Source organism: Spermophilus citellus (genome assembly GCF_964194105.1).
Source record: "Spermophilus citellus genome assembly, chromosome: 13".
NCBI lineage: Eukaryota > Metazoa > Chordata > Mammalia > Rodentia > Sciuridae > Spermophilus > Spermophilus citellus.
In genome coordinates, this window is record NC_138193.1 from 54,621,241 (window position 1) to 55,774,673 (window position 1,153,433).

The following is a 1,153,433-nucleotide window of genomic DNA, read 5'->3' on the forward strand; positions in this document are numbered from 1 at the left end:
GCAGGAGGAAGATTTGGGATTGGCCGGGAGGCGCAGAGCGGGCATTTCGTTTAGACCGGGGGGCGTAGCGCTCACCCTGAGCGAGGCGGGGTGGCGCCGGGTGCCCCCGGCCAGGGCGGGGCCAGCGCGGGAGCCCCGCCCACCTCTGCAGAGGCCACGAGCCCCGCCCCGGGCCCGCGTCGCCCCGCCCCCTCCTGCTTCTGGCAGGTCTGCGGCGGCCAGGGAGCGAGCCGCGCCCCCGCAGCACTGCCGCACCGCCACGCGGGTCGCGGCCGCGGGCCGCGGGCCACGGGGCGGGGCCGGGGGCGGGGCGCTGACGTCGCAGCGCGGCCGGCGGCTGGGGAGGCGGGGAGGCGGGGAGGCGGCGGCCGGTCGGCCCAGCCCAGCCCGCAGCTGCGGCGGTCCGGTGTGAGGGCGGCGGCGAGCGGGCTCCTGACCGCCCTCTGCCGCTGTCAAGTTTGTCACTTGGTCCCCGCGTCTGCGCCGGGTTCGGCCAGCCTTCCCCCGCCGCCGCTTCCCCCGCCATGGCCCTGGTGCGGGACGCCGAGCCGGTGGTGGGGCCCTCCCGCTGGCTGCCCACGCACGTCCAGGTGACGGTGCTGCGGGCCCGCGGGCTGCGTGGCAAGAGCTCCGCCGGCAGCACCAGCGACGCGTACACGGTGATTCAGGTGGGCCGCGAGAAGTACAGCACGTCGGTGGTGGAGAAGACGCAGGGCTGCCCGGAATGGCGCGAGGAGTGCTCCTTCGAGCTGCCGCCCGGCGCCCTGGACGGCCTGCTCAGGGCGCAGGAGGCCGACGCGGGCCCGTCGCCCTGGGTCACGGGCTCAGCCGCCGCCTGCGAGCTGGTGCTCACCACCATGCATCGCTCGCTCATCGGCGTCGACAAATTTCTGGGCCAGGCCACGGTGGCGCTGGACGAAGTCTTTGGTGCAGGCCGCGCCCCACACACGCAGTGAGTGGGGGGCGCAGAAACGGTTGAAGGCCTCACCGGGTGGGGCTGGTGGGAGATCAGGACCCCGAATCTCAGCGGAGCAGTGAGCCCCTTGCCTCGCGCTCAAAGGTGTAAACCGACAGATAAGTTGGTTTTTCGCATTTTGGAGTCCTCTCCCGGTTTCTCAAACAGACGCTGGTGGGCTCTGGGAGTCCAGGGAAGTTTGAGTGGTGGCCAAGCACTAGCAGTAGATTGTCAAGGAAAGTTAGGAGTGGAATCCTGAGGCTTTGGGCTGGGAAATCAAAAAGGGAAGTCTTAAGGCCTCGGGGCCTGTCTCCCTTTCCATGGAGAGGAAGGAAACTGCAGTCACTGCTCTGCCCTGTGGGGGAAGGAACGTGAGAGGCGTCCCACCTGAACCTCAGATTGCTCAGGACATCTGCTTTTTGCCCTCCACTGTCTAGTGTCTTTTGCAGTCCCAGTGTCCAGGGTCCCTGGCCTGAGGACTCAAGGAGCCCTTAAGAAAGGAAATACTTAGGTCAGCTTTCAAGTGGCCTGCCTGCTGCCCTGCCCAGGTGGAGTCAGTGGTGGTTAGTGCACAGCAGGAGCTCTCTCCCAGGCGCTTAGCTTGAGAAGGGCCAGTGGGTTTTTTAATAATTTATTTTGACAGCATTTAGCCTCCCCTGTGTTAAGATCAAGGCTTCAGTCTTGTAGCTTCATTTCCTGTTTTGGGCTTGGGCAGGATCTGGAAGCCAGTCCTCAGGGCAGACCACCTGCTGTGGATCACTGAGTGGTTAACTTGTCTGTGACCTGGGAGGGGAGGAGAAGAGGATGGGAACTGGGGTGTGTCCTAGGTGGGGACTAGCGGTCTCCAAAGTTTTGCCCAGGGGAAAGGCTCCCACTTAGTAAACCTAGGAAGGGCTGCCAGAGGAGAGGAATGAGCCTCCAGCTTGGTGCAGAACCAGATGAAAGCAGAATTTGAGTAGAAAAGGGTCTGACCTTGAACATTTTTCAAAATGTGGCTAGAGAAGGGCCTTCCTGGCTGGCTGCAGCCTGGTGTGGGAAGTGGGTTAGCATGGGGCAGGTTCCAGGCAAGCCTGTGACCTGACTCCATCTCCCCCTGCTCTGGCCTTCTCCCCTCCTTTCCTATGACTTGTTGTTCAGTTGCTTGGTGTGGGATCATGTGGTATAGCTTGGCCCTTGTTTTGTTTTTTTCCTCCCTCTTTCTGTGCTCTCCTTCTTTCCTGGCTCAGGGAACCCAAAGGGGTGGGTGTGGGGTGAAATGCTCTCTCCTGGATTTCTTACCGCTTTCTTTTTCAGAAGAGGTATCTGTCTCCAGTGTACCTCTTCCCCCTCCCACTACTGAGCTACTCTGACCAGGCTGGTGGATGACTTATCTGCTGTGTGTTGGGGGTTGGGGGGAGGGGAGCAGACCAATTAAAAAAAAAAGACAGGGAGGAGCATCTTTGATCCCCCCCCCCCAGTTCCTGCCCTTGCTTTACTCTTTTTTTTTTTTTTAATTTAGAGAGAGAGAGAGAGAGAGAGAGAGAGAGAGAGAGAGAGAATTTTTTAATATTTATTTTTTAGTTATCGGCGGGCACAACATCTTTGTTCCTATGTGGTGCTCAGAATCCTGGGCCGTACGCATGCCAGGCGAGCGCGCTACCGCTTGAGCCACATCCCCAGCCCAGCCCTTGCTTTACTCTTAACCTCTGGATCTTAGCTGAGCCGGCCCAGCCTGCAGGTCCAGGTGGGCCTGTTTTCAGCCAAGAACAGAGCTGGGAGAATTTGACTTACCACCCCTTGATCTGAACAAGAGCCTTAATTTACTTTATAGAAGTCGTCTTTTCCACCAGATCATTCCACACCTACCTGGCTGTCCTTCCTCTGATGCATTGACCTGGGCTATTTATAGAGCTTGGAGTTGGCAGGAGTGGGACAGGATACTTAGGGTGGGCAAAGGAAAACTCCATGAAATTGGCCTCTAGCTTACTGCACCCAACTTCATGCCCATTGACCCAGGGTGAAGGCTGCCACCCCTACTCAGTCCCCACCTCTGGCTCTAATGGCCACTCCTAGAGGCATATCTTGACCCTGGTATGGGATGCTAAGACAGTGAGTCTGCACATTGCCTAGTAGGAAGAGGGCTAGGTGGAGACCAGGGTGTACCTTCCTCAGCTTTGCATAATGGTGGAAAAGAACATCCACATGTAGCTGTGATGTTCTCAGGGAGGTCCTATGTCACTGACAGTCTAGGGAAGGGCAGGCTCTTGGTTAAGAGGAGATGGCTGTGTAGTTGTACCAAACAGATCCCAGTGTCAAGCCTGTCACCTTGTGGCAAGTTAAGTAAACTCCTGGTGCCTCAGTTTTCTCATCTGTGAAATGGGGATGATTGACTCCTTCTGAGGGCTGTGTGAGGAGCGAAATGAAAATGCAAGCAAAGCTTTTAGTGCAGTCCTTGGGCGTGCTAGGGAGGTCAGTGGACACTAGTAATCATGGAGGGAAGTTTTGTTAACTGTGTCCAGTAGTACTAGTCTGGAAGACCTTCCCTACTCTGGAAGAACTTGTCGTATGGGGAAGATAATCAAGACCTTAGAGTCTGGAAAAGCTTCAGGACCACTGTTGTGGGTGACAGGAATATGAGTTTCTTTTTTTTTTTTTCTTTTCTTTTTTTTTTTTTTTTTAAGAGAGAGTGAGGGGGGGGGAGAGAGAGAGAGAGAGAGAGAGAGAGAGAGAGAGAGAGAGAATTTTTAATATATTTTTTAGTTCTCGGCGGACACAACATCTTTGTTGGTATGTGGTGCTGAGGATCGAACCCGGGCCGCACACATGCCAGGCGAGCGCGCTACCGCTTGAGCCACTTCCCCAGCCCAGGAATATGAGTTTCTAATGGAATGTCCTGACTCTGTGGCCTTCTGCCATGAGAACTAGGGCTGGGCATGTGGTCCTAAGCCAGGCTCAGATTAGCCTGTGTCTCTGCAGCCCTCCCTCATGACCTTGTCTGGAGCTGCCCCTGCCCTGGGTGGAAGGCAGGACAGCACAGTGCTGAGAGACCTGGAGACAGGGTTTTATTCCCAGTTCTGTGACTAGTGGACAGGTTTCTTGATCTGTTTCCTCATTTCTTAAAAGATCACAATAATCATCAGTTATAGATTGAATAAGATACCACCTCTGAAAACCTCAGTATGGTTCCTGACACATAGAAGCTTTCAAATTGTTGGTGTTGGTTTGCTCTGGAGCACTGGTTCTAGGTGCCCCCCAGTAACCCCTGAAAGTTCTTTGTCAATGGGACACTCTTTGAGGTGAGGGTTTTCACTAGATTTTTTTTTCCAAATAATTGAACAGGAAGTTCTCAAAATAAAACTTAACGTGGTATACAAGGATACTTAATTAGAACATCTTCTCCTCTACAGAACTGTGTGTGGACCATCATGGTTCTGCTGGGTGTGACAATCCCAAGAGATGCTTCTCTGCTTGCGGGTGGGTTAGGAAGACCTGCTCTTGACCCTCTGGGAGCCTTGGTTTATGTGTATTTGGCAGGGAAAGGGCAGGTGCTCTCAGGAAATCTGTTCCACAATAGTGAACCTATACTCCCAAAGATACTGGACCTGATCAGCTTCCCCCTGACCCAAATGTGGAGTAAAATGGTCCCAGCCATTAGACCTAGAGTCTGGAGGCCTATTGGGTCAATAATTATGGACTGGTCCCTTGGAAAAGCCAAAGCTATGGGTTTGATTTGGTTCGGTATTAGTTGTCTTTTTTCATCACAAAGACCAAAAATCTGTGTGGCTATCCAGGTTGCTAATTGTGATGTGGCCCCTGGAAAGCTCTGTCAACCTTTTGCCCAGACAGTGCCATTGGGGATTTTTGGGGGCGAGGGAAAGCTCAGGGGTCATGGTGATCTGAGACCTCTTTGAAAAGGCTGGTTTTGAGAACCCTGGGAAGCACCTGAGGGGAAATGCAGTTCATTGGCCCAAGGGTGGGAGTTGTTTGAAGGCTTCTTCCTTTCCCTTGGGCTTTCTTTCCCGATGGGCTGCGTGTAACTGTAGTGAGCAGATGATGCCTGACCTGCAGCCTTCCCTCCACTGTTTTCCAGGTGTGAGTCTGTTGTTCAGGAAGCAGCTGAGGCCACTCAGGTCCCTGGCTTTGGCTCTTGGTCCAACCCCAGGCCTGGAATCCAGGCCGTGGGGCTTCTAGGGAAGGGTGTGGCTGCACTGTAGCCAGTCATTAGGACGCACAGGCATCTCTCTTGTTGTGGGCCACTTTTATTTGGGGTTGCTTGAGCAGCAGCTTCTGGGAGTGGGGAGGGGTAGGAAGTGTGACTCTTCTGTTGGTCTGGGCAGCTCCTTCTTGCTGGCACAGCAGCTTCCGCTTCTCTCTGCATCTGCCCTTGGCCCTGAGCCCTGGGTGGGAACTGGGAGGCTACCAGGGGCCTGTGGTCAGCCTCATCTCTGCCCTGCTCCCCTGTCCCTATAGACAGCTGGGGAGGAGGCACCATTCTAGGCAACCTTGAGAGCTGTCCTCTTTTTTTTTTTTTTTTTGGTGGCAGCTGCCTGTCCCTCTTGTTATTGTTGCCACCCTGATGTGTGACGCTCTTCTGCTCTTTTCATTGCTAAACTGCTGGTCCCCACTCCTTTTTATTGTTTATTTTGGTACTGGGGGGTTGAACTTGGGGGTACTTGATCACTGAGCCACATCCGCAGCCCTATTTTTTTGTAATTTATTTAGAGACAGGATATCACTGAGTTGCTTAGCACCTCATTTTTGCTGAGGCTAGCTTTGATCTTGTGATCCTCCTGTCTCAGCCTCCTGAGCTGCTGGGATTACAGGCATGTGCCACTGTGCCTGGTAAACTAATTTTTACTTTGAGGCAGGGTCTCGCTGAGTTGTGTAGCACCTTGATAAGTTGCTGAGGCTGGCTTTGAACTTGTGATCCTCCTGCCTCAGCCTCTTGGGCTGCTGGGATGACAGGCGTGCACCACCACACCCAGCTCTGTGTGGATGCTGTTAAACCCAGCAGCCTGCAGAGCTGTAGGATTTGGGGTGAAGAAGAGATGGCTTTTGGGCCTTGTGTTCATTCCAAAGTTCCTGTGGATAAGCTGGTGGGGTTTTGCTGAGATAGGGATACTGCTGCTGGGAAAGGGGAGGGGACCTTGGGGCTCTCTGCAGACTTGGCAGAGCAGAGGCGTTTCCAGAGGCATTTCTGGGGAGGGGTTCCAGAGGAGAGGAGGCCATGGACATCCCTCTAAATTTTTGGGAAGTGTCATATCCAATAACAGTATTTTGGGATGAAAGTACATCTCTGGAGATGTTCAGAGTAGACAGGTCGCTGGGGTAGGCTGTGGTCCAGGAAGGCCTCCTGAGAAGAGGACTGCACTAAAGGTCTATTGGGTGGCCATTGGAGAATCCATCTGTCATCCCAGCCTTTTGAATCCCCACACTTGGAGCATCATGCACTCTTGTATGGGTGGTTTATTATTGTTACCCTGTTGGTCTTGTGAATCATCATGAACCTCTTTCTAGGTGTTGGCCTTATCCTAACGACTTGATTTCTATTAACTCACCTCAAGTCCTTGAGGTGTAAGTACTGTCACTATGCTTAATAACCAAGGAAACATTGGCATAGAGAGGTCAAGTGACTTTTCTAAAGGCACACAGCACATGGCAGAGTTGGGATGTGCACCCAGGCAGTCTGGCCTCAGAGTCTATGCTCCTGACCATGACATGTGCTGCTCATTGTCTTCCACTGTCTCTCTCATGATTCCACTCTTCACAGGGCCAGGTGTTCATCAGCTGCCCTGCTGAGGCCTCTCTCCCTCCCTGATATATGTCTGGAGTTAAGCTTTTGGGCTTCATAAGTGAGACCTATTTCTTCCTGGTGAGCTCTGGGTTTATTGGAACAAGCATGTTTGGTATGTCCCTCTCGCCTGGTCATATCTGTTCCAGAGGATGGGGGTGTTGCCTGCCATGAGATGTCTCTGAGGGGTGGGGTGAAGCCTTGGAAGCTGTGCCTCACCCTGGGTGCTCCCCATTCCAGGGCTTGGGGCATCAGCACATAGAAGACTTCCTGACCTTTCCCAGGGTGTCACGTGCTTGCTTTACCTGACTGAACACTCCTGGCCCTTTGGCCCCTCCTCCTATAGTGATGTAGTCATTTCCCATATATTTTTCTTTTGGTTCAACATCTAAAAAGCCATTACTGGGCAACTGCTATAACCACGGTGCCTAGACCAATGCTGGGAGGAAGCAGGGAAAGAAAATGGGTAGCCCTTCCCCTAGAAATACAAAAATGTGTTTGGAGCAACCCTCATGTGGAGGATAATGAGCCCACAGAGAAGCATTTAAAAAATCTGAGAGAATAATATGGTTGAGATAAGGGGGAGCTCATCAGGGTTGGAGGGATCTGCGTGGGTTTTGGGGGGGGAGGCTGGGTCTTGAATGGCAGGTGTGGCCTGACTGGGGGGCTTGGTATGTTGGAGGCAGGGAAACTGCCCCTCTAAAAGGAGAGGTGGCGTGGTGGGACCGGCCCAGGAGAGGTGGCAAGTGGGGAGCCAAGTTTAGTTTTCTTTGTGCTTCTCTCAAGCAAAAATAGCCTTTCTTTACTTTTTATTTTTGAGTAGTTCACCTGGTTCAAAATCCTAAAGGTACAGAAGGGAACACCTTGCCCCCATCTTGAGTTACCTAGTTCCTCTTTTCAGAAGCAGCCAACACTGCCAACACTCCAGAATCCAACATTATTTTATGCATATATAAACAGATGCATTGTGTGTTTTCCTCTCCCCCTCCCTCTTTGTATGTCCAAGTGCAACATTCCCAGCACACAGTTATGTGCTATAATTGGCCACTTTCCCACACAGGGATATTTATTGTTCATTTCTACCTGGGATCTGAACTGAGACCCAGAGGAGGGGACAGCCATCACTATGTTCTGTCTTTCCTGACCCAGGGTTGCTGTTTAAGGTGACTATGAGGTTAGGAGCCACAGGGGGACAGGTGGGGGGGATGCGTTATGTAGAATTCTTCCTTCTTCCCCAAGCTTCTGAAGATCCCCTGGAAGAGGGCATCTTGTTGCTTCTTTTCTTCCTCGTGGACAGGGTCATTGCTGTTTGGCTTTGGCAACCTGGCTCCTGGAGGGCTGATGACAGCCTGTAAAAGGCCTGGGATAGACAATAAACCCAAATCTTTATGTGTGGCTTGGCCTACTTTTCAGACTGCTTTCCCAGCATCACCTCATTTTGTTCTTCCCTAAGGGCAGCAGGCAGAGTGACCCCCATTTTCCTGGGCATGGGAGTCTGGGGTCTCAGGAGATAGAATGACCTGTCCAAGGTTACAGGACTTGTTTGATTAGTAGCTGGATTCCAGCCTGTGCCTTTCCCCTGGGTTGTACTGTTGGCCTTACATACTTTCTGTTGCTGTCTGGTGGTTAGACTTGCCTCCTGGCATTTTTATAGCTTTTTCTCATGTGGGTGAGCATGAGGCCTCTGGCCCCTTCTGAGGCAAGCTGACAGTGACAGACCTTTGGAGCCTCCAGCAGGAGGGTGAGGATTAGAGGAAATGTTTATGCTTAGGAGGGAGGGAGGCTGGACCTGGCTGGGGCCTGAGGTGGGGGGATGAGGCAGGGCTACCCAATGAATGATGGTATGGGCTCCCTCTGAGGGTTGTCGGTGCCAGGCTTGGTGTGGTGCCAGAAGAGGTGATAAGATCATCTTTGGGCTCGATAAGAGGCATATCCTGTCCTGCGATTACGTCTGGCTTGCAGTTTTACTCTAGATAGCAAGTTGGAGTGGGTTAGGTTGTGGGTGTTGGGAGACACGGTTTGGCCTGAGGCCCCCACACCTCCTGTCTGCTGGAGTGTGAGACAGACTGCTTGGGTGGGGATTTGGAGAGGAGAGAAGGCATGGGAATGGAGGGGACTCTGGATAAAGGAATTTCTATTTGTCTCTCTAAACTCTGAATATATCACAGTTCTAGTTGGCACTTCTCGCTGTCTATGTTATCACTCCCATTTTGCGGAGGTGAAACGGCTTGTTTAAAGCCACTTAATGAATGCCAAGACTAGAACCAGGCCTCCTATTTTCCAGTCCACTGGGGTTTTCCCACAATGCCCTTGAAATAATTTTTTTTCATTTTATTTCTGAGACAGAAGCCAAGTCCTGCCAGTTACGGTGTTAAGAGGTTCCCCAGCCCCTTCTTTCTTCTCATTGAGACAGGCCTAGATGCATTGCCCAGACTGGCCTCAAACATCTATGCTCAAGCCATCCTCTGCCTCAGCCTCTCAAGTATATGGGACTCTGGACATACACTGTCACTCTTGGCTAGAAGATGTTCTATATCTTGGGCCTTGTCCTGAGTTGTGAGACATAAAAGGTAAATATTGGTCTCTGGTTTCAGTAGCAGTGAGTCCCCGGTGGAGTGGCTCTGCCACAGGCAGCTGTAGGGACACCAAAGAGAGGCATCCAAGGGGGGCCTTCTGACCCTCCTGATATCCCTGTTGCCCCTGACCTAGATCAGGATTTTTTTTTTTTTAATTTATAGACCGTTAGCTGCTGTTGCCTTTTTAAAACCAGAGTGCCCATTTATTAATTTATGATCAGAAATTGCTGCTGTGACATAAGGGAGTTACTCTGGTCATTCTGGCTAGCATCTTCCTCGGTTGTACCAGCTCCACCCTGGCCTCCCGGCCTCACCTTGCTGCCTTGCCCTTTCCCTGCTGATCCTCACTTTTCCTACAGCATGGTGTCCTTCAGCTCCCGTCCTTGTGCTGTACCTTGTAGCACTCTTCAGGTTCCAGAGTAAAGTCACAGTGTGATATTGGAGACTAACTTCCATCTGCCCCAAAGCACCTTTCTGCCCACATTTGCACATCCAGTCCTGCCATCTGCATGTTCTGTGCCTCTCACCTGGAATGCCTCCCTGACTCCTCCTTGCTTCTTCCCTACCTGCTGTTCAAGGACCCCTGTAAATGGCATGTCCTATATACCCCCTTCCAAGATCACCCTGCCACTCCCTTTTAACCTTCTGTGAACTGTGGGGTTGACCACTCTGTTTCTTTTTCGTGTAACTGTCTTATTTCCTCACAAGATGTAAATGTCCCAAGGACACTGTGTTTTTGTTCCTGGAAAATCCTTGGGGAATGTGGGAATGGAGGACTGGGTGAGGCCTCCTTTGGTTGGATGGAACTTCACTGGCAGATTCCGTGTGCCCCTAGGAGGGATGGGTGCTGGTGGTGTTGGTGTCAGGCTGGGCTGTCAGGCTCTCATGGGCCTGGCCTGTGCTGGGCAGTGGGCAGTTGGGGCTGCGAAGCTCATAGGGGAGCCTAAGGCTTGGGAGTGAGGAGCAGGATCAGGAGTGGGGTACAGGATGTAGCACAAGGAGGAAAGGCCTGCAGCCTGGCCCAAGGCTAATCCCCAGCTTCACAGAGGTCCTTGCAAGCCCACCATTGTTCCTTAGTGGGACCAAGAAGAGAGTATGCTCTCCAGCTGTCTCCATGATTCAGGCACTTTGTTAAAAAAAAAACATAACCATAATGTCATCATCACACAAAACCAGCAGTTCCTTAATAATCATCTAATATCCAGTCCACTTTCAAATTCCCTCAGTATCAAAAATCTCTCTTCATGGATGGTTTGTTGAGTCAGGTTCCAAATAGGTCCTTGGGTTGTATGTCTCCTCAGCATATGTCTCCCCACCATTCCAGCTCCTGTTTCTTTGTTTCACAGCATTGGCTGGCATGGGTACTGGGCCTTTGTCCTTGAGAATGTCACACCTTAATTTTCTGTTTTGTGAACTCTAGATCTCCCAGCACGAGTCCTTCTCAGGTGGGCTGTGACTGCATCACTGACAAGGAGCCCAGAGCAAGCCCTGGATCTTGGCTGTTGGCCCAGTCCAGCCAGTTGCGAAGGTTCCCCAGAAACCTCCCCCTGTGGTTCTCGTGTCACTGGTGATGGCTGCCTGATCTCCAGTTCTGGTTCTCAGTGGGAGGAGCCCCCTGTAAGGAAGGACTCCGCTTGGCTCCCTAATGTCCCTGCTGTAGGAGTGGCAGGCTGGCACAGCTCAGCACCAGCAGGAATGGGATTCTTGGCTGTTGATTCTCATTTTAGGGATGACTTTCAAATTAAAATCCATCCTGCCTCACGATACTGTCTTGGCACCAGTCATTGAAGGCTGCAGGCCTTTTGAAGACGTAATCTCATCTACATGACATTGCTTGAAACGGCTGACTGCTGGCCAGGAGTGGCATCTGGGGCAGGCCACGTACAGGCAGATGTCTTGGTATGTTGCCCAACATCTGCATTTTGAGGCACGGACCTTCTTGCTCTGGAACTCTGCAATCTCCTATTTATGTCAACTCTAGGGAGGGAAGTTGGAGAGTGGGGCTTGGAAAGAACTGTCAGTGTTTTCCTTCTTCGCATAGCACCTGACTTCCCTTGATGAAGATTCTCATGGCAGCACAAGGGTAGCCCGATTGTGGGCATCTTGGCTTCCTTTGCCTCTGGGTGAGGTTTGACTCCTCCATCTGTCAGCTTTGCAGACCCTTGTCCCCTGTGTGGAGGTGGGTGTTATTTTAGTTAAGGTCTGTCTTTGAAGAGGAAGGAGCAGTGAGCAGCCATGAGAAGCTGCAGACCTGATGTGTGTGGCCTCAGCCTCAGCAGGTGAAGCTTAGATGAAGCCAACCCCCAGGAATTTGGAGTTTGTGGGTTGAGGGTGAGATCAAAACAAGCTCCTGCTCCCCATCTGGCAAGTGCCCTGCTGATTTGTTTCTCCAGAGTCATCTCTTTTGGCATGAGGCTCTTTGAGGGTTAGCCTCAGCACCGTGCGGCTTGCTGCTCACGAGGTCCTACGTGCCCTTGGGTAGGAAATGGAAGCAGCACCTGGCCTCTGCTTTGAGCCCTCAGCCTGGGTGCCTGACCTAACCTGTGCTGAGCTGGCCCCCTCCCCACTTGAGAGTGGGCCTTCTCAAATGTCTGTGCTGTGGTCCCCTTTAGCATCTGTTGAAGTCCACAGGCCTCTCCCTAGAATAAGGTCTCTAAATAGAATTACAAAGTACACCAAAGATATTGAAGTAAATTTATCAATATGTTAAGACATTTGCTAGAAAAATGTACTTTATTACTGTTTTAAATAATGTGATCTAGTTGTGGTCTAATAACTTTACAGTTCAAAGTAGCGAATACAAATACTTTGTGACATCTGCAATAGTTGTAATTCCATATGAAAATGGAATGTCTGGGTGACAAGCTTGTAGGTACTGCTACTATACTGTTACTGTTGCAGAAACTTACTGTCAATAGGCAAGTTAAATTTCAGTTAGAGATTAGGGGAAGTAAAGATGTAACTTTATTCCTAATACACATCCCTACCCTAGAGAAATGAGATGACTTTGGATTCTTTGTTGAGCAGAGATGCTGGGGTTCTGGGTGTGGGGCTGTGTATGTGCTGTACTTGAAGAGGGAGGCAGTGATGAAGGCCCAGGACTCTGGAGCCAAGGAGCCTTCTTTCAAGTCCTGGCTGTCCTGCTTCCTGAACAGCACGTGACTTACCTTTGTGAACTTCTCTGCACCTCAGTGTCCACATTTGCCAAACATGATAGCTGACACTTCTGTGCTGGCCCTGAGAGCTCCACCCATAATCCTGTGAATATTCGGAGTGGTCCTGGGAGAAGGGACGTCTCTTACCCCTGCTTTATAAATAGGTGAGGAACCCAAGACTTAGAGAGGTCAGTTAGCCTGCCCACCGAGCTCATGGTGAGTGACGGGCTAGGGCTGAAGCCCAGGCAGCCTGGCTCCCCAGTGCATGTTTCTGGCCACTCTTAGATCTTGCCTCTCATCCTGACCTCTGAAGGTTGTTCATGGAATTAACTAGGATGTGAATTGTAATTTAGTGTGCCAAGGGTTTCGTATGGTATGTAGCTCACAAGTGCTGAGTGAGTGGCTGTAGTTGGTAATTGTGATCAGACCAGTGGCCTTTCAAGGCCATGTGGTGGGTTGGTGTGTGATCAGTACCCAGGCCTCCTCCACCCCCATGGCTGAGCACTTCCCAGGTCTGTTAATGAGATCTTAGCTTGGAGATGGGGGCTGAGGAGGAGTCTCACAGTTAGAGAAGGGCCTGTTTTGAAACTCTCCACCCTCCTTAAGCCTGATATCCGTGGCTTCTTCCCTCTGGAGGCTTCTGTCTAGGGGGACAGTGGACAAGGGAGGGCCCTATGCTCTGTGGGAGGTCTTGCTCTCATGGATGAGACCCTGGGTGTGTCATGAAAGGAACAGTTAGAGAGCACTTGGGAACAGGTACAAACATGTTCCTGTAAGTCCTTAATTTGTTGGTTTATTGAACAAATATTTGAGTGTCCCCTGTTAAGTGTTAGACATGCAAAGTTAAGCAGAAGAAATCTCCTGCCTATGGAGCAGGAGAGGTCAGGTGTGTGCACGGTCCTCATTTTGCTGTGGGGAGTGCGTCCATGGGTGCTCACATGGGGTCAGGGTGAGGTAAGTACAATGAAGAAATAAAATAAGGTGGAAGTGTGGTTGTAGCTGGGCTACTCAGGGAAGGCTGAGGAGGTGTGACTGAAGGGAGACCTGCTGGGAGGGGGTGAGCAACTGCAGGGTCTGGGCCTGTATTTCAGACAGAAGAAACAACACATGCAGAGGCTTTAAGATGGGACACGCTTCGTGGGCTCAGGGACTCCAGGAGAGGGCTGCTATGGCCTGAGTGGAATGAGAAATGCAGAGAGTCATGAGTTGAGACCTAAAAAGTGCTGAGGGGTGCAGTGTGAGGTGGTCTGATTGCCGTCTTTTCTGAGTGGACGCTTGGGCAGCAGGGTGGTGGGTAGGCAGGGAGTTAGAATGCTAGGAGGGTGTTGGTGGGGTGGGCTGCAGGGAGACAGTGCAGAGAGCGGTTGAATTCTGGAGATGATTTTCAGGTACAGCTAACAGTTTTTGTTTTTGCAGTACTGGGGATTGACTTTGGGGTGCTTTACTACTGAGCTATACCCCAGCCCTTTGTATATATGTGTATTTTTTTTTACAATAAATCTCTTTCCTTTTTTAGAATATTTTTTGTAGTTGTTGATAGACCTTTATTTTATTTATTCATATGTGATGCTGGGAATCAAACCCAGTGCCTCACACATGCCAGGCAAGTGCAATACCGCTGCACCACAGTCCCAGTCCCCCAGCCCTTTATATTTTATCCTGGGATAGCGGTTGCTAAATTGCTGAGGCTGAACTTGAACTTGTGATCCTCCTGCTTCTGCCTTCCCAGTAACTGGGATTACAGGCTTGTGCCACTTGCACCCAACCAGTTCAAAGTTTTGATTTGGGTGTGAGGGGGAAACAAAAAGAAACAAAGCTGGTTCCTTGGTTTGGGGTCTGAAATAAGTGGTGGGTGAGGGCTTAGAAAGAGGCACTGTTATTTGGGTCTGAATATTGGACTAAGAAGTGGGGGTGCATCAGGTGTGTTCAGATCAGTAGCTGCAGTGCCTCATAGCCCCCTCCCTGCTCTCTGACAGGATTCACCTGGCACTTGCATGGGTGTTTTTGGCAGCTGCAAGGTTGGCTCTCCTTGGGTGTTAGGCTTCCCTAATTATGTCATGTGACATCTGTTAGTCCAGCTGTGTTTCCTGAGAAATGGGTGGGGAACTGGGTATGAGGCCTGGGAACCCTATGGACAGGAATAAATAGCTAGGGCTATAATCTTGGTAACAGTTGAGCATCGTTGCTACCTTCCCACTCTCAATCCCGTTTTTGTCCCGCTTGTGGGGTATGTTGGGGGGAGTCTCAGGGCTGAGTCCCAAGTCCACCCCTGGGCCTGTTGAACTTTGACAGGCAGACAGCTTGGGCGAGGAGTTTAAATTGAGGAGGAGGCCCTTTAAGGGCTTTCCTTTCACATTCCTAGGAATTTTGGGGCAGATTGGCCTGCTCTTGACAAAGTTTTGAGGGGTTGGGGTTAGGACAAACTTGGATCATGCCAACTTTTTGAAGTGGAGGGTCTGGCCTTCACACCCATCCTGGTGCCTTCTCTGGGGTCTTGATGAATATCCAGGCCCTTTCCAGCCTCTGGGTCTCATGGCCCTCAGAGGCAGGGGTACTTATGTTCACCTTTCTGAGTGATGCTACATCTTAAAAGGACATGGACATGGAATCGGGCATCTTCCATGTCCAAATTCTGACTTACTAGCTGTGTTAGCGTTTTTTTTTGCTATGACCAAAATATCTGACAACAACAACTTAGAGGAGGGAAAGTTTATTTATTTTGACTCACAGTTTTAGATGTCCCAGTCCATTGCTCTGGGCCCAAGGTGAGGAGGAACACCATGGTCAAAGGGTACAGTGGAGTAAAGCTTCTCAACTCATGGAATCAGGGAGGCAAAAGGAGCCTCTTCCCATTGACTCACATCCCCCAGCCATACCCCACCTGTTATTACCCAGTCAGTCCATTCAAACTAGGATGATCTGATTAGGTTACAGTTTTCATAATCTGATCACTCCACCTCTGAATATTCCTGCATCAACACAGGAGCTTTTAGGGGAAGCCTCATATCCAAACCATAATTTTGGCTATTTGACCCTGGGCAAGTTAAAACCTCCTCACAGTTTAGTTTCTTCATCTACAAAATGGGTATAGTGGATCCCATACCCTGCAGGTATCCTGGACTGTGGGTAGTAAGAGAGGTACAGAGCTGGGTGCATAGTGATCATCCAGTCGGATTAGCTCTGGTTATTTTCTAGCCTCATTATGTGCATCCCTCCACTTGGTGTGATCCATAGGAAGCAGCAGTGTGGGCATTCCTGGGAGCTGGGCAGAAATGGAGCCTCTCAGGCCCCATCAAGGGCATCAGAGCCTGCATTTTCATAAGACCCATTGGTTCTTTTGCAGATTGAGAAGTGTTGATGCATCTCTCCTGAAGAGCAGCATCTGCAACATTTTCAGGTGCAAGGAATTTTCTCTTACTCTCCCTTGCCTCTTGATGCCCATCATGTCTTGGCTACAGAGCCACAAGGGACAAGACTCAGCTAATCCTCATCTTTATCAAAATGCTGTGCACTGAGCAGCTGCTGCCTGGGTCTTGGAGAGTCAGGTGTCCCAGATGGGGTGAGAGTTGGGGTGGGTGCATGTGGGTGGAGCGGTTTGGTTCCTGCAGTGAAGGATGTGCAGGTTGGTGATTGCGTGTTGTAAGGACTGGGAACCTGGGCTTTGAGAACCCAGTAGATGTGAGGGGAATTTTACTAGGGCAGAATCACTGTCCTTTCCCATGACTTGGTGAGATTGTCATTTCAGAAGTGGTTTTGTGGAAATGAGGCCTACTTCCTCATAGCACTCTTAATTTACACAGTGCTTAATTATGCCTGACCCTCCCCGTGTCTTTCACTGGCAGATTGCTTCCTCCTGGGGAGAGATGAGTGTTTTTAGGTTCAGTTCTCTCAGAAGCAGCATATTCTAGGGACTTGGGAAGGCAAGCCTTAGATGGGCACAAAGTGACACTGGTTTTTCCTGGGTTCCACCAGATGTCCTTGAGGATAAAGCCAGGTGGAGGGAATGTTGATCTCTGACCTGTGAAATGATGTAGAGCAGATAGGGGCCATCCCACTGTGGTTCCCACATGTCATTGAGGAGCCCCTTGCTCTAAAAAAATGTAGATTTCCAGACTGGACCTTATTATTCAGTAAGTCTTGGCGTGTATGCATGCATCTGATACGTGGCAGGTTGGGGGTCTCTGAAGACAAGGGCTCTGTCCTGTGAGCCACCATCTTCTAGTAGTTGTATATTTGGGTCTTGGTCAAATCCTGATTGATTTTTGGCTGGGTCTCAGCCCTGGATGGGAGAAAGGGATCAGGCCTCAGCTTGGAATTTGTGGTTCCCAGGGCTGTGATGGCCCAGCCAGGCAAGGTGGGGAAGGCTCTGGTGAGTGGGCATGGGGGAGGAACAGAAATGGCAAAATCAGCAAAGAAACCAGGAGGCTGTTTCTTGTCCCATAGGACCATCTCCCCTGTTGCCAGCCCTGGGGGACAAGGGTGGTGTTTGTTAAAGGAACTGGCAAATTGTCTTGAAGGCCAGGCACAGTGCTCAGGGTTAGGAATCAAGAACCAGAGTCCTGGAAGGCTGTTGAGAGAAGACAGAACTGACTGGGAAGTATTGGCAGCTGGAAGCCAGCTTCTGAGAGAGCAGTGAGGAGTGAATTGCTGAGGGGGCCTAAGAGCTCATGGGTTCTGCCTTGCTTTTTCCCCTTACTTTGGAGCTGTGCCCCAGGGGGGATACTCAGTGGCTGTCCACAGGGACCACAGTTCAGCTGAGGAGAAACACCCCAGGAGCCTGGGAATGGGATGGTCATGGAGCAGAGTACTGCCCAATTTGATTGAAGGGTGAATTGGGTTCAGAGTGTCTGGCCTGGTCAGAAAGTGGAGGGATTAGATCAGGACAGCGGGGTCGCAGCTAAGAGCTTCCCAGAGGATGAGAACTTGATGGCACAGGACCTGTTGTCACATTCCCTGCAGAAGCCTCAGGGATAAACTGTTAGGAGCCTGGAGCTCATTTGCTCTTGGGTCCGCTGGGGGTGGGACATTGAAAGGATAGTCTCCAGCTGGCCCATCCTCCTCTCCAATGTTTATAGCTCCCTAGCCTCCAGGGGACTGGGTGCTACTGTGCCTGGCAGGGTGGAGGGAATGCTGATCTCTGACCTGTGAAATGATGTAGAGCAGATAGGGGCCATCCCACTGTGGTTCCCCGTGTCATTGAGGAGCCCCTTGCTCTAAAAAATATAGATTTCCAGACCGGATCTTATAGTTCAGTAAGTCTTGGCGTGCGTGCGTGCGTCTGATACATGGCAGGTTGGGGGTCTCTGAAAACAAGGGCTCTGTCCTGTGAGCCACCATCTTCTAGTAGTTGCATATTGGGGGAGGTTGGGAGGTTGGGAGGCTTTCTGGTCCACAAAGAAGGAAGCAGGAGCTTTGGTCGTGGTGGGTGGTGGGCCTCATCCTGAGGAGGTCACACTTCTGCTCTGGCCAAGTCCTCTGGGAGCCTGAGGTGCCTGGCAGGGTTCCTTTCAGTCCCACTTGGACTGGTGGGCAGAGGGAAGGTTGGGAGGCAGAGAGGTAGAGACATCCTCACTCTGTTCTGAGGAGAACCTTTTCGCCTTCCTGACCTCCCTAAATAGCAGGTCAGAGAAAAAGCCGAATTCCTAGGGAAATTCTAAGAGAAGGTGAAGTGACCACACAGGGTAGGGCGGAGGATCCTTGGGGAGAGGCCTGAGCCTCACCCTGGGCTGATGATCCCCCTGCCTTCACCTGGGTGAGGGAGAGCAGAGTGGCCTGTCCTGTGGCCCATAGTAGGTGTTCCTTATAAAAATTTTGAACAGGACAGAAATAGCCAATGTAGGAAGTGATAGTTCCCTGCAGCCTCACACCTGGGAGGTAACCACTGTTCTGGCTGTGTGGAATGTGACCAGCTGGGGCTGAGTGCCCTGACCTTCATGCCCCAGCAGAGGATATCTGTTACTGATTCCAGGCACTCAGGGGGCCTTGGCTAAATTGGGACTGGAATCCATAAACTCCTTTTGCCTCACTTCCCAGTGTCTTCCTGGGCTAAATGCCCATTCCACAGCTGGGGAAAGTGACTGGAATGTGGTCTTTAAAGATTTAAGGGTCTGGCCAAGGGCAGGCATTGGGTTGAGAGGGCAGGAGGAGGCAGAGGCAGCTAGGAGGTCTTTCCCCTAAACTTGCCCCAGACATCCTCACACGCTGTCTTTCAGTTCAGCTCTCTTGGCGTGCACTCCTGCCCCTGCGTATCTGGACTCCCAAGAGGCACATGCTCTTTGAGCATGGAGCTCTACCTTTCCTGCTGCACCACTGTTTTCTGGCCTGGCTTGGCCTTCCCAGAAGCTGGGAAGGAAAACCAGCAGCCCATACTCACTCTGTGCAGGCCATCAAGTGTGTCCCAAGGAGGGGACAGAGAGTAGCTCAAGATGAGCACCTGAAGGTTCAGTCACAATAACTCTTCGTAAGGGAGGCAGTTTGGAAGTGCTCTTGGGACAGCCTAAAAAAAAGTGTTAAACAACAACAAAGAAATTGCCAGCACTACCAAGTCTGTGCCATGACTTAATTCTGGATATTTGGATGTGTAGGGATTTTTCATACAAAGGACTCTGCTCTCAACCCCCTATGTCCTGCAGAAGCCCAGGGAGCTGAGGACTGTACAGTAGGTGGATCCCAAAGAGGAATGGCTACCATACTGCTACTGAGGAGTGTGTGTGCATCAAGGGACTTCGAGCCCTTTGATGATCAAACTGACCACAGTTGCTAGACCTTATTTTGCCTACATGCTTGATGGGCTGGGTCTAGAACTCTAGGTAGGTGGAAAGCTTTCTGTCGGGCACTTGGAGGTGTACTTCATACAGAGCCCAGTGTGGCTGGCAAGGACTGGACACTTTTCATTCCTGGCACATGATCCTATTTCCCCTCAGTGGAGGCCTTTAGGATTTCCTTTTCATGCCTGGTGTTCAGAAATCTCACAGTGAAAGCTGAGCACACCAGTGCACGCTTACAATTCTAGCTATTTGGGAGGCTGAGGCAGGAGGATTTCAAGTTTGAGCTCAGCCTGGGCACATAGTGAGGCCTTATCAAAAAGAAAGGAAAGGGAAAAGGGATCTCAGTGACATTGAGGGCATGGGTCTATTTTATTCATTGTGCTGCATACTTGGGGAGCATTTGTACCGGCACTGATATTCATGTTCAGGAAAACTTTCTTGTATTATTTCTTTGTTTTTTTTTTTTTTTTAAGAGAGAGAGAGAGAGAGAGAGAGAGAGAGAGAGAATTTTTTAATATTTTATTTTTTAGTTCTCGGCGGACACAACATCTTTGTTGGTATGTGGTGCTGAGGATCAAACCCGGGCCGCACGCATGCCAGGCGAGCGCGCTACCACTTGAGCCACATCCCCAGCCCTTGTATTCTTTCTTTCACAGTTTATTTTTACTTTCTGTTCTTCTTTAAATTGATTAGAGTTTTTTTTTTAAAGAGAGAGAGAGAATTTTAATATTTATTTTTTTTAGTTTTTGGCGGACACAACATCTTTGTATGTGGTGCTGAGGATCGAACCCGGGCCACATGCATGCCAGGCGAGTGCGCCACCGCTTTAGCCACATCCTCAGCCCGATTAGAAATTCTTTTTTAATATAGAACAGTTTTAGGTTTACCAAAAAAATGAGTAGAAAGTATGTAAGTCCCATACACCCCTACAGCCCCCATTATTTCCTTCCCATCTACCCCAAGAGTCTCCAATTATTTCCTGTCTTATTAATGTCTTACCATAGTGTAGCAGGTTTGCTACGAATGATGGGCCAATATCAGGACATTGTTATTACCTAGAGTCTACAGTTTACTTCAGGGTTCACTCTTCATGTAGTGTACAGTCTGTGGGGTCTGACAAATGTAAAATGACATGTGTTCATTAGTGTCGTTCAGGATTGATCCACTGCCCTAAAAATAAAAAGCCCCAGTGCTCTCTCTTCATCCCTTCCTCCTTTCCTCTAAATTGCTGGTAAACACCGATCTTTTTATTATTTCTGTAGTTTTGCCTTTCCAGAATGTCGTAGTGGAATCATATAAGTATGTAGACTTTTCAAACTGGCTTCTTTTACTTACACATTTAAAATTCTTCCATAAAACAAAAACAAACAAACAAACAAACAAAAAACCCCCCCAATAAATAAATAATCTTTCCATGTTTTTTCATGGCTCAACAGCTCATTCCTTTTTATCATTGCATAATATTCCATTGTCTGGATGTACCAGTTTGTTTATCTATTCACCTACTGAAGGGCATCTTGGCAATTTTCATGTTTTGGCAGTTTTATAACTAGAGGTGCCATAAACATTTGTGAGCAGGTCTTTCTGTGGGCATAGGTTTTCACCTTGGTAGGGTAAATACCAAGGAATGCAATTACTCCTTGTATGGCAAGAGTATGTTTAGCTTTCTAAGAAGCTCCCAACCCACACTCAGCCCCTTCTACAGTAGGGTAGACTCCCCTCACTCTGCACCAAGGTCATATGTGTTGGGGTCTCCCTTTTTGTCTCCCTGAGAAGTGGAAAGTAGAAAGAACATGGGCTTGCCTGGGATGAAAACCTGACTTGGAGTCTCCCCTCTCCCGTCTGCTTCCTACTTTACTGCAGTATCACTCTCCTGAGCTGTAGACCGGGGTGGTGTCCGCTCCCCAGGAGCTGCTCATGAGGTGTGAATGGGAGTGAGGTATGACATCCATGTGGCTTGGCAAGTGAGTGTTCCATTGCTTCAGGCCTCTTGCTGTTCTTTCTGCCCCTCCATCTCTCAGAGGTGTTCCTGGCAGGACTTGGGGTGAGTCAGTGTGTGGGTGAGGGGTGTGTGTGCACTGGCATTCCTGTGTTCCTGGCCCTGGGCCTCTTGAGTGAGCTGTTCTTTTCTGAAAGCTAAGAGTAGTTCTTTGGCTGGGACTAGCCAGAGGAGATGATGTGAACCAGAGGAAGTGTGGGCCTGGATAAATGGCAGTCCCTCCCAGATCCAGCCTCACCTCTCTGGGCCTCAGAGTTTCAGAGGGGCATGGGACAGCATGGGTCTCTGAGCAGAGGGGAAGGTGCTGGCGGGAGGGGCATGGCATGGCAACCAGTGCCCTGCTTGAGTGCACCCAAGGACCTTCCCCCACTCAGGATGTGGTTCTCTTCACATGGGAAATGTTTGGGAGTTTTTAAGCTGTGTGGCTTGGCAGCCTGGGCTGGCATGTCAGAGCAGGAGTCTGTGGGGAGGCCCTGTGAGGTGCCTGGCACTGGGGGGAGCCAGGTGCATTGAGCCTGTGACCAAAGCTCTGCCCACTCCCCCATTCTCATAGATGGTATAAGCTGCATTCCAAGACGGGCAAGAAGGAGAAGGAACGCGGAGAGATCCAAGTCACCATCCAGTTCACTCGCAACAATTTGAGCGCCAGCATGTTTGACCTGTCCATGAAGGACAAGCCACGGTCCCCCTTCAGCAAGCTCAAGGACAAGATGAAGGGCAAGAAGAAGTTTGATCTGGAATCTTCCTCTGCCATCCTCCCAAGTAGTGCCCTTGAGGATCCAGAGCTGGGCAGCCTGGGCAAGATGGGCAAAGCTAAAGGCTTTTTCCTCCGAAACAAGCTGCGCAAGTCATCCCTGACCCAGTCCAATACCTCGCTGGGCTCAGACAGCACCTTGTCCTCGGCCAGTGGGAGCCTGGCCTACCAGGGCCCTGGTGCCGAGCTTCTCACCCGCTCTCCCAGCCGCAGCAGCTGGCTGTCCACTGAGGGTGAGGGAGCTGGGGCCACATGCCCTGGGGAAGGGACGGGGAGGGCAGGCTCTCCTCCTGGTAAGGAAGACCTGGGGCTGGGAAATGGGGCTCCCTTGCCTGTGCTAACTACAGTTATGTCTCCTTTTCAGGTAGGGATTCCACACAGTCTCCCAAGCTGCTCTCTCACAAGAGGACCTACAGCGATGAGGCTAGCCAGATGCGTGTGGCTCCTCCCCGGGCCCTTCTCGACCTCCAGGGCCACCTTGATGCTGCCTCCCGCTCTTCCCTCTGTGTCAATGGGAGCCACATCTACAACGAGGAGCCCCAGGCCCCCTTGCGGCACCGCAGTTCCATCTCAGGCCCATTCCCACCCTCCAGCTCCCTGCCTGGTGTCTCTTCCCGGCCCTCTGAGGAGGTGCCTCGGTCCTCAGAGGACTCCTGGGGCAGAGGCAGCCGTGGCACCAGCAGCTCGGAGGTGGTGCCTGGACAAGAGGACTTGGGCACTCAAGCCAAAGTATTGGCCACTGGGGCTAGCCATTCTGGAGACGTAGAAGGGGTCCGGCATCCAGAAGGAAAGCCGGTCCAGGTTGCCACACCGATGGTGGCCTCCTCTGAGGCTGTGGTAGAGAAGGAGGGAGCTCGAAAGGAAGAGCGGAAGCCCCGGATGGGCCTCTTCCACCACCACCAGGGGCTGAGTCGGAGCGAGCTGGGACGCCGCAGCTCTGTGGGGGAAAAGGGAGGTCCTGCCCTGGGGGCCTCCCCCCACCACTCATCCAGTGGGGAGGAAAAGACCAAGAGTAGCTGGTTTGGCCTGAGAGAAGCCAAGGAACCAACCCATAAACCCAGGTATGTCCTTAGCAAGACTAGCTTTGCTCCTTGGGGAGGATGCTGAGGTGTTTGCTGCCTGGGACGGGGGGCAGGACCAGGGAGCAAACGTGACCCTCGGGCAGGCTGCTGGCTTCGCATGGTTAAGTGGGGTATCCTGTTTCCTTAAGCTAAGGCTCGTTCTGTGCACGTGGACACAGGTAAGTTGCAAGATCACAGTGTCCTGAGGGTCCTGTCAGTGGAGGTTGTCCTTTGTCCCTGCTGCCTGAGTTAGCATGCCCAGTTCCTGAGGGAGGGACAGATAGGAGAAAATCAAGAAGGGGTTATCTTTAATAGATTCTTGGCTTCCTTACCTCTCCACCTCTTGCCCGTTAATCTCAAGGTGAGAAAGCCTTAGCAAGTAGTGAGGTGGGAACAGGGGACACCTCACCTTTGCTGAAGCTAGATGACTTCACTTCAGCTGCCCTGCTGGCTCTGGGACCTCTTCCTGCTAAGGAATAGGGGTCAAACAATTGTTGCTTTTCCTTCTCCTTACTCCCAGTTGTTTCCTAGCCTGGCAAGAGGCCATGGTAGCTTCCCTGAAATATATAGTCCCCTAGCCCCCGCCTCCTGGGCTCAGGCCCTTTCTAGTGTCTGGTGGTCTTGAAGTATAGCACTGTCGGAAGTGCTGATCACAGTTACTGTCTTTTGAATGTGACAAGTTCCACAGCTTGGCCCCAGGCAGAACCCTGACCTCTACCCTGGCCCCTTTGTGGCCCCCTTGCCTTGAGCCAGGGGAGGCTGCTGCATTGTCTGGCAGGTCCAGGGAGGAGCTTCAGATGTAGGTCACAGAAGCCTGTGTTCCCCTTCCCAAGGGCCTGGACCTGCCTGGATGGCAGCATAAGTAGCAGCCCTAGCCAGTGTGGCATTCCAGTTGTTTCAGTCCCTCAGCAAGCCTGCCCTCCCCACTGGGAAGACTGGGCCAGTGGTGAAGGGTCAAGAGATAGAGGAGAGGGAGGACCCTGCACCTGTTCTTCAGCAGAGGGGAGAGGAATCCTATAGTCTTGCTTTTTCTCTTTCCTTTGGAAATTGAGTCTGCTGAGAGGAGGAGGGGGTGAGGTACAGGGCCTTCCTGGGTTGAGGCCAGGCCAGATGGTGGTCCTCTTTAGAGGTTCATATGCAAGGGGTGTTGGGGCTGGATTAGTCTCAGGGTGATGCTGCTCTTTGCCTCCCCTGCTTAGTACAGCTGGTTCTGTACCTTCTTCCCAGCCCCTACCCACCAATGCCTAGGAGACTGCTGGCCATCTGTAGCCTAGGGGACGCTTGGGAAGAATTGGGTGGGTCTTTGCCAGGTTGCCAGACTGAACCTGGTGGTCCTATAACAACCAGAGGTACTGGAGGTGGTGGGCAGGGCATTTGCTGGGAGGAGCTGGGGGCATGGGGCAGAAGGGCACAAACTTTAGGATCAGTGCTATTGTCTGTAGGGGATCTGGATCTTTTTCAGGGTACGTTGGATATTCTGTGAGTATCTCTGTGAGATTGTTTGTAGGTGAGAACTCAAGCTTTGGGCTCAGACTCTTGCAGACTGACTGTGAATGATATTGGGCGGTTGTTATCTTCTGGGCTCCCTCCAGTCTCCATTTTCCTTTTGTGTCCCCATGTCTTTTAATGGCCTTTCAGAGTCTGGAGAATTTGGGTCGCTAATGGATGTAAGGAAGCTGAGGTTCTGCTCACAGTTGAATCATGAGCCTTGTTCCCACTAGGCTGAAGGGTTCCCAGGGATCCCTGTCTTCCCTGGATCATTAGCAGGTAGCAGCTACAGGGTAGGCCCTGGTGGTACATCCAGGTAGGGTGGGAGGAACTATTCTGGTTAAATGCCTGGCCTGGAGCAGCACCCTGCCTCATATGCCTTACAGGGAAGGGAAACCTGGCCTGTAAGAAATGATTTTTGTCTCTGACTTGGAATGGTTGCTTAGGGCTTCTGAGGAGACAGTGAGAGGTGGGACAGCTCACAGCAGCCACAGGCTGTAGGCTAGACCCAGAACTGTAGTAGCTGAATGCAGCTGCAGGATCTCCAGCTGGGACATGAGGAGCCTGTCTGTAGGCCTAGGGTTTGGGGTGCTTCTGCCCTTGGGGCTATTGTAGATTTCTGGGTGTTCCTCTCTAGCAAGGGCAATGGCGCCCTCTAGTGCTTCCATGTGGCATCAGTGCCCTATGGAGCAGCCTGAAGCTGAATGTCCGCTTGCAGTGTTGTTGCCAAACACAGGTTGGTAGAGGAGGAATGGAGGCCGGAGGAGCAGAGAAGGTCCTTCTGACGTGACCCTAGTCTGCTGGTCTGGGGCTGTTACTCTGGGCCCCTGTTTGTGTGGAGGAGGGTCAGTGAGAGGTAGTTGAGACCGACTCCCATCTGGGTCGTAGGATTTATCAGTGTTCTCTGACCCTGCTGTAAGTCATTTGTGCTGAGCAATTTAGTGTGTGCTTGAGGGCAGGCAGCAGCCACTCATGTTAACCTGTCAGTGCCAGAGTAGATTGTTTTTCTGCCTGTTCCTTGTTTTCCTCATCTGCCCCCCACCCCCAGTCAGGCTAACCCTAGAACTTTGAGCACTGGAAGGAATCAAATGCAAATACACCCCCCACCCCCCGGAAAAAAAGTGGGGACATAAGTTTGGTACAACAGAAGGGCAGTTGAGTCATTACAGTGGCCTTTGGCATCTCTGCCTTTCCTCAGCCCCTCCCCAGATATGGGGGACAGCAGGTCCCTGTGGGCCTGGGATGTGCTATGATAGCTGGAGGGGCACGATATTTCTGGCTGTGTCCTGGGTGGTGTAAATGAAAACTGTGATATGTGCCCAGTTACTTAAGAGTTGGTCAGGCCTTCTGTCCAGTTTGTGTCTGGTTTCCTGGCATAGTTATTATATTGAAAGTATTTTCATTTGGAAGAAATGATGGAGTCTTCCTAGTTATAACTTGCAAGGGTCCTATCACCTTATTGTGACAGATGATGGGAGAATGTGTGCCTAGCTTTCTGGTAAGGTTTCCTGGACACTGGGGCACATCTCAGGAGGACGCCAGGAGGCTATGCCTGAGGAGGGATGGCGGAAGTGCACACTGGCTGCGGCTGGGTGTGCCTTGAAGGCTGGCTTTGGCCCCTGTGGGACTGCTTGGTGGAAGGCCTATGCAGATCCATTTTTGCCGTTTTGGGAATAATGCATGGGACAAGGACACAGAACTCATCTCAGCCTAAGGAAGAGTGGCTACTAGTGAAAGCTGCCCCCTAGCTACAGAGGTGGTGGGAGGTTTGGTGTTTAAGTCAGTGGCAGGTCACGAGGGTGGGGGTTCAGTGGTAGAATGCTTGCCGCCTAAAGTTCTGGGTTCTAGCCCCAGTACTGCAAAATAAATAAATAAATAAAAGGCCTTCTATTTACCTAAGTGAATAGGTGATTTACATTAAGTCGCAGGTTCCAGCCTATCATCCCAAGTTCCTGTGTGTCCTAACATTTTATCCCCCAGATTAAAGGGGCAGAGTTATTTGGTCTTCTGATTTCTCGCCCCAACATTTGGCTCTAAATGAGAAGATAAGTCAGTATAATTTTGTCCCCACTGTTTAGGGGTGGCCAGTACAGTGGGTTCCAGGACTTAGAAAAATTTTCTCTGGTCTCAGACCCCAGCCTACAGAGTTGGACCACACAAGGGAATGTGCTTCTGACCTGTGCCAGGAGTACTGGCAGGGAGAGGATGTTTTGAAGTGAGATCCTTCAGAACGTGCCCTTGGTGTTGATAGGGAGAGGACAGATGAAGGGGAGAGTGTTCTGGAGATCAGGATGTACAGAATGCTCTCAAGCACCCCTGCTCTGGGAAGCCTGCTGTGCCTGGCGCCTTGTACCCAGAGCCCCGTTCTCTGGGGAGAGCCCTTAGTGGATTCCATACCAACGAGTTCATGTTCGTCTCTGGAGAGCCATGGTGGGGAGGGAGGCTGCTGAACCTGGCTTGGCCTCCCTGTGCTCCTCCTCTTGCAGTGGTGACTGCCACCAGGCTCCTGTGAAACTTCCTGGGTGAGTGGGGGGCCAGGCTGAGGCTGCAGGGTTAATGAGGCCCTCATTCCCAGGTCACTCTGGCCACTCATCACAAAGGGAACTGGGAGAGAGGTGGCCCAGACCTGGCTGTGACCCACCCTCCCTACTCCTGTCTCTGGGATCCACCTTTGCCTCTGGTTGAACTGAACTCCTTCCCATTGCCTGCCTGATTCTGTGTGCAGGCCTGCCTTGTCTGGACCCTGGCAAGCTCCAGACAGCTCAGCCTCTTTCCACTGATGCCCTGTTCCCCCAGCCTACATTTCTTATGGACCATCTGGTGAGGCCTGGCTTCTGCCGCCTCAGGGCTTACCACCCACATTTCTTGTAGAAGAAACTGAATGGAGAAGATGGGTGTGGAGTTTTCCCTCTGATGTTTCCACCTAGGCAGGCAGAGGTCTAGGAGTGGGCCTTGGGAGCTTGGAGAGGGGGCCAGATGCCAGCCACGAGGAGTGAGACTGCTAGAGCAGTGGTGAGGCCACCAGGTGTAGGTCTGACTGTGGGCTTAGCTGTAACTCCTGTTAGACTCCAGGAAACCCTAGTGTTTGGTCTGCTTTCCTCCTACAGTTTTTATGGCCTCCAGTCTGTGTCTTGGGGCAGCAAAAACTCTAAGTCTAGAGTATGCCCAGGCATCTCTGGAATGGGCTTTGTTCATAGGTATGGCTGAAGTGCTGGAAGGCCCTGTGGTGGTCTCCAGTGTTTGGGGGGACTATAGGTTCACTATTAAGGAATGGGTTTCCTGAGAGGACCTACCCTGTCCCTGCTTTGTCATGCCCCTGCCCTCAGGGTGGCCAGAGATTTTTGTGGGGACCCTGGAGATTTATACAGAGTTGCTGTGGCCATTACTTCCCCATTCTTTATCTCCCAGGGCTGATCCACAAGGGAGGTGAGGTGAGGGGGCACCATGGGCAGGCGCTAGGCTGTGTGGATACCCAACAGGAGGTGTCCTCGGCAGGAGCCTGTCTTCCCTGGTGGATTAGGTTGCCCCTCAAAAAAATGAGATGGGCCTTCCTCTTTGATGATCACCTTGTCATGCTGGATGACAGTCCATCCTTACCTGCTTCTTCAGGGAATCAATGCAGCCCAGTCTGTTTCAGGAACCCAAATTCTAGGAGTCCTGCTTGGTTCTCTTAGTGCTGGTCCTGTCCAGCCAAATACCCAGGCCTGGCCTTATTCTGTTCTCTCTCCCCTTCAAGCTGGATAGTGTCTTTGCTCTCAGTCCTAAAAGAGATGCCAGGTACTTTCAGATGTTTTTGGAGTATAAATTTGACAAAGAGTTAAGTGTAAATTTGATCAAGACTCTTTAGCATGGGACAGAGGAGGGAACACTTGGTTTAGGTTTGGATCCTGCTGTAAGATGGGGGCCAGTATGAGGATTAAGTTAGTTGTGCCCAGCACCCTTCTCCTTGGGTGGTGCCTAATAAAGTCATATGTTGGACTTCTTTCTGGCCCCTGGCCCAAGTAGTGCCGTGGCACCTGGTCTTGAAGGCAGGGGTGGGGGCATGGTACTCGGCAGGGCCTTTTCCAGTCTCCGCATTAACCAGGAGGCTCATGGTTTTGTCTCCCTCCACAGCCTGGACGTGTCTCCTCAGGTAGAACCTGACCCAGCTGCTCCTCACCACTTCCCCTGCTCCCCCTGGGCTCCGGCCCCCCCCACTCCTGCTCCCACCGCTGCTCCCATGCTAAGCACTAACCTTTTTGCAGCCGCCTCCCCTGCTGCTGCCACCGCCACCATCACCCCCGAAGCCACCCCATCTGGATTCTTGGGTGTCACCAACCCGTTCCTCACCTCCTTGCAGAGCAACCCCTTCTTCGAGGAGCTCATAGCCGACATAGCACTAAACTCTCCTTCACCTGCTCCCTCTCTCCCCAGTGCCTCGAGGGCCAGCCCCGCCCCCCTGGCCTCCCTTGGGAAAGCCCTGCCTGAGTGGGACGACACCTTCAACATCTTTGCTGCTGGCAGGCTGCATCCGGAGGCCAGGAGCGAGATCCTGGCCCCTGAAGGAGTGGGGCTGGAGGCGGCTGGGCTGCAGGCCCCAGGCCCCAAGGCCTTGACAGTGAAGGCAGCTGAGCCCCAGGGAGACCCTGGGGGAGGAAGAGGTGGGAGCAGCATATGGCTGGAGCCTGGGGCTCCTCTGGACTCTGAACTGGACCAGCAGAACACAAGTGCATCTGACCCAGGGCCCCTTGGGTCAGCTGGGCCTGGCCTGCCCTCTGCATCAGCCCAGCCGCAACTGAGAGCCTCGACCTCAGCACCAGACAGGGAGCCGCCGGACCCAGAAGTGGGAGCTGGACAGAGTCCAGCAGACAGTGGGACATCTCTTTTCAGCTCTCCAGAAGTGATCAGTGTGTGGGAGAGGCTACCAGGTTCAGATGACACTCCTGAGGGCCAGGATGAGGAGGCCCCCAGAGGTGAAAATCAGCTTTTCCATGAGCTCAATACAGATGATTCCTGGCCTTGGGATGTGGTCACCATTTCTCCTGCAACTGAGATGGCCTCAACTGTCCTGCAAGGAGAGTCTGATGTGCTCTCTCCTCCCCGGGTGCAAGCAGAGTCACCAGAAACTGTGATCCTCAAAGGAAGCAAGGGGCCTCTCCCCCTGGAGCTGGAGCCAGAGGAGCCAGAGCCGGAGCCAGAGCCTAAACCCCAGCAGGAGCAGGAGGAGGGGCTGAGGCCCAGCACACCACCTCCCAAACCACCCCGCCTCTTCACACCCTCAAATTCTCAAGTGGAGGAGGAGGAGGAGGAGGAGGAGGAGGAGGAACAAGAGAAGGCTGCAGGGGGATTGAGTAGCTGGGGGGCAGGGGCAGGAGGAGAAAACTCTACCCCAGATGCACTCACTGTTGGTCCATTGGAGACCAAGGGGGAGGGCAGGAAGCCTGACTCAGAGGAGTCTGACAGCCGGTCTTCTGGGACCCTGCTAGGTGAGCCAAGTCTGGAGGAGCTAGTAGAGGATCCCAGCCCCTCTAGGTCTGGGGCCTGCCCGTCTGTGCCCATCAGGTGCCCTGAGGGTCATGTCCCCATACCCTGTAATTCATTAAGCTTGGCACTGCCCAGTCAGCAGATTGCAGGGACTCTAGACAGGGGAGAAGGCTCTGAGGCCCAGAGTCTAGGGCCAGTCGGAGAGAGGCTTGGGCCTTTGTCAGTCACCCCCCAGCAGGCTGATCTGTGGGCCTCAGAGGATGCCTTGAGACCCTTCTTGTCTCAGGAGAGCCGAGATCCCCCTAGCCTCCCATCTACATCCCCACCAGGGTCCAGGGAATCTTCTATCCACTCTGGTCCGGAAGAGCTGCCCACGCCCCCAGAACCTGCCTTTCCTCCGCCCCCTCTCCCGCCCTGGGCCAGTCACCGCCATGTGGGTCCAGGCCTTCTGTGCTCTCCCTTGCCTGGAGCCTGGCCCCTGACCTCTACCTCCCCACCCCCCGGGGAGCCAGCCTCACTCCCCCGCCCCTTTGAGCCCTCCCTCCCTGGAGGCTCCCCTGCCCCTGAAGGGGAAGACCACGCTGCAGCCACCCCAGCCTCCCCGCTTGTGCTTCTGCCCTTGGAGACACGACCAGCTGAGGAGCTACAGCCCCGTGCCAGGTGAGCATCCATCCACCTCCCATCAGGAGGAATGGGAATGGGGCCCAGTATAGCAGTGGGTGAGGTGTTCACATCCCAGCCTCCTCCTTGCTCTACCCCAGGCAGGATGGTGGAGGCTGTGAAGTCTTGAGCTTTCTCTGGTACCAGCCCTGAAGCTGCCTCCATCATGGGGCCTTGGACAATCAGGGTGGCCCCATAAGCCGGGAGTTTGGGGGACAGCACTGACAAGGAGGAGGGAGTAGGGAACAAAGTTGGGGAGAGCAGTATGTGCTCGCAGGAGGGGGGTGAGAGCCTTGCATGCAAGGCAGGGGGACTGCGGATAGGAGTGGAGCTTGCTAAACATGGAGGTCCACCCAGTTCTTCTGACAGGCGGTGGGGGAGCAGGCTGGCAGTGAAGCTGCGGACTGTTTTATGTCCAGGTGAGGTGAGGACTTGGGTCAGAGAACCAGAGGAGGGTCAAAGGTCAGAGAGGAAGTGGGAGAAACCCTCAGAGGAGAGAGAGGAAAGCTAAAATGCTTCTCACATGTGGCAAAAGAAGGCTTTCTGCCTCTGCAGCACATTAGCCACTTGTCTGTCTTTGGTTTCCTGCCTTTCAGAGGCACCAGCCTCTAGGGTCAGTAGGACTGCTGAATGGACCAAGGAGGCCTGTGTGATTCTGGTCACTGGGCCTTGGTTTTGGGGTTGCAGTATAGGGTGTCGGGGGCACAGGTCTAGAGGCTCAGGATTGGGATATGGTAAGTGTGGCTCAGCTGGCTGCAGAGTCCAGGGGACCAGGAGCATTCTAAGAAGGGGTGAGCAGAGGGGCTGCTGCTCCTGATGAGCACGTGGGCCCTGGGGTACGGTCAGGCCTTCATCCCTCATTAGCTCACACGTTAGTCACTTGAGTTCCCTGAGCATCTGCTCTATGTCAGACCCAAGGAATTCCCAGTCCAGTGGGGAAGACAGGTCCCAGAAAGAAAGGCCTTGGGGGCAACTGCTGGCACTGAGAAGTGGGTGGGAGGGAGTCTGGATGCCCCATCTTTCTCCTCCAGCTGTGGGTAGTGCTGTGCCACCTGTGATAGGGGGAGCAGGTGAGGGATCTGGTGGTTGCAGCTTCTTCGCTTCCTGATCACAGCATTGTCAGCTGGTCCCCAGCCTCCAGCACGACCTTTAATTACACATGCCACTTTTTGAAAGTTTTGTCTTTTCAGAGTTGGCTTCATGTCTGTGCTTTGCATGGTGAAGCAGAGCTAACCCCATTTCTCAGATAAGAGCTGCAGGGACCAAGGTCCTTCAGATGTGGGGCAGTTGGACTGGAGCCCAGGCTTCCTGCTGCCAACTTACTTAGAGTGTTTTTTGCTGTACTGGTCATCCATTCCTGCACCACCATAGATGGCCCCCTTAGAAGTGTTGTTGTACCCATTTCTAGTGTGGATTCCTAAGTGGCAGTTAAGCGCCTGGTTTTTTCCCTACTCTGTCCTGCTGCTGGGCACATGGCCACTCTTCCAATACTGTGTGACTGAATCTGCAGCACTACCCCAAGTAACAGAACTGCTTCTCTGGGTCTTTGGGCCACTTTGCTTCCAACTTCTGAATGGCCTAAAGCCTCTGTAGAGGGAGCATAAATTTGTAAGAGGTCCCCCAAGGATAGGTTGGCTGATTTGAGAGCCTGATGCTTATAGCTTATATAAGTGTTATAAGTGCAGGGGAGCCCAGAAGAGGCTCATCTTAGCCTGAGGGAATCAGAAAGCCTTCTTGGAGGAGGTGGCTTTGCACTGCTTTGAAACAGGAGTAGGAATAGGCCAGTGGGAGGAAATGGCAATACTTCAGATACAGGACTAGCTTTTATGAGGTCCTTAACAGATAGCATTCTTTCTCTTTCTTGCTGGGGAATGGTGGGCCACGAGGAAAGGGCAGGCCCCAGATTTTGTTAGATTGTGTTCTCACTTTGATGGAAGCCATTGAAGGGTGGAAAGGTGAAATCATTATCCTGCAGCAGAGTGGGAGGTGGTTGGAAGTAGGCAAGATTTGCTTGGCAGAGCTGTTAGCTGTGGCTGGAGGAAATGTGTAGCTAGCCCTGGCTTGAAGAGAAGATGGCTTGAGAGAAGGTAGGAAGGTGGCAGGGCTTGATTGATGAAGGCTGAGGCTGAAGAGGACAAGTCAGAAGGACACCCGGGTTTTTGACTGGGCCCTGGGAGGCTCTCTGCTGGGGGAGCTCAGAGGAAAAGGCAGGTGGGAGGAGAGCATGTGGCACCAGAGGTGGATCATGAGGGAATGATTGAGCCAGCCTGCAACTGTTTGCACTGGTCTAGAGCCTGAAAGTGAGGTCTGGGCTGGAGCTGGAGACTTGGGTGGGAGGCTGGGTCAGGGGGAACATGAAGGGGAGAGACACCAGGGGCAGACCAGCAGTTGAGCCTGAGATAAGGCCCTCAGGTGGAGGTATTGGGGCAAGAGGAGGGAGAGCAGCCTAAAGGAAGGAGTAGTACAGGTGTGGATTGGACTCCAGAGAGGCAAGGAGGGGAGATGCCAGGCCCACTGCCACAGCAGGTTCTCCTGTGCTGGGCTGAGGTCCTGTTCTCATGGGTTGAGGAGTCAACAAAAGGTAAGAAATTAGATACACAGTGTGGCATCCATGCTCTGGAGCGGTTTGGGTTTGAGGAAAGTGGTGATGACTGAGGGTGAGCGAGCAAGTACAGGTTGAGGGGACTCATAACCCTGACTGGGTGCACAAGTGATTATGGCAAAGCCAAGAACTTCAGGTCTTTCCTGGTTTTAGCTCTGAAATCTCATGTTCTGGGAATCCCCACAGTCCTGGGGAAGCTGGGAAGGTTGGCTACCTCCCTAGAGAAAGTATAGAAGAGGAGGAAGAGAAAATGGCTGGAGGCTGGTGTCCCTGGCAAATTCCCAGTACAATGCAGAAATTTGTAGAGTGGCCTCTGCCAAAGAACCAGGTGATTAGGTCAAAGGGGGAATGAAATGTGGAGAGGGCATGTGGTGGGACGCAGATTGAGGCATGCAGGGTGCTGCTGCCCAAGAGACCTCAGCTGTACAGCAGACTTGGGGCTCTACAGAGAAGGTGGCCCCACCTTCCCAGTGCCACCCTTCTCCCCTCATAACCCATCTTCTGTCTTTGCAGTCCCCATCCTGTGAAGCCCCTCAGTGCTGTCCCTGCAGAGGGCATTTCTGATAGGAAGCAGTCCCGCTCCAGTCTGAGCACAGCTCTGAGCAGTGGGCTGGAGAAGCTCAAAACAGTCACATCTGGTGGTATTCAGCCTGTGGCTCCGGCACCCCAGCTTGGCCAGATGGTGGACACCAAGAGATTGAAGGTGAGACCCAGGGTGCCAGGGGCAATCTGACAGAACATGGTGCTGTGGAGGGGCCTGTAGCATTGGGAGGGTGGAAGAGTGAGCAGGCCAGGTCCCCAGGCCACAGTCCTGAAGTTGGTTAGCCCGTCCCTGGCATCTGAAACAGTTAGCTCTGGGGCCTGTGATGGGGTACTGGGGTGTAGGTGGGCAGTAGGCCAGGGGCTGCTCTGCTCATTCTCATTCCATCTGGCTTCAGGACTCTGCTGTGCTGGATCAGTCGGCCAAGTACTACCATCTGACCCACGACGAACTCATTGGCCTGCTCCTGCAGCGGGAGCGGGAGCTGAGCCAGCGGGATGAGCATGTGCAGGAGCTGGAGAGCTACATCGACCGGCTGCTGGTGCGGATCATGGAGACTTCACCCACACTGCTGCAGATCCCCCCTGAGCCCCCCAAGTAGCCTCCCTTGTCCCCATCCCTAGAGGGTTGGTGAGGACCTGCTACCCAGACAGGGGCTGTGACCACCTGCCCGCCCACCCTCCCTCCTGCTGAGCACATTCTCATCTGGGACGGGGTGCAGTCTGTCTTCCTGGCCACTCCATGCTCCCTCTCCCTCCTGCCTCTACTGGGGCTGCTGGAAGTGAGCCCTTGGACTCCCGTTAGAGCCTCAGGTTCCTTTACTACCATGCGTCTCTGGGAGCACTCAGTCTTTCCCACCTGCCTGTTTTCATAACCCTTAGCTTTGGGGGCTCCAAGAAATTGGAATAGGGAAATTAGCCCCCAAGATGGAACAGGGAGAGCTGCAGTTTGATGTGGTATCTGGGACCAGACTGCTGTAGCACAGACTTTATTATCCTCCAAGGATGTCAGCCATTCCTTCCCATGGCCAATCCCTCATCTTCTTCATTTCCTAGTATTGCTGGGACTGGGACAGGACCAATTTGCCTGTTTGTAGGTTGTAGGCAGCCAGTGTGCCTATTCTTCTGCCCCGTGCCCATCCCGAGAGCGGGGAGCCCATGTGGCCTGGTCTGTTCTGCTGCGTCCTGAGTCTGTTTCTGTTTGGAGCTGCTTGTATCAGGGGTGCAGTATAGATGGAGGTGGTGCCGTGTGCTCTCCAGGCTGCTCCCTGCCCTTCTCTGGACCTTTCCACTGAGTGTCATGGGTGACTGTGGAGGTAGGGTTGGGTCAGGGGAGAGCTCCTTGATTTTCAGGTTCTCACTCACCTCTGATGTGTGGACCTGTCCAGGTCTGAGCTTTGGGCTGCTTTTGTTTTAGGGATGAAGCCTCCATATCTGTTCTTATTGTCTGTCCAGATGCCAAAACTCTGTGCTGCTGCAGGGTTTGAAATTTTGGAAACAAATTAAAACGTGCCTTTTGCGTGTGGGGTCAAGAGCCTCTGGATGTAGACCTTTCCTTCCTGGTGGCCTCCCCCTCCTGTTGAGCACTTGGGGGTGGCTCTGGGAAGGGGAAGAGGGGATGGAGGTAGCCTTGCTCTGTGCTCTTCCCTTCCCAGAGTTAATCTCAGCTAAGAGCCAGGCCAAGTGCTGCTGCCTCCTCAGCCTTCCTGCCATCTTGCCCATTTCCCTCCTAGGCAGATCCTAGGATAAAAACTTCTGATGGGAGCAGGCTGAGGCTGCTCTGCTCACTCTCATTCTGTCAGGCCTCAACCAAGCAGCAGTTGGCTGCTCTGGAAGTGGGAGGGCACACTATGCCTTAGGAGACTCCTGTACATAGAGAAAAAAGCCTTTGTTGCCCTCCCACCTATCCACTAAGCTTCTGTCCTGGCCTGTCCCTTCATCCCCCGGCACCTTGCCTGGCTTGGCTGCAGTACACTTTGAAATGAAGTATCTGCCCTTTGGCTCAGCCTCTGGTTTGCTTATGGAAAGCGTAGTAGGCTATCCCCATGACATCTGCTGGGACCCTTTGGTGGCTTGGGCATCCTTCATTAGCAAAGGGTGGGAGGTGAGAAGATGCCAAAGGAGGGTACTTTTGGCCCATTGAAGAGGCAAGAGCCCTCCTGGGGCTCCCTTCTTCATGAGAGCCTGTGGGCTCACTCAGAAGGCCTCATAGGAGATGGGCTCTGTGGGTGATGTCAGTCTTCTGCCAGGATGCACAGGAGCCCCATACATGGGGGAAAGCCCCTGCAGAGTTGACATCTTTAATGTCCGCTCAGCATAGCTGAGAAAAGTATCCATAGGTGTCCAGATTTTCAGTTATGTTTTTTGGAGTGATTGGGGGTGGAGGTGTCTCTTGAGTAAGGAGATCACTCCCCTACTAGGTATTCCTCTGGGCTCTAGGTGATCCCAGCTTCAGTCCTGATCTTTCACCATCCTTGATGTTGGGCCTCTCATGTGCTCAGGGCAGGGGTGTCTTTAGAAGAAGGTTTGAATTGAAACCCAGGATTCTTGTTTGATGTTTCTGTTCTGGCCACAAGATGGAGAAGAGCTGCCGTGGGGTGGTCAGGAAGCAGGTACCATTCTGCTTAGCTGTTTGTCTTACTAGTTGTAACTCCTCTGTTTATAAAGAGCTTGTTCTTCATGTTTCAAGCACTTTATGAAGAATAAAATTTCACATACTGCAGGTGGTCTGTCTTGTTCCTGTTTTGGAATGAGTGTGTGAAGGAGGCTGCCTGTGGAAGAAGGCAGCCTTGAATTGAAGTGGGTGGGGTTCACCGATGATATCACAGGGCAGCAGTACAGTGTTGCCCAATGGCTGGGACTCAATCTTTCACCAACTCACAAGATCTCTATTAATCAGACATCTATTATGGCCATGTTTATTGATACAGTGAGGAAATACAGATGGCAAGACTTGAATTCTGTTCTCAAGCTACTTTGTCAAGTCTAGTAGGGGGAGATAAATTACAAATCCAAAACACAATTGTTCCTTATAGTTAGCTAGATTCTCTTTTCAGCTAAAGGAAAATTCTGTTTCTTATTGCTCATCCATTAGTGCTACAACCTTCAGAAAGGTATGGGCGGACATGAGCCAACCCTGCACTTTACCCTGAGACCAAGAAGACCCAAAGTGAGGTTTCCCAGAGTCAAGTCCAATATAATTTCACTGTCTTCGGTGAAACAGACAGCCCCTTATACCCCCAGTCTGGTTCATTGACCAGATTCAACTAGGAGTCTTAAGCTGCTCTATGTAGAAGTGTTTACTATCCTTGCTAGGGTTGCTCCTTATCTAAAGTCCTTGGAGCTGGTACTTAACCCTATTTTCAGCAGGCTCCCCCCACCTCCCTCCCACACCCCGACAGTTCTCTTCCTCCCAGGAAGTAAGGCCCAGGAGGGATCTTCCTTGGTTGGTCAAAGAAGGTGGAGGGCATGAAGGACTGGGCGGCAAAAGCCCAGCTTACTCTAGGAACGGAGTGTTAGTATGCCTGGAGAGCACAGGGTGGGAGGTAGGGTGGTGATACAAGAAACTGTAGGAAAATTCAGCATTGCAAGTCCTTGCAGAAAGCCCTCCCAGTTAACCCCCACTTCACCTGGAGTCCTTGACCATCTGGTCCCAGGTCAGACCCATTGGTGGAGGGCCCTTGTTCTGGGCTGCCGCTTCAGGCGCGATGTCTGTGACATCAACCCAAACTTCTGTGGGCAGGTTAGTAGCGAGGGGCCGCCCGGTGTTCCCCTACCGGAACCTCAGGGCCATGCTTACATACCTTTCCGGTACTACCGACGCCTGCAACACCGAGACGGAGGCTGCGTGTATGCAACTCTCCGCAGTCTGAGGTTGTCAAGATTCTAAGAAGAGAAAAACTACACTTCCCACAACCCCTTGCGCGCCCTGCTTGCTGCGGTTGCTCGTGGCCAATTGGGAGAGGCAGCTGTGGCGGGGGCCGAGGAGGGACATTTTAAAAGGGCCGGGGATTGCGGGCGTCAGTGGCCATGGCGGATACAGCGACTACAGCATCAGCGGCGGCAGCTAGTGCCGCTAATGCTTCGACCGATGCACCGCCTTTCCAACTGGGTAAACCCCGCTTCCAGCAGGTGAGGACCGGAGCTGTGATCTGCATGTCGGCGGGTGGCATAGGAAGGGCTGGCAAACTCCCCTCCAAAGTCCCCTTTAGCCCAAGGGTCTCCGACCCGCGGCCACCGGAGCCTGCAGTTAGTGCCGCGGGGACCTCGGCCACAACCACCCTTTTCCCATTGGTCAATGGGCCGGGCGAGGACTCCCAGTTTGACTTCCTATTGGCGGTTGTTTCTGTCACTTCTCTCCTGCCCGCGCCCTCCAGTCCTTCTCGCCCGAGGCGCTCTTTGATTGGCTACTGACGACCGAGGCCCGGACTCCCGGGTCCGGTCTGCTTTTGCAGGGTCGCTCCAGCTTGTGCAGCCGCCCACTCCCGGTGCAAAGTTCGGGCCCGGCCCTGGGTGAGAAGTTGGCGTGGCCAGGATGCCTTCTAACTTTTCCCCCGACTAGGACTGACTTTCCTTCCGAGCTGCAGGCTGAGCCTCCGTGCAGCTCCCGCACCTCGCGATCATACTTCCATTCCTCTACCCGCAAGTGGGGTCCGCGCTGCACCGCAGGGTGGGACCACGTGCCGAGTTCTGCGGCTCCCCGGCCTCTCCCATTCCCCAGCCGGGAATTCCCTGACGCAGCGAGTCGGCTGGCCGGTGCCCCGCAGAGATGGAGCTGGGACAAACCTGGAGAGCCAGGGGTGCGGAGGAAACGCTGTGTCATCCCCTGGGGCCGCAGTCCCTAGGAGGGTGCGTGGATCCGGGAACCAGCCCCAGCCTTTCCCTCGCTGAGTCCTCCGGTACCCCGGCCCAGGCACCACGGGGCGTTTGGCTCTGTCCAGATCCACTCGGACTCTTCTGGGCACGATGATTGTGTTTCTTTTCTTTCTGGACCCCCGCCTGGGCGCCGCTACCTTAGTACTCGGGTACCGAGACAGGGATGGAACCTGCAGTCCCGACGTGTTGGCTGGGCCCGGGAGACCGGAGCCTAGGAGGGGCAATTCCCACTCCGCAGACCCCGGGGCCCTGCTGTCTCAGCGCGGAAGAAGCGCACTTTATTAGGAAAAGAGCGAAGAGACTCAGTTAAAGCGAACCGGGGATTGCGATGGGTGGGGTGGGTGGCAGAGGAGCCAGAAAGAACTTTGCAGGAAGAAAGGCTATGGTACAAAGGTCGGTGCAGTGGCTTGCTTGCTTTTCTTTCTTTCTTTCTTTTTTTTGGCTGCAGTTGTGGGAGGGAGACTGGATCCAGCCTTGAGGTTTGATGATAATTAAGGAACTGCTCTCCTTATCCCTTTGAAAAAAATGTCCCCGGGGTTTTTAAATGGGACTAGATTGTTTTTTAAAAATAGATCATCTCAGCATGTAGGTATCTGAGAAGATACTGTCATCTTTCTGCTAGTGTAAGATGCCACCTATGGCGAAACTGGGGGTGGGGTTCTCCTGCCTCACCTGGGGTGACCCTTCATTCCTTTCTACATCTCCCATTCTGCTCATCCTTCAGTCAAGCTTAGGCCAATCTCAGGCTGTGGTGTCTTTACCTCCTGGTCTGATAAAATCAGGTAGCTGATTCCTTCCTGGAAGCCTCTTTGGCCACCCACAAAGACTTTTCCACCACCACAACCTTTCCCTGAAGTCTTTTCTGTTGTTCTCTACACCGAGGTTATTTGGTCTCAAACCTCATGTAGGTCTTTTGAGAAAACATTACCCTTCGGTGCTATGTAGGTAGTTAGGCTTTTAATTAGGTGTTGAGTAAAAACTTCTCCCCTTGCCTCCCCTTGTTCCTGTTATCTGTGTGTGGCCCTTGGAATATCCAGTCACCCAATAGATATTTATGGGGTACCTCTTAGTGGCTTAATGACTAGGCCCTTTGCTGTGGAGCCATAGATGCACGTTGGAGGCTATTTGGTTCCTACTGCTGTTGCTGGTCCCTCTTTTGGGCAGTAAAGTGTGTGTTGCATTTGCTCTTGAAGCTGTCCAACATAGTGGCCTGCATAAAGAACAGTGCCTGAGCACATGTGATTCATCCATGTTAAGGATCTTCTCTTTCCTCCAAACCTGCTCCTCCCACACTCTTCCCTGGCTCTCTGCAAGCAGCTCAGCTTGCCACCCAAATGCTAGTCGTAAACCTGGGATTTGCCTGTGTACTTCCCTTCCTCTCACTCTATAAGTAAGATGAGAGGCCATGATCTCACCTCTGCAACAACTTTCAAATTTGCTCATCTCCATGGCTACACTCCAAAACCAGCCCCCCTCATCTATTTCCTGGACCACTGTGGAAGCCTTCAGACAGGTTTCTCTGCTTCCACTCTGGCCCTCTTCCCATCCCTCTCTCTTCTGTATGGCAGAGTCCCAGCAATGCAGGTCTGATCAAATGATATCCCCTCCCCCACACATGTACATTTAAACACCCGGAAGTGGCTTCCCTTGCTCCTAAGATAAAGACCTCATCTCTGAAGGGGCCCAAAGTTCTGCACAGTCTGTCTATCCCTGTTGTCTTCTTTCTTGAGTCCTCCCACCTACCCACCTTTGTAACAACTTTCCCACTACACTGACTGCTTTTTAGCCTTTAAATCTATTATGACCTTTCTACTTCCCCCTCTCCAGGCCATCTGCTGGAATATCACCTCCCCACATCCCCACATCTCACACCACTCCTCATTCTTAATGAATTAGTGAAGCATCACTTCCTTGGGGGAAGCCTCCAAGATGAGTTGACTGTGCCTTGCTACTGCAAAGCAACTATCTAGTGGATACGTTGACTTGGGGATGACTAGTTCATTACTATCTGTCTCCTCTTTTGACGTTAGATTCCATGGAATCAGGGACTGTGTCTGCCTTGACTCCCTATTGACTCAGCTATGTCTGGCACTTCAAAGATGCTCAATAAAGACTTGTGAATAAATGAAGTGCCGCAAATACTTGAGTGGGTTTTGTGGATCTGAATTTGACATACTAGGTTGTGTCTGGAGCAGTGGTCATTGTCCCTTAGGAATCTTGTTAAATTGCAACCAAATGGGAGAATGTTTGGTAGTTCAGACACCCCAGAGTTGGTGGTCTCTAAGGGGGTGAATCTAGACAAAATTGTCTGCCTTGGGTATCCTGGGTTCATGAGCTCCTTTAGGGTCTCCTTTAGGGTCTAGTCATCTTTATCTGTGTTCTGCCCTCAATATTTAGCATACAGTTGGTGTCCAATGTATACTCCTATTGCCTTGTGCTATTCTGACAGAAGCCTGCTTTGAGTAGCTCATAATCTAGCGTCCATTTCCAGAGCCAATGCTGGGAACACCAGTCTGTTCTTCAGCTAGTCTCACTACTTTCTGTAGAAATTGGAACCAAAGTATTGCTTTCTGGAGTCACCTCAGAACCTCTCTTCTCCCCCCCCCCCATCCCCCCAAGAGTCTCCTTGTGCTGGAGTGCAGGGGGGGAAGAACACCATGCAGGATCAGGGGGTGGAAAAAGGGTGACAAATGGACTTTGGAATGTGGCTGTTTTTCTCTCCATAAGATGGTGATAGTTAAGATTGTATGCATGTTGAGTTATGAAATTTACACAACCCCGTGGGGTAGGTACAATGATCTCCAGTTTACAGGCAGGAAACTTGTAACATACAAACAGATTAGATAACCTTATAGGCAGACTGCCTCCAGAGTTCATATTTGTTTATTGCCAACTCTTTTATTCTGGAGGTTTTCAAATGTACAAAACTGGAGAGACAGTCATTGAACCTCTACTCAGCTTCAACAATTACCCATTTTTTCCCTTCCTTCCTTCCTTCCTTCCTTCCTTCCTTCCTTCCTTCCTTCCTTCCTTCCTTCCTTCCTTCCTTCCTTTCTTTCTTTCTTTCTTTCTTTCTTTCTTTCTTCTTTCGTGCTAGGAATTGAATCTAGGCCTTATGTTTTCCAGGCAAGCACTCTACCACTGAACCATGTCCCCAGCCCCATAATTACCAATTTAAGGCCTGCTTTGTTTCATCTATACACCCTACTCCCAGCCACTAAATTATTTTGAAGCAAATCCTAAACATCATGGCATTTCATTGGCCTACTAGTGGATACCTCTAAAACTAAGGACTCTTGGCTTGTGTTCATTCATTCATTTATCATACTAGTGATTGAACCCTGTGTACTCTACCACTGAGCCATATCCCCAGGCTTTTTAATCTTTTATTTTGAGACAGGGCCTTGCTAAGTTGCCAAGGCTGACCTTGAACTTGGGACCTTCCTGTTTCAGCCTCCAGAGTAGCTGGGATTACAATCATGTACCGCAAGTGTTCTACCACTGAGCCACAACCCCAGCTCTCCTAGCTACTTTTGATTAATTAATTAAATACAATTAATTTTAATTTTGGATAATTTTAGATTTATAGAAGTTAGAAAGATGTACCTCACATTACCATGGTACATTTATCAAAACTAAAAAGCCAACATTGATATATTACTATTAACTACACTCCAGATTGAATTGGATTTCACTATGTTTTTACATCAATGTCCCTTTTCTGTTCTAGGAGCCCATCCAAGATGCTACATTATATTTAGTCATCATGTCTTAGTCTTCTCTGATCTGTAAGTTTCTCAGACTTCCCTTGTTTGGATGACCTTGATGATTTTAGCAAGTGCTGGTAGGATATTTTATAGACTGTCCCTCATTCTGGGCGAAGAATATTGCAGAGATAAAGTGCTCTCTGTATCACATCATATCAGAGGGCTTCTCAATTAGTTTTAATATAACCATAATACCCTTCACATACCTGAGATAATTAAATCTTAGTGACTTCACATTTCTTTAATTGTCACCAAATGTGTGTGTGTGTGTGTGTGTGTGTGTGTGTGTGTGTTTTGGTACCAGTGATTGAACCCAGGGATGCTTAACCACTGAGCCACATCCCTAGCCTTTTTTTAATATTTTATTTAGAGACAGGGTCTTGCTGAGTTGCTGAAGGCCTTGCAAAATTGCTGAGGCTGGCCTTTGAATTTGCAATCCTTCCTGAGCTGCTGGGATTACAGGTGTGCACCACCACGCCCGCCCGGCCCTTTTTTTTTTTTTTTTTTTTTTTTTAATTATTGTTGTTTGAATGAGACTTCTCTCAACCCTACACATTACATTTGGTCCATGTTTATTTTGTCTCTTGATATTCATTTCTCTCTCCCTCTTTATTTTTTGAAGAAACTGGGTTGTTTGTCCTGTAGGATGTCCCTTATTCTGAATATGGTTGATGGCATCTCTTTGGTATTATTTAACATGTTCCTCTGTCCCATTTCTCTTGCCAACTTGAAATCTATGTTTTCTGTTGTTGTTTTTTAATCTGTGTTTTAAAGCACTATCCCATCTGGCCTTGTGGAGGGGAGAAGAGGAAAAGGAAGAGTCAACACCTGGAGCTTCTAAGACCTGCCTTCCTCTCTTTTCTTCTCCTTTGCTGCCCTTTTCCTCCCCTGAACTCAACTCTCCTCTCCTCTCTCTCTCTCTCTCTCTCGCTCTCGCTCTCTCTCGCTCTCTCTCGCTCTCTCTCGCTCTTTTTTTTTTTTTTTTTTTTTGCTTCAGAGGAAGATCTAATCGGGCAGGTGGAGCTGAGGCAGGAACAGGAACAAACATGGATCTCCTCCCATTTGTTTTCAGTCTATCCAGAAATAGTTTTTTTTTTTTTTATTGCTGCCTATTTATTTTTATTTTTTAAGCTTCCTCACTCCTTCAGAGAGCTCACCTCCTGTTAAGATGACCAGGGTGACAGTGAACTGTGTGTGTGCTCGGGTCCAATGTGGACTGTGGCAGATTTCCATAGAGCAGGCGGGTTGCACAGGGCTCACTCTGGTCCCGGGAACTCCTGGGCAGGAAAATGTGCTCGTCACCTGAAATTTGTGTGGGCTGAGCGTCCGGAGGCCAGGAGCAATTTCTTATATATTTTGCCTCATATGAAGTTTTAAAATCACAGTGCCTTTTAGATAGTTATGTTTTTGAATCATTTCCTTCCCGTAGGCTATAGTGGCTTTCTGAGAGCAGTGCTTGGGGTTGGTTTGTGTTGTGGAGCAGCTCACCCTTCCCAGAATCACCTGGGAAGGTTTTTAAACCGCTACTGTAGCCTGGAGCCTGGAGTACTCAAACCAATAGAACCAGAATCCGTGGGTGTCTGGCCTGGCCATGAAGTGCCTGCTGATTCAGACAGGGTACAGCCTGGTTGAAGACACCTGCAGCTCCAGCCTGTCTACCTTGGGCTATAGGTTCAGTGAGTATTTTATTTCTAATCCTAAAGAACAGTCAGTTTGAGGTCTGGGGCTAGGCGTCTGTCAGTTCTTCTTGGGCCTTTGCCCTCAGCCTCCACTCAGAGGTCTGCTGTCCCCAGCTGAGCTGCATCTAGGGAGAGGACAACCTGCTGTTGGAGGTCCAGGGTCCCTGCCAAGAATCAGCAGACTCACCTTCCTTATGAAGGGAAAGAGAAAGGATAGTTTGACTGACTCATTCTCTGGTAAAGAAAAAGGGAAGGAAAAAATGTCCACTGTGTGATTAGATTCAGTTGGGCTGAATTTAAGAGGTGGGGGTGAGTGGGTGCACTATACATTTTAAATTATTGAGAAAATAAAAATGAACTCAAAGAATAGAAACCTTGCCTGCCATTCATGGCAGGGAAGTCATACAGAAGTAGTTTTTGTTTCTGCAAAGAAATAATGTTTCTTAGCTGAGGCTACAAAGTATCAGAAGGACCCCTTTCTTTGAGTAAGCATTCATTGAGAAGTTGAGTTATCTAAAAATCATGGATTGCCAGAGACTTTGCTGTTTTAATCATATCCTTAGGAATGAAGTAACCAGTTCTTGATGGCAGATCTAAGCCACTTTACCTGATAGATAACCCAAAGTGATTAGGTTTAAATGAGTTTCTGGTTTCTGGTCTCAATATTACACACTAGTTTTTCTTTGTCTTTTTTTTGGTGGTACTGGGGATTGAATCCCTGGGTGTTTACCCCTGAGTTATATCCCCAGTGCCCTGGCCCCTTTTTTAAAAAAATTTGAGACAGGGTCTTACTAAGTTGCTGAGACCGGCTTTGAACTTGAGATGCTCTTGCCTTAGCCTCCTGAGTTGCTGGGACTATAGGTGTGTGCTATGGTGACCAGCTCCATACTAATCTTAGCTTTATAGTTTCCATGGAAACAAGGCCCTAAGTCCACTTATCAGTCCAGACCTAGCTTGACCCTTTCCATGCAGCCCCTTGCTTTGCTGGGAGTTAGGAGCAGTCGAAGGACTACTTTATTTCAATTTCCCTCCACCTTTTATCCATAACATTGGACATCAACTCAATCTTTTCCTTTGGTGATACATCTGTCATAACCGTGCTATGCAGCCTTCCTTGTTGCAGTAATTCAGTAGGCCTGACTTTGTTAAGGCTGGTCCCTGGGGGTTTTAGGCTGGCTCATCACATCATCCGTGACTCCTGGTTCTTCCCTGTTCTTCCACACTCAGCAAGCCTCGCTGTACCCCAAGGCTCAGCACAGTGTGGATCACAGTAGGTCTTCAGAAGCTAGTTGAACGGGGAATGGGTGAAGAGACTCTAGGCATCTGCAGTTTCTGATCGCAGCCTTCATGCCCTCATGCTGTCCTGTATAACCTCTGTTAGGTTAACCAGCCACCTCCCAGTCTCAGTTCCTCTGGGTGCCTCCTTCACCCTCTCTAGGAAGAAACCTATGTGTCCCCAGTGCACTGTGTGATGCCTCATTTGAGCGCTGATCACAGTGTTTTGTAGTTATTTGTTTACTTATTTGTGTTTGACTTCCTTGATGGTTCCGAGTTCCTGGAGAGCTTGTTCATGGTGATGCTCCTGGAGCCTGGCTCAGTAGGAGTTTGCAGATGTCTGTGAAGCAAAAATGCTTTATCTGAGCTTTTCCCTCAGTGACTGAAGTAGAAAGTGGCAAAAGAGGGCTGGCAGGACTGGGACAGGATCAAAACCACAGGACAAGTCAGGGGCTGGAAGTGTCTGCTAGAGAGAGCATCTTTTCCAAGTTGCTTTGCTCACATCTATTCCTGCTCATCCTCGTGCCTCTTGGACCACAGACTTCTCAATTGTACCCTCCCTTCAAAGCCCCGCCCTGCCCTGCCTTATCCCCTTCAGGAAGTTTGGAGGCCACTGGATGCTCACCAGCCCACTCATCCGTTCAAGTGTATCTGCACAGCCCTTTCTAAGTATGTGAGGAGACTGGTAGCCAAGGTGGATAAGGGAGGAGCTATCCACATCCTACATCCTTCAGAAGCTCATTGTCGAGTATATTACTTAACATACCAGCTTGTACTTTAATTTACATATATTTTAAAAAACAGAATATATGTCACTCCTAATACTGATTTTTTTCATTTTAAAAGCAATTTAAAAGATATAGAAATAATCACCCATAATCCTATTACCCAGAGGCAATATCTGTTATTATTTTAATGTATTTTCATCTAGCATCTTGAAAAATATGGTCTGTAATTTTTTTCTTTGAAACACCTTCAGTAGTACAGGAAAGGTGTCTTATAACTCTCACCTTACAAGAGTAGGAAAACTTCCCTTTGCCCTTTACCTACCTCCATTAGTTTTTAAAATTTTGTTACATTTCCTCATTGTTTTCTTTGTCTAGGTGATGAAGAAAGTCTAGAAACAGCAAATATACATGATCTCAAGGACATCCGCAGAGTGTAAAAAACAAAATAATAGCCAGTATGGTGGAGCATGCCTGTAATCCCAGCAACTCAGGAGGCTGAGGCAGGAGGATCATGAGTTCTAAGCCAGCCTCAGCAACTTAGTGAGTGATACCCTAAGCAACTTAGTGAGACTCTGTTTCAAAATAAAAGTAAAAGGCTGGGATGTGGCTCGGTGGTTAAGTGCCCCTGGGTTCAATGTCTGGTACCAAAAAATAAAAAATAAAATAAATAAATAAATAAATAAATAATTAAAGAAATTAAATAAAAAATAAATAAATAACAGTACTTACATTTTTAGGTTATATGACCACCTTTGTATTTATACATGTTCTTTTTCCTCAGCTACTTGAAAGTGGATTACATCCATTCATCCCATAATTCTTTAGTGGATGTCTCCTAAGAATAGAGACATTCTCCACATAACCACAGTGCAGTTATTACGTCTAGGAAATTTAACATGGATACAATACTTTTTATTAATCTATGATCCATATTCCAACTTTTTCACTTGTGTCAATAATACTCTGGAAAACATTCTTGCATCAAATCCAGGATCCAATCCCATCACACAATGTACTTCACCATCTCTTTAGTGACCTTTAACGGTGGGTCAGTTTTTCAGTCTTTGTCTTTATGACATTGACGTATTTGATGAATGAGGCCAGTGATTTTGTGAAATGTTCCATAATCTGGGGATTTCTGAGGTTCCCCATGATGAGATTCAGTCCCTCCAGAATGCCACATTGGTGACGCAGTTCACTTCTCACGTCTCCAGGCACAAAATATCCATCTGCCCCTCAGTGGTCCTTTTAACGTGTCCCTGTCACTTTGGTGGAGGTGGCACTTCGTTACTTTCTAGCACAACCAGTTTCATCTTATACCATCCCTGCCCTGCCCTGGAACCACCCACTTCCCTAGGGAACCTTGGTTCCTTTCACCAGGGTCTAGATGTCATTTGGTAGTTTTGCTCTTTATTTAATATCCATCTGTTTCTACCTCCTGGCTAGTTAAGTTGGAATCCCACTGCTTATACATTTTATAAAATCATAAGCACTTTTCCATGTCATAACTATGGTCTGAAAGCATGATTTTAAATGTCTGCATAATATTCAATCATATAAATGAATGTCACTCAGCCATTACCTTGGTGATGATTAATGTAGGTAGCCTTGGCATGTACCTCTGAACATATCTCTGAACATTCTGATTGTTTCCTTAGACTGAGTTTTTGGAGATAGAATTTTTCCAGGACAATTGTAGGAGCATTATGTACGTATGCTTTAAGTGGGGAATGGTTTGGGCCATTTGAGCTATAGAAGAGGCTAGAAAAGTGATTGTTGTAGCCAGGAATGCTGCTGAGGCTTGTTCTGATCTGTGTTCTGTACCTGGAGGTGGGTGGCAATAGGGGGTAGAGAGGCTGCTCTGTGTAGGGGGTGCCAGGATGAGCAGAGGGATGGGTCTGATTTATGCAGGAACTTTGATGACCCAGGGCCTATTGCAGGTCTTTATTGGGAAGGGAAAGGAAAGAAGCTGACTGCAGGGGCTGCTGTCCTTGTAAGCAAGGGCAGGGAAGTGGGAGCTCCTGTTTTCTTCACTATGTAGAGCATAGTGCTTAGAGAGCTGTGGGGCTCTAGGGAGGGATTTGGGGCAGAGCCCAGAATGTAGTGAGGCATGAACCCCCAGTGTTTGCAGCTTTCCCCTTCATCTCTGAGCTTGGCACCCTCTTTTTATTCCTCTTGAATTTGGCTTAGCCCAGCTGGCTTTGTCCCCAGGTCGAAGGCCCAGCAGCAGTGTTGCTTGGTTTCCTTTCATTGGGCTTGAATGCCGGTGGCCTGCTTAGCACAAAGCCTTCCTTTTCTAGGGCCCCTGCTCCGGGGCAGGGTTGGAGAAGCTGGTCCCTTGGCCTGCACCTCACAGCAGTTCCAGGACTCTGGTTGAAGCAGGGCCCGTGGGCCATGGGTGCAGTGCTGTCAAGTGCAGAGCCAGACCTTAGAGAGGAGCCCTATCAGGGGTGGGCAGGGTCTTCATGCTCCCTAGAGTTCCTAAGCAAGGCAGGGGGCCTGGGGAGATGGCTCCCAGTGATGCTTGGAAGCTTTTGAAGGGGTCAGGTTAGATCTCGGGACAATGGGAGAGAGGGAGAAAAATGGGAGGCATCTGGAAAAGAAGTTGGGACAGTCACCAAGTATCGGAATGGTCTTTCTGAGTCCACTTTAGGAAGCCCTCAACTCTGGGAAAGCTGCTTTCAGGTCCCTGAGCAATGAGGCCTCATGGGCATTCATCATCCCCACGGGGAGTCCTGAGGACTGGGGGGCCCAATCATAAGGGCAAGCTGCAGGGGTGTTCCCAATGTCTTCAGGGTGTGTACAGCCGCTGACCGCCTCTCCTTTTCCACCCTGCTGCAGACATCCTTCTATGGCCGCTTCAGGCACTTCTTGGATATCATCGACCCTCGCACACTCTTTGTCACTGAGGTAAGTCAGGGCTGTCACTCTCAACAGAAGCCCCTTGGCTTCTGTACCTTGTCACTGCAGACTGTGTGGGCCATCTAAAGGGCCACGGAGGGTGGGATGAAGGAGTGAGGAGTTGGGGGTGGGTAGGAAACAAGAGGAAGGTAACGGATTGTCTGTCTGCCTACCTACCTAGAGTTCATTGACTGCTATATACTGTTTCACATTATTTCATTTGAATCTCACAACAGCCCTTCAAGATAAATGCAGTGTTGTTGTTGTTATTATTATTTGAAAACTTAATGAAATTATTACCAAACTTATTACCTAAATTATATGCTTGTTATAAAAGTTCAAATAGGGCTGGGACTGTAGCTCAGTGGTAAAGCTCTTGCCTAGCATGTGTGAGGCCTTGGTTTGATCTCCAGATCCCAGATTGGGAAAGTTTAAACAGCAGAAATGTGTTTAAGTAGAACAGAAAAGGATCCTTTAATCACCCTCCCTGCCCAGTTTTCTCCTCTCCTACAAATTAATGGCTTTTAAGGTCAGGTTTATTAAGACATAATTTATACCTTTTTTAGGTGTATAGTGCTATGGGTTTAGGCAAATGTATAAGTCATGTATGCATCACTGAAATCAAGATATAAAACATTTCTATCACCCTAACATGTTCTCTCACTTCTTTATAATCAATTCCCCTGACCCCAGCCCCTGGCCACCACCCATCTATTTTCTGTTTCTATAATTTTGCTGTTTCCAGAATATCATCTAAATGGAATCCTGCAGCATGCAGCCTTCTTCCCTTGACCAAAATGCTTGTGAGATGCATCTGTGTTATTGCATGTATCAGTAGTTCATCTATTCTTATTGCTGTGTTGTGTTCCATTGAAAGAATGTTCCAGAATTTGTTTATCCATTCACTTGTTGAGGAATACCTGGGCTTTTTCCAGCTTGGGACTATTATGAATAAAACTGCAATGAACATTTTTTTTGTGTGGATGTATGTTTTAATTTCTCTGAGTAAATAACTAGGAATGAGATTGCTGGCTCATGGTAAGTAGGGTAAATATATATTTAACTTTATCAGAAATTGCCAAACTGCTGTTTAGAGTGCTGCACATTTTACATTCCCATCAGCAATGTGTGAGAGTTCCAGTTGCTCCACTTCTTCACCAACACTTGCTATTGTCAACTTTTAAAATACATTTATATATTTGGTCTCTAAAGGCTTCTCATGTGTATTTACGTATATGTGTGCAGGAATGCATATGCCTGTGAAATAGTAATACTTATTAGATACCGTGAGCAAAGCAATTTGTAAGCATTTTTAAAAATTGACACGTAGCTGGGTGCAGTGGTGCATCCTTGTAATCCCAGCGGCTTGGGAGGCTGAGGCAGGAGGATCACAAGTTCAAAGCCAGCCTCAGCAATTTAGGGAGGCCCTAAGCAACTCAGCAAGAACCTGTCTCTCAATAATATACCAATAAATAAAATAAAAGGGCTGGGGATGTGGCTCAGTGGTTAAGTATCCCTGGTACAAAAAAAAAATTGACACATAACCCAGTATTGCAGAACATCAGGAAATAAAGATAAAATTTGAAACCTAGTAGAGAAAATTGAAATAAAAATAAATTGACACATAAAGTTACACATATTTAAGAGGTGCCATGTGATGTTTTGATACATGTATACATTGTGTACTGTTTAAATCAAAGTAAGCATCTGTCCCCTTAAACATTTATCATTCCTTTGTGGTGAATTTAAAGCATTTTCATGTATTAGCTCATGGGATTAACTCACAGCCACTCTTAACAGAGGAGATGATTATACATTCCATTTCACAGAAGAAGAAACAGTAGAAGTTAAGTCTCATGCACATGGTGCTGGCCAGTGGTGGAGCCAGGGTCTGGACCCAGGTGTTTGTCTATAGACACTTAACTGTCAGCCAGTTCACATTCCTATTCAGGGAACTTGAGTTGAGGAAACTCCTCAGAGATTTCTTAGGCAGCAGAAGGCCTGAGCGCCATCCCTAGCCTTGGAGGCAGCTTCCTCCTGGACAGCACTTCACTGCACTTCTCTGTCATGAGCAATGCCTTTCCTCCGCCCTGGAGTTGACAGGCTCTGGGAGCGAACAGTCATGGTGGGAGGAAACACGAGGCTTGCTGGACACCTGGGCCTGAACCATCCCAGTGTGTACAGGTAGCAGCCCAGTAATGTGGAATGTGGGGATTACCCTGCTATGAATTTCCTACTGCATCTCTGCAAGAACTAATAAGGGCCCAGTTATTTTCCTGGCTGGCCTTATTGGCCTTCTTGGGCTACCGTATCTTAGGAGCAAATGTGCTGAACTTTTAGGCTCTGTGTGGATTCTTCTAAATAGGAATCAGTGCAATTACATAAAAATTTTTACCAAACTAGAGAGAATACTTACCTAGCCTAGGTAATATCATACAAGATAATTTCAGAACCATGCAAAACGAGGTACAATTGCAGTTCTGAAATCCCAATGCAAGTGCTATCTGCTTGGGAGAGGAGGTAGCAGAACCAGAGCTTAACTCAAAAGATGGAGATGTTCATGGTGGACTTTGAGGCTCACTGAGAAATGGCAGAAGGGGATGTGGGAGACAGGAAGGTGTGTTAGCTTTCCATCACTGTGATGGAATTCCTGAGAAAGGCAACTTAGAAGGAGGAAAGGTTTATTTTGACTATGGTCTCCATCCATGGTCATTTGGCCCTGCTGCCTTTTGGCCTGTGGTGAGACAGAACATCATGGAAGGGAAAGCTGCTCACTTTGTAGTATCTGGGAAGAGGGGGGGGGAGGGAGGGAGAGATGGAGGGGGGCAGGGGGGAAGGGAGGAGGGCTGGTCCCAGTTTCTCCAAGGGCACACTCCCATGACCTAATTTTCTTCTATTAGTTCCACCTCCTAAGGTTCCACCACCTCCTGGGTGGGGACATGCAACACTTCAGCCTTTCAGGCTCATTCTAGATCCAAGCTATAGCAGGAGATATTTCAATGGGCCTCAGATTACCAAGAGCAGACGGGGGGGTTGGGGATGAGGTGAGCTACAGGATGGCATGCCACCTGGGCCAGGGAGCTCAACGCCCTCCCTTTTCCCAGTCCACCATCCTCCCATTCTCAATACCATTTTATTTTACACTTCTCTTCCTTGATCCATTTCTCTTTTCTTTACCTCTTGTATTTTGAAAGACCTCAATATTCTTCCACATCACTAAACCAAATTTGGTCTGTTTCTCCTATCAATCAATTTAAAAAAAATGCTTTTAAAAAAACTATTGAAGTGTCAAAGAAACTTAAATGTTTACTTATTAGAAAATAACCGAAGCAGCTGGACGCAGTGGTGCACACCTATAATCCTAGCAGCTTGGGTGACTGAGGCAGGAGGATTGTAAATTCAAAACCAGCCTCAGCAACTTAGTGAGGCCCTAAGGAACTTAGTGAGGCTCTGTCTCAAAATAAAAAAGGGCTTGGGATGTGGCTCAGTGGTTAAGCACCCCTAGGTTCAAACCCTGGTATCAAAACAAAAACAAGGCAAACCAAGGCAGCAGAAGATTTAAAGTATGTTTAAAATTTCACATGTTCCGTCCCCTCATTGAGATCTAATAGGTTTCCCAGAAAGATCTGCACCTCCCTTCACTACTGTACCTGAGTTGTATATTATTTCCAGGAGTACCTGTTCACCTTTTGGAGAATTTCTGCTCCCAGAAGATATTCTAGGCCCTAAAATCTCTGGAAGGACCAGATGCAGTGGCACACACTTATAATCCAGCAACATGGAGACTGAGGCAGGAGAATTGCAGGTTCAAGGCCAGCCTCAGCAATTTAGCAAGGCATGTCCCAAAATAAAAATTGAAATGGGCTGGGGATGTAGCTCAGTGATAAAGTGCCCCTGGGTTTAGTCCCTAGTACCAAACAACAAACAACAACTCTTAACTCTGGAAGGGCCCTGAATGGGGTCTCCAGGCTGACAATTTGGTAAGTGCCCCTCATTCTCACTGGCTCAAGCACAAGCAGGGTGTTTGGCAAGGCCATCTCTATTGCCAAAAGGAGAAACTAGAAGTAGCAAGAGGAGCCTCTGAGCTGAGCCTGCCCTCCTTCAGGGCTGGTTCCTTCCACACTGCTGCTCAGTCCACAGATTAGGTCTACAGAACACTGCTTCTGTCCCAGGGCCTGTGGCTGGTGTCCTGGAAGGAAATATGGGGCAGTGGCTGCCCAATTGGAGGCAATCTGGATGGCCCATTGGCAGGGTGCAAGGATACGAGGAGGTGGCTTTGGAAACTGGAGCTTCCCAGAGTGGAAAGATCCTGGGCAGCATGAGCCATCTGTGACCCGGTTCTGAGGGGCATATGCTGAGTCAATGGAGAGACTCATCTTGAGAGAGTTTTGCAGCTGTTCGTTTGCAATTTATAACTGACCAAGCTTTAAAAAGATTCCAACCCTTGTATGTGTAATGAGGCGGAGGAAATTTTATTCACCAAAATGTCTCTTAGGAAGAAGGCTGTCTTTGTTCTAAGAATGCCTTAAACAAAGGCTTCAGAGGAGGAGGAGGTTGCTGTGTTTGACAGGGAAAGAATTGCACTTTTTGATCCTAAAAGGAGAAGGGAAAGAGAAGGAAGAGGAGGAGAAAAACAGTGGAAAGAAGAGTAAGAAGCCCCAGGGTGAGCTGAAAACCAGCACAAGAAATGCCATAGCAGAGATTGTCTGGGCTCTTTTGTATTGTACTGTGTTTATAAAAGTTGTTGTGGACTTGCACTGTTGCCCCCCTTCACCATCATCCCTGAGAAGTTATCCACAAAGTCTGCTTAGTCCATGAAATCTCTGCAAGAGGAGATGACTTAGGGTATCTTGGAAGGCCGTGAACCTCCTGTAGTGTGCTTAGTGCCTTGCTTTTGCTGAGGCTGGTTTTGAACTTGCAGTTCTCCTGCCTCAGCCTCCTGAGCCACTGGGATTATAGGCATGTGCCATTGCGCCAGACCTGAGTTAATCTTTTTTTTTTTTTTTTTTTTAGATGTTGGTGGACCTTTATTCATTTATTTATATGTGGTTCTGAGAATTGAACCCAGTGCCTCACACATGCTAGGCAAGTGCTCTACCACTGAGCCACAGCTCCAGCCCCACTGAGTTACTCTTAATTCTGGACAGAAGATGGAAGGCATTTGCTCTTTTGAATTTAATAATTACTTAAGGGTTGACAGATTATCATTCGGAAGGGCATAGAAAACTAACTGAAATAATATTAATAACACCAACTCAATTCTAATATTGGTGTAGTAATCTGAAACTATTTTGAATGCATTGTTGGATAGAATAAATAAGTAACTATACTGATATTGGAACCAGGATTTTCACTGTGGGAATCAGGAGGTAGTATATGGAGTAGGAGAAAAGAAAAGGAATTGGTGTGCTTTTGTGTTGGAATTAGAGGTGTCAATGTGAACGCATGATTTGCACAAAACACACATTTACATTATATTTCCTAATTTCCTGGTTCTGTTCATTGAAAGGGCCTAGAAATAATGACACTCCAGTTACAATGAACACACCTGGCACTCAGATGTTGGTTTCTAAACACCATTACCCACAAAAAGGAACCAGGGCTCCTTGGAGAGATGGTGAAATCAGGTCGGAGGCAGAGAGGATTGCTGTGGAAAGTAAGGAAATGCTGAAAGACACAGACATAGCAATTGCCTTGAAAGAAAACCCACTGGCCATTTTTGGGATAATTGGAGCATTGAAAAGAACAGCAATAGATTTTAACACACTGAATAAAAAAATAATCTGGGAGTCTGTAGTCATACTAAAACTGTGGTAAGGGGAATGAATCTCTTTGCAGAAGAATATCAGCTAATAACTGTTGAAGGAAATAACCTTGTGTAACTTTCATTGACGTAATCATTCCTGTGAGGAGCGTTATTGGATGCTACTTCTGTAGAGTAGAAACAGAATATTTATTTTGAGAAACAGAATATTTATTTTCTCTCAAAGTATCACTGGCAGATTACTTACTTTTTTTTTTAAAGAGAGAATGAGAGAGGAGAGAGAGAGAGAGAGAGAGAGAGAGAGAGAGAGAGAGAATTTTTAATATTTATTTTTCAGTTCTCGGCGGACACAACATCTTTGTTGGTATGTGGTGCTGAGGATCGAACCCGGGCCGCACTTATGCCAGGCAAGCGCGCTACCGCTTGAGCCACATCCCCAGCCCCAGATTACTTACTTAACAATAACAAAGGGGAAGAGAGAGGTACTTTTTTTAAAAAAACATTTATTTTTTAGTTGTAGTTGGACACAATATCTTTATTTTATTTTTATGTGGTGCTGAGGATCGAACCCAGGGCCTTGCATGTGCTAAGTGATGCTCTACCGCTGAGCCACAACCCCAGCCGAGTGATAGCTTTATGAAGGGCTTGGGGGATATGCTTTAACCAAATTAGCTTCACCAACTGTGAAAAAACGTTATATTATATGCCTTCTGATGTGGTAAGAGTCAGGTGGTAATCACTAAATACCGACGAATAAAGAGAAAAATAAAAATTGCTCGTAATCCCACTTGCTAGAATTAATTAATAAATAATTAATTTTGCAGTACTGGGGATTGAACTACTGCTGAGTTCTACTGCTGAGCTGCATCCTAAGCCCTTTTTATTTCATTTTGAGACAGGGTCTTGCTAATTTGCAGAAGCTGTTCTTGAACTTGCCATCCTCCTGCCTCAGGCTTCCAAGTAGTTGGGATTATAAGCACATACCATCTTGCCTGGTTTGCTAGAAATAATTGGCATTAACATTTTGGAGTGTGTATATGTACAAACTTGGGATGTTTTATACAATATGTATATCTATATCTATATCTGTATGTCTATATATATATATATAGGGAGAGAGACAGAAAATCATATGTGACATGTATGTATACATGATGCATCCTTTTTTCCATGAAGCATATATCATGAACCTTTTTTCTTGTTATTAAATGTTGTTTTAAAATGTAATAACTGCATTATAATTCATTATATGGTTATTCTAGAATTTATTTAACAATTTTCTCTATTGTTGATCATTTAAGTGGTTTCAAGTCTTTTGCCATTACAAATAGCATTGCAGCAAATATCTTTGTACATAAATTTTACTGCATTTCTCTTTATTTTCTTTGGATAAACTCCTAGAAGTGGAATTTCTGGATGAAAGACTTTAAAGTTTTTGAGATATATATATATATATATATATATATATATATATATATATATATATATATAATATACATATATATACATATCCATATATACATGTCTCCACAAATTGCCCTGCAAATTTTACCAACCTATACCAAGATTTCCTCAGTTTATACTCCCAATTGCTATGAGTTCGTATTCTTATATACGTCAAGTTTTTGTCTGTCTGCATACATTTTTGGCCTATTTATTACATCCAGCATATACTTTGTACTTGTTTTTTTCCTTTCATTCATTTCCAAGTCTTTTACATAATTTTTAAAGATCCCATTTTATAGTATAAATAACCATCTCCTGTTAGACTTCTAGTTCTAACAGATATGTTATCTTTTGCTTTTCTGCAAAAAAAAAAAAAAAAAAAAAACGGTGTTGGGCATATCACTTCATTTCTGCTAACTTAATTAATTTATTTTTTTTAGAATAAATTCCCAAGGGCAGGATAAGCAAACTGGAGACCATGGTTGTTTTTAAAGTTCTTGGGCCAGCTGGTTAGGTTTATGTCCTAAAGTAATGCACCACCTGTCATGCTACCAGAACTGTATCCGTTTACCTCAATAGTCCCCCTGAGGTGACTGGAGGCCCCTGTCCTGGGGCCTATCCATGGCAGCAGTCAAGGACACATCCCATTAAAGACAGGTTTAACTCAGGGGTTCTGGAACTGCTAGGAGGGAGTAAGAGTGGCATAAGATGGCCAGTGAAAGACAAGAGAAGGGCTTGGGACTTTGCCTGAATGTGACCATTAACTTTGGCCCCCAAGTTCTACCACTTGAAAGTCGTGATATTATGGTTAATCTGTGAAAAAATGCATGTCCCTAGCCCAGGTGGTGGTGCGTGCCTGTAATCCCAGCCATTCAGAAGGCTGAGGCAGGAGGATCACAGGTTTAAGACCAGCCTCAGCAACTTTGTGAGGCCCTAAGCTACTTAGTGAGACTCTCAAAATTAAAAATAAAAAGAGCTTGGGATGGAACTCACTGGCAGAGCATCCCTGGGTTCAATCCCCAGGATGAAAGAAAGAAAGAGAGAGAGGGAGGGAGAGAGGGAGAGAGAGGGAGGGAGACAGACAGAGAAAGCAAGCAAACAATCATGACCCTGTTTCCAGTAGATCCAAGATGCGCCCTGTGAGAGCAACCAGTTACTGAATGGTCAGGACATGGATTGACACAACCTCTGAGCCCCCTGCCATCTTATGCATCCAGCTGCTCATCCATTCTCCCCCATCCCAGCCCTCTTTCCTTCTTTTTTTTAAGTTGCCTTATCTTTAGGGGTGCCAACCTCGTCTCTTGCCTGAAATGCCCTTGTTCCCAATATACGCACTTCCTCTAAACATTGAAGATTAATTCCTCTCCATTTTTTTTTTTTCTGTATCAGGTTGGGTATGGCTTTGAATGAGAATAATATTGCTCTTCCTTTTCTTACCTGGGTGGCCTGCCCAGGTAGCCATCAGCTTTGTGGAAGTTCCAGACACTGCCATGGTTTCTTTTAGAGTACAGTTGCTATATCAGCTTTCTTGCTGATATCTCATGGAAATGGCTCAGAACTGGGGTGGAGGGTTCTCGAGATTTGTAGGTGCCACCCACCACCCTGGGAACTTGGGTAAGAAAATATCCTTCTTGGTTACAGTTTTCTAAGAATGGGGATGGCCAAGATGGTTCTATGATATATACGTGCCGAGGAATAGCCTCACCCACGTCTTGAGTGAGCAGGGCACGGTGACAGATCCCAGCATCACCATTGAAGGGTTTCTTTTGGCTGCCCTGGAACCTGAAATCCAAATCCTGACCCTGCTGCTCCCTTATCTCCCAGCAGCTGCAGTCCTTCATTCTGTCAAAATCCCACGATGCATGGCCTTGTGTTGGTGATGGGTGGGGACAGGGTTCAGTCCTGTGACACTGCAGATTCTTAAAACTAGCTCCTGCACTTTGCCATATCTGACAGATAAGATGGGCACACGACTGGCAAGTGGTCAGGAACCTCAGAGAGGGGCAGACCCAATCCTCTCTATTTGAGAAGGGGAGGGAACATTTCTGGAAGATTCCCAGAGAAAATAGTACCAAGCCTTGCAGGATAGATGGGGCTGTGATAGGCTGTTAGGGAGGGAAGGACTTCTGTTGAAGGGAACAGTATGGGACTTTCCAGAGGAAGGAACACACAAGTGCCACCCACAGGGTCAGTGAAGCCCTTCCAAGGGTCAGAACGTGGTGATGAAATATTCCTGGGTGCTACTCACCTCTATTCCACCTGCTGTCACTACCATCTTGTATTAGATGAGTTAAATAATATTATAATTAAATATTTAGATTTAATTATAGATATTTAAGGCTGTCTGGGGTCAGGAGTATAGAGACCTCAATATAAATAATTAAATATTTAGATCATTTTGACATTCAGGGCTTATATTGAGGTCTCTATACTCCTGTCCCCAGCTATTCAGGGTTGACTCTCCACCTGCATTTAATTTGGGGGCTGGGCTGTGGTGCTCGGGAAAGATCAGTTTTGCTTCTGATGACTCTTTCCCTAACTGTCCTTTGTCCTTTCCTTCCTGGGTCCCTCCATCCCCATTACCCTGACCTCCAAACCTGTCCCTTTGCTTCTTCCCCTTTCCCCTTGGGGTCTTGGAGGAGGCCCAGAAGAGCTGGGGTTCTCCTTTGTTTAAAGTCTCTGCTGCGGGAGCAGGCACATGCATTTGCGGAGAACTTTCTGGAGACATTGCCCCTGTAAATAAAAGGAGAGGCTCCCGTGGCAGGCCTTCCGGTAGGCTGGTGGTGGAGAAGAGCTGGGGAGGCAGCAGTGCAGGCTGTTCTACCCCAGGCCCAGGGCTCCGCACAGGCACAGCCTTGTCTCTGGGCCAAGCAGGAACCCTCACAGCTTTTGCATTCAGGGGCTGCTAGCCTGTTTGTTCCTGGTTGAAAAGACTTCCTGCAAAGCTTACCCTGCCCCAAACTCCTGCCCAGCTTTCCCCTTCCTCAGGTTCCCTGGGCCCTTGTGTCAAGTCTCACAATACAGCAGCATGGGAGGAGGGTGTAAAGCCGGGAGACCTTCCTCAGAGCCCCCAAGTCTCTGTGAACTTAGCCACCAGAACAGGAAGTCTCAGGGACCTCTCTAGACAGGTGGCTTGGGGCCTTGCCCATCCCACAGGGCCTCTCAGTCTTAACAGAAGTGTCAGGTCAGGACCAGCCTAGGGCACCCAGGGGGCAGAAAAGCCTGTTCCAGCTTCCTGCCGTCCTGGACCCTCAGACTTGTCTTCAGGAACTTTGGATTCAGTTCTCCCTCACCCACATCGTTTGCCAAAACCAGGACTTATTGGAACTTATTCTTTTGGCAGGAGGGCTCCCTTTGATGACCGTGTCAAATGAGATGGAATCTGGCCAGGTTGTTATAGGAACTCAGGAGAATCCCTAGAGTGGGAGAAATAATGAGAACACGGGGCCATTCACCACTCAGCGTTGGAAAGTAGAGCATGTATTGTCTAGGCCCACGGAGGCCGAGGGAAGAAACAGGCTTGGCCCGGGCAGCCTGCCCCATCTCTCAGAGGCTTTGGGGGCATTGGTGGTGGGGGAGGGTGGGCAGAGCAAGGATCTGGCTAAACTCTGGGTTTAAATGCTAAATCACCCACCTACTATTTGTGTGACCTTAAGCAAGTTAAAACAATCAGCACCATCCAAATTTGTTGAAAAACAAAACGTATTGACTCTAGAGAGAAAATCAACTCCACCTTTGCAGAGTTATCACAGAGGTATGTGAAAAGATGATTTAAACTGAGTTTTTGTGCTTTCCTATTTTTCCCCCCCTGGTATTTCTTTAAGCAGCATGAATTGCTTATGTAATTGGGGAAAAGAAAACAAAAACAAAACAAATGAATAGCTGGAAATGAATAGTTTGGAAATGAATAGTTTCCAGGAAATGGCTCTTTGAAGTCTGGTAGACATCTATACATTTAAAAGGAAATGAACAGTACTTTCCAGCCTTAGGCCATTCCAAGTAAGAAAAGCTTTCCTGATTCTGCTGTGGTCCAGACCTGAATTGGATCAGTGCTGGCTGCAGGTCCTGCACACACAGACCTGATGGCCCAGGGGGCCTGGCTGGTTTGTTCTGGTTTGGAAGTAATTCCTGCTGCTGTGGCAGAGCCAGTGGCTATTCAGCATCCACCTCCTGCCAGCAGCCAACTCAGCAGCCCTGTCTGCCTCCTGGATGCCCCCCCCCCCCAGCACTGCTTCCTTGTTTAGACCAAGGGATCATATTGAGGTCTCTATACTCCTGTCCCCAGACAGCCTTTTTCCACAGGCCAGAGGTAACAAGGTAACTTCAGTGAGTTTTTCCCCTCACTCTGGCCCTTCTACTGTCTGAATTTCCTTATCAGATCCTTGACATAAATTACCTTCTATCATTATTGTCTGTTTATTGTTAATTTTTTGAGGTATGCCATATATACTTCAAAATGCACAACTCCTAAGTTTATGTCTTAATGAATTTTTACATCTGTTTATACCCATCTGACCAACATGCAGATCAAGACATTGAATATTTTTATTACCCCAGAGTATTTTTTTGTGTGTGTGTTTCTTAGTCCTTTTCCCCCTCCAAGTGTAATACTGTAATGACCTCTACCACCCTAAGTTGTTTGGCATTTTTTTTTCTTTTTTGGAACTGGGGGTCAAACCCAGGGCTTTGCGAATGCAAGGCAGATGCTTTGCCATTGAACTACATCCCAGCCCTGTTTGGCATATTTTTGATTTGGGTATCTTCTTTTGTTGTTTATCATTGAATACATCAACCTTCCATTGCCATGTAACATATCACCCTGAAATTTAGTAGCTCAAAACAATCATCAGTTACTTTGCTCATAGAACTTTAATTTGGGAAGGACTTAGAGGGGATGATTTATCTTTGTTCCCATAAAATTGGCTAGGGTGGCCCTCAGCAGGGAGGAACTGGAAGATCCATTTCAAGATGGCTCACTTGCATGGTGGGTAAGTAGGTGTGGCTGTCAGCAGGTGGCTCAGTGGAGCTGTGCACCAAGGTTTAGTTCCTATGCACAAGGATGTTTACTAAGCTGCTTGGGCTTCCTTACAGCATGGCGAGTGGGTTTCAAAAGAGTGACCCTCTTGAGAACAAGGTGGAAGTGTGGGCTGGTGTGATCTAGCTGCAGATACTGCATGATCTTACTGCTCCATTCTGTACTTGTTGAGGCAATCACAAATCTGGCCTCCCAGAATCAAGGAAGGGGTCATTGTTGACCTTTGGAGGGGAATATGGGAAGGTTCTAGAAGATTATGGGAGGTGGGGATATTGAAAATATATTGGAAGATATATTCTGCCACATTATGTCTGTAAGATTTGCCTACATTGTGACATGTATTTTTAATTTTACTTTTTCAAATGCTGTATAATATTTCATTGCATGCATATATTATGATTTACTTATTCATTCTCCTGTTAGTTATTTGCATCCTATGTGAATAGTACTTCAATGAACATTCTTATACCTGTCTTGGTGGACAAAGGCTACCTTCTATCATTATTGCTGCCTCTTTTAGTTTTTTTTTTCTTTTAATTTTTTTTTAGTTGTCAATGGACCTTTATTTTATTTATATGTGGTGCTAAGAATCGAACCCAGTGCCTCACACATGCTATGCAAGTGCCCTGCCACTGAGCTACAACCAGCCCCTCTTTTAGCTTTTAAGATTTAAAAAAATCATACCATTACCATCCAGCCCTCTTTTGTGTGTGTGTGTGTGTGTGTGTGCGCATGTATGAGTGTGCACCACGGCTGAGGATGGAACCCAGGGCTTCGCACATGCTAGGCAAGTGCTCTACCACTGAGCTGCACCCCCAACCCTTTATTTACTTTCTTTTGGGACAGAATCGTGCTGAATTGTTCAGGCTGGCCATCCTCCTGCTTCAACTCCCAAGTAGCTGAATTGACATGTGTGCTCCAGTGTGGCTTTGTTTTTTCCCTCCCTTTGTTATTGTCGCCATATGTACTCTAGTAGATAATCTCTGCCAGTGTTTTTAAAATGTTGAAAGGAGATCATAAAAGCATTATATAAATATATCCTTCCTATAAATCAGAAGGTCAGAGTTCTTTCTGATACCCCTTTGCCAAGTCTGAGCTTTTCCCTCCTACCCTCAGGTAACACCTGTTTTTGCTGGGTCTCCTCCTAGCTCTTTTGATGCATTCACACACACACAACACACACACACACACACACACACACACACACACTATTCTCATAGAAAAAATGTGGTTTTGTACGTGTATTTTGTTTGTTTGGTACAACAAACAGCAACGTACTATTTGGCAATTTGCTTTCTCACTCAAAGCATTTTGGAGATGTGGCCATGGAATCACATGTACCTCTATTTCACTTTTGTTTTTTTCCTTTTTTTTTTTTTTTGCAGTACTGGGGATCTAACCGAGAGCCTTGCGTGTACTAGACAAGTGCTCTACCACTCTACATCCCCAGCCCTCTACTTCACTTCTGTTTTTTTTTTTTTTTTTTTTTTTTTTTTAACACACTGGGTCACATCCCCAGACCTTTATTGTATTTAATTTAGAGACAGGATCTTGCTGAGTTTCTCAGGGCCTTGCTAAGTTGCTGAGGCCTGCTTTGAATTCGTGCCTCAGTCTCCAGAGCCACTGGGATTACAGGTGTGCGCCATGGCTCCCATCTTCCAATTCACTTCTTAAATTGCCTAATAATGATCCATAGTATTATTATTATTTTTTTAAATTGTAGATGGATATAACATCTTTGTTTAATTAGTTAATTTATTTTTATGTGGTGCTGAGGATTGAACCCGGTGCCTCCCACGTGCTAGGCAGGTGTTCTACCACTGAGCCCCAGCCCCAGCCCCATAGTATTATTATAAGACTGCTGCCCAGCTATTTCTCTATGGAAGGACATTTGGTGCTATTCTTCCTATTGCTTTTTGTGTGTTCCATGAGCTGAGGGCTGAGCTCTCTTACCCTGTAAACATTGTCACTTTGATTGATACTGATGTGGTCCTATTTGACGATGGTTGTTAGGAACTTTGGCTCTGTGGCTTCACGATGCCTCTTCTCTCCTCTGCAGAGACGTCTCAGAGAAGCTGTGCAGCTACTGGAGGACTACAAGCATGGGACCCTGCGGCCAGGGGTCACCAATGAACAGGTAACTCCTTTGGAGATGGGCAAAGGCAGGTGGGGAGGGGAAGGAAGACAAATTTAATGATTAGAATCTGATGGGTAAAGTGTCAAAGTTTTTCTTTCCATTCATAAGTTTTATTTCATAAACTTAAAAAAATTAATTTTGTATTTTCAAAATAATATGTGGGCATAATTAGAAAAGTCTAATAGTACTCGGAACAGTTGTAAGAAAAAACATTCCTGTTCCCCCAAAGCAACTACCTTTAGCTGTTTCTCACAGACAAATCTGTATTTCAGACTAATATGGCCATCTATGCTGCCGTTTCCCAATTGATTCTTTTGCATTCTCTATTATGGTAGTTGAAGATTCCATTTTCTTATTATTCACCCAATAAATACACTCTTCCTCCCCTACCTCCTGCTCCAAATAGTTACCATGGTTTGAGGGTCTATAGTTATTCAGTATTCATGTTACAATAATTATATAAATAAGCTGGGTGCAGTGGCACACGCCTGTAATCCCAGTGGCTTAGGAGGCCGAGGCAGGAGGACCGTGAGTTCAAAGCCAGCGTCAGCAAAAGCCAGGTACTAAGCAATTCAGTGAGACTCTGTCTCTAAATAAAATACAAAATAGGGCTGGGGATGTGGCTCAGTGGTTAAGTGCCCCTGAGTTCAATCCCTAGTACTCAAAGATAGATAGATACATAGATACATAGATAGATACATAAACATATATATATATATATATATATATATATATATATATATATATATATATATATACATAAACATATATATATATATATATATGATATTTCCTGCATAGTCATGTTGGTTATATCATGATTAGGTTTCTTTTTCAAAGTTTTGCTTTATCTGGAGTTAATAGCTGCCTGATTTTTCAGGTTTCCTTTGGGTTATTTCTCTGATCACACCCTCTAGCAGCCTTTCAGTGTTTTTAGTGTTCCCTTTCAATTGGAAGACTCTTGTCTTTCCGTTCTCTCTTTTTTCTTCTGAAATGTTGCTTTCTGGATCCGCCTCCCACCAGCACCAGGTCTTCTTTATTCAGTGGAACACCTTTTTCAGTAGCTTCTGGGGAAAAAAGAAATGGTAAATGGGAAGAACATTCTGGTTTCTTTTGTGTCTGAAAAATTATAATTCTGTATTCAGCCTTAATTGACAATTTGGCGGAGGAGAAAATTCTGGGTTGACAGTCATTTTCCTTCAGACTTTTGAAGACCAGTGCTCTATTTTCTTCTGACTTCCAATATAATTATTGAGAAATCGGATGCCATCTCATTCCTGATTCCTTGCAGGTGGCCCGTTTTCATTCTTTGGAAATGTGTATTGGCCTTCTCTTTATCTGTTAAATATATTTCTGAAATTCCTCAGTGCCGTCTCTGTGAACATGAATTAATTTGGGTTCTTGTTGACCCCTTTCAATCTGAAGATTCTTGTCTTTCCATTATGGCAAAGAATCGTGCAGTTTCTTTGATAATTTTTTCTCCTTCTAGAACTCCTTTTTGTCAAATATTGGATGTCTCAGGCTGACACTCAGCTTTTCTTACCCCTTTTCTATTTGATCCCATCACTCCAGGCCAGCTATGGGGCCGGGGTCAGGGGATAGAACAAGGCAGAGACTGGATGAGGTAGGTTCTTGCCCCATGGACCCCCCAGAGGCAGGTGAAGACACCACACTGTGGGAAAGCAATGGAAACAGTTTAGACTGGAGTGTTTGGTGAGGAGGGGCCCAGGGTAGGAGCCGTCCAGGGTGGAGAGAGCCCGCCCTGCACAGGAAGCCAATGAGGAATGTGCGGGACAGCAGTGCAGCTGGGGAGGGAGGACAGGCGCACGGTGGATGCGGCACCTTGGCCAGATGCCCTTGTCAGGGCCCTGGGGAGTGCTGCGACACACAGGACCCATCCTCAGGAGTCTGCACTGTGTGCTGAGTCATGGGCAGCCATGGGCAGGGACGGTGGGCTGCGGTCTTACTCCTGAGCAGCAGAACTTCTTTCTGGCCATGGACACTGGACCCCCTGGATGGCCTGACGTGATAGCACACCCTGCTCTGGCCTGAAGTTGTCCTCTGACCCGTGAATGTTTTCTCCCGATCCTGTGTCTGCTCTGGCTCTAGCTCCCCTCTGCCCGTGCTTGCTGAAGCTGGCCTCTTGGGACATCTTTCAGCTCCTGGAGTTTGGGGAATGAGGCCACATTTTCTCTCTTCACTCCCTTCAGTAGCCTAAAGCTGTCTGTACTGTTTCCTGGGCCTTCTTTGTCTTCTGTCCTGAAAGCTCCCATGTGCCTCTAGGGAACTGGAGGGAGTCTGGGGGGCCTCTTGGCAATAGCTGAGCCTCCCAATTCTGGCTTGAGGTGGCCATGCCTGCAGGGGCCATCGAATGACCAGGTAGCACAGTTCTTAGGTGTGAGCCCCCTGGAAGCAGATCCTCCCTCTCCCCCCAGCCCCCGTCCTCAGGGCTACCCAGAGTTCATGGCATTGGGCTCTGCATGGGTCTCTTGGTGCCTTCTTGGGCCACAGTCAAAAAGCAACACCCCCTCTGACCTCACAAACACAGGAAGAGAAGGGTCAGTGGTATCGAGTCAACTCCAGGCTTGAGGAAGCCTCAGTGATCTGGAATTAAGGACACACCAACTCCTGGCCCAGGCTGGCCCTGCTCAAGGGTCATATCTATGCTATTTGAAGAGACCCAGGGCAGCTCTTGGTCTCAGTGGACAGCGACCTCGTCTGCACCTGCTCTTGCCTGCCCCATTGCACTCTTGCAGGTGGGTGTGTCGGAATCCTGAAACTGTGTCCCAATGCCTGCAGGCCTGTCCCAATGTCATGGGCAATACTGGGTAACTTGTGTGCACTCTTTTCTACCGGTTTGCCATCTGAGCTGCCCTCCAGGTATGGCACCTCACCAGTGGGTATTGTGAAAGTGTGCCGAGAGTCTGTCCACTCCTGATGGCCTTGCTTTTGGTTTTCTGTTCACGAGGGGCTGATATCTCCTTCAGAGAATGTTACCATGTTGAGTGGTTGCGACACAAATAGATAATAAATCTCAAGGATAAAGGAAAGTTAGAGGCCAGATTGCAAAAATCTTTGAAAACCAGGAAGAGATGCTGGATGTGGGGCCAGAAGAAGCCACTGCAAGCTCTGGAGCCAGGGAGTGGCATGGCAGTGGTACTGCCAGCCTGGTGGTGGTGTACCAGGAAGGAAGCGCTGCTGCAGAAACCAGGCTGGAAGCTACTAGAGTAACCCAAGTGCCGAGCGCAGATCTCCAGCAGCCACTGTAGGCTCCTGAGTGGGGACTCCACCATCATTCCACATTCCCCAGAGGTGAGGGACCGGGCCACCCTTTATTGAGTGCCTACTCTATACCCAGCATAGCACACAGGCAGCTCAGAGCCCACAGGCAGCATGGATTTATGTCTGCAGGCTGCCAAGGAGAAAGGGCAGCTGGGATGTAAGAGATCCTGCGAGCCTTCTCCTCTCGGAGAGAAAATGGGGTCAGCTGTGTTTGGATTCTGCTGAAAATAGCAGAGTAAATGCCAGAGGCTTAACAGCACTTGTACCCCAAATCTGTGCGTGTCTGCAGGTTTGCCGGAGCTGGCTGGCTAGTCTTACCTGGACTCCCAACCCCAGGTTCTGGGACTCCTGGGCAGCACCCTGCTGCTCTTGGCCAGCACTGGCTTGACAAGTGTCATTAGCACAGTGATCCCTATTAGCCGAGGCTTGTGCAGGCTGGGCCAGGTACTGTACCAGGTGATATGGTCACACCTCTGGGGCTAGGTAACTACAGTGGCTTCCTAGATGTTCTTCCCATTTTACCTGGGTCCCTCCATCCATTCCCATGACAGCATCAGCACAGTAGCAGGCAGAGTGACCTGCGAAACATACAACTGGGTCCTCTGCTCCCGGCTTCTCAGACTTGGCTCCATTGGCATTTAGAACTGCATGGTTTTTGTTTTGTTTTGTTTTTTTGTTGTTACTGGGGACTGAACCCAGGGCACTTAACCACTGAGCCATATCCGAAGCCCCCTTTTTAAAAAAATATTTTATTTAGAGACAGGATCTCGCTGAGTTGCTTGGGGTCTTACTAAGTTGCTGAGGCTGGCTTTGAACTCACAATCCTCGTGCTTCAGCCTCCTGAGGATCACAGGTGTGCATCACAGCATGCGGCCCCGCATAGTTCGTAGCTCTTGGTTGTGCGTCCTGTACACCCAAGTATGTTCACCTGCATCTCTGGCTTCTTCCTACTAGATGCCAATAGCTCCCTCTCCCCAGGCATGACAACCAGGAAGTGTCGCTAGGCACTGCCAGATGTCCCCTGAGGAAAAGCACCTCTAAGTGAGAACCACTGCTCTGTTAAGAAAAGTAGCATTCCCCTCTTCCACTCAGAGTAAAAGCCATCGTTCTGAACACGGCCTGAAAAGTCCTCATTCCTTTCTGACATTGTCCCCGCCCTGTTCTTCCCTTATTCAGTCCACTCTGGTCACACTGGTTCCCTGCTGCCCCTCAAACACTCCTAGCAGGCCTATTTCTGCCTCAGGGTCTTTGCGCTGCCCTTTCTGCCTGCAGAGCCCATTCCCTCCCTTGAGAATTTCCTCCAGTGTCACCTCTGAGACCCACCCTGACCCCCCACTGCTGTAACCTCTGTCCGCATCACTGCCACATATTCCCAGTCCCCTTACCTGTTCCACTTTCCCTTGTTCCCTAAAGCACCAATCATTCTAACATAGCAGAAAATTTATTTTTTATTATTTTTATTGCTTATCCTCTGTCCCCCTTAGCTGGCAAGCTCCACAAAAGCCAGAGCTCTTTGTCTGATTTCCCCCCCTTCCTCTGATATATGCTTAGCATGGACAGCAGCGCTCAGCACCTAGTAGATGCTCAATAAATATTTGTTCACTGAGTAAATCAATTATTAATCCTGACAATAACCTGGTTCATCCCCAGGGTCTGTCCTCTCCATAAAGAGAAGCTATGTGGATAAGAAGTAGATGCTATGCTACAGAATCAAGAAGAGGGCCTCTTTTCTTTTATGTGCCCCTAGGGGTAAGGGTTAGGGATGTCTCTCAGTGGTAGAGTGTTTGCCTAGCATGCACGAGGCCCTTGGGGTTCAATTCCCAGAACTGCAAAACTAAAAAAAAAAAAAAAAAAAAGAGAGAGAGAGAATTGGTGGGAGGTTATTGCACCCCTCCACAGACTCGTATAGGTACATATTACCTGGGAGTTACCATGGCAACAGAATTAATGGTGAAGTATAATGCAATTGGCCCAACTGATAAATTGGGAAGTTTCTTTTTTGTTTGTTTGATGGAGGCATCCTTTGCCTTACAGAAGGATCCCCTTCAGGCTCTGTTTAATTACCTTCTGGAGGTTGTTTTAAATAGGCTCTGTCTATGCTGCCTTAGGAGGTTTGGAGAAGCAGCTTGGAAGGAGGCAGAGGGGAAGCTGAGCGAGCCAGACTGGGGGTGGGGCCTGGGCAGTTGCTCTCCCCTGGGTGCTGGGGGACGTCCTGCTCTCCTAGAAGCATGTGGCGACCCAACCCTGACCCTCCCTTGGTCTCCATACTGACACTCAGGGTCAGAGGGCAGCTCCGAGGAGACACTGGCCACTTCTAAAATCAGCAAACCTTTCCACCATTCTACACTCTTTCCCCACACTGCCCCCTCTCCTCCTTCTCCAAGTTGAAAACATCCAAGTCCAAAGTCTCTTATCCACACCCGTTTGTCCCTGGAGCCAGTCAGAGATCAGGGCTGCACATTTTTATGTTCAGTCGGAGGCGTAGAGGGAGCTGGGCTCTGGACTGAGCCAAAATGAGATCAGGTCACAAGTAGGGATTATAATTTGAAGTGGAGATGGTTCAGCGGGCTTCCGGAAGACACTGGGGCCCCTTGGCTAGATTCTCTGTGTAGATGGCCCATCCACCGTGTCTCAGTGGGCCTCGCTTGCAGTGCTTAACATCCCAGAATAATCCTCTGCTGTACCCTGTTGGCAGGATCAGCCCAAGAAACTTCAAATTTGCAACCAAGTCTTGGCTTCCATGGCCACTTCTGCTTCTAGCATTTAACTCATGGGTCCAGCAGGTCACAGGGAGAAGCGCAGAGCTAAGAGGTCAGACCGGGATCCTTCACCTGGCCTCCCCAGAAACTGGACCTGGCTTAGCGGACTGTTGGGCAGGAAGAACCCTGGAGAGACTTGTTCCTCCTTCTGCCCCTTCTCCTGCGTGATTAATTTTTAATCAGGTCTGTCGTGTGATGTGAACCACATAGGAAGACCAGGCCAGGTAGTGACTGAGCCAGGGCCAATGTCCGTGATCCTGGCTGTCCTCACTGCAGCATGGAGAGGGGATAAACCCAGGTAAGATCAGGTCACGACTAGGAATTTTCATTAAAAATGGAGATGTTCCTCCCACTCAAGCTCTCCTGAGGCTCAAGGTCAAGCCACAAGACCTGAAAAACCATCTTCACTTCCATCCCTTCCTCTCCATCATGGGGAGAGTAGTTTCATCTAACCCCAAGGAGATGGATCACATTGGAGTTATCCAGTCACTGCAATAAAAACATCCCCAAACGCCCCAGCTCAAATAAGACAAGGCCATTTCCTCCTGGGTAACAGGCCAGTGGTTCTGCTCCACAGGGGCATTCAGGGCTTGTATCATGCTTCCCTACCATCTCCTTGGGCTGAGCTGAGCTGCAGCCACATCTTAGCTCTTCACAGGAGGGGACAGAAAGCATGGGTGGGGGAGGCACTGACCTGAAAACACACCTCACTTTCCCACCAGTGCCACTGAGGACTCAGACACATGGACAAACCTAACTGCAAAGAAAACTGGGAAATGCAGGGTAGCATATCAGCCACCTGCCGGCCAATTTTCTGTAACTATCGAATAGGAGGACAGAGATTTAACTGGACACTTAGTGGTCTATGCCATAGGCATCCATAAAGGGCTGTATATTGTGTATACTATTTCCATTTTTCTAGTGGATTTATTTATATTTTCCTGTGCTGGGGATAGAACCCAGGGCCTCACGCATGCTAGGCAAGCACTTTACCATTAGCTACATCCCCAGCCCTTACCTTTAATTTTTCCTTTTTAACAGAGTAGGTAATTTATGAATAAGATACAGAATTCTAGAGGTATAAAAAGATCAGAGAATGAAGAAAGAAGTCTCCCCTCTCTCCCACAATTACCCACTTCCTCTCCCTAGAGTAGCCATCAGTCTCTTCTATATCATGCCAGAAACATCTGCATAAATTTGGTCTTTTTTTTTTCAAACACTGATATAATAATGAGAACGCCAGTGAAATTCACTAGAGCATGGTTCATAATAACTGTGACAAAAGGTATGACAGTCACCCCCCAAACCCAGATATTGTATGATTCTGCTCATGTGAGTTGTCTATTGTAGTCAAATTCATAGGGACAGAAAATAGAACCGTGGCTGCCAGGAGCTGGGAGAGGGGGATGGGGAGGTGTGTTAGGGGGTAGAGTTCCAGCTGGGGAAATGGAAGGTTCTGGAGATGGATATGTGAGTGTTTGCACAACCGGATGGATGTGGTTAAGGTGGTAAATTTTGTGTGTATTTTATCACAATTAAAAAAAAAAAAAAGATGGGAAGTTGCCTAAAAGTCCACCAGTAGGGGGCAGTTTATTTTTATTTTTATTAAAAAAAAAATTTTTTTTTTTCAATGCTCGAAATCAAACCCAGGGCCTCATGCATGCTAGGAAAGTGCTCTGCCACTGAGCTCCGTCCCCAGTTCAGGACAGTTTATAATATCCTCAAAGTTTCCACTAAGAAGAATACATCTCTCTGTGCACTGATATGAAAAGAGGCCAAATATATGAGGGCAGGACAACGTGTACAGTGTTTAGAGACAAGCCCATGTGGTATTTAAGAGTGGGGCCTTGGAGGGGATAGGGAAATAGCTCAGTGGTGTAGTGCTTGCCCCAGCAAGTAGGAGGCCCTAGGTTTAGTCCCAACACAAAAAAAGAAAAAAAGAGAGTGGGGACTTGGAGCTAAGTTCAAATACCTGCACTGCTGTGGGACTTTGAGCAAGTCATTTAACCTCTCTGTTCTTCAGTTCTGTAAAGTGAGAGTTAACAGGAGTTGCAGCCTCCTAGGGAAAATGCTTGGCAAAACAGAAGAGCGTGTATTCCTGAGGAAGCTTTGCCGCTGTCTTCATCTGTGGCACTGGCCTATCTGCTGGCTGGCTGGGTGGTGTCATTATGGACTGCAGAATGTGTCTACGGGCTCTGGCCTCCTCGGGACCCTCCTGCTGCTACTCTTACCACACTCCTGCCTGTGCCGCTGAGCCCACTTCTGCCTGATGCCCTGTCGCTGCCCCGTGGGCAGAGGTGGAAGAGACAGTCCTAGAATCCAAGGGATGCAGATGGCTTATAAGCGTGGTGCTGTTTTGCTGGGTGCTGGTGGGAGGGGCTGAGTGTGCTGGTGGGAGGGGCTGAGTGTGCTGGTGGGAGGGGCTGAGTGTGCTGGTGGGAGGGGCTGAGTGTGCTGGTGGGAGGCGTCTGCCTCCGGCTGCACCGAGGGGTCTGGGACCCTAGGACAGTGCCAGCCATTCCCTCCTCTTAGGCTTCCAGCAGTCACCCTAGCCAAGCTCAGACATTGGCCTGCTCCAGATGGGGGGGGGTAAGGGGGAACCCAGCATATAGTCCAGGAGACCTGGGGCCCCGTCTCCATACTGCCACCAGGCCCCTGGGACCCTGGCTGAGCCACGTGGTCTCTGAGTTGAGCTACCCTGTCCGGGAAGAACCTCCCCACCTCGAAGGCACACGGAGTGAATAAAACAATGAAGATGCAGTTGCTTTGCGAGATGATTAAATCCTTTAAAAACTGCTCATTTTAATTGCTTCCCCTCTCTCTATTTTAGGCAACCATACTGAGCACGTTCTATGAGTCAAATATTTTATATATGCATATCTCATTTAACCCTCTGTGTTAGTCACGTTAAGCCAAGTGCTATAACGAGCAAGCCCCAGATTTCAGGGACTTACCGCTGTAAGGTCCATTTCTCAATCCTGTCTGAATCCAGTGCACTGCATGGACCTGGCACATGCTATTGGCCAGGGACCAGGTTCTTTTCACTTCATGACTTTACCATCTTCTAGGGCTCCCTTGTCCTCCACTCGATCCTTCTTGGGAGGCTTTGGGGACAAGCAAAGGGATTATCATTTCTACTATCAGTGCACCAGCCAGTGCCCAGTCCCAGGAGCCCACCTGCCTTTTGTGGGAGGCTGGCTTCCCAAGCAGCTGTGCACCCCTACGGAAAAGCAAACTGTGGGGCTGCGGAGCACCGTCTGTCTCTCCTACCCTCCAACAACCCATTTAACTGATGGGGAAACTGAGGCACAGAGACAAAATAGCTTTCTACACATCCAGTAGGTGGCCGAGCCGAGGTTTGTCCCCCATCCCTCTTCATTGCACACAGCTCCTTTTCCAGGTCTGACTCTTTGGAGGTTCTCTGCAGTGCTCCTCAAGTTTCCTGAGTCCCTATGTTGTCTCATGTCCTCAGAGCTCATCTTCTATGCATGCATGTGCAGACTCTTAGCAGGGACCTTCTTCATTTAGGTCCTCCAAATATCGATTGATTTATAGGCAGAGACAACTATAAAGTTTTGGGGGGCTCAATGCAAAATGAAAATTCAAGATCCTTCTTCAAAAGGCAGAAAAAAGCTTTCCCCTCTTTTCTGTGGGGTCTCCCTTGCCCTCCCCTCTCTCTCTCTCCCTCTCCCGCTCCTCACTTTCTCCTCTCCAGCCTTTTAACAGGGTGCTTTTTTTGTGGGGAGGGGGCAGTACCGGGGATTGAACTCAGGGGCGCTCGGCCACTGAGCCACATTCCCAGCCCTATTTTGGATTTTATTTAGAGACCTGGTCTCACTGAGTTGCTTAGCACCTTGTTGTTGCAGAGGCTGGTTTTGAACTTGCCATCCTCCTGCCTCAGCCTCTTGAGCCGTTGGGATTACAGGCATGAGCCACTGTGCCTGGCTTAACACTTTTTTTTTTAGTTGTAGATGGACAAATACATTTATTTTGTTTATTTTTATGTGGTGCTGAGGATCAAACCCAGGGCCTCCCATGTGCTAGGCAAGCGCTCTACCGCTGAGCCACAACCTCAGCCCCAGAGTGTTTTTTATTTGCTATTTAATGTCACACTTCCTTGACCACAGGGACACCTGTGGGGCAAGCACAGATACTTGTAGGCACCCAGAACCCTGCTCCATGTCTCAGCATTGGGGACCACTGGTTCTACCCCATCCTCCCTGCACCAAGCCCTCTGCCAGGAATGGCGGGTGTCGGTGGTCACTATGTGGGTGCCCAGAGGAGAGTGGCCAGTGGGATGGCAGGACAGGAGTGCACTGAGGCTGCAGGCCCCTGGCACATCCCCACTGTTCACCAGCCTTTGACACAAATTCAAAGATAAAGATATTGAGAAAGTCAAGACAGAAATCACAGGGCCCTAGATCCCCAGAATGGGGCCTCCTTCCCACTACTGCACCGGGGCAGAGCCTGTGGTCCTCTTTGTGGTCTTCTATTTCCAAGAGAAGGGGTCTCCACCCTCCTGTCTGCTGCATTCTGGGTGTGGACATGGGAAGGCTCCTGGAGGCCCATGTATAGTCCTCAGATCTTGGACTTGTCCCCCTCTGCCTGTGACCCCCACATCTGGGCTGCTCGGATTCCACTTCTCTGAAGCTAGGGCTTTGGGCCCCCTGCTCTCTGGCCCCGCCCCATGCATCTTCTTGCTTGGAACGTCTCCCAGGTTCACGGGCAGAGCCCACTGACCTCCCATTGAGCTTATCTGTGGGTGCAGGTACGTGGGGCACACTGCTACCCCCCACAGCTCTGCTCTCCATCCCTCATCAGCTTGAGTCCTAGATATACTTCTATTTTAGAGGATGATATTCCTTCACCAAACACTTATTGAGTACCTACTATATGCCAGGCACTCTGGGAGATGGTGCCTGGAGATGGTACTGAAAGGCAAATTCCTGCCTCCCTGGAGGCTGGACAGTGAATCCAGAGGTGAGAAATGGAAGATTATGATCAGATGGAGGTGGAGGTGTCAGGAGTTGTACCACCCTGGGTGGCACCTGGGACAGAGCCTGGACTTGGAGCACCTTCTGAGCAGAGGGGACAGGACCAGCCTCTCGTCCCTAATGTTCCCACCTCCCTTTGTGCTTGCAGGGATTCTGCAGTTGGTTTTTCTCTCTGCAGCCTCCTCTGTCTCCCCATTATTATTTTTAAAAGATCTACTGCTTCTAATCTGCCTGGTCTGGAATAGCAGACAATCAAGTATGTTTGAAATGTATCTAAAATAAGCCTTAATTAGGCTGGGATTTAAGTTTTGAGGGACTCAGCCGTGAATAAAAAGCATCAACTTTAATGTATCAATTTTAAAACTCCTATTTTTACTCCCCAGAGCCGCTTAACTTCTAGTTTATATTTCAATGACCATTATTACCATATAGATAAAGCATAAAAACTATTCTACTTTATTGATATATTCTTTTTGTTTTTTGGTACTAATGATGGAACCCAGGGGTGCTTAACCAGGAGCCACATCCCAGCCCTTTTTACTTTTTATTTTGAGACAGAGTCTTGCTAAGTTGCTTAGGGCCTCACTAAGTTGCTGAGGCTGGCCTTAAACTTGTGATCCTCCTGCCTCAGCCTCCTGTTTTGCTGGAATTACAGGTGTGCACCATCACACCTGGCTACAACTAGTCTACCTTAAAAACTTTAAATATCAGCTGTGGGCAGGCTTTTCTTTCTAGCCCCCAAGCCCTTCTTCCTCCATTTAACATGCACTGGCCTTTGTTTTGCCCACAATATCAATTTTTATTCATCCTGTTTGTTTGATTTTGGGGCGAGGTGTACCAGGGATTGAGCTACACTCCCAGCCCTATTTTGTATTTTATTTAGAGACAGGGTCTCACTGAGTTGCTTACTGCCTCACTTTTGCTGAGGCTGGCTTTGAATTAGCAATCCTCCTGCCTCAGCCTCCAGAGCAACTGGGATTATAGGTATGCGCTACTGTTTTTTTTTTTTTAAAGATGATTTTATCACATTTTAGCATCTCTAAAATGGAATTGGGGGGTCTGGACACCAGGTCAATTTTCTTTCTTCTGTAGCTCATGATAGTGCGTCTTAGAATCAATGATGTCCAGAGTCAATGAAAGGCAGTATTTATATCATTTGAAGGGATTGACAAATTGTTCTTTTTCTCTGACCACCCCAGCCTGGCTGTGCTAGAAAGAAACAGCTCATCCCTCATTTGAAGTTACCCTTTTCTTCTCACAACCTTCTTGTAATGACAACAGGAATAAATAATATTAACCACAGTGAGCAGCTGTGAACACGTACTGTGGGCTGATGCTGCTCCAAGCACTGTTTAGATACCTCTTCAACAGTCCTGTGTCAGAAGCCAGCTCTTATCCTCGTGTCACAGATGAGGAAACTGAGGTTCAGGGTTGGCCATGACAGAACCAGGGCTCCAGGCAGCCTATCTCTGCAAAAAGCCGGGCTGCACTGTAGCTCGTGACTCTGGGAAACAGTGGAAGTGTATCCATTGAGATCGGGGACCTTAGTGAGCACACCTTAACATCAACTAGGGAGCTTCCCTAGTTGGACTAAACCCTTGGACTGAACAATCTAACCAACTGTATGTAAACCCTAGCTGTGCCCTTGAGGTCCTTTGTCTTATCACACCCTCCAGGTGTCAGCTCTCGGGTGAAAAGACATCATGAGACTCTGATGCTTTTGGAGTATAATTCCTTGATTAGAAAATAAGGCTTTGAGACCTTAAACTTTTAATCCTGCCCCCCCATGCTGGGGGGAAACCCAGAGCCTCACGCTTGCTAGACAAGCACTCTGCCACTGAGTTACATCCACAGTCCCTCCCCGACATTTTTTTTAATTTCGAATGTCTTTTATTTTTAAGACTTTTTATTGGTGCATTATAATTATACATAATAGGGGGATTCATTATGCCACATCCAAACATGCATATAACATAATTTGATCAATCTCATTCCCCAGTATTTTTTCTTTCCCTCTTTTCCTCTCCCTGATCTACTTACTTTACCAATCTCCCTTCTATTATTTTAATTAGCACATTATAATTATATATATATAGTCAGGGTTCATTGTGGTATATTCATATTCGGACATAGCATGATTTGGCGGATTTGTTCCTTCTCTAGCCCTTTTTATTCTATTGTGAGACAGAGCCTCACGAAGTTGCCCCGGCGGACCTCAAACGTGCAATCCTCCTGCCTCAGTCTTCCAAGCTGCTGGGATTACAGGTACGCACCACACACCGGTCTTGGGTTGCCTCTAATGTGTGTTTTCTTCCTTTTTCAGCTCTGGAGTGCACAGAAAATCAAGCAGGTAATCTAATTTTGGATTCTTTTTTTGTCTCCCGTGTTTTCTTGGATCCTGCCGCCCTGTCCCCGGGTTCTAGCAGAAACCCCTCCCTGCCATGGCTACTGCACGCCCACCTTCTCCCCTCCCAGCCTCGCCCCTCCTGTTTGCCACCTCACCCCTTCCTTCCAACCCAGCACCCGGGGGCCTGAGCTTCTCAGCCTGGGGCTCAGGCCAGGGTGGCCTTTCCCTGGGTGCTGTGAGTGCCAGGAAGGACCGGGCTCCATCCACAGATCCTGAGTATGTGCCCATGAGTAGACACCGTCCTGGACTCCACGGGCTTTAAGTCTTCCCCACACTCAGCTTTAAGGACTGGTCAGGAGGAGGGTGCTGTCGGGGCCCACTCTTTGGTTTTCTCTTGTCCTGAATGGTGGAAAGGACCAACTAGCCAGAGGCAGTATGTAGCCACTGGCATCTGTGTCTCTGAGGGAAGCTGTCCTTCCCCCTCCTTCTCCTAACACCTCTGCTTGCCCCTTCCTCCTTCCCTCTCTCCCTCCCCTCCCCGACTGCCACCCTGTGCTCTATTCCCGGCTCTTGCCAGGCTATTCTGCACCCGGACACCAATGAGAAGATCTTCATGCCTTTTAGAATGTCAGGTAAGCTCCCAGGACCCTCTGGCTCGGCCCAGCCTGAGCTGTGGTCACAGCTGACTATATAGCCATAGCTCCAAGACGGTCCAGATATACCTGCCTGAGGAGGGGATGGAGCCCGTCACACACCTGGTCGCACTTGCACCTATGGGTCCATCTTGGCTCAACTGTATGAGAACCTGGCCAGGCTCAGGATCCCCCACGGCACCCGCCTGCCTTTTCCATTGAGTGGCTGGGCTGGAGCTGCAGCCCCCATGGGTGCCCCCACTCAACCCTCACTGGGGGCCGCCTGTTATGGGCAAGCCCTGGCTTCTCCTGCCTCTGCCTGGGCCCAGGCACCATCCTGTTTTTCCTTCCAAGTCCTGCTCCCTGCTGCCCCCTCTGGGCAGCCATCTGCAAATTAGCTCCTGTTCTCTGATCCTGTGAGTAATGGATGCCCTCTTATTTGCACTACTGTGCCCATGGAGAAGGCTGGACTCCTGTTCAGTGGAGACGAGTGGGCAGAGGGGGAGACAAGATCTTGGCCTCCAGGTTGTCCCCACCCAATGGTCACTGAAGGACAGCTCTGTATGTTTGTGTCAGAGGCTTAGACAGCACTTGCCCTACACAGACTAGGGCTGGCATGGTTGTCCTTTCCATGGTTCTGAGAGGTTCCCAGCCTTGCTCAGCATCATACTACAGAGGGTGACACTCATACTGGGGTATGGACACCTCCTTGCCCTTTCTCAGTACAATGAGTGTAGCCACCCTGAGCCATAAGGGTGACTACTGGCTGCTGCCTTTGGGGGACCTCATGTGGCTGGAGAAAAAGGCTACAGTTGGATGAATCATTTAGGGTTCCCATCCCCAAAGAGCCTGACCTCATGGAGGCGAGAGACTAAGCAGCCAGTGAACAGATTCCATTGTGCAAACTGGGGCCATTAGTTTCCAGGGGCCCCTGGTTCTGCCCTGAAGAACTCTAAGGCAGCAAAGGCTCTAAGCACCTTGGAGCTGTGGCTGTAAGTGGCCCCAGTCCCCACACTGGGCCTGGCAGGCTATCATCCCGAGCCTGGCTTCTCCTGTAATTCTGGACCTTCTTGAGTCATATACTCCTCGGAGGCCCTGACCAAACAGGACTCTCCCCAGAGGGATGCAGGAAGGAGGAGGATGATGCTGCACATGCAGTTACCTGCACTTGGGATGCAAATGCTGGCTGCACGTGCAACTCAGAGAGTATGTGCCACACGTCAGAGGGCACGAGGCTGCCCGTTGACATCAATGGGGCCATAAGCAGTGAGAAGACTCCGTCCAGGGCATGGCCGAGTTCACTCCAGCTCTCCATTGCTCTGCATGGGCGTGCAACTAGGGCACTAGAGATTTAAGCAGCTCTGGCAAAGAGAGGTGCATATTTCAGGTGGGTAGGAAATTCTATTTCCAGAAACAGTCATGATTGTCAGAGAAGGAAAAAACAAGACAAGCCCAGGGAAGAAGGAAAGCATTCTGGGGTCCTTGGAAGGTGGCCAGGCTTGCATAGTGAGTGCGGACAGGGGTCCTTGTGCCTCCTGGAGGAAATCATGGGACACCCCCACCTCTGTGGTGGTCCGAGGCTGGGGTAACCCTGCCTGCAAAAATAGGCTTCTGGGCTTGGGAGGGGTTGTGAGACCTGCCTGACTATAGAGGAACTGAGGGAAGGAGGCGGGACACGTTGGCCACGGGGAGGGCTGCACTAGAGAGCGTCCGGGGGCTAGAGGTGCCTCCTGCCTAACTGCCCTGAGCCCCTTGGCTAGCACCATTGCCAACACATAGCCTGGAGGTCCTGGGCATCTGGGTTGAGATGGTGGATTATAAGACCTGACGCTTCTCTTCCCCACTCACAGGTTACATTCCTTTTGGGACGCCAATTGTAAGTGCTATTTTCAAAAGATTTTTTTAATGAAATTTTGAATGTATAGCTTTACATCATAGTTTGTGAATATTTGACTGAGTTACTGATTTAGCATAAATTCTTGGAGGGAAATCCTCAGAGAAAATGGTACGGATTTCTCTTTTCTCTCTTGCTGTGCATCCCATGTCAAGCTTGTTTTTGATAAAAGGTGCTCTGACTTCCACCCAGCATGACAGGAACGGGCCTTCCCCCCGCATGTTTTTCACCTCCTGAACTATCCGGGAAAGTAGGGAAGTTTTCCAAAAAGACTTGGGAAGGAGGTGTACAAAGGTGCCTTCTGCAAGCAAAAGTTTAAAATTAATTCCGAAAGGGTTTTCCATCTTCTTTTTGTTCAGTTTTGGAATCGGGGTTAGAGCTGGTTCATTATTTTCTTTCCTGTGTTAAGTATTCCACATTATGAATATGGATAAACCTCAAAGACAGTTGAATGAAAAAATAGTAGCAGAGTAGTAATGCTCCCTGATGTCATTTAGATCATGCTTAAAAATAAGCAAAGCAATATCATATATAGCTTATGGGTGTATTTTCTGTGTATCTGTAAAAGCATGCATGGGAACAATTAGCAGATTTGAGGTTCGGTTCACCTTGGTGAGAGAGAAGACAATGGAATCCAGCAGAAAAAAGGGGGTGTTTCATTTGTCTTTGTGCTTTGTCTCTTAGAAAAGAAAAAATTTTCATAAAAATTTGACAAATGATAAGACTTGACAGCACAAGGATGCTCATTATATTATCCTCTAGACTTTTCTGTATGCTTGAAATATTTCATTTCATATATGTCTATCTATATATCTATCTATCTATATTTATGTCTATATATTTTGGTACCAGTGGTTGAACCTAGGGGTGCTTAACCACTGAGCCATATCCCCAGCCCTATTTACTTTGAAACAGGGTCTCCCTGAGTTCCTTAGGACCTTGCTAAGTTGCTGAGGCTGATTTTGAACTTGCCATCCTCCTGCCTCACTGAGGATTACAGGTGCACACCACCACCACCCAGCTCATACATATATATTTTTAATCGAAAAAAAAATTGATGTCTGTTTTCATCAGATTACATTTTTAATTAAAAAATTTTAGAATATATATTTAGGAAGTGCAATGTGATAATTTGAAATAGGTATATAGCCTATAATGATTAAATCAAGGTGACTGGCATTTCCTTCTCCTTAAACAGTGATCATTTCTTTGTGTTAGGAATCTTCCAACTCCTCTCTTCTGGTTCTTTATAAAATAAATGATGAAATGCTATGGGCTATAGTCTCCCTATTGTGCTGTAGAACACTAGAACTTATTTCTCCTATCTAACTTTATGCATATGTCGTTAATTTTATATGTAAATATGTCAACAGAAGTTATTTTTCAAATATCTATCCTTATGTAGTTTTTCTGAAACTATTACATTTTTCTGAAATATTCTGAGAAAGGATTGTAAAGTTCCCACTGTGTATGTGTGTGCGTGTATTTCTTTTTTTTTTTTTTTGCATTTCTTGCAGTTGTTATATGTATTTTTTAGTGCAGTGGTGCTTGGTGTATTCATGGTGCAGTGGTGCTTGGTTGTATTTTCTTTATATTCTTTTGTCTGTCACACATATGTGAAATAGTTCTATTTTATTGAATATTCTTGCCTTGAATTCTGTTTTATCTCACTAATATTTCTATTGCTATTTTGTTTAGTCTATTTGTCTTGTACATCATTGCCCGTACCTTTATGTCAGAGTCATTTACTTTGTGCCGTTTTGCATTATAGGTTTGTTTTATTTGAAATCTAGCCAAATTTTGCTTTATTTTATTTTATTATTTTTTTTAATTTTATGGCATACGGGGGACTGAACCCAGAGATACTCTGCCACTGAGCCACATCCACAGCCTTTTTAACTTTATTTTGAGACAGGGTCTCACTAAGTTGCTTTGGACCTTGTGAAGTTGCTGAGGCTAGTTTTGAACTTGGGATCCTCCTGCCTCAGTCTCCTGAGTCGCTAGGATTGTAGGCATGTGCCACATCCTGTGAAGTTTACTTTTTTTTTTTTAACCCAATTTAAGAAACATTATCTTCAGTTTTAGTCATATGGGGAACCCATTCATGTTTATTCTGCCACTGGTTATTGTGACCATATATCCTAGTCATCAATTTTTTTTTTTGCTGGTTTGTTCATTAAAATTAGTTATTATTTCCATTTCTATTTTGATTTGTACTAGAGTGATAGTTTTTATTGTTCCTTTAAGTTTCTTAAGTAGCTTGGAAGAGGAACATCCTAATTTTTCCTAGTCATCATTCATCTGTATTATTTTATAGTTCAGAGAGATTGTATTATATTTATATGTGTGTGGGGGTATGTGTGTGTGTATCAAGAATCAAATAATGAATGTGATTTCCCAACACTACCTATATAGCAAGAGACTTTTACATATAATTTTACTCTAGTTTTTAACTTACCGTTTCCCTTCTAGGCACCCTCCAAATTTTTGGAAATAATCTGGAATTTCATTTTATGAAGTCCTTATTAACAGCTGTGTTAAATGTCACATTATTTAAGCTTTGTGTGTTTTGTGTTTGGCTAGAAGCTTCTTTGACTAACATTCAAAGTAAGTGGACAATCCAGCCTTTGCGTTCTTATGAACTTGGAAATGTCGTTTTCCCCCCTTTCATGCATGAACAATAGTTGGCCTTAATCTCTTTTCCTCTATAAGTGAACTACCCCTCCTCTTTCCCCTGGAATCGTTTGATTATTTTTTTTCTTATCTTTGGAGTTCAGAAATAACTCTGGGATTTAAAAAATCTTCTCTGTATATTTTATAAAATTATACAGGTAATACATGAATATGTTCTTTGGGATTCAAAAATACCACCAAGAATTTTTTTTTTTATAAAGAATATTTTAAAAGTTGTACAAGTGGTGTATGAATGTCGTCTTAGCTCAGAATTCAAACAACACAGATGTGTCTCAACCCCAAATCTGTGGCTGGAAGTGACCTCTGATAGGAGTTTGGTGTGAACTTTCAGGCTTTTTTCTAGGCATATGTGTGCTTATAAGCCAACATATATACATATATATATATATATATATACACATACATATATGTAATTTTTTTTTAGTAGCTGCCTTAAAAAAAATGGGGCTCAGGGTGTAGCTCAGTGATAGAGCTCACAATTATCATGGTAAGAACCTAGACCCTAGGTTCTATCTCCAGCAATAAAATAAAATGTTTTTTTTAAATTTTGTTTTGCAGTTTTGTTTAACTAAAAAAAAAAAACCTAATGTATTCACCTGCAATTACCTTGCAATTACCTTACTAAGCAGTTACATATAAATAGGCTCCATTCATTTGTTTCTTCTGTTCAGTAGGATTCTATTTCCTAGTTTTAAGGTGTTTCTCATTATTTGCCATTAAAAACACTGATGTTGTGGCAAATCTTCCTACAGCTCTTTTCTCACAAGAATAAGGATTTCTCCAAAGCACATTCCAGAAAGTGAATTTGCTGCCTTAAAGACCATGCACATTTATAGTTTTAATGGATAGTACTGAATTTCCCTTCAAAGAAGAGATAGTTCCCCACATCTCTGTTACATTCCTATTCATTTTTTTTTTTAATTTGCCAGGTGGCTTTTCATTATGGTTTTAATTTTTATTTCCCTGAACACCAAAAAGATTGTGCTTTTTTTTTTTCATTTACTATTAGCCACTTCTTCTGTGAATTGCCTGTTCATACCCTTTCCATTCTTCCATGGGCTATACTTTTCTAATTTATTTGTAGTAGATCTTTTTCTATTTTGGATATTAATCCTTTGAATTATGTAAATTGCAAATCTCTTCTCCAGCTGCTTTTCTTTTCTCCCTGGTGTCTTTGTTATAGAAAAGTTTGAAATGTCAGTGTTTTTAAAATATCATGGTCTTCCCTTTGATTAATTTTGAGTTTATCCCCCTCATCTCCATCCTTTTGTTAAGATAACTAGATTTGTGGCTGGGGCTGTAGCTCAGTGACAGAGCACCTGTCTAGCGTGTGTAAGGCACTGGGTTCAATCCTCAGCACCACCTAAAAATAAACAAATAAAATAAAGGCATTCTGTCCATCTACAATTTAAAAAATAATAATAATAAAAAAAAACTGGATCCGTGCCAGTTGTGTTTGGGAATCAGCTCTTGGACCTCTTTATCAATTTTTCTATTTTATTTTCTAATTTATTCATATTTGCTTTTGTTTTATGTCTCTTTGTCTGTTGTTGGTTTTCTTAACTTTGGAATGCTTAGTTACTTATTCTCATTTTTTCCTTCTAATGAAAGTGTTTAGCATTATGAATTTGCCTCTGTCTATATCTACTACTTGGCTTTATCTAATAGGTGTTCATATATATGGTGATGATCCTGTGTTGTTATTTTCTAAGCAAGTTGAAATTATGATTTTGAGTCAATTAATCAAAAGAATACATTTTTAAATTCTGATTGGTGGGTTTCAAAAAAAATCTATTCTTTGGGGCTAGAATTGTAGCTCAGCGGTAGAGCGCTCGCCTATCGCCGGCAGGACCCGGATTCGATCCTCAGCACCACATAAAAATAAAGGCATTGTGTTGTGTCCATCTACACCTAAAAAAAATAAATTAAAAAAATCTATTCTTTTAAGTAATTTTATGGCTTATCTTACTTTCAGAGAGTGTGACCTCCATAATTCTGCCATTTGGGGTTTATTGTGGTTTTCTCTGTAGCAGGTGATTATATTAATTAAAAGTAGGATCATCTTCATATAACAGAAAATCCAAAGTAATAGTATTAGTTTAAGTAGTTTATTTCTCTCTCATGTCTAAGAACTTTAAAGGTAGGTAGAACCCCATGATATCATCATGAATGCAGTCTTCCATGTTTCTGCATCACCCATTTTCAACTCAGGCTTCTATTGTTAAAAGTCATCTTGCAGACCAATATAGCTGCTGGAGTTCCAGCTGCAAGATTCACATTGCACGGAGGATAAGGAAGAGAAGTAAAAGGATGTATCTCCTTACTGAGTTAGTTCTCTTTAAGGAATCTTCTTGGAAGTCCCACACAACAGTTCTGCTTATACTTCATGTGAGATTTAGCTGGTATATAGTTGACCCCCCAAATTTATATTTTATTAGTAAGAAAGAAGGAAATAATGGTTCATAGGTAGGCAAAAAGAGACTGCCATAATAATCCTTATAAATACTCCATCCACATTTAAAAACAAAAGATGTATCATTTGGCCCAATCACTTCTTTGCCCAACCAAAGACCTGGGTGTTTGAAAGGACAAAGGTGAATATGATCTCATTTTCCCTCAGAGGCCGAGTGGACTCTTGGTCAATGGCTGCCATCAACCGGGATGAGCCCGCCACACCCAGAGATGCAGCTCTGTCTTTTCCCAAGGCATCGCTGAGGTTTCCCCCTTCCTCTCCCACTCCCTCCTTAGCCTGCGCATCACTGCGGCCCCTGGCAGCCCTGCCAGCCCCGGGAGCCTCGGTGCTGATCCACTGCGATGCCACTCGGGATTGTGTGCTGCGCCCGTCCTGGGAGGACCAACCCTCTGAACAGAGGTGCCCCGTACCAGGACAGTGCTGACCCCCGAAATCCCATGGGGTCTTCTGATTGAGGCAGAGTAGGTCACTGGACCTGGAGTGGCTCCCCGCAGGCCCCTGGCAGCTAGAACCCCAACCCCGAGCTCAGCTACCCGCTTCCCGGCCCCAAGGAGCCACCTAATGGGATTCAGGACAGCGGACCAGAGGCAGGCCCCGCGTGGCCTCAGCCTGTCGCCTTACATCGTGGCACTTGGACTTGCATAAGCAACACGAGGACCCACTGTGCCACTCCTAATCCTGCCCTCTGCCACTCCACCGGAGGCCTGGCACCACCCGTCTCCTCAGCCCCTCTAAGGCCCTGCTGTCCCCTGACAGCGCGAACCCCGCGGCAAAGCCTCGTCGGAAGGGCAGCGAAAGTTCCAGTCCACACCTTCGGGAAGCCCCTGGTCGGAGAGAGTGGGTAAGAAACACACGCATGCAGAAGCCACTGAAAATGCTCACCAAAATAGAATCGGCGGTGCCAGCAAACGTGCTAGGAACCGGGCCCCGGAGTGAGGAAGGGAAGGGGTGAGCGCGCCTGGCAGGTTTCTCCACCGAGAAGCTTCTGGAAGCCACAGCCAAGCCGCCTTCTGCCCGGGCCAACATCCGGGGCTTGACCCCCGTCGCTGCTCCCCGTTGCCTGAGAGCAACCCCCGCCCCCACCAGAGCGCGGGAGAAATGAGCTGGTTTCCTCCCAGGGGCTGCTGCCAGTTTAGTCAGCAGATTTCACAGATCCACTGGCACCGTGTAGTGTCTTATTTTAAGCTTAACATTTAAAGATGGGAACTTTTCCCCCCTTTGGTGTGTGGCAGAAGATCCCAATTTATACATAAGCTCGGCAGCTAAGCCCGTGCACCCAGGCTGACCCGAGGCCCCTGTGGTCTAGGGCACCCCTTTGGGGGGATCCTCCCAGAAGAGACCCCATCAACGTGGCGGCTTCTTTGTAACCGGTGTCTCTGTTCCTGGGATGGCACCAAGAGGTGCGCTGCACTGTTCTTTCCATGCACGTGGGACTGGGGAGGGCAAGGCCACCTTGGCCCAGGGGTTCAGCCCTTGTCCTGCCTTCATCCTGTCCCCAGCTGCTGCCTGTGCTCTGCACCCTTGGCCACCGTGGTGCCTCAGATACCAAGGGCCTGAGGCTCTTCCACGGAGCATCTGTGCCTCCCTCCCCAACTGTGTCTTCCCCATCACATCTGGAACTCTCAAAAGACTCAGATCCAGCCCAGAAGCTGAGAAGGGTGGACCAAGAGCACCTCATCAGGGAGTCTGGTGGCCTTGGGAGAAATCCAAATGAGATTCTGTCCTTCCTGGGATATTAAGAGCTTACACTCTGTGCTCTGAGTCCCTTCCCTGTGACACTACAGATGATCCTGTGAACACAGGAACCCTCAGTGTCCGAAGGTGTCGCTGGGTGTCCTTACATGTTCAGGAGGTGGGGGCAAGTTGGGGTGGGCCATCAAGGACTCACTTTATGTGAGGACGTGGCCACATCCCAGAGCCATTCTGACATTTCCCAATCCTTCTCATTCCAGATTGCTATTTCACACATTCTAACCACAATCCCAGTTTCCTCCCTGTTTGCCCTCAGCATGACCGAACATCAGCCATTTTGTCCTAGTTCATACCACGCAAGAGTCGTTGGTCCAGTTAAGCTAGAATTGACCAGTCAGGGATAGACACTCATCTGACAAATGACACTCATCTGACAGATGATCAGAAGCTGATATGTCTTTCACTATCTGGCCTCCTTTAAATAGCCAAACCCCGAACGCATGGGGCATTACTTTTCAGATCATTAGCCATATAAATCAGAAGATGGAGACAAAGCAGAAGGAAAAAAATAAAAAAGAACCTGGCAATTTGTTGGGTACCAGGTCTCGTGGCCCACACATCAGAGAGGAACGTTGGGGAATTGAGTGAGGTGGGAGAAGGGGGGCCATGTCAAAGCACTGTTCCTCTAGCAGTGTGAACTTCAGGTCTGTGGTGTCAATGTCCTGTGGTCACACCCCTCTGAAGCTCTTGAGGAAGACAGAAAAGGACTGAGGCGTACTCAGGGAGCCTGTGAGGGGATCTCACCTCATCTTGGGTGGGTGGGTGAGTTCCTGGATGGATTAGCCAAATGGGGATTGGTGGAGGGGAGAGGGCCGGTTATTACTGCCATTTTCACGGTGAGCAAGATCGTTCTGTCCCTGCAGTCTTCCCCTGGCGTGAGTTTTACCACCCAATTGTTTTCACGCACACCCTGTTTCCTCTCCAGATTTCCCACACTTTAAAAAATCTTTTTATCACTTGAGTCAGTTTTGTAGGGGGGGTGGCCAAAGGGGTGAATGGCTGCTCGATTCTCTCTGAGGCCAGCTGTCTTGGTGCACAGAGTGCTGACCAGTGGCCTTGCTGCTCCTCTCCTTGTCTTTAGCTGCTCATGTCCCACTCCTGACCAAACAGATGGCCGCTCTCCCAGACTGAGGCCTCATCTGTCTGCTGTGGTTCAGACGCTCTGAAGGAGGAGACCTGCAAGGAAGTTGTGGTTTTCTTGTGGGTCCCTTTCTACATGGGACCATTAGTCCCCTTCCTTACTTTGTCCTGAGACTAGGGTCTAGCACACGCTGGCCCAGGACAGCCCCAGAGGTGAGCTGACAGCCCCTGGTGGGTGGGGTGATAAGCAAGGACACTTAGGAACCAACAGCACTGGTGAGACAATTCAAGGTATATTCATCATGGTACAAAATTTGGGACCATGGACAGCAGATTCACTCTGTATGCGGTACCCCTCTGGGTACCCCTCTGTCAGCAGTTGCTGCCGTGGCACCGTGTAACAAGCACCCAAGCACTGCAGGAATGTCTGTAAGCATTACAGGGGACCTGCAGTTGGCCAGGGTCAGCCGGCTCTGTCCCGTGGGCGGCTTTGTCCCATGGGTCAGCTGGAATCAGCAGACCTGGCTAGCCTCTTCTCTGTCTGCCCTAGCCTCCCCGGACCAGAAGACCAGCCAGGGACATCTCCTAGTGCAGTGTTGGGTGCACAGGAGGACATCAGAACTGGCACACTGCACCTTCCTCCCACCTCCCCCTGGCCAAGCAGGTCAGATGGCCAAGCAGAGCCACCAGCGTGGAATACAGTCCTCCCGCTAGGATGCTGTGGTGAGGGCTAAGATGCAGGGAGTGGGGAGGGATCAGCACCAACTTCATTAAACCACCTCCCCAAAAGCAAATGGAGTTAGTGTTCTCCCACCCTGGAGTGTGGGTCCTGTCCTGGGCCATGTGCTTTGGGGGACATCATCCCTGATTGTACCTTGAGGAGCTCCCTATCCTTTGAGGGCTTAGGCTAGTGTTCAAAGGTGATGTTCAACTGTGTAATGCAAGTTGTGGGATTCAGAGAAAGAAGAGACCATCAGAAGCTGGGAAAAAACTAGAGGCGGGAGGGGAATGACACTAATAGCTGGCCTGCAGGAGCAGGAGCTGTGCACCAGACCCCGAGCCACATTCATCCCATGCTGTCCTTCCTCTCCTGACCACCCAGAGAGGTGCCAGGGGGGCCCCACATTTAACATATGAAGAAACAGAGGCACAAAAAGAGCTCAAGTCACCTGCATGTGGTCAGTATTAGCATTAGCATCAGATGATCAGAAGCTGAATGTTAACTACTAGGGTCCTCAGCTGTGGATGCACCCGAGGGGAAGGGGACAGCAAGAATACAGACAGATGTGCAGAGAAGACAGCCACCAGGGGACTGGAACGGCAGAGGGGACTCCAGCCATGGTATGAACTATAAATGGGAGCAAAGATAGGATGTGCGATTTGGCCAAGGTCCTGCAGCAAGATAGGGTGGAGGCTGGGTAGCAATCCTAGCTGCTGGCTCCTGTTTCGCTCTCCTTCCACTTTCCTTGGTACGGGCGCATTCTGGGCTCTCTCCACCGTCTGCGCGGCCACGCCTGCAGCGTTTCCCTCTTGAAAGAGGTGCGATCCACTGGCATTGGAGCCGGGTGGACTGGCTCCCTCTCTCTATCCATCTCTTTCTTCCTTTCCCCTGCCATGTTCTGGAAAGGGCAGCGGGAGGGAATGTGGGCAGGTTGCACCAGAGATATACATCTGAGAGCTGAAGGGAACATTTATTTTTAATGTAGACTTAAAAAGAAAAAAGGAAGTTATAAAATATCTGCTCTTGCTCCTGGGATTGTGCAGATGGTGCTGCGTTTTGCCTAATAGGGAATGGAGCTGGCGTTGAACGCTGCTGGGTCCCCCCCCCCCCCCCCCCCCCGGCTGTAAGGACCCGGAGGGCAGGAACCCTGCTCCCCTGCCTTGGCCTCAAATGGCTCCCAGGGTCCATTTGGCCAACATGGTTTGGTGTTCTTTGCCTTATCTTCTCCAGCTGCCTCCTGCTGTACCCTCCTTCTCAGACCAGTCTCTGGGCTGTCCCTGCTCCTGTCTGTCTGTCTGTCTGTCTGTCTCTCTCTCTCTCTCTCTCTCTCTCTCACACACACACACACACACACACACATTCACACACACACCCATTCACTCATACCGCATCTCAGTTCTACCTCTTCCTTGATCACATAGCCAGGACACACTGACCCAAACTCCTGTGTGGGCATTAGCTTTGTGCACACCCCACATACTTCCAACCATGCTGCCATTTTCCTGCCTAGATGCTACAAAGGCCATTCTTGTACACTGCCATGTTTGGTCCCTGTGTTGTCCCTGTGTTTGTGGTGATCAGGGACCCTCTATTTCTCTGCTCCAGCTTTCCCCACTGGGAGCAGCCTGGAACGTGACACAGAGACAGTTCTTTGTAGCTGGGCTGGAGAGGTGACTGAATCCCTTCTCCCTTTGTACTCTGGGGGATAAGCTGGAGAAGGAGCACCCTAAAACTAGAGAGTCATGGTGGCCAAACCACAGTTCCAGAGATCCGACTCTTTCTCTGGTTTGCTGTAAAGACTTGGGCAGATCACTGAATTTCTCCAAGCCTCAGTTTTCCCATTTGCAAAATATGGGAGATAATCTATTTGGGTTGCTCCCCAGAGTTACTATGAGGATTATGGTAAGTGGCATCCAGGGAAATGCTCGACAAAAATTAATCCATCTCTAAGACAGCATGAGGAGATTTAACAGAGCTGCCAGCAAGGCCACCACGCCCTGTTAGGACAGGAGTGGGGGCTGTTCAACAAGGTAGAATGCTCATTTGTCAACGTGTGTGTGTGTGTGTGTGTGTGTGTGTGTGTCTGCCTGCCTGTGTGTTATATAGCCTATGTACTAATTTAGTTTGGGGCTCTGAGTTGTTCTGGACAAGACTTTCTATCACTTTTAAATATGCATGCCATGTGATTAAACAAGATGAAAAAGATACAAGGAAAGTTAGGGAGGGGAAGATAAGAGGAAACCAGGGATGACCTCTGGGCTCAGAACTTGCAGCGTGAGTTTACCCTTGGCAGATGTGGTCACAGAGACCCTCCCTCAAATTCTTGACCATCAGTAAAAAGAAAGATGCAGTAAAATGGCCAAGGTCAGCAAGACGCATGCAAACCAGTTGCTCAGAAGTATAATTTCTGACTCTTAAGAACAGAACTTCTCTCAGGGTAATTCATAAAGGGGTCCTTGTGACGTAACTAGGGGTGTTCGGGATCATTGTTGGGTAAGTGCAGTGTGTTCCATGAGGCTGAATCTTATGACGTTCCCCGTGGCCTCAGCACAGGTCCGGGGTGCAGTGAGGAACCCCAGGGGAGAAGGGCATGTCGTCCATAACACATCATGTTGTATAGACCACAGATCGAAGGGGAATAAATAATAAGCTGCACTCTAAATGGTGGGCAGTGTGAATTTCCCCAGGCTTTTGGAGGCAGTTAGATGTACGTGTGTGCATCTATATGCACACTCGTCTCCACCCTGCCAGGCTCTGTTCCCTCTCTGTGTTCTGGTTCTGGCTTCCTACTGAGACCTGGCCAGGAGGAGGCCTGGGTCCCTTGGGAGACTCCTCAGCCTACAGGATCCCATCCCAAACACTAGGGCTATCTCTGTTGACATCATACCTACCACTTGGAACATGAGGGTAGAATTTTAAATGGAGGTAGACCCTTTATCCTGCACTTTATAGGTAGAAACTCAAACCCCAAAGGGAACTGTCATCTGTCCTCTATTAGAGACCACAGGGATGGACCTGAGCCTGGAACTTAAGGTCCCCTGATTTTCAATCCAGGTTCCTAAGTTGCCTCTGAAATGAAGATTCAAATACAGGTCTTATTCTGGGAGAAAAATCTCATAACTCCTCATTGGAGCTATGTAATGGCTTTACATTATATAATTTTATTCAAACTGATATGGGCCAATAAATATAAATGTGTGTGTGTTCGCTGTTTTGAAACATTTTAATGTTTAAAACATGATTTACTAATGCTGCTGAGGATGTCTAGAATTTGATTTACTGCATAGTATTGAATGTTTATACTTGTTCCTTACAGAAATTCTTGCCAAAGAGCCATTTTATCTACAGGAATAATAAATAAGTCAATATGTGGATGGTTGTGCATATTTCTCCCATATGCAGCAATACTTGGTAAATGTTATTTTGCACACAAACACTCAAAAGGTAATATTGAGGATTACATGTGGATCCTGAAGTCCAAGGCATGGCCAATGTCAAATCAGACAGTTAATCTTGACATAAATCAAAAGAAGCAGCCAGTGAGTCTAGGTCTGAGCTGCTATTTGGGCTTGGGTATAATGGATCCACACCTATGTAAACCTGGTAAACATGCTTAGCCTTGTGTATGTGTTATTCATTCATTCATTCCATCATTCATTCACTCAACAACCATTTGCTAGATATCTAAGAGTCAGTAGGTTAAACATAGTATAAGTTTTTGGTTCATGGAGATTCAGAGACAAAAAATAAATTTCCTTCAAATTCCACTTATAAGCCCAGTGTGACACATGTCTGTAACTCCAGTGACTTGGGAGGCTGAGGGAGGGAGATTGCAAGTTGGGCAATTTAGCAAGATCCTATCTCAAAAAAAATTTTTTTTTTTTTTTAAGAAAAGGCTGGGGGGGCTGGGGATGTGGCTCAAGCGGTAGCGCGCTCGCCTGGCATGCGTGCGGCCCGGGTTCGATCCTCAGCACCACATACCAACAAAGATGTTGTATCCGCCAAGAACTAAAAAATAAATATTTAAAAAAAAATTCTCTCTCTCTCTCTCTCTCTCCTCTCTCACTCTCTCTTAAAAAAAAAAAAGAAAAGAAAAGGCTGGGGATGTAGCTCACTGGTAAAACATCTGTGAGTTCAATCCCAAATAACCCCCCCAAAAAAAATTCTATTTATAAATCACTTGAGGCTTTTGAAATGATTCTTATTTAATCATCACAAAAATTTTATGGGTGATTAGGGCATGAAGGAGTTCAGTTTACCTGAGTGTCTGTGAATATGTTCCTTTTGTTTGCTTGTTTTTATTGGCCTCCATCCCTTCATTAATAATGCACCTCCATTGTTAAAAAGAACACAAAGCTGAACACTGTGGTGGTGGTGCACATTTGTAATCTCAGCCACTTGGGAGGCTGAAGCAGGAGAATCGCAAGTTCAAGGCCAGCCTCAGCAACTTAGCGAGAGCCTGTCTCAAAATAAAAGATAAAAAAGGACTGTTCATATAACTGAATGGTAAAGCATTCCTGGGTTCAATCCCCAATACTGCAAAATTTTTTTAAAGAAATTAATAAAGTAATAAAAGGGCTGGGCGGGGGTAGCTCAGTGGTGGAACCTTTGTCTAGCATGTGCAAAGCCCTGGATTCAATCCCAGTACTAATAAATAAGTAAATTAATTAAGTAGCCTGTAACCAGACTTCTAGAGAAACCCACAATTAATGGTTATGCTGTGCTATAATTTTTTCATGCTTGGGGATATTTGTGTGTATGTGTTTATAACTGAGAAGGTTTTCTTTACATAAATTGGATTATGCTATAACATAATTCTGCTACTTGATTTTTTTTATCTTTTACCATCCCTCTGTGGGCATTTGTTTATATGAACACATCAAACCACATCAGTTTGTACAGGTGTAGCTCACTCTTGTTTGTGGCTGTGTAGTTCTTTTCTTTCTTCTTCTTTTTTTTTTTTTTTTTTTTTTTTGTGTGTGTGTGTATGTGCATGTGTCATACTGAGGGTTGAGCCCAGGGGTGCTCTACAGATGAGCTGCATCACCAGTCTTTTTTGGGGGGGACTGAACTCAGAGACAGTTGACCCCTGAGCCACATCCCCAGCCCTATTTTATATTTTATTTAGAGACAGGGTCTCACTGAGTTGCTTAGCACCTTGCTTTTGTGAGGCTGGCTTTGAACTCATGATCCTCCTGCCTCAACCTCCTGATCTGCTGGGATTACAGGCATGCACCACCATGCCCGGCTCACCAGCCCTTTTTATTTTTTATTTTGAGACAGTCTCACGAAGTCGCCTTGGCTGGCTTTGAACTTGCAATCCTGCTACCTCAGCCTCCCAAGTGGCCGGGATTACAGGCATGAGCCCCTGCCCTTGGCTGTATAGTTTTTTTGGTTTTTTTTGCAAAAGGTGTGAGGGGTTTCTTTTGCCTTCTTCAGCCTTTCCTCTCTCTTCCTCACAGGTGGTGGGTCTTCTCTTACCCAACCAAACACTGGCATCCACTGTCTTCTGGCAGGTAAGAGGCTCTGCAAACAGCACGCTCCTGAAGGAAGAGCTCAGACAAGCACTGGTCAGGAATTCCCTTCTCTAGACTCTCCTATTCTAAGCCCCTGGGGTAGAGTCAGCCAATCCCACTCCCCCAGCCCAGAAACCACTGGAGGAAAACCTGAGACTTTGGCCCAGCTGAGCAGGCCCCCCTGTCAGGAGTCAGCAGGACTCTAACCATTATGTGTCACTCTAGCCTTTGAACAGAGGTGAAGAGGGGGCTGGGGGCCTGTACTTGGACCACAATGGTTTGTGGGTGGCTACTCCTTGGCTGCTCATCCCATGGTCAGTGATCTGAGGCCTACAGCCTCATTTTGACATCCATCTCCCCCAGATCTGTAGGGCAAGGTTGCGCCACCCTGAGGAGGTGAAGTGCATGGCAGAGCCTGGTCTCTGCCCTTGGAGACAGTGTGTTGCAGTTCCTGGAAAACAGCTGAGGATGTCTGTGTGTGTGTCTGGGCAGGGGAAAACCTTCCCAGGAAGGAAAAGCTGTCTGACTCCTGAGAGGAAATGTCAGAGAATCTTCCCTGAAAAAGACTGCTGGGGACCTCTGACCTGGGTGCTGGAGCCGGTACAGAGCACTGGGCTAGGAGATTTTTGAAAGGTGTAAACTGTCAATTATTCCACCTTCTGTCTAGCAAATATTATAATAAGGATAATATGGCAAAGGCAGTGGGGCCCTTTGGGGGAGTGAATGCCAGAATTTTAGGAGAGGGGACAGTCTCTATACTGGGGTGGACAAGATCGCATCCTGATTTTCCAGAAATGGAGGGGTTTTCTGAGACCCAGGACTTTGATACTAGAACCAGTACAGCTCCAGGCAGACCAGGACAATGTGTTATACTAACCAGGGGGACTGAGGGAAATACCTGTGAGCCAGAGACAGCGTCTTGTGTCTTTCTGGGGAGGTGTGGCCTCCAGAGGCCCAGGCCTGGCTTCCAGGAAGATGACAGTGCCTTTCCTGACTTCTTTCCCTGTTGCCTTTCAGTGGCTGAACCAGAGCCACAACGCCTGTGTCAACTATGCAAACCGCAATGCTACCAAGGTGAGTCACTGCCCTCAGCTCAGTGGTGGGTTCAGCTGGGGTGACCCAATGGTCCTCCCTTCAGTGTCACATGCTGCCATCATTGGTATAAAGCATTGCCTTCCTGGAGGCACCCTGTTTAAGCTGCCAGCTCTGCAAGCAGGGGTGGTGCACTCAGACCTTGCTTACACAGGGCCCGTGGAGTCTCCAGGCAGGACCTGGGGGGGGGGACTGTGCATGAAGGAAGGTGGCCTGTGAAAGGGGAGTAGGATGTGGAACGAGCAAGGAATGGATTATTTCTTCCTTTTTAAAATTTTTTATTGATACATCATGATTATACATAATAGTGGGATCCATTGTGACATATTTGCATACGCACATAACATGATTTGATCAATTTCATTCCTTTATGCAAGGGATCAATTCTGCTGGCTTCAGAATTCCTCTTGTGCATCTCTCTCTCTCTTTTAAAAATATTTTTAGTTGTAGACGGACACAATACTTTATTTATTTATGTGTGGTGCTGGGGCTCGAACCCAATGCCTCACCCGTGTGAGGCAAGCGCTCTACCGCTGAGCCCCAGCCCCAGCCCACGCTCTTGCACATCTCTTGCTCAGATACTGGATCCTGATTGGCATCAGCCCCTTGGGGACCAAATTCCCCTATGGCTTCCTTCAAGCTTCCCTGGAAATTGCCTCAGTGACCCTGGTCCCCAGACTGTTGGCCACAAAAAATCAAGGGACTGCTCTTGAGGGTGGGGGTTTAAGAACACTGGTACCTTCTCTCCAAAGTCCCCTGCACTCCTTCAACAAGCCTATGTGGAGGCCCAATCACCCTCCTAGTGTCCCAGAGGGCTGCTGAGTCCTGCTTTCCTGGCAAGGCCACCACCCTTCTGTCAATTCACCATTTCAATCCAAAGGCAAAGGGAGGAGAGGAAGAATCTAGGTCCTTGGTGGGCGGGGGGAGCACTGTCAGTTTGGATAGGGGAGGGTCTTGGCATTTTTTAACCTTGGAGAAGAGTTGGGTACAGGAGTTAGGAGTTGTCCTGGGCAGTAGGAACCTGGCGGGGGGGGGGGGGTCCTGAGACTCAGGAAGCTACCTCCCACATATCTAAACCTCAAATCCAGTCTCTTACAGGCTTCACCATGCACGTTGCCCTTTGGATAGCTTCTGTTTGCCTTAAACCAAGCATCTTCCACAACAGCAATTGTAGAGCAGGACATGACCCAGCCCCTAGCTTTTTCTTAATTTTCTATGTTGGAACTTGGGCTCTGTTTTTTTTTTTTTTTTTGGTACCGGGTATTGAACTCAGGGGCACTCAACCACTGAGCCATATCCCCAGCCCTATTTTGTATTTTATTTAGAGACAGGGTCTCACTGAGTTGCTTAGTGCCTCCCTCGCCTTTGCTGAGTCTGGCTTTGAACTCGTGATCCTTCTGCCTCAGCCTCCCAAGATGCTGGGATTACAGGCATGTGCCACTTCATCTAGCTGGGCTCTGTTTTTTAATGGATGTATTGGGAACTGTCCTGTGTGAACATGAAGTCCAGTTTCTCCCTGGTGAGCCGGCTAGACTACAGTGGATGGCCGTGGATGATGGACAGTGCTCTAGGCATCCCTCTTGACACTTAGCTTTCCTCACCTGGAGACTGTTCACCCCACCATAAATGACTCGTTTTGGCCCTTGCTGTCCTGCACCTCTAGCCAGCAATGTCTGCCTGGAATCTTTGTAGAAGAAGGCAGGAGTGAAACAGGCCTTTCAGCGCCTTCCTGGATATTGCTTCCTTGTATTCCAACATTTGGAGCCAAGTTGAGAGAGTCCAGGGTCCCTGTGCCTTCCCCTGGGGGACCTCTTCTTCCTTGCCAGACCTTCCAGGCTGGTGGACTGGCTTGCTTCTTGCTGGCTGGGGCTGTTGGCAAGGGTGGAACATGGAGCTTTGGACATACAGTGGGCTTGCAATTCTACCTTTGTCTTCCAGCCCTCACCGGCATCCAAGTTCATCCAGGGCTACCTGGGAGCTGTCATCAGCGCTGTCTCCATTGCTGTGAGTAATGCCCTGCCCCCGCCCTTTAGTTCTGCTGCTTCCTTGAGTGGGTGGACCTTGTCTGAGGGCCAGGGTAGGCCAGGATGTGGGGTCAGGGTCTGGGAGGGGAGCAGTGAGGGAGGCTCTCTAGGCAGAGAAGTGTCCCATAGTGAGAGTGTACATGCTAGTGCTCCATGGTTTGGAGAGGAGAGGGGAGGGGAGGGGAGAAGCAGGAAGGGGAAGGGAGGGGAGGGGAGGGGAGGGGGATCACATGGATGGTGAGGGCAGGACATCTATCCTTAGAGGAGCCCATTCCACACTCTTCCTGGAGCAGCTGGTCTTCACACTGCCTATGCAAGATTGGCCCATCAGCCAGCTCCTCTCTGCTCTTTACTTGAGCTCCTGGGGTACTGTCATTCCCTCTCTGTTGCCTTGGTTGTGAGGTCACATGTCTAGCTTCTCCTGAAGGCCTCAAGACAATGGCATTAGGCTTACTTTGAAATTTTTTTTTTGGGGGGGGGATTGAACTCAGGGCACTCAGCCACTGAGCCACATCCCCATCCCTATTTTGTATTTTATTTAGAGACAGGGTCTCACTGAGTTGCTTAGTGCCTCACTTTTGCTGAGGCTGGCTTTGAACTTGGGATCCTCCTGCCTCAGCCTCCCGAGCCACTGGGATTACAGACATGTGCCTCCTCGCCCGGCCTCACTTTGAATCTTCACAGGATTTTAAGAATAGAGCAGCTACTTATTATGAAGTTTGTAGATTTGTGTCAATGGATGATGGGTCCCTGTTCCTGGAGGAGGACAGAGGGGGAGGCAACACGGCAAGGGGCCTGGACCAAGCCAGAGTGGAGGTTCAGGACCTTAGACAGGGCTCCCAGGACCTTGTCCACCCTTGTCCCACCCTTGACACCACCCCTGTGACACTATCTGGTACTCTCTTAATTCCTTTGGGGTGGCCTCCTATAGCTAACTCCAGAGGGTAAAGTGTCCCTTCACAACTTTGTCATTACTTTCATTTCATAATAAATACATGTAACTGGAAAGAAAAAAAATAATTAGAAAATGCTAATAAAGGCAAATCCACATATAATGGAAGAATTCAAATACAATAATTTTTCAGTAAAACCTCCCTTTCCTTATCTTCCCTGGATCCTTAAATAAACATCATCCGTGTTCACGACTCTGGAATGACCCTTTGTATCCGACACCATACTTTCACTGTTCTTCTGAAGTAGAGATCTGGGGCTGTCCTGAAATGGCCTCATTTGTTTTACTCCCACGTAAACCAACTCATCTCCAAATGGCTGTTAAGTGGGGCATCCCATCTCATGCCCAGGATCTCTCTCCTTCCCTAAGTCTTTATGTCTTACTGCCAGTGAGAAGCCACATGTTGCCCAACATATTTAGATGGCTCTCCAGGAGAAGGCCAACGCTTGCCGGTGGACCTGCCACCTGGCATGGGACTTCATCTAGGCGTCAGAGTGGAGGTTCTTGATTCTGGGGCTTGCTGGGCTGAGGCCAGGGGCTGTCCCAAGGTAGGGAAAGGCCTCGTTCTTCCCTTTGTCACTTCTTGGCTCCTTAGGGTGAAAGGAGCTGATGGCCTGCCTAGCTTAACACTTGAAAACCCCCTTCTCTTCTAGGAGATGTACAGGTGGGGGGCAAGGAGGAGGTCTCTCAGGGAAGGACATTGAGTTGCCCTGAGGGGAAGGGCTTGAGCCTTGGGGATCATTGTCCTGGTGGGACTTCCTCCCCCTGCAGGCCTGGAGCTCAGAAATAGGAATTCACCTTCTTCTGGGAGCTCTGGACCCTCTGTGTCCCTAATTCCCATTGTCCCACCGAAGGACCACCAGTCATTCCAACCCACCCACTTCCCAGGACCAAACCTAGCCCAGATTGGTGGATGTTTTAAAGACTGGGCCCAGCAGAGGTACCCTGAAACTGGGGACTCACCTGGTGGGGTATGAGGGCCTCACACTGCTCTGGGGGACACCCCTCCCTCTTCTTCTCTGCCTAGCCCTAGAGCCCCCTGGAGAAGGCTTCCCTGTCCAACCTGAACCACCGTCCCCCCAGCCCAGCTCCTAGAAACTTCTCCTTCTCACACTCTCAATTACGCCCCAGGTCCCTGTCCTCTCATTGTTCCACAGCCTGAGTCTTGTCCCCCAGCAGGATTACAAGTTAACCAGGGACAGGCATGGTGTCTCCAACCCCCCAAGGGGAGCAGAGAGCCCTGCTCCATAAATACCTATTAATTAGGCCTCTGATTGATTGCTGGCCTCGGGAGGTCCCTGTCCTCTCCCATCCGCGAGCTTTGGCGGTGGTGGCGACGTCCCTCCGCCTGATGTCTTCACACAGTGAGGGGCTAACTTCGGCAGATGGAGCCGAGTTTCTGACTTGGAAAATCTGCAGCCTGCTTGCTTTTCTTTTGTGTGTGTAAATCACAAAACCTCCCAAGAAAGAAGCTTTATTTTATTTTCCTTTCCCTTGTTCTCTGGAACCCCAGGCCCCACGGCCTCATTAACTGATCTCTGCTTCAATTAGTGACAAATCCCCTCCCAGGGTGAGCCTGTTAGGGGGAGATGACCTGCAAACAAGTGTCACGGCCCCAGTGGTTGGCCCCACTCTGGCATTAATTAAAACGAGTCCCCACATGCAGGCGCCTGGATGGGGGCTGACAGGCTGAGAGCAGGTCCCAGGGACGAAGGTGAGCTGAGGTGGAGGCCAGCCTCCTCTATAGACCCTCACCCATTCTCAGAAGAACCCCTCGGCTTGGCCAGCAATCCCCCTTGAATCAGGGATCCCCAGTTTTCATGCCCCCCAAATGAAGTCTCATGCTGGTTCCAGGACCACCAGGGTTAGGAGCCTGCAGTGAACCTCCTAAATAGATTTGGCAGTGTCTGGCTTCTTGCTTGAGAATAAAAAAGAAATTCCGTCTTAAGTTATTTTTGAAATCTAACAGTTTGCCGTCTTTTAACAAAGGAAGCCTCTCAGTCCTCATTGTGTTTTCATTGGGAGTTTGTGCGGAATGATTATGGGGTGGCCCTTGCTGTCCTCAAAGGCGAGAGAGGAGGTGGGACCCACTCACTGACTCCCTTCAAGGGCCTATTCTGTGCTGGAAATAGTACAGAGACTGGGCTGCAGCTGGGGCCTTCAGGATCAAGAGGGGACACTTGAGCGCACCTGACATAGTCAGAATCATGGTGAAGCTGGCCTCTGGGATGCAAGGGGACCAGGGAGGGGCGCCTAATTCAGTCATGGTGCTCACTCAGGATAGACTGAGAAAGCCAGGGGAAGGCAGGGCTGGGTGTCGCAGAGAGAGGGCAGAGCACACGCAGAAGCAGGCAGGAGAAGGAACACTATCCAAAAACAAGTGGCTGCCACGTTCAGAGCCATGTGAGAAGGTGTGGGGTGGTGAGCCATGGCGGGGGCCAGGGCCAGAAGTGCTATGAGTGCCTGGCTCAGGAAGTAGGAGGACCACACCGGGAATCCTGGCCTGGGCTCAGGGGCCTGGGCTCAGGGACCTGGGCATTGCAGGGACTCAGGCAGAAATAGGCTGGAGAAGTCATGAGGAGTTGGCAAGGCCCAGCCCACAGACCACTCATGGACACAGGGTCCTGGGGGAGGGTGGACGTGAAACAGGGGAGGAAGGCTCAGGGCTGAGGTCCCTCATGACTGGTCAGGGGCTTATCAGTAGAGCCAGATGATGAGAGATGCTTCCTGGTCACTCCTTGAAACCTTGTCTTTCCCTGCTAAAGAATTGCTAACCTCCATACCTGAAGGCTCTGGGCTCTGGGGTGTCCTTTCCGCATAGGACATGGAGGCTATTTCCCTGAATTACCAGACACTGGAGTATAGGGAAGGAGGGGCCTTGGGATCCCCATGAACCCTGATACCTCCCAGTTGCTTACTGGCAACTCCAGGTCCCCTTGATGGTCATGATCCTAATACTGGCTAATGATCATAATAATAGTCACAATAGCTGACACTTAGGAGTGCTAACCCTGTGCCAGGCACTGTATCATTGTTCATCCCCACTGTACAGATGAGGAAACGGAGGCACAGGGTGATATCAGCAGCAGAGCCTACCCTGGCTTCCCCACACACTCTTCTGATGACACAGAGACCTCTTTTTCTTCCTGCCATTGCTATGACATGAGAAGGTGAGAAAAGCCAAGCAGTGTTTCAGCTTCCAGATTGGAGGAACTATAACCAGGCTCTGGGTAGCAGGTACCTCCTCAGGTACCCCTGGGAGCAGTGGGTACTGGAGGAAATTTTTTGAGAGACTCTTTGTGTCTTCTGCCCATCTTCATACTTGATTCCTGGATTTTCTGTCCAAAGTTGATTCAGCTGCATGTGTTTGCTCTTAGTCTGGAACATTCCCTGCCTTTCTACAATACAGGATCTGGCTGATTCTGTAGTAGAAGGTGAGTCCAGACCCTTCTCTCCTTCTTGGGGTCTGAGGGAGGTGGGAGGGCTACACCTGTGCATCCTAGACCAGGTTATCATCTTGCTTCTTCTGTTATGAGCAGCTTCTTGGTTGAGGGACTATTGCATGGACCCTGTAGCAGAATCTGAAGTGTTCTGGAAGCCTGCAGATGGTGATGCTGGCAGTGGCAAGTCAGACATGAAAAGCAGCCCTGCATCTATTCTGGGGAGGACATGTTGCTGTCCCCTCCTACATGAAAGGGTCTGATGTAATTGGTTTCTCCCTAGGTGGCACACTGGTCCCTGTGGACAGTTCAGTGCTCAGGGTTGGCCATTATTGCTAGCAAACAAGCCACTCAGCCACAGATGCACTTACTGGCACTTTAACCTGTGCAGAACTCTGTCCCAGCCTCCTCGGTCACTTTGTACTTGAGTCCACTGCTGAGCCACAAGCTAGTTGGGGTTGGAGGACAATTGACCTCCATGGAAGGTCATTGGTCCACTTGAGTTTATTCTACAAAGCATGCCCTCTGGTGGCATTTTTTGGTACTTCAGTGGTTGCTTGCAGGGCCCCAACCCTTGCCCTGCAGGACCCACATGAATCCACCACCATTAGGATCTATTATTACCCACCACCCAAGGGTGGGCCTAAATTCTGACCTTATCCCGTCCTTCCTTCCAGGCATGCCTTCCCCTCCAGTGTTCTTCAGGGCCTCTTGGCAGAATTGATAGAGTCACAGAGCCAGCTGCAGGCTCCTCCAAGTGCCCTGAGACAACCTGGCATTCCATGCCTCTGAACCTCTACAGAGTCCCCCTCTTTTCCTGCCAAGCTGCTCCCTACTCACCCTTCAGGACTCAATCAGGCTTCCCTTTTCTCTGAAGCCTTTGTGGTCCAGCCTCTCTGGTCCCCTCTTCCTGTCAGGGTGGGTGAGATGACATTCTGGAGTGGGCTTGTAGACTCAGTGTGCCGGGGCTGGGATCAAGCAGTGCTCAGAGTTTGCCAAGAGGGACAGCAGTGGCTCCCAAGACAAGTCTCTTTTATCGATTTTTCCCCCTCTGCCTCAGAAATCATTCACTTCATTTGTTCTAGAAGCATTTAGTAAGCCCCTACTCATATCACCATGCACTGGGAGTTTAGTGAGGAACAGGAGAGACACAGCCCTGTGGCCTGGTACCTAGGTTCTGTTGGGAGAGATGGAACTTTAAAGAGTCCACAGGAAAAATTAATTCTGTGCTCTTCCATTTTAAAAATCAGACACATGTATTATTTTGATTCAGAAAATTTTAAGGTGTACAAATAGGTTCTTAGGGCTTGTGATAGGTACAAGGAAGAAAAAGGTTTCGGGATCTTTGCGAAACTATCAAGGACACCTTGAGCCAAGGGGAGGCCAGATATTTAGGCTGAAAGTGAGGAGGCACAGAGGGACAGTGGTCAGGGTGGAGGTTGGCTCATGGGAGGAGCAGGGAGATGGCCAGGTGGCTGGAGGCCTTTAAGCAAGGCCATGTCCACTTTCAGAAGACCACCCTGGATGCTGTGGAGAGCCAAAGAGAGGGACAGCAGAGGAAGTGGGGAGCCTGGTAGGGAGGTAGGGACAGGTGACAAGTGCTAAGTGGGAAAAGAAAGAAAGAAGTGCATTCAGGATATTTAGGTGACAGCACAGGTGGCTCCTAACAGTGAGCTAGTTGTGGACCTCGAGAGGCTCCTGTCCAGAAAGACCCTGAGGCTTCTGGCAGAGGAGCCGAGCTGGTCATGGGCCAGGAAGACAGGGTATGGGTGAGGCAGAGCTATATACCCTCCACCTGGGGACATGAAGATGGAATGCTGAGGCCCATGGGGACAGGCATCCCTCATCCTGTGCCCATGTGGGCTGGGAAGGAGAATGCAGCCTGGTGGGACGGGGATGCAGGCATGGCCCAGCCCCACCCAGGGTGTCCTCACCAGCCTGGCAGAAATGAGGCTCCTTTTGGCCTAGAAAGATGTCAGTATTGAGGGATACAGCCACCAGGCACATAGCTCATGACACTAAAGGCTGTATATCAAGGGGTCCCACCCCACCGGTGGCTCTTGGTGCCCTTTTCCCATCTCCTGGGAATCTGCTCTTGCTATGCAAATGGCTGGTCTTAGGTGGTTCACAAACATCATCAAAGCATAAACATCAAAGCATCTCTCCTTGGGAAGGACAATTGGAAAGCAAATAGCTCAGGATTAAGAGTGAAGCTTTAGAACTAGCAGGCCCCCACGTGGACAGGCGAGACTTAGAAGGCATGTGTATGTGTCTGAGAGCAGGCCAGCACACGAAAGCCCAAGGCAGGGGCTGGGGACGAGCGCAGTGGGGAAGAGGAGACCTGGGCATGTGCATAGCTGGGAGTTCTGTAGGACTTAGTGGGATTACCCTGCCCACCCACCAGTGAAGGGCCAGGGACAGGGAGGGTGTAAATACAGAGGTGGCGAGTGGCTAAATGTACCCTCATTCCTCCTCTGGCCCCAAGTCCAGGCCTTCCTGCTCCAGCACCTCGGACAGCAACAGCCTGGGCAGGAACCCAGGGTGGGCTGCAAATCAGGGGGCTGGGAGCCCGTCTGTTCTGGTTCTTCAGGGCCCTTTGGCCTGGAACATTTGGTGGAGCCCATTAAAATTAAAAAGCCAAGTGGCTGGGGGCTCAGAATGCCAGCTCGGTTTCCCTGGCATGGTGGGTCCTGTTTAAGGGAACCAGCTGGCATGAATGGCACACAACTCATCACGAACAGCAGCTAGCGATCAGAAAAATCAGAGCTAATAATCAGGTTCGGGAAAGATAATGAGATATGGAACAATCACTGCTGAGGGTCCCCCAGGGTCTGTTTTAACAGCCTCCAAATAAGCTACAAAATAGAAATTAACCAAACAGGGGCTCCATTTGGGCAGAGGGGAAAACAAACAAGGTACAGATTTGCACAAGAATTCCTCATGGAGCCTAGGACCCGTGGGGCATTAGCAATGGCCTGAGGGAGGAAGGAACCTTCTCTAGCCACTCTCTCCAGGCTTTGATGGTCAGGCCAATGCAGTTGACAAGAAGCCAGAGAAGAGGGAAGACCAGCTTCTGACAGCTCAGGGGAGGGAAGGCCCAAAGACACCTGGAACCTGGGCTTGTGGGAGAAATGGGCTAGGTCACCTTTTCTGACTGCAGCAGTTCCAGCCAGTGGGAAGAACAACCAGCCAGAGAGGGGACAGCTTCAGGGCACCCCAGAAAAGGCAGAGTGTTTGCCATAAGTACTGACCTCTCTTCCTCCTTGCCCTCCTGCTATATTCCAGCCCTGCCCAGCCCAGTGGGGAAGGGTCTGGAAAATTCCAAGACTCCTTGCTCACTTCCAAATGGCTCCTGCTCCCTGTCTCTTACACTTCCTTATCTCTCCAAGTGAATGTGCTGGGCTTTGGACCCAGGCCTTCTGACTCCTAGCTGCGGAAGCAGGGGTATTGGAAATGATCTAGATCCCAGTCCCAAGCTGGCCTTGGTCAGGGGTCTCTTGCTATACAAACAGCCAGTTTTAAATGGCATGGGACATCATAGCTTCACTCCTGGAGAACAATTGAAAAGTAAATAGCATAGCAGATAAGAGCAAAGCTTTGCAACTAGACCCTGGGTGGCCCATCCTAGTTTCACCAGTCTCATCATAGCTGTCTGTCCTTGGCAAAATTACTTAACCTTTTGGACCCTGCCTCTTATCTGTGAAAAGGGGCAATGCGGCCTCTCCAAAAGCCTGTCGTGGGGCTTTCCTTAAGATACTATGTGCTGAGTATGAGTAGCTCATGGGCTGTCACCAAGTCACCTTTCTCCTCCATCTCCTCCTCATCACTAATGCCTGTTTGGGTCCTCTGGTTCCTCCATGTTTTTCCTATCTGCACTTTTTTTGTAGGGTAGAGAGGCTATTTGGGGGAGACCTGAACTTGGTGAGGCCATGTGTGGTGGGGCAGCAGGGCCAGGGTGGGCTGGCAGTGCTCCAGCCTGGTCCTGCTGTGTCTAAGCACAAGCCTAGGACCTATGGGGCATTAGCAATGGCCTGATGGAGGAAGAAACCTTCTCTAGCCACGTCTATCCTGGAACATTCGGTGGAGCCCATTAAAATTAAAAAGGTAACCCTCTCAGCCTTACCTCAAGCCAGCAGGGAGGACAAGGAGCATGAGACAGGATAGCCCAGGCTGGGTGAGCTAGGTGCACTTTGGCTCCACAGGGCCCTAGGCTGCCCAGGGCTTGGCAGACTGGCATTCCCAGGCCAGGTGGTGCCTGCCCCACTGTGCCCTGACTTCTGCAGGCACTGGTGGCCCTGAGGATTTCCCAAGGCTCTGCATCTTCCGCAGCCACCCAAAATGCTAAAGCCAGAGCCATACTTGAGGGTGCAGAGTGCCCTGCTGAGCCACTTGCAGATCTGAGAGCAAGATGGGCTGGCTCTGGCCTCCATGTGGGGGAGCAGAGGCCTCCACACACTGTCTTCTGGTCTGGCCACATGCCTCACATCTTTTCTCACTCCGTGCCTATGCTTTTCCCCTCCAGAAAGTTCTGCTCTGCCAACTTCTCCCCACCTTCCTCTCCAAGAAGCCCCTCTCAACCTTTTCTGTGCTCTCCCTGATCTCCCTCCATTTGCCCTGTTGGTTCATGTGCTTATTCCTTAATCATCAGCTTACTGAACATGAACTGGGAGCCACCAGTTACAACCCTAAACCCTGTGCACACAAAGAGGGAAAAGGTGTGGTTTCTAGGCTAGGGAATCAGGCTAGGGAATCAGACCCAGGAGAGGTGGACATTCCCAAGGAGGGAGGTACTGGTGATGTGGGCAGGGAGACTTGGGCTGCCTGGGAGAGGTGATATCATTATTATACAGCTGCATTTATTTTATTTTTTTTTTTTTAAAGAGAGTGAGAGAGGAGAGAGAGGAGAGAGAGAATTTTTAATATTTATTTTTTAGTTCTTGGCGGACACAACATCTTTTGTTGGTATGTGGTGCTGAGGATCGAACCCTGGCCGCACGCATGCGAGGCGATCGCGCTACCGCTTGAGCCACATCCCCAGCCCACAGCTGCATTTATTAAGGCATCTCATGTACCAAGTTCATGCTTGATACTTTATGCCCTTATAACAGCCCTGGGATGTTGTATAAATTTCTATTCCTTTTAACCACAAGGAAATTGAGGCAGAGAAAGTTTAACTTATCTTCCTAAAGTTCTACTGCTGCACCGTCTCACACAGGTCAACGGAGAGCTGCTCTTCCTCCAATTCCGCCCTTTCTTCCCATAAGCCATTGCAACTTTTTCTGTTTTTTGTTTTTTATCCTTTCCAAGGTGGGCCTTAATGTCCTGGTTCAGAAAGCCAACAAGTTCACTCCAGCCACCCGCCTTCTTGTGCAGAGATTTGTGCCATTCCCTGCTGTAGGTAAGAGCTGCATAGCACACGGACTGGGAGTGCTGCCCCTGGGTGGGTGGGACCACGGGGCCTACAGCCCTTCCACACACCTCCTGATGCCTGCAGGGGTTCTGCTGGGGGAACTGGAGCGAAATGTGTGCAAATAGAAAAAAGGATGACAGGGCTTCCCTCACCAGCTCCATGCTGAGATTCTACAAATCGCAGAGGAATTCTTTTCTTTCTTTCTTTTTTTTTTTTTTTAGAGAGAGAGAATTTTTTAATATTTTTTTTTAATTTTTTTAATATTTATTTTTTAGTTTTTTGGCGGACACAACATCCTTGTTGGTATGTGGTGCTGAGGATCGAACCCAGGCCGCACGCACGCCAGGCGAACGCGCTACCGCTTGAGCCACATCCCCAACCCGAATTTTTTAATATTTATTTTTTAGTTTCCGGTGGACACAACATCTTTATTTTATTTTTATGTGGTGCTGAGGATCGAACCCAGCGCCCCGCGCATGCCAGGCAAGCACGCTACTGCTTGAGCCACATCCCCAGCCCTTTCTTTTTTCTTTTGCAGTAGTAGGAATTGAACCCAGGGCCTCAGGCATGCTAGGCAAGCACTTGACCACTGAGCTACAACCCAGCACTCTTTTGTTTTATTTGAGGTCTGGGGGTATAGCTCTGTGGTAGATTGCTTGCCTAGTATGCACAAGGCCCTGGGGTCAATCCCCAGTACAATAATAATAATAATAAAATTTTTCAATAGTTTTTTTTCTTTCTTAGCATATATTTTTCAATTGAAGAAATATATTAAATAATAATAATGATAACAGTTTGAGAGGGTCTTGCTGAGCTGCTGAGGCTGGCCTTGAACTTGAGATCCTGCTGTCTTGTCTCCCCAGTAACCAGGATTACAGATGTGTACCGCTACATCAGTAAGCATGGATCTTATGGGAATTCTTAACATGGGGTCCCCAGGCCCCCAATGCTCAGTAGACATGATACAGTGGATCCTGTGAACTTGTAAAATACTTACCCTGACCGCTAACTGAAATGTAGCATTTTCTTCCATCATGAATGCACCCAGCAAACCACAGTAAGGAGCAGGACCAGTGGCTTTGTCACCAGTGGAAATCACAGATACTTGTGTGACACAGTTGTCACTTGGAGACCTTAAAACATTGTTCATGCACAACAGTAATTCAAAATATTCGTATTTAATATATCCACTACTAGATCTTATTTTTTAATTCATTAGTCAAAGAACATGTCTAGTACTATTTAAAATTTTTTAATAACTTGTTTTAATATAATCCCTTTGTAATCCTTTGAATTTTGTTTTATGCATTCAGAAACAGTTGTCTTCTTCTTTCTCTTCCCCCTCTCCTCCTTCTCTTCCTCCCTCTCCTTTTCCACCTTTTACTTTTGGGGGGTACTGGGGGTTGAACTCAGGGGTGCTTTAGCATTGAGCTACATTCCAGCCCCACTTTTTATTTTTATTTTGAGACAGGGTCTTCCTATTTGGCTCAGGCTGGCCTTGAACTTGTGATCTTCCTGCTTGGCCTCTTGAGTTGTTGGAGGCCAAGCAGGCATGTGCCACCATACCAGGCAGGAAAAATGACCCTGAGAGGGGTGTGTAGGCCTAATGTTACTGTCAGAAAGGTTCCTGGCACAAAAGAAGGTTGAAAGCTTCTGCCAAACCCAGGAAATGCCACAAATTCTGACCTGGCTCTTAGGAAACCTGAACTTTATTTGGGGAAAGAATACCTCTTTAGGTCTGACTTTGTTACGTCCCCCAAAGTGGAGCATTTTTCAAAGTGAAATAAACATCTAGAGCAGGACAAAAGCAGGGCATGACTAGTTGTCAAAGGAGACATTTAAGCAAGTGCCCAAACACTACCAGAGTCCCCCTCCCTGCATCTGGTGCCCAAGGACAAATGTGGCACATGGCCTGAGGTCCCATGACCTTCCTGGTACTGAGGTTTGGTCTGAAGAGCCCAAGCTTGTGGCCTTGACCCTGATCTTCACCTGAGGGGTCTGCTTCCCCTTCTGTTTACCCACTCCTACAGCCCAGAGCTCTGGGAGAAGCAAATGAGGCCACAGACCAGATTTCATTGATAGTAAAGTGTTTGGGGGCACCTATGAAGCCCCCGTGAGAAGGTGGGAGATTGTTCCTGGGCAGCCCCACCTCCTCCATGGCCCAGAGGCTAATGAACTCCCAGAACCACCCGGCTGAGCCTCTGCAGACGCAGATAATTGCTATGGCAACTCCACACTTTTAATGAACTCTCAGCTATTTCTGTCATGGGCCATTAATGGAATACCTCTTTAGGTCTGACTTTGTTACTGGACCTAATTGAATAAACGTGGCTGCCCAACTGGTGCTTGTGGCCATTGGGGTTGAAGGATCAGAAGCAGCCTGAGAACCAGCAGCTCCCAGCTGCCCTGGACTGGATCGAAGACTCCACACAGATGTAATCTGTCCTTGAGCCAAGCTTCAGATAACTTTGCCAGGGGCCCTTTCCAGACCTCTCTGCCACCATCTTGCTGGGTAACCTTGAGATGGTTTTGACCTCTCTGGGACTCCTTAAAGAGGAGAGGCCCTTCTTTCAGTCTGAGCCTCTGGCTGCAGTCTGATTCCCCTCCCAGCTTCTCATGGGGAAGGAGTCTTCGGCTCCCTCACACAAATCCAGCCATGGTTAGGGTCTTGAGATCCCCCAAGCTCCTAGGCAGTTGCACAAGTCATCTGCAGCATGGCTTGCAACCTTGCTAGTCCTAGCTTGCCAGGAGAAGCAGGCCCTTCTGCAGCCCAGGCCCATCTGCAAACAGGCACTGGTCAACTCCCCCGGTCAGGGCTGATACCATGCTATGGGAAATGCAATGGAGTGCTGCACCCTCACCCACCAAGGGCTGAAAACCCCCCTGGTCCTCTTAATCCAACATCCAGTCTCTGCACCTGGCCTTCTCCACCTTTCCCTGGGTGCCCCTGCCCAGAACAAAGCATCTCTGAGCCACACTGCAGGCCAGTAGGGCTTGATTGGCTCTACTTTCTAAGACAAGTGAGGCTGGATCAGGCTGAACCACAGGAAGGCTGCTTACAAGCTTGCTCAGGATGTGCTTCACCTTGTAAAGTGTCCTTTGGGCCCTTTGGGCCACTGGCACCATAGAGGACCACACTCAATGAGCTGTGGGTGCACATTGGAAGTTGGGAGAGGTGAGTGGAAGTGATCAAATGAAGCCCTGTGTTGGGGGGGGGTGTGCTTGCGTGTGTAGGGTAATGGGGGGTCCTGAAGAGCTGTGTGCCCAAGTTCAGAAGCCGCACCCCACTCCCACTCTCCTAGGCAGGCTGGGAACAAGGAGGCTCCCAGGAATCAATTGCTTCTTCCCCCTGCTCTGTCCTGCTCCTCCAGGCTCCTCCCCAGCCGGAAGCCTGGGAGGTGAGGGGAGATATCTTTTCTCTGCTCCATGATGTTGAGAGAGGCCTGAGACACCTGGGCACAGGATACCTGGTCCCTGCACCTGATTCCATTGCTCCCCATCCTTCCTCTTACCCACGGAGTCCCTTGCCACTGGGATCTCCTCGACGGTCACCAGAAGCCTCCTCTGGGTTTGCAGAGCCCAACACTCCCAGGAACTGCACACCTCTCCTCACCTCTCCAGCAGTGTTCTTCATTTTGTTCTGGGAGGACCTTAAAGCCATCCTCATTTTATAGAAGCATAAGTAAATTCAGACTCACTGAAAGTTATATTCTAAGTTGACCAAAGCCCAGGCCTACCCAGGGCTACTTCAAGCCCGTGTAGATAACCCTGTGCCTCTGAAATGGAGAAACAGGGACGTGTCCAGAAGTGGCCAGGGCTACTCAGTGTCCTGCCGGGAGCATTCCACCTCCAGGTCGCCCAATTTTTCAACTGGGGCTGTGTGTGCCTGTGCATGTGTGTTCGCCCACGTGTGGCTGATGCACGTGTCCGTGCTAACTATGTGGGAAGCCTGGGATGCTCGCTGCAGCCACCTCTCTCCCTCAAGGTGGTTTCAGAGCCACGCTGTGGCCCTGGTCTAGAACGGCAGTCATGTGGGAAATCTTGGTTTCTATTTATACATGGAGATGTTAGGAAAGACGGTGAGCCCAGGAGCATGTGTGTTGGCATCGAAATCGATTGGGGACTGGTAATTAATTTGTTTAGACCTTAATTAATTCTCCAGTTCTTTCTTATTTGTGGACTGTCACGCTTAATTGTGTTCAGGAGCTTGGGCTGGGAGCAGGCCCTCTATTAATTGACGTGTGGTTGCTGTGAGGTGGAGTTAATGGTTTGGGAAGCCGGGCAAACAGTGTAATTAAAGGTCGACAGAGGAGACCTCAGAAAAATACACCCCCAGGCCCAGGAGCAGGCTCCATTCTAGGGGAGGCAGGCCCCACAAAAGCAGCCTTTCGGTGAGGACTTGGGGAGGGATAGTAGGGAGGTGTTCCTAGCAGGAGGGAGGGCCCTGTGCAGATCCCATGAGAGGGTCAGTGGCCAGAGGAATAGACACGCTTGTCAGGAATGGGCAGAGCCGGTTTTATAGAGTGGGAGACCCCAGGGGTCACCTTGGGGAGCACATCTCTAAAGCTCACACCTCAGGCTCTGTGGATGTGGATATAGGCAGGAAGTCCTGAAGGTCACCCCAGGCTGCCTACCTGTGTCACATGGAGAAGGGGACACCAGTAAATGCCATGGGCTAATGAAGACCCCATCTGGACCGTGGACTCCCATTGCAGGAGGCCTGAGCCTCAGCATCAACCTGCTGATCCCCGTCTATAGAATAACCTTCCCATAGGAACCCATGAGAAATGACCTCTTCTGACGTCATCGCCATATTTTGTTAAATGTCAAACATATTTCATTGCCATGAAAAAATATCTCTGCTCCTCAGTGAGCAGGGAGACGCTCAGGGCGTCTGGGAGTCTGGGAGATCTGTTTGTTCACACCAGGGCACAGGACACCGGGTCCCTGTCCTGTGCCTGCTCCCTGCCCCCTTTGGCCCCCAGGCCACCCAGGTCTTTATGTCCTTGATTTCCCCTGCTCCACTGCCCCTCCCTGTGCTCAGGCCACCTGCTGGTCTCCTCCAGGAGGTGGCTGCGCAGTGCTTCCTGAGCCCCCGGTCCAGCCAGGTCAAAGCACAGCTCCCAGCCTGCAGCTCCACTGTCCCTTGGACCCTGTGAGTGGGAGACAGCAGGAGGCACCCCTGGAAGATGTGTCTTAAATGCTGTGACATGTGCGCCCTTCATTGAGGTCAGTGGTGCTTCCTATGGCATCTCTGGCCCTCGAGGCTCCTCTGGAAGCCACAGTCCCTTCTCTGACCTGCTCTGCTCTTGCCCTTGCCTGCTCCCCAGCAGCTGTGGCAACTCTTGTGACCCTCCCCTCCTGCCTCTTGTGGCCCCAGTCCTTTGCCCCTGACCCTGCTGGCCTAGAAGCCCACTCTTCACCGCTCCTCAGCACTAGCCTTGGCTGCCAGGTATCTGTGATTTGGCTCAGACACCACCTCCTCCAGGAAGCCCTCCCTGGTAGTTTCATTTGGGGTTAGGCTGCCTCCATCTCTCCAGGACTGCCTCTCACATGTCCAAGTTCGCCTCTCTCATCAGGCTGGGTCAAGGACGGGATCTCATGGATCACCACCCCCCCCAGGCCCCTTGGAACCCAGCACATAGTCAGTGCTCGATGCAGGTTTATTCAATGATCAAACAAGTGCTTTACCACAAAAGGATTGAGATTGGGCACACGCAGTGGAACTTCACCCTGACGACACTGGTAACTAGACTCTGTATCTCCCTGGATACTTATTCTGGATTTTCTTTTTCATTTTTTAAAATTGTTTTTGAGTATTCTGGTTGTGTGTGTGTGTGTGTGTGTTGTGCGTGCGCGTGTGAGTTTGCACCTTCACCTACTACATTCACTCTTTCAGTCAAGCAGGACTAGAGAGAATGATCAGTGAACTCAAGATTTAACAGTTCACCCAGTGTGTATCTGACCTTTCTGGACCATGCTTGCCCCATCCATGATATGGAGCTACTAGCTAGGTGTGGTGGCACATGCCTGTAATCCCACCAACTCAGGAGGCTGAGGCAGGAGGATCACAAGTTCAAGGCCAGCTTCAGCAAGTTAAAGCATGGGCCCTAAGCGAAACCCTGTTTCAAAATAAAAAGTAAAAAGGGCTAGAGAGCTCAGGGGTAAAGGGCCCCTGGGTTCAATCCCCAGTACCAAAAAAAAAAAAGGGGGGTGTGGGAGGATACTAGTATCTCTAAGCAAAGTTTTCATGGGAGTTAAACATATCCATCTCCCAGCATATCATGAGCACCCAATAACTGTTAGTCCTCCTCCAGCTCCGTTCCCCTTCCCCTGTCCCAACCAGCATGGCAAGTTCACAGAGAGGACACATACCTGCCATAGGGGAACTTGTTTAGGAGCGGGGGTTGTCAAAATCTTGAAATGCTGCAAAAAGCAAATGTTCCAGTGATAAATACTATGAAGTTTCATAGAGGATAAAACCTGTTAGATATTATTTCTTTTCTTTTTTTGGGGGGGGGGTGTTGGTGGGTGCCAGGGATTGAATTCAGGGGCACTTAACCACTGAGCCACATCCCCAGCCCTATTTTGTACTTTATTTAGAGATAGGGTCTCACTGAGTTGCTTAGCACCTTGCTAAATTGCTGAGGCTGGCTTTGAACTTGCAAACCTCCTGCCTCAGCCTCGGGACCCTCTGGAATTGCACATGTGTGCCGCCGTGCCTGGCTTATTAGATATTACTTCTAAATCAGCTTCCAATGCTTCCTAGATTTTTGGAACCTAACATGAACTAAAGCATTTAGGTTAGATTATTTTTGAGACAGAGAAAGATCCTTAGACATCAAAGGGATGTGCGGACATGGTGACGTGGCTGTTGAGGAGCCACCGAAGGGTGCTCTTGTCGGAGCTTCCTGGAAGGAGGGTGGGCTGGGCTGGGCTGGCTGCCGTAACAGGGGACAGTCTCACAACCATCGGGGGCCCCAGTGTGTATCAGCCCCCAAGAGGACATTAGCAGGGGGTCCCAATCAGCCACAAGGAAGTCTTTAGTGGTGTGGCCTGGGGCGCTGTCTTCAGTGCTGTCCCTATCCATCATGTTGTGACTGTCTTGGACAGGGGAGGCTTGTGGCTCACATTCAGGGACAGGGACCCCCAGCCTGGCAGGGCTGTGAATTCATGAGTGAGAGTACATATCTAGAAAGGTCTGTAGAAGGAGGCTGATGGGCTTTCACAGGTTTGGCATGAGGTATGCCGTTCAAAACAGTGTAGCTGCACAAATGTTAGGGTACCAACACCCGACTTGGCTGAAGGATTTAAGATGAAGAGTTGGGGCCCCCGGGAGTTTCATGGACTGTATGCTCACAATGCATTCCTTCTGGCTCTGGTGAGGCTCACTCAGATTTCAGCTACATTACCAAAGATAAAATGTGCAGAACCAGGCTGGGTACCATGGCACATGCCTGTAATCCCAGTGACTCTGGAGGCTGAGTCAGGAGGATGGATAACTTAGGGAGACCCTGTCTCCAAATCAAAAAATAAAAAGCGTTGGGGATGTAGCTCAGTGGTAGAGCCCACTCACCTCCACAACCCTCTGGTTCAATTCCCAGTATTGGGGGCGGGGAGAATGTCCAGAAAGGAGGAGTCTGTATCCAAGTATCTCTGACAAGTAGGAGCCTAGCAAGAGAGACAGAACCTTCTGAAAATGTGATAGTCTGTTATTGGAATGAGCTCTCTGACCCCTGGGATTTAGGGAAATATCTGATTAGCAGACTGGCTCAAAAAAAAAAAAAAATGTGAGGGGTATTCACATGTGGCCAAATCACCAGTTTCTGGGCAGCTTGCCTAGAACCTGGCATATAGTAGGTGGTCAATAAATATTTATAGAACAAATAGCCTTCCAATTCAGAGATTTTGTAATTCCTAAAATCCAGAAGGCAGAGAAACCCAGAGGCAGAGAAGATGAAGCAGCACAAGACCAGGGGAAGGGTGGTGATTATAGTTGGGAGCAGGAGACTGCCAGGAAAGGGTGGGGCATGTTGGGGCCTGGAGTACAGGTTTAGGGTTTGAGCTTTATCTTATGGCTAAAGGGAACCATTGCACAGTCTCAAAGGAGGGAGCAGCTGTGACAAGAAGGAGCTTTTCAGGAGATGAATGTGCTAGCAGGATCTTACATTAAGAGATTCCAAACTTCAGAATCAGCCTACTCCTAGATTTGCAGGCTGATTTTTCAGTCCAGAAATTCCCAGTCCTGAGTTGGTGACACTTCAATATGGGTTGTGAAACTCTCCCCAGATTCTCAAGATATTTAAAAGAAAATCTGTGCCATTTAGCACTGCCGCTCAGATGGAGTAACGGAATATTGTGAAATGAAGCAAATATTAGGGTATACACCTTCATTGGGTAATCATCACTCCTTTAAATCGGAGGGGTGTATCTTGCTGTGATTTGCATGAGTGTGTGTGTGTGCATGTGTGTGTAGGTGGTGATGTGTGTACATGTGCACTTGTAAATGCATAGGTCATCTCTGGAGGACAGGAGAACCTGGAGAAGGGGTGAAGCTAAGAATCAGGGTTGGGAAAGACTTACAGCTAATATTCACACTTTTACACAATTCAAATTGTTTACTATGTGCACGGGCTACCTGCAAAATAGAGGGAGGGAGGGAGGCAGGAAAAGAGGGAGGAAGGGAAGAGAAAGAGAAGGGGAAGGGAAGGGAGCCCAGCATTGCCAGACCATCCTTCCAGATGAGGAAGTGGAATCTGCTAGAAGTCAGTTTGGACCTCAAAATGGGAACTCAAGAATTCTGGGTACTACTGTGGTACTTTGCTTAATACAAATGGCTCTGTTTTTTTTTTCTGATAATATTATTTTTTTGTCTAAAGTTAAACAGTCATCCAGAATGAGTTTAATGTATCTCCCTCCAAATTCAAGTAAACATCTCAAAGTGTATAAATCAATGCTTATTTATTATATCTACAAAAATACAAATGAACATAAATGGGATCAAATATGTACACAGTAAACTGCTTTATGCTCTCACAATAAATTTTGGACGTCTTTCCATGGAAGTCTTAAAATTCCAATTTATCCTTTTTAAACACAGAGGTAGTTCTTTCCATGGCAATTTTTGAAAATTATAAAATATTTCAAATACAAGAAAAAATGAGGAAATAGAAAAAAATGATAAATTTGCTCAAAACACTCTGTACTCTCTGCCTTCTTGATTTGGGTCTCTTCTCTCCAAGGATGGCCATTGGCCTACAGCCTGTGTATCCTTCCCATTTAGGTTTTTATTTTATATTTTGGGGGTACCAGGGATTGAACTCAGGGGTACTCAACCACTGAGCCACATCCCCAGCCCTATTTTGTATTTTATCTAGAGACAGGATCTCACTGAGTTGCTTAGCACCTCACTTTTGCTGAAACTGGCTTTGAACTCCTCCTGCCTCAGCCTCCCGAGCTGCTGGGATTACACGTGTGTGCCACTGTGCCCGGCTAGGTTTTATGTGTCTCAAACCATCAACGGTATTTTGTTGTTGTTTGTTTTGTTTTTGTTTTCAGTGCTGGGGATGGAACCCAGGGCCTCAACGCCTGCTAGGCAAGCACTCTGCCACTGAGCTGCATCCCTAGTTCTTTTTATGTTTGTATTCTGAAACAAGGTCTCACTAAAATGCCCAAACTGGCCTTGAACTCAATAATAGTAATCTCAGCTTCCCAAATAACTGAGATTACAGGAGTATGCCACCACACCTGGCTTGTTTATATATTTTTAAACATTTATATTCACTATATGATACTGTATATGTCCTTTTGAAACTTGCTTTCCATTGTGGTTTTGAGACTTATCCATGTTAACATGTATGTGTCCATTTCTGCTGCTACAAGCGTTCTCCTGTTCTACAGGACTATCCATAGTTGATGCATCAGGATGTTTAGGTTGTTTCATTTGTTACACACAGTCCTGCTCAAACAACCTTGTACATGTGTCCATGTGCATGTGAGTGGTTTTTTCCTGGATAGGGATTATCAAACCTTCATCTGTATCATGTCCACCTAGGAGGCTTAAGAAAAGAAAGAAACCCATCTGGGCCAGAGATCATGTGACCAGTGTTGTGAATCCAGGGTTATGCACCTAGAAGTGGAATGAGCGTTGGAGGGTGTGTCCTTTAATTTTACTAGAGATTGCCAAATGGGCACACTGGCTTTTACTGAACCTGCAGGATATGATCTTGTGTTTCTTATGTCCTCTTCAACATTTGATATTATCAATCTTTTAAATTTTTTGTCTATCTGAAAGGGTTTGTTTTGTTGTCTTTTTATTGTATTTTATTTTATTTTTGCAACACTGGGAATTGAATCCAGGGGTGCTCCACCTCTGAGCTACATTCTCCAGCCCACTTTACTTTTTATTTTGAAACAGGATCTCACTAAAGACCCATACTGGCCTTTAACTTTTGATCTCCTGCCTCAGCCTCCTGAGTTGCTGGGATTATAGGCATGCATCACCATGCCTGGCTTATTTCTCAATTTAATTTGTGTTTTTCCAATTCCCAGTATGGTTTGAATCTTTTCTTAACTTTATTGGGCATTTGGGTTTCCAAAAAGAAGAAAGCAAGAAAGAGATCTCTATTTCATATCAGATTCAAAAATGAATTCCAGATAAAGACCTAAATGTGAAAAGTAGAATTTTTAAATTTTTTGAAGAAAATATGGATGAACATCTGAGTAGAATTTATTTATTTATTTCTCTCTCTCTCTCTCTCTTTTTTTTTTCTTGTGGTACCAGGAATTAAACCCAGGGGTACTTAACCACCAAGCCACGTTCTTACCTGTTTTTGTTTTGTTTTATTTGAGACAGGGTTTCGATCAGTTGCTCAGGGTCTCACTAAATTACTGAGTCTGGTTTTGAACTTGTGATCCTCGTGTCTCAGCCACCCAAGTCTCTGGGATTACAGGCATGTGCCACTGTGCCCAGCTCTAGAATTTCTTAATAACACAAAAAGCATATAGAAAGAAAAGAATTATTTATTTCACTACTTATTAAACTACATGACAGAAGACACTATCAAAGAAGTGGCAAGTGTGGTTCACACCTGTAATCCCAGCGACTAGGGAAGCTGAGACAGGAGGATTACAATTTCTAGGCCAGCCTTGGAAATGTACAAGACCCTATCTCAAAAATAAAACAAAAAGGATTAGGGATGCACCTCAGTGGTAGAAGGAACTTGAGTTTTATCCCCAGAATGGGAAACAACAATAAAATTCACAAAAACAAAGTGGGAAAAACAAACCATAGGCCACGAATAGCTATTTATAAACTATTTAACCAAGGAGGATCAATCTCTGAAACATAAAGAACTCTTGAAAATTTGCTTTTTCTTAGATTAATTATCAGTCTTTGGCTATTGGTCAGATTGAGTTATGGCTATTGGTTTTTTGTACTCATATTTATATGTAGTTTACTGTGGTTTTTGATCACTGCACCTTTTTCTTAATTTTCTAAAGTTCTTTCTTTATCGTGTTGATGTTTTTGGCTGAAGCGAGCCAAAACCCTCCACTCTAACTAGCTTAAGTAACAAAGGAATTTATTACTTTACAAAGGGTAACTCTTAGGGGAGGCACCCAGGCTGCCCCCATCTTTCTTCTGGCTCGGCTCCGTCAGTGCTCATGGGCTTCTTCTTCCAGTTAGCTCCTCTCCTAGACCTAAGAAGGCAGCAGCAATTCCAAGCATCACCTGGAGACCCAGCAGTCAGAGGACTTGACACCCTGTCTGCTGGCTACCCCTTCTCAGATGGGAGGAGACTATTCCCAGTCCTAGGACGTGCTTCTCATTGGCTGGGTTTTGGTCACGTGACCCTTCCTGGCCAATCACCCACAAGGGGAGGAGTATTCCTATTTGGACTAATCTTTTGGAGGTAGAATAGCTGCTGGGTGTCAATCATGTCTTAAATTTAGTGGCCCTTTGTTTATCAAGTAAAATAAATATAAGTATCAATGTATATTTCCCCAGTTTCCTTATACTATGGGTTAAAAATAGATCTCGTCTGCCATATTTCTAGGATGGCTTTCGAGGGTAATTATTACATTCCATTGTTAAAAAAATCAAATAATATAGAAACATTTAGTGTAAAAAGTGAAATCTCTCAATAACCCCCGAGTCTCAAATTGAGAGCCTTTTCCAAGGGCAGCAGCCTGGGGTGGCTGTGAGCCTTCCAAAACGTTACCTGTGGATTTGTGCACACATAGATGTGTCTATAGCAATTACAGGGTTTTTACATACAGTAAATCATCATGCACACACACTCAGTTAGCTTTTTTTCACATAACAATTTGTTTTGGAGAACTTCCCATGTGAGTTCCCTAATGGTGGACATTTAGGTTGTTTCTAATTATTTGCTCTTACAAACAGTGCTATAATTAACATCCTTGTAAATGTCTCTTTGTGCATATGGGCAAGCATTTCTTTAGGGTAGCTATCTATGGTTTGGCAATTTCTACTGCCTTTAATTGCATTGCCTGGTATCTGGCAGACGATCTTCTGCATGTACAATAACTTTTCATGTCCTTGCACCATTATAGTGTAAGTTTTAAAAAGATGTTTTAGGCAACAATTAGGAATCTAAGTTTAAGTTCAAATTCTGTATGGATTGCTGTGGTCGGCTGAGGTGACACTTGAATGAAGAGATTCCTCTACAAGTAGCTAAGTCCTTACAGGTACAGGCAATGGTTTGGGGTAGCAGGTAAGATCCCCCCCACCGATGCCCCAACATTGACAGTAAGGCACATCATGATTTTTAAAACATTAAAATATGGGGAAATGCATCTTAGAATTGAGTTATGATATCTCATTTTTTCTCAAATCAGTAGAGCACTGCTCCACCTGTGTTTGAATGATCCCCCCACTCCCGTGAGTGGATACTGCTGCCCTCCTACCAATCTGTTTGCAACACAGGTGTATGTGTTGAGGGACCGGTTCATGGCATTTACCTATATGTTGTCTATTCTAAGCTGGTGGGGGGCAAGCTCCCCAGTAGCCTTCTTTCTGAGAACTTTTGCTCATGTTTGTCTACTGCTCCTCCCTTTCCCCCATGCTGTCCCTGTTACACTGGGTGCTTCATTAGCTGTTCACAATCTGCATGATTTTGCATCGAAATGGGTTGGATGTGAGAACATCTGCAGCAGTTGAGAGCATATTTTGCTCAGGACTTGACACTGAGCTTGCTATCAGCATGAAGCAATCTCTCTCTGTGTGTGTATATGTCTCTCTCTCTCTCTCTCTCTCTCTCTCTGTATCTCTCCCTCTCTTGTTCCATGACATCTCCTAGCATTGCTGCTCCAACATCAGTTACGCCTGAGTCTTGAATGGTGTCAATCTGAGTTGAAAATGTGCCAGTCTTCTTAACATTATCACTAACAGACTGCTTAATTAACCTGCTGATACTGTCAATAGTACATCTTGCTGGTATGTCAGAAAGGAGACCCATGGATGCGCTCTCTCTCTCTCTCTCTCTCTCTCTCTCTCTCTCACACACACACACACACACACACACACACACACACACACCTCTTGCTTGGGCTCTGAATGCCTCTGTCTAGAAGCTGGACTTCCTAGGAGTAGACTAAGAGGGACCTGGGAAGATTTCAAAGGAAGGGGTACAACAGAATTAAAAGTTCTCGATTAAATCATGGAAATGAAATCACTAACAGGTCACGGTCTCATTGCTCAAAGGCAGGGGTAACTAGTAGCCTGTATGTATACAAGCTACTAGTTGGACCACCTGTGTACACAGTCAACAGAGAGATGATGGACGTACACCCTCCACACAGTCAGTAGCTCATAGGCAGTTGTTCCCAGAAGGGGCCTGAGAGCTTCCCCCATTTTGTGCATTAGAGTTTTCTTTTTTTTTCCAATCCAGCTTAGATGAGGCTGGTGGGCATTGTTAGTCCCCAATAGTGTCCTTAAAGTGGATGTCTGTGGGGAAGGAAGGAGGCTCGGTTCCTTCAGTGATGCTTCTTTTGTCTCACGTGGATTTTAATTTGAACCTAAGTCCTACTCTGCCCTGTGAGCCCTACACTCCATTCTTGGGAATTTCAGAGAGAGTCAGTGAGATGCCACAGTGAGCCTGGAACTGATCCACCACCACCCCAAGTCTATACTCCTTCTTTGCTTTGTCTCCCCTAGACATAAACTCACAAAATGGGGACTAGAGACATTTCACCTGTCCCTGGCTTCCTTGACCGGCATGGGTGCAGGTGCAGAGGCTGGCATTTCGTGTGAACATAACCTGTGCCCAGGGATCCCTATATGTTGCCTCTCCTTTTATACTCAGGGAGGCCCACTGGGGGAAGTGGGGGCAGCTGCTCAAGTTTTCACAGAGCTGGCCACCCTGACCTTAAGGAGATACATGTTCCCTGGATCATGGTCCTGTAACTTTGCCTTTCCTGGAACGTTGTGGGTGCAGTGGCATTGGTGATGGAGGGCATTCTCCAAGGGCAGGGATTGATGCCTTTCAGGGCAGAAAACCCCACTCTCCCTTCCACTGGTTTTTCTTGGCTCTCCTGGGAACTGAGGGCCTGGCAGCCCCAGGGGCCTGGGAATGCAGAACATTCATACTGCCACTAGAGGGCGTCCTACTAACACAGAGGCCCAATGCCAGCTTCCCTATGCCACCCTGGGGGTACCTTTCTGAGCCCTGAGCCCTGGGTGTCCTGGGCCTGCAGGAGCTCACTTCTGGAGATAAGCAGAGAGAGCCAAATTGAAGCCCAAGCCCAGAAAGCCCCCAACCCAAGCTCCCAACCCCTCCTCCAGGTCCTTTCCTGCCGCCCCAAATCTCCTTTACCTCCAATTCACCTTCCTAATTCCGTCTCTGGCTGTGGTTAAGACAAAGATTTTTGCATGTCAACATGACTTGGGGCTGGGTAATCCTTTGTCGTATGAGGGTGTCCTGTGCATTGCAGGGGTGTAGCAGTATCCCTGATCTCAACCCACTAGATGCCAGCAGCAGCCCCACCCCCAGCCCCACCCCCAACTCCAGATTAGGAGATAATAAAAAGCATCTCCAGATGTGGCCAAATGTCTCCTAAAATCACCCCTGGTTGAGAGCCAAAATGGGTGAGCATGTCTGCTGTGGGGACAGGAGGGGCCCAAGGCCTGAGTCCCAGCCTTAGGGGGTCTGCCCATGTTAGCATTGCCGAGTGTCGTGTGGCAACAGTAGAGATGCTCAAAGATGGCATATGTGCTCTAAATACATTGTACTGCTGAATTTGCTCTCCTGCTTTTCCTCCCCGAAGACTGCAGAGCCTCTCGGTCTTCGCCTCAGTTTCTTCCACCTCCCTACTTGATTGAAACAGGGGACTGAGGCTCAGAGACCCCAGGGTCTCAAGTCACCCACCCCTCATCTGCAGAGCTCTGTTTCCCAGCTGTGAGCACCCTGGACCTCGGGGCCCCCCAACTGTTGGCTCAGGCCCCAGGAGCATCTGTGGGCTCCCTCCCACTCTGCCAGCTCACTGGGCCCCGCTGCTCTCCAGCTCCCCAAACCCGGGTGCCCCCCCACTGGAGTGGGGGGAGCAGCAGGTGCGGATGCTAATCAGCGTTCACAGCCCAGAACTGCAGTCGCTCCCAGGCTCACACACTCCCCAAAATTAAACACTCATTATACAAAATTAATTGACATTAATTAGCAAAAATTAAAACTTTAAACACAGCAAGGCGCTTTGGGGGGAGGAGTGAAGCAGGCGGGCTCTGCATTTGTCACCCCCCACTTCCCACCCGCCCACCACCCTCAAGTCTCCCCATTTCCATCCTGAAGCAGGGCTGTATCTACACCCCACTATGATGAGTCCAGGCCTGGCCTTGTGCATCCCAGTGAAAGGGAGCAGGAAAAGGCACCCTGCTCTAGGCACCAGCTGATGTGGGGCCCACAGACGCCATATCTAGTGCTTAACTTAGGAGCCAGGAAGCTCCCCTCAGCGAAGGTCTCCAAATCTCAGCTGAGACAGGGAAGGGCATGGCTGAACAAAGGAATTCAAACATTGGAAGAACTGTGCTGCCTAGTCCCCTGGGTACCCAAAGGTTGAGGCCTTGTAGTCTTTCTGCTCTGTTCCACTTTGCTGTGTGACCTCATATAAGTAACCTCCCCTGCCCCCAGCCTCAGTTTTCCATCCATATGATGAGGAGGTGGTGCTGGGTGAGCATTGAGGTTCCTGCCGACTTTGGCACCTACTGTCAGGGATGCAAATCTCTCTGGGAATTTGATTCACTCTGAGGCACAAGGGACTGAATGTGGGGACTGATATTTTGAATGGATGGGGTAGCCCATGGGGCAGTATTCATGATGGTGGAACATCAGACTCCAGGGAGATGTGTCTGGAGGCCAGAGAGCCCTTGCAGATTGGAGTTCACTGCACCTGCCTATGGGGACTGGCCCAGAGGACAGGAAAACAGCATTGTCCCTAAGTCCTGAACGGTTTCCCCCCAACATCCATTATTTTCCATCTTTGCTCACCAGGTTCCCAAGGGTCCCCAAATCCCACACCAGGCTGATAGGCAAAGGGACAATAGAACCTGGCCTGCCCTGACCTTCTCAGCCTTAGCACTCGTTCAGGACCCTGTGGCTGGGGTGTGGAGGCCTGACAGGAAGGAGGGGGTGGTACCCGCAGGTGCAGTGCCATATCCCCTGCACCCCTCTCTCTCCAGCCAGTGCCAACATCTGCAACGTGGTCCTGATGCGGTACGGGGAGCTGGAGGAAGGCATCGATGTCCTGGACGCCGACGGCAACCTCGTGGGCTCCTCTAAGATCGCAGCCAGACACGTGGGTGGCCTGGGAGCACAAGGGACCCTGGAGGGGGGGTTGGTTTTGCCCTCTTAATGTCTCCTCCCCGCCCACTCCCACCTCCCATCTGTCCCCCTGGACACGCCTTTGCTTCTCTCCAACCTCTCCTCCCATCGCCACTGTGAAAAGTCCCCACTTCTTGTCCCAGTCCCTCAGGACCCAGCTCCTCAGATGAGGTGTTAATTGATGAGGGCAGAGGAGACACCCCAGAGCTTTCTCACGGTCCCCAGAACCCAGGGCCCTGCTGCCTGGGCCTTCACTCTCTTTTGGGTACAAACAGGAAGCAGGAGGAGAGTGGCACTTCTGCAGCACACTTCTGGGACCCCAAACCATGAGCTCTGGGATTCCAGGCTTGCAGAGGCCTCTGGTGTGGTTTGGAGAAGAATGGTTTGTGACAAGACCGTCCCCTCACCTGGGTTTCACTAGCCCCGCCCACTCCAGAGCTGTGATTGAAGAAACAGCACCCTCCGCCATGTGCATATTCTGTGCATTCCCCACCTTGGCCTTCCTCCTAATGGTGGTCTGCTCGTCCTGCTGCCCTGGGCTCTGGCCTCAGTGCTGGGGATGTGCAGTGGTCAGCCATGAGGTAGCTGAGCCTTCACCTGCTCCTGCCACTGTTCCTCTGTAGCTCCCACGTGGGACCCAAGTCTTACCTCTGCTCCTGAAGCTTTCTCCAGAAGCCTTTCATCTGGGGAGAGCCCTCTCTCGGTCCTCATCCTCTCCCGAGTGGCCACCAGGAAGTCAGTGCCCATCTGGGGGTAGGGAGAGGCTCAGATGGGGTGCCACGCCAACAGTGCGTCCTCTGCCTGTTGCCCTGCCCTCTGTCCTTCTAACACCTTGTTCAGGAGCATCCTCTCGCTGGCCTTCCTGATCATGAAGAGCACAAGTTCTTAGGAGAAGCGTTTAGCCCTGAGCCTATCTGGGAGGGGATTTAGCCTCAGTTTCCTACCTGACCCCAGCTCCTACCCCTACTCTATTCTTTCCCCCAGCCGCTGTGAGGGGGGCAACTGTGATACCCCCTCATGGGCCCACAAGCAAGGAAACCCCTGCTCTTCTGCAGCCCTGGGCTTTCTACAGACTGACCTGGTCCATTCCTTGCTCCAGGAATCTGTGGACTATGAGCCCTTCCTGGAAACTCCTCTCAGGATGGGAGTCCCTGGGGTTAAAGAGACTTCCACAATGGCCATCCAAACACAGAACTGACACTGAGCTTAGCCCCAGTCTGTGGCCTCACAGGAATGCTAAAATCAAAGCCCAGGGCAGATCCCCAATGGAGACCCTGCAGGCACTCCACAGAAGCATGTACCCTTACAAAACTGACCTCTTGTGTCTAAGAAAGACTGAACCAGCAAAGCCTGGTGGTGCATGCCTATAATTCCAGCGACTCCAGAGGCTGAGGTGGGAGGATTACAAGTTTGAGGCCAGCCTCAGCAAATTAGTGAGACTCTCAGCAACTTAAAAACACCCTGTCTCAAAAGAAAAAATAAAAATAGCTGGAGGTGTAGCAAGAGTGGTAAAACACCTGGGTTCAATCCCCAGTACCAAAAAAAGAAAGACAAATTCACCCAGAGCCAGGAGACACACAAGATGTTCTGCATCTTTGTCTTTAAGAGATATCAAATATTAAATTTAAAAAAAAAAGTAAACCCAGAATCTCTGTCCTCCCTCAGCCATGGCTCAGCATGCCCCTTCCTGCTCCTGCTTTGCAAGCATCTCGGGTCCTCCATATACTGCTCTTGGGCCACTGCACATCCTGGGTTGAGGAGGCTGTCCCCTCACATCCAAGGCACCTCCCTGAGCACCAGTCCCTTCCTGGGGCTGCTTCTGTCACTGCCCCGCCCCCACATATGGTAGGTGACGGGAATCTGCTCTTTCCAAATGTGCATGGTGAAAAGCCAGAGGTGGCTTTTTCTGCTGTCTGGAGTACAGCTTTGTGAACGATTCCATGAATAATTCCGCGCTGCCAGATGTGCTTAGCAGCAGCACACACACCTAGGGCTCAGGATGGGGTCTGTTGCCAGGTGGCTGTCCCCCACCCCAGATGCCCTTCTCACCCCAGCCTATCTTACCCTCAGGCCCTGCTTGAGACGGCGCTGACACGAGTGGTCCTGCCCATGCCCATCCTGGTGCTGCCCCCGATCGTCATGTCCATGCTGGAGAAGTGAGTTGGGCAGCCAGGACTGGGGGGCCTCTGGGGAGAGGGGAAGGGGAGGGTCCAGGGCAAGGGACAAGGGAGCCACTGGCAGCCTGCCCAGTTTGTTCCAGGGGCGAAAAAGGTCCTGCTCTATTTTCAGACACTCCCGGGCAGTGCTGCTGGAATCCCGGGAGAATTCGTGGACTTGTCTTCTGCAGGCCTCATGCTAGGGGCTGCGAGACACTGCCTACGGACAAGGCTGGCCTGCCCTGACCAGCCGGCGGTTCAGGGGTGGGGGCAGAAGTCTGTGTGCATGATTGTGAGTGTGCGCGTGTGCAGGCACACAGGGCTTTCTGAGGGAAGAGTGCGAGGCTATTGTGAAGGCAGTCTGAGGATTCAGGTAGGAAGACTAGATCTGGGGCCAGTGCCAGCCTTTGCAAACACCTGCCCTGAGGCAAGCCTTGGTTTCTCCACTGGAGAAAACACAAGTAATAATAACCTCCCCGCCCCCCCCCCCAGGGATGTTCTAAGGACATATTTGTCTTGACTGTCAAGAAATAAGGGAACATCAAATACCAATAACAGTGATTCTGTTAATGAATGAGTGTGAAGCTGAATCACAGAGACTGATTGAAATCCTGCTGCAGAGGCTGAGCAGAGGGGGCAGGAGGAACAGCCTACCTACTAAGGCCCGGGCAGGCCTGAGGTTAGGGGAGGCTCTTGCCTGCAGAATGGCAAGGGTGAGGGGCTCTAGGTGGAGGGAAGCTACAGGGGCAGAGCCCTGTGAGGTAACTAGGTAACCTTGTGAGGTAACCAGGAGGAGATGACAACTCCCTCCCTACTGGGGGCACTGACTTGGGGTCCCCTAAGGCAGTGATGGAGAATGGGGCAGTGTAGGATACGGAGAGGATACAGGGCACTCCACGTGGGGTTCTGGGACAAAGGCTTCTTCCCAGATTTGGGACCTTCTTATTCTTACAATACTAATGATAATAACAACTAGCAGTTATTATTATTATTACTGTTATTGTTGTTGTTTTTGTGGTGCTGGGAATCAAATTCAGAGCCTCATGTGTGCTAGGCAAGTGTTCTACCCCTGACCTCCACCCCCAGCCCACATCAGCTAGAATTATTAAGCACTTACTACATCCTAGCCCTCTCTCAGTGGGCTTTCAAGAGGCCCCCCTGATCACCCCATTAAGAAATCAGCCTCTATCACTCCCTTTGCCCTCTTAAAGCCTTCCCTATCTTCATTGCAGTTATCAATGTCTGAGATTATCTAGTTGTTTATTATCTTTCTGCTCCACTAGAATGTGGTCTCCTTGAAGGCGAGTAAACCCCCTTGCTTACTGCCCTGCATTTGATCTAACACAGTTCCCAGCACAAAGTTGATGTTCAGGAAGAGTTTGTTGAATGAGTGAGTGAATAAATGCTCTCATTGACACCTCCTAACAGGACAATGAGGTATTATGATGTTCCCATTTTACAGATTTTAAAAGGAAGGCAAAGAAAGTCATGTGGTTTGCTTCCCTTTGCATACTAGGGAAAGGCAGGGCTAGGACAGGAGTATGGTTGTAGATCCTGGGCCATTCCTACCACGCTAGCTGCCTCTTTGGTGTTCAGGTCACACCACATTATCAGAGTCTCCTGCCCTGCATGGAGATGGGGAAGGAACAGATTTGGGACCTGGCTTGGATGCCTGTATTGTTACAAGGGAGATGTGCAAGACCCACACAGGTCAACAGCAGATGAGACTGAGCCAAGGTGACCTTGAGAGGAGGGGGCACTGTGGGTCCATTAGCAAGGTGGGCTAGTCTCCAAGGAGGGCTGCACCTGAGCCTGAGAGAGCAGGATAGGGAGGGCTGAGCAGGATGGTGGGCTGTTGTGCAGACACTGAGGAGTCCGGCCTTGCTGAAACAAAGTGCAATCACTGGGGCCCTGGGTGCCCAGCTGAGGACATGATCTCTCTCTGGCTCTAGAAGAGAGCAGAGCCTCTGGGAATATCTGAACAAGGGCATATTGAGTGTTGGGATCAAGAAAATGGCAGCCAGAGCTGGGTGTGATGGCACAGTCCTGTATCCCAGTGGCTCCAGGTTGAGGCAGGAGGATCGCAAGTTCAAAGCCAGCCTCAGCAACTTAGTGAGGCCCTAAGCAAATCAGTGAGACCCTGTCTCTAAGTAAAATATTTAAAAAGGGCTGGGGATGTGGCTCAATGGTAAAGTGCCCCCGGGTTCAATCTCTAGTACAAAAAAAAAAAAAAAGCAAGCAACAAAAATAAACAGGAAAACAATCTTTTTTGTGTCCCTGGCTCTATCATAAACTGAAGTTGTCTCCAAATACCATTGATTGCAAATACACACAGAGACAGGGGCAAATGAGGTTGGTAGGCTATCTGTCTAGGAGGCCTCTGAATCCTGAGCCTTGGAACTCTGAGGCGGTTTCACCTGGCGCTGGTTGCCGATCGCTCGCACCATCTGGTGAGACAGAACACTTGCTGGACAAGTTAAGCAAAGAAGCTTCGTTAGTCACAGATAGGCTTCAAAGGACAATGGAAACTTAGGGAAAGCTGGTCCCCCAAGGCTCAGGGAGGATGGAGTCACATCTGCTTGTGGCTCATGTCACAGCCCAGGGGATGGCTGGGCTAAAATGACAGGGTGTTCTGTGGTAGGCAGAACAAGCACTGGAGCCCAGGCTATAGCCCTTCCTATCTCAGGATGTTGCCTTTCCAGCACATTCTACAGGTATCCTGAGGACCAAAGCAGAGGAGAGAGAAAGCTGATTTGGCCAAAGCCATGGGGTGGGGTGGGGGGCCTCTCCTTTGGCAGGAATTTTTGGGAAGGAAACATGGTCTGTGATGCCTTCCCAGTTTGTATCTGTGTTGAGTTTGCAGAAAGTGGTTAGTGTTCCATGGGTTTGGGAACCTAAATTTGGTTTTGGGAGTCACAGGAGGTGGCATGGAGATTATTCTAGTTCTGGACCTCTCCAGCCTGGGATCTGCCTAGTGTCTGGGATGCCACATGGTCTGATTAAATTCAGGGTCCAAAGAAGCCTACCTGGCAGTGAGAGGTTAGCTGTTGGGTGCTTCTGGAAGATTTGTCAGGGGTTGGTCCTTCCCTGGAGCTCCTGGGAGAATCTCTAGAGAGAAGAGAGTCCAGCCCAAGTTGCCCCAGTAAAATCAAGAAGAATAAGGCCCAGTGGGTGCCCTCAAAAATTTACTGATCTCACACCTACTGCAGGTCTTCATGGCAGGAGCAGCAGGGCGATGTAGCAGGGTGAGCTGAGACTTCCATTAGGAAAATGAAATCTAGGCCCCTCCTGCTCCACCACTTTCTGCCATTTCGATGTGGTCACAGAGCTTCCCTGGACCTCAGTTTCCCAGCTGGAAAATGAGGACACTACCCCTTCAGCCCTTTGCTCTTTGGGACTTTGCATTTTGCACCATCTGACGCTTTTTGGCTCTTTGCAGGGTGGGTGGGGCCCTGCCATGCACCCCATAGTCTTTAGGTGCAGGGGACTGGTTCAGGGCCTCTACTGAGGAGGCTGCTGGGAGGGGCAGCCCCCACCCTCAGGGAGCCCCGCTTGGGTGAGGGAGTCCGGACAGCCAGAGAAAAAAAAGACAAAAGAACACTTACAAAGCAGCCTACTTGCAAATTAATGGAGCGCAAACTAAAACTGCGCTCCAAGTGCTGAAGGAATGCACAGCAATGGGGGAGACCAGCTGTTGTGTGGCAGCCGGGACTGGGACCCGACTTGCCTCTGGCCTCACTTTATCCTCTGTAGCAGGAGCACTCAGAGCCAAGGAGCCTGGGCTTCTTGCTAGGGTAAGAGAGAGAGGTGGGAACTCTGCAAGCTCCGCTGTACTTGACTCTTGAGATGAAAAGGAAAAGTCTCAAGTCAGAGGCAGAGGAGCCTCCACTCCTGGCCCAGAGGCTGCTCTCGAGGGGGTGCAGGCAGGAAGGCAAGCAAGCGTCCTCCCCTGCAGCCTTCACCAACCAGAGCTGGGATGAGCCCCCCAGATGGAATCCCCCCATCTCAGAGGCAGGCTCCTGTGCTGATCAGGAGAAGCAGAGCAGGGCTCACTTCTCCCAGACCCTGGAATGCACCTGAAAAATACACCAGGCTGGGTCTAAGCTGGGTGGGGGGTGCCCAGGCCACACCCACAGTGGGTCCCTGAGTCCGCTCCCCCATCTTCCTTCATCCCTGGGATCCGGGTCTTTCCTTTCTCCAGGCATTCGCACATCTCTCCATCTGCATATTTTAACTCCCCCAGCTGCCTTTCCAATCCCTCCCTGCCATTTCCCTCTCCTCCCCTCCCCCGCCCTGCTGTGTTCACTCTGCCTGCTCTGGGCTGGGACTTCTCAGGCTTGGGTTTGGCTGTATCCTTGGGCTTGCCTCCTTCCTGCATTGAGATAACAGGCCTGGGGCTTCCCAGACTCCCTGCCCAGAAAGACTTAGGCCAGCTGCCCCATGAGAGAGGAGCCCAGCTCACAGCCTACCTGGAAGGAAATCTATGTAGTGTTGTTCCCACCACCTCCCTCAGGAAGTCCCATGGACTGAGCTGTGACCTGCCCCTTCACCTATCAGGGAGGCAGCCACACTCTCCATGCCCTCAGTGAACCTCAGGCCGGTGCCTACAGAAAATTCATACCCTCCCATCCCACCACCTGAGCATGAGGCAGTCCCACTGTCCACATCCTATGTGCTAGTTTGGACAGCAAGGCCTGCGGCCCACCTCATGTTCTACTCCAGAAGTTGATCTGAGCTGGAAGTCACCTAAGGCTGGTGTCAGCCTTGCTGCAGCCCCTCCTCGCTCCTGAGAAGCCAGGGGTCTTTGGGCCAATTACCGGGAAGGTGTGGACTTCACACGACACGAGGGAGAGAAGGGGTGCTAGCCACCCAGGGGTCTGAACTTGACCCAGGCACCTTAGTTCTGCTTCTCTTGGTCCTGTGGAAATCTCCCTCTCCATAGTTCAATTTAGGCTTAACTTGAAGCTGAAGATCTTAGGGTCTGGGCAGGTGCAGAAGGCTGGAGGATCAGGATCTCACCTCCTTCCCACACATAACATGGGCAATATCTACAGCAATAATGACTCTTACTGAGGGCCAGGCTGGGCTGATCCTTTTACTTACATAGAATTGATAAATAACTGAATCTTTATTAATACCTAAGCAGAAATACCTGGGGCAGGGTTTCTCAGAAGTGTGTTCTGGGGATCCTCTATTTTAGATTCATGTGGGGTTGTTTAAAATGCAAACTGTCAGGTCTAATACCAACTGAATAAGGACCTCATGGGATTAAGGAACTCTTGGAAGTTTGCTTTTTTAAACAGCTGACCAGAATATTCCAATGCACAGTCAAGTTTGAGAATTGCTGCTCCCAATTTTGTTCAGGGCCAGGTGCCCTTGGAATTCTTGTCCTAGAAGGTGAAGGTCATACAAGATTTTCCAGCCCCCTACACTGGGTCTCTGCCCCAGAGGGTCTATGGTAGTCAGCTTTCCATTACTGTAACAAATACCTGTAATAATCAATTCATAAAAGAAAAGGGTTTACTTTGGCTCATGGTTTTAGAGGTTTCAGTCCATGATTGGTGGACCCTTTTGCTCTGGGCCTGTGAGGACACAGCATGTCATGGCAAAAGTACGTGGCAGAGCAAACCCACTCCCGTGTGGCCAGGAATTGAAAAAGAGAAAGAGGGGGCTGGGGATGTGGCTCAAGCGGTAGCGCGCTCGCCTGGCATGCATGCGGCCCGGGTTCGATCCTCAGCACCACATACCAACAAAGATGTTGTGTCCGCCGAAAACTAAAATAAATATTAAAAAAAAATTTAAAAAAAGAAAAAGAGAAAGAGGAAGGGGTTAGGCTCCCCTTGTCCCTTTTGAAGTCACCACCCAATGGCTGGAAGACTTCCCACTAGGCCCAAGTCTTAAAGTTCCTCTACCTCCCTATAGTTCCAAGCTGGAGACTAAGCCTTAACACATGAGCCATTAGGGGAACTTAAGACCCAAACTTTAGCAGAGGCCTCTCACCTAACCAAGGCCGGAGCCAGGTGTGCTCCAATGGGGGCGGGGCAAAGCCGCCCTTCACACCAGGAGCTGGCCATGTGGAGGGCCACGCAACTATAGCTACGGAGGTCAGATATAGTGCCCACCTAACATCCTCTGGCTAATAGTCCACTCTGCTGGCACCCCCGGGGCCTCCCCAAGTGAAGTGTATTAGTCCCCTCTGAAGGGGGAAAGCTCTGACGAACTTGGGAAGGAACTTGCCAACTGTCATGGCCCCCACTCTGCCTGGGGAGCCCATTCTGTCCTGGAACTGCAGTACCCCAGGCCTTGGAGGGGTCTTTTCTTGCCCATCTCCTGCCCAGAAATCCCACCTCCAAAGTCTGCCATAGGGAGCTGGTGCCAGTCGTGATAAGCTGGGGATGAAATTGGCAAAGGGTCCTGAAGGTGGGAGCCAGGAGCAGCCCAGGGTGACAGCACTTGCCGGGGTCAGGAGTGCAGGAAGCAGCCCTGTGGTCTCATACAGAGGTGGCCTTGGATTTGGGCAAGTCCCTGCCCTTCTGTGGATCGAGGTGATGAGGTGGTCCCCGAGATGGCTTCCGCTCAGTAGAGCGGGACCTCCCCTTCCAGGCTGCATGTGTATGTGTGCCCATGCGTGCAGATGCTCTAGCTTCTCCCCTGGATGCCACCTACTCTGGTTTGTTTATTACTTAAGCCTCTGAGGGCCATTTTCCACTCCTGCCAGTCTCCCCAGGGGCAGGGGGCCAACAGTCTTCTCTATTATCTCCCCCACATGTGACCTTCTTGGCACAGGACTGGCCACATGGTGGGTGGTCGCCCCACAAATGCTTGTTATTGTTTGAGTAGTCAGGGTTTAATCAGAATGTCCTTCAGGCCTGGCCTGTGGGAAGGATAGAGTGACAATAGAAGAGGGTCCCAAAGACAGAATTTTGTTCCATCTATTTAGTTAGAAGCTGATATAGAACCAGGCTGCCCTGTCCCTGAGGAAGAGTGGTGGCTAGTGGCCAGCCCACCCTGTCTTTGGGCCTCATGGGGCTCCTCCTTCCCTCTCCCCCACAGGACGGCTCTCCTGCAGGCGCGCCCCCGGCTGCTTCTACCTGTGCAAAGCCTCGTGTGCCTGGCAGCCTTCGGGCTGGCCCTGCCACTGGCCATCAGCCTCTTCCCACAGATGTCAGAGGTCAGTGGGGGCCTCCAGGGTGGGGCAGGGAGGGGCGCAGTTGGGTATTTACTAACAAATATTATCCCATGCTGATACCCTAGCACTGTGCAAGGGACTATGGTTAGAAGGGCAAATGGCCCAGGCTCTGGCCCACTGGAGTTGAAGGTCAAGCAGTCAACACAATGATGTTCAAGTTCAAGGGAGGTTAGGATGGGAGAAATCTGGCTGAATGTAGGAGGAGACAGCAGACCCCACGGAGTCTGGAGGGAAGTAGCATTTCCCTGGGATCTGGAGGCTGGGCTAGATCTGGCCAGGTGAGAAGTGGGTGGGTGGACACATGGCCTGGGATCAGCCAATGTGAAGATTCTAAGTTGAGGCAGCACATGGGGACTGTTCAAGATGGGATCAAAGAGCTGATCAAGCGCTCTTTAAGAACTGACCACAGTCTGCAGCATGAGCAGAGCGTGGAGCCAGCTGAGGGAGCCCAGGTAAGCAGCCTGGGGCCAGGTGGTGCTGGGAGCTTGGAAGCCAAAGCAGAGAAGCCAATGTCATCCTGAGGGCTAGCCTTAAAGCAGGACCACAGACTCCTGATTTTGAAGGGTCCCCATGCCTGTGTCATGAGTCTGGGTTGGAGCTCTGGAGAAGGAACTATCAGGAGGCTGTGGCGGGCATCCAGTGAGATGATGGCAGCTTGGACCAGGCTTTTGGCAGGGGGCATCAAGAGGAGTGGGGCCTTTGAGAGAGAGCTGGGTGGCTGCTTCATCAGGACTTCATGAAGAACTGCATGTGGTGGGAAGGAAAGGGATCCAGCAGGATGTGTGCCCGGCTTTCTAGTTGTTTCAAAAGCAGAAGGCAGATAGGTGTAGGTGCTACATGAAGAGGGGCAGGCTGGAAGGAGGACATTGAATTGAGTTGGATGACCTCTGGGTGTGAGGAGCCTGTGGAACATGCAAATGGAGGTTCCCTGTGGAAAGTGGTTCTGGAATCAAGGAGAAAGGCCTGGGCAGCAGGGAGAGAAGTAGAGACCACTGGGATAAAACCAGTACTGGGAAGGGCAGAGCCAGCCACATGGGATCCGGAGTAGGTGAGCAGTCCCAGCTCCATGGGGTTCAGAGTGTCCGTTGTCCTTTAGGCAATGGAGACAAACCCTGTCCCCAAGGAATGGAGCACAGGTGACCTACCTATGGCACCAAGGCCATCATCAGAGGTGAGGCTTGGCACCAGGGAAAAAGAGAAACAGGCACACCACTGTGACAGATGCAGGATCTTTAGTGCTTTTAGTTATTACTTTTCCCTTTTTATGAAGGGAAGGACTGGGGCTGGGTAAATGCAGAACAGAAGCACCCAGAAGGAAGCTGAGGACATGGAAAGGAGGAGGATGGGGAGCAAGGCCCATAAAAAGGGGGGAGGGGACCCGAGCAGAGACAAGGGGCCGATCTTGGCAGAGGGAGAGCGCCCTGCCCACGTTCGCATGTGAGAGAGGAGTCAGGGGCAGATGCATTTGGGAGGGAAGATGGGTGGGAAGCCAGGCAGGAGGAGCAAGCCCAATGGGGCCCAGTGAACCTGGTGTTTGGAGTAACGAGCCATGAGAAGCGGGGACTGTGGCTGGAGTTTGTGATTTCAGGGTTGACCCTCCTTTGCAGAGGGCCCCAAGAAGGGTGGTGGGAGGGGTAAGGGTTCCCAGAGGGAATTTGGAGAAGGTGACAGTAAGAGACAGGAAGGTGAGGACTGGAGATCTAGGGCCTTAAAGTAGTAGGTAGAGACCCAGCTTCTTGGTCCCCAAGGGTGAGAGCTGGAGTCACTGCCCCCACCCCAGCCCCAGAGTCTGGGGAGGATACTATGGCAAGGATGGGGCTCTTGTTTTATAGGACCCACCAAGGACACACCAGGTGGGATCCTGGTGTGTGAAATGAGCCCCCAGTTCATTTGTTGTGGGGACAGGGACACTCTTCCCACCTGCAGGAAAGCTCCAATGGAGTTGAGAACACCAGGTTGCCTAGAAGTCTAAGGACAGAAGGGGGGTACTTTGCAGTGGTCCCTGACATCCATGTCTTGGAGGGTCTGAGCCCAGGCTGTCTAAAGTCTCTGCACATCTCTGTAGCAGCCTGAACCTGAGATTCTAGGCAAGGGCCGAGTCCCCCGTGTGCCTCTAGCACCACTGTGCCCTGAGCATCAGGGGCTCTGGAAGCTCTGCATGGAGAGGGTCCAAGACAGGAAAACTCTTGGCACCAGATCAGAGACCATCCCAGCTATATGGATTTCAAGGTCACCCCATTTACCACTGGGAAATGGAGGCCCAGAGCAGCCACAGGGGAAGCCCAAGGTCAGAGGAAACCCTGAAGGTCCACACTTCTGGTGCAGAGAGATGGTCCAAGGTCAGTTGCTCTGGCCTCACAGAGGCTCCAGGCAAAGCCTGGGCTCCACTGTCCCCCAGTGCCTGCTCAAATAAGTACAGAAGTCAGTTCTTCTGTGTGTCTAACCAAAGTCCTCTTTTGGCAACCCAAGCCTCTGTGTCTAGATTGGGAAAAAATATCATCACCGTGTAATAGGTCTCTGTCCCCTGGGGAGGGAGGGATGCAAGCTGTCCTGGGCATCATGGGGTGTTCTGAAGCCTTTCTGTGACCTATCTATGGCACCAAGGCCATCAGCCAAAGGCTGAGAGGACCTCATTCCCCCAGCCATCCTCCCAATTAATTCTAACGAGGTGCTTCTTCTACCGTGCAGGGATCATGTCTCATGTCCCAGAAGCCAGTGGGATTTGCCATAATAAGTCTGAACTTGCTTGGGCTGACCCAACTTTGCCAAAGCCACCAAGGCTGTCAACAGAAGTAATCACTGAAACACTAATTAATTAATTAGGGGACTTGGAAATCGAGTTTAGGAACTGGTTCCTAGGATGGCTGACCTGCGGTGATTGGTGTGGTTTCCAACTCATCAGCCCCAGAGGTTGAGGAAAGAACTTCAATCCCTGCTACAATTCCTGGGAGAGAGTTTTGTCTGCTCTTTTTTGAATTAATATTTTTGCCTATTAAAATAGCACTGAGGGTCAAATTGCAAATAGTAATGATAGCTACTTTTACCAAACAGCTACTAAAGCAGGCAAAATGCTGGAAACTCCGTGCCTTGTTGTATAAACTCCTCCTAATGCTCTTCAAGTTCAAAGTATTATTGATTATCAAGGGATGTTGCCCAGACAGATAGATGTGTGCATCTATAGCTCTAGGGAGAGGTTTGGCTGGAGATATGAAACCTTCTCTACCAGGGGGAAATCAAAGCCTGGGGGAAGGTGAGGTCACTGTGAGAGGAAGAAATGCCATCGAGAAAGGGAAGGAGCAGCAAGAGGCGGGGAGAGAGCCCAGGTGGAGTAGATTCACGCAAGTTGAGTACATGGAAGGCGGGGGCTCTGTGCAGAGTGAGCTCTGACCAAGGGGCCTGGAAGGAGCAGAGGAGACTTAGCCATTGTGTGATGTAGATAGACACTGCAGTCAGGAGGCAAAATGGTAGTCGGTTTTCTCTCTTTGTTCAGAAAAATGAGCTCAGGGATGGGCAACTCTGGGAGATGAGCACTGGGTGTTCTGTGAGATGGAGGTTGGGAGCTGGTGAGAGAGCAGCAGTGGTGAGGGAATGTCCATAACCCAAAGAGGGAAGGTGTGGCCTCCAAGGGGTCCCTGGGTTCAGTGAGTAGAGGGGCCTGGTTGGTCGTGGTGGCAATTCTACAAGGCAGGCTCCTATATTCCTTGTTTGCAAATGAGAAAACTGAGGCACATTAAGGTTAAGGACTTTGCCCGAGGTGCACTTTGGTAATGACGGAGCTGTCTTTGTACCCAGGGCAGGATTCCATAACCTTCCTCAGCCTGCCCATACCCCATCATAAAAAGAGGAGGCCAAGTCTTATCATAAAGTGGGGGCCATGTGTGTGCCCCAGACTACTCACCTCTAATTTATCAGCAAGAATATTCCAGTGTCTTCCCCTAGGCCTCCTAGACTTTGTGGGGGAAAGTGGTATCCATGTTCACAGGAACCTTCTAGAGTGTGCATCTTTGTTTTCTGACCCAGAGCTGACAAAGGGGTGGGAAGGGTGGGGAAATCTAGAGGAGGGACAGGTGGGACCAGAGACCCCCTTAGAACTTGAGTGTGAGAGCTGGAGGATGGGATCTGGCCTCCCTGCTGGTCTGTGGTCCTATTGTCCATGCAGGGAGCATGGATTCTGCCTTGATGAGACCTGTGACCTGGAGGGTGAGGCCACACAGTGGTACATTGCCAAGAATCGCTTGGCCAGGCTATTTCCAGGCACAAGCAAGCCTATCAGCACCCCAAACCCATGCTCTATCCCATAGAGCCCCATACGGCCTGGGTTGCTTTGACCCCCCATACGCCCTGGGTTGCTTTCCCTTTCTGTAACTGGGATGGTCACATAATGGTTCCTAGTCTTAGGGAGCCTCCATTCTGGGGGTGGAACCCAAAATACAGTAAGTCACAAATGTCAACAGGAAGTGGAGCTATGATAAAAAGAAGGCAGAAGACTGCGCTAGGGTATGTGGGTAATAGGGGCCTCCTGTGTCCAGTGGGGCCTGATTTACGTGGCCTTGTTGGCCCTGCCCTCTCTGGAGATTGCGACTTTTGAGTTCCAGGCAAACACGGTCACCTCCATCCTGCCTCCCCACCCCACTTACACTGATGCCTCGGTTCCCTGGAGGGAGATTTCCAGGGTCAGTCTCTGGGCCCATAGGCTTGGCTGCCATAGGAGGCCGGACCGGCTGATGGTAAATGTCCCTCCAACCCTGACAGGCGGTGTTCCCTACCTGGGAGCGCGTCCAATCCCCCTTAATGAACCTCATGTCTCCTGAGAGAGAGAAGCAGCACCTTGGCCAAGGCCCCCTCGCCTGTCCCTGCCTGTTTCTGCCTCTATCTTTCTTTGTGCCTCTTTCTCCCTTCCCTGATTCCTCTTGGGCTCTCCTCCCACCCCAGTCCCCTCTCTTTCCCTCACGGCTCCTCTGGGAGCTCTGGGGCTGGGGGACGGGGCTGCACATACAAGCCGGAGCCATTGTTCCACAATCTGTTTTTGTCTTCATCTTGTTGGCAGGCGGCAGGAGAGGAGCGAAAGGTTAATGAGGCACTGTGAACGGGCGGCGGCGGGCGGGCGAGCCAGCGTGGTGACAGGGAACTAATTAGGAGCAGTTTAACAGGAGGAAAAAGTGAAATCTCCTCTTCACCAACTGTCAATAATTAGCTGATTTGGTGAGGTTGAAATGTGTCCACAGAAGAAGTGGGGCCTGTCTGGGGATGAGTGAGGCGTGGGGAGTGGGGGGCAGTCAGGGGCCTGTCCCTGTCCCTAGGTGGTATTGGGGCAGGGGCTGACCTGTGTCCCCCAGGTCTGCCCTCTGCCCCGCTGGCTGGCCTCTGTCAGCCTCCACCTTCTAAATGGCCTGAGTCTTAACCTCAGAGACCTCCGTCCCCCCAGCTGTAAGATGAGGTGTTAGAACTAAGTTTCTTCCTGGCTTTATCCCATAGGATTCTGGAAGTGAAAACACAAGACAGGGCTCCCTTACTAGAATCAGGAGAGCAGTGGTAGTTATGTGACCTGAAGTTCAGTGCTGAGCCCTGCAACATGGGTGTATCCTCTGAGCCATCCTCTAAAGCCAGGTCTGGCTTCCTGAACTGTGCCAAGATGTGAATGGGCAGGGGCCTTAGGCCTGCTTGGGATATGCCCCGTGGTCCCCTGGGTCCTCGCTCTACTGCTGTCCTTCCAGCCACTGCAGGGGCCAGTCTGAGGCTGCTTGTTACAGGAGCCTGGAGGGGACAAGGAGTCAGGTTCACCAGCCAGGAGGATTGTTTCCTGTTTGGCCTGTTTGCACTGTTCCTGTCAGTTGGCTTGTCTTTTGTCAGCTCCTGGCCTTTGACCTTCCCTGACACCTCAGCAGAGGACACCCCTGCCCCCTGCTCTTGCAGCTTCTGCTGAACACCTTGGCTGGGAGAAGACATAAGAGCCCCCCAGGGCTTCCTGCTCTGAGCCTCCCATGTCAGCCCTACCAACCCCCAGGCCCCCTCCCTCTCAATTGAACCCCTCCTCCCTCAGCTCCAGAGAGTCCCCGGACTAGAAGGCATGCTGTGAAGCTCTCTCTATGTCCACAGCACCTTTCACAAGCCATGTCTCACCCTTACAGGTTTGTGCATCAAGAAACAGAGGTAGCTGAGTGTGATGGTGCACGCCTGTAATCCCAGCAGCTTGGGAGAGAGGCAGGAAGATTATGAGTTCAAAGCCAGCCTCAGCAACTTAGTGAGGCCCTAAGCAACCCCAAGAAACTCTGACTCTAAATAAATATAAAAAAATAAAATCACTGGAGATGTGGCTCAGTAGTTAAGCACCCCTGAGTTCAATACCTGCACCAAAAAACAAACAAGCAAACAAAAAACAGGGAGAGAGAGAGAGAGAGAGAGAGAGAGAGAGGTACATCCTCCCTGCATAGGGAAAGAATGTGGGTTCCTCCAGGGGTCCCAGAACCCCCACTCTCTCTCCACTCCCTCACTGGTCCTGAGGAAAAGGGTGGTTTGGGGGCTGGGGTTGTGCCTAAGTGGTAGAGCGCTCACCTAGTACGTGTGAGGCACTGGGTTCAATCCTAGGCACCACATTCAAATAAAATGGAGGTATTGTGTCCACCTACAACTAACTAACTAAATATTTTTTTAAAAAGAAAGAAAATGGTGGTTTTGATGAAATAGCTTGGCCAGGCAGCTGTGACCCACCAGAAGTCAGTCCCTGGCCCCCAGCTTATTCTGAGAAAGCATTTGATCTCCTCATCGAGAATGGGGAAGAGTTGAGAACCGGCTTAGGTACCTGTTCAGACTGTTCTAGAAATAGCCCTCCTCAAGGACGTCATCCCTAATGTGCCCCACCAAGATCTGTCCCACCTCACACGTGCAGATTCTGGTCCCATCTCCTGCCTGGGGACAACAGCCCCCTTTCCCTCCCTGGCAGCTAGCGTGTCCCTAAAACTCAGAACTGGTGCTCTTGATCAACATGGCTTGTCCGGGTTCACCTTGACTTTGTTGGTTCCTCTTCTCTGGCTCTTCTGGGGCTGATACAAGGCAAGAGACGATGTTCAGGGACCATCGTGTCCCTCCAGAGTCCACAGCACTTTCACTGTCCCCAGAGCAGGGGCCTCCTCCCCTCCAGTCTCCAATCCATCTCCTGCTTTGCTTGGAGATGTTTGTTTGGGGTTTTTCTCATTTACTGGTTTAATCAGGTCCCTACTGAACTCCGAAGCAAGCTATTTTTGCCGTCAGAAATCTGCCGCCTCCCTGCGCCCGCTGCTTTCTTGGAGTTTGCCCACAGGACCCCCCAGGAGGGACGAATGGGGATGGCAAAGCCGCTTGGAGCCCAGGAACGCCAACGCCACCTGTCATGTTGCCTGTTCCCCGCACCCCCATCCTAAACCCCCGCGTGCACACAGGCGCACACGCATGAACGTGCACACACTCTCAAAGACAGGCCTCAGCAAGGCCACCTTTCAACCCAGATCTCCTTCCCAGGACCTTCTAGAACACCTCACTGAATTTAGAACAGACAAGAGGCTTGGTTGTGCGAAGCTTCCACTGAGATTAACAGCAATGATGTGTGCCCAGGGTCTCGAGCATGCCTGGCCCGCAGCAAAAGCTCAGGCCTGTGAGTGGGGTGAGCAGAACATGGGGGGCAGGGCAGGGCCTGGGCGCTGGGATGCCTGCAGATCCTGCCTTCCTTACATAGCATCACATGGGCTTTCTAAGCCTCCAGTAGGCTCCCATCTATTTCTAGATATCATTGTCTTCCTAGCTCCAGGAGGTCGAAAGTTTTCCCACTGCTTGTGTGGGGAAACTGAGGCCTCCAGATTGAGAAGATGGAGGACAGAGAAGGACTGTGAGATTGGTCCACCAGAGGGCACCCAGGAACAGTGCAAAGCTCCAAAACGGAGAGGGGGCTTTGACCATTTTCTGGGCCTACAAAGCACAGGGGAGATGGAAAGGTTTGAGATGGGCCCCCCGCATTCACACTTTGGTTCAGTTTGATTCATTTCTTATGGAGGATCGAACTGTGTGTACCAGGTGCAGCTGCCTTGAATGGTGCAAGATGGAGCGAGATGGGGGTGGCTGTATTCACACCAGGTCTTCGACAGGGATGAAGACCAGAACAAGTGCCAGGGGCACCAGAGGTGGAAGCAATGGATTTGGTCTGACAAAACCAGGGGAGGCTTCCAGGAGGAAGTAGTCTTAGAAGAATTGGATACAGCTTGGACTCAGGTCTCAAATATACAGGAAATGGAAAATAGCTAGTGGATGAGGAACCTGGAGAAAGACCCAGAAGGCCTAAGTGTCCAGCCAAGGAGTGTGACCTTCACTGAGAAGACAGTGAGAGCCCAGAACCAGTACCAAAGACCTGACCCCAGGGTCCAGGAATCCAAGTTCAGGCCTTACTCTTACCTGGCCCTAGCTTAACACCCCACCTTCTAGCTGCCCCCAAAAGGATAGGACTTGCGTGTGTGTGTAGGGCCTGAGAGGCCTGCCAGCCCCGGTGAGAAAGGGTGGACGTAGCTGCCTACTGGGTCAGGGGTTCCAAGCCTTGCACAGGCCTCAGGCACCCACGGGCAGCCATATGCCCACCTGGGCTTTGGGACCCGTGTCCATATTGCCACCACCTGCAGACCTTAGAGGCTCAGACCTCGGGCCAAGCTCAGGAAGTGGCTTTGAGCTATGTCACAAGGTCAGGCTGAATGCCCCACCCCCTGGCCCTTAGTCTTTGAAAGGGACGCAGAGGAGCCAGCACAAGAAAGGCCAGGAGGAGCCAGTGCTTTGTAGTAGGTAAAAGCCCCCGAGAATGGGGCACAGGCTGGGGGATCCAGTTTCCTGTTTATGTCTCCACACCTCAGCTCCAGGTTCAAATATGTAAACTATCCACTGGCCCTGGCTGCAGGTGTGTGCGCTCCCATGGAAGGCAGAGGTGGCCCCAGATGCATTCCTCACTCTGGCCCCCCACCCACAATGAGCCTGGAGACAGAGAGAAATAGCTCAAGGTTAACCCTTCCCAGGCCACAGAGCTGCTCCAGGGGCTCTGGAGCCAGCCAGGCCTCGGGGTGCTCAGGGGAGGCTCTAGAGATATTGGACATGGTGCTTCCCACCTGGGGCTATCTCCTGGGAGGGGCAGGAGAGTCTGAGCTGGGCTGCAGGATGGAGTTAGTGCTCGGATACAGGCAGGTGGGGAGGGTGTACCCCACGAGGCTGTGTGGGAGTCAAAGTTCAGGCTCAGCATGAGTCAGGCAGGACTAGCAGGTGACACTGCTTGTTTCATAGTGGGCCGGGCACGTTCCAAGCATCCCCAGTTCTGGGGCTACAGGAACCATCAGCCAGTGCTGACTGGGAACTTCAGCTTTCTCCGTGGTCCCTGCGACCCTCAACCCAGGTGTCCTGCCCTCCAGCCGCCACCTGGCTCTCAGGTGCCTGGGAAAGGTACCCGCCGAGTCCCAGCTGCACCAGGGGCTATAGTCCCTTCTCCCTGTACCTGCTGCTTGCTTGGCCTCCTTTCTCATCATCACCTTCTCCCCAGAGAAGGCCCCTACCTTCTCAGCTCAACACAGGGGTCTATTCTGGCTACATCCATTCCTCTCACTGAGCCTTGGCATGTCCCTCCACAACCCCACCCGTGAGCCACCTTGGCCACAACCCTGTTACTCTGCACATATAGCTGACTTTTGCTTCTTCCCCCTCAGCCTTCCCAGCAGCCTGGTCCCCTAGAGAACACCTATCCTTGGTTCCTGCCTCCAGGCCTGGAGCTGGCCAGAGCAACAAGAGGCAGCCACAGCCCCTGAACCACACTACAACCGCCTGTCCAAAGGCCACTCCCAGGCAGGCCCCTGATGTCATTCCCTTGGAGAAGACTGGACCCCCACATACCCTGAGAGCGTACTTCCTAGGGGGCACTTGATTATTGGTAAGAGGGGAAGAAATGGCAGATCTGCTCAAGTGGCCAGCACACAGGGCTCTACCCCGCCTTCTCCCAGTGAGCCCAGTGCTGAGGACCCCAGGATCTCAATACCCATGGGACCTGAAGATGGCATCCTATGGCCTCCCACTCAGCCATGGCCAGAGAGCTAGAGGGGGCCTGGCCAATGTGAGATGCAAGTGAGGCTGTTCCCAGGGTTTGCACTGAGTGGGGGCCTGGGGAGTCTGGACCTAGGAGGTCACCGTCACCCAGTTGCCAAGATCAAGGCCTCTTGGCCCTCCTGGGACCACTTTCAAAAACTGCCTAGTGTCCATTGCTGCTCCATGTCTGGGCACCCTCTGTCACTGCTTCCGCTCCTCAGGCTGGTCCCCCGAGGCCGCCATCACGGGCTTGTTCCCTTCACCCGCCCCTCAAATGTGCCTGTTCCCCAGGCCCTGGCACCCGCCCCTCCATCTGCTCTCCTGGGCAAGCTTCTCCACTCTGGAGGCTCTGGCTGTGCTCACACATCCGGGCTCTCTCTCCTGCCCATCGCCCCAGAACCCTGGACCCATCTGCCCCCCAGGCCTCTCCACTTGGGGAGCTCACAGGCACCCCCAACTCAGCATGGGCTACCCTGAGCACACCTCCCCCTCCCAGCCCCACCCCCTCCCATAGTCCCTGCCTCTGAGAATGGCATCGCCAGCCACCCCAGCTCCTGAGCTAGAATTAGGAGTCATCCAACGCACAGTCATCCTCAACACCTCCCTCTCACCCCCACATGGAATTGGTCATCAACTCCTATGGATTTCATCTCCAGAAAGGATCCTCGGCACACCCTCCTGCCTGCCCCCACTGGCAGCATCATAAGGCAGGACCTAGCACCTCTCTGATTCTGACAGCTGCTCCCTGGGAGGCTTCCCTGCCCCCTCTAGTCCATCCTCCACACCACCACCACCACCACCACCACCACCACAGAGACCTTTCTAAAATAGGCAAGGTTATGGCCCACCCCTGCTCCAAATCCTCCCATGGCTCCCTATTGCTCTCAGATAAAAAGTTGGCACCTTCATGTAGCATAAAGGATTCTGCTTGTCCTCACCCCACCTCCATTGCCTGCTACATTTCCACCACATCTGACAGTGCTCCCCTGCCCTTGCGGCCCATGTTGGCTAGCTAATGCTTCTCCCTTCACCCAACAGGCTTTGCCTAGCCTCTCTGATCACCAAAACCCTCTATTCGCTTCCTTCCTCGTTCCTTCATCAGTTGTAACCCCCAGCCCCTCCCCAGTTTCCATGGCACTTTGCTTGTGTCTCTGGAATCCATCTGCGTTCACTGTCTGACTCCTCCCCTAGACTTTGAGCTTCTCAAGGACACAGGCTGATTTTGTCCTTCTCCGTGTGCCCAGCCTGGGGCTGGGGAGTCAGTGGCCATCGACATCTGCTGAATTGAGAGCAGACTGAGTTGGAATGAGAGGAAAGCCTAGCTTGACAACTCTGTCCCCAAGCCCCTGCTCCTGGGCTCCTCAGTCACCTCCCCCAGGAGACTTCCCACTGCCTGCGTCTCCCCTCTCCCCCGTGCATCCCTCCTACCTGCTGCCCTCAGCTCCGAGGGGGCCCAGGGGAGCCTGGGGTGCTGGGAGGAGGAGGCCTCGGTCTCCCTGGGTCTGCGGGCTCCAGGGAGTGAGCACGGTGGGCCGTGGCCCTGGGCCGTGGTCCTCCACCGCGGTGAGCAGCCTCTCTGATTTTAATGCGGGCCTCAGTGCTTCAGTGAAAGCCGGCATGGGAAGTTGCTAATAATGGCACTAAAATAAAATATGCTACATCTGTTATGGGTAGCAGAACAAAATTAGCTGCTCACACCTCTGACATCCAAGATGTCTTAACTTAAAATACTCCTTGGCTTACTTTACATCATTTACTGATTATATTTAAAAGAAATACAATTTTGCAATTACTGTTCTTTCCAGTGTGATATCTATGCATCATTTTCCTTTTATGTTTATATATTTCTCCTTCATTAGTGCAGTCTGAAGGGTGATTAGGATTCTTCAAACATTTTACAGAGGTTAAACGTTGATTAAGATTTAATTATTACTGTAAATAGCTTGGAATGACATATGGTGCAAAAGCCTGACATATGTGCATTTGAATAAATGAAGTGCTATTTCCCAGGATGCCTCAGTAGCTGTTTAACAGCTTTCCCGAAGGGTTATGTTACACCTCATGGTAAGATTGCTGGGATGTTATATTTTGTTGGTTTTTGCAGCTGAAAGCTAAGAACAGTTTTCCAGTTTTTTAAAAACATTGAATATTTTAAATACCTAAATTGTTTTGCACAAATTTTTGCTAATTTGTCTAACTAGGTTAAACATTTTCAAAAGCATTTAGATTTTTAAGCGTGGGCGCTGTGCATTGTGTCAGTGGCAGCATGGGGACCAGGGGAGCTGGTGGGGTGGAGGGGACTTGGGGTGGAGGGGACTTGGGGCCTGGCAGGGGTGGGGAAGGAGAAGGTGGTTTGAGGAGAGGGGTGGGGGCCAGGGTTGGTCTTGAGCCTACTCTTGTCTGTTTGGTCATCTCAAGGAGCCAGAGCCTGAGTGTTGGTGTATCAAGACTAGAGGAGAAGGGTCCTCTGTCTCCAGGAACCCCGCCCCGCCCACCAGCTCCAGTCCTTACCAGACTCCCTCTCCTCTGGACCCTGACCTACACAGCCTGGGTTGGTCTGAGTCTTTGAAGGCCAAGCTACTCTGCACCACCTTCTGCCTCTCTCCCAGGGTTGCTATGTCTTGACATACATTAGATGCCTAGGTCAAGTTCAACTGAGCTAAGTCGCAAACCTGACGCCCCTGTGATCTTTCCCAGGGTAGATGTCAGGCTGGGGCCTCCCCACTGAGGGGACACCTTCCTCCCTGACCCGCCCCAGGCAGGAGGCTCCAGTATCTCCACTGGATCAAGAACCTAGAGCTGAAAAACAGATGCTATAGTGTTCTGCAGGGGCACCCCATCCTCCCAGGTCCTGTTCCACCCTTTTATTCAACACTTAGGGGCACTAGCACTGTACTAGGCCTTCAGGTGACCTGTATATCCGTCCCCTGCCTCAGGAAGCTTGTGACCTGATGTGAAGGGGTGGGGGATGAGGAAACAGTCCCCAGACAACGTGATGTCACTTGGATATAAGAAGTGTGTGGGGCTGGGGTGCTGGTTGAGCTGAGCCACCAAAATTGACTGAAGAGAAATGGAGTGGGGGGCGGGAGGGGAGGCAGGAGGGCAGCTGTGGCAAAGATGGGGTACAGAGGGGTATGGAATAGCACAGTGTGTCCACAGAACTCAATAAGTACACGTGTCCTGTGTCTCTAGTTCAAGGGGAAGGGTGTCCAGGGGTAGGGCAGGGGCTGGGTGGTGTAGGAGTCAGGATTTGATCCACAGAAGGAAATGGGAGTCACTGAGTCGTCTCATAGTAAGGAGAGGCACTAACAGATCGGAGCTGTAGAAGGTGGTCCCTGGCTGTGGTGGGGGGTGGACTGAAGTGGACAAGACCTCTGGGGAAGGGAAGGAAAGAGAAGGCTTGGGCCCCCAAGGTCTTTGTCCAGACTACCATTAGGTGGTGGTGCCATTATCAGAGATGGTGAGCTGGGTGGGGCCAGGGAGATGGTGGATTCCGTTCCATTTTATGTATTTATTGGCCTTGGGGATTGAACTCAGGAGTGCTTAGCCACTGAGCCACATCCCCAGCCCTTTTGTATTCTTTATTTTGAAACAGCATTCACTGAGTTGCCTAGGGCCTTCCTATATTGCTGAGGCTGGCTTTGAACTTGCGGATCCTCCTGCCTCCGTCTCCCGGGTCTCTAGGATTACTGGCATGCGCCATCACACCTGGCCTCAGTTCCATTTTAAATGGGTTGAGTTCATGTGCCTTTGAGATGTCTATAGAAAGTTCTATCAGTCAAGCAGGCAGCTGTGGGCCTGATGCTTGGGGTAGAACCTTGGGTAGAGACACCTCAGATGTGGGAGTCACCCAGGGCGTCTAGTCGCACTGAGACCCAAAGACCCTAAGAAGCATCCAGTGGATGTTGTGCAGTGAGGGCTGAAAGTGACCGTGGAGAGGAAGATTTTTGTGGAGGGTGGTGAACAGAAGCCAGATTTACTGTAGGTTGAAAAGTCAGTGGGCGGTGAGGAGGTGGATACCACTGGTTTAGGCAATTCTTCAAGCAAATGTGGTTGCCGGGGAAGGGAGCCAAGGTAGTAGTGGAGCCTGCCTCGGTTGAAGGAGAGCTTTCCTCAGATGGAAGGTTCTTGTCCTGTGTGGAGGTGCTAATAGGCAGTCAAGGTGGGAAAGAGGGAGGGCACTGGGACCAGCTGCCTCAGGGGCTGGAGGGAGGTGGTGCCAGGTGGGCTCTGACTTCTGAGGGCCAGGATGGCTGCCGTGAGGCACAGGAGGGCAGGTGGGAGCCAGGGTGGACACCAGGAAGCCATGGGTTTGACAGTGGGGAACTGAGTGGTTCCCTTCTGATGCCTTTGATCTTTCCCCTGCAGTTAGAGGTCTCCTGAGCTCAGGAGTGGGGATCTGAGGATGGGATGGCTGAGGAAATCAGAGAAGGGTTAAGGTGGCCTCTGTGGGAGAGGGAGGTGACCAGGCAGGAGCAGGGTTGGGGGTGCTATTGCCAGCTGCTGTGATGGCCCAGCCAAAGTCAGGGACGGTGAGCTTTGAGTGGTTCCATTAGGTGGTCAGGTCCAAGTGTGGAGATGGTGGACACATGGTCGGGCACCTCCACCAGTCAGGGCTGCAAGGTGCTTGGTCTGGGGAGTAGCTAAAATGATGTTTCCTGATGTCCAGGTTGAAGGGAAGGATGTGAAGAGTGGGAGGTGGGGAGTCTGGGGCCGGCGGCCTCTGCTGTCTAAAAGCATAAAGGAGCAGAAGGGGTGGGATACCGCCAGGGTAGGGGACCATGGAGCTGAGAGGGCAGGGTTTGGGTTTGAGGAGTCTGGGTGGAGCAGCCCTGGGTGACCAGGTTGAAGGAGAGCTTTCCTCTGAGAACAGTTCTCTGCAGTGTGAGGGACAAAGGCCTTGGAGATGAAGGAGACCCAGAGCTCAGAGACCAGGGGCGGGATGTTTTGCCACGTGGACATATAATGAGAATGAAGAGGCAGACCTGAGCTGGAAGGAATATGTGAGCCCCAAGGTAGCAAGACCATGGAGAAGGAAGGACAACAGGCAGGACACATGGACCCGGAGGTGGAGGGCGCAGAAGGGCAAAACTTTGGGCACCACCAAAACTGTGGTCTTAACTGCTACTCCAGCCTCCTCTTTCCCAGTCTCTCCATTCATCTTTCTGTTCTCTTTCTCTCCTCAGATTGAAACCTCCCAGTTAGAGCCTGAGATCGCCCGGGCTACAAGCAGCCGCACGGTGGTGTATAACAAGGGGCTGTGAGCGGTGGCCGGCTGGCCTGGGGACAGAGCTTTGTCCAGGCCAGGGAATTTGGGGGCAGGGAAGAAGTCTGGTGGGCTGCACCTGCAGGTGGACCCCACAGTCCTGGGCCACCTAGGGGAGCACTCAACCCACTGTGGTAGGGAGACTAATCCATTCACATTTTAACTTAGGGGAGAGGAATTCTGACACATTTCCTATACAGAAGAATCAAGTGCATTTCTGGGCCTTATGTGGGGTTGTGGAAACTCCACTCAGCACAATTATGTATGAAACTGGAAAACTGCAGAGTGCCCATGGGGTAGAATTAGGATCCTTTTATACATTGGTTTCTTTTTTCTTTTTCTTTTCTTTTTTTTTTTTTAATCAGAATTAAGTCTGAGCCTTGGTTGCAGGTGACCAGAAGTGGCAAGTGGACAAATGATGGGCGCCTAGGAACCGGGTTGGTTTGGTAGTTGGGCTGGTAGATTTAGGATATCAGAGTGGCCAGGCCAGATGACTCCTCAGGCTGGAGAGGGGGAAGAAGGGGAGCTGGTTTGTACCCCACAGGATAGGAACTAGCCATGTTGAAGGTCCTCAGGAATTGGACCCAGGGAGTCATGGAGCACTGGAGATTCTTTGGGCAGCAGGTTCTGAAAGTGGCCAGCTTTTTTTCGTGTTCTAGCTGCAGAACCAATCCCTCTGCCAAAAAGCCAGTGATGGTGGGGCTAGGGTCCCCCCTCATGGAGCTCTCACTGATTCCAGTCCCCCGAGGGGACCCCAGCTCCAGGCAGAAAGCCCCAGGAAGGAATGATGCTTCCAGTGCAGGAACCACACAGAAGGGTCCCCTCTCAGGCACATGCTGGAGGCTGGACACTGGGGCTGAGGATGGGCTGGAGCTGGTCCAGCTGCTGTCCCGGGAATCTCCAGCCATTGACGCTGCCTGTCACATTCCACCACTTCCTGAGTAGGAGGGTCTCGTGCCTGAGAGTGCCAAGGCCAGATCCCTGGGAGCCATCTAAGAGACAGCATCAACCCAGGAATGGTGGGCCCCAGCTCTGGCACCAATGGTGACTCTGGGCAATTCACTCCCTTCCCTTGGCCCCTCCTCCTTGTCCAGAAGCAGAAGACTGGACCAAGGGGTGCCCTTCACTCTTCCAGCTTGTCTTTTCCTGTCCTGCTCAGGTGATGGTCATCCTGGGCACATGCATAGTATGGACACTGGACTGGGAAGGGGGGAGGCCCCTTGGAATGGCCTCAGAAATTGGATTTTGCCTTTCTGTGTGTGATCCCACATCTTGGAAGCACTTGACCTTTGCCAAAAACTTGGCAGTTCTGGAGGAGGAGAGAGTATGGATGGTTGGGTCTGTGTGGGGGGCCACACTTGCATGCCACCCCTCAGCTCTGCAGCCTGAGGCTCCCCTCTCCTTCTCCTCTGCAGGCCAAGGACAAGGAGAGAGTTCTACAGAGGGAAGCAGGACCTGGGTGGGGGCTAAGCAAGGTGACTCCTTGTCTGAAAGGCCCAAAGGAAGGGGAAACACTAATTTCGATGTGCCCCCCACCTGACCCCCTCAAGGATGGAAGCTGCCAATGTGCAGCCTTTGGGCCTCCCTCCCCTGGTGACTCCACCTTGGGAAGGATCTGGGCTGGAGCCTCTGCAAGACAGCAAGAGTGTGGCCGCAGATGGCCTCTCAGCAACTTAGGGCAGGTGTCTGATGAAGGGGGTCTCCCATGGGCATTGACAGCATGTTCCCACCCAGAAGCCATGGTGCCTTTGCCCCCCAGCCAGCCAGCCCCTGGTGACCAGCAGCTGGCTCTGCAGGATGTTGTCCTGAGCGCCCACCACTCTCCTGAGGAGCATCCCACCCCCCTGCTCTTCAGGAAAGGGGGAAGACATGGGCAAGCAGGGAGGACAAAACAGCATGGGGGGGCATGGCTGAGGATGGGCTGGAGGGGGAAATATTTTTGATCCAATCCTGTCATAATGTGAGCATGTCAATGACTGCTGCACTGTGCTGGCTTCTAGGCATGGATGGGGCGGGGCGTGTTTGAGTCCTCTTTTGAAGAGCTCACTGCAAGCTCAGCCTTCCCCCAATTTTCATAGGGTCTCGTTCTCATGCACTTTATCTTGGGACCAAAACTGCCTCCCAAGCCATATTCCCTCTAGAGGCCAGAGATGAAGCCTTTCCAGTTCCCCTGTGCTGGTGGCCCCTGCCCAGCCTCACCCTGCCCTGGTCCTGTGGCCTCAGCCTCTCATAACTTACAGGCCTTTTATCTGGATGATTTGCATCAAGCTCTCAAATGCAATTTCACATGAGCTAAGGGGGATGTTCCCATAGGGGTGCAGTGATAAAGGATCCTCACAGCTCACGGTGATGGGGACAGAAGGACAGTGGGCCATGCTGCTAAGCCCTAGTCTGGCTTCAAAAAAAAAAAAAAAAAACAACCCTCCATAGAGGGAAACTTTCTGCTAATTCCCATACCCAACTCTGATGAGGCCGGAGGAGAGAGGTCTGGGTAGGGCAGGTTGGTTTGGGTAAACTTGGCCCAGCTTTGCTGGAATACAGGGCACATCTGCAGCTCTGGTGTCCTTTCCCAAACCCCTCTGATCACTTCAAACATTCCCTCAGGCTTGGGGATGCCCTTCTCCCATTTCTGGAAAGCAATCTGAGAGTGCAGGAGGCAAAAGCCCAAGATGTCAAGATGGCTGCCAAGTAAAGATGGCCACCAGACCCCTATTCATTTCCCAATCCTGTTCTGAGTCTCTGGCCTGGGAGAAGGGTGAGGGTCATGAGAAGAAGAGCCAGTGGAAGATCTAAGGTGGTCTTCCAGCTTTGGGTGGGCATACGTGAGGCCCCAACCCACGTGCCTCAGCACACCCAGGGGACTTTGTCTTTTTAACCTTCTCAGAAATTTTCTCAATCTGTGTGATTTATGAAATACTAATGAACTGTGGGCAATAAACGATGGGTTTAAAGCATCGGAGTGTGGTTTTGTGAATTCTGTTGGGAGGGGTGGGAGCACGGAAACACAGCGGGAAAGGGTGAAGGAAGGGCTGCTGGAGGATTGTGTGGGAAGGTGTAGACCCAGGGTCCAAAGAAGGCCCAGAGAGAAGGGACGGGAAAGGACAAAGGCCAAGTGAGGAAGGAAAATGGGAAAGGGGGGTGGGTTAAACTGCAGAAAGACCCCCTTTGCAGAGCAGCTATCGAGTGCCCACGAAGGGCTGCACCCAAGGAACTTGAGTACCTTAGGAATTCCAGTAGATTCTGTGCTCCAAGAGGCTGGTGGAGGAAGCTGAGGGGACCACAGAGAGTCTGCCCACAGGGAGGAGGAAGGTCTGAGCTGAGTGGAGAGATGCAGATGTCTGCCACCTACATGATACCAGCCCTAGGAAATCTACCCTTCATAATAACTTCCAAGATCCCTTGCGGCCAGGACTCGGCCTCCTAATAGCCTCGGCTCCTCTTCCAAGCAGCCCTCAGAGGTCCCCCGTAAAGGAAGCCTGGCCTGGGACTCCAAGAGTCTTCCAGTCCTGCAGAGAGAAGCTGATGAAGGGTGGGGAGCAGGTAGGGGAGAAAAACCATCATGGTTGGGGTCAGACAGACCCTGGTTCAGCCCCAGTGTGGCCCAGCATGACTGTGACTTCTAGCCAGTGACTTCCTTATTCACCCATTCATTCGGAAAGATGTGGATTGGGCAACTTTTCTGTGCGGGCATTTCTGTAACTGAGTCTTATCTACCAAATGCCAAGAACAGGGCCCTTGCTAGCCTGCTGGAAGGTTGGAGAGTCAGATGAAGAATGGACGCGAGTGTGTAGGCATGTGGGTGGATGGGTGGAGGTGTTGCCTCCCCTCCTAGGTGCTAGGCCTCCCTAGGAGAGAGGGAGAGGGGAAGGGGGTAGGGTTGTTCTCAAAGTGATACCTAAAGGTCAGGGGGCTTCTGGTCTCTGGGGAATTTCTTTGCTAAGAGCCCCACAGGCCACAGTTCCCATCCGGGCCGGAGGAAATCCTTGACTCTCAGGACAGACACAAATCCCTCCTGGGAGCTGTTTGTTGTTTTAAGCTGGTTTAGGGGCTCAGCTCCTGCCCAGCCGGAGATCATTAACACTCCAGGAATGTGGTCTCCTCTGCCCTCCATCCCGCCCTCCTCCCACTCAGGCAAAGGCTTCAAGGAGATTCAGAATACTGTGGTTAGAGCTGTGGTGAGTGACCCTTTCCTGAGGCCCTGGAGACCTGGCCTCATTTTCAGAATGGAGGCTCCATCAGTCCCTTAGAGCTGCTGCTGCTCCTGCCATCTCACTCATCCCCAGCCACTGGTTAGCCCCTCAAACAAGTGACTCAGTCATTCCCCCACATGCCCACCTTTTCCAACAGTACTGTCCCTTGGGGCAATGGCAAACAGTGTTCCTTCATCACCTGCCTCCTTTCTGACATGGACATCTCCTCAGTTTGAGCAAGAACCTGGGGCCCCATTGCAGTCCCCTAGGCCTAGAAGGGGTAGGAAGACAGAGGAGAACCAAAAAAGAACAGAAGGGACAGAAAATGGACAGATAGGCACAAGATCCCTTCCTTCCTTGGAGACCCCATACAAATCCAGTAAGGAAGTGGGGAGGTGGGGACCGCCATCAGTCCCAGGCCACCTGATGTTGGCTTTCCTTCTCTTCAAATGCAAGCAAGCATGGCAGAGAGAGGGGGCAGCTGCTTCAGACAGCTGGAGGCCTTCATTAGGGAGAGGCTTCATCGGACCAGAGCTTGGAGGAGAGAATGGATACAAAGGAGGCTGCTGGGGAGACCAGGCAGGGGCCACTGTGGTGGGGCCATTGTGGTAGTCACCATGGGGAAGGCGGGGACCTGGGCCAGCATGGGGAGGATGGGGCTGGAGAGAAGCAAAGAGGTTCTACTGATGACCAGGTGCCTGCTGGTAGCTGAGGAAGAGGGGTGCCATATCCCCAAGCTTAAACAGAGAAGGAAGAAGGGATCCCAGGGAGGGTAGAGCGCTCTCCTTTACAAGTTCATAGGGGTTCCTGTGAGATAATCAAGTGGGGACATCAGGAGACAGGAAGGGACTGGGGATATAGACTTGCATGGTATTCATTTCTAGAAAGCACAGGGAGTGGGGATGGCATGTGGGTAAGAAAAGACCTGGGGGCTGGGATTGTGGCTCAGTGGTAGAGCGCTCGCCCAGCACGGGCGGGACCCAGGTTTGATCCTCAGCACCACATAAAAATAAAGGTATTGTGTTGTGTCCATCTACACCTAAAAAAAAAGACATGGGATGGTGTCCTACAGAACCTGACTCTGAGGCCTAGGCAGAGCTGAACTGTGTCCTCCCAAAAGTCACATGCTGAAGTTCCAACCCCCAGGACCTCAGAATGTGACTATATGGAGGTGAGTTCTTAAAGAGGTAATTAAGTGACCAGTAGAGTAGAGGAAGGGTACCGAGGGTGGAGAAAGGGATTGAGAAAAGGATACTGGGGATTGAAATTGATCAAATTATATTGCTATGTTTTGTCCATGCATGAATATGTCATAACATGTCCCACTCTTATGTATAATTATAATGCACCAATAAAAAATTAAAAAGATGTAATAATAAAATGAGGTCCCAAGGGCCGACCCTAATCCAATATGGCTGATGTTGCTATCAGAGATCAGGACACAGACCTAGGCTAAGTGAAGGAGGCGTGTCAACGTGCAGGCGGCTGTCCACAAGCCCAGGAGAGAGGCCCCAGAAGAAACCTGCCCTGCGACACCTTCATCTCTGAAGTCTACCCTCCAGATCTGAGACAATAAAGTTTGGTTGTCTCAGGCGCCCAGTCTGTGGTGCTTTGTGGTGGCAGCTCTAGTACATCAAAAGCAAGAGGTAAGAGGAAGACCAGGAGAGTGTGGTGTCTTCAAGGGACAAGACATGACAGTGCTACCCAGGAGAGTTGTCCATGTATGTAGCTGGCGCTGAGAGTCCAAAGAACATGAAGACCAAGGTGGGTCCCTCGAGAAGCCTGGAGAGAACGATCCCCGTGGAGTGCTGAGAAGTCAGGAGGCCCCCTGCTGCAGAGATCATTCTTGAAAGAAATGTGGTTGTGAGTTGGGCAGGAAAACATGGCTATGGCTATGGCATGGGTTAAGGCTTTCGAAGGAAGACTCTTGGACATGAGTCAGAAGAGACTGTGAAGGCAGTAAAGAGGAAGAGCAGGACAAGCCCACCAGGAAGGCAGGTAGGATCTGGGGTCCTAATGTGCCAGGAGAGAAAAGTCATTGGTAGTGACGGGATGCAGGTAGGGACGATGATGCGATATGTGTATGGTGGGAGTTGAGGGTGAGGCCCCTCGAGGTCCACCTGCAACCTTCCCCTGCTCAGGCCTGGGAGGTGAACTCAGTGGGGGGTGGGCTTATCTGGACTGGCTGTGTAGCTTTCACCCCCGGGAGCCACCAGAGGGAAATTAGAAGATTGGAGGGGTGAGTTGGGGATCTATCCCAGAGACGGCTTCTCTCTACTGTAGGTCACATCTTCTGTCTGGGGCCTTCTCCAGCCGAGCTGTCCTCTCCAGGTTCTGGCCACTGCTTCCACCTCTTTAGGCCTAAGGGCTATACAGGATCCCCACTGTTTCCTGTCTCAGAGTAATGCAACATCCCTTGTAGACGTCCCTAATTTGTTAATTGTTCCTGTATTAAGCTCTCCCCAATTGCCCTGTACAAAGGCAAACTCTGACTGTCGTGGAGGCGTTCCCTCTAGCCTCTTCAATCTGAAGACGGAAGTAAGGTTCTCTGCTGAGAGTAAGAGGGAAGGGAGGTCTGAGAGAAGGGCGACAGTTGAGACCTCCCCTGTGGAGAGTGGGGGTGGCCCTATCAACAGGAGTGAGGCCTCAGCTGAGACTGGGACCCCCGGAGGCTGCAGTCAGGTGCAAAGGTGAACAGAAACAGGTCCAGGCAGGCTTTTGATTCTGCTAAGCAGGTACAGCCAAGGAAGAGTGGGACAAGAGCCTGTCAGAGAGAGAAAAGGGGGAGCCATGGCCAGGAGGTCCTGCAGGTCCTGCACTGCTGAAGAGGAGAGCCGGTGACTAGCGGTGGGACAGGAAAGGATGTCTGAATGTGGGATTTGAGAGAAGGCCCAGTCCCGGCTCTCCCAAGCCCTGAGAGTGAGCAGTGATGAGGGGAGGAGGGACGGAGAGGCTGGGGTGCAGGGAGGGTCGTCTTTCATCCCCAAGTCCTGGAGGGGAGCAGGAAGAGCATAAGCTGCTAGCCACAGTCTTGGACGCATGAGGGGGTGTGACCAGGACACGAAGCCACACACTGCACATGTGCGCAACACACACACATGCACAGGCGCACGCCCACACACACCCACACAGTCACACACTCGCGCACGCCCACAGCCCTCCCAGACACTCCAAACACCCTCACATGCACTCACCCTCACACGAACCCCAGACAGCAGATGGGGCGCTCGGGTAATTGGTTAAACCTGTTCCGATGTCTGGCTCCGCCTTGGCAGCGCCGTCTGACAGGAAAGCTGGCTGGGCCTGCACCGCTCAGCCTGCTGGCCTCCCTGCCCCTCCCCCTGCGAGGCTGCCCTGCAGCAGGGGTCCAGGAGAGGCCCGTGGGGCTCCCTCCTGAACAGAGATGGCGAGGGCTGCTGGATGCCCTGTGGGAAGCAATCACAGCACCTGTGAGAAGAAAGTGGCCGCAAGCATGTGGAGATGCTAAGAGCATGCGCCTTGCTACCCTGGAGGCCATGGGGACCCAACCCAGAAAGTTCTGAGAACAAGAGAATGTGTGCGGATGGTTCCTTGAAGGCGAGGCCTGTGGACTCCACCACAGAGTTAAGGACAATTCCCTGTGCTTCAGCCTCGTGCAACTCAGAGCTATCACAGGTGCTCACCGCGGTCAGCGGTCATTCTGCAGGGCCACACAGGGGTCCGGTCCAGCCCAGCCCAGCTGAGGGGAAAAGGCCAACCAGGCTCACTCAGGGAAGGCTTGTCCCAGCAGCTCCCAAAGGCTGAGGAAGCCAGCAGGCCAGTGTCCTCGGGCCTCACCCTCTGCAGGGCCTGCTCTTCAGGTGGGAGGGGCCCTCAGGGGAGAGAAGGGAGCAGCAGTCCTTGTCTTCTCCCCTTCTCGGCTGCATCTGCGTCTCTTCGAGAGAGACTTTGGTTTGTTCCCTGGAGAGGGCCCAAAAACTCCCAAATTAGCAAACCTGGCAAAGCCCGCAGCTCAGAAAATAGTTCATCCTGATTCCATGTTTTTCAGGCTCACAGAAGCCTTTATTAATGAAGTCACAACACCAATATTTACCGTCTGCGGGAGAGGCACAACATGGGGGATGGTGGGACTGCAGCGGGGACTCCCCAACCCGCCCCGCAGGCCTGGCTAGGAAGATTGGCAGGTTTCCTGGGTTCTTTCCAGCCCCTTATCTGCTTGACAGGGGGTGCTCTGCTGTAATCTTCCTGGACCCCTCCTCCCAACAAGTGAGACAGGATCTCGAGAGAACCACTCATCCATTCCTGTGCCCCTCACTGGGACCAAAAGGATGCTTCTAGCCCTCACTCCACCTGGGCATGCATGCCCCGTCCCCCGCCATGCCTACCTGCCCGTTGGTGAGAGAGCCACTGTGTGGTTTAACCTGGATTTTCCAGATGTGGAGGATGCCTTCCTGGCTGATGGAGGAGGTGGCAGAGGCACAGGGATGGGACGAAGCCCTTTGGTTTCTAGCACTGACTGGATACAAGTGAGGGGGGCAAAGAGGGGAAAGGGATGCACCAGGGCCCAGCAGGACCTGGGTCTGTGCTCTCCGCAGAAGGACCTTGAGTACTTGGATCTCTGCACACGGCCCAGGTAACAAGACTGGGCATTTGACATCTTCCCAGTGAGTTCAACACTGACTAAGCACCCACAGGATGCTCACCAAGAGCATAAGTAAAGGCACAGCACAGTGGAAAGCCACGGCTCACTCAGGGGCAGGCACAGGTGGAACCAAAGCAGAGGACACCAGGAGAAAGAAGGAGAAGCCAAGGGTGGGAAGGGAGCCGGGACAGAATTAAGAGGAGACACCATCCTGTTTGGGCAGGAGGAAGAGGATCCTGGCTGTAGTGTGGAAGGCCTCCTTCGAAGTGAACTTCGTCCTTGACATTCACAGAAGCCACAGGATTGTCCACACACTCCCCACAAAAGAGCAGGGTGGGGCCTCACCAGTGGGAGAGATGGCTGAGGACCCCTGCACTGAGGAGATACGGCTAGGAAGTCAGTGTGGACGCAACCGTGGAGGGGCTGGGGAGAACAGGTGGGGTCGTGAGTCCATCTGTGAACATGCTGGGTCTGTGGGGCTCAGGGGCCTGGGTGCAGCAGGCGGGCCCACAGGGAGCCCGCCAAAGAGAAGTACTGGAAGTGGGTGTGAACCCCTGCACAGAGGGTGGGATGAGGAGGCAGGAGGAACAAAGACGGACCTCGGGTGGACTGAAACCATGAGGCCTGGGTGAAACTGGGGAGAACTCAGAGATACCAGATGCGGCATCAGAGAGACCAGAATGAAGGCAGAGGGGTGAAGGAGTCAACCAGGGCACGGCCAGCAGATCTGGAACAGGTGAACTCAGACGGGAGCAGGTGAATTTGGCCACAAAGGAGTGACCAGTGGCTGTGGTTGGCAACTGTCCTTTACATCAGTAGAGAGCTGGTGCAGAGGCCAAGGAACAGAGGGCTGGGGACACATGGGGGAATGAAATGGGGACAGATCTAGGTATTAGGAGGGGAAGATTGTTAGGAACACAGTTTTCTTTTTCCAGGATGAAGGAAATTTTAATGTACAACAAGTAGAAAGGACAAATGGACAAACTGAAAGACAGGTGGATGAAAGAGCTCAGCAAGACCTGTCTTGTGTGTTTGGGGCTGGGGAAGGCCCTGAGCCCTGGGCACTGGTGAGGGCTCAGCCTTGAGCTCTGCCTCTGAAGCCATAACCTGCCCAGGGGTTCTTTAAGACACAGGAGCATCCGTATGGGGCCAGGACTGAGGGCTGGGTCAGCACTGTGTGACTCCTTCCCTCTCGTTTCTCCTCAACTAGAGAAGTCACCAGCATCTCTAACTATGGGAAACCTCTCTCCTTCCCCATGGAGCTACCTGGGCCTGATTCCCACACTTCAGTGAGTTTGGAAAAACCTAAACCTAGCTTCCCTCAAAACACAAGGTAGCCCTGCCCTATGTCTGCACTCAGTTGCTCCTGCTGTGGAGCCCAGGTTAAGAGTCCAGGGTCAACCATTTCCAAAGGATAGCACTGAATGGACTGCCCTTTCCCCCTCCAATCACTTGCTGCAGGCTCCCAGGCCCTGGGCTGACTCGCCCTGCCAGCCCCCACTGATCCCCAGAGTTGAAACCACCACCCCAGGCTCTCGGGTTGGAGCTGGATGCCTGTGTCATTAGAGAGAGACTTTTTTATTATTCCCATAGGGAAGGGAGACACAAGGGGATCACTAAGAACTATAGCAGGTGCCTGGAAAATAAATTAAAACAGAAATACATCAAAACAAAAAGGAGATAAGAGAAATGGAGAGCGGCTGGGGCTGCGGTGACAGGCGGCCCACCAGGCAGGCAGGCTCTCCCAGGAGAAGGCTGAGCAGTCCCAGGCTTCAGCCAGCCCATTTCTTGTCCCTCTGTCTGTGATGGCCCCAGACTCCAAGCCTTGTGGGGCCGTGACTCGAGGCCTCCCTGCAGCCTGGCCAGGGAGTGGCCAGAGTCCAGCTTGGGCCCCCCAGGGGCCTGGCCAGCAGCAAGCAGCACTCTGCCCTCATGGGTTCGTAGGTGCTCCCTTAGTCATTAGAGGTGACATCGATGTCCTCCCCGTTGGCCTGCTTCGTGGCAATGCGCCACCGGTTGATGTGGTGGGAACCCTTCTTCTTCTGCTCGGACTCAGGCCCTTCCTCCTCCAGCTTCTGTCGTTTGTATTTTGTCCTCCGGTTCTGGAACCACACCTTCACCTGGGCCAGGAGGGAGAGGCACAGATGAGAACACCCAGCAGCCCCAGAGCAGCCAGGGCCGGAGTGCTCACGTGAGCTGGGAGGCAGCTGGAGAAACGTAGGGTCAGGGCTCACAGACCAGGGTCCTCTCCTTGGGCCAGCTGTCACCTGATGGGTCTGGAGAACTGCTCTTCCAGGGCAAGTGAGATGGGGCCGGAAGAGGACTCTGGGCTAGTGAGGGGGACATATTCTGGTCCCTCTCACAGGCAAGGGATGGGGTGTGGAGCCACTGAGCATCCTGGTCCCTGCAACCACAGCAGAGGCAAAGCCCTGCAGCAGACCTGGCACAACCGACTTCGAGAGAAGAGAGAAGGATCGCTGTTTCCTGGGGTGGAGTGAACAGTAAACGTGAGAATAGGTAACCAGTCACTGAGTCACCATGTGGGTCCCAGCGGGTTCAAGCTGACTCCCTCCCTTGGCTGGCCCTGAGCTCTCCACTGCACAAAGAGGCTTCCCAACCTAGAGATGGTGTCCACACCAAGAGCAGGGCACGGGATGGCCGGGCCACTCCTAGGGTCACGGAGCTACCCCTAGAGGCTCTACCCCACCTCCTGTTCATCTCCTTTATCAGGGGACCCTTGATTGCAGCCACTGGTGGAATTGCCACCCTCCACCCACATACACATTAGAAGTGGATCTGGGCAGGCTGGAGCTAGGCAGTGGGGAGCCCTGGCCTCTCAGTGCCAGGCCCTTGGGGTAGTCTGAAATCTACCACTGAGCCCTTGTCCTCCTTAGACAGACAAGGGTGGGAGGAGGCATGTGTGAGGCCCCACATCAGGGCAACGCTCTGCCCTTCAGGGTCAGCTCTGGACCTTCCACTCCCACAGCACAGGCCCTGTCCTGCTGTGGGAACAGGTAGCACCAGAAACAGGAGAAATCCTGGGGACCATAGTAGACTCCTATTTGAACACAGAGAGCTCCCCACTGCATCAGGCAGTGAGAACCCCGACAAGAGGAGAGACAGGGCTCAAACCAAAGCTGGACAATGATCTCCCTTGCAGAGGGGCAGGCAAGTCGCGCTTCCAAACCACCCAGGAACCCTTCCTGGTTTTATCCTAGCTCTAATCGCCCTCGTCCTCCTCCCTCAGTGTTTACTCAGGGTCCAGGATGCAGCCCTTCACATCCTCCCATATGCAACCCGAGAGGTGGTACCTGGGAGCATCCTGGCCTGTGCACTGTAGAGAAAGCCTCTGTCCACCAACTCCACCTGACTGTGAGCTTCTTTCTTTGGCCCTGCAGAGCTGGGCCAAACCGGAACCCTCCTCCTAGTTGGTAGGAGGAGCCTGGGTACCTACCTTGGCTAAGCCCCTTTCTCTCTCTGGGCTTAAGTCCCTTGTCCACAGGAAGAATGTTTTTTGGAACCAATGCAACTCCAGGGCACCTCCTGGACTCTTGAGCCCAGGACCCAGAGGTCCCTGGGGGAGGGGATGCAGAGAGGGCAGGCTCGCAAGGCATGGAGCGTTTCCTGGAAATGTCAGCACATCTAAAAGCAAGTTGGACCAGGCACAATGGTGTGTGCCTGTAATCCCAGCAACTTGGGAGGCTGGGGCAGGAGGATAGCAAGTTTGAGGCATGCCTCAGCAATTTAGCAAGACGCTGTCTCATAATAAAAAATAAAAAGGTCTGGGGATGTAGCTCAGTGGTGAAGCACCCCTGGGTTCAAGCCCCAGTGCCCCCCAAAAATAAATCAATAAAAGCACCTGGTGCTGGCAACTGCAGCTGTGCAGGTGGCATGGGTAAGTCATGTGCATGGAGTGGCAGTGAGCACCTCAGTTTAGACAGCAGCAGTGACTGCTGAGGGGAGCATCCTGAGGATGGTTTCATGCCCAGGACATGCCACCCTCACACACCCTCCCCAGACGCTCCTCTCTGTCCCCTTCATGGAGCTCCCTGCTACAGGGTCCACCACACGACCTCCTCTTTCCAGGTTCCCCTGGACCCTCTGCCCTGCCCCCTTGGTCTTAGAGCATGAGGGTGGAGGTGGGGCAACTGGTGCCCAGTCACTGTCCCGGAAGACGGGGTGCATAGCTGCAATGGATGGAGCAAGGGTGAGGGGCTTCTTCCTCCATTTCCAGGGCAGGTTCAAATCAGTGGCCTGCACGCTTCACTTCAGGTAGACATGAGGATGGCAGATGCTCTGGACACAGGGTTTCTGGATTCCATGCCCACCTATCCTTGGGCACAGGGCCACCCAAGCCCTGGTCGGTTCTCAGCACAACCATTTGGCAGCCAGCCCAGTCCCTGCCCTCCACCCCAGAGCTTGCTGTGACTGTGCCAGCCAGTGGGTGGGTGAGCTCACCCTGCCTCCTGTGTGTGACTCAGGGCTGGATGCAAGGCTGGGGTGTCATTTCTGAGAAGCCCAAGTGGGCTAGCCGAGGGTGATTACCAGGTGATGGTGGACAACACCAGAGACAGAGGCCCCTTCTGCACCTTTCTCCCCACACACTCCTAAATCTCCTTCTAGAAAGGAGTCTGACCATCACCCTGACCTCCAGTGGCTTAGACTCGGCCATGCTACCTTTCCAGCAACCCTGGCCAAAGAGGGATGTGCTGATGGTAGCACTAACTACAGGCACAGGAGGACATGTTTTCAGGCCAGGGGCTGCGTCCTGGCACACCAAGTGGAGGTGTTTTTTCTCCATGAAAATCCTGGGGTCAAGGAGGCAGGTCTTGAGAAACAAGGACACAGCCCTCTCCCTAAGCAGCCCAGCTATGTTCCAGAGAACAGCCTTGGACTGAGTGTCCAGATGCTGTTTACAAAGACTGTAATAACAGGGGGACGCTGATGACTTCATAATGCTAGTGACAAAGCCAGGATGCACAGCACTGGCACAGTGTGGTCACAACCATGGAAAACAAAATCTACACATGGGGAGAAAGACTAGAAGGGAATGTACCCGAACCATGGCTGACTCTTCTCACTTCCTTTTACTTCTGAATTTTCTAGAATGCATTACTGATGTAACAATAATTATTTTTTACTTGGAGGGAAAGAAAAAAAGAAGGGAATGGGCACTGAGTACAATAGGAGATGAGAGTGTACTTCACACTCTTCCTAATCCAACCAGGTGAATCTGAGGACACCTCTAGAGGACAGAGGACCTAGAAGGAAAGCAGGTCACATGGTATGGCTATCAGCTTCATGGCAGCAGGCCCTAGGAGGCTGCACCTATTTTGCACGTGCCTTCCCACCCCAACACCAACACATTCGTTCTCTTAGCTCCAAAGACAGTCAGAACGATTGCTGGGTGTGATGGCGCACACCTGTAATCCCAGTGGCTGAGGCAGGAGGATGGCGAGTTCAAAGTCAGCCTTAGCAACTTAGCAAGGCCCTGTCTCAAAATGAAAATACAAAAAGAGGCCGGGGATGTGGCTCAGCGATTGAGCATCCCTGGGTTCAATCCCTTGAACTGAGGGAAAAATAAAGAATGACGATTCTCTTGCTCAGTGTGATGTTTCTGGGTTGGGGGGGGGGCGGGGTCTGTGGTCTCCCAAATCTCTCCCTTCATCGAGTGGCTCTCTGTTTCTTAGTGAAGCCAGATCCTTCTAAGACTTTCCACTTTTGCCCAAGTTACCAGACCTGGCATACTCTCACTTGACCTTCAGGATGCTACTCAGATGGTCCTACACAGGACCTGCTCCCTCTTGGTGCTTTTCCACTATCTCAGTAACAGAGACCTCCAGCTGCCTGCTCCTCTACTCATTCACATCTCCATCTTCTCACCAGTCTATGGGAATCTGGAGAACCAAGCAGTCTATTAGCTGGCCCCACCCAAAGACCTGTTCCATGTGTGGCTGTCCAGCTGGACTGAGGTGAGGTGCCACCTCATCCAGGGCTCCAGGCAAGAGGTTCCAGGGCCATACCTGGAAAATAGAACATCAATAGAAAAAAGATTCAAGTCTAATCAGAAAAGGCGTTTGGGAAGTGCTGCGTGCTGGAGAGATGGGATCCCCATTGGTTTAGGTTCATGGGTACTTTAATAAGAGGTTTGGTTCCTAATTTTCCATATGGAAAACTGGACTTACTGCTTCCAGGGGGGAGTTGGGGGGAGGGAGACCCATTTTTTTTTTTCAGAGGGACAAGGCTCAGGCCTGAGTCAGACAGGATCAAGGAGCTGAAATTCCTGTGGATAAATGAACATATCAGTTCAATAGGGGACTGTCCATGTATGCATTAGAAATGAAGCATGTGTACTAATACATGAAAGATTAGACAAATGAACAGAAAACAAGCAAATTATAGCTCCAGCCAATGTTTCAGAGCTTCATTTTGCATAATGTCCTGTTTTGAACGAGGGAGGTCTAGACCCCTCCTTTTCCTCTGCTCCCCCAACCTTATCCTGTGGCGAATACCAAGGTCTGTGGTACCAGGTCCCCGCCTACTTTCAGGGGAATACCTGTCCTTTCAAGGAGTTCAAATATCCTAATCAAGATCTTGTAATTCTGACATAGGAAGTTCCTCCTTATGTTCTCCTGTTGTCTCTTCTGCTTTAATTTAAGCATGTCTTCTTATTCTGTCACTCTCAGACACACAGAAAGTCCTCAGAATAGATAGCAGCTTAAAACCATCAATCAAGTCACCCCTCAGCCTGCTCTTCTCTCTGCCGTGTCTCGGTGGGATCCACTTCCTCTCATTTGATCATATCAGTGTTTCCTCTCCTAGAGTCAAGCCAATGCCATGTGAAGCTCAATCCCCACCCCAGACACCTCAGGTCACCTCCAACTCCCCACCAACCTCAGCCCTAACTCCTCCTAAGCTTTCTTGTCTCCTCCTCTCAGCCTACCCTCGACCCTCACCCCCACTCTCTTAGATAGACATTGCAAAATTCACCTGCTTCCATGTCTCCTGTCCCAGCTCCTCACCGAATCACACCAATCTCCCTTCCCCCATCTCACCCCACCACCCAGGGGATCAGAGATGCAAAGATTCTTGGAGAAGAGCCAAGGCTTAGAGAAGGGATGCGTCATCCCAGAACCCAGAGGGCGAGCAACAAAGGTCTCTTGACTTTTCCTAAAATTCACGTCACTTGGGTGTCTCCCCTCATCCATCCTCCAAAAGGCAGAGCATGCCAGAGCAGAAAGAGACCCCCAGAGCCACCTTGCCATGTCTGTAGGGAAAGAACCATCTCTAGAGTCAGGGATAGATGACCACGTACTCCTGCCCCCCAAGATCTCTCTCCTTGCTCTCTGGCTCCAAGATGACATCTGGACCTGACAGCTCCTTCTCCTTCTTAATCTGCCCACCTAAGCCCCCTTCCCCATCCTTCCCTCCAACATAGAATCCTATGCCTCTCTCCAGGCCTTCCAGATTGGAGGTTCCCTGGGAGCCTTCTGCCCATTCAGGTCTTTCTTGATCACCCTCTCAGCCCGCAGCTGTGGCCTCAAAGGGACTTCAGTCACTCATCCTGTGCACATCCTGTAAGTGTCCACACTTTCCATTTAGCCTCCACCACTAAATGAGGACTCTCTAAAACCAAGATCACATTTCTGCACCCTTCTCCCTCACAGCTCAGCTAAAGGCAAAGTCAGACAAGGTCAAGAGACACCTACTTATCTGTCAGAGCAGAAGGAGCAGCAGCAACCTGCTCATTCATTTCCCCTAAAATTAATGTACCCCGCAAAACACACACACACACACACACACACACATACGAGCACATACACAGCAGCATGCAAGCAGCATGATATCATGTGACTGCCTACTGGCATGTGATGAGTACCTATACCACCTGACCTTTGGGCGTCGATCACATTGTGGGCACACATCTGTTACTCATATATACCACACACACTTATCACACTCAGGCTCTGATGTGACACAGGCCTGAGCCTGCCCAACCAGCCACTGGGACTGAAGCTTAGATGCGTGCCTTCCTGGACACGCTCCAGCCCTGCACCATAGCAGTAAGGAGCAGCTAATTACAGACAGAAGGGAGAACTGGCTCTTGCCCAGGGCCCTTTCTTCTACCTCTTGGGTTGACCCAGTGACCATCCCAGCACAAATCCCCCACCTCTGACTAAAGGGTGTGCCTACACCAACAAAATAGCACAGACTGCTCACCTCTTGGTTCCTCATGCTAAAGTTCTGTGAGTGCAAAGCTCCACACACACCGAACTGTTTAACCTTCCCAAAAGTTTTATCCATGAACTGGTGTTTGCATCATCTAAATCAAAAATCATCTATAAAAATGCAAGGGAGAGATAGGAGAGGGACAGGGAGGGAGCTGTGACAGCAGACAGCAAGGGGAATAACTAAGAAAGTTAATGTTCATATCTGTGTGGAATGAAAAAAAAATCTTTAAAACTTCCCATTCATTTAATGCATGTTTACTGAGCAGCTACTTCATGCAGGGCACTAAACTGGGCTCCCCTGAGAAATAAGACAGGATTGGCTTCTACTTCCCACAGCTGAGATGCCCAGGTCTATTGTTAATCAAAATCATCCAGAGAGCTGCTTAATTTTTTCCCCCAATTCTGGACTTCTTTAGAGACTATGCTGGGGGAGGCCCAGGAGTATGTATTTTAAGATTTCCCAGAGAGATGGATAAAACATTTACAGATTGATATTTGCACATGAGAGATAATTAAACAAGTAATAACAACAAGATTTGATACATATAAGGATATACTGTGGTCTCTGAGAACAAGGAGGAGGGATTATACAGAAACACAGAGAAGTAGAATATAGATAATCCTCAGAAACTCCAGGCTGGAGAGAACCCTGGAATTCATTTTATTCCATCTCACAGATATAGGAGCTGAGGGCCAAAGAGAAGACAAAGCCAGAGTCAACGAGATGACAGAGAGCCATTAGCAGACATCTGAATATACCCGAAGTTGCTAATAGCTCTGTAGAGGTGAAGTTTGAGATGGATGGTGGACACACAGAAAATATAACAAACTAGATGATAAAGAGATAACTAAGGATCTGGTAAATAGCAGTTATTGTTAGGAAGAAGAACATGTAATTAATAGAAAACAGGAAATATAAATTAACCAATTTGGCAGGGGGTTTAATGAAAGCAGACAAGTCTAGATGGCTGGATATAAAACAGCTATCTAGGAGGGACAAACTAGAGAATTGTGAGTAACAGTTGTAGATATGGACAGAGATGCACAGAACAGAGCTGATGCTTGACAAATAGCTGATGGCTGAAAAGGATAGGTAAGCCTGTAGGGTACACACAGAGAGGTGGACAGACAATTATACAGCTTAGGTCCAAGTGATGAGTTAGGAGACAACAGAAAGACAACTCTGATGTTAGAGACTGGATGTGGCAGGAGAACACTGGCCTAGAAGACACCTAGGTTTGCATCTTATGTCACTAACTTGACACATTCCTTTAAATGAAGAAAAGAAAAGGGATTGGGAATAGGAATTAATATTATCTGAGTTCACATTAGGCATATTCAATCATTGAACAATCTATTTTCTGGGCGAAGAAACAAGAACTCAGAGAGATTGAGTAATTTGTCTAGGGTCACACAGTTAATACGGAGGTGGGTATTTGAAATTGCACCTGCCTGACTGTAGGGCTCTGCACAGTCCATCTCTCTATCTCAGGATCCTCACCTAGAAAGATAGGCAAACACAATGAGATTCCTCAGGCTCAGACCTCCCATAATTCTATCACATGCAAAAAACAGCTCATTTACAGAGGGAATATGATTAGTCATGAGTTCTTATCATTAATGAAACGGTAACTATTTCACTATTATATCTGGTTTGTTCTAAATGTTTGAAATATCTCATACTTAAAGTAAAAGAAACAATCAGTCCGTTTACTAACTGGCATTGTTGGGAACAAATATTGACAGGCTGCTAGATTCCATTTGAAAGAAAGTTAATTAAAAATGCTCTCACTGAGCTAAAAAAATTGAAAGTTTAAAAACAATGACATTATTTCAACAAGTGCTAATCTGTGGGTGGTGGGATTATAAACTGTTTTGTTTTCTTACATGTCTGCAATTAAAATGCAATAAATATTACTTTTTAAATGAAGTTAATTAAAAACACCATTCTTAAGTTGACACCTTGTTTTAAACAATAATTTTAAAACATTGTTTGCCAGGAGAGAAAAGAGGTGTTATTTTATCAACTTATTATTTTCTTTAAAACATTTTAAAAATTCACTTTGTTGCTTCCAAAGCTTTTTTTCCTACAGTTAGAACAGACACTTCAGCTCTACCAAGTCTGAATAGGAATGGGTCCTGCCATGGAGCCGAGAGGATGAATTAGTGGGGCATCAGACAGGGCTGCAATGGATGCCCAAATAGGAGAACCAGAGGGTCAGGTCAGCAACAGAAAGCTGAGGGTGCAGTTAGGGTTTCTGGCTCCCCCTCTAGACCCCCTTCCTAACCCATCTGCTAATGGGAGACCCCAAAACCAAGGTGGGGCTTCTCCCTGTCCTGAGCTAGGGATGGGAGGTGTGGGAGAGGGAAGTGGGGAGGAAAGGGTGGCAGAAGGTGAAATGCCAGTTTGCTGAGAGTTGCTGGGCAGTGGGAGCCCACCTCTCATCCACAAATCTCAGAGATGGCAGAGACTGAAAGCGTTTCCAGGCACCAAAATCTGCCTCCAGGGCAGCAGCTGGGCAGAAGAAGGTAGGCCCTGGGTGGACAGGAGTTTCCATGGTGCTTCCAGGTAGTATTGGTGGCAAAGTACCTACAATGAACCCAAATCAGCTTTCCTGTAACTCCCAACTACTTCTTTAATTTTGTTTCTTAAATTAATTATCCATTGCAAAAAAAAAAATACTTCATGGTAATTGTAACATCACCCAGTTCAAAGCCCTCTGACCCCACTGGAGTTTATTTCCTTCTGCATTTGACAGCACTCGCTGTGGCAACAGCTCCTGTGTACCCAGTCCACTCTCCCACCCTCCTTAGCCTCTTGGAGGTTCTGCATACACCCATTACTGTTCCCTGAGCCCCAGCTGTCAGCCTGCGTGGGGATCGATGCCACTCTTGGACCTCAAGCAGGAGCTGGTGGCTTCCTAGCTCAATCCCTCTGCTTCTGACGCTGGTAGCCTGAGGACACCTGGATTCCACCCCCCCCCGCCCCCGCTCCACACACGCTGGTGGGCGGCCGAAGCCTCGCCAGGTTTGCTCAGGAACGACAGACAGCTCAGTCGTTGGGAAAGCCAGGTCATCCCGCAGAACTGTGAGCATCCCGCGGAACTGTGAGCGCCCCGCAGCAGCGGCGGGAGAGTGGCTGCAACAATCCCAGGGCTGAGACTGCTCGGCTCGCTCGGGTAGACTAGGTGCTGCCCGCGCGCGCGGCCGCTCCCGAGGCTGTGTGTTGCCTTGGGCTAACCTGGGCCCTCCAGAGGGGCATTAGGAGCCTACTCGCAAACACGGTTTGTGTCTACTCTGCCTCCTACTGGGTCGTTGTGCTAGACAAAAGTCCTGCGGTCTCAGCAGGATAAGCACAGCCGGAGAGAAAGGGCTCTAAGGACGGGCTTTGCCGGAGCACCGCGGGGGTGGCTTTTGGAACCCGGGGGCAGAGAACTCCGGGCCGGGCTGGGGCGGAGGCTCGCGGCCGCTGCTGCCCCGCCCGCCCCACCTCCCCGGGCTCCCGGGCGCCGCGCTGGACGCAGGGCAGGCTGCGGCCGTGGGGGTGATTATTACCTGCGTCTCGGAGAGGCTGAGGCTGCCGGCCAGCTGCTTCCGCTCGGCGCCCACCACGTAGTGGTTCTTCTCGAAGGCGCGCTCCAGCCGCAGCAGCTGCGAGGGCGAGAAGGCCGTGCGGATCCGCTTGGGCTTGCGCGCGAAGGGGCCGTGCAGAAGCAGCCCATCCTGGGGCACGTCGCTCGCTGTGGCCCCGGCAGCCGACGGCAGGTACAGACAGAGAGAAGGGGCGCCGTAAGCTGCAGCCCGGCCGCCAGGCCGCCCGGGGGAGCGGGCCACGCTCGGCCTCCAGCCCCTCTCCCGAGCGTCCTTGAGCGCTCCGCTCAGTCTCCAATCCTTGATACCCCCATCCACTTCTCCCCTTTCCCTTTTGCTATTTGACTCCACCCCGCTTCCCAACACCTCCCCACACTTGGAGAGTTACCCTGCCAGGGATGCGCGCAATCCCAGCCCAGTGGATCACTCTTTGGGGCCCAGAGTCCACGCCAGGCCTGATGAGGCGCCGACCCGCCCAAATCCACACTTCGTGGAGCAGCCGAAGAGGCCAAGAGATGGCAAAAGTCCTTTGGCCCTCCTTTTCCCTTTCACAACCTTGCTACCTCTCCCCCCACCCCCTCACCCCTCACCCCACCCGCTCACCCCAGTGATTTGCTTTTAAGTAACTGCTCGTGAAGCACCTCCCTCCCAAAAGACCGAGAGTACCGAAGGTGATAAGGGGAACAGTCAGGCTGTAGGCCAGCCCACCCCAAACTAGAAAGTACCCAAGGACTTTCCTCTCACACTTGCTTCAACTAATCTGGCAGCTACATGCTCAGGCTACTATCCTGTTGGAAACTCCTGCCGAAAGGATAGGAGCAGGCTCTATCTTGGAAAAGGTAAAAATAGCCAGAGGCTAGGTCATCCTGCGGGAAGCACCTGGCGATCTAAATTGAAGTTGGGCTCCTTCTTCCCCCTCCCCACCTCTCTCTCCACAAACCTTAGACTGTCTGGAGGCCCAACCTCAAGGATTAAACCTTGTCCTCACAAGAGACTCTAATTATTCCCTAGTGGGAAAAGGCACTGCTTCATCCCTAAATAGTCCTATGCTCAAGAAACATGTAAATAAATATCCGGATGTCATCTAATATAGATATAGATATATTGGTTTCTGCATAGGCATGGGTAAAAATATATGCTCCAGCTTTCCTAGTACCCCCCCTAATTTATTGAATAGGATTTTTGAGTATGACTGTCCCTTGGCAGATGCTGGACCAAGTTCCTACACTCAGGGGGACTGGATGAGGCTAGGGCAGTGATCAGAAAGTACAAAAGCCAAAAGAGGCTTCCACTCATAGACCCAGTCTTCAGTGGACCAACCCCTCACACAATCTCCAGTCTTAGTTGCACATTGTTACAGCCTGGAAACAAGCTTTGAAAACATCACCCATGGAGTCTCACACAGTGGTATATAACAGTCTCCCTGACCCACCAACACAGAGCCCTAAACGGAATGTTTTGACACAGTTTGCTGTTGAGAGTGACTGATCCAATTAATTTCTTCAGAGATGGTTACCAGTTTGACTCAATTTGACCAGCAGTTTTGCTCTTAAGACAATTATCTGGACAATTCAGTTGAGCTCTCCCATCTTGGGAAGCATCTATGTATGTGAAGTACAGGCACATCATAAAGATGCTATTGCTAAAACTCTCCAGGTAAATGTTTGGTCCCTCTGCTGGTGGAATCTGCCTGACCTTACTTTCTCCAAGTCCTTGGACTTGGAAACATACGAAGGCCAATTTTATGACTGGGGTTTTCTGTGGAACAGGATTGCCTATGATTGAGCCTATGGCCTGGGGAGAGTCAAAATCACTAACCTCCAGTCATCTTATCCATTCAAGTGACTGGATCTGTGATTTTAAAAAAGAGGGAGATGGAGGAGGGGCACTGGTCCCCAGAGCCGTTCAAGGTGGGGTCAGTTCCAGGGCCATTAGTCCTGACTAAAGGAAGATTTAAATCGAGGAGGTGGAGGGACAGATGGTCAGGGGAGGATGTCTTCCAGAGAGAGGTAAAAGGAGAAAAAATGAGGAGTCTGCTCCAGGGGGAATAAGGAAGATTAACGTGTCTGGTGTGGGGGGGGGGACCAAAGTGATACACTTAGGGAAAGGTGGGGGAGGTGAGTGGGATGCTTCTTGGTGATGTTAAAATGAATTGCTTCAAAAACCAACATTGTTCTGAGTCCAGGTGAAGTCTTGGCACTGATTTCCTCTGGACAAATGAACTTGAGAGGGAAAGAAAAAGCCCAATTCATCCCAGCATTCAAAGGGTTTGGTTTCAGCTGCCGCTGGCCTACACTGGTCAGGAGTGGGGTTATAGCAAGGAAAGGCCCTGGATGTGTGGGTGAGTGGATGCAGAGGTGTGCAGGAAAGTATGGGGCTGAGAAAGCAAATTGCACTCTGCCATAGTCCCTGTACTTTAATGGCTGTTTTATGATTTGGGGGAGTGTATTAGTCACCTGTGTAGTGGAGTTGAGTGCTGTCTTTATAATCCAGACTGGAGGATGGCAGCCAAAATCTCTGCCCTTCTGACATACATAACTCCTTTGCCTCCAGTCTTGTTAGTTTCAGGGAAAGCTAAGTTGTGTGGGGTCTATCTCGCTGAAAGAATGGCCCCAGTTCATTGTAATGTCCTCTTGTGGTAGGCAGTATGTGTCCTAGTCTATGTCCACATAAGGACAGGTGTCCTTCTAACCCAACATGAAGAAGCAGGATTCTGGAAAATTATACAAAATGCTGATAAACAATGACAGGTTATTAGATTCCAAAAGAAGCAGGGCTTCTTCCACTAAGAAGGAAGGATGTTTAGTACAAAACTAACATCCCAAGACACTGATCAATTGTTTCTGTAAGGATAAGGGTGCCTTAGGTGACTACTGGACCTGGACCCCTCTCACTCTGACCTGTAGGGAATGGTCCATCCCTTCCTACCACCTCCAATCATCCCTTACTCTTCATTTTCTCTTGACTGGGCCACAAGGGCAAAACAAGTTTGGGGCTGTGGTGCTGCCAGTTTGCACACAGTAATTCCAGGCTGAGAAAAGGCTGTAGTTTCCAATTAAGAAAGGTGAAAGGGAAACGGACTGCTACAGCCTTCCTGGAGTTTGAAACTGAACATCCCCCACCTCTACGGTTTTCCTGTAGCCTTTCTCTGCGGGCCTCTTCAAGGCTATGGCTGGGAGCTAGCAGTAAGAGACTCCCAGGAATGAGGCAGCCGGAAGCGAGAGCTATGGATCCGAAGAGCCCTGGGCTCGAGCTGCAATCCTTACTAACTAGAGAGACCGCGGCCGGCCAGGGACTCCCGGCCGGATTACCGGGCGGAGGGGCCTGGGGCTAGGACTGGGAAAGAAGGCCAGGCGGCGGAGATAACCTCAATTCTCCTTCTCTGGCTGGAACAAAGGCGCCCTTTGAAACATGGGCCCGTTACCATCGCTGGACTAGGAGGGCTGGGTCTCACCCACAGCTCCCTCCCAGCGCCGCTCCCCTGCCCGGACGGAAAGTTCTTGATCTCGGGGAAATAGCGCCGAAATGCAGCCAATCTCTCTCTACGCGGATTCCTCTCATCGGACCTCGCGAGCGGCCCAGGCTTTGGGGTCCAGATCATTCCATGCTCCTTTTTTTTAATCTTCCACAGCCTAGCTTAGTGGAGAAGTCCCTTCCTCATGCGCCGGACCGCGCTGCCTGAGAGCGCAGAGCGCAGAGCAGAGCGCAGACATGTTTCCTTTTCGTTCGTGTAGGGTTTCGTTTTTTTGCATTAAAACGGGGCTGAAATGAGCAACGCGGAGACCCGGTTCTCTAGAAAACGCGGCGCCGGAGGCCCGGGGACGGCTCGGCTCCCAGCCCCTAGGCCCGGCCGGACTGGAGGGCGCTCCGCCGCCCGGACGCACTTCGATCTGCCGCAGAGACGATGGGCCCAAAGCCACGGTCTCTCAGGATTTGAAAAGTCCTTCAGTGCCCACCGGATTTTTGGATTAGAAAATGCGACCGCTTGACTCCATCTCCGCGTCCAGACGCGATTCTTGAGTGAAAAATCCAACCGTTTCTGCAACTTGACAACGTATCCGCTGGGACTGATGGTTCGGGGAGCCGCAGCAATTTCCGAGAGAGGATTTTGCAGAGAATTTATCCGGCCTCGACTGGCTAGGAATGCCCAGAGTAGGAACCTTATCTCTTGCAAGGCGCACCCAACCCTTGGTGCCCCAGGTCCTCGAGGGCGAGGCCAGAGGTGCAAAAGGTGTTACCTAGCGCGTGGGACTCAGGATCCGAAGCGGAGGGAGCCTCTCGGATGGCCATCAAGCCGAGCCGCTGCACAGGTCTGGGGACCTGTCACCTGGTTCTTCTCTGAGCTCCTGACCCTCACCAGTTCCCTACCCGCCGGCTGCGGGCTCACAATTTGCCGAGGCTCAAACTCCGCCAGTGGGTGCAAGGTTTTGAAACCCAGGCTGAGTGTACCCGGGGTAGTTTGCTGAATTTGAATATAACCTCATTTTATCAGTAAGCATTGGTTTTAAGTAACAGGAACTCTTGCTAAAGCGGCTAACATGTAGGCTTTTTTTTTCTTTTATCCCCCCAGATCTGGATTGGGGCAAATCTTTGAAATCCTCAGAAAAGACAAGTCTGCCCACAAAAATTCTTATCAAGTAATTACATTCTCTGAATCTACCGTGTGAGCATCTGTTGGTCAGGTGGAACTAAGAAAACTGACAAATTGGTTCCAGGAAAGCAGCTTTCCCTGAAACAGTCAAGCAACTATAGCCAGAGCTTCAAGAGATAATTTTCTTTTATTATTTAAGTAATTGTACCAGACATCTAATTTCCTGTCGTACACCCAGCTTCCCTGCAGATTAGCTCCAGGAGCTGAAGCTCCAGCCTTGCCCTTTCCGTTGTTGTACTAAAATCCGAATTACCTAACTCCCACTGATAGATGGAACCTCCCAACGCTGGAGTCCCCTTTACACTAACAAAATAAAAGTGAGAACTAAAGCAATTACTTTGCAAATGAAGGCCACTCTTAGAAGGAAGGAAGGAAGGGGGGAAAAACCCAAATTCCAACAAATTCAAGGAAGAAAACGAAGTCCAACAAATGCAACTCATTTTTAAGGTGAAAGTCAGATAATTGAAGAGAGTGAGGGTGTGAGTGCACGCGTGTGTAAGGCCTGTGGGGGATCTTAATTAGCAAACCGATTGCTTGGTGCAGACAAGGGGGATAGGACTTGCTACGACCTTAAAAGCCCTCCACCCCCTACCCGCTGCTCTGGAGGACTGTAGTCAGTCCCCCTGCAGCCGGGTAGATTCCCTCAGGCAGCCCCCGGTAAAAGAAGCCTGTTCGCTTACTGCAAACCTTCCTCACCCTGGGTCCCAGAAGCACGTGTGACTTGGAAAAGTCGGGCTAAGGTTAGCTGAGAAACATGCCAAGACGGTGGCGCACTCCAAACTGAGCATTAACTCTGAGGTTTTCCCTGCCCGCTGCCCTGCTTCGTACTGAGCCAGGACAAACTGGTGGACTTTTCCCTGTTTGGATGCGCCCGCGAGGGTGGATCTGTGGGAGTTGGTGGTGAATGTGAGACCGAAGAATCTTCCGGGCTCAAGCCAGGGCGAGGGAAGGCAGCAGTCCCTGCGCTTTCTGGGCTGGGACTAGCTCAGTGGGGAGAAAATGGGCTGGCCGAGGGAAGGCCAGAGGAGACTCCAAGGATGCGCCTGTGCTTGGCGTCCGGACCAGCCTCATTCCTGGGAAAGCCTGGAAGTTCCAACCTAACTCACCGAGAGACCAACACGACAGAGCGCAGCTGGATCTGGCGAGGCTTTCCCTGGCTTGGAATAGACCTTCGCGGACCCACAATCTTCTCGGTAACAACTTCAGAACGGCCCCCTCTCGCCCCCGAGCCTCCCTCGCGTCCTCGCGGCACTGACACCGGCCAGCCCTTTCCGCAGGCACAGCATGGGCACTCACCCTGGAAGCGGTGGCCGAAGAAGCGGTTCCGCAGGACCCAGGGGTAGAAGTGGAGAGGGTCCCGGTGCTGGGCGCCGAAGAAGGAGTGCGGGGGCTGCAACGGGGAGGCGCCCAGCTGGTGCGCTGGGTGCACGGTCAGCGCGGGGTGGTTCATGGCCTCGGGAAACACGAGCTCCGGCCCTCCGTAGAGCGAGCGACCGGCGCCCGCGGCGGCTGCGGCGGGGAAGCCGCTCACGAAGGCCGCCTCGGCCGCGCTGGGGTGAGGGTAGTTGAGCGCTGTGGGCCGGAGTGGTTCCTCTGAAGCGGCCGTCGCCAGGGGATGGGAGCCCGCGCCCCCGCCTCCAGTGCCCCCGCCGGTGCCACCGTCCTTGGCCACCAAGGATTCTATGGTAAAACCCCGCTTAGCCGCGGGCTGGAACATGGTCGCGGCCGCGGGAGCCGTGAGAGGCAGCGGGGCTCTGGGGAGCGCTCCGTGTCCTGGCGCTGCCGCCTTGCGGGGTGTGCACCCAGCCAGGTACATGCACATACACCCGCACCCCTCACCTCCCCCGCCCGCCTGCCTGGGCTCGGCCTCCGCCGGCGAGCCAGGAGCGGAGCGGCGAGGGGTGTGCGAGCGAGCTAGCACCGAGTCTGGCCACCGCGCACAGCCTGGAGCTTCGGCCCCTCCGGCCAAGAGGGCAGTTTCTGGCTCAGGCACTGGCGCTAACGCGGTCTGCGTGCGCCACTGTGAGCTGCCTCTACGACCGGAGGCTTGTGCCCGGCTCCCTCCCTTCCAAGTCACGCCAGGACCGACCCCCGCCCGCGATCCTCCCAGCACTGCCCCGTCAGGCCTCGGCAGCCGCGCTGCTAGGCGAGAGTTAGCGGGCACCTGCCCGGCGCTCGCCCATTGGCCGCCGCTCACCTGCCCCAAGGTGGGGGGCGGGGCGGGGCGGGGCGAGGGACGGCGGGTGGAGATGGAGCTCGCAGTTGGAAGCAAAAGCCGGACTGGAAAATGTGCGGGACCATCTAGCCTCCCCCTCTCCGCCCCACCACAGGCTTTTCCCTGCGACTCCTTCCTTTAGCTGAGTCTGGTGGCCTCCGAGCAGTCTCAACCCACGGTGGGGTCAGAGAAGATGTCGGAAGAAAACTGGGACTTGTGAAACCCTTATCTCTAGTGTGAAACTCAGTTGAACCCTCTTCCATTCATCCTGGGATGTCATTTCAGTTCTTAGAGAACTTGATCTGGATTTGAGCATAGGGTGGGTGTTTGGGATCCAACAAATACGCCCCCCTCCCCGAGAATAAGTTCCCCGCTCCCCTGACCTGAGGGACCTTCCCGCTCACCCACCATCCATCTCTTGAAAGCTTTCTGAAGCTGTGGCCTTGTTTCTGAGGTTTTGCGTTTCCTGGATGTCTTGGGGGACAGCTCCGGAATGGGGACGCTCATTCTTTTCACAAGGAACCAGGCAGAAGCGGAGCAGGAACAAGTCGCGGGGTCCATCACCACACAGCTCTCAAGCAACAGTTCGCGATGCTCCGGAAAACAGTTCGTTTACCCAGTCACCTTATGGTGTCTGGCTCAGACCGGGACAGTGGGCCTCAGCGCAGGGAGATCTGCTTTCCTTGCCTTCTCTGGTGGTGGGCTCAAGTCCGTCTGGGGTCTCAGGGACGTTGTACCTTAAATTGGAGCTGCTGGAGCAGCTCGACCTGATCCCCAAGAGGACATGCCAGCGGTACTAGGAAGCCAGCGTTCTCGGCCTCCCGGACCTTCCTTCACCTTACACCTGTGACCATAGAGCAGTGATGAGTCTTGCTTGGGCCTATTTCCATTTCATGCTGTAATCTGCCGGGGATGAGAGAGCGATTGGCAATGAAAACCCTTACTCCGCAAACTTTTCCACCAGGGCATTCCAGGTCGCAAGAAAACACCTTGTGGAGGCCTAGAAAGGCTCATAGGGAGGCTGCCACCCGCACCTTGCCAGCCCATTGGGAGGAAGGGATCCAAGCGAGTTCCGCTTTCTCATTGCTGCCGGGGTCAATCCGAGTGGCTAGAGGGGCGCACGAGCGCGCAGATCCGGGCCGGGTCCCCTGGAGCCTGGAGGCCAGGGGGTCTGCGCGTCGCACAACTATGCGGGGACTCCAGGCCAGGTCTTGGCAGTGGCCTGTCTGAGAGCCAGGAGCCTTGGTCCGGGAGGGCGCTCCGGGCGCCCCTGCAGCCACAAAGCGGGTTAAAGTCTATTTTCCACTCGACTGCTCCGAAAAGCTCCTGCGCGCCGACGCCGTTCCGGCCCACTTGGGCGAGATGGAGAGGGGGTGGCTATAGGAAGAGGAGGCCAGAGGACCGCACCCTGCAGTCTTTCACGTCCTGGGCAACCCAGGGTCAGGCACCGCGGCGACGCCCCGGAAACGCCCTGGGAAGGAATTGTTACTGAACCTGCGGCGAGCGGGTTTTAGTGGCCTCTTTGGATCTTTCTGGCTCTCGGTGATGGTCGCTCCTTCTCTCCGGTTTCTGTCTGGGGCTATCCCCCGCCTCCGTTTCCGTTTCCCTGCCCCCACTACCACCTTTTTTTCTTTTCCTCCTTCTTTGCCTCACCCTCAGTCTTGGAAAAGGACGAGCGCCGTCGGGAAAAGGACCCGACCAAGCCAAATCACTAAGGGCGCGAGGATGTGCGGATAAGGAGAGGAACAGAACAGGAGATTTTCGTTTTCTATGTTAGGAGATGACAGGGAATTTTGCCGGAGCAAGGTCCCCTAGGGAAGTGGATTCAGTTGGATACACATTCCCTAGGCCTGTACCCTGCGGCTGTAGACCAAGGGTTGGGGTGTGCAGCAGAGAAGACTGGAGCCATTGGGACTGGTTGAACCCGCTCCCAGGGCCTTGATTCTCTAGCCCAGGGATGAATCTAATCTTACCGGTCCATTTCTCGCCTCCCACTCAAGCTGCTGAGCTCTGCTAGAGACTGGAGCCTGATCATACACACTGGAGTACCTATGTCCTACACATCTGCAGGTTGCTTATTTTTAATTTCGGATCTATCCAAACCCACCCCCAGCTTCCTGGATTTCCCGTCTCCCCACAACCCAGTGCCTCACTTTCTGCAGAGGAGCCTGATGCCAACCAGGCTGACACAACCTGAGCCACCTGTCTTGGTTCTGGCCCCACATCAACATTTTTCCTTCCTCCTCCCATCTCTGGAATAACCGGGTCAAATCCTGGCTCTTCCATTTTCTAGTGATGAAACCTGAAGCCAATTATCTTGCTTCAGCTTGTACATCTATAAAATGGCAAATATTATATGGGCTCTGTGATTATTAAATGAGATAGCATGTAGTGCACAGGGCCAATGACTGACTCCAAAGAAACACCAGGTGAAAGTTATTGACACTGCCTTTGCCCATGTGGGAAACTAGAAAATGATCCTCATGTCCTCCTCCCAGCTGGAATGCTGCGGTATACATCATGGCTCCCAGCACAGCCTGGCGATTTCTCCAATAGAGCCTTCACTCTTGCAGAGGGCTTGATCTGTCAATATCCTTAGCCATATCCCTTTTAGCTTCCAATTCCCTCTTTCCTCTTCAGCCTACTTTTATCTTAATGTTTCTTCACATACAAAAATTTTCTATCCTCATGTTTCCCTTAGTCTGTTGTCTTTTTTTTTCACCACCATACTTTCTGTATACATTTTAGACTTTCTTCAGTGCTCTCAACTTCTCTTTCACTCACGCCTTTGCAACCAGACTTCTGCCCCCATCACATTAGAAAAATGGGTTGCAAAGTTTCCAAACTTACATGATGTTATTATTGCAAGAGCCACATGTACTTGTGGAGATGATGATAAGCACAACAAAGTTGTTGCTGATTTTGAGATTAGATTAGTTATAATCCTGGCCTGAAGGACTTCCAGCAGTCCCTAACACATAGGAATTGATATATGTTAGCTGCTATTATCTTAATAGAGCTCTGCTCTTCAGGAGACACATTTGTTTATAAGGCATACAAAATATGGATGGCCCAAATTGAGATGTTCTATAAATGTAAATATACACCACATTTGAACACACAAGTTTACTTTTTTTAAGACACACCATAATTGGCACCGGACAGGCTTAATGTTTAAAATATGTAAAATATCTTTTTAATATTTTCTATATTGATTATATGTTGTAATGAATATATCAAGTTAAAATATATTAAAAATTTCTGGTTTCTTTTTAAGTTTTTTAATGTATTACTCCAACATTTACAATTACATATGTGTCTAGTGTCGTATTTATTTTTTAAAATATTTTTGTGGTTGTAGATGGACACAATACCTTTATTTTATTTATTTATTTTTATGTGGTGCTGAGGATCGAACCCAGGGCTTCACACATGCTAGGGAAGCACTCTACCTCTGAGCCACAACCCCAGCCCTCATGTCATATTTCTACTGGACAGAGTTGTTATAGAAAATAAAGATAATGCAAAAGGGGGATAGATAAAGGGGAATGAGAGAATGGAAAGCTTCTTATTTTCAAATGCAAGTCTTTTTTTAGTCATTATTGTCCTTAGTGTCTTCAGCATTGAGTACCTTTAACTCCCTTTTCTTTTGGAAACTCTCTTCCTTTTATTTTCCTTTCCTTTGCTGCCTGTAGGAGTTGCTCCTTCAAGGACACCATTTGTTCTTCTAAGTGGGTGTCCACCAAGGTATCCTTGTCCTTAGTCCTTCCTCATTCCGTTTATTCTATCTTTATATCCATCTATCTACCCATCATATACTCCTATAGCTTCCACCAATATTTGATGCAAATTCCTTATTAGTTTATATATTCCCCCAGACCAAGTCATTAAATTTTAGATGCTTGTGAGATGTCTTCTTGGGGATCCCACAGACCCCCAAGACATTCACCATCCTCCAAAACTGAGCTCAACATCTTCCCTACCAACTCTGTGCCTCTCCCTGGCTTCTCTCTTTTGATAAGGAGCATGCCTTTCTGCAGGACCTAGGCTCAGCAGCTAAGAGGCATCTGCGATGTCCCCTTCTCAGTCATGCCCTTTCTTTCTATTTTACCTGCCACTGGCCTAATTTGGGCTCTCCATGATACATTTAAAATAAGCATTTGTGATTTCTCCTCTCTACAATTCATTTTATACATAACCACCGGAGTTCTGTAATATACCTCTATACTCTTTTTTAAAATAGTTGGAATTATCACTATAATAATAGAACAGTCAGATAATAGAGGACTTGAGAAACACTATAAAATTAACATAATGCACACACATATTCAGAGCGCTCCACCCAAGAACAGCAGAGTAATATCTTCTCCTGTTCTTTAACAAACATTTTAATTTTCCTGCAGAAAACGATAATTCAAATTATATTAGATATGAAGTTCCCCCAATTTTCTCCCCAATCTCCCATCACTATTTTATAAATTTTAGCTGCAGATGGACACAATATCTTTATTTATCCATTTAATTTTTAATGTAGGTTCCAACCCAGTGCCTCACAAGTGTGAGGCAAGTGCTCTACCACTTAGCCACAGCTAGTGTCACTGATTTGTAAGACAGATTCCACCCTTAGGAAAGACACTTATTAGGAAAAATGCACTTCTGATTATTCTGCATCTCTATACTCTTAACATTTGTTTTCACACAACAGTGGGACCCAGGTCAGTTTCATAAATAAACCATTACTCAGTTTTTCAGCATCAATATGGAGATAATAATAACACCTACTCTGGAGAGGTGTCAAGAGAATTAGAATCAGATATACCTCTTGGCATATAATAAATTCTAAATAAGCATGGACTGGGAATGCCACTATTTCTGATAAGTTCAAATAGCTTAGTTTAGCATGTGAAGCCATCCATGGGCAAGCCTCCATCCTCTGCTCCTCTGTGGGCAAAATGCCCTGAACAATACTACCACCAGCAAAGACATTCATCCAAGGACTTCTTGTTCTTTGTGCCTCTCTGTGTATGTCCAATACATTTCCCCTTTAAGCCTTGTTCAAAATACTACACTGAAGTATGTATCAGTCCAACTCCGGAGAAGACAAAAATTGTCCAAAGTGCATGCAGTCAAATATTTAGAATGTCAACTTCATGACGACCATCTATGTAGTTCACTGTTGTGTTTCCAACATTCAGCACAGTGGCCTAGCATATAATAGATGCTCACTAAGGATTCATTGATTGACTATATAAATTTGAGAAACATACTTCCGGGCTATGAATGTTCTGAGACAGTATAAAAATGTGTTTTCATTATAATGGGACATAAAGAAGAGATAACTATATTCTGTAAGTTTTCCACGAAAGGAGAGCTGGAATTCTTGCTTGGTCTTTAGTGTGGGCTTCCCCAGGTCTCATTCTGAAAGAAGACTGCTCATGGAGAGCCTTTGACTGCTGGGGAAAAAAAACTCAGACATTTTGAACTTGGAGTCTGCCAATAATAAGCTAACTCTTGGGTAGAAAAGACTATAAATTCAAAGTTTCCAGTGTATCTCTATATTATATGATGTGTGAACTTGGAGCAAATATCCCATTCTTCTGAAAAGACCTTTTCAATAGATGCTTTGTAAATGCAGGGATAAACCAAACACTTAATTCTTAAATGGAGATTAAAGATCTCAGGGTTCTGCATAACATAAATGTTTTCTCTCTAACAGTCTATCTTTGCAGATTCATTTAATTTAGGGAAATGTTTCTTTTCTACATGTGTGTCGAGCCTGTTCTGTCTTCCCAAATTAGGGCTCCTTCTTTGGAGTGTATTTATGTATCAGAGCTTTAGTCTAGAAGAAATTCCCAGATTTGGTGAAATGTTGGATGATTATGTAGTAGTTGGCCCAGGAGGCATCCAGGATATATCCAGGCCAGCCAATAGGATATTCTGGAATGGACATCCCATGAGGAGCAAAAGAGGCTAGACGGGGGTGGGGGGATTTAGAGTGGACGATACTTGGGCAGGAGCTGGGAGGCAATCTCTCTTACTTAAAACTAGACAGACAGGACCTAAGAAAGGGGAGGATAAAATCTTGCCATTACATAGATGTCCTGATCAACTAGCAGACACCGGATGACCCTAGGAAGAACGGAGCCCTTTGGCAGAGATCAATGTCAAGGCACCTCCATAGGCCTATCCTGACCTGGCTAGGTGTTCTGCTAACCTGCTCACCTGCTTTCTTCCCCACTGCCCACTCATACAAATTTGTTTGTTGATGTCTGGATCTGAATAGCTTTGCCTTGCTTAGTACAAACATTTCTGACTCGAATTCAGTTGTTGAATGATTTGGCTTGTTGGCGGATGCTTTCTTTTGTAGGCACACTCAGCTGAATGTGATGTCAATTTTGTTTCTTATAATATGGTAGACTACATGTCCAGATGACCTTCCCAGGACAGAAGGTCTAATTCCATTCTATTTTATTTTGACCTTTTATTATAAACATTTCCAAACACAAAATAAGTAGAAAAATCCTACATTTAACACTTTAATACACTGTCAGATTGAATTGTTGTCAACAATTTTCTACTTTGCTTCATCCCTTTTTCTCTGATGTTTATAGTTTTTAGTTTTTTGGGGGATTGATCTCAGGGGCACTCGACCACTGAGCCACATCCCCAGCCTTATTTTGTATTTTATTTAGAGATAAGGTCTCATTGAGTTGCTTACTGCCTCGCTTTTGTTGAGGCTGGCTTTGAACTCAGGATCCTCCTGCCTCAGCCTCCTGAGCTGCTGGGATTACAGGTGTGAGCAAGCTGGCTTTCTGGTGTATTTTAAAGTAAATTATATCCATTGTGAGGTTTCACTCCTAAATATCTCACTATGAAAAAACTTTTTTAACAAAAATTTTCAGGTTTTTTTTTTTTTATTTCCCCATACTTGGAATTGAACCCAAAATGCTTTTGCAACTGAATTACATACCCAGTCCTTTTCATTTTTTTATTTTGAGACAGGAATTTACTAAATTATTAAGGGTCTCGCTAAATGACTGAGGCTGGCCTTGAACTTGTGAACCTCCTGTCTCAGCCTCTGGAATTTCTGGGATTACAGGTGTGCACCACCATGCCCAGTCGAACTTTTTCTTATGTTGAAATTTAAGCATTCTTTGTAGAGAGGATGACATAATGAATCCCCACATATTTTATTACTTAACTTTAACTATTAACCTTCTGCCAGTCTTTAAAACCTGCTCCTCCCCAAACCCCCAAACAAACAAAATAGCAATTTTAGGGGGCTGGGAATGTTGCTCAGTGGTAGAGCACTTGCCTACCATGTATGAAGTCCTGGGTGCATCATCAGCACTGCAAGTAAACAAACAAAAAGTCCTATCTTCAAATGATGACAGAAATGGCACAAAAACAAGAAAGAAAAAAATCTTTAGTTTTCCAGAAATTACACTTGGCTTGAATTGAGACAGGGAAGTAAATTCTAAAGCTAGAGTTTGTGTTGAGACAAATCTCAATTCCCAGGTAGCCAAAAGCTTTGCCTTTAAAGGGCCACAAGAAAAAGGAACAAAGGACAAAATTTGGGACTAATCCAAAGGAAGTCAGACCAGAGACCCCCTAAATGTTACATCTTTACTAAGTGAACAAAATATTCCACCCCCACAAAGGGAGATGATGGGCATATATGCCTTCCTTATCTTTAACTAGAAAGGAAAAAAATGAGAAACTGTTTTCCTAAGAGTTCCTAACCACAGTCTCACTCTCACTTGGATTTGGGACCAAAAATCTTAGAATACTCTAGAAGACTCCAAGCTAAAAATATAGGATCCCCCAGGATAACAATGTAGAGTAACACATTTAAAAGTCAAACTTCATATAATTCCCATGGATGAAGTTCTAAGAAAGATAAACTCACAATAAAAAATTACAAAGCACCCCAAAAAACAAAGCAGAAACTGCAAGTTACAGAATCAGACTTGAGAAAAGACCACATATAATAGAGAATTAGTAGGGCAGGGTAGAATTAGTAGTTCAATGTAGTAGCTCAGTGGTGGAAATGCTTGCCCAGCAAGTGAGAGGCCCTTGGTTGGATCCCCAGCACCAAGAGAGAGAAAGTAAAGAGAGAGAAAGAAGAATTGTCAGATATGTAATATAAAATAATTAAAAATAATATAAAGTAATTTCCATTCAAAAATTTAAAGGGTATTTATTAGAAGAAAATAAAAAAATATCTAAAATAGGAGTATGCAGTGGTCCAACTCAGGAAAACTATTTATCAATTTTAAATAAAAGTAAACATATACCCATTCAGCCATCCTACTTCCATGCATCCATCCAAAAGAAAAGAATGCATATAGCCACAGAAAAATTTACTCATAATTTCTAATAACTTTAAGTAATCTTCATTCCCATAAACAGTAGAATAAATTGTTAAGTTCATACAATGGAATTTAGCAAGAGAGAGAGAGTGGGGAGAGAGAGAAGAGAGAGGAGAGAGAGAGAGAGAGAGAGAGAGAGAGAGAGAGAGAGAGAGAGAGGAGGAGAGAGAGAGAGAGAGAGAATGAATTATTTCTAAATGCAGCAACATGGATGATCAGAAGCATTATTGCCCAGACAGAAGCTGGGCACAGTGGTGCACACCTGTAATCTCAGTGGCTCAGGAGGCTGAGGCAGAAGGATTGCAAGTTCAAAGCCAGCCTCAGCAACTTAGCAAGACCCTGTCTCTAAATAAAATGAAAAGGGCTGAGGATGTGGCTCAGTGGTTGAGTGCTCCTGGGTTTAATCCCTGGCACGAAACAAACAAACAAACAAACAAACAAGCAAAAAAGAGACATAAAAAAAGTACATGCTGCAAAATTTCCATTCATATGGTACTGTAGAACAGGCAAAATTAATCTGTGTGATATAAGTCAGAAGAATAGTTATTTCTGAGGGATTACTGATTTATTGACTGGAAAGTGACACAGTGACACTTTTTAAACTTCTGGAAATGTTCTATATTTTAATCTAGGTGCTGTTCACATGCATGTTACACATAAGTGAAAATTCACCAGGAAATACACTTAAGATATGTACATTTTATCCAGATGTGATGATGTGCACCTGTAATCTCATCTACTCGGGAAGATGAGATAGGAGAGCCAGAAGATTAAGGCTATCCTGAACTTAGCAAGACCCTATCTCAAAAAATAAAATAAAATAAAAGACTGGGATGTAGCTCAGTTATAGAGCACTTGCCCAGAATGTGCTGTGTATAAATTATGCCTCAGTGTGAACAAAAAGGGCCCTGTTGATTTGGAAAAGTACCAATGAGGAATAAAAATTATAGCCATTGAAATTAGAAGTTCAATTTATAAGAAATTAACAGATTAGACATAACAGAAGAGAGAGTTTATTAACTAGAAATCAAAAGAGCTTATATATATATATGGCACCAAGAGGATCAAACTGTAAAATATATTGAGAGGTTAAGAGATATGAAGGGCTGTGCCTGAGGATGATCATTTATCTAGTCTGGGTTCTAGAAGTAGAGAACCCTAGAGAAGTTTTTATTTGAAGAGTTTATGGCTAAGAAACTTTTGAAGTTGAGGGATAATATCAATCGTTGGAATAGGAAACCCCACTGGATCCCCACAAGATAAATAAATTTACACATAAACAATACAATTGCAGAATACATAATGAAAAAGGATCTTAAAAGTAGCAGAGAGCCAGGTGCAGTGGCGCATGCTTGTAATCCCAGTGGCTTGGGAGGCTGAGGCAGGAGGATTGAGAGTTCAAAACAAGCCTCAGCAAAAATGGTGATGCTAAGCAACACAGTGAGACCCTGTTTCTAAATAAAATACAAAACAGGGCTGGGGATATAGCTCAGTGGTCTAGTGACCTTGAGTTCAATCCCTGGTTAACTGCCACCCCCACCCTACCCCGCAAAAAAAAAGTAGCAGAGAGAAAAGACAAATTATTAGAAAGCGACGACATTTGACTGAGGACTGACTCTCGACTGTGGGTGCCAGTAAGGAGTGGGATATATCTTCAAAGCACTGAGAAAAAATAATTCACAAGTTAAAATTGTATTTTTAGCAAAAACTGTCTTTCAAGAATAAGAGTGAAATAAAGACATTCTCAGACAAATCAAAATGAACATTTCTACCAACCAAACCTCACTAAAGAAATTTCAGGCAGAAGGAAAACTGTTGCAGAAGAGAAGTCTGAGATGGAAGGATGAATGGGGATTGAATTAATCTAAATCAATATCAATTGCACAAATCCATAACATTCTTGTATAATATATGAGACTCAAACCACAAAGAACTAAATATGGAATAACAATAGTACATAAGTTGGGGCAGAGTGGGAGGGTTGAAGATAAAGCCCATTGGTATCAAATATTTTTTCTGAAAGATATTTTTTTCTGCAAATATAGTGATTAATTTTAGAGTTTGGAAAGTGAAATATGATTGATAAAATGCCTAGGACAACCATCAAAGGATTAACAAAAGAAAAAGAATTAAGAAGATCAGGATGAAAGAGAGTTAAATAACAATAAAGCAAATTCCTCTTAAAAACTCTAGCCAGTGGGAAAACATGAAATCCATTGTTTCTAGGCCATTAGCAGGAGTGTGTCATGAGGCTGAAAGAGCCCTGCTTTGGGACATTAATCTGGTTAGAAAATAACTGAGAAAACATGGAAGGCATCTTAACAGGAAGTGTTAGAGAATCTGTCATTGGCATTCTCTTCTTGTAAATGGAACACAATCACTGAGCAATTCTAAATAAATGCTTAAGTCACAGGAATCAAAAAACTGATGTCAAAACAAAAGTTTGGGTTTCTATTTTTCACAAAGATTTCCAAGAGTTTATCATCAAATAATGATGCCAGGAGTAGTAGTGAGGAGTAATCAAGTAATTCATCGTGAAGAATAAATCAGGGTCAGTATGAGGGTAGGGGCACGGTGGCCCACGCCTGTTATCCCAGCAGCTGGGGAGGCTGAGGCAAGAGGATGAGGATCACGAGTTCAAAGCCAGCCTCAGTAACTTAGCAAGGCCCTAAACAACTCAGTGAGACCCTGTCTCTTAATAAAATATTTTTAAAAAGGGGGGGCTAGGGATGTGGCTCAGTGGTAAAGTGCTCTTGGGTTCAATCCCTGGTCCAAAAAAAAAAAAAAAGGTCACATGTTTCAAAACAAGATTCTGCACATGAATTTTGAAAGGAAGCAATGGCCCTTATCACCCTCAAGCTACTTTTAAAGTACAAAGGGTCCGGGGCTAATAGAAATACAATTTTTAAATCTTAGTAATTGGATTTTTCATTATAAAGGATATACAATTCTGTCAGCCACACTAGTTGTTCTGTTAGAACAATTTAGGAAAGAAAGAGCAATCATAACTTGGAAAAATTCCTGGAAATGTTCAGAATACAAAAAAATATGTATATGTATTTAATGTATTTATAATTGGTGTAGTTTTGTAATCATACACTTTCTGGTGACATTCTTTTTAAGCTATTATCTGATGAATTAAGACTAATGAGAAAAGTAGGATGTATTTGCAGTTGAAAAGATTTTAATTCTGGGAACACTGTCTATCATGGGCATTGGGACTCTAATTTGTGAACAAAAGCTAGTATTCTAGTAGGAAGTCAAAGAGGAACAAAGAAAATTTACAACTCATTTAAGTTGGTTTCTACACATTGTGCAGACTTGCTGTGAATCTTGGGCAAGTGACTCAACCTATCATTGCTAGTTTCCTTATCTGAAAAATGGGGATAAATCAGGGATTCTGCCTTACAGTTGGTTGAGAGGATTCAATGAGTATGTAAGTTAAAGCACTTAGTGTAACACCTGCATATAGCAAGCATTTAGAATTATTAATGGCGTGATAAAGATGGGCATTGTTTCCACAGATTACTCATGAGATACAATGAGACAACTGCTGGTGTAATGATGCCTAGCTCTCAACCTAGGCAAGGTCCCCGCAGAAAATATCTGAGGCCGTCTTAATTAAGCCGGCATTCATGGGTGCCACGGTATGGATAAGATCATTGGGAGGCTGTTACATCCAATTATTATGGAAGCCGATTTTAATAAAATGCATGGCTCTGTCTACACTGGAGCTGCTTACACAAGTGGAAGATTTAATAGTGTTGCTACAACGTTTACGGAGGATGAGCCAAGAGCTTTGTACACACATTGTCATGCACATCTTGGGGATTTAATGGTGTTGAGGTTTGTCGGGATATGAAAGAACTCCAAAGTGATCTCAGTACTGTCAATTCTTTGTAAGACACTATTCATGCATCTCTGAAAAGCTGGCAAATTTTCAAAACATTTGTAAGGGAGGGAAGGCATAACATACAGGAAGCTCTGGGGTTGTTGAAAACATGTTGGATTATTGGTTGTGATTGAGGGGCTTCTGCAGATTATTCAAACCTGGGAAGTTGTATGGAGCTATTCTTGAAAAGCACAGGTGGCTGGTAGCAGGGAGGGCTTGGCTGACTTTGGTTTCCAAATTTGAATTCACCTTTTGTTTACAAATGTTAACAAATTTTAAACAATGGGCTAATCACTGCAAGCATTGTTTTTTTTTTCCTAAAGAGCTTCTGATCAAAACTACAGACATTTTTTTTTTCTCTTTGCCATCAGATTGAAGCAATACTTCATGGTTTGTCCTCTGAGAAGCAATAAATATTTCCAAACCATTTGGGACAGAACAGAGAAATTATGCCGGTAAGTAATCCCCAAAGATTTTCAAAGTGGGAAAAAAATTTAAAAGAAGAAAATGTTCATGATAATGCAGGTAGTACATTTTCTTCTGCTATATCAGAACAACAATTTAGAATAAATGTTTATTTCCAATAGACAGTGGTTATAATTACAAAGCTTGTGTCTTTCAAAAACCAGAAACAGCAAAATAAAATAAATTAAAGGGACACTGAAACAGTACATTAAATTAAAAAAAAATCTAGACATATGTAAAAATGTTCAGCATCCCTGCCTGCTAGACTCCCACCTCCTACTGGGCCCTGGGTAAACCCCACGGCCTTCCTTCTGGTCATCGCCAATTGCATCAGGGGTGGTCCCTGTGGGCGCGCTTGATTTGGGGTCTGACTTAAACAATGAGTTTCTTTCTCAGGCATTTGAAGTTAAGTGACCCAGAGGGAAGTGACATTTGGTAACAGACAGAGGGTCACAGAATGAGTATGGCAAACCAGAGAGGTCGGGCAGTGCCTGGAGCCTCAGTGTCAGCCCAACAAAGGCCGAGGCCATCCTGGTTTCAATCTAAAGTCCTGTTGGACTCAAGGTCAGGTGCAGGCCTTTTCTTGTGGACCCGCTGCCTCGTGCATATCTCCCCTGAGCTGCCATGAAGGCTGAGCACAGCTCTTGTGTTTTGTTGTCAGGTCCCCCATAGTAGATGGCATCTACAGGAAAGAGGACATTGCGTGAAGGGTGTGATGAGAGTGGAAGACGCAAGAGAGGCTCTTGACTCAGTTACATCCCTAGATGGCGGCCACCAGTGGCGGGGAGAAGCCAGAAGGAAGAGCATGGGAAGCATGGAGGACAGGAGAGTGGCTCCGTGCCAACCCGGTTCCACAGCCCTGGGGCTTCAAAGACAGCTGCCATCCAGCCTCTTCTCTAACAGACCCTAGGCCACCCAGCTAGCTGTGTCCCTGTCCCCATGCCATACCTGTTCCCTGATCAGTGTTTTTGCTTATGGGGTTTCTGCCAGAGAATGTCCCCCCACCCCCCACCAAGTGCCAACCATGCTCAACCTCCAGGCCTGTTCATGTCACTTCTTCCAGGTGGCCCTCCTCACCCTTCTTGTCCTAAGTGGTGCCCTTCAGAGTTCTCAGACCTCTGCTTACACTTGTGTTTGTGTAACTCTGGAAAGGCATGTGTCAGGGACCTAGGACTCCCTGGGGCCGTGGAATGAAAAGAACAAGGCAGCCACTGCCCTTGGTTCCATTTAGGTTCTCCTTACCCTCTTTTTTTTTTTTTTTTCCTGGTACCAGGGATTTAACCCCATAATGCTTTACTACTGAGCCACATCCCAACCCTTGATATTTTTTTAAATTTCTTTTTGAGACCAGGTCTTGCTAAATTGCTTCAGGCCTCACTAGGTTGTTGAGGCTGGCCTCAAACTTGGGATTCTCCTGCCTCAGTCTCCCGAGTTGCTGGGATTACAGGCATGCACCACCACACCTGGCCTCTGTACCCTCTTTTGCTTCATGGCCCTCCTCAGAAAAGAAGGGGAGTCAGAAAAGGCCTCTTTCTCCTAGATCCATGTCTGATTTCCAGGGCCTCTTTCTTTTTCGATGCCCAGTGAGCCTCTGGTTTCAGCCATTCATGCTCCTTCTGCCTCCACAGAGGCACAAGGCTGCTCTTCCCAGCTGCAACCTACTCACTCACCCCTACACAAGCCCAGGGGCACCCCTGTCAGCTTCATTTACTTCTCCTTCAGGAAGCCCTCCCTGGCTGCTCTAATTCACCTGGATCATCAGCTCTAACCAGGGAAATCTGAAGCTAACAGATGACTCCCACAGGGGTTCATCTTTTGCATCTCTATGTGACCTTTATAAACACATAGGGTGGGCCATTCATGACCTGATGCACTTTCTCAGCATTCAACAGATACATTCTAAGTGCCTAAGTGCCAAGCATTTTGCTTAGTGGAGGAGAGCCATGGGCAAGACAGAACTGGTTGCCCCTCTTACGGAGCTTAGCATGTGGTGTGATGGCTGGAATAGAACAAGCCACTAGACATTGGCGATACAGTGTGAATTGTGTCCATGTGGGGTGTTCTAGGGGCACATGGTAGGAGCACAATACCAAAGATGCCAACCATTTCTTGTCCTACCCAGACCCCAATTTGAAAAACTGGCCCAAACAGTTACATGCTGCACCATGTGAACAGGCCTCCCACCACCCCACCTCTCCACAGTTCATCAGACTAATTCACCTGGACCAATCCACAGACCCATAAAGGAGCTCTAAAAGAGACCCTGGTCCAATATCATTCTCACTCTCAGAAATGAGAACTAAGCTGGGCATGGTAGCACGTGCCTGTTATCCCAGCAGCTCAGGAGGCCGAAGCAGGAGGATCTCAAGTTCAAAGCCAGCCTCAGCAATTCAGTGAAACCCTGTCTCTAAATAAAACACATATAAGAAAGAGCTGCAGATATGGCTCAGTAGTTGAGCACCCCTGGGTTTAATCCTTGGTACCTCCCCCCAAAAGAAATGAGAACTAAGAGTCACACAAGGAATTGCAGTTAAGTGTGGGCCTCGGCCTCATGGACAGTGTTACATGTACCCGAAATCTCAGGGAACAGAAATGAAGTGTGAGCAGAGGAAGTGTTCTGGGAGGGAGAGGGAGAAGAGAGCTGCTCAGAGACCTCACAGTGAGCCTCTGGAGGCAAGGAATTGGGCTCCAGCTCCTGCTCACCAGTAAACAACATGGCCCCAGAAGAAAAGAGACTCACAAGAACAGACCCATAGAAGGCTGGGCGTGAGTGGCCAGTGGGAGACAGGTCAACGAACAGGCTGAGGATATGAAGGATGAGGAAGCGCTAACCAGTAGGAATGGAGATGTAGAGTTTCCTGGAGTCTTGGAGGGGAGAGTGTTATAGTAAGAGTAAGATCTACAGGGAGCATGGGCCATACAACTGTCATACCAAGTCTATCACCACTGTGGGTAGAAAATGGTAGAAATTTAGAACAGTAGAACTATATTTGCTTAGAACATCTGTCTACTCACCCACCCTTCCTTCCTTCCCTCCCTCCCTCCCTTCCCTCCCTCCCTCCCTCCCTCCCTCCCTCCCTTCCTTCCTTCCTTCCTTCCTTCCTTCCTTCCTTCCTTCCTTCCTTCCTTCCTTCCTCCTTTTCCATCACCCTCCCCGCTCCTCTTCAAAATTACTCTGTCTTGAGGCTGGGGGTGTAGCTCAGTGGTAGAGCACATGCCTAAGAGGCTCTGGATTCAATGCTCAGCACTGAAAAAAAAATCACAAAATTACTTTATCTTATCACCAAGGTAATGTATGTTTGCTATGGAAAATTTTCAAGATAAAGAAAAGCAAAAAGAGCTAAGTAAAAATTCCTCAAAAATCCCACCCCCCAGATAGCTTTACTTAAAAATCTTACTGTTACTAAAACTACTAGTAGCTAACATTTATCAAGCTCTTTCTAGATATAAGACACTGTTCTAAGAGCTTCTATGCATTATTTTATTGAATCCTTATGAACCTATGAGTTGGGTACTCTTTTTTAAAATTCAACTTAACTAATGATAGTTTTTAAGTAGGTGGCAAAACTGTGACAGAAGTTCTGACTCAAGTTAATATTTTTATGTACATATTTGTGGTCTTTTAATGGAGATCATAAATTAACATGGACTCCTTTTCCTTTTTACAAAATATATTTTAAAAAATGTTCAAGTAATATGTAGACATACTTTATGTTATTCAAACAATATATTTGTGCTAGAGAAAGAAAAAAAGAATAAAACCAGATGATTTTAGAAAAGAAAACAAGAACCATTTGTAACCCCACCATCCAAAAGACCAGTGCTTATTTACATTTAGCCATAGCTTCCCCATTGCTGGAGTGAATATGAGATTCAGAACAGAGATGTGGTTCCTGATCTGGGCAATATCACCTAGGGAGGCTTTCAATGAGCTGGAAAAATCACACGAGCATCTAACAGTTAGGTGTACACCAAAGGATGTGAATTGCATTTGAAACCAGATTGTTAGTGAGGAATGTCCCACAGTGTTTATAAACTACCCTGGCTGCAATGAAAGAGCTGGGCCCAGAGGTCAGTAGAGCCAGACTGTCCCTGAGAATCAGGGAGAAGTCACTTCCTGTCTGGGCCTCAGTTTCCTCATCTGTACAGTGAGCCACTACAATTTAGGAATGAATGAATGACCGCTAGCCGAGTTTCCTTGTTGGCATTTTGGATGATGCCTGACAGTTCCCACCCAGCTCTGGCACAAGAAACAAGAGGCCGGTAATATGAAAGGGCTGGGGTCAGGGAACACCAAAGGCTTAAGGACCCCCAAACGAGGGTGTGAGCTCTATTTTTCTGGAGGGCTGGGCCAGCCAAGCCGATTAGGGGCCCCAGAGCAGCTGTGGGCCGAGGGAGGCCGCTGGGGGTGAGGGGATTCAAACAGCTCTTTCCCACCCTCTCCCCCACCAGCCTGCTCTGTGTAAAAATTCCAAACTCCCAATCAAACCCCCTTCTCTTTTCTCCTTTCATTCACCTGCCCATCTTCCTCTCCTCTTCTCTCCTTTTCTATCCAAACTCATAATTAATCGCTCAAGGCAAAAGTAATGAATGTTAATTGGCCATCTGTAGGAAGACTAATTAAAATCTACCACGCTGGGGTTTCAAACATACCTATAGCAACGGAGTGAATCGGGAATGAGGCGAGGAGGGACTGAGGTAACAGCTGAAAGACTGCAAAACACCATTGGGCTTAGGTGTGAGGAACGACGCCAGAGAGGGGCCGAGATGCTGGAGAGAGGGAGAGATGGAGACAGAGGAAAAAAAAAAAAACATCCTCAACTTGCGGCTGCCATGGCAGGGCCTGGCATTTTGTCCCTGTTCTGTTTTGAGTTTCACAAACACATTTACACATTTCCTTCTTGCTGGACGTGGCTTAAGGGGTGGCTGGAGTTTGTCAACACACAATTGTTGTCCCCAGTTGTGGGCCTAAACACACACATTTCTGCAGCAACACCTGCCCCATGTCAAAAATCACCCACATGCGTGCACACACACACACACACACACACACTGGTTAATGCACACAAGCTGGTTAAATCTCATGCACACCTTTGCATGGATTCCTGCTTGTATGCAGTTATGAACCCAAAGCAACCCAGGGGCATAAGGTATGATTTAGACACAATTATTTGTATGTCTACTGGTGCGCGTGTGTGTGGTTTAAACACGCATCCACAGTTACCAAGAACAAATGCTGATGTGTGCTCCTAGCAGTTTTCAAAGTTACAATCACATTCATACAATAGGCTCGTAAGTATGTGCACAGTTACACACCCAACCCAAGCCCACATCAACACACTTGCTCTCTGGCAAATTTCACATCAGCACTGTTATACACAGGAACACACGCTATGGCACCCCTCCACGCAAAAGTAAGGCTAAATGTTCAAGCCAACATATGACTATTAAGGTGGCAAAAGGGACACACACACACACACACACACACACACACACGGAGCTGGGGTTTTGATTAGGCCCACATGGGGTTCATAGGCAACTATAAGAGTTTGGGTCTGGAACAAACAAACCCAGGTGGTGGCCTCTGGTTTCCTTGAAAGGACTGGGCTTCAGCCAAGATCCAAGGTCTTTGGCTTCATCTCCTTTCTTAGAACCCTGCTCTGGGCACCATGAGTTTCCAAAGACTGCTTTAATGTCCTGACCTTTGGACATTAAAAAGGGATGGTAGAAGAGTGGACCAGAGATGCCCTGGGGTTAAGATGGGTGCTAAGGCCAGGTAGGGTAGAAGGTGCCAGCCACAGGGATGGGTGGCAGCTTTTGTGCTCTTGCCTTGAAGGGTCAGTTCTATGGGTCAGGGGAGGCTTAAACTGGGTGGGAATGGCCTTGTGGGAAGACAGCAACATGGGAACTGTGACTTTTTGACCAGGGCTCCTCTTTGTCCTCACTTAGGGAAAAGGCTGCCTTCCTTATTGGATGGGTTTTGGAGCCTCCTCTGCATTACCATCAAGTCCCTCTGTGATAAACTTGGATTAAAGCAGAAAAAAAGGGCAAATACAAGAATGAACGTTCTACCACCTGGGGGTTCTGGAAAGGTGGGTATGAGAACATGGAAAGGACCATCAGACAGGTGGGAACAGGGTTCTACCCAGGGATTCTCACAAGAGAGAGCTAAGCACTCTTGTCTTCCAGGTTTGGTGCCAACTCTCTGTTCCTGGAGATTCTTATAGCTTTTGCAACCCACAGTCAGTTCCCAAGTCCCATCATCATGTCAAGCAAGGAAAGTAGCTGGGGGAAGGACAGGCCAGAGGAGGGCAAGGTGCTCAGTGCCCCAGAGGGACCTGGATGCTGGGTGCATCTCCAGAAACCAGAGTCAGACACAGGAAGGACCTCTCAGCCATAATAAGAATGAAAGGAATCCCTAACATCCCAGGAGTGACCAGTACCCATCAGGCTAGATGCTCATCTCCACCCTTCTGGGGTCCATGGAGCCCTGCTACCTGATGTCCCCTTCAGACAAGTGAGGAGATTTCAGTTGCTTCTAGGAGAATTGACTGCCCAGGCCCACCAGGCTGAAAGCGGCCAAGGCAGGCTGCAGAAGTCAAGCCCAGTGGGCTAGCTCTTAACCCTGGGCAGCCCCAGGCTGGATCTGCACAGGAAGGGAAGGAGCAAAACTGCTTCCCAAGGCATGGGCTTCCTGGAGAGCCTTCAGGGTCTTCGGGGATCTCCTTCTGCCGACTAAGGCCTCAGAATTCTTGGGGAGGAACAGGCCCACATGCACACACACACACACACACACTCACTCTCTCACACTCACACACACAACCCTATGACAGCTTCTACATTTGGAGCTGACAGATGTGCAAGGTAACAGCTCCGCATCGCCTGTGCAGCTGAGGCCCCGGCGTCGCGAACGGGATTATTTCCAGCAAGGCTCAGGGCGGCTGCGTGAGTGTGTGTGTGTGTGTGTGTGTGTGTGTGTGTGTGTGAGAGAGAGAGAGAGAGAGAGAGAGAGAGAGAGAGAGAATGAGTGTGTGTGGCTTCTCCTATCATCGCTCTATTGCTCTCCCTCCATCTAAATCTGTCTGTTATATCTTTGAATCTTCCTGCTTTCCTCCCTGGGGCTCCTATTTCTGGCCCCTGTCTCCATCTTCCTCTTGTGGTCCTCTCAGCCTGTCCCAGTCTTTGCCTTTGGCTGTGTCTGTTTCTGTTCTCTGCCTGGATATTCCAGAGAGCGAACTTGCCTCCTTTCAACTCCCCCACTTTGCCCCTTGTTCCTTGCTTTCTCACTCAGGCAAGTCACAGGATGGACTATTCATGAAGCTCCACTTTGTTCCAGAAAATAATGCAGCTGTCCCTGCCCTTTGCACCAGGGCTCCTGCCCAGAGTGTGTTCGGATGTGTGGGGATCTGGGCCTTTTCCAGAGCCAGGAAAGCAGCTCCCAGTCTTCATCACTGTCCTTCAGGCCTGGCCTTCTCTCCATGGGCCCACTGGTCCTGACACTCATCATTTATGGGCAAATTAGCATCTTAAAAAGCAGACCTCTTCTGCCTCCCAGTTTTCTCTTGCAATTTCCATATTCCCAACTTTTACTACAGATTGAGCCCAGGGTTGACCCCAGGTCTGGCCTCCCTGTAACTCTGACCCTGGCCATAACTGATCCTCAATTCTGGCCATAGACTGACCCCCATTTCCTAACCCTGACTCTGTCCCCATGAACTTCCCCTTCTCTCCAGGGCTGCCTTCTCCGGTTTCTGCCAATACTCAGGTGGGTACTCAAGGCTCATACTCACTTTTAATACTCTGGTACCAGGGAGGATACACCTCATTGCACTGAATAAGAACCTGGGGTCAAGCAGAGGCAATGGGAGACTGAGAACTTTCTACTCCCCAGGCGATTCTGCTACATCCTAGCTCCACCCACTTCCACAATAAGCATTTGTGGACTTCTTTTCAGGATTTCAAGGGAGACGGGCAGACTTTTTCCCCAGGATGCCTGGGTTGGGTGAGGCCCATTCAGTGGGGTCTTGCCTGCCAATGTAGTGCCCTTTCAATGTGTCTATACACCTGGCCGTAGCCACTGCTGCATTCACTAGAGCTCACTCACTCTCACATTCATTCATTCACTTAGCAAACACCATTGCCCAGATGTGTGAGTCTGGTTAAAGGATGTGGAATACACACAGCCTCTTGAGAAGGAGGCCTTGTTCCCTGTTTTACATCTGGGGCCAGGTCGGAGAAGGAGAGGCCTTAGCAACAGCCAAAGAGAGAACTGAACCAGAGTGTGGGCCAGACAGAGTCCTGCAGCTCCAAGCAGACACCCCAGGTCTGGAAGGGCGGGTGGGTGGGGCCCTCTCCTCCCTGGCCTGGGGTTGGGGAGGCAGGCCTGTGAACCAAGTGGCCACTAGACAGCTTCAGTTTCTTAGGTGAGGCCCCAACTGAGACCAAAAGGTGGGTCCCCCAAAAGAAGAAAGAAAATTCCTTCTCCTTCCCCTCTCCCCTTCCCCCAACTCCTCACTAAAAACAGAAGTCCCAGGCTCTCCAGCTCACATTCAAGACAATTCACTCCCTCCTCGGCACTCCTGTCATTTAACCCCCCACCCCAGCTGACCCCAGAAGCTCTGAGTGACTACTCAGCTACATGGCTTCTAGATGATGTTCCTCAGCCGCTGCACCCCAGGTCACTAAGAGGTAAGACTGAAGGGGGCAGTGGTAGAGAGATGTCACCCTAGGGGTCTCCACTTGGGTAACCGAAAGTGCTCTTTGTCTACCTCCCAGTCACCATGTGGGATCCCAGGGGTGAGGGAGCGCAGCTGGGCTTTCCTGGTGGGTTCACACGGGGTTGCACACTTTAGCTCTGTGAATCAGAATGACCACAGCCACAGGCAGTTCGTGCATAGACAAGAGTCATGCTCTATGGGGAAGGGTGTGAATGAGGAGAAGGTTGCTTCCTAGTGCCCAGCTCCCTGGAGTGAGATATTAGGATGGAGCTTGTCTTGGAGGAATGGTGACAAGAGTGGGGTAGGAGCAGCTGGCCCCTCCAGGCTTGGTTTACCATGAACTCGGTTCCAGCCTAGGTGTGGGGCATACATATCTATTCATGGGACAGGGATTGGGAGTGGGAGGGCACCCTTGACCAGCCTCATCCCAGCTGGTCATGCTCATAGCAGAGATGCTAGAGTTCCCTAGGGTGGGCTTGGAATATTCCTCTCCCACCTCTGCCTCTCATAGGCCAGCTGCTTGCCCCAAACACAAAACACAAAACCCCAAAAGATTTATCCAGTTCTTTCACACCAAAGACAAAGAGAAACATTTGTTTGTCTTTTGGCCAATCTGTGGTCCTGCTCACCCCAGCAGCTGAGCTCTGGGCATGTGTAGGCATGTATTTATGTGTCTTCTTGCATGTGCTCATGTCTGTGGTAGTTGAGGCTGGACCATGAACTCCAGGAACACACACAGTAGGCCCTGGAGGCTGGCACAAAAGTCTCCCTGCCTCAGTGGTGGGGGTTTTGGGATCAAGATCTGGGAAATCCCTTTCTGATCTTCCCAGTTCCAAAGGCACCTGAGAGTCCAGAATCCTGGATTGCACGGGGAGATAGGCCTAGTAAGCACTTAGAAGGCTCTGAAACCTGTGTTCTATGCTCAGAGAAGGCAAAGGCCAGGCATGAGAGGGCCTCGCCACCTCGTGGGGACATAAGGTACTCCTAAGGCCCTGGTCAGCCAGGCTGGAGGGTGGAAGAGGGTGAGTCAACCCTGCTGGACCTCCCACAGGGGGCTGGGTTGGTACTGTTTACCCTCATTGCCATGGGAGCGAGAGGCTAAGGGAGGAAATGCACCCACCACTCACCAGGGCAGCAGAGGCAGCCCAGGCTTCTGCAGGTTCCAACTGCAGAGACTGAACCAGATGCCACATGATGCAGCCTGACCACACTTGTCACACCTTAGAGGAAGGTTTACTGAAAGGAACTTTGGAGTTTATTTGCCCTAAGGAAATTGAAGTCCAGGGAGGGAGCAAGGCCTGGCTCAAGCCCTACATGAAGGTTCTGGAGCCTAAAGTTCATGCATTCTCCTGCGAATTCATGATGGGTTATCCACATGGAACCCCAGTTCCCGGCCCACCCCAGGAGGCCTGCAATAGGGGCAGAGCAGTAGGAGTTTTTGCCACAGGTCAGAAAGGGAAGGGTGTCTGGGCCACTTAGAGAGGAGGCTGCCAGTGTGGCTCCAGGACCATCTGGATCCCGATGCTGAAAGGTAATAATGTGGCCAGGCACAGGGAATACCCACCTGCAATCCCAGCAGCTTGGGAGACTGAAGCAGGAGGATTGTGAGTTCAAAGCCTCAGCAAAACCGAGGCACTAAGCAACTCAGAACTTGTCTCTAAATAAGATACAAAATAGGGCTGGGGACGTGGCTCAGTGATCAAGAGTTCAATCCCTGGTACCCCCCACCCCCCGCCAAAAAAAAAAAAGGCAGTAATGTTTTATCATCCATGGTGTAATGCCAGCACTGTGCTTAACACTTAAGAACATTAGGTCACTTAATATTCATATAGGCCCTTTGAGATAGTGTATTATAATCCACATTTATCAGAGAAGGAAACTAAAGCAGAGAATTGCCCTGGGTTACCACCTGGTAAGCACCAGAGCAGGGATAAGCCCAGTGATTTTGACCTCAGTGAGGTCTGGGGCTCTGCTGGGCAAGGCAAGAGCACAAGTCACTTGCTCACGCCTTAGGGTCTCTGAAGGATGCTTCCAGTTCCTGCCCTCCAACAGGAGCAGCTGCTGCTTCTCCAGGAGGCACAGCCTCAGAGTGCCCTCTGCTGGGCATGAGGGGGATCAAAGAAGAGTTCCCTTCTACACAGCCACAGGACTGAGTCCAGGCATTGGCTGGCAAGAACTGTGCTCTCTCCTCTCAAACATGGGCTGGGGGGGTTGCTATAGAGCACCACTGTGGAGCCCTAAGCCTTCCCCAGTCTTCTGAGCAGTAAAGGTTTGAATTTCTCAGGCTTCTCTCGGAATTTTGCCCATCTTCCTGGAAGGAACGCCTGTCCTAAGCCCACTCCACTGAGGACCAGGGCCATGGGCCACATAGGTGATGCCAAGGGGGCTCACAAAGCAGCTGGATGTCACTCAGAGCCCTGACATATGGGCAAGGGGTAGAAATGGAAATCCAAAGCAGCACCAAGCAGAGAACCCCTCCATCCCTGAGGGCTACCGGGAGAGCAGGCAGTGTGTTGGGTCCTGAATGATGTATACTCTGAGTATCTTCAGGACAAGAAAAAGGTAGTAAAGACTTGGGTCATTGTGAGCAAAAGAGTGAAGAAACAGGCGTCTCAGCATCCATCTGGGACCATTGGCTACTTGGGTTTGTCACTGAGTGAGCCTCGGTGATATGAGGCAGACAGCTTCATGACAACTCCCCAGGAAAAAGAGCAACACACCCCAAGTTTGGGTTAATAGGCATTGGACCACCCTGGGGCCTAGGAAACCAGCTATGAGCCCTCTAGGAGAGGAGGAGGGAGGCATTAGTGAAGACTGAGCCTCATTTTATTTGTGTTTGCCTTCTCTGTGTACATAAACTCCCAGCCTATTGGGAGGTGGGTTCTAAAGCAAGAAGGCATCAGGATAAGCACAGGAAATTTGACAGAAAGTGTTTGTTATCCAAAGCAAGGAGGATCTGTGTGGGTTGGAACCTGCTCTGTCCTCTTTCCCTCCAGGCCACCTGTGAGTCTACATGGGCTACCCTTCACATCACATCACTCCCTCCTTTCCCACGGACCAGCCAGGGGCAAGAGATCCAAACTTTTCTCTTCAGTGTTTCAGCTGCATTTCCTGCTCTCCCATCCTGGGGATAGAGAACTACAATACCCATAACCTCTTTCCAAGCCAGGCTGCATGACACAGATCTGACAACTGGTGACACCTGCCACTCCCACTGGCTGCCTTTGTGGGCAGGGCAGTAGGCATGAATGGTTGTCTGCGTTGGGCAGGGTTGGCAGGGGGCTTTATGAAAGGGTGTGGGAAGCCCCAGGGCTCCTGGGCTGTACCCCAAAGTGGAAGCCAAAAGACCCAAGAAGCCAAGAACATAAGCTATTTATTAGAAGGACACATGGGCTCCGGACTCAAACTTGTCTGTTTGCAGCAAGTTCAGCAGCTTTTGGGCTGACACCCCACAATCCACCAGTTCCCCCTTTGTCTTCAGATCCTGTAGCCTTTTTCGTAAGTCTGGATCCACTGAGGTCTCCCGGGCCAACTTCTGCATGTCTGTGTCCATGATACCTAGAGGACAAAAAGCAGAAGACAGGACCAGAAGGTCATGGGTCCCTGCTATGTATTTAGGTTATGGAGCTGAATCAGGTCTGGTCAGAGGCAATACCTACCTCATCTTTGCTCAAATGCATGGTCAGAGTGGCCGAAGTCCCCTCTTTGTCACTACTGAGTTCCAGACTCAAATTCCAAAGCCCACACAAAACACGGTCCCCTTCATGAGGTCCTACTTTCTCATGAAGTAGTACCTTCTCCTCTGACTTTGTTTTCAATGTGGTGCTGGGGATGAAGTTCAGGGCTTTATACGTGCTAAGCACATACTAACTCCAGTCCCGCAGCACCTTCTCTTGATTTTCCCACTTCTACATATAAAGTATTTAAAACCCCGTGCCCTCCTCCTACCACACCCTCTGCCCACAGTCAGCCAGGCCCCAGGCAGGATCCTCCTGCACCTACATACCCTGAAAACCAAGCTCTTCCTTTTCACAAAGCCCTGGTTCTCTCTCTCCCTGTTTCAACCCACCCTTCTGCTAAACTCATTTTCTAAAATACCATACCCATTCCTCTGCTGAAAACCCCTCAGGGGCTTCCCAATAGCCTGGCCCAGTACTCAAGGTGCCCTTACTCACTTCCCTCTGTCCTCAATCAGCTTCCAGACAAACTGCAAGGCCTGTCACTCCCTAACATGTTTTCCCTCCTTTACCTGCACTGCTAGGACATGTCTACCACCTGCCAACATCCACACAGCCCTCATGAGTCAATACAGAGTTCATCTACCTCCAGTAAAATCATTCCTAGTCTCCCATCTGTAAGGAGTTGTTCCCTTTTGAACTCTTGTAAGCACTTGTTATTCTTCATATAGAAATCAAAACATCCCAGAATCTGGAGTTAATGATCATGAAGGACAGAAAATCACAAGAATCTCAAGGCTGGAAAGAATATCATCTTCTAACATTCAAACACCTTCCAATCACTTCTCATCCTGATGACAAGAGATGTGCTACCTTTCCAAACAGCCCACTCTATCTTTGGACACCTGTTAGAATATTCTTTTTTTTTTTAGTATTTATTTTTTAGGTATAGATGGACACAACACAATGCCTTTATTTTTATGTGGTGCTGAGGATCAAATCCGGGTCCCGCCCATGCTAGGTGAGCGCTCTATTGCTGAGCCACAATCCCAGCCCTAGAACATTCTTCCAGAGACTGAAATGAAAACCAGACTGGTCTCTGCCTTTTTCAGGCCCTGGGGAGCTCCTAAAAATCTCAGCTCTCTTAGAATGCTCAGACTCCTGACATCAAACCTAGCCATGTGGCCATCTGCCATCTCCACGCCTAGCTTAACTGACATTTGGTCACTGTGGTCTGACTGAGCTCTAGGCTGAGCTCAGAGCCTGTGATGAGCTGGGATGTTGGCTCCAGAATAACTGCATGTGTTTGCTGGGGTGGGAGCAATGGAGAACATGAGACGCAGACATGGTACTGATCACAATCTTAGAAGCAAGGTAGAATCCTGGTATTGTCACATATGGGCTTTGGGCAGGCCACTCTATATCTCTGTCCCCAGGACACAAAGCTGGATCTCCACCTGGCTGCTCAGACATTCAACCATCGCCCTGTCACTCCCCTTCTAACTGCAGGAACTGCAAGTCTAGAATAAAGGCCCTGGCACTGTGGTATTTGGGTGGAGAGGTCAGAAACCAGACCAGGTTTCCCAAGACCCCATACCTTTCAACTTCCACAAGGACAAGGAATGATCTTATTCATCCCAGCATCGCCCACTACAAGGGTTCCAGCCCAGTTTAGCCTAGGTTGTCACCACTCAACAATGTCTGTCTGCATGTCACTCAGCTAACATTCTCTGCAGAATACCCAATACTGTCCCACGATGGGACAATCCTAGAAGACCACCAGGAGGTTGATGGTCAGGCAGAGCATGAAGTCAAGTTCATAGCCCAGTAGCTTTGCTAGCTTGCTGCTGGGCACACACAGATGAACCGGTTTTCCCATCAAGTACACCTATGAAGGTCATGCAATGTGACAAATCCTATGGAACAACTAGAAGTTCTACCAATTAGAGAGTACTCCACTGAAGAGGATCATTTTCACATGCAATATCTCCTTTAGCTCCCCTACTTCCCTGTTAAGACAGGTAGCATCTTTCCCATTTCACATAAGATGGTTTGGGCTCAAAATTCAAACCCTTCATCTAATATTCTAATAGTCTAATATCTCAGACTTCCCTGTTCAACCCTCTAGTGGAGGCAAGTCCCCACTCCCTCCTTCCAGCTCTTAACTTCCCTGGAATCTATCTTTCACCTGAGGTGTGAGATCATGATTCAGAAACAACATACCTTGTGGATCCTTCCTCCAAGGAGACAGACTAGGCCCTCTGTCCAGCCCTCAGAGGGGGACCAGCCAATTCTGGGAGACAGTGATGGCAGTACCTTCCACCTACCTGGGTCATAGCTCAGCACCCTCACACTTGGTTCCTCTGCAGCCAGGACCTGGAACAACATGGCACGGGCAGCCTTCCCTGCACAGTACAATGCCCAACCCTTAAAGGGCTGCAGGGCACTGATGGATGAGATGTTAACCACAGTCCTGATCAAGCCAGGACAGTCCTGGAAGGCCCTCAGGAGTCCGGTGGTCAGGCAGAGCATGGAAGTCAAGTTCATAGCCCAGTAGCTGTTTGCTTCAGCTGGGTCACTCAGGCTCAGGAAGCCTTTGGAAACATCCCCAAGAGTGGCTGAAAAAACAGAGGTGGAAATAACTCAGTGAAGCACCAGGGATGTGGTTCTATGGTAGAGCACTTGCCTAGCGTGTGGAAGACTGTGGGTTCAATCCCCAGCACCAGGAGTGTGGGAAGCAAAAGAAATAACCCAGCACAGGAGGGGCTTTCTTCTCCCAGGGTCCTCCAGACACCTTTCCCATCCAGACCAAGAGCAAGCATCCGCCTTGCACTTCCCAAGGCGTTTCCTGCTTCTCAAGCTCTGAAGAAAGACTAATGTGTGGAGAGAAGACCAACCACTGGAGCTGCCCACTGAGAATGCACTTGTCTTGCTCTGGGACTGGGGAGCAGGGGTCTAGCGGGGAAGCTCTAGGGGTAGTTGAAGTGTATTGACTCAGGCCCTCGCTAGAGGGCGCTGCGCAAAATGTTCTGCAAAGTTCAATAACACTTTAGAAAACTTGACTGTCCGGATAAGGACCAGGTCGAGAACCAGGTCGGTATCAGAGCACCCGGCCTTCCTCCTGAACATTTTGCTTCCATGTGCCATCGAGGCTGTGTAACAGTGGTCCACTTTATGCTTTGAATATGACCCTTGCTGCTCTGCCACTGCAACTGATTTTTTTAAAATGGACATGGTTCTTTCTCTCCCTGTTCCTCCATAACCGCCCCCCCCCACTCCCTAATCTCAGGGGAAACAGGATTACCTTTCTTCCCTACTTTAGGCAGATTTATCTGTCCTTGACTACACACCCACCATAGAAACAAAGTAATTCAGAGTTTGGGGATGGTACCAGAAGATCTCAGAAATGACTATCCCCCAAGTTAACAAGTAAATTACAATTCCAACAGAGACCAGGTGGACTGTAGCCTTTGAATCACCTCTTTAAAAGACCCCTACTCCTACTGATGGTCAGAATCACAGTCTTTGGGACAGAGTCCCTGTTTCTCTTTTACTAGCAAAGCCATAAACCTCTTTTTCCTTTTTTCTCAAAACCATGTCCTCCTTATCAGATTGGCATGGGGACAAGGACGGAGCTTTCAGCAACAGATGAAACAACTAGTCCTTTGGACTCAGCCGCCTAGTCTGCCCGCCTAGGAATCGCCCAGCGATGTGGGAAGTGAACGCTTAAATGGAGAATCCGCCCGAGCCCCCGCGTCTCACCCGCGTTGTTTATGAGCAGCAGTCGCTGAAGCCCTTCGGGTCTGGGGAGGTCACGCAGGGCTCCAAGCAGCTGCTGAAGGCCGGCATCCGAGCCCAGGTCGGCGGGCACCCACACCACGCGCAGGCCTGGATGCTCAGCGACCAGCTCTGCCTCCAGCTGCTTCAGCGCCTCCTCGTTGCGGGCGGTTAGGAGCAACACCGAGCCGGGGGACAGCAGCCCAGCCAGGAGCTGAGCCAGCGTGCGGCCAAAGCCGCGGGAGGCCCCGGTGAGCACGCACACCGTGCGGCCGAAGCCGCCTTCCCTGTGGCTCCCAGGCTCCATGCCACGGATCTCAGGTGCTCGAGAGGGGATCCGAGACCCTTAAAACCTGGGGCGGGGCGGGGCGGTGGGAGGAGCTGTCCAGCGGGGCGGGGGCGAAACCTAAGGTTTCAGGCGCCCGGTGATGGAACAGTTTCCCTAGGTCGCTGGTACCAGAAATGAAGTGGGAGTGCAGGTTTGACCGGAGTCTGCGCGATTAGGTAAATAGGAAGGGCAAGGAAGTGGCCCCCAACTATTGGCGGTGTTCCCAGCTCGCCAAACCGCTAAACCACCTGCTAGCACAGGGCTGTGGGATTGCCTTCCAGCTCAGACCCAGCTTCCTTACACTCCTGACCTCCAGTGAAGGTTGCCTTGCTCCTTGCCCCCTAGTGACCAGCCCTGAAGGAAGCCCATGCCTTGTAGGGCCGAGGTACCTGCTGGGCTTAGAGAATTACCCACCCTGTCTGTAGAGAGCAGGCAGTGCCCAGCTCTGAGTTACTCCCTGATGCATAAAACAGAAGTTTTCAGGCGCTGCCTAAACTTGAGTTACTCCGTTTTGTATAGTAGTAGTCAGCAATGAGCTCCCCTTTTTAAGTTCAAGCGCCAAGGTAGAATGGCTCTAGACCTTGTTTGTACAAGTATACAACCACCATCTGCCCAGCACAACCTTCAGGTACAAGTTGGTAAATAACTTATATGTGCAAACTAAATCAAGGAGTAGCTGGATACATGGACATCCCAAATCATATGAGGAACATCAGACACAGGAGAGAATCAACCTCATCCGGTGCAAACCCCTCACCTATAAAAGATCAGTAAAAGGAGGAATGCTCTGAGACTGGACACAGCAGTACCCTGACCCTGTCAGCCTTGCCCAGGAAAATCAGCATAGCAATGAACCTCTCTGCTCAGATTTCAGCAGAGCATGTTTTCTCCTGCTCATGATGACGATGCAAATCTCACTTCCCAAATCCTGAAACTAAAACTACTGTCCTTCATTCTTTGGAACCCTCTGCTTTGACAACTCTGCAGCACTGGTTCATTAAAATCCTTCTCTGATATTGGCCTCATAGAATGAGTTTGGAAGTGTTCCCTCTTTTTCTATTTCATGAAATAATTTGAGGAGTGTTGGTATTAGTTCTTCTTTAAAGGTCTTGTAGAGTGTTGGGGATGTGGCTCAAGCGGTAGCGCGCTCGCCCGGCATGCGTGCGGCCCGGGTTCGATCCTCAGCACCACATGCAAACAAAGATGTTGTGTCCGCTGAGAACTAAAAAATAAATATTAAAAATTCTCTCTCTCTCTTTCTTTCTCTCCCTCTCTCTTTAAAAAAAAAAAAAAAAAAAAAAGGTCTTGTAGAACTCAGCTGTGTATCCATCCGGTCCTTTCTTGATTGGTAATCTTCTGATGGCTTCTTCTATTTCCTTGCTTGAAATTGTTCTGTTTACATCATGTATATCATCCTGGTTCAGTTTGGGCAAAACATGTGACTCTTGAAATTTGTTGATGCCTTTGTTTTTTTTCTATTTTATTGGAGCATAAATTTTCAAAATAATTTCTAATTATCTTCTATATTTCTGTGGTGTCTGTTGTGATTATTTCCTTTTTCATCACAGATGTTAGTAATTTGAGTTTTCTCTCTCCTTCTCTTTGTTAACATGGCTAAAGGTTTATCAGTTTTATTTATTTATTTATTTATTGCAGGTAAATGGATGGAGTTGGAGACTATAATGCTAAGTGAAGTAAGCCAATCCCCAAAATGCAAATGTCAAATGTCTTCTCTGATCTAAGGATGCTTATTCATAATGGGGATGGGGCAGGGAGCAGGGGAGGAATAGATGAACTTTAGATAGAGCAAAGGGGGGAGAGGGGGTTGTGGCTTAGCAGTAGAGCGCTTGACTAGCACATGCGAGGCTCTGGGTTGATCCTCAGCATCACATAAAAATAAATAAATAAAATAAAAGTATTTTTTTTTTAAAGATAGGGCAAAAGGAAGGGAGGGGAAGGCGGGGATGGGGGTAGGAAAGACGGTGGAATGAGATGAACATCATTACCCTAAGTACGTATATGAAAGCACGAGTGGTGTGATTGTACTTTGTGTTCAACCAGAGACATGAAAAGCTTTGCTCTATTTGTGTAATATGAATTTAATTGCATTCTGCTGTCATATGTAACTAATAAGAACAAATAAAATAATTTTTAAAAACCCTTCTCTGACCACCTACAGTGACTCTTTGACTCTGGGTTCATCTCTTGTGCTCTTGGCTCAGCATCCTGTAACCCTGTGGCCTTCTCAACACTTTCTGTCACCTATGTGTACATCATCGTATGAAGTATGACATTAGAAATCATGATTTTGATACCGGTGATGAAAATTCATCAGGGCCAAGTTCCATTCCCCTAGATGTGAAGATTCAATACTGAAGAATTGCTGAGGCAAGCATAGAAAGCAGGTTTTATTTAAAGGATAGAACAGAGATAGACTTCTCCCAGGAGAAGGGGTCCCAGAGCTGGGTGTGTAAGGAAATGGTGGGGGGACATCCTGCCCCTTTTGTACATTTTAGATTTCCTTTGTTCTCATGACCTCTTCTCCCATCCTACCTACATGGCTAAAAGGTGGGCCAAAGGTATAATGATTCAGGCAGAAAGGGAATGGCGTAGGAGACATTATTTCATTTGTTATTTCACAAATCCTAGTAGGGAGGAACAATTCCCAGGAGGCAGATATTCCTGGCAACAGGTAGAGGAGGGGGATGTGTCCTGAAAGTATTAACATTTTATTTCCTGCTGAATCAGCCCCCATTTCCTGGATGGGACCCAATTATGTATTACTTACACTGTCTTTTTGTCCCCCATCCTCAATTGGATTAAAAGAATTTATGTTTTCCCAGCTGATGACTACTAGGTGACACACAGTATTCAGAGAACTGCCATAGATGAAAATGGTGTATCCTTTGAATTTATTGTTATTCAACAAATTGTGACAATGTGGAAAGACACAAATGTGTTTGTTTCAATGTTAATGAAGTAGCTCTTTCAGGATAGCTCTTTCAGGATAGAGCTGCCACAGGGCTCCTCCAAATTGTGTGTGTGTGTGTGTATTTGGTTTTTTTTTTTTTGCACTGGGTTCTTCTTATTTTTTTATTTTAAGACAGGGTCTCACTAAATTGCTGAGGGCATTGCTAAGCTGCAATTTGTTGCTTTGTTAGCAAAGGAGAAATGCAAGGGATTTCTGTCCCAAAGGCTGTGGATTCTGCCCATCAGCAGGTACAAGGGGCTTTTAAAGAGGTGATTCAAAGGCTACGTTCCAAGTGTTCTCTGTTGGAGTTGTAGTTCACTTGTTAATTTGGGGGATAGTCATTTCTGAGATCTTCTGGTACCATCCCCAAAGTCTGGATTACTTCATTCCTATGGTAGGTGTGTAGTCAAAGACAGATAAATCTGCCTAAGATGAAGAAGAAGGTAATCCTGTTTCTCCTGAGATTAAGAAGTAGGGTAGGGCTGGGGTTGTGGCTCAGCGGTAGAGCGCTCGCCTCGCACGTGTGAGACCCTGGGTTTGATCCTCAGCACCATATAAAAACTAAAAAAAATAAAGATATTGTGTCCATGTATAACTAAAAAAATATTTAAAAAAGAAGCAGGGTAGATTATAGAGGAATAGGGAGAGAGGGAGAGAAATAAACATGTCCCCATTAAAAAAAAAATCAATTGCAGTGGCAGAGCAGCAAGGGTCATATTCAAAGCATAAATTAGGCCACTGTTGCATTTACCCACTCTCAATTTCTACATTTCATTTCTATGGAAATTGGGTGAGGACATCTCCAAACTACTTCCTGCTGAAAGCAGGTGAAGTTGGGGGAAGTAACCCTAAGTTCTTTTTCTCAATCAAGTGATGTGTGGACAATGAAGGGCATTCAGCATCAGAGCAGACCAGAGGTCCACAGTGGTAGATGGCAGGTGATTGGACAAGGCATACATAGGGCAGGGATCATACTAAGCCAATAATTAACAAGAAGCAAAGCATTACTCTTTTTAAAAAATAAACAATTGGCACAAAAGCAATTGGTATTTCAGCCAGTTTCTGAAACCATGAGAACAGTAACTCATAATCTTATCAGTGGAAAACAAATCAAGTTTATAAATGTAGAAGATGAGAAAGATTAGTAAGTCTATTAGATCAAACTCAAAGTAACTCAGGACAAACTGGCAACTCTGGAATAATTTGGGATCATTATTATTAGGCACTCTCATACAAGAACCCTTTCTTTACAGCCTCCAGCTTTACTTACTTTTTGTAGGGCTGACATAGATGTACATCTTAAGTTACATTTAAAAAATTGTTTTTCCTTTTAAATGTCCACGTAGGACTATGCTGAGGCTATGCTCTCCTGCCAGGTCTTTAAGACCAAGTTGGTCAACACTGACCTTGTGGGCTGGATCCCACCTTGTGGACATCTGGATATAGCTCAGTTGGTAGAGTGCTTGCCTCACATGCACAAGGCCCTGGGTTTGATCCCCAGCACCCGCCCTACCCCACTCCCGCCAAAAAGACTGACCTTGTTCCTATCTGCTCTTAAAAATCAGCTGAGATTCCTCAGAGATCACTCTTGGGGACATATGTGAAGCCTCTTGGCTCCTTCAGCTTTTCTTCTACCAGTGGTGCCATCTCCCAGGATGGGTCAGGGTCCTGCTGACCATATGTAGCTTCTCTTGAAAGCATCAGGGAAATTTCCATCTCCAATAACCCTCCTCTTTGCAGAATGTGTACTGGTTGGCTTCCTGTTCTCTAGTGTCTTCTTAATCTCCCTGATCAGCAGATTGGGTGACTCACCAGAGTTGCAGGGTCCAGAGAGGGGTTCCTGTCATTCTCTGGGTCCTGGCTGACCTTAGAACACAAGGGCCAAAATATTGGCTGTTTTTTCCCTTGGCCCTTTTACTTTCTTGACTTTGGTCTCCAAGTTTTTGATTTTGAACACCCAACAAGCCAGCTTCACCAGTCTTTAAGAGAGAGCAACAGGTTATAACTTCAATATCTATAATTTTACAGATATCCATTTCATTTAATTGGGGTCAGCATTAGTATTGATAGTCAGAATTATATACTATCTGTCCTGTATATGATGGCTTATTATCTCAAATTAACCCAGGTTTTTTTTTTTGTTTGTTTGTTTTTAGAAGCAGTATCTCTGCAAAACACTAACAGGCAACAGTTACAAGGAAAATACAAGATGAAATTAACAGCAAAAACACATTCAGTTTGTGTAATAGCTATGAACCTAGAAAAATGAACTTCATACTCTTGAACCTTTACTTAGTTATACATTATATCCACAGTTTGAGATCACAGTAATCTTTACAACAAAATCAATCTTTTGAACATAAATTTAAATGAGCTGAAGTGTAGCCTATTTTGGAGCCATTCTAACATGGAGTTAGGTGGAAGGCAGGGCCTAATCTCAGGTAATTCAGGGCTCTTCATAATTAAGACAATGCAACATTACATCTGAAACATGAATTAAAGAAAGGCTAAGAGAGCTTTTAACTTTGTTTTTTGTGGAAAAAGTGGCACAATGCTTCCATGTTTTATAATGTCACCTTTAAACAGATCAGGATTTCCTTATTGTCTTTCAAAAATTCACTTAAATTCCAATTTCAGTGTGAGAAGTAACACAATATTGTATATATAATTTATTGACAACAGGTTACTTTATCCAGCTATAAAACATCAAGTGACATGAATAAATACCAACAAAATTTGTTATTAGTATTATACTTTATGATTTTAAGTTGTCTAGATGGACACAATATCTTTATTTTATTTATTTATTTTTATGTGGTGCCAGGGATTGATCCCAGTGCCTCACCCATGCTAGGCAAGTTCTCTACCACTGAGCTACAACCCCATACCCCCAAATTTGTTATTTTTATATAAATTTGAGAATTTGGAATTCTCCAAACATAATTTTAGTTTGGAGAACACCACCTTGGCAAAATGTTCTCCTAAGCTTTACATTTAACTAAGTTTACCTTTGAAAGTACAATTTAGAATCTAGAATGTACGATAACAATAATCACAGGCCTACATGGGTTAACAAAAATCAAAGGATAGCCTTAAATCTGTTATACCTGTAGAGAACAGTGTTAATGATCATAAATTGACTTGGTCAAAGCAAACAAATATGACAGATCTTCAAATGATAATGTGGCCCTTCTATGTCAGATACAATGTATAAAGAGAGCACTTCTTGATTATCTTGCCAGGAAACTACATAAAATTTCATTTTATAAACTTTTACATAACACTTAAACAAGTCTTACACAGATTTAGTTCTCAGATGCATATATATACCTAGTCACATATATTTACGGTGTCAACTCTATTGTTATAACCTAAATAACAGTTGTGTGACCCGTAAAAAGTAATCTTTAACACTTTAAAACAGGTACAAACCCTAATTCATTTAAGACTTAGTTTTCCCAAGTAATAAAACCTAACAAATACAAGAAAATTATCTTGATAGAAAAGAGCAGATTAACGTTTCAGACTTTGCTTCATATCAGTACATTAAAGTTCAGATAATTTTGACTGTGCTAATTATAGCCAACTGAATCACAAAAACAAACTTTGAGATTTGTCTTCCACAAACATTGGGCAACTTACTTAAACATTCACAACTTTTTTATGTTCTTAGTTTTATCTTCTTTCATCTTAGACTTTAGCCCAAGAGTATTATTACTTTACCAGACAAAATACTTTCTTATCCAGAAATAATTCTTTTACTTCTAATTTTCTCTACTATATTATATTTCCATACCTGTAACTTTCTTTTATCTTTTCTAGTTTTGGACCCTTTCTTAAATTCATAGTCTGAAACAGTCCTTATGAATGTTATCTCTGCATTTAATTTACACAAGAAATTTCATCCAGGGCGAGGTTTGGACAATTCAGCATATGAAAACCTGTGCCTTAATCTTTTTTCTTCCAGGCTGCATTCAAAGGGTTGGAGCACAAGGCACTTTTGAGCCTCACCTGTCTCCATTACCATCATCACAATGCCATCAACCCTAAGCGAGTTTGCCATTTTCAACTGCACCCAGACTCTCCTTCTGGGCCTTTTTCTTATACGAGGCATATTGATATGCAATGGAGGTGGCTGTTTCCATCCTTTTATTTAGGCTTCCTTGAAGACCCCTTTGCAGAAGCTGCTTACAAAACTGGAGTTGGCCTTAGTTTCTGTCGTTTTCTTTTCTGGGTGTAGTTATCGATTCTGTCAGTCTCCCAGGTATTTAGTTTGATGGGATACTGTTATAGCAAAAATTGCTTTGCCTCAGTGACGGATATCTCGCGGCCAAATGGGGTGTACTGTCAGATCTTAAAAGGGGAGACTATTCCTGTCCCTAGGTCATAAACTAACAGTGCTGAAAACTACTGCCACATCCTTTGTGGCCAGAATCCTCCACCTTCCATGGGCAAAAGGGGCTGGAAGGCAGGGGCTGAGGCCAGGGTCCCTTTTGCTATTTTTCTACAGCCCAGGCAACTTTTCTGGGATTTTTTTCTAATTTAGGGCCAGTGTCCTTGACCACAATGAGATGACCTGCAGCTGCTTGGGACAAGGCTGAGAAACAGTGCTGGGAGTGCCGGTGCTGGGTTTAAAAGATCTAAATCTTTTTAACACTTTCATCTGGTGTCCTGCTATCCTTGCACAGAAGCAGTGTCTTTTGGCACCTTCAAATTAGTTCCTGATGGCTCAGACCCCTTATTAGGTAACGGCATAAATGCATGTACGTACAGAATCTCTTACATATACTTTGCCTCTGACAGACTAAATTGAACTTCAGAATTGTATAATAATACAGCAAAGACATTCAAAGTCCAGACTGTGCTACAGTAAATTCTCTTTCTCTTAGACAGGGTCATCCCTATCATGGCCCATGTAAAGAGCCAGTTACACATACAAAAGAATAGATGAGAGAGGATCACCAAAACCAGGGCTAAAAGTCAGAAACCTTTATAACACAGAGACCTGCACATACAAATTTCTTCCACTTATTTTAGTTTTAACAGAACAACTCCAACTGCAAGATTGTACAATAATCCAGAAAGCTATCTAAAAGCCAGATCATTGCAGAAAAACATTATCTTAGACTTATACCTATAGGTGGCCCTTTCTTCAACTTACTTTACCTGTAACAGACCAACTCCAATTGCAAGATTGTACAAACATGATACAACACAGAGAGACCAAACCATGGTCGATAGATGGGAACCTTTAAATTGAGCAGCCAAGATCTTTCCCAAGACACTACCTAGAGGATCAATGCAGTATTGGCCATGTCTTAAAAGGGGAAGTAACAGATACAAACAAAACAAAAACACAGACAACCAGAGGGAATTCCCAAACCCAAGTCAACAAACAGATGGGAACCTAGAACAGATCAAAAAGCAGTAAACATCCCTAGGTTCCTGAGTTATCCTTAACCGTGACTCCTTCATCAGAGGCACTGCAGATGTCCCCAGAAAGAAGACCAGATGTTCCCAGAAAGAGGGACCAGATGTTCCCACAAAGAGGAACCAGATGAGTGGAATCAAGGGTCTTGGTGTGCACACCGGGGGATTTACCAGATGGCCGAAGTTGTCTCCAATTTCCTCAGTTAAATTTCCTTTTTCTCAAAGTGGACCATGATGGACCCATGACGAGCAAACTGTGGAATGTTCAGAAAGGGAAGGCAGAAAAAGGAGCAAAAGGAGCTTCAGTAGCTGCTGGGATGGTCCCCTACCTGCTCCTTATACTCACAGGAACAGCTCCTCTGGTTCAAGCAGTGGCAAACTCACCAGCAGTTGCAGCAAGTTCGCCAGCAACCTTTATCCTTACCATGGAAGTGGGGTTCCTTGGAGATGTAGGCCTACCAAGAAAGCTGGAGTGGGGACTGCTCTAGGGTCCCATCTAGGGTGCCAAATTTGTTGCTGAAAGTTCAGTCCTTGTCCTCGATGCCAATCCAATAACAAGGACACAGTTTTGAGAAAAAGGAAAAAGATTTATTGCTTTGCTAGCAAAGGAGAAACAGTGGACTCCTGTCCCAAAGGCTGTGAATTCTGCCCATCAGCAGGAGCACGGGCTTTTAAGAGATGATTCAAAGGCTACATTCCACATGTCCTCTAATAGAGTTGGAGTTCACTTGTTCATTTGGGGGATAGTCATTTCTGAGATCTTCTGATGCCACCCCAATGGATTACTTCACCCCAATGGTGGGTATCTGCTCAAGGACAGATAAATCTACCTAAGATAGGGAAGAAAGGTACTCTTGTTTCCCCTGAGATTATGGAGTGGTGGGAGAAGGGAAGAGTAAGAAACATGTCCATTTTAAAAATCAGTTGCAGTGGCAGAGTAGCAAGGGCCATATTCAAAGCACAAAGTGGACCACTGTTACATATTTGGCTTTAGCCAGGAATAATTTATAGAAAATTTCAGCTAATTAATGTAGAAGAAATGACAGAGGAAAAAATATTACTATTTTATAACTGGTAGTAAAATAATTGATTCAGGCAAATATTATCAATGGGTGAAACAATTAGATGAAAAGTTCATGGGGAAATTTATAACAGAGGGACAGGATTGTCCCTATCTGAACCTGTTGGGTAATTCGGAGATTTCAAAGAGTTAAGAGGTCGCTCTTATCTAAAGTTCAGGTTCTGTATTATGTACCTTTTGATGTGATGAAATGTAAACTCCACAGCAACCCTTTAGAGTATTTGAGAGATGGGAAGTGAAAAATGAATTAAGAAAGCAGAAAAAAATCCAGAACATGAGTCTTTATGATAAGTTTCTTTGAGTCAATGGCAAACAAAGAAAGAAGGGAGGGATTACTTTATATTAGGGACATTACAACTAAATTCAAAATACAGATTTTATGCCTGGTGAGGTAGCCCATATCTAAATCCCAGCAACTAGGGAGGCTGAGGCAGGAATTATTTTTGGTATCTTCAGTTTTAACAGCAACTTGGCAAGGCCCTGTCTCAAAACCTAAAAGGGAGCTGGGGATATGGCTTAGTGGTTAAGAGAACCTGGGTTCAATCTCTGGTACCCCCCCCCAATATATATATATATATATGTGTGTGTGTGTGTGTGTGTGTGTGTGTGTGTGTGTGTGTATTTACACATATACACATATGGATTCTGATTCAACCAAATCAATGTAAAAACACAGTTATAATATAGTTGGGTAAATTTTAATATGGACTGGTTATTAATGATATCAATGATTTATTTTTTAATCTTTTAAGGTCTGATAATGGCATATAATTATGTAAGAAAATGATCAGAGTTTTTAGATATAAAGTGACACAAAATCTGAGATTTTCTTAAGATATTCCAGTAACACACACAGAGAGAAGGAGAAAATAGATAAAGCAAAGGGAGGCAAAACCTTGACATTAATTTTAGTATCGAATCTGGCTTATGGACACAATGAGGCCCATTATATTACTGTCTCTCTTTTTGGTATGTTTGATACAGAAATGGAAACAGTCCCATTGCCAGTCTGAGTATAAAGATACATGAGCCCCATGTTTGAACAACTTTTATAAAAGAAAATAATTTATAAAATCCTGGGAAACTGATAAAAGGACTTGAATATTCTTCACTCGAATAGATGTTGTCAAAATGAGCTTTAAAATGATTAAAACAAGTTTGTACTCCAACCTAGATAAGCATGTCCATTTCACTATGTTTCTTTCTTCTTTCTGCCCCACCGCCCTTCCTGGTGGTGCAGGGATTAAACGGGGTCTTATACGTCCTAGGCAGACATTCTACCCCTGAGCTACACACCGGCCTTCCTTTATTTCTTTGGATTTTAGGAAGGTTGTTCTTCAGTTGCAGAGCTGGGGATGGAAACCAGGACCTCAGGCGTGCCAGGCAGAAGCTCTACCCCTGAGCTATTCCTCAGCCCCGGGTTGTACATTTTTTTTCTTACCCTTTAAGCTGTTTGTTATGCTCTTTGCCCATTTTTCTATTAGGCTTCCTATTTCTTGGCTTCGTTGAGCTTTCTATTTATTCACTTTTTCTTTACTCATTTCTTTTGTTATAATTACTTTACCTCCTATTGATTTGGAAGTTGCAATCCTACTTTAATTATACTAATGGTTGCTTTTGAAATAAAATTATAAATGCATGCACTTGTGTTTTTCCACCAACATTAAAATCAAAACCTTGGGCTAGGGATGTGGCTTAATGGTAGCAGGCTTTCCTAGGATGTGTGAGGCTGCAGGTTAGGTTCCTAGGACCATGCACACACCAAAGTCATCAAAACATTATGTGTTAGGACAACAATGACTTTGCACTTTGGAGGCTTGTTTATAATCCTTGCCTTTATTTGTACTGTCTCGGGCAGGTCATATAATACCTTCAAACCTTGTTTACTTTATTAAATGTTTTAAACATTGCACTAATACTTGTTGAAAGACTACTATGAAATAGAAAACGGGCTAGCTCTGGAGTTGTAATGGTGAGCCATTCAAACAATACACACACACACACACACACACACACACACACACACAGAGATTGAACCCAGGGGCATTAACCACTGAGCCACATTCCCAGCCCCTTTTAAAATTTTTATTTTGAGGCAGGTAACACTACGTTGCTTAGGGGCTTGCTTAGTTGCTGAGGCTGGCTTTGAACTTTCAATCCTCCTGCCTTAGCCTCCTGAGCCACTAGGATTAAAGGTGTGTGCCATCATGCCCAGCAAACAATTCTTATATTAATAGAGGGTGGGACAAAGCCACTAGACATAAAGCACTTAATACATTTTTCATGATTCAACAAGTAGTAGAAATTATTATTGCTATTAATATCCCTCCATATTACGAGAGATCTAGCACATTTAATCCCTTCCTCAATACCTTCTCAGGTACTATTTTTTTTTATGTAGGTGCTGTATACAGTGGACACACCTGAAATTCCAGTAACTCAGGACGTTCAGGATTACCAGTTTGAGGCCAGTCTGCACATCTTGGTGAGACTTTGTCTCAAAAATTAAAAAGGGTGGAAATATAGCTCAGTGGTAATGTCTCTGGGTTCAATCCCAGAACTGAAAAAAACTTCATGTATCTTATGTTAGTTTTCCACCACTGTGACAAAATACTGAGAAATGCACTTAAAGTGAGGAAAGATTTTGTCTCATGGTTTCTTGGCCCTGTTACCTCTAGGTCTTTGATGAGGCAGAATATCCTGGCAGGAGCATCTGGTGGAGGAAACCTACATACCTCATGGTGGATGGAACGAAATGAGAGGAGCCTGGGACCCAATATCCCCACTCAAGGGCATGCCCCCACCCCAATGACCTAGCTTCCTTTCATTAGGCTCCAACCATTAGTTTTTAACCATCTTCCAACAGCACCACACTCTGGCCATCAGGCCTATTTACCATGAGCCTCTGGAGGACACTTCATATCCAAACTATAGTACAGCCTTTTTTAAAAAAAAAATATTTACTTTTTAATTGTAGTTGGACACAATACCTTTTATTTGCTTTTATGTGGTGCTGAGGACCGAACACAGGACCTTGCACGTGCTAGGTGAGCATTCTGCTGCTGAGCCACAACCCCAGCCCCTATAGTACAGCCTTTTGACTCAGCTTATCAGTATTTTGTCTTATACATTATGGTCTTCTCCTTTATGAATTATTTTTGGTATCTTCAATTTTAACAGCATGGAAACAAAAAATATATTTAAACACTCTTCTGTTCTCACTGGTTATCTACATTTTTATTATACCACATCTTCTATGTATTCAAGTTCTAACCAGGTGTGGTGGTGCATACCTATAAACCCAGTGACTCAGGAGGCTGAGGTAGGAGGATCACAAGTTCAAGGCAAGCCTTGGCAACTTAACAAGACCCTGTCTCAAAATAAAAATAAAAAGTCCTGGGGATGTAGCTCCATGGTAGGGCACCCTTGGGTTCAATACCCCAAACTAAAAACAACAGATACAACATCAAAATATGTACTCATGTTCTTTATTTTGATTCCTTTCTTGGGCATCTGGAGTAGTTCTTTGGCATTTTTTTACATTTTTTTTTTTTTTGGTGTTCAGAGAAAAAAATAGTTTATTATTGAGACCTTTAAAATATAAACATGTCTTTCTGTTGCCCTCCCTTATGAACAAGACCTTAATAGCACATGGGGCATGAAGGTGCACACCCGTAATCCCAGCTATGAGCTCTCTAGGAGAGCAGGATGCAGGCATTAATGAAGATTGAGCCTCCTTTTACTTATATCTTCCTTCTTCATGTACATAAACACCCAGCCTAGAGGGAAGGTCAGTTCTAAAAGAAGGCATCAGGATAAAGACAGGAAATTCAACAGAAGATCTCGAGATTATCCCGAGCAAAGGGTATCTGTGTGGGCTGGAACCTGCTCTGTCCTCTTTCCCTCCAGGCCACCTGTGAGTCTACATGGGCCACCCTTCACATCACATCACTCCCTCCTTTCCCATGGACCAGCCAGGGGCAAGAGTCCCAAAGTTCTCTCTTCAGTGTTTCAGCGACTTTTCCCATCCCTAAAATTCTGTTCCTGGGGATAGAGAACTACAACACCCATAACCTCTCTCCAAGCCTCCTTATCAGCCAGGCTGCATGACAGAGATCCTGACAACTGGTGATACCAGCCACTCCCATTGGCTGCCTTTGCAGGCAGGGCAGTAGGCATGAGTGGTTATCTGTGTTGGGCAGGGTTGGCAGGGGGCTTTGTGAAAGGGTGTGGGCAGCCATAGGGGCTCCTGAGATGTGCCCAAAAGTAGAGCTCAAAACGCCCAGGAAGCCAAAGACACAGGCTATTCACTATAGAAGTCTATATGGGCTCCGGACTCGAACGTGTCTGTTTGCAGCAAGTTCAGCAGCTTCTGGGCTGACATCCCGCAATCCACCAGTTCCCCCTTTGTCTTCAGATCCTGTAGCCTTTTTCGTAAGTCTGGATCCACTGAGGTCTCCCGGGCCAACTGCTGCATGTCTGTGTCCAGGGGACCTAGAGGATAAAAAGCAGAAGAATGGAGCCGAGTCAGGTCTGGCCAGAGGCAATACTTCATTTGGGCTGAAATGCATGGCCGGAGTTGGCTAAAGATGCTACTTTGTCACTACTGAGTTCCCAACTCAAATTCCAAAGCCCACACAAAACATGGTTCCCTCCAAACTACCCTGTTGTCATCACCCCTCACCACCTGCCCAAACAGAACCTTCTCTCTCTCTTTTCCATTTGTTTTCAATGTGGTGCTGGAGATGAAGCTCAGGGCCTTACACATGCAAAGCACACACTAACTCCAGTCCCTCAGCACCTTCTCTTGACTTTCCCACTTCTACACATGAAGTATTTAAAACCCCTGGTGCCCTCCTCCCACCTTGCCCTCTGCCCACAGCCAGCCAGGTCCCAGGCAGGATCCTCCTGCATCTACATACCCTGACAACCAGGCCCTTCCTTTTCAAGGGTGGGTGCTTCAACCCACCCTTCTGCTAAACTCATTTTTCTAAAATATCATACCCATTTCTCTGCTGCAAACCCCTCAGGACTTCCTATCTGAGAGGTGATATGAATCACAGTCATGGATGTCCAGCGACCAGGGCGCATCTGTGCTGGGAACTCCTTGTGCAAAGGAACTAGTTGAGACTGCCCAGTTGCCATGGTAATGCCCTGTTCTGTGCTTCCCATGACACTATCAGTTTAGACCATTAGTTTAGATACCAGTTGCTGGGGTAAAGAATTATGAGTACAAGCTAATAATTATAATGGGATGACCCAGAAGTTCATCCTTCATCCTGCATGCTTTAAAGAAACTTACATAATAAACGCTCTGAGCTAGCTCTGGGTCATTACATTTCCATCGGGGTATAATGATCCAATTGGTCTCAGCTTTCTCTCTCTCTCTCTTTAATTTCTTAGTTATATGCGCACACAATGTCTTTGATGCCAGGATTGAACCCAGTGCCTCATGTGTGCAAGGCAAGCGCTCTGCCACTGAGCCACAACCCCAGCCCTCTTTCTTGTCTTTTCAAATCCTCCATTACCCCTGACCAGTTTTCTGAATTAACTGCCAAGTAATCAAGGTCCCTTACTCACTTCCTACTGGGCACACCCAGCTTCCAAACTGCAAGGACTGTCACTCTATAACCCACTTTCCCTTCTTTACCTGCACTGCTGGGACATGTCTACCACCTGCCAACATCTAAACAGCCCTCATGGGTCAATAGAGTTCATCTACCTCCAGTAAAATCATTCCTAGTCTCCCCATTTGAAAGGAACTGTTGTTCTCTTTTGAACTCTTGTAAGTACTTGCTATTCTTCATACAGAAATCACAACATCCCAGAATCTAGAGTTAATGATCCCGAGGGACAGAAAATCACAAGAATCTCAGGGCTGGAAAGAATATCATCTTCTAACATTCAAACACCTTCCAATCGCTTCTCATCCTGATGACAGGAGATGTGCTACCTTTCCAAATAGCACACTCTTAACTTTGGACACCTGTTAGAACATTCTTCCAGAGACTGAAATGAAAACCAAACTGGTCTCTGCCTTGTACAAAGGCTCTGGGGAGCTCCTAAAAATCTCAGCTCTCTCAGAACACCCAGACTCCTGACATCAAACCTAGCCATGTGGCCATCTGCGATCTCCACTTCTAGCTTAACTGACATTTAGTCACTGTGTTCTGAATGAGCTCAGAGCAGGTGATTAGCTGGGGTGTTGGCTCCAGAATAAGTGTATGAGTTTACTGGGGTGGGAGCAATGGGAGAACATGAGACGCAGCACAGAAATGATCACAGACTTGGAAGCAAGGTAGGATCCTGATCTTGCCGCATCTGGGCTTTGGGCAGACCACTCAATTATATCTCTGTCCCCAGGACACAAAGCTGGATCTCTACCTGGCTGCTCAGACATTCAACCACAGCCCTGTCACCCCCTTCTAACTGCAGGAACTGCAAGTCTAGAATAAAGGCCCTGGCACTGTGGTATTTGGGTGGAGAGGGCAGAAACCAGATCAGGTGTCCCAAGACCCTATACCTTTCAACTTCCACAAGGACAGGGAATGATCTTATTCATCCCAGCATCACCCACTGCAAGGGTTCCAGCCCAGTTCAGCCTAGGTTGTCACCACTCAACAATGCCTGTCTACATGTCACTCTACTAACACTCCCTGCAAACTGCCCCAGTGGAGCTTTGCTAGCTAGCTGCTGGGCACACACAGATGAACCAGTTTTCCCATCAAGTACACCTACGAAGGTCATGCAGTGTGACAAGTCCTATGGAACAACTAGAAATTCTAGGAGAGTACTTCATTGCTGAGGATCATTTTCACATACACTATCTCCTTCTTCTCCCCAACTACCCTGTGAGACAGGTAGCATCTTTCCCATTTCATATGAGGAGAGGTGGTTGGGGCCCAGAATTCAAATCCTAGTGTTCATCTAACATCTCAGACTTCCCTGTGCCACTCTCTATTCCAGGCCAATCCCTACTCTCTCTGTCTTCATCCACTGCTCCTGCAAGCTCTAACTTCCCTGCTATGTATATGTCACCTTAGCGGGTGAGGATCATGATTCAGGAACAACATACCTTGTGGGTCCTTCCCCAGAGAGACAGGCTAGGCCTTTTATCCAGCCCTCAGGGGGGACCAGCCAGTTCTGGGGGACAGTGATGGCAGTACCTTCTACTTACCTGGGGAATAGCTCAGCACCCTCACACTCGGTTCTTCTGCAGCCAGGACTTGGAACATCATATCGCGGGCAGCCTTCCCTGCACAATACAATGCCCAACCCCTAAAGGGCTGCAGGGCACAAATGGATGAAATGTTAACCACTGTCCTAATCAAGTCAGGACAGTCCTGGAAGGCCTTCAGGATGCTGGAGGTCAGGCAGAGTGTGGAAGTCAAGTTCAGAGCCCAATAGCTGTTTGCTTCAGCTGGGTCACTCAGGTTCAGGAAACCTTTGGAAACATCCCCAAGAGTGGCTGAAAAACCAGAGGTGGAAATAACTCAGTGAAGTACCAGGGATGTAGTTCTATGGTAGAGCACTTGCCTAGCATGTGGGAGACTGTGGGTTCAATCCCCAGCACCAGGAGTGTAGGAAGCAAAAGAAATAACCCAGCATGGGAGGGGCTTTCTCCTCCTAGGGCCCTCCCTCAATTCCTCCAGAAACCCCCTTCCCATCCAGACCGAAAGCAAACATCCACCTGGCACTTCCCAAGGCGTTTCCTGCTTCTGAAGCTCTGCAGAAAGACTAATGTGTGGAGAGGAGACCACCTACCCAAACTGCCCAGTGAGAATGAATTCACCTTGCTTGGACTGGGGAGAGGGTGGGGCGGCGCTCTAGGGACAGTTTAGAGAAGCAAAGCAATTTGGAGACATCATGTTTGGACTTAGGCTCTCGCTAGAGGGCGCTGCGCAAGGAGTTCTGGAAAGTTCTATGGACGCCTTAGAAAACTTGTTTGGGCAAACCTTGTCAGGGTGAGGGCCAGGTCACCTGAGTGCACCCGGGCTTGCTCCTCTACGTTTTGCACCTGGGTGCCACCCAAACTGTAACCACTGGGCGTCTGGGCTCTCAGCCACCTAGTCTGATGGCCTAGGAATCGCCCTTTCTTTTCCCGCGGGTGGGGGTGGGAAGTGAACGCTTAAATGGAGAGTCCGCCCGAGCCCCCGCGTCTCACCCGCGTTGTTTATAAGCAGCAGTCGCTGAAGCCCTTCGGGTCTGGGGAGGTCACGCAGGGCTCCAAGCAGCTGCTGAAGGCCGGCATCCGAGCCCAGGTCGGCGGGCACCCACACCACGCGCAGGCCTGGATGCTCAGCGACCAGCTCTGCCTCCAGCTGCTTCAGCGCCTCCTCGTTGCGGGCGGTTAGGAGCAACACCGAGCCGGGGGACAGCAGCCCAGCCAGGAGCTGAGCCAGCGTGCGGCCAAAGCCGCGGGAGGCCCCGGTGAGCACGCACACCGTGCGGCCGAAGCCGCCTTCCCTGTGGCTCCCAGGCTCCATGTCACGGATCTCAGGTGCTCGAGAGGGGATCCGAGACCCTTAAAACCTGGGGCGGGGCGGGGCGGTGGGAGGAGCTGTCCAACGGGGCGGGGGGCGAAACTTAAGGTTTCAGGCGCCCGGTGCTGGAAATGATTCCCTGGCGGAAGTGGAGAAGTGGGAGTGCAGACTTCCAGAGTCTGCGCGATTAGGTAACTAGGAAGGGCCAGGGGGCGGCCCCAGCCGATGGCCGCGTTCCCAGGGTTCCCTGGTGCTCACCGGTCACTCCAGCTCGCCAAACCGTTAAACCACCTGCTAGCACGGGGCTGTGGGATTGCCTTCCAGCTCAGACCCAGCTTCCTTACACTCCTGACCTCCAGTGAAGGTTGCCTTGCTCCTTGCCTCCTAGTGACCAGCCCTGAAGGAAGCCCATGCCTTGTAGGGCCGGGGTACCTGCTGAGCTTAGAGAATTCTCCACCCTCTCTGTGGAGAGCAGGCAGTGCCCAGCTCTGAGTTACTCCCTGATGTATAAAACAGAAGTTTTCAGGTACTGCCTAAACCCGAGTTTCTCCGTTTTGTATAGCAGTAGTCAGCAATGAGCTCCCCATTTTAAGTTCAAGTGCCAAGGTAGAATGGCTCTAGACCTTGTTTATACAAGTATACAACCACCATCTGCCCAGAACAACCTTCAGGCACAAATTGGTAAACAACTTATATGTGCAAACTAAATCAAGGAGTAGCTGGATACATGGACATCCCAAATCATATGAGGAACACCAGACACAGGAGAGAATCGACATCATCAGGTGCCCACACCACACCTATTAAAAAAAAAAAAACAGTGAAAGAAAAATGCCCTGAGACTGCATGCAGCAGGCACCCTGACCCTGTCACCTGGTCACTCACCAAGAACTTTGCTCAGAAAAATCACCACAGCAATGAACCTCTGTCCTCAGGCTTTAGCAGAGCATGTTTTTTCCTTCCCATGATGACCACGCAAAGCTCACATTGGTCACTCTGAAACTGAAACTACCTACCGCCCGTCATCTTTAGGAACCCTCTGCTTTGACAACTCTGCAGCACTGATTCATTGCAATCCTTCTCTGACCACCTACATTGATAATCTTTAACTCTAGATTCATCTCTCTCTGTGACCTACATGTGTATATCATTGGGTGAAGTATGATATATGAATTGGCTATTACAGATATTAGAAATTATGATTGGAATAAAATGACGTCTATTAGCCTGGCTTAGGGACTACCAGGTGACCCACAAATATTCAGAGAACTGCCACAGATAAAAATTGTAACCTGTTCATTTATTGTTATTCAACAACTTCTGACATTGTGAAAAGACACAAATGTGTTTGCTCGATGTTTATTGCACAGCTCTAGGAGGACTGCAGTGCCACAGTGGCTCCCCAAGAGATATAAACCCCAATCACATACTGGGGATTGAACCCTGAGATTCTACCCCGGAGCTAAAATTATTTTTTATTTAAGAAAGGATCTTTCTAAGTTGCTGAGGGCCTTGCTAAGCTGCTGATGCTTGTTTAGAACTTGTGATTACCTGCCTCAGCCTCTTGAGTCACTGAGATACAGGTATGCACCAAAGCACAGATTTATAAAAAGCTTTCTTCCCTTGTTAGGTAGGTTCTGAGGAACTCATACCTATCCCAACCCCACCACCACTTCTGTTAAGATTTCTTAGACTCCTATGCCTCAGTGTTATTGCTTCACCCCTGAGATTTTGCCTCCAAATAAATTTAATACCTTTCCCCTGCTCTCTGGGCCTTAGAAAATAGGTTGGTGAAAGCACAATCTCATCCATTAATTCATTGGACATTTGTGAAAAGACACTTGTTATGTGCTAGACTCTGAAGAAAAAGAGAGAACAATGAAGAGATGGATGAAAATCAGAAATTGACTCTGGAAATTGTTGCTTCTGTAAGGAGCCATTTAGGAAGAACCCCCAAGGACAGCAGTTTGCTTAGTCTGGCAGAACCTCAAAAGTTCTTCCTCTCCCAGGAAGATGTTTATCTGCCCTAGGTGTCCCCTCACTGCCAGTCTCACAAATAACATCTCAGGGGCAACACAGCCCATAGAATTCCTTTCAAAACAGCACAAAATTTCCTAAATCTGTCTGCACATTGGAGTCACTAGGCATTTCATAACTACTGGGTCTCACTGATATGAACTTAAAAAATTTAAAAGATCTCCAGATGATTCTCATGTACAAGTCTGGGAACCACTGCAATAGCAATTGACAGTATTGTGGGTTTGTTTTTTTTTTCTTGCTGGTGTGTTAGTGTGTGTGTTAATTACAAAGAATTGAACCTAGGGCCTTGTGCACACTAAGTAAGCATTAAACCAACTGAGCTATATCCAGAGCATTGTTTGGGTTTTTTCTTTTTGTTCTTTTTTTGTTTTGTTTTGTTTTGTTTTGGTACTAGTGCTTGAGCCCAGGGCACTTGATCACAGAGCTGCATCCCCAGTCCTTTGTATTTTTTTATTTTGAGACAGGGTCTCACTGTTTTCTGAGGCTTGCCTAGAATTTGTGATCCTTCTACCTCAGCCTTCCAAGTCACTGGGATTACAAGCATACATGGCCAGCCCAGCAGTAGTATGTTTTTAAAGGTACACATGCCCAAAAGGTAAGAAAAATATTAAAATAGTGTTAAAAGCCTAAATCTGATAAAGGTCATTAGTAGAAAAATTGGTGAATTTTGTGTAAGATATGTAGGGTTAATTACTAGCATCGCATCTTTTTCTGCTTTTGACTAGTGAACTATTGTTATATTTTTGGAAATACAGTGAAGTATTTAGAGGTAAAGGGATATCATATCTGAAACACACTCTCAAATGCCTTAGAAAAAAATAGAATGAATCAAGCAAATGTGGTAAAATGTAAATATTTAGGAAATCTGGGTTAAAGCTCTTCAGGAGGCTTCCTACCACTCCCCTCCCCCATACTGGTGATTGAACCCAGGGGTGCTCTACCACTAATCTACATCCCCAGTCCTTTTAATTTTTTTTTTTTTAATTTTGAGACCGGGTCTTGCTAAATTGTCCATGTTGGCTTCAAACTTGTGATCCTCCTGCTTCAGACTCCCAAGTTGTAGCCACCACACCTGGCTTTTCAGGAGTGTTTTATTCTATTTCTCAACTTCTTAAAAAGTATGAAATTAAGGTTGTGAATGTATCTCGGGGTAGAGCACTTACCTAGCATATGTGAGGCACTGGGTTCAATCCCTAGAACTGAAAAAAATAAAAAATAAAAAAAGAAATAAAAGTCTGAAATTATTTCTAAAAGTCACCCATACTTACAAGTCACTAATGAAAGCAACAACTAACCCAAGGAGATTCACTGAGGTGTTCTGAATCTTGTAGTTGTGTAGGGATTTAATCGCCACCACGTTGGGAGCAAAAAGGCAAAGATCAAGACCACCCTCAGCATGCACTATCCAATGTGCTTAGCACGTTTGACCAGACAAGATTTAGGAGTTCCAAGAGGCCTTCAACATGCTTTACCAGAACAGAGATGGTTTCATCGACAAGGAAGATTTGATGATGTATTTGCTTCACTGGGAAAAAAATCCAACTGATGAATATTTGGATGTCATGATGAATGAGTCTCCAGGTCCATCAACTCCACCATGTTCCTCACCATGTTTAGTGAGAAGTTAAATGGCATGGATGCTGACGATGTCATTTTGCTTGCTTTGATAAGGAGATATGGACACCATTTAGCATTACCCGAAAGAGTTGCTCACAACAGTGGACAATCGGTTAAGATGAGGAAGGGGATAAGCTGTACAGAGAAGCCCCTATTGATAAAAAGGAGAATTTCAACCCTCTAATCCCAGCTGCTCGGGAGGCTGAGGCAGGGGGATTACAAGTTCAAAGCCAGTTTCCTCCACATAGCAAGACCTTAGCAACTTAGCGAGACCCTCTCTCAAAATAAAAAATAAAAAGGGCTGGAGAGGTTACTCAGTGGTTAAGCACTCCTGGGTTCAATCCCTGGTACAAAAAAAAAATTACCAAAAGGCCCCCTCCCCCAATAACTGAATTCTACAGAATCAATATATTTTGTTCAGAGAAAGTTATTCACCCAAATTTTTTCAGAACCATAAACTTTATGATAGAAAAGACAATAACCCAATTAAAAAGTGGGCAAAGGATCTGAACAAACATTTCTCCAAAGAAAACATACAAATGATCAATAAGCACATAAAAATATACTTACCATCAACTAGCCATCAGGGAAACACAAAACCAAAATATGATGCCACTTCACGCCCATTAGGATGGTTATAAATAAAAAAGACCATAGTGTGCTACTAAGTATGCAGTACTTATTCATGTTCATATCCAGGTGACATGCAGAAAAATATGTGAATGTGCCTTGTAAACTATTAAGCACATGAGAACTTGCGAGTTTCCGTGTTGATGAATAAATATTCATTACTTATTGTGCATCTTCCACTGTGTTGTGCACTGTAGATACAAAGATTAATAATAGAAGTCAGGAACTGTGCTCACACTTGCAATCCCAGCTCTTCAAGAGGCTGAAGCAGGTGGATAGCAAGTTATAGGTCAGCCTCAGCAATTTAGTGAGATCCTGTCTCAAAATAAAATTAAAAGAAGGGCTGGGGATTAATAAATATGTGCTTCGTCAAAGAACATAACACTATGTAGGCATAGTAAGTATTCATTAAATGAATTATTTGTATATTTGAAAAAAGACATAATAAGTTTTGATAAGGCAGTGGAGAAATTGGAACCCTCATGCAAGAAGATGTTGGCTTTAATTAATGAGGAATGATAGAAAAATTTCAGCAGATACATGTAGAGGAAATGACAGGAAGAAAAAAAATTACTATTTTTTAACCTCTAATAAAACGATTGAGTCAGGCAAAGATTATCAATGGGTCAGACAATTGGATGAAAAGTTTATGGGGAAATTTACAACAGAGGGACAGGATTGTCCCTATCTGAATTGAAAGGTCACTTTTATCTGAAGTTCAGGTTCTGTATTATGTGCCTTTTGATGTGGTGAAATGTAAACACCACAGCAACCCTTTAGAGTATTTGAGAGTTGGGAAGTGAAAAATGAATTAAGAAAGCAGAAAAAAATCCAGAACATGAGTCTTTATGATGAATTTCTTTGAGTCAATAGCAAACAAAAAAAGAAGGGAGGGATTACTTTATATTAGGGACATTACAACTAAATTCAAAATACAGATTTTATGCCTGGTGAGGTAGCCCATACCTGTAATCCCAGCAAGTAGGGATACTGAGGCAGGAGGATTGCTATTTTGAAACCAACCTCAGCAACTTGGCAAGGCCCTGTCTCAAAACCTAAAAGGGAGCTGGGGATATGGCTCAGTGGTTAAGCAACCCTGGGTTCAATCTCCGTCACATGTGTGTGTATATGGTTCCTGATTCAACCAAATCAATGTAAAAACATATCTTTACATACTTGTGTAAATTTCAATATGGGTGTTAATTGATGTGAATGATTTATTTTTAATCTTTTTAAATATTTATTTTTTAGTTGGACACAATACCTTTATTTTTAAAATTTATTTTTATGTGGTGCTGAGGATCAAACTCAGAGCCTCGCATGTGCTGGGTGAGCGCTCTACCGCTGAGCCACAACTCCAGCCCTATTTTTTTCGTCTTTTAAGGCATGATAATGGCATATGATTATTTAAGAAAATTATCAAAGTTTTTAGACATATAGTAACACAAAATCTGGGATTTGCTTTAAGAAATTTCAGTAACACACACACACACAGAAGGAGAAAATAAATAAAGCAAGGGGAGGCCAAACCTTGACATTAATTTTAGTATCGAATCTGGCTTCTGGACACAGTGAGGCCCATTATATTACTGTCTCTCTTTTTGGTATGTTTGATATGGAAATGGAAACAGTCCCATTGCCAGTCTGAGTATAAAGATACATGAGCCCCATGTTTGAACAACTTTTATAAAAGAAAATAATTTATAAAATCCTGGGAAACTGATAAAAGGACTTGAATAATCTTCACTCAAATAGATATTGTCAAAATGAGCTTTAAAATGATTAAAACAAGTTTGTACTCCAACCTAGATAAGCATGTCCATTTCACTATGCTTCTTTCTTCTTTCTGCCCCACCGCCCTTCTTCATGGTGCAGGGATTAAACCTGGGGTCTTATACATGCTGGGCAGACATTCTACTCCTGAGTACACACCGGCCTTCCTTTATTTCTTTGGATTTTAGGAAGGTTGTTCTTCAGTTGCAGAGCTGGGGATGGAAACCAGGGCCTCAGGCATGCCAGGCAGAAGCTCTACCCCTGAGCTATTCCTCAGCCCCGGGTTGTACATTTTTTTTTTCTTACCCTTTAAACTCTTTGCTCTTTGCCCATTTTTCTATTAGGCTTCCTATCTCTAGGCTTCTTTGAGGCTTCTTTTTATTTACTTTTTCTTTATTCAAGTTTCTTTTGTTATACTTGCTTTATCTCTTACTGATTTGGAAGTTACAATCCTACTTTAAGTATACAGATTTTGCTTTTTTTTTTTTTTTTTTTTTTTTTTTTTTTTAGAGAGAGTGAGAGAGAGAGAGAGAGAGAGAGAGAATTTTTTAATCTTTATTTTTTAGTTTTCGGCGGGCACAACATCTTTGTTTGTATGTGGTGCTGAGGATCGAACCCGGGCCGCACGCATGCCAGGCGAGCGCGCTACCACTTGAGCCACATCCCCAGCCCCAGATTTTGCTTTTGAAATAAAATTATAAATGCATACACTTGTGTTTTTCTATCAAGATTAAAATCAAAACATTGGGCTGGGGATGTGGCTCAATGGTGGGTAGTAGGTTTTCCTAGCATGTGTGAAGCTACAGGTTGGGTTCCTAGAACAATGCATATGCCAAAATAATTAAAAAATTCAACATGGTATGTATATATAATGGAATATTATGTATACATAATATTCCATTATTATGGGGAATGGAGGGAAGGTGGGGATAGGAATGGAAAAGATAAAATGAATCAGATATAACTTTCCTATGTTCATATATGAATGCATGATCAGTGAACTCCACATCAGGTACAACCACAAAAATGGAAGTTATACTCCATGTATGTATGATATGTCAAATACATTCTACTGTCATGTGTAACTGAAAAGAACAAATGTAAAACAAAAAAGCAACTTTAAATAAACTGATTTAAAGTAAAAAAAATAAATTATGTGTTGGGGAAAACAGCATGACTATGTACTTTGGGGGTCTGGAGCACAATGGCGCACACCTGAGATTCCAGCAACTCAGGAGGCTGAGGAGTCTCCAAAGGATTGCAAGTTTGAGGCCATTTTGAACATCTTGGAGAGTCTTTGTCTCAAAATAAAAATTACAAAGCATGGAGTTATAGGTCAGTGGTAGAGTGCCCCTGGGTTCAATCCCGGTACTGGAAAAAAAAATTCACATAGCCACTCTACTATCATGATGTTTATCCTCATTCAAGCCCCAAGGAATGGAGTCTGCTGCCTATAGACTGAGACCTCTGAGACTATGAGCCCCCAAATAAACTTTTCCTCTTTTCAATTAGTCAAAGTGGTGAAAAAGCTAAAACAAAAATTGTTACCAGCAGCAGACTCTTTATTGTGACTAACTGGACCATGTGGTTCATAAGTATTTGGATCATTTTTTAATTGGTGGAGAAATTTTTTAGATGTTTAGCAGTGCAAACTGGAAATGCTTTAGATTGTTGTAAGTGGAGCTTAATGGCCAATTCTGGTGGGAGCTCTGAAAACCAGAATGCTAAAAGGATTGTGGACAGTGAAGACAGGGCTCAAGAGGATTTAGAGGAAAAGGTGGACACTATTGGTAACTGGACTGGATGTCATTCATGTTGTGTTCTGGCTGAGAGCTGGTCTGCATTTTGCCCGTGTCCTGAAACTTTCTGTGAAGCTGATTTTAAAATCAATGGACTTCATATTCTAGTAGAAGAAATAAGAAAGACAGCATAGCATTCAGGCAGTGCTGTGGATATTGCTGATAGTGTTTAGCCAAATTTATTGTGATAATCAGGAACAGAAAGCAGAGTGGAAAGATTTGAAAAACTTGGACTTGAAAGGTCGGAGTAAAACTGGGGCTAGGAAGTTGCAGTTGTTAAAGACAGTAAGACCACTAAAAAAAAAAAATGCTAAAATTTTGCCCAGAGACAATAAGAAAGATGGTTTGAGGGCATCTCAGGTGCTGGCAAGACCACACCATCTCAGACTCAAGGAAGTAAGAGTAAAAATTCTCTTGAGAAGATATCAGTGGGGCACCCTTCTTGCACCAGGGGGCCTAGGAGATTTTTTTTCAACGTGCTCAGCCACCCAGGCACTCAGAAGCTGCTGCAGCCAGGGTCCCTGGAGGTTTGGGTACTGCTTGAGATGGCGGCAGACCTTGGTGTCAACCACATGGTGCTGGTTCTGCTGGTATGCAGGATGCTAGAGTTAGGGGGTCATGGAGGCTTCCAGCAAGATTTCAAAGGAAGGTCTGGGAGGCCAGGCAAAGTGCAGCAGGATCAGAGTTCCTGTGCACAACCCCTGAGAGGGCGATGCGTGGAGATGTGAGGAGGAAGCCAGAGATGCAGTGGAGACCCCCGAGATTAAGAAATGCTGATACCATGGAATGCCTGCCAAGGAACACTGCAGGAATCAAGCTGAGACAAGCCAAAAGAAAGGCCACTTGGGCTGCAATAAGGCCACAGGAAGGAGCTACACATCACCATGCCACATGCCCCAGATGCCAGACGTGGAAGTACAGGACTTGTTTTCCCAGGTGGATTTCAGTCTTGCTTTGGTCCCACCCCTTCTTTCTATGCCCCTATTTTTGTGAATGGAAATGTTTATTCTGTCCCTTTATATATTGCAGACTTGTAAATAGCTTTAAATTTTTTACAGGAACTCATGGTGCATATTTGCCCTGAGTCTCAGAAGTGACTTTGGATTTGACATTTGGGGCAATCTTGAAACTGTTGAGACTATGGAGACTCTTGGAAATGGACAAATACATTTTGCATTGTGAGATGGTCAGGAGCTTCTGGGGGCTAGGGGATGTGAGGTGCCTGCAACAGCTCATGTGTGAGACAATGCAAGAAGGTTTAGAGGAGTAACCATTGTGTCGTGATGGCCTTAATCCAATCAGCACATTAGTCCCCTTGATGGGATTAACCAAGTGGTGATGGAGGTGGGTCACTGGGGCTGTGGCTTTGGGGTGTATATTTTGTATCTGGAGACTGGAGTCTCTCCGTCTGCTTTTTGATCTACATGTGAGCTGCTTCCCTCCATCACACTCTTCTGTCATGATGTTCAGCCTCACTTCAAGCCCCGAGAAATGGAGCTGTTTGTCTATGGACTGAGACCTCTGAAGCCATACACCCTAAAATAAACTTTTCCTCCTCTTAAAAAAAAATTCATGTAGCCCGTGTAAGTCAGTTTTCCACCACTGTGACAGAATACTGAGAAATGCATTTAAAGGAGGAAAGATTTGTCTCATGTTTTCTTGGCCCTCTTGCCTCTGGGCCTTTGATGAGGCAGAATATCCTGTCAGGAGTGCCTGGTGTAGGAAACCCGTCCACCTCGTGGTGGGTGGAAAGAAAAGAGAGAGGAAGGGGCCTGGATCCCAGTACCCCTCCACTCCAGGGCGTGACCCCCCCCCCCCCCATGGCCTAAATTCCCTTCATTAGGCTCCATCCATTAGTTTCTAACCATCTCCCAGCAGCACCACCCTCTGGTCACCAAGCCTATGTATCATATGATCCTCTGGAGGACGCTTCATATCCAAATGACAGTACAGCCTTTTGATTCAGCATATTAGTATTTTGTTTTATACATTATGTTTTTTCCTTCATGAATTATTTTTAATATCTTTACTGTTTCGACAGCATGGAAACAAAAAAAAATTAAGCGCTCTGTTTTTCTGTTCTCGCTGGTTATCTACATTTTTATTATATCACATCTTCCATGTACTCAAATTCTAACCAGGTGTGGTGGTGTACACCTTTAATCCCAGTGACTCAAGAGGTGGATGCAGGAGGATCACAAGTTCAAGGCAAGCCTTGGCAACTTAGCAAGACTCTGTCTCAAAATAAAAAATAAAAAGGACTGGGGATGTAGCTCCATGGTAGAGCACCTTTGGATTTAATCCCCAGTACTAAAAACAACAGTTACAACAACAACAAAATATGTACTCAGGTTCTTTATTTTGATTCCTTTCTTGGGCAGCTGGAGTATTTCTTTGGGTTGTTATTTTTTTTTTGGGGGGGTGTTCAGAGAAAAAAAAATGAGTTGTACATTTTTGAGACCTTTAACATATAAAGGTGTCTTTCTGTTGCCCTCTCTTATGAACCAAGACCTTAATAGAAGACCAGGCATGGTGGTGCACACCTGAAATGACTGGGGAGCTGAGGCTCCTGCCTCCTGCTCACATGTTCAAAGCCAGCCTAAGCAATTTAGTGAGATTCTGTCTCTAAATAAAATATAAAAGGGCTGGAGATGTGGCAGTGGTTAAGCATCCCTGGGTTCAATCTCTGGTACCCTGCCCCTCCCCCCAAATTCCTTAATATAACACAGAATTGACTCATAATATTTACTTTGGTACTCTGAAATGATGCTTCATCAACTTGCTAGCATTCAGTGTTAACCTAAAAAGAAGCCTGATGTTCTTTGTTTTTTTGTTTTGTAGGTAACCCATTTGTTCCTGCCTGGGTTCATATAGGATAATTTTTTTTTGTACTGGGGATTGAGCCCAGAGCTATGCCTCCAGCCCTTTTATTTTTTATTTTGACAAAGAGTTTCACTAAATTGTTTAGGACCTAAATTGCTGAGAATGGCCTCAAACTTGAAATCCTCCTGATTCAGTCTCCAGAGTTGCTGGAATTACAGGCATGTACCACCTTGCCTGGTGGAATTTTCTATTTCTACTGGAAACTTTGAAAGTCTACCTGACATGTCTAGGCACAGTGACCTGCAGTTCCAGAGATTACAGAGGATGAGGCAAGAGGGTCACAAATTCAAGGCCACAAATTCATAGCTTAATGAGAAACTGTTTCAAAATTAAAAAACAAGGACTGTGGATGTAGCTTAGTGGTAAAGTGCCCCTGGGTTCAATTCCCATACCACAACACACACACACACACACACACACACACACACACACACACACACAAAAGTCTATCTCATTTGGGCTGGGGATGTGGCTCAAGCGGTAGCGCGCTTGCCTGTCTTGCGTGCGGCCTGGGTTTAATTCTCAGCACCACATACAAAGATGTTGTGTCTGCCAAAAACTAAAAAATAAATATTAAAAAAATTCTCTCTCTCTCTCTCTCTCTCTCTCTCTCTCTCTTAAAAAAAAGTCTATCTCATGTGTCCAGGCATAGTTCTCTTTTCCATTCATTAATTTATTATACATACATTTATTGAGCATCTACCCTGTAACCATGTCCTCTTGGTAGTTTAGTGGGCACTTTTATTATAAAAACTCAAGTCTTTATTACTTAATGGGGATCTTTCTGTAAGTTCTCTCATTATGGTCTCTTCCAGTGGAGTTCCCACAATTAGTTCATGGGTTCTTCTGAATCTAACTCTCATATTTTTCACTTACCATTTTATTAATCTCTTTATCTGTTTCCCATGGATTCTGTAAGCCTCAAGAGAGCCAGTATTTTAAATCAAAGTAGTATCAACTTGTAAGGCATTGCCTCCAGAGGTTTGCTTGTTGAATGTGGGGTTTCAGATAGTTATAAGGTGTAGAGATGGAGCTCTGGGTGGAAGTCAAGTTCAGCACTTTGCAGGAGGGATTTTTTTTCAGCTGCCCCTGAGTACCCCTCTTACATATTGCTGATTAGGGCTTTAAAGATTACAGCCCCATGGAAGGCAATTGGAAATATCATTCTTATTTACAAATGTTTTCACCCTATCACCTGTAATCCCACTTCTGAAATTCTCCCTCAAATATGCATCGCATATATGAAATGACATATTTAAGATTATACATGGCAACATTGCTTATAATGACAAAATTCTGGAAAAGATCCAAATGTTATGGTTACTCCACATAATGGAATAATATGCAGCTGTAAAAATGAATGAAAAATTCTCTGTATAATGACTGAAGAGGCAAAGGAAAGAACAGAATAAAGTACATATTATGCTAACTTTGTGTAAGAAGGGGATATATGTGTGTGTGTATGTATGTATGTGCATATATATACATATGTGTGTGTGTGTGTGTGTGTATATATATATATATATATATATATATATATATATATATATATAGTCTTACCTGGGATTACAGGGATGTGCCACCATGCCTGCATTATATGTGGACTTTCTGACAGTCACATATTAAATACTGGAAAAATACCAAATAAAATACCAAAGCTAACAGGAAGGGGAAGGGAGTATGGGTGAAAGTGAGTATACTCAGAGTCTATCTTTCTGTATTATTCTGAATTTTTAAAACTACATAAATGCATACTATATTAAAAAATAAGTAAATAATAGCTTCTTCAAGGGAAATATAAATGTACCTGAAGAAAAAAGAATAAAGACAGATTATATCAGAATTTTAATTTTTTGTAAATTTGCTTGGCATTTTAGCATTCACATCCTCAAATAAAATTATCCTTAAGTGTTATATTTAATTTTTAGGTATTTATTTGTGTGTTTGGTACTGAGGATGGAACCCAGGGATGCTTAACCACTGAGTTACATCCCAGCCCTTTTTATTTTTTATTTTGAGACAAAGTCTCACTAAGTTGCTTAGGACCTAACTAAGTTGCTGAGATTGGCCTTGAACTTGGGATCCTCTTGCCTCAGCCTCGAGCACCACTAGGATTACAAGCATGAGCTACGGTGCCTGGAATTTTTTAGGTATTTAATTTCATTTAGTATTGAGTCATTCAAGAAAAAGTTCTATTTGGGAATTTTTCACATCTGGAGAAGGTGGCTGTTAGGGTTTGGATGGGAGGTGTCCCCCAAAGGCTCACAAGTGAAACAATGCAAGAAGATTTGGAGGAAAATGATAACCCTAACCTAATCAGATAATTAATCCCTGGTGGGATTAACTGAGTGGTAACTGGAGGCAGGTGGGGTGTGGCTGGAGGAAGAGGTTCATTGGGGGTATATATTTCTATCTGGCCAGTAGAGTCTTTCTCTCCCTGCTTTCTGATCATCATTTGAGCTGCTTCCCTCTGCCACATTCTTCTACCATGATATTCAGCCTCACCTCAAGCCCCGAGGAATGGAGCCGGCCTTCTATGGAAGGAGACTTCTGAAACTGTGAGCCTCCAAATAAACTTTTCCCCCTCTACAGTTGTTCTGTTTGGGTCTTTCCGTCACAGCATCAAATAAGCTGACAAATAAAACAACGGCTTAAAAGGAGAATATCAACTTTGCCGTTCCTGAAGTTTATGAGAAGGGAAACTCTAAAATCCTGGGTACCTCACCTTTGCTGGAACACAAATATAACTGACCCAGAAATAATAATGGAACTGGGGGGCTGGGGCAGTGTCCATGGCAGAGCGTGTGCTTAGCATGTGAGTTCAATTCCAGGGTGGGGTTGGGGTTTGAGGGGGATGGGGTGAATGAATATAAATTATTTTCATAGAAAAATGAGGTGTCCCAAATCAATTCTAGTCTTACTAATCACATTTCAAACCAACTGACCTAAAAAATATGTTTAAAGTCGGGCACTGTGGAGCAGGCCCTTAATCCAGTGGCTCAGGAGGCTGAGGTAGGAGGATCACCACTTCAAAGCCAGCCTCAGTTAAAGCAAGGTGCTAAGCAACTCAGTGAGACCCTGTCTCTAAATAAAATACAAAATAGGGCTGGGGATGTGGCTTAGTGGCCTAGTGTTCCTGAGTTCAATCCCTGGTACCCCCAAAAATGTTTCAATAAAATAGTTCCTCTTACTTTTGAGACTATGCAAAAATTTACCTAAAAAGCTTGACAAAAGTACTGTTCTAAACTGTCAAACACCAGTAATCCCAGCAGCTCGGAGGCTGAGGCAGGAGGATTGCAAGTTCAAAGCCAGCCTCAGCAAATTAGTGAGGCCCTGAGCAACTCAGCAGAGTCTGTCTCTAGTTAAAATATCTAAAAGGGCTGGGAATGTGGTTCACTGGTTAAGGACTCTGGGTTCAATCCCGAGTACCACACACACACAAAGATTAAAATAAAAAGGTAAATGATATTATCAAATGAGCTACTCTTGCACCTCTCCACCAGACATGTGGACATGCAAAAACAACCAGAAGCCTTAAAAAAAAAAAAAGATAGCATCATGGGTTACTGGCAATAAACAGAACGGGAGTTAACCTCTTCCATATTCTTCTTCAGCCAAAGCAAACCAGGATATACAAGACACTTTGGAACCACCTGAATTTAAATCATACTGTTCCATTGGGTCCTCTTACTGGATTCAAGGTTTAAAGACAAGTATTTTCTCAAATGATGTGTGAAGCAGCATGCACATGAAAGATATAAATAAAATTATACATGATGGCAATTATTATTATTATTATATTTGTTACTGGGGATTGAGCCCAGGGGCTCACACATGCAAGGCAAACATTCTACCACTGAGCTACAGCCCTTTTAAAAAGTTCTCTCTTGAGACAGGGTATCCCTAAATTGTTGAGGTTGACTTCAAACTTGCAATCCTCCTGTCTTAGCCTCCAAGTCTTCAGGATTACAGGTGTGTGCCACCACACCCAGCTAGAATAATTATCTTACTATACCTCATTTTGAAAATATTCATAAGGCATTTTCTTTCAGTAGTGTACAAAGTTTTGTAATGGGGCTGGGGTTGTGGCTCAGTGGTAGAATCCTTGCCTAGCATGCATGAGGCACTGGGTTCGATCCGCAGCACCACATAAAAAAATAAATAAATAAAGATATTGTGTCCAAAAACTAAAAAGTAAATATATAAAAAAACTTAGGAATGTAAAATCACTGTAACAAAAATGTACTGTCCCACTCTATAAAATCTTTAATCAAGTAGTTGAGAAGAAAATGTCTTTACCTAGGTCAGGTACTATCAAAGGAAAAGAAAGGTTCAATAACATGAGGGCAACACCACCATCAGCAGGGTCTGAATGGCAGAGCAGCCAGACAGTATTTTGATCTTTTACTGACCTCAGTTGAAAATGAGTATGTGCTCTAAAAAATTAACATCATCTCTTAAAAATATTATCTCTTTAAAAATTCAATATTATCTCTTTCAAAAGATGAGTATGTATTTAGTATCACAAATATTTTGCATGGTGACCACAGGAGCTGACTGACTGATAATTATTTCTGTACTATGTCAAATTGTTAAAATCTGACCATTAACAATAAAAATCAAATAATTTAACATTTTGGAAGAATTTCACTTGATTCCAAGAGTTTATTCTATAACAGTAATATTTGACTTTGGCCTTGGATTTAGTCTAATATTAATCATTAACTATTGATCAGGGCATTTGGTGAAAGGGTATACTTGGTACCCCTCTTCTGAAAATGTCTGATCTCAGGCCAAATTTCACATGGACCCAGAACTCAAAATTACATTTCCCTGGGGTTGGGAAACTCCCAAACTGAAGTAAATTAAAGTGTAATCAGGTTGTTAGTGTCTCTGGTTACTCATAAATGGAGATTTTCCCTGGAAGAAATAGTTTTTAGTCAAGTTTCTCTGAATATAAATGACATGTTTAAGGAAACAAAAAATAAAAAAAATTTATAATTGATATTGGTCTGTAGTTTTCTTGTAGTGTCTTTGGGTAGCTTGAGTATCAGGGTTATGATAAAGGAGATTTGAATAACACAGTTGGAAGTTCAATTTAAGCATATATGTCTTGTATGTCTTATATATGTACACAAATGTGCATGTGTACATTTTGTATTCACGAATTGTATTTGTGCATATATATCCTATTTTCCAGTTATTCAAAGATTATTTATAAAAATCCATCATCTACAGAGAGATCTCTACAAATCTTCCAAATTTTCTTCATTCAATGTTAACAAAATGGAAAAAATCAATAAAATTATTAGCAAAAATATCACTTGGAATTCTAAAACCATCTTTCCAAAAAACTGAAGTCAAAGAAATCAAAGCCCCCATTCAGAAAATAATGACAGTGAGAACATTATTTTGTATACCAACAAAATTGTCCTCAGAGGAAAATTAATATAGGAAATGTTTTTTATTAGAAAGACAAAAAAGATAAAAAACAAATGAATCATGTATACACCTTATAGAAGTTCAGGTTCTTTGTTGGCAAAACCAGAAATCAACTCAGGAAAAATAAAAGTTAACACAAATTTTTGGTTCAGCTCACAGAACCGAAAGAGAAAGCTGAAAAATTAAGCCCCCAAAGGGCAGGAGCCACGATGGCTCTGGGGAACTAGGTAACGGAAGGCAGTGAATTAGCTTTGGGATCGTCAGCTACCAGATGAGTGAGCTACAGCTGTTTTCCGTCTTATCTTTTTGCTTAAGATTCAGTTGCCATGGAGAGAGCATCCAATTAGTCTAGGTCAGGTTTCACATCTTTTTTTTTTTTTTAAATCTACAAATTAATGTTCAATACATCTTAATTGTTGGTCTCTCCAAACATTATCCAACAGGAAAACGTTAGTTCCTTAAGAAAATTGGGATAGTATTATCAGAAGAAGGGGCAATGGATATGGGATACCAAAAACAGCAAATGGGTAAAAGGTAGATTTTTCTAGCATGTTCAGTATATAATTTATTTATAGTTCCAAAATTCATGAATGCTCAATAGTAATTGAATGGTTAAATAAAATATGGCACAATTAAGATAGTCTATAATGTAACCCTTAAACTAATGTTTTGAATTAATATTTAAAGATGGAAAAATCTTATGGAAATATAGGATAAAATCTTTATAGTTTATTAATTAATTTTAGTTTAAAAGTTTTATTTTGATGTATAACCAACACTTGAAAGAAATACACTAAAGTGTGAGTAGTAGAATTGTAACTCATCCCCCCCTCACCTCTCTCGTCTCTATTACTTTCTATATACTACTGTATATTATCATATGTTATATATATTACATATAGAGTACTATTTGTGGGGGTATATATTATGATAAAATAGTATATATGTAATGTAGTATATATAGTATATTATATATAATTACTACATAATATATATTACCATACTATTACCATTATAGTATGGTAATATATATTAATATTATATATCACTGTGTATAATATATTATGATATGTTATATACTATTACTATTATATATGTAATATAATATAGTATATATATCCATAATATATTGCTATATTATATGTATTAATATACAATTACTATGATATATACTATTACTATTATATATGTGATATAGTATATATGATATATTATAGGTAATATATTATTATATTACTAGTATATTATATATTACTACTTATACTATATTAAAATATGTTATATATTATTTCTACCATATATGTACTATATGATATATAATATAATGTATTGCTATTTATGTGTATTACTATACAATTATTATATTATATATTATATATAATTAAGATGCTCTGAACATTAATTTCTAGATTAATAAGTCATCTCATATATACTATATTACACATATAATAGTATATAATGTATAATGTGTTATGATACATATTATAGATTATATATCATATATACTATATTACATATAATAATACCCACACACAAATAGTAATAGGTCTATATCAGTTATACAATAGGTATTTTCACAGACTTTCCATATTTTTAAACAATAAAAATATATAATTTTTTAAGATAAGGTTAGCAAATGTAATACCAGACAAAATTAAATTTGTGCAAAATATTCAAAGGGCCCATTTTCTCATGGACAATTCCTCAAGAGAAAGGCAACCACTGTGACATGGGGACAGCCGTGTCTTCTGTTGACTGCTTTGAGTGACTGGGCTCTTGCTGGGGTCTTTAACCTTCCCACCTGGTCTCCTCTTGCTCCAGCTCCTTCTGGCTTCGCTCAGTGTCCGAGTTGATGGGTGATCTGGCTGGGGGTTCAGTTCTGCTTGGTTGCGGCCTTGCCTGACCCCAGCTCTGGGCATCCTAGCTTCCTGCTTGTGTGGAAAGGGGAGCTCATTTTCTCACAGAGCAACCTGGAAGGATAAGGAGTAAAAGCTGATGGCGACACACAGCACACCAGTGACTTCAACTTCACTGCAGCATAGGGTAGTGACTGTCTTATTATTTCCAAGGGCTGGGGATTACATACAGTGTGTTATGGTTGGATCCTAAACGTCCCTCAAACCCATATGCTAAACGCTTGGTCACTCGCTTGTGGCACTATTGGGAGGTGGTGGAACCTTTAGGAGGTGGAGCTCGGTGCAAGGAAGTTGGGTCCCTGCGAGTGTGCCCTTGAAGGGGATATTGGGACCCTGGTCCCTTCCCCTCTCTACTGCGTGGCTGCCATGGGGTGAACTCCTTTGCTCCACCATGAACTCAGCCATAATGTTCTGCCTCACCACTGGCCCCAAAAGAATAGAGTCAAATAGTCATAGACTGAAACTTCTGAAATTGTAAGCCAAAAATAAACATTTCTTTCTTTTAACTCATTTGTGTTAAATATTTTGTCACAGCTATGAAAAACTGGCTAGCACAAAGTGAATGTTCCCTCTACCCCCCAGCCCCGTACTGGGGATTGAACCCAGGGGCACTTGACCGCTGAACTACATCCCCAGCCCTATTTGCTGAGTTTCCCAGGCTTGCCTGGAACTTGCAATCCTCCTGCCTCAGCCTCCGAGTTGTTGGGGAGCACCACCACCCCGACACAAACTGACTACTTTTTGTCGGTGTGGTAGGTATGTGGGAAAGCCAGGGGGTGAAAACACAGGCCCCTCTACTTTTGGAAACCTGTAAGTGGAAAAAAGACCCTTGTGTCCTCGTATTCTCAACGCCCCAGCTCCCCAGACTCCTCAACAAAGCAGACAGATCCTGCCGCTCTCTTGGGAGTTCCAGCCTGGCAGAGGCTCCTCCCAATGGCACGACCAGCATCTCAAACAGGGTTTACCCCTGAGCCATCCAACTACCACCGGGTGGCGCCAAAGCGTATTCCAGAGCTGGGGACTCCGACGCAGGCTCCTCGGACTGAAGATGCTAAGAGTCCCACAAGCGTCTCTGGGAAGCAGCCCAGCGCTCTGTCCACTCACCCCTTCGCAAAGAGTTGAAATGGCCTTGAAGGGGTAGAAAAGCCACCTAATTAGAAACGTGAGATCCAAAGCGGATATTTTCCAAGAACAGGGAGGCAGCAAGCCTTGCAGATGCCAGCTTTCCAGCACCCTGGCGAATTATTAAGGCTGTCCAAGCACTAGAGGAGCTGGGACTGCCCCGGGTTTCTCCAGAACCCAGAGTTGCTAAAACGATATGTAAACGTTCCCCTTTGACCAAGAGGGGCACAAGGTGGCTGGCAGGATGAAAGTGACCTTGAGATATGGTCCAGAAATGCACGTGTCCCAAACTGGAAAACAAGTCACTAAGCTAATGACTGCTAAGTCTGTGTCAGGTAACAAAGGCCTGGAGAGGACACTGACATACATCTCAAAGGATGCCAAAGAGGACAGGTGATGATCATTCAGAAGATCCTCCCTTCATGTTGCAAAAGTGCCCCTTAGATGCAGCCACCAGAGAGGAGAAAGGATGGGGGGAACTAATTGGGAAAATCCTGTAAAAAAACACAAGTGATCATGCTAAGTGAAATGAGCTAATCCTAAAAAAACAAAGGTCGAATGTTCTGTCTGAGATGCAGATGCTAACACATAATGGGAGAGAGGGGATTCATGGGATTGGATGGGGAGAGTTTGGGGAGGGGAGGGGAGATGAGAATGAGACAGACAATAGAATGAATTGGATATAACTTTCCTGTGTTCCTATATGAATACACGACCAGTGTAACTCCACATGTACAATCACAAAAATGGGAAGTTATACTCCATGCATGTATGATATGTCAAAATACATTCTATTGTCAATTATAATTTAAAAGAACAAGTTAAAACAAAAGAAAGACCAACAAATAGAGGAAAAGGATTGGGAGGGAAGGGATAGTATTTGGGACTAAAATGGAGCAAATTATGTTATATGCATTTATGAATATGCCAAAATGAATCCCACACTTATGTCTAATTATAATTCACTAAATAAAAATTTTAATGCAGGAAAAAATAACATAAGTGATTGAGTTCATCTGGACATGACTAATATTGTGTGTGTGGGTGGTGGTTCCCCCCCCCCCCATTAATGAGCATTTGGAGTGAAGTATACTCAAAATGGATTAAAAGTATATAATAGGGCTGGGATTGTAGCTCACTCATACAGTGCTTGCCTAGCACATGTGAGGCACTGAGTTCAATTCTAAGCACCACATAAAAATAAATAAATAGGGCTGGGCTGGGTGGGGCTCAGAGGTAAAACGCTCACCTAGCATGCATGAGACACTGGGTTTGATCCTCAGCACCACATAAAATAAAAAATAAAATAATAAATAAAGATATGTGTCTACCTATAACTAAAAAATAAATATTAAAAATAAATAAATAAAGGTATTGTGCCCATCTACAACTAAAAAATATATTTTTTTAAAAAAGTATATAATAGAATGTAAAGTTACATTTTTTCTTACCAAACCTGAATCTGTGGCCTTTGAAATGCACATCAGCTACAAACACTCATAAAAATCAACTGCATATAAGAAATCGTAATAAACTCCATTAAGCAGAAATTGTACAGACCAAATTCCCTAGCCATATTGCAACCAGTGAAAATGTCAAAACGAAATAACAAAAAGTCTCAGCCACTTGAACCTATAAAAAGGGAAAATTATCCCATAACACTAGAGTCAAAGAGAAACCAAGACTACCATATCAGACTTTTTAGAAAGAATGAATAAGAAAATATAACACGTAGCTGACCCAGGTATGATGGCACATGCCTGTAAACCCAGCTACTTGGGAGGCTGAGGCAGAAGGTTCCCAAATCTGAGGTCACCCTGGTCAATTTAGAGACTGTTTATGGAAGTAGATGATGATGATGATAATAATAATAATAATAATAATAATTTTTAAAAGAGTGGGGATATAGCTCAATGGTAGAGTGCCCTTGGATTCCATCCCCAGTAAAGCAACAAAAAACAAACAAAATATCTAGCTGGGTGTGGTAGCACACGCCTGTAATCCCAGAGACTGGAGAGGCTGGGGCAGGAGGATTGCAAGTTCCAGGCCAGCCTAGCAAACTTAGTAAGACCCTGTCTCAAAATAAAAACTTTTTAAAAGGCTAGGGAGGTAGCTCACTGGTAGAAGACTCCTGGGTTCAATCTCCAATATCAAAAATAAAAACATGAATCTAAGATGCATAGACCAAGCTGTGGTCAAGACATGAATTTCATAGATTTAAAATTTTTAAATTTGTATTTTTGTTTGCCGAGATTGTAATCCAGATATTTCATTTAGAAATCTATCTTATTTTATTTATTTATTTATTTAGGTACTGGAGCTTGAACTCAAGGGCACTCTGTCACTGAATTCATACCTAGCATTGTTTGTTTCTTTTCTTTTCTTTCTTTCTTTCTTATCCTTCTTCTTCTTCTCCTTCTCCTCCTCCTTCTTCTTCTCCTTCTCCTTCTCCTTCTCCTTCTCCTTCTTCTTCTTCTTCTTCTTCTTTTGAGACAGGGTGTCACTAAATTGTTAAGACTGGAGAATCTTCCTGCGCGAAGCCTCCTGAGTCACTTGAGTTAAAGGTATGCACCACCACACCTGGCTCTTACTTATTTATTTTAATAAAAAGATTTATTTTGGCTCACACTTAGAATTTTAGGGGAAAAAAAGAGCATAAAATTACCAGGTGTGGCAAACATCTATAAACCTAACTACTCTGGAGGCTGAGGCAGGAGGCTTGCAAGTTTGAGGCTAGTGTGGGCAAATTAGTGAGACCTTGTCCCAAAAATAAAATAAAAAGGGCTGGGGGTGAAGCTCAGAAGTAAAGTGCCCCTAGGTTCAATCCCTCATTAAAAAAAAAAAAACAAAAAAAAAAAAACAGGTACTCCAGAAGATTGAGGCAGGAGGCTTGCAAGTTTAAGGCCAGCCTTAGCACATTAGCAAGGCCCCAAGCAACTTAGTGAGACCCTGTTTCAAAATAAAAAATAAAAAGGGCTGGGAATGTAGCTCAGAGTTAAAGCGCCCCTGGGTTCAACCCCTGGTACCCAAACAAAACCTAAACAACAAAAATCAACAAAAAGTGAAGCTATACAGACAGAGATAAGTTGATTAAAAAAGAAAGAAAAAATAAAATTTGCCTGTTTTTTTTTCTTTTTTCTTTTTCAATCTTTTTTTTTTGACAATTCATTCATTTGAATCAAATGGGGTATAATTTCTCGTTTTTATGATTGTACAGGTTGCAGAATCACATCGGTCATACAGTCACCTATATACATATAGCAAAATTTGCCTATGTTTTAAAAACTGAAAAATTTCACTAAGAAATGCAAAACACAGCTGGGTGAAGCAGGTGCACACCTGTAATCTCAGCAACTCAGGAGTCTGGGACAGGAATATCATAACTTTGAGGCCAGCCTCAGCAACTTAGCAAAACCCTGTCTCAGAGTGAAAATAAGGGTGAGAGGTGTATCTTGGTCTTTTCTGGCTCTGGGCCTGACCTGAGCAAGAGCCCCTGCAAAATCAGACCATGGAATGCTACGATGTTCCACAAGGTGGCAGCAGAATCTCAGGCTTTCTCACTGGTATAAATCCAGACTCCTTGCCTCCTTCAATCTGCCCAGGTTAAGAGAGTTCTTGTTTTCAAAATCCTTTGGTCTCTAGTCTGGCGTCTGGAGTCTGTTCCCGTCATTCTGCTCTTGCCTCCAACAAAAGGAGCAACACTGGTTTGCATTAAAACACCACCGTGGCCATACAGGCAAACTTTCTGTACTGGAGCCACTTTCCAGAGATAAATCACACCAGGCAACTATTCTATATACTAGATGCTGTAGGTATTTATTTTGAGTCACAAAGCATTTATTTTGATTTATGAGCAATATAAGCTTTTCCTGAGTTGCCACTCATCACTTACTCAAATGTTGGCATCTAGTCTTAATTAAGCAAAATCCCTGGATACCCTAGAACGAGCTAAATCTGAAGGGTGGGAAACCATCTCAAGAGTGAAAAGACTAGATTCTAAAGCTGCCCTGGTGTTGCTGAGCAGACCTGGCTCTATCTGCCTACATTGATCACCAATTCCTCAGAGATTTGGCATGAGTTTGTTGTGATTTATGCCTTTGTTGTTCTACACTTTCAAGGTGCTTTACAGGGAAGCTCAAAGAGGCTGCATTGAGGATTGCTAGCCAGGACACCCTTTCAAAACATAGCTGGGCTGAGCCAGTGTGCTGACACATGCCTATAATCCCAGCTACCCTGGAGGCTGAGGCAGGAGGATTGCAAGTTTGGGGTCAGCCTCAGCAAATTAGCAAGGCTCTAAGCATCTTAGTGAGACCCTATCTCAAAATAAAAAATAAAAAAGACTGGGCCTGTGGCTCAGTGGTTAAGAATCCCTAGGTTCACTTTCAGGTACATACACACACCAAAAAAAAAAAAAAAAAAAAAAAAGAAAGAAAGAAAGAAAAGAAAGACCACATAGCAGGACTGAACCTTTGACAGTTGGGTGGAACTGCTGCATGTTGAACTTGAAGGTTCCTAGAGCTGAGGGAAAGTCATCCTCCCTTCTCCTTCCCTCCCATCCTCACTAAGAGAGGTCTGGCTGCATGTAAATGTCTCTGGTGCCAGGAAAACTCTCAGGAGGAAAGAAGAAGGGCTATCTAAACTGGCCAAAAGAAAAAATCTCACCCACACACACAATATTAGTCATGTTCAGATGAACTCAATCACTTATGTTATTTTTTCCTGCATCAAAATTTTTATTTAGTGAATTATAATTAGACATAAGTGTGGGATTCATTTTGGCATATTCATAAATGCATATAACATAATTTGCTCCATTTTAGTCCCAAATACTATCCCTTCCCTCCCAATCCTTTTCCTCTATTTGTTGGTCTTTCTATTTTTTTAACTTGTTCTTTTAAATTATAATTGACAATAGAATGTATTTTGACATATCATACATGCATGGAGTATAACTTCCCATTTTTGTGATTGTACATGTGGAGTTGCACTGGTCGTGTATTCATATAGGAACACAGGAAAGTTATGTTATGTTCAGTTACAACTGAGTGTGAGCTCAGGGCTGTCATGATAGTCTTCTTCTTGTGAGTTCTTAGACATCTGGGAACTTCTGCTCTTGGAGTATGACCTGCCTCAGCTCCTGGAAACCCCGCTCTGAAGTCTGGGATCCACTACTGTGGTAGCACCGCCCACCATCATAGTGCTCCCAGAGCCAGTTGTTCTAACCCCTGACAAGCCACCAGGGTCCACCCTTCCCGTGTATTTGGCAGTTTAGGGAAATAACCTGAAAAAGTTACTTTCATTTAACAGCCCAGGGGAGCCCAGTCCATCTCAGATATTGAAGCCCATGCTCAGCGGGCTCCTTTGTCACTATATGGGATCTTGATGAGGGTTTATCTTCATTAATTGTGCTGCGCAATTGATGGGCTCATTTAATCTAGGAACCCGTGTCCTTTAGTTTGCTTAAATTGTTTGGCTTTTTTTTTGGTACTGGGGATTGAACCCAGAGGCTCTTAACCACTGAGCCACAACTCTAGCCATATATCTATATCTATATCTATATTTATTTAGAGATAGGGTCTCCCTGAGTTGCTTAGGGCCTCATTAAGTTGCTGAGGCTGGTGATCCTCCTGCCACAGCCTTCGGAGCCACTGGGATTACAGGCATGTGTCATAGGGCCTGGCTAAGTTTTTTTCTTATTTTTTAAAAAGATTCCCTCCTCTTCATTTTCTCTGTTCTATTTCTGTTACTCTTAGTAGCTGAATATTGGATGAATATTGGATTTTTTTTTTTTTTTGGGTATAGGGATTGAACTCGGGGGTGCTTAACCACTGAGCTAAATCCCCAACCCTTTTTATTTTTTATTTTGAGAAAGGGTCTCACTAAATTGCCCAGGGCCTCGATAAGTTGCTGAGGCTGACCTTGAACTTGCAATCTCCTGCCTCAGCCTCCCAAGTTCCTGGGAAAACAGGTATGTGCCACCACACAGATATTGGATCTTCTGAACTAATAAAATTTTATTTTATTTGTTTTATCTTGTTGTTCTGTTCTCTGGAATATTTCCTCCATTTTAACTTTTAATTCTTCTACAAATTTTCAATTTTATTTTAAACCAGGATCTCTTTTATTAGGCCCAGACCTTTTCATTTAAAAACAAATTCTAGTATAATTGACACAGTGGTCTTAAAGTTCATATAGAAACTCAAGGGACCCAGAGCAGCCAAAACAACCTTGAAAAAGAGAATCAAAGTTAAAATCAAAGTTAGAATCACTTTCCAATTTCAAAACTTATTATAAAGCAACAATAATCAAAACAAGGTGGAACTAGAAGAAGGATAGACATCTAGATGAATGGACTAGAGCTGAGAGTGCAGAAAGACCCAGGAGTATGTGGTCAGTTGATTTTAACAAGGGTGTCAAGACCACGTAGTGGAAGGAAGACTATTCTTTTCAACAAATAGTGCTGGGACAGCTGAATAGCCACATGCAAAACAGAACGAAGTCGGACCCTTACCCCATGCTAAACACACAAAATGAATCAAAGGCCTGCATCATAAATAAAAGAGTCCAAACTATTGAACTCTTCTTGTGCTCTTTTTACACATACATGACAGTAGAGTGCATTTTGACATATCATACACATTTGGAGTATAACTTCCCATTCTTGTGGTTGAATGTGATGTGGAGTTGCACTGGTCGTGTGTTCACATAGGAACACAGGAAAGCTATGTCCAATTCATTCTACTGTCTTTCCTATTCCCATCCCCCCTCCTTCCCTTCATTCCCCTTTGTCTATCCAATGAACTTCTATTTTCTCCTCACCCCCATTGTGTGTTAGCATCCACATATCAGAGAGAACATGGGGCCTGTGGTTTTGGGGGGATTGGCTTGTTTCACTTAGCATGATATTCTCCACTGCCATCCATTTACCATCAAATGCTACAGTTTCATTCTTCTTTATGGCTAAGTAATATTCAATTGTGTATATATAACACATTTTCTGTATCCATTCATCTGTTGAAAGGCACCTAGGTTGGTTCCATAGCTTAGCTATTGTGAATTGAGCTGCTATAAACATTGATGTGGCTGCATCACTGTAGTATTGCTGATTTTAAGTCCTCTGGGTGTATACTAAGGAATGGGATGACTGGGTTAAATGGTGGTTCCATTCCTTGTTTTCTGAGGAATCTCCATACTACTTTCCAGAGTGGTTGCACCAACGTGTGGTCCCACCATCAGTGTATGAGTGTTCTTTTTTCCTCTCATCATTGCCAGCTTTAAAATTATAAAACTTTTAAAGGAAACACAGTAGTAATGTTTGTGACCTCAGATTTGCCAATGATTCTTAGATATGACACCAAAAGCGAAAAAAACAAAACAGATAAATTGGCATTGGCACTTCTTGTGTGTGTGTGTGTGTGTGTGTGTGTGTATGTGTTTGTATACTGGGGATTGAACTCAGGGGCCCTTGACCACTGCGCCACAACCCCAGCCCTATTTTGTATTTTATTTAGAGATGATTTCACTGAGTTGCTAAGTGCCTTGCATTTGCTGAGGCTGGCTTTGAACTCGAAATACTCTTGCCTCAGCCTCCTGAGTCATTGGGATTACAGATGTGTGCCACTGCGCCTGGCTATATTGACACTTCCTTAACATAAAAAAAAAAAAAAAAAATTGTTCTGGGCTTGGACTGTAGCTTAGTGGCAGAGTACTTTCCTAGCATGCATGAAGTACAGGGTTCAATCCTCAGCACCACATAAAAATAAACACAATTAGACTCCCTAGCTACAGTGGTTTTACAAAATCGCAGGGGACTTGACCTCTTAACTGCCGAGAAGGGAGGATTATGTCTTTTTTTACAGGAAGAATGATGCTTTTATGCCAACCGATCGGGAATAGTCCAAGATAAAGTAAAACGGCTATAAGAAGACCTTGAGAAACGGAAAAAAGAATTACAAGCCAACTTCCTCTGGATGGGGCTACGTGGGTGGTTGCCCTACCTCTTACCTTTCCTTGGGCCCATTCTCTTGCTGTTTCTACTTTTTATTTTTATTTTATTTTATTTTATTTTTATTTTTTTTAAAGAGAGAGTGAGAGAGGAGAGAGAGTGAGAGAGAGAGAGAGAGAGAGAGAATTTTTAATATTTATTTTTTAGTTCTCGGCGGACACAACATCTTTGTTTGTATGTGGTGCTGAGGATCGAACCCGGGCCGCACGCATGCCAGGCGAGCGCGCTACCGCTTGAGCCACATCCCCAGCCCTGTTTCTACTTTTTATCATTGGGTCCTGCATTGCTAATAAGGCCATTCAATTTATTCAAAGTAGGATAGAATCAATTCAACTCATGACTGTTCAGGTACAATACCAGAGACTCACACAAACAGAACACCCATAGCCTTCTAGGGGTCCAGCAAGTCCCTCCCCTCAATCATCTCCTGAGGCTAAGGACGGGTGAGGACCATATGCGGTATTGGACAACCTAACAGGCCAAAGGAAAAGTTTTCTAGTTGCCAGGTGAGCTGTAAGGTACTCAGTGACGGGTAAGATCTGATTGCAGTGGCACCAACCTAAGACAGGAGGTTGCCGCCTGAAGGGCAGCTTATCGGATGACGGGTAAGGACCATGTGCAGTATCAGACAACCTAAGACAGGGGCCTTACCCACTGGCACTTTAAAACAAATAAAAAAGGGGGAATTGTTGGGACCTCTGCTGACCATGGAAGTGCAATCCCTGGGGAAAAAGAAATCCCCAGTCTTGTGATTCTGGTTTTGTGATTCTCCATGTACATGACAGTTAGTGCTTGAGAAATGGCTTCCATATATGTGCCTGAACGGCCCCAAGATATGGCTTCCGCAAACACAAAGAATAACTCCCCAGCAACGGGGCACACATACCTAATGGGGTATTGTTTCTGCAACTAGGGTAACGGGGCTCTGTTTCTGCAACTAGGGTAACGGGGATCTGTTTCTGTAACTGGGGTGCCTAGGCTACCCCAATCTGGGGGACTCTCCGATCTCTGATTGGCCCCTGCCTTTGCCCCCACCTCCCTTCTCCTCTCTCTATATAAGTCCTCTCCCTCCACAATAAACTGAGTTGCTGCGCCATCTCGGCTGACTCAACTCCTGACTCGGTGTGATTTTTGCCAGGCAGGGTGGCTGGCCGGGTCGCGACACTCACCCTCTCGCTCAGCCCTGAGACACTCACTAGCTGGTCTAGTGATTCTCCTCAACCTCTGTCGGAGGGCGGTCCGACACAGCCCCTTTAATTCTTGGTTTTGAGGCTGACCAGGTCTTGCTAAGTTGCTGAGGCTGACCTGCAACTTGCTATCCTCCTGCTTCAACACCCAAAGTCTCAAAAATAAAATTAAATAAAAGAACTGGGGAGGTAGCTCAGTAGTAGAGCTCTTGCCTGTGTGAGATGCTGGGTTCAATCTCCAGCACACACAGATACACACACACACACACACACACACACACACACACACACACATGTTCTTCTACACAAAGCCAAAGGTTCAAGTGGACATTTCTCCAAAGAAAATTTGAAAATGGCCAATAGGCACGTGAAAAGATGCTTACTATCATTAGTCATGCAAATGCAAACATAATTAGATGTTTCATCCCAATGGGATAAAATGAATAAAATAAAGGTAATTATAAGTGCAGGTGAAGATGTGGAAAAATTGGAATCCTCATACACAGCTGGTGGGAATGTAAAATGGTGGGCATTGGTTCTTTAGAAAAAAACTGGTAGTTCCTCAGAATGCTAAATGTAGAGTTGCCATTTGATCCAGCAATTCTACTCCTAGGTATATATAGCCAAGAAAAATTAAACATTAGTCGACACAAAAACTTGTACATAAATATTTGTAGCAATATTATTCATTTTAGCCAAAAGATGGAAAAACTCCAAATGCTGACTTAATAAATTGTAGTATCCAAGCAGGGCATGGTGATGCATACCTGTAATCCCAGCAGCTCAGGAGGCTGAGGCAGAAGGATCACAAGTTCAAAGCCAGCCTCAGCAACAATGGGGTGCTAAGCAACACAGTGAGACCCTGTCTCTAAATAAAATACAAAACAGGGCTGGGGATGTGGCTCAGTGGTCGAGGGCCCCTGAGTTCAATCCCCAGTACCCTATAAATAAATAAATAGTGGTGCATCCATACAATGGACTATTATTGTTCATCCTTGAAAATGAATGGATTTCTGATACATTCAATAATGCAGACGTGTCTTGCAAAAGTTTTTAAGTGGTAAAACCAGACACAAAAAGTCACATATTAGGGGCTGGGGTTGTGGCTCAGTGGTACAGTGCTTGCCTCACATGTGTGAAGCATTGGGTTCAATTCTCAGCACCACATATAAATAAATGAATAAAATAAAGGTCAGTCAACACTAAAAAATATTTTTTAAAAAGTCACATATTATATAATCCCATTTATACAAAGTATCCAGAATAGAGAGATTTAAAGAGACAGAAAGTAGGTTGATTAGAGAGGGAATGGGCCAGTGGGGATAGCTGGAGAGGATGGGATTTCCTTCTGAGGTGATGAAAATGTTCTAAAATCAGTTGTACCGGTGGCAGAACAACTTTGTAAATATACAAAAATCCATATGTAAGCATGTATTTATTTATCTATCTATCCATCCATCCATCCACCCATCTATCCATCCATACTGGGACTGAGGCTGGGGCACTCTACTATTAAGCTAGAGGTCCACCCCTTATTTTTTATTTTATTTGAAACAGGATCTCAATAAAATGCCCCGACTGGCCTTAACCTTGTGATTCTCTTGTCTGTGTCTTTATAGTTGCTGGGATGTCAGGCAGGTGTCATCAAACTGCTCATTTGTTTATTTTAAAAGCTTGAATTGTATGAGATGTGAATTTTATCTTCCATAAAGTTGCTATAGAAATAAAGGCAAATCCTCATCCTGTGTCACAGGTAAAATGCTCCTCTTTAGCTATTTCTTAGTATGTTATTATTAGTGGTGTGTCTTTTGTTTTCGTTTTTTGTGCTCTGTATATCTGTTTCCACGAATTTCTTTATTTTCCTGTCTATGTATTTTGGTCTGTCTTTCATGTTGGAAGTTTTCCTCAAATGTCTGGTGAGGCCTGGCTACCCAGATTTAAGACAGGCCATTAGAGAGCTGATTGGAACTTGTGTGTGTGTCATGTGAGTGCAAGTGTGTGTGTGTGTGTGTGTGTGTGTGTGTGTACGTGTGTGTGCAATGGGCACTCCCTGCACCAATGAATGGGCTTCCTGGTCAAGTGAGGAGCAGGAGAGGGTCATCGGGGACCCCAAATGTCAGCACCTGAGTCTTCTTTCCCAGGCTGGTTCTCCTAAGAAGGTTCTCCACTCCAAGGCGGGGTAGGTGGCTTGGTCCAGCACTCCTGAACCCTGCAGAGGATGCCATACAAAGTGCTCGCCCTGAGCCGAGTACCTCAGGCTGGGGACCAAGAGTCCCGGGGCACTCATCCTGCCATGGGCAGAGTAGGATCAGACACTACTTTTGTAATTTGGGATGAAAAAATAACTCTGTTCACTTCAGAGTTATTGAGAGGGTAGAACAAGATGAAGTAAGTGAACATGTTTTGAAAATGGTAAAGCACTATTTGGACACACTACTGAACACTGGGAAAATATCCCAATCGATGAATAATACAGGACTCCTGTTCTCAAGGTTTCAAAACAGAGGAGACAGACGGTGTGGACAGACTATTACACGGAAGTGTGCTTTGCGCTGTGATAAAGGCTGGCTGTGGAGCCCGGATCATAAGCCTGGGTTCTTTGACTCATGAATTTGAAGAATAAAATCCATGGACACAAGATAAGAGCAAAGTAACAGGATTTGTTAGAGTAATAGAAAGCAGAGCTCCCAAAGAGGGAGGGGTTCCAGGAGAGGGAGCCCAAAGAGTGGCTAGTGTCTAGGGGTTTATATAGATCTATAGGTTAAAGGAAGTCAGCCCCTGGTCCAATCCCGAGTGCAGCACTCCATGTCCACAAGGTATTCACGCAGGCTTTAGTCCAATCAGAATATCCCTCAGGCATCTTTCCTTCTTAGGAGAGGCATGGACCCCTATCACCTAGGTCCTGATTTAAAAATAGCCTTATTGGCCAGGTGTAGTGGGGCACTCCCAGCAACTCTGGAGGCTAATGCAGGAGGATCACAAGTTCAAAGCCAGCCTCAGCAACTTAGCATGATTCTGTCTCAGAATAAAAAAATTAAAAGGGCTGAAGATGTGGCTCAGAGGTTAAAACCCTCTGGGTTCAATTCCTGGTACAAAAAAAAAAAAAAAAAGTCTTTTTGTAAGTTTCTTATCAAATATCTGCAGGAGCAGTTTGTGTTCTCCTGCCCAGGAAGTTACCCAGGGCTGTCTCCCTGCCCTCCTAGCCTTATCTCTTCCTCCTGATGTCAGCACTGTCCAGGGAGAACGTGTGAGATGGGATGGTGCTACATGTCACTGGGGGAAGTGCTCAGGGAAGCCTTGCCAGATGTCATCTCCAAGGGTGTGCAGTGGTTAATTAGGTGTGAAAGGCACCGAGCATGGAAGGGATGGTATGGCTTCCTCTGGATGAGCGCAGCCTCTGAGTGGACCCCTGCAAGGCTGGGCATGAGGCCATGTCCACAAGAGACGTAAGCGACTCTATCTGAATGTTACCGTGAGAGCAGGTTTGCAATTTGATCAGGTCCCTATTTCAGATAGCACCTCCTTCTGCAGTCAGTGTGGACACATATGTCTTGGAAGGAATGATGCTAGAAGCAGGCAGGACAGTTGGGGGTAGTTCAAGAAGGCAGAAACTAGGACTATGGCACTGTGAATAGAGGAAGGGTGGACTCCAGAGATACTTAGGTTAAATCCATCGCCCTTGGTGACCACAATGTGGGTAGAGAGGGAGGAAGGAGTCACGGCTGGCTTGTGGCCTGAGCAAAGGACATGGATGGTGGAATCTTTCTCTGATCACAAGAGGATAGAAGTGTGGATTTCATTCCTTCCTTCCGTAAATATTTATTGAGCACATACTACATGCTAGCGGCTCTGCAAAACACTAGACAAGCGCTCGACCCCTGAGCTACACTCTCTGCTTCATTCAAGTGTTCAAAGTAGATTTATGATATAATCTGATTTGTGTTTAAGAAAATATTTGTATTTAAGAAAATAACAGTACAATGATTTGGAGTGGGATAATCTTGTTAGGAGGAGGATGTTTTGGTCCCAGTAAATGATGATGGTGGCGGGAGGGTGGTGGCCAGGGGGCAGGAGAGGAGACCTGTGTGTACTTGGGGGTGAGGGATCAAAGACACGTTCACAGTACGAGGTGCGCGCGCACACCTGCCATACTGTGCCACCTCCATCTCCAAGGCCACCTCTTCCCTGGGCACTGGGTGTTTTGCTATTGTACAAATGCACAGAAGCCGGTGTGCCTCCTGACCTTTGTCAGTGCTTCTCTGTCATCTCAGAGGGAGAATTCCTCCACGGGTGGCTACGGAGGTAAACATGCAACTGACAAGTGGGAAGAGTGCCACCTGATGTGTCTCAGCAAGTCTGTGACTTCAGCTGGCGGGGGGGCCCTCCCCAGGGAGCCCTGGAGGGGAGCCTGCTGGCCACTCCTCTGCAGCCCTAGTTCCCTGTGCTATGGTGACAGTGATCCCGCTCCACACCCTAAGGGCCCAGCGCACCTTAGGTGGAAGGAGGTTTGGGAGCCAGACCCCTGGGCTTTCTGCAGGGCTGCTTCGTTGTCTTGATGACAGAGAACGGAGCAGGGTGCTTTCTGACTTCAGGACCAGCCAGCAGGGAAGGAAGGAGGGTCTGCACTCCAAAGGGAAGGAAGGAGCCAGGCTGAGAGAGAATGTGAGTCTAGGCGTTGGGTTCCAGGCAGCAGAATCAAAAGTAAGGAAGTGTTAAAAAAAAAAAAAATACAGGCCAGGGGCATGTTAAAATCACACAGCAACAATTTGAGCAATAAAATAAATAACATAGCACCAGGTGTGGTATGCCTGCAGGCCTGTAATCCCAGTGACTCAGGAGGCTGAGGCAGGAGGATGGCAAGTTCCAAGCCATCCTCAGCAATTTAGTGAGGTCCTGAGAAACTCAGCAAGATCCTGTCTCAAAATAAGACATACTTTTTTTTTTTTTTTTTTTATGGCTGGGGATGTGGCTCAGTGGTAAAGCGTCTCTGTGTTCAATCCCCAGTACCAAAACCCAACACCAAACCAAACCAAAACAATCCCCCAACAAACAATCCAAACCCCATAGTATGGGATTACTACCCAATATATGAAACAAACATACATGTGTTGACAGTGATAAAAGTACCTGTCTGAGCCAGGTGCAGCGGCCCACGCCTGTAATGCCAGCAGCTCTGGAGGATCACAAGTTCAAGGCCAGCTTCAGCAACTCAGTGAGGCCCTAAGAACTTAGTGAGACCCTGTCTCAAACAAACAAACAAATAGAAAAGGGCAAAGGCTGTGGCCCTGTGGTGAGGCACACCTAGGTTCAATTCCTGGTCCAAAAATATTTAAAAAGGAGTCACTCATACTCAAGTTCTAGATCACTAAACTGACTAAATTGTTATCAGACCTAATAGATTAGGAAAGAGATATATTAGCCCAATTTCTCACATTTCAATAAGCACGATAATGCTTTAACCCTTACCCTCATTCCAAAATAACCGGAATTAACTGCATGTCAATCAGTTATTTCTCTACTGTTCTATTTCCTTGTCTCTGCCTTCCAAGGAAAGTAACTTTGAAATATCCAATAACTTTTTGTTCTTTGTTTTTTGCTTTCTTCAGCCCTTCTCTGTCTGTAGAAGCAATTTACTCTGTTCAGCTCATTGGAATACTTATTCTATTTTATGGAACAAAACGTTGCCTGATTCCAAAATTGCAAATTAAGCCAATTAAGATCTTTAAATTTGTCATAATTTGTCTTTTGACAGTTCCAAAGAACAGAATTTGGAAGGGGAAAATAGTAAAATTATAGCACGGCAACCTGACAAACGCTGCCCTAACCGTGTGATGCTCTCCAGCTCTAATCAAAGCCCCTATGATTTTCTTTCCCAAAATTCATAACCTCAGTCAAGTCATGACAAAAACTTCAAGTAGTGGGGTATGGTGGTGCACACCAGTAATCCCAGAGATTCAGGAGTCTGAGGCAGGAGGTCCTAAGTAATTTAGCAAGATCCTGTCTCAAAATTTAAAAAAATAATAATAAAGAAAGAAAGGGGGGCTGGGGATGTGGCTCAAGCGGTAGCGCGCTCGCCTGGCATGCGTGCGGCCCGGGTTCAATCCTCAGCACCACATACCAACAAAGATGTTGTGTCCGCCGAGAACTAAAATAAATAAATAAATAAATTCTCTCTCTCTCTCTCTCTCTCTCTCTCTCTCTCTCTCTCTCTCTCCCCCTTTCCTATTTAAAAAAAAAAAAAAAAAAAAAAAAAAAAAAAAAAAAGAAAGAAAGGGCTGGGGATGTAGCTTGGTGATAGATCACCCCTAGGTTCAATTCCCAGTGCAGTACAGAGAGAGAGATCAATCAGATAATTGGGTGTGGTGGTGCATGCCTGTAATCCCAATGGCATGTGAGGCTGAGGCAGGAGGATCATATTCGAGGTCAGCCTCAGTAACCTAGTGAGACCCTACCTCAGAATAAATAAGAAAAGAAGCACCGGGATTCAGCTCAATGGTAAAGCAATGTGGGATCCTGGAACAGAGACATTGGTATAAAAACCCAGTGAAATCTGAATGAAACCTGAAGTTTATTAACAGAAATGTCCCAATATTGGTAGTTTTGACAATGAACCTGTTAATGTGAGATAATAATGAGGCAAACTAAAATTGTGTAAGTTGTATTCAGCAACTCTGTACTATTTTCACAATTTTTCTCTAGATGTAAAATTATTCCAAAAATTATTTAAGAGTATGTACCTAGGGGGTTACTGATTCAGTGCACAGGGCTTCCTTACTTGTTTTTACTGCTGCATAGTACTCCACTGTGTGGATTTACTGTAATTTATTTAATCAAATTCTCTCTTGGGGGGCTGGGGCTGTAGCTCAGTGGCAGAGCGCTTGCATAGAGTGTGTGAGGCACTGGATTTGATCCTCAGCACCACATAAAATAAACAAATAAAATAAAGGTATGTTGTCTATCTACAATTATAAAAAAATTTTTAAAAATGCTCTCTTGGTGAGTGTGCAGGTTGTTTCCAACCATTTTATAATACAAACAATGGTATATAAGTGGCATGTCATTCACATGTGTGAGAATATCTGGAGGATAAATCCTGGGAACTGCAATCCTTAAGTTAGAAAACATTGGCACACCTGTACCTTTGGAGGCTGAGGCAGAAGGATCAAAAGTTGAAGGCCAGACTCAGCCATTTATCGTGACCCAAAGTAGCTCAATGGGAGAGCGTTTTCCTAGCACATCCCAGGCCCCAGGTATAATCCCCTGCAATGCAAAGACCAAAAAACAACAAAAACCAACCAAAAACATTGGCACTTGTCATTTTGCTCAATACTGTCAAATTGCCTTCCCTAGATGTTGTACCAATTTATATATTTTTTCCTTTTGTCAAGGAAAAAAAGATGCAGACCTGACTGAGATCTGATTGACAGTGGCCTTTCCAGTTCCACTTTAAGTGCCCCAAACCAATGCTACTCCATTTTGATCTTTTTATCCAGAAGCTGAAATTGCACCAAATCCCTTTCTTAGAAAACAGCTTTACTTTGTGAGCACCAATAATTATTCCCAAGAAGTGATGTAATTTCCAAACCCTTTGAAGTTTAAAGCTATAAATACAATCACCACAGCACATTTTCAAGGCTTTTTGAATCATTTAGAATCTGTTTCTCCAGACTGTAATCTTAATTAGCCCCAAATAAATATGACTCTTTGATTTAAATGAAGTTCTTTTTTTTTTTTTTTTTTTTGGTGCTGGTGATTGAGTGTTCCATCTCTGAGCTAGATCCTGAACCCTTTTTTATTTATTTTATTTTGAGACAGGGTCTTGCTAAATTGCTCAGGCTGGCCTCCCACTTGCAATCTTCTTGCCTCAGCCTCCCCAGTACTGAGATTATAGGCATGTGCTACTGTACCTGGCAAGTTGATTTTATTTTTTGATCAACAATGACCAACAAAATTACGAATTTTGACAACCTAATAAGTAAACAACATTCTTTTGGTATAGTTTTGGTTTTAATTTTTCTTATTAAGAATAATGTAGGGAACAGGTAGAGATGAGCATTAGGAACATGGAAATGAAGGAGTAATTCCTCAGACTGAGCCCACATGCTAGCCCTCAACTCGGTTTTTCTTCTTTTGTTTTTTAGCTTTTATTAGAGTATTAGAGTTATGCATAAGAGCTGTGCTCATTTTTACCGAATCCTACATGAATAGAACTTAATTTACTCCCTTTCAGTCCTGGCGCCCCCTTCCCCTCCCCCTCCCCTCCTTCCTCCCTCTTCACCTTCTTCTACTGATCTACTTTCTTCTTATTTGTTTAGTTATTTATTGTGGTGCTGGGGATTGAACCCAGGGCCTTGTGGATGCAAGGCAAGCACTCTACCAACTGAGCTATAACCGCTTAGTTATTATTTTTAACTGGTGCTTTATAGATATACACGAAGATGGAATATATTCCATGAATATAGCACAATTTTGTCAATTTCATTCCACATTTCCTCCCCTTCTCCATCCCATTCCCCTCCCCCTCAATCTCCTACTCCTACTCATCTGCCCTGTATCTTTATAATATCTGACCCCCCGTTTTCCCTCTTCCTTTGCTCTAGCTTTCCCATATGAGAACATTAGACCCTTGATTTTCTGAGTCTGGCTTATTTCACTTAGCACGATGAACTCCAGTTCTATTCATTTACTGGCAAATGCCATAATTTCATTCTTCTTTATGACTAATACTCCATTGTATGTATACTGCACTTTTAAAATCCATTCATCTATTGGTGGGTACCTGGGCTGGTTCCACATCCTGGCCATTGTGAATTGTGCTATAAACATTGAGTGGCGATCTTACTACAGTATGCAGAGTTTAATTCTTTTGGACAAACACCAAGGAGTGGGATATCTGTGTCATTGGCTGTTCCATTCCTAGTCTTCTGAGGAATCTTCATAGCACTTTCCGTAGTGGTTGTACTAATTTGCAGTCCCACTAACCATTTGTGGGTGTACCTTTTTCCCCACGTCCTCACCAGCACTTATTATTATTTTCATTCTTGATAATGAAAACTATCTGAGTGGAGTGAAGTCATTCTGGCCCTGGTCTGTCTTAAGATAATAGCCCATAACAAACAGCATATTATTCACAGGGCTAAAAACTGTTTTCCTAAGGCTTCTCCTCAAATAAGAAGACTATATATTACCCTGACTGGAGGCTGGAGAGATCAACAGCCTCAAGGTCTACATAAAAAAAATTCTGGATAAAATTGGCTGGTACAGGCCAAAATGACCAAAGCGTATTGTTTAATCTTATTCTAATAATTATAAATTTTCACCCCTGTGGGTTTCACTTAGACACTCATGAGTAAGACACATGCCATAGGGCTTTAGAAATCAGATACAACCCTAATGTTAATTAAGAGCTAGTAGGTGGTGCTCAGGCAAGAGCTTCTGGAAACTGCCCCTTAAGCCCCCTAAAAAAACACAAAAGGGAGTTGTCAATCTCTTCTTTAACTGACCCACTCTCTTCCTTGTGGGTGTCTTTTTCTTGTCAGAAGTGGTGGTGCACATCTTAATCCCAGTGACTGGGGAGGCTGAGGCAGGAGGATCACAAGTTCAAGGCCAGCCTCAACAACTTAGGAAGACCCTGTCTCAAAATCAAAAATAGAGAAGGAAAGAGAAAGTGCTGGGGAGTGACACTGATCAAATTATATTGTTAGGGGCTGGGGTTGTGGCTCAGTGGTAGAGCATTCGCCTAGCACGTTCGGGGCCCTGGGTTGGATCCTCAGCACCACATAAAAATAAATAAACAAAATAAAAGTATGTGTCAACTACAATGAAAAAATATTTTAAAAAGTTATATTGTCATATTGTGTGCATGTATGAATATGTAACAAATCCCATCATTATGTACAACTATCATGCACATATAAAAATGTGGAAAAAAGTTTTAAAAATTAAAAATGAATAAAAAGGTTTGGGGATGTAGCTCAGTGATGGAGTGCCTCTGGGTTCAATCCTCAGTACTTTTTTTTTTTTTTTTAAAGAATGGCTCCCTCACCCCATGTCTTTCTCATCTAATAAATTTGCCATACTTTTACTAAGCCTCAGGTCTTGCTTGACATCTTGGGAAGGCTCAAGAGTCGAAAATATAATGGCAAACACTGGGAACAATTAAGGCTGAGCATCTTCTCCTATGTTTCTGAGGCTCCCCCATCTCCCTTTTTTTCTGATCTGTTTTGGGAGGATATTTGGGTAAAAATTTTTAGATAAATAAGTCCTTTCAAAAGATCTAGACATTAAAAGTCACCAGTACACCAACAAGTTAGAAGGGCGGGTGGAGAGGCCCTCAGCAGCTCCCAGGTTCCAGGCAGCAACTCCCTCCTGCTTGTCTCCCCTCCTTGGGGGGGCCTACCATCATCCTCTGGGCAGAGGTTTTCCCCCAGATTGCCACATGGTGGCCTGTCCCCCGGCACCTGGATCTTAGAGCTGGAACAGGAGGCTGAGTGGGGCCCTTCCTGTGGCCTGGAAACAGCAGCCATGGTCAAAAGCTGAGGACAAAAAGGAAAAAAAAACAAACAAAAATGCGGAGTGTCCATATTCCTAACAGCTGTAGCCAAGAACTTAAATCAAAGCTCTCTCCCAGGGACTATGGAGCTGGCCACCCCACCAGCAACGCAGAACACCCCGTGTGGGAAGGGGAGAGGGAGGAGTGGTCTGTGTCTTTGGAGACCATATTCCTTGTGAGTTCCTGGCTCCTCCTCCTCGGAGCCTAGAAAGGGGGAGACTCCAAGAGAGGATACTTCAGAGGTTGGGGGGAACATGGTGTTCCACTTCCTGATGGATGTCAGCTTAGTGGACTCCCTGACTTTGCCCTTAGCCAAACAGGGAAGAAGAGAAGGCAGTCAGGGGGAGTAGCAGAGCAACTGGGTGGGACCAGGCTGTCTCAGTTTCCTATGGGTTAAGTAAGCCACATGGGGGTCACCTGGCCTCACCTTCCTGGCAGGCAGCACAATCCCCCATAGTCCTGAGAGAAAACGGCTTCTTCCCTGGGTCCTGTGAGTTAGGACCAGATGCTGGTCACCTCCAACCTGTTCCTCCAGAGTCTGAGAACATCCTGGGGCCAAGGGGACTTGACTCCCTGGAACCTGTGCCTCTTTGTCAGGACTCAGGACTCCAGAGTTCCCTGTCCAACTGGCTGTGAGCTCCCTTCTGGCATCTCTGTGGGTCTCTTTCTTCTTATCCTGAGGGCAGACTATGCTGCCAATATAGTCATCTCCAGGCCCAAGGGACAGCCAGGGAGCTGATCTTGCGCTGGTGTGATTTGAACATTCGAGGTGTCCATACCTGTGTGAGTCCTAAAGTCACTATAATCAAATGTTCAGGCTGCCTGCCGCTCCCATTTGAGGCCAGTCTGGGCAATTCAGTGAGACCCTATCTTAAAATAAAATATAATAGGGGCTGGGGCTGGGGCTCAGTGGCACAGTGCTTGCCTGGCGCATGTGAGCCACTGAGTTTGATCCTCAGCACCGCATAAAAATAGATAAAACAAAATAAAGATATTGTGTCCATCTACAACAAAAAAATTTTTAAAAATTATAATAATTTAAAAAGGGCTTGGAGGTGAGCTGAGTGTGGTAGTGCATGCTTGTAATACCAGTGACTTGGGAGCCTGAGGAGGGAGGATTGCAAGTTCGAGGTCAGCCTCAGCAATTTAGCAAGGTCCTCAGCAACTCAGTGAGACCCTGTCTCCAAATAAAATACAAAATAGGGCTGGGGATGTGGCTCAGTGGTTGAGTGCCCCTGAGTTCAATCCCCAGTACCAAAAAAATCCACACACAAAAAAAAAACCACAAAAAAAGTGCCGGGGATGTGGCTCAGTGGTAAAGCGCCACTGGGTTCAATTCCTGGTACCAAAAATAATAATAATAATTCCCCCAAGTCAAAAAAACCTTTTTTTCCAGAACTGGGGATTGAATCCAGGGCCTTTCATATGCTAGCCAATTGTTCTACCACTGAGTTACATCCCCAGCCCTTTTTATTTTATTTTGAAAGTGGATCTTCCTAAGTTGCCCATGCTGGCCTTGAATTTGTGATCCTCTTTTCTCCTGAGTCTCTGGGATTATTGTCATAGGCCACAATGCCTGTATCCCTTTCTTCCTTTTAAAATACAATTTTGAAAGATAGATGTAGGGTTGGAGAAAGACTTTTCAGGATAGGCAGGTGCAATGGGGCACATCTATAATCTCAGTGACTCTGGAGGTTGAGGCAGGAGGATGGCAAATTTGGGGCCAGCCTCAGCAACTTGGCAAGGCCCTAAGCAATTTAGCGATATCCTGTCTCAAAATAGAAAATTAAAAGAGCTAGCATATGAAAGGCCCTGGATTCAATCCCCAGTTCTGAAAAAAAAATTTTTTTTTTACATGTGGGAATTTTTTTTTGGGGGGGGGTACCAGAGATTGAATCCAGTGACGCTTTACCACTGAGCCACATCCCCAGCACAGTAGTACAGCCTGCTCCCCACTTCAATCCCCAGTAGCAAAAAAAAAAAAAGACATTTCAAGATAGAGGAATAGAAGATAGTAGAGCAAAGAGCAAGAGAAGGAATTTGGGTTTGAAAAGCTTCTACAGGGCTGGGGCTGTGGCTGGGGCTCAGTGGTAGAGCGCTCGCCTAGCATGTGTGAGGCCCTGGGTTTGATCCTCAGTACCACATAAAAATAAATAAATAAATAAAGATATTGTGTCCAACTAAAAAATAAATATTAAAAAAAAGCTTCTACTACATTTAAAAAATAGGGCACCCAGGACTTCATCCTTGGATTTGTTATTTACCAGTGCTTACTCCCTCAGGAAGTCCATTGAGTTTTAAGAATGTAATACCACTTACTTTTTTTTTTTTTTTTTTTTGAGGTGCGGGGAATTGAACCCAGCCCTCTCATGCATGCTAGTCAGACAGGCACTCTACCACTGAACTACATCCCCAGTCCATGCCACTTATATTTTTATTACTTCCAAAGTTGCATCTCCAACCCTAATCTCTCAATGATTTTTTTTTTTTTTTTTTTTTGGTACTGGGGATTGAATCCAGGGGTGCTTAGCCACTGAGCCACATCTTCATCCCTTCTTATTTTTTTTTTTTTAATTTTGAGACAGGGTCTTGCTAAGTTGCTTAGGGCCTTGCTACGATGCTGAGGCTGGTCTTGAACTTTCAAATCTCCTGCCTCAGCCTCTCAAGTCACTAGAATTATAGGCATGTGCCTCTATGCCTATCTTTAATCCTACTCTTATGTGAATTCTAGACTCACATGTTAAGTGACTACTTGACATTGCAACTAGAATGTAAAATAGACATGTCAAATTATGGGATCAGGGCAAAGAAGAGGTAACCAATTATCAAAGAAAAGGAAATGGGTACTCCCCCATCACCTGGTTGCCAACAACCTCTGGGGGAGGGGAAGGATCACATTTTCCAACACAAGCAGTCACTCCCTGGATGGCTCTCTTTCTGTCCTTTTTGGTCTTGTAGGCAAGATAAGAGGAGGAAGGGACTCAGCAAGAAAGGAAACCTGAAACCTATTAAGGGCCAAGGCACCCCACTCCCTGGGGTACCAGCTCTGGACCCCCTCCTCTCTGGAGGAGTCTCCCCCGCCCCTTTCTCTCTCTGTTCTATCCTTTAAATAAAACTTTTTTCTCTTGTCTCAGAGTTTCTTGGGTATTTAATCTTCAACACAAGGGGAATGAGGGCCCAATCCTGATTTTCAAGACCAGTTTCAATATAGCACATTCAAAATTAAATTCCCAATTTACCACCTCCCTCCCCACCTTGATCTCTTCTGAATCTTCTGAATGTTAGAAAATAAAAATGCCATTCCTCTAGCTGCTCAGGCCAAAAACCTTACAGTTTTCCTCCATTCCTCTCTCTCATGTCATACATCTAATCCACCAGCAAACAATGCCAGTTCTACTTTCAAAACGCATCCTAAACCCAAACACTTCTCCCCGCCTCTGAGGTGAGACCATTGTTGCAGAGTGAGACCCAGCTGAAGCGACCATGAGGGTCTGAGACCCCCTGTTTTTTGCAATCCCACAGGAAGGATTTTAAATGAGTCACACAGAGTAGCAGGCATGTGTTCATTAGAAGGGAAAGGGAAAAAGAAAAAGGGACATGTTCAAGGGAGAGCGTGGGTTCTCAGGAAGAAGAGAGTGATGGCATGGCCCCGCCCTCTAGTTTTATTGAGGATCCCAGGGAAATTTCTAGAAAGCCCCACTCAGGTCCATCTCTCAACTTTTGACTGACAGCAGGATTGCATCAGACTTCCAAGTCCCCACTGCTCATGGTCTCCCCCACAGGTACACTAGGAAACCCATGGGGGGAAATTTTACTATTATAATGACATGCTAAAGATCCCAAAGCACCTCTGGGTCACCTTGGCCCATGGACTGCTCTTTCAAATTTTATGATCAGTGGGCTTTGTTTCTAACTATCTTGTCTTCCTGAGTTCAGGAATCTTTTGGTCTATATAAAGGTCACCCCTCTTCCTGCAGGGTGGCTTGAGTTCTTTTTACAGGCAGGGAGGAGTCCTTAGGCCCGCATTTCTCCTGCAGGTAACAGGTTGTCTGCTGAGGAATGCAGCATCTCCTGTTATCGCTAGCCAAGGCAGGTCCAGAGTGATCCCGGGTAACTTGCTTCTTCAAAGAAAGCATGTGGGGCTCATCACCCAGTCTACAGAACTGTCCCCTCAACCGGGACAGTTGTCTGCTTCCTATCTCTACTACCATGGTCCAAGCGGTCTCACCTCTTACTTAGACAATCACCACAGCCTCCTTCTCATTCATGTGCCCATTTGATCTTACAGCCTATTCTTTTTTGATTATTAACTATTTTACACTAGAATGCATTTTGACATATAGAACACACATGGAGCACAACTTCTCATTCCTCTGGCTGTACATGGTTCAGTCACTGAGTGGTGTAATCAGACATGTATACAGAGGAATGATGTCTGTCTCTTTCTACCATTACTCTATTCTTTACAGAAAGGTCAAAATGATTTTTATTATGTAAGCAAGATCCTGTCACTCCTTTACTCAAAAGGACCCCAAGTCTCCCCATAGACCCCTTGTTACTTTTCTGTCCTTGGTTCTTACTCTTCTTGTTATCAATTCTTTGTTTTTGTTTTTCTTTCTTTCTTTTTTTAAGAAGATGGACATAATATCTTTAATTAATTAATTAATTTTTATGTGGTGCTGAGGATCGAACCCAGTGCCTCACATGTGGTAGGCAAGCACTCTACCACAGAGCCACAACCCTGCCCTGTTAGCAATTCTTAATCCCCAACTAGGTCCTTTTTCCCCTCCCAGAACTGTGGAGGCAATAACAAGATGAAGCACTGAGTACAAAGAAAGGTTACTCTTGTCTAAGAATAGAAAATAGGAAAAAAAGATCAGTTTCTTGGCTCTTGGAGGGTAGGAGGTTACAGATATAGGATAAAAGAGAGGGAGGGACAGGCTAACAAAGGGGAGGAATAGCTCTGTGTTTCTTGAAAATGGGTGGATGTTTTGCAGGAATTCAGGTGCCACTTCCTTTGGGTCCTTTTATGGCCACTGTCAACTGCCGTGCCGTTGGGCATGCAGGTGGGATTGTAATGAAGTTAGAGGTTGCTTGGCTGGCAATCTGGCAGTCATCTTAGGTCCAACCAGTTTCAGACAGTCCGCCTGAGCAGGGGCTTCTGGCCTGCAGGTATCCTTTCCTCAAGGTAAACAAGATTAGGGTAGAGCAGAAATCCAGCTGGGGGCTGGCCTGGTGGCCCACACCTGTAATCCCAGTGGCTCAGGTGGCTGAGGCAGGAGGATTGCAAGTTCAAAGCCAGTCTCAGCAACTTAGCAAGGCCATCATCAACTTAGTGAAACCCTTTGAAAAATAAAAAGGTCTGAGGATGCAGCTCAGTGGCTAAGCACCCCTGGGTTCAATCCCTAGTACCAAAAAAAAAAAAAAAAGTCTTCTGCAAGCACCTCCAGAAACTGTCCTCACATTTGCTATTGTTCTCCATCCTTCTTACCAGGCTTTATTTTCTTTATAAACTTATCACCACCTGATGTCTTATATAATTACATAATTATGTAATTATTTTTTATTTGCTATATCATCTCCTTCCCCTTCCGCTTACCTAGTAATAAATATAGTCCTTGACACCTAAATAGCATTGCATACATTTTTTTTTTCAGTATTGGTGATTGAACCCAGGGGTATTCTACAACTGAGCTGCATCCCCAGCCCTTTTTATATTTTATTTTGTGACAGGAGCTCACTAAGTTTCTGAGGCTGGCCTAAAACTTGTGATCCTCCTGCCTCAGCCTCCTGAGTTGCTGGGATTACCAGACATGTGCCATCATGCTGGGCTAGGTAAATTTAAGGCAGGTTTTGCAAGTTGGAGAATGTTAGAATTTGACAGCTTTGGATTGGTAGGTACAGTTAGGCAAAGGTCTTGAAGTGAGTCTTAAGGAACAAGTCATTTTAGCTGGTTCTCAGTCTTATCTCTCAGGTGAAGGTATATCTTGGAGCTATCAGTTATTTTTACTTGGTCTCCACGCTTAACACAAGGACAAGAAAGTATGCCTAGCTCCAGTGTTGTTAAACATAGGAACAAGGAAATTTTTAAATATTATTTTTATATGTAGTTGGACACAATGCCTTTATTTTACTTATTTATTTTATGTGGTGCTGAGGATTGAACCCAGGGCCTCACATGTGCTAGGCAAGTGCTCTATTGCTGAGCTACAACCCCAGCCCCTGGAACAAGGAATTTTATTGATATCAGTTCTCACCAAAAATTCCAGTACTGGTCTGTATTTCTTCTCTTCTTTAGTCTAATAACTTTGCCTCTCTCCTATGAATCGTTAATTCTGTCTATTGGATCATTTTCATCTTGGAAAAAAAATAAAATAAAACCCTCCCCCATTGGTCTCTTTCACATATGCTCCATTTGTTTCCCTTCACAAAATAAGCTTTAAAATTTTTTTTTGTGGGGGGGCTACCAGGGATTGAACTCAGGACACTTGGCTACTGAGCCACAACCCCAGCCCTATTTTGTATTTTATTTAGAGACAGGGTCTGACTGAGTTGCTTAGCACCTTGCTTTTGCTGAGGCTGGCTTTGAATTTGTGATCCTCCTTGCCTCGGCCTCCTGAACCACTGGGATTACAGGCATGCACCACTGAGCCTGGCCTTTTTTTTTTTTTTTTTTTTTTTTTTTTGCTTAAACAATTTATTTAGAGCATAATTTTCTACACTTAAATGAAAGAAAAGTAGCCATCCCCTCTGAAAATTTCTACATTCTGCATTTAGCTATAAATGTTTTACACATATTACTAATTTTTTATTATTTATTTATTTTGTACTGGGGATTGAACCCAGGGGCACTTAAACACTGAGTCACATCCCCAGACCTTTTTATTTTTTATTTTGAGACAAGATCTGCCTAAGTTGCTTAGGATCTTGCTAAATTGATGAGGCTGGCCTTCAACTTGTGATTCTCCTGCCTCAGCCTTCTGAGCCACTGGAATTACAGGCATGTGCTGCCATGCAAGCTTATATTTTATTTTGGATTAACTCATATCCATTATCCATATTAGTGGGCCTTGGTGTGATTTTTCCATATGGTCATACAGCTTGCACTGATGAAGTCTAATCCATCCACCCTACCCTCTCGACCTCTATTAATCATTATTCTACATTCCAGTTGACTTTTTCTAGCTCCCACTTATGAGAGAGAACCTGCAGTATTTGAAAGAGCCGTCCATGGTTATCAGTCACCTCTTCACCTTTCATTCTGGCTGGCTGCCGCTCCTTTGCCCTCAACTCTCCCTCCACACTGGCTTTCTTAGGTCCCTAGAACACTCCACATTTCTGCCCAAGGCTTCACCTCTCTGTACCCTTTCCCTCTATTCCCTTCTTCACTATCTTTATAGGGTTAACTGCTTCTTATCATTTCTCAAACACTTCGACCATCAATCTAGAAACTCTGTACAGGGTCTCTAATGTCACTCCATTTGTAATAATATTTATTTTTATTGTTATGCATAATATGTCATTTGCCATTTTAATCATTTTAAGCTGGCATTGAATGCATTCCCGTTGCTGTGTGACCATTACCACCATCTTCCCAAACTGAAACTGTGCCCATCAAACAATAACCCCCATCCCCCTCTCACCTCCAAGCTCTTGTGCCACCCCTTCTACCTTCTGTCTCTATGAATTTCACTATCCTAGGTACTTTATCATAGTAGAATCATTTCATTTGATATGTCAAGTTTCATCCATGTGTGGCATGTGTCAAAATTCCAGGAATGGAATTTTAAGTACAATTTCATCGTATGTCCACATCATGTTTTGTCTGTACATCCTTCTGTCCATGGATATTTGGTTTGTCCACCTCTTGGCTCTTGTCAACAATGCTGCTCTGAACTTTGGAGTGCAAATACCTGTTTCAGTCCTTTGTGTGTAGAATAAGAACTGGAATTTCTGATCTTATGGTAGTTCTGTACTTAAGTTTTTGAGAACTACCATAGTGGTTCCATAGAGGCTGTATCATATTACATTCCTATCAGCAAAACCCAAGAGTTTTAAGTTTTCCATATCTGCATAATTTCATATCTTTTTTGGTTTATGATATCCATGTGTAGGTGGTAAGTCACTCCATTTTAATTTTTTAAATACCTCCTATAATTGAATTTTTACACACACATGCGCTGCTGCCACCTGCCATCCCCCCACCCATTGTATTATAAGGTCCAAAACAACCAGGATCCCCCTGCCCCCTTCTTTTTTCTGGGATTACAGGCATGGTCCACTGCACCTAGCAGTTTGGATTTATGCTAAGTGCAATGGGAGCCATGTAAAGATTCTTTCCCCCACAAGGTACATGGGGGACTGAACCCAGGGTCTCACACATGCTAGGCATCATGTAGGGCTCTTAAGCAGAGTATTATCTAATCTTTGTTTTAAAATGTATTCCATAGTGCCAGGTATTAGGGCGACTGTTTCTTTGGTTATTTAAGGATTATGTATTTGAATTGAATTAAATTAAGGGTTGGTGAATGGAAAAGAGATTCCCTCTATGGAGATGCCTTTCTTACTGCTAATGGATCTGTCAGTTAAAACCCTAAGGCTCAGGGTGGAAGCCTCTGAGTACATAGAGGGAGAAAAAAGAAACTCGTTTTCTCATGTTAAGGCGAGATTGCAATAAATCTTAAAGCAGGAGACGAAACTTTATTCATCAGCTGGCAGTCTGGATCCACCAACTGGCAGGCCAAGGGGTAGACTGCAAGTCTATATCCTTCGACCCTCTTCCAGGGCCTGAGAACACCTTTTATAGTCCAAAAACATATTAAAGCCTAAGTGGCTGTTCTATGATTCAAAACCATCAAGAAACGTCATGAGGTCTAAAATCATAAGCAGAAAAGAGAGTGGGCCAAAACGTTCCTAACTGTGTACAAGTTAAAGAATGGTTACTAACATCTAGACAATCAATCTCTGACAGGATACATAGTCCAAGAACAACGGGAACCAAAGAGAGAACACTTTTACATTGTATAAGAATTGCCAATTTGCCAAACATGCTATGCTAAGCAATTGTTGGTGGGTACAGAGGCGGGGCTTTCCCTGGGAGAAGCATTTCTTACATGATGTGGAGTCTCAAGGCAAAATGGAGTCTGTTTGGTCATTGCCCATATAGCCTGGCCCATAACACTCCCACCAAACCCTCAGGACATACTTGACACCAACTTTTGTCCCAGCCACCAAGTGAGCAGTGCAGCACAGACAGCAGCTGCGTATTCTCTAGTTCCATTTTTTTTTTTTTTGGTACCAGAGATTAAACTGAGCCACATCCCCAGTCTGTTTAATTTTTTTTTTTTTTTTTTATTTCGAGACAGAGTCTCACTAGGTTGTTTAGGGCCTTGCTAAATTGCTAAGGCTAGCTTTGAACTTCTGATCTTCCTGCCTCAGCCTTCCAAGCTGCTGGGATTACAGCCTTGTGCCACCACACCTGGTTCCTGTAATTCAATTTGACTCTGACACTTTCTACCTGGAGATTGCAATTGCATCAGTTCCCCCCCCCCCCCCCCCCCCCGCAGGTCTCAGACCTCAAGACCCCGCCCCGCAGATGCCAATCAAAAGCCCTAGGTTGTTTTACCTGTATCTCTGACAATGGTGTAAACTGGGACTCCTTAACCCCCTTTTCCTCAGATTTGATTAATTCGTTCAAGTGGTTCTCTAAAATCAGGAACACCTCCATCTGTCAGTTTATTAGAGAGGATGCAGCTGAAGAGGTGCATGGGGGAAGGAGCTTCCCCACCCATGAACCCACTCCCTGCCCCAGGAACCTCCATGTGTCCAGCTATCTAGAAACTCTCTGAGCCCTGTGCTTTTGTTTTTGTGTGGAGGTTTCACTACATAAGGATGAGTGACTAAATCATTTGCCCTTGGTCATCAGTCAACCTTTGGGCCCTTTCCTTTCCCCAGGGATTGGGTTGAACATCTCAAACCTCTAACTCTACCTTAGCTTTTATTTTCCTTTTGCTCTTTCTTTCTTTCTTTAATGGTACTGGGGATTGAACCCAGGGGTGCTCTATCACTGAGCGACATCCCCATTTCTTTTTATTTTTTATTTTGAGACAGGAGCTCACTAAGTTTCTGAGCCTGGCCTGGAACTTGTGATCCTCCTACCTCAGCCTCCTGAGTTGTTGGGATTACAGGTGTGCACCACCAAACCAGCCTGCTTTATTTTCCCTAGTGACTAGCTCCCATCCTGAAGCCACAGAGAGGTTGCCATATATCAGTCAACTCATTAGTATACCCAAAGTCACATCAATGACGATTCCAAGGATTTTAGGAGTTGTAAAGAAAATGAGATAAAGACCAAATACATATTTTACAGTTTCACAAAACATTTTCCAACTATTCTAAAGTGGAGCAGTCTTGTGAAAGTCAGGTCCTGGAAAAGTTGACAGGTTGTCCCGATTTCCTTTTGCTCAGCTTTTCCCTGTTACAGTCAGACACACATCATTAGGGAATTTTTTTTTTTTTTTTTGTAATCCCCTGTGCTTCCCAATTTAAATTGGTGTGTCAGAGATTCCAGGCAGTTTAGGAGTCAAACAAAGTACTGCGTGAGGCTTACAGTGTTAGGGTACAGATCCGTTAGGGTGAGAATGAGGGAGGAAGGCCACCTACCTAAGGAAAAAGATCTCTGAGCAAAAGAATAGGGCCCCCCAATCATGATCACAGAGGTTGTCTCCAGCAACAACACATGGACAGGGCTGAATTTCTTACTTAGCCCGTGGAAACACGGGTGACGTCAGTTGACTATGGACTCAGGGGCCTGGCAGAGCAGGAGGCTGACATCACCACCCAGGGGACCCAGTGAGCTCAGACTCTGGGGAAGCTTCTGCACAGCCCCCAATGATGCTGGAGCAGCAAACATGGCTAAGAGGACTCTGAGGGCTGAGCTGCTTTCAAGGCTATTCAATTATTGTTCTTTTCCTTTACTCACTTCCCAGCATAGAGCTCTCCCTTGGTACTTTGGAGAGAGCCAGAAGGAAGGAGTATTGACGCTGGCACTCAGGAAACGGGAGGCTTATTGGGAGACATATTTGTTCCCCTAAGAGAGCCATCTGCTGGGATAGGCCCCTGCCCCCAAGGAGTTCATAGGTGGAGAATGAGACTTACAAACTTATAAAAGCAATAAGAGAAAGTGTATGAGCTTTGAGGTTAGGCCTGGCTGCTAACATCAGTCTGTCATTTAATTATTAGCTATCTGATCTTGGGCAGGTTACATTACCACACTGGAGACAACAATTTTTTTGATCAGTGAAATGGAGACAATTCTTATCTCAAAGCCAGAAGATAAAAGGAGGAAAAAAAATCATATTTTGTTCCTGATACCCAGGAGGTGCTTAACAAACAGTAGCTATTATTATTATCAGGGCTCAAAGTCACACAGTTTGACAGGGATAATGTAAAGTGATCCACTGAGACAAGAAGGGAAGGCTTTTGTTTACAGAGGGAAATCACACAAGCTAGATCTTTTTTCTTTTTCTTTTTTTTGGGGGGGCGCAATAACAGGGATTGAACTCAGGGGTACTCTATTATTGAGCCACATCCCCGGCCCTATTTTGAATGTTATTTAGAGACAGGGTTTCACTGAGTTGCTTAGCACCTTGCTTTTGCTAAGGCTGGCTTTGAACTTTCGATCCTCCTGCCTCAGCCTCCTGAGTCGCTGGGATTACAGGCATGCGCCACTGTTCCAGGCTCTTTTTTCTTTTTTTGGTACTGGTGTTTGAACCCAGGAATGCTTACCACAGAGCTACATCCCTAGCCCTTTTCATTTTTTTATTTTAAGAGAGGGTCTCACTAAGACACGGGAGCTGGTCCTTGAATTTGTGATCCTTCTGCCTCTGCCTCCTGAGTCACTGGGATTACAGGTGTTTGCCACCTGTTAGTGCCTAACTAAAAGACAGTAATGATACTTATTTTAAGTATTTTGTATCTACTGATTCATTTTAACCCTGTGAGGTCAGCACAATTATCATCCTCCTATAATGGGTGAGGAAACTAAGCATAGAGAGATTCATAATTTGTCCAATCACGCAACTAGACACTGGCAGATTAAGGATTTTAAGCTATGTTGACACCTGTGCTCCTAACTCCTGTGCTATTAACTCCCCTTGCTACAAGAGACTGAGCTGCCCTGAGAGGTAAGACGCTGGTAAAATCACATGGTAATTCCCGGGACAGAGGTAGTCACAGGAGGCTGAGAGGCCAGAGGGGAGAATGAGCTCATAAAGGAAGACTCCCCAGAGGAGAGGGTGACTCTGGAGATAAGTCTTAAAGAATGAGTGTGTTGTTCCAGGTGGAATGAACATTAACAAACAATGCCAAGAATAAGTAGAGAGTGGTCAGGGATTGGGGCTCACAGGTAGAGCACTCGCCTAGCACATATGAGGCACTGGGTTTGATCCTCAGCATCACATAAAAATAAAAATAATAAAGGTATGGTGTCCATCTCCAACTAAAACTAAAAATAAAAAAGAAAGAAATATGAATTAAAAAGATGGAATAAAGTGGAGAGATTATAATGTATCTGATGTGAGATGTAAGGAACTGAACTAGGTAGGGCATGGAGAGACGAGATAAAGAAGAGTCAACAAATGAGATAAATCAACAGGACTTGGTTGTCTATTAGGAGGAGAGGAAGGAGGGATCTAGAATAACTCCCATTTCAGATGAGAGCACTGGCGGTCATTAATTAGATGGGTTTGAGAAGCGAGACACCATAAAATCACATCTGAACACATTGAGTTGGAAGCACCTGGGAGCTATTTAAGAGTAGATTTTTGGGGGTTGGGTTGTGGCTCAGCGGTAGAGCACTCAGCTAGCATGTTCGAGGCCCTGGGTTCGACCCTCAGCACCACATAAGAATAAATAAAAAGGTAGATTTTCATTCAAAAAATAGAGACTTCATTACTACACATTTTTTTTTTTTTTTAAGTGGGGGATAGAACTCAGGGGCTGTCTATCACTGAGTTACATCCCCAGTTTTTTTCCACCTTTTTTATTGTGAGACAGGGTCTTGCTAGATTGCCCAGGCTGGTCTTGAACCTGCGATTCTCTTGCCTCAGTCGTCTGAGTTGCTGGGATTACAGGTGTACACCACCAACACCTGGCTCCTATCCCCCTTTTAATAATGATAAAACAAAGAGGAACACGAGACTAGAAGCTCGATCAACAGCAAAATATACATTCTTTTCGAGGGCACTGGGATAGTCTCTGTGGTAGACCACATGAATAAATTTAAAAGAACTGAAATAATGAAAAGTGTGTAGCCGGGCATGGTGGCGCACACCTGTGATCTCCCAGTTCGGAAGACTGAGGCAGCAGGCTCACAACTTCAAAGCCAGCCTCAGCAAAAGCGAGGCACTAAACAACTCAGTGAGAACCTGTCTCTAAATAAAATATAAAATAGGGCTGGGGATGGTGGCTCAGTGGTTAAGTGCCCTGGGTTCAATCCCAGGTACCCCAAAACAAAACAACAACAACAAAAAAACCTAAGTGTGTTTAATTTCTGCATCATAATGAAACTAAATTAGAAATCAAAAACAGAAGGAAAATTGGGAGTTCACAAATATGTGGAAATCAAACAACACATTCTTTTTTTTTTATTTAGTTGTAGATGAACATACAGTATCTTTATTTATTTTTATGTGGAGCTGAGGATCTGAACCCAGTACCTCACACTTTTGAGGCAAACACTTTACCACTGAGCTACAGCCCCAGCCCCAACACATTCTTAATAACCAGTAAGGGAAATGAGAAAATATTTTGAGATAAATAAGAATGAAAACACAACCTATGAAATATAGCTAAAACAGTACTAAAAGGGAAATTTACTGTTATAAATGCCAGTTTTTTAAAAAAAACAAGAGCCAGGCGTAGTAGGGTACTTCTATAATCTGAGAGACTTAGGGGGCTGAGGCAAAATGATTGCTCGAGTTTGAGACCAGCTTCAGTAACTTAGTGAGACCCTGTCTGAAAAGAAAGAAAGAAAGAAAAAAAAAAGACCTGGGGATGTAGCAATGTGGCTTAATAGTAAAGTGTCCTGGGCTTGCTCCCAAGTACCCCTCCCCAAAAAAGAAGAAAGTTCTCAAGTCAATAACCTAAACTTCTATCTTAAGAATCTAGAAAGATAAGAGTAAATTAAGCCTAAAATAAGCATAAAAGAGGAGATAATAAAGATTTGAGAAGACATAAATGTAAACAAAAATAGGAAAACAATAGAGAAAACTGAACCCAGGGGTGCTTTACCAATGAGCCATAACCCTAGCCCTCTTAAAACATTATTTTTTATTTTGAGACAGGGTCTGGCTAAGTTGCTAAAGTCTTGCTATGATGCTGAGGCTGGCCTAGAACTTACGATTCTCCTGCCTCAGCCTCTTGAGCCACTGAGATTCCAGGAATGTGCATGTAAGTGTATTTCTGACATCTGCTTATCATTTAGGTCTATCCCATTGGCCAAAATAAGTCACATGGCTGAGCCCAAACTCAAGAGTCACAGCAAATTCACATGGAAGAGTGATTATCTCAGAATAATAATGCAATGAACTACATATATGTCACCAGCAAGGTTTGCACCCTAATGTTTTTCAAAGACTTTAGTTAAGGTTATGAAAGGAAGCCCATTCTCCTCTACCTGGTTTCATTCAGTACCAGGAATTAACAATCAAATAAAGAGTAGGATGAAGGCTGCAAAAATGCCTTCAGATTTGGCAGTTAAAAAGTTTAGGATCAGGGCTGTGACTGTAGCTCAGTGGCAGAGCGCTTGCCTTGCATGCATGAGGCACTAGGTTCGATCTTCAGCACCACATAAAAACAAACAAATAAGATAAAGGCATGCTGTCTACTAAAAAAAAAAAAAAAAAGAAAGTTTAGGATCACCCTTATAAAGCTATTTCCCTGGAGTAGTTCCAGTTAAGACATAAAGAATCAGGTGGGAGGGCTGGGGTTGTAGCTCAGTGGCAGAGTGCTTTCCTAGCATGGGTGAGACCCTGGGTTCAATTCTCAGCACCACATAAAAATAAATAAAAAATAAAGATTAAATTCTTTAAATAAAACAAACATGTGGGAGACAAAGAGGAGGTATGTAAAATATATTTCCAAGTAATAATTGGAATGGAAAACTGTCATAGCTGATGGAAGCCTGGTAGGAGAACTTTTAGTTAGACTCAGGTATGTATTTATTAGCCAGAGTAAAGCAAAGAGGGGAAGATTGGAGCTATAAGAGGGAAGGAAGGATATGTCATGGAGAGATGGAAAAGCAACTCTTCCCAAAGGTGAGGCTGACTTTGGAGAGTGATTGGAATCCCCATTCCTCTTGACACAGGAGATGAGAAGCAGTTGGACGAAAAGATGGTAGAGAGGGAAGATGAGGATATAATAATAAAAGAAGTGGGAGGCAAAGGTATCTTCTGAGAAGAATAGGTAGCAGAGCTAGGGCCTTAGGTAGAGAAGAAAGGATTATAAATGGATACTGGGGGTCTGGGGATACAGCTTAGTGGTAGAGCACTTGCTTAGCATGCACAAGGCTGCAGGTCCAATCCCTAGATTCAAAAAAAAAAAAAAAAAAAAGGTGCTGTGAGTAGGAATACAAATCAAAGGATGAGTAAGCTTCCCTGGGGGCCCAATGCTATTGAGCAACACAAATGTGTTATGGCGCTGTCATAGCTACAGTCTTCCCCCACTACATTAGGAGGAGCAGAGGTTGGAGATGTGGGTATACTGAAAGATCAAGATGTTAAAGGAAGTTAGAGAATTAGAGAATTAAAGGTTTAGTCACATTGGTGGCTTATGGGAATATATGCAGGTAACAGCTAACATTAATTCTTCTAAATCTTCATATAGCCCTATACTTTCTTTCTTTTTTTTTTTTTTTTTTTTTTTGGTGCTAAGTATTGAACCCAGGACTTTGGCATGCTCAATGTGTGTTCTATCACTGATCTACAACCCCAGCCTATTATTTATATTTATATAAATTTATATTTATATAATTCATTTATATTTATAATTCTTACAATAATTTCTAACCCTAACCCCAACCCTAACCCTAACTCTAACCCTATATAGATTATAAACCCCATTTTAAATACACACAAACTGCAGCTTGAGGAAGCCATGGAACTTACCCAAATTCATCTGCCTGTTAATGGATTAATATTGATAAGTAGAATCAAATTTGGATCTCTGTATTGGAATGTTGGATAGAATAAAATCCAGGATAAACGTGGAAAAATGCTAACAGATTATATAGAAATCAGGGATGAAGATGGGGATTAAGGGGCAGATCCCATAGAAATTAGAGGAAAAGTCATGGAGATACATGCTTGTAGTTCCAGTTACTTGGGAGTCTGAGGCAGGAAGATCACAAGTTTGAGACCAGTCTCAGCAATTTAGTGAGACTCTGTCTCAAAAGAAAAAAAAAAAAAGGAAGACTAGGGGTGTATCTCAGTAGAGAGCATCCCTTGGATTCAATTTCCAATATCTGATGGAAAAAAAGAAATTAGAGGAAGAGGTAGATGGGAAAGAGCAGAGAGAGAAATTTCAGTTTTGTAGTTCTGGAGGTGGAACATTTTTTGGTTTAGAGGTGTTCAGGATTAAACCCAGGACATTCTCTCTGTGAGTGAGATTCCCAAGACTTTTGAGACAGGATCTCATTAATTTGGCCAGGCTGACCATGAACTTGGGGCCCTTCTGCCTGAGCTTCCCAAGCAGGGATTATAGATGTGTCCCACCACACCTGGTTTAGAGCAATGTTTATGGAATATATATACACACACACATACACACATATATTTATCCGCAGTGCTGAGTGTTTATGGAATATTGAGGTAAAATAAAAGGTGGAGCCATGACTACTTTGCTTATGTGGGATGAAGAGCCTGGCTGGGACAGGAGGGATCCCTGAGGTCATCGACAGATGGATTATTCATGTTGTTGCTGATGTACCTCAGGGTGATGGCAGAGAATGAGATGAGGAGAAAAACTGAGCCAAGTGGTAAAACGATTGAGGAATATGGACATTAGTAAATGACCACGTGCACCTGCCCTTCACTTCAAAGGAGAGCCCAGGAATCGGGGTTTTAGACAACAGTCTAGACGTGACAGTGGGGAGCGGTGAGAATGCTGCCTCTGCGAGTCCCCCGGTGTCTGCTGACCCAGGAGAAGCCGTAACCTGTTCATTTAAACCAATAAGTGAAAGGATGTGGTTTTTGTTGTCGTTTGGTTGTTTGTTGGTACTGAGGGTTGAAATCAGGAGTGCTTTACCACTTTTTTATTTTGAGACAGGGCTGGCTAAATTACAGAGGCTAGCCTCCTATTTTCCAGCCTCCTGCCTCAGCTGGAGCTACAGGCATGTGCCCGCACTGGGAAGGATATGGTTTTGTGAAGAAATCACCAAGGTGATTCCGAAGGAGGCTGAGAAGTGATACAATCTGTTACATTAGGGTGGAAACAGATTTGGAGGGGCAGAATAATCTGCAGAAGGAATGGTAAACTCCTGGCAGTGGAGAGTGTGGGTGGGGAAGAACAGGCTACTGGCTAGGAAATGGGTCTTTGAATTAGATGGACCTGGTTTGGAGGTCAGCTTCATTGTTTACTGGTGTGAGATGTGGGGTGCTACTTAACATTTCAGCTTTCTTATCTGTAAGGAAGGACACACATTATCTATTACAAAGGAGTATTGTAAAGATCTAATGTGGTTGGTCTGTGTGAAGTGCTTCCTTTATATGTTTTGCTTGGAAAGGTATGTTGGAGAGAAATTGTGAACAACCTTAAAAACAGAGAAATTCATACTTTATTCTAACAGTCCCTCTGCTCTGATTCAACAACCCATTGCATCAGAAGCTTTCTTTCTTTCATTTTTAAAACAGAGAAACAGAGAAATTCATACTTTATTCTAACAGTCCCTCTGCTCTGATTCAACAACCCATTGCATCAGAAGCTTTCTTTCTTTCATTTTTTTTTTAATTGGTGTTTAAATCGAGGGGCACTTTACCTCTGAGCTACATCCTCAGCCCTTTATATTCTTAATTTAGAGGCAGGTTCTCACAAGTCTAAGTTGCTTAGGGCTTCACTAAATTGCTGAGGCTGGCCCTGAACTTGTGATCCTCCTGCCTCAGCCTCCTGAGCCTCTGGGATTTCAGGCATGCACCCCTGTGGTTGGCTCACCATGCCCTGTTTCCTGTGCCCAGCTCCTTTTTGTTTATTGAGAAGGGTCTTGCTAAGTTGCTGAGGCTGAGCTCAAACTTGTGATTGATTCTCCTGCCTCAATCCCCCAGGTCGCTGGGATTACAGGTGTGGTCCACTGCTCTCTGCTTTTTTATATTTCCAAATGCAGAGGAAATGTCCTACCTCTGGAGATTCTGATACAGGCAGCTGCTAACTACTAATGCTGGAATTGAATTAAAGGGATTCTGACTTTTATTCCAGTATTTTTCTGATCATTCTGTACTTCCCCTACATTCTCTCTATTTGGAGGGCATTAATATTAGGCAGTCCATCTTTACTGACTGGATCTTTCCTATACCAATTCCTCTGGACCCATCTACCCTTGTTGGAAAAATGTTGGGCCTCTGGCTTCTGTGGCAGCTCTAAAACAACCAACCAAACAGAACTGCTGACAGTAGCTGAAGTGAGTTAAACCACTACCATACACATCTGGTCTATATACCGGCTGGCTTTCTGTACAGATGAAAAACTTTTTGTTCAATGAAATGATTTTAAGATGAGGCCCTAAAGGAGCCCTCTGTCTTATATTTCAAGAGATATTTAGAAATATGAAAGGCTTCATATTATTCCTACCCCTCCTACATCTGTGTGAAATTGTTTAAGCATGAGTAATGAACTAAAATGAGGACAGCCAGGGATTACCTAGAAACAGACAGGTTTAACAACTTGCTCTGTTTCTACAAACCAGGACTTGTAACCCATTCTCCTCACTACTGGTTTATTTATTTTTATTTTTTATTTTTGTGGTGCTGGGGATTGAACCCAGGGTCTTGTGCATGTGAGGCAAGCACTCTATCAATTGAGCTATATCCCCAGCCCAACTATTGGTTTGTTTTGAAAATGTATTTTTAGTTAATAGCTACCATTTTAATAAAAAAATACATGTGCAAGGAAATCATTCCAAAAGTGCAAGTGATACATAATTAAGAATTATCTTCCTCCTATTCCAGGCCCTTTCCTTCCAATTCTTCTAGCTGCGACCACTGTTAACAGGTTTTTGGGTATCCTCTCAGAAATATTCTATCCATGTAATATCTTACATATATGTAAGCATATGTGTGAATATTAATTAAAAAACAAATGAGAATTTAGTTTGTATATTATTTGATGCTTTGCTTTTTTCACTCAACATTACAACATGGGAGCAATTTTATATTTGAATATAGAATCTTGTCTTTCTTTTTAATAATTGCATAATAATCCATGGTATGGTTGTAGCACAAATTATTTAGTCTTAACTTCCAGTTTATTTTCCTGATGTACCTTTTTTATTGTTGTTGAAGGCAATACTATTCCCCCAATCATTCTGGCTCTAAACCTTGAAGTAATACCCAACTTCCTCCTTCCTAGTATCCAGTAAATCCTGCCAATTCCTTCTTTACAATGTTTTCTCTAGCCAGGCATGGTGGCACACCCTGTCATCCAGGCAACTTGGGAAGCTGAGGCTGGAGGACTGCAAGTTTGAGGCCAAACTGGGCAATTTTTGAGACATTGTCTGAAAAATAAAACAAAAGGGCTTGGATGTAGAAACAACAACAACAACAACAAAAACAAAACACCCAAACAAACCCCTAAACAACAACAAAAACTCAAAAACCAATGTTTTCCCTATTGCATTCTTTATTCTCTTTGCTAATTCTCTGGATTAGGCTTGAACATTTCTTACAGTGTCTATCTTCAAATTCTCCAGGTGTTTCTGATGCAATTGTTGTGGATCAATGGAACCATTAAAATAAAGTAAAAATCTCTCTGTTCAGTAGTTAAGGCTCTTTACAATTTCAACCTTTCCTGCCTCATTTCTTTTTTCTTTTTTTCTGCAGTACCTGGTATTGAACTCAGGACCTCGAACATACTGCGCAAGTGCTCTATCATTAAGCTACATCTCTAGCCCTATTTCGAGATAGGGTCTCTCTAAGTTGTATAGGCTGGCCTTGAACTTGCAATCCTCCTGTCTCAGCTTCCCAAATTGCTGGGATTGCAACAAGTCACTGTACCTGGGCAACTAATACTTTCTTTTTTTTTTTTTTAAACTTATTTTTTAGTTGTAGTTGGACACGATATCTTTATTTATTTATTTATATGTGGTGCTGAGGATCAAACCCAGGGCCTCGCATGTGGTAGGCAAACACTCTGTCGCTGAGCCACAACCCCAGCCCGGCAACTAATACTTTCTTTTAAAATTCTTTTTAGTTATATATAACATTAGGATACATTTTGACAAAATCACAAAAGCATGAAATATAATTTTCTCTAATTCAGTCCTTAGCATTTCCCCCTTCCCTTTCCTCCCTCTACTCTACTGATCTTATTTATAGCTTTTTTCCTATAACTTGATGTTGAGATTCACGGTGGTCTATTCATGCATGTACATTTGGAAGTTCAATCAGATTCATTCCACTATTCTTCCCTTATCAGGTCCTTCCTTTCTCCTCCTCAAACTCTTGATCTATTCTATTGATCTTTCCTCTATTTTGATAGAGTTTCCTCTCCCTCTTTTCCCCCCTTTCTCTCTCATTTTCTTTCTTCCCCTTTATTTTGGATTAGCTTTCACATTTCTCCTTTGACTTTTGGGAATGGCTTATTTCACTTAGCATGATTGTCTCCAGTTCCATCCATTTACTGGCAAAAGCCATAATTTCATTCTTCTTTAGGCTGAGTAATATTCTAATATGTACATATACCACATTTTCTTTATCCATCTGTTGAAGGACATTTAGGTTGGCTCCATAGCTTGGCTATTGTAACATGTGCTGCTATAAAATTGATGTGGCTGCATTCCTGTAGTATGTTGATTTTAAGTCTTGGATATGTAACAAGGAGTGGAATAGCTGGGTCATATGGTAGGTTTTTTTTTTTTTTTTTTTTTTTTTTTTTTTTTTTTTTTTTTTTTTTAGAGGACTCTACATACTGCTTTCCAGAATGGTTGCACTAATTTGCAGTCCTGCCAACGATATGAGTGTACCTTTCCCCCCACATCTTCACCAACATTTATTATTAATTGTATTGATAATTACCATTCTGACTAGAACAAAATGAAATCTCAATGTAGTTTTGAGTTTCATTTCCCTAATTGCTTGAGAGATTGAACGTTTTTTCACATACTTGTTAGCCATTCATCTTACTTCTTTTGAGAAGTGTCTGTTTAATTCTTTTTTACTTTTTTTTTTTTTTTAAATAGTTCCGGGCAACTACTACTTCTTTACACCTTACTCCGAATTAAATTCCACCTGGTTGGCTGGGTGCTCCTCACACCTTCCAGTCACACCTTTTTAGCCACATAAATCCTGTCTCTATGAAGCCTTCAGGTCAGAAGTGATTGCTGAACTCGATTCTCTGAACCGGCTTTCAGTCACATTCTGCCCAGGATCATAGTTTTGGATTCTCCAGCTCGCCCCACTTCCCCGTTCCCTTCTAAGATCGCTGTCAGCAGACAATTAGTTAGATCTTTCTTCCTACGCGTGCTATCGGACCTTTTGCACTTCGTGGCAAAAGTGTTAAGAATTTCTAGGGTAATGCCATTGCTTGACTTGGTCATCACTGCATACACAGTGTGGCTAATTTTTCCTGGCTTACAGTGGACTTTCCAACACGTATTTGTGGATTCAATGAATAAATGAACAGAACACCCCCCAGCATTGCCCAGAAAACTACAAATCCCGGCGGACACTGCGCGGACGCCGTCGGACGTAATGACGCAAGGGGGCGTGCCGAGCCCGAGGGAGGGGTCGTTCTGTGGGTTGCCGGAGGCTGGGGCAGCTGTGGAGTCTGAGGTGTGAGAGCTGGTGCGAGGAAGCGAAAGGTGACCCGTGCTGAAGGAGGGGACGCACTGCCGGGCGCCCCCAGTCTATGGAGCGGAGTAAGATGGCGGAGGCGGAGAGCCTGGAGACCGCGGCCGAACACGAGCGGATCTTGCGAGAGATCGAGAGCACCGACACGGCCTGCATTGGGCCCACGCTCAGGTACCCCGGGTACCGGGACCGTCGACGGGCGGGCACGGGCAGGACGGGGACAGGGTCCTTTGGATTCGTGTGTGGTTCGGCTGCCGGTAGGGCCGGTGCCAGCCCCTCCCTTTGGAGAGACCCGCTAGCGACCTGCATCCTGCGCCAGGCGGGTCTCCCTGCGCAGCCCCGACGTGGGGTCCCTTCCCGGTCGCCAGCGCCTCTCGACCAGTTACTCTGTGGGCTCTGTGTGCCTCCTTCGGGCGGGGACAGCCTTCGTACTCCCTCAGAGGCTAATCCCAGCGCCCGGGAACAAGAGATCTCCCGACAGATGGTGGCAGGTCGTCTCCCTGGGGACATCATCCTTCTCCCTCAGACTCAAACCCTGTCCAGCCCTAGCCCTAAGTCCTGCTGTTCAGACAAAACAACATTTCACTCCACTCTCTCTTGCTTGAAATTAAACTCTTGCCTCAGAATCACAACTACTTCTCAAAAAATGAGTCACTGAAATTCCTAGGCCCTGGAAGGAAGGAAGGAAGTTTCTTTCAACCCGTGCTCCTCTCCTGAGAGTCAGTGCTCCTTGAACCCTTGTTAGGAGGGTGAGATCTTCCCAAGGTGCAGCCTCATGGTGTTTTTATCGATGAGGAAAATTTATCCGGCTCCCGCACCCAGGTACCATTACTTTGCACGTACACCCCGTTTTTATTTTTATTTTTTGGAGATGTCAAAGCAAACTCAGACCTTCCTCAACTTATTTAAATACACACACGCGCCCGCACACACACCATTTATTTAAACCACAAAAACAATCCTAGTAGGTAGGTGCTATTCTTACTCTCATTTTATAAATAAGACATTGTGCTTAAGTGACTTGGTCAAGGTCACAGAGAAAGTAAAGTGGGTGGGTCTGGAGATTCCTACTCAGTCTGGATCCAGACTCCTTCTCTCTCTCTCTCTCTCTCTCTCTCTCTCTCTCTCTCTCTTTCTTTTGCAGTGCTGGAGATTAAACCCAGTCAGTGCCTTGCAGCGCAGTAGGCGAGTGCTCTACCACTGAGCTGTATCTTTAGCCTACAGACTCTTTGCTGTTGTTCTGCCTCACTTGGGGATTACCATCTACCATACTTCCTGTTGAAAATTACTCACTAAGCCTAATTTTGAACTTTTCCCTTTCCCCTCAGTTTACTGGTGCCGTGGTACTAATTCATCCTGGTATTTTCAGGTGATGCATTTTGATTTCCATGCATCCAGTATGTAGATAGTTAGCTTATCCTCCTTGTCCAGTCTTGAGTCACTGCTCCTCCTGTCAATAAAGAGTTACTACTCTCCACCTGCTTTTTCATGGGGAAAGTTGCTTTTTGAAACAGTGCTTTAAGGAAGATCAGCACAGCTTCCTTCTGTGGGGGTGGGGGCCCCGGGCAAATCTTATCCTAGTTCTCTCAGTGCCATCCCTGGAAATAACCGTCCTTAGTAGTTTGCCTTTGCCCCTTTAAAGCGATTTTGGGGGCCTAATTCTACCATATAATTGTCCATTTTGCATTGCATTATGATCATAACCAAGCTGTCCTCTTATTTCCTCCTCCTCCTCCTCCTCCTCCTTCTCCTTCTTCTTCTTCTTTTTTTTTGATACAGGGGATTGAATCCAGAGGTTCTTAACCTCTGAGCCACATCCCCAGCCCTTTTTATCTTTTGAGACAAGTTCTTGCTAAGTTGCTTAGGGCCTCACTAAGTTGCTGAGGTCGACTTTGAAATTGTGATCCTCCTGTCTCAGCTTCCCTAGCCACTGGATTCCAGGCGTACACCATTGCATTCAGCTCATTTCCCAATTTCCTAAGCTCTTAAGGATCAATGATTCTCTGTTCATAGTCTTTACTTTTCTGAAAATAAGAGGTTATTTACTAATAGTTCTCTAAGTGCATCATTAATGGTTATTATTATTTGGTTTTCATAAAATAAAATATTGCTAGAATTACTGAGGATGCTGTTTCAATGTTCTGTAAAGAAATTTGGTTGCTGAGCTGCAGTTGGCAGCCTGGTACAACTCCCACTGGAGCAGTTGGGATTACCATGTTTTTAGGGAGGATTCCTTATTAGAGCACCATCCGTGTTATCTTGAGTTGTTGCCTGTGGTTTCCAGTTGCTGTTGTTCTTGTTATATGTGATAAAAACTTTGTTATCAGTCTTATTAATTTGTCATGATTTTTATGTTAACCCTCAACCAAATGATAATACATGTTTGTGTCCATTGAAGTTTTGTCTGTGATTTTCTAGCATCACATTGACTTTAAGAATTTATTGAATTATGGTTCAAATTATTGAAATATAATTCAAATGTCATTCATTAGGGAGAATGAATGACATTAGGAAGAATGTCATTCTGTTTACTGTTATCACTGAGTTATTTTTCCACTGTAAATGGGATTTTGTGGAGGTATATGAATGAAGGGATCTTTTGCCTTAAGGAGACACTGGCAAAAACAAAACAAAAACAAACAAACAAACAAACACAAAACTTGAGAGTGTTCCACAGTGTTCAAAAATCATGGCATTATCCTACCAGTTTTAGTTGCTTTTTCCGACACTGTATATCATTATTAGAAGATTTTGATTTATGCTTTCATCTTCCTTGTGAGATATAACCCTAAATCTTACTCTCAATTACTTGAATCCTATAAGTAGTACCCCCTGTCTTTTTAGCTCCTATAAGTAGTACCCACTATCTTTTTAGCTTCTTATCTCTGCCCATATTCACAGAGTATGATCTCACCCCTTTTTTCCCCTTATCTCATTCAGAGGCAGCATCATGCACAGACTTGATATTTTAGATTTATATCCTTCCCCTGCATGCACCTCCATTGTCATTATCTCTCCATCATAATCATCAAGCAGATTTGATTAAGTCAGGCAGTAGACTTTCTTCCTTAATTACACCTCAGCTGTAAATGTCAAACTCCTCTACCTCTCTTCAAAAGTCTTTCTTACTTTTTCTGTCTTAAAGGCAGTATTTTTATTTCATTTTTTTTTGCAGTACTGATGATTGAACACAGCTCTTTTTATTTTACTTTGAAACAGGTTTTGCTTTGTTGCCTAGGCAGGCCTCAAACTTGTAATCTTCCTGCCTCAGCCTCCTGAGTATCTGGAATTATAAGCATGCACCGCTGGGCCCCACTTGAGATAGTATTTTTAAAACACCAGATTTTTAGCTGCTCCTAAGATAGGTTTTTCTAATAGAAGAGGAACTAAAGAACAGAGGATAACAGAAAATTGATAGAAAATTTTATTAGTATATCCATCCCTAAAATTGCAGTTTAACAGTCGAATTGCATTTTAAGATTTGCTTTCCAGCTCTAAAATAAACAGTGAAATACATTGCCATTTAAAAAATAGCTTTGAGATTAAATTCATATATCATCCACCTATCCATTTATCATTATCATTATTATTATTTTTTGGTAGCAGGAATTGAATCCAGGGACACTTAAGCCACACCCCCAGCCCTTTTTATTCTTTTCTTATTTTGAGACAGGGTCTCACTAAATTGCTGAAGCTGGTTTTGAACTTGCCATCTTCCTGCCTCAGTCTCCTTACCTTCTGAGATTATAGGTATGTGCCACCATACCCAGCTGAAGTATCATTTAAAACATGTAGTAAGCTAGGTGCACATCTGGCATCCCAGCTACTATTATAGGCCACTGGGGAGGCTGAAACAGGAGGATCACAAATTTGAGGCCAACCTCATAAAGTTAGAGAGACTCTGTCTTAAAAACAAAAACAAAAACAAAACCCCAAACAAAAACATAATTAAATGACTTTTAGTGTCTTCAGGGAGTTGTGCAACAATTACCACAATTTAATTTTAGAACACTTTCATCATTCCAAAAAGAAATCTACTCCTTTAATAGTTACTCTTCATTTTGTTTCCACTCTCCCTCCCTGTTCTTACTTTCTTTCTCTATGGGTTTGTCTATTGTAGACATCTGGACATTTTGTATTAATGAAATCATATGCTTTTTAAATAATTCATCATGTTTTTAAGGTTCACACATATGGTAGCATGTATCAGTGCTTCATTTCTTTTTATTGCTGAATAATATTCCATTGTGTGGCTATGCATCTGTCATTTTATTTGTCCATCAGTTGGTGGACATTCAGCTTTTTTTCTCTTTTTTTGTATTGGGGATTGAACCCGAAGCATTTTACCACTGAGCCACATTTCCAGCCCTTTTAGTTTTTTATTTTGAAACAGGGTCTCACTAAATTGCTGAGGGCCTCACTAAGTTGCTGAGGCTGGCCTAGAACTTGCTGTCCTCCTGCCTCAGCCTTCAGAGTCACTGGGATTATAGGTGTGCATCACCATGCCTAGCACTTATTTAAAATTTTTTTATATAGTTTTTTGGTTGTAGATGGACAAACACCTTATTTTGTTTATTTACTTTTATGTGGTGCTGAGGATCAAACCCAGTGTGTTACATGTGCTAGGCAAGCGCTCTACTGCTGAGCTACAACCCCAGCCTCGTATTTAACTTTTGATGCACAAGTTTTTAATTATTTTCTTTGGGGGAGGGTACTGGGGTCTGAATCCAGGGACACTTTACTATTGAGTTACATCCTCAGACCTTTACATTTTTTGAGACTGGGTCTTACTGAGTTGCTTAGGGCCTCACCAAATTTCTGAGGTTGTCCTTGAACTTGACGATCCTCCTGCTCAGCCTTCTGAGTCTCTGAAATTATAGGCATGTGTCACTGCTGCGTTATTTTTATTTTATTTACTTTTTGTGTATGCTTTTGGTGTCATATGTAGGAAGTTTTTGCTCAACCAAAGATCATGAAGAGTTTGCTCTTACATCTTATTATTTTTGTCTGTTACATTTAGGTTTGTGATCTATTTCAAGTTTTCATGTATGATGTAAGGAAGGGTTTCTAGTTTAGGTCTTTGACATGGGATGTCCTGTTGTTCCAACATTATTTGCAGAGTTCTATCATATTTTTTTTTCATACTAGGGATTTAACCCAGGGACACTTTATCACTGAGCTACATCCCCAGACCTTTTTATGTTTATTTTGAAACAGGGTCTTGCTAAATTGCTGAGGGTCTACCAAAATTGCTGAGGCTGGTTTTGAACTTGGATCGTCCTGCCTCAGATTCCTGAGTTGCTGGTACTACAGGCATGCCATAACATCCTGTTTTCCTAGTACTGGGAATTGTATCCAGGGCTTGTGCGTGGGGGCACGTGCTGGGCCACTTAGCTACATCTTCATATCTTTAGCCATTTTTATTTTGAAACAGGGTTTCTCTGCATTGCTCAGGCTGGCCTCAAACTTTTTTTTTTTTTTAGTGGCTCTGGACTTGTGATTCTTCTGCCTTTGTTTCCCGAGTAGCTGGGCATGCTCCACCATGCCAGGCTCACAAATCTTTTTTTCACTGTGCAATTTTATGTATTCACTTATATATTTACTTTTAGTTGATACATAGTAACTGTACACATTTATGGGGGACAGTGACATTCAATATATTTACCATGTATTAATTACATTGCTTAATGATCAGATCAGGGAAGTTGGCATATGACAGTTCTTATATTTGTTAATTTGCTTTTAACTTTTTCCATATGCATTTTATTGCATTTCTTAATTTTTTATTGCATGTGTACCTTGCCTTTTCAGTTAATGTGTTATATACAGTTTCATATATTGTTATATATTATATACTTATATCATTTTTTTTGGTGGTACTGATGATTGAACCCAGCTCTTTTTATTTTACTTTATATTTATGTTTATATATTTGTATTTTTATATTTATAATATTGGTACACTATTTTTATTTTTATTATTCATGAACTAATTTATTCTTTGATTTATTCATTTATTGAGCAACATCTGTATGCCAGACACTCTTCCAGGCTCTGGAGTATAGCAGGGAACAAAAATAGACAAGTCCTTGTCTTTCTGGAGTTTACTTTCTACTGGGACACACACAGAATAAACAAATGAATAGATAACTAATATAATGTTTAGTGATTAGTGTTACATAATGACAGGTAAGGTCTAGTTTAGGTCTTTGACATGGAATGTCCTGTTGTTCCAACCTGTTGGTCAAGGTCTGGATAGAGTGAAGTGCAAGCTTTATGACTTCTTGGGGAAGTACCTTCCATACAAAGAGCATAGTAAGTGCCAAGGTCCTCAGAGGAGAATAGTGTTAGGAGGTGATAACTAGAGAGTAGTTAGGTTCAGATCATATGGGCTAAGGAAGAAACTTTGATTTTAATCTGAGTGGTCTGGGAAAGTATGGGAGAGTTTTGAGCAGGAAAGTGACATGCTGTCACTTCAGTTAAACAATGGACATTCTGGCTGCTCTGTGGAGAACCAAGTAAGGGAGGAAGCAGGGTAGCCTGGGTAGAGATATTTACTCTAATAAGAGGTGATGGTTGCAGTATGTAACAAGGCATTAAGGGGAAGGAGATAATGAGAAGTAGCTGAATTTAAAATGTTTTGAAGTACAGTAAAAAATGATAGATTAGACTTGAGGGTTCAAGAAATGTGAGATTCCAGAAAGAATCCAAGGCTCTTGGCCTAAGAAACCAGATGAATGATGGTGCCATTTACTGGGACAGAGGACAAGTGGGCAGGAATTTTTTTTTTTTCTTCATAGCACTTACTACTGGCTGATACACCTAGTTTTTAATATCTTCCCATCTAGACTCTGAATGGGTTTTGTTTCTTTTGTTTGCTGCTATATCCTAGGAACCTTAAGAGTGCCTGGCTTGTAGTTATTGCTCAGTAATATTTGTTAAATGGGATAGAAGAATAAAAATATTGTACCATCAACTATTAATTATATGGGAGATAACATTTGCAGATTAACTTTTCAAAAATATGACCAGCTATGACCAGCTTTTGAGGAAAAAAAAAACTTCTAAAAATTATCCAGGCATGGTGGTGCACATCTGTAGTTTCAGCTACTTGGAGATTGAGGCAGGAGGATCCTGGGTTCAAGGCTAACTTATCAAGACCCTGTCTCAAAATTAAAAAAAAAAAAAACCAACATGGGCGGGAATGTAGCTCAGTGGTAGAGATCTTGCCTAGCACGGCTGGGGTTCATTCCCTAGCAGTGCAAACAAAACAAAACAAATCACTTCTGAAAAATATAAGATAAATATATCAGAAACGTTTATTTTTTGGAATTACATATAATTGTATAGTTCTTCTTTCTCTTTATCAGTCAAAATGTAATATAGCGAAGCCCTAAGCAACTTAGCAAGACTCTGTCTCTAGATAAAAATATAAAAAAGGAATGGGGATGTAGCTCAGTGGTAAAGTGCCCCTGGGTTCAATTCCTGGTATTCCCCCCCCCCCCCCCCCCGCAAAAAAAAAAAAAGTAGGGGAGAGAAAATAATTAGTCCCATTCCTTCTATTTTTTTATTAATTTGTTGTTTATTCTTCCATTGAATTTTTTATGCAAACAGATGCTATATGATCTTAGTTTCTCCTTTTTTGTTTTTTATTTTTATTTGTTACAAAGTAAGTAGTATGCTGCATACAGAGCTCTGCAGTTTAAATCTCAGTATATTTTAGAGATTTGTCCATATTGATATGGAGATTTTCCTTATTTATTTATTATATAGCTACATAGTAATGTGTAAATATACCATGGTTTATTCAATTAGTTCCTTATTTATGGATCCTTGGGTTATTTCATCTTTTACTGGGTGAGATAATGCAGCAATGCCTTGAATATTTATCATTAAATTTATACTGTATCTATAGGTTCCTGAAGTGAAAATCTAGGAATCACTGCTGTGTACAATGATGGAATATGTCTGTAATTTGGTAGATGTTACTTTCTATAGAGGTTGTACCATTTTATCCTTCTTTAGCAGTCTGTGAGATAGCACATCTCTTCATGTTTTTTTTTTTTTTCCAACAAAGTTCTCTCAAAGATTCTTTAGTGATACAAAGATGTTTGGATTTTTGCCTGTATGGTAACAGTATTTTTTTTCCTTTTTTGCACTGGGGATTGAACCCTGGGGTGCTTTACCATCAGCTACATTCCCCCAGCTCTTTTTAATTTTTTATTTTGAGACAGGGTCTCAAGTTGCTGAGGTCCTTGCTAAATTGCTGAGGCTGGCCTCAAATTTACTATCCTTCTGTCTCAGCCTCCCGAGCTGCTGGGATTATAGACATACACCACCATGCCCGGCCTCCAGCCCTTTTTTAATGATTTATTTTGAGACAGGGCCTCTCTAAGTCCTTAGCATCTTGCTAAATTGCTGAGGCTGTCCTTGAAGTTGGAATCCTCTTACTTCAACCTCCCAAGCTGCTGGGATTACAGGCCTGTGCTACCATGCTTAACTCAATGTAGTTTTTAATGTGGACTTTTCTTATTATGTGTGAAGCTGAACATCTCTTCATATGTTTAAGTCCTTTTGTATATCTGTGTGTGTGTATGTGTGTGTACTGTCATTTCATGTTCTTTGCTTATTTTTCTATAAGGTTAGATTTTTTTTTTTCAGCACTCCTAAAGGACCTTTGATGGTTATGCTTTGCCCAAGCGCATTGTTAGTACACAAACTGAAATGAGTTGTGATTGCTAGAAAAAACAAGCCATTGTATTTTAAGGAATGAAAGCTTCAAACCTGTTTCTTTATTATTTTAATCATAAAGGGGCATTCATAAACAGAGGCATTTAGACACAATTAATAAAAATATTATCAGTATTCATGATAATTTGGTATCAGGAGATTTTATTGGTGAATACAGTTATGTCATTAGATAATGTCCTTTTTACACAAAACTCTTAGGCAGTCAGGGGATATCAACATTTGAATAAAGTCTTTAAAATGTTATGGCATGTATCTATATGTTTATATCATTTCTAGAATCAACACAATTAGTATATGACTTACTTATAAAAATTATTGGAAAGGATTATTATTTAAATGGCTTTAGAAGCATTATAGAGTTTTAGATGGCATGTATCATAGAACTTTAGTTTATACGATATGTATGAATATTGATTAGGTCCTTAGGGAAAATAATATTTTGAGTGTTTACATGTGTGCAGTTGCTAGTGATGTAATAATTTATTTACTCATATCAGAATTAAGCTTCTCTATATAAGCAACTTGATGAAATAAAATTAGTGAGTCATTTGTCAGTGAAATCTGTTGGATTTGAGATGCTGAGCAATGATGACATTTGAAGTTTGCTTGAGGGACATAGCAAAAATAATGGGTGGCAGGGGGAGTAGTAGAAACAGTGTTACACACATAGCTGAACTTAAACTTGAGACCCGAGGTAACTAATAAGTTATTTCTTAGAGATGTCTACCATAACTGTTGGAAAGAAGAGTAAAACCATTATGATACAGTAGTATCTGCTAGGGTTGTCAGGAAATAAGAAAGTTAGCTTGCTCAAAGGTAAACCAGTGTTGCAAGGATTTTGTTCCAACATTTAAATTAATTAATTCAGCTAAAAAATAGACAATAATATTGAAGTATTTTAATGTTGTGGCTATTATACACACACACACACACACACACACACACATATATATATAAGTTGTTGATAGACCTTTATTTTATTTATTTATTTGCAGGGCTGAGACCTGAACCCAGTGCCTCACACATGCCAGGCAAGTGCGCTACCGCTGAGCCACAGCCACAGCCCCATGTTTTGGCTATTTTAAAAATGAAATTTTTGATGTTGTATATTATTGACTATGTTTTACATTTCTTGATCTTTGCAGACTGTTGAACATTTTCCTTTAAATTGCATGGAATTTCATGTTTACATTTTATACCACATTTTGGCTACTTTTTTTTGGTTGGGGGATTAATTTTGTTCTAACTTTGCCTTTGAGTTATTCTCAGTCTCTTTTCTCTGGTTAGAAAAATGATGGTTCTTTTTCTTTGTGTCTGTTTTTTTCCCTGCCTTGTTCTAGAAAGTAATTAGGTGGTTTTAAAAAATCTAAATGATTAAAGACATGCACATAATAGATACATTAAAGGTAGTGAGGAAATGGGTCAAAGGGGAAATAAGGATAGGGAGAAAAATATGATGTCCAGTGAGAGCAGTTAGGGTGTTCCTATCTGAGTGTCTGTACAGTTGTCTTGAGGATTTCCAGTAGATAGTGCCAAAAAAGTCATGCTCAGTTATTCTTTGAAATATGGTGTTGTAAAATTAAAAAGTAACTGAGTGTGGTGGCACATGCCTATAATCCCACTGACTTGGGAGGCTAAGAAAGGAGGATTGTAAGTTCAAAGCCAGCTCCATCAGTTTAGTGATGCCCTAAGCAATTTAGCAAGACCCTGTTTCAAAATAAAAAGGGCTGGGGATATGGCTCAGTGGTTAAATGCCCTTGGATTCAATCTCCAGTATTAAAAAAAAATTATTACTAGGAGGAGCACCAGTTATTCTTGGTTTTGAATTTAAGAACAGAAAATTGTTTTTCCCATGTTTCTTGACAAAGGTGACCCTGGTATGTGACTGCATTTCAATATGGTAAATGCAGCAATATGTGATGGGCTGTTTCTTTGCTTTAGTGAAAGCATTAGCATAATCAGTGTACAATTTAATAAAAGCAGTTCTTTGGGGCTGTAGCTGTAGCTCAGTGGTTGAGCGCTTGCCTGGCATGTGTGAGGCACTGGGTTCAATCCTTAGCACCACATTAAAAAGATAAAATAAAGGCATGCTGTCCATCTACAACTAAAAAATAAAATAAAATAAAATTTTGGCAGGAGCCAAAATAAAGTTGTCCAGGAATGCAGTTCTCTGTTGCTTTTGGCGTAATCAAGGTATAGATTTTATACCTACAGTAGAAGTTGAGTATGTATTTTCCCCACACGCTTTTGGGGTCATTGATCACTCTGAGATTTATGTGAAAGCAGTAGATTATTTTCTTGTAAAATGCATATGTGTTCAGAATCCGTGATTTCTAATCTGAGAGAGTGTGTGCAATATATGTATGTGAGTTAATTCTTCATAAGTAGTTAAGATTTTTGCTGAGTATTGAATATTAGTGAATTCAAGGTTATATTTTTTCCTACCTTTTTTTTTCCTGAGTATGTCACTTGCCTATGTTCTTGCTCTGTGTATAGATGATACATGCTTTAAAAGTAAACCAGCTATGGGTAGGATTAATATCTTATGAAAGTTGAAGATCCTGAATAAACTACTTTAGGCCTCAAAGAAGTAGAGTGTGAAATAGCACCAAGGATAGGGCTAAGATCCTTTTCTAGAAATGATTTTGGGTGTATTTTATCTAGCACAGAAATAAAGGCCATAATAATTATGTTTGGAACACTCTTTAATTTGAAGGTAAAGTCAATTCACCTTTACCATTTGGGACATTGCTAACCAATACAGTAATCATAGATGTTCTGCTTTAAGTTGTTTAAATTGGAAAATATGCTGAGTAGAAATGTAAGCCTTATTAAGTTAGTTATTTACCTGGGATTTTGGGAGCCAGATAAATTTTTTTTAAAAATTGAGATATGTTAACTTCCAAGAGCAAAATGATAAAATAAATATAAGCATATATATTTGTATAACTGTAATTTAAAGCTTTAAAATACACATCACCCAGTGAAACATCTAAGCTAGCAAGAACTATCACAGTGCAACCAATCATATTACCTAATGTGATTTGTAATGTCATATATGGAATGGGACTCTCAAAACACCTACCTGCCATTCAGTCTTGGAGATGGTCCCATTAACATGCCTCTTACTCTGTAGTGATTTTATCTTCATTTACTACTGTGGCTTGATAATCAGATTAATCATTAGATAAAAGCAAAAACAAACTTCTTTTAGAACACTGTATCAGAGTATTTAGATGCTTCCAGTGTTTAGAGCTCTATATAATGTTCTATTGTATGTTAGGTAAATAATGAAGGCTAGTTGCCAAAAATGATGATTTGCATTAAAATATTGGCTCTCTTGTTTTACTTATTCTCTGATATCACAGTTGTAGAAGAAGACAGTTTTTTTGTCTTAGCCTTGTATTTCTTGACCTGGAACATGACAAATTCTGACTCAAGCATGGTTTTGGTACTATGATATTGACATCTTATTGCATATCCCAGCCAAGTCTCTTTTTTCCCTTTGTTCTCAATATCTTTATTTTTAAAACTTTCTTCTTCCTCCTCCTCCTCTCTTCCTTCTCCTCCTTCTTCTGGAGTGAACTTAGAAGCATTCTACCTCTGACCTACATTTCCAGTCCTTCATCTCCTCTTCCTCTTTCTCCTCCTTTTCCTCTTTTTTCTTAATTTTTAAAAATTTGACACAGGATATCACGAATGTGCCCAGGCTGGCTTTGAACTTGTGATACTCCTGCCTTAGCCTCCTGAATAGCTGGGACTCCAGATGTGCACCACTGCATCTGGTTTAAAACTTGCTTCTTTATGTTTTTTCTTTTGCAAATTGTGTCTTTGCTTTTCCCCTTTCATTTGTGCTCTCCCTTCTACTTCCTGTAGTTTAAAAACACACATTGTCCAGTGAAACATCTAAATAAGCAAGAATCATCAAAATGCAACCCATTTTCATTTCCTGGGGAAGCTCTGGTGCAATAAACAATACAATTACAAAGGTTACTGATATGAAATGTGATCTTATCAAGCAATATATATGAATAAAAAATAGGTTTGACTGAGTTTATACCATGAATAAATTGATATAGAGTTTGATTTGAGGAAAGATACGTTTATGGAACACATTTTTAAAAAAGGAAAAAATTTGGAATTTTTTTTTCTTCAAAATGAGGTAAAGAAGTTCCTTGACATTTGTAAGAAAGAGCTGTTTAATGAAGATCTTTAGGCATTGGTGTAGCAAAAGAGGAAAGTGACATGAGAAGAGCTCAGGATCATTCTTTTCTTTTTGTTTTTTTGGGTGCTGGGGATTGAACCCAGGGACTTGTGCATGTGAGGCAAGCACTCTACCAACTGAGCTGTATCTCCAGCCTCTAAGAAGAGCTCTTGAAATCCAAAGAAAAATGGGTCATTAAGGGCATTTTGAGCCAGGTGTGGTGGTGCACTCCTGTAACCCCAGAGACTGAGGCAGAAGGATTGTGAGTTCAAAGCTAGCCTCAATAATTTATCAAAGCCTTAAGCAAATTAGTGAGACCGTCTCTAAATAAAATATTAAAAGTGGATATGGCTCAGTGGTTAAGCACCCCTGAGTTCAATCCTGGTACAAAAAAAAAAAAAAAAAAAAAAAAAAAAAAAAAAAAAAACAAGGACAAAAACTTCCAAACCAGAAAGCAACAAACAAAACTTCTAATTTTGAAATTATTATAAATTAACATGCATTTGTAGGAAATAATACAGAAATTCCCTGTATTCTTTACACAGTTTCCCCAGAACTATAGTACAATATCAGGGCCAAGATATTGACATTGTACCTTGGCAGTCAAAATACAGAACGTTTCCATCAGCACAAGGAGCACTTATGATGTTTTGTTAAAGCTCTGGCACCTTCTCTTTTTCTGCCCCCTGCAGGTCCTTGCACTTGCTAGTCAAACACTCCACCACCTAGCTACAACCCCAGCTGGTTTTAGCTACAACTTTGCTAGTTGCCCAGTCTGGCCTCAAACTTCTGATCTTCCTTGCTTTAGCCTCCTGAGTAGCTTGTCCCCTCTTTAAACTCTAACAAATCCTAATCGGTTTCTGTATTTCTATAATTTTTTTCAAGGAAAGTTGCATTTATGGAACCATATACATTATGTAACCTTTTGAGGTTAGGATGTTCCACTCAGCATAATTCTCTGGAGAGTCATCCAGATTCATTTTTATTGCTGAGTAGTTCTCCGTAGTATGGCTATACCACAGCTTGTTTAATCATTTATCCATTGTAGACATCTTGGTTGTTTCCAGTTTTGAGTTATTACAAATAAAGCTTCCATAAACATTTGGGTACAGGACTTTGTGTGAATATTATGAATTTAGTTATTTTTGTATGTTTATATAGGAGTTGAATCCCTGGGTATTTGGTAACTCTGTCTTTTATATTTTGATAAACTGCCAAACTTATTTTTCAAAGTGGATGTACCATTTTATATTTCAGTAAACAATGCATGAGGGTTTAAATTTCTTGACACCCTTGTCAATGTTGTTGTGACTTTTTAAAAGTTTTGTCATTCTAATATAAGTGTAGTAATATGTTATTGTAGTTTTAATTTACATTTCCCTAATTGTTAATAATGTTTAGCATCTTTTCATATGCTATATCTACCTACCTATCTATCTATCTATCTATCTATCTATCTATCTATCTATATTGATGGTGATGGGGATCAAATCTAGGGCCTTGTGCTGGCTAAGCAGGTGTTGTATCATTAGGCTACATCTGTTGTATTTCCTTTTTCCTTTTTGAAGATTTGTCTCTTCCTGTCCTTTTTTTTGATGCAGGGGATTGAACCCAGAGCCTGCTCTGTCATTGAGCTATAACCCCAGCTCTGTTTCTTTATGTCTTTTGTCTGTTTTCTAATTGGGTTTTTAAAAAATTGTTGCATTTTGAGAATTGTCTTGGATATGTTGTTTGTAAGTTTTTTCTTCCACTCTGTAGCTTGTCATCTAATCTTTTTAAGAAGGTGCTTTATAGATCTAAAATCTCCTATGTCTTTTTCTTTAAAAGTTTTATAGTTTTACTAAACTGTAAAGCTGTGATTTTTGTAATATAATATTTATATAAAATGTGAGACTAGGTTGAAGTTTTTTTATTTTGTTTTGTTTCGCCTGTAACTATCTAATTACTCTAGCACTAATCGTTGAAAAGTCTATCTTTCGTCCACTGAATTGCTTTTGCACCTTTGTCAAAAACTATTTGGGCTGGGCATGGAGGCATACACCTATAATCCCAGTGACTCAGGAGGCCGAGGCAGGAGGATCCCAAATTCAAGTCCCTCCTCAGCAACTTAGGGAAACTCTGTCTCAAAATGAGAAACAAAAAGGGCTGGGGAGATAGCTCACTGGTAAAGTGCCCCTGAGTTCAATCCTTGGTACTGCTGCACCCCCCCCCCCCCCAATTGCTTGGGCATATTTGTATATGTTTATTTCTGAATTCACACTTTTCCATTATCTGTATGCCTATCTTTCTGCCAATACCACAATCTTGATTACTGTAGCTATATTTAAGTCTTTTTTTTTAAAAATTTTTTTTCTTTTTTTTTTATTGGTTGTTCACAACATTACAAAGCTCTTGACATATCATATTCCATACATTAGATTGAAGTGGGTCATGAACTCCCATTTTTACCCCAAATACAAATTGCAGAATCACATCGGTTACACATCCACATTTTAAAATAATGCCATATTAGTAACTGTTGTATTCTGCTACCTTTCCTATCCCCTACTATCCCCCTCCCCTTCCCTCCCATCTTCTCTCTCTACCCCATCTACTGTAATTCATTTCTCTCCTTGTTTATTTTCCCATTCCTCTCACAACCTCTTATATGTAATTTTGTATAGCAATGAGGGTCTCCCTTCATTTCCATGCAATTTCCCTTTTCTCTCCCTTTCCCTCCCATCTCATGTCTCTGTTTAATGTTAATCTTTTCTTCCTGCTCTTCCTCCCTGCTCTGTTCATAGTTGCTCTCATTATATCAAAGAAGACATTTGGTATTTGTTTTTTAGGGATTGGCTAGCTTCACTAAGCATAATGTGCTCTAGTGCCATCCATTTCCCTGCAAATTCTATGATTTTGTCATTCTTTATTGCTGTGTAGTACTCCATTGTGTATAGATGCCGCATTTTTTTTATCCATTCATCTATTGAAGGGCATCTGGGTTGGTTCCACAGTCTAGCTATTGTGAATTGTGCTGCTATGAACATCGATGTGGCGGTATCCCTGTATTACGCTCTTTTAAGGTCTTCAGGGAATAGTCCGAGAAGGGCAATAGCTGGGTCAAATGGTGGTTCCATTCCCAGCTTTCCGAGGAATCTCCATACTGCTTTCCAGATTGGCCGCACCAATTTGCAGTCCCACCAGCAATGTACAAGAGTACCCTTTTCTCCAGATCCTCGCCAGCACTTGTTGTTGTTTGACTTCATAGTGGCTGCCAATCTTACTGGAGTGAGATGGTATCTTAGGGTGGTTTTGATTTGCATTTCTCTGACTGCTAGAGATGGTGAGCATTTTTTCATGTACTTGTTGATTGATTGTATATCCTCCTCTGAGAAGTGTCTGTTCAGGTCCTTGGCCCATTTGTTGATTGGGTTATTTGTTATCTTATTGTCTAATTATTTGAGTTCTTTGTATACTCTGGATATTAGGGCTCTATCTGAAGTGTGAGGAGTAAAAATTTGTTCCCATGATGTAGGCTCCCTATTTACCTCTCTTATTGTTTCTCTTGCTGAGAAAAAACTTTTTAGTTTAAGTAAGTCCCATTTGTTGATTCTTGTTATTAACTCTTGTGCTATGGGTGTCCTATTAAGGAATTTGGAGCCCGACCCCACAATATGTAGATCGGAGCCAACTTTTTCTTCTATCAGATGCAGAGTCTCTGATTTGATATCAAGCTCCTTGATCCATCCATTTTGAGTTAACTTTTGTGCATGGCGAGAGAAAGGGATTCAGTTTCATTTTGTTGCATATGGATTTCCAGTTTTCCCAACACCATTTGTTGAAGATGCTATCCTTCCTCCATTGCATGCTTTTAGCCCCTTTATCAAATATAAGATAGTTGTAACTTTGTGGATTAGTCTCTGTGTCCTCTATTCTATACCATTGGTCCACCCGCCTGTTTTGGAACCAGTACCGTGCTGTTTTTGTCACTATTGCTCTGTAATATAGTTTGAAATCTGGTATCGCTATACCGCCTGATTCACACTTCCTGTTTAGAATTGCTTTTGCTATTCTGGGTCTTTTGTTTTTCCATATGAATTTCATGATTGCTTTATCTATTTCTACAAGAAATGCCGTTGGGATTTTGATTGGCATTGCATTAAACCTATAGAGAACTTTTGGTAATATCGCCATTTTGATGATGTTAGTTCTGCCTATCCATGAACAGGGTATATTTTTCCATCTTCTAAGATCTTCTTCTACTTCTCTCTTTAGGGTTCTGTAGTTTTCATTGTATAAGTCTTTCACCTCTTTTGTTAGGTTGATTCCCAAGTATTTTATTTTTTTTGAGGATATTGTGAATGGAGTGTTTTTCCTCATTTCCGTTTCAGAAGTTTTGTCGCTGATATACAGGAATGCCTTTGATTTATGCGTGTTGATTTTATATCCTGCCACTTTGCTGAATTCATTTATTAGTTCTAGTAGTTTCTTTGTAGACTCTTTTGGGTCTTCTAGGTATAGAATCATGTCATCTGCAAATAGTGATAATTTAAGTTCTTCTTTTCCTATTTTTATGCCTTTAATTTCTTTCGTCTGTCTAATTGCTCTGGCCAGTGTTTCGAGAACTATATTGAATAGAAGTGGTGTCTTGTTCCAGATTTTAGAGGGAATGCCTTCAACTTTTCTCCATTCAGAATGATGCTAGCCTGAGGCTTAGCATAGATAGCTTTTACAATGTCAAGGTAAGTTCCTGTTATCCCTAGTTTTTCTAATGTTTTGAACATAAAGGGATGCTGTACTTTGTCGAATGCTTTTTCTGTGTCTATCAAGATGATCATATGGTTCTTATCTTAAAGTCTATTGATGTGGTGAATAACATTTATTGATTTCCGTATATTGAACCATCCTTGCATCCCAGGGATGAATCCTGCTTGATCATGGTGCACAATTTTTTTGATGTGTTTTTGTATTCGATTCGCCAGAATTTTATTGAGGATTTTTGCATCTAGGTTCATTAGAGATATTGGTCTGTAGTTTTCTTTCTTTGAGGTGTCTTTGGTTTCGGAATCAGGGTGATGTTGGCCTCATAGAATGAATTTGGAAGCGCTCCCTCTTTTTCTATTTCCTGAAATAACTTGAAAAATATGGGTATTAATTCTTCTTTAAAGGTTTTGTAAAACTCCGCTGTATACCCATCCGGTCCTGGGCTTTTCTTGGTTGGTAGTCTTTTGATGGCTTCTTCAATTTCATCCATTGATATTGGTCTGTTCCAATTGTGTGTATCCTCCTGACTCAGTCTGGGCAAGTCATATGACTTAAGAAATTTATCGATGTCTTCACTGTCTTCTATTTTATTGCAATATAGGTTTTCAAAATAATTTCTAATTGTCTTCTGTATTTCTGTAGCATCTGTTGTGATATTGCCTTTTTCATCCCGTATGTTAGTAATTTGAGTTCTCTCTCTTCTTCTCTTCGCTAGCATGGCTAAAGGTCTGTCGATCTTTTTTATTTTTTCGAAGAACCAACTTTTAGTTTTGTTAATTTTTTCAATAGTTTCTTTTGTTTCAATTTCATTGATTTCCGCTCTGTTTTTAATTATTTCTTGCCTTCTGCTACATTTGCTGTTGTTTGCTCTTCCTTTTCTAGGGCTTTGAGAAGAAGTGTGAGCTCATTTATTTGTTGGTTTTTTTCTTTTTTTGAGGAATGACCACCAGGCGATGAATTTTCCTCTTAAAACTGCTTTCATTGTGTCCCATAGATTCCGATATGTTGTGTCTGTATTTTCATTTATCTCTAAGAATTTTTTGATTTCCTCCTTTATGTCTTCTGTAACCCATTGATCATTCAGTAACGTATTGTTCATTGTCCATGTGATGTAGGATTTTTCCTTCCTTCTTTTATCATTGATTTCCAGTTTCATTCCATTATGATCTGATAAAGTGCATGGTATTATCTCAACCCCTATGGCATAATATATAATCTATTTTTGAGAAGGGTTGCCCTATGGCATAATATATAATCTATTTTTGAGAAGGGTTGCCCTATGGCATAATATATAATCTATTTTTGAGAAGGTTCCATGTGCTGCTGAGAAAAAAGTATATCCACTTGATGATGGTTGATATATTCTATATATGTCAGTTAAGTCTAGGTTATTGATTGTGATATTGAGTTCTATAGTTTCTTTATTCAACTTTTGTTTGGAGGATCTGTCCAATGGTGAGAGAGGTGTGTTGAAGTCACCCATAATTATTGTGTTGTGGTCTATTTGATTCTTGAACTTGAGGAGAATTTGTTTTATGAATGTCGCAGCACCATTATTTGGTGCATAAATATTGATAATTGTTATGTCTTGTTGGTGAATGGTTCCTTTTAACAGTATATAATGTCCTTCTTTATCCCTTTTGATTAACTTAGTCTTGAAGTCGATTTTATTCGATATGAGGATGGCCACCCCTGCTTGCTTACGAGGACCGTGTGCATGGTATATTTTTTCCCATCCTTTCACCTTCAGCCTGTGTATGTCTTTTCCAATCAGATGTGTCTCCTGGAGGCAGCATATTGTTGGATTTGTTTTTTTAATCCATGATACCAGCCTATGTCGCTTTATTGGAGAGTTTAAGCCATTAACATTCAGAGTTACTATTGATATACGGTTTGTACTTCCAGCCATGTTTGATTATTTATCCTTTTTTTTTTTTTTAAATTTAGTTTGTTTCTCCATGATTATCTTTCCCCCCGCCCTCTGTCTGTACCGAGGCACATCCCACTGATGGTTTTGGTTATTGTTTTTCATTTCTTCCTCGTGTGGTGTTTTGCTCAAGATGCTTTGCAATGCTGGTTTTCTGGCTGCAAATTCTTTTAAGTTTTGTTTATCATGAAAGATTTTTATTTCATTGTCATACCTGAAGCTTAATTTTGCTGGATACAGAATTCTTGGTTGGCATCCATTGTCTTTCCGTGTTTGAAATACATTGTTCCATGACCTTCTTGCTTTCAGCTTCTGTGATGAAAAATCCGTTGTTAACCTTATTGGCTTACCCCTGAATGTAATCTGCCTCCTTTCTCTTGTAGCTTTTAATATTTTCTCTTTGTTCTGTATATTGGATATCTTCATAACAATGTGTCTTGGCGTTGGTCTACTGTGATTTTGTGTGCTCGGTGTCCTGTATGCATCTACAATTTGTATATCTGTTTCCTTTTTTATTTCTGGAAAGTTTTCTGTAATTATTTCATTCAGCAGGTTACTCATTCCCTTGGTTTGAATCTCTGTACCTACTTCTATCCCGATGACTCGTAAGTTTGGTTTTTTTATGTTATCCCATAACTCTTGGATGTTTTTCTCGTGATTTTTTACCAGCCTTTCTGAGTTGGCTAGACTGTTTTCAAGATGATATATTTTGTCTTCATTATCTGACGTTCTGGCTTCTACTTGCTCCATTCTGTTAGTGATACTCTCGATTGAGTTTTTAATTTGGTTTATCGTTTCCTTCATTTCTAGAATTATTGTTTGATTTTTTTAATAATCTCTATCTCCTGATAAAGATGCTTAACTTCTTCTTTTATCTGTTTATGTAATTCGTTTTCAATGTGTTCATTCACTGTTTGAATTTGCTGTCTCATATCCTCTTTAAGGTTCCATTCCATCTGTCTAAGGTGTTCCTTGAGTTCTTTATATGACCATTTTTCTGATGACTCTAGGTCCTCCTGAATATTTAGGCTGTCCTGCATTGTTTGTACTCCTTTTCTTCCTTGCTTTTTCATGCTGCTCATGTTACTTCTTGTTCTGTTTGACTGATGAGTTACTGTTTACTCCTATAAATTTATTTGATGCTGTAGCCGCAGGTTTTAATGAAGTTATCTCCTCCGCCGCAGTCTGGTGACGTCAGTTGTCTGCCATGGTGGTATCTTGCAAATGACGACAGTTCGTTTCCCTTTGCCGGGTGATGAATGCAACGGGTGGGTCCTTAGTGTCTCTCCCAAGCCCCGTTTCAAACCTGTGGCCACTACATATGAAGGCTCGGTTGGCATTTACCTCCGTAGGATCAGAAGGGCTGACCAGTTGTTTCAGCCGGATGGATTTGTGCTTAGTCACACCTGTTTGTCTGCGGGAAGCAGGCGAACGGGAGCTTGAATTCAGCCGATCTGGGCTCAGTGTGTGTTCTGAGAGGCCCAGACTGTTCGCCCCAGATCCACGTCAGCTCAGCATTTCCTAGTGATCCTGAGCAAACAGATTTAGGTTGTTTACGACTCCCTATGCCCGCACAGCTGAAGAGGTCAGAAACTTGATCTCTCCGTGCCTGCCGCCATGTTGGAATTCTGCCTATATTTAAGTCTTGATATTGGGTAGATTTTTAATTAGCTACCTCTAATTCTGTCTTTCTAATTATTTCTTTCTTTTATTGTTGGTTGTTCAAAACATTACATAGTTCTTGACATATCATATTTCACATTTTGATTCAAGTGGGTTATGAACTCCCATTTTTACCCCGTATACAGATTGCAGAATCACATCAGTTACACTTCCATTGATTTACATATTGCCATACTAGTGTCTGTTATATTCTGCTGCCTTTCCTATCCTCTACTATCCTCCCTCCCCTCCCCTCCCCTCCCCTCTTCTCTCTCTACCCGCTCTACTGTAATTCATTTCTCCCCCTTGTATTATTTTTCCCTTTCCCCTCACTTCCACTTGTATGTAATTTTGTATAACCATGAGGGTCTCCTTCCATTTCCATGCAATTTTCCTTCCCTCTCGCTTTCCCTCCCACCTCTTATCCCTGTTTAATGTTAATCTTCTTCTCATGCTCTTCGTCCCTACTCTGTTCTTAGTTACTCTCCTTATATCAAAGAAGACATTTGGCATTTGTTTTTTAGGGATTGGCTGGCTTCACTTAGCATAATCTGCTCTAATGCCATCCATTTCCCTCCAAATTCTATGATTTTGTCATTTTTTAATGCAGAGTAATACTCCATTGTGTATAGATGCCACATTTTTTTTTATCCATTCATCTATTGAAGGGCATCTAGGTTGGTTCCACAGTCTTGCTATTGTGAATTGTGCTGCTATCTAATTATTTCTTATGATCAGTATTAGAATAAGCCATGCCTCAAATTTGCCAGCTCCTTGCATAATGTTAACTGGAGAAGCCCTGGGTTACAATTATTGAGGAATCCAGCATATAGTTGTAATGCATTATTTAATAAAGTGCTGCATTTATTGAAGATAAGGCAAAATGTTGTTCTTTGAGATAATGGCTTAGCTCTACTCTGAAATCAGAAAAGAACAATCTTTTGGAGTAGGTAATTGGCAAAGTGGTTCTTGAATACTTCTGAAGAAAATCTTTCTAAGGGCTTTATTTAGCTGGATTTTTTTTTTATTAGTGATTGAGCCCAGCAGTGCTTTACCACTGAGCTACATCCTCAACCCATTTTGAATATTGTTTTGAGACAGGGTCTTGCTAAGTTGCTTAGGGCCTCCCTAAATTGCTGAGGCTGACCTCCAATATGCGATCTTTTACCTCAGCCTCCTGATTTCCTGGGATTACAGGGAGTGCCACTGTGCTGGGCTCTATTCTTTTTCTTTTTCGCTGTACTGGGGACTGAAAACAGACTTCGCATGTGCTAAGCAAACACTGTACTACTGCATATCAACTTTTTTTGGGTTGGGGGGACTGTGGTAGTGAAGATGGAACCCAGGAGCACTTAACCACTGAGCTACATCCTCAGCCCTTTTTATATTTTATTTTGAGACAGGGTCTCCCTGTGTTGCTTAGCGCCTTGCTAAATTGCTGAGTCTGGCATTGCATTTGAGATCCTCCTTCCTCAGCCTATCTTGAACTTTCAAATTAGTTTGACAGTATTGGCATGTGTGACCAATGTATTTTTTTAGAAGTAGTTGAACACAGTACCTTTATTTTATTTATTTTTATGTGGTGCTGAGGATCGAACCCAGGGCCTCCACATGCTAGGCGAGTGCTCTACCACTGAGCCACAACCCCAGCCCCGTGTGGCCAATATTTAATCATAAAGTGGCCTCTTTTTAACAGACATATGAAAAAAAAATCTCAGCATCACTAATTATTAGAGAAATGCAATTAACTACAATGAGATATCAGTTAAGTGACTATTATCAAAAAGACAAAAGTTGCTGGGTGTGGTGGCATAGGCCTGTAATCCCAGCAACTCCAGAGACTGAGGCTAGAGGATCATAACTTCAAAGGCAGTTTGGGCAATTTAGGGAGACCCTGTCTCAAAATAAAAAATAAGGCGGGCTGGAGACGTAGCTCAGTGGTAAAGCATCCATGGGTTAAAAAAAAAAAAGACAAAAGATAAGCGTAGGCAAGAATATGGAGAAAAGGGAAGCCTTGTACACTGCTGGTGGAAATGTAAATTGACACAGCTATTATAGAAAACAGTATGGAGGTTCCTCAAAATAGTATAAATAGAACTACCTTCTGACCTAGCAATTCCACTTCTGGGTGTGTATCCTTGAGATAATCTGCATGCCCATGTTCATACCCATGTTCAAGGACATGAGATATCTGCATGCCCATGTTCATTGCAGCATTATTCATAATAGCCAAGATATGAAATCAACCTAAGTAACCAGTTAACAGATGAATCTATAAGGAAAAGTACACACATATACATGCATGCATGCACACACATTATGGAATACTAGTCTGACTTAAAAAGAAGAAAATCCTGTCATTTGTGACTACATTAATGAACCTGCGGGACATTATGCTGAGTGAATAAGCCGGGCACAGAAAGACAAATACTACATGATCTAACATGTGTATTCTAAAAAAGTTGAACTCAGTAGGTGTGGTGGCAAACCCCTGTCATCCTAGTGGCTCTGGAGGCTGAGGAAGGAGGATCTCAAATGCAATGCCAGCCTCAGCATTTAGTAAGGCGCTAAGCAACACAGGGAGACCCTGTTTCAAAATAAAATATAAAAAGGGCTGAGGATGTAGCTCAGTGGTTAAGTGCTCCTGGGTTCCATCTTTAGTACCACTGGCGCCCCCCGTCCCCCAAAAAAGATGAACTCACAGAAGCAGAGGGCAGAGTGGTGGTTGCAGAGGCTGAGGGAGAAGGAAATGAAGATGTTGGTCAAAGGGTACAAAGTTCAGTTAGGATAAATATGTGTTAGAGGTCTATTTTACAGCATGACTATAGTTAATGATAATAAAGTATACTTGAAAATTATAAGAGAGTAGATTGTAAATGTTCTCACAAATAAAAAACAATATGTGAGGTAATGGATATGTCACCTTGATTTAATAATTTCATAAGGTTTATATATATATCAAACAAGTGCAGTGTAAATTGGAGCAAATTTTGTCAGTTTTACTTTAATAAAGTGAGGAAAAATTAAAAATTATCACCATCAAAATAAAAAAAAAGAAAGAAAATGGTCTGTTTTAATATAATAAGTTTCTGCCAATTTATACAACTGGGAAGACTTAGTCTCCAGAGGACTATCAGATTTAAACTATCATCACCTTGACTATCAAATTCATTCTTAGGACATCATGACCCAGAATTTGCCCTTGTTTCAGGCTTATTAAAATGTTAGAACTTTACCGCCAGTCACAGTGTCCCACATCTGTAATCCCAGCTACTCATGAGGCTGACTCAGAATGATCCCAAGTTTGAGGCCAGACTGGGCAACTTAGCAAGACTCTATCTCAAAACAAAATTTAAAAAAGGGCTGGGGATGTAGCTCAGTGGTAGAGCACCCTTGGATTCAATCCCCAGTACCTTCCCACTCAAAAAAGGTTAGAACTTTACTATAACTTAATTCTAAAAAAGAAAAAAAAATCCCAGGTGTCATCTTTTCATTATTATTTCGTATGTTACTATATAAACTTGCTCAAGAGTTTTAAGTTTTCCTACCGTCAGTCTTTGACAAATTATGTACTGGGAGGACAACTCATATCTTGTTTAAAATCAGTTTATTTTTTTCTTTCTTAGGCAGGTGCTCTACCTCTGAGCTATATCCCTAGCCCTTTTTAAATTTTATTTACTTTTTGCAGTACTGGGGATTGAACCCATGGTCTTGTGCAGAGTAGGCAGGCACTTTGCCACTGAATTATACCCCCAACTCCCCTTTTTAAAATTTTATTTTGAGACTGGGTCTTGCTAAGTTGCCCAGGCTGCCCTTGAATTTGCCATTTTCCTGCCTCAGCCTCCTGAATAGCTGGTATTTAAAATGAGTTTTTATAGTTTGTTGATAGAAGGATACATGGACAAGATAGCAATTTCTCAAGATAGTTGAGGCAGAGTCCTGGAAGATTTTCATTTTTTTGCAACAATTTACTGGAAAGACTGGAATTGCCTTCATTCTGTCAGTTTTCCTTAGCTGATGGTCGAAGGCCAATCACATATAGATGCCATTGCTATACCTTGTTCCTCCCCAACCTCCCAATCCTGGGAATTGAACATGGTAAGCGCTGAGCTACATCCTCAGGCTCTCCACCCTCCTTTTTAAAAAATTTGAGACAGGGTTTTGCTAAGTTTCCCACTCTGGCCTCAAACTGGAGATCATCCTGGATCAGCCTCACGAGTAGCTGTAGACGTGGGACACTGACCTGACTGGTATAGCACTTAGGAGTGTAAATGAAAGAGAAATGAAAGGGACAAGGGATGCAGTGTCTAGGTTGCTGCATACCTGAGTAGAAATATGAGCATTTTATGTAAATATATTTCTGGTGCTATGATTTTGTACCATTAGGTTTGGTTCATTAAATAAATTCTTAGAGACAATTTTTATTTAAAACAATATATTGTCATTAAAATATTAGTTTACTAATAAGCAGACTACTTATTTACTCATAGCTCTAGGAAGCTTTGTCTAATGTAATATTTCTGTTGTCACAGATATAACATAAAAATGGGCAGCCAGACCTTTTAACTAAACAAGTGGATGAAAATGAAGTTCACTCAGAAACATTTGAAGAGAATGAGTCTGCAGCAAATTCTCCGTCTTGTTTTGCTTTCCTGTATTGTAGAGTCCATAGTTAAAGCCACATCATTCTTTTTGATGAAAAGCCAAGGGTCAGAGGATAGCCTACTGTTCTCAATCAGCTTGAAGCTGAAACCCCAAGAGCTGTATTGCTTTATCACTAGTTACTTGTAAATATTAGGGTATAGGTTATGTACATACCAGAAGGCTGCTGTCCGCCTAACCTCTGTAAACTGTGTAATCAAATCTTAGAGATTTCTAATACAACTGGGCGTGGTGGAGCACGCCTATAATCCCAGCTATTCAAGAGGCTGAGGCAGGAGGATCCCAAGTACAAGGCTAGACTGGGCAACTTGATAATACTCTGTTTCAAAATCAAAAATAAGGAAAACTGGGGATGGAGCTCAGTAATAAAGTGTCCCAGTATTCAGAAAACAAGAAAAGTAAGTACGGAGGTTCAAATGTGGTCAATGTCAGGTTAATTCTTTCTTTCTTTTCTTTTCCTTTTTTTTTTTTTTTTTTTTGTGGTGCTGGGACTGAATACAGGGCCTTGAACCTGCTAAACAAGGGCTCTACAACTGAACTATTACCCTAGCACCAGGTTAATTCCGATTTATTAGTGGTACTGGTGATTGAATCCAGGGTACTCTACCACTCAGCAACATCCCCAGATGTTTTTATTGTTTTATTTTGAGTCAGGATCTTGCTAAGTTGCCCAGGCTGGTCTCGAACTTTTGATCCTCCTGCCTCCCAAGTTGCTGCTTAATTCAATATGGTGGCTGTGTATGATTGTGCAGATTATGTAGTGCATGGCTGCACCATGTCTAAGGTGGTGACATTTGTAGCTTAGACAATGTAGATTTCTATATTCATTAGGAGAGTTGCAAACAGATTGCAGTCAAGCATCTTGAGGTGGGAAATGGTACCAGGGGACAAATAGAAACCCCCATTTAAAAGTACTCATGTTTCTTTTCCTTCTTTTTTTCCTTTGGGGAGGGGGGATTTAACAAGGAGTGTTTAACCACTGAGGTACATCCCCAGCCCTTTTAAAACATTTTTTAAAAAAATTTTGAGACAGGGTCTCAGTAGCTTAGGGCCTCTCTAAATTGCTGAAGCTGGCCTTGAATCTTCTTTTTCTTTAGTTATACATGACAGTAGAATGTATTTTGAAATATCATATATATATGGAATGTAACTTCCCATTTTTGTGGTTGTACTTGATGTAGGGTTACATTGGAAATAAGCATTGAAAATTTATGTCCAATTCATTCTACTGTGTCTTCTATTCCCATCCCTCCTTCCTTCCCCTCACTCCACCATGTCCAATCTGGTGAGTACCGCACTCCCCCCCCCCCATTGTGAGTCAGCATCTGCATTTCAGAGAGAACATTGAACCTTTGGTTTTGGGGGATTGGCTTATTTCACTTAGCATGATAGTTTCCAGTTCCATCCATTTACTGGCAAATGCCTTAATTTCATTCTTCTTTAGGGCTGAGTAATATTCCATTGTGTATATATACCACATTTTCTTTATCCATTCATCTATTGGATATACACCGAGGGGTGGGATAACCGGATCAAATGGTCGTTCCATTCCAGATTTTCTGAGGAATCTCCATACTGCTTTCCAGAGTGGTTGCACCAATTCGCAGTCCTGCCAGCAATGCATGAGTGTACCTTTTTACCCATATTGTCGCAAACATTTATTGTTACTTGTATTCTTGATAATTGCCATTCTGACTGGAGTGAGATGAAATCTCAGTGTAGTTTTAACTTTCATTTCTCCATACTAGTGATTTTAAACATTTTTTCATATATTTGTTTACTGATCATATTTCTTCTGTGAAGTATCTGTTCAGTTCCTTTGCACAGTTATTGATTGGGTTATATGTTTTTTGGTGTCCATTTTTTTTAATATATATTTTTTTAGTTGTAGTTGGACACAATACCTTTATTTATTTATTTTTATGTGGTGCTAAGGATCAAACCCGGGGCCTCACATGTACTAGGGGTGTGCTCTATCGCTTAGCCACAACCAGGTGTTAAGTTTTTTGAGTTTTTCGTTTATCCTCTGGAACATATATGAATGCTCTGTCTGGGGTGCAGGTTGCAAAGATTTTCTCCCATTCTGTATGGCCTTGAATTTTCCATCTTCCTGCCTCTGCTTTCTGAGTTGCTGGTATTATAGGTGTGTGCCATCGTGGCCGGTTTGAATGTTTCTTTAAAAAATGTCAAATGAGAACTCTTCATGTCTAGGTGGTGCATGCCTGTAATTCTATCTACTTGGGAGGCTGAGGCAGGAGCATTGCAAGTTTAAGGCCAGCCTCAACAACTTAGGGAGACCCTAAGGAACTCAGTGAGACCTTGTCTTAAGACAAAAAATAAAAAGAGCTAGGGATATATATTTTTTTTAAAATAGAACTTTATGGTTATATATAGTGCTTGGGTTCATCCTGATATACATGTATAGAAATTGATTTTAATTTGTGATTCCCTCTTTTCCCTCCCACCCTGTACTTGTCTACTAGACTTTCTATTAATTTGTATTTGGGGAATGTAGCTTAGCAGTAAGGTGCTACTGTGTTCAATCCCTAGTCAAGCACCCCTCCCCCTGAAAAAAAAAAGAACTCTGTAAAGTTGAATTTATAGATGTAATAAATTTAAAAACACTACTTATTTACCTTCTTTACCTGTGGGTTAAAAAAAATTTCTTTCATATGTTTTGTAATACTGACAGCATTTTTTTTTCCTTCCCTGGGGAAATAAGGTCTTAAGTGAATTTGCTCTGAGAGTGTTTTGAACTTTTAGTATTTCATGTGTTAAGTTTGTTCACAATTTAGCAATTTGGAAGCCTTAATAAGGATGTTCTTGCCATGTTGAGATGACAATGCTTGAATTCATTTAATAGCTCCATTGTATGTTGAATAAACCTCACATTTTGGCTGGGTTGAGTATTACTCAGAGGCAATTCTGTCATTGTGTGGTCAGCTGGGATTCCAAGTTCATTTGTTATTGCTCAGTGTTTCCAGAAAGTTGCCCTGGGTAGCATTGTAGGCTTTTATTATCATGTATTATCTAGAGAAGTTGTCTTTATAATTAGATTTGGAAATTTTATTTATTATTTTTGCATCAAGTTTTGTCATAGTGCAGGTGGACTATGTTGCTGTTTCATTTCTGATATTTTGAATATGCTTGTGGTGTTTATCTCCCCACATTTATCAGTAAGCAGAAGCCACTGGAGGGTATATTACCTATATTTGTTTAGCTTTTATTTATATGTCAATACCAAGAGGAGTTTAAATTGGCCTTTAGTATTTTTTGATACCAGAGATTGAACCCAGGGGTGCTTAACCAAAAGTCACATTCCTGGCCCTTTTTTATTTTTTATTTTTAGATAGAGTTTCACTAAGTTGCTTAGGGCCTCACTAAATTGCTGAGGCTAGTCTTGAACTTGTGATCCTCTGCCTCAGCCTCCCAAGCTGCTGGGATTACAGGTGTGTGCCATGGTGCCTGGCAACACTTTTTTAAAAGTTTTTTTAAAAATAACTTTTTTTTTTAAAGAGAGAGTGAGAGAGGGAGAGAAAGAGAGAGAGAGAATTTTAATATTTATTTTTTAGTTCTTGGCGGACACAACATCTTTGTCTGTATGTGGTGCTGAGAATCGAACCCGGGCCGCACGCATGCCAGGCGAGCGCGCTACCGCTCGAGCCACATCCCCAGCCCTAAAATAACTTTTTAAAATTTATTTTATTTTTTTAATGTGGTGCTGAGGATCAAACCCAGTGCTTCACACATGCTAGGCAAGCGCTTTACCATTGTGCCACAACCCCAGCCCAGTTACAAGATTTTGAATTTATCTTAAAAATGGTTTTCAAACTTGATTGTCTTTGTGTCATTTCCAATCTGTTCATACAGATTGTTGGGCTCCACCCTTAGATTTCCTTATTTAGTAGGCTTGGGGTGAAGTCACAGAATTTGCATTTCTGTGTAGTTTCAAGTAATACATGTGCTGTTGATTTGGGTACCACACTTTGAGAACTACTGCCCTAGCATGAACTTTTAAATCTTTACTGAGTAGCATCTAGCATGAAAGGGAAGTAGGTTTAGTTCTTTGAAAAAGCTATTAGAGTCTTCCCCACCCCCCAAGATGAAAAGGAATTTTTTTCTTTCTGATTTTGAATATAAGAGTATAATAAAAAATTTAGATCATGTAGAAAAAGGTAAAACTAAAAATCACTTAAAACATTAATATGCAGTAAATTTGGTAAATATGATTCCTCATGTTTTTCTGTGTATTTATACAAATTTATAATCTCATTTGGAATGATTCCATTTATATCTGTTATTTTATAACGTACTTTTAAAATTTAATAATATGCAATAGACATGATATATATCAAATATAGTATTCCACAATTTATTTAACCAGTGATGATGATAAACAGATTGTTTCCAGCTTTTAAATGGTTACCAATTCTTATATCTTTGTGCATATGTTTAATCATCTTAGGAATTTCAAGAAATGGTATTGCTGGGTCAAAGGAGGTACATTTCAAATTTTGATGCATATTGCCAGATTCCCCTCTGGAAAGGTATTATGAATTGATACTTCCATTGAAAGTGTCAAAAGTTTGCCTGTAAAGTGAAATAGTTTTAAAAATAGTAACTCTATTCTTTGTATACAAGAACAGGTTTTCTCTAAGATAGACAATGACTCTTCTTGGAGCAAAAAGAGTTCTGATAGTTCTGGCATGGAGTCTGTAACTCTAATCCTTGAAAATTCTATGCGGTGCTGATAAGAGTATTTACTTTTGGTGAGCCTCACAGGATTGCTCCAGACCTCCCTTTATATTCATGCTACAGAAGGTGCCTTCTCGAATGAAGACTGCATTATTTGTCTTTCTCACATTTTGTTGAAAGTTCCTGAAAAGGGCCTTTATTGTAGAGTAGAGACAGTCAACATAGTGCTTTAGGAATCATCTGGTGACCAATGGTGACCAATGGACCAAAAATATCCTGAAATTTTAGTGTGTAAAGGAAGATCTGTAGGTGCTAGAGAACATGCCAAGAGGCCCTAGATTCAATCCCTAGTGTGTGCTTACATACACAGAAACACACACACACACAAGCATACAAATTGTTACTTATTTCTAAACTTTTTTGCCATGTATTCTTATTGGTAATAGTGCATTCACCTTTTTTAAGTGTGTTATAAAATTGCAAGCAGTTACTAAAATATTTATGTGTGTTATCAAACATACACAGAAAATAGAAATTTAAAAGGATGAGTTTAAGATATAGGTAGAGATGCTAATATTTTGTTTGTTTCTATACTTCAGTGGAAACTGCTGCTGTTCTTTGTAGGGTTTATTTCTTAAGTGCCATTTTTTTTTTTTTTTTTAAACAGAGGACAAAGGAGTTTCCTGATTTGACGCACTTATCTGAATGGAAACTTTTGTGCCTATTATAGCCCCACCAAGCCCAAATATCTGCTTTGATTGTTTCCTCCTGAGCCCTGAAACGTACTTCATGTTTCTCTAGCAACTTCCGAAAAAAATGAAGTTAGTTGTAATCACTACAGTGGAGAATGAGGAGGAAGAGGATATATTACGTGTTGTTCGTCTAGGTAGATGGAGAAATTCTGTTATTTAACATCTTTGATAGTGCTTGCCTAGCATGCATGAGGCCCTGGGTTTGATCCCAAGCACCACAATGAAGCAAAAACAAAAAAAGACATTAAAAAGATCTCGTTTTATCCCTCTTTATTATCTAGATTTTACTGTAATGTAGTAATTAAGAGCGTAGCCAGTAATCTGGAGTTAGATTACTTGGATTCAATTTCTGATTCTGTTGTATATCACTGTGGGATCTTGCCTACATCACTCAACTTTCCTTGCCCCTCCTTTATCTGTAAAATTGGGTTAATAAAAGCATCCATCTACTGTATCAAAGAGCAATGACACCTATCTTGTAGTCAGTGCTTTCTTAAATGTTTGTTATTATTCTTAGTCATTATTATTAAATTAACTTGTAAATAATATAAAAAGAGAAGTTTAAAAATTCACCTCCAAATCTACCACTGCATATTTTGACAACTTTATAACAGGCAGAATAACATAATGTTTTGGAGTCCTCATGCTTGGATATGAACCCTGGCTTTATGACTTAACTAGCTGTGCCACTTTGGTCAAATCAACTTACTTTTGTCTCTGGTTACTCATTTAAATGGGTAATGATAGTGCTTATTTCATATCATTTAAAAAATCAAATGAATTTTACATATGTAGAGTTTAGGAGAATGTGCGGGTAATTAATGATCAATAAAAATGATATAATTTAAGCTGGTTGCACAGTGGTGCACACCTGTGATCCCAGTGACTTGGGAGGTGAAAGCAGGAGGATTGTAAATTTAAAGCCAACCCGAGCAATTTATCAAGACCCTATTTCAAGATAAAGTCAAAAAGGGTTGGGAATGTAGCTTAGTGGTACAGTAGTTGCTTACTTACGCACCAGGTTCTGGGTTCAAGTCCCAGTATCACCCCATTCTTCATAGATACTTGAAAATACATATTTATAAATTTTAATTTTTAAAATAAATTATCAGATTCTTTTTTTGGTTAAATTTGTAATTTTTAATGTCTGTATACTATTTGCTTATTTTAAGATACTTTGAATCCTAAACATTATTGCACCTGTATATTTAGAAATAAGATATTTTGTTTGCCTATTTCTTCTTCTTCCTCTTCTTTTTTTTTTTTTGGTACTAGAGATTGAACCCAGGGGTACTTAACCACTGAGCCACATCCCCAGCTTGTTTTATTTTTATTTTTTGGTATTAGGAATTGAACCCAGGGGCCCTTTTACGATGAGCTACATCCCCAGTGGTATGTGCCTCTATGCCTGGCTTAACTTTAATTTGAAACACATTTCAGACAATATTGAACTTTAGGTCAAATGGACACATACAATAGTACCCAGAAATGAATTCATTATTGTTACTATTTCATATTATTGTCAACTTTTTCATGTTAGTTGAACGTGAACATTGAGCTGTTAGTGAATTTATGTGTATTGTGCACACCATCATGTACATGTTTTCATGAGTAATTCTCATGTTGCTTTGCCTGAGTGCCCTATCATTAGTGCCTCAGTCTTTAAAACTTAAAATATATGATATGTGGTCACATACTCCTGTAATCCCAATGACCCAAGAGGCTGTGTCAGGAGAATCGCCAAATTGAGACTAGCCTCAGTAATTTAGCTAGTCCGTAGCAACTTGGTGAAACCTTAAAAATTCTGAAATCCTCAAAATTAAAATAAAAAGGACTGGGGATGAAGCTCACTGGTACAGCACCCCTGAATTCAGGGAACCCACGGATCTAAACATTTGAAAATGGCAAAGGGAAAAAACATCTAAGCTATGCAAATCACTTTACATATACTATTTTTTTTTCTCTAAGAAAAAAACCTACTTGGTTTCATAAATGTGGCTTTTAGTAGTTTGGCTCTGCAAATGATGCATGTATTTGACTATTGACTATAATATCTAGCGTGTTGCTAACATGTTACAGATCTGGGGTAACTTTTTCTAAATGTATTTAAATTTTACACTCTACTTTTTTACAACTTGAATTTGGATAAAGTATATATTAGTTTGTAATAAACTCAGGCTAAAAATTATAAAAATTAAGAGTTGGGGATGTGGCTTAGTGATAGCATGTTTGCCTAGCATGGAGGAGGCCCTTGGGTTCAGTTTTCACACACACATTGTAAAAATTAAATATAATTCTTTTTCTTTACTTTATAGAGTTACATAAATGAGTTCTCATCTTTTATATTTGTCTTTTCCAATTGGTAAGTGTTAAATGGGTGAATTTATTATCCCTATAGGTGTTCATTTTCATTTACTAGATCAGTTTGTAAACACTTCTTTAAAATCGTCTATGTAAACTACTATTTGTCTCAAAGAATATAAAGACAAAATTAGGAGAGCATGCTTTATCAGGAATATCTTTCTCAATATACTCTAAGTTTTGTCTTTTCTTTCGTTTGGTGCTTGAGATTGAACCCAAGGGCTGTCTTACCACTGAGCTACTTCCTCATCCCTTTCTATTTTACATTTTGAGACAGGGTGTTGAGGTTGGCCTTCAACTTAATGATCCTCCTACCACAGCCTTGAGAGTTGCTGGGATTATAGGTGTGTGTCACCCCATCTGGCAGACTCTAATTCTTAAATTGAAAAGTCATACTTAAGTAAATTTTCTATAATGTCAGATGTTTTTATTTTCAAGGAAAACAATTATTCATAAAATATTAAGAATATAGGAAGTGAAATTAGTCATATCATCCTTTTTTGTGAGTATTTTTTTTGTGTGAGTATTTTTTTCTGAGTATTTCTGAGTCGGCGCAGAAATAAAACAAAATTTTTCATATGCTGATAATATTTTAGCTGGATAATAGGTATGTGAAGGGAGAGTCATTTAATCTAGAATGTGAATTTAATGAAATGTTATTTTGATAAATATTTTGATCCAGTTAATATTTCTAGAAAAATTATAGTTTGTTTTATTTTTGGTACTGGGGTTGAACCCAGAGGTGCTCTACCACTGAGCTACATCCCCATTCTATTTTATTTATTTATTTGGGGGAAGGGTACTGGGGACTTAGCCCAGAGGTACTTTACCACTGAGCCATATGCCCCAACCCTTTTTATTTTATTTTTTTTAAATTTTGAGACAGAGTCTCACAAAATTGCTTAGGGTCTCCCCAAGTTGCTGACACTGGCCTTGAACTTGCAATCCTCCTGCCTCAGCCTCCTGAATTCTGGTGTATGCCATTGTGTCCAGCAAATTTGGCAAATTGTATCTGGAGGTGGTAGCATATGTCTGTAATCCCTGTGATTTAGGAGGCTTAGGCAGGACGATTTTCGAGTTCAAAGCCAGCCTCAGCAACTTGGCAAGGCACTTAGCAACTCAGTGAGACCCTCTCTCTAAATAAAATACAAAAAAGGCCCAGGGATGTGGCTCAGTGGTTAAATGCCCTTGGGTTCAATCCCCTGGTACAAAAAATAAATAAATAAATAAATAAATAAATAAATAAATAAATAAATGTAAATTTTAGATTTAATTTCTGGTAAATTTATTCTTTGATTCAACATTTGAGTTAGCTTGTGATTAAGTAAAATTACTATTTAGTTTGAGATTAACTGAATATTTAGATGGGAAAATTGATTCTTATAAGCTAATGTAGAAGTAACATTATTCAAGCATGTTTTCTTCCTTTTCTTTACATGGGATGTATTAAAATTTATTCCTAGGGGTACTTAACCATTGAGCCACATCCCCAGCCCTTTTTATTTTTGAGACAGGTTCTCAATAAGTTGCTTAGGGCCTTGCTAAGTTGCTGAAGCTGACTTTGAACTTGTGATCCTCTTAGGCTTGTGCCACCATGCCTAGGCATTTTGCAGTTTTCTAGGTAATAAAATTTTCATTATGGGAATTTTCAAATCACTTATCTCCATGTACTGAGTCTGAGTTAATTTTTCTAGATTATAGAAATGTTTTTTCAAATTTGTTTTATTTTTTTTAGATTTTGATGGACCTTTATTTTATTCATTTATTTATATGTGGTGCTGAGGATCTAACCCAGTGCCTCACACGTGTTAGGCAAGTGCTCTACCACTGACCCACAACCCCAGCCTAATTATAGAAATGTTTAGGTAGATGATGGGTGTATCTGCTTGATGGCCTCATTTATAGATAATTAAAGGTTAGGGAATATATATATATTTTTTGTTTATTACTGGGGATTGAACTCAGAGGTACTCTGCCACTAAACTACATCCCCAACCCATTTAATTTATTTTGAGCCTCCTATGTGAGCCACTGTGCCCTGCAAGAGTATAGTTTTAAGAACACCATCTTGAGAGTTGGGGTTAGAGGGGAATATCCTTGAAGCTTTTTTCAAACTGTGCATTTACTTTAAGAGTAAACTTAGGCCCAGAGAGTTGAAGTAAATTACTTAAGATTGCCAAGTTTAGTTAGTTGGGGAGTTTGGATTGAAGCTAGGCTCTGTAACCCAAATCTGGTGCCTTTTCCCCTTAACTTTGGCTGTTTTCAGAGTACATTGTTTTGACTGTGTTGTATGGCTTTGAGTTTGTGATTTTTTTTTTTTAGAATGGTTTTTTTTTTTTTTTTTAAGAGAGAGAGAGAGAATTTCTTTAATGTTTGTTTTTTAGTTTTTGGTGGACACACCATCTTTGTACGTGGTGCTGAGGATTGAACCCGGGCCGCACACATGCCAGGCGAGTGCGCTACTGCTTGAGCCACATCCCCAGCCCCGTGATTGTTTTTTTCTAGTGATGCTATGTTGGTGTGGTTTCTTGAGGAAACCCTTAATGTGTGTCTTTTACTTAGTCTTTTCCCTCTAATCCATTTCTAACTTTGTCATTCCTCTCTTATGAAATATTCAGATTCTAGACCATTTCATCTTTATTCTAGTTTTGCATTCTTCTACTAGAGACCTTTTCTAATCTTTCTGTAATCTCTTTGCTCATATTGAACTTAAAAAATAGTGGGAAATTATTATCTACCTGGATTACTGTCCTTTTCTGAGAGGATCGGAGAAAAAGATACTTAAAAAAAAATGACAAGCAGGCAGAGATATAGTAAGAGACTGAGGGATATGTTGTAAATAGCTCTTTCCTTTCTCTTTGGAAAAGCATCTTTGCTAAGGAAGAGGAATCAGCTAATGCTGCTAGGTTAATATTGGAAAGGATGAACCAAAGGAAATGGTGGGCAATGGTCATTGGTGCCCACTGGCTTCAGCATGATGATCCCAGTATTGGGATTTCCAGGAGAAGCTCTCTTTGATTCCTCTATTCCTTTTATCAAAAGCCCCCTTCCTCACTTATAAGTCCTCTCAGAAGTTTAATTTACTCTGGGCCTTCCCTCCTTTGAAGTACTTTAACCTGAGGTATATGTGGATAGCATTAACTGCCCTTTTGGGAAGTTTACTTTGTAGTAAAATCTTGTTCTTTTTGATAAATTGTCTCCTCCTCTTTCATGGGTGCTGTCCTATGGTCTAAGTGAACTTGTCTGGTTGGAGGTTGATCTAGTAGTTTCCTTTGGCAATGGAGATGAGTGGGGGCATTGGGAGATCTCTTCCTCCAAACCTAGACTACCTGGATGTATGGAATGACAGATAGGTTGTGCCAGGTAGAAGAGAGAGCCTATGTGTGTGATTTTTTGGATAGGAAGATGGTTGTATTTTTGTTTGTTTATTTGTTTGTTTTGATCAGGATGCTTAGCAAGCCCTCAGCACCAAGGGGTGGAAGATAGAATCATGAAAGTAGAGGTGAAGAGAGAGATTTACTTCTTACTTTTTGAAAGAATTATATAGTGCCTGATATATGTTTAGGATATAAAGTTGAATAAGATGAATAAAATATGGTTCATGAAGAGCACATTGTCCAGGGGGGACCAGGGTTATATAAATATCAAATTATGACACATAAGCATGTCCATTTTTAAGGTAGAACAGATAAAATAGCAGTTAATTCTTGTAGAGGTACTTTTTGAGCTTGGCCTGTGATAGTGAAATAAAAAATTATTATTATTTTTGGTACCAGGGATTGAACTCAGGGGCACTTGACCACTGAGCCACATCCCCAGCCCTATTTTGTATTTTATTTAGAGACAGGGTCTCACTGAGTTGCTTAGTGCCTTGCTTTTGCTGAGGCTGGCTTTGAACTCGTGATCCTCCTGCCACAGTCTCTCGGGCCACTGGGGTTATGGGTGTGTGCCACCATGCCCGGCTCAAAATTATTTTTATGTAAGGAAGTACACTAATTGTCTAAGGCTGCCTTAACAAATGACTGCAAATTTATTGCTTTAAAATAGCACACATTTATTGTTTTCTTAGTTCTGTGATTCGGAAGTGTGACAGGTGTCTCAGTGGGCTAAAATTAAGATGTCAGCAGCACTATGCTCCTTTCTGGAGAGTCCAGTAGAGAATCCATTTCCTTGCTTTTTCTAGCTCGGGGTGGGCCATATACATTCCCCAGCTTATGGCCCCCTTCTTCCAAATTCAAAGGTGGCCCACAAGGCTCTCTGTGACCCTACTTCTATCCTCACATCTCTCTTTCTGAGTCTTTTTTTGGTCTTTCCTTTCCACCTTTAAAAGCCTTTGTGATTACATGATATCCCTTGGATAATCCAGGATAATTGCTGTGTCTCACAGCTGATTAGCAACTTTAATTCCATTTGCAGCTTTAATTCCCCTTTGTTATGTAACCTGATATATTCATAGGTTCTGATGATTAAAATGTGAGCTTCTTTGGGGGACCATTATGCTGCCTGCCACAAGGCAGGACAATTTTTATGTCATTCCCTGTTTAAAACTTCATCTTTTCTGGAAAACCAGAATCTGAACGTGATAAAATAGGCAGTTCATTTCACCAAAATAATGTTTTTACAGAAATTTTGTAATAGTTTTGGGATGACCTGTTAGAAGCCCAGCCTGACTTTTGAAGTCTTCTTACAGATATCTGGCTCTCCTTTTCTCCCCAACCCCTTCAGTCCCATCTCCCAACTCCAGTAGTCCAGTGCTCTCAAATCTGGTTGTATTTCAGAAGTACTTCTGAATTTATATAAAATCATGTACTAAAGATCCTTCTCCTTTCTAGTCACTGATGTAGCTGTCCTGGACTAATCATATTCCTGGAATATCATTTGTTTTTGTACTTGCGTGCTTTTGTCTTTACTGTACTCTTGTACTTGCTTTGAATTTCATCTCTCTCCTCCTTTTACCTTTATTGAACAAATTCCTAGCATTGTTCAAGGTCTAGATGAGATGGTGTCTCTTTAATGTTTTGTGGTTACTTCCCATTAGAACTTCCCTGTAAATTTCCTTTTTATTTATATTTCACACTTCTTGTATTTCTGTCCTAGCAATTTTCTCATAATGTGTACTGTTCATATTTGTTTACTGAGCAGCCTATGAATTCCTTGTTTCTAGCACTTACTACATATAGTAAATGAGTCATAGTAGCTGCTTATTATTTGTTTGCTCATTTATTAAATAAATTACTGAATTTTTTCATCTGATTTGGTTAAGCCAAATCTATCAGTACCTTCTCCAAGAAGTTAACAGAGGAAATATGAATTTATAAAGAGGTAGGAACTGATTAAAATGTTCTATTGGTGGATTTTATACTAGTAAAACATTTTTTCTCTTTGATGCTTCACATCTCCCCAAGATACCTGGGTGATATTTACCACACTTTAAGATTACATTTAAGATGTTTGACTTTAAAGTAAGGGTTACAAGACATTTATTTTGTGAGCTCTGGTGAACTGGTCACACGAAGCTAGGCAGTTGTCATTCCAAAGCAGTTGATACTGAGCCAAGATAAGTCATATAAACATGTCACTGCTAGTTTGAGAGTCATGCTATGTACGTTTAAGGTTTCACATATGAGCTTCAAATCAAAACTCAAGTAGTAGACAAGATCCAAAGTATGTTGCATTGTTGCGGTATCACCCATATAGTGATTGGAAAGATACTAAATATTACATAAGAAACAGGATTTCCCAAGAGTTACTATAAACTTGAAGATGTTCTCCACAAAAAGATGCAGATAAAGTCAACACTGAAGGTTGTTTTATACAGGTGATGACTATTATAGAGTCAGAAATTGGAGTTGTTGCAGGAATTTTCTTTGGAGTTGCCTGCTTCTAGCTACTTGGAATCTTTCTAGTCTGCTGCTTCTCTTGTGCCATAACAAATACCAGTATGAGATAGTGTGACCAGAAAAAGCAAGGGCATCTTTCTCTTCCACTTTAAGGATACTTAGGTTTCCCCTGTGAATTATAAAATTACCTGGTTGGAAGACTGACATCACTAATTACCACTAGGCTGACAAACTACACCAGTAGAATGAGAAACTATATCAATAGGCTGAAAAACTATACCAGCGGACTGATTCAATCAATATATTTGTTCAGTATGTTCTAAGTCCATTTTCTGTTGGATGATGTTGCATTCATCTTAGATCATTGAAACTGTGTATCCCTTTGAAATACTGGAAGAGCTAGTAAATTGTAAAATGAAATAGAAAAAAAAAGTCAATTGGTCTGGGATCAGCAAACTTTTCTTTAAAGAGTCAGATAATAAATACTTTGTGCTTCATGTGGCATATGGTCTCTGTCAAAATAATTAGTCATGTAATTATAGGGAGAATTGGACATATGTCATACGTAAGTGTGCTTATGTTCCAAAATTTCAATAAAAGTTTATTTGTAAAAAATGACAATAGGCCAGATTTGGCCTATGAGCTATATAAAAAAAGTCAATTGGCAGATTGTCTGTTTCATCAAAATTGAGCTGCTTCCAATAAGGGCAACCCTATGTAGCCGTGACTGGATTTCTCTGTATGATGTACTGAGTAACATGTCAGTGATCAGCAGGAGAGCAATTAGTTGTTCATAAACGTGTATTTCTCTCTCATCTCCTGGTACCAAGGAACATTGTTTAACCAGAAGACACCTCCCTCTTGGAATGAAATTCAGAATAGCTCCTTCTGGTGTACCATAGCTCCAGAGGAAAGATTGGGGCTGAGTTTTAGTTTTCTCAGGATTCCCTTTTCTTCTATTTTTATTAATATTTCTCTGACTATTATCTACCACTTTTTGCCCATGTCATACTTGTTACTCTGGATACAAATTATTCTGGTATCCTCTTTTCTTGTGTGCTATTCTCTTTCTAGTTCAAGTTTATACCTTCACAGAGGCAAAAGGATCTCTTCTAGTTGATTTGTTCTACCCAGTTACTTCTATCCAGTGACTTCCTCTTACATTTGTCTCATTCACCTTTTTGCCAGAAGTGTGCTTTCTATTGTTTTCAACCTGACTTCCACCTAGTCTTCAAAGGCCACTTCAAATGTAATGTCTTTCCCCCACAATTCTCCAGAAAGTTCAGGAGGTTATTTTCCTTGTTTTAAAAGAACATACCATTTATACTTCTGTTACAGAATTTTTCACATTATTTACAATCCTTCCTTCTCCTTAAAACTGATTTTTTCCCCCAAGCACTGGAATTGAATCCAGGGCCTCATGCATGCTAAGTGAGAAGCCTAATACTCAGCTTCAGCTCCAGCAGTTTTATTTTATTTTGAGATGAGGTTTTACTTTGTTGCCCAGATTGGCCTTGACCTTGTGATCCTGCTATCTCAGCCTCTTGAGTAGCTAGAATTTCTGGCATGTGCCACTGTGCCTGGATGAGACTAAGCATTTCTACCCTTCTGAGAGCTTTTTATTTAGAACTAATGCCAGAAATAGTAAGGTTTAGTTAGGTAAGGAAGGGGTGATACCTTGCTTGATTAATTTAGTCTATTTTGAATGCAGCTTGTTTTTTAGGCATATCAGTTTTAGGAAAGAAAGAATACATATGGAAGATGTGAGTCTGGAATTGAATTCTTGAAAGACTATATATATGGCTCACTTAACGTTTGAAAGTCTTTGTATAGTCTTTATGTACCTTTGTGTAGGTTTGTGTCTATTTGAAGATCACTGTCCTAAAGAAATTCTTGTGCATTTATATAGGTTACTTGTAAAGGAAATGTTCATCAGGCCAATGTGTGATATCCAAAACAATAAGATTGATAAATAAATTGTGTTATGTTTATGAGGTATAATATATACAGCTGAGAGAATGGTTGAATCCACAGATAAGCCACAGAACTGGGATTAAATGCCTAGTTTTTATAGTATTAAAAGAGATGGCCAGGCACTACTAGTGGCACTTGTCTGTAATTCCAGTGACTTGTGAGGCAGAGGCAGGAGGATTGCAAGTTTGAGGCCAGCCCCAGCAATTTAGTGAGACCCTGTCTCAGAATAAAAATTAAAAAGGGCCACAGATGTGGCTCAGTTGTAAAATGCCCAAATGAGAGAACATAGTTCTGCAATTCCCTTTGTATAATACTCAATAAAAGGCAAAACTAACTATATTGTTGATGGATGCTCATTATATGTGTTAAAATATAAAGAAGAACAAGAAAATGATTACTAAAAACTCAGGGTAAGGGTTTCCTGGGAGGGAAGGAATGGGGTCGTGATTGGATACATGGCAGGGCAAATTGTAATATTGATTCTGATCATCAGTGACTTTGGGCAGATTATCCAATCCCCTAGCTTCACTTTCTTTGACAGTTAGTTGGAGCAATACAACCACCTTATGAAAGTCATAAGGACTGTTCAAAATTTTATAAAGCGCTTGACTTAGTGTCTCACTCATAGTAAACATTATGTGTAATATTTTCCTTATTTTGTTGTGTCTCAGTATAACTTGAAACAGATATTTTAGATTTTTGGTAGGCTGGGTAAAATTCAAAAAACAAAAGGGAAGAAGGGGCTGGGGCAGTAGGTCAGTGGGGTGTGTGAGGCACTGGGTTTGATCCTTAGCACTGCATAAAAAAAAAAAAAAACACAAATAAAATAAAGGCATGCTGTCCATCTACAACTACAAAAAAGAGGTGGTGGTGGGGGGAACAAGATTGGAACAAGAAGAAAAACTAGATAAGGACAAGGAAACTACATTTGGAGGCTATTGCCACTTTGTGTCATGTGTTTTATTAGATGGGCATGTTATTTTACTTAATCTTTAAAATAAGTTGAAGACCAGTTCAGTTATAATAGCTAATCTTTATCTTTAGGCTTAGTTGTAACTGTCACTATTTTACATCAGATTGGTTAGGTAACTTTCCCTTTAAGTGGTAGAGCTAGGATTTGGACCAAGATTCTTTTCACTCTGCTGTTATTAATGATTAAATCTGACTTGTAAGATATGTGAAAATGGCTATTAGTCTTTATTCAGTATACATGCAAGTACTCTCAGAAATATTTAACTGAGAGAGTCTCTGAGAAAATTCTTTGGAAGAATAGCAGATAAAATATTTTTAGAGAGGGGCCCTTTCTTCTGTGGTTATGCAACAGAATCTGGTTGAGCAAATCTGGTTTACTCCAGGCCTTTGCGGGTAGTTATAATTTAGCAGTGTCTGTATTGAATTGCTAAAGCTTGGATTATGGGAAGTTATTTGGAATCTCAATTTCAGTGAACTCAAGATTACAGGCAAAAAATTACATTGTGCTGAATTACATCTCATGTTAATTTTTTTTGTATGTTTACTACCTTTGATGTTTTATTGTGGTAAGCCTAGGTTTGAGAATTTGCATTCAGATTTACACTATATCCAAAGAATTAAAAGAATCACATCGTCAGAGGTTGCTTTTCCACCAGATAGTGAAGATATCTATCCTTTGGGAGTTGACTCCATTCCGGCTGTATCATTATCTTGTATCATTATTGTTTGTTAATGACCATTTATGTAGTCCTTGATTTTAAATTTATTTTCAATAGACCTATTCCAGTTCAGAAAGTTTGGTTAATATTATTTTCAGTTTTAGCATAAACATAGTTAAGTGGCTTGTTAAAAACTATCTAGAAAGGTCATAGTGATGGTGTATATTCCTAGTGATTTGATAGTGCTAATAGTAATCCCTACTTTAATTTTTCTAGAGTTTTTATTTTGCTTTCAACTGATAAATTTTAATTTAAAATGGACTATTTTTGTGTTGATTCATTTATACTTAAGAAATAAGATATATTTCATTTATAGTTTGTTTATTATAGTTAACATTCATCTTAGCTTTTGGGGACTGCTTTAGGTTCTGGAAACTAGGGAATTATTGAGCTTTTAAACAAGTCCTTATTTTTATATTACTTTAAGTTTATTTTCTATAAGGAACAGGGTGATTAGGTCCTTCTGCAGTTGAAATATTGCTGTAATATGAAACACAGATTCCTTTTCCATTTTTATTCAGGTGGAAAAAAAATCCTCTCTGCCACTTAGGTATAGAAACTCCCCACTTCCTGCTTTCTGCCTTACTGTTTTATTTTCCTTAGTTTATGTGGTTGCGTTCAGCATTTTCCTTTTTGGATTTAAAAAAATTTAAAAGACCTTTTCAGTGAGGGTTTCTGCTGTTTTCATAAGAGTGGAGGTGCTTTTATGCTGGAAGCTGGGATACCCTCAGCAGAGCTGTCCATTCAAACAGTATTGGAGAGCAGAAGGATTTACAGCTGCCATATGTGAATTCTTTTTCCTAATGGCCCTATATTATCCCTCTGTGTGTGGCAGACATCTAGGTAGATTGGTAGGAGACTTGATAAAGTTTATGAGGAGAGGGAAGAAAATCAGGGGATTTTTGTTTTCATTAACTGGATGGGTAATCAGTAAATTGTTTATTTTTCTCACCTCTGGGAATATTAGTGTATAAATCCGTCAAGTTCTGTTCCTCTATTCTCTGTTGCCCCATTTTGTAAAATTTAAAATTTCTTTTAAAAATTTTTTATTAGCTGTAGATGGACACAATACATTTGTTTATTTATTTTTATGTTGTGCTGAGGATTGAACCCAGGGCCTCACACGTGCTACTTCTCTGAATCTCAGCTTCCTCAGTTATAAAACAGAAAAACTAGTATTTATTATCATGAATTATTATGGTAAATAAATGCTAATGTGCCTCACAAGTGCTCTACCACTGAGCCACAGCCCAGTCCTAAAATTAAAATTTCTAACTCATAGAAAAATGGAAATAAAAAAATGGAAAGATAGCTGCCTAGATTCAGTAATTAATTATTAGCATTTTTGCCATGTTTATTTTAAATATACACATTTCTCCCTCTGTATGTCACGCTTTTTTTTTTGAGAGAGAGAGAGAGAGAGAGAATTTTAATATTTATTTTTTAGTTTTTGGCAGACACAACATCTTTTTTTTCTTTTGTATTTGGTGCTGAGGATCGAACCCAGGCTGCATGCATGCCAGGCGAGCGTGCTACCGCTTGAGCCACATCCCCAGCGCCACGCTTTTTTTTAAACAATTTTTTTTTAGTTGTACCTTTATGTTTTTTATTTTTATGTGGTGCTAAGGATCGAACCCAGTGTAGTAGGTGAGCACTCTACCACTGAGCCACAACCTAGCTGCTATCAAGCTTTTTTTATTTGAGAGAAAATTAGGTTTGGTGTCATCAGGTGTAGTTCTAATTTTCTTTTAACATTCTTACTAAAATATAGAATATTTTGCCTTCTGAGTCAGAAGATGAACTGGTTTTATTTCTGATGTTAACATTGATCATGATACAAACATATTCATGTAATCGCACCCCCTTTTAGAAACTTGGGAAGTACAGCTGAAATCAAGAAGTAGGAAACTACTGGGGCGTGGTTACGCATGCCCATAATCCCAGGGGATTGGGAGGCTGAGGCAGGAGGATCTCAAAACCAGCCTCAGCAACTTAGTGAAGCCCTAAGCAATTCAGGGAGACCCTGTCTCTAAATAAAATACAAAAAAGGGCTGAGGATATGGCTCAGTGGTTAAGTGCCCCTGAGTTCAATCTCCAGTACCAAAAACAAACAAACAATCAAACAACAAAACCAACCCAAAATAAAACAAAAACCACAAAGAAGTAGGAAACTGATATTGTTATGTATTCAACTGAAGAGCTATCAAGAACCCCATTGTCTCTAAGCTATGTGTCAACAAACCAACCTATTCTGTCCTAGTCTCTCTCCTCATCTTTACCAGGTATTCCCTGGGGGTGGAGATGAAGTAGGGAGAGGAAGGGTAGATAGAAAGAAACTAGCATTTATTTCTTGGAGCTAGGTGTGTGTGTGTGTGTGTGTGTGTGTGTGTGTGTGTGTGTATGAGCTAGGTGTATTATATATATATCATATCATATAATACTCTTCTTAATGATTTATCTTTTGATGACGGGGGTAGGGGTAGGAAGGAAGAAGAAAAGGAGAGGAAAACCCTGTAACACTCATTTAATCATAATAATTTCATGATAATAAATACTCGTATTTATTATTTATAACCAAGGAAGCTGAGGTTCAGAGAAATTAAGTAATTTGCCCAAAATCACATATTGGAATAGGAGGTGTGAAGCAGGTGTGAAGTTGAAGATGTGTCAGATATACATATTTGAATTAAAAAATTTATTTCTTATTTTCAGGTCATTGTGAGGACAGTATATTTGAATTAGAAATCTCCAGTGAAAAATAATACTTTTACAATTTTATAGTTGAATAGGTATTCCATGATTAGGGTAGGGCCTATCAATACTGCTTGTTAGAAGAGAGTTGACAAAAGTCTTAGTTCCTATGAGATTTTAGGGGGTTTGGTCATGCTGAGTGCAGAATATGTAGTATGGCTTATGCTTTTGCTCATTCTAATAAAGAAACAGTGGAAAATTACAGGGCAAACAGCCTAAATACAACTGAATACTACCATATCAGCAGTCTCAGAAGAGATAGTGCCAAACATGGCACCACACCCAGAATCAGCCAGGCACAGCCCATGAAAGAACCTATATCAAGAATTCAGTGGGGGAGGTTGTGACTCATTCCAGAATCCTGGAGAAGAAGCTGACATGAGGATCTAAGGAGAAAACAAAAGCAAAGAGGGGATAATAACTTGCCCTGGGTTCTGCCAGTGATAGCACTAGGAATATGGGAGATTCTTGATATTCTTGAAGGACATATGCTATTAAGACTCCCCAGTTCTAGAATGTTGCTAGTTGAAATGTTGATGCTGTGTAGTTTGCTGAACTCATGTACTGGCTAAATGAGTAGGTTTCACATTCAGACTCACACCTATGTTTGCACTAAGGCATTTTTAATAATACTAACAATTAACCTCTATTGAGTACTTACTTTGTGCAAGGCCTTATTGTATGCAGTTTTACTCATTCACTCATTGAATGCAACAACCCTGTGAGGCAGATAAGGGAACAGATCAGAGAGGTTAAATAATATGGAGATCATATGTCAAGAGCTTTGTAATGTTGTGAACAACCAATAAAAAAAATGTAAAAAAAAAAAAAAAAAGAACTCGTTGAAAATCTTTTTTTTTTTTTACAGTGTTTTTTTTTTTTTATTGGTTGTTCATAACATTACAAAGCTCTTGACATATGATATTTCATACATTAGATTGAAGTGGGTTATGAACCCCCAATTTTACCCCAAATGCAGATAGCAGAATCACGTCGGTTACACATCCACAATTTTACATAATGCCCTAATAGTAATTGTTGTATTCTGCTACCTTTCCTATCCCCTACTATCCCCCCTCCCCTCCCCTCCCAACTTCTCTCTCTATCCCATCTACTGTAATTCATTTCTCTCTTTGTTTATTTTCCCATTCCCCTCACAACCTCTTATGTGTAATTTTGTTTAGCAATGAGGGTCTCCCTTCATTTCCATGCAATTTCCCTTTTCTCTCCCTTTCCCTCCCATCTCAAGTCTCTGTTTAATGTTAATTTTTTCTTCCTACTCTTCCTCACTGCTCTGTTCTTAGTTGCTCTCATTATATCAAAGAAGACATTTGGTATTTGTTTTTTAGGGTTTGGCTAGCTTCACTAAGCATAATCTGCTCTAGTACCAACCATTTCCCTGAAAATTCTATGATTTTGTCATTTTTTATTGCTGCATAGTACTCCATTGTGTATAGATGCCACATTTTTTTTATCCATTCATCTATTGAAGGGCATCTGGTTTGGTTCCACAGTCTAGCTATTGTGAATTGTGCTGCTATGAACATTGATGTGGCAGTATCCCTGTAGCATGCTTTTTTGAGGTCTTCAGGGAATAGTCCGAGAAGGGCAATAGCAGGGTCAAATGGTGGTTCCATTCCCAGCTTTCCCAGGAATCTCCAAACTGCTTTCCAAATTGGCCGCACCAATTTGCAGTCCCACCAGCAATGTACAAGTGTACCCTTTTCTCCACATCCTCGCCAGCACTTGTTGTTGTTTGACTTCATAGTGGCTGCCAATCTTACTGGAGTGAGATGGTATCTTAGGGTGGTTTTGATTTGCATTTCTCTGACTGCTAGAGATGGAGAGCATTTTTTCATGTACTTGTTGATTGATTGTATATCCTCCTCTGAGAAGTGTCTGTTCAAGTCCTTGGCCCATTTGTTGATTGGGTTATTTGTTATCTTATTGTCTAATTTTTTGAGTTCTTTGTATACTCTGGATATTAGGGCTCTATCTGAAGTGTGAGGAGTAAAAATTTGTTCCCAGGATGTAGGCTCCCTATTTACCTCTCTTATTGTTTCTTTTGCTGAGAAAAAACTTTTAAGTTTAATTAAGTCCCATTTGTTGATTCTAGTTGTTAACTCTTGTGCTATGGGTGTCCTATTAAGGAATTTGGGGCCCGACCCCACAATCTGTAGATCGGAGCCAACTTTATCTTCTATCAGACGCAGAGTTTCTGATTTGATATCAAGCTCCTTGATCCATTTTGAGTTAACTTTTGTGCATGGCGAGAGAAAGGGATTCAGTTTCATTTTGTTGCATATGGATTTCCAGTTTTCCCAACACCATTTGTTGAAGATGCTATCCTTCCTCCATTGCATGCTTATAGCCCCTTTATCAAATATAAGATAGTTGTAACTTTGTGGATTAGTCTCTGTGTCCTCTATTTTATACCATTGGTCCACCCGCCTGTTTTGGTACCAGTACCATGCTGTTTTTGTCACTATTGCTCTGTAATATAGTTTGAAATCTGGTATCGCTATACCGCCTGATTCACACTTTCTGCTTAGAATTGCTTTTGCTATTCTGGGTCTTTTATTTTTCCATATGAATTTCATGATTGCTTTATCTATTTCTACAAGAAATGCCATTGGTATTTTGATTGGCATTGCATTAAACCTATAGAGAACTTTTGGTAATATTGCCATTTTGATGATGTTAGTTCTGCCTATCCATGAACAAGGTATATTTTTCCATCTTCTAAGATCCTCTTCTATTTCTCTCTTTAGGGTTCTGTAGTTTTCATTGTATAGGTCTTTCACCTCTTTTGTTAGGTTGATTCCCAAGTATTTTATTTTTTTTGCGGATATTGTGAATGGAGTGTTTTTCCTCATTTCCATTTCAGAAGTTTTGTCGCTGATATACAGAAATGCCTTTGATTTATGCGTGTTGATTTTATATCCTGCCACTTTGCTGAATTCATTTATTAGTTCTAGTAGTTTCTTTGTAGACCCTTTTGGGTCTTCTAGGTATAGAAAAAAAAATAATATGGAGATCAAGGTCACATCTAGGCAAAGGAACTAGGATTTGAACCTAGGAGTCTTTGTGCTATATCAAAATCATTATGTTATATTAGATAAGAGCACCATGAATGTTCTTTAATAAATTATTTAATTGAAGTCATGTTTAACTAGTAAAAACGGGAATAGTAGGTATTAAAATTGTTGTTTACTCAGGTCTTTCTTATGTTCTCATAAGAAAGTTCTCAGATGCCTAGATGGGTCTTTCATTTAGTCTGTTGACTGTGTAATGTGCCATGTCTCAGAAATTACACCAGTAAGCTCTTTCTTGTTTTGTATTTTTTTTTCTTTTTGATATTGGAGATTGAATTCAGAGGTGCTTAGCCACTGAGCCACATCCCCAGCTCATTCCATTTTTTATTTTGAGACAGGGTCTCGCTAAGTTGCTTAGGGCTTTGCTAGTTGCTGAGGTTGGTCTTGAACTTGCGACCTTCTTGCCACAGCCTCCTGAGTTGCTGGGATTATAGGTGTGTGCCTCTGTGCGTGGCTCTTTCTGGTCTTAACTAGACCCTTCTTGAAGTATACCCTGTGTATAGAAGTAATTATTGGAGATGTAAAGCAATGAGTGGTAGAGTGCCTGCCTAGCATGCATAAGGGCCTAGGTTTGTCCCCAACACTGCAAAAAATTTTATAATATTCTAAACTCTTCTTAATGATTTATCTTTTGATGGCTGGAGTGGGGGTAGGGATGAAGAGGAAAACCCCAAATATTGAGGTCATTTAAAAAGATTTTCCGACTTCAATTCATAGTCAGTACTAGTTGAGAGCCTCACTTTCTAATAACATGTGATTCATTTTATGTTCTGTGGTTTCGATCTACAGTTCACAGTGAGTTATTTTTTTTTTTTGTGACAAGATTGCTTCCCTAATCTATAGCTGTTTCTCCCAAATTCCGAGTTTATAAGCTAGACAATTTAGCATATAAATAAAAAGACTTATCTCGGTGTTGGTGTCATCTCCAGTTCCCTCTGTCATTGCCCTAATTTTTCACTCTCATTATTTATTAAAGATAGCCTCTATTTTGATGTTTCTGCTTTTTTTAAAAATTTTTTTTTAAGAGGGGGGAGAGAGAGAGAGAGAGAGAGAGAGAGAGAGAGAGAGAGAGAGAGAGAATTTTTAATATTTTATTTTTTAGTTCTCGGCGGACACAACATCTTTGTTGGTATGTGGTGCTGAGGATCGAACCCGGGCCGCACGCATGCCAGGCGAGCGCGCTACCGCTGAGCCACATCTCCAGCCCCGATGTTTCTGCTTTATTATTTTCAATTTTTTTCAACAAGTATATGCTTAGCAAAACTTATTACACGTGAAATGCTCTGTTCAGCACTCCATGTTTTAGCAAACAAGACTGATAATAGAGCCTGCCATATGGCATACACAGTCTACCAGTCAGTTCATTTGCCATACTACAATTATAAAAAATCCATATCAAACCTTTTCTGGTTCTCTTTCCCTACCTTATAGGCTCTTCATAGTCAGGTTGTTTACTGTTTAGATAACTTTTCCAATGAAACCATCCTTGATGTCTTCTTAGAAGCAAAACAATTATTTGTTTTCTTAATCCTAGTTTCCATAGTACTTTATGAAAATCTTTATCATGATTTTAATTGCATTTTATTACAGTTGTTTGCATCAGTTACCTCTGATAGTTTGTGAGTTTCTTGAAAACAGGGATAATGTTTTATAATTTTTTTGTCCTCAGGATAGAACATAGTATCTGGATTTTAAGTGCTTAATAAATGTTTGAATTATGATGTATTTTTAGTACTTGCTCTTGTTTCATGCATATATGTTTTGTTTTTTTAACTATTAGCTCACAAACTGTTGTAAGTGTCTTTGTATTCCTTCTGGCATCCAAGTTGGTGTACAGGAAATGGTATACCTATAAATATTTACTGATTTTTATTATTTTTTTATGTCTTCTGTGTTTGGTTTCATTGTTAATAAAGCATTTCTTGTTTCCTTTTGTATTGTTAAGTGTTTTACTCATTTAAAAAAATCCAACATTCAACTTCAGGGGGCCATATTTAATTTCATGTGTCTCTTATTAGACTGTTTATCTTACTGATTCTGTGATTGATAAGATGAAACCTGCTTTCTTGTTCGGTTTGGCTGTTAAAAATACATAAAACTAAATTGTGGTTCACTTTCAAAAATTATATTTGATTTCTTGATATGCATCATGAAGTTATATCATCTTCAAATTTGACTTGTCTTAGGTTGTATCTATATTGATCTTGAATTTTAAATTTTATTAGTGTTATATTGTGTGTCTTTATAAGCCTCTTCAAACACACACTCTCTCTCTTTCTCCCTCCCCCCCCCCCAGATAAAACAGAGAAACCAGTAATACTTTAATTCATCCAATTGGACACCATCTTAAGTCATAGTACTAAGTCCTATGGAATATGCAAAGATAAATGATACTCTGTCTGACCCAAGTAGGTTGAACTTGTTAATGTAGGAAACATTATATAAGAAAACATGAAATAAGAAAAGTTAGAGCAGGAGGACCAATTCTAGTCTCACAATTAAATAAAAAACTGAAAAATGTTAAAAACAAGTTAGATAAGAGTGCTTTGGGAGCTGATGAGAGGCAGAGACTGTGATATTTGAACTGAGTCTTGAGGGTTGGGCTAGGATTTAGAATTGGAGACAAAGGAGAAATGGGAGGAAATAATATACTTACTTATTATCAAGAAGATATACTTTGTGATGTTAGGGTTATCCACTCAGATTTCTTTCTCCTTCCAGGCACATGTGATAAATGCGTATACTTTCCCCCTGGAAGGCAGATATGGTTATGTGAGACACTTTGGCTAATGATATGTGAGCTGAGTTGACATGTGTTACTTTCAGATAGTGATTATAAGAGTTCATACACTCACTGGACACAGTAGCACATGCCTATAATCCCAGTGCCTTAAGAGGCTGAGGCAGGAGGATTGAACGTTTGAGGCCAGCTTCAGCAATTTAGTGAGACCCTGCCTCAAAATAAAATATAAAGGGTTTGGTATGTAGCTCAGTGGGAAAACATCCCTGAGTTTAATACCCAGTAACACACACACACACACACACACACACACACACACACACACACTTCATTTATGTATTGTCTATGGCTGCTTTTGCATTATAACAACAAAGTTGAATAATTGTGACAGGAAGCATATGTCCCACAAAGCTGAAAATGTTTACCCTGGCTGTTCATAGAAGAAAAATGTGCTGATTGGTTGCTTCTTAAATTGAAGACATTGTAGAGCAAGAATAGAGCCTCCTGACACCCCACAGTGGACTCATATATATTAGTCAGCTTTGCATTTGTATAATGAAATAACTAATGTATAAGAAAGAAAGTTTATTTATTTGGCTCACAGCTCTGGAGGTTCCAGTACAAGATTGAGTGTCCCCTTTCTCTAGGCCTCTGGCAAGGTCAGTGCATCATGGCTGGGATACGTGGTGGAACAAAGTGCTCACCTCATGAGCCAGGAAGCAGAGACACAGGGAGGAGCCAAGGGGTCACAGTTTCCTTCAAGAACATGCTTCCAGTGACCTAAGGACCTACCACTAAGCCCCACATCCTAAAAGTTCATGGAAGCTCTCAATAGCACCATTCTGGGGACTAAGCCTTTTAATACATGGACCTTTGGGGACATTCATCCAACCCATAGCAGACATATGTCATCAGCAAAAAATAAATCTTATTAAGCCATGAAATTTTAAGGATGTTTATTACCAAACTATCTAACTCATCTTCCTAAACCTAAAGGAGAGGAGTGGTATGAAGAAAAGATGGATAGGCTCATTAGGGTAATATTGTGAAAGTACTAGACTGTTTAGCTCAGAAGTTTTAGGTTTTATTTAGAATGTTCAATGTGGATTCAGGACTTGGGTTTCCCACCCCGCCCCATCCCAAGGAACAGAAGAGTATCGTGGTTAGAGCTTTATGATATAAAGTTTTATCCACCCATGGTTATAGAAGGTCTGGAAGTAGTAATTGAGGCAAGAGTTTGATCATCTGAGCAAAACAAAACAAAACTCCTTGAAAACCTATAAATGGAGGTCTTTTTTTTTTTTTACTGTTTTTTTGTTTTAATCTGACAAGTTGGCTTAGTTCTTTGTGCTATTTAATTATTTAATTTAATGCTTATTAACCAATCTCAGATTTTCAGTAATTTGAGCTGTTATACAAGTAAAGAAATGACATTGCAAAGGGTTGTGATAGCTGTAGCTGGGGGCTCTTTCTTTATTTTACTTCTTTTTTCTGTAAAACAAATATGTTATATATTGCCAGCAACTCATTGAAATTTCGTGTCAGGTGACCTAAGGTAGTATTTTAAAGTGAAAAGTAGTCACTTTATAATTAGGTTTTATTCCACTTTCTGTTACTTAATCTGCTGTATATCTGTTGAAGGAAACCTTTGTCAACTTGCCAAATTACATGAATGTACCTGAGACTCTATTTGACAGCTCTTCAAAGTTAAAGTATAATATTTTAGGGGCTGAGTCCTTTAGGTTTCCTAAAGTAGCTTCATCCAATCTATGCTATTCTGAAGATACATAGGAGGAGCAAAATAGAACAAAGAAATGCTGTGAAAAATCCCTGTATAATCAGGTTATTTTGTGAAGTAACAGGAGAATTGTTCTTCTAATTCTGTTTTGTTCTAGTGAAATAAATGATTTATTGGTTTTTATTTTATTTGCATAAGGGCATTAAGGAATTTAGAAAATTCATTATATTGTAAGCATGCTTTTATTGGTTGTTAAATTATTAATATTTTTCTCTTGGAGTATGTATTTTAGTAATATATCACCGCTACATACAGATTATTTTAAAAAGTTATAAATGATAATTCAACTTGAAAATGTATTACTCAAAAAAAATAAATGATAATTCATTTTTTTTGTATTGCTGTTTGAACTCACGGATACTTTAACACAGAGTTACATCCCTAGTCCTTTTTACTTTTTATTTTGAGACAAGATCTTGCTAAGTTGCTGAGGCTGGCCTTGAACTTGTGATCTTCCTGCCTGAGCCTCCTGAGTTGCCGGGATTATAGGTGTACCCAGCTGCCTTTTTTCTGATTATGACAGAACTCAACAAGAACTTAAAAATAAATCTTATTAGCACAGGGTGAAGCTAGTGTTAGTTTAAGACTGCAACGTGGTACTTTCATATTGACCAGAAAGTTTTCTTTCCCAGACTTTTCTCTTTCCTCCTAGTTCTTATTTATCTCTTTTGTCGTTTTCATCCTGTTGTAAATAATAGAACAGCTTCATCTATTCAGCAGGGGACATAGATAACGCTGGATACTTTAGGATTCCATTATAAATACATCTGTGAGACCAGAGAGGAAAAGAGTTCCTTTTTGTTAGCTTTAGTTTTTAAAATCTTGGGGAAAAGATCTGGTTTCCCATTCCTTGGATAATCTAATTCTTATGTCCTTGGGGACATGAGTTGTTATAATTGGCCCCAACTTGGACCCTTGTTTATTTTTGTGGTAGGGTAAAAGTGGTCTTTTGCCAGAAAGAGTTAACATGTCGGGTAGAATCTGACCCAAATTATAATGCTATTGATGAAAATATGGCAATATTTAAGAAAACCTAAAATGGAGCAAAGTTTTATGCATAACTCATTATAGTCACTTATATTTTAGTGTATTTACTTTTTTATTTTTTTCTTCCTCAGGGAAGGGAATTGGATTCAGGGGCACTCTACGACTAGCCCTTTTTAATATTTAGTTTGGACAGGGTCTGCTAAGTTGCTGAGGCTGATCTCAAGCTTGTGATTCTTGTGCTTCAGCTTTCAGAGTAGTTGGGATTATAGGTGCAAACAAGTTTTTTTTCTTTCTTTTTTTGCACCAGGGATGGAACCCAGGGATGCTTAACTACTGAGCCATCCCCACCCACAGAGTGTGGCAGAGGGAAGCAGCTCATATGTTGATCAGAAAGCAGAAAGGTTTGATCCTTTCATATTTTATTTTGAGACAGGGTCTTTCTGTTGCTTAGGGCCTCCCTAAATCACTGAGGCTGCTGTTTGAACTTGAGATCCTTCTGCTTCAGCCTCCTAAGCTGCTGGGATTACAGGGATGTTCCACCGTGCCTGGCCCCATTGGTAATTCTTAAAATATATATTCTTGTTTTGTGTTTTGGTATTTGGGGTTTGAACCCAGGCGTGCTTTACCAATGAGCTCTATTATCTTCCCCTTTATAAAAATTTCCCATGAAATTGCCTAGGGTCTCACTAAATTACTGAGGCTAGCCTTGATCTTGCAATCCTCCTGCTTCAGCTTACTGAGTGACTAGGGTTGCAGTGTGCGTGCAGCCACAGGGCCTGGCTGTTAAAATATTCTACATATGTAAATATACATTGTTTTCTATGTAGTTGACAAACATACACACATGCATATAAATAAAAATTTGTGAGTATATAACATGTATTTATAGTTTTATATATTTTATATAAAGGCAGCAGTTTATGTACATTTATATAATATAGTATATATCAATTTTTTTGTATAGGTAGAGAAATGATTGAGTGTGTTTATATACTAATACCTTAATCATGAATTTATTTATTAGCTTTGTAACTTGGGTTAAAGCATTTATCTTATCTGTGACTCAGTTTCTTTGTATGTAAAATAAAATAAAGATAATACAGTTACCTTATATCATGGGCATGTTTTTTTTTTTTTTTTTTTTTTTGGTACCAGGGATTGAACCCAGGAGTGCTTAATCACTGAGCCACATCCCCAGACCTTTTAATTTTTTTTTTTTATTTTTGGGCATGGTTTTGAGGTTAAATAAGATAAAACAAAAAGATGTTTAAAACCTTCTTTATTTTTTATTATTCCAGGGATTGAATGCAGGGTTGTTAACCACTGATCTACATCTCCAGTCTTTTTTAATATTTTATTTAGAGACAGCATCTCGCTAAGTTGCTTAGGGGGCCTCAATATGTTGCTGAGGCTGGCTTTGAATTTGTAATCCTTCTGCCTCAGCCTCTGAGCTACTGGGATTACAGGCTTGTACCACCATATCTGGCTAAAACAGTTCTTCATAAGTAGTGCACATGGAATAAATATTAGTTAATATTATAATATATACCATGTTTATATACATTTTCTCTGTATTGATTTTATTATTTAGATAGGTAGACACTTGCTTTTGCATCCTGCTTTTTTTTTTTTTTGGCTAATCTGTTTGTTTACTGTATTATGTTTGAGCTTCACCAGTTTTTAGAAAAGTACTAAAACTAAATATCATACATTTTGGAGCTCATTGGTGATCTTAACTTTTCTTGGAAACAGCATTTTGGGAAAAATCTTCCTTTCACCTTTAACCCAAAGATGTGATGTATTGGAATTGGGGCTGTAGCTCAGTGGCAGAGCACTTGCCTAGCATGTGTGAGGCACTGGGTTTGATCCTTAGCACCACATAAAAATAAAGGCATGCTGTCCATATATAACTACCAAAAAAAAAATGTGATGTATTCAGAAGGAATGGGAAATGACTAATAGCAAAATAATCATGATTTACAGTTCTTGGCTGGTGAGATTCATCTTTCCCTTTTCTGAATTGAAAGACTGTCTGGCATAAATGATTAACTAGACCTTCTTGTCAGTATATAAAGTAGTATTTTTTTGGTAACTAGTATAAGGCATTTTAGTTTCTACCAATGATTTGATTCTATTATAGATAGTATATTATTTTAGGAGGAATGGTACATGTACTAGGTTTTGAGGACTAATTTTATGAACTCCAAAACAGAGATGATAAAGATACTCTGTATGCTGTTTGTCTTTCATAATAGTCATCTCTTGATGGATTGCCCATTTTATCATTATATAATGTCCTTTTTCTTTTACAACTGTTTTTGTCTTAAATTTTTTTTATTGATTATTCAAAACATTACAGAGCTCATGATATATCATCTTTCATACATTAGACTCAATTGGGTTTTGAACTCCTATTTTTACCCCAAATACAGATTGCAGAATCACTTCTGTTACATACTCACATTATTGCATAATGGCATATTAGTGACTGTTGTATTCTGCTACCTTTCCTATCCCCTACTATCCCCCCTCCCCTCCCCTCCCCTCCCATCTTCCCTCTCTACCTCCTCTGCTGTTGTTCAATTCTCTCCCCTTTTTCCCCCCTCCCCCTTGCCCCTCATAACCTCTTATAATTTTGTGTATCATTGAAGGTCTCCTACAATTTCCATATGCTTTCCCTTCTCTCTCCCTTTCTCTCCCCCCATTCGTCTTTGTTTACTGTTAGTCTTTTCCTCATGCTCTTCCTTCCTGTTCTGTTCTTAGTTGCTCTCTTTATATCAAAGAAGACATTTGGCATTTGTTTTTTAGGGCTTGGCTAGCTTCACTTAGCATAATCTGCTCTAATGCCATCCATTTCCCTGCAAATTCTATGATTTTGTCATTTCTTAGTGTTGCATAATACTCCGCTGTGTATAGATGCCACATTTTTTTTATCCATTCATCTATTGAAGGGCATCTAGGTTGGTTCCACAGTCTAGCTATTGTGAATTGTGCCGCTATAATCATTGATATGGCCGTATCCCTATAGTGCGCTCTTTTAAGGTCCTCAGGGAATAGTCCGAGAAGGGCGATAGCTGGGTCAAATGGTGGATCCATTCCCAGCTTTCCCAGGAATCTCCATACTGCTTTCCAAATTGGCCTCACCATTTTGCAGTCCCACCAGCAGTGTACAAGTGTACCCTTTTCCCCACATCCCCGCCAACACTTATTGTTGTTTGACTTCATAATGGCTGCCAATCTTACTGGAGTGAGATGGTATCTTAGGGTGGTTTTGATTTGCATTTCTCTGATTGCTAGAGATGGTGAGCATTTTTTCATGTACTTGTTGATTGATTGTATGTCCTCCTCTGAGAAGTGTCTGTTCAGGTCCTTGGCCCATTTGTTGATTGGGTTGTTTGTTATCTTATTGTTTAATTTTTTGAGTTCTTTGTACATTCTGGATATTAGGGCTCTATCTGAGGTGTGAGGGGTAAAAATTTGTTCCCAGGATGTAGGCTCTCTATTTACCTCTTTTATTGTTTCTCTTGCTGAGAAAAAAACTTTTTAGTTTAAGTAAGTCCCATTTGTTTATTCTTGTTATTAACTCTTGGGCTATGGGCGTCCTATTAAGGAATTTGGAGCCCGACCCCACTATATGTAGATCGGAGCCAACTTTTTCTTCTATCAGATGCAACGTCTCTGATTTGATATCTAGCTCCTTGATCCATCCATTTTGAGTTAACTTTTGTGCATGGCGAGAGAAAGGGATCCAATTTCATTTTGTTGCATATGGATTTCCAATTTTCCCAGCACCATTTGTTGAAGATGCTATCCTTCCTCCATTGCATGTTTTTAGCCCCTTTATCAAATATAAGATAGTTGTAACTTTGTGGATTAGACTCTGTGTCCTCTATTCTGTACCATTGGTCCACCTGCCTGTTTTGGTACCAGTACCATGCTGTTTTTGTTACTATTACTTTGTAGTACAGTTTGAACTCTGGTATCGCTATACCTCCAGATTCACACTTCCTGCTTAGAATTGCTTTTGCTATTCTGGGTCTTTTGTTTTTCCATATGAATTTCATGATTGCTTTATCTATTTCAACAAGAAATGCCGTTGGGATTTTGATTGGCATTGCATTAAACCTGTAGAGAACTTTGGGTAATATCGCCATTTTGATGATGTTAGTTCTGCCTATCCATGAACAGGGTACATTTTTCCATCTTCTGAGATCTTCTTCTATCTCTCTCTCTAGGGTTCTGTAGTTTTCATTGTATAGATCTTTCACCTCTTTTGTTAGGTTGATTCCCAAGTATCTTATTTTCTTTGAGGATATTGTGAATGGAATGGTTTTCCTTATTTCCATTTCAGAGGTTTTGTTGCTGATATACAGGAATGTCTTTGATTTATGCGTGTTGATTTTATAACCTGATACTTTGCTGAATTCATTTATTAACTCTAGCAGCTTCTTTGTAGACCCTTTTGGGTCTGTTAAGTATATTATCATGTCATCCGCAAATAGCGATAATTTAATTTCTTCTTTTCCTATTTTTATGCCTTTAATTTCTTTTGTCTGTCTAATTGCTCTGGCTAGTACTTCGAGAACTAAATTGAATGGAAGTGGTGATAGAGGGCATCCCTGTCTTGTTCCAGATTTTAGAGGGAATGCCTTCAGTTTTTCTCTGTTTAGGATGATGCTAGCCTGAGGTTTAGCATATATAGCTTTTACAATGTTGAGGTAAGTTCCTGTTATCCCTAGTTTTTCTAGTGTTTTGAACATAAAGGGATGCTGTACTTTGTCAAATGCTTTTTCTGCATCTATCGAGATGATCATATGGTTCTTGTCTTTAAGTCTGTTGATGTGGTGAATAGCATTTATTGATTTCCGTATATTGCACCAGCCTTGCATCCCAGGGATGAATCCTACTTGATCATGGTGCACAAGTTTTTTGATATGTTTTTGTATTCGATTCGCCAGAATTTTATTGAGAATTTTTGCATCCAAGTTCATTAGAGATATTGGTCTGTAGTTTTCTTTCTTTGAAGTGTCTTTGTCTGGTTTTGGGATCAGAGTGATGTTGGCCTCATAGAATGAATTTGGAAGAGCTCCTTCTTTTTCTATTTCTTGAAATAGCTTGAAAAGTATTGGTATTAATTCTTCTTTGAAGGTTTTGTAGAACTCCGCTGTATACCCATCCGGTCCAGGGCTTTTCTTGGTTGGTAGTCTTTTGATGGCTTCTTCTATTTCTTCCTTTGTTATTGGTCTGTTTAAATTGTGTCTTCCTGTCTCAATCTGGGCAGATCGTTTGTCTTAAATTTATTTTGTCCAATTTTAACTCTGTTTTGCTTTTGTTCAGTTATCATTTGTTACTGTTTGTAAAAAATATCTTTTTCTATCCTTTTACTTTTAATCTACTGGTATATTTGAATTTAAAGTAAGTATTTGCCTTTTGGCACATTGATTATAATGTGCTTTGGTGTGGATATATTTCAGTACATTCTACTTGGAATTTGTTGAATTTCTTGGATGTGTATATTCATGTCTTTCATCAAATTTGGGAAAATTTTGGTCATTATTTCTTCAAATATTGTTTCTGCTTCTTTCTCTCTCCTTTCTTTTTTTCTGGAACTCCTTTATGTGTTTTTGGTGTGCCTTGTTGTTTCATAAGTCTCTTAGGTTCTTTCATTTTTTTTTTTTTTTTTTGCTTCTCAGACTGGATCAACTCAGTTGACCTATTGGCAAGTTACCTGGTTATTTCTTCTAAGTATTTCTGCTGCTGAAACTCTCTAGTGAATTTTTGTTTTAATTATTGTAGCTTTCAATTCTTATAGTTTTCTATTTGGTTCATATATATATATATATATAATTTTTATTTTATTTTTATTTTATTTTTTCAAGAGGAGGAAAAGTTTATTTGAGGGCTCATGGTTTCAGAGGTCTCAAACCATAGACAGCTGGCTCCATTCCTCCAGGCTTGAGGTGAGGCAGGACATTATGGAGGAAGAGTATGGCAGAGGGAAGCAGCTCACATGTTTATCAGGAAGCAGAGAGAGAGGTCTCCACCTGCCAGATACAAATGTATATCCCAAAGCCACACCCCAATTCCCATCTCCTCCAGCCATACCCTACCATTTAAGTTTCCACTCAGTTAATCCCTATTAGGGGATTAATTCACTGATTGGGTTAAGACTCTCAGAACCCAGTCATTTCTCCTCTGAATTTTTTTGCCTTGTCTCACATGTAAGTCTTTGGGGGACACTACATCTAAACCATAACATTCCACCCCTGGCCCCCAAGAGCTCACATTCATCTCACAATGCGAAATATATTTAATCCATTTCTAAGAGTCCCCATGGTCTTAAAACAGTTCTGAGATTGCACAACGTTCAACTCCAAAGACTTCTCTGAGGCTCAAGGCAATCTCGCACTGTGAACTCCTGTAAAATTAATAGTAATTTACAAGTATCCAGTATATAAAGGTACTGAATAAACGTTTCTATTCAGAAAAATAGGGGCACAGAAAGAAGGAATGGGACAAGGCAAGACTGAAATTCAAATCTTGTAGCTTCACATGCAACATCAGGAGTACGTGGCATTGTGATGTTCTCTTCAAAGGGCTGGTGTATCTCTACCCCTGTGGCCTTGTTGGTTGCAGCCCAAGTCCTTTCTGTTGGCTTGTCTCTGCTAGATTCCTGCAGCTTTCCTAGGACGATGTCCAATGTTACTGGCATTTCTTAATCTAGGACGTCTCCACTATAGCTTCAGCTTCCTCCTCACATCTCCATGCTTTGCCCTCTCAGGGAGTGCCTGCAGGGACTCTGACCTTGCTGCACAGCCTGGCTTCCCACGCCTTTAAAAAAAAAAAATCTTAGTGGAAGCCTCCATGACCCCCTAACTCCATCATCCTGCATTCCTGCAGGACCAGCACCAAGTGGTTAATACCAAAGTCTTTTGACATCTAGAGCCAGTCGTAAAGCTTCCAGGGACCCTGGCTGCAGCAGTCTCTGAGTGCCTGGGTAGATGAGCATGTTGAAAAAGCTTCCTAGGCCCCCTTGTGCAAGAAGGATTCCCTACTGGTCCCTTTTTATAATTATTTGGGTCACTTTATCAGTATTCTCTATTTCATGATTTCCTTTAGCTCAAAGGAACTTGTTATTTGTTTAGTCACTGGAGGGGGATGTGAGGAGGTCCTGGAGAGGGGTACCTCAACTCAGGCTGAGTGGGGTTCTTACAAATGTTGCAGCAAAGGATTTAAGGATGTATCACATAGAGGCTTTAGGAAAGCAAGAATTATGCATTTGAGGAAAGTTCAGGCTACCTTAAGAAAGAGAAGTAATACCTTGATCTGGGGTTTTAATATTTATAGAGGAATAGTAGTTAGAGGCTGAATTAGAGATAGAGTCAGGTCAGTATTACACAATTTTGGGCTAGTTTTCCTGTACTTATGCTTTATCCTTGCATCATACAGTTTTCTGTGGGTAAGGATGTGGGTTCCGGGACCTGGGCTAGATTGCTCACAGGTTGCTTGTTTTGCCTTACAGTGTTTCATGTGCACTTATCTTTTGAGATTTGAGTTTTTTTCTTTTATTTCCAAATTCCCATCAATTTTTTAAAATGAATTTGGTTAAGTTAGAATTACTTTATTCTGTGTGGCCACTGAAGTCTCTGTTCTGATAGTTTAGTGGTTAATCAAACAATGATAGTGTTTTTTTTTCCCCCTGATTAATCATTCCCTTGGTCACTGCAAACTTTTGATATAAAAAATTTGGAGAGAGTTGATTCTGACCATTTTTGCCTGTTTATGTTGGTTTTGTGTAGAGGGTGGATTTTTGGAGTTTTCCCATCCTGCCATTTTTGCCCCTGTGGTTTTGAGAAACCATATTCACTCATTGATCCAGTTGATATTTATTGAGTTCTTCCTGTGTTCCAGGCACTGCTGGGGCTTGCACATATGCAGCATTCATGATACTGAGCTTCCCGGCAAAGCCTGAAGGCATGGAGAACAGAAAACTGGCATTCACCGATGGCCATGACCATTCTTTTTTTTTTTTTTTAATTGTAAATGGACACAGTGCTTTTATTTTGTTTATTTTTATGTGATTCTGAGGCTTGAACCCGCACGTGCTAGATGAGGACTCTATCACTGAGCCACAACCCCAGCCCCATTACCATCCTTAAGTAGAATCTGACTTTGTTTTCATTCAGAATTTTCTAATGATCAGAGAAGTTGAGCATCTTTCTCTATTTCTATAGATCAGTTTTATTTTCTCTGACATTAATTGGAAGCTCCTGAACTTTTGTCTTTTGTTTCCTGTTTTTTTTTTTAAATACTACTGATCTATAGGAATTCTTATATGTCATGGGTATTAATCTTATGTTAATTTTCAAAAGCACATTTTCCCATTTATCTTTTTGTTTTTTGACTTATTTCATGTTGCAAGTTCTTATGTTACCAAAAGCTACATCCTTGTCCCTGATGCCAATCCAGCAACCAGGACACAGTTTTGAGAAAGAGGAAAAAGGAGTTTTATTGCTTTGCTAGCAAAGGAGATACTCCTGATCCAGAGGCTGTGATTCTGTCCATCAGGGAAATAGGGAATTTTTAAAGAGGTGATTCAAAGACTATATTCCATATATTCTCTGTCCAGAGGTGTAAATCACTTGTTAATTTGAGAGAGAGTCCTTTCTGAGATCTTCTGGTGTCCTGCGCAAGTCTGTATTACTTTATTCCTGTGGTGGATGTGTGCTCAAGGACAGATAACTCTGCCTAGGATGGGGAAGAAAGGTAATCCTGTTTCCCTTGATATTGGGAGGGGGAGGAAGAGAGGAAGAGAAAGAAACTTGTCCTTTTCAAAACAAATTGCAGTGGCAGAGAAGCAAGGGCTAAATTCAAAGCATAAAGTTTATTGTAATAAAACCGACTAGTCTTTTCTTTTGGAGCATCTGAATTTATGTCTTAATTAAAAAGTTTTTGCTGGGCGAGGTGGACTCAACAAGAGTTCAAAGCCAGTCTTAGAAATTTAGCAAGGTCCTAAGCAACTCAGTGAGACCTTGTCTTTAATAAAATGTAAAAATGGGCTGGGGATGTGGTTCAGTGTTTAAGTGCCCCTGGGTTCAATCCCTGGTAAGTCCTTGCTGGCTCCAGTGGTACATGCCTATGGTCTCAGCGACTCAGGAGGCTGAGGCAGAAGGATCATGAGTTCAAAGCCAGCTCTGCAACTTAGTGAGACAATTTGCAAGTCAGTGAGACCATGCCTCTAAATAAAATATAAAAAAGGTCTGGGGATGTGGCTTAGTGGCTGCGCCCTGGTTTCAATCCCCAGTGCCCCCCCCCACCCCCAAGAAAAGTCCTTCTTTACCTTGAAATTGTAAAAGTATTGTTATGTATTTTTTTAAGCTATATAATGTTTTTTTTTTCTTTTTGCAATCTTGCCAATACTTAACAGACTTTTCTTATCAAGTTTGGGTAATGATATTAACAAATGTGGTGTTCTGATACTCTGCAAGAAAATATGTCAGCATGAGAAAGATCTGTATAACCCACTGAACCAATATTTTTCAAATGATCAGCAACTGATATTACAAAATCACATTAAACGTTCATTTGATGTGCAAAATAGACTAATAGATTTTAATCTAGCAGAGTACAAAAAGTTTACTGATATTGCTTCAGATTCTTCATTGTAACCCCCCTTTAAGAGATACAACTTGTTCCAGATATGAGAACACCTGGAGTTAGTTGGCCCCAGAGTGGATGCTCAGCAAATACCCAGACTGTTCAAGGTGGTAGTGGGAGCAGATGAGCCTGCTCAGCAGGGCCTCGTTAATTCAACAAGCAGTGGAAACCCTCACCTTAAAAATGGCTAGCAAGGATTGTGGCTCAGTGGAGAGCACTTGCCTAGCATGTGTAAGGTACTGGGTTTGATCCTCAGCACCACATTAAAATAAATAAAACAAAGGTAAAAAAAGAAAAATAGCAAGCAAAGAAGAGCTGAACATTTGGAGAGGGAGTATGTTTGTTTTTCAGTGTTTACAGATATTAAGTACTTTTGATATAAATTATACTTTTAAACTTTTAAAAAAAATTTTTGTGTATTTTTATGTGGTGCTGACTGTTAAGCTCAGGGCCTCACTCATGTGAGGCAAGTGCTCTACCACTGAGCTACAAGCCCAGCCCTATACTTTTAAACTTTATAACCTTTTTAGAAAGGTTATTGCAGTAAAAGCTACTCCCTCAGTTCTGTGAATATAAAATTAGCTATAAATAAACAAATATCAATAAGAATGTACAAAAAATTAGAGAAAGGTATATTTGGGGTATAGTTTTAATGCTTGGCCAGTAAACTAGGATAAATCTAAGAGCACATTTTTTTAAAATATCTATTTTTTAGTTGTAGTTGGACACAGTACCTTTATTTCACTTATTATTTTTATGTGGTGCTGAGGATCGAACCCAGTGTCTCGCATGTGCGAGGTGAGCGCTCTACCGCTGAGTCACAACCCCAGCCCCAGAGCACATTTTTTTTTCATTTTTTTAAAGAATTTTTTGTAAGTTTCCCAAATGTATATGTGTTTTGCAGTGGTATGAGAAATGACCTTGGACCACTTTGTAATTGTAGATTCCAAACAATAAAATTGAAGATATGCTGAAACAACAACAACAACAACAACAACAAGAGAAATACACCTTGTTTTGAGATTCTCTCTCTCTCTCTCTCTGTGTGTGTTTATTTGAAAAGTCTTTAAAATACTTTCTACTTTTTAGTGTATGTGTGAAGCTGGGTTTTCTTTGCAACCACACAGTTCCATATGTTAGATACAGAAGCAGTTACAAAATCCAGATGTCTTCTGTTATACCAGTTATTAAAGAGACATACACAAATATAAAACAGATTCTTTTTCTTTTTTTTTTCTTTTGGTTGGGGTATATAGTTAAATTTCTTAAGATATATTCTTTAACTTGTGAGTTTATTATTCATTTCAAATGAAGTACTATTTTTGAATGCCTGATTCAATTTTTTCTAGCTTTATTGAGGTATAACACTGACATTGTATGCATTTAGGGCATATAAACAATTGATTTGGATATACCTGTGATGTTTTGATATAGGCATACACCCTTTAAATGAATTACTCCATTTAAATTAATTGACATATTCATAATCTCACAGTTACCTTTTTTGTGGTAAGAACATTTAAGATATCTCTTAGCAAATTTAAAATATACACTACAGTATATTAGTGTATCCCATATATGTTACAGTGTAGTCACCAGGCTATACATGTTCTTTTGTAGCTCTCTGAGTTTCTTTAGGGTGATTACTTTACATCAGTCAGTTCATAGATCTCTGCTTCTTTAAGTTTGCTTACTGATGATTTTGTTCCTTTAAGGGTGTCATGGTTTTCCAGTTTATAATCTTTGTTGCCTTACTTTGGTGGCTGTACATTTGAAGAAGGAGTCACCTCTTTGAGACTTTATAGGGAGAGTCAGTCAATATTCAGCCCATCAAGCTACCTGAGCAGGTAGCTAGGTGGCTGGTGTGTAGGTGGCTTGCTGCTGGAGTCCTTGGTAGCTTGGCTTCATTTCTTGATCAGTCCTGGGTTCAGGATCAGTCTTGTGCCTGAGTTGCTGGGTGTGGGCCTGGATCCTGGCTTGTGTGGCCAACACCATCCTGTGCTGTTGTCTTTTGGGTTGGGCCCAGAGCTGGGATCTATGCCAGTCAACCAGGTGCTGGGGAGGCATTGTTCCTGTGTGTCGCTGACTGAGACTGGTCGTCTGATACTGCATCTGCTGGAGCTGGAGTCTGTTGGGGCAAGCCTCATGGCTGAGGCCATGTGGGCAGACCTGGTATCAGGTTCTGAGGGGCCCCTCTTGGCAAAAGTCTATTGGGATTAATCTGGAGCCTGGGGTCTTGGGGGATAATATGAAACTGTCCTTTATAACCTCTCAATGTATCCTTTCTTCTTTCTGTGATTCATGTTGGTGCTGTAGCCTCTCACCTGGATTCTTTAGCTCTTGTGACTGTTTTTTTGTGAGTTTTTCAAATTGATGTTTCTGAGAAAGGATGAGTGTCATCTTGCTGATGTCATTCTGTTTTAATTTGTAATACAGTTCATATTATACATATAAACAAAAGTTCTTTAATGTTCTTAGTAATTTTTAACAGTGTGAAGTCATCCGGTGTCAAAAAAGAGAACTGCTAGTTTAGATGAAAGGGTACTGAAGAAATATGGCAATAAAATGTAATATGTGATTCTGGACTGGATCTGCTCCAGGAGGAAATGTCAATGTCCCCAAGAACATTATTGGAGCAATGGACAAAATTGAAAAATGGATTGCAGCCAGGTGCAGTGGCACACACCTGTAATGCCAACTACTTGGGAGGCTGAGGCAGGAGGATTGCAAATTCAGGCCAACCTGAGTAATTTAGCAAGACCCTTAAAATAAAAAAGGACTGAGAATGTATCTCAGTGGTAGAGTACTGGCCTGTCATGTGTGAGGTGCTGCCTAGGATCAGTTCCCAGTTCTTCTGACCCCCCCCCATGAACTGTACATTAGATTATAATCGTATCAAAGTAGATTTGTTGAATGTGGTAACGATATTGTTATTATGTAAGAAAAAGTACATGCTTCTGTTTTAAGGGCACTTAAGGTAAGTGTGAAACCTACTCACGTTAGAAAAATAGACATACATACATTTAGAAGGAGAATAATAAGACAAATATGGCAAAAGTGTCAAATTGAATTCTGTATAAAAATATATATGTGTTTTCTGCACAACGTAAAATTATTTCAAAATAGAATTAAACAAATTATAAAGTAATGTAATGAATATCTTCCATTTTTACAGATTTATTAGTGAATGTTTGTGAATGATTGAAAGTTTTGAGCAATTGAAGATGCCTGAGCTAAGTACCTTGGAGGTTTTACTGCTTTTTGAAGAACACTCTTTGGGCTCTGCTGCCCTCTAGTGACTTTTATGGCTATGCACAGTTCATTCTGCAAGTGCTGTAACTTGGGAGTGTTGTAATCATCATTGTCATCATCATCATATTATTATTAGAGACAAGGTATCACTAAGTTATCTAGGTTGTTCTTGAACTTACAATTCTCCTAAGGCTTCTAAGTATCTGGTATTATAGATGTAATCATTTTAAAATAACAGTATTAAGTAAAATAATTTTTTTCAGTGGTCGTGGTGATAGGGCTACTACCATGCAGCCACATGTTGGGCCTGTTTTTTTCTTTGAGTTTCTCTCCCTCTTTTGTGCTGGGGAATTGAACCTAGGGCCTCATGCATGTTAATCACTTATTCTACCACTGATGAAGCTGTAACCTGTCTCTGTTTTTTTTTTTTTTTTTTTTTTTTTACTAGTACTAGGGATTGAACTCCGGCAGGGCACTCTATTACTGAGCTACATCCTCAGCCTTTTTAATTTTTGAGACATTCTCAGTCATTGCAGAATACTGTCTTCTGTATTCTTACCTTTACATAAGTTGCTCAGGCTGACCTCAGATTTGTGATCTTTTTACCTCAGCCTCCCTAATCACTGGGATTATGGGCATATACCATTGTTCCCAGACATTTCCTTAAAATTTTAAGGACATTTTAAAAATTAATGTTATAATTCTAGGCTAACAGTTTTTTTCAGAACCTTAAAGTATCTTCATTTGTCTTTTGACTTATCTTTGTTAAAAGTAAGCTCTTTGGGCTGGGGATGTGGCTCAAGCGGTAGCGCGCTCGCGGGGTTTGATCCTCAGCACCACATACAAACAAAGATGTTGTGTCTGCCGAGAACTACAAAAAAATAAATATTAAAATTCTCTCTCTCTCTCTCTTTAAAAAAAAAGTAAGCTCTTGATCTTACTGTGGTTCTTTGAAGGTAATGTGATTTTCCTCATGACAGCTTGTAATATTTTTCCTTTATTTTTAGTTTTCAGCAGTTTTATTGTGACATACTTGGGTGTTGTTTTCTTTACATTCCTCCTGCTTATAGTTTGCAAGGCTTGATGTTTTTCATTAGTTTAGGGAAATGCGTGGTTATGGTGTCTTTAAATATTACTTATGTCCCATTCCCCAAAGATGAAACCTTTTCAGAGGAGTTACAAATTCAAAACTATTCCCATAATATAACTAACACGTTATTTGCTCTTTTTATTTGTATTCGTACAAGGTAATATAGTGGAGTTTCCCAGAGGCCATATGACATAAAAAGATACTATCTTAATGGTGAATGTAATTTATGCTTGTGTATTCTTTTTTTTAAATAGAAAAACAAAAGCTGATTTTTATTTTATCATCAACAGCCATTCTTACACATGGACATGCATACGTAATATCCTACACATACATCACAGTTTCTAACATTAGTTAATAAAAGTTAAACAACAACATAATCCTTTAAAAAGTCAAAATGCAAACTTAAAACTTTGAACAAAAGTCTTAACTAATTTAAAAAAGTTTTGTGTTGGATCCCATTTGTTCGACAGTTAATGTTTTCATTTTGTCTGCACATGAAAAAAGCAGCAGTAGAAAATAAAGTCATTGAAGGTTTTAAAATAGGAGAGTAGGATTAGTTTTTTTTTAAAGTTCCACATTTAAAAATATTTAGTTCAAGTCACAGAATTTTTCCCAGTAGAGAACCCAATTCAGTGCATAATTAGCTGCCTTAGATGGCCTGTTTGAAAGGACAATGTCCCTTCAGAGTATAACTTTACTGATATTGGCACAGAAAAGAAGTCTTAAGAAGAAGAACTTGATTGAAAAAGAGGGAAGAGGAACTGGAAAGAAATAAAAGCAAGAATAAATGAGATAGTAATTGCAATCACTAAAAAACTGCATTCTCAGTCATTGCAGAATACTGTCTTCTGTATGCTTATATATTCTTATGTTTACATTTTGTTCAGTTTTAATTTTTTTCTTTCTTTTCATTGATTGATCCAAGGGATACTTAACCACTGAGTGCACTCCAGCCCTTTTTATTTTTTATTGAGACAGGGTCTCACTAAATTGCTTAGGGTCTTGCTAAGTTGCTGGGGTTTGTCTTGAACTTGCGATCTTCTTGCCTCATCCTCCTGAGTTGCTGGTATTATAGGCATGTGCCACTGTACCTGGCTCTTTACTTTTAATTTCTACTACTGCAAATATCAGTAAAGAACAACATATTCAAAAGTTTTGTGGAAACCCAATACTTTTAAGAATATAAAAATATTGTTGGGCTAAAAAGTTTGAGAACTATTGGTTAGGTCTCTTAACTGTGGCCCCAGTGTTTCATGTTTCTTACATTCTTCTGTATTTTACATCCTTTCCCCCTTCCCTTCTGATTTGATATGAATCTTTTGTGCTCATTTATTTTCACTTTTCTTGGTGATAAACTATCAAAAGGAATTCTTAATAATTTTAAAATTTACTAAGCCGTATGTTTCAGTTCTGAATTTTCTTCTCAGTTTTTAATAAATGTAAATTATAAGAGTCTGGTCAATTCTCCATTGTAGAATCAATCTATATTGATCATCATCTCATATTTTTCTTGTCCGATCAATTGTAGCCATTTAAAAATCATTGTGTGATAAGTTCAGTATGTGTGAATCTTGATTTCTTAGTTATGTGATCCTCTCTTGGAATGCCTAGTAATTTTGTACATATTGGATGAAAAAACTGTGGAGGCTCTGCATGATATTTTCTTCCTAAAGAAAAGGCTTACCTTTTTTTTTTTTTTTTGTTAAGGCAGGTGGTATGACAGTGATCTTAATACAGTGAGAAACTGAGCTGGTAAATCTAAGTTTTGGTTTTGGCATGGCTGTGACGGTTTCTGGTTCTTTACTACCTTACAGTGTCATCTTCTAGATATTCCAGAGCCTGGAGTGATGCTTAGGGTCCCTCCCCCAGCTGGATCTTGGATCTATTTTTTGCTTTTTCTTTGACTCAAGACTCCTTAAAACTGTTCTGCTTCTCTGGGCTATTTGCTTATCTTCTTAGTTTGTAGCTTAATGTGAAATCATGAGTGTTTGGTGTTTCCCCCCATTTTTCTTTGGCAGGATTCTAATTTCTCTTTGTTTCTTTCTGCATTGGGGATTCAACCCAGGACCTCAAGCATGGGAAGCAAGTGCTCTCTTACTGAGCTATACCATCCTTCTAATTTCTTAAGTCTCTAATTTGAATTACTTGAATTCCATAAAACTGTCAAAAATTCATTTCTCTGCTTCTTGGTCAGAGCCTTTTGCTTTGTCCCTTTGCTGGGAATTTCAGTCTCTTGTGTGTAGATTTGGCAGATACCTTGGAGGAGAAAAAAAACTAAGGAGTGTTGGCTCCACCCATCCTCATTGTTCCTGCTGTCCCTTGTTTTGTTCCCTTAATTCCTGGGGTCTGAGCAGCTCAGTAAGTCAACTAGGAAAGAACATCACAAGTCGGTCTGCAGAAGGCGTGTGGAGGTATCAGTTTAGATTGGAGCAGGAGAAAAGAGCTTCAAGACACAGGTTTCTAGGAAAGGGAGATTCCAACAAGAAAGGAATAGTAATCTTCATATACAGTCTGGTTTATAAGTGAAGAATATTTATATAAAGTTAGTGCAAATTTTATTTATTGGCTTTCAAAGACAAAGTATGGCCAATCCATGAAAAACAATTATGATTATAGAACAGAATATGTATGCTGTCACCTTGACAATGCAAAATTCATTTCTGCACTTGAGGGAAGCAGAGACAGGAAAAGAGAGAAAGTAAGGGAAGTGCTAATGCCCCATTTTGCATTGTTTTCAGATTTTATTGTTAATGATACAAGTAATAAAAGTATGGATGTATTATTTAAATTATTAAAGAAATATAATTTTTTCTTGTACTGAAGATTTTATCCAGGGGTGGTCTACCTCTGAGTTATGTCCCAAACTCTTTTTTTGTTAGTTTGTTTATTTTTTTGAGACAAGGTCTTGCTAAGTTCTTGAGATTCGCCTTGAACTTGCTATTCTTCTGCCTCAGCCTCCTGAGTCCTTGGGATTGTAGACATGTGCCACAGCACCTGACTGAAGTAATCTTTAGAAGAACTATAAATGGTTTTTTTAAAGAGAGAGAGAGAGAAAGAGAGAGAGAAAGAGAGAGAGAAAGAGAGAGAGAGAATTCCAATATTTATTCTTTAGTTTTTGGCAGACACAACATCTTTGTTTGTATGTGGTGCTGAGGATCAAACCCGGGCCGCACGCATGCCAGGTGAGCACGCTACCGCTTGAGCCACATCCCCAGCTCCTATAAGTGGTTTAAGTATATTGGGAAGAGAGGTAGAAAAACAATATGGTATGATGAGTTATGATGTGGTGAATCTTGACTAATTATAGCAGGAAGTGGACAATATCTAAAATTGATAAAAGGAAAATAGCAATATTATTATATTACTTAAAGACCTGGACTTACCTGTAGAAAATTGAAAATGGAAATATTTTAAAAATTCAAAGATTTTCTCTGGAAAATTAGAATGGGAAACTCAAGATGCTGAGAGACCCTGTAATGGGATAAAGATAAACAACAAAACTACACCAATGTACTATTCAAAACAATGATCAACCTGATATGGTGGCACACACCTGAAATCCTAGCAATTCTGGAGGCTGAGACAGGAGGATTGCCAGTTTGTGGGAAACCTGGACCATTTAGTGAGACTCTGTTTCAAAAATAAAATAAAATAAGTTCTGGGGATGTAGCTCAGAGACAGAATGTTCTGAGGTTCAATCCTAGTACTGAGAGGGAAAAAAGAAAAAGAAAAAATAATAGTGATTACAAATATGGCAAGGAGGAAATGTATGCATACTCAATTAAAAAGAAAGCAAGGAAGAATCAATAGGTGGTATAGCATTAAATTAAAAAGCTTTTGCACCTTGAAGGAAATGATTATGAAGAGGAGAGCCTATTGAATGGGATAAATTCTTTGCCAACTACTCTCTGACAGGGAGTTAATAATCTGAATATAAGGAAATAAAAAACTTCACATCAAAAAATAAACTGATAACCCACTGAATAAATTGGCAAAAGATCTAAAGAGCTGTGTCTTTCAAAAAGAAATACAAATGGTCAACAAATATACGAAAAAATGTTCAACATCCTTAGCAATCAGAGATATGCAAATCAAAACTACACTGAGATTCATCTCATCCCCATTAAAATGGCAATCATCAAGAACACAGGTAACAATAATTGTTAGTGAGGATGTAGGAAAAAAAAGTATACTTATCCATTGTTGGTGGGACTGCAAATTAATATAACCACTCTGGAGAGCAGTATGAAGATTCCCCCAAAACTAGGCAGGCATGGAACCACCATATGATCCAGCTCTCCCAGTTATTGGTATTTAACTAGAAGAGCTAAAATCAGCATACTATAGTGATATATATATATATGCATTCCATAGCAGCACAATTCACATCAGCCAAGTTATGGAACCAGCCTAGGTGCCCATCACTACATGAATGGATAAAGCAAATGTGGTGTATATACACAATGGGGTTCTACTCAGCCATAGAAGAATAGAATTATGTTATTTTCTGGTAAATAGATGGAAGTGGAGAACATCTTGTTAAGTAACATAAGCCAGAATCAAAAAGTCATGGGTCTCTCAAATGTGGGAGCTAGAGAGAAAAAGGGAATTTAAAAAAGGGATCTTGAAAAAATAGAATGGCAATCAGTAGAGTCTAAGTAGGGGATCAAGGGTGATGGACGAGGAGAGGGAAATGGGTAAAACTGGGGAATGAGGTCTAATTATGCTAGGTGAATGTATAACTATACCATAATGCATTCTAATTTTGTGTATAACTATAATAAATCAATTAAAAAAACAAATAGAAGGAAGAAATCTGAGTAAAGGAAGAGATAAGGGGGAGGGAGGTGAGGAGGGAAGGGTTGTACTAGAGTTTGAAATGGAGAAAACTATGTTATATGCATTAATTAATAGGTCAAAATGAACTCCACTTTTATGTATAACTATAATGCACTTAAAATAAAAAAGTAGGAAAAGAGGAAATAATTTACATTAATATAATCCCTACATGAGTAGGTTTAAGATTATATATTTTGTCTTCATTGTCTGAGGTTCTGTCTTCCAAGTGATCTAATCTGTTGGTGATGCTTTCATTTGAACTTTTAATTTGGTTTATTGTTTTTTTCATTTCAAGGATTTCTGTTTTTTTTTCCCTTTAGAACCCTAGTGAAGGAATCCTTTACTTCCTGTATTTGCTTATGTAGCTCTTTATTGAAATGATCTTTTGCTGTCTGTATTTGTTCTCTTATATCCTCCTTTAATTCACAGAACATTTTAATTATGTACATCCTAAACTTCTTCTCTTTCATTTCTTCTGCTGTGCTGGTTGTGGATTCTAATAATCTAGTATCTTGATTTGTTTGGGGCATTTTCTTCCCTTGTCTTTTCATGTTGTTCATGGGTCTTTCCTTCTCGCACTGAAGATCTGAGGCATTACTGTTTTACCCTATAGACTTATAGTGCCCCTGCAGAGTTCTAATACCTCTAATACCTCTCCTTTGAGGTGAAGGTCAATGTTAACAAATCCCAAAACAGACGATATACAACCTTAAACCAAATAGTTGCTATTAAGACGTTTACAGTTTGGTCACAATATACAGAAATGGTGAGTTCAGTTATTATTTAAAATATAAATAGTAGGTTTGCAAAAGGGTCTACAGTTTCTGATGGTAAACAAAGAAATGAGGTGAGGTGTAGGATGAGATGTTGAGGGAGTAGGAGGTGAGGATATAGAGTTAGTATATCTTAGGAAGTGTGAAAGAGGAATGAAGAAGATTAGTAGTAGGAGATGGGAGAGGAAGTAATTTTGGGAAGTTTTTTTTTCTTTAGAACCCTAGTTCTAAGTGGGAAGACAGCAGAGTACATAAAACAAACATGTAAAAATAAGATAAAAAAATAATATACAACACAACTGTAATATACTATTCAGACATCCCAGTACTCAGTATCCTAATTCATGCAAAGTACTTGGTTTCACATATGTTGGGGATGTGAGGGTGGAAGAAAAGAGAGGTAGAAGAAAAGAAAATCTCGAAGGAAGAAACAAGGATTGTTTTGGTTGGAGATCAGTATCTTTCCTGCTTCCCTTTTCATCCAGTAGGTTGGGTTGTCTGTTGTAAGCTGGTGTCTCCACCCTCAGGATGGTGAAGGTTACCAGGGTGGAAGGGTTGGTCTTGGGTGCAGGGCACCTGGAAATGGGGCATGGCACCTCCCAGTTATCAATGGGAGGCTGCACCCCAAGGATCTCCTTTGGGGCCCGCTCATGTGATGTGAGTGCCTGGTCTTATCTCCTTATCTTGCCTGTAGACCTCATAGTTCCCGGTATCTAAATTAGTCTCTAAACTGCATCTCACTCACCCTCTCTCTTTCTACTTCCTAATCGGGGACATTTCTCTCAGGAGGTCTTGTGGGTTGTGCTTTGAGGACTGTGCACCTGTTTTGGAGAGCTGTTTTGTGTTGGGCAGTCACCTGTCTTGGAGAGCTGTTTTGTGTTGGGCAGTCACTGTGATGGATTAGTGGCTGCCAGGGAAAGGAAGTTGGGAACTATGGTACCTGTTCAGCTAGTGTTCCAAACTGGAAGTTGCCCCAACTAAAGATGGTGACAAAGGTTATCTACTTTCCACTACTTGAGTCCCAGGTCACGGAGTGACACAGAATGCTGCCTCCCTCTGGCCCACCATCTATTATTTTCCTTTTTGTTTTGCATTTGTCCTGTGTGTTTTTTTCTTCCTTCCTTTATTTTTTGTTATTTTTCCTTAACTAAATTAGAATAACCAGATATTTTTTTAGAACTCCACTATTGGCTTATTAGGTATACCTTCTTATATGTGGGTATTCCCCATGCATCCTGTGGTTGCTCTAGGTGTTACAGTAGGCACCTTTACTTTATCATGATCTTTCATCAAATGATATCATGCCTCTTCACATATAAGTATCCTTATAATAGTAACTTTAATTTCCCCATTGATATTTTAATTTTTAAATTAATATTAACTTTACCTCTACATGTTATGAATTTTACAATTCATCATTATTTTTAAAAACAGATGTCTCTTAAAGAAATTAAAAAATGAGGGCCGGGATTGTGGCTCAGTGGCAGAATGCTTGCCTTATACATTTGAGGCACCGGATTTGATCCTCAGCACCACATAAAAATAAATAAATAAAATGAAGGTATGGTGTACATCTACAAGTAAAAAAAAAATAAAAAAGAAATTAAAAAATGTTATAAAATGTGTTTACTCATATATTTGCCATTCCATGTACTCATTATTTCTTTGCACAGATTCAAAATTTGAGCAGATTTTATATTCCTTTTGCCTAAAGAACTTCTTTAACATCCTAGAGTGGAGATCTGCTGGCAATAAATACTCGTAATATTTTGTTTTTCTAAAAATATCTTTATTTATTTTTCAGTTTTGAAGCATAGTTTGCTGGATATAGATTTACGTTTTTTCCTTCAGCATTTTAAACTTATCTTTCCATTGTCTTCTTGCTTACATAGTTTGGATGAGAAGTCTGCAGTCATTCTTTGTTTCTTTGTGTTTTATGTGTTCAATCCTCCCTTCTGCTTTTGCTTTTAAGGTTTAGAAATTTTTGTTGTTTATTATTGGTTTCCAGTCACTCTAGCTGTTTCTATTCTGTTTCTCCAGATAATCTATTTTTACATGGAACATTTATTTATTTTTCATTGCTATGCCACCTACGTTTACAGATTTAAACTGTATTAATTTCCATACAGGTTTGTAATTATTTTCAATTGTGTTTTCTTGTGTATATACATATTAATTATAGTGTAATTATAATTATAATTATAGTGTCAGCTTCCTCAAAGGGAAGCATTCTTAACTTTTTCTGTTTAGTAAATACTCAATAAATAATTATTAAAGAAACCCAATGTAGGAAATTATCCAAATCATCTGGTGTAAACAATATTGTTAAATGTCCTGAGAAAACAGTTTCTATTTAATTTGCTGATGCCACTCGTTTTATTTTATTATTTAATAGTCAAATTTTTGCTGTCTTTTGAAAATTCATTTTTCATACTTTATCTATATTGAACATTAAAAATGTTGCCCCTACTTTCCCTCATTAAATAAACAACCAGGTTATTCCAAACATTGGAGAAGTAGAATGTGGAGAAGTAGAATGTGCAGTGAGATAACTTAGGGAAATGGTATTAAATATGACCATTTGAAGGCATAATTTACTGGTAAGCAGTTTTTATCTTCAGTGATAATTTGGACCATGTTAAATCATTTCTTTGTTGAGTTTAGAGTTTATCTGCATAGGGTATAATATTTTCTAACAAAGTTATCTGACCTAGACAAGATTGATAATAGATAAGTAATGAAAATGTACATTACACCAAAGGTAGCTATCCAAGTTTTAATTGTAGATCATTTATTAAAGGAGTACAACTTACTTTCTTTACACTTTCACACTGTAATTTCTTAGTTTCTTTTATTGAAAAGTTTTAGTCAGTTTAGTTACCTGTCTTTAGAGATATCTTAATATATTAAACTGTATCATTAGGTATTTACATTATTGAAGTAGTCTTTCCTCAATCATTATTTTATTGTTTGAGTTTTGTCATTCATTGTGTTAACTTTTTTTGGGGACTTTTCCCCCAAATAAATATATATAGATATTTTCAGGTATTATTATTATTTTCAGTCTTAAACATAATATCAATTTAGTATCATTTGTATAGTTGAATATATGTTTGATTGCTTGATCCAGATAAAAAGTACAATTACTGAACAGCCAATACTACCATGGCTCCATATAGAGACAGTTATTGACAAGAGTGAGGCCTTTAGCTAAGACCATGACCATCACTAAACTGACCCTATCTTGAAATGTAAAGGCCTCTGTAGCCAGGCTCACTGTGATATGCCAGGACAATCTGTTGGGAGCATGACCCAGATTATTGCTCTAGATGCTAGCTAGCATTTGAAAATGATTTCTTGGTGGAACATCTGTGACCTCAGAATCATGAAAATTTCTTTTCAAGGGAAAGAACACATGAGAGGGAGGGTAAACAAAATATTTTGTTTATAATTTGCTGTAAAGATGATTTATTACAGTTTAATATTAAACAGTTCTGTAGGCCTAAAATTTATCTCACTTGGTTTTAACTGGTGTGTTTCTCTCTGACACATGGTGTGAATCAACTGTCCTTCCAACTTGAAAGAGCAGAGTTCGCTGATGCAACTCCTTTGTTCTGTGGAATTGTTTCCATTGTGCCTTCAAAAGGGAGGGACATTAAAAGCTTTGGCTTATGGCTAAGTTTTGCCAAGTTGGACTCAGTTGGGGGGCTGAATATTGGCTTATGGAAGTGAGATTGGTGATTTCTTCTGTTTCCTAGAATTTCTTAAAAGGCTGAATGTTAATTTTTTCAAGTCTCTATTTGACTTTGATTAAACATCCCTCCTTCCCCCTTAAAAATGGAAACCAGAAAATCATAGATTTTATATGTTCATGCTTTCCAGGGTTTTCCTTTCTTAGATCCTAAAGTTGCTTGGATTTCTGCCTTCCCCTATAGTAAATTTTCTTTTGTAAAATAATCTCCCTGTATCTACTTAACAAAAGGAAGCATGGAAATCCAAGTTAAAATCATTGTTCTGCAAAGTCTTAAAAGACTGGGAAAATAAAGTATAATTGTAACAGCTAGTAAATTGTAGACTCAGACTATCAACTGAATATGTATAGCAATATATAAAAACAAAGGAAAAGGTTTTATTTGACTCTAAGCTCAATATGTAGCATGCCATGACTGTCAAAACTGGACAAGCATTATTGTTAGGCTGTTTAAATTAGAAGTCAACTAACAAGATTAAAGGAGATAGGCCTTATATTCCTAGTGTGGCCATGCTTGATTTAAAAATTATTAATATTTATAGCCTGCTGTCTGTGTGCCATACCTGTTGTGAATACTTTATTTATCCCACTTAATTTTCACACAATGACTTCATGAAATGGTTGCTGTTATTATCTGCATTTTGCTACTGTGGAAACTGAAGTATAGAGAGGTATAATAACCGTCCAAGGACACACAACTAATAAGTAGCAGAACCAAGGCTTGAATCTAGGAAGTCTGGACTTGAAGCTTGTGCTCTTGACCACTGTGATATGCTGCCTATTTTATTACAGTTTAAGAAAAATGGTGTCATTCTGGGAGGGGAAGGGGGGATAGGAAGGGCAGCAGAATAAAATAGACATTAGTATTGCTGTATGTATAAATGTGGCTGTATAACCAATGTGATTCTACAATCTGTACACTTGGAAAAATGAGAAATTATACCCCATTTGATTCAAATGTATGATGTGTCAAGATCATTGTATTGTCATGAGCAACTAAAAAAAAAAAAAAATGGTGTCCCAGTGGGACATGTCCAGAGGGTAAAGACTTGAATTGAAAAGTTGATTATATGTGGAATAGTGGGATACTTCGTGATTGTTTAGCCTGGAAAGGAACTGTTGTTTGTGGTCCTTTGATGTTAAAAAATAAGCTAAATGGTGACCATTATAAGAAGGCAAATTTTGATTTTGGATAAGAACTTTGCAATAGTTATTGAAATGGGATTGGGTGCCTTGTGATGATCTTTTTATTAGAGATGTTTCAGTAGAAACTCGACCAGTATTTGATGGAAGAATTTGTCATGTGTGTGAAATTGAACTGGATCATCTCTGAGGTTTCTTTGTTTCTATGTTGCTGAGAGGTCATTAAATGGGGCTAGTCTATACTGTCCTCAAGCAATTGTTTCTGAGAAAATGAGACAATATTGATTTCTAATGGAAACATGGTATCCATGGTATCCATGGTGTGTATTTGTGTGTGTGTGTGTGTGTGTGGGGTCCAGATTTGTTTTTTGTCTACAACATGAAGTTTCTTTGATTGCTGTGGAATTCTTTGCATATCATTTTAATAGAATAGGAAGCAAAAGAAAGTGGTTTGCTTTGCAGTTCACAAATCAAGTTACTTCGAGATGGATTAGAGATTCCATCATAGTAATGGCTGGAACCTCTCCTTTTTTTGTCTCCACTTTGAGGAATAATGAAGGAACATTAACTAATCTATTTTGAGATCACAGTTAATAAAAAGAGGTGGTTAGAATGTGGAGAAGATACTGAATATTTAAAGTGATGACCAGTGGTGATTGCTTCTTTAGTTTATAGGAGATGCATTGTAAGAAGAAATTCTCCAACAGATGAATGGATAATGTGGTGTCTGTACACAATGGAATTTTATTTAGCCATAAAGAAAAGTGAAATTATGTCATTTGCAGGGAAATATGGATAGATCTAGAAAGAATCATGTTTAGTGAAATAAGTCAATCTTAGAAAGGTTAAGGTTTATGTTTTCTCTCATATGCAGAAGCTAACGAGGAAAAAGGAAAACAAACATAGATCACCTAAAACTCAAAGGGAGATTAGTAGAGAAAAGGGACCAAGAGATGAAAGGATGGGATGGAGAAGGGAAATGCTGGGGAGTGATGTTGACCAAATTATATTGTTGTGTGCATGTACATTATATATGTCTGCATGTATTTTCCTAGATATGTAGATTAATAATTTGGATGTTTTTACCTTCATATTGAAATACATAGCATCATTATATGCAATTATAATGTACCAATAAAAAATGAGACAAAAAGAAGAAATTCTTACCCAGTTTTTACATTTGTTTCATTTGGATGCTTATTAAAAATTAAACCTCAAGTTAACCTTGAAGTGTTTGTTTTTAATTTCATTTAACCTTTTATTGAACATCTACTATGAACTGCATTCTGTTCTAGACTCTTTTTTTTTCCAACTAAAGAATATATATTTATTTAAAAACAATTTAAATAACAACATGGATCTAGTTGCACATATAATATAGGTTTGGGGATTATTTCTTTATATATTTACTTTTCTTAGGTAGTGAGCTTGCTGAATCCAGGACCATTTATCCTTCCTTGTGACCTGAGCATGGACACAGTGCCTGTCGTAGAGTAAGACGATGCGTGTCTGTCGATTTGTGTTAATGATATAACCAAAAAATAGCAACTAAATCTATGGACATGTTCGTGAAACTTATAGGAGAATAAGATGCTAGGTCTGTGTGGGGGAATGTGGGGGGTTGAGTGGTGAGCCTCACAGTGGTCTAGCTATACCCCAATTCCTGCAACCTGCAAATATCACCTTCTATGGGAGAAGAATAAGTGTATGCTACCTTCTTTAGAAACAAATAGTGTCTTCGTAGATAGAATTAAGTTAAGGACTTTGTAAGGAGGAGCTTACCTCGGATTATCCAGTGGGGCCTTAAATGTAATCACATGCATTCTGGTTTTTTTTTTGAGGAAGGTGCTGGGATGGAACCCAGGACCTTGCACACAGTAGGCAAGAGTTCTACCCCTGAGTAACCCCTGGCCCCTTCCATGCATTCTTATAAGGTCATGTGCCCATGGAGGAGACAGTCAGAAAGGCAGAGGCAACCTGACCCTGGATCAGAGTGCAGCAGGAGGGCCAGGTGGGAGTTAATCTCCTGTGTCCACTTGGCAAGGCCACAGAGTCCAGGTATCTGTTCAAACCTTTTTCTGTGAGGGTGTTCTCAGAGGAGATTAGCATTTAAACCAGCAGACTTTGACTGAAGTGTGCTCCCTGCAGTGTGGGCGGGCCTCATCTTATTACTTAAATCCCAACTAGCACCCCAGGCTAACCTCTCCAGAGAGGAGGAATGGTGCCCGAATGTGGCCTTCAGACTGTGGCCTTCAGACTGGGCCCCAGCTGCTGGCCTCTCCGTTCAGACTTTGGAATTAGAAGCATCCATAATCAGGAGATCCAATTCCTTAAAATAACTCACTCTCTCTCTCTCTACATATATATATATGATGTGCACGTGTCCCATTTGCTCTGTTTGTCTGGGAAGCCTGACTGATGGAGGCCACGGGAAAGGATGGTTAATGGCCTTGAGAAGCGGCCAAGGCAAGGAAGGGGATCACCCCTAGAGCCCCTGGAGTGGCGGCACCTTGACTGTAGACTTGTGGCCTTCAGAACGAGGAGAAAACACATTTCTAAAGTTTTGTCTCTGATAACTTTCTATGGCAGACACAGGAGACTAATAGAGACTAAGGATGAAGAGGAACCCCATGTGGCACTGGCATCCTGCGTGGATGAGGGAGCTGTGCGTGGGCTTCTGCCTATGGGGTGGGTCAGGCAGTCAGAAGGCAGCAGGCGGGCTGAGCAGACAGCAGGTGCAGAGGACATGCGGGGACGCTGAGTCATCTGGAAGGTCAGAGACAATGAAGACCAGCAAGAGAAGATGAGCGTGGGACAGAAGTTTGGGTAAAATTGTGGTTCGCCAAATATTTACAAATTTTTTATTATCTTTTTTTTTCTTTCTTGGAGACCATGAAAAACTATTGTTAAAGAGATCTGATTAGAATGATTCTTTGTGGAGTTAATTCGGTAGCATAATAGATTGACTTTCCAGGTAGTTCCTGGTTGGAGGAAGGTTAAAGATTTCTTTTTTTTTTTTTGAAACTTGTAATCATTTTAATGAATAATTATGTAGTATCCAAGGTTATTCGTCATCTTGTTTGTAACTCTTTTTTTTTGACACTTTTCTTTTTTTTTTATTAGTTGTTCACAACATTACAAAGCTCTTGACATATCATGCTTCATACATTAGATTGAAGTGGGTTATGAACCCCCAATTTTACCCCAAATGCAGATTGAAGTATCACGTCGGTTACACATCCACAATTTTCCATAATGCCCTATTAGTAATTGTTGTATTCTGCTACCTTTCCTATCCCCTACTATCCCCCCTCCCCGCCCCTCCCATCTTCTCTCTCTACCCCATCTACTGTAATTCATTTCTCTCCTTGTTTATTTTCCCATTCCCCTCACAACCTCTTATATGTAATTTTGTATAGCAATGAGGGTCTCCCTTCATTTCCATGCAATTTCCCTTTTCTCTCTCTTTCCTTCCCATCTCATGTCTCTGTTTAATGTTAATCTTTTCTTCCTGCTCTTCCTCCCTGCTCTGTTCATAGTTGCTCTCATTATATCAAAGAAGACATTTGGTATTTGTTTTTTAGGGATTGGCTAGCTTCACTAAGCATAATCTGCTCTAGTGCCATCCATTTCCCTGCAAATTCTATGATTTTGTCATTTTTTATTGCTGCATATTACTCCATTGTGTATAGATGCCACATTTTTTTTATCCATTCATCTATTGAAGGGCATCTGGGTTGGTTCCACAGTCTAGCTATTGTGAATTGTGCTGCTATGAACATCGATGTGGCAGTATCCCTGTAGCATGCTCTTTTAAGGTCTTCAGGGAATAGTCCGAGAAGGGCAATAGCAGGGTCAAATGGTGGTTCCATTCCCATCTTTCCCAGGAATCTCCAAAGTGCTTTCCAAATTGGCCGCACCAATTTGTAGTCCCACCAGCAATGTACAAGAGTACCCTTTTCTCCAGATCCTCGCCAGCACTTGTTGTTGTTTGACTTCATAGTGGCTGCCAATCTTACTGGAGTGAGATGGTATCTTAGGGTGGTTTTGATTTGCATTTCTCTGACTGCTAGAGATGGTGAGCATTTTTTCATGTACTTGTTGATTGATTGTATATCCTCCTCTGAGAAGTGTCTGTTCAGGTCCTTGGCCCATTTGTTGATTGGGTTATTTGTTATCTTATTGTCTAATTATTTGAGTTCTTTGTATACTCTGGATATTAGGGCTCTATCTGAAGTGTGAGGAGTAAAAATTTGTTCCCATGATGTAGGCTCCCTATTTACCTCTCTTATTGTTTCTCTTGCTGAGAAAAAACTTTTTAGTTTAAGTAAGTCCCATTTGTTGATTCTTGTTATTAACTCTTGTGCTATGGGTGTCCTATTAAGGAATTTGGAGCCCGACCCCACAATATGTAGATCGGAGCCAACTTTTTCTTCTATCAGATGCAGAGTCTCTGATTTGATATCAAGCTCCTTGATCCATCCATTTTGAGTTAACTTTTGTGCATGGCGAGAGAAAGGGATTCAGTTTCATTTTGTTGCATATGGATTTCCAGTTTTCCCAACACCATTTGTTGAAGATGCTATCCTTCCTCCATTGCATGCTTTTAGCCCCTTTATCAAATATAAGATAGTTGTAACTTTGTGGATTAGTCTCTGTGTCCTCTATTCTATACCATTGGTCCACCCGCCTGTTTTGGAACCAGTACCGTGCTGTTTTTGTCACTATTGCTCTGTAATATAGTTTGAAATCTGGTATTGCTATACCGCCTGATTCACACTTCCTGTTTAGAATTGCTTTTGCTATTCTGGGTCTTTTATTTTTCCATATGAATTTCATGATTGCTTTATCTATTTCTACAAGAAATGCCGTTGGGATTTTGATTGGCATTGCATTAAACCTATAGAGAACTTTTGGTAATATCGCCATTTTGATGATGTTAGTTCTGCCTATCCATGAATATTTTTCCATCTTCTAAGATCTTCTTCTACTTCTCTCTTTAGGGTTCTGTAGTTTTCATTGTATAAGTCTTTCACCTCTTTTGTTAGGTTGATTCCCAAGTATTTTATTTTTTTTGAGGATATTGTGAATGGAGTGTTTTTCCTCATTTCCGTTTCAGAAGTTTTGTCGCTGATATACAGGAATGCCTTTGATTTATGCGTGTTGATTTTATATCCTGCCACTTTGCTGAATTCATTTATTAGTTCTAGTAGTTTCTTTGTAGACTCTTTTGGGTCTTCTAGGTATAGAATCATGTCATCTGCAAATAGTGATAATTTAAGTTCTTCTTTTCCTATTTTTATGCCTTTAATTTCTTTCGTCTGTCTAATTGCTCTGGCCAGTGTTTCGAGAACTATATTGAATAGAAGTGGTGTCTTGTTCCAGATTTTAGAGGGAATGCCTTCAACTTTTCTCCATTCAGAATGATGCTAGCCTGAGGCTTAGCATAGATAGCTTTTACAATGTCAAGGTAAGTTCCTGTTATCCCTAGTTTTTCTAATGTTTTGAACATAAAGGGATGCTGTACTTTGTCGAATGCTTTTTCTGTGTCTATCAAGATGATCATATGGTTCTTATCTTAAAGTCTATTGATGTGGTGAATAACATTTATTGATTTCCGTATATTGAACCATCCTTGCATCCCAGGGATGAATCCTGCTTGATCATGGTGCATAATTTTTTTGATGTGTTTTTGTATTCGATTCGCCAGAATTTTATTGAGGATTTTTGCATCTAGGTTCATTAGAGATATTGGTGTGTAGTTTTCTTTCTTTGAGGTGTCTTTGGTTTCGGAATCAGGGTGATGTTGGCCTCATAGAATGAATTTGGAAGAGCTCCTTCTTTTTCTATTTCCTGAAATAACTTGAAAAATATGGGTATTAATTCTTCTTTAAAGGTTTTGTAAAACTCCGCTGTATACCCATCCGGTCCTGGGCTTTTCTTGGTTGGTAGTCTTTTGATGGCTTCTTCAATTTCATCCATTGGTATTGGTCTGTTCCAATTGTGTGTATCCTCCTGACTCAGTCTGGGCAAATCATATGACTTAAGAAATTTATCGATGTCTTCACTGTCTTCTATTTTATTGCAATATAGGTTTTCAAAATAATTTCTAATTGTCTTCTGTATTTCTGTAGCATCTGTTGTGATATTGCCTTTTTCATCCCGTATGTTAGTAATTTGAGTTCTCTCTCTTCTTCTCTTCGTTAGCATGGCTAAAGGTCTGTCGATCTTATTTATTTTTTCGAAGAACCAACTTTTAGTTTTGTTAATTTTTTCAATAGTTTCTTTTGTTTCAATTTCATTGATTTCCGCTCTGATTTTAATTATTTCTTGCCTTCTGCTACATTTGCTGTTGTTTTGCTCTTCCTTTTCTAGGGCTTTGAGAAGAAGTGTGAGCTCCTTTATTTGTTGGTGTTTTCTTTTTTTGAGGAATGACCACCAGGCGATGAATTTTCCTCTTAAAACTGCTTTCATTGTGTCCCATAGATTCCGATATGTTGTGTCTGTATTTTCATTTATCTAATAAATTTTCATTTATTCTAATAAATTTATCTAATAAACTAATAAATGCAGTCTTAGAGTTTGATTAACTTCTCTTCCAGTAGGTGGCGCTGTGCCCACCAGGCCAAGTTTCTCCTGTCAATACGCGGGAACCAATCACTGTGCAGCAGCTCCTCCCAGACTGGGCGAGTCTCCAATCCTGAGTGCCTAGGGTCTCCTCTTGTGTCTAGTCACTTCCCACTTTTCCTCTAGCCAGGCCCCTCTCACAGGTGCCGCTCACCACAATACTGGCTACATGCCAGGTCTGCTGCTCCTGGGAGCCCTGTTTTCATGAACGACTGGGCACACTCTTCCAGTTTGCCATTCCCTCAGACCCTAAGTTTGTAGAGCTTGGGGCTGAGAATCCTCAGCGAATTTTACTTGCCCTCCGGTAGCCACGCCCCGGGTAGCTGGTGCAAGAGACCTCAGCTGTCAGCACTGGTGGGAGCGGTAGTTCCGCGCTGCGGGTTCCGCGCCACCTCTGATTCCCTCGGTCTGGCTATTGTGCTCACGGGAGAGCTGGGAGGGGCCCTTTAGGTTTCCCCGATGTGTGGAGAGGGAAGGCTAGGGAATTACACACCTGTAGCCGCAGGTTTCAATGAAGTTATCTCCTCCGCCGCAGTCTGATGACGTCAGTTCTCTGCCATGGTGGTATCTCTTGCAAATGGCAACAGTTCGTTTCCCTTTGCCGGGCGACCAATGCAACGGGTGGGTCCTTACTGTCTCTCCCAAGCCCTGTTTCAAACCTGTGGCCACTACCTATGAAGGCTCGGTAGGCATTTACCTCCGTAGGATGAGAAGGGCTGACCAGTTGTTTCAGCCGGATGGATTAGTGCTGAATCACAGCTGTTTGTCTGTGGGAAGCAGGCGAACGGGAGCTTGAATTCAGCCGATCCGGGCTCAGTGTGTGTTCTGAGAGGCCCAGACTGTTCACCAAGATCCACGTCAGCTCAGCATTGCCTAGTGATCCTGAGCAAACAGATTTAGGTTGTTTACGACTCCCTATGCCTGCACAGCTGAAGAGGTCAGAGACTTGATCTCTCTGCGCCTGCCGCCATGTTGGAATAATCTGTTCTAGACTCTTTTATTTGCATTTTTGTTTTTTAAACAAAAAAAGAATATAAATGGAGAAAGAAAAAAGTAACAGTCACATCATCCACACATTGCCCTTGGTCTTATTTTGTTGTTTTTCTCACTATTCTTTATTTTCCTAGAGATGTAGATTAATTATTTGGACATTTTTACCTTCATATTGAATGTGTATATGGTTCTGTATCCTGTTTTTTCATCTTGACTTCTCTCTCTTTCTTCTTCCTCTTTTTAATCTTTTCTTTTTCCCTCTCATCCTTTTTCTTTCATTTTGTTATTTCTTGCTTTAATTGTGGCAACTGGAGAATGGTAAATTTCTGTTGACTGCAGTGTCAGGAAGAATATTTCATGTACATAATAAAAATAATAATTAGTCTAGTAGGATTATATTTGAGGGACAAGTAATTTAATGTACATAAAATGTTGGCACAAATTTTAAAAAATGATTTTACTGTTATAATTTTGAACTAGATTTGCCCTTTATTGGTCTGGGTGACATAGGTATAGTAAGATTGCCTAGATTAAACTTCTGGGTGGTCAGATGATTAGTCTTTCTGTGCTTTTTGGATGAGTTGCTAACTGTCCCACTTATGTTCTTGAGCTGTCATTACAAACTCAGACACATATATCAGAACTTTTCTCAAAACCCTGATCAGGTATAAATTGACCTTGATTTCCCACATGGAGTGTGGTAGGATTTCCCCACACACTCCTTTGATAATCATTTAATAGCATGTTAAATTCAGGTCAAAATAAAACAATGAAAAATTGCCAAATAACAGAATGTTCAGGGTTGTCCTTTGTTCACCTCTCTATGAGTGTACATTACAGCATCTAGGATTGGCATGGAACTGATGTTGATCATTATGATACAGCGTTCTTGAGTACTTTTATGTTCTCCCAATACACATCTTTAACAGACTCCACCCTTCCCCTCACCCTTAAAACAAAACAAAACAAAACAAAACAAAACTTTGCCAACAAATATTTCTCTTCTTTGAGAGTTAACTTGGTAATTTGGATCATATAACCATGACGTTTAGGAGCCTGATTGTCCTTGGTTTAATCATCAGTAGTTATGAAGGAAAGAAAAAAATGGCTCCGGGCTGCACAGTACCATACAAAATTTCCACCTGGAAGCAATTTTTTCTAAAAGCCCTTGGGGACTGCTGTCACCCTCCCTCTTCTATTGGCAACAAGAGCCAGAAACACCAGTTCCCTCTAGAGCCAGATCTTGTTGTAGTTTATTCTTCCTTCTCCTAGCTTCCAGGGAAGGTTAGAGATCTGGGGAAATAACAAATTATTCCCAGATTCTATTTTTCTCCTACAATAAATTTCTTTGAACCTTTTAATTTCCTCCTTTTCTTCCTCTGACTCCTCCTTTTTCTGTTTAGCATGTTAGCTGAAGTACAAATTATTTGCATTGCTGGAACTTGAGTTCACTTTTTGGTTAGAATGTTTGTTATTAACTCTAGCATTTGTCTTTGGGGAAAGTTGAAATGTTGAAACATTTCTGGGCGCTGCTTTAGGCCCTTTTGTCACTTTTTAATGCCTACTTTGTGGGATACAGGCATTGTTCCAGGTGTAAACTCTCAAGGAACTCTTGGACCTATGTGGGAGATAGACATGTAAATAAACCATTACTGTCTACAGTATTGAGTGTAGTAGTACCCTTTCAAAGAGATGAACAAATAAACATTTCAGAGCAAAAGGATATCAACTTTGCCTTCTACCAGTGAATGTCCTTATTGGTGTCCATTCATTTCTGGGTCCATTATCCTAATGCCATCTCAGGATAATAGTAGGCATTTGTTCAAGAACTTAATGGCAAAGCAGGATGATAGTATTTTTTGGTGCAATTTGCTTCAAACTACGCATGGTTTCATTGGGTCAAGGCCAGTTCAGATTTGTACATTGTCAAAGTGAGGGCCAAAGATGATAGCAGGGCTGTTAAGGATAGCTCCTGTCATATAGCCTATTCTGTACTGCTCCTGATCAAGGAAGGATGGGGCTGGGTGCTTTGACACATTTTGTTTTTTTTAAAAATAGATATTTAAATATATCACTTACAAAACAAGGCTCTTATATGCAGCAACAGATTTTTATTGGCCACTTTTGGGAAAAGATGTCTAATACGGCATGTCAGTAAATAGGAGAAGTGTAGCCTTCAGTTTGAATCTTCAGAGTGGACTCACAATCTTGTTTAGTGTGTTTGCCGCCATAGAGTAAAAGCTTAAAGTCCTCATTTTTAAGGTTTTTATTTGGGCTTTTAATGACAGTTTCTTAGGTTTGACCGTGTTGGTAAGGAGTCTATACCAGGCTGTAGTAGTTGTATTAAAAAGGGAGGTTTCACAGCATTGTTGTTTTGAGCGAAATCTTCAAGGATGAGTGGGAATTTGTCAGATGACGTGATAATAGAGAGATTTCTAGGCAGAGGGAATCTGGACTATACCTGCAGTAAACATGGGGAGTATTCACAGGAAAAGCTGGACAAGAGGGGGTTTTATATACTGTGCTTCAACTTTGGAAATTGATCCTGAGGCAGGACAGAATGAGGGTGGGGATTGATTTTCATGAGCAGGTCTCATTTAGAAAAGATAGCTATCAAAGAAGTGTGAAGAGGAGTTGTTAAGGAAATTAGAGGAGAGTGAAAACAGTTGCGTGGAAGAGAGAAAATGAGTGCAAGAAGTGAGGTGGTGCCAGGGGAGGGCAGGGAGGGAGAAAGCATAGAAGTGACATTATGGAATTGGAATTGGTAGGTTTTAGTGATTGATTAGCTGATGGTAGGTGTGAGGTCGTTTGAGGGTTAGGGTTGACTTATATATTTCTAGTTCAAGCACCTGGGTGATTAGGGGTATCTTTAATTGAAGTGGTGAATATAGGAGGGAAGCATAGGTTTGGGAAGAAAGTTAATGAATCTAAAAATTTTTTTGTGGTACTGAGGATTGAACCCAGGAGTGCTCTATCACTGAGATACATTCCCAGTCCTTCCCTTTAAAAAAATCTTTTAAATTTTGAGACAGGAGCTTGTGAGGTTGCCCAGGCTAACCTCAAAATTACTATCCTTCTGCCTTAGCCTCCTGAGTTGCTGGGATTTTAGTTGTGTCCTGCCACCTCTGGCTTATGAATTCAATTTTTAAAAATTTTTTAAAATATTTATTTTATAGTTGGACACAATACCTTTATTTCACTCTTTTATTTTTTACGTGATGTTGAGGATCGAACCCAGGGTCCCGCACGTGCGAGACGAGTGCTCTACCGCCGAGCCACAACCCCAGCTCATGAATTCAATTTTTGATGTGTATAGTTGAGATGTTTTTGAGGATGTGAGGAGTGGTTGGGTATTCAGGCTTATAGGATTCGACAATGATATGCCTTGATGCTATTCATTTGGGAACTACAGATATTTAATAGTGAAAACTGAGATATTGATGAGACCCGTGAGGGAGATTACAGTGAGAGGAAATGCAAGCCAAGCAGGTATTGAAAGGCAGAAGGAAGAATTATTGAAGGAGACTGGGAAGGGGGAGAAATATAATGGAGGATTTTAGGAAGAGGAATAGTTAGCCTTGACACCTGAAAAAAAGTCAAGCAAATGATGAACTGAAAAGTGAATGTTGGATTTCACAATTAGTAGGCTTTTTATTGTCTGGTAAAAATAGGTTCACTGATTCTTCATTCTTGTACTTTGGATAATGATGTCCATCACATTCCACCATCCTTCCACCCCTGCCCCCTCCCTTTCCCTCCCACCCCTTTGCCCTATCTAGAATTCATCTATTCCTCCCATGCTCCCCCTCCCTATCTCACTATGAGTCAGCCTTCTTATATCAGAGAAAACAATTGGCATTTGTTTTTTTGGAATCGGCTAACTTCACCTAGCATTATCTTCTCCAATGCCATCCATTTACCTGCAAGTGCCACTATTTTATTCTCTTTTATTGCTGAGTAAAATTCCATTGTATATATATGTCACATTTTTTTATCCATTCATCCACTGAAGGGCATCTAGGTTGGCTCCACAGTTTAGCTATTGTGAATTGCACACCATATGTGCAGTCTTACATATACCTAGCATAATGATGTCCTAGTACCTCCTTTTTCCTTTGAAATAATGGGCTGTGTTGTTTTGTCAGAAGTCAGTAGATATAAACATTTGGAAGTACAGAATAATACCCACTTGCCCCCTGGGGGGGGAAAAGAATCAATGGAAAAGCATTCCTGAGTATAGAAGACATGAGATTTTTTAGAGCTAGGATTAGTCTTACATGGAGGTGGAATATATGTTCTACCAAGATAAGAAGGAATGAATATTTGTAAGGGTAGTTGGAAATATACATGGATTTGTGTCTTGGAAAGCAGGACATTAATTACACATATTAGTTCACACATATTAATTTTTAAGCCTTTGTGATTTGTATTCTGCTACTTGTGTTTCTTCTGATTCTTGTTTTATTGCTGTTTTATTGTATGGTTTGTGATTGTTGATATATAAGTCCCAGCTTAAAAATGCATTATTTGTGAGAAATATTTGAAGTATGGGTAAAGGTATATTCCACCAGAGAAAATTTATCTTCTTTCAGTCAGCTCTCAGGGGCACTGGGACTTGGAGTACTTTTAAAATAAATTCTTAATTTGAGATTTCTCAGAACACACAAATAACATTAATAGTGTGAATATGGGCCTCCCTTCTTAATGGTTTCCAGTGATCATACAAGTTTTTCTTCTTCCTTCACCCAGGGCCATTACCAGAGAAGCAAAATTCCTTCTAGGCTGTGTTTCTGGGGAGTTGTTTTTTGCTTTATCTTTCACTAATAATGTGGTCCTTCGATATCGTGGTTTTATTTATTTGGAGCCTCTAATATTACTCCTTACCTTTTGTGAGCCTTAGACTTTGTCTCTTATTCTCTGTCTGGTTATAGAAGCATGAGTTTATAGGTAATTAGCAGAATCTTGATTCCAGTTCCTGTTTTAGCCTCTGGAGATTTTCCTTACTTTCTTTTTTGCTTAGTCATAGACTCAGAAACTTATATTTCCATTTTAGGTATTTGATAGTAAGAGGTTTTTCATTGTCTTCCATATTGTTTGTGGCACTTCATCCTATTTTGCCAACTTTCTTCTCTGTTACTTTTTAGGATGGAAAGAAACTACTCTGATACTTTACATTCATCCTCCTTCAGGGTCTTCATTGCTTACAGCCTTGAAGAGTTTCAAATTGTGGTCTATTTTGGCCATGAGGTGTTAGTAAGCAACCACTTAAAGATGAAATTGGGCCAGGAGTTTAGTGTGATTTTTGTAGGTCTTGTTTTTTAGAAAACTAGAAAAGTGTGTGTGTGTGTGTGTGTGTGTGTGCGCGCGCGCGCGCGTGCACTTGTGATGTACGTATGTGCATATGATGTAGAGTATATATACTGTATAATACAATATATGTTTATATCTGTATGCATATGTGCACATATAGTGAACACAGTATACATATCTACAAATGATGTCACTTACCTTTGTCAGAGTTTCGTTCAGTGATTTTGGGAAACTTGGCTCGTCTATTTTGTTAAGCCCACACTACATGCGTAAGTAAATCTACACGCGTAAGCAGATCAGGACTATTTGATGCAGTGTTCCTGCCATACTAGTGTTCTAATGCATTTGTTTTCCTTTATTAATAGCTTTCTGATCTATCATTGGAACTATAATAATTTTAAATGTGGACAGTCTAAAGTGTTTCAGCCATGCAGTCTTTTAATATTTACATATCACCTCAGAGTATTTGTTTAATTAAATTCTTATGATCTTTTGTAAAGAATCTTAAGGAATTTTACCAACATGCCCTAGAATGAGGCTTACATGGTTATGGTAGATGTGAAGTATAATGGTAGTTTCATTTAGCTCCAACATTGCATATTTAAGAGTTAAACAAGGCACATCGAATTCTATACAGTGAAGCTGTACCTAATTTATAGGTATATTATGCATTGCTACTCTGCTTCTAGCAGTTTCCCAGATTAGGTTCAGCTGGTATCACCACACTATAGAAATACTCATTTATTCCTTCTAATTGGCAGCAACTTGTGGCTGCTGATAATCATGATCACCACAGAAAGATGCGATGGAATAAATCTTTTTGTACTTTACAAAAATCTGTATAAAGGACAAAATGAAGCCAATAACATAGTCTGTTTTGCCTTTGTATCTTTTGCTTACTGATAGGGATGAATTGTTCTGTATATTATTATGACCTTAGTTATGGCAGTCTCTGTGTCCTTAATTTGGAGTTTTCTTGATTTCATTCATTTATTTTCTGTTTTATTTCTGTTGTTGATTTGACTGATGTTTTGTGACAAACTCTCCAATTTTTCCTGTGGTATTTAACTAAAACCAGGTTTTTAGCAGGTCCTTTGGGTAAGAGCCAGGTGAAACTGCTCCACCCTGTTTTATGCCTCTGAAAACAGCCATCCTTGGGGTTCTCTTTGTGCCTTGGGGGAGATCTCTATCACAGTGTTGTTTTGGTTGCCTGGGCTGTCTTGGTGAAGCTGGTTAGATATCTTTGGTAGCTGTAAGGGTGGAAGGTTTGAATGTGATCTCCTGTGGCAGTACAAAAATCTTTGGGTCTAGTATTCGGCTAAGAATTCTTTAACTAGCATATGCTTCTCCTATTATGGATGATGATGTACATTGGTCTACTTTATCTTTATGTGTCCATAGCATCCAGATTATAATACTAAGGTCTGAATTAAATCAATAGACAGTGTGAAGTAAGGAGAAGAGACTTTAAACTCTTTTTGACCTCCTGCAGTTTCTCTTTCAACATCATGCTCAAATCTGTTTTCCACTTTATTTTTAACTTTTGGAATAAACAGAAATACTAATGATGCTTTTATGGAGCTTAATGAGAAGAAAATGTTTGAGGACTAAAACCATGACAGAAGTTAAAAAACATATATATGGAAAAGAAAAGACCAGAATAAATTCTGGAATTTTTTCTTGGATTAATCAAAACCAAAAAACAAAATGTTCAGTTCTTGGTGTCTTGAAGTTCTCTCAGGTTCTGAAAATATCTCAACAGATATGCTTTGTGTTTTCTGATATTTGTTCCATCCACCTTTGAAATAATCAGAAAACCCCATCGATTAGTTTCCTGTCCTCTTTGTCCATCTTCAGCATACCTGAGAGCCCTCTGCCTTAGGCTGTGTGCTAGAAACTGTAGATAAAATGGGTAAGACAGTCTTTACCCAAGAGGAGATTAACAATCTAGAATGGAGATTGATAAATCAATAGGCAATAAAATACAGTTTAATAAATTCTGTGAGGATGGTCATCACTCATAGGAAGTGCATACCAGAATCTTGGAGATTAAGGGAGGGTTTCCAAGAAGATGTGAGCTGAGATTTGCAGGGTGAACACTGATTACTCTGAACTAAATTGGAAGAGGGAAGAACAGCCTTGGTTTGAGTCACAGATTCCTTAGCAATGTGTAGATCTTTGATTTGCCTGTTACCTTTAAAGACTGTCATTCAGGTTACTTTCCTTTGCAAGTAGCAGGACGTAGAGGGAAAGTAGCTTTAACAACAGGAAATTTATTGTCACATGGTATGAAATCTGAAGATAGGACTCTGTCAAGGACCAAAGTGTTTTCCATCTTTCCCCTTCGCTGTCCTCAGATTATTGGGATATCTCCTCTCATCTCAGACTGGATGCTGCATTTCCAATTATTATACTTTCAAAGGATAGTGTCCAAAGTAGGAAGAGGAATTTCTTTTTCTGCATCCTTCATGAAACAAACAATCTTGACCTTTACTAACAGATTTCCCTTTACCATTCATTGGTGAGAGTTATGTCACATGCCCTTATATTAACTGGTCATTAAAAGGGGAATGGAATCACCATGATTAATTTACCCAGGAATTATCATTTACTTCTTGTGCTAGGATGGGAAGGGTAAGTACCAAAATGAATTGAGACTCTTCCAACAAGAAGAAGGCAATAGCTGTTGTATTATAGGTACAGCTAATAGGCAGCAACTGACTCATCTTGAAGTAGAAGTTTGTCTCTGTCTCTTTTAAACCACTTAGCTTTGTGTTGGGCTTCATATTGCATTAGCCTTTTTAAATTTTGTTTTCTTTGGGAGTCAAGCCCAGCTGTATCAGTAACAAGCAGTCTAATTTTGATTAAGTCATTTAACTTTTCTTGGCCTCAGTTTCCTTGAGTGTACAATGAGAACTTTATACTCTTAGACTCTAAGACCTCTTTGAACTCTGAGCGTGTTGGGGGCTCTTGTGCCTTGCTTTCCTTGCTCTAGCAGGAGACAGACTAATATATTAGACTTCTTCTCTCTTCTCTTAGGGACTCATGCATGCTAGGCAAGTGCTTTACCTCTGAGCTATATCCTCAGCCCCTGGACTGATGAGAGGAAGCTTTCTAATTGTGTGAATTGGCAAGTTAATTTATCTTCTTGAGTTTCAGGTTACTTGTTTTTAAAATGGGAATAATGCCTAATTTTTAAGAAGCATAGAATTTAAATGAAATAGCATAATTCTTATAACACTATTCCCCACCTTTGACAAGCAGAGTTGAGCTGATATAAGTTCTAGCAAGTTATATAATTCTATAATGGTTTAGTATAAGACAAGAGTAAATATTTGCTGAATCAATTCCTCAAATGCTATTTAAATGTTAAATCTCTGTCTTAATATGTACATGAAATCTAGGTGGGAGAGGGATAGAGCCCACTACGATTTTTAGAAGTGGGCGTCAGATATGGACACTAGGATAAATATTTTGTTTTTCCCCCCTAAACCTGTTGGGAAGGGGGTTTGGAAATTAGATCCCACAGGCTAGTATTTATTTAGTAGAGGCAAAATTTAGGCTATAAAAAGTTATTGTTAGTTTCCTAGTATTTCTTCTTGTTTACCTTTTTACAAAGTTCTAGAATATTCTTGGGATTGTCAGAAATACTTAAACCAGTGGTGTAGTTCATCCTATAGTCTTATTTGCGGCCTACCTGGACATGTCAGAAGCACATGACTTCATTTTAAAGATCCTTTTTTTTTCAATAGAAATGAAAATTTAAATATTAGAGTAATTTATATTAGAGTAATTTAGTAATTAGGTATAAGTCTTTGGCCAACAGGTTTTATAGAATATAGTTTTTAGATTTTTAAGCAGTCCCTTGGCTTAAATTTAAAATTTAAGGAATGTTTGAAATAGGCCACCACTAGATGGCAGTCTTTCTCTACTTTTTCATTTGGGATGGAAAAGTGCTACACTTTGTTCAAGTATAATGTTGACTACCAATATTAGCTTAATTTTAGTTGAGCTCTGATCTTTCCCAATTGATTTGTTTATTTACTTTTGCTTTTTATGTCTGATAAATATGTTGATTAACAATGAATTATGCTGATAGATATGCCCGAAATGCTGATTCAAAGTGAAAAGCTGATTCAAAGGTTGTGGTCAGCCCACAGTTGCCTTGCCCTGTGGTAGACATTTTGAAATAAAACCTTTATATCCTTGCTTTTTTAAAAAAATATTTATTTTTTAGTTGTAGTTGGACACAGTACCTTTATTTTATTTATTTATTTTTATGTGGTGCTGAGGATCAAACCCAGGGTTTCACATGTGCTAGGTGAGCACTCTACCACTGAGCCACAACCCCAGCCCCTAAATTCTTGCTGTTTAACCTGTTCGATAACCCTATGGAAACTATGGATCCTTTTTCCTTAAAAAACACATGTGTGCGCATACACACACACACACACACACACACACACACACACACACAGAGATCTTTTTTAAGATCTCTCTGTGAATCTTAGATTTCCTAGGCATACCTATGAACAAAGCAAGTCTGCAAAATATAGTCCACATTCCCTATTTTACATATGTGCTCTTAGATTTTATTTGAACTTAAAAATGATTTTTAAAATTTATTTTTATTTTTAGTGCATTGTAGTTATTCATAATAGTAGGGTTCCTTTTGACATATTCGTAAATGCATATAACATAGTTTTCTCCATTTCAATTCCCAGTACTATCCCCTTACTTTCCTTCCTCCCTCTCCCATTATTTCAGCTTTTTTTTTTTTAAATTCTTAAAATTCCATGTCAACTTTTCATGTTATTCAGCATTGGTTAGAGACAATCATAAAGATTCTGAATAGGAGAAAGAAGTAGGAGTTACTGATAAGGAGACAGAAAATTCATTAACTTGTTTGAAATACCACCTTTTTATTCTGAAAAATATTAATATTCTGAAAAATGTATGATCTTTGCATTATTGACTGATTTTGAAGGTGGAGGTGAATTGCAGAAATTTAGAGCTAAGTTAGTACTTCAGAGAATTTGTAATTGATTGCTTCCTATTCTGTTGAAGAGAAAGCTGAGGGTCAGAGAGTTTAACTGAACTGGCCAGACTCAAAGCTAATTACAGTGCTGAGGCTAAAGCCATATTTGGGCAGCTAAAACTCAAATTTCCTTTCTTTAATTTTTGATTTCTGTTTTGTTTTAAATAGGAAATTCAGGGAGTTTAGGGAGGTCTGATTAATATAAGTTCTATATTTCTTAACTTTGGGATTTTTTTCTCTCCAAGGTAGTCCTTTGTGATGTTAATGTAGATCTTTGGAGGGAAACAGGGAAAAGTTCTCCCTGGTAGAAAGACCTAGATTTGCTACCTGAGATGTATTGTTGAGTTAGAATGTACTGAATTTGAAACCAAGAGGTTGTTTAATATTGAGTATGTCAGCTTATGTCATTTAGATTGAGGAATTTTCCATGGTTTCTCCAAATGGCAAGGAACATGGATATCTTTACGTAGAGCGTTTTCTTTTCCTTTCCTTGAAAGGGGAAAAATTAAAGTTAATTGAGATTTGTTGAAATGTCAGCAGTCAATTCTGGTTTGTGTATTCTAAATGGCTCCTTCTGGCAAGCATAACCATATGGGGAATTGTTTATAATTTGCTGGACTCTGTCCTTTTATCGTGGAAGAAGGGGAGTGAATCCAGACTGATCCACCTTTTCTGAAGTGTCAGGCACATATATGTTGTGTCCGTTTGAGTTTTGGGCAGTGGAGCTGCTGGGCCGCAGTCTGGATGGGCACAATTCACGAGTCACTTATCAAGCAGAAACTAACTTTATTTTTAGAACACACGCCATACCACAGGAGCTCTTCAGGAACTCCCTCAGAGCCCAACTGCCACCACCGGCTTTCAGCCAGCCTCTCAACTCCCCACTCCTCCTGCTCTTGAGGCAATTGGCTGAGTCATGTGGGCGGAGCCAAAAGAGTCCCCCAATGAGCAGCTCCTTGGTCTGAAAGGGGGGGGGGGAAACAGCCCAATGAGCATCATGGCAGAGGAAGCAATCAGCTGGCAGCTTGAAGTTTGCTGGGGCCCCTTTGGCTGTGGCTCTCAACACTGCTGTGTTGAGGAGACCGTGCTTTTCGATCCACAGGATCCAGGGTGGTGATCTGGCACCCACCAATGATAACAGGATCCAAAAATGTTTGCAGTGAGAATGTATATGTGTTGAAGAAACTTCAGAGATCAAAAAGGTCTTAGAGATAGTGTTAGTCATCTTTAGTCAGTGAATATTTACTTATTGACTGCTACCTGTTGGGCATTGTTCTGGATTTAGAGTTCTTTCCTTTATTGGAGTGGGTTGGAGAGAGAGATAGACAATAAATGATGGATGATGAGGAGGAGCTTATTCAGACATACAGGGAAGGAACATCAGTACTAGCATAACAGCACACTGCTGTGGAGGGTGTGTATTGAAGCAGAGGATAATGGGGATGGGGAGTACAGAATGGAGGCTATTAGACTACTAGATTGGTCTGAGGTGGTCATGTTATAGATGGGGACTTGGGTTTTGAAAGAAATGGTGGGATTTGGTCAATTTTAAGATATGTTTTAGAAGTTGAATTGTCAGGCTTATCAGTCGAGTAGATGGGGGTGAGGATGGGACGAGATGGGTTTGAAGTGACTACTGGATATTTGACTTGGACAACTAGATAGTGCTATTAGTTGTGATGGAGTAGTTGGGTAGTTTGGAGGAGGAACAGGTTTGGAAGTGGAAATAGGTTGGTAATAATTTTTTTTTTTCCTGTGTTAGATTTGAGATGGGTTTTAATGTTGGAGTTAGTAAGTAGAAGCTGGACATTTGAGTCTAGTGCCCTGGGAAGTGCTCTGAACTGTAGGTATAGATTAGGAAGTCAGCACTATATAGATGGTATTTAAAGCTATGAGACTGCATGAGAGTGCATAGAGAGAGAAGAGAAGTGATTTTAGGAATATTTAGAAATGTAATAGTGGCAGAGGAGCTAAGAGGGAGATTGAGAGGGCATGTCAGTGAAAGGTGGTATCATTGACATCTACAGAAGGGACTGTTTAAAGAAGAGAATATCAAACTCTAGCCAATGCTGCTAGTAGGTGGAGTACAAGGAATAAGTCTAGGAAGGTAAAAAGTAAGGGGGTGAGGAGAGGAGAAAGACTTACCTGAAAGGGCAGCAGAAAAAGGAGATGGTAACTGGAGGGGGATGGGTGGGGCAGGTTTTAAGAAGTCTTTTATATACAAATGAGAATGATCTAGGGGGAGAAAGATAGGATGCAGAGGAAGGATAAAGGGGATTACTGCAGGAGTGATGTCCTTGAGACAATGAGAAAGGTCAACTGCAGGCAAGAGCTTGGAACACGGCTTCCATTGCTGTGGGAGGGTGGACATAGTAAGTGGTACTGATGTAAGTAGGCTGGTTGATTTTCAGCGGGGAGGAGGAGTTATTTCATTATGTCTGTTTTTTTTTTCTTTTCTGTAAAGTATGAAATAAGGTCAGTAACTGAGAGTTAAGGGGCAAACATTTGAGGAAAGGAGAAATTAAGGTTCCCACACTTAGATACAAAGTGAATTGGTGGTGGTGGGGTGGTGGTGGTAATAGTTGTAGAGGTTGAGCATCCCTAATCTGAAAATCCCAAATTTTAAATGCTCCCATATTCAAAACTTTATGAGTGTGCACGCCACAGATGTCACAAGTAGAAAGTTCCATTCCTGACCTAATGTGACTAATTGAAGTCAAAACATTGATACAGGGCTGGGGATATAGCTCAGTTGGTAGAATGCTTTCCTTGCATGCACAAAGCCCTGGGTTCAATCCCAAGCAACACAAAAAAATAAAACAAGACAAAAACAAAAACACTGATACAATAAAAATATTGTGTAAAATTACTTTCAGCCTTGGTGTATAAAGTATATTTGAAACATTAATGAATGTTACATTTAGATTTGAGTCCCTTCTCCATTACTTCATAATGCATATACAAATGTTCTAAAACTTTTTCTTTTAAAAGTGAAATCTGAAACCCTACTGATCTCGAGCATTTTGGATAAGGCAGACTCAGACTGTAGTAAGTAGGATTTTCTAGTGGTATTGAGTGTCTAATTTAGATTTGTAGCTTTATAGCTTTACTGAGTCTAGTCAGCACAGCTCTGTGATTTTTCTTCAGCATTGTTCAGTCTTGGGTCTAGTCATGGAGTAGTTATTGGATAATTGGGTTTACCAAAATTGACCTTTTCTAGACTAGTTAAATTGAGAAAGAAGGGGACAGGGGAGTTGTAATTTAGTCCTTTCATTTTATGATGAGGATTCTGTGATGAATACTGTTAAATATATTTTGTAAAAGAAATTCTTAGTAAAGTTTATTGGTAGCAATGTAAATCAGTTACAATTAAAAACCAAACTAAACAATTTACCAAATGAATAAATCTTAACCACTATTAATTGCCTATAATGCATCTGGCAGATATGTCAATAATATTATTTTTTTTTTTTGTAAATTAATTGTAAAAAAAAATAAACTGTTGAGTTGATCTCCATTAGTACTTGAAAGTACAAATACAGCAAGTCAAATAAAGTTCAGAAGACCTTATAACATATGACAAAATAGCCAAAAAAAGCAAAGATAATTTTTAAATTGCTTAATTTATTTCTTAGATTTTTTTAATATAAAAAAAATAGTACGTGTTTTCTTGATTATACATGAAACTTCACCTCCAGATGTCTTTTTTTTCAAATATTTAATATTTCTTCATTGTCAAAATCTTAAAATTTCACTTTTGGCTGGACTTTTCTCCCTTGATCTTTTTTTTTTTGTTATTCTGAAATAGTTATCATGGAAGGAATTATGACCTTTGTACAGCAGAAAATGGTCACTTAGCAGATGTGAATACTGGTCTGGGTTCTCAAATTTCTTCACCTTTTTCATTGTGATCAAGTGCCTTGATGTATGATTGGAAAACTTCCGCTCACAGTTGCTGATGAGTTTCAGGCAAGAGTGCCAGGGAACCATCTATTCAGCAAACTCTTCTGTATATACAGTGGTAACCAATAGATTAATCTTGCACCTAATATGATGGTCTAGCTTCAAAGTTAAACAAGTCCAAAAACATACCACTAAGGTGATAACTCAATGAAACCGGAACATGGCTTTCTGAACTTTCTATTTTCTTTTCTTTTTTTTTTTTTAAACCCTCTTTGGTATTTCTTTCTGTGTTTTTGTAGATTCTCTAATACCATATGGAGGATCAGTGATAATAGCATCAAAATGTGTTTCCTTCCTGCAGGAAGGTTTAGGTACATCTGAAACCAGGACGTACAGGGAATACTTCTGTAAATGTACTGATGAAAATTTGCTCTATTATTTTCATGTGGTCCTCTCCAGTTCTGATTTTTCCTGTTAGCCTTTATGAACCCATGAACTATATTGTAGTCTGTGTCTGTCTCATATATACATATATATGCACTAAAATGAGCAGAAGCTATCAGGAGGCCACCTGTTCCATCAAATGGATTGAAAACAGAATCATTTTCTTTCACTTTTTTCATGGTTTGCCATGATGAGTGGTAAACCTTCATCCATATTTGTATTTCTAGTAAACTGTCTCTTTTTAACACTCTATGACTCAATTAGCTCTCTCTGTTCATCTAATATATGGATTCTCAGAGATGCAGTTAGGTCTACACCGTAAGCCTCCAAAATAGAGAATATGTGTTATGGTTTCTTTAAGTTCACTTTTCCTTTAAATGGCAGAAATTTAAGGGGGTCTATTCGTTTGACTTTTTCTTCTTGTGTCAACGTTTTATTAAATGTGTGAATCTTTATATGTAGAGTCTGAATGCAGAAATGGAACTATCTCTTCAGGGTAATTTTTAAGAGAACTATACACCTCTTCAGGAGATCTTCTGTGACCCCATAGTTCAAATATAGACTTGGCACCCACTGTCCATTTTATTAAGTGTCTTGTAGTATCTTCAGAGGGCATACTAAAAATCCCCTGAGTTGCCTGACTATTGACAAACTGACCTCCAAAAAGTGAAAGCAAAGATTTTATCTCCCTCCTTGTCTCTGGTTCCTCTCTAGTGTTCTCTAAGTGATGTTTTTGCCTGGAAGTCCAGAATTATCTCTGTAGGTGGAATTGCAGATGCTACTGAGCCTTGAGCAGTAGGTTCAAGGTGGCCGGCCTTGCCATTGTGGCTGCCCTCCATATTCCTGCAGGGCTAGCATGGTTGGTTGTGTTTCAGTAAAGAGAAAGCAAAAATTTGGATTTTCCTGAAAAATACTCTGTTAACATTGAGACAGTGTTAATACAATTGGATTACTTTGTGGTTTACATACCCTGAATATCTAATTTCTAAAGAAATTTGCTTTTGGGTTTGTAGTCTTTTTTTTTTTTTTTCTTTTTCTTAGAAGTAAATGTGACACCTGGCTGAGATTGTAGCTCAGTGGTAGAGTGCATGCCTAGCATGTGCAGGTGTCCAGGTTCAATCCCTAGCATGGGGTGGGTTGGGATGGAGGATAAATAAGTAAATAAATAAATAGGAGCAAATGTGACATAATCTCCATGCCATTTTTTTTTTAAAGGTCTGTCTATGATGGTGAAGAACATGGACGATTCATGGAGAAGCTTGAAACTCGCATCCGTAATCATGACAGAGAAATTGAGAAAATGTGCAACTTTCATTACCAAGGCTTTGTGGACTCTATTACTGAACTGCTGAAAGTGAGAGGAGAAGCCCAGAAACTCAAAGTAAGGAGTCTATGGGATTATGTTGCTGGTCATGTATTTGTGGTAAAGATTTTTGTGTAGTAAGAAAGGAATTTATACTGAAACCTCGATAATTGAGATCATGTCCATTAGCTAAAAAGGATACCCTTTTAAATTAGAGTTTAATTGGGAAACTTACACATGGTTCAGAACCAGTGATCAGTAATTGTTTCTTTCAATCAGAAACGTAAGAGTTTTGTTGTTCCTTGATGGATATAGCCATCTCTGTAGGATGACAAAATTTATGGGGCATTGCTGTAAGATTATTTGCAATATGGCACCTAGGCCAAGGATAAAAAGAGTTGTGGTTGTTGTGGAATGTCTCCTATCAGAGAGTGACGATGCTTTCTTGCTGTGACAAATTGGGAAGGAGTCTAGGCACATTGGTCTGGTCATTTGCATGGCAAATTCTCTTATGTTGTATACCAGAGTTTGCTTATTGATCTTAAATCTAACTACCCTACTAACTCTTCTATTATGTCAAATAGTACATGTTTATATTTTTTGAGTTTTTATGAAAATACTTCGCATATGATATGTAAGTAGTAACAGTTTTATTTTTTCTTTCTAGTGCTTATGCTTTTAATTATTTTTTTCTTACTTGATTTTGAATTATAATCCTAAAGGATTTTCTTGGACATGAGGTTAATTTGACAGTAAGTATAAAATTCATCTAAAAGAATACATTAGTGGGTTGGGATTGTGGCTAGCGGTAGAGTGCTCGCCTAGCACCTGCGAGGCCCTGGGTTAGATTCTCAGCACCAAATAAAAATAAAATAAAGATATTGTGTCCAACTACAACTAAAATAATAATAAATATTAAATAAATAAATAAAAGGATACATTGGTGAGAAAGGCAAAGAAACAATTTTATTGAGGGGTAAAATGGACTATGAGTTATTAAATTTTATTCTAAAGCTAAGGTATTTTAAAAATTCATCTGACTGCAAAACATGACCTAAATGGACATGAAACTATCAAATTTCTTAATTTACTCTGTTTATTGTGGGTTATTATGTTTTGCTACAGAAACATGAATATGTTTGATTATGGGGTGCTGAGTTGGTCCTCATTTGGGGATATTATAATATACGTGTACCTCATTATCTTCATGAAACCTACAAAATTCTGAAGTCAAAAACACATCAGGCCCTAAGGTTTATTTTTTATTTTTTGCTGGGGGGGATTAAACCCAGGTGTGCTCAACCACTGAGCTACATCTTTAGCCCTTCTTATTTTATATTTTGAAACAGGGTCTCTCTAAATTGCTTAGGGCCTTGCTAAGCTGCTGAGGTTGTCCTGGAAATTGTGATCTTCCTGCTTCAGCGTCTCTAGTCACTGGGATTACAGGTGGTCCTAAGGTTTTAAAAAGGAGTTCATGAACCTATATAGAAGCATGCATCCATCTTGAGAAATAGAATATTGCCCAAATTATTTAATTTCTCTTTTGTACCTCTCTAGTGGCTTCCTCCACCCAAGAATGAACAATCTTTTGATTTGTTGTTAATGTGCTCGTTGGGCTCACTCAGCCACCCCAGCTTCCTGTCCTTGTCTTGGGCTGTTCTTTTCTGTGCACGGTGGATACCTGTATCCCAAGTTTCTCTCACAGTTTCTTTAGGACTGTGCTCCATGATGGGCAATGGGATACTGAGGTGGCCATATAGTGGAATACTTGCCTGGCCAGCTAGTAGTAAACATTGCCCATAACTATGCTCACTAGTTATTGGTATCACTTGCTAATTGGTACTCTTCTGTTCTTCCTCTTACTTCTGTCCAATTACTTCAGATTGGTTCAAGTTATAAATTTCTTCAGATTGGTTAGAATGCCTCTGAAGGAACACCTGAACTAGATGCAGGGTTTTTGGCTGATTCAGGCTCCCACCCAGTTACTGTGAGGTCTCTGGATATTAATGTTCAGCTGTATACCTGCTAGGCTCTGCACTTGGGGGATCCATTAGACCTAGGTTAAGAACCTAGGAAATGTAGAGTTTTCTAAACTCTAGAAAAGAGTTTAAAAGATGGAGCTGATTAAGTATTGATGACTTCCATTACCATTTTAACATAACAGTGAAAAAAAATTGTACACTTTAGGATGCCCATTATTTCCTTTGATTTACAGCAAGAATATACTTGTATGTGTATGCTCACATTTATATTTTCTGAATTAAAAAAGTATCATCCCAGATAGTTGATATATTTTCTTTTCATTGTAATGTATTGAAATACTTATTAAAATAATTACTATATTTCTTACCAGAAGCATTGCTTAGGTGCTTATGGGTATGTTTTAGACCAGGGTTTGCATGAAATCAGTTGAGTGAGCTTTGATCAGTATTTTTTTTAACAAAAATTGAAATTAAAGAGAAGAGCATTGAGTAGAAATAAAAGTGTATTACATGTAGCAAGGGTGAACAGTATTTCTTGAAAATTGTTCAGTTTATGTGTGTGCACATGTATGCATGTGTGCATGCATATGCTCCCTACTTGTGTACTGAGTTGCAGTGTACATTGTATTTTTTACATTGAGTATGTTATAAAGAAATAAGATGCTGAGTTAGTTGTGTTCATGGAGGATTGAATTTAGAAGACCTCAGTATAGGATTTTAAAAGTCCAGCTAATTATCAGTTAACTACTTTTTAAATTTTTTTTTAGTTATACATGGATACAATATCCTTATCTTGTTTATTTGTTTTTATATGATGCTGAGAATCGAACCCAGGGTCTCTCACATGAGAGGTGAGCGCTCTACTGCTGAGCCACAACCCCAGTTCTTAACTACTGTTGTTGACAATACTTCTATTAATGCCTTAGATATGAGTTTTGGGCAGCTACATCACACCCTTAATTCATATTGAGCTCACAGTTCAATAAAACAACAAATTATTTCACATGTGGTGCTATTAGGTACATAATAAAGAGGTAATTTGGTGTTTCTTGCCTCTTTCTGATACTTTATAAAGGATTTCTGGGGAAGGTTGGGTTTCATTTTGTCTTTGGAAGCAGAATGCATATGGTAATCTGCTCTGGACATGTAGTACAATTCAGGGCAATGATTTAAAAAAGTGTGTTTTCTGAAAAACTGGTTCCTTGAGATGATCTTGAATAAAAGGATGTTAAATAAGTTTGTAAAACCTTCCATATGATATACTTTTCTTGGGCATTTATACTGCATGTTATATCATGTTTGCGTGCATGTTTGTGTGCGTATGTGCACAAGGAATGTCATAGGAAAAACTGGGTTGAAGAGTGCAGTAAAAGTATAAGTAGTACCAATGTTGATAAGGTCTGAGATGATGAAGATGTTATATTCTTAATTTTTTAACATGGGTGTAGACATCAAAAGTAGATTAGTAAGAGGATGTGCCTGCCTGTTCCTTTAAATTATAAACTATATATAGGTCATTCAACGATTTAATCACATATTTTGACCATTGGAATGGGAGATTAAGGAGAATATGGAGCTGTTGGGAGCTATTAAAAATTAATGACCCAGGGGACTGGGGTTGTGGATCAATGGTAGAGCGCTTGCCTAACATGTGTGAAGCCCTGGGTTCGATCCTCAGAACCACATATAAATAAAGGTATTGTGTGCAACTACAATTAAAAAAAATAAATATTTTTTAAAAAAGGATTAATGATCCAGAAAGAACTAAGATAAAAACATCTTCTAAAATTAGGATAATAAACACAGAAAAATTGACATGAGTTAAAAAATCGAATTTTTTCAGGAATACATTGATGAGGTGAGGAATATATATGATAAAATTTGTTCTTTCTTGGTAAGATTCTTTGTGGGTTACTTTTTCTATTATATTTTTCTCTCTTTTTTTTTCTTTTAAAAGTTAAAGTGTGATCTTTGGTCATTATTGTATCTTAGTTTGGAATGTTTCAAACTAAAGATATCTGTCAGTAAAATTTTCTTTTCATTATTCAAAAGGTCATGCAAAAGATCCAGTAGCACAGTTGATGTCATTTAAATTCAAGAGAATGCCCATGACCAACATATGATAGAATACTGAACTATCTAGCTACCTGAGTCTTTTCACATGAAAATTTGAACTTTATTCAACTGTTGTCTAAATGTGTGTGTGTGTGTGTGTGTGTTTTTTATGAGTTTAAATTGTCTTCTCTCCACAGAATCAAGTGACGGATACTAATAGAAAACTACAGCATGAGGGAAAGGAAGTAAGGCCAGTTTATCTTTTGACCAAGCTTTTGTTTCATGCCATTCTCTTTTGATGACTGTTCTTCATTTAGTGGGCTTGTAAGACCATAAGCAGCATGTTGAAAGTAGTTAGGCATTATTGTTGCTTCTTCTAGTATTTCTCTGAATTTAATGAATTTAGCCACTACATAGTGTGATGAGAGTGTATGTAGCCTGTCTCTGATGTGTTTTAAGTCACTGAATGGTCCTAATGTGGCCAGTGCTGTTCTCCCTCCTGGAATGTTTTGTTCCCCGTCCCCAATATTCACATACTTCAAATCTTTTCTCAAATCTTATCACCTTTTTTGTTTTTAAATTGATGCATTTAAAAATATTGCCTTCTTAATAAAACCTTCCTAACCACCTTATTTGAAGTTATAGTCTCACCTTCATTGCCTGCAATCGTTTTATATTTTTCCCACTTTGCTTTTCTCTATTATACTGTCATATTCTCTCTCTCTCTTTTTTTTTTTTTCGGTGTTGGGGATGGAACCCAGAGCTTCACACATGCCAGGCAAGCGCTTTACCACTGAGCTACATCCCCAGCTCTCATATTCTTGATATATATTTTTACTTATGTATTTGTTCTTTCTTTCTGTCTCCCTCCACTAGAAATTATGCTTCATGTGTTCAGAATTTTTTTTTATCTTATTTATTGTATTCCTTCCATCTACTAAACACTTTTTTGGCAGAAAGTGTTTAAAAAATGAATCATTACTCTCTTCATCGATGCACCCACTATTTAAACCTTTGCATTTACATTGTTATTTTGTGTCCATTTCCTTACTGGATTTTTAATGCATACCAATGACAAAGTCAGGACAGGTGTTATCACTATTTTATTAATGAAGAAACTAGAACAGGGGATTTGCTGAAGTTTACATTGATATTTGAAAGACTGAGACTGAAACCCAAGTTTTCTGAGTCATGGTCCATTTCTGTTGTGTGTATCGTGCCCCTTCCTTATGACCTAATACTTATTTAGTGTTTAATTTTAATAATCTCTTAAGTTTAGATTTTGATTGTTAATGAGGGCCATTCTTGTTCATTCTTTTTTGCACGATATTTAAGAAGATAACATTTTTAGGCATGGCTATGAGACGAATGCTGCAAGTGAATATGTAAATTTTGTTTTTTGTCTCACATAGTCTAGATTCTGTAGAGTCCAGTTTCTCCAGATTATATTATGGGGCGACTTCAGATAGAAGCCTTTAGGATGGGAAGAAAAGTGGTTTGTCTTCACTAAACTGGATCTCTTAAAAAAGCCATATCTTCTAAGTGTGTGGTTTATTTGTTGAAATAGAGACTTTGTTGAAGATGATTTTCATGCACATTTGAAGCTGTATAGGAAGGATTGTTTTCCTCCAGGAGTCTAGCATGGCTGAAAGAAACTTAGGATCTCTTTAGAAGATTGATGAACTCCTAAATCATGAAGAGTCTCAAGGATTTGGAGAAAATATACAAAAAAAAATTTTTCCCTCCTGGACAGACTCTGTATTTTAGGATTTCATTTTATCTAGCCTTTCGTAGGGTAGTCTGTATCTTGGGGAGAAAGTGGGAAGCTGTGCAGGAATGTTTTACTGGTTAGAAAGGCAGTTCCTTAGTCTCCTTGGCAGGTCTTACTATGAAACTGTCTGGGATTTTCTGATGAATTGAACACAGTGTGGAAAAATGTGACTGAAAGCTTTTTATTTATAGCTATTGGCATAATTCAGTTTTTTTCCCTCTTGCCAAGCTGGTAATAGCAATGGAAGAGCTGAAGCAGTGTCGACTACAACAGAGAAATATTTCTGCCACTGTTGATAAATTAATGCTGTGTCTTCCAGGTGAGGAACTGGAACTGGAGTAGGATTTTTGATGCAATTCTTTTAGTTTTAATTAGTCTTTCATTTTCTCTCAATAATGCTTGTGTGTTCTTTTCTCTCTTTCAAGTCCTAGAGATGTACAGCAAACTGAGGGACCAGATGAAAACTAAAAGGTAAGATTTTTTTTTCTTGAACAGTTTTTATTATTTCTGAAATTTCTGTTATTTAGACTACTTTAAAGGTCCATATTTGGTATTGCTTTTCAAAAAATAACAAGTTTGTAACATCATCTGTATCTTTTTGTCTGTTGATTCATCCTAGATTTATTTACATATACAAATGATCATGTATTATGTTTGATAACATATATATACAGTTTGATTTTTAGTTGTCTAGGGGAAAAACATGTAATTATTTTTGTGATGGTTTGAGAAACATGTTTTGTAAGTTTAATATTGTCATAGAAAAAAATAGTCCCTAGTTCTGGTACAAGAATGTATTTGTCAGGGTTCTTTAGAAAAATAGCCAGTAGGATAGTGTGTGTGTGTGTGTGTGTGTGTGTGTGTGTGTGTGTATCTCTGGGGAAGTATTTGTTTTAGAAATTGGTTCCATGATAGTCTAAAACCTGTAGGATAGGCTAGTGAGCTACAAGCCCATGGAAGAGTTAATTTTATAGCTTAAGTCCAAGGGCAGTCTGCTGGTGGACTTCCTTCTTCCTAAGGGGAGGTCAGCTTTTTATTGTTTTTAAACTAAGGTCTTCAACTGTGCTTGGAGGGCCACTCACATTATGAAGGGTAATCTTCTTTATTCCTAGTCTCCTGATTTAACATACATCTTACCCCCCCCCCCCCAAAAAAAAAAAAAAAAAACCTTTACAGAAACATCTAGAAAAATGTTGGAACTGGGTACCATAGCATAGCCAAGTTGACAAAATTAACCATCATAAAAGACAAAGTTATGTTAAATTTAGAGGATTCTTTCCCTATATAGTGTTTTCTTCTGGTTTTATTCCAGAGGAAACTCTATAGTGACTTTTTGACTCTTATTCCCAAAATAGAAGTAAGCATTCCAACCCTCTGTGCCTTGGGACACCCTCCAGTGTGAGGAGAGTGCCTGAAACAATAGGATAAACAGAGTACATCTTCTTGGAATGTTAAAAAGTATGCAGTTAAAATATAATTATTACTGAAATAAGAGTGGAGATACTGGATAAAAATCCTAAATGCTCAAGAAATTTGAAGCTAAAGCATGAGCTATCGGAAATGTTGAGTTTCTTCAAATTATCTCCCAGACTCCCTTTTTTTTCCAAGAGGATGCGCTTACATATAAATATGTAGGTAGAAAACTATGAGAAGTTCTGATCAATTTGAAATGAAAGCAGTAGTATTTCCAAAATAACCTTTGTTTTAGTCAGCTTTTCCATTGCTGCAACTAAAAGAACTGACCAGAACAATTGCAGAGGGAAAGTTTATTTAAGGGTCTCATAGTTTGAGAGGTCTCAATCCATTGACAGCAGGCTCCATTCCTAAGGGCTCCAGGTGAGATGGAAAATCATGGTGGAAGAGTGTGGTAGAGGGAAGCAGCTCACAAGGTGATCAGAAAGCAAAGAGAGACTCCATTCTTCAGATGCAAAATATCTACCCCATAACTATGCCCCCAACGAACCACTCTTCCAGCCACACCCTACCTGCCTCCAGTCACCACACAGTTAACCCCATCAGAGCAATTCACTAGTTAGGTTAAGGCTATGACCTAATCATTTTTATTCCAAATCTTCTTGCATTGTCTCACATGTGATTTTTTTTGGGATGCCACATCTAAACCATAACAACCTTTCAGTAAAGATCTAAAATTACAGAGGAAAAAAAAAAAACCACCAACTGGTGGAATTATTCTAATTAGGAGATGTTAATTTTCTAGTTTTGATTTATACATATAATGTGTATAACTACATATGGCATAATATATGTGTGTATGTATATATACACACACATACATATATAGACATGGAGAGTTAGATATATTTTTTCAAAAGCTACAAATAAAAATTTTGTTCCCTTCCTTGGTCTCATTCCTTACCTAAGGTACCATAGTTTTGTGTGTCCTAGTCCATGTTTAAATATCTGTAAATCATATATTATTTTGTGCTCAAAAACATTTACATAGAGGATTCATGATATTTGTTTAAAAAATGTTTTTTTTTGTAGTTATAGATGGAGAATGCCTTTATCTTGTTTATTTTTATGTGGTGCTAGGGATAGAACCCAGTTCCTCATACATGCTAGACAAGTGTTCTGCCCCTGAGCTATAGCCCTAGCCCCCTCAGTACTTGTTTTTTGAGATCCATTCTTTCACTCAACAAAAATGAATTAAATACATAGCTATTATTCTTGTTGTTGGGAATAGATATAATTGTGAACAAAACAGACAAAAATATCTCCCCTTATAGGGTTAGATACCAATAGAGAGCTTATTTTCTTTATGTATATAGTTCTAGAATGTTTATTTTATTTACTCTATGATTATCTATTATATGAATATTTCATATTTCTCTTCCCAATTTCAGTGGTTGTCTTAAGTATTGCTCACCAATATTTTTAGCTCAATTGGCACCAGATAAGATTACTTTTTTCCTGGCTTCCTTTGTATAGGTTGGTCCATGTTTTTGGTTCTGGCTGATAAAATGTGAGCATAAATGATCATTTTGGGTTTAGCATTAATTTCCAGTGCATGGCCCTCCAGAGTTCTCTTATTTTTCCTTGGTCAGAACAAATGCCAGCTTTAAAAGATGGTTGTTGAGTCTTTGAGTACCTTCAATGAGCTTTCCTGTAAACCTATTATGAATGTATAACGTGAGTAAGTTTTAAACTGTTGTTTTAAATCACTGAGATCTTGGGGGTTGTTACTGTAGGATAAGTATCCTGACTGATACTGAGGGACATTTGGTATGTTTCCAACTGTTTGCTGTGTCAGACAATGATGCAAGAAATATCCTTTCTCATATCTCTAAGGATTCACATTCAAAATTTCTTGAAAGTGGTGCTCTTCAAGTTTTGTTATGGGGATTTGCTAAATGTAGATTAGATTGAATAGGTCTGGGGTTGTTGTTGAGATTTTGCATTTTTTACCAAGCTGCCAGGTGATGCCAGTTTAGCTGGCATAGCATTTAAACCCAAAAGGTGATCAGCTGGATCAAAGAAGGATGTGTGGTCTTCATTCTTATTAGATATTGTCTCCAATGTGATTTACCCATTTACACACTACCATGAGCATTTTATGAGAGTTTCTGTTATTTCACTTGTTGGTAGTGTCTCCACTTTTTATTTTTGCCATTCTAATGATTGTGAAATTTTTAGGTCACTTATGATTTTTCATTTTTTTAAATTTTATTGCTACTGAGAGTAGATTTTAGACATTGAAGAGCCTTTCTTTTATATGCTTTGCACATTTTTCTAGGTGGTTGTTTTTTTTTTCTTCTTCGTTCATAATCTCATATACTTTAGATGCCTTTTTCTGTTATTTGCTACAATGTATGGCTTATTTATTAACTTTGTATATTTAATATTTTTTGTTGTATAGCAATTTTACATTTTGATATAGTCAAAAATTTATTTTGTGAATATTAAATAAAATTTATTTTAAAGTATTTCCAAGTTCAATATAAATGTCTTTTTCCCACACCAGCTGAAATAGGCTAACATGATATAGTCATGTTACGTTAGTCTGATTTTCTACAAATAGATATATTCTTCTATGCAACCATAATGGACAGAAAATGTAAATTAACATTGCTATATTACTAACATCTAATTCTTACATCTAATTTCCTAATTCAAGTTTTGCCAGTTGCCTCAATCATTATTCTTTATAGCCAAAGAATTCAGTTCAAATCACATGCTTTATTTAGTTGTCATGTCTCTTTAGTCTTCTTGAGTCTGTAATTGCCTTCAGTCTTCCCTTGATTTTTGTGATCTTTTAAGGATCATGGGCCTGTTATTTTATAGGTCATCGTTTACCTTTTAAAGAAACTGAAAAATAAGAGAATATTCTTTCATATTTACCCACATATTTAACTACCAATGTGGCCCTTTTTATTTCTTTATGTTGAAGAAATATGTTATGTTCTTTATTTTCATCTGGTGTTATTTATCCCTTCTACTTGGACAATGTCCTTTAACATGTCTTGTTGGATCGGTCTGCTGGTTATGAATTCTCTCAGCATACAGTTTTTCTGAAAAAGTTTTTATTTTACCATCTTTTTAAAAAACAAAATGGACATTTTATTTGGATTGAAAAATAACAGCAATATTTTCTGTATTATTTCTAAATAAACCACAAAACATTTATTTTGTAGGTTTTCCAGGTTTTGCTTATAAATCAAGACAAGGCAGTAGATATAGTCATGGAAAAGACAGAAGAAAACAGACAAGTTAATTTCCCATAAAGATGGCCTCTGATTTTGTCTTGACTATGAAGCAGAAGTTTCATCATCATTTTTAAAATTGAGTTATTTTATTGTTTTAAAGTGTATATTTCAGTGTTTTTAGAACATTCACAAAGTTATGCCACCACTACCACTACCTGATTTTACAAAATTTTAACCCCCCCCCCCCAAAGAAAACTTGTCCTCATTTCTCTTTCCCCTGAATCCAGGCAACCACAAATTTACTTTCTATCTCTGGAGATTTGCCTGTTCTGAATATCTTATATAATTGGAATCATACAATATGTGGCCTTTTGTATATGATTTCTTCCTCTTAGCACAGTGTTTTCAAGATTCAGCCACGCACTCAAAAAACTTAACACTACAAAAGCCCAAACAACCCAATCAATAAATGGGCTAAGAAAATGAACAATTTTCAGAAGAAGATGTACAATTGATCAACACATATATGAAAAAAATGTTCAACATCTCTAGCAATTAGAGAAATGTAAATCAAAACTACACTAAGATTTCATCTCACTCCAGTCAGAATGGCAGTTGTCAAGAAGACAAGAAACAATAAGTGTTGGTGAGGATGTGAGGGAAAAAGTTACACTCATACATTGGTAGTGGGACTGCAAATTGGTACAACCACTCTGGAAAGCAGTATGGAGATTACTCAGAAAACTTGGAATGGAACCACCATTTGACCCAATATCCCACTCTTCAGTTTATACTCAAAGAACTTAAAAACAACATACGACAGTGATGCAACACAATTTTTATAGTTTATAGCAATGTTTATAGCAGCACAATTCACAATAGCCAAACTGTGCAACCAACCTAGATGCCCTTCAATAGATGAATGGATAAAGAAACTGTAGTATATATACACAATGGAATATTACTCAACAATAAAAGAGAATAAAATTATGGCATTTGCAGGTAAATGGATGGAATTGGAGAATATCATTCTAAAGTGAAGTAAGCCAATCCCCAAAAACCAAAGGCTGAATGTTTTCTCTGATAGGTGGATGCTAATCCACAATGGGGTGGGGGAGCATGAGATGAGTGGAGGAACTGTGGATTGGGCAAAGGGGAGGGATGGGAGGAAAGGGGGCATGAGGATAGGAAAGATGGTAGAATGAGGCAGATATTGTTAACCTAGGTGCATGTATGATTGCATGAATGGTGTGACCCTAGTTCATGTACAACCAGAGAATTGAAAAATTGTGTTCCATTTGTGTACAATGAATCAAAGAGCTCCATTTGTGTACAATGAGTCAGCTGTCATGTATAACTGATTAGAACAAATAAATAAAAAGATTCAGCCATATATGGCATGGATCACTACTTTATGCCTTTTTATGACTGAACATTCTTTCATTGTATGGATATACTACATTTTGTTTATTGCACATTTGGGTTATTTCTACTTTTTAGCTGTTATGAATACTGCTATTGTATATATAAGTTTTTAAGTGGGCATATGCTTTCAGTTCTCTTGATATACTCTACCTGTGAATGGAAGTGTAGAACTACCAGACTGTCTTGCAAAGCAGCTGCATCTTTTTATCTTAACAGCAGCATACAAGGGTTCTAATTTCTGCATATCCCAGTCAATACTTACTGTTTTCTAATATTCTTTTTTTTTTAAAAGAGAGAGTGAGAGAGGAGAGAGAGAGAGAGAGAGAGAATTTTTAATATTTATTTTTTAGTTCTTGGCGGACACAACATCTTTGTTGGTATGTGGTGCTGAGGATCCAACCCGGGCTGCACGCATACCAGGCGAGCGCGCTACCGCTTGAGCCACATCCCCAGCCCTTCTAATATTCTTGATCACCTTTTTTGAAAAAAAAGTTTTGATGGGTATGCAATTCTAGCTTTAAACCTTCATTAGTTGATAAGAAATCATTTCATTGTCTTCTGGCTTGTGTAGTTTCTGAAAAGAGGTATATGACAATTTAACTTTTGTTTCTTTGTATGTAATATGTCTTTTCTCCAGCTGTTTTAAAGCTTTTGACATTATTTGTTTTTAGCAATTCAATTTTGTTGCACTTTTGTATAAATATGTGTTTATGTGCTTAGATATATGTATTTTTTCCTGCTTGTGGTTTGTTTAGCTTTTGCGATTTGTATGTTTATAGTTTTCATAAAATCTGGAAAATGTCCAGATGTTACTTTTCTTCTCTCTCTTTCTCTCTTTCTCTCTCTCACCAGAAATTGAACTCAGGGGTGCTTTCCCACTGAACCACATTCCCAGCTCTTTTCATTTTTTATTTTGACACAGGGTCTTCCTAAGTTGCTTAGGGCCTTGCCAAGTTGCTGAGGTTGGCTTTGAACTTGCAATCCTCCTGCTTCAGTCTCCTGAATCACTGGGATTACAGGTGTGTGCCACCATGCCCAGCTCAGATGTTATTTTTCAAAACATTTTTTGGGTCCTTTTCCCATCGTCATTCTGGATCTTCAGTTATATCTGTGTTGGACAGATTGATATAATCACAAAAGTGACTTAAAGACCCCCCACCCCATCTACCTACTACCTATTTACAGTAAATGTTATTGCTGTATTTATATGTACCAATCATGTTTAGAAGTTGTATTTTTTAAAAAATATTTTATGGGCTGGGGATGTGGCTCAAGCGGTAGCGCACTCACCTGGCATGCGTCCGGCCCGGGTTTGATCCTCAGCACCACATACAAAGATGTTGTGTCTGCCGAAAACTAAAAAATAAATATTAAAACAATTCTCTCTCTCTCTCTTAAAAAATATTTTATTCTTGTCATCATATTTGTGTCTTTCTTTAAATACACAGTTCTAATAGCTGTTTTCATATGCTTCTTTCCAAGTTCTGCCACTTCTGGCTTTTTTGAATCTCCTTATGGAGACTGATTTGGTTATTAAAGTTATAGGTGAGTTGTTATGTCTAGTAATTTTTGAGTGACTGATGAACATCATGATATTATATTGATGAGTGGCTGGATTTTGGGAAACTTTTTTCTCCTTAGTGTTGGATTTTATTTTTCAAACAGTTATGTGTGTAGATTACTTTGATCCCTCAGACCCCCATCTTTATGCTCACTTTCATTCCAGAGTGAGTTAGTTTTACTAAATAAGACATCATTCCTCTATAATCTACTCTGAATACTGAGCAGTCCCCCAGAACTCTTCATTTGGCTCTTCAGAGTTAAGATGTTTCCCTGTTTGTCTGAGCTTCTTGAAGTCTTCAGCTTTTACTCCCTGTCAGTATTTCCGTTTCTCTTCCCTCTATTCTTCCCCTTTCCTTCTTTTTGTCTGTCCATGTGGTATTTCACTTTTCCTACAACTGGCAAAGACTCAAGGAACCCCTTTATAGTTTTTTTTTTTTTTTTTCAAATTTCTCCCTTTAAACTGCTCTCACCTTCCTGAGAGTCAACAAATCTGCTGGGCTGGGCTGTGTTTGGTTTTCTCTGTGTTCATGATTTAGAAATCACCTTTAGGTAGATAGCTCAGAGATTATTAAATTCACATTGTAGGTGCTAGGGAATGTAGCTCAGTGGTAGAGTACTTGCCTACCATGTGGGAGGCCTTGGGTTCCAGCCCTAGCACTAGCCCCCTGCAAGTAAACAACAACAGCAACAAAAACAAACACAAAAAACAAACAACAATAACTCTCTAAAACTCACCTTGATTCCCCCCTTTTTTGGATATCATAATTCTGTGTTGCCTGAAGCCAAATGACTGAAAACAGTTGTTTTGCATGTTTTAGCCTGTACTTTACTTGTTTATAAACTGGGAGGTCATGTCTGTTTCTTGTTATGCCTTTATGGCTGGAAGCCTAATCTTGTTTTATTTTAAAACTATAAATACTGTTTGTACTACTGGGTTTTATGCTCCCAAAAGAAAGATATCTGACTGCCTATCTTTAGCATATAGAAAGGATTAAGTTTTTGTGAATGATACTCTTTGATTAGGAAAGGAATTAATATTTTCCTAAGTTAAAAGCTTTTATTTCATAGTTTAATCATACTCTAGATTAAAAAAGAATTATTATAGTTGTGACTTGCTTCCAAGGGCCACTTATTAAGATTTTAAAAACCATCATTGTGAAGGAGTTCTACCCCATGGTAAGAAAGTACCAAATTTTATATACCTAGAATCAACATTCCTCTAGTTAAGATAGCATTCAAGGGCTGGGGATATGGCTGAAGTGGTAGCGCGCTCGCCTGGCATGCGTGGGGCACTGAGTTTTATCCTCAGCACCACATAAAAATAAAATAAAGATGTTGTGTCCACCGAAAAACTAAAAAATAAATATTAAAAAATTCTCTCTCTCTCTTTCTTTAAAAAAAAAGATGGCATTCAACTTTGTCTAGGTTATTTGGACCTTATTTATCCTGCTTATAGTATTATTTAGACATTTCCTTCTGCCTTCTTGCTTTTTATTTTCTGCTTTATATTTCCTTTAGTTTATTTATGCTGATATCTCTATTAGGGGCTCTGCAAGAGGGGAAAAGAGATTAAACACACATGCAAATGAAACTTAGAAATTTGGCTTTGGATTCAATTTTAATGTTTGGAAGTTGTCAAAAGTAAAGTCAGAATCTAGCATGGGATGTCCATGACCACTGGAGTAGAATTTTTTTTTCTTTTGGTGGCTGTTATACAGGTGTTTATTAGCTGTCATTGTTTATCTGCCATTGATATTGAAATATAGTAGAAATTCGAATGATCTAATTGATCTGTTATTGTTGGAACCTGGGTATGCTGGGGAAGAGATAATGGGGGAAGTAAGGTAACAATCTTTGTTGCAAGGAATCACTGAGTTTTATACTAATTAGCCTTGAAAAATGTGGAGCTATTTGACAGACCAGATGTTTTCAGCATGAGCCATGTGTCTCATCAGTGAATGTGCCTTGTGTCTGCAGGCAACATTGTTAGATTTTTCTCATTCTATAAACAGTGTTCCAAAATATAACTAAACCCCAAAGTGTGTTTATCTTTTTGGCTTAATTTCTATCCATTCTAAAGTTTCTCTGTAGAGGAACTGCATTTTATTACACATAGCTCTTCATACCTAATTGTAGCATAAACACCATTCTGTTTACATTAAACCATGTGACTTGTACTGTTTTCTTTGAGTTTGTAAAATTTTAATAAAATCAACTATTTTAGATCTAATCATAATTGATGCTTTTATTTCTAAATTTAGGAGGAATAAACCTTTCTTCTGTCCATTTATTTGAACTAAGATTTTGATTTTTGGAACACATGAGAGAAGACATAAAAGAAATTAAACAAACCGTCTCTAGTCTTTAGTGTTTATGGTATTGAGTGCTTTGGAGCAAGAAAAGCCTAAGTATCAGTTGCAAAAATCATTCTTTAAATCCAAAGTTGAGCTATATATCTTTTTAATTTATAGGAATGGAACTGAGTTTTTCCTTTACTACGTACATCATGGGAAATGTGGAAATTAGGAAATTAAAAGCCTGAAGAAGCAAATTATCACTCATTATTTTTGTGCAAAGAAAAAATCATGGTTAATATTTTTGCATGTATTTTTCTACTCATTTCTCTATTATTTATGTGTTTTTGTAATTAATGATATATTGATAAATGATATATGTACACATAGTTTTTAAAATGTCATGATTATTCTTATAAGATCATTTTTTTTTTTAATTGTTGTACCCTTCTTAGAGGCACTGTAATTCAAAGTTGATGGAGTGGATGGAGCAGGCTCCCATTCCATCTCCCTGCTCCAAAAATTTCATTTGATACATTGTCCATAGATAGAGAACATATCAGTTATGACACCGATAAAAACAAATATTATACTTGATCTTAGCCCAAAGGCTGATAAGTACTAGATTTATTTTTTGAAATAATTTTCATTTAACAGTATTACAGACTTTTTACTATTTCTTTAATACATGGACATGTTATGTTTGAAATAGTTGTTTTTGCCAACATTCTTCATTGAAAACTTGTTCACCAGAAGGCTGTACATTTCCATTTATTACAATACTGATAATAATAGACCTTATCTTTTAGGGAATATTTGGCAGTTTGAGTTATAAAATTCTGTTTCTGATTTGCATTTTTTAATCTTCTGTTCAACTTTTGTTTTTATATGTTGATTTCTCCATTTTTTATGTAAATTCTCTTTGTTTGTTTCTATTCAATTATTTATTTTTGTGGTACTGGGGATCAACAAGACCTTGTGCTTGATAATCACATGATCTGCCACTAAGCTACATCCTCAGCCCCAATTGTAGTCTTAAAAAAAAAAGCAACAACCAAAGGTTATTAATCTTTTATGTATGCATTACAAATAATCTTTACCAGTTTATTTCCCCTTTAAAGTTGTTATGTTCATGTAAGCCCAGTGGCTCAGGAGCCTGAGGCAGGAGGATCACAAGTTCAAAGCCAACCTCAACAAAGGCAAGGCACTAAGCAACTCAGTGAGACCCTGTCTCTAAATAAAATACAAAATAGGGCTAAGGATGTGGCTCAGTAGTTGAGTGCCCCTCAGTTCATCCTCAGTAGTCATCCCAGCCCAAATTCCTATGTTCTTTTTATGCATGACTAACTTTGTTTTCATTAGTTTTTTCAATCTTAGCTTTATTTATCCTCCCATGCTTATGAAAGCTTTATGGCCAATAAGATAAATACTATATCTTTTATTAATATTAAATGTTTCTCTGGGTTGTCAGCAATATTTGTGGTCTTAAAATCTTTTGTATCTCATATTAACGTAGCTATTCTATTTTTTTTAGTATATCATTTTCCATCTTTTACTTTCAGTTCATTTGTGTCTTAGAATCTAAATTATATTTCTTTCAGAGAGAATTCAGTTGAATTATGTTTAAAAAAAAATTCCATCTAGCAGTGTTGGCTTTTTTTTTTTGTGAGTTACTTTCTTAGGAGTTACTCTATGGATTATGATATGCATCTTAATTTACCATAGTTTACTTTATGCCATTACAAATTTGATATACATAGTTATAGTTCTGCTTCATCCTAACTCCTTTCTTCACTCATCTTTTATATTATGGTTCACATATAACATCCATATATTTTATAAGCCAAACAATACAGTGTTGTATTACTTTAAAATACCTTATCTTCTGAAGAAATTAAGAGAAAAATGTGTGTATATGTGTATGCATATAATATACATATTATATACACATATAATACCCATAGTAACATATATATGTATGTGTATTTATATAAATTTCTGTCACTGAGGGTTGAACCTAGGGCCCTTTACAACTGAGCTACATCCTCAGCCCTTTCTGTTTTTTAATAGATCACACTAAGTTGTTTAGGGTCTTGATAAATTGCTGAGACTGGCTTTGAGCTTTCAATCCTCCTGCCTCAGCCTTCTGAGTTCCAGGGATTAAGGTAGGTGCCACCACACCTGGAAATATGTATATTTAATATTTTATAATCAGTATACATTTATTATTTCCTATGCTCTTCATTGTCTTCTGTGAATTCAAGTAACTCTTGTCACTTCTTTTTGAGCTTTCTTTAAAAGTATTTCTTGTAAGGCAAGTTGTCTAGCAAGGCATTATCTGTCTGTTATTTGAAAGTGTATTTCATTTCACTTTTATTTTTAAAGGATATCATCAGCTAATGATTGGTCAGAGGCTGGACTCAAACTTAAGCTGGTTTCCACTCTTTGCCAATAGATTTGTATGTGGATTATGGAGTGAGTTAAAAATTTAGGTATAGGAAGGGGATATGGGGGGAAGTACACTGGCAAATGAAATCTACCAAATTTTACTGTATCCATGTATGAATATACCACAATGAATCCCATATAATTTATATAATGTACTAATTGAAGTAATAATTATAATAATAGAAGGGAGATGAGTAGAGTAGAGCAAGTGGATTGGGGGAGGGAGGTGAAGGGGAGGGAAATGAAAGTGATCAAATATGTTATGTGCATGTATGAATATGGCATAATGAATCCCATAATTATGTATAATAATAATGTAGCAATAAAAATGTTTAAAAAATTCAGGTAGGTTCCAAGTGTGCTTGAGTTTTTACTTTCTGATAGGCCTATGTATGTACCTATAGCCTCCTAGTCTGCCAGGCACATGTGAGGTGCTTAGGCCCTTTTAGATGTCCCATGTATGTCTGCACAGTCAGACAGCTAGAGCTGTGCAGAGAGCCTCTCTCTGTATGTTCTTTCTATGACCTTCCTGTTGAATTTTTTTCTTCAGTCTGCCCTTTGCCCCAACCCAGACCACAACTTTAGACAAGTAGAGCTGGAGACTTTCCTTATTCATATTTTAATTTTAATTTTTTTATTGAGTTTACTACTTCAAATATTGGGTTTTCACCCTCCACTCCAAATCATGTCCTCCCCTAATGTCAAGTTTTCATGACTAGCTATGACTAATGACCAGTAGAAGGGTAATTGGTGGTTTTTGGTAGGGGTAGGTGAGTGATGGAAGTAGCCCCAGGCAAGATTACTACAAGAGCCCCATTGTTGAGCAGTTCTCATGAATAAACATTTCTGGATTTGTTGTTCTCATTTGTTCAATTTCCAGAACTCTGAAATGGTTGTTTTTGGTAGTTCTGTCCAGTGTATATTTGTTTTTTCTTGGGTAGAAAATTTGCCAGTTTCTTTACTCTGCTGTAGTAGAAGTGTAGCTTTCAGTACTTCGTTTTATAGGATGATTTTTTTGGTCACTGAGATGATCTTTTAAAAATTATTTTAATCTTTATGTAATTAATTCCTTATTAGATAAATTTTAAGTTTTACACATTTTTTGATAAAATCTTTTTGATTATATTTTTCTAGTCTTTGAAAGCATATGTTATTTTTTAATGAGATTTTTTTTCATTGATGTTTTAGTTAAAACTGTATTTATCTTAATGTACATTGAAAACTAATTTAGCCTAAAAATTTTTACTGAGGAATATGTCTGTGACCCTAAAGAAGACTAAAAGTCCAGCTAAAGGTGATAAATTCCTTTTGTAGGCATTATCCTGCACTGAAAACTCTGGAACATCTAGAACATACCTATCTGCCTCAAGTAAGCCACTATCGATTCTGCAAGGTGATGGTGGATAACATTCCCAAGCTTCGAGAAGAAATAAAGGATGTTTCTATGTCTGATCTCAAAGACTTTCTGGAGAGCATCCGCAAACATTCAGACAAAATTGGAGAGACTGCCATGAAGCAAGTAGGTCTTGGGTTTGTGATAGGTTGGCCAGTGACTTTGCAAGTATTCAGTTAAACATGGGTTTCTCTTTGCCAAATGTCCTGTTTCTTATCATTTTAAGGAAGTTCTTTGTCTTTGGGAACACATGATTAAAAACGTTTCTTATTGTCTTAACAGAGCAATGAATTATTGACTATTATATGGTTTTGCTCTGTGGATATTCAGTAAATACTGATTGGTTATGATGATTTATATTGGAGAATTGAGGAAAATTAATTAAAAAATACTTCCCTTGGTTTTGGCTATGATTTGACGCTCATAGTATTTTAAAGTTCTTCTTATAGTTAATTATCTAAATTACGTTGCATGTGCCTTTGGAGGGATTATCTACTATGTAAGCAATATGACATATTCTACATGGGTATTTCTGATATTAAAAGGTATCATTTTTCTATTGAGAAATGCTGTGAATCATGATCACAGAAAGGAATTTATTTATAGCTGACAAATTAATAAATGTGTTAGAAATATTTAGATTTTTTTTAAAAAAAATCTTTGTCTCTTAAGTCATGAAAGCTGCAAAGAACATCTGGATTTCTTTTGTCATTATGAATAAAAGAGTAGTAATGACTTGCAGTAGTACTTACTTTTTAAAATTTAAGTCACATTGATTTTATTAAAACTTCTCAGTATACCTGATGATGTAGCCTACAACAATAAATAGAAGATTTAGTTGTTTATGGAAAGTGTTTTTTGGTTTTATAAACAACAATGTTTTTGAATAGGTCATTTGTAGTTCTTATCATTCTGTGGAGAATGAGGGAACAGATTATATTTGGATCAAGAGATTTGCCAATTACCCTTTACTAAGGCACTGCAGATATTTTCTTTTTAAAAATTTTGTTAGCATTGCACTTTACAGAATTTAAAACTAGTCAATGACAAGCCTGATAGAAATAATTATATGATTTTTTATAATGATAAAGAAACAAAAAGTAATCATTGAAAATATAACTTTGCATTGCTGGGTATAGGAAGACAGGTATCTGGTACAAATCTTTAGCAACTATGGTTTACTGATTTTTGCCAAACTTTCAAAATAGATGAGTGTAGAACAAAGCCTCTGTGGAAGTTGTCTTTTTAAAGGATGTTTTTCCTAGGCCTCTGGGTAAGAAATTAACTTTACTTCCCTTTTGATGAAAGAATCTATTAAGAACATTATTTCTTTGTTTAATATGAGGTTAGCTGGTCTCATTCCTTAATATTCTGAAGAATATGAATGCTCAGGGGAAGTTGAGAGAGTTGCTGAAGTTCAAACAAATCACTTGTAAAGATTGGATCCTCTAGCGGAATTCAGGTCAGGTTGAAATGAATATATCTACTGTGGTACTCAATCTGTGTAAATGATTTGCTGTTTGCCTCATTTTTGTCATACAAAGAAATGCTGGAGAAATCTTTTATAAATTCAGACTTTTATTAGGTCTTTATTCCCCTTATAAAATTTTTCATCTCAGGAATAGCTCTTATTGTATGAATTATTATCCTGATATGATATATACACACAGATGTATATGTGTGTGCATGTATATGTACACACATTTTTTGAATAAAGATATCTTTTGTATTTTTCAATCTTCTGTAGTACCTAGAAAGTAAAGATATGATATGAGAGGAATTACCATATACTTCATACTCAGTGAATGTTTAATATATATTTTAATTCATGGATATTGGAAAAGAAGGAAAGGAAGTGGTCTATTTCTCACCTATATAAAGCCCCAAATAGTGTTTCTGACTTGTGATTTTTTTCCCCCCACAATGGTGATTTAGGAATTTAGACTCTTTCCATTGTGTGGCTCTGCTGTCTTTAGTATACTAGTCTTTGAAGATTGCAAGCATAAGGGAAAGACCAAAGAGTATCGCATGTGGGAGGATTTTTAAGGGGACAGGCATGAATTTCACACATTATTACTTCTGCCCACATTGCATTGGCTAAAACTCAGTTAACATGGCCATACCTATCTACAGTGAAGATTGGGAAATGTAATCTCACTTTGTCCCTAAGATGAGGAGGACAGAGTTTGGTGAATAGAAGCCAATTTCTTCACCTTCTGTCCTATGTATAACTGTAGAACACACCCACCCCTTCCTTAAGGGAGAGAATCCAGTGGCCCACTTAGTCACAACATCCATCTCAAAAGTCTAGTATCTTTCAGGGATGCTCACCTCCTCCCCCACCATTAGGTCCATATGTGGCTCTTCATGGGCTGATGACCAGTTAACTGAAATTATAAATCATCTGCACCTGTGTCTCCTCTTGTCCCCAATACACAATGAAAAAGCTAAAATATTTCAAAATAACTACAAACAAAACTTCCATTTAGGAAAGGAAAGAGTAGGAGGCAAACTGTTCCCTGCTCCATAGCAAATCATGTGGTCCTCTTGGGTAGACATTAGGAAGTCCCTCAGCATTGTTGTAGGGGAACTTCTTTGCTTAGACCTTGATTGTCTAGAAGGAACTCCTTTGTCCATTGTTCTGCTATGCTTCTAGTTGTGCACTAGCTTTTTTCCCCCTGCATATACTCCTGAAGTGAATTCTGGGGAATATACATTCATTAGAAGGCATATTTCTTTCTCTCTTTCTCTATTTATATCTATATCTACAATTACATCTATATTTGTCTTACTCTCCCTGCTTTCTGTTCCTGCAAGTTTAGGGATCTGAGGGTTGTTTTAAGGCTCTGAACAGTCAAAGGTTAATTTAGTCCAGATTTGTGTGTTTTGGGCATTATACTTCCCTTGAAACTTGGTAGGCTTCTGATCTGTTTCTTTCCAGTGGGTTCTATGTGAACATCGTACCCAATGTTGTTTCCTAAATAAAGTTTTCAAGAATGGTTTTATTTTTCTTTTTCCCTGTTTAGAGAATTAGTGAAGGTGGGGAAGCATAGTGCTTGCCTCATGCCTAATTTTGGTTTAATGGTCTTACTTTGAGGCTATATGAAATAGTGGATGGGAAGACCATATTTGAATCTGGTCTCTGCATCAGAATTGAGTCACTTTGTTCAGCTAGAAGTCTTCCTGGAGTTTTATTGTTCAATCCTTATTCTTTTCACTTACTGTTTAGAATTTATATGTGTTGAGCTTTCTAAATCTCTGAGGCCCAAGTTTCTGGATGTCTTCTATTTCTTATAATTTCAGTCTGCAAATTAATGAAGACTTTTATAGCTTATCTCTTTTATGTAATACCTTATTAAAGCAGAAAGTAAATGCCAATTAGGCACTGTAACTCTTTTTATTCACTCATAGTGCTACAGGACCAGTTGGCATTTGGTATGCTTTTCTTCTTACTATAGGTTCTAGTTTTACCAGATGTTTTCTCACAGTATTATAGGGCTGTCCAGCCTTTTGTCTTGTTAAGTGTATTCTTGATTCCTACTGCCTGATTACTAAGCCCATATAAATTTCCCCTTCTTTATGTTTTATTTTGGGTGCTGTTGTGTTGGTAATATTATGCTTCTAACACCAGTTTCTGAATTTGTTAAATAATGCTAATTGCTGTAATAGTTAAACTCCAAAATCTCATAATATATATATATATATATATATATTTTTTTTTTTTCTTTTTTCTCATGTAAAGGCCAAAATGGATGTGCCTGGTGGGGTAGCTCTCCTCTCAAGTGATTATCAAGGGAGTCAAGACTCTTTTAAGTTATGGTTCTACAACTTCAACCTATAGCTTCCAAGAGTACAACAGAAGAAACAGAGTAAAGAATATAATACGATTTTTTAATGTACTATTATGGTTTGGATGTGAGTCGTCCTTAAATGCAGGAATATTCAGAGGTAAAATGATTAGATTTTGAGAGCTGTAACCTAATCGGTACATACCAGTTTGAATGTGGCAGTTGTAGGCAGATGGGGTGTGTCTGGAGGAGTTGGGTCACTGGGGGCGTGTCCTGGAAATGTGTCTCTTCCCTGTGGCACCTTCCCCCTTTCCCTTTCTCTGCTTCCGGACTCCACTACCAGCTGAGCAACTTTCTTCTGCTGGGCCCTTTTCCCGTGGTGTGCTGCCTCAACTTGGGCCCAGAGCAATGGAGTCAGCCGTTTATAGACTGAGACCTTTGAAACTGTGAGCCCCAAATAAATTTCCCCTTCTTTAAGTTGTTCTTGTTAGGTATTTTGGTCACAGAGACATAAAAGCTAACTAAAACATGGGCAAACATCACTTCTTCCAACATTACATTGTCTAGATCTCAAACCCTATATGGGAGGTTTACAAATATACTGTAGCTGTGTGACCAGGAGGAGGACGAAATAGGTTTGGTGAACAGCTAGCTAGCCTCTGCCATAACTTGTTGAATGGACTAGAAATATAAGTATCTTCCTTGTCTTTTTTTTTCTTTCTTCACAATTGTCATCCTTTTAACCACCTCCCTGATATGTTTGCTTTCTAATTACTAATTCATTTTTTAGTGTTGTCAATGCTGCTATTTAGAACTTTTAGTTCAATAATCATGGTTTTGACTTTAAAGAATTTGTTCTTATTTTTATATTTTCTTAACTGTAACTTCCCTTTTGAAAACATTACTAAGTAGCATTCTTTAGAATTATTGAGAAAACACATTTGAAGGTCTTAATGTTGATGGTCGGTTTGGACTTTTCCAGAAATTATGTAGATGACTTTTTCTTGGTGAACATCCCTCTTTTCCTTCTTCTACTCATTATCTCCCGAGTTGCTGGGTGATTCATGAGTGAACTTTGTCCTTAGTGCAGTGAAGTATTAGAGTCAGGTTTGTAGATTGGCTTCTCTTGTGGTATACCAGCCAAAATAAATCAGCAGAAGGGCGCCACTGTAATTAAGTTCTACTGAACAAGTTAGGCTGCAAACATTTGAGATTATAATCTTAAACTGTTTGTTGTCCAATTTCACCAAAAGATGAAATGCAAATAATGCTATTTGAAGATCATCTGAAAGATATATCATTTATCCATTCCTCCATTTGAGGTTTTACATTGGCTCTGATGGAACTTTATCACTAGGAAACTCCTTGCTTTGATTGCAAGTGGCAGGCAGAATTCTGAGATGACTTCCAAGATCCCTTCCCCCTGGTGTGTATATCCTCTAAAATCTCTTCCCCTTGAGTTGGGCAGGCTTGATATAATCTGATGAGCTTCCTTAAAAGAGGGTCAGGGGCCAGGCACAGTGGTGTACTTCTGTAATCCCAGGGCCTTCTGAGGTTGAGGCAGGAAGATCATAAGTTCAAAGCCAGCCTCAGCAACAGTGAGGCGTAAGCAACTCTGTGAGACACTGTCTCTAAATAAAAAATATGAAAAAAGGGTTGGAGATGTGGCTCAGTGGTTGAGTGCCTCTGAGTTCAATGCCAGGTACCTGTCTCCCCGCAAAAAAGGAGGGTCAGGACATCAGAGAGAGAAAGTTAGACAGATTCAAAGCTGCAAGATGCTCTGTTGTTGGTCTTGAAGAAACAGGATGCCATGTTTTGTAGAGGGCCATGTGGAAAGAAAATATAGGCAGCCATGAGTTGTTAAGAATGATCTTTGGCTGAAGCCAGCAAGAAAATGGCAACCTCAGTGTTAAAACTATAAGGAACTGAATTCTGCAACAGCCAGAATAAGCTTAGAAGAGTACCCTAAGCTCTAGATGAGATTAAGCCCCTGACTAACACCATGATTTCAGCCTGGTGAGATTTTGAGCAGAGGATCCAGTAAAATTATGCTGAATTTCTGAATTACGAAAACTCTTGAGTTAATAATTATGTAGTTTTAAGCTGCTAAATTCATTGTAGCAAAAGCAAACTAATGCATCTAGTATTTTGCCCTCAAATAGCATTACTTTTTACTAAATTGTACATTTATTTTTTATTTGGACCAAGGCAACAATGTTATAGACTGGTTTAAAAGGTCCAGGTAGAAGTCTGTTTTCCCACTGTATCTGGGAAGCTGTAGACAAATCAGAAAATGTGCAAGTGTGAAAATTAGGATAGAAGTTTACTCATTTAGCAGAATCTGAGGAGGAGTTTAAAAATTATTCATTTTACTGCTTATTATGTTGAATTTTAAGTTAAGAAGTTATGTTTTTATTTTCAAAACCTTTTTCATGTTTCCATGTTGCATTTTTTTTTGTTGCTTCTGTTTCTAACATGGATGTTAGACTGAAAGTGTGAGTTTCTGCTATGGGAAATAGAGCCAACTTTAAAGCAGGTAGAAAAAAAGCCTCCATTTTATCCTTCTCCATTTTCTGTGTTCATCTTATTTTGGAGTTATCACTTTAGCTGAAAGTGATTTTTAAAAAGATACCCAAAGAAGTCTTTTGTTAACTCTCTGCTGTTTTCTAGTTTTTCTTTTGAAATTAATTTCTGGAATTTACTTGTTATGGGACTGATTTGTGTAGGAGGGAATTTCTGTATTTCTTATTTTGATTAGTTTGCCTTAGGCTTTGTGGGGCTAAATAACATTTGTAACATAAACATTTCTGGCTAGGTTGATGTCTGTGTGAGTCTCTTTAACAAAAAGAAGGATTATTTATTTTTAAAATTCTAACATGCCTTTGCCAAATTTTATGTGTTATATAACCGATGTTAAGGAAGTAAACTGGTAGCCTATAAAAGAAATAGAAGGCTTCTAGATATTCTTCCTTTAGTAACTGACCATTGGATAAGAGTAGTTGTCACCATTATTCTTTTAGCTTTTGATTGTTTTTGGTTAAATCTTGACTAAGAGCTTCATGGGCTCTTTTATTTATTGTGAAGAACAAAAAAAAATTTTTTTTTTGATACCAGGGATTGAACCCAGGGGTGCTTAACCACTGAGCCCCATCCCCAGCCCTTTTTAATATTTTATTTAGAGACAGGGTCTTGCTGAGTTGCTAAATACCTCACTAATCTGCTGAGGCTCGCTTTGAACTCCTTCTGCCTCAGCCTTCCGAGTTGCTGGGATTCCATGTGTGTGCCACCGCGCCCGGGAGTGTAGAACAATTTTTTTCTTAGCTCTGGTATAATACTCCAAATGTTAAGTACTCTGTAAGGCAATATTTCTGTTGAAATGTCTTGTGTGCTGGACTCCATGTAGACCTCCACAAAATGTGGCCTTTGGAGTCAAAAGAGATTGGTCTGGTATTTCTGGATTTACTTTAGATTCTCTTTTATTCTTCATTTTGGTATTTATCTATGTTGACTACTTACTGATCTTTGCTTTTTTATCTTATGGGTGGCCTAGGGGATTGGTGGGGGAATCTAAGAACTGCTGTTGATTCTTGGCATATACATGAATCCAAATAGCTTACATTCAATAGTACAGTTTCACAGAGAGTCTGAAGAGGATAGTAGGGCTTTAGTGTACTGTTAAGTGATATGATAGTTAACAGAATAGACTTGGATTATGAATTAGACTCCTAGTATGACATTTGTTTTATGACACTGAGCAAGTTGTTACATCAATCTTCACAGCAATGCTATAAAATTGAAAATTTTAACCTTCTTTGCACAGATAAGGAAACAAATTTAGATAGATCCAGGATTTAGCTTAATTATAGCCATATACTAAATTAAAAAAAGAACCATTCTAGGTAAATGGTGAATGTGAGTAGACTGATGGTAGAGGAGATAAAGAGGTAGAACTTGATGTATTGAAATACATTTTTTATCCCTAAAATTTAATTGCCACAGTTTCTTGTGGTAATTTTCAGTATTGAATGAGATTTCCTTTTTAAGAATAATTGTCTTCTTTTTGCCCCCTAAAGTTGTTTCTATTACATATACTTTTAAAATATATTGAACCTGATTTCAATTAAAAAGCACATGTATATTATATGACCATTAAGTTTAAAGGATTGATGTTTCTTTACTGGTGTTAAGTTGAGGTGAGAAAAGAGAAATCAATCATTTCTTCAATCTAATTTAATGAGAATTAGGCAGTTTGTTTTGAGCTTTCTACTCTTCAGGGTAAAAAAGGAAACTATACGATTGTGTGTGTATATATGATTTATTTGTTTGGGCTAAGCAAAATACACTAGCTTATTGGGAGAACTTTTCCTTTATTAAATTTTAAGAGAGCATTGCTGTATGGAATCTGTAGTTTGAGAACATGGCTTTGTGGTGTGCTTATTTTAAAATAGACATTTCTTAGAAAATTCACCAGAAGGGGTAGTTATTACATTATTCATGTCATCGTGTGTGTGTGTGTGTGTGTGTGTGTGTGTTTGTGTGTGTGTGTGTGTGTGTGTGTATTTCTGTCATTTTGAGATTAAATTCTTTAGAGAATCTTCCTTTTATTGGACCTTGGCTTGTGCTAATGAGAAACAATATCTAAAACAGTATGTTGTCCCAAGAATAAACTGAATGAAGAGTGGAATAGAAGCAAATAACAGAAATTGACTTAAATATATAAAAAAGAATTTAATAAGTAGTAAAGGTGGTGTGATGCAAGACACACACACACACACACACACACACACACACACACATTGGCATCACATTCTAGAGATGAAAAGTGAGTTTGCCCTTTGTAAACGCTACAGGTAGTGAGGTCAGCACAATGCATAGGAGTATCATCTTCCTGTTAATCTGTGGAGGGCTCTGATGGGTTCAGCTTTTCTCTTCCAAAGGTGGGTCATGCCTCAGGAAAGGGACCTTGCTTGTGTTTCATTTATAAAGAAATTCGGAGAAGGGCAGAGAACAGCTAAGTCAGCTGTGCACTGTGTTATTCCTTGCTGACCAGACAAATGACTTGGCTAGGGGGAATTCTTATATCCGTGCCACATGTTTCAGCTAGAGAAACCTAGTATTTTTCAGATGATGCTAAGTCGGGCTTGCTGAGCTCTGAGAATGGGGACAGTAGAGAACCACTAGAGCCCTCCTAGGTATCTCAGAAGAACAGTGGGGCACCCCATTGCTTTGGTTATTGGTTTACTTATCTTGTCTTCCCAATCTTCCCAACCAATCTGTGGTTTCTGTAGGAGTAGGGGCATGGTTCTTATTTTTCAATCTCTAGACACCTTACAAGGGTGGTAAGGAGATGGTTGGTGACAGATACTTGGTGATAGGAGATAGATACTAAATCAATTAAGGACTATATTTAGTGTGTGTTTAATGTTCCTATACCTTCCAGGAAAAGCTATTTTTTTTATGGTCTAAGATCTTAGTCTTCAATTGCATTCTTATTTAAGTATATAAGAATATTTTAAATTGCTCTTTGAATGGATTTTGACTCTTTTCTGAAAGTACTGTAGTCATCTGAAATAATCAGATTGACTTCTTGTTAATGAAGGATTGAACATTTATGTCTTTTCCCTCTCCAGACTCATAAAAGCAGTAGCTATAAGGGAATGTTTTAAAAAGCACAAGCTTCAAACCTAAAGGAGAGTAGATAATAGCAGAATTTTTAGGAAGCCAAAAAGTAAAAAGATATGTGATAATAGTCTTATCAGATCCAAACAACAATTAGTACTATACCAGCAGTACAAACCAGCAGTAGATAAAGCTGAGGCCAACCACTTTTATAGGTTCACAGAACTCCACAAATCATAGAAATTTGTGGTATCAAGTTGCTCTGGGGAAAGGAAGTAAAACTGATGTCCAGATAGGGTTGGCTGAAAGTCATTTTCAAAAACAGATAATCCCTATTTCAACCCCAGCAGGACACTGGAGAAAAATAGACAAAAGATGAGGGTAGGGGAACCATATTGAAATAGAGTGAAAGTCAGGATAATGAATGTTGAGTTCATCCCCTTTCTCCCACAGCTCTCTTTCCTGATTTGGCTTCCAGAACTCTAAGAGCCGGGTTGTACCCACTAAATTGACATTTGAAGAGTAATATGATTGATTAGCTCAAGAGAAAATTTCTAAAGATATCACCACTGGATAGTCCCTAGCAAAATGGACAAGTTAGATCACATTGAGTCTGTGGTGGACCAGACTGCTGGACATGCATAGAACTTTCAATCAGCTTTGTAAAAGTGTCTCAATTTAAAATATGAACAGAAAGCTAAGGATCACTGGACATTTAAGAATAGCCTCTACTATGAAAGTTAGAGGTCAGAACAAACAATATAAAGAAGGAATTTAGAGAAAATATCTATGCAAGAAGAGAGAGAGTACTGTAGATGTACTACAGTATTTTAAGGCATGAATATCCAAATTAAAAGGTTCACTAAGTGCCCAATAAAAGGGATGAAAATAGACTTATATCAAGGCATGTTGTGAAAATCAGAATTTAGAAGACAAGGGGAAAAATAATCCAAAATGCTTGCAGAGAGGGAAAGAAAAAAAATCTGACAGGTTGGGGGAAAAAATTTAGTCAAAATGATTTTGGACTTCACAGTATTAATACTGGAAGCTAGACTTATATCAAGCAAGTATGAGAGTAGAATAAAGATGTTTATCAAAAAGCCACCAAAATTTACTTCCTGTGATTTGTGTGCGCACATACAAAGTGGAGAATATGAGATTTAGGACACAGAGGAGAGACACAAACTGAGTTCTTGAATTGATGGTTAAGAGAGGTACTTGGTTAAAGATGGAAAAGCTGGTATAAAGTGCAATCAGGACTACTTTGAGCTTTTAAAAACGTTTAAAAGAGACATTTTTAAGAAAGTAAAAGTGGTAGAAAATTGCTTGTGTTTATACATAATGAGAAGAAATTCAGATAGTTTGGAAACAAAGTAATATGTATTTAGAAAACTAAACAAACAAAAAAGTAAGAAAGTTATCAACTCTGGAAAACAAAAATGGTGTGATAAAGGAAAAGTGATCCTAGTGTCTTACATGGCATTGCACTTATATAGTGAAAATGATTAAATATTAAAAATTAACTTATTTAAGCCATTGATGTATCTTTGTTTTGCAAGGGTAAGTGAATGGGTACTGTCTGTAGATATGTGGTGCTAAAGTGTTAAATGTATAAAAGAGCTGAATCTTCATCTTCCACAGGGGAAAATCAATGGGGAATGTTCTAATCAAAACAAAACAAAAAATAATACAATTAAAAGATGGAAGCAACTCAAGTGTCTATTGACAGATGAATAAATAAAATGTGCTGTATACATAAAATGGAATATTTACTCAGTCTTAATAAGGAAGGACATTTTGACACAACTTGGATGAACCCTAGATACATTATGCTGTGAGATAGGTCAGGCATAGAAGGACAAATATTGTACGATTCCACTTATACGAGGCTCTTGGAATAGTCAAGTTCATAGAAACAAAGTAGATGTTTTTCACAGGTCATGGGAGGGAGAATGGTGACTTAGTTTGAATAGGTATGGAATTTCAGTTGGGAAAGATGAGGACATTCTAAAGATGGATGGTTAGGATGTTTGTACAACAGTGTAAATGTATATAATGCCATAGAACTGCACACTTAAAAATGGTAAAGTTTATCTTGTGTGTATTTTATCACAATAAAAAAAGTTAAAAAAAAAAAAAGCTGGGCGTGGTGGCGCATGCCCAAAGGCTCTGGAGGCTGAGGCAGGAGGATCAAAAGTTCAAACCAGCCCCAGCAACAGCAAGATGCTAAGCAATCCAGTGGGACCCTGTCTCTAAATTTAAAAAAATACAAAATAGGGCTGGGGATGTGGCTCAGTGGTCAAGTGCCCCTGAGTTCAGTCTCTGGTACCAAAAAAAAAAAAAAAAAAAAAAAAAAAAAAAAAAAAAAAAAAAAGCAGTAGCACACATAAGCACTTCATATAGAGATAAAAAGGTAAATGTGGAAAGAGTGATGCCTCCAGGGAAGCGGACTTGGGGGGAAATAGAAGAGGGGAAGCTGCTATTTCTCTTAAGAGACCCTATAGGATTATTGCGCTTTGGGTAATGTAACTATGCATAGCTTTGCATGTATAACTTTGATAAAATATGTTGAGCAAAAACAAAAAGAAATATAAGTGTGTATTTGAAATATATGAACAGCATACAAAATTTATTGGTGGAATGGATATGAAACAGGAAAAAATCCAACCTTGAGAGTACAAAGGAAGAATTCCCCTTAGATATAGGGGATTATTTATGCTTATTTCTGTCATTATTGATTTTACTTTTTGTTTTCAGTGGGGTAATTTAAGAGTCTCTGGTTTTCAGATTCATTGCTGTAGCAAGAGGAGATTGGATGTAAATTAAAGTAAAGTTCAGTTTGTTCTCTGTTTTATTGTGTGCCTTCTTGAAGAAGAGAATGGGTTAATTTGATATAATAGGTAATAAAGTAAATACTATTGTTTGTTGAAACTGATGATGAAGGTTGAAAATTTGTGATAGTCAGATGATCTCTTTTGCTGGCCTTGGATTCTTAAGATAGGTATTTAACTATATTCAGAAGAGGGCATATGTTGTTCAGTTTCCCGTTTGATTGCAAAGTAAATGTCACACTGTCCTACCTCTACCAGCACTGTAGGACCACAGACTTATATCAAACTTGGGCACATGTTCTGGTGGAGTGAGTGAGTGCTCCCTGTGCTGCTGCACAAGATGATGGAGGAAAGAGGGAAAGAACAGCGAGGGAAGATAGTGCTGATAGGCTAGCTCTCCTGTGATTTTGGCTTCCGACACTTATGGGAGACAGCCAGAGGCCTCATTAAGGTTTCATTGGGAAACTTAACTTTCCCTCAAATTTAAAATAAAGGAAGATGACCCACACCATGAAGTTTTTCTTGGGTGGTTTGTACAATAACTGAACTTGATTTTACTATGATACTCCTGGGACTTCCTGCTGCTCTAAGTTTTATCAGTGAATGTACTACACTAATGTGGAAATGAGTTCAGTTCACCAAACTAAACATTTGATTTTGACCTTGAAACTAATACTGTGCACCTACATTATGAAGTTGAAATGAGTTAATCTTGTTAACTTAAATCAGATGCTATCTAGTTGTGTTTTTATTATATAGTTTAACCTCCGAAATATGCAAGAATATGAAAAAGGTTACACAAAGGGATGTCTGAAACACGGTATGTAAATATACAACCTCAGTGCTATTGCATAGTACTGCACTAGGAGAGCCAAGAACAACCATGAATCATCAGATACAGCCTAGGTCTGGACTGGCACAGCCTGTCTGCTTTTTTAGAAGATAGGTGGAAACAAGACATGTTTTCATATCATTATTGGAATAAACTATCAAAACTTTTGTTTATTAATTAATGATCTGTCTTTACACATTTAAATTAATATCCTTGTGTTATATATTTATAAAGTTATTATCTTACTTTGCTTGGATATAGATAGTATTTTTCTGCATAATTGATATAAAAGATAAATATTTTAAAAAAAGAATTACTTCTCTTTTACTCTCCACCTATTTGCATCATTAGTTCTTTAATTCCCCTTTTTTGTTCTTTTGCTTTTCTTCTTTCTCCCACTTCCCTCCACTGTTGTTTCTAGAAATCCTATTTACGAGATTTGAGGCTTCGTGAATGCAGGCCTCCGTGTTGGCTTCCCCAACTGGGAGTCATTGTTTTTTAAAACAAACCTTGATATAGTATCTAAAATCATAATCAAGTTTAAGTCAATGTTGAGAGTCATGAAATTTGCTTTCTATTACTTATATATGTTTTGCTGTCTGGATGATAGTTCTTTGGTATAAAAAGTAATTCCAAGTATGACATTTTTAGAGGATTTAAATTCAAAGGTATGGTTTTTAGTCAGTCTGGTTTCTCCTGGATATTCTGATTTATCTTCACTGTCAATTCTAATCAGTATGAAGTGTACAAAATGAACAGGGATACCAAAGACATGTTTTAAAATGGTTGCAAATCTTGCCGTTTTTTACTGAAATGTAATTTATCCTTGGACCCTGCCTGCAGACCTTCTACTGTTTCCTTCTTAAATTTGCTGAGTGCTTTCTTATATTCAGTTATTTTCAACCCTGAATTTAGATCCATTTAATATAATTTTATAAACTAGATTTCATAAAGTTTAATTGATAATGTTCACCATTTCAGATGTCTTTTATTTTTTAATGTTTTCATTGGTCCATCAGGGATTATTAATACCCAAGGGAATAGAGTGTTTATGAAATTAACTATAGAAGTTACTGTAACATTTTATAAACAAAAGATTTCTGAATAATGAAATATTATAGTAAATGAGGAATTAGCACCAACCAAAACTAAGACTACTTAATTTTAAAAAAGTTGAGTCAGACTATGGTGGTTGTAAGACCTTTTTAAGGTAGTTGTTTAAGAATATAGACCCTTTAATAGATCTAGGATTGGGAGAAAGAATTGAGATCATTGCTGATACCATCAAGGACTGTAGGTATTGACCTGGTTGTAAGTACTTGACTTGTGCTAACTACAGACTAGGAGAGGTCTTGCCTTACCCTATCATTATACACTTATAATGAATATAGAACAGCAATCACTCTTTTTCTGATAATTTTTAGAAAGTAAGCTCATATTTATTCTTAGTCAAATCTTGTATAAACACTTATGGTATCTTCAATAATAAAGAATATTGAGCTGGGTACAGTGGCCCACGCCTGTAATCCCAGTGACTCGGAAGCTAAGGCAGGAGGATCACAAATTCGAGGCCAACCTCAGTAAGTTAGCAGGGCCCTAAGTAACTTAGTGAGACCCTGTCTCAAAATAAAAAATAATTAAAAATAAAAAGCACAAGTGATATAGCTCATTGGTAAAAATGCCCCTGGGTTCAATCTCTAATACCCTTTCCTGCAAAAATTTTGCTTTGGAGTCAAGAAAGCTAGATTAGAATCCAGAACTCTCATTTAAGAGACTGGACAAATTATTAAATATAAGCTTTAACTTCCTTTTTCATAAGTGAAGGCCACATGAGATAACACAAAGCAGGCAATTAATAAATATGGTATTTTGGACTGTTCTTGTTTTGAAATCTGTGTGATTTTTCAGGCAACTGAGGTCTTCACTTGGGGTATTGATAGCTGATACCAACTGTTCACCTCTCCATCTTACTAAGCAATGGCAACTCTATTTTTCTATGAGTATTTTTAAACAAATTGATTTAGGAGAAAGAATGATCTTTTAGGGAAGATTTTGTTGTTGTTTAAGCCCAAAAGGTTTTTCTTATTATTTTCAGGTTTCAGAGTTAAGAAATACAGTTAAAAAGATACAAATGCATACACATTATGTTTTCAGTGATGCTTTAATATTAGTGAGAAATCAAACCCTAGATCTATTTTAATAAGCAATTCAGACCATGCAAATTAGTGAGACTTAAACTAATTTCTTTATTTTGTTTTTTGGAAATTTGATTTTGGGCTCTTAGCCTTTCTGCAGTCTCCTTGAATAACTTCACTCTGCATTTGGTGATTGTATTTCTTGGTTACTGGATTGAACTGCACACCAAGCTTCTCAGCTTCTTAATTCTCAGCTACTTACTTCTTGGTATGAACAATTCAGTTTACTGGGGGCTGTGGTTTTCTTTAAGCAATCCAAGGTCCCTGGCATGTGTATAAAATGTATTGAAGCCCAATTTGAGGTTTAGATTTAGAAATTCCAGTTGAGTGCCTGTGATCTGGGGCATGGTTCTCACTAGCCTTAGGGAAACCCAATTGAGAATTCCTGGGTTTGCTGGTGCTCTCAGCAAGAGCTTTAATCTTGTCCTCTGCCAGATGTTTTCTTTACTGAGCCTGAAAACATCATCAAAATAATGCTAAGGAACCTAATATATAAGGAAATTAAAAAGGAAGAAATAGGAATCTAGCTTGGTTGTGCTTTCTAACATCCTTATAGATCTCTTTGAAAGTTTAGCTTATTTTTTTAAAGTAGTTTTTTTAAAAAATTAATTATTTAAAATTCACTTTTCTTTGGTGTACTTGAATTTTAAATGAACAAATTCACGTAACCACTATTGAAAACAAACTATAGAACAATTATATCACCTCTCTAGTCTTTTGTGCTACCCATTGCAATCAAATCTCTCCTTCATCCGTCATCCCCAAGAATCACTGATTTTTCTCCACCCCTATTGTTTTGCCCGTTCCAAAATATCTCGTAAATGGAATGGCATGGAATGATGGGAGTATTCATAACTTCATGTGGTGGTACTTTTGCCTTTGTCAAAACTTGTAAAATGGTACATTCACATGTAAGTTTTACTGTATGTAAATAAATGTTTCCACCAGCTTATAGTTCTGTTACCAAAGGATCTTGCTGCGATGAATGATGATACACGAATGTTTTAATGATATTTTCAACTATATAGGATTGCAGTTCCACTGTCCTAACATGTCATTGCTATTTTCCCCATCTGGTATTTATACATGTGCATTTTCTCATGTGTGAATTTCTCTCACATTTATTATTGGAATCTTGCATTTTTCTTTAAAATACTCAAATCATTATGTAATAGAGACTATTGTTTTTTCTTATGAGGTAAACTTTTCCCAGTCTTGAGCTTTCTAAAAATTAATTTTCTTTGAAAATCTGAAATAGTCAGGTTATTGATCTATTATTACTTTTTCCATCACATTTCTGAAAGAAAACTTAAGTGTATGTTTTGATAACTATTTTATTCATTTTTTTCTATCTGCTGTATATTTCTTTTTCCTTATAGAAATAATAGCTGTTGTTGAACTAATCTTCATTAGTTCACACATTCAGTGATGCAGTATGTGTTGGGTATTTCTGATATGTGGAATATGGTGGTAGGTATTATGATTTTCAAAGCTAAAAATCCTTGTCCTAATAGAGTTTTGTCTTCTAGTGAAAAATGAAAAATATACATAAAAGTAGAAATACAAAATATAAAATAAGTACCATGGAAGAAATAAAGGCAACATGTTAGAATAACCTGGAGGAATGAGAAATCTCTCACAGTTGTATGAGATCCTCCAGGTTTAATATAATGGGGTATTTGAAATTGGTTTGGGTATATGGTGTTCCAGTTACTGTTGGAGCATAATAAACTATCACAAAACTTACTAGCTGGAGAAAGCAGCCATTTTTTCCTGCTTATAAATGCTGTGGGTCAGGAATTTGATCAGTGCTCATCAAAGATAGCTTTAGCCTGCCCCCAAGAGATCTGGGGCTTCTGCTGGGAGTGTCTTCTGGTTAGGAGCTGGAATTATTTGGAGTCTTCACAATCCTGCCATTTTTGTTGGGATGACTTGAAGAGATGTGCTGACTTGAGTGTTCATGTACAGCCTTTCCTCACAGTATGTAAGCCTCAGCATTGTTGGATTTATGGGCTCCAAGCACTAAGTGGAAACTATGTCACTTTATTCCACCTAGCCACACTGTATAGGTCAGAGCAGTGAAATGCCAGCCGTAGTCAAGGGAACGGCCTCTTGATAGAATGAAAGTCAATGAATTTTGTGGCTGTTTTAAAAATCTACTCCACAAGGCCATAGTCTTTCCAGGCTAAGGGGGTAATATAATTATAGCAAACATATAGAGAAGTAAAAATTTCTGAGCGATAATCCAAAACAAGAGTTTCAGCTCATGATAGTTAACCAAAAGAAATAAGGCAGATTAACTCCTTGAATAGGCAGTTACACCATCTTAGCTTTTGCTGTCCACCTGCCCTTCCCTCATCTCACCTGCATAAACACATATACACACACACATGCTTGTGTGCACAAACACATGTGTGTGCATGCAGTCTCTCAGGTGTTCTTAGGGAAAAAGACTGGGAAAACATTACACTGGAAAATAGTCTTCTTCCAAAAATTTGTTCAAAAATGCTTTCTTGTGAATATCATGTATATATGTCTTGCTCAATGACCTCTAAGTGAATATCTAAATGAATTGTGATAACAAATTTCCAAAAAACAGAATGGATACACTCATATGGGGAAGAATCACTTGACCAAAAGTTATTATTTTTTTTAATATTTTTTTTATTGATTATTTAAAGCATTACATAGCTCATGATATATCATCTTTCATACATTTGACTCAAATTATGTTTTGAACTCCCATTTTCACCCCAAATACAGATTGCAGAATCACATCTGTTACATATTCACATTTTTACATAATGCCATATTAGTGACTGTTGTATTCTGCTACCTTTCCTATCCCCTACTATCCCCCCTCCCCTCCCCTCCCATCTTCCCTCTCTACCTCCCCTGCTGTTGTTCAATTCTCTCCCTTTTTTCCCCTCCCCCTTGCCCCTCATGACCTCTTATAATTTTATGTATCATTGAAGGTCCCCCACCATTTCCGCATGCTTTCCCTTCTCTCTCCGTTTCTCTCCCCCCATTCGTCTTTGTTTGCTGTAGTCTTTTCCTCATGCTCTTCCTTCCTGTTCTGTTCTTAGTTGCTCTCTTTATATCAAAGCAGACATTTGGCATTTGTTTTTTAGGGCTTGGCTAGCTTCGCTTAGCATAATCTGCTCTAATGCCATCCATTTCCCTGCAAATTCTATGATTTTGTCATTTCTTAGTGCTGCATAATACTCCATTGTGTATAGATGCCACATTTTTTAATCCATTCATCTATTGAGGGGCATCTAGGTTGGTTCCACAGTCTAGCTATTGTGAATTGTGCCGCTATAATCATTGATGCAGCCGTATCCCTATAGTGCGCTCCAAAAGTTATTTTTTTAAATATATTTTTTAGTTGTAGTTGGACAGAATATCTTTATTTTATTTATTTATTTTTATGTGGTGCTGAGGATTGAACCCAGTGCCTCACGCATGTGAGGCAAGCACACTACTACTGAGCTACAACCCTAGCCCCCCATTTTTTTTTTTTAAATATTGTGTTCAGGCAATAAACATGCAGTATTTTTTTAAGATAAATAGTAGATTTTATTCTTCTGTCCTAATGGAGTTTGGTTTATTATTTTCTTTGGTCATTGATCATGAAATGTAAGAGAAATATAGGCGGGAGGTAACATTTACACCCTACACCCTTCTCTTTCCTAAAAAAAATTATGTGTGTGTGTGTGTGTGTGTGTGTGTGTGTGTGTGTGTAGAGGGGGTGGTGGCGGCTGGAAAGCATCTTTACCAAGTAATGAGGAAAACCTGGCATTTTAGTTATTGTTTGATTTCTCATTGAATAGGCATATTCATTGAATGTGGCATATTTCTTTTTTTTTTTTAATTTGTTCTTTTTTAGTTACATGTTACAATAGAATGTATTTTGGCATATTATATATAGATGGAGTATAATTTCCCAGAATGTGGCATTTTTCTTAATATCTCTTATTTAGGATCTTAACAGAGAAATGAACCTTTAACCAAAAACAGAAGAGTTAAATTTTTGCAATTGAAAAGCAACACTGAGTTCTTTTTCTCTGTATCTATGTGATTTTAAGCTTTATAGGCTTTATGGCCTTTGAACCTGATTCTGAATGATTTTTGTTTCCTCATTAGAAGGTGAAGGATAAAGGACCCCACCGGTTGGTTAGAACATATCTTTATAGTTAAATTTTTCATTCTTAGAATCCTTTTTAATTCTTTGTTAGAGTCACCTAACAAGTTAGTGTTAACAGTTTGTACTTTGAGCCAGGTGTAGTGGCCATGTCTGGAATCCCAGTTACTCTGGAGGCTGAGGCAGGACACTTGCAAGATCAAGTCCAGCCTGGGCAACTCAGGAAGGTCATGGCTTAAAAGAAAAAAAAAAAAAAAAAAAAAAAAAAGAAAGTATCTAACTCAGTAGTAGAACACTTGCCTAGCATGTGCAAGATCCTGGGTTTAATCTTTAGTACTGAAAAAAAAAAGTCTACATTTTGAGTTGAAAATTTTTGGCTATGTTTTGTTTTGAAAGCTTGCAATAAATTTATTCTTTTAGCAAGTTAAGGCTACTGATGTACTTTTCTAATTGCATATCTATAGCAAAATTAGAATGGCTCTTAATTATTGTGTGTGTGTGTGTGTGTGTGTGTGTGAGAGAGAGAAAGAGAGAGAGAGAGAGAGAGAGAGAGAGAGAGAGAGAGAGAGAGAACAAAGAAAAAATTCTCTCACATTAGGGCAGTTGTTGGGAAGGAAAGAAAAGATTTTCAGGTTATAGTGTCTATTTGCACATGTGTGTGTTTATTTGCTTAAATTCTGAAGTCAGCCAACCATTGAGGTCGCTGAGTGTGGTTAGCCATTAAACAGAACAGTGATATGGATCTTTATGTTAATTTTTAAGTATTTGAAGAATTTTGAAAATTGGGAAAACACTATTCTAGAAAGCGAGTGGAAGATGATTACCTTCTATATCATCGAGAGGTTAATGAAACCAGGAGAGAAGTAGGAAATTTGAGACTTTTATTTGTACTAATTTTTTTTTCTTGTGGTGCTGGGGATTGAAGAGAGCCCTGTTTTTAAAAGCAGTCTTTCTCTCATATGCAGAAGCTACAGGAAAAGTAAGGAAAAAAATAAGAGGGTGGGGTAGATCTCATAAAAATAGAGGGGAGATCAGTGGAGTAGAGGAAGGGAATTGAAGGGAAAGGGAAGAGGTGGGGAAAGGGAGTAACTCCCAAATGAACAGACAGAATTATGCTGTGTGCATATATGGATATACCACAGTGAATTCCACCTTTAAATTTTTTTTTGATTTATTTTTATGTTTCCAAAATTAAACATTTAATTGCATAAAATAAATGTGTGCATACATACTTCATAAACAGTAGTGAAAGTTCTTAAGTAACAAAATTAAAGTGAATTCCTTCTTTATTTATATCTATAAAGCACCAGCTAAAAAATAAATGCATAGAAGGAGCAGTAAAATAGAGGAAGGGGAAGAGGGGGAGGGAGGAAGGTGGGAGGGAAATGAAGCAATGGGGACTGCAATGGCCTACCACTATGAAGAAAGTGGGCTTTAAATCATGGGGGGGGGTGGTGGTGGCTGGGGATGTGGCTCAAGCGGTAGTGTGCTCGCCTGGCATGCGTGCGGCCCAGGTTCGATCCTCAGCACCACATACAAACAAAGATGTTTTGTCTGCCGAAAACTAAAGAAAAAAAATATTAAAATTCTCTCTCTCCTCTCTCTCTAAAAATAAATAAATAAGTAAACAAATAAACACACAAATAAATAAATAAATCACAGGGGGCCTGTTTAAATAGTAGTAGGTGACAAAATCTGGGGCAGATGTTTAGAGGAGGGGAGCATCCAGCTAGGATAAATGTGAAGAAGTAGAATAGACGATAATCATTCATGAACATTTTCTCTAAGATGTGTGTTTGAATTGGTTTCATATTTTGTGTCTATGGAACTTGCCTTGGACAAGCTAGGAATTCAGAAAATTCTTCTTTTATACACATACATACACATAGAGAGTTTTATCTTATATATTTTATGTATATTGTTTTATTATATATGTATATAATGGGGGTGGGAAGGAACACTTATTCATTCAAGGACAGGATGGATATTGTAAGAGTTTTAATATTTCGATTGTCATAGGTGTTTAATTTGATGATGACATCAATCACTTACATTTGGCTTTGTTGTCTCAAAATGCAATTTATCTTTGAAATCTTATGTGAAAAAGTTTCACTTAAGTATAGTTTTTATTTTTATCAATTTTAAAATTGTATGCTATTACTTTTTATTATAATTTTTGTTTTTAAAAAACTTTCCACATTTTTTATTGGTACATTATAGTTGTATATAATGGTGGTATTTGTTGCTATGTATTCATATATGCACACAATTTTAAGTATATTTTATCTTGATACTTGTGTGACAAAACTTTCTCCATACCAGTGATTTTTTTATTGTGCTAAAATATACATATCCTAAAACCTACCATTTTAATAATTTTTTTAAGTCTACAGTTTTGTGACATCAAGTACCTTCACATTTTTGTGCAATCATTACCACCATCCATCTCCAGAAATTTTTTATATTCCCAAATTGAAGCTCTGTAGCTATTGAAATTTGAACTTAGATTTTGTGTCCCAACATTGATGCACAAATGAAATTGTATATATATGTTGAGGAACTCATTGTGATCTCTTTGCAGAGAAGAAAAGGAGGCAAAGGAAAAAAAGTAGAATTTGCATGACAGCTTTTTAATTTAAAAAGTAGATTGTCTCAAATTTCATAGATAAGTTTTTCTGTTTTTCAGTTTCCTTCAGAAATTTGTTCAGAATCAAAATTGGGAGTAGGCTTTGTCTATCAAAGTCCATCTCCTTTTTGGTGGTTAATACAGAGAATGTGTGTGTGTGTGTGTGTGTGTGTGTGTGTGTGTGTGTGTGAGAGAGAGAGAGAGAGAGAGAGAGAGAGAGAGAGAGAGAGAGAGACGGACAGACTGTGGTCTTTGTTGTCTTCAAGATACATAGAAAACTATTTTTTTTTTTTTAGCTTAGATTTTGTGTAAAGGCTTTAAAGGTTGAAGTGTGGCCTGAATCATGGTGTTCTCATTCTATTGTTGAGGGCCATTTTTAAATATGGTAGTTTTACCCTATTTACAGATAATTTGAGGATAAAAAGTATCTTTTTTTTTAGTACATTATTTTTTTTAACATAGTTAAAGTCTGTTATTAATTTTTACTTTTCCCTTACTTCTGAGTAAACCATAAAGAAAACAAGCAAATGCCAGAAAATAGTATGGCCTTCTTCCCAACAGAATGACTTCAGCTCTTCTCAGTCTGCTCAACATATGGATCTCACAACTTCCCTGATGAAGACGCCTGTGTCCTAAATGGGCATAGATTCTGTTTGACTTTCTTGGTAGGTATTCAAGAGAATTTGACTATTAACATTGGAGAAAGGAGTGATTTATAGCAGTAGTTCATAAACATTTTAGGGACATAAATGTTTCAAGAATCTAATGAAAGATATGAACCCTCTCTTTAGTAAAATTATAATGTATTTATACATAAGTTTCATAAAATGTCAGACACTCTGAAATAAATTATACGTCCCTTGTAAGAGTCATTCAGATTATTAAGGCACAATATTAATGTCAGAATCAGTGGAATATTTTGGGAGGCTCCTTTTCTAGTTTTTTCATGATTTGTGAAAAATACACATTACGTTGGTGAGAGGAAAAGGTAGTGCTGTGAAAGAGTCAAAAGAAGACGGAGACTTGGGCATGTCAACTAGAGAAAGTAAAGTTGAAAAATAAAAGGAGAAAAAAGTGGAATTAACTGTCAAAACAGGATATTAGATTGAGTGGGAAGAAAGACAGTAGGAAATGTTGACTAAAGTTGTAACCATCTCAGAGTTTAATTTTATACCACCAGTGAAAATGGGTACTATCTTCATGAACACATTGACAAATAGATGCAAGATGTTGGTAAACTTTTCTGAGTATCAAAATTTAGACAGCAGATAGAGATGTCTCAGAGAATAAGTCGACCTGTGTTGATTGCATTAGGCTCCAGCATTGGTAAATTTGGATAAGGTTATATTTCCAAAATTTGGACTTCTCCTGTGTGCTTTTGTCACTTGTTCTTTTCCTCCCGATTTCTTTCTTATGGGTAGTACAGAAGAAACAGGGAAGGACAAAATAGCAAGAACAAATGTTTTAATTTTTTGAGTTGAAAACCTAGAGGGTAGCATATGATGAGTAAGCTTAAAATTAGTATCTATTTAAATATTAATATTACTTGATGTAACACATGAAGGCATTTTGCTCTGGGAAGACTTTACCACCTCCTTCATGGAGAACATGGCCCTTTTTCTTTATGGGTGACCTTACCACATAAGCAATGTCATAGAGAAACTGAGGGCTATTAGGCAGAAACTCTTGGCTTTTAGCACTGTTATTTTTTTGCTGTCTTTGTCTCTACCATTCGTTGTTTCTTTAATTCAAGTTTCATAGCAAGAGGCTATTCCTCCTGGTTTATGCTGTCTTCCCCCCAAATCAGAGAGGCGACCTAGGCTAGTCTTTCTTTCCATGCTTCAGTCTAATTTCCTTGTTTTGACAAGTTAATTCCACTTTTTCTCCTTTTATTTTTCAACTTTCCCTTCTCTAGTTGACGGGCCGAAGTCTCCATCTTCTTTTGGCTCTCTCACTGCACTACCTTTTCCTCTCACCAAACCATCCAATGCTTTTCTTCCCTGATTCCTTTCTCCTTTATCATTGACCCAAGGTAGATATCGGCTAGGCTAACAAAGTCAAACTTTAATCTGTATATTGGCTCTTGAAGGGGTTTATGTTAGGGATGGAAAGGAGAATGATAAAATATATTGTGGAGCTCTTTTTAGTTCTTCCTATTAGTGGATTGAGATCAGTGTCTTAGTTGTAGTGATCTAAGGGTGGTAAATAAAATATTGAGGAATGGTGGAGGAGCATGCATGATATTGTAAAATACAAATGCATTGTATTAATAAGAGCAGATATTAGAACTATGGAGACTTTTACGTTCCAGGACAGTTAGGAACTTGTAATGTGTGAAAACAGGTGGACTAAATAGTTTGATGAGGCTCTTTGTTCAACTTTACTACATGGCCTAGTGCATGGCAGCTCACCAGAGAGCTTCAAAAAAATTTGATAACTTTTCTTAAAAAAAATTTCACTTTTTTCAAAAATGTTCTTCAAAGGAAGTAGAACATTTATGCCCAATATATGTAAATTTGTATTTATAAATTATATATGTGTACAACTTTCATTAGCTCATCATAAACCTTTAATCATAAACCTTTTTTAATTGTGGACTGCTTCAGTAAAACACTTTTGTGTTTACATTATATATATGGTTTATTACCTATGTATATAATCATATATATGTAGTACTCTCATCAGCTAATATCTAGGGCAAGATATACATTTAGGGCAAGATCTATTGTTAATGAGGCATTTAAATTCCTTTTGTATTAATTAATTCCATTAATTAATTCCATAATTTTTGATCACTTCAAATTTTAGGTGTTCTTTTCTATCAGATCTGATTATTTTATTTACCACATAATATATTTGACCAAGGGCTCTTACCAGGTGTTTTGGTTATCCTTTATTTTATAACAAAGAATCCTAAAATGTAATGACTTAAAACAATACTGAATTATTGTTTCTTTCTTACTTTATTTATTTTTTTATGGTGCTGATGATTGAACCCAGGACCTTGTGCATGTGAGGCAAGCACTCTACCAACTGAGCTATAGTCCAGCCCTAACTTACAGTTTCTTGTGATTCCATAGATTAGTACTTTGGGCTGCTAGAGAGAATGTCTGCTGGCCTTACCTGGAATCACTGCTGTGGCAGGCTGGGCAGTTGGTGCTTATCGTTGAACTGGCTCTCCTGGTTCCCCTTCCAACCTCTCATCCCTTAGTAGACTGAATTGTTCATTATAGCAGGGTTACCCTGTTGGAGAGCAGAGAACTTAAACTACTAGGCCTCTTCAGACCTGTGCACCAGAATTTGACAATGTCCTATATTCTTTTAGCCAAAACAATAGAGCCAATCCATACTTAAGAGAATTGAGAAACAAATGGTCTCTATATCTTTCTGAGATAATTAGCAGTGTTATGTTGCAAAGTGACATGGACACAGGAAAACATTATCCATTGGGAACCATCATTATAATAGTTTTAGCACATAAGGCTGCAAACAATCCTGCTGTTTTTTTGTGAATTGCATATGGTAGCATTGAAAGTATTATTTTAGGAATATATTAAATCCATTTGTCCATTTTTTTAAACAACTTTAACTAAAACCAGATAACTGAATGTATTTTTATTTAACTGAGCACATATAATCTATAATATGTCACAGTAAACTGAAAGAAAATTAGCAAATGACAGTATTGCTCTCAGGCATTCTGTTCTGTCTTTCCTCTGTATAGTGGTGGCACATGACTGACATAAGGAGAGTAAAAGTACCAGTGTAATTCTAATTCCTTAAATGAAATGTTGGTAAAGCTTATTTTCTTTCTTTATTTAAAATGAAAATAGGGGCTGGGGATGTAGGTCAGTGGTAGAGTGCTTTCCTAGCTTGCATGTGGCTGTAGGTTTGATCCCCAGCACTGCAATACAAAACAAACTAAAACAAAAGAATAAAATAAAGTACCAGTGGATTGTTTTTGTATAATCTTGGGGGATAGACACTATGAGTCTAAATGATAACAAACAGTGAAGCACCATGAGTCTGTGACACTGTGTGTCTATTAGTGTCAGCTCTGACTCGTGATTCATATGACACTTCCCATTGCACTGGATGGACTAAGCCAGAGAGTCCTCAGTGCAGTGGTCTGGGTAAGGCTTCACAAAGAGATTATATATAACACATGAGATAAAATTCATTTGTTTGTTATTTGTGGAAGGAGTGGGATATTCATGTATTTTAGAGTAGACATTTTAGGAATGTGTGTGTCTTATTGGCAGTGTGTGTGTATGAATGAGGGAGTTGGTGGAGATTCTAGGTTCCTATCTCTGCTTTAGTAATTTTTCTTCAGTTTTTAAATTATCGGTGATAAATTTCCTTTGGTTTCCTTGTTCAAAGAATGACTTTAAAATACTTTCATATGTTTTTAACTTATGCTTATGATAGGAAAGGAAAACAAGTGTTTATTCCCAGTGTAGGAGGTTTACTTTAACCCTCTTCTTTACAAAATCCAGTTCATAGTTACAGCGTCTTGATGTGTGTGACTTTGTTGATTCAAGTTATTTAGTTTTTCTGACATGACTATTTTATAGGGGGATTGTATTACAGGAAGTTTTTGCTTTTACTAAGTTCACTACTAGAAAAGCTTTGCTACAATTGTAGTGTACTCACAGCTACTTCTCTTTTATCTATGCTTTTTTTCTGTGACTAAAGAGAATGCTTCTTCCATGCAGCCAGCAGGATTAACAGATGGCCAAGCTGAACCCCAAAGCAACCAGCCTTCTTTCCTGTTTGACCCTTTAACCTCTCCCCTGGTTGGCAGTGTGCTGGTGTTGACAGTTCTTCTGGTTCAGCAAGAGGTGAAAGATAATTGCTTGTGGAGCAGTGGCTGGGATGGTATGTGTTTTTGCAGCAAGCACCCCCACCCCCGTCCCCAGGCAAAACTTTGAATCTGGTGCATATATCAAAGCATGTGTTAAATTTTATGTGATACTGATTAAAATGGAGGGCTCCAGGGTGAATTGGCAGAGCCCCACAACTGCATCTGCCAAATGACATACAGAGAAATGTCTTGCTACAAATGGAAGGGCTGAAATCTATATCAGCAACATGCAAATCTGAAAAGCAAAGGTGACCCTGGCCATGTTGGTTTCGCAGCCTGTTGAGCATCCAGGATTCCTTAGGAGCTCCTTTGCTATGGTGACATTTTTCTTTTCATTTTCCTTCTTCAAATAACAATAGCAAAACCCACACATAAACAATAGTTCACATTACTCTTTCCTCCATTTCTCCCTTCTCAATGAACATTTGTTTGAAAACTGAACTTGGGCTAAAGACACAGAGTCTAGGTTTGTGGGTCATTGAGATGAAATCTGTGAAGTTTATTCTCGAAGGATGCAAGCTCCTTTCAAAGCAGACATGCTTTGAAAGGATGTCCAGAGCATCTAGATTCAAGGTCGCTTCATGATACCCATGCCCGTTTAGAAAGAAGTCTGCCTGTGTGTTGAAGAGGTAGATAACACTTCCTCATAGGCAACGGAGACAGCCTTAGTGTGTCATGTTACATTCTGGAAGCATCTTGCTTCATTTTCATGACAGGGTTAAGATAGAGAAACCATTGAGTTCTTTAAAGGGATTTAAATATGTTGTTATGGAAGCAGAAAGGGTAGAAATTTAGGGGAGTAAAAAAGGTACATAAAACAAAAAAACAAAACTGTTATAGAAATTGGTAGAAAAGAGAGGTTGAAGAGAGAGATTAGCCTGGCTTCTAATTCATGGCTGAACCATAGGGAACAGATAAATGATTGGGGATTTTGAAATGTAAAGTGGGTAGTAAATATCAGTATGAAGCAGCTACCATTACATTGATTTTTGGAATTAAATAAAGCCACTGAATGTTGATGTATTTCATCACATTCTCTGTTTCAGAGTCTCTGATCTCTAGAACCTGAAAAATTATTTGATCCTGTATATTGTCCTTTTGTTTTCCAAATGGCTCAAAAAATGGCTTTGAGGACTCATTGTGGGACTTTTTTTTATCATCTAGGTTATATTTGAGTAGGGAGGTATAACTTGAAAAACTTTACAGGCAAAGAAAAGCACTATAGTGTATGTAGCAAACACTGGATTGGGAAAACAAATACACTTTATCATTCAGAACTTGTTTTTATAAACTCTCTTTAAAAAATTGCATGCCTTAAGCATATGGATATATTCCAGTTTTCTAGTTGAGACCATCAGAGTCTGTTTTGTTTTTTCAAGTTTTCTGTGCTGTATATTTCTTTGTTAACTCAAATTGCTCCTCCTCCTCCTTCCCTTCCTCCCCCTCCTCCACCTTCTCTTCCTTCTATTCTTTCTTTTGAAATGGGGATAAGGAATATGCAGGAACAGCTAGCTTTTTGCTTGCTGTTTTGGAGCTTTTTTTGAATTTCATTTAATTTCTCCTTCACTTTCCTTTCGTGTTAAAACCTTGTGTTTCAGTCATAGGGGTTCTTATTTCTAAAGTGACTTAAATTATTTTAAGGGTGGTTTGGGATTGGGAGAGTTGATAGTCTGTTTTTTTCTCTCTTGGAATACTGGTTGTGTCAAATAGGACTTGCCATGAGAATGTTAGTATTAACTTTACGTAAAAGAAGTTTGGAACCCAAGATTCTACTTAGTTTCTTCTCCTGAGCTTTTGTAGAATATTTTGGACTGAGAGAAAAACACATCTAGAATATAGTCAGCCACTAAGGATCTATAGAATATAGTCTTTCTAAGGATCATCTTGTAGTTCCAGATGGGTCACTTACTAAATGGAAGCTTCATCTTCTAGGAAGCAGTCTTAATTGATAAGGACAAGAAAGATTCTGCATACTTGTTTGTGTAGTGGAACTTGTCAAAGAGAAACAAATAATAGAAATGGAATTTGGAACTTGTCAGTACCTCACTAATTTATACTATGGGAGAAAGATTGTCATTGTTTAATAATGTCTCTGAATTTGAATATAATTTTTAAGAAATGCTGAGATTTAATTATCTTGATGATTCATATTTCATTTATTCTTTCAATCAGCAAATACCTGTTACATGTATATTAAAAACAAGTGAATATACAGTATGTCAGATGGTGACATTTGATATGGAAAAAGTAAAGCAGGGGAAGAATTAGTGTTTATTTTGGATTGGGTAAGGTATTCATGTCTTTAGTTAGATATGCAAAAATTAAAATGCTGATATCATTCTGTCAGATAGGCTATCTCGGGTTGACAGAGCTTACTGTTGCTGCCTCTTGCATAAACCAAATTCTGACAGTAAACAACTATTTAATAAGCAAATGGCATAAAATTTTATTTTTGTCTTTGGCATTTCCTTAGTATCTTTGGCTAGTGCAAAGCTAAATACAATAGCAGGTCAAATAATAATAATAATAATAATAATAATAATAATAATAATAAATTTTAATATTTTTTAGATGTTGATGGACCTTTATTTTTATTCAATTATTTATATGTAGTACTGAGAATCGAACCCAGTGCCTTACATATGCTAGGCAAGTGCTCTACCACTGGGCCACAACCCCAGCCCCTATATATATTTTTAAAAAGGAGTATTTGAAACTTCAAGATCAAAGAAGAGTATATGTATTATAAATTTATATATTAAGTAAAAAGCAGATACAAATGTTCTTTCTATTTTTGTTGTAGTTGACATCTTTGATAAGCTAACTCATTTTTAGACAGGTTGCTAGACACTATTTGTGTTCTATTGTTTGTTCTATTATATCTATCGTTTTGCTTAATACTTAGAATTTTGACTTATTTCACTGTATACTAGGTTTTCTGAGGTAGACTTGGTGAACCCCTGGAGGTCTTTTCCAATTTTGTCCTTATATGTATATGTGCATTATTTTGGTTTGTCACTTTCATGGACTTTCAAAGTATATGTATTGGTCAAAGTTTAGTCAGAGGAGAACCCCTAGGAGAGTGCTAGTTCCCACAACCGCATCAGGTCAAAGATAACATGCAGGGCTGGAACCCAGAAGGGTAGACTGAAATCCTGTCAGTTTTTCCTCTCTCTTACATTGATGATGTGGGTAACCTGCTGGAGAAGCTACCCTCTCATGAAGCTAAACACACATGTGACGGGAGAAGCAGAAGAAAGATCCAGGAAAAGGTAGAACAATTGCAGAACGGACTCTGCCCCATGCTGACAAGCTTAGCCAGCAGAAAAGAACATTATGTGTGAACTATAGGATACTTGTTATTCATTTCCCCTCTCTAAATCTTGCAAAGGAATGTCTCTTGTGCCATATCCTAACAAGAAGCATATACAGAAGGGAATTCTGGGAAATGTAGTTAGGTGTAGCCAAATTGAGCCATTACGATTATGTGTCTGTGATCCTAAGACCCTGTAGCAGGGGTTGGAAGTGCAGCCAATTGGTGAAACATCTCTTTAGAAGTTTTGCAGTTATTGTTGACATTTTTGTGAAGTAGATTGGTGATTTTTCTTCGCTGCCGTATAAGTTAGGAAGTAAGTACTCTGAGAAAAAGCAATTTCTTTGCATAGACCGGCTATAGAATCTTGGTGATACACTAGTTTGACCTGAAGATTTATTTCCTGTACTCCAGTAAATCACCTCTGTCCTGTTGTGAAGAATTCAAATTTATGTAATACAGCTGAAGCAGAGCTGGGATGAGAGGCTAAGTAACCCTCTGCTGGGTGTTTTATATATACTTTGGGAAGACAGTCTCCTTCTTGATCCCAGAAAACTTAGGGACACTTGAGCATGCACCTAGATGTGTTCTTTGTTTTCTTGGTGCATTATGAACCCAAAAGGAAAGAAATCAAACCCCTGCCCACAATTTTGCATATTTAAACTGAGACGGAGCAGCCAGATTACAAGGAGAAATAGCAGTAGATTCCCCTGGATAAAGAATCACTGGAGGAAGATTTCTGGCAGTCAGCTAGACTTTGCCACAGAACCTGGATAGCAGAAAGGAGCCATTTCTTGTTCTCTTGATCTCACTTTATAGCCAAGCAGTTGTGTATACCTTGGGATTTATGAAAATGAAAGATGACATCAGAAGAAATTCTAGTCCTTCTGTTGTGGTATACCCATCTTTAAACAAGATCTTTTAAAATAAGACATTTCTGTACAGAAGAAAGACTTCTATACAGATGTACATATGGGTGGAGACAGAAGTTTAGTCACTTTGGTAAGTGAAGTTTTTGAGTGATTAGGTTTAGAGACATGTTTGGATTAACCCAATAGGATGCTCATGTTGAAGGTCCTAGGGGATTTCTGTTTGCCCTTATCTTTCAGAGATTTAATGTTGTAGACAGGTATAACTTTTAGTTTTGGTTACTTAATCATGAAATAAAATAACATGTACCTTTCTATTCAGTTGCTCTGGGTTAAAATGCTTAGGGCTTGGAATTGGAATAATTAAGGCAAATGTAAAAGTTAATAAAAGACATGTTTTGAAAGGTTAAAATGGGAATCATGAGCTAGGCACAGTGGCTCACTCCCATAAATCCCTGTGGCTCTAGAGGCTGAGGCAGGAGGATCTTGAGTTCAAAGCCAGCCTCAGCAACTTTGAGATGTGCTAAGCAACTCAGTGAGACTCTGTCTCTAAATAAAATACAAAAAAGTGCTGGGGGTGTGACTCGGTAGTTAAGTGCCCCCGAGTTCAATCCCCAGTATTAAAAAAAAAAAAAAAGAAAAAAAAAAGAATCATGAGTTTAGGTTTTCATTTGCTTTAGTTTACTTTGGGACCTCATGCATCATTTTATTGTTTTGGGTTCATTTTTTCATTGGAAATACAGGGGTGATTAATGTTTGTATGTAGTACAGAATGATGAAATTAGTATTATTAAATAAAATGATGTATAACTGTGACTAGATAATTTTGTAAAAGTGCTTGATACTGTTGGGATCCCTATCATTTACTACTAGATCCCTATCATTTACTACTAGTTTTCTTAAAGACAGAAAAGGATTTAAAAATGAACCTATAAGAGATGATTTTTTACATTGAATAAGATAATAACACAAATTAGCTCAGTCCTGATGGACATAGCAGATGCTCTAAGTGCCCTGTTCATGACCATTTAGATCTTACTCTTCCTTGCATGCTGATCAATCCTCCAGGTGCCAGCACCTGCATCTCTTTTCCCTAAAGGCTTTCTCTGGAAGTCGGATATGGGTAATTAATGCCACCTCTTCTTTCCTCCTGCTCCCTGCCTTAGTGGCCCTCAATCAATAACTTGTGGAGGTTGGTATGTAAATACTTCAGTTCCCTTGTCCATTAGGTAGAAGGATGATAAAAATACCTCTGAGCTGTTGTAGAGGTATTCTGTGTCATTTCTGAGTTCCCCATGGAATTATGTTTCAGCATACCTAACTTGTTTGATAACATCCCATTTTGAGTTCCTTATTTTGCCATCTCACTTGTTCAAGTCCCTAGAACCATTATCAATTAACTCCAACTCCCTTGGAAGTTATTTCCTAACCCTTCCTCACCTCTAGGGTTGTCTGAATGAACACTTGCCCTTGGGGGGGACCTCATTTGTTGGTGTCTTTTTTTTTTTTTTGTGGGAACGGGGTAATCAAATGACTAGAAGGAAGAATTAGACTTTTTTTCTGCTTGCCAATAATGAGATTGAGGACCTTAGTATTCAGTATATAAACTCTCATACTGATCCATTTTCAGAAGTGCATCCCTTTCCTCCGTTGTGACAGCTATCATAAAGTCCAGAGACCCTTATTTTACCTTCTTTTTTTTTTTTTTAGAGAGAGAGAGAGAGAGAGAGAGAGAGAGAGAGAGAATTTTAATATTTATTTTTTAGTTTTCGGCGGACACAACATCTCTGTTGGTATGTGGTGCTGAGGATCGAACCCGGGCCGCACGCATGCCAGGCGAGCTACCGCTTGAGCCACATCCCCAGCCCTTATTTTACCTTCTGTAATGAATAAATTCTCAGCTTTTTGTTGTGGCGAAGGAGAAGCAATTGCTTGACTGGATGAAATTAGAAAGGTAATTTCAGAGTCTATTGCTTCTTAAGCAGGCTGACTACCAGCTTAGCCCCTTCAGATTTCATTTTCTGCCTTTCCTTCCAGAGATTTCTACCACTCTCAATGTGATACTGTCATTCTGCCTCTTGACTTTTTCTAATACTTGCTTTTTTTCTGGTTATTGACTGAGTCAACTTCTAAAATTTTGTTACCATTCGTTATTTTTCTTTACTTTGAAATAAAAGTTTAGTTTTGTTTTGAGGAAGGAGTTCAGCTTAGTATACATGTTAAAGCTGTCATCTTTAACTTGAAGTTATAGAATTTAGTGTCTATCAAAGGTAGCATAAAATAAAGCTGTATGGGTGACACTATTGAGTATAATAATAGGTTGCATAGAGTGCCCCAGTAATTGATAATTTATATATATTTTGAACATCTGAGGAAAAACATTTTGTGTTAGTCAGCTTTATGTCACTATAATGACTATCTGAGATATTAATTTATAGAAGGAAAATTTTATTTTGTCTCATGGCTTTGGACGTTCTAGTCCATAATTGATGGACCTCATTGCTTTTGGGCCAGTGGCAAGACAGCACATCACAGTGTGGAGTGTGTAACAGAACAGAACCACTCACCTCTTGGCTGGGGAGCAAAAGAGGATGAAGAAGGGGCTGTGGTTCCAATGTCCCCTTTAAGGGCATGCCCACAAGACCTGAACTTCTACTAGACCCCACCTCAATGTGCCAAATTGGAAACCACGCCTTTATTCCGTGAGCATTTGAGGGACACTTAAGATCCAAACTACAGTACATTTCAAGCAATTATTTCTTTCCAGACTATTCATAAAATCATACCAAATAATTTTTCTTAAAACATGAAAGTGAAAGTTAGAGAAGGAACTTTATGATTTTAGTGTCTATGGAACATGCATTCTCTGCTTGTGTAGGATATTTTGCACTAACTATTATCATTTGAAATATAAGTGGTTTTATATGTATTATAGAAGGCCTCCTCTTTAGTTGCCAGAAGGAATAAGTCAATAAAAAAATCAATCCTTATTATTTATTTTATGAGAAGTTCAAGTCTTTGTCTATAAATAATTGAGAAAGTTTGGTTAATTTTATAGGTAGAGTAAACAAAGAATTCAGAATGTTCCTTTTAGTTACACTGTTGTCTCAAAACAGAACACTATTATTTATCTCTGAAACCTGGATTTTTCCAGATACTGTACCTTAGCAAAACAAAAACAAAAACAAAATTAACCCCCCAATAACACAACACCACCACCACCCTGTGACTTCTTTATAACTTGTTTTGCTTCAGTTGGATTATTAGATCATAATTTTACATTTAAAAATGCCTATTAAAATGGAATTTTTTTCTCTTAGAGTATATCCTTTCTCTGCTCCTTGATATTGTCTATTAACTTATTAATTCAGTAAATTTCATATATGGCATGTTTGTTAAGTTATAAAATTCTGTGTGTGTTTTTTCTATCATAATTCTTTGACTCCGCAGACTGAAAATACTGAGCCTTCCTAAGGAAATTCACTTCCCCATACTCAAGACTCCATCTATGATGAAACTTAAAAGAAAACCTTTTGGCTGATCCTGAATGCTGAGACCAGCTAAGTGTTTTTCTCTGTCTGGAGAAAATTGGAAAAAGGGAATTATTAAGCCCAGAAAATGTAGTTGTTGATGGAATTGCTGACAGACTGGTCCTGCTTGGTGCCACTGTTGGGAGAAGTCAATCAATATTAGATGCATTGTAAGAGCTTCTGCTTATGTACAAGTTGTATCTTGTAGGCTTTGTCACATATAAATAAACCTCTTCAAAAAATGTTAAGTGTTTTCCATAAAAAACATTTATTCTGTTCCCTTTCTTAAGTCAAATTCTTGTTGTTTATGGCTTCCTGTATCCAACAGTTCCTGATTGTCTCAAAAAGCAAAACATGTCTTGCGTGGATTAAGCTGCTGAAATGCCTTTCAGGCATTGTTTATGAGTCTGCACTCTTTATTTTCAGAGAGAAAGCGAATACTTTAATGTCTTCCATATTCCATAAATCTGTCCCAATGCTACAATTCAAAACTGTGTGTGTTTTTGTTAGAAGGTACTTCTGGTTGTACTTAAAGTAGAAAAGCTGCCTAAAAATGTAGTGAATATTTGGGTGGTGGTGGTGGTGGTGGACTCTTCTAAAGGGGATTTAGTACTGGGTTGGAACCACTGTTAGTTTTTTGGCTCAAGAAAGCAGTTACCAAAGGTGCTGTTAAAATCAGTGAGAAGTAGTGTTGCCATGCTTTGATTGCTTTGCATCAGTGTGTTTCCTGTTGGCTCATCCTTAAGAACCAGTCTTCCCCATGGGGCAAGCCTGCTAATCCACCACTTTTGACTCCACTGCTAAGTAGCATGCTGAGTGTGCCTGCCTAGTGCTGGCATAGAATAGAGGAAGTTGACTTGCCACAAAATGAGACTATCTCTGGAGACAGAGCAAAAGTAATTTGAGTTGGAGATGAAAGTTTGCTATTTTCTTCATAACACTTTATTTTGAAATATTTCAGGCATATAAAACATTTGGAAAAATTGTACAATCAACATTAATATTTATCTGTGACCTAGATTCTATAATTAACATCTTAAAATACCTGATTTATTTTGTGTCTACCCATCTACAATCTATCAGCCCATCACATCTTTTTTATGCATTTCAAAGTAAATCTGAGACATCTGTATACACTTCACTTCTAATATTTAAGTATGCAAAATATTAGAGCTCAGTATTTGATTATTTTTTTCTTTTCAGGTTAAATTTGAATTTATACAATATGATACAATATGATACAATTTATACAATATGACATTTGAAGGGAGTTTTAACAAATATGTATACCTGTTTAACCTAAACCTAATTAAGCCCTAGAACATTGTCATCATCCTGGAAATTTTTCTCATGCTCCTTTCCCCCAGAGGCAACTAATGTTCTGATTTTTTTCCAGCATAGTTATTTTTGCCTATTATAGAATTTCATATCCATAGAATCAAAGAGTATATATTCTTTTGTATAAGCCTTCTTTTACTTAGTATAATGGTTTTGAGATGCATCTCTGTTGTTAGTTTCAAGTTTATTAATGAGTAGTATAATGTATGAGTTTAATATTTTCTTTTTTTTTTAAATTTTTAATATTTATTTTTTAGTTCTCGGCGGACACAACATCTTTGTTGGTATGTGGTGCTGAGGATCGAACCCGGGCCGCACGCATGCCAGGCAAGCGCGCTACCGCTTGAGCCACATCCCCAGCCCAATATTTTCTATATTCTCATGTTGATGGACACCTGGGATGTTCCACTTTGGGTTATTATATATAAAGTTACTATGAACATCCTTTTACAAATTTGTTTTTGGACATATGTTCCATATTTTGTTAAATATATCTATCAGGGCAATTCTGGGTCAGAATTCTGTGAGGTATTGCCAAATATTTTTACAAAGTAATTGTACCATTTTATACTTCTTGAATTAATATATGAAAGTTCCAATTGGTCTCCTTCCTTGCCAACAGCATTTGTTGACAGACTTTTACTTTAGTTATTGTGGTACCTACCACAATAGTGTTATCTCATTGTGGTTGACATTTATTTTTGGTTTAGTGTGGGAAATGTATAATAGATGGCAGAGACATAAAAACAAATTGCAGTGGTTGAAGTAGCAAATTGTCTGCCCTTCTTTGAGACAAGGGTGAAGCAAAGAATGATGAAAAGAAAGAAAAGCAGGAAAAAAAAGTAGAATGATTAAGCAAGTGATGAAGAAGTGACTACTTGAAGGATGGCAGGGTCACAGTCCCTTCAGGGAGTTGAGAAGAATTGTAGTTGGCTTAGTTAAATTTGGTTGGGACCCTCCCCCCACACCATATGAAAGCATCTTTATTATTTTGATATCTATGGAAAGAATTACTATTCATTGTTTTAAAATTTCACATACTATTTAAAAGTAGTTATCACAGGAATATAAGAGTCACTCGAAAGTCCTCTGTTTACAAATAAACACTGTTAACATTTTGGTGACAAGATTTTAGATTTTTACCTAGGGATCAATGAAAATCATTCATTTATCCATATATGAATATATATTTGCAAAAACAGGCTTCAGTCATACAAATTATAGTCTTTTTATTTACATTTTTTGACTATTTAATGCACATAAGTATAACATTAAACCATTTAAAAAGACTATTATATAAATCCATAATTTAACTATTCTTGTATTGCTGGACTTTGTGTTATTGCTAATTTTTGAAAGTCAGCCACTTTTTGAATAGCTGCTGTATGCAAAGTGCTGGGTGGCCAGTACTGTGGAAGGCAGAGAATCCAAAATGAAAAAAAACTTAGTTGTGCCTTCTAGGAACTCCTAATCCAGTGAAACGGAATCAGATGCTAAAAACTTTCAGAGTAACTATTTTTTATTGGTATGCAGGGAGTATGTTGTGGTTTGTGCAAAAATTTTCTCAGTCAGTCTTAGTATGACTGTATTGCTGGTCAGTCTGTTGTCAGTATACCTGGGCAGCAGGGTTGCCAAATTTTGGTTCAATTTGGTATTGTTAGAATAGTTAAGTAGTTGTAGTTGGGAATAGAAAACTGTTCCTCTGGTTTTCAAATGTTATTCTACAGAACTCTGGAATTATATGAGAAATTTATAGTGATTTGTTGAAATAAAGAATAATTATGGAGAGTATGTCATTTCCAGTGTTTACTTGAAGTCTCACAATAAGATTTGGAGGCCATGCCAGGCATGATGGTGCTCACCTGTAATCCTAGTGACTCGGGAGGCTGAGACAGGAGGATCACAAATTTGATGCCAGCCTCAGTAACTTAGTGAGACCCTGCCTCATCATCATCAACAACAACAAAAACAAAAAACAAGCAAAACAAACAAAAAGATTTGGAGGCCTCCTAATATAAAACACCACCACAGAATAACTTCATAACATTTGTACAAAGTATGTGGGAGCAAAATGGATTTCCTCATCATGGTTTTCTTTATAGTTATGTTGTAGAACCTAATTAAGTTCAAATATTAATGCTCATAACTGTCACCTGACAACTTAAATGTTTTCAAGTTATTGATTGATCAAATAGTTCTGTTTTCCTTTTGTACTTTTTCCTTATCTCGTATGATCATCCTGAGCCTATCATTTTTCTTTTCAGAGTTTCCTTTAAAACAAGTTTTCCTTAAAGAAACTCTCTGGTGACTTTTCTTACAGAATGGATAGCAATTAAAGAAGGTAAAAAGAGAAAAGGGAGGTTGAAATATAATATAAAAAGAAAAAAAAACCTAACCAAAGTTTGTCTAGTAGTTTGTGCAGTGTCTTACTGCAATCTGAATTTTATCTTCTTAAAATGGTGATTCTTAACTTCTGGTATTTTGTTTCTCAAACAGAATGATTAATAAGTCAGTCTATCCATTTGTGAAAAAGAAATCTTAGGAAGAAAGAGCAGATGGTTGGAGCCATTGTGTTTCTTACCCAGCTGGGAAGGATACAGTTTTCAAATGTTATTTCCATTGTGTTTAATAGGCTCAGGGGCCTTTTTCTAGCACCTTTTTTATTTGGCCATGTGTTTTGTCCAACTTGTGGTGGGAAAGGGAACTCTGGTCAAGACTTTGATTCTAGGAATTAGCCAGCCATTGTGACTAGCAAGATTAAAAGCCTTCTCAGACAGATTGTATTAGTTTTTCTTTTTTTAATGCTCTTGTTAGAAATAACTTTATGAACTGAGATTAGACTTTTTTTTTTTCTTTCTATTTCATGGCTAGTGGAGAGGAAGAACTTAAAATAGTTGTTATTTTCTGGTGTATGCCTCTGGCAACAAATGTATTTTTATTGTTTTTAACAAATTAGGACTATAATATTGTTGTGACTGGTGTCTTTTAAAAAAATCCATGAACATTTGTTTGGGGGGAATTCCCTTTCTTATTAGTTACATTCCCATTTACTGTTTCTGACCTCTTTTGAGCCATGACGCTAGTTTTTTTTTTTTATGATTAAAATGTATCTGGATAACATTTTATCTAATTGCTCAAACATATACTGTTGGTTTGTGTTAATCATTTACATTTGACAGATGCTTTCATTTGTTACTTAATAGATTATTGTATGTGAATATACATATTGGAAATTTAGGAATAGATCAGGGATGGATAAGAGCTGGTTTTTATTGCTTTCTTGTCAGGAGATTCATGTATTCCACATTAATTGAAAGCCTACATGGTATCAGGTTTTGTGTTTGGGATTCAGAATCTGAAAGATATAAGAATCTTGCCTTTAAGACTTAGAAACTAAGCATGTCAGACTAATCATTGGTCATAGTATGATATGCTGGAGGCATAGATGTAGAATTTTGGTGTGATCACAGAGATATCAATATTAGGCTTAGCTCTAAGTTTTAAGGATGAATATGGGTTGGCTTGATAAATAAAAGTGAAATCCTGTCCTATGCAATAAAGATAGTCTGTTTCAGGGTGGAAAAGTTTGTGTTCATGGAATAAGTTCATTGAGGCTTGAGTGAAGGGCGTATTTGTGGAAGTGTTGAGAAATGAGAAAAGAAAGGTATGCTGTGGTCAGATCATGATGGGCCTTGTGTTCTAAGTTTAAGGAATCAGAATCACATCCTTAAACTAAAAATGAAAGTTTTAAGGATCTTATTGGTTTATAAGAGTTGTGTGTGTAAAGAGCTGAGTGCATGAAGATGGAGGAGTCCCCAGACAGCAATGGGAAAATAGTTTTAAGGAGACACAGACTGAAGGCAGGAAGCCAGCACTGAGGACCAATAATCCTGTAGCTGAAGATGAAGAACAGTGACTTTTTTCCATTGTTTGCTTGCTTCTGTCTTTTTTCCTAGAATTGGCCTGATCTGAGTCAGAGAATCTTGGGATAAAATAGGGTGGAAAGAGGGTTATATTTGAAAAGAAATATCAACAACAATAATGATAAAGATTGGAGTGTTTCTTGCTTGTCATGTGTTGTTCTAAACATCTTTACACAAATTATCTGATTATCTTTTATTCTTTACAACAACTTGAAGTAGAACTTGCATTATCTTATTTTTACAAATGAGAAAACAGGCAAAGAGAGGTCACATAGCTGATACATGGCAGAACCGGGATTTGAACCTAGGCTCTCATGCTTCAAAGCCTGCAATTTTTTTCCCCTCAAGCCCCTTTCTTGACACAGTATCAAACTTACAGAAAAGTTGTAGAAATAGCACAAAGTCATCTATATTCCTGAAATATTAATGTTTACTGCATTTGCTTGATCCATTTTCTTTACACATAACGTATTACTTTCCCGGTTTTAGAGTTTGTTGTAGACACAATGACCTCTTTCTAAAAACACAAGTCAAAACAAACATACAAACCAAAAAAACATTCTTTTACATGAGCACGTTACCAAAAGCAGAAAATTAATATTCATGTAGTACTCTTGTCCACTTTATGAGCTTTATTTAAGTTTTGTAAAAGAAAAGAATTTGTTTTGGTCTAGGAGTAAATCCAGGGTTATTTATTCTTGGCCTGTGCTCTTCATCTCTGTCCTGTACAGCCTTCCCATGGGCTTGTCACTATTTCTAGTCCTGACACAACCAGTGTCTTTAGTCATGTGTTGATTGTATTTCATTTCTCTTTTCATTTTTTTTGCCATTTTTGTCAGCTTCAAAACTTTAATAAACAAATATTTAGTTTGTTTTTTTCTCCACTCATAAATGTACATTCTACCTTTTGTTACTTCCTCCCAATTCATTTTACAACTTTTATGCTATCATTGAAGTCCCATGGAATTGATAATTTTAAAATCATAAATATTCTCTCTGCCAATTTTCCTTTATTCTCTCATTGAAAATATACTTTAAAAACATAAGCTTAAAAGATTAAAACTAAGAGACCCACATTTTCTTTTTTTATCATTAAAATATATTTTTCAAAACTGGTGTTCTTAATCTAGGGCCCATGACCTGTTATGTATGTTTGCGTGTATTTCCGAAAAGAGCATCCGTATCTTTCATTACAATTTCAAAGTGGTTGATAATTTCAACCAGGATAATTTTAAGAGTCACCCTGTTAATGTGTTTCTTCTAGTGGAGATTACATGAGGTATTTTCATCGTCTCGTGAAATCCTAATAGACAACAAAACAGTAGGTCCTTGAAAATTTTAACTAAGTGCACTTATTAAGAATTCACATTGTACACCAATTTACTGTGTGTATGCACACTTTTTAATGAACCTATGTTCCTAATTTAAACGAATTGCTATTGTGTGTATTTTAGCTATCAGTTGGCTCCAGTTCTTTAATAACCAACTCTATCTCCTCCTCTTGATACCTCTTCCAAGGAATGAGTGTCTGTTTCACTACTGGGCAGTGAAATCAGATTGAACACTGGTGGCAGTAGTATTTACAGGACTTGAAGCAAATTGGTAATTGTTACAAATGTTCGGCAAGCCACTTTTCATGACCAGCTTTGCAAGAAAAAATTGAAAGTGTGAACAGCTGTTGGTGCATTGCATTTGCATTTCTGAAGTTTGAAGTGAAGATAAAATATTAGCAGCTGTGATAGACAGATTCCTGCACTTGACCTAGTGCCTTAGGGTGTGTAATATATTGATGTTGTCAGGCTGTTCAGGGTCTTGGTGAGAACTGTGGAGAGAGGGAGAATCTGAGAGATGAAAACAAGTTTGTTATTCTTTTAAGCCTGCCTGCCTGCCTTCCTTCTTTCCTCCCCCCTCCCCCCTTCTTCTTCTTTCTCTCCCCCCATCCCCAGCACCCCTCCTCTCCCGTTCTTCTTCTATCTAGATTGTTCTCTTAGAATCCAGCAATCCCTATAGCCACTAAAAGAGCCTTTGATTTAGGAATTCCAGTGGTTGATTGTTCTTAGACTGTGTGTGATTATAAACATTAGTTAACACTCTCATGGGTTGTTCATTTTATTATTATTATTATTTTTTTTTCTGTGTTGTGTGTTTTTAAGAGACTTTAATTCTGCCTCTGAATGTGTTTGGATTTCCTTCTCTGTCTTCACATAAGGCACTGTTGAGTATCTTTTTCTGAGATCCAAATGCTTGAGGGCACAGTTAAACTTTATTGATAAAATTATTTTAAGCTTACCTCGGTTAATCTTTATTAACGAATTGCATTTTCTCTAGAAGTTCTGACATTAACTGTAACTGTCAAAGAAGATAGCATTGTTTGACTTTCAAGCCTACTGAATCTCAGTGTAGAGTATTTTGCAGACAATCCAGATGCAAGTACCAAACAAGATTAAAAGTGTGAAGAGTGGACTTTGTTAGGTGTCTGACACTCTAGAGGAAAGCATTGAGGTAGGACAGAAAAGAACCAGTCTTTGTTGTTTTGAGCAGTTCTCTTTTATAAGTTTAATGATATTTATTCTTTATTGCCCAAACTCATTTTCCCTATCTAGTCACAGGAAGGGAAGTCTAGGGCTTATTTATGCCAACTGACAGTCAGATTAGAGATTAAAGCTGTGTGGTTCTGAAACACTGAAATGCAGTCCAATAATTAACAGATATTTTTGGTCTACTAGTCTTAATAAGAAAGGAAAATTAGGTCTGGGAATGTAGCACATTAGTAGAGTGCTTACCTAGCATTGCAAGAAAAAAAGTAAGTTAATATTTTATCTGGAATAGTTTATTTTGGAAGACCCTTAAAGATCTTTAAGTCCAATAGTCTGTATATATTCACATTCTGTTATAAGATTTGGGGAATTCATGATAAGAATGATAGTCTTTTGAGTTTTTCTTCTGGCTCATTTGAATCCAGAACATCATTCTGATGTGTCACCAGGTGGGTTAACCCAGAATTCTTTTGTTCTGGGGATTTTTCATTGGGATTCCTTACTTGAGAACCAAACCAGCTACATAGTCAGTGGTGACATCTTCTGTAGCTGCCTAGAGGGCAGGAGTATCTTGGGATCTGAGTTGCTTCTTAAGAATTCAGTTGACATCTGATTAGTAAAGATGATTTTTCTTGCCTTCTTTACTTAGTGTTATTGCCTCTGTATGAGAAATGGTTCCCTCTCCACTTTCAACCACTAGACCCGTTAATCTTATTGAAGACTTCAGATTTTATATGCAGTCTGTGCAGGTAGCCAGATGCCATATGCTGTTAATTTCTGATCCCATGAAGGCCAGATCATACAGCTGGAAGTGATTGAAAAGAAAAGCATGTTCTTTTGTTTAACAAGACAAAGCCTATTGTGTACTCTGCTTCTGATGCTTAAAAGATGTATTTTTTTTTTCTTACTGCATAGTATGTAGGGCTAAAAGTTTTGAACTCTTCACTTCAGAAATTACTTTTCCAGACAAAAGAGCAAAACAATGTTTGTTTAAATTGTTCTCTGGAACATGACTGATAGTGTTTACAACATTTCTATGACATTTTGATCCAGTGGGGAGTACTTGGAGTGGTATTTAAAGTGCTTTTCACTAAATCAGATGCTTTGTAGTGTTTGAACCTTTTAAAAAAATCATTTGAAAGGTTGAAGTTCTGAGTTGAGAGACAGAAAATGGCCAAGGCATTCTCTAAAGACTAAGAATGACTTATCATAAGCAGAACTGATTTTTTTCTCTGTCAGTATTTGAAAACCTACTTCTCTTTTAACTAGAATGAGATGCATACATACTGGTTTCAAGCTTTGTCTATTCATGCCATAAGGGAAGTTTTCCAGAGTCAAACTTCTATTTAATGAAAACATCTTTGGAAAAAGCTGTTGAGACTCTGTGTGTGTGTGTGTGTGCGCCTATTATTTGTGTGTGTTCTGTTTTTGTTTAGAAAAAATATACAGAGGAAGCTATAGCTTGATTCAGGTGCTGAGGATGTATTAGTAGAACATAGAGGAAAGAAAGCACACATAAGCTTGTTGAACTGATGATAGAATTTACACAGAAAAATTTGTTTCATGCATTGTTTTTCCCAGTCTTAATTTTCAGTGTGCTGGTTTAAGACATTTCGCTGCTTGAAACCTCCTCGGGGGTTCTTATGAGCCATAAAGATTCCACAACAAAAGTATTCAAGTTAATTGATCCAATTTGCATAGTCAGTCACTTATAGAGGATCCAAGCTTTTAATGGGAGTCTTTTCAGGGGATTCTGTTTAATGACATCAGATTAATAGAATGTTTAAATGTTATCTTTAAACTGGGAGAGATCTTATTCAGCTTTTAATATTTTTTTTTAACTTAGCTAGTCACAATTTTGCATTACAGAATTCCAACATGAAAGTCAGTACAAAGTTCAAGGAACCACTTAGTGGTATGACCTGATCACATGCATTTATCAGTAACATGCTTTGTATTGTTGGATATACACAAATCATAGTAGAGCAAGACATTTTAGTAGTGCTTGCTTCAAGTAGTACATAAAGAACTGTGTCAACCTAATTTGCTAGAGGGGATGTGTGTCAGAATTAGGTATTAGCCTAAAGATATGAAAGGAATAGATTTAGGAAGTACTTAAGCATCCTTATTTTTTATTTGTTATTATGCGCATCTTAGGTAGTTCAGTTGACATAGTCTATATGCTAGGATTGTAAGTTAAAACATAAACATTTATAACCGATGTGATTCTGCAATCTGTATTTGGGGTAAAAATGGGAGTTCATAACCCACTTGATTCTAATGTATGAAATATGATTTGTCAAGAGCTTTGTAATGTTGTGAACATCCAATAAATAAATAAAAAAATAAAAAAAACATAAACATTTAATATTTTTTTTTAATTATATAACCTTTTAAACAATTATATGAATCATCACCATTATGTAAACATAAATGACTGAAGTAAGTGGACATTTCTATAAATGTGTCTTGTGTTGATGTGTATGGACAAAAGTGTGAAAAGGAGATTACTAAATGTTCAGGGGGTACTATATTCAAGGCCATGACTTAAAAGAATACTTTGTGTAAGAGACAGAACTCTGGATTTGAGGGAAAATTGATGTCATTTGTAGAAGATGGGATTTCCTTTATCATAGACTAAAACTCGAGACAAATCTCAGAAGGTTGGTGACATTGAAAGGAGAAGGAGTATGCTTGATTAACCTGATAGTACTAAGGTTTAGATATTCAGTGTCCCTCAGAGGTCTACGTGGTAAAGACTCGGTCCCAAGGATGACACTATTCGAAGGCACTGTGTGGATCTTTAGGATTAGGAGCTTTATGAAAGGTCCTTAGGTTAATGGGGATATACTCTTAAAGGGGATTTTGGAAACTTGGCTACTTCCTCTTTTGCTTCCCAGATAATGAGGTGAGTGCATTCATTCTGCCAGCATGCTTCCCAGAGGTCCAAAGCAACGAGTCCATTTGATCTTGGACTTGAACCTCCAAATCTATGAACCCAAGTAAACTTTTTCTCTTTGCAAGTTAATTATTTTAGTCATTTCATTATTGTAGTGACAAAAAGCTGACTGACATAGGTAGAAAGGATCAAAATGGGTAAACAGAAGTGAGAGAACTAGGACTTCTTAATGAAACTCACTGACATGAAGAAGTCATAGACTCATAAAAATAAAGTAGTAAAATCATAGAATCTGCCCTTTCTGTCTAGACAAAAATCTCTCCATATTATTACTCCTAAATGAAGGGAAGTTTTAAATGTCTAAAAATCCTCATTTGGTCAGTCAGTAAATATTTCAGTATCTGCTGTGCATTAGACATCTTATTATTAATGTTGTGGATACTGTTTGAAGAAAATAGATACTGATTCTCGTGAGTTTTACTATCTAAGTGGGGTTGGTACTGGTAAAAGACCAACTTAAAGGATTTTAAAACTAAATACAGTTGTTTCTTGGTATCTATGGGAAAGTGTCTCCAGGATTCCCATAGTCACCAAAATCATCTACATTCAAGACTCAAATATAAAATAGCATATTTGCATATAACCTATACATATCCTACTCTGTGTTAAATAATCTGTAGATTATTTATAATACCTTATACAGTGTAAATGCTATAAAAATAATTGTTATACAGTATTGTTTTGGGAATAACAAGAAGAAAAGTCTCTATATAGTCTGTATAGATACAGTTTTTCTTCCATTTTTAAAGTTTGGCCTTTTTTTTTTTTTAAGCCATATTGAAATAGCAGAGGGGCATAAAGAGGTTGGTGGTTTAGGAAGGTGTTATGTTTTGGATCTGAAATGTTCCTCAAAGGCTCATGTGTTGAAGGTTTGGCCTCCAGTGCAGCAGTGTTCAGAGGAGAGGCTCTTGGGAGGTGACTGGATCATGAGGGCTCTGACCTAATGAGTATATTAATCCATTGATGGGTTTATGGCTGATGGCTATTGGGAGGTAGTAGAAACTTCAGAAGGTGGGGCCTGGTTGGAAGAAGTAGGTCACTGAGGGCATGCCCTGGGAGGTTACACCTTATACCCAACTCTTCTCCCCCAACCCCACCCACCTTTCCAGCTGCTATGAGGTGAGTAGCTTTTCTCTGCCGCTGCCTTCCACCAGGATGTTCTGCTTTATCTCAGGCTCAAAGCAATGGAGTCAGCCAACCACTAATCTGGGAGCTAAAATAAAGCTTTCCTCAGCTCCATTGTTTTTCTGAGATATTTTGACACAGCAACAAAAAGCTAACCAGCATGTAAGGGTTACTGGTTTGCAGTGTGTAGCACTGATTAAACAAAAAGGGACCTAACTGAGATACTCTTGCAAAATTTCAGGACAGAGATGACATAATCTAATGTATTGATATAATTTAATGCTGCCTTTAATAAGGAATATTTTGGAATGCTCCTTTTATAATCCTGAAATAAAATTCAAAGGTAATGTAATCTATCCACAATAAAAATATTATTATATCCTAAATGTAGTATTAAGAAGAAATAAAATGAAGCCCATTTATAATAAAGTATTACATATTTCCATTTATATGTGCTTGAAGACATAATGAAATATTGAAATCTTGCATAATGAAATTGTCAGGTACTTGCTAACAGTCACTGTATGTGTTAAAGTGGAGACTTGTATACCAGCATACAGCCTTATAACTTAAAACTGTAAGCAGCATTCTCTTTGGTACTTAATTTTCTGAGTCAGTGAAAAACGCTTCAAAAATTCTGAACTAACTATAAAATAATTTTCCCTCAATTTATATAGTTATTGCCATTTTTGGAAAGTTTAGTTTACAGTAGTTTCCTCCTCTTTAGAGTTTCACTTTCCATGATTTCAGTTATCCACGATCAGCTGGTATCGCTTTAGATTGATGATCCTCCCTCTGACATGTCATTAGAAGGTCAGTAGTACCTTAACTCAGTGTCACAATGCCTATGTCATTCTTTTTGCTTCATCTCAGCACACAGGCATTATATCATTTCATAGCATCATGTGAACACAGTATGTTATGATAGTTTTCACAAGTATTAAGTTGTTGTATGGGTGTACCACAAGTTGTTTATCCAGTCAGCTATTAAAGGGTTGTTTTCACTTAATAGAGCTAGTTTGTTTCCAAGTTTTTATGTGAACATAAGTTTTCATTTATCTAGGATAAATACTGCAGAGTGGGGATTTCTTGCTCATGGGATAAGTGTATGGTTCAATTTTTAAGAAATGGCCAGTCAGTTTTCCATAGGGCTGTTCCATTTTACATTCCCAGTATCCGTTTCTTAGAGTTCCAGTTGCTCTATGTTCTCCCCCACCACTAGTATTGTCAACATTTTTCATTATCCTTAGGTATATAGTGATATCATGGTTTTAATTTGCATTTCTATGATGGCTAATGATCTTGAGCAACTTTTTCTGTGTTTATTTTCCATCCAGTGTTCTCTTTGGTGAATTGTCTGTTCAGATATTTTGCCCAGTTTTTAATTGGGTTGTTTATTTTCATATTTTGGAAGTTGTATATCTATTCTGGATCCAAGTCCTTTGTCAGATATGTGATTTGCAGATATCTTTTCCCCAGTCTGTTGCTTGTTTTTAAATTTTCCTAGTGGTGTCTTTTGCACAGCAAAATATTTTAATATTGATGAAGTTCAATTTATCAATATTAAAAAGTGGGTCATGATTTTGGTGTCATTTCTAAGAACTCTTTGCCTCATACTAGACCATGAAAGTTTCTTCTCAATATCTTATAATTTTACATTTAGGTCTATGAGCCATTTTTACTTCTTTTGTTCCCCCTTCTTTTTTTTGGGCAATACTGGGGATTGAACCTAGGGACTCACTCATGTTAGGCAAGTGCTCCACTACTGAGTTACATCCTCAACCCTTTTTTATTTTATTTTATTTTGAGACAGTGTTTTGCTATTTGCTCTGGCTGACCTCAGCCTCCTGAGTACCTGGGATTTCAGATGTGCACCATCATACTTGGCTTATTTTTATAAGAGAGTTGTAAGATTTCGTTTAGTTTTTCTTTTTTCTTTTCTTTTTTTTACTCTCTCTCTTTCTCCTAGTTGTTCTAGCACCATTTGATAAAAAGCTTATCCTTTCTCCATTGACCTGTTTTTGTACCTTGTCAAAAATCAAGTGCCCAGGGAGCTGCTTCATACCTTCTGTCTAGACTTTGTAACTGCATTTATGGGAGAGAGAAGTTTAAGAGTGCTTAATTAATTTTACCTGGAATTGGACTCCATTAAAGAAATTTTACAGGGATTGAGCTAAACCATCCTCTCTTGTGTGTGAAGTAAGTAATCCCAAAATGCATGAGCTTGTGATGTTGCTATAGTTATAATGAAAACATTCTATGTTAGGGCAATTAATATACAAATGCATTGGTGAAGGCAAATTTTTTAGGAAGCATTGAATCAGAATAGTATTTATACTGTGAGCTTCAGTGGAATTCTAAGGATACAATAAATAATTCTATTTACTACTATTAGAAAGAACTCCATTTCTATACTGTTTTTTATTAATTAAAAATAGAAAAAGTCTAATTTTCTTAAGGTTGAGAAGGGAGATTGCTTTCTTAATAACAATCTATAAATACTACTGGAAGTACATGAAATAAGAATTTATTGTTTACTTATATTCAAGATAATTAAATCACTACACGTTTCATTGAAAGCTGTTTTAAATTGTGCTTTAAAGAATAAGGATATGTATTACTTATATGTAGATTATGTTGGAGTAGTCAGTTTTTAACTCTTATTAGAAAAACAAAAGAGTTTTACTAAGGAAGAAAGTGGGATGAATTAGTAAAGGAGACTATCATATCAGCTTATACTCTGGTTCCTTGTTTTAGGTTTTGTCCAGATATGAAATAGATTATTTGCTGTTTTTTATCTTTTTCAGATGGAAGTTTAATACCTCACTTTAGGTTGGTTTTTGAAACTAGTTGTAATAAAAAGGTCTACATTGTTTCTGTAGTGTGTATATCCCAGTTTGTATACTTATTGTATGTTTATGCCCCTACTTTTAAAAATGATTTGAGGCCTGGCGCAGTAGTGCCTGCTTATATCCCCATCGGCTCGGGAGGCTGAGTCAGGAGGATCGAAGGTTCAGAGCCAGCCTCAGCAAGTTAGAGAGGCCCTAAGCAACTCAGTGAGATCCTGTCTGTAAAAGAAAATATTAAAAAGGGTTGGAAATATGTCTCAGTGGTTAAGTGCCTCTGGGTTCAATCCTCCATATCAAAAAAAGAAAAAAAAATTGAAGTATCTTGTGGGTAAAAACAGACCTACAAATTACCGATATTAGGATTAAGGGAAGAGTGATACAGTATTGAAAATGATGATGGTTTATGGGTATAATGAAAGGGGACAGTAAATAATTACCAAGAAACAGATCTAAGAAGTTACTGCATTTTAGCATACAAATTTTTAAATTTTCTATCATCCAAGCTTAAAAAATAGACAACATAGGATGCATAATTTTTATCATTATCTGATAAAAAGAAGTGTGACCCCCCATTTCTAAGAGTATGAAGATAGGTTTTGCTTTGATTATATATCTATAACTCAAAATAATTCTTGATTATAGAGCAAAGGTACATATTAACTAGTAAAAACACAAAAATAAATTTGTGAGAGGAAAAATAAAATTACTAACTCAATAAAAACATGCACACTTGAGCTGAGGATGTGGCTCAGTGGTAGAGTATTTGCCTAGCATGTGCAAGGTCTTGGGCTTAGCCCTCAGTACCCTCCCAAACCCACTCCAACACGCACCCCCCCCAAAAAAAAAAGTTACATTACTGGAAAGTGTTTTTGTATTTGCCAATATTCCCCCCACCCATTTCTTGGCAGTTAGAATTGTAAAAATGGCCAGTTTTAGGAAAGGCAAGTAAGTAGAGACTCTGTGTTGGCTCTAGTACCACAGTGTGAGGGCAGTGATGGCAGAGGAATTAGGTGATGGGGAGGCAGTTGGAGGGAGGGAATATTGCACCTGGACCTGAGTCTTTTCCCTGATCTATTACATTTGAAAAACGAGCATTTGACCATGAAAATGGCAACAAATATAAATTATTTTTAATAAATAGAATTTTGTGGTACACTTACCATTAGGAAATTTCTTTTTGGACTTTTTAAATTATTGAACTTTTATAAATTTAGACATTATTGTTGGTTTTGTAATTTAAAAAGAAAATTGTCCTTTTGTTTTTACTATAATATATAACCATATGTCATTTTTTTTGCTTCTCTTCCTTTCTATTATAATTAATTGAGAATAGATTAATCCTTTAAAGATCAAGAGCCATAGCTATATTGGTGTTTTTTTTTCTTTTTTTTTATTGATTATTTAAAGCATTACATAGCTCATGATATATCATCTTTCATACATTTGACTCAAATTGTGTTTTGAACTCCCATTTTCACCCCAAATACTGATTGCAGAATCACATCTGTTACATATTCACATTTTTACATAATGCCATATTAGTGACTGTTGTATTCTGCTACCTTTCCTATCCCCTACTATCCCCCCTCCCCTCCCCTCCCCTCCCATCTTCCCTCTCTACCTCCCCTGCTGTTGTTCAATTCTCTCCCTTTTTTTCCCTCCCCCTTGCCCCTCATAACCTCTTATAATTTTATGTATCATTGAAGGTCTCCTACTATTTCCATGTGCTTTCCCTTCTCTCTCCGTTTCTCTCCCCCCATTCGTCTTTGTTTACTGTAGTCTTTTCCTCATGCTCTTCCTTCCTGTTCTGTTCTTAGTTGTTCTCTTTATATTAAAGTAGACATTTGGCATTTGTTTTTTAGGGCTTGGCTAGCTTCGCTTAGCATAATCTGCTCTAATGCCATCCATTTCCCTGCAAATTCTATGATTTTGTCATTTCTTAGTGCTGCATAATACTCCATTGTGTATAGATGCCACATTTTTTTTATCCATTCATCTATTGAGGGGCATCTAGATTGGTTCCACAGTCTAGCTATTGTGAATTGTGCCGCTATAATCATTGATGCAGCTGTATCCCTATAGAGCGCTTTTTTAAGGTCCTCAGGGAATAGTCCGAGAAGTGTGATAGCTGGGTCAAATAGTGGATCCATTCCCAGCTTTCCCAGGAATCTCCATACTGCTTTCCAAATTGGCCTCACCATTTTGCAGCCCCACCAGCAGTGTACAAGTGTACCCTTTTCCCCACATCCCCGCCAACACTTATTGTTGTTTGACTTCATAATGGCTGCCAATCTTACTGGAGTGAGATGGTATCTTAGGGTGGTTTTGATTTGCATTTCTCTGACTGCTAGAGATGGTGAGCATTTTTTCATGTACTTGTTGATTGATTGTATGTCCTCCTCTGAGAAGTGTCTGTTCAGGTCCTTGGCCCATTTGTTAATTGGGTTATTTGTTATCTTATCGTTTAATTTTTTGAGTTCTTTGTACATTCTGGATATTAGGGCTCTATTGGAGGTGTGGGGGGTAAAAATTTGTTCCCAGGATGTAGGCTCTCTATTTACCTCTTTTATTGTTTCTCTTGCTGAGAAAAAACTTTTTAGTTTAAGTAAGTCCCATTTGTTTATTCTTGTTGTTAACTCTTGGGCTATGGGTGTCCTATTAAGGAATTTGGAGCCCGACCCCACAATATGTAGATCGTAACCAACTTTTTCTTCTATCAGACGCAGTGTCTCTGATTTGATATCTAGCTCCCTGATCCATTTGGAGTTAATTTTTGTGGATGGCGAGAGAAAGGGATTCAATTTCATTTTGTTGCATATGGATTTCCAATTTTCCCAGCACCATTTGTTGAAGATGCTATCCTTCCTCCATTGCATGCTTTTAGCCCCTTTATCAAATATAAGATAGTTGTAACTTTGTGGATTAGTCTCTGTGTCTTCTATTCTGTACCATTGGTCCACCTGCCTGTTTTGGTACCAGTACCATGCTGTTTTTGTTACTATTGCTTTGTAGTACAGTTTGACCTCTGGTATCGCTATACCTCCAGATTCACACTTCCTGCTTAGAATTGCTTTTGCTATTCTGGGTCTTTTGTTTTTCCATATGAATTTCATGATTGCTTTGTCTATTTCTACAAGAAATGCCGTTGGGATTTTGATTGGCATCGCATTAAACCTGTAGAGAACTTTGGGTAATATCGCCATTTTGATGATGTTAGTTCTGCCTATCCATGAACAGGGTACATTTTTCCATCTTCTGAGATCTTCTTCTATCTCTCTCTTTAGGGTTCTGTAGTTTTCATTGTATAAATCTTTCACCTCTTTTGTTAGGTTGATTCCCAAGTATCTTATTTTCTTTGAGGATATTGTGAATGGAGTGGTTTTCCTTATTTCCATTTCAGAGGTTTTGTTGCTGATATACAGGAATGCCTTTGATTTATGCGTGTTGATTTTATAACCTGCCACTTTGCTGAATTCATTTATTAACTCTAGCAGCTTCTTTGTAGACTCTTTTGGGTCTGTTAAGTACATTATCATGTCATCCGCAAATAGCGATAGTTTAATTTCTTCTTTTCCTATTTTTATGCCTTTAATTTCTTTTGTCTGTCTAATTGCTCTGGCTAGTACTTCGAGAACTAAATTGAATAGAAGTGGTGATAGAGGGCATCCCTGTCTTGTTCCAGATTTTAGAGGAAATGCCTTCAGTTTTTCTCCATTTAGGATGATGCTAGCCTGAGGTTTAGCATATATAGCTTTTACAATGTTGAGGTAAGTTCCTGTTATCCCTAGTTTTTCTAGTGTTTTGAACATAAAGGGATGCTGTACTTTGTCAAATGCTTTTTCTGCATCCATTGAGATGATCATGTGGTTCTTGTCTTTAAGTCTATTGATGTGGTGAATAGCATTTATTGATTTCCGTATATTGAACCATCCTTGCATCCCAGGAATGAATCCTACTTGATCATGGTGCACAAGTTTTCTGATATGTTTTTGTATTCGATTCGCCAGAATTTTATTGAGAATTTTTGCATCCAAGTTCATTAGAGATATTGGTCTGTAGTTTTCTTTCTTTGAAGTATCTTTGTCTGGTTTTGGGATCAAAGTGATGTTGGCCTCATAGAATGAATTTGGAAGAGCTCCTTCTTTTTCTATTTCTTGAAATAGCTTGAAAAGTATTGGTATTAATTCTTCTTTGAAGGTTTTGTAGAACTCCGCTGTATACCCATCCGGTCCTGGGCTTTTCTTGGTTGGTAGTCTTTTGATGGCTTCTTCTATTTCTTCTTTTGTTATTGGTCTGTTTAAATTGTGTGTGTCTTCCTGTCTCAATCTGGGCAAATCATATGCCTTAAGAAATTTATCGATATCTTCATTATCTTCTATTTTATTGGAATATAGGGTTTCAAAATACTTTCTAATTATCTTCTGTATTTCTGTAGTGTCTGTTGTGATATTGCCTTTTTCATCCCGTATGTTAGTAATTTGAGTTCTCTCTCTTCTTCTTTTCATTAGCATGGCTAAGGGCTTGTCTATCTTATTTATTTTTTCAAAGAACCAACTTTTAGTTTTATCAATTTTTCAATGGTTTCTTTTGTTTCAATTTCGTTGATTTCTGCTCTAATTTTAGTTATTTCTTGTCTTCTACTACATTTGCTGTTGTTTTGTTCTTCCTTTTCTAGGTTTTGAGGTGTTGCGTGAGTTCATTTATTTGTTGGTTTTTTCTTTTTTTGAGGTAAGAACTCCAAGAAATGAATTTCCCTCTTAAAACTGCTTTCATTGTGTCCCATATATTCCGGTATGTTGTGTCTGTGTTATCATTTGATTCTAAGAATTTTTTCATCTCCTCCTTTATGTCTTCTATAACCCATTGATCATTCAATAACATATTGTTCATTTTCCATGTGATGTAGGATTTTTCCTTCCTTCTTTTATCATTGATTTCCAATTTCATTCCATTATGATCAGATACGGTGCATGGTATTATCTCCACGCCTTTATATTTACTAAGAGTTGCCTTATGGCATAATATATGGTCTATCTTTGAGTAGGATCCATGTGCTGCTGAGAAGAACGTGTATCCACTTGATGATGGTTGATATATTCTATATATGTCGGTTAAGTCTAGGTTATTGATTGTGCTGTTGAGTTCTATAGTTTCTTTATTCAGCTTTTGTCTAGAGGATCTGTCTAATGGCGAGAGCGGTGTGTTGAAGTCACCCATAATTATTGTGTTGTGGTCTATTTGACTCTTGAACTTGAGGAGAGTTTGTTTTATGAACGTTGCAGCTCCATTGTTTGGTGCATACAAATTGATGATTGTTATGTCTTGTTGGTGGATGGTTCCTTTTAACAGTATATAGTGACCTTCTTTATCCTTCTTGATTAACTTAGGTTTGAAGTTGATTTTATTCGATATGAGTATGGCCACTCCTGCTTGCTTCCGAGGGCCATGTGAGTGGTATGATTTTTCCCAACCTTTTACCTTCAGCCTGTGTATGTCTTTTCCTATCACATGAGTCTCCTGAAGGCAGCATATTGTTGGATTTGTTTTTTTGATCCAGGTTACTAGCCTATGTCTCTTGATTGGTGAGTTTAGGCCATTAACATTTAAGGTTACAATTGAGATATGATTTGTACTTCCAGTCATGCTTCTTTATTTATTTATTTTAGTTTGGCTAGTTTTGCTTTTTGGTTATTTTCCTCCCCCTTTACTGAGATACCTCCTGCCGTTAGTTTTGGGCACTATTTTTCAATTCCTCTTCTTGTAGTGGTTTGTTCAAAATGCTTTGCAGAGCTGGTTTTCTTGCTGCAAATTCTTTTAGCTTTTGTTTATCGTGAAAGATTTTAATTTCATTGTCAAGTTTGAAGCTCAGTTTTGCTGGATATAGTATTCTTGGTTGGAATCCATTATTTTTCAGCATTTGAAATGCATTATTCCAGGATCTTCTCACTTTCAAAGTTTGTGATGAGAAATCGGTCGTTAACCTAATTGGTTTACCCCTGAATGTAATCTGCCTCTTTTCTCTCGTAGCTTTTAGTATTCTCTCCTTGTTCTGTACGTTGGCTATCTTCATAATTATATGTCTTGGAGTTGGTCTATTATGGTTTTGAATGTTTGGGGTCCTGTAGGCTTCCAGGATTTGGCAATCCATTCCATCTTTCATCTCTGGGAAGTTTTCTAGAATTATTTCATTTAATATGCTGTCCATTCCTTTGGTTTGAATCTCTGTGCCTTCTTCTATCCCTATGACTCTCAGATTTGGTTTTTTTATGACATCCCATATCTCTTGAATAGATTGCTCTATATTGGTGTTCTGAAGGTGTCTTTCTTTTATCTTCAGTGTAGTTTCCAGGGAAAGAACTGAATAACTGGATGATTATTAACTTATTCTATTGCTTAATTTACATTATACATTTTTTTTCAAATTATGAGAGTAATGCTTAATGTACAACATCCAGGAAATAAATAAAAGAAAAAATATATAATATATGCATAGAGGAATGTGACCACTGACATTGTTTTGATGACTGTTCTTGTGATTGTATGCTAGCTTTTAAAATCTACTAGTATGTTATGAACATTTTTTATGTAAGTTAACACTCTTTAATAATAATAGTTAATATTTATTGAGCAAGTTTTTTTCTCTAATGTAGAAATATTATGATGGATTCTCCAAGTCTAGTCTTTTTGAAATGACTTTATTCCACAAAATCATCAAAGACCCAGTGGTTTTCTAATTTGCTGTTCGTCATCTGTGGGTGCTACCTCTAGGTCTAAAAGATGACTGTTCAAGTTCCAGTCATCCTATCCATATCCTAGTCAGCAGGAGAAAGGTTCAAAAAAATGCCCCCATGCCTCTCAAAAAGAAAGATCTAATGTTGAGCAGTTGCTGTAATGTGGTTAAGTAATTAATAAAATAGACATTGATGATCTATTGTTAATTAAAACACAAAAGAAGTAACATGTAGTAATATATTTATATAATTTTATGTGTATACATCCAAGTATGTTTATGCATGAAAAATGTCTGGAAAAACTTAAACCAATACTGTAGTAATCATCTCTAGGTGGTAGTTTTATGGAATTTTAGGCAACTCTCTGATGAATATCAATGAATGAGTAATAAATGAATGAGTGAGGCTTTTTATCTGAATTGTTGGCAGCATTTTTCTTCTTTTTTTTTAAATACACTTTTTCTAAAGTAAAGGAAAAATTGATATATTTTGATTTATGATTTTTTTATTTTTATTTATTCTTTTGTGAATTATCTTTTACTATTCCTTGCATTAACATGTAGAAGTTTTAGTTTTATGTAGTTATTTTGAACTTTTCTTTTGTTGTCTGATTTGAAATCTTTGTGTTCCAAAGTTAAACAGTTCCTTTGTGTTAACAACACAAAGGATAGTTAACAACACAAAGGATATAAAACAGTATAGTTGTTTTAGTATGAGACAGAAGAACCTTTTCCTTTTCTTACAAATAACAATTTTCTTGGGTTACATATTTTTTCCTTTTCAATAACTCTTGGGTTACATATTTTTTCCTTTTCACAACATATTTTCACTTCGTTGTTGTGTCGCATTTATGGTAGAAGTGTGTTGTCTGCCTGAGTTTTCTTTTTAGCTTGCTTAAAAAGTTATGTGTATCATTATGCATTCTTCTGATGATGGTTCATTATATTTTAAGAGAAAATGTAACTAAAGTAATATATTGTTTATTCCACTGTTTTCCTTTTGATTAAAAGAAATGTTAGCTCAATTCAACGGACATTTGAAATTTAATTGCTAACATTTGCAGCACAGTCTTCAGTTTAGGTAGATATATATTCAACCCAATTTCATCAATTTATTTATTTGTTTATCTTTTTTTGTTTTTGTTGTTTTTTACCATACAAAACCAGACATTAATATTAACTATAGTTTTAAAGTTAATACCCAGCGACAACAATTAGTAGCAGTATAGTGATTTTTCTTACAATGGTCAAAATGAAGTTATTTCTACAAAAACACTCTTATTTACTATTTATAAACTACTGTATCTCAGTCACGTTTGCTCACTATATTAAAATACCAATACTCGTTGAACTAGGGTTGTAGCTCAGTGATAGAAAGCATGCTGGGTTAAATACCCTGCACCAAAAAATGAACAAAACAAAACAACCCCACCAATAATCAGTTCTAACGAACTGGCCAAATACACAACAAATACACAATATATTTGAAGTTTTAAAACCTGAATACTCAGAGCAAAGGTACTAGACATGTAATGACAATAAATATTCTCAGTGGGAATTGTTTAGGTCTTTTACATGTAGTAACAATGCAATTACACAATGAAAGAGTTGAAATTTCAAGGTCTATAAGTTAACAATAGGCATTTAAAAAAGTAATCTGTAAACTTAAAGCATAAGAAAACCTTGATAATTTGAAGTGATTAACATACAATTATTGAGAATATGTGCTTATAATTTTTAAAATTGATTTCCATATTCTTCAGCTATTGAGCTGAATTATTTTGGTTATAATTATTTCTGTATAACCACTACCATGTCTAGAGTTACTAAAATATTGTTTGCTCATTTACATCACTCATTGATCTAGTAATTCTGGACAGAGAAGTGTGGTTAATTTGTGAAAGATTTGTGCAGGTTGACTTTAGGCTTTGTACGATATGGCTCATCACTTTTCAAAAGATAAATACATTTGTATGTTGAGAGAATGAGTTATTTTTGTACTACTATTTGCAAATGGTGGGAATTTGTTTTCAACTGGTATTTCTGTCTACTTTCTAGAAAATATTTATGATAGCATATGTAGAATAAACTGAGAAAACTCTTTTCTGTTTGATAGTCTTCAAGATAACATATTGGGAAAGATCTGGAAGAGAGTTGAATTCTTGCATATTATTGGTAGGAGTATAAGCTAGTATAGCCATTATGGAAAAATAGTTATGGAAGCTCCTCAAAAATTTAAAAACATGATTCTAGCAACCACCATTTCTGGTTATGCATCCAGAAGTCCATTTCACCATATGACTCAGCAAATCCCACATCAGGTGTATATTTAAAGGAAATGAAATTAGTATGTTAAAGAGATATCTGCATATCCATGTTCATTGCAGCCCTATTTACAATAGCCAGGATATAGAATCAGCCTCAACCTAAGTGCCCATTTATGGATGAATGGACAAAGAAAATGTGATGTATATATACATTGGAACATTATTCAGCCTTAAGAAAGAAGGATATCTTGTAATTTGGGGATGTAGATGAACCTAGAAGACGCTGTGTTAAAAGGAGAGAAACCAGGTCCTGAAAGACATATACTGTATAATCACCCTTATTTGTGAAATCTAAAAAATGTTGAATTTATAGAATTGGAGAGTAGAATTGTGGTGGAGAGAATAGGGAGATGAAAAAAGAATCCTCAAACAGAAAGTGTAACTAGAGTGTTTTGTAGCCACGAATAAGAAAATTTTTATCACTAAGTTATTGCTGATTATTACAACATTTCACTTGATTTATCAGGAAAAATGATAGGAAGGATAACTTTTACTTTAGAAATTGTTATTCTGTTTTACAGATTGGGTAGAAAAGGTAACATTGTTTTAGTGAACAGTTTGAATTACTGTTGTGGCCATTATGACAGATTTTTGATATAGATTCATGGCAATGAAATTTGTTGAAAAGTTAGAATTTGTGAATTGTGTAAGTATAAAAGCTTACTGTTATGGTTTATATATGAGGTGTCTGCCAACAGCTCATGTGTGAGAAAATGCAAGAAGGTTTAGAGGAGAAATGTTTGGATCATAACAGCCTTAATCCAGTCATTATATTATCCTCTAATGGGGATTAACTGGTAACTGAAGGTGGGTAGGGTGTGTCTGGTGGAGGTGGGTTCCTGGGGGTGTGACCTTGGGTATATATTTTGTATCTGGCAAGTGGAGCCTCTATCTCTGCTTTCTGATCATCCTGTGAGCTGCCTCACTCTGCCACACTCTTCTGCCATGATGTTCAGCCTCACCTTGAGCCCCAAGGAATGGAGCTGGCCTTCATTCTATGGACTAAGACCTCTGAAACTGTAAACCCTGAAATAAACTTTTCCTCCTCTAGAGTGGTTCTGGTTGGGTCCTTTAGTCACAGCAGTGAAAAAGCTGACTAAAACACTAACCAACTTTCCACAAAGTGGTCATCATATTTAATTTCCTTTAAACTTAATATAAAACGAGAGTAGCCTGAAAGATAGCCAGATGCAATCATTGTAAGGTTAGAGAGAAAATAATGTGTAAAGTCTAAGTGAAACTATAAGGTAGATATGGATTCAATGACTTATTCAAAGACTTCATTATAACTGTATTATAGGCCTACAAATCCTTAATATTTTGAAATAAGATATTGTGCTATTATTGTTACTGTTCAACTATTAATAGAAAGTACAGTGCAATACAAGAATATAAAGTCGATGGTGGAATGAGATGAACATCGTTATCCTAAGTACGTGTATGATTGCACAAATTGTGCGTCTCTATACCGTGCACAACCAGAGAATTGAAATGTTGTGCTCCATTTGTATACGATGAATTGAAATGCATTCTGCTGTCATGTACAACTAAGTAGAACAAATAAAAATAAATAAATTAAAAAAGAATATAAAGTCATTATTAAAATACAGAAGAGCAGAATTATTTTAATGTGCAATATAACATCATTTACAAATTCATGAAAATACATTGGAAGATTATTTTAACTAGTAAGAGAGATCAGTGACTAGCTAAAAATATGCAAAACTCGGTTATTTACCATATGTAAGAAATAGTAAATAGAAAATAAAATGGAAAAAGAGTTCCTGTATGTAAGAGCATGGAAAACAACTGCAACTACTTAAGCATATGTTTATTTCCTAGTAATTAAACTGATAAAGAAGGTGTAGGAGCTATGAAGGATAGAACAAAGCATCATGAAAGGAAACAAAATGAGACTTCAGTACATGAAGGGAGTATGTTGATGGATCATAAAATATCATAAAAAATCATAAAATGTCACAATGAAATAAAATTTTGGGGGGATAGCAAAATTTAAAAGTAATTCCAGAGTTCACTTTGGAGGGGAAAGTACAACTGTATTATCATGAGTAGTGACATATGGCTTCTGTGCTGTTTGTGATTTGGTGCTAACATATTAAAGTATTCCAAGTGGGGTACAGCAATGACAGAACAATAGACTAGAATATGGAGTTCATTAATCTTAGTAATATGAAAAATTGATATATGACAAAGGCAACATTTTAAGTAAGTAGCAAAAAGACTAACAAGTTTGCTGTGGCGTACAAAATCTACACATGGTTTAAAGAAAGAAATGAAAAAAAATTCTTCAGAGTACAAGACAGTGTGGTTAGTTATTAATCTTGGGGTCAGTTGGGACTTCTAAACAGAAGTGTAACAATGTCTGGAAAAATGTGGTTAATTACATTATAACAATTAAAAACCTGTGTTATATTTATCAAAATCAAAAGGGAGAGGCAAGCCATATGCTGGCAGAAAATATTTCACATCTGATAAAGGACTTGTATCCAAAATATACAAAGAAGTTAAAGGAACAATAAAATAAATAACCAGGTTAGAAAGTAGGACAAAAAGTCTCAGTCTTTGGGATATCATCAAAGAAGATTAGAGATGGGAGATAAGAATATGAAAGATGATCAATATAATGTCATCAGAGAATCACAAGTGAAGACAACAAGGAGATACTGTTACATAGCTATTAGAATGGCTAAACTCCAAAAAAAAACTGAAACCACCAAATGCTGTTGAAGATGGTGAAGCAACAGGAGCTCTCATTTCTTGTAGTGGGAGTACAGATGGTGTGGGCACTTTAGATATCAGTTTGGCAATTTCTTCCGCAAAACTAAACATAATCTTACCATATGATTCAGCAGAACTGCTCTTTGTTATGTCCACACACAAAAGCTTGGGCAGGAAGGACTGATTATAGTAGCTTTATGCATAATTGTCAAATGTTGGAAGCAAAAGGGAGAGAAAAGGGAAATTGCATGGAAATGGAAGGAGACCCTCATTGTTATACAAAATTACATATAAGAGGTTGTGAGGGGAATGGGAAAAAATAAGGAGAGAAATGAATTACAGTAGATGGGGTAGAGAGAGAAGATGGGAGGGGAGGGGAGGGGGGATAGTAGAGGATAGGAAAGGTAGCAGAATACAACAGTTACTAATATGGCATTATGTAAAAATGTGGATGTGTAACCGATGTGATTCTGCAATCTTTGTAATGTTTTGAATAACCAATAAAAAAAAATGTTGGAAGCAATCATAGTGTCTTTCAATGTAGTGCAGCCACACAATGAAATATTATTAGTGATAAAAAGAAATGAAAGATCAAATCATGAAATGACATGGAGAAATTATAAATGCATCTTACTAAGAGAAAGAGCCCTATCTGAAAAGACTACAACATACTACTGTATGATTTCAACTGCATGACATTCTATAAAAGGCAAAATTATAGACAGTAAAAAGATTGCCAGGAATTGGGGTATAGAGTAAGGGAGGATGAACAGGTAGAGTGCAGGGAAATTTTAGCTCAATGAAACTATTTTTTTGTGATACTGTTAATGACATACATTTGTCAAAACCTGTAGAACTATATGACACAAATAATGAATCTTAATGGAAACGAGTTACTAATCATGTGCCATATTGCTTCTTCAATTGTGAACAAATGTATCATACCAATACAAAAATGTTTAAAAAATCATGCTAAAAAAGGCAACTAACAATTGGAAACTCTTGTATTCTAAAAATAAATAAATAGTTAATATCTTTACTTTTAGAAAATGCTAGACAGAGTCTTATATAATGGGAAGATTGTTTACAAAAGAAGACAAGTAAAAATAATAAAATTTACATTGAAGCTCTAATATGCTGCCATTTGGCATCTATGAAATTGGCAGAGGTTTTAAAAGAGTGATAATATACTACGACTAAGAATGTAGAGAAACAGCTGTTCTGTTGAGTATTGAGTATTCAGGTGTGAAAAAATTTGAGAACATGTATCAAAGCTTTAATAAGCTTTAACCTAGATTTACAAGTTTAACGGTTAAAATAATAAGGGTCATGAAGATTTTTTATGAGGATACACATTATACTTTGTCAGCAAAAATTGGAAACCACCTAAATGGTTAAAATGGTAAACCATTAGAGAAATGGTTAAATAAGTGATTGTATCTTAATAGAGTGGATAAATATGCTGTCATTAACGGTGTTATATAATACTGGGTTTCAAACTTGATTGTGTTTCAAAATCACCCAGATCCCCATTTTGAAATCTGTAGTTGGGGCTAAGAATTTGCTTTACTAATAAGTTCACACTTGATGCTGATGCTGTTGGCTTGATTTGAGAACCACTTTTTAAATGAAATATTGAGGGAACAAATGTTAATTATAAAATAATGTTTATTATTTGATTCCACCATTATAAATGAAATGACTAACATGCATGTATAATAAAGTTGAAAGAGTACACAGCAAAATGTTTACAGTGGTTATTTTGTGTAATGAAAATAGGGTGATTTTAGTTTTCTGCTTTTATTCATCTGTTGTTGAATTTTTTCGACAGTGAAGAGGGGCTATTTTTAAATGAGGGAAAGTTTTTAAGCAACTTTAGAAACAAGAAGATAAGGTAGAAGAAGTCAATTCTTTGTTGGTCCAGCATGTAAATAAAAAATTTCAAGTTATTCTGATTCCTTTTCCTCCGTCTTCCCCCACAAGGAATGTTATAAAGAGTTGTTAATTTTACTTTCTAAAGAAATATTTTAGGGGGTTGAGGGCATTACTGGAGATTGAACCAGGGCCTTGCACGTCCTCTGCCACTGAGCTATACACCTCCCCAGACTGGAAATATTTTTTAAATGTTTCCTCTGTTTACCATTTTTTTTTTTCATTATTTCCGTTTAGTTTGTTAAAATCTCATTACTGGATTTCTGGAGTAAGCTCTTAATTTGGTTTCTCTTATTTCTAGTCTTACTATTTTCTAATCTGTTCTTTATACAGCAGCCAAAATAATCTTTGTACAATTCTAATTTGAAGCCCTGAAGGAAATACTTAAAGTCACTTCATGTGGTTAACCTCTAGATTAAAATCCAGACTCGTACCTCTCTCACTTATCTTTTATAATTCTTCACTTATCTCCTCCTTTCCAGATATTCTGAACTTTTATTTTAGTGTCAGTTAGATGCATTTTAGTTTGTCAGCTACATCTGAATACTTTATGTTCATTTCGTGTGAGGCTTATCTTCCTCCTTGACACCTGGCTAGCTCCTGGGTGACTGAAACATAAATATCATTTCCTTTGGGGAGTCTTTCTAAGGTATTTTTTGCACCATCACTTTCTATTGCTAGGTGAAGCACCCTTACTGTGGATCCACATGCGTTCTCTACTTATCATAGACTGCTGAACATTGCATTTTAGTTGCTTCTATTCTGTATTATCCATGGGACTCTAAATCCTCAGAGGATAGGGATCAGTGTCTTGCATAGAGTTGGAGCTTGAGAAGTAATTGTTGGTATGTGCATGAATGAATAAATAGATGAAAAATGAAAAATGAATGTGAAATGTAGAGATGCATTGATATATGGCCTTAAGTATGACTCATGTAGCTTGCTCTGGTTAGACTAGAATTCCTTTTACTTCTTTGTTCTACCCAGTAAGAGTTGGAAGGAATTCAGAAGAAACTCACCCCAAAGATTAAAGATCTAGGAAGTAGAATCAAATGAGGCAAAGTGAATGGTATTTAGAGGATTATGAGTAACCTGAAAATTAGCAGAATGATCTAATACTTAAAATACATGCATGCACAGTAATTTTCAAAGAAAATTGATCAGTGGATCTACACCATTTTATGAGGAAAAGAATTTAATTCTATAGTAGGACTTAAATCAGTATATTATGGGGAAAAGTTTATGACTCCCAATAATCCAGAGATAATGAGAAATGCCAATGTTTGTTTTGTTTTAATATGGGGAGATGATTTTAATCTTTTTGGTAAAATGATTTCTAACTTGTATTCAGAGAAACACTATAAAGAAAATAGATAAATGTGATTTCTGATGTTTATGTTATCAGTCACCAATAATGCCTTCGGTACTCTGGGGATTTAATACTAAATTTTTTTTCTCTAAAAGGCCTGTTCAGATTTGAATACTGTTGATGGTGAATCATTTTTTGGCTAAAGTCTAGATAGCCTCACCAGTTTCCTCTCAAGATTTAAGAAATGTTGTTTCTAATCTGTGGAGAGAATACTAATGTCAAAATCTGAGATGTTAATAATCAATTTATGGAGAGCTATTTTTGGTGTAACATGAGCCTGGCAAAGTTGACTTGAATGAGCGATGTATATCCTATATAATCAGCAGAATGCCAGGGTTTGCTTTCTGTGCAGCTGCAGGAGACATATTTAATTAATACTGAAGCAATTATCTTGACAAGTAAATCAAACTCAATTAGATCTCAATTAGAACACTAACATTTTTTCAAATATTGTATGGTTGCCAGATGGTTATGCTTTTTTGTTCTCCCCACCTTTCTTTTAAAGGTTCACTTTCTTGCTACTGTGTTTATTATTTATAATCATTCAGTTTTATTTTTATTTTTAGAAGGAAAAATTTTTAATTTAATTCATTGCTTTTCATAATTCTCTTCCTTGGTAATATAGGTAAATTTCATAGAAATTTAGAAAAGAAAAAATATTGATAAATTTTTATAATTAATAAATTCCAAGCTAGAAATTATGGAAAATTTAGTAGGAGACTTTTAGAAGGCATTTAGTTCATATCCTACCAGAGGCAGGCTGAGTTACTACTAGCTCTGTATATCATTGTGTCATACTTAAATTTTTCACTTAAAGTAGAATGGATGCATAGATCTTTTTAGTCTTAATAATTGTAGGTTTTCCAATCAAATACAGTTATTTAATGCTCACTTAGTAGGAAATTATTCTAGCATCTATTAGTTATGCTAGAGCAATTGTGTCTCAGAGGTTTTCAAGTGCCTTTTCAAAGGTCAACTAAATTAATATCAATTCTGTTATGATGACCTTACCTCCCCCTTGAATTTAATTTTCTGCATTTTATTTGGTTATTCCCTCACAGATAGAGGTGGACAGAGTATTAAATCATGGATTGGGACTGCAGGCTTTGTGGTAGGATTGCTTGAATTTTGAATTTCGACTTTATCGTTTCCTAACATTAAGGCTTTGAGTACATAATTTAAGTTCTATAATCCATGGTTAAATATAGTGAACCTAACCCAAAGGATTGAAGGATTAGAACCGATAAAACATAGATGATACTTAATGTAATTCTTGGCACATCATAATATTCAGAATTTGGCTGTTATTTTTGTTATTCATTTACTTAATTTTGGTTGATTCATCCACGTCTTCAGTGAATACTTGATTAATACTTGTCTTTGGGTAACTTTAATTCTGAAATTTTAGAATTCAGGATTGTATTGGCTAGCTTATACATCAGATTTTTCAAGTGAGATGAAGTAGTCATCTCTAAGCTATTTCCTTACTTCTTTTTTTGTTCACCCTCTTCTCCACTCTCCAAATGCAAATATTAAATATTATAGGCTTTGTTGGCTACATACAGTGTTAGTCACATTAAGTTTTTATTTTGAAGTAGTTATATAGATCAACAGAAAGTTGCAAAGATGATACGTAGAAGTCCTGTATACCTTCCATGCAATTTCCCCAATGGTTATGTCTTACAGAATTATTCTGTGAAATTATGGAATAATATCAAAACCAGAAAATTGATATTGGCACCCTGTGTATGTTTAGTTTGCTTAGGTGTGTTCCCCACTACCTCAGAATGCTGTGAAGATACAGAACTATTCCATAACCACAAACATCCTCATGTTCTCTCTTTATAGTCACATCCACTTTTTTGCCACCTATCCCTAACACCAATCTTTGTCTCTATAATTTGGTAATTTTGAGAGTATTATATGAAGAGATGTTTGGGGATTGGCTTTTCTTTTACTTGCTCTCAATATACCTAAGTTATTACATGAATTAGTGATTCCTTTCTCTTTATTGCCAAGTAGTATTTTATGTTATGGATATACCACATTTAGTTTCACTGTTCATCTATTAAGGATCATTTTGGTTGTTTCTAGTTTTTGGCTGTTAGAAGTAAGCAAGTATGAATAAGTATGTATAGTTTTTTTTATGGACGTATGTTTTCATTTCTCTGGCATAAATGCCCAGGAGTGCAAATTGTGGTTGTATGTCTAATATATGTCTATTATTGTATGAAATTTCCAAAATATCTTCCAGAGTGGGTGTACCATTTTTGCATTACTATCACAAATGGATGGGAGATATGGCTTCTACATATTCCTGCAACGTTTGATTTTGACACTGTTTTTTCATTATAGCTATTCTGATAGGTGTTCTGGAGATGAAGAATACATTTTCATGTGCTTATTTACCGTATGTGTAGCTTCTTTGGTAAATGTCTTACTATCTTTTTTTTTTTTTTTTTTGGCAGTAGTAGAGATTGAACCAGGGTGCTCCGCCACTGAACAAAATTCCCAATGCTTTTTTATTTTGATATGGGATCTTGCTAAGTTGCTAAGGCTGGCTTTAAACTTTCCATCCTCCTGGTCTCAGCTTCCCAAGTAGCTGGGAGATTACCCAGGTGCACCACCGCACTCAATTCTTACCATGTTTTTTTCTCATTGTCCGATTGGATTTTTTTTTTTTTTTTTTTTTACTGTTGAGTTTTGAGAGTTTATTTGTACTTTACAGATATGAGTGCATATGTGCCTAGAGATTACTCTTTTGGGATGTTTTTAGTAGCAGATTCAGTTTCTTTCATAGTCATAGTGCTTGCTATTCAAATGATCTGTTTAATAGGTGAGTTTTGTTGGTTAAAAGTTTTAAAGGAATTGGTCCATTTCTTCAAAGTTGTCAAATTTACGTGTATAGAGTTGTTTGTAGTATTTCCTTATTATTGTTCTATGTATGTCTGCATAGCCTGGGGGATATCCCTGGTTTTGTTCCTGATATGTGTTTTTCCCTTTTTAAATTGTCAATCTTGTAGAAGTTTACTAGTTGTACGAATACTTTGAAATAATCAACTTTTTTGTTTCATTGATTTTCTATGTTATATTTATTGATGTATTTCATTGATTTTCTATATTATTATAGATTATATTATGTTTATATTTTCTATATTATTTTACTGTTCTTAATTGATTTGTGCTTTTGTCTTTATTATTTCCTTCCTTCTGCTTGTTTTAGCTTATTTTGCTCTTTTTTTCCTAGTTTCTTGTGGTAGGACCTTTAGATTATTGATTTGAAACATTTCTTCTTGTATATATATTAGTGCCAGAAATTTCCCTTCTGCATTAGCCCTATCCTCTGACTTTTGATGTGCTTTATTTTTACTTTCATTCAGTTCAATGAGTTTTAAAATTGTCTTTGAGACTCTTTCATGGTCTGGTATCATTTAGAAGTATATTTTCAAGTGTGTGGGAGTTTCATTATTTTTGAGATTAGAACTTATGACTTTAGTCTTTTAAATTTGTTGAGATATATTTTATGGACCGGAATATGGTCTATCTTGGTATATGTTCTGTGAATACTTGAGAAGATTGAGTATTCTGCTGTTGTTGTGAGGAATGTTGTATGAATGTCAGATCTTGTTGCTTTATGAGATTTTTGAGTTGTTCTGTCCCTTTGCTGATTTCCTAATTGCTCTAAAAGTCATAGAAATAGGACTGTTTTAGTCTCTACTTTCAACTTTAGATTTGTCTATTCCTCCTTTCTGTTCTATTATTTGGTATCCTCTGATACCATGCCAGGGTTCCTTGGTACTGCCTGCTGGTGTTTAAAGTCAGGTTCCCAGTTCTACCTGTTCTGGCAGCATCCCTGAGGTGAGGAGAGTCTGAAGCATCTACTTTGTATCCTGGAGGGATTGGAAGTCTTGGTTACCTTGCTGGTCTTTGGTGGGGTGTGAGGGGGGTGGTGTTTCCTGCCTGGCTGGTGTAGAGTGATTATTGTGGGAAAGTTTTCTTTCTCCCTTGAGAGCCTGCCTCTTTCCTGGTATTTTTGATTAGAGGGAGAAAACTTTTTTTTTTTTCCCCCCTGAATCTTTTTTGGTCTGCTTTTCAAGGTTGCTGGCTTCTCTAGCACTCAGTTTGGTATACATAAGATATTATACCAGTTATAATAAGATATCTACCAGTTTGATATATATGTAATAAAACTTACTACCATGTTGTTTGTTGAGTCTTGAGGTCCCTAGATCTTGCCTTTCTTTCTGTGGTCCCTAATGGTGTGCCTTCCTTTCTTATGTTTGTTAAAAAGAACAAATAAATATTAAAGAAAAAAATGAAACCAAAAGTAATCCTCAAGAATTATAAAATCCATTCTTAGCTCCAGAACTGTACAGATACAGACTATGGATTGGCTTAGAGTTCCTGTTGTAGTTGGCAAACGAGATAGCTGCTTATGTCTTTTTAGTGTTATCCTGAGTCTTTCTCCTGGTTGCTTAGTACATTGCAGCCCTTGGCTTTTTTCTTTTTTCTGTTTTCCTTTTTAACTTGCCAACTCATTTTAGTCTTTGGAACTTCACACATGCTCTTTTCCATCTGGGTAGCTCATGTTTATCCTTTAGATTTCTATCTAAATACCATTTTTTCAAAGGGATCTTTCTTGACCCTCAACAACAGAAGTTAGATCCCCTATGCTACTTTATAACCTTGTCCATTCCCAGCTTTCCCAGGAATCTCCATACTGCTTTCCAAATTGGCCTCACCATTTTGCAGTCCCACCAGCAGTGTACAAGTGTACCCTTTTCCCCACATCCCCGCCAACACTTGTTGTTGTTTGACTTCATAATGGCTGCCAATCTTACTGGAGTGAGATGGTATCTTAGGGTGGTTTTGATTTGCATTTCTCTGATTGCTAGAGATGGTGAGCATTTTTTCATGTACTTGTTGATTGATTGTATGTCCTCCTCTGAGAAGTGTCTGTTGAGGTCCTTGGCCCATTTGTTAATTGGGTTATTTGTTATCTTATTGTTTAATTTTTTGAGTTCTTTGTACATTCTGGATATTAGGGCTCTATCGGAGGTGTGGGGGGTAAAGATTTGTTCCCAGGATGTAGGCTCTCTATTTACCTCTTTTATTGTTTCTCTTGCTGAGAAAAAACTTTTTAGTTTAATTAAGTCCCATTTGTTTATTCTTGTTGTTAACTCTTGGGCTATGGGTGTCCTATTGAGGAATTTGGAGCCTGACCCCACAATTTGTAGATCGTAGCCAACTTTTTCTTCTATCAGACGCAGTGTCTCTGATTTGATACCTAGCTCCCTGATCCATTTTGAGTTAATTTTTGTGGATGGCGAGAGAAAGGGATTCAATTTCATTTTGTTGCATATGGATTTCCAATTTTCCCAGCACCATTTGTTGAAAATGCTATCCTTTAACTTTTCCTGTATGGTATTCATCAGAATATCTTATTCTAAATTCATTAGTGTAGTTATTTGTTTAAAGTTTCTTTTTATTCTCACAGAACTGTAAGGTCTTTAATGGAGCAGACCCTGTCTGTTTTGTTCACCAGCTTGCTGTGTGGTAAACAGTATTTCAGTGCTTAGCTCAGTGGTTCACACCCCAGCAGTTTAAGAAGGGGAAATGAACCTTTCATTTAAGTCAGTGCCATAATATTGCTCTAGGTTGTTTTACTTATGTTTACATTAGTTCCTACATTTGTGAATTTAATATTCATGCAAATTTTTAGAACAAATTTTACTATTCCCTTTTACAGGTGAGGGTGCTGAAGCTGTAAAAGCTTAGGTAGTTTGTTTCAGGTTAGAGAGTTAGGAAGGACTACAGTGAGATGGTTGCTTGAATTCAAACTCATTTTGTTTTAATTATACCAGAGATTGTCACTGAGGCTTCAGCATCATTGTGGATAGAGAATTGCACAGTGATATGCAAATAGCATCAGCAGCAAAATCCCCAAACACACTGTAGGATCCTGCCTGGCTCCTTCTCCATTTCCCTGCATAAGGGTGGGTTTGGGGGCTGGTTAGCAATGTGCTCCTCTGTTTAGAATCTCTGTACCTCCACTTGCTGGTAGAAAAAAGTGCTTTTCGTTAAGGGGCTTAATATTGATCACGTAGGCAAATTTTATAATTTGTAATAAGCTATAATATAAATCAGAATTAAATGCCACAATATAAAGTAAAAAAAAAAAAAAAACCCAGCAAATATCAATGACTTATAACCAACTTGTTTTAACTGGACAGTTCAAAGAAGTTCTTCCACATCCTACTCCCTTTATGGTGAAATCAAGGATAGATTGAGAATCTGGCCTTGAGGACTTACTTCCTGGGATCCAATTAGAATAGTTGCCTATTGATGTAACACTGAGTACAAAGAAATAGAAGGAAAGCTAAGTAGAATATAATAGGCTACTGTTATTAAAATTTCTGTTTACTTTCCGGTAGGATTTTTGTCTTCCCTGGTTGTGCTTTCTATAATTTATTCTTAATAATATTGTATGTGCAGCTATAAATCTTATTTTACAGTTTATTCATAAGTATTTTAATGTTATATTTCCCATGTAAACATCACTTTTGAATGTTTTTATTATCCAGGGAGTCATGCAGTATGTTAATCAATTATTTTTACTAAATGATGGACATTTAGATTATTGTCAGGTTTTTAAAAATATTGAAACACCACTATGTGACTTTAACCTTCCCCATATTTAAGATCATTTTTTTTAGGATGGATTTTGGAAATGGATGTATTAGGTTAAGTAATAAAAACCTTCTTAAGTTCCTACTACACATTAAAAAATTGTTTTCCAAATTTATTTTTTGTTTACATTTGTACTGATGTTTTCAGAGAGTTTCTATTCATTGTACTGTTGCTAACATGCATTATTATTTTTCTTTAATTCTTTAAAATTTCATTGGTGTTGTTTTGCTCTGCATTTCTCTAATCACTAGTATGACTGAACATTTTAACATGTGTTTATTCACTAGATGTATTTCTCTTTTGTAAATTGTGTGTTCATTTCCCATGTTCATTCTTCTATTCTATTGGGAGGTTGTACTTAATTTTTTTGGCTTCTGAAATCATCAAATGTATCTACTCCCATGTATATCATTTATTTATCTTTTAGATTTCTTATTGTTTATGTATTTGAGTATTTTTATTTTATACTTTAAAAATTGTTTGAATGTTTCTTTCCCCTTTATTTAGCTCTATAATCCATCTGGAATTTATTTTGATGTATGGTATGATATAAAAATCGAAACTTTTTTTCATGTTCGTATCACATCCTTGTATTCTATCGTAGATGTGACTTCTGCAGTGCACAAATGTGTGTACATTTTCTTTCACAGTTTTGACACCAGAGTTACACAATACGATTGGCTGGGGAGCAGTAAGGTTCCTATATAATAACAATTATATAGAATTATGGATAATTTATCTTCGACTCTTTAAATTTTCTATTTACAAAACCCAGAGAAATATACATAACACCCATCTCTACATACATCTACATCTACACACACACAAACACACCTTTCTATACTTTCGAACTGTGAAGGAGCATTGATTATACCATATTACCTGTGCCCATACTGTCATAAATTATCCTTTATAAATATATGTTGGCTTTTGTCAGATGTTCTGCAGAGTCATCATGAATGTACTGTTATGTAGTTTGCTATGTCAGGACATTACTTTGGGATTATTTAGTTTAGTTTGGTGATTTGATGTGGTGCCAGTGTTTTTCCTTTAGGGTTGACTGCTGCGGCATTACATTATTACTTCTGTTGTTACTTCCTCTTGAGATTTGCACCTGGGCATTGGAAATTTTTTTCCAGACCAAAAATATAGTTAGTATGTTTTAAGTTTGCCATTTTTCCTACTGTAATTGTTTAATTAACTAGCTCAGGAGTTCACTTTTCTTTTAGTTTGAGAAGTAATCTTGTATTTCCTATTTTATGGCAGCATTTTATTGCTTTAAAAATGTAATTTTTTTTTGGAAAATAATACATGTTTATAGTATTATCCAGAAGAGAATATGGAAGTTTAATGATCTCAGAATGAGAGGACAGAGGATATAGAGGAAGGTTTGGGGGGGGGAAGAGGTCATGGACATGGATAGATAGGTTACATTAGGAGAGATGTTGCATATTCATCTAACATATTCAGGAATCAAACAGGTAAGTAGATGAGGATATTGAGGAGTATGCAGGTCAGAGGGGGTCAATTTCTGTTCAGATCGAGCTGTTTATTTTCATGGGGCAATATAGACCTAGTGGAAATCTTTAAAAAAATTCTTTTAAGGCCTTATTTTTATGATTAAATTTAAATTAAAAATTTTAAGAGATCCTGGAAACCTGGATTTGTGTGAATTCCCCAAATTTCTAAATAGTGGCAGATCACATATATGTGATCTCACATGTAGGAGATCTAAGAGAGCATGTGGTGATGACAGTATGGAGGGAGATTAGAGGATTAGACATCAGTCACTGAGGTAAATAAATGGATGTGAGCCATGATGTCCTGAGTCTGCACAACTGAGAAGGGACCTGGGTAACCAGATCTCCTGCTCTGGTCCTGATTGTTCCTTCTGGATTTGCTGGCTCCTTAAAGCTTGGCCTATTGTAATGCTACCATGGCTAATGGTGCTTCCCAAGGCCTGCAATCTGGTGAACATTAAAGACCAGAAGAAGCTACAATAAAGTACAGTCAAAACTATAATAGAAGGGTAGTGTAATTCTGAATCCCAGACAAGGAATATCTGACCCAGATTTGAGTAATCAAAGAGGTTTCCCATAAAAAGTGACGCATTAGCTGAGACAAAGGAGTTTGATGAAGGTCACTGTGCTGGGGGTGGCATGTTGTGGGTAGAGGACACAGTTTACAACCCTGAAGGCAAGAGAGAATGGTGTATGTAGAAACTAGAGTGCAAATAATTTCTTTCAACTATTCTTCATTTTTAACATTATTTTGTAAATCATTGCCCTAAGACCAATAAATAGTCAACTAGAGTACTGTCACTGGTAGGGGGAATCTATGAGAATAGAAAATTGCTGCTACTGTGTAGTAGAGTCCTTTGTACTGAGTATTGAGTTTTCCATCATAATAAAGATGTTAAGAATTTGATTACTGTATTTCTGGGTGGGGACTTTCTTTTCTTTTTGATGCCTTGGTCAACTGTGTTTATTTGTAGTAAATGAATATGATGAATGTCAGATTTTGAAGGATCTTTACAGTTTTGAATCTGGCTTCATCTAATAGAATTTAAACTTTATCATGAGTTAATGTGAAATCCTGCTCTTAAATCTCTAAAATTAATTCTAAGTACAGAATGAGAGAAGTTTATGAGCAATATACATGGATGGAAAAGAAAGATGCAGTGTGATCATTCAGAAAATCCAAGGCTGCACAAATAGTTTAGTATCATCTTAGTATCTGGATGAGGGAGTGATCATCTATTTCCTTCTGTTTGGGATATACTTTGAATGTTATATTCAGCTTTGGGTGCCACACTTTAATAGGAATAAGTGAAGCAGAATATCTTCAAGGGAAGGAACATAGTGCAGCTTTCTAACAATATACTATTGCATAGGAAAGACTAAGGATGATTTTTTTTACCTGGAAAACAGAACTTTAGGGTCCATCATTACGGCTTCATATTTTTTAAAAGGGTTGAACATGAAAAGTTGATGAAAATTGTTCTGGCACCAAGAGAGTAACATTATACTAGGTGGATAGAAGCAATGGGGTTGGGAAAATATTAGGATATAGAAAGAAAGTGAAAAGTTCATTTTTGAATACTTACTGTATATTTCTGGCTTAGTCATTTTGAACTGCTGTATCAAAGAATCTGTGGCTCATGGAGTACCATAGAATCTGTGGCTTATGAAGAAAAGAAATGTTCTATTCTGGAGAATGGAAGTCTGGGATTTGGGTGCCAACATGAACTCTGGTGAGGACCCTCCTAGATTATAGACTACCATCTTCTCATTGTATCTCCATACAGCAAAAAAGAAGGAGAGCTCACTGGGATACTATGTATGGACACTAATTCCCTTCTTCCTGATAACATCACATTATGTGTAAACATTTCAACATATAAATGGGGGGATGACAAACAGTCCTTAACAAATAATCTGTAATGTGTTGTCTGTTATATAATCCTTCCAACACTCAACACATTAAAAATTATTTTAAAAATAATTAAAATTTCTACAAAATGTTAGTTTTTTATAATTTAAAATGCTTAAATTTGCTAATTCTATGTTTGTTCAAAACTGCTTTTTAAAAGGCTAATCTTTCATTTCAAATGGCTTCTACATCTTGCTCTTACAAAACAGTTAAGAACAGCAACAAATAATATCTATAAGCATGAATGGTCACAAAAATAACACAACAAAAAATATCACAACCAAAAATAAGAGAGAGTGGAACCTTCTGTAAGAGAATTCCATCTTTGTGTTTTTTTGTGATCGAGTTTTCCAGTGTTGGCATTTTCCAAATAAAAGGACTGTCAGTACCAGGTACACACTATGTCGTCTTCTCTTCAAAAAGAGAGATGGCCTGGAAAAGGTAGGCTTCTGCCAGGCCTCCAAGAGCGGATGCCACATTGTGTAAGACAGTTGATTTACAGAGGAAGAAATAGCTAAAGCTTTTCATTAACAACTCATGTATAAGAGCTGTTATTAGTGGCTTTATTGATTATTTTTCTTTGAATGTAAAAATATAGTACTTTCTACTTGAACTTCATCCAAAAAGCTTTTCCATCACAGGAAAGATATCTGGAGATGGTACACTGGTTGCATAAGAGTCCGTACAGCATAGTTTGTCAAATTACAGATGTTCTGCTCTGTGAGTGGCAAGTGATTCTACATTCCACCAATGGTCTGTGATGTGGTACCAGTCAAGGGAGCACGGCTGAAATGCAGGGAGGTTTCAATACATACATTTACAGGGACTTAGACTCAATTAGAGAAGGAATTTGGTTTGTATTGTGCCCTGTCTTTTAGTAACCTGAGAAGCAGAGATGAAGAGAGGTCCAATTTTGCAGCAGAACAGCATAGTCAGAATAACTCAAGAAAAATAAGACACTGATTTTTCCATTTTGCTTACTAAAAGTCTGTGCATGAATTCTGCCTCCACTTCTGTCTTCATAATAGCTCAGAAAGCAATCTCTCCTCTACTATAAACCATATGATATTCATCTGATATTGCTGTCTTCTGTAGGTCTTCATCCAATCCACCCTCTGCAATATAATAGTCAACCAGCCTCATTAAATAGGAATTTGATTTGCTTCTGCTTACTAACATCTATCTAATAAGGCATAGACTAGAATCATCTTAATTAAAATCATTGCCTAGCAGTGATCAAACTTTAGATAATAGTGTAAGATTGAGTACATCTCAATTAACTAATGAACACATTTTAAAACAATATAATAACAAAGTTTTTTCTCTCATTTAAATAGATTTTGGGGTGTTGGGGAGGGAAAAAAGATCTTCTCTTTCAGACTTGGCAATGTTTAATTTTATGTGTGAAATAGGTAGATGCAAAAAAAAAAAAAACCCAAAAAACTAAAAGGTCATGCTTTTGTCTTTATTGAGTTAAATATACTTGGAAAGATGTACATAGACACTAATTATATTTTATAAGTAGCAAATAGACATTATAGGCAGTATGCAGTGAAGGGATAAGAATGAGGGGAGAGTAGTTGTTAGAGTAGTTAAAGAAAGCTAAATACGAGAATTCACAGCATTGCGCAATTTGAAGGGATTCTAAAATAATCTTATGTAATACCCATTGAAGGACTAATTACAGAACATACTCATAAGTTAGAGTATCTTTGGATGAAGCTAAATTAAAAAATATCCCACTTTTTAGTCTTGGGAGCTATTAGGCCTGTTAATTATCTTTTGTTGAACTCTAAATCCTTTTTTTTTAAAAAAAATATTGGTTCTTTTTAGTTATACATGACAGTACAATTCTGATATAATTGTACAATCATGGAATGTATCTTTTTTGAGTTAGAAACCCATTTTTATGGATGTACATGATGGTGGGATTAACTATGGTGTGTTCATATAAGTACATAGGAAAATCATTTTAGATTCATTCCACTGTCTTTCCTTTTCCTATTCTGTCACTCTTCCCTTTATTCCCTTTCATCTATTCTACTGAATATCTGTTCTTCCCCTCTTCCCCCATATTGGGGGTTAGACTAGGAACGGAACCACCATTTGACCCAACTATCCCACTCCTTGGTTTATATTCAAAAGATTTAAAATCAGCATACTATAGTGACACAGCCACATCAATGTTTATAGCACCTCAATTCACAATAGCTAAGCTATGGAACCAGCCTAGGTGCCCTTCAACAGATAAATGCATAAAGAAATTATATAATATATACACAATGGACTATTACTCAGCCTTAAAGAAAAATGACTTTATGACATTTCAAGTAAATGCACTCTAAATTCTTAAGGGTTCTTGGTATTTTCATTGGCCAGTTAGTGTTCATTGTCTTTTTGATAAATCTAATCAGATGACTGCTGAAAGACCAATTCATTTCTTTTGTTGAATCTGAGCTCAGCTACTAGAGTGCAGTTAGAATGCTCCTATATTTTATCTTTTTTATGTAAAAAGTATGTTTTGGAATTTTTAATTATTTTTGTCTGGGTTTGGTGAAGTTTTCTGGGGGAAAACAAAACTTGAAATTATTTGTTTTATGGAGTAGATCTAATATGGGAAAGGAATGGCTACTGTTAAATTCTGAATGAGGGTGAATTCAGAAGGGAGGGATGGATTAGCAGAAACTTTGAAGGCTAGCCAGAACATATACGTTTAGTCTCTTTGAAACCATGGAAAAGTTACAGTTTTGTGAAAACCACAGTAAATTCCATTGAATACCATTGTTAGTGTAAATGGTGACCAAATGTGAATTGGAGGTGAGGGTATTCCTGAAGAAGGTTTGTAATGGATATGCTGTGGTGGTCTTGCAGCAATGGAAGGATAATAAGAATATCTTCTGATATTTATACAATTCAGTAAAAGACTAAATCTCAAGAGAATGCATGACATTTGGGATCTTGAACAAGAGTGTAGGAATTTGGAGGTAATTGGTATAGCCTGGAGCCTTTCTTGGCATATGCTAGCAAATTTGGGGGAGAAAAATTTCTCTTTCCAGATGTGTTACATGAGAGATTTTCTCTTGAGCTGCTGAAATTAGGACAATAGGGGAAACAAGAAACTGATGTTTCCTTGCCATCATTATGGATGGGTAGTGGGGGGCAGTCCTCCAGAGTCTGGCAATAAATTTTGTGTGTGAGAGAATTAAAAGGAATGAACTTAGCAGGGGCTATCTTTAAAGGTTCCTGGACATGTATTTGACTGTGTAATTTTAGACAAATATAAAAAGGCTTTCAGTCTCATTTTGAGTTTCACAAGAGACTAAATATTCAATAGTAGCATAAGTTTTTTTAATGTTTACATAAAGGAATAAAACCTCTATATATTCTTAAGCATGGGAAATGGTATGGAAAGACAGACTGCCAGGCTGATACTGTTGGTTAGGATGCAGAAGAGGGTGGTAGTTAATACTGTGTGGACTCTGTAGTCAGTCTGTTTCAGATTACAACTTCGTCACTTAAAATTTGTGTGACCTTGTACGTACAAGACACCTAACTTACCCGTGTCTGTTTCTTCTTCTATAGAGTTGATATGAATATTAAGTAGGGTGACAGTGTATAAAGTACTAGCAATGGTGTGGGGTGAATGGTAGGTACTATATAAATGCTTTAAATTTAACTACAATAAAATAAGCTTGTCTGATTTTGATTTGGGGAGAAAATTTAGAGTTGTTCCTCAGACCTTCATTTCAATTTAATTTCTGAGGACTAAAAACAGGATTAAAATTCTCACTTGGTATTTAATTTTCTGATTTTTCTGGCATAGAAATGTAATTTCGGATAGTGTCAACCTTTAGTTACAGGTGTCCGGCTAGAATTGGCTAGGAAGATTGTTCCACATTGAGGAAGTCATAGGAAGAATATGGACAGTTGGATAGGAAGCCCACAGTTTCGTGTCACCATTTGATCTGAAGTTGGATTTCCAAAATGCATCATCACCATTCTTTTGTTTTAATGTGCTTAGAAGGAATTGTATTCAGTAACTCCAGGGACAGGACTGAGCCTGTCATTTCTAAGTTCTTTGATTGCATGTCCCTAACAATAAAAAATTTGTATTTATTAATTTAGAAATTACACAAGCAATAGTATGTACATATATGTATAAATACTGTGTATATTGTCAAACACAAAAAAGAAGTTAGGAGGCTATAATATTGAAATGAATTTTAAACATTTTTATTTATCGACTTGACTTAGCTCTCATTAAATTAGGTTTTTATTAGTATTTTTAAGGAAAAACAATGAAAGGGAAAGGTGACTTTCTGTACTTTGGAAATGTTTAGATTAACATTTTCTGGTGTAGCCAGAGTTCCACTAAGAAGTCTTCATTTCGATACTTGATTTTAATGGCTGCCATAGCTAGGAAAAGATACCTCACAGATAAATGTAAATTCAAGAGAAAAAGTGTATTATTGGTTGTATTTATAAAATAGTAACATTTGTTTATACATCTGCCAGTTGTGCAGAGATTATTTTCCCTATTTTTTTTCACTTTCTTATCCTTTGTGTTACCAATGTCTATTCTGGTACCTAGTAAGTGTACATATTTATTAAATAAATGATTGCGCTTGTTTCTTCCTTTGTAAAAATCTTAGTTCTCAGGTTAGCCCTTTCTTCCCTGCCTTCAACATTATACATTTCTATTTTTCCTTCCCTTCTTTCTTCTTCCCACTTTCTCCACTTTTCCCCGTCTTCCCACTTTGGACAAGCTTCTTATAGATGTATTTTTCACACAGACAGATTGTGCTCTGGAGTGTTAATATGGAATGTTAAATTTTTTTTAATATAAAGAGAATACATTTTCATTGTAGAAAATTTAGAAAGAAATATGTAATTTTGTCATATGTAACTTTACAACCTAAAGACAGCTTCATCTTGTTTTTTAATTGCACAACAAGTTTTAAATTATTTTGAGATCATAAGTGTGTACACTAATTTTTTAACATTTTAAGTGATTGTGTCAAATGGATATGTCACCGTTTGCCGAATCATTCTTTTTTTTTTTTAATTTTTTGGTTGTAGTTGGACACAATACCTTTATTTTATTTATTTGTTTTTATGTGGTGCTGAGGATCGAACCCAGTGCTTTACTCATGCTGGGCAAGCGTTCTACCCTGAGTCACAACCTCAGCCCCTGAATCATTCTTCATTTATTGGATATTTAAATGATTTTTAATCTAAGTATTAGGTCAAATGGCAGTTCTTTCAAAGATCTGATTCATGTTGCAAGGTTTAAAGAGGAGAATCTTGTGGTTGGGGTTGTAGCTCAGGGATAGCACGCTTGCTTAGCACATATGAGGCACTGGGTTTGATTCTCAGCATCACATAAAAATAAATAGAATAATGGTATTATGTCCATCTACAACTATACATATTTTTAAAAGAGTAAAATCTTAATATAATATCCATGCTAGATTATTTTAAATTTAAAATATCTTCTATTAGTTAAACATCTCATATTCTTGGTTCTTGATATCTGTTTATTTGTCTCTATTTTTTTCCTAATATCAGGTGACTCTGGCATGGTTTGTTATTGTTTTTTTTTTTTTTTTTTTTTTTGTACTGGCAGTTGAACTCAGGGGCACTCAACCACTGAGTGCTGAGGTTATCTCATCGTGGGAGCCTTCCCTGAATCTTTTCTTACTCCCTTCCCCTCCGTGGGCTAGTAAAGTGCCATGAGCAGACATGTCTAATGTTGTACTTAGTCTGCAGTGTAATGATTTGTCAATTTTTCTGACCCGCGTTGGCTCCTTAAGAGTAAGAAGCCATGTCACATTGATATTTGTATACAGCATTAGCAAAGTGTCTGGCATTCAATAATTGTTTAATAGATGTTTGTAGGACTGAGATGAATTGTTATATTTTAATATTTTCCATTATGCATGTCACATACTAGTTGTGTATAAACATGCTGTGTGAGTTCATATGAAGCCGTGCCATATTTACGCTGCACACGGAAATGGCACTAGACAGAACAACATGTGGGCTGCTCATTGCTAACACGACCCATCTTTGGAAAATTTTATTAATTCTTCTAAATATCTAGACATTGATAATTATCAGGTAAGTAGAATACTTTTCATAGTATTTCACTGGAAGCCTGGTATGTTGGAAGTGGTGATTCACATGTTCCTTTTGCGGTGCTGAGTGAAACTGTGCCATTAATATGTATTTTTTGAACTTTAGTTTTCTTTCTTGTAGATGCTGGCAATTAATGCTGATAGTCTCCATTGGCCTATGTAAATACTTCCAGTTGCAAATTGCTAGTCCACCATCAGTGCTTTCATAAGTGTCTAACTTTTGTTCTGATTAATCCTTTGTTTTTTCTCCTAAACTCTTGTCTTTTTTCATGGTGGTTGGCTTATAACACTGGATTTCTTTAAGTTGGGAATCTTTTAGCCTCTGTGTTTTCTGGTGATTCTTCCTATTTTCTAAATAGAGCTAATTTTTGCCCTTGCCCTTGTATTTTTTTGTTGTTGTTGTTGTTGTAAATTTTCCCTGTCAGTGCGTCAGGACTTTCCACATTCCTCTAGTCCAGTAATATCTCTAATATATCCTGCAAATTTCTAACTCTTTGAATTTGGCCAAAGGATATGTCTTCTACTGTTTTATCCACTGTATTTTTGATCTTTTGGATCAAAAGATCAAAATTGTATCAAAAAAAATTTGGATCAAAAAAACACCACAAAACCCTACACATTTGTTGTATGGTTGTAATCTACAGGTGTTCATAGTACTTTGCATAGACTCTTAATCCCTGTTATATTTTTGTGAATTATATTGAATGAAATGAAAGAAATGAGATTAGCCTGTGGTTACCAAATTTGTCAGTAATAAGAAAAAAATGTACTTAGCTTTCCATTTTGTGCTTAGTCTGCCTTTTTTGAGAGTAATATTATCTAAGAGTGATTTTTTTTGTCAAATTAATTTTAAAGTTTTTTTATCGTCTTTTCCATTTTTAATTATAGTAGAATACATGATGTGTGAGTATGTAGTAGAAATTAAAGAGTATATTTAGGAATATAAATCCTAGGCAGCTTGTTCTTGCACTAGTATGTAAAGAATAATATTTTAGGTATATAGTAGCCCCCCTTATCCTCATGGAATGCATTTTAGAATCCACAAAGTATACCTGAAACTGTGGCTAGTACCGAACCCTATATATACTGCTTTGTCTAGTACATACATAGCTATGATAAGGTTTAATTTCTAAATTAGATACAGTAAGAGATTCACAACAATAACATTAAAATAGTGTGATTATAACAATGCTTTAGTAAAAGATATGTTAATATGGTCTCTCTTTCTAAATGTCTCATTGTATTGTACTCACCCTTCTTCTTATGATGATGTGAGATGATATAGTGCCCATATGATGTGATGAAGTAAGGTGAATGACTAATATTCTGTTGGCCATAGCTTTTACCATTTGAGTTGCACTAGCAAAACTAATATAAATTTATTTTTCCTTCCCAATTTCACTGATAAAAAATTCATTTTTACTGTAAATCTTGGCAACTTCAACATAGGATAATTTTTCTTTGTTTAAGTTGGTAACACTTTAATCTTTCAACTTAAGTATTTTATGGCTTCTCTTTTGGCATATCTGAATGGCCAGTGTCACTACTCTTATGTTTTGGGGTCATTATTAAGTGAAATAAGGTTTACTTGAATACAAGCAGGATATCCCAACAGTCATTTGAGACAGATATTAAGTGACTGATAGGTAGGTAGCATATGATAACATGGCTATGTTGGATAGAGGGATAGTTGATTCATATTCCAGGTGGATTGCATGAGGTTTCATCAAACTATTCAGAATGGAATATAATTGAAAACCTGTGAATTATTTCTGGAATTTTCCATTTAATATATTCAGACTACATTTGACCTTGGGTAACTGAAACCACAGAAAGTGAAACTGTGGATCAGGGGAGCTCTAGTATATTAGATTCTGGTTTTCCCCTTGACTTATGACTTCAGTGGCATTATTTTAACTTTTGGGTATATTTTCCCCACCATCACTTGTGGTTATTACTTGGCAGTGTAGATTGAAATTATGAAAAATGCCAACAGAATCAGCTGTTCAGGGAATACTTGTTAAATATTTTGAAAGTATGAGGAACTAGCTGAGTGCTTAGATCTGTTAATGGTAGGTGCAAGTAGAGATCTTAATTTAACCTCTGTCTTCACCCACAGTTGACTTTGTATTGTATTTGCAGTATTGCTGTCTTGTTCTTTATACTTTAACTATTTTTTCTCAGCCTTGCTCTTCTTAAAATAACAGACACCAAAATGATTATTTCTGTGATTTCATCCCCTTTTATAATTGTGAGAGTATAAAATACCCCAGGAATAAAGAGAAGGAAAACAGAATATCAACTTCTGTTTCACCTTTTATGTCTTGAGAATACTTTAGCTATCCAAGTTACCTACCTGTTTTTTGACCTTGTATTGCATGGAAATGGTCAGTAGTGCTACATAACATCTGTAGACAGTTAATGATCAATTCACACAATATGTTTTTTGGGTCATATGCTTTTGGTTTTATCATCAACAGAAGTAAAAGTTAAGAACATATTTTTCTACATCCAATTTTCACTATGGATATTTGGAATAGTTTGTTACCCACATCTTTTGGTTTTTGATGGGGCTCTTGGCCTGAGAGCACTCTGACCATTTCAGTATTCTACTGTTTTTTTAAAGTGCCCCAAAGACTACATTATTGGGACTTTCCTTATTTAAAACATGAAAGTGTTGTTGTTATTTTTAAAAATTACATCCATATTTTTTATTAAAATCAGTTGTAAATAATAAAGCCAGAAATTTTCCAAGCATTTGCTTTGAGTCGTTGCTTCTATTTTTAATTTTATAGAAACTAACTCTTCCCCCCATTATAAAAGTAATATATATTCTTTTTATAGAACTTGGAAAATTCTAAAAGGACAAGGAATAAAATATACACTATTAATTCTGTATCATCCATAAAGATATTATTAGTATTTTAATAGATTTAATTCTTTTGAAAAAAGATATATAAGCACATTAATAAGAACATTGACATCATACTTATGAATAGACTATTAGACATAGTTTATTATTTATATTTTCCATCTATCATAAAATCTTTACTACATTCAAATATATAATATGTAAAAGTTATAAAGCATGAAATAAAAGTGAACATCTTTGCAGTCCTCCCCAGCTCATGGTAGACATGATTAATGGACTAGAAACCCAGGGGGTTGCTCCAGCTTCATAGTGTCCCTATAGTCTTCCCTACCAGAAACAACCAGGATGCTTCATTTTGTTCTAGTTTTTTTTCCCTTTTTGTAGTTGTGTCTGTACTCATATATAATATATTATTTAGCTTTTCTTGTTTTTGATGTGTATAAATATGTAACATATCTGAGGCCTACGTTTTACATTCAACATTGTGTTGCTACAAATCATTGGCTTTGTAGCTCATTCATTTTTGTTACTCTAAGAAAATACCATGATGTGCTTTTCCATTCAGCTGCAAATGGGCATTTGAAGATGGCACAGGCCTGGAAAGAGAGAGAGAGAGAGAGAGAGAGAGAGAGAGAGAGAGAGAGAGAGAGAGAGAGAGAGGGAGGGAGGGAGGGAGAGGCAGGCAAGATGATGACCTGAAAGTAGGATAGCATGGTTTGGTATATGAAATTATATATAAGCCAGCCACAGTGATGTACACCATAATAGTGATGTACACTACTTTGGAGGCTGAGGCAGGAGGATAGTTAGAGGCCAACGTGGAAACCTAGCAATATCCTTTCTCAAGATGAAAAGGACTATGTAGCTCAGTGGCAGAGCACCCACAGGTTCAGTCCACACAATTTGGCACGCGCGCGCGCACACATACACACACACACACACACACACTTACATATATTACTGCATTATCATGTTTTGTTTTATTTATGTTTAAGCTTTCCATCTTATAAGGTGGTCTTTACCTCTAAATGATCTAATACTCTTGCTTGATATCTTGTATAAGATTAAAAGAGCTATATTAGCATTTTTGTTAGTGTTTCATGTTGTATTTTTGCCCGTATTTTAATTTTATTTAAAATATATATATTTTTTATTTTTTTCTTTTTCATTTTTAATTGATTTTTTAAAAAATAAATGACAGCAGAATGCATTACAATTCTTATTGTACATATACAGAACAATTTTTCACATCTCTAGTTGTATACAAAGTATATTCACACCAATTCATGTCTTCATACATGTACTTTGGATAATGATGTCTATCACATTCCACCATCCTTGCTAACCCCCTGCCAACTCCCTTTCCCTCCAACCCCTCTGCCCTATCTAGAGTTTGTCTATTCCTCCCATGCTCCCCCTCCCTACCCCAATATGAATCAGCCTCCTAATATTAGAGATAACATTTGGCTTTTCTTTTTGGGGGATTGGCTAACTTCACTTTGCATTATCTTCTCCAACACCATTCATTTAACTGCAAATGCCATGATTTTATTCTCTTTTATTGCTCAGTAAATTTCCATTGTGTATATATGCCACATTTTTTTTATCCATTCATATACTGAGGGGCATCTAGTTTGGCTCCACAGTTTAGCTATTGTGAATTGTGCTGTTATAAACATTGATGTGGCTGTGTCCCTGTAGTAAGCTGTTTTTTAAGTCCTTTGGGTATAGACCAAGGAGAGGGAAAGCTGGGTCAGATGGTGGCTCCATTCTCCTCTTGTCAAGGAATCTCCATACTGCTTTCCATATTCATTGCACCAATTTGCAATCCTACCAACAGTGTATTGAGTGTTACTTTTCCCCCACATCCTTGCCAACATATATTGTTTTTTGTATTCTTAACAGCTGCCATTTTGACTGGAGTCAGATGAAATCTTAAGAGTAGTTTTGATTTGCATTTCTCTAATTGCTAGTGATGATGAACATTTTTTCATATATTTGTTGATTGACTGTATATCATTTTCTGAGAATTTTCTCTGTAGGTCCTTGGCCCATTTTTTGATTGGGTTATTAGCAGAGAGAGGTATTACACTAAAGGAAAATCTAATCAGAGGAGAAAACAAGTCACGTTAAATACCAAACATAAACAATAATGGCTGGGAATACAAATCATGTATCAATAATAATATTCAGGGTTATCAATAATAACCCTGAATGTTAGTAGCCTAAAATCACCAAACAACATAGACTAGCAGATTATATTTTAAAAAAATGTTGCCTCCAAGGGACTCATCTCAAAGAAAAAGACATCCACAGAATGAAGGTGAAGGTTTGGGAAAAATCATACCGCTCACATGGACTGCGGAAGCAAGTAGGGGTTTCCATCCTTATATCAAATAAAGTAGACTTCAAACAAAAGTCAATCTTCTCAGCAAAAGAAAAAATCTGTGAGATGAATAGAGAGCCTATATGTTGGGAGCAAATCTTTACCCCTCACACATCAGAAAGGGCACTAATCTCTAGGGTATATAAAGAACTCTAAAAGCTAAACATCAAAAAAATAAAAACAAAAATAAAAAAAATAAAAACAAAACAAACAACAACAACATTAAAATATTTTTAATGTTTCTTTTTTAAATAGTATATGGCTGGACTTCTAAAGCAATCCAGTGTGACTATCTTTATTTATTTATTTTTTAGTGCATTATAGATATACATAGGGTTGATTTTTAACAGACTTAATAATAGTGGGGTTGATTTTAACAGATTTATAAATGCACATAACATAGTTTTCTCCATTTTATTCCCAGTACTACCCTGTTCCCTCCCCTCCTCTGTCCCTCTGATCCCCTTCCTCTCTTCTTCTAATCTTTAATTTATTTATTTTCAATTGATGCATTATAGTTTTATATAAAGTTGGTATGCATTGTGGTGTATTCATATGTGGAGCTACCATAATTTGTTCTTTCCCTTTCCCTTCCTTCTCTCTTCCCCTTGGTCTCCTGTTTTTACTCTACTGATCTCCCTTCTATTTTTATGAGATTCCTCTTTAAAATTCTGTTTTTCTCTCTATCTTCCAATGAGAGAAAGCATTTGATCCTTGACTTCCTGAGTCTTGCTTATTTAACTTAGCAAGATGTTCCCCACTTCCATCCACTTACCAGCAAATTAATAGATGATGTCATCCTTCTTTATGACTGAGTAGAACTCCCTTGTGTGTATATGCCACATTTTCTTTGCATATTAGTTTATTGCTGAGCACCCAGACTGGTTCCATGACCATCCTTGTCAGCAACTGTTGTTATTTGTATTCTTGATGTTATTTGTATTCTATTCGGATGCAATATGAAATTTCAGTATAGTTTTCATTTGTGTCTCCCTGATTGTTAAGGATGTTGAACATTTTTTGATATATTTGTTGGCCATCACTATTTCTTCTTTTGGGAAGAAATGTCTCTTTAGGTATTTTGCCCAATTATTGGGTGGGCTATTAGTTTTTTTGGTGTGTGTGTTTTTATTTGTTTATATACTTTAGTAATTATCCCTTGTCAGAATTGTAGCTTGCCATTTTTTCCCATTCTGTAGGATCTCTCTTCATATTCTTAATTCTTTCCCTTGCTTTGCAGAAGTTTTTAAATTTAATGCTATCCCTCCCATTGATTCTTGGTTTTATTTTTTGAACTTTAGGAGTTGGTGCCTTAGCCGGGTATGGAGGCACATGCCCGAAATCCCAGCAGCTCGGGAGGTTGAGGCAGGAGAATTTGGAAATTCAAGACAACTTAGTGAAGTTCTCAGCAACTTAGTGAAGCCCTAAGCAACTCAGTGAGACCCTGTCTGTAAATTAAAAAAAAAAAAAAAAAAAAAAAAGCTGGGGATGTGGTTCAGTGTTTAATTAAGTGCTCCTGAAACCAGTCCTCAGTGTGCTCTTGTGCGCGCGCGCGCGCGCACACACACACACACACACACACACACACACACACAGGTTGGTACCTGCCGGCACCAATGTGTTAGATAGAGTGTTACCCCTATGTTTCCTTCAAATTGTTTCAGTGTTTCTAGTCATAATCCCAGGTGTTTGATCCACTTTTAGTTGATTTTTATGCAGGGTGAGAAGGAGGGCTTTTGTTTTATTCCTCTACATATAAGTATTCATTTTCCTAGCATCATTTGTTGAAAATGTCATCCTTTTTCCTCGTGTATGCTTTTGGCACTTTTTCAAAGGATCAGATGACTACATTCATGTGGATTTGTTCCTGTGTCTTCTCTTCTAGTATATTCCATTGGTCTTTATTCTGTTTTTATGCCAATACTATGCTGTTTTTGTTACTATAGCTCCGTAGTGTAGTTTGCCTTTAGCCTCACTCTTGTAGCTCAGGATTGCTTTGGCTATTCTTCTGGGTCTTTTATTGTCCATATAACTTTTAGGACTATTTTTTCTAGGTCTGTGAAGAATGTCATTGCTATTTTGATGGGGATTGCAATCTGTAGATTGCTTTTGTTAATATGGTCATTTTGATGATATTAATCCTACCTATGCATGTGTATTATAGATATTTACATCTTGTTAAGGTCTTTGATTTCTTTCTTTAGTGTTTATTTGTTTTTGATACCAGGGTTTGAATCCAGGGGTACTTAACTACTGAGCCATATCCCCAACCCTTTTTACTTTTCATTTTGAGATAAGGTCTCCCTAAGTTGCTTAGGGCCTCACAAAGTTGCTGAAGTTGGCTTTGAACTTGTGATCTTCCTGCCTCAGCCTCTCCAGCAGTTTGGGATTACAGATGTATACCACTGTGCTTGGCTTTCTTCATTGGAGAGGTCTTTTCACCTCCTTAGTTATATTTATTCACAAGTATTTTATTTATTAATTTTTTGGGTTTTTTTGAATAGAATAGTTTTCTTGGTTTCTTCTTTAGTAGATTCATTATTGGATTATCAGACAGAGTCATTTTTGATTGTTGATGTTTTTTATCCTGGTACTTTGATGAATTTGTTATTCATATCTAAAAGTCTTCCAGTGGAGTTTTTTGTGACCTCTAGGTAGATGGTCATGTTCTGACTTTTCTTATCTATGTACTTTTAATTTCTTTCTCTTACTCAGTTGCTTTTATTAGAGTTTCAAGAACTATATTTGAATAGGGGGATGAGTGTGGACATCCTTCTTTATGTTTTTAATTTTTCTCCATTTAGAAGGATTGAGTTTGTCAAATATAACCTTTATGTTATTGAGGTTAGTTCCTTCTATCCTTAGTTTCTCCAATGTTTTGAACATGAATAGGTGCTGGATTTTGTCAAAGGACTTTTCTGCAGCTATTGAGATGATCGTGTGTTTTTTTGGTCTTTTTTATTCTATTTATGTGATGAATTCCATTTATTGATTTATGTGTATTTAACTGACCTTGCTATCCTGTGGATGAATTCAACCTGATAATGGTGTACTATCTTTTTGAATGCAGTTTGCAATATTTATTAAGGATTTTTACATCTGTGTTCATTAGGGATATTGGACTATAGTTTTTTCTCTTTGATGTGTCTTTATCTGGTTTTGGTATCAGGGTGATACTGGCTTCAAGAATGAATTTGCTAGAATGAATTGGACAGTATTACCCTATGTGCATATATGATTACATGACCTGTATCACTCTACATTATGTACAACCGGACAAATGAGAAGTTATATTTCATTTATGTATGATGTGTCAAAATGCATTCTACTGTCATGTATAATTAATTAGAACAAATTAAAAAAAGAGTGAATTTCCCATTTCATGGAATAATTTGAAGAGGATTGGTATTCGTTTTTCTTTAAAGGTCTGGTAGAACTCAGCTAAGAATTGGAAAATTTTCTGCTATTATTTCACCAAGAAAGTTCTTGATACCGTGTGTGTGTGTGTGTGTGTGTGTGTGTGTGTGTGTATATATATATATATATATATATATGAGCATTTTTTAAATATTTATTTTTTAGTTTTCAGTGGACACAACATCTTTATTTTATTTTTATGTGGTGCTGAGGATCGAACCCAGCACCCCGCGCATGCCAGGCGAGCGTGCTACATCCCCAGACCCATTTAGCTTATATTTTAATGATCCCTTCTATTCTGATGATTCTGAAGTTTGATTACTTAATGCCCAGAAGTCTTGTATGTTCTGATTATGGTCTTCTTCTTTATTTTATTTTATTTTATTTTTTTTTTGTGTGTGTGTAGGAGATTGAACCCAGGGCCTTGTGTATGCTAGGCAAGCACTCTATCAGCTGAGCTATATCCCTAGTCCTGATCATGTGTCTTCTCCCGACCTTAATGTCTGCGTGTTACAGCTCAAATACCCTGTCTTTGAGATTTCAGGTTCTGTTTTCTATGTATTATAATCTATTGGTGATACTTTCATATGAATTTTTTATTTGATTTGTTGTGTCTTTCATTTCCAGGAATCCTGATTTGTGTCTTTTCAGAATCTCAATTTCTTTATTGCAATGATCTTTCACCTCCTGTAATTGCTTTTTTAGTTCATTCCCTTGTTTCTTAGATTTTCTTTTAGTTTATTAATCATTTTAATAATCATTTAAAAATCTATCTCTGGAATTTCATTTCTTCATGTTTGCTTATTGCTCTGTTGGGGGATTGTAACTTTTGGGTGGGGGAGGGACTTGTTTGTTTCCTCATGTTTTCTTGGGTCTTATACATCTTTTGAGATGGATTCTTCTTCCTCTTTCATGATGATGTCCTTTGGTGTGTACTTGTCTCTTTTATAAGAAGTTCTGTGTTGGCATCTCTTAGCTCCAGCACATAGGCTCAGAATGATCCAAGTGTTTGTTTCAATCACCATTGTATCTTTTTTTTTTTAATATTTATTTATTTATTTTTTTTAGTTTTTCGGCGGACACAACATCTTTGTTGGTATGTGGTGCTGAGGATCGAACCCGGGCCACACGCATGCCAGGCGAGCGCGCTACCGCTTGAGCCACATCCCCAGCCCCACCATTGTATCTTAATTTGCCATTGTAGAACTGCTAAATTTATTTACTCTTGAGTTTCTGGAACACCGTGGTCTTTTCTGTGCCTTTCTTTTTGAAGTTTCTCTCTGTTTTTTTTTTTTTTTTTTTTCCCTGTAAGAGTAGAGAGACCTACTTGGGGCTTAGTCATTGTTGTTTTTTTTTTTTTCCCTCCTTCTATTTTGTATGTTAAAAATTGTGAAAGCTTTAGGGGGGTTCGTTTGTGTGTGGATAAAGATGTGCTGTCTCTTTGCTGAACTGTGAGTGTAGTTCAGCATGACTCTCTACCCTGTGAACTCCTAGTATACCAGTCGCCTTTCAGCCCCTCTCAATGAAAAGGGAAACAGGCAATAGGAACAACCATAGTGATCAATGTACAGCATTAGAATAAATGTCAGTGTCTAAAATGGCATTTATACCATTAATTACCGCACAAAGAGGAATGGTGGTGTCTGCATTTAACAACAGCCATGATTGGCTGAACTTCAAACAGCTGTGAACCATCTCTAGCATTAAAATAAACAACAGATGTCCACTATGCCTCCCTCATACCAATAACAACAATAACACGAATGGTGGGGGCAGTAATTATATAAACTAAATTATTCTTAAAGAGAGTAAAATTACAATTCACTAAAAGAAGAGAAAATGGGGTAGGAAGGTAAAAGAAAGTTTAAAACTATTTAAAAGGTGAACAAAGCTATAGCAGGAGAGCGGTAGCCAAATGATGGCTATAATGAAGAAAGGAGTAAAAAATAACCCCAAAGTAATAAAATAATGAGAGAAAGAACAAGCGAATTTGGCTGTTGAAAGATAAAGAGAGGAGAGGAGTAACAGAAACAAAAACATGAGCCAAACCAAACAAACAAAAATTTAAATCAAAACACATAAACAAAAAAGACTTCCCCCTCTTAAGGTCAAAACAAGGTGAAATAACAACCAGTTGAGGAAAGAAAAATAAAAAGTTAAAAAAAGGAGGAAAAAAGAAGTGGTCAAAATGAAGAGAAAAAAATGAAAATTTGTATATATGTGTGTATATCCATGAGCCAGTCAACACTACTGGTACCCACCCACTCATAATTGATGAAAAAAGGACAAAATAAAAGGAAAAGAAAAATTTTTCATTTCTTCTTGGCGATGTACCCCTTAGAGCAGAGGCCTGGGGTGTTAAACCGGGTCTGAGTTGCTTACTAAGCTGTCAGCTGGTGTGGCCTGGAACTGGATGGAGCTCCGTGTATTGGCTCTCAGCTTCGCTTCTCCCCAGTTTAAGTTAGGACAGAATAGGAAGTAGTGACAACTGGAGTTTTGTCCCTTCAAAGTAGGTAGAATCCCTCCCAGGGTGGAGTTGTAAATGTCAAGATTAGGCATGTTTAGGTTTAATTCTCACCAATCTTTCTAGCTTTGTCCTGAGGTATCTTGCTCTAAAGAGAATCCCTCCACTCATCCTATTGCTGGGCCGATGCCCTCTCTGCTGACCTTCTGGGTCTGGCTGGGGTGAGCATCCTAAGAACTCCGCTGCTTGGGCAAAGCAACCTATTTTCCACTATCCTCATACACTGACTTCCCACAAAGGTGGTCTTCCCAGGATCAAAACCCTACTGAAATATGCCCACCTCTCCAGCTTCTGGGATCTCTCAGGCTAATGCAACCCACCAAACCCAAAGGGAAAGCAAGAAGCACTCTTCTCCATATCCCCAGACTGAGTCCTCCTGGTCGCAGTCCCCTCTGTGTCCGCCTCAGTTGTGCCCCACCAGCAGGACTCTAGCTCTCACAGCAGGCGCGTGCAGAACAGTCAGCTAATGCTGCAGTGAACTCCCTGGCTCCCCAAGCACAAAGCAGTATCTGAAGTGTACCCTGATCTCCCCACGACACCTCCCCATGATCCCACAGAGCAGTGCTAGCAGTGCCAAGTATCCCACACATCTGCTGCCGCGTTTCTCCGGCCACTCCAATTCACACCACCCCTCTCTCTGTCCCATGGGTCCCCATGTCCCAAATTAGCCTCACAATTTTATTTTCTTTGTTTGGGTTGACCCTTCCTTCCATGGTGTACCTGCAATGTGGCTGATTCCCACGGAATTCCTTAATGTCTTATGTTCAAAATCTCTAAATTTCTGTCTTTGTGATTCCAATATTGAGATCTGGTGAATTCCCCATCACCCACCTCTCTGGAAGCAGTAGTCCTGCTGCTTAAATCCCAGGTGATGGAGCAACTGGAAATCTACCCTTCCTCTACTACTCAATCTTTTGTCTTCAATGACTATATTTTCTAATGAAGCATTTTCCCCATTTATATTTAATTTGCTAGTATATATTTGAATTTGCATCTCTTATCTTAATTTGAGCTTTGTATCTCTTTTTGACTCTTCAATTTTCTTCACCTTTTTCTTATCTCTTTTTGGATTGATTTTTAAAATTGAGTTATCATCCTATCCCTCAATGTCCTACAATTTTGAAAACTACACACACTTTCTATTGTATTAGAGCTTACCTTAGAAATTCAAACACTTCTGAAATTCTGATATTAATTAAAAGTTTTGCCCTCTTCCAGAATAAGAACCTTACAACACCCAGTTGCCCACCTGATTTATTAATAATTCAATATGCCATTATTGTAATATATAATCAATGATATGTTTGTTTGCCTGAATTGTATCTTCTTTTCTTCCATCTCAGACCTTCCATTTGTGATAACTTTCCTTTAGTCTGAAGTTTGTCTTTTAGAATTTCCCTTAATGAATGTCTGCCTGTAATATTATCATTTTGTTGAGTTTGATTTTTTTAAGCCCTTATTCTTGAGAGTAGATCTATAATTGGGTCTTGCAGCTGTTTTCTAGTACATTACACATTTTGTCCTACTGTCTTCTAGCTTCCATTTTTGTAGGATTTAAGTCAGCTCTCAAACTACTACAGCTACTTTGATTGTAATTTATCTTTTTTTCCTTCCCTCTCCCCTGTCTGCTTTTAACATTTCTCCATGTTTTTGGTTTTCAACAGCTTTGTTGTTACATGTCTGGGAGTAGATTTTTTTTAATTTATACTGTTGGCTTCTTGAATTTAAGGATTTCTATCTTTCATTAGTTATGGAAAATTCTCAGCCATTATTTCTTTAAATATTATTTGTACTTCAGTCTTTATCCATTCTCTTTCCAGAATGTTAATTAGATGCATATTAGATGAATTTCACTGTAACCTGCTTGTCTGTTAATTGCTGTTCTATATTTTTCATCATTTTGCTCTGTAACTTATTCTATATAATTCTTTTGCTGTATTTTCTATTAGTTATTTCTTTTGTTATGTTCTATTAATGACATACATTGAATTTTAAACTTCAGTTATATAATTCATTTGTAGAATTTCTACTTCCTCAAATAGTTTCCAATTTCAGGAGATATTTCCAACAATTTCATTTCTAAAAAGGAATAAAAATAGTTGTAATATCTGTCCCTATTAATTCTAAAATCTAGTCTTCATGGGTATTTTCTGCTTGTTGGTACTCATTTTGGTTTCCATTTGTGCCTAAGTTTTCGTTGATTCTATCGTGGTTGAAAATTGTCTGTGTATGTATTCCCAAAGGCCTAGGGTGGAAATTCCTTCCTCTTAGAGATGAATTTTATTTGCTTCTGTTAGGTGTCTAGGAACACTACCAGTAAGGGATTTTTTTAAACCGAAATCACATGGGCCATCTAAGTCATGGCTCCCAAGCTTTTAAAGTCTTCACTAAGACTATAGCCTTTCCAGATTCTTGTTGTAGTTTTTCTTTTTTTTTTCTTTTTGTTTGTTTATTTTAACATTCTGTTTTGTTCTGCACCAAAGCAACTTTTTTTTTAAGACTCCCCTCTGGTTATATATGATACAGGAATGATGTAGTCTTATGATCTTTGTCTTCTGTTATTTTAGAGACTGGTTAATTTATTAAACCTCTTTCCGAAGAGGTTTATTTTGGCTCATGGTTCTGGAGACTGAAAAGTCCAAGATTGAGTGGCTACATCTGATGAGTGTCTCATGCAGCTTCCTAGTTTTGGTAGAAATGCAGAAGTGATCACTTGGCTAGAGTGGAAACAAGAGAAAGCCCAGGAAGCCAAACTTACTTTTATAACATCTTGCTCTGTAGACAGTCAATCCTCTATTTTGAGAAAGACATTAATACATTCATGAAAATATCTTTTGCATAACTATATCAACTCTCACTAGGTTTTACTTCCCAATACTGCCACATCAAGGCATATGAAATTTTGGAAGATGCATTCAAACTATAGGACTTATCTCTAAGGTGTAGTGCATTGAAGCTTTATATGGGAGACAGTTTCCTATAATATTCTTTATCTTGGAATAGACTTGAGCCTTGACTTCTGTCCTCCTTGCCCTTTGGGCCACCATATGGAACCCCAAGTTCATGGATTGTAATTGGCAAATGCCCTAAATTCAAAATCAGTTTTAGTACTCTCATATTCTCCTTATTTCTTTGAGTATATATTCCCCCATCTGGAATTTGTCCCTGTTTTTCCACAATAGTTTATTAGCATTTCATTGCTTTTGACCTAGCTATTTTTAATATTTTAGCTATTATTTTTTCTTATTTTAAGCTAAGTGGTGGTTTTGGTACCTAGCTATTTATTACTACAAATATAATTACTATTGTGATTTGTTATTGTTGTTGGTGCTAATTCATTTTCTTTGGAGCTTTATTTGTGGATGCTTATGGTCCTTCTTAGAAAATATATATTGGATTCAGTAAGATATTTAGGGGATGGGGGACACTGATTACATGAATCCATTTTAAAGTTTGATATTTATTCAACCCTGTCCCATATGCAGACTGTTCATTGTCACAAATGCTAAAAGAAACTCCCCTGGTCCTCTGTTTAATCCCTGTCTGCTCCATGAAGACGCTGGTAGGACTGAGGTTGGGGCTCCTTGGCAGAGCCCTTGCCTAGCACATGTGAGGCACTGGGTTCAATTCTCAGCACCACAGAAAAAACAAATAAATAAAATAAAGATATTGTGTCCATCTACAACTAAAATAAAACAAAACAAACCCCAAAGAGTCATTGTAGAAGCAGGCATGTGTAGAAGCAATATGATTTTGTAGGATATGTATTTTCCAGATCTTTTTTTTTTTTTTAGAGAGGGAGAGAGAGAATTTTTTAATAATTATTTTTTAGTTTTCGTTGGACATAACATCTTTATTTTATTTTTATGTGGTGCTGAGGATCGAACCCAGCACCCCGCACATGCCAGATGAGCGTGCTACTGCTTGAGCCACATCCCCAGCCCCAGATCATTTTTGATTAAATGTCTAAGTCTTTCTTTGTCAGTGCTGTCATACTAGCATGTCTAATTCAGTTACTTACTCTGCTTTATTTCCTTTTCACCTTCTCTATTCATTAAAAGTGAAGGTCTAGATCTAGGACTAGGGATGTAGGTCAGTGATCAGATGTACAAGGCCCTGGGTTCTATCCCTAGTATTTAAAAAAGTAAAACAAGAAAACAGACAAGCAGGCAGCAACAACAAAGAGAAGATCTAAGCCAAGGATTGGCAAACTGTCATTCTGAAAAGTGTGTCAGACTTTGCAGGTCCTACAGTTTCTGTTGGAACTGTCCAACTCTGCTTTTGTGATGTGAAAACAGCTATAGACAATATGTAAATGAACGAATGAAGAGGGCCATGTTGCACAACATTTCATTTATTGACACAAATTTGAATTTCATGGAATTTTCATTTGTGAAGACTATTTTGTAAGTTTAAAAATTTAAAAAGTTCTTTTTAGCTTATAGGTTATTGATTACATTTGTCTTGTGCGTGGGTCATGGTTTTCTAACTCTTGTCTGTATGCCATTAACATATTTTTACTCTCTGTTCTCCCATTTATGGGCCTTTTAGAATTTTTTTTTCACTTCTACGGAAGCTTAGATGTGAAATTTGAAATTCAAGAGCTTGTTTCTGTATAAACAGTAAGTACTTCAGGTGTTTTTGCAGTGGGAAGATTTCAGAATATATGTTGCAAGTTTCACGTGTATTTTTTCATTTAATTTTAAGTAATAGTGAAATATGAAGTAAAAATTGATCAAATATTACCTCATTTATATTTTACCTGGTTGCACCTGATCCCTATTTTATGCATTTTTTAAAAAATAAGAATATATGCACAGGCTGGGGCTATAGCTCAGTGGCAGAGTGCTTGCCTAGCATGTGTGAGGCCCTGGGTTTGATCCTTAGCACCACATAAAAATAAAAATAAAAATAAAATAAAATAAAGGCATGCTGTCCATCTACAACTACAAAAAAATTTTTAAAAAGGTGTTTATGCACATTGTTTTCACTTATCATTCCTTGGACTTTTAAATGCGTATTTATAATCTCTTTACTAGTTTAGTGAATATATAGTATTATTTATTCAATTTCCATATTTGGGTTTTTTTTTGTTGGTTGTTCAAAACATTACATAGTTCTTAATATACCATATTTCACAGATTGATTCAAGTGGGTTATGAACTCCCATTTTTACCCCGTATACAGATTGCTGTGTCACATCAGTTACATTTCCATTGATTTACAAATTGCCTTTCTAGTGACTGATGTATTCTGCTGTCTATCCCATCCTCCACTATCCCCCCTCCCCTCCCCTTCTCTCTCTCCACCCCCTCTACTATAAATCGTTTCTACCACTTATATAATTTTTCTCCTACCCCTCCTTTCCTCTTATATGTAATTGTGTATAACCCTGAGGCTCACCTTCCAATTCCATGCAATATCCCTTCTCTCTCCCTTTCCCTCCCGCCTATCATCCCTGTTTAATGTTAATCTTCTTCTCAAGCTCTTCGTCTCTACCCTGTCCTTGGTTACTCCCCTTATATCAAAGAAGACATTTGGCATTTGTTTTTTAAGGATTGGCTAGCTTCGCTTAGCATAATCTGCTCTAATGCCATCCATTTCCCTCCAAATTCTATGATTTTGTCATTTCTTATTGCAGAGTAATACTCCATTGTGTATAAATGCCACATTTTTTAATCCATTCATCTATTGAAGGGCTTCTAGGTTGGTTCCACAATCTTACTATCGTGAATTGTGCTGCTATGAACATCGATGTAGCAGTGTCCCTGTAGCATGCTCTTGTTAGGTCTTTAGGGAATAGACCGAGAAGGGGAATAGCTGGGTCAAATGGTGGTTCCATTCCCAGCTTTCCAAGAAATCTCCATACTGCTTTCCAAATTGGCTGCACCAATTTGCAGTCCCACCAACAATGAACAAGTGTACCCATTTCCCCGCATCCTCGGCAGCACTTGTTGTTGTTGGACTTCATAATGGCTGCCAATCTTACTGGAGTGAGATGGGTATCTTAGGGTGGTTTTGATTTGCATTTCTCTGACTGCTAGCAATGTTGAGCATTTTTTCATGTACTTGTTAATTGATTGTATGTCCTCCTCTGAGAAGTGTCTGTTCAGGTCCTTGGCCCATTTGTTGATTGGGTTATTTGTTATCTTATTATCTAATTTTTTGAGTTCTTTGTATACTCTGGATATTAGGGCTCTATCTGAAGTGTGTGGAGTAAAGATTTGTTCCCAGGATGTAGGCTCCCTGTTTATCTCTCTTATTGTTTCTTTTGTTGAGAGAAAACTTTTTAGTTTGAGTAAGTCCCATTTGTTGATTCTAGTTGTTAACTCTTGCGCTATGGGTGTCCTGTTGAGGAATTTGGAGCCCGACCCCACAGTATGTAGATCATAGCCGACTTTTTCTTCTATCAGACGCCGTGTCTCTGATTTAACATCGAGCTCCTTGATCCATTTTGAGTTAACTTTTGTGCATGGCGAGAGAAAGGGATTCAGTTTCATTTTGATGCAAATGGATTTCCAGTTTTCCCAGCACCATTTGTTGAAGATGCTATCCTTCCTCCATTGCATGCTTTTAGCCCCTTTATCAAATATAAGATAGTTGTAGTTTTGTGGGTTGGTTACTGTGTCTTCTATTCTGTACCATTGGTCCATTCGCCTGTTTTGGTACCAGTACCATGCTGTTTTTGTTACTATTGCTCTGTAGTATAGTTTGAAGTCTGGTATCGCTATACCGCCTGATTCACACTTCCTGCTTAGCATTGTTTTTGCTATTCTGGGTCTTTTATTATTCCATATGAATTTCCTGATTGTATTATCTATTTCTACAAGAAATGCTGTTGGGATTTTGATTGGGATAGCATTGAATTTATAGAGAACTTTTGGTAATATCGCCATTTTGATGATGTTAGTTCTGCCTATCCATGAACAGGGTATATTTTTCCATCTTCTGAGGTCTTCTTCTATATCTCTCTTTAGGGTTCTGTAGTTTTCATTGTATAGGTCATTCACCTCTTTTGTTAGGTTGATTCCCAAGTATTTTATTTTTTTGGGGGATATTGTGAATGGAGTAGTTGTCCTCATTTCCGTTTCAGAGGATTTGTCGCTGATATACAAGAATGCATTTGATTTATGCGTGTTGATTTTATATCCTGCCACTTTGCTGAATTCATTTATTAACTCTAATAGTTTCTTTGTAGACCCTTTTGGGTCTGTTAGGTATAGAATCATATCGTCTGCAAATAGTGATAATTTAAGTTCTTCTTTTCCTATTTTTATGCCTTTAATTTCTTTCGTCTGTCTAATTGCTCTGGCCAGTGTTTTGAGGACTATGTTGAACAGAAGTGGTGAGAGAGGGCATCCCTGTCTTGTACCAGATCTTAGAGGGAATGCCTTCAATTTTTCTCCATTCAGAATGATGCTGGCCTGTGGCTTATCATAGATTGCTTTTACAATGTTGAGGTATGATCCTGTTATCCCTAATTTTTCTAGAGTTTTGAACATAAAGGGATGCTGTACTTTGTCGAATGCTTTTTCTGCATCTATCGAGATGATCATATGGTTCTTATTTTTAAGTCTATTGATGTGGTGAATAACATTTATTGATTTCCGTATATTGAACCAGCCTTGCATCCCAGGGATGAATCCTACTTGATCATGGTGTATAATTTTTTTGATATGATTTTGAATCCGATTCGCCAGAATTTTATTGAGGATTTTTGCATCTAGGTTCATTAGAGATATTGGTCTGTAGTTTTCTTTCTTTGAAGTGTCTCTGTCTGGTTTAGGCATCAGGGTGATGTTGGCTTCGTAGAATGTATTTGGAAGTTCTCCCTCTTTTTCTATTTCCTGAAATTGCTTGAAAAGTATTGGTGTTAGTTCCTCTTTAAAGGTTTTGTAAAACTCTGCTGTATACCCGTCCGGTCCTGGGCTTTTCTTAGTTGGTAGTCTTTTGATGGTTTCTTCTATTTCCTCTATTGTTATTGGTCTGTTTAGGCTGTCTATATCTTCCTGACTCAATCTGGGCAGATCATATGACTTAAGAAATTTATCGATGCCTTCACTATCTTCTATTTTATTGGAGTATAAGGATTCAAAGTAATTTCTGATTATCTTCTGTGTTTCTGAAGTGTCTGTTGTGATATTGCCTTTTTCATCCCGTATGCTAGTAATTTGTGTTCTCTCTCTTCTTCTCTTCGTTAGCATGGCTAAGGGTCTGTCGATTTTATTTATTTTTTCAAAGAACCAACTTTTGGTTTTGTCAATTTTTTCAATTGTTTCTTTTGTTTCGATTTCATTAATTTCAGCTCTGATTTTAATTATTTCTTGCCTTCTACTTCTTTTGCTGTTGTTTTGCTCTTCTTTTTCTAGGATTTTGAGATGATATATGAGATCGTTTATTTGTTGGTTTTTTCTTTTTTTAAGGAATGAACTCCAAGCAATGAATTTTCCTCTTAAAACTGCTTTCAATGTGTCCCATAGATTCTGATATGTTGTGTCTGTGATTTCATTTAACTCTAAGAAGTTTTTAATTTCCTCCTTAATGTCTTCTATAACCCATTGATCATTCAGTAACCTATTGTTCATTCTCCAAGTGATGCATGATTTTTCCTTCCTTCTTTTATCGTTGATTTTCAGTTTCATTCCATTATGATCAGATAAGATGCATGGTATTATTTCTACTGCTTTATATTGTCTAAGAGTTGCCCTGTGACATAATATATGATCTATTTTTGTGAAGGATCCATGTGCTGCTGAGAAAAAAGTGTAACTACTTGATGTTGGGTGGTATATTCTATATATGTCAATTAAGTCTAGGTTGTTAATTGTGTTGTTGAGTTCTATAGTTTCCTTATTTAACTTTTGTTTGGAAGATCTGTCCAGTGGTGAGAGAGGTGTGTTGAAGTCTCCCATGATTATTGTATGGTGGTCTATTAGACTCTTGTACTTGAGAAGAGTTTGCTTGATGAACGTAGCTGCACCATTGTTTGGGGCATATATATTTATGATTGTTATGTCTTGTTGGTGTATGGTTCCCTTGAGCAGTATGCAGTGTCCCTCTTTATCCCTTTTGATTAACTTTGGCTTGAAATCTATTTTGTTTGATATGAGTATGGACACTCCTGCTTGTTTCCGCAGTCCATATGAGTGGAATGATTTTTCCCAGCCTTTCACCTTCAGTCTATGTATATCTTTTCCTATCAAATGCGTCTCCTGTAGGCAACATATTGTTGGATCTTGTTTTGTGATCCATTCGACTAGCCTGTGTCTCTTAATTGGTGAGTTTAAGCCATTATTAACATTTAGGGTTATTATTGAGATTTGGTTTGTTCCTCCAGTCATATTTGTTTATTTATGTTACTAAACCTAATTAGTTTTCCTCTTTGATTACTTTCCCCCCTTTACTGTCCTACCTCCCACTGATGGTTTTCAATGTTATTTTCAGTTTCCTCTTCCTGTAATGTTTTGCCAAGGATTTTTTGAAGAGATGGTTTTCTAGCTGCGAATTCTTTTAACTTTTGTTTATCGTGAAAGCTTTTAATTTCATCTTCCACCCTGAAGCTTAATTTCGCCGGATACACGATTCTTGGTTGGAACCCATTTTCTTTCAGTGTTTGAAAAATGTTATTCCAGGATCTTCTAGCTTTCAGAGTCTGTGTTGAGAGATCAGCTGTTATCCTGATTGGTTTACCCCTAAATGTAATCTGCTTTCTTTCTCTTGTAGCTTTTAAAATTCTCTCCTTATTCTGTATGTTGGGCATCTTCATTATAATGTGTCTAGGTGTGGATCTCTTATGATTTTGCACTTTCGGCGTCCTGTAGGCTTCTAGGATATGGGATTCTGTTTCATTCTTCAAGTCTGGGAAGTTTTCTCGTATTATTTCATTGAATAGATTGTTTATTCCTTTGGTTTGGAGCTCTGTGCCTTCCTGTATCCCAATGACTCTTAAGTTTGGTCTTTTAATGTTATCCCATAATTCTTGAATGTTCTGTTCATGGTTTCTTAGCAGTCTTGCTGAGCTGTCTATGTTCTTTTCAAGTTGAAATACTTTGTCTTCATTGTCTGATGTTCTATCTTCTAAGTGATCTATTCTGCTGGTAGTATTGTCAATTGAGGTTTTAAGTTGGTTTATTGCTTCCTGCATTTCTAGGATTTCTATTTGTTTGTTTTTTATTACTTCTAACTCCCTGTGAAATTGATCTTTTACTTCCTGGATTTGTTTCTGTAGCTCCTTGTCAATGTGATCTTTCATTGTCTGATTTTGCTGTCTCATGTCTTCCTTGAGACTCCAGATCATCTGAAGCATGTATATCGTGAACTCTTTATCTGACATTCCATCTGTTGCAGCTATTACCTCTTCTAGAGTTGAGTTGACCTGCATTGCTTGTGGTCCTTTCTTTCCTTGTCTTTTCATATTGCTTGCGTTTCTTTCTGCTTGGTGATACTGTTGTGTTTTTGAAATTTTCCCCCTATTTATTTATATTGCTCTTGTATAGTTGGGAGATCTCTCTTGTAGGGCGGGTAGTGTCTGTGCTCCTCCTCTAATTAGGGTGATCTATCTACTACGCTGGTTGGTCGTAGGTCTGCCCACCCTGCGGGCGCGGGTGGCTGCTCTACTCTGCCCCCATTCCAATTTTGGTGACGTACCTACCACGTCCTCGGATCGTTGGTCCTGATCCGGATGTGGGCGGCAGCTCTGCTCCACCCCTACTCCAATTGGTGTGACGTGTCTACCACGCTGGTCGGCCTCTAAGCCTGTTCCGCCGGTGGGTCTCAGATCTGCCTACCTTGCGGGCTTGGGCGGCAGTTCTGCTCAGCCCCCAATCCCAGAGGGGGTACCTAACTGCCTCTCCAACGGGTCGCTGGGCCTTTTCCGGACACTGGCGGCAGCTCTGTTCAACCCCCACTCCAACCAGTGTGACGTGACTGCCTCGATGCTACTTGTCCACCACACTGGCAGGCTGCCGAGCCTGTCCTGCCAGTGGGACGCAGGTCTGCCTACCTTGCAGGATCAGACGGCGGCTCTTCACGGCCTCCACTCCAAATGGGGTGACTTGGCTACCCTGCCGTCGGGTCGCTGGTCCTGTTCCAGGCGTGGGCGTCTACTCTCCTCAGCCCCAGCTACAGTTGGGGTGTCGTGATACCACACCGGCGGGTCCCTTAGCCTGCTCTGGGCGCAGGTGGCAGCTCCACTCTGCCCCCCAGGCCCCCGCAGCACCCAGCAGGACCCGGACCAGGAAGCAGTCCCTGTAGGATCCCCAACCCTGGGCCAAAGCAGCTTCGGGAGCGAGGAGCCGGCCTCTCCGATCCCAGCCACGTTCTGCTAGGAGCAGGCTCCACAGAGCAACTGCCGCGGGTTCCCCAACCCCAGGCCAAAGCAGCCCCGGGAGCCCAAGCCTGGCCGCACCAGACTCTCCCTGCTCGGTGCACGCTCCGCTAGGAGCAGAGTCAAAGACGCAGTTCCCGCGGGCTACCCAGCCCCGGGCCAAAACTGTTCCGGGAGTCAGAGCCCCGCTGCCCCTCGGCGCAGGTTTCACTTGTAGCTGGCCTCAGCTCGCGGTCCCCGCAGGTTCCCAGGCCCTGGGCTCAAGCAGCAACGGGAGCCAGAACCCAGCCTCTCCGATCCCTGCCACACTCTGCTAAGAGCAGGCTCCACAGAGGTACCCCAGCCTCAGGCCCAAGCAGCCCCGGGAGCCCGAGCCTGGCCGCTCCAAACTCTCCCAGCTCAGTGTACGCTCCGCCAGGGGCAGGGTCAAAGACGCAGTCCCCGCGGGCTCCCGAGCCCCGGGCCAAAACTGTTCCGGGAGTCAGAGCCACGCCGCCCCTCAGCGCACAATCCACTTGTAACTGGCCTCAGCCCGGAGTCCCCGAAGGATCCCCCGCCCTCGGCCAAAGCAACCCGGGGAGCTAGAATCTGGCCGCTCAAAGTCCGGCGCCCGCCTTGCCAGGGGCGAGCCCCGAAGAGTATTCTCCTCAGGTTCTCCAGTCCCGAGCCTGAGCGATCTGTGTGCAAGACGCAGGCAAATACCAGCCTGGAATCACCTGTTCCGTAGTTGAATGAGCTGAGATCAGTAGAAAACAGGGATGATTGCATCAGCTCTCCAAGATGGCGGCTGCTGTCCTCCTCCGTGTTCCGACCGGTGTCGGGAATCGAACTGGACCGGTTCTCTTCTCTGTCTCAAAGCCGGAACTCAGCACTCAGCGCAGCCAGTGCGCCGCTGGCAGGAGCCTCCAGAATCCGCTTCGCTGTAATCCCGCTCTGGTACCTCGCCGCTAACTAACTAGCGCGCGCCCCAGACTCCATCCGCGGGGCGGTCTGCTGACCAGGTACTGCTACCCTCCGTGCGGAGAAATCGCCCGCGACCGAGCCCCCGCAGCCGAATCCCGCGCGCTGGAAATCTGTCCTCTAGATTCTGGAGCACCTCAATTTCACAGGAAATTCCCAACAAGGTAGCCTTCAGCCGTTTCACCTCGTCTTTCTCCCGCACAGTGACGCGGTGCACTGGGGTGCTGCGCTCCCATCGCCGCCATCTTCCCCACCCTGCAAACTTCCATATTTGGGTTTTTAACCCTAGACTTTTGTTGTTGTTATTGTTAGTTGTAACTGAGTATAACAAGTAGTTTTTGTCTTTTTTTTGTTTCATTTTTTAGAGATAGTTTATAAACTTTTTTTTTCCAGTACTGGGGATTGAACCCGGGGACGCTTAACCATGAACCACATTCCCAGCCTTTTTCATATTTTATTTAGAGACAGTGTCTCTCTAGGCTGCTTAGGCCCTCACTAAGTTGCTGAAGCTGGCTTTGAACTTGTGATCTTCCTGCCTCAGCCTCCTGATCCACAGGTATTACAGGTATGTGCCACTATGCCCAGCTAGTGTATAAACTTTTATAGGAATAATTATGATCTCCTTGAAAACAGTATCTTGTTTCATTACACTTTTCACTTCAGTTGGCCTCTGCATAGCAAATGCCTACTCTATATAATGTTTTATCCTGTAGTCACTGATCATTAAGTCAGAACATACATTGAAATGTTAACTCTGATTTTATTATCATTAAAACTTCTTGAGATTTTTGTCCTTCCTCCTTCCTCCCACAATGATGGAAATATTCATCTTCCAGCCATCCCAAGGAATTGAAATTGACATTTGTTTTAGCTTAAAAATACCAAATACTACTGAGCTGAATGACCTTCTTAAAAATGTATTTTGTTCTTTCTTAAGACACCCAATAAGAAATATTTTGAGACATTTGTAGTGTACACATGTTCTTAGAAGGGAATATTTGATGAGACTGTGAGGCTTAAACAAGTATAGGGTTTATTTTTCTTTTGTTAGGGGGAAATATGGAGGTAGGTATTCCAGGGTCCATGAAGCAGAAGCATGGTGCCAGCTGGGGCCAAGGATTCTTTTAACTTTCTGCTCAGAAATCTGAATCCAAATATAGCTTTTACTATTGTGCTTTATATTCTCATAATTTTCAAAATGCTAGTTCTTGCTCTACTATTATGCCAAGAAAAGGTTGGGCAGGAAGCAAAGTGGAATATAAGCTGAGCTGCAGCTTTCCATTTAAAGAGCATTCACAGAAACCTCCCTCAATGACTTATGTATACCTTTCCAAATGTAGCTTTTTATCTAAGCATATTGCTATCCCTAACAAAATTGGAATTCTGTTAGTATAGATGAAGGAGAGAAATGACACTGGACAGGCAAGTATTAGTGTCTCCCTCATTGCTTTATTTACAGTGCTACTTTTATAGAAACCTCAAAGGAGAGGTATGGAATCAAATTCTTTTGCATCTAAAACATAGTAGTGCTCATCACTTTTGTTGTACTGAGATAGAAATTTTTTAAAACCATTATGTGAAAAATTTATAGTTTTAAAATTTTGTATTTTTTCTGTGCACTATTGCTAGTATACTTTTTTGTAAGATTTAGATCATACTATTTAAGTGACGTTTACACTTAACATGTTCTCTAATAACTGTTTATCATATCATTAAAATTCTTCTCACTATTTTTGAAGGATTCACATAGAGATAAGTGTTCAGTTTTTCTACTATTAAATAATACATGGTTGGTTGGATCTTTTATTTATTTGTGTAATTATAATTTTGATGAAGCAATTTTAGATTTACAAGTAAGTTTCAAAGATAATAGGGGAAGTTTTTGTATATTCTTTACACAGTTCCCCTGTTATTTACATTTTACACTTACATTTGTCAAAACTAAGCAACCACTATTAGCACTCTATAATTAACTCAATTCTAGACTTTATCTAGACCAGAGATATGAACAATTGTGCTCTTTATGGGAAATAAGAATTGTAATGCATTCCGCTGTCATATGTAACTAAAATAAATAAATAGATTATAATTTTAAAAAAGGTATTTTTAGTTAATTTATATTGTTGTAAATCTCTATATGGTTGTGTTATTCATTCCTTCATTGGGGGCTGGGTCTTGCCATGTTGCCCAGAATGGCATTGAACTAGAGATCCTCCCATCTCAGCCTTATAGGCATGTGTCAACCTTCTCTGCTATATGGTTATATTTTAATCTTTTTATTTTTTGTTTTACTAAGCCCTATTTTTTAAAAAATGTTACATTGTATAAAATCAGATATTTGGAGTATCATTTGTTTAAGCTGTCCCCTCTTTTAAAAAGCCTATATTTCTCTAATTTATACATGGGCATTTAATTGACCCTATATGTGCATGGAATCTTATAAAATTTATATAGAAAGTTTTCCAAACAGAAGAATTATCATGTTTTTAAGTCTACCATATGGACCAAATTAAAATGGAGGACTGATTTTTCCAGTGAATGGATCAGGAAAGGCTTACTTTATCCTTGATTATTCCATGGGTTTAGGTTGTAAAATACATTTTTTTAGCCTGATGCAGTGGTGCACACCTGTAATCCCAGCGGCTTGGGAGGCTGAGGCAGGAGGATCGTGAGTTCAAAGCTAGTCTCAGCAAAAATGAGGCACTAAGCAACTCAGTGAGACCTTGTCTCTAGATAAAATATTAAAAAGAGCTGGGGATGTGGTTCATTTGTTGAGTGCCTGAGTTCAATCCTAGATATCCCCCACAACAACAACAACAACAACAACAAAACATTTTTTACACGTTCACCTAAAGACTTGGATTAAGCATATACTTCATTTGTAATGAATCTACTAAGAGAAAGAGAGATTAAAAAACTTATGAGTGTAATACATTGGATAGGTATGGTTATATCTTTAGTAAGTTATGTGTAAAGACTATGGTAACATGAGGAGATAACTTGAGCTATAGAGTTAGATTTAGTTCAGATCTACCCCTATATGGGAAATAGATGTATATATTTTTTACATTGTAATCTGTTCTTCCTCTTTTCTTTTCATGTCAATATGTCCTCTCCCCATCCCACTTCAGAATCGTTGCTATTGTGAGAATGGCAATATATTTGGAATGCTATGAGTTTAACAAGGAGGAAACCACTACACTAAAATAGATTTCTTGTTTTATTATGTTGCATTGCATCAACCACCAGGGTGGTATTTTTAAATCTTGGCAGTTGGAATATTTGTTAGATTAAATCTTGATAACAGTAGATTAAAAGAATGTGAATGTACTGTGTTTATATTTCTGGAAAATGAAGTGATTTTCTGAATTCATTTGAAATACAGATAGGTGAACATTTTTACTAATATGGAGTAGAATTTTTTATATTTACTTCATAGGCCTGCCCAATATTGTCTGTGTGTGTGTGTGTGTGTGTGTGTGTGTGTGTGTGCGCATTTACATGAATATATGGTGGTAGTATATGTAGATCTTTTTTATCTTTAAGTTGAAAGCTTGATAAATGACCTAACTGGAGCCATTTCTGAAAGACTTGGTTGCAAAAATTGAAAGAATGTAGAGTATTAGTTTTGAAATTTGTGTAGGTTGAAAATGAGAGTAATTATTGTTGATGTATCTGGGAAATAAAATATAATAATGCACACTAACAAGTTTGAGGAATCTTTATGTTCTCTCTCTGACTCATCCCACTGATGGCCTGTAGAGGGCATTACATGTATAATAAATATAGCTTTGTCTTTTCAGATTTTAGCTAAAGTCATTCAGTTATTTTATGGTAGCATCATAGAGGGTGAAATAGGTTCCAAGTTATTATCCAAATAGTCAATACTGTGTCATATATATCAAGATTATTATTTTAAGTGATATTATGTTGAAGTAAAAGATGTGAAACTTTAATTCAGAACATTAATTCAGTAACAATGACTTTTTTGTTATAATAACATTTTCTTTAAATGTCTTTCCATCTTTTCTGAGAACTAAAGGAAGAAATATAAATTAACCTTGCTGAGAGTTGTTTGCCTGGAGTAAATTAGCTGATGAAGCAGTCCTTAATGTACCTGTGCTAGTCATACCTTTCCTGGGATGTGACAAGAAGGGTCCTTCTTACTAAAAAAAGAGAGCAAAGCTTCTTAGACATTTTCTGATCTTAAAAAAAAAAGTTTAGTTGCTTTTGAGACAAAGAAAATGTTTTAATTCCTTTTGAGACTGGTTGATGTAATGAGAAGTAGTAAGAACTTATAAAATGCTTTTCATCTAGGCTGAGAGGACAATTATATAACCAAGGTAAGAATTGGGCTGATAAGTTGCAAAGTGCTTCTGAGTTTCTCTGCAGTGTGAACTGATTGCTGACCTGCCTTCTCAGCCTGGGACTTTAGCATTCCTCTAAGTTGGAGCTTGTTTTTTTTTTTTTTTTTAATTTAAAAGATTTTTCAGTTGTATATGGACTGAATGCCTTTATTCGTTTTCATGTGGTATAAGGATTAAACCCAGTGCCTCACACTTGTGAGGCAAGTGCTGTACCACTGAGCTACAACTCCAGCCCAAGTTGGAGCTTCTTAATTGTAATCTTTATAAGTTGTGTTTTGCTTTCAGATATTATGGATTTCTTAAGTGCATAACAGATGCTTGTAGTTTTGTACACATATCACTGAATTGTTAAATAAGAGGGCATTCATTATTTTTATTAACTAGGAAGACCCCTCCCTCCCAGGAAAGTTTTAATTATTTCTTTTACTCTTTGGTGAGATAACAATATAAGCCAATGCAGGTATAGTGGTATACCTGTAGTCATAGCACTTGGGGGTCTGTGGCAGAAGGATCACTTGAGTTCAGGAGTTCCAGACTGGCTTGAGCAATATAGTAAGACCCTATCTCAAAATAAAACAAAGCAAAAACCAAACAAACAAATTTACTATACATAATATGAAGCGAGTGTGTGTGTGTGCGCGCGCGTGTGTTTGTATGTGTGTGTGTGTGTGTGTGTGTGTGTGTGTGTTCTAGACTCAGAGTTAAATATTTTTAATATAAGGCATTCTGGATATAATGAGTAAGAGGACTGCAATTATTATGCACATGAGGGTATAATTGTAAAGATTCAGAGTGCAGCCACTCTTTAAGTTTTTCTTTAAATGTCTGGAATTTCCAAACTTTGGTGAGATAGTGCACCTCTCTAAACTTTAATTTCCTCTTCTCTAAAGTGAGTAACAAATCATCTACCTTATAGCAGTGTTTGAAATTTAAATAAAACAATCCAGATATATGCTTAGTATAGTGCCTGTGCATAAAGAGTATTCACAAATATGGTGATGATGGGATTTCTTTTTGTAATGTTTTTAAAGACTCAGAAGGATTACAAAGTTTCCTTGGTTCTAAGAGTGAAAGTGAAAATTTCAAAATATCTTTGAAGAATCTGAAACCAGAGTTAATTCACTGTTTTTTTTTTTTTTTTTTTTTAAAGTGGGGTTAAGACCATGAATAACATAAACTCTCAGGGGAAACCTCCAGGCATCTCTGAGATTTATTTTGTAACACTGACTTTGGATTTTGTATTATACTTCTTCCTAAGGTGGTTAGAGCCACTAAATCATTTGGGGAATCCAGAAGATCAGTGTGACAGAAACTTCCATCAGCATCAAATGACCAGGGACTAATAAATCGAAATGATTTTTTTTTTCCTGGCACAGTTAATAATTGCTCAGAAACGATTTTGATGGAACATAGAAATGAAAAAAACATTCTAACGGATCAAGATTCCAGCGTCGATATTAAGTGAGGAAGGGCCATAAGGGAAAAATATGGTGGGTGGGGGAAGTCCTTGAAAAGTTGTTAACTTTTGTAAGGGAAATACCAGTATCTCTGTGGTCTTTCAGGAACAAAAACATCTTTTGCAGAGGGCCTAAGGTTTGAGCCAAGATATAAAGTGACCTTTGTGGCTGGCTGGCTCACCCTCCAGTTTCCTGGGGAGAGTCCATCAGCACTGCTGCAGCCTTGACAGTGGGCAAGGGGCACTTAGCAGTGGGAAGCAAGGAAATGATGGTTGAAGCAAGGAATGACTGTTATTTCTCACCAGCAGATAGGTACATACCACTTGCTGAAATGATTCAGCAGTTTCAAGTTGAGAGCTGTGAGACTTTGTGAGTTACACATAGGGAGCACAGGACCCAGGAGGGTCAGCTCTGTTGGAATACTTCTGGGATTGCACTATTCCCCTTTGCTTTGAATCACAAATGAATGTGTGGATGTGCCACTAGGCCTTTTCTTCTTTTTTTTCCTCACTACTAACCGGACCTGCAAAGTTCCTTTACTATTTGTAACAGAGTATTCTAGACAGCAGCAGGTCAAGTTTTCAGGTGCTGGGGATCAGGGGAGGGAAAGCGAAGAGAAGAAGGGTGTTTCATCTATCCCATCAGTGTTTAAGGTCCTTCCATCCTTTAAAACTGACAGTATTCTATTCCACTCTCACTCCCTGGAAAAAAACAGGCCTCTTGTCTGGATCTTTTCGTTTTAATGATTTCCATGAAAAGGCTTTTACCCAGGCTCTGACATGACTGTCAGAACACACGTTTAAATTCGAGACCGCTTAAAAGGCTATTGATATTCCCCAGTGGAAAACAGAGTGCTTTAAAAAAAATCCATCTGTCCATGCACAAGTTAAGTTAACCCTGGCCATTTTCCCTCCTCCTCCTCCTCTTCCTCCTCCTCCTCTTCCTCTTCCTCCTCCTCCTCTTTCTTTTCTTCTTTCTCCTCTCTTTCTCTCCCCTTTTCTTCCCTTCCCTTCCCTCCTAACTTCCTCTTCATCCTGCTACCATCCCCTGAAAGACTGAGGTTAAAGCCAAACACTTGGCCCAAAAAGATTTGTGTGTCCACATCTCTAAGAAGTTGTCATTTTATACATTGATGGTACTGATTAATTTAATCCAGATCTAAGTTATATTGAATAGGGAAGAAGAATGGCTAATTTTAATCTAAGGCTGCTGTTCAGTCTCTGCAGATTGTTCCTTTTGAATCTGGGACTCATTTCTCTTTGTGTATCTTGGATATGTTAATAGAAGTAAATAATTGGTGTGATAAAGTGATGCTATATACAAGAATTATGTGTAGTATTTATAATCAAAAGCACATTTTGGCATGAATTTATGAAGTGTTAGTAGGAATTAAAGTTCCATGGCAGATTACTGTACCATTTAAGCAGTCTGTTATAACAAATGGGTTCTAAAGTAAATCAGGTATTTGATAATATTTTAATTAATTGATAGGATGGGAATAATGAAGCTGTCAACATGGTTGATGTTTTCTGTTGGTAAGAAAATGTTATGTCTATTAACCATTCACTATTGCTGTCTCTCACATGAAGTATGATTGCTTTATTGAATATGCAAGAGATATAAACAGTAAAATTTATAACAAAAAGTACTGCTACTGAGAATTAAATCAATTCCTTGAAAAGGTAATATAATCATCCTGATTTTACCCACCATAATCATGATACCTGAACTCACCAAGATATTCATGGCTACTTACAAATACTTATAAACATGTCCAAGCCCTAATTACTTTCTCTAGATTGACTAGTCTAGACTTTTCTTATGTTATCCAATCCCCCAAGTTTACCTCTATTCTGCTTTTCAACAGATGATCTTTTACCTATTAGATAGAGCTTTATAAGTGATGTGGTACATTTAGAATAACTTTTTCCAATTTCTTTTTCTATTTCATGTTTCTTTTTGGTTATCCTTCACTTCCAATTTCCAAGACAGAAGTGCTTGGCTTCCTTAATGAGGTTAATAGCTACAAACTTTTTCATCCTATTTGTTCCAGAATTTTCTAGAACTTTGGTTCACTAGTAATATCCCTCCCCCCAGTTTCCTTACATTTTCAGTCTCTTGAATGGTTCTTTTACTTCTTCCCAAAACTTGGTCTATTATTTTAAGATAATAGTAAAATAATAAAAAGAAAAAATTCTTCTTCTAGCTATACTTCCCTCTTCAATGAAACTTTAACTTTACCGTTCTTTTTAATGCTTTACTAGACATACCTTTGATGTTTTCCAGTTCAGTTCAGTATTTACAGAGGACTTCTGTGTGCTTAGCACAAAGGATAGCCTGTTATGGCCTTTGTGTTCTAACATTGTATTTATGTTTCAAACTGGTGAAGAAGATTAGGTCAAGTTGTAATTCAAGTGATAGGTGCTGTTTTGGCCTTGAGTGTTTGTGTATCCCTACTCCTCCAATTCAGATGTTGAAATTCTAACCCCCAAGGTGATGTTTTGGGAGGATACTTGGTCATGGGACTGGAGTGCTCATGAATTGGATTAGAAACTTTAGAAAAGAGGCCCAGAAGTGACCTTTTTGCTCTTCCTTCATGTGATGATATGGCAAAAAGGTGCCCTCTATAAACCAGAGAGGAATCTGCACAGACACTGAATCTGCCAGCCCCTCAGCCTTAGAATTGTGAGAAATAAATAACTGTTGTTTATAAGTGATCTGATTTATGGTCTTATAACACTCTGAACAGACTAAGATGGATGCTTTAATAGAGATATATAGTTAGTGCTCTGGGACTTACACTGCTATTCACAATGTACCCTCTGCTTGTCTTTTCACTTTTATCTCTTATTGATCTCTGACTCTCCCAGTGAAGAGTAAAGAAATTAAGGCCTTTATGTCTATGCTGTATCCTTTTTCTTCTCTTATTTTTTGTGGGTGGTGAGGGTGGTGTTGGAGAGTTCTGGTCAGAAGTATTATTTAGTTCTTTCGGTGTAAAATAAAATTATTTAAATATATTATTTTGAATCAAGATTAATTGCACTTTTATCTTCAAGCAGGTTCGTTTAGAGAGGTTCATTATCATTAAATGCTGTTTTGCCCCAGGGATTTAAAAAAAGAAAGAATAAATCTCCCTACGTTTTAAAAACATATCAAAATACCTTCTTGGCTTTATTTTAAAATACCTTCTTAGACTTTATTTTTTAAGGAAAGTTTTGTGTTTACAGGAAAATTGGATAGAGTTTCCATATATCTCCTCATAACCAGACCTCTGCTAATCCCCACCCTTGTTCATCCTTTGGTGCTGGGGATTGAACCCTGGGCCTTGAGCATTCTAAGCATGTGCTCTATCATTGAGCTACACCCTCAAATCCTCCCTATTGTTAATATCTTGCACTAGTGAGACACATTTGTTACAATTGGTGAACCAGTATTGGTTTTATTATTATTATTATTATTATTATTATTATTATTATTATTATTTTGTACTAGGGATTGGACAGAATGGGGCTTAACCACTGAGCCACACCCACTCCCCTTTTTATTTTTCAATTTCGAGACAGGGTCTTACTAAGTTGCTTAGGGCCACATTAAGTTGCTGAGGCTGGCTTTGAACTTATAAATTTTCCTTCCTCAGCCTCCTGAGCCACTGGGATTATAGGTGTGTGCCACTGTATCTGGCAGTATTGATATATTATTATTAGCTAAAATTTATAACTTATTATAGTGTTTTTTGCCTTATATTAGGGTTTAAGTGTGTTGTACAGTTCTGTAGTTTGTGAGGTATGCATGATGCCATGTATGCATTAATTGCAGTATCATACAGAACAGTTTCACTTGCAAAAATTCCCTTGTGTGTAAGAATGGTGGCAGAATCCTGTAATCCTAATGGTTTAGGAGGCTGAGGCAAGAGTATTGCAAGTTAGAGGCCAGTCTCAGCAACTTAGGGAGACGCTATCTCAAAATAAAAAATGAAAAGCTTTGGGGATGTATTTTAGTAATAAAATGCCCCTGGATTCAATCCTCACTTAAAAAAATAAAATAAAATCCTGTTTTTCTATCCACACCCCTTCAATCTCTACCAAGCAGTGATGTTTTATCTCTGTAAGTTGTACTTCTTCCAGAATGTCGTATAGTTGAATTCAGAGTATGTAGCCTTTCAAACTGGCTTTTCTTTATCTCTCTCCCTCCCTCCTTCCCTCCCTCCCTTCCTTCCTTCCTTCTTTCTTTTTACTTAGAGTATGCATTTAAAGTTCTTCTGGTGTTTTTTTTTTCATGGCTATTTCTCTGAATGGTAATTCCTGTTGCTCCATATCTTCACCAGTATTTGCTATTGTCAGTTTTTGGATTTTAGACGTAACAGGTGTGTAATGGTGCTGTTTGTTGTTTTAATTAGCATTTCCCTAATAACAGTTGATGTTAAGTGTCTTTTCATATTTGCTATTTTGCTATTTATCTTATATTTAAAAATTTTTATTTGTTCTTTTTAGTTATACATGACAGTAGAGTCCATACAGATATGGAATATGTTTTATTCTAATTAGGATCTCAGTCTTGTGGGATCTCAAAACCATGTTGAGATTCACTGTGGTGTGTTCATATGTGTGCATAGGAAAGTTATGTTAGATTCAATCCACTGTCTTTCCTGTTCCTGTCTCCATTCTCTTTCCTCTTCTTGTCTCTATTCCCCTTTATCTAATCCACTGAACTTCTATTCCTTCCCCTCCTTGTTGTGTATTAGCGCCCATATGCTATTTATCTTCTTTGGTGGGGTGTCTCTTGGGGACTTTTGACCCCTTTTGAAAATGTTATTGCTCCTTTTCCTTTTCCTTTTCTTTCCTTTCTTCCTCCCTTCCTTCCTTCCTCATCCTTTCTTCCTAATCATGCCAGAATTTATTGACCTACACTTAAATGTTTCCTCTTCCTGGAGTTGCTCATTTTCCCATTGTGTTCTACAACCCAGTCTTTGGGTTGTCTTTTCATTCTCATAATAGAGTCTTCTGCAGAGAAGATGTTTTTAATTTTAATGAATTTCAACCTGTCAGTTTTTCTTTTATGGAAAGAAATGATTAATTACTGAATGAGTAATTACTGAACCCAAGATCACCTAGACTCTTTTTAATGTTATCTTCTAGAGGGTGGGTTTTACATTTAAATCTATGGTACATTTTAAAATTACTTTTTCTTTTTTTGTGTGAATGATATGTGCCTAAATTAATTTTATTGCATATGGCTATCCAGTTGTTCTATGACTGTTTGTTATAATTACTACCCTTTCTCCACTGGATTGTCTTTGTTTTCTTGTCAGAGTCAGGTGTCTTTGTTTTATGTGTGTGGGTCTGATTCTGAATTTAGTTCTCGTGAATCTGTTTGTCTGCTTTTTAATTTTGACAATACCACATTGATTTCGTTATTGTAGCTTCATAGTAAGTCTTGAAGTTGAACATTTTCAGTCCCCTGATGTTTTACTTCTTCTACTTCAGTATTTTGTTGTTGATTCTGTCTTTTACCTTTTCCACCGAGACTTTAGAATTAGCTTGTCATTATCCACAAAATAGCTTGCTGGGATTTTTTTTTTTTTTTTAAATTGGGATTGTGTTGAATCTATAGATCAAGTTTGGAAAAACTGATATCATAATGGTCATAATGGTATTCCTGTCAATGTATGTGGTCTTCCTATCAATGTATATGAAATATTTCTCCACTTAGATTTTTTATTGTTATCTTTCATAAGAGTTTTATAGTTTGCCTCCTACAGGTCACACACACACACAATGTGATGGTTTATTTTGGGTGCTAACGTAATGGTTTTGTGGTTAATGTTTCAAATTCTTATTGTTCATTGCTAGTATTTAGTAAAACAATTAACTTTGGTCTATTTCATCTCTATCCTACAACCTTACAATAATCATTTAGTTCTAGGACTTTTTTCTTTTCTTTTTTTTTTCTTTCAATTCTTTGGAATTTTCTACATAGACAAGTAAGTGATTGACAAAGACAGTTCTATTTCCAATTTGTGTATATTTTATTTCCTTTTTTACCTAATTATATTAGCTAGGCCTTCCAATATGATGTTGAATGAGAATGGTGAGAGTTGACATTCTTGCCTTGTTCCTAATGGTATCCTACTCTGCTTTGCTTTGCTGTGGCCAAACTACCCATCAAGAAAAACTTAGAGAAGGGAAAATGTATTTTGGCCCATGGTTCCAGAGGTTTAGTCTATGGTTGACTGAGTACATTGCTCTGGGCCCAAGATGAGGGTGAATATCATGGCAGACAGAAGCTGCTCTGTTCATGGCTGGCCAGGAAGCAGAGTGAGGGAGATGGGGAAGGGGCCATAGGGAAGATGAGCCCTTTCTCATCATGCCCCCAGTGACCCACCTCCTCCAGCTGTGCCACTCCTGCTTATAATTATCATTTGGTCCATTCAAACTAGGATAAACTAATGAGGTTACAGTGCTCATAATTTAGTCACTTCACCTCTGAACATTCTTGAATGAACATAAGAGCTTTCAGGTGACACCTCATATCCAAACAATAACAGGAAGACTGCATCTAATTTCTCACCATTAATGTGATGTTCTATAGGTATTTTGTAGATGTTCTTATTGTATTTAGGAAGTTTGGTATTGAATTTTGTTAAATCCAAATTTTGCATGTGTTATAAGATTACATGCTTTTTTTCTTTAGCTTATTTATATAATAGATTAATTTATTTTTGAATATCAAACTAGCCTTGCATACCTATAATAAATCTAACTTGTGGTATAAAATTATTTTTATACATATTGTTAGATTTACATTTTGTTAAATATTTTTCTATGCTTAGTTTTTTCAAGATGTTTGTAGTTTTCCTTTTTTGTAAGGTCATCTTCTGGTTTCGGTGTTAGGGTAATGATGACTTGATCCAATGAATTAGGAAGTATTCTCTATGCTTTTACTTTTCTGAAAGAGATTATAGTGAATTTGCTTTTATCTTTCTTAAATGTCTGGTAGAATTCCCCAGTGAATCCAGTGGTCTTGGTGCTTTCTGGTTTAGAAGATTATTAATTAATGATTCAATTAGTTCAATAGGTGTGTTCATATTCAAATTATCTATTTTCACATAAGGGAATTTTGAATGTATCTCAGAGATTGCTATTTTACCTAAGTTATTGGTTTTGTGGGATAGATTTATTCAGGGTATTTTTTGTTAGGCTTTTAATATCTCTGGGATCAGTATTGATATCTCCCTTATGTTTCTACTATTTTTAGTCTAAAAATAGTAGAAACACAAGTGAATATGTTATTATTCACTTAGCATAATAACACATCTATTTTTTAGTTATAGATGGATGCAATATCTTTATTTTGTTTCTTTATTTTTATGTGGTGCTGAGGATTGAACCCAGTGCCTCACCTGTGCGAGATGGGTACCCTGCCACTGAGCCCCAGCCCCTATATTACCTGTATTTTTAAAGGACCAACTTTACATTTTTTTTGTCTCTTTTGTTTCTTTGTTTTCAGTTTCATTGGCCATTGCTCTAATTTACTTATTTCTGTTTGCTTGATGTGGGTTTATATTGCTATCCTTTCTCTAGTTTTCTCGGGTAGAAACTTTGATCACTAATGTTAGATCTTTCTTCTTTTCTAATATATGTACTAGTGCTATAAATTCCCACCTCTCAGCACTCACTGCTTTTGTTATATTCCACAAATTTCAAATTAGTTTTTGTTCATTTAGTTTTTTTTTAGCTTTTCCTTAAGATAGTTTGAGTATCCCAAATGCTAAAATCAGAAATCCATATGCTTCAAAATGTGAAACTTTTTTAACACCAACATGATATGTGGCTTGTGGAAACCACTGATCTGCTTTTTATCAATTTTTAAAAAAAAAAAAATTCCGCATAAATGGAGTCACATTATATGTAGTTTTTGTGGTTGTTGTTGTGTGTGTGTGTGTGTGCCCGCGCATGTGTGCCTGGCTTCTTTCACTTAGTATAATAATACTTTATGAAATTCACTCATATTATTATGTCTAACAGTGGTTTTCCCCATTAATTGCTGAATGGTATTTCATTGTATAGTTAGTTATACGTGAAAGTAGGTGGGTAAATCTCTACATTATCTAGTCACTGGTTAATGGACATTAACTTTTCCTTGAGGCTTTTTCTTTAACTCATGCATTATCTATCTATCTATCTATCTATCTATCTATCTATTTATTTAAAAAATTTTTTTGTAGTTGTTGATGAACCTTTATTTTTTTCATTTGTTATATGTGGTGTTGAGAATCAACATTTGAGGCAAGTACTCTACCACTGAGCCACAACCCCAGCCCTCATGTATTATTTAGAAGGATTTTGAATATCCTGAATGCTAAAGTCTAAAATCCATATGCTTCAAAATCTGAAACTTTTTGAACACCAACATGGTGTTTGGTTTGTTGCCAGGTTTTTTTGCTATTCCACATAAAACTGTCATTAATATTCATGTATTAGGGCTGGGGCTATAGCTTAGCATCTGTCTTGCACGTGTGAGGCACTGTGTTTGATCCTCAGCACCACATAAAATAAACAAATAAATAAATAAATATTGTGAAAAAATTAATGTATTAATCTTTGTGTGTATACCTGTTTTTTTTTCTGTTTAGTAAATATGAAAGAGGGATTGTTGGGTCAGATGGTTAAATGTATTTGTTTAATTTTTTAAATTGTTCATTGTGTACCATTTTGTATTTCCACCATTAATGTGGAAGTGTTCCAGTTGCTGTACTTGTTATTGCCAGTCTTTTTTGTTATTGATTTTTTTTCCTTTTAAAACTTTTTTTTTTGGATACTTTAGAATTATATGAGTTGCAAAGGTAATGTAGAGGTTTACCCACCTACTTTCACCGTTCTTCCTCTTCTTATATTAACATAGCCACAGAATATTGACATTTATGAAACTTAGGAAGTTACACTTGCTACAGTTATGCTACAAAAGTACAGACTTTACTTGGATTTCACTAGTTTTCCCATTAATATCACCACCCCTTCTTTTTGGTTCCAGGATGCAATTTAGGATCCCATGTTGCATTATTTGTCATACCTGTGTAAACTTCCTCAATCTATGTCTATCCCTTAGTCTTAATTTTCTTGACACCAGTCAGTGTTCTGTAGAATGCCTCTTAATTTGGGTTTGTTTGATGCTTTCTCAAGAAGAAATTGAGGTTATACATTATTAGGATGGATATAGCAGAGGTACTGTATCCTTAGTGTAATGTGTCAGGGGTTGCATGATATTTCTAACCTCTGTTACTTGGTTAATGTAATGCCTGGCAGGTTTTCCGGTGGAAGGTTACTATTTCTTTTCCTTTGTAAATTACTAAATATTAATTGGCAACATGTATTTTTCTGTTCTGTTTTCTTCCATTTACCTACACGTCTTTATACTAGTACATAGTACACTATCTTTTTTTTTTAATTGTTGGTTGTTCAAAACATTACATAGTTCTTAATATACCATATTTCACAGATTGATTCAAGTGGGTTATGAACTCCCATTTTTACCCCGTATACAGATTGCTGTGTACACTATCTTATTATTATAGTTTTTATAATAAGTTCTCAAATCAAGTTTTGTAGGATCTCCAACCTTGTTCTGCAAGATTATGTGGCAATTCTGTGTCCTTTGCATTTCCATAAATTTTAGACTCAGTCTGTCCATTTCTGCAAAGATCTTGCAGAACCTTCAGAGTTAATTATACCTATAGGTTAACTTGAGGAAAATTAAAATCATAAATGTAAGAAGTTTTCTGGTTATGGGAGTAGCACAATGGTAAAGGTTTTGCCTAGCATTCATGAAACACTGTGTTTAGATCCCCAACTCCCACCCTACCCACACACCCTCCAAAAGCCTTCTGATCCACAGGAACGATGAACCTCTCCATTTATCTCAGTCTTCATTGATTTCTTTCTTGATTTTAGAAATCTTTTAGTTTTTAAACTGTGAACCCCGAATTACATTCATTAGATACATACCATTAAGTTATGAAGTCTTAGCATCACATACACATAGATATATGTACAATTTGATTCAATTTGCCAAAAGTGTCACATCTTTATGTTTCTGTTCACAAGGGATGTAGGTCTTTATTTTTCTTTTCTTGAAGAGTCTTTGCTTGGTTTGGGTAGTATGGTAGTACTGGCCACTTAAGTTAGTTTGTATATGTTATTTTCTATTTGGAGGCCTTATGTAGAATTAACATTTTTTATTAATAGCATACACTTATGTTTATTAACAATATTAAATACTTAATATATTTTATTAGTGAACCATTGAGGCCTACAGCTTTATTTGCTAGACGATATTTATACATGAATTTCTTTTCTTTACTATGTATAGGACTATTCTTCAAATGATCTATTTCTTCTTGAGTGTGCTGTAGCAGCTTATGTCTTTAAAATTTTCCAGTTCAACTAAGTTGTTGAATATATAGGCATAAGGTTGCTTTTAATATTCTTTTTCAATCTGTTGAATGTCTGTTAGATCTGTAGTAATATCTTACTTTTTGAATCCTTAAAGTCTGTATCTAATTGTTAAAAAATTTGGAGCTCTGGTTTATGTCCTTCCTCTGTTCTTTAAACCATATTGGTTTTTATTCCAATTGGTTTTACCTTCTATTGGTGTTGGTTGTCTTTTGTGCTTTGTTACTTTGGATTGTGTCCTGGGCTTTTAAAAGTAAAAAAAAAAACAACACCTTTTTTTAGTCTTAGAACACTCTGATACCAAATATATGCTTTTGTATAGCAAGCAATTCTCCAATTCTCAGTGGACACCAACTGGATGTCCTATAATTTAACTTGATTCTGACACTAACTACTAGAGTTAGAATAGACCCCATAGGTTAAAGTCCTAATCCCACAAGACTGGTCCCGCAACTCCCACTGTGCCAAATGCAATGAATAGGTCTCCTACTCATAAGTTATCCACACTTTTGTTCAACTTGGTTACAGATTGGAGGTTTTTTTGACTCCCTCTTCATGTTTGATAATTTACTATGATGGCTCACAGAACTCAGGGAAACACTTTAATTTTCATCATGTGGTTGATTTCTCAAGTAACCAACCTTTATTCATAATAAAGAACCAATAAAAAATAATCAGTGCATTAGCATAAACTCAGGTGTAGTTGAAAGAGACTTAGTTTGAGTTACAACACTCTCTAACCCCTTCACTTAGAAAGTCCAGGGGATTTAAGGCACTCTGTGTCGGGAACCTAGGACCGAAAACACAATATTACAACAAAAGATGATCTTGTCACCTCTGTCATTCAGGGGTGACATTTTAAAACATGTCACCATGTTTTAAAAGTTCTTTTAAAAGTTCTGTGCCAGGCACTGGAGTTGAAGATAAAATATATACATCTCTTATTGTATCACAACCACAAGGCAATGTCATTGTAAAATTGTTTTTAGCAACCATTTAACATGTAGGATGATTGTGTCTTTTCTTGGAAAGGAGTCATGTTTGCTTTTATCAGACACCAAGAATCAGCATTATTCTAAAATGCTGGGGTGTGGGGACAAGTGCATGGAGTACTGCAAACGTGGCATACATTAAGGGCGCCTGAGTGGCAAACCACTCCCCTCATGCTAGGCAGGTGAGCAGCAAATTGTTTTCCCCGTAGGCACAGCCCTGGCATGAGGCCACATGTTGTGGTTCCAGCACTTGCTCCAGGGTCTGCTCCTCGATTGGTCACCACAAGGACAGCTGGTAAGAAGTTGTACTGGTGGCTGCCTGTAATCTGCTTAGCTACTGCCCAAGTGTATATACATGGTGACTATGCAATAAAATCAGGCCTGCTTCCAGCTTGGTCTCTGGAGGTCTTGATTCGTGACTCTGCAGCTGCACTCTCCTCTACTCTGTTTTGTGGACCTCCTCACTGGGACACACTGGTATTTTGCAGTCACATCAATCTGATTTTATATGTCATGTGAGTCTCTTTGAAGAGCCATTCTAGTCCTGGTATATCTGTCTCAGGGTGCACCTGTTCAGAGTTCCAATCCAAAATGAGTAGTATACCAACACCATTCATCTCTGATAGAGCTTGCTTTTTTATTTCTGTTTTTTAATTCTTTGGCATTCTCAAAAGTGCCATTGAGCTGCTCTGTCACCCCTTTCTATTTTAGCAAATGCTACAAGATGAAGAGTGGTTGAAAGTGTTGGTCTCTCTTCCCCATGTCACTTACGTTTCCTGGATCTTGGCCTGATGAGTTTTTAACATCTTGTTAGTTCTCTGCTGACTTTAAAGAGGTTTTTTTTTTTTTTTGTATCTAAATATCTAGTCACCATTGTCAGAAGTGGATTTTCCTTTGTAAAAACTAAAAAAAAGTTTCTCCATGTAACCAAATACCATTTTAAGCCATATTTTAAAATTAATGTATATAGTTCTTCATATTTATGTCATATATTCTTTCATTCTTTTTCTTTTCCTACTTAATTAGCTAACATTTTGAGTCCCCCTCTTTATTTTCTTTTTTTATTTGCTACATAATGACATTTCTAGATTTACAATTATTTATATACCCTCTACTTTATACATTTATGAATGTAAACTTGATCATTCCTACTAAACTAAATACCTGCTGTGATAACAAAATTAAATTTTACCAGGAGAATGAATAGAAACCTCTAATATCTTGAGAAACACCTGGCTTTTAAGTTAAAACTGGAAACAGAAGGCTGTGTGAGTGTATAGTTTTACACCTAGCAATAAGAGAACATGTGTCCATCTGATCTTACGAAGATTTTATAAGCTTCAAATGGGTCTCTGGCCCTGAGCCATTCTTGCTGTCATTTTTTATTAACTTTGTTCTCTTTTTCTTCTTATAGAAGGTCTGCTTTTTGCAATATTATTTTAAAAGAATATGATGCCTTTCAAGAGGATATTGTAAATAGTCTTACAATTACGTAAATAGTCTTAAAATTGTGTCTTATTTCAATGAAAGAGCTCATAAAACATCATAACACAAAATATGGAGTAAGTAATCAGAACCACAGAGTGAATGAACATTATTAGCTGTCTTTTGGCTGTGCTTAACAATCAGGATACAATGACCACCACATAAGTGCAAATTAAGTTGTTTCTTTTTAAAACAGTCTTCACTAGCTTCTTTGGTGAATAAAGATAAAGGCATTTAAAAATCACATTTATAGACAGATAGTCCAGATTGGAAATTTTAATAACTTCATTTTGATTAAAACTTATAGCCTTCTCCTCAATTTTTATGAGACATTTGTATTAGCCTTTTTGTACATTTGAATAAAATAGATCTTGTTTGTAATGAATGTTTGGTCTTTCATAGATTGACTAAATTGCATTTTTTAACATTCTTTTTTTATGTGGCATTGTTTTTTAGAAGTAAGTAGTAGAAGGATGTTCTTTCTCTTCCCTGATTTTCTTCCTGTTTACTGCAGTTTTTCAAAACTCAATTTTTGTTGCAAATTTGCGTTAGTTGTTTTATTCAGTTTTATAAGTTCCATCATGGTTTTTCCTTTAGGTTTTTTTTAGGTTGACTAAATTGTAATTAGATTTTCATTTTCTACAGCACATCTTAAAGGAGTGGGTAGTAAATATATGAGTTCCCTTTTCTGATATTCTTCTTACCTCACAATATCATCCATGAAAAACATACTTACTATGTTTAACAGGAAGCCATTGATAAAGTAAGGACACACTAGCTCAAAGAAGAAGGGAAGTCATTTTTCAAATGCCTACTTATCAGTTGGATTGCTAGGCTCGCTTACATAACATGAAGCATAACATGAAGCAAATGATTAATTTTTAAATTTGAATCTTTGGTAGAAATTCTGAATGTGAACAAAGATAGGTTTTGGAATTACTAAGTTTTGCAATTTTTTCTTTGTTATTTGTGCTATTTTTATTGTGAATTAATCACGGCATAGCAACTCACTTTATTTTCTTAGTAATATTTCTATTTTCTATGGATTGGGTCTCTATAGTTTCTCTTTAGTCAATGTGTTAGAATGTGGCCATAAGTTTGACATTTTCTTAACTTTTATTCTTCTTATATTTATAAACTATAATTTTATCTGTGTTAATTTTTCAGATTTGCATTGTTACCAGTTAAGCTTATTCAATGTATAAATTTTTGTTTATATGGAGTTTTTTTTTTTCCTCTAGAAGTTGCCTTATATGCATTTGAATTGCTTTTGTTAGCAACTTCTAGGACCAATGACTTATGTCTGGCAACATTACTGGAATCCTAATACCATGCTCCCTCGTTAAGGTAATTTACAGGATAGGAGAAGTCTGCCCTGTCTTTTCTAGTAAACCACACTAAAGGTACACATTTCCTCTGCCAAAAATTGGTTTTCTTCATCATTCTCCCCTCCTCAGACGGCAGCTTGGAGTATTGCCCTTTACTTTGATGTGGTATTTGAATTTCTTCTTTTCATTGGACTTCTTACAGAAACCTTTATTTGAAACAGAATGTTTAAATCCAAATATGGCTTTGTAACACATCATTTTTTTTTTCATCCAATGTCATATCAAGTAAGTTATGTCAGACCTGAATATTATTTTTTGGTACAAACACATGAGGAAAAAAAAAGTGGAAATGAGGGGGTAGTTCGAGTGACTCAGTTGCACACTTAACAACAACTTGTTTTCAGATTCCCCTTAATTTTGCTGGGGGAAATCTAATTTTCACGTAGATACTATGTAACTTGGGGCCATGGAAATTATCAGATGGACCTAAATATTCTGCTTCTTGCCAAAATTAAAATATTTTTCTTTTAATGAGAGAATAGTTTTCTTTTTTGGAATGTGTGCTTAAGTCTCTTGAATATATTCCATATATACTACTGATAGTTGTGAATTTTGGTAGCATTTAAGAAACTCTGTAACACTGTTGAAGTTGGTAGTGGGAAGATAAGAAATGTGTTTTTAACTTTGCGCTATAGTTATTATTTCAATTGAAATAATATAGATATTAATTATAATAGGAACTATTAAATTTGTATCAGTACAGATGCAACCTTCAGAGGCCCAATATTGTACATGTCAGCATGCTCCCCAGGTACTACCTACCTTTGGTTAGTTTTCCTCCTGCCTTTACTCACATTTTGAATATTTTGAGTCATTTTCATTACCACCTTTATTGACAATAACAAAGGATATAATAAACTTAGTAAAAATTTGCAGAGAAGATGACATTTTCTTAAAAAATGTTGAATTTGAAGATGGCTAAGAAATTTTTGAAATATGATTAATATGTTAATATTAGAACATATAATAGAATATGTTGTAACACAGCAGTCTTAAATCTATATAAGGACTTGGGTTTAAATGTGGTGGATTGACCATATGCATTTATCTCTGTTTCCTAAGCCCACAATGAACATTAAATAAATAAGCTTTTACTGTCTGAAGCACATATGCCACTTTATGACAGAGGCTTTCTTTTGAACACTGTATTTAAAAAGCTACCTTTCCTTCATTCTTTTATGCTTGTCCAATATTTAAACTTATAAACTTCTTTTATATTTGCCTGTTTATCCTTCCCTTACCTCAACCATTGGCAAACGCTTCTCTTTTTTTTATGCTGATCTTAGAGTTTCTGACCTTTATTTTCTTCTCTCTGAACAATTCTTTAACATTTCTTATATGGCAGGTGTGCTGCCAACAAATTCCCTCAATTTTTGTTTTGGTGGTAAAGCATTTTTTCTTCACTTTTTAATTATAATTTCTCAGCATACAGAATTCTAGGTTGGTTGTTTTTCCTCTCAACTCTAAGTATTTCACTCTATTATCTTCATGATTGCTAGTTTCTGAAGATAAAGAAAAAATGATTTTTAATCTTTGCTTCTGTATAGTAAGGTGTTTTTCAGCTCTGGCTTCTTTTTAGAATTTTTGTCTTAGATTTTCTGGTTTGAATATTTTATGTCTAGTCATAGTGGTTTTTTTTTTTTTTGTCTGTTTATTGACATTTATACGAGATGGTCTTCTCTGAACTTCCTGGATTTGTGGCTTTATCTGACATTAATTTGGGGAATATTCTCAGTTATTTTTGCTTTATATTTTCGTTTCTCTTTTTCCCCCTGTCCTTCTACTCTACTATATGCATTACATGTATGTTGTACCTTTTATTGTTATCTCACAGTTCTTGGATATTCTGTTGCTGTTTTCTCAAATCTTTTTTCTCCTTGGTTTTCAGTTTTAGAAATTTCTGTTGTAATATTTTAATTAGTTAATTTATTTTAATTAGGTATATATGATAGCAGAGTGCATTTTGATTCATTGCACACAATTGCAGCAAAACTTTACATTTCTGTGGTTGTACATGCTGTAGCGTCATACCATATGTGTAGTTATACATGTACCTAGAATTAGGCAGGGAAATTTTTTTTTTCCTCTACTGTACTCTGTCTACTAATGAGTCCATCAAAGGTATTCTTTTCTTTTAAAGTGTTTTCGCTCTATAGCATATTCTTTTCTTTCTTAAAATTTCCTTCTGTCTGCTTACATTATCTTCCATTATGTCTACTTTTTCACTTAAAGTCCTTAGCATAAGTCACAGATTTAAAAAATTCCTGGCCCAGTAATTCCAATATTTCTGCTGTATCCAAACTCTGGTTCAAATGCTTACTCTTTCTCCTCCTCCTCCTCCTCCTCCTCCTCCTCCTCCTCCTCCTCCTCCTCTTCTTCTTCTTCTTCCTTTTTTTTTTTTTTTGTTATTTGTTTGTTTGTACCTTTGTAATTTTGGTTGAAAGATAGGCATGATATACTGGGTAAAAGGAACTACAATATGTAGACCTTTAGTAATGAAATGATAAGGTGTGGGGGAGGGGAATTTTTCTGGAGTTATGTGATTAGGTATCTATCTTTTTGTGGGCTGTGAATCTCATCATTACTTCTTAATTCATTTTCTGCCTTTGGCGGGATAGGATGGTTAGAGGGAACTAGCATTTGACATTTCCTTTCCCCTAGTTGGATTAAGGATTGTGACCACCAGAAGGTTAGGCTCTGGTAAAATAGTTTCCCTGAGGGCGTGCCTTGTTAAGATCAGAAAGCTTGGGTGTACTTTAAAAACAATCCCTTTTCCCTTCCCCTTGCCAGAAGCATGATAAGAATTTTCTGTGATGTACATTGTGAGAACCAGATCTGGTTGGTGGAAGTAAATCAATAAGAAAGTATGGGATCTCTCAGTGACTGAGTCCTACTGGAATTTTTTTAAACTCTGAGACTTGTCCACACTGAGTCTTGTCAATTACAGTTTAGGTTTTCCTATCTCAGCACTGATTATTGTAGAGGTTTCTGCTCTGGAGTTTCTGTCCAGCTCATCTTAGAATTGTTTTTGTCTGCCTTTCCAGTTTTTGCCTGAAGACTTCATTTCTTTGGTAGATTTTTAAGAAGAGTTGTTGATTTTTATTTGGTTTAGCTTATTGCATTGTAAGAGGGAGTAGCAACTTTAAAGCTTCTTATGTTTCAAACTGGAAACCAGGTATCTCTACCATTAAAATTTTTAAACTATGAGTTTACACTTTGGTAACTCTTAAAATAAAATAAATCAATAGGAAAATGATTAATTGTGCTCGGAAAGTTGAGTTGGGAGCAAATAACTATTTGGAAGAATGTTTTTCTGCCTTATATAACACTTCAAGGTAAATTATAAGATTAAAAATCTTAGGAGAGAAAATTAAGCTATAGATATATTAGAGAAAATGAACAACAATATAATCTTGGTTAGAAGTTTTTAGTATTTTTATTTAGGCCAGTTTAATAATATTTTTTTATTACAGCTTATATTACAGCTCTATCTTTTTTAACTGCTTTATTCTTACTGTCACATTTTGAAATCTCATTTAGCTGGCAAGAAAAAAATATAATCACTAACACCTAGTGATGGGCAGCTAGGAAGTAAACATCCATAAACTTTTACGTGAAATGGCACAGCTTTTCTGGAGGGCAGTTTGTCAATATTTATTTATTCATTTATTTATGGTGTTTATTTTTTAATTTAGATTTTTTACTTTTAAGAATCCCCTTAATAAAGTAAATTTTTCTATAGTATCAGTAAATCACACATGTTGTAACATTGGAGCAATATAGAGAAAATTCTACTCATATAAAAGTATAGATTATTGTAGAAGATTACACTTATATAAAATTCATTTTTTGCTAAGTGATACAATGTAAACAGTGTTATACACTTATTTGGATAGAAAGGTCTTTGTGAACAGTTTTGAGAAAAAAATCTTTAAAAATTTCTTTTTTATGATTTTGATTATGGTTTATTATGATTCATTTTTGGTATGACAATATAATGCTAACTGCAGATAAATTGAGTACAGAAAAGCAAAAAATGAAATCCTTACATATGCATAAGAAATATTGTGGGATCTCTTTCACCAAAATAACTGATTGTTACTAAATAGGAATTTTGATAGAATTTTTTTCATTTAAAAATTGTCTTTATTTAACCATTTATTTTCCAGTATACTGTGATTAACATATACTCTTGTGTATGTGTTTGTAGAGAACAAAGGTAATATTTAAAAATAGCTGGAAATTATCCTAATTCTCATGAGCATATAGATTTTACGATGGCTTCTTAGATATTGTAACACCCTACACATGGTCCATCTTTTTGCAGTGTATTCTGTTAGTACAATTTTTTTTTTTTTTTTTTTTTTTTTTTTTTTTTTTGGTGCTGGGGATGGAACCCAGGGCCTTTTGCATGCTAGGCAAGCACTCTACCAACTGAGCTGTATTCCTAGCCCAAGACTTTTTTTTTTTAACCATTATGTGAACTAGAGAGTTACAGAGAACTAGAAATCTCAATCACAATGTTTAAAATTATTATTTTTTTACACTTTTATCAAGTTTTAATTGTATAGTTCAGTAGTGTTGAGTATATTCACATTGTTATGACACCAGTTTCTAGAACATTTTAACCTTGCTCAACTGAAACTCTACATTTGTTGAACCCTAACTTTCTGTTTATTACACTCCAGGCCCCAAGCAACAACTATTTCACTTCCATTGCTATTAGTTTGACTACTTTAGATACCTTGTATGAGGAGTTTATCACATAATTTTTTTTGTCTTTTTGTGACTGATTGGCTTATTTCAGTTAGCATAATGTCCTCAAGATTCGTAAATGTTGTAACATGGAAATTTTCTTATTTTTTAAGGCAATGTAATATTTCACTCTGTGTCTATACCATTTTTTCTTTATGTATTCTTCAGTGAACATTTGGGTTGCTTTTACCTCTTAGCTGTAAATAATGCAAATATATTTTTGAGTTTCTATTATGAATTCTTTTGGATATGCACCTAGAAATTGGGTTGCTGGATAACGTTTTAATTTTGTTTTTAATTTCTTAAGGAACCCCTGGAGTGGAATATGTTTTACATTCCTACCAAAAGTATACAAGGATTCTGATTTTATCACATCTTTGTCAACATTTGTCAATTTCATTTTTGTTACTTTATAAATTTTAAAATTTGTTTTAATTAGTTATATCTGATGGTAGAATGCATTTATGCACTTTGATATATCATACATAAATGGGGTATAATTTCTCATTTTTCTTATTGTACATGCAGTCATATATGTACATAAGGTAATAATGTCTGTTTCATTCAATTATCCTTCCTATCCCTATATCGCCTCTCCTCCTTTCACTCCCCTCTACCTAAAGTAACTCTATTCTTCCCTACTATCCCCCCTCCCATTGTGAATTAGCATCCTTATATCAGAGAAAACATTTGGCTTTTGTTTTTTTTGGATTAGCTTATTTTGCTTAGCATAATATTCTCCAACTCCATCCATTTACCCGCTAATGCCATAATTTGATAGGGGTATCCTAATGGGTATGAGATGGTATCTCACTGTGGCTTTGATTTTTATTTCTGTAATTGGTAATATGTTGGGTATCATTTCATATACTTGTTGGCAATTTGTATGTATTATTTGGAGAAATTTCTATTTAACTTCCTTGATCCTTTTTATTATCGAATTTTTTTTGTTGTCAAGTTGCAGGAGTTCTTCATAGGTTAAGGATATCAATCTCTTAGTAGATCTATGATTTACAGGTATTTTCTCATGCACTCTAGATTGCATTTTTACTCCACCAAGTGTTTACTTTGGTGCTTATTGATTATAACCCTAAAGAACAATGACCACCTTGTTCAACATAAAGGAAAAAAAGTCCCAAAGCATCATAGTAGTAAACTTATCATCCTATTGATGGAAATCCTTTGGGGCCTGATAACTGAAGACTGTCTGTTTATTCATCTTTTAAAATATCATACACCGCACACACACACACACACACACACACACACACGCACACAATACACATAAATAGACTTCTGTGGATTATAATATACAAAAAACTTTTAGATAACTTTGATATGTTCTTTTTCCTTCATTTTGAATCACTATAATTTTTCCCCCTGGTTTTTTTTGAATTTGATATTGGAATTAGTTGCCAAAGAAAGCTAATTTTGAGAGCTAGTGCTAATAGTGCAGACAAATCCCTGATTTGAATGTGGTTCAGTTGAAACTTGAAGAGGCAACTTAGGAATCTTCATAGCTTGATTTTGCCATTTAGTATGGGCTTCAGACACAAAACATGATTATATTTCATTGTAATACAGGATTGTTATTTTAGTCTTGGGTTAACTGAAGGCAACTGGGAATTGGTTCATTCAGTCTATGATCTTGTGGAACAGGAGTAAGGATCAGGAGAAGTGAAAAGAGAAGGGGGAGAGCCAGTGCAGTGGCCTAATGCTAAGGCAGCCTGGTTCCTTAATCCACATGATTTTTTGAGAAGTCTTGTGGGAGGAACAGAGGGGAAGCATTTATCTTTTAGCTCCATGTTATGGATTGCTTCACTTTTGAAGTGCGCTTCATGAGTGCTAAGTTATTTCTTGTAGGACTTCACACGGTGGTGTTATAAAAGCCTCAGGGCAGGAAGCTAGAGGTGTACTGTAAGTTTCTGAGCTGGTGTTTGGTTACATTATGGGTTGCTTCTAACTCTGTTCAGCACTGGCTGCTGCTGATAGCTGAAATAAGAGGTGAGGCTGAAAGGATCTTTGGAAGTGTCCTGTACAGAAACGTAGTACTGGAAATGCATACAGAGGCAAAATTTGGTGCCATTAATGTTCATGTGTCTAAATATTGCTAGGTTTCAGATGCTTCCACACTAGATAATGAAACAAGATTCCCATCTCATTTTAAGAGGGAAGACAGGTGGAGCTTATATTTTAGTGTGTTTTGTTGTAATTTAAATTACTTCATATATATTATCTTATTTAATCCTTGAGATACCTCTGAGATGGGTTTGATTAATCTTGTTTTTTATTTATGGGTGGGTATGTTCCACAGAGAAGTGAAGTAACTTACCCAAAATTATTGAATTAATAAATTGCAAATATTAGATTTAAAGACCTATATTACTCCATGAAACTTTTCTTTTGTATTATAGCACCCTGTTATTGAAACCTATGTATAGTAATTATATTAGACATCCAACCTATAGGTCTAAAACCTTCATTTTTCAACTAGTTTCTGGTTTTAACAGTCATTTATATGCACTGCTCTGATCCACTAGAGGTCAGTATCGGGTTAACAAACAGGAGTCTTGTTTTTGATTCTTATTTTAACTGGCTCTAGATAGGTACCTTTGGAAATTATATTCTACGGTAAATCTTTATTTTAATGACATATATAGGATGCCTCATAGACAATTTTTGACTGTTTTAAAAGTGTTAATTGTGACTTTTTAGGTTAATAGTTCAGATTAGGTAATTCTTATGGTCACTCCTGTAGTCCTTAGCTGCTGTTGTCTTATCATAAGTAAGAAGAGTAGCCAAGCAATGTATCTCATGGAAATCCCTTTCTGTTTTGGTGCTCAATCTCATTCTCACATGGATTTCTTTTGTTATCTCCTGCCTTTACATAGTAAACATATATGTAAACTTACTATGTGTATGTCAATGTGTCTGGACTTAGGGGATTCCAAAATATGGTAGTGTAGTGTTTCTTACTCTCAAAGAGAGAAAAGTGGTATACTGAGGTGCTTCAGTGTCATTTTCACCTGAATATCCAGTAGGTTTACTGAACTCATTTTCTCAGTCCTACACTCGGCCTGCTATTTTCATGTTTCCTGTTGCTTGGAATCATACCACCAGCTAGTCATCAAGGCCAGAACAACTGGAGTTACTTGTATTTCCTTCTTCTCTTCCATGTACAACATGAAAATCAATAAATTATTTTCCTTATGTTTCTTATATATCTTCTGCTACCTCAATTCAAATTCTTATCATTGTTATGTGGACTAGTCTATATGTATTTTCCTGCTTCTAGTTTTTATTTTCTCCCAGTTAATTGCTCCTCTGTACCTAGAAGATTTGTCTGAACTGTAAAGCTGATGTTGTTTTCCCCTTGCTTACATTCTTTCATTGTTTCTCCATTGCCTGCTAACATTGAAGTTGTTTTATGTGGCATTTTTAACTTTATTTCTTGTTAATCCTTCATAACTCATGCTCTGTTCTAATTATTTAAAGTTTCTTATCGTTTCTGGTAGATAATGTTTTTTCATATGTAGTCCTTTTTATGCTATTTACTTCTTCTGGAATAGTTATCCTTTCCCTCTACATCCATTTGAAAAAATATTTATCTTTTAAGAATATCATTCGATACCTGGTCCTTTGTGAAGTCTTGCCTGAAACTCTTCCATGCAGATCTGATTACATTTTGCTTTGTGCAATCATTGTCATCTATTTATTTCAATTATTATACATATTTCATTGAACTTCATCTACTTATTTGCCTCTTCCCTGTAACAGTGAGATGGGAGGCTCATGAGTCAGAGACTTCATTTTATTTCTTAGCATACCCAGCATGCAGCACAATGCCTGCCTTGATACCAAGTAGGCATTCAACACACAAATGCCCTCTCTTACTGCCTAACTCATAGGGTGCTTTGAAAGAGAGGCTTTCTAATGGAAGAAGAATTTTAGTTGGGGTTTTGATTCAGGCAGGGAGGAGTCATCACGTAGAGAAATGACGAGAGTAAAGGTACGTCAGTGCAAATTCACCCAGTATATTAGGAGGCAGAGTCTGATCCAAGAGGAAGATTCAGGGTGGAGAGTACTGATGAATACATTGGAAAATATACTCAGCTTCCACTATGGGAAAATCCAAGTGATAGATTATATAGTTTGGAGTTTGCTTATTTAATCCCTCCTCTGAACCCATTTACCTTGTTTTAAAGTTGCTTATCGCCTAATTTGCATGATGAACATTGTAGGTTAAGAAGAGCCTGGCTACAGTTGGCAGAGACAGTGCAGTGATGTTGGAAGGGAGGTGATGGTAGGAAATATTAATAATAGGAAACCAGATATGCTACTGGGTAGGGAGAGTGAAAGGAGTAGTAAAAGAGGAGTGTGTGTGTGTGTGTGTGTGTGTGTGTGTGTTGTGTGAAACTCATTCAGTTTCTATCTATTAGGAAACCATATATTACAGTATAGATGATGAAATGTATAAAAATTAATTCACAAAGAGAATGAACAGTAAAGAAAATGAAAATGCCTAAGTGTTTTCTAAGGTCCAGCAACTATGTGTTTGCTTTGTGCCCTTCTCCTACTAATCCAACTCAGTTGGTAGAAATCAGTCACTTGCTTCTCTGGCACATTATTCTAGGAGTTAACTTTTAGGCATAGAATAAGTGGTCCTGATAAAAACCACTGAGCATGTTAAGAAAGATCTCCAAAGTGCTTTTATGGATTTTTTTCACATTTTCATTTATGTTCTTATATGTTTATGTCTATATTTTGTCCTCACTACTTCATGCCAGTTTCAAAACACACATTTTGTATCATGTTGTTCCACCCGAAATTTGGTGTTTCCAACTTGGCCCTTCCTGCTTGGCAGATCCCTGAGGGTTTCTTTACAGATTGGAAAAGCCTATCCATTCAGACTGAGCTTTAGTATACAACTTGAAACACTTTGATTTGTAGCAAAGGATTCACTGTAACAATTTTCTGATTTGGCCAAAATGACTTTGCATCTTCTATATGACTAGGAAAACCAGATGACAACTAAAATAGCAAAAAAACTCATAGAAAATCTAAAAATACTTAAATAAGACCCTTTCTAGATTTTTATCACTTGAAGTTTCAGTGATAGTATCTAGTTTGGCTCCTCTTGATTGCTTTTGAGAGATTTTATTGATGTTGAAAAAGTTATTAATTTGGAATTTAATAAAATCTACTTATGAAAGAAAGGTTTTGATGTACTGAAAGAAGGTAGAGTTAAAGTGAGCAAGTGATCACTCTTCATTTTAGGGATTGCTTTTTTAAATATGGAAGCTTTAGAAGTTCTGCCTTCTTTTGTGCCTCCCCAGAGCTCTTGATCCCATCTGTGTGGCTTGTACTGAACTTAGATGGGAAAAACATCTTACTTGTGAGAAGAATATAAAGAATGTTCTATTTTATTTGGGATCTCTAATGCTTGGAGGATATGTGTCTTATGTACAAATCTAAGTTAATGTTTTGGGGTACCTCCTCTAGACCAGTTTATTAAAGAAGCCATGTATTTTATGTAAATCAAATCAAAATATCAATGGGTAATATGCAGAGAAACAGGTTTGTCCATTGATTGAAATCTCTGGAATGTAGACTCTTCTTATTTTCTTGGCAGAAACCAGCTCACATACTTCAAGTTTTTCTCTGGCCTGTTATAATTGTTTCATTTGACCAGTGCCTGAACTAACTTCTTACACTATAATATTTATCCTACATTCCTTAATCTCATTCAGAAGATTTGAAGACACTGATTTTTCTCCTGTTTCAACTTGTCACAGAGGAAAATTATCATATATTAATTAGAGTGTATGTTCTGAGATGTCACATGCTCAAGCTTTGTATCATGGCATGATGCTAAATATTACATTAAAAAAAAGAAAGTTCAATTTGGGAAATGTTGTTTTGGAATGTGCTGGCTTTAACCAAATTAAATAAGTTTCTTTAAAATCATACTACTCCAAACTTTCATCCTGTAATCAAGCATTTTGTATATCCACAAGGCTGCATCATGTGTAGTGTTTCCCCATTCATTTGGCCACAAAATCCTTATCTTGGAAAACATTTTGTCATGTTTTGAGGGACTGTTGGTGTAGTGGAAGGATCAATGATCTGGAATTTGGAAATCACACTTTGAGCCTCTGTTTTATCATTCGCTAGCCTTGAGACCTCAAACAAACGCTTTGTCCTCTAGCTTCAGTTTCCTGAGTGGTAACTGAGGTCACTTCCAGCTCTAGTACTGTGTGGTTTAATGCTCCTATTGTTGACTCTGGATAGTCACATTTCCCACCTCTTTGCATCTATTGAAACCATACTGTAATTTTAGTCATTATGTTAGGCTGAGTGGATTGCATTTCGTTTTCTGTATAAGCTCCAAAGAAGAAACCCTTTAAAACTCTTTTCCATAGGTCATGATCAAAGGGTCCTGTTGGATTCATTAGTTAAATCTCAGAAAAAATTCATTTCTTAGATAATTCATCCTTCTGATTATATTTTATTAGTATCTTATATTCATATAATTGTTTATTAAAGTCCCCTAAGTTCAAATGTATTAATTAATTCCAATTAATTTTTCCTTTAACAATTTCCTTTAACCATTATTAACCATTCATTGTGGCATTTTGTTCTAAGAGATAAAATTTAGGCATTTGTACTAATTTCTTGACTACTTATATGAAAATGGTAATTTAGTGGATATATTTGAAAAGTTTTATGATAATGTTGACTGATTATCTTTTTTTCTGTGTTAATTGGACAGTGAGTTAAGACCAAATAACTTTAGGGTTAAAAATTAATTAATCAGTATATTAGATTTTGTATCTGGGGCTAAAAATTTATATATTAAGGAATTTTGTTGTATTTTCTGTAAGAAACTAATTTGTTCAAAATTGGAAGTTCAATATCAACTTGATTAAGTGTTGTTTCTTTATCCACCCCCCCGCCCATGTGTGTTATTTTTCTGTATCCTAGGCTCAACAACAAAGAAACCTGGATAACATTGTCTTGCAACAACCCAGAATAGGCAGCAAGAGAAAATCTAAGAAAGATGCATATACAATCTTTGATACAGAAATGGAAAGCACTAGCCCCAAGTCAGAACAGGATTCAGGAATTCTGGATGTTGAAGATGAGGAAGATGATGAAGAGGTAACTAATGCTTGAATTGTATAAATGAGATTATTTTTAAGCCTAAATATAGTTTGCTTGAGATAATAGTTTTTTGTGATCTTCTGATTATTCAAAATGTGATCTCATTTTGAATTCAGATGAGCCCTAATTTAAAGGAATTAAAGATACATGAAAAGAATTTAAGACCTTTGGGTATAGTCTGAGGAGAGGGATAGCTGGGTCAAATGGTGGTTCCCAGATTTCCATACTGCTTTCCATATTGGCTTCACCAATTTGCAGTCCCACCAGCAATGTATGAGTGTACCCTTTTCCCCACATCCTCGCCAACACTTATTGTTTGTCTTCATAATAGCTGCCATTCTGACTGTAGTGAGATGATATCTTAGAGTAGTTTTGATTTGCATTTCTCTGATTCCTAGAGATGATCAACATTTTTTTATATATTTGTTGATTGATTGTATATCCTCTTCTGAGAAGGATCTGTTCAGATCCTTGGCCCATTTGTTGATTGAGTTATTTGTTTTTTTGGTGCTTAGCTTTTTGAGTTCTTTATATACCCTGGAGATTAGTGCTCTATCTGATGTGTGGGTAAAGATTTGCTCCCAGGATATAGACTCTCTGTTCACTTACAGATTGTTTCTTTTCCTGAGAAGAAACTTTTTACTTAAATTGTGGTATATATATGAATAAGAATTGTAATGCAAAAGAAAAGTACATGTATAAAGACATGAATTGGCATGAACATACTTTATATACAAAGATATGAAAAATTGTGTTTTGTATGTGTAATAAGAATTGTAATGCATTCTGCTCTCATGTATTAAAAAATAAAATCAATTAAATAAAAAAAGAATTTAAATTTTGATTCTTTTGAAAGAACTTAGATTTTAAGTATATTTTTCCATTTTTTAAAAATTCAGAGTTTTTGATAATTCAGAGTTTTTGATTCTATACTGACTATATACTACATTAAGGAAAGAGTAGAGTTTACCTGATCTAGAGACCAGAGGTCCAAATGACCATAAACTAAATCTAGAACAGTAATTTGAGATCAATAAAAGATGTTATTTTAAAAAGGAAGATGGATTTCATTGTCTTGAGAAATGATTTGGATTTAAAATATAAAAACATTCCTAAAAGCTGAGAGTATATTTTTGGAAGCAGTTGATTATAGGGTATTTGGGAGTTTTGTGACATATCTGTAACCTCTTAGATTATTAGTTCTGTGTCACTGTCAGGCAAAGAATTAGATAAAGTGGCTTAACTAGTACATATTTTTATATCCTTATTTGTTGTTGGAAGTATAAAATGTTGTTAAAACTACAATTACAGTGACACTTGAGATTCCTATTACAATATTTATTCTAAATATTTATTATTTCATACTTAATCAGTTTCTTTGTGACTACAGTATTTAGGAGCATGAGCTTTGGAGTCAAATAGGCTATTCAAATCCTGGCTCTGCTATTTTATTTTAAAAAGTTATCAGTAATTATATAATTTACTTTAAAGATGGCCGTTAGCGTGTGAGGAACCATTTTACTCCTGAACTCAGTAACCTCTTTTGCCCTTTAAGTGCTTATCTTCTTTTCATTGTTTTAATTTTTCAGGTAAAACTAGGCTAACTATTTCTTCCCCATTCTTGTCCCTTCTTACACCTTTACTATCCTTCTTCCTCTCCTATTATCCCTAAAACCATGCCCCCCAAACCTGTCACCATCTAATTTTGTAATTTTGGGTAAATTGTTTAATTGTTGAAACCTTAAGTGTTTTCATGTGCCAAGTAAAGATAATAATCCTGGATCTACATAAGTGTCAGCTCCATAAAAAGTGGTCAACAAATATTAATTTTTATCTTATTTTTATTAGTCTTTCTTGCTGACTTCTGTTATGTATCACTACTGTCAGTATGCCTGTCCCTGTTATTATTCCTTTAACTTCAAAAATCAAGTTGACATTGTTTGAAGTGTTTGGGCTGAAAAACAAATACCAAATTGTTTATGTCTGAAACATTAGCTTTTAGTTGGGTTGAATGTCTGAGGGACTATTGTATGTTTAAAGTACTACATTCTTTTATTTAGTTTTTATTGTTTAAGGGTCACATTTCTGTAATTTAAGTGAGTAATTGTACTTAGATGACCTAAAATTTATACTATACTAGGAGATATTTATGATGTAAACAAGGTAACTAGTTAACAGTGCCTAACAGTTTGATCTCAGTCCCTATTATACTTTGAAAATAAGAACTCTTAATGGCTCTTTATAGAATCAAGAAAAGTCCTTTGAATGTGATTTAATGGGTCACTTTAGACTGAAAAACTTGCCGTTTTTTTTTTTTCTTATAATCCATGGAGATAGATAGAGGCAGAAAGGAATTGATCTCTTTGAATATTTTCTGGTATTTTCTTTTCTTGCCCAAGATGACTAGTATGTAGGATATGGATCCACCCTGGGGACCCGACTGTGAAGTACTGGACTTATCACAGGTAGCCATTTACAATGGTAGTTGAATACAGTCTCAAGAAAGACAAGTTAATTTTTTTTTAACATTTTAACTACCCATCAAGGAAATTAAATTTGCAGAATGGCTTATGGAAACAGAATTTGGACATAAAGTGTATTCTTACTCCTTGACGAGATGGTTAGATGATAATATCAAAGAGTGAATTATATACCCTGTTCTGAATAGGAACCATTCTTTGGCACTTAATTCAGTGAAGATCATGAGTATGTTTCTTTTAATTTATGTGCCATGCTTCTTCTTTGCTTTGTCCTATAAGGTCAAGAGAAGATGAGGAAAGTGGGACTAGTCAAATATGTTGGGATTTCCTCATCAAGGAACTATTATAAGAATGTATTTGGAAGTTAATATTTTTAAATGATTCAGTATCCCAAATCAAACAGAATTCATGTTCAAGATTTGCTGATTGAGCTCTTACAACAAGAATTTGGCATTTCACTGTCATCTGATGGCATCCTATCCTTTAAAAAAAAATCCTACCTTATATTTATTTACTTCTCAGTTTGAATCTTCTTCAAGTGCACATTCTTAATCTCAAACCTCATGTAGAGAATTATTTATTTAGATGTCTCTAAACTGGTTTCTTGGCATAGTTCTTGCATGGTGTGAATAAATTCTTCAGATAAGGTCTTTCGTGACCCACTGTGACGTTCTGACCTTCATTCTTGTCATTCTTTAATGGACCTCATTGAGAGCCGCATAGTTTTTGGAGTATTGTGACTTTTAACTGTGTGCATGATAGCCACTGCATAGATTCCTATAGGGTAGTGGTTCTTAATCTATTTGGGGTCATATATTATTTTGAGAGTTTGATAAAAATATACAGTCTTTCCTTAGTGAAATGTGTGTATATATACTTGCAAAAAGTTCTGCATGAAATTTAAAGGGATTCATGAAATTCATTACCCCTAGGAGCCAACTTAAGCTCCCATGATACAGGGCAGTACTTCTTGAACTCTAATGTATGTAAGAAAATGCTTGGGAATTATATCAAAATGCAGATTCTGATACTGAACGCTGGCAATCAGAGTGAGTCTGCATTTTTACCAAGGTCTCAGCAAAGGAGGGTACTTTTGGTCTCTGCAGCATACTTTGAGTTGCAGGACTGTAAAGGACCTTGAGGAAGTTTCTTTAGTATATGAATAAAATAAACTCATGAGTGTTTGGGTCTCATATTGATTTTCCAATAAAATGATTTATAAATATTCTGGTAATAAATTCGATACTTGAAGAGAAAGTTGTATTTGTGTACTAAAATCTGTTCCTTATAGTTGGGTACCAGTATTGAAAATGAAATTTGATATTTCCTCTTTGTTTGAAATTTTATAATTCTGATTTAACAAATTTACTCTCTTATTCTTTCAATTAAGACTTTTTAACCCTTTTGTATACTTTTAATGGAAAAATACTTAATACATTCTTTGAGTAGAATGACAGTTGTAGATTATTTGCTATGTCTTTAGCTTAATGGTATTTCTTAATAGGAGATCATGGAATGAAGTACGTAGGAAAACCCAAACCCCTAGAACATGGATTTGCACATATGAGGCAGAAAATTAATGTATTATTAAACTGAAATAAAGTTTATTTAGAGATGGGAAAATTTAGTAGCCCGGGGAAATGAAAATGGAGTCCTAGTAGTAAATTACCATCTTGGATGGAAAAACCAACTCCCATGTTGAACCTGCTGATGAAGTTAGGCCCTCTCCCCCCAGGTTTTGTTGAAGTATAGTACATCTCTCAGTGATTGCTGAAAAGTGTTGGAAAGAAAAATATTTCCTAGTAAAATTTTCTCTATATTTTTGAGTAAGTCAGTGAAATGGTCACAATTAAGAAAAGTTTTTTTTTTTAGATTAATCATATATGATATTTAACTGTTTTTGATGAACAACTTAATTATTTAGATTTTCAATGAAAATATGTATGATTTGGGGAATCTGATTTGAATCTCTATTTTGTATCATGATATATGCATGTTTTAATGTTCTTCAATTGTCTAGGGAGGACTTTAAAACAGTTTTTAAAAGTAGTGAACATTTTGGACTGAGAATGTATTTATTGTTTATATTCACCGGGAGTACCATTTTGAGACATTTGAAAACAAAATGCAAAGAAACTCTCAAGATGACATATTGTTTGTGAAAAGATGAACAATAATATCTACTGTGAGTAGGGCTGTTGTGAGGATTAAGTGAAATGCTTGATACATATAATGGTATGAGTATAAATAGTTCCTATTACAACATTATGACTTTTTTTTTTTAGATAAAGGTGAAATATCAGTTGACAATTTTTTGGTAGTGTATATTTGCATAGACTGATGACTCTCATCCAATATATACAAAAAGTTGCTAAAATGAAGCAGTATTGAATAAAAAATTGTCTCAAAAAGGTGACACATGTCTGTAATCCAAGCTACTCTGGAGGCTGAGGCTGGAAGATTACAAGTTCAAGGCCAACCCTGGAAGTTTAGTGAGAACCCATCTCAAAATAAAAAGACTGGGGATATAGCCCAGTAGTACAATGCTCGTGTTCAGTACTTAACACAAACACATAACACACACGTGGGTGCGCGCGCACATACACATACGTGGTTCATGATTTCCTCTTTGTTTCTAGGTTACTTCAGATCTCCTTCATTCTTAGAATACTTCCTTGGTAGCACACTTCTGACAAATTTTAGTTTGTATCTCTTTTAATTTGTTTTCAAGCTGTTAAGGAACACTAGCCACCTTGACATCCAGGCCAACCTACAATGAAATAAATGTTTGTTCATCAAATGATTCATGTCAGGTGTAGCTCTCCAGATTTTGGTGTGTGTGTCCTTTGAAACATGGAATTAGCAGATGGATTTACTAATTTGCATATGAATGCCATGTACTTTAGAACCTTTAGGAATGTCTTGATTGTGGCATTATACTAATTTTGAGGTGGCAGAGTGTATTAATGTGCTAGGGCTGCTTTAGCAAAATACTAACAGAAGATGAGGATTAAACAACAGAAGTTTAGTTTTTCACAATTCAGGAGTGAGGGGGAAGTCCAAGATCAAAGTTCAAGCATGGTTGCTTTCTCTTAAAACCCCTCTCCTTGGCTTATAGATGGCTGCCTTCAAGTTTTTCTTTTTATATATGTCCCTGGTGTCTGTTTCTCTTGCTTTTTAACATGACATCAGTCTTGTTGGAGTAGGGCTCCCATTATGACCTTATTTAACTTTAAGGCACCTTTTGCAAATACAGTCACATTGGGGGGTTAAAGCTTCAACATATTAATTTTAGGGGGCTCAACACAGGATGATTGGAAAGTGCGCAAATAAGACTTGTATTTAAAGATACACAGTCCAATTCTTGTGCTATTGTAGCAAATCATGTAAATTTCTCTGCTTTTTCTCACCTACAAAATAGTGACAATAATTAGTTTGTGTCAAATTTCTTGTAAAACATAGTAGTTGTTTTGATATTTGACCCATATTTTAAGTGGTTTGTGTAAAAGCTTTCTATTGACAGAAAGGTAGCAAAAAATGAGGATTATTTCTCAGTAAGTTAAAGTGAAATAAAGGATGCCATTATAAATTCATTATCATTAAACCAAATTGGCAGCCCATAGGCCAGAAATAGCTTTAAGATGGTTCGTTGGCTTACACAGGGCTTTAAAAAATGTTAAATTGGTTGCTGTGTTACTTGGCTTTCCATTGCTGTGACAAAACACCTGAGTCAAAATTATTTATCAGTCCATAGAAATCCTCTCATTCTATTTTTATTGCTAGCCACTACTGCATTGTTTGGCTATAGCATAGTTTAGTCAGCCAACCTATATATGAACATAGTGATCTCTACTATTTTCTTATAAAACAGTGTTTCAGTCGCACATATATTAAAATAGCAAAAATAAAAAAATACACTGAATATCAAGTATTGGCAAGTACATAGAGCAGTTGACATATCGGGTGGAAAATGTGAAATGGTACAATCACTATGGATAATGTTTTAGAAGTTTATTAAAAAGTTAATGTACCTTTATCATATGGCCTCCCACTCCCACTCCTAGGTATTTAATCAATATATTCACTAAAAAGCCTGAACCTGAATATTTACAACAACTTTGTTCATGCATTGCCCAGAGTACAAACAACCCAAACATCCTTCAGTGGATGAAGACATAAACGAACTTTGGCATATCCCTAATTGGACTATTCCTCTGAAATAAAAAGGAATGAAAACTGATATATGAAACAGTACATATGAATCTCAGATGCCTTATGCCAAACAAAAGGATCCAAATTCAAAAGTCTACACGCTGCATGAGCCTATTTATTTATTTACTTGTTGGGGATGGGATCGAACCTAGGTTCTCAAACATGCTAGGCAAGTGCTCTACCACTGAGCTACATTCCTAGCATGTATGAGTCTATTTGTAGGACACTCCTGAAAAGGAAAAACTCCAGGGGCAGAAAATGGATCAGTGTTTGCAAAGGTTGAGGCATGAGGGAACAATTTTACTACAAAGGGGCATGGAAGAATTTCAGGGGGTGTTGGAATTTTTTTCTTTTTATCTTGATTATGATGAGTACAGGGCTATATGCATTTGTCAGAATCTACAGAATTGTTCACTAGAAACCATGAATTTTACCATATGTAAAATACCTTAAAACTTCACTAAATAAAAAAAAATGCAGGCAAACCTGAGAATATTTTTCCATATAATTAATGATGTATCTTCAGGGTAGGTTCCTAGAAGCAGGAATGTTAAGTACAGGGATAAATGTGTAGTTTGTTGGATAATGCCAAATTGCCCTCCATAGAAGTTGTATCCCCCCCCCCCCCGCCAGCCCTATGCCAGCAATGTATGGGGTACCAATTTCCTTGTTCTTTAAGAGAGTATTTATTTATTTATTTATTTTTTTAAATTATTTTATTGTTGGTTGTTCATAACGGGAGAGTATTTATTTTTAAGCTTTTAAATTTTTGCCAATCTCATAAAGGAGAAATTGTATCTCTGTATAGTTTCAATTTGTATTCCTATTATTATAGATAAAGTTGAGTTATAAGCTTAAGGACCATTTGTGTATACACACACATACACACCCCATGTAGTTGGAGGGTAAACTACTCATGTATTTTGCTCGTTTTTCTAATGAATTTGTTTCCTTTTTTTAATTTTTACAAATTCTTTATATATTAGGGATGTTAGCTCTTTGTCTAGTATATTGTAACATGTTTCTTCTTAATTTGCTTACCTTAATTTTTCTTCCTCTCAGACCTTTTATATTTAATATTATACTTAGTGTTAAGTTAGCTTTTTTGCCTAGCAGTTTGAAGTCTCTTAGCATATTGCTGGTTAAATAAAGTCCACTTGAAGTTTTATTTTACCAGGGTTCAACTTTAAGTAGAGACTTTGGAGAGAAAAGCCTTTCATTTTTGGTTATAGGGTTTTTTTTTTTTTTTTGCAGGACCTCAGTACAAAGAAATAATCCCCACTTTTAAAAAATTGGTACATTATAGCTGTACATACTGATGGGATCCCTTCCCCTCTCCCCGATTTTCTTCTGCTTAGTACAAACACTTGCATAAACAAATTTGTAATCTACTTAGGGATTTGTCATTAAGGATCCTAGTAATTTGTGAGAAGCTCTGTAGCAAAATTCTGTAGTTTTCAGATAGACCTCTGGTCAGGTTATTCTTATGTGCTCAAAGGCTTAGAAAATATATTTTTGCTAATTCTAGTTACTTAGAGCCATAGGACTTCTAGTTTGTTGGTATGTCTACTGTGTTTAGTCTAGTTCCATGAAAGCTTATGTCCACGTGAATTCTACACTTCTCCTCTAAATTTTTGAAAGTAAAGTAATTCAGCAAAGCACCCTGGTGAAAAATGTTTGCCAGGTATTTCCTGGCTTCCAGACATAATATGGGCAGTCACAAATGATCCTCTGAATGCAAAAGCCATGTCTCTTCACTAATCATTTGTTGTTTGCTTCCTACAGAAAAATGCCTGGTACACTTTAATGACTTGAGATCCAGCTGATTCTCAGAAATGAGCACTAAGCCTCTGCATTCATGTACCAATACCAAGAAACTGTTTTGTGTAAAGTGGTAATTAGAAATATTTTCAAGGTGAAGAATGGCCCAAATAATTAGTGAGAAACATATTTAAATTCTTTGCAAGCTTCTATCATATAATTTTTGGATGCTCCATCTACTTTAAAGGTTTCTTAAGAGAAAAAGAAATGGTATGTGCGTGCGTGCGTGCGTGCGTGTGTGTGTGTGTGTGTGTGTGAGAGAGAGAGAGAGAGAGAGAGAGAGAGAATGAATTTGTGTATGTCTGCATCTTCTGGGACAGATGTGTGAACAGCAGGGCTAGAGTGTCCTAATGCATTTCTGTTTTCATGCCCTATCTTTATCAGCAGCATAGGCAAACCCCTAATAGAACATTTTCTACTCTTCTTGAGTGGAGGGAGCCAAACAATGCTTTCTTGTACTGTTCTCCTTTGCTAAGGTTATGCTTACCCAGCAGTGAAGCCAGTACATTATCAGGTCATTACTGCAGATGCCTAACCCCCCACCCCAGACTTCCTTCTCTAGTGAGTCTTTTAAGATAGTAGAAATAGCTACTGACTCTGACTCTTTTCTGTGGGGAGGGGAGGGTAACAAAAATATTAAATAGATGTATCTGTTAAAATTTGAATGGCATAATTTATTTTATAATCAAAATCTCCCTTTTTTACTGAATTTCCTCCTGAGTTATGGAGGAGAAAAACCATACCCAAACCCATGGAATGTCATTTGTATGTAAACTATCCAGAATATGTTATTTTGTTATAAAAGTACAAGTGGATTAAGTCTGTGGGCTAAGGATATAACTAAGAGATGAAGTTTTCTTTGATTTCCCAAATGGCACTGTTTTCTTGACAGCTTGCATAAAATATTTGTAAAATAGTTTTTAGACTAATTATAATTAAATAAACACATCACAGTAAAAAATTTTTTCTTTTTACTTTAATGTGTAAAAACATTTGTCTATGTTTTATTGGAGGAACTTAGTAGCCATTTACCTTTACATTTTCAGAAGCTTCCTTTTACTTAAACTAAGATCTCTACTAGAGAAGAAGCAAAAGATATCAGGAAAGACAAATTCTGATGTTTTGCAAGTATTTTCATAATCTAATCAGAAACAGAAATGTTCATGTTTCTTTTCTTCTTGACTACCTAATATTCTCATATGTACTCTAAATCTTTGTATCTTCTTTAATATCATTCACAGGGGTTCCTGAGGCTGTTTTTTCAGTGTGTATTTAGTAATCCTATTTATAAATTGACTTTTTTCTTCCTTGTTTATTTTGTCTATAGATTGTTTTTGGTCATCTTGCTTCACGCAATAGCTGGTATATTTACAATTTTTAAATGCTTCTTAGCAAATATTCCATAGGCAAAGAAGAGAAAATACTGCTTTGATTGAAACTGTTACTATTTATCACATAAGAGTCATTGTATTAACATCTGTATTAGCATATAGTGGATACAGCAACTCTAATGGATATGTGAATATGAAATTATAGAAGAGTATAATAGTTACTTCCATGATATCTACTCCTAGATATGATAGTGCAGTCAATCCTCCCAAATTTTAATAGTTTATTATTTATCTTTACTTATTAAATATTAACAAATATTATTTAAAAATATATACAAATTCTCTATATTATATAACATGCTCCCAGGCACAGATCTTATTTGTAGTATATAAAATCTTACTATTGGATCCTTCTGAAAATTCACAGGTTTGAGTAGGCAAAAGGCACTACTCCATTCACAAACTATACAGGGAATTAAGCAGCTGCTGTCCTTGGTGATGAAATTATTTCATGTGACTTCTTAAAGAAAACAACTAGTTAAAAAAGCAGAATAATCTTGAATGTGCTGTTTGTGACTATTGTTGGTATCTTCGTAGATCTATTTGAACTTCTAGAAAAATACAGACCCCAGTATCTTAAAGTCTTGAGTTCCTGACTGCCAGGCAGAGGAAATGTTTAACTATTTTAATCATGTTTCTGTATCTCAAAAAGAAAGCCCTTATGAGAGGAAATGACAACGTCCTACCACAAAGTTATCTCTTATCAGTTATAGTCTCAGTCGATAATGATTTGTCAAATTTGGACATGTGTAAAATACAAGGTCTGTGTTATTTACTTTGGAAAGGAAAAATTAGATGAAGCAGATAAAGAAGGAGTCATGGCTTTTGTTAGGAGACAGAAACCATTAGAGACAGTCATTGTTAGCTTAGGAAAGTGTCCTTGGACCCCTCCCTGTTGAAACCCAAACCTGCTTGAGTCATCTTTGCCACTTGAGGGGAGGGAGGGGCAAAGGTAGGGAAGAAGTATGAAGACAGCTTTGACTGGCAGTTAGCGTTTTAAATAGCTGAATGTGGACCTTAAAGTAGAACTATTGCTCTGAGTCAGGAAAAACTGTCTTTTGTTCTGATCTTCTTGCCTGCCCCCATTTATTTACATTTTGGAAAATTCATTTCTTATCCTTGCAACTGTGTAGCATTCCTTCACGTACAGCATGTGTTGCTCTTCTCCTTTTGCCTTTCTGTAGATGTAAGTGATTCTTTTTCATTAGTGGAAGCAGAGAAAACACATCTAGCTCAAAGCAACATGAGTCAGTGCATACTTTACATACCTCCATCCTCACAGCACTCTTCTGGGTTCCTCACAGTGTTCCTTCCTAGGGTTTCTCACAGAGGGGAGCAGAGAGGAAAAATGATTTCTAAATATGAGGCTGCTAGGGGAGTAGAGGTGAAGATTGTGAGCTGAAGTCCTGCTTTTCTCCTTCATTTTTTGGCCTAGATTTCTTTGTACTGCTTTCAAAGCAGGCAGTCCTTTACTTGGGAAAAACTTAGCCTGATGATCATTCCAGAGGTTAAGAGATAGATTTGATACTTAGGTCAGAGCATTTAACAGTTGGAAGTTGATATAAAGATGTCAAAAAACCTCACATAGAATAGGTTTGATTGGAAATATTTGTTGGTGATGATGGAAAAAACTTTCGTCATTTCTCTAGATACATCTTTTTTTTTTGGGGGGGGGTACAGATAAACCAATCTTTGTCTCTTAGTAATAAGTCTCTTTCTTTGTTAAGGGATCTATTAACTTATTGGCTACAACTTTCTAGGGAAACTTTCTCTTGGAGTGGATGGTCATTCTATTAAGGAAGGGTCTGACTTTTGCAAGGCTCTGTCTGAGGAATGGTTGCAAGCAGTTTCCTTTTAAGTGAAACTATGGCTCTGTGACAAAGTAAAACAAAATAAATTGCATAGAGAAGAATATATAAAACAAAGTTATGATTGGATTTGCTAATAAAAATTAGGTATGAAATTCTTTAAACTTTTTTGTGAATATATATTAAGTAACTTCCTTGTAATCTTTATTTCTAAATAAAAGAAAAATATTTTATTTCCTATGCATATCAAACTTATTTATGCTATATATTTGTTTTTTTTTTTTAATTTTCTAGTTGTAGATGGCACAGTACCTTTATTTTGTTTATTTTTACGTGGTGCTGAGGTTCAAACCCAGTGCCTCACACTGTGGTAGGCAAGTGCTCTACCAATGAGCTACAACCCCAGCCCTATGTTATATATTTCTTCTTTGTTATTTTTTCCTATGCATGTGTAGCTTTTATGTAGTTTTGTGGATATGATTTTTTAACATGTTTCTATTGTTTTTCTTTTGAGATTATGTTTTGCTTAGCTGTAGACTCTAGTATTTTGGTAGGCTAAAACCCATGTTTTTTTGGCAAGATAAAACAGGCTCTGGTTTTTTTGCAAGATAAATTTCCTTCAAATGTCCAGTTTATAATAGGAGGGGTGACCATAAAGGTGGTTTAATGTTGGGGTCATTTCATATAGGGAGGGACTATAATGATCACTTGTTGGCCCTTTTTAAGTAAACTTATTCACATAAAATTTTGTTTTGTATATTTATAGCGCATATAGCCCAGTGAGGTACTTTATAAATGGAGAGCTTTAATTTTTGCCATCATAGGTGTGAAGTATATGAACAGAATGTTCCATTGACTCAAAGCAGTATAGAGATATGATGGTTTGAGAGGGAAAAGAAACTAAGTCCTGTGCCACTGAATTGTGGAATTTGTAGATTTCATTAAGAAAATCATCTTGGTTACAGAAGGTATGTCCTTCAAAGAGAAATGTGGTTTACTTTATGAAATAAAGGAAACCAACATTGTCATCATGCATCAGCATAACTCAGTTGAGATGAGCCTGTTGCTTATGTTCTGAGAATCATGTTGCCAGTGCCACAATAAAAACATCAGCGGGGCCTTTATTTTGATTACTTCTTCATGTATTTTTCTTTTCCTTTTTGGTGTGTTCAACATTTATTTGCAGCGTCTTCTTTTATTCTTATTGAATCCCTATGTATCAACTGATGGCTCTTTTTTTTCAATTGAGGAAAGCTAGGCCAAAGTAAACTGTGACCTACTCATTGTCAAGTCACATAGCAAATTAGTTTTGGCACTGAGACTTGACTCCAGTTCTCATCTAGTTTTTTTCTTTTATTGTCTGAGGGTCTAGATTTAATTAACATACATTATTCACATTCAATCTGCTGGTATTACTACGTTTGGTGATTTTATTTATAATCCTTTTTTAAAAAAATTATCTCCCCTCCTTTCCTAGAATATTTCTGTATTTTGATTGTATAATGAATTAATTATTTACTAATTTTTGTGCCTTTCTGAAGTTGAATGCAGGCCATTTAATTCATCCTGTGTTGCAAGATTTGTTTTTGACCAGTGAAACTTTTTTGTTTTTTAATGTAAACTACCATGTATCTTAGAATAAAAAAGTCAAGTCATCAGATTCACATTCTCAAATTTTTTGGTATTTTCCCTTTAGAGTCCTAGGGCCCAAGAAGTATGTCTTCAGTGGATATAACAGTGCCTTCTGTTTCTCTTCTCTGCTATCATTCCTGTGTCTTGGCCCAGCCATGGTGTATACCTTCACAGTTTATTAATCTCTTAACTAGAATAACAGAACTAGGTGTTTTGAGGCATAGCTTTTGTTTGTTTTGTATTCACACTTAGAAACTAGTGCCGATTTTTTTTTAAACACTTGAGTAGTGAAAAATGCATGCAGTTACTCTTAATAGCTCTGTTTGAAAAATATTTTAATGATAATCTTGTGTTTGCAGGTCCCTGGGGCCCAAGATTTGGTGGATTTCTCTCCTGTTTATCGATGTCTACACATATATTCTGTTCTGGTGAGTCTTTATCTGGCTCTGCCTAATAAAGATATTTATTTTTTTATTATTTTTTAAAATATATCTTTAGTTGTAGGTGGATACATACCTTTATTTTATTTATTTATATTTATGTGGTGCTGAGGATCAAACCTAGTGCCTCACATGTGCTAGGAAAGTGCTTTACCACTGAGCCACAGCCCTAATAAAGATATTTACTGAATTCAAACTCTCATTTTTGGTAAATTTTCTGTTTATTATTAAGCATGGAATGAGAAATTAGTGTATTCAAAGAGTTTTAAATAATTCAGTCTGTTCTTGGTTCTTGAATCTTTTATGTTTGCTATGTAATATGCTATAGATAGAAGTATTTCTATCAGTCATCCTCAAATTGTTAGATTATAACTAGGAATGTAGCCAGTGCCACAGAAAAACTTCAGCTAAACATCAGTAAGAACACATATCTCATATTAAAACAGTGTTTGTGAAAACTATTTACATGTACATTTTTTATTTTGAGGACATTTATTCCTTTTGTCTTATAAAAACACATGGGAAAAAGAAACTGAGTGGAAATATGGGTTTTAATAAAATTCCAAGAAATGACCCCTTTCTCTATCCTTGTGAGACAACCACATGTAGATACACAGATGAACACAAAATAACATTAAACTGTAGCATCAACAAAGATAAATTGATGAGAGGAGTCCATTCTTGTTATTTTTTTTTTATAGCAAAGTTCTATGAAGCCTGTGTCAGGTTGTTTTTCACATGTTCAAGTATGTCTTACTGCTCACAGTCTGTTTTCTTTCTTCATATATATAATGTAGCATCACTTAGTCATCACTCCAGTCCTTCTAGGACACTGGTCTATGGATGTTAATGGCCTGAAGTATTTTGTGGTAGTCTCCATTGGTTTAAGAAAAGACCTACTGGCTTCTAGCCCTTCCCCTCCCACTGTTTCTTCCTCCAATCTCTTCCCTTCACTGTCTTCTCCCTCTCCATTCTCTCTCTCTGTTTTCATCTGTCATTCCTTATGAATGAAGATGAAGCCAGGTGTAAAGTGAATTGTATCAAGGCATTTAAAATAAGTCCACAATTTATTTTTAATCTCACATATAGAGAATCATATAAATCACATATATCTTAGGTTGTGGCACAGTATTATTATTTTATTCAACACTACCTCTTGTATTTTAGTTTATTAGGTTTTTCTCATTCATTCCCTATCAATAAACCTCCTTGTCTCTTTTCCATGTTGTTGATGGACCTTTATTTTAATCTTTTATTTATATGTGGTGCTGAGAATCGAACCCAGTGCCTTACACATGTGAGGCAAGTACTCTACCACTGAGCCACAACCCCAGCCTTCTCTTACATGTCTAATGGTCATGAATGTGTATATGTGTCCTTGAAAAGAGTATGGTGATTTTTTTATATTTATATTTTAGTTGTAGTTGGACACAGTACCTTTATTTTATTTATTTATTTTTATGTGGTGCTGAGGATCAAACCCAGGACCTCACATGTGCTAGGCGAGCTCTCTACTGCTGAGCCATAGCCCCAGCCCCAAATATGATGATTTTTCTATATATATATGTTTTTAATTTACTCAAATGGTGTTAGGATGTGGCTCTAGTTCTGTTTCCTGTACTTTTGGTTCAGCACTATTTTAAATATCTATCCTTATTAGAGTTTACAAATCTGGCTCATTTTCCTTCTACTAATGCACGATAGTTAATTGAGGGTTTGCATTTGCTGTGATTTTATTATTTATTACTTTAGTCATTAACACTTAAATTGCCTCTAGCAATTTGCTGTGGCAGATAGTTCTCCCTGATGGGTTCATGTGAGTTTTTATGGTTTCTATACCTAGGAACAGAATTGTTGAATCATAAGGTAGAATACTTAATTTCTAATTTTTTGGTAACCTGATATTGAATGAAATCTGTTTTAATTTGCATTTATTTTACTACTGGTAAAAATTGTGCTTTACTTTATAGAATTACTTATCATTTATTTCCTATTTTTAACGCTTACTTTGTGTTTATATTGAGCTTATTGTCTTTATTTCCTTTTTCCAAAAGAGAAATTTGTAAATATTGACAGTTTAGGATGTTGAAAATATTTGTTTTTCCAATTTGTTGTCAGATCCTAAATTTATGTTTTTTTCATGAAACAGAATTGGTAGTTTTGATGTAATCTACTCCATCAATTTTAGCCCAATTTTAGTTTATAGTTTTTGAGTTGTGTTAAAAAAGTTCTGTCTATCCCCAGGTCACAAAATATTCCCATGATATTACTTATAATATTTGCCATTTATTTTTTCCAGACTCAAGTATTATTATTCATTTTGATTTTCAATTCACTCATTTTTTTCTCAGCATGAAGTGGATTTGGAGAGACAAGGATGTATAAATAAGTGAAGCACTTATGCTTTAAATGATTTCATTATACTAGGAGAGAAGTTACATTCTTTGAATGACTAATATAATAGCACCATATCTCATCACTTTTGTGTGCTAGTTTTTATAAGCTTTATTAAGATTTTATAATATGAAAATATAACATTTGCCTCAAATGAGAATTCTAAAGTGATTCATGGATGTATTGGAATATTAAGTTGCAGAAATCTGGTTGTACATGGTGTTAGAGTATCCTAGCTTTTTCAATTATGAAATGGGATAATAATTACTTGCTTAGTACAGTTATAAACATTCAATGAATAGTGCCTAACTCAGCCTTTTGCAAATAATTGGCATTTAATAAATGATAGCTGTCTGGTGAGAGGTGTGTTATCTCAGATACTGATGGTTAGATATAGTACTGGTATTTTAAAAAGTGTGCATAGGAGTTCAGGTCTCTGTCTTTGACATGCAAATTTTATAATTGTAAAAAACGTATACATTCTTAATTGAACAGTGACTATGAAGTTCTAATCTATGTGGGAGTGAGGGCATATTGGTAATTCTTTAGAAATGATGAAGTTCTTCCTGGAGGAGGACCTCAAACTGTCCATTTAAAAGTAAATTCTAGAGGCTGGGTCTGTAGCTCAGGGGCAGAACGTTTGCCTAGGATGTGTGGGGCACTGGGTTCAATCCGATCCTTAGTACTGCACAAAAATTAAATAAATAAAATAAAGGCATGATGTCCACCCGCAACTACAATTACACATTAGTGTTCTATACTGTTGAAATATTTGATATTTGTAAATTTTCTATAATTTATAAGGCATTGTTTGCATGGCAGAAACAGGTCCCTTCATAGTGTTCTGTGCAACGAGTGGCTGGAACTTAGATCTGGTTTTTGGAATGTATGTTAATATTTTAAACGTTGCTGTAACAGACCTGTCGGGACTTTCAATAAAATCTCCAATATCACTTTACTAAAGGAAAGGGCAGATCATGTGTCACTTATAGTGCTGGCTTCAGTGTGTTTTGGGGACTGTGCTTTGTTTTTCTCTGTATTTGCTTCCTCATTCTCAAGTCATTAATTTGCTTCACTGCATGGTAAATTGTAGCTCCTCATAATAGTAACAACAAAGATATTTTAAAAGTGGGTTAGTAATATAAATACTATCATTTTTTCTTATTTTATAACAAGTTAATGTTAGGCCTTAAGAAAGATGATTTGAGTCTATTGAGATAGGGGGACCAAGAAGAAAATAAACCTTGTTTCCCTCATTCCTTTCTATTCCAACACTTGACTCTACTTCAAAATTCAGTTTTTCATCAACCTAGTGTGTTTTTCTTCCCTGCCTTACTTCTGTATCTTACTGGACCTTCTGACTTTGACGTTGTTGGTCATTTTTGCCTTTTAACTCATAATCCCATTGTCTTCCTTTATACTGTTTTTCTTTCTGATAGTTGGTGCCTGTTTTGTTCTTGGTGGGCTCTGTTTCTTCTTTGCGTCCCTCGCTGTTCCCAGGGTTCTACCCTTGCTTCATTTCTCTTCTTTGTTTCTTGCCTTTCCTAAAAGATATAATCTACTCTCATGGTTTGCAGTATTTGATAACTTTCTTTTTTGGTATTGGTGTTGAACCCAGGGGCACTCTATCACTGAGCTACACCCCCAGTACTTTTTGTTTATTTATTTTATTTTGGGACAGGATCTTGTTAAGTGCTCAGACTGGCCTCAAATTTGCTATTGTCCTGCCTCAGCCTCCCGAGTCTCTAGGATTACAGGCATTTGCCACTGTGCTGAGCTAAAGGTCTAATAACTTTCAAACTTTTTTTGAAAGAGTGTATTTTCACTCTTTGACTTGCCCTTGAGATTGAAACATGTGTATATAATCATCTACTGGGGCTGGGGGTGTAGCTCAGTGGTAGAGCATGTGCTTAGCATGCACAAGGCCCTGGGTTTGATCCCAAGACCAGAATCAACCAAAAAACAAAACAAATCAAAACCGTATATTGAACCTAATCCTTTGGAGATTCTACAGGCAGCAGAAACTTGTTATCTCTGTATGTTTCAAAAGAAACTCTTTTTATCTCTTGCCCCCACCCTCACCCATTCTGCTTCTCCTGAGTTTCTAGTGGTCTCAGGTAGGAATAGCATCATATATCTAGTCACCAGCCAGAAACTTAATCTCATATTTTTTATCAGTGCCATATCCAAATCTCCAAAGTTTGCAAATGTGACCTCCTGAATCTAGTTTAATTTTTTTCACATCATCCCTACCCCCCAAATATAGCCCTAGTTCAGAGTTTCATCGGAATTTTAAAAGTATCCTTAACTCATCTTCCTACTCTCAATCTTAAACCCTTAACTCAGTTCTCACCAGAGTCCTAGTAATCTAACATACAAATCTAACATATGTGCTTAAAATTCTCCAATTGGTCTTCTGTAGAGTAAACTATAGAAATATGGAAGAAAATGTAGGGTATAGAAGGCCTTCCATATTTCCTCTTGCTTACCATCTTGACTTCATATCCTGGAATGTTTCTGGTTCTTTCAATATAGAATGCTGTTTTATGCCTTTCATCCTTTCCCCATGCCAGGTGTTCTGCTTGAATTAAAGTTCCCATTTCTTTTTATTTTACTGATTCTTATTTTATATCCTTGTGTCCTCCAGGAGTTTTTCCTGATGTCCCAGGTGAACTCATTGGACCTCCTCCTTCACTCTTATACTAGGACCCAGCACATATTTGTATCAGTGCTAACTGTATTGTATCATCATCTTCTAAATGTGCCTTTTCTTCAGTAGATTGTAAGCTCTTTTAGGGCAGGTATAATATTTATTCATTTTATTTTTTCAAGCCCCCATCCCTTAGCACTTAGTGGTATATAATACTCAATAAATGTTTGTTTTTGATTTTGAAAGATAACCACTCTCCTTTTGACCTACAGATGAATTCAGTCTTCTAGTCTCAGGCAGGCTTATACAATATCAGGGCAGGGACTTACACGAGGGAAAACAGTTCTATTGGTGTCCAACGGAAGGATCATAACATAAGTAACAAAAAGTTCTAATATTTTGTCATTTACAATAGTGTTTATCTGAACTTTTGGCCTGGAGGATAACAAGGCACACTTTGAATAAACATCGCAATATTTATTATTTTTAGTGAAACCGACCTTCCATTCACCCCCCCTTTTATGGCTGTGCTGCTTATAAATTCCCAAAGGATTATTTGAAAAATCCTACTTATATCTGCCAGCCTTATCAGTAGGGCAGGAGTTCACGTATTGTAACAGGAGGTCAGATTTCGGTCATGGTCTTATAGATGGGGCCAAGCACCTGTAAATTCTTCCTTTAGTGACTAAAGTGAAGTACAATATCAAACAGGCAGTGAGACTTTTCTAGGAAGTGCTGAACTTTGGCAGGAAGGGCAAACTTTGGTGGGTGGGGGGGGGAGGGAAGAAAGTGAACAAGGGTCAGATACTGGTTAATGGCGACTTGGTCCTTGATATAATAACGCAAAGAAAGTGTGCAGGGCAGAGGTAGGTGTATTTTATGGAATTGTTTTGAACAATTTATCTGGCTTAAATCTTCTCATACAGTTTAGAGATGGACAGATAAGTAGCAGAGTATAAAAAAATTATGGTCATTAAAGAAAAATATTTTTTAAAAAGAAAAATCATAAATTAAAAAATTTACTGTTAAAGAAATAATCAATAATAATAATGATCTGAGGTTCTTGTGCACAGTATAGAGTTAGTTAAAAAGATAGATGGGCATCTAATAAAGACAGAAACCAGTCTGTCTTACATATTTTCAAAAACTCAGTTGACCCAGTGTTATCTGCCATGTTTATGGGCTCCAAGCCTCAAACCCAGCTCAGTTTGGATAAAAATTTGCTCTTGTTGAAGTTCTTTTTATTCTCTGAATCTTTTCCAAGTTCACTGCTTTCTCACTGTTTCATGTATACCCCTTAGCAAACAGGTTGGATATCATTAAGAGGGACCAGAGGAGTAAACCTATAAATATAACCATTCTCCTGGTATATGGGTCTCATTTGTGATCTTTTCTTCTTTTGATATCTGGGTCACCAGCAATCTTATATCATCTACTCATTAACAATTTTGATTTCTACATAAAAAAAATGTAGACAAAACATACACCTTTGATTTATATACTTTTCTGCATATGTGTTGTACAATCATCAAAAGTTTAAAGATTTCTGACATCTTGGGTTCAGGCATAGCAATTACAACAATGTGTGGATTTCTTTTTCTTTTTGGGGAAGCAGCAACACCCTAGTATTACATGAATCATAAGAACCTCAGTTATATCTAATATTCCTCCAGTCTCTAAAGGCAACAGTAAGAAAGCCTAAGATATAAGGGAATGCAGATTATTGTGCTGTGAGTTCATTATTACCAACAGTCTATGATGTGCATTATTTTTCTTAAACTTTCTTAGGCAAGGGACTTTGGAGAATTTGATGAAAACTGGGAATCATTTATCCAGACAAAATGTACATATGTACATGTAATGTTTTAATTGGAATTTCACAAGTATCTTCAACTACCTGAATCTTGTCATAGACCCAGAAAGAATCCCTCATCTAAAAGGAAGTATAGGCAGAGTCAGGTTTAGGCATATACTGAGAATGGCCACACACCCCAGAATAGTTGGCCCCAATTGCATTTGAATACCTCATGTTAAAAGCCTCTTAACAACTCCCTACCATCTTGTCTTTTTCTTAGATTTGGAAACCTTGTCAAAATCTAAATGTAAATGTGTATTTCAGAGTGACCTTATTTTTGTCATAAATTTTTGTTCTCTGGACAGCCATTATGTAGGGCAAAAGTGATAATCTGTTTCTTTGGGGTTTTTTTTGGTTAGGGATAAGTTAGCCTCCACAGCTAGACTAATTGTTTTGTTTCCTGAATTCTTTTACTTAGAAGGACCAGAGCAGAGATTTAGAAGTAATTATGGGAACTCTTGATTACTAATTGATTTTCCTGACAGAACTAATTCGGCTAAGTTTCAGAATATTTTACTTTTATTTGCTTTTCAGAATATCTCTTTTTTGGAACTTGATTCTTACTAAGAGAAGCAACTCAGCAGCAAAGCTAGAATTTACCCACAATCTCTTCATAGTACTTCATGATTGTTGTAGCAGCAGAGGGTGGGATGGAGTAGGGTGGGAAGGAATCTTCCTGAAACGTGTTTTTCTCACTTTCTGAGAATTTCTACTGGTATCCTCTGGTATGGTCTACAAAAACCATGGTCATGATAGTTACAGATAATAGTAAGGAAAGGATATGAAGAGTAAGTGACCTTGTTTTTTTTTTTTTGAAGGTTTTAAGCTTAAAAAGCTTTGGTAGCAATTAACTATTATATTAAAGCACGGGAAAAAGTAATTGAAGAATCTAAGACTTTACTAAAGTTTTTAATTGAAAAAAAAAGATTTGTTTCAGCATTCCCAAGGTTACTTCATGATTTTTTTAAATGGTGGTAGTTGAAGGGTGTTGTGTGTGTGTGTGTGTGTGTGTGTGTGTATGTATGTGTGTATGTATATATATATATATATATATATATATATATATTTGTAATATCATCAGATTGGATTTTTTGTAATACAGCTATTCAGTTTCATAGTGCTTCATAGATTTGACTACATTAAATAAGTGACCTATGTGGTAGATATAGGAAAAACACTTTGTAGGTAGATACTTGTCTTTCTCACTCTAAATCACACTGTGAAATAGTGCCTTTGTTGGTACCAATGTGAAGATTTTAGTGTTCTTATTTTTGCATTTTTATCAAAAGGCATTGTTGGCTACTTAAAAAGTTGGCTACAAGAGTTTAAACATAGACTTAAGGCAGATCTGAAGGATTTGACTGTATTTCTGAAAATATATGGATTATATTTTAATGGACACTATAAAATTGGTTCAACATTTCTGCTATATCTTGATATTAAGACAGTTGATTGGCAAATGAAAAAAAGATACATATCAGCCTCACATTGTTTTTACCAATTCTCCTCACCAACTCCTGACCTGAATGCTAATAAACAAATAGAGCTATAACTGATTTCTTTTTAGTTTTCATTAAAATTTATAGCATTTCCATAATATTTAAAAAGAACTCTCCTGATTCTATTTTATATGTTGAAACTGTTGATTTGTATTTATTGTGCATAACTGTAGTAAAAATACATTATTTGAACTTTCAGTTTTTCATAACAAATACTTCGGTAAACATATAAATATTGGTTTGGTCAAATGCAGGCAAGATCATTTACTGTTCCTATGCTAGAACTTAAGGCTAATGAGAAATGCTTATGTATAAAATTCTGGGTGCTAGGAGTTTGTGAATAAATGTTTTTCTTAGTTGATATTTCCAGAGATGCTGTTACACAGAAGGGGAAATACTTTATTTTGCCAGTGATGAGAAACTGTAAATTGTAAATCTAGAACTCCAGCATTGCTAGAGGCATATAGCTTAATGATTGAAATTATAGTTGTTTCTGGAGATGTATTTGTAGAGAACACTAATCTCATCAATTGACCTGTTAAAAAATAATGAAATAAAAAAGAAGGGGTCCCCTGTTTCAGATGTCATTGAAACTTCATGTACTATACTGCTTGAGCATTTTGCAGCACATGTTAGTATATTCTGAGAAGATCTACCAAAAAAAAAAATTGAACTTTTCTAAAGCCAGCATGTATTAATATACTGGAAAATACAAAGGACACCTTCTCTTCTAAAAGTTTATAATTTAGTGGATCAAAAGAGAAGTTGCTTTGTGAGACCTGAAGAAGAATTAAAAAAAATCCATCATGTTTATTTGAAAAACACAAATTTCCTTTGAGAAATAAAAAAGAATATTAAACTTTTAATGGAAAAGGTTTTTTGAGAACAGAAATTTGAAATAAGTAGGCACCATTTGCAAATGTTTTGGAATTGCATTGGCTTGCGGATGTTTATATACTTGAAATTTATTTTTAAGAGTTTTAGATGACTTTAATATTTCTCAAGTTAGTATTTAGACACTATTCTTCTTTATCCTTTTTACAATCGTAGTATTTCCATTTTAAATGGACTTCCTTTTCCCCTCTCAAAATATTCATCTGTTTCTCACTGTATCTAAGAGAAATGCAAGTTGCACTTCAGGAAACGGCTTATATTTAGAAGAGCCAGAGCTTTCTGATTTGCTTCCAGATCTTGAGTACTTTTGAGCAATAATATTGTATTTTAAGTCTTTTCTTTATACACACACACACACACACACACACACACACACACATGTATATGCACACATACACACTCACAAATGTGGAAAGTTTTGCCCTGACATATTTGGTAACTCCTAGTTGATTACTGACACTTAACAGGTTGTCTCATCACTCTCCTGCCATATCTCACTGTCTCCTCACTTCTCTGACCCACCAGTGCCTGGTGGGGTTAGATAGGCAAACACTACATAGATCATAGAGAGAAGGCTGAGGGTGAGATACTTTGTGCACTGCATTGATAAGGACACAGGAAAAGCCATTTATAGTGATAACTTTCCTGCAGTATAGGCTAATGGGCCCTGGTTTATAGTAGCTGTAATCTAACTTCTTATAATTGTCATATTGCTCTTTTAACCTGATGACCTTATTACCCATGGGCATACATATCATTTAGCCTTGAATGTAACAAGCGGGTGTTGGGGGGTGGGGGAGGAAGAAAGAGAGAGAGAGAGAGAGAGAGAGAGAGAGAGAGAGAGAGGTAAAATGAATTGTTTTCAAACACTTTTCTAGACATGCATGTATTTGTTTTCCAAATGCTAACTTTAAGATAATCAGAGTTCTCAAGTGTGCTTACTTGTTTTTAATTTTTAAACATAATCTCCCTGAAACAGCTTTAGACATCACAATAATATGATGACTTCTGTTGACAAAGCAAACAGGAAACAATTCATTCTCCATAAAACACTCAGCAATAAATGCAATTTTAAGCTTATCAAGACTATGCTTAAAATATGTAGTTTCTCACTGTAGTTTCTTACTCAGAATAAAGTAAATTTCCTAACATTGTCTGAATAGTATTCTATATTGTGTCCTGGGTGTCACTTTACCTCTTTTCTCTCCCTCCTACCTGCTCACAGACACATCCTGTGGGCTCTATTCTTATACTATTGCTCAGAAACATTGTTCTCACTTTCTTTCTTTTTTTCCTTTTGACAAGTCTTCACAGTTATGCCAGTTTTCTCCCATTACCAGATATCTGGATTTGGGCTTGTAACGCTCTCACCCTCATCTTAGATATCTGGTCAGATCTGACACATTTTCTTTCATATCTTTCTTCCTGTAACCTATTTTGGTTGTAACTGCCAAGTCTGCTTATTTATTTTTAAACTTAAAAATTTTCAGTATTATCTGGCCTACCCAAGATGCTTTCATCCTGGATAGCTTTTTAGTACATTGTCCCTATAGTCTTCAATATCATGTGGCAGGGGTTAAGTAACCTGAGCCAAAGCCTGGTGATTTAAACAACAAATAATCCAATAGGAGAGAAAAGGAGTTTTCTTTTGTTTTATGGGTGAATTTGGTCATCCAGATAGTTATGTAAATGCCATATGCCAAAATATTTTTACCAGAAGCAAATGCCATAGCCGAAGATCATGTTTATTTATGGGTTGATAATAGCAGGTGGAGTGAAGTATTTGTTTTTCACTATCCATTTGGATAGAATGGATTTATTTTAAATTGTAGAAGCCTAAAAAGTTGTTTGGGACTGTGATGATTTTTCTACTTTTTCAGATTCCTAGCCACAATCTAGAGGTAAAGAAATAATTCTTCTTCTAACCAGCACATTCTCTACTCACTCCCCAATCTCCAAATACCTATTATTGAAAGGACCTTTTAAAAATGCAGTAAGGAAGGAACAAGGAACCAGGCAGACTAGTATATAGAGAGAGTAGATACACAGACATAAGAAATAATGCAAGAAAACCTGTATACTGTCTCCCCCAGCTCATCTCCTTTCATGTTATAGTTATAAAAATTTTAACCTACAGTTCAACAATCCACAACAAATGTTAGGAGATGAAACGGTTTTTTTGTATGCCTTTTCTTTTAGCCATCTCTTTTTTGCAGAAGAGGCCTACAGCAGCTAAGTTACTGACCTAAAATCAGATAAATGGTAAATAGTGAAATTAGAACTAAAAGACTAGATATAAATTTTCTGTCTTCTGTACTTTTCTTCATCATCTTTATCATCATCATCATCATCATCATCATCAAAGCAGCAAAATTTCTGAGGTTAAGCACTTTACAAGTTTTACTTCATTTATTATTAAGCAAAGGAATAAATTATGAACTTTGTAAACTTAGTCAGCTATGGTTTTCCTTCCACTACTACTGGTCAGGGACTGGATCTGGCTGCCTGTCAACAGTTGTTGGGAATAGGGGGTGGAAAATCATTCTATTTTTTTTAAGCTACCTTTTAAAAAGTCTTTTCTCTGTAAGAGTTGCCTGTAGTACATTCTTTAACAATTCTATACTCTCAGTTTTTATGTGACAATGTCTGTCAAATATTTTTGCTCTGGTTGTCCACAATCATCTTGGGGTGGGGGGCGGTGGCGGGGAGAGGCACTTAATGCTCACAGTTATTTCAGGGAAAAGGACTGGGTTTTATTTCCTGAGAGAAATAGGTCACTGATCACTTTCCTTCTTTGTGTGGATGTGAGTTTCTGCCTACTACTGTGTTTGTTGAAGACCATCTTTTCATGGGTGTTTGCAATAGCAAGCAGTTTTGGAAAGTGGGATAATGTCTCCTACCTGAGAAAAAGCAGATGTTGCTAACAGCCTTGAGAAATATAGTTTTTCTGTGGAATGAAGGGATTTGGGTTCCCTATGTCCAGGGTTCCTCACTTTCAGTGCAGCTATTGTTTGTACACAGTATCACCTGAATTCTTCACATTACCCTGTGAAAACTGGGACTTGGAATTTCTTCAAGTATTCTAGTTACTGCTTTTAATATGATTAATAAAGCCCCTTTTCTCTGATCTGGAGGTCTTGTGCCTTCTGCTAGCATCATGAAACTGACCTGCTAATTGTTTACAGGTGAAACCATAGTATTCATTTTGTAGTTATTACAATAAAGAAAATTCAGGCAGGATAGATTGATACTAAATGTAGAGAGGACAGTTTAGTAAGGACTAGGATACTTGTGTGGTTTTTAAGTGTCTCTTAAAGATTGCTTATTAATAAAAAGATAAAATAGTATTTGGTGGGGGATGTTTGTTGGGGGAGATTCTGTGTTATGGGGATAAGGGGCATTTGGAACATCTTTATGTCTTCTGAAATTTGCTGTGAATCAAAAACTGCTCTAAAAAAATAAAGTTTTGAACTGGGCATGGTGGTGCCTGCTCCTAATCCCAGCTACTTGGGAGATTGAGGCAGGAGGATCATGAATTGGAGGCTATCCTCTATCTTGGCCAACATAGCAATTTTTCCGCCCCCACCTCCTGCCCCCAAAAAAGTCTTAAAAAATGGTCTTTGGACACCACTCTCACTGGAGTAAAAGTTAACATCACAAATTGAGGATTAGGTAAACATGGCATGCCTCTGAATGAAATGCTCTGAAAAGGATAGTGCTTCTGTAGTACTATTCCATCTGGAGTGCATCACTGGAATCTAATTTATGAGGGAACATCATAGAACTCTCCAAATTGGGAAATTGATATTAAATAAGAAAAAATGTGGTTTTCAAAATTATTAGTCCTAAAAAATAAAGGAACTACTTAGGAAGCTAAAGAGACATGACAATTAAATGTAATGACTTATCCTAGAACATCAGTTCACAAACCTTTTTGGTAAAGTTTCTGATAGTAAATATTTTAGACTTCTCAGACCATTGTGTCTGTGTTACCACCACTCAGTTTTACTGTTATAACTCAAGAGCACCCAGATACAAGATGCAAATAAGGGTGGCTATATTTCCATAAAACTATTTACACAACAGGTAATGGGAAAGGTCTGGCCATGGTTTGCTGACCTCTGTTCTAGATTGAATCCTCTACTCCAGGAAAAAGATGCTACAAAGGACATGTTTTTGGTGCATTGATAATATTGGAATATAGCCAATAATTTAAGAAAATGTTAAATTTTCTGAAATTGGTCACATATCATGTGGTTATACAAGACACTATTCTTTTTCTCAAGAAATGCAAAATTAAGTGTTTAGGAATAAGAAGATCTGATATGTGTACAATACTTTTAAATAATTTCAAAATATATGTAGAGTTGGTCCTCTACCTGTAGATTCTATATCTATAGATTCAATCAACAATGGATATACGTGTGTGTGTATAAAATGTATGTATATACATATAAATAGTGTATACACATGCATGTATATATATTTATATATGTATGTGTGTATGTATATATGTGTGTATGTATATATGCATACATACCTGGGTGTGGTGGCACAGCTACTTGGGAGGCTGAGGCAGGAGGATCTCTCAAGTTCAAGGACTAGCCTGGGAAACTTAGTGAGACTCTGCCTCAAAATGAAAAGTAAAAAGGGCTTAGGATATAGATCAGTGGTAGAGTGACCCTTGGTTCAATCCCCAGAACAACATTTCCCCCATCTCAAATAGAAATTGCATCTGTACTGAATTTATACAGATTTATTTTCCTTGTCATTATTCTCTAAATAACACATTAAAACAAGAACTCATACCATATTAGATATTATAATTAATCTAGTAATAATTTAAAGTATATGGGAGGATCTGCAGAGATCATATACAAATGCTGTGTCAGTTTGTATGAAGAACTTGAGTATCCATGGAATTTGGTATTCACAAGTGGTCTTGGAATCAATCCTCTGTGGATACTTAAGAACAACTGTATTTAGGAAATGATTTACACAAAGTAAATGATAAAACAGGGCAAAATATGTTAATCTAGGTGAAGAGTACATGGGTTTTGGGGGCACAATTATGATTTTTATATAAGTTGAAATTATTTCCAAATAAAAGATTAAAAGGGTATATATGTTTATACATGCAATTTTTTTTGTATATATACATAGCCATACAGAAAGAAAAATATTTTAAAATTTGAAGCTCCTTGAGACTCTCTTGATTGATTCCTATGAGAGAGAGGGGTGGGGGAGGGAGGGAAGGAATTTAAGCGGTATATGAGTAGAAAACAAAAATCTGTGATTGATGTAACGAGGGAAACTAGCAGAATCATCCTTGGCCTAATCTGAATGCACTTAGTTACCAAGAGGCTGTAGTCTAGGGGCCAGAGGTTTTAGTGCAGTCTAAAAATGATGTTGGGAGCCACATTTTCCAGACTGTGAAACACAGGGTACCTTGTTTAGTCAGCACAGTTTAGGTTAAATGTGGTTATGAAAAACAGATGAATTCTGGTGATCAAGTTGTACTTTGACAAATATCCCATTGTTTGAACATGCAGTAATTTCTGAAAAATGTGAAGCAGCCTAAACTGCAGAGATTGAGTTCTCTCTTCTCAACTCCCTTGCCTGCTCACAAAGGTCTTATCATCCTGGGGAGTAGAAATAACAGGGCAGAAGTATGTTAGATGTTCCCCTCCCCCTCCTTCCTTTTTTTTTTTCTTCCCATTTTCTTTGCTCTACTGGCAAATCAAGTTCTGGGCAGGCTGTTTTGTCAGCTGGAAGTCTTGCACCATTCTGGGCTTTGGGGGCAGCCTTTGTGCTTCAGTTCTGTGGACAGTGGTGTGTTCTAGTGAATTAGATTCTTCAAGTTTATCCCACTGATAGAAAAATGGTACTTAAGGTTAATGAGGCATTGTTATATGTCACAGGCTCTTCTGGCCTTGACTTGAGGCCTTTTACCACATCAAAAGGCTCATTCTTGTAGTTCTCTTCCTATGTCTTACAAACTATGGTAATAACATAGCAGGCCAGAGATGCTTGTTGTGAACAACTCCACATTGATCTTTTTGTTTGATGATGGATTTTTTCATTTCTATGCTTATGTTGTACTTTTTTGTTGTTTCAGAATTTTGTATTAATTTGTTCACTTTGCTCATTCACTTACTGAGTACTTATTTTATACTTATAGTATGCAGAACACGTTGTTCATCCTTATGATTTGAGTCAGAATTTCTATTCTGATAGTTTAGACTTGTGCCGTCCAACATGGTAGCCAATAGCCACAAGTGGCTTTTGAATCAGATAGTCTGAATTAAGATATGCTGTAAGATATGCATAGGATTTCTAAAACTCATTACAAAAAAGTGATTTCAATAATTTTTATGTTGATTGCATGTTGAAATAACATTTTTTGCTATATTAGGTCAAGTAAATTGTTTTATTTAATATCATATGCTTATAACTTTTTTTCCTGTGCTTGCTAGAAAAATTCATATGTGTGCTCCCGGTTGAAAATATTGCTCATATTTGTGTAGGTTGTATTTTATTTCTGTTGAACATGGCCATTCGTCATACATGAACTAGTATTTATAAATTTTGAGTATTCTTTTCTCCTATGGTGAAGGATTTTCCTGTTTTTTTTTTTTTAGTGTTAATATGTTTAACATTTTCATAGAAGAGTAGCAGCTGTGATTATTTAGCTCCCTTTTATGTATCTTTCAAGTTTGATTATAGTCAGTATAACTCAAAATTACTAACAATTCTTGTTAACTTGGTATACCATTTCTGAATAAATTCAGAACCTTGGTGATTATACCTGGGCAACCAGATTCACCAATATTAAGTTGAATATTACCCAGGAGTCTTAATGAGGCATTTCTCTCCATTTTGCTTGAAATTTTACATCTTACTAAAAATCATAAAGACAAGATCTACTGGGTCTATTTTTTAAAAAATTATTTATTTATTTTGGTACTAGGGATTGAATCCATAGGCACTTCACCACTGAGCCACACCCCCCCCCCCATTTTTTTAGTTCTTTGATAGACCTTTATTTTACGTATTTATATACGATGCTGAGAATCAAACCCAGTGCCTCACACATGCCAGGCTAGTGAGCTACTGCTGAGCCCTAGCCCCAACCCCTCCCCAGTCCCTTTTATCATATTTAGAGATGGAGTCTTGCTGAATTGCTAAGGGTCTGGATAAGTTCTGAGGCTGCCTTTGAGCTCGTGATCCTCCTGCCATAGCCTCCCAAGTGGCTGGGATCACAGGTGTGTGCTACTGTGCCAGGCTGGTTTTATTTTTTGTTTTAAACTTTTATAGCTGTAGAGAAATGAGGTCATGGTAATTGTATGATGTAATTATGAACTATGAAAGAAATAAGAACTGATTCTTAATCTTGAACATGCAGTCATCTGTGAAACTATAAACTCAAAATGAGGCAATACATATTTAATACTTATTCATAAATAAGTACCTTTTGAATCTGAAATCTAAAATTTTTGATGGCTGCCTGGCTGCCTTTTGGAAATGTTGTTCTTTCATTCCCTGAGATGATTGCCAAGATATAAGAGTTGTAGTGACCTGTAGGCTGCTTCATGTTCTAGAGGTTTTAAATGAAATCTTTATTGTATACATTATGTACTACTGTTGAACCCCTGAAAACAGCTGGAATAATCTTGATGTCTTTTGTCATCATTATCACATGGTTTGGAGTAGTCTGTTTGTCTTTAGGTAGGTCATTTGTGGTATTTGGTATGTATGAACTTGGGAATGGTTTTTAATCTCAGTCTCAGCTAGTGTGGATACTTTTCAGGCTGTAGGGCTTCCTTGACTTGAATTCTCAATAGGGAACAGTCCTAATGAGGAGTTAGGTCGTTGACAATGTTAAGAGAGGGAAGAAACAAGCAGAATATTGTGATAGAGACATTTCAGCAGTAGGTAGAAGCCTTATTTTTAGCTAAGAAGAATCATATACATGTGGACAAAGGCCTGCTCCATAACAATAAGCTAGAGTATGAAATATTCTTTTTCCCTCTTTCATTCTCTTTTGCTAGTAGCTCTCACATGTTTTTGCAGTTGACTGGGAAAAAGACTGGTCTTTGAATATTTAAAGCAGTATGAGACACATTTCACATTTAGGAAAAATCAATATGGATAAAATATGAGATGACTACTAATATGTTTGAACTTTCTTACGTTGGTATGGGCATCCATGAAAATTCCACAGAAAAATTATATTAAATGACTAAACTTTAGAATGATACCCAGAAAAGTCAGGAAGAAGATGGAGATAAATGCTAGGACAAAGATGCCCATTTTCACTCATCTTGTTCATTAGCCCCAGAGTATTAGGCTGAGAAAAATAAAAAAGCAAAGAAGATGGATGAATAAAAATACATTCAACATAAAATAGCATTTATCTAAATCAGTTACATCCATCAAGAAAGTGCAGTTGAAAATACATAAATCTTTTATTAGGAAATTAATCTAAAAAGTAGACAAAATTTTTGCGATGAAAATGTCAAAATTCTGTTTTAGGACATAAAGACAGTGCTGAATAAATGGGAGAGAGATAACTTTTAATAAGTAGGTTGTCTGAACATCATGAAATCATAATTTTATTATGAATTCAATTTGTAAAATCACTGAATCCCAATTGGAAATTTGCACTAATTTCACAGGCCTTTTTCCCCAAAGTTGCTATGTTATACAGTTTGTTGACTTGCTTTCAAAACAGGAGCTTCAATTTTTCTCCATTCAGAATGATGCTAGCCTATTCCCCTTCTGGGTCTATTCCCTAAGACCTAAAAACAGCATGCTACAGGGACACTGCTACATCGATGTTCATAGCAGTACAATTCACAATAGCAAGACTGTGGAAGCAACCTAGATGTCCTTCAATAGACGAATGGATAAAAAAAAATGTGGCATTTATACACAATGGAGTATTACTCTGCATTAAAAAATGACAAAATTATAGAATTTGGAGGGAAATGGATGGCATTAGAGCAGATTATGCTAAGTGAAGCTAGCCAATCCCTAAAAAAACAAATGCCAAATGTCTTCTTTGATATAAGGAGAGTAACTAAGAACAGAGTAGGGAAGAAGAGCATGAGAAGATGACTAACATTAAACAGGGATGAGAGGTGGGAGGGACAGGGAGAGAGAAGGGAAATTGCTTGGAAATGGAAGGAGACCCTTAGGGTTATACAAAATTACATACAAGAGGAAGTGAGGGGAAAGGGAAAAATAATAGAAGGGGGAGAAATGAATTACAGTAGAGGGGGTAGAGAGAGAAGAGGAGAGGGGAGGGGAGGGGAGGGGAGGGGGGATAGCAGAGGATAGGAAAGGCAGCAGGAGTATGTCAATATGTAAATCAGTGGAAGTGTAACTGATGTGACTCTGCAATCTGTATACGGGGTAAAAATGGGAGTTCATAACCCACTTGAATCAAAGTGCTAAATATGATATATCAAGAACTATGTAATGTTTTGAACAACCAATAAAAAAAATTGATTTTAAAAACAAACAAACAAACAAAAAAAAAAACAGGAGCTTCATTGTGATGGCCCATGTCCCAACGAAGCTCTCCTGTGTTTCTACAGGAAACATTTAATGAAGGTGTTTCTTTTGGCATTGTTTGCAGTAGCAAATTGTGTAGGCAATCTAGGTATTCATCACTGGGGAAATGGATTAGAAAAATTGATATTTACATGTAATTGAATGTAATATGTAACATATATCAATCAATTGTAAATGATGATATTCATTCATTTCTTCTTTCATTCTGGGGATTGAACCCAGTGCTCTCTACCACTGAGTTACATCCCCAGCCCATCTTTTAAATTTTTTGTTTGAGACAGGGTCTCACAAAATTGCTGAGACTGGACTTGAACTTGCAATCCTCCTTCCTTAGACTCCAAAGTCTCTGGAATTATAGGCTTGCACCACCATATCTGGAAAATAGCTTTTTTTGTGGATTTCTTGTCTTAGAAATCCACGAAAAAGCTATTTTTAAAAACTTTAGTTAATGCTCTTGGTAGTTTCTGGGAAAAGTGCATTAAAAATAACAGGCGTGTCCTATCTTTTAATATTGGTAAAGTCTTAGAAATCAGATATAAGGACCTGAAGAAAGGCAGTTCAATAAACCACATTGGTTTTGGCTTAGAAAAAATGACTGCGTAGAGAGGGATGATGGGCAAAAAATGCCTAATCCGTTTACTCCAAAGTTTGGGAGTGTTGCCTTATGAGGAACTCTAATAATGTGTTAGTGTCGTCATATAAGGTCTCTTTGGGCCTGTCAGGGTTATTTTTAATTAGAAATTACCCTTTGCTCTCTGTGGTTCACTATAGACCTGGCTTGGGAAAATCAGGAGGGGAGGGGCAGGTGCTAATACTGCTGTTTTCAAAGGATCACTGCCAGCCCAAAGTTAGGCAGAGCCAGACTCATTCTGGACTAGTTTTAGGGTAGATCATCCTTCTTAGAGTTGCCAAATAGCCTTTCATGATGCCAGTTTATTTTGCAGTTTGTTCCAGGATCAGACTTCATTTGGGCCATCCCATTCAGAAAAGAGCAAAAATTTCCCCTCTTTCCAGGCATAACTTTATTACTCTTTTAAGGGAGACCTTCAGATAGTTGGCTATTTCAAAAGACCTTTTGTTGAAAGTTTCCACTGTGCAGGATGTCTTCTGATGCCTGAAGTCATCCAGTATAGTGATCCTAAATTGCATAATTGGTATTTTACAGGAGGATCATCAGATAGCCAGCTACCATACTTGTAGTCACAAGTGGTAGATGGTCTCAGGGTTAACAATGCAAAGTTTTTTTTAATATTTATTTTTTAGCTTTAGATGGACACAATATCTTTATTTTATTTTTATATGGTGCTGAGGATCGAACCCAGTGCCTCATGTATGCCAGGCGACCGCGCTACTACTTGAGCCATATATCCAGCCCCAACAATGTACAGTTTTCTAGTCATCTTATTCCTACCTGCACAGAGAGTTCTTTTCCACATGCCAACACCAGTAACTCCAATGCTGTTAACTCTAGGCATAGTCCAGGAACCACTTTGATTCCCACCCATCCCAGCTTCCAGGAAAGCACTTTTTTCCTTTTCCTTTTTCTTCTTCTTCCTGTGTTCTTTTTATCTTGGCACTTGGCAGTTTCACCACAAATTAGTTCACCATTGTCTGCTATAGGCTTTTTCTGTCCTGGCCTGGTGAGATTCATCAGTGGACACTGGGATGCCTTTGATATAGATGCTTGTGTTGCTTTTTGTTTCTTTAGGAAAAGGTAGAGAAAGGTATACCTTAATATATTTTAAATGTTATTCATTGTTTTAAAAGAAAATAAAGAAAATTTGAAAAAAACAAATTACTTACAGTTTTACCACAGTTTTGTCTGCTTCCTTGCAAATGTGTCTTTGGACACATTTGATATATTTTTACAAACATTTAATTATATTATGTGCATTTCTTTATATTCTGCATTCCTTCTTTAATATGTACCATATCACAAGTATCTTTTCATGGCACCAAATATTGATCCAGCATTATTGTTTTTTTCCTGCTGTATGAATTTGCTTAATTATGCAGTGTTCTTGCATCAAGAGGGGAGAGACAGATGCTATTGTTGAAACCAATGACAATGATGATACCATTTACTAAGTACTTAGTACATACTTGGTACCACATAATATAATTTACATACATTGTCTTATTTAATCTTTACAAAACCTTGATAAATATATATTAATATCCCCACTTTGCAGGTGATGAAATTGATGCCTTTAGAGAGATTAAAGAAATCGATTAAAATCACACAGCTAGGGGTAAGCCAGGGTTCTAAACCACAATATTAGAATGTGAATCCAAGTTCTTCCAGCTGGAAATATTTTAAATTCCCCCTTTTCTTGCTTATCTGATTAACACTTTAGGTAAAATTGTTAAAATGAATTAAAGGCACACATTGTAAGCTTTCTTTTACCAAACCCCTCAGAAATGTCATAACTATTTGCATTCCTCAGTGAAAGAATTCGGGAGTGCCCTTTTATCATATTCTCAGCAATGCCAAATGTTGACTTATTTTCTTTTACTAAACTGGTAGGAAAAATATGCTACATTGTGAAAATATGCTACATTGCAAAAAATCACTATTGATTGCAGACATTTCTGTAGTGTTTAAATACCTGTCATTTCCTTTTTGTGTACACTTGAAATATTTTTATTTTATTTATTAAGATAAATATTTTTGTCAGGGTATGCGTGTTTTGAGATTATTCATGCTTGTTGTTGCATTATATAGAGGTAGTTTATTCCATTTTATTGTAGAGTAGTATTTTGTTTTGATTATTGGTGGACATTAGGTTGTTTCTAGTTTAGAATTTATAATAAATCAAGTTGCTATGACATTCTTGCACAAATCTTTTTAATGGACCTAGATACTCTTTTCTCTTGATAAAATACTTAGGACTGAGATATTCTTGTTGTCTTTGTTATTGATTTATAGATTTCCATTGAAGTCAAATAAAATATCCTGTGGAGTTTAACAATTTGAAATGTATGCAGATTTTCTTTATGATCTAGTTTATGGTGTAATTTGGTAAATGTTCACTGTATACTTAAAAATGAATATTCTGAAGTTGTTAGAGTGTTCTATACTTTCTGATTTGGTTTGAACAATATGTAGAAAAAATATTTAAGACAACTTTATTATAAATGGAGGACAGTGAAGACTTAAAGAGAAGTTGAATTTCTACACTTCCCTGAAATTAATAAAATGACAAAACCAGTATCCTATGTTATTTTATGTATGTATAATACCTATAGGAACCACCAAAAATATTATACAAAGAAATATATTTATAAATACTATAAATAAATAAAAATAAATTCTAAATAATATTCAGATAACAGGAATAATAGAAAAAGGGAAACAAATAAAAATAAGCAGAACAAACAAAATGATAGGTATAAGCCTAAACATGTGAATAATTGCATGGAATGCATATTATCTGAATATATCAATAAAAATCACACATTGATGGAGTTGATTAAGAAATATGACTGCTGGGCATAGTGGTGTGTGCCTGTAATAACAGTTTTTTAGAAGGATAACCATGATCATGATTTGAAGGTTAGCCTGGGGTAACATAGCAACACCCTGACTCAGAAAACCAAAAATATTGACGACAACGATGATAACAGCAACAACAAACAAATAAAAGAAAAGACAACTTGACTATATGCTCTCTGTAAGAAAACCATGTGGCCAGGTGCCCTGGCACATCCCTGTAATCCCAACAGTTCATGAGGCTGAGGCAAGAGGATCATGATTTCAAAGTCAGTCTCAGCAATTTAAAGAGGTCCTAAGTAACTCAGTGATCCCCTCTCTCTAAATAAAATATTTAAAAAGTCTTGGAAAGTGGCTTAGTGGTAAAGTGCCTCTCAGTTCAATCCTTAGTACCAAAAGAAAAAAGAGAAATAGGGGCTGGAGTTATGGCTCAGCGGTAGAGCACTTGCTTAGCATGGGCCAAGCCCTGGGTTCCACCCTCAGCACCACATAAAAATAAATAAATAATTAAAGATATTGTGTCCAATTACAACTAAAAAAATAAGTATTTTAAAAAGAAGAAATGAAAAAGAAAGTGGGGATGAGGGAGAGAGAATTAAAAACAGACAAATTACCAGTGTTGGGAATAAAACAAGGAATATAAGTAGAGACTTTACAGATATCAAAAGGGATAATAAGAATATTATGAACAACTCTACTACACATATAAATTTGACATTCTTTAAAACATTGATCAATTCTTTGGAAAACCTATGAGAGTTCACTCAATATACAGTTTATTTATTTATTTATTTTTTTGTACCAGGGATTGAACCCAGAGGTACTTAACCACTGTATCACATCACCAGCCCTTTTTCATATTTTATTTAAAGACAGGATTTTGCAGAGTTGCTTACGGCCTGGCTAAGTTACTGAAACTGGCTTTGATCCCACAATCCTCCTTCTTCAGCCTTCCAGTTGCTGGGATTACAGGCATGTGCCACTGTGCCTGGCACAGTCGATAATTTAAATAACCCTCTGACTATGAGGGAAATTGAATTTCAAATTTAAAAACTCATTCCTAAAATCACCAGGCTCAGATGGTTTCACTGGTATTCTCCCAAGTATTTATAGAAGAATTAGTCTCAATTCTACACAATGTTTTAAGGAAAGTAGAAGTGGAAGAAACATTTTCCAATTTTATGAAGCTAGCAGCACCTTTACAACAAGACAAAGTGAGTGCAAAAAAGAAACTACATACTAATATCCTGCACAAATATAGATGCAAAATTTCTTAATAAAATATTAAGTAGGATTCAGTAATATATAAAGAAAATAAATACCCAAATGAGTTTATTTCATAGTTGTATAAAGAAGAAAAATCACAGGATCATATCAATTGTTGTAGAAAAGGCATCTGATAAAATGCAAAGTCCATGCATATTTTAAAACAATAAAATATTTAAAAAATATTTATTCAGTCTCAACTGAATAAAGAACACATGCAAAAATTTACAGCTCACTTGGTACTAAGGGCAAACAATGGAATGTCTCCCCTCTGAGATAAGGAACAAAGCAAAGATATCTGCTTTCATTACTCTTATTGAACATGGTGTTGGAAGTCCTATCCAGTACAGTAAGGTAAAGAGAGGAGATGTACATTGGGACACATAAGTTGGAAAGAAAAAGTATAACTGTCTCAGTTTAAAATAACATGGTTGTCTGTATTGAAGATCCCAAATCCAGGTAAAATGAACTAATACTAATGAGTACCAAGGTGTCAGCATCCAAAAATCACGCAAGGGGCTGGGATTGTGGCTCAGTGGTAAAGTGCTCGCCAAAAATCACGCAAAAGTCCATTGTATTCTGTATGTGAGCGTTGAACTTGTAGATACTAAAAATTAAAAAAGATACTATTTTGGGTTGGGGTTGTGGCTCAATGGTAGAGTGCTTGCCCAGCACATGTGAAATCCTGGGTTTGATACTCAGCACCACATAAAATGAATAGATAAGTAAAATAAAGATATTGTGTCCAACTACAACTAAAAATTAAATATTAAAAAATACTATTTTATGTTTTTCAATAAAAAGATGTAAAGATGTAAATCTAAAAAAATCTATTTAGGATCTGCATGCTTAAAACTCTAAAATACTGATGGATGAAATTAACAAGATGCAAATAAATGGTGAGGCATGATGTATACATGGATTTGCAGATTCCATACACACAGTAAAGTTATTAATTTTTCCCAAGTTGATATGAGATGTAATGAAATTCCTATAAAAATTTAAGCAAGATTGTTTTAGATATAAACAAGATTTTTCTCAAATTTGTATGGAAATTAGAAAGAACTATAATAGCAGAAACTTCTTAAAAGAAGAATACAATGAGAAGTCAACTTACTCAATTTTAATACATATATATTCTGATATATCTCTATATATGTATATATATTCATTCATTCATTCATTCATTCATTCATTCATTCATTCATTCTGATCCATTATTCTGTCTACAACTGTCAGTTATAAGACAGTTTGGTATTGGCTGGAGGATAGACAGAGAGAATAATGGATCAGAATAAATAACTCAGAAACAGACCCACAAAATTATTTGACAAAACTGCCAAAGCAATTCAGTTAATATTGTTGCAAAAATTGAACATGCATAGACAAAGCAGCCCTTTGAGCTAATTGTTACATTTTATATAAAAATTATTATTATAATTCATACAAAATAGATCATGGACTTAAATGCAAATTTATAAAAAATTTTGGGAAAATCTTAAGATATAAAGGTAGGCAGAGTTTTCCTAAATTCTAAAAATACTATTCATAAATGAATAAAATTAAAATACAGGAATTCACCAAAATTAAATACTTTGGCTCTCAAAAAGAAACTTCTAAAAGGACAAGAACATAAACTAGAGTGGGAGAAAATATTTACAAACCATATAATCAACAATGGAGTAGTATTTAGAATATACAAAGACTTTTCAAAATGCAACAGTAAAAACAAAACACTCTAAACAATATATACGTATAGGAAATGAGCAAAAGACTGGGAAGAACAATTACCAAAGCAGATATACACACAGAACATAGTTGATAAAAAGATGTTCAATATCAGTATTCATTAGAGGAAATTAGATTCACACTGAGCTATCACTTATACTCCTATCAAAATAGTGACAACACCAGATGCTAGCAAGCATTTTGTGCAATATAAAATGGTTTAGTCACACTGGAAAATTGTTTCTTAAAAAGGTAAACCTGTTCCCAACAGCTTGGGAGACTGAGTAGGAGGATCTCAAGTTCAAGGCCAGCCTCAGCAACTTATCGAGGCCCTAAGCAACTTAATGAGACCCTGTCTGTAAAATAAAATATATATATAAAAGGTCTGGGGATGTTGTTCAGTGGTTAAGCACCTCTGGGTTCAATCCCCTGTACAAATAAATAAGTAAACCTGCAACTTCCATATAACTCATCAATAACACTCCTGGGTATTTATCCCAGACAAATGAATATTTAGTTCCTGCAGTAATCTATACATCAATGTTTATAACAGCTTTATTCATAATAGTCCCAAACTGGAAACAATTTAGATGTCTTTTAACAGTTGAATTGCTAAATAAACTGTGGTACATTCATATCATAGAATATTACTTAGCAATATGAAGGAAAGAATGGAAGAATTGTTGATATATACATCAACTTGGATCAATCTCAAGAGATTTATGCTAAGTGAAGTAAATCAATCCTCAACGATAACCTACTGTATAATTCCATTTGTGTAACATCCTTTTGTTTTTTTCCTTTCAGTTTTGAGGTACTGGGAATTGAACTTAGGGGCACTTTACCACTATTGTATCTTAATAGTCATTTTTATGTTAATATAGGGTCTTGCTAAATTGCTGAGGGTCTTGCTAAGTTGCTGAGATTGATCTGGAATTTATGATCCTTTTGCCTCAGTCTCCCCAGTCGCTGGGATTACAGGTGTGAACCACCATGTCTGATGTAACATTTTCATTTTTAAAATAACGAATCTATAGAAATGGAAAACAGGTTAGTGGCTACCAGGAGTTAAGTAGCAGATAGGGGCAGAGGGCAGTGGATATGACTGTAAAAAGGCAACTTGAGGAACCTTTGTAGTTTTGAAAATGTACAGCTTGACTCTTGTCAATGTCAACATCCTGGTTGTGATGTGGTAGTTTTCGAAGATGTTTACCATTGGGGAACAGGATAAAGAGCACATGGGATCTGTTTCTGTTGTTTTTTATAACTGTATGTGATGTATAATTCTTTTGTAATAAAAGGTTTAATTACAGAATTGATATAACAAAGTTAATTCAAGTTTTAGTTTTCTTATTTTCTCTTGTGGTTCTTACATTCTTTTCCAAGTGCAGACCTAATATTGTCCACTTTGTCAGGTTTTAGATATTGTACCTATTTTTTCTGAACATCTGAAGTTCAGAACGACCGATTTATTTATTCTTAGATTCTAAATTTGTCTGTTTTTGTACAGCATCTGTTAATGGGGGAAAAGGCATAGATTTATTTATACAAAATTTTCCCAATCCTCACTTAACTATACAAAGGCTATTTTTTGTGTGCGTGTGGCAAATGTGATTTTGAAATGCAGGGAGGAACCATGTGTCTTTAATAAAACAGCCATTACATACATTTATATATCATAAAAATAACATGTATAACTCTCTCAGTTTATAAAGTACTTTGAACCTCAGATTCTGTGCTTTTTCTAGCATTAACTTTCTTGTGTACATAGGAAGTCACTTAAAAGATCTCTGCCTACTTTTTTTTGCATACAGTTCTTATACTGTACCTTCAGTTCAAGTACATACATTTCATTATAAGGACTGTCAACAATCTCTTATTGCCTTCATCTGTAAATAATGGCATTTTTGTTTACATTTTAAATGCCACATTTCCCTTTTGGCTCTTTAATAATTGTTCAGAGGCCCTAGTCATTTTGGCAACATGAAACAGATTAAGAGGTTTGTCAGGGGACGTTTGAACTTCCAAATTGTGATGCATGTTAGCACTTCAAAAGATAAACTGGCATGAGTTTGGTTTTAAGAGACTTACCTTAAAAATGGGCAGTGTGAAATTGGGCATTTGAATAATAACTTTGGAAAACTAATAACTTTGGGAATAATTCTTTGGAAAAAATGCAGAAAAGCCCCCTTTTGTTCACTCTCATTGATGGACTAATTCTTCTAGCTTATCATGTGTAGACAATCAAATCTCAAATTTTTGGTATCCCATTGTTTCGAAAGTATTTGGTTTACTACCTTGCTCACATACCCTTAGTAGTTCATGGTATGTCAGAGACCACTTTATAAAAGGATGGGATTTGGGATGGGATTATAATTTAAATCATAGTGCTTTTTAAAAATAGTACAATAACTTGCTTTTTATTTTATTTATGTCAAAAGTTATGTCATATAGTAAAATTTTCTTATTAGTGGCCTACAAATTGAATCATATTCTTTAAATAATTAGCATACAAGGTGCATAGTTACATACAGATTATTCAGGTTAGGGTTTCCCTAACAAAAGGGACACTCATCTTAAAAGTGAAATTCAAATATTTCCCTGATCAATTGCCCTAATCATATAGGAAGTCTGTGTTTTTGTTCTAACCAGGTAGGTAAGTTCTAATTTTAAGCAGTTTGGTTTACTAAGCATGATTAAGACACCATTCCCTTTGAGGTTTACCCTTTCACTTTAAGGTACAACTGTTTATCATCTTGGGTCAAAGGTTATAAAAAGTAGTCATCAATTAAAGCTTTATTGGTTGTAATTGGTAATGCTATGAAAGGAGCCAGCTGAACTGAATCTGATAATAAAAGACTCTTTGTTAAAATATTTAATAAATTAACACTCTGTCTTGGAAAGGGGAAGCTAATTACAAAGGCCAAGATTGTTAATCATAATGTTTACTTTCTTCAAAAGGACAGACTCAACTGCTCCATAATCATTAGACATCAGATTTCTTTCTTTTTCTGTTTTTAAATCCTACAGACTGTGTCAGTCCCTGGAGGGGATGCTCTTCTGAGGCTCATGCTTGGGTATAGCAGCAGGAGGAAATGCCAAGACAAACACAGGTTTAAGGGCCATCTTAAAAATAAACAGGACTCTGTTAGAATGTCAGGCTGCCTCTTCTCATTTCAATGAGGGTCAGAAGTTTATGTAGATTCATTTCTGTAGGCTGTTTGTGTGATATCAAGAATTGGGGCATTTGGAAGTAATGATATTTTTAATGATAAATTATCTACCAGAGCAATTATCCTTTCCCCATACACAGTTTATTTTCTTAAGTGTTTTGACAATGTTGTAGCTCTGGAAATTTAGACATTTTTCAAAGTCCTAATATAGGTAAATGGAGCTGTAATACATACCTCCATGACTCTTGAATGACCCTGCCATGGGAACTCTCTGAATGGGCTTTTACATCTGGGAATCGAATGTTTCTAGGTTTAAGCAATAGGGGGCATCTTGGGTTTGTTCTTTACACATGTTTCTGTAGTCTGATCTTTAGGGCAGTTCTAATGAAAGAAAATCCTGCTTTGGGCCTGCTGTGCAAATTAGCCATATGGTGAAGTGTAATATCCCGCTGAACATCATTATGGGGCCCTATGAAAAGTGCTCCCCTTTACACATGGAAGCAAATTAAAATAGCCCTTTCAGTTTTTTTTTTTTCAACCTCTGAATAAACCTGTCTTCACTTGGATACTGTGATAGTTAAAAGGGAGTTCCAGCTGCAGTTAGGGTGATGAAATTACAGGCTTTGCTCGGGACCAAATGGAAATATTGCTTCCTGTAGGCAAAGCCGGAAGAACAATTGTGTGCATTTCTCTTCTTCTGTTCCCCTCCCTTGTTTTTTGTCCATGTGTCCTTAGTTGCTTCTTGGTCTGGGGTTATTTTCTGTTAAGTGATTGGTAAGAAGAATTCAAGCCTGCTTTTCCATAGATCTTCTACCAAAACCTGCCAAGAAAAGTCCACTAGAAGAGGAGCTGGTTTACTCTAGGCCCTTATGTTTTGTGGGGGTTTGGGTTCCAGGACCCTCTGTGGAAACCAGAATCTCTGGTACTTTAGTCCCTTATATAAAATGGCATGATATTTGCATGTAACCTATGTGCATCATCCTGGATACTTTAAATTTCTAGATTATTTATATTAATATGATGCAAATCTATATACATAGTTGTTATACTGTGGTGTTTAGGGAATAATGACAAGGAAAATAGTCTGTACACATTCAGTCTAGAGGCAATTTGTGTGTTTTTGCCATATTTTCAATGCACAGTTGGTTGAACCCATAGATATAGAGGCCAACTATATATAATGTACATTGTCACCTTTATGAAGAAAAGGAAATTCATGGAAAGGTCTTTGATCTGGCCATTCCCTCTCCTCCCACCTCCAGCACTGGGATTGTACAATCCTGACTTAATTGATTAATGGTTCACATTTGTAACCTATAGCTGCAAAATTTGGCCTTAAGCTTTGTTTTACCACTTTTATGGACAAAAACACAAAACCTTACTCATTTCCTCATACTGGGTGGTGATAATGTTCATGTTTCATATTTTTATATCCAGATAAGTGCCTTGGTATAGAGAATGATTCAGAGTTGTTTTTATTTTTATTTATAAACATTTATTCAATGGTAATGATATTTGTAAGATTTTTGTTGTTGTTGTTGTTGGGGTTTCTTTTGGTGGTACTTGGGATTTAACCCAGGGACACTGTACCAGTGAGCTACACTCCAGCCATTGTTTCTATTTATTTTAGACAGGGTCTTTCTAAGTTACTGAGGCTGACTTTGAACTTGGCAATTCTCTTGCCTCAGACTCCTGCATCACTGGATTGCAGGAGTGTACCATTGCAACCACCTGTTTTGGCATTTATATGGCAAAGGAATACAGTATGTGTTTGATGAAAGGGAATCAGAACAGTGTTGTGGAGTAAAAATGAGTCATACCAAATTATGATGTTGAAGAATAGATTTTCCATGCAAAGTTTAATGAAAAGAGTACATGCAACATGACCCTATTTGTGTGTGTGTGTGTGTGTGTGTGTGAAATATCTATTTTGAAGAGGGAAAAAAATCTATGAGAGTATACCAAAAAGTAAATAGTAATTATCTCCAAATTAAGGGATTATGAATGGCTTGTATTTTCTCTCTGCCAAAATTGTGTTTACTTTTTTTAAAAGTCAGATATTTTACTTTTGTAATTAATAATTATTTTGAAAGAAATAAACATTATAGAAATGCAGCTACAAAAAAAATTCAGAAGACAAGTATTTCTGGAAGTGTGTTATTTCCTGTTCAAACTCAGTGTTAAGGTTAACGATTAGGGAAACAGCAACAGCTTGTAGTGAACTTGTTTATGAATACTCACTTCCTAATTTATCAGAACATGTGGTATAATACTATTTAAATAAAATAGGAATTTAGTAAATGAAGTACCCGATAAACTGAAGAAGAGGTTAACAGAGCTTGGAAAATTTTCTTTCTCTCAATTTGGTATTAAATAAAAATACAGTATTGCTGCAATCATTTAGGTCCTCTAACTGAATGACAAGAAATTTATTATGGGGGTATCTTTATAATAATACAAACTTTAATATTTAGGTTAAATTTCAGACAGGATATACACATATAACATAGAAATTGTTAAACAAAACTTTGCTTGTCTTCTTGTTTCTCTTAACTTTTACCAGAATATTTTAAAAAATGCATAAAATTCCAAAAACATACAACATTTTTGACAATTAAGGCTGCTAATTAACATTTTGTCCTAATATGAATAAAATTTTCTCTTAATTGTTGTACCATTTGAATGGATCAAGAGATCTAATGGTTGACCGGTCTATGTTTTGCTTCTTTAAAGTCAAAAGGCACTTATCTCCTTCTCACTGTATGCCCTCTGGCTTGAAAATGCATTCCTGAATGGGGGAATGTATTAGTTAGGATCTTAACTCATTTGTACTGCTATAACAAAATACCAAAGGAAGGATAACTTACAAGTAGTAGAAATTTATTTCTCATAGTTCTGGAGGCTGGGAAGCATAAGATCAAGGTGCCAGTAGGTTTTGTGACTGGTGAAGGCTGCTCTCTGCTTTCAATATGGGCCTGTTGCTGCATTCTCCAGAGGGATGAATGCTGTGTTGTTGGCAGAAGAGATGGCATAGGCAAACCTAGTTCTTCAAACCCTTATATAAGGGCCTTGGCCTTAATCCCATCCCTGAGGGCTCTGCTCTAATGACTTAATTATTTATAAAGGCTTCACCTGTTTAAGCTCTCATATTGGTGATTTCCACACATGGAGTTTGGGGGACACATTCAGATCACAACAGTTGGTAACCCTTTTGGTGCATGGATTTTCCTTTTTAAGGATGCCAAAGTGTGGGATCAAGGGGAAAAAGGTGTTGTTGGTGGCAGGCCAGTTCATCTGGTGCTGGAGAATACTTAAAATCCATGGGTTCTGCATCATGGATTCAACCAACCCAGATAGAAAATATTTGGGGAAAAATTACTTCTGTACTGGCCATGTACAGACTTCTTTTGTAATTATTCTCTAAACAACTATTTAATAAGTATTTATGTAACATTTACATTTACATGGTATTCAGTATTATAAGTAATCTAGAGATTATTTAAAGTATACAGGAAGCTATGTGTAAGTTATATGCAGATACTGTGCTATGCTATTTTCTATAAGGGATTTGGGCATCCATAGATTTGGATATTCATGGGGGTTTCTGGAGCTCATCCCTCTCAGATACTTAGGGCCAGCTATAGTGCCGTTCAAATATACAGATAGGAAGGTTCTGTATTACCCTGGTTTCCACTCACTTTAAAAAGTTCAGATTAATAAACACTGGGAACTATGTGGGAGGAGAATGGCTATATTTCATATGAACTTATTAGGAAAATCACTTATGAGACAGTAGAATTAGTTTTTGGATTCCTTTAGATACAACCTTGGACTGGGGCATATCAATTTGCTCTGAAATGCTGATTCCATAAGAACATTAGATCTATAGCCATCTTAATGGTAAACTGGGCTTAAGAAAAACCACAAAGTGACCCTGGAGGATAGTACTGGTTCAAAAAGAGCAGTACTTTGGCCTTGTTCAAAATAGAGCCATGGGTCTTGGATAGGCAGAATTAATATAGTCAAAATGACCACATTCTTCGTAGAACTAGAAAACACAATCATGAAATTCATTTGGAAAACTAAGAGACCCAGAATAGCCAAAGCAATACTCAGCAAGAAGAGTGAAGCAGGAACCATCACAATACCAGACCTTAAACTATATACTACAGAGGAGTAGTAACAAAAATGGCATGGTATTGGTACCAAAATAGACATGTAGACCAATGGTACAAAATAGAGGACACAGACACAAACCCACATAAATATGGGTATCTCATACTAGACAAAGGTGCCAAAAACATACATTGGATAAGATAGCCTATTCAACAAATGGTGCTGGGAAAACTGGAAATCCATATGAAGCAAGATGAAATTAAACCTCTGTCTCTCACTGTGTGCAAAACTAAACTCAAAGTGGATCAAAGACTTAGATACTAGAACAGAAACCCTGATAGAAGAAAAAGTAGGCCCAAATCTTCATCATGTTGGCTTAGGCCCTAACTTCCTTAACAAGACTCCTAAAGCACAAGAAGTAAAATCAAGAATCAACAAATGGGATGGATTTAAACTAAAAAGCTTCATCTCAGCAAAGGAAACAATCAATAATGTGATGAGAGACCCTACAGAATGGGAAAAAGTTTTTACTGCATGTACCTCAGATAGGGCACTTATCACCAGGATATATAAAGAATTCAAAAAACCTAATACCAAAACAAAAACAAAAACAAAAAACAAATAGCCCAATCAATAAATGGGCTAGGGAACTGAACAGACACTTCACAGAAGAAGAAATACAATTGATCAGCAAACATATGAAAAAATGTTCATCATCTCTAGCAATTAGAGAACTGCAAATAAAAACTACTCTAAGATATCATCTCACTCCAGTCAGAATGACAATTATAAAGAATACAAGCAATAATAAGTGTTTGCATATACAACCAGAGATAAAAAATTGTGCTCTATATGTGTAATATGAATTATAATGCATTTTGCTGTCATATATTAATTTAGAAGATGGTTAAAAAAATCCCAGTATTAAAAAAGGAGATTATAACACAACAAAAAAATAATAATTATTTGTGAGAATGTGGAGGAAAAGGTGCATTCATACGTTGCTGGTAGGACTGAAAATTGATGCAACCACTATGGAAAGTAGTATGGAGATAACCTCAGAAAACTTGGAACGGAAGCACCATTTTACCCAGCTATCCTACTCCTTGGTTTTTATCCAAAGGACTTAAATCAGCCTTCTATGATGACACAGCCACATCAATGTTTATAGCAGCTCAATTCACAATAGCCAAACTATGGAACCAACCTTGGTGTGCTTCAACAGATGAATGGATAAAAAATATGTACATATACGCGATGGAATGTTACTTAGCCTTGAAGAAGAATGAAATTATGGCATTGCAGATAAATGGATTGAACTAGAGAATATCATTCTAGGTGAAATTAGACAATCCCCCCAAACAGAAAGCTGAATGTTTTCTTTTGAATGGATGTTACACAGTGGGGTGGATAGGGAGGAATGAAGGAATTTTGGTTTGTGTAGAGGGGAGGGAAGGGAGAGGTAGGGCTGTGTATACATGTATGATCATACTACTGGCGTGATTACACCATGTTCAGCCAGAGGAATGAGAAGTTGTGCTCTATTTATGTATAATATGTCAAAATGCATTCTACTATCATGTGTAATTAATTAGAACAAATTAAAAAATTGAAAAAAAGACAGCAAAATAAAGCAATGTGGAAACAAAACGATATAGAACAAAATGAGATCTGAGAAAACTCATTGAATAAAAAGGGTCATCATCCTCAAAATCCATACGTGACATAATTCTCTAAATGATTTTCTATAGGAACCAAAAAACAAATGCTTGAAAATTGTTTGATGTGAACAAATTACAACCTCTATATTGTGATTTAGATGTGAGGGGTCTCCCAAAAACTCATGTGTGAGACCATGCAAGAAGGCTCAAAGTGAAATGATTTTATTAGGGGAGTCTTAGTGCATTAATCAGTGCATTAATCCCCTGACAGGGAATTAACTGGGTAGTAATTGTAGGCAGGTAGGGTGTGGCTGAAAGAGTTGGGTTCTTGGGAGTGTGCCTTTTGGATTTTTATTTTGTCCTTATTGAGCAAAGCTCTCTCTCTGCTTCCTCTTGTGATGTCTTGAGCTGCTTTACTCTGCCATATTCTTCTGTTATAATGTTCTGCCTTACCTCAGGCCCTGTGGAATGGAGTAGGCTTTATATGAACTGAGACCTCTGAAACTCTGAGTCCCCAAATACACTTTTCCTCTTCACATTGTTGTTGTTAGGTCTTCTAGACACAGCAGCAAAAAAAGCTGACTAAAACACTCTATGAGACAGGAATAAACTTTAAAAGAATAAATGGAGATAGAAAAGCAAGGATGATACAGGGGTACCAGGGATTGAACTCAGGGGCACTCAACCATTGAGCCATATCCTCAGTATTAGGTTTTGTATTTTATTTAGAGATAGGGTCTCACTGAGTTGTTTAGCGCCTCACTGAGGCTGGCTTTGAACTCGCTGTCCTCCTGTCTTAGTCTCCTCAGCAGCCGGGATTACAGGTGTGCACCACCGTGCCTGGCTAGATTCCTAATTTCATTACAAGGAAATGATAGTTGCAGTAGTAAATAAAGTATAAATATAAAATAGAAACTTTAAAAAGAAAATATAGATTATTTATTCATACTTTTAATCACTTATTCTATAACAAATATATATTGAATGCCTGTTATGTGTCTGGCTCTGTTGTATGGGCTGGGAACTCAAAAGTGAAGAAGATAAACTGAAACTTGTTCTCATAGAACTTGCAACCCAATGAGAGAAAACAGACAATAGACAAATGGACAACATAATATCAAATTGAGATACGTGCTATGAAAGGATGAAAAAGGGGTGATATATCAGGCAAGACTTTCTTTTTCTTTGGAGTATAAATTAATTTTATAAATTTATTAATACACTTACTCAACAATATTAATTGAAGCATTTTTTCGTATATTTGTTGATTGATTGTATATCCTCTTCTGAGAAGTGTCTGTTCAGGTCTTTGGCTCATTTGTTGATTGGGTTATTTGTTTTTTGGTGTTTAGCTTTTTGAGTTCTTTGTATACCCTAGAGATTAAAGCTCTATCTGATGTGTGAGGGGTAAAAATTTGTTCCCAGGATGTCGGCTCCCTACTCACCTCACATATTATTTTTCTTGCTGATAAAAAACTTTTTAGTTTGAATTCATCCCATTTGTTGATTCTTGGTTTTAATTCTTGTGCTATAGGTGTCTTATTAAGGAAGCTGGGGCCTAACCCCATGTGATGGAGATTAGGGCCTACTTTTTCTTCTATTAGACATAGAGTCTCTGGTTTAATTCCTAGATCCTTGATCCATTTTGTGCATGGTGAGAGATAGAGATTCAATTTCATTTTGTTGCATATGGATTTCCGGTTTTCCCAGCACCATTTGTTGAAGATGCTATCCTTTTTCCAGTGCATGCTTTCAGCACCTTTGTCTAATATAAGGTAGTTGTAATTTTGTGGGTTGGTCTCTGTGTCCTCTATCCTATACCATCGGTCCACCAGCCTGTTTTGGTGCCAGTACCATGCTGTTTTTGTTAACTATTGCTCTGTAGTATAGTTTAAGATCTGGTATAGCGAAACCACCTGTTTCACTCTTCCTGCTTAGAATTGCTTTAGCTATTCTGGGTCTCTTATTTTTCCAGATGAATTTCATGATTGCTTTTTCTATTTCTGTGAGGAATGCTATTGGGATTTTGATCAGAATTGCATTGGATCTGTATAGTGCTTTTGGTAGTATGGTCATTTTAATAATATTAATTCTGCCTATCCGTGAGCAAGGTAGATCTTTCCATCTTCTAAAGTCTTCTTCTATTTATCTCTTTAGGGTTCTATAGTTTTAATTGTATAGATCTTTCACCTCTTTTGTTAAATTGATTCCCAAGTATTTTATTTTATTTTATTTTTTTTGAGGATATTGTGAATGGGGTAGTTTTCTTCATTTCCTTTTCAGAGGATTTGTCACTGATATACAGGAATGCCTTTGATTTATGGGTGTTGATTTTATATCCTGCCATTTGCTGAATTCATTTACTAGTTCTAGAAATTTCTTGGTAGAGTTTTTTTGGGTCTTCTAGATATAGAATCATATCGTCAGCAGATAGTGCTAGTTTAAGTTCTTCTTTTCCTATAGTTATTCCTTTAATTTCTTTCATTTGTCTAATTGCTCTGGCCAGTCTTTCAAGAACTATGTTGAATAGAAGTGGTGAGAGAGGGCATCCCTGTATTGTTCCAGATTTTAGAGGGAATGCCTTCAGTTTTTCTCTGTTTCGAATGATACTGGTCTGAGGCTTAGCATAGATAGCTTTTACAATGTTGAGGTAAGTTCCTGTTATTCCTAGTTTTTTAGTGTTTTGAACATAAAGGGGTGCTGTATTTTGTCAAATGCGTTTTCTGCATCTATGGAGATGATCATGTGGTTCTTATCTTTAAGTCTATTGATGTGATGAATTACATTTATTGATTTCCGTATGTTGAACCAACCTTGCATCCTGGGGATGAATCCCACTTGATCATGGTGCATGGTCTTTTTGATATGTTTATGTTTCCGATTTGCCAGAATTTTATTGAGGATTTTTGCATCTATAGTCATTGGAGATATTGGTCTGAAGTTTTCTTTCTTTGAGGTGTCTTTGTCTGGTTTGGAATCAGGGTGATATTGGCTTTGTAGAATGAATTTGGAAGTACTCCCTCTTTTTCTATTTCCTGAAATAGATTGGAGAGTATTGGTATTAGTTCTTCTTTAAAGGTCTTGTAAAACTTGGCTGTATATCCATCTGGTCCTGGGCTTTTCTTGGTTGGTAATCTTTTGATGGCTTCTTCTATTTCTTCACTTGATATTGGTCTGTTTAAGTTGTGTGTATCTTCCTGACTCAATCTGGGTAGATCATATGACTTAAGAAATTTATCGATGCCTTCACTATCTTCTATTTTATTGGAGTATAAGGTTTCAAAATAATTTCTAATTATCTTCTGTATTTCTGTAGTGTCTGTTGTGATATTGCCTTTTTCATCCTGTATGCTAGTAATTTGGGTTCTCTCTCTTCTCTTCATTAGCATGGCTAAGGGTCTGTCAATCTTATTTTATTTTTTCAAAGAACCAACTTTTAGTTTTGTCAATTTTTTCAATTGTTTCTTTTGTTTCAATTTCATTGATTTCAGCTATGATTTTAATTATTTCTTGTCAGGCAAGACTTTCAATTTTAATGAGCAGTAGAAAAGTCTTCTCTATGTGACAAAGTTTTATTTGCCTAACAAGAAAGAGCCATACATTTCCTTGATGTCAGTGTCTTTGCTGGGTCTTTTTATACTTACATTGGACAGGCATTCCGTAGAGTGTACTTTTTTCTACTAGGGCTTTGATTACTGTTTTTCTGTTAAGATTTTAACATTCATTATCTTTAGCCTATTCCATACCTGCTGTAAAACACTTGGTACTGGAAGTCAGTAACTGAATATGCCCCAAACAGAAGCTATAATTATCTGTCTTCCCAAATATAGTTAGCTTTCCTTAGTCATGGTAGTTATGTTCCATAAAGTCACCGTGAACACTGAGTGAATACTCAACCATTGCTCTTAAGGGCTATGTGAGCTTCTTGTCGCATATTCATTAGCTGGTCCGTGCATAACCTTGATTTATAAATCTTTCTGTTTAAAGTACCTTATTTAATATATTGATTTATTACTCTTGAGCTCAGTCACCAGCATTGTACTAATACTTGAATGGAGTCCTAACATGTTTTATCTGTAAGTCACATCAAAAGTCTTTCTGAGCTGGACAGCATTTTAGTGCTGTATTTGGGGTCAATTTTAAACAGCAAAATCACCAACGAAAAGTACAAAAATTCAAAAAACGTGGCACTGCATAGACCATGAAAATGATACTTGTTTACAGTATGAAAACTGAAACAAGAAGGCAGAGTGTTACCTTATTTGACCTTAAGTGGGAACATGTGCATTGAACAATTTAAATTTTTCGAAACTCTGCACATGGTTGTGAATGTCTATGTAAGAATGAGGAGTATTTGTTTTGGAGTTACAAATAAATTTTAGCACTTAGGCAAGTTTGCAAGTACAGATTCCGTGAATAGTAAAGATTGACTGTACATTCCTTCCCTTGTGTTCCTTCTCTTTTTAAATGATAACACCATCAAGCCAGGCTAGAAAGATTGCACCAGTCCTTTCTCCTTCCCGCCTGATACCACCCATAGCCAATTACCATGATGTCTCTCCTAAATGTATCTCATTTGTGACTGATCCTTTAGAGTCAAATTTTCCTTTTCTTCCTTCTACTCTCTTTATTAGAATTTCCAAAATGTCTAAAAGTTTTGCTGTCATTAGAACTTACGTCCCAATAATTGAAAAAACCCTTCAGCCTTGTCTCTTGCCATCCCTATACCTTACACCCTGAAGTTCCAACCATGGAGAACTTCTTTCAAATTCACTAGATGTGTGATGCCTGTTTTTCTTTGAATCTCTTTGTCTCCACTAGGAACATTCTTTCCCTTTTGCTTTACCTGGTCTACTCTTCTGACTCATTCTTCAATTAGGAGTATAAATACCTTTTTTTTTTCTGACACTCTGCCCCCAGTAATATATCCCCCCCCCCACACACACATCCATACCACTCCAAATGCATAGGGTTCTGAAGCTCATTTTGTTTACTTGCCAGTCTTACACTGTACACTATAAATTCAGTGAAGACCACATTTTCAGTGCCTATCACATGGTAAGTACTTAGGATATATTAAATAACTAGGTTTTCTGTGATATTATTTGTTTAGTTATCATGAACTCTTTAGAGCAGTATAATATTAGTGATATAAAATGGGAAAGGAATAACCTTTCATTTACTTTAAAAAAAAATCTATTTGCTTATGCCTTCAACAGCTTCTGCGTTCTTGTATTTGTTTTTGTTTTTTTAATGTTAGTGATTGAAAGAGGTTGGGGCTGAAGTGAAACCTCTGTACTCTGTAGTTCATCTAGTGACCTATTCATGAATAGAGAAGTACTCACCGGTTGGTTACTCAGTTGGACTAGTCAAACATCTTAACAAATTCCACCTTTAAGCATTGAGTTGACAAATTGGCAGACGAATATAATAATCAAAAGTGAATTCAGTCAGCAGCCACTAAGGAAAATCCAATTCATTTTTGTAAATGGAGGAGCCAGACCTACTAGATAGGTCCTTTCTTTTGTTTTTATTCTATTGAAGAAATATGTGAAAAGCAAAAGTGTATCCAGTTTGGAATTAAGTAGAGGTTCATGATTTGATTTCTATATAGAATTTCACCCAATATATTTTCAATCATTTAAAACAAAAAAAAATCAAGTTAATATATTATGGCCTAATTAGAAAGAAGACTTTCCCTAAATTCTCAGGTAAGTGTATCTTGGCTGCAAAGCATGTTGAATATGTAATGTCACACTAGAATAATAAAGGTCCTTTACGGCTGTTAACCTTAAAATGAAAAGCCCTTCAGTGTGTATGGAATGTAATTGACATTTAATAATACCACTATGCTGTGACATGGTGACAAGTAGGGGCTAACTTTAACATGCCAAATAGCAATTTCCACTTGTTTCTTCTTAAATAGAATCATGTGCTTCCTCATTGACTTACGGATGAAGGAAGCCTTGAAATAGCTGTCCTAATATTTGATTTCATTTTATAGGCAGAAAAACTTAAGTGTATACAGTTATAATCACTTTAGCATTTTAAGACTTTTGTTTTTAAGCTATGCCAGGGCCCAACAAACCATGACCCATGGGCCAAATCTGGTCTGTGGTTTTTACATTTTTAAAATCAGAAGAAAAGTAATGTTTCATGACAGGTGAAAATTATATATGAAGTTCTAATTTCACTCCCCACAAATTAGGTTTTATTGGAACCTAGCTACACTCAAGTCTTTTATGTATTATCTGTGGTTGCTTTTGTATGACAACAGAACCAAGTTGAAATAGTTTGCCCACCATCCTAAAATATTTACTGTCCTCCCCTTTACAAAATGTTCACCAACCTCTAAGCTATAGTACTGTGTTTGCATGATGTAGTATGTTAATCCAGCTGTTTAGGACCAATTTAGTAATAAAACAAGTCATGTTGAAAAAGTTCTTGAGATTTTTAGGAAGGCATGGAAATTTAACTAGTTTATTGTATATTGCCAGGGTTCGTCATGGCTTTCCACTTTTATGATTGATTTCATCTTTTTAATTTTTAAAAAGATAAGTACTTACATACATGCTTAGTATTTATCAAACACTATTCTAAGAGCTTTCTAACTCTTCTAAATGCTCCTAACAATTATGTGAAGTTGGCATCTCTACAAATGAGAAAATCACAGCATGGATATAAGTGAAAGTTAAATAAATAGTGAAGGGAAATTATATAGCTATTTATAGCAATTTACAGCTAGTAAGGGGAAGAGTCACAATTTGAATGTAATCCAGGTTCCAAAGTCAGTGCTCTTTACTACTGTGGCATGCTGTCTTTCTCTTTCTACTTATTTAGAAAAGTCTTGTATTAATATTAGAATTTAGTCATAAGGTGGCATGACATTTTAAAAACTTTGAGCTGCTATAACAAACTACCACGAACTAGGTGGCTTAAAACAAGAGAAATATTTTCTGTCCCCATTTTAGAGACTTGGAATCCAGAATTCAAAGCATCCACAAGGCCATGCTCCCACTCAGACTCTGTAGAATCCTTTCTTAGGTTCTGCTGGTGGCCAGCAATCTTTGTTGTTCTTTGGCTTGCAGCTGCACAGTTCCAGTCTCTGCTTCTCATCACATAATGTTCTCCCTGGGTGTCTCCCTTGGTGTCTTTTGTTCTGTTCTTCTAAGGACACCAGGCATATTGTGTTAAGGCAAACCTTACACTGGTATGGCCACATCTTAATTTAACTGTTTTCATCTGCAGTGGCACTACCTCCAAATAGAGTCATATTACAAGATGCTGGGAAGGACATAAATTTGGGGGGAGACTTTTCAATCCAATACAAAGCTCATGACTGTAGGGCTCATCTGCCAGATTTTGTTCTCTGAGCGCCTTTCATTTTAAGTAAGTATAAATGAAAAGTGTAAATTGAATATCAAAAATATTTAGTGATTTGTCCCCTGCCCCTTGCTCCTGCTGTTGCTGCTGCCCCCACTCCTCTTCCAAGATGGATTTACTCTTCTCAGTTTCTGCCTTTTTCCCCACTTCCCATTGATCTTGTGCTTCTGATTCATTTGAAGGCTGATTTTATTTTGGACACTTTTCTTCTGGCATGTTCTGTGAGTTTTTTAATGGAAATTTTCTTACCTGTGACTAAAACCTATGGGAAGGTGGGTTTGCCTTCATTTTTGTGAATTTGTAGTAACTGACTCAGAAACCAGAGTTGGTGTGCTTGGGGCTGAGTTTTCACCCTCATGGAGTTTGCAAATAAAGTTCAATAAATGGTTACAGTTATCTTTATTTTCTATGATATGACCATTGTTAAAACAGCACATTTTAAGAAATGTTGTGCTGTCTCAAATTCTGGACCTAGAACCTCCTCTTTTTTTTAACCTTGATTCCAAGAGTAATCCAACTGTGACAATTGATATTCTCTGTTTATCTTACAGGGTGCCCGGGAAACATTTGAGAACTACTACAGAAAGCAGAGGCGAAAACAAGCCCGTTTAGTGCTCCAGCCTCCATCTAACATGGTAGGATTACTATTTTCATACATTTACCTTTTTCTTTTCTGATATCTTTCAATTGTGTGTGTGTGTGTGTGTGTGTGTGTGTGTGTGTGTTGTGTTTGTGTTTACTCTTATTCTGAGATCATTTTTGGTAGATGTGGGTTGCAGTAAGAATACCAATTAACATTCAATGATTTCTGCATGTTGGACATTGTTCTAAATATAGATATGTATTATCTCATTTTATTCTCACTATAACTATGTAAGGTACATAATGCTATTATATTTACCTTATTCTTCAGGGAACTGAACTTCAAGATATTAAACAACTGATTTTAAATTTGTCTTAATGGAACAAAAAAAAAACAATAATTTTTTTCTTTGTTGCAGCATGAAACTTTAGATGGCTATAGGAAGTATTTTAATCAAATTGTAGGGTAAGTATATATTTATTATAGAAATATATTTAAATTCACCTACTTTCAATACATAGATTAGTGAGACTTGGAAAAATAAATCAGATTTTCCTTGGGAAATTCTTTGTGTTTTCTTTTTAAAATTCTCAAGAAGACAAATTTATTTTTTATTTCCTTGTGATTTAAAAGGAACACCATGCTGGCTTCAACATTATATTGTTGGAGGACACTTTTTGAATTATAATCTTACTATAGTAGATGTTTTGTTCTCTATTCTTGGTAATATGCAAATGTTAGCAAACTTATTCCAAAATGGCCGGAGAGTAAAGTATTTTAGGCTGAGTAGGCCACATGAAATGCCACTGCTCTTCAGCTCTATCATAGTCCAAATGCAGCTGTGGACAATTCGTAAATGATGGAGCATGACTGTGTTCCAGTAAAACAATCTTCATTAAAGCAGGCAGGTTATAGTTTGGGTCAGGTTATAGTTTGCCACCTTCATCTGTAGTACATATAGTAATATGGAATTATACGTCCCATATAAACATCCCAAGTACACATAGGGAGCTTGTTCTAATCTTAAAATAATAACTGCCATTAAAAGAAAGGGAAATAAGTTGGATTCTTTCATCAAGTCTCTTTCTTCCTTTATAAAATCAGATTTAGATTGTTTTAGTGTAATTAATAATTTTGACTAAAATGTTATAAAATTCTCTAATAAAGAATAGTTTTAGTACTTGAACATTTAGGCAAGATAACTGAAGGTATGTTTTAAATGCATAATAAAAAAAAGCCACAATAAGGATGTTAAAACATAAGTTTGCTTTTTAAAAACAATTTTTATTACTTCGATGAGAAAAATCTACATAAGTGGAATTATTTTGATGTATTATGTTCTTAAAAATACATATTTCAGCTTTCATTCTCTCTTTAAAACCTATTAGTTTCTTGAAATGTATTTATGACCTGATTTTTAAAAATTTATTGAAATTAGCTTGTGGAATGAAATTGACCAAATTATGCTATATGTACCTATATGAATACACCAAGTAAATTTCACCTTTATGTATATCTGTAAGGCACCAATTAAAATTATTTGAAAAACAGAAGGAATATCAGTAGAGGAAGGGGAATAGAGGGAGGGGGAGAAAGAGGGGGAAAGGGGAAGTACTGGGGACCAAAATGGAGCAAATTATAGTTCATGCATATATGATTATGTCAGAATGAACCCCACTATCATGTATAACTGTAATTCACTAATAGAAACTTTGAAAAATTATGTACTATAAAAAAAATAAATTAGCCTTCATTACTTAGAAACGTTTTCTTCCATTTTAAATAGCGAGATAACATGGTTAACAGTTTATAGAAATAGAACTCCATTTTCTGTAGAAGTGATTAAGAGGATATGATCATGGACATAATTATGAGTCTAAGAAGTCATTTCATTTATAATACTGAAAACTTTCTTTGAGGAAAAAAATGAATATTAATGTTGAATTTGATGTCAGCTCCTAATATTCATCAAAACCTAGAAACAGTAATCAGACTGCAATTTCTGACAGTTGTACTCTGTTTTCTCCTCAATCTTAGCTTTTTTGTGGTTGAAGATCACATTTTACATACAACCCAGGGCTTAGTAAATAGAGCCTACATCGATGAACTGTGGGAAATGGCACTTTCAAAAACCATCGCAGCACTCCGTACCCATTCGGTATGTAAGATGCACAAGAAAAATTCCTATTTAGAGCTGGTTATTTATGTACTATTCAGTGTTTTACTCCTTTAAAATCAACATGTATGTCTTTGAATTTACTCATTTGGAGCTATGTATGTCCTTCAAAGACATAGGAAAGTAGCCTCTTCAATTAGGCATATTCTCTAACACTGAGTTCAATTTTGTAGATGCTCTTCACAAAACACAAAATTAGCATCTAACATCTATTGATGATTCTGTTTGTGTGATGCATCGTTCTGTGTATTTTATATACACTGTCTTATTTCATCCACATTACAACCATATAAAGGTAGGTATTAGAATGTATTTATCCTATAGTGTAGGATACTAAACTCAGAGAAGTCAGGTGACTAGCTTTATGCCACATAATAAGAGACGGAACATGGATTCAAACCTGAACAGAGCCCATATTCTTAGCTTCTGCTTTATATTGTCTTCTACAATGTCTGTTAACATTAGAAACACTGATTTGGAGTTCACAGTTTTACTATTACTTTTTGAAGAAAAAGAGTTTATAACATACCAGGATGTCTAATTATTAGTTCCCATATAGCATGAATTTTTGGTGATAATATAGCATGAATTTTAGGTAGAGAATGCTGGTTTTGAATTAATTATTCATTCATTCTTTCAGTATATATATATATTTTTTAAAGAGAGAGAGATGGAGAGAGAGAAGGGGAGGGGAGGGGAAGGGAGGGGAGGGGAGGGGGGACAGTGGAGAATGGGATAGACAGCAGAATACATCAGTCACTAGAAAGGCAATTTGTAAATCAATGGAAATGTAACTGATGTGACACAGCAATCTGTATACGGGGTAAAAATGGGAGTTCATAACCCACTTGAATCAATCTGTGAAATATGGTATATTAAGAACTATGTAATGTTTTGAACAACCAACAATAAAATAATTTAAGAGAGAGAGAGAGAGAGAGAGAGAGAATTTTAATATCTATTTTTTAGTTTTCGGCGGACACAACATCTTTGTTTTGTATGTGGTGCTGAGGATCGAACCTGGGCCGCACGCATGCCAGGCGAGCGCGCTACCGCTTGAGCCACATCCCCAGCCCTCAGTATATTTTTAACACTGACTATATGTTTGAAATACAGGTATAAACAAGAGAGAAAAAAACCTTGTTGCCAAAAGTTGTATTTTATTTGGAGATACACAGAAAAATAAACAAGAATATCAGGCAGTGCTAATGCAGTAAAGACAATTAAAATAGAGTGATAGATTAGGGCAACAGGGTACTTGCTATTGATTATTTGGTAAGAAGTGGCATTCTGAGATCAGAATATTACGAAGTCACTATTTATGCAAAGATCAATGAAATTATAATTTGGGGGCACAAAGAACAGCAGTATAAGGGCTTTTATGTGTACAGTGTTTGAAGAATAACAGTGGGAAGTCAATAACTAGACAATTTAGTATTTAAAAAATTTCATTAAATGGCCCTACTATCCACCTACTTGTTCTAACTTGAAAGGATCAGCATCCCTGATCCTGTAGGTCTCCTTATATAATTCATCAGGAAGTGTCCCACACAGAAACAATCACATGCAAAATCCATAGTGGAGCATGGAGTTTGGCTCAGTGGTAGAGTGCTTGCCTAGCATGCACGAGTTCCTGGGTTCAATCCCCAGCATCACACACACACACACACACACACACACACACACACAAATACATAAAAGTTTATAGTTGAAGAGAACATGATCAGATTTCATTTTAAATACATTATTTTAACTAATGTGTGGACAGTGGATGAGGGGAAAAAATATGAAGAGAACAATTAGGTTAGTCCAGTATTCTAGACAAGAGGTGGTGAGAGCCTGGATCAATGGATGAGAGCTGATATGGTGATATGTTGACAAATTCTAGAGTTTTTTTTTTTTTAAGAGATGAGATTTAACTGTAATTTCTGATGGATTAGATATAAGAGGTCAGAGGAAAAAAAGCTATTAAGGTAATGCCTAGGCGTATATGGTCCATTATAAAGGAAAGAGATTTAGTTTCCTCACAGTTTTGGAGATTTTAGTCCTTGACTGATTGGTCCTATTGCTTTGGACCTGTGTAATTTACCTGCGCGGTCAATTACATGGAATCAGCAGTGCTCTGTGAAGGAAGCCCAGTCACCTCCTGGCCAGAAATGAGAGGGAGGAGAGAGGAGAGAAGAGGGGGAGGGACAAGGAAGACTACCTTTATTTTATATTTTAATGGACTTTAAAATATTTTATTATCTCTTAATAAAGCATATATGTGATATGTATGGTAAATACTGTTTCTTAGTTTCATGTGTTTTTTCTCTGCTTTTCTGCAGCTTTTTAGAAGCTATAAAAATTTTTGTGTAGTTCAATTGATCTTTTACTTTGTAAATTATATCTTCTTTATTTCAAAGAATATATCATTATTTGTATTTGAATTTAGTACTTCTGTAGTTGCTTTTTCTTACATATACATCACAAACATAAAAATGTTTATTTTAACACCTGGTATGAGATTGGATTCCATCTTTACTTTGAAAATGATTCATTATTCCCAGTAACATTATTGTAATTCTATATTGTCTTACTTAATTTCACTGCCCTAACAAAATACCATAGACTTCATGGATTAAATAGTAGAATTTTATTTTTTCCACGTCCTGAGAATGAAAGTTGGAAATTAGGGTGCCAGTATGTTCATTTCCCGATGAGAGCTTTCTTGGCATACAGATGGCTGCCTTCTTTACTCAGTGTGTGCCGAGAGAGAGAGAGAGAGAGAGAGAGAGAGAGAGAGAGAGAGAGAGAGAGAGAGAGAGAGAGCGCACACGTGCGAACAAGAAACAGAAAATGCTTTCTCATGCCTCCTCCTTTTATAAGGAATCCAATCCCACTGGATGGGGGTCTCACCTAATCTTCTTCTTTGGCATTAATTACCATCCAAAGACCCCTTCCCCACAAGAAGCTCCATGATGGATTAGAACTTAAACATATGAATTTCGGGAGACACAACATTCAGTCTATTACATCCTTTCCTTTATATATTTTGAAGATCACCTTTGTCATATAATAAAATATTATATGTACACTGAGGTCTTTTTCTAGGTTGAATGATTCATTCCCCACTTTCCTTGAGCCAATAAACACTGTTGTAATTATTATATCTGAAATTATATAATTATTATATTTGATAAACACTGTTGTAATTTTATATATGAAATTATTTAATTTTATTGGGCATGCATATCCTTTTCAATCTTTTAAAAGTACAATAATTATTTATCCTCTTATTCTTCCAGATAGGCTTGAGAATCAAGATTCAGTTTCTTATATCCCTCCTACCCCGTGTACTTCTGTACACCAAATTTGGGATTCAGTTTTGTTGTGCAATAAATCTGTAAATTAAAATGTTTATAATTGACATGGGGGTTCCTGCAATCAGTCTCCCACAAGTACTGAGGAACAGCTGTACAAAAAACTAAAAACCATTAAATTATATAATTTAAGTGGGCAAGCTGTATTGTCTGGGAATTATATATCAACAGAGTTATTAAAAAATAATTCAGCATTTCACAGATTGACTCACTGAACCATTTTATCCCTCAAAAGACAAAATGATTGGTGCCACAGATGCTAATTGTATTTCATGACACCATTTATTGTATTATCATTACCCAGCAAGCCAGACAAAATGAGGGCAACCCAAATATCTAAACAAATCTCAAAATAAACACTATACCTGAGTGATTATTTTTTTATAAAAAATATTATACTCCCCCCCAACTTTATGTGTGGCTATTAAAATGACTTTTTTATGATTGAATTAATAGTATAGTTTAGGATATTTTGAAAGATAAACATTTTCATATATTAATATATGCAGAATTCTTAATGCTGATTTCAAACCTGGTAAAGATTTATATAATGCATCTCACTTAAAAATGAAATTCAGCAATACATTCTGACTTATTCTGGTTCCACTTTGGATTTTTCGATTTTACAGTGGTGCAAAGGTGATATGGGTTCAGTAGATACTGTACTGCAAATATGGGAGTTTTAACTTTTCTTGAGCTAACATGGGTGATGTGATACTTTCTTAGAATGCTGGGTAGTAACATTTGATAAAACACACCATAAACTTATGATAAATCCTCTCAATAAATTATGAAAACAGGATTTAATTCAACTTATCATGATAAAAGCCATTCTTTTAAAAGCCTATAATATTAAATTTAATTACCATTAGTCCTATTTTTATATTGTACTTGAAGTCATTTGTAGTGTTGTAAGCACAACACAATAAATAAATAAAAAGCATAAATCTTTGAGAAGAAAAAATCTTATCAGTTTTGCACATATAATTTGATACATTGAAAATTCAAAGGAATTAACAAAAATTGTAATTAATAGATGGGTTCACTAAAATTCTTGGATAAAAAAATCATTATATAATTTCTCATGTTTTTATAAATCTGGAATAAAGTTGAAAAATTTTAGATTTGAAAGATAAAATTTATACAATAGCATAAATAAGAATTAGTTAGAAGTAGATGTAACAAAAAATGATCACCATGAAGAAAAATTCTAAGAATATTATTGAGAGGCAAATTAAAGAAGATCAAAGAAAAACTGAGATACATATCATGTTCATGTATTGTAAGTTATTATTATAAAATTATTATTCTTTTAAGATTTATCAATAGACCTGGTTTAATGGCAATCAAAATTCCAATACTTTTATTATTGGTAGGATGGGTGCCTTACAACCTGATTATAATATTTTTTAAGCCAGTACAAAAACCAAGAGCAAATAAGAGACTTAAAATTGCTCAAATATAAAATATATTAATTTAAAAAATACAAACAAATGAAAAACTAAGGAAAGACATGGGAATGATTATCATCAAAGTCTGAATGAATGTTGTTTCTGTGACTGAGGAGGGATGAATTTGTGATTAAAGCCCCTAACAGGATCTGGCCTGCCGCTGGGGTTCTGTTTTGTTTAAAGGGCAAAATTGTGCATACAGGTTTTATTCATTTTTGTTTATGTGTACTATATTCATAATGTTAAGAAATGTAGGAAAGAGGGAAATGATGAAAACAAGCCAAAGAAGGTTAAATCCAAAATAAAACATGGATTCTTTGAAATTTATTTCTATCAGATAGTGAAATTCAATTCAAATATTAAATGGAGAAAAAAGAGTAAGAAGATGCGAGCAAGAAGATGAAGTCAAATGTATGTCCCAAAATACAAGGCAAAGTCACAGAGAAATAGAAATATGAAAGGAAAGCTAAGAAACATGGATATTAATATTGACTGTGGGATATATTTGATAAAAGATTCAGAAAGAAAAGATGGTGATAAATGAGGGGACTGTAATAACAAAATAAGAGAAAAAAAATTCCTACAGTGAACAAAACCAGATTCTTGAGGTTGAAAGGATTGGGGACCAAGTAGATAAATGACAGGAGACAAATTTTTATATCTGATCCTTTATATTTTAGTTGGAGGGCAAAAGAAAGGGGTTTTCAAACATGAGGATTCCGAGTTTACTCTTATCCGCCCTATCTTTGAAAGATTCTTACTGGTCTTCTGCAAAAATGAGAAAAAAATCCAAAATATAAAATGAAATCAGATTAAATAAAATGTACAAAAAAGGATACCATTCATAGAGTAATCCAGCTAACTAAATATTTGACTATTTGTAATGTTTAATGATATGAATAATTCCTACAAAAGGAGAGAGATCATGTTCAAAAATATTTTAATGAAGACACTAGATTATTTTAAGAGTGGGCTGAGAGGATATAAATGATTAAGCACTATAACATAATTAAAATGCTCTTACATAATAGAAACGTGAAAGAAAAATTTAAAAGAAATCATTGTATGTAGAAAACTTAAAATAGCATGACTTGAATAGGTCCCAATATGTCCCAGGAAATATTAAAGAGTTAGGAAGTTTTGTAGTATGATTACTAGGATGTAGTCATAAATTAGAATTACCTAAAGAGATTGAAATAAAAAGGAACAACTGAGGGGCTGGGGTTGTGGCTCAGCGGTAGAGCGCTTACCTAGCATGGGCAGGGAGCTGGGTTCGATCCTCAGCGCCACATAAAAGTAAAATAAAGGTGTTGTGTCCAACCACAATTAAAACAAAATATTTTTTAAAAAATTAGAAAAGAAACAATGAAATGACAATATGGTAGGAGGCAAATAGAACCAAAGTTAAAGAACCTCAAATGGAAGAACAGAGGGATATTTTGTATTGATATTATTTATTTATTTATTTAATAAATATATGAAAATAGTGGAATGCATTACACTCATTATTACCCATATACAACACAATTTTTCATAACTCTGTATATAAAGTATGTTCACGCTAAATTATGCCATTATACATGTACTTTTTTATATTATAATTCTTAATACACATATATATCATAATTTTTCATCTCTGTATCTAAGGTCTGTTGACACCAAATTCAAATCTTCATACATGTATTACGTATAATGATGACCATCACATTCCACCATCCTTGCTAATCCCCTTCCCCCTCCCTTTCCCTTCCACCTCTCTTCCCTATCTAGAAATAATCTTCCTTCTATACTCTCCCTCCCTACCTCACTTTGAGTCACCCTCGCTTATATCAGAGAAAACAGTTGGCATTTGTTTTTTGGCATTGGCTAACTTCACTTAGCATTATCTTCTCTAATGCCATCCATTTACCTGCAAATGCCATGATTTTGTTCTTTTTTAGTGCTGAGTGATATTCCATTGTGTATAAATGCTACATTTTTTTTTTGTATCCATTCATCCACTGAAGGACATCTAGGTTGGCTCCGTAGTTTATCTATTGTGAATTGTGCTACTACAAATTTGATATTAGTTTTAACCTACCAAAAAGACAAGTCTTTATAAGGGCAATATGTATGAAACCAAATCTGTTTGTAATAAGAAGAGAAATTGACAGACTTCATCATTGGGGGAAATTCAACATACCTCTTTTTGGAATTGAGGTTAAGTAGAGAAAAGAATCAAAAATATAACTGAGAAAAATCAGAATATCTAAAATCAATGTTAAAAATAGTAATATATTTTTATCCTGCCTATAGAAATTATCTTCCATAATTATTGAATTTTCAGATTCATTGATATGATATTATACATGGGCCTTATTGATAATTTTTAAAATTTTCCTCTTATTTGTGTTAATTTTTACTTTTGCATTCCTTGTATTGTTTAATGTTGTTTTCTCTGTTGTGCAACCAGATTTGCCTAAGATTTGTCTGTTATTATTTTATTTTTAACTTTATAAATGCTCTTATATAAGAGAAACACGAAACATTGTATATAGAAACATGAAGCATTGTATATAGAAAACTGCATGACGTGAATAAATCTTAATATGTCATTTGTCAGAGGAAATATTAAAGAGTTAGGAAGTTTTGTAGTATGATTACTAGGATGTAGTCATAAATTTTGGTTTAAATGATTAACTCTTTTATGTTTTATTTAAGCCATTATTTTGTGCTTTTAATTTTATCAATTTCATTTTTTGACCTAATTATGGTTTATTTGCCCACCGCCCTAGTTTCATGAATTCAGTGCTTAGTTTGATTATTTTCTATCTTTTTTGTTTTCTAATATTTGCCTATTAGGATATAAAGTTATTTTGAAAGTGGCTTTAGCCATATATCATAGGTTTGGGTCTGAATGTTTTTATTGTTGTTTAGAAATAATCTGAAGCAATTTTGATTTCTATTTTAGGCAAAGATTTATAGTGTATGTTTTAATTTCAAAGTGCTGAAAATGTAGACTGTGGCTATTGAACTCTATCCAGATCTTCCCTGACTGGTTCTGTTGATACCTTGTACCACAAAATGGTCAGGCCCTTTCTACAAGAGCCTTCCCCAGGTGGAGTGTTAATCACTTTAATAAATAAAAATTTAGTGTATTTTTCTTCATTAAGAGGTCTTTTCCCCCTTTGTTTTTATTTCCTTTAGTCTTACTGCTCTGATCCAAACCTTGTGTTAGATTTGAAGAACCTTATTGTGCTTTTTGCTGACACACTTCAGGTATGTGAGTTCTGTTTACATATGCTCATCTAGCTTAAGGTTTCATCAACACTGACTCTTGTCATACCTATGTAAGCTTGGATAAGTACTTTAGTCCTTAGTATTTTTTCTTTTCCTAGAGCTAGACCTTTTTATCTATTTATAGCATTTCCTAGGTTTCACCTTTTATGTGATATATAAACACCTTTGTGTTATAAAATACAATATAAAAACACCTTTATAGGAGAGCTGGGGTTGTGGCTCAGTGGTAGAGCGCTCGCCCAGCAGGTGTGAGGACCTGGGTTCTCTCCTCAGCACCACATAAAAATACATAAATAAAATAAAGGTATTGTGTACAACTACAACAAAAAATATTTTTAAAAAACTTTATGTTTTTATAAGTACTTCCCACCCCCTTTTTTTTTCTCTCATATCAAACCAGTTAATCAACTTGCCACATTAGTTTTTTAAAAATGTTCTTAGTTTGGTAATGGCACCTGAATGACTTTGTGGTTTGGTTAACTATCATCTTGAATAATGATGGTTGATTTGAACAACATAGTATCTTCAGCAGAGTAGCTTAGATGTGGTGAAATAGTATCATCTTTTTTTTTTTCTCCTTATTCTCTGTTACTATAGGCAATAAAAGTTAAGAGGAGTGAAAGGGAGAATTTTGCTTACAGCATACCTACCATATATTGATTTTAATTTTTATCATTTATTTTTTCCAACTGGCTTAACCATTTTTGTATGTTTCCTTTAATTTTTGTGAAATAAACACTAAATGTTAGGATGGGAATAGAAGATTTTCCCACATGGTTTTATTGAAATTGTTGCCAAAAAACAAAATGTCTTTCAGTGCCTAATCCCTCTTATGTTGCTTTAAAAAGCCACCTTAGAAAATGAAGTTATTTTCTTATTTTGTTTCAGGTTTATGGTTTTCCTGTAAATCAACTTTTTGACATGCTGTTAGAAATCAGAGACCAGTATAGTGAAACTCTACTGAAGAAGTGGGCAGGTATTTTCAGGTGAGAAACTGTAGTCATACGTGTCCAAATGTGTACACACATCTTTATGTACAGGATTTTCAGATGTAATGCAAGTAAGAATATGTGGCATATAAGTTTCTAGTTACTCCAGGTTATGTTCCAGAATTCAGATGAAATTTGATATTATTAAAAAGTGATGTTCCCAAGATATCCAGTCTTCTTAGTTGGGAATGTCAGAGTCATTGTTTCATACCATCTGGATCAACTTGTGTCTTATTCCAATTTTTAGTTTTCTCTGAGGATCATATCTAATTTTATATCTCACGTATGTGGTAGTGGCATTTGTGCCTTTATGAATAATTTCAGCTTTGGGGAAACTGTGTTGAGGATACAGCCATGTTATCTGTCATTTTTCTTCTTCATCCTCAGAAACAGCAGATTAGTATGGTCCACTATTTAAGCCATGTTTTTTTGAGTAGTTACTGCAACTTGCATTCAATAATAAGAAAGTTATTCTGTTACATTTTACACTCAAAAAATATGTCTTAGGATTGTTTTCTAAGCACATACCCTATGTCAACTCATTGTCTTTAAAACTTATTGCTTTAAGTGATCTTCTTGCCTTTTGTGTGATGCCTTCCCTTGATTAGATTATCCTGCTTTCAAAGTATTATAGTTTTAAGATCTTACATGATTCTTTTAATCTTATTTTTTATAGTTCATGAACATAGCCTTGATCATCATTTAGACAGACTCTCTTGTATATTAATGTAAATACTTATACTTCAAAAAATCTGTATTTATTTAATGGTGATAATTGTTCTTAGGGGAGGGTTATCTCTATAGAATTTTCTGAAAATTAACAACAGGATAATGCTGCAATCTTAAGTCCTTCTGATATGGTGCTTTCACTCACTCCAGTGAGTTTCATGTTTTGATTTTGGTCGGCTGGTTTCTGTTTTTAGAGAACCCCCAGTCTAGTTAAGGAGAGAAAAATTATAGATGAACATAATGTGTGATTAATGTAGAGTAGTAGATGAAGTAAATGAGCACAATTTAGATTTATGATAAAAGTTACTTATTCTACTTGCCAGTTTCAAAAGTTAGAATATCTAGTGCAGGATTAAAAAACATAATTATTATCACATATTTCTTGTGAAAACAAAAAGAAACAACTTCTTTGTCTTTTCTAGAGTATACATTCTTTTACTGTTTACTTCTCACTTGCCTTAAAATTTTCTGTCCCATTTTTGAATCTCAAATACTGCAAGATCATGTTTACAATTGTCTTCTATTTGTTTCAGAGCATAGTTTTCTTTCTGACTTCTTTAAAAATTGATCTTAGGGCTGGGTAGAGTATAAAGTGCTTGCCTAGCATATATGAGGCAAACACTTTATACCCCAGCACCAAACAAACAAACAAACAAAAAAGAAGGTTTTTAAAAGATGCTTTAAAAATCGATTTAATGTGCATATATGGATTCGTTAAAAAAAAAGTACAATTATGTGCAACTATAATGCACCAATTAAAAATGAGGAAATAAAAAATAAAAAAGTTGATTTTATCTTGAGCCAAATGGCTGTATTATAGAAGGGGTGTATGTGTGTGTGTGTGTGTGTGTGTGTGTGTGTGTGTGTATATATATATATATATATATATATATAAAAGGGCACTGGGAGTGTAACTTCGAAGTTGTGATATATGTATATAGCCATTGGCTGTTGGTGTTCATCATAAAATTGCTTGTGATTTACCCACCACCTCTCTTTCCCTCCTTCACTTTCTTCCATTATTGTTTTTTATAGAAACATACTTGATTCTGACAACTACAGTCCCATACCAGTAACAAGTGAGGAGATGTATAAAAAGGTGGTAGGACAATTCCCGTTCCAAGATACAGAGCTGGAAAAGGTAAGGAATACTTTCAAATAAACTTCCCTGGTTGTTTTGACATTCTGTAGAAGCTTTCATTAGATCAGTTTCGTTGAAAATGATGACCTTCTCCCCAGTGGATTAGAATTCTAATGCACTTCCACGGATTATCTTTGGTGCTTAGAACAGAATTCCCTATTATGGCACTCAGTAGATGGCATTGGGTTCCAATAACCTCTGAAGGGTTTGGAGGACTGCTGGGGATATTCCAATTTGGTTTACACTTTGAAATGCTTGTTTTTATTATGCTTTTAAGACCATTTGTCCCCAGAATTCACAGTAAAATGTACCTCTGGGGGTATACATTTCTATTATTTTTGACAATCTGTTGTGGATGTCTTCACTACCATGGTAAAAGAGAACAGTTTCATCACCCTCCCATATTTCCTCATGCTGCCCCACTCTGATTAACCCCTCCCATCACTTCCATACTTGAAAACACCAATCTGGTCTCTATTTGTTTTTTTCAGAGTGCCATATAAATGGGATCATGTAGTATAACATTTTGAGGCTGACTTCTTTAACTAGCGTAATGCTTTTGAGACTTGTCTAAGTTGTTGGATATATCTGTAGTTCATTTCTTTTTATTGCTGAGCATGTGCTAAAATTTGTTTAGTTTTCCACGTTGAAGAACTTTTGGATTTTTTTTTATTTTAATTAAGCCCCCACACCTTTTTTATAGTGTCAGAAAACTTTTGAAGACATTGTTTTAAATTTGAGCTTGTTAAGCAGACAACTCCCAGTGTGGAAGAAAGTTCATTTTGTGTTTTAAATAATTTTTAAGTATATCCATTGTGTGTTTGTGACTTCGTTTCATTAATTCTTGCATTTACAGCAACCATTCCCCAAAAAGTTTCCTTTCTCTGAATTTGTGCCAAAAGTTTACAACCAAATTAAAGAATTTATCTATGCATGTCTGAAGTTTTCAGAAGATCTTCATCTAAGGTACAGTATGAAAGAGTCAAAATGAAGATTGTGGCCCTCTCTAAATAAAAATTCTGACAATTTTTCGATAGTGCCTTCATCTGTGATTTTGATTTTTAATATTAGCTCTTTGCTACATGACACTTTTATTTTTATAGTTCTTTATAGTCAAAGGAAAAGATGGCAACTTAAGAATAGTTTTAAAATTAATATTACCTATCTTATTTTTATTTTTTAACAGATTTCTATTTTAATACTTTTATTAAGGAGAACTCACTGGAAAATAGTAGTATAACATACTAATTTTAATATTCTATTTGATGAAATTTTAAGGCCAGAAGAAAAATAGTTGATAAGATTCTTTGGAAACATTATTATTGCTCTGCTTATGTATATGTTTCTGTATGCGTTAGACTATGGGCTTCTTTTTTCTTTGTTCATTTATTGGTTTATTTACCATACATTATGGCCAGTGTATTACGTTAGATATGCTTGGTAGTAAAGACAGTGAGATGTTAAAAATAGGGTCTCTATCTTCAAGGAGTATCTCATTTAATTAAAGGACTTAATAATTAATGGTACAAACTAGAGATAAATAGGAACAACATAGGATCCAACATTAACACAAATTTAGAATGTTCAAAAAGACCTCTTGTAGGATAAAAACAGTATCTTTTATACAACACGATTTTTGCTGTATTCAACTCAATAAATTAAAAAAAAATTGTTGAATGAATGAATGGAAAGTATAGTATACTGGGCTACTTTAAAATTTAAACTTAGGAGTCTACCTTGGGTAAACTACCTTGAGTCACATGTTTGAGAACTCTTCTTACTATTAAAAAAAAATAGAGATTATATAATGAATTGTCCTTTTTCTCTGAAAATTAGATTTATTTCATAGAACCTCCCCACCCTCTGCCTTTTTATTTTGCAGTGCTGGGGATCAAACCCAGGACCTGGTGCATGCTAGGCAAACTCTCTACCACTGGACCACATCCTCAGGGAAAAGTTATCTTGAAAATGAGATTATCTTTGAAATTTATACACCAAACATTATTTCCCCAGGATTTCCATCCTCCAGCCCTGATCAGATAACCTCATTATTATAGAACAATCATAGGGTATTGTTAAGTATTTTACTGTAGATAAATTATTACAAGTTCGTTGCAATGTGACCTGACATCTTTCATACGGACAAGTTAATATGGTAAAGGGATAGAATAATATCTAAATAAATACTATCTAAATGGTTCAAATTTCTTTTACTTGCATTAACACTATATTAAAATTTTGCCTGAAAGCTCCCTTTGACTTGTTTCACATTGAAAGTTTAAATTGAATATTCAAGTTGGAGGCATTTTATAGCTACTTTTTACTCTTTGGTTAACATTTATCTTCTATCCTAGAGTTATTTGCCTTATAACCTGGAGTGACAGAGACTATTAAATCAATCATAGTTGTTTTAGTATGATGATTAATATGGCATATAAGACATATATATATACAGTTCTCGTAAACACAAGGATCTCAAAAATCTCAGTCCAGTGTTTCTCTTGTTTTATATCTCTTTAAGGTAATCATTGTCTTAAATGAAAGTTCCATTTCTTTCCTGCAAAAATTTTCTCTTTTTCAGGGGCTGGGGTTGTGGCTCAGTGGTAGAGCGCTTGCCTAGTATGTGTGAGGCACTGGGTTTGATTCTCAGCACCACATACAAATTAATAAAAGTTCATTGACAACTAAAATAAAAAAATATATATATTCTTTAAAAATTCTCCTTTTCATAGGATATAAGATGCTGAAAATTATTTAAAATGATAGAAATGTGTAATTGCTTGAATACTAAGAATACAAAATTCTTTCTGAATGATTTTTAACAGTAAATAAATTGCATTTTTGTGATTAAAAAATGATGCTATAGCATTAGTACTTGATATTAGAGTATAAACATAAAGGTTTTTTCTGTTTTAATCATGAAACTAGATCTTTGAAAAGAATTTGGGGAATATTGAATAGTACAAAGAAGAAAATTACAAAAGACTCCAAACTTTATAACAAGGCGTTACATTCTTTAAACATGGAATTTTTTCTTTTAAAATTTTTCTTCTGTGTGAACACATGCACATGCATTTATTATTTATTTATTTTTGTTACAGTAGTTAAAAAATAGATTGTTTTTAGATAGTTTCATTTTTTATAATACAGAAACCTGGAAAAAGAGTATTGCTTCTTCTCTATCAATGAGAAAAAACATGTAAGCTAAAAAATTAAAACTCTTCTGGAACCTGTAAGAGAGCTGAAGATACAGGGCTACTAAGTATACTGAAACTACAGATGAGACTGGCCCTTCTTAGGAAGAGATAGGATGCACAGATTCTACCACCTATAACAGAACAGAGGAGAAAGGGATAGCCACCAGACAAAGGAGAAAGGGAAAACCAACTAGAGTCTTAAGAGGTTGCCAGCACCTTAGTGTGAGCTAGCATGGCAGTACAGAATTCCTAGTTGGGAGTCTAAGAAGTAGGAGCTATTTACACTCACTCATACATTTTCTTCATGAACCTCCACTATGTGCTCACAAGAGAGATTGTGGGCTAGGTGAGAGAGAGAATTACTGATAATGTTACAGGTATGGAGAAGAGGATAAGACATGTATTTAAAAAGGCTTGAAGCCCAACTTCCTCATTGTTTGAAGTGTTCACTTATGCCCACCAGTTGCTTTCATCGCAGAAAACCCTCTCTATGGGAAGCAAGGAAAGAGTCATTGTTATTGCCAGAGGCATTGAAGAAGCAACTTCCTATCTCTACTAAAGAAGGTCAGAAAACAGTCCTGCACCCAGGCTTTTCTACCATTAAGAGGTCTTCTACAATTGGAAAAAGGGCAGAAACACCTCTAAGCATTGGGCACACAGGATACATTTAAGATTGAGGCTAGCCAGGGCAAAAGAGAGCTTTGCTCACAGCTTAGCAAGAACCGAGTAACAAGTGGCGGCAGTATACCACTGGATGATGGGCCATGGATGTGCAAAGAGTGGTACCTTCTATGTTGGAGGCATGCTGATATAGCTAAAATATGGGGATGGTACAGAATCATTGTGGAAAAAAGCCTTCGGAGATTCCACCGTGCATAGTAGGCCTGTTTTACCATTAATATATTTTTTTTGAAATTAAAAAAAAAGAAATTTGAAATCTATGAGACACTAAAGATAATCATAGCAACAATACAACTCAAGTGCAGGTCAATTCCTGCCTGTATTTATTCAACCCATCACACTAAGGGCTCAACAGAAGGAGAGTTATCAGTTAGGTGTGACATGCGTGAACATATTGAAACTTTTAGCACACAGATGGAAGTTATAGGAAAGAGTCAAATAAAAATTCTGGAAATATGAAATAGTTTTCTAGATGAAGAATATCTTTGAAGGGCTCATTGGCAGGCTTGACGTAGCTTAGGAAACAATCAGTGAACTTGAAGATATGTCAGTAGAAGTTACCCAAACTGACATAAAAAGAGAAAAAAAGTGAGGGCTGGGATGTAGCTTATTTAGTGGTAAAGTGCTGGCATAGCATGTGTGAGGCCCTGGGTTCAGTTTTCAGCATTGCAAAAATAAAAATGGAGTGGAAGGGGTGCGGGGAGAGAAGGAGAAGGAATAAATGAAGTACCCAAGATCCTTGGAGCAATTTTAAACAGTAAATCCAAGAAGGAAAAAAACCAAGAGATGAGGGAAGTAGAAATTTTGAGAGATAATGGCCATAAGAACGAACAAAGAAAAGTATTTAAAGCCTCATATTCAAACTGTTGAAAAGGAAAGGCAAAGAGAATCCTTGGAAGGCATTCGAGAAAATAAACATTCAATGCAGTTATACTAATAACAATACAGCAGAGTTTTTGTTTGAAACATGTAAGCCAGAGAAAATAGAGTGACATCCTCAAAGTGCTTTAAAAAAAAATCTAGGGTGAATTCTGTAGACAGGAAAATAATTTTCAAAAATGAAAGCAAAGTAAATTTTTTCAGCCAAAAAGCAGCTGAAAAGTTTGTTAAAGTACTTCAAATACTTTCTAGCATAAAGTCAATATTATTTACTACTGTTACCAGTATCATTGCTATTATTTTATTATCATTATTACTACAAGCACCACTGGCACTCCGTTTGCCAAATCAATTCTACTTGGCATGACTAACCTTGATACTTATTTTCCAGTTCCACTGAAGTCGATGACATGATTCGTAAATCTACAAACCTGTTGCTAACCAGGACTCTGAGCAACTCTCTGCAGAATGTCATTAAAAGGAAGAATATTGGGCTTACTGAGGTAAAGCATCTCTTAGTGAAGGTAGCCAAGACAATATGTGAAAAGATGTCCCAAACTCCGGGCCTCATGTGTGAATTAATTATCACTTTCTAAATGGTTTATTATCTTCTTTATAATAGGTTCCTTATAGCGAAAGTACAAAATGAAATTTGTTCTTTGGTTACTTTTGAGAAATCCATTATTTTTTCTAAAAGGTTGCTTCTTCCTCCTTTCATTTTCATTAGATTAACTGGTTTTCCTTTCTGATGTTCTTAGAATGGTTTTGTATAAGCTATTGATCATAATTTTTGTTTTCAGTTGACAACAAATTCCTATTCAAATGAATTGCAGTGCATTTACAACATAGAATATGAAATCACATTTCACCTGCTTTAATTATTTTTGCCAAGGACAATGGTACTCAATAGTCCTTGCTTCATGACTAACTCAGCTTTTGTTTTTGTGGTATTTCATGTATATGAATGGTAAAGTAATCTATTAGCATATAGTGTTTGGCTAAAGGACTGGGGCTTTGAGTTTGAGGAAATGTGAGAGAAAGACAATAGTTAATACACTCTCATAATGGGAGAAGGAATGTTGTACTTACATTGGGAATAATACCTTGGCAAACTGAAGATTTGGTTCATAGATGGATAGTTTCAAAATTTAGAAAGATATGAAATTTCTTTTCTCTTGGAGACCCAGGATTATGTGGTGCCCTCAACCTGTCATCCTCTGAAGCATAGTGCCAAAAGTGGGAGCTTGGAGAAATTTTCTTTTCCACAGGAAAAGGGAAAGGCTGTTGGCCATCTGTTATACCTATGGAGGTGTGTACTTTCAATGTCAGTTGTTCCAGGAAAAATTGACATTTACTCTGTCAAAGAGTATGGTGAGACTCAGCAAATAGTTAATGATACTGACCTACAGGTAAAGACAGCTGGAAACCAGGTGAACATCTACTTATGATTTTGGAGTGACTTTCTTTTTGTTAAGATTTTAAAAATGTTACAAGGTGGGACATTGGCAGTGATTGAGCTCCACTTACAACAACCTGTTTTTTTTTTAAATTAGCATTCACCACAGTCAAGATTTAAGATACTTATCTCATTTTTCTAGAGTTCCCTTTTACCTCCTTTGGTGTAGAAATGTCAGGTATTGCCTTTATACATGTGAACATGGGCTAACTTCTTTTTATAATCAGGCCTATAAAAAAGGAAAGTAGGAGTAAGAATTAGAAAATTCTTGTGTTTTGTTAAACTGTACTGTTTTCATTTTTTTTCAGTCTCTACTAGGAAAAGAAGTCTATAATTTATTTTCTTAATCATCTCTTCACTGTAACTCTTAGTATGTGTGTGTGTTTCTGGTGCTAGGGATGGAATGCAGGGCCTCATGCATGGTGGGCAGCACTTTATCACTAAGCTACATCCCTAGACCTTTAACTCAAAAACTCTAATCATGCCATTTATTTTAGCAGTTTCTTTAAATCCATTTCAAAACAAGTAGACTAGCAGGGACATGGTCTGATACAAACACTTTTGGCCTCAATAGACTCTTGAGTTTTGTTGTAGCTTTGTCATTAGTTTACTGTAACATCTTAAGAGAAAGGCCTAACTCAACCAGCTGGGGTTTTCCTAGTCCCATTGTCCTTTACAATGACATTATACAAATCCGATGATGATAGGAAGAAGCGGTTAGAGCTTCGCAAGGAAAAAACCACATTATAATTTTTGGCACTCTTTTGTGGAATGCTAATAGTTATTCCTAAGTCTTTGGATGTTTTTTTTAGGCAAATGTACTTTCATCAGCATGATCTGTGCATGTGATTGAAGGAACAATTCACACAAATTAATTTCTTTTGCCTATTATCATGGTATATAATGTATAGACACACACACATCAAGGGTTTTTTCCTTACAACCAGAAAATCTTTGAAGAGCTATACCATTTACCTCTGGAAAGAGAAGACATTGTATCCTTAAAAGTAAACTAAAGTGATTTCACATCTGGAATCATCATCATAATAGGTAACATTTGTGGAGCAGTTTATATTCTTCAAAGCCCACTCAATACAATTTCATTTAGTATAGTAACATTTGAAGAGGCTTGGCATGTGTTATTATTCCCATTTTATAGAAGGCATAATTAAAGTTCAGGGAGATTGCCCCTGAGGTCATACATCTAGCAAAATAGGAGAAATGAGACATAAATCTGGGTTATTTTTTTCCAAGAGGTTCCCTTTTACTCAATTGAACTACCTTTCATATTGATTTAATTATTTCATCCTAACAAAGATAGAGATTTTACTGGAGGTATATAGCAACCTGGAAATTTTTTAATTAGAAAAATTTGGTTTCTAGTTAGAAAATCCACTCAAATAATGGAATTATTATAAGCGTACAAAACTCATAACATCCTGTATAAGGACATGAGATAATTTTCTTAAAACTTTTAAGTTCCTGTTAAGCTAATGGCTGTCTATCTGGCAATCTTGTTTTGGGATTACATGATATCTTGAAATCTCATCTTTTCTTTTTCTGACTATATGGTCTATTCTTTTCTTTTTCTGTCTCCACACTGGCTTCTTGCACACACGTGTGTGTGTGTGTGTGTGTGTGTGTGTGTGTGTGTATGTGTGTGTCTCCTTTGTTTTCCCATGTTGAGCCAATTCAACATTAGAACTCACTCTCAAATTTTATGCCATTCTCTCTAGTTGACTCAGCAACTACAGCTATTTTCCTAGACTTGCTTCTTCTAGGTCTCTGGAAGTAGAAGTCGAGGTCTGCTTGAGAGGGGATGTCCTAATGTGGACATCCTGTGTTCCCATTCTGGTCCTCCCCTGAATAGCTGTATTCTTGGGCAAAATACTTGGCTTTCTGTGTAAAATGGGGATAATAACATATATTTCATAGGATTGTTGTGAGGATTAAATAAGCACGCTAAATACTTAGAACAGTGTCTGGGTCATAGTGAAGTAGTCAGTGGTTGTCATTGTAAAGAGGTCTGGGTAGGCAGTGGTTGTCAAGCCTAGTAGAAAAATGGACATTTTTGATTAAGAGGTGTTGAAAGATGAGAAATCTTATTAAGATATAATAAAATAATCCATATCAATAAGTTCTATGGAATTATCTATATTTTATACCTAATACTTCATTATTTATATTTATTTATTAAGAATACGTTTACTATTTCTTTGGCATAACCCTGGTGTTATTATCTCAATTTTCAGATAATGAAAGATTATGAATATGAAGAACTTTAAGGCCAAACAACCATTAAGAAGTTTGAAATAAGTTTTCTTTTGGAATATGATTTGAAATAAGCTTTAAAAAAGAATTCTAATCCTTAGGTTTTCCTTTCATTCTACATTAATTTCAAAATATAAGTATGATGGAGAGAAATGAAACAATACAGTTTAATACTCTTAGAATATAATAGTTGTGCAGGGCACAGTGGTGCATGCTTGTAATCCTTGTAGTTCAGGAAGCTGAGACAGGAGGATCATGAGTTCAAAGCCAGACTCAGCAAAAGTGAGGTACTAAGCAACTCAGTGAGACCCTGTCTCTAAATAAAATACAAAATAGGGGTAGGGATGTGGCTTAGTAGTCGAATACCCCCGAGTACCAAAAAAATCCCCAGTACCCACCCCCCCAAAAAAGAAAAAATAGTTGCAATTAAAGGAAAGTTTTAACATGAATCAAAGGAAATCCTGCTTCTATATTAATAGAAAACTTTAAGATATAAATTGAATTAAAAAGAATTTAAGTAATATAGATAATGGAAAAATAATATATTTAAGTCACTACTCAATGTCATTTCCTTAAAAGAGTCCTTCCTTGGTCTATTCCCTATTTCAAGATAGCTGAGAACTAGCAGAACCATTTAGTTCCTTACTCTCACTTTTATTCACAGTGTTTATTATAGTATAAACATTATATGAAATGTTTATGTGTGTATGTGTTTATTGTCATCTTTATGAAGCCAGGTACTTTGCGTACAGTTGTATATAGCTGTATCCAAATTCCTTGATACATTTTAGGCTCTTAATTGACAAAAAGAGAGAAGAAAGAAAATACATAGTTTGGTTCTTAAGGTAAAGTTAAAGAGGTTCAGAGTTCCTATTAATTATACTATATTGGGTATTTATATTTATTTATAATAGTGTCCCAAGAGACCTGAAGAAATGATCAATGCTTTGCCTTCTGTGTAATTCAGATTGATGACTATATGACTCTTTCCTCTTATTTCTCACCTACCATTTACCTCCAGTCCCTATTAATAGCAGTGTTATTAGTTATTAGTTTTATACTTAAGTCTTGTTAAATAAAACTTTGTATTCAACCTTGGAATTCAGAATCAGTAGGTCTATGTATCTTAATATTTTCGATGTTTTAGTCTTTCATATGGTATGAAATAAGTAGTTGACACAGCTTTTTGTACCTTGGTTGTGGTGAAAAGAAGATAAAATCCCTTGAAGTCTTAGGGGTAACTCATTTTTGTGAGAGCCAGTATTTCTCTTTAAGTCTTTACTTTTGTAGATCCAGCAGTTTGGAGGCATTAGTGGCATGTGACTTCTTATTTTCTTGCTTTGGGTTGAAGCTCTTGAAGCTACAGTGTACTGATTTTCTGCTTTTGAAAACAGACAAAAAGCAGTACTAATATAAGCAGATGTGTATACTCCCGGAGTGAGTTACATTTAGGAATGCAAACCTTGGAATTCAGGGATTAGATTTAGATGTTGAAGATGATGATTCTTTTTTTTTCTGGAGTCTTTCAAGAATAGAACATCTGTCATTGTGGTTCAGGTTCTACTGGGCTCTTTGTAGCAGGATTTGAGGAGATGTGGTCTCCAGAATGTAGTCCATCTCTTTCTCAGTGGATCTTCCCTGGTACAAGGAAAGTGGGAGGTTGGGTGGGAGAATTCCAACTCCTAATGGTTTTTAACTTAAGTGACTTCTGTCAAAGTTGTGAGAGATGATTTTTCTTTATAATAATTTCTTATTCTGGTTGGCTCTATAGAACTTGCTATGAGAGATAACCATAATCTGCAGTCCTTTTTATTTTTTATTTAGAGACAGGGTCTTGTTAAGTTTCTTAGAGTTTTGCTAAGTTGTTGAGGCCTGCTTTGAACTCATGATCCCTTTGAGAGTACCTAATTTGTTGTTAGTTCTGTGTCTTTGAAACAATGTTAAGGACAGTTTGGATTGGGAATTGGGGGTTAAAAATATCATCAAAGGAGCACAAACTTGGATGAAAGTTGATATCTGAAATTGCTTCATTTCATCTTTAAGTTCAAAATTATCTCCCAAACATCTGACTTTATATTTGTAAATGCCCTTGTAAGGATTGTGGTAACTGTCATTCAGGAGTAGAGATCACTTAGAGCTCATTAATAGACACTATTCCCTCTGAAAATGACATGGTATCTTCTGTAATCCTAGAGTGTTTTAATAGTCTATTCTGTGCTCAGCAATGAAACATTTCAAAAGTGACTGACAGCCAATTGATGTAATTCATGGTGATCTTTTTGTGTTGACAGATCTCTAAAAACTCATGGGAAATTACTACTGTACCCAGTGAAGCTGCCTCCTATTTTTTTTTTTAACTGCCAATATTCTACAAAACAGGACAATTTTCTCTTTGACTGCTGCTGATTTTTATTTCAATAACATGACATGATTCCTCCTTATTATTAGAATTTCTTTTGATAGACAGAATGTGTTCTCTATAGATAATGTTAATTTTAAAATAGAAATTCTCCAAATTAACTCTCTTACTTTTCTAACTTCCATATCAAGACAACCTTGCCAGTAGCCCTTTTCCTACTCAGGAAGAAGTATTATTTAATTTAGACAATGTAAATATTTTTAAATGCTTTTTGTCCTTAACTAAAGGTGAAAAGATGGAAAGGATAAGGGTGATGAATTGCTTATTTTGGTGGGTGTTTTTCCTAGAGCACTGAAAAGCTAAAAGTCCGATATTTTGGTTAATATTATAGAAAATAGCAGTCATGTGTTCAAAACTCAGAAGTCTCCAGATTTATATTTTGGATGAATGGAAAGTGGCTGCTGATACATAGGCCCTTGTCTGATGAATTATGGGGAATAACTCAGTGGTCTAGACCTCACTGTTGCCCTAACTTTTCATCTAAGAGAATTTGCTGGAACTACATCTCTTTGTCTTTGCCCTTTGTCACTGTGTTTCAAATGTAGCAGTTTTCCTAAGACTTTCAGGCTGATCTTTAAAGAGGAAGGGTACTCTTTTTCCTTAATTCAACTCATTACTTTGTAAAGCATGATTGTTATGAGTTGACAAGTTTTTTTTTTTGTTTATTTGTTTGTTTTTTGGTACTGGGGCTTGAACCCAGGGGCACTCAACCACTGAGCCACATCTGCAGTCCTTTTTATTTTTTATTTAGAGACAAGGTCTTGTTAAGTTTCTTAGGGCTTTGCTAAGTTGCTGAGGCCTGCTTTGAACTCATGATCCCTTTGAGAGTAAACTGAATGGTATAGCCCTGTGCTGGGTGTTGTGGAGGAGATCTGAATGTACTTTCTGATTATAGTCTTACTCATTTTTGTTTACCCATTCCACAGCATGACACAATGATTTTATCAAAGTATAATTCCAATTTTTAAACGGTGTTTTGAAGTATCATTTATAATATGTGTAGTGCCTCCTTCATCTTTTGTTCTAATTTCTCCCTTGTATCATCTTCCCACTCTCCCCCTTGCTCAGTATTTCACTAGACTAAAAGATGGCCTAAATCAGCCCATAGAGTCAGACTCTGAACCTCTTTGTACCTGCTGCCAGATGTAATCTTGTGAAAATGAAAAGTTAAATGTAGAAAGGAGAGACCAAAAAGATTCCATTCTTTTAGACTATAGGGAATATGAAAAGTTACAATAGTTTCATAGTTAAGAAATAAATAGTAGGTACCCCCTCCCCCTCTGTCTTTCTTCCTTTCTTTCAGTGGAGAGTAGAAGAAAAGTATGGAGCTATCTGATTGATGGCAAACCCCAAATCTGACATGTGAGCCCAGTTTACACAAGCATGTAGTATCCTCAGTCTGCCATCTTATGCTTGTGCTAAAAGGCACTGCTATAAGTTGTTTAGATGAGTCTGTAATTTAAAAGTAGATGACTTGGGATTTGAGTATTGATTCCAGATTAAGTATTGATTCCAGTTAAAAAAATCATTTTCATTGCTGTTACAGTAAAATGGAAGTAATAATTATATGCATTGAACCTACTTCTTCAAGTTTATGGGAAAACAATGTTAGAAAGTAAATTGTGAAGTTCTTTACAACTTTAATTTTATAAAGAAATAATAATTCTTCTTCCTCATCCTCCTCTACAACGAATCCACTGAGGATGATTTTTATCTTACCAGTAGTGCCTTTTTCTTCTTCTTCTTCCTCCTCCCTTCCTCCTATTTTTCTTCTCCTCATTATTAGTCTTTTTCCTCTTCCTCCTTTTGGTGCTGGGGATTGAAACCAGGGCCTTGCTCAAGATAAGCATGCACTTGGCCACTAAGGTACACTTCACCCCCAATATCATCGTTGTGTTCTTTTGTTTTTTAATTCTGTTTGTTGTACATGACAACAGAATGCATTCATTTCATATTACACATATAGAGCACAATTTCTCACATCTCTGGTTCTATATAAAGTATATTCACACCATTCATGTCTTCATACATGTACTTAGGGTAATTATGTTCATCACATTTTTCAAGATTAATAATTTGTTGAGTGATTTAGTCCCCTGGTTTCTCTGACTTTAATGCCCATCTTTCCTTCCTAAACTAAAGTTATTTGTTAATATACTGCAGTCTATTCTAACATCTGTCTGTTCATCATGCCTAATTTTGAAACTTCTCATTGCTATTTCAGTTACTCTTATTCGTTTAGTGGGATCTCATTCGTTAATTCTTTGGGCAATTATTTATTTGCAGGCACTATGTTAGAATAGCAGCTTTTTTTCTCAGTCTAGCTTTTGTAAAACAGAAGAAAACTGTGTTAAGAATAGAGTGACAAGTATTGCTAAAATGCAGAGAAATACAAAATGTTTTGGGAGGTCAGAGAAGGCATTGTGGAGAAGGTTCCGATATAAGCCCATGCTGCACCTAACCCTTTACAGGATGGCCTCTGCCACAGGCCATTCATTTGTTTTGTATCAGTGTATGAATATTGAGTCATTCTGTCTGGTGGCAGATATTCAAGTTACTTATGCTTATTGTCTTCTAGCTTGTCCAAATTATTATAAATACAACACACTTGGAGAAATCCTGTAAGTACTTGGAAGAATTCATCACCAATATCACTAATGTGCTTCCAGAAACAGTCCACACCACCAAGCTCTATGGCACCACAACTTTTAAGGTGAGAAATTGTTTAGTATTATGGAAATGTTCTAGTGTACATAGTCTGGAGCATTCGATTAACACGGCTTTGTTTTCTCAGGATAATTTATAATATGCTTTTGAGAATAAGTACTTATAAAGGGTTTTGTTTTCCTTCTTTATTTTCTTTGAAAAACAAATATCTGTGTTAGTTTTTGGTGTTTAAACTAAAACAAAACAAAACACACCCCAAACCAGAACTAACCAAACAAAACTAAAAATATACAACTGTGTCCTCTAAACCCTTCCTTCTTTGTGTTTTGTGTAGGAAAATGACTGTTTCCTAAGTTGACTCCCTCACACAAAAGAATTCTAAATTGTGATCTAAATAATCCTCGTTATGTCTGACATCAACATAATTAAAAATTTCTCCTTAGCTGTTCCCTTCTCTCTGGGTCTGATTTTTAAAACTCCTAATTTTTTTGTGAGGAATTTCTCTCTCTTATTATTAGAGTTAGCATTTTTATAATTATTTTACAAGGTCATATCTTTAGTTTTGATCCATCATTGGATCAAATGGGAAAACTGACATTCTTGTAGAGAAGAAAGATTATTGGTAGATAAGTTTCTGGAGGATAAAAGCTTTAAGTAAAAGAATCTTAATTAATTATTTTATGTTGCCATGTGAGCTTAAAATAGGTATTAAGCAGAACAAGTAATAGGGCAATGTGGATTCTAACATAAAGACTAACCTATGTGGTTTGAGATTTTGTTATTATTATTCAATTGTTTTCTTGTTTTAAACAAGTTCTGTTGCCCTTTTGAAATCTAGACATTGATAACTAGATATATAGTAGTAGAGATGAGACCAGGATTTATATTCCCTAATGTGTATTTATTTTGATTTTCTTTTTATATTTGTTGATATCTACTTGTTGATCATATGTGCAAAGGAAGAAATCAAATTTAGTTCATACTGTCATTGTATGAAAGTACAACCAGTTGGTAAGAAAAAAGTACAGTTTTGAAATATAAAATAATTTTTGTGGATGATGTGATTAAGTTAGTGACTAGTTTGAGTTATATGTTCATTTGGTGACCATAGATTGTTTTATATTACTAATAAACTTACTTAAAATTTAATATATGGCATATTATCTTCATGTCATTCTGTTCAGGTTGTTCAGTAAAGTCTAATTACAGTTATTCCTTGGTCTTCATAAGGGATTAGTACCAGGATGCCCCATAGATGCCAGAATTTGTAAGAGGACCGATCTTTTATATAAATGGTTGAAGTATTTCATTTGCATATAGTTTATACACATCCTCCAGGATACTTTAAATCATCTGGAGATTATCTATAATAATCATCTTATATAATGTAAATGCTACATAAGTAGTTGTTATACTGTATTGTTCAGAGAATAATGATAAGAAAAAAATACGTATATTTTTAGTATGAATGAATTTTCTTTCTCATATTTTCAATCATTGAATTCACAGATGTGAGCCTCTAGATACAGAGGGCTGACCATACTAAACATTGATTCTCTTTTAATAATGAAAAGAATTAGAATGGGATAGTCATTTATATTTGTCTATCCTATGGAGAATATGTTGTATTTACTGGTACTCTTTCCCCAACCTATCTCAATTTTTTATTTTATTTTATGTCTTTTCAAATAGTGTTCAGAAATCCTCTCAAAGAATGGCTTGTGTGTTTTGTTATGGCTCCAACATTTAAAATGCTGAGGGAAAATGACAGCTAGACAGGAAGCCATAGGGGTTGAAAAGCCAGTTAAATACTTAGTAAAGGAGAAGTTCTGGAGCCACTAAAGGTCATGTTGACAGTGCCTATTGGAAACACTGATTGCTTAAAACACATTGAAAGTTTATTTTTACCAGGGTTGTTTCAGACTAGCTAACCCAGAACTCAATATAAACATAGCAATTATAACAGTTACATGTTGTGTATTTTCCTAAGCTACTGTTTCCAGAAAACTTTCCCTAGCAGATGGAAACCTTTATGCTGGAAAAGGGGCAGCGAGAATTAGAAGGTTTTCAAGGTATTTTCTTGCAGAGTTCCCTCTTGTTTGTGCCATATATGACATAATCCAGCTGGCATCCTTAGGTTTCCTTGTTCATAAGATTTTCCTCACTTTCTTACATCTTCTTAGAATGAAGATATTTATTAACTTACAACATCACTAATATTGCTTGCATAATTACCATGTGACCTGTAGTAGATTCTTGGGGAAAGAAAACAAAAGTACTTCATCCCTGGACTTATAGTTTATGATCTACAGGTAAGAAAACACTACATTTTATGAAGAAGTATGCAAAAACACTACAATAAATCCCAAAATGCACTCATTCCCTTATTTAGTCAGTAAATTTTTATAAAGTATACACTTGATGCCAGGTAATTTCATAGACAACAACAAAATAAATGAGTCTCCTGACTTTACAGTAGTTATATTTAATGAATTATATATGATAAAGAAATCTAATATAGTTTCAGGTAATGATAAAAACTAGGAAAAAATAAATGAACTAAATAACATAAAAAGTTGAGTCATTTGGATTTCTTGTGGATATGCATTCCAGTCAAGGAGAATTGTACAGAGGTAGGTATAAGGGGTCAGTCTAACTGTGGCATATCTAGTACTTGTGCAGGTGGTAAGAGATGAAGTAGTAAGGAGTCAGATGATTTCTGATATTCTAGACCATAATAAAAACTTTAGATTTTTTTAAAAATGAGATGTAAAGTCATTAGAAGTTTGGTGAGGATGGCGATCTGATTTATCTTTTGTTGGTTAAGCCTGGTTATCATATGGAAAATAAATACTTTGTAAATCAGTAAGAGTAGAAGAAGAGAGCTTGGGTTGGAGGCCATTGCAGTAATCCACTAAGAGTTAGTGGTCACTTGGACTAGCGTGGTAGCATTTGAGGTGCTAAGAAACATTTTCAAAGGTAAGTAGAGATAGCAAGTCTTGTTGCTGAGTTGAATGTTGGTTTTTAAGAGAAGTCAAAGATAATTCCAAGATGGTTGAATGTTGGTACTATTCATTGAGATGGGAGTCTTTTGTTATTTTTTATGAGAATAGTAGATTTGGAGAATGGAGGTAGAATCAAGACTTTCGTGTTTGACATATTAAGCTTGAGTTATTTAGTTGTGATCTTCAATGAGGTGTTCTACTGATAGGATAAAATCTCATAACTGAGATAAAAATTTAGAATTTATCAGTATAAAGATGTATTCAGTGCCTTGGGATTGACTTTTTTCTGGGAATTGGACATATAGAGACAAAAGTTGTGAGGATTAACTCCATAGGTCTTCAACAGTGATACACCCAGAAGAGGGGGAATTCCACAAAGAAAGGAAAAAAAGAAGGAAAGAAGAAATAAGTAAATCACAGTTGTTCAATAGGCAGAATGAGAAGAAATTACCCAGAAGAGTTTGTGTAACTCGGCTCTAGTAAATTTGAGGTCCTATAGAATATATAACTAAAAGTGATTAAAAAATATTTGGAAAACCTAAATTTGACGAGTAACCAAGTAAGAAATGAAAACATCGTCCAAGACTTTAAAATCAGGCAAGGTTCAGATGATTTTAACAGTGAATTCATTTAAGACTCCCAAGAAACAGATAATTGCTATATAACAAACTATTCAGATCATAGGAAAAGAAGAAATGTATTTTAATTCTTCAAACTCAGCATAAAATGATTCAAAATACAGAGAAACCATAAAACATAATGTGAACCATTAAATATTGCTGTAAAAATCAGAAATAAAAATCAAACAAAAAGTATATACCAAAAAATGAGGGATTAAAGTAGTTTAGGAATGCAAGGATAAATAGTGCTAGGAAATTATTTAAAATCATTCCCTGCTTTAAAAGATCAAATGAGAAAAACATTTTGAAAGATATAAGAGGTATTTTATATGTCAACATCTATTCCTACCAATCCTTTCTATCTATAAGTTGACAAATCCAGAAGGCAGGAAATCAGTAAAGATATAGTTGAACTGAATTCAACTGGATTTAATTGATATTTATAGAATATTTCGACTAACAACAGCAGAATACACATCCTTCCTAAGCTCACACAGAACACTGACCAAGACAGACCATGTTCTGGACAATGCAACACTCTTTAAAAATTTTTTTAGGAAATAGGGGCTGGGGTTGTGGCTCAGTGGTAGAGTGCTCACCTAGCATGTGTGAGACCCTGGGTTTAATCCTTAGCACCACATAAAAACAAATAAATAAAATAAAGGTATTGTGTCCAACTACAACTAAAAAAATAAATAAATAAATATTTTTTTTAGGAAGTAGAAATTGTAACAAAATTTGTTCTCAGACCACATGGAATTAAACTAGAAATCAATAACAGGACAATAACTAGGAAATCTCAAAATGTTGGGAGATTAAATAACATATTCCAAGGGAAAAAATGTGTTTAAGGAAAAATATGTCATGAGGAATTAAAAAATATTTTGTTCCAAATAAAAATGAAAAAACAATTCATCTATATTCATGGAATATAGTGCAAGTATTGGGTGGAGGAAAATTTGTAGCATTAATAGCATATATCACAAAATAAAGAAAAATCTGGATTCAGTAATCTAAGGTTCTACCTTAGAAAATTAGATAAAAAAGAATAAATTAAATCCAAAATAAAGCAAAAGAAAAAAGAAAATAATAAAACTAAAAGCAGAAATTAATTAAAATGATCTAAAAAGTGAAACAAGATCAAAAGCTGGTTGTTAGAAAAATATCAATAAAACTATTTATTGATATTTGAATCAGCTAATCAAGAAAAAAGAGAGAAAACAAATTGTTAATACTAATATACGTGAAAGAGAAACTATTGTTACCAATCCCATCCAGTCTCGTTGAAATAATAGTAAATGAATATTTTGAACAATTCCTTACACACATCTTGAAAGCCCACATGAAGTAGATAAATTCTAACTTAAAAGACATTGTGTTAACTTGCTGTTACAGTAACAAAATACCTCAGATAATCAACTTAAAAAAGGAAAGATTTATTTTGATTCACAGATTTGGAGATTTCTGTCCATGACTAATTGGCCCCATTGCTTTGGGCTTCTGCTGGTATGTACATCATGGAGGAAGTGTTTTGGGGTGGAAGCTGCTCATCTTATGGTGACTGGGGAGTGAAAAAGAGAGAGAGGAAGAGGCTAGGGTCCCAATATGTCTTTTAAGGGTACATCCTCAGTGACTTCTTTAAACTATGCCCCATCTCCAAAGGTTCTATCCTTCCCAATAGCACCATAGGCTGGGGACCAAGCATTTAACACTTAGGCCTTTAGGGTACATACGTTGAAGATCCAAACTGCAGTAGACAGTGTACTTAAGTGTGCATAGGGAGAAAGATCTGAACATCTTTTTATCTCTTAAAGAAATTGGATAAATAATTAATGACCTTGATAAAACTGAAGACAGCAGGACCAGTAGACTCACTGGTGAATTCTGCCAAAAGAAGAAATTACATAAATTCTCTACACTGTTTTCCAGAAAATAGCAGCAGGAAAAAACCCTTCCTGACTTATTATATGAGGCTAGCAGCACCAAAATATCAAAAATGGATTTTATAACAAAGAAAAACTATAGAATAATACTGTTTATGGTCATGGCTACCAAAATTTTTTAAAAAACAGCAACAAATCCACAATGTATAAAAGGAAGCATATACCTTAACTAAGAGAGATTCATTCAAGGTCTGCAAGGCTGGTTCAACATTCAGAAATAAACTATGTAATTAATTATATTAATATTAACAGACTAAATCAGAAAAAATATATACAATTATATAAATGGATGCCAAAAAGTGCCCAATCATGGTAAAGACTTTCAGCAAATTAGAACAGAGGAGGAATTTTCTCAACTTGATAAAGAACACGGACCAAAAAACCTAAAGCTAACATATTTAGGATGAGATACTAGGTGTTTTCCTACTAAATTCAAGAACTACCTGTCCTCATAAACCACTCTTATTTAACATCCAATAAAATAAGAAAAGTAAATCAAAGATATACAGATTATTTCCAATAACATGGTTGCTGATGTAGACCATCCCAAAGAAATTACAGACTAACTGAAGGTACTAATTATAGCAAGATTAAAGACACAAAGTCAATATACAAAAGTCATTTGCTTTCCTTTATATTTACAGTGAACAACTGGAATTTGTAATTAAAACATTACCATTTATATTAGCACCAAGAAATAAAATACTTAGATACAAATTTAACAAAATACTGTGTCTGTCTGAGGAACCTGACAAAACTCTCATGCAATAAATACATAGATAGATGAAAAAATAAATAAATGGAATTATTTTCCATGTTTCGGGAGGGGTACTATATATTATTGTGATCTAAATTTCTCCCATCACACTACATAGATTTAATGCAATCTCATTCAAAATTTCAGCAAATTATTTCTTTGATATTTGAAATTTATACAGAAAGGCAAACACCCAGAGCAGTCAACAAAATATTGAAGAAAAGCAAAGTTGGAAGAGTGACACTACCTGAGTTTGAGACTTAAGAATGAAGATAGTATAGTATTAACAAAGGAATAGCTCAGCAGATCAATGCATCAGAATATTTAGCCCAGAGATAAATCCATACAAATGTAGTCAACTCATCTTTGAGAAGGAGCAAAGGCAATTTAATGGGGAATGGAGTTTTTTCAACAAATGGTGCTGAAACAACTGGACACTTATATGCAAAAAATAAAAAAGAAAGAAAAAGGGGGAAAACCCCACCCAGATACAGATCATACATCTTTCACAAAAATATAACTTTGAATGTAAACACAAAACCATAGAATTTGTAGAAGATAGGATTAGTGATGATCTAGATGACCTTAGGTTTGGTAATGATTTTTAGATACAATGCAAAAGACATGATACATGAAATAAAACATTGATAATTTGGACTTCATTAAAATTTTCTGCTCTGGAAAAGACACTGACAAGAGAGAAAAGACAAGGCACATACTGGGAGAAAATATTTACAGAGCACATATTTAGTGAAGGACTTGTATCCAAAATATACAAAGAACTCATAAAATTTAACAAGAAGAAAACAAACAAACCAATTTCAAAAAATGAAGAAAGTTCTGAACAAATTCCAAAGAAGATATACAGATGACAAATATGAACATGAAAAGGTTTTCTACATCATATTTCATTAGGGAATTCCAAATTAAAACAAGAATGAAATACCACTACACACTGAAGAAGACATTGGCCTTGAAGTAATAGATGGCTTCATCCACAATATATGTATCTTTTGTTTCTCTGGGGGCAGGTCCTTTGAACTGACTTCTGATAGGTGATAGGGCCATGTTTCCAATGAGTTTGATGTTGGGGTCCATGAGAGAAGATTGGTAAGCCAGCATCTTGGCAGCACCGGGGCTTGGACCCAGAGGAGTAGAACCTAGTTTGTCAGTGTCTTTTTAAAATACTCAGTACAAAGAGCAAACCCCGTTGTTCTGTAGACTTTAGTTAATAATGAAATCCCAATATTGGTTCATTAGTTGTAAAAAGTGTACCACTTTAATACAAGGTGTTTCAATAGGGGCAATAGTTTGTGTTTGGGGTAGAGGGGAAGTTGTTACATACAAATGCTATGTACTTTGACTAATTTTTCCTTAAACCTAAAATGCTAAAGGAATTCAAGGATAATTTGAGGTTTTCATATAAATAGTGTCAAGATGTAAGTAGAGAGGTGCTCACTGAAACTTTTTTATGTGAAAAATCTATTGAAAACTGTAAAATACAAAAGAAATTGAAGGTGAGACAAATAGAAAAATATTCTGTGCTCATAGATTGGAAAAATTAATGTTATTAAAATATCTGTCCTATCCAAAGTGATCTACCAGTTCAATATGGTCCCCATCAAAATTCTGCAGAGTTTCCACAGCAATAGAATAATGAATCCTAAAATTTGTTTGGAATTACAAAAGACCTGAATAGCCAAAGCTGTCTTGAGCAAAAAACTACAAAGCTGGTGGCATCATATTATTTGATTTGGAAATCTCCTTTAGAGCTGCAGTAATCCAAATAATCTGGTACTGGCATAAAAATAGACACATAGACCAAAGTAACCAAATAGAGAACCAAGAAAATAAATCTTCACATTTATGGTAAATTGATTTTTGGCAAAGATGCCAAGAACACAAAAAGGGAAAGAATAGTCTCTTCAAGAAATGGTGCTAGAAAAACTGATTAGCCACATGTCCAAGAATAGAATTTGTCCTTATTTCACACCAAATGCAAAAATCAACCCAAAATGGATTAATGACTTAAATGTAAGAACTCGAAACTGTAAAACTGCTAGAAGAAAACAGAGGAAGAACTCTATGACATTGTCCCGGGCAGTGATTTTTTTCAGATATGACTATAAAACCTGAGCAACAAAAGTGCAAATAGATGAGATTATATCAAACTTAAAAAGATCTGCACAGCAAAGGAAGCAGAGTAAAGAAACAACCTATTGAATGGGAGAGTGTATTTTGAAGCCATACATCTGATAGGATGTCAATATCCAAAATTTATCCATATGTGGATAAATGTACCTGTAGTCCCAGTTACTGAGGAGACTGAAACAGGAAGTTCAGCCTGGCCCCATCTCAAAAACAAACAAACAAACAAACAAAAAACACTATAGTTTATAAGAAACTAAGACAATTTTGTAGTAAGAAAACATATACCCCAATTTAAAAACGAGCAAAGGACCTGAACAGTCAATTCTCAAAATAAGACTTACTGATAGCCTATAGGCATATAAAATAATGCTCAACAGATTCGCAAATTAAAACCATAATAAAATATCACCTCATACCTGGCAAAATGGCTAGTATCAATAAAACCAACAATGGGAAGTGTTGGTGAGGATATGGAGAAAAGGGAACCCTTATACACTTTTGGTGACTATGTAAATTAGTACAGCCATTAGGGAATATATGGAGGTTCTTCCACATATTCTACCATATGATCCCGCAATTCCACTATTTGATATATATTCACAGAAAATTACATCAGTGCATTGAAGAGAGATCTGCACTCTCATATTCACTATAGACTATTCATAATAGTCAAGATATGGAATTCACCCACGTGTCCATTAGTGGGTGGATGGATAAAGAAAATTTGGTATGTATACACAATGGAATAGTATACAGCTGAAAGAAATAAGAGTATTCTTTCATTTGTGACAATTTGAATGAACGTGGAGGACATTTTGTTAAGTGAATAAAGCAGGCTTATAAAGACAAGTGATACATGATCTAACTTATGTATGGAATTAAAAGTTATTGAACTCATAGAAACAAAGAGCAAGAAAAATGTTTTGGGGGGAGGGGCAGAGGAGTGTTTGCTTAAAGATTACAAAATTTTAGTTAGATAAGAGGAATTAGGGGCTGGGGTTTTGGCTCAGTGGTAGCATGCTTGTGTGTCATGCGTGAGGCACTGGGTTCGATTCTCAGCACCACATACAAATAAATAAAATAAAGGTCTATCAACAACTTTAAAATATATATATATATATATATATATATATATATATATATATATAAAGAGGAATTAGTTCAAGAGATCTGTTGTACCACCTGATGACCATAGTTAAAAACAATGTATTGTGTTCTTGAAAATCTCTAGAGAGTAGATTTTAAGTGTTTTAACTACAAAAAAAATGATAAATATGTGAGGTAATACATGTGTTAATTAACTTAATGTTTATTATCTCATATATTACTAACTTCATTTAGCTGTTCCATAATATCCATATTTGAAAATGTCATGTTGTACATAATAAATGCATATGCTTTTTGTCAATTAAAAATAAATTTTTTAAAATTTTGCTCTATAAGTAAACATAGTCACTACTTACGGTATGAAAATATATTATGAAATTATACAGACTTTAAATAAGTGAAATAATAAGTGAGGGTACAAGTTAACCAATTAAATCCCATGTTTCAAGTCTGTGAATGTTTGATTGAGATTGACATAGGTGCCCTAAAATAGGTTGAAAATAATAATCTAGAACTTATTTTTTATTATATTAATTAATGTTAATGTTATAGCTGTTAGTGTAATATAACTATGTTCTTATTGTTACATAATCATATATTATATACTATGCTAAAGTTTTTATAGTGTTTAATATCTGAGAAAATGGAATGAAATGGATTAAAAAGTAATTGAGGAATCAGAATTTACAGGACTCCTCTTCTGACTATGAACAAAAGAATGGAGTCAAATGTGTTGCTTATCTCTCTGCTTTGGTTTGAACTGAACATTGAAGAGCAGAAAATAAGATGCGATTAGACCTCAACCTACTTATTTCAAAGTTTATAGGCATGGAGATGTCCACAAAGCAATAGATATATGGTTCTTGAAATAGAATGTGTTTGAAGGAGATCTATCTATATTGAAGACTGGTACTGGAAGCTATAAGAATTAATTAGATAAACCAGGCGCGATGGCGCACCCCTTTAATCCCAGCAGCTGAGGAGGCTGAGAAAGGAGGATCGTGGGTTCAAAGCCAGCCTCAGCAATGTCGAGGTGCTAAGTAACTCAGTGAGACCCTGTCTCTAAATAAAATACAAAATAGGGCTGGGGATGTGGCTCAGTGGATGAGTACCCCTGAGTTCAATCCCTAATATCTCCCCCCACACAAAAAAGAAATAATTAGATCACTCAGAGAAATGAAAGAATGTGTCCCCAGAGGTGTCAAAGCAAAGTCATGGGAAGTCAGAATTTTCTCTTTTCTTTAATCCCCTCCCCTCCCTGCTTCCCTTCGTCTCCCTTCTTCTCCTATTGCTGGAGATTGAACCCAGTATCTCTCGTGCTAGGCAAGTGCTCAATCACTGAGCTACATCTTCAGCCTAGGAAAACAGAATTTTTAATGGAGAATATTTAGTAGAGCTGGAGTAAGTTCAAACTGGAAAATAAATATTGGATGTGGTAGCAATTAGTTAATGGATTCCTGAATCTGTCCTTGGTGATGGATTATTAGTAATAGAATCCCCATTGTTCTGGTGTACTGCAGACTCATTTGTCCTGAAAATATTATTTCCTAGGTAAATAAATTCCAGAATACTTCTTAGAGCATTTCATATGCTACTGTACATCATATATCTCTTAATTTATAGAGAATCTCCAATTTATGTGATTTAGGAATCTTTACTATTTGAGCATATTTTAAGATTAGTGTTACATAAAACACATTTTAGGAGACATAATGACATATTAGTCTTTTTGAAATAGATTGATATGTAAAGAAAGCCAAGAGCTATTACAATAAGTAGTGCAACAACATAACATGAAGTTGAAACCTAGGGATACTTATAAGCAATGTGAAGAAACTAGAGGATATAGAGAGGATAGTATTGCTAGAAGGAAGCTCTCGAAGTCCCAGAAGAATAAAAAAGGGACTAGGATCCTGGAGAAGGTTTGCTTTTGAACAGAGATAAAGCAAGAAAAAGGGTACAAGCTTCTGAGGACAGTGAAGGCAGTTTGCTCATTTAGTGAAGCAAAAAAATGTTTTCTTGCAGACCAAAAAATAAAAAATAAAATAAAATAAAATAAAAAGAAGAAAGGAAGGAGACAAAAGATAGAAATAGCCACATTGCACTTTTGGAAAAAGAAAAAATTAATAGAGACTGTAATATGACTCAGTTTCCCAGTTGTGAAGCTCACTGAATGTAGATGTGATATGACTTCAAGTCATTTAAATTTCTGCCTTTTTCAAACTGGAAACTGAATTATTTTTTAAATTTCATATTACTTCACAGGATGCTAGGCATGCAGCTGAAGAGGAGATTTATACCAACTTAAATCAGAAGATTGACCAGTTTCTGCAGCTGGCCGACTATGACTGGATGACAGGAGATTTAGACAACAAAGCAAGCGATTACCTTGTAGACCTCATTGCCTTTCTGCGGAGCACCTTTGCTGTATTCACGCATCTTCCTGTAAGTGACAGTGCCTCTTACTTTGCTCTTTGATACAGAAAAAAAAGTTCCTTGAGCTTTAATTTTGTGAAAGTTTTTAGTTTCTGAATTAACTTACTGTTTGGTATAAAAACTCACACTTTATTCATCAAACCTTAGTGATATTTTCCCTTTACTTTTACATTTTGTTTATTTTGAAAATGATCCCTACTGTCCTGTCTTGCTATTAACTTCAGGATAATTAGTACAAAGACATAATGAAAGCCTTGGTAGAAATAAAAGAGAAATATCAGAGTCATAATTTCCATATATATATATGGAAATTTCCATATATATATATATATATATATATATATATATATATAAATAAAACTTAGAATCTTTTAATTTTTTTATAAATTGAAATTCTCTGATATAATTCTTTGCTTTTAAAAATCTAATTTGTCATTATTTTCTTGAGGATCATAGTTATAATTATTATAGCAATGTGTACTAACTCATGTATTATTTATCTACATAGTAGTGGAGTTATTTCTGATTTTTTTCCTTGATTTTCTGTCATATGTTTCTGTGTCTTTCTAGTATTTTTTTGGTTGTTGTTAGACATTCCTTTACTGAATAAGTAGAAAGGGCAGGCAGATTGTGATTTGAGATCAGTTAGTCCACTTATAGATTAATGTGGGCTAAGCGTGAGTTGCTGATGTCCTGAATGGTTGTTTGTCCCTGTTGCTGGATATGAGTCTACTGGGCCTTTTCTAAGAGCTTGGCATTGTCATCATCTCTTCAAAACCAAAGAGGATTTTAGAGATTTTTACATTTTAGAGAACCTTGTCTATTCAGCTTTCTGCCTTCTTTGGTTTTAGATCATTTGACAATTGAGAAAGGAGTATTAGCCATACACCAGGTCAGCAATTAATAACAGGAAGAAAGTGTGGTTGTAAGTTGTCATTGTCAATTTTCCATTCCTCCAAGAAAATTGTTCTTCCTGTGGTCTGAATGTATACCCCCCGAATTCACATGTTGATACTAATGACCAATATGAGGACAACAGAAAGTGAGGCCTTGGGAGGTGATAGATCATGAGGGTAGAGCTCTCATGAATGAGATTAATTAACTTATAGAAGAGGCTCCAGAAAAGTGACCTTTCTCTTCCAACATGTAAGTATGTAGCATGTAGATGCCTTTCATGAAATAGCAAGTCAGCTCTTACCAGACAATGAATCTGCTAGCACCTTGATCTTGGACTTCCTAGCTTCAACTATTGTAAGAAATCAATTTCTGTTGTTTATAAGCTTCCCAGTCCATGATGCTTTGTTATTGCAGTTAGAATGGACTAAGACACTGCCTACCTGAGATTTTTCCATTTGTTAGTATTTTTCTCTGAAACACTGGGTGACTATGCAAATGTTTACAAAGGCTTTGATTTAATCCTTATATTTTTCAATGATGTAGATTTGGAACGGAGCAAATGTCTTGAGAGGAAAATTGGCCACCAAAGCTCTAATGTTGGCATTCTAACTCCTTGGAACCAGCAAAAATTCAATGGTTTATTTGACCGCTTGTTGCTAGTATATACCTGGACCTAACTTCAGTTCTCAGTCTGATGCCTGTGCTGAGTTTTGACCAGTGCCCTCAGAGACAACTGCAGATCTTTAGCTCAGGTTTGTAAGGTTGTGCCTTCTCTGCAGTTATATTCTGTTCAGCTTTAATAGTATCCTTAAAATTTTCATTTTTGGCTACATTTTTTACTGATTTACTTGTTCTTAGTAGGAAATTAGGTCATGTCATCTAGCTTAATTGTAATTCCTAAGCCAGACAAAACTACCACAAAAAGCCCCACAAATTAATCTGAAAATTATGGATAAAAAATAAATAATTAAAAATAATTCTCAGTGTTTTAAGAAAGTAACTTAGTGCTATTCTAAGGGATTTATTCCAGGAATGCCTGGATGGTTCAATGTTTTAAAAATTCTATTAATATGATTTATCACTTTGTTATGTGAAAGAGATAAAGTATTGATTTTATCTGATGTTTTTCTCTCCAAGACTTTAAAATCCTATCCTTATTCTGTATGCTAGGAATTTTCATTATAATGTGCCTTGATGTGGGTCTGTTTTAGTTTTGTATATTTAGGGGTCCTATAAGCTCTTGTATTTGATTTCCATTTCATTCTTTAGATTTGGGACATTTTCTGATATTATTTCATTGAAAAAATTGTGCATTCCTTTGGTTTGTATCTCAGCACCTTCATCTATTCCAAGAAATCTTTAATTTGTCTTTTAATGTTATCCCATAATTCTTGGAAGTTCTGTTCATGGCTTCTTAGCATCTTCTCTCTGTGGTCAGCTCTATTTTCAAGATTATATATCTTGTCTTCATTGCCTGAGGTGTCTTCCAAGAGGTCTAGTCTGTCAGTGATGCTTTCTATTAAGTTTTTAATTAGGTTTATTGATTCCTTCATTTTGAATATTTCTGCTTTTTTTCAGAATTTCCGCCTCTTTATTGAAATCATCTTTCACTTCCTGTATTTTCTCTCTGATTCCATTCATTATACTGTCCTTTGCTTTGCAGATGAGTTTAATTATGTACATTTTAAACTCCTTCTCTGACTTTTCTTCCATTGTGGTGTCAGTGGATTCTGTAATTGGAGTATCTTGGTTTGCTTGGGGTGATTTGTTGCCTTGCTTTTTCATCTTGTTTGTGTGCTTACCCATCTAAAAGTTCAGATCTGAGGCAGTAGAGTTTCTACCCTGTGGACATATAATGTCCCTGAAGGTTTCTAATACTCACTGTTTAGGGTGAGGCAAATAATAACAATAACCAATGCAAGTAATATACATTGAAAATAGTTCTTACTATGACATCTACAATGTGAATTATCACAATAAACAGAAATTATATGATCAGTTATTGCCTATAATAAAAACAAGTTTGTAAAAGGGTTTATAATTTCAAATGGTAGACAGAAAGAGAGCAGAAGTTATATAGGATGTAATGACTGCGAGGGAGAAGAGAAGACAGAAGTAAAAGATTAAAAGAAGAGTGAAAGAACATGGAGGTTAGCTGTTAGTGGGAGAAAAGAGAGAATCAAGGGAAACAGGTAGGACAAAAAATATATAAAGTAAAATAAAAAAATTAAAAATACAAAACAAAACTAAAACAACTGAACAAACATCCTATTTTACAAAAAAACTAATCCATGAAAAATAACTGGCCAGTTGTGTCTCACCCAGCTCGTCCTGGGAACAGTGGAATTGGAGGAGGAGGGGTAGAGCCCGGTGGGTTTCCAAGACCAGTTGTCCCCTGTGTAAACTTCTCTCCACGTTTGATTCTCTCCTGATCACGTAAGCACACTCCATGTCGTGCAGTGTGTGTTTACTGGGCTGGGATTTCAGGCCAAACTTGGGTTTACCAGGAATTAGCTTCCTCAGATGCTGGCCCCTGTGCCAAGGCTGCAAAATGTTTCCTTCCTTTGTCCTCTTCAGGCTGCCACCTGGAGAGATGGCAGCTTCTTTCCCCACACATGGATATCCTGCAGCAAGTCTTTCAGGTTTGTTGGGCAATGTCCTTGATCTTTAAACATTCCATTCCCATACACACTTCAGTCCTCCCCCAAATGCTGGTTCCTTTAATTTCCTTATTTCTCCACTATGCTGACAAAAAGGCCACTCGGGCTGGTGCTTCAATCCCTAGCACAGCCCCCCCCCCCACCAGCCCCCCCTTCCAAAAAAAAAAAAAGAATGCTTTAGAAATTACATTAAATAACATGGTTAGCTGGGTCCAATGGCACATATGTGTAATTCCAGCAACTGGGGAGACTGAGGCAGGAGGATTGAAAGTACAAAACCAGCCTCAGCAAATCAGCAAGGGCCTCAGCAACTTAGCAAGACCTGTCTCAAATACAAAAAATTAAAAGCAGTGCGGATGTGGCTAATTTTTTAAGTGCCTGGGTTCACTCCCTGGCACAAACAACAAAAAATTAAAATAGAATAAATTATAATTGTTATAATGTTAGCAGGAAGAGTGAAGCAGGTGGCATCACTATACCAGACCTTAAACTATACTACAGATCAATAGTAACAAAAACAGCATGGTATTGGCACCAAAAACTGGAAATCCATGTGCAACAAAATGAAATTAAACCCCTGTGTCTCACTATGCACAAAACTCAACTCAAGGTGGATCAAGGACCTAGAAATTAAACCAGAAAATCTCTGTCTAATAGAAGAAAAGTAGACCCTAATCTTCATCATGTGGGATTAGGGCCCACTTCCTTAATAAGACTCTTAATAGCGCAAGAATTAAATCCAAGAATCAATAAATGGAATGGAATCAAACTAAAAAGTTTCTTCTCAGCAAAACAAACAATCTGTGAGGTAAACAGAGAGCCTACATCCTGGGAGCAAACTTTTACCCCTCACACATCAGATAGAGCACTAATCTCTAGGATATATAAAGGACTCAAAAAGCTAAGTACCAAATAAATAAATAAATAACCCAATCAACAAATAGGCCAAGGACCTGAACAGACACTTCTCAGAAGAGGATATACAATCAATCAACAAAATATGAAAAAATGTTCATCATCTCTAGCAATTAGAGAAATATAAATCAAAACTACTCTACGATATTATTTCACTCCAGTCAGAATGGCAACAATAAGTGTTGGTGAGAATGTGGGGAAAAAGGTACACTCATACATTGCTGGTGGGACTGCAGATTGGTGGCAGCCAATATGGAAAGCACTATGGAGAGTCCTTGGAAATCTGGGAATGGAACCACCATTTGACCCAGCTATTCCCCTCCCTGGTCTATACCCAACAGACTGAAAAACAGCATACTACAGGGACACAGCCACATCAATGTTTATAACAGCACAATTCACAATAGCTAAACTGTGGAGCCAACCTAGATGCCCTTCAATGGATGAATGGATAAAAAAGAAATGTGGCTTATATATACAATGGAATATTACTCAGCAATAAAAGAGAATAAAATCATGGCATTTGCAGGTTAATGGATGGAGTTAGAGAAGATAATGCTAAGTGAACTTAGCCAATCCCCCCCCCAAAAAAAAAAAAAAACAAATGTCAAATGTTTTCTCTGATATAAGGACTCATAGTAGGGTAGGGTAGGGAAGGGGAACATGGGAGGAATAGATGAATTCTAGATAGGGCAGAGGGGTGGCAGGGAAAGGAAGGAGACAGGGGATTAGCAAGGATGGTGGAATGTAATAGACATCATTATCCAAAGTACACGTATGAAGACACCAATTGGTGTCAACATACTTTATATACAACAGAGATATGAAAAATTGTGCTGTATAATGTAATAAGTATTGTAATATATTGTTATCATTTATTTTTTTAAATCAATAAAAAAAGAAAAAAATACAACTTAATAGGAAAAAAAATTCAACAACTGTATTTACGCTGCTAGTACTAGAAAAACAAAAACAAAGGCCACTGATGATAATGTAAACAAATATGTGACTCTGGTAATAAAATAGATGTATCGACTGGGTGCAGTGGCACAAGCTTGTAATCCTAGCTACTTATCAGGATGAGGCAGGAGGATGGCAAGTTCAAAATCAGACTCAGCAACGTAGTAAGGCCATAGCCAACTTATTGATACACTGTCTCAAAACTTAAAAAAAATAAAGGACTGGGAGTGTTGATCCTTGGTAGATCACATCTGAGTTGAATCTTTCGTACTAACACATAAAAAAGGACATACATATTAAAGTTGTCACATATTTTTAGCTGTACACTTGTTAAAAGTAAAAAGGAAATAATAGCATTCAACATTTGTAAGAAATACTTCTGGAAGTAGGTATTCTGATACATTGCTAGTAGAGGTCTTAATGGTATAGTTCTTTTGGTCATCAATTTTTCAGTATACCACAGAAATCCCTAAAATGTATCTACCTTTTTACCATGCAATTTCATTTTTAGACTAATTCCTTAATGAAATAATCATGAGTGTGTCATAAAATTCTGATATAAGTATGTTAAACATAGTATTATGTTTTCTATAGTGAGGAGTTGATCTAATTAAAAGTCCAATAATATCATTTATTCATGAATGTAAATGTATAGTCATTGGAAAACATCTTCATTATTTCTCATTGGAAAAACATATTGAAAACCATTCCCCAAAATTTCATAGCATTTTAAACATATATAATTTTAAATATTATACATACTCATTAACCATTTATAATATATATAGTTAGAGTCTGAAATTGCTTACTTCTTAATTTTACAGTGCTTATCTATATACATAGTTTTTACTTTTTATCTTTGTTCTTTAAAAAAATTTGTCATAAAACATTTGCTGCTTCTTAAATCCTGGTGGTATGAGGAGGTGATATTTGGAATTATGTTCTTCATCTCAATAATTATTCTATCTTTAATAACTAATTTATTCCTTATGAAAACAACGCTTTTATTTGAATGATTTTTTTCTAATGTATTTCATTTGTTGAAGGAAATAGGACCAATAGAATTTGGCTATTAATTTTCCCTTTGCTTTGTAATGTTATTTGAATGAGTGAGATCTTGTAGTATTACAAGAGCAAAAAACCACAATAGTTCAGAACCAACACCTTCCTAAAAGGGTGTTCACTAAATTTATCATCTTCTGTTTTTTTCTTTTGTGCTTAAAATATAAAAAATTATAATCTAATGAGTTATAGTCTATATGTGCCATGAAATACAATGATTCCTATATATGCAATAGTTATCAGATGTCAGTATCATACTCTGTTTCCCTTACTTTAAACTCTACATCATTTAGAAGAAGTAATATGGATCAAATTGCTATTAGTTTGACTCAAAATGCATGCATTTTCCACCTGTGAGTTGTGACCTTAATTTTTTTATTCTCAGCTGTCATTGAACCTAAATATTGTATAACATCTCAGTGCGGATGAGTTGATCCTAGTATTCAGATTATAGAACCACTTTTCCAAGCGCCATTAAGAACTAAGGTGGTAGGTAATTGACGGCACTAAATCCTCAGTATTGCTTCCATAAATGCCATATTCTAAAGCAGAGATCTCTTTTTCTTAAATCACACTTTCAAAAATTTATTGGATTGGCCTACTGTAATCTACAGAATGAGGTAAATATGACTTCCAAAGTACTCCTTCTCGTTTTCCACAGGCAGCAAATAGATTGCCTGGCGTTTGTGTTCTGTTCCCCAGAAGGCTAGATACTTTCTTCATGAAACTCCATGTGAGTGACAAAACAGAGCTATGTTCAACATTTGCCCTTGTGCATTACTAGTGAAAGAATGATAGGAGAAGGAGTTCTTCTCAGGAAGAACCAGATCATTTGTCTTTTACTTAATATGAATATTTTGTTTTCATATTTCAAATTCCCAGACAGCAGTGACTCTGTCAAAAGGGACTGAATCATAGGAACTATGTATATGAAGAAAACTGAAAGGAAAAAGCAAACACTGTCTTGTTCTCCTAAAATTTGAAATTCCCTGTTTCTCTTAGTCCTTAGTAATATTTTGTTGCCACATCACAAAAGCAGCATAGTCAATGCATCAGTGGGTAAGAGGGAAAGGATGTGTGTGAGAGAGAGAGGGAGAGAGGCAGTATGTCTGAGAATCAGTGTATGTATATTTGGGTCAGGGAGAGTGTCCCAGATCATTCTCATTATTAACCAATCAGGGAAATTATTGAATTTTGTGTCTATTTTTCCCTTGAAGTTTTGAAGATCAGGGCTCCCACCTGTTATCATGAGGCACCCAGAAATGACCATCATAGGGTTTTCCACAGTTAGAGTTTTAAAATGTTACTTTGTGCCTTGAGTTAACAGATGAGGTAAGTTCCCAAGTATTCATCTCAGGCTCCAATTGCATAATTTACAATTGCATGCATACTTACCCATTTTGCATGCTCAGCATAAGAGCATTTTTTGAGGATTTATCTTTGTTATCCTGATAACTATCTTTCAGAAATGTTTAAGAGAGAGGAAATACTGTCTCAAGTAACAGACCTAGAGGAGAGAATACTGAATTTGTTTTTTCTTTTGCTATTAATGTTAATTTGTATGTCCTGGGGCAAGATCTCCCATAACCCACCTTGGTTTGTGGGTTAAGTGTGGGAATTGTCTTAGTTCAAGAATCCAATGATACCTATCCCTGGCCTTACTTCCTGGTTGAAAGACCATCTTGAAGGGAAAGTTATTTTCCCTTAAAATATTTCTGAAATTCTTCTTATCTAAAACCCTTTTAAAATGGACATTTTTTCTTATCTCTTCATTTAATTGTATGAACTGCTACAATCTCAGGACTTAACAAATGTTTCTCCTACTGAGAAAATGTCAGTGTCACTCATTAGGTACAAAATCTTTGTGATTATCCAGACTTTCCATTATGGGGTCTCAAACTACCTTTTTATCTGTCTCTCTGTCTTTCCTATATGCTGAAGACACTCCTCCCAAATTGAAGCAATTCTCTTTGTCAAGAACACTCTTTAATACCCTGGGTCTTTTTACCAGCATTTTATTATGGCTTGAATATGAGCTATTCCCTGAAACCCCTGAGAACTGTAATCTAATTAGTGGATTAATTCATTTGATGGATTAATAATTTAAATGGATTAATGAGTAGTAACTATAGGCAGGTAGGATGTGACTGGAGGAAATAGGTCACTGGGTCCCTGCCCTTGGGGGTTATATTATCCCAAGCTCCTTGCACTCAAGCTCTTTCGTGTTTCCTGGCTATCATGAACTGAGCAACTTTCCTGTCATGCTCTTTAGCCATGATGTTCTGTCAGAAGGGTGTGGCAGAGCTGTGTAATCCACTGACCATGGACTAAACCTCTGACACCTTGAACCAAAATTAACTTTTCCTCTAAGTTGTTATAGCAATGCAAAGCTGACTAAAACGTCTTTATGGTCTACATTTACTGCTTTTGCCCTTTAACCATATGTGCTGAAATCTTACACATCCTTCCAGGCTCATTTTAAATACCAGAACTTTTATGAAGGTTTCTCCAGTTCTAAGTGGATGTGATGTCTTCCTTTTTCATGGTACTTCTTTTATGGCAGTACCTTATCTACCTTGAGTAGGATGTATCATTTATTTGTGTCTTTAATCCAGAAAAAGTAAAGATGATAAAGAAGTATCCCCTGCATTTCATTCTTTTCATGTGTAATACCATCTCATTTAACAAAGACTCAAAATACCCCAAATAGATAAGTATTGTTGTTTTGTTTTACTGATGAGAACATGAACTCTGGGAGGATATATTCTTTTGGGAATACAGTAAATAGGTGGCAGAGTCAGGAAGTAAATGCATTTATTTGACTTTAAAGGTTTTTCATAATATTATTCTACCTAACATTAATTTCCAGGTGTGAGCTGTGAATCTTGTGGGTAACGACTTGTATTACTTATCTCTATTTCTGTGTAGTGAAGTACATTGCAGGAAATGGTACACAGTAGCTGGGAATGGTAGTGCATGCCTTCAATTCCAGTGACTAGAGAAGCTGAGGAAGGAGGATTGTAACTTTGAGGCCAGTCTCAGTAATTTTGGGGGACACTGTCTCAAAATAAAAAGTAAAAGAGGGATAGGGGTATAGCTCAGTGGTGGGGTACTCCTGAGTTAAATACTCCATACCACACACACATGAAAAAAATGGTGCACAGTAAGTTTTTGTAAAGTTTATTTGTTTTGAATAATAAAATAAGTGAATTCTTGTTTGGAAAAAAACCTGTTTTTGGGTCCTATGTGTAATTAAAAGTAATTTTATTATAAAAAAGATGTAATCAGCTATTATTCTGAAATAAGGACCAAAAGTTGGGGGCTAGGGTTGTGCCTCAGTGGTAGAGTGCTTGCCTAGCATGTATGAGGCACTGGTTTGATCCTCAGAACCACATAAATGTAAAATAAAGATATTGTGTCCACCTAAAACTAAAAAAAGTAAATATTTTTTTTTAAAGTTGGTTGGGTTAACATTCCAATTGATCTTTCTTTTTCCACATTTGCTCATGTTTCTCCAAATAGAGTAGATTTCAAATGTCAGCATTTTAATTTAAAAAAAAAAGCCTTCAATTTATGTATTGCTTTGTAATGTTCAAACTTTCATTATCTCATTTGGATTTTATGATTTTTATTTTATTTTGTTTTGTTGGTACTGGGGATTGAACCCAGAGTCTGTGCATTCTAGGTAAGTGCTTTACCACTGAGCTATGTTCCCAGACCTTTTTGTTGTTGTTATTTTTGTTATAAAAGAAATTCAATGATAAATGGAGTTAATATTTTCCTCATTTGACAAAAGTAGAAACTGGGGCCTAAAATGATCTTATTCAAGGTAAAAAAATTAATCAGCAGTAGTCTTTTGACATGGGTAATAGCTACCATATTTTGAGTATGTACCAGATACCAAGTATCTGCCAAGTGTCCTTCTCCCGTCTCTGTCCTTCATTCTGTAGGTGTCTGTATATATTCTCATTATTCCTTGCAATAAATTTGCAAAAAACAAAGAACTATTGTTATCCCATATGATTCTTTTAAGACAGAAAGAAGTTTGCTAATGTGTTAAAAATTACTCATCTGGGGAAGTGGATCTGGGGTGTGAGCTGCCACCATGTTCCTCTGTCTCTAAGCTGTGTATGAGGAGCACCAGGCTGTAGCACCCTAGCCATCACTTAAACACCTTTTCTCCTGTGGGATTCTCACTTGGTGGTTTTTTTTGTTTGTTTTGTTTTTTGTTTGTTTGTTTGTTTTTTGGTTCATGTATAAAATTTTAGTCATTGTGAGCAGAATGTTTCCTAGTAGGGGAGAAAAACTGTGGTAATGTCCCCATAAGTGAAAACTCTATCAGGTAATGGGAAGGGTACTAGTAAGTGGGTTGCCTGTTTCTGATTTACCTTAGTTCCCTTTTTTGACACCTTTTGTGGAAATTCTCTCATCTGTTCATAATGATCCTCCAAAGCAGCCCTCTCCCTATGGCTTTCTCTGGAACAAAATAAGGAAGGTTCAGGTATCCTTAAGGGACTAGCAGGCATCAGAACCTTCTGGATGCAACCAAATTTTTCTTCAAGTTAATTAAGTTTGAGCCAATGTCAAATGAATCTTTTTCTTAAGTTCTTTTCCTCTGATGGGGCAAAAGCAATAGATTTGGTAATGATATCTCTGACTACCAAGAATTGTTTTATGTTTCCTATTTCTTTGCTGTTACCATTTACGTTATTGGAGCCACTTAGAGGACAATGAACAACAAATTAGCACCTTTTTAGAATAGTATTGGTATTTTTCACTTAAATACTTCAGGGGTTTTGTATTCTTCACAGAGACCTTTGTGTGTTGAGCTATTACTTAGCATTTTTCTCCCCATAAAACTTGCATTACTAACAGCTACAGCTGCTGTTTCTGGTGGTATTCAGCCAGTAGTCCTTTGCCTCTTTAATGATACTGACTTTTGAATATCTTCTGTTCTTACAATTAATAAATAAAAACTTGTTTGAGTTCAAACACTAAGAGCCATTTACCTCTTGTTTTGGTGGTGTGATAAAGTAGAAAATAAGCAGAACCTAGAGTTTAAAGGACTGTGTAATCCTGCAACTGTAAATCTCCATATCTAATATCCCACTTAAGAGTCAAGAGATTCCAATGAGAGCATTTTAGATAGTACTATTCCTGGTCACATTAGTATCTCCAATACCTTTATATGATGGAGAGACTGCTGTGAGTCTTTCTCATTGGTACTGAGGTACTGGGATGCTGGGTATTATCTGAGGACAAAATACTTTTTATTTCAACATTGCTTACAAAGGAGCAAATAATTAAAATCCACAACTGTGTAATAAATAGGCAAATAGTTACACAAACTACAATGCTGTTGTTCAATTGAAATGTTATACATTTGCTAAAACTAATTTCATGAAGATCAAATAATATCCATGCAAAATATTTATAATACAATGTCAAATGAAAGAAGCTGAATGAAAATTTTATAAACAAAATGATTGCAAGTGTGTAAAAACCATGTTCATAGTTGGGACAAAAGTTCAGCCTGAAATCTGTTAAAGGTAAATAATTGTGTTGGTGCTGTGTCTTCTTATTTTTCTTCAGACTTATCAGCATTTTATATTTTTTTGTTCTTGGAATTTAAAAGTATTTAAACTTTTTAAAAAAATTTTAAATTTTTATAACTTTCTTCTAATTTCATATTTACTTTTGCCTTCAATTACAATAGTACAAAAGAAATCCGCTGTTTTCTTATATCAGTCTCCTTCATTTAGCTTATTTCTGCCTGTAAAATAGTTCCTTTTTAACAGATTAGGTTTAGGTAAACTAAAGGAAGATGTTTGACATGTGTAAGGGTTTTGTGGGATTAAGATTTCCTAGCAAAATTCTAGGCTAGGAGACTGAGAAATGTGGTCAAGATTAGATCAGGGCAATAAATCATAACTGGTGAAAACTGAGAGTGTGTGGTCATTGTAAAGAAGAGCACCAAGGGAAGAACACAAGGTAGTTTTTCTTTATGTCAGTTTATTTCCAACTGTGCCTTCCAAAAACTCTGTAGTATGTCACTCCCTCTGTTCAGAAACTTTTAATGATATCCACTCCTTCAAGTCAACTCCTATCCATATTGATTTTATTTCTTGTGATTCCCTTACACAAAGCGTGACTTCAGCCAACGATATCTGTTAATTGTTCCCAGTCATTCTATGCTCATTTTTTAGCTTTAGACACTTGTGATTTTCCTTCTTCTTAGAATGACTTCTCATCTTACTTTCAAATATTTCTTTCCTTTAAAATACAATTCAGTACCCATTTTTTTCCATGAAGTCTTTAAGGGTTGGTCCCCAACTTCTTCATAGTTCATATCCCAGGTGTTTAACTTTCTTGTGAATTCCTATAGATCTTATTGTCTCTATTCTCTACTTGAAACTTAATATATATTTTTCTTAGTTTTCCCTCGTATATTCTCTTTATCATTAACCAAGATTACAGTCCTTTGAAGGAAAGTATCTTAGACTTTTTAATATGACCAACACTGAATAGGTATCCAGCGGATGTCAGGATGAAATTGGATATGTCAAAGAGGAAATTCAAATGATTGCTATCACATGATATTTTCTGTTCTGATTACCAATTTATTTTTGCTTTATAATCCCATTTCATTGAGAATGAGATTGGGAAAGCACTAAAAGGGTATTTATCCAAGTTTCTCAGGAAGAAAATATTGCTGCTTGAGAATGTTGCACTAAGGTCATTCTAAGTTACATTTTTTGCTTCTTTGACAGGATGGAAAATTTGAGCTTGTAAGTTAATTGGTGCTAGGATACCCCAGCAGATCTTGCACATATTGTGGGGTGAGGAGTTCACCATTAAATGAACAGGAATCTGGTACATGCCACTGTTCAGCAGTGTTGGTTTATAGCCACAGATTTAATATGGCTTATTAAGTGCTACTTGAATTTCTGCTAACAAATAACATACATTATTGGAAATCAGACACAGTGCATACTTGCCCCTGAGGATTCTTATTTCTTTAAATTGGCAATTGCCAGCTCCTTGCTCTTTTGAGTCCTTGGCTATAGATGAGGTCAGCTCTCTTCTTATGAAAAAGCTACCTTTTAAAAAGTGATTATGATTAAGGACACACACACACACACACAAACACACACACACACACACACTGAAATTTCTACTCTACAGTGTTTCCCTGAATGTATTGTTATATTTTTAAAAAAGGTTTCTCTAAAGGATATCTACTTCTTATTTGTATAGCATGTATGGTAATTTGCCTTTACATGATTCTTAAAAATGAATGATTTTCTTCCTTTACCTATTCTAAAATGGTAACAAAGAAAGGAAACATTTTTATCTTATGTGTGTTTTGTTTTGTTTTGTTTTAGTCGATTATTACAGTTTATTTTTATTTTAGATTTCCTTTAATTGTTATATACCTTGATAACTCCTTTGGAATATAGTATTAGGATCAAGCAGTGACAGGGACCTGAAAATGGAAAGCACTATTTCAGCAAACAGGTGCAAATTCTCCATCTAAAGAGTTTTAGATAGAGAACAAATCCTTAAAGTAGTTTCTTCCATGCCTATTTTTCTAGATATGAGCATAGATGTCAGATGAAACTATGTAAAAATCTAAGGATTCTTTTTCAGAATTATATTATTTGTTCCACATTGACAATACATATTTTTATGTTTACATACAATATGTATTTTTCTGCTGTGGTCATACACAGTTTGTTCATTGCTTTCACTATCAAATCCCTGAACAAAATGTTTATTAAAAGTCTGTTCTTTAGAAAAGGAGATAAATGGGGGCTGGGGTTGTGGCTCAGTGGTAGAGTGCTTGTCTAGCATGCATGAGGGACTGGGTTCGATCCCCAGCACCACATAAAAATAAAGGTATTGTGTCCATCTACAACTAAAAAAACATATTAATAGAAGAAAAGGAGATAAGTGGATGTGTCCTTTAAATTGATGAATAATGAACATAGGAAAATGAACAAATCATAAGTATATACTTAGGTGAATTTTCACAAAGTAGGCATACCTGCATGACAAGCATCAAGATCAAGGAACAGAACATAACTAGTTTCCTGAAGGTCCCTTCTACTTGTTCTCTTTCCTCTTCTTCTAAATTATAACTCTTTCCTGGGGGCAATTATTATCTGTACTTATTTTTTCATTATCTGTACTTCTAATATTGTATGTAGCTTGATTTTGCCTGTTTGTTCAATGTTGTAGTATGTACTCTTTCATGTAAGTTCTTAGATTCAACATTATGTCTATAAAATTTATCAATTGGATGTAGAAATTTTTGTTCATTTTCTGTCCTGTTATACTTGTTCTATTATATGAAAATGTTTCATTATGTTTTCCATTCTACTATTATTGGACATTTGAGTTATGTTCACTTTTTAGTTATTAGAAATAGTGTTCCTTTGAAACTTATTATATATGTATTTTGGTGAATATATTTAAACATGTATTTCAGAGTGGAATTGCTGTGCCATAGATTATGAAAATGTCTAGGATTCCGCTGAACAATTTTCCAGAGAAGTATGTCAATTTGTGTTTTCACTAGTGTAATTTGAGAGTTCTAGTTTATTTATATCCTTGCTAACTTTTGGACTTATCTATCCTTTTTATTTCAGTTCTTCTATTTGATACATAGTGGTGTCACATTGGCATTTCAATGATCATTGTTTTGAGGACATATGAAATCAAGAAGATTTTCATATTTTTCTTGACTATTTCTTTTCTTTTTCCCTCCCTTCCTTCCGTCCTTAGTTTTTTGTTGTTGTTGTTGTTTTTGTTGTTGTTGTTGTTGGTACCAGAGATTGAACCCAGTGACTCATAACCATTGAGGCACATCCCAGCCCTTTTTATTTTTTTGTGACAGGATCTTGCTATGTTGCTTAGGGCCTCACTAATTTGCTGAGGCTAGCTTTGAACTTGAGATCTCCTGCCTCAGCCTCTGGAGTTGCTGGGATTATAGGCGTGTGCCACTGTGCCTGGCTTTATGGCCATTTCTGTGTACTTCTTTGTGGAATGTCTGTTCGAGTCTGTTATCCATTATTCTGTTGAGCTAAATGCCTTTTTCATAGTGATTTAAAATTGTTCAATATATATTTAGTTGAGCAGTTGTCATAAAAAGAATAATATTCTCCCAAACATATTTACATCCTAATCCCCCAAGCCTTTAAATATGTTACTTGGCAAAAGATAGTTTGCAGATATCATTAAGTTAAGGGTCTTAAGGAAGATTATCCTGTACTAGCTGGATGGACCCAGTGTAATCTTAAAGAGTCCTTAAAAGAGGGAAGGAGGAATGTCAGAGGAGGATTCAGAATGAAAGAAATAAGAGTCTTAGTGCTGTAGTCAGGAGCCAATGAATGTGGACAGCCCTTTTTCAACCTTCTAAGAAGCTGAGAAAAGGAGTAGATTTTCCACTGGCGCCTCCATGAATGCACCCTTAAATTTAGCTTCATGTGACCCATTTTGGGCCTCTTGAGCCCCAGAACTGCAAATAAATAAATAAATAAATAAATCTCTGTTGTTTTAAGCTACTAGGTGTGTGGTGATTTGTTACAAAAGGAATAGGAAGATTCCCATATGTTTTAGTCTTCAGAATCCTTTCTGTGATTAAATGTTACTGAGGATTCCAAAGAACTTTTGTTTATACAGGTTATAGCTATCAGTATTTGCCATATTATATGCGAATATTTTAAAAATATTTATATATTTATTTTAAAATAACAGCAACACACCCATTATTTATGAACATGAATAACATAAATTTCAAGAAAAATAACTAGATTTTCCAAAACAAAATTTAGCGAGGAGAATAGCACCACTTTATACCTTTAATGTTTGCCCTAGGAGAAGTTGAATATCTCAGATTTGCTTCTGAATCAGTTTGTTGAAATATATTGTTCTGTTTGAAGTCTATGAGAAAATATGGTCTTGCAGATACAAAGTTAGATAAAAGAGAAGTATTTTAATAGACCTTTCAATAATTTTTGATATTTTTATTTCACAATACAGCAAAAACATGACATTTTAGTGGTTTATATGGTTATTTATTTATTTTTATTTTAAAATTGGAATGCATTACACTTCTTATTACATATATAGAGCACAATTTTTCATATCTCTGGTTGTATACAAAGTATATTCACACCAATTTGTGTCTTTATACATGTACTTTGGATAATAATGATCATCACATTCCAGCATCATTTATAACCCCATGTACCCTCCCTTCTCCTCCCAACAACTCTGCCCTATCTAGAGTTCGTCTATTCCTCCCATGCAGGGTCCCACTCTCTATCCCACTATAAATCAGCCTCCTTATATCAAAGAATTATTACGTATTTGGTTTTTTGGGATTGGCTCACTTCACTTAGCATTATCTTCTCTAACTCCATCCATTTACTACAAGTGCCATGGTTTTATTCTCTTTTATTGCTGAGTAATATTCCATTGTGTATATATGCCACATTTTTTTTATCCATTCATCTACTGAAGGGGCATCTAGGTTGGCTCCACAGTTTAGCTATTGTGAATTGTGCTGCTATAAACACTGATGTGGCTGTGTCTCTGTAGTATGCTATTTTTAAGTCCTTTGGGTATAGACTGAGGAGAGGGATAGCTGGATCAAATGGTGCTTCCATTCCCAATTTTCCAAGAAATCTCCACACTGCTTTCCATATTGGCTGCACCAATTTGCAGTCTCACCAGCAGTGTACGAGTGTACCTTTTTCCCCACATCCTCGCCAACACTTATTATTGTTTGTACTCCTAATAGCTACTATTCTGACTGGAGTGAGATGAAATCTTAGAGTGGTTTTGATTTGTATTTCTTTAATTGCTAGCAATGATGGCACCAAAACAGACTGGTAGACCAGTGGTGCAGAATAAAGGACACAGAGACTAACCCACAAAATTACAATTATCTTATTAGACAAAGGTGCCAAAAACATGCATTAGAGAAAAGATAGCCTCTTCAGCAAATGGTGCTGGGAAAACTGGAAATCCATATGCAATAAAATGCAATTAAATCCCTATGTCTCACCGCCCAAAACTCAACTCAAAATAGATCTAGGACTTAGGAATAAAACCGGAGACCCTGCATCTAATAGAAGAAAAAGTAGGCTCTAATCTCCATCATGTGGGATTAGGCCCCAACTTCCTTAATAACATGCCTGTGGCGCAAGAATTTAAATTAAGAATCAATAAATGGGATGGACTCAAACTAAAAAGTTTCTTCTCGGCAAAAGAAACAATCTGTGAGGTGAATAGAGAGCCTACATCTTGGGAGCAAATCTTTACCCCTCACACATCAGATCCAGCACTGATCTCTAGAATATATAAAGAACTCACAAAAGCTAAGCACCAAAACAGCAAATAACCCAATCAATAAATGGGCCAAGGACCTGAACAGACACTTCCCAGAAAATGAGATACAGTCAGTCAACAAATACATAAAAAAAAAAAACATGACATTTGATTCTCTATTAAAGGTTAGTTAATGTGAGATCTGGGAAATTATGAATGAACTTTTCATGTTCTATTACCTTACAAGTTTATTAGTTCATTTTATATTTATTATAAACTGATGCACAAAAATTGCTTATACTTATTGGGTACCATGTGTTATTTTTACATATAAATATATTGTATAATGGTCAAATCAGCGTAAGCACATGTATTTCTTCAAGTTATGATTTCTTTATGGTTGCCAACCTTCAAACTTCTTCTGTACAATGACTATAGATAATAATGTATTGTATACTTTTTCAAAAAATCTAGAAGAAAGAACTTTGAGTATTTTACTTTGAATAAAATGTTTATTCAGCATGTTTTATGGCAACACACATTTATCATTGAGAAAATATTGGTTCACTCAAGTTACGTAGATCTACCATATGTTGATGTGTTTTATTATAAAATTAAAAATTATATTCATTACTATTACTTGCAGTCTCATTAAAAAACAAAACAAAACATTTTTAAAAGTCAGGACTCTGTCTCATGGTTAGAGATACTAGTTTTCCAAAATTCTGAATTTTACATATAGCTTTGAATTTTGTCATTGCAACTAATATTGTCTGTTGATTTCCTTGAAGCAACAGGTTTATGTTTTTTATTTTCTAGAAAATCCATAAAAAATTCCCAAGTTGGAGTAATCAAATTTGTCTCTTAGCAGTCTTTTCAAGTAAAAAATGATATTCCATGAAAAAGGAAGTAGATAGTTTAGCTTGCAACTACAAGCAGTCATACAAATGCTTTTCTTTGAGATAATCCTTATACTTGGGTATGCAGTATAAATGCTTTCTGCATATTTCCCAGTTTAAGATGCAGAATTTTTAAAAAGTTATGTACTGAAGGAATGGTATTTAGTGAAATTAATAGCTTTTGCTGCTTCATTGCCATTTGTACATAAAGCTGCTATTTCTGTTACTGTGAGTACCTAGCAGTGAAGAAGGCAGGTACTGACCTCAATTTAGGCTAAGCCACCAGTAGTTTTGCCCATCATTGCTTTTGTACCATCAGTGGAAGTGTCAATATAGTAAAAAAAAAAGGCAAAAAACATATGAGTATTATTACAAAAATTGTTTGGGCCTCTTAAGGGTGTCTAAGTTACTCCCTGGGCATCTATAGACTGCAACTTTAGATCTACTATTTTAGTTGATTGTTCTTTATGGGGGTAAATGTGTGTGTGTGTGTGTGTGTGTGTGTGTACACATATGATTCTCTCCTAGTTTGTAGCTTGCCTTTTTTCTCTCTTAATGCTGTCAGTTAAAGATAGTATTACACTTTAGGAAGTATAAATTTATTTTCTAGTTTAATTTGTTAAATTAATCTTTTTTTTTTTTTTTTTTTTGCTTCTCTCTGGGAATTGTAATGCCAATCACAACTGTTTGGTCTTATTATCATTTTGCTATTCTTCTCTGTGCCATACCTCTGTTTCCTAGCCCCTCTGTTTTCTTCTCTAGTACTATGGAGATGTCCAATACAGTGTTGGTGGATGTGCTTCTTGCAGCTCTGCCTTCTTTAATTATATGCCTTCAGCATTCTTTGCTCTCATTCCAAGCATTGCTGTTAACTTGAAGTATATTAATTGACAGATTGAAAGAAAAGGGAAAGAATATAAAAGTATATCTCAAATATTTACAAGAAGTTATATTCCTCTGGATCACCAATATATTTCCATTAACCAATGTAGGCCTGTAATTATTTTATTTAGAAAATGAGTAGTCAAGATTGTTTTAAAACCAATAAAACTTTGTATATGATAACTACCTTTGTATATGAAAACTTTGTAAATGATAACTAATACCTAACATGTAGTAAGCATTTAACTGTGATATTTATAGTAGATAATATTAAAATTTATATAATAGTTATAGTATATATCATTATAATAAAAATATTCTTCCTAATATATATGAGATATGTTATTTTGAAATTTTTAAAGGGACAGTATAGATATATTACATTATAGGTTCTATAGGAAATATGAGGTTTTGGGTCCTGAGGGAATAGTTAATTGTGATGTTTCTTTAGGGTTTCCCTTTCCTTTGGCAGTGGTACCTGGGGATCCTTCCAGGTGTTTTTTGTTTATCTCTTTACCTTCTTGATGGAGCCTGGTTCCCAAGTGTAGGACAGAGAGTGATTCTAATGAGTATAAGCTTTATAGTTTCAGTAGTAATAATTAAAACTTTATTTCTAGTGCAGCTCTGATGTTAGCTGATGGCCTTAGTCTACTACACATGAGATCACTGTGGATAACCCTAATAATACCTTATCTATTTTTATTGAGGGAAAATTGCTGGACCTCATACAATTGTATTACTAATGATAACTGTAGAGAGTCAAGAGGAACTTCTGGTGACCTTTTGTCTGATTCAGTGAGTTCCTCTAATTATGATATGTAGCCCTCGATCTCCTTTTAACTATAAATCACTACTATCCAAAAGTAGTAAGCCACAATACCTTTATGTACTTTATGAATTTCTACCAATCTTGTGACTCACATGTCTGTAAGTTAGCAAGTAACCTCTCACACCAGTTCCTTTACTTAAAAAAAAAAAGTGAAAGTAATGTGATTAACTTCGGGGATCAAAATATTTTTAATTTATTTTTCAGCTGGTACACAGACATAAAAATTATATTAATGGGAGTCCTGTGTGATGTTTTAATGCATACATAGTTTGTATATTGCTTAAATCAGGTGAAAGATATCTATTTCCTCAAATATTTATCATTTCTTTATGGTGAAAACTTTCAAAATCTGTTCTTTTTAAAATAAACGGTACATAATTGTTATGTATAGTCATCTTACTGTGAAATAGCACACCAGAACTCTTTACTCCTCACTGTATCCTAGTACTCATTGATCAACTTTTTTCCGTCTTTCTTCCCATAATTGTGTCCTGTAATGTACCTATAACCTTTACAATATATGAATTGTCTCTTACAGAACCCTTCAATAAACTTGCCAAGCTGTGTCATGATTTCATTTCTGCTCAGGCAGAAATTGGCTTAAAAGCATTCAGTCCAAAAGCCTGAGAGAGTTTGAGAAAGTGATCTTGTCCAAATACTAAAGTTTAGCATATTTTTTCTTTCTTTCAGATCTCTTTGAAGGCCATTTTACTCTAACTACATTAATGGGGTATATGGAAATATTGGGTAGCCTTCCCTAGTTTTCTGGAGTACTGATTTTTCTATTCATTATTTTCTTTTTCTGTTTATTATTTTCTCCAAAGGATACACTGTGGAGTTGTTAGGGAAAGAAAAGAACTTATAGTCTCAATTGCTGGGTATTGTTACTGACTCTTACCATTAATTTCCAGTCTTTTATTTAGAGTAAGATATGAATAGTCAATGGTCCTTTGCTTTTTCTTGTTGATATAGGAAAGCCAAATGATGAAAAGAATAGTTATGTGGAAGTTGAATTAGACCTGTTATGAATGGATCTATAAAGCAGACCCTGGAGGGAGTTTAAATGAGCTAGTTAATTCACGAGTAGCCTAATAACAGAAGAAAGGCAATTTTTTTGAGTATGCTATAAAGTCAGTCCACATATAGGATAGTGTAGACTAGAACTTGGAATCTTCCAAATATGAGATTCTTGTGCCTCTACCTCTATATGCTGGAACCACATTTGTTTAAGAGTTTGATATAGTATAAATTAGTTAGATTACATTATCTGTATAATGCTTAGTAGTCATTTAGCATAATAAATGTAAAGTCATATATTAAAATTAAGCTAGTAGTGAAGATTATTTTAGATCAGGGTCTGAACTTGGAGGAATTTTCACCTTATATTTCTTGTTTTATTATTTAGTTATAAAATACTGAGTTGATTCAATATAATTATACACATTGGGAGGATTACTTTTGAAACTTCTTTATTATTTTATCCTTCAATAACTTCCATGGGAAAAATGATAATGCTATAAGACAAATTGGAATGTAAATGAGCAACAAAGACTCAAAAAGTAAAGGACTTAAATCAGATTTACAGTTTACCACTCTAGTTAAGATTTCTAAAAGCTTTATAATATGAGCTGAGGTAAATTTTGCTTATAAGTGAAACAGTAGACTTGCAAATATGTGCCTTTCTCTTATTTCACAATTGAACTCAATGAAATGTCATATGACTCTTTTGGACTTGTGAATATGTTAAAGAATGCTGATGACACTCTGTATCTCTCCAAAAGCCTTAGCCATCTTCTCAGATACCACAATGACAATAACTATCTCAACCAAAGCAGTGAGGAAGCTGACACTGATCTTCAGTTAGCTCCCTGTCTGGTTGTTCTAACACAGCACTATATATTTATAGAGAACTTATATTTGAGCCATTTAAGTTTGAATATTTGATTCAGTAAGATGTTCCAAACCATTATTTTTATAATATAACATAATTTTTCTAATGTTCATATTCTACTTTCATGTTTTTTATCTTCTGCTATTTTAGTTGTCTAAGTAGTATGTTTTTTCAGTTAGCTTATTCCTCATTTTGTTAATGGGGAAACAATGGTAATAGATATCTAAAACATTCAATCACAAATTATTGCTACAAATACAGTAGTTTCACCTATTCCACAGTTTTACTTGATGTGGTTTCAGTTATCTGTATTCAAAGATTATCAGAGCACATTAAATGGAAAATTCCAGAAATAAGCAATAAGTTTTAAATTGTCTTCTGAGTTGTGTGATTAAGTTTGTCACTGCCATATTCTGTCTAGGCCAGGACATGAAATCATCTTTTTGTAGAGCATATCCGTGTCATATGTGTCCAGTAGTCAATTATAGCCATCTAGGTTATCAGATCAACTATTGCAGTATCATGTTCAGGTATTCATTGTCTGTTGCTTCATCAAAATGGAGCAATAGGTCATTAGCCTCATAAGAATTGTATTATATCATTACAAAGAAGAAGGATGAGCATAGTTCTATAAGATATTTTGAGAGAGGTAGAAAGGGAGAGACTAAATTCATGTAACTTATTACAGTATATTGTTATCATTATTCTATTTATTACTAATTATTTTTGATAACCTATTAATTTATAAATGGAACTTTATCATGTGTATGTAGCGACAGGAAAAAACTGTATATGTAGAATTGAGTACTGTCCAGTGTTTCAGGCATCCACTTGTATCTTAGAAGATATCCCCTTGAATAAGGGCCCATTGCTGTATAGTGTTTATACTTATATTGTCTTCTACCTTTATCTTCATAAGTTTATTTTGCAAACAACTGCTTAATTATACAAATTGAATCCCATTGTCTTGAATGAATAGAGATGCTCCGCTCTAGCTAAAGATAGACAAACATAATTATGTTTTTTAAAAGATGAGAATTCAAACAATTATATAAGTTTGATAGACTGATAAACATCTGTTAGAAGAGAAAGGATAAGTAGGCAGTAGGCAGAGGTACAAGGCATGTGAGGAAACAGAGGAATAAAACCAATCAGGGCGATTTTAGAATCGATAAAGGAGTGTATATTGAGGTGTTATAGAATAGAAAGTTAGGAGGACAGGAAGAGCCTTAAACAAGAATAACCTTGAATATCACAATTGGGAAATTGGGCTCTGTGATGAAAATAATGTAGATAGATAAATGAGTACAGGAAATTGCTGATCAAATTATGTTTAAGGAGAATCACTTTTTAGTTTAATGAGTGAAATAGCGTAAAAAATGAATTACGATACAGAAATCATTTTGCAAGCATTCTAATATTTCTGGTGAATGATAATGAATATCGACAGTAAGTTGCCAGTAGTAAAGTTTGAAAGGAGAAGGCTAATGCAAGGAACATAAATGTAATCTGTAAGATCCAGAAAATCAACTCTGTAAGTACAAATAAGTGAGGGCACAGCTCATTATCATGTGACTAAAATTTGGGAATGCAGAAGACCAATAGATGTCACTGGTGAAATATAATTTCTAAAGCAGATAATATTTAGATAGCATTAATAAGAGTATAATTTCTGGCATCAGGGCCACAATGTTTCAATTTCTGCTCTATTTCATTCAAGCCACACCTAATATTTTGTGTTTAATTCTTATAAAAAACATTATAAAGAACATTAATATACTGGAGCTCCTAATGAAGAGAGTTACAATGTGATTGGGTTTTGCGGGGGAAAGAAATTCAGAGGTTTGGGGAGCATAGTGTCATTGGGTATTTGAAGGCATGTCAAATAGAAGGGAGATCATATCTATCTGATGGTATTACAAGGTAATTTAAAAACAGTTTGAGAGACAGATCTCAATTTAATGGGTATTTCTTAGGTGGCTACCATATGCAAGGAACTATGCTCAGTTTTATAGGTACAAAAATGAAATAAACATGGTCTTTATAGGAGGAATATTTTTCTAAAGGCCAACTTCTTTATGTAGAGGTGTTTAAAAGAGTTTAATAATATGTGTTTAAACAATTTTTAAATCTTAAATTCTGTGGTTTTAAAATAGGAGTTTCTTAGTACCTTTTTTTTTTAATATCCCTTTGAAACTTCCAAGGAGAAATCCTGGGTAAATTAATTTCTTTTTTCATCAACAACTTGTTTCCTGTTTTTTCTTTTTCACTGAGGTCAAATAAAGTTGGCTAGGACATTTTACAAAATACATGATACTAACAAATGTGTCAAACTTTTCTTGGGCTCCAGATTAGATAAAGAATCAAACATTGAAAGAGAAGGCAGTATACTAGGAAAGAGAATAAGTCTCAAGTGACATTTTAAAGTTTAAAAAACATTTAAGCTCCTTTTTGCCTCTGAAGAAGGTCTTTACAAGCAGTGCCATGCTCAAACCAATGTTTCTTGTCTTCTGAAATATCCTCTTGGTTGTTCTTAACCTCCTTCTTTATGAAAATCATCAGATAATTCGTGAAGACAAATAACCAGTTGCTAGTGTTGGTGCCTTCCTTTTTATAAGGTTTCCTACCCACTATGGGTTCAATTCTTACAAAAATAGAGTTAATTTGAGAAAATATTTGCAAATTGAATATCTGATAACTGTGAGGTATCCAGAATATATAAAGAACGATTACAACTCAACAGTAAATTAATCTCAACAACCCTGTTAAAGAATGGACAAAAGATCTGAACAGTCATTTCTCCAGGGAAGATAGTACAAATGGCACATAAGCATATAATAATTTGCTTAATTTTAATAGCTCTCAGGAAAATTCACATCAAAATCATACTGCTAAGGATGGCTACAAATCAAATAAGACAGAAAAAGTGTTGCTTTGGATGTACAGAAATTAGACCTCATACAGTACTGGTGTGAATATAAAATGACACCCCCACTTTGGAAAACAGTCTGGTTATTTCTTAGAAAGCGGTAATAGAATTACCACATAACTATACATGGGCTATACATGCAAAAGTATTAAAAAAGTTTTGTTGACCAAACTTTTATATCAATGTAGCGCAGCATTATTTATAATAGTAAACTTAGATGTTAACACAAATGTCTTATTAATTGATGATTGGATAAACACAATATACTAAATCCATAGAATGTAATATTATTTTATCCATAAAAGTGTTGTAATATCAAAATGTACCACATGAATGAAACTTAAGAGCATTATGCTAAATGAAGGAAGCCAGACACAAAAGACCACAAATTGTGTGTGTGTGTGTTTGTGCATCTTTTTTTTTTTTTTTTTGAAAGGGTGACTATAATTGGGGCCATGGTTTCTTTTTGAGGTGTTGAAAATGTTCTGGAATTAAAGAGTGTTGATGTCTACACAATTCTGTGAATATTCTAAAATCCACTGAATTTCACAGTTTAAAATGATATACTGTATCATATGTGAATTATAGTTCAATAAAAATTAGAGAGCCTATTAAACATTAAAGGAAGTTGATTTTAGTAAAGTGGTTAATACAAGGCATTTTGTGTTCTGCTTTTAGGGTCTACTCATAATGATACTACCTTCCCTTTAATACACCATAATTTTGCATTTGGAAGTAATAGATTAGGATTAAAAAAATCAGAGACTAATTAGGTTGTTTGGTGCAGTGTGGTAGTTGCTTTATAGTTCTGTTTCCAGTGGAAAGAATGTGATTCCCAAAGGGAACTCAGAGGGGGATCCCAAACTGAAAAGAATACTGTGAAAATGTGTCATTCATTTTAAAATGTTTTTTTCCAGTGAAAGCCTTGTGCTCATTGATAAGTTTTATGGAAGTATATTTTCATTTATTTCTAAACATTTAGAGGCAAAAAAGCGGGGGGGACACAACCTCCAAAATTCCTCACTGTGCATTCTTTTCATTAGAGAAGATCATTAGTTGATAAAAATTTTAAAATTAATTGAACAAGATAATAGTTTTCTGAATTTGGATCCATTGACAACACATTTTTGAATAGCCCAGTTATCTGATGGTTGTTTATCCTATGGTTGTTTGCCTAACTTTGAGTGGCTTTATAAATTCTAGTTTGTGGCACTTTTCCAGCTTAAAATGATGTTTTCTACTTTTAAACTCTCTGCTTGCAATCTAGTTATATTATATTCATGGCATGCATGAATATAGAATTGAATATATGTGTGTTCCTGAACACATATTATCTCCTCTAAATTGGATCCAGGGACTTATCCATTTTGATTGAGATCTTTCTGTGTGTCTGTGGGGAAACAGCAAAACAGTAATCATAGTTGCCATTATGGTAGCTTCTCTATATTACTGTGGTAATAAGCCTGGAGCTGAACGTATTTCACTCCATGCAGATTAGAAAAATGAATTTCAAAGATCTTAGGTGACATATCCAAGTTTATTATTTACTTAAAGGCAAAGCAAAACAAAAACAAACAAACAAAAAACCCTTAGATCTCCTGATTGCTTATCCAGCACTCTTTTTACACTGTTTCTAAGACTCCATTCAACTCTTAATGTGTGTGTGTGTGTGTGTGTGTGTGTGTGTACATCTTATACCTGTATGCCTCTTTCGATAGATGGTATAGATAGATAGAGTTAGATAGGTAGGTAGGTAGATAGAATATAGGTAAAAGGAAACTAAGTGACATGTTAATTACTCTGCCAGCAAATGCTCAATGGAGTATTAGTTTCAAATCCTTTACCTTTATTTCTTCATATAAAAAGAGATGTTATGTCCAGCAGTCACTAAAATGAAATCATTGAACCTCTACATTGTGAAATGCACTGAACAAGTGCTTTTTAGTAATAATGGTTAAATGTAATGCCTATACATTTCTCTAAGAGAAATACATATTAAATATAATACATATCCAAGTACTACCTAGATTTTTGTAGCAAGTTCAGGAATAAAGTTTTAAAAAGAAAACTTTTTTTACCATTTTTTGATATATCTGTATATTTGTCCAGAGCCTTAGATAAATTGGTACAATAAAGTTCTAATTCAATTCAATTTCCTTAAAATTGTTTAGTCTATTTTATTGTTATGTACACAGCTTTAGAATAACATGACCTCCTAGGATTTGGAACACACTGCTTTCAAATTATTAATATTTAATTATTGAGTACCTAATATGTACTTGGTTATGTTCTACTTGGTAAGGTTATAATGAAATCTCTTCTCTGCGGGAAAATAACAGTGTTGTGATTTGAAGTATTGCTGACTGGATCATATGGGATGCATTTAGAATTTACTTGTCCTAAAGATTCCCTTTAGGAACAATGGTCACTTCAATAGTTTGAGACATATCAATTAATAGATTTATTAGAAGGTTTGATTATTTGCCCTCACTAAAGATCTAAGTGAGAGCTACATCTAAACCTGTTTCTAATAGTTATGTCAGGTAAGAGGAGATCCTTAATTCAGTGTCCAGTATTGGTGGAGTTAATATGCAGCAAAATTTAAATTAACATATTAGTCATCAGAGTAATTGTTTAAAATTCGTCAGTGAATCTTTTCTGAATCCAAGATATCAATTCTCTAAAGTATATACAGATCAAGAGTTTCTTTGTGGATAAGAGTAACCAATAACTTTAAAATGATACTGTGGTCTTCTTAGTGCTCTAGGAAACTAAATCAGGGTGTATTATCTGATCTTTTGTTCTTTGTTGCTATTTATAGTAATCATAATAATGTATAGCACCCCACAAGGTAGATTTCAGTATTCCTGTTTTACAGTGAAAGGTAACTTAAGTTGCTTATGGCTAAATAACTTGGCAGTTTCTATAGCAATGGATTGGTTGGTCCAAAATTAATTCTCAAATCTCTGGGTGTAAAGTTTCTTCTCTCTTTTTTTTTTTAATTTTTAATATTTATTTTTTAGTTCTCGGCGGACACAACATCTTTGTTGGTATGTGGTGCTGAGGATCGAACCCGGGCCGCACGCATGCCAGGCGAGCGCGCTACCGCTTGAGCCACATCCCCAGCCCTTAAGTTTCTTCTCTTTAGTACCATAATGCATTTAATTTCTTACAGATAAGACTGGCAGTGTTGGCAGCTTAGTTTCTTTGAATAGCTTAATGCTAATTGAGAAATGCAGGATTTCCCTTTAACCAAGGTTCCTTTTTTGTTTTAATGGAGCTTGTTTGCTAGTGACATGATATCTTAAGTGAGTTATAAAATTCAGTTTTCCCTCTGGTATGACTTTTTAAGATACTAAAGAGTTTTTATAGGCTCTGTTTTCCATTTACATCTTTTTACTCAAGCGTTTAACATAAAGAATTTTCAAGATTTGTAGGCAGAATCATCTATTCCACTCACATATTTGGAAGCAAAGACCAAAATCCTAGATGACCAGGCTACATCTATGGTTTACTTTTGCTTTCTTATGAAAGTCAGCAGGTAATAAGTTTTAAAAAAGTAGGCTTCTTAAATTTATTATCTGTCTTTAGTTGTGTGTATGGCTTTTAATGCAATTATAGCATACTTCCAAATACATTTTGTCCTTTGAAAATAGTCTTCTTAGAAAGCTCCATAGTAATTATAATTTATTATACAAATCAGTGTCGTTCAACTTAATTATTTCTCCATTCAGGAAATGTTTGTTAAATGCCTACAGAATGCAATAGACCATGCTAAAGTAAGCTTCCATCTTATTCTTCAGTCTTGGCTCTGAAGTAGGGTTCTTCAAGCTTTGCACTGTTTGCTGTGGAAGCTACCCTGTGAACTGTAGTAGGTTTAGCTGCATCTCTGACCTCTCATTTGCTTCTAGGGCACTCACTTTTTTCCCCCAGTGGCTACAAACAAAAATGTTTCCAAATATTACAAATTTTTCTGGAGAGAAATATCTTCCCAGTTAAAAGCCATTTCTCTACTGTCTGAATTAAAATAAAAATGATGAATTATTAATATCACTGGAACTCATGAAATAATGACCATGAAAGTTTTTCTAAAATAGGTGTTCATGTAACATTTCACAGGATGATTAGCATTGTTGTATGACTTCCTGTGCTTTTTATCTATATTGTAATATGTTTATTAAAATATCAAACAACTTTATGCTTATATCTGAAATCATTTTCTGTCCTGGTGCTTGTATATTTCTTCTAATATGGCCAGTTTGTTTTTAATAAGATTGGCTTAATATCCTAAAGTAATTTCCCATCAGTCAAAAATGTCTTGGCTATCTTCTATTACCTTGAGTTTTTTTTATCTGCTTCTTCATTTTGGGTAAGTGAGGAATAGCCATTCAAAACAACTGATGTTAATTTTACAGAAAATGACCAGAATATTTCTAGGCAACAAATGAGATTTTTAGGATATGTGACTTCCATGATGATTTTCAGAAAGGTTAATAGAAATTACAGTCCCATCAGAATCAATAAAAGGTAAAGATAGGGCTGGGGATGTGGCTCAAGCCGTAGCGCGCTCGCCTGGCATGCGTGGGGCCCGGGTTCGATCCTCAGCACCACATACCAACAAAGATGTTGTGTCTGCCGAGAACTAAAAAATAAATGTTAAAAATTCTCTCTCTCTCTCTCTCTCTCTCTCTCTCTCTCTCTCTCTCTCTCTCTCTCCTCTCTCACTAAAAAAAAAAAAAGGTAAAGATAACCTTTTTTTTTTTGCCTGTGCCTTAAAGAAATTATATTAGTGACATCATCTTAGAACACCTCAAGTTCAACATAAAATTTATATATTATTACCACAAATTTTAAATGCCTATTATCTCATAACCTTTATTTTAGCTTAATAAATGTTATTTAAAAATCATGAAATTCATGTAAAAATTAACATTTGAAAGTTGAGTTTGATGGCTGATTAAGCCAGTTGTCATTCTTTTTTTTTTTTTTTTTTTTTTTTTTAATTATTTTATTGTTGGTTGTTCAAAACATTACATAGTTCTTATTATACCATATTTCACAGATTGATTCAAGTGGGTTATGAACTCCCATTTTTACCCCGTATACAGATTGCTGTGTCACATCAGTTACAGTTGTCATTCTTGAAACACTCTTTGAAAAGGACAGAAAGAACCTTAAAATAGAGGTATAAGCTTTGGCCATAAGTGAAATCATAAGAGTAACCTTCACTTATGGCGAAGACTGTTGTCTACATATTGATAATTTGTAAAACAAACAGAGTTAGATGTCAATTGCTGATACATAGTATTCACAATTTCAAGCAGATTCTAGAATATACAAACTAAGAAAATTCAGAAAGACCTAGTCAGGTACACTTAACTTAAAAAGAGAAGCTCTCAGAATGTGAGAGGCAAACATCAAATTGGGACTAACTTTCAAACTTCAGGATACAGAATGCTCCGGGCTGTGGGTCTGACAGCAGGTCATATTATACTGTCTTTATTTATTCATCCTGACTTCTCTGTAAAAATCCTCCCTGTTAGGCTGCTGTCTCTGTGGTTAGTAATGGGTAAAAATCTAAAATAACTGTTCCATGTTACTTGACATTGTCTCAGAACAAAGTATTCATTCAATTTGATAGGAAAATATTTGGAGAAAATATATTTGAGTTTGTGTCATCTCTCCTATGCTTACTTGTGACTTGATAGCTCAGCACTGTGGCACACACCTGGATGTTGAGGCAGGATAGTGAATTCAAGGCCAACCTCAGCAACTTAGTGAGGCCCTAAGCAACTTAGCAATACCCTGTCTCAAAACAACAACAACAACAAAAATAAATAAATAAGAAGAGCTGGAGATGTGGTTCAGTGGTTAAGTGCCCCTGGATTCAATTCCCAGTACCATTAAAAAAAAAAAAAAAAGACTTGATAAGCAGAAAAACTCAACCACACCTTTCATGGCAATTCATAGATATAATCAAATTGTCTTCCTTCTAAGACAAAATAACTTTAGACCTATGTGTAATTACTACCAAAATAAATAAGGTAAATGAAAAGCAAATAAGGAATATATTTTGATGATGAATTACTTAGGGAACTAAAGAATAATTTAAGAAAAAAATTTCAACATTTATATCTTAAGAAGATATAAATGATGATAGGTTCTAGGACATGAGATCAAGGAAGATATTTAAGAGATTAAAAGGACAATAAAGTAAGGTTAAAGGAGAGTTGTCACAGGGAGATGAGTAAAGCTATCAAAAATAATTAAAACCATAGTTGATCCAGAGAGAAATAGAGTGAATAATGCAGCAGTTCGTGAACTTAATGAATTTAGAAGAAATGCTTGTGAGGAAAATCACATGAAAAGCAAAAAGAAAGAGATGAAAACAATTAGTAAAAATGTGGTTTATCTATTTCAGAAGGAAAAATTATTTCTAAAATAAAACCTCAATCCATGGGTTTAAAGGGTTTACTAAATACCAAGAAAAAAAACAAAAAGCATTAAAGACTTAAAGTAAAACTTAGGGACACTTAATTGAACTTAGGGGGACTGTACCATCAATCTACTAGTTATGTGAGCATGACTAGTCTAAGAAAAATAGTCACGATGGTTTTAAAAAATCAAGTAAGCAACATATTTTTCTTCTCAGACTCCAAGTGATACTGTAATAATATTGATATAATATCAAAAAATAGGTGGATATTTAAAGATCAAGAAATTATCACCTGTATGAACTTTTGCTAAAAACTCACTAAGAAGGTGACTCAACAGAAGGTTTTCACAAGTGTAAAATTACCATTTACAGGGACTGGCAATTAATATGTCAAACACAGAATCAAGCAGATTTGGAAAAAGGGATGCAGTGTTTGAGGTTTTAAATTAAAGATACATGACTTGGAAATAATAATTGGATGATAATTAACCGAGACAAAAATACAGGAAGAAGCAGCAAAATGGAGATTTGGGAGGCATGGGTAGAGGAAAGGCCATATTATAGTGATTGCTTCATCTTTCCCAGGGGGAAAGTTTGTTTTTGAAGTGTATACATAGAAGGTAGATTCAGCATACTAGTGTATTTTGTCAGTTTTAGGAAACATTTCATATTTTAAAATCTCAGAAATTGACATATGTTTTTCAATCGATAGTGACTTACAGTAGGGCACTATTTTTTCAGGATCATCTAAAATACCAGTGCATCTTGTAGTTACTGGCATTTTAGAGTGTTTTAATGTTGATTTTGATCACAAAACCATCATTTACAGACCTAAAACTTGCTAACTTTTAAATTTTCTAATGTAATGATCAAAGGAAAGACAGAGTAATAAAAAAATAATAAAATGCAGGCCATAAAACAAAATATGGAGCGCCAAATAACAGGATCAGTGTATTAGAATATGCTAGTTAAGAGCTCAAACTTCGGAGTCTGTATGACATGGGTTCAAATTGTGATGCTAGCAAACGTGGTGATACAGTAGATGAAATTATCTGAATAACAGAAACCTTGACAATTAGATACTTTCATATTAAACAGTTTTTTATAGAATTTGTCAGATAAGAAGAAATCAAAATTATAGGTAAAAACATACTTTTTCAAATTTGTTCTTTTTAGATATGCAGGACAGTAGAGTGTATTTTAACATATTATATCTACATGGAATATAACTTCCCATTCTATGGTTATACATGATGTGGAGTTTCAGTGGTGGTATATTCATATGTGAACATAGGAAAGTTATGTCTGATTCATTCTACTGCCTTTCCTATTTCCTTCCCTACTCCCTTCCCTTCATTCCACTTTATCTAATCCAATGAACTTCTATTCTTCTCTCCTGCCCCCTTATTATGTGTTAGCTTCCACATATCAGAGAAAACATTCAGAAAACATTTATTTCACTTACCATGCTACTTTCCAATTCCAACCATAGTAAAATCATAATCAAAGGGATTCACAGTGTCAATGTTTACACTTTTTTTTATCTAGCAAGAATGAAAAGCAAGTAAGTTTTTAACGAAATCTGCAACAAAGGAAAAGCAACAGGAATTTATAATGAAAACTAGGAGTTTTATTTATTTATTTATTTTGCAGTACTGGGGATTGAATTTAGGGGCACTAAATCAATACTGCCACCAATCTATATTGCCAACCCTTTATATTTCATATTTTGAGACAGGGTTGCTGAGGCTGGCCTTGAACTTGCCACTGCACCCAGCTTAATTTTTATTTATTTATTTATTTTTATTTTTTTGAGCAGTGGAGATTGAACTTGGGCACTCAACCACTGAGCCACATCCCCAGCCCTATTTTGTATTTAGAGATAGGATCTCACTGAGTTGCTTAGTGCCTGGCCATTGCTGAGTCTGGGTTTGAACCCATATCAATAAGGAAATTGAAATATCAATAAGGAAATTGAAAACCTGAAATAGACAATTTCTGGAACTAAAGTGTCCAATAATGGAAAAATTAATTGGAAAGATTCAAAGATGTATTCCAATAAGCAGAAGAATGATTCAATATCATGTGGGGACAATGACAGTTACTGAGTCTGAGGACCATAAAACCAAAAGAATGAAAAAAAATGAATGCAGTCTTAGAGGCTTATGGAACACCATTTAGTAAACTGTAGGAATCTTAAAAGGAAATGGCAGAAAGAGGAAAATAGAATATTTGAAGGAATCATGGTTGGAAAATTCCCTAAATTGATGAAGAACATCAATACCAATGTAAAAAAAAACAACTCCAAATTGGATGACCTCAAGGACATCCACACAAAGTCACATTATAATGAAACTGTTGAAAGACAGAGAATCTTAAGAGCAGAAAGAAAGAAGTGACTTGTCATATATGGAGAATCTTTGGTAAAAGTAGAAGCAGATATCTCAGAAATTTTGGAGACCAGAAAGTAGTGAGCTATTATCTCAAAGTGCTAAAAGAAAAAAATGAAGAACCATCAATCAAGATCCCTATGTCTGGAAAAATCATCATTCAAAACTAAGTAAGTAAGGTGTTACTAACACATTGAAAAGAATGATTAGCTAAGTTTTTGAATGCATAGTACATAAAGTTGTGAATTTTGACATCAGCAGCTGAAAGTATTTATTAAATATGTAACAGACTTATTATCTCAGTCTTACAAGTTTCTAAAATAAGCTCAATAGAAAAATGGAGAGAGAATGTGAAGATATTTTACAAAAGAAGAAACAGAAATGACAAGCAAATCACTGAAAAGACTTTTGACTTTTCTTAGTAATCAAAGAAATTTAGTTAAAAATCACAGCAATGTGCCTGGTGCAGTAGAGCTCACCTGTAATCCCAGGAGCTCTGGAGGCTGAGGCAGGAGGATTATAAGTTCAAAGCCAACCTTAGCAATTAGTGAGGTCCTACGAAACTTAGTGAGACAATCAATCAATCAATCAATCAATCAATCAATCAATCAATAGGACTGGGAATGTGGTTCAGTTCACCCTGTGTTTAATCCCCAGTACACCACCCTCAAAAAAAATTACAGTTATATGATGAGAAAAGGTGGTGGAAGGGAGCGAGGTAGGAATTTTGGATGTCCTTACAACACAGAAAGAGGCGGTGAGGGAGAAGCAAAATTGAAAACTGGGTGACAAATAAATACTTTAAGACTCAATATTATAAAATCTGATACCTGGAAAGACTTGAAAATTGGTTACCAGAGTAGAAAACAGAACTTGAACCATTGTGGGGGTGAGGGAGGACAACAGAAAGAGAAAGAATGATTGGGAAAGCTCTTAGGCTAACCCACTTAAAAACATTTTGAAAAATAGACAAAATTTAAAGTATGACAAGAACAGCAATGTTCTTGAAGCAGATCAAACAGGTTAAAAACCAAATCATGAAAAGAAAGCTGTGTCAGGCCTTCACAGCCATCTTGTGGAGCCCTTACCCAATAGTCACCACCTTAAATCACCAAGGTATCTTTCCACATCTATATAGCTTTAAATTAAACCAGAAGGAAGTCCTCTGTGGTGGGATCTCTTTAAGAATGCAGCTGGAAAGAACTTCTAGAGGGATCTCTATTAACAAAAAATCAATCACTGAAACCCTCCTCACCTCACCTAGAACAAGGGGAATAGGATGGAGCAGAACTCTGCAGGAAAGTAGACCTAACTGGGCTCTCCACACACCCTCCAAGGAACCTAGGCAAAGATGGAGCAATTAGATATAGGCCCCCAAACAGAGGAAAGTGTATTCATCAAGTCCACACCAGCCCCAGCCCTGAGCACTGACGTTGGAGGCAAGCACGATGAGAAATTTCCTGAGTACTAAGAAGCCTAGAGGGACTGTTCCCTTGATCATAGATCCTGAGGACCCCAGGAAACTTAAGCAGAAGGCATCTGGTTTGCAACCATGGCTTCCAAAGGGAGGTATGTTAAAGTGAAAAATTGCCTAATCCAAGGTAGCAGTGAGTAACTACTCCCAGCCTGACACATTTTAATCCTGACCTGGGGTCACAACTGGTGAGTGAAAGGGCATAGTTTGGACACTGGATGGACCTTGATTTAGTCATAGTTGAGAGAGGGAACTGGCACCTGCCATTCATAACCCAGTGCAGTACAAACTGGTAAACTACTGAGTTCCTTTTCTACAGTATCCAGGAGAATGGTGTCATCTAGGGGAATGCTTCTATACCAGAGAACACCTGCAGAAGATCTATAATCAGAGGCCCTGGCTTATAGAAGCCAATAGGTTCTATTCCATCATGAAAAGCATACAGTAGAGGGAAGCAGGTACATGGTGACCCATGGTAATCACCAGGAAACTCCAAAGCCTTCCTCTTGAACACTTACACACAATAAACAACCACGTGGATAGCTGTAGGCCCCTAAACTGACAAACCCAAACTGGCTGATTATTGGTCCATAGAAACTAGGGAAGTGGTTCCGGTGCCCCAGCGTCTCTGGAGGAATCTACAGCCAGTATATGATGGACAAATGCTAAATGTCCAAATGCCAATGAACTCCAAACCAAGAACCAACAAGAATTTTCTTCACCTTGGCATGGTTTACTATAAATAACTCTAACGTCAACTTTAATCATATAAATATATATATATTTAACTTGATTGATAGTTTTTACCATAAAAGCAAGCGTTGTACCTTCAACCCTTTTGAATGTATTTCTTTGAATGGTTTAAAGTATTAATTGGAATCAATCTTTCTATCTTTGTTTTCCCAGTTGTAGTTTATACTAGCTTCTCCTACTCCCTATGTGCCTTCTTATATTATCTGCTGTTACCTCAAATACCCATCATGCATCTGTTTGACCTTCCTACATTGATGTGTGTTTTCTTTTCTATTTTCTCTTTTTTCTTCTCATCTCTCTTCTTATACCCTTTTAACCCTCATTTAATGTAGCAATTTTAACTAATTTTTTTTTACTCATTCCAGAACTTTCCTATAAGTTTATACCTGGAATTGAGGATCTATGAAGAATAATATCAGCACGTTTTTTTTTATTTGTTTTTCATAAAGTTCAATAGTGTGAGGCTTGGCTCTGAGGTGATTGTAGTAAATAGGTTTCAGTGGCATTGCTCAAAGTAGTGCTGATATTGGGATCAACAGAGTTCATACACAGAGTTAAAGTATCAACTTGTGGATATTTGCCCAACCCTGGGTTCTTAAGAGAAAGAAACTTGCAAAGTAGTCCCTTGTACAAAAGAAGACATGATTACTATCCCAATGTGTGGTTAGACTACAAACAATATGATAAAGCAAGGTAAAAACCAACCCAAATAATCTAAATAACTCCTATAACTGACTCCATCAATACTGCAATGGAAGAAATGTCAAACAAAGGTTTGAGAAAGTTCACATTTAAAAAGTTCTACAATCTAAAAGAAGATGTAAATAGTGAAAGAATTCATAGAAAGTGAAAGATAACTTAAATAAAGAGATAGATATTATGAAAGAGAACCAAACAGAAATCCTGGAAATGAAAAACTCAATAAACCATGTTAAAAATTCAATGGAAAGCATCACCAATAGATTAGACCAATTTGAAGACAGATTTTTCAGACCCCAGAAACAAAGTATAGAATCTTGAATATAAACTTGACCATAAAGAAAAGATGTTAAGAGACCATGATCAGAATATTCAAGAAATTGGGATAATATCAAGAAGCTAAATTTAAGAATTATTGGGGTAGATGAAAGCTCCCAAATACATACTAAAAGGATGTACAATCTTTTCAATGAATTAATGTCAGAAAAATTTCAGATCTTAAGAATGAAATGGAAGTTCAAATACAAGAGATTTGTAGGATTCCAAATATGCAAAATTGTAATTGATCCACTCAAGACACATTATTAACATACACAATAAGGACAGAATATTAAAAACTGCAAGATAAAATGGCTGGTCACATTTAGAGGTAAATCAATCCAGATATCAAACAATTTCTTGACGGACCCTTAAAGCCAGGAGGGCTTGGTATGATATAGTCCAAACTCTGAAAGAAAATGGATGCTAACCAAAAATACCATATCCAGCAAAATTAAGCTTCAGAGTTGATGATGAAATAAAAACATTCTATGATAAAGAGAAGCTGAAATAATTCACAACTAGAAAGTCTGCACTATAAAACATACTAAATGACATATTTCATGAAGAAGAAATGAAAAATAAAGGTGGAAACGAGCATAGGGAGGAATTACGTTAGAAGTATAGTCAAAGTAGAATCAAGTCAGAATTAACATCAGAAATACATTGAAATGGTAGAAAATAAAAATCATCTATCAATAATAACACTGAATATAAATGGTCTAAACTCTTCAGTCAAAAGGCATAGGTTGGCAGCTTGGATTTAAAAATAAGACATAACAATATGCTCTCTGTAAGACTTACCTCACAGGCAAACACCTCCATAGACTAAAGGGGAAAGCATGAACAATGATATACCATGCAAATGGTGCTTGTATGCAAGCAGGGTTAGCTGTTCTTATATCAGGCAAAGTGGATTTCAAGCCAAAATTAATCAGAAGAGACAAAGAAGGTCATTGCATGCTGTTTAATGGAACCCTACAACAACCAATGAATGTAAATATTTATGCTCCAAAATATGGTACATCTTCATACATAGAACAAACCCTTATCAATATTAAGAATCAAATTGAGTACATAATACAATTAATTTTTTTAGATTTTATATTGTCGATGGACTTTAATTTTTATTTATTTATTTATTTGTTTGTTTGTTTATTTATATGCAGTGCTGAGAATTGAACCTAGTGCTTTACACATATTAGGCAAGTGCTCTACCACCAAGCTACAATCCCAGCTACATAGTACAATTACACTGGGTGACTTTTCACCTCACCACTAGATAGATCATCCAGATATAAGCTAAGTAAAGATTCTACAGAACTAAAAAATACAATTAATATGGACCTAACAGACATCTATAGAGTATTTTATCCATCAATGACTGATTTCACTTTGTTCTCAGTATCACATGGAATATTTTATAAAATAGACCATATTTTAGGTATCAAAGCAAATTTTAGCAAATACAAAAAAAAAAGATAATACCTTGCATCCTATCAGATCATAATGGAATGAAATTAGAAATTAATGATAAGATGAAAATCAGGAACCATTCCAGCACCTGGAGGTAAAATAATATGCTTTTGGATAATAAATGAATAGCAGAAGAAGTAAGGGGAGAAATAAAAAAAAATTGTGAAATAAATGAGAGTAGTGATATAACATATCAAAATCTCTAGGACAGTATGAAGGCAGTTCTAAGAGGAAAGTTTCTTACATTAAAAAAATAGATATCAAGTAAATAATCTAACATTAGTATATTGATGACCTAGAAAAGAATGACCCAACATCAAAATTATTAGAAGGCAGGAAATAATTAAAATCAGAACTGAAATCAATGAAATTGAAAGTTAAAAAATACAAAATATCAACAAAACAAAGGATTGATTCTTTGAAAGATAAAGATTGATAAACTCTTAACCAAACTAGTCCAAAGAAAGAGAGAATGCTCAAATTTCCAAAGTCAGAGATGAAAAAGGAAATACCACCACAGGCACTACTAAAATTCAGAAGATCATCAGAAATGACTTTGAAAATTTATACTCCAATAATAATAATCTAGAAATTGTGAAGATATTGACAAATTCCTAGAGATATATGAGCTACCCAAATTAAACATGAGGATCCAACATGGCGGCAGGCGTGGAGAGATCAAGTATCTAACCTCTTCAGCTGCGCAGGCATAGGGAGTCGTAAACTGTCTAAATGCTGTTTGCTCAGGATCACTAGGCAATGCTGAGCTGACGTAGATCTGGGGCGAACACTTTGGGCCTCTCAGAACATACACCGAGCCCGGATCGGCTGCATTCAAGCTCCGGTTCGCCTACTTCTCGTGACTCAGCACTAACGATCCTGCTGAAATAACTTGTCGGCCCTTCTGAACTTACAGAGATAAAAGCCAACCGAGCCTTCATAGGCAGTGGCCACAGGATTGAAACGGGGCTTTGGAGAGACAGTCAGGACCCACCCGTTGCATTGGTCACCCAGCAAAGGGAACAAACCGTCACCATTTGCATGGGATACCACCATGGCAGAGAACTGACATCACGGGTGGAGGAGATAACTTCTTTGAAACCAGCGGTGACAGGTGTGTAATCCCCTAGCCATCCCTCTTCACACAGCGGGGAAACCTTAAGGGCCCCTCCCAGCTCTCCCGTAAGGGCCCCTCCCAGCTCTCCCATGAGCGCGATAGCCAGACCGAGGGAATCAGGAGTGGCGGAACTCCCGGCTACCGCTCCCACCAGTACTGACAACTGAGGTCTGTTGCACCAGCTACCGGGGGCGTGGCTACCAGAGGGCAAGCAAATTCGCTGGGGGTTCTCAGCCCCAAGCTCTACAAACTTAGGGTCTAAGGGAGGCAAACAGGGAGAGTGTGCCCAGGCGTTCATGAAAACAGGGCTCCCAGGAGCAGCAGACCTGGCGGTGTAGCCAGTATTGTGGTGAGCGTCACAGGTGAGCGGGGCCTGGCCAGAGGAACACAAGAGAAGGCCCTAGACACTCAGGATTGGAGACCCGCCCAGTCTGGGAGGAAGAGCTGCTGTACAGTGATTGGTTCCTACCAATTGAGAGGAGAAGCTTGGCCCAGTGGGCACAGCTCTACCTACTGGAAGAGAAGTTAATCGAACTCTATGACTGCATTTATTATTATTATTAATATTATTTTTTTTTAATTTGGGTTTTTTTTCTTTCATTTTCATTTTTTTTGTTGTTGTTCTTTAACTTTTTTTAATGATTTTAATTTTTTAAAAATTTTTTAATTTTATTATTATTTTTTTAAATTTTAATCTTCATTTTTATTATCATTATTTTTTCTCAAAATATTTTTTTGTTTCTTTATTTTGTATTTTTTTCTCTTTTGACTTTTCATTTCTTTTCAATTTTCTTATTCCCCCTTCCTTGAATTCTACCTGCCTACTCTCATTCTCTTTAGTGACTTCTTCCCTTCCCTTCTAATATCTTTCCTCCCAAGCATCAAATAAATTTATAAGAGTAAACAGTAACTCAGCAGTCAAACAGAACAAGAAGTAACATGAGCAGCATAAAAAAGCAAGGAAGAAAAGAAGTACAAACAAAGAAGGACAGCCTAAATATTCAGGAGGACCTAGAGTCATCAGAAAAATGGTCATATAAAGAACTCAAGGAATACCTTAGACAGATGGAATGGAACCTTAAAGAGGATACGAGACAGCAAATCCAAACAGTGAAAGAACACATTGAAAATGAAGTACATAAACAGATAAAAGAAGAAGTTAAGCATCTTTATCAGGAGATAGAGATTATAAAAAAATCAAACAATAATTCTAGAAATGAAGGAAACGATAAAGCAAATTAAAAACTCAATTGAGAGTATCACTAACAGAGTGGAGCAAGTAGAAGCCAGAACGTCAGATAATGAAGACAAAATATATCATCTTGAAAAGAGTCTAGCCAACTCAGAAAGGCTGGTAAAAAATCACGAGAAAAACATCCAAGAGATATGGGATAATATAAAAAAAACAAACTTACGAGTCAGAGGAAGGTACAGAGATTCAAACCAAGGGAATGAGTAACCTGCTAAATGAAATAACTACAGAAAACTTTCCAGAAATAAAAAAGGAAACGGATATACAAATTGTAGATGCATACAGGACACCGAGCACACAAAATCACAGTAGACCAATGCCAAGACACATTGTTATGAAGATATCCAATATACAGAACAAGAAGAAAATATTAAAATATTAAAAGCTACAAGAGGAGGCAGATTACATTCAGGGGTCAACCAATAAGGTTAACAACGGATTTTCCAATAAGGGTAACAACGGATTTTTCATCATAGACGCTGAAAGTGAGAAGATCCTACACGAGGAAGAAATGAAAAACAACAACTAAAACCATCAGTGGGAAGTGCCTCGGTAATGACAGAGGGCAGGGGGGAAAGCTAATCATGGAGAAACAAACTAAATTAAAAAAAAAAGATAAATAATCAAACATGGCTGGCAGTACAAACCATATATCAATAGTAACTCTAAACGTTAATGGCTTAAACTCTCCAATAAAGCGATATAGGCTGGTAACATGGATTAAAAAAACAAATCCAACAATATGTTGCCTCCAGGAGACACATCTGATTGGAAAAGACATACACAGGCTGAAGGTGAAAGGTTGGGAAAAAATATACCACGCACACGGTCCTCGTAAGCAACCAGGGGTGGCCATCCTCATATCGAATAAAATCGACTTCAAGACTAAGTTAATCAAAAGGGATAAGGAAGGACATTATATACTATTAAAAGGAACCATTTACCAACAAGACATAACAATTTTCAATATTTATGCACCAAATAATGGTGCTGCGACATTCATAAAACAAATTCTCCTCAAGTTCAAGAATCAAATAGACCACAACACAATAATTATGGGTGACTTCAACACACCTCTCTCACCATTGGACAGATCCTCCAAACAAAAGTTGAATAAAGAAACTATAGAACTCAATATCACAATCAATAACCTAGACTTAACTGACATATATAGAATATATAAACCATCATCAAGTGGATATACTTTTTTCTCAGCAGCACATGGATCCTTCTCAAAAATAGACCATATATTATGCCACAGGGCAACCCTCAGTAAATATACAGGGGTGGAGATAATACCATAATATCTGATCATAATGGAATGAAACTGGAAATCAATGATAAAAGAAGGAAGGAAAAATCCTACATCACATGGAAAATGAACAATATGTTACTGAATGATCAATGGGTTACAGAAGACATAAAAGGAGGAAATCAAAAAATTGTTAGAGAAAAATGAAAATACAGACACAACATATCGGAATCTATGGGACACAATGAAAGCAGTTTTAAGAGGGAAATTCATCGCCTGGAGGTCATTCCTCAAAAAAAGGAAAAACCAACAAATAAATGAGCTCACACTTCATCTCAAATCCCTAGAAAAGGAATAGCAAAACAACAGCAAATGTAGCAGAAGGCAAGAAATAATTAAAATCAGTGCGGAAATCAATGAAACTGAGACAAAAGAAACTATTGAAAAAACTAACAAAACTAAAAGTTGGTTCTTCGAAAAAATAAATAAGATCGACAGACCCTTAGCCATGCTAACAAAGAGAAGAAGAGAGAGAACTCAAATTACTAACATATGGGATGAAAAAGGCAATATCACAACAGATGCTACAGAAATACAGAAGACAATTAGAAATTATTTTGAAAAGCTATATGCCAATAAAATAGAAGATAGTGAAGACATCGATAAATTTCTTAAGTCATATGACTTGCCCAGACTGAGTCAGGAGGATACACACAATTTAAACAGACCAACATCAATGGATGAAATAGAAGAAGCAATCAAAAGACTACCAACCAAGAAAAGCCCAGGACTGGATGGGTATACAGCGGAGTTTTACAAAACCTATAAAGAAGAATTAATACCAATACTTTTCAAGTTATTTCAGGAAATAGAAAAAGAGGGAGCTCTGCCAAATTCATTCTGTGAGGCCAACATCATCCTGATTCTGAAACCAGACAAAGACACCTCAGAGAAAAAAACTACAGACCAATATCTCTGATGAACCTAGATGCAAAAATCCTCAATAAAATTCTGGCGAATCGGATACAAAGGCACATCAAAAAAATTGTGCACCATGATCAAGTAGGATTCATCCCTGGGATGCAAGGATGGTTCAATATACGGAAATCAATAAATGTTATTCACCACATCAATAGACTTAAAGATATGAACCATATGATCATTTCGATAGACGCAGAAAAAGCATTTGACAAAGTACAGCATCCCTTTATGTTCAAAACATTAGAAAAACTAGGGACAACAGGAACTTTCCTCGACATTGTAAAAGCTATCTATGCTAAGCCTCAGGCTAGCATCATTCTGAATGGAGAAAAATTGAAGGCATTCCATCTAAAATCTGGAACAAGACAGGGATGCCCTCTATCACCACTTCTATTCAATATTAGTTCTCGAAACACTGGCCAGAGCAATTAGACGAAAGAAATTAAAGGCATAAAAATAGGAAAAGAAGAACTTAAATTATCATTATTTGCGGATGACATGATTCTATACCTAGAAGACCCAAAAGGGTCTACAAAAAAACTACTAGAACTAATAAATGAATTCAGCAAAGTGGCAGGATATAAAATCAACACGCATAAATTAAAGGCATTTCTGTATATCAGCAACAATACTTCTGAAAGGGAAATGAGGAAAAACACTACATTCACAATATACTCAAAAAAAAAAATACTTGGCAATCAACCTAACAAAAGAGGTGAAAGATTTATACAATGAAAACTACAGAACCCTAAAAAGAGAAGTAGAAGAAGATCTTAGAGGATGGAAAAATATACCCTGTTCATGGATAGGCAGAACTAACATCATCAAAATGGCGATATTACCAAAAGTTCTCTATAGGTTTAATGCAATGCCAATCAAAATCCCAATGGCATTCCTTGTAGAAATTGATAAAGAAATCATGAAATTCATATGGAAAAATAAAAGACCCAGAATAGCAAAAGCAATTCTAAGCAGGAAGTGTGAATCAGGAGGTATAGCGATACCAGATTTCAAACTATATTACAGAGCAATAGTAACAAAAATAGCATGGTACTGGTACCAAAACAGGCGGGTGGACCAATGGTATAGAATAGAGGACACAGAGACTAATCCACAAAGCTACAACTATCTTATATTTGATAAAGGAGGTAAAAGCATGCAATGGAGGAAGGATAGCATCTTCAACAAATGGTGTTGGGAAAACTGGAAATCCATATGCAACAAAATGAAACTGAATACCCTCCTCTCGCCATGCACAAAAGTTAACTCAAAATGGATCAAGGAGCTTGATATCAAATCAGAGACTCTGCGTCTGATAGAAGAAAAAGTTGGCTCCGATCTACATATTGTGGGGTCGGGCTCCAAATTCCTTAATAGGACACCCATAGCACAAGAGTTAATAACAAGAATCAACAAATAGGACTTACTTAAACTGAAAAGTTTTTTCTCAGCAAGAGAAACAGTAAAAGAGGTAAATAGGGAGCCTACATCATGGGAAAAAATTTTTACTCCTCACACTTCAGATAGAGCCCTAATATCCAGAGTATACAAAGAACTCAAAAAATTAGACAATAAGATAACAAATAACCCAATCAACAAATGGGCCAAGGACCTGAACAGCCACTTCTCAGAGGAGGACATACAATCAATCAACAAGTACATGAAAAAATGCTCACCATCTCTAGCAATCAGAGAAATGCAAATCAAAACCACCCTAAGATACCACCTCACTCCAGTAAGATTGGCAGCCATTATGAAGTCAAACAACAACAAGTACTGGCGAGGATGTGGGGAAAAGGGTACTCTTGTACATTGCTGGTGGGACTGCAAACTTTTCCAATTTGGAAAGCAGTATGGAGATTCCTGGGAAAGCTGGGACTGGAACCACCATTTGACCCAGCTATTGCCCTTCTCGGACTATTCCCTGAAGACCTTGAAATAGTGAACTACAGGGATACTGCCACATTGATGTTCATAGCAGCCCAATTCATAATTGCTAGACTGTGGAACCAACCCAGGTGCCCTTCAATAGATGAATGGATAAAAAAAATGTGGCATTTATACACCATGGAGTATTACGCAGCACTAAAAAATGACAAAATCATGGAATTTGCAGGGAAATGGATGGCACTAGAGCAGATTATGCTTAGTGAAGCTAGCCAATCCCTAAAAAACAAATACCAAGTGTCTTCTTTGATATAATGAGAGGAACTAAGAACAGAGCAGTGAGGAAGAGTAGGAAGAAAAAACAGAGACATGAGGTGGGAGGGAAAGGCACAGAAAAGGGAAATTGCATGGAAATGGAGGGAGACCCTTATTGTTATACAAAGTTACATATAAGAGGTTGTGAGGGGAATGGGAAAATAAACAAGGAGAGAAATGAATTACAGTAGATGGGGTAGAGAGAGAAGATGGGAGGGGAGGGGAGGGAGGATAGTAGAGGATAGGAAAGGTAGCAGAATACAACAGTTACTAATATGGCATTATGTAAAAATGTGGATGTGTAACCAATGTGATTCTGCAATCTGTATTTGGGGTAAAAATGGGAGTTCATAACCCACTTGAATCTAATGTATGAAATATGATATGTCAAGAGCTTTGTAATGTTTTGAACAACCAATAAAAAAAGAAAAAAACAAATTAAACATGAGTATAGAGAAAACTTAAATAAATCAATATCAATTAATAAAACTGAAGCATCTATTAAAAGGCTTCCAGCAAAGAAAAACTCTACAACGACAACTATAGAATACTAAAGAAAGATATTGAAGGAGACCTTAGAAGATGGAAACACCTCCCATGTTTTTGAATAAGCAGAATTAATATTGTCAAAATGGCCATACTAACAAAAACACTATCCAGATTCAGTGCAATTCTCATCAGAATACCAATGACATTCTTCACAGATCTAAAAGAGATAGTTCTGAAATTCATTTGGAAAAATAAGAGATCCAGAATAGCCAAAGCAATCCTTAACAAGAAGTGCAAAGTTGGAGGCAATGCAATACCAGACCACAAATTATACTACAAGGCTGTAGTAACAAAAATAGCATAAGACGGGCTGGGGATGTGGCTCAAGTGGTAGCACACTCGCCTGGCATGCGTGCGGCCCGGGTTCAATCCTCAGCACCACATACAAACAAAGACGTTGTGTCTGCCAAAAACTAAAAAATAAATAAATAAATATTAAAAATTTTAAAAAATAGCATAAGACTGGTACCAAAACAGACATGAAGACCAATGGAATAGAATAGAAGACAGAGAGGCAATCCCACATAAATGCAATTATCTAATAGTAGACAAAGCTGTCAAAAACATACATTGGAGAAAAGATAGCCTTTTCAACAAAGGGTACTAGTAAAACTAGATATCCATATGTAGAAGATGAAATGAAATCCCTATCTCTCACCCTGCATGAAAATCAACTCAAAGTAGATCAAAGACTTAGGAATTAGGCCAGACATTCTGAAAACTGCTAAAAGAAATGTAGAACCAACTCTCCAGCATATCAGCCCAGGAACCAATTTCCTTAACAAAATTCCTAAAGTACATTAAATAAAATTTAAGAACCAATAAGTGAGAAAGCATGAATTTAAACAGCTTCTGCACAACAATGGAAATAGTTAAGAGCATGAAGGGAGGGTCAACAGAATGGGAGATCTTTGTCACCTGCTCCTCATTTAGGGCATTAATATCCAGAATATGCAAAGAACTCAATAAACACCAAAAAAATGAGAATCAATAAATGAGCAAAATAACTAAACAGACACTTCTCAAAAGAAGAAATACAAATGATTAACAAATACATGAAAAAAATTTTTCAACATGTTTAGTCACTAGGTAAGTGCTCTAGTTAGAATGGCAGTTCTCAAGAATACAAATAATAATAAATATTATTTGATAATATGGTAAATACTTGGAATAATATTTTTTAAAAAAGGAAATCATGGCATTTGCCAGTAAATGCATGAAACTGGAGACTATCATGCCAAATGAAATAAGGCAGTCCCCATGGGTTGGAGGGAGGAAGAAAGAGTGAGAGAAAGAATGAAAAAAATGGACAGGGAATTTTATTAAAATAGAGAAAGATAAGTAGAGTATATGAAGGAGTTTGATGGGGAGGAAGCAGAGTTGGGAAAAGTGTAGAACAGTGGATTGAATCTGACCGAACTTTGTTATGTATGTATATGAATATAACACATTAAATCCCATCATTGAGCATATCCACAAGACAGTAATTTTTTAAAAATTTAAATTCTATGAATAAATTTCAGAAAGTTCAATAGAGTAGAGGGAGAGGAGCAGCAGTGGGGAAGGATGGCAGAACAAAATGCTAGGGATTGAATTAGAGCAAATTGTATTTCATGCTTTTGTGATTCTTATGTATAACTAAGGTTGTTACATATAACTAAAGATGATCGATGAAGTACAAAAATCATAGTATTATGAGTTTTCCTATCAGATCTGCAAAAATGAATGAGATTGATGAATGTATGAAAATCAGCTCTTTTATATCTTTTTAATAATATAAAGCCCCTTTAGAGCACAATTTAACAGTATCTAGAAGTATTCATATACTCAGTAATTTAATTTTATACATTGGGGTGAGAATCAGTTTATTAAATATTTATTGTATCGTTGTTGCATAAAAAACTGAAAGCAATCAAATGCCCATTAATAAGAGATGATGTTGAGTTAATTATTATTATATTACCATGGTAAATACTTGGAATAATACTCAATCTTCTAAAGGAATATGGTGGTATTGCAAGTTATTATTTGGAAATATTTAGTTATAATATGTCTTTACATTTAAAAAGTAAGATACATATGCTTGTTCATATATAAAAATGTGTAAAAGCAAGATTAGAATAAATATATTCTGTGCTTTTAGGTTCTTCTCTGGATGGTAGTTTTTCTAGTTAGTAAGTATATAGAAGGACTTTCACATTTTGAGCTATTAAATTCTCTCTTCTATGAGTTTTTTATAATGACAATGTAATAAAATTGGAAGAGGCAACTGGGAATGTAACTCAGTGATAATGTTACAGCTTTGCATGTGCAAGATCATAGGTTTGATCCCCAGCATTGTAAAAAGAAAACATAATAAAAATAAATAAATAAAATTAGGCGAAGAAATATGCAAATGACAAAAAGCAATACCAATTGTCTAGTTTTCATAATTACAATAAATGTAAATGACAACCCACCCAATGACCTCAAGCTTAGACATGTGTCGTCCTCTATCCTGTGAAGTATGTACAGAAGGGATAGATGTCACTTCCAAGCATAATCCTGAAGAAACATAATACTCTTCCACAGCTGTTTTCCCTTGGTTATGAAAGGAGCACATCCCAGACCTGGGCTACTTCTTCAGCTGACTGGCAGTTGACATATAACACAAAAAAGACATGTCTTCGTAGTTGTACATCACAAAAATTTAGAATTGCTTGTCACTGCAGCATAAGCTCTGATAAATCATTATTGGCCTAAACATTTGCGCTCACCTGTAGAATCCTCAAAAGGATAAGCCTCCAAAATCTTTTAGAAATCGATCTTTTGTTCTGTTTTTCTTAATGGAAGATTTGAATTAAAGCTATTACTGTTTGTCCCTATGTATACCAAGAAAGTGAATTGCTTTGTTATCTGGTCAAGGCCAATAGTCAGAAACTTTCCTTGGTGCTACCTGTCCCTCCTTACTAGCAGAACAAAGCAGTGTTCTAGAACAGTTCTGATTAATTGGGTTTTACATGAGCATGGTTAAATCTAGAAACTTTAATCTGTTTCTTTTTTTAAAAAAGGGGGTGGGGGAGAGAGAGAGAGAGAGAGAGAGAGAGAGAGAGAGAGAGAGAGAGAGAGAGAGAGAATTTTTTAATATTTATTTTTTAGTTCTCGGCGGACACAACATCTTTGTATGTGGCGCTGAGGATCCAGCCTGGCCGCACACATGCCAGGCGAGCGCGCTACTGCTTGAGCCCCAGCCCCAGCCCTTAATCTGTTTCTCACACTTTGATCACTTAATGATTAGCTGAAGTGTCTGTGATTAAATATACTGTCAAAAAATTACAGAATGGTTTCATACATAAATGTCAGTGCAGTTTCAAGAGTTTTCAAAAGTGCTTTCCCAACATTTTTTTTTAACAAGAATACCTTGCTTCTTTCATTCACTACTTTTCCCCCCCATTTCTACAGTGATTCTGCTTTTGATTAGATGCAGCATCTTTTCCTTGGTGAACCTGTCCTTTGAGTTCAGAACTCCATAGTTGCATGTGGGAGATTTGGTTTCTTTAATTTAGCTGGAATGGGCTGGGGATGTGGCTCAAGCGGTAGCGCGCTCGCCTGGCATGCATGCGGCCCGGGTTCGATCCTCAGCACCACATACAAACAAAGATGTTGTGTCTGCCGAGAACTAAAAAATAAATATTAAAAATTCTCTCTCTCACTCTCTCTTTTTAAAAAAAAAAAATCTAGCTGGAATGTGGAACCTTAAGGCTTATTATCTTTCTGAGTTGAAAATGCAAATGAGTACCAAGTGTTAAGGATCCCTCAGGGGTGTATAATATAATTGCTGTAGCAATTATATTTCTTAAAAGAAACAGGCATAAAAACACAGCATGTTCATATCATTAGCATAAATATTTTTACCAACCAGTAGCAGAAGAGTACTTATGATCAACTCAGCTATGTTTATGGGCCTAGTCTTAAATGAGGTTAAGAAAAAGAGAAATGTCATATAAGTTATATTATAATCCAGTAATTGTCTGGCCCTTGATCCTCTGCTACTCAAAGGATCTTGAATTGTGGTAAGTATGAGTAGAGTTGGGCCCTTTTGGTGAGCTGATAAATGTATGGAAGGTTGAAGACTGTTTTCTTGGAATGTGTCTTAAGTCTGTCAATCTGACTTGAATTGAACTTTGGTACCCATGAAGTTGGCACAAAAATAAATGATTAACGAAAGCTGGTGAAGGTCATTAATTTCTAAAGTTTCGCTGATTGACACTGAGTGCATCTGTTCCTTGAAAAGCTGTTCTCTTAGCATATTAATATCCCTGCACAGAGGGCCTCTGTCTATGTTATGTGAAAATGGCAGGGTTCTTTGTCTTCTTGTCACATTGGCTAACTGGAGTCAAACATTCAAACTTGAAACTAATTTTGTTCAATTGTGAATAAGTATTTAAAAAACTAGTATTTTGGACATCTAGTAATTGGACAATTAGATAAACTATTCATATGATTGAGAAGGAACAAATGGTTATTTTTCAAGGGCTTTTGGAAAGTATTATGTTGCTAATTCATTGTGGGGTTTTTTTTTTTTTTATTGTTACTTTTTCTTGGTCATCCTTAGCAATTGTGCCCCTTAGCAATTGTGCCATTGTTATGGGATTTTAGAAAATAATTTGTAGAATACCCAATGCAGAGCCTTGAGTTCTCTTAATGTCAGGAAACAAACCAAGAGACCTCAAAAACTGACTCACTTGTAAACCAGAGGCAACAGAGGTCTGGAACTCCTTTAAGCTTATGAGTCAAATCTAAAATATAAAAAATAATATACTCTCATAATAAGAATATATAGTGAATGATATACCATATGTAGCATGCTTTTTGTTGATTTTTTCAGCCTGTTAGAAAATAAGAAATAGGCATATTAAGTAGGTTATTAAAACAAATTGCTCCTGTAAAAAAAGACTAGGAATTTGAATTGACTGCAAGTTCACGTTTAGTCAAGAATTATCATTCTGTCCAAAAGTTAAATTTCTTAAAAAATGTTATCTAACAATTTTCAAAGTGTAGTCTGTGCAACAGCAGTGTAAATATCACTAGAGAATTTGTTAGAAATGCAAAGTCTCAGGTCCCAAATACACCTTCCACATCAAAAACCCAGGCTGTGGCTCAACAGTTTTTACTTGAATGAATCCTCTAAGTAATTCTGATGTATGTCAAACTTTAAGAACTACTTACCTAGAACAAATTCCTCTTCTGGTTTATGCTTATCAGAGTGTACCTGGATTTTATAATTGTTGTCTTCAGTTAGCTAAAGGATGATCTTCATTCAAAAAAGTAGAACTGATAAATTTCTCACAAAAGTTATTATGTGCTGTCTGCATGATTTACTGAGCTTCACTTCTGCAGAGGCATTGGTGTTAAAACATATGCATCCTCTGTTTTTTTTTTTTTAATTGAAAGGAGTAGGATTTATTTAAGTGAGAATAAAAGGGACAATTAATGCATGGTGAGGGGACCTGACAGGGCTGTCCTATATACGTTCTTGGAGTGGATTGAATTAGATTGCCAGTACCAAAAATCTTTTTTAGTGTTTAGAGTGTAAATTTATGGCTTAAAAGGAGCAGGCATACTCTCCGGGATATTCGTTGGTACATATAGCAGCTTTCTCAAAGTCAAGTATGAACCTTTCTTTGAAAATGTTTTAACTTCATCTCTGTTCAATTCTAGGTAGAATTAGAATTTTATTAGACCTTATTTTTCTTGAACTAATTAAAGATATTATTTTTTATTGTTAGTTTTATTTATTATTTCTAGGGAATCTGTCTTCTTTATTGTTACTTTTAAATTTTTTATCTTTTTGATGTACATTCTGGGTAATTCTTCAGATCTCTCATCCAATCTATGGTTTATGCCATCTATTGATTTTTAAATTTCAGTTATGACATTTTTCTAGAAATCCTCTTGTGTTCTTTTTCATGTCTGTCAATTTCATAGTATTCTATATTTTTGTAATGATTTAACTCCTTTTTATCTTTTTACTTTCTTAAATGTACATATTTTATTGTATCTTTTTAAAAGTTCCTTCATCTTAGGTGATTGTCTGTGCTTTTTATTCTTTTTGCTTTTCTGGAAGTTTGTACCACTCAAGGAATAATTTCTTTCAACAGATTTAATTTTTGGCTGTAAGCTTATCTTTAACAGGAATTGTTTTTTGTTTTTTCTCCCATGGAAACTCATGATTCTTGGATTATGAAAGTGTTCCTATTGAGGTATTTTACATTTCTTTTTCCTGATTAAAGGTTTCACTAATCCAGGACCAGTTTATGGTTCAGTGGATACTGTATATGTGGATATTTTAAATTCTGATATCAAAATACACATGGAACTTGATTTCTGTTGGAGAACCAATTTTATCTCACCCCTAAGTGCACAGAGGAAACAAACATGTACTGGTTCTTTTTTAAGTATAGCTTTTTAAAGTCATAACTATATGCAGGAGTTTGTTTCTGTATTATCCAAGATGAATGTTTAGTTTGGCATTTAAATCCATTATGTGGCCATTAGGTAATTTTGGCCTTATTGTTTGAGTTCTGAGCCAAATTTGTTTAGGATCTTAATTATCTGGCTTTTAGTTTCTTGTTCATTTCTAGCACTTAGAGATTTCTTTCTTTCAAACTCAGATGTTTAATTAAAAGTATGTTTAATTCACAATTTTTGTATTTAAATGTTAATTCAGTCTACCATATTTCTGGTGGTAAAATTCTTTGGTCAGTCGCTCCTTGAGTTGCTTAGTGCCTTGCTTTTGCGGAGGCTGGCTTTGAACTCATGATCCTCCTGCCTCAGCCTCTGGAGCCGCTGGGATTAAAGGAATGCTCCTCTGTGCCTGGCATTATTAGCAGTAGTCTTATTTTAAAAACTTGAAGGTCAGAAGTAAGTGCATTGATATATTCAAAGTGCTGAATGTAAAAAAATAAATAAAAGTCAACCAAGCAGGAATTCTACTTTATTTTTTTTACTTTTTTTTAAATTGTTGACAGACCTTTATTTTATTTATTTTTATGTGGTGCTGATAATCAAACCCAGTGCCTCACACATGCCAGGCAAGTATGCAAGTATGCTTGCACGGAGCCCCATCCCCATCCCTGAGGAATTCTGCTTTTGATCAAAATATTCTTCAAAAATGAGGTAGATTTCAAGTCATTTCTAGATCAGTCAAATCTGAGGGTGTTTTTCAGTACCAGTCTCATCCTACAAGAAATGCTAAAGTGTCCTTTTTATTGAAATGAAAGGACACTGTATAGAACTCAAAGCAATACGAAGAAATACAAACCTCCAGTAAAAGTAACTACATGTGAAAATAGAAAAATCTATATTATATTTTCAATTTATTCCTGTGTGGCTCAAAAGAAAAATACATAAAATAATTGTAAATGTTATTTGAAACAAAGTATATAAAGTTATAATTTGTGACGATAATCTAAATGAAGTAGACTAATTTCAAGAATAACACATGCTACTTAAACCGATTTTATTTAAAAAATAGAAAATCTTTACATACTTATAATGAGAATAGGAATAGAATTAGTAATCAAAAACCTCCTAAGAAAGATCAGATAGCCTCACTGGTGAATTCTACCAACATTTAAAGAAGAATTAATGCCAATTCTTAAACTCTTCCAGAAATATAGAAGATGAGGAAGTACTTTATTATTCCATGGGACAGATTTTTATTTCTCTAAAATTTATTTTTTCTTCATTTTTAAAGGATATTTTAAAAGTTCTTATGTAAGCAAGCTCACCTTTCATTTGTCATTTCTGTTGAAAAGTCTGTTGTGAATATTTTTGCTATAGTTTTGTTACCTCTAGCAATTTTTATGAAAAATTTCCTTTAATTTTCTGTACTCATTCTACAATGGTTCCAGATGTGACATTCTTCTTATTAAAAAATGTTTGTCATTCATGATTTCTTTAATCTTCATCTTAGTGCTCTTTGTTAGTTTGGGAAAATTTCCAGCCAGTATGTCATCAGGTCTTTCTTCTCCCTCATTCTTTGTATATACTTAACTTCTAAATCCTCAGTAACACATTTAGTAGGCATTTTCATTGCATTTTATGTTTCCTATGGCATTTCCCACTTATATCTTTTTTCTTTCTGTATTTGAGTCTGGATATTTTCTTTAAATCTATCTACCTGTTTACTGATCCTCTCTTCTGCTGTATCTAACATGTCCTTAAAAAAATACCTCTTGTTGTATAATTATATTATGCCAATAAAAATTATGGAAAAATAAATAAGTAAATGAAACTCATAGTAAAATTTTAAAAAACTGTTTGTTGTCTATCTTCATATATATAATTATATGCTTTTGCGATTTTAAAAATTGTGCTTTTTCTTATTTTTAAGTTGTTAAGAGTTCTTGATATATTTGTTGTAAGTACTATTGTTACTTCAGCTGAATGTTAATATGTGTCTTTGGTTTTATATTTTGCCTTTTCATTTTCCTAGCAGTGATTGAATTCAGGGGTGCTTTGCCATTGAGTTACATCCCCAACCCTTCGTATTTTTTATTCTTAATTTTTTATTTTGAGACAACGTCTCACGAAATTGCTGAGGCTGGCCTTGAACTATAGATCCTCTTGCCCCAGCATCCTGAGTAACTGGGATTACAGACATGGATCACTGTGCTGGCCTAGCTGGCAGTGTCTTTTGATAACAGAAGTAGTTTTTGTTTGTTGTGTTGTTGTTTTGTTTTGAGGTCCAGTTTGTCAATTTTTTGACTTGTATTCTAGTTTGGAATATTTATGTCATATCTGTGAAATCTTTGGCCTACTCCAGGTTGTAGAAATAATTTCCCTAGGGCTGGGGTTGTGGCTCAGCGATAGAGTGCTCATCTAGCACATGTGAGGCCCTGGGTTCCATCCTCAGCACCACATAAAAATACATAAATAAAATAAAGGTATTGTGTCCAACTACTTCTAAAAAATAAATGTTAAAAAAGAGAAATATTTTCCCTAAAACATGATGTTTTGACCTGTAACCATTGAACCATTTTCTTTTGTGTACTGTGAGGAAAGAGTTAAATTTTATTTTTATCTATATGAATATCCACTTGTTCAAATGCTAATGTTGGAAAGTTCTTTAGGACTTCATTGGATATCACCCCCTCTACTGTTAATAGGACATATGTCCTAAGTGTAGTACACAAAGTTCAATTCATATTTCTTAAATTCATATTTGTGCAATATTACTCAAATTCTATTTATCCTTGTAATTTTTTCCAGTTAATATATCGATCTTGATGTGTTCTGTTAAGGTCTCATTGTCATTGTGCTTTCTTGTTGTTTAATAACTTACACATGAAAAACTTCATTTATGATACATTTTTAATTTAAGTGGTTTATATCACACATTTTATTAATTTTCTTCTTATCTATGTTATTCCAATATTTTAGATCAAGAATAGTGTTATTACAGCATTATTTACTGTTACTATGTTTGTGAACAGTATTAAAATTTACATTTAGTTTAAGAGTTATTGAACTTATTTTGCTTTTAATTAGTTTCCTTGGCTTCAACAATGACTTTCTTAATGTATCTCTTTGAATAAAGGTATTTAGCTTTCTATTCAATATTTTGCAAATGTTATTTCACTATTATATAACTTTTAGTGTTGCAGCAAATAAATAAGATTTTCTTTTTTAATTTTTCTTTTTTTATTATTTACTAATATAAAATTGGTTATCAATCCAGTTTTCCTGCCTAAATGTGTGTACTTTAAAAAAACATTAAAAAGGTCATTTTGATTATGAGTTTTTCCTTGATGTACATGTCTGATGAGTCTGTTTTCACTGATTTATTTGACTCTGCCTTTTTTATCTGTGTATGCTGGACTTTCCTCATATTTGTAAAGTCTTTTCTCTGATGTATTGATTATTCATAATATTTTTTTTCTTGGCTCTCCTTTAGTGATACCAATTCGATGTGATGCTGACTTTATTTTCTATCTTCAAATTACCATCTTTTCTGCCATAAGTTTTAGCTTCCTATTGGCTTTCTAAACACTGGGAAAATGTCTCATATTTGTTTCCCACATGACTTTGGTAAATTTCCATAACATAAATTCTGCAGTATTCCCTCTTAGGTGGACTTTAATTTAGTTATGATTCTTTTTGTTCCCTTACAACAATTTTATTTATCTTCCTTTTTATTTCCTGTTGAATTTTTGATTCATCATGTTAACATTTCATCTCTTACTACTTTATGTTTTATCTTTATTGTCTTATTCTTCTCTTTCATTAAAAACAATTTATTTTATATCCTAGATGATGATACTAAAGGGTTCCTGGAATATTTCCTTTCAATCTACTAATATGTAATTTTTTGATGCATTATTATTCTGAGTCTTTTTTTTCTTCTTATTTTTAAAGCGTATTTTATTTTATTTTATTTTTTTTATTGTTGGTCGTTCAAAACATTACATAGTTCTTAATATATCTTATTTCACAGTTTGATTCAAGTGGGTTATGAACTCCCATTTTTACCCCATATACAGATTGCTGTATCACATAAGTTACACTTCCATTGATTTACATATTGCCATTCTAGTGTCTGATGTATTCTGCTGTCTATCCTATTCTCTACTATCCCCCCTCCCCTCCCCTCCCCTCCCCTTCCCTTTTCTCTCTCTACCCCCTCTACTGTAAATCATTTCTTCTACTTGTATTATTCTTCTCTTACCCCTCCTTTCCTCTTATATGTAATTTTGTATAATCCTGAGGATCACCTTCCATTTCCATGCGATTTCCCTTCTCACTCCCTTTCCCTCCCACCTCTCATCCCTGTTTAATGTTAATCTTCTTCTCAAGCTCTTCGTCCCTACCCTGTCCTTGGTTACTCCCCTTATATCAAAGAAGTCATTTGGCATTTGTTTTTTAAGGATTGACTAGCTTCACTTAGCATAATCTGCTCTAATGCCATCCATTTCCCTCCAAATTCTATGATTTTGTCATTTTTTAATGCAGAGTAATACTCCATTGTGTATAAATGCCACATTTTTTTTTTATCCATTCATCTATTGAAGGGCATCTAGGTTGGTTCCAGAATCTTGCTATCGTGAATTGTGCTGCTATGAACATCGATGTAGCAGTATCCCTGTAACGTGCTCTTATTAGGTCTTTAGGGAATAGACCGAGAAGGAGAATAGCTGGGTCATATGGTGGTTCCATTCCCAGCTTTCCAAGAAATCTCCATACTGCTTTCCAAATTGGCTGCACCAATTTGCAGTCCCACCAACAATGAACAAGTGTACCCTTTTCCCCACATCCTCTCCAGTACTTATTGTTGTTGGACTTCATAATGGCTGCCAATCTTACTGGAGTGAGATGGTATCTTAGGGTGGTTTTGATTTGCATTTCTCTGACTGCTAGCGATGGTGAGCATTTTTTCATGTACTTATTGATTGATTGTATGTCCTCCTCTGAGAAGTGTCTGTTCAGGTCCTTGGCCCATTTGTTGATTGGGTTATTTGTTATCTTATTGTCTAATTTTTTGAGTTCTTTGTATACTCTGGATATTAGGGCTCTATCTGAAGTGTGTGGAGTAAAGATTTGTTCCCAGGATGTAGGCTCCCTGTTTACCTCTCTTATTGTTTCTTTTGCTGAGAAAAAGCTTTTTAGTTTGAGTAAGTCCCATTTGTTGATTCTAGTTGTTAACTCTTGCGCTATGGGTGTCCTATTGAGGAATTTGGAGCCCGACCCCACAGTATGTAGATCATAGCCAACTTTTTCTTCTATCAGACGCCGTGTCTCTGATTTAATATCAAGCTCCTTGATCCATTTTGAGTTAACTTTTGTGCATGGCGAGAGAAGGGGATTCAGTTTCATTTTGATGCAAATGGATTTCCAGTTTTCCCAACACCATTTGTTGAAGATAATATCCTTCCTCCATTGCATGCTTTTAGCCCCTTTATCAAATATAAGATAGTTGTAGTTTTGTGGATTGGTTACTGTGTCCTCTATTCTGTACCATTGGTCCACCCGCCTGTTTTGGTACCAGTACCATGCTGTTTTTGTTACTATTGCTCTGTAGTATAGTTTGAAGTCTGGTATCGCTATACCTCCTGATTCACACTTCCTGCTTAGCATTGTTTTTGCTATTCTGGGTCTTTTATTATTCCGTATGAATTTCATGATTATTGTTTTATCTATTTCTACAAGAAATGCTGTTGGGATTTTGATTGGAATTGCATTGAACTTATAGAGAACTTTTGGTAATATTGCCATTCTGATGATGTTAGTTCTGCCTATCCATGAACAGGGTATATTTTTTCATCTTCTAAGGTCTTCTTCTATATCTCTCTTTAGGGTTCTGTAGTTTTCATTGTATAAGTCTTTCACCTCTTTTGTTAGGTTGATTCCCAAGTATTTTATTTTTGGGGGGGATATTGTGAATGGAGTAGTTGTCCTCATTTCTGTTTCAGAGGATTTGTCGCTGATATACAGGAATGCATTTGATTTATGCGTGTTGATTTTATATCCTGCCACTTTGCTGAATTCATTTATTAGCTCTAATAGTTTCTTTGTAGACCCTTTTGGGTCTGCTAGGTATAGAATCATGTCATCTGCAAATAGTGATAATTTAAGTTCTTCTTTTCCTATTTTTATACCTTTAATTTCTTTCGTCTAATTGCTCTGGCCAGTATTTCGAGGACTATGTTGAACAGAAGTGGTGAGAGAGGGCATCCCTGTCTTGTACCAGATCTTAGAGGGAATGCCTTCAATTTTTCTCCATTCAGAATGATGCTGGCCTGTGGCTTATCATAGATTGCTTTTACAATGTTGAGGTATGATCCTGTTATCCCTAATTTTTCTAGAGTTTTGAACATAAAGGGATGCTGTACTTTGTCGAATGCTTTTTCTGCATCTATCGAGATGATCATATGGTTCTTATTTTTAAGTCTATTGATGTGGTGAATAACATTTATTGATTTCCGTATATTGAACCAGCCTTGCATCCCAGGGATGAATCCTACTTGATCATGGTGTATAATTTTTTTGATATGTTTTTGAATCCGATTCGCCAGAATTTTATTGAGGATTTTTGCATCTAGGTTCATCAGAGATATTGGTCTGTAGTTTTCTTTCTTTGAAGTGTCTTTATCTGGTTTAGGCATTAGGGTGATGTTGGCCTCGTAGAATGTATTTGGAAGTTCTCCCTCTTTTTCTATTTCCTGAAATACCTTGAAAAGTATTGGTGTTAGTTCCTCTTTAAAGGTTTTGTAAAACTCTGCTGTATACCCATCCGGTCCTGGGCTTTTCTTAGTTGGTAGTCTTTTGATGGTTTCTTCTATTTCCTCTATTGTTATTGGTCTGTTTAGGTTGTCTATATCCTCCTGACTCAATCTGGGCAGATCATATGACTTAAGAAATTTATCTATGCCTTCACTATCTTCTATTTTATTGGAGTATAAGGATTCAAAATAATTTCTGATTATCTTCTGTATTTCTGAAGTGTCTGTTGTGATATTGCCTTTTCCATCCTGTGTGCTAGTAATTTGGGTTCTCTCTCTTCTTCTCTTCGTTAGCATGGCTAAGGGTCTGTCGATTTTATTTATTTTTTCAAAGAACCAACTTTTAGTTTTGTCAATTTTTTCAATTGTTTCTTTTGTTTCGGTTTCATTAATTTCAGCTCTGATTTTAATTATTTCTTGCCTTCTACTTCTTTTGCTGTTGTTTTTCTCTTCTTTTTCTAGGATTTTGAGATGAAGTATGAGATCATTTATTTGTTGGTTTTTTCTTTTTTTAAGGAATGAACTCCAAGCAATGAATTTTCCTCTTAGAACTGCTTTCAGTGTGTCCCATAGATTCCGATATATTGTGTCTGTGTTTTCATTTAACTCTAAGAAGTTTTTAATTTCCTCCTTGATGTCTTCTAAAACCCATCGATCATTCAGTAACCTATTGTTCATTCTCCAAGTGATGCATGATTTTTCCTTCCTTCTTTTATCGTTGATTTTCAGTTTCATTCCATTATGATCAGATAAGATGAATGGTATTATCTCTATTCCTTTATATTGTCTAAGAGTTGCCCTGTGACATAATATATGATCTATTTTTGAGAAGGATCTATGTGCTGCTGACAAAAAAGTGTAACTACTTGATGTTGGGTGGTATATTCTATATATGTCAATTAAGTCTAGGTTGTTAATTGTGTTATTGAGTTCTATAGTTTCCTTATTTAACTTTTGTTTGGAAGATCTGTCCAGTGGTGAGAGAGGTGTGTTGAAGTCTCCCATGATTATTGTATGGTGGTCTATTAGACTCTTGAACTTGAGAAGAGTTTGCTTGATGAACATAGCTGCACCATTATTTGGGGCATATATATTTATGATTGTTATGTCTTGTTGGTGTATGGTTCCCTTGAGCAGTATGTAGTGTCCCTCTTTATCCCTTTTGATTAACTTTGGCTTGAAATCTATTTTATTAGATATGAGTATGGACACTCCTGCTAGTTTCCGCAGTCCATATGAGTGGTGTGATATTCCCCAACCTTTCACCTTCAGTCTATGTATATCTTTTCCTATCAAATGCGTCTCCTGTAGGCAGCATATTGTTGGGTCTTGTTTTGTGATCCATTCAACTAGCCTGTGTCTCTTAATTGGTGAGTTTAAGCCATTAACATTTAGGGTTATTATTGAGATATGGTTTATTCTTCCAGCCATATTTGTTTATTAATGTTACTAAACCTGACTTGTTTTCCTCTTTGATTACTTTCCCCCCTTTACTGTCCTACCTCCCACTGTTGGTTTTCGATGTTATTTTCCATTTCCTCTTCCTGTAATGTTTTGCCAAGGATATTTTGAAGAGATGGTTTTCTAGCTGCGAATTCTTTTAACTTTTGTTTATCATGGAAGGTTTTAATTTCATCTTCCTCCTGAAGCTTAATTTTGCCGGATACACGATTCTTGGTTGGAACCCATTTTCTTTCAGTGTTTGAAATATGTTATTCCAGGATCTTCTAGCTTTCAGAGTCTGTGTTGAAAGATCAGCTGTTATCCTGATTGGTTTACCCCTAAATGTAATCTGCTTCCTTTCTCTTGTAGCTTTATAATTCTCTCTTTATTCTGTGTGTTGGACATCTTCATTATAATGTGTCTAGGTGTGGATCTCTTATGATTTTGCACTTTCGGCGTCCTGTAGGCTTCTAGGATTTGGGATTCTGTCTCATTCTTCAAGTCTGGGAAGTTTTCTCGTATTATTTCATTGAATAGATTGTTTATTCCTTTGGTTTGGAGCTCTGTGCCTTCCTGTATCCCAATGACTCTTAAGTTTGGTCTTTTAATGTTATCCCATATTTCTTGGATGTTCTGCTCATGGTTTCTTAGCAGACTTGCTGAGCTGTCTATGTTCTTTTCAAGTTGAAATACTTTGTCTTCATTGTCTGATGTTCTATCTTCTAAGTGATCTACTCTGCTGGTAGTATTCTCAATTGAGTTTTTAATTTGGTTTATTGCTTCCTGCATTTCTAGGATTTCTATTTGTTTTTTATTACCTCTATCTCCCTGTGAAATTGATCTTTTACTTCCTGGATTTGTTTATGTAGTTCCTTATCAAAGTGATCTTCCATTGTCTGATTTTGCTGTCTCATGTCTTCCTTGAGACTCCAGATCATCTGAAGCATGTATATCCTGAACTCTTTATCTGACATTCCATCTGTTGCAGCTATTACCTCTTCTAAAGTTGAGTTGACCTGCATTGCTTGTGGTCCTTTCTTTTCTTGTCTTTTCATACTGCTCGCGTTTCTTTCTGCTTGGTGAAACTGTTGTGTTTTTGAAATTTTCCCCCTATTTATTTATATTGCTCTTGTATAGTTGGGAAATCTCCCTTGCAGGGCGGGTAGTGGCTGTGCTCCTCCTCTAATTAGTGTGATCTGTCTACCACGCTGGTCGGTCGCAGGTCTGCCCACCCTGCGGGCACGGGTGGCGGCTCTGCTCTGCCCCCACTCCAATTGGTGTGACGTGTCTACCACGCTGGCAGGCCTCTAGGCCTGTTCTGCCGGTGGGTCGCAGGTCTTCCTACCTTGCGGGCTCAGGCGGCAGTTCTGCTCAGCCCCCACTCCCAATGGGGGTACCTGACTGCCTCTCCAACGGGTCCCTGCGCCTTTTCCAGACACGGGCGGCAGCTCTGCTCCACCCCCCACTCCAACCAGTGTGACGTGACTGCCTCGGTGCTACGTGTCCACCACGCTGGCAGGCTACCGGGCCTGTCCTGCCAGTGGGTCGCAGGTCTGCCTACCTTGCAGGCTCAGACGGCGGCTCTGCACAGCCTCTACTCCAAATGGGGTGACTTAGTGCTGAGTTCCGGCTTTGAGACAGAGGAGAGAAGCGGTCCAGTTCGGTTCTCAACACCGGTCGGACCACGGAGGAGGACAGCAGCCACCATCTTGGAGAGCTGATGTAATCATCCCTGTTTTCTACTGATCTCAGCTCATTCAGCTACGGAACAGGTGATTTCAGGCTGGTATTTGCCTGCGTCTCGCAGGCAGATCGCTCAGGCTCGGGGCTGGAGAACCTGTGGAGAATATTCTGAGTCTTTTGAATGCTATATTATCCAGGGTTCTCCAGGGATACAAAACCAATAGGATGTGTGTATTGGCTCACACAAGGCTACATCATAAGATCTGAAATTGGCAAGCTGGATACCCAGGAGAACCAATCTATACATCCATGTTGAATCTGAAAGCCTAAGAATCAGAAGAGTCTGTGGTGTGACTTGCAGTCTGAGAGCTGGCAGGCATCAGCCCCAGGAAGAACCAATGTTTCAATTCAAATTTTAAACCTAGAAAAGACCAATGTACTATCTTGAAGCAGTCAAGTAGAAGTTCTGTCCTACTCATAGGAGGATTGCCTTTTGTTCTGTTCAGGCCTTCATCTTATTGGATGATGCCCATTATACAGAGTACATTCTTATTTATTCAGGTCTACTAACTTTAGCCCCAAAGACCCTCTCAGACACTCCCAGGCTAATGTTTGAACAAGTATCTGAGCTCCCTGTGGCTCAATCAAATTGGCACATAAAATTAACCATCTCAGGTGCTATGCCCTTTCTTTTGTTTTACAGTAGTTTTATATGTGCCCAATGCTAGTATTTTACTCCACTTCTAAGTTGATCTCATAAATAGAAAAATATTTATAAAATGTATACTTGTCAAAAACAAGTCAAGTGGATAGTCCTCGATCCATTCCCTGTTTTATGATGATCTCATCCCTTTTGTGCATCATAATGCACATCTCTCCCTCTGATTCATGATTCTCCTAGATTTCATGTATATGTCAATTATCAATAGTAATAGATAAACAACTTCAAATGACTTGCACCCTGAAGAGTATATGTTTTCTTACATAATAAGAATTCCATAAACTGTATTAGTTCAGAGAATGAAGAATATCAATGCTAAGATCTGTGTCATTTTCTTGACCATTTTCTCAAGCTTCCAGGAAAGCTGCTAGAATTCTTGACATTACATCACATTTAGGCAGGAGAAAGAGAGGAGGAAGAGGAAGAACTGAGGGGGCTTCTTTGGATATTGTTATTTTTAAATCATTTGCCTCTGTGTCCAGTGAGAGACTGAGCATTATAATTGTTTTAACTGTTCATATTGCCATAGGTTATCATTTTTTATTTAAAAGAGAGCATGAATATTCCCTATTAGGATCACTTTATCTCTGGTTTCAAGAATCCTTGTTTAGCATTTTGTGGCCTTTCATATCTTTCTGGGTTTTTACTATTGGCAGTATTGGGAAGAAGCTATATTGAAGGCCTATTAGCCAGACAGTTCCCCCCACCCCCGTGGGTATTTGTTTTTATAGCCATTTGGTTTCATTACCTTTTAATGAGTTCTTTGATAACAAGTTCCTTAATTAACAAGGCAGTCTTTCAGATTTCCTCTTCTTTAATTGTTAACATATTTTGCTGCATTTACACAGATACACAGTGGTGAAAAGTTTCCTCTTTGCAGCTCCTTTTAGGGCCATTCAGAAGGAATGAGGAAGGGAATGGGGAGAATATTCAGCTTGTTTTCTTGATATAAATGATATAAGCATATTTATCTTTCCAAGTTGTGAAGTATTCACATTTCATGTTTTGTTTCCTGCAACACAGTTAACTCAGAGTGGATTTCTAGGCATATGAAAATTTGACTATGAAATTTCATGTTTTTTTTTATATCTACTATTCAAGACTGTGGAATATTTAATTTCTGCCTGGGAAACTCATAAAATTTGATTTTAAATTTCCCTTAAGCTATGGTCAGTAATGCTGCATTTTTTTAAAATTACTCTAATTTGTTATATATGACAGCAGAATACATTGCAATTCATATTGTTGCATTTTATAATGAAGTAGCTACCACTCACTGGGCTTGGACTCTGTATCACACACTGTATTAGGCTCCATATTATATTAAGCATTTATTGCATATTGTCTGTGTAAGGTTGGTAGTGTTCTCTGTATTTTCCTGATGAGGAAGCTAAGTCTAACCCAAATTAAATAATGTCCTGAAGGTCATATAAGTGGGCCAAGATATGAACCTAAGTCAATCTGAAGAAAAGTTCTTGCTCTTTTTCTATCACTTCCTCTCTAGTCCTATCTTGTTTTTACTACCACATCCCATAAATTGGACATGATGGTTTGTGTACTGTTCTCCCATAGTGAGATTAATTAAAGAGCTAATTAAATTCTTGAAAAGAAGATCTTAAATTATTTCCCTCCAAGAAACCTAAGGTTTTAAATATTCTGAAACGAAGCATTTGTTATTGGCAGAGAATAATGAACCAAAGCACCTACAGGATACATTAGCTCAAAAAGGCAAAAAAGAAACTCAAGCTAATGAGGTGTTTGGGAGGAGAAATGCTCTTATTTAGGGTATTGACCAGTTAGGAACTGAGTAATAAGTTGTACATGGAAGTTAAAAGGGACTGGCTGGCAGACAGTCAGGCGTCTGTACCATTGTGTTTTGTAAACTTTCTCCTATGGCTGTGGTGTGTTTTTTCCAAGCCCACTTAATTTTTTATGAGGTTTGTAAAGGTCTTGAATAAACAATTGAGATTATACAGGTTTTCCTGGAAGCTTTGGTTAATATTTTAATATGCTTTGCTTTGTCACATTATTAAATAGCTTATTGGAAAGTTTGAAAGAGAGGGGTTTCTTTTTTTTTTTCCTTTCTTTTCTTCTCTGTTCTCTTCTTTCTTATTTTTTCTAGTAGTTAAATATCAAAACTGGATTTAATTTTTAGTTGATTCCCTTTCTTTTTATTTTAACTTTAAATCACTACAGATCACTCTTGGATTGGGGCTCTGGCATCTGGGAAGCCTCCACTTAAAATCCACTTCAAGTGAAATTACAGTTTAGAGGGTGTATCTTGAAAATAAGCCAGTGATTGTAAATGTATGTAGTAAGAGAGGACTGGAGAAAGGGCAGGGGGAATTGGATAGGGCCAGAAAACAGGAACTAATCGAGCTTTGGCGATTACCTCATCCTGACCTTTTGCTCATTAATATTTGAATCCGATTCATTGACATCTTGGTTGTAGTCTGGTGAAATGTCAAGCTCATCAAAGACTGAATACCTTCAAAGACATTTCTGTGTTAATGGGATGACTTGGTGAAATAGACCTGTAACCTGAACAGGAGTTGAGAGAAGAGAAGGGAAGTTTTTATTTTTCATTATAAGCACCTCTCACTTTATAGAGGGTTGTATAGCAGTAATTGTTATTTGGAGAGTACTTTATTTTATTTCCATTTCTATTTGTAAGTCAGTTGAAAAAGTTTCCATGTTGGTGTCATTGTTGGAATGTGATGAGGATCACCCAGTGAGATCCACTTTTTACAAAGGCTTCTGTAATGATTTGGCCTCATAATCTTTTCTTCTAAAATCATATAGGACTTAGAGTTTATTCTGCTTAACTTATCACTTAATTGAATGTTTTATTGATTTGTTTCAGAGCAGGAAATACACTTTCCACTTTTTTTGCATAGATAGAATTATTTGGTTTGAAAGAAGAAAATCCTGCAATTCTATAAAAGATATAAACAGTAAAATATTGTGCACTTATAAAATACCTACAATTTAAGCACATATACCCAATGTGTTTTTAAGTAGTTTCCATATTTAACTATAGGAATAAAAATTATATATATCATACAACATTTACTCAGCACAATATATGCCAGGTACTGTGCTACCTAGGATTTATTTTTATTTAACTATTACAACACTCCTATTTTGTAGATGATGTAACTGAGTCAAAGGCTAAGTATTCTAAGTTGTCATATCTAAAATGTACTTTGGTTTTCATTAAACTATATGTCTGTAATTTATTTACCTTAGATTTTTTTTCTTTACTTTTGCTCTGACACCATTATTGGTTCATAGCAGTAGATCTCTTAGGATTGTTGCTAGTGGAGTTATTGTTGTTTTGAAATGGACATGCATCGATTAATAGCTACACTTTTATTGTAAATTTGGGTTCAAAATAAACATTTATGTATGCAATTTCTTATAAAGCAAACATGTTTGCCAAGATGATAATGCAAAGCATCACAAGACATATAGAACTATTGGCCGAGGAGATATTTGTTAAATGATCCTTACAGTGTTGTGTCCCCCGACCCCAACCCCTGGTTTGGTACAAATTTGTAAATTAAAAAGATTATTTTTAGGATCTATTTTGTGAGACTGGTACCATATTTATCCTCTAGTCATAAACAACTATAAAACTTAGAGAAAATATAAAATCACACTTTTGCCTAATGAAGGAAGGGTTCAGTGTTTGGAATATCATTAAGAATAGGATTTAAAAAGCAGGATAACAAAGTACAGAGAAACACAGAGAAGGATACCTCACCACCATTTTTAATAAATTCCTGTTTGGTCCTTGGCTGATCTCTAAGCTGCACTGATCTCTAAGCTTCTGGTAGCTCAGAAGACAATAGCAGCTTCTGGATATTGAAAACTAAGCAAATACTCTTGAAATTACCCAGCATAGACATTGAGGATTGAACCCATAAGAGACTAGGTAAACACCATGGCTTTTTGTTTAAATATCAGTAAGTCCACACATGGGTTAATAACAATAAGGCTCTTCAAGTAAGTACAAAAGTAACAGGGATCCATAGTAATAAAGTTTAAAAACCAAGCCTAATGTAGGTAAAGATGATTCATCAAATTAACAGCTTGCTGGAATAAAACTCAAAAGTCTTTTAAGGCTAATTGGTTAACCTAGAGCCTCTATGGCATCTTTTTTTGGGGGGTTACGAGGGATTGAACTCAGGGGCACTTGGCTACTGAGTCACATCCCCACCCCTATTTTGAATTATTTTAAATATTTATTTTTTAGTTTTAGATGGACACAATATCTTTATTTTACATTTATGTGGTTCTGAAGACCAAACCTAGTGCCTCGTGCATGCTAGGTGAGCACTGTACTACTGAGCCCCAGCCCCAGCCCCTTATTTTGTATTTTATTTAGAAACAGGGTCTCATTGAGTTGCTTAGCACCTCACCCTTCCTGAGGCTATTTTTGAACTCGTGATCCTCCTGTCTCAGCCCCTAGAGCCACTGGGATTACAGGCATGTGCCACCATGCCTGGAATCTGTAGCATCTTGTCTACAATGCATGGCATACAAAACAAAATTTTCTAATATTCTAATAAGCATAAAAAACTGATCTATAATCAAAGTTCAAATAGTCAACAGAAGCAGATCGTAAGATGATCCAAATATCAATGTTAGCAAAACCTTCAAAATAGCTTTGATTAATATGTTAAGGAAAAGAGGGGAAATAATGGATATGTAGAAAAAAAGATGAATTATCTGAATAGAAATTAAGAATCAAATATGTATTCTACAAGAGCTGAATACAAAATCTGTGATTAATGACTTAGTGCATGAAATTTTTAAAAAGAGTGTTAAGTAGGTTTAACAGCAGACTCAACAAACCATAATTCAAGATTGGCAAACTGAAGTTCAGTACTATAGAAAACACCCAAACTGAAGCACGCTGAAAGAAAAAAAGAAATGAAGCATTAAATTTTAAGAACAGACAGGAGCATAAGAGATAGATAAAATACAATTGAAAGATCTAAAATGTGTATGTACAAATACTCTTCAACTTTGAGTGGGCTTGTATCCTAATAAACCTATAATAAGTTAAAAATATTGCAAATTGAAAATGCATAATATAGCTAACTTATGGAACACCACAGTTCATTGTAGGGTAGCAGTCATTTACTCTTATGATCACATGACTGACAGGGAGCTGTGACCTCCTGGTGCTGCCCAACTTCACAGAAGAATATCATATCATATATATCACTAGCACTGGAAAAGTTTAGAATTCAAAGTACAGTTTCTACTGAATGCATATTGCTATGACACCATAATAAATTGTTAAGTGGATCAGCATTTTAATTGACAGTTGGGAACTTCTGTTCCTGGCATCTATGAAGGAAAGAAGAAAAAGAGAATGGTACAAAAGCAGTACTTAAAGGAGTAATGCTTAAGTTTTTTTCATATCTGAAGAAATGCATTACTTCATAGATCCTGGAAGCTCCATGAGCCAGTGGAGAATAAATTAAAAGAAAACTACGTCAAGATACATAATGACCAGATTGCTGTTATTAAGTATAAGGAAAAAGAAATCTTAAAAGCAGCTAATGAACAAAGACATATTCATGGGGAAAACAGTAAGAATGATGGATGATGCCTCATAAAAATGATGGAGGCCAGAGGACAATAGAATGAAACTTGTTTTTTTTTTTTTTAAGAGTGAGAGAGAGAGTGAGAGAAAGAGAGAGAATTTTTTAATATTTATTTTTTAGTTCTCAGCAGACACAACATCTTTGTTTGTATGTGGTGCTGAGGATCGAACCCGGGCCGCACGCATGCCAGGCGAGTGCGCTACCGCTTGAGCCACATCCCCAGCCCTAGAATGAAACTTTTTAATTAAGAAAAGACAAGACTACATTGGTATAGTTAGGTAACTAGCAAAAATGTGTTTTGAAAAAAGATGAGATGCCTACTTCTGGCTATGATAACAATAACATTACCAGACTTAATCTCAACCACAAATATATGTAATAATAGTAAAAAGAAATAACTGTTTTCAGATATTGAACAGTAGGCAGTACAGTACATCTATCCCAGAGAAAGAAACAAAAGAAGTGTAACCCTAGCAGTCTCTTACAGGTGCTTTGCAATTGCTGTACAGGAAGGGGAGAACCAAGGCCAAGTAAAACAGAAGGCAAGGACTGGAGTTTGGAGAAGAAACTACAGTTTTCAAGGAAGCAGTTTGGAGTGAGAAAGTTATTCTAAGAAATAACAGGAGAAATCTTCATTGGATCCCTTGCGGTTTTGGCTGAATAGTAACCTGTGCACATAGAGTGAAAAATCCATAAGGTCATGAAAAAATATAGGAACTTCCAGTGTTCAGAAGCTGAGTACAATCACCAGAACTCACACAAGGCAGAGAGATATTAAAATTCCATCCTGTAAGACCAAGCTGAACTCCCGAATTATTCACTAGAGGCACCAGAAGAATGTGGCTAATCATGGCTCTAAAGTAGCAATAGAACTGACCTAACGTAATTCTAGATACAAGATGATTCCAGTCTCTGCATAAAAGTGGCCTGTGTATGTTTCTATGTGTGTGTGTGTGTATCCATATGATGATCTCCATAGATTCAGAGAAAGCATTTAGAAGCATTGAACATTTCATGAAAATAACCTACAAAGCAAAAATTAAAATTTTTCAAGTTAATCAAAGGTATCTATGAAAAGCTTAAAGTTAATATTTTAATGGAAAGACTGTTTTACCCCTGTGATCAGGGAAAAGACAAATATATCTGCTCTCACCACTCTAGTTCAACATCCTATAGAGCCCACTAGTGTAGGAAAGCAAGTAAAATAAATTTTTAAAAAAGCTAATAGAAATGGAAGGAAAGAATTAAAATTTATTTTTTCTTTATTTTTGTAAATACAACATGATCTATGTTGAAAATGTTTCAAAAATTATAGTTAGATACCTCCACCACACGCAACACATACACACACACACACACACACACACACACACACACACACACTAGTACTAATGGTTTAGCAAAGTCACAGGATGGAGATCACTATGAAAAATCAATTCCGTTTCTCTATATGAATAATGAACATTTAGAACTGGAAATAATTAAGAATAGCGTCACAAGATGGAAATATTTTATAGTAAATAAAATATATAAATAAAATATTTATAAACAAAATATTACCAAGAGAAATTAGAAAAGACTCAAATGAAGAACAATTTATGGTTCAGTGGACTCGATATTGTTAAAATGTGTAAGTCTCAGAAAATGTATCTATAGTAGCTCTTCTCCACTAGGCTTCTTAATTAGAATTAAGCCCTAATCTTCAACAGCATTCACTATAGATGACTTAACATTTCTTCTATGAATGCAGAATAGTACCAGTTATGTACCAATCTTGAGGGAAATGATAAAATGGTTATTAATTATTTTCTGTAAGTCATTCTGAAAAATGCTCAATTCCTCTTTCAAAGAAGCTTAACTGAGAAATACTGATATTTCACCATGAAAATGCCAGCTGATTTCTCTGTAGATATTATAAGCTGATTTTAAGATTTATATAAAATTTCAAAGGGCCTAACATAACTAAGACTTATCGTGAATCTTAAGAAGAATAAAGTTGGAGGACTTTGTGCTGCCCAGTTTCTATGCTTACTATAAAACTTTAACAATTATTATAGTGAAATATTGGCATTAGCTTAAGTAAAATGATCAATGTAACAGAATAGATAGTCTCAGAACAGTCCCAAATGCATGTGGTAACTCTTCAACAAAGGTGCCATATAATTCAATCAGTGGGAAAAAGTATTTTCAATAGAAGTGATCCAGGAAACTAGTATTTGAATTGAAAAGAAAATTAATCTCAACATCTGCCCTATGCTATAAATTGAGATGGAGTATAGAGCTAAATGTGAAAATTAATACAATAAGTCTACTAAAAAAATGGAATAGAACCTCTTCATGATTTTGAGGTAAGCAAAGATTTCTTAGGTAAATCACAAACAGCATTGGCCATAAGAAAAAAGTTGATAGGTTGTATTTCATCAAATTAACTAATTGCTGTGGGTACTTGTGTGGATATTTCCACTTAAAGACTTTATCTGTATGCTGGGCACAATGGTGCATGCCTATAATCCTGGTGCTTGGGAGGCTGAGTCAAGAGGATCGAAAATTCAAAGCCAGCCTCAGCAACTTAGTGAGCCCCTAAGAAACTCAGTGAGGTCCTAGAAAAGGGCTACGGATATGCCTCAGTGTTAAATGTCCCTGAGTTTAATCCTCAGTACCAAAAAAGCCAAAAACAAAAAACTTTATCTGTAAATGGGAATAATTCAAATGCCTATCAATAGAAAACTGAATAAACAAATTGTGATTTATATGTAGCCCTCTGCAGGAAGAGGAGACAGATTATGAATATATGTAACAACATGAATGAATGAATTTCGAAAACATTAGTTGAGAAAAGAAGCCAGGCACAAAAGATATCATTACTAGGATTTCTTTTTTAGCAAGGGGTGGGTAACTAGGGATTGAACCTAGGGATTGAACCTAGGGGCGCTAAACCACTGAGCCACATCCCCAGTCCTTTTTTTGTTTAGAGATAGGGTCTCACTAAGTTGGCCTTGCTGAAGCTGACTTTGAGCCTGCAATTCTCCTGCCCCAGCCTCCTAAGCCACTGGTATTGCCACTGGTATTACCACTGTATTACCACTGGTGTTACCATGCGCCACTGTGCCTGACAGGATTTTTGAAAAAAATAAATGTTTTTGTATACATTTAAGGTATATAACCTGATGTTATGGGATATATATATGGACAGTAAAAAGTTACTGGAGTAAAGCAAATCAACATATCCCTAACCTCACATAGTTACTCATTTCTCTATATGTTATAAGAACCAGCTAAAAATTTACTCATTTATCATGAATCTCATATACAATACAAATTTATGACCTATATCCTCAAGATGTACATTAGACTATGTTCATTCTACAAATCTATTATTTTGTATCCTATGACTCATATCTCCCATTTCCTTATCATCCCCTCATCTCTCCATCCTTGATAAATACTATTTTGTTCTCAATTTTGATATATTTGAATTTTCTTTTTTTTTTAAATCTTCACATGCAAGTGAGATCATGTAATATTTTTCTTTTTGTGCCTGTCTTACTTACATGGTATATCATCATCCAATATTATTCATATTGTGGCAAACAGAAAGATCTTGGTTTATTTGGGGACTGCCTATTCTGTTGTATTATATACCATAGTTTCTTTATTTGTTCATCTATTGATGACCACTTAGTTTGTTTCCATATCTTGGCTATTATGAATAATGCTCCAGTGAACATGGTAGTGCAGATAGTTTTAGGAGGTGGTGATTTTCACTTTCTTTGGGTACATGCCCAGAAGAAGTCTGTCGAATTCCTTGTATATGACATTGATGAACAGACAAAACTAATCTGTGGGTCTCTAAGATAGGAAAGATGTTTTCTCAATGTATAGGTAGGTCTATTGCTGTGAAAAGAGCATGAGGAACTCTTGGGTTTGTAAAACTTTTCTCAATCTGAATTGCAATTTCATAGTTTTAAAATACATATAAGGCATTGAGTTGTACACAAGATTTGCACATTTACTGTCTGTAATTACCCTTCAGTAAAATCATCCATAGCAACAAGTGTTTTCAAAAGGATTTCTTGTGTTTCTTGAAAAGTGACTGAGAATAAGAAAATGAAAAAAACTGGGAAAAATCTCAGAACCAGCTTTTTATGTCCTCTGACTCTTTCATCCTGAGTATATATTTCCAGCTCTCTTTTACTTCATGACAAATTAGATACAGATTATTTTCCTTCACTTTTTCTTTGTTTTTCTTTTTGCTTATTTCTTATTAAGGAAAAGAAAACAAATTTATTTATTTATTTATTTATTTTTACTGAGAGGCCACCATTTTATTATAGGCTCTACTCATGTCTTCGAGTAATATCTCATCTTTCCCATGGTATTTCAATTATCTTTGGGCTTATTTTACTTTAGCTGTTAGGAAATATGTGTGTATGTGTCTATGTGCACATGTGCATATGGGTATAGAATCGGGATTTGTACATTCTCTTTAACGAGCATATATTTTTACAGATTGTCTAATTGAACTTAAGAATGTTCTTTTTAAAAAGAATTATAATGCTTCCCAAAAAGTGGATTCAGCTGTGGAAGGATCTATTTGAGAAGGTAATTTTAAAGGTGATTTAGGTATAAGGGTGGATTAAAATCTTGCCATGGGATTTTTTTCATCACATGGGAACCGAAGTTCCAGACATGAGTCCCAGATAACACAAACATATACAAGAACTTGATCTTCAGAATGTTATGCATTGAACATCCATTCAACATAAGCAGAAGTCTCATTGCTCTGGGAATGAAATAGCTTCACCCATAGCTAATGGATATTAAGAAAAAGAGAATAAAAGAGCTTCCTTGTTCAATAGAGAAAGAGAAATTATAGGAGCAATCCAACAATCAAGTTCCATGGCCAGGCAGGACTAAGGCAAGGATCCCTAATAAAAGAAGTGTCTATGTAGAGGTAAGGCTAGAGCATTGGGAAATAGAGTCATGACAAGAAGAGTTATTTTACAGCTACTGGTGCATAAGTGAAAGGGTAATGTCACCTCCTCTCTGAATGGTTCTCACTTGTCTTGCTTGATCTATTTTTGTCTGAATTGCTCTTTATTTCACAGTGAAAAAAAAATCTTTGAGTAATTATACGAAGATAAAGTTGGACATACCAGTATTTAAACAAGGGATTTATAAAGAAATTTATAAAGAGAAGGTTGATGTGAGATTAAAAAGCCGCTGAGTAAACACTGGGAAGTAAATAAAAGCATTATAGATATGATTTTTTAAAAGGGGAAGCTGGTGTAAAATCCTCCTCACCTTTCTTTCCATATTATTTCTTTCAAATTTCCTAAGATCATCCACAGGAAGAAAAATTTTTGGTTGGCCACTAGAAGTCATTTATGTAAGATCTTTGATGATCGGGAACCTGGGATCACTGTGGTTGGAGTCCAGTCTAAGTATCTGCTATGAATTCAGCATTCTTTTGTTGCCTGCTCAGTTCTGGGAATTGAGGAAAATTCTTACTCAACATCTTGGCCTTTTGGATTTGACTGATTTTTTATCTTCCCGTCCTCTCCATTCCTTTACCCCAAATCACAGAGCAACCAAAAGATATAGCAGCCATCACAAGGCCTTTATTTGTAGGCAGGATCAAAAGATTAAAGAGTCTTTGGAGTCTGACAGGCTGGATTCAAATCCTAGCCCCATCACGTACAGGATGTATTCAAATTACTTAGCCTCTCTGTCTTTATCTGTAAATTAAGGATTAAATACCTTAGAGGGTTCTTGTAAGAATCATATGAGATAACATTTTCAAAAAAATCTGCCATAGAACTGGGGCTGTAGCTCAGTAGTAAAGCGCTTGCCTCTTATATGTGAGGTCCTGGATTCAATCCCCAACCCTGAGGAAAAAAAGAAAAAAAAAAAAAGAAAGAAAAATCTGACTCATGGTCAGTGCTCAGTAAATGTAAGTAACCTCTGTGGTGTTGCTGGTAGAGGTATTGAGGAGGGCAGTACTTGCTCCAGGCTTTTCACCTCTACTCACTTGCTTCTGAATATTAGGATATAGCACTTGGTATGTGTGTAATTGAAGTACTTAGTAATTGAAAGAAATGAATACTAGTCTCTGTATTTCTTCAAAGGAGTTTGTAAGATCTCTACACATTTATCATAATTGTGTTTGATTTTATTTTAGGCTAAGTAACAGTGTATGTTATCTTTCTTTTTTCAGAAGAGGATGTTATCCCCAAGAGATAAAGTTAGTTATCAGTTGCATACTTACTTTGTGCAGTCTTAAACTATACTTCATTTAGTTTTACCTATGACAAAGAAGTCAGAGTTTCTTTCCTTGCAAATCATGACTTTTTATTTTAGCAAGTCAGCTTTTTAATGAAGTATAACATATGAATATAACTATGAAGCTGAATACCTTTTCCCAACTGGAACATTGTGTGTAAGCAGCATCCAGAGACTATTAGAAAAGTCCTCATATCCCCCAAGGTATGGAAGGGTTTTTAAGCAGGAACATAACATGTCTTCAGGATGGTTATTTATTCCTGTTTTCAAACTTTATACAAATGGAAGTATACAGTACATCTGATTTTATATCTGGCTTTTAGGGCTCAAAATCATATTGTGAGAATCATCCCTTTATTGTAAGTAGCATAAGTTTGTTCATTCTTATTTTAATTGACAAATACAGTCTGTATGTATTTATGGTGTGCAATCTCTCTTGATATATGTATGTATCATGGAATGAATGACTAAATAAATGAAATAATCAATTTAACTTATGCATTACTTTACATACTTATCACTTTTATGGTGAAAAACACCTTAAAGTACTCTCATAACAATTTTCAAGTATTCAGTTTAAGGCTGAATAGTATTCCATACATACCACATTTTCTTTTTTTTTAAATTTTTAATATGTATCTTTCAGTCTTCGGCGGACACAACATCTTTGTTTGTACGTGGTGTTGAGGATTGAACCCGGGCCGCATGCATGCCAGGCAAGCGCGCTACGGCTTTAGCCACATCCCCAGCCCCATACCACATTTTCTTTATGCAGACATTCATAAATGGGCATGTAGGTTGGTTCCGTATCTTAACTATTGTGAATAAAGCTGCAGGAGACTGCAGATATTTCTTTAACATACCAATCTCATTTCCTCTGGATATACACTCAGTAATGGGATTACTGGATAATATGGTAGTTCTGCTTTTTAATTTTTCAGGTATCTCTATTCTGCGTTCTGTAATGGCTATATTAATTTATATTTCTACCCTCAGCATACAAGTATTCCCTGTTCCCACACCCTTGCCAACACTTCTTATCTTTCATCTTTTTTATAGTAGCCATTCTAACAGGTATGAGAATGATATATCGTTGTTTTATTTTGCATTTCTCTGATGATTAATGTAGTTTTTCATATGCCTGTATGTTGTATGTTGTCTTTTGAGAAGTTTTTCTTCAGGTCCTTTGCCCAGTTTTTAATTGGGTTATGTGTTTTCTCCTGATAATGAGTTGTGTTAGTTCCTAACACATGGTAGATACTAACCCCTTGTTGATGTATGTTTTGAAAATATATTACCCCACTCTACAGGTTTTCTCTTCACTCTACTGTGTCCTTTGTTGTGCAGAAGCTTTGTAGTTTGATATAAACCCATTTGTCTATTTTTAGTTTTATTGCCGGGGTTTTTGTGGTCATATAGAAAATATCATTGCCTACATCAGTTATGAATTTGGTTTGGTAGAATTCTGTTGAGGATTTTTTGTATCTACGTTTATGGGTATATGGTTTGCAATTTTCTTTTTTTGCAATGTCCTTGCTTGGCTTTGGTATCAGGATAATGATGACCTTGAAAATGAGTTTTTGGAGTAATCCACCTCTTCTATGTTTTTGTAAAAGTTGGAGAAGGATTGGTGTTTGTTTTTTAAATGTTTGGTTGAGTTCACTGGTAATGCCATTAGTAGAAGGGTTTTGACTGTTAATTTCAGTTTACTCATTATTGGTCTATTCATATTTTTTATATATTCATGATTTATTCTGGGTGTGATATATGTCTGGGAATTCATCTGTTTCTTCAGGGTTATCCAATTTCTTGGTATTTAATTGTGAACAGAAGTTTCTGATGATCCTTTCTATTTATGTAGTATCAGTTATAATGTCTTTTTTCATTTCTGATTTCATTTTTCAGAATCTTCTCTCTTTCTTAATCTAGCTAAAGTTTTGTTGATTTTATCTTTTCAAAAACAAATCTTTGTTTTGTTGATTTTTTTCTGTTGTGTTTCTAGTTTCTATTTCATTCATTTCTGCTCTGATTTTTTATTATTTCCTTCCTCCTGCTCATTTTGGGCTTAGTTTGTTCTTATTTTTCTACTTCCTTGAAGTATATTATTGTTTATTTGTGATCTTTGTTCTTAGTTGATGTAGGCATTTTTTTTTTGCTATAAGCCTCCCTCTTAGAAGTGATTTTTATGCATTCCATAAATGTTGGTATGTTGTATTTCATTTTCATTTCTCTCCAGAGCAAGCCATGTGCTCTTAAAGGCAATGTAAATGCCTGAAATGACAATGCAGAGCATCATTCAGTACATAATGTCATGGTACAAGTAGCATAGTAAATAAGGAGAGAATAGGAGGTAAAGGAGATAATTAAAATAAGGGAATATGACTCTGGTGTATATTTTTGAAGACAGTGAGTTGATATGGTTACCAAAAAGCTGCACAGTGAAAAGTAAAACAAATTTAAAAAGTAGAATCTTAACTCCTACCAAGTTTTGGTTCTTGCTATAGGAATATGTCTAGCTTATTGAATTAACAATCAAATTTCTGCAGAATCACGTCGGTTACACATCCACAATTTTACATAATGCCCTATTAGTAATTGTTGTATTCTGCTACCTTTCCTATCCCCTACTAGGCGTGATTCTGCAATCGGCATTTGGGGTAAAATTTGGGGTTCATAACCCACTTCAATCTAATGTATGAAATATGATATGTCAAGAGCTTTGTAATGTGAACAACCAATAAAAAAATTAATTCAAAATAAATAAATAAATAAATATTAAATAAATAAATTAAAAAAAAACAATCAAATTTCTTACTGGTTTACTCCTCTGTACTTCCCAAAACTTACAAAAAGTTATTGTAACTGGATTGATAAATAATGTGAATTATTTAAGTACTTTGGTATTTGACTTCCAGGTTGTGCAGTTTATATTTACTGACTGTCATGGAGTACATATTATAGATTCATGTAGAAACAGCATGATGTTGCCTGTAGAGCTAGTTGCATACCTATATCCCTAATCTTCCTGTATCCCATGTTTCTCATATTTTAAAGTATTACAATGATGATACTTATTTCATTTCCCTCTTTTCTAACATTCTGTTTATTTTAGTGCAGTCTGTGCCTTAGTTCTAGCATAATTTTGTAAGATACAGCCTCTATTTGATCAGGACTGATTTGAAACTGTTGCTACAGGTATCCAAAAGACACTTTTGTCCTATTGGAGTCGATTAGGACAAAAGTGTCTTTTGGATACCTGTAGCAACAGTTTTGTGAAATATTTGGTCAGTATATGTTTTCTTAGTTTCAAATTCTTGCTTTGTCCTTGAGATCTTTGTTAAAAATTTTTCTCTAGATTTTGCTTCATATTAGGATTACTTAATGAAGAGGGTGAAACTGCCAATTTTTTATCATTGGATGATTGGTTGTTATTACTTGAAATGAATTTTGCAAATACTATCTTAGCCTATAGCTTTTCTGTTTTTTGTTTTGTTTTGTCTTGTTTTGTTTTTAAGCTCTTTGATTTTTCATGTTCAGTTTTTTTGGGTCCCTTAAGCGTCTGTTTTTGCCTGGATGAGGATGTTACACTACAATTTTAAAAAGTATGCTCCAGCAGATTCTTAGAAGAGTTGGCTTCTAAACTACTACTACCTTATTTGCTTGGGCCTAACCTTTCTCTTGGATAATCTTTTTAATCCCCTGATACTCTCTGAAACTATTTTTGCCCAACTATTCTAGTCTAATACAGTGATACAGTATGTTACATCACTTCCTGAGGTAATGGTTTGGTGGAAAAACACAGATTTGAGATTGAGTAGAAATATCAAATAAGTGTGTGGTTTTTTTGTTTTTAATTCTCAAGATGAATCCTAATTTCTTTACATATAAGAAAAAATACTACTAATTCTTGAGGGACTATACTAAATGAAATGGTTTAACATGTGAAAGGCACATCTGGTATAGAGTGATGCCCAAGAAATGGTTAGGTCCTTTCCCTTTTCTTTGGCTTCCAATCTACTGTGCTGTCTCTGTGCATCCACTTCAGTCTCACCTCTTTCTTCACTCTCATTGTCAAAAATCACAGATCGTTTCACATCTTGATCTGTCCCTGAGAGTTCACACTAGGCCTAATCTGACAACTGTTGAACTTTATTGCTCATTAGAGGTGCCTGTCTCAAGTCCTCAGTGGGTTTAATTGAAAGCAAGACATTTAACATGACTGTCTATTATAATGGGACTTTTCTCTTTAAGATTTTTGGTGCTTCCATTGCCTATTTCCCACATGGCCTCTGCTCCTCAACTTAAGGATTTCCATTTGTAGCCTTAATTCATGTAAAATGTAGATCATCAGAAAATATAAACAGAATCATATAGATGAGAGATTTTTATAGTATTTATGTTAAAATAGATCATTATTGTTAATTTTGTTACACATTTTAGACAAATATAAATATCGAAAATATCCAGCTGCACAAAATAATCAAAGTAATAAAACAAAAATCTTTGTTTAATTAGAAAAATTCATAGTAGTACTAAGTGCTGGGAATTACTCAATAAGTGATATTCTCAGAAATATTGTAAACAGCATAAACAGAACATATCATTGAATGTATTACATTTCGCCATTTGTAATTAGATATTTGGGATTCCATTTTCTTTTTACATTCTTTTTCATGTGTAAGCATTTACATTATGAATCACAGTAGCGATAGCCTTCTTCTTCAACTCTGGCAGATTTGAAAAGTAACCCTAAAGGAATCATCCATAATGGGAAGGGGGAGTATGGGAGGAATGGAGGAGCTTTGGATAGGGCAAAGGGGAGGGAGGGGAAGGGAGGGGGTATGGGGGTAGGAAAGACAGTGGAATGAGATAGACATCATTATCCTGGGTACATGTATGAAGACACAAATGATATTACTCTACTTTGTGTACAACCAGATTAATGAAAAATTGTGTTACACTTGTATACTATGAATCAAAATGAATACTGATGTCATTTATAACTAATTCGAACAAATAAATAAAAAAACTAAAAAGGAATTATCCAAAATGTATAAAAAGATGCAAATAAAAAGGTTTATTGTTGTTTTATTTGTGTGTGTGTATAATTTTTTTTTTCATTTAAAAGCTGCTACTTTTGTGAAGGCCCTGGCCCAGGAAAGTCCATGAAAAAAAAACATATAAAAGGGACACTTATTCAGACTCTGAATTTTCATTATCTCTTACTAGACCTCTATAAGTCTATGATTTGTTTATAAGAGAAAAAAAAGGAAAGGAAATGGAAGAACAGAAGGAAAAGAAAGGAACTAGGAAGGAAGGAAGGAACAAGTGAAGGAACCAAGAAGAAACAACTAAATTTCCAGCAATAGAAGAATGGCCAAGTTAATTGTGATAGATTCCCAAGAAGGAATGCTATGGAACAATAAAGGGATAAACTACAGCTACATGTAATACATTCAAAATCTCCACCTTCATAATAATGAATTGAATAAGCTAGTTGCAGAAGGACATACCATAAGATAGTATAGGAAGATTTAAAATGTGTAAAATATTATAGGATATTTTTTCTGTTTATATACTTGTCACAATAGTACTTTTAAAATACGATAAGGTTATCTAATACGATGGTTACCTCCAAGGAGAGGGAGGGAAATAATTAAAGACACTGCATAGGAACTTAGCCCACATTTGTAATGTTTAGTGAATGCATAAGTGTCAATCATATGATTTTCTACATATTTCTGTATGACTGAGTATTTCATAATTTCAAAAAGGAGAATTCACTAATTTAAAAACTCAAACTTTTTAAGGCATATCATTCTGTCTTAAGAAAACAGTCAAATATTAATTTTAAAATCCATTTTTGGAAGAAAATAAGTTCATCCTCTTGATTATTTTGGAGGAATTGTTCTGTATTAAATTATCATTTTTATATGTAAGAAATCATAAAGCAGCAAATACTGATTTCTATATAAATTATAAACTATTGTTAACATTTATTTAAAATTTTTTTTTAGTTGTGGATGGACTGTTTTTTATTTATTTATATGTGGTGCTGAGAATCAAACCCAGTGCCTCACACATACTAGGCAAGTTCTTTGCCTATGAGCTACAACCTAACCCCTACTTTTCAAGATTTTTAAAAAATATTTATTTGTAGTTGTAGTTAGACACAATACCTTTATTTTATCCATTTATTTATTTTTTATGTGGTGCTGAGGAGCGAACCCAGGGCTTCGCATGTGCTAGGCAAGCGCTACCTCTGAGCCACGCACGACCCCAGCCCAAATTTTTTAAAGATTTTATTGGAGGACTTTCTCATATATTCTCTGAGGAATATTATTTCTCAGTTTACTTATGATATTGAGTATTGTTTATGTACTGTCAATTAAAAAAAGAAGAATTTCTTGACCCCCTAGCTGGGCTTTGTGTATTGTAGCTAACTATTATAGCTACTATGACTGATGGGAATGCACCTAGTATTTCTGATGCTGCTGCTGGGTGCTTTAATTACAAGGTTGTGTGCCTGTAAGGATATCATAAAAGGGAAAACCTTATGGAAACTGGGGAATTCCCAATTGAAAAATGAGTGATTTTAATTTTTTTTTTTTTAGTTTCATTTTCATCCATTAACTTTATGGTTTACATTCTTGTATTTCAGGGAAAGGTGGCTCAGACAGCATGTATGTCAGCGTGCAAGCACTTAGCTACATCCTTGATGCAACTTTTGCTGGAAGCTGAAGTAAGGCAGCTCACCTTGGGAGCATTACAACAGTTCAACCTGGATGTCAGAGAATGTGAACGTAAGAGAGTGAAACACCCCTTTGCTTTTTTTTGTCTTACTTGAATATTCGCTTTTGTGAAGGGGAAAAAAAGTTTTGTCTTTAGTGTCCTTGTTCCTGATGGAATCAGACTGTATAGAGAAAAGAAATATTTTATAGGACATTTAGAAATGAGCATATCAACAAGCTAATTTGAATGTCTAAAAATGCCTAGACCTGTATTTAATATGGAAGAGCTGTCTAGTCACAAGGAAGCTTGCAATCTAGAGAGGGATATAAGGCAGAGATGCATTTAATAGACACCATTTAAAACCTGTTAAGTCCAAAGATAGTCAAAAGAATGTAGTTCCCAATCACTTTGCTTTGAAATTTTATTTTGAAACTAAGTACATCTTATGTGCAAACTCTTTTTAGTCTGCAGTACAAATGGTGTATGCATTTATCAGTCAGAAATGTTTTCTGTTTGGAAAATAAAAAACTTTAGAAAGTGATTTTAAAAATGTTTTATTGGGCTGGAGATGTGGCTCAGGTGGTGGCGCGCTTGCCTGGCACGCGTGCGGCCTGGGTTCGATCCTCAGCACCACATACAAACAGGGATGTTGTGTCCACCGAAAACTAAAAAATAAATATTAAGATATTCTCTCTCTCTCTCTCTCTCTCTCTCTCTCTCTCTCTCTCTCTCTCTCTCTCTCTCAAAAAAAATGTTTTATTTTTCTCAGAGGTAACCAGTTGCTCTATTGGTTAGTTGCTCTGTGACATCATCATTGGGGAACCAGACTCATTTTTTTATTCTCTGCTGTATTTAGAATGTGGACTTTTTATCCTTATTATGTAGAATTACATAGACTCACCAGTGACAGATAGGAAATTTTCAGATAAGAGCTTCTGGAAAAAACCTTACATAATATATTCCATAATTTAAAAAATAAGATGAACATGATTGGTTGAAAATTCGCTCATGATTGAGGAAAAAGTCTTAACTTAATTATTCAAGAAGCTTTAAAGTCTTCAGCAGGATAAACCAAAGAAAGCCACATGAAGGTATGTTTTGGTCAGGTTGCTAAATAAATGATAAAAGGAAAATTTTAAATCTGTTGAAGAAAAAAGGCATATAAGAAGTACTGCAAACTTTCTATCAGAAACAGTGCAAACTAGAAGGCAGTAAAATGATAACATTGAAGTGCTAGAAGAAAAAAAGAATCCTATCAACCCAAATAAAACTCTGTTATCCCAGGCTGGGGATGTAGCTCTGTGGTAGACCACTTGCTTATTAGCATTTGTGAGGGAGACCCCAGGTTCAAATGAAAATATTCTTCGAAAATTAAAAGTAAAATAAAGGTATTTTCAAATAAACAGAAATTGAGAGCCTTTTTCACCAAAAATTGGTACCACAGCAAACCTAGAAGGTAATTTTCAAGTTAAAGGGAAATAATGTTCTACACCAAAGCAGGTCTATAGTGTAGACTGCATTTTTCAAAGATGTCTACTACGTAATACCTTGTTTACCACATATTTTTCTATAGCCTTGATGCTACCCCATTAAGAGGAGGTATCTAATCATCTTCCCCTTGGATCTAGACAAGCATGTAACTTGATTGTAACCAATAGAACATGGCAGAAGTAGCTGTTTGTGAATTCCAAGGCTACATCATACAAGATGATGCAGCCTCCATATCCTTGGTGAGATGCTAATGACAGCACAGCTGCCCTGAGGCCTCCATTCTAGTCTGGAAGCCCTTGTGGAAGAGACCACATTGAAGAAGGCCTCAGAGTACGGGGGGATAGAGAGAGAGAGAGAGAGAGAGAGAGAGAGAGAGAGAGAGAGAGAGAAATCTAACCAATGACCAGTTGTCTCATTGATTTCTGCCTTTATTGCTTTCTTCTACTTAGTTTTCATTAATTTTTCTTTAGTTACTTTAGGTAGAAACTCAGATATGTTGAGGATTTTATTTTCTAGCATGAGTATTTGAATCTTAGAAATTATTCTTTAATTACTGTTTTAGCTAAAGTCTATAAATTTTGATATGTTATTAATTTGCGGGGGGGGGGGCAGGAATTGAACCCAGGGGCACTTGACCACCGAGCCACATCCCCAGCCCTGTTTTATATTTTATTTAGAGACAGGGTCTCACTGAGTTGCTTAGCACCTTGCAGTTGCTGAGGCTGGCTTTGAACTCGCAACCCTCCTGCCTTAGCCTCCTGAGCCACTGGGATTACAGGCATGCACCACCACACCCGGTGTGTTATTAATTTTTATTCAATTGATGTTTTCAGATTACTCTTGTGTTTTCTTCTTTGATATTTTGGTTATTTAGAATATTTCCCAAATATTTAGACATTCTTATCGTTATGCTTGTATTGCAAATTCTAAGTTTACTGTCCTTTTTGGCCAGAGAATGTACTTTGCATAATTTCAGTTTTTTTAAATCCATTGAGACTTATTTTATGACCCAGGATATGGTAGAGTTTGCTAAAATTCTGTTTGCACTTGGAAAGACTATGTGTTTCGTTATCACTGTGTGGTATATTTTATAAATATCAAATGGGTAAAGTTCGTTGATAGTGTTATTCAAGGCTCGTATAGTCTCACTGATTTTCTTTATACTTACTCCGTCATTTACTGACAGGGTGTTGAAATAATTTTCATTAGTGGATTTCAGTTCTATCAGCTTCATATATTTTGAATCCCTATTAGTAGGTACATACATACTAAAGACTATTATGTCCCCATGATACCTTGATACCTTTATTATTACAAAATGACCCTCTTCATCCTTTAATATTCCTTGTTTGAAAAATCTACTTTTTATGATATTAATATAGTTCCACCCGAGTTTTTATTATTTGTTTTTGCATAAGAATATTCTTTTCCATTCTTTTAAAAATATGTATTTTAAAGTTGTACACAGCATATAGTTAGGTCTTCCTTTTTAATTCAGTATGACAATCTGTGATTTTTTTAGTTGAGTTGATTAGACCATTTATATTGAATATAATTTTTAATATGATTGTGTTTAAATTGACTATTATTTAGTTTTTACTTTTCACATTCAAACTTTTACCCATTTTTAAGAAATAAAGAGGGAGGAAGATGATAAACTAAAATATATGCACCTTTAGGGGGAATGATGGCCTGGGAGGAGCAGTGGAGAGAGACTAAGCAGCCTGAAGTACATTTTATTTAGAAGAATGATTAGTGTCTACTTGAGAGAACTATTCAGTGCATCAGCATCTTTAGTAGAAGGAGCCAGATTTCAGTTAAGACTAAGAAATGGAGAGATCATTTATTGAAAGGGTGGAAACATAATAGTTTGTTAACCATGTAAAAGGGGCTCAAGGGAGCTAATTTTTTTTCTGAAAAGCTGATAAGTATTTGCAATAGCCTTCAGACCTAGGATCAACTTGATGCTAACATTTGAAGGGCATGTCAGTACTGCTAATAACCATAATATCAGCACTGAAAATTTTCTTCCATATATTGTGGAGCCACTAAGGTTCATTGATTTAGAATTTAATGTTTTATTTCTGATTGGCAGTAATTTGTCTGTCAAGAAACTTTCCATGGACATTTATTTTACTTCAAAAGAAAGAGTTCTATTCTATGTCTCTGCCTATACCACCCCCCCTCTTTTTTTTTTTCTTTAAATGCTCAGTGGTCTATAAAAAAATCTTAAAGAAATGATACATAAAATTCAAGTAACTATACAGAGGCATATAAAAGAAGCCCCAAATGACAAGATAATTAACACTTACATTTTTCTACCCAGTGGTGTGTGTGTGAGATATTTTTCCATTTTTTTTTCCTTTTTGTGTGTGAGTCCTTGGAAGAACTATATAGGTCTTGAAAGAAATCAAACCTTGGACAATATCTAAAGTGAATGTACCTTGAATGTACCTTGAGTGTACTCTGAGGCCTGAGCTGCCGTTTTCTTCTATCGCAAATGCACAGAGGAATTATGTACACTACCACAAGCCTGAAATAATCAGCTAGTGTAGTGCAGTCATTAAGAATGTAGATTTTAGTGTCAGTACAACAGAATGGATCAAATCACCAATTACTTTTAGAGAGACCACTGGCATAGTTCCTAATATTATAGGGATGGGATCACAACTAAGTAAAATAATGCATGAAAGTATTTCTTTCCTTGGCTGGTATATATGCAATAATTAGTACCTGGTCCTGTTGTTATAATCATCAGAGCAGCAGCAGCAGTAGCTAGCATCTATCTAGTTACTCTCAGAAAGTCTTTTGCAGACCATTGAACCTTTGTCTAGAGTTTGTCAATTTGTGACATCTGAAGATGCCACCTAATTTGGTATAAGAAATTAACTTTTGCTTCTCGGTAGTTATCTGTGAAACTGCTATGGTTTCTGAAAGGTATAATCGAAAACTTATGATTTTCTAATTCTTGGCTGGATGCTTTTGTAAAAAATCAGTCAGTTAGCTCAACTGTTCTCTAAGAATGGTAACGACTGCCTAGGATATCATTATCTAACAGGAGCATTGCTGTTAGGTAATTCTTACTGACAGGCTACTAAACTTTTAAGGTAGAAGTTATTTGGGAAATGTGAAGCAATTATCTCTTTTCCTTTAAGAACTGACAGTGAATTCTTGAGTTTTTCTGCTTTGAGTGAATTTTCTTATCTCTTCATATCTTTATGTTGTTATTGAACAATGGATCCTGGGTTTTAAACACCAGAAGGTTTTGATTTTACCTCCATGATTTTTTATTTTGATTTTTATCTACCTCCATGATCCAACCTGGGCTATTGTGTCTTCAGTTCACTATAATATCAAGTCGCCAATTACTTTTAGAGAGACCACTGGCATAGTTCCTAATATTATAGGGATGGGACCACAACTAAGTGAAATAATGCATGAAAGTATTTCTTTCCTTGGCTGGTATATATGCAACAGTCTGTGTGGGGTTTAGAATTTCCTAAATATTTGTTTTTCATATTCAATATGAGTAGATGTAGATTAGTATTCCAGATCAACTCCTTGTTATCAGCATTAAGTCATTGAACTATTCATTTATTTAACAAATGTATGTTCAGCTTTTATTCTGCAATATACCTTGCTGGACCCTGAAGATAAAATGGGATATTCCAGATTTTATTTAATTTAAAAAATTTATTTAGTTGTAGATGGACAGAATACCTTTGTTTTATTTATTTTATTTTTACGTGGTGCTGAGGATCAAACCCAGTGCCTGGCACATGCAAGGCAAGTGCTCTGCCACTGAACCATAATCCCAGATCCAGAAGGAACTCAGTTATCAGGAACTTTAGAAACCAGTTAAAAGGCTGTTGCAGTAATCCATGATAGAGAAGATTTGGGAACTTAAGTATATGTCTGCCTGATGGTTCAAGATTGAATCAATAACTCATTTTACCTCCCTGAGCAATAAACTAGAAATACATTAGTATTTCCTGTTATATTTATCTCAGGATTGTTTTGAAATTAAATGAAATAATATATGAAAAACCATTGAAATTGGTTTTTATTACAATGATCATTTCTTTATCCTATGCCTTTACAGATTTTCTCACTTTCTCACTTCTATATTTTGTGGTCTATAATACTAAATATTTTCAGTTTTTAGTTATCTGCTCAGCTCCCTAATTTATTCAAAACGTTGGTACATTAGAAAGATGGCATAATTAAACCAAATTCAGAGCACATCTGGCTATAAGGAAATACAGCAGCAATCATAATTTTTTAAATTTAGCATATGTTGTCAATCATTGTCTAGGACCCATGAATTTTTGGCACAAAATAAACTGGGTACTCGAACAGGAAAGCAGTAAAATACATCTGGCCTAATTTTCTTGGTTCTTTGATGGCTGACTAAACTGAGCTTGGTTTACTGTTGGAAAAGGGACAAGACTCTCCAAAGCCTACTATGTCACCATTTTTACTATAATAACCCTCACTCTACAAGTCAGGAAACCAATGTGTAGATTCTTCCTGTTCTTAGGATTTGGGGAAACAACTTGAAAGTAAATTTCTAATCTAAGTGAGCCTACTGTTATATAAAATAGTGGCAGAACACCATTTGCAACTTAAATACCACATTCTGACTAAGAGATAAGATTTTGTTCTTCCTCCCTAAAGAATGAATCTAGCTCAATATCAGTACCCTTGAATTCCTGAAAAATTTGAACATTTCCATCTCTTTGCATATATTCACTAAAATAAATGGCTGCAAGTCCTTTTGAATATTTTTTGCTCTCCTCTGACTAAGGTGTAAGTGATTTCAGTGAATATTGATCAGACAAACCTTAACAGACTTGCTTGTAATTTTGCCACAGGAGCTTATGAACTGAGAACTCTTCAGAGAGATCTCTCTGAACACTAGGCTCAGCTCCCTAAATTATTGAAATAATTAAAAATTATGCCTGCTTCTTCCTATTTTTCACACTACTTTATTTTAGCTATTCTTACCTCTCCAATCCACATAGTTAATTATCTACCTTCAGGCACTCTCTGCAAGAGTCTCTGTTTATACTTGAGGCATTCCTTTATGGAAATCTTCCTATTATAAGAGAGAGAGTCCTCTGGACCCTGGTGAGAACCATAGGAAAAGCACCTGTGACACAGCCATACTTTCATTCTTCTTTTGCAGCCTTTCAGGCCTGTAATATGCAGAGGGAGTTCTGGCCCTTAAATAACAACTAAGCTAGAGCTAAACCCAAACCTGTCTCAGCCAACCTGGCACACTGTGAACATAACTCCTAGCTGATATATTAAATCAAGCCTTTCCAGTGGGATGCCCTATAGTAATTAAACTGTCAAGTCAAAATTATGTTTAGTCGTCCTTGAAGAAGTAGTACAAAGCACATACCTGCAGAGTTTTCCCTGGTTTTGCTGAGGTTCCCTAGAAAGCTTTTACATTTTCTTTTGGGTGTTATATTCTTTCTTCTCTACTCTGAATTTTGCTTATCATCCTCAAGCCCATTTTTGTGTTTAGACCCTAGTCACAGAACAAAATTCAGTGAGGGATAGAGCAGAGCAGAGTGCTTTCTTCTCTGGCCAGGGGAACACACAACATAGGAAGCTCCAAAAATCAGGACTCTATAATTTCCCTCAGAACCCTTTCTTTTTTCAAGGAAATATGGTGAGATTGTGGAGGCAGCTGAAACTTGAAAGATGAACGTATACACTTGATTTTCAGTTTACTGGGCCAGCTGCAGGCAGAAGGGGATTGCTGCAATACAGCTTCATTATAGTTCTGTCTTTTTTTTCTTGGATTCTTGGCAGAACCAGATTTGCCCTGTTTTCACCATAAGTTGCCCCATGTTGTTAAAAGTGATCACATGACTCATATTCCTCAAGCTATTTAAATTGATAAGTGACAACAGAATTTTTCCTGCAAAGCTTCACCCTCAGGGAGAACATGTCCCCACATGACTAAAGGTAATACCTTAACTTCGAGCTTGGCTGCCACATTTCATAGACTGTTAACTTTCCATCTGGAAAATGAAGGGAAATCTCAATACCCTTTGCCCTAGCATCATTTGCTAACTAATTCCAAACATTCTACTGTGTGACACCTCTTTCCATAATAATAATATACCTTAATTAAGTATGTTTACTTATAAATGTCTCAATTGATTTGTGCTACTGTAACAAAAGTCCTGAGTAATTTATAAACTATGACAATATATTTCTCACAGTTCTGGAGGCTGGAAGTCCAAGATCTAGCAGGTTGGATACCTGGTGATGTTCCTGCTATTGCTTCCAAGATAGCATCTTGCTCACATGGCAGAAGGGTGGGAAGATCACAAAGGACCTGTTTAGTTTCCTTCAATCCTTTTATAAGGTTACTAAATTCCATTCCTAAGGTCTGAGTCTCATGGCCTAATCACTATTCCTTGAAGATTGAGTTTCAACATAAATTTGGACAGACACAAAAACTATAACAGCAAGAACAAAAATCTATTCAAACCAGTTAAAGAAGAGGGCTTATTTTTATTATGTGGATTTCACAGAGTACAAGGAAAAGGTAAACTGTACATTTGTTGAGGCAGCAATCATGTCTGTCCTGCTCAGCCTCGTCCCTCAGTTACTAGCATAGTGCTTGACACATGGTACTTGAATTAGATTTTTGAATTAACAAAAATGACAAAACTATCAACTACTTTAGCTTCTACCTCTTTGTTCAGCTCTCAGATTGGCAGTGAATAGATGTAGGAAATAGACCAGATGGTTGTTAGGTGATATGAATAGCAGGGAAAACTAAGATGTGATTGGAATTCTAAGTAATTATCTCTTTAGAGTATGCAACTAGAGAATCAGTGAGTTGCCCTTTGAGTATATACACACTACCACTGACTTCTATGGGTTATAAAACCATCTTTGCAGCAACATTGAATTTTCAATATGCCAGCTATATGATACATAATTAAAATCTTAGATGATAAGAACAGATTGTCCTTTGGAGCCTAGATCTTCAATTTAATGAGTTGTGCATACACAATTCCTCTAAACCTCAGTTTCTTCATTTGTAAGAATGAATTTACCATTTTACCTATCTCTTAGACTTGTGATAACTGAGTAATTACTATCGTAACTGATCTATAACTGTTAGCAATCATCATTTTGCTACTTTTTTATCACTGGAAAGAGTACTGAGGTGGGAATTGTATTATAACATTAGTTTTGTCACCAATTAGTTATATGGTCTTGGGTGTTCAGTAAACTTGTTTGAGCCTTGGGATCTATTTTTATTAGACGAAGAAGGTAGAATTTCTGAATTTCTATTTAGTACTAAGACATTAAGATCACAAACAGGAGACTGTGTGGATATTTTTAAGTCTGTGAGAGTTATCACAAAATTAAATGAAATAATGCACATGAAATGCTTTATACATTCTAGGATGTAAATAAGTATTTGTAAGTCCAGGTAAATTAATGTGTTTGCTAAAGTTTTCATTAGAGTTATGTATGATGCCAGGTTCCCCAGGAGAATTTCATTCAGAATATATGGAATTACAAACCTGCTTTGAGTGATGGCCAGGGCTTTTTATAAATTCAGTGGCCGTTGGAATGATGTCATTTTTTTTCCCTAAAAGAAACCTTATATATAATTCTTTAAGGCAGGGTTATCTCAGAATGTGCTTGCTTTTGGATAACATTGGTTTAAGGAGAAAGTCAAACTATCTAGTGAAGACCTGAAGCACTGTACTTTAGTATCCTAGTAGAAATGTCACTGTGGTTGTGGGTAAGATACAGTTGCCATAATGAAACATGTTAGCTAAGCAGTCCTAAACCTCAGAGGTGACTAATGAGAAGTAAGTGTATTTCTTTTGGAATGTTGGGTATCTGGATATAAATACCAGTAGAAATGAATTTTAAAATAAGAAGTTGACTGTCTGTGAAATAAAGCTTGGAAATGTTTGATTATTGTAGTAAACAGCACCATTTTATATTAAGGGATTCTTATGAAAATTATAGAATTTTCTTCCTTTCTAATTAAGGTTTATTTTTAATGCTTCATCCAACAGATGCTTTTCACATTTTGTCTTAGGCATTTGTCACTGCCTCATGTATGAAAAGACAGCTATCTTAAGAGTGTAAGGTTTGAAGAGAGACAAGTGAAGGAAGTTTGAGCCAGTAAAAATTCAAACCTCATCTACTAGGTTAAATGAAAATAACAGATGCCTCCTTTGTTAAACAATATACAGTGCTTGAAGATGCAAATTTCCTTTGGGTAGACTACTAAAGACATTCTGTGGGTTTCAGTATCATTAATTTCAGATCCCTTAGCTGCTATCCTCAACCTCATCCTTCTGAATTATAATTTTAAAACAAGCTTTTCTTTTCCCCTTTTTTCCATCTAAGAAACATTAAGGTCAGAGATTGATGATAGACTTTGAGTTTGTATGCAGAAAAATCAACTTGTATCCTATAATTTGAAGTGCTCTGCACATGTGAAAATCTAAGGATAATTAGTCATTATTGCTTTAATATGATGTAGACAATAACTTGCTCCACGAGAGGAGCTCCATGGCTAATAAATTTTGTCTTTTAGTTGATTGACTGGTTAATGGAATCAGAAAAATATTTTATGTCTGTTCTTTATAATAATGCTTTCATTCCCTACTGAAACATGTAGAGATTTGGGTAACCGGTCTTTGTTAGTCTACTTTATTCATTTTGTCACTTAGTTTCCTTTTTCTCAGTTTTATTCTGTATTCTTATTGATAATTCTCATTTTAATTTAATATTTGCAGTGAAACTTGCAAATTTCTAAGGGAGAATTATTAACCAGTAGTTCATTCTCTCTCTGCATTTTCTTTATAGGGGCTGGCACATTGGATGTTTATATAAGAAATCACACTTAAAATTCAAGAGAAGAGGGAATTTATAGGTTGAAAATAGGGATAGCATAGTCTAATATTGTTTTCTTGAACACATGACTTTCAACCAATTTATGCAAAAACTTATTTGGGAACTTACGGATTGTGTGACTTTGTCTTTTTCCTCCCTCCCACGTCCTTACCAGTCTTTTTAAAAGCAGGATTGAGTTTGGATTCTCAGATCTAAAATGATGTGGGAAGAATATAACGTGCAAATATCTCTCCTCCATCAAAAATCAGCAGTACAAAAGCCCTACTTTGTTTGCTGTTGTCTTTCCATACTTACAGTGCCTGTCTGGCTAGGTGAGGAGTTTTTATGATGTGCCTTTCTCAGCTACAGAGAACCCAAATAGAAGGCTTCCTTGCCATTAAAACAGCAATGTCACTTCTTTTTTACTGTGGATGATGGACCCTATATCCTCTGACAGGGCCTGTCTCAGACATGGGTCAGTGAGTAGTGCCCACTCAGGAGTTATTTTGGTTTCTGGGCTGAAGTTCCTTGAATTCCAGGAGATATAGTCATTGTGTCTCTGAACCCATTGCCACACACACAGTCATTTGATAGTAGATGCTGCCAACCTGAGCAGTGGGGACAAGCAGCCTGCTCCTGCTCACCATGGCCTAAGATGCCATCCTTGTCAACAAAATGGAGATGGATCATGCTGTTCTAACATAGTTATACATCACTGTCAGCCCTTGCTATTGGCTCCAGAGATTGGCCGACACAGACAAAGTACTTTTTCTGGTAACAGATGCTACCTTGGATTGTTTGTGGGGGATATTAGGGATGAGGGAGTAAAAAGGATTTGCTGCATGAAGGATCATAATTCCCCCAAAATACCTTTGCTTTCTCTTCTTTTTTTTTTTTTCTTTTTCTTTTGGCAAACTCCCCTAGTACTCTGAAACTCTGTTTGATGAGGCTGATTCCTCTTTTAAATTATGTAGATTTTTTCTTACTCATTCTATTTCAAAGGACATTGAGGGGAGTGGGGAGTGGCTGTGAAGATCTACCTTATTAAACTGATAATTTCCAGAAGGCCATTTTCCTGCTGTGTGGTTTTACAAAGGAGTGGACCAGAATTCTTTCTCTAATTTATTTCAAACTCGTTTCTCCTTCCTTCTTTCTTTGTATTTATTTTTTTGCATTCTAGCTGCTTTAGGTTTCATTTTGTATTTTTCTCAACTTGAGACCTTATATACCTTAGAAGGTGCAGGACCTACAAAGATTAAGAAATGCCATTTCAACAAACAAAAAGTAAAACATATATTGTGGTTATTGCTACCTTCACACCACTTGACCCTGGTTCTAAACCTGGTAAAACATATTTTCATAAAATTAGAGGTATATGTCATAATAATTAATCTCTAAAGCCTTTTTACTTGTTTTTTATTAGAAAATTTATGGGATAGTTATTTTAAAATTTCACAAATCCCTATAATTTGCTTGAAAGTACTCAGAAGCATTTTCAATAAGCCAGCAAAACAATGGCTTATATTAATTGTTCAAAAAGAGACCTCACCATTAGCCCCAGAGCAATAGATGGCCATCTCTTTCTGTATCTCAGCTAACTCCAAACATCTTTGTATTTTATTTTTCCACTGCTTTGCTCTTTGGTTTACTCTTGTAGACCTCAGTCTTAATGTGTGTGCTAAGCCAGAGTCTACCAAGAATTCTGATGCTTTTTCACTGTTCTTGTTTGTCCCAAGTATTTACAAGGAAACATTTTATACATTTCATATTTTCTTTGGCCCTCACCTCAAGTTGTTAGGGCTCATGCCAGTAAACCATTTATTTTAATTGGGCCATTTTATAGGGTATAAACTAGGAAGCCATATTAAATCCTTTGTCTATTTTGAAATTAATTTAATTGTTGAAAGTTGACAGACTTTACTCAGGTCCACAAGAAATTCCCATGACATTCTAATCCATCTGTTGCCTTTAGATGGAACACCTTACACATATGAAAAAAATTGTTGAAAGCCCTAACTTTTACAAAAGATTTTTGAAAGGAAAAAAAAGTCCTGCCTTTCCATCATTACCTATTGTAGCATATCAGCATTTTGATTCTGATTTCAGTTCTGCTGTTTCAATTAAACCACCTATTTATTTTACCTTTACTGTTACAAATTTTAGAAACGTAGCCTCTTTCTCTCTCTTTAACCTATTTGTGTCTTTTTGGCCATATTCATGAAAGAGAAAGGAGAAAGAGCAAGTGTGAATACCACCTTAGCATTCCCAATTACATATTTCTAAGATTAGAATGTAGAAAAGTTTGAGAAAATGTCAGTCAGTACTTCCATTTAGAAAAGCTGAATTTTTCAGACATATTTCATATATTATAGAATTTTTAAAGTCCTGCCTATAATGTTCTATAGTGGTGGTTGATCAACTCTTTTTACTTCTATTTTCTACTACTTTCCTGGATGGAAAAGGTGTGATGTCATAGGGTCACTGGTTAGGTAGGTAAATTGAGGCCTGTATTTCATCTTTGTTTAGTCACTAAATGGCTGGGAATTAATACAATTCATTTGATCTTTCCCCAAATCTTTTCATTCATTTGGTATTTAAATGCATTAAAATACAATATCCATTGTACTAGATGACTAAGAGCCATTTTTGTGCAATGAGGTAGGTTGGGACATGTATTCTGAAAAAAGGAGTATGTATAAATTCTGAGAAAAAAGAAAAAGCATAACCTATTAGGTAATTTAACCTAGTTCATTGTCACTGTAGAGTGGGATGGAATGAAGCTGGGTGGCAAAAGGAAGTGATGTAGGGAGAACTCATTGTTGGACCTTGCAAGACTTATTAAGAAATATGTACTTTATTGATGTTTATGTTTTAAGTGTGAGAGTTTCCATGATCATCTACTGCTTTAAAGAAAATCAGTATAGCAAAAGTGGGAAATTTGTGTAACAGGGGCAGGACTAACTGTAAAATTCATTTAGGAGAAGGTTTGCCAGAGAAAAACAAGATACCCAGTTAAATTAGAATTTCAGGGGAAAAACTGAAATTCAGATAAACAACAAATAATTTTTAATACCAGTTGAGTATTCCTTATCTGAAATGGTTTGGGACCAGAACTGGTTCCAAATTTTTGGGGTTTTGTAATATTTGCTTATACATTATGAGGTAACTTGTTGATAAAACCCAAGTTTAAACACAAAATTTATTTACAATTTATATATGTCTTATACATATAACCTAAAAGTAATTTTTATACAGTATTTTTAATTTGCCTGAGTTTTTTTTTCACTTTTTAAAAATTGGTTCTAACTAATTATATAGGATAGTAGAATGCATTTGACACATCATACATGAGTTTTGACTCTAGCCTGTCACATGAGTTCAGATGTGGAGTTTTACCCTATAGTGTCCTGTTGGCCATAAAAAACTTTTGGATTTTATAACACTTGGATTTGGTATTTTCAAATTAGGAATGCTCAGCCTATAACAATGTCCCAGATATTACAGAGTATACATGCAAATGTCTTAAGAACTGAGAAAGTATCATTTTAGTAAAAAGGAAACCAAGGAAGAGTACTTTTTTGGAAATAATGTGGTAAAAACCAGAGTACAGATAGGTGAGTGAAAGGAAGATAAATTGAATCAGTGTTTGTCATTAACTCAGAAATTTACTTTGAAAGAAGGGGTTTATTTTACCGCTTCTAAGTGAGAATTAATTCTTATTTTCTTTGTAGCATCAGTAAAATTTGTCCATTAATCTTTCTCTTCCGTCTTTCTCTGTAATTTCTTTCTGAATAATGTGCCTTTCTGGAGAAATGCAGTCTTTTTTTTTTTTTTTTAAACCAAATCCTAGCAGGCAGACTGCTTGAGGCCTGCCCTGCCCTCTGACTCACTGGAATCTCTTTGTCAGCTGTCTGCCTGTCAGTGGATGGAAACAAGGTGTAGCATAATCCTCTGCCCAAGCACTTCACCAGAGAAAAGGGTGAGGTTCTCTACTTTCCCCTACAAATGCCTTTCTGAGGTCTTTTTCAACAAAGACCATTTTTAAAGAGAGGAGTGCTTTTAATACTTGAAATGCTTATTTATCTCCTATACCTCTTAGTACTTAAGATATTCCTTAAAAAGCACCAATCTGTCATGAGAAGAAGTTACTTATGTACTGTTTTCTTCAAACTAACCTAAATTCTCTTTAAATGCCAGGCCCTCTATTTCAGTAGTACTCAGGAGTTCCAGTTCCCAGTGCCTCCTCTAGAGTGCCTGTGCTGTCTGAAGCCAACCTTTGACCCCTCACCTAATAACCAGCAGCCTGAGGCCTCCTGTTTCATTGGCAGAGATTCTCTTCTCCTATTTTATTTTTGTTTGTTTATTTGATTTAGAAAGAAAAGAAAAGGGAAAATTCTACTCTAAACTGAGTACTCAGAGGCAAGTTTATATTCTCTGGTCAAATGCATTCTAAGTCTAGCTCTTGGCTTCTGAAAATAAATTCATTAATCTGTGTAAGTAAAATGGCAGACCAATATTTACATTCATGCTGATCTAATGCAGATGTTTAATGTGAATATTGGAACACTTTTTTTTAAATACCTTTCATGAAAATTCCATCTGGGGAATAAAATTTCCAAATAATTCTAAATCAACTCTGTGAAGCAAAGGAAAAAAGATAGAAAATATAAAAAAGGTTAACTTCCTGTAAGCGATATATGCAGAGCTTTTTACTTGGGTCATATTGAAAATGATCTCTAATAATAAAAACCTTTAATTTAATATCTTTCAATTTTTTGATTCATTAAGGAATTAACCATGTAGGGAAAAAAAGTATATTGTTATTTTATTACATCTGAATCAATTTAAGTTTTATTATAAAGGATACAACTCAGTAACAAGCAAATGGAAGAGCTGTAAAGGACAGGTAGAGAAGTGCATAGAACCTCGGTGTCTTCTCATGGAATCTAGGTGTGCTATCCCCCTCCTCCCCCGCACACACACACATCATAGTATGTTCACCTCAGGAAACAGCACTGAGCTACATGCCCAGAGTTCTGTATGGGGTTTCATCACATTGACATGATTGATTCAATAATTAGCCACATGATTGAACTCAAATCTCCAGTCCCAGTTCTAGCCCTGACGGTCAGGGAAGGGACTGAAAGGTCAAACCTTCCAATCATGTGATTGGTCTTTCTGACATGGCCAGCCCTTTCCTTAAAACAGTCTAAGGGCCCACCACGAGTCATCCATCACCTTAACATTAAATCCAGGTATTTTCAAAAGGAGCTCCTTATGAATGGCTAAAGGTATTCCTGTCAAGAAATTCCAAAAGATTTTGAGACTAAATACCAGGAGCGAATATATTCTTTATTATATCAAGTATATTCTTTATTATAACACAGACCTAAACAGTGTATTTAATTTAGTTCCATGCCTTTAATCAAGTGGAAAATCTGACACTAAGAACTTATATGATGGGCTCAAGGTCACGTAACTAGTAAATTCTGAAAAGGGCTGAAATCTCAGTTACCTTAGTAAGTGATAAGTTCATTTTCTGTGAATGTTAATTTAGAGTAGGTGACTAAGTTTTACTATCACATTGTGAGATCATTCATGAAATATATACCAAATTTCAGCTTGGAGAAAGTTGTGTTGACTTAAATAAATAAATAAGTAGATAGATAATTAGATAAATAAATAAATTTTTGTTAGAATAAATAAATAGATAAATAAATATTTCTATTAGTTTATTTAATTTTCTTTTGGTACTGGGGGGATTGACCTAAGGGCTCTTTTACTATCAGTATTTATCCCCAGTCCTTTTTATCTTTTATTTTGAGAAGAAGACAGTCTTGCTAAATTGTAGAGGCTGGCCTTGAACTTAAGATCCTCCTACTTCAGCCTCCAAAGTCTATGGGATTATAAGCACGTGCTACCATGCCCAGGAGGGGGAAAAATCTTTTTTTTTTTTAATATATGAAGCTCTTTTAATATATGAAGCGTCCAGCATAAAGCCTACCTTAATGATTTCTTTTTTTTTTTTTGCTATTTTCATAGAATAGGATACCATACCTCTACTCTGCTATGAGTCTAATCATTTGTCTTGCTACTTTTGTTTTTAATGGTCAACCTTAATTTGATATTATACACTTAGGAGACAGTTTGCAATTACAGCTCAAGATTGTTACTGTCACCATTGACTGGGAAAATAGGCATAGAGCTTGGTCCAGAAATATATGTAATGATCAGCAGTCATCATTTAAAAAAATTCTGCCCAGCTATTTTTCAAATATAATTTAAGACCATTTTCAGTAGGATAAATTGACAAATATTAGATATAAGGAAGCAAAAAGTGGGATGAAGAAAATAACTTCAGCAAAAATGCAAGGATTAGTAAAGAGGTAACAAGTAGAGAATTAATAAAGAGGTAACAATTTTATTGATAGGTTTATTGAATAATATACAAATCTTATACCTGTGTCATTACCTAAGAGGGCAATATCTATAAAATTCCAGATTCTAAGAGAAATTTTTTATAATGGGAACTAAATAGAAGTGCAACAGTCTGCATGTCTATGTCCCCCAAAATTCATATGTAGAAATCCTATCTGCCAAGGTATTGGTTACCTACCAAAGATGAGGCCTTTGTTGGGGTCACTAGATCATTAAGATAGAGGCCTCATGAATAAAATTAGAATCTTTTTAGCAGACCCAGGAGAGCTCTCTTTACCCCCTTTACCATGTGGTGACACAGTGAAAAGGCACATTCTGTGAATCAGAATGTAAGTTCTTTCTGGATATTAAATCTACTGTTGCCTTGATGTTGGACTTCCCAGCTTCCAGAATTGTGAGAAATAAATGTTTCTTTAATTTCAGTTTTAAAGCCAATATAAAAAATAGAATTCATATAGCTATAAATTTTGTTAGTGTTCCTTTCTTGTCATTTGAAAATCTTGTCATGCTTCACACATTTCGGTTTTGTTTATGTTCATTAAAGCCAGCCATCTAGACCTCTGTTGTGATACTTTAGCTACCAGCCACAAATGGCTGTTAAGAACTTAAAATGTGGCTAATCAGAAATGACATGTATTATAAATATAAAATACATATCATGTTTTGAAAAATACATATAAGATCTTACTAATTTGGAAAATATTGATTTAATATTGAAATTCTATTTTAGATGTATTGATTTAGACAAGATATATTATTTTAGAATTAATTTTCATTTATTCTTTTTTAGTGTGTCTATAAGACTTCCAAAATTACTAGAGGCTTACATTTTTACTCAGTGCTGAACTATAGAATTAATTTTCTGTTATGTTAAATGTCCTTCAGAATCTCTTCTCAGGGTAAAATTTTAGGTAGCCCAAGGTTTAGAAATGTATTCATACAGCAGAATAATCAGTGGTAAACAAACACATGGATAAAATTAAGTCCTTGAAAGCACAGTAAAAAATATCAAGGATATAAAGTTACTACTTTAGAACCCCAGGCTTTCTTGTCTCGCAGGAAGCCTACCCCTTTCAAGGCAGATCTTCAGCTTTCCCAGAGATTATACACAGAAGCACTACTGATTACTAACTTAGAGAGTCCCCCTTTCTCCATAATTTTAAAAGATCTATTGTGAAATTGGTTCTTATTACACTAAATTGTGAGGCATTCTGGAACTTCAGAGGAAAATTATGACTGTACATAGATCTATGTATTTTTATGATTTTATTATTTCCTAACTAAATGGAAAAGAATATGTAATATGTGTATAAAAGATCATGTATAGTGAATATTTCTTTGTAGACATTCTAGGGTGGGAGATGCATGTTGAAATAATAGACAGATTTAGAGGGATTTGATTGTAACTGGTTTACTGACTTAACCTTTTTGGCCTGATTTTTCCATCTGTGGAAGTCCTCAGTAATTATAAATGCTCCTTTCATCTTTAGGATTGTAGGGTTGTGGGATCTAAGCCCTAGGACATCTTTGGTATCCGTGGCTATTATTAGTCTGTGAAATGTTAAGGAAAAATCCAATGTTATGTGCAATGACATTATTCTACTGCTTGTTTTATGGTCTTAACATTCCTTAATCCTTCTTTCTCTGTAAGAGATCACAAAATGCAAAGGTCATTCTGTTCATTTAGTCAATGTAGCTAAAATATTCTTACAACTCATTTAGAATAATATTTCCATGGACAAAAAATTGCACCCAGTACCCCTGGACTCCCATGAATTGGCACAGACTTCATCTCCTTCAAGTTTTGACACAAAATTGTTTCCTAGTTTGCTTTTTGAAATTCAACCTACTAATTTCCTTAAACTTTTACTAGTTATTCTTATAAATTAAGCAAGACATAGAAATCATCTTCTCTAATTTTCTGGATTTATTCCTCTAATGACAGTTTTTCTTTCCAGGTCAATTTGTGCTCTAATTGATATTAGTCACTGCAGGTGCTTAGACCCCCATTTTCTCTGATAATACTGTACTTGATTCGGCCAAATGGAGATTGATTGGCCTGTTTACTAAGCAGCAGCATGAAAGGCTGTGACATGCTTGTGGCTACTGCCAGGTTTATGGGGGATTAATTCCTTATTAATTAAAAAGCTGTGTTGATCTGTCCTGGTTCTCACTTGTCTCTCAAAGCAAAAGATGCTGGGAGAATTGAACATTCAGAACAACTTTTAAATCCATTTGTAGCACTGGTTTGACATTTTCTATGAGACATTATTATGATCAATTATAATCATCCTTGCAAATAAACATTGAGAATAAGTTATGTGTTCCCCCTCTCTCTCTATTTAGCTATTTCTTATAATTTTAGTAGACTTTATTTTTAGGACAGTTTTAGGTTCACAGAAAGATCAGTTGGACAATATAGAATGTTTCAATGTGTTTCAGTATACTCTCTGCCCCATCACACCCATAAACTCTGCTTCTATTAATAGTCTGCATCAAAGTGGGAAATCAGTGAACCTAGAAGAAACATCCTTATCACCCAAAGTCTCTACATTAGGGTTAATTCTTGATGTTATACATTCTATGAATTAGGACAAATGTTTAATAACATATATCTTCAATTATTATAATTTCATAAAGAATAGTTTTACTTTCCTAAAAATTCTCTTTGTTTCACCTATCAATCCTTCCCTCCCCTCCACCCTCTAGAAACCACTGATCTTTTACTTTCTCCATAATTTTCCCATTTCCAGAATGTCATCAAATTAGAACACCACGATACAGTTTTTTCAGATTGGCTTCTTTCATCTAGTAATATGTATTTAAGGTTTTTCCATATTTTTCATGACTTGTTAGCTCATTTATTTTAGTATGCAACATTAACTAAGCAACATTCCATTGTCTGGAGGTAGCACAGTACATTTATCCATTCACCTACTGAATGACATCTTAGTTATTTCTGAGTTTTGACAATTATGAATAAAAATAACTCTAAACATCAATTTCCAGGTTTTTGTGTGGATGTAAGTATTCAACTCATTTGGGTAAATACTAAGCAATGCAATTCTTGAATTTTATTATAAGAATATGTTTGGATGGAATAGGAAGCACCAGGAATCTGTCTTCCCACTTAGAAAACAATTATACTGGCAGAATCTGTCCAGCATAAGTATTTTTGAACTCTGGAGTTTTTTAACAATATGCAAATTCTAGGTAGAAGCCTGGACCTTGAAATGTAGCTAATTTTGTTAGATTTCATTTTGTATCACAAAGGAAACTCTCTGTTCCCAACCCCCATGCCCAACAGCTTTGAATGTCGCACACAGCTTGTGGGAGCCAGGGTGAGCAAAAAGGACATTGTCCTCCAAAGTATCATGTTCTGATCACTGATATCTGCTTTTCATCACAGAGGTTCTTAGAGGCTAGTAGCATTGTCATAAGCATCTTCTCTTTTTGAAGTGACTCTCAGGTGATTGAAAAGGTTGGTATGTTTTTTTCTTTTATTCATCCCTCTTCAGAATCCATATATTAAAGGCTAAGCCATTCAAATGCCACTGCATCATTGAGAAAAATTAGAAGGTGACTGGGAAGTCCAGAGAAAGGTGCAGCCTCAAAAGAGACTTGAGAAAGTCTTAAATTTATATATTATACTAATCTTTTAACACAACAATCAACAAAACCAGAATAATAACAAACAAGAAGTGTAGCAAAAACAAACAAACCCTAGAGAGGTGAGAAAAATCTCATTTCCACAATTATCAAATTATGAAATTATCAAATTCAAATGTTGAGTATGAAAAAAGTCATAAAGCATACCAAAACAAGAGAGTATGACCCATTCAAAGGGAAACAAGTGAACAGAAGCTGTCCCTGAAAAAGATTTGATGGCAGATACTTGATAAAAAGACTTTAAAACAGCTGACTTAAGGACACTCAGATAACTAAAAAAGATGTGGGGAGGGACAGAGAGAGAGAGAGAGAGAGAGAGAGAGAGAGAGAATGTGTGTGTGTGTGTGTGTGTGTGTGTGTGTGTGTGTGTGTATGAACAAAATGGAATTATTACTAAAGATGGGAAAGTCAACAAAAAGCCAAAAGAATTCCCTAGAGGTGAATAGTACAGTAACTGAAGTAAAAAATCACAATAGGGGATTAAAAAGCAGAAATATGAAAAAATCAGTCATATGAACATAGGACAATGGAGATGATTGAGTCTAAAGAACAAAAAGAAAAATAATTGAAGAAAGGTGAACAAAGCCTTAGGTACATATTCATATTAGTCTCATATATTATTTTTCTAGTCTCTAATTTATTTCTGCTCTTAATTATTTCCTTCTTTCTACTCTTTATTTGTTCTACTTTTTCTAGTTCCTTTAGATGCAATTTTGGCTGTTTGTATATAAGTTTAGCAACCCCTGTTCTTTTTTTAGTTTCCATGTACATAGTATATCTTTTATGTGTCCATTTTTGTCTTTATGGGATAAATTAATCTCCTTATATGTAAAATAGTTCTTGATATGTAAATACTTTTGCTCTTTTTTGCAATGTTTACTGTTTATAGTGCCTTTGTTTATTCCAATTTTACTATCTTCCTTTGTGACTTGTTGGATCTTTATGGTGGTATGCTTTGAATTCTCTGTCTTTTCTGTATCTACTATTGGTCTTTTCCTTTGAGGTTATCATAGGGTTTACATAAAAATTTTAGTTATAACATTTTATTTTAGACTGATAACTTCAATCTCATAAAAATACTGTACAGTTTGTCCTCCCTTTGCTATTAATGCCACACTTTTTATCTTTTATATATCATGTATCCATTAACAAATTATTGGAGCTGTAAGTATTTTTAGCACTTTGAAAAAAATTATGGTAGAATTTAAAATGATTTGCACACCACATGAACAATATTAGAGAAATCTGAATTCAAAATTTAAATATGAATTTATCTTTCTTTCTTTTTTTTTTCTTTTGTACCAGAGATTGAACCCAGGGGCAATTACCTACTGAGCCACATCCCCAACCCTTTTTATATTTTGTTTAGAGACAAGATCTCACTAAGTTGCTTGGGGCCTTGATAAGTTGCTGAGGCTGGAGTTAAACTCGCAATCCTCCTGTCTCAGTTGCTTGAGTTGCTGGGATTACAGGCATGTGCCACTATGCCTGGTCTACATTTACTTTTACCACTGAATTTTATACTTTCATGTTGCTCATTGGTATTGTCTTTTTTCAACCTGAAGTATTTGTTGTAAGATAAGTCTCATGCCTTTATTTGACAGGGAATGTCTTTATCTCTTCTTTATTGCTGAAGGATAACTTTTCTGGATACAGAACTCTCATTTGACAAGTTTTGTTTGTTCTTTGAGCCTTTGAATATATAATTCTACTTATTCCTGGCTTGCAAGATTTTTGCTGAAAAAAGGTCCGATAGCAGTTCCTTTTTATATTCTACTTTTAAGATTTTCTTTTTGGTTTTGACTTTTGGCAGTTTTGGCTTTAATAAGTCTCAGATAGTCTTCTTCAGGTTGGTCTTTTCTGGGGGTCTGTTGTACTCATGATTTATGATTGTTGATGTTCCTTCCAAGATTTGGGATGTTTTCAGGCAATATTTCTTTTAAATAGTTTTTGGATCATTTTCATCTCTCTTCTTCTTTGGGGCTCTTAGAATTTATTTGTATGCATTATGGCAACACATACTTTTTTCTTTTTTTTTTTATTTCTCTAGTTGGCAAATGTCAAATGACCTGTGTTCAATTTTTACTAATTATATTCCATGATTGAGTCTTCCATTGAAACTCTGTATTGATTTTTTTTAAAAAAAATCCATCCTGTATTCTTTAACTTCCTGATTTCTGTTTGGTTCTTGTTAAAGTTTTAATTTCTTTGTTACATTTCCATTTTTTCATGCATTATATTACACATTCTATTCAGTTGTCTATGTTTTCTTGCATTTTGTTGAGCTTTTGACAAATGATTATTTTAATTTCTTTAGGCAATTTATAGGTTTTCATTACTTTGGAGTCAGTTACTGAAACTTTGTTGGTTTCCTTTGATACCATCATGTTTTCCTGTTTCTTTCTTTTCTGGGTACCCATGCATGGGTGTTTGCTTATTTGAAGGAAAAAAACCACTTTTTCCAGTCTTTGTAGACTGGTTTAGGCAAAAAAATATTGTCATTTCCTTTTGAGTCTTGTCTTATTTCATTGCTTCTACTGTAACAAAATACATGAGACTACTGAGTATTTATAAAAAACAAAAACTAAATTTTTTGCAGTGGTGGGGGCTAGGATATCCAAAGTCAAGATTCAATTGACTGGTGAGGACTGTTCTCTGCACCCAAGATGGTACTTTGATGGTACATCCTCTGGAAGGAAAGAACTCTGTTCTCACCTTGCAGAAGGCAGAGGGCAAAATAAGACAAATTTCCAAGCCCTTTTCTAAGGCCACATAATCCTATTTGTGTTGGTTGGCTTTTCATCACTGTGACCAAAATGCCTGAAAATAACAATATAAAGGAGGAGAGGTTTATTTTGGCTCCAGGGTTAAAGGATTTTAGTCCATGAATAGCCAGCTCCATTTCTTTGGGCCTCAATGAGGTAGAACATCATGGTGAAAGAGTATGGCAGAGAAAAGCTACTTAGTTTATGGCAGCTAGAAAGCAGAGAAGTGGGAAAGGAGCAGGGATAATGTATAATCCCCAAGGACATGTCTCCAGTGTCCTTCTTCCAACCATTCCCCACTTACCTACAGTTTCCATCTCCTCTCTGTATCCCATTCAAATTATTAATCCATCAAATGAGTCAATTCAGTGATAATCCAATCACTTCCTCAAAACCCCACCTTTGGACATCTCTGTATAGTGGACCAAGTCTTCAATAAATGAGCTTTTGGGGGACATTCCATATCCAAATGATAATACTATTCATGAGAGTTTTTTGGGTTGTGGAAGGTGGTACTGGGATTGAACTAGGGCCTCACTCATGCTAAGCGCTCATTCTACCACTAGACTGCAACCCCAGCTCTGGGTCACCTTTTAAAGGCCATACCTCCCAATATTGTTACATTGGGAATTAAGTTTCAACATGAAAAAAGTAATTTTTAAAAAAGTTTCAACCTGCATTTTGGAGGGTACAGAAATATTCAAACAATTTCAGATCCACTAACTGATGAGATTGACTCCAAGATAGTGATTGAGTGGGGTTGGAGCTGGTTACATGGTTGCTGATGGGTTCGCAGAGGTAGGCCTACATCCTGGTCCCTGGATGGCCTAGACTGTCCCAAGGACCCTGACCCACAGGGTTGCTTTTCTAGGGATTTTGTTTCATTGTTCACAGATGGCAAGCCTGTTACCACTTGTGCCAATGGGTATGACATCCTCTAAGTCACTGAGAGGATTGCTGTTGAGTTGCTGGGCAGGCAGTACTAGCCCCTGAATGTGAGAAATCCTGAAACTGAGTCATAGGGCTGCTTTAGAGTCTATTACTAAGACCAATGTCTGCAGGACTGCTTCTCAGGGTATAGCTGGGCATGTTTCCCCTGGTTCTCTTTGCTGTCAAGACTATTCAGACAGTAACTGAGAGTGCATGGAGTCAATGTCAAGCTCTTTTTAGGATCTTCTGTGGTACTGTGGTGAATGAGCTTGCCCCTACCATCCCAGACTTGCATATCTTCCCCCTAGGTCTCTCTGTGGGCAGGATAGCTTCACATGAAGCCTGAAAAGGGATGGAAGTGAATTTCAGGGCCATTTCCATGTCCATGTTCATGTCCCAGACCAAGTTCATAAGCCACATCACCCAAGGCACAAGTAGGTATGACTCCTTCAGGTTCTTGTGGTAGAAGAATTCGGTACCAGAATCAACAAAGACCAAATGGGACTCTGGCCAAATGGAGATCTGGAGCCAGAAATACCATTGAGGCTATAAGTTGGGGACCATGTATTCCACTTTTTTGGTGACATATTTTCCTTTATGAGATATCTACTGTATTTTTGACTATTTTCTATTATTTAGCTTTATTATTAATATTATTGAATTTAATAATTCATTATATGTTGTAGATATAAGTTCTCAAACATGATTTTTTTGGATGTTTTCTATAAAGTCTATGGGTTACATATCATTTGCCTATTTATTCATTCATTCATTCTTTTTTATCATTGGACTTTTATAGTTATACATAATATCTGGGTTCATTTTGAGAAAATTATACATGCTTAGAATTTACTCCATTTCAGACCCAGTTCCTTCCATTATTCACTCTTATTATGGTTAAAACACATATAAGATCCATGCTCTTTAACAAATTTTCAAGTATATAATGCAGTGTTCTTAACTATAGGCATGTTTTTCTATAACCCTCACCCTTTCTTGAAGTGGGAGATCTAGTGAGTTAAGTTTTTAAATTGTTCTCCTTGGTTCTTATTTCCTTATGTTCTGGCCGACCTTTCTTTGACCAGCAGGACCTGGAGTGAATTCCCTAAGGAGTCCATCAACTCCTCTTTGTAATTAGCTTAGTGAAGCCACTGTGAAGTGATGCAAGAAGGTTTTAACTTCCCCAGAGCCACACCTGGTAGTCTAGCACACCCCTTATCTGTTGCTCCAGGGAGCCAGATACCAGGAAACCATTATATTAATACAGCAACAACAGCCCTTATTTTCTCAATCTCACAAAAAAACACATGTGACCTGACATGATCTTAAGATATAAACAAGCACTCAATATACTCTAGACTCTGAAATACTGAATTTTCTTACTTATTTGGAATTTTGGCCAAAACCAAATCACTGATCCATTCAGTAAGAGCTATGTTTTCTGTTGTCAGTGCTGGAAGTTCACTGAGAGTATTAGTATATGATGTTGTCCGGGGACCTCTCTTTTCCACTTTGTAGATTGTCTTTTCACTTTTCTCTTATTTGAACAAATTATGTTTTCCTCCTGCAACTGCTGTTTTACCTGTTTGCCAGACATTATACTAATCTTGCTTTTCTGAAATGTTTTACCTTGTTCCTCATCTTCCTTTGAAAATTGTTCTTGTTCTATGGACAGTCTGTGAAGATTAAGAAAGAATTTTGTATTCTGTTTCTCACAACTTGACTTTTGAACAATTCCCAAATGTCCCATCTAAGTACACAAGTTACAGACTAGTACAGTCATTTTGACTCTTCAAAGCACATTCTAAGTCTGTCATTTAATTCTAATTTAGTAAACTGAGCTTTTTATGTATTTTTCACATGAACCAGTTAAAGTTGAAATTCTTTTCCTTCCCCTTCTAAGTGACAGAGTTTGTTAATTTTATGATCAGCCTGCAATAAATCTAGAGAACATTTTGAGATTAATGAAATCCCTTTGATAATTTTATTTTATTATACTGTGACAATTATTAGAAGTGTGAACTTACAGAATATTTTTGCTAAAATACTATTACTTTTAAAAATTATTACATCTCATTAGACTTACATGTATATGAGAATATTACAGGTTGTTGGATATTTGGTAGGTAAAATAAGTTTTTTTTTTTTTCACTTGGCTCACCACTTTTCATTCTTCTAGGTTGAAGGCTTCGTTTGCAGTAACTGTTAGAATTTTTAGGTTTCACTCTGTTTTCTCCTGTGTAGGTAGATGAATATGGAACTCTAAATCTAATATGGTTTTTAGTAGCTCTTTGAAACTTGACAAAATAAAGTAGTTCTCAGTTTTGTCTCTATGGTTTGTTTCCCCTTGAAGTAGCCCTAGGCAGAGACTGGCGAAAAACACTTTCATTGAAAGGGGTTGCCAAGCTTTCAACAAAATACGAGTTTCCTGAATTCTCAGCAAATATTTTTTCACCCGATCTTGTTGATACTTGGTTGTAATGATCAGTACACCAATCCCATTGGCTCACCAATTTTAGTTCTTCTAAGTTGAAGCGTTCGTTTACAGTAACAGTTTGAATTTCTAGGTTTCACTCTGTTTTCTCCTATATAGATAGTTGAATGTGAATCTCTAAATCCAACACTGTTTGTAGTAGCTCCTTGAAATTTGACAATATAAAGTAGTTCTCAGTTTTGTCTCTATGGTTTGTTTCCTCTTAGATTAGCCCTAAGCAGAGACTCGTGAAAAAAACTTTCATCGAAAGGGTTGCCAAGCTTCCAAAAAACTAGAAGTTTTCTGAAATCTCTGCAAATACTTTTTCACCAGTCTTGATGATACTTGGTTGTAATGATCAGTACACCAATCCCACTTGGCTCACCAATTTTCGTTCTTCTAGGTTGAAGCGTTTGTTTGCAGTAACAGTTTGAATTTTTAGGTTTCACTATTTATGTCCTATATAGATAGTTGAATATTGAACTCTAATTCCTACATGGTTTGTATTAGCTCTTTGAAACTTGACAAAATAAAGTAGTTCTCAGTTTTGTCTCTATGGTTTGTTTCCTCTTGAAGTACCCCTAAGCAGAGCCTGGCGAAAAACACTTTCATCGAAAGGGGTTGATATGGAACGCTTCACGAATTTGCGTGTCATCCTTGCGCAGGGGCCATGCTAATCTTCTCTGTATCGTTCCAATTTTAGTATATGTGCTGCCGAAGCGAGCACTAAAATAAGTTTATTTATGATTTATCTATGATTTTCTTTTTCCTCTTGCCTTTTTTCTTGTAACTGTATAGCTCCTTTTAATTATTATTTTAAAATGAAGATATTTTCTTCACAAACTTCAATGAATTGACAGTTTTCTTATTGAACAAGACTTTTGCAGTTGCAAATTGGATTTTGTACCACCTTTAACTCTGAGTCCCTACTGTGATTAGAAAGGGCAGGGTAGAATGAGAGAGCCAAGTCCTCTGGAGATGGTTTGGTGCTGATCAGAGGCTATACTAAACTTAACCTTCCTCCCAAGAGATTGCTACCTTGCCAAGCTCACTGGAACTTTGAAGTCTCCAAGTGATAGGCGTTGGACAAAGCAGTATTTGATTCTGTGTTAAATGGAGCAAGCACCTCTGTTTCCTTGCTGATAATGAGGCCACATTGCAAAACTCTAGGCTTGGAAACTTTCATGATGGCCTAGGTCACTTAGAGACAGAAAACCTACCTCTCCAGAGACAAGTTCCACTTGGCCACAGTTGCATGATTTACCCCTTTTTATGATGTCAGAAGATGGAAAGTTTTCATTGATGACTGTAAAGGGAGTCCTCTTGTATTTATGTATAATTGGTTCATATATATGCATCAGCATGGTATAGCAGGCTGGGAGCCTCTTGTCCCTCTCCTGTGTGTACTTTTCTTCCTCTCTGTCTGTCAAGCAACTATCTGGAAATTTGGGTGTACAGACCAATCCCAGTTGGCTATAGTGTTAAATCTTGAATAAATTATGTTTCTAGTTACTAGAGAAAGCACTGCTGAATCAGTACTACCACATGAAGTGTGCATGTGTGCATGTGTGTGTTCTCACATTTCTTGTTTTTTGGTTACAGAAGTGGTCTGTATTAATTTGAAAATTTTATAAACTACAAAGAATACAAAAATCTTCTCACAACCTTCCTGTCTGTAGGAACCTTGGTTAGATTAGGAAGTATTTACTGTTATGTTTTCTATGACTATTTTATATACCTGAAATCAGGATATGCATAAATTCTCATTTTATTTTTTTAAAACTCACACTTCCTCATACTATTAACATTTTAAATATATTTAAAAAATGAATCCAGAAGGATAATCATGTTTCTGAGGATACATCATATTTCAAAGTTACCAGAGATGTATTGTATACATTTATTGACTTTTTTTCCAATAAATTACTGTGCCAAGCAACAGGCTAGTAATTAAGCCTATAAATATCCTTTCAATGAAACAATCAGATATTTGTCTATAATTAAATTTGCAATGCCATCTCACTAACTCATCACTGAATGGCAGCTGCATTTCTTCTAATGTTTTATCTTAGGTATAGAACAGTATTTCTTAACCTTTCTTGGGTCACCAACCCTTGTGAGAATTCGTGAAGGCTGTGAACCTTCTTTGCAAAGAAATGCATATTCACATAAAAAGCTGATTATAATGATAATCAGTTATGATATGCCAGGCACTCTGCCAATTGCTTTACATGTGTTTTTTTTTTTTTGTTTCATCGTTGTTATGCTATAAGGAATGCTCAGTTTTTGAGATAAAGATACTCATGAGATAATGCTCTTTCTGAGATAAAGATATTGAAGTGTAAAGATGTTAGGTAATTAGCTCAAGCCCAGAAAACTAGTAAGTAGGGAACTAGGGCTCAAATTTGATTTTTCTCTGACCTCAACGTCTATCCCCTTAAAATCATTGCACAGGTAATTTTAGGGACCTCATCAATTCCTAAAGCCTGTTTATTGATACTCAAGTTAAGGACCTATAGCAATCCAGAGATTTTCATTGGCAATGACAAATATACATGTTTAATGAATCTTGCTATTTGTGTGACTTATTTAATCAAAATATAGTATTTATTAAGCATGTACTATTTGTTAGTGATAATCTTTATTCCTAAAAGTTTTCTGTCTACATGGGAAGGTAAGAATTACATACATGAAGCAGTGAGGAAATAAATACCAATATGAAGTCAAATATAGAGTAATCAGGTATTTCCATAAGCTACATGTGAAAATTAATCTTTTTATTTTGTCATACCTGGTGCAACTGTCATTCTTTAATCCTCTGATTTTTAAAAGGGTAAATCGTATCCTTTGGTAACTTGGGAGACTCAGTCTGTCATAAAACTGAGGTCTGTAAAGTGACTCAGAACTAAATATGCATCATATCCAGTTTCCTGAGTGATTTCATCAGCTTCATCAATTTGCTCCAGGAAGCATGCCCAGTAAGCAGGTTCAAAAGGTGTAGCCAGTTCCCAAGCATTCAAACTATGTATCACAGAGTAATTGTGTTGAGTTGAGCATACATAATAACATCTTGATGGTTGTTGCATTTTGACTTAAGTAAGTTCCTGCTGACAGAGGGGACTTCAAATGATGTAACCTAGACTTGAGCAATGGAGGATCAATAATGATAATCTGTCAACCTTGGAAGAAACCATCCAGCCCAGGAAGCTTATTTAAGCTGACCATGTAACAAGGCTGTCAAAAAGAATGGCTATAGCCATAATTAAAAGAACTGATTTCAACAGGCATATAGTATGAGACATTTGTACATTTGAGTTGAGCAGCTCCTGTATATGAGGTTATCACAGATATTGATTATTGTTGATGTGAAGAATGGATTATATCAAGCTTTCTGTTAACATGGCCTTCATCAAGTGTTTGTACAGTTTTAGAATTTTGTCTTATAAAACTTTTTCCTTTGGGGCTCTATCATAGTAGAATCAATTTATAAATAGCATTATTCTTCTTCTTAAAACATCTAAAAACTTTAGTATTGCTAATCATACAAATAGTTTATCTCCTTCCATTTATAAGTAATTTTATTTAAAATGTCTATAATAAGAATATTTTATATAGAGTTATATAATATGTTTGTGCTATATTTAAATTAGTTTAATACATTACTTAACATTTCATTTCGAATAGTGTTTCCATAATCCATACAATCTAAGTTGTTAGAATTATTTCTTGAAGTAGGAAAAGGTTTTAAGAAAATCTGTTATGTGTAAGAAGCTCCCAGGTAGAAAATATTTTTAAATAGCTGAAATTCTCATTATTCTTCACAGGTCATCATTTGTATTCATCCAGTTGTTGAAAGTAATTTTAGAGACATATGTATAAATATCTTGATATATTTTATTTAATTTCAAAAGAAGAATATGAGACCAATTCTGTGGTTTCTTAAATTCAGTCCTGAGGAATACATATATTTGATATAAATTTATTTTCATATTTGCTTCGAACAGTCACAAATGTAAATACAAGTTGATATTAAATGTCCATCACACTTTGTCTTCAAGGAGAGAACTGAAGACATAGTAACTGTCTAACTTGGAATTTGTTCTTGGTGTGTGTGTTCGCGTGTGCGTGTATAGAAAACTTAAGACCTTTTGATTTCATAATAAGCAGGGCTCAGGGACAATAAAACTTGACATTCTTAACTGTTACTAGTATTTGTCCCTATAGCCTTTTGTGGTTATCTTCTTTTTAATGACAAGGAAGCGCCAGACTCATAAATTGAGCCTGTACCCAAGGCGCTACTGTAAATTGCAAATAGCATTGGTGTGGTCTTTTCGACCTACGATGAAACTCGGGTAGAGGGAAGAGAAGAATTTTAAAAGTACAATGAAAATAGAAGTCAAGAATAAAAAATACACTAGAAGGACAGATGTTTCCCTAAATTTTGCAGTGAGATTTATTCGGATTGGCATTTTCATATCCAAAAATACACTTTTGCTCAAAAGCCAAGCGCCCGATTGGGACAGCCTTTGCTGCTGGTGTGTATGTGTGTGTATGTGTGTGTGTGTGGTGTGTGGGTTGGCACTCATGAGATAATACAAATAATCAGTGAGGGAATAATTAATGGTGTGGCAGGGAATATTTTTTGATAAATGCTTGGGGAATGAGGTGACAAGCGTGAAATTAGAAAATTCCTTCAGCGATCTAAAATATAAATAGCTTTCGGAACTGAAAAGAGTTTCACAGCTGAAGATTTTATTGTGTTGAGAGGAAAAACTTTTTTCTCTCCCCCACTCCCTCCTCCTTTGCAAGTTGTTTGTCCATTCACAAAACAAATACTCTGAAGCCCAGCGCGGCTCATGGGAATAAATTTCAGGTCGAATTAGTACAGTTTCCTTGCTGTCAGGATGCTGGAATTAATGGTGTTTTGATGACACGAATTTTGAAGGGCAAACAAAGAAGCTGAAGGGAGAGAGACATGACTCCTTAGAAGCTTGGTCCTCCTCTCCCCCAGCCTCTCTTGTCTTCCCTGTCATCCGTCTGCCAATCTCCCTGTCCATGGTTAGTTAAAGGCGCTTTTTATCCTCTTTTCTTTCCCACAGAGTTTGCCAGATCCGGCCCGGTGCCTGGGTTCCAGGAGGACACGCTGCAGTTGGCCTTCATCGACTTGAGACAAGTAAGTCTTTGTGTTTTTGTTTTTTGTTTTTCTTTTAAGATGTGTGACTGAAGACCATCAGGTCTTAAGGAAAAGGGGAGGGGAGGGGGATTGGCGTTGGCGATTCACACTGGAGACCTAAGGGTTTTTTCCCTGTGTTTGAGGCCACCTCTTTTATTTAGCTATCTGGGATCCTTAGCTATGGTGGAGTTAAAGGTTTTGTGGGTAGAAGGGAAGGCAGGGGGGTGGGAGGAGGGACCCAGAGAGTAGAGGGACTCAAGTGACCCTCAAGTGATGCGACCCATTGTGTTGTAGTTGGCTTCTGCAGACACAGCAGAAAGATAACTCGTCAAACCAATGCTAAGCAGGTGCACTGATGCAGAGACTGCCAGCTTGGACAACTTTTGTTTGTGGATAATGTGACTGCAGCGTTTAGGAAAAATGAAATATTTTACATTCTGGATTGTTGGTTTGGTTTGTTGACTTTTTCCTGCTGCCTTAAGTCTTCTCTTTGCTTGCTTTGTAGAATGTGGTTAGCCATGAGTGACTAAGTGGTCGTTTTTGAAGATGATTAGCAAAGGCCCTGACCAGCCACGCTAACTTGACAGGCAACCCGCTAAAAGAAACGCGATGAAAGCTGGGACTTAGGCGTACCTGAGCTTTGGCAAGCCCATTAGATAGAAAGCCGTGGTATCTGTAGTTCTGTGGGACTGTTTCTTGCAGATTGAAATGGGTGGGATGGTAGGCCTTGGTGGTTTGGATATAGTGGAACAGGATGGGCGGGGGCCCAAAGAGGGAGAGAGTTAACTGGGCTCTGTCATCTCTTCACTCTGAAGATGGATGGGGTTGGATAGAATGTGTGAATGAGGTAAGAATCAATGACTGATGTTTCTCTCCTATTAAAACAATCTTTTTTTTTGTCTGTTTTAAAAAGGGGGTTGGCTTTGTTTCTCCTGCCATAATGATGCAGTGCCTCTTATTTTCAGAGCTGACATAGTTTGCATTCTGAAAACTTTTAGATGCCCAGGGTATTTCTTAAAGCTGTAGGACCCCTTGTATCGGTAGACTCCTTACCACTGGGACTTGATTCATGCTGGAACGGCTTTTAACCCATAATGGATGGCCTGAGCTACCCCTGAATCCTTGTGGATGGGCGGTGTAATCTGTCATCTGATGACAATTCTGGAAAGCCCTGTTAAGTAGAAAACAAAATTGTGTGTCTACAGACCCGCCAAAGTTTGAGGATTCAGGCTGTGTCCTAGAAACGTGTATCAACTTAATATTTGGGGGCCAGCGTGGAGATTCTCTTTACACATAAAGGCTTTCCCAGCACGATCACAAATGGAATTGTCTCATTCCACTTATAAGATCTTCCACCTGTGTGGATTCAGTAACTCAACTGAAATGCTCAGGTTTTAACCCTTTAACTGATGAAAGATTGAAAGATAGTGATTTTGCTTTAGGTTTTTTACCTCTTGGATTCCATGTTCGCCCCCCCCCTCCATTTTTGTCCATTTTTTTCCCAGAAACTTCTAAGACAATTGACTTTTCTTGGAAAGCAGAAATTGAATTTCATTGGAGAAACATATCCAAGATGAATTTTTTTTTCCTTTTTCACTATTCATTAGAAGGAAGTGTGGTCATTCTGTCTAGTTTGTGGTTTTGGTCCCTATGGAAAGCAACTAGTGTTCATAGAAAATGTTAACTAAGGGAGTAAGTTAGAAAGCACAGCCAAAATAAGGTGGATCTGAGCCGGCAATGAATGCTCCAGTACTTAGGAGCTCTCAGTGAGCAGCAGTGTGGTTCTTTCTTAAGTTTCTATTTTCTATTACATTTCTGTTCCCAGAGTTTCATCATTGGTGTTTTAGTGGTAGAAACCCAAACTCCAAAATTTTAGTAACAATGAAAGACTATGCCTCTTCCTACTGAATCTGTTCCCTAAATTCTACTTATATCTGTCTCTATTAAAGCAGCTTGAAGGGTCAATTTTCCAAACTAAATCATGTGAAAAACTTCCTTAACTTTTGGATTATATTAGCAGGCCTTAGGTAAGTTGAATCACCATGTGAAATATTGATCTCTTTGCAGTTTACCCTAGTCATTCTCAAAACTTAAAGTGGACATCTTTTAAAAGGAGACTTCTGAACTATAGAAATGTTCAAACTACAAATAGAAAGCCTGAGAGTATGTTTCCAAAGGAGATATCTTGACATCAAGTGAGGCACAATTTGTCCTTTTGCATGTACTCCCCTAAAACAGGATTTTTTAAATTTTGAGGTTGAGACTGATATTAAAATTCATATAGTAGAACTTGGCTTGATGCTTAAATCCCCGCACAGCACTCAAAACTATACTTCAGTATCCTCAGGAAGGAGAACTCAGTGCCTGAAGCAGCAAGCTCACCTTAGGGCAAGGTGATTATTAGAAAGATATTTCTTAAGTTAACTAAAATCTGCCTCACTTAACATTGGCTCTTTGTCTCTATATTTTTCTTAATGCATTCCTAATGTAGGGGAATAGACTTTCTAGCCCTGGATTATTGAGCCTCCTATTTGCCAGTCATTGAGCCTTTTTTACATGTAGAATTATTATCTAGTCCTCATATGGTTGATTTCACAGACCTAAATTGAAAATTGTACTCTCATTGGTCATGTTTTTCTTTCAAACATATTCTTAGCAATACAAATTTTATCAATAAATAGAGTGGCCTTGCTAAGCCTGTTTGAGTCTTAATATATAGCTTATAAACTGATTTGTTTTTTCTTTGTAAGTCACAGATAAAAATATTACATGGGAATAGCAGAAGTTAAAGGAAAGGTTAAAGTTTAACGCAGAATTTAGGGTTCATACCCATACAAGAATGGGCTCTGTCTCCTGTGCAATACAGTAAGAGCATTCTTTTACTGCCATTGAGTGTATTCAACTCACTGGTTTATAATAATCATTTTGATCATGCTTTCATATTCTCCTTGCATCAGAGTTTCAGACACTATTAATTGAACGATAATTTTAAAAATATTCAAAACATGGAATGTTGATGAAATTATCTCTGTATAGACTGTAATAGCAGAATGTCATTAAAAAGCTGTAAAATTTCATTAGAAAGCAAATTAGATGGAGAGAGCAAAACTGTTCATCCCTTTTTTCCTATTTCCACTTTTCTGCTTTTTCAGGAAAAAGGTGAAATGACATTTTGAATATACAAGCTTTCATGATATTTTACATTTGTATACCACTTCAGAGTTAAAACACATTACCATACATGTCTCAGTTGTCAGATTTCTGGGTTTCAAAAACCTGTTATTAATACCAATGTGAATTAGTGCAAATCAAAAGCTATTTCCTTTTTATATTTTATTTTTTCTTTTCTGGTATCAGGGATTGGACCTAGGGCCTTGCACATACTAGGAAAGCTTCTACCATTGAAATACATGCCCAGCCCTAAAAGCTCCTTCTTAAATATTTTGTATTTCCTATGTCCATAAATTCATAAAAGTAGGATAGCAGTTCAACTTTACATATAAATATCAATTATATGTGTGTATTTCTATAAAAATGCAAATTTGGCTTAATGCTAACGCTTGAGAAGGGCCAGGCACAGTGGTGCATACTTGCAATTCCAGACACTCTGGAGGCTGAGGAAGGAGGATCACTCAGCATCTTAGCAAGGCCTATCTCAAAATAAAAAATAAAAAGGGCTGTGGATATAGCTTAGTGGTGAAGTACCCCTGGGTTCAGTCCCTAGTACCACGCGCACACACACACACCCCAAAAAAAAAAAAAAAAAAAAAAAAAAACTCCCAAAGCTTGAGAAGGACAAATTAAGGCCTCCTGAATCTTGAAGTGGTATGTATACTCCAAGTATTAATAATTACAATAATGGCTGCCTTTATTGGAATTATACAGGGCCAATAGTAGATTTGTAGTAGATATGTTATTCTTTAACAATACTGTGGTTAAACATTAAGTAGGTAATGCTGATAAAGAACAGAATTTGATTTTAATTTCAATTTCATCAAACTCTGAGTGTCTCCCATGTACAAAGCATAGCATAAATGCTGTGGAAGTAAACAAATGAATTTAATTTCTTCCCACCAGGATCATATAAGGAACACTGTGATGAGTATTACGTTAGAGAGATGAAGCCATTTTTTATATTTCAATCATTTCAGCAGCTTTTCCTACATAGTAAATCATCCTACAACATATTGCCTTTAAAATAAGAATCATTTATTAAACTCAAGTTTCTACAGATTAGTAATTTAGGATGGATTCAGCTGGGCTCACTCCTTCTTTGGGGTCAACTGCTAAATTGATAAAGGACTGGCCAGCTCTTCTCTGCTCCATGTGATCTCTCCTTTATCAGCACCCTAACCTAGGCTCATTCATATGCTTCTTGGAGGGGTTCTGAGAGAGCAAGAGAAGCGTGCACACTCCTTGAGATCTGTACTTAGAACTAAGGAATCATCATTTCCATCGCATTTTCTTGCCTAGAACTAGCCACAAGGTCAGCCCACATTCAAGAAGTGAGGAAATAATTTCTAACTTATACCATAGCTGGGACATAAGACTTGTACATAAACAGTGCAAATTAGGAGCAAGATTAAATTTGTAAGTACAAAATAAGGCCATGAAGTAAAGAGACCTTTATTTTATAACCATTTAAATATAAAATATTTCATGGAAAAGGTAGACAGTTAAACTGAAGGTAAGTTAGACATTAATAAGAGCAGAAAGAATTTAAAGTATAGAAAATAGCAGATTTATGTTTTGCTTAAAAACATGGGTCAGTAGGTGTTGATTTAAGTAAAGAATTTAGACTGTCTTTCCTCCTTTAGATATCTCTGTCAACCCCCATTTTTTTAATATCTTTATTTTGTTTATGTATGTGAGGCTGAGTATTGAACTCAGTGCCTCACACATGCTAGGCAGATGCTCTACCACTGAGCCACAACTCCCGCCCACAACCCCAGTTTTCTAATTTCTTATATGTAGTCCTTATTTTCTGGTGTTCAGTTTTCCCATGGACTTCCTTTTTTACATCCTATTTATCCTTCCCCTTATCAAATGCTGTTTATTGTGGGCTATCCTGAGATATTTCACTCTTCTGTTATTCATATTCATTGTGAATGCATTGTAATCCCCCTCAATGATCATTTGATTGATTGATTTAATTTTTGGTAGTTCACTTTACATGTTTGATTAGCAGGAAAAGGTTGGAGAGTATTCTTTTCCTTAGTAATATCACATCATCTTTTATTCCTTAGTCCCAGTTCTTTTCTACTTCCAATATACATAAGTTTTCTAAAGCTGAATGAACTAGGTTGTGACATTGCATCAGATCTCCTGAATGGAGCTAGTTGGCAACGGCTCTTATACAGTAAGCTATCCCAAGATATCTAGGACTTTTTTTAGATTGAGTTGTTGCTATTCCCTCTTGGCCAGTTATTCCCCAATTTGCAACCTAAGGTCTAAAGTAAACACAGTGCATTTCCATTGCAGATGCTTAGCCTGATTTAAAAACAACTACAAGACAAAAGAGAAATAATTGTATATTTCTTTTAGGATGTTGAACAAATGATGATGCCAATAATTTCAGTTAGTCAACACCAATTCGGGAATCCTATGAACAACCCCAGAAACTATTCAAAATTTCCCTTCTATTTTCCATCCTATCTTGATCCTATTCAATACAAATTTGGTTTTCATATCAAATTACCTACATATAATGAACATTATGTTGTTCCTAAGAGGAACATTCCCCCTTTTTGCCTAATTGCTGTGTCTCATGTGGAAAAATCTTAACCTTGCTTAATAATCATTTGTATGTTAGCTTTAGTAGAAAAGTCATTTATATCAAAAGCTGATTTTTTTTCAGATACAGCATATGTAAAATAATCCATAGAGTTTCTTTTTTGACATTTCACTTTAATCATTTTAAACTATCCCCTAACTAGGAGACCTAGGAAGCAGGAGTGGGAGTGGGGCAGGCCCACATCTCAAAAGGCCTGAGCTTTCAGTCTTTTGTCTTTCTCCACAACTGTTAAGAGGAAGCCATCGCCCATGTGTGCTTCTTAATATTGGTCCTAAACATATAACTTGGATTTTTGGGAAATTGTCTATAGTCTTCCCAAGTATTTACTGAGCATTTTCTAAGGAATATTGATGGAGAAGAAGAAAAGTATGGGAAAGTTTTTATGAGAGAGAGATGCTTGGTAGATGAAAATAGAGTATGTTGTTTGAGAATCAACAGTGAATTGTATGGTCCAGTAATATTGTCAGTAGAAATATTCTCCAAATGCCCTTTTGAAATATCCTATTGACCTGCTGTCAGATTGTGTGTGATCTTGAATAATGGCCTATAAAATGGAAGTCATCTTCACTACAGTCAAAACCAAATAGCTTGATAACTCATGGAACTGGATGATGTCATTAGCATGACTGATGTGGATCATGGGGTTGGAAGGAATAGTTTAAACCTTGAAGTACATTATCTTGATAAAAATTATCTATATCATCAATGTAGTAACATGTAAATGTGGGAAGAGCAGATCAGAAATGAAATCCAGATTCATTATATCCAAAAGGTATTTAGTGGCTAATGAGGATATAATTATATATAATATATAAGACAATATTAGACAATCCACATATTCTCTGTGCTGATATGGAGCCACCCAGAGTTCCTGTAGGCTATACTCATGTCTTGGCACAGGCACAGAAAGCACCTGTATGTAGATGTAGGCCTACAGGGCAAGGCCAAGTCTTTTGTACACTGATACCCAGGCTTTTAGAAAAGGACTATTAGTTATAGCCTGGCATAATAATATGTTAACTTAAAAAGGTGGTCCTATTTTCTTTGGTATCAAATTTTTCTGATTGTTTTGAGAAGATTAGTTTGCCAGAGTTATTTTGTTAGATACTTACAACTTTCAAGGTAATAACTTACAACATCAAAGGAAGCTCTGACAAGGAATAACTCCTGTTTCTAAGAAGGGAAGAGCTAACATCTTCTGCGCTGGTACTGTAAAAAATATAGATAGAAACATTTTTGAGAGTGGACCTCACATAGCTACATCTTTGACTTCATAAAAGATAAAAATGAATCAGTAAATGCAAAGACAGGCACAAGTTGTCACAGTGTCCAGGTACTGGGATACTGCAGCAGCCTCTGCAAACCAAGTTTATCTCTTAATCTTGCTTGGGACTTTGGTAATTGGTTTAATCATTGAAAGTTAATGGAAGGAATTGCCAGCACTATTAACAAATTTTGGGATTTGCTGAATGTCTTGGATGATTGGCTTTTTAACTGGGGAGAAGATGACCTTAGAAATTCTCCCTCAGGGCCTTTTTGATTTAACACAGGTTCCATTTTTCAAGACCAGGATCTCATGAAATAATATACAAACACAGCATAATTTTTTGGTACAGAAAAATCATGTAAGATGTCACTTAAGTTCCAAGAAAAGACCTAGACACTTAATGGTCCAATTGGCATCACAGCATATTTGGAAGGTTATTTTCTGTTCACTCACCTCTCACTATGGAAGAAATCATTTTAGCACCTCAGAGGTCTAATTTCCCGAAGTTCTCATGGAATTGTTTCAGGAGGCTGGGAATCAGAGGAAAGGGTATGACTATTAGCAGTAGATGATAACCATGTGGAGACTAAGGTAACCCTATTAGAATTGGACTCCTTTTTTTAAAAAATTTATTCTCATTTTTATATATGACAGCAGAATGTATTACAATTCATACTACATGTATAGAGCTCAATTTTTCATATCTCCGGTTGTACACAAAGTAGATTCACACCATTCATTTGTTCATACATGTACTTAGAATAATGATGTCCATTTAATTTCACCCTCTTTTCTAACCCCATATTCCTCCCTTCCCCTCCCTCCCCTCCCTCCCCTTTGCCCTAACTTGAGTTTGTCTAATCCTCCTTATGCCCCACCCCCTCAACCCTATTATGAATCAGCATTCTTATATCAGAGAAACATTTGGCATTTGTTTTTTTGGAATTAACTTTCTTCATTTAGCATTATATTCTCCAACTCCATCCATTTACCTTCAAATGCCATGATTTTATTCTCTTTTATTGCTGAATAATATTCCATTGTGTATATATACCACATTTTCTTTATCCATTAATCTACTAAAGGGCATTTAGGTTGGCTCTGCAGTTTAGCAATTGTGAATTGTGCTGCTATAAACATTGCTGTGGCTGTGTCCCTGTAGTATGCTGTTTTTAAGTGCTTTGGGTATAGACCCAGGGGAGGGATCGCTGGGTCAAATGGTGGTTCCATTCCCAGTTTTCCAAGGAATCTCCATACTGCTTTCCATATTAGCTGCACCAACTTGCAGTCCTACTAACAATGTGTGAGTGTGCCCTTTTCCCCACATCCTCGCTAATACTCATTATTGTTTGTATTCTTAATAGCTGCCATTCTGACTAGAGTGAGATGAAATGTTAGAGTAGATTTGATTTGTATTTCTCTAATTGCTAGAGATGTTGAACATTTATATATATATTTGTTGATTGATTATATATCATCTTCTGAGAAGTGTCTGTTCAGTTCCTTGGCCCATTTACTGATTTGGTTATTAGTTTTTTTTTTTTTTGGTGTTAAGATTTTTGAGTTCTTTATATATCTTAGAGATTAGTTCTCTGTCTGATGTGTATGGTAAAAATTTGCTCCCAAAATGTAGCCTCTCTGTTCACCTCACTGATGGTTTCTTTTGCTGAGAAGAAGTTTTTAGTTTGAATCCAACCCATTTATTGATTCTTGATTTTAATTATTGTGCTTATTAAGGAATTCAGGGCCTAAGCCTTCATGATAGAGATTTGGGCCTACTTTTTCTTCTGTTAGGAACAGTATCTCTGGTTTAATTCCTAGGTCCTTGATCCACTTTGAGTTGAGTTTTTGTTCATGGTGAGTGATATGGGTTTAATTTCATTTTTTTACATATAGATTTCCAGTTTTAGAGTTGAACTCCTTTTTAATTTATCTTTTTACAGAGATGGAGTCCTTGAAGGGAAAGTGGAGGCCTAATGAACTCTACTGTGTATTTTTTCAGGGTCTTTGGTTTTCCTCAGGGGGAAGCACACTCATTTAGTAGCAATGTAGACCCCAAACACTTGGTTCTTTGCACATTTGTACTTGGTAGAGAGGAACCTTATGGGCCTCTCCAAATGGCGTATATGTGAAAATAGCCATGGATAAAGGTCCTTCAGTTAAGAGTAGTCACTGACAACTTTTTTGGTAGCAGGAAACAAAATGGCAGGCTTTTGGAATATTTTCCCATGAAAAATTCATTGGGTTTGGCCTTCTGATTCATGGGCACCCAAGTTACCACTAACCATTGTTACTGTCAACACATATTTCCATTGTCTTGGATTGGATGGAAGCCTAACCAAAAGCTTGATTGTCCAGCACTTTCTACTTCAGCCTGGTGAGAGTCCTACCACTTAAGTTCCATTTCCAGTAGTGGGTAAAAGGCCTTTTCTAGTAGTGTGAGTCTACTATGTAACAACCCTCCTTTCCCTTTGCCCTAGTATAAGGATGACTGAACTGTTCAATGTGGGCATGGTGCCAACTGAATAGCTTCATATCAAAGTTTGTCTGTTCAGAGGTCAGGATTCCATTCCCTTTCAACTCTTGAGTGAAGAGAAGACAAACCTAAAAAAGTAAGCCACCTGGAAGTGTCTACCAAAGTTCACAGACAGAGTCACTGATCCCCTCGTTCTTTATCGTTAGAGACCTGGGTAGCCTATGAGACAGCCTCCTGCCCCAGGAAGCCCAAAGTGCTGCATCCCTCTGCTTCTCCCAGCTATCTAAGCTTGAGAAACTCTGGAGGCCACCCCCCCTTACCTCCAGCACCCAGCATGAGGATGCATACCCACATACCTGAAACTTGGATGTGTCTGAGACAATCAAATCTTTAGGAGCAAGGACAAGGGAATCAGCACCACTGAATTTCCCTGGGAGTAGCAGTGGTATCAGAGACTGTTGTGTTAGTGCTGACTGAGTGAAATCTTCTAGGTTCTGAACACTAATCTCATCTTCATAACCTGTATTGCCTAATGTTCTACCAGAAGACAGTCATGGGCCACAGGAACGGCAGCAGAGCCAGGCCTTGGAATTGACTTGTCACTACTGCATCCTACTGATAGCCGCTGGAGGGCAGCAGAGAGTGACAACAAAGATCCAGATTTAGGGAATTGGGGCATATTTCAGCCCGCTCAGCTGTAAGAGAATTAGTACCTCAGGCCACAGTCCCTAGCATATAGCCCTAGGGAACAAGAACCAAAAAAGAGAATCCAGAACCCTAACATGAAGGTTAAAACACTTCCTTATAGACAAGTTCAGGAACCAGGAATGGGTAGGGGTTGAGGTAGGACTGACAGAAAGGAAAACCAAACAACATCAGTGAAGGTGACACTCTAAAGTGTCAAGTGCTAAGGGAGCAAGCAAAGATGGAAGAGTAAATAAAATGAAAGAAAGCACCATGGTAGGTGGCAAGCCAGAGCAAATGAGTTGAAGAAGCAAAGGTGGAGTCAGGAGAGAGTGGCTTTCTGAGGTAGTGGTACCTAGAAAGAAACCTTTTGCAAGGAGGGAGCTCAAAGGGAACAGTTCCACACACCACCAAACAGCCATATGTATAGGATCCCCAGCTCACAGAGTCTTTTCTTCCCTTAGCTGAGATCACTTTTTTCTTGGTCTGTTGACTTTAAGGGTAAAATAGCCCTTTGAGGATGTAGAGAGAGAGAGAAAGAGATGATATGACATTCTAAGATGTGATTAAGGAGTTCTTATTCATGAAATGAAATTGAACTTGTGACATGAAGCCCTTCTGGAGAACATTTGTGTGAAAGGACAGCTCACTTTCCTTGAATAGCTTCTGATGTTCCCTTTTTGTATTTTAAACTGTAATACTTGCAAAGACTATCCAGTAGAAGATAGAAGCTGGCTCTGGTGACTAATTATATGGGCAAGATCTCAACCAATCTAGAGACTTGGGATTCATACCCTGTAGGTTAGCAGAAAGCATTGTGTAGGGACTCTTCTAAATGCTGACAGCACTTTTCCAGACCCCTTAGATGTAGAGGAAGGAAACTGTTGATTGGCCTGCTAAACTTTTAGTATCGCTTTTCCTTAACTTTGCATTCATGAGCAAAATGGAGTTCCTGTAGCTACAAATTCCGGGACCCCATTTTGTTTGGCAGGGCAGCATAGTGGTGAAGAAGTCTGAACTTGGGCAGACTTAGTTTATTTGCTGTGACATTCGGCAAATATTTGATCTCAGATGTAGTTTCCTAGGATATAAAATGAAGATTTTCAATAACTTAAAAGGCTAATAATTTGGGTGTAAGCTGTAAGTAAAATAGCATAATTACATTGCCTTGTACTTGGTAAGTATATAATCAATGATAGTGCCTATTATTAGTAAGTGCTTCAACTATTGCTGCTTTTCAACTGTGGGATTCATACCCTGTAGGTTAGCAGAAAGCATTGTGTAGGGGGTGGAGGATGCCTGGGAATAGTATCCAACTCTGGAGACCCAGAGTAGTCTCCTAACTCTTGCTGATTCATTACATGACTTATGGTACTTGGGCCTTTGGTTGCTGACTCATGATGAAGTTCCTACTCTTTCCCTGGGAGTAAGAAATAGAGAGTGATAACTATTAAAAGTTCGGAGCTTCTAAGCATGATTGAAAAGAAAATAAACCTTAAGTTAACTTTCATGTCAAACCAAATTAGAAGTTTTTTTTCCAGTAAAAAGTATTTCTTTAGGGAAATATTACTATATATATGAAAAACAATTTTTAAAGATGGAAAATAAAGCCTAGTAAATACATTGTCTTGACACAGTAGCTGTACTTTTGTGGCTTCTTTTTGGTCCTTTTTAAATGCTTATTTGTACCTATATTATTTTACATTCAACCTTTAAATTTAACATATCTTAAATATTTTTTGGCTGTTTTTTAAAATCATTTTTATTACGTGTAATTTATGTACAATGAAATATATGTATTTTAAGTGTACAGTTCAGTAAGTTTTGCTAAGTAAATACACATATGTAATCACCACCACTAAGAACATTTCCCTATTGCCGAGAAGCTCCCTCATGCTTCTTGGAAGTCAGTCTCATTCCCTTGCCCCCAAGCAACCACTGATCCACTCTCCACCATTCCAGATTAGTTTGAAAATTCTAGAATTTTAGGTGAAGTCTACAGTTGATTTCTTTTGTGTACCCTACCCTTGTATCAGTCTTTTTTTATTCAGCATAATATTTTGTTATTTATCTAGTGCTTAATGTATCAATAGTTTGTTTCTTTTAAATTGATTAATTCTGGGTTTTTTTATATGAATGCATCATTATTTATCCATTCACCTGTTTATATTTATGAATATTTTATTGGGTAATACTAGGTGTGCAATTGTTGGGTCTACAGTAAGAGTATGTTTTAACTTCGTTTTTTAAAACGTCAAACTGTTTTCCAAACTAGTTGTACTGTTTTCCATTCCCACCAGCAGTGGATAAGAGTATAAGTTGTTCTACATCCTCTTTAACTGTTTGTGTTGATAATATTTTGTTTGTTGGTTGGTTTATGAAAGCACAAATTATGCTTGGTAAAATTCATCCTTTTAAATATATATCATTCTACATTTTTACAGACTTACACAGCTGTGTAACCACCACTAAACTCAAGGTACAGGATATATCTATTGCTCAAAAAGTTCCTTGAAACCTTTTTGCAGTGAGTCTTCACTCCCTCACTCCCAGCCCCTGCTGTGATCCCTGACACCGTAGTTTTGTCTGTTCTACAATGCCCTATAAACGGAATCATACATATAAGTGGAATCATACTTTTAATTTTGCCTTCTCTCACTTAGCATAGTGCTTTTGAGCTTTATCCATGTTGTTAGTACTCTATTTATTTTTAGTACCAACTAGTATCTCATAGTATAAATTGTCTACTCATTGACCAGTCGATGCATTTGGTTTGTTTCTAATTTGTAAATATTATGAATAAATCCACAATAAACATTTATGTACAGGTTTTTAGGTGAACATGTGTTTTCATTTCTCTGGAATAAATACTTAGGAGTGGAATTATTGAGTCATAGAGTAAATGTATTTTAACTTTATAATACAGTATTGGCCAAGGCTCATATTTTTACGTGGAGTGTATAGTTGTTTTAACTGTCTTATAAAGTTAAAATACATTTAACTGTAAACATGTTTTTACCTTATAAGAAAGTTAAAATACATTTACTATATAAGAAATGTCAAACTGACTTCCAAAGGTATTTTGCTATTTTGCATTCCTACCATGATTACATGAGAGTCATAGTTGCTTTGTACCCTTTGTAAGTGTTTGAAGTTGTATTTTTCAAATGTGTGTCATTCTAATATATATGTAGTAGTATCTTGTGGAAGTTTGAATTTACATTCCCCTAATGATACTGATGTTGAGCATCTTTTGTGTGTTAATTTGGCATTCCTGTCAAATATTTTGTCCATTTTTTTTAATTCTTATTTTTGAGTTGTGAAAGTACTTTATATATTCTAGTTAGCACTCCATTATTGGATATGTGTTTGGCAATTTTTCCCATTCTGGGCTTTTCATTTTCTAAACAGTGTATTTCAAAAAGCTTGCTTTTTAATTTTAATGACATCAAGTTTATAATGAAATCAGTTTATTCTTTCATGGTTCATGCTTTGTGTCCTATCTAAAGAAATCTTTACCTAACCCAAGGTAACAAGATTATTTTCTGTGTTTAAAAATAAACATTCTGTAAAACTTCTAGGAGTTTTATAGAGTGAAGTTTTACATTTAGGTCTATGATGGTACATCTCAAGTTAATTTTTCAATATGATGTGAGGTTTGGCCAAGGCTCATATTTTTTTAAAAAATATTTATTTATTTTTTGTTGTAATTGGACATAATACCTTTATTTTATTTATTTTTATGTGGTGCTGAGGATCGAACCCAGGGCCTTGCACGTGCTAGGTGAGCACTCTACCTCTGAGCCACAACCCCAGCCCAAGGCTCATATTTTTATGTGGAATGTATAATTGTTCTAGCACAATTTGTTAAAATGACTAATGCTTTCTCCATTGATGTGCCTTGACACTTTTATCAAAAATCAATTAAACATTATATGTTATGGTGAATTTTTGGATTCTGTATGTTCTGTTCAATTGACTTTCACATTTATCCTTTCTCTCTTAACATTTGAAATCAGGTATTGTGGCTTCTTTAACTTTTTCTTCTCTTCAACTTGTTTTGTATATTCTACATCTTTCCTATATTTCTTGGATAATCAGTTTGTCAGTTTGTACAAGAAAAGGTTTCTGGAATTGTGATTAGGATTTTGTTGAATTCATAGGTAAATATGGGGAAAATTGGCATCCTGATAATATTTGATGTTCTAATTCCTAAACACAATCTTCCTTTCCCCCGTTCACTTATGTCTTTGGGTTCTTTCAGCAGGGTTTTGTAGCTTTCAGCAGATTTTATACATACTTTGTTAATTTATTCCTGAGTGTCCTATGTTCATTGTAAATTATATTGTTATTTTAATATCAATATTTAATTGTTCATTGCTAGCATATAAAAATATAATTGGATTTTTCATATTGATCATGAATCTGAAATTTGCTTATTAGATCTAGTAATTTTTTTGTACATTCTTAAGGATGTTCTCAGTGGATGATTATGGCATCTGTGAGTAGTTTTACTTCTTCCTTTCCAACTATATGCCTTTTTGTTTTCCTGGCCTTATTTCACTAGAACCTACAGTACAACGTTAAATAGAAGTGCCAAGAGAAAATATTCTTGCCTCATTTCAGATCTTGGAAGGTATTCAGTCTTTCACCATTAAATCTGATGATAGCTGTAAATTTTATACCCTTTGTTAGTTAAAGAAGTTTCTTTTAATTCATAATTGCTTAGAGATATATGTATTTATACCGAAAATTTTGTTATCTGAACTCCTCCCTAATGTAAATTCCTTTATTCCCACAATTTTTATCAGTCCATAGTAGTTGTACATAATGGAGTACTTGTTGTTGCATATTCATACATGCACACAACATAATAATATAATTTCATCAATATAATTTCCCAGTATTTCCTCTTGCTCTCCTCCCCTCCTCTTCCCCTTGGTCCCCTTCCTCTGCTTTACTAATTACCCTTGGACTTTCATGAGATTCCCCCATCTTTCTTTTCCGTTTTCCTCTCTAGTGTCCACATATGAGAGAAAACATATGACTCTTGATTTTCTGACTTTGACTTATTTCTTGAATTCCATCCATTTTCCTGAAAATGACATAATTTCATTTTTCTTTATGGCTGACTAAAATTCTATTATGTATATATACCACATTTTCTACATCCATTCATCTGTTGATGGACTTCTAGACTGGTTTCATAGTTAGGCTATTTTGAATTGTGCTGCTATAAACATGGGTATGCATGTATTGCTACTTACAATTATTTTAATTCTTTAGGATAAATACCAAGGAGTGGGATAGCTGGGTCAAATGTGGTTCCATGCCTACACTTTTGAGGACCCTCCATATTGATTTCCATAGCGTTTATACTATTTTACAGTTCTATCAATAATGTAAAAGTGTATCTTTTTCTCCACATCCTCTCCAACATTTATTGTTTGTATTCTTGGTAACTGCTAGTTTGGTGTAAGATGAAATCTCAGGATAGTTTTCATTTGCATTTCCCTAATTACTAATGATGTTGAACATTTTTTCATATATTTGTTAGCCATTTGTATTTCTTCTTTTAATAAGTGTCTGTTTAATTCATTTGCCCATTATTAATTGGGTCATTTGCTTCCTTAATGCAAATTCTTATGAAAGAATTATAAACATGTTTATGGCTTTTAAATGTATTGTTGGTTCCTTAAAAGGGGCTATACCAACTCAAAATATTTCTAGAATTGTACAAGTTTTAAATTAGCCCCACCAGCACAGGGCCTATGATATTAAGTTTTTACATTGATTTGGAGTATAAGCAGATACCCTTATTTTTTGTCCCAGAGTTTTGTTGTTGTTGTTGTTGTTGTTTTGTTTGTTTGTTTGCCATATGTAGAAAGAAAAATATTCAGTGGACCATGACCATTATAAATTTGCCAATGTCCGTATTTTCAGTTCTTAATGCCCTGTCCTGTGATGGATGATGTTTTGCAATCTGATTTGATGTATGTCTAATTTAACCTTAAGTTATTATAATCATATAATAAACACAAAATTAACACTTCTAAAAAGTTAACTACTGGTAAAAGGTAATATGATTAGGTGAGAAATAAGCAGCAAATATTGTATGTATTTGGAGGAGGGAGAAATTGCTGTGCCATTAGGAATGATGATTCCTGCCTTTTCACCCATGGGTCATTGGAGCTAGCTTTATTTCTTGTTTTATCTTTATTGTTTAGTTTTTATAAAAATATTCTATGACCAAAATGTTTGAAAATCAGTATTCATAGTGACTTTGAAAAGTGGTCAGCTAGGAAATTTAATTCCATGTTGATAAGAAAAAGTGTTCAAACCACTACCTGGCTCTAGTGTTACTACAGAAAAGAGCAAAATATTGGCAAGCAAAGTTAAGGTAACCCTCTCTATTTTCTGCATTGGGTTAAAAAAAAGCAGTAGGCTCTAGAGACTTAATTTAAAGATTGACATGTGCATGAAAGCCCAATATCTACATTTATACTGTATAACTGCAGAAGCTACATCATACAGTCTGTACTATTTAGTGTCTTGCTATCACAAGAGAAAAGGAGGTGGTTTTTAGAAGTTACTAGTATACAAGGTTATATCAAAAATAACTACCTCCAGCAATAGTAAATTAAAAATATGATTGAGTGGATATATTTTATGAGGTAGTATAAGTTGATTATCTCAAGTATTAGTTATAGTGACACAAACTTGACTAACACAATAAAAAAGATGTACTCATACTTTTGAGTGTTTTTTGTGCTTCTCATTTGTCAATTCAAGGGGTGTATGAGCGTGCGTGTGTGTGTGTGTGTGTGTGTGTGTGTATGCGCACATGCTTCCTGTGTTCTAAATTCAAGTACAGTTAGAGTTCCATTTGATGCTCTTTAATTTTTCCTTCCCTTGTAATCTTTTAGATTTTTTCCATGTGTTTCTCAGAGATACCAGCTTCCTCCATCTGCCTTCAATAGGGGCACCTCTTCTTTACTGCCTGCCTGGGTGAAATGTAGTGAAAGAAGACAGATAATTTAACTGATGGGAAGTAACAATAGGTAGTACGGATGAGAAAGAGACATGGAAGTAGATATGGTCATGGTTCTTTCTGTGAAATATAAAACTCCATTTTCTTTTTACTTCTCCTCTTAATCTGTTTTATGCTACTACCACTGAAAATCTTTTATTTCTTTTCTTCCATTCTGCCACCTACTATTTTTTTTAATTTTTTTTTTAGTTGTGGTTGGACACAATACCTTTATTCTATTTATTTTTTATGTGGTGCTAAGGATCGAACCCAGAGCCCCACACATGCTAGGCAAGCACTCTACCACTGAGCCACAACCCCAGCCCTGCCATTTACTATTTTTCAAATACACTATTATGATCATGTCATTTGCCTTCTCAAAAATTTACCTGAGCACTCTCTGTTTGCTAGGGAGCTGACCCCAGCTTATCTTTCTGCTCTCCTTCTTATTGTCCTTCCCCATTTAACTCTGCCCATATTACTCCTAACACCTCTGGAATCCCCAAACTGGTAAGTTTTATTTTCCGTCCGCCTGTCACAAAGTGATATAGGTCTTAGTCTTGTGACAAACCCCTTTCCTTCTTCAAGGCTTGGCTCAAATGTCACCTCCTTTATAAATCCTTCTTGACTTCCTCAAGCAGATTTAATTGTTCCCTCTTTGGGTACCTGACATTTTGTGTGTGTCCCTTCATTATAAATGCTTTTATAATTACCTGTTTAATTATCTGCCCTCACCATGAGCTTCTGAGTTCACCAAGGGCAGGAACCCTGTTTCGTTTATCCTCAAATTTCCACTCCTTTAGTGGGTAACTTTATTTCTATTACATGTTATTCTTTCATAATTGCTTGTTAGAATGCATTGGCTTAATATTGTTTGGTGACATTTCAGAAGTAAAGGAACTAGATGAAATTTCTTAATAATATTTGTACTTAAGTGCTCATAAATAGATTCAAAATGTAGGGAAAAAATAGATTCATCATTTTCCCCTCATTCCAGGCTCTTAATTCTCACTTTACTTTTATCAGGTTAAATGGAGGGCAGAGGCCACAGATATGAGAAGGCAGGGCCAAATATGGGGAAAGGGAACTCAAGAGGAAATTCTCTAGTGAGAGCCCTGAGGGAGGGCTACTGAAGAGCACCATGCAGGTAGGTAGACAGCTCATGTCTTCTAGGCAGATAGTCTCCCCAGATAGATCACTACTGCTTCCACAGGAGGCATCTTTCATTTGAAACACTTGAGCCTATTTTTCCAACCTCATAGAGGTTCAAGTGTCAGGTACTGTCTTCTTATTCCTTTTCTTCAAAGGAGAACATTTTTCTCAGTCCAAATATACCCTTGCAGCATTTCATCCTTGTTATATCTCTCTGAGTGAAGTGGCCACTTAACTGAGCTCCAATATTAGGTCAGAATGTCAGCCCAAACTCTGCAACCAATTTGAGAAGTTTAAATCTTCCTGGAAATGACTTTTAAAGTAGTTTACAAATAATTCCTGCTGAAGCAATGAAGAGTTTTGAGTGATTAATGTGTTGAAAATGTAATATAACCTTGTTCTCTGTGCCACAAGTATACTAATCATTGTCAGGTATGATAATAATATTAATACTTGAAGGGTGTTATATTCTAGCCTAAAATATTCTGAAAATAAGTTCCTGATTTCCCTCATAAAAGCTTGTTCCTTTTGCAGTTCTCCTCATCTCAATTAATAGCAATTCTTTTCTACTAGGAATAGAAACCTTAGAGTCATCCTTGACTTCTGTTATCTCCCATCCTACATCTCTTTTGGAAAACTGTGTTTTCTCTCCCTTCAAAATGTTTTCAGAAACCAATCACTGAGAACTATCATCTTTCTTCTCCTGATTTAAGTAATCATTTCTTTTTGTATCTGGAAATAGTCTTTTTTTTTTTTTACAATGAAGCATTTTTACTCTTTTCTTTTTTTAAGTGGTAGATGGACACAATACTTTTATTTTATTTATTTATTTTTATGTGGTGCTGAGGATCAAACCCATTGCTTTACATGTGCTAGGCAAACACTCAACCACTGAGCCACAACTCCAGCCCTTGAAATAGTTTTTTTTTTTTTTTTTAACTGGTCTCTATGATTCTGCCTTTGCCCTTTACAGGCCAATCTCAGTAAAGCAAAAAGCAAGAAAAAGTTAAAATAACAGTTAGATCTTGTCATTCCTCTGCTAGAAATCTCACAGGGACTTCCTGTTTTATTCTAAGTAAAAGCCAAAGTTCTTTTAATGGTCCACATGATACTATAGAGTCTACACACACACACATACACACACACCCCCTTCAACCCTCAGCTCCTGCTGCTTTTCTCCTCAATCACTCTGTCACTCTTCTGATAGCCTTCCTATTGTTTCTAAGACATGCTAGGGACACTCCCATCTCAGCATGTACTCCCATCTCCTTGCACTTGATAGAATTATTCTTCATTGATGACTCTTTTCCTGATAACCATATTGCTTGTTCCTCATCCCTATCAGGTCTTTATTCAAATCACTTAAAGTTCACTTCAGTGAGGCTTTTCCTTTTAAGATTGCAACTTCCCTCTTCTACTGCCTTTACCAAGCCAAAATCAAATCAAAATCATCTCCAAGCCAAAATCAAAGCCAAACCTTCTGTTTTCTTCGCTGCTTCATTCTTGTCTGAAGAATTTGTCATCTTCTACTATATTATACCACTCACAAATCTTAAGTAATTATTCTTATCGTGAAAAAATTATTCTCATTGGGGTAAGGTTCTGTACATTTTGTAAACAAACAAAATGATTCTTAGTGCATAGAACAATTCTTAGCGTGTGGTAGGCCTTTAGTCGGTATTTGTTGAAAGGAACAGAGTACAGTTTCTGCATATTTGCCTTAATAACTTTATTGACAAGAATTTTTCTTTAGAGAAAGCAGATTGTTATGGTTTAGATATTAGGTATCTTCCAAGAACTCGTGTGTGAGAAAATGCAAGAAAGTTTAGAGGTGAAATGATTGGGTTATGATAGCCTTAGCCCAATCCATAAATTAATCCCCTAGTGGGGACTAACTGAGTGGTAACTGAAGGTAGGCAATATGTAGCTGGAGGAGGTGGGCATCAGGGGCAGCCTTTGGGGTATATATTTTGTAACTGGTGAGTGGAGCTCTTGCTGCTTTCTGATCATTATGTGAGCTACTTCTCTCTACCACACTCTTCCACCATGATGTTCTGCCTCACCTTGGGCCCCAAGGAATGGAGCTAGTCATCTATTGACTGAGACCTCTGAAACTGTGAGCCCCAAATAAACTGTTCCTCTTTAAAATTGTTCTTGTTGGGTCTTTGAGTCACATCAGCAAAAAAGGTGACTAAAACACTGATGTGCCATTAAAATTAGGAATTCTGTAAAGAACTTTTGATCAGTGATTTAAAAGTATATTGTACATATTGAGTATAAACTATATACCTTTCAGTCAAGTGAATAAAGGATATTTCCTAAAATTGTTTTTGGTTGTAGATTTCTTTGCTTCACAATATAAATTGATACATACCTGCTAATAAATACCCTTTCCTAATAACATGTTACCCAGGAAGATGACAACGATGATGATGGTGATGGTGGTGGTGGCAGTGACGACAATAACAATGATGATATTTGGAATGAAGCAAAAAAAGTGTGAGCAAAAAAAGTCTCTTGTCACAAGTTGGTAGTGAGACTTAAGGAAACCCAGCTTACAAAGAAATGCAGAAGTCATTTGCAAATAGTTGAAGTAACTTGACAGAACATCTTTGAAAGCAGTGTTTTGGTAAATGGAAAATTGACTCTTGCTTGGAAAAGTGTGTCGTAAATTTTAATATTGTATAGGGACAAGGAAGCCCCTTTTCTAGCATATTATAATAAAATATGTAAAAACATGGAGTTTGGGAAATAAAAAGATACCAGGTAATTATGACATCCTGCGGTAATGACCATCATTATATGAAGAAGATAGCCACAGAATTCCTCCCTGCAATTGTGATAGTGTAAATACAGTATTTGGGGGTGATGATGATGATGATGGTGTTTAAAGTGTAAAACCTTAAATCTACAAATTCAGTAACCCATCCTGAAAAGTGAAAGAGAAACTGAATACAATCTGTTCAATGCTAATTAATCACCTTCTGATGCTTTTCTCCTATCCTTTTCTTCATTCCCTTTCTGAATGTGGTTGGCACTCTCCAGGAGGGCTTTAGGTCTATAGAAACCCAGAGAAGAGAGAATGATCTGTGGAGGGTCTAGCCTGCTGAAATCCCCCACTGCTTTTGTAGAGGGCAGCTGGCAACAACTCAGTATTCTCAAGTAGCAAATTGCCTGGACAGGGATCATAGAATTTAATTGCTAAATCTATGATTGGCTAATTGCATAGATGATAGGTTTGGTAGCCCAGATAGGCCAGCTGATTCCTTGAAATACTGACTTTTTAAAAATTTCAGTCTGGAACAAAATAAAATAGCTGTGGTTTTATGTTAGTTGTGTCCCATAATGTGCTGGGAAGCATAGGTTTCAGAGATTTCTTTATTTTGGCTCCTGTTTTTTATGAGGTAATAGGGTTTAAAAAGTCTTGGCAAAAAGTCTGATATGGCAGGAGTGAAACCATTAACCTTTTTTCCTACTTTCTGTTTCCTATTTTTCTTTCCTCAGAATTCAGTGGTAATTTCACACACACACACACACACACACACACACACACACACACCCTCTAAAATCTCTTATGCAGAGCTAGCAAGCCTTGAGTTGTGTACTGTCTATGGTCTTCGAGACACACTGGCCCCTGAGTGGGAGGAAAAAAATCAGAGCTCATTGCTTTTTACAAGTCATCTCCTATTATTTTTGAAAAGATGTTGTTTGCTGACTTTCTAGCAGAGGTGAGGCTAAAATTGATTGCAGTGGTAATGACTGGCACAGTTTCACCAGATTTTCGTTCCCCTCACTGAGACTCCAGAATAAAAATGGCAGAGCAGTTAAAACTCATTTAGCAATATTAGACACCTACCTCTATGGATCCTGATGTGGGACATTGAAGAGGAAATCAGGATGCCCATGATGTTGTGAGCAGTAGATATTTCCTGGTTGCATCTTACTTGCATTTTTATTTCTGCAGTGTAAAAATGAAAGAATTAGATAACCTTCATGTTATGTACCCTTTTGATTTCAAGTTCCATGACCTTTACTAGCTTTAGACTTGCCCTCTTTAAAGATGGTTTCTCCTTAACTTTTTATCTGTGCTTGCTGAGAATCCTCTATTTATGATTTAGAACATGACAGTTTTTTAATTGAAGACTTTTTATCTTTCTATTATGATTCTCAGTTTATAACCCAGGATTCATGCAACTATTTTATTTAAATTAATATTTTTTCCATTCACATGTCTATACCTCATAGAACTTATTTAATTTAGTTTTTTTAAGAGTATTTGAAGGGAAAGCAAGGAAGGAGAAACGGATAAGCTAGAAATGAAAGACAGAGACCAGGCAGAGATACACACAAGAGTTTATTTGTCAAAGGCCATCTCTCTATAGGAGAGAGAGGCAAAAGAGGTTTGAGTTCTGGGACTTCTATGGGGGAGGCTCAGGAATCAGAGCCAGGTGGGTCCTAATGCAGTGGTTAAGGGTTGGGTTGGTATGAGGGAGTGGTGAGTCTTTCTCAGAAATGTCCTTGGCCAGAAAGCAAAACTTTTTCCTTAACATGGTGGCTGTCACTTCAGATGGCCATCTAGATGCTAAGCAAGACCTTAGGGTATTGACAACTGATGGCCTGCTGGGTGTCTCCTTTTGAAATCCTAGAGTAAGCATGCCGCCTGCCAGCTGTGGAGCCTGCCATTTAGGTGTCACAGGTTTTCCCCAGCTTTCTGGTTTTAGGGAGTTCTGTAATGATCTCTTATTCTATTGCCTGGAGCAAGATGTTCCTGGAAAAGAGGCCTGGGAATGTTCAGCCAATTTAAAATTCATTGGCTGAGTTTCTGAGATATTTCAGGATATTATGTACAAAACTGAAATTTGTGTGGTCACTGCCCCAAAATCAGCACCATTAAAGATAACTAGACCAAGAGGTTAAAAAAAAAAAAAGAAAGAAACCTGGGCAAAGGAACTTTTAGAAAGCTACTTCTAAGAAAAGAGGAAATAAAGTCCTGAGTAGGTAAGACACTAGAATATTCAAAATTAGTATACCTTTAAATCTAGTCCCAATTTACATCTTATAATATTCCTTTTCATTGTCTTAGATGGGAAGATTCCCCCTCACCCCCACATTTCAGCTCCTTGTAATCTTTTTCAGAGTTCTATCTTCAGTCCTCTGTTCTTACTTACCAGCCTGAAAATACATGTGTGTGTATGTACATGCGAGTGTATATATATATATATATATATATTATATATATACTCTTAAAGATGGTTTCTCCTTTTTATCTGTGCTTGCTGAGAATCCTCTATTTATGGTTTAGAACATGACATTTTTAGAAGACTTTTTATCTTTCCTATTACTGATTCTCAGTTTATAACCCAGGATTCATGCAACTATTTCATTTAAATTAATATTTATAGATAGATAGATATAATATTTATATATACACACAGATATACATATATATATATATATATACGTTTATATATATATATATATATACGTATATATCTTCAAATAATGTCCTGCCACCCCTTCCCAAATATGTCCACATCTTAATTCCTAGAATTTATAACTCTGTTACTTTATAGAATAAAAGAGATTTTGTAGGTATGACCTTACTGATCTTGAGCTGGGAAGATTTTCCTGGGTTACCTAGGGGAGCCAAATCCTGTGAGTCTTTAAAGCAAAAGAAAGAGGCAAAAAAGTGGGTCAGAAAGGAGAGATTTGAAGTGTGAGAGGAACTCCTCCTACCACTGCTGGTTTTGAAGAGGAGGACGGAAGCCACAAACCTGAATTAGATAGTTTCTCTAGAGGCTGGGAATGGCCCTCAACTGACAGCCTGAAGGAAATGGGCGAAATGGGGATCCTAGTCATAGAGCTACAAAGAGCTGAATTCTGCCAACAACCCAAATGAGCAGGGAAACAGATATTTCCCTGGAGCCTCCAGAAAGGAATGCAACCCTGGCAGTACCTTGATTTTAGCCCAGTGACTTCCATGTTGGAATTCTGACCTATAGAACTATACAGGCATAAATTTGTGTAGCTGAAGCCACTAAATTTGTAGTAACCTGTTATGAAAGCAAATGAAAGTTAATACAATATTGATTTACTTTTTCTCATTAATGTCAAACAAACTGTGTTATGGTATTCCAAATGAAATACAGCAATCGAAAGAAAAGAGTGTGGTCCATGCTATTAGAGCTGGGTTTGAGTGTTATTTCTATTGAATCCTTGCTGAAAGATTTTGAGAAAATAACCTTTTGAACTTGTTTTCTCTTTCTTAAGACAATGAACTGTGTGTGTGTGTGTTTACTAAATTAAATAATACATGAAAATGCTTGGCATATTTCAATAAATTGTACTGATTAATAAAAATTAAAGTCAACATTGATATATTTTAAGTCTCTATTTTTGTTAGAATCCAGAGTATACCCCAGAGGCTTATGTTTGAAGGCTTGGCCCCAAGTGCAGCAATGTTCAAGGGTGGGACTTTGAAAAGTGATTAGATCATGAGGGCTCTACCCTCACCAATAGATAAATCTATTGAGGGATTCATAGCTGAATGGACTACTGGTAGGTATTGGAAATTATAAGAGGTAGAACCTAGTTGAAGAAGTTGGTCCTTAGGGGTGTGCCCTTGGGGGTATATCTTGTCCCTACCTCTTTCTTCCCTCCCTTCCTCTCTTTCTTCCTCCCTTCCCGCCTATTGCTATCCTTCCTGTCTTCTTCTTGGATGCCATGAGCCAAAAGAAATATTTCCTCTTTTAAACTTATTTTCTCAGGTATTTTGTCACATTATCAAAGAAAGCATCATACTTAAATATGGCATCAGAAAAACAAATAACAAAAAAAAAGAAAAACAAAAACAAATAACAAAAGAACAAGTAAATAAATTGGACTTCATAAAAATTAAAAATTTTTATATCAAAAGATGCAATCAAGAAAACAAAGGACAATATATATACAACAGGAGATACTATTTGCAAATTGCATAATTTATAAAGGATGACTATTACAAATATATAAAGTATTCTTACAACTCAACAATAAAATGACAAGTAATCCTATTTAAAAATGGTTGAAGGGTTTGACTAGATGTTTCTTTTTTTTTTTTTTTCTTTTTTTTTTTTATTGATTATTTATCGCATTACATAGTTCATGATATATCATCTTTCATACATTAGACTCAAATTGTGCTTTGAACTCCCATTTTCACCCCAAATACAGATTGCAGAATCACATCTGTTACATATTCGCATTTTTACATAATGCCATATTAGTGACTGTTGTATTCTGCTACCTTTCCTATCCCCTACTATCCCCCCTCCCCTCCCCTCCCCTCCCATCTTCCCTCTCTACCTCCCCTGCTGTTGTTCAATTCTCTCCCTTTTTTTTTTCCCTCCCCCTTGCCCCTCATAACCTCTTATAATTTTATGTATCCTTGAAGGTCTCCTACCATTTCCATATGCTTTCCCTTCTCTCTCCGTTTCTCTCCCCCCATTCGTCTTTGTTTACTGTAGTCTTTTCCTCATGCTCTTTCTTCCTGTTCTGTTCTTAGTTTTTCTCTTTATATCAAAGCAGACATTTGGCATTTGTTTTTTAGGGCTTGGCTAGCTTCGCTTAGCATAATCTGCTCTAATGCCATCCATTTCCCTGCAAATTCTATGATTTTGTCATTTCTTAGTGCTGCATAATACTCCATTGTGTATAGATGCCACATTTTTTTTATCCATTCATCAATTGAAGGGCATCTAGGTTGGTTCCACAGTCTAGCTATTGTGAATTGTGCCGCTATAATCATTGATGCAGCCGTATCCCTATAGTGCGCTCTTTTAAGGTCCTCAGGGAATAGTCCGAGAAGTGCGATAGCTGGGTCAAATGGTGGTTCCATTCCCAGCTTTCCCAGGAATCTCCATACTGCTTTCCAAATTGGCCTCACCATTTTGCAGTCCCACCAGCAGTGTACAAGTGTACCCTTTTCCCCACATCCCCGCCAACACTTGTTGTTGTTTGACTTCATAATGGCTGCCAATCTTACTGGAGTGAGATGGTATCTTAGGGTGGTTTTGATTTGCATTTCTCTGATTGCTAGAGATGGTGAGCATTTTTTCATGTACTTGATGATTGATTGTATGTCCTCCTCTGAGAAGTGTCTGTTGAGGTCCTTGGCCCATTTGTTAATTGGGTTATTTGTTATCTTATTGTTTAATTTTTTGAGTTCTTTGTACATTCTGGATATTAGGGCTCTATCGGAGGTGTGGGGGGTAAAGATTTGTTCCCAGGATGTAGGCTCTCTATTTACCTCTTTTATTGTTTCTCTTGCTGAGAAAAAACTTTTTAGTTTAATTAAGTCCCATTTGTTTATTCTTGTTGTTAACTCTTGGGCTATGGGTGTCCTATTGAGGAATTTGGAGCCTGACCCCACAATTTGTAGATCGTAGCCAACTTTTTCTTCTATCAGACGCAGTGTCTCTGATTTGATACCTAGCTCCCTGATCCATTTTGAGTTAATTTTTGTGGATGGCGAGAGAAAGGGATTCAATTTCATTTTGTTGCATATGGATTTCCAATTTTCCCAGCACCATTTGTTGAAAATGCTATCCTTCCTCCATTGCATGCTTTTAGCCCCTTTATCAAATATAAGATAGTTGTAACTTTGTGGATTAGTCTCTGTGTCTTCTATTCTGTACCATTGGTCTACCCACCTGTTTTGGTACCAGTACCATGCTGTTTTTGTTACTATTGCTTTGTAGTACAGTTTGACCTCTGGTATCGCTATGCCTCCAGATTCACACTTCCTGCTTAGAATTGCTTTTGCTATTCTGGGTCTTTTGTTTTTCCATATGAATTTCATGATTGCTTTGTCTATTTCTACAAGAAATGCCATTGGGATTTTGATTGGCATCGCATTAAACCTGTAGAGAAGTTTGGGTAATATCGCCATTTTGACGATGTTAGTTCTGCCTATCCATGAACAGGGTACATTTTTCCATCTTCTGAGATCTTCTTCTATCTCTCTCTTTATGGTTCTGTAGTTTTCATTGTATAAATCTTTCACCTCTTTTGTTAGGTTGATTCCCAAGTATCTTATTTTCTTTGAGGATATTGTGAATGGAGTGGTTTTCCTTATTTCCATTTCCGAGGTTTTGTTGCTGATATACAGGAATGCCTTTGATTTATGCGTGTTGATTTTATACCCTGCCACTTTGCTGAATTCATTTATTAACTCTAGCAGCTTCTTTGTAGACTCTTTTGGGTCTGTTAAGTATATTATCATGTCATCCGCAAATAGCAATAGTTTAATTTCTTCTTTTCCTATTTTTATGCCTTTAATTTCTTTTGTCTGTCTAATTGCTCTGGCTAGTACTTCGAGAACTAAATTGAATAGAAGTGGTGATAGCCCTGGACCAGATGGCTATACAGCGGAGTTCTACAAAACCTTCAAAGAAGAATTAATACCAATACTTTTCAAGCTATTTCAAGAAATAGAAAAAGAAGGAGCTCTTCCAAATTCATTCTATGAGGCCAACATCACTTTGATCCCAAAACCAGACAAAGATACTTCAAAGAAAGAAAACTACAGACCAATATCTCTAATGAACTTGGATGCAAAAATTCTCAATAAAATTCTGGCGAATCGAATACAAAAACATATCAGAAAACTTGTGCACCATGATCAAGTAGGATTCATTCCTGGGATGCAAGGATGGTTCAATATACGGAAATCAATAAATGCTATTCACCACATCAATAGACTTAAAGACAAGAACCACATGATCATCTCGATGGATGCAGAAAAAGCATTTGACAAAGTACAGCATCCCTTTATGTTCAAAACACTAGAAAAACTAGGGATAACAGGAACTTACCTCAACATTGTAAAAGCTGTATATGCTAAACCTCAGGCTAGCATCATCCTAAACGGAGAAAAACTGAAGGCATTTCCTCTAAAATCTGGAACAAGACTAGATGTTTCTTGAAAGAAGGTTTTCACATAGCCAATAAGCACATGAAAAGCTTAAGATCACTAGTTATTAGGGAAATACAAATTGAAACCACAATGAAATACTAGGATGGTTATAATCAATAAAAAGGAAAATAAGTGTTGCAAGGATATAGTGAAATTGAAACTCTCTGTTACTGGTAGGAATAAAAAATGGTGCTGCCACTGTGGACAACAATTTGGCAGTTTCTCAAAAAATTAAACAGAACTACCTTATTACCTAGCCATTCTATTCATGGGCATATACCCAAAATAATTGAAAATATGTATTTAAACAAAAACCTATATGTGAATATTTATAGCAACACTATAGGCCACAGTCTGAAGGTAGAACCCAAATGTACGCTGGTTGATGAATGGATAAACAAAATGTGGTATATTCTTACAATTGAATATCATTCAGCCATAAAAATAAATGGAGTACTGATACATGGTACATCATGAATGAACCTTGAAAATATTAAGACAAAGAAGTCAGACATAGAAAGGCAAATACTGTATGACTCCATTTATATGAAATATATGTAATAAGCAAATTCGTAGAGACAGAAAGTAGATTAGTTGTTGTCAGGGACAGGAGAATGAGATTGACTGCTTAGAGGATATGGGATTTCCTTTTGGGGTGATTGAAATGTTCTGGAACTAGATGGAACTCATGGTTGTACAACATTGTGAGTTTATCTAATGCCATTGAACTATACACTGCAAAATACTTTAAATGGTCAATTAAATTTTACTTTTGATAATCAAATGTTAAGGAGTAGTCAGTACACGTGTGGAGGGTTGTGTGTACATTCATATGCATGTTCAAAAAAGGATCAGTGAATGGAAGAATTTTCCAAGTGTTAGATTAGAATAGGTGAGATTGCTAAAGAGATTGAAATAATAGCTTCTTAGCATGGAGGGAAATAATGTAGGCTTAGGACTTAAATACTATCATAATATAGTGTCCTGATGTTTTTATTTAAAGGAAGTAAAATTAGGAAGTAAAAGAGGCAGGGACCAAAGATTGAAGGATACATCTTCAGCCTGATTTTCAGTAATTTCACATTCTAACTTCTTCTGAAGCTTTGCCTTCAAATGGATCTTTGGTTAATTCAATACCACATGATGAGAGTCAAATAGATCCCCTATAGTAGCCAAATAATTCTTCTTCCTTAATGCATTTCTTCTATACCTGCTTCCTCATTCTCTCTCATTCCTCCTATAAAGATCATTAGGTGGCCATTCATTTCTGATGAATTTTCAAACAGTGGCCTGTGGAAATCAGTATGGCTATGTTTGTGATGCATGATAGTCTCTCCTATTTTATATTATAAATGTTAAAGAGAATTTGCCAGATACAGAGATTATTAAGTTTACCTTTTCATTACTCCTCTAGAGTGCATGCTACTATAAATTCATTGAGCATTTATGGAGTCCAAAGCACTGTACTAAACTTAGAGTGAATGGTTGTATAAGAAATGGTTGTGGCCAGGCACAGTGTTGAATGTCTATAATCCCAACGACTCAGGAGGCTGAGACAGGAGGATCACAAGTTCAAAGCCAGCCTCAGTAACAGTGAGGCACTAAGCAACTCAGTGAAACCCTGTCTCTAAATAAAATAAAAAAATAGGGCGGGGGATGTGGCTCAGTGGTCGAGTGCCCCTGAGTTCACTCTCTAGTACCAAAAAAAGAACTGGTCCTTTACCTTGGTTTATAGTCTAATGGGAAGATGAGTATAAGTAGTAATTTCTTAAACTCCTGAGGCAAAGAATGCCTCCATACCTATAGCCTGTAAGAAAGAGTCATTGTAGTTTACTACAATTTATCAGAGAGGGTAGACATTGAATAAAGAAAGCTGGACAGTGAGAGAACTTTAACCTAGTGACAGATGTAGTGACTTTTAAGAATAGCTCAGTAAAATTTATCTGAGAGAGAGACTGGAAATACTAAGTATTTCTGAAGATATCAAAACAGGAGGAGCATGGGATGGCTGATCCAGAACCATATAAAACAAGATATTGGGTTTTGGATTATGTCATAAAAGCAATAAGAAGTCATTACAAATTAAGAATGAGATGTGATGAGACCTGGGTTTTTAAAAGGTTACTCTGAGAGTAATATGGAAGAGACATGGAGGAGGGCTTTCACAAACTTGGAAGGACAAGCTTGGAGATTCCTTAGTTTCTTATAGGAGGTAAATTAAATCTGATCTTGATACTAAAATGTACACTAAAGTGAGCATCTAAAAAAGCAACAGGAGAGTAACCTCACTTAGAATTACCTAGGAATTTATTACTAGTATGGAGAAACTAGTATCACATTTTTCTAGCACTTCGGAAATTGAAAACATATGCAAACCTACCATCAATTATAAAAGACAAAGATTTTTGGCAATGTAGACTTAGACATAATTGAGTAAATTGCCTGTCTTTTTGGAGAATAGTTTAGCTGTATAAAATGAGGGTCATAAAAATGACTACTATTTTTTACCTAATTTATCTTTATAAAATTACCCAAAGAGAGTAAAAGAGAAGTATAACATATTTGCTACTTCAAGTGATGCTGCTTTACTATTTTTAATAAAGAAATATATGAGAAGCAGTACATATATCTAATAGTTTACAAGAGGTAAAACTATTACATATTATAATTAAATCTTGCTATTAAAATAACAGATTTATGGGATAGCTTATTACATATAAGGCATACAGTACATATAAAATATACAACATAGTAATGTTTAAAAATTTTCAGCAACTAGTGTATCCATAATAATATAATTATATAAAAATATAATTTTTCATATTGAAGATAGAAAACACTTGTAGAGTTTGAGGAATTATTTAAGGTGATGTCACCTTTGTTGACTCAGTTTTATCCACTACAAAGTGAGTCTGTATTATAAAAATATGCATTTTTGCTTTAAATTCTGGTCTATGAATTATTTAACCCAATTTTTATAAATATGTTTTTAATGGGCAATATTATGACTATATCTTGGGGGGGAGCTTTAATGGGATTCAACTCTGCAGAGAGGAAGCATCCTTTCTATCCTGTAACTAGGCCTGCTGTCTCCAACAGGGAAAATGTGTTCAGACTCCAACCATGCTGCTTGCTCCCCCTTTTGGAATTGAAGAACAAGACAGGAGGCCCTAGTCGCGTTCCATTACAAACAAGAACAAAACTTCTGAGCCCTGAAATTATAAACCTTTTATTTCACTGGGTTCTTAGAATAACCAAGAATCTAATTGTTTTAATCAGTATTTTTTTACTACTGTGATCAAAAGACCCCGATCAAGAATAAATTTAGAGGAGGAAAAGTTTATTTGGGGGTTCACACTTTCAGAGGTCTCAGTTCACAGATGGCTGGCTCCATTTCTTGGGGCCAGAGGTGAGGCAGAACATCATGGTAGACATGTGTGGCTGAGGAAAGCAGCTGAGAACATGGCACCCATGAAGCAGAGAGAGAGCTCCTCTCAACAAGGATAAAATATATAACCCAAAGGCAGGCCCCCAGTGACCCTTCTCATCCAGCCACACCATACCTGCCTGCAGTTACCACTCAGTTAATCCCTAACAGGCTCTCATAAGCCAATCATTTCATCTCTAAACCTTCTTGCATTGTACATGAGCTTTGGGGGGGAACACCTCACATCTAAGCCCTAACACTAACTATATATTGTTCACAGTTTTAACAAACATAAAAGTAATCTGAGGAATTAGCAGAGATTAATTTTCTAAAATTTGGGTTACAATAATATTCTGAACCTTTCTACACTTTAAAATAGACAAAGGATTTGGGGAGGTGCACTAGAGTGAAACTTAATGTAGTAAGTATTTGCAGATATGTATTATAGATCCTTTATGTAGAAAACAGTGTATATTTTATAATTTTAATCTACCGTGCAGTGTGAGTTGGATAACTTGATTACATAATTTTAGTAATCACATGTACCAGTTACTTTTGTGTGGGGAGAGTACCCCTAATCCTCCTTCACAGGGTTCAAATATATATATATATATATTTTAAGAGAGAGAGAGAATTTTTTAATATATTTTTTTTTTTTTTAGTTTTCAGTGGACACAACATCTTTATTTTAGTTTTATGTGGTGCTGAGGATCGAACCCAGCGCTCCGAGCATGCCAGGCAAGCGCACTACTGCTTGAGCCACTCCCCAACCCCCCAATATATATTTTTAACTTAATCAGCTAAGCATTTAATCAAATACTTTCCCCACTAGTCTCAGAACTTAGGCTAACCTGGCATTCCCCTGTACAAACTTGTAACTCATGACCTGGACAAGTTCATAAACTTTCTGTACCTCAGTTGCTTCGCTCAGAAAATATGAATAACAGAAGCAACCTCATACATTTATTGTCATGATAAATAAGCTAACCAATGCAAAGTGCTTAGCATACTACATGTCTTGTGGTAAATATTCAATAAATGTTTGTGATTTGTAGCTGTTCTGATTTAGTGTACCTCTCAGGAACTCCTTCATCCTTTAGGTACATATTCACTTTCCATATAATGAACAAAATGTGTGTGTATGTGTGTGTGTGTAGGTGTGTGTGTGTGTATACTATATCTGCTCGCAACCCCAGAAATAGGAGCTTCTGGACTCCCATGTTTCTCAAGAAACATTGTTTTAATCTCAAACTGGCCTGATACTATCCAAATAACCTAGCCCTGATTTTACTGAATTTACCCCATATTCTCTAGGGACCTTGCAACTTCCAGGCTAGCAAGTTTCCAAACAGCATTTTCCCATTTTTGGTAGATGAGATTAAAATAATAGAACTGGTATGAACCAAAAAGGAGGCTCCACTGAATGCAGAGTTGACTGGTCTTTTCACAGCACACAGTATTTTGTATTAGGGGTTGATCTTTGATTTGACTTGCTGCTCTATAAAGTTTGCTATAACTACTCCAAAGGCTGTGTAGTTTAGAATGACTTTCAAGAGACCTGCTTTACTGAAAGGCCAGGAAGAGATGGGCAGTAGGGAACAGACAAATCATCAATGGACACTAAATGGTTTTTTGTTTGTTTTGCCCTGTGTAGAAAATGGGGAATTACTTAGCTTGTTCCTGTCTAGAGAAACTGACTTTATCTTTCCTATATCTCTAAGAAGCAGCAGTCTAGAACTCAACTAGTGCTAGACTAGGTTAGTGAATAAGATATACTGTCCCCATGAAGAAAAAGACAAAACTATCCCAAAATATACAGTAGATATTTTGTTTTCATATTTCAATTTAATCAAAGTATTTATAGTTTTGAGATAAAGGATCAATTTCTTGGTTGTGGAAGTGTGTATTTCTACTACACATTTTATCATAAACATTTTCCCCAAGATATCACTATGAAATCTCACCACCCTTGCCTAACATTGAATTACGGACCTATACCACAGAGCAAACTTCCTTAACAGTTAGGACTGTATCTTTATTTTCCTCCCCCAATGGAAGGGAAGTACACAAAGAATTGTCTTTTATTATTTTAAATGGAAATAAACATGTTTATTTAAAATAAATTTTAATATGTATAATTTCGGTTTATAATAGTATGTAATATGATGCATACAGATAGTGAAATGGTTATATAGTGAAGCAAATTACATATGTATTATCTGAGGACACTCAACTAGTAAATGACAGTGCTGGCATTCAAACACATTCTCATTCCAGAACCTCTGTTCTTAACCTCTACACTGCTACCTGAGGGATTATTGTCATTACTTGATATCAAAACATTATGTAAAACTCTATATTAAAATTTATGATTTTGATGTAAGTAGCACAATAGAAAAAATAGGGGATTTGGTGGAACTTAGTTTACCCATGATAAAGGAGCAATTTCAAATCAGTCAGAAAAACTTCAGTGAATTATTTTAGAACAATTCACTACTTCTTTGGAGAAAGCATAAAAGTAGATCCCTTCCTCATTCTATACTGGCACATAATTTCCAAATGTATTAAAGGCCAAAAACATAAGAAATATTAAAAGGAAAACATTCTTTTGTATTCTCAGGAAAACAAAATCTAGAACCATAAAATAGAAGATTGACAAAAATTGACTTGAGTATGACAAAGCATAAACAAAGTTAAATCATATTCTGAGTGAATAATGATAATGTCTATAATGGAACAATGATTAATACCCATAATATATAAGAAAAAATTCCCTAAGACTCAATAGGAATAAAAGGCTAACAACAACCCAGTACGAAAGTGATCAAAAGAGAGAAACAGAAAGTTCATAAGATAATATCCAAAAGTATCCCCCCAATGAAAATATACTTACCTTGAATAATATTAGAAATTAAAATAATAATGAGGTATCATTTTTAACTATTATTAGTAAAAAAAATTAAACTTATAGTATCTAGTATTAGGGAAAGGAGTGGAAAAAACTAATACTATTTGAAGCTATACATTGTTACTGCATGTTTACGAACAGTTGGGGCAATAACTATGAATATTTTAAATTACACCTCCCTTTGACCTCTAGTAATCTCCCTTCCCCTCTCCTTTTCTCTTAACTTAAAATGCTTTCACGTGTGTTAAATCAGTTTTCTATCAGTGTGACAAAATACCTGAGAAAAATAAACTTAAAGGAAGAAGGATTTATTTTGACTCATGTTTTTGGTCCATGGTTGTTTGACCCAGTTGCTTTGGGCCTGTGATGGCAGATACTTCTTTGTGGGAGCACGTGGCACAAGGTCTGTTTACCTCATGGCTACCAGAAAACAAGGAAACAGAGAGAGGAGGCCAGAGTTCCATATCCTTCCATGCTCCTCAATAACCTTTCTTCCTCCACAAGGCCCCATTTCCTAATGGTTCCACCACCTCCCACTGGCACCACAGGCTGGGGACCAAGACTTTAATGCATGGGCCTTTGGAGGACACTGAAGATCTAAACTGTAACACCATATGTACAAAAATATAAGTATAAAATGTTCATTGTACTTTTATGTATAAGAATGAGAACAGATCTAAATAGCTATTAGTAGAAGAAGGGCTGAGTTATGACCAATTCTATTATGGAAAAATTAAAAGGTAGAAAGGTTAAACATTCAAAGGTGAGGTAGTCATATATACTGACATGAAAATACTTCCAGGGCAATGTGAAATCCTGTCTGTACATAAGAATCTATATTAGGCATATCTACATATGTTAACAGCTCAATTATCATTTCATAGTGAAGAAGAAATGAGTTTCAGGAGGAAGGAAAGGGGGCATTTCAGCTTTTACATGATGGCATTGTTTTAATTTTTAAGAATGCATTCACATATTACTTGCTTAGTTTTTTAAATATAGCAAATGATTGAGCATAAATTTAGAAAATTCCTTCTAGATAATTTTGTTCATTTCTTATCTTCCTTCCTTCAGCAAGTTTAGCCTGAATAGACTATTAAAAAAACCTAGAGACCTACTGTTTTACATTATAAACTGCCAAAATGAAGACAAATAATCTTAAATTCAGCATTACACACAATTATAGTTTATATCTGAAACGCCCCCCAAAGGCTCACATGTTGAAGGCTTGGTGCCCAACTAGTGGTGCAATTGAGAAGTGGTGGAAACTTACAGATGGGGTCTAACTGGAGAAAGTAGGTCAATGGAGACATGTCTTGAAAGGTTATAATTTGTTCCCAGCCCCTTCCTCTGCTCTGTCTTCTTCCTGGCTGCCATGTGATGAGCAGTTTTACTTCACCATTCGTGCCTTACTGTGATGTTCTGCTTCATCACAAGCCCACAGTGATGGGACCAAGTGACTATGGACTGAAACCCCCTTAAATTGTTTTTTGCAGGTATTGTGTCATAGTGATGGAAAGCTGACTAACATATGTACTAATTTATTCAGAAGCAAATCTATTTTGATGTATTATTATTTAATATCTCTTAAAATTGAGAAATACCTATTCAGGATATTATTACAATTCTCCTATATACCTGGTAACAAACCAATAACCACTCTAATCCTTAAGTTCTTCATTTTTAAGGGATTTCTTTGTATTTATTTTACAGAGAAATTATAAGTCATGATTCTTATTGGAAAGTTTCCTTGTAAATATTTAACTTCTGCTTCCTCTTTTGTACAATCCTGAAAAACATACACATTCTAAATCTGCTTTTCTTTTCTTTATTTTATGTGAATCATCTAATCTTTTATAAAACATATACATTAGAAGGTCTAGGTAGACAGATGCTTTAGGAACTCAGGACAGAGTCATCTTTTCTCTACTTGAAAACCTAGGAAGATGTAAACTTCAGATTTCCTTCTCCAATCTTTGACACGAGGTCCCTGATATTCAGGAGGTAGTTCTTTAAGCCTTCTTCCAGTTCTTACTGTTTCTGTAAACACTCACCATGATACTTCTTAACCATAGAGAACATTTTCATTCCTACTTGTGTCAACGTTTTATAGATGTAAGGGGCAATGTCAACTTACGCATTTATCATTTTTGTGCCTCCTAACAAATTATTCCAAACTTGGTAGCACTAAATAATATGTATTTGTTAACCTTCAGTTTCAATGTTCAAGAATATGTGTGGGTTGGCTGGTTTCTCTGCCTCAGAGCTCCTACAGGGCTGCTCTACTGAGAAAGATCTGCTTCCTAGCTCACTTGCATAGTTCTGAAAGATTTACTTGTTGGACTGAAACCTGTTTCTCAAGAGCTGTGAGTCACACACTCAGTTTCTTCCGAAATGGGACTCTCTATAGACCATCTCACAACATGGCAGCTTGCTTCCTCAGAGCAATCAGTGACATGGAACCCAATCAGTGATATGCCATCATTTTTGCAATATTCCATTCTTTCTTTCTAGTCTGGGTTTTAGAAAATTCGAATGCCATATCTACACACATATTTGGACATATGACAGCACAAATATCCAGTTGTTTCTTATCAAAATAAAAAATTTCATCAAAACATAGCATTTTAGATATTTAAAATTTCTACAACAATCTGTAGTCATCTGAATTCATATCTAACACAAACATTCAAAGTTACAGCTTGATTCAGCAAGTCACCTAACAAAATCTTGAAATCAAATATCCCTAGGTCTTCCTCTTCTCTCTACATGCTTCAAAGGCTGGAAAAAAAGGAAATTTGAAGCATGCCTACTGAGCAGTTGTAGCATATATAAATGAGAGGACATCTTCAATGCAAACTATGCCAATATATGTTTAAAGCTGGGCTTATTTCCCTCCTGCAGAAGTTATCATCTATAGTGATCAGCCAGGCAGTGACCAGGCAGTCATCATTGGAATACTATTACATTAGATGTTTATATGAAACAAGTCAGTAAATCAGACTGTGTTTTGGTTACATGGACTTGCAGAAATGACAAAGCAAAGGCATTCTTTTTCTCCAGGTCCTTCTAAAGCTCACCTGTATTAGGTTAGGTTGGCACTCTGTTAGGGAAGAAAAAATGGTCTTCACTGTATTTAAGGAAGGAGATTCTGCGGTCTTCTAGTAGTTTAATTCCAGTGTTATCAAGCCTTCAGTGGAACTCTGATTCTCATTATACCAACTTTGGTTGAGCCAACAAACCATTTAAACCCATTATTGCATTATACTTTTTAAGTCATGATTGGAAATGGCCACACATACTACCATACATACAGAAATGGGTGCACATACTAAGAAAATTTTCTTCTCAGCCTTTCCTTCTCAAGGTTCAAATATCTCAGCTTTCATTAGCCTCATTAGAACTGTGTACCATCTCTTAAACCTTGTGGCTTAAGGCATTACTTGAATTTTTGGTGAATTTTTTTTCTCTCTATGCTTTTGGTAGTCTTAATTTCAGGTATTTTAGTAAATATTTCATATAAAAGTTGAGTTTAGGTATTTATTTGCATGTCTTTTCATCCAGCTCCTTAACCTAGTCTTCCTTTTTTTCTTGGCAAATAGATTAAGGATTATGGGATTACATTTTTATGACATAGATCTTAGAAACATCCTCAAATATATTAATAGATACATCTGTGAGTATTTATTCTCTCAACAAACTTAACTAACCCTTTCTAGAAGGTATCTTTTTTTTCAGTTCCTGTAGTTAAAATAGAAAAAAAAACTTTTAATACCTAACAAGGATGTTTATTCTGGGAAATCTGAAGTAAATTTAGAAGAGAGAGAGAAAGAGACAAACCAAGATTATCTCTCTGAAACTCTGTGTTCCCATTTTAAATGGTAAATTTAAACTCATAGGTTTGTCCTGGCTGTACCCTGTAGTTGTGATGAAAACTGGTCCCACTAGATTATGCTACATCTTTGTCTGGATTTATTAGAGTCCCTAAATTTACTTCTCTGGTAACCAAATCTTATCTCTCCCCCTTTCTTTTCCTACCACCTGGAAGATGCACATCTGTTAATACTTATGATTCCAATTTAGTGGAGATGAGAAGCCTGCCCATTAGAATCAATGAAGACTTCATCCATATCATGACAATGTAAGATGTTCTCAGATCTGTCTTCCTTGTCTAGTCAAGTTCAGGAAGCAGACAAGAGTGAAGTTCTTACCCTTCATTCTGTGTCCCAGTCTGGGTTTGTCACACTCAGAGCATTATAGAACTTTGGAGATTCACCTGTAAGTAGCCCCCATTGTTGCTACATTCACCAAAGCCCCATGAGACAGAGGACAGCTCTTAGGCTTGCTTTTATATTGTAGAAAACCCAAACTTTCTATTTGATAGAATAAGCTTATCAAAAGAAATTAAGTGGAGATTAAAGAGGTAGTGCTCTTCAGTGAGAACACATTTAGGTCTTTTTGATTTTACAATATTCTTTGAAATGCTAGCTTTACTTTTTCTTAATTTAATCACAATCAGCAATGATTTAGTATAAGCTGTACAGCCCATTCTCTTAGAAGAGGAGGAATACCAGAGTAGAGAGTGCCTTTCATTTTATGTAGTGTTATCTAACATTGGAGAAAGATTTAACTCAATCAGACAGGCCCCAGCCCTTTTCTCTACTGCAGGGGTCAGCAAACTATGGCCTGCTGCCTCTTTTTATAAATAAAACGTTAGGAGAACACAGTGTGCCCATTTATTGGTTTGTTACCTGTAGCAGCCTTTGCTCTACAATGGCAAAGCTGAATCCTTGTAATAGAGAATTAATGTGTAGGTTGCAAAGCCTAAAACTCTCTGGCCCTTTACAGGAAAAAAAAAAATTGTCACTCTTTGCTCTATGGCTAAATGAAAGAAAATTAAAACATTTATAAACTTTTAAGAGAAGAAAGTCTATAATCAAGTTGTTCATGTTCTTAGGCAATAGAAACAAATTGATATGTACATATGTACACATAAATATATATATTCTTTTAATAAAAGTATATATTGTGTAAAAGAACTGATAGAATTAAAATTTATAAAGCATGTTGAAGTCTGAGTTATTTTTGTAAGATACATTTTTAATATTTAAAAAGTTAAGATCCTTTATACGTAAACATTTTTTTAAACACTTGAAGATAAGGAACTAATTATACCAATCCAATCAGGAGAGGAGAAGAAGTGTGGACTAAATAGATCCTCTTTATTCTTGACCCTAATAATTGTATACATTCATATATTAAAAATTGAATCGAGGGCTGGGAGCTTTAGTTCAGTGGTAGAATGCTCGCCTAGCTGATTGCGAGCATTTGATCCCCAGCACTGAAAAAGACACTGATTTGAAACCATTTGCATGCCTTCTAAATCATTAGCTAAAAACAATGTCAGAGAAAGTCAATGAGCAAAAGCTAAGGAAACAACAAAGAAAAACAGAAAGTATAAACAGATAACACAAGACCAAATATATTCATTCTAATAAATGTAAATAGATTAAGTGTTTCTACTAAAAGTGTTAAATTAAATATGGAAAGAAAATAATCTAGATATCAAAAAGTAATTCTGAAATGTTATTCTTATGTCTTCCTTAAAAGACATAAGACAAAATCATTAAAGCTAATGCAATTTAAAGAGAAGAGAGTCTATAGTAAGACCATTGGTGAGCACATTAGGAGTTAGTATATTGATTTTTAGTTCAGATTGAAGTTCAGCTTCATTTAACTTTATTGAAAATTATATTATTGAATTTTTTATCAAACAAGATCATTCAAGCTTGTCATAATGGAAAACATATAAATACTCTCTGGAGGTTGTTGTCTTAGCCTTTGAATTCATCCCTATATACGTGAAAAGAAAATAAATTTGGTTAAGAGCAACAGAATGTACTAATGTTTCTAAGGAAAGAAAGACAAGTGGAGGCGATTGTTGCCTGATCTCAACATATGCCTTTCTGGTACTGAATGACTTGAAATTAGAGGCACATTGGTCAAAATTTTAGAGCCAAGCAGCTCTGTCAAATTCTAAAAGGTCTGCTTTTGTTGTGAAGAATCAAATTGAGAAACAAATCGTAGAATAATTATAATAAATATTAATTTTGGATGGAAAAGCAATAAATAATTGTTTATTTAATTCTTGAGTCTTGTCTCTTCATTCAAACTCTTTTTTTCTACTTATCTGTTTTTTTATCTCAAAACTTTTATGAAAGTTATTCAGATTTGTACTTTGTACTGTTGAGTTGCTGAAGTCATGATCATTACTGACTCTAATGTTTTCTGAAATTCTGCTACTGCTTGTTTTTTATTGTCTTCACAATCTTCCTTATTGTGGTTTATTGTATAGACTTTTGCTTCCTTGCATTCTATTGTGAATGCAAAGCAGTTTTATTTTTTAATTTCCTTCTGGTTTCAATATTAAGTCTTTTCAGAAATATGTTTTTCCTTTGGAACTTTGGATAAGAGTCTCTTTCAACCTAGAATATTTTTCCATAGTAGTTTTTTTCTCCCTATTATTCATCATGGAATGAATATTCAAATACATTGTGTACTGCAACAGACAGGATGGGTGGTTCACCATGGATCTTGTTTACTTGTGTTTGTTTGCCGTATAGTGTCTCCAGAAATATCACACACAAAATGTTCTTGCTCTTTTATCTCTTGTATCCAAGGGAGAAGTCAGCACAATAGTATTTTCTACAAGCCTAGAGAATGAGCATGAATGTTGAATGTCACATCTTAGCATATATTTATTTCTAGGATCAAAGATCCAGTGTCACACTTACAATTTTAAAAACCATGTACCTGTTAACTCCATTCTTGAGTGTGGACAGCCCATTTCAGATACACAATTAGAACACAATTCCCATGTGGGTATCTCACCTATTGTAATTCATTGAATGAGAAATGTAACATTATTGTTTTATGTTTATCATAAGCCTATCTTCATTGTCTCTTTTTCTGTTATTCACCAGTAGAATAAATAGAGAAAACTATTGCCCCAACATATCCTCTTCCTGGCATCATCTAATCTGTACCCTTATTGTAATGGATTGCATCACCTCATATCTTTGTGCATATTATAAAAGCTTAAGTACTCAATAGAAGGTGAGAAAAAAAAGGATATTCAGCTTTGTGCACCTCAGAAAACAGCAACTGATAGGCTAACTGCTGGTGAGGATATAGAGCAACTGGATCTCTTATATGTATTATGCTAGTGGGTATATAAAATGGTACTGTCTTCTGGAAACAGGTTGTCAGCTTCCTCTAAAATTAAATATATACTTATCTTACAAACCAACATATGTCCTAGAAAAATAACAACTTATATTTACATAAAAAGCTATATACATGAATTATCATTACAGTTTTATACGTAATGGGCAAATATTGGAAATAATCCAAATGTACTCCAGATTTTTAAAAGATAAACCAACTGTGGTACTTCTATACAATGGAATACTATACAGCAAATAAAAAGGACCACAGTGCTGATATACAGAAAAGCTTTGATGGCTCTCAGGGAATTATACTGAGTGAATGGGGAAAAGGCCAATCTCAAAAAAGAGTTTTATGCTATGTGGTTCCACTTATATAATGTCTGTAAGTGACAAAACTATGGTGATGATGGAGACCAGATCAGTGGCTTCAGAGGTTAGGATTGGGGAAAGAGGATAGTAAATTGTGACTATTAGGAAGTTAAAGAAGTTTCTTTAGGTGATTGCAGTAGTTTTGTATTCTGTGATGATGGCTACAAGAATGAAGAAGTTCTATAGAACCTAATCAGGACACACACACACACACACACACACACACACACACACACACTCAGAGTACATGTAAAAACTGATAAAGTTCAAATAAAATCTGTACCTGAATTCACCATACTGTACCAATGTCAGCTAACAAGTTTTAACAATGCCCTATAATTGTATAAGATATTATCATTGGGGGTAAGCTGGTTGAAGGGTATACAGAAACTCAACTCTTCTTTTGCAACTTTTTGTGAGTTCATTTCAAAATAAAAAATTACACTAAAACAGGCAGCAACTACATAATAGATAACTGTCCAAATTTGCAGATTAGTATGGACCATCATTATCATACCTGGTGGATCAGATTAACTTGAAGAAATAAATATATACACACATGTACTCACACATATCTCCCCGCCCCCCAGCTCACATTCTTCTGGATTCTACCACCATCACCACCACCACAGATGTATTGAATCATGGTCTGTAAAAATGGAGCCAAGGCATCTGGATTATCAGAAGATTTCCCTCAATCAGGAAACACTGTTATAGAGCCTGGTTTCTCAGGCAGGGATAGGAGTGGAGAAAACTGGTAGCTGTGTCTGTACGAACCCTTGATTGTGATTCTCAATTCTTTTCCACTCTTGTTAGTGTGAAAATCCTTCTGGATTCTGGCAGTAGTTAACCATCCACCTCAGATTTCATCATTGTGGAGTTTTTCTTATTTTCTGAGTTTTTATAGCTCTTTTAGTGAGAAGTTTCATGAGCTACTAATCAGTTGCCAATTTAAACCAGAATCAGGGCAACAAGGGATGGGCCTTGTCTTTGCCTGATTCCCTGCGCATGGTGACATGACTCCAGTTCTCCCCAGTGAGACTGCAGAATTCTGCTCTACTCGATCAGTTTTTCACACTGATGTGGTATCAACATAAATCACATTTTACCAGATTGGCCAGTGAGTGGAAGACAGCCAAGGCACACCACAGTGAAGACATCAATTAGAAAATTATATCCAAACCTGAGAGCGGCTGTCATTGAAGTTTTTGATTATGAAAATTGGAAAAGCTCACTCCTCTCAGCCACTGACATCCCTGATTTATTGTTTCTGTGCTGAAAATTATCCAAAGATGTTTTCAGACATTAGCTGGTGAAAGCCATGTCTATTGAAGATAGAGGAGAATGTAGAATCCTTCTATTTGAGAATTTCTCAGTCAGACATGGCATTCTTTAATAGCTGGAGTTGACCAGGTTCCTTTTGTGCCATATTGAAAATCAGTTGTGGAGCCAAGAACATGACCCATGATGCTAGAAAGGACAGGTGTGTCATGGTGCAAAGAATACTGGATCAATAATCAGGAGGCTTGAATGTGTATCCTCCATCTGCTACTAACTCAAAATGTGCCATAGGTCCAACTACCTAACTGCTCTGGGGCTCAGTTTCCTTATTTGTAAGATCTGGGATATAGCTTTAATTAAGCATTTTCAATCACTTGTGGGTTGTGGAATTTATAGTAAATATGATCTTATAATTACCTCCTCCAAAACTTTAAAGTAGTGCCATTTTTTTCATAGCATAAGATAAAGAAGCAAATTAAAGAAAATTTTGGATGTTGCAAATTTTTAAGGATTATAAACTTAATTTTGACTTGATTTTCAATATATCAATTAAAACACTTCACCTTTTCCCATGTAAAAAGTACACATAATTTTAAACTATATATAAAAGAAAGCAAAATTTATTAACTAATCCATCTATAATGTCTTATCAAATTATTTGAAGATCCAGTGTATATTAAAATACCAATCCAGAGAACTATATCAACCTATATGTCTTGTTGTTTAAACTTTTCATTTATGAATGTTGACAGATATTTACTTTTTAAAATTTGCACATTTTGTTTCTACATAAAAAATTTCATGCTCGGAAGTGGAAATATTTCTTTAAAAGTAACACTTCAATATGAATAATGTTATATCCTAATGAATAAAAAGTCACAGTGAATATAAACAAATTTCCTATTCCCTATTTTTAAGACTCAGAATAATTTTATGTATGGTATAAGGATTTCAAACAGTGAATGTCATTACAATTTTGTTGAAGATCATCTTTCAGACTTATTAGAAAAATTATAATTTTTATTGCTCTTCATATTGTTTTTTAGATTTTTGTGGGTTTTATATTCTTTATATGTTCTGCCTTTATTAAATAGTCTGTGAGCAAAAACTTAGCAATATATTATTGTATTGCTCATGATTCTCCAGAGAAGCAGAGACAATATGCTATATGTGATTATACATGTATGTGTGTATATATATATATACACACACATATATAGTGTGTATCTATGTATATTTATATATATGCTTACATATATATGTGTGTGTAGCTATATTGTGTGTATATACTATATATACACACACATACATGTATATATATATATATATATATAAAACGTGCGTATATATATACACACACATACACCTATAATATATATATACACACACACACACACACACACTCACAATGTGTGTGTGTGTGTGTGTGTGTGAGAGAGAGAGAGAGAGACCTAAACAGATTTATAAGGATTGTCTCACATGATTATAGAGACTGACAAGTCTCAAGTGATGGGGTTGGTAAGCTAGAGGCCCAGGAGAGCCAAAGATGTAGTTCAAATTTGAGTCTGCAGGTAAATAAAAACCGATACATTTTGACCTATTGAGGCCTTCATCTGATTGGATGAGGCCCACCCACATTAGGGAAGACAGTCAACTTTACTAATCTACAGATTAAAATGTTAAATTCATCCAGAAACACCCTTACAACACACCCATCCTATGGCACAATCAAGTTGACATATAAAATTAACCATCACAGTGAGTAACAATGAAAATATTTACAAAATTTATAATGTATAAGTGCACACTCGCATGCACACACACACACACACACACACACACACACACAGACAAACCAGAGCACCTGTTTTCCACCTGGGTGGAATACCAACCAAATGACTGAATCATGAGCAGTCCTCTGAATTGCATTGACTGCTACTCCTTACTCTGTACTAAGAGGATCATAAGAAGAACATATTTAAAGAGAGAAAGTAATTATTTACTGACATCTTAAGATATTCTGACTTCAAATTTTATTTTTCCCCATTCTCTATCTCCTCCATAGCACTCCAAATAGACACTATGCCCCATATATTTGATCCTTTTTCTCCTCAATCTAGGTGTTGGCTTCACTCAAAATATTTTTTGTTTATCAGGATTCCAGTTTACTAATCTTTCCTTTAACTGTATCGATTCTGCTAAAAAATCCTTCTGCTGTGTCCTTAGTATTAGCTACTATATTTTTCAAGGCTAAATTTTATTTTTTTAAGATTCTATTATATGGTGAAATTCTGCCTTTTGTTCTCTAATTGAACATATTAGTCACAGTTGTTTTAAAGTCTGTTTCTGATTTTGTTAACCAATAGGACTATCTCTTCTTTTCGGTTTTCTCTTATTTCTGTTCTTGGGAAATTTGATTATTTTTTAAAGAATTTCAGCCATTATGCATGAAAAATTATAGTAGCCCTGGATGATAATATTTACCTCTAAATAGACTCATCCTGCCTTTTTAAAAAATTTTTTTAGTTGTAGATGGACACGATACCTTTATTTTACTTATTTATTTTTATGTGGTGCTAAGGATTAAATCCACTGCCTTACACATGCTAGGCAAGTGCTCTTCCACTGAGCTACAGCCCCAGCCCTCATCCTGCCTTTTGGCAGGTTGCATTCATGAACTTTACAGTCTTCTGGTAATAAAGCAGTCTGTATAAGGTTCAGGCTACTTTCTTTATACCCTTTGTTATAGGTGTCACTCTGTTTGTACCACCTGGAGCCTAGGGCATTTAAGCAAAGCTCCTGCTGTAGGTGGGTCGTGGACTCTAATTTTTATATCCCTAGCAAAGGATTTGCTGAAAACTCTACTGTGCTTTTCAGCCATTCTGCTTGGCTTCTTGCCCCTGCTCACTATACCTTAGCAACAGTACATGCTGGTAGGCTGTTCTTAGTCCTCTCTTCTGCAGTCTTGATCATTTAAATTCTTAATTCTTTGGTATCAAACTCCACTTTTTATTTCTCCAACCCCATGAATTTACCAAAATTTCTCTAGCTTCTTTGCCTCCTTTCTACTACCAAAAATATATGGTGTGCAGATTTTAATATTTATTTCAATTAGCTTTATTTTTCTTCCAGATTTTGTCTCCTCCAGCCCTAGATGTCTCAGCAGCTCTCTGATGCTTTCAAACAGCTTTATTTTTATCTTTTAAATTTTCCTTTCTGACTTTTCTAATTGCTCTTGGCAGAGTGTTGGTCTGCTTCAAGTTTCTCCATCATACCCAAAAGCCTGTTTCTTGACTTGAAATAGAAATTCTGAATGATGCCATTACCACCTTTAACACTTCAAAGCCTCAGGAATTCCCAACCATATTTTATCACTTACAAAAAGCAGTTCTTAAACATTTGGACCCTTACACAATTCTCATGTGGACCAAGGTCCAGATTTTTTAATTGATCTGGTCTTTTACCCTAGTTGTTCAAATTTTAAGCTCAAAGATTAGGACAGATTATCCCTAAGGGGAAACTCAAATGTGATTTTGTAACTGTAGCTTCCAAAAAGCCTGGCAGAGTAATAAAAGAACAGATTTTAGTCCTGGAAAATAAGCCTGTGTCCATAGGACACTTCACTTTGGAGAATATCCACTCTGTTCCAGCTCCAGTTCAGAGCTGATTCAAGAACAGAAAAAGAGGTGGGAGAAAGAGTGAGAGGGAAGAGATAGTGAAGGCAAAGATACATGATAGAATGAAAGTCCTTTTGTTGTCATGGGCTAAAGACAATGGGTATTATTAGACAGTTCACAGATAAAGAAACATAAAAATGTGTCATAGTATGCTTGCCCTATAAATCCAAAGTGGTTCTGGTTTTGCCTTCAATCTTCCTAGTGTTCTGAGTAATTTGAAATACCCTCAGGTTTATTCTAGAACACATCCAGAGCCCTGAATTTCTTCCACACCCAATCCACAACTTTAGTTCCCTAGAACTGAGTTTGTACCCATGAGCCTTGTGAGTATTAAAACACAAATTGCCTTGGCTTTTAAATTATGGCAGTTGACTTGCAAAGTCATTTCTTTTGTATTTTCCCTTTGACCCATTTATATACCTGTGGTTTCCCACAGGTTACTGAATCAAATGTGCCCTGGGAATACTACTAGATATTTTCAAAAATCTTATCTTTCTTATTTGAAAAATTATCTTGTGAAGTAGCGATTATTATTCCACTTAACAGATGAGAAACAGATACTCAAGGTGCTCTTGAGCAATGTCATATGAGCCATCACTCCTAATTTGGGGCTCAAAGATCTGACTTCAAGTTCAGTGCTCTTTCTAGGACCCCAAAGGATGCAAGTAAATACCTGGTTGATTGTTGCCTGAGAAGGAGCAAGTCACCTAAAATGAAAGGCAAACTAAATTCTTTCCTTGTCTTGGTTTAACACTCACTACCTCCTTTTGAATGCACCACAAATAAAATGATTAGTTTAATTGTTGCCATTTATAGTTGGGAAAGTTGAGATCAAATAAGCTCTATAGAAGGCCTCAGCTTTCAATTGTCATTCTACATTTCTCATTAAGGAAAGTTGAGATGCTTGGAGGTTGTCACCTTGTTGAAGGTCAGGTGGAGTGTCCTGTGATGAATGGAGTCTGATTGATGAACAGTCTCCTGTGATCCTTGTGATGACTAAGAATTTCTGGGTGAATGAGGAGTGAAGACAAGAAGGAGATTTCATTCCTGCCCCCTTAAAAGGACAAACTCTGCACGAAAGTTAAATTTTTTCCAATCTGGGAGGTAGTGTGTGTGTTGAGTTTAACAGACATTTATTGAACACTAGAATGAACTAGGTATCTTGGGAGAATAATATAAACAAACCAAAGTTCCTGCCTTCAAGGCATGTTTGTCTTTTGCTTTTGTTTTTGTTTTACAGCTAGGGACCCAGCCCAGCATCTTGGACAAGTGAGGCAAACACTCTTCCAGAGCTGTATCCCAAACTCAAGAGATGATAATTTAATGAAAAAAAAAATGTCCTGACACGATCAATCATATTATTCTGAGTTAAAGAAGTTTAGAAATTTGATTTGCCACTTAACAAATACCTTCTGTCTGATTAGTAACCAACATATCTTTCTTACTTCCTTTGAGACTGTGCTGAATGGGAGCTCGTGGTTCTATTGAGCTCCTTTGGGTGTAATTCTATGCAGTAGTAGAAGCAGGGGGTACAGGGACAGGTAAAATGGCTGAGCTAATAGATCTCTAGGTGGTTCATTCAAAATCTGCCTAAACATCACTGATATTCTGTGCTTAATATATTGGGCTTCTTCATAAAATTCATTTTGGGGAAGAAAATAGGCTCTGCAACTATAAAAATTCAAATCACCAGATTATACAACAATAGCAAAACATTCAGATTTTACATGTGGGGCACCCAACTAGATGCTTTGTGATCTGTAGCAACCAGAAATTATCTCCCTGATTTGAAAAGCAGTATTAAGATAATCCGTGGTTAAGATTTGAGAGAGAAAAGGATTGTTACACCACCCACTTGTTTGCCAAGAACAGGATCCTCTGAAGAAGAAATGAGTGAACATTGTAGAAGTTTTTATTTTGTCAGAAAGGATTGACAAGACAGATCAGATGGTGAGAAAGCAGATTCAGCCCTGCCAGGGCGTCATCCAAGGGCCAGGGAAGAGTTCTAAGCAACTTAAGGCATGGTCTCATTCTACTAATAACTGTTGTAAGATGCATTGAAGGCCAGGGATGAAACATACTAGTTGGGTCTATATTTATTTTCATTTTCTTCAAGTCAACTTACAACATGAACAATTTAGTACTATAAACAGTTGAGTTATTTACATTATTTGGAAAATTTTTTTTTAATTAAAACAAAAATTAGCTAAGCATTGTGAGATAAAGAATGAGATTTCTGTAACAAGGAATGATGAATTCTGCAGGAATCATTCCTGACAAAAGCCTTGGGGCCACCTGTTTGGGGGTTGAGATTTTTAGTGGGAAAGAAGGTCATTTGGTCCTAGAGAGCAATCCCACAGAACTTGTCATTCTGTCATGAGATTCAGTATAGGCAGAAGAAAATGAAAAAAATCAACACTTGAAATGACTCTTCTCATTGATGTTACCTGGGCTCTTTCTTCCTAATTGATAAGAGAAAGAGTCCTTTTCTGTAGAAACCACCTACCTGAGAACTTCCTGTTCTGTTCCCACTCACTGAGAAAGCAGAAGGAAGTCAGCTTTTGTCAGTTGCCTTCCATGTAGAATTAAGCCTTCTCTATTGTGGTCACTTCAAATGCAATATGAGGCCGCTTTTGAGCCAGTTTGGTTTCTGGCAGTGATGTAGTCTCAAGTATCTAGAAACTCCTCTAAGACTCCATCCCAAAAGTGCAGACACTTCCCCATGAGCCAGAAGCAACTCATTAACCTAGTCATTGGCACCAAACCCCTCAAAACTCCAGCAGTCAAGAGTTGTATGTATCTCTCCTTCCCTTTTCCACCCTCCTCTTATCCCCCAACCCTCTACCTTCTGCATCCCTACTTCCCTTATAGCGACTAAGTGCTCTCTCTGGAATGTTTGAAGGTGAGGATTTAGGTCTGGGCAACCTGTTAAAAATATGAATTGTTACCATGAACTCTGAGTGGCCTTTCAGTTTTGCTGACAGAAATTTACTCCATGTAGACCCCCCCTCAAAAAAAATTAAGCAGGTAAGGTCATTTGGAGTTGAAACAAGCATGCAGTCGGTGTGTTTGAAAATGAAATTATAATTAACCTGCTGATGGCTGTGAGGTGTTACCTTGAACTCTGTGTGGCCTCTTGGCACAGCGGCTGAACTTGCTTTATTGAATACCCAGAGACCTGAACAGGTGAAATCAGGATATGTCCAGAGCCAATTGTACTTTTAGAAAGAAGATTATATATCTTTTAGTGCCGATTGCAAGAGAGTTTAGGATTAATTGAGCAGCACTAATCAGAAAATAAAAATGAGTTTTGACCATCCATATCTTTGTGAAGCATAACATTTGTTAAAACTGCCAAGAAAAATGACTTTACTTGGCCACTTCCTGAAATGATTCCTAAAGTGAAGAGAGGTTTCCAGGCCTGATACTGGCCTCAGATTATTGCAGTTTGGAAATCACATAGCAGCTACATGTTTAGGAAAACATTGTAATTACCAGCTGAGAGCTATGAAATGTTGCTTGAACTCTAAGTGGTCCATTGATACCTGGGTTGAACAACTTTATGGAACCATTCAAAATGAGGCAGGTAAAACTGTACAGCAGTTAACTTAGCATTGTTAAAGACAAGAGGTGGTGGTGAGGTCATTTATGGTGTAGAATGAATGGATTTCAGATAAACTTTAACTCTGTCTTGTCCATAAAATATTATTTTAAAGGAAGCATGCAGTTTACTGCCTTATATAATCAACTAAGTTGAATAATGGTGTTGTAGTTATCAGGTGAGTACTAGGTTAAGGGAATGCCATAAACAGTTTATTACCAGAGTCCCTTATGACATCTTGTCACTGATTTAGACTAGGGGGAAAAGAAACTATCTCATGCTTTGTCACTCTGAATTAAAAAAGAACTCTGCATTATTCTGTTGCCTCTAACATCACATCTCTTCCCTCTAATTATGTAATATCATTCCATGGTAAAGTCATATTTTATAAAAGCAAAAATTTTGGGTCCCTCCTTGTTTTGGCTGAGAACATCTATTGTTAGACTAAACAAACTGTTTAGTTTCACTTTGTGCTTTTGACAGCCTGGCTAAAGTGAATGCTCCTGTTGGTCTAATAAACAAAGAAGAATAATCTAAAATGGGTTTTATTACTGAGTAAATGACTCTATTCATAGGATTGGAATGATCTAATTATTCACATCTCTGCCTAGTTTAAGCATTGTGTGTATAAATAACATCGAAGTTTTCCTATTTCAAAAGAGGTTTCAGTTGGGACACATGCAGCAAGTCTTTGCCTTCCCATCGCCTCCTTTAGCAGCACAGCAGCCTCTGTTACATACTCTTGTATCCCTCAAGGTACATGTAAATGAAGAAGAACCTTCACATATATCCTGTGAAGGAACAAACCAATAACCCAGGCTCCTTAGCAAGTCAATGCCATATCACTTGGTTGGTGATTAAATTTTGCTAACAGACCAGAGAAATCTATTTCTTTTGGAAAGAAAATGCTTTGTATTTTCCCAGTCTATTTTATCTCGATCAAATGCACAAACTTAGACACAGACTAGACTCCAAATCAGTAAATGTACAGGCTTGGTCAGATCAGATCAGTGTTCACAGAAACAAGCTGGTCCAGTTTCACTTTGGGATCCCATTTAAATTTTGGTGCACTTCTATGCTACATTTCTGGTTAACTTGGAATACCTGTGCAAATGTGTGGGACCTCAGGTAACTATTTCCTTTCTTATTTCATCAGTCTAATAGTCTTCACTTACAGACATGCCCAGCTGTTAAAAGCATCACGTTTTATTTGATGCTCTGCACTCTGAGATACTCTACCTAACCTAATATCAGTTGTTTCTCTGTTCCTGCCTGTCTTGTCTATGAAACCTTCCTGCTTCATTTCATTCCAGATTCTGTAGTCTTTTTTAAAAAAATAATTAATTAATTAATTTTACAGTCCAATGCATTTTGACATTTAGTACACAAGTGGAGCACAACTTCTCATTCCTCTGAGACTCTGAACTCTTATGTTATCCTCTAACACATGTAACAATGGCAGATATATGACAGAGCTTATGTAGGTTATCACATTAATATTAGCACCTATCAGAAGCTTTATCAGCATTGTTTTTGCATATTTGTCTCCATGTACCCACTGCTTTTTCATAGTATACACTCTACCTACACCACTGCCAAAGTGACCTTCCTAAAGTAAAATCTGATCATTCTTCTGCTTACAACTCTTAACACCTCACGTGAAAAGCAGACTCCAACTCTTCAAGTGTCCTCCTCAGGAGATACTACATGCTATAGGCAGATTCACCAAAAGACTCCACGAAAGGCAAGAAATCCAGGAGGCTGCGATTTTAATTGTTACTCTCTAGTAGTCAGAATACTCACCGTCATCTTTGCCTACTTAATTTAAACTTTTGAGAGAGTAAAGACCAGTGTATAGAAAGAACATATCCCAACAAATCAAAGGTGACGGTGTCTTCCTGTCACCTTCAGGGAAGGTCCTAAGCATTTGTGTACAAGTATCTGTTAAGTACCTTCTCGGGCCAGGCCCTGCTTGTCTTTCCAGCTGCATTTCCTGTCATTCACAAGGTGTAGCCACACCAAATTTGTTACCTTTCCCTGAACATGACATAGCAAATTTCTTCCTTTTAGAGACATCCTTTGTCCTCTGGCAAACATTTACTCAATTTTTAAAATTTAGATCAGATGTTTCCTCTCCTGGGAACCTTTCCCTGACCTTCCCAGGCAGGGACTGGACACTATACCTCTTTAACACCTTACAGAAAGCTCTGTCACAGAATGTCGTACTCTACTGTGTTCATTTTCCTGTCTCTGCTGCTCGGCTGGGAAGTAAGATAGACACTGTTGTCTTACTGTTCTCATATCCTCTTCTCCATTCCTGGCACACAGCAGCTATTCAATAAAGGTCTGCTGATTGAATGAACAAACAAAAGAAGAAACATCATTTTTTAATGGAATATTAAGAAAGCCAAGTGATTTTCTGTGAGAGAGATGCTTAGAAATTAAAGAATTTCATGTTCCTATGTGTCCTGCTTTCTGAACTACTTGTGGAGGGGCCTGGGTACACACCCTGTGTATTTGAGCAGAGAATTGAGTACTTTGAACTGAGTCTTGACCATGGGGAACCTCGATTTGAGAAACCCTTGGAGTTTGAGTGGAAATGATTATTGCCTATATTTCAAATCAGATCAGAGAGCTCTAAGGACAGTTTGACTGAAACTAAGAAAGTAGAGTCTTCAGTTTCATCCTTTTCTTTCTCTTTAATCCAATTTGAGTTTCAGAAAATGAACACTTTTCCTTAGTATTCTGCAGTGCTTTTGACTAAGACCTTAATAGGTGGGAATTAGGACTTCCAACTGGTTTATACTATTGATCATTCTGTAGTAGGACCCAAGAAATGGACAAGCCTGTCAAAAATTAGCCTCAAAGAACAATGTCCCTGGCATCCTATTCAGGCCAGCCCATGCTCCCCCTGTCAGCCAAAGCTGGGTCCCAAAATCCAGAAGCACAACTCTTAAAATTTGACCTTGTGTTTCTTTTCCTGTCACTAAGACTTAGTTGTTCTGCTCTCTAGGGATCTCTAAGCAGGTAACAGAGGCAATTTTAGAAATAAATAGCATGGACTGCCATTTTATAGGACAGGAAAACAAGGCATGCCAAGGTTAAGTGATTTGTGAGATGATGTCAGGGAGGTTCAGGTGCGGGTCAGTGCAATGGTGAGGAAAGCACCAGGTATCCTTGACAGATGGTCCCCTTTACTAAATGCCCAGCTCCTCCACCCATTGCAGTTTACCTTGTGCCAGTGATCCCGAGGATTTTCTGAATGAATTACCATAATTGGATTTAATTCAGGAAGGGGATGTTTCCTGTATACACCAAACAGGCTACATACTGGATTCTTTTGCCTAGATGACAGGGAGGAAGAAACCCAACAGGAAATACATCTTTGCAAATTAGAAAAGTCGATGAACTAAGTCCAGCAAACATTGGGCACTTATCCAAGGTGAACTCTTACTGACCCCCTAGCACCTTGGCTCACCTCACTGTACTTCACAGCCAGAAGCACACCAGGTAGATTCACTTTCTTACCTCTCTGATAAGGCAGAAGGACCTTGCCACACCCAGACTCACATCCAGTCTCCTTTCCTGCTTCCCCTGACCGCAGGTCAGATAAAAATCCAGGTGATAATGCTATTGAGGTACGACTATAAAACCATATCAGTATGTAGGTGGAAGGAGGAGAAAGGGGAAGAAAAAGCAAAAAGGCTAAATGGAGAGTTCAGCCTCACCTCTTGGTGACCTTGGCAGCATGTGGAATAGAAGAGAAATTGCCAGGAACTTTCAGTCTCTTTTTTTTTTTAAGCATTGTTTTGACTTGGCTTTGCTACAGAGCAGCTTTTGTGGACAGGGCAAAATATAGTTCATTGTAAACTGCAGGTGCAGTTTTGATCTCACATTATAATGCTCCATGGTATATGTGCAAACCCAAAAGTATTTATCAAGATGAATATATAGCTTTTTCCTATAGGTTCATGGGCCACTTTCCATTATATTAGAACCAACATAAGTTTCTTTTTCCCCAAAAAAAGGATACTTGTCCTCTATCTCTCTCTCCCTCCTTCTCTCCCTCTTCATTTTTTCATCCCTCCTTGTGTTTGACCTTGTGTTTCTTTTCCTGTCACTTCCTCCTTTAATCCTTCTCTGAATCCCTCTCCTTTGCTCACTCCCTCCTTCCATACACTTTCCTCATTTGACAAGCCAACCCTGACCCTGAAGGCACTGTCTTCAGGAGATACTGCACAAGGCAACAGACTCAACTCATGGGCTCACTGACAGGCAAGATATTCAGGAAGCCAGGATTTTAACTACTACTCCCAGGTAGTCCGAATGTTCACTGTGAACTCCACCTACTTTAAACTTAAACTTTTGAGAGAATACAGACGAGTACAGTACAGTACAGAGAGAACATATCCCAACAAATCAAAGGGAAGAGTTTTAAAACCCTTACTTATGGCCTTAGTCATGTCACTTAATCCCTCCCACCATCTGTTCCCTTATTTTTTCAACATAATAGGAAACATGTCAAAGCACCTAGCTGCTAAAATGATAGGCATTGTCTCTGGACTGAGAGGCAAATCTGGAGAGAGTATTGCTTGAACAGTTTTGTACTTGAGATGCTAACAAATGGGGTTCCAGTTTCTGGTCTCTTCCTTCCAATTCTTCTGTATATATAATGAGATTAGGAGACTAGAGGTTTAAATTTCAACAAGAAACATTTAGATTTGCTTAGAAATTTCTCCGATACCTTTTTGTCTTGAAAGGAAGCATCTAGGTGAGGCTGAATACAAAAAAACCTCAGTCTTATTTATTTTCTGATCATTGTCATTGTAGAAGATTAATAACTAGGGGAAATAGATATCTGCTACTGATACTTTGGGGATAAAATTTCAGTAGTTGACAGAAAATTCTGATGAGAAACAGTTAATAAAATCAGTTTTGTTCTGTTTTTAGCAGAATGTAGTTCTGTTGAGCTGTGTAACTGTATTATAATGAGTTCTGAATAGTATGGATAGGAGGGAGGGGCAGGGAGAAGGGGAGACGCACAGACTCCGCTAGAGGTTTCTTCAAAGTCTATGGTTTAATCTTTCTGAAGAGTTCACATTTTTTAGTCTTTATTCTGAGCCCTTGTTGATATTTGGAGGATGATGACATGTAGCATTATCTCTGTGACAAAGAAAAGTGGGACTTGGAATGGAAAGATGCTTTAACACAACCCCTCAGCCTTTGTTTGGGATCCTGCTCTCTGATTGAGAGTGGAAGTCTCTTTAGACAACTCATACTGCTGCCAGGCTGTTTAGAATGACCTGCCACTACTACTCTACTTCATCTCTACCTGCCACCGTCACCTGCTGGTGCCCCAGAATTTTGCCCACCCAGGGGTTTTAACTGCTGCCAACAGGAAGTCTCACACTGCTGTGACTTGTGGGACCTAGTCTTCTGGGAGGAACAGTGGTTCAGCCTTGCCACCAGCCACATCTCTATAGTTTCTTTGAGCCTAAAATACCTTGGCCTCTGTTCTGCTAGATGAAAACAGTGATGAAGGAATGTTGGGGGGATTGGAGCAAATCACATTCTGTACCTGTGCACCCCAAACACATTCCCACTATTATGATAGGAATGATGTGCCATAGTCCTCACATAACATTGAATTAACAAATTAAAGGTCAGGTTTTAAAACTCTTACTAATTGCTTCTTCCTTCCTTTCACTTGCCCCTTACTGTTCTTTGAATATTTACTATGTGACAGGCAAAAATGAAGTAATGTGTTTATGCATTATCTCAGGTAATTCTCCAAAGCCCTATGAGATAATTATTATTTCCATTTTATAGATGAGGAAACTGAAGCTCAAGGAAGTTAGGCAGTTTAGCTAAAGTCACATTAAGTAGCTGAACAAGGGGTTTAACTTAGCCCTTCTAATGCCTGAGATATCTGTTCCTCTCTCCAGTGACCTCTCCTAGAACAGTTTAATGAGAGATTGGCTCAGTTCTGAAAGAGCAAATATCCAGATAACCATGAATGTTCTACCTTTAACCAGCATTTCCAGGAAAGATAAATAGTGCTAAGATTTTACTTATGTTTATAATTCCTTATAACATTAGATGCTTTTCTTCATACCTTAAAATAAATGAGGTCTAATGAGTGAACCCTTTGAGACCTATTTTTTTTTTTAGAAATTTAAGTAAAATAACAAATACCTCACTCCACTATTTATACTTGAAATCTAACATTTCCTGTTTGTTTAATCTCAATTTAAAAATATATATGATTAACAAGAAGAAACATATGAAGCCAGGTGTGGTGTGCATGCCTGTAATCCCAGCAGCTTAGGAGGTTTGAGGCAGGAGGATCACAAGTTCAAAGCCAGCCTCAGCAAAAGTGAGGCACTAAGCAATTTAGTGAGACTCTGTCTCTAAATAAAATACAAAATAGGGCTGGGGATGTGGCTCAATGGTCGAATGCCCCTGAGTTCAATCCCTAGTACCAAAAAAAGAAAAGAGCCACATCTCCAGCCCTATTTTGTATTTTATTTAAGACAGAGTCTCACTTAGTTGCTTAGCACCTTGCTTTTGCTCCTGAGCCAGGTGTGCATCACCGTGCCTGGCCAGTCCATTTTTTTTTCATATTTGAGGATTATTTTTATTTGAAGGGAACAATATTTAGACTGTTTATCATTCCATCAACAATAATGAAAACAGTAGGATATCTTCCATGTTTTGAAAAACATGATTTTCCAAGCAAACAAGAAATGAGTAAGTTTATGTCAGCCACTCCTGATTAAAGGAAATTACAAATGGTTGGATGGATGTTATAAATAAGAGAAATAATCCCAGATCATAGGTATGACATTTAAGAAGAAAATGAAAGTACATTAATTGTATTAAAATAAACATGCTGTGAGGTTGCAAAAAAAATTATGAAATTGAAATCGACACTAATATCCTATGGCAGATGAAGCTAAATACAGTTAAATGTTCCAAATTCTTTGTATAATTCTGGAGAAAAGAACAGATATTTAGTAATTATATAAGTTTAGTCTGCAAGTTTTATTTACCAGACAATGACTTTTAAAAATAGAAGTGAAATTTTTTACATGTACTTTTTAAAGTCATCTATGAGTACCTATGAACAGTAACATTGCTTTGTGTGTTTTCCAAATTTACATACATGCATCACACAATGTATCATTCTGCAATATTTTTTATTCAGTATTATTTTCAAGATTTTTTCCATGCCAATAATGTGATGTCATATGTTCTTTTTAACTGTTGTGTGCTTTTCCTTTATGTCAGTTGCCTCACTTTGTTAGCCTTTGTCCTGTTGATGAACATTTTGTGGTTGTTATAAATAGCACTTTATGGAACATTCTTATGCTTGTTTCCTTGTGCATACGCGAGTTTCTTGGAAGTTTTTAACCTAAAATATGCCCAGAAATAGAATAACAGACTTATTGAACTGTTTTGTCTTGACGCACATGAGACTTTTATTTGGTGAGTTGACCAAAGTGAAACTGTAGGAACATGTTTACAGTAAGAGAGGAAGGGTGGGGACAGTGCCAATGTAAGGTATAGAAATGCAAGTATCTGGGTCCCAGGACTGTCTGTAACAGCCTTCCCATTCAACAGTCAGAATGGCAGTCGTTTGCTCTATAGGTAGAAGACAGATGAGTATATATGTCATTTGCTGTTTGCTGATACATTATTCTTTCTTCATACATCAGGGATGGGCCCATTCCTTAATTCAGAAAAAGGAAATAAAATAATTCAAACATCCGCCAACTCTGAGCAAACTGCTCTCAGGATCTTCCTACATTCTTACTTCTGTCAGAATGCTTTACTGTGATGCCTGAAGCAAAACCTGAAAGAGAATTTGCTTTTGCAGGAGTGGCTGAGAACAGGGAGACTGTGCATTGTCTGACATTCTGCTGTATGTATAAAGTATTTATTTACTTTATTTAGTGGCTGTGGCTGTGACTTTATCTTCTTCTAGCTCATTTTCCAGTGTAACAGGATAAGACCACTCCTGCCATTATGATTTACCATGCAGTAAACAATGAGGGCTTTTGGATCGCATTTTATAGAATTGCTTTATTCAATCTCCCTTTCCAACCCTTTTGGGAAAGAATTGACAATTGATATTTCTCTTTTGGATTTCTCAGTGAATTCAGCATTCCTAGATTTGGTTTCTATTTGTTTTTTGGCTTGTAAAACCCATTGCTTTGGGGACAAGACTGGCTTGTGTCCAGCATAATAGTTTTCTGCTTACTAGTCTACCCAGTGGCTAGAGGGAAAGGACAACGTGGCTTGCCCCAGTCCTGTCTCAGTTGTTCTTTTCATGTTCCGCTCCAGATATAGCAGGGTCCCTCCCAAACCAGGACTGCATGTCAATTTTGACCAGGGAGCAGAGCCCTTTCCCGACATCCGATCTTTAGTTATGGAAAGTTCAGTTACATTGGAGTCAAAGAAGCGCACTGCTGATTGTAGTGGGGCGGGCAGGCCTGATATGACACTGGCTGCTCTCCGGCAGGCGACCTGCTCCAGGAGGCCCATATCCAGTTAATTCTCATTCTAAGAGCAGTTCATTTCACAGAGCAAGTCCCTGGACAAAAGAGGAATTCCTGGATTGTGTTGTGAGACTTCCATGAAATTTCCAATCCAATGTTAAATGTAACTTAGTCCCAATTCTAAATTGTCTTTTGCTTTCAGAAGTTCAGCTTCAGTGTAAGTATGTTTATATCCGTGCATCCATTTTTCTGTGATATCAGGGTGGTTTTTTGTTGTCTGCATGCTCTCTTCTTAACATCCGTTACAGAGTTCCTTTAAGGCAAACCTTTTCTCGTTTGTAAATTTCAATTCTCACTGCCTTTTGTCTTGTTGATCTGCAGTAAGCATATATTGAATTAATTCCATATGTATTTTGAAGGATAAATTTAGAACATTTAGGAGGAAGGGAAGAGACACAATGAAAGCACCTAAGCCAACCTCAACCAGGATGCAACCAGAAAGCTATTTTTCCAGTGCTCTCAAATTTAATTTTAACATATCGCTTCATTTTGCCCCTTTGCTACACACATTTTAAATTCAAGATTCTGATTAAAGATAGTATAGCTCATAAGTCAAGGCTTCCCCCACTACATGCCACTACCACCAGGACCAATATTATAATTGTTTTGCACTTTATTATTAGAGGATACTGTTGCCTAAATAATTACGTGTTGGGATTGCAGTTGGGAAGTTCAGGAAACCTCTTAAAGAAAGACCAGCAGCTGTTCATATGCTTTGATCCCCTGCTTTACTAGATCCTGTAAGACTTTTACTCGAGAGGTTACCTGGGGGTACATCTTGTTTTCCTTTTCAGGCAGGAGTGGAGACCCAACAGAAGGAATTAAGCTATCCTAGAAGAAATTCTTGATCCTAAAACTCACTATTTTTCATTCATTCCTTTTGTCATCCCCCCCAACTCTGTTATCCATATCAAAGAAACATATTCTCATTTTTTCAAACCAATAGGTTATTTTCAGTGTGACACAGGGAAAGAAAGTTACTGATGTGAGAATCAGGAGATCTATGTCCTGCATCTATCTTTGCTACTACCTGCTGTGTAAGTGTGAGCCAGTAATCTAACCTTTCTGGACCTGTCTTTCATCAGTTGTAATTGGAGGCAGTTAGCTATGATAATAAGCCCATGCCTAAGGCATTGCATTTCATTTAGAGGACCGCATTTTAAGGAGGATACTGAAAAACTATGGTTAGAAGTTTACCAGGCTAGAAAGAGGTCTGGAAACATTGTTAAAAGATCTATGAATATTTCTTGGAAAAGAGAAGAATTGGGAGATTTGTTACATCCAGATGCAAATATATAAAGGTCAAATTTATACAGAATTATGAATATGCTTCTGTGTTGCTAACTAGGACCTAGGTTGGAAGTTTAGGGAAGGTGGACTGCCTCAATTTAAGAGAAGAACTTGACAACAGCTAGAGCTCTCAAAAATAGAAGCAGCCTACATTTCCTACAATCAGAGGCATGCAAGCAGCAAACAGATTCTCAATTATAAGAAATGTTTAATGGGTAACAGATTATGCTAAATGATTTCTGAGGTCCTTTCCAAAGCTAAAAGTTCATCATTTTGTGCGTAGAGAAACTCGAACCTCTTCTGTGATTTTTTTTAAAAAAGATACATAAGGTTTAACCAACTTTTCTTAAAATCCTAAGTATGAGAATAGATGAGGCATATAGTTTTACTACCTTTGCATCTGACAGGACCTCTCAGCCTCTGATACGATCATAAGTTCCCTGGAGGGGGTGCTCCAAGCGTGTTCTTCTTTTCCTTGTTCTCCCTCCCTCCAAGCACATCTGCCACTTTTCCCCCCTTTTTCTTCTTAGTGGTTTTTGTATTTCTTTGAATCTTTACAGGTGGTAGCAATTTTGGTTCATCTGACTTGATGGTATGAAATTCTAAATAGTTGGGGGTCATTTGGAATGATTACTTTTTCTTTGTATTCTAGGAGCCTGGGGGAGTGTGTTTGGAGCTGCTTAGTTTATAGTCCTTGTCAACATAAACTCTATTCATCTTCTCATCTCTCTAAAGAACAGACAGAGAAGGGTTCATGATATCGCAGATGTCGTGCAACAGACTCATACAGAGTCATGCAGAATTACAGTAGTCTCCAAAACTGGATAAATTTAGTAACATTTTCAAGCCAGTGATTTAGGGAAAAGAAATTCTGTAGATTATCAACCAGGTAGAAAATAAGATCTCCGTTTTGTTGAACAGTCTCTGTAATAGGAAAGCTGTTGGAATATGCTGTTGCATGTGGGAATATCCTCACTTCACCATCCCCCCAAGGATTAAGTTACTGAAATTGCAGCTATTACAAGGAAATTGCCAGGATCTTCTCTGTTCTCTTATCAAATGATCTCGATGGCTCTTTTTTACTTCCCCCATTCCTCTTGCTGAAATCTGCTGGAGACTGTTGTGTATGAGATTCTTTTCCATTACACTTTCAGGGTGTTTGAAATCCTGTCTAGGTTATTGGCCATGGGGCGGGAAAGGGAATCTTTGAACTTGATCTGTGTGGTGACATTTTTTAAAGCAATCTCTTCCAACTTCACAGATTGTGCTAGTGACCCTCTGTTGAAAATTGTTCCCTCACATAAACTGGATATGACTTCTATTTCCCTATGGGCTCCCTCCAGAGCATGGATATTTTTAAAAAGTGAATTGTCATGCTTTCATAAAAACTTAATCAGCTTCACTTTACCTTATGATATTGACAAAAGCCCAACAGAATCATAGCATTCCCTAACCATGCACCTCACAGTTCAATTTTCCTTCATGTCACTTTTTATAATGTGTCATTAAAGTGACTGCTTTATTATAGTTGGACTTTATTATATGTAAACTTGAAAGGGGTGCACAATCTCTGCTACTGTTTCTCAAAGCAAACATCCAAAATGACATGCTATAGGGACACTAACTAGAGCTAAATGGTTCAGGTAAAAATGGGCTGATTAGAGCAGTCAGAGTGCTCACACATTGCCAGTGGGAGAATTAAATGGTATAGTCACTATAAAAAATGGATTAGCAGTTTCTAATGAAAGTACACATACCCTTACCCTATATCCAGTAATCCTGGATGTTTATCCAATATGAAAACACATGTCCACAAAAAGACTGCTCATAGAAACCATACCCATAATTGTAAAGAATTGAAATATCCCAAGGGCCCACTAATAGGAGAATTTATGAACAAACTATAGAATATTCATATGAAGAAATACTATTCTCCAATGAAAAAGGAACAAATACAACAGGATGAATGTATCTCAAAATATTATACTGAATGAAATAAATCTTACAGAAAAAGAATATATTGTGTATTCTTGTTTATGTTACATTTATATTAAGTGACTTTCTACAGTATCCATGAATCAAGCATAATTAATCTAGGTGGGAAAAATCCAAACAAAGATTGCCTCTGAGAGATTGGGACTGGATAATGGAAATAACACATATCTGAATATAAATTTGGGCTACACCAGTGTATGCATTTGTATGAATTTACTAAACTGTATACTTAAGATTTATGCATTTCGTTAGATGTAAATTTTACTCCAAAATAAAAAGTAGAACTTAAAACAGATATAGAACTCCAGTTAATGATATATGCAGTGAAACTCTCTACAACTTACTTTGAAAGACATCAAAAAAGAATAATAGATGAATATATGTATAATAATACAAATATAGTAAAAATGTAAAATATAAAATTTATGTGCTTATGTATGAATTCTCACTGTTAAATTGTTTCACCTTTTCTCTAAGTTTGAAATTTTTTGTGAAATGTTGATGGGTTGGGTGGGAAGCAATAACAGCCACAATGACAAGAAAAGTCATGCTTAAAATTTTTAGTGGAAGCCAGGCACTGTGGTGCACGCATCCAATCCCAGCGGCTCAGGAGGCTGAGACCAGAGGATCGCAAGTTCAAAGCCAGCCTCAGCAACTTAGCAAGGCCCTAAGAAACTCATCAAGACCCTGTCTCTAAATGAAATATAGAAAAGGGCTGTGGATGTGGCTCAGTGGTTAAGTGCCCCTGTGTTTAATCCCACTAAAAAAATCTTAGTGGAGCATTGCTATCTTGTGTGTATTGGAGCTTTTTAATAAGAATATCATTATTTTTCACTTCATTCACTTGTTCAGCAGGCATTCTTAGGGCACCTTCACTGTATTGAGCTGTGGTCTAAGTGCTGGGAACATAAGATAAGCAAACACCCTGTCCTTAAGGAACTTACAGTCTAATGAGGGAGATGCTTCTGTGCCCTTCATGCTTGACTTTCCATAAACACAGCAAGCTTCTTTGCTGTCTTTGTTTTAGTAGTCTAAGAATTTTTTAAAAGAAATAATTGAGAGAATTCTAGGCTGTGTAGATTTAAAGAATGCATAAGAATCCAGTCACATGTAGGCAGTTAGCTTTAAATTACTTAAAGACTCTATGAAATTCAGTGAATGAGCAGCCTCCTGAAAATCTTTGGATGGAAGTTCCCAGACAGTGTCTTCCTGGAAAGAGTCCCAACTGCTTGACTGAGATATTTCTGTGCCCATTTAAATCAAGCTCTTCAAAGAGACCAGAGTTGTAGGAACCAAAAGACTGTCTGGGACCATGTGGCACCTCCCCATCCACCCCATGTATCCTATGACTGCTTACGTTGTGGTGACTGGCCCAGCCCTGGGAATCGGGTGATTTGGATTGAGCAGAAGAAATAACTCCTGCTTTGATCTTCCTCAAGATAGAGAGGCTTCAGTGTTTCATTGATCTAAGTCTTCCTAGTTCTGCAGAATTCACAAATCCTGCCTCAGTAAGGATCTTCTGGAAGCTGACAGACATGTAATTCAAGCTTCCTGCGTTAACAGGTCTTGTTAGCACACTGCATTTAGCTAATGGTAAACATCAGAACGTCGCCTACAGTCTTGACTTCATGACCAGAGGTAGTAGATTTTCATTCTCCTAAGACTGGGTTTAGTCAGGAACAACTAATTGTAATGATTACATGTGGCTCCAAAACAAATTAATTTATTCAGTCCTAATATTGTCAAAGATTAAATTCAGGGAAGAAAAGGGTTAATCTGAAAGCCAAGAAAGAACATAACCTATGCCTGGGTTTAAAAATAAAAACAACTTGTTTAGTCAACTGGGCCTCTTCTAAGAAAGAAGATGTGTTTTATTTATTTTTTTAAATCATGTGACTTTTGAAAGATGGAAAAGATTTTGCAAATATTATTCTCAGATGTGGGAAATCCATGTTAGCAGTACTAGCTTATATGCAGACATGCTGAATAATACCTGTTTCACCTGGCCTGAGTTGTGTCACATCTGTGCTTTCCCTTTGTGGAGAGAAAATACTCTGTACTGTCATTTTAACCCTAGTACATGATGAGATGGGGCTGGAGGGAGTCACCCTAGGGACAGTGACTGTTTACGCATAACAAAGCATAGTAAAGGTTACTTTGAGCCCAAATTCCATGCCCCTGAAACCTGGAATAAATAGGTTCCAGATACTCACTTTTATATTCAGACTCCTTATGTTCATAGGTACATTCAAAGTTCCATGCAGATACCTAAGTGCTGAAAATTATGGGATAGGTCTGTAATCTCAGGTATAAAGCTTTAGCACCAGAGAAATTTGGTAATCATCTAGTGCTGTGATTCCCAAACTTGGTTCATCTTAAATCACCTGGGAGTGTTTGAAAAATAGATTCTGGGGCCATAATGATTCTGACTCTCAGCTTGGGCTGAGAATCGACAGTTTAAGTAAATTTCCTACACATGATTCAGGTTATCAGCCAGTTTAGGACTCTATTCATTTGTAGTCACCAGCCCTATTCACAGTTTTGCAGATGTGGCAACTGATGTCCAAAGAAATTGTGCTCTGCCCACAGTCACACAGCTAAAGCCAGGGAGGTAGAACTCTAGTCTTAATTCCCTTTGCAGTGCCTGAAGGAGCAGTTACACAAACCAACTATTTCATGCATGTTCTCTGAACTGAAATCACTTATCTCTAAATGTTAGTTACCTTATCTGCAAAATGTTTTGATAACATCTTAGTTGTCATATTAGTTTTCTGTAACCACCATAACAAATTACCACCAATGGATGAGTTAAAACAACAAATTATTTTCTAAAAGTTCTGGATCAAAATCAAGATATCACATCTGCTCCCCACCCCCACCTCCCCACACATCTTCCTTGCCTCTTCCAGCTGGTGGCTCCAGAGATTCCTTGGCTTATGACTTTGCAGAACTCTAGTCTTTGCCTCTGTCTACATAACCTCTTTCCCCCATGTTTTCTCTTCTGTCTCTCATAAGGATATTGGTTTTAGGGCCTATCTGATTTATCCACAATGATCTCATTTTGAGATTCTTGACTAAATTACATCCGCAAATTGCCTTGCCAGATAAGGTCACATTCACAGCTACTAGAATTTAAAACATAGACATATCTTTTTTGGATCACCATTCAACCTACTATAATTCCCCCTCTAGTCCTCAAAAATTTACATCAATCCCATGTGCAAAACATATTTACCCTTTCCCAACATTCCCAATTTACAGTAGTAATTCTATGTCTAAAGTCTCATCTAAATATCACCAGTTTTAAAGTCCCAAATTTTCTATTCTAAATCATCAGAAAGGGGTAAGACTCTGGATATAGCTCATTCTGGGCACAAGTATTCTCTATGGACCTATGAATATAGAAAACAAATTACCTATTTCAAAATACAGTAATGGAATAGGGCAGGGTCAGCATTTCCATTCCAAAAGGGAGAAATTGAGGAAATAAAGGAGTCACCAATTCCAAGTGAGTTTGAATTCAGCAAGACCAACTCCATTAGGTTTCCAGGCTGGAACTAATCCTCTGTGGTTCTTGGCGATGCCCTCTGGACCCATTGCTATGCCCTCCTGATGCCCTCTGGACCCATCGCTATGCCTGCCTTGTGCTGGCTCCATTAGCCTCTGCTTCTGCACCCATAGCTCTCCTGTAGAAATCATCCTTTTCTTTTCTTGAAAGGTGGTATATATTTGCAGCTAAGTAGTTCCATTAACCTATTTTCTGCTTGTAGAATTTTCAAAGTTCACCAACCCTTCTTTTATTTGATCTGTCTCTATCCCTTTCAGTCCACACTGGTAGTATTTCTTCTGATTCACAATTATTTAAAATCTTGTACCATGTATGTCACAGGGATCCATACTGAGACAAAAGGGTCCTCTATAAATCTCTCCTGGATGATTCCATCACTATTCCTGGCTTCTGCTGAGACAGCTGAGTGGATCAATGAGTCACACACCAAATCTGTAACCCTAGGTTTGTCCAGCCACACCCTTGGCTTTATCTTTGGAGCAGACATTTTTTCTACCAGTTAATTTCCTGACTTTGGCATCCAGAATCTCCCAAATCATCAAGTGCTGATTCCTTCATCAATTTATGTCTTTTCTCTCACATATTACCAGAAGAAATGAGGAATCCAGCTGCACTTCCAATATTTTGCCTGGAAATGTCCTCAGCTAAACGTGCAAATTTGTTGCTTGCAATTTCTTTCAGCCAAGCTTTTGCCGCTACATAGCAAGGATCACCTTTCCCTCAGTTTCCAATGATGTGTTCCTGTTCCTCATTTCAAGAGAGAGTGAGAGAGGAGAGAGAGAGAGAGAAAAATTTTTTTAACATTTATTTTTTAGTTCTCGGCAGACACAACATCCCCGTTGGCATGTGGTGCTGAGGATCGAACCCGGGCCGCACGCATGCCAGGCGAGCGCGCTACCGCCTGAGCCACATCCCCAGCCCCATATTTTATTTTTTAAAAATGGGTTCTTCTGAGTTACACATGACAATAGGGTTCATTTTCACATAATCATAAAAGCGTAGAATATAATTTCTTCTAAATCAGTCCTCAGTACTTTCCTTTCCCTTTCCTGCTACCTGCCCCCTTTCCCTTCACTCTAATCCACTCATCTTTTTGCTCTTTACTTAGTTATTTTTTTTAATTAGTGTCTTGTGGATGTACACGACAGTGAGATTCACTGTGCTGTATTCATATAAATACATGGGAAAATTGGGTTAGATTCACTCACTGTCTTTCCCTATCCCACCCCTCTTTCCCCTTTGTCTAGACCACTGATCTTTCTTCTATTCTTTTTTTATCTCCCCCTATTTTGGATTAGCTTCCACATATCAGAGAAAACATTCAACTTTTGACTACTTGGGACTGGCTTATTTCACTTTGCATGATAGTTTCCAGTTGCATTCATTTACCGGAAAATGTCATAGTCATTCTTCTTTTTGACTGAATAATACTCCATTGTATATACCACATTTTCTTTATCCATTCATCAGTTGAAGGGTACTTAGGTTGGCTCCAAAGGTTAGCTATTGGATATACACATTTTCTAAAGTGATAGAAACTTTCCCACTATATTCTTTACTTGTATATGAGCCTTCATTAGAATTGCCTTGAACATGTATATTTCTATAGTCTGTACAGACTCTACTTCTATAGTTTCTTCAAAACTTTTTCCGTCATTTACCTCAAAATTTTCCAACATCTTCCTATTATCTGATTTCACAGCCATATCTACATTTTTGGGTATTTATTAGAATAGCAGTTATCTTCCAAGTACCAAAATCTGTATTAGTTTCCTAGGGCTATTTTAATAAAATTGCCATAAATTTCATGGCTTAAAACAACAGAAATTTATCCTGTCACAGCTCTAGAGGCCAGAAATCTGAAATCAAGGTGTTGACAAAACCACGCTTCCTCTGAAGGTTAGCCTTTTCCAGCTTCTGGTGGCTCCAGGGATTCCTTGGCTCATGGCCTGCATAACCCCAGGGTCTGCCTGGGTCTTATCACGTCTTCTCTTCTGGCTATTATAAGGATACTGTTTGTTGGATTTATAGTCTGCCCAGGTAACCCACGCTGATCTCAAAGACCTTTTCTCCAAATAAGATCAGATATATGACAGAATCTAGATTTTAACCCAAGTCTGTCAGACAATGAAACTACAGCTTTCAGTCTCTACATTATATTACCTCCCAATATGTTTTTTTTTCCAGAATAGAACTTGTTGTAATCATATAAAACTCTCTGATATAATAGCAGAGAGTAGGGATGTGTTCCCATCAGCCACCCCCCGCCCCGCCCCAACACACACACGTCAACCAAGAAGGAATGTTTATGTAGACCATAGGGGCAGACATTTCACCCTGTTTATATAAATGCAATTAAGTAAAATTGTACAATTTCCAAGAATAACTGTTATAGCTGTGGCTCCTGTGCCCACCTTCCCTTTCCTGTACCCCAGTGTTGCTCAGGAGTTATCAAATTGGAAGATGTTATAGTGTGTACGTGTAATGGGAGTGATCTGGTTGAGGAAGAAATTGATGCTTCTAGTGAGAAAGTGGAGATAATTACGAGAACAAAGCCCTTAAGAAGACAGAAAGGATTAGAATTAATCGCACAAGGGAATTGACAAGGCCAGTTGATCCATGATACTAGATGGAAGGGTGCTGATAGATTTGATGGTGATCAAACTGTGTAAACAATAACAGTTATCTAGTGTTGATGTTGATCAGGTGTGAAGTTACTTAAGCTTTCACTTGCTAAATGTTAAATAATAAGTCTTTCAAATTTTATTTCAGTTATTCTATTCATGATTGTACTTAATGGATAAAGGTACAAAAGGGAAGAACTAAGAAAATGCCATGTATCATTCTACCCAGTGATCAATAAATTATGCTTTTTCTCTCCAGGAAAAATCAAAACACATGCAAATGTGTATTTGCCTGAAAACTAATTGTCTCAAGTGCTACTGAGGTTATGGTTTCAAACTCCAACTATGTCATTTTTCTTATTTAGAAAAGTTAAAATTAAAATGCAACCCATACATGTATCCTATTACTTAATTTTTAATACCTCTAACAGTTTTGCAAATGTTTGCCTTCAGTTTCAGTGGGAATGTATTTGGTTCATATGTGTTCCTACCACTATAGCACTAACCTAGCCAATATGCACTTGACAGCAGATGTGTCATTGTCATACCCATTCCCTCCAGACTGGGCATTTGAATTAATTACTTCTCTAGATTACTAGAGTCTGATGGAAAACTAGTTGTATTAGGTCAACATAAATCCCAGCATACACTTTAGACACACAAGCATGTGGAAACCCTGTTCCAAGAAGTTGGTTTATCATGAAAGGCTTAGAATCTAAGTAGAAATGAAGAGGGTGTTTTTGAAAAGACAACTATGGAGACATTTCCACTATCAAATAGAAAGTAAACAAGTGAAATAACGAAAACCTGTGCTTCCTTTATTTTCGGGAAACAAATTGAAAGTGAGTTTCTAACAAGTGATGAGAGGAAAGGGAACCATAAATTTTCAAAAACTATAATGAATTTCAAACCAAGTAACTTTATCAGCTCACAGATTTCTGCAAGCTCTTCTGTAAACTTTTGCCAAGTACACTCATGTCTAGACAACATTGTCAGGATCAGAAAGGTACTGACCAGTTTGATATACTATAATACAGGCTATAACTGGGCAACACATTGTGACTTTGATTGGTGCCATACTTGAACAAGAATTTGGAAATTGTCTTTATTTCCTAAAATTATAAAAATGACTGAAACTTGTTTATGCTCTACTATGTTTTCAAAACTTTGTGTTACTTTCTGAATGAAAGATTTCCTTAAAATAACCCAGGGAGTAAAACTTCTAGATGCTAAGGAGTAAATAGTAAAAAAAAAAAAAAAAAAAAAAAAAAAAAAAAAAAAAAAACAGGCTAGCTCACTACTTTCAGGAAACTTACATTCTAATAGACAGGTTTAAATAATCTCAATAAAGATTGAGCTTAGACACCCTTGACCTTTAACCTAAATAAACCTGTTAGATCAGATTGAATCCTGTGAAGCTACCAATATCTAACAAACATTGCAATTTCATGCAGTTTATCCAGCTGTTAATGAGGTAAATGCCTCCCAAAGGAGACACTTGCCCCCATTCCTTTGGTATACTTTATTGTCATAAACTAAGAATGATCATAAGAAGCAAGTAAAGTCACTGGCTAATGGTTTTCCCCTTAACATTTGACCTGCTTAAATTGTTTATTCAGCAAGCATTTATTGCACACCTTCCCTGTGTGGGGATTCTTTTGTGAGTTGGGTATATGATATTGAACAAGACAGACCAGGGTCCACAGTCTGTTGATAGCTGATGGAATCAGACAAGACACAAATGACTATATAAACAATGAATTATCAATGATAATAATAACAATGATAAGCTTTATAATAAAAATAAACTATATGTGCATCTGACTTTTGTAAATGCTATTAGAAATACCTATTTGGAAGAAACTTTATAGATCTTTTACATAATTAAAGATAAAAACCCTGCTTGTGTGTGTGTGTGTGTGTGTGTGTGTGTGTGTGTGTCTGTCTACCATCCCACATATAAGAATCTATGTGGAAAATATCTTCTCCTAGAATTCAGTTACAGAAATATATTTGCCTCTTTAGATGCATTTTATTGAAATTAGAAATGTGGTGTTTTTCTTTTTTTATTTGACTGCCAGGAATTCAGTAACTTACATTTAGTACTCCATTCAGTGATAAATCCAATCTACATTTCTAGTTCATCTTTCTTTCTCTCCAGTTTTTTTCTTTGCTTTATTGTTTTTTACTCTTTTTTTCTGTTTTATTTTATGTATATCTATCTTACGTCCTTTTTGATAGTAGGCTGTATTAATAACAATTCAATTACCTCTTAATGTAGAACTTTTTAGTTTATTCTACAAATATTTATTGAGCATTTATTGTGCTAGACACAGAGATAAAGCAATGATCAACATAGGTCTGTTAAAAGTAATTATTGTTGAAAATGGACTTTTGTGTTCTTAAAGAAGTGAACAATCACATCTCAATGTTTTGATGGAAGACTGGGTACTCAGAAAGCAGATCAACTTCAGGTAACAGTCTTCAGATGAACCTACACTACATATGGCATATGATAAAAAAAAATTAAGGGAAATTTAAGCTAAAATGCCTCTGCCTACAAAGACTTTAAAGTTTTATAAACCCAGATAAAACTATTATTTATAAGTTTCTCTGCTAAGTCCTGTTTATGATAAAATGATGACTTTTAAAACCTATATCTTATCTTTAAAGACCATCTGTCTAGTTGGTAAATAAAACATAAATCCAAGATTAAAGGACCTGAGGTATAGGTACATAACCTGTCAAGGAACATGGAATTAATGAAAAAACTCAAATGTGTTTTTTAGTCGTTATTACTTTTCTACTTATTAAATAGTTCATGTTTTAGCAGAGGGAGTGAGGTAATATGGAAAAGAATTTCCAAAAGACTATAATATAGACCATTATCCCATGACCATGGGATAGCATAACCATCATCAACAGAATCATTGTGAGATTTGGTTGTATATTATTATAGGATCTTTGGAGAAAGACTCTTCAGGGACAGCTAGTCTATCTTCCATTCTCCAGTCATCTTCCATCTATACCATAAAAGGAAAGATGACAACCTTTCTAACTCTCCAAGATTCTTACAAGTTCAAGTTCAGAGCATCTTAATATGCCTTCCAAACCTCCTCATCAGATAAATCAAAACAAATTATTAAAAGGCCCAAAGTATTCACTTTGAAAAAAAAAATCTACCAACCAGCCTCACTCTTCTGTTCCACCAAAAGAATCTCAGCTGTTGGCCAATCATCATATTCTAATAAATTTGCAAATTTCCCAAGTTTGCTTTCCAAGGCAGCTGTAGAAAAGGAGCTGGGAGTTTACATGAGTAGTTGCACTCAAGAACTTCAGCCTGCCAAAAAGTGTCTTAATTTCATAGCAGATCTAAAAAGGAGAACTTTTGACATCTGGATAAGGCCAGAGACGCACCATCAGGTCATCATAGTATATTATCCTTGGGAAACCCTAGAAGAAGAGCTAGAGGAAGATTTAAAACTTTTAAAAAGACACTAAGCAAACAACTATATCTGTGTGATAAGGTCAGCATCCCCAGCATTCTTTTTCTCAGGCAGTAGTCTCTGAGACAGAAAAGGAAGAAAAGATTTAAGGGGAATATAAGTGTAATTCCTTGATTATTAAAGTCTCATTATTAAAAAAAAAGAGCTGTAGTAGACATAAAATACAAGTATTTCACATTTTTAAAAGTGGTATAGCGTTTTTTAGGTTTATAGAAAATTGTTCAGAAAGTACAGAGAGTTTCCACAGGCCTAATGCCCTTGCCACAGCTTCCTGTCTTGGGTACATCTTGTATTAGTATGATCCATTTGTTAAAATTGATTAATGAATATTGATACTTTATTATTTACATTAAGATCTTCTCTTTGCATTACACATGCTATGGGTTTTGACAAATGTGTAATAACATATATATAACATATATGTTATAACATATGAAATAACATATATATAATAACATATATATGTATGTGTGTGTATGTATATGTATGTGTGTGTGTGTGTGTGTATGTATCACACAAAATCTCCTGTGCTCCACCTGCTCTTCCCTTCCTAGCTTATCACCCTTACCCCAGCCCCCTGGCAAAAACTGATCTTTTTAACTGACTTCATAAATTTTCCCTTTTTGGAATGTCATATTGGAAATCATACAGCACATAGCCTTTCCAGATTAGCATTTTTCACTTAGCAATATCCTTTTAAGGTTGTTTCATGTCTTTTTATGGCTTGATAGCTCATTTCTTATGTATTATTGAATAATCTTTCATTGTATGAAAATCTACCAGTTTGTTTATCCATTCACCCATTGAAAGACATCTTGTTGCTTTCAGTTATGAATAAAGCTGCTATAAACATGTGCAGGTTTTTGGTTAGATAAATTTTCAACTTATTCAAATAAATATCAGTTGCTGGATTATATGCTAAAAGTATGTTTTATGATTAGTTTTGTAAAAAACAGACAAACTACCTTCTAAGTGGCCATCCTGTTTTGCATTCCCACCAGCAATAAGTGAGAGCACCTACTGCTGTACATCCTCAACAACCTTTTCGGTGTGGTCAATGTTTTGGAGGTTTAGCCATTGTAATAGGTGTGTAACAGTGTTTCTTAATTTTTTGAATTTGCAATTCCCTGATGGCCTGCAGTGATGTTGAATGCTTTTTCTTATGCCTATTTGACATCTGTATATCTTCTTGGTGAGGTGTCTGTTCCAATCTTTTTTTCCATTTTCTAATTAGATTGCTTTCTGATTGTTGAGTTTCAGGAATTCTTTGTACATTTTGTAAACAAGTTCTTTATAAGCTATGTGCCTTGCAAATATTTTCTTCCAGTCTGTGGTTTGTCTTTTCATTCTCTTGACAGTGTCTTTCATAGAGCAGAAGTTTTTAATTTTAATGAAGTGAAGCTTATCAGTTGTGCCTTTGCTATTGACTCTGAAAAGTCATTGCCAAACCCAGGGTTACCTAGATTTTCTCTTGTTATCTTCTAGGAAGTAGTTTTGCCTTTTACACTTAGGTCTATGATCCATTTGAGTTGATTTTCGTGAACGAAGTGAAGTCTGTCTCCATTCTTTCCCCCTCCCCTACTTTTTTCCCAAATACTCTTGGTTAAAAGATTCTCCTTTATCCATTAAATTGCCTTTGCTTATTTGTCAAAGATCAGTTAACTGTATTTGTGAGTTTATTTTGGCGCCTCTATTCAACTCCATTAACCATGTCTTCCCACGATGTTGCACTGTCTTGATCACTATAGCTTTAGAGTACATTTGAAGCTGGTAGTGTAGATCCTCTGACATTGTTCTCCTCCTTTAGTGTTATGTTGGCTATCCTGGATCTTTTGCCTTCCTATATAACCTTTAGAATCAGTTTGTGAATATCCACAAAATAACTTGCTGGGATTTGTATTTAGATTGTATTGAATCTGCAGGTCAAGTTAAAAGAATGGACATCTAAAAGAAACTGAAGAATACCAAAATATATGGAGAGATATTTCATATTCATGGATCAGGGAAGATTTAAAGATGTTAAAATAGGGGCTGGGGTTGTGGCTCAGTGGCAGAGCTCTGGCCTCACGCACGTGAGGCACTGGGTTCAATTCTCAGCACCACATAAAAATAAATAAACAATTAATGATACTGTGTCCATGTATAATTAAAATTTAAAAAAAAAAAAAAGATGTTTTGGGCTGGGGATGTGGCTCAAGCGGTAGCGTGCTGGCCTGGCATGCGTGCGGCCCGGGTTCGATCCTCAGCACCACATACAAACAAAGATGTTGTGTCTGCCGAAAAACTAAAAAATAAATATTAAAAAAAACTCTAAAAAAAAGATGTTTAGATGACAGTATTCCAAAAATTGATCTGTAGCTTCAACACTTTGATGAAATCCCAGTTGGCTTCATTGCAGAAATTGATAAGCTGATCTAAAGTTAGTATGGAAGTGCAGGTTTCTCAGAAGTCAAAACAATCTTGAGAAAGAGCAAAAGGGATTCATCTTCTTGATTTCAAAACTTACTATGAAGCTACAGTAATCAAGACTGTGTGGTACTATGTTGAGGATAAAAGTGTAGATCAACAAAACAGAATTGAATGGTCCGGAAAAAAAACCCTTGTTTCTTAACCTATTCATCTATTGATGGGCATCTAGGTTATTCCAGAAATTGTGATATATATACACAATAGAGTTCTACTCAGACACAAAGCAGAATGAAATTATGGCATTTGCAGGTAGATGGATGGAAAAGGAGAGTATTGTACTAAGTGAAATGAGCCAGACTCAGAAACTCAAAGGTCAAATGTTTCTCTCATATGTGGAAGCTGGAGTAAAATAAAGGAGGAGGAAAAACTAGAATATTGTAAAGATATAGGGAAGATCAGTAGTATAGAAGAAGGAAATTAATGGACAGAGTGGAGAGATAGGGGAGGGGAGGAAATAAGGAATGAATTCTTTAAAAAGAGTGTTATGTGCACATATAAATATACCACAGGGACTTTACCTTTATGTATAAGTAAAAAGAACCAATCAAAAACAAATAAATAGATGACCAAAAGGAACTCTAGCAGAATAGAAGAAGGAGAGTGGGAGAGGGGAGAAAGGACAGGAAGGAAAAGGGCAGGATGTGAAATTCCAAGCATGTATGATTTTGTCAGGATGAACCCAACTACCATGTATAATTACCATGCTCTAATAAAAAAGGTTCAAAAACTTTTTAAAAATATTTGCATTGGTAGCCAGTTAATTTTTGACAAGTGTTTGAAGATAATTCATTGGAGGAAAGAATAATCTGTTCCACAAATATTGCTGTGACAATTGGATATCCACAGGCAAAAAATAATAAAGTTGGACCCTTTGATATACTGTACACAAAAATTAACTCAAAATGTATGAAAGACCTAGATATAACTCTGTAATTATTAGGAAGAAACATTAGAATAAATCTTTTGGCCTTGGTTAGATGGTTCCATTTTTGATGTGACACCAGAGTACAAGTGGAAAATGAAAAGTAAATTTGAATCAATCAGAATTTAAAACATCTGGGCTACAAATAATACTACCAAGAAAGTAGAATGAAAACCAGCAGAATGGGAGAAAATGTTGGCAAATCCTATACCTGAGAAGAGGCTTATATTCAAAATACATACAGAATTCTCACAAATCAATTCAATGTAATTTTTTAAATAAAAAGGATTTTAATAGGTATTTAACCAAAGAATATAAGAAGTCAATAAGCACATGAAAAAAGGCTTAGTATAATTAATTATTAGGGAAATTTAAATAAAAACTATAAGGAATGATATGACATGCTCATCAGGATGGCTATAATCAAAAAGACAAGTAACAACAACTATTTTTGAGGATCTGGAGAAATTGAAGCTCTCATGATTTTCTGGTGTGGATATAAAATAATTAAGCCACTTTGGAAAACAGTCTGGCAGTTCCTCAAAAAGTTAAACATGGAGTTACCATGTGATGCAGCAATTCCACTTCTAGATGTGTATCTGAGAGTAGTGAAAGCATTTGTGCACATGAAAACTTGTGCAATGAATGTTCATAATAGCCAAAATGAAGACACCCCTAATTTCCTTGAACTGATGCCTGGATAAAGAATAAATCCATACAGTAGAATATTATTGAATAATAAAAAGGAATGAGGTGATGTTATATACTACGACATGGATGGACTTTCAAAACAGCACATTAAGTCAAAGAAGCCAACTTGTAAGATCACATTTTGTATGACTGCATTTATATAAATGTCTAGTGTAGGGAAAATCTAGAAGACAAAGCAGCCAGGAGAGGGATGAATAAGATATGACTGAAGATGGGTGCATAGTTTGATTTTGGGGTGATGAAAATATTCTCAAGTGATTGTGGTGCCAATTGTACAATTCAGTGAGCATTGAAGACCGTGGAGTTCTAGACTGAATGGTGAATTATATGGTTCTGAATTTTATCTTAACTAAGCTATATTTTTGTAATGCAAATGCTTCCCAAGTCCAAAAGTGAAACAAAATTTTGTTTCCTTTTTTCTTTCCCAGACTTGGCTCTCTCCTGCCTCTTCTCCACCCACACTTCAAGTCAGCAGCCTCCAAGGAGCACTCAGTTTACAGCCCCTGTTGCCCCAGTGTCAGATGCTGTAGAAATATATTATACAGAGCAGAAATCAAAAAGTCATAGTATGTGAAGTCCGATACAAACTGGCAATTACACAGAGATTCAGAGGTCAGGCAGAGGGCGAGGGTAAGAAGGACAGAGTTGACTAGTTGACTCTGGAATACATTTAAATTCTTTTTACCATCAACCTTGCTTTCCATTGTCAGTAAGAGAGAGGTTTTACTTCATTCATGTCTGTTTTCTTGTTTATTATCTGAGTTGGTTTCTTTGCATGTGTTTTCTTAAAAATTTTTGCTGAATCTTTGTTCCTTAAAGTATTTGCTCTCATTCTCTATCAAAACTATTTGATATGTACTTTTAAATTTCCTCATTATAGTCTCAGAAAGAAAGGTGTATTTAGCCAATAATAAGAAATTAATGATCAGGCTGAGCATGGTGGCACACACCACCATGACTCAGGAGGCTAAGACAGGAGGATTATAAGTTCAAGTCCAGCCTCAGCAACTTAGCGAGGCGCTAAGCAACTCAGAGAGACCTTTATTCTAAATAAAAAATTAAAAGATCTGGGGATATAGCTCAGTGGTAAAGCATCCCTGGGTTCAATCCCCAGTATATATATTTTTTAAAAATCTGTGATCAGAAATAAAGGATTGGCAGGTGGCATCCCAAATACAATTACAAATACAGATACCTGGCACACAGCATACACACCTTCTACCTTGAACGAATTCCCATCTTAATGGTGTTTTGAACTTTGCATTCCCTCTGCCTTATATAACACCTATTACTTCATATATGCTCCATAAATATTTATGAATGAACTACTTGGAGAGCTTTGCCCTAATACTTCTTTCTATTCTAAATGGGCCTCTCTACCTTTTTCTTTTTCAATCCTATCTTTCCTTCTTGAAGTCTTGAGAAACATTGACAATGCATAGCATTTATAGCTGCGTCATCTTTCTACCTAGCAAGTAGATAATCATTACAGAAGAGAGAACATGATCACTACTCTGCTGTGGTTGAATATGGGACTAGTGATTGGTGTTGATGCTGATCACACTCATACATAGCGCAGACTTTGTCAAGGAACAATGGGATCACCTGAGACCATGTAGAAGAAACTGAGACTGCACTGGGCCCTCAGAATTTTGATGTCCCTCTTTGACTGTCCCACTGTTATCTATTTGCACTAGATCTGGCTAGATGACAGTTAAGGCATAAATTGCCAGGAAAATAACCATGTCTTTCAAGATCCTTCTGCTGAGTCACAGAAATCCCAGCCACTTTGCCTGTGGAATAGCATTGCTAATTGATTGAGTCACCATGGGCCAAACATGTCAAAACAATTCAGAGACAGGGATGGTGCTGGTATGAAATTTCCAGGGGATTCTGCAAAACATAAAAATATTTGAATTTCTTAGGAGATACCTTGAAGGAAAGTGTATAGAAAGTAACACTGTATATGAAAAACAAATATTTAGTGATTTGGGAAGTCTGAACTCAAGATAGTACTGAAAAGGATGTGATTTTTACTTCCCTTTGCCCTCAGAGTAGTATTATTTCCCACTATCAAAGAAAATCAGGATTCAGAATATTTCTAACCATTTACTCCTCTTGTGTATTAGTAGCCTAATGTTACAGCCCTGCTCTCCAGCTGCCTTGCGCCTGCAACCATAAATCAATACCAGCTCTACTGGTAAGCAGCCCGTGTTGCTGAAGGGTTATATACTTTGATTTTCCAAGAGGCCGCCTGGTCTAGTCAAGGGAGAAACATTTGCAGTCCATTTTGGTTCAGTTCAAGAATCTGATGGAAGTAAATTGACTCTTCTAGATGTCAGTTTTGTTTCCATAAAATGTGAGCAGGAATCCTTTCTTCTCAGGAATGATCAGAATGATTAATACAGCATTTGTTAGGTGCTTTAAGCTCTGTCATGAATTGCCGTCTGTTAAGCTCTTCTGTATGGCTGTATCAGCTGGGAAGGTTTATAGGCTCTTTGAATGGGGATCTAGGGAGGCACAATATACCTGTGAAAAGATAAGCCACAATGCAAAGTGGTGTGTGATAAGCACTTAATAAATGGTATAACAATGGGAAGGACAGGTGAGCAGAAACTGCCACCAGATGGAAAGGCTTCTGGGAGACCAAGGGCCTTAACCATAAAGCAAAGGGGAAGGCAAAGATGTCGCTTCATGAAAGGAGCACAACATGTCTGAAGGACCATGGCTGGCAAACAGGGCTGGAGGAAGGAAGTCTTAAACCAGAAAGCCCTGTGCACCTGTGAACTGAGATTCTTTTATGTTCAGTATCTAGACAGCACCATTTAGAAGCGATATTTGTCAGTTCTGTCTTCATTTCCTAGTCCCTTTTATTTAATAAAGAAGGTAAGATTTCACAGTTATATGATCTTTTGGGATTCTTGGTTCTCATGGTAATTTTTTGAGGGGTATTTTCGAAGAGTGTCTTTTCCTGATTCTAACAATAAAATGTTTATTGTGAGAATTTTGAAATGTATAGAAAACTATAAATTTGAGATATTACTGAAGATATGATTTAACATAGATTTGTGTCTTGTTTTTTCACTTAATATCATGAGTGTTTCTTCATATTAAAAGAAATTATGTTAGCATCACTTTTTATATTCTACTTTATAGAATGTAATTTTTAACTATTTTTCTGTGAAAGATATTTATATTGCTTCTACTTTTGCCCTAGTATAAATAACTAGGACATAACTATGATGGACATCTGGTATGCATATCTTTGTCTATATTTATTTGCTCATTAGATCATTAGTATCAATTCCCAGAAGCAGAATTGCTAAGTTAAATCATGTGAACATATTATGACTCTTGATATATTAATAAATTCCTTTCTAGAAAGGTTTTACCAATGTATCCCCATATGTAATATATGAGAGGGACTATTTTAATCTCACTGTGACTAATATTAAATACTCTATTTTTAAAAGGTTTGCTAAATAGGCCAAAGGTATCACATCGTTTTAACTTGCATTTCTTTAATTGCTCTTGAGGCTGAATATTCTTTATGTTCTGAATATTCCATTTATGTTTCTTCATCTGTGAGGTATCTAATAATATCCATTGTCTTTGGTCCATGTTTCATAGGTGTATTCAATTCTTATCAATTACAGATCTTTGTGTAGTGACATTACTACTCCTTTGTCCTTTCTACTGAAGTCATTTTCTCCAGTTTATATACCTTTTATTTTATTTTTTAATGTAAGGTTTTAATTTCTTTGAGGTCAAATCTGTAACTTTCCTTTTTGGTATCTCTTACTGCTTTTATTCTTTGAAAGTTCTCCCACATTCAGAAAAAAGATTAATACCTCCATTCTTTCTTTAATGCTCCACTTTTCAATATGTAGATTACAGATACATCTAGAATTTATTTTGGACAATCTGTGTTAACTGCTTTATCTTTAGCTGTTTCCATTGATAGAAAAATCATTTTTATTAGTTCTTTTTAGATATACATGACAGTAGAATGTATTTGACTTATTATAATATGTGGAATAAGCTGCCCATTCTTGTGGTTGTACATGATATAGAATTACATTGGTCATGTATTCATAGATGAACCTAAGAAAGTAATGTCCAATTAATTCTACTGTCTTTTCTGTTTCCATTCATTTTAACTGTTTGTTTATGGACTCTTTTTTTTTCATTAAGTTCTAATTAGTTATACATGACAGTAGAATGCATTTTGGCACATCATATATAAATGGAATATAACTTCTCATTTTTCTGGCTGTACTCGATGTAGAATCACGCCAGTCATGTACTCATGTATGCACATAGGGTAATAATGTCTGACTCATTCTACTATCCTTTCTACCCCCAAGCATCATCCCCTCCCTTCACTCCCCTTGCTTAGTTTAAAGTACCTGTATTCTTCCCTAGCTGCCCCCACAACACATTGTGAATTAGCATCTGCATATCAGAGAAAACATTCAGCCTTTGGTTCCTTGGGATTGGCTTACTTTGCTTAGCATGATATTCTCCAGCTCCAACCATTTACCTGCAAATGCATTCTTCTTTAATGTTGAGTAATATTCCATTGTGTATATATACCACATTTTCTTCATCCATTCATCTGTTGAAAGACACCTTGGTTCCATAGTTTAGCTAGTGTGAGTTGAGCTGCTATAAACATTGATGTGGCTGTGTCACAATAGTATGCTAATTTTAAGTCCTTTGGGTATAAACTGAGGTGTGGGATAGCAAGGTCAAATGATGGTTCTATTCCAAGTTTTCTGAGGAATCTTCATACTGCTTTCCATAATGTTTGCACCAATTTGCAGTCCCACCAGCAATGTATGAGTGTACCTTTTCCCCAGTTCTTGCCAACATTTTTTGTTACTTGTATTTTATGTACTCTTTTTTAACCACTATTCTCCAACACATACCTATAGAACCGTTCCTTCACTCTTACTAATATGTTGTTTTAATTCCTGCTTTCATTAATGCTGTTCCTAGCCTAAAGTTCCCTGTGTTTGACCATCTCCCAGCAGTACTTCAACACCCAGATCAAATCCAAATTACTCTAGCCAGCTTTCTTATTCCTGTCCTTCAAATTCTAGTGGCAGTAGTAATCTATGCATAACAATTGAACACATAAATTCATTTTATCCTATGTGTAAATCTTATTTTCTCAGATACTGTAAGCTTTTTTAAAGAAACTATACGTATTACATAGCACTAAGAATTTTTAAAATATATGATAAGGTCATTAGTTAAAGTGTTAGAAGGCAGAGGTTCCATGGTTGTGTATATACGACACTTGCTGCCAGCATATCATGGAGCTAGTGTAAGAGACTCTGTAAAAACAGTGGTGAAATAAGGTATTATCCCCATTTCACATAAGATAAAATGATATGCCTTCATTACTTAACGACATCAGAAATCAGACGCCACAAATTCAGTCTTGTCTTTCTTTTAGCTCTTCCCTTTCCAAAGTTTTCTTCTCAAATAAAAATTTCTTTTACATTTAGCTCATATTTCTCAAAGTATGTTCAATAGCATCATGGGCCCATAGCATGCTAATAAGTGACCAGCAGCAAAAGAGTTCCACAACAAATAAATTTGGGACAGGCTGAGTTAAACAAACATGCTACTTAATGACTATAGTTAAGCAAACTTACTGCTTTGGGAACTCTTTTCTTCTTCTTTTAATGCTATTCTAGTCCCTTTCCTTTCTATTTCACCCTTTTCTTTCTCACTTCTATTCCTTCTTTGGTTTTCTGTCTAGGTTATGTCGCACAATTAAGTGATCCTGGCATTTTAAAATACTTTGAGATGGGGATACCTGTCAGTAGGAATCCCCTGTCTTGATATAATTATATCCATTACTACACACACAAAAAAAGCCAAAGCTTCACCAACAGTGTAAATTTTAAGAACGTTAATAAGTGGCATGTGGTATCTATTTCTCTGAACACAGGCAGCTTTTCTGAAAGAAATATGTTGAGTTAATGTGCTATAATTTACCAATTTAAATCTTTGTTGGAAAGTTAGATTGTATCTAATTTTGCTTTTGTAAGTGACTCTATAGCACACATTTTCATGCTGTGTTAACTATAAAGGAATGAAATGAAAATGGAATATTTGTGGATTGTCTCCATTTCCTCTTTTGGGACGCTCTACAGCCTTCATTGGGAAGCTAGTTGCCTGTCTCCCTCTGATAGGTAATACCTGGCTTCTTCCAGGTCTGCAAAGAGATGTCTTATTATTATAACCATAACTTAGACTAACCTTGTCCCATGATCACAAAAGTGTAGCTTTAAAGAAAGTGTGAACCTGATTATGTTTCAACCTATTAGAATTTTGTAGCCCCTAATCTCTACTTGCTTCCCCTCACTTCCTCATGCTTAAGGTTTCAGGCTGTCATGGTTAGATCTTCTTAAGTATATTCCACCAATACTTCAAATGCAATATGTCTTGAACCCCAGTGCTTTATCTCTTTTTTCTCCTTTTCTACGTGCTTTTCCTTTTTTCTCTATTCCCTCTTCCTAACAAAGCATCACTACCCAATCAGTCACCCAAACTAAGAAACTTCAGATTTCTCCTTGATTCTTCTTTTTCTTCCAATCAATTCATTCTTCTAGACATTAAGTCAATTGTCAAGTGACATATCCCTGTGCCCTTAGCATCATCTCTCATCAACCCCACCCTTAGACACTTTAGATCGTCTTCCTCCCGCTAAATGATTAAAAACCAAACTTCCTTCTCCTGAATAAAATCCAAATTTCCTGGCTGCAATCTACTGTCACCTCTTTTCTACTTTTTCCTTCTCATCCTGTGTGTTAGTCATACCTCACCCCCAGCTGACTTGTCATTCGCATCTTCTAACCTTTGTAATCAGTATTCTGTATGGCAGTACTCTTCTTGGCCTGGTCCACATTAACTGCGTAATATTAAAACAAAATCATCATTTCCCAAACTTTGTTTGCTCCCCCCAGCATTGTTTTGCAAGTTGAGTAAAATTATATGCTTCCTTGGGAAAGACTATCTTGCTAAAAATAAAAAGACATGCAGATTTAAGTTACTTATGTATGATTTTATTGCATTGAATCAAAGAATGTGACTTTTGTTTGAGGTTTGCTTTATAGCATCTTTGTGGCTAATTTTTGCAAATGCTCCATGGTGCTTCAAAGAATGTAAATGAATGCAAGATTGTATATCCAGATGATCAAATGTAATCATTGTGCCCTTACTAATTTTTAAAATTCTGCTGTAGCCAGGTTTGGTGGTGCACACCTGTAATCTCAATGGTTCAGGAGACTGAGGCAGTTGGATCACAAGTTCAAACCCAATCTCAGCAACTTAGCAAGGCCCTAAGCAACTCAGCAAGAGTTTCTGAATAAATAAATAAAATATAAAAAAGGGCTGGGGGATATGACTCATATTTAGTGAGTCATATCCCCCAGTAGTTATGTACCCTTAGGTTCAACCACCAGTACCAAAAAATAAAATAAAATAAACTTTATCTGTAATCAAGAAAAAACATTCAAATCTTCTATAATTGTGCTATATTAATGTATCTTTATAATAGTGTCATTTTTGCTTTGTACTGTTGTTTATTTTCAGACTGTGCTATTGGGTATGTAAAAGTTTTATGTCTTCTTGGTGAATTATTAGGGACCCTCTTTATTTCTAATACTTTTTTGTGTTATGGTCCATTTTCTATACCAACTTTCTCTATTTTCTCTCTCTTTTCTTTTCTTTCTAGCATTCATTCAGTATGTCTTTTTCCGTCATTGACTTTGAACTTGGTGTGTTTTCCTACTTGTAATTTAGATTTATCTCTTGTAAGCAGCATATAGTTGAATTTACCTGTTAATATAATCTGAGAACCTTTTTAACTGATGAATTTAGACCAACCATTGCTTTGATATTTTTATTTCTAGCATTTTAGTCATGCAATTCATCATGATTTTATTTACTTATTTTTTGTTTTTATATTTTCCTGACTCCTACTTTTTATATTTTGCTTTTAAAAGTTAGAATTACAAATATGAATGTATAAAAGGCAGATATATTTATAGGGTATTTTACACCTGAAATTACTTTTAGTCTTTGATATACATATCAAGGATTATATTATCTCTCTTTTAATGTTATGTAAAATTTTATGCAGTTGTTGTCAGTAGTTTTATATAATGGTTGTCAGTTCCATTGCTTCCTATTTATCTGACACATATGCAGACAATTTGCCTCTGGTAAAGAGGGCAGAAAACATATTGTCAATAATCTCAAAAGCGTTTGATTTTGCTTTTGATATTATTTGATTAACAGAGATATCAAACTTATATATAATCACCATCTCTTGGCTATTCATATACCTTTGAAACCAATTGATGTTTACCAAGTCCACTGACTTAATGAGTGAAGTAAGTCTCTTCACAGGTGCTACCAGAATGACAAGGCTGGTATTATGTGATGGTAATAATGGTCTTATGACCTAATCAAAGTGGATGTAAAACCTAATTTTATACCTTTTTCTTTAAAAGATGACAGCCCACATAAACATAGGTTCCAAGAACTTTTTAAGAAGATGGCAGGACAAAAAGAAATAATTAAACACTGTATACACTAAGAGACAAATCTTTGCTCCCCAACAGCACCAAACTGCCTGTGGTTCCTTGCATGACTGTGTGTGGTCCCCCTCTGTGCATTTGCTCCTACTGCCCTCCTCTCTTGCTGAATGGCCTTCCCCATTCCCTTCTTTTTCTCTCATTTTAAAATAGATCTTTGGGAATATTTTCATTTGTGGAAAAGGTGCAGAGATAGTACACAGAATGTCTGAATGCTTTTGGCCCTGTTTCTCGTAGTAGCACACTTGCCATAGCTAAGAGATTAACACTGGTACATCACTGTTAACTGAATAGGAGACTTTATTTTAACTTCACCAATTTTTCCATCAGCCTTCTCTTCTTGTTCCAGGATCTAATCCAGTATACCACACATTTTGTCATCATACCTCTTTAGTCTCTCTACCTCTATTTGATTTTTTTTTAGATTTCCTTTCCATTCTGTTACTGTTAGTTTGATGGTTTACAGTCTATTTTGATTTCTTTCTTTTTTTTTCTTTTTTTTTTTTAGTACCAGGGATTGAACCCAGGGTTGCTTAACCACTGAGATACATCCCCAACCCCAGCGCCTCCCCCTTTTTTGGAGACAGGGTCTCCCTAAACTGCTTAAGGCCTTGCTAAGATCTGAGGCTGGCTTTGAACTTGGGATCCTCCTGCCTCAGCCTCCTGAGCACTGGGATTACAGCTGTGGGCACCTCACCAGCTTCTATTTCTATTCTTTTAGGAGTTACCAACACACATGTGTCCCAGGGTGTGAAGACAAAGTCACATACATTGCTATTGCTGTCATAATTTGACACATATCTTTTGATGCAACAGTTCCATTCCAAGGACTTAGTCCCACAGATTTATATACTGTACATACATACTAGCTTATTCGGTATATTATTTATAGTTGTTTAATAGGACACTAATGAAAAATGTTTATATATGAATATGAAATATTGCCCAGTGTATCATTAAATGGAGGGAGAGCAAAATGTAGAGCAGTAAAGTTATTATGCTATGACAAAGAGGTTTCCTTGTTGCCTCCCTGTACAAAGGAGTAGATTTGTTTTATGGTCTGCCTATTCACTGAAGTTCAGATCTCTCTAAAGTAAGGAGTCCTAGCCTTACATAGAAGTCTCATTCTAACCCTGATCCATAGACAAGTCTAAGTCATTATCTCCATCCCCATGTAAGCTTGCAAACCCAAACCGCAGACACTCTTCTGGCCTCTACAACAACAAATGAATTTTTCATGTTATTATCTACTTCTGATACTGATTTTTTAAATCAATGTAAAATATGCCAACAGCTCTACCACTTATGGATATGAAAATTAGATAAAGAATAGGGTCTGCTAAGAACTTAGCCCAGTACTTGACATATAAAGTGCCCAATAAACATTACTGTCACTGTTCAGTTGTTTTGTTGCAGTTTTCTGTTAATAGACTTTCCACTGATGTTTAGATCACTAGATCTCAAACTTTCTTTACTCATGCCTGATTTTAATGTACATAAAATATATCACAGTATTATTTAAAATTATTTAAAAAGCAATTTTATGTCTTAGAGAAAGTAAAGTCATGGTTATTCTAAATATGTTTTTTCAGACTACACATATATTTGTTCCTCCTTCTTTTCTTCTGAGAAAATTCTGATATACTTCCTTCTATGATAAGGGTACTTATCTGTACCTACTTGAGATCCATTTATTTATTTTATTTCCAATTTTATGTAGTTTCTTTTTCATCCTGAGAATTCTCTAACATACATCTTTATGCACATAGCATTTTTAGTTTAGTAAATTATTCTCTTCAGGTAAATTTTGCAGAGTGGAATCATTGTGCTGGGAGAGAATATTTTTGTGATTCTCAAGATAGGAGGTAACATTTCTTCCTAAATGATTTGTCATGATGCTTTTCACCATGTGGGAGTATACAGGCTTTTACTAAAGCCTTACAGACATAAAGAATTAATATTTCTAATTTATTTGCTAATTCATACATGTAAAATAGCAATGCTTTGATGTCTATTTCCTTGATTACTACTGAATATAAACTAGATATTTGTATGACATTCACTTCTGGTACTTTTATCATTAAGAATATGATGGCATTAATCTGAAAAATCCTTAGTTAGGCTCTTGCACTCTGAAAAGATTTGGGGCTTAAACAAATTGAAAAAGGAGAGAAATTAAGCTAGAAAGTGGCTGTGTTTATAAACAAGCAGTCTTGAAACACAAGACCATTGTGGTAATTAGAATGGTCTGTATTCTAGAATGTTCTGCTTAATGGATGCCAAGCTCACCGACTAGCTGGGAAAAGACAGAGCAATGTGTTTACCCCCAAGGTAGTCAGACAAGGCAAATCTGAATTTCTAAACTCTACAGTTACTCTCTACCCAAAAACTTATTATGCCCCAGTCCATCTGAGTGTTTGCATTAAAGATTCTATCCTCCTGAAGTGTTACAGGATTCTTGCTTTTAAAAAAAAAAAAAACAAACAAACAAAAAACAGACTTCCACTAGGTCTAAGAACATTTTCTCTCTTTATAGATGTATTTAATAATAAAACAGAAACACATGTTCTTTTTCCAAATACCATGTTAATTCAAAAAAGACCTTTCATTAGATGATATATATACAAGGGCTACAGATTACAAAGGCAAAAAATTAAATTGTAAACTATACAAGGATGCTTAGTAGAAAACCTTAGTGGGGTAGTAATCAGAGATGCTAACCCTTCTGGCTTTCTCTGTTTGCAATCTAACATTCATGGGGAAGACTGTCTAGGGAGAGCCTGAATTGCTTTCATAATCTGTAACCACAAAGGGATGACTCAGATTTTTATCTTTTATAAACTGTACTCATAACTTAGGGCTTTACTCACTTTTCCGAAGTCCAAGTGTTTTTGGTCTAGTGATTTAAAACAAGCTGAAGAAGTCTTTGTGTGTGTTTTTTTTCCCACTACATTTTCTGAATAGTGGTCTCTCAATTTCTTTTAGCTATTAAAGTCAGTTAATCCTCATAATTTCATCTGCCTTTAGGGCTCTTCCTACCTTCTTACCAAACTAGAGTAGAGCTTGGTAATCAAGGAACAGACAGCTGTGCTTTTGGGGTGGAATGCAGGGAGGGATACTGGGTAGAGAGGATGGACCTCAGGGAGACTCAGAACATAGATGCTGTCGCTGCTGCTCATTTCCAGTGCTGGTGACTCAAGAAGAGAGAGTGAGTGCATTGTGAGCCCTCACTGAAAGCAGGAGGCTCCTCTCCTCCTCCCAGTGTCTTAGCCATCAGTCTCACCTCATCGCTTCAGTTACTAAAGAATTATGAAGACATGAAGAGACCCTTGGCATGAAGCATTCCCTCTGCCCAGCTAGGGTTCATAGTAGCTTGTGATGACTTATTTCAAGTGTCGGGGATATGTTAAGTGATATATATGTTAAGTGATATGTTAAGTGATATATTTTTTTTTCATTGTGAAATAATAGCATTTTCCAGGAAAATTACCCACATAACCCAGCCAGCCACCTGACCTATCTCCAACACAGGCCAGTATCAAATATTTCCTGAGAAAGGTACTGACGCCCCATTAGGACCCAATTGTGAAACACTATCTGTATCACAAAAAGAAAAGCCACATGCTCTCCCCTAGATGCTAATCACCTTAGCATCTAGCCAGGAGGGGCTTTTGCTCAGTTTTGAGATTATCCATACCTAGACACAATGAAATGCCAATATACAATAATGTTTTTATACTACAAAATGTTTGAAGAAGCTTCTTGAATGAATTATCCCTTGCAGTCAGCTTTGTCTATATAAACATAGCTATTATATATACTTGTTCTTATGACTACACAGAAATATTTTTTTCCACATTGTAAGGCCCAGCTTTACAATACAGAACCTTCTCCACAGAGGCCCCACGAACTTTTCCCACACATTGTGCACTTTTAACCTTGTGCAGCATCGTGTAAACATTAGTTGGCTTGGGGTAACTCATCACCAATTTTCTCTGATGCTTAATAAACTTGTTATAAAGCAAGTTAAAAGAATTTCAATGAAAATGGGAAATATGGCCCAGAGACTTTAGATACAATTCTAGTTCATTTTTATTGGCCAATGCTGAACTGAAATGTGTAAATGCCCTGGAAATTATTAGGGATGTTTTCTGGAGGTCAGAGTGCCCACATGGAAGGTTTCTAGGGCTAACCTAACCACGGGAGCCTGCTGTGATCATCTCTGCTGCCTCCAGTGGGCATGAGCATGAGCATAAGCACCCCTCCTTCCTGTATTTTCTAGTGGTCTTGGTGGGATAAAGAACATTCCACCTGCTTGGCTTCAAGAGAGGGAAAACTAGCAGAGGTAGGACTTATAAATAGCAGGGCCAACTCCTAAGAATGGCTTAGAAAAAGCTGGTCATATTCCCTAAACCAGCTCATTCCAGTGAATGTACTCTCAAGGCCTTGGAAAATACAAAGAAAATAACAGATAAAGTCACTTAATTTCCACCTATGGGTACTTAATGGAGCCTTAACATTAGAAGCTTATTAAAACATTTATGTAACATTTGGAATTTCCAAATCCCTTTATAATTATTTGTTGGCTAATTAATCTCTGCAGCTTCTCTGGGAAGCCAATTGGTACTTTTATCCCCATTTTAGAGATTAGACACAAATAGGTTAAGTGACTTACCTAAGGCTGTACTGTGAGTCAGGTCCAGAGTAACTCCACAGTGCATGAAGCGGTATTCAACTGTGTCTGCACCAGCACAAATCACTTAATCTGTATAAGCCTTAGTTTTTTTCATATATACATAGGATGCTAATGATCTTTGTCCTGCCCATTTCAAAGAACTATTGTGAAAAATAAAATGGGCAAACTCAAAGTGCTATAATGCTAGTTATAATTGGATAATGGATTAAGGCCGAAGGACACAACAGCATCATTATTTCATATTTAGGGAGTGCTACTTACTTAGGGCAAGAGTAGAAAACAATGAAGAGAGACCTGTGGCTGACCCCCCAACAAACTGAGTTCCTCCTCCTCTCATTTGTCTCAGTTTAGATTAGAGTAAGGAAGAAGGGGAAAGCATGGGGTAGTAAACTGAAGATTGAAAGAGAGAAATGCTAGAAGAAAAATGAAAGTGGTCAAAGTGTGAGTCTTTGGTCCTGGCGCAGTGCAGGCACAGATTAGAATCCTGGTTTACGGATCATTTATGAACTCAAACGGTACTGTAGCACAGAGAAAGAGACTTCAAATTCAAGGGCAAGGGATGCTTCAAGGAGATAGATACATTCTGGTCTGTGTCCAGATTTGGAAGTGACCATTCAAGATTATGTAGTCCTCCTGCATGCTTCCCTCTTACTACCGTCACTCCCTCTTGTCACTCTCTGAGCCAAGCTTTGGAAAATGAGACGAGTAAGTTGGTTGTCAGTGTCCACATACTGGCTGGCCACTTGGTGGTTGTAGCTGGTCTTGCCTTGAGCCTTCCCTGGCCTTCGGAGTTCAGATCAACTCCTTCTTTCTGTTTATCACTGCTGAATATTAGTGCCTCTCCTTGCCTCCTACAAACAACTGAAACTTACTTACTAAAACATTCATTCATTTTGTTCTCTCCAGTTTTTTTTTTGTTGTTGTTGTTTTTCATTGGGCCTAGAGGAGTAGAATTGAAGGATCCCTTGATCCTGGAAACAAAAATTTAACAAGGTGAGGAGCAGTATTGGAGGATACTTGAGAAATAAATCATTACTGATCAGGTTAGGTTGGTTAATTAAAGTGATTAATAACTGTTATAGATATGAATATAGACATATGCACATGTGCACATCATGTTCTGGGACCTTTCTTGGGTGTCCTTATTCTAGGTTGAATCTGTAGAAATTAATGCAGGATCAAAGAACTCAATGCATAAATGCTAAACTATAGAATGACTTTATGCTTAGGATTAAAGCTCTCCAGCTAGTAGAGTAGGAGGCAACCTAAAAATTTTACCTTGCTTAGGAATAAAACAGTAAGTAGCCACCTGATACGCCTTACTGCACATATTCACAAATAAGCACTTAAGAATTATTTTTGAGTACCTAATTGACTTGTAAGGTGACAAAACCTCCTCCTTTCATTTCTCCTAACTGCATCCATTCTCCTTTTTCCAAAGAGTCTTTCAATGATTTGAAACAAGTTACTTAATCTCTCTGGCCTGGTTTCCTTCATCTGTATAGTGGGCTTATTATTAAGTCCTTTGTCGTAAGATAATTAAAATGATATATAAAAATGATGAGCACACTTTCTGGCATATAGTAACCATATTAATTTATTAAATGCTTAATTAGGTGTGAGATACTATCCAAGAAGAAAAGAAATCATAATCGAGGAGTCTTAAGATGCTCATCATCTTCTCAGGTCCTAGGAGTTCCTAACAATGCCAAGTGTCTGTCCCTTGAAGTTGACCTTGAACAGCTGAAGCACTCAGGCATCCAGAGTCACCTGTGATTTTTCTTTTGTCTTTTTCCCTAATCTCCATTCTTATGTCTGGCCCTTTGGAGAAAAGTACCCCCTCTCCTACCTTGAACAAGGAATGTCCTTATCTTGAAAGACTGTCTCATCCACCAGACCAGAAGTTTCCCAAATGGGGGTAACTTGTCTCTTCCAGCAGGCTCTGGGCACACAGTGAGTCTTGCATACACAGGTGTTCTGAATGTGCCTACTCCTTTTACACCTGCTCCTTTTTGTAGCTGAGGGAACATACATAGCAGAGGTGGTCAACACCCTCATTCTGTGACACTGAGTTTGGAAGTCCAAGTTAAGTGTCTATGCTGAACCAGCTCAGGAAATCCTGTTTTATAACCCTCCTCTGTGTTTGTTTCTCAACTTAATTTGAGCAAAGGGAGAGAAAGTATCTAAGAGGGAGGGATTGTGAGGTTTAAGTATTAGAATTGCATAATGTTTTTAATCCCCACTTCTCCTGACCTGCAAATATTGGTATTATCCAGGGCGAGTCACCTTTGGGAACGTAGCCACAAGATGGGATTCTTCAGGAAGCACACAGTGTAATCCACATATTTAAATCACAAAACTAGGCCTATTGGTTTAGGCCACCTTCTTCTCTCACTTTGATCACTGTGAGTTTTCTTGAGGATCTCTCTGCTGCCAGTCTCAACTGTCTGCTAAATAATTGGCTTTGTCACTGCCAGATATCTCTTCTCTCTCAAAGATCCTACACCTGTAACTGTCTTTTTATAACATTTATTGCTTCCTGCCTTGTTTGTAGAGCCATATGCACATTGTCTGTGTTTGCCTGATTAGCTGGCTGTGAGGTCCCCATGCTAGTCTTTTTCCCTTTTGGTTGTGAGGGTTCATTCCTTTATAAACTGCCCAGTTTCTACGCATCTGTAGAATCAGTTGCCTATGTTCATCCTGGCTTTGCCACTTGCCAAATTGTCCAATTGTGGGCAAGGTCATCCGTGCCTCAGTTTCTCATTCATAAAAAGTAGATAATAGAATCCCATAGAGCTACTGTGAGGATTAAATAAGGAGATGTGAAAACAATACCTGGCATAGAGTTAATACTTGATCAATGTCAGCTGACTGCTGTTATGGGTGATACTGATGCTACTGTTAGTCAAGTGTCAGTGTACTTTCTTGTGGCTTCTGTAGTTCCGAACTTTCTTTTAAGGTGATAGGTGCCCATGAAAAAAGGACTCACTCTCTAGTCATGAGTAGCTATTGTAGTATTAGTTCATTAAGAATGGAATCTATCCTTCCTATGTATTTCTTATAGTGCTATTCAAATAGATGCTAATTAATGTCTTAGAATTTATTTTCCCACTTAAAAACTAATAAATGCTCATTAAATAAATTTAGAAAATACAAGAAGTGCAATTCCCCTCTTATAAGAAGGAAAAAAAATTACCCATTATCATACCACCCGTATATATCCATTTTAAATAGTTTTGTGTATCTCCTTTCCTCACTTGATGTGTATTTCTGCATAGCTCAAACTGTTTAATTTTGCATGGTGATTTTTATATTCTAGATATTTTAAAACATTTTCTGCTATACTTTTACAAGCTTGATTAAAACTATCACAGTTACACTATAAATTACATTACCATTCCTCCATTACTGGATGTTGCAGATTTTTAGTTATTATAAATAAATCTGGGGGGCTGGAGATGTGGCTCAAGAGGTAGCACGCTCGCCTGGCATGCGTGCGGCCCAGGTTCGATCCTCAGCACCACATACAAACAAAGATGTTGTGTCCGCCAAAAGCTAAAAAATAAAATATTAAAAAATATTCTATCTCTCTCTCTCCCTCTCTCTCTCACACTCTCTCTTTAAAAAAAAAATAAATAAGTAAATAAATCTGTTGGGCTGGGGTTGTGGCTCAGCAGTAGAGCGCTTGCCTAGCATGCACACTAGGTTCGATTCTTGGCACCACATACAAATAAATTAAATAAATTAATTAATCTGTTATCATTTTGGATTATAAGGCTTTTTTAATAGCATGTCAGATAATTCAGTCCAAACTCTCAGAAATACAATTACTGTATCAAAGGGTATTAAAGTATGAGAGTCATCTATTTTATTTTAGTTTTCATCATCTACTTTCTTTCCTCTTTTGAAAATTAAGACAACACTTGGTCAACACTAAGCTTTTATAATTCTTTTTTCCAGTAGAGCTTACAATTTATATATTCAGAAGTTAAAATTAAGGAAAAGGAGATGTATCTGCAGAGGAATGATTTGGCATGGGATGTCAGAGTCTGAGCAGGGTGAGGAGATGTCTGTGCATGGAGGATAACTTTATTGAGGCCATTTTAGCATAAGTCAAAATTCACGCTTCATATTGTACAATTCTGACAAGTACATAAATTCATGTTATCACCATTATAACCAATCTGTACCACAGTTCTGCCATCCTAAACAATGTCTTCATCCTCTTTGTAGTCAAACCTTTCCCCCACCCTCAGCCTCTGGAATCACTGATCTGTTTTCTTCCCTATATTAGTTATTATATAAATGGAATCATACCTTATTGAATGTTTTGAGTCTGGCTTCTTTCATTTGGCTTAATGCATTAGAGATTCTTCCATATTGTACCATGTGTCTGTACTTCATTCCTCTTTTATTACTGAGTGGTATTCCTTTCTATGTTTGTGCTACTGTTTATTTACCCTTTTACTAGTTAGAGGACATCTGGGTGGTTTCCAGTATTTTGCAATTAAAAAATAAAGCCATTTTAAAGATTTACATATAGGTTTCTTTCCTTTCTATAAATGTAAATTTACATTTAACTTTTTAAAATACCTTGGTTGGGATTACTGGGTTGTTTGTTAAACTTACATGAGAAACTGCCAGACTGCTTTCCAAAATAGGTCTACTTTTTTTCTTTTAAGCAATTCTAATAGATGTGTAATGGTATCATATTGTGGCTTTAATTTGCATTTCCCAAATGACCAGTGATACTGATTATCTTTTCCTGTATTTACTTGTCATCTGTATCTTCTTGCGTTAGTGTCTAGACAAGTCTTTTTTCCCCAATTTTAATATTAGGTTGCTTTTCTTATTTAAGGTTTTAAAAGTTCTTTTTACATTCTGGATACAAATCTCTATAAGTTTTATAGCTGTAGGTTTTACATTTGATCCATTTTGAGTGAATTTTTACATATAGATCAGAGTTGGGGTTTTCTTGTTGTTTATTTGTTTTGTTATGTTCTTTGCTACACAACTGCAGTGACTGAATGATGGCAACCAAAAGATATACCTATTTCCTAATTTCCAAAAGATGTAAATATTGTTTTATATGATTGTGATGTGCCCAGGCACATGCCAATGAGTACACGGAACTATCAGAAACTAAGAGAGGCAAGAAACAGCTTCTCCCAAAGAACCTTCAGAGAGAATGAAGCCAACATCTTGAATTTGGACTTCTAGTCTAAAGAACTAGAAAGGAATAAATTTCTGTTGGTTTAAGCCACCCAGTTTATGGTAATTTGTTACAGTAGTCATGGGAAATTAATACAGTGACTATCCAGCACCATTTGTTGAGAAAGTTTTTCCTTCTCCATACAGTTCCCTTTGCATTTTTATCAAAACCAGTGAACACACCTATGTGTTTTATCTACTTCTGGGCTGTCTGGTACATTGATCTCTATGACTGTCATTTCACTGACACTATTTTATAATAATTACCATAGCTTTTAAAAATAGTTTGACTACTCCAACTTTTCAAATTGGTGTCACTTTTTTCTATACCAACTTTAGAATCAGCTTGCCAATTTCTATTAAAAAAAAAAAACTGGGCTGGGGCTGCAGCTTGTGGTAGATAGACTGCCTCGCACGTGTGCGGCACCAGATTCGCCACATAAAAATAAATAAAGATATTGTGTCCATCTACAATTAGAGAAAATATTTTTTTAAACTCTGATGAAACTTCAATTGGAATTATCTTGAAGCTACAGATCAGCTGGTGAAAATTTACATGTCAATAATCTTGAGTTCTCTAATCCATGAACATAGTTTACTCCTCCATTTAGTTGGGTCTTCTTTGATTTTTTCTCATTATTTTATAGTTTTTTCATACAGATCTGGTATCTAACTATTCCATGTATTTTGTGCTGTTGTAGATGGTGCTTCTTTTTAAAATTTTTAAATAGTAAATTGTAGTATATGGCATTAGGATGAATTAGGGGTTCCTACATAGATGATCTTATAAGTGAGTAGTGCTATTTCTTTCTTTCCAATATGTGAGCCTTTTATTTCTTTTTCTTCACTTATTGTATTGCTTCTACTACAGTATTGAAGAAAAGAGTACATACTTGTTGTAGTTCTTCTCTTTGTGCTTCATCTCAGAACATCTCTCCTCCAGCAGTTTGCTAGCATTGGTGGCCAGGGTTGGAGGTATTCATATTTGTCAGTCCTCAGTTATCCTGTCCCTCCTTCAGCACTAAGGAATTTGCTAATGATCTGGACCCAGTTCCTTTTGGTATCTCATGGATGAAGGTTTGTTTTCATTTTTGTTTTATTTTCTATTCCCTTCACCCCAGCTATACTGGGTCTTCCCCTGTGTGCTGAAGGTAAGGTTTGCTGTCCTTTCCCTCCCCAGCAGCTTAAAGCTTTTGTTTTGTAGTGGAAAAAGGGCAGAGCTTTGTTCCTTTCCTACCTTATCAACTATACATCTCCTCCAGGTCTCCACTAAGGAAGCTTCTCTAGTCTCTTCCCCTATTCCTATTCTCTTATGAACAGTGAAGTCCATGAGAAAAATCTGTCAAAGGGTGCACATTTTTCATGTATATTGACACACCCGCCCCCCTGAGTTCTGTGCTCACACTAGCCCACACTCAGCCTGTAGCTATTAGTTAACAAGTTTAGCTGACTGTTACCAGCTTGCCTGGCACCCACCTTCCAACCCAGATAAGCAAGTGTTCCATGCCTACTTGTGACTATCTTTCTTTAGATTCAGACTAATTAGTTTTGCAGCCATTTTCCTATGAAGTTTTTACTCTGCTTTGATCTCCTTGGTCATTTTTGTAGGGGGTAATAATTTCTTTCTTGGCAGTTAGGTTTAAGTAATAAGTATTGCAGGAGGTAGGAGAGTGAGACAGGATGAGGAGATAATGTGAAGCAGAAGATGTGTCTACTTTGGCCTTTTTGGTTACTGGATGATGGTAGGGTAGTAATCTAAAGAGATATGTTGGAACTTGTGCCTAGCCCAGGGCAACCTCAGAATGAAACATGATTTCTCCTCCCTAACATCCTACTTCAGGGGACAGCCATGAAACAGTGACTCCTTAATTTGAATTTCCACCTCTTCTTGCTATGTCCAGGCTTCCCAGTGAAGTGTTCCTGAGTAGGCAAGTGAAAGAAGATAAGATTTTTTTTGTATCTCTCACTATTCAGCAAGAGGAGAGATTCAGTGGCCCATGTGTGGTTCTTGTTCCCCATTTTCAATGTAAGCCAGCTCTTATGATTAATGAGAGAGGGCATTCACTTGTGCTTTTGAAAGATGGATCATTGTGAAAAGGCCCAACCCTGTTTGCTGCATTTCCTCCCTAAAAGCAGTCTTGACAGAAGCTATGCAAGTCATCCTGTCTCCCATTAACAATGATCTCAACTGTTTGTTTTAAAGAGTTCACAACCCCAAAGCAAAATTTTCATATACAAAAGCATAGTGTCAACAAAAACTTTTGGGAAAGCTTGCCCTGAGCTTTCAGCTTGTGCTTCTGTTTATAAAATCAAATTAATCTCTTTATGACAGGTGAGAATCTCCCATTAGTAGCACTGATATGGTCTTTTTAAAAAATTTGTTCTAATTAGTTTTGCATGATAGTAGAATGCATTTCAACACATCATACATATATAGAGTATAACTTCTCATTCTTCTTATTGTATATGATGTAGAATCACACAGGTTGTGTAGTCATATGTGTACATAGGGTAATAATGTACAATTCATTATATTGTTCTTCCTACCCCCATACCCCATCTTCTCCCTTCATTCCTCTCTGCCTAATTCAAAGTACCTCTATTCTTCCCTAGCCCCCCGCCACATTGTGAATTAGCATCACATATCAGAGAAAACAGTTGGTCTTTGGTTTTGGGGGGATTGTTATTATTTCACTTAGCATGACATTCTCCAGCTCGATCCATTTACCTGCAAATGCCATAACTTCATTCTTTTTAATGCTGAGTAATATTCCGTTGTGTATTTATACCACATTTTCTTTATCCATTCATCTGTTGAAGGGCATTTAGGTTGGTTCCATAGTTTGGCTATTGTGAATTGATGTGCTATAAACATTGATGTGGCTGTGTCAGTGTAGTATGTTGATTTTAAGTCCTTTGGGTCTAAACCAAGGAGTGGGATAGCTAGGTCAAATAGTGGTTCCATTACAAGTTTTCAGAGGATTCTCCATACTGCTTTCCATGGTTGTACCAATTTGCAGTCCCACCAGCAGTGTATGAGTATATCTTTTTCCCCAAATCCTTTTCTTTGTATTCTTGATAATTGCCATTCTGACTGGAGTGGTTTTGATTTTCATTTCTCTAATTGCTAGAGATGTTGAACATTTTTTCATGTATTTGTTGATTGATTGTATTTCTTCTTCTGTGAAGTGTCTGTTAGATTCCTTAGCCCATTTATTATTGGGTGCTAAGTTTTTTTAGTTCTTTATATATCCTGGAGATTAGTGCTCTATCTGAGGTGCATGTGATAATGATTTTTTTCCATTCTGTAGACTCTCTCTCTTCACATTCTTGGTTGTTTCCTTTGCTGAGAAGATTTTTAATTTGAATCCACCCCATTTATTGATTCTTGATTTTACATCTTACACTTTGGGAGTCTTATTCAGGAAGCCGACATGGTGAATATTTGGGCCTACTTTTTCTTCTATTGGGCATAGGGTCACTGTTCTAGTACTTAAATCTTTGATCCACTTTGAGTTGATTTTTATGCAGGGTGAGTGATAAAGGTTTAATTTCATTTTGCTACATATGGATTTCCAGTTTTCCCAGCTCTATTTGTTAAAGAGGCTATCTTTTCTCGAACGAATGTTTTTGGTACTTTTGTCTAGTATGAGATAACTGTATTTATATGGGTTTGTCTCTGTATCTTCTATTCTGTACCATTAGTATATCTGTTTTGGTGCCAACATCATGCCATTTTTGTTACTATTGCTCTATAGTATAGTTTAAGGTCTGGTATTGGGATGCCTCCTGCTTTACTCTGCTAAAAATTACTGTAGCTATTCTGGGTCTCTTATTTTTCCAATAAATTTCATGATTGCTTTTTTTAGTTTATGAAGAGTTTCATTGGGATTTTTTTTATTTATATGTGACAGCAGAATGCATTATAATTCTTATTACATATACAGAGCACAATTTTTCATATCTCTGGTTGTATACATAGTATATTCACACCAATTTGTGTCTTCATACCTATACTTTGGATAATAATGATTATTATTCCACCATCATTAATTACCCCATGCCTCCTCCCTTCCCCTCCAACCCCTCTGCCTTATCTAGAGTTGTCTATTCCTCCCATGCTCCCTCTCCCTATCCCACTATGAATCAGCCTCCTTATATCAAAGAAAATATTCAGCATTTGGTTTTTGGGGATTAGCTAACTTCACTTAGCATTATCTTCTCTAACTCCATCCATTTACCTGCAAATGCCATGATTTTATTCTCTTTTATTGCTAAGTAATACTCCATTGTATATATTTGCCACATTTTTTTATCCATTCATCTATTGAAGGGCATCTAGGTTGGTTCTACAGTTTAGCTATTGTGAATTGTTGTGCTATAAACATGGAAAAAAGATAGCCTCTTCAACAAATGGTGCTGGGAAAACTGGAAATCCATATGCAACAAAATGAAATTAAACACCTATCTCTCACCATGCACAAAACTCAACTCAAAATGGATCAAGGACTTAGGAATACAACCAGAGACCCTGCATCTAATAGAAAAAAAAAGTAGTCCCTGATCTCCATCATGTGGGATTAGGCCTCAACTTCCTTAGTAAGACTCCTGAGGCACAAGAATTAAAATCAAGAATCAATAAATGGGATGGACTCAAACTACAAAGTTTCTTCTCAGCAAAAGAAACAATCTTTGAGTTGAACAGAGAGCCTACATCTTGGGAGCAAATCTTTACCTGTCACACATCAGATAGAACACTAATCACTAGGGTATATAAAGAACTCAAAAAGCTAAGCACAAAAAAAAAAAACAAATAACCCAATTATTGGGATTTTAATAGGAATTGCATTAAATGTGTGTAATGCTTTTGGTAGTATGGCCATTTTTGAAAATATTAATTCTGCCTTTCCAAGAATATGGGAGATCTTTCCATCTTCTTCAATTTCTTTCTTTATTGTTCTGTAGTTTTCATTGTAGAGACCTTTTACATCTTTCGTTGATTGATTCCCAAGTATTTATTGTTTTTATTTTTTGAAGCTATTGTGAATGGAGTAGTTTATCTAATTTCTTTTTCAATGGATTCATCACTGATGTGTAGGAACACATTTGATTTATGGGTGTTGATTTTATATCCTGCTATTTTGCTAGATTCATTTATTAGTTCTAGAATTTTTCTGTGGAATTTTTTGAGTCTTCTAGGTATAGAATCATGTCATTGTCAAATAGTGATATTTTGAGTTCTTCTTTTCCTATTCATATCCCTTTAGTTTCTTTTGTCTAATTGTTCTGGCTAGAGTTTCTAGGACTTTATTGAATAAAAGTGGTAAAAGAGGGCATACCTGTCTAATTCCAGTTTTTAGAGGGAATGCTTTCAATTTTTCTCCATTTAGAATGATCTTGGCCTTAGGTTTAGCATAGAAAGTTTTTACAATATTAAGGTATGTTCCTACTATCCCTAGTTTTTCTAGAGTTCTGAACATGAAGGGGTGCTGTATTTTGTCAAATGCTTTCTGTGCATATGAGATGATCATATGATTCTTTTGTTTAGATCTGTTGATGTGATGAATTATGTTTATTGATTTCCATATGATGAACCAACCTTGCATTCCTGGGATGAACCCCACTTGATCCTGATGCACTATCCTTTTAATATGTTTTGTATGCGATTTGCCAGAATTTTATTGAGAAATTTTGCATCTATGTTCATCAGGAATATTGGTCTGGCCGTTTATTACTCCCATTTTCTCCGTGTATATATTGTTAAAACCAAAAAGGTGAGGAGGAGACCTCAAATTATTTCTGCCTAAATTCCACCATACAAATACTGTCTAATGTGTTCCAAGAATTTATCCAGAAGGATTATTTCCAACTGTTTTGATTGTCTTTTGCTACATTTATGAACATCCAAAAACTTTGTTATTTTAATCAATTATTTTATTTGTGCACAATTCTGTAGGTCAGACCAGACATCAGTAAGGAAATGTTATATGTTGTTAGCTGGTTTCTCTCAGGAGGTTACAATCAGCTGGTGGTTGGGGCTGGAATACCAGGATGGCTTCATTCAAAGGTCTGATGCCTTGGTAGGGTTGACCAGGAGGCTGGGACCTCTTTTTGCCTCTCCCACGTTGCAAGTTTAGTCTTCTTTATGGGCAACTGGATTCCAAGAATGAGTATTCCAAGAAGAAACTACCATCTCTTAAGGCCATCTTTGGAAGGTGTGTAGTGTCACTTTCAGCACAATGTCTTGAACTAGACCAAATTAAAAGGGAGGGAAAGTAGATTCTACATGTTGGTGGAAGAGTGACAATGTGAATTTGCAAAAGAACTGGTGAGATGGAAGATATTGTGGCAACCACCTTTGGAAACACAATCTACTCTACCACCTCAGGCTATCTATCCTTCCAGTGCCTCTTGAACTGCTCTAGGAAGAACTGATTTGTATTTCCCTAATATTGACATTCATGTCTTTTTGTTCACTTTATAGTAGAGATAGAAAACATGGGAATCCTCATCTTCCTACATCCATGAAAGGCTGATTATCCAATAGATATGCTTCTTTTAAGTAAGATTAGAAGTTGTAAGGAAAAACCTGGAAGGAGATAAGATACAAACTCTTTATTCACTTCCCCCATTATTACCAAATGCATTTTTTATTATTATTAAGTTGAAGGTGTTTTATTATGCACACAGGGATTTTCAGTTCAGTTAATATGCTTGATCCTGACATTTAATTTTTTTTATTGCTGTTCTTTAATCCCTTCTCAGAACTGGCAACTCCAAGTCCTCTTTTATGGGGTTGTTATTTTCTAGGGCTATTCTGTTCCTGTGTGTGTTGGAAAGTCAGGTTTATCTTTGTGATATGTCAGTAATTAAAGCAAATTTCTACAAGTTATAAAACAGCCTGCCCTGCCCTAAGAAACTGTAACTGTGAAGAGAACTAAGAGCTAAATAAGACAAAGATTAAAAAAGAAAGAAAAAAGAAAAATACAGAAAGAACTGTGTTGGTAGCTCATAGATTAAATCACACCCTTTGAAAACACTGTTGTTACTCCCTACATCTAGCTGGGCTTCAGGTCCCCTGAGGGCCAAGATGCTACCTTCCTAGAGAGGGAGGCACTAAAGAGGCCTGGGCAGACTTGTCAACCACCTTTGAAACAGCACTCATTTTCACACATCATTCTCCCACCAAAGGGAGAAATGCTTTCCTTGTATTCCAAAGCAGTGGAACCTTTTTTTTCTTCTTCTTCTTTTTTCCACCTCAACATACCTGAGGGATTCCACACACTCCTACCAGTGTCAGAGGCTCATGGCTCATTAAGGCAATGAGTCTTGGGGAGGGTTATGTGGTTTGGAAAAATTCTGCCATTGAGAATCACTGGGATAAAATTTTAAGCAGCAGAAGGTATCACTGGGTGACAGAGGAAATCAAAGCAAAGCAAAAGATAAACCAAACTGATAGGCAACCTGCTAAATCCTTTGCATAGCCTCTAAGATTGACAAAACTAAACAAAACATACTCTTATCCAAAGTCATATATGTTTCTTAGTAATCCAAGATCATGTTGCCTGACCACAGACCAGATTTATAGTGGGAAGTGGGTAGATGTATGATAAAAATTATTCATAAATTTGCATAGCCTCTTCTAATAACCTCACCATGTATGGTGTGGCAAGTAAAATCTCCATAAAACCCAGCCTATGGTGGGTATGGCATAATGGTTCAGCTTAAGCAGGGACACGGCCTTTGTTTCTGTTATGGCTTCATACTGTTTGGGGCACACTGCAGGCATTCATTGAATGCTGAATGAGTAAACAAATGCATGGGCAGGAATAATAGGGCCCAACCTTAGTCCTGAGCTGGTGCCAGATTTCTCTAAAGGCTTTCCATTCCCTGACAGTGCAGCCCAGCAGAAGAGGAGAGCTCATTTGCCTACCTTTGTCTCTCATTGGAGAATATGACACACATAAAGATTAAATTTCAGAGCTAGAAAAGGGCCCTTGGAAATTAATTAGCCCCCAAATTTTATTTTATTGTAAAAATCAAGTCCAGAAATATTATGACTTTTTCCAGAATCACTTGTTAGTAAGTACATCTGTAATTGAGTTCTCTGCAAAGGAGCATAAAAACGGGTCCACTGAGGAATGAGTCTTAGAGGTTGCAGGTGCCCAGGCAGTTGGTGCAGACAGGATGCATTTCAGGTGGAGAAGGAGAATAAAACTGCTAATACTTTCCTGGGTCAGCTCTGGCTAGAGGGAGCTATGGCTGCCTAGAGAGGGCAGAGGCGGTATTTCCATCTTCTGCAGATACATTGGACTCAGCCTTATGAGCACCCTCAAATAAATGCTAAGTAAAAACATTTTGAGGAAAGGCCTTTGGAAACCAGTACTGCTGTCTTATAACCCAGCCATAGCAGTCAAGATTCCACAGCTGGATGCCCTTCAGGATATATACATACTGCACTGAGGAAAAAGGGACAAAGATTCCAGGATTTCTGCCTCACCACTGAAGACCTATATCCCCACCTTGCTGTTTCCCACCACTTCCACCACCTGCAAAAAAAAACAAACAAAAAAAAAAAAAAACTCATTAGCAGTGCAGACCAAGCTCCCATGGGCACTGTCCCCAGAGAAGCAGCACACACTGACTTGTTAGATGAGGCAGAGCCCCCTCTGGGATGGCTGCCAGAAAACTGCACAACCTTATGGAAATTGTAATGATTCTAGGGCCCTGTGGGGAAGGTAGTGTCCTGGAAAACACCTGGTCCCTTGGCTTTGAAATAGATGGCAGATCAGGAGAGGGGGAAATTCATTCTATAAATATTTATTGGGTGTCCATTGTGTCAGACACTGTGCGGGAAATGGGTATCCAGTATGAACAAAATGTTCTCGTCATCCACTTGTCTTCTTCTAAGCTTTCTATGGTGATCCCTGTCTTAATTTTTTATTGACTTGTTCATTTTACGTAGCATTAATGGAAAGTTAGTAATAGGCCATCCAAAAACAAAATAGGCCATCCAAAAAAAAAAAAGTTAGTAATAGGCCATCAAAAAAAAATCTTTTGATTGACTTAAGTATATGGATCTGACTCCACAATTAAACTGTAAACTCTTTGAGGGCAGAGGTCTTATCTTCTCCTTTCTTAATAGTCCTCATTAGCACTTTATGTGAAGGCAAATGGCAAGAAACCACTCAGTAAAGTTTGGTTGATTATCAACCTGCCTAAAAAATATCTGGGAACAAATCAGAGAAGACTGGAAAGGAGACAGCAAGCAAAGGTTTGGGACCCCAAACAGTACACCCTATACAGGCAGCTCCAGATACCCACCAAAAGAGGAAAGCCTTTCAAAAAACGTATTCCTGTATAATCCTTGCGTAGTAGCATCTTTTGTTGTATCATATTTGAATGTGAAAAGCCACAACATAAAATGTTACCACAGAAGACCAAAATTAAGTATCTTATCTAATAAACAAGAGACTGTTTTGGATTTGGTCCTTGGTGTTAAAAAAAAAAAAAGTGTGTTCACAATGCCCACATCTTTTAATTGCCCTATCCTTGATTTTAACACTCAGGGCACAGGTTATCCCACTTATTCTCTAACATAGAACTTAACCTTTACTTCAACAAATACCATAATGGTCGGCAATATAACTAGAGCCCAGTTTTTAAATGAGCCACTTATTCTTTTCTTCCCTGAGCACAGGTCAGCACCGGGTCTTTGACCAAAACACATCCAGTTTCTAATAGAGTAGAAAGTTCACACTTTCTATTTATAGGAGAGGGAACTGAGATAGAGAAATTTAGGGAAGTCCTGAAGACACCAGACCTTGCTTCTTTAGAATACTGAAAATTTGAGGTTTTATTAGAGTAGAGAGCAACAGGAAAGAAATAGCTAAGGAAATTTTTCTTGCTAAATTTTAGAAAATGCTTGCAATTCATGAAGGAAGCACTAATTAAGGCAGAATTAAGGAAGCTAAAGTATTTCAAACTACCTTAGGGTGTCTAACCCTTGCCTATGATATGTTCATTTGATGGAAGAGTTTCTAGAGAGTAGAGAGAAATAAACTGTGGTTGAAAGATTAAAGTCCAAGGAAATGATGCTCTTTAATGGTTGGGTGGTGACAAAGCAAGATTACTACCACAGAGAGGTTCTGATCTGGGGATGATGCCAGGCATGTGGCACCCAGGATCTATTTCATTCTGAGGCACAGAGCTAAATCTAAGGAACTTGAAAAGGGTTAACATGACATCTGATATCTCTTTTTGGTATTTTGCAACCTAATCATCCCTCTTTTACCCCATTTGAAAAATAGGATTTTGCATAGCAAATAGGTGAATTTCATACCAAAAAATTAAAATATACTTGAAAACATTTTGCAAGCCTTGAAGTACTTTTTTTTTTGGGGGGGTGGTGATGAGGGGGATAACCTGGGATTGAACTCAGGGACACTCAACCACGGAGCCAAATCCCTAGCCCTAGTTTGTGTTTTATTTAAAGACAGGGTCTCACTGAGTTGCTTAGCACTTTGCTTTTGCTGACACTGGCTTTGAACTCAACAATTGTCCTGCCTCAGCCTCCTGAGCTACTGGGTGTTGTAGAGGCGTGAAGCACTGTCTAAATGCAAATTAGCACTCATTCCAAAGTGATTCAGGTATTTTCAACTTGTTCTCATGATCTTCATTATGTTTATATGATTTAGGAATAGGGTAAGAAAGTATGATAGAAAGGGATTGTTGAGATCATAAATCTAAAGCTTTTTGTTTAGTGAGATAGCTCCTCTAGTATTTCTAAGTTCTATTCAGGTATTCCATTCAGAAAATACTCTGGTAAAGACTAATGGGAGTATAAATTGATACACCATTCTATAGGGAAGTTTACCAATAGACATGAAAAGGTTTGACATAGAATTCTACTTCTAGAATTTACCATCATCATTGCTAATCTTTGTTCAGCATTTACTGTATGAAAGGTACTATTATAAATATTTCCCATGAATTAAATCATTTCCATCTGCATGGCAACAATATAATATGTGGACTATTATTCCTATCATTTAGATGATGAAAGTGGATTATAGAAAAGTTAGGATAATTTGACCAAGGTCACAAAACTGCTAAGCAAAATAGCCAGGAATCTAATTTAGGCTTTTCAATCCAGAGTCAAAGCTTAATCACTATGCTATATTGCAACTTGAACTATTTCCTAAGGAAACGCTTGAAGAAAAGTAAAAGATATTTTTGAGTATTTTAATCAAGACATTGGATAATGTAGGAAAAGATGGGAAGCCAAAATATCCATGAATAAGAGATTTGTTTGACTCAGCATGGTATATAGCCATTAAAAAGAGATACTGTAGAGCCTTTAAAACTAATTAAATTAACCCTGGCATGGTGGCCCATGCCTTTAATCCCAGCAATTCAGAAGGTTGAGGCAGGAGGATCAGAAATTCAAGGCCAGTCTTGGCAATTTAGTGAGACCTCAACCTCAAAATAAAATAAAAAGAGCTGGGGATATAACTCAAAGATAGAGCCCCAGTACAAAAAAACAAAATAACACCAAAAAAAGATTAAGTTCATCTACACATATGTAAAAGATGTCTATATTGTCTTATTTGGGGGAAAGGTCAGTTTTTGACTATCCGTGCTCTACTTCTGGTGAGACAAAATTCTTAAAGGCTAGATACCAAATTGTTGAAGCTTATTATCCTTGGGAGATGAAATTATGAATTAGTTTCCTATTACATTATTTTGAGTTAAAGACTGTTTTAATTTTTTGAGGGGGGGTCAAAGAACATATATTATTTTTATATAGAAATATATAATAAAGCTATATTGTTTTGTGGGGGGAATGCACAAAAGAAATAGAACTGCTCTTAAATATGTCCCTTTCAGTCTGCTGCAGATCCACTAATAAACAACTCTCCTTATTTTATAGTTTTCCCTTATTTTGTATATCAAGAACTTTTCTTTTTTTTAGTTTCTGGAGACAGGGCTTAGTCACAATATATTGAGGTCCCACTGTGTGTCTCTTACTGTCATAGGCTTTGTGGGTCTCAGACCTCAAAGATTGACATTCTATTCTGGGAGATACAAACACAAAACACTTAGGTTTCTCTCTATATCAGCATCTGGTTTACTGACATAAGCAACTGTTCAGTTGTGAGAGACAAACAGTTGGAAGAATAGAAAAATATGTGATACAGTACTTCCTGTGCACCATAAACAATAAGTACAAACAGAGTTCAGAGAAGGGATAAATCTCAAAGCTGATAGTAGTATTCAAGAAGGTTTCCTAGAGGAGAAAAGGACTTAAGCAGGGTCTTGAAGGATGGTAGGGAATTTTGATCAGTCTAATGGTATGAAATTTTGTAGGTTCCCTTAAATTTCTTTTTGTAACTGGGAATTGAACCCAGGTATACTTAACCACAGTACCATATCCCCAGCCCTTTTTATTTTTTATTTTGAGACAAGGTCTCACTAAGTTGTTAAGGGTCTCACTAAGTTGCTGAGGCTGGCCTCAAACTTGCAGTCCTCTGCCTCAGCCTCCCAAGTCACTGGGATTACAGGCATGTGCTACCATGTCCAGCTAGGTTTTTAGGATTCAATTTGCATATTTAAATATGCATTTAATCAAATAGACCTGAGTTCATATTCTGGCTTTCTTGCTTACTAGCAAAGTGATTTTGAGCAGCTGCTTAAATTGTTCTGTGCCTCAATTACTTTATGTGTCAAATAGGCATGATAATAATTATCTTTCCCTTAGGATTATATTAAATCAAACTGTGCCCAGCATTTAAGATGTACCTGGCCAACTTTCAGCTCTCAACAAATGTAAGCTTCATTATGATTGTGCTTTTTCTCCCAAGTGTTCCACCCAACAGTCTCAACTCATTTTGCAATTCAGAGTACAGTATGCCTGTTCGCCTCTTGTGTGTGCCCTCCTGGTTCCCAGCTGCCCCGCAGAGTCTCTCTTTGCCCTTGGCTAGTAGCTGTGTATTGCGCGATGATGTGCCAAATTTCATACTGTCGACTTCAGTATGGTGCCCTGCTTGCTATCTCAGCTTCCATGATTCTCATATCCCAGCCTCCATATGTTCAGACTGATGGACTAACCATCTAACACAGCTCTTACTGAAAGTCAAGAACTTATTCTTCTTTTTCTCCAAGTCCAGGCCAGAGATTTGAACACAGTTTGCTGCTGAGACCAGAGGTTGACCTCAGAACTCTCATGCTAAACTTAAATACCCCCACTACTGCCCTGACACCAGGGCCATTTCACTTCTTGGCTCAGCTCTGTGTGTCAGAGGCAAGGCCTGAGCGTTTCCAAGGCCTGTTATTCTGACTTCTGGCTGATTCTTGCAAGCAATGAGAGATCTTGCAGCGAGTCAGAACTGACCTAAGCCATCAGCTGCCTTCCTCATGTGGACAGGCCCTGGGCTTTGCTGCTTTTATGGACAGGGTCTTGCCAACTGTAGAAACAATGAACCTCTTTAGTACCCCGTCACCACCATAGGGTAACCAGAGACAGAATGACTCCTTTCCAAAGGTTACTTAGCTGGCCAGCACCTATCACCTCAGTCTGGGCTTCCTGACCACTTTTTACAATTCTTTTGGATCCAACAGAGCCCTTTCCCTGGCCCTTTCTGGTTATAGAGGTCTCATTGTTTCGTGGTCAGCACAGGCCTTTTGCAGGCGTATCTTGGCTTGGAATCCTAAAGAGTTTAGCAAACTTGACTTCAGTGGAACATCCATTTTTTTTTTCTACTTTAAGCATAAAACAGTGAATCATAGAAATAAATGTTCTTAGGTCATCTGGTCAGTCTCCTGGGTGTTTCCTTTAGAACATGGTCTAGTCTCTGTCCAGTCTCTGTTTAAATGTCCCAGATGTTGGGGCTTCCTCATCTTATAGCAGCTCAGAGAACAAAATGAACCGAGTTTTCTAGCAGCCTTCTTTTCCCTGCCCACCACCTTGTCACTTATAGCAAGTGACCCCCACCATGTCGCAAGTTGAAGGGAAAATCTCACTCATTCCCTCAGGCACAAGTATTACTTCAGGGATCCCCTTCAAGACGCGCCAGGAGCAAGCACAGAGCAGGCATGTGCTTCACCTGTGAACTTGTAGGTTGTCTGCAAATGGGACCACCAAGCACCCCCTCTGTTCTGCTGAGTTTGGGGCTTTTGCAGTCTTCTGGAGATCCGATTTCTCTCACATGACCAAATTTCTTTCCCCTTCTTTCTGGGACACCTATACAATGTTTTCTCTTTGGTTCAGAACTGTGAAAAGGAACTGTTTGTTTGTCTATGGGTTTCCCTTTTTTTAGCATCCCCCACCCCAAACCCATTGCTCTCTTCCTTCCCAAAGAAGAAAGAGGAAAGCAAGCCACAATAATACTTCTGTAAATTTATGGCCACTCTGTAATGTTTAAACACAGCTACGTGACTGGGGGCTTCAGAGCAGGCGTACAAGTTCAGTGCAAGGTGAATCTTGTCTGAGATAATCTGAAAGTTCATTCAGAGGTGAGGGCAGCAGCCTCTTGCAGACGGGTGAGGTTAACAGGAGGTCACCTGCTTTTTTTTTTTTTTCTTCTGGTCTTCTCCCCTGTAATGTGTAAACAAAGGGAAAATGTAACTTCCAATGAACTTGGCATATGTTGTGCTCACGCTAATCTTGGCCTGGCCAACTGTAAACAGTCCAATATCCTGTGGCTGAGCCTTTCCACCCATTCTTTGCCTTTTGGAGAACATGAAAAAACACCAACAGAAAGCAGAGACTAGCACCTTATGCTAGCCGGACCCTTGTCCTAACCTGAGGAAGCCAGGGGTGCAGGCAGGAGGGGAGAGATGTTTGCTGTGGTACATTCAGGGCTTTGCCAAGATCCTGGCCTCCTGCCATGCTGTCTCATAATCATTAGTCAGCATGCCTTTATTGAGCTCCCTCTCTGTCCCACCATACAGTGCTGAACACCAAGATGAACAAATGGCCAAGCTCTTAAGTTGCTTACAGGCTGGAAGGTGAAGTGTCTATGAGCCGGCCTTAGAGGTAGGAGGGTAAAGGAAAGGGACTTTGTTGGTAAACAAAAAAAGCTGAAGATAGCAACTGGATAGATTACTATTGAAAGTTCCCCTCCATATAGGACCGTGCTGTGGTATCCAGCCCATTTTGCAGAGATGCATCTAGGGCAGAGAATTCCAGAAGCATATAGGACAGTATAGAATACTATGGGGCCCATCACCCCAGCCTCGACAGCTTACAGAAGACTATCAAGTAGCCACTTCATGATTTCTGACCAACTGTCATTTGCCATAAACTAATACCTTGGCGCCCAAAGCTGCTAGACCAGGACAAATATGCACTGGGAACAGACCCCTGCTGTACCTCAGGCACCCTTATGGGAATGTAAGAATAAAATTAGTGTTCCAATATCTGGAGCAGGTAATTTGCTTAGTGCATGATCACTGGCAAGTATGAAATCTCAAACTTCTAGAGCTTCTAGAACTCCTTACTCATAGAGTGGTTCAAAGAATGTAGAATTTTCACTCTTCAGCCAGTGTAGGACCATTTTAGTTATATGAGTTGGTGAAAGTTCAGGGGTATTGAGTAGAATTTGGCACCACTCTGTGACCATCAGATAAAAGTCTTCTCAACTCTGCTTAATTCTAAATATTTCATAGCTACCCTGGGCCAGGTATACTGTGCCAGGTAGAAGCAGAGAAAAAGATCATACTGTAAAGGAACTTATAACTCTTCCAGAGAAGATAAGACAAAGATATAATTAATAATTTAAGATAGGCTGTGATACTACCAAATGAAATGTTGTGCCAAGGACTGACTGAAAAAAGCTTAAAGGTCTCTCTAGAATGGGAAGGATCTGGATAAGATAAAGAGGAAAAGAGAGCATTGTAAATCAGAAAACAACACGAATGACATTGGAAAAGCAGAAGTGAGTTTGTCATCTTCACTGTCATCCTCTTCACTAATATCTGCTGAGAATTTACTAAGTGCCAGGCACTATGCTGAGCTTTACCAAGCTAAGTATTATTTCCACCTTAAAAAGAGGTTAGAAACTTGCCAAAGGGCATGTGAATGAGAAAGAGTGAAAACCCTGAGCTGAAAACCCGCTCAAGGCGGAAGGACATGTATTTGCCTCCACGCCACTTCTCATCATAACCAAGGATTTCCTAACGTCCTCCCAGCCTTCTGTCTCTAGTTCAGCGTTGTAAAATGTTTGTGATATCCATAAAGGGGACAGGAGGTAGAAGAGTATTAGAAAAATTGAACTTCTGAGGACAGCATCTTGAAGTCAGGAATATGGTGTGTCACAAGATAGAAAGTGCTAGATAAGGGGTCTGGCTAAAACAAGATGATGGTAATTTTCCATATCACTTTGGTATGTACTTGTGGGTAATTTTCTGGAAGATGTGGGATAGATCCCAGGTAAAAGGGTAGATTGTTTCTATAGTTTGCTCTTAGTATTAAAAGTACAGGCAGTCCCTTCTCGAAAATTTCTGAGCATAATCTGACCCTTGTTAAAATCCTTGAAGGAACTCTGCTCCCAGGGAACAAGCCACATGGACAATGCTAATCTGGAGAATATCCATCTGGCCCCAGCTCACAGAGAATGTGGACACGATGGCTCTGGGGTCAGGAGAAGGGAGTTGTAGCTTGGACAAGAGCCAGGAACTCGAGTCTATATTACATTGAAGCAAAAGAACAATTCCTGTTGCTGTAAAGTTCACAAAGGGCAGTGCTTAGTTGATTTAAAAAAAAAACTCTTTGAATAATAATGATACTTTTATGGTAAAAGTGTTATTAACTATAATAACAATGTGAAGTTTTAAAGTACTTTCACTTACTGTACCTCTTTTCACATCCTTATTCAATAAATTGGAGCAGGTTTTGACAAATTCACCTGATTAAGAAGCTGAGTCAGAAGCCTATAATGATTTGTGTGAGACCCCACAACAAACCACACTGTTACACAGAGATAATAAACACAAAGATCTAATGTTGGATAAAGACTCCTGTGCCTTCAGACCAAAGATATTCTTGCTCTGGTCATACAAAAGGGTAGAAGATTAAGCTTCTGTGTGTAGAATGAGGGAAGAGAGCTTTCCATCCCCAGATCTCTGAGATTGAATGATACAAAGTTCTTCCATAAGGAGATTTCTCTCTTTCTCCTAAATTCTCCTACCCACTCAATTCAGACACTGGCTAATGGGTATTTGCATACTTCTTGGAGAATTTCAGAGTTAATCTATTCAAGTTTAAGGAAAATATAAACTTGGAATTGAGGATGATAGTTATGAAAGCAGAGCTTGTCCCTCTCTGCCATTCCAGATCAACCTTAAATACTTTGAAAATCCTATAGAGACTTCCTGATCCATTCCCAAAGGCTTGGAAATGGGAATATAACTTCCTGAAATTTGCTGAGAGCCATAGCCGAGTCCGAGTGGCAGCATGGCATTTTTGCCAGAGGGAGTGGTTGAGAGGTGATGGCAGCGGGCCATTGGGATGATGGTGGTTATGTTAAGCTGTGTATATTGGACCCCTGCTGTCCGCCTCCTCGGCCTGCTACTTTGGAGTTCTCGCAGGGATTCCCGGAGAGTTCCCAATGGTTGGGGAAGTACCGGAGGAGGGATTTCCGTTTGGTTGTTCCTGGAGGAGCCGCGTGGCATTCGGGGGAGTTCCCGGGGAGCGTGTGTGGAGTGTGCTGGTGGAGTTCAGAAATAAAGTTTGTTCCTGTTTCAGTGGCTCGTGATTTGTGCCCAGCCAGACTGCAGCAGAAATTACAATTCAGAGAAGAACTACTTTGTGTTCATCTTAATTCTGGTCAGGCCAGGCCCACTGTACTTCTTTATTCCTCTGTATTTTCTCTTCCAGGGAAAGAGGAAAAAAAATTTTTTCAATTATCTCATTAAGAATCTTGGCCTGGACTGGCCATCTGAGTTTTTCTGTGCCCCTTGCTATAAGATCAAACTCAGAGAGTATTTAACTTGGCCCACATCATTTCATGTGTATGGTTTTAAAGACTGACTGATAATCCTTTCTTTCTACACCCTAGCATGCTGTCTGCTCCCCGGGTGTAGACAAACACCCATTCCTCTGTTAGCCAGGAATACAAATGTATAAATTCCCATCATGAATGAATTGATAAATACATTATAATTTATTTAAGTATTCTTTTACACTGAAGAATTCTATTTGACAGTTTGAATGAATGAACCATATTTAGATGGGTCAGTAAGGATAGATCTTGAAAACATAAGATTAAATGAAAAAAGCAGATTGCAGAATGATACAATGTTTCACATGATTTAAAACATTAGCACATACAACAAAATCATGATAGTAGTTGATCTTCTCCAGGAAGGTGAAGGATAAGAGGATTCTTTTTTTACCTTTTTATTTCTTAATTCAAAAACAAAACTTCCTTTTATTCTTTTTTATTTCTCTAGGCACTTTACCAGTATGCTAATCCCAAAGATTTTGGTTCTCCACCAGCCAATTAAATTGCATTATATAGTAGGAAAAAAGTGAACTCAAAGTCAGGGACATGAATTCTAACTGCAGCCCTAGTCATCATAGCCACAATGAATCTTCCTGGATCTCTGTTTTCTCCTCTGTAGATGAAGGAACGGTACAGTTATCTGCACTTCCTCACAGTCTGCCATTTACAGCCCCATTCCTGCTTAGTGCTGAGAACTACTCTCTGTTCCATAGATGTTCACCCCCTATAAGGACTTCATTAGAGTTGGAATCTTAAAACTGAAGGAACATTAGATATCTGGTTGTCAGTAAAAGTGAGTTTTAGAGAAGTCCTAAGTTGCAAGACAACTGGTGGACAGATCCAGGACTACAGTGCTGGTCTTCTGTCTTCTATTGAATGTGAGAGCCTTTTAAAATGCAAAAGAATAAGTCTAAAGCTAGCAACAGAAAGCAGAGTGACTAAAAGTATATTCACTAAGCTGGCGACAGCACAGAACAAACTGTAGAAGTTTGGGGTTCAGGAGAGGGTAGGTGTAGGGCAGACCCAAGATGGCTGTAGTTAGACTCCCTCACTGAGGCTGCTGGTGGGCTATGTTTTCAGTATGTTGCCAAGGGTGTAAACACTCTGATTCAGTGTATGTACTCAAAGTCATAAACATTTGCTTTCGAGCATGCACTCATTTATGATAGTAATGTGCTTTCTTTGTTTGACCTGCATATAAAAAAGGTCTATGAAAATGACTGGGGGAGGGGAGCAGCTGCTGGCCTCCAAATAAAGCATGTCCACTATCTGTCCCCCCACCCCCCGAAATATGCAAGGGAGAATTCAAGCAAAAATGTTTCTATGTAGGTTCCTTCGTCCCTCAGAGAAGAATTCTAAGAAATGATTTTGTGACAGTTTCTGGCATTAGGACAATATTAGATAGGAAATGCTACTAAAAAAGGAAGCATATTCATGGTGTTGATGGGTGGGGGTATTTGTCCTAGGTTTTAGAACATTTCTCAGACTTCATTGTTCCTTGGAGCCATGACTACCTTTGGTCATTGAAACCTGCCACAGACCCTCTGACCATAACAATGCACTTAAACTTGGACAAGATTTTCAGCAAGTACTCACCTACTGGGCCTGCTTATATATATTGCCTTTGAGCATCTTGGAACTGAGTGAGCTATTGAGCAAAGGTGTAAGGTAATCTCACCCTCTAAGAAAGTTACCTAATAAAATCTTCTTGAAATCTAAATTGAAATGCCTCTCTCCCCTGGAGGGTGGCTCAGTGTTGCTGCCTAGTTATTGTCAGAAAGCACTGAGTCACTGAGACTCACCAGCCAGCTCTGGGTGGGACGCTTCATTCTCCAGTCTAATACCCACAATTGGAGCTCCACTTTCTTTTCATGTGGTTTCCTTAGTGAACTGTGTTACTTCTTGGAATTTCATTGAGTTCCTTATTTTCCCTTCTTGGAGGTTCTTCTGGCTTTAAAATTCTAGCTGATGAGTACATGCTAGGCAAGTCAGGCATTTAGCCAACCCAGCATTATCACATTCTAGTAGTTTCCGCATACCATGATTTAAATATGGTACCCAGTTTGGATTTCCCTGGATTGGATACCCCAGATTTGTAGTAATCTGATTTCAGTGTTGTTAACTGTTGAATTATATAGGTACTAGACTTCACTTAAGCAAAATACACATATAAAATAATTCAGAAATGTATTGATTCATCTGCTTTTGTTTGGAATGAAAACAACAGTGAAGACCTTAGACCTTGACATCTTTTTCCATTGAGAAGTAACTTGGCATTGTAGAAGGGTGTAGCTTTGGAGTTAAAAAGACTTATATTCAAATCCAACCCCTGCTATTTAAAACTTTATGATCTTTAGGCAGGTCACTTAAACCTCTCTTATTCACATCTATAAAAATGGGCCAGTAATACCTATCTCTCAGAATTGTGTAAAGGATCAAAGAAGATTGTCTATGTAAAACATATACCACTGAGCCAACACTGGCTAGGTTCTCTATAAATATTCATAACCTTCTCTCCCCTCTGCCTTATGACTTGACCTTAATTGTTCTGAGAAGTCCTTCACAAAATGGATCCTGATAGAGAAAGAGAGTAATCTCGGGGAGGAAGCAGCCCTGCTCTGTGAGAGAGCAGCACTGAATACTGTGCTGGTGTTTTTTGGAGGCAACAGCTTATTTGGGATCTGTCTGCTTTCCTGAAGGCCATGGGTTTAGCTCATGCCAAAACTTGATATTCTAAGCAGCCTGGACAATAGTGGCTTGAACTTGAAATACTTTTCTTTGCACATTGGCCTTATTTCTTCTTCGTGTGACATGTATGTTAGTTCAGCTGGTGGAGACAAATGAGGACTGATAATGACCCTAATTAACTTGGTATATCCTGCTGAAGGGAGAAGAAAAGCAGCTGTGGGAACATGAAAGGTACATCTGGCACACCCACCAAGTCTCCTCTTTGGCCCGCCCTTGTCTCATCCAGCTTCAAAACCCATATAATTTTCAAACCAATAGCCCAAGAAGTGACTGGCATGGTGTTTTCAAAACATCTGCATTTGAACGCCTTTTGGGGGATTCCCCCTCTGTTCCCTATTGCTTTTCACCTGCCTGATTTATTCATCTATTACTGGCTGATCTATGCTGGCAATTGGTTTTGCCTGTGGCTAATTTTCAGTCTTCCCCCTCAGATCCTACACTTGGACCTGAGACAGTGACTGTTCATTCCTTTCTCATCCTGGGGCTGCCATCCTAGTCCAGATCCTCACTGACTCAGATCTTCCTGCCTGAAAAATTTCTACTGCAGTCCATTGCATAGGCTTCTATTAAATGTACCTTACTTAATACACTGCTACTGAAATGCTATCCTCCCCATGAAATATAGTTTTAAAAGCAGATCCTTAGACAGGGAATCAATACTCTTTCATAATTCAACCCTACCTAATTATTCTTTGACCTTTCCACTGTTGCTTCCCTATATACCACCTCAGTGTTCCTTCAAGGTATACACCAGTTGGCTCTTGACAGAGACCCAAAAGGAAATGGAAGAAAAAGGGTCAGACACCCTGGGTCCAAGCCCTGACTCTTAACAGATTGGTTCCTTTCGGTTCATTCTTTTATCCTTTTGGAGATACCCTTTCTTCTTCTGTAAAATGGAGATACTTACCTATTAGGCTGTTGATTTTCCCAGGGATCAATAAAATAGAGGAAGATTCTAGCCCAGAATCAGCACACAGTAGTAGATGTTCAAGACATATCTGTTTTCTTCTTCCCTCGAACATATCTCAGAAATTCCTATTTTTGCTTCTTGGCCTCTACTAGTCCCTTTGCTTGAAATTTCCTCTGTTTTCTTCTCTGTTTATTTAAATTGTGCCTGTATTTTTGGCAGAGTGGAACTGTGAATCTTTTGGGCCTCTCTGATTTTTCCTTGCTCTGGACACACATAGTCTTCAATGCCAGGACTCCTTCCTTGACCAAGGGCAGGTGCCATACCCATAAGCATTTTTTGATCAAATTTGTTTAATCTGACTTGTTTCCAAAATGAAATTGAGGTGATTCATTAAGATGATTAATAAAATGAATTAGTGAATAGAATTAAAAGAAAGAAAATAAATTTAATGAAAAGGAATATAGCAAATTTACTGTCCCCATAGGGCTGAGACTGTAGCCTTCCGGGGAATGAGTATTTACTTAACATAGTCTTTGGGAAGTAGAACCATTTGATTTGGAGTTTATAGAGTGACTACAAACAAACAAAAAGGACCATTTGGTTGAGAACCACTTATTTAATACTTTTTTAATTAATCTATTGATTAGTTCCTAAAATTGGTAATGGAATTCTGAATTGCAATTTGATGTGATCTCTGGCCCCTTAAACAAGTGAACAGGATATATTTTAAATATATATCCACTTGGGCTAAGGGTCTTAAGAAGTTAGTTGTCTAGTGTTGAGTCTTTTGGTCAGACTCCTAGACAACTGAAGTTCTAACTTCTTCTACACTTACCCAAGATATAAATACATTTTCCACTTTACTATCCTTTAATGTTTGATATTTGTCTTATGCCTATCATAAAATTAACTAGGCTGTAATTTGTAATAATAACATATATAAAGCACAAAGTAATTTCCTACAACTGTTTCTAAATTTACCCATTTATTAAAAAAAAAAAGAACCTAAACCATTTTCACTGTGACTTTCTGATAGTTTTCCCTGAATATTATTTAGTCAGTGTCTCCAAACTTTCCTGGTTGAGTACCACTGTTGGTAAAATAAATTTTGAGGACTCAACCCTAATATATTTATGTATATAACAATGTATTAATACATTCTAATTAGATATTAAATAGCATACACCCCTGGCTCACTGCAGCTTAAGATATAGAACTTTATCACTACCTTTAAAAGTCTGTTTGCATGTATATGGACATATGTATATGTGTATCTACTAATATTAATATTTTAAGGCATGGTATGGACTTAGCCTAAGAAAGGTTCATTATAATAGTAGATAAAAGTCACATTTCAAATAGCCTTTCTAATAATTTCAAATTTTGCCAACTGTCTTGTCAAATCTGAGTAGCTTGTCACTCACTACCTTTACTTTCTGATGGAAATGATAAAAGAATCTGTACTACGATTAGGAGATTGTTAAGTTCTGCCATTTTCTTGATGTTTGCTTATACTTACACTTATTAATGTTATCTTTAATCCATGGTCTCTTTATAAATGTTGGTAAACCATGTAATCATTTTGGCCAGGAGGTGAGGACTAGTTTAGTTAACAACTCAATAATATATTCCCTAATCCACTCACCTAGAAATCTTTAACAAATCAAAGTATATTTTTAAAAAACAACAACAACAACAACAAAAAAAAAAAAAAAAACCTAGCCCATGGCTCCTAGCTGCTCTCCCACCATCTCTGCAGCAGTTCCATACAGAACTCACACCTGCCTGCATCCCCCACCCCAACAAGGTTGCATGGGCCTCCCATCCTCCCCCTGAGTACACGTGGCTGTATGGTATGGTTATTATCACCCAGTGAGGCAACAGGGTTTCTTTCCTTCTGCCCCCTGCAGGAGGATAGATGCTCTATGATCAGTGAGAAATGGCTGTATAGGACAGTCTCACTTGAAGGAATGTTTGTGTTAGCATTTTCATTTGGCAATCTTCCCCTAGGAAGCTGGTGAAAATGGAAGACCCTGAAGCCTCCCTATCTTTCTTTCTCTCTTTACCCAGGTAGTCTTAGAGGTGAGACTGAAAACCTGGAAACCTGTAGAGAAGTTTGGGACCTCTCCCCTCCCCAGTTCTATCACCTGTAGAAAATCCAAAGACCTTTTCAGGTTTCTGCGAATCCCTAGGTATGGAGGTCTTCTTGACTTCTGAGCTGCCATTTGACAGTTCCGTTTTGCATATTCCTGGGTGTGATATTCAGCTGCTTCATACATAGGCATAGAAAAATCCTTCACCCAAGCAAGGGGGAGCAGAGGAGATTTGTCTAAAGATTGGGATCAAGGGGGGTGAGTTCATAGAGGAAATTACATCACATACTGCACAGCAGTGGCTTTGAAAAAACTACTATTAGATATCCCAGTTCTCCAAAGTTTTTTGGAGCCTCAGTATCACTACAGATTTCCTTCTTAGCCCCTCTCACACATATTAGTGAAGTCTCCGGTCACATTCTGCCTCTCAAGACCCAGCAAAACAAATTTCTTCCCCTTCTCATCTAGATGTCTTCACACTTGCAGGGTTTCACTGAAGTAAGAAATGTTCCCAAATATGTCTCTCCTTAAAAAAAATTCTAATGCCAGTTGTTAAGAAAATGAAGTTTTTATCATCTCATTACAATCAGAAGGATCTCCTTAGAGCCATTTTTTTTTCATTTCTTTGTTCAATTTAATCGATATTAGATATCACATCTGAGAAAATGTCAGAGCACACTGTCCTCCCTGCCTGGGTCCTAGAGGTGAACTTTTTCTATGAAAGATCAGATAATGAATACTTTAGGCTTTCCAGGTCATATGGTGTCTGTCACAGCAGCTTACCTCTGCTGCTGTAGCATAAAAGCAATCACAGGTAATATGTAAACCAATGAACATGTCTGTGTTCAAATAAAACTTTATTTACAAAACAGCCAGTGATCTGTAGGGTTTTTTTGTTTGTTTGTTTTGTTTTGTTTTGTTTTTTATCCCCCAATCTAGAAAAAAGCAGAGAGCAGTCTCCATGAAAACAAGTAGAGGAGCCTCCAGGCTAAATTCAGTCTTTTTAACATAGCAGAAGAGGTCATTTATCACTTGCTTCATTTGTCCTAGTTATTCCAGATGCATTCCTGAGACCCAGCCTTGTCACATTCCTTGCCTGACATCTTACCACCCACCTACCTGGGTCAAACTAAGATACCCTTCTTTTTAACTTTCTTTGTGCCTGTTCTCTGACTATTCTCCTCACTCTACACCTGTTTATTTACCTTAAATTCCTCAAGAATGGAGATATTGTTTTATCATATTTTCTTGTACAGTACCTAAGTGTCTGATACATTGTAGGTATTCGGTTTATATTTATTGAAGTCCAGTGTTCCCTTTCCAGTATTTGTCCAGATTCCTGCGTTGGGAAGTACTTCTGAGGATATGCAGGAGGCAAGCAAATGTTCTTCTTTGAATCAGAGTGGCCTAGCCCCAAGGATAGCAGTTTGGGGAAAATCTTGGGCAATAAACCAAATGGGTCATTAGTCAATTCTATGCTTTTTAGTGGACTTTTTGCAATTGTTTTCTTATTCTGTCCTCAGCTGCTGATAGAATCCTAATATCTAAACCAGAAAAACAGATTTGGGATTTACCTGGAGTCACAGAGTCAGGGAACCTTCAGTCTGTGGCTCTTTTTGCTTGCTCTACTGTTTCCTAAAAAAATACTTGTAGATCATAGATTATGAAAAATACTTTATAATGATATGATTAATTATATCTTGTCAAAGACAGGGGATGGACAATAGGAACTTGGGCCATGGTGTTCAGTATGTTACTATTCTCCTGAGCAAAGTAGTAGACTATACATAGTAGCCATATTCTGAAGAGGTAGCATATTTAGAATTTTTGTTGGATTATATGATAAGTATCTCAGAGAAGCATGTTATTTGAAATCATTTTGTAATCTATCCTGTTTAGCATGAAGAATTCTGAATGTATATAAAGTGCAAATTCAGGTTTTCCTGCATCACGTTTACTTCAGGTCACACCTACTTTGGGAGCACAGTCCTCTACAGGACTTAATGTGCCTGTTCAAGAGACAACATGTAAAGAAAATCACCCTTAGGGAAGCGGGGTGTGGCTGTTGTCAGTGTGTCTTTGTATCTGTTTCTCTCTGTGCCTACCTTAGCTCCTGTGATCCTTTGCTCCCCATGGAATCTTTGCAGGCATTCTGGAAAGAAAACACTTTCCCTAACACAACATGCTATCCACTTGAGCCAGCCCAGACATGACCAAACATCAGCTGGGTTCCTATTCACTACTTACATGAATCTTCCCTCGAAACCTTGAAATCAAATATCCAAGACTGGTTACCCCTCACCTGTAATAGATAGCATTCTTTCTACTCCCTTATCCATGAGAACTCATTTATTTGAATTACTTCTATATTTTCTGCTGGAAATGTTTGCCTACTAGTAGGCAGTAACAAAGACCAAGAGAATCCTAAATATCTTAATAATATCTCACCCTGAAGGTCTTTTCTGGAACTTTGCATTTGTTCCGCTATTATAGTGCTATCTGTCCTGTGTCCAGTTAAATTGTTGTGTGGCCTTGAACTATTTTTTTTATTGATTGTTCAAAACATTACAGAGCTCATGATATATCATCTTTCTTACATTTGACTCAGTTGGGTTTTGAACTCCCATTTTTACCCCAAATACAGGTTGCAGAATCACATCTGTTACACACTCACATTTTTACATAATGGCATGTTAGTGACTGTTGTATTCTGCTTCTATTCCTATCTCCTACTATCCCCCCTCCCCTCCCCTCCCCTCCCAACTTCCCTCTCTACCTCCTCTGCTGTTGTTCAATTCTCTCCCTTTTTTTTCCCTCCCCCTTGCCCCTCACAACCTCTTATAATTTTGTGTATCATTGAAGGTCTCCTACCATTTCCATATGCTTTCCCTTCTCTCTCCCTTTCTCTCCCCCCATTCATCATTGTTTACTATTAGTCTTTTCCTCATGCTCTTCCTTCCTTTCTGTTCTTAGTTGCTCTCTTTATATCAAAGAAGACATTTGGCATTTGGTTTTTAGGGCTTGGCTAGCTTCACTTAGCATAATCTGCTCTAATGCCATCCATTTCCCTGCAAATTCTATGATTTTGTCATTTCTTAGTGCTGCATAATAATCCATTGTGTATAGATGCCACATTTTTTTATCCATTCATCTATTGAAGGGCATCTAGGTTGATTCCACAGTCTAGCTATTGTGAATTGTGCCACTATAATCATTGATGTGGCCGTATCCCTATAGTGCGCTCTTTTAAGGTCCTCAAGGAATAGTCCGAGAAGGGTGATAGCTGGGTCAGATGGTGGATCCATTCCCAGCTTTCCCAGGAATCTCCATACTGCTTTCCAAATTGGCCTCACCAATTTGCAGTCCTACCAGCAGTGTACAAGTGTACCCTTTTCCCCACATCCTCGCCAACACTTATTGTTTGACTTCATAATGGCTGCCAATCTTACTGGAGTGAGGTGGTATCTTAGGGTGGTTTTGATTTGCATTTCTCTGATTGCTAGAGATGGTGAGCATTTTTTCATGTACTTGTTGATTGATTGTATGTCTTCCTCTGAGAAGTGTCTGTTCAGGTCCTTGGCCCATTTGTTGATTGGGTTATTTGTTATCTTATTGTTTACTTTTTTGAGTTCTTTGTACATTCTGGATATTAGGGCTCTATCTGAGATGTGAGGGGTAAAAATTTGTTCCCAGGATGTAGGCTCTCTATTTACCTCTTTTATTGTTTCTCTTGCTGAGAAAAAACTTTTTAGTTTAAGTAAGTCCCATTTGTTGATTCTTGTTATTAACTCTTGGGCTATGGGCGTCCTATTAAGGAATTTGGAGCCCGACCCCACAATATGTAGATTGTAGCCAACTTTTTCTTCTATTAGACGCAGTGTCTCTGATTTGATATCTAGCTCCTTGATCCATTTTGAGTTAACTTTTGTGGATGGCGAGAGAAAGGGATTCAATTTCATTTTGTTGCATATGGATTTCCAATTTTCCCAGCACCATTTGTTGAAGATGCTATCCTTCCTCCATTGCATGTTTTTAGCTCCTTTATCAAATATAATATATTTGTAACTTTGTGGATTAGTCTCTGTGTCCTCTATTCTGTACCATTGGTCCACCTGCCTATTTTGGTACCAGTACCATGCTGTTTTTGTTACTATTGCTTTGTAGTACAGTTTTAACTCTGGTATCGCTATACCTCCAGATTCACACTTCCTGCTTAGAATTGCTTTTGCTATTCTGGGTCTTTTGTTTTTCCATATGAATTTCATGATTGCTTTATCTATTTCTACAAGAAATGCCGTTGGGATTTTGATTGGCATCGCATTAAACCTGTAGAGAACTTTGGGTAATATCGCCATTTTGATGATGTTAGTTCTGCCTATCCATGAACAGGGTATATTTTTCCATCTTCTGAGATCTTCTTCTATCTCTCTCTTTAGGGTTCTGTAGTTTTCATTGTTTAAATCTTTCACCTCTTTTGTTAGGTTGATTCCCAAGTATCTTATTTTCTTTGAGGATATTGTGAATGGAGTGGTTTTCCTTATTTCCATTTCAGAGGTTTTGTTGCTGATATACAGGAATGCCTTTGATTTATGCGTGTTGATTTTATATCCTGCCACTTTGCTGAGTTCATTTATTAACTCTAGCAGCTTCTTTGTAGACCCTTTTGGGTCTGTTAAGTATATTATCAGGTCATCCGCAAATAGCGATAATTTAATTTCTTCTTTTCCTATTTTTATGCCTTTAATTTCTTTTGTCTGTCTAATTGCTCTGGCTAGTACTTCGAGAACTAAATTGAATAGAAGTGGTGATAGAGGGCATCCCTGTCTTGTTCCAGATTTTAGAGGAAATGCCTTCAGTTTTTCTCCATTTAGGATGATGCTAGCCTGAGGTTTAGCATATATAGCTTTTACAGTGTTGAGGTAAGTTCCTGTTATCCCTAGTTTTTCTAGTGTTTTGAACATAAAGGGATGCTGTACTTTGTCAAATGCTTTTTCTGCATCTATCGAGATGATCATATGGTTCTTTTCTTTAAGCCTATTGATGTGGTGAATAGCATTTATTGATTTCCGTATATTGAACCAGCCTTGCATCCCAGGGATGAATCCTACTTGATCATGGTGCACAAGTTTTTTGATATGTTTTTGTATTCGATTCGCCAGAATTTTATTGAGAATTTTTGCATCCAGGTTCATTAGAGAGATTGGTCTGTAGTTTTCTTTCTTTGAGGTGTCTTTGTCTGGTTTCGGAATCAGGGTGATGTTGGCCTCATAGAATGAATTTGGAAGAGCTCCTTCTTTTTCTATTTCTTGAAATAGCTTGAAAAGTATTGGTATTAATTCTTCTTTGAAGGTTTTGTAGAACTCCGCTGTATACCCATCCGGTCCTGGGCTTTTCTTGGTTGGTAGTCTTTTGATGGCTTCTTCTATTTCTTCCTTTGTTATTGGTCTGTTTAAATTGTGTGTGTCTTCCTGTCTCAATCTGGGCAGATCATATGCCTTAAGACATTTATCAATATCTTCACTATCTTCTATTTTATTGGAATATAGGGTTTCAAAATACTTTCTAATTATCTTCTGTATTTCTGTAGTGTCTGTTGTGATATTGCCTTTTTCATCCCGTATGTTAGTAATTTGAGTTCTCTCTCTTCTTCTCTTCGTTAGTGTGGCTAAGGGCCTGTCTATCTTATTTATTTTTTCAAAGAACCAACTTTTAGTTTTATCAATTTTTTCAATGTTTTTTTTTGTTTCAGTTTCGTTGATTTCTGCTCTAATTTTAATTATTTCTTGTCTTCTACTACATTTGCTGTAGTTTTGCTCTTCCTTTTCTAGGTTTTTGAGGTGTAGTGTGAGTTCATTTATTTGTTGGTTTTTTCTTTTTTTGAGGAAAGAATTCCAAGAAATGAATTTCCCTCTTAAAACTGCTTTCATTGTGTCCCATAGATTCCGGTATGTTGTGTCTGTATTATCATTTGTCTCTAAGAATTTTTTCATCTCCTCCTTTATGTCTTCTGTAACCCATTGATCATTCAGTAACATATTATTCATTTTCCATGTGATGTAGAATTTTTCCTTCCTTCTTTTATCATTGATTTCCAATTTAATTCCATTATGATCAGATATGGTGCATGGTATTATCTCCACGCCTTTATATTTACTAAGAGTTGCCTTATGGCATAATATATGGTCTATCTTTGAGTAGGATCCATGTGCTGCTGAGAAGAACGTGTATCCACTTGATGATGGTTGATTTATTCTATATATGTTGGTTAAGTCTAGGTTATTGATTGTGCTGTTGAGTTCTATAGTTTCTTTGTTCAGTTTTTGTCTAGAGGATCTGTCTAATGGCAAGAGCGGTGTGTTGAAGTCACCCATAATTATTGTGTTGTGGTCTATTTGACTCTTGAACTTGAGGAGAGTTTGTTTTATGAACGTTGCAGCTCCATTGTTTGGTGCATACAAATTGATAATTGTTATGTCTTGTTGGTGGATGGTTCCTTTTAACAGTATATAGTGTCCTTCTTTATCCTTCTTGATTAACTTAGGTTTGAAGTTGATTTTATTCGATATGAGTATGGCCACTCCTGCTTGCTTCCAAGGACCATGTGAGTGGTATGATTTTTCCCAACCTTTTACCTTCAGCCTGTGTATGTCTTTTCGTATCATATGAGTCTCCTGAAGGCAGCATATTGTTGGATTTGTTTTTTTGATCCTGGTTACTAGCCTATGTCTCTTGATTGGTGAGTTTAGGCCATTAACATTTAAGGTTACAATTGAGATATGATTTGTACTTCCAGTCATGCTTCTTTATTTATTTATTTTAGTTTGGCTAGTTTTACTTTTTGGTTATTTTCCTCCCCCTTTACTGAGATACCTCCTGCTGTTAGTTTTGCGCACTATTTTTCAATTCCTCTTCTTGTAGTATTTTGCTCAAAATGCTTTGCAGTGCTGGTTTTCTTGCTGCGAATTCTTTTAGCTTTTGTTTATCGTGAAAGATTTTAATTTCATTGTCAAATCTGAAGCTTAATTTTGCTGGATACAGTATTCTTGGTTGGAATCCATTATTTTTCAGTGTTTGAAATACATTGTTCCAGGATCTTCTCGCTTTCAAAGTCTGAGATTAGAAATCAGTCGTTAACCTAATTGGTTTACCCCTGAATGTAATCTGCCTCCTTTCTCTCATAGCTTTTAATATTCTCTCCTTGTTCTGTACGTTAGCTATCTTCATAATTATATGTCTTGGTGTTGGTCTATTATGGTTTTGAATGTTTGGGGTCCTGTAGGCTTCCAAGATTTGGCAATCCATTCCATCTTTCATCTCTGGGAAGTTTTATAGAATTATTTCATTTAATATGCTGTCCATTCCTTTGGTTTGAATCTCTGTGCCGCCTTCTATCCCGATGACTCTCAAATTTGTTTTTTTTATGACATCCCATCTCTTGAATAGATTGCTCGTGGGATTTAAGCATCTTTTCTGTGTTGACTATATTCTTTTCAAGTTGATAAACCTTGTCTTCATTATCTGATGTTCTGTCTTCTACTTGATCAAGTCTATTTGTAATATTCTCGTTTGAGTTTTTAATTTGGTTTATAGTTTCCTGCAATTCTAGGATTATTGTTTGATTTTTTTTAAGATCTCTATCTCCTGGTAGAGCTCGTTCTTTGCCATTTGAATTTGTTTGTTTAATTCATTTTCAAAATATACTTTTATTGCTTGGACTTGCTGTCTCATGTCTTCTCTAATATTCCTTTCCATTCGAGTTAGGTATGCCTTGAGTTCTTTCCCTATCCCTGCTTCTGTTGTTTCTATGTCCTCCTGTAGAATTAAGTTGTCCTGCATTGTTTGTACTCCTTTTTTCCCTTGTTTTCTCATGTTGTTCACGTTACTTTCCAGCTCTATGTGATTGCCGTGTTTCTGCTCTCTTCTATAGATTTGTTTTGGTTCTGTATTACTCTGTTGTCTCTCCTTTGTGTTGTTAAACAATGCCTGCTAACGTGGATTCCGCTGGAAAGGAATTCCGACAGCCGAGCTCCAGTGACGTCACTACGCTGCTAAGACGGGCCCCAGGCTCCTTGCCGGGGTGTCCTAATGGGGGTGTGTGACTGGACTGTCTCTGTTTGGTTTCAGCTCCCGGTCGCAGCAGGCGGGCGGTCTCCAGCTGCCCAGTATCACAGGCAGCAGGCGGGTGATCGGTTGCCGGCAGGGGGGTGGACTCCAGCCGCCCAGTCGCGCGGGCAGCGGGCCGGCTGTCGCCGGTGGGCGGGCGATCTCTAGCCACCCAGTCGCGCAGTCGGTAGCCGGCTGCCGGGCGTTCTCCTACCACCCAGTTACGCAGGCAGTGGGTGAACTGTCGCCGGCGGGCCTGCGGTTTCCAGCCGCCCAGTCGCGAGGGCCTGGCCTCTAGTCCCCTTGTTTCTCCTGCTAGTCTTGGTTTCTCCTGCTAGACCAGATTTCCCCTGAGTGATGGCTCTCGGCAGTTCAAACTGTACTCTGGGCCTGCCGTTTGTTGGGTGTGGAGGGTGGCTATTGGGAACCCTGGCACTCTATTGTTTTGTTTCCGTTGTGGGGGATAGAACTGTACCGCTTCCTTCCCCCTCTGAAATCCCGTACTCAGCCCGGGGTTCAGTGCGGGCTCATCCGGCAGGATTCCACAGAATTGCAGCCACTTTTCTCCCTGATTGCTAATTAATTGCTTCTCTGCGGCGCCCCGCCTTCTGTAGCCGCGGGGCAGGCCGCGCAAATCAGTCAGCCTGGATCTCCGGGGTTGCCCAGTTGGCTATTGGGATCCCCAGCACTCTATCGTTTTGATTTTTTCTGCTTGCCCCTCCCCCAGCGCTGGCTAGACAGGTTTCGTTTTGGCTGCTGATGGGAGGGGGAGTTGAAGGTCAGGTGTCTCTAGTTTTCCCCTAGTCTTTATGCAGGCTCACTCTGATACTCCCTCTCCCGGAAAGCCTAGGAGAGATTTTATACGAATTCCCCGATGTATGGGGGATGAGCTGTGTGACACACACCTGTTTTATTGTTCCAGTCTGTCGGAGAGTGGCGGTGGATACTTCAGCTCTCCAAGATGGTGGCCGCTGATTGCCTTGGTGGAGTTTCCGTTGTCAGGGATAGGACTGTACTGCTTCCTTCCCTGTCTGAAAGTCTGAAATCCCGTACTCAGCCCAGGGGTCAGTGCAGACTCAGCCGGCGGGATTCCACCAAATCAAAGCCACTTTTCTCCCTGCTTGCTAATTAATCGCTTCTCTGCGGCGCCCCGCCTTCTGTAGCCATGGGGCAGGCCATGCGAATCAGTCAGCCTGGATCTCCGGGGTTGCCCTTGAACGATTTTTGACTTTGACTTGTTTGGATTTTTCTAGTCTTTCTCAACTGCCATTACAAAACAGAAAGTTTGGCTTAACCTCAGATGAATACCAGAGATGGAATCAATGAGGATTTAAAAAAAAAAAAGAATTGGCATCTTGGGGAGAGTAAGCCAATAGCCGTCTCTACCACTTGTCTACTTGTCTATCAGCCAGTTGCTCATTCTTTCTCAGTCTTGATCCTCCCCACTCCTACCCCTACCACCATGAAATAAGAATGATAATTTGAGTCCTATTAAGTCATGGGACTGTTTTGAAGTAACACAGAAGCTTAACAGAGGCAACTTTAGAACTTTGCCAAAATCGTAGTTGAAAGTAACGTAGGAGGCAAAGAAAAGGTATTCTGTCGCAGCATCCAGCTTAGCATAACCCAGCTCAAAATATCTTCCCTTTTCACATCCTTACCCACCGTATACTTTCTTGTATAATAACCAGTGATCAGCTAATTTACAACTTGAATTAACCTGGGTAGCTTGTAAACTACTATACTAGTTCTCACTGTCAGAGAGGGAAAAGACTAGAATTAATTGGAATTGGAGACATTGATAGGAACTCATAATTTATACACACACACACACAGTTCCAGAAATAAACTAGTATAGTACAAATACCATAAGCAAATAATTCCATGTTTGAGATCAAAACATCATTGATGACTCGTTGAGTTTGCTAACCCTAATAACATTTATCAGTATGTCCCATTCTATAAATATCAACACTTTTGTTCAGTTTAACAATGAAATATCTGATCTGTCTCTTAAAAGTGACTTATCTAGTTTACAAAAAAAGCATTCATTTGAATAAATCAAGAATATGAGCATTAGTGAAAAATGAGCTTCTAGGGAGTGAGTTCTAGGATATACTGATAGATGAGAAAAACAAAGTGAGGTGCAAACCAGTAGCTATGGTACGCTATCTTTCAAGTGAGAGAGGAAGATATAAAAAAAATTCACAGGTATCTGCTCATTTGTGTGAAGGAAATAAAAGAAAGATAAACAAGAAACAACTAGATTGGTTACCTGCAAGGGATGAGTGGGAAAATGTAGAAAGAAATAAGGAGAATAGGATCAGGTTAGTGAGGATAAAGAGAGAGTGATACTTCTCTCAGCATGCTATTTTATAGAACTTTGACTCTTAGAACTGTAGTATTGTTTCACATACCCCCAAAATAAATAATTAAAATTATCCAGGATGTAGGGGGAATCTAAAATGGAACAGAAGCAGTAAAAAAAAATGAACCTATCTAAATTACAAAAGAACAGTCTAATCAAATGGAAGAGTGAGGTAGAAAAAAACTAACAGGTAACTTTCAAAACCAGTATTTTGACTGTAATATGTAAGGACAAAGACAAAAAAAACTGTATACAAATGCTGGACTCTAGTTAATAAATGTGTTTCTCACCGAGGACTGGGTTAGCAACTCTGAAACCACTTTAAACTAGGACTGAATAAATAAGGCAACTGCATTTTAGATGACAACCAACTTTCTCACTGTCAGAGAGGGAAAAGACTAGAATGAATTGGAATTGGAGACATTGATAGGAACTCATAATTTACACACACACACACACACACACACACACACAGAGTTCCAGAAATAAATAGATGTATACACAAATTAGTATATATACACATATTTTCCTTAGATCTTTCCATTGAGAGAGCCTGGATACAATATTATCCTAGTAAAAATGAGCATGATACATGTTAAGACCTTGGTTTCTAAATACCATTCTTCAATGGAAAGAACCAGGGCATCTTGAAGAAGTGACTGATTCCAGGTCTGTGGCAGGAAAAGATACATGGTGAGCTTAGAACATCTTGTAGTAGCAAAAAGGAAATAACTATTTATGAGAGGATTAGAAACAGATAAAAATACAAGGAAGACCCAATCTTAAGAAGTTCCATCTGGCCAAAATGGGAACAACTTGAACAGCAAATAATAATTGTGTTAAATTATAACCCACAAATAAAATAAATATCCAGGTTATACTGATAAAAATTGATAGATGGATAAACAAATAAATGTAGGAGAAGGAGCAATGCTATAGAATTTGAAATAAGAACTACAGAAGAAGTAAGAGAGATATCGAATACCTTGGTCAAAACCACAGTAACTATTATTGCAGGCAGGACCCACTAATAGATATTAAAATTGATAGACAAAAGTTTGAGAAGAAAAAGGATTTTTGCATCATCTCAAATACCTCCCCCCAAGAAGTGTATTAATTACAAAGGGGAAAATAGTTACTTTACCGTAGAGAAACCCATCAGCTACCCCACCTGAACCAGGTGATCAAGATTAATATCACCAGTGATAAGATATGCAGACATCATGTATTCGCTGATTTGATGCATTAAACATAGTTCATATTTCTGATCATATTCTCATATTTCATCTTGATGGTTTAAAAAGAGAAACAATCAGTATGTCATTTAATAGCACTTAACTAATTTTTTTGGTTTGGATTACAGTTATTCATTCATGGTTTCCTTTTATTCTCCAGTGTGATAGAAGACATTTTATTTTAAAATATTGCTTGAAAGGCCTAGCCCAGTTCTTTGCACATATTAGATGCTTTTAATTTTAATTGTTAGCTAAATTCAATGATTTTTACATCATTTTTAAAGAAAATCTGAGACAAGCTGTTATGTTTTAGGTATGAGGTATCCCCTCATATGAGGAAACATAGTCATGAGAAGAATGAGAATATAGGGACTAGTTTATTTTGCCTTCAAGAACTCTCTGTGGTTGTCTCAGCAAGTTGTCTGGTCCATGTGGCCTCATCAGACCTCACCAGCTCAAACCATACATTTAGTTATGGAACATCCTGGCATCCAAGACACAGGACCCATGAGTGCACTGATCCTCTCTGTTGAGACTGATACTTTTTTGTACACATAAGCCACTTAACTCTGTTCTATGCACATAATCATCACTTAACTCTTGTTGAAATCACAAACTAATCCTATAATAAATGTTGTATGGAATATTGGAGGCATAGATGGCCATAAAATGATACTCAAATAGGTTTAGATAGTAAAAGATATGCCATTAGACACTAAATCACTTGAGAAAGTTTTCCCTTTTAATCTTCTGATGACAGGGAGAATGTCTCACTGTGGTTCTAGTGTCTGCATTGTCTTCTATTAATGGCAAATAATCTGGCTTCCTGATTATGTTGGTATTACAAAGTTTTCTTTTAAAATTTTCTTATAATTAAAATGAATCAATACAAAAAAATTACTAAATAAATATTAATACATGTAGCATGAGATATGGCAACAATTTTGAAAGTGAAGCTCAATAACAAAGTTTGAGGAATAGTGATCTTAATTTATGTCTCCCACCTCTGACCTTCTCCTTTCTTCTTCTCCATCCACCACATTCAATTATTTCAAGAAATAAAATGCTTTGATGTGAATATAGATGTATGTGCATAGCATGTAACTTGTTATAAAAGAAAAAAAGGGAGAAAGCATGCATGTCTGCTGTATCTTTCCAAGTGGGGACATTGGAATAACAGACCTAAAGACAATGGAATTGCTTACCCGTGTGGCCCAGGAGGGATTGGGGTACCATAGGGAAGGAGTGACACTTCTTAGAGTTAACCTTTTTGTATAGTTTTGACTTTTGTAAGCATGTAAATGCCCACATATTAAAACAATTAACAAGGATGGGTGGAAAGAACCTAAAACTAAAAGCAAATTATTAAAGAGGAGCACAATTGTATTTTGATGAATACCATAACTACACTGAACAGTGGTCAGAAGAAAATTAATCCAAGCAGATTTATAAACATGGTATTTGATGATAGACACTTAGTCTTCATTTGGAAAGGAAAATTATGAACAAATCTTGAGATTGTTTTGTAGTAGCATTGTTTTTGTTTTATTTTTTAGTGGTGTGTGCAAACGTGAAACCATTTTAGATGTATTATAAGTTTGAGTAAATGAGATGATAATGTTGAATCCCAGGACTCTCACAGGGGAAGACAAATAGAACCCTATGAGAATGAGTTAGAACTGCAGGTATTGGCTTCACACACACTTCTAAAATGTGTGTGTGTGTGTGTGTGTGTGTGTGTGTGTGTTTACACATATGTTATTCCTAACTCTGTTTGCTGAAAGGGCTTAGCTCCCCACAGATTGACCCCCAATAGCAGTGAACAAACACTCCAGATGCAATGACAATACCTGGCACCCAAATCTTGATCTCCAGTAACATTCCTTCCAGAAGAATCTTCTCAGAGAAATGACTGGTTGCAGAGCTAGGGCAGCATAGATGCAAGATGAGCCTGCAAGTTCTTTTTATACCTGTCTATGCTCAAAAAAATCATGGGGACATTCAGAGAAACACATGCCCCAGCTTGAAGGAATTCCCATTTGCCTAATCTGAAACAATTTGAGTGTGAAAACAATAGGCATAATAGTGAATTTAAGCCATTAGGGGGAAAAAGGGGGAAACCATGAGTCCATACCAATATAAGTTGATAAGTTTGATGCCAACACGGAAAAGACTGAATCGGAAAGGAATCCTCATCATATGTTAAATATACAGGGAAATTTTCATATGGAGCAGTGTATTTGCATGGTCTTCAGTAGTCTCCTTGATTGCTTACTATTTACAAAGGAAAACATGATAACTAGATAGTGAAGAAATCAGACATCATCTTGATCAGGTGATCAAAATTAATATCAGTGTGGAACAAATGAACATTGTATGTCTCCAGATGTGATATCCACTTATGTAATATTCTGGTCAGGAACGCATGTCTTGAATCAGACAAAAACCAGACTGAGGGAGGAAATGGGGGTGAGGGAGACTCTATTCTTTAAAAATGTCTATATCTTATAAGAAAAAGAAGGGCTGTGGAAATATTCCAGATTAAAGGAGACTACAGAGACATGACAACTCTCCATGTGTTACAGTAGCTTATGCCTAAAAATCCGGCTATTCAGGAGGCTGAGGCAGAAGGATCACAAGTTCAAGGCCATCCTTAGTGAAACTCTGTCTCAAAATAAACTGAAAATGGCTGGGGGTATAGCTCCATGGTAGATTGCCCCTGAGTTCAGTCCCCAGTATTACAAAAAAGGAGAGATTTGACAACTAACCAAATGTAATACCTGATATTAAAACACATCATGCAAGAAAACAGCAACAACAAAAAGGCTGTAAAGGATATTGGGTCAGTTTACAAATTATAATATGAATAATATCAATATTAAATTAGCTGATGTTGAAAATTATACTTTGGCAGTGAACTACATTCACCTTTATTTGTTCATTGTTGAATGCTGAGCTCCTAGATTGGTGATTGGGATGTGGAAGTCATTTGATAAGTGTTTAGTAAATTAATACATGAGTGATTATTGTGAATGTGGTATGTTGTGCCAGTCCATTGTTAGTTTCTTCACAGGCCTGCCTCTGAGAGCTAACCGCTGTGGTCTTAGCCCTGTTACTGTGCTCATGGAAGAGATTACTCATGGAAGAGATTACTTTCTTCTTTTTTAAAATATTTATCTTTTAGTTGTAGTTGGACACAATACCTTCATTATTATTAATTTATTTTTATGTGGTGCTGAGGATCGAACCCAGGGCTTCACACGTGCTTAGGCAAGTGCTCTACCACTGAGCCAGAACCCCAGGCCCCGAGATTACTGTCTTCTTATGTTAACTCATTTATTTTCTTAGTTGTACTATGGTCTGAACCATTCATTCTCTCAGTAGAATTTTATTTTTATTTTTCAGATCTGTTAACTTGTAGCAAAGTATGTTGGGATTTCTGGCATCTTGATTTGTCTGTTTGATTAATCCCTGCTATATGTATTTGAATATTTTACAGCTTTTGGATCTCTTCATCCAGTGGGATTGGTCAACATACCTTGCTGACTATGGTCAGCCCAACTGTAAATACCTCCGGGTAAATCCAGTAACAGCTCTGACCCTGCTTGAGAAGTAAGTATCCAGCCCAGTGGTTTATGCTGGGGATGGGGTACTGGGGTAGGGGTTGGTATAGAAGGTAATTTTCCTATTGCCAGTACCTTAAAATACATCCCTGTTCTTGACATTACTGTAGATGCTATCAACTGTCTCAATCATTGTATTTGTCAGACTAGTAGCCTCTTAATTGTTGAACTCTAATAAGCTAGGTCAAGTACAGGTCAGAATCAGACTCTGACATTACCTTATAGACTAATGAGGCAAAGTATCATGAACTAGAGTTAAGAAGGGCCTCTGACCAGCCTGGTGAGAGAAGTGAGGCTGATCCCAGTCTGGGTATGATATGGATGGAGCAGCCCCACAGAACAAGTGGCTTATCTGGTACCTAACAGAGAAGCCCTGGGAATTATTGACACCTTTCTCTGACCCCAAATCCTGCCTCCTGCCAGATGAAGCTTTATTGTGCTGACTGTCCCAAGAAATCTGTGTCCAAGAAGGTGCCTAATTCTTCCATTAGGCAGTTATTAGCTGGCACAGGTTGCTCTTCCATAGAGCTGTAGTCTCCCTGAAGCATAGGTACCACCTTTGGAATTGGGTTAGCCAACTTCAAAACATCTCAGGGCTAACAGTGTGTCAGTCACCCAGAAACTGGGCTCTTCTATGCATTGCAGCCTGGCTCTGGTTTTTGCTAACCTAGTTGACAGCTGACAAGCCAGAGACCAACAACCATGTACAAGGGCAGCTTTCTCTTGAAACTGGAATGACTAGTCAGAAGAGTGCCCTGCATCTAAGCAGTGTGAAAAGTCTCCATATCTGGCTAGCCTAGCATGACTCCAGTCCCAGCAAAGCAAGGGCCAGAATCTAGGGAGTCAGAGTAGAGTCTTAGGCTGGCGAAGTGAAGGTGTATCTCACTGTGTGTTATGGAGAGGGTGAGAAGCAGAAGATAGAAGGTAAGCAAGAGCAGGATGCACAGCTATGTTTTTGGAGCCAAGAGACTGACACCATGTCAGGGACTGATGTTTCCATTTTAACTTTGTTTCCCATGGTTCTCTCTCCCAATGACCTTCCTCCCTAGGATATCTAGAGAGTAAGTATATTATTCACTTGGGCCTTTTCCATCACTTTGAGGCAAGTCCTTCTGGTTTCCTCATTGACACTAATGACTACACTAAAATCCCTACCCTGTGAGTTGTCCCCACCCTGACATACTAATCTACTAAACCAGCCTGGTGCCAACTGGCTGGATGCCTCCTCTGTCCTTGATCCTTAAGTGACCCTTGGTTTACTAATTCCTTTGGGGCTGGGAGTGGTGGCAGGGATTTTTCCCCATCAGTACCAGCTAAATGATTGTTCCCACTCAGCTCCCTGGCACATTCAATTTTTGCTAGTGCAGGGCCTGAAATTCAGCCCTGGCACAGGAGAGCTCCTGCAGTCTCCCCTACCTCCTGGTGGTGAGGCCCATGGCTTGAAGATCTGAAACCTATGTCTCCCATAAAGGAGTCTTTATTACAGAAGAGGCCTAATCCCAGAGTCCTCACTGCCTAGATAAAATGGGGAAAGATTTTGACCTTTGAGTTTGTTCTGACATTGTCATATCCATTATGTGTCCAGAGAGACTCTGAGATTCCCTTCAGTCAGTTACTTCTCTTGGGAATCCTTTACTCCTCTATTTCTGAGAATCTCTAGAACCAGAAAGTACTGGCTCACCTACTTCTCATGGATTAACAGTAGGCTAAAATACCCTTCTTTGCCAGTCTGGAGGCCATGACAGTAATGAAGCTATGTGCTTAGCCCTAGCAATCAGCAGGATTTCAAAACTTCCTTCCAAACACAACAGGCAAAGGCCATCAAGATTACTAAAATCCACATCTTCCAGCCTCATAGAAGATTACCAAAATCCACATCTTCCAGCCTCCCCTTTACCTGCCCCACCCCTGCCTGCCCACAGCCATCAAGTTTAGCAATCTCTCCTTTCCAGTCTGGCCCTTCTTAACAAGGTGAGACATAGGAACACCCAAATACCTGCTGAAGACATTCAGGAAAAATAAGAGGCCTCTGTGTCATTGAGAGATGTTCATAGCTAAAGTAGAACAGGATCCTGGGCTTGCCAAATGGGAGAGGAGGCGGGAGGATCGCTTTTGTTTTGGAACATTGCTGGGTACACACCAGCCTGCTACCATCAGCCCTCAGGACACTCGTGTTATCTTTAGTTCTTATTCCAACTTTAATAGCCAAGAAATCCTAGCCCCAGGGGTCAGAAACTGCCCTCTTCATTTTCTCTTGCATATAGCGGAAACCTCTCTGTGGCTGCTTGCTCTGCCTCAGGAGCCAGAAAGTTCATGATCACATAGAGGCTGAACTAAATGTCCTATGAATATAGAAAGTGGTTTTCATTTTTGTTTGTTTGTTTGGGGTTATTATTGTTTATATTTATAGCATATCCAGCAGAGGAAAGGGATTCTTCTCTGGCATAATCTAAACTCAGGCCAGTTCCAAAAACATAACTGCACCTAGTGTGTAAGGGACCAGATCCAGAAATCCTCAGAGCCATGAGAACCCTTTTGCTTTCTTTTCAAGCAAGGGTTCTCCTTCTTTTTTTTTTTTCTTTAATTTTATTTTTTTTATTGGTTGTTCACAACATTACAAAGCTCTTGACATATCATATTTCATACATTAGATTGAAGTGGGTTATGAACTCCCAATTTTACCCCAAATGCAGATTGCAGAATCACGTCGGTTACACATCCACAATTTTACATAATGCCCTATTAGTAATTGTTGTATTCTGCTACCTTTCCTATCCCCTACTATCCCCACTCCCCTCCCCTCCCATCTTCTCTCTCTACCCCATCTACTGTAATTCATTTCTCTCCTTGTTTATTTTCCCATTCCCCTCACAACCTCTTATATGTAATTTTGTATAGCAGTGAGGGTCTCCCTTCATTTCCACGCAATTTCCCTTTTCTCTCCCTTTCCCTCCCATCTCATGTCTCTGTTTAATGTTAATCTTTTCTTCCTGCTCTTCCTCCCTGCTCTGTTCATAGTTGCTCTCATTATATCAAAGAAGACATTTGGTATTTGTTTTTTAGGGTTTGGCTAGCTTCACTAAGCATAATCTGCTCTAGTGCCATCCATTTCCCTGCAAATTCTATGATTTTGTCATTTTTTATTGCTGCATAGTACTCCATTGTGTATAGATACCACATTTTTTTATCCATTCATCTATTGAAGGGCATCTGGGTTGGTTCCACAGTCTAGCTATTGTGAATTGTGCTGCTATGAACATCGATGTGGTAGTATCCCTGTAGCATACTCTTTTAAGGTCTTCAGGGAATAGTCCAAGAAGGGCAATAGCAGGGTCAAATGGTGGTTCCATTCCCAGCTTTCCCAGGAATCTCCAAACTGCTTTCCAAATTGGCCGCACCAATTTGCAGTCCTACCAGCAATGTACAAGAGTACCCTTTTCTCCACATCCTCACCAGCACTTGTTGTTGTTTGACTTCATAGTGGCTGCCAATCTTACTGGAGTGAGATGGTATCTTAGGGTGGTTTTGATTTGCATTTCTCTGACTGCTAGAGATGGTGAGCATTTTTTCATGTACTTGTTGATTGATTGTATATCCTCCTCTGAGAAGTGTCTGTTCAGGTCCTTGGCCCATTTGTTGATTGGGTTATTTGTTATCTTATTGTCTAATTTTTTGAGTTCTTTGTATACTCTGGATATTAGGGCTCTATCTGAAGTGTAAGGAGTAAAAATTTGTTCCCAGGATGTAGGCTCCCTATTTACCTCTCCTATTGTTTCTCTTGCTGAGAAAAAACTTTTTAGTTTAAGTAAGTCCCATTTGTTGATTCTTGTTATAACTCTTGTGCTATGGGTGTCCTATTAAGGAATTTGGAGCCCGACCCCACAATATGTAGATCGGAGCCAACTTTTTCTTCTATCAGACGCAGAGTCTCTGATTTGATATCAAGCTCCTTGATCCATTTTGAGTTAACTTTTGTGCATGGCGAGAGAAAGGGATTCAGTTTCATTTTGTCGCATACGAATTTCCAGTTTTCCCAACACCATTTGTTGAAGATACTATCCTTCCTCCATTGCATGCTTTTAGCCCCTTTATCAAATATAAGATAGTTGTAACTTTGTGGATTAGTCTCTGTGTCCTCTATTCTATACCATTGGTCCACCTGCCTATTTTGGTACCAGTACCATGCTGTTTTTGTCACTATTGCTCTGTAATATAGTTTGAAATCTGGTATCGCTATACCGCCTGATTCACACTTCCTGCTTAGAATTGCTTTTGCTATTCTGGGTCTTTTATTTTTCCATATGAATTTCATGATTGCTTTATCTATTTCTACAAGAAATGCCGTTGGGATTTTGATTGGCATTGCATTAAACCTATAGAGAACTTTTGGTAATATCACCATTTTGATAATGTTAGTTCTGCCTATCCATGAACAGGGTATATTTTTCCATCTTCTAAGATCTTCTTCTACTTCTCTCTTTAGGGTTCTGTAGTTTTCATTGTATAAATCTTTCACCTCTTTTGTTAGGTTGATTCCCAAGTATTTTATTTTTTTTGAGGATATTGTGAATGGAGTGTTTTTCCTCATTTCTGTTTCAGAAGTTTTGTCGCTGATATACAGAAATGCCTTTGATTTATGCGTGTTGATTTTATATCCTGCCACTTTGCTGAATTCATTTATTAGTTCTAGTAGTTTCTTTGTAGACCCTTTTGGGTCTTCTAGGTATAGAATCATGTCATCTGCAAATAGTGATAATTTAAGTTCTTCTTTTCCTATTTTTATACCTTTAATTTCTTTCATCTGTCTAATTGCTCTGGCCAGTGTTTCGAGAACTATATTGAATAGAAGTGGGGATAGAGGGCATCCCTGTCTTGTTCCAGATTTTAGAGGGAATGCCTTTAACTTTTGTCCATTCAGAATGATGCTAGCCTGAGGCTTAGCATAGATAGTTTTTACAATGTCAAGGTAAGTTCCTGTTATCCCTAGTTTTTCTAATATTTTGAACATAAAGGGATGCTGTACTTTGTCGAATGCTTTCTCTGCATCTATCGAGATGATCATATGGTTCTTATCTTTAAGTCTATTGATGTGGTGAATAACATTTATTGATTTACGTATATTGAACCATCCTTGCATCCCAGGCATGAATCCTACTTGATCATGGTGCACAATTTTTTGATGTATTTTTGTATTCGATTTGCCAGAATTTTATTGAGGATTTTTGCATCTAGGTTCATTAGAGATATTGGTCTGTAGTTTTCTTTCTTTGAGGTGTCTTTGTCTGGTTTCGGAATCAGGGTGATGTTGGCCTCATAGAATGAATTTGGAAGAGCTCCCTCTTTTTCTATTTCCTGAAATAACTTGAAAAGTATTGGTATTAATTCTTCTTCAAAGGTTTTGTAAAACTCCGCTGTATACCCATCCGGTCCTGGGCTTTTCTTGGTTGGTAGTCTTTTGATGGCTTCTTCTATTTCATCCATTGATATTGGTCTGTTCAAATTGTGTGTATCCTCCTGACTCAGTCTGGGTAAATCATGTGACTTAAGAAATTTATCGATGTCTTCACTATCTTCTATTTTATTGGAATATAGGTTTTCAAAATAATTTCTAATTGTCTTCTGTATTTCTGTAGCATCTGTTGTGATATTGCCTTTTTCATCCCGTATGTTAGTAATTTGAGTTCTCTCTCTTCTTCTCTTCGTTAGCATGGCTAAAGGTCTGTCGATCTTATTTATTTTTTCGAAGAACCAACTTTTAGTTTTGTTAATTTTTTCAATAGTTTCTTTTGTTTCAATTTCATTGATTTCCGCTCTGATTTTAATTATTTCTTGCCTTCTGCTACATTTGCTGTTGTTTTGCTCTTCCTTTTCTAGGGCTTTGAGATGAAGTGTGAGCTCATTTATTTGTTGGTTTTTTTCTTTTTTTGAGGAATGACCACCAGGCGATGAATTTTCCTCTTAAACCTGCTTTCATTGTGTCCCATAGATTCCGATATGTTGTGTCTGTATTTTCATTTATCTCTAAGAATTTTTTGATTTCCTCCTTTATGTCTTCTGTAACCCATTGATCATTCAGTAACATATTGTTCATTTTCCATGTGATGTAGGATTTTTCCTTCCTTCTTTTATCATTGATTTCCAGTTTCATTCCATTATGATCAGATAAAATGCATGGTATTATCCCCACCCCTTTATATTTACTGAGGTTTGCCCTATGGCATAATATATGGTCTATTTTTGAGAAGGATCCATGTGCTGCTGAGAAGAAAGTATATCCATTTGATGATGGTTGATATATTCTATATAAGTCAGTTAAGTCTAGGTTATTGATTGTGGTATTGAGTTCTATAGTTTCTTTATTTAACTTTTGTTTGGAGGATCTGTCCAATGGTGAGAGAGGTGTGTTGAAGTCTCCCATAATTATTGTGTTGTGGTCTATTTGATTCTTGAATTTGAGGAGAATTTGTTTTGTGAATGTCGCAGCACCATTGTTTGGTGCGTAAATATTGATAATTGTTATGTCTTGTTGGTGAATGGTTCCTTTTAACAGTATATAATGACCTTCTTTATCCCTTTTGATTAACTTAGTCTTGAAGTCGATTTTATTCGATATGAGGATGGCCACCCCTGCTTGCTTACTAGGACCATGTGCGTGGTATATTTTTTCCCATCCTTTCACCTTCAGCCTGTGTATGTCTTTTCCCATCAGATGTGTCTCCTGGAGGCAGCATATTGTTGGATTTGTTTTTTTAATCCATGATACCAGCCTATGTCGCTTTATTGGAGAGTTTAAGCCATTAACATTCAGAGTTACTATTGATATATGGTTTGTACTTCCAGCCATGTTTGATTATTTATCCTTTTTTTAAAAAAATTTAGTTTGTTTCTCCATGATTATCTTTCCCCTCGCCCTCTGTCTTTACCGAGGCACTTCCTACTGATGGTTTTGGTTATTGTTTTTCATTTCTTCCTCATGTAGTGTTTTGCTCAAAATGCTTTGCAGTGCTGGTTTTCTGGCTGCAAATTCTTTTAACTTTTGTTTATCATGAAAGATTTTTATTTTATTGTCATACCTGAAGCTTAATTTTGCTGGATACAGAATTCTTGATTGGCATCCATTTCAGTGTTTGAAATACATTGTTCCATGACCTTCTTGCTTTCAGTGTCTGTGATGAAAAATCCGTTGTTAACCTTATTGGTTTACCCCTGAATGTAATCTGTCTCCTTTCTCTTGTAGCTTTTAATATTTTCTCTTTGTTCTGTATATTGGATATCTTCATAACAATGTGTCTTGGCGTTGGTCTACTGTGATTTTGTGTGCTCGGTGTCCTGTATGCATCTTCGATTTGTATATCTGTTTCCTTTTTTATTTCTGGAAAGTTTTCTGTAATTATTTCATTCAGCAGGTTACTCATTCCCTTGGTTTGAAACTCTGTACCTTCTTCTATCCCGATGACTCATAAGTTTGGTTTTTTTATGTTATCCGATAACTCTTGGATGTTTTTCTCGTGATTTTTTACCAGCCTTTCTGAGTTGGCTAGACTCTTTTCAAGATGATATATTTTGTCTTCATTATCTGACGTTCTGGCTTCTACTTGCTCCACTCTGTTAGTGATACTCTCGATTGAGTTTTTAATGTGGTTTATCATTTCCTTCTTTTCTAGAATTATTGTTTGATTATTTTTTATAATCTCTATCTCCTGATAAAGATGGTTAACTTCTTCTTTTATATGTTTATGTAATTCATTCTCAATGTGTTCTTTCGCTGCTTGAATTTGCTGTCTTGTATCCTCTTTAAGGTTCCATTCCATCTGTCTAAGGTGTTCCTTGAGTTCTTTATATGACCATTTTTTCTGATGACTCTAGGTCCTCCTGAATATTTAGGCTGTCCTGCATTGTTTGTACTCCTTTTCTTCCTTGCTTTTTGAAGCTGCTCATGTTACTTCTTGTTCTGTTTGACTGCTGAGTTACTGTTTACTCCTATAAATTTATTTGATGCTTGGGAGGAAAGGTATTAGAAGGGAAGGGAAGAAGTCACTAAAGAGAATGAGAGTAAGCAGGTAGAATTCAAGGAAGGGGGGATAAGATAATTGAAAAGAAATGAAAAGACAAAAGAAGAAAAAAATAGGAAATAAAAAAGAAAAAAAAAATTTTAAATAATTAAAAAAATTAAAATTAAAATTAGAAGAAAAAAAATTTTTTAAAATTGTAAAAAAATTTTTAAAAAACAAGAAAGATAAATGAAAATGAAAGAAAAACCCAAATCAAAAAAAAAAGAGAAAAGAAAAAAGAAAAAAAGGAAAAAAAAAACTAATAAATGCAGTCTTAGAGTTTGATTAACTTCTCTTCCAGTAGGTGGCGCTGTGCCCACCAGGCCAAGTTTCTCCTGTCAATACGCGAGAACCCATCACTGTGCAGCAGCTCCTCCCAGACTGGGCGAGTCTCCAATCCTGAGTGCCTAGGGCCTCCTCTTGTGTCTAGTCACTTCCCACTTTCCCTCTAGCCAGGCCCCTCTCACAGGTGCCGCTCACCACAATACTGGCTACACGCCAGGTCTGCTGCTCCCGGGAGCCCTGTTTTCATGAACAACTGGGCACACTCTCCCAGTTTGCCATTCCCTCAGACCCTAAGTTTGTAGAGCTTGGGGCTGAGAATCCTCAGCAAATTTTACTTGCCCTCCGATAGCCACGCCCCCGGTAGCTGGTGCAAGAGACCTCAGCTGTCAGCACTGGTGGGAGCGGTGGTTCTGCGCCTTGGGTCCCGCGCCACCTCTGATTCCCTCGGTCTGGCTATCGCGCTCACAGGAGAGCTGGGAGGGGCCCTTAAGGTTTCCCCGATGTGTGGAGAGGGAAGTCTAGGGAATTACACACCTGTAGCCGCAGAAGTTATCTCCTCCGCCGCAGTCTGATGACATCAGTTCTCTGCCATGGTGGTATCTCTTGCAAATGGCGACAGTTCGTTTCCCTTTGCCGGGTGACCAATGCAACGGGTGGGTCCTTACTGTCTCTCCCAAGCCCCATTTCAAACCTGTGGCCACTACCTATGAAGGCTCGGTTGGCATTTACCTCCGTAGGATCAGAAGGGCTGACCAGTTGTTTCAGCCGGATGGATTAGTGCTGAGTCACAGCTGTTTGTCTGCGGGCAGCAGGCGAACGGGAGCTTGAATTGAGCCGATCTGGGCTCAGTGTGTGTTCTGAGAGGCCCAGACTGTTTGCCCCAGATCCACGTCAGCTCAGCATTGCCTAGTGATCCTGAGCAAACAGATTTAGGTTGTTTACGACTCCCTATGCCTGCACAGCTGAAGAGGTCAGAGACTTGATCTCTCCGTGCCCGCCACCATGTTGGAATCTCAAGGCTTCTCCTTCTTACTCCCCTCCAAGCACAGGCGCCCACATTTGGGTGGTGGTTCCCAGTTTGTTTGACGAGTAATTCCAGCCTGAAGGAGTTACTTTGAGCTTAGACAAGGGAGAAGAGTCTCAATCAGTTTTGGCTGCTACTGTCAGCCAGAGTCATACAACTATAGTTCTCTCTTGCCACATATAAGACCCTTATGGAATGGAATGAATACACACACACATTTCATATATCTGATATATGTCACATATGCCAGATATAAGTGCCCTTGTGAGATCTCTGCCCATTTGACATGTTGACCTCTAATCTGCCCTTCTGCAACAGGTAGCCCACAGTAGAAAAAGGCCCAGGATTGGCCAAAGGCCCTTCACAAGTATACCCAGTGCATAATTTACACCCCAATGCTAGGTTTCCTTCCTTCTCTCTTTAAGCCTGACCCCATGCAGCCCAGGGAACAGTGAAATCAGAGAACTGGCTCAGCTCCTGGAGGATGGTGGTGGGGGCCATCAGGGAGAAATTGTCCACATACTCTTTTTAATTCTCTAACTCTAGAGCTAGCTGTGAGCTGTGGGGGTTCTGGTGTATAGAAGCTGGGACCAGAGTTAACCATCACCAATACATGCCAGGGGTTGTAGGCCCTCTCTAGGGAATAGCAGGTTCTAGATTCTGTCACAATGGCATGGTCAGACTTTGAGGTTCTGTGAAAATCTCAGTCTAGTCTTGACTTTCTTTACCCATACTTCCCAGTTAGGGCTCTCCATTGGACAGAATCATTGGCCACAGCTGCTCATTACTTGTGCTCTAGGAATATATCACGTGTGGAGCTTTAACAGTGACAAACTCGGTGATCTGAGGATATAGAGAGCCATTGAGAACTCAGGGACTTCTCTTGCTTAAAGCTCTGGTTTATCAGGTGAGAAGATGGTAGTCTTGCCTTTGGTTCCTATTTTCCTCAGCATCTTACCCTTGTAGCCACCTTACTGCCTCTCAGCCCTTACCCTGAGAAAGAGAAAAGATAGACTAAGCCCTTAGTTTCATTAGGAATGGGAGATGTAACCAGATAGAGTGAGATTTGGATATACACAGTGACGTTCAGTTATTCATCATCTCTCGAAATTGCTAGTTTTCAAAGGTCTTTTTTTTTTTTAATCTTCCATATACATCTCTAAGGTCACAGCCTACTCATGAGGTAATGAATGGACCCTAGACATTTGGTAAGAGCCTGTTGATCAGCAGAGCTGTAGCATGTCTCAGACTCCTGAAAGAGGTTCACACCTGGGGAGAGAAGGCAATGAATTGGTGGGTTAGGTGTGAGGGATAAGAAGATTGGCCCCTCTGAATATTAGGGTCTAGAAAGGGGATCAGGATAGAAGGGGGGGTAGAAAAAGGGGGATATCATCAAAGCCTGATATGTGTGTATGAAATGCCACAGTGAAACTTATTAATTTTTACAATTGAGATGCATTAATAACTATGGTAATAAAAAAAAATAAAAAGTAAATGAAATGTGAAAAAAGTAGGTTGGCACCTCCAAAGCTGGCTCTTAACAAAGTTCCAACTAGGTGAGGTTGGGAGAGCTTTAGGTGCCAGATGGACAGCTTCCCAGACATAGGTAAGTTCAAGCCTGATGATGGAAATATTCTGGATTCTCCCACTCTGGATAAGGGTTAAGATGTGTCATAGAATCCCATCTCCTAGAAGCTCTTCCAATATCTCCTCAATCACTTTGCCTTCTTTTCTTCTCTGTGTAGGATGAAGGATACTAGCCGCAAGAACAACATGTTTGCACAGTTTCGGAAAAATGAACGAGATAAGCAGAAATTGATTGACACTGTGGCCAAGCAGCTGCGAGGCCTCATCAGCAGCCACCACTCATGAAGACCTCACCTTGGCCCACACAGGCTGTTTGCTGCAGCCACACAGTCTTGATCCAGCCCCGGCGGGCCCTGCATTTGCGCGTTCTTCAAAGAGAGCATATGTATTTTTTTATTAACCCCTGTACAGTATTCACATAACCTTTCCCTATAGTAAAAGAGGCACAAGAATAAGCAAGTACATGAGATGTTGCTAGGCGGAGACTCAGGGGAGGTTATTACTACACTATCTGTGTTATCCTGGAGAGGTGGCATCACCAATCCCAACGAGGTGAACCACCACTCATGCATGGCTCTAGAGCTTAGGTCTGTGGCCCAGGAACCACTCAGAGTGAGTGCTTGGCCCCGGGAGGTAAGGTGAGTAAGCAGAAGGATAGTAAAGCATATCCTATTCATTCTCGGGTGCCCCATTCACCACCTAGGTGAGGCTGATCCTTGTTGGCACAAGGCAAAGGCCTGTCAAACATTACTATTTAACACACTAAAGACCAGCACATGGTTCTAGATGTTCATCTCCTCAGTCTGCTGACTTCCATTAGCTGGTAATCAAGCATGGCATGTGGCAAGATGATAGCTTCACTCCAATACCCCAAGGATGGCAGTTTCTTTAGCCTAGCTCTGACCCAAGGCTTTGACTGCTTATTTTTCTGGGGTAGGCTAGAGCTAAGTAGGCCCTGATAACTGAAAATAGTTTTTACTTTACTCTTAGATAAAACCTGAGACTTGCTTGGTATTGCTTATTTATGTTTTAAAAACAACTTTCTGGTCACCATCTTTAAAGGAAATATCACCAGCTCTGCACTGTGGTAACACCCACAGCTGGACTAGATGCCTCTAGGAATGGAGCCACTGCCATCATGAAGTAGTCAGGGCAACTATGGCTAGTGGTTTGTTGCCACTGGCTCAACTGTGGTCTATTACTAAGATATATCCTGTATAGAGGCTCTTCTTGACCAAGCCAAGACTTCCATCCTCTTCTGAGATCCCAAAGCCATCTTTTGGCCTCATCTGAAAAAAAGATTGCCTATAATCCTATCCCCCAAACTCTGGAGCCTGGACCAGCTTAGCTTAGAGGCTATGTCTGTTGTCCTAAATAGATTCCTGAGACTCAGTGCAAAGGCTTTACTCTGAGGTCAGTCGGAGGAACTTACACTTTAAGACACGTCAGGATGATGCTTAATGACAGTAGTAAGAGTATGATTGTGCATCACCAAGTAATAAAAATCAGTCACACAGGCATTTCCAACTTGGATAAGTGGGAGAAAAGATTCATCAAATAGAATCTTCCACTACCTTTGTCAGTTACCAAATTATTTCAGGGGAGAGCAGTACTTCCTTTTACATTCCCTACCCCTACCCTCATCATACTATTACACCTCAAAAACCATGTGAAAGAGAATATGCACACTGATGTACAGCCCTCCTCAAAGCCTGAGACCAGGCTACAAAAGGGTTCTGCAGAAGTCTGCTGAGACTCATTCTGAGGGCCTGACATTTGGCCCAAGGTTTTAGGAGGAGGGTCGGGAATGGCATGCCAACCCAAACTTAAAAAGCCAAAGAAAGGCAAGGACCTGTGGAAATGAAACTTATGATGACTTCTCCAAGTTCTGGACTTTTTTTTTTAAAGGTGAGAAATAATCACACTAATCCAATGCTTGAGAAGAATCCAAAATACCCTCCTTCACAGGTACTGTTTTCAGCAAGATCTCTTCGGCTTTGACTGCTCAGACTTTGAATGGAATGGAGAGAATCTCAAGTATGTTACAGCATTTATCTTTGTAGGGAGTCGTCATGGCTGGAAGAACTGTGCTATAGAGGAAAAGGAGAATAGGGTAGAGGAACAGGGGCCAATCTGCACCTTCAACCAAGAAGTTCTGCTAAAGAAAAAGCTTATCCAAGTTCAAGACTCATTAGGATGGACTCTTTGGTGTACCTCCTCTTCACTCTGTTTAAGTCTGCCTTTATTCTTTCCTAACAAAACAAAAAACAACATGCTACTTCTGGGCTGTATGTGGAGATATACTCTTGGTGGGCCAGGGAATGTAAAAACAGAGACCAGCAATGTCAAAAGCTTTTTTACTGGTGAAGTAGAAATTTTGTGACATTGGGCCTACAGCTGAGCCAACCCTTAAGAGGCTGGAGTGTGTGCCAAGCATGTGTATCCACGCCCCTCAGCCTCTCCAATCTGGCCTCAAATGCCTACACGTGTAGAAGTGCCCTGGAAGGTCTCAATAAGAGGATGGGGGGACATGAGTCACTGGAAGCCCTCTGCCTTCTGGTCACTATGAGTCTTTGGTCAAGTTCCTAGGGAAACCAGATTCATGTTCCTGAAGAGAGTCTGGTTTGGAACCTAGGTTTCCATAGTAATCTAGGCAGCCGACTTAGTTTTAACGTTCATAGGAAAATCTCTGAGCAGACTGGGTGAAGCTGCTGGGGTTAGGGAGAAACAGGACTTGGAAATTGGCACCAGCAGAGTTGGCAACAGGGAATGTTCTTCAGTGATTTGCATACCAAACCTAAAAGTCCCCCCAGCCTCAAAGTCATCCTAACTCCTCTGCATACTTGACAAGAGCTTGCTCAGCAAGTGCTAGACCCAGGGAAGGATTGGCATTGGCCATGATCTTCCTTCTCAGGCATCCAAGCACAGTCCCTGGGGCTGGCTTCAGAAATCTCCCCTACCTGAGCCCCACTTTTCCCAGGATTCCTCTCCTGACTGCTTCAGTCGCCTCTTTCATCTCTCCCTTTCTCCTTCCTTTCTTCCTTCCTTCCTTCCTTCCTTCCTTCCTTCCTTCCTTCCTTCCTTCTGCTTGCAGTTGCGATTACTTTTCACTAATGTGTTGGAAATGGCCTTTTTTTTTTTTTGCACAAATAGTTACACATTTATGGGGAAATTTTTGTGAAGTCCATTTTTAACTCTAAAGGGAACTTTTTTCCTCTAAAACTTACTAGTAAAGCTACTGATGCAGATGGGCCGCATGGTTAGGGGAAAGCTCCTCTATGGAAAGAGCATGTTTACTCCTCTTGTAAATTTTCCTCTTTTAACTGCTATTAAACAAGATATCCTACATACCTGTTTCAAAAGCCACGGTGTTGTCTCATGGGTTTTTTGTTCTTCCATCCCTTTGGCCCAGTGTAGCTGTTGTTCATGACAGACACTGGATGGCAGACGGTGCCTCCGCTAGACTGAGGAATAGAGCAGGCAGAACCTGGCGGGGAGGAGAAAGCCTTCCTGCCACACAAGGCAGGGAGCTGTGTCGTGGCCTGGGAAACATCCCTAACTACTGGGTTAAGTTTTCGCATTTATACAACTGACACTGGCATCATCATTGTCATCATCAAGACTAATAACATTTGAAATGCCTTATTTACGTGGAGTCCTGGGCTAGGCAACATGGGGTCAGTGCATTTTGAACCCCTACCCTGCATGGAAGGACTTGCAGTCAAGATAGAACAATGTAGCCAGGCACAGTGGCATACTCCTGTAATCCCAGCTTGGGAGAGCAGAGGATCACAAGTTCAAAGCCAGCCTCAGCAACTTAGTGAGGCTTTAAACAACTTAGCAAGACACTGTCTTTAAATAAAACATTAAAAAAGGGTCGGGGATCAGTGGTTTAGGCACCGCTGGGTTCAATCCCCAGTACAAAAAAAAAGATGTAGAATTATCCAGAGCAAAGCCAGCCCCGGGAGGTGAGCCTATTTGAGAGTTCATCAGGAAGAAACAGGTATCCTAGACTGAGTAAAAAGTGTGTGTGGGGCGGGGGAGGGGTCTGATTAAGGGAAATAGCCTACAGAAAGCAGGATGCTATTGAATTGGGCCTTGAAAGAATTTAACTTAATTCAGACTCTGTTAAGCTATGGGAATTATGAGGCACAGACCGTGTTAGTGTGCAAAGCTGGCATAAGCCTGGTGTGTGCTGGGAGGATAGTAGAAAACCTGTAGGTACATCTGGAACCATGGAGAGTAAGACCAGAAATATCAGTGCGGCAGCACTCAGGATGTCATGGAAGCCATGCATAGAGGCTGGGAAGAATGTCCTCTGTAACAAGCCTGACTACTGCAGTAGGACTTAGATACCTGAGAAAAGTGTGCTTCCATCTCCTGCAGTGCCACTTACTAGCTGGGTGACCTTGAACAAGTAATTAGCTAAGTCCCTAAATCTTATAATCTTCATCAGCAAAAGCAAAACGACAGTCCCTAATTTACAGGGATGTTGTGAAATGGAAGTAAACCATGGGAGGGCAAGATGCTTAGCCAGTCCTGAACCACAGCACGCGTACTGCTTATGGCCCCTTCTTCCCTCCGTCCAATTTCACAACATACTTCATGGCTGAGCACTCGACAATCATGTCCAGAGATGCTCTGCCTCTTGGCTTCCTTTCCCCAAACCCAGCACAGGGTTGTGGTAACAATATCCCTCAAGCACCTATACTGGGAATGGGGACAGTCTTTTCAAATCAGATCATCAACTTTCTGGCTTAGTAAAGCTAGTCCTTCAAGTAGAATCTGCCTCTCAACACCATCTGGAACCTTCTTGGCTTTCGCTTTAGTGCCACAACTTATATCTTCTTCTGGACAACTCAGAGGTCCAAAAATCCTGTGTGTGTTACACATGTCTGCACAAGTAGCCTTCATCTACCGAGTGTTTCTGGAAAGAATGTTAATGGCTTTCATGAATATCTAAGATTTGTGTCTACAATACTGTGAATAACAACCAAATCCATTTGGAAATGTCAGTCTCAGTGTGAGGGAAAGCCAGAAGCTCTGAGCAGTTGCCTGCTCTCCCTGACTTCTGTGGCTCTGGCAAGTTTCCAAGACCTGCTGCTCTACCGTCCACCTTGTCCAGGAGGCCCACCAGAACCCCAGGTCCCACCAGGTACTGAGGGGGCAGGGACTCTGCATTCCTGAGAATACAGAGGCTTTAGCTGGTTAAGGTGACAAGCAAAAAGGTCCAGTACATAGGCTTGGACTCTCAGACCAGGAGAACCTGACTTAGCCCAGAACATTGTCCAAGCCTCTGAGCACTGACCGTTACAACTTCTGGTCCAAGTCCCTATCCATAGAGACCAGCAGCCCTTGTGAGGTGCTCTGAGGGGAAGGATGTGAAGCAAGAGGTCACCAGCTTATCCCTTTCTCACAGCTGGGCTTGTTCCCTGCTCACCAGGCAGATGAGGGTGGGAATAGTTCCTGGGAGATAAGAGGAGGGAGGAAGAGAGTGCCAGACCCTTTCCCCAGAGGCCTCATTTTGAATTTAATGGGCAGCATTTGTGGGGAATGAGAGAGCCTCCAATCCCAAGGGACCAGAAGACAAAAGCTCTTGAGGAAGTGTGAGGAGGAGGAGGAGGAGGGCCGGGCATTGTGTGGGAGAGCTCCCCTCTATCTGTTTCAATCGCTGCTGGGGTTAGGGTTACCCTGCATTTGGGGCCCTGGCTGCTCTGTGGGGTCTGTGACATCAGCTGTTGTGATGGTAATGGATGGGCCTCTCTCACAGGGGGCACCCCTTCCTTTGCCAGCCCACATTAGCTTCCAGAAAGGATTGAGGCTCCCATTCCCTCAGGGAGGGGGCGGGCTGTGGGCCCAGAATTGGACCCAAAACAACAGTCCCCCTCCCAGTCTGAACCCACTGTTAAATGTACCTTCCAAGCCCAAGCTGTGACCTTCCTCTATCCAGAGCTCCAGAAAAGGAATGGAATCTGAACATTGAGACGCTTTTCTGGCTCTAAACAATCCTCCCATTCTCTGGGCTCAATGATGGGTCTATTCCCTCCTGTAAATGGGTCTCGTAATCTTCAACTTTTACCTTTGCTTCTAAGGGTAATTAATTGGATCTCCCTCTTGTTCTCCCCACACACACTCCCCTCTCTGTTACAAGGCTCAGGTTAAGCTGGGTGGATGGCTTTTTCTTTCTTTCTATTCCATGGGGTGCTTATTTTTAAAGCTGATGGACTAAGGCTCTGCCTTCCCCAGTGAGCCCCTTCTCCAGAGAAGCCTATGGGGAAACCACTTCCTGGGGCAGACTGCACCAGCTAGTGGCTTTTCTAATGGCCAGTTCTGAGCTACCTGGTGGGGAATGAACAGGTAGCTCAGAACTGGCCATTAGAAAAGCCACTAGCTGGTGGAAGGCAGAGCTTTAGTTTCTTCCCCACAACTTTGGAAACAAAGTTGTGGGGAAGAAAGAGTTTTCAAGTGACACTGTTGGGAGCAAAGTAAGTAGGGGGTGAAATGGGACCTGACACAGGAGATGCAGACACAAAAATGGGCATAGGATAAATAATATCAAAAGACCAAAGAGGAAAGCGGGTGAGGACAGTGCCTATCCAAGGGCAGGTGGATGTGAAGCTGCAGGAAGTTGAGCCCCAGAGAGACTGGTTAATTTCTACTTAACTGTGGCCTTGTCTGATGCTTATGCTAATAATCAGTTCTTCAAAGGCAGGACCAATATAATCCCCTGCAGCCCCTAAACCTACAAATGGCACATGGACACATTGAATCGCAAGTATAGTAGGGAGAGTGGCATAGCAAGGGAGGGAGCTCTGAGAGTAATACTACCTACTGGAAGGAATATCCTGTCACTAGCATGGTTTAGGATTGCCAACATGGTGGACAATAAAAAGCAAACCAACTTTTAGTCTGTTTGATTGTGGTATTAAAAGACTCTAGAAATGTGTCATCAAATAGGGAACAGGTTGAGTCAGATGAGAAAAGAAAGTTGCAGTTTAATTTTTGATGGGCAAGATATGGCCCTGGAGGTGTTGGTGATTATGTGTGTGGTGTGTGGTGTGTGTGTGTGTGTGTGTGTGTGTGTGTGTGTGTGTATACAAAGTATATGTGGGGAGCTGATAGGATTGGGACTTTCTCCACTGACCTCTAAGCCCATTTGCCTCATCTAATCACTGATAACAGTGTAATGATATTCTTTCAAATTATTTTTAACATATATATGTATATAGAGAGAACGAGACAAAAATTATAATGTATTATATTACAGCTTTATTTTTTTTCACTTAATGTGTCTTATCTTTCATTGGCAACACGTAGAATTTCTTCATCCTTTATGAAGCCCATTAAGTATTTTCATTACATGAATGAACCAAGAGTTTATTTAACCAATTCTGAATTGATAAATATTTAGAATGTTTCCAGTATTTCATTATTTTAAAGAATATTGCAGGATATTCATGTATATCATTGCTTACTTTCTTAGGTATTTATATAGCATAAAACTTGAGAGAAGAATTTACTTGATTGGTCAAAAACTACAAATATAAATAATAATAGAAGGCTTTTATAATATTTTATGAAATTTAGAATTTTATAAATTTTATAAATAAAATTTTACAAAATATAATATTTTAATAGAAAGTCAATTTACACTCTCTCCAATAAGATCTGAGTCAGTTTTTATGTCCTAAACCCTATGTAATATCAGTATTTATCATTCTTTCCAGCCTTGTAAGTAAAAAATGAATGATTTCCCTTTGTTCTAATGTATATTTCTTTATAGAGAGCTTGAGCACCTATTTGTTATTTGTTGGTCATTTCTTTTTCCTTTTGTATGAATTAACAATCCAGTTTGCCTTTTATTTAAAAAAAAAGGCTGTTTTCTTTTCCATGTGGATTTATAACACTGCATAAGGAATTTTTTAATATATTTTTTAAATTGTCAATGAACCTTTATTTTATTTATTTATATGCAGTGCTGAGAATCAAACCCGGTGCCTCACACATGCTAGACAAGCATTCTACCACTGAGCCACAACCCCAGCCCCTCTACATGAGGAATTTTAACGATTGCAACTTGCATTACAAGCATTTTTCCCAATTTGTCTTTTGAGTTTGTTCATGGTCTGTATCAGCTAGAACTCTGTATTATGCAGGTAACAAAAACCCAACTCAGAAAAGGAGATTTATTGACCAAAACTATCCAAGGATAGTTTAGGTTTAATTTGATTCAATGACTAAAACATGTCAAAGTTCTGTTTTCTTGCTTCTCCCTATTCTGCCTTTTATTTGGCTGTCCTAATCTCACTTCCCTTGTGGTAGCTAAATGGCCGCCATTTGGTCAGTTTTCACATCCTTACACTACACTGTGAAGAAACTGACTTCCAATAGCCCTTTCAGAAGAGAGGGGAACTTTCTATCCCCTAGGCCTCCAATATTTATAGCTCTAAATCGGATTACATGTCATTCTTTTTGATCAGGAGCATGCCACAGGTTTAATGCTTTGACCTGGATTACTGAATCAACCACTGTGTCAAGAGCAAAAGATTACCCTGGTAGGTTAAGACAATCGGGTCTCACCCCTGACACTGGAGTCAGGGGGTGTGAATACCCACCCTCAGACAAAGGGCATGCAGCCACACCCAGGGGAAGAGGGTGGAAATACTAAGGAGACAGCCACAGTATTCATGACTTGTTTTTTTTTTTTTTGCCATATAGGTTTTTATTTTTGAAATACCAACTCATCAGACATTTTCTTTGTGATGTTTGGATTTTCTTTAGAAGTTTAGATTTCATGTCACATTTTTATCTTCTCCACTTGAAAATTATAAATATATCAGTCTTATTTTCTTCTAGCACTTAATTTTGAGTATATTAGTCATGTATCAATTTGAAGTTTACTCTGAGGTGAAGAATCTGATAGGGACCCAGCTTTCCTTTTCCCAAATGGCTAACCAGTGGTTTTGCAACATCTCTAATTCACTTTAAACTGCCATTTTTTATCGTATATCCCATTTGTCCTTGGGTTTCTTTCTGGACTTTCTTTATGGTACTGTGATTGTTCTATTTGTAAACCATTACCATATTGTCTTCGTTCCTGTTTGTTGATTTATTGTATACTGTGGATGGAACCCAGGGCCTTGTGCATGCTAGGCAAGTGTTCTACCACTCAAATACATCTGCAGTACCCTCCCCCCTTTTAAATTTGTTCCTTTTAGATATGCATCACAGTTGAGTATATTTTGACATGTTATACATTCATAGAATATAACTTGCCATTCTTCTGGTTGGGCATGATGTGGACTTTTACTGGTCGTGTATTCACATAAGAACATAGGAAAGTTGCGTCCAATTAATTCTACTCTCTTTCCTATTCCTATTCCCATTCCCCCTCTCTTCCCTTAATTCCCCTTTGTCTAATCCAGTGACTTCTATTCTCCCCCTAGCCCTCGCCCTTATTGTGTGTTAGTAGCCACATATCAGAGAGAATATTTGGCTTTGGGGTTTTGGGGATTGGCTTATTTCAGTTAACATGATAGTCTCTAGTTCCATCGATTCACTGACACACTTTTTGCAATTTCTAATTTCTGTTAGGCTTAATCACCTTTTTAATTTCTCCTTAGCCATTTATAGTTATTTTCATTAAATTATCTGTTGATATCTTCATCAGTAAGTAATAAAAATACAAGTAATAAAAAAGGACTCAGTGCAATAAATCATAGAGTAAGGATTTTGTTTGAGTTTGGTGGGCTTATTTTTATTTCTGGTTTTTGACAGAAGAATAATTCTGGAGATTTAAGCATAAGCAACACAGGACTGGAGCAGTGACAGAGTAACAGAGCTGTAGGTACTTTCTGGTTTTCTGTTGTGTCATTGTTAACATGCTGCTGACCCCTGGGCATAGGACAGCTGCTTCACTTCCAGATATCACATTCCCTTTAAGGTGGAAGGAAAAAGAAAAGGCAACGAGATAAAGAGCCATGCAGGCTGATGTCTTGGATATCCATCTTCCTTTAAATGTACAGATTTATTTCCCTAAAATGATTCAAAATATTCTCAAAGTTATTTAAAATTGAATGACTATTTAGAATTCTCTCTTTGTATAATCTCCTCTTATGTCTTATTGGCCAAAACGAAATCACATGGCAACCTACAAACCAATCATAGCCAAAGAGAGAAAGATCTTCAGGTCTGCTAGTCATGGTTCACTCTCTATAAGCTTCATGAAAACAGGGTGTTTTGTTCACAGTTTTATCTTCAGCACCTAGAAAAGTTTCTGTGCTACTATTTGTGCCAGTCTGCATGCTGTCTGTCCAGAAATCAAGCAGAAAGATGTTATCAATAAATAGGATTTGGCTCGGCATGGTGGCCCACACCTGTAATCCCAGCCACTTGGGAGGCTGAGGCAGGAGGATCTCGAATTCAAAGCTGGCCATAGCAATAGTGAGGTACTTAGCAACTCAGGGAGACCCTGTGTCTAAATAAAACTAAAAAATAGGGCTGGGGATGTGGCCCAGTGTTTGGGTGCCCCTGAGTTTCATCCCTGGTACCAAAAAAATAAAAAGAAAAAAGAAAAAGAAAGAGATAGGGTCTGTCACAATATTTTTGATCTATTAATGCTATTAATGCTACTTATATATTTGTCACATATAAGCAAATATTTTCTCCCCGTCTTTCATCTTCCTCTTAAATAAACTTATTATTTTGTAACAGTTTTTGGTTTACAGAAAATCTGCCAAGTAGTACAGAGTTCCCATATATCTATCACCCAGCAATCTCTGCTGTTATTGTTTTATATTACCACATACATTTGTGAACATTTTAAAAACAACATTGACACATTAGTATTACCTAAACTTGGACTTCATTTGGATGCCACCAGTTTTTCCATTAATGTTATCCTGTTTCAAGATCCAGTCTAGGATGCCATGTTGCATTTGTCATATCTCCTTAGTTACCTAAGGTCTCTGTTTCTCAGTCTTTCCTTGTTTTGCATGACCTTAATAGTTTAAAGGAATATTAGGTATTTTGTACAATGTCCTTCAGTTTGCATTTGTCTGCATGCAAATTCTCTTGATTAGATTGGGGTGATGGAGGCTTTGAAAGAATACCATAGAAATAAGGTACCCTCCCCATCACAGTGAGAGGTAACATGATATCCATGTGACATCACAGGTGATGTGAACCTCCCTCACGTGGTTCTGATGGTGTTTGCCAGGTTTCTCCATTGTAAGGTTACTATTTTTCCCCTTCCAAACCATATTTATTGGAAACATGTCCCTACTGCACCCCACATTCAAGATGGTAGCAGCTAGGGGTAAGAGGTTGAAACTAACTTTCTACAAAGACTATCTCCATAAATTATTTGGAATTCTTCTGTAAGGAATACTTTATTTATTCCTTTAAATCATTGCTTTATGTCAGCATGAATTGAAGGGTGTCTTTGAATTCATTCATTCATTCTGGAAAATTTTATTGAAATACAACACCATTTCAAATTCACCATTTCAAAGTGTACAATTCAGCAGTTTTATTATGTCCACAATGTTGTGTACCCACCACCATCTATCTTCAGAACATGTCCATCATTCTAAAATAGAAGTTCTGTAACTATTTGCAATCACTCTCAATTCTCCTGCTCTCCTATTCACTAACCTACTTTCTCTAGTTCCCTATTCTGTATGTTTCATATAGAGTCATATAATATATGACCTTTATTCTGGCTTCTTTCACTTAGCATAATGTTTTCAAGTTTCATCAATGTTCTTCATTCCATTTATGGCTGAATAATATTCCAATGTATGGATATACCACATTTTGTTACCCATTCACCTGTTGATGGGGTTATTTACATTTGGGGGTCTATTATGAATAATGCTGCTATGAACACTGGTGTACAAGTTTTTTTATATGTGTCTTTTTAGTTGTCTTAGGTATATGCTTAAGAGTGGCATTGCTGGGACATTCGGTAACTCTTGTGTCTGAATTTTTGAGGAAGTGCCAAACTTGTTTCCAAAGTGATTACATCATTTACATTCTCACTGACAATGGATGAGGTTCTAATTTCTCCATATCTTTGCCAACATTTCTTACGTTTTTGTTTTATATTTTAAGTAATATCCATTCTAATAAGTATGAAGTAGTATCTCACTATAATTTGATTTTCATTCCCTTAATGATGTTGAGAATCTTTTCATGTGGTTATTGGACATTGTATATCATCTTGGGAGAAATATCTATCACATCCTTTGCTTCTTTTTAAATTGGTTTTGTTGTTGTTGTTGAGCTATGAGAGTTCTTTATATGTTCTGGATACCAGATCCTTATCAGATATATGATTTTCAAATATATTCTCTTGTTCTGTGTATCTTTTCATTTTTGACAGTGTCTTTAATGTAAAAAGTTTTAAACTTTAATAAGGTCCAAATTTATTCATTTTTCTTTAGTTGTTTATTCTTTTCTGTGATATTAAGAATCTAAGAAACTGTTGCTTCATCCAAAGTCATGGAGATCTATATCTTTGTTTCCTCCTAAGAGTTTTATGGTTTTATTTCTTTGATCCATTTTGAATTGTTTTTTATGTGGTATAAGGTAGGGGGTCCAAATTCATTCTTTTACATATTGTATCATCTCAATTGTTGAAAAGATTGTTTTCTTCCCCTATTGCCTGATCTTGACATCCATGTTGAAAATCAATTAATCATAGATGTATGGGTTTATTTCTAGATTATAGATCTATCCTTTGGAGATATATATTTCAAACTTTGCATTTTAATCCAATTCCATGCAATCTCTTTCATTGGACTATAGATCTATCCTTTGGGATTATATATTTCATACTTTGCATCTTAATCCAATTCTATGCAATCTCCTTATGCCATTGCTTAAATGCTCCAGGTTTGGCCATTGGACACTCTTTCACATTGCCTCCTGAGTGCCTTTAACCACCCCTCATTCTTTTGTTTTTTGAGCACTTCCTTGCTTTGTGTACTTCAGGATGCTGCCTGCTTATCTTGTGCTTTCCCTGTCCCAGTCCTAGAATTAACCACTTCTTCAGGGATCAGATTTCTTTTATTGCAGAATGATATTTTAAAACAAAATCTGGAGACCGGATTTAGTTTAGTTTCACCTTTATCCTGGGATGTTATTAGTGCTTTTAGGCTATCAGCAAAGAGAGCTAGCCATCAGTGTGTACAGATACGTGTATGTGTGTGTGTGTGTGTGTGTGTGTATATATATATATATATATATATATATATATATATATAGAGAGAGAGAGAGAGAGAGAGAGAGAGAGAGAGAGGAGAGTGATAACTTGAACTGAGGATGTACGTTTGATTCCAGGCCATACACATAAAAACACAACTTCAGACTGATATTTCCCACAATATCACAGGGATCATTCTGGCTTGTCCTGGTTGCCCATCTGTCTCCAAGAGTGGGATCTGGTCTCTCACTATTGACCAGCCATTTACTTGTTTATTCAGCCCTAGTATACAGTTCCAGAATTATTAATCCAGATACTCTATTTTCACCCACTTTTTTAAACTTTATTTATGGTAGCTTTCATCATACAGAATTTTGGAATTTTGATGTAGTTTAATAGTCAAGCTTTTCCTTTAAGCCCTTGAGTTTTCTCTCTTACCTAGAAAGGCTTTCCCACCTACCACCACCCCCAGATTATAAAAATATTTTAGTTTTACTTTATATTTAGATATTCAATCTATCTGGATTTTATTTTGAGTTATATAAAATGCAGTCATAAAATCTATCTGGATTTTATTTTGAGTTATATAAAATGCAGTCATAACCTTTTTTTCTCAAGTGGTTATCTAAAGATCCTAGACACCTATTTTTATTAGTTAGTCCTTCCTCAGTATCAGTGCCTGGGTCTGTTTCTTAGCTTTATATTATGCTAGTCTACTATGCCAAAATAAGAATATTTTAATTTTTGTATCCTTAAAATATATTCTGATATCTAGTAGGGAGAGTCTCCAGTCATTGATCTTTTCAAACATTGCTCAGATCTCCTTGTATGTTTAGTCTCACAGAAGAGCTTTAGAATTAATCTGAGAAGGTGGATTTTAAAAATGCCTCGGGGATTTTGATAGGCGATTCACTGAATTGATTCAATTTGGGGGAAATTGACATCCCAACATGGTAAGTCTCTATTTAGGTCTCCTTTTATGTCTTTCATAAAGTTTTATGTTTTCTTCCTGTAAGTCTTGCATTATTCATGAATTCACTTTACTCATGTGAATTCACATGAATATTCACATTATTTGTTATATGTTTTAAATTCCATTTTCAAATTTATTGTTGCTAACATATAAGAAAGCTATTGATTATGTTTGTCACGTATCTGAACAAATCACTTAGTGTTTATATGAGATCTGATAGGTTTTCAGTTGATCCTTTAGAAAATTCTACTGTGAACAATCCTAATTATCTGTGGATAACCACTGTTGTCCTCTTCCTTTCTAAATCAAAGGAATGGAAAGGGATGAAAAAGACAAATCACTAAGCAAACTTAAGGAAAAACAATATAAAAAAGCACAAATACTTATCAGATTCCTAAACCAAATGGAAATAACCACAGGCTTGAGGGAACAAGATAATTTAAAACAATTTAAATATATATAATGTTGAGGATACTCCTTACAATTTTGTGGAAATAAACCTATAAAGCTATAGAAAAATGGATGATGCTTCTGGAAAAAAATATATATATACACACACACATATATGTGTGTGTGTGGTGTGTATTTGAATCAAGAAGACAGAGAATATGTATTTATATATATTTATAATGAAAATTGAATCAAGAAGACAGAAGAAGCCCCCAAAGACCAATAATCATGAAAGAAGTTGATAAAGTTGTTCAAGAGCTATCTCTAATTATGTGGTTAATTATATAGATTTATCAAGTTAAGTGAGTTTTCTTCTAGTCCTACTTATTTTAAGTTTTTATAAGAAACTCATTGAATTTTATCAAATGCTTTTTCAGTATCAATTAGAATGATCAATTTTTAAAAAATTTTTAGTTGTAATTGGACACAATATCTTTATTTTATTTTTATATGATGCTGAGGATCAAACCCAGGGCCTCGCACATGCTAGGTGAACGCTCTACCGCTGAGCCACAATCTCAGCCCCAGAATGATCAATTTTTTGATCTGGTAAGTCTATTAATGTAGTAAAGTTCTCATGCTGAAACTTCTGTTGGTTTCTTTATGGGTTCAACCCCACTTGGTCAAAGTATCTTATTATTTTGGTGAACTTCTGCAATTTTACTTGATGACATTTAATTTGGGATTTTTTACGTAAATAGTCATAAGTAAGATTTGCCTGTACTTTATTGTTTTTTTTTTTATTGGTTGTTCAAAACATTACAAAGCTCTTGACATAGCATATTTCTTACATAAGCTTTGAGTGAGTTATGAGCTCCCATTTTTACCCCCAACGCAGATTTCAAAATCATATCAGTTATATATCCCCATTTTTACAAAATGCCATATTAGTAACTGTTGTATTCTGCTACCTTTCCTATCCTATACTATCCCCCCTCCCCTCCCCTCCCCTCCCATCCTCTCTATCTACCCCATCCACTGTAATTTATTTCTCTCCTTATTTATTTTCCCATTCCCCTCACAGCCTCTTATATGTATTTTTGTATAACAATGCGGCTCTCCCTCCATTTCCATGTAATTCCCATTTTCTTTCCCTTTCCCTCCCCCTTCATGTCTCTGTTTATTGCTAGTCTTTTCTTCCTGCTCTTCCTCCCTTCTCTAATCTTAATTGCTCTCATTATATCAAAGAAGTCATTTTGTATTTGTTTTTTAGGGATTGGCTAGCTTCACTAAGCATAATCTGCTCTAGTGCCATCCATTTCCCTGCGAATTCCATGATTTTGTCATTTTTTAGTGCTGCGTAATACTCCATGGTGTATAGATGCCACATTTTTTTAATCCATTCATCCATTGAAGGGCATCTGGGTTGTTTCCACAGTCTAGCTATTGTGAATTGTGCTGCTATGAACATTGATGTGGCAGTATCCCTGTAGTACGCTCCTTTTAGGTCTTCAGGGAATAGTCCGAGAAGGGCAATAGCAGGGTCAAATGGTGGTTCCATTCCCAGCTTTCCCAGGAATCTCCATACTGCTTTCCAAAGTGGCCGAACCAATTTGCAGTCCCACCAGCAATGTACAAGAGTACCCTTTTCCCCACATCCTCTCCAGCATTTGTTGTTGTTTGACTTCATAATGGCTGCCAATCTTACTGGAGTGAGATGGTATCTTAGGGTGGTTTTGATTTGCATTTCTCTGACTGCTAGAGATGGTGAGCATTTTTTCATGTACTTGTTGATTGATTGTATGTCCTCCTCTGAGAAGTGTCTGTTTAGGTCCTTGGCCCATTTGTTGATTGGATTATTTGTTATCTTGTTGTCTAATTTTTTGAGTTCTTTGTATACTCTGGATATTAGGGCTCTATCTGAAGTGTGAGGAGTAAAAATTTGTTCCCAGGATGTAGGCTCCCTATTTACCTCTCTTAGTGTTTCTCTTGCTGAGAAAAAACTTTTTAGTTTAAGTAAGTCCCAATTGTTGATTCTTGTTATTAACTCTTGTGCTATGGGTGTCCTATTAAGGAATTTGGGGTGCCTGTACTTTATTGTTGCCTTCAAAAAATTGTGTTTTGGTATACAGGAAAAATTTTTTGAGAAGTTATGCCCTTTTCTTTGCATATCAAGAGTTATCTGTTCCTTGATATAATTTGTAAAACTAAATTCATCCAGGACAGGGGAGGGAGAGTGCTGGTCACTGCTGTTTTGTTATTTCTATAAACCATTAAATGTGTATAAATGTGAAAGAGGCAGTCAGGGTGGGATGTAACCTAAGACCTACTTTGTATTTATTGTCTCTAGACAAACTCATGTCCAATCTGAAGATTTCTCTGCTGTGGGAATGTAGGTGAGGAATATATTCAAGAATCATCATGAAAGGTGAATGAATGGATTTTGGATTAAATAAACAGCCAGGAGGGTGAGAAAATGACAGGTTGCTAGAAGACAAAAAGTTTCAGAGTGATGTTGTTTGAAAAGAATATGAGGAATTCAACTTTGGGCATGTGTAGAAAGACATAATTAAGATGTCTGATGAAGAAAAGAGTATGTACATGGAGTGCAGGCGCGCGGTTCATTTTACTCTTGCAACTAACCTAACTCCATTGTGCATACAGCAAACCCAGAGGCCCAGAAATGTCCCTCAGGGATGTTGAATTCTATCCTCTTGCTCTTTCCACTGCATCCCATCCTTTGTGAGATGTCAGCCCAGAGTTCACTGACATTAAGGGAAAGTCTTCTCAGGCTACTTATGGGCAGAAGGGAAGAAATACTGAGAACTAGCTAGGATAGAGTTACTGAAGTTAGAAGTGAGCAAGGTCCCAAAGTATGCAAGAGAGGATTTATAGAGAGAAACACTTACCGAGAGCAGGGACGCTGGAACTCCAAAGAAGAACACACAGTTTCAGTACTTCAAATCCTTTTAATCCATCAAGTGAAGGAGCATATGATTAAGTGCTGACTTCCCAGCTCCCACCTGTACAACCCACCCTATTCCTCTGTCCCCTTTCCCTCCCACGTCCCTGGGTCTACATGGAAGGAACCATAGCTGCCTTTATCACCAGGGTAGGTGGTGGTATGTGAATGAGAAAGAAAGAAAGGATTAGAGTGAAATAAACGCAAGGATGGTCTGTACAGAATGTTCTAGAGCACCAAGGAAGGGGTGACAAATTGGAAAACTTCACAAAGGCGACATCATATTAGCATTGGGTACTGAAGATAAGTAAGCATTTACCAGACTTTAAAAGGAGTCTATTTAAAGCAGAAGGACATTAAGAGAAATATTAAAAGGAAGACTATTCAAAACAGGGGATTGCTCTGCAGGAAGGCTTAAGTCACTTTAGACCCATCAGACTGGTAAAATGAGGCAGAAAGATATGCAAGTTACCAGCTCTGCACACCACCAAGAGTGTAGATTTGTGTGGCCTCTCTGGAGAGTCCCTGAAGGAACTTAGTTCAAATATGCACATCCCCTAGGGTCTTGTAAACTAGTTCTTGGTTAAACACTCAGAGACAGTGACCTTTACTGTATACTGTAGGGACAGGGAGTTGGAGGCAACCTAGATGTCTATTACTAGAGTACAGTATGGTAGATAGGTTACTGGAAGGAGTTTGCTGCTGTCAGCAGTAACAAAGTAGAAGTACATAAATGGTGTTAAGTTTAAAAAAAAAGCAACCTCAAAACAAATGAGCCCTATAGTACAAGATTCATTTATGTAGATTAAAAATGCATAACAGTACTATTTTCAAAGATACATATCCATCACCATGTATCGTGTTACTGTGGATTGTGTGTCTGGGAGCCAATGGGGATCAAGAGTAGGACTGGCGTGAGCACAGTATACCACTCCTGTAATCCCAGCAGCTCAGGAGGCTGAGGCAAGAGAATCACAGGTTCAAAGCCAGTCTCAGCAACTTAGGAAGACCCTAAGTAACTCAAGGAGACCCTGTCTCTAAATAAAATATGAAAAATGGGAGGGATGTGGCTCAGTGGTTAAGTGCCCCTGGGTTTAATCTCTGTACCAAAGAAAAAAAAAAGACTGAAGCCTGACCAGTTGAAACACCCCAAAATTGAGGAGTATTATGACCTATTTCCTGTTTGAGTCTGATTAAAGTTCTCAGAAGCATTAAATATATAGTATGCTTTTCCTATAGAAGGACTGATGGGAGTCAAAGCAGCCCCCGAGCTGAAGCTGGAGAGAAGCTAGAGTCAATGCCAGCCTGCAGCAGCGGCCCTGATCCTGAGGTCAACAGGGAGCTGCTGACAGCTTTTAAGCAGGAAAGAACATTTTGTTTTAAAAGATCCCCTCTGGTGACCTAGAGGATAAGGAAAGACTGAGACAGCATAGTATTTAGGAGACTGCTTTAAAATTATAGCAGAAAAATAGAGATCAGAACTAGTGTTGGTAGGTTAGCAACACTGTAGGTGGTCTGGGGTAGGTGCCCTCCAGGGCCAATGCAGGAACCCACTACAGTAGGCCACCTCCTTTTGGAATAGAAGCAGTCATTGGCCTTGAAGTTGTCTCTCCCATCTTAATCCCAGGCTCTCTTCCGTTCCTGGCTCTCCTGGCACAGACAGCTGGAGACTCAGGTTCTAATTCCAGCTCTTCCTCCAGTTCCAGATGTGACCTTGGCCAGGTCACGCCTTCTTTCTGGGCCTCTCTTCCTCTCTCTTTCCTTTCCAGCAAGCACTTTCTTTGGCTTCATATTCCTGCATTTCCCTAGTAATAGTCCCCAACAGGGAAATCTTGCCTCCTCCCTAAACTCCCCCCTACCCCAGATGTCTCTAAAGTCCTGACATCCTCCTTAATCTTCCAGCTCCACTGCCCCACCCTGGTGAGGAAGAGCAACAAATTGGTATCATAATGGCCCTGCTGATTGCATTATGGGTGTCTAATGCAATATGCCCTCATGAGGACCATCCATCAGAGCGGAGCCCCTCCCCAAGTCCCTGCCACCCCAGTCACATTAGTCAGGCAGCCCATTCATCACTACCACACACCTCCATGGAGACTAGCCTAGACAGATGAGGGGCCAAATCAGATTTATGGGAAGGAATCGTGGAAAAAATCAGTCCCATCCATCTCCCAGACATTGAGGAGGGAGACCTGTGTCCCCATTCCCTCCAAGGCTCCTTAGGGAAACGGGTGCTAATAGGGAAGCCAGCCAAGTAGCCTTTGTTTTCTGGAAGGCCCATTCCTGAGCTCCTGTGTTGCCTAGCACAGCCCTAGAACTGGCTTCTCTAAGAGTTCATAATTTTTTGAAGCAAAGCCCCTGCCAGGACCAGGACACAGTGCCCAGAATTGGTTGCAATCCCAGGACATGCATTTAACTGGATTCCTGGGTTAGGTTAACTGCCATTAGCAGAGAGTGGTGAGGAGAAGGCCCCAAGCCCAGCTGAGGAATGAGAGTGGTCCCAGGGCAGCCTCCACAAGGAAGATGACTTTATTCTGGCTTTCCCTCTGGGCATAGGAGAGACCTTGAGAAGCTTGAGAAATGGGGTAAGGTGTAGGGCCAACGACCATCTTTCAGTTCCCAGGATTTGTGGAGCCTGAAGCTTGTGTGATTTGAGGGACTCTCTTTAAGAAATTCAGGCAAAATCTTGAATGGCAAGACCCCTCCTGGGGCTTTGGAAGGAACATATCGGAGAGAGGAGCCCTGAAGCTTTAGCTTTCTTAATTTCTGTGAATTGGTCTCCACAATTGCCTGACACAGCCAAGTGTTTTACATACATTGTCTTTTTAAAATATCTGCACAACTGCCAATTGCCAAGCAAGGCAAGACTTATTCTCCCAATTTTATAAGAAAATTGAACTTAAGAGAGATGAAGTGACTTGGACGAGACTACACAGCTGGCAAGAGACACATTGATGACTGGGCTTGGGCTCCTCTACCGCCCCTTGGCCTGTGTTGAGTTGCCTGGTTATGAGGTGGGCTGGGAGGGGTCTCTGGCCCAAATATCTCAATCCCCTCAAGCTATGCACAGGGAGTCCCCTGTCCATATTAATTGCTTTATAGCCAATGCTGCATCTGCCCTGGGGTTGGGAAAAGACTAGGCAGAGGCAGAAATGGGGACAGGAAAGGTGGAAGAAATCTTATAACATGAGTTGAAGGGGTCAGTGATGGGACTTAGCAGAGCTGAAAGTCCATATCTGGGGCTCCGGAAGAGGGCCATAAAAGCTCCTTTTTATATTAGTGTCGATTTGTCTGAGAAGCCTGGCCTACCCCACCCCTCTCTCACCCCCACCAGGTTTTCTTCTCTCTGTTCCTGCTCTTTGTGATGCATCCCTCACATTGAGGCCAAGCCAATTATTGCCATCAGCTACTAAAGTGATGAGAATAGTGGGTGCCCCTCTGCCTGCCAGGCAGGAGCCTCAGAACCACAAAGTTTAGCCCCCTAAACCAGCTTATAGAGAATGAAAAGTGGGGCTGGACATGCGTAGTGTGAGCAGAGAATGTGGGTGTATCTGTGAGTAAGTGTAGAACATGTGCATGCACCCAGTAGGGAAGCAACCCAAACTTCACCCTGTTAGTTTGGCCTCCATTTGAAGGTTTTACCACTTACACTAAGGGCAATGCCTTTTCTCCCCTTGAAAGGCACCTCTGAGATAGAGCTTTGGTGGCTAGCATTATCATGCCCAAGCATCTCTGTTCCCTTTTCTCTCCCTATCTTCCTCCAGGTCTGTGCCTCTAGCCTTTCAATGTCAAGACTCCCCTGCACCCCTGCTGCCTTCCTCAACCCATGGGGTCTCGCACAGGGGGTGAGATGGGAAGAGATTCCATTTTTCTCCACTTATTTCCTCTTTTCTTCCTATGCATTCTATTTCCCATTCCCACACAGGTCATTCTGGAACAAATGACCATACCATTTAGGTCCTTCTTTTGAATTCACTGGATCCTCACTCTCCCTGCCTGCACAGATCCCCTTGCTGTCTCAACCCTGAGCACTGAGCAGAAAGCTACAGGTCAGGGAGTGTTTTGCAGGCATGCGCAGACTGCTGAAAGTCACGGTGCATGCTGCAGAAACTCCACCTTGAGGAAAGAGAAGCAGCCTGGATACAGTTGTGTCCATGAAAGTGTTTTTGCCACTGTAAAATATAGAGAAAATTTTCAGTGGAATAGTTTTATGTATAAATATAGATGCTAAAATTAATTGCTAAAAAAGCAGCTGGATAAAGAATCCTACTAATGGGAATTCATAGCTCAGGAAGCCTCTGTGTGCCCGTGTGTGTGTGTGTGTGTGTGTGTGTGTGTGTGTGTGTGTGTGTATGTTCATGCATAGGGATCCCTAGGTCAAGAAGGGGCTGAGATTACTCATCCCCAAGAACTCAAGTGCTAAGGGAAATCAAAGGGGTATTCAGTTTTGATTGTTTGGGGCAAAGAGGGTCCTCTTTTCAAAACTCTTTCCTCTGCATTAAATGTGAGTGTTCCTTGGGACACTCTCCTAGGCCTGCTTCTTCTGTGCGGGCTTCGCCCCTCCCCTTTCTTCCTCTGGCATCTGAATGGGGATGAGGTCTAAATGTCTCTCTCCAGCCCAGATCCTTCTTCCACCTCATATCCAGACAGTTCCGCCAAGATACCCTGTAGCACCTAAAGCCTGCCATGGCTCAATCCCAATTCACAGTCTTTCCTCCCAAGCCTTGTTGTTCTCTTGAGTTTCCATAGTTCACGCTATCTTGTCACCAGGCACCCAGTTCCCCAACTGGAACCCCATTGCCAATCCCCCAGTGCGTCCAACTGCAGTTGCCCAGTGCGTACATCTTTTGATTCCACCTTCAAATACTTCTGAACTCTGGGCACTTTTTTCCCAACATTGCTTCTAACTCAGCTTGGCCTTTAGCGTGCTGGATTATGAGCTCAGACTCCAATCCAGATTCCCAGGTTTGAGTTTTGAGATTACTTTTCATCTGCAGAGTGCAACTGGAGTCACTCAGATTCCTTCTCTGTAGAGTGAGGGTGATCAAAGGTACCTCCTGGGCTTGCCAAGAGGGTTACATGAAACAATGTGTGTGAAGTGCTTTATAAAGTGCCTGGCACCAGGGCAAGTGCAGAAGGGTGTTGGCTAGTAGTAATTTGTTATTGTTATCATTATTGTTACCGTGGTGACAATGATGATGATTATTACCTGAGTGATCACCATAGTCTCCCTGCAGGCTTCCTTGCCTCAGCCCTCATCTTCTTCACAGCCTGAGGTCCAGACAGGTGAAGTTTATTTCTCAAGCTAGTAAATGGCAGAGCAGATATTGAGACTGGTTCTAAATGACTCCTGAGCCCTTATTCTCAGCTACCAAGATACGCAGCCTATTTGCAAATATGAAAAATTAATGGATTTAAAATAACAGGACAGTGAGGACAGAATGAAACCCAGGGAGGGAAAATATAAAAAAGAGCATCTGAGGTGCTCCACACTCTGCATAGAAATGTTTCAGGGTGGCAATTCTGTCTCAGTGGTGGGGGATATGGGAGTGTGTATGGATGCTGGGTTAAAGATGAAGCATCTCAGCAGCTTGGAAGGCTGAGACAGGAGGACTGCAAGTTTCAGGCCAGTCTCAGCAACTTAGTGAGGCTCTAAGCATCTTAGTGAGACACAGTCTCAAAACTAAAAAAATAAAAATAAAAAGGACTGGGGATGTTGCTCAGCAGTAAATTGACCCTAGGTTTAACCCCCAGTACCCACCCCCAAAGAGGAAGCATAGAGTTTTGGTGGGAATGCTGCTGGAGAGAATATGCTAGTTGGGCTGGAGTCCCCCAGAGCCTCTTGGGGCCTGCAGAGTGGGGACCAGGTTTTAGCCTGGAGGGATCAAAGATGTGCATCAGAATAGCCTTGGTCATCAGAACAGTATGAAGAGGGCTCTTCCTGGGAATGGATCTTCTTTGGCCAGCACAACCACATCTGGGGAGCAAACTAGCTAAAGCTGTAGCATTAGAGATTCAGGCGAGCTTGGAGCTGGGGTGGGGTATGATAGGGAAGGTAGGGTATGCTTGGGTGGGCAACCACACCACCTCTGGACTCTGTTTCCCTATCTCCTTCTGAGAGGTAGTCTGCAGGATTCAAGGTCATAGGCAATAGGATATAGCCTGGTAGCATTTGGGGCTTAAGGTGTAGAACCCTGCCGTCTACATTCTCAGGTTAGCTGTGGGTGAGGCTTGCAGGCCAGTTGGCTGGCACCTGATGGTGGCTTCTGAAAAGCCAGTGGAATGGGGAGGCAGGGTGGACTGGTTGCTGACAATGTCTCCAGGCTCTGGATGAGGGAATATATTTCCTTCCAGGCTTTTTCTTCTGCATCAGAGGCTGGTGACTTAGGTTGCTACCCTATCTTCTGACCCCCAAACAACGGAAGCCCTTGAGACTAGCAGCAGGCCCCAGCCTGTCCCACCACCCACCCTTCTCCATCTAATATAATTCTCAGAGTTCCAATGCAGGATAGAACACAGAGAGAAGCCCACTCCATTCTGCCCAACTGTACACCTAAGGAGAAGTTAGTTGGACAAGCTGTAATGGGGTCCACAGGACTCTGTACCGCTGAATGACCTCTTTGAGGCGGTTTCTCCAGCATGGGGGACTGGGAAGGGGACTGGGGGACCCTGGGAGCCCTGGAGGGAGAAGGCTGCTCTTCAGCTTGTCTGATTCAGTGTTTCTTTTTTTAAAAAAACATCAACACTCTTGCAATTTCTGGGATCCTTGGGATTTTTGCAGCCTGGGCGGAGGGTGGGGGAAGCAGTTTTTAACACTAAGCAACATGAAGGCAAATTCGCTTACAGCCACCAGCCACATCCCCTGCCTTTCACATCGGTGTTTTACCTTCCACAAAAGCCCTGGGTTCTCTGTCGTGCCTTTCTTTTTTCTTCCTGGATCCCAATTGTCAAGCCTTCAAGAAAATGCACTTCAGCCCTTTGTCACTGAGTGTAATTTGATAAACTGAGCAGAAACACACTGCTCTCCCCATCCTTTCAAAAACTGTTACTGCCAGAGAAAGAGGATGAGGGAAAAAGATCTGAGGTCTTTGAATGGACTTTTAAGCACGAGCGCACGCGCGCGCACACACACGCACATGCACACACACAGGCTCACTCACATACCAGGACATAGAGTTGCCTGGGGTGGGAGGAGGTTGAATCCCAGATTCTTGTGTGTGGGGGCCTGGCTCTGGGGTCCTGGGATGGATGCCCTCCCAGCTCCTAGCGACTCCCCTAGTTGCAGGCCCTTGTTGCAGCCGCCCAGTGGGCGGTGCCAGGGCAGGTTTCAGGCTATAAAGGGCTCTTGGCTCCCTGGGCCTGAGGGAACGCCATCGCTGCGGCAGTATCCCTGCCAGCCACAGCCAACTTGGGGCACTGCCGGTGTCCTGTCCCCACCGGGCAGGCTACTCTTTTCCAAGCAGTGCTGATTTGGACACAGCTGTCAGCTGCGTTCCTCGGCCCTTCCATAGGCAAGTCCCTTTGGATTGCTTTGGGTGGGGTTGGGTGTAGGACGGGAGGAGAAGGACTGGATATGGGGGGCTTTGACAGGGGAGGATGGGGTATTTCCTTCTTGAAAAAAAAATCCTTCTGTGGCGTGCCTGAAGCTGAGATTTCTGAGATGAGGTGTGGAGTGAGACTTGCTCCTTGTTTAGGCAAAGGAGAAAACAAAGTATTTTCCCAAAGATCACCCCCTTCCCAGAGGGCTGCAGTGGAGCGGGTGAGGGGCTATCCCCTAGCGGGTTCTTTCTGAGGGGCTGGGAGTGAGGAGTTGGGCCATGCCTGCATCTGCAGGTACAATCACTTGAATAGGTATTGTTATCTATTGAAACCAAGGGAAAAAGAAATCTGAAGATACCTGGGTGTGGGGTAGAAGTAAGTCTTACTAAAGGACAAAAATAAAAAAATTAGTCTCTAAGAAATAAATACACAGAATACAGAATCCAGCTTTGGATTTAGTAGCAGTGAAAAGCGCAGAATGGTATCTCCAAAGATGTGGGTGGGCACGGTGGGTTTCTGGCAGGCAGTGATTTGGAAGTGGTCAGTGAAATCTCTAAACAGCCTCAGAGCCTGGGTGGGGGTTAGGGGAAGAGAGCTCGGCCCCTGTAGGCTGTAGAAAGGCAGAGTCTGTGGCACCGCGGTGATTTCCAAGTGGAGTTGGGGTAAGTGTGCTGCCTCATGCCTCCACCCCCATCCAGACTGGACAGCAGGGGTCCAGCCCCTCTCAGAATAGCCAGAGCACAGTCTGTAGTGTCCTCTAAACTGTCCTTGAGAATCGGGTAAGGACAACTTGCTACTGCCAACCTTGTGGCGCCTGTTCTGGAGGGAGGGCATGGAGTGGGAGAAGGTAGGCAAACAGGCCCTAGGATGAATATCAGGGACCACAAGCCGGGATCTGGAGCCAAAGGGGTTTCTGTTTCTGTTCTAGAGAAGATTCTAGGCAGAACCTACTGTCCAAAGGGATCAAGGGTACCTTAGAATGGAATGGGACCAGCCTGAGGCCCTGGGGAGGGTGAGAAGTCACTAAGAGTTGAGTTTTCCAAGGCTTCTGGGTGCCAGTGAAGCAGAACAGGGCTAACGGCAGAGAGAAGTCTCTGAGGTACAATCTTGAGCTTTGTCGCTTGAGCCAGACTGCCTATAGCTCAGTTGGGAGACCCTGTGCAAAATCTGTTGGCTGCGGAGCACACAGCCCTACCTCCTGTCACCTAGTCTCTTTTATCTGGACACTCAGGCCACCCCTGCCTTTATCCTGGACTTGTCCTATTTGGATCTAGCTGGAGGAATGAGAGGTGTTTTTAGGAAAAGAGAATAAGCATCAATTGAAAAAAAAAATTCGGAGCCAGATGCAAAATTGAATGTAAAATTGACAGCTCCCTTTGTTGTCGGCTGTAGTCGTCAGAAGCATGGACACCAAACAAAGGAGGAGTCGGAGTCGCCATGTGGAGCAGGGTCTCATGGCTCTTGGGGTTGTGTTCTGGTTGCCGGGAGAGGGACTAGGTAGGACAAAGCAATGGGGATGCAGAGGTGAGACTCGGCCCATTTTCTCATCAATGCAGGAAGTAATATGGAAATCTGATATGCTGGGTGGAGATGACATTAAATAATAACTGTGGAAGAGGTTTGTTGACTATATGACTGCACATGACTGCACAAGGGACTTGGATGGGGCAAGGGCTTTGTTCCCTTGAACATAGAAGGTCTAGGACAAATAGCTCCGCTGGGCAGCTTTGTGCCACAGTGAGAAGTGGGAATTCAAGCAGACTTGCTCCTGTGTGGGGTGCTCTGCTCATTATCTGCATATTCCAAGGGTGCTCAAGGCCCGTCCTCCACATCCTCCCAGTCCCTTCTGCCAAACTTTGCAAATTTTATCCAGACTTGAAGCAGTTCCCCTGACTGATCTCCTAGTCTGCTCTGACTTCAGAGTTCCTGAAAGGCTACAGGGATGCTAGGGAGTTGAGTGCTGACCCAAGGCTACAATAGCTGAAGCCCTGGAGTGTGCCCTGGGCCATTGAAAGGGCTATGGGGTGAAATGAGTTCCTGTGATATTAGCTATGCTCGCCTGGGGGAGAGGGATGCTTTCTGGGGAGCAGGCAGGTCATTCTGAGGCCAAAAATAAGAGAAAAAAAATCTGAACTAGAGCCCATTCCTTCTCCCAGAGGCCCATGGATTGAGCTAAACCCCAGTTCAGGATAGTCCATGAGGGACTGGGTACACTCTAGGACCAAGGGTGTGTCTGAGTGGTACTTGTTTGTACTGGGATTTGGTCTAGAGTTGAGGACAGGGTCAATCTGTGATGAGGATTAAGGGTCAGTCTAGGATTTGGTTCAGGGGGTCTGTTTTAGGTTCAGGGCAGGGTTTGGATCAGACTGAGGACTGGATCAGGGCATATCAGAAGTCCACCTGAGGCTGATGAAAGAATATTCTTCAATGAGATTGCACTGGCAAAGATGGTGGCTGGCCTTGCTCTGACCTAGTCACCCTCTTGAGCCTACTCCACAATCCTGGCACTCTTTAAATGCCTCCAGGAAGCCTTACAGAATTGGGGTACCAGGGCTTTCCTTTTCTTTTTTCCTAAGTGAGTACTCCTTGGGATTTGAGCAGAACGATGGTTTCAATTAGGTCATCCAGGAACTATTGCTGTGGGGCTGCAAGTCCCTGTGGATATTCCGTAGGACCCCATTTGGCAGCTGGGCAAAAGACAGACTCAGAAATGATACCCCATGCCCCCTCCCAACTCCTTCTCCATACCTGAACAGGAAGAGAGGCCAGATGATGGATGGCAAAAGAAAATTCACAAAAACCAATCCTGGGAGTAAGGGAATGGAGGAAGGCCATGGGCGGGTGTGACTTGTGGGACTTTGATCCTGGCAAAGTGGACACCTCTTATGGACTCTTGGCTTGGTGGCAGGGAAGTAGGTGTTCCGTAGCTCTGTGGACAAGGATCCTCTGTGTGTATGTGCCTTTGTGTGTGCTCAACATCTGCCTGTGCATGTTTGTATCTCTCTGTAGGACTGTGTTCATGTCCAGCTGTTTGGAGATGGTTGTCTCCACTGAGAGTTCCCCAGGATCATCTTGCCCATCTCACCACCTCAGGCTAGTGCCAGGAATCTGGATGCTTAGGGTTCTTCCAGAGGGCAGGACTTGAACAATCTCCCTCAACCCCATTTTATCCCACTTCTTTCTCTGACAGGAAATGGGATAGAACTGTTGAATCTGGCCTCATTACATCTGGGTTGCCCTGATTAAGGGTCAGTCTAGGATTTGGCTCAGGGGGTCTGTTTTAGGTTCAGGGCAGGGTTTGGATCAGACTGAGGACTGGATCAGGGCATATCAGAAGTCCACCTGAGGCTGATGAAAGAATATTCTTCAATGAGATTGCACTGGCAAAGATGGTGGCTGGCCTTGCTCTGACCTAGTCACCCTCTTGAGCCTACTCCACAATCCTGGCACTCTTTAAATGCCTCCAGGAAGCCTTACAGAATTGGGGTACCAGGGCTTTCCTTTTCTTTTTTCCTAAGTGAGTACTCCTTGGGATTTGAGCAGAACGATGGTTTCAATTAGGTCAATTAGCTAGAACCTTCTCTAGCTCTCTAGCCCTAGCTCTCTAGCTGTCTGTCTCTGGGGCCACAGTGATGCTGACAAGGACTTTGTGAGTGTCCGGCCCCTAACGGCCTGGGAATGGGGAAAGCAGAGTCTGAGGACACTGAGGCGCGAGGACACTGAGGCGCGAGCTCTTTTGGAGCCTACACACAGGTCCACGGGGGCTGATCTCTCCCAAGGAAAGGCAGTTCAGCAAAGGGGAAGCGGGAATTGCTTCCTCTGAATCTGTAGTACTGTAACTGTCCACCAGGTGGGGTTCCAGGGCAGAGAGTGAGAGCCGAGTTGACCCAGCGCTTGCAGCAAGAGCCCTGCTCCAGGATCTCTTCTGGCATCGTCAACCTCTGAAGCGCTCACTCTGAGAGGCACAACACATTTGCGCTCATCTTAGACGCTCATGCACATTCTTTCCTAGGGAATTCTAAAGAAGAATAAGTCCTGGGTGCAGAAGAGGTGTTAAAAAGGGAGGCTAATTTGGTTTACATGCACACTGCCCTAAACTAAAGGTGGGAGTGAACAACAGAGACCCAGGGGCTAAGGGAAACAGGACGCGCTCGAGAGGAGAGCTAGTCACTAGCCAGATGTCGGGATTGATGTGCAGAGTTCCATCGTAGGCTCTCAGGAGGAGAGGCCAGATGACGGATAGATGGATGGAGGCAGAGACAAACATACAGTACCAGAGAGAACAAACCTGCACACACACCACATTGTTCTACCGACGTGGGGCCGACTCAGGGTGGACACAGTCGCCCGCACACACAGGTGCGGCCACGGGCCACACGCACACCTCACACAGGCACGCGCACCAGACCCTCTGCGGCTGGAACTGAGAAGGTGGCCGCTCTCACCCGGCTTGTTTATTTACTTATTTATATGACTGAACGTTGGTACCGAACTCCTCCCGCCTCCTGGTGCCGGGCCGCTTTATTTGTCCCTGGCGAGAGACACTCACTGGGATCAGCATTGGGGTTCCTCTGATGCTGCCAGCAGTGGACAAGGAACCACGAAGTGTGTGTATGGGTGTGTGTGTGTGTGTGTGTGTGTGTGTGTGTGTGTAGCTCGGAGGTGTTGGAGGGAAGGGCTGCAGCGTCAGGATCCCTGGACGCTCACGGGGTCAAGGAAACCTTCAAATTCTGTAGTATAAGAGACTTCTGAGGGAAGGGGGACCTTGGCATCTGAGGTTTGGGGATGTAGGGATCAGGCGTGGGGTCCCGGGCTGGAGACAATTGAGGGTGCCAAGTCAGGGGTCCTAGGAAGCAGGAGCCGGGGAGATCCCGCAGGAGAGGAACGTGGGACCCTGGACGCGGGTTCTGGGACTTCTGGCGCCCTCCAGTCAAAGGGTAACCTGGCCGGGACCTCCGGTGCTGGGGCTAGGGCGCACGCGGGACTACTGCCTGAAGCAGGAGGGGGCCGGGGACCCGGGAGGGGGGAAAAGTGGGAGGGAAGTAGCCTAGCAGCCAAGCGGGCACTAAGTGAGTGCGCACCGTGAGTGTGTGTGTGTATGTGTGCGTGTGAGTGTGTGTGTGCGCGCGCGCGCGCGTGTCTCATCTCGTCCGTCTGTAGGTGCCCGGCTAAGCGAAACGCTGCGAGAAGGAAGAGAAGGCGAGAGGTGAACTGAGTTTGATCCTGCGGCTGCTACAAGTGGGTCCTGCGCGGACGGCGGGCGGCGGGCGGCGGGCGGCGGGCTGCGGGGCGGGGCGGGAGGCCGGCGGGCGCTCACACGCTCCGGCCGCGGGCCCGGCCTCTCACCACGCCTCCGGCTTTGTGAGCGCGCGGGAGGGGGGGTGCTGGCGGAGTGCCCACGGCGGGCGCAGCCTCCCGCCTCTATATAAACACGCATCGCCTCGCTTTGGCCTCAAATTCACATTGAGAGACGCTTTTAAAACCATCAACCCTGAAATCCTGCTTTCTGCTTTCCCTCCTCTTTCATTTCTTTTGCCTTCCTTTCTTTTTTCCCCCTTTCTTCCCTCAGCAGCAACTCCAGAACCGAGAGACTGCGTCCCCGGACGGACTGCCTTTTCTTAATTGATACAATAGCCCAGCTCGGGTTTTCCACCTCCTCCCCCAACCCCACCCCGCCTCACCCCTCCCGCCCGCCCGCCGTCGCCGCCGCCCCAGCGCCTGCCCGGGGCTCTGTCGCCGGCTGCGGCCCGTCCCGGCTGCGGCTCGCCAGCTCCGCACCCGCGCTCGGGCCGCTGCGCCCGCCTCGCTGCTTCTCCCTCTGCGCCCGCCTCGGGGTGCCGCGCCGGTTCCCCGGCTCCGGCGCGTCGCCGAGGCAGCCCAGGGACGCTGGGCTCCGGCCTCTCCACTCGCCTCAGCTGGGGAGCTTTCTCCCTCGTCCCCAGAGTTTCTGGGTTCGTTGGAATTTTTGAATTCAGAATTTTTTCTTTTCACCTAGGAATTTTTTGAATACTTTTGACAAATCGATCGCACTTTCCGCTAGCTCTCTGTTCCCCTTCTTCTCCCCCCCCCCCCCAGCAGGGGAAGGGGCTTAAGAGAGAGAAGCTCCCGCTGGATAAAGTTTTCCAAAGTTTTCCGAGTGTGATGGTTGCGGAGAGATCAAATCCACCAGCTTGACTCACGGCTTCATCTCACCACCCCTTGAGCAGCCCCTAAGCCCGCTGTAAAGGAACAAACAAACAAACAAACAAAGTTACACCCCGAGTCGCCTCGTGTCTCCTCTCTTCTTTTAGGCAATCTTTCCCTCCCACCTCTCTCCGCTCCCCTCGCAGCCTCCACTCCCCTTCCCTCTGTCTCTGTTTCGGCTGGAGGTGCCAGGACCCCCGGCCGCAGCCTCCCCTCCCCCGCCGCTCCGGTCAGGCCCTCCCCTCCCCCGTCGCGGCCGGCACAGCCAATCCCCCAAGCGGCCGCCAACATGCTCTTTGAGGGCTTGGAGCTGGTGTCGGCGCTGGCCACCCTCGCCGCGTGCCTGGTGTCCGTGACGCTGCTGCTGGCCGTGTCGCAGCAGCTGTGGCAGCTGCGCTGGGCTGCTACCCGCGACAAGAGCTGCAAGCTGCCCATCCCCAAAGGCTCCATGGGCTTCCCGCTCATCGGAGAGACCGGCCACTGGCTCTTACAGGTAAGGGCGCACTCGCTCTGCTGCTCTACGGGGGTCCGCTTGCTGCGAGCGCGGGACCGACCTAGCCGCGGGCAGGCCACGGGGAACGGGAGTTTGAAGGCACAGGTCCCCGCCCCTTCCCTTCCCTTCTCTCAGCCTGAGCCTCCCGGGTTTTCCCTACCCGCCAGCTGCGTGGCTCCGAGACCTTTGGTGCCCGGTGCGCTGGTTCGGAGGACCGATAAAAAGGGTTCCAGGACCCGACGTGACTCCCAGGACTGACCTGCCTCTGTTGCTGGCGACCGAGCAGGGGCGCGTGGAGAGGCCTGGGGACTCCGCGCTCAGAGCGAGTTCGAAGGGGCGTCCAGACAGACGTGAGCCGCTTTCGCCTCTTCTTTGCGCTCCAGGTCCCGGTCGGCATCAGCCGTTCTGGGTGTTAACAGTATAGCTGGGAACCAAAAACTTGAGTCCAGTGAGGAGGAGGGGGACATAGCATCTTGAATTGCCCTCTTAGACCCGGGCTGTGTTCCTGCCGCTTAGCCAGGTAGTTCTTGATCCTCGCTACTGTGTGTGTTTTGTGGTGGGAGAGGAAGAAGGTAACCCAAGAAAAATGAGAGGCTAGAGTCTCAAGGGCTCTCGACTTTCGGGGAAAAGGGTCTATTTACTTATTGGGTGTGGACAGTTCAGCAGGAGAAAGAAACTTGGGAAAAGTGAGTGGGAGAGTTTGCTGTTAGAGGTTACCCAGTCCCGCTCTGGTGGTGATAATTGGGGTGGGGAGCGTCTAAGACCAGACCCAGGTAGGTAATGGGGAGATTAACCTGGAGTTAACCTTGTCAAATGCCAGACAATCGCTTTTGCAATTTGATACACACCAGGGTTTTTTTTTTTGGGGGGGCGGGGGTACACCTCTGAGATATCCGCTGGAGGGGTGTTTGAGTATACGTATGTACCCATGTTTGTCCACTGGGTGTTAATGGGCCTTAGGGGAAACCAGAAATCCTGAAATAGACAACCCTGGCGCAGGAAAGGTGAAGCTAAAGGTGAGCGCGGGGACCTGTAGGTTTAGACGTGCGAAAGCTTGGCTTGACATTAACAGACGCGTGTAATTTTCGCACGCGCGCGCGCACACACACACATATATATATATACACGCTCTGCACGCTCTGAACCAAGTGACAGCAGAGCGTTAGTGGAGACAGGCGGGGTAGAGGTTCCTTTACCCTGTGGTCTCTGGATATCGCAAAGTTGGTCCCACTCTTATTTTGGGGAGGAATGTCCGTCCAATGGGGTGGGGTTCACTTGAGCCAATCAGATTGTCTCCCATAAGAAATCCCCAGAACTTCCCCCTTAGGACCATACTTAAAGGGTTAACTGCGGCGGTGGTCTAGGCTTTTGGCCGCGAATTTAGAAAATAAAATAATTCACTTGGGCAATGGCTTCCTCCTTGTTAGAGCCAATTTGTGGAATCAGCCATGTGTTGCTGTCCCTCCTCCATCTCATTTACTGACCCCCCCCACAACCCTGGGCGTGGTGTCCCCTTGACCTTTTTTTCTCCCCTGAATCCTACGAAGGCCCTTGGGATATGCGTCCAACCGGCACAGAGTTGGGGAGAAGGAGACCTGCGCCTCACCATCCCAGGGCCCTAGATCCTGTGGGGGGGGGGGGGAGGAATAAAGGGGTGCGTGTTGGGAGGTGCTGAAGGGGTTAATGGGAGCCCTCTGAATCCCAGCGTTTTTTCGGAGTCATTTATCAGATTTTACGGGGGGACCTCCAAGGGCTCTCCTTTTCCACCGAGCGCCATCTAAACAGAGCCCAGGGCTAAAAATACAACATTTTTGTATAAATTGGACTCGCGGCCCGAGCGGCCGCCCCTATGAAAGTCCTCTTTGTGAAGACCGTGGAAACGGCGGACAAATAACTCTTTATTAATGCCACAAAAAAAACGCACTTTAATTATAGTTAGGCAGATCAGAGGCGGGGGGTGGGGGCGAGGCGGCGGCGACCTCGAAATATTCACAGCCCAACTTTTGTGTCAAAAGAAAAGAAAAATAGAAGAAAAGAAGGAGAGACGGAGAGTCAGACCAAGCGAGGGATGCAGAATAGCAGACGGAGGAAGGGAACCCCGCTATCCATCCCCTCCTCTGTCGCACCCTACCTCCGCCTTGATTTTTCTTAAAGGGGTAGAGGCCGTCTACAAAGGCGTCACGATGTGTGTGTGCGTGTGTGTGTGTGTGTGTGTGTGTGTGTGTGTGTGTGTTGGGGGTTGGTTCTCTCGACCCTCCAGCCTGGGAACAGGACTGCGTCCCCCGCGGCCGGGCCCCCTTCTTGGCAGCTCAGGAGCTGCCGACTCGCTCCCTGTCGCGCGCTGGGGCTGGAGGCGCATGTGGAAAAGTGATTAGGGATCCGAGTTCTGCAGAGTCACTTTTCGCTGCGCTAGAGTGTGTACACGTCTAGCTGGAGAATAGCTTTCCGTGGAAGGAAGGAAAATGAGGAGGGGGACCAACCCGGGAAAGGGGTAGCCAAGTTGTCCTGTCGGGAAAGAATGAACCCATAGGTCTATAAGTCTGTTAGCGGGCTGGAGGAGAGGCTGGACAGGTAGCGCCCCTCCCCTTTTCACCCGGTGCTGCCCAGGCAGAGGAAGGGTTAATTTGGGCTGTGGTGGCGAGCGCCGACGTCAAAGGTGAGCGAGACGCCCCTGCCCCCGCCCCTGTGAGGTCCCCTAGGTTTCCGGTACCCGCGCGCGGCGGGCTCCGCCAGCTCTTTCGAGCGCTGATCCCGGACCGGGGCCCCGCAATCCTCGGCTCGCGCCACAGCCGCCGCCGTCGGGATCCGGTTACCTGCCCGGGTCGCCCCGCCCGGTCCCACCCCGCCCAGCGGGAAGCGCCTTCTGCCGCGCTCCCTTTCCAAACTCCAGGGCGGCGACGAAAGTCCGTCTCAGTTATTTCCAGGGCAAAATGCTTTAGGAAAATCGCGGCTCACGGCCCATAACTCCACCCTGAAGAGCCCGCGGAGGGCTGCAGGGTCCCTGCGCGGGCCACACCAGAGAACAGCCGAAACTCCAATCCCAGTCTCTAGTGACTGCCTCCGGGCACCGACCGCTCACCGCTATAAATAATCTTTGGCCTGCGGCCACCCCGCGGGGTCTCGCCAGCTCGTGGCCCGGAGCCTGGAAATATTTATTCCGAGAGGCTCCCGAGCGCGGAGTGGCGGGGGTGGTGGGGGGGGCGGAGGATTGAGGAGTGGGGGGCGGAGGCTTTAGCTTCAGGTCCAGCCATCCGGGATACCTTTTCCCTCCCTAAAGTCATTACTAAAAAACAGCGTCCCGGGGGTGCCCCTGGGCCTCCCGCCTCCTCGCATTATTTATTATACTCTAGGCCCTACTTCCCAGTTCTGTGCACGCTATGAAAAATAAAACCTGCGTGCGTGTCTGTGTGTGTGTGTATGGGGTTGGGGGGGTGGGAGAGTTGGGGGGTTGGGGGTTGGGGAGTTGGGGGGAGTGGGATCAGCTGCCCTGGCCGGCCTCGCAGACCTGTGAGCCCTGAGAGAGGTCTCTTGTGTGGCTCCCACAGGGTTCGGGCTTCCAGTCGTCCCGAAGGGAGAAATATGGAAACGTGTTCAAGACACACTTGCTGGGGCGCCCGCTGATCCGGGTGACCGGTGCAGAGAACGTACGCAAGATCCTCATGGGAGAGCACCACCTCGTGAGCACCGAGTGGCCACGCAGCACGCGTATGCTGCTGGGCCCTAACACGGTGGCCAACTCCATTGGCGACATTCACCGCAACAAGCGCAAGGTAAGAGCTCTGATTCTTTTCATCTACACCTCAGGAGTTCACGGAGCCAGCCTAGGAGCGTCCCAACTCAAATCTGCACTCTCTTTTGTTCCTGATGCTTCAGGACTCCGCAGTTCTCTCCCTAGACGGCTTTCAGCCTGAATCCAGGGCCTATGGAGGCCTTCTTCTGGTCCACTCTCTTGCTGGCCTACTGCGCGGCGGGCACCACCAGGCCCACGGGGGCTTGTTTGAGGGCAGTTTGGACAAACTTTGAACGTTTGAGATCAGGGAGTCCAACGCCTATCCTAGCAGTGCTCCACAGAACTGGAACAAGAAGGGGACGGGGCGGGACAGTTGGCCTGCGCTTTCCTTTTCTCCGCTTTTCCTCCGAGAATTGCAAGGACTGATCATTCTAAAAATCAAACCTGGCCCTCCAGCCACAGGTTGCCTTGAGGTCGATGCAAGCGTGTGATGTGCAGGGGGAGCTGGGGACAACATGTGGGCAGCGGTTAGCGGGCCTTGCCAGGGAGAGGTACGGTGAGCTTTGGGCCCCTGAGCGCACCTTTAACCGTAGGGGAAAGGAGAGGGGTGGGAGAATAGCCTGGGAGCGGGCTGAGGATCAAAGTGCCCCTACCCCCAGTTTAAAGAGGAAGAGAAAGTGGGTGTTTATCCTGTGGATTTCCCGAGCGGCTGAATGAGGCGCAGAGGAGGCGAGCCAGCGCTCACTGAGCAAGCCTCCCCGCCCCCTCCCGGAGCTGCGCGGCCACCGCAGCGGCTGCGGCTCTGAGCGCGGGCGGCACGTGCTGTTTGAACTGCAGTAACCCGTAAGCTGAGCCGGCGGGCGGGCGGGGCGCCGGCCTGCGGGCTTGAAGCCGCCAAAAGGGAGGCTGCATGGCTCCCCCACTCCATTTTTTCCATTGGGCCAGAGGAATCACCCAAGTTTGGAACCTAAAGGAAAGGAGTGGTGGAGCGCGGGAGAGGGGAGGGGCAACCCCCACCGCCAGCAGCCTGTGTGCGAGGTGGTCTCGCTGAATGTGGGCAATTGTGCTGTACTCACACAGCCCATAGTATTTGATGTTCTCTGAACCGCCTGTGAAGAGTAATTCTCCGTGGCAGACAACCGAAGGAAAAATCCAGCGGAGGAGTCTGGTGTGCATGTAACCCCAAGAGTCCCCGGTAAAGCGTGTATTTCAGAATCTGGAAAGGGGCTCTCAAAGGCCTCTCTCTCCCATCTGCTTTATTCAGAGCTGGAAGCAGTTAACTGCAGCTTGGGGACAAATGTGGGGAGGTTCTGGGACGGGGGCTCTGAGGTGTTCTGGAGAGTGTTGGGGAGGGGAAGGGGGCTATAGGCTTAGAAATGAGGGTTTTTCAAATGTGGACAGTGATTTTTTTTCTCCTTAGTTTCTGAGACTCCACTAAAAGCCCATTCCAGAGAGTGAGGAGAGAGCTGAGACTCAGGAATAAGTCTGAGATATAAGTCTGCTTCATTTCCTCTTTGTAGGGGTTTGATGCAAAGTGGGACCCTGAGACTTAGGTAGAGTAGAAGGTGAACCAGGTCAAGCAACAAAGAAATAGCAGGGCAAGGTCTGCAACACAAGTAGTCCTGCTCAGTCCTGCCCATTTGGGGCTGCTGGAAGCTGAGGTGGGGCTAGGTTACTGGGAAGAAGGAGGAGGCTGGATCAGGACCTAGTGTGAGACCCCAGGGGGTACAGCAAGGCTTTCTGATGACCCTGTTGCCTTGGAGTCCCACCTCTATCTGTCTGACTTGGCTTTGAACCTCCAGTGCTAGGTGGAGAAAGCATACCTGGAAAGACCCCAGGTTTTGGCCTACTTTGTCCTTTTGTAGGCAAGGGGACAAGAAAGAGGACAGCATAGATGAAGTGCCAGAGGAATACACAGGATAGGAAGACTGGGAATTGGGCTGGAGGTGGGGCCAGAAACTGATGACTATGGCTGAGGGATCCAAATTCTCCCTCTTCTGAGCACTTGATCCTCTAGCTTCTTAGAGAATTTCTAGAAACCAATTCATCCTGAGTCTTCAGAACCACAATGCCATAATGGACTAGTTGTGTGTTTGCTATGTGGAGTGTGGCCGGGGTCATAAACATAGCCAGATAAAAGGATCCTTTCCCCAAATCTCCATGACCGATGATCCTGAGTTTCCTGAACCACATAGAAAGCCTTGGGTCAGGTACAGAGAAGCAGGAAACTTGATCCTTGCCCTCAAGAAGGAGATTCTGGCAGACAGGTTAAGAGAGTACTCTGAGGACTTTTTTTCTGAATACCCATGTTGTCCTGGAAAGATTGGCCAGTCTTTGGGACCCAAGGCCTGGAGAGTACCATATGGCCAGGATAGGGCTGCAGGATACCACTCACACTACTAAATCTAACCCATGCAGTAGTTAGGGACCTGTCTGGAGAGTGGGTTGCTGGGCTGGACTCTGGCCTGTTTAAGATGTACGTGCAGGAAGTGGGGCCCAGGTGTGCTGGGGCCAGGCTGGCAGGGATCTAGAAGCGTCACTGTTTCCATTGGGGCTGGTGGCCCACCCCTTCTCTGGGAGGTCTGGCCAGATGTGCATGGAGGGGGCTCCTCACTGCCATCACTGCATTCCAGGTGTTTGGCCTGGCTGCCCTGGTGGTCTGGGGCCAGCTGGGATAGGTTTGCCAGAAAGAAAGTCCAGAAAATTTTACCTAGTCTAATGGTATCACCCACAGAAGTCAGGCCTGTGCAGCTAAGACTTCAAATTTCCTCCATCCTCCTTTGGCACCCCTCCCCAACTCAGGGTCAGGAGTGTCCCTGATGGAGTATGTAGGGAGGGGTATTGCCCAGGAAGGGTAAATGGAGTCTAGTTGGACATGTGAGGGTGAGAAGGTTGTCAGAGACATGGAGAAGGATTTCGGGGGTGGGGTTTGGGTGCCACACAACAGGATTGGGCATCTTCTCTTTTCCTTTGATGACAGAGCTGGGTCTCTTTGCACCAAGAAATTAGCAGCTTCAATGCATCCCAGACAGTGGTCCCTAGATACCCATAGGAGTCTTGGAGAACATCTCAGAAGATACATTTAGCTGTGAAGCCCCTGGACTGGGATCCTCAGAAGTAGTCTCCTTGTCCCTTCTACTCAGGCCCCTGCCTACGGAGCCTTCTGTGCCTGAAGCTGAGGTGGGCGAACAGGCTTTGGAGGCAGGGATCAAGAAGCACTTCCTACCCATCCACCATCCCTCACTGACCTGGCCTTTGGGCCTTGTCCTGGAATGCAGGTGGAGGTCAGGTTCAGGGACAATTCACTCCTCTCACAAACCCAGTATGTCCTGGGGTTTCTGCTGGGTTTACCTAGGAGTTTCCCCAGCAGGAGGGCCTGGGATGGCAGGATTCTGGGGGAGGCCAGCCCACACCTGGCTTTGTGAGGCCTTTGTACCAATGCACAGTCTCTGGTTGCACAGTCACATCCAAATGTCTCAACCTGGGACAGAAGGTCCAACCTGATTATGTGAAAAGGCGGGTGGCACTGACAAGCGGCAGAGCTACTGGGAGCTGTGCCCTAGTTGCCTAGTGTTGGCACAGAGCCTTTATTCTGCCAGCCAAAGTCCTTCACCCAAAAGTTACTGTAGCACCAGTGGTACGGGTGCATAGGGCTGCTGAGTGGGCGGGTGGCAGGAGCGGATCCCTCTGAAGGTCAGTGGGGGAGGAAGCTCATGGTCAGCCACCAGGGTGCCTCCCTCTGCATTCCCTTGTGCCAGGCAGTGGGCAGGTGGGCGGGCTGGGCGTGAGGGCAGCCTCCTCCTGTTTTTCCTCATTATGTCCTTATTCCAGGGGCGGGGAGTACAAGGCTATGGTGCAGATTGATGTGTCTGCTCACTCTCCCAGCCTTGGAAGACAAATGTGGCCTTGGCCGGGGTCTGTTCTGGCACTGAGCCCCCTGTGTCAGTCTCCCAATCCATCCTGGGCTCCCCAGGCCTAAAAGAAGGAACTCCTTTAGAAATGCTGACAACAATCCAGAACAACCTCAGCATGGGCCTTACCCTTAGAACAGACTGGGCCCGTCGCAGAGGATCCTTTCAGATTCCTAATTTCAGAGCCCATCAGTGCTGGTAGAGGGCAGCTTGATGGGGTCTGGAGTGGTGGGAGGCACAGGGCTTCAGGGTCCCTGCTGGGTGTGGCCATTCATGCCCTGCACTGTGACCTTGGGAGACCCTTCTTGTGGGTCTCAGCTTTTCAAGGGGATTTTGTTGTGGCTGGAAAGGAGGAAGAGCAAGGGGCCATCTTTTGTGATTAGGGGCTCAGCAGGTACTTGCAAAGGCTGCCTCCCCTCCCCTACCACCTTGGTTCTATGTGTTGAAGAGTTAGGGCAGTGGGGTGAGACCATCAGAGCTGGAGTCCAATGGGGGACAGGCACTCTGTTCCTATGGACACAGGGAAGAGACATGTGCAGGCTGGGGAGGGGGATGTCTGGGCCCACTCCTCCCAACCAGAGGTACTGAATGGGGATGGATGCAGGGTGAAGTCTGAGCCCAGTGGAAATGCAGGCAGCTGGGAGATGACTCCTCTCTTGTCCCCCTCCTTGGATATAAAGTACACACCTTGGCGTCACCCCTGTGCGGATGGATGGCTGCCTCGGTGGCTGCCTGCCTTCTGTTATTCTTTCCATTCCATGGGCCTGGCTCTGGTGGCTTGGCCAGGTGGCTTGCCCGGGCCCCCACCCCTCCTGTGCAGCCGCTTCCATTCCTCCCAGTTTGAGTCACTGGCTGGGGCAATGGGCTTCCTCTTCGGCTCTTATCTGCCCATCTGTTTGTCCAGGCATCTATAGCTGCCAGCATATGAGAGAGAGGTTACCTGGTCAGATGGGGTGTGGGGTCTCACAGAGCTATCCCCCTCCCAGGGGCACTGGATGAGGGGCGAAGAGACCTGGCGGCAGGGGAATGGTCAGGACGTTTCTAGGAATAATTACAGGGAATTGAAGCCTTATCAAGCTCCAGTGGGGCCCCAGGCCCTTGTTGTGGAATTAGCTCCCCTTCCCGAGGGAGGGAGAGAGCAAGGACTTGGGCTCTTGAACTCATTGTGTTGTTAGGGACACTGGCGAGGTTTGAGGGCTATCCAAGGATATGCCTTAAGGTGGGAGCCCATCCTTCCTCCTGCCCCTGTCCCCGCAGCTCCCACAGGGACACAGGGATGAGCATTCCCAAGTCTCCTGGGACCCTCTGCCCGTGCCCTCCCCCCACACCAAGTCTGGTGCGTGGTCCATACCTGCAGCTCCCTCTGCAGAGCTTTGCCTGGACCTGGGCTGGTTCCCAGTGACCTTTGTCCGGCATTCTTGGCTCATTTTTGGGAATTCCCAGGGAAGCCCCAGAGGGAAACGAAGCAGGCCTGGCTCCGATGATGACTGTGGTCAGGCCAGTCGGCTCTGGGGGCCGGAACCCTCCTCTCTTCACATTGAGCCACTCCCAGGCACCTTCCCAGTGTGCCCGAGTCTTGACCCCAGCAGGCGGCAGCCTCAGACCCAGCCCGCCCCAACTGGGCCCAGGCCTCCCTCTGCCCTGGCGGACACCTCCGCCTCCGCCTGTCCTTTGTGGTGGGCGGTGGTTTCTGGTCTGCTCTGGCTTTGGGAAGTGGCTGTTGTTCACCCTGGGCACAGACCCAGGGATGAAACCCTGGAGTCTTCCCAGTTCCTGGGAGGACCCCATGCCTGTGCAACAGCTGGGCTGGAGGAGGGGCATGGATTTGGTGACCTCTGAGCAAAGCCCGCCCAGGGCTGGGGTGCCTGCCACCCACCTTTGTGTGACTTCTCCACCTCAAGGGGGCTCCAAGGAAAATTGGGAGAGTTGAGTAAGAAAAAGACCTTGGAACATCCGGATGGACCCCTCATAAAACCAGTGGGAGAGCTAAGACCCAGGGCAGCAGGAACCTGTTGGCTGTCACTTAGCAAGCCCGAGATTGGTCTGGACAAGAGCCCTGATCCTCACTTCAGTTCTTTTTTCAGCGGCTCCACCTCAGAGCCTGCAGGGTATCAGGGAGCTCCTGGTCTTATTCAGGACCCTTTTCCACGTCTAGGTCAAATGTGGACTCCCTTTCTTGGAGTCCCTTGCTCAGTCCCAGGTCCCTCTGGATCCTCTGTCTTCTTGGGTTGTCAGGGCCCACCAGGGCTCCAAAGCCAGAGGAGGTGTGATTCAGCCGGCCATCACTAGAGGGCGCAGGGAATGTAAACTAGTGGACAGACAAGACTTGTCAGTGGTCCTGTATGGCTCTTCCTCAAGGGGCAGGGGAGGCACGTCCATCCCCTTTGGAAACTCTGGGATGGCTCCTCCTGGGTCACCATAGCTCAGGTGGGATGTGAGAATGGGGGCCTAGAAGGCACTCTCCAGGTGGCTTACGCATTGTTGGGTTTTGGGCTACTTACAGGGATTAGCATCTATTTGGCAAGTGGTTATAGTGTTCAGGTGCTCTGTGGGTTGCGAAGAGGTCACTTGGCTCAGCCTCACCTCTTTATAGATGAGGAAACTGAGATTTGGGACAGGGTGACTTGGCCACAGTCACATAGTAAGTTGGTGGATGATCCCTGATTACAGCTCATGCCTCTTGGTGCCTGGTCTCTTTCCCCATCACCCCACTGTATCCTGGGATCTAGCTGGCTTTGACTTTGGCTGGTCCTGGTGCGTATAGCCTTTGCCATATCCCCCTTCTATATGCTCATTTTGGAGCCCAGGTCTTCTGGGTGATGGGGGCCCTGGCCATCCCCTACCCTTATCCCCTCCATAACAGTATCCCTAGTCTGATCAACTCTGGAAACTGTGGCTTCCAGTCCCCTCCTGCTCCACTGCCAGCTTCCCTACAGAGGCCTGGTCACTGCAAAGTTGTCCTGACTCCCAGTCTCATTTCCCAACAAGCTTGTTCACTTCTATGCAGCACTTTCTGCATACCCCCTAGTTTCTTGGCTGTTTTGTAAGGGTCCTTAGTCGGCTAGTGTTGGGATCTTGGGGCAGAGTTTCCTCCCACCCATCAGGACCCCCTTTCCAGACTCCTAAGGACACCATAGTGAGGGCTGAGCACGCGCAGCACTGCTTTTATTCATAATCCTCCAGGACCCCTGGAAATTCTCTGGGACCCCGAACCTGTGCAGGGTGTGAGTGACTCATATAGGCCTGAGCGGACCTAGGGGACCTCCTATCATCCTTCTACCTTTCAGCTGTCCCTTTGTAGCAGGAGTGGCCCCAAACAGTGTGGGCCTCTCTGCCCCTCACTGGTCTCCCTCCCCCTCCCTCTGCCCACCGGGAATTTCGGAATGAAAGTGCTATTGTGCGTGCCTGGCTGGGCCACTGAAGGGCCAGCACTGTTATTCCTGCAAACCAGCCTCCCATTAGCCATGCAGGGCCCAGGCCAGGAAAATGTTACCTTTTCCTTCTCGAGCTGACTGCAGGGGAAATTCTCACATTTACAGTTTGTGCGGTGGTTGTGTTTGGGGGGCAGGGGGGAGGGTGTGCGCATGTGTGTGGTTTGCATGGGGCCATGGGGGCTCCTTCCTTGCACTGCCCTTCTGCTCTCTGACTTCACCTATGACCCTTCCCTAAGCTCCAGTGGGAGGCACCCGCTTCTGCTCTAGACTCTGAGGGATTATAAGTGAGACCCACAGGCCACCAGTAAATAAACTAACACCCTCCCTCTCCTGCATACCTGGGGCAACTGTGAGTGTATGTGTGGGGGCTGCTGAGCCAATCACGAGGCTTCAAGGCAAGGGGGGTGGAAACAGGGACTTCTTGACTACTTAAGATGGTCCTGGAAGGTGCAGGGAATTAAAAGGGCTTCTGCTTGTCTTTATGATCTTTTGGGGTGGAAAGCCATTGTCCTCACTTCTGCCTCTGGACCCAGCCATACCGAAGACATGTTCATGGCACAGCTATTAATAAAGGCCCTAGAATTCCTGCCCAGTGGTTGTTGCATGGGAAGTGGGAATAATTTTGGTTCCCAGGAAGTACTGCTTATTCTAGAATTATGGTCCTTCTTGCCCTTCCATCAGGGGAGTAGGAGAGCTGTTGATTGCTCTCCTACCTCTTCCCTGTCCAGGTACTCATTCGTGACTCAATTCTGGGAATTGGGGAATGGGCCCCTGCAATGGAAGACAGCCTCCCTGCTCTAGCTCCGCTTGTCCCACCAAGGCTGGAACAGCCACATGCCCCCAGACTTTTTGGCAGCTGGACTGCAAAGTCCCCAAGGCTTTGCCATCATGTGGAGCATGTATTTTTCTGGGGGCTGAAGAAAGAGATGATAGCCAGGTCACCCTGTGAGTTATGTGGAAGTTTCTGGCTTTGAGTAAAAATGCTTATGAATTGTGTGTTCATTTTGTCCTCCCCTGCCTGTCCCTCCCCCAGTCAGGGGAAGTAGAATGAGGTTCACAGTGGGGGACCCCACAAGGGCCCTGTGTCTGGAGGCCCCTGGGGCCTCAGCAGGAGGGAGAGAGGACGGGGTGTTCCCTGGTTGTGGTCATGGGATCTGTGCCTCCACCCAGCAGAGTGAAAGCTGGGTCAGCTTAGGGGCCAAGCTCACTGCCTGCCGATCTGCCCTCCAGATCTTCTCCAAGATCTTCAGCCATGAGGCCCTGGAGAGCTACCTGCCCAAGATCCAGCTGGTGATTCAGGACACGCTGCGTGCCTGGAGCAGCCAGCCTGAGGCCATCAATGTGTACCAGGAGGCGCAGAAGCTCACCTTCCGCATGGCCATCCGGGTGCTACTGGGCTTCAGCATCCCTGAGGAGGACCTCGGGCACCTCTTTGAGGTCTACCAGCAATTTGTAGAGAATGTCTTCTCCCTGCCTGTTGACTTGCCCTTCAGTGGCTACCGGCGGGTAAGCACCCAGGGCCTGGAAGGCCACCCTTGAAAACGGACCACTGAGACTGAGACGGGCACGGGGCACCAGACCCAGGGGAGAGGTGTCAGTGGGAGGGTGGGCTGGAGCCTCCCCTGGCAGTCCTGAGGCCCTGCCCTTCCTGTGGCTGACCGGCCCTTTCCCCCTCAGGGCATTCAGGCTCGGCAGATCCTACAGAAGGGGCTGGAAAAGGCCATCAGGGAGAAGCTTCAGTGCACCCAGGGCAAGGACTACTCGGATGCCCTGGACATCCTCATCGAGAGCAGCAAGGAGCACGGGAAGGAGATGACCATGCAGGAGCTGAAGGTGGGGTGGGGTGACTCCTGCAGCCAGCAGCACCCACACCCGTCCTCTATTCTGGGGCCTCCCCTGCAGTGGGTAGAAAGGTGCCTGGCCATTTCCTCCTGTTCTGGTCTGGCTCTGCACATGCGTTCTGAGCAGCTGTGGCTGCCCTTGCACCTGGGCTGGAAGGTGCTGGACAAGAAGCTGAGCTGTGTCCTTGCCCGGCTGTGAAGGATACAGTGGGGCCACCCTGTCTGCCCACAGCAGCAGAGGGCTCAGGGCTGTGCACACCTCCGATGTGCCCATAGTCACATCTACCATTTTTTAAGAGGATGCTGAAAATTGGTGCTTAGGCTCAGTGTCGGTGGCTTGTCAACGACACCTTAACCCCACAGAACCTCCCCGGCACTAAGTTCATTATCTCAGTTCATTTCATGGCCACCAAAGAAAACACAGGTCTAGAGAGGAAGCCACTTGCTTGAGGCCAGCATCAGCCCTGGGGGAGATTTGGTTCTTCCTTGGGGTCTCCTCCAACCCCCAAGACTTCTCCAGTGGGTGACCCTTTGAACTCTCTTCCTTCCCACCTGCCTAAGCCTCATTGGCCTGCAGTCACCTGAACTGCTCACTCTGGACCCCGTGCCCAGCTTCCCTGCACTGTCTGGGGTGTTCACCTGAGGAATGTCCCCAGACTCTGCTCACCTGCTCACTTGCCACGTGCCACAGACACCCTTCCCCATGCTCTTTCATCCCCTGTTCTTGCCCCATCTTTTTCCTTGGGAGGAAGGAAGAGGCCACAATGACTTTCCCATTTCACAAGTTTTCATGCCATGGCAAGTAAAGGACCCAGGCCCCTTCACCACCCCTCTGGGCCCAGCATCCAGATTTGTAAATGCAGGCTTCAGAATGAAGTGGCCTGTGGGGACTTTTCTGTGGAGCCCCATGGCCCTGAAGCCTCTCTGGGGCCACCTCCCCTCAGTCTTCCTACCATAGTCCTCTTCTAGGTCTTCAAGGATATGGTCCCAGGCAGCCTCCAGACCCTGTCTGCCCTTCTGGCCACTAACAGGTGTCCCACTTCCAGGGACGGAGGAAGGAGCCAGAGCCAGGAATAGGAAGGCCAGGGCTTGGACCCCATTATCTGCCACGTGCATGGTGCCCGGCTCTTCTTCTGTGAGCTCATAGCACTGACTAGGCCTGTTGCTACTGGCCCAGGAATCCAGCAGTGAGTGGAAAGTGGCCCTAACCTGAGGAATCAACTGGCTAGTGTTTCTGCCCTGGGTGGCAGCCGGGTGTCTCCTGCCCAGCCAAGAACTAGCTGTGACCCCTGTGTCCACGGCAGTCCTAAGTTTCCAGCATATGAGGCTCAGAGCAGCAGTGGGAACAGGCAGGGCCCAGTGCAGATGACCCTGTGTACTGGGGACCCTGGCACAATGGGGCTGCCCTGCTTGGCTGGTCCCAGATGGCCAACAGCACCTTTCCTTTCTGCTGCTGCAGGATGGGACCCTGGAGCTGATCTTCGCGGCCTATGCCACCACGGCCAGTGCCAGTACCTCACTTATCATGCAGCTGCTGAAGCACCCTGCCGTCCTGGAGAAGCTGCGGGAGGAGCTGCGGGCCCAGGGCATCCTGCACAGTGGCGGCTGCCTCTGTGAGGGCACCCTGCGCCTGGACACGCTCAGCGGGCTGCGCTACCTGGACTGTGTCATCAAGGAGGTCATGCGTCTGTTCACGCCCATTTCTGGCGGCTACCGCACCGTGCTCCAGACCTTCGAGCTAGATGTGAGGCTGGGCCCGGGGTGATGGCTGGGGTTCAAGCTGACCCATAAGAAAGGACCCCCCTGTACCTCAGTCTGATGGGGAGACAGTGCTTGATTTCAGGGAGCTTTCAGGCAAGAGAGAGACACAGCCCCGAATGCAGAGTGGGGAGAAGCCAACCTGGGTGTCATGGAACTGCCACACAGGGGAGTGGACCTGCATGCTGAGCAGGCCAGTCCTGGGGAGCCCCGGGGGTGGGGGAGATTTCTCTAGAAAGAGGCAGGTCTTGAGCACCTGGGATGGGGAAAGGCAGCTGGGCACTCCTGGGCCCTCCCTCAGCCTCCTCCGGTGCTCACACCCCTCTCCCCAACCCCATCTTGCTCCAGGGGTTCCAGATTCCCAAAGGCTGGAGTGTTATGTACAGCATTCGGGATACCCATGACACGGCACCTGTGTTCAAAGACGTGAACGTGTTTGACCCCGACCGCTTCAGTCAGGCGCGAAGTGAGGACAAGGATGGCCGCTTCCATTACCTCCCATTTGGTGGCGGGGTCCGGACCTGCCTGGGCAAGCACCTGGCCAAGCTGTTCCTGAAGGTGCTGGCGGTGGAGCTGGCCAGCACCAGTCGCTTTGAGCTGGCCACCCGGACCTTCCCCCGCATCACCTTAGTCCCTGTCCTGCACCCCGTGGATGGCCTCAGTGTCAAGTTCTTTGGCCTGGACTCCAACCAGAACAAGATTCTGCCTGAGACGGAGGCTATGCTGAGTGCCACCGTCTAGCAGAGCTCAGGCCCATGCGCACCTCCGCCCAGCCCAGCAGAGGGGGTGGGGTGACAGAAGTAGAAACCTGTGTGTAGGAGGGGGCCAGAACCTGGGAGGGCCAGTGGCCCCCATACTTGTCCTCCCCCAGGCACCTCTCCCCCTTGGAAAACCTACCGAAAGCCAAAAGGGTCCCGTTCTTTCAGGGGACCTGGCTCCCCTCCTGGCTCCTGCTCTCTCCAGAGTCCCCCCACTTCCCACCAGCTTAGCTCCTGGGAAAGGGCCTGGCTGGGCTCTGCATGCCCGTTACAGTGTTAAGTGTCAGTTGGCTGTGCTGCAGTGTACCTGTGACCTGAACTGGTTCCCTCCTTTGTCTTTTAGTTGGCGGCCAGGTGGTTGTGCTGGGGGAGGGAGGAAAAGAGGCCCCCCGCTCTGTGCTCTCTTCAGCACCCCACCCTACTGCTCAGACAGTGCTCCTCCTGCTGTGGCTGGCGAAGAACAGCATCCTGGGTAATCTAACACAAGTGCACCTGAGCTGGGAGGGGTTGCCACCAGCCCAGAGGGCACCTCCTACCCAGCCCTGCCAGTTTGGACATTTGAAATTACTATTGCTGCTACTAGTTCTCTCCTCGCCTTGGGGCACAGGAGCCCCAGGCCTGATCCCCAGCATTCTCCTTGGTGCCCCTGGGCAGGTGCACTGACATCTCTCCCCTTCCCCCAGGCGGGACCCCACTGAGCCAGGCGCTCCCTGCTCTACATACCAAACGGAGGCCCTGGGCTTACCCCTTGCTCACACCTCCCCTCCTCCAGAGTCTGTATTTATTCATTGATCTTGGCCATACTGATTTCTGGAGCAAATATCTTCTCCACCCTCTAGCCTCCATGCCATCTGTCCTCCTCAGGACTTCTGTGAATGAAGAGGAAGGGGTCTCTGGTCAAACCCAGCTCCTTTCCCCTACCCCCCAGCCAAGAACTGAACAGCCTTCCTGTGCCCCAAATTAACTTCAGAGCCTCACTCTCGGCTAAAATCCATCTGTCACCTGGTAGAGATGGGGAACTAGCCCATTGCCGCCTCCTGTCCTGTCAAAAGTTCTGATCATGTAGATTTGGAGGCCACCACAATCTCTTACTTGGCCACTGTTCACCCCAGTGCCCCCCAACTCCACTAATGAGTATGGGGCAGGATACGGGTTCTTCTGATGGAGCTTGAGGCCTCCGTCTTCCTTTCCTTAACCCTTACCCTTTGACCTTAGCCCTTGGGAAGGTGACCTTGAAGTCCCTTTCACCTCTAGGCCAAGCCACTGTCTGCTTAAGCCCAGCTCAGGGGTGTGGGGAGGAGGAGGAGGCAAAAGCAAGAGGGGAGGAGGAGATACTTCCCCAGAGCTGATTCAGGCTCTTGAGGGGCCTGGAGGCCTAGGGGGGAGGCTGAGCAGAGCTGAGGAGGAGGGTAAGTGCCATTTGTCAGAAGGGATTTGGTTGTGGATGGGCCAGTCGGGATGACCTGATAGAGGAGGAGTCGCTCCCGCCACTGGTGTTTTGAGCATTGGCAATTGGGATGCCTCCTGGGAGTGGTTTTGAGGGCCTTTGGTGAGTCTCTAAGCAAATTTGTCTGTTTTCAGAATTTTCATTGCTTTCTGTGTTTTCCTTTTGCTTTTTGATGTTATAAAAGCAATTGAATCCTCTTTAGTGCAAAAAACAACCCAAAAGAAAGTAGCACATGAGGATCCCCCAACTGCCAGGCTGAGCAGCTCATGGTGTCTAGTGGGCAGACCCACAAAAGACCCCACTCACATCTCCCCAAAGGGACCCTGATCAGGGATGGGGTCACACCACACAGAATGTCCTATAATCGCCGATTCCCAAATGTTTCATGTTTCCTGCTTTTATTTATTTTTTTTCACTACTAAAAAAATCAGTGTGGGACAAACATAGTGGCAGAGATGGTGAGATTTTTTTTTTTTTTTTTTTTTTTTTTAGCAAAATCCCTCAGTCCCCTCTTCCAAATCTGGGGGAAAAAAAAAAACCAGGCCAAAATGTGTAAAGACTCGCCAGAGCTTGCAGAAGAGCTCTCTGATGGTGCATCAGAATCTGTTACCCACAAAAGAGACCACTGTCTGGAAGGTTCAGTTTCCTTCCAGTTGATCCCACTCGCCCTGAACTGATGGTTTCAGACTGAATGTCTGGGAGTGTGCAAGTCTGGCCCTGGCGAGGGGCAGGGGGCTACAGGGTTCTGGAAGGCCTCAGGGGCCTTCCCTTGGGGGGCTAGCCTGGGAGGAGGTGGAGAAGGAAATGCTGAGGGGGATCCCTGGGAGGAAGCAAGCAAGGAAGGATCATTTGCCCCGCTGGGTCTCAAAGGAACAGGCAGAGGAGGGAGGAAAGCTCTTGACTGGCCCACAGGACAGGTTGCCACCTGTCAACAGCCACGCCTCCGTCTCTCCTCTGTAGCTCTGTGTCCAGGTGTCCGTGCCCCTGTGTTTGTACGTGTGTTTTATTGAGGTAGCATTAGATGGGTGATGTTTTCTCACTTACCATTCCTAACTATTGTAACTTGACATTAAAAAGACAAAACCCCACAAAACTCTCCTTGCCACAGGCTTGCAGATTGAAGCACTTTCGATGTTGGGCGCTGGCGTTTGTGTTCTGGGCACCATCCTGACCCTGCCCAGATTGCTATAATATTATTTTATACACAAAACTTTTTTTTTTTCATAAATGTTATAATTTTGTGTCTGTCTTTATAAACTATTATAAGTACTATTTTTGTTATAATACAAAATAGATATTTAGTATAAAGTTTTTGCTGTTAAATATTTGTTATTTAGTAAAATATGAATTTTTCTCTATTGTAAACATGGTTCAAAATATTAATATGTTTTTATCACAATTGTTTTAATATTGAGAAAGCACTTGTGTGTGTTGTTTGGATATGGAACTGGTGCCGTGTGCGTGTTTTGCCGTCATGTGGTTTTAATCTGTATATAATATTCCATGTAGCATATTAAAAAAAAAATGAATGTTGTGCATTTTGTGATTTTGGAAATACTCAATGTGGCTCTTTTATAGGCTTCCATAATAAACCGTGGGGACTCACCCTTGTCTCCTTTGCCTCTGGTCTCTGACTTTTAGCCTTACTGAAATGGGCCTCCCAGTCCAACTAGGCAGGAAGTTCCTCTCTAGATCCTCTGTCCTGGGAGGCCAGCCCCCTGTTCCTTGCATGTAGGGCACAGAAGTCTGTGGCAGGGTCTTGGGAGACGTGGGTTCCCTGAGAAAGGAAAAGATGTCTCTGGTTGGTTTTGTGGGGAGGGGATGGCAAGGCTGGGAGATCATTCTCCTGACCTAGAACGATGTGACTGGTTGTTCCAGGTGTCTCTGGGCTGGACATGGCTCTGTGGACCTGTCCTCGGAGTTCATCTTGTTTGAGCAAGGACCCTGATGTCCATAGCCACATGGCAAACAGGGGAACAGGATTCCATTCTCCAGAATTGAGCTTTAGGCTCCATATCAGCACTTCAGAGAGCCTGTGTTATGACTGTTGCAGGATCAAATAGATCCCATGATCAAATACCTGGGAAATGGGCTGAAGAAGATAGGCAGGCTCTTCTATTGCAGGACCTCTCTGAGCTTTGAGCCTCTCTAACGGGCAGAACACGTTCAGGGGACATAGGTTGTAGAATTCTACAATCCTATTTGTCATTTTTATTGCACTTTGTGAAAAGCACCTCCACGCCATGTCACAGGGCCCAAGGTGAGGGCCACCAAAGGACACAGCCCTTAGTGCTGAGGTACACAGTGCCCACCAGTGTTCTAAGGATCCTGGACTTTGGGTGGTGATGGTGGGGATACAGGAGACAGAGCCTAGGCCCCCACTGTGCACATTAGGAAACAAGAAGGACCGCAGATGTCCCGGCAGGTCCTAGCCCCGGCCACGCCCTGGCCTCTCCCCACAGCCTGGGGTGAGAAGGGCCCACCCCTGAGCCACTTTGAGAAAAGCTTTTTGTAACTGCAACATTTCTTTTCAATACAGTTAGTCAGTCAGTCCCAATCTCAGCTGGGAGCACCCTGGCCCAGGCACACCCCAGGATGCAGGGCCTCGCCCCACCTGGGTCGAAGAGCCTGGCCACCCAGACATCTGGCAATGCCACCAGGCAGGAGGTTTAGCTGCCCCATGGCTTACTTCTCCGCCAACTTCCCGCTCCACCTTGCCCGTCATCACTGACCCCCCCAGCCCTCCCCGCTTCCCAGGGTAGAGGACAAAAGGGGAATTCCCCCATTTTCCATGAAAGAAGTCTTGGAGCAACCACGACAACCTAAGGCCACACAGAACTGGAGGGAGGGCAGTATTCCCCCCATGCCATGGGGCCAGGGGCACTTTCCCACAAGCCTCAGCCCCCGCGGGAAGCAGCCGTGAGGCCAGAGGGCTGGGGAAGGCTGTCAGGGGAGGTAGTAGGCTCTCAGAGTGTAAATTCCCTCTCTCCTGGTGGGACATTCTGTGTGGCTGCCGAGGTGAAGGAAGCATGGCCCTGGGTTGCCCTTGGCCTGACCACCCTGCTGTGGGATGGCAGGTCAGTGGCTGGCCCTGTCATCGCCCGTCTGGCCCTGCTACTCCCCCGTGGGCCGGGTGGGTCAATGACGTCCGCCTGCCTGCATGCCCCCCTTCGCAGCCAGCTGCCAGCCCTGGGATCTCCTGACCTGGAAGGCGAACACAAGCCGCTGTGGACAGGCAAACACGGACACTGTTTGTCCAGGGATTGGGGCGCCAGTTTGGAGGGAACTCGGAGACCGCACATTCTGCCACCTCCCAGCGCTTTTCCAAAACAGCCTGGTCTTGGCTGGGCCTGGCTGCCCAGGGCTGCAGGGGGCTGGGAGCCAGGGACAGGGCAGGAAGAAGTGGGGCCCTGGGGCCAGTAGGGTGAGGTGACCAGAGGAGGACAGAGACAGCACTCTGGCAGCTCGATTCAGCTTGATGTGCTTTGGAGGGTTCTGGGTGGGAGTGGGGTGGAAGGCGAGGGAGGGGAGAGACTGTGTGTCTGTGTTGGGGTGAAGTGAACTCACTTGGCCTGGGCGCCCTCGGGAACAGCTTCATTTCTGGGAGAGCTCTGGGCACTGAGCACAGCTTAGACCCAATGGTGGGTGCAGCAGGCTGGGCTTCAGCTTGGCTTCGCAGCTCCCACCCAACTGCTTGTTCCCGGGAAGAGGTTGGTCTGGCTCAGGGTTTGTCCTGCCATAGCTGTGCCTGCTCGGCTTCCCAGGAGACCCCATTCCAGCCCACGGAGCCTTGGGCCCTCCCTGCCAAGAGGACCCTCACTCTCTTCCCCAAGCCCTGGTGTCCCCGCTGCCTCCAACTGGTTCCCCCTCCCACATAGCAGGTGAGTGACAGGGGATCCCATATGGGCTTCCATGAAGCAGGACGCTCGGCCCACTGCCCGCTGGGGGAGCTGGGTCTGCCCTGGAGGCCATTTGAGGCATGGGGCAGGCGGATTGGAGGTTCCTTGCTGGCAGGAGCCACGTGGCCCAGGTGCTGGCCTACCTGGGGATGCATTCTCTCTGGGAGAGAATATGGGTGTCTGAGAGGCAGGGGTGCTTGAGAAGTGGTTGCTTGGATATACACCCTACCCCTTCCTGGTTGGTCCACACCCACGGAGGCCATCTTGCCTTGCCTGGCGTAGACCTAACGTACTGGCATGGCTTTCCGTCACACAAATTCTTCCCTGGGACTCTCTGAGCCCACAACAGCAGAGGCCCTCAGGCAGCCTCTGTGAGGACTCTGATTGGCCCAATTTGTTTTTTGTTTGTTTGTTTGTTTTTGTTTTGTTTTGGTACCTGGGATTGAACCCAGGGCACTTAACAACTGTGCCACATCCCCAGCCCTTTTAAAAACATTTTATTTAGATACAGGGTCTCACTGAGTTGCTAAGGGCTTCATTAAATTGCTGAGGCTGGCTTTGAACTCTTGAACCTCCTGCCTCAACCTCTGATCTTCCTGGATTACAGGTGTGCACCACCAGGCCTGGCTGATGGGCCCACTTTGAAGTCCATGCCTGCCCTGGCCAGAAAGATGATCTCCTCTGATTAGTCACCATGGTGTGGGATTGGCAATCCAAGGTAGAGGGGAAGGTGGTGGGGGGGGACAGCTGGGGTTGAAAGTACTCCAGGGTACAGCTAAGGCTGCAGCGGGGCAGAGCCAGCACCGGGGCAGGGGTGGGTGGGGGAGCCCAGGCTGCTGAAGTCACGTGCTGGGGTGCAGCAGAGACCAGGCACCCAGTGACATCTTAAGATGGAGACGCTCTTAGTGAATTCCCTGCTGCTTCACGTGAGGTTGTTTGAGTTGTTCTGATGACAGCTGCTTCTCCTTCTAAACAAACCCTGCTGCGCATCCCAGGGCTGCAGGACTGTGTGTGTGCGCACGTGTGGGCGCGTGTGCGCACGTGTGGGCGCGTGTGCAGGTGATTTTCATTTTGACATATTATTGATTTACAACAGAAAAGCCTAGTACACGAAAGGTCCTGTGTACCCTTCACCTAGTCTCCCTCAATGACTCCATGCACACTCAGAGTACAATATCACATGGGGATTCATGGAACCACCACAATTCCAAAACCTCCCCCTCTTCTCAGTTGGCTCTCAGTAGCTACTAACCTGGTTTCCATATAGATAATTTTTTTCTTCTCGAAAAGGTCATATTAATGAATCACACTGTGTGCAATGATTTGACTTTATTTTTTCCTTCACAGCATGATGGAATAATGCCTTTAAGAGCCAACCAAGGCATCCATTGCATCTTTTCCGGTCTCTTTTGGTTGCTCAGTAGTATTGCACAGTGTACATGTACTCCAGTTTGTCTCACCATTCACTCACTGGGAGACTATTGGGTTGTTTACAGTTTGCCTATTACACATAGAACTGCAATGGGCATTTGTGAATGGGATATTTTGTGGGCTTTTTTTTTTTTTAAGTTTTATTTCACTGGGATAAATGTCCAAAAGTGTAAGTGCTGAGTCATATGGAAGTGGAATGTTCAATTTTATAAGAAACTATCAAACTGTTTTCCAAAGTGGCTTTGCTCTTTTCCATTCCCACCAGCAATGTATGAGAGACCTAGTTTCTCCACATCTTCACCAGCGTTTGGCATTACAACTATTTTAGTTTTAGTTATTCTGATGATTTTATTGTGGTATTTCGTTATGGTTTTAATTTGCTTTTCCCTAATGGCTAGTGAGGTCAAACCTACTTTCATGAACTTATGTGATATCTGTAAATCATCTTGGGTGATATGTTAAACAAATTTTGTTACCATGACAAAATACCTGAGATAGCTAACTTAAAAGGAGGAAAGGTTAATTTTGGCTCATGGTTTCAGCCTAGGGTCTTGTTGCTTTGGGCCTGTGGTGGCACAGTACATGATGGCAGAAGCATGTGGTGGAGGAGATTATGTTTACCTCATGGCAGCTGGAAGGCAAAGAAAAAGAAAGAAGAGTGGCCAGGGTCCCAATATCTTCTTCAAGGATACAGCCCCAGTGACTTAACCACCTTCCACTAGGCTCCACCTTCTAAAGGTTACACCTCCTTCTAGTGACACCACAGCCTGAGGACCAAACCTTTAATACATGAATCTTTGGGGCATTCAACATCCAAACTGTGGTGGGTGGCAAAAAGTGTTTACTCATTTACTAATTCATTTTTTTTTCTTCTGCTAAATATTGGGATTTTAAAAAATATTCTAGAAACTAGTATTTTGTTGTATGTGAGGCTTGCAAATGCTTTTTTCCCATTCTGTAATTTGAATACTCATCCTGTTAACTGGATATTTTGGAAAGCAAAGTTTGAAAGTTTTTATCAGGTCCTAGTTATCAATTTTCTTTTTATTGATTGATCTTTTAATGTGAAGTCTGAAACCTTTGCCTAGCCCTAGCTCTTGAAAATTTTCTATTTTTTTCCTAAAAGTTCTGTAGTTTAATATTTTACAGTTAAGTCTGTGATCCACTTTGTGTTAATTTTTAAAAGATGTAAGACTTATGTTGAAGTTCTTTCTTGGTTTTTATTTTCAATCTGTGGATATCAGACTATTCCAGCATCATTTGTTGAAAAGGCTACTTGTCCTCTATCAAACTGATTTTGAATTTTCTTTCTTTGTTTGTTTTTTATTTTATTTTTTGGTACTAGAGACTGAACCCAGGATTGCATAACCACTCAATTACATCCCTTTTTATTTTTGACACAGGATCTCACTAACTGGCTTAGAGTCTTTCTAAGTTGCTGAGACTGGTCTTGAATTTGTAATCCTCCTGCCTTATCCTTCTGTATCCTCCTGGGTCACTGAGGTTACAAATGTGTGCCACTGCACCTGGATGCATCATTGTTAAAAACCAGCTGGGTATTTTTTCATGGATTTATTTCTGGAATCTCTTCTTTTCTTGGATCTACATGTCTATGCATTTGCTAATATCACATTGTCTTGATTTTGTTTCTTTATTTTTTAATGTATTTTTTAGGTGTAGATGGACACAACACAATGCCTTTATTTTTATGTGGTGCTGAGGATTGAACCCGGGTCCCGTCCGTGCTAGGCGAGTGCTCCACTGCTGAGCCACAATCCCAGCCCCGATTTTGTTTCTTTTTAGTAAGCCTTAAGATCAAGTAGTGTGAGTCTTCCTACTTCATTCTTCCTTTAAAAAATTATTTTAGCCATGCTAGAGCCTGTTCCTTTCCATTTAAATTTTGTAATAAGCTTGCATATGTGAACAAAAACCTTGCTGGAATTTATATAGTACTTTTATCAAACCTTTAAATCAATTTGGGGAGAATTGATGTTATCAGTATGTTGACGTCCATGGACATGGTATGCCATTCTATTTATCAAGATCTTCATTGATTTCTGTAATCAGCATTTAGCATCTTTCAACATACAGATAATACACATGTTTTCAATATATATATATATATATATGTGTGTGTGTGTGTGTGTGTGTGTGTGTGTGTGTGTTTAATTTCCCTTGCAGTGATTATAAGTGCTCAGTGTGTGTTTTTTTTAAATTAATAGACTATTTTAAAGAGCTGTTTCAGGCTTACAGAAAAACTGAGCTGAGTTCTCATGTGCTACTCTCCTCACATTGTCCTATTTTTAATATATTGCACTAGTGAGGTTTTATATTTTTAATTTCAGTTTCCATATGTTCATTGTTAGTATATAGAAGTGCAATTGATTTCTGTGTGTTGATCTTTCAAACTTGGTGGAGTGTTTTAGAATGACTGTTTTTGTTTGTATGAGATCCCTTGGTATTTTCTACACAGAATTATATGTGTATGTCATCTGCAAATGTCGATTTTTCTTTCTTTGCCCCAATCTATACTCCTTTTCTTTCTTTTCTATTACAGTTGCTAAAACTTAAATATTATATTAAATAAGGGTGGGAGTATGAACATCCTTACCTTGTTCCCAAGCTTAGAGAAAAGCATTCAGGCTTTTCATCATTAAGTATGCTGGTCCCTATATTTTATAGATTTTTTTTTTTTATCAAATTGAGATAGTTCATCTTTATTCCTAACTTGTAGAGTTCCTCTCTATTCCTAACTTAAATCACAAATGAGTGGTGGATTTTTGTAAAATGATTTTTATGTGTCAAGAGATATAATCAGGCTAGACAGAGAGCTGGGCCAGCCCCACAGCAGGGCTAGAGCTCCTGTGTGAGCAGGGTTACTGGATGGAAGGTCGTCGCACTGGGGAGCTGGGCAAGATCCAGGTGGGCCTCCAGTTTACACAGCAAATGCTCGATGCCGCATATGGGCTGAGTAAATGCCCAAGTTCTTAAGGTGCATCCCTGGGTATGCCCTGTCTCCTGCATCCTGCACTCCCCTATTCCTCATCATGCCAGGCTCTCGCCCATTCGGTCACTTCCCCGCAGTTCTACTCCGATGTCACATTTGAGATGCTGCCGCTCCAGGCCACAACAGGCTTTGTAGCCTTTCTGTGTCTACCACCCCGAACGTCAGTTCTACTTAATCTTACTTGTTTGTCTTCCCACGGGAACATAAACTCTCTGAGAGCAGCGACTTTAAATAAAACTGTCTGATTTTATTGCGACGTTCTACGCTGTAACAGTGCCTCCCCAACACAGAGATAATTTTTAATGGCTGAGCACATTAATGCAGGAGCCCAACTTTCTAGGTGAAAGAAGCCAGGATGAAGGCAATGGGTAGAAACGCACATGGCACTTCTGCAAAGCCGAAAGAATGCACGTGGAGGGAGAGGAGATGATTCCAAATAAGGGTTCCAGGGAGATCCCGGGTTCTAGGTCTCAAATTCTGCCTGACTGGGCTCTGGTGAACTGTCAGTATAGTGTAGCAACCTTCAGCCCAGGTGAGCGCAAGCGGAGGCCACAGGGAGACCTGTGAAATGGGCCTACAGCTGCACCAGACCTTTGAGGCAGCCATTCTTACTCAGCTGCGCCCACGATCCCAGATTGACATCTATGTGCAGGTGCTGCAGGCTGATGGTGGACCCTACCCAGCTTGGGTGAATGCAGCCACGCTGGCCGTTGGATGCTGGGATACCCATGCGGGACTTTGCGCGTGTTCAGCTAGTTTTGTAGAAGGCACAGCCTTGGCAGACCTCAGCCATGTGGAGGAAGCAGCTGGTGGTCCCCACCCAACTAGCCCTGGCCCTGCTGCCAGCTTCAGGCCAGATTGCGCTGCTTGAAATGGATGCCCGGCTGCTTTAGGGCCACTGGGAGCAGGTGCTAGAGGCCGCTGGCCAAGCCTCTAGAGGTGTGCACACCTTGTTGGACCATGTGCGCGAGGCATCTATCTTCCTGGGGGACTGAGCACCCAGCCACCTATGTCCAGAATAAAGTCCTGCTCCTCTGCTCAACAACAACAACAACAACAAAATGTTGCTTTAAGCAATTAGTTTCAAGTGGCCCATACCTCTAGTCCCAGTCACTCAGGAGGCTAAGGCAGGAGGACCCTTTGAGCCCAGGAGTTGGAGGCCAGCCTGGGCAACATTAGATATCTGAAAACTTAGATGGTACTGAACTACAAATACTCTTTTGCCTCATACCTGAGACAAAAGAAGAAAGGAGAGGAAAGGAAGACAAACAGGAATCGTTTTCAGAGTGCTTCTATGCACAGGTTCGCCTGCGTGACCTCCTTATTATTGTGGAAGGAGTCGTGCGCAAGCATTCAGAACCTACAGATGAGTGAATGCAGGTCACAGAATGACAACAAGCTAACCTGAGAAGACATGGCCGGCCCAGAGCCTGTTGGCAACAAGTGGAAACGGGGCCCTCGGACATGGGCTCTGCTCAGGGTATCCACTGGTTCCAGAGACTCAGAGGTTGAGGTGGCAGATGAAGGCACAGAGGAAGATGGACCAGCGGTGGTCCAAAAAAATTAAAAAATGGAGAGCCCCAGCCAGGAACAGGCTGAGAGGTCTCCTGATATGCTCCCTGCCAGGAGGGATGTCCATAGCCCCCCAGGAGGCTACATGCCCCAGAGCTGGTGGGACTGGGGCCACGTTCAGGCAGAGAATGAAAGCAAGTGCCTGCATGGCCGCCCCCCCCCCTTGGTACACTGGAGCCCACGGAATGATGTGGAATGGTGTGGAATTGTCTCAGGTGACTTTAGTGATTGTTCACCTGCCTGACGCCAGAGGCTTTACGCAGCACTGCTGATAACAGCGGGGTTGTGACTAGCGTGGCTGCTTCTTGTCACTCATATAAGAGACCAAATCCAGGAGGTCTTCCTACACCTATGTGTGATAGCCATAGAGCTGTTGGCAGGAACTGGATGACACACTGCTGTGGAAACGCGGCCCTCCCAGGACCCGACGGTGCGACTTGTTCTCCACAGGTAGAAGAATGAGACTAGAACCTTATCTCTCACCCTGCCCCAAAATCAACTCAAAATGGACCACAGAACCTAGGATTGGACCAGAAGCTATGCAACCTCTAGAGGAAAATATAGAGTCAACACTCCTGCATACAGGCACGGGCAAGAATAATATACGGCATGGCATCAAATTGAAACGCTTCTGCAACAGCAAAGAAAATGATTACAAATGTGAGACAACCTCCAGAATGAGAGAAAAATTTTTCTAGCTACTCTTCTGACAGAGGATTAATATTTAGTAACATCTAGAATATATAAAGAACTTAAAAACTTAAAACAAAAAAAAAACCAATTATTTTTTTTTCAAAAAAAAGTGATATAATCAAATGATTTTTCTTCTTTAGCTTGTCAACATGGTGGTTTTGCAGACTTAGTTTTGAATGTTGAACTAGCCTTACATATTTGGAATAAATCATACTTGGTCATGATGTACAACTTTTTTTTAAACATATTATTAGTTTTGGTATATACCTTTATCTAAATTGTGCTAAACTATACATAATGTAATTCACCATCACAACCATTTCTTTAGTGCATGGTTAAGTGGCTTTAAACACATTCATGTTGTTGTGTGGCCATTGGTGCAGAATAGTTACATCTTCCCAAACTGAAACCCCTGTACCCACCAGCCCTGACTGTCCATTTCCATTCTCCCCTTTCCCCTAACCCCTGGTGATTTGCATTCAACTTTCCATCTCTGAGAGTTTGACTACCCTAGGTCTCTCCTATAAGTGGAATCAACACTATTTTCTCTTTGGGACTTGCTTATTTCTCTTAGTATATTATTTTTCTTAGTATTATGTCTTCAAGGTTCATTCATGTTGTTGCAAGTATGGGGATTTCTTTCCTCCTTAAGATAGACGAATATTCCATTGTATATACATATACACACTTTGTCTCTCCACTTCTCTGGTTATGGACATTTGGGTTGCTTCCATGTTGTACCTATCGTGAATAACGTTGCCACAGACATGACATGGGTGTACAAATATATTTTGGAGTCTCTGCTTTCAGTTCTTGGGGTCTCTACTCAGAAGTGGAATTGCTAGACCATATGTTGACTGTATATTTGATTTTTTGAGAAGCTGCCATAGCGTTTTCCACAGCAGTTGCCCTTTCCCCTGCTGATTCCAAGGTATCAGCAGTGTACAAGACTTCCAGTTTCTCCACACCCTTGTCAACAGTTGTTATTTCTTTTTTGTTAATAACAGCCTCATTTTGGTTTTGATGTACCTTTATCTAATGATTAGTGATAGGGAGCACCTTTGCATATGCTTATTGGTCTTTTTAATATTTTCTTTGAAGAACTTTCTGTTCAAGTCCTTTGTCCATTTTTCATTGGATTTTGTAGTTGTTTCTGCTGTTGAGTTGGAATACTTTTTTATATATTCTAGACATAACCTCTTATCAGATACATGATTTGCTAATACTTTTTCCATTCTTTGGGTTGCCTTTCATTCTTGTTCAGTGTTCTCTGTTTTTGTTTCCTGGGCTTTTTACCATATCCAAGAAATCCTGACCAAATTCAATGCCATGGAGATTTCCCCTATTTTCTTCTTTGAGTTTGATAGTTTTTAGGTCGATAACTTTTGAGTTGATTTTTATATGGTATAAGGCATAGGTCTAATTTTACTGTTCTTCATGTGGATATTCAGTTTTACCATCACCATTCATTGGAAAAACAATCCTTTGAATGGTCTTGGCACTCTAGTCAAAAATCATTGGGTTGGGCTGGGGATGTGGTTTAAGTGGTAACGTGCTCACCTGGCATGCACAGGGTGCTGGGTTCGATCCTCAGTACCACATAAAAATAAAATAAAGATGTTGTGTCCACCAAAAACTGAAAAATAAATATGAAAAAATTCTATCTCTATTTAAAAAAATCATTGGGTCAAATAAGTTGAGGTTTATATCTGGATATCTATCCTGTCTTATTGGTTTCTATCTCTGTCTTTATACCACACTGTTTTGATTATTGGAAGTTTGTATTAAGTTTTGAAATCAGAAGTATGAGACCTCTTTTTCAAAACTGTTTGGCCTATTCAGGGTCTCTTGAGATTCCATATGAATTTTGGGATAGATTTTTCCATTTATATAAAAAAAGTTATTGGAATTTTGATAAGGAGTACATTGAAACTGTCGATCTCATTAAGAAACATTGACATCTTAACATTAAGTCTTTCAATTCATGAACACAAAATGCCTTTCCACTTATTTGTATATTTTAATTTTTTTCATCAATGTTTTGTAGTTTTCTGTATACAAATCTTTTGCCTTCTTGTTGAAATTTATTCTTAAGTATTTTATTCTTTTTGATGTCAGTTCACTTCAATTGAACTGTTTTCTTGATTTCATTTTCATATTATTTATTGTTACTGTATAGAAATGCAAGTGACATTTTTAGAATAGCCTTCCTTATATCTACAAAATTTACTGCTGGAATTTTTATAGGAATTGTTTACACATAAATCAACCTGAGAATGATTGATGTCTTGACAGCTCAAGGTCGAGATGGGGAGAAAATGGGGAAAGGGCCAAATGGAGACCAGTGTTGCCCCAAAGGCAGGAGGAGCTAGCAGGGTAGTGAGTGGGCCAAAGGGGATTGGGGTGGGGTGGAGAGGCTTCCACATGAAGCCTTTGCTGCCCCAGGTAAAATATTGCAATATTATGATATCAGCTACTTCTCCATCTAAACAAAGTCCCCCATGCTTGCAAGGGCTTTAACTCTATATAGGGTGTGTGTATATTTCTAAAAATCAAAGCACATTTTTAACTCATATACCACTCAGGTAAGGGATGTTGGCAATGAGGAAGCGATCTAGGTGTGGGGACAGGCAGAACATAGGAAATCTCTATACCTCCTTCTCAATTTTGTTGGGAACTTAAAACTCTTAACACAATGGAGTCTTTAAAAAGATACATAAATAAATGAACAGAAAAGAACTTGTGACCATCTCAGTGACAGACAAGACAGTTAAAGGAGGACAAATGTGCTGTTATACTTATAAAAATATGTTCAACTTATGGATTTTAATGCATAGCTATTGGTTATTTGAAGAGTTCAGAATGAGAATGTTGGTGGGGGATGAGAAAGCTGGAATGGTTGAAATCCTTGGCTCAATAGTTAATATTGTAAATCTTAGAATTAAAAAAATTGATTTAGGACCCTGGAAATGGAAACACCTTTCCTACCTTCTTGGTTAATATTTATTTAGTTAGTTAAAATTTTTTTTGGTACCAGGGATTGAAACCAAGGGCATTTAACCTTTTAGCCACATCCCCAGACCTTTTATTATTTTTATTTAGAGACAGGGTCTCACTAGGTTGCTCACAGCCTCACTAAGTTGCTGAGGCTGACTTTGAACTTGTGATCCTGTAGCAGAGCTGCTAGGATTATGGGTGTGTGCCACCATGCCTGGGATGGTGAATATTTATTAAGGCTTTGCCTACTCCCTTGTCTATATTAGGAATGAAATAAACATTTGTTGCATTTTTAAAAAATCAAAGCAGGGCTGAGTTCTCTGCTTGTCCCTGAATATAGACAGAGGTCAAGATGTATAGGGGATCCTAACCGACATGTCTGTTTGTGCCCATTCTGTTTCCCAAACAACTAGCCCTGGAAGTTTCTCCCAACTGTCCTCCATTACTTTGAAGAACAAGTGGGAAAAAGAGGATGAAATTAAGTCAGATGTGGCAGAGTGATTTTTACGGCATGATAAAGGTCTATGGGTGGGTGTGGGTGGTGCAGAAGCCCTAGTCGTTCTTGCTTCTTCTCAGGCAGGCAAGACAGGTCCTTCCTAGAGGGAGGGTTGGTCGTGCAAGTTGCCTGCATGGGCACTTTCTCAGTCCCTCACTCACTTCTTTATTTTCCATTCCAGGATTTAGAACCAGTGTTTCAGTTCCCATCCCTTTGAATGGAAAAGGAGATTAGAGGAGGAATAGAATGAAAAGCGTGAACCGAGTCCACCCATCACCACGTCCGTTCACCCCAACTTCTAGGTCCTACCTTCAGCCCAAGCAAAGTTCCAATGAGCCAAATCTCAATTCCATCCAAAAACTGAGATATCTTTTGAGGCTTCTTAGAAAAGAAGAAAAATCACCCTCAAGCTCTGAGGCTGGGGTTGTGGCTCTGCGGTGGAGAGCTTGCCTAACGCATAGGGGGCACTGGATTCCATCCTTAGCACCACATAAAAAATGAATGAATGAATGAATGAATGAATGAATAAAGTGGAGGCATTGTGTCATCTACAACTAAAATACACACACACACATAGAGTTCTAACCTGCTGTGTTATTTGCACCCCCAGTGGAGGTTTGGAATATGCAATAACCCCCTCTTGGAGGACTGTGACCGAAAGATACCTCCCAAGGTGATTCATGCCCACAGAGGCCGAACTTGTGGTGTGGACTTGAGATATAACTCACACACCTTTGCCTGTCCTGAGCCAGGTACCACTTCTTTATTAATTTCATAATTCAATCTAGACTGAGTTCCATAATTTGGTACCCAAATTAGGGCAGGGGTCAGTTATAAAAAGCCTTACAAATTTCCAAATACAAATACTGGAAGTACTTGATGCCCCACTCAGCCACCACGGCCTCTTCCTCAGCTCTTCCTGTCATGGTGGCCTTTCCGTATGCCTAACCAACTGCCACCAAGAGCCTCCCATTCTCAAGGAGGCAAGTGTCTGGTGCCTTGATATGATTCTTAGGGTGACATTGCTGAATGGGGAGTCTGGGAACTGAGGTTGAGTTTGGTCTCTGCAGTCCCCTCCCTGTGATGGGCTGCCATAGAATCCCTTCTTTGGCCTCCATTTTATGGAGAGTGAGGAGTTGGGTGCTGAGCTTCCCACCGACTCCAATTTTAGATCAGTCCAGACTCTTTAGATTGCAAATAAAAGAGAATCATAGCAACTTTAGCACAATGGGGAACTGATTGAGAGGAACCTGGATGTCCCATGGCAGGAAGAGACCTGCCCTGGAGACCTCAGAGATGGAAGTCTGTGGCATCATCCTTTCCCGGGTGTGACTCTGCTCTGCAGCTCCCAGTCTACTATATCAGTGTCTCAGAAGAAAGATCCAGTTGGTCCACCGCTGGGCCACTTAGCTATGCTAGGGAGGCAGGGTCACTCTGCAAACATGAGGCAGCTGAGAGATGATGGAGGGCACCGGAGAAGCAGCTCATACCTTCAGGGTCCACACCAGGTACTGATAATATTTGTAAAACTCAATCCAATGGTTTCAAAATGAACTGAGTGCCAGCGAGGGGCCTGGCCGGGAAGGTTGTAGCAGAGAAATTGTCGCTGTGGGATAGAGTAAATCAGGGAAGGCCTCCTGTAGGACAGTGGTTTGTTTTCCCACATGGTCATGTCTACATGTCTTGTCTGGAGGACTACCGGCCCTCCCGTCCTCTAGCCATAAGGACTCAGCTGAGGCTGGTATCTCCTCAGACAGCCTCACCGTCTCCCACTGCAGTTATGTCTGGAGTGACCTCAAGCCCATGTCCTCTATGAAGCCAAGAACTCACGTGTATCTCTGCCTCAGTTTTCTGATCTACCAAATAGGAGACGCAATCAGTACCGAACGGGAGCAGATGGAGACTGTTAGGCTCTGCACTAACCTAACTTTCTCAGCTTGCAAACATGAGCAAAACTTACCGGAAGCTATTTCTTATAAATGCCTATATTGAAGAAAAATAGAACTTCACCTCAATCAGAAGCAACCAACAAACTTATATAAATGAGGTTTTGTCAAATTGTTCTTTTTAGATATACATGACCGTGAAATGTATTTTGACATATTATACATATATGGTGTATAATTTCCCATTCTTTAAAAAAAATTTTTTTTAGTTGTAGATGGAGACAATACCTTTATTTTATTTATTTATTTTTTATGTGGTGTTGAGGATCAAACCCTGTGCCTCCCACGTGCTAGGCAAACGCTCTACCACTGAGCCACAACCCAGCCCTGACTTCCCATTCTTGTGGTTGAACATGCTGTGGAGTTACCCTGGTTGTGTATTCATGTAGGAACAGAGGAAAGTGATGTCTGATTCATTCCACTGTCTTTCTAATCCCATTCCCCCTCCCTTCCCTTCATTCCCCTTTGTCTAATCCAATGAACTTCTAGACTCCCTTCCCTCCTATTGTGTGTTAGCAACCACATATCAGAGAGAGCATTTGGCCTTTGGTTTTTTGGGATTAGTTTACTTCAATAAGTGAGGTCTTAACAATGGGATAAAAGGAATCAGGCAGCTGCGTACCTGTGACCACAGTATGGGTCACAGATGGGATGGACTTCGTGTCATCCTGTAAGAGCCCTGCCTCGAGTTTCTCTGTGGCATTCCTGAACCACTTGTGGTTTAGAGCTGCCTGATTCCTGAATGCTTGTTTGCTGAAATTAACTCTTTAAATTGTATCGTGCCTCAGTATACTTTTTTAAAAAAGAGCTTTAAAGACACTATGCCTATCTTTTATTTTCCATGCAGGAGATGGAACCCAGGGGCTCATGCTAGGCTAGGTAAGTGCTGGGCCACTAAGCTACATCCCCAGCCCCGCATTTACCTTTGAATGCAATTTGCCGTAGATCTGGTGTATTTCACACACACACACAGCTTAAAAAATAATATAAAAGAACATGGGACTTGTCCTGGACAAGAGATGTGAGGGACATGAGGGGCAGGGCCCAGGGCTGTGACCCTCTGAGGACCTGCATGCTGCCTGGAGGCACCTGGGTTGGAGGCTGGGGGTGACAGGCAGCTTGCGGGAGACCCCAGACCTTGGAAAGGCTGAGAGCGAGCTGCACACTCACAGGCTTCCCTTAGCCCTACCTGGGGAGAGGCTGCCATCACCAGGCCCTGGTTATCATCAAGACCAGAGCCACGCGGGGGCTCCGGGAGCTGTGTTCCCCTTGCACAAATCTGAGAACACCACTTCCAGATGGGCCAGCGGTGGAGCTGAAGCCCTGCCGTGCTGCAGCTGGAGTGACCAGGAGCCCTGGGTCCTGACCCCGAGCTCCACTCCAGACAGCATCAGTAGAAATGAGTTTTAACCAGATTTCAGGAAGCTCCTGGAGGTCCCCGCAGGCCCATTACTCTACTTAAGAAACTTCAGTATGTGCCTTCTTAGAGGTGAGGGTTCACAGCTTCCATAGCTTTTGAGATCTGCAGGGGTTAAATAGCAGCGCCCTGCATTTAGATCATCGGCAGCAAAATAATAAAGGATTATTTTTACTCATCATTCTCTGTCCCAGGCCAGATTGACCCTTTCTACAGATGAGGAAACTGAGGCTCTGAGCACTAAATAATGTGCCCAGGGTCCCCCAGCTGGAAGTCAAGGGAGGGGCCAGCAGGTGGCATGCCTGAGGGACCCGGCCTCTCCTGGCTCAGCACAGAGAGCAGAGGGAGAAGACTGGATTGGGTGGCTGTCCCTGGGCCTGGGTGCTGATGCGTTAGCTCTAGGTCGGGGCAGAAGCCGCCAGGCATGACTCCCCTTTACCTTCCTAAAGGGTGGGCACAGAAAGGTCTGAACAGAGGGACCCTCCTAGGGGCAGAAAAACAGAGCCATGTAGCCCCTTCTCGGGCTTTTATCTGGTCCTGGGGCTCAGAGGGGATCCTGGGGACTTCTTAGCAGTGGCAGTCTGGGAGCTGTGCCTGGAAGGCTGGGAGGGGTGATGTGAGCACTGAGAAGAGTCAGGGCATGTGTGGGCCCAAACTGGAGGAATGAGCATAAGGTGTGTCCTGAGGGGCCAAACTGCAGCACTAATGCAGGGTGGGGAAGCTGATGAGGCATACGTGCTTAAGAAAATGACCTGGGGGTCAGGGCTGGCCGCAAGCTGGCAGTGAGCAGCAGTTACACAGAAGGAGTTGTGGGGTAGGGCCCACAACAGGGTGTGGGAGGGTTGAGGGCCAGGAAGTGATCTTTCCTCAACCTTCAGCATCAACCCCACCCTCAGTGAGTGTGTGTCCTCTGGAGGGCAGGGGTAATGTCTGCTTGGGAGTAGGACAGCCACTGGCCTCTCCCTTGCCTGTGACTGGGAGGTGCCCTCTCTGTCGTCAGGCCCCACTCACAGGCTCTGGCCCTCAGACTCTAGCCTGTTATCTCCTTAGCTTAAACATTTGTTAGTTGTTTCTTGTTCAAGTAAAATGTCAACTCAGAGTAAATGATGGGAGTTAGGTGGGGTGTTATGAAGATGCCTCTCTGAGCCATGGCACCAAAAATAGTGTCGTTTCCCAATCATCTTGCAGAACCAGGGGGACAGGGGCTGCAGGGCTCTGGAGGAGGGCGGGTGTGTGACGCTGAGTGGCAGTGAGGGTGACTCGCTCTTTCAGCCACTGCGCGTGCCCAGCACAGGCTGCTTTGTGTTTGGTGGGGACTGAAGGAGGCCCACGGTGGCCAGCAGGGGCCCTGGTGCAAGGGCCTGACCTGTCTGGGGCAAAGGCTGCCTGCCCCTTGCTGCGGGAGGAGCCACCGAGGAGAGAGATACCCATGTGCTCCCAGCCCTGAGCCCCTTGGCATGCTGTGCCAGGGAGGGGCAGGGGTGGGGGAAACCAGTCAGCCACCGTGAGTCAAGCCCCTGGCAGGCTGCCCCTAGCCCTGGGGCACCCATGACTCACCCTGCTGACTGACGGACAGGGGACCCACGGACAGTGAAAGTGCTGGGAAAGGGTGGCACCAAGGGCAGGTGAAGCTCCCAACAGCTCCCTCCAGACTGGCCCTGGGCATCCTCTGCTTCCGGCATGTCCCTGTGGACTCCCAGAACCTTCCAACCCCCGAGGGCCAGGGCAGGCAGGGCAATTAGCCTTGCCAGTGAGGACTTTGTCCGTCACACAGCTAGACAGGGCCAGAGCTGCAAGTGCCCATGGCAGCAGCAGGCCAAGCACCCCCAGGATTGGCTGGGGCAGGCACACTTGCTCGGCCACCTTCCTCTGGGTCCTGTGGGAGCTTCTTACTCACTCTAGGTCCTCATAGTACAATGGCCCTGGGGGCAGGATGATGACCCCATCGGCCAGCCAATCACATAGCTCAGTCCTTTACCACAGCCAATCAGAGTCTTCCTTGGAATTGCTATTGAAGGACAAGAGTGGGGGATCTCCTTCCACAGGGGTTTCCTGGACGGGTTTCTGGGACTTTCAGGGGGACAGAAGACCTGAGAGGACTTAGGGAGGGAACAGGGCAAAATCAGTATCTCAATAAGAAAGAATATTTCAGTCTAATTCAGGGAAATACCTTTTCTCTTTGTGTGGAGCAAACAAAATATGTGACCAGGTGTGCCTTCACTGGGCCTTCTGGGACATTTGATAACAGGGAACTTCCAGCGACAGAGCGGCAGGACTGGGGGTGCTTGCTGTCCACCTCCCTGGAGGCAACACAGTGTCAGCAGGGCCACATGTTAGAGTCTAAGAGAAGAACCTAGCTGTGGAGTGCTCAGGCTCCCACCAGGAGAACACTCTCCTGTGCCCACTCAGCGGGACCAGGCCAAGCTGCTCTCCACCAGGAAGGTCCGCTCCAGTTCCTCCATCTTCTGCCAGGACCGGGTTGCCCTGGGCACCTGACTAGTGATGGGGGAACTCTGCAGGAGACCAGCTCTCTCTCCTGGGAGTCCAGGCAGCAGGGATTAAGTTCTGGACAAGTTCACCTTTCCCTCCCTCTTCCTTTCTTAGCTCATCCACAAGCCACCCACCTGCCCTAACCATCCTACAGACACCCACCAGCTGCAGAGATGGAGGGAGCAGGGTGCACAGGATGGAGCAGCGGGTGTTCCCTGCCCTGAACAACACTGGCCTGCTGCAGGGGTCAAACCCACACAGCTGCAGGAGGTGCCTGCTGTGAGAACATTTCCAAGCTTTGTCTGCAGGGACTGGATGGAATTGGGACATGTATGATGGTGATCTTGATACCTACCTCCCAGGGCCTCACCTGGTGGGGACACAGCATTCCTTCAGGAAGCTGGCAAACTCCCACAGTGGGGAGCTCCCCACACGTCCCCATTCCCTACCAAGATTATTCCAAACACAGTCTGCTCAGGCCTCACCTCTCCTGCGATCCACCTATGGTTCCAGCGGGACCTTCCAGACCTGAGGCAGAAAATGGCCAGGAGAAACTTTTACGAGCCTCTGACAAACCTCTTCCTACCTGAATCCTGTGTGCTCCTTGGTCCCACCTCCACCGGTGACCTTTCTCAGTGTCCGGGCTCATGCACCTATATGGGGAGCTTGTCTCCCACGTGCTCTCTGATTATGTGCTGTGGGTGGACCTGCCTTCTCGGGGGACAGAGCCTCTTTATTCTCCTCAGTGACTCTTACACTTTGCATGGGTAACAACTGGGAATGGTGGAGCTAAAATGGACCTGAGCTTCAAGTGATCCGAACGCTCCACTTACCAGGAGAAGTGACTGAATCACAGTGGAGGGAAAGTGACTTCCCTGTAACAGGTCAGCTTGGTAGGGCCGGAACTGGTTGCAGAATCTGACTCTTTTGGACCTTGGGTCATCATCTTCTGTTTGTCCATGCTGTCCTGAGTCCTGAGTCAGTGAGTCAGTCCTGTGCTCTGGAACTAGCCACCTGAAGGATGCAGATAAAATGCTCAGACCTTCTCACATCTACCAGAATGGACCCTGTGTCTTGGCAGAAATGCTCAATAAACAAACCCTTATGTATCATTCAGGATTCTTCCAGTTGCACGTGACAAAATCCCCACTCAAACTAGCTTGTGTACAAGAAGGTCCTCCAGCACCAGGAAGGGATGTACCTCAAGACTCCACGGGGGCAGGGAGTCGATGTCTAGTTTAAAGACACCCTCATCGTAAAGGCCTGAGTCAGGAAGCCGGTTAGTCTTTCTTTTCAGTTTGTTATACTGTGAAATATTTCTGACCTATTGAAGGTAAGAAATATAGGCGAGGCATATTAAAGATCCGTGTACATATGAAAGAATGACATAAACCAAATAACTCAGGATAAGAAATTATTTCTGTTAGGCCTTGCCCCATCCAGCGAAACTCACCTTAGTCACATTCTCTTCCTTTCCTGTGTATTTTGAATTTATCATTCTATTTCCAATGAGGGAATGCAGCCCTGAGGCCAGCGATATTTCACATTACCTGCCAAAAATGGTAATGAAATCATTCTGCCCTCCCTGGCTTCTTTTGCTCCACATTTTGAATGTTGAGAGTCCCCCATGTGGACAAGGGCAATTGTGGTTCATTTTCACTGCTATATAATAGACCGTTATATTTAATAAACATGCTTCCATTTATCCACCCTATAGCTGATGAACATTTGGTAGTTTCCACTTTTTTTCCTGCCATAAACAGTGTGGCCATGAACATTCTTCTCTCTGTGAATGTTTGGCTATTCAAGAGGGTGCCAAACCCTTTCCCAGAGTTTGTTCTTCCTGTGTGGTAATCACTTCTGATACTGCCCACATTTCCAGTCAAGAACGTGACCTAAATTCTGTGGCGCTGAGAGTCCTTCTGAAGAGAAGGATGGGCTTCCCTGAAGGAGAAGGGGTGTTTGGCTCTTGCATGCTCCCCAACACGGAATTGCTGCAACCCCCAGCAGCCCCTGGGAGCTTTGTTGTAGGTGCCAGGGAGACTTATGTAAGCAAGAAGGGAGATCCACACCGTGGCCCCCTGGCTGGCAGGGAAAGGCAGGGATGGAGCCACAGAACCCGCTGGCTCTGATGACCTCAATCTCTGGTTTGGAGCAGAGACAGACCCTTGCTACTGCTGGCCTTCAGATGTCCCCTTACAGAAAAACCTTCCACCCAGTGATGAGATCCCAGGCACAGACCTTTGGAGAGGTGTGATGAAGCTCCAGCAGGGCCCCCCCCTCCCGAGGGAGGAGTGATTAGGAACCCATGCTATCTCCGACAGAACCTCTGAAAAGTCCCCATACTGGGTAAACAGAGAAAAAAATTGCATTTATTGATACAGTCAATTTGTTTAAAGGAAGCAGACTGTATCAGTTATGTCTTGCTGCCTAATGAATTACCCCCAACCTTAATGGCCTGAAACAATTAACATGTTGATCTCTCATAATCAGGAATGATCATGATGATATTGCTGATATCATTGATGATAATAATTGTGATATTGGTTACTGAAGGATAATGATAATTACGGGCACATGACTGTTAACCAATGGCTCGGGAGGCTGAGGCAGGAGGATTGCGAGTTTAAAGCCAACTTAGTGAGGCCCTAAGCAAATCAGTGAGACCCTGTCTCTAAATAAAATATATAAAAAGAGCTGGGGATGTGACTCATTAAGTGCTCCTGGGTTCAATTCCCAGTACCCCGACCCCCACCCAAAAATATAAAGATTATTGGTGGGTCAAAAATTTAGGAGAAGCTTAGTGGGGTGGTTCTGACCCAGAGACTCTCAAGACAGGATGCTGGGGCTGCTGTCACCTGAAGGCTTGACAGGTCAGGAAGATCCACTTTCTAGTGGACAAGGAGTGCTCTCTGTTGTCAGGAGTTTTATTTTCTCCCTGGATGAACTCTTCTACAGGGCTTGAGTGTCCTTAGGACATATTGGTGGCTTCCCCCCCAGAGTGAGAGGCTCCAGAGTAAAAGGAGGAGCCCACAGTGCCTTTGAAGCTCCTAGCCTTAGAAGTCACACACCGCCACTACTGCATCATGGTGAGACCTCTCTGGTCCCTTTCTGGTCAGCCCTGGCTCAGTGGGGGAGGACAATACAAGAAAGGCAGGAATAGCAGGAGGGGGGTCCCTTGGGGTCATCCTGGAGGATGGCTATGGCAGGGACTCATCCAATGAATGGAGAAGATGTTCCCCTGGGGAAGAGAATTGCTACAGAAAACAAGAGAAAATAAAACAGAAGGAAATGAAATAAAATATTATGCCTCTCTTTATAGTTTCTACGAGATTCACTGCACTTATGGAAAGGAACGATCTCAAATACAAAAATTTCTTTTTTTTTAAATTTTTTTTTTAGAGAGAGAGAGAGAGAGAGAGAGAGAGAGAGAGAGAGAGAGAATCTTAACATTTATTCATTTTTCGGTGGACACAACATTTTTTTCCGTTTGTATGTGGTGCTGAGGATTGAACCCGGGCCGCACGCATGCCAGGCAAGCGCGCTACCACTTGAGCCACATCCCCAGCCCACAAAAATTTCTTTTATTATGAAAAATCACTCTTAGAATATTTTAAAAGTTGTGAATAGCATGAAAGCAAATGAAATTACGAAACTAGCTTGAAAAATTCCAGGGAGACCATAAGGGCATAGAGAACCCAGCGACACAGCATTGTATAACAAGAAGATTGAGAGAACAAAAGAAAAGGGAGGAAAAAAGTTTCATTTATCCATTTATTTGTTTACTTATTCATTCAATATATACTTCTTGAGGCTACTACAACCCAATCATGAATGGACTTTTATATACTCACTTGAAGTTTCTACTTGACATTTCTATTTACTAATATTTTTATGATCTGCTATTCCTATAATCAAAGAAATAATAGAAGAAAATTTCTCTGATGTAGAGAAAAGTATAAATCATCAGATTTAAAGGGAAAATTGATATAAAGTGACTCATAATACTTATAGATCTTTAAAAATCTATTGTTTCAAGGATAAAAGAGAAACATTTTTTAGTATTCAGGCAGAAAAGAAACAAGTTACCCACAAAGAGAGAAAATTCGGGTGTGTCATCGACTCCATTAATGCATCTTCATCATTCCAAAGACAATGAAGCAATGTCTGCTAAGTTTTGAGGGTCAACAAAATTGTGAATAATTCTGAACACAGCTATGATGTCATTCATATATAGGTCAAGAGAGAGGCATTCTCAGACATGTAGGACTTACGTAATCTGACTCAAAAACAATGCCCCCAAAGGTCTACCACCAATCACCCGAGAAATGAGTCAAATCAAGAACCCGAGGATGGAAGATGGGATACAAAAGAAACAAGCATGAGTAATTAAGCCAGTGAAGAATGGTTAATGTCTAAATCATTGTTTGGAGCACGGTTATGAAACCAAAAGCAAATATCAGAAATAATTCTTGCAGGAAAAGCAACGTAAATGGCAAAGACACAAGTATTTAGACCAACATTTAAAGAGTACAAAATTTCTTTCATCACTTTAGTTCACTTATTCTTTAATTCTTGGAATTGGCAGAATTTTGTTTTTTCTTAAAATATTTTGGTTTTATTCCACAGGTACCTAACTTTCAAATTATTGCAGAAAGAAGGAGCCAAGAATCATATTAAAAAGCTTCTGAACAGCAAAGGGAACAAGAATGTGAAGAGAGAGTCTATAGGAGGGGAGAGAAAATCTTTGCCAGTTATTCTTGTGACAGAGGATGGACATTCAGAATCTATAAATAAGTAAAAAACTTAGCACCAAAAAAATAATAACCCATTTAACCAGTGGGCAATGAACACAACAGATACTTCTCAAAAGAAGAAATACAGTTGGGGGCAGTGGCCCTCACCTGCAATCCCAGAGGTTCAGGAGGCTGAGGCAGAAGGATCACGAGTTCAAAGCCAGCCTCAGGAGATGGATATCATTATCCTAAGTACATTGTATGAAGACTATTTCGTCTCACGCCAGTGGACTCCACTATTATGTATAATCAGAATGGACCTCTGAAAAAAGTAAAAAACAGGAAAGAAAGTGTGACTCTACTTTGTGTACAACCAGAGACATGAAAAACTGTGCTCTATCTATATGTGTACTATGAATTGAAATGCATCCTGCTGTCATGTACAACAAATTAAAATAAATAAATAAATAAATAAACCAACCAAGCAACTTAGTGAGATCCTGTCTCTAAATAAAATAGGTCTGAGGATGTGGCTTGGTGGTCCTTGAGTTCAATCCTGGTTCAAAAAAAAAAAAAAAAAGAAATACAAATGTCAAACCAATATATGAAAAAAAGTTCAATATCCTTAGCATCTAGGAAAATGCAAATCAAAACTATTTCATCTTATACCAGTCAGAATGGCAGTCATCAATAATACTAACAATAATAAATGTTGGAGAGGATGGAGAGAAAGAAGCACTTTTACACTGTTGGTGGGATTGTTAGTGTAAATACTATGGAAATCAGAATGGAGTTTCCTCAAAAGACTGGGAATGGAACCACCTTATGACCCAGCTATACCACTCCTTGGTATTTATCCTGAAGAATTCAAGTCAGCACATTATAGAAAGACATCCACACCCCTGTTTACAGCAGCAACCATCTACAATCGCCAAGTTATGGAACCAGGGTAAGTGCCCATCAACGAATGAATGAATAAAGAAAATGTGGTTTATATACACAATGGAGTTTTACTCAGCCATAAAGAAGAATGAAATGATGTCATTTGCCGGTAAATGGATGGAACTATTTCCAGTTCCATCAACATCATGACGAATGAAATAGGCCAAACTGAGCAAGTCAAGGGGAGAATAATTTATCTCACATGTGGAAGTTAGAAAAAAGGGAAAAATGGATTTTCATGAAAAAAAAAGAAGGGATACCAGGAGAGGATGGAGATGGGGAGGGAGGAGGGGAGAGAAAGGGAAGTAATGGGCATTGAAACTGACCAAATTATGTTATGTGCATATATGAATGTGTCACAGTGGACCCCACTGTTATGTATAATCAGAATGCAGCTCTGAAAAAAGTAAAAAACAGGAGAGAAAAAGGAGCTAAGAAAAACTGATCAATTAAATAAATCCAGGAAAAGAAACTGCAAAGAAATAAAAACAAAGCACAACATACTAAAGAGAGAAAAGAAACATACAATTTTCACCAGAAATATGAACATATACAATTCTGTGAATTAGCTAGGTGCACACCTGAAATTCCAGCTCCATGGAGGCTGAGGCAGGAGTATTGCAAGTTTGAGGCCAGTCTGGGCAACTTAGTGGGATCCTGTCTCAAAATAAAAAAATGGTAAGGGCTGGGGTTGTAGCTCAGTGGTAGAGTCCTTGCCCAGAATGGGTGAGATCCTGGTCTCCATCCCCAGTTACAAAACATCAACAACAAAACACTATTGTGAACAGATGATAATTTTATATTTCGTAAAAAAGTAAATACTGCCTTTCAGAAACATAAATGACATGGAAATGTGAAAGATGAATGGGAAAACACTAGACTCAATACCAGGTATTTTTTTTTTTTAAATATTTATTTATTTTTTGTTTTCGGCGGACACAACATCTTTGTTGGTATGTGGTGCTGAGGATCGAACCTGGGCCGCACGCATGCCAGGCGAGCGCGCTACCGCTTGAGCCACATCCCCGGCCCCAATACCAGGTATTGAAAAAGAGAAAAAGGCTTGTGCCACTGACCCCTCCCGAGCTGCCGCTGCCTGTGCTCTGTGAGTGGCCATGGGGGCCCTCGCTTGCGGGAGGGGAGAAGATGAAAATCGAACTTGAAGACTTAATCATCACACAGGCTGGATAATTTTAACTAACTTGAGTTGGTGTTTGGGACTTGGGGCAATATTTATTATCTGAAAATGAGAAATAAAACAAAAGCCAACACCCATCATCCCAGCTACTTTAGAGGCTGAGGAAGGAGAATCCCAAGTTCAAGCACAGCCAGGGCAACTTAGAGAGACTCTGTCAAACACAAAACCAAACCAAACCAAAACAACAGCAACAAAACCCAGTGCTCTGATTTTTTAACCTAAGGGTTGAGTACTAACATCTCTTACCAGATACAGATTAAAGGGATGATAGTGGATACTGTGGTTGGAATGTGGCTCTCCAAAATTCACACTGAAGCCTCATCTCCAATGCTACAGTTTAAAAGCCTTTAGGAGGTGATCAGGTCATGAGAGTAGAGATTAGAGCCTCAAACAAGGGCTGCCACGTGAACACACAGCAGCACGACCCCATCCCAGGCTGGAGGCTGGGCCTTAGACTCCAGAACCATGAGCTATAAATTCCTACCCTTTATAAATTACCCAGTCCAAGGTGTTTGGTTCTAGCAGCAAGCATGAACTGAGACAGAGAAAAGAATAAAGGAGCCTTCTGCAGACATCACCGGAGTCCTTCTTATTCAAAATGCAGGTGACACAAGAGAGGCCTGGCTCAGTCCCACAAGGGGAGGCTTCACCACAGCCAGCCGGTTCCTCTGCCTGGGGGAGGCCTGGGGGACTTGTGCCTGTCTGTCTGTTTCAAGAGATAGAAGGGGTCTGGGATGAGAGAAAGGGAGAAAATAGGGAGATGGGACTCAGAGGTCAGTGAAGGACAGAAGGCGGGTCCCCAAGAGCAGCAGATTCATTTCCTGTGGTGGTGTGTGGCTGTGGTCTGGAAGGGGACGGGGCTCAGAGTTAATGAACCGGGTACTGGCCACATGCACAGTGCACACACCCCTCACACACCCACTCACACATATACTCACACCCCACATACTCACACACGCACAACCTCTTACTCGCACTCCCTCACACACACTCATGCACACCCTCATACTCACACCCTCACACCCTTACCCTCACACAGACACCCTCATATGCATAGCTTCACACACACACACCCTCACCCTCACATATACACCCTCACACACACTCAGGCACACACACTCGCACTCTCACACACACTCACACCTTCACACACACATCCCTCACTCCCTCATACACCTCCCCCCACATCTTACACACACACTCACACCCTCTCACACGCTCTCATTCACACCCTTACACACACTAACAAACATTATCTTTTCCTGAACTGCGCGGCTGCCCTTTGACTTCTCCCAGGCGAGGCAAAGCCATTGAGCCAGCAGTGATCCGGTTCTCTTTTCTCAAGCTCGTCCCTCACCCCCACAGCCCAATTCCGATGTCCCACCTGGATGGAGAATGGTCAGCAGGGGCAGGCCTGTTCTGAGCCCAGGAGAGGGAGTGGAGAGGCTATGTCAAACCAGGCTTGTTCCGGGGACACTCTGAGGCCCCCTGGCCCCTGTGTCTTCTCCCATTCAGATACAACTGGGCCTTGAGCGGTGGGATGCTCCTAGGGCAGCCCTAGCAAGCCTGCCCAGCATCCCAAGGAGAGCTTTCAGGCCCCCCAGGTTCCACCTGGAGATGGCAGGAGGACAGCAAGGGGTGGTGGCACCTTGGCTGTCCTCGGGATCCCATCTGCTGTCCTCGTTCCCTTTTTAACTTTCCTGTGTGGTGTTGAGAGCCCGAGACCACCCTGTGGGCGTGCATCCTTCCATCCTTGCCGCTGGCCCAGGGGTCATCCGAGAGAACTCTACAAACAGAGGACGCGCTCTTCAGGCCCAGCGGAAAGCATTTTCAAAAACTGTGCTTACACCAGGTCACAAAGAAGTTCCTGGTAACCTCCATAGTGTGCACATTGTACAGGTCACCTTCAGTGGTCAGAACTCAGGAAAGCCAAACCTTCAAACCAAGGGGTAAGCCAAGAACAAAACCAGGGAACCACTTGGGAAATTAAAAGTCAATGTTCTGAGTAACTCTTGGGCCAAGGGGAGCACAGACATCCACGCAGGCTGCAGAGAACATAATGATAATGATGGCAGCAGAAAAATAAATGAGCCAAACATTAATTTCGGATGCCAGAAAAAGAGAACAGCAAATAACCGCCACCAACAACGCGGCCCAAGGAAATAAGGAGAAGCTCATAATGAAAGACCCTAGAAATTAATGGATTAGAAAATGGGAAACATAAATTGATAAATAAATCCAGGGTCTGGCTCTTTAAAAAGACCAATGAATTACAGAAACCATTGGCAAGCCTAATCAAGAGAAGGAGAAAATATGAGAGGGTAGAAATGAGAAATGATACAGAGTAAATGAAAAATATAAAGAAATAGGTTTCATAACTGTATGCTAATAAACTTGAATGTCTCCATGAAGTGGATAGTTTTCTAGGAAAATATAAATTACTAAATTTGACCGAAGAAGGGGTAGAAAATGCGAATAGGCTAAGAATCCTAGATAAAGCTGAAAAAGTTGTAAAAAAAATATGTAAAAGTATTTGAACCTGATAGTTTCAGGGGTGAGTTTTTTTCCCCAGCCCTCTAAGGATCAGATCATCCTTGTGCCGTTTAAATAGGGTCAGTGCATGGTAGCGACGGGCGGCTTCCCATCTTGCTGGCATTGCCTGGACACTAGGGCCAACCAGCCAGATGGCAACACAAACTGCAGCCCAATTTTGCAAATGCAGATTCAAAATATTAGAAAATTGAACACAGACATATGTTTCCAATCACAATAGACTATGTGCAAGCAGGGCTGATTGTGGTGAGACAAATGTTCAGTATTAGGAGCCCCCCCCCCCCATTCTCTTGTTTTTTGCGGGGTGGTAAGTGGGACAGCACATTAATTGGTAGAACAAAAAATGAACTGACACTCCTGAGGCTCACATATGACTATTGAGCCATTTTTAGCAGATATCACTTCTATTATTACCATCATTATTGTTATTGTTATTATTATTATTATTTGGGTACTGGGGATTGAATCCAGGAGCACTTTACTACTCAGCCACATGCCCAGTCCTTTTAATTATTTTTTATTTTGAGACAGGGTCTTGCTCAGTTGCTTGGGGCCTCGCTAAATTGCTGGGGCTGACTTCAAATTTGTGATCCTCTTGCCTCAGCCTCCGCCGTTGCTGGGGTTATAGGCATTTGGTAGATGTCACTCCTATATACGTATTTCAGAAGCTGTCACTAAAATTACACCTTAAAACAAAATAACAAGCTGCAGAAATACAGAACATCATGGAAGAGACTCAAAAACATAAGGTTGAACAAAAGAAGTCAGGTACCAAAGAATACAGGGTATGTTGTATGATTTGTAAAGTTCAAAGCTGGGTAAAAGTAATCCTTACTCTTAGAAGTCAGATTGTCTCTGCAGAGCAAGGAGCCTCTAGACATTGGGAGGAGTCCCGAGAAGTCCCTTAGGGATGATAGTCATATTTTATTTTATATTTTTAAAGAAAAAAATTTAAATTAAAAAAATTGTTTTATTTAGTTATATATGACAATAGAATGCATTTTTGCATATTTAATTGTTTGACCTAAGTGGTGGTTACATAGATGTACTCCACTCATGATAGTTTGTCAAAGTATAATTCATATAATTGGTGTACTTTTCTGCTGATATGTTACACTTTAATGAAAAAGGGAAAAGAAACATAATCTACAGCACAATTTTGGATGGTGATCTTGTTAATTACGTAGCTATTATCATTTCTTCTTTTTATGCAAACTTGTGAATGATTATGACGATCTATTTTGAAGCACTCCTTTGTACTTCTGCAAGTCCACCAAATTGTTTTATTCTTTTGCTAGCTGTTTCTAACCAACTAACAACTTCTGCCTCCTGAACACAAGCAAAGTCAGGCCTACGATTAAATGCAAACTCACTTACACGTATTGCTCATTGATTTCTATAGCTCACTGTCCCTGAAGCTAAGCCGACTGATTTTCATGGGTTCCCGTCATTGACAACATTTATTTCGACTTGATCTGTTTTTTTATTCCATGGCATTTTAAAGTGTTGGATAACTCCAGTGAAATCCAGGTAAATTTTATGTCCAAAGTGATTCAGGTCTGAAGCTTTCTTAAACCATCTGATCTTATGCCTGCGTGTCCTCAGAGTCTAGAGTCTGATTCTATTTATTTATTTATTTATTTATTTATATTTTGGGGGGGGGGCGTACTAGGGATTGAACTCAGGGGCACTCGGCCACCAAGCCACATCCCCAGCCCTGTTTTGTATTTTATTTAGAGACAGAGTCTTACTTTGTTGCTCAGCACCTCACTTTTGCTGAGGCTGGCTTTGAACTCCCCGTCCTCCTGCCCCAGCCTCCCGAGCTGCTGAGATTACAGGTGTGTGCCACGGTGCCTGGGGTCTGATCCTTTTAAAATTTCTTTTCTTGTATTAGTGCATTATAGTTGCACATAATAGTTGGGTTCATTTTGACAAAATTATACATGCATGGAATTTCCATTTCAGTCCCTGTTAAGTGATCTCTTAGTGGCCAATTATTTTTATAGGTCAGGTTGGAAACCACATTGTCACTGTTATGAAGAGTTAAGAACTTAGGTTCTGAAATCAGAAGGGCTCAGTTCAAATCCTGTCTTTTTTCAATTCCTAACTGTGGACTCTTAGTCAGTTTCCCTATTTTAAAGTTTAGAAAATAGTATCTAATAGTCAAGGTCATATGAAGAGAAAATTAAATAATGAATATGCAATACTTAGCACACATCTGGGCACAGGATCAGAGGTCAGTCAATCAGAGTTTTAGAAAAATTCCAAGACATTGCAATTCATTCTTGGTGTTGTTTTTGTAAATACAAGCATTGAAGAGCATTCTTTTAACATTGCAAAGATAATCTCTCTCAAACCAAATCTACAGAATCATTAACTGAAAACATTAGTGACATCCCAATTAAGTTCAGGAATAAGATAAGGATGCCTCTATCTGCACTAGTACTTATGAATGTTCTGGAAGTTCTAACAATGGAATTTTAAAAAGAGGATAAGATCAGGTTCATAAATATTACCTCAAAGAAAATATGATCATCATCATTTCAGGGGATATGATTTCGTGATTTGAACATCCCCAAAAAGAAAAAAAAAATCAACTGAAACTGCCATATAGCTAGCAAATGAGTTTAGCAAGGTAGCTGTAATAAAATATAAACATGCAGTTTGAAAAACCAATACCTTTCCTATGGTAATGAGCCAGCAGTTACAACATACCATGAAAATACGTCACAGTTACTACAGCAACAAAATTCATGGGAATGAACAAGAAATATACAAGACTCATATAAAGAATTGGGAAAAAGATTTTACAGAGAGACCAAAATAATATTTGAATAAAAAAGGAGATTCTTTCTGGGAAGAATCAATATTATAAAATTCCAACTGTCCCAGTGAATCTATAAGTGACAGCATTCTAATTAGCACCTGAGCAAGATCTTTTTTTTTTTCCTTAAGAAAATCCTGAATAAATAATTGTAAATTTCTCAGGAAGAACAGAACAGGTGTACACAGAGGAGAGTGTTTCATAAGAGCAAGGTAGATAGGCTTTCCCTAACAGTTAATAAACATAATTAAATGTTCCAACAGCTAATGTCCTGACTGACATCCAATATAGCACCATTATTGCATTTATTTGTCAAATCTTTAGTTCCCTTTATTGGGGAAGAAAAATAGATGGGTTCATGGAATAGACTAAGAAGTCAGGAACAGATCCAAATGTATGTGAGAATTTATTATTGATTACAAAGGTAATCCACAGGGTTGGCAAATGACTAATCAATACATAAGGTCTATGTTAGATTTCTTTCTCCAAATGCACTGAAAACAAATCTTGACTTTCAATTATGTACATTTTTATTTTTAACTCTTTGCTTTGAAAAGATTTCACATTTGCAAAAAAGTGCAGGGATAATACAATCAATTCCACCTTATCTTTAAAAAGGATTCAGCAGTTGTCAACATTTTATAATTGCTTGCTCATACATGTGCACACACACACATCTGAGTGTGTGTGTGTGTGTGGGGGTGGGTGAGTGTGTGGGGCGGGGGGAATGTGTATTGCCCTGTAATATTTGAAAGCAAGTTGCAGGCGATGTGTCACTCTTTATTTTTAAAATATTTGGAAATTCTCTAATATAACCACAGTATGATGCTCAAATTCAAAAATTTTAACGTTGACACAATACTATTATCTAATGCTTAGCCCACATTCAAATGTCCTGGATGTGTCCTGATAATATTCTTTGTAGGCATCCCCTGACCGACATCCAATCTAGCACCATGATTGCATTTATTTGTCAAATCTTTAGTTCCCTTTATTCAGAAATAACCTCTCAGTCTTTCTTTGTCTTTCATATCACCAATTTGTTTTGAAACATAGAAACCGGTGGTTTTGAGGAATCTCCCTGCATTCACATGAGTCTGGCATTTCCTTCGGGTTACACATGTGGGAGAAGCACAGAGAACTCACAGTGTCCTCCAGCCTCTCTTCTGGAGGCCCCTGCAGAGGCTCCTTCCTTTATTGGTGATGTTAACTTTGATCACTTGGCTAAGCAGTGTTGGACAGATTTCTCTGCTGCGAAGTTATTTGGTTTCCTTTTGTGATCAATACAAAATCTGTGGGAGAACACTTGGAGGCTCCGTGAATATTCATCACCAATTTTTTTTCCTAAACTAATTGTTACTAAGATTGTTTGAAGGGGATGGTTTTCTAACTTTATCATTCCTTCTAAGTTATGAGCTGCACTTTATTATAAGAGCTTCCCTACTCCCTTATTATTATTATTATTATTTTTGTGTGTGTGTTGGTCGGATTTGTGGATTCTTATGTCACTCAGTGGGCCACTACCCATTACTGTCTTTTTTCAGTTTGATGCTCAAATTGTCCCCAATTTGGGGAATGGGTCCTGTGCCCATTTGACTTGTTCTCCTCTTCCTCAGCACTTATGTGCTTTCTGGCATTACAAGATGTTCCAGGATTGTTTTATACTTTCCACGCCCCAGATTTGATATCAATCATTTCTCCAAGGAACTCTGATACCTTCGATTAGGAAACAGTATTGAGAAATAAAGATCTGAACATAATGACATAGAAAAAATTACATTGCAAAAGGACCAGAGATGTATAGTTATTTACCTTTGGGTGGTAAAGGACTTTAATATACTATCAAACGCAAAATCCATAGATTTAACTATATACACGTTTAAGAATTTCTTTTTTAAAAAATTTGTTCTTTTTAGTTATACATGATAGTAGGATATATTTTGGCAAATTATACATACATAGAGTATAACTTATTCTAATTAGGATCCTATTCTTGTGGTTGTATGGGATATGGAGTTACCCTGGTCATGTATTCAAATACAAGGCTAGGAAAGTAATGTCTGAATAATTCTATTGTCCTTCCTATTCCCTTCCCCCTCCCTTCCCTTCATTCCCCTTTGTCTAATCCAACAGACTTCTATTCTTCTCCCTACTCACCTTTTGTGATTTAGCATCTGCATATCAGAGAAGAACGTTCAGCCTTGGTTTTTTGGGATTGGCTTACTTCACTTAGCATGATAGTCTCTAGTTCCATCCATTTACTGGCAAATGCCATAATTTCATTCTTCTTTATGGATGAATAATATTCCATTGTGCATTTTCTTTATCCATTCATCTGTTGAAGGAAACCTAGGTTGTTTCCATAGTTTAACTGTTGGGAGTTGAGCTGCTATAAACATTGATGTGCTGCGTCATGGTAGTATGCTGATGTTAAGTCCTTTGGGTGGATACCAAGGAGTGGGATAACTGGGTCAAATCGTGGTTCCATTCCAAGTTTTCTAAGGAATCTCCATCCTGTTTTCTAGAGTGGTTGCACCAATTTGCAGTCCCATCAATAAGATCATTTTATTTTATTTTTTTAAGGAATTAATCATAAACAAAATGTTGAGAGGGTCCAGGACTCTTTCTTGGATTTTCCCCCCTTCTCTGTCCCTTCTCCTTTGGCAATCTCATCCAATAATATGGCTTGAAGGACCACTGATGTTCTGAGGGTGAATACATTTCCATTTCCAGCCTAGTCCTCTCCTGTGAACTCCAAATATACGTGTTCAGCGGCCCTCTTAACAGCTGCACTCCGATGTGCACTATGCATCTCAAACATCTCGTGTCTGTTCTCAAAAGAGCAGTCAGGGCAACCAGACCACCTCGTTCCTCCATCAGAGTCCCCCCTGGCTCACAGACTTCTTGGAGAAGCCTAGATCCTTACAACAGCTTCCATGGCCTGACATCATTGGCTCCCAACCCTGGCTGCTCAACAGAATCATCTGGAAACTTTGAGAAGTAGAGATGCTTAGATGGAGGGCAATTAGATGAGACTCTCTGGGGTTGGGTTGGGGCCTGGCATTGGGAGTGTTAAGCAAGCCCCCAGGGGTCCCAGTGCCCAGGCAGGGTGGAGCACACCTGTCCTACACAACCTGCATGCCCCTTGGCCTCTCCGTCCTCATCTCCCACAGTCTTCTCCTTTCTTCCCTGCTTGCTACCTTCCAACCATGGCAGCCTCTCAGCTGTTCCTTCAGAGCACCAAGAATGTCCCTGACCTGGGGACTTTGCACGGACCTCTTCCCTCTGATGACCAAATGACTTGGCTTTCTAGTTTTCTTCAAGTTTGCTCCCATGGGCCCTCCTCAGTGAGGCCTCTCCTGTTTGAAGTTAGAATTCCTGTCTCCCTACTAGCACCTTGTCTCTCTTCCCTACTATATTTTTTCCCATAATACCTCAATAATCTCATATTGATTGATTGATTGTGTCTCATCCAGGGCAGGAGTTGGCCAAATCCAGCCCAGGATCGGTTTGGCGGATGGAGAGCGCTGCACAGGTCAGGACCAGGAGCTGGGGTCAGAACATGCTCCTGCCACTTGCCCCTTGGCTTCTGGGGCCTGTTTCCCCTGCTGTGCCTCCAGCTCCCTGGGACCCCTGGTTGCTACCTGTGTGCTGTTGGCAATTGCCAGGCACCAGGGTGTGGAGTCTCAGCCCAGGAGTCAGTGACTCAGACGTTCACCTCCCTTCTAACCAGCTGCCCACGTTGAGGTGGCCAGGCTCCATGGAGGAACAAAGTGTGTCAGGTTTTGGTTGTCACTGGGGCGAGAAACTGAAACTGCAGCTGTCCCCAAGTCTTGCCTGACACCCTTTCTTATCAGGATGGTTGTTCCTCTTCCAAGAGGGTCTGCAGAAGACAGGTCCAGCCCAGACTGTTCCCTCACCCTGGTGTTTTATTGTCTTGTGACTCCAGATTTGCCTGTTGGCCTAAAATATTTGCTATCTGGTCTTATAACTAAAAAATGTTTCTGGATTTTCTTTGGTAAAAAGAGCATAAACTTCATAAAGGCTTCATAAAATTTTAAAAATCTTACTTTGTTCCCCAATAATTTTATTCTGTATCTAATAGAGGAGCTGGCATACAGTAGGTATTCAATAGTTATATAGTAGATGAATACAAAACAAATGATACAAAGAAGAAAAGCAAGGGGAATAGGCAAGACAGTGGAATGAATCTGACACAACTCTCCTATGTCCATACATGAGGACACCACAGTGAATCTCCACATCAAGCACTACCACGAGACTGGAGTCCTAATTAGAATAAGATCTACTCCATGTTTGTGTAAATATGTCAAAACATACTCTATTATCATGTATATCTAAAAATAACAAATAAAATTTACAATAATGATAAATTAAAAAAATTGGTATCACATATAATAAAAATCTTTAATATATATAGCCATTATACATCATTAAGAAAAATAAAAATATGAACTTGCTAGGAGAAAATCAGGTCAAGACATAAAGATAATGATTCACCAAAGTAGAGATATCGGTGGTCCATAAATTTATGAAAACGTTAATATCAATTGTATAACTTTAAAGTAAAAATAGGTAAGTTTAACTTACTAAGTTGGTAAAGACCAAAATTAGGAGAAATACCTGGTCCTTGGGGGCTGCCTGAGATGGAGTCTCATAAGCCACTGGTAAGTGTATCAGACTCTGTTGGGGTGAGTGTAAATCTCACAATTTTGGGTGGTGCTTTTATCTTTTGTTAGGTATGGATATCTGAATTTTCTACACAGTTATTACTTCCTAAGTAATCAAGTGGAGGTATCGGAACAACTGAATACATAGAAAGAATAAATCCCAACCCTGATCTTTCATCATACACAGAAATTAACACTAAATGATCATAGACCTAAACATAAGATGTAAAATGATAAGTTGCTGGACAAAAACCAGGAGGAGATCTCTGTGATACTGACCTGCCTGAAGATTTCTGAAAAAGGACACAACAAACTTATGACATTGAATTAAAAGGGTTTTTTTTTGTTGTTGTTGTTTTCAATCCCTGGGAGAGAGAGATAAGAGAAGAGAAAACATATTTACATAAACATATATATGACCCCAAACACTTGAATCCAGAGCAGTTAAAGAACTCTTTTTTGGGCTGGGGATGTGGCTCAAGCGGTAGCGCGCTCGCCTGGCATGCGTGCGGCCCGGGTTCGATCCTCAGCACCACATACCAACAAAGATGTTGTGTCCGCCAAGAACTAAAAAATAAATATTAAAAAAAAATTCTCTCTCTCTCCTCTCTCTCTCTTTAAAAAAAAAAAGAACTCTTTTTTAAAAAACATTTTTAGTTGTCAATAGCCCTATATTTAATTAATTTATTTATATGTGGTGCTGAGAATCAAACCCAGTGCTTCACACATGCTAGGCAAGCGCTCTACCACTGAGCCACAACCCCAGCCCAGTTAAAGAACTTTTATAAGCCAATATAATAAGACAGATAACCTAGTTTTTAAAATGAGCAAAATATTTGAAGAGACAATTCTCCAAAGAAGACATTTGAATGGACAATAAACACATGAAAAGATGCTTGACCTTATTATTTTTCAGTGAAACACAGATTAAAATCACAATGAGATGCCACTCTATATTTGCTAGAATTAAATTTAAAAGATTGACAATACCTAACATTGTTGAGGGCACCAACCAGCAAGCTGACACATCACTTGGGGACGTCAGATAGGACAACTCCTTTGGAAAATAGTACTGTTCAAACTTAACATATAGCCTGGCAATCTCTCTCTTAGAGGGATTTGATGGCAAATTGTCTTAGAATGCACAAACAGCCAGACTCTCACCCCTCAACCATCCCAGATGTTGATAGTACAGAGGTTGTGAAACCCTGGCTTGGACTAATCAGGATGCCTCTTAGAGGTGAAAGGAGGTCAGGACCATTCAGACAGCTTGGCTGCTAGGCAAGGGGACATGGATACTCAACACTGTATCCCCAATGTTATTTACCCAAGGGGAAAAAGTACCCGACCATTCAGATTTTTGAAGGTGAAAGTTCACAGCAACTTTTTTTCCATCAATGACCCAAACTGGAAATGGCCCAAGTGTTCATCACAGACAAAAGGATAAGCTAACTAGAATTTCCATGTAGCATTACTCCACAATAAAAAAGGAACAAACCTTCGATACACATACAATATGCATGAATCTCAAAAGCATTCTGCTCAGTGAAAGAAAGAAAACACAAAAGCCTACATGCTATAAGATCCTATCATACGAAATTCTAGAAAAAGCAAAATTATAGTCACAGAAAGTAGGTCAGTGGTTGCCTGAGGCTGGGGGCAGCTGGAAGAGGGGATTGATGTGAAGAAACCCAGTGAAACTTTCTAAGGAGATGGAAATGCTTTATATCTTGATGGTGATAGTGTTTTCGTGACTGTGTGATTCCTGAGTCACACTCTTCAAACTGTAATGGATGAATTTCATTGTCTATAAATAAGCCCAATAAGGCTTGTTTTTAAAAATGGAGAGGGAAAAGGATAAAATAATGGGAAGCATATTCAAAGAAGAGAGAACTGCAAAAAATATCCTGTCTGTCCTCCAGGTTCAAGATGGGAGGGAATCCCTAGAACTTGAGGGCATAGTGTCCTCTGAACAAAGAGCACAGGACTTCTGGTTAAAAAGTGATTTGGGAAGGATGCCTCAACTGTAGCTGTCAGCAATCCCAGCCCAGTCCTCCATGGCCCCAATAAATCTTAAGGAAAAGGGCTGGCCTAGAACTTCCTGCCTTGTAAGATGATTAAGAAACAGAAAGAAACCACTAAGAGAAGTGCATGCATATTGGTAAGAGAGTCACTTCAGGAAACTGAGGAACATTTCAGAAAAATACCCTGTTATCATTTCAAAGGAATGGATAAGAACGTGAATTCTTAAGAGGGAAAAGGAATTAAGATTAAGAGGTGAGCTTAGAATCTAGGGATAACAAATGTGTTACAAAGGTGAAAACCTTAATGGCGGTCACAAGAAGGAATAGGTTTCTGAAAGTGAAGTAGACACACAGTAGACAAGCCAGAGAAAAACCCCGATGAAATGGAAAAGAATGAAGATATTAAAAAAAAAAAACACAGGTAGATGTTAAAGACAGATAAAAGAAGTCTAGAATACACTCCATTGTTGTTCCTAAGTAGAAATAGAATAAATGGATTAGAAACAAATTCTAAAACAAAATTTTTTTTTTAAAAAGAAAGCTGTTCTATAAAAGGAGACCTGAATGTACAACTTGAAAGGGTGCATTATGTTCTAGAAAGAACACAATCCTGTGGAGTAATTAAGTATTAAAGCTAAAGAATTGTATGGCCATTCAGATAAAAAACAAAACAAATAAGTCATGCACAGGGAGAAAACAGTATCAACTGGCCTCAGGCACACCCCCAGGGACATTTAACAGCAACAACAACAACATGGGAGGTATTGCCTGCAGAGGTCTGAGAGAAGTGTGATCCAACAAGTTTTCACTGGGCCAAATTGTCACTCAAGTCTAAAGGCCACAGTCAGCCACAAACATGAAAACATGCTGGTACTGCTGCGCCCATGAACATTTCTTGAAAAACTACCTGGTGGTGGAAGCCAGTTAATCAAGAAATGACTATAAATAAAGCACTCTGGAATGGAGAAGCCATTGTACTCAAGGGGTGGTAATTAACCTTGAATAAATTTACACAAAGAACCCTTATGTTTATGTTATAATGTTGACAATATGAAAGGCCTTGTTGTTGCAAGCCACTGAGATTTTAGGATTGCTTGTTACTGCAGCCTACACTAACACAAGCTGATTGATGTACTAATATTAGCCTAAAAAAACCCCTGGAGTCTATCTGAGTGAGGGATTGGGGGGTCCTCATGGGAAAGAGTAAGTTCTAAGATGGGAATGATCCATATGTGACCTGGTTGCCTTGGAGACTTAAAGGAGTCTAATAGAGGGTGGTGTCTTTTACTTAAATATGTCCTTGGCCATTTTCCAAGGATGCATATCTTATCTTTGGGAGAGAGACAGTGATGCAATGCAAGTAAAACAAAAATATGTTTCACTGAAAGTCTGAATAATACTGTAGCCAGAACAATGAGTGTTGATCTCCTCCCCCAGAGACTAACATGCAGCTGGAGAGAGAGGATCTGTCTCACTTGCCCTGGACCCTCTGATGGCTTTGCATTTTGAAAGTTACAGCATGTTGGTGGCAGTGCTTACTGCCAAGTGCTGCAGGCAGATGCCACCCTTGGGGTGATCAGAATTCAGTGGAAAATGGCAGTAGTGCCCAATGGTTGTGGAGTCTTGTCAGGTTGTGGATCTGGACCAAACAATGTAGCATGATGGTTTTGGTTGCAACGGACAAGACTATAAACAATATAAACAATGCAGAGAACTTACAGAAATGTCCAGCAATGCCGTGAACTAATGGTGGTTTGATCTAGAAGTCCAAGGAGGTCACTTGGGACTTGATTTCTTATCATCTCTCTGTTTTGTGCCCATGATGTCAGCCTTATCCTACAGCTGGATCCCCTGGTGCAAGATGGCCACTTCCGGTGTCTAGCTGATAGATGTGTTGAGCAGGTGGGAAAGCAAAACCACTGAATGCTGAACACAACTGTGGAACTTTATTCAAATTTGATCATTTGGGTCACATATCCAAACTTAGCCAATATCTACTAAGGGAATGACATTAGAAACCTGGCTTGGATGGGTGGTGCTCCATTAGGGGTAATTTTGCACTCCAGGGGACACTTGACAATGCTGGAGACATTTTGTTAAATGGGATGCATATGTGTGACTGGTTTCCAGTGGGTAAAGGCCACTGATGGCAAATCGTCTTAGAATTCATGGAACAGCCAAACCCTCACCCCAAACCATCTGGGGATGTCAATAGTGCAGAGGCTGTGAAACCCTGGCTTGGACGAATCAGGGTGCCTCTTAGAGGTGAAAGGAGGTCAGGACCATTCAGACAGTTTGGCTGCTAGGCAAGGGGACATGGATACTCAAGACTGTATCCCCAGGTGTCTGGCAGACCACTAGGTGGCAACTGGACTTGTGTGTGAACATAGAAGAACCACTGTTGGGGACATGGAAATACTTGGAGTGGAGATTGTGAGATGCCACATTTTTGCATAACTTGGACCAGAGAAGTCTAAGTTAGATAACTAAGGGAGTGATTTCATTTCTTCCCAGGGGCTGGTGAGGCCTTGGCCAACCCAGGTTACCCAATTGTGGGATTCTGGTCTTATTACCTGGAGGCTTGGTGCACCATTACCTGCTTGAGGAGTTAAAGGAGACTTGGGTGGATTGACTAGGGATGAAACATGGTGCAGGAGGGAGCTCCAGAGGTGAGCAGCTTCCATCGTGAGGTCTGCGGGCCTGGGTAGTGATGAGCATACCTCAAAAGATTTTAAAAAGGGGGATAATGTCATCAGATTTGTATTTTATAAAAGCACTCTTGTGTGGAGAATGAATTGGAGTGAGGGTGGAGATGAGGGTGAGTCGGCCAACAAGACTGCTTCAGAGACCACACAGAGGGAGGGAAGAAGACACGGCATCCAAGAAAGAGCTGGAAAAAAAAAGCAGTTTGAGAGTTCCTCAGCAGAATGCAGTTATAGGATGTGAAGATGGGTTGAATGAGCAAGGTCAAGGAAAGGGAGGAGTCAAGAGTATCACTTTTCCAACCAAAGCCTGGAACTAGGAGCAGAGGTGAGCACCCGGGCAGGAGAGGCAAGGCTGCTGGTGCATGGGGGAACACAACGGGCTGGGTTTTTTTGAGGGGGGGTGGTAACAAGAGATTGAACCCAGAGACACTCAACCACTGAACCACCACCCCCCCCAGCCCTTTTTTGTATTTTATTTAGAAACAGGGTCTTGCTGAGTTGCTTAGGGCCTTGCTCAATTGCTGAAGCTGGCTTTGAACTCACGATCCTCTTGTCCCAGCCTCCTGAGCTGCTGGGATTACAGGCAGGTGCCACCATACTCGGCCATGGGCTGGGTTTTGAACCTGCTGGTTCAAAGGCACTTGAGGGATTTGGGTCTGGAGCTCTGGAGGGTCATGAACTAGTCAATGGAGTTGAACCCCTGGGAGGGGGGTTACAATAAAGGTCACTTAGGAGAAAGTGCTGGGAATGCTGACCTCTCAGGCATGGGGAGAGGATGGGAGGGGAGAATGTTGAGGCAGTAATTTGGACTCTTCCATGGAGAAGGAGCCTGGGATGGGTTGAAATGGTAACAGGAGGAAGAAGGGAAGATTGGTCAGATCAGAGATCCAGAGATCTGAACGTTACGTCCATTAAATTTAAAGAACAAATTATTAGAAAAGCTAACAGACCGTAAGCTGGACAGTTAATACAGAATTTTTGCTGAGTGAAGATAAAAAGGAATGTGACTATAAACTTTCAAAAACAGAATGCTTTTAAACCTGAATTTTTGGCCTTTGCTTAGCAAGGCTGATATTTTCTTATTATAAAAGAAGTACATGTTACTTACAACTTGATTATTGACAGCAGGATAGAATTATACCACGTTATACTGAATACAATTTATTGATACATTAACCAAATACACATTGAATATGTGTGAAATCATTTTATAATTTAACCTTTTCCCTATTGGTGAACATATTTTTGTTTTCATGAAGAGGGAGAGATATTGGAGGGAGAAGGTAGAGGAGAATGAGAAGCCTGGTTCCAAGTTCATGGCCCTTCTAACACCTTTACGTCTCCTGCTTTAGCCTAGGGACACCTCTAATTTCCAGCACATTTGGAAGGAAGAGATGACTAAGACCAAAGGATGAGCAAGCCCTTTTTAGCTGAAGTCACCAACTTCTCCAACACCCAAGACCTCTCTCTGGCCTTTCAAGTGAAGAAATTTTCTGGTATCTTATCACTACTGGTTTACATTCACGTATCAGAATGCACGTACACTGAAATCCTGCTGCTTACAGCAAAGAGTCATTTCCTTACACGAAGCTGAGGAGTTTGGACTTGACCTTACAAAATGAGTGAGGAATTGTCTCATATGCCAACTATCCCCTAGGAACTTCCCTTGATGCAAACCAGGGCTCCACCTGTTGCCTCTGGGCTGAACTTAACCTTCCCATAAGTGAAAGATCCAGAAGTAATGCAGAAGTTCATTTCCATCCCTGCCCCTTTGACGACTCATGGGGATATCTGACCATTGCCCCAAGGGCATTCAATGGGTCCTCTGCTATCCTGCAGGTAAACTGTGGGTCCAGACTTGGAGAGAACTGACTTGTGTATTGCCAAGTCCTCATGGAACCTGGGAGAGGGCCAGAAAACCTGGAAAAGTGGCATTCTGAATTTAGAAACTGGAGAGAAGATGGATATGGTAGAAGGTACCAACTCAAGGGCTTTTGATGGGGTGGATAAAATACAATTTGCAAATCTGTAGAAAGGAAAATGGTTACCACCAGGAACCAACCTGTCTCTGTTTAACAGACCTATGAAATTGCTTTATGTTCATTCCTAACAGGTAATGAATTAGAGTGGGAGGGGAGGCTGGAGTGGGGACAAGTGTATCTGTTTCAACCAAAGTCTCTTGAGTCACCCTGGTGGGACCCAATGGAGACCCATGGACTGGGATGACTTAGCCCTTCTCTGACCCTCTTTTCTCCCTTCCAGCTGAGGCCAACTGGATGCCCAGCTCTCGGAAGATTGATTCAGGAATAAATCCCAACCAAGCTTGTGGGGACTGTAAGTGGCCAGGTCTGTAACTGCATAAGGCAGTGCCTTGTTTTCTACCTTGCTATGACCTGATGCCCAAGCTCCTGAGCCAGGACCCAATTTGCTATAGGACCCATCATGATGCTGTGCCAGTATCCTGCTTGGGTCCTTTCAGGAACTCCAGTCTATCCGGGGGTTGGTCTGTCTCCCGTCTTTACCAGTCTACTGCACCTCTACTTCCAAGTGAACCCTACGCTCTTGCTGGGCTGCACTGGGCAGTCTGACTACCCACAGATAGCCATCACTGCATTGCTCTTTTGCCCCCTCTTCCTGGGCTTCCCCAGCTGGCCCTCCTTGGATTGTATCTGCTGCAGTCTGCTTTCTTTCTACTGGTCCAATTGCACTTCCTGCCTATATCACAGAAGGGCTGGCTGCTCCAGAGTCATGTCTACTCCCAGCTCCCAGCTCCCCTACAGCCTACAAGCCCCGAGACCCTGTTTTTGAAGTGCTGGGTGCAGAAGTACTATTCTCCTGGACTTCAAGGGCCTGCCTCCCCTCCCTGACCTTCTGAGGAAGACTTCCCCAGGGGAATCCTTGAAAGTGAATTCTGAACCTTTTGGTAGGGCTCTGATCGGAGTCAAAACTTGAGTGCCTGGAAGCCATCCATTGGCTGCGAGTGAGCTGCCCATGAGCCAGTATAGTGATAGAATTTTATTGAACTCCATATGAAGCTGGCCCAACAGATGCTCGCTCTGGGGAGTTTTCAAAATGAGATAACTTATAGAAGTCATACAGGAAAAAGGAAAAACAGGTAGAGGGAGGGGAGAGAGGGCTACCTGCTTCTGAGAAGGGGAGGATACAACCCCACGGCCGTGTTGAGCCTTCCTGGGCATCTGGTATCAGTCTGTTCCTTCCTTCCTCCCCCACAGGCCTGGCTGAGCCCCTGTCGGGGCAGGTTTTCCTCACTTCCCATTTCCTGAGGTTATCCTAAGCAAGGCTTTGTTCCTACCCAGCTCTCCACGGGTGAATGACTACACCCAAAGGGTATTGGAGGAAAAGATCGAGGTCAGATGGAGGGAGATTTCTTCAGAGTGTCTTGGCTTGTTTAATGATTCAAGTAGCTATGGAGATGAAGACTTAGATGATATACCTATCCAATGAGGGCATGACCCAGGACTGAGGAGGACTATGATCGGAGGCCAAGGTCAAAGGTCAAAGAGACCTTAGACTGGAGAGACTGGGAACACGGGCCAAATTAAATGTGATGACATTCAAAAGGGACAAATGGAAAATCCTCCCTCCACCCTGATGACAGCATCCTGTCACACTACAGTTCTTCTGAAAAGTTCTTGGCAGGTCTCCTTGGCTGCAGAAAAATAGCCCATAGGGTAAGGGAGTTGATCTAAAGAGAAAAAGCCAAAATACTTCAATATTTGAACAATGTGAGCATGGTGCCTAGTTCCAACTCCACAGATGGCCTGGGACAAAGTCATGTCCAGGAGCCTTCATGGGGCTACTCTAGTAGCCAGGGGCATTTTCCTTAGGAGGAGTAAAGGGGCCGATGTCCAGGTATCATCCCTGTTGTCCTTCCTCCCTTTCTTCATCAAATAGTCCACTGCCCACCTCTGTCTAGCTCCATGGTAGGCATCTGGCCCAGCAGGGGATGAGAAGTTTCATGGGGAAGGTTGTGTCTTGAGGAATATGGAGATTAGCTTTGTCAGGCCAGCTTAGGCTGGGCATCCTGGTTGGCAGGATCTTTTGAAGAGCTTGAACTGGCTGGAGATTGGGCAGGTGCAGGAAGAGATGTTGTGGTCACACAGTGGAAGACATGCATGTCACACCAAGGACTGTGTCTTTTATTCTGAGGTTGATTATTAAAAGCTTTCAATCAGGGACCAATACAATCAAATCTGAGGGTCGGTAGATTATTCTGCTTTTAGGATGGAGGATAGGCTAAAAGGAAAAATGGAAGGACAGGTAATCCATCCAGCCAGAGCGACGGGCTCCCTTCTCCCTGTTGGCTGAAACCACCTTCTGAGGAAGGGACCGAACATGCCAGGCTTCCCAGCCTCCTCTGCGGCTAGTTTGTGGGCCTGGCACCTGAACTGGCTGATGGTGTCAGTGGGTATCTGGTTGTGGTGGGCTTCCAGGAAAACGTCCCCTCCCTACTAAAAAGAGACAACTGAGGGGGGACATGTCTCCTTTTCTGCTTTTAGGTTTTTGTCTTGTGAGATGTGATATGGGGACCCATGGTAGTCATCTTGAACACTCAGGCATTTAAAGTAGGAGAAGGGCCTCAGGAAGGAGGGAAAGTTTTTCAGAAGGACTTCCAAGTATGTTTACAATCTGTGGAGAGGAACCCAAAACAGAAGTGGGCAGTAAAGAGGGGGACACTGACCTTAAGCTGTGAGAAGCCACCTGAAGTACAAGAGGAAGTGAAGGAGGCAGCAGCCCGGGATGTCGGGTCCCAGGCCCGTTTCCTTTTCGCATAAGGCTGGGTCCCCTGCCAAACAAGGAGCAGGGCAGAAGTGAGGCTGTGGTCAGGGAGGGGACTTCACAATTGAAGACTTGCCTGTGATGAAGCTGCTGGGGATGGCCAAGGCCTTCCAGTTCCTCCCAGCTGAGTACCTCCTCCTCTTTCCTGTTTCTCTTGCCCGTGACAGCAGGGGACACCCAGCAGCACTCAAAAGGCTGTTTCCTCTAGATCTCTTTCACAGGTTGTTGGGGAGCTAGTAGGTTCCCACACCATGCGATTGTCAGGGCTGCCACCAGCCAGGGACCCTGTCCTGCTTCCTAGAACTTGACTTTGATATCTGCCTTTGCTAGGCATTGATGGTTCTGGTTGCTCACTCTGATCATGGCATTTCTGGAGCAGTTGGGTGTCTGTCCATGAAAAAGATGGCTTCCTCCCCTGAGACTGGTGTTCTCCCAATGTGGCTTATCCCTGAGGCATACTGAGCAGAGGTGGGCCTGGTAATATTGGGGGTCCAATAGGCTGCCAGGGATTTGTTGGAGCCCTAGGGGTAGAGTCTTGATGAGAAGGTATCTAGAGGGGAGACTTCAGGCAGGTGAGACATCCTTCCTTATCCTGGCCTCTGCCCGAGCAGACTGAGGTTGGGGGAGCCCCACTCCTCTGTGGCTATCCTGGCTGGGGGCATGCACAAAGATGGCTCCCCAGAACTCCAGCTGTTCCAATCTCTTAGGCAACTTCCTGGGGAGACCCTCAGGGAGACAACCCTGAGGAAGATACCTCCCTTGTGGGGTAGGCAGATCACCCAGCTTTGGAGCCATTGGCCCATTCTGTCTCTCATACCACATCCTCTTTTAAGTGTCAAGGTGCCGGGTGTGGTGGTGCACACCTGTGATCCCAGTGGCTTGGGAGGCTGAGGCAGGAGGATCGCAAGTTCAAAGCCAGCCCCAGAAACTTAGTGAGTCCCTAAGCAACTCAGTGAGACCCTGCCTCTAAATAAAATATAAAAAAGGGCTGGAGATGTGGCTCAGTGGTTAAGTGTTCCCTGGGTTCAATGTGGTACAACCCTCTCCCCTCAAAAAAGAGACAAGGTCCTTTGGGTCACATCTGTCTTGTGGACAGTGACACCTTGTGCAGAATGACCTTATGGTCCAGGTACACTCTGGAGCCAGACTTCTTGGTTTCTGGATTCAAATCCTAGCTCTGAATGTGCCAGTAGAGTAACTATGGGCATTGGCTTTCAATCTCTTTGAATTTCCACTTCCATTGGTAAAATGGGGCTAGTAATTTTACCAACTGCATGAGGTTGACAGAAGGATTTAAATGAATTGGTCCATGAGCTGGCACACAGGAAGTCTCTAGAATGGTTGTGTTTTAGCTTTTGCTGCTTCTGGCGGGGCTGCCCCTGGCTCCTGTCTGTGCAGGGAACACTCCATCCCGGGGCTGTCTAGGGAGCAGACAGACAGGAGACAGCACATCCCTGGACTCCGCCCAGGCAGAGGGTGGAATGTGCGTGTGTTCAAGTGGAGCTGATCCGTGAAGCAGACCCTGGAATGCACTGCGCTCATCTGCTGAATCCCAAATGGAAACAAATACAAATACCCTTTATAAACAAAGACAGTGTCTTAAAAAGAGAACAAACCAATGAGCCGGTCTGAACTGGAACTGAAGCTCTGGGTTTTCTGATGATTTTCTTTCAATCTAAACAGAGCCCTCCCCAACTCCCTCCAGAGACCTGAATTTCCTCCAGGCCTGGATGCCGGTGGCGGTGACTGCCTGCACCTCCCTCCCCTCCCGCAGCCCAGCCACGTGCCCGGCACTCTCCAGCTGGGGCAAATTCTTCCAGCTGCCAGCAGCTTCTCTTGCAATGCCAACTGTGAGGGAGGACAGTGTGTCCCTTGCCCTTGGAGGGGACCAAGTTTAGCTGACAGACACATCCCCTCCCCAGATCTGGGACCTGTGAGCCTGTTGGTGGGTGTTGAGGCACAGACTCCCGAGGACCCCAGTGAAGGGTCATTGCACACATGTGTGTGACTTCACAAGTGAGGCCGAGGAGCCCCATGCCCCACCCAGCCCACCCTCCCCTGGCTCTCAGAACCTTGGGCAGAGGTGATCTTGGAGAAGCAGAGATCTCCATTTCTTTGGGCCCAACTCAGTCTCCTAAATTTTCCATTTGGGGTCTTGTGTCTACCTTTCTCCCACTCTCCATGTGGGTCACCCCTGCCTACTCCCCAGCTCCCCAGGCCTCATCTCCCGCCTTCCCAAGCCATGCCCCCATGCCTCCCTTCCTCACTGGCCTGCCCCCAGCTCAGGTCAGACAGCTGCGGGAGCCCTCTTGGGCAGCATCTGCTTGACCTGCAAACATTTATTGGATGCTTCTGAGGGCCGGCCAGTCACTGGGAATGCAAAGTCAGGGAAGTCCTGCTCCTGTCCTTGGGAACATTTAGGCTGGTGCCTGCGCCCTCTCCCCTTCTCTCTGCCTCCCAGGCTGTCTCCACACTCGCAGCTCTCTGCCCAAACAGCTCTGACCACGTGTCTGTCTCCACGCTGCTCTCCATTGCCAATAGAGAGAATCGGGTTCTTTGGCAGCATGCAAAGCTCTTCACAGTCTTCCTAATTTTAACTTCTAATTCCTGCCTCTCCATATCCTCCCAACCTTCTGGGCTTAGTGACATCCTCCTCCGACCATTCAGTTTCCCCAGCAGCCCTCTCTGGCATGCTTGTGTGCTCACTGCTCTGGAATCTGGCTGTTTATGCACAGGCCTCAGCCCGCATATCCTAGAGTGGTCTTCTTCCACCACACGCTGCACACAAAGACTGATTGTGGGCTCCCCCAGGGACCAGAGCCTCAGAATCTGAGAATGGGGGAACAGCTCTAAAATTAGATGCATGGGGTGGTTCTGGTTCTTTGAACTTCTGAGAAGCTCTGTGGTCCACAGAGGGTAACTGTGGGGGGTGAGAAGCTATCTCTCCTGCCTCCGTCTCTCCCACAAAGCTCAGAGCTAACAGAGATTGTCCCCACCACAGGGTGGGGTGGTCCTGCTACAAATGAGGGTGCTCACCTCCACAGGAATGGTGCACCCAGGAGGGAACCCCAGAATATTGGTTTCCTTCCTTAAAGGAAGCCTGTGGGGTGGCAAGAAGTGGACAAGAGGTCTCTGGGAGGAGAGTCTGATGGGGACATAGTCCCCTTTCTGGGGGGTGCAAATAGGAGAACACATCTGTGAATTGTTTCTCTCTGAGGTGACAAGTGTCTGAGGTGACAAGTGTCTGTGGCAGATTCGTCCTCTGAGCCAACCATCATTTCGTGTGAGCAGGTGTCACACATCCAGGCTGCACAGATGTGCTGAGGGACAGCCGCTGGTCTCGGGATGGTAGAAGGTGGAACAGGAGGATGACCAGTCCATGAGGGCTGGTCATCTCTGACCTCTTGTCCTTCTTATATCCAGAAGCCCAGCCTCACCGGGCCACCATTATGGCTGCCCCTCCACTCTGAGGCCCAGCTGGCTCTGACCCTGTTGTCAGCACTTGTCAGGGCCAGAACCAGCATGGTTACCGGCAGCATCGGGAGCAGCAGCAGCAGAAACAATGCATGACTCAGAGTTCCAGGCCTCTGTTGTGGGTTCTAATTTTAGGCCTTTGTTCCATTCCTTTCTTTGCCTTCCCAGAATTCTAAGAGGGCGTGGGGGCCAGCTGGCCAAGATGGAGAACAGGAATGGGTGGGGCAGATCCGGGGAGAGAGGCAGGGCTGAGAGGCTTGCTCTGGGGGCCAGGTTGGGTGTTGCAGTGTGGGTTTCTCCAAAGGCCCTGGAACTCTGTAGAAAGTTGTCCCTTAGAACAAAGGTCTCAGCTTGGCCTCTGGAGTGGCCTGAGAGTTGGGAAATGGGTGCTCTGACCCTTGCAACCCTTCTAATTACTCTGTATGTTATTTGAGCTACGGGGAGGAATATCTGGAAACCTCGTAGCTCTGAGTCACTTGGATTCACAGAAGAGTGAACAGCAAGCGTCAGACAGGCAGGAGGCCTGAGAACTTGTAGAGAAGTGCAAGTGTATGTGTGCCCCCCACCCATGGGTTCTGGACTCAGTGTCTGGAATGAGGAGAGAAGAGATGCTCCAGATTCCCAGGTGTACCCTGCGTCATCCTTAGAGTGACCCGCAACTGTCCAGCTCCATGTGTGGTCCAAGCATGAGGGTGGACATTAAAGGTGGTTCTTTAGGCCAGAAATCCATCCAGCCCTTCCTTCCTGGGCTCTCAGTCATCACCACTGGATTATAAATGATGGGCTGAGGATTGTGTGTGGAGTCTTGTTGCCTGGGTCCTGGTGCTTTGGTGCTTGTGTTTCTGGAAGGTTCTTTAGAGCCTACATTTACCCAGGGCAGAATGCGGTATGCAAGTCTGAGCTCCTTTCAGGCTGGCGTGCGTGCGCGCGCACGCGTGTGTGTGTGTGTGTGTGTGTGTGTGTGTGTGTGTGTGTGTGAGAGAGAGAGAGAGAGAGAGAGAGCATGCATATGCTGTGCAGTGATAAGTGGTTTAAGTCCCCCCCTGCATTGTGGGTAACAGTTACACAGCCATGGTCTTGCCTGAAACCGGCTTTGAGCTGAAATGAATGACTTCCCTTCTCTTCTTCTCTCCTCTCCTTCCCTCCCCTTCCCTGGGATGGTTACTCAGGTGCACCTGGTGGAAGGAACGGGAGTGGGAATCCAGGAGCCCTGGCATCCTGCTCCACCCCCACACTGGTTGGTAGCCCTGGCCTCTTTCTGGTTCGCTGTGAGCCTTGGTTTTCTCAGAAGCTTGCCCTTCCTTTCCTATGTCAAAGTCCTCAGGGCAGAGGAGGTCTGCAGGGAGTACAGGTCCCCTCACTGTGCCTCCTGACCCCGGGAAGGTTTCCTTGCAGATGGCAACCTCACATTTCCTCCTTGCCTTTAAGGGTCATTTTCTCCCAATTCAACATTTTTTTGGTCCTTCCCTCATTTTTTTCCACCCCAATCAGTCTCCTCTCAGGAAGATTCTCTGCCCACCCTCTACTATTGTCAACATAACCACATCCCCAATTCCTTCTTGTTCATGACTTCTCTTTGCAAGTGTCCTGCCTCCGATCTTTATTGCTGTGTAACAAAGTACCCCCCAAACCTCAGCAGTATAAAAATATTCCCACCATTTTATTATATTTCAGAATCTTGTGGGTCAGGAATTGATAGGACTCCCCTGGACCATTCTGTTCCTTGTGATGCCTATGAGAGTTCCTCAGTGGTCCTCAGCTGGTGAAAGGGCTGCTCCAGAAGGTCTAGGGTGACTTCACTTGGCCATTAGGTGCTCTTGGCTAACTTTGCTAGGCAAAGGTTCCAGAGGCCTGAACAGAAGCTGCCAGGTTAGGCTCACCTGGGGCTGTCGATCAGACACTTCAGGTGGCCTCCCTGGTCAGGGTAGGTGTGCCTGTCCACCTTCCCAGCTGAACCACATCCAGGAGGAAAGAGTTAGACTCTGCTCTCAGCAGGGAGACTAGCAAAGGCTATCAGGCTACTTCTCCTCCACCACATCTTCCTTCAAGGTCTTGAGCTGAGGCCTCTCACTTTACCCTTAAAGATGTGCATTACCTTGCAACTTCTATCTGGGTCCTAATGATTTGGACTTTCCCAGTAGGCTGTGTGCTCTCCCAGGGAGTGAGGAGATGGAGGGTTTGACTCAATGCTGCAGGCCTGAGGTTATACTTAGCAGAGGCTTAACCAAGTCAGCTGCGAGGCCCCCAGGGAACTGGAATGGAAGTTGCACAGGTCAAACATGCTGATGACTTGGGTTACCCCTGAACTGTTCTCTAGGCGCCTGGTACAATCATGAGACAGTGAAATTCCAGGGCAGGGGTCTTTCTAGGGAGCAAGGATGTGGGGCCCAGGCAGGTGAGGTAACAATCACCTGGTCAAAGTGGGCAGGGTGCATACCATCTTGATGGTGGCGGGTCTCCCTCATGGCTCCTGGCTACTAAGGATTTGAAGTCAGCAGACTGATCTCAGATTGAAGCTTCTTATTTCCTACCTGCTTTGGGAACAGAGCTGTATGGCAAGACGACTCAGGCAATGCCTGTGTTCACGTCCAATCCAGGATGCAAAGCCGAGCTAAAGTTATAGAATTTTCCTGAAACTCAGGTTCCTTTTTCAAAAGAGAGAACAGGAAGCAGCACCTACTTCATTATGCTGTTGAGAAGATTAAATAAGACAATGCAGATTGGCAGCTGTCATCCCTGCCAGTATTGTCCTCAATCATTAATACCCAACCAGGAGGAGAGGGAAAGAACTGGAACGAGAAAAATTCCAGGAAGACTAATAATTGCACAGAGATACACCGCTAATTAAAAATGTAAAGAGAAAAAGAATTCATGACAATTTATAAGACTGTAATACAAGTCAATTAAAAAACGCCTCCATAAACTTCAGCACCTTATTTAAACATGTTTTATTTTGATAAAATTATACATGTTCATAGTTTTATAAGTCTAGTAATTCTGCCCCTTATTTCCCCCGAGTCACACTTCTTAGAAGCAGCCACATTCAACTCTTTCTGCAACATTAGACTCCATATTTTTAAATATCATTCTTGTTCTGCCTTTTTTTTGTGTAGACTTAGATATTACGATTGGTTTCCTACTGCCTAAAATGAGTTTTTTTTTTTCTATCATCACTTCTCCAATCTATGAAGGTACTTGCTTTCCTTTTGACCTTCTAATAGAATTATGTTTTTTTTGGTTGGACTAGTATCTACCATTATTTGCTACTGAGCCACATAGTGTACTATGTTCACATTTCTTTTCTTATGCAACTTTTTGTTTTTCCTGGGATTAATGATTGTCCAGAGTTTGGTTCTTTGGTTTCCATACTTCTCACTTATTAATCTCTTAAGTCTAAGGAAGTGAAAACTCCTCTCCACATGTTCAGACATATTATAATTAACATTGATGATCAATAAACTCTATTTTCTACTTGTGGACATCCTTCACCATATATTGGCAGTACTTCATTATCTGTTCATCTTTAGGAGTGAAGCACTAAAACATCTGTTAGCAAACTATGTGTTTAGATGAAGCTTTTTGACTGGGGGTGACCTTCTAGGGCATCTGTCAGGGTTGATTCTTTGGGGCTATGCTGAATGTCAGGATCTGTATGTTTTTTCTCTAGGAATAGTTGCTTTAATCAGAGAAGGATCCACAATCTCCTGCCCAGAATGGGGTCAGGAGATTTTGACAAATCAATTGAAACCTGCTGCAGGAGTGTGGGAACTGAGTTGAGGGAGAGAACTTCTCCCTTCACTTAATTCCCCCATTTACCATGTGGAATTCCCTCCCTGTCCCCCACCCCCACCTTGGTGCTGCTGAATTCAGAGCTTCTCCATTTCAATCTCTTTAGAGAGAGAAATTCTAGTCTTCTGGAAGAAAGCATTAGGGGTCTAATTACCTTTCCTAAAGACTTTGAGTTAGCCAGGCTCAGTGCTGTGGTCCCAGCACATGGGAGGCTAAGGTGGGAGGATCACTTGAGTCCAGGAGTTGAAGACAAGTCTGGGCAACACAGAGGGACTCTGACTCAAAAAAAAAAAAAAAAGACTTCAAACAAAACCTACACTCTCATTTTGGGAGACCCCTGATAATTCTGATTCTTAGATTTCTAGGGGCTCTGCAATCCAACTAACCTATCTTTGGTCTTTCCCAATAATTTGTTTGAGGGTCAGCTTTTCAGTTTATTGGAAGAAGATACCGTTCAGCGGCCTACTGACCACCATTTTGTGATTGTTGATTTCTCTTGTATTTGTACTTGTGGGTTTGTGTCTTAAAAAAAATTATTTTTTAATTTAGGAAATTCCATGGAGAGTGGCTCAGTCTGCCGTGTTTAAGTAGAGGTCCCAGAGGAACTATCTAGTCACTTAATAATGAAGAAACTCTAGCTTATAGGATGTGAACTGTGCAGATCCCAGTGAAGGGACTGGATCTGGGTCTAAAGCTTGTACTCCGTCTACACTACCCCTTCTACTTGACCCATACCGAAGCCCTTCTCCCAGTGAACATTTAACATGAGACAATTTTATGTGGCAGGATTTAATGGAGGTTTGAGGGCAACATGGAGCAAAGGTCGCATCTGCTATCATATGTTGTAACATTCAAGGAATTTAATACCATTAGGATTTGACCACTCTGATCCTCCTTCTTCTTCCTGTTTCTCTCCATGTTCAAGTGACCTCATTTTTCCTCTCTCAAGCTGCCTATGAAAATTAGAAATTTCTGGGGCTGGAGTTGTGGCTCACCGGTAGAGCGTTCATCTAGAACATGCGAAGTCCTGGGTTCGATTCTCAGCACCACATAAAAATAAAATAAAGATATTGTGTTCAACTACAACTAAAATAAAATATTTTAAAAAAAGAAAATTAGAAATTTCTCTTTCTCTAACAATTTCTTCAAAGCAATTGAGCTTTTCCTTTTGTGCTCTCTCTCCATACCGTCGAAGTAGCAGGATGGTAGGGGATGGGAAATAATTGATTTTGACTCCCTGAAAATTCAGTTGTAATGAGGGTAAAAGGATAAGCTACTGGGGAAAAAAAGGACTTCAAAATCATGTGACAGAAAACAACTTATTCATCTCATATAGGTGGAGTTAGTGAAGTTCTCTGTTCCAGCCAAGCAGCCAGGCTGATGGTAGTTCTGCCAACTTGGGCCCTGGTCTCCAGGGATGTTCAGGTATCACCATCTTGGTCAGCTGACAGAATGTGAGGGGCATAGATCAGGTTGGGCAGGAATTAAAGGGGACAGAGAGATGTGGTATTAGGCTGATATCTGCTTCCTAAAGAGAGCTCTAATTGTGGAAGAAAAGGAGATAGCATTTTAGTGGACAGTTAATACTTTATGCTACAACTATCAAGATATTATTAGATCAAAATTGAAATTATCTTTCTAAATGGAATGTTGTCTCCCAGAAGGCAAGGTGGTTCAAATTATAGTTATATTTTTAAAAAACCATATTTTTCTTTATTGGTATTTCCATCCACCCATCCATCAATCCATCAACCCACACACCCGACCCACGCTTAATATATCTGCATTAGCTGTCAAAACATGGGAAGAACCCATTAGGCTACCATGTTCAGGTATCACCATCTTGGTCAGCTGACAGAATGTGAGGGGCATAGATCAGGTTGGGCAGGAATTAAAGGGGACAGAGAGATGTGGTATTAGGCTGATATCTGCTTCCTAAAGAGAGCTCTAATTGTGGAAGAAAAGGAGATAGCATTTTAGTGGACAGTTAATACTTTATGCTACAACTATCAAGATATTATTAGATCAAAATTGAAATTATCTTTCTAAATGGAATGTTGTCTCCCAGAAGGCAAGGTGGTTCAAATTATAGTTATATTTTTAAAAAACCATATTTTTCTTTATTGGTATTTCCATCCACCCATCCATCAATCCATCAACCCACACACCCGACCCACGCTTAATATATCTGCATTAGCTGTCAAAACATGGGAAGAACCCATTAGGCTAACAGGAACTTAGTGGGTAGATGGGATGTCAGGTTTCTCAATATCTTTGCCCCTCCTAAGTTTTCTTACCCTGTCTTCAAGTGTCCCTCCAGTCAAAAAGATCTCATTGAGTTTTGCTTTTAGTTTGATATGACTTCAAGAATATTGAATATTCAACTCTCCTCCTTCTCTCTGTGCCTGTCTTCTGATGGGTTTCCTTAGGAGGTAGGCTTCTTGGGGCTTCAGAATAATTGGGATTAAAGGAGACGTAACAAGCTTTTGTCTTACAAGTGAAATAAATAGATGGGTTGCCTAGGGAACCTAGTAAAAGTCCAAGCTTAGAGCAGAGAGGCACAGAGTTGAGATCAAGTTAGAAACAGTTGGGGTGCTGCCATGGAGTAAGATGGAGTGGACAGGAATTTCAACTTTGATTTTGGAATATGAGGCAGATGGTAGTGTAGAGCAAGAACAGCCAAGGCCAGGGGCTTCAGCTTGCACTTCAAGGGGGTATCTTTGATGTCATTGTTTGAGACAGACCAGGAGGTACAATGAGTCAGACAATCTTAGTGTATAGCAACCTTAGGCACAGAAGCCTTTCTGCATGGATCACTTGGTCCTTACCCAACCCATCTTTCAAGTAAGTAGAAGCCACCTTCTGCACAAATCAAGCAGAAAGAAGTGCCCAAATGCCTCTCTTATCTAGGACTAGACTATTTGTATAGGAGCTAACACATAAACAATGGTTGATGGTCTTTGTTATAAATCTTAGTCCGGGACAAATACGTACACCCTCTGTGTAGGCAAAGCCAAAGCCTCCAGACGCATGAATTGATTCAGGCAATCTGAACAAGGGCTCCACTCAGAGAAATAAGAAAATATATCCCTCCCATGAAAAAAAACCTACTCCATTAAACCCAATTAAAAAAACAAATACTCTCCATTCATAGTCCCAATGAGACAAGAGAAGAATAATCTGAAATCAGAATCCAGCAGTAATTGAATCTACCTTTAGAGTTTGGGTTTTGAATAAACAAGTTTTCTTTTTCTGGCAGGATCCAGGTGCTCTTTTTTTCTGTCACCTCTCAGGTCTGTGTTACTTTGAGTTGGCTTCTTTTTTAAGTCTACATGGTGTCCCAGGTGGCCATTAGCGGCTCTAGGACTTCCAATGTTTCTTTTCTTTCCTTTTTGGTGTTGGAGATTTAACCTAAGGGCTTTGCTACTGAGCTATATCCCCAACCCTTTTTATTTTTCTTTTGAGACAGGATCTTGCTAAATTGCTTAGGACCCTACTAAATTGCTGAGGCTGACCTCGAACTTGCAATCCTAGGTGTGTGCCACCTTTTCCAATATTTCTGCAAAAGTGATTTTTGGAGGCCTGGCATTGGGCAGTGCCCACTATTGAATCAGTCACTAGACCTAGAGATTGCTGTGCTTTCGTATCATGTATTGGCCCATCCTTGGGGTTTAGGGTGATGTCATCTCCACCCAGTCCATACTGAGAATGTTGTAGTTCCTGAAAGAAAGAGATGGGTGCTAGATCAGCAGATGAAATAAAACAAAACAACAAGAATAACAAAAAACAAACAAAAACCCTCAAATACTCTTCATTTATTCCACATAACTATCATTTATATGGAAACACAGAAATATCCTTAGACTTTCCTGCATTCAGAAAGTAATTCCATCTATTCTGAAAAATTGCTTGAATAAATAAAATTGATAAGTGGATCAGTAAGCATTCCAATAAGGGAGATATGTCACAACATAAATGTTTATAAACAAACTACCTCTTACATCTTGATTACATTTTTTAATTGTAAAAAATCCTAAATTATAGCAAAGGATTGAAATCTTAGAGTTAATGTGTAAATTATTGCTAGTAATATAGTTATTTAATAAAATGAGAAGACAAACTCTTTAGAGAACTAATTGAGGCAAAAAAAAAATGTGTGGTAATGACCTAGACCAAGGCCTCTGATTATTCCAATAAAAATCCTCAGATTACATTGCATTGGGAAAGAGAGGGATGTGAGCAGGGAGAGTAAGAGCAAACTGGAGCCCATGGGGACAGACAGGAGCCCACGAGGACAGACAGGAACCTCAGCCTATTGCTCACCTCTAGTGAGCTGGCACCAGCGGCTCAGGAAGCAGGACCAGAATTCTGGGAAGCAGGAGACACTGTGGGAGTGAGTGTGGCTGCTGCCCAACCAGCAAGGTCAGCCAGCAGATGCTGGACAGTTTGTGAATTGCATTAGTACCTGGTCCTCTAGGGATCTTTGGTTTGTCTTCCAAACCCCATGCAAATTTCTCGCGGGATCAACTCTAACCCACAACCATATAAGTAAGGAAATTCTGTGACTTTTTGTAGTTCTTCCATCTTAATTAAGTGTCACAGTACAAAGCCATCACATTAATTAAATAAGAGAACAAAAGCCAAATGCACTCAGCAGTTGAATAACAAATTTAGAGAAGAGTGACAAAATAAACTTCAAGAAAGTAAAAGGAAAAAGATTAGTAAGGACAAAAGCAAAGCTTAATAAATTAGGAAATAAAGACCCATAGGCTTATTGAACAAACCAAAGTGTCTATTCGTGTCAAGCTTAATAAAATAAAGAAAAACATTTAGCAGCATTAATAAAACAAAAAGGATCCCACAAAATATTATGAACAAGAAAGAGCAGAAAGTCCTAGACAGAGACTTCTGAAGAAAAATACAGCAAGCAATAGATAATGGGAAATTTAAATTTAAAATACCAGTTTCAAGAGCATTAAAACCATAACAATCAAGGAAAAATATACAAAGTATGTTAGAAAGATGTACACTGAGAATTATAAAATATTACTGAGAGAAATTAAATATGACTAAAATAAATAGATATCATATTTATGACTTATAGAACTCAAAATTAATAGTTCAAATGTCCCCCAAATGATCCATAGATTCACAACAACCCAAATCAAATGGCGGGGGTGGGGGATGAAGGGACACTGAAATTGACACGTTAACTCCATAATTTGTATGAAAATTCAAAAGTCCTAGCTTTTAAAATAATTTTGCACAAAAGGATAAATTTATTTATTTTATTTTTTTTAAAGAGAGAGTGAGAGAGGAGAGAGAGAGAGAGAGAGAGAGAGAGAGAGAGAGAGAGAGAGAGAGAGAGAATTTTTAATATTTATTTTTTAGTTCTCGGCGGACACAACATCTTTGTTGGTATGTGGTGCTGAGGATCGAACCCGGGCCGCACGCATGCCAGGCGAGCGCGCTACCGCTTGAGCCACATCCCCAGCCCCAAAAGGATAAATTTAAAAGACTTAAACTATTTGATTTCATGACTGTAAAACTACAGTAATCAAGAGAGCATGGTGGGCCGGGAGTGGTGGTGCACGCCTGTCATCCCAACTGCTCAGGAGGCTGAGGCAGGAGGATCATGAGTTCAAAGCCAGCCTCAGCAAAAGCGAGGCACTAAGCAACTCAGTGAGACCCTGTCTCTAAATAAAATACAAAATAGGGCTGGGGATGTGGCTCAGTGGTAGAGTTCCCCTGAGTTCAACCCCTGGTACCAAAAAAAAAAAAAAAAAAAAAGAAGAAGAGAGAGTGTGGGGGATGGACATACAGATCAATGCAAAGTCAGTGGGCTTCCCACAAATGCCAGGGTGACTCAATGGGACTCTTTCCAACATATGGAACTGGAACAAATGGATATCCATATCCAAAAAAAATGAACCTTAATCCTTAACTCACACCACAAAAAAATTAACATGAAGTCAGTCACAGACCTCAATATGAAAGCTAAAATTATAAAGTTTTTAAGAGGGATGACAAAATCCTCATTGATATTGGGTTAGACAGATTTATGAGCACACAAAAAGCATAAGTATAAAAGAAAGAAAAATATTAAGTTGGAATTCATTAAAATTAAACATCTTGCTATTTGAAAGTCATTGTTAAGAAACTGAAAAGACATGCTAAAGCTTGGGGTAAATATCTGCAATTGCTACATAAGGATTTTTTTTTAACAATAAGGCAAACAATTGAGTCCAAAATGGATAAAATATTTGAATAAACATTTGACCAAAGGTATATGAATGACAAAACACATGTGTAAGTTGCCCCACATCATTAGTCATCACGGATGTGCAAGTTAAAGCCACAGTGAGATATCACCATAAGCACACTAGAAGGGCAATTGAAAATCATACCAAGTATTAGCCAGAACCTGGAATAACTGCTACATCCACACCTTAATGACAGGAATGCAATATGTTACAAACATTTTGGAAAAGTCAGTTTCTTTTAAATTTAAACATCTATCCCACGAATCCCATTCTTATTTATCTAAGAGAAATGATCAATATATCTACACATAGACTGGTATACCAAGCATATCTAGCAACTTCATTTGTTATAGCCTCTGGATTTGTTTCCTGAGGTTGTTAGAACACATCACCACAAACTTGGAGGTTTAAAACAACATGAATTTATTCTCTCACAGTTTTAGAGGCCAGAAATCCAAAATTAGTTTCCATAACCTAAAATCAAGGTGTTGGCATGAGGGTGCTCCTTGTGCAGGCTCTAGGGGATAAATCCTGTGTCCCCTAGACTCAAGGGATCGCAGGCATTCCTTGATGTGTAGCGATATCCAGCCCTTTCAAATTCCTGTCTGCTCTATTTTCACCTCTCCTTCTCCTTTATATGTGTCAAATTTCCCTATGCATTACTCTTATAAAGACGAGTATGATAGCACTCATCCTGATAATCCAGCTTAATCCCATCACCCCCTGAGATTTTTAATTTAATCATATTTGAAAATGTGCTTTTTCCATATAAAGTCACATAGAGTTCAAGGATTAGTATATGAATATCTTTTAATGAGCCATTTTTTTAAACCCACCATGGTCTCGACCTAGAAATAACTCAAATATTCATCAACTAGTGAAAAGATAAACAAGTCTAAAATATGCAATACAACAGACTACTATTCAGTAATAAAAAGCAATGAACTACTTGAACATGCATACATAAGTCTTAAAAATATTATGCTGTGTAAGGAGAGTCATACAAAAAGGCAAATTCTGAAGTATTCATATAAAATTTTTAGAAAAGTCACAGTTGCTGGAACAGAAATCAAACAAATAGTTTCATGGGGCAGAGGTGAGGAAAGAAACTGATTGCAAAAGGGATTTGGGGGAACTTTCTAGCATGACTTTAAATACTAAAAAATACATTTTTGTTGGAGATTCCGGGAATGCATTCATTTGTTAAAACCCACTAAACTGTATTTAAAAGTGCATGAATTTAAAAATGTAAATTATGCATCAATGAAGCTGGTTTTAAGAAGAATAGGACTATAGATCCGAGAAATTTAAAAATTTAGAATACTTGATTATTTTTTAAAGAAAATATAACTCAAATAAGAAGAAATAGAAAGTTTAACTAGAGTAATAAATATGGAGTAAGTTGAGGAGTTTGTGAAGACATCCTCTGTCACTCCCTGTCTTATCTGAATTACACCAGAAGAATGAAAAGTCGATCTGTTTGCAGGTGATTTATCTCAAATGGGACAGAATTTCTATACAACTTAAATTGTTTTAGTGCATAGAAAAAGAACAAATAAAACGTTTTTTATTTATTTAATTAAATTGATTTAACTCAATACAAAAATTTGATGATAGCACAAAAATGAAAACTATCAAATAATGTGCTTATGAATAAGCCATCAATAAAACATTAGCAAATCAAGACCATTCACATGTGAAAAGAACAACACACTCTGCTTAAATAGGGCTCATGCCAGAAATACAAGATAAGTTTGAGGAAATAAGAAAAACAGACAGAAGTCTGGGCATGGTGGCACATACCTGCAGTCTCAGTTACTTGGGAGGCCGAGGTAAGAGGATGGCTTGAGCCCTAGAGCTGGAGGCTGGCCTGGGCAACAGAGTGAGATCAGCTCTCAAAACCAAAAAACAAAACCAACCAAAACAAATCACGTAGAGAGTAATTAACTTTGAACATTAGCTTCCCCATTTCCCAAATCCCCAGGAAAGAGGAGTTATATTAGGTGGTGGTTGGGGGCAACTTCTTACAGTACTGCTTCTTTTTAGGGTTCAAAAGGTGAATGAAGCCCAGTCCCAAAGGAGTTACTTTGTGGGGTGAGTAGCGGTGGAGAAGAGTTTCTGATGCACTCTCCTTAGACCTCTTCTACTCTCACCCCTTCTACTTCCTGGGACTGGACATAGGCAGGAGTTTGATCTTCCAGGTCGCTAACTGACCGAGAAGGCAATATCTACAGTGCAAAATGAGCTCAGATCCAAATGCAGCAGTTTAGAATCATAGCTATTTCAAACAAAAATAACATATAGTCAGAGTACAGATTCATTCAGAAGGAGAAATATTAGAAGAGATGAATTGATAATTTAAACTTAGAATACTAAGCTAAAACTGATAAGAGAAGATATTAGCTGTTATGGTTTAAATATTAGGTGTTCCCCTAAAAGCTCACGTGTGAGACAATGTAAGAAAATTTAGGGATGAAATGATTGGGTTATGAAAGTTTTAACCTAATTAGTACATTATATTCCTGATAGGGATTAACTGGGTGGTAGGATGTGGAAGAGGTGGGTCCCTAGTGGTGTACCTTGGGGTACAAATTTTGTCTTTATTGATTGAGTCTCTCTAGTGGTCTGGTTCTGAGTCACTTTTCTCCACCATATTCTTCCACCATGATGCTCTGACCCACCTGGAGCCTGAGAAATGGAGCTGGTCATCTGTGAGACTGAGACCTCTGAATCTATGAGTGCCAAATAAACTTTCCCCCCCTCTAACATTGTGCTTGTTAGAGCTTTTGGTTGCATCAGTAAAACAACTGACTAAAACATTAACAATATCTAATACATGAAAACACGAACCAGAAAACAAACAAAAATCAAATAAAATGTTAGATAAGGAAAATATAGTAGTTAGATTAAAAAGTGAAATAGTTATACTTAATAGACTACATCTATATGGGTGGATGAATTAATAATTTGGAAGATCAGATTGAGATCATCCTCCTTAAGGAGACGTTTTTCCTGAAGGAAAAGAAAATGATAAAGAAATAGAAAATATGAAAATAAAAGCCACGACACATGAATATGAAAGTAGAAGTGTTAATATCCAGATACTAGGAGTCCAGCTTCTTAAAAAGAAGCACAAGGACTATTAGAAGAAATCATGATGGTAAAATTTTTAGAGTTAAGCAGAAGAAAGGAAGAGGTAGAGGATGAGGAAGGGGATGAATGGAAGGAGAAGGGAACCGTGGAGGAGAAGAAAGGCTTTAGAGTAAAGAGGCTGCTGAAAATAGATAGGGAAAATGAAATAGAGAGGTGAAATTTAAGAACAGCAAGAGTAAGGGAAAATTCTCAAAATTTCCAGTAAGAGAGAGTAGTTTATACATAAAGGAACAACAGTCATATTGATTGTTAGACATTTCTCAAACAAACATTGGGCACAGGAAATTATAAAAGTATTACTTTAAAATATTGCAAGGAAAGAACTTGGACTCCAGAATTTTATATGTAGTCAAATCATCATTAGGACAGGGCAACACTAGCACAGGGGAAGCCTCCTTAACTAACAGAATAGAACAAGGAGCCCAGTCCAGCCCTAGACATGTGGAATTTGGGCAATGGATCAGCAAAAATGCTAACATAACTCAGAAACAATGGCTACTCATATGGAAAAAGATGAAATTGGAATTGTGTCTTTTACCACATATGAAAATCTACTCAAGAGAGATTGAGGACTTGTGCATTAATATCCAACATTTAAAACTCGAAAGAGAAAAATCTTTCTTAAAACACAAAAATATTGGTTATAAATGAGAAGACTGATAGATTTATTTTTATTCAAATTAAGAATCTTGGTTTCCTAAGAGACATACAAAAGAAACGAGGAAGGTAAAGTAGAAACTCAGAGAAGATATTTGCAATATATGGAGATGATAGTGGGTTTGCTTTGAGAATAAAGAACTCTACAGATTAATAAGAAAAGTACATACAACCCGATAGAATATTGCGCAAAGATGCAAACAGATATTTCACAGAAGAGGAAACACATATCTCCCCTATGTAGATGAAGAGATGCTCAACATCATTAGTGATCAGAAAATGAAAATTAAGACTACAATGAGATAGCATTTAATACTTATCATCTGGCAGAAATTTAAAAATTTGACAATGCCAGAAGCTGTAGAGAATATGGATTCATAAGGTCTCTTTCTTTTATATTTCTGGTTGGAATTCAAATGGATACAATTAATGTAGAAACCAGTTTGGCATGCCTTCCTGAAGTTTTCTGTACTTTTTGAGTCAGCAGTTCTAGTCCTAGATGTATACCCAAGAGAAATGTGCATAGGTACAATAGGAAGCATGCATAACACTATATATATATTTATATATGTATGTTTATATATAATTTTTTCAATATTTGTTTTTTAGTTGTAGTTGAACACAATACCTTTATTTTATTTTTTTATTTTTATGTGGTGCTGAGGATCGAACCCAGGGCCTCTACCGCTGAGCCACCACCCCAGCCCCTATATATATAATGTTTATATCATCAGAAATCTGGCAATTTAAAGGCCCATCAATAGAAAAGTGTCTAAGTAAATTGATACAATCACATGATAAAATGTTACAGAGACAAACCAGATGAACTAAAATGATTCACAGCCCTAAGGATAAATAACATAATGTTAAAAGAAAATTTTAAGTCGCCCCAAATTGCACTCAGCATACCACTTTTATGAAGTCAAAATAAAACATACAATTTAAATAAATGTGCATGTGCCAAAAAAAACTATACAAAAAGAAAAAATAAATAATGAATACGAAATTAGGGATGATTAACAGGACAGGCAGGGTCATGGTAGAGAAAGATTATGTGTGTAGATGAAGGTTCATGATTTCGTTTGGGGTGGTGGTTTCATTCATGAATTTATACATAAAGGATTCATGAATTTATACATAAATTTGTATGTAATTATTAAAACTAACTAGACCTATCCATTTTAATTATTTATTGTTGAATATCAAGCCACCCAAGCTTAATGGCTTAAAATAAGTTGTTATTGTTATTCCTCATTGTTCTTGAAGTATAAATAGGGCACAGAGGGGCTTACCTTTGACCTACAATGCCTAGGGTCTCAGCTGGGATAAGTCTAATAGTTGGGGTCTAAAACAGCTGGAGGTTGTCCGGGTATCTGTCCATTTCTGTTTATAGGGTTGGCTTAGGCTTCCTCACAGCATGGCAGCCTTGGGAGAGTTGGCTTTCTAAGATAGTGGCTCAAGATGCTCAGGGTAAATACATTGAGAAGCCCAGGGGTTATCTTCAGGGCTTCTGTGTTAGTTAACTTTTCTTGGCTGTGACCAAAATACTTGACAAGAACAACTTTGGAGGAGATAAAGTTTATTTTGGTTCAGTTTCAGAGGTTCAGTCCATGGCTGGCTGACTCCATTGCTCTGGGTCTAAGTGAGACAGAACTTCATGATGGAAAGACATGGCGGAGGACCACTGCTCAGTTAATGGCAGTCAGAAAGGAGAGAGAGAGAAAGAGAGAGAGAGAGAGAGAAGAGAAGGGAAGAGAAGAGAAGAGAAGAAGATAAACCCTTCCAAGGCACACCCCCAGTGACCTACTTCCTACTACTTCTAAGAAGGTCCGACCTCTAGTAGTCTATTCAGTTATCAATGGATTAATCCACTGATGAGGTGGGAGAGTCAAAGCCCTCATGATCCAAAAATTGCCTAAAAGCCCCACCTCTGAATCTTGCTTCATTGGAGACCATGCTTCCCATACATGAGCTTTTTTGGGACATTTCAGATCCAAACCATAATAAATTCTTATTACCTATCTTTAGAAATTAAGGCAAGACATGTTGGAGATTCAGGCCTACTTTTTCTTCCATTAGGTACAAGGTCTTTGGTTTAATTCCTAGGTCCTTGATCCACTTTGAGTTGAGTTTTGTGCATGGTGGTTTAATTTCATTTTGTTACATGTGGATTTCCAGTTTTCCCAGCACCATTTGTTGAAGAGGCTACTTTTTTCCAATGTACATTTTTGGCACCTTTGTCTAATATAAGATAACTGTAGTTATGTGGGGTAGACTCTGTGTCCTCTATTCTGTACCATTGGTCTACAGGTCTATTTTGGTGTCAATACCATGCTATTTTTGTTACTATTGCTCTGTGGTATAGTTTAAGGTCTGGAATAGTAATGCCGCCAGCTTCACTCTTCTTACTAAAGATTGCTTTGGCTATTCTTGGTCTCTTATTTTTCCAGATAAATTTCATAATTGCTTTTTCTATTTCTATAAGGAATGTCATCAGGATTTTAATTAGGATTGCATTGAATCTATATAGTGCTTTTGGCAGTATGGTCATTTTGACAATATTAATTCTGCCTATCCAAGAACAAGGTAGATCTTTCCATCTTCTAAGGTCTTCTTTAGTGTGTTGTATTTTTCATTATAGAGATCTTTTACATTTTTTGTTAAGTTTATTCCCAAGTATTTAATTTTTTTTGAGGCTATTGTAAATGGGGTGGTTTTCCTAGTTTCTCTTTCAGCGGGTTTGTAACTGATGTACAGAAATGCCTTTGATTTATGGGTGTTAATTTTATATCCAGCTACTTTCCTGAATTCATTTATTAGTTCTAGAATATTTCTGGTGGAATGGTTTGGGTCTTCTAGGTATAGAATCATATTGTCTGCAAATAGTAATAATTTGAGTTCTTCTTTTCCTATCCATATCCCTTTAATTTCTTTCTTAATAAGACTCTTAAAACAAAAGAATTAAAACAAAGAATCAATAAATGAGATGGATTCAAATTAAAAAGCTTCTTCTCAGCAAAAGAAACAATCAGTGAGGTGAATAGAAAGCCTAAAAAATAGGCTCACACACCAGATACAGCACTAATCTCTAGGATATATAAAGCACTTACAAACCTTAACACCAAACAAAAAACAAAAATAAATAACCTAATCAATAAATGGGCCAAGGAACTGAATAGACACTTCTCAGAAGAAGATATATAATCAATCAACAAACATATGAAAAAATGTTCAACATCTTTAGCAATTAGAGAAATGCAAATCAAAACTACTCTAAGATTTCATTTCACTCCAGTCAGAATGGCAACTATCAAGAATACAAACAACAATAAGTGTTGGTGAGGATGTGGGGGAAAAAGGCAGCCAATATGGAAAGCAGTATAGAGATTCCTTGAAAACTTGGAATGGAACCACCATTTGACCCAAGTATCCCACTCCTTGGTTAATACTCAAAGGACTTAAGAACAGTGTACTACCAGGACACAGCCATATCAATGTTTATAGCAGCACAATTCATAATAGCTAAATTATGGAACCAACCTAGATGCCCTTCAGTAGATGAGTGGATAGGGAAACTTTGGTATACACACACACACACACACACAATGGAACATTACTCAGCATTGAAAGAGTATAAAATTATGGCATTTGCAGGTAAATGGATGAAGTTGGAGAATATAATGCTAAATGAAGCAAGCCAATCCCAAAAAACCAAAGGCGGAATGTTTTCTTGGATATGAGGATGCTGACTCATAATGGCGATGGGGGGCGGAACATGAAAGGAATGAAGGAACTTTAGATAGGGCAAAGGGGAGGGAGGGGAAGGGAGGGGACAAGAGGGTAGGAATGACGGTAGAATGAGTTAGACATCATTACCCTAAGTACATGTATGAAGACACGAATGGTGTGAAAACACTTTGTGTACAAACAGTGACTTGAAAAATTGTGCTCTATATGTGTAATATGAAATAAATTGCATTCTGCCATCGTGTATAACAAATTAGAATAAATAAATAATACAATAAAAAAGAAATTAAGGCAAGAGGAGGCATAGGCTACTTCTCAAAGGATGAATGTGATGTGAGATACAAAGCAGGGAGAAACTGATGGCAAATATCTTGGAGGCAAGCTACTGCATGACCTACCTAATAAATGAATACATAAAAGCAGGTCATGCATGGACCAATGGAAGTGAGTCATGAACCAATGGTTATGATTAATCAATTTCTTGGCACCTGAGTTCCCCTGAGGGGAAAAAAATCTAAAAATCAATGTTCTGAGTACTAGTATATTAAAACATGAGATGGCAGTTTTATAAAGGTCAAAAATGGTCAAATACAATCAATTTTATTGAATTCAATCTAGTAGCAATAATTACAGAAATAGATATCACATTCAATTTCTTTCTTTCTTTTTTGAGGTGATTGATAAGAATTGAACTCAGAAAAAAAAAAAAAGAAGAAGAATTGAACCCAGTGCCTCAGCTATATCTCCAGACCCACATTTAATTTCCATATGGGAAGACTGTATCATAACTATATTAATCTCCTCCAATTAATTTATTAATTAAATATGAAGTTTACTAAACTCAATGATTTTTTTCAACTTGAAAAATATGTTCTAAAGTTTCTGCCAAGATTTGATATGAAAGAACAGTCAATAAAAATATGAAAAGGGAAGTAATGAGAAGATAGTTACTTTACCAGATAATAAAATATATTTTAAAACTATAATAAATAAAGTGGTCTAGTAAAACATCCAGATATACAACTGTGAAAGTGAAAGAAAATAGAAAGTTCAAACCAAGACAAGTGTTTCTAAGAATTTAGTATAAAGATAAGATTTCCCATAAATAGGAAAGGGGTGGATTATCTGTTCATTGGTATTTCATAATTGGCTTCTTTGTAAAGAAAACAATATGGTTGAATTCTCCATCGTTATTCCTTATAAAAATAAACTTCACATTTATTATTTATTTCAATGAGAAAAATTATATCATTCATATCTTAAAAGAGAATATTGGATATTTTTCTTACTGTCTCTGAAAGAAATACTTTCTACTCTTGGCACTAAAGCAAAAGTGATAAAATAAGCTACTGATAGATTTGACTATGTAGAAAGAATAAATTCTTATTGTGAAGATTATTATGATGAAAAAATTAAAAGAAAAATATGGGAAATTGAGTCGGGCTGTAATCCCACTGGCTCAGGAGGCTGAGGCAGGAGGTTCACAAATTCAAAGCCAGCTCCAGCAAAAGCAAGGTGCTAGGCAACTCAGTGAGACCCTGTCTCTAAATAAAATACAAAATAGGGTTGGGGATGTGGCTCAGTGGTTGAGTGCCTCTGAATTCAATCCCCAGTACCAAAAGGAAAAAAAAACAAACAAACAGTCAAATGGAGATTCTTTTTGCAGTAAAAATATATAAAGTGTTCTTAAAAATCAGTAAGAAAATGAATGGCCTAATTGTAAAATAGGAAAATTAGCAGGTGCAGGCAAGTTCACAAAATTAAAACTCAACAAATATGTTAAAAACTGATATTCAATATTAAAAATAAATGCAAAATGGGATCCCCCCCTTAACAAACTAGCAAAGATTTAAAGGAAGAAATAAACCTGTCAGGATATAGAGAGATGGGCGCTTCCATAACCCACTGATTTGAATATTCATCAGTACAACCCTCCTGTAGGGCCAGCCGACCCATCAAGGAGATGCTTTGAGTTAAACAAGGCGAAATAAATACAGGGCTTTTCCTCTGCCATCTCTGAAAACCCCATGAGACTGACAAAATTAAAAGAGAAATGCAAAGTCACAAGAAGAAGACTTTGGGATAGAGTTGTCAACACAGTTTTGGGAGTTGAAACACCAGGTGCATGAAGAGAAAATGTCAAGCGGAACACGTGTGTTCAATTTTACTTCCCCACCCCACCCCAAATCCCAGTAAAGTTACAGGGAGAGGATGGTTTTAAAAGGCATGAACCTATAAGGGTGGGGAGAATGGGAGACGAGAAAGGAGCAACACAAGTCCCTGAGCTGCAAGGCCAGTAGACGAGGTGCAATTTACTCACCTGGATTTTGCCCCAGAATCTTAAAGACCCAAGAATTGGAGGTGAGGGAGGGGATGGGTGTGGCTCACATGAAAGCTGTTTAAGAGGCAGTGAGACCTCAAGGTCTCTTCTCCAAATCCGCACCCTTGAGTGCCTACCTCCTTCCCACTCTGGCAGGCAACAGAAGCTCTGTTCTCTGAAGTCCGCTGTCGGGGTTCCTTGATTTGTGGCCATATCGTGCCAGTCTCTGCCTCTGTGGCCACACTGCTTTCTCTCTGTGTGATCCCTCTGCCCTCTCATCCAAGGACTGTGATGGCTTTTAAGTCCCTCTCAAAGAATCCAGGATAATTCCCTCATCTCAGAATCTTATTCATCTCATCTGCAAGGATTCCTTTTCCAAATAAATTAATGTAAATTTATAGGTTCCAAGAATTAGGATATGAATGTCTTTTAGTGACATTTTCTAGTCTGCCACATATGCTAAATTAAATGTATTGATTTCTGAATGTTAAACCAACTTTAGTTTCCTGGAATAAACTCCCCTTGGCTGTGCTGTGTCAGCCGTATTAGAGATACATTGCTGGATTCCATTTGCTAAAACTTTTAAAGGATCTTTATAGGCTTAACATTGTAAGTAGCATTTTAAGTATCATGCAGGAAATTGGTTTGATATTTTGTAGTCTTTGTTAGGTTTGGATATCACAGTTGAGGTGTCAGTACTTACTTCCTATATTTTAAAGAAACTAGTTTTTGGTGTCATTGATTTTCATTATTGTTTTTCTGTTTCCTTTTTAAATTTAGCAAGTGAATTTAGTCTATTTAACTGATTTGAATTAAAATTTTAAAAAGTTTTTAAAGGTAGAAGCTTAAATCATTAGTTTGCAATCTCTTTTTGACATTTTAAAATTTTTATTATTTATTTATTTATTTAGTATCGGGGATTGAATCCAGGGGTGCCTAACCACATCTCCAGCCATTTTTTAATTTTTATATTTTGAGACAGGGTCTTATTTTTTTGAGCCATTATTTAGAAATATGTTTCTGTAATAATCACATTTTGTCATTGTGTTCTAATTTTACAGCATTATAAACAGAGATCGTAGTTTGTAATTATAGTGATTCTTTGCATTGTGTTTGGTTTCCTTTATGCTCTGGTGTATAGTCAGTTGTTGTAAATCATTCATGTATGCTTAAACAAAAACCTATATATCTTCTGATTGTGAATGCCGAGTTCTAGAAACATCCATTAAATCAAGCTTTTTTAGTGTGTTGTGCGAATCCTATGCATCTTATTGATTTTTATTCTTCTTTAGCCATAAGTAGTTGAGATGTGTTGAAAGTATTCACTTCCGTTGGTGGATTTGTCCCTTCTCCCTGTATCTGTCATCTATTTGAATAGGTATAAACAGTTCAGTGCATTAAACTTTTTCTCATTATGAAGTAATTTTTTAATCCTTAATGATGCTTTGAATCTTAAAGTTTCTTTTGTTGATTTAGCTTTCTCCCTGTATCTTCTTCGAATTGGCTTAGAGATTTTTGTCTTCACTTTACTTTCAGCCTTTCTCTGTCTTCCTGTTTTATATCTGCCATTTTATAACAGAACATAGATAAGATTTTCTAAAGTTGAATCTGACTGTATCTATCATTTAGCAAGTGAATTTAGTCTATTTAACTCTATGGGAATTACCTTTCTCTTTAAAATCGAGTTTTGTGGCTGATTACTCTGTTTTTCTATCATAATGCCAACATTTGTATTTGTCCTCAGGGTTACCTCTTTTTACATAGTTATTTATGTTTCACCTTTTCTAGTTTCATGTTTCAGAATTTTTTGTTTTCTGATTCTTTCGGTTTGCTTTTTATTTATTTATTTTTTAAACTTTTACCTAGGGATAGATTTTGTTTTATTTTTATATCCCTAGAAATTATGACTCAGCATATCTTAGGGAAAGGCAAAAGGGATTTTGGTTACTACAAGACAAAACAAAATTTCTCAACTAACAACTGACAATAGTTTCTAACCCTAATTAGAAACCATTGAGTTGGAGGAAATGTGTATTCATTATTGACAAATACTATAATGAAAAATATTTATAATCCCCATTAACCCACAAAGCAACTGATAGAGGTGTTCAGTGGACCAACTTGGCAGGCAAGATAAATTCAAAGGCAAATTAAAGGACATGAATTCTGCTTTATCCAGTCATTTTTTTTTCGTGTGTGTGTGTGTGTGTGTGTGTGTGTGTGTGTGTGTGTAAGTTTAAAACAGTCTGTGCCTGGATTAGAAGATTAATAATGTTAAGATGATGATACTACCTAAAGCTATCTACAAAGACAATGCAGTCCTTATCTGAATCCTAATAACATTTTTTTCAGAAATAGACAAATCCACTGTAAAAGTGACATGGAATCTCAAGGGATCCTGAGTTGTCAAAACAATGTTGGAAAAGAAAAACGAGTTGGAAGTTTCACATTTGATGTTTTAAAAACCTACCATAAAATCACAGCAATGAAAACAGAATAGTACTCCCATAAAGATACACATACACACCCATGGAATAGAACCCAGAAAAAAACTTTCACATTCATCCTTCAGCAAGGAGGTATTCAACAAAGAAAAGACAAAAGTCCCCATGCAAAAGAAAGCAAGTGGACATTTACGTTATACTATATACACAAATTAACTCAAAATGGATCAAAGACCTCAATGTAGCAACAAAAACTATAAAACTCTTGGAAGAAAACAGGGCAGAGGGTCCATGACATTTAACTTGGTAATTCTTTTTTTGGACATGATACCCAAAGCATAGGCAATAAAATAAAAAATAAATAAAAGGAATTTTAACAAATTTAAAATATTTTATACATCAAAAAGGCTCTATCACCTGGATGAAAGGGAAACTCGTGGAATGGGAAGAAATAATTTGTATGTCATATATTTAATAAGGGATTACTCTACAGAATTTGTAAAGAATTCTTATAATGCAACAAAAATCAAACAACCTGATTTAGAAACAAAGAACTTGAGTAGGCATTTCTGCAAAGAAGATATACATAAGGTCAAAAAACACATGGAAAGGTACTCAACATCACTAATCTTTAGGGGGAAAAATCAAAACCCATAATGAGATACTCTTTCACATCTATTAGAATGCCTAGTACCCAAAACAAACAGAACCCTCCAAAACTCCAACAGAAGGTAACAAATATTGGCAAGGGTGTGGAGAATTGGAAACCTTCTGAATTGCTGGTGGAAATATAAAATAGCACAGCGGCTATGAAAAACAATATTGTGGTCTCTCCAAAAAATATGCATAAAATCAGCATATGTTTTAGCAGTTCCACTCTGAGTATATATACCCTAAAGAACTGGAAGCAGAAACTCAAACAGATATATGTGCAGCCATATTCATAGCATCAGTATTCACAACATTCAAAAGGTAGAAGCAACTCAATGTCCATTGATGGATGAAGGTGTATACCTACAATGAAACATTATTCTGATTTAAAAAGGAAAGAAAGTCTGACATGTTCTGCCATAGGAGGAACCTTGAGATCAACATGCTAAGGGAAATATGCTAGTCATGAAAGAACAAATGCTATGTGATTCCACTTAAATGCAATACTTAGAGGAGTCAAAGAAATAGAGGCAGGAAGTAGAGTAAGGGTGGTGAGGGGCTGGGGATAGGGAGGAGTGGGCAATCCGAATTTAATGGGTATAGAGTTTCCATTTGGGAAGATGAAAAATTTCTGGGGGTGAATGGCGGTGATTGTGGTGACAACAATGTGCATGTGCTGAAAGCTACTGAGCTGGAGTGGTTAAGAGAGGAATTTTATGTTATGCACACTTACCACAATAATTTTTAAAAAGCATCCTATATGACTAAAAGTTTCTTTCTCTCTCTCACACACAAGCACAATTTATGCCCATCCTCACTGTAGACCAATAAAATCATATTCTGGGGCAGCAGTACTTATGTTGAAGCTCCATTGCTGATTCTAATGTGATGCCAGTGTGGGGAATACCTGACCTAAATTATAGATCTGAATGATGGAACAATAATTTCCTGACTTTGGTATTTTTAACTCCATTCTGTTTTGTGAGTATGATTACAAAATAAAAATTGTGTTTAAGATAAATTTTCTAGGACCTGGCTGTATTTTAGTAGAATGGCTCTTTAAATTTTAAATTTAGAATTTTATACCCGGCCAAATAATCAATCTTGGCGTAGAATAAAAACATCTGAACTCACAAGATGTTAATAAAAGAGCTGTGGTACGGTGGATCCGACTACTGACATACCTACACAAGGAAATCCCCAAGATAAAATACAGTGGAAGATGGCTTGAGATGGCGACCTCATTTAGAGAGGTTTTGTGGTTCTCTCAGAAAGTTTAGGGAGAATTGACAGTATGGTCTGAGAAACCTAGGTAAATAAAAAATGAGGCAATTATTGAATCCATGAAGAACTGAAAATTGCATCAAAAAAGAAATGTAATCAAAACATCCTACCCAGCTCATATGAGGAAATGAAGTGTTGTTATTCAACGCTATTAGAGGGTCAGGGAAAGGGGAAATGTCTGTGGAGGTAGAACAGCATGTCCTTTATGTCTTCCCTAGTAGGAAGTCAATGGATGATGTCTAAATTTTATTGATCCAGAAAATAGAACATAAATTATTTAAATGTGTGCCAGGGGAATGGGTGGAAGGCGGAAGGTCAATGTTAGTTTTTACTATGAATTTTTTGACTTTTGCTTTTAAAATTGTGTTTAGAGTATTCCTCTGTTTGAAGAAACATTTTTAAAGTATGTCAGCACATAAAGATAAATCATAGAGATGTTCACTGTAGAATTGTGTATAGTGAGAAAAATTGATATCTACCCGGGGAGATAATTAATTTGAGTGTATATCCTTTTTTTAAATTTTTAATATTTATTTTTTAGTTTTCGGCGGACACAACATCTTTGTTTGTATGTGGTGCTGAGGTTCGAACCCGGGCCACGTGCATGCCAGGCGAGCGTGCTACTGCTTGAGCCACATCCCCAGCCCTTGAGTGTATATCTTATATGAAATCTTTCTGCAAATGAAAATATAGTTTAAGAAGACAATAGAGGATATGTGGGTCATTGCTGTAGAAGTTCAAGAACTGATAGAACCTTCTGACTGGGACTGGTCAGGGGGAGAAGGTGAGAGTTTTTCTGGTACAATTGGACTATAAATCTAGGGCAGGGTGTCTCAGTTTTGTATCGCTGTCTCAGAATACCTGATATCAGGTAATGTATAAAGAATAGATTATAAAACTCCACATCATGTATAACCACAAGAATGGGATCCTAATTAGAATAAGTTCTACTCCATGTATGTACAGTACATCAAAATACACTCTGCTGTCATGTATATCTAAAAGAAACAAAAGAAGAAGAGGAGGAGGAGGAGGAAGAGGAGGAGGAGGAGGAGGAAGAGGAGGAGGAGGAGGAGGAGGAGGAGGGCGGCTCAGGATGCACATCTGTAATCCTATGGCTTGGGAGGCTAAGGCAGGAGGATCCAAATTCAAAGCCAGCCTCAGCAACTTAGCAAGGCCCCAAGCAACTTAATGAGATCCTAACTGAAAATAAAAAAGGGCTGGGGAAGTTGCTCATGGTTAAACACCCCTGGGTTCAATAAAAAAAAAAAAAAAAAAAAAAGCACCAAACAGCATGGTGCTGCTATCTGGCCATTTTACAACATGGTGGAGAAGTGGACAGGGAGTTTGGCTGCATGCAGAAGAGGCCAGAACATGGAGTGGTCTCATTTTATAATGACCTGCTCTTGTGAGAATAAGTCTTGTCACAGAAGACCTGATCCACTTCTGTGAGGCAGTGTAGATCTATTTGTGAAGGTGAAGCCCCTTGACCTTGTTCACCTTCCACTAGGCCCCACCTCCTAAGGGCCCCACCACCTGAGCAGCACCACACTGGGGGCCAAATTCCAGGCCATGAACCTTTAGCAGGGAGACAGAAAGGACCCTGAGATGGGCAGGAGCCCAGAGTCAGGGAAGAGTGGGAAACAGGGTGGTGGGGAGGAGAGGGACCCATCTGTGGCAGGCACTGGGCCTTGACAGAGCAAACTATGGACTTTTAACAGCTTTGCCACCAAGACCAATGTGCCGTCCAATGCTGTTCCACCCATCTCCTCCGCTGTGTGCTTGGTGGGGAGAGTGGTGGGGAATTTCCCAAAACATCAGGCTTTTCCTGTACCTTTGGAGACAGAAACAGAGTTCTGAGATGGCCATTAGCCAGGATCAGACTCGGTGCAGCTGGAATAGTTGGGATTAGGGGTGAGTCTGAGGACAGGTTGAGCAGTGAGTCTGTGGCTAGGGTTAAAGTTTAGTCTGAGGCCAGTTTCAGGGTTCAGTCTGTGATCTGGGTTAGGATTTGTCCGCACATGCTGGTTTCCGATTGGATCCCATTTTATTTCTGTGTCAGTCATGTGGCTTAAATGCATGAATGCACAGCGTAGCTTGGCCAGCTAGTCTTCTGGCACCTCTTCAGCCCCTGTCTTTCTAAGTCTCTCTCTTTTTTTTTTCCCCTAGGCTTTCTTGCTCCCTTTTACCCCACCACACATATAGGACCCAGATGTCCCAGGACCCCTAAGTCTCACTCATTCTTATTAGCTGGGGTCTGAGCCCTCAGGCAATGGGTGCTAAGCCTGGTGAGAAAGGGACCACATAATAAAAGGAAGTGGCAGTGGGGCCGTGGTCCCCTGCCAGGGGCAGTTGGGCTGTCTGTCGTCTGCCCACCTCATACCAGGCAGAAGCCAGTGTCTCTTCTCTCCCCATCCAAGCTGGGATAGCAGCCTTACTCAGCACCCAGGAATCCTGGCCCACACAATGCCTGGCACTTTCGAGGCAGAGTACTGAAACTTTAATCCCAGCTTTCCTTTGGTTCCTGATCCCCCCCGCCCCCAGTCGCCAATGGTCTCACCTGGGCCACTCCCTTTCCCTGTCCCCAGCAGGCACCTGAGCCAAGCCTTGAAGAAGGACCCCCTGTCCAGCCCAGCTCGGCCAGCCAGGTGCAGAAGCCACCCCTTGGCTCCAAAGGAGAGGACCTAGGGTGATGGTGGCCACAGGACAGCGCAATGTGTCCTTGTCACTGCCATCTTCCTGGGTGCACACCTTCCTGGCAACAGGTCCTTCGGCTGCCTTCCAGTTTGGTTATCCTCCTCCGACCTCTTGCCCCAACATGCAGGAGTTTCAGGTGCAGCTCTGAGGATGCAGAGCCCAGCGGCTGGGAGGCAGCTGGGGAGGGAGGGGCACTCGCCCGCTGCTCTTCTTCCTCTCTCAGCTTTGTTGGCTGCCTTCTCTCCCTCCCTGTCCTGTTGGTCCATCTCTCTGGGTCTCTGCCCGACTCTGCTTGCCCCGTCCTCCTCTGGCCCTGGCCCTTCTTCACCGTATCTCTGCCTGGCTCCCTCCTGGTCTCCATCCCACATCCATATCAGCTTGCCTCTTCCTTTTTCTGTTTGCATCTCTGGCTTGCAGAGCTGGCTCCGTCAACCCAGATGGGAGGAGATTGGCTCCTCCATTATTTTGTGACAAAGGCATATGAGAGATATCCATCAATGATAATGATTTGGGGGAGGGACACTTCCTTCAACTGCCCCCCTCATCCTCTTATCTCTGTATAAGAAATTTCACCACTGAGTCACTCCTTGGAGGTAAGGCAATGCAAAACCACAGAATGTTCTCTGAGCTCCAACCAGGCGGGTGCCAGCATCAAGCTAGGTGCAGGGAATGTGTGAGTAAGACAGGTCTCCATCTTCCAGGAGTCTTCAGGAGAGTGGAGGTGGGCGGCGAGAACACAAATTCTGGAATGATGAATGGGAATGTCAGACACAAATAACTGTTTGGGGTAGTAACTGGAGACTGGTTGAATTTACAGTCGGATCTTCCCTCTGCTTTGAAGACCGAGGAGTCACGGGGGCTGAGAAAGCTATGCAGATCTTGATGGAGTTTGTGAGAAGAGAATCAGGTGTTGAGTGAGAGATGGGTGGTATTTGTAGAGGAAGTGAGTGCCCTTGGGGAGGATGGTGGCCATTCCAGATTGGGGACACAGTTTGAGCAATGGTGCACAGGTGGGGACATCCAGGGCTCTGTAAAATTAGCCTGTTGGAACCTTGGTGTTGGTGTAGTGTGGCCCCAGGGAGGACCAAACTCAAGCCCACTGCCTCTGTTTGCCACGGGAAGCCTTCGGGGAGGGGATCACTTGGTGTATTGCCATTGGCTCTTGCAGTCCTGGGAGAGAGCTTAGAATCCCTCTGTCCTGGGGTCCACAGGCCCTGCCTGTATGGCTGCACCCTCTGTCATGTGGCGTCTCCCTGCTGTGGGTCATCTCAGCATGCTTTGACCATCTCTCCAGTCTTCTTCTTGGAGGCCAAACAAAGGCTTCCCCAGGGAGGCCTCTGGTGCTCAGGGATGATGAGCTTTCCTCCTGCCCCCGTGTCACACTCAGTAGCCCTGAGTGCTCGGCAGGCACCCTCGGGTGGGGCAGTTGGCAGCTAATTGGTGCCTGTAAAGCACTTAGAAGCATAAAGGATGACACCAGTGAGGAATGCAGCTGCTAATCCCTGTGTCTCTTGAGTCAGAGGAGCTGGGGAGGGGACAGCCCTGAGGAACTCCTGGACCAGTCCCCTTCCTATCCCCAGGGATTGGCCCCTCGAGGGTCTGTGCCCCTTGGGAGGTTCCAGAGGCTTCCTCCACTCCAGGAAGCTCCCCTGAGCTGTCGCCCTATCTGGATGCTTCCATCTCTTAGGAGCAGGTGGAGAGAGGACCACCTGAAGTCAGACCCAGGCTCTGATCTCCAGAGTGGCCGTGAGGTCTGGAAACGTCACTTCCTGAATCTGCACCCCATGGTTACAAGTGACTGAGGGGCCACTCCAGATCGGCTTACACAAGAGAGGTTAATCTTCTCATATAGCAGAGAGTCCCATCTCGGGTGACCTTAGGGTTGCTGGATCTAGCAGGTCAGCAGCTCCCCAGCCTTCAAGGACTTTAGACGTTCCATCCTTCCTCTATCCAAGGCCACAGATGACAGTGTCTCCCTCAGGTTGGCAAATGATAAGTTGTCATCTGCTGAAGAAAATGGGTGGTTCCCTCTTCTCTCAACCATGAAGAAACATTCCCCAAGCCACTGGCCAAGATGGCGTGGCATGCTCAGGCCAGGGGAGGGAGACCCTGCCATCAATTTATGCCACTGGCTTGGGGCAGAGGGAACCGTGGGCACATTTGGATTGCCATGGTGATGGGCACCATGATACGTGGAGGTGGCGAGGGGGAGGAAGTTGGAATATCCTGTAATGCATGGGATGGTTTGTCCCTTCCGTGACCTGTACTGTCACACTGTCGTTTGTAGAGGTGAAAAACCTGCTTTTTATTATCCAAGTCCAGGCCCTAACTCCATTTTATAGAAGTGTTCTTGCCTGAGATTACTAGGTAAATTGAAGGAAAATACTCTGTGGTTTTCTTTGGAACTGGACCGAGAACCGCCCACCGCATCTCAGAGCATCAGTGGTGTATGAGCCACCCGGGGTAGGGCTGCATCTTTTGCTGTCACAGTGCCATCTTGGGTGTGTTCCTGCAGGACCATGTATGCACTGCAACACAGGTGCTTCATTAGGAATGACTTTTCCTGCACGGTCCTCCTTTATGCTAGTTAAGCTGTTGCGTTGTTTTTCTTTCTTTCTTTTTTTTTTCTTTTGAAATTTTATGGTCCATGGATCTCATTAGAGGATAGTAAAGAGGATGGTTCAGAATCCATCACGGAAGCCCCTGCACTTGCTAACAGTGTTAGTGCTGGGGGCTTGGGTGGTTATCTTCCCCGAGCACCTGGGATGATGAGCCTCAGGACAAAATTGGGGGTTCCCAGCAACAGAGAAGGGTCTAGGGTTGACTGTCCCCTAGGAATCTGCCAGTGCATCTGTGAGTGACATTTATCCCAAGGGTTCCTCAGTTTGCTTATCTTGAAAGAGTCACTAATCTCTGCTCTGGTCACCTGCTCTCTGTTCTTATAAACAGAACAGTGAAAGTGCCTGGCTTCCTTGAACGGTCTTTCCTGCCTGTGGGAACCCATGTCCCCACAATCCTGTACTGTAGCCCCAGGTTCATTAATATCAAGGAGAAATGCATCAAGTTTCCAAAGCATCCCTCCCCACCCCCAGAGGCCGGCTCAGTGCCTCCTGGGTGGCCCCCTTGCGAGGCCCTGGTGCAAAGGAGCTGGTGGCTTTTCAGAGATTAAGAAATGTGGTGATGTTCAGGTAAGTCACTCTTCTCCAATGGCCTTCTTGGAATTCCATCCATAGAGGTTTTGTCCTGGTTTTGAGCTTAGGAGGAGGGGTTGTGGGGAGTCGGGAGGCCTCTGGCATTGCCACCGTATGCTTGAGTGGGGTCGGAGTGGGGGTTAGTTTCCTTCTTGCTCTTAAATCATATGGTGGTGATAATTAGGCTGACCACCTGAGTCTAAAACTGTGGTTGCGTTTAAGTGCTGTATTAAACCACTCTGGTCCTCAGTTTTTTCATCTGTAAAATTGGGATAACACCATCGGGTTAAAAGAAACAGTGCATATAAATCACGCCCTGGCACATACTTAAGGCTTGGCAATTCGGCCACTAACTGACTGACTCTTCATTGTTGGCATATGAGGTCTGGAGCTGGCCGCAGCACGCTGGGGGACCCTGATCTGCTGGGCCCAGGAGCTTTAGTCTTAGGGATGGTGACTCATGAGCACTCTGGGGAAGCCGCCTTGGATCCTCTGCTTCCCCTCCCAGGCCTGGGGTTGCTGGGCCCATGGAATGACCTCAACTGGGAAGAATGAGGGGTGAGGAGACTGCAGGGCTGGGTGCAGGCTCCCGGCAACCATGGGGACTTCACAGCCCCACCTTGCACCTGATCCCTATCAGGTGACCCACAGGCAGCTGGACTCTGAGGGTCATCCTGACGGTCATTCCTGTGACTCACTGTGGCCTCTTGATTCAGACTCAGTTCTTGGGATCTCCCAGCCTCTCCCTTCCATATTCTTAAAGGTGGATCCCAACCTCAGCCTGAGATGCACCATTAACCCTGATTTCTAGTGCAGACCTCAAGTTGACCTCTGACTGATGTGTAAACCCTGATCGTTGACTGACCTCTGACCCTGGTTGTGGACTGACTGGCTTCTGGTTGGGTGCTGCCCTGGTTGCAGATGAACCCATCTCACAGACTTGGAAGGTGTCCAGAGGGTTTCCAGGCTGTGGTCCCTCTCTGCATCATAGTCCATCCCTCCCTTCTGATCCCCCAGGTCCAGGGTGGAGTCCTCCACCTACCTGGTGGTCCAGCGCACTGAAGATGGGGAGTACCTACCTGTCCCCTTTACTGGAAGTGGTCCATGTGAAGCAGATGGGGCTTAGCCTTGGAGGAGAAGATTCTGGAGGATTCTTCTGGCTTTATCCCTTGGGTCCACTTCAAGATGATGCCCACAGAGGAGCATCCTTCCTCCCACCCCTTCTGGTTATAGCTCTCAGATCTTAGGGACCACCCTCCAGCCCCTAGCATTAGCCTAGGGACTCCTAAAAATAGTGACTGAGCTCCTCGTTAGACCAAGTTTCTTAAGGACAGACCATGTCTCTTCCATTGTCGGGGTATCCCCAAGAGCAAGAGTTGTGTCTCAATCATCAGAGGGGAGTCTCCCAGAAGTGTACAATAGCAGCCTGAGTGCTGGAGTTGAGCAAACTTGAATTCAATTCTTGGCTCCACTGTTAACTCCACTATGTGCCCTTGGGCCAGTCTCTTAACTTCTATGAGCTCAGTTTCTTCACCTTCAAAATGGGGTTGGTGATATTACTTACCTCTTAGAGTTGTGAAGATTAAATGGGATTAGCTCTGGGAAGCATTGAGCCCAGTGTCTGGGGCTCACAAGTGCTTGGCAGATGTCTGTGGTCCTTGAGAGTCTGTCCCCTTCACATCAGGGATCCACAGGGCTTGGCAGCTTAGTGAGGATGAGCCTGGGTTTTCTCAGTGAAAAGAGCTCAGGTGACCTCCCCTTCCCATCTTTGCTCCTTGTGGCTTCTGGGACACTGGGCCTGTAAGACTTGGCCCGACCTCTCCCAAGGCTCCTCTCGACTGTAAGAAAACCTCCCCTCCCTGGCCTTTCCTCCCCACATCCGCCTAGACTTCCTGACCCAATCAATCTGCTGGAGAAGTTCGTGGGCTGCCGTCCGCCAAGGCCTGGCTCTCTGAGACTATCACCAAAGCCAGGTCTGATCCTTACCACGATGGCTCTGCTGTGAGCCCTGGCTGCTGGTTCTCCTGAGACAGGGAGGATCCTGGGACTGCCCATCCCTCCCACCACGGACCTGGGCTATGGGTGGGTGGGCTGAGTCCCCTGAACCACAGCCACCATGCTGGGGACATCTCCATAGCACTTATGACCCAAGCAGGCACTTAATCTGCCCTCGGAAGGGCTTGGTTTCTCTTCCTCTCTTTTCAATGAATTAAATCAATTAAGTCATTTTTGAATCACTGCAATTGGCCACTCGGGGCTTTCTCCTTATTGAGCCCTGACTCATGACGGCAGCAGGACAGATGCCAAAGTCAGCCAGGACTCCATGGGACCCAGCACACTTCTGAGGCAGCCTGGGGGGTCCTGACCACAGACCACTGCTCAGCAGAAGGAGAAGAGCAAGTGCAGACCACCCAGGCCTGGCCCAGGGCCAATCTCTGGGGACAGACCTTGAGCACCAGGGTGTGGTTCCCTGTGGGGTCCGTGGCTAAAGCCAGGTGTGAATTTGGGCCGCCCAGGGAACTGGAGAACCGCTTGTTCCAGCAGCCTGAAGCCAGCTGCTGGGGAGTTGAAAAGACATTTGGCCTCATCCTGGAGACTCCCTTTCCGCCCCCACTGCTGGGAGCTCATTTATCAATTTAACCCTTCATCACCAAGACGAACTGCTTTCGCCCCCGTTGGAGATATTTGGCCCTTTTTCCCCTTGAGTTTTTACGTATTATTAAATATTTTTATTAGTAGCAGGTTTAGATATGTGCATTTTATTGTAAGCTGCCTTCTGTCTTCCTTGGATGTGGGTGGATAGAAATCCTATGTCAAATACTGGGTCAGGAGGCGCTCACAGACCAGTAAGGGGGACCTGTGGAAGCAGCCAGTAGTTTTCCTTCTTGTTTAGAGGAAATCTCAAGCTATAGGGTGTCAGAAGTGAATCTTCCAGGCCGAAGGCCAAGGAACAAGTAGTAGTTGCAGCCTCTGGTTGGGAAGAAAGGGAAATTTTTCTCTTTTTTAGGTGATAGCTTCTTAATGAATGCAAGTGGCTATGTGCTAGCTCAGTATAGCACCCAGACTCGCATTGTGGAGGAAACTGGCCTGAGTTTGGGATTATAAACCCTGATAGGATTGCAGGTCTATTTCTCTCTAGGAGTAACCCCTGGGCAGACCCCTTTCCCCTGGGGGTCTCTGTTCATCTGGGTATTACATGGGTGTGATCCTAAGGGCCTGATCTTTCTCTTGTGGGGCACCTTTGAGGCTTTGCTGAGTCAAAGAATGGATTTTAATGATTTTTCTGATCAGGACTATTTTGTACACTGCGCTTACTGCTCGGATTCCAGGCCTAGAAAAGTGGCCCCTACAAGAGGGATCTATGTATAATAAAATGACTGCTCCTCAGCCCCAGAGTGACCCACTTCCCTCCTGAGGCCCCCGGCCTCCCTCATTGGCCCTCCCTTCATGACACACTTCCAGTAGCAGAGCTGGCTGCAACTCCCAGAATCAGGATCCTGCTCCTCAGCTTGCAGTACCCTCCCAGGCTCTGAGCAAGAAGAGCCCTAGGGGCCTCTCAGAAGTGTCTCCCAATCTGTATACGAGCTCAGTGGGCTCTGAGCCACCTGCCTACCAGTAGTACTGTGCAGATGGCACCATGGGTCAGTCAACACTGCTGAATACATGTCAATCAACACAACAATCCCATGAGCCAGTTACCATTATTAGCTTAATTTTGTAAATAAGGAGACTGAGGCCAAAAGAGGTTATGTCACACAGTTGGGCAATGGCAGATTATCAACATTTTCTTAATCACTATGATCTACAGACTTCATTCATTCATGCATTCATTCTTCATTTCACAAGTGTTGAGTGTGTTAAAGACCCACATGGAGTCAACAAAATAGACAAAAAGTCCTGCCTACCAGAGCTAATATTCTAGAGGGAGAAGAAAGACAATAAATAAATCAGTATGGAGTGTGTTAGGAAATAACAAGTGGTACGGGGCAAAAATAAAGGAGAGTGAAATTGATGGGGGATTCTGGAGGTAGGTGTTAACAATTTCAGCCTAGATTGGAGGAGAGGGAGGGGCTGCCCAGGAGGAAGACATGCACAGGCTCTGGGAGAGGAGCGAGCCCTGCATGTCTAACAACAGAAAGGTGTCGTGAGGAGGAGGAGGAGGGAAGGAGGACTTGATTACTGAGAGGTAAAGGAGGAAGAGGGCGTGGGGCTCTGTAGCCCTTGGGAGGCCTTTGGGGGTAGTTCCCCAAAATGAGTTGGTTCTGAGGCAGGGATAGGAGGTTGCTGCATTGTGGCGATGTGGTTCTGAGCACCGAGGACTTGCTCTGACTTTGTGTTCACGGGGGATGCTCCTAGGACGGAGGGGTGCGGTAGAGAGACCTGTGAGGGGTTCCGAGATGGTCCAGGAGAACATGGAGCTGGGAGGGGGAGAGGTGTCATGAGAGACGTGGGATGTCAGTCCACACAATAGTCTATGCTGGATCTATTTTGAAGATAGCGCCAAACATGGAGGGAAATGAATTACAGTAGATGGGGTAGAGAGAGAAGATGGGAGGGGAGGGGAGGGGGGATAGTGGAGGATAGGAAAGGTAGCAGAATACAACAGACACTAGTATGCCATTATGTAAAAATGTGATGTGTAACCGATGTGATTCTGCAATCTATATTTGGGGTAAAAATGGGAGTTCATAACCCACTTGATTCTAATGTATGAAATATGATATGTCAAGAGCTTTGTAATGTTGTGAACAACCAATAAAAAAAAAAAAAAGATAGCGCCAGAGGATTTGCTGCTGGCCTGGGTGTAGGGTGCAAAAGAAAGAGAGGAATCAAAGTTTGGGGCTTGGACAAGAGGAGACTGGAGCTTACTTCTGCTGAGAGCAGTTATGGAGAAGGTGCTTTTTTGGGGAGTAGAGATCAGGGATTGAACTCAGGGGCACTCAACCACTGAGCCACATCCTCAGACCTATATTTTGTATTTTATTTAGAAACAGTTTTTCACTGAGTTGCTTTGCACCTCGCTGTGGCTGAGGCTGGCTTTGAACTCGGGATCCTCCTGCCTCAGTCTCCCAGGCTGCTGGGATTACAGGTGTTCACCAAGGCACCTGGCTGAGAAGGTACTTTATAGACTTTTGTTCAGTGCTGGGTACCTTGAGCTTGCCTGTTGGGCTGGCTGCTGGAGTGTGGGTCTGAAGTGTAGGGAGAGGCCCAGGTGGGAGACTGGACTCTGAGGTCCCACTGCCTGGCAGAGCAGGTGGCCCTAGGGAGCAGCCGGAGTTGGGACTGCACAGTTGGTAGATGGCAGGGACTCCAACCCTGTGCTGTTCCCCAGATGCTCTGTGTTTATAGCAGCTCAATTCACAATAGCTAAGCTCTGGAACCAACCTAGGCACCCTTCAACAGATGAATGGATACAGAAAATGTGATACACACACACACACACACACACACACACAAATGGAATCTTACTCAACTATAAAGAAGAATGAAATTATGTCATTTGCTGGTAAATAGATGGAACTGGAGACTATCATGCTAAGTGAAATAAGCCAATCCCCCAAACCAAATGCAGAATGTTCTCTCTGATATGCAGATGCTACCATGCAATAAGGGTGGGGAAGGGAAGAATAGAAATTCATTGCATTAGATAAAGGGGAATGGAGGGAAGGGAGGAGGGATGGAGATAGGAAGGAAAGTAGAATGAATTGGGTCCACTGCCTCCTCCTATATAGAGTCAGGACAGGACGAGGCTGGCCGAGTCCTTCACCCCCTTCAACAGAGAAGGTAGCTGAGACCCATGTGATTACCTGACCCTCACCCTGAGCAAGCCACAGAGCTAGAACCCAGGCCTCCTGACTCTTCAGAGATTTTGCATGACAAGATAGCACCGGGAAAGCGCCCTGACAGGTCTGGAATGTGGGAGTGAGGCTGAGGGTGATGACTTGTGCGCCCCATTGGCTGGCCAGGGGCGCCTTTCGGCAGAATTGCTCTCTCACCCAGTGAGTGCTGGGGACGGCTCATGCTCTTCCTGCTGGGAGGGGCCCGGGCCCCTGGGTGGGGGCCTCACTCAGGCTACCTCCCTGATTCACTCCAGCCCTCCTGGAGGCCTGAGTCACTTTCTTTCCAGGCTAGAGCTGCTTGTTTGGCAAATCCTTGGATTCTGGTGGGGAGGAATAGGAACTTCTGCCCAGGGCTGGTCCTGTGCATGTGAGGCACAGCCACCCACACCTGCCCCAAATCCCTGCCCTGGCCTGGAATTCACTCACTTGTCTCTCTGTCCATCCCACCCACCATTCCCTATGACAATCTGCATTCAGGTGTTCAGGATGTTGGAGTTCACAAACTGAGGCTCAGAGAGGAGAAAAGCCTGGTTAAAGAGTGCCCATCTGGGAAATAGGGGAGCCAGGTGTGGCCTCAGTCTTGCCAGAAGCCAGGAGCTCTTCCATTTAAGGTCACTACTGTCCCTATGCTTGGCAGCAGTCTTTCAACTCTTGGCTCTGATTCTCTGATCTTGTAGAAATTTGTTGACTCCCTTTGTCCTGAGGATGGTGGAGGAAGGAGACCCGGGATGCGGAAGAGCAGCAGGGTAGAGGTCTTGGGTAGGCTGTGGGCTCAGCCACAGCTCCCTGGAAGCAATCAGGATATCAGAGAAGGCAGTTAGGTAAAGGATGTTCCAGGTAGGGAGGCAGCCAGAGGAATGGAAAGAACTTGCATTCAGGGGCCAGGAACATAGGGTGGGGAGGAGGTTGGATTGCAGAAGTTTCTGAATACCTTTGGAATGTTCTGGATAGTACTGGTGAGGGGCCCAGGGGTGCTACCTCTTCCCCCAAGAAGCCTTGCAGCACTAACTCCTCTGGTTTCTCAGCCCTGGCTGGCTCTCCTTCCCCAGCACAACCTGTACTTCAGAAGGAAAGCCCCAGACTTCCTAGATCATGCCCTGTCTCCCCGGGGAGTGGGTATTGGGTTGCTCACAAGATATCCAGAGTACTGCTAGAGACCTCGGGATGTCAGGAAGTCCAGAGAGTTGCCCAAGGAGAATCGCAGCTCAGAAGGACAGACAACATCACAGGACAGGAGGACCACCTGTCCCTAAAGGTGAAGGTAGACGTCTGATCTCCGTGGGGCCATGGGGTCTGAAATTGTAACAGAGGTTATTCACCCTCTTGGACTTGGGCACATCCCTTATTCAAGGCAAATAAATATTCCTGGGAGGAGCATGGCTGCACCCATCCCTATGAATGCCAGGATCAAATGCTTTCTTTCCTGGGTGAGGGAAGCAGAGAAGAGGAGGGTGAGCTGAGGACCTCAGGGCAAGGTGGGGGAACAAAGGCTCCTTGTGTCACTTCATGCCTGATCTGCAGGAGGAGTCACAATAATCCATCCCCACCTTTGACCAGTGCCCTGACAGCTGGGTCAAACTTGCCCTTTCAGTAAGATTCCTGCTGTGTCTTGGGCTTCTTTATTTACAGGGTACTAGGGGCTGATTTAGGGGGAATCATGAAAGTGGGTCTTTGAACCCAGTTTCCCTTGGCAGGAAGAGTGTAATTTAGGGAAAGCCAGACCCCCTGCCAGCTAGCCAGTCTTTAGAGGGTACAAAAGATTTGAGTTACAAACATGTGCTGCTTAACTCAGGTTTCTAACTGTGACCCCGTCTATGATCGACGAATGCAAATAGGCTCCACTCCCTCTGAAATCGGGCCCTCAAGTAAAATTTGAAAAACATGGTGCCTATCTTGACTGTGTGTCTGTGCAGTGAGCATGAACATGTTGAATGATACAATTACATGCCACACCTCTCACTTGAGACCCAGCGTCAAAGCCACAAACACCTGAAATCCTGCCACCGAACAATGCCAAACAATCAGCAGTGTTTATTGAGACGGAGTGATTTGCCTTATTCTATAAAGCTTAAAGTCTTTGACACGACTTTCCCAAACAAGTCTCGTTGAGAAAAGCAAAGAGCAAGACTTGAGGCACGCAGGCAGTGTGTTACCGCGAACCAGAGTAAGATCGTTTACAAAATATAAGATTATGTACATGTAAGTTAGAGGATGTGGCTAATAGTGTCTAGTTAAAAAAAAGGGGGGGATTGTCCAACAATAATTTATCAATAAATCGTCTTGATTTAGACAATTTCAAGTAAACTATAATTCTAGTAAATTTGCTGCAAATAGTTGATTCCATATTCTGAACATAAAAATATGAAATTTATATTAGATGAAAATCTATTTCTCTCCACTTCTACTCAATATGAGTTGAACAAACCCAGTGTCCATGGCTCATTGGGACCACCAAGTGATTTGCTTCCACAGGTTGACCAGCTGTACCATTCTTCCCTAGGGCTGGTGGGAGCTATCAGGGAAAGAGGAAAATCCCGGGGTGGGGATGAGGCCGTTCCAAGTGTGTGATGTAATAATATATGTGCTTCTGAGTCCGCACTAAATAATGAGACCTAGCAGCAGGTTTAATAATTGTTTTAATTCCAGTGAAGGAATAAGCTTTTTTGTTATTTCAAGATGCCTTCCCAATGACATGTAAATATTCAATTTTGATTGGTGACAAAGTCACAAGTATTTTCTATACATTTGTGGGGTTTTGCCTCCATGCATAACTGAAAGAAATAGTGAGGGGTTGGTGAAAATAATGGTCCATTTTCTTCCCTATTAAATTCCCCGGCCCTCTACATTCTGGCCATGAACATCCAAATGGTTGAGGGGATGCAGGTGAGGGGTCTTGCTCCCTGGGAGCCCTCCTCAGTGCTTTGCTTAGAAAAGCAAAGAGCAGGAACTTGAGGCACACAGGCAGTGTGTGGCCAAGGACCAGAATAAGGTAATTTACAATATAGTATCAATAAGCCCAGTGAGGCTAGGCCCTCCTGTGTCCTGCCTTCCCTGCTCCCCCCTGTTGGCTGCTGCTTCACACCCCTGCTCTATTACCCATTTCTAATCCTTCTGAGTCAGGGCCTCTTCCTGCTTCTCTCTGTTGATGTCTCATCAGTTCCCCGTAGGATGACCAGAGGGACATTAAGATGTAAAAATTCATCATGCCATCCCCTTCTGAAGATCCATCCTCACAAATTCCTCAGAAAACCTGGAATGGAACAACCATTTGACCCACTCATCCCACTTCTCAGTATATATACCCAAAGGACTTAAAATCAGCATACTACAGGGACACAGCCTTAAAGAAGAATGAAATTATGGCATTTGCTGATAAATGGATGGAACTGGAGACTATCATGCTAAGTGAAATAAGCCAATCCCCCAAACCAAAGGCAGAATGTTCTCTCTGACATGCGGATGCTAACAAGCAATAAGGGTGGGGAAGGGAAGAATAGAAGTTCATTGAATTAGGTAAAGGGGACTGAAGGGAAGGGAGGGGGGATGGAGACAGGAAGGACAGTAGAATGAATCGGACAAACTTTCCTGTTCATATATGAGTACACAACCAGTGTAACTCCACATCACGTAAAACCACAGAAATGGGAAGTTATACTCCATGTATGTAGAATATGTCAAAATACATTCTATAGTCATGTGTAACTAAAAAAGAACAAATTTTAAAAAATCCTTTCTGGTTCTCTACCTTCACAGTAAGAACAAGAGACAGACTGTGATCCTCAAGGACAAACCCTGGCTGCCCCATGCCCGCTCCTCTGCCACATGTTCCTCCACATGCTCTGGCTGTGCCCTGTTCCTGTGTGCTCTGGCCTTGGCCCGAAGTTCCCTCGGACAGGGCGCTCCCTGCTCAGATCCCTTCCTTACGCGTGCTCAGTTCTCCATCACACCTTGCTGTTTGCTCTCCGAGGTCCTCCCTTCCACACCTGCTGCTCTGTGCATTTTGTCTCTCTCACTGGGGATGGCTGCAAGCCCTTCCATGCCACAAAGGCATGGTGATGGTGGAAGTCCCTGGGAATATCCTGCCACTTAGAGAGTGTGTGCTGGGAGGATTCTGGCTGAAGGCTCCTGCTGATTTTAGGGGTCCTGGAAGATCCAGGGGTGATGTTGGGAACCCAGCCCACAGGCTTGTAGGGTGGGAGGAGGCAGGTGGTCCTCCCCTCATGGAACAGAAGGGGCGTGTGCTGTGTGTGTTCTACTCTGAACTATGGACCTTTGGTTTAAATCTCCTCATGGAGTTACAGTTTTACTTTTCTTTAATTGATATCATCTTCCTAACAGACTACAAGTTCCAAGGAGGCAAAGGCAGTATGAGCCCAACATCTCAACCATTGCTATGATAGGTCCTGAGAGTTCTCTCTTCCTGCTCACAGGAAAGGCCTGGGCTCCTTTGGTCCCCTGTCCTCCTCTCCCCCACCGGGGCCTCCTCTGCCTCTTGAGCCTGCACACCCTTGGCTGGGTTTCAGTGGCTGTTTTCCTGCTCACTAGTTAAATCATCCCTTACTTGTTTTGCAGGAGGTTGACATGTGACTCAGACCTGGTGTGGCCGGCCCAGGCTTTTGGGGAGCTCCCAGAGATTGAGTAGGTGCTCAATAAACATGTGCCGAGTTGAGCATCGGCCAAGCTTGGAGCCGAGGGATGGACAGAATGACCTGGTTGGAGGAGGGTGGGGCCCTCAGGCCCTCCCAGGGGAATAGACAGGCCAGGTGCCTGGGGTCAGGGTTCGATTCCCGGTCAGGCGGCTCTGGGAAGGCTTTGGGATGACTGGGGAGTTCCACACCCACTCCCCTGTGATCTGGGCTGGGTGCTCCAGATAGGATCCTGGCACACCCCCTGGTGGCCTGCCCCCACCTGCTCCTGGGGCGGGGGCAGCAGGTGGGGCCCACTTATCACCCATCAGGCCAGCAGGCAGAGCCAGCTGGGCTCCGTGGAGATGACAATCGCACCGGCACTCCTCAGTGGAAAATCCCGGCGCCACACGGCCCCTGTCTGTGCATGGGAACCGAAAGGCCTGGGAGATGTGGGCCAGAAGTTTGGGCCAGGCTCCCCTCCAGTGGGCTATGCAGGGGGGCCTCCTCTCTGCAGCCCCTCACAGGGGTAGTCTTAGGCTGGATCAGGGTGAACTGAGGGCCAGTCCTTGGCTGCATGGATCTTAGACTCCCAGGGCCTTAGGAAGTAGGCACAGCCCCCACCCCGCTGCCAGCCCCTTGGTATTTCCTTTTATGTATTTATTTTTTGGTACTGGGTATTGAACTCAGGGGTGCTTTACCACTGGGCCACGTCCCCAGCCCTCTTTTGCATTTTATTTAGAGACAGGGTCTCACTGAGTTGCTTAGGGCCTTGATGAGTCGCTGAGGCTGGCTTTGAACTCAAGATCCTCCTGTCTCAGCCTCCCCAGCCACTGGGATTACAGGCATGTGCCTCAGAGCCCAGCCTCCTGGGATTTTTAATCATGTATTTTCATAAAAACTTAAATTTATTTTTAAACTAATACATAAAAACATAAAAATTGTACATATTTATGAAGCACCAGAATGATTTTTTAATACATGTATACATTGTAATGTTAAAAGCAAGGTGAGTCTATTGATCTCTTCCAACATTTCTTTATGGTGAAAAGATTCAAAATCCTTTTTTCTACTTTTTAAAAAATATCTATTTTATTTTTATGTGGTGCTGAGGATTGAACCCAGTGCCTCACACATGTTAGGTGAGTGTTCTACCTCTGAGTCACAACCCCAGCCTCTTCTACTTTTTGAAATACGCAGTGCAGAATTGTGGTCTACAGTGTGTAATCAGAACTTGCTTCTAACTATAATGTAGTACCATCAATCAGCCTTTCCTCAGCCCTCCTGCCTCTCCCCTTACTGTTCCCAGCCTCTGTTAACCCAGGCTTCTACTTTCAAACCCCTTAAGACCAACTCTTTTCGATTCCACGTATGAGTGAGACCACGTGTGCTCATCTTTCTGTGCGTGGCTTATTTCACTTAACAGAATGATCTCCAGTTCCATCCATGTCATTGCGAATGATAGGATTTCATTCTTTTTTTTAATGGCTGAATAGTATTCCATCGTGTATATGTATCACCTTTTCTCTATCCAGTTATCAGCTGATGGACAGTTAGGCTGTTTTCATTGCTTGGCTATTGTGAACAGTGTGGAAATAAAACACGGGAGGGGTTCTAAGCACTTCTAATCAGAATCAGCAGGCCTGAACATGCTCCAGTCGTGGTTTCCTGGGCCCCCAATGTGGGTGTGAGTGTGTTTTTGGCAAGGGCTAGTGAGGGGGCCAAGTGCACCTTTTATGGGGGTGTGGCCACTGACCCCTTTATGAACAGGGTGTGCAGTCTGTGAATTTTCCATGTCACTTGCCAGTTGCTTTGGATGAACACAAAGGCTTGTGCATAAGACATATGTGCACAAACTCAGCCTATCCTGCATGCGTGTTCACACTGGTGCCTGCAAATCGAGACGCCGGGTCCCAGAGCACGCTGGCCAGCTCACACACAAAGACAGATGCACATGCCTCAGGCACATACAGGTCTCTCTGTCCGGGTCAGCTCCCTAACACTCTCCCAGAAGGTGGAGAGTCGTGCATATTTCTTGGTGTTTTCTTTTCCCCCCTATATTTTTACCAGTGCATTGTAATTGTGCATAGTGGTGCGATTCTTTGTTACATGTTTGTAAATTCACAAATATATAACAATGTAATTTGGCAAGTATCTTTCCCCAGTACTTCCCCTTTCCTCTCTCCCCCACTCCTCTGGATGCTTTGATCTTCATGAGGTCTGCCCCTACCTTTTTTTTTTCCCCTTTTCAAGAGAAAACATATCAGCCTTGACTTTCACACTTTGGCTTATTTTTTGTTTAACATAATATTCTCAAGTTTCATTCATTTTCCTGCAAATGGCATAATTTCATTCATCTTTATGGCTGAACAAAACTCCATGTGTATATATACCATACCATATTTCCTTTATCCATTCCTTTGACGGGCATCTAGCCTGGTTCCATAATTTGGCTATTGTGAATTGTGCTGTTATAAACATGGGCATGTGTGTTGCTGGAGTATGCTGTATTTATTTATTTATAGTATTTATTTCTTTAGGATAAATACCAAGGAGTGGTATAGCTGGGTCATATAGTGGTTCCATTCCTAGTCTTTTGAGGAGCATTCATCCTGATTTCTGTAGTGTTGTGCTAATTTACACCCCCACACACACCAACAGTGTAAAAGTGTTTCTTTTGCTCCATGTCCCCTCCAGAATTTAGTATTATTTTATTCTTTTTTAAAAGTTATTTTTTTAAAAAATATTTTAAATTGTAGATGAATACAATGCATTTATTTTATTTATTATTTTTTAAATTTGGTGCTGAGGATCAAACCCAGTGCCTTTCACGTGCCAGGCGAGTGCACTACCACTGAGCCCCAGCCCCAGCCCCTCATAATCTGTCTTCTTGATGACTGCCATTCTGGCTGGAGTAAGATGAAAGAAATCTCAGTGTAGTTTTGATTTGCATTTCCCAAATTGCTAATGATGTGAAACATTTTCTCCTATGTTTTTGGCCATTTGTATTTCTCCTTTTGAGAAATATATATTTTTTAGTTCATTTGCTGATTAATTGGGTCATTCTTTTGATGTTTTGAGTTCTTTATCTATTCTTTTCTCCCATTCTGTAAGTTCTCCCTTCACATTCTTAATGGTTTTTAAATTCGATGCCCTCCCATTTATGAACTCTTGGTATTATTTCCTGAGCTTTAGGGGTCCTATGGAGAAATTCATTGTGTGCCTACCTATATGTTGGAGTGTTGACCCTATATTTTCTTCAAGGACTTGCTTAGTTTCTGATTCAATTTCTAGATCTCTGATCCATTTTGAGTTGACTTTTGTGCAGGGTGAGAGAGAAGGGTCTAGACTCATTCTTCTCTGTGTAGATAACCAGTTTTCCCAGCACTATTTGTTTAAAACTCTCTCCTTTCTCTAATGTATGTCTCTGGCAGTTTTGTCAAGGATCACATGACTCTATCTGTGTGGGGTTTTTTCTGTGACTTCTGTTTTTGTACCATTGGTCTATGTGTCTGTATTTATGCCCCCACCATGCAGTTGTTACCACAGCTCAATAGTATAATTTGAAGTCAAATATTGTAATGCCTTCAGCATTGTTTATTTGGCTTCGAATTGTTTTGGCTCTTCTGGGTCTTTTATTCTTCCAAATGAATTTTAGAATGGTCTTGTCTAGCTTTGTGAAGAATGTCATTAGTATTTAATGGGGATTACATTGAATCTATATATTGTTTTTGGTGGTAAGGCCATTTTAACAATGTCAACTCTGCCTGTCCATGAACATGGGAAGTTTTTACCTCTTCTTGTGTCTTTTTCAATTTTTCTTCACTGTTCTGTAGTTTTCATGGTACATGACTTTCGCCTTTTTGGTTGGATTTATTCCTGTGTATTTTTTTTTTAGGCTATTGTAAATGGGATGGTTTTCTAGATTTCTTCCTCTGCAAGCTATTGATTTTTTTTCCACATTGATTCTGTAACCTGAAATTTTGCTGAATTTGTTTATCAGCTCTAGAAATTTTCTAGATATTTTGGGGTCATCTACATATGAGATCATGCCATCAGAAAACAGATAATTTGACTTATTTTCCTATTTTTCCTATTTCCTTTCATATCCTTCTCTTGCCTGAATGCTCTGGCTAGGACTTCAAAAACTATATTGAATAGGAGTGGTGAGAGTGGTCATCCTTATCTGTTCTGAATTTGAAAGGAAGTGCTTTCAGTTTTTACCCAATTTCTATGATTCTGGTTCCTATTCAATGCATTAAAAACCAGATTGTAATAGAACTATTTGTACAAGTTTGTTTCTCATGTCATGAACACTCTTTGTAAACATTATTTTAAACCATTACATAATCTATTGTCATATGGGTGGACCATAATTTATTAAACCAATCCCCTATTATTGGACATGTAAATTGTATTTGTTTTTCACAACACTGTGCAGAAATCTTTATCCACGTATCAGATGATTTCTCTGGGCTGAATTCCCAGAAATTGCACTGCTGGGTCAAAGGGTTAGACATTTAAAAAGGCCCTTTGATTCATATTAAATTAACTGATTGATCACTTTATATTATTGTTTTGAAATAATCACTTTATACTTCTATCAGCAGCTCCTTTTCTTGTTCCCTTGCTAATCCTGGATATTCTTATTTTAAAATCATTTATTAATGTCACATACAAGATTGGTTTCGTCATTCTTTTTATTTGCATTTGTGAATTATTCATGATTGTTAGTTATTCATTTTTATTTCCATTTGGTCCACTTAATTTCTTATACCACTTATCTATTTGGGTCCTAGGATGGTTTTCACATTGATTTATAAGAACTTTTTTTATATTAAGGATCTTAATTCTCCTTTTACTGGTGGTATTTGTTTTAAATATTGTTTCTGTGTTTTCCATTGGATTTTATATTCTGCTTTTTCTTTTTCTTTTCTTTTCTTTTTAACATAGAGGAGACTTACATTTTAAGCAAACTGAAAATATTTTCATTCACACCTGCTCCATTTACTTTTAGTTTAAGAAAGCTCTTCCCTATTCTAGTTGTGTGTGCATGTGCACGTGTGTCTTCTTTCTTGTGTGTGTGCATGTGCACGTGTGTCTTCGTTTTACTTTGCAATCATCTTGGAAATAAGGAAGAAAAGACGTTATCTCTGCCCTCAAGGAGCTTGCAGGGAACAGAGCCGAGGAAACTCTGAGAGAGTTATCACTGCTCTCATTGTGCACAGAGATAAGATACACAGATAGAGTTTTAGTGAAAGGAGATGGAAGATGAACGGAGGTGATGTCTCTGGAGAGGGCTCTAGGTGGCACTGGACTGGGAGAGGTTTTATTTATTTATCAAATACATTGTATACATAGGCTTATTATGTGGCGGGTATTGTTTTAAATACTCACTCATTCGATCCTCACAATAACTTACTGAGTTATTATTATCCTACTGTTATCCCCACTTCACAGATCAAGAAACTGAGTTAGAGTTATTCATACAAATAATACAAATAACTTACTCAAAATGAAAGGACCAGACCAGGATTTGAACTCAGGAAGTCTGGTTGTGTTGCAGGGGAAGCAGGGTTGTTTATAGTTATGGGAATGGAAAACTTAAAGGAAGAGTGTAGGCCAACAGTTGGCAAATTTTTTCTGAAAAGGGTCAAATAGTAAATATTTTAGTTTTTGAAGGTCGAGGAAAAATACTGAGGCTATTATAGGCAATCAGACACCTCCACAAATCTTTTTAAAATATATTTCTAGTTGTAGATGGACACAATATACTTTTTTTTAGTTGTAGTTGGACACAATACACTTATTCTTTTAATTTTTACGTGGTGCTGAGGATCGAACCCAGGGCCTCGTGTGGGCTAGGCAAGTGCTCTACTGCTGAGCCACAACCCCAGCCCCTGGACACAATATCTTTATTTATTTATTTCTCTGTGGTGCTGAGGATGGACCCCAGTGCCTCACACATGCCAGGCAGGTGCTCTACCATTGAGCTATAGCCCCAGCCCTACTTTGACAAATCTTGAAGTGATTAAATTTAAAATAATAAAGGTGTGCTAAGATAAAGAATCGGGCTTCCTTGGGGAAGCATGGCATTTTGCTTAATTGAGGTTTAGAATTAGTGGTCACTGTCGTCACACTGCAATATTCATCTAGGTAGACCAGTTAGCTAGTGGGGTCTTGGGGAAAACAGCCTGTGAGCTGGATCTGGACTTTGGGCCTTATGTAGCTGGATCACCTGGATTAGGAGCATCATTGCAGGAGGGTCATTGAGCCCTTGGGCAACAGGTGGAGAAGAGGCAGGAAGCCAGGTCCAGGGGGAGCTGAGGAAGGTGCACTTGAGGTCCAGGTGGGGAAGTCCAACAGATCTGCTGGACTTTTCTGACAAGTGATCAGGTGAATCGAGGGAGAAGCCCACAGACGGCATGGATATGTCCTGGCACACAAAGGGTGGCCCCTGCCCATGAGTCTGCAGCTCCTAGACGCTTGCCTTTCTCTCAGATGGCTCCAGGGTAATCCATTTGGAGGCCTTAGCGAGGGGCGGAGACACCAATGAGAAAGACATTGTCCCTGCCAGCATTTGGGGGGCCTTGCTTCTATGGGGCACCAGGAAACCCCATTGGTGGGACCTCCTCCGTGTTTGCTGTTGCAAAGCCAGTGATCCCTCTGTGGGTCATCCTCTCTTGGGCATAGGCATTGTCCCCTTCAGATTCCTTTCACGGAGTGGCAGGACAGCCTTAACTTCCCTTTTGGGGTGAATGAAAGGATAGGCTAAAATAGGGCCTGGGTGGGGGAACACAGGGTAGCAAGTAGATTCAGAGAAAACGTAACCATGTGGTCACAGTTTCCATGGAGACTGACCACACTCCCAGCTATGCTGCTGGGCCATGCAAATGGCCCTCTTCCTCTGTCCCATCTGGTGGCAGAAGGTGGCTCCTTGCTGTGGCCTGGCTCTGTAATCCAGTCTGCAGCAATGGACCTGGGGAGGGACAGGTCTTGTCCCACATTGTTATTGCTGTCCATGGGCTTAAGTCCAGGCAGGCGGCTTATGGAACACTCTGAGGGATCATCAGGAGTGAGCCAGAGATGCACCGGGGCAAATGGGTCTGAAGGACAAACACAGGGCACCTCTGCTCTGGCTGTGACTGTCCCACCTGTGCACAGGTCTAGAGGGGCTGAGCAGAGCAAGATTAGAAGGCTGTGTGAATCTGGTCAGGTGGGAGGTGGGTTCACCCATGGTGGCCAACACTGGTCCGAGGGACTATCACTCCCAAGCACAGGGCTGTCCTTTTACCCTGACTCCAGAGTGGCCTTTTCTAGCTTTGGCGTAACCTTGGCCCAGAGTTATCTTGGCCCTGACCTCATGTGGAGCTTTAAACCCTCCTCAGGTGGACCTTAAACCCTACTTATTATCCTACAAAACACGTGTCCTTCATTCAAAGGGAGATTGGGCAGATTTGAGTCCCCAGGGACCCAGTTTACAGCCTGAGACTGAACGCCTGGAGGTGGCCCATGGAAGCTTAATGGAGTGACAGTTAGGCACAGTCTTCTTACCTGGCTCCAGCTGAGCCAAAGCACTTTGAGAAACTCTCTTAACCAAAGTGCTCAGGGCGATGCACTCACCTGCCCAGTGGGTATAATGATACCTGAGCACCTGCCCTTCCCATCTCCTGAAGGAGGTGTGCGGGTTCAATGGGGAGGAGTGGAGTGATTTGGAAACTGTGTGGCATTATTATCCAACCTGTGGTATTAAAATGAGGACTGCGGTGTGGTCTGCCTGCTGTCAATCAGTCTGCCCGTGGCGTTATACAGGGCAACTTGTTAGAGTTTCTTCCTCCCTGGACTCTTCTGCTCTCCCCATTTTAATTTTCCCTATAATTTCCATTGAGAAAAATTTCAAATACTCAGAATAGTTTAATGAGCATGTGGCAGTTTAGCAGGCCTTGATTTGACTCACCCACCATGTTGCCCACCTACCTCTGGACAGGACGTGCCTACCCAGCCTTCTCTCTCTCCTCCTCCTCCTCTAGGGCTTCAACTTGGATTCACAAAGATGACTGGCTCTCCCAGCCTTTCTGGCTCCTTCTCTATTTCCTTTCTCATTTCCCCTAATAAAATAAAACTTTTAATCCCATCTTGGTGCCTGCTTCTTAGAGGACTTGGGCCAACAGATCCCATAGACCCATGACCCAGTCGGCAATTAGCAATTTTTTCCAACTCTTGCTTCATTTATCCTTCCCTCATCCTTTCCCCCCTTTTCCCCAATGAATTGATTTATAGTAAATCCCAGACACTGTGCCATTTTATTCTTAAATACAGTCGGTCCTCATTATTCATACTTTCTCTTTGCAAATTTGACTGCTTTTTGAATTTATTTGGAATGCCAAAGTCAATACCGTGCTTTCTTGGTCATTCAGAGACATGCACGGAGGAGTGGCTGTATGGGTGGGTTTCTAGTTGAAGTCAGACGAGGCGACCTCTGCCTATTTTTTTATAATTAGTTCTAATTAGTTATACATGAAAGCAGAATGTATTTCAACTCATGCACAAATGGGGCTCAACTTTTCATTTCTCTGGTTGTACATGATGTAGAGTCACATCATTCGTGCAATCATACCTAGGGCACCTAGGGTAATGATATCCACCTCAGTCCACCATCTTTCCTGCCTCCATTCCCGGTTCCCTCCCCTCACACCTCTCTGTGAAATCCAAAGTTCCTCCATTTCCCCCTTTCTTTGTCTACTCCCCTTCCATTATGAATCAGCATCCACAGATCACGGAGAACATTTGGCCTCTGGTTTTTTGGGATTGGTTTATTTCACTTAGCATGATGTTCTCTAACTCCATCCACTTATCTGCAAATGCCATAATGTAATTCTCCTTTAAAGCTAAGTAATATTCCACTGTGCATATATATCACATTTTCTTTATTCATTCTTCTATCGAAGGGCATCTAGGTTATTGGTTTCACAGTTTAGCTATTATGAATTGAGCTGCTATAAATATTGACATGGCCACATCACTGTAGTATGCTGATTGTAAGTCCTTTGGGTATATACTGAGGAGTGGGATAGCTGGGTCGAATGGTGGTTCCATTCCAAGTTTTCTAATGACTTTCCATGTGGCTTTTTCCAGAGTAGTTGCACCAATTTGTAGTTCCACCAGCTTTGTATGGACATTCTGCCTTATTGTTGCAGGTCTCCTACTTAAATTTAAGTATTCCTTCCATGGTCTATGTAATGTCACTTTGTTGCACTTTTGTGTCTTTTGTTGCTCATTTTATTGTTTGAGATGGCCCTCAGCATAGTGTTTAGGAGCTATCTGGTGTCCCTAAGCACAAGAAGAGAGCAAGATGGCTTATGGAAGAAACGTGTCTTAGGCATACATTATAGTGTCATTGGCAATGAGTTCAATGTTAACGAATCAACAATACATATTTGATGAGGTGTTCTTCAATAGAAGCACACAAAACAAAGTTATGTATTGATCAGAGGATAAAAATGTTGTGACCAAAGGCTCACAGGAACATAAACCTTCATTTCCACTGGGAGCAATGATTCGGTATCTGCTAATTCAGTGTTTTGGTGACTTTATACAACACAACTATGGCAAACAACAAGAATCAACTTTACTTCAGTGTCACAAACACGTTCTTACAGCACTGCAATGCCATTAGCACACCTAACAAAACAAATTCCCTGGTATCACCCAATACTCAGCCTATTATCCAACTGCCTTAATGGTCTTAAGTGTCTACTTATGGTTGGTTTATTCAAACTGGGTTGGATGCAGGCAAGAGCCACAGTTCATAATTGGTTATTGTGATTCTGAAGTTTCCGAATCTACAACATTTATTTCCTCCTTTTAATTTTTTTGATGCTATTAACTGGAACCCAGGTCTGTTGTCCTGTGAAATGTCCCATATTCTGGATGTGTCTATTTGCTTTCTTCTGGGGTTTACTTTGTCCTTCTATCCCCCATGTTTTCTGGCAAAGAAATATATCTCTAGAGGACTCCATTACTGGTGAGTTCAGTTGGTGGTGGTGGGGGGCTTGGGTGGCTGCTGAAGTTCGGGATGAAATTGGGATTATATTGAGAGGATTACATTAAGGTTGGGTTGATTGGGTGAGCTGGTTACCTTTGGCAGATGATCTGGTAGTAAAGAGTGAAGACTCAGGATCTGGGATTTCTAGGTTCAAATCAAGGTCCTACCACTTATTGGCTATTGACCTTCAACAAGTTATGAAACCTCTGTTTGTCTTAGTTTCCTCATTTGTAAAATGAGAATAACAACAACCCTTATACACTGTGCTAGTAGAGAAATGTAAAATATGTAAAGGTTGTTGCAAGGTTTCAAAATGTAAAGCATTTGAATTGGCACGTGATGGTTGCTGTGTGTTTGCTCTTCTGTTGTTAGAATAGACTAGGGCTTGGGACTGGGGTAAGGGTAACTCTGGTTCATGATTCCACCCATTATTAGAGGCTCAGCCTTGTGGTCCAGGACTGGCCCTCCCTTAGAGTGGATTCATTTTCCTCCATCTCTGGAAGACAGGCTGGGGTTGAATGGGAGTGAGTGGTCTGCCTCTCTGCCCTAGTTTCTTTTGAAAAAGGAAATGCCTCTCCATTTTTCAACCAGTTTTGACTCTGACCCTTCCCCTTTCTCGTCCATGTACCAGGAGGGCTGTGGGAGTTCTCTGATACATCCTGAGTCTGGCATCTGAATGGTGGGAAGAAAATGATCTTGGCCTCTAAATCACATCTGAGAAGAAAGTTTTGCAAGGCAAGGACACCTGTGTGGATATATAAATTAGTTGCATGGAGTCAGAATGGAGAAGGGCTAAAATAATACCCACTGACTAAGAAGGCAAAATCTGTAGAGGTTACTGGGGATTCCGGCAGATGTGAGTGGTGTGTTCATCTATCTATCCATATACTTGCCATCCATCATCCATCATCTATCCATCTATCTGCCCCTCTGCCATCCATCCATCCATCCATCATCCATCTGCATGTTCATCTAGTGATCCATCCATCCATCTATCACCACGACACAGATGGAGCAACCATCCTGCACTGAAGCAGCTCGTTATCTAGTGAAGGAGGTATGTACTTAGTCACTACCCTGTGCTAGTTGAGGAATGTACAATATGTGATAAGCATTCTGCAGAGGGTGGAAGCATTTTTTGCTGGAGCCAGGGGCTGGAAAAGAGGCCTCTCCCTTCCTGGGTTTGACTCTCCCACCCTGATGGCAACCCCTAACCTAGGGCTGGGTCCAGTGGCAGGCCAATTCTTCAGTTTCCTGTTTCTGTATCACCAGGTTCAACTGGAGAAGAGATCTGTTCCTTGTGGGAAGGAATTCTAGAGTTACCAAACAGCTGTACCACACCTGGCCAGGCACCCTGAGGTCATGGACAAGTTGTCTTCCTTACAAAAATTCCTGTAGGGAGACATGAACACACCGTGCCCTGGCACCTCCATCTGTTGGGTTGGTAAGACACATGGACGCAGAATGGCCGTCCCGTTTGGAGCTATCTCCATTCTCCCTTACTTTGGGTGGTGGACACTGGGACAGAAGTTCCTCCTATACTATCCTCCTTTGCTATGCCTGCCCCCACTTCTTGGCCCCTGGTTTAGGTCTCTCAGTAATGGCTCTCAACCCTAGGTATCCAAATGGAGAATATGTGTCCTCTCTAATTTTAGGCTCCAACAGTCAGAGCTCAGGACCTGTGATATCCCTAAATAAGACCAAGTTTTCTGGATGGTGGGGACAGCCTTTGCCACCAGCCAAGGGGGAAGATCAATGTCACAGTTGTCCTAGGACAGGGCCCCGGGCCTCACCGACTCTCTCTCCAGCTCCAGATTAGGCCTGTGGAGCCTCTCAGGCCGGTCGCCTGCCAGGAGAACTTGGCCGGGGCCTGCGGTGGTTTCAGCGTTCTCTCCCTCTGTCTGTCTGACTAATGTTCCCAGCTCTAAGCCCCAGGTGAGAGACGGCAGCGTTGCCACTGCTGCCCCAACTGTGTTTGCGGTGTAACTGCCTGATGGTATCTCTTTGGGTGGTGTGGGTGAGCTGTCTCTGGGGAGTGTCTGCCTGATGTTTGCCTCAGACCCTCTCCCAGCCCTGCTTGGGCTCACTGCGTTATTCATGGGACTGTAGGACCAGCACCCCTCACCTCACAGCTCTGCGGGAGATACCTGCCCGACTCACGCATGTGGCTGAGTGTGCATTTCAGGGGAGGAATCCTCTCTGCACCTCCTCTTGGACTAGCCCCTAGGATTCCTCTTCTGACACATTCCTAAATAGAAGCTTTGAGGACATTATGGCTGCCAAGGTGTCTCTAGGGAGGGGAGGCCCAACTTCCAACTTCCAGTTCACGAAGATCCCAGAGATGGACTCTGAGGTCCAGCCCCCCATTTCTGACTGCCAATGCCAATATCTTCTTCTGTCCCAATGGGGTCTCGCCTCGTCATTTGAGAGATGTCTTCTTTGCTCCCTGTAGCTGATGCGGGCCTCTTCCTGCACCCATCCCTCCTAGGGTAAGAGATTAGATTTCATGCCAGCAAACACAAGTTTCTTCTCCACCACCACCAACCAATATTTCCCAGACTCTAAAATGGGCATAATATACCACGTGTGCCCAAGTGCTGGGACATAGGAGCCCAGTGTCTTAACTGCCTTCCTTCTTTATCCTGACTTCTTGTCCCCTTTGTGTCCCCCCAAAGACTGTCTCTTGCTCAGCAACCACGTAAAGAGAATATCAGAGGAGAAACAAAAACATAAGTAAAAGAAAAAGGGCCCCACCCTTTGGGATCCTCTGAACTGATGGGAGAGATACGTTCTCTGCCTCGGGGAGCTCCCAGTGTGTTTGCGTCTGTGTGTGTGTGTGTGAGTGTGTGTGTGTGTGTGTGTGGTAGGGGTGTGGCCCCACGGGGGGGGGGGGGGGTGCAGCCCAGATGTGTTACCCAGACTGGATGACTACTGTAATGCCTCTTTAGTAGGCAAGAGTAATTAACAAATTCATTAAGTTCCTGTTTACACATCTATTGTCAAAGCTAATAATTTGATTTAACTAAGCTGATTACCTTCATTAAAAACCATTAGTTCCCATAAGCAAATGTTCCTGTGTTTGCATTTTTCATAATTATGTTGACATTTCACAACTTGCATTTCAAGGGAGGCCTATGCCCCAGCTCCTCCTTGTCCACCTCAGCCCATCGGGATCTCTGCTGACCTCCTTGGGGCCAGTCCTGTGCTAGGTGTCAGGGGACAGGGGAGATAAGACAGGCCTGGTGGGCCTTTGCTTGCATCTCATGCTTTGCACTGCCTCTGGTGTTCTGGATGACCCGGTAGGTGGACAGGGCCTGGGCCAGTTTGATATTGGTTTCCGGTACCTCTGGTGTCCCCAGTGCCTCTCTGAGCATCTTGCACTTGCACGTGGGCAGCTCTTGACCCAGCCTCTCAAGGGTGGACTAACATGGCTATCATTAACTGGGCAAAGGGAAGCCCAGGTCAGCCTTCAGCGGGGGAGAAGGAACCAATGTTTGTCAAGTGTCCCTAGGTACTAGGTACTGGTGCTGAGGTTCTGTCGCTAATCCCTCCAGGAACGCGTCAGCATCTCCATTTTATAGATGATGAAACCGAGACTTGTTTCGGGTGAAGTAACTCACTGGAGTTCACATGGATCTCCTGAGGCCTGGACTGAGAGGCAACTTGTGGTTCCATTTACAAAGGCTGGAGCCTGCCATCTGCCCTCCCGCCTTCCCGCCAGTGCCCCTTGTGGCTTTTCCTGGACAGCCATTCCCCTGAGTCAGAGCAGGACCTGGGCATGGAGATGTGTAGAGACGGCACACCTTGGGAGGGGTCCAAATGAGACAGAGGAGTCTGGGCTTTATAACAACACCAAGAACTGACATTTATTGGGCACTGGCTGTGTGCCAGGCCCTGTCCTAAGCACTTTGTCACTGAAAGAAGACTTGCCTCTTGGAGCCTCACTCTCCCCATCTATAGAATGGGAAGAAGAATTCCCTGTCCCATCCACCATAGGAGGGTACTTTGACAATTGTGCACCAGAGAAATGCTACTACAGGGGGCTTTGGGCTGGGCTTTCTTGGCCCTTGGTACCTCCTCATCCTGGATTGTGTGGAAGGTGGCACTGGTGTGTAGGGTCTCCTGTGCTGGCTGCTGGTGTTGAGGAAGCCTGAGGAAGAAAGGACCTTTTCACAAATGTGGGGACAGATCAGGGGGCCCAAGGGGATCATGCATGGGCACCTCAGGGGCCAGCCCCAAGAGGGAGTCTCCCCTGCTTTTCCCTTTCCTTCTCTCTCCTGTGTCCCTGGCTTCCTGGGGGAGGCCATCTCCTGCTTCCATCTCTCCGTACCCACTCTGTCCTGCTCTCCCCTGGCCACATGCAGGGGCAGCTCTTCTGGGGGAACTGTTTCCAAGGACAAGCCCAAGGGACAGGAGATCAGTCCCATCCCTACCCCCTTGTCTATCACTGTCCCTTCCCAGGGACCTGTGGTCCTCTCCACCTGACTTTCTTCTTCTGCCTCTCCCTTCTCCTCTCCATTTCTACCTCCTGATTATGAACACCTCCCGTGGTGTTCCTCTGTCCTGTCTCTCTGTCTTGATCTTCATCTCATCTTCCAGCCAGCTGACCATCTCCCTCCCTCACAGGCTCTCTCCCTCTTTCTTCCCTTCTTTCCATGAACTTTTTCTCTGTCTCTTGACTCTCATGCTTTGCTGACTCCTTCCTTCCAAATCTGGGCCCTGACTGCACCTCCATCCCCAGACCTGAGACAGGAGCACCCTCCATATCGGCAAGAAACAGAATCTTCTAGACTTTACATGGGAGGAAGCTGAGGGCCTGAATACTGTGGGTCAGCAGCTGCTAGTCTTGACTGTCCAGAGAAGTCAGGTGGGCCCACCAGAGGTGACAAATGACACAGCTCTTATATGAGGACAGAATTGACCCTTAATAAAAGCCCAACGTTACTGTGATCCAGTTGGTACGTGAGGACAGCGTGCGATAGAAAAATAGCCATGACAATAAAGGCAGGCTCTTTCTTGTGTGTCCTGTCATCTAGATCATCTTGGCCACGAGCTTCTGTTGAGTGCCATTGTGAACCAAATATTTTGCCTGGCTCTTAGGGGTTGAGAGCCATATCCAGGCCTGCCCGTCCATCCTCCAAGGCTCATGTCTAGCAGATAGGTGCATGGGGGACCACAAAGAGTATTTCTGGATATGAGGGAGAGTAATTCAACACCCACCACAGAGAGGGGGAACTGAGGTGTGGAAAGACTTTCAGGAAAAAGTGGTTTGCCACTGGGACACGAAGAACTAGGAGCTTAGTGTCAAAATGCAGAGAGCAGTCCTTGGGCCCTCTGGGCTTGAATTCTGGCCCCACCACTTTCTAGCTGTGCAACATGAATATGTGATTCTTAGCTTGGTTTGCTCATCTTTAAAATGGGAATAATTGTCACACCAACCACCTGGTGTTAGCATGAGTTTTAAATGACCGAGTCCCAAAGGAAAGGACATTTCAAAAAACATTTTTAAGTGAAACACGAGCAGCCTCCTGAGCTATTGCACAAGCATCTAGCTGTTCTTTGGTCTCTCAGAATGGGAATGCTGGTTCCACCCTGTCTCTGCTGCTCACCAGCTACGTGCTCTTTGGCAGGTGATCATCTTTCTGAGCCTTAGTGTCCCTTCTGTAAGAAAAGAACCTGTCGATGCAGTAGATGTTTCTAAAGTTTCTGCAGGTTGACATGACTTCCTCAAGAATCCTAAGACTGTCCCCCCCCACCCCCCGCCAACCCACCACACACACTGAGTCAGGCAGTGGGGACACTCAAGTGGGGGGTGAAGTAAGGGTAGAGGGCCTCTTTCTCCCAGAAGCCTTGGATCCAGAGAAAGGGGACCCAGGTGGGACAACTCTGCCTTAAGCCAGCTTCTTAAAAGAATAGAGTCCATGCATTATCTGGAGCCCCAAGTCCATATTTGGAGGCTTCTGCAGCTAGGGTGCGGCAGAGGTGAGTCACACAACAGGAAAAAAAATTGGGAGAACATTCCCTAGGTCCTCCTCCCTTCCTCCTCGGAGTACTCGGGAGCAGGGAGGGCGAGCAGGATCAAAGCCATCCACACCTCCCAACATTGGCATGCTTAATCACCAGGGCGAGCAGCGTGGCATGGGGAAGGGGTGCCATGGAATGGAACAATCAGAGCACGTGTACACCCATGCATGCACATGCCACCTCACTGTCACCTTGCACTGGCCTTAATGAGCCCCTTGCAAACTATAGCCCTTTAAACAGGATTACATCCATCCGCGTTGGAAAGAAAGCATTAACAAGTTGCCCTGGGCACCCAGTAATGATTGTGAGTAACTGTGAGCCAGGGTACACTGGGGCACTGCAACTTGAAAGGGGACATTTTCCAAAGGGAGGTGATAGGTCTTGATAATTGTTATAATAACAGCTCAGCGGCCTGGGTTGGTTCCTTTCATCCCGTGAGGTCATAAATGGCTTTCTCCACTGGAGAAAGGATGGGCCTCCACCCACCACAAACACCCTCTTGCCCATGCTCACCCAACTGGGATCTGCCCAGCTGGGGTTTCTGAGCTGGGGCAACTTCAGGATTGTTAAAACTGGTGAGCTAATCATGCTTGTGTGCGCCATTATCCTAAGATGGGAGTGGAAATTCCACTTGGAGAGTAGGTTCTGGAATCCTCTGCCAGGAAGCCTGTCCCCGTGCTGTGGCCCAGTTTCCCCTCATTGTCTCTCGCGCACACTTGGCGTCTACAGTGCAGTTAGTGCTTTGTTTGTTATGCGAGTGACAGTCAAATGCATGGCCAACTTTTCTCAGTCTTCTCTTCAGATATGTTTGCACTTGACACAGTTGACAGTGGTGTCTTGAGAGTGGAAACGTCAGCACAACTCCGATTTATCTAAGGAGGCCAGCAGCCAAAGGTAGCAAGCCATCAGATCTCCAAGAATGGACTGTGCCCATGTAGTCCCTCCTGATCAGGCACAGATGGAAGGTGCTTTGTCCTTGACCTATTTGCTTTAAATTGGACTGAGATATGTGACCACAAAAGTTTGCAGGGGCTATTGTGTTAGCCTGAGACATGATACCATGGTACCTCTCCCCTTTGCCTGGTGATTTCTCCTGCAGAGGAGGTGGCCACATTGAGATGACATGATTATCCATCTTCACTTTGTTTCTGCTGCTGTTCCAAGGTTGAAGCTGCCTTGTCTTCAGTATGAGCCTGGTGGGACCCACACAGCCCTGGCTCTCCTGGAAAGGTTAATATTCAATGTTCAACTTGTCAGACCTCTAGAATTTGGTAGACCACCCCCTTGGTTGCTTGTATGCCAAATTTTACCACATACATAGATGCCTTCGGTGCCTCCAACAGTCATGAAATCACTGTAGAGGTTGATTTTTTTTTTCATGTTAAATTCTGTTCTGTCTGGCTGCACAGATCTGGGCACATAAAGGGCTCCTAGGAAAAGCTTCTGAGGTCAAAGTAGGAAATATGTGAAGATGAGCAGGGGGCACAAATCCAGCTCTGCCACTTAAGGCAAGGCCTTGTGATTTAATACCAGTTATTTGTCTTGGCTTCTCAGTTTCCTCAACTGTAAAATGGGGATCCTACCTTACAGGATTGTGTGAGGTTGATATGACCCGGTCAATGCAGGAAGAGCATTTAGAAAAGTGCCTGGAACATAGCGTGCCAACTGCTAGAGTTTTAACTGTGATTTTTATTATTGTGAAAGTGGCGGAGGAGTTTGACTTTGACCTTTCCCAGTCTCACTCTCCAGAAAATAAGGCTCCATGGTTGGCAGCTGTAGAGGGAGCTATCTGCCATGAACAGACCAGGATCTTATTGAAAGCCTTCAAGGCAAAATATTCTAAGACCATCCTTCACTTAAGGAGAGCTTCAATTTTTCCCTGTCAGCAGTTCCCCCTGAGGTCATACTTTTAGCCTGCATGCTGCAGTCAAATCATATCTCTGTGCATCCCTTGTGCTTAATTCAGAGGGGAAGGATGGCCCAGGTTTCCAGGCTACAAGTCATCCGGGTGATCAGAGCCCAAAGAGAGGGATAATGTCAGGACAGTCCCTGGGCATGCATGCCACCCTTCCAGCTTCTGGTTCCTTACACCTGGCACCTACAATAGCAGCTACCCAAGACTCTGAATGGAGCCACCAGAAAGGTTGTGCATACAAATCTTCCTTGTTTGCACTCCCTTTCCAGTGCAGCCTCTGACTGCAAGGGCCATGTGGATGTTCCTTCAATGTGGCTTTCACCTTGTCACTTATGGCTCAAAGAGTGCGTCTCCCCCTGTTTTAGTTCTTTCTCTGTTGTTTTGGCAAAGTACCCCAGGCTGGGTCATTTATAAAGAATGGAAGCTTGGTAGCTCATTTTTTTTTTCTGGAGGTTGGGAAGTCCAAGGTTGAGGGGCTCCATCTGGTGAGGGCCTTCTTGCTGATGGGGACTCTCCACAAAGTCCTCATCACAGGATAAGAGGGACATATGCAAGAGACAGCCAAGCCTGGCATTTATAACAGACCCACTCTCAAGATAACTCATTAACCTATTAATCCATTAAGCCATTAATCCCCATGACCTCATCGCCTCCTGGAGGCCCCACCTGGTCCCACCTCTTGGTACTTCACAATGGGATTAAATTTCAACATGAGTTTTGTTTGGGACGTTCAAAGCACGGCGCACCCCTGCTTCACCAACCAGTTCACGGCTTCGACAGGTGCCATTGCAAAAGGTGTCCTCTGCTCTGTATCAGCTCGTAAAGGCTCAAATCACATGCCACCTCCACCAGGAAGCCTTCTATGGCCACTTGGGTCCACATGGCTATCTGAATTCTTCTGGCCCTTGGAGTGAATATGAATTAGGCTAAACCATGATTAAGGACCATCCCACCCTCCCACTCCATTGTCCCAAGATAGCTGAAATCTGGCCAAGGCAAGGTGACAGAGTATGGTGAAGTCTCTTCAGAGGTCACAAGAGAGACAGGCTTCATTACCCTTGTGGAGCTTGGGGCCCTTCCCTGCAGCAGGCTGTGATAGAGCTTTGGCCATGCTTGGCTTCCAGAGGGGCGGGGACTTGGAACTTGTCAGGGATCCTCAGAGGATTAAAGGTTAAAGGTGGAGACAGGAGAGGGCATTGGGGGCTCTCTCAGGGTTGGATCTGGCGGTCAGGTGCCAAGGGAAAGCTATTAATTTGAGAAACAGTGGTGTTTCTGTAAAGACCACTCTGTGGCTGCCAGGTCCCCACCCTCCTTGGGTTTCTATTTGTCCCTGTTTCTGTCTCTTGGTCTCTGTGCCGCTCTTCTCTGCTTTTGGCTTAAGGAAGGCTCACCAAAGGGCCCAATGAGTGTACACACAGCTTTGGACAAAACGTGTTCTGACATCTGTGCCATCAGTCTCCTGTCGGAGGCCGGATCTGCACATCATCAGGACAAAAGATGGGTCGGCTGACTCTTAGATCCCTGTTTTCCAGGTCCTCGGTGGTAGATTCTGGAGAGCATCAGCCATAACTGATCTTGAAACACCCCTCTGCCACTGTCCCCCCATGTTCTGGGTTATTTTGTCATGAAACACCTCACTCAAAGGTTCTTTCTCATGTGTGATTATCTGTATTATAAACCAAAAGGAGAAAATAAAATAGCTGTCTCCTAAGAGAAGGAAGCCACAGGGTCCAGGACAGGACATAACTGCTCCTCCTCCGGGGTGACAGAGTCCCCAGCCAGGACTGTCCCTGGATCCCTGCCATTCATGCCAAGGCTCCAACTTCCAGGCAACCACAGGAAGTGAAATGGAAGGAAACATGTTTGGTAGTCGGGCAGGGTGGTGGGACAGTGGGCAAGGTCAAAGGTCAGGAGAAGCCTATCCAGGTCAAGAAGGCCACTGTCAGGAGGACTCTTTCCCAGACCCAGGAATCTCAGACACACCTTGCCTCTCTCCGGGGATCATCCTTCTGCCCCAGGAGTTTTCACACAACAATGGTTGGCAGACTTTGACGTTTATTTTCATCACTGTTTTAAAGGTGAATGGCATTTGTCACATTCCTTCCTGGTTGGCTTTGATGTGGGGCGATTTCCCACTCCCTAATGACAGGTGAGGAGCCGGCCAGCTAACACCCAGCACCTCTGGGCGGCTGGGCCATCCCTGCTGGATCTGGTTCCCACAGCGGCTGCTTGTTTTGAGTATCTATTTCGGGGACCTTAATTAAGATCCTCTTTAATGATGGAGAAGACGTTCTCCAGCGATTACCTCCTCACTTTTACAGCTCTCTCAGGCTCTTTTGCCCTCCCTCCTCCTCGACTCCCACAGTCTCCGCTCCTCGCCCATGACTTGGGCCGAGGATTCAGCTTCTCAGGGTTCAGGGGTTCAGGGTTCAGGCAGAGAGCTTGTCCCCTGTATTCCGCCATGCTCAAGTGCGCCATTATAATAACACATGGGAGCATTTTAAAGCCCATTCTCTAAACAAATTGCCAAATGACAGTGCAGCACAGCTCCAGGCACACAGCAGGAGCTCAGTAAGTATTGGTATGACGAATAAAACGAAGGAAAAGATCAGTGAAGGGATGAGTTTAACATTGGGGCAGGACTCTTGGTTTGGCTGGCAGCAGCCTTGGAGTCTGAGCCTCCCTCATGAACCAAGCATTTGCATTCATCAGCTCAGAGGTGCAGGACGTGGTCATGAGGGCTGTGCTAGGACTAAGGCTCCACGAAGGAGAAGGTTCTGGGCCGGGCCCTGCAATCCCCGCTTCTGCCATGGTTCTGCCCTGACCTCATTTGTCTAGTCTGTTCTCTTGTCTGAAAGATGGGGGTATTGACCCCAGTGGTGTCTTAGACTGAAGCAGTAATGAGATCTCACGTGGGCGCACGTCTGGCAAGAGTCAGTCAAGTCGATTCAAGTTCAAGGTGGGCCTCCACTTGGACATTCCAGAACACCAGGGCTTTGAACTGGGCTCTGGCCTCCAGTTTATTTGTAGCCTCCTGGAGCCCTAAGTGGGCCTCTCCTCGCCCTCAGTCCTCTCCCGGACCTGGGGCCTCCTGTTCTTCCTCCTCCTCTGGGCCCTGCCTCCTCCTGCCTCCACCTCTAACTGCTGTCCAACACTCAGGTCTGCCAGAGCCACCCTCCATGGCTTCCGGGATCACCCAGCCAATGAGACCACTACTTCCTGAAGGAAGCCCTGGAATTCTGGAATGAACACCGAGGCCAGAAAGACCTGGGAGCTCACGCAGGTCAACCCCTTTGTGGTAAGGGCTGAGAATAGGCTTTCGGAGGTTAAAGGAATGACTCAAATCCACCCAGACGGTCTGCTGCCAAACCAGGGCTGTGGCGAAGAGCTTCTCGTGCTCAATTTCTTGTTCTGTCTAGACCTCGAGCGCGGCTCAGATGCGCAGGACGGGGAGGCCCAGAGGTCTGCATGGATGTGTGTGGCTGGGTGAGAATCTGCCCCCAGCCCTCAACTTAGAGTATTCGTGGCCAACTCCAATCATGAAGTAGGCATCCTACAGAGGAGCACCCCCTCTCTCTGAGCCTCAGTTTCCCCACTTCTAAAGGGAAGAGCTGCAATGGGCAACCTTTTGGGTTCCTTCTGGCTGGGGAATATTATGGCCTGGTAATACAAAGCAGGAGATATGGCAGTAATGGGATTCCAGAGACACCCCTCCACCCCTGGCCTGGCCCCTCCACACACATGCTTGCCCACTGGGTGATCCTTTGATGAGGCTGACTTGTTCCGGATCAGGTGGCTGGTCCTGGGTGGGGTATAGGCTGGGAGCCTGGAGTCTGGAGTTTTCTCTCTGCCTGGACACTCACTATGACCTGGTTGTGGGAAAACCATGGGATGATTCTGAGGCTGTTTTCTTATTTGTAAAATTGAGATAATAATTAGCCTCAACCACCCACCTCCCTGTGGTTGTGAGGCAGATCTAAGGTGATCTGTCCTGCTGACGTGAGAGGTTATTATGACTAACCCTAAAGAGCAAGTGTGGGGTGCAAACATTGAGAGGGGGCAGCCAGATTGCAGCTCGGATGGCTGAAGAGACTGGGGGATGTAACGGAAGGGGCAGGACTGAGCTATTGAGGGTCCAGGGAGTAGAGTAGAGTTGTGAGGCCCAGAGGTGGTTCTGCTGAGCAGGGAAGCTGCTAGGTGGTCAGCAGGGCAGAAGGGTCTTTTTTGGAATTAGGTGAATGTGCTCAGCATTTGTGAATTCTGCAGAGTGTTTTAATCTGAACCAAGAATAATTTAGGAAAGATACTGATTTCTTTGACATGGTTGCAGGTGAGATACTAATTTCAGGAGCCAGGGATCTGGGGGTATGGGGGAGCTGGCAGGGCCTGAAGCCCACCTTGCAGTTCAGGTCTTCTGGGTGCTTCCTGCCCAGTGCTGTGGTTTTTATTTACCTAGCATCTTCCTTCCCAGGACCTCACAGGAGGGGCCCTTGGTTATCTGGGAGACTTTCAACACCTCGGGGAGGCACAGAGGAGGCGGCTGGGATCCTTATCAGGGGTGGGGACTGGGGTTGGGGAGGGGCCACACCAGCTCTGCTCCACGTCCTGCCGGCCCACAGTCTGGATTTTCTGGGATGGCTAGATTTCAGTGTTCAGTCTCAGGGCAACAGCTGCTCCTGCCATCTAATTACAGCCGGAAAGAAAGACTTCGGAGCAGATACTCTATCAGCAAAGTCATTATTTTTAGTAGATGCACCTTGGCTTCTAACGACAGTTAATTGTCCCACACAGGTCTCCTCACAGTTAACTTGCTGTGTATTTCACAAATGGTTTACCTGGGAGTACAGTAGGAGGGAGTCAGTGTTTGGCTGAAACTCTTTTAAGATGTTCCCAGTTAAAACCACTTTCACCATATTTCCTTGAGTCCATCATTATTTTGTGAGAAGAATCTTGGTCTTGTTGGTTCATCTGCAGACCTTGTAAGCCCTATTTGACTTTTATAAGAGGATGCCAACCATTCCCCAGCTTGACATCTGGTGGCTCATTGGGTCTCACATAATTTTGTCACCTAGAATAGCTTAGGTCCCCAACACCTACTAGGGACACTCCCCCTATGAGGCATTGCTTGAGTAGACTGCAGTCTATGCTAGCCATATGCATGTAGCCGTACTGAACCTCCTGTCACTAGCGCCCCAAGTCCCCATGTTCCTTATTAATCAAACTCCCCCGTAAGCTTGACTGAGAAATGTAAGAGACAGATCATGCGTCTGTGTGGAGAATGCCTCTGAGCACGTGCTGTCTTCTCCATTGTCCTCTCTGGGAGGGGCTTGTGTTTCTCCTGGGCTAGTGGTTTGCTTTAATCTTGAGGATCCTGGGAATTGTGCAGCTGATCAGGTTTCCTCTTGGCACTGACTGTTAGAAATTTTAGAGCCAAATTTGTGGCCCACCCCTAGCAAATGGATCAAAGTTTATGGTATGTTTATTTTGCATTAGTCCCATCCTTGGCTCCATTTTATGGCTTTACCCTTGCTTGTACATTTCTTTTTCTTTCTCACCTGCTTCTAATTTATGTCTTCATGCTGAATTTTATGCATCTTTGTAAGCTGCCTTAAATCCTTTTGTGAAACAAAGCAGCGTATATACAAACAAACAAATAAATGCATACTCTGTCTCATGACTACACAACATGTCATAATTTTTTGGCTTGAGAAATAGCGTCCACACAGCTTTTGATGTCTCCTCCAGGGCCGACATTCTTCTGCAAGACCAGCCAAACAGATAAACGGTGTACAAAGCCAAGTGTCCCCTCTGGGAGCAGGAGGGGGACAGAAAACCAGCAAATATACCATAAGGTGTTGAGGGCTGTGAACATCTGTGAGCAGGGTAAGGAGGAAGAGGCCCAGGCATCCTGGTCTGGGAGGAGTTGCTGAAAGGATGCATCTGAGCAGAACACAAGCAAGGGAAGGAGTCAGTCAGGGTGCCCTTGGTAGGAGAGCATCCAGGCAGGGCACCAGCTGGGCAAAGTTCCAGCTGAGAATTCAAGGAGGCCAGAGTAGCTGGAGCTAAGTGAGCAAAGAGGAAAGTGGTAGGTGATGGGGACGAGGGGACTGGGCTCTATCGGGTCTCGTGAGCAATGACAAAGACTCGATGTTTCTGAGAAGCCTTTGATGGATTTGGGCAGAGGCATGACATGATTGTATTTAAGTTCCAGTGATTGTCAGGGGGAAGGACGACACAGGGAGTCAGAGGATATGGCAATAGTCTGAATGACAGCCAAAGAGGGATTGAATCCCACAGTGGCAGTCGAAGAGGTGGGCAGTGGTCAGGATCTGGAACTTTCTCTCTACTGTATCACTCTAGTAAAAGTCTGTTTTCCCATCTGTGTTGTCTTCATGTTCTCTGATCCTGTCACACCTCAAACAGTGCTGCGGGGCTGTCACTTGCATCTTTCCCCGGTCATCAACTCCTCTGTGTGACATGGTGCCCATTATATTCTCACCGCCCTCGCTTCCAAGACCCGCACCCCCAGCATCTCCTCCCACCCAGCACAGGATTCCACCAGAGCTTCTGGCTCCATGTGTCCTCATTGTAGGAAATTACCGCACAATTTGCAGGGCTCAAGGCAAAAATCATTAAGAAACCAAAGAGCATGGACCCCAGCATGGGGCCACACGCCCATGAACCTGGCCTGGCTTGCTCTGCACGCTCCCAGGACAATTTTGTTCATGTTGGCCTTAGCGACCACACATGCTGATGACGCACGGAGGCATCCTCTTCTTCAGCCCCAGACCCAACTGTTGGCCCATCCTATCGACATCAACGCTCTTGTCATTTTTGCAGGCAACTTAAAAGCAGTGAGTTCAAGCCTGAGCTCATTCACTTCCCCCAAACCTGCTTCTCCTCCCATATCCACTATCTTGATGAATAACAACCTAATCCCGAGTTGCCCAAACCAGAAATATCTGAGTCATTCCTGACTCTTCCCTCTGCCTTAGCTCCTCTGTCCAATAGGTCCCGAGACTCGAGTGAATATAATTTCTATTATCTCTGGGATTTATCTCTTCCTTTCAATCTTCTGGCCACTGCCTGAGTTCAGGGGTTCACAGCTCCTGCCTCCCGGGGTGCAATGGTCTCTTTCTCCCCACCTCTGGCTTCCCAGCACCCCTGCACACTCCCCACACTGTCACCACAGTGATCATTCTAAAACAAAAGTCCCAGTTACCTCATTTGCATTTCTGTGTCTCCCCAAGTCTGCCAAGTTTGAACTCTTTGACCTTGCATGCTGGTTCTTCAGGGACCTGCCTGCCAGTGTCTCCTGACCCTGACCCCAGCCACACTCCCTCCTACCTCCAAACCATGTGTAGGGTCCATCCGTCCTATTTCTGCCCTGACAGGCCACATACTTTCATACCACTTCTCTCTGCACTTCCTGTTCTCCTGGCCCTGGTGCCCACTCCTGATGCCCTCTGATAGCTGCCTTCCATCCCGGCCACCATGGGCAGTTCCTGAATGTCCAGAATCAAGGTGGTAAATTCAAACTCTTGTGCCTCTCAAAGAGCCTATAAGTGACTGACAAGAACAAAATTAGAAAATGTCCTTAGTAGCACTGAAAAAAGGAGAGACTGCCATGAATAAAGAAGGTACTCATAGTGATTTCTGGAAGAAATGAAGCAAATAGGGTCAGGTCAGGTGTACAAACAAGCCAGGAGGGAGCCCATGAGACCCAAAGGACCCAGTGCTTAGAGCAATTGGGACAACCAAGGAGCTTATATAGTGGGACATCCCAGTTGACTAATGGAAATGGTGTGAACTGGAAAGTGGGTCACTTCCCCATGGCAAGAGTGGCAGATTCAATTTGTGGGAGCTCCTTACCAACCCTTCAGTGTGAAACGAAGCCCGAGGTGAGGTGGAGGCGGTGCCCTGGTAAACTCTGGGCAGCACCACAGATATGGAGAAGGGAAGCCCAAGGGTGGTGAAACACTCCGAGGTCCTCTGCACACTCCTGAGGTGCTGTCCTCAAGGTGACTCTGTCCTGTTGACATCACAACATCAACAACTTTGCTAGAGACACACATGTAGCCAAGGTGCCAGAGCAGGAGGACAGGGGGCCAACAGCAGGGCACATAAAGTGATCCTCGGGGGCTCGTCCAGAACTCTGCACCCCAGCTGTTGGTTAAAGTGGTCCCCACTACTAGGAATGGACTAGGTGAGGATCAGGTTGCCATCCCTAAATACCACAAGCATTTTACTAGGAGTTCTGGCCCGCTGCCCCCACCCTGAACGGAAAGCCCCGACTGGTGCATCCCAACTCAGACCCCACCCCAGGACACCAGGCCTACCAGCCATGGCTCATCTATGTTTTCTTGGATAAATGCTTGGCATAGAAATCCACCCCTCCTAACTGAAGTTCATATGTGAGAGACAAGGAAAGAGATTCCTAGAACATAGAAGTCACAATGCCTATAATATACTTTCTGAAAAGACGGGGCAGAAAGTCAAGCCATAAAGTGAATCAGAAAGATAAATCCAGGTAAAGGAAAAGTCAAGGATATAAGAAAGTTTAGTCTTGAGGTGGGGGAAGTGTTGACAATGGGATTTTGAAATTTTATGCAACTATTCTGGAAAGCTACAGTAAAGAAAAAAGACACAAGCATAAAATAATTCAAGGTAAAGAAACATGGGAAGAAGACAGTAAAAATATTTAAATGTTCCTAATTTTTCGAGATAATGTTTATTTACTGATGTACATATTTTATTCAGATTTATTTGCTAAATTTTAAGGTCATTCAATAGAATAGAAATAGGATGTATGACTTTGAAACTACTTGAGAATAAAAGGAACAAAAGTTTATCTAGTAAAATTTAGGAAAGGGAAAGCAGACAATCTTAAACAAAAACCAGAAGATAAAATATCAGGGATGAGATCACATGTATGACCAAGTTAAATTCTCTAAAGAAAAAAAGAATTTCAGAGTAGCTATAAAAGCCAAATCCAGAATTGCACTGTTATAAAAGAAACACCTAAACCAAAATGATCCAAAATGTGTAAAATAATAGGAACAAAGACTTTTTGGAAAATGTGTGTGTGAGAGAGACAGAAACAGAGACAGAGAGTCAGAGATAGAGAAAGAAATAGAGAATATTAAATGGAAAAAATAAGCTAGTGAAGGCGGTATTGATATTAGAATAAGTAGAATTCAAGGCAAAAATTAGATTGGAAAAATAAAATAATTTATATTGATAAAAGTTATAATCTACTAAACTATACAATATTAATGAAACTTTATGTATTGAAAGGTAGGTAGAGAAACAAACTGCTAAAAATGCAAGAACTTAATGAAAGCACAGTAATAGCGGGAGCTTTCTGTATATGGCTCTCACAATGCGACAGCCGCTGGAATACAATTGTTAAGTTTAATGTAATGTATACCAAATAGAACTTTGTAAGCAGTAGAGAGGAAAAAACTATCTCCAAATACCTGTAAATTATTTACAAAAGTAACCAAGTACAAGTACATAAACAAGTTCTCCACAAATTTCTAAAATCTATCACATTGCAATGAAAATAGAAATGATAAAAGCAAAATACACCAAAAAGTTATGTAAGAATAAAATCACTTGGAAACAGTTTTTTAAAATTATTTTATACTTAAAAATGAATAACTAAGAGAGGCTGTGGCTCAGTGGTATCATACTGGTCTGTCATGGGTTCGATTCTCAGCACCATATACGAATAAATACGGTCTACAAACAATTAAAAAAATTTTTAAAGGAATAACTAAGAAAAGAGAATATATAGCTGGGCATAATGGCATATATCTGTAATTCCAGCACTCAGGAGGCTGAGGCAGGAGGATCAAAAGTTCAAAGGAAACCTCAGCAACTGGACAAGGCCTAAGCAACTCAGTGAGACCCTGGCTCTTAATAAAATATAAGAAGGACTGGGGATGTGGCTCAGTGGTTAAGCATTCCTGGGTTCAATCCTGGGTTAAAGAAAGAAAGAGAGGAAGAAAGAAAGGAAGGAAGGGAGAGAGGGAGGGAGGGAGAGTGGGGGAAGAAGGACATATCAAAGCTTATGTTGTGGAGAAGCCAAAGATGCATTCAGAGTGGAATTCATTGTTTTAATCATTTTATTATAAATAAAAAATGGAGAAGAACTTAATGAGAATTTTATTCCAGAAACAAGAAAAGAAACAACAAAACATTAAAGGAAAGTAGGAGAAAGAAATTAAGGGCTCAGGGAGAAAAACAGAATTGACTTAGAAGAATTAAAACAAAGCTCTTTTGATTTACCCTGTCAATAAATATTTATTGTATGCCTAATACATGCCCAAGTACTACACCAAATCATTGAGGATGCTGAGATAAACAAAATAGATTCAACCCCTGTATTTGCAGAGTTTATTTGAAAGAAATTTTCAAGAGACAAAGGTCTTTCAAGACTGGCAAGGAGAGAAAGAGTAAAAAATAATATTTATACATAAGAAAGAACATCACTATTTACATGGAGAATTTTTAAAAGTTTCATGTCCTATATAGATTTATTTTAGTAAAATTGAAATGTTAGATAAAATGAGCTCTCTTTCATAACTAACATAGATGACAAAATTGGCTCAAGAAAAGGTAGAAGACCTTAAAAGTTCCTAGAAGAAAGTAATAAAATAAGAACCCAAAGACCTCAGACCAAATGATTTTATAAGTAAATTCTATCACCTCTCCAAAGGGTAAAATGTCTTATCTATACTTAGAGATAAAGTCCTTCATAAATCATTTCATGAGACTCAATTAACTCTGATGCTAAATCTAACAAAATGTAGACAAATTTATGGAAGTATAAAAATCCTAAATAAATTATTGGAAATTTCAGTGTAGTAGTGGATTAAAATATTTTTTTAAATGCCAGGACTAAGCATCCCAGAAGTTTGAGAGCATTTCATTACTAGAAATTCATTAATTTATAATTAATAGAATAAAGAAGAAAATTAGATGCCAAAATGTTATTTGGCCAAATTCAAACTCTGTCCTTCACAAAAAACTCATAGTGAGTCAGGAAAATGAGGAGAGTGTGTTAACATGATATAATTATTTACCATAAAGTAACTAGAGGCAGGCACTTTGGTGCACACCTGTAATCCTAGCAGCTCAGAAGGCTGAGGCAGGAGGATGGCAAGTTCAAAGCCAGCCTCACCAACTTAGCAGGGCCCTAAGCAACTCGGTGAGACCCTGTCTCTAAATAAAACATAAAAAAAGGGCTGGGAAGGAGGCTCAGTGGTTAAACACTCCTGGGTTCAATCTCTGGTATTAAAAAAAAAAAAGTAATTGTATCCTTAATGGTGAAGAACTAGAAACCACCAAAATAAAGAGTAAAACAAAGATGCTCACATCACTGCTGTTATTTTCACTGCTCTGAAGGTTCTAGCCAAAATAAGAGCCCCAAATACAGAAGTACATGGAGCAATCCAAAAGGAGAAAATCACCACTTTTGTGCATGCTGTGATAATGGAAACAGCCGAGAGAATAAGCCATCCCAGAATAAGAGAATTCTGTGAGGCAGCCAGATTAAATTTATATAAAAATTCCCCAATTAATAGGTTTCCTACATACTGACAATGACCTGTTAGGAAATTTAAAAATTTTAAAATTCATTGGAAGAACTCACCTAACTATAAAATAACTAGTAACAAATTTAACAAGAAATACATAAGACATAAAACATAAAATTCTCTAATTTTCTTAAAGAATACAGAAAACTATTGAATTAACAAATAAAAGAGATACAACAAAGTCCTTGGTGGATTTAATTGTGTGATAATGTCAATTCTTCCCAAATTGCTCTTAATTTAATTATAATAAAAATCCTAATGGGATTTGAAAAAAAAACTCTCATTCTGTCATTCTGTGCCTATAAACACAAATTCTGTGTATTTGTAAGTGAGTAATTGGATTTTTAATATCCTAACATAATAAATCAATTCTCATTTTGTAAAAAGAATATTAAAAGGGAATTTATTCTATGAGCTGTTAAAGAGTACTACCAAGACACAGTAAGAAAAATTGCGATAATCATGGAGAAACAAACTAAATTTTTTTTAAAAAGGATAAATAATCAAATATGGATGGAAGTACAAACCATATATCAATAGTAACTCTGAATGTTAATGGCTTAAACTCTCCAATAAAGCAACATAGGCTGGTATCATGGATTAAAAAAACAAATCCAACAATATGCTGCCTCCAGGAGACAAATCTGATTGGAAAAGACATACACAGGCTGAAGGTGAAAGGATGGGAAAAAATATACCATGCACACGGTCCTCGTAAGCAAGCAGGGGTGGCCATCCTCATATAGAATAAAATCGACTTCAAGACTAAGTGAATCAAAAGGGATAAAGAAGGACATTATATACTGTTAAAAGGAACCATTCACCAACAAGACATAACAATTATCAATATTTATGCACCAAATAATGGTGCTGCGACATTCATAAAGCAAATTCTCCTCAAGTTCAAGAATCAAATAGACCACAACACAATAATTATGGGTGACTTCAACACACCTCTCTCACCATTGGACAGATCCTCCAAACAAAAGTTGAATAAAGAAACTATAGAACTCAATACCACAATCAACAACCTAGACTTAACTGACATATATAGAATATATCAACCATCATCAAATGGATATACTTTTTTCTCAGCAGCACATGGATCCTTCTCAAAAATAGACCATATATTATGCCATAGGGCAACCCTCAGTAAAAATAAAGGGGTGGAGATAATACCATGCATTTTATCTGATCATAATGGAATGAAACTGGAAATCAATGATAAAAGAAGGAAGGAAAAATCCTACATCACATGGAAAATGAACAATACATTACTGAATGATCAAGGGGTTACAGAAGACATAAAGGAGGAAATCAAAAAATTCTTAGAGATAAATGAAAATACAGACACAACATATCGGAATCTATGGGACACAATGAAAGCAGTTTTAAGAGGAAAATTCATCGCCTGGTGGTCATTCCTCAAAAAAAGAAAAAACCAACAAATAAATGAGCTCACACTTCATCTCAAAGCCCTAGAAAAGGAAGAGCAAAACAACAGCAAATGTAGCAGAAGGCAAGAAATAATTAAAATCAGAGCGGAAATCAATGAAATTGAAACAAAAGAAACTATTGAAAAAATTAACAAAACTAAAAGTTGGTTCTTCGAAAAAATAAATAAGATCGACAGACCTTTAGCCATGCTAACGAAGAGAAGAAGAGAGAGAACTCAAATTACTAACATACGGGATGAAAAAGGCAATATCACAACAGATGCTACAGAAATACAGAAGACAATTAGAAATTATTTTGAAAACCTATATTCCAATAAAATAGAAGATAGTGAAGACATCGATAAATTTCTTAAGTCATATGATTTGCCCAGACTGAGTCAGGAGGATACACACAATTTGAACAGACCAATATCAATGGATGAAATTGAAAAAGCCATCAAAAGACTACCAACCAAGAAAAGCCCAGGACCGGATGGGTATACAGCGGAGTTTTACAAAACCTTTAAAGAAGAATTAATACCAATACTTTTCAAGCTATTTCAGGAAATAGAAAAAGAGGGAGCTCTTCCAAATTCATTCTATGAGGCCAACATCACCCTGATTCCGAAACCAGACAAAGACACCTCAAAGAAAGATAACTACAGACCAATATCTCTAATGAACCTAGATGCAAAAATCCTCAATAAAATTCTGGCGAATAGAATACAAAAACACATCAAAAAATTGTGCACCATGATCAAGTAGGATTCATCCCTGGGATGCAAGGATGGTTTAATATACGTAAATCAATAAATGTTATTCACCACATCAATAGACTTAAAGATAAGAACCATATGATCATCTCGATAGACGCAGAGAAAGCATTCGACAAAGTACAGCATCCCTTTATGTTCAAAACATTAGAAAAACTAGGGATAATAGGAACTTACCTTGACATTGTAAAAGCTATCTATCTATGCTAAGCCTCAGGCTAGCATCATTCTGAATGGACAAAAGTTAAAGGCATTCCCTCTAAAATCTGGAACAAGACAGGGATGCCCTCTATCACCACTTCTATTCAATATAGTTCTCGAAACACTGGCCAGAGCAATTAGACAGACGAAAGAAATTAAAGGCATAAAAATAGGAAAAGAAGAACTTAAATTATCACTATTTGCAGATGACATGATTTTATACCTAGAAGACCCAAAAGGGTCTACAAAGAAACTACTAGAACTAATAAATGAATTCAGCAAAGTGGCAGGATATAAAATCAACACGCATAAATCAAAGGCATTTCTGTATATCAGCGACAAAACTTCTGAAACGGAAATGAGGAAAAACACTCCATTCACAATATCCTCAAAAAAAAAAAAAAAAAAAAAAAAACTTGGGAATCAACCTAACTAAAGAGGTGAAAGATTTATACAATGAAAACTACAGAACCCTAAAGAGAGAAGTAGAAGAAGATCTTAGAAGATGGAAAAATATACCTGTTCATGGATAGGCAGAACTAACATTGTCAAAATGGCGATATTACCAAAAGTTCTCTATAGGTTTAATGCAATGCCAATCAAAATCCCAACGGCATTTCTTGTAGAAATAGATAAAGCAATCATGAAATTCATATAGAAAAATAAAAGACCCAGAATAGGAAAAGCAATTCTAAGCAGGAAGTGTGAATCAGGCGGTATAGCGATACCAGATTTCAAACTATATTACAGAGCAATAGTGACAAAAACAGCATGGTACTGGTACCAAAACAGGCGGGTGGACCAATGGTATAGAATAGAGGACACAGAGACTAATCCACAAAGTTACAATTATCTTATATTTGATAAAGGGGCTAAAAGCATGCAATGGAGGAAGGATAGCATCTTCAACAAATGGTGTTGGGAAAACTGGAAATCCATATGCAACAAAATGAAACTGAATCCCTTTCTCTCACCATGCACAAAAGTTAACTCAAAATGGATCAAGGAGCTTGATATCAAATCAGAGACTCTGCGTCTGATAGAAGAAAAAGTTGGCTCCGATCTACATATTGTGGGGTCGGGCTCCAAATTCCTTAATAGGACACCCATAGCACAAGAGTTAATAACAAGAATCAACAAATGGGACTTACATAAACTAAAAAGTTTTTTCTCAGCAGGAGAAACAATAAGAGAGGTAAATAGGGAGCCTACATCCTGGGAACATATTTTTACTCCTCACACTTCAGATAGAGCCCTAATATCCAGAGTATACAAAGAACTCAAAAAATTAGACAATAAGACAACAAATAACCCAATCAACAAATGGGCCAAGGACCTGAACAGACACTTCTCAGAGGAGGATATACAATCAATCAACAAGTACATGAAAAAATGCTCACCATCTCTAGCAGTCAGAGAAATGCAAATCAAAACCACCCTAAGATACCATCTCACTCCAATAAGATTGGCAGCCACTATGAAGTCAAACAACAACAAATGCTGGCGAGGATGTGGAGAAAAGGGTACACTTGTACATTGCTGGTGGGACTGCAAATTGGTGCGGCCAATTTGGAAAGCAGTTTGGAGATTCCTGGGAAAGGTGGGAATGGAACCACCATTTGACCCTGCTATTGCCCTTCTCGGACTATTCCCTGAAGACCTTAAAAGAGCATGCTACAGGGATACTGCCACATCGATGTTCATAGCAGCACAATTCACAATAGCTAGACTGTGGAACCAACCCAGATGCCCTTCAATAGATGAATGGATAAAAAAATGTGGCATCTATACACAATGGAGTACTATGCAGCAATAAAAAATGACAAAATCATAGAATTTGCAGGGAAATGGATGGCACTAGAGCAGATTATGCTTAGTGAAGCTAGCCAATCCCTAAAAAACAAATACCAAATGTCTTCTTTGATATAATTAGAGCATCTATGAACAGAGCAGGGAGGAAGAGCAGGAAGAAAAGATTAACATTAAACAGAGACATGAGATGGGAGGGAAAGGGAGAAAAAAGGGAAATTGCATGGAAATGAAGGGAGACCCTCATTGCTATACAAAATTACATATAAGAGGTTGTGAGGGGAATGGGAAAATAAACAAGGAGAGAAATGAATTACAGTACATGGGGTAGAGAGAGAAGATGGGAGGGGAGGGGAGGGGGATAGTAGGGGATAGGAAAAGTAGCAGAATACAACAATTACTAATAGGGCATTATGTAAAATTGTGGATGTGTAACCGATGTGATTCTGCAATCTGCATTTGGGGTAAAATTGGGAGTTCATAACCCACTTCAATCTAATGTATGAAATATGATATGTCAAGAGCTTTTTAATGTTGTGAACAACCAATAAAAAATAAAATTAAAAAAAAGAAAGAAAAATTGCATGCTAGAAGAATAGAAAGAGAAAACACAATTAACTGAAAAGAATAAAGGGTATAAAAATGATGTATATGTTTATATGTATGGGATCTAAGTATGTAAAAAAGTGGCAAGCATACTAATAGGATGAGGATTTTTTCAAATAAAATGGGATCAGAATATTTGAATAAATATTTGGGAAAATAGTGTCTTTTTTTTTGGCACTGGGGATTGAACCCAGGGGCACTTAAACACTGAGCCACATCCCCAACCCCTTTTTAAAAAAATATTGTATTAAGAGATAGGGTTTTGCTGAGTTACTTAGGGCCTCTCTAAATTGCTGAGGCTGGCTTTGAAATTGCCATCCTCCTGCCATGGCCTCCCAAGCCACTGGGATTACAGGCGTGCATCACCATGGCCAGTGGGGAAAATAACATCTATAGGCACTTGGTACCACAAAAGATTTTTTAGTTTCATTAATTAAATGTAAAACATACTACCATGAAAGTATTGGAGAATATTACATAATATTTTCATTTGAAACAACTTTCCAAGTATAACTGTAAATTTTAAAGTTATAAAATAAAAGATCATTGGATTTTACTAAATCTGATTTTACTGATAATTTCTGCCTAGCAAAATACCTAAATAGATCTAAAAAGATAAATTTTAAAAACTGGAAATAAGATTTGTGATATAGGTAATTGCATATAATTAATTAATATCAATTAACGTGAAATATCAACATCACACTCCTAATTCTGTAGCCCATGGGCCACACTCCACTTGGATCGGAGGAAGGAACTTGAAAGTCATTCAGGTTTAACTCTTTCACTTTACAGTGAAGGGCTCTAACTCTTGACAGATGGTGGTCCAGCTTCTGTTTGAAGCCCCTGGGCAGAAATCCTGGCTATGAAACTCGTCCTTATAGAGAGAAAAATCTCTCTCTCTCTCCCCCCCCCCCCTAGAAGAGATTGAACCCAAGGCCTCAGGCATGCCAGGCAAATACTCTACCATTGAGCCACACCCCCAGCTGTTTTGTTATTTGGAGACAGGATCTCACTAAGTCACCCAATGCTGGCCTTGAACTTGCTATCCTCCTGCCTCAACCTCCTAAGCAGCTGGGATTACATGTTGTGTACTGTGCCAGTTCCTTTTTTTTTAAATCACTACTCAGATATTATAACTTCTTAATTCTTTCTCCTCCAGCCCAACTTCATTTGGTCATTTATTTTTAATCTTCAGTTATGGAACAAAAAATTCCAGTTGTGGTTTGACCAATGTAGACTACAGTGAGATTTTTGAATTTTCTGACTTGGAATATGACATACAGTTCTTGTTTGTAAAGTCCTGGGTTACTTCTTTGAGAGCCAGTTTATATAGCTGAGTCATGTCAGACTCACAGGAGGGATATTGTGAGTTTATGTGCTGCACAACTCTAGGGGGCTCTACTTATAATGTGTTGTAGATTTATATATTTTTTCAATAATTTTCCAGTAGATGGCAGTAAAGTGTCTGAGAAGGGGGGGGTGTCTTTTAATTCGTGCAAAGACTTGTGGGTTAGCACTGACCTGACACAGAGTCAATCAAAGGGATAGATATTTTTAATAAGAATGCATTATCTCTACTGCAGATGCTCCAATATCCATCTCTCCCCTTCTTCACTCCTAACAATCCCCAATTTTGCTCAGATATCTACCCCTCTCCAACATGACTTTGGGGAAAGCAATTCTTTACCCCTTCAAAGTTGGATCTGGGTTATTCTAAACCAAAGTTTCTCAATCTCAAACTATGACATTTTGGGTCAGAAAATTCTCTGTTGAATGGCTGTCTTGTATATTGTAAGATGTTTAGCAGCATCTCTGGCCTCTCTGTCCACGAAATGGCAACATTCCCACCATCTCACCAGTTGTGATGACCAAAAAAATATCTCCAGACATTGCCAAGTATCTCCTGCAAGCAAAATTAACCCAGTTGAGAATCACTATCCTGCAGCATCTCAAAGAAGCAAGGCTTTCACACCAGAAGCTGCTTTTCCTCTGTCGCCTTTTTATAGGAGATGACCAATTGACTTGTCTATCTCCAATTACATTTTGTTGTTGTTGTTGTTGTTCTTACTTGCAGCCAAAAGCAACCCATTCAATATAAGGCATTACTGGCTAACCCTCACCTACACTTCCTGGGTGTGCTTATATTATTGCTCTTAATCTATCAGAATAATAACTTTACGTTATTCCACTCATTTTGTTACTGTTCCAATTCCAGTCCATCAAAAAACTTTTGAATCCCAATTTTATCTTCTAAGTTATTAGTTATCCCTTGCAGTTTGGCATGATTTATAAATCTGACAAGTATGTCAAAAATACTTTTTTTTCAGAGTTGCTGATTAAATATACTCCTTCAGGTATACTTGTCCATATAGTTATAAAGTCACCTAATTTACCAGCAGATGACTCATATTCTCCATCTTACCTATTAAGGTTTCAAGAGAAGCATCATAAAAAATCCAGAAGGAAATTAGGCCCATCTTGCTTCCTAATTCATAAGTCAAGTAACCAAGTGGAAACAGACTAGATGGATTATGCATGGTGATCTAGTGTATAGGAGCTTGCCACTTACTAGTGTGTTTTAGTATCTAGCTGTATGTCAACTTGTAATTTCCAATGCTATCCATCTTACCTACATGAAAAATATTGAACATTTGTTGATCTATTGCTGTGACCCATTTCTAGTTCTCTCTGACCCCTCAAACATTATCAATAATGGTGTAATAATCATGTTTGGAATCATATTTTTTGCTCTGAGAGTTCATTCATCCGAGACCTGGATTCATTTAAAATTGGTGCTTATATTAAAGAATTTAAATAAAGAGGCTTATATATAATTAGTTAATCAAATGCTACGGATTCAAAGAAGTGTCTACTGGACATGATACTGATAAACCTGAGTTAAGAAACATCATAAAGAGTTGTCTGCATCCAAAACAGCCTTAGTTTGGTGATCTAAGGGGAAAAGAGAATCCTTGGAGAACTCCAGGGATATAAAAAAGGACTTTATTGAGAAAGAAAAATAGAGAGAGATCAATTTAGCTGACAACCTCCACTAATTTGAGACTTTGTTCCATTATCTTCTTCTCTGACCAATTCTTTGCCCCAAACTCACTCCTTTAGCTTCAAGACTTTGTTGATAGGGAGCTGTAGGCACTGTGGTTTAAATATGATTTATTCCCTCCAAACTCCTGTGGAAATTTAATCTCCATTATGAGATACTAAGAGGTGGGATAAGGTGAAACCTTTGAGAGGTGATTAGGTTCTGCCTTTAGGAATGGTTTAATCCATTTGTGCAATTAATGGATTAATGAGTTAATGGCTTATCTCAAGAGTGGGCCTGCTATAAAAGCCAGTTTGACTAGGTCTCTTGTATGTTCCTTGACAGTCTCTATGTGCTGCCCTGCACTGCCTTGGGACTCTGCCAGCAAGAAGGTCATCACCAAGATCAAGGTGGCCCCTTGACCTTGGACCAGAATCATGAGTCCAAACTAAACCTCTTTTCTTTGCAACGTAATCCATGGTATTGTGCCATTAGCAACAGAAAACAGTGACCACAGGGCCACTATCAGAAGGGAGCATGTGCAGCAGGTACGAGCCCCAGAGATAAGTTAGCACCGACAGAAATAACAGTGTGGAGAAGAGGACCCAAGGACTGTATTCAGCAGTTCTTCTGGACAGTGGAGAAGTGGAGATGGCACCACACAGCCGTCTTCTCCTTTAGGCTTAGTGCAGAGGTCGGGGGAGGAGAAGGAGGGAGGGTGGCAGGTGAGGCTGATCAGGAGGCTTCAGTATCTCTTTTGTGGTCTAAATATGAGGCTTTATGCACCAGAGAGGGATATTGACTTCTCAATCTGCACCAGAAGAATGCCCAGCAGCCATGGTCAGCTGCAGAGGGGAAACAGTTGCTCTTATTCTTAGGCTGTGTTCTGGCTTCTCATCTGGGAAGCAATGCAGGTCACATGTAAGAGGGCTCAAGTCAGACTGATCAGCTTCAAATAATGGCTCTCGTGGTTACTAGCTATGGGATCTTGAGCAAATCCTTAACCTTTCTGAGGTTTACTCTCCTTGCTAGAAAATGAGATAGAACCTGTGCAGAGTGAGCGCTTGGTGTGATGTTAGCTACTGTCACTCTTAAATCACCTGCTTTGGAAACTTCCTCCATGCAGAGACTGTTTATGGAAAAAGGCCAAGGCATTCTGAGCTGGATCCTCAAATCAGAAATGAGCCCTGGGGTTTATGTAATCCTCATGAGGAAATTGGAAGCTGGAACAGAACCGTGATTTCAAAGGTTCAAGTGATTTCCTTTGTTGTTGGAGGTTGGTTCTTGGGTTCGTTCTTGGGCAATGGGCCTTCTGATTAAGCAAAGCAAGGGCAAAGGATTTCCAAAGAGCTAAGTTTCACTGCATGACAATGTTAACAGGTTATCTTGAACGAGAGGGTACAGGTGGGGAGGGTTGGACGGAGTCGCACCTCTGCAGATAGATTTACTTCCTCTAAAGAAACGCCTCTTTCACAATGATGGGATTAAGCTGTTTTATGTGGGATGACTTTGCTTGTTTTAGGGAGGGTTTTCTGGGTTACCTTCAAGCACTGGGTCACAGATTTTGGAGGGGACCCTGAAGATGACAGAAAGCTTGTGCAGTCCTGGTCAATACAGTTACTAGAGAAAGATGAAAATGAATGGTTTGGACTTGTCTTGGACTGTTAATTGGTCATGCATGGTATCATTCCAGACTAAATAAACCAGAGTGGGGAATATCTTGATTTATGCTTTAGATTCAGCTCTCTTAAGGGCCCTCTTAAGGGACAAAGGGTAGGGCAGTATTCTTGTAGCAAGGGCTGGTGTTTCCTTGAAGGAAGCTGGCTTTTCCATTGTCAATCATACTTTCCAAAGATTAATCATAGGGCTGGAAAGAAGAATTTGGAAGGTGGGACCTGGAATTAAGTAAGGGAAAACTGCCTCTTGTCTGTTGGCCTTGTATATGACTCAGTTGGATGGTGCTTTGGACTGTCATGCTCAAGGACACTTCCTCTGGGGTTGACCTATTGACAAGTGACAGAGTAGGGCAAGGTAGGGAGGCCAGCCTCCACCTCAGTGAGCAAAGCCAGAGTGGAGGAAAAGATGCCAGCAGTAGGGGATCCCTGGGAAGGGGCCTTGGACTCTGAAGGCAGCCTTGGTCATACTCAGTGTAAAACCTTGGTGTGGGAGTCCCCCCTGTCATAGTCCACATTTCAACCAGCTGGTGTCAAAATCTATATCCCAGTCTGCTTAGGAGTGGCACACTTAAGGAAGAGATGGTAAAATGAGGGTGGGGATGTCTCAGCGAAAGCTGAACTTGAACCTACATAGGGTCATGCTGAGAAGATAAAGCCATCTTCCAGAGCCAGAGGATGCCCTGGGGCGGACAGGAGCACAGAAGGCCCTGGGTGAACACACCAGTGCTCCCCAGGAATAGACAGCGATGGCAGAGAACAGGAGCTCAAGTTTCTGTGATTTGGAAATTAAAGGGAAGTAAGTGTGGCTTCCTAAATCAGCAAGGCCTGGGATGTCAGAGTCTGAGACTGTGACACCTTCTGACTCTAAGGCTTGGTGCTGGTTATTTACCTTTCCAAGACTTGGTTTCTCCATCTGGGAAATGGGAATAAATAATAACTACTCTCTCACAGAGTTCTGGTGAAGACTAAATGAGACACAGTAACCACCCAATACACAGTGATTGTTGATATTATCCTTACTAAACCCAGGGGTGCTGGAAAGGGGAATTAGAAGTACACTAAGCAAAAACCCTTACCACTAATTTCCAGGACTCAGACACGAAGCATGGACAGTACTGCAGCAGGAGGAAAGGGAGTTCAGAGCTCAGTACCCACTCAGAGATGGGAGAAGAGGAGCTCTCGGGCTGCCCCTTCCTCTGCAGACCCACGGAGCTGGGCCCTGAGATGCTGCAGAGCTCTAGGCTTTGAGTCTCACCTTCCCTGAGCAGAGACATGTTGGTGGAAACCTATTTTCAGAGGCTCAGAGTTGACTGAAACCAAAGAGTGGACCCAGCAAACTCCAGTGGAAATGGGCACTGGGGTATAGTACCAGGCTGCCTTCACTCCTCCTCCAATTCTGCTTTGATAGAGGCAACAGGACAAGAGTTTTATGTACCATTCCATTGGATGCCTCAGTGGACACAGCTGTGCCCTGCAACTTGACCCTCGGGCATCGTGCTGACCCGGAAACCATTCCCAGCCCTCCCATGCCTGCCCACCTCCAGCTCCTAATGCCAGGCGATGGTGGGGTTCCCATGGGCACTCTTCCTCCACCCATGCAGCCCTCCTCACTGGCCCTGGACCTGTTCCCTCTTCAGACTGCAGGGCTTCCCTCTTGGGGCACTGCCTTCTAGAAGTTTCCCCCTACCTGCACCTCCACACAAGCTAAGGTAGACCTGAAGTGCCCCTCCTTGGCTCCCCATTAATACCTGATGGTTACCTCTGTCGTATCATTCTGTGCAACCACTGCCTTTCTGGTCTTTTCGCCTGTGGGAACACAGGCCTTCTTTGGGGATTCCTATTGTAGCTCCATGTTGATTCCATCTACAGCAAGTATTCTTGATACATGTGCTAAATAAATTCATGAGTAATTGAAATGAACTCAAGCATACAAAGGGAAAAATAGAAAATAGATTCACTCATAAATTCATTTAAGCATTTCTTGAGCACTTACTGTCTGCCATCTCCTGCGTCCAGGCACTGGAGATACAATGTTAACAGAGGATCTGGTCCCTGGCTCAGAGCATGCATAGTCTAGTGTGGATGACCAGAGTAAATGAGCAGATGGCATGTTCTCACCTGGCAAATGTGTGCTATGAAAAAAGTAAAGGGCATGTAGGGCAAGACATTACTGTACTGAGCATCTGAAAGATGTTCTTTTTTGTTTTGGTACCAGGGATTGAACCCAGGGGCACTTAACCACCAAGCCATATCCCCAGCCCTTTTTAATATTTTATATTTTATTAGAGATAGGGTCTTGCTGAGTTGCTTAGGGGGGCCTCACTAAGTTGCTGAGGCTGGCTTTGAACTCCCCATTCTTCTGCCTCAGCCTCCTGGGTAACTGAGAGGCTGTGCCACCATGCCCAGCAAGACATACTTAAGACAAAAATTTTAAGTAAAAATATTGAAAATATCAATTGGAAAATACAAGAAGAAAGAAAGAAAAGCAGCATAACTATGTTTTAGAAGCAAATAATGGAATTTATAAGCTTGGATTAAAATTTTTGAGGTGATCAGAAAGATAAAATAAATAATTTTAAAATAAAAATAAGTTTTAAAATAAAGCAAAATACATAATTTAATTCCTCATACGATGACTAAATGTTATTATTTGGTCTTTTTAAAAAATATTTATTTTTCAGTTCTGGTTGGACTCAATACATTTATTTATTTATTTTTATGTGGTGCTGATGATAGAACCCAGGGCCTTGCATGTACTAGGCAAGAGCTCTACCGCTGAGCCACAACCCCAGCCCTATCATTTGGTCTTTATCTTTTTTTTTTTAAAGAGAGAGAGAGAGAGAGAGAGAATTTTTTAATATTTATTTTTTAGTTCTCGGCGGACACAACATCTTTGTTGGTATGTGGTGCTGAGGATCGAACCCGGGCCATACGCTTGCCAGGCGAACACGCTACCGCTTGAGCCACATCCCCAGCCCCTGGTCTTTATCTTTTAAAGATTTAAATTTCTTTATCACATACACAGCTAATTTTACACAAAAGAATGTGTTGTTTTTTATTCCTTTTTTGTTTGACATCTCCTTTCCTCTATTTTATTTTTCCTCTTTCTATAATAATGCCCCAACTCATGCTCCTGAACTACAAATAAAACCTCCCACACTTTCCTCCAAGTTGTGATCATTTATATTGTATGACCATGCACACACACACACACACACACACACACACACCCCTCTCATATACCTAATAAGAGGGTTTTTTTGTTGTTATTATTTCTCTGTCATTTAAAATAAAAATATACAGACAGAATATTGTTTACTCTTTTCCACATCTTACTCCATAAAACCTCATGTAAACATCTCTAGAGCAAAAGCTATATGTCTAGTCCCATTTTTTAAAAAGCTGCATAATATTCCATGCTCTCCCTCAACCAATATTTTCTCAAGCATGCCCCTAATTATAGGAATTAATTTGGTTTTCAGTGTTTTTTGTTTTTGTATATTCAAAATAACAATGATGCAATAAATGTCTTTGAATATGTATCTCCACATACTAGTTCTCTTACATTTATGGATAAATGCCCATCAGTGCAAATATTAGGCCATGTGTGCACAATACATAATTTTTTAGGTACTTACAGTTGCTTTTCATAAAAATCACAATGCTTCACATTGCCACCCATTGATGCTAGAGTTCTTCTTCCTCGTGTCTCCTGTAGGAATGAGGGTTGTTGCATGAAGTGATATTTCATTATTACTTTAATCTGCATTTCTCTACTAGTGATTGAGATTTTGTGTATGGATTTTAATAATTCAATGAATATATGTTCTTTTTTTCTAAAATGTTCATTGAATGAATAAACTGCTTTACACTGGTCAAAGGATTCATGGGATAGAAGAAGGAGGAAGAGAAGAAGAAAGAGAAGAAGAGGAAGAAGAGAAACAGGAAGAAAAGGGAAGACAAAAAAAGAAAGAAGAAGGACAAATGATGACCATCGTAATCCCAGTCAGACACATAGATTTAGTTCTAGAATAAAGACTGATGTGGATCATTAATGGTACTCTTTGAAATCTCTTTTGTTAAAAATGGTTTGGATTCACAAATAATAATTGTGTGTATTTATGCTGTACAGTGTGATATTTAACACGTGTGTATGGCATGGGTGGATCATATAAGGGTGATGGGAATTGCCTTCCCATCATTTCTTTATGTTTAGAGACTTTAAGCTCCTCTACTTCTAGTTCTTCATAAAATAGACAGCGATATAGGTGTGTATACTATGAACTATAGTCACTCCTGAGCTTACTCCTTCCATCTAACTGTTATGTATCCTCCTCTATTGCCCTCCCCCACCCTGCCCAGGATCTCATAACCACTATTTTACATTCAGATCAACACCATTTAGGTCTACAAATGAGAGAGGACATGTGATATTTGACTTTCTATGTGCGACTTATTTCAGTTAACATAATATCCTCTGGTTCAATCCATCTTAATGAAAAGGACAGGATTTCATTATTTTCTGTGGCTGAATTATAGTCCATGTGTGTCTCCACCTCATTTCCTTCACCTGCATATCCATTGATGGACACCTACATTGACTCCTTATCTTGGCTGTCATGAGTGGTACTGTAATACACGTGAGCATGCAGCTATCTTTTTGGCTTACTGATTTCATTCACTCTGGATATACATTCAGTGGTAAGATTCCTGGATCATATGTTGGATCTGTTTTTAGTTTTTTGCAGAAAATTCCATATTGTTCTCCATAATGGCTGTTATAATTTACATTCCCATGCACAGTGTAAAAGGGTTCTTTTTTCTCCACATCCTTGCTAGGACTTTTTGACTTTTTGACAACTGGCATGAAATGACACTTTGTTGTGGTTTTGATTTACATTTCCTTGATGACTAATGATATTGAGTATATATTTGTTGGCCACATGTATGCCTCCTTTTGAGAAAGATCTATCCAGATCATTTGCCCATTTTTAAATTGGATTATTTGAGGGGTTTTGTTAAGTTTTTTGAGTTAGTTCCTTATATATACTATCTATTAATCTTTTTTTAGATGGATTATAGTTAGTTTGCAAATATTTTCTGTTGATTGTTTCTGTTGCTGTGCAGAACTTCTTAGTTTGATATAATCCCATGTGCCTATTTTTGTTTCTGTTGTCTGTGCTTCTGGGGTCCAACTCAAAAAAACATTGTCTTTACATGAACAGATGTATTTCTTCTGTTTTCTTCTAGTAGCTCCACAGTTTCAGGTTTTACATTTAGGTCCTTGATCCATATTTGAATTTTATTTTTCTAGCAGAGGTCAAGTTTCTATTTTTTGGCATATGAATAATCAGTTTTTCCAGCACTATTTATTAAAGAAACTGTCCTTTCTCCAATGCACAACTTGACACTGGGGTTGAGAATCAGTTGGCTGTAGATTTGTGTGTTTATTTCTGGGATTTTGTTCTCTTCCTTCCATTGATCTGTGCATCTGTATTTATGCCAGGCTAGTCGGTTACCATGGTTCTGCAGTATGTTTTGAAATCAGGAGTTGTGATGACTCCAGCTTTGTTCTTTTTGTTCAAGATTGCTTTGGCTACTTGGGATCTTCTGTGCTTCTATATGAGTTTTATAATTTTTTCCACTTCTGTGAAGAATATCCCCATGAACATAATTTTAAGTAAATTTTTATATAACATATGCACAAAAACGTGCAGCATTCTACGTATGCTACTCGGTGAACAAATCCCCAGGACCAGCATTCAGATCAAGAAAGAGAAAATTATCAGCTCCCCAGAAGTTCCATCATGCCCCCTCCCAGTCACTCCCCTCCAACCCCAACAAAGAAAGCCACTGTTCTGCCTTCTATGACAAGTAGGTTAGTTTTGTCTACTTTAGAAATTTACATAAATGGAATCAAACTGTCTCTACGTTTTCACTCAATATGAGTTTGTGAGATGCATCCATGTGGTTGCATGAAGTGGACATTCTTTAACTCTCTTTGCTATACAGAATGACATTGTAGAAATACGCTACCAACAGGAAACTGTGAACCCATTCAATATTTACTCCGTTTCCTTCTTCCTCCACCTGCTAGCATCCATTTGTCTGATTCTCTTTCTAAGAATTTGCCTAGCCTGGATATTTCAAATAAATGGAATTACACAATATGTGGCTTTTGTGTCTGGCTTCTTTCAGTTAGCATAGTGTTTTCAGGTCTATCTATGTTGTAGAATGTATCAGTATTTCATTCCTTTTCATACTTGAAAGTATGTACCATATTTTGCTTATACATTTATCAGTTGGTGAGTGGGTGGGGTTTTTTTTTCTACTTTTGGAACTATTGTGAGCAGCACTGCTTTGAATCTTTCTGTACAATTTTTTTTTTCTTAAATGCCTGCTTTCGGGTCTTTGGAGTACCTACAAGTGCTGGGTCACGTGGCAACTTTATATTTAACTTATTGAAGAACAGTGAAACTGCTTTCCAAAGTGGCTGCACCCATTTTACATTTTCACCAATAGTGAACAAGGGATTTTATTTCTCCATATTCTCACTGACACTTGGTATTACAGAATTTTATTAAGGCCTCTCTAGTGGGTGTGAAGTAATTTCTCATTGTGGTTTTGATTTGTCTTTCCTTCATGACTATTTCATGTGTTTATTGATCACTTGTATATCTTCCTTAGAAAAATGTCAATTCAAATCCTTTGCCAGTTTTTTAGAGTGAGTTATTTGTCTTTTTTTTTTATTGAGTTGTGAGGGTTTCTACTATATTCTGGATTCTAGACTCTTAAATGATTTATAAATATTTTTACTTTACTCTGCATGCTGTATTTTATTTTCTTCCTTGTGTCCTTTGATGAACAAAATTGTTTATTTAATTGAAGCTCAATTTATCTATATTTCTTCTATTGCTTAGGTATTTGTTGTTTATATCAAAGAAACCAAAATCATGAAGTTTTACACTTATGTCTTCTTCTAAAATTTCTGTAGTTTCAGCTCTTACATTTAGGTTTTTGGTCCATTTCATGTTACTTTTTAAAATATGGTTATATAAGTTTGTCAAATGATTTTTTTTGGACATAGGTATAAAAGCAGTTCAATGAAGGAAGGACAGTCTTTTCAATTACTGGTGGTGTTGTGATCATTGGATAATCATATAAAAAAAGAACCTCAACCTACATATCATATTCATACTTTAGATTTTTTTTAAAGAGAGAGTGAGACAGGGAGAGAGAGAATTTTAATATTTATTTTTTAGTTATCGGCAGACACAACATCTTTGTATGTGGTGCTGAGGATTGAACCCGGGCGCATGCATGCCAGGCGAGCGCTCTACCGCTTGAGCCACATCTCCAGCCCCAACACATTCATACTTTAGAAGAATGAAGTCAGTGAGTTTAAAGAGAAATCTCAGCAGAATACCACCATTCAGAGTTATTTAGGGTCTACATGGCAAAGAGATAGAGAAGAAATTGTTCTTTTATGTATCACAGAGAACCCAGCTGAGCTCTGTTCCCCAAGGACTGGAAGACTCAGCGCTCCTGGAATATGCACCTTGGCATTGGTGATGTCAGTGATAATCAGACTAGTTTTAGAGATGCACAAACTTCATGGTTCATTCCACAAAGCACTGGCCCAAAGCAGTCATCTGAAACTGGAAAGTACCACTGCAGAGACCTCATTAAATAGTAATGACAACCCCATCATATCCAGGAACTGGACACATTTCCTGACCCAGTTCATGTTCTCACTATCCTCAAAAAGTATAAAAAACACCCAGAGTTTCCATGATTCCTTTTCTCCCAACTCCCAGCCATCAGTATACAAATAAGAGAAATGGGATGGAACAGAGAATGCTGTCTGTTCTGAATCAAAAGAGGTGCTGCGCCGGCAAGAGCACATGAGTCATAAGTGTTTAACTTGGTGCACGATGTAGCTTAGTCTATCTAAGCCTGTCTCTTTAACAGTAGGATGCTGGTATTCTTCCATTTCCTATTGTTTATAAATCCCCTGAGCTGAGGGCCCTGGCCATTCCTCAGAGCTAAAGAATAAACTTGATTTGTAAACAACTGTTGCTATGATGAGAAGATGGTATGGTTTATCTCTCTGTTGCCCCAAAGCGTACAGGTTCTAGAAGAGATTATGAGGCTATCAAGCTCTGAACGGAAGCTTTCTCTTGGCCCAGTTGAGCGCCTCTTTGTTATTCACTCATCTTCAAGGAGATCAGGAGGTCTGGGCTTTGGAGTCAGATTAGATACGCCTTGCTCAACCCCAACCTAGTCAGGTTACAGCTGTGTGACAATGAGCAAGTTTCTTAAGCTAAGTGAGCCTTGGTCTCCTTAGGAGTAACAATGAGGACAATAGTATCCACTTTGCAGGATTATTGAAAGGATTAAATGCAGTGAAAGCACATAGCAGTGCTCAAAAAAAGTATTAATCTCTCTTCTTTTTTTCCATTTAAATAGAGACTGAAATTCTTCTTGCTATCTATATTAGTAAGGAATTAAGCTTGGCTTGGTGTAATATCCAAAATACCAGTGACTGAGATAAGAAGTTTATCTTTCTTTTCTAATGTCTGGAGATAATTTGAGAAGTTTATCTCTTTCCTCTCAAGTCTGGAGATAGCAATCAGAGTGATCCAGGGACCTCACTGTTCTACCAACTCATGGTCCAGGAGGACTCTTGCTATACTCCAGCTCGATCCAGGAAGATGGAAGAAGGGGAAAGAAGGTTTCTATTCCATTCTTCAGAATAAAAAAAACAGTCTTGCCTACATTAGTGTCCTTCACATCCTCTTGGCCATATCTTAGTTCCATGGCTACCCTAGCTACAAGGAAGCCTGGGGCACGTGGTCTTTATTCTGAGCAGCCATGTGCCCAGATGATCGCTAAAGGTCTGTTAGTATAGATGGTAGGGAAATGGATATTAGGGGACATCTGGCAACCCCTTTCCAGCCTCCATGCATTTCCCTCTTAACCTTAGCATGTAGAAAGTGCAAGCTACTTAGACAATAAAGTCACAATGGCTTTACGCTATTAAAAGATACATAGGCTAAATTGCATTGGAAAAAAAAACATGTTACTAAGAAATCAAAAAGAGCAGAATTAAAAACAAAGAGAATCACAAAAAGGCCTGTTTCTATTTATCAGAGTTCAAATGCACAAAGACTTCCTAAGAGTATGGGACCTCTGTACTGGACACCTTCCATGCCCCCCCCCTCCAGATCCCAATATTCCTCAAATAATATTAACCTATGGCAGGATATAAAACTGAAGAAATAGTTTGCACCTTAATTGAGTCAAAAATATGCACAGAAAAATATTGAGCATTCATTTGAATAGTGAGATGGCGGATAATTTTTATGTCTTTCTCGTCTACATTCTCTGACTGTACATACTTTAATAACACTGTGTATTTTTAAAAAAGCAGCCAAATTCTGAAAGGCTCAAGCTATCTAAGAAGTAAGCCATTTTCACGAAGTGTGCCGTGTTTTTGGAGCCTCAGGGGGACATACGGTCCCCACCTTCCACCTCTCTACACCCAGCACACTGTTCTGAAGGGGAAAAACGAATGGTTTCTTCTCTCCACTCCCACACACCACTCAACACCACACTCTGACACCGGACGTGCGTGGGTTTCTTGCCACACACCAAACAATCCTCTAGCAGACACCAGCTGGGTGTCCTATAATTTATTTTATTTATTTTTTTTATTTAATTCTTTTTTTTTAAATTTTTTTTTATTGGTTGTTCACAACATTACAAAGCTCTTGACATATCATATTTCATACATTAGATTGAAGTGGGTTATGAACCCCCAGTTTTACCCCAAATGCAGATTGCAGAATCACGTCGGTTACACATCCACAATTTTCCATAATGCCCTATTAGTAATTGTTGTATTCTGCTACCTTTCCTATCCCCTACTATCCCCCCTCCCCTCCCCTCCCATCTTCTCTCTCTACCCCATCTACTGTAATTCATTTCTCTCCTTGTTTATCTATAATTTATTTTAATTCAGAGACTATTACCTGGAGATAGCATCAGATCCCACAGGTTAAGGACTCCCATCTCACAAGACTGCCCCCTCCACCACTCCACATGCCAACCGCAAGCCCAGGCTGTGACCTGTGCTTCTGTTCTACCTATTATAAATAGTGGTGCCCATGACCCTTCCTCCTTGGGTTAGATTCATTTGCTAAGTAGCTCACAGAACTTAAGGAGACACTTTACATTTACTCATTTATTATAAAGGATGTTACAAAGGATACAGACGAACAACAAGATGGAAAAGATGCACAGGCAAGGTGTGTGGCAAGGGCTGCAGAGTTCTCCATGCCCTCTCCGAGCCTACGACTTTCCAAGTACCTCCCCATGTGCAAGTTTTCAGAAGCTCTCCTAATTCCGACCTCTAGGGTCTTTGAGAGGGCTTCATGGCCCGGGTGTGATGGATTACATCATTGGTCATGCTGACCGACTCAACCCTCAGTCTCTCTCCCCTCTCACAAGTTGGGGCTGAAAATTTCTAATCATGGCTTGGTCTTCCTGGTGGCCGTTTCCCCTCCTGAAGCTATCTAAGGGGCCCCCCAACCACCACTCATCTCATTAGTATACAAAAGATATTTCTATACTCAGGAGATTCCAAGGTTTTCAGGAGCTATGTGCCAGGAAACAGGGATATGTTTCATGATATCGCAAGAATCTTGGGAAGGTACATTCTTCTCATCCTGGAAGAGATTTTGAGCTTTTTTAGAACAGTGTGGACTGAATGCACTCGTTGCCAGGGTGAATCATCAGGAAGAACACCGGAGGAAGGAGGGGAAGAGATTCCTGCGGAACCACTGGGGACCCTGGTAGTGTGGCTCAGAGCAAGAGGGGGCAGCTTAAGCATTACAGCTTGGCACTGCGTCTGGTGGGGGCTGAGGGAGCACAGCGATGCAGAGGAGGCCACTACAGCCCTGTGTTATAGCAACGGCATATATACAACACCTCTGGAGGGTCTTGGGAATGCCTGCGAGGTGGGGCTGCCGTGGCAAAGGGTAAGATTTTATATAGTAAAATTATTTTTTTTACTACTTTTCTTTTATTATACTAAAATATCCTTTTTTGGCCACTAACATAAGTTTTTATTAATTTTAATTTTAAAATATGTTTTAATACCTACAAGTTCAAGTTCATCCTATAAAACAAAGATGTACCCAAAGCTTTATTCAGAGGCAAGTTTGTGATCCTACATGTTTTCATTGTTAAACAAGAAAAAAAATTTTAAAAACATATTATAAAAGCCATTAATTCCAAATTATAAAAATTAATAGACTTACTATCAAGTAACAGTAATTAAGACAGTATGATATTGGCCTAAGGGTAGACAGATATACAGATCCTTGGGATACAATAAATATTTCTGTACTAGACCCACACATATATGGCCACTTAATTTCCAGCAAAGAGGAAAGGCTAATTCAGTGGAGGAAAAGAAAAGCTTTTGGCAAATAATGCAGAATCATCTGAATATTCATGTGGAAAAACAAGTTCACGCCTTCAACCCTTAACTTGCATCATACACAAAATAATACTCAAAAAGGATCGAAGTCCTAGTAAAAGCTAAAACTAAAAACTTCTGGATGAATTGTAGGAGGTAATTTTCATGACTCTGAGGTAAGGAAATATTTCTTAGTATGGACACAATAAAACATGAAGTAAAACAGCAAAAACTGAAAAATTAAACTCTATCAAGTGAAAAACTGGTATTTAAAAATATCATTATGAAAATAAAAAATAAGTTATGTTGGGAAAAATATATACATTTTGTATATATATATGTATGTCTATATATGTATATATATGTCAGGCACATATATATGTCAGATATACATATATATATGACAAAGGACTGACATATAGAATATAAGAAGACATACATTTGATCAACAAATATATGAAAAAGTGTTCAACATCTTCAGTAATTAGAGAAATGCAAATCAAAACTACTCTTAAGATTTCATCTCGCACCAGTCAGAATGGCAGTTATCAAGAATACAAACAAAAATAAGTGTTGGCAAGGATGTGGAGGAAAAGGCACACTCATACATTGCTGGTGGGACTGCAAATTGGTGCAACCAATCTGGAAAGCAGTATGGAGATTCTTTAGAAAACTTGGAATGGAACCACCATTTGACCCAGTTATCCCACTCCTCGGTCTATACCCAAAGGACTTAAAATCAGCATACTTCAGGGACACAATCACATCAATGTTTATAGCAGCACAATTCACAATAACCAAAATGTGGAGGCAACCTAGATGCCCTTTCATAGATGAATGGATAAAGAATCTGTGGTATATATACACAGTGGAATATTACTCATTTAAAGAGAATAAAATTATGCCATTTGCAGGTAAGTGGATGGAGTTGGAGAATATCATGCTAAGTGAAGTAAACCAATCCCCCAAAACAAAAGGCCAAATGTTCTCTCTGATAAGTGGATGCTGATTCATAATGGGGTGGGAGATGGCATGGGAAAAATGGAGGAAATTTGATTGGGCAAAGGGGAGGGAGTTGTGGGGAGTGGGCATTCGGGCAAGAAAGATGGTGGAATGAGATGGTCATCATTACCCTAGGTACATGTGTGACTGCACAAATGGTGTGATGCTACATCCTGTACAACCAGAGAAATGAAAATTTGAGCTGCAATTGTGTGCAATGAATCAAAATGCATTCTGCTGTCATATATACCTAATTAAAATGAATTAATTAAAAAAAGATTTTAATGAAGATATTGAATAAAGTTTTAATCAATGAAGAATTCTTAGAACTCATTGACAAGAGAAAAACAGCCTAAGAAAAACTTACAAAATAAAATATTTTTCCTTAAACTTTATCTTGTAATTAAATATTCAAAAATATTTGAAATATTTGTTATGTATCCCCAATACGAGGTGGAGATATTATTTTAAACAGTAATGGAAAGAAATACTGCTAGAAAATGAATTAAGAAACAGGAACAGGAATGTACAACCTCTCTGAAGGGCAATGGGAGGGCATATAGCTTGCATATTCTCTTCCAAGACATCACATTCCAGAAATTTGTTCTAAATCCCAAGTTAAGAGTCACATGCATAAAGATTTAGCTATACAAAATTATAAAAGACTGAATATTGCTTAAGTGGCCCAGTAGGGAATTGATTAAATAAATGATAATACATGAATACAATAAAACTATGTGGAGCCAATAAAAATATCATTGTAGAAATGTAAGCATTGACATAAAAAGATGTCTACATTGTATTGTTCAGCAAAAAAGCAAATTACAAAAATTGTACAAGAGTCAATTTTTATTAAAAAAAAAATCTGCCCTGTGTAAAGCAATGTCTAAAACTCAATAGTATTACCTCTGGGAATTGTGATTACCTGTAATCTTTGATTCTGTGCTGATATATTTCCTTCATGCTCCTAATGTCTAGTGTCTCAGTCCATCTTGTGCTGCTATAGCAGAACACTTGAGAGTTGGGCTTGGGGTGCAGCTCAGTGGTAGAGCGCTTGCCTAGTGTGTGAGGCTTTAGGTTCATGAATCCAGGAGGTCTCTGTGATTCCTCTCCTTGTCTGTTCCAGGCTTTCTGACTGCCCACGGGCCAACTGTGGCCCCTCTCCACGTTCTCCTTCTACCTCGAAGTCACAGCCAAACCTCTCTGGCTCTTTTCCAGGCCCAGCTTCTGATTTCATATCACTATATTCCAAGGGGTCTGTTTTCTCTCCTCTCTCTCTCCCACTCTGCTCATCTAAATCCTTTCCTATTTTTCTTCCCTCCTTTTTCACCTGTTGCAGACAGATCTCTCCTTTAGTTTCCAAACTGATTTGTGCCCTGAACCTTGTCATTCAGCTCTCATGTTGCTTCTCCTTTGAAGCTGAGACTTTCAGGTCTGTGTTCAAAGCCTTTGCTGAGGGTATTAGAAGGGCTCTTGCCTCTTTCTGCTAAGCACCTTGCCCCCAAACCCTTTCTTCCAGGAAGAAGAAAGTAATCTCCAGGCTACAAGTATGGGATAGCTTCTAGATCAGAGCAAGTACTGGGATGAAATGGAACCTGGCCCATCGCAGTCCTTCTCTGAGCCAACTGCTTTCCCTCCTTGGGCCAAAACTGTAAGAAGAATCTGCTTATGACCATGTCCCCCATCATATGTGAAAGCCACTTTGAGACAATTAGTAAGACACATGAAATAAACAATCTAGATGATATCTATTCTCTCCTTACAGCTGCTTCTAAGGCTAGTTCCCCCCTCCTTTCATTAGGAGTTGGTTTCAGTTATCAATGAATTTCCCATTGAATTACTCTGAAATGAATTTTTGTCACTTCCAACCAAGTGTTCTAAAGCAACCATTTTGAACCTCTCAGGGCTACCATGATTTAACATCACAATTGCTCGCTGTAGTCTTCCCTCAGAAAGTTCTTACCCACTTTCATACTCTCAAGACTCACCTCTTAGCAGAAGACAGCAGTTCTGGACTGGAATGGAGAGAGGTGGGTTCTACTTCCAGTTCTGTCAGCCAAGGTTGTGTGAGCTCCAGGAGAGCCTTAATCGGCAGGTCTCAATCTTGTCATCTATAAAACGGGGAGTGGGCATTGCATTAGATAGGAGCCTGAAATTCCTTCTGGATCTAACATATTCTGGTTTTCTGATTCCAGATTCTACATCTCCATGCTGAAACCACATTTCCAGTTGCATGTCCCACTATTCTCTCAAATGTGACAACTCTGAAACCGTCTCGTCATTTCTTCTCACAGCCTGGTCTTGTTTTGCCAGTGGAACCACTGTTCTTTCAGACACCAAGAGTCAAATATTTGGAATATTTTTTCAGTGTTTACATGCTATTATGGTTTGGATATGAGGTGTCCCCCAAAATCTCCTGTGTGAGACAATGCAAGAATGTTCAGAGGTGAAATGATTGTGTTGAGAGCCTTAACCTAACCAGTGTGTTCATCCACTGACTGAGATTAACTGGGTGGCAACTGCAGGTAGGTAGGGTGTGGCTGGAGCAGGTGGGATGCTGGAGGCATGCCCTTGGGACATATGTTTGTCTCTGGTGAGTCGAGCTTCCTGGTGCCATGTTCTGAGATGCTTTCCTCCACCACAACCTCCACCATGTTCTGCCCCACCTTAGGACCAGAACAATGGAGCTGACCATCTATGGGATGAGACTTCTGAAATCATGAGCCCCAAATAATTGTTTCTTCCTCGTGTTATTCTTGTCAGGTCTTTTGGTCACTGCAAAGGAAAAGCTGACTAAAGAACATACTTTTATTACATAAAATTAAGTGATCACCAATTACTATTGTTTCTCCACTAAAAAATTCTTACAATCATCTCAGTTTGGGCTTTTTTTGTTTTTAATTTTTTTTTGTAGTTGTAGATGTACAGAATGCCTTTATTTTGTTTGTTTATTTTTATGTGGTACTAAGGATCAAACCCAGTGTCTCACACACACAAGGTAAGTGCTCTGCCACTGAGCTATAGCCCCAGCCCTTGGTTTGGGCTTTTATTGCTGTTTGTTAAGATATATCTTAATCTCCATCTATCTCTCATGCATGTCTATATTGATATCTGTATCTCTTGTATATACTCCAATATATATAGCTATATTTATATATCCACAATTTATATCACAAATTCTAGGCTCGCATCTTCAATCATATATTGAAAATTTCTACCTGGGTGTCACTCAGGAAGCTCAAGCTCATTATCCTCTCTTTGAATGCTTAGAGTTTTTTGAGTAGAGTTTTCACTATGATTTCTGAAGCTTTAAACCTCGGATATAATCTTAACTTCTCCTCCATTCTAATCTTGTTAACTCAAACCTTCCATACTCCCTCAGATCCACCTTAAATTTCCTTAGTTCCAGAGTCCTTTTGTTCATTTTTTGTTGTCATAACAAAGTACCTGAGACTAGGTAATTTATAAAAGAGAGAGAGAGAGAGAGAGAGAGAGAGAGAGAGAGAGAGAGAGAGAGAGAGAGAGAGAGAGAGAGAGAGAGAGAGAGAGAGAGAGAGGTTTATTTAGTTCATGGACAAATCCAAGGACATGGCGCCAGCATCTGTCTGGCATTGGTGAGGGCTTTCTTGCTGCATCATAACATAATGGAGGGCATCACCTGGTGACACAGAATAAGCATGCCAGAGTCACTTCCTCTATCATTAATCAGTCCACCCATGAGGGTATAGCTTAATCATCCCAAAGGTCCCAACTCCAAAGACCATTGACATATGAATTTGGGAATTAAGTTTCCAATACATGAAAGGTAGTGGACACATTGAAATGATAACATCAGTCTTTCATTTTCTCTTACTAAATTCTTGCAATGACCTCTTAACAACTCTCCTTGCCCCAAGTCTTAGCCAGTCCTACCTATTCTTTCCATTGATGCTAGAGTTTTCTTTTCAGGGCACTAAACCAACCAAGACCATCTACTGGCTGGCAATTTTCAAGGTTTGCCATGTCTTTAGAAGGATCAAGTCTGAAAGTCTAACCATGGCTTGAAGTGATAAAAATTATAAAAAGAAGGTATTTTAAGAGGGATAGGAGGTCTTCAGAAGTTATTTCAAATGGTTTCACATAAAGCATCCAAGGACATTTTCTGATGAGCACAGGTAGAATAAGACTTAAGCAAATATTTGAGTTGGACACAGTGGTACATGCCTGTAATCCCAGCAGATTAGGAGGCTGAGACAGGAGGATCGCAAGTTTGAAGTCAGCCTCAGCAATTTAGCGAGGCCCTAAGCAACATAGTGAGAACCTCTCTTCAAATAAAAAATAGAAAGGGCTGGGGATGTGGCTCCAGCACCCCTGGATCCAAGGGTTCAATCCCTGGTAGCCAAAAAAGAAAAAAGAAAAAAAAAAGATGGAGAGTGGAGTATCTAAAGAAAAACAGATTTTGGAATGAATTCAGGCTTAGAAAAAAAATATTAAAAGTCCACTTCAATTTTTCTCTGTAGTGGGAGGATCAGGCTCCCCTCTCATTTTCTCTTCTCTTTCCCACAGTGAAGATGCTCAGGGTCATCAGTGGGAGAGGTGTGGCCTGCTTTCTCTTCTACAGTCAGTCTTTGGATGGTTACTTACTTTCACCAGGCTGGTGAGTTGGGTCAATCAGGTAGAGGTGTCATACTGCTGGAGGGAAGCCCCTGGGTCAGGATTGCTCCGGTTTTATGGACCAACCCCCTCTTCCTAGGCTGCTCAGGATGGCCTTTCCCCACTTAGCCAGAGTCCAGGATCTGATGGGCTCAGTCGGCGAGAGTTTCACCCAGCTCAGCCCCGGGAGACCTGGCTAGTTCTACTCTGGGGCTTGGGGCAAAGTGTGAGCTGGAGCTTCATCTTCTTTATCTTCTTGCCCTGCTTTATCTTCGGTGCTTATGTTCCCTTGGGAGATTCTAGGGAAGGCTTGCAATCAGGACTTGGAAGCTCTCACCTGGGCCTTCACGTCTCTCTCTCTCTCTCTCTCTCTCTCTCTCTCTCTCTCTCTCTCTGTATCCATCAGTACTCTGGTGAGTTCTGATAACAACTCAAAACTTCCATGATTACTTTCTGTCATACAAAGCAAGAAAAAAATAAGGAAGGAACAGGAACACGTTTTCTGGCAGATGGTGTCTGAGAACAGATGACAGAGAGAAGACAGGTCAGTCAACTCCTACTGAAAGGGAAATTTTGGAGTTCTCTAAGACGGAGATCTTCATTCTTGGAAGAATACAACAAATGTGGTTAGGGAGGAATGGGAATGTAAAAATAGGACTGGGTGGTAAGAGAGTAATTTATTGCTTTTTAGAAAAAAAAAAGTTAATGATAATTTTTTTTTAACTTCAAAGAACGGTACGAAAATGAAATACACCCAGAACCCTCCTAGCCAGAGGTGAACCTGCATGGACGTTACATCTGGCTCCTTCCCCCTCTCTTCGTTATTTTACTGCCCATATGTGTTTCTTACATTTATTTTACAAATTGTCATCTTGCTCCACGCAAAACTTGTATTCTACTTTTGGTATGAACAGTATAGGATGATCATAATCATGTTTTATTGCCAGTTCCCATGAACCTTTGTTAATCCAACAAGTACTCACCGAACACCCACAAAGCCCCCAGGCAGGGCTCTTTCCTCATTTTCTTTACAGTCCAAAGAGGCCCAGGAGAAAGCAAGCCTGAGGGAACCCAGGAGTGAGGTAAGGGCTAAGAGAGTGAAGCCTGTGAGCCCGGAGAGCATGGCAGGCCCAGATGTGTGTGGGTGGGTGTCACAGAAGCTTCCTGGAGGAGGAGGTGTGTGAGCAGAGTCCTGCAGGAGAAGAGTTGGCCAGGAAACGCCTGTCAGGAAAGAGAGGGTCCTGAGGTCTGGAAGAGAGTGAGCACGAGAAACTGAAGGACGAGAATCTCCCAGGATGAGCCTGGGACAGGGACAGAGGCTAGAAGAGAGAAGAATAAGAGAAGAGATTGGTATAGGAGGTGAAGTCAGGCTGGGTGCAAAGTCGCCTGGATGGTACTTTCAAGTTCATGACCGAGCCAAAGGGGTTTTTATTTGGAGGGGGAGGGGGTTATTGGGGATTGAACTTGGGGGCCCTCAACCACTGAACCACATCCCCAGTCCTATTTTGTATTTTAATTAGAGACAGGGTCTCACTGAGTTGCTTATTACCTCACTTTGGCTGAGGCTGGCTTTGAACTTACGATTCTCCTCCCTCAGTCTCCCGAGCCAGTGGGATTTCAGGTGTGCGTCACCAAGCCTAGCCTGAAGGGTTTTAAGAAAAGGAGTGATAGTGAGGCCTGCACAGCTTTGGCTGTGTTAGGAGGACACATTGGAAGGGGATAAGGATAGTGTCAGGGACACTAGGAAATTGCCATAATCCAGGTGAGGGCTGATGGCTCTCTGAACTCTTCTTCCTCAAGTCCTGCCCATCCCACCGACTTCCATAGACTTGTCTGACTTTCTTGGTCCCCCTTCTGGCTGGGCATAGTTTGGCTAATTGGGCCTTCTTCTGGTCCTCCAACTTTCCACTTTGGGGACATATGACTATGTCTCCCTAGCTTTCCCCACAGTTGTATCCTATGTCCCCTGGTTCTTAATTCCACAGAGTCTCTGCTTCCTGATTTAACCCTGACCTGCAGCCTCCTTGGTCCGCAGTCATACTGACCCGTTACTCTGCCGCCACTGATCTTGCATGGCATGACCTTGTTATCATACATACTGTGTCCTGTGGCCACGATGTCAAGCTCCCAAAGAGCAGAGACTCCCTGGGTCTTGCTCCCGAGGACAGCGTCTGGCCCATGGTAAGTGCTCCATCTGTTGAGTGAAGGTATAAGCCCAAAGCTCAGGAGGGAGATCTGGGCTGTAGAGAAAGATTCTGGAGCCCCTGAAGCTGTGGAAGTGAGTAAGATCACCCGGGGGAGTGTAGAATAAGAAGAAAAAAAGAGGAAAATCAAAAACAGAATTCTAAAGAGGGCCCATAGCAGAGATTGAGAAGTCACCCTCTAAAGGTAGGGGCTAGTTCCAAGTATCCTGAGTGAAAAAGGAAAGGAAAAGGACCATTTTAGGATGAAGAGACAAGACCCTATGCTGAGGAAATTGAGGTTAGCAATAAGGTGAGGGCTCTGGGGATTGTGGAGAGAGCATTTCAGGAGAATAGTGGGGACAGAGCTCACCCTACAATGGGTTGAGGATACTACGGTTTGTATATGGTTTATCCCTCAAGGGTTCACATGCTGGAGGCTTGGTCCTGAAAGTCATAGTATTAAAGCATGGTGTGACCTTTCAGAGTTCGAGGTAAATAGGTCATAGGGGCACCACCCTCAGAAGGGATTAATGCTAGCTTCTCAGGGTAAGTTAGTTCCTGAGAGAGAAATTTGTCATAAAAATGACCAAGCCTGACCCCTGAGTCCCTCTGACTTCCTGTCTTGCCACATGATCTCTTCTATATGCATTCCCACCATTATGATGACGTACACCATGAGGCCTTCACCAGAGGCTAATAGATGGGGCTGTTCAATCTTGAACCTCAGCCTCCAAAACTGTGAACAAATGGACCTCTTTCCCTTATGAAATACCTAGCCTCAGATATTTTGTCACAGTAACAGAAAGTGGACTAATACAGAGGAGAAAGTAAGGGTGAGGAAGGGAAGGCAGCCATGTGTGTACTACCAGGAAGTTGGCTGTGAATGGGAAGAGGAAGCTGGAGCTACATAGTTCTAACAAGTCAGACACTGGAGCATTATAAATGCCAATGCGAGGGGCAAATGGAGAGTCAGAGATTGAATGAGGACAGGGGTACTCTAAGAGTGACGTCCCTGAGAAGACAGGAAGCGGTGACCACGTGACTCTCCTTGGGGATGGTACTCAAGCACAGGGCATGGAAGCTTGTAGCCCTCAGCTCCTCCAAGTCAACCAGAGAGGAGGGCCCGCAGTCACAATGGGACAGGCCAAGGGAGCCTTGCACATGGGGGCAGGCCATCCAGGGACTTGCACTCCTCCATTTCACCGTCAATGGGAGGTGAGAAGCCTGGCCTTTTGCTCAGAGGCTGTGGGTGAGGCCTGAATGTCTTCGGCTCAGCCACGGATATGCTGAATTCCTTTTAAGAAGTCATCAGTGTTGCTGCCTAGGCCCAGAATACTGCGGTAGCCTCGAGTAGGCCCTGAAAGCGTTAATTCCCATCTGGAGTTTTAGGCCAAGAGGACTTTCCCTCTCTCTTTAGGAAAAGACCATTTCTTAAGCACTTCTGAGCCTCCTCCCCATCCTTCCTCTGGGAGCAGCAGAGGGGCCTGGTCCCTGCCCTTCCCAGCCTGGCTCAACCCCTAAAGAGGGCAGTATTTTCACAGGTGGGCCTTGCTTTAAGAAGCCCCTTTATAAGAAGACGCTGGCTTTTTAAACTGGGGCCAATAAAAGAATTTGCCAAGAGGGTCTTTGAAGTAATAACCTCCCTAGTTAGTGCCTTGAAACATATTTTTACATCTTGGAGGAGAGATTATGAGCTGGAGGGGGCCTGAGAACTGTGGGAGGCAAAAGACCCTGAGGGTGGCAGAGTTCTGGCTCCTGTCCAGAGGCCCCACTAGAGTCAGCCGCTTGGGGAGGAGCCTGGGATCTAGGGAAGTCAGATTCACTGTGTGTCAGCCCCGTTCTTGGGAAAAGGAGGCCTGTCTTGATTAGGACAATTTATTCACCAGCTCAGGCCCAGCCAGCCTCAGTGTGAGGTCCAGGCCAGCTACAGCCATGTAGAGCTGTTTATTCTCCTGTGTCTGGTGAGGACGAGCAGGGTGTGGGCGGAGAATGATAAGGGGCAAGGATATGGGGTGCAAAGGTGATTGGGGGAGATCCCAGCTCAGGCTAAGGTTCTTCTTTGGGATTAAAAATAATATGTCCTTTCCCATTCATTCATTCCCCAAGTCTTTATTGAACACCTACTGTGTGCTAGACTCATGGCAAGGGATTAAACAATGAATGAAAGAGGCCTGACCCCTGATTTCACAGTGCTTACATTCTGATCGGAGAGAGAATAACGAAATAAATGAGCATGTCCATGTGTAATTCCAAACTGTGAAAGAGCTATGGAGAGAAGGAATGGTGATTATGAGAGCATGGGAGGGGGTGCATAGCCCTGGGGAAGCCACCTATAAGCTGAGACTTGAAGGGAGAGTGGTTATTATCAGGGGAATGTAGGACTTTAGGCCAAGGGAACTCCAGCAGGTAGGCTTCGCTTCAATTGTCTTTCCTGGTGGCAGACCTCGCTAAGAGTATCAGAGTGTTATGGTGTATTTTAAAATAGTTCCTTTTCCTCTCTTCCTGCTGGAAGCATGAAGAGGCTTTTTATTTTTGTTATTTCTTATTTGGTTTTGCCATATTGACTGTGAGATTCTGGTTGAAATCCTGGAGGCAAAACCCAGTTCTAAATAATATATCAGTCAAAAGAAGAAACCTCAAAAGAAATTTTAAAATATTTTCAATTAAATGAAAATACAAATACAACTCATCAAAACTGGCAGAATGCAGCAATGCTCAGAAGAATATTTATAGCATTGAATGTTAAATATTAGAATATAAGATAGTTCTACCCTCAATCATGTAAATTTCCAATTTAGGGAATTAGAAAAAAAAAGGAAAGCAAATTAAATTAAAAGGAAGCAGAAGAAAAGAAATAATAAAGACTAGAGCACAAATCAAGGAACTTGAAAACAGGAAATGAATAGAGAAACATAATGAAACCAAAAGCTGGTTCTTCAAAATGATTAGTAAAAATTGATAAGCCTTAAGCCAAGTTAGGAAATGAGGCAGAGGGTGGGGGGTAGGAAAAACACAAATTACTAGTGTCAGAAATTTAAAAAGAGACATCACTACAGATTCTATGGATCTAAAAAGGATAATAAAGGAGTACTATGAACAATCTTTTTGCCCTCAAATTTTATAATGTAGATGAATTGGTCCAATTTCTTGCCAAAACCTCACATAAGAAAAATAAAATATAATAAAAAATAAAATACACACACACATACACCTTCAGATGACTTCACTGATGAATTTTATCAAGCACGAATTTTATAAAACACTAAGTAGGAAGTTATATCAATTCTTTACATTTTCTTCCAGAAGATAGAAGAAGAGAAATAATTCTTTATTCATATGGCCAGCATTACCTTAATACCAAAACAAGATTAAGTCTTTACAAGAAAACTATAGACCAAAATCTGTCATAAACATAGATGCATAATTCCTCAATAAAATATTTGCAAAAAATCCAACAATGTCTAAAAAATGTTACATATCACCACCAAGTGAGAGTTTCCCTAGACATGTAAGCCTGAATCAATATTTGGAAAGTAATTAATGCAATCCATTGTGTCATATGATCATATCAATACTTGTGGGAAACTAATTTTATAAATTTTATACCCCTTCATGATGAAAATTTTCAGTAAACCAAAAATAGAGACCTTGTTTAACTTGATAAAAAATATCTACAAAAATACTAAAGCTAATGTCATACTTAATGATGAGAAACTTGAAACTTTCTTACTAAGAACAAAGCAAAGATGCCCCCTCTCATGACTCCTTTGCAACATCATGCTTGAAGCCCTAGCTAATGCAATAAGACAAGAAAAGGAAATAAATGGTACACAGATTGGTAAGAAAGAAATAAAACTACCTTTGTTCACAGATGACATAATTATGTGTAAATCCAAAGCAAAACAAAACAACATAAAAACTCCTACAACTAATTTTAGAAAGTATAATTAAGGTTGCCAAGTTAATATACACAAGTTAATTGCTTTCCTATTTATCAGCAATGAACAAGTGACATTTGAAATTAAAAACACAAATATAAAGAAAGAGGCAGAAATCTACAAAATATAAAATCTATATGAGGAAAACTATAAAACTTCAAAGAAAGAAATCAAAGAATAACTAAATAAATGGAGAAATGTTCCTGTTCACAGATAGAAAGACTCAATACTATCAAGATGTCAGTTCTCCTCAAATTGATCTACAGAATAAATGAAATTCCAATCAAAATTCCAATAAGTTATTTTGAGGTAAACAAATTGATTCTAAAGTGTACATGGAGAGATAAAAGACCCATATTAGCCATCACAATATTGAAGAAGAAGAACAAAGCTAGAGGATTGACACTATCCAACTTCAACTTCAAGATTTACCATATAGGTATAGTAATCTAGACAGTGTGTTACTGTTGAAAGAATAGGCAAATAGATCAATGGAATAGAATAGAAGAGAGAGCCCAGAAATAGATCCATATAAATATATTCAAGTGATCTTTGACAAAGGAGCAGAGGCAATACAGTAGAGCAAAGACAGATGGTGCAGAAACAGATGGACATCCATATGCAAAAAAAAAAAAAATCTAGACACAGAACTTACACCCTTCATAAAAATAAACTCAAATGAATGTTAGACATAATGTAAAATGCAAAACTATAAAACTCCTAGAAGATAATCTTAGATATGTGATGACTTTTTAGATACAACAGCAAAGACACAAACCATGAGAGAAATAACTGAAATAAGCTGGCTTTCATTAAAATTCATTAAAGTTCAAAACTTCTGCTTTGTGAAAGACAATGTTAAGAGAATGAGAAGACAAGCCATAGACTGGGAGAAAATATTTTCCAAAGACACATCTGACAAAAGACTATTATTCAAAATATACAAAGAACTATTAAAAACATTAAGAAAATAGGCAAACCAATGAAAAAACTAGGAAAAATACCTTAACAGATATCTCACTAAAGAAGATACACAGATGGCAAATAAGAATACGAAACAATGTTCCACAAATATGTCATTGGGAAAAATACAAATTAAAACAATAATGAGACACATCTATTAGAATGGCCAAAATCCAGAACTCTAACAATATCAAATGCTGGCAAGGATTTGGAGCAACAGGAACTCTTATTCATTGCTGACGGGAATGCAAATTAGTACCACTACTTTGGAAGACAGTTTGGCAGACTGTCTTTACAAAGCTAAACATACTCTTAGTGGGGAACCCAGAAATAATTCTCTTTGGTATTTACCCAAATGAGTTTAATACAGGGCCATACAAAAACCTGGAAGTGGAAGTTTAGCAGCTTTACGCATAATTGCCCAACCTGGAAGCAACCAAAATGTTCTAGGTAAGTGAGTGGATAAATAAAGAGTGGCACATCCAGAAAAGGGAATATTAAACAGTATCAAAAAGGAAATGAGCTATTCAACCATGAAAAGACATGGAGGAATCTTAAACATATATTATTAAGAGAAAGCAGATAATCTGAAATGGTTAAATACAGTGTGAGTCCAACAATATAACATTCTAGAAAAGGTGATAAAATAGACACAGGAAAAATGTCAGTGGTTTTCAGAAGTGGAAATGGGAGAAGGACAAAGAGGTCAACTGAAAATACTCTTTATGATTCTATAATGATGGATACATGCATTTTATATTTGTCCAAATCTATAGCGTTTATAATTCCATGGTATAAACCATGGACTTTGAGTGATTTTGATGTTGTTCAAGGAGGTTCACCGACTGTAAAAAATGTACAGTCTGATGAGAGATATTGATAGTACAGGAAGCTGGGCATGTGTGGGGATAAGGGGTTCCTTTCAATTTTGCATGAACCTAAAATTTTTCTAAAAACATAAAGCCTTCAAAACAACAACAACAAAAGAATAAGACGTAAAACATGATCCCTGCCATCTGTGTATTACTTTAAGGTTTATAAAGTGATTTCCCAGTCTTAAACTACTGTGAAGTCCATACTATCTTCACTTAAGAGATGAGGAACCCGAGGTTCAGAGAGGTTAACGTGACTTACCTAAATTCACACAGCCAGTAAGTGGAGAAGGGGATCCTAACCTTCAGTCCTCATGTCTGCCCCTTTGAAACTCTTCACAATGACAAGAGGAGAAAGGTGAAATGATAGGACAAGAGAACCATCAAGAAGGGCATGACAGGACACAAGGGATCTGATTGGAGTAAGGGACAGAAGCAGTAATAAGGGTATCTGTTTCAGGGATGGGTTTTTTTTTTTTTTTTTTTTTTTTTTTTTTGGTAAGGGACTAGTAAGGCATTATGTCCAGCACATGTCAGATGGAACTAGGAGGAGGTTTTGAATGCCAGGTGGAGGAGGACAAACCCTGAGGGCTTTGAGGCAGAGGTGTGACCCAGGTAGCTATTGGTAATCTTGTTTGGTGCTGTAATGCAGGAGGGGCATGGAGAGAAAGGAGACAGGGTCGGCCGTGCTGAGGTTGCTGTGGTCTATGATTATGGGGATGTCAGTGATTAAGGTAGGAATAGAGGCTGAGGCATTCCTGGAAGAGGTCCTGATGAGACTTGTTGAGTGTGTGCGTGCGTGTGTCGGTGCGTGTGTGTATCCCACAGGGTTCTGAGCCCTTGGCTACATGCTTGGATTGCAGTGACATTGGAGCCAGGTTGTGGGGGAGGCTGATGCATGAATCACTTTGTCCAGGTTGAGGGTGAAGTGTTGAGAGGACTCTTAACTGGGGAAGCCAAGTGGAGTATTGGAAAGTGGAGCCTGGATTTCAGAAGGGAGAAGCTCTGGAGTTATCTACCTTCTGGTGTGAATTACTCATCAATTGATGGATTGTTCCCTAAGCAAAATGCTGCCTGAAAATTCCCATACTCCCAGTCAAACCCTGCAACCCCAGTTACTGGATTGCAGCCTGTCCTTCCCAAGATCAATTCCACCCTTGGCTATCAGTAACGATAATATTAGTTCATCTTTCATTCTCTGCACGTTCTGCTCCCTTCTCTTGGCCAACACTGGGTGGAAACATCCAGAGAAATTCACCTCTCAGTTCCCATCTGACTTATCTCCTAAGCTTCTCTAACCTTCTCTAAGTTTCTCTTGCAATTCCAAGGGAAAAAAATCACATGGCCCAGTCCTTTTTGGTTGTCACCGACATACTCTGGCTTCTGTGTTTTGTCCATCCAGATGCTCCCTCAGGAATATCTGCCCTTCTCCTTGGCCTGCCTCAGCTTTCCTAGTGGGTAGTCAAAACTTCTCGTAGGTTGAAAACCACAAACCTAAGGGAACACTGTCCATTTTGCAAAGTCCAACCCTAGAGTCCTGTCCTCTAGGTGCTCTCCCAGGGTCATGTTTCAGCCAGCAAGGTGTTGGCTTCCACAAGGCCAGCAAGGTGTTGGCTGTCCCACATGGATTGTCTGGATTGCAAATGGCATTTACCCCACAAGCTTGAACTTGGCTTGCTTCTTTGGTTGTCCCTGTTTATTTCGTGAAGGAGGTCTGTGCAGTCAGGGTAGCTGGGCTCTGCAGAAGCAGCACCTCCACTCAGAAACCTCAGGTGCTTCTCACAGCCCTTGTCTGTTTCTCGCTCATTCTCATGTCCATCGGTTGCTTGATGGACAGGCGGACAATGACCTGACATCTTCAACTTTACTGTCCACAGGGTGTTGTCCAGCAGAACTTTCTGCGGCGGTGGAGGTGTTCTGTGTCTGTGCCATACACTGGAGAAGCGATGAGTCATAGGTAGCTATCGAGAAATTTAAATGTGGTTAGAGTGACTAAGAAATGGAAATTGAAATTTCATTTAATCTTGATTAGTTGCAATTGCAACATGGGGTTGGTGGCTGCCACATAAGACAGTGCAGATTTTAATTGGAGGTTTCTTTGTTCACCTCCCCTGGGGGTCAGGAGAAGAGAGCACAAGGAATATTCTCACCTGCTGTTCTATGTTCTGCCAAGAAGAAGTCATTGGTCAGGACTGGTCACCAGGCCCCACCTCACTGCAAACGTGGAGAAGCTCATGAGCTCTCAGAACAAGAGATGTTTCCCCACAGAGCTCTTCTAAATATAGCCAAACCTTTCTGAGGCTGAGTTGCATGAAGTTTTGAGATAGAACACAGAGATCAGAGATTAGAGATGCAGAGACAGGAACCAGAGAGGGCAAGGAGCCTAGTCATCACCACACAGCCAGGCTGAACTAGAGTTCTGAAGTCCTGGCTCAGAGAAGTGAGAAGTCAGGTTGCAGTACCTGCCCCTGGGGGAAAAATAAGCCCAGCTGGAAGCATCTAGCATTTCATTCTGGGTCGCTGGGAAGGGAAGTGCTAAGAGCTGCCAAAGGTCTGTTCTTGGAGCCCTTGGAAGGGAAGGGCCCCACAAGGCTTTCAGTTTTCAAACAGCTTTGGCTCTTCCTCCGCTGAGGTGACTCACCAGCTGCAGAGGGATGAACAGCAGGGCAAAAGCCCAATATGAAGCCATCTGGGCCATGCTTCCCGCCTGACCCCGGTCCTAGGGCCAAGTTCAGGGAGTTTCCCAAGGCCAGTGAGGAAGGGGTCACACCAGAGCTGCCGTAGAGCTTCGGTCACTGCCACGGAGGTAGAGCTGGGTGTGCGGGGTGTTGCTGGGGTCAGAACCCCTGAGCTGTGGAGTGGACCTCAGAGGCTACTCAACACGGCAAGAAAACTGAGGTCCCAAGAGAGGCCACTCAGGAAGTTACTAGCCTGATCATGAGCAGTGCCAGGCACCAGGCCTTCTCCCAACACAAAGGAGTCCCCGAGACAGCCCTGCTCTGATTCATCCTCACAGTCTGCTAAGGCTCCGCTGTCTGTATGTCTCCTAGAGGCCACAGAACTCCAAATCCATCTACTTCTGATTCCAAATCCATCCACTTCTGATTCCTCACTGTGCTGCTCCAGCTGGCAGAGAAAGACCCACTTGAGCAAAGGTAAAGCCTTATCAGAGCCTAGGGCCTCAGGGGGGAACCTCTGCTTGCCCCCAACTGAGTAGATGCAAAACCTAAAGTGGGGGAAATTCTTAACTGTACCAGCTTTTCTTTGGAAGAGTTTTAGAGAAGACTTTACCATAGCATTCCATGAAGTTGAGAAGATCCCTGGTATTTCATAGGCAAGTTGATTCATCAAACTTCTATGTTCCTCAGCAAAATGTTATTAACAACTCACACCTGGTACAACATCAAAGTCTTTTAAATCATGGCATCCAATCAAAATGAGGGTTGTCTGTAGGTTCCTCAATTTCAGGGAACCCAGAATTAATTGGACGGTGGCAGCCTCCAATCTGCTCAGGCCAGAAGAACATAGAATGACTTAAATTATATGCTTATATTCACTGCTCATCTTTTCATGGAAGGAAAATTGATGCTGGGTGCAGTGGTGCATGCCTGTAATCCCAGCAGCTCTGGAGACTGAGGCAGGAGGATCATGTGTTCAAAGCCAGCCTCAGCAACTTAGTGAGGCCCTAAGCAACTTTGCAAGACTTTGTTTCTAAATAAAATATTAAAAAGGGCTGGGGATGTGGCTCTGAGTTTGAGCATCCCTGGGTTCAATTCCTGGTATAAGGGAAAAAAAATTGAAGGGAAACTGACACTAGAGAAAATAATTAAAGCCAAGACCTGGAAAACTGTCAGTCCTCTCTGTGCCCAGGGAAGGAAGTGTGTAGAACCTGTTTCGTTGCAGAATTTCTTCAATTCTGAATCTTTTCATCTTACTTTCAGTGAGTCCTCAGGCTTAGGGTTACCTAGCAAAGGGATTTGCTCCTCTGTGCAAGAGGTATTCCGGAAGCATGCCCTTCCTCTTTCCCTGTCCAGGGTTGGACCCGTTACCATCGCCTGCACCGACCTACCCTCTGCTGGGATCCATGGGAGATAGTAATTCCCAAGATGTCCAAGTATCTCTGATGGTGTGCCTTCTGAAGTGTGACCAGGGGTTGAGGGCCAACTCTCCTTCCCTTGTTTCTTGGTTAATGTCGATCACCTTCAGGCTGCCATGCTCCTGAGGAAGTCCAGCCACAAGCCAATCTTGGCTTTTGAAGTGATTCTAACCTCCAGCCCCAGCCTTTGGGTCCACCCAGCTGAAGTACCAGACATCATGGGCCAGCCATCCCTGCCATACCCTTCCCAGTCTCCAGCCCACAGAATCTGGGAGCACAATAAATGCTTGTTTTAAGTTGTAAAGTTGTGGGTTCCTTTGCTACGTGGCCCTGGTAACCAATCTCTGAGGTCTCGGGGTACCTGGCATTTTCTCCGAGGCATTTGATGGGAAATAATGAACTAGTCAGGCAATACCTTTTCTAAGGATTATTTTCTCCTTTCAACTCTTAAGTTCTGGGAGGGCAGGATGCTGTCAAGGCCATCATTGGACTCCCAGGGAGTTTGCCAGGGAGATGCTCAATGAATACTTAATGAATGACTGATCCTAACACTGTCCTCAGACTGACCCCTAATTTGCCCTCAGAATGACTCTGGCCCTGGATTCAGACTGACTCTAACCCTGGCCACAGACCAACCCCTAATTCTGGCATCAAAGACCTAACCCTGGCCACAGCCTGGCACAGCCTCTCATCCCGGTGTCTGAGCACTAAGCCTCGATTCAGGCTGACCTCTAATCTTGACCTCAGAATGACCCCTGACTCTGACCTCAGGCTGAGTTCTGGCCTCACCTTGGCCAGGATGATCTGTCCCTGCCTCCTCTCCTGGCACATTTTGCCCTGCCCTGGCCCCATGTGGGTGCCCCCACCCCCAGCCTTGCCCTTCTGGGTTGCTGAAGGTGTAAGGCTCTGTCAGGGGCAGGCAGCTTTGAATACACCCTCTCCTTGCCCCAGGAACACCCCTTCCCTCCTAACTCCTGCTCTTTCTCTCAACCTCACTTCATCGTCAATTCCTTACGGATCAGCTTGTTTCAGTGGGACCTCTTTGAAATGCTCTCAGTGTTTTTTTTGCACTTTATGAGTGTCTATGTGTGTGTGTGTGCTTGCTATTATCTGTTTGATGTCTTTCTTTTCCTCAAGACTGTAAACTCCTCCTGTGAGCACAGGGCCTGGCATCTGGGGTCTAATAAACAATTGTGGGGCCACCGAAACAAATAACTGGGTATAGCCTCTTCCAGAAAGCCTTCTCTGTGGCCTCCCTGCTACCGCAGTGTTCCCATTCTCCCTCCCAACCACCCCATGCCAGCTCTCCGCCTGGGGCTGGGTTATTTGCATCTGGGCTTCTCTCTACGGGGGCAGCCTCCTTCAGCCCTGGGCCCGGGCCTCTCCCCTCTGCAGCTCCAGCACACACAGGCCCGGGTGGCTCAATAAAATCTGGCTGAACTGTTGAACTGAACCAATTCCTTCTCCCCAGCCTCCTCTCTGGCCTCAGCTCTCACTGATTCATGTGCTGGGGCCATCAGGACCAGCGCTTCAAACACAGAAGAAACAAATGAAGAAGCTGAGGGATCGGCAGAGGGAGACAGCCAGACATCCATCTCCTCCTGCCCTCTGTCCTCGGCACCATCCTCCGGAGGGTTGCAGGCAGTCAAAAGTTCAGGCTCCACGTTTTCTGGAAGAGGGAGGGGGAATCGGTGGGGGGGCGATAAAAAAAAAGTCCCCAAACTCAAATCACGCACACAGAACAACAAGCCATAAAACAGAACACCATTGGGAGAAGACGGAGTCACATGGTGGGAATCTGTGGATTGCAGGGGAGGGGGAGGCGGCACTGGAGAAAAGGCAGCTTCAGCCTCCTCAATGGGAACCAGATGGGCCGAGTGTTCTTAAATAGAATCCCAGACTCTCAGCGCTGGGCGGCAGCCGGCCTGGGGTGCTCTCCCCTTGGCCCCTTGGTGTGCAGCAGCGGGGGGAAATGGAGGCAGAGGGAGGAGGTGGCAGACCCTGAGGCCACAGCCCAGCCGGCAGCTTCCAGACCCCAGGCTCCTGGCCCTCCGTCAGTGCTCCTCTCACCCTGCCACGCTGTCTCCCAGCCCTTTGCCAGTATCTCCAAATTAGAAGCATATCGACAAACAGTGCTGTCATTCCCCACCCACCCACCCCCCGTTTTCTTTCTTGCAATTCTTTCTCTTTGGAGTCTAATTTTAGAGGTGCCAGGAAGATCTCATTGTTCCAAAAATCCCCCCCCAGCTCCCTTAGATCAACAGGCCCCATAACAATAATATGATGCTTGTGATGGGCACCATGCTAGGGGCTTTACAGCTATCTACTTCCCTAATTGTCCCTGTGCCCCACGCAGAGGCGCTGGTCTATCAGTTCAGCGACCCAGGACAGGATGCAGGATCACAGGTGAGGCTGAGGATACAGGGGTCAGATATTGTCGTTTTGCCTCTTACTAATCATATATGAATTGGCATCTTAACCAAAGACCCTTGTAGCTATGAAAGCATGAAATAAAGCTGACCCTCAGGGGATCTGGCAGATTTCTTGAGATACTCTGAAAGCAGACTTTCCTTTTCCCAGCATTGCCTACCACTCCCACTGCAGAAACCATTGTGTGAACACTCAAACTTGGGCATGACTTTCCTTTTTTTTTTTTTTTCACTAATGCCTCCTTCCAGGAAAAGGTCTCTTTCCCAGCTCCCCTGAGAAGCAGACTCTCATGGTCACAGGGTGCTGCATGTGGCCGTGCGGACTGTGTGCTAAACAGCATACAGAGACCATCCACGTGGACTGTGAATGTGCATGACAGCCCTGGGTCCCCCTGAGCTTTCCTGATGCTCACCTTAGCAGGAAGAGAACCTCAGGCTTCCCCCAGGCCTGGTGAGGAACCCTGCTTGTGTGGGTCTCAGAGGTATCAGGGTCTCCTATCAGGAGGGATTAAGAATTGGGCTTCCCCTTACTTTGAAATCTGTCCCCCTCTGACCTGCTATGGGGTTGCTTAGTTTTGAATCCTTCCTGGGGTGGCGGTGTGGTCTCTAACGACCAATCACTCCGTACCTTACAGGGTACACCTGACTGGTAGGTGGATGGGCCCTACAGGGAGGGTATCCCTGTCAGAGGAGGAGCCAGACAGGTCAGAGTCAGGAGACCCCCAGGGCAGCACAGGGGGCTGATGCAACTGTAGCACAGGGAGTGAGGAGAGGGGTAGGAAAGCTGAGAGGCGAGATTGGAGCAGAAGCCAGCTTAGGAAGGGTCTGGAAACTCAGGCAAAAGAGTCTAGGTTTATTCTAAGAGTGATGGGGAGCCTTAAAAAGGCTTTAGGGGGAGAAGGAATCTGAAGTCTGAGTCTGGCTGGAGTGGATTAGAAGGAACAGAAGTTAGAGCTGAGTGTCAAAAAGGGAGGCTGTGTAGGGCCCGGGGAGTGAAGAGGATGTCCCCGACAGGGTGATGTCAGTTTGATGCCGAGTAGTGGGTGGCCTTGAGCGTGTGTTGGAGGAAGGCTTGAGTGGACATCTGGAGGAACTGAATGGGGCCCGTACATGTCCTAATTTGTGCCTGAATAGGTAGGGTGGCCACAGGGGCCATTCATGGGGACAGCAAGGTCGGCTTCCTTCCTTGACCCTCCGTCCCTGCCTGCCTCAACCGGCGACTTCAGCAAGTGGGGAATGAGCCATGGCATGGCCCCTCTCTGCTCCCTTCCTGGCAAAGCAGATGGTGCCAGAAGGAAGAAGGCCACGCCTCCGAGGCTGTGATCGCACTTGCTGCTTTTAGCGCAGCAGTTGGGAGCGGTGGCCCTGCCATGGGCTGCCTCCCACTTCCGGTTCTCTTACCTCTGCTCTAAAGCCAATTCAGAACTGAACTCAAGGAAGGAGGGGCTTCTGCTGACCTGCCTTCGTGGCTAGAGGAGGCCAAAGGACAGGTGAAGCAGGAGTGGCCTGTGGTCAGAGGAACTTTATGGAGTGGGTGGGGCTTTTGCATGGCTTGAAGAACCCCTGTGAAGGAGACTGTGAGGAATCCCCACGAAATGATTATTTATATGGTTCCCAACCCAGACCTGCTGAATCAGAGACTTGGGAGGATGAGGGCCTGGAATCTGTGTTTCCTCAGCCCTTTAAGAGATTGATGATGATGATGATGATGATGATGATGATGGTGATTTTGGTATTGGGGATTGAGCCCACAGGCACTTTACCACTGAGCCACATCCCCAGCCTTTGTTGGTTGGTTGGTTGGTTTGAGACAGGGTCTAGGGTTTAGCTAAGTTGCTTTGGGCCTCACTTGAGTTGCTAAGGCTGGCCGGGAACTTCTAATACTCCTGCCTCAGCCTCCAGAGTCACCAGGACTAAAGGCGTGCACGAACAGGCCCATCTCCCTTTAAGGGATTCTGATGCGCAGGCGTGCTGGAGAACCTTGGCTATCTTGCAACAAAACTTCCCCAGACTAGTGGGATTCTTCTCTCTCTTCTCTTGAGAGGAGGCTCCTTTGTGCAAGAGCCCCTCCAGGGGTCCGAGCCTGCCTCCTCCCTAGAAGTCATTTCCGCCCATATGGACTCCAGCTCTTTAAGTTTATTGCCCACCTCCCCAGGCCTGCGGAGTGAAGGCCAGGTGGCAGCATCTGCTTCCTTTTCACCCGCCCACCTACCCCCAGTCCATTGTCACATCCATGCAATGTCCTCAGGGGAGCCAGAGTCGCCAGTGGAGAGGAATGAAAGGACTGGCACTGTGGAAAGGAAGCAGGGTACTCAATGCCCTTCACAGCTGAATTCATCTGGTTCCCATTTTTGCCCCAGAACTACATTCCTAACCCTGGAGATGAGCAGTACTGAGGTACTGGCCCGCTAGCTTGGCCTCTCTGGGTTGGAGAAGGCTGGGTGATTCAGACACGAAAGCAGCTGTCTGGTGCCCGTCTCCTGGAAAGGCACCATGTTATCCCCCAGGGATCTCCTAGGCCAATGTGACAGTCAACTAGGGGCCTGTGTTTCTCCAAAGCTAGAAACAAGACCCACCGGAGCAGACAGAGACCTCCTCCGCAGGTGGGGGGCACCGAGTGGAGCTGGGGTGCTAGGCCCCTCCTCTCCTGTGAACATTTGGCTAAAGACCAAACATTTTCATATCTTTTTTTTTTTTCATTGCTTTCACCATTTTCTTGGCTTTGTCCCCAATGAGGGAGTGTGGAGTCTACTTTTGTCAAATTTTGTTTGCTTAAACTGTATACATGGGGATGGGCAAGGGGATGTTTGGTGCTACACTGGGCAGGGCCAAAAAGAAGTGGACAGGATCCAAGCCACTCAGAGGAGCTGCCAAACGAGGCTGTGTGAGCAGGCATGTGTCTGGCTGCTCAGTGTTGGTGGCTGGAGCTCAAGATCCATCCTTCATAGACTGTGGCTCTATTAGTCTTTATTGGCTTCAGTTTACTTATCTGGCAAATGGCACTAATACTAGCTCTGCCCACACCTGAGGACCACTGTGGTATCAAAGGAACCAGCATAAATAAAATAAATCTTTCACATTTTTGATGGCTACATAAAGCAAGGCAAGGTAGCCACCAACAGGTGTCACCTCTACCTCAAAGGTGGAGGGAGGCCTCGGTATTCCCTAAAGCCCCCAGCACAACCCATAACAGGTGGTCAATCAATACTTGTAGGATGGATGAAATAGAAGACATGGTCCCTGTCCCCACGGAATTGGAGATCTAGCAGGGGGTGGGGGGTAGGAAGAGAAATACACAATAGGAGAAACTTAAGAAGAATAGGGAGAGGCCCTTGTTAGCTCAGACACCTCTAATTTAGAATTTGTGATGCTTTTACAAGGCCAGAGAGGAATTGGCCCCTGCTGATGGAACATGTGCTGAACAAACTCCTAGTGGGAACAAGATAATAATAACAGGAGCTACCGGCCTCCGGGTGCACGTTGTGATCCAGATGGCAGAGCCAGCGCGGTGCCCTCTGGCAACACACAGCTGCACGGGAGCAGTGGGCATGCCAATCACCGGTGAACTCTGACCTTATCTCTGAAGCAGCCAGCACCTTCCCTCGACCATACTTTGTTAATTGCCATCCAGGGTGACTTCATGTATTTAAGGAACATAAAATTTTATTTTGTTAAGACTAAACCATTGCTGGCCTCCTTCTGCCTCCACCCAAACAGCTCCGATCCATTCACAGTTTTCAAACAGAGTTGAGAACATAGAGATGCTACCAACTCCACCTCATCTCCCCAGAACAGGCTTGTAGGTTCCATTCATAGTAATCAGGGGGAAACTGTGGGCCTAGCTGAGACCTGCTGGGCTTTGGGGGACCCTGGGTCAGCCATTGCTCCTTCCTGGCTAGCCAGATCTATCTCCCTGCCCTCCTTCCAAATGAGGAGGTTAGAACATATGAGCCCTCAGGGTAGAAGACTGCTGTGTTGGACTCTCGTGGTTCTTGGCCAGGCATGTCCCAGCCTTGCAGTTGTGTCAGACCAGGATGGTCCCTCTGCTGGTTTCTGGCTTCTCCTGCCCAGTGCTCTGGTTGGAGGAGATGTGGGCCCCACAGGCAGGAGGAGGGGGCCCAGGTGTCTTCTCTGACCCCTCCTGGCCTTAGACAGTTAAGCCCCACAACTGGAGTGGGATCGAGAGGAGCAGGGGCTCAGAGGGAAAGGGGGAGAGGGTGTTTCCACAGACTGGGCTCCCAGGAGTAGCAGAAGGCCATGTCCCAGGCACTCTTGCCCCTGGGGGGTTTCCTTTCATGAAACATCCCCCTCTTCATCCTGGCTCAGGATAGAAACAGAGGCGGGGGGAGTGGAGAGAGGGCAAAAGGTTGAAATATTGGGCTGGTCCTGAGGGAAGTTTTACTCTTCCTCAGGACCCTTCCAGTCCCGAGGAGGCTGAGCTCTCTCCCGCATCCTGTCCCACCTCAAGTGGAGCACTTGCTGGCCCAGGGTGGGATGGCACTGCTGCTGGCCCACACAGTACCTTCATGTACCTTCTAGAGAGGGTTCCAGGGAAGAATAAACCTTCAGTTAGGGCAGGAATCACGCCTAACTGAATGGCGGGTGGGTGAATTTCAGGTCTCTCTAGCCTCTGGGTAGGAGATCTTCAGGCAACCAACAACCTGCAGGAGTCTCCAGGGGGCCCTGTCCTAGATGGCTTTCTGCTTTCTGTCATCTCCTCCTCCTCAGCAGGTTTCCCTGGCATTCAGATCAACCTCCTTAAGAAGCGGAGCAGCTGGCCGCAGCCCAGGGGAGCAGCATGGCCTAGTGGTTGCAGAGAGGGACTGCAGCCTGGCACCCAACTTCTGACAGCAATGCCGGTGCTATTGCAGCAAGGGAGGCTGAGCGCCTTCCTGCATCCTGTGCCCACCTTGAGTGGAGCACTTCCTGGTCCAGGCTGGGCTAGGGCCATTGCTAGCCCACACAGTACCTTCATGTACCTTCTAGAAGGGGCCCATCATCTGGGTGGGCACAACTCCACTTCAGGGCCTATCTTGAGGAGCCTTCATAACTGGGGGCCCAACTATATAGAGCATGACTAGTGAGAGGGAGAGAGGGAGAGTTGAGTGCCCCCAGGAAAGCTCTCACACAGGGAGTGGGCTTTGCTCAGGGCTTGGGGAGCATGTCCATTTGGCAGGGCTGAGTGGGCCACACCCAGGTAAACACAAGAGCATTGGTGTGGGGGCTGGAAGGTGAGTGCTAAGGTCCCCAGGGAAGGGTGAGGGCAGTGCCCAAGGAAGGACAGAGGGTGAAGCTTTCAGTCCTACAGAGAGAGGCCAGGTGTCTACCTGAACTGGGAGGCGGGAGTCACTGCAGGAGTGAGCAAGGAGGACTAGAATCAAGCCCCCCCCCCCCCTGAATTGATCTGTGAGCACTTGGATAAAATGGGCTGGATCTAGGGACCTTGCTAAGGTCCCAGCAGGCCTGGGAATGCTGTCTGTAGTGACTCAGTTCCCAAAGGCTGCAGGGAAGAGGGTAGAATTGTTAACTCAGGCAGCCAGAAGGGCCTTTTGTTTAGAAACCTCACAGAGAATTGAGGCTCAACAAACCCTTCCGGAGTTCCTACCAGGCCCAGGTGACTGCATTCCATCTAGGTTCCCTGAGACTCTGGTGCCATGATTGTCCTCACACAGGACTGAGGAAACCAAGAGCAGATGAACTACAACTTCACTGGGGGCCACGTACTAGGAAGGAGCTACCCCAGGGTTTGAGCCCAGGCCTGTCTAACTCCAGGGCCTGCTCTCTCCAAAACCCCTGCCCCATGCCTGAACTGGCCTCTCGTCTCCAGAGCAGGCCCAGAGCTGGCCTGGAGACCCGAGTTCCCGGGGAGGGCTCAGGGCCAGGCAGAGGTCTTGCTCAAGGCCCTGGCTGTGGAGGGGAGTTGGGCCTTGTCAAACTGGGCCTTCCTGGTGGACACTGCTGCTGGGTTCCGGGGTCTGAGTGGCAGAGGAGGCTGGGTGGCATTCTACCCCAAATGAACCCTGTGCCTCCTGCTCTTCTTTCTCATCTTCTCACGCCCCTTCTCTACCTGTTCTGCTACTTTCTGGCTGAAGCTCTGAGCCCATCTCCTCACTTAGTTTCGCATTTCCCTTTCCTGGCAGCAAAGTGGGGCTGGTAACAACACCGGCTGGTTGAGAAGATTGAACAACACAGTGCGCACCAGGTGCCTCTCTTAAGTGGGCTGCTTAATCCACTCCCCCGACCACTGGGGTCTACAAAGTCCTCCCCATGTCCCCTGACTCCTGCTCTGTTGGCAGCTGGCTAGGGCTGGTTAGGATTTATCCTGGTTTGACTGTGTAATTGATTGAGGATCTGAGCACCCTAGACCCTGAGCCCCCTGAGGGCAGGAGCTGTGCCAGCCTCCTTTGTTGGCTCCTCTCTGGCTCAGAGGGGACGGCTGACTCTGAGCAGTGCCTAGACACTTGCCTGGTCTATTGGCCTCTTTCCTCCACAGGCAGGCTTCCCCAGGGGGAGCTTCTAGTCTCACTGTGCCACTTCCTCAAGGTCCCCTCTCTCCTGGGCCTGCTCCCAAACTTGCTTCCTCTCCTTTGAGATTGGCCATCTGTGGCCTCCATGGCCATTCTTTATTTTACTGACTCTCTGTCCGCTTGAAAGTGCAGATCACTCCCTATTTAGAGAAGTGAGTTTCCTCATTGAAGTCAGCTGCCCTCCCTGCCCCAGGTTTTCCTTCCTCTGGCTACTTTCTCTATTCTTCCTAGCAAAGGTGGGTATTCACAGCACTTTAGGGGATTCTGACTCTAGGAAGTTCTAAGAAAAGTCCTCCCCACCCCCTGCATGCAGCCCAGCTTCCCTGCTGACCCTCTGCCTGGCCACCGTCCTGCCACATCTGCATATACTTATCTTTGCTGTTGCCACATGAGTGATCTGAGATGACACTAGGAAAGCAAACATAATCATACTATAAAAATGAATGTAAAGACCAAAGTAAAGATGTGTTTATATTCATGTGATGGCAGGCATGGCGATGCTTTCTCCAAACCCACCTCTGGGTCTGGGCAAGGCATTCCCAGCTTCCCTATAGGGAGAGAGACTGGACCAGATGACTAAGTTTTAGCCCAGGGAATAGGAGCAGGAGTAGGTGATTTCAGACCTGGCTCTGAGAACCTCCCATACAATCTTCTCTCCCTGGCTGGATGTGAAGGGGTCAGGAGAGAATTCTGGAACCCACAGAGTTGTTAGAGTCCAGGTCCCAGAATCATGTTAGGAAGAGTCACCCACTCAGTAGTGTATGCAATGGGCTGTACCACGGAGACACATACTCCTATTTTTGCTGAGCTGTTTCAGTGTGGAGGTTGTTCATGGGCACAGTTATCCTACCCTATTTAATACAAACCCAGAGTATTTATTCAGTTTATATGGGACTCACCCAGCAGAAATATCAAAATAGACAGCTAAAGAAATCAAGATGGAGCAAAACAGATTGGAGAGGTTAGATGAAATCCAAAGTGAAAGAAAGTAGACAGAAGGTCCTGCAAACCATAAAAAAATCAACAAGTAAAAGACTAATATTCCAATGTGAGAAAAGGGGCAAAGGCTCTGAACAGGTTATTTGCAAGTGATTTAACCTCAAGGCCAATGTATACAGGAGAAATGCAAATTTAAGAAACAATTATCTGGAGGCTGAGGCAGGAGGGTTGCAAATTCAAGGCCAGTCTCAGCAACTTAGTGATTCCCTGTCTCTAAATAAATAAATAGGTCTGGGATGTAATTCAGTGATAAAATGCCCGTGTGTTCAATCTCCAATACCACCAAAAAAAAAAATTAAAAAGAAAAATAAAGAAAGGAAGAAAAGAAATGATGAAATACCACTTCAAACCTTTAAGTTTGCCAGAAACTAAAAATTATGACCACTGTTGATTGTGATAGGAAAAAAAAAAAAAAGAAAGACACTCTGTGGATCATGGGATGGAGTATAAATTTCTACAACCTCCTTCGACAATAATTTGATAATATGCAGTCAAGTTGAAGATGAGAATTCCCTCTGCCCAGCTAGTCTACAGAAACTCTCCCAGGTATGCATAGCAGATGGGATGGGATGCTCATTTGGCCTTGAGTTCTCTGCAGATGAAACAAAGAGGAACAGATGATCATTTACAGGATTCTCAATACTCGTATAATAAAGAAGTCAACCAGTGGTTTGGGCTTCTTTGGCCATGAGATCAGAGAAAACTTTCTCCTGTGAATTGCTCTGGGGAGCAATAGGTACTTTTAATAGAGGAGATCTTAGGCAACATGCCCATAATAAATAGTAAATCTCATAAACTTACTTCAAAACCACATACACAGTTATGCAGAACATATTATTGATTATAGGGATGAAATGTAAGCTGAGGACCAAAGGCAGTCCAGTGAGCACAATTACAGGAGAGTTCAAAGCCAAGTGGTCCAGGTAGTGTTCTCAGATGACCTAGGAGGGGCTGGCTTCATTCAGGGATGATATTTTTAATATCACCAGGAAACCCTCACCCCATGGTGACTATTTCTCTGAACCAAGATTTTGAATACAGCCCAGTAGTAGAGAGTTCCCGTTACGATTTCAAACATATAACAAGTGTGAAAATATCCTCTCTTGTTGATCTCAGGCAAGGTCCTGAGCTCTGCTGATGTCGTAGGCAGAAAAGTTGCTACCTTTCCATGTAAATGAAGGGGCCTCCCCAGGAACAGTGTCTGGATAGATGGCCTAATCCAGGGGTGTGTAGAAAGAGTAAAGATAAAAAGTAAGGGAGAATGATCTAGAAAAAAAAAGTGCATAGACACGAGCTAAGGTTGGTTTTACTCCCCAAATTGTGATAGGAACCTCTGGACCTCCACAAGAAAGTGGACAATGTCCACGTGGAATTCTGTCTTCTATTGCTTCTCTGAGAGAGTTCAGGTTTGGGTTCAGAATTCATTGACTTTAGCTCTGAAAGGTCAAGGTCCAGGGTCAAGTTCCCAGGGCACAGCTTCAAAGGTTCATGAATAAAGCTCAGAGTCCCTGGAGGAGCACTTACCACGTCCCTTAGTTTATTTATTTATTTTTTTGGTGGTCATGACAAAATGTACATGGCTGAACCAAGAGCTTCAAGTCCCAGAGAGTCAGGAAGAGCCTAGGAAACAGTCCATTCCATTTTATAAAGGGACTCTCTCTGGCACATGTGTTTTCCAGAATCATGGAATGGTCATCAAGTCCGTTAGAACACATCGGAGTGACACTGAAACCACACTGTTGGCCCAGAAGTGGTTTCTGCCTTAGAGTCAGAGGCCAGGACAGTGTGATCCGTACTGGGAGGAGGGTGGTTGGTATCCACTTGTGTTTCTTTTGGGTGGAATGAGGTGACAGAGATAATGGGAGGAGTCACTGTGATCCCAGACTTGAAGTTTTCAGAATAGGAGGCTGCTACCTCTTACTAACCAAGAATGCCCAATTTTTATAGAGGAGAGGAGTTGCCCCTTCGGTGGGAACCAGAGTCTGTACTTTGAGGCCAACCTGTGTGTGCCTCCCTAGGAAACAAAATAGACCAAATATCGAGCCTAACACTTAGGGCAAAAGTTCCGGAGCTCTAGGAGCAAACGGATCCTTCAGTACCTTTTCTCTGTTCCGGGAGGCAATCACCCATGACAATACCAGGATATTGGCCTCCATCCACATGTCCTTCGCCAGTCCTCTGTGCCCGTCCCCCAGCTCCTGTGAGCTTCCATCCTAAGAATTTGCACCTTTGAAAACCAGTCTGGGGTCCCTGGGGTCACTTCACTCAGACGGTTAGAGATCTGGAAGTGCTGAGAGTTTCCACCCTCGGGCAGCCGGAAGCTAAGTCCTGACTGACATAGGAATAGGGAGCTCAGCTTTCTGTCTGCAGGGAGAGAGATTCTGTTGTATTTCATACCTCAGAGCTCCCTGCAGGATAGGCAGAGGCTGGAACGTCTCTGAAATTGCATCCTGACTTAGCTTCTTCCCTGTCCTTGTCCTGCTCCTCCTGCCTTCCCTGGTCCCTTCTGGGAGCATATCCTTGATAAATCACTCACACATGAATCCTCTTCCCAGGGTCTGGGTGACAACAGGTCCACCCAGGGGCTTTCTGGGGGCTGATGCCAGAGGAGAAGACAGGTGGCACGGGCTCCCCAGGAACCCTTTCTTGTCACTGTGCCTGAATCAAGGGCAGCAGGGTCCTGGGGTCTTTATTCACTGCCAGCCCTTCCATGTCCAGGGACACTCTTGTGACAGTCAGCAGGTGCATGGGCTTTTGAGAACGGAGCTGCCCGTTGAATGAGATGCAAGGCATCCTGGCAACAGAGCCTCCTTTGCTGTGCTCCTCTGGGGCTCCCTGGTTGCCCTGCCAGGGGACTTTTGGCTTCTCAGAGAACCTCATAAAACAGGAATTTTATAGCCAGACTCTCTGTTGCCCAGATCAGGGAAGTCAGATTGAGACTGAGAAGTCCCCATTGGTGCTCTGTGACCACAAGGGAAGAAAGCCTTCCTGGGGAGGCAGAAGATACCACAATCTGTCCCTCTGCCCCTCAAGCTGTAGGATGGTCCTCCCCTGCCCCAGTGTTTTCATATCCACCTGGTCAGACCTGCCTGGGTCTGCCAGAGGCTGCCTGTGGGCAGAAGGAGCTTGAGGGTGGGAGGGATCCCTTCTGATTCCTCTGATTGCCCGTGTCACAAATGCAGCAATTATTGCATCATCAAAGACACCAGCCCTTTGGCTGAACTGCGAGCCCATTTCCCATCAACATATGCCGTGGGCTGCTCTTGAGTAATAATGTGTAAGTTGGATCAGATGGCCCCCTGCAGTCATGATGACTTTCCCAGAGGTGTGGCCTCAAAAACAGTCTTCCAAAGGCTGTGGTGTGCCTGCAGAGGACACACAGCCTGGACCTTTTTAAAAGTCGTTTTTTTTTTTTTTTTTTTTATTGTTGTTGTTTTGTTTTTTTCAATACTGATGATTGAATCCAGGGGTGCTTTACCACTGAGCTACATCCCCAGCCCTTCTTGTTTTTATTTTGAGACAGGATCTCGCCAAGTTACTAAAGGTCTTGCTAAATTTCCCAGGCTGGCCTTGAACTTCCGATCCTCCTGCTTCAGCCCCCCACGTTGCTGGGATTACAGGACGAGCATCACTGTGCCCAGCTAGGAAGGGCCTTTTGGAGAAAGACATCAGTATTCCTAGCATCAGGGCCTCTGCCTGTTGGGAATGAGTCGGGCTGTGCTAGATACAGGAATCTCAAAAGGCTAGGACTTCAGCCTGAGGAGTCTTCCCTGACTCACAGCAAGGGAAAGGAGATACAGAAACTGGCCCTGCCAGGTATGATCAGGAGGCCTGATGTTCTCCAGCAGTGACCCAGGGGCCAGCCTTCAACAGGTCACCTTGTTAGTGGCACAAAGACCCCAAATCTAGGGTTCTCACAAAGAAAGTCAACTTGAGAAAGAGAATGGGGCCTGGGTATCCACATGCAACTCCCATATTCAGAGACAGCACTTTAGATCTGCCTCTTCCCTGCCCTTCCCTCCCTCCCTCTCATGGCCAGAGCTCCCTGCCCCCCGATCTCAGAGGGTCCCCCGATCTCAGAGGAAGAAATGCCTCGTGTGCTCTCCAAGGCTCACCTTTTGCAGCCTTGGGGGCCTTCTTCAAGACTCTGTCCCAGCACTGCTTCATCGTCCACTCAGGCTGGACTATGAATGGAAGGGGCTGACCACACCCAGGCCCAGGCGACCCTTCAGCTGCACAGGCCCTTCTGGTGGCTTTAACAAAGTTCCGTAAACTGAATCGCTTATAAATGACCGGAATTTATTGCTTTTTTGATTGTGGAGGCTGGTGATGAAGGTACTGGCAGTTTCTGTGTCTACTGAGGGCCACTTCCTGACCCACCGATGGCATCTTCTCACTTCTCTTCTGGTGGAGAGGCAGAGGGGTCCCTCAGGAGCCTCTTCTATAGGGGCACACAGACCCCTGTACTCTCCTCCCCCTGCTGAGGTCTGACCTCTTGATGTCCCTTCACTCCAACAAAAGGTTTCTCCCTGGAACCAGCAGGGTCCTCCCCTGCCACCAACCTTGCAGGCATCTCAGGCTTCAGCGCACCCTCTCTCAGCCTTGGACACCAGTGGGCCTGTCTCCCTTCTCAACATCCCTTCCCACTGTCCTCTCCCTCCCTCTGGCTGTGCCTTCCCCGATCCTATGCAGGCTCTTTGTCCTAGGGTGCTGTCCTGGCTCAAGGCCGTGGCCCTTCCCTCCTTGTCCCACACTCTCTCTGGACAGGCCTGCTTCAGCCTGGCATCAGTGACCATCTCTGCACCCCAAACTCCCTGGAGCTCCCTCTGAACATCCAGCTCTCTCCCCACTGGACAATTCCTCCAGTGCAAGGTCTCAGACGACTCACCCACCCTAAACCAAACCCTCCTTCTCCTTGCTCTTCCCCTAAACCCACTCCTCCTCAGCTAAACTTGCCTTTGGCACCCACTCAGCTCCTTGTCCCCAACCTCCCGTTGCAGCAAGTGGCATCATGAGTCCCTTAGCTGCTCAGTCCAGACGCCCGGGTCTCCCCTGACTCCACTGCCCCCCTCCATCTCTCTGCAGGGGTGCTGTTGATTTTTTTCTACACAGCACGGTCATGTCTCTCCATGGCCAAGCCTGGGCTTGGTCAGCCCCCTCCAGAGTTGCTTCTGCCCTGATTGCCAGGAGGAGCTCCCTTTTCATTGAGGGATGGACCATGCACTTGTCTCCTGAGTAGGGGTCCTGAAGCACAGCTGGACTGGTGTGCAGGTCCTACAGCCATCTGGAGCCATTGTGACCCTTCAGTCAGGGTAGACTTGTTGCTGTTTGCTGTGTCTAAAAGCTTCCTGCCCAGGGCAAACTCAGGGACATCTTCTCTCCCGTGGCCACCTTACAGTGCATCTGAAGTGCTTGTTTTGGGATGGAGGAGAGAACAGGAGGTCCCCAAATTGTAACACTCAAGGGGGTGTGTGCACTTCCTCCTGGAACCCCTGGCACTCCGAGTTCTTCCCAGGGGATTCTGCTCTGTGCCCTCTTTCATACGTCTCTACCTCACCAGCACAGCCCCCTTGGCCATTGTCCCCCAAGTCAGTCACTAAGTCAGTCTCCAAATTGATGAGTTTAGAAATCCTGAATGACCCTTGCTCAACTACCCAATGCCCAGCTTTCTAGGACCAGGGGACATCTCTTCTATAGACCCACTCCCAATGAGCGAAGATGGGACTGTGGGAGGCTTCCCCATGCCCTGGAGGGGATGCTTTATCTTTGTGTTGTTCCCAAAACTTCTCTGACTGGACGTGGAGCTGAAGGCTCTCCTGGGGACTCTTCACTTCTCTGGACACATGCCCCTGTAGGACAAGAAGACCCGCAGTCTTGTCGATCACCAGAGCTGCCTCCCCCAATCCATCAGATCTGCTGGGGATGGTGGCGTGCTTGCAGGATAGGGGGTGTGTGTCCAGGGGAGGGATGAAGAGGCAAGACTGGTGTCCTCCTGGGGGACTTGCAGGTGGAGGGGTGGCCTTCTGGGGCCCCCTGGGTAGTGGAGACGCTGGAGAGAACTCCTGGGCCTGAAGGACTCAGGGAACCAAGCACAGTGGCCTGGGGGAGGGGAGGAGCTTGTGGAGGAGAGGCTTTCAGACTTTCAGGGAACGTAAATTTTACCCCCGGCTACTTTCTCTGGGATTTATTTCTTGGTGAACTTGAGACTTTGCCTAATTACATTTGGGTCTCTTTCAAAGCACATAAATTGCATCCAGTTCTTCTGCCTCGTTCTTAGGAATAAATTGTCCCTGTGTGAGGAGGGATGTGGGGGGAGAGTGAGACTTTATTAATTTGACACAGGGCTCTGTTCCCCTGCCCGCCCCTCTGCCCCCCATTGAATAATAAAATAATGAAGATTTGACTTGGACCAGGATGTGTGGATAAATATATTGGTGACATGAATGGAAATGGATTTATTACATAAACAGGAGACTTCATCAATTTAAACCTGGCCCCCTTTCAATGGGCATAAATTACATTTTCTTTTCCTACCAGTTGCATTTTTTTTTTAAGAAACTGGATTTATCGGAATTGAGATTTCCCTAATTTATTTCACGGAGACTTGCGCTTCCTCTTTCTGCTCAACTCATGGAGACAGGTTTCCTTCCGGCAACCAGCCCCCTTCCAGTCTCCCACCTCAGACCCACTCAGGGCGATGGCGGCCGAGGATGAGGGTGGGCCTGGGTTGACCTGTCTTGGTCCTGCCCTGACTGAGAGACCCTCGTGCCTTTACTCCCTCTAGGATTACGCAGCCCACCTTAGGAAGGTGTTGCAATGGGATGTCCCACACCAGAACAGAAGGTCTCTTGCCAAGTCCCCAAGAGGGCCAAGGTGTGACCCAGGGCAAGGACTGGTCTCCATGGATCCCACGGCTCAGCAGGCAAATGGCAAGAGATGCTGCCAACAGGATGCCAGGGCAGGGTTCAGGTGCTTGGCCAGGAGTTCCAGGGGAGTTGGGCATGGGAGTGGTGCAGAAAGTACTGGAAGTTTCTATCAAAGACACCTACAAGTCAAGAATTGGTATCTTAGGGGTTCATGCCCCAATTCACGAAGTTCTTCCTCTTCCTTCTCTGCTGTTCCTGCTTCTCTTGGCTAAGTGGGGGGTTTGGATCAGTACCAGCTGCCATGCTTGGTTGGAGTAGAGAAGAGGGCATGAAACTGCCCAGTTAGGGAAGATGTGGCCGCCAGGTTCTGTGGCTGGCCCTTACTGTAGCTTTGCTGGCAAGGTGAGGTTACCTCCAGCCTGAGATTTCCATGCGGGGGTCTCCTACCTGCCTCTCCCGGGTCCTGCCCCTCCAACCTGGACATGGTGGAAAGTCTGAGATATTGTCATTCTTTTAAGGAGGTTAAGAGACTCAGGGTCTCAACTCTGCCAGGGGTGTCCCTGTGAGAAAGAAGGGTGGATGGCATTGGGAGAGGGAATCTAAGAAATGATCCATGGAGGGGAATCGGGGCACCCCAAGAACCAAATGGGGAGTGTTTACTGTTCCCTGTGCCTCCTGACACACGAGGGTCCCACACTGGAAAAGGCAACACCTTCCTAAGGTGGGCTGCATAATCCTCAGCCACGTTGGCTCTGTGGGGTCGGGAGGTGAGCAGGGAGGTGACAGGAGGAAAGAGACAGCCTCCCGCTGGAACCTCATCTCACCTCCCCTCCCACCCATTTCACCAGCCTGGGATTGGCAGGGGGCCCCCATGGTGGCTCTGCAAGCTGTCATTCACCAGGCCTGCCGTCTGGCACAGGTGTTTCTAATAAGGGGTCCTTCGAGCTTGCTTCATCCAGGAGGATGTTTACAAGAAGGTCTGATGAGAAATTGTCTCCAAATGCTGTCTTGTAAGCAAGACGTTAAGAAGGGAGGGGCTGGGGGCGCCTGAGGCTATAAGCAAGCAGAACTCTGGAAGGGGCCCTGGCTAGCTGTTCCCTCCACCCCCTCCTTCTTGGCCAGCGTTGGCAGGCTGGGGCCTGGGCAGGTCTGGGCCCAAGGCCAAGGGTGGTGAGTGCCATGGGGGTTGGGTTTCAGTAAACAAAAGCAATAAAGTTGGAAGAACCTCCATCCTAATCAGAGAGACTGGGGCATCCCAATGCTGCCTCTCCTGCCCTAAGGCCTAGTCTTTGGCCTGTGATCTTCCTTCAGCCCTTCCATTGCAGGGGGTGGGGAGGGGCAGATACGCACAGGTTTATCACCACCACCATAATGAACACTGAGAACATTCTTAAGGAGCATCCTTCCCCGGGGAAGCCCAGAGAAGGGAGGAAGGGCCATGTATCCAAAGTGCATACATAGCTCTCCAGCAGGAGGACCAGAGAGGAAGTTGCGGGACAGTAAATATCTTTGACTTTGAGCGCCACGGTTTCTTTTCAAACTACTCACTTCTCCATTGCGTTGCAAAGGCAGCCAGAGACGATAGGTCAATGAGTGAGCATGACCAGCTTTGATCTCTGGCCCAGTCATTAAGTAACGCCCCCCCCCACCCCACCCCAGGTACAGAATCAGATAAATACCAGACAGGTGCAGTGACCAGCCAAGATTACACAGCTCATGGGCAATCGGAGCAGGACGATTGCCCAGGCTCCTGACTTCTTTGCCATGAAGCTTACTCAGACTGGCAGGACCCAACTTAGTATTGCCAACCCCGATGATTCCCCAAAGAGCCTTGGCAGCAGGATGTTGTAACTCGTGGAGGAGGACGTATGCATGTTGGAGAGGAATTTGATAGTCGGGTTAGAGGTATGACAGAAGGAGGGAGGGGTAAGCCTTCTGGAGCCTTCCTTGGGGTTGTGCAGACAGGACATAAAGGGAAGCCTCGGGCGCAGGAGCAGGCTCTGGAGAGGCACGATCTCTGAATGCTACCCCTGTGTGTGCAGGCATGTGTCACTGGGGTCACTGGGCCTTGGGTGAGGTTGGAGAATAAGGTGCAGTTAAACGTGGGTGGTCTCTCTGAGGATGGTCAGTCCCTTCAGGTGTGGGGGAGGTTGCAGGGACAGAGTGAGGTTGCAGTGGGAGTACTTAGTGGTGGGTTGGTATGTGTACAGGATTTGAAGGTTCAGTGTGACTGGGGGGTTTCTGAACAGCGGGTGGGCTTGGGCTGCCATCGGAGCGCCCTCTGTAAGTGGAGGGTCAGTGAAGTTGGCATGGGACATTCAGCTAGATTGGCCAGTCATGTGGCTTTTGACTTTGGGGTCATAATATTTCTTTTCTTTCTTTCTTTCTTTTTTTTTTTTTTTTTGGTACTGGGGATTGACCCCAGGGGTACTTGACCACTGAGCCACATCCCCAACTCTAGTTTATATTTTATTTAGAGGCAGCGTCTCACTGAGTTGCTTAGCACCTCGCTTTTGCGAAGGCTGCCTTGGAACTCATGTTCCTCCTGCCTCAGCCTCCTGAGCCGCTGGGATTACAGGAGCGCGCCACGGCAGCTGGCCTTGGAGTCATATTTCTGTTGAGTAGATATAGAGTTAAGGTTATGGAGGGGGCTTGAGGGTCAGCAGATTCTTGGGACAGGGTCACTCTGAGGGTGAGTTTCCTGGGTCAGCCTTTGGTTAGGACTGAGAATGGGTGAAATTCTGGGGGTTGAGGGTGTAGCCTTGTTGTGGAATCAGAGTGCCTGGTGTTGGGGTGGCTGGGATTGAGGTCATTGTTTGTTTGAGGTTCATGGAGTCAGTGAGTGTTTATCTTGGGGCATTTGTGCTGGTGGCTTTAATTGGGTGGTGAGAGTCTGTGCAGGGCTTGAGATGGGAATGACAGGCGGTGATTAGGATCAGGGTCAGTCTGTGGTTGGAAAGCTGGCAACAAGCACCCTTTGGGGTTTGGTGGATCAGTGCCTCATTGAGTTGAGAGTTTGGCCTGTGTGTTGTTTAGAACTGGGGAGCCGGTGTGTGTTAGGGGTTGGGGACTTGCCATGTGTGACTGAGTTCAGAGAGACACACAGCTGGGCTCCATACTCCCGTGTGGTTGTGCCTCGGGTCAGTATGTGGCTAGGGATGGAATTGGGGCTTCAGTGTGTGGTTGGAATTTGGGGATTAGTGTGATTCAGGATCACTTGTGGTTGAGGATTCAAGGTACAGTTGGGCTTGCAGTGTGTGGGTATCCGGTCACTGCATTACTAGGTTTGAGCATCAGGATGCAGCCGGGTTTGTTGGAAATGGTCAGTGCTGGTCATCTTAGGGTGCAGTTGGAAGTTGGGGTGGGGATGAATCAATGGTCTCTCAGAGAAAGCTCCCAGAGAAGGGAACCTCAAGGCAGATACTTGGAGACTGAGTCACAATCAGTTGGCAACTTGGGCCATGGGTTCCATTCATGATGGGGTTTAGAGGTCAGCCTGTGACCCTGAGGGAGAGAAGAAGTTGTAGAGGAGGCAGAAAGGGACTTTACAGGTAGCTGGGGTCTCATTTGGGGTGTAGAGTTCTGGGCACGGACTTCTCAAACCAGACTTCTTCGAGAACACAGAAGCCAGGGGTATTCTGGGGTTCAATTTACTTGACTATTTGGATCAAAACCCTGTAACAAATGCAACAGCCAACCAACAGCCCGGTCCCCTCTGCACCGTAGACACCAAGAGCTTTCTGCTGCAGAACTGCATCTCTGTCAAGCATGTTCCCATGGAAGTGGGAGCAGGCTCAGTCTGCACTAAGCATGTCACAAAAGGGCTGCGATAGTGTCCCTAGCACTAGCCCAACACTAGTGATGGGCAGGGAGTGGAGAATAAATACCGTGGCTTCAGGTCCTAGGCAGGACTGAGCCCCTCTCCTGCTTATAAGGTACCCTGAGCAGACTTCCTCCCTTCCCCAGCCTTCATTCCACTCCTCTATGGTGCTTCCCGGGATCACAGCCCAAGTAAACTGACTTGCCCTCACATCCTGTCTCGGGTCCGCTTCGGGGGAACCCAACCTAAGAGAAACATTTTTATAATAAAGCTAACAAAGATATATAATGGAGCATGGATTCCACATGACTTATCAAGATACAGCGCAGGCCTCAAGAGACTGCATGCTTCTGGCAGTGAGACTACTGTCCCTAACCTTCCACTCTAATTTCTCCAGCTGGAAGCCCAAGAGCCAGGGAGTCATAGTCCCTAGAAGTCAGTTCCCAGGCCATAGACAGGGTAGAGAAGGGCGGAGCATGAAATTAGAGGGACACAGGAAAGGTTCCGAGCATAGCTGTGCCCTTGAACTTGGTTGGGGGGGAGGGTCAGCATGTGGCCAGGGGTGCAACGAGTGTGTGCTGTTGGGATTTGAGCTCCTCAGCTGTTTCTTCTGTCATGGGATCAGTGTGAGATGGAGGTGGCCTGACTTTAGGGGTCACTTGTATTGGGGTGGTCCATGTCCTAATGACCCTGTAGGGATTAATATGTAGTTGCTGTGGGGCGGCCAGAGTGGCCCAATTGTGGTCATTGTGTGGTGGAGGATAGAATTAAAACACAGCCTCAGGGGGGATCAGCAGGCAACCCATGTGAGACGTCAACCATGCTCATGGATTTCCTTGGTGGGAGGGCTGTGTAATTGGCTTGATGGTACATCAAGTCATTGAATCGGGAGGTCAGTATCTGAAGAAGTCAAAGTGGGGGCCAGGGTGGATCCACAGGAGCTGTGAGCGCTCCTGCTCATCTGTAGGGTATGTGTGCATTTTTGAAGAGGCCCTTGCCCTGGGCAGACACAGCCCTGCCTTAGGGGCTCAGGTATGGTGCAGGTGGGGTCTCAGCAGCTCCCACCTCCCCAGCCCCCTCCGCCGCTGAGTCCTCCAGCTGTCTGTCCTGTTCTTCCAGGAGGAGACTGGACAGGTTTCTGCAGTGTGAGCCTCTGCACCCTGTGCGGCTTGGGAGCTGGCTTCCTGGAGTGAGGGTCAGGGTCAGGGTTCGAGTCCTGGCCACGTCGTATATGTGTCAGAATGAGCAATGCCTTTTTAGGTCACATATACTTTGGACTTCAACACTGCTTTATGTAGGCCGTAAAATTAATAGGTGGGAACTAGATTTATGGGCCCCGCTGGGCTGTTCTTTGCTTGTTAGGTTAAACACACTGATTTCCTGGTACAAAAGTGCTTGTTAAAATAATCTCCCCCAGCATGTTCAGAGGGGACATATTTGTCTTGTTTGGGGGATGGGGTGAAGACCACGGCGCCCCATCCCTACCTCCCCTGCTGGCCCACCTGTCATGGCCTCCCCCAGCCCCAGCTGTGTGTGTGATGGAATGAATGATGGTGTTTCTGGGCAGGGGGCAACGAGGAAAGGGACGCACCTCTGCAAACAGTGCCAGAGCCAGATGCGCACCCCCCATCCCCCCACGCATCCTGAAGAGCCACTAGCCTTTGTTCCTGCCATATCTTGAGAAGGAAGGCTAGGAGAGGGAGCCTGCTCTGGGGGGAGGTGCCGTCTTGGAGCAGAGTGCCAGGATGTCCCAGAGGCTGCTTCCGAAGCCTTGCAAGTCAGAAGTGGCGGCAGACAGAAGGGGTACAGGCCCTGCAGCCCGAGCCCCTCTCCATTCTTCAGGCTCATTCTTGCGGGTACACAGGGCTCCAGTCTGCACCTCTCCAGCTCTCCTTCCTCTCCCACAATGCCCCAGGGCAGGGATCCCCTTCTGAATGACTCACCTGTCCCAGGGGCTGTCTTACTACCTCCTGCCTTGGTGGGTGTCCCTTCCTCCTGGGGGATGCCTGGTGGAGTCCCAGGTGGAGTGGCTAGTACAGAGCCCAGGGAGAACTTCTGACAAGAACCAGGTTGCTCTCAGGCCATGCGGGAGACAGGCCTGGAGGCCTGGGAGGAGCTGGTGGGGAAGGCCCAGTTGGGGGACAAGATATTGTTCTGAGCAGCTCCAGGGGCACAGTTATAGTGTGGCAGGAAGAAAAGCCCAGGCTGAGCCAGCCAGAGAAGAGTGTTGGGCACCCCGCGGGCCTTCCAGGTGCTTGGATGACAGCAAGCGACAGCGTTCTGAGGCCTCCGACTCCCTTTTAAAATCCATCTCACTTCAAAACCCTCTGAAGGTTCCATTTTCCAGCCCTGAAAAAGACACCGTGCCCTGGTCCCATGGGACGAAGGGGGCTCACTGAGCTTCCTCCACACTCACACTCTCTCAGGGGTCAGGGGCTGGCCTGTCTCCAGGCCTTGCCAATGCTCCCTTCCTAGGCCAGAGCCACACCCTGCTCTGTTAGCAGAACTGCGAACTGTGAGGCCTCGGAAACACAGTTCCCCGCCCTCCTCTGAGCTGCCATTGCCTTTTGTATCTGATATTTGCTGCCATTTCACTGAAGCACATGACTGACTCCATGTCTAATTCTCCACATGTGTTCTCTCATTTCATCCTCATGAGGTTGATATTAGACCCCAGTTTAGATAGATGGAAAAAACGGAGGCCCTGAGACATCAATGCACATACCCAAGGCCACCCAGCCAGTGAGTACGGGGGCCAGCATATGAGCCCCCGGCGCAGAGGACGCTGGTTAGGGCGCAGCATTGCTACTGGCTGCTTTGTGTGCACCTACCTACGGCCACTGTCATGGGGTGTTAGCATCCTTCTGGGGTGAAACCCAATCAGATGCTTGGCTCCTGGAGCAGGCAGGTCGTCTAGACAGGTTCTGGATGTCTAGCACCCGGCACAACGTGGTGGGGATTTAATAGATGGGCGTGGGTTGGGTTACGCTATTACCTCTATAGACAGCGGAGGTCTGGAGTTAAGCTACCTGGTAAGAATCTTGGTTCCAGTATTCCCTGCCTCTGGGACCTTAAGCAAGTTCCTAAACCCCTTTCATGGGTAGAATAAGGCTGGTAATAGTACCCATCTCATAGAGCTCTTGGGACGACTCAATGAGACGCTGTATATAAAATGTGAACCCCCGTGTGCCTGACACACAGTAAGAGCTAGTGTCTCCTTTTATTCCCTGCCCTCACCAGAGTCCCTTCTTGTTCTGAAATACTGCCACCTGCTGGTATCTTCAGGGTGTAACCACCGTGCACCTTTAGTGCCCAGAGCATCTGGCACCCAGCTGATGCCTCATTGGGCCCCTCTTCCTGGGACTCTTCCACAGTCAGCCATACTTCTCCTCTGCTCTAGATTTTTGCACCCAGCACTTCCCACTGGGACTTCTTGATTATGAACCCTGCACACCCGTGAGCACAGAGCCTTCTCTAGCTTTTTCCCCTCTGTCTACCTGTTCTCCAACTATTTGTTGGGACTCATGAATTTCAGAGCCAGGAGGATATAGATTTGGACTCTGTTGTCAATACTTATTAGCTGTGTGACATAGGCAAACTACTGAAACTCTCTGAGCTTTATGGTTGAAGGAGCCCAATAGATGGTTTTGTTATTATTCATCTTCCTCCCTTTGTCTCAGTTGATCTTTGGTGTCTGCTCCCAGTTCCCTACAAGCTGCTGCTGGTCTTCATGTCCCCAATGGCATGTACCCTCTTGGCAGGTTCCAAAGAACCTGTTCTTGTCAATAATCACAAGGAAAAGGGGACCATGAAGGGAAGCCATTATCACAAAGATCCAAGTTCATCGTGATGGCCACCCCAAAGGGCCCGGGTCATCCTTATTTCAGTCCATTCTTGGCTCTTCCTCATGTATTTCATCTGGACCTTGCTGGCAGAGGGCTCCCCTCCTGACCTCCCCATGCTCTCCTAAAGCAGCGAGTTGGAGGAGGTTGTATTACTCCAAATCCTGCTGGGGGAGGCTCTCTTGGGGATCAGTCTGCAGACGTAGGGGTTGGACCACAGAGTTCCCTAAGAGTTTTTCTAGCTGTAGCATGCTTCGCATCTGAGTCAAGCGTATTTTGATTTAATGATTTCCAAATGACTATTGGGAAAACTCCCCTGTGCACCCGAGGCTGACACCGAGCAGTAACCACAGACCAGAGGAAACCTGCTCTGTCCTGAAATTAGGAACTAGGTATCCTGCTGCTGCTGCTGCAAGACCAGTTCTTCCCCAAATCCGCTCCAAGAAGGTCCGAGGCCAGGGAAAAATTCAGATTCCGATTCTGGATGGGTGACTGTCCTGGGCCATGTGGCACATTCCCCTCTAATGGAGGCCTGCAGGCCCCTCCGCCCTGAAATTTCCCTGTAGCTCCTCCCTTGGGCTTGGCAGGTTCATCTGGAACCCAACCTCATCCCAGGTAGGGAGGCACATCTCCTGCCTTTCCCTCGTGGGGGCTATGCGGGTTTCCCAGGCCCCTGTGGGCAGACTGAGAGTTCCCCAAATGGCAGGAGGCGTGAGGAAGGGCTCCCCCACGGAGGCTGAGGTTGGGAGCAGATGTTGGGCCAGCCTTTGCCATAGGGCAGAGCCTGCCTGCAGGCCTGATGGATTAGAAGGGGTATTTGGTGAGCCCGTGGTGGCGGGGAGCTTCACTCAGACTTTGTAGACCGTCCAATGGCCTCTTTCAAAACAGGATTTTGATGAGTTAAGTGTAAATGAATCAGAAACACATGGGTTGGATTTCCCTCCAAATGCAGTGGGGTTTGAATACAGCCCAGGGAGGGGAAGAGGCGCTCTCTGGAGCAAGAAGTGGCTCAGTCAAGCAGGTCTCTTTTATCTCTGTCATTTTTGCCACCACCATCCCATAGCTCCTGCCTTCGCCCATCCCCTCCCAGCCCACCTGGAGTAGGGGTCGGAGACCCAGGTCTTGCTGTTCGTGCCCCGTTGAGGACCCTGGGCCAGGGCTGCCAGCGTCACACTCAGGGGAGCTGGAAGCTCCCAGACTCCCTCGGGCTGCCATCCAGCACGCCTGGCTGAGGGCGCTGGAAGCTCTGCTCTGGAGACAGAGCCTCTGCTCATCCTAGACTTCTGAGGTGGGGTGATCCAAGAGAAGAGGGCAGAACCGGGGAGCGGGCGAGGCCCCTCTGACTGAGGCGACTTGCGTTCAAGTCACTTGCCTTATTTTACCTCTTTATTATAAATGTCATATTCTTTTTCTTTGGTGCAAATATTTAAAGCACAAAGAAGCAAAAGAAAGTGAAAGCTACCTATAACCCCCACCCAGAGGGAGCTTGGTGCACATTTGGGTACAGTTGCTTCCAGGCCTTAGCTCTGTTACTAGATGGCATGATCTATCAATTTCTCAAACCTCAGGATCTTCAATTCAAATTGATAACAACAACGTGGAAGTTGCTAGGATCCTGTGGGATGACACATATACAGCAGCCAGAGGAGTGTCCGGTCCTGGCCACTCAAGGGTCCCAGCTATTAGCAGGTCTGCTCTTTATTCTGTCTTTTCCTGTTGTAGGTAGGACATAAGACTTATCCCAGGTCACTCATAATCTCTATAATGTGATAAAATAGCTGCTTTCTTGTCATAGGTCATTCATCCGACCTTTTATTTATTTTATATGTGTATTATAAATAACACTGTGCCAGGTGCAGTGGTGCATGCCTGGAATCCCAGCAATTTGGGAGGCTGAGGCAGGAGGGTCTTCAGGTTGAGGCCAGCCTAGGCAACTTAGGAAGACCCTCAGCATTTTAGCAAAACCCTGTCTCAAAATCAAAGTAAAAAAGGGCTGGGGTAGTAGCTCAGTGATAAAGTGCCCTTGATTTTGATCCCAAGTACAAAAACAAACAAGCAAAACTCAGATAATCATCCTGTGTATTAAGACTATAAAAGTTTGGTCTGAGTTTTTTTCCTCCACATAAGTTGGTTGTGCACACATTATTTGCATGGGAAGAATTAACTTGGAGAATATTTATGCTTATGAATTTTGGGGAGAACTAGGGGGTTTCTATCCCTATAGTTTGCCTTTTCTAGAATGTCAGCTTTTTCATGTCTGGCTTTTTTCATTTTGCATATTACTTTTGAGATTCATTCATGTTATTGCACTTATCAATACTGTCTTGCTTTTTTATTGCTGTATGGTATTCTATTATTATATTATGAATATAATAATATGATTTGCTTTCCCATCTACTAGTTAATAAACTTTGGGGATATTTCCAATTTGTGACTATTCTGAACAAAATTCCTAGGAATTTGTGTATTGGGTGAACATGTTTTTATTCCTTGTTAATTTCCTAGAAATAGGATTACTAAGTCCATCATGTATAGCAAGTATGTTTGACTTCATAAAAAACTGCTAACTCCTTTCCTTAAGAGGCTGTATTATTTTGCATTTTTACCAGCAATATTTGAAAGTTTTAATTAATCATATCCCTAATTAACATTTGGTAATGGCAGTTATTTTAAAAGTGATTTTTCTTTCATAGAGTGAACTTTTAGGTCATAACTAAAAAAAAACATTGCACAATCAGGAGTCACAAAGATATTCTTCAAAGTATTTTCTCATAATGTATATAGTTCAAGAATTTACATTTAGGTTTATGATTAAGAATTAACTTGGAGAATGTTTATGCTTATGAATTTTGAGTTGATTTTTGTACAGAGTGAAGTATAGATTGAAGTTCTTTCTGTCTTTCTTTCTTTCTTTTTTTTTTCACATACGGAGGTCCAATTGTTTTTACACACGCACAAAAAAATTCCTACCAGATTTTTATTGGAATATTGTTGAAACTATAAATCAAGACAGGGAAATGTTTGGGGTTTGAACAGTTTGACTATAATGTTTAGATTTAATTTTGTTTCCTTTTTTGTATGTTTTCTCTAGGATTCTTGAATCTGTGGTTTGTGTCCTTCAATAATTTTTGGAAAAGTTTTCAGTTGCTGTCTCTTCAAATATTTTTTCTTCCAAATTCTTTCTCCTTCCGAGGCTCCCATTTGAGATTGTCCTACGGATTTTGGAACGGCTTGTTTTTGAATATTTTTTTTTCTCTTTGTGCTCAGTTTGAAAATGTCTGTTGATGTACCCTCAAGTTTGATGATTCCACTACTTGTAAACCTGTCAAATGAATTTTCTCTATCTCCGAAGTTGTTTTCATTTGATTTTTTTAAAGTTTCCATCTCTATATTGACATTCCCCATATATATACCAAGTACATTGCCAACCTTTATCATTATCTCATTTAACATATTAATCAACTATTTTTAGGTTCCTGTTTGATTATTCTAACATCTGAGTCATCTCTGGGTCTATTTCTGTTAACTGCCCTATCTCTTAACAATTTTTTAAAATAATTTTTTTGCATCTTGTAATTTATTAATGAATTAGAGATGACATAGAAATATAGCAGATGCTGAAATGATTATAACTTATGCTTATTTTTCTGTGAGGACATTAGTGTGTGTATGTGTGTGAGAGAGTGTGGTGATATGAGGTGCAGAGTTAACTTATCATTGGGTGCAGGCATATTTAAGGCATATTAAGGATCTTTTTGACTTATTTATCTTTTTATTATTATTAAATATCATTTCTGATGTCATTTGTTCTTGAGTTAAACTTAATATTAAAATAGCCACTCTGGTCCTTCTCATGATTAATGTTTGCATGGATAATCTTTCCATCTATCTATAAATTCACATGTTAAATGATTTAACTATAGTTGGGGCTTCCTTTTTGCACAGACTGATGATCTCTGCCATCGATTTGAAGTGTTTTAACCAAGAGTTAGTGAACTACACCCTGTGGATCAAAGATGGCCCTGCCCTTCATTTATGAATTGCCAGTTACTGCTTGTTCCTCACAATGTCAGAGTTGTGTAGCTTTGACAAAGATAATATGGCCCATGAGAGCCTAAAATATCTGCCCTCTGGACCTTGGAACAATTTCCCAACCTGTCATTTATAATGTTTACATCTGATGAAGTATAAATACGGTTGTACATAAATCTGTCATCTCTCTGTTTGTTTTCTATTTGTCCCCTGTCTAAATTTCTTTTCCCCGTTTTGAGTGAATCCTTCTTTAGGATTGCATTTTGTATATTAGCCATTCTTTGCTTTATGTTTAGAGGTTGTGCTGGTGTTTATGATATTCAATCACAGTCTGTAGCACTGTGTTACTTCATGCACTGTGTTAAACTTTGTGATATTCTTGTCTTTTGTCATCCTGTGTGCTGTTGTAACACAGTTTACTCCTCATAGGCTATAAACTCTGCAATGCACTGTTTTTTTCTTTTGTTTTGTTTTTGTTTTACTAGACAATAAACTGTCTTTTTAAAAAAAATGTTTAACATTTATTTTTTAGTTGTAACTGGACACAATTATCTTCATTTCATCTATCCATTTTTATGTGCTGCTGAGGATAGCACCCTGGGCCTTGCACGTGCTAGGCAAGCACTCAACCGCATAGCCACAATCCCAACCCCTCAACTGTCTTTTAAATAAAAATTTTTAGGGGTACTGGGGATTTAACTCAGAGACACTCGACCACTGAGCCACATCCCCAGCCCTAGTTTCTATTTTATTTAGAGACAGGATCTCACTGACCTGCTTAGTGTCTCACTTTTGCTGAGGCTGGCTTTGAACTTGTAATCCTCCTGTCTCAGCCTTCTGAGCCGCTGGGATTACAGGTGTGTGCCGCTGTGTCCAGCTTTAAATAAATTTTTTTAAATTAGAAAAAGTATTTCATGTTTATTCACATATTTATCCTTTCTAATGTCCTCAATTATTTTGAGTAGATTTAATTTTCCATCTGGTATAATTTTTCCTTTCATTTGAACTACTTTCTTTAACATCTCCTGTAGGGAAATACTATAGGATATGAATTGTCTATCAGCTTTGGTCTGAAGATGATTTAATTGTACTTAAAAAATTGGTGTGGGGGGAAGTACTGGGGATTGAGCCCAGGGGAACTCTACCATTGAGTGACATTCCCAGCCCTTCATTTTATTTTGAAACAGGGCCTCTCTAAGTTGCCCAGGTTGACCTCAGACTTGCAATCTTTCTGCCTTAGTTTCCTAAGTAATGTTCTTAAAATTATAAAATAAATACTCATTGAATTTAGAATCTAGATTGACAACTCGTTTCAATTAAAGATATTCCATTGTTTCTTGCTTGCATAGTCTTTGATCATAAGTCTGTGATATGCTTACCTTTATCTGTATATGTGTCTTTTACCTTTGTCGATATATATAACGTATCTGTTTCTACTCTTCTCTTTAAGATTTTCTCTTTAACATGGGTTTTTAGAAATTTTATAATGATGTGATTCTTTTTGTGTTGCTCTTTCTGGGGTTTATTGTCTTTTCTAGACCTGTGCTATAACTTTTCATGAAATTTGGAAGTTTCTTAGTCACAATTTATTTGAATACTTTTCTACTCCTATCCTCCGTTCTTCTGAGATTTCAGTAACAAATGGGAATATGTCATACCTTGAGCCCTTGATATTGCATTGCACATCATTAAGACTCTGATGATGTTTTCTCCTCCAATCTTCTTTCTCTCTGTACTTCATTTGTATAGTTTCCATTGTTATATCTTCAAGCTCACTACTTTTTCTTCTGTTTCTAATATGTAGTTAATCACATCCAGTCAAATTTCCATTTCAGATGGGTGTGTATTAAACACACACTCACATCTATACAAATGTGAGTGCTTAGCTGTACATATATGTAATATATGCACCATATATGCCATTTTATTCATGTGTGTTCATGTTTCTTCTTTAAATACTTGAATATATTCATATTAGCTGTTTGAGTAAGTGTGTTTTGATAATTACTTTGTTTATACCAACTGATTTTCTTTCTATTGGGTGATTTTCTTTTCCTGTTCCTGGGTCACATCTTCTGTTTCTTGTCATGCCCAGAAATTTTATATGGGAGGATGAACATTGTCAATGGTACATTGTTGAGAGTCTGGATTTTGTTATCTTACTTTAAACAGCATTGGGCCTTATATTTTTTAGGCAGTTTAGTTCTAAATGTTCAGTTTGAGCCTTTCAAGCTTCCTCATAAGCATTTTTTTTTTTGTGGGCCATTACTTCAGGGATAATTTAGTTTTACTATGAAGGTCTGATTATTGTAGAATCTCTGCCAAATATTACACATGTTTGACAAGAATTCTGCCAATCTGGGTTAATCTCTTAGAATTGTTCAGCTTATTTTCCCAGCCTCAGGGAGCTTCACATCACTACCTTCATATTCATTAAAGACCCAAGATATGTATACATATCTCTCAATATCTCTTGCTAAATAGCTCATCCCACCTAGAAATTCTTCCCCTCAGTATTTGACTTCCTTGTGCTTTTGAACTTCAATCTCATCTCATGGGCTCTACGAGGCAGTCATATACAGTTTGGAAGCCCTTCCCTGTTCTATGGTTCAAAAGATGGCTTCAGATCCAGTGCAATCATAGGGATCTCCTCACCTTTGCCCTTCTGTCAGGTATCACAATCTTACTCTCCCTGTTGTCAAACAGCTGAAGAAAAAAAGAAGTTGTTCACTTACTTTTCCAGTCTCTAATTGGAGGTTAAACTCTACCTGCTAATCAATTATCACTAGATGTATAAGAGTAGACACATTTTTTATTTTTTGACTTGGATAACTGAAGAAATATAGGCTACAATAACTTGCAGAAATTCATTTTGCTGATTTTCTGATGTCTACTGTGCATATTACCAAAGTGCAGTAGTTATGACAAAGAAAATAACCATTTTTAATATTTTGCTATGTGTCATCACAACTTTTGCACATATTTGGTGATCTTCATAGATATGAGTTTTATACATTTTATTTTCAATGTGAAAGCCTTGGAAATTAAATTTAATTAAAATTAATAATATAAATCTTGGAATGAGTTAGTAATTGTAGCATTATTTATATATAAAATCTTAGGATTTAGAAAGCCTAAGAAAATAAAGCAAAAATGGCCAGAAACAGTAAAATTGTTCAAAAAAATTTTTCCACATGCCAATAATAACTAAAATACAATGAGAAAATAAAATAATGTTGATTACAATATCAATAAGCATATGCGATGTTATACACGTATACATATTTAGATTCATGAAAATATACAGAAATAACTTGTATAAATAAAAATTACAATGCTCACTTGAATGACAAAATTTTTTTACATAACTAGAGAGAATGTTGTATTCTCATTTGGGAACAATTTAACACTGGGAAATTGTTAATTTCCCACAAATAAAACTATGAATTATTTGTAATTCTCCTCAAACTCCTCATGGAATTTTTTAGAATGAGGCAAGATGCTTCTAAAAATCACTGAAAGAATAAATTTGAAAATATCCAGGGAATTTTTGAAATAGAGTAATGAAATGGGAGTTTCCCTTCCATATATTAAAAATGCATAATAAAGTTACAATAACCACAATCGTATGGGACTGAGCAGGAACAGACAAAACAAATCAGTTGTAACAAAAGGCAAGACTCAGAAAAAAGTCCTAAAATATTCAAGAATGTAGTGCAAGATAGAAGTGGCGTTTCAAATCAAGGAAAGGATGAACTTATTTGGTAAATACATTTGAATTTCCTATGTAATGTATTTGGGAATAGGGAATATGTGAGGAGTTCAAAGGTAACTCCTATCGGAATAAAACCAGGTAGATATAAAATATAAAGCTCATCAAGGATTTGGGAAACAAGCACTTGCACATTTGTGAAGAGTAAACTTGTATAATTGTTTGGAGGGCAACTTGGCCATAAGTATTAAAATAAAAGGATGCTCTTATACTTTGGTCTCATAATTCCTCTTCTGTAGATTCATCATAATTCACATAGATATTCTGATACAAATGCACAAGTAAATATCCCTGGACAAGAATTATAAAAAAAAATAATGGCAGCATTTATGACAACATAACAAAATATTAGAAGGAAATTGTCTTCTCAAAATTCTCATGGCTAACATGGATGTACCATGGACCCCCCTCCCTCCTCGCAGACCAACAGAGGATTTGGCTTAGAATCTACTCATCAATTCTCAGCCAGATCAAGGATGGAAACAAAGTTGGAGACTGCAAGGGTGGGAGGCTAGGGAGGGATTTCTTCGAGGCAGCTCTCGCCATTCTGGAGTCCCCACCCCACCTTTGGAGGAACCGTGGGCAGGTTGCATGAAACCAGGGCGGGGGTGGGGGGTGGGGGTGGTGTCTCCAGGAGCCTCTTGCAGCTGTAGGAGTCGTAGGAAACTAATGCCCCCCTTGTGGCTAAGGGCCCTGACCTGGGCCTGGGAGGACCCTGGCTGGACTCTCCTGAAAAATCTAGAAGACAGAGAAGGGGTGGCCTTGCCACCTTGGTGGCACAGCCCTGCAGTCACTGCTGCATTGGGATCAGGAATAGTTAGGACACAGGATACTATAGTGTTTCCAAGTCCCAGATGGCCCGGGTACCCAGGGGAGGACCAGCCTGAGGTTGGCTTGGGTCTGGTTCAGTAGCACTGTCCAGAGGGCCAAGAAGAACTTAGTAGAATAAGACTGAAGTTTGGGCCACGTGCTCACAGCAAAGCTCAAATCCAAAGGACCATCAGGAACAGGTCAGGAGAAATCTAGGGGGGAGTATCTCCAGGGAACCTCCAGGACTCCGCAAAGCTCTCTGGGAGGAGATAGCATGAGCCATCTGTGGGGGGCAGAGAACTCAAAATCACCCAGACAGGCGGGACCACCACCCAACCCTTCTCCTCCCTTTGCTCATTTTCCCACACTCCTCTTGGCTCTCGGGGGCAGTGAAACAGCACTGGTGCTGGGGGTGAGGAGGGGAAGAGAGGAAAATGGACCAGGCCCTTCCCCATCGCAGGCTTCCTGCCAGAGTCAGGAGGGGAGAAGACACAACAGTTCGAGTTCGATGTTTTGGTTCATTAAAGAGGAATACTATTATAATTTCTGAATTGAGGCTGTGTTTTTGAGGAAAAGTGAAAACCCACAAGAACAGCCCATGTCTTCAAACAAAGGCAGAAAGAAATACTAAGAAGAAAGGATGGAAGGAAAAAAAAAATGAAGGTTGGTTCCGATGATGTCATGAGTTGTGCTTGTTCAATATACCAGTCATAAAAACCTAAACACCCACCAAAAAGGGTTGGATACGACACCATTGGGTCCAGACCATAAGATAAAGATCTTTATGCCCTGATAAGGAATGATCTCCAAATACAGGGCTCAGTGGGGACAAAAGCAAAATATAGGGTCATTTTCTGTGATGTGGTATGGGATTCTATGGGGAGGAAAAGGGGGTGGAGGGAACTTAAAGTCTGCATATGGTTCATGCCTAGCTTATCTCTGGAGAGGTGACCTGAAAAACTGGCCACACAATTTGCCTCAGAAATAGACAAATCCGAGGCTGGGGAATAGGCATGGGAGGGAAGGCGAGCTCTTTTCCTCCATGTGCATTTGTTAACTATTACAATAAAATGTAAATTGAATTACAAAAGAACCAGAAAACAAACAGGTGAATATTTGTTTATCCAAATAAATTCTGAGCAGCTTTTCAGAGTCCAATCATAACATGGAAAAGCAGTCAAACCGGGCACATACAGAAAAATACAATGGAAAAAAGTCGAAATCTTTACTCCCTCTAGTAAACACCACCAGGCTTAAAGTGACAGTGCGCACATGGACGAGAGAAGTACATTCTTAACCACAAAACATTTAAAAAATCCTCTCCCCATCCCTGCCGTTCTCCAGGCTCCCCACATGTACAGCAGCTGGTAGGTGCGGAGTTCTGTCTTTGTTCCACCCTTAAACTCCCAACCAAAGCATTCTGAAACCTGGAATTCATGGCTCAAGATGCCACCACTCTTTCCTTTCTCCTGTAGATATGTATATATATATTTTTTTTTCCTTTCATTAAAATTTTTTCTTATGCATAGTTCTCCTCCTCCTCTTCTTAATTCTGCAGTTCTTTGTACCGATTACTTCTAAACATAATAGAAGTCAGGGATATACCATAATGAAATTTTTTTTTGGCATGCAGGGGGCGGGGAAATGATCAACTATTTAGACCTCATCTCTGACATTTGTGTAATCTGGGGTGGGGCACGTCTTTCCAAACACAGAACGAGATATACAGATGTTCCTTGGATTTCAGTGGTACTACTTCCTGGTAAACCCAATGCAATTGATATTGTGTGTTGGTCGGGGGACTGACAAGGACTCTACAGAAACAGGACACCTCTGAGCACGGAACAGACCCACTCACACATAGAGAGGGGACAGGATAGAAAAGGCCACCATAGACCAGTGGGAAAAGGAGGGGCTTGTGAGTAAATGGTCAGAAGATCAGGTCCATAGGGAAAAACTAAAACCAAATAAGACTCTGAATCACACTGTATAAAAATAAACTCTAGATCCATTAAATATTTAAATATAAAAAGACAAAAAAATTGACTTTTAGAAGAAAATATGAGACACTGACTATCTTTATAACCTTTGGGAAAGGAAATAAATATTCAAAAACATCTGCAGAGCCCAAGCCCTGAAGAAAAGATTGAGAAGGGAGTAACATTGAAGTGTAAGATAATGTTCAACAAAGACACCATACAAATTTATGAAGTCAATCACAAACTGTAAAACAATCTGCAACATGTCATATTATGAAAGAATAGAAGAAGGGGTAAAACGTGAATATTTCAGAAGGAGAAATCCCTTGGGGCCAGTAGGTGTGTGAAAAGATACCTAAAACCAGATTGAGGGAAATATAAAAGTAAAATTGAGAGGTAAATTTTTTTAACCAATAATATTGATAAAAACCTAAAATTTAGTACTACTGCATAAAATAGACATGGTCCTCTTGAGTGGATAAAAGGGTCCCACTGCTCTGGAGAACTCTTCGGCAGGGATTCTGAAAACGTGCAGCTACCCAGACAGTCCAAGGCTCAGCATATAATACCTGGAGTAACTCCGGCTCATGCGCATAGAGTCATGCAGAATAATGTTCATTGAAACATTGTTCTAAGAATAAAAAGTTAAAAGAGCAAAAAAACCCTAAGTGCCCCACCATAAGAAAATGGATAAATGATGAGAAATTACAACTGCATCTTTCAAAACGAATACATTTCTAAAACATAACATCGGGCAAAGGACACCTGTAGGATGATTCCATTTTTGTCAAGTTTCAAAACATGAGACATGCACAGTGATATCACATACACTATTTATGGACATACACATTCTGTATTGCTGTTGAAACATAACATGGGAATTGCTATGTTTTGGATGAGTGTCCCCAAAGCCCATGTGTTAAGGGCTTGGTCCCCATGATGGCACTATTAGAAACTTTAGGAAATGGGATCTGGTGGGAGGGCTTAGATTGTTGTTTTTTTTAAGAATATTTTGATTAATTGCATATTAATAATGAAGATGAAAAACAAATCCAGAAAAAATATTTTTTTAACATTTATAGTTATTGTTGTGGGAGGACTTAAACATTTAGGGGGGCTTAGATTGTTAAGGGCATGACCTCAATGGGGATTGTGGGACCCCAATCCCTTCCCGCCTTCTCTTTTTCTTCCTGACTCACAAGATGACCAATTTGGCTTTGTCATGGACTCTTTGCCATTGCCATATGCTCCCTCACCAGAGAACCAAAGCACTAGGTCCACCTGATCTTGAACTGGAATCCCCAGAACTGTGGGCTAAATAGTTGTTTTCTCTTTATAAGTTAGTTATATCAGGTATTTCCTTATAGTAACACAAAGCTGACTAACGGGAGAGAATATACCAAAAAAAAAAAAAAATAGGGTAGTAATTGGATTTGGAGAGAGAAAAAGGGTAAGGCAATTATGGAGAGGAACACATAATACTGTACTTCTGTTGTAACAGAGGTTTTTATGCTGCTTTAAAAAAATCAAAGGTGAATTGACAGTTTGTTGATATTTCATAAAGTCATTGTATGATTTTCTGTATGATTTTCTATATGTCATGCCAACTATGAAAATCTTTACAATCTATATGACAAAAGGGGTTAATATTGCTTATATGTATGGGATGCTTGACATTCAAAAACACAGAAACAATCATTCCTTTCAAAACCTAAATCCAACAGACTGTCTAAATAGGCCATCTTCAAAAGGAGGATACAATTTCCAATTGTATTGAATCTGCCTAGTAATTAAAAGAACTCATATTGAAATAAGACGTCCCTTTTTCAGATTGGTAAAGATGAAAAAGAATGATAAAGTGTTAGTGAGAGAGAAGGTGTGGCAAGCTTCAACAGTGAACAGGATTATGAAACCCCTGGTAACCATTGGTATGAAAATATTACATAAATCAAATATTTTTTAAGACCACGTATCACTGACTCCCAGTTCCATTTCTATTAATTTATCCTAAGTGGAGTAAGGGTGATGAGGCAGGGATCAGAGTGTTCTCAAAAGGATGTTTGCTGCAAGAATATTTAGAATATTAAAAACTGAAGGCAACTTATTGTCCTAAAATAGAAACTTGATTGAACATATCACGACACAAAAACAGAACAGCAATATAAAAGTGTGATGTAGATATATTTATTTTCCTGAAAATAGAAAGTTTAAAATTGATATCATAAATAGTGTATATTTTACAATACCTATAAATTTATATTTTTATATACAGAATCACTTCCTTAACTGTGATTTCACTTTTATAAACAGTATCACCTCCTTAACTGTGATTTCAATTACCTGTGGTCTGCTGAGTTCTGAAAATATTAAATGGAAAATTCCAGAAATAAACAATACATTTAAAAATAACTTTTATTACAATATATGAAATAATAATTCTGTTTTATCATTAGTTATTACTGTTAATCTCTCACTGTGAGATTAACACTGTGAGATTAACTTCAACTTTATCATATGAATGCATGTATAGATTCGGGGTACAGCACTCTGCAGTTTCAGGCATCTGTGGGATGTTTTGCGGTATAGCCCTGTGGATGTGGGGATTACTATATGACTGAGTCTAAGAAGAAAATACATCATAGAGTGTTAAGGTGGGTGGTTGAATTTTTTTTTTTTTTTTTTTTTTTAGAGAGAGAGAATTTTTTTAATATTTATTTTTTTAGTTTTTGGCGGACACAACATCTTTTGTTGGTATGTGGTGCTGAGGATTGAACCCAGGCCGCACGCATGCCAGGCGAGCGCGCTACTGCTTGAGCCACATCCTCAGCCCTAGGTGGTTGAATTTTAACCCTGTTTAATTTTTCAATGCTTTAACATTTGTACTCTGCTCATATATTCCTCATGTGCACAAAGGACACAAAACTAGCCCAAGCAGGAATGGGCTCCTCCTCTTGCAGGAGGAGACTATTTAGACTCTTATGGGTCTAAAGATGGGAAAAGAAGAGAAAAAGATCATTATTTTCAGATGATGTTACTTTTTCCTTAAGAAAATCACAGCAAATCAATTAGAGAAGCATTAGAAACATTGAGAGTAGGCAATGCTTGTTAAAGAAATAGATATACCAGGATGTAGGCTCTCTATTTACCTCTTTTATTGTTTCTCTTGCTGAGAGAAAACTTTTTAGTTTAATTAAGTCCCATTTGTTTATTCTTGTTGTTAACTCTTGGGCTATGGGTGTCCTATTGAGGAATTTGGAGCCTGACCCCACAATTTGTAGATCGTAGCCAACTTTTTCTTCTATCAGACGCAGTGTCTCTGATTTGATACCTAGCTCCCTGATCCATTTTGAGTTAATTTTTGTGGATGGCGAGAGAAAGGGATTCAATTTCATTTTGTTGCATATGGATTTCCAATTTTCCCAGCACCATTTGTTGAAAATGCTATCCTTCCTCCATTGCATGCTTTTAGCCCCTTTATCAAATATAAGATAGTTGTAACTTTGTGGATTAGTCTCTGTGTCTTCTATTCTGTACCATTGGTCTACCCACCTGTTTTGGTACCAGTACCATGCTGTTTTTGTTACTATTGCTTTGTAGTACAGTTTGACCTCTGGTATCGCTATGCCTCCAGATTCACACTTCCTGCTTAGAATTGCTTTTGCTATTCTGGGTCTTTTGTTTTTCCATATGAATTTCATGATTGCTTTGTCTATTTCTACAAGAAATGCCATTGGGATTTTGATTGGCATCGCATTAAATCTGTAGAGAAGTTTGGGTAATATTGCCATTTTGACGATGTTAGTTCTGCCTATCCATGAACAGGGTACACTTTTCCCATAAAAGAGGTAAATAGAGAGCCTACATCCTGGGAACAAATCTTTACCCCCCACACCTCCGATAGAGCCCTAATATCCAGAATGTACAAAGAACTCAAAAAATTAAACAATAAGATAACAAATAACCCAATTAACAAATGGGCCAAGGACCTCAACAGACACTTCTCAGAGGAGGACATACAATCAATCAACAAGTACATGAAAAAATGCTCACCATCTCTAGCAATCAGAGAAATGCAAATCAAAACCACCCTAAGATACCATCTCACTCCAGTAAGATTGGCAGCCATTATGAAGTCAAACAACAACAAGTGTTGGCGGGGATGTGGGGAAAAGGGTACACTTGTACACTGCTGGTGGGACTGCAAAATGGTGAGGCCAATTTGGAAAGCAGTATGGAGATTCCTGGGAAAGCTGGGAATGGAACCACCATTTGACCCAGCTATCGCACTTCTTGGACTATTCCCTGAGGACCTTAAAAGAGCGCACTATAGGGATACGGCTGCATCAATGATTATAGCGGCACAATTCACAATAGCTAGACTGTGGAACCAACCTAGATGCCCTTCAATTGATGAATGGATAAAAAAAATGTGGCATCTATACACAATGGAGTATTATGCAGCACTAAGAAATGACAAAATCATAGAATTTGCGGGGAAATGGATGGCATTAGAGCAGATTATGCTAAGCGAAGCTAGCCAAGCCCTAAAAAACAAATGCCAAATGTCTGCTTTGATATAAAGAGAAAAACTAAGAACAGAACAGGAAGAAAGAGCATGAGGAAAAGACTACAGTAAACAAAGACGAATGGGGGGAGAGAAACGGAGAGAGAAGGGAAAGCATATGGAAATGGTAGGAGACCTTCAAGGATACATAAAATTATAAGAGGTTATGAGGGGCAAGGGGGAGGGAAAAAAAAAGGGAGAGAATTGAACAACAGCAGGGGAGGTAGAGAGGGAAGATGGGAGGGGAGGGGAGGGGAGGGGGGATAGTAGGGGATAGGAAAGGTAGCAGAATACAACAGTCACTAATATGCCATTATGTAAAAATGCGAATATGTAACAGATGTGATTCTGCAATCTGTATTTGGGGTGAAAATGGGAGTTCAAAGCACAATTTGAGTCTAATGTATGAAAGATGATATATCATGAACTATGTAATGCGATAAATAATCAATAAAAAAAAAAAAAAAGAAATAGATATACAGAATCCCCAAAACTTTCCTCCGCACCAGAAGAAACAGACTAGGAAATAGAGTGAAGAAAAGTATATCACTAATAGTGACAAAACACATTACATATCTAGGAAAAAGCCTAAGGAGCATAGGGAAGTTAACACACACACACACACACACACACACACACACACACATATGCATAACTCCTTCGTACACATACACAGACACATTCCCACATATGCCCTCCAGACACATAGCTGTACCCAGAAAGAACTTTTACAAGAAACTTTAAATGAACCTTTAATAAATAAACATATTATGTTCTTTGAGGGAAGTTTTAATATTATAAAGATATTTCAAAAGAACTGACATCAATCAATTTCACAGATCCCAGTCAAAGTCTCAATGTGACTTTTTTGTGGGGGGTAGAGAACTTACCAAATTTACTTTAAATATATCCTGAGAGAGTAAATTCATGACAATATTTAAAGAGAAGTAAAAGGGAAAGTGGCTTGTACTCTCGGATATTAGAATCTACTTCAAAAATATAATAATCTAAGTAATGGGGCAGGAGTCCAGAACAGAACAGAAAGTTGAGGAACCAACCCAATAATAAATTAATACATGTGTAAAGTTATCACTTAAAATTGGCAGAAAAATGATTTTTGGCGGGTGGTGTACCGGGGATTGAATTCAGGGGCACTCAACCACTGAGCCACATCCCCAGCCCTATTTTGTATTTTATTTAGAGACAGGGTCTCACTGAGCTGTTTAGCACTTGCTGTTGCTGAGGTTGACTTTGAACTTGCCATCCTCCTGCCTCAGCCTCTTGAGCCACTGGGATTACAGGAGTGCATCACTGGGCCCAGCAGAAAAAAAAATGATTTTTTTTTTTTTTTTTTTTTTAGAGAGAGAGAGAGAAAGGGAATTTTAATATTTATTTTTTAGTTTTTGGCGGACACAACATCTTTGTTTGTATGTGGTGCTGAGGATGGAACCCGGGCCGCATGCATGCCAGGCGAGCGTGCTACCACTTGAGCCACATCCCCAGCCCCAAAAATGATTTTTGAAAACAGAAAACTAGTATTAGAACAGTTGATCTAACATAGGAGAAAAGTGAAATTAGATTCCTATCTCACAAGCTATGTGAAAAAGACCTCCAATTATATTAAGTTATTAAGAAGAAAATATGAAATCATCCATCTCCTAGAACAAATCTAGGTGTTTCTCTCATCTCAGGATCAGCAGGACTTTCTAAAACCATTCACAAGGGCAGAATCCACAAAAAGATTGATAGATTTAATGTGTAGGAAAACACATTAGCACATTAACCAAACCCACCGCTCTCACAAGTATGTTCCTTGGGAGGCGACTGGGGTGGAAATTAGAGGGTAGGAGGTTTACCAGAGGTGCTCTTGGGAGCACCAGGAGTGAAAGGAAGTGGAGAAGCTGGACGGAGCAGTGAGAAGTTGGGCGTGGATGCATCTCAGCAAAGGCCTCAGCTGACCCACATCAGCTCTGTAGCCCGGACAGCACCAGCTGGGGAGGACCCTCACCTTTACATTTGGGGGTGACCATAAATTGCATGTGGGTTTCTCCAGGAATGTGACATTGTAGTAGATTAAAAATATGCCTAGAATTATTTAACACTTACTTAGACCTTAAAAAGTGGAGCCTAGTGTGTGGCAGAAGTGACAGCATGTGACTTCCAAGATTAGGTCCTAAGAGGCAATGTGGCTTCTTCCTGGACTTCTCCCTCTTTTTTTTTTTTTTTTTTTTTTTTTTTGGTGGAGAGGACCAGGTACCAAGGATTGAACTCAGGGGCACTCGACCACTGAGCCACATGCTCAGCCCTATTTTGGATTTTATTTAGGGTCTCAGTGAGTTGCTTAGCACCTCGCTTTTGCTGAAGCTGGCTTTGAACTGGTGATCCTCCTACCTCAGCCTCCTGAGCCGCTGGGATGACAGGCGTGTGCTACCGCGCTCAGCCATAATTTCTATTTCCTATGGTTCCTGGGGGATCATATCTGGGCTGTAAGAATGAGAATCTTGCCCACTCCCCAAAGTGCAAGACAGTGAAACAGGCAGGGAAGGCTAGAGGAAGCCCAAGAGAGAGCGCCAACGTGAGAGCGCTTAAAGATGGCTCATGTCCATCGAAAAGAGCAAGCAAGTGACATAAACAGGCAATTCCCAAAGAAAAACATACTGATGACACACATGGCTCTGTTAGAATGAAGCAGCTGCAAACAGGCGGGATTCAGGAAAGGGATTTAAGCATCTGAAAGGGCTTCCTGCTGCTGGGATGTGTCAGCCATTCTGTCTTCCTCTGAGGCCTGTCCAGGGTCCCTGCTGCAGACTGTGGGGCCATTAGAAGGGGATAGTCCTTGAAGTGAGTGTGGGGGCCCAGCTGCTGGTGTGGAAGCATGGACTGGAGGGGCTGCAGGAACCCACAGAAATGGAGCACTGAGGGCTGACAGGGAGTTGGGCCCATTCCTGCCTTGAGGGTCACAGGGAACTAGCCTTCCCTGCCTGAATCAAAGCTCTGCTACTTACTGTGTGACCTTGGGCCAGCCTCTTCCCTCTCTGTGCCTGTTTGTACACTGGTAGAATGTGCTAGTAACAGCCAAACCTACCCCACGGAGCTGCTGTGAGGGCTGCAGGGCTCACTCCTACGAAGCATTTCAAACAGCTCCTGGCACACACAAAGTGTCCAAAAATGTTAATTAGTATTTGAGATCTTTGTTTATGATTCGCTTACCTAAAAGCTTTCCTGAAAACACCAGCTTAGTTCCTGACCCTGCAGTCCTCCCAGAGCTCGGCTGTCAGGGGAGAAGATGAGCCTTATTTAGCCGCTGTCCTCTCCCCTGTCATCTGTCTTCCTTCAAGAAGTGGCCAATTTACTCTGAAACACCCCAGCTGTGCTGAGTGACTGATTTGGCCTGGGGCTATTGACAGAGCCTCTGTTTGTGGGCTCCTTTCTAAGCTGCTCCAGCAGCTGACATGTGGGGAGAGAAGGCCAGCTCCCGCCAAGGGACAGACACAGGTGACATGAGCCACAGCTTCCCTTGAGCTCCCAGGGCACCTCTGAGCCAGCCTCATGCCCCAGGAGAGCACCGTTGTCATGAAAGGTCCCCACAAAGCAGTTCCTCAGTGACCTTTCATGGTCCTTTGGTCTGGGCCAACCCAGTATGAATCCCAGTTCTTTCATTTAATAGCTGTTTTGACCTTGGTCGTGGGAATTAAACCATGAGAGTCAGGGTCCTAATGACTGAAATGCAGCTGACTCCTCGTCCCCGGCCGTTCTGAGGCTATGTCGCCTATCATCTGACAAGCTTCACAAGTTTTGGGGGTGCTCAGCGAGTTGGGGTACCTGTCCTCAGTCTCCTTCCCTTCAAGGTTGCCTGGCCTTCACTTCAGTCTCAGGGACAAACCCCTCTCTCTCTAGGTCTAGTCCAAGCCAGTTCCTGAAACACTGCTGACCACACAGCCGGTCTTGGTCTAGCACCTCCTGGGCTCACTCTGGTGGGTCTTTGCCAGGGGCCAGAACTGCACTTGCTGGGCCCCTCTCTCCAGGCCTGGGTCCATCTGTGCACTGATCCTGATGAGGGACTAAAATGGAAAGATGGCCTCAGAATCCAGGATTCAGACATGCTTGTAACACTTGGGTCCAACCTTTCTGGGAGTCGGCTTTGTCTTCTCGCTTCCCTCCTCTGTTTCCTCTTCTTTGGTTCATCCCTCCGAGGGCTGACCCTGGTAAAGGGTATACATGGTCCTTTCACCAGCCTGCCATGGAATTGGTAATGCCACTCTTGGCACGTCCTTCCCTGGGAGCCTCCATCCCCAGGCCTGAGGGGGGGGCTCCTGCCCTCCTCTCTATCCTCTCAGATGCCTCCAGACCCACCAGTCCAGCCAGGTCCTGCCTTCAAGTGCTGCCCTGAGCTTGCCCACCTCTGAGAGTGCAGGAGGCTCACTGCTCCGGGTAGTCCTGGGTGTCTTAACCCAGAGCTCCTTGACGGTACCAAGTGGCTCTGAGGGTGAGTTCTAGGAGTGGGTACACTTCCTAAGAGTACATCCTCCTCTCCTCCCTATTCCCTCATACTGCGGTTGGATGCAAGGCTCAAGATGAAAAGGATATGTCCTGGGGTGCCGGTAAAAAAACAAAACAAAAAAAACTCACAAGTCCCAGGCCCCACCATTGTCCTTCTCAATCAGAACATGGGCTATAGTTCGGGGAGCCCACCTTGACACCTCCCACTGTGAATGATCATGAGGTCCCCAAACCCAGCATATGCACCAGAAGCCAGATGGCTTCTCAAGCCCTACTTCTTGACATCGTGGGTGGCATTAGAAGGAGGGAGTGGCAGGCTATGAAACATGTCCAAGGCCAGGGGTTGGAGGGCCTTCTGTGCGAAAGTGGATTTTCTGTGCGACAGCTGGGAGCAAGCGGGAGGGAGATGACCATCTCCCCACTTTATGGGCACCCTTCATATCTGCCCCAGGAGTTTGGGGAAGGCCTTCAAGCCCCAATGGTGTTCTTTGGGTGACCCCTGGATGACCAGGGCTGGCCATAGACAAGGGGAAGGTGAGGTAGGTCATGCACTCAGGAGGAGAGTGGACCCAAGAAGCTTTACCTGGGCCCCCAGCTACTGACTGAGTCAGAGCCGGATCTATGAGAAGGGAGGGTTTGTTCTCTATTTCTACAGAGAATGGGAGCTGAGGAGTAGGAATGGGTGCAAGAGAATATAGTTGTGAAGAAGGTAATGGACGAAGAGATTGGCTAGCCTTCGATCTCAAGAAGAGATCTGCACTGGAACTGTGCAGACGGCAGTTTGGCTCACAAGAGGGAGCAGAGCAGGGACCTCTCTAAGCCATTCCATGCACAAGGACCCTGGGGTGCTGGTTTGGGTGAGCGGAGACCAGATGCAGACCCAGGGTGTGCTCAGAGGTTCCTGAACCCCTTCCCTGAGTGCTTTGTTGGGGAAGACCCTGGTGGAAATAAAAAGCAGCTCTATATGTGTGCCCTGGCTGGGCTGAGCAGCTGGCTGCTTTTTGTCTTCTCTGGAGCATGCCACGGCAAGATGGGAGGTGGCAGGGAGGCCCAGACACAACTGGAGAACAATCAGAGAGCGGCATCCGTGCTTAGAGATGCCCACCCCTCATGCCCACCATCAGTCTGGCTACCAGCCCAGTCTAGCATGTTTCCAGGCATTATGGGCTGGCGCTGTCGGGCAAGGCTTTCTAGAGGAGGGGCCCAATCTGGGTCTGACATCTGAGCCAGGTGTGACATACAGGTGTGACATACAGGTGTGACATACAGCTGGGACCACACTTGCTTTGTTTGTTTGTTTTTAAGATTTCTAAGAAGCAAGTCTAAGAAAAGTTACCCCTCACTGTCACAGTGTCCTTGTTCCCCATGGACTTTTCTGTGTCACCAGGAAGTCCCAGCAGTTTTTGAGTAGAGGGAAAGTGAGAGGAGGCTTAGATTCTGATGAGGCCCCAGGACTTGGGTTCAGGGTGGTGGAGGTGGCGCTTGTAGCTCAGGATGCCCAGGTTCTCTGGGGGGTCACTGCCTGTGTGGAGCGGAAGGGACAGGGAAGACAGCGACATTTCCAGAATACATTGGGTCTCTCTTCCTCCCAGTTGCTTTTGCCTCTGCACGTGGCCAGGAACAGGACAATAGACCTAGTGTTTCCTGCTTGCTGTCATGCCAGGCCCGGGCCGCCCTCGACGGTGCCCTGTGTTCCCCGCTGCGTGGAGCTGGGCATGAGGTGATTCTGGAACCCCTGCTACCTGGGATGGGGCAGCATGGAGGGAGCCAGGCTGGGAAGAATGAAGACCCGCTCCATCCTGCAGACCCACGGGGCAGAACGCACTTTCCTCCTGAGGAGACTCAAGGGCATATTTGCAGTTAATGAGGGCAGTGCAGAGAATGCATTGGTAGTCTCCAAAACCCTGTGCAGCAGGACCACAGTTATATCAGACTGGACCCGACTGACCTGACTGACCCCTGGCCCTATTTCAAGCTGGCCCTGGGGGACAGACTTGGCATAACAAGCATCAAAACTACACATCCTTTACCATGACATGCTCGCCAGGGGTGCTCTAACCACTGGGCTACACCTTCATTCTATTTTTTTTTTTTTAATTTCAAATCAGGATCTGGCTAAGTTGTGGAGGCCGGCCTTGAACTTGTACCCTCCCAATTAGACCAGATTATGGCATTTGCCACTTCACCATGCTGTATCAATTTATTCCAATATGCACAATGACTCAGCCAGGTGAGTCCTGTTATCCCCTGAGGCATGACGAAGGGAAATATTTGCCTCCACCACTGGACAGAAGGGGCTGACCTTACACTGGCTGCACAGGTAGCCAGGGACTCCAGCTTCTGGCTAGATGATAACATGCTCACACTTATTACCCAAGAGGAAACAGAAGAGGGGCAGGGCAAAAACGGAAACAGTCTGGCCCTCAGTCCCAGCCTCTGGGCCTCACATGACCCCCATGCTGCCCACGAGAGGGCCAGAGACAGCAGCTCCCCACAGCTAATTCTAGACCAGTGGACATCTGTCAGCTTCCTGCTCACTCATGCTTTGCCCCATCCATCTCCTCATTCATTTACTAAGCCTTACTCTGTGCCCAGCTCTGTGCTGGGAACGGGGGTGACACAGTGGTGGACGAAGCTGTTTGTGTCCTTACAGAGTCTGGTGGGGCTGACAGTTAAACAGATTGTCTATCTATCATCGATCTATCCATCCATCTATCACCTATCTATATTCTATCTGCCTGTCTTCTTCTATCTTCTGTTTATTCTTTGTATCTATCATCTATCTTCTATCTGTCTGTCTGTCTATCACAGCGAACACAGCAAGCACCTCACTGGTCCAGGGGAGGGGAGAGAGCTGATGGAGGGGAAGCTTCCTGACACCTTAGAAGGGGCTGGGAAGAGGGGGGCACCTTCGCTCAGTCCTAACGGAGAGAGGAGTAGACAGGTACAGGCTGGGGACCATGAGCAGTGCAGAAGGGGCTCTATGTACAGACCTTGGGCTGAGGCATCCGTACAGAGCTGCTCCAGAGCTGCCATTTTGAGCCCAGGGTGTGAGGGGAGTGGAGGGAGAGGAGCTGTGGATCAGGCATGGCCGAGCCCCTGGGAGGCCCTGGAGGACATCTCAGAACCAGCTCTCCCAGGCTGAGACAGGCGGCCCTCACCCTCATTGTTAGGGTCCTTGTGGCTTCCAGAGAACGTCCCTGGAACTTCTCTCCTGACCCACGGGGTTCTGCAAATTTCCACCCCACCTGTTACTCGGGTGCTCAGGCTGTTTCTCTGGGAGAAAGGAAGGCCATCTGTGGGCTCGGAGGGTGCTGAGTATTTAGGCAAGAAATGCCAGGCTGCCGGGTGACCGAGCTGTCTGCAGGGACCTTTCAGTTTAGAGGCTGTGGTTACAGATTTGTTGCTGGCTGAGTTTTAGATTCCCAGAATCCTCGGGCCACCATGGCGGCCTACACTCAGCCAGAGCAGTGAGAAGCCTCAGAAATGAGAAAAATCAGTGTCTTTATAAAAATGAACATTCTTAGCAGGAGACGCTGTGGATGCTTCCTTGAAACTGAAGGATGAAAGTTTTGAGAAAATAGAAGAAGAGGGAAGGGGGAAAGAGAGGGAGGGGAAGGGAAGGGGAGAGGGAAGGTAGGGCCTTCCTGGGTACCAGACAGTCTGACTTTTATAGGTTCCACCCCAGAGTATATAAAAAAAATTAAAATGCACCCACATCCCACATTAAATAGAATTATTTTGCTATAAAATACTTGGAAAGAATTTTTATAATTTTGCTTTTGAAATTATTTGGCTACAGTTTACTCACTTCGTTTATGATTGGCTCTGACTTCCAGCCATCATGGTCCTCGGGAATCTGTACGAGGCGAGAAAATCTAAGGTACAAATTGTTTTCAAATGGACGGAAATTCTCATGAGTACGAAACTGAACAGTTAATGAAGTTAAAGCCCGTATTCATGAAATATTTATTATTTCCAATTTTGCTCTTTTGTATTTTTGGAGCAAATTCATTTTTCCCTGGTCGCAACATTTTGTTGGGTAAAGAGCCTGTGGGTCCTAAACTCATGAAAGGTTTACAGTTAAACAGTCCTGGGGAGGGTGGGAGGAGAGAGCCCATGAAGGGAACTTGACTCACCTACAGGCCAGGCCACTCACTTCTGGATAGTGATTCCTCCTGCTGTCCTACCCAGAGCCTGGCCACTGGACCAGTCAAGGGCCAGGGCTGAGGGAGAAGGATCTGCTCAGTTGGTGCCTGCCTGGGAGCCTGGAAGAGGTGCCTCAGAAAACCTGGATCAACCTGGGTCAACCTGTCACACCTAATTGTGGGCCTGGAGTTATGAGAATGTCATCCCAGGCTAAGGGACTTCTGAGGCCACCTGGGACCCTGCCACATGGCGCCTGTACTTTGTAACTTGGATTCTTTGTAACTAGCCCTGGGGAGGGGGGGTGTCAAGGGAGGGGAACAGAAAGCCACTTGATGGACTCCTGCGTTCAGTCACTACAGAGGTTTTATGATCTGAGAGGTGAACGGGGGAGCAGCCACAGAACTATTTAGTCTTGATACTAACACGCTGAACGAAAATGCAGACCAACCGTTTGTGTTTGGATTTCTAATTTTTTTTTCAACAATAACAAAAAAAAAAAAAAAGAAAGAAAACTCTGAGCTCACTTCAGGTAATGGCATGGGGATTTTGCAAGCTTTCCAGGTTGAGTTGGAGCCGCTCCCGGCCTCCTGAAAACTTTCTGGAGGAACCCTTGCAGAACGGCAGAGGCGACTTTATCACGGTCAGAACCCTTGGGACCCTTTCCCTAAGGGCCCAGAACTGGGACCTGAAAGGCCCTGCTGATGTTCTGTGGGGCTCAGGCTGTTGTGGCTGACACCCACCCACCGACAGCAGGATGGGGTGGAGGGGGGGCTCCCTCCCTGGTGGCGTGGGGCTGACGAAGCCACATTAGCAAATGAGGTGTTGTGATTAATGGGGTCTCTTCTGCACATCAGGATGATGTATGGGCTGCGGGGAGTGAGCCCAACCACAGGGTGGGGGGTCAGGCTGGGACCACACCCAGCAAGGTCCCGGCAGGCTGGGGCTTTGTGCTCACTCGTGATAGAGATGTATTGCATGTTGAATGAATGGTCTGTTGATGAAAACTTCAATATAAAGCCAGCCCGGCCAGGGGAGGCCAGCAGTGGATGAATGTTGTCAACTGGAGTACGGCGAGTGAGACCTTGACTTTGAAGTTCCTCATGTTCCTCTGAAGCGCTCTGATCCAGGCTGGCTCCACAGGTGCCCTCCTCCTCCCCACCTCCCGTACTGGCCATGTGTTCAGTGAAGGTGCTACCCCAAGTTAACCCCTCAATGGCAGTGGCTTCATTCAAGGACAGTTTTTCTGTCACTTTCATGGCAGTGCAGCCTGGGTGCTCCTGGTTGACCTGTGACTCTCCTCCATGTGGTGATGTAGGGACTCCAGCTCCTTCTATCTGGCTGCCCCATTGCCCCCCAGGGCCTCGAGGGCCCTCACATGGCCAACGGATGGAGCCAATGGGCTGACTGTGGAGAAGGCACACCTCCTTTAGAAACCCTTTAGCTGGGAAGTGACCCTGCAGGCCACTGATGAGAATGAGTCGCACAGCACATAGCACATCTGGGTGAAAGAGAGGTCAGGGATAGTGCCTCCCTGGGCAGGTAATTCCCAGGAAACAACCCTATTCTGTAGAGGGACAGGGAGAATCTCAGTGTTCATACATCAGAGGCCTTCACCCCTGCCATCCTCCCCCTCATCATTACCCAAAGAGCTAACATACCTCATTATTACCCAAAGAGCTAGTTGCCAATCACTGTTCTTGGTGCTTTGCATATTTTAAACTAAGTAATTCTCACCCACAGTAGCTTTATGAGTAGAAGTAAATGCCATCCTGTTTCATTGATTCTAAAATGTACCTTTTGCTTTTTTTCTCT

At 40.6% G+C, this 1,153,433-nt stretch overlaps 7 protein-coding genes, 1 long non-coding RNA gene and 2 pseudogenes across 18 annotated transcripts; 5 read left to right on the forward strand and 5 right to left on the reverse strand.

The window, feature by feature from the left end:
• The first annotated feature begins 244 nt into the window (after positions 1–244).
• RAB11FIP5 (RAB11 family interacting protein 5) lies at positions 245–34,478 on the forward strand. Of its 3 annotated transcripts, none has more exons than XM_081265534.1 (6): positions 245–952; positions 21,776–22,209; positions 22,341–23,037; positions 28,639–30,648; positions 33,764–33,953; positions 34,189–34,478. In XM_081265534.1, the coding sequence occupies exons 1-6, from the start codon at positions 525–527 to the stop codon at positions 34,390–34,392; spliced, it is 3,963 nt and encodes a 1,320-aa protein (XP_081121660.1). In that variant the 5' UTR covers positions 245–524; the 3' UTR covers positions 34,393–34,478. The 3 variants fall into 3 exon arrangements, with proteins under 3 accessions (XP_081121660.1, XP_081121661.1, XP_081121662.1); XM_081265535.1 differs by having other exon boundaries at positions 252–952; positions 28,939–30,648; XM_081265536.1 differs by lacking the exon at positions 28,639–30,648 and having other exon boundaries at positions 264–952.
• A 3,240-nt stretch (positions 34,479–37,718) lies between these two features.
• On the forward strand, positions 37,719–150,399 carry SFXN5 (sideroflexin 5; the record flags this gene model as incomplete). 3 transcript variants are annotated; one of them, XR_014018692.1, is made up of 15 exons in its annotated part: positions 37,719–37,921; positions 48,956–49,024; positions 63,320–63,397; positions 76,756–76,782; positions 77,357–77,411; positions 79,262–79,287; positions 93,488–93,541; positions 94,559–94,615; positions 96,572–96,637; positions 106,357–106,447; positions 123,153–123,268; positions 125,365–125,450; positions 132,504–132,621; positions 147,900–149,303; positions 149,395–150,399. XR_014018692.1 is itself a non-coding variant. In XM_081265543.1 (14 exons), the coding sequence occupies 14 exons, from the start codon at positions 37,820–37,822 to the stop codon at positions 147,975–147,977; spliced, it is 1,023 nt and encodes a 340-aa protein (XP_081121669.1). In that variant the 3' UTR covers positions 147,978–150,399. The 3 variants fall into 3 exon arrangements, 2 of the variants coding, with proteins under 2 accessions (XP_081121669.1, XP_081121670.1); XM_081265543.1 differs by having other exon boundaries at positions 147,900–150,399; XM_081265544.1 differs by having other exon boundaries at positions 37,881–37,921; positions 63,274–63,397; positions 147,900–150,399.
• LOC308633076 lies at positions 76,107–86,973 on the reverse strand. Its single transcript, XR_014018693.1, has 3 exons — positions 85,355–86,973; positions 78,574–78,772; positions 76,107–76,757 (listed from the first exon to the last, which is right to left on the reverse strand). It is a non-coding gene; the product is annotated as an uncharacterized lncRNA (long non-coding RNA).
• Positions 150,400–158,742: 8,343 nt separating the features above from the next.
• EMX1 (empty spiracles homeobox 1) lies at positions 158,743–175,198 on the reverse strand (the record flags this gene model as incomplete). The annotated part of the gene is made up of 3 exons (XM_081264982.1): positions 174,560–175,198; positions 168,577–168,761; positions 158,743–158,910 (listed from the first exon to the last, which is right to left on the reverse strand). Exons 1-3 carry the CDS (start codon positions 175,083–175,085, stop codon positions 158,743–158,745), a joined length of 879 nt encoding a protein of 292 aa, XP_081121108.1. The 5' UTR covers positions 175,086–175,198.
• A 25,102-nt stretch (positions 175,199–200,300) lies between these two features.
• LOC308632864 (sepiapterin reductase-like) lies at positions 200,301–204,806 on the reverse strand (the record flags this gene model as incomplete). Its single annotated transcript, XM_081265231.1, has 3 exons — positions 204,364–204,806; positions 202,929–203,219; positions 200,301–200,482 (listed from the first exon to the last, which is right to left on the reverse strand). The coding sequence occupies exons 1-3, from the start codon at positions 204,683–204,685 to the stop codon at positions 200,301–200,303; spliced, it is 795 nt and encodes a 264-aa protein (XP_081121357.1). The 5' UTR covers positions 204,686–204,806.
• Positions 204,807–217,659: 12,853 nt separating this feature from the next.
• Positions 217,660–222,823, reverse strand: SPR (sepiapterin reductase). The gene is made up of 3 exons (XM_081265230.1): positions 222,353–222,823; positions 221,366–221,656; positions 217,660–218,682 (listed from the first exon to the last, which is right to left on the reverse strand). Exons 1-3 carry the CDS (start codon positions 222,672–222,674, stop codon positions 218,492–218,494), a joined length of 804 nt encoding a protein of 267 aa, XP_081121356.1. The 5' UTR covers positions 222,675–222,823; the 3' UTR covers positions 217,660–218,491.
• A 60,804-nt stretch (positions 222,824–283,627) lies between these two features.
• Positions 283,628–897,276, forward strand: EXOC6B (exocyst complex component 6B). Of its 4 annotated transcripts, XM_081265351.1 has the most exons (22): positions 283,628–283,863; positions 386,363–386,528; positions 390,685–390,732; positions 392,487–392,577; positions 392,684–392,729; positions 405,967–406,171; positions 542,105–542,281; positions 555,988–556,056; positions 598,311–598,394; positions 598,761–598,807; positions 600,380–600,500; positions 608,518–608,589; positions 609,499–609,596; positions 611,364–611,469; positions 612,326–612,435; positions 616,618–616,729; positions 624,951–625,085; positions 636,888–637,067; positions 718,892–719,033; positions 750,723–750,796; positions 884,779–884,891; positions 896,008–897,276. In XM_081265351.1, exons 1-22 carry the CDS (start codon positions 283,751–283,753, stop codon positions 896,132–896,134), a joined length of 2,436 nt encoding a protein of 811 aa, XP_081121477.1. In that variant the 5' UTR covers positions 283,628–283,750; the 3' UTR covers positions 896,135–897,276. The 4 variants fall into 4 exon arrangements, with proteins under 4 accessions (XP_081121477.1, XP_081121479.1, XP_081121478.1 ...); XM_081265353.1 differs by lacking the exon at positions 542,105–542,281; XM_081265352.1 differs by lacking the exon at positions 390,685–390,732.
• On the reverse strand, positions 384,536–385,360 carry LOC308632410 (tRNA (guanine(10)-N(2))-methyltransferase homolog; annotated as a pseudogene). The gene has a single exon. The product of its transcript is annotated as a tRNA (guanine(10)-N(2))-methyltransferase homolog (transcript).
• Positions 897,277–925,951: 28,675 nt separating the features above from the next.
• On the forward strand, positions 925,952–946,081 carry CYP26B1 (cytochrome P450 family 26 subfamily B member 1). Of its 2 annotated transcripts, XM_081264709.1 has the most exons (7): positions 925,952–926,158; positions 926,490–927,596; positions 931,142–931,366; positions 939,902–940,177; positions 940,349–940,504; positions 941,972–942,256; positions 942,619–946,081. In XM_081264709.1, exons 2-7 carry the CDS (start codon positions 927,393–927,395, stop codon positions 943,009–943,011), a joined length of 1,539 nt encoding a protein of 512 aa, XP_081120835.1. In that variant the 5' UTR covers positions 925,952–926,158; positions 926,490–927,392; the 3' UTR covers positions 943,012–946,081. The 2 variants fall into 2 exon arrangements, with proteins under 2 accessions (XP_081120835.1, XP_081120834.1); XM_081264708.1 differs by lacking the exon at positions 925,952–926,158 and having other exon boundaries at positions 926,207–927,596.
• A 7,136-nt stretch (positions 946,082–953,217) lies between these two features.
• On the forward strand, positions 953,218–953,807 carry LOC308632784 (exosome complex component RRP41-like; annotated as a pseudogene). Its single transcript has one exon. The product of its transcript is annotated as an exosome complex component RRP41-like (transcript).
• Positions 953,808–1,153,433: the final 199,626 nt, after the last annotated feature.

Coding starts and splice junctions, on each gene's coding strand:
- RAB11FIP5 (XM_081265534.1), top strand. CDS start 525: ATGGCCCTGGTGCGGGACGCCGAGCCGGTGGTGGGGCCCTCCCGCTGG. Junction 23,038..28,638: donor GAACCAACCCATAAACCCAG/GTATGTCCTTAG, acceptor CTCCCTCCACAG/CCTGGACGTGTCTCCTCAGG. Junction 30,649..33,763: donor GAGCTACAGCCCCGTGCCAG/GTGAGCATCCAT, acceptor CTGTCTTTGCAG/TCCCCATCCTGTGAAGCCCC.
- SPR (XM_081265230.1), bottom strand. CDS start 222,674: ATGGAGCCTGGGAGCCACAGGGAAGGCGGCTTCGGCCGCACGGTGTGC. Junction 221,657..222,352: donor GCTGCTTATAAACAACGCGG/GTGAGACGCGGG, acceptor CTGGTTTTTCAG/CCACTCTTGGGGATGTTTCC. Junction 218,683..221,365: donor GGTGCTGAGCTATTCCCCAG/GTAAGTAGAAGG, acceptor TTTATCCTCTAG/GTCCCCTGGACACAGACATG.
- EXOC6B (XM_081265351.1), top strand. CDS start 283,751: ATGGAGCGGAGTAAGATGGCGGAGGCGGAGAGCCTGGAGACCGCGGCC. Junction 283,864..386,362: donor TGCATTGGGCCCACGCTCAG/GTACCCCGGGTA, acceptor TTTTTTTTAAAG/GTCTGTCTATGATGGTGAAG. Junction 392,730..405,966: donor GACCAGATGAAAACTAAAAG/GTAAGATTTTTT, acceptor TTCCTTTTGTAG/GCATTATCCTGCACTGAAAA.
- CYP26B1 (XM_081264709.1), top strand. CDS start 927,393: ATGCTCTTTGAGGGCTTGGAGCTGGTGTCGGCGCTGGCCACCCTCGCC. Junction 931,367..939,901: donor TTCACCGCAACAAGCGCAAG/GTAAGAGCTCTG, acceptor TCTGCCCTCCAG/ATCTTCTCCAAGATCTTCAG. Junction 942,257..942,618: donor TCCAGACCTTCGAGCTAGAT/GTGAGGCTGGGC, acceptor ATCTTGCTCCAG/GGGTTCCAGATTCCCAAAGG.